Source organism: Ovis aries, chromosome X (genome assembly GCF_016772045.2).
Source record: "Ovis aries strain OAR_USU_Benz2616 breed Rambouillet chromosome X, ARS-UI_Ramb_v3.0, whole genome shotgun sequence".
NCBI classification, from domain to species: domain Eukaryota; kingdom Metazoa; phylum Chordata; class Mammalia; order Artiodactyla; family Bovidae; genus Ovis; species Ovis aries.
This window is the reverse complement of record NC_056080.1, coordinates 56,687,302-57,734,465: the sequence shown is the minus strand read 5'-3', so window position 1 is coordinate 57,734,465 and position 1,047,164 is coordinate 56,687,302. Positions and strand designations below refer to the sequence as shown.

Genomic DNA, 1,047,164 nt, shown 5'->3' with positions numbered 1-1,047,164 from the left:
ACTTTACCTGGAAATCACAATTTCATTGGGCTGTTAAGATGGAACCATAGGGTCGACAGAAATCACTAGGGAAATGGATCCTATCTAAAGTCACAAAGCTCAGAGGGCTTAGATCAAGCCTCACTTTTAAATATACATTCTTTACAATATTCATTCTATTTGGAGTCATGTGAATATATTAATGTAATAAAGGTTATGTCGTGTCATGGGGATTTCGAGGGCATTATAAACATTTTCATTATGTTTGCAAAATGTATTTGGTAAAGGTCACTGGGTAAATCATTAGTGAAGATAGTTAAAAGATAACTATCTTTTATAGTTTCTCTCCCCCTTCTCATTTCCCCTCCTTCTTCCCCCTCCCCGTGCATTTTCCCCAACACCACATTCACAGATAACTCTTCTGATTCAGTAAATTTCTAGGTAAAATGTTGTGGTACCAAAACTACGAATAACACTCTTTTAGCTAACAAAAGCTTTGGGTTTATGCTGATGTCTGTATTTCTAATAAGAGATGAACCTTTGTTTTTACGTTGAAGAAATTCAAATTCACAGAATAAACTAGAGGATATACAGTCCTGGGGCTTTTCCCCTCCAGGACTTTACAGGCCTCAGTATGCTTGCTGACCCTTAAGAATGGAAGGAAAATACATGATAGGATTAAAACCTAATTCACCACTGAATAATTTTCATGTAATATTTTCAAAAATGTATCTTATTTATAACAAATATTCATTAGATTTTCATAACCTTAATTCACATTTTTCAAGTTTTATGAAAAGCATCAATTACATATTAATTTTTTAAATAACTTAATAAAGGCCTACCCTGAGACTGTCTCTCCTACACATGGAGCTCTGTAATAGTTCACCACTGTTGAGGGAGGCTTCTGTGAATTCAGTTCATTTTACTTCGTGGAGTGGAACGAATTGCATGACCTACCATGAGGACAGTTATCCTTGAAGTGAACCAATATGAAGGGGGTGGTCACACCCCAGACCAGTACCTTCTGCCTTGTCCAGTCACTGATGAGTTCTTTGCCTTGACACTCCCTGAATACATTATCTTAATAAACAGAACATCCATCATTTTTCATCTTGTTCAAGTGAGTTTGGGTGTGAGCATTCCAACCTCAAGTCCTGGACACTCCCAAGCATTAATTTCTCTTCCCCTGACTATTCTTCCCACCCTACCTTCTCAGTTTCATTTTATTTTAACTGATTGTCAGTTGAAACCTTGTCCTTCTAGACAAAAATAAAACCTTTAGGATCTTGGTTAGGTAAAAATGTCTTAGATATGACACCAGAAGTGCTTTCCTTAAAAGAACATACTTATATTACACTTCATCAAAATTAAAACTACTTTTTGAAAGACACTGTTATAAGGATGAAAAGTGAAGTCAGATTGGGGGAAAAAAGGTTTGCAAATCACTTATTTGATAAAAGAGTGGTATCCAGAATGTGTCAAGGATACTTACAACTTAATAACAGGAAAATAACCTAACTGTGGACTTCCCTGGTGGCACAGTGGGTAAGAATCCTCCTGCCAATGCAGGGGACACAGGTTTGATCCCTGGTCTGAGAAGATTCCACATGCCACAGAACAACTACGCTCCTCCACTGCAACTACTGAGACCACATGCTGCAACTGCTGAAGCCCAAGCTCCTAGAGCTTGTGCTCCACAACAAGAGAAGCCACCACAATGAGAAGCCTGCGCGCCGCAATGAAGAGCAGGCCCCACTCGCCACAATAGAGAATGCCCTCAGAAAGCAACGGAGACCTGGAACAGCCAAAAAAGGAAAAGAAAATAATCTAATTAAAAAATGAGCAAGGGGACTTCCCTGGCAGTCCAGTGGTTAAGATTTTGCCTTTCCAATGCAGGGTGTATGTGTTTGATCGCTGGTCAGAGAGCTAAACCCCACATGCCTTGTGGCCAAAAAACCAGAACATAGAAAACAACAGAAACAATACTGTAACAAATTCAATAAAGACTTACAAAAAATTTTAAAAACAAACAGGAATTTGCTATATGATGTAGGGAAACCCAGTGCTCAGTGACAACCTAGAGGGGTGGAATAGGGTGGGATGTTGGAGGGAGGTTCAAGAGGGAGGTGATATATATATACCTATGGCTGATTCATGCTGATGTATGGCAGAAACCAACACAATAGTGTAAAGCAATTATCCCTCAATTAAAAATAAATTTAAAAAAATGAGCAAGCCATCTAAACAGGCACTTTAGTGAAGACAATAAATGGCAAATGCTCACATAATAAGATGCTCAACCCCATTAGTCATTAGGGAAATGAAAATTAAAACCACAATGAGATACCATTACACTTCTAATAGAATGGCTAAAATTGAAAAGACTCACCATACCCCGTGAACTAAAACTCTCATATAATGGTAGAAGGGAATGTAAAATGGCACAGCCACTTTGGAAAACAGTTTGGAAGCTTCTTACAAAGTTAAACATACATCTACCGTAAGATTCAGCCATTCTGCTCATAAATATTTACTCAAGAGAAATGAAAGCAAATGTTCATATAAAAATTAGAACACAAATGTTCATAGTAGCTTTGTTTATGATTGCCCCAACTAGAAACAACACAAATGTCCACCAACACTTAAATGGATAAACAATTGTAGTATTTACATACAGTGAAATATCTCTTAGTAACAAAATGAAATGAACTACACACACAGCAGGGTGGATAGTTTGATTCTCAAAATAACTATACTGAGTAAAAGAAGCCAGACAAAACAGAAAACATACTGTATAATTCCATATGTATATAAACCTAGAAAATGAAAACCGATCTAGAATAACAGTGAATCGGTGGTCGCCTGGGAGTTAGGAGCACAGGGAGGTAGGACAGAGAGATAATAAAGGGGCAAGAAGAAACTCTGGAGAGTGATGGATATATTCCTCATCTTGATGGTGGTAATGGCTTCAGGCATATGTTGAGATTAACCAAATTATACTCTTTGTGTATGTCAGTTTATTGTATGTCGCTTATACATCAATAAAGCTATTAAAACCTTAGAAAGACTTTTAAAAAAAGACTTCTTAAATTATGTCTCTGTGCCCCTAAGAACTTTGTTTCATTGGCCTGGAATCAGGAGGTTTTATTTAGCTTCTGATGGGTAATGGTTGGGCTTCAGCCAGGCGCTAAAGAACAAGATTGCACAAGCACCGACCTGACGGCTCATGAAGTTCTCATGGGGGTCTTCTGAATCTAAAACTGCAACTCTTCCATGCTACACACCCGCTCCTTCATATTTTCCTACTAGCATACTCTCTACCTGGCATAATTTCTCTAGGGTCAATTTGAAATTACCATGGCCACATTGGGGAATTTTTAACATGAAGACTGTTCGCTTTAGAGGGCCCCAGGTTCAATCCCTGGTCAGGGAACTAAGATCCCACAAGCTTTGTGGCATGGCCAAAAAAAAAAAAAAAGTACATTAGAACAAAAAGGGAAGAAACTCTCATGAGGAAATTGTTTAAAAAGAGAATATTTTTAACATAAGAGACTATATTAGCTTTGTTTCTATACTTCAAGGATTAATGAATGGTAGCTTTAGATTTATTTAGATTGGTAAAATTGTCAGTGGCCTGAGTTATTGTCCAACCAGCTGTAATCTCAATATCTATATATCTGTTTATCTCTTTCTCTTTCTTTTGTTTGTCAAAATGTGGTTTCTGTATCAATACATTCTTTCTTCTCCTTCAAAAAGCAACATAAATAGCCTTTAAAAAATAAAATTTCACATTTGTCTGAAGCTGTGCATGCTGTCACTCAGTCATGTCCAACACCTTGCAACCCCAGGGGCTGTTGCCCACCAGGCTCCTCTGTCCATGGAATTTTCAGGGTAAGAATACTGGAGTGGGTTGCCATTTCCTACTGTAGAGGATCTTCCTGACCCAGGGATTGAACCTGAATCTCTTGCTTCTCCTGCATCGACAGGCATATTATTTACCACTGTACCACCTGGGAAATCTTGTCTGAAGCTGCTGCTGCTGCTGCTGCTAAGTCGCTTCAGTCGTGTCCGACTCTGTGCAACCCCATAGACGGCAGCCCGCCAGGCTCCCCCATCCCTGGGATTCTCCAGGCAAGAATACTAGAGTGGGTTGCCATTTCCTTCTCCAATGCATGGAAGTGAAAAGTGAAAATGAAGTCACTCAGTCGTGTCCGACTCTTAGCGACCCCATGGACTGCAGCCTACCAGGCTCCTCCATCCATGCGATTTTCCAGGCAAGAGTACTGGAGTGGGGTGCCATTGCCTTCTCCGTGTCTGAAGCTGGGTCCTCCTAAATTTTTTTTGTCCCTCTCTCTGTTTTACCTCTTTAGGAAATTTTTAAAGATTAACTGATCAAAAAACATTCAGTTGTTATATGTATGTACACTTTTCTAGTCCAAATTAAGCCATCAAAATGTCTAAAAACAAGAAAAGAAACTTATTAATGATGCTTCTTTTTGTCGACACTGAAAAGTGTACTTACATAATAGCCTTTGTTATTCTGATTATGAGAAAAGAACTTAATTCCAAGATGAAGGAGAGATTTTGATACAATTGAGAGTCTTTATAAATTAGTTTACCATTTAAAAATAATGTCACCACAATATTTTGGTTTGTACAAAACCAAGGTTAAATTATTTAAACTTTCTAAATTTCTTACACTGGTTTTATGAGTTAAGTAAGTTACCATTGTCTCCATAATTTTATGAGAAAATATATATACAAACAAATGACAATAACAAATGCATTTTTAAAGAGTTTAATTTTATGAAATTCTTAAGTTGCTACAAATCACAAAAATTTAACATATTAGCTAAAATTGAAATTTCCACATCCTGACTACCTTTAAGGCCTTAGATAAAAGGTTAAGTTAATTAATAAATAATCTTTGGCTGTCTGTACAGTTACTATGTAAGAAACAGATACAAAACACTGGTCATTGAACATAATTTTTTATTCTTATCCCCTGGAACAGCACTGTCCTTATCTTCCATAAATTCAGGAAAAGTGAAGAGAACTAACGAGATTTCAAAACCAAAAAATTTAAAGCTCTCAGAAACTCCTTGAATGTCCATGGCCTAAAGTCTTGCCATTATCCTTAATAGCAGTAAGATCTGTCTCCTCTAGGATCCACAAGTTACCTCCTTCTGAGTAAATAACAGGTTGCCCCACGGATTTGGAAAGTAATCTCCATCTTAGACTCTACCCTATGACATGCTGATATCACTAATTACAGCAGGGGACACATACCTTCAGTTTTATCACCAACAAGTACAGCTGTTTTTTTTGAAACACCCACCTAAGCAGCCTCTGCATGATCCCAAACCTGAAGGCTTGGCTTCCTGAAGAGGCATCAGAGAAAAACTGCCCTTGAGCCTCAATGGAAAAGAGATTTTCAGGTACTGTTAGCAATTGGCCCAACAAAACTCCAAAGTATTGAAGTTATGTTTTCCAACTTAAAAGACATATATCGCTTCTTCCTGAATACTGGATGGCCATTCCATTGGCACAATTTAACACTATTCTTAGGATCCCTCCAGGAACTGCTGACTGCAGAAGTGGACAGCTTCTGCCCAAGGTTAATCTCATTCTTCAGAGGCCTTTTTCTTTCCCTTTACCACTCATCATGCCTATTATTGTACTTTACACTCCCCAGTAAGTCTTTTCAATATGTTCTCCCTTACCTTCATCCTGCGACTTTTGACCCTATACGACCTTCTGCCACTTAAAAGGTAAAATGTCCTGACAGGTCTTTCTCAAACCACAACTACTGCTCTGAACTTAACTGTTTGCTGACAAAATTTTAATCATTTTTCTTTTAAACACTTGAGAAGATACATTTCCTATTAAGGCCCATTCTGGTTCTTCTGGGCTTCCCTGGTGGCTCAGACGGTAAAGAATTTGCCTGCAATGCAGGAGACCTGGGTTTGATGCCTGGGTTGGGAAGATCCCCTGGAGAAGGAAATGGCTACCCACACCAGTATTCTTGCCTGGAGAATCCCATGGACAGAGGAGCTTGGTGGGTTACAGTCCATGGGGTCGCAAAGAGTCGGACACGACTAAGCCACTAACACACTTGTCTGGTTCTTAAGTTTCCCTTACATCATTAATCCCAAACTTTGGTCATATAGTAACTGGCCTCCAGTTCTGCAGCTCTGGTTCCGGCCCTTCTACTCCTCCGTATCCCACCACCTCCTGACACTGTGCATGGCATCACTACACCAGCAGCCACCATTACAGATAGCAGAGCTCTGGAGCTAGAGCAAGTGGGGGAGGGCAGCGGCTGGTGGCCAAGCACAGAGGGTCAAGCTAGAGGGCCAGCGCTAGCACCAAGCAACCACCAGTACCTGCACAAGTACCCTGGGAACTGGCGACGGCATGTGCTTGTGGCCCGTGTGCGGGTGGCCGTGTGGAAGGAGCATGGTTTGGGCGGGTGGCATCATGGACGAGAAGGTGTTCACCAAGGAGCTGACCAGTGGACCAAGCAGCTGAACAAGTGCAATCAGCTGTCCGAGTCCTAGGTCAGGAGCCTCCACCAGAAGGCTAAAGAAATCGTGACAGAAGAATCCAACGTGCAAGTCGTTCGATGTCTAGTCACTGTCTGTAAAGATGTGCATGGGAAATTTCATGATCTCATGGAATTGTTTAGAATTGGTGGCACGTCACCAGATACGAATTACTTGTTTATGGGCAATTATTTTGACAGAGGATATCATTCAGTGAAAACAGTTACTCTGCTTGTAGCTCTTAAGGTTCATTACCATGAAAGTATCACCTTTCTTCGGGGAAATCATGAGTGCAGACAGATCACACAAGTATATGGTTTCTATGATGCGTGTTTAAGAAACTACAGAAATGCAAATGTTTAGAAATATTTTATAGATCTTTTTGACTATCTTCCTCTCACTGAATAGGATATCACTTCCTATTATTGGATGGGCAGATCTGTCTACATGGTGGCCACTCAGCAGCCATAGATAACACTGGATCACATCAGAGCACTTGGTCATCTACAAGAAGTTCTCCATTAGGGTCCAGTGTGTGACTTGCTGTGGTCAGATCCAGATGAACGGTGGAGGTTGGGTTATATCTCCTCGAGGAGCTGGTTACACCTTGGGACAAGATATTTCTGAGACATTTAATCATGTCAATGGCCTCACTTTGGTGTCTAGAGCTCATCAGCTGGTGATGGAGGAATATAACTGGTGCCATGACCTAAATGGAGTAACGATTTTCAGTGCTCCAGACTGTTGTTATCCTTGTGGTAACCAAGCTGCAATCATGGAACTTGATATTCTAAAATACTCTTTCTTGCAGTTTGAAAATACTCCTTGCAGAACTGAGCCACATGTTATTCATGGTACCCTAGGCTGCTTCCTGTAATGAAATTTTAAACTTGTACAGTTTTGCTCTTTCCATGCCATATAATGGATATGGGAAGAGCAACTCCACAAGTGTCAGAGAACAGTTAACACTCAAAAAAACTTTTTTTCACATGGACCAAAAAGATGTTCCATATAAAAATACAAAGCCTCTTGGAAGGACTGATGAAGGACTCAGCTGAAGGACTGAAGCTGAAGCTGAAGCTGAAGCTCCAATACTTTGGCCACCTGATGCGAAGAGCCAACTCATTGGAAAAGACCATGATTCTGGGAGAGATTGAAGACAGGAGAAGAAGGGGGCAACAGAGGATGAGATGGTTGGATGGTATCACTGATTCAATGGACATGAGTTTGAGCAAGCTCTGGGAGATGAAGGACAGGGAAGCCTGGTGTGCTGCAGCCCATGGGGTCACAAAGAGTTGGACACGACTGAGAGGCTGAACTGAACTTGTCATCAACAGCCATGACCACTTTAGAATGAACCAATTCATTGCATGCTGAAGCGACATTGTTGGTCAAGAAACCAGTTTCTGTCCTAGCGCTGTTTGTAGTTACTTTGCTTTCTCTGAGAAACTGCAGATAATAAGATGTAAACATTAACACCTTGTGAATACAATTTAACTTCCATTTAGCTATAGCTTTACTCAGTATGCCTGTAGATGAGAATAGCAAAAAAAAAAAAAAAAAGAATAGCAGCAATCATTGGAGCTTAATGAACATTTTTAAAAATAAGCACCAAAGCATCCCTTCGATTTGTGAGTTTTGAAATCATTTTGTTTATTTTTAGGGATACCATTTTATTTAATCATATGATTTGTCTGCCCTCAATTTATCTCCGCTTCTAAAATCTTGGCCTCATATTGTTCTTTGTTACTGTCAGAACCTGGTGATTTGTTTTGAATGGAGTTTTTTTTTTTTCTCCCTCCTATAAAATGATGTTACTGCACAAGAGCACTGCAGTGTTTTTTCATAATAAACTTGTGAACTAAGAACTGAGAAAGTCAAATTTTAATTGATCAATGGGCAAGACTGGTGTTGTTTATTTAAAGGATGCATTAATTGATAAATTTTAGAATCTGTAGAATTCCAGATAAAGAAAAATAAGAATCAAGGCCACTAAAAAAAACTGACCTCACATCAACAAAATACTTCTACTGAGGCTTGCTGTTCAGTTGCTCAGTTATGTCTGACTCTTTGTGACCCCATGGACTGCAGCACACCAGGCTTCCCTTTTTTTTTTTTAACCTCGCCACAAGGCTTGCAGGATCTTAATTCCCCAACCAGGGATCAAACCCAGGCCCCCTGCAGTGGAAGCATGGAGTTCTAACCATTGGACAACCAAGGGTACAAATACTTTTCTCTTCAGAGACGTTCTTTTGGGGAACTGTTTACTTCCACTCACATTATCCACCCATTTTAAGGGACATATAATTAGCTCATGCAAAATGATACTTATACTTCCAATAAGGTCTGTGCTCCATTAGGATACCATTTCTTTTGTGATCATCAGACTTATGCCCACCCGCCACACACTAACTTATCCAATATATTTGAGGTAATTGTTAGAGATTTTCAGATATTTAAAACTACCTGTCTTCCAATGGATCAAATTCTCATGAAAAGTAGAGGGAAACAGCAGAATCTGGACAGCTCCAGAAAGGTAACTGACTCTTCATGCATTCTCTGTGAGCTGCAGTTCCCACACTGGTGAAAACGTGGCCCCAAACCTGTCTCTTATCTTAACAGATGCCATAAACCACACAACTTCTACTCAAGAAGACCCCCTCACCCCCAAAAAAAAGTCTAAATTAATTAGCCAGATTGTCACTAGCAGTCTTATAGCCCTTGATTTCCTTGGCTAGCAGAGGAAAGGGTTCTCCTTTAGCAAACACCTCTTGATGCATTTACATAAATACTACAGGTCAATAGAACAATTTCTGACGAGGCTAAAAGAAAAAGGCACCGGGCTGTCTACAAGAGACCAGCTGAACCATAGGGCATGTTTCCATGGCCTGGGTTAGGTCACCTAGGCTTCTATGTCCAGGGTCTATTACAAGGATGAATGATCATCATTTTGTTTCTGGTAACTGCCTGTGGTGCTTTGGGGCAGAGCCTGTCCAGAGTCTTAAATGCCATTGAGCAGCCCCTGTCATATCACAAGATTCAGCACTTAATCCTGCAATAAAAGAAGCATGAGAGACTTGCCCAAGTCCTTTTACAGACAGCTCTCTCAGTGCTACCTCTAGATCAGCAAAATCTCAGTAATGGTGATGATTAGAATACATAGATTCATGTCCTGTGGCCTGACCTCATCTGGCCTTGGATGAAAGGGAGGAGCAAGAGAGACATGCAGCCCCTGACATGCAGGAGCTGGCCTGGCACTCACCGCAAGGCCTTGGTGCTCTCCTGTTGAACAGATTCCCAACATCAGACAAGGCCACTCTGTGACTAATGGATCAAGACCAAAACTAGACTAATAAACATTGTCCAAATTCCCAAAATGACTAAATATTACCCTCTCCTAGCTCATATAAATAAATGGGTGCTGCTTCTTTGTCAATCACTCCCTTCGCCTCACCTTTCTAGATAAGAATTAATATACCCAATCATAAAATCACTCTCACTTTCTAAGAACCTCCAATCCTTGGAATCTCCCCCACAAATCGCCTTATATGAGGCCACATCCCATAAAAGAATCTAACACCTTCTTATTGAGACATCCCGTGGTATGTATGTTCTCCCTCATGACAAGGAATCAAAGAACTCAGATTTGCATGACTAGATGAACAAATTAATGAATGAAAGGACTTACATCATAATAAAAGATCCAGGACTTGCCCCCTAAGAGCTCATGATGTAGCAAGAGAGACAAAGAAACAGTTCTCAGTCAGTGTGATGAATATCATAATAAAACATAAAGACAGGATGCTGTACAAGTGACATATTAGAGCCAGGGGTGTCAGTGAAGGCATTCTGGGACAGGGGAAACTAGGGTGAACCTTAGGTAGAAGTTAGCCCAGTACAGAGGCAGGTGTTGGATTCAGTGGGAGGAAAATAATGTTTTAGTCAGAGAGAGTAATAAGCTCAAAGGCAAGAAGCAGAGAGAGTATATAACTAGACCATGGCTAAGATCAAGCAGGGACTACCAACAAGTCTTCTGGGCCTTATATGCTTTTAGGTCCACTGAAGGGTGGTAGGATTAAATTGTATTTTATGAAGATTCAATAACCACATACTGTGATCAAAGTTAAAAAATCATTTACCTCCAGATGTTAAGATGGATACAGCATCACTTTTGTTGTATTGCAATAAAGGCATAAATTGAATTAACCTTGAGGAAAAATCAAATGATTGCAAATTAAGGAACATTCTACATTTTGAACTTCAAAAATATCAATGTCATGAAACAAACAAACAAAAAAACGCTGAGAAGCTGTTCCAGGTTCAAGGAAACTAAACATGACTAAACACCATGCTTTACCCTGGACTGGATTTGGGAATGAAATACTTTTCTTCTTTTGTTAGAGAGGATGTCAATGGGACAACCGATGTAATTCAGCTAGATAATACTATGTCCATGTTAATTGCCTCATCTTGGGAATTCCCTGGTGTTCCAGTGGTTAGGACTCTGCATTCTCACTGCTGCTGAGGGCTCAGTTTCAATCCCTGGTCAAGATTCCCAGGAGCCATGTGGCACAGCACCCTCCCCCCCAAAAAAAATTGCCTGATTTTGATAATTGTACTGCAGTTATATAAGAAAATGTCCTTGTCTTCTGGAAATGTGCACCACATTTAGGAAAAGGAAAATCATGTCCATAACTAACTCTCAAACTGTTTAGAAAACTGCTCAGAAAAAAATATATATATGTAAATGAAAGAAGCATAAAGCAAATGTGGTAAACTGTTAATATTTGGGGAATCTAGGCGAAGGATAGTCATGAATTCCTTATATTATTTCTGTAACTATTCTGTAAGACTGCAACTTTGTCAAAATACAATTACCCCTTCAGCAAAAGATGGAGAAGCTCTATACTGTCAACAAAAACAAGACCGGGAGCTGACTGGGGCTCAGATCATGAACTCCTTATTACCAAATTCAGACTGAAATTGAAGAAAGCAGGGAAAACCGCTAGACCATTCAGGTATGACCTAAGTCAAATCCCCTATGATTATACAGTGGAAGTGAGAAATAGATTTAAGGGCCTAGATCTGATAGATAGAGTTCCTGATGAACTATGGAATGAGGTTCATGACATTGTACAGGAGACAGGGATCAAGACCATCCCCATGGAAAAGAAATGCAAAAAAGCAAAATGGCTGTCTGGGGAGGCCTTACAAATAGCTGTGAAAAGAAGAGAAGTGAAAAGCCAAGGAGAAAAGGAAAGATATAAGCATCTGAATGCAGAGTTCCAAAGAATAGCAAGAAGAGATAAGAAAGCCTTCTTCGCCATCAATGCAAAGAAATAGAGGAAAAGAACAGAATGGGAAAGACTAGAGATCTCTTCAAGAAAATTAGAGATACCAAGGGAATATTTCATGCAAAGATGGGCTTGATAAAGGACAGAAATGGTATGGACCTAACAGAAGCAGATGTTAAGAAGAGATGGCAAGAATACACAGAAGAACTGTACAAAAAAGATCTTCACGACCCAGATAATCACGATGGTGTGATCACTCATCTAGAGCCAGACATCCTGGAATGTGAAGTCAAGTGGGCCTTAGAAAGCATCACTACGAACAAAGCTAGTGGAGGTGATGGAATTCCAGTTGAGCTATTTCAAATCCTAAAAGATGGTGCTGTGAAAGTGCTGCACTCAATATGCCAACAAATTTGGAAAACTCAGCAGTGGCCACACGACTGGAAAAGGTCAGTTTTCATTCCAATCCCAAAGAAAGGCAATGCCAAAGAATGCCCAAACTACTGCACAATTGCACTCATCTCACATGCTACTAAAGTAATGCTCAAAATTCTCCAAGCCAGGCTTCAGCAATACGTGAACCGTGAACTTCCTGATGTTCAAGCTGGTTTTAGAAAAGGCAGAGGAACCAGAGATCAAATTGCCAACATCCTCTGGATCATGGAAAAAGCAAGAGAGTTCCAGAAAAACATCTATTTCTTCTTTATTGACTATGCCAAAGCCTATGACTGTGTGGATCACAATAAACTGCGGAAAATTCTGAGAGAGATGGGGATACCAGACCACCTGACCTGCCTCTTGAGAAATCTGTATGCAGGTCAGGAAGCAACAGTTAGAACTGGACACAGAACAACAGACTGGCTCCAAATAGGAAAAGGAGTACGTCAAGGCTGTATATTGTCACCCTGCTTATTTAACTTGTATGCAGAGTACATCATGAGAAACGCTGGACTGGAAGAAACACAAGCTGGAATCAAGATTGCCGGGAGAAATATCAATAACCTCAGATATACAGATGATACCACCGTTATGGCAGAAAGTGAAGTGGAACTAAAAAGCCTCTTGATGAAAGTGAAAGAGGAGAGTGAAAAAGTTGGCTTAAACTCAACATTCAGAAAATGAAGATCATGGCATCCGGTCCCATCACTTCATGGGAAATAGATGGGGAAACAGTGGAAACAGTGTCAGACTTTATTTTGGGGGGCTCCAAAATCACTGCAGATGGTGACTGCAGCCATGAAATTCAAAGACGCTTACTCCTTGGAAGGAAAGTTATGACCAACCTAGATAGTATATTCAAAAGCAGAGATATTACTTTGCCGACTAAGGTCCGTCTAGTCAAGGCTATGGTTTTTCCAGTAGTCATGTATGGATGTGAGAGTTGGACTGTGAAGAAGGCTGAGCACCGAAGAACTGATGCTTTTGAACTGTGGTGTTGGAGAAGACTCTTGAGAGTCCCTTGGACTGCAAGGAGATCCAACCAGTCCATTCTGAAGGAGATCAACCCTGGGATTTCTTTGGAAGGAATGATGCTAAAGCTGAAACTCCAGTACTTTGGCCACCTCATGCAAAGAGTTGATTCATTGGAAAAGACTGTGATGCTAGGAGGGATTGGGGGCAGGAGGAGAAGGGGACGACAGAGGATGAGATGGCTGGATAGCATCACTGACTCAATGGACACGAGTCTGAGTGAACTCCAACTCCGGGAGTTGGTGATGGATAGGGAGGCCTGGCGTGCTGCGATTCATGGAGTCGCAAAGAGTTGGACACGACTGAGCAACTGAACTGAACTACCAAAAAATAAATAAATAAGAGCATGTAGTTGAAAGGTTCTATGTGTTAGCACTGTGGTGGGACCTGGGGAGGTGAGAGTGAATAAGATGCTCCCATACCCTACTGGACTCACAGTCTAGGAGGCCATCTTGGCAGCAGATCCAAAGGTGTGAGACAGGATCTCCAAGAAGATGACAACAATTTGGGCAAGAAGTGGGGAAGGCCTGAGTGAACTAGGGCAGTGCCAACATAATTAGAAGGACACTGAAGGGACAATATTTATGACCTGGTGACTAACTGGACTTGAGGCAAGGAACAAGCGAGGTCTAGTGTCCGAGTTTCTTAGACACACCATTGGTTGGACCATGGTCCCAGTCACCAAGAGAGTGCCCAGGTGGTTTGTGCAGAGGAAGGGCTTGATTTTGGACAGCTCAATGATGCTGTTAAGTAGAGGGTTTGAGATACAGGACTGTAGTTTAGGGTAGGCATCTGAGATGAGATATATTTGGGGGAGTCATCAGCAGTGAGGAGTTAGAGGAAGCTGCTGGGTAGGAAGAAGACACAAGAGAACCTCAACATCTGGAGAGGTGTACAGCACAATGATTCACAATTTTTAAAGGTTATATTCCACTTATAGATATTATAAAATATTGGCTATATTCTGTGCTGTACAATATTTTTTGTATCTTATTTTACACTTAGTATATTATACATATATACATAGTATAATAGTTTGTGCCTCTTTATCCCCTACCCCTGTCTCTTACCCCATTCCCCTTCCCTCTCCTCACTGATAACCACTAGCTTGTTCTCTATATGTGAGTCTGCTTCTTTTTGTTACTAGTTTGTTGTATTTTTTAGATTCCATCTATAAGTGAGATCCCACAGTATCTGTCTTTCTCTGTCTGGCTTATTTCACTTCACATCAACTAAAGCCTCTCCTCTTCCCCCCCCCCCCCCCCCCCAAAAATAAACCCATTTTGCAAGAGTTGGCCTCCACTAGGAAAACTGAAGGTTTGTTTAACCGCTTTGTACTTTCCTTTTGAACCTATTTGTTTAATCAGACCCTCGACCCAATCTCTCACTGAGGCATTTCAATATCTTTTTTCTGTTAAGTCAGAGATAACCTTTAGCTATCCGTCCAAACTCCAAAGCTTGGGTTCACTGGGCCCCAAGCCTTTGCCCCACCTCCCTGCCCCCGGTAGCTCTGCCAGATTCTTGCAGCCAAAGAGTAGAGGACGGCGTGGAGGGAGCCGATCCCCACCCCCACCCGCAGCCCCGGCCAGGCGACTGTCCATCTGACCTCCAGCCTCCTCCTAGTCATCAGCCTGGTGAGTTCCCCGGGTCGGGCCGGCCTCCCGGCCCCCTCCCTGGAGAGGCACCATCTGGCAACAGCCACCCCCACCCACAAACCCGCGCGGCCGGAAGAAGACCGATCGCCTCTGCCACCCCGGGGACCCGCGCCCCGCGCGCACCCCACGGGGCCGACGGGGGCTGGGGACGAGGCAGGCGCAACGTTCAGCGTTCCCGCGGTCACGCGAGGTCGCAGCCGCGCCGCCAGCCTGTGCGCGGGGGCGAGGCCCCCTCGCCGGCACAGATGGCCCCGCGCAGCGCGGCCATATGACGTCGTGTCCCCGCCGGGCGGGCCACCCATTCACAGTCATGGCCTCTCACGCCCTGCTCTCTGAAGCCCGAGCGGAAAGGGGTTATTAGCATCACCCAGCTTGCGCCACGGAGCGTGGGGCTGAAAGTTGCGATTGCAAAAGTCCCGCGTCTGATCTTGGGCCTTATCTCAAATTGATAGCAGGAAGGCCTTTGGAACCTCTGCCAATTTTGAACAACCAGTGAGATGCTACAGCGCTGACAGGCCGTATGTGAGGACGATTTGAGCTGTATGTTTCTTAAAAAAAAAAAAAAAAAAAACTGTTTATAGAAGGAACTATTAAACCAAAGATTACTTTTCTTTTTTTTCCCCCTGTCAATTTGCCCATCTGTGTGTGGAACCACTGACTTCAAATCAGATAGCTGTCAGGAAAAAGGATAAAGATGCAGGCAATTTTGATTATCATTAGGACAGAGTTTGGGAAAGAGAGAAGGCTCTGAAAAATTGTCTTTCCTCTCCCACATGAGTTACTTAAGTAAGGATTTTTTCTTTTCCGATAATTTTTCTTTTTCTTCTACCAGTTCACCAGTCACAGCCTCTGGCCTGAAAGTCCCAGCATAGAATGTTCCTGCCTAAATTCCACATATATGCATTAGTATACTGTATTGGTGTTTTTCTTTCTGGCTTACATACAATATTGTAAAGTAATTAACCTCCAATTAAAATAAATAAATTTATATTTTAAAAAAAGTTCCTGCCTGTGGAATTCAAGAATCCTTGCCAAACTGGCAGGGTGTCTTCCTAGATAGCAAGGAATAGCTAAGGGCCTGTCATTTCCTATAAGGGTACCCCAGAGAGGTCTTTTTCTCCCCCTTTTCTGGTGTCTGAATTTGAAAATGAATGTTATAGAGAAAAGACTGGTGGTTACCAAGGGGGAAGGTTTGGAGGAGGGATGAAGTGGGACATTGGAGTTAACAGATGTAAGTTTTTATATATAGAATGGATAGACAAGGCCCTACTGTACAGCACAGAGAACTGTATTCAATATCCTAAGATTAACCATAATGTTAAATAATATATTTAAAAAAGAATGTACATATATATGTATAACTGAATCACTTTTCTGTACAGCAGTAATTAACAACATTGTAAGTCAACTGTATTTCAATTTTGAAAAAGAAAATGGATGTTAGTTCTAATTTAGTGTATTTAGTGCATTTCTAAAAATACAGAGAAGGAAGATTGGCCTTTGAGCAGTGAGAGAAGGCAGTCGACACCATGGGCGGATCTGAAGGGCAGAGAAGAAGGTGACCTGCAGACGCCCAATGAGGGAACTTTCCGCCCCCTGACCAGCCTTGGGGGCTTGGGTGCTGGCATAAAAGCAGCCTTGCCTTGTCCAACCAGCCAGCTCTCTCTGGGAGTCAGCTAGAGCCAAGGTGTGGATGTTGGAGTGTTGTTTTTGTTCTCTTTTTTACAGAAACCTTGAAAAAAAAAACACTGGTAAATTGATTGAAGATGTCTTGTGTTATGGCTTCTTTTTTCTTTTTTATGCATCTCCTCCTGCCACATTGCATATTTTGTTCTTACCTGGAGAAACTGTGTCCAGCCTTTCCAGTTCCGATTTTAAAAACAGCCTCTATTGGGATCTTACCAGGGTCTTAAGTCAGGTGTTTTACTGAATTTGCCCTATGCGATGACATATCTCTGTTGCCTTCAGTAGGTCTCCCCCATGACAATGTCTTCCATGAAGATTGAGTGTGTTTTGCGGGAGAACTGCCGCTGTGGTGAGTCTCCAGTGTGGGAGGAGGCGTCCAACTCTCTGCTCTTCGTAGATATTCCTGCCAAAAAGGTTTGCCGGTGGGATTCTCTCAGCAAGCAAGTGCAGCGAGTGACCATGGGTAAGGATGAAGGATGGGCCTGGATCTGCCCACACAGCCATTTCTTCCCTGGGGAGGGGCAGTCACCTAGTGTGTTTTTCCTCTGAGACTTGATTGTTATAGCTTATGCTTGAAAACTATTGCATTGTCACCCTTTCTGGATCCCCCACTTTGACCCAAGAGTAAAATCTGGATAGTCAATACTTTCTTCTTCCCCTGTGGGTGCTGTGCCACATTCCCTATCTTGTTTGGGATGGTGAGTCACAGTCCAAGAAAGTAGGCTCTTTCCTTAATACCTTCAAACACCAGCATTGAAAGTTGGAGACCCAGTTTGTGGCACAGCAAAGGTTATCTACCTTGGGTCAGTCCAAAGCCTTAGTTTGCAAACAAATAAACAGCAGATATATCCTCTCTTTGAATGTGCAAAGAAGAGCTTTTGGACTTAGAAAGCACAAACCTGGACCTTCTGTTTGTTGTTTTAAATGGGATTCACAAGAGAGTTTCAAGCGCCTGTTAATGGCCCTGTGATTTCCCAAGGAGGGGTTTAACACCTTCTATGGCCCAAGGGTATGGGCTTCAGAAGTAATAAAGAAGTTTCTTTTCTTTATTGTGCTGGTGGGAAAGAGATACCAGGGTCCTGTGACCTTAGGACACTCTCTCAATTCAGAACTGGGGACTTTTTTTCTTTTTAATGAGAGGGAACAGCTTTTAATACACTCAGGGACAGGACTGTGGCTAAAGGCAATAATGACCACTAGCGCCACCAGGTGGTAAAGAATCCGTTAGCACCATCAGATGGTAAAGAATCCGCTAGCGCCACCAGGTGGTAAAGAATCCATCTGCCAATGCAGAAGATGTAAGAGACACAGGTTCGATCCCTGAGTTGGGAAGATCCCCTGGAGGAGGAAATGGCAAACCAGTCCAGTATTCTTTCCTAGAGAATCCTGTGGACAGAGGAGCCTGGCGGGCTACAGTCCATGGGGTCACAAAGAGTCGGACATCACTGAGCACGTGCACACACATTCCCTGGGACAATTCACGGCTGGAATCCACTACTTTGCAGGGCTTTTAGCTAAGAGCCCTTCCCAAACACCCAGATGCTCCCAAGCACAGATTTGTACAGAATAGCTGCTTGCAAAATGTTTTCACCATAAATTCTGTCAATTTGTTTCCCTTGAGCAGTCACCACAGTAATCAATTTATCCACTTAAAAAAAAAAGTTTCCATGGAAAAATATTAAACCCAGGAAGCCTAAAATTTAAATATACAAAATAGAGTACTATAAAGACAATGTGAGTTTTAAATCACTGTATCTACATTTATTTTTTATTTTTTTACTGTGCTTACTACCAAAAAGGATTTGAAAAGAAAATTTCAATTAAAAGTATACAAAATATGTCCCTTAAAAAAAGATAAGTCCTAATTAAAAAGAAAAACAAGACAAGCCCTTTTTTGGAGAGAGAGATGATGCAAAACCCTCTTGCTAGAACAAAACACAATTTTTGTCTCTGAATTTCCTGAAGATCAGGCAAATTGAGTATCACTTCTTCTGTGTCAACTGTCCTGGTACACACACACACACACACACACACACACACACACACACACACACACACACGCTTAGGAACCTCTCCTCTGAACCTGCTTTGGTGCCTGCCCCAGTGTATGGTGACTGCTGTGGTTTGACTTCTCTGCTTTGCCCACTAGGCTGGGAGCTGGACTTCATCCATCTTTCCATCCCTGATGCCCAGAGCAGCACACAGAGTTCATGCTCAATGAATATACTCGGTTATGTAGCCTTCACTGTTCAACAGAAAGGAGGGAGCACTCCTATTGTCAAAGAGCTGCACACACCTGGATATGCGGGATAGTGTGATGGCTGCAGTGTGACTGCTGGCTACCTTCTAACTGCTGCTTTTGCCTCTGCAGATGCCCCTGTCAGCTCTGTGGCCCTTCGCCAGTCGGGAGGCTATGTTGCCACAGTTGGAACAAAGTTCTGTGCTTTGAACTGGGAAGATCAGTCAGCAGTTGTCTTGGCCACAGTAGATAAAGAGAAGAAAAACAATCGATTCAATGATGGGAAGGTGGATCCCGCTGGGAGATACTTTGCCGGTATGGTTTATTGTTAAAACCTACTTACTGAGATTTGGAGCTTCCCAGGTGGCTCAGTGGTAAAGAACCCCCCTGCCAAAGCAGGAGATGCAAGAGATGAGGGTTCGATCCCTGGGTTGAGAAGATCCCCTGGAGAAGGGCGTGGCAACCCACTCCACTATTCTTGCCTGGGAAATGCCATGGACAAAAGAGACTGGAGGGTTACACTCCATGGGGTAGCAAAGAGTCAGACATGACTGAATGACTTAAAAAAAAAAAAAAACAGAAGAATATGACTTATAAAAGTCTCACAGCTGCAGTGGTAAAAGAAGTATCCATAATGGGTCTTGGGTTCTTCTTTTCTTATTACTTAAGTCACTTGTATCCAAAAAAAAAAAAAAATCCCATGAGAAAAACTTCATAGATATTCCTTTCAATTGCCGTCTGAGGCAGCCTAAATTTGTATGGTATTCTGTAGTTTAAATAAGTTTTAAGACAGGGTTATACAGTGATTGCTGTTTAAATTGGAAATAATTTCAAATTTACAGGAAAAAAAAGTAAGAACAGCACAAACAACACCTGTATAGCCTTTACCCGCTGCTGCTGCTAAGTCGCTTCAGTCGTGTCCAACTCTGTGGGACCCCATAGACGGCAGCCCACCAGGCTGCCCCGTCCCTGGGATTCTTCAGGCAAGAACACTGGAGTGGGTTGCCATTTCCTTCTCCAATGCATGAAAGTGAAAAGTGAAAGTGAAGTCGCTCAGTCATGTCCCACTCTTAGTGATCCCATGGACTGCAGCCCACCAGGCTCCTCTGTCCATGGGATTTTCCAGGCAAGAATACTGGAGTGGGGTGCCATTGCGATAGCCCTTACCTAGACTCACACTCACAGAGTCGGACACGACTGAAGCAACTCAGCAGCAGCAGCAGAAGACTCACCTATTAACAGCATTGTGTTCTGTCTGTTCTTAGTACATATAAACATTTTTCTCCAGGATCATTGAAAGTAAGTTGGATATATCATGTATCTTTACTTCTAAAATACTTCCCTGTGAGTTTCCCAAGAAAAAAATGATATATTCTTACATAACCACAGTACAGTAATCAATTCAAACAAGTTTAACATTATATAACAATTTTAGCTGATGCACTGCCTACATTCCAATTCTGTCAATTCACCAAATTCACCAACCTTTTTACATATATATTATTTATATATAATATAGTTTATTATTAAATATACAACATATTATATAAAGTGTATGCTATATATATTAAAATATATAATTATATAATATTTATATAGTTTATATAAACATTTTATATAAAAATGTTTTTAAGAGTAGTATTTTTCCTTCTAGTACAGAATACAGTCTAAGATTATGTACTGCATTTAGTTGTCATTTCTCTTTCATTTTTTTTCTTCTAGAACAGAACATACCCTTTCTTTTTTTTTATGACATTGCCATAAAGTACTGAAGACTACAGTCCTCCCCAACTCTCCTCTGTTTTGATAGAACAGTCCTCATGTTGTTGCATTTGTCTACTGTTTCCTTGTGATTAGATTGATGCTATATATACATTCATGTGGAGAAGGAGATGGCACCCCACTCCAGTACTCTTGCCTGGAAAATCCCATGGATGGAGGAGCCTGGTAGGCTGCAGTCCATGAGATCGTGAAGAGTCGGACACGACTGAGCGACTTCACTTTGACTTTTCACTTTCATGCATTGGAGAAGGAAATGGCAACCCACTCCAGTGTTCTTGCCTGGAGAATCCCAGGGGAAGGGGGAGCCTGGTGGGCTGCCATCTATGGGGTCGCATAGAGTCAGACACGACTGAAGCGATTTAGCAGCAGCATACATTCATGGCTGGAATCACTGCACAGTTCTGTCCTTCTCAGGGTTCCCATCTGGGTACCATCTGTCCCCCATGAATGATACTAGTTTTGATCACCCAGTTGAGGTCTTCGATTTCTCTACTGCATAGTTACTATTTTTCATTGAGATTTATAAGCAGCTTGTGGGGTTTGTTAGTGATATATTACTGTGTAACAAATTACCCTGAAATTTGGTAATTAAAATAACAAACATCTATTATCTTCTGAAGGTCAAAAACCTGAATCTGGCTTAGCTGGATGGTTCAAGGCTATGTCATTAAATTGCAGTCAAGTTGTTTGGGGCTATAGCCTTGGAGGAGGCTAGAGTCTCTAAAGGGGTCTGGAGGATCTGCTTCAGAGCTCACTCACAAGGCAGTTGGCAAAAGGTTTCAGTTTCTTACTATGTGGGCCTCTCCATAAGATTGCTCAGGACCTGGCTTCCCTAGATCCGGTGATGAGAGGGAGAGAGGGAGGGAGGGAAGGGGGGAGAGAGAGAAAGAGAGAAAACACTCAAGGTGGAAGCTACAGTCCTATTATAAGCAATCTCAGAAATAACATAGCATCACTTCTGCCAGTGCTATTGGCCACATAATTATGGAGGGGACTAGACAAGGGTGTGAATACTGGGAGGCAGGGATCATTCAGGGCCATCCTAGAGACTGGCTACAACATGAGGAGACACTTTAAGTCCAAGCAAATACCCTGGTTCTATTCAAAATTTCTCCCTTAGGTTTTATGTTACTTGATGATTTTTGCTTGAAGCCATCTTTAAGAAGATGGCCACAGAATGACTTATACACAGCTTAAAATGAATTTTAAGTCTATGTTGAAATTAATAATGCATTTCATATTTATCCCAACATAACAACCCTATAGTTAGCCAAGTGTTAGGTGCTCAGTTGTGTCAGACTCCTTGCAAACCCCTGAACTATATAGCCCACCAGGCTCCTCCATCCATGGGATTCTCCAGGAAAGAATACTAGAGTGGGTAGCTATTTCCTCTTCCAGGAGATCTTCCCGACCCAGGGATTGAACCCAGGTCTCCTGCATTGCAGGCAGATTCTTTATGTCTAAGTTACTAGGGAAGCCCAATAATTAGCCATAGTTGATTCTAAATGCCTGCTGTTTCCACTCCCCACTCAGCCCCTCACATCATCAGCCATGCTGTCTGGCTTCATTCACTTTCAACATTGAAGGTAGGTAAGATCTGAGCAGGTGGTGTGAATAGTTTCCCATCTACCTGGACTTTATACAACCACAGATTTAGTCCAAGACAGGTTGAAAGATTAAAGCTGAGAATCCATTGGAAGCCCTTCAGCCAGTAATTTCTGTGGGATGAAGAAATATGATCAGATACCCTGCCTCCTGTTGAAATTGATTTTCTCTCTCCCTCTTAGCTATAAGTGTACAGCTCTGTGGCATTTGGTGAGACAAAATTATAATGTCCTCAGAGGCCTGATTTCTTAGCCTGGAGTCCCCAGTCCCTAGCTCTTAACCTTTGCCCTCTGGAGACCCCATAAAGTTGTAGGCATCAGTGTGAGTATACACACTGGTCGTGTGCATCTCTCAGTAGCATCGAAGAACCTTTTTCTACAGAGAGTTCATAGCTTTCGGCAGGTGTTGAGAGCTGTCCCTGGCCTAGAAAAGGGTGAGGTCATCTGATAATCTGGATGGGGTCTCTTAGTGGTGGGTAGTACCCTGAAGGTATCCCAACACCCATATTCTCACCTGTTGGGTCTCACTACTAGACAGTGATGCATAAACCAGGGCTCCAGGTTGTTCTTTCCCACTAAAGAAGAGCCCTTTCCAAGCAGTGGGGGATTCCCTTTCATGTTACAGACATCTCTTTCTGTGAGGCAGGTAGTGGGGGAAAGAGATGAGTTGGGGAGGGGGTGCGGTGGAATAGTAACTAAACAAGCCCAATTGTCTTACAGCAAGAAAATAGGGAGGAAGGATTTACCCTGTCCAGCTTCCTATTCAGGCTTCCCAGTTTCAGTCCATTTTGCTCTCACTTACTCTTCTTTCAGATGTAGTATATCACAGTAAATGAGCTTTCCAATTTCTACATTATGTGAAATTCTACTCTGTCCCTGGAGATCACACTCAAATCTAAGTGAATTGTCCATGGGCACTTGAGTTAGTGGAGTGTTTTCTATAAATGTCACTTAGGTCCAGTTGGATGATGGTGTTCAGTTCTTCTATTTTTTTGCTGATTTTCTATCTACATAGATCTATTATTGAGAAAGGGATGCTGACATCTCCAGCCAGATTTATGGATTTGTCTGTTTCTCTCTTCAGTTCTGGCTTTTCCTTTGTGTATTTTAAAGCTCTGTTGTTAAGAGCAGGAACATTTAGGATTATTATGTCGGCTTAGTAAAGTGACCATTTTCACAGTATATAATACTCCTATTTATCCCTGGTAACTTCCTTTGCTCTAAGTATATCTTATCTGATATTAACATAGCCTCTGCAGTTTTTTAAGTTAATATTTGCATAGTATGTATCTTGGGCTTCCCAAGTGGCGCTAGTGGTAAAGAACACGCCTGCCGATGCTGGAGATGCAAGAGACGCAGGTTCCATCCCTGGGTGGGGAAATCACCTGGAGTTGGAAATGGCAACCCACTCCAGTATTCGTGCTTGGAGAATCCCATGGACAGAGGAGCCTGGCAGTCCATGGGGTCACAAAAGAGTCAGACACAGCTGAGCAACTAAGTACACAAGCACACGCTTTGACTTAGAGCTACCATTTTGTTATTTTCTCTTCTTTCCCGCTGTATTTTTTTGTTATTCTGTTTCCCTTTTCTTACCTTCTTTTGGGTTATTTGAGTATTTTATAGAATTCAATTTATTTATTGTGATTTTCATCATATCTTTCTGTGTGTAATTTTTTAAGGGCTCCTGAAGGGGTTGCAAATATATAGTTAATTTTTCAGTCTATCTAGAACCAATATTTTACCACTTCAGTTGATAATCACCCATTTATGTTATAGTTGTCTTTATATACATAGGTTAAAAATCCCATCAGAAAATGTAATTTTTGCTTTCTATTATATTTACTCATACATTTACTATTTCTATAGCTCTTTCTTCATTCCTGATATTCCTTTTGGTATTTTTTTCTTTCAATATTTCCTTTCTATCTGAAGAACTTCCTATAGTGATTCTTTTAGAGCAAGTCTGCTGGCTATGAATTCTCTTAGTTTTACTTCACATGAGAATGTCTATTTCTCCTCTCTTCTTCAAGGGTATTTTCACTTAATATAGAATCCTACCTAGGTTGACAAATTAAATATTCATCACTTCCTTCTGACCTCCAGTTTCTCATGAAAAATCAATAGTCATTGAAATCATTGTTCTCCTATAGGTAGTATGTAATTTTTCTTTTATTAATCTTAAGGATTTCTATTTAACCTAAGTTTTTGGAAATTTAATTATGATGTGTCTAGGTATAGGTTCCTTGGGCTGATCCTGTTGAGGTTTATTCAGCTTCTCAAAGGGCTTCCTAGGTTGGCGCAAGTGGTAAAGAACCCTCCTGCCAATGCAGGAGACGTAAGAGATGCGAGTTTGATCCCTGGGTCCGGAAGATTCCTTGGAGGTAGTTCATAGTTCAGTCGCTCAGTTGTGTCCAACTCTTTGAAACCCCATGGACTGCAGCACGCCAGGCCTCCCTGTCCTTTATCATCTCCCAGAGTTTGCTCAAAGTCATGGCCATTGAGTCAGTCATGCCATCCAACCATCTCATCCTCTATCATCCCCTTCTCCTTCCTGCCTTCAATCTTTTCCAGCATCAGGGTCTTTTCCAATGAGTCAGCTCTTCTCATCAGGTGGCCAAAGATTTGGAGTTTCCACTTCAGCATCAGTATTTCCAATGAATATTCAGGACTGATTTCCTTTAGGATGGACTGATTTGATCTCCCTGCAGTCCCAGGGACTCTCAAGAGTCTTCTCCAACACCACAGTTCAAAAGCATCAATTCCTTGGAGGAGGAAATCAGTCAAACCCCTTGGAGGAAGGCATGGCAACCCACTCTGGTATTCTTGCCTAGAGAATCCCATGGACAGAGGAGCCTGGTGGGCTACAGTCCACAGGGTTGCAATGAGTCAGACACAACTGAAGAGACTGAGCACACACGCACCCACCAGTTCCAACCTGCTTTCTATTAGGCGGCATTAAGTGTGCCCCTCAGTGGTCAGTCTGAGAATCAGACAGAGTTCTATCCATTAGCTCCATTCTCCAAGTCTTTTAGTATGCTAATTAGAATTAGATGCGTGCATGGACAAGCAGATCACAAACAACTTTATGAGATTGCATTCCTGAGCATCATCCCTCTTCACTAGCTTCTAGTACTTTCCAGCTTCCTGGAGCTCTCCTTTTCTTTCCTCCAGCCAGAAACCACCCACTTCTATGATTATTCTGCCTCCAGGGCCAAGTGGCAGGCAGAGAGAGAGAGAGAGAACATGAAAGCAACAGCATTGGAGCTGCCCTTTTGTCCCTGAAGCTTCACTAAATGGAGAGGAATGGCACCTTTGATTCCTGTAATTTCCTGTTGCTGACGGCTCTCTGCCTTTGCTGCCCTAGCTGCAAAATTGCCTGGGGGCTGATGCATGAGAAAATGGAAAAAAGGGAGTGGAATATAAGCAGGGGATTTCTTCCACTCTCTCTTTCTCTGAGCCGCAGGAGTGTTTTCTGCTCCTTGTGCCAGATTCGGAGGTTTCTCTTGGACCTCGTTCTGCCTGCACCACAGCGCTCACTTCCACGTTTCAGGCTGGGTTGAGTTCAGGCCGGGACATGTGCTGCGCTGTGTTTAGTCCCTCACTGGAGGATAAAATGGAGAACTTGAAACCTCGCCACTGGTTAGGTGATACTTCAAATTCTGTGTTCTTCTCTGAGCCGACTTACATCACAGAGTTCTCAAAAAACTACGCTGTGTGTTTTGTCCAAGTCTTAGAGTTTGCTTTGGTGGTTCAGACGGTAAAGAGTCTGTCCGCAATGCAGGAGACCCAGGTTCGACCCCGGGTTGGGAAGATCCCCTAGAGGAGGAAATGGCAAGCCACTCCAGTATTCTTGCCTGGAAAATCCCATGGATGGAGGAGTCTGGTGGGCTACAGTCCATGGGTTCACAACATGACTAACTGAGCAACATGACTGAGCAACTAACATTGGAGTTTGCTCAGTGGGAGAAAATGAGGTTGGTGCAGATGTCTTGAACTAAAACCTCTCCAGGTAGTTTTAATTAGCATGGCAAGCAAGGTAGTTGCCATTAAAAAAACAAAGCATAGGACCCAGATTGGGCCTGTATCTTCATTTCCTTGATTTCATCATGGGGAAGGAGCCCTGGTGAGAGAAGATGACACCGTGCACAGGCAGGATGCTGTGTGGCTGAGCTCCATGCTCTTTGGGTTTTGTAGGTACCATGGCTGAGGAAACAGCTCCGGCAGTTTTGGAGCGCCGCCAAGGGTCCCTGTACTCCCTCTTTCCTGACCACCATGTGGAAAAGTACTTTGACCAGGTGGACATCTCCAACGGTTTGGATTGGTCTATGGACCACAAAATCTTCTATTACATAGATAGCCTGTCCTACTCCGTGGATGCCTTTGACTATGACCTGCAGACGGGAAAGATCTGTATGTGCCTTTTCATTCTTTTTCGTGGTATCTTTTTCACATGCATATGACTAGTCAGCTGCTGCTCCCTTAATCCATTTGAAAAGGTCCTTACTTTTCAGAGAATTGCCCAATGTTATAATTCCAATACTGTAATGATTACCAGACTTGACTATGCTGCCCGTCAAGCCATGGCTGTCAGCAGGAGACCTGGGTTCAGTCCCTGGCTCTCAGCCACGGCTTTCATGGCTTTAGCTCTCAACTCAGTATGGCCGCTATTGTCATAAGATGGCTGGGTCCTCAATCTTTTTTCTTGCAACCATCACTAGAAAGAGGCTCTCTGTAAAACGGATCCTGTTCTGCCGGCCAGTGTTAATTTTTTTTTTTTACTTTGTTTATTTATTTATTTATTTTTAGTTTTTAATTTTTTTAATTTTAAAATCTTTAATTCTTACATGCGTTCCCAAACATGAACCCCCCTCCCACCTCCCTCCCCATAACATCTCTCTGGGTCATCCCCATGCACCAGCCCCAAGCATGCTGTATCCTGCGTCAGACATAGACTAGGGCGGCCAGTGTTTAAAGTCAAATAATATACAGCCGAATGGGACAAAAGAACAGAAAATCAGAGTTTGGGGTTGATATTTCTTATTTGTACTTTAGTTAACTAAAGGCAAATACTCAAAGACAAATTAACAACCGTTCAAAATGGAAAAATTAAAAAGGTAGTTACAGATTGTTCAGCTCTACCACTGGGCTCTAAATGAGCCATAGTTGGAAGCTGGGATGGAAGGAATTATTGGGAGGAATTTAAAAGGGCATGCTTGAAACTTTCATGAAAGGTGCCAGACCACAAGAGCAAAACCAATCATAAAAATGACTTGAAAAATATCCTAAGAGTCTATACAGATTTAATCAGAAAATTTCCAGCGTAGATGTTTTGCTTTGAAATATGTAGTGCCCTATTTCATGACTGTTTTTACCCATTTTACTTACACATGGTTTCAACATTCCTTCCATTATACCTCAATCTGATTACTGTAATGACTTGGATTGTATAGTGTAAAGTTCCTCTGAATTTTGATGTTTGTTTTATTTTGTATATTATGATTTTCTTTAAGGCCGGCCAGCTGGTTTCAAAATACCCCCTTTTTTCAGAAACAAGCCCTTCTAATATTTAGTTTCAATAAGGTGATTTTGGAGCATTTAATTGGGCAGAAACAGAGCCTTTACGTCTTGCCAGTTTTTGTGCATGAACTATTTGCAAATCGGACCCAGGCCCTCGGCAGTGAGAGCATGGAGTCCTAACCACTGGACGGCCAGGGAATTCCACAAAGCAGGCAATTTTGGAAGTAAAACGGCAAAGGTTTAACTATAGACTGAAGTGTATCTGAGGTGGGCAGGCAGGGCTTCAGTTCAGGTAAGTCTCAAAAAGGTCTTTTGGTATTTTATTAAGAATTCTGCTTTCCTTTTTCTCTCCTCCTCTGAAAGCTTAAGAGAGCCGTGTCTGTATGCAGACTGAAGGGAACAAATCCACCCCAAATCCTATAGTGAAAAATCCTTTGTTGAAGGATGCCCACTCATGTTTCTAAACTTTTTTAGAGTTAGGAATCCTCCTGAATCATCCTGCCTGTGGCACCCACTTGTCAGACCCTGGATAAGCAGAAGTAATCAGTATTTATAATCAACTTGATTGCTCATTGTTTGATGCTCACTAGTGAGTGACCTGTGGTTTTGGGGTGGGCGTGTATGTGTGAGTGTGGTTTGGTGTTGTTTTGGTTTGTTTTCTTTTTTACCATAGCTAACCGCAGAAGTGTTTACAAGCTGGAGAAGGAAGAACAAATCCCAGATGGAATGTGTATTGATGTTGAGGGGAAGCTCTGGGTGGCCTGTTACAATGGAGGAAGAGTGATCCGTTTGGATCCTGAGACAGGTAGGCCCACAGCAAAATGATAAATTCCCACCATGTCTAGAAAACACCAGACACTAGGGGCCAGAGAAACTTCCTTACTAATGAAGTTATAGAGAAATATATTCAAAGGTCTCAGTTGGATGATTTTGTAAATAAAGGCCAAAGATAAAGCAAATGTTATGGTCAGAACTCCTTTATCTGTAGAGGTAAATCTTTTTTCTCGAAAGAAATTGTCAAGAAAGATAGGTGAAACTCCTGGGAGAATTGACCTTCAAATCTTCTTTGAACTTTCCTATTGCTCGACAAGGGGTCCCAAAAGGTTGTGTAGTTGGAGATTTGCTAGAGCTAGACTTTGAATGAAATATTTGGTGATCTAGGGAAAAGACTCCAAACTGTGAAGTTGCCTGTTGATAAAACAACCTCATGCTGCTTCGGAGGGAAGGATTACTCTGAAATGTACGTGACCTGTGCCCGGGATGGGTTGGACTCCAAGGGTCTTCTGCAGCAACCTGAGGCTGGTGGAATTTTCAAGGTGATCTGGCTATCTCTTATATTTTGAGGGTGAGGTGGGAGATTTTCAGTTAAGTAACTCAGTAATTAGTGCTTTTTCGTACTTTCCAAACATAATTCTACTTGGCATTTTAAGCTCATCGTGCTAGACTTAAAAACATTTTATTTAGATTTTCTAGACTTTAAGTTAGGCTTTCCTGGTGGCTCAGTGGTAAAGAATCTGCCTGAAATGCAAGAGACGTGGGTTCAAGATCCCTGTTAGATCCCTGAGTTGGAAAGATCCCCTGGAGAAGGAAATGGTAACCTATTCCAGTATTCTTGCCTAGGAAATCCCATAGACAGAGGAGTCTGGCGGGCTACAGTCCATGGGGTCAACAGAATCGGACACAACTTAGAGACTAAACTACCACCACCACAGACCTTAAGTTATCTGAAGTCCAGGACAATGTGTTTAGCTTACTTTGGACAGTACTTTAAAATATTTTTTGCTTCAGTAGTGTTTGTCTAAATTCTATAAATCAGTAGAATAGGCTTAGAAAATCAATGTTTAAAATGCGCTGATAAGATTAGTCGATTGCTTTGATGTTACAAGAATATTTTCATGTTCTTAACTTTTTGGCAGTGAAATAAACACTGGTAAAAATTATAGACCTTTTGAGTTGAAAAGAAATGTAGAAATCCCTTGCTAAACAGATAGGAAGAAGATAGTAATAAATTCAGCTTTCAATCCCAATTGTAAATGGTTGCTAGTTGAATTATTATCATGTGAATAATTGGTTGGACCATAAATACCTAATCAAATAATTCTTTTTTATTATAGGAAATAAAACAAGGATAATCGTTGGCTAAATATACTATTGTGAATCATAAAAAGGCTTTTGGAGAATACTTGTGAATTACCTTGTATCAGAGTTTCTCTCTTTTCTTTTTTTAACAGATAACTGGCCTAGGAGTCAAAGGAATTCCTCCCTATCCTTACACAGGATGAGTGACATCCTCTTCCTAGTGGAGGAGACGTAGAGGACAATTAGAAAATTCTGGAGCTGAAATTTCCATCTAGTTACCAAAAACGAAGCAATGACATTAACAGGATTAAATTTTTATTTACAATTTTTAAAAGGTAGAGCATTTCTAACGGGGTGACAGGTGGTCTTGATAACCTACTATAAGGCCTTCTGCAAAGGTACTATAGAAATATAGGGGTGTTTAACTATCAATGAAGCTTCTTGATTCTTTGCAAATTGCGGGTGGAGTTGAGGGAGGGAGAAGAGACTGTATCTGTTCTTTACTCTGCATTCCATACTTACTATACCTAAAGCTTCAAAACACTAATAAACAGTAGTCTGGCAATGACTTATTGTGATTATGTTCCTTTTTATTTTCATCACAATCATATAAAAAATGCTGCAGAAAAATGTTTTAAATGCTGCAAAGCCAGCCTATCTTCATATTACTCTTCCTATATGTTATTTTACAAACTAAAACATTGCTAGAGGATGAGAATAAAACATTTTGGCAAAATGCATGGTTCCAACTGCCACTTAGATGTAGATGTAAAAGTAATGTATCACTTTGGAAAGAACACTTAAAAAATAGCTTTATTGAGTTATAATTGACCTACACATATTACATATTTAAAGTGTACAGTTTGATAAGTTTGACGTGTATGTGTGTGTGTGTGTGTGTGTGTGTGTATTCATGGAACCAACACCTCAAATAAGATAATGAATCTATCCACTACCCCAAGACCTTCCCTGTGTCCCTTTGTGTCTTTCCTTTGGTCCTTCTGTATGCCTGCCCCCATCCCCAGGAAACCACTGATCTGATTTCTGTCACCATAAATTAGCCTTAAAATTGAATACTGTGATTTTTCAACTTCTTTTTTTTTTTTTCAATATTGCTTTAGCTCTTTTAGTTCCTTTGGCCTTCCATATAAATTTTAGAATCAGCTTGACTATATCTATGAAAAATCCTGGAGCAATTTTAATTGAAATTGCTTTAAATCTGTAGAACAATTTGAAGAGAAATGGCATTTTTACTATTTTGATTCTTCAAATCCATGAACATGGCATGTCTTTCCAATTATTTAATCCTGTCTGACTTCTTTTATCAGCATTTTGTAGTTTACAGCATACGAATCTTATACATGTTTTGTTAGATTTATATCCAAGTATTTAATTTTCTGGAGCTGTCATAAGTATCATTATTATTTAAATTTTTTGTTTCCAGTTGTTCATTGCTCACTTATGGGATTATGATTGGTGTTTGTAGGTTGACCCTGCAAGTGATGACTTTACTAAACTCACTTATTAGTTCTTTATTACTTCCTTGACTATCTCTAGAGGTTTTCTGAGATTCTTTGAATATATAATCATGTCCTCTGTGAGTAGGCAGTCTTATTTTGTCCTTTATAATATGTACATTTTAACTTCTTTTTCTTGCCTTATTGCACTGACTACAACTGCTGGTATTATTTTGAATAAGAATAGTAAGAGTGGATATCATTGCCTTATTCCCAGTCTTAGGAAAAAAGCATGCAGTCTTTGTTCATTAAATATGATGTTCAGTTCAGTTCAGTTGCTCAGTCATATCCGACTCTTTGCAACCCCATGAATCGCAGCACGCCAGGCCTCCCTGTCCATCACCAACTCCCGGAGTTCACTCAGACTCACGTCCATCGAGTCAGTGATGCTATGCAGCCATCTCATCCTCTGTCGTCCTCTTCTCCTCCTGCCTCCAATCCCTCCCAGCATCAGAGTCTTTTCCAATGAGTCAACTCTTCGCATGAGGTGGCCAAAGTACTGGAGTTTCAGCTTTAGCATCATTCCCTCCAAAGAACACCCAGGGCTGATCTCCTTCAGAATGGACTGGTTGGATCTCCTTGCAGTCCGAGGGACTCTCAAGAGTTTTCTCCAACACCACAGTTCAAATGCATCAATTCTTCGGTGCTCAGCTTTCTTCACTGTCCAACTCTCACATCCATACATGACCACTGGAAAACCATAGCCTTGACTAGACGGACCTTTGTTGGCAAAGTAATGTCTCTGCTTTTCAATATGCTATCTAGGTTGGTCATAAGTTTTCTTCCAAGGAGTAAGCGTCTTTTAATTTCATGGCTGCAGTCACCATCTGCAGTGATTTTGGAGCCCCCCAAAATAAAGTCTGACACTGTTTCCACTGTTTCCCATCTATTTCCCATGAAGTGATGGGACCAGATGCCATGATCTTCGTTTTCTGAATGTTGAGCTTTAAGCCAACTTTTTCACTCTCCCCTTTCACTTTCATCAAGAGGCTTTTAGTTCCTCTTCACTTTCTGCCATAAGGGTGGTGTCATCTGCATATCTGAGGTTATTGATATTTCTCCTGGCAATCTTGATTCCAACTTGTGCTTCTTCCAGCCCAGCATTTCTCATGATGTACTCTGCATAGAAGTTAAATAAGCAGGGTGACAATAAGCAGCCTTGATGTACTCCTTTTCCTATTTGGAACCAGTCTGTTGTTCCATGTCCAGTTCTAACTGTTGCTTCCTGACCTGCATATAGGTTTCTCAAGAGGCAGGTCAGGTGGTCTGGTATCCCCATCTCTCTCAGAATTTTCCACAGTTTATTGTGATCCACACAGTCAAAGGCTTTGGCATAGTCAATAAAGCAGAAATAGATGTTTTTTTCTGGAACTCTCTTGCTTTTTCCATGATCCAGAAGATGTTGGCAATTTGGTCTCTGGTTCCTCTGCCTTTTCTAAAACCAGCTTGAACATCTGGAAGTTCATGGTTCACGTATTGCTGAAGCCTGGCTTGGAGAATTGTGAGCATTACTTTACTAGCATGTGAGATGAGTGCAATTGTGCAGTAGTTTGAGCATTCTTTGGCATTGCCTTTCTTTGGGATTGGAATGAAAACTGACCTTTTCCAGTCCTGTGGCCACTGCTGAGTTTTCCAAATGTGCTGGCATATTGAGTGCAGCACTTTCACAGCATCATCTTTCAGGATTTGAAACAGCTCAACTGGAATTCCATCACCTCCACTAGCTTTGTTCGTAGTGATGCTTTCTAAGGCCCCCTCGACTTCACATTCCAGGATGTCTGGCTCTAGGTGAGTGATCACACCATCGTGATTATCTAGCTGTAGTAATTTGTAGATGGCCTTTCTCAGGTTGAGGAATTTGTGTCCTAGTTTACTTTGCTGAGAGTTATTATTATTATTATGGATAGATTTTATCCACTTTTTCTGCATTTGTTGATATGATCATATGGCTTTTCTATTTTAGACATTGCTATGATAGATTTTTATTCCTGGGATAAACCCTGCCCTGGATTATTCTTTTATATATTACTGGATTCAACCTTCTAAAATTTTGTTTAGGATTTTTGCATCTGTGCTCATCAGGAATATTTGTCTCTAGTTTATTTCTACTGTCTTTGTCTGGTGTTGATATCAAGATAATACTAGCCTCAGAAAATGAGTTAGAAAGTAGTTTTTCCTCTTCTATTCTCTGGAGAAGATGGTGTTTATCTATGGTCATTTATTCTATAAATACTTAGCAGATGCACCAGTGAAGCCATTTGGACCTGGAAATTTCTTGTTCAGAAGGTTTTTCAAACTTTCCTAAGTAATTATAAGGCTACTCAGGTTATTTATTTAATCTTGGTGAGGTTTGCTAGTTTCTGGCTTTCAAGGAACTGTTCATTTTCATATAAATTGTCAAATTTTTATGTGTTGTTCATAGTGTTTCCATATTTTTTAATAATGTCTATGAGGTTTGTAATAACATCCCCCTTTTCCTTTGGTACTGATTATTTGTGTCTTCTCTTTATTCTTTGTCTTTCCAGAAGTTTATCTGGTTATTAATCTTTTAAAAGAACCATTTTTTTATTTCATTGGTTTATCCTGTCTTCATTATTTTATTCCTTCTGCTTTATTTCTATTTATGTTTATTTGTATATATGTCTATTTCTTTTTCTAGCTTCTTAAATTAGAATCTTAGATTATGAACTTGAGACATTTCTTCTTTTCTAAAACAAGCATTTAATGCTATAATTTTTCCCTCAGCACTGCTTTTTCTGCAGCCCACAAAGATTGATATGTTGTATTTACATTTTGTTAAGTTCAAAATATTTTAATTTCCTTGGAGACTTTCTTTAAGAGTGCTGCTTAATTTCCAAATGATTGTAGAGCTTTATTGTTATCTTTTTGGCAGTGATGTCAGGTTTAATTTCATTATGGTCAGAGAGCATACGTTCTATAATTTCAGGTCTTGAAATTCATTGATGTTTGATTTGGGACCTAGGTAAGTATTGCTATCTTGCTAAGTATTATATGTGCATTGAGGAAAATGTATATCCTGCTGTTGTGAGTGGAGTGTTCTACAGATGTCAGTTAGATTCAGTTGATGGTGTTGTTCAGTTTTACATCCTTCCTGAGCTTCTATCTTCTAATTCTGTTAATAAGAAAGGAGTGTTGAAATCTCCAAATATAATTTTGAATTTGTTTCCCTGTTCAGTTCTGACAGTTTTGGGCTTGTGTATTTTGGAACTCTGTTGTTAGGTGCATATACCTTTAGAATTGTATGTCTTCTTGGTGAATTGGCTCTTCTTCAATATGTAAGGTCTCTCTTTATCCCTGGTAATTTTCTTGGTTCCAAAGTCTCCTTTGTCAGTTTCTTTTGGTTCATATTTGCATGGTATATCTTTTTCCAAACTTTTATTTTTCAAGTACCTATATCATATTTGAAATGAGTTTCTTCTAGATAGCATATAATTGAGTATTTAAAAAATGAATAACTGATTTACAATATTGCGTTAGTTTCAGGCGTAAGTTAAGACATTTTAAAAAATCTTCATACACACCGAGGAAACCAGAATTGAAAGAGACACATGTACCCCAATGTTCATCGCAGCACTGTTTATAATAGCCAGAACATGGAAACAACCTAGATGTCCATCAGCAGATGAATGGATAAGAAAGCTGTGGTACATATACACAATGGAGTATTACTCAGCCATTAAAAAGAATTCATTTGAATCAGTTCTGATGAGATGGATGAAACTGGAGCCGATTATACAGAGTGAAGTAAGCCAGAAAAACACCAATACAGTATACTAACACATATATATGGAATTTAGGAAGATGGCAATGACGACCCTGTATGCAAGACAGGGAAAGAGACACAGATGTGTATAACGGACTTTTGGACTCAGAGGGAGAGGGAGAGGGTGGGATGATTTGGGAGAATGACATTCTAATATGTATACTATCATGTGAATTGAATCGCCAGTCTATGTCTGACGCAGGATGCAGCATGCTTGGGGCTGGTGCATGGGGATGACCCAGAAAGATGTTATGGGAGGGAGGTGGGAGGGGGTTCATGTTTGGGAATGCATGTAAGAATTAAAGATTTTAAAATGTAAAAATAAAAAACTAAAAACAAAAACAAACAAACAAAAAAAAATCTTCTAATAATCTCATATTTTAACTGATGTGTTTAAACTATTTACACTTGGTATAGTTTCTGATATGTTGGAATTTAGTCTGTCATTTTATTATGTGCTTTCTCTCTCTCTCTTTTTTCCTGTTTAACACTCCTCTGTTTGCTCCTCCCTGCCTTCTTTCGGGTTAGTTGAACTTATTCTTGTGTCTATCATGATTTTGATTTTATCTATTTACGTTAATTTTATGACTATTTTGGGGATTATAAAATACATAGTGAATTCTTCATAGTCTATTTAGAATCAATGTTTTGTCACTTTAATTGGAATGTATAAACTTTACCACCATAGATGTCCCTTTACCCTTCTTCCTTCATGTTATGTGTATTATATACTATATCTGTATACATACTATATCTACATACCATATTTATATCATCAGTGTTAAATTTTTTGCTTTCAACTATCAAGCATATTCAATTCTTTTTTTTTTTTTGGCCATGCCACGTGGCTTGTGAGATCACAGTTCCCCAATCAAGAACTGAACTCAGGCCACGGTGATGAAAGCCCAGAATCCTAACCACTGGGCCAGCAGGGAACTCTCAAGCATGTTTGAAAGACCTCAAGAGAAGAATGCTATATTTACCAAGATACTTACCATTTTTGTTGTTCTTCATTTCTGATATTCCAATTTCCTTCCTATATTATTTTTATTGTCTGAAGAACTTCCTTTAGCAGTTCTTTTAGAGTAGATATGCTGGCTATGAACTCTCTTAATTTTTCTTTGTAGGAGAATGTCTTTATTTCACCCTCACTCTTGAAGGCTATTTGCACTGGATATGGACTTCATGGTTGATAGTTCTTTTCTTTCAGCCTTCTAGCAGTTTAAAAATGTGCCATCTCCTTCTGGTTTTCATGGTTTCTGATGAGAAATCTGCAGTTGTTGAAATCATTGTTCCACTACAGGCAAAGAGTCATTTTTCTCTAACTGATTTCAAGATTATTCAATCTGTCTTTAGTTTTGAGCAATTTGATTATAATGTGTGTGAAGATGAATTCTTTGGGTTGATCTTGTTTAAGGTTTGGTCAGCATCTTAAATCTATAGGTTTATGTCTTTTACCTAACTTGAGAAGTTCGGGGGATCCATTGTTTCTTAAAATATTTTTTTTTTGCCTCATATTCCTCTTTGTGGGATTTCAATTACCTGAATATTAGACTTTTTATTGTTTTACCACAAGTTCCTGAAGTTCAGTTAATTTTTTCAATATTCTTTCTTTCTTGTTCAGGTTGGATAATTTTTACTGATCTAGCTTCAAATTCACTAGCTTTTGTTTCTCTGTTATCTCTATTCTGCTGCTGAGTCCATCCAGTGATTTTTTTTGTTCTTGCTGTTGTTTTACTTTTCAGTTCTAAAATATCCATTTGGTTAATTTTAAAAATTAACTTATTTATTTTAATTGGAGGCTAATTACTTTACAATATTGTTGTGGTTTTTGCCATACATTGACATGAATCAGCCATGGGTGTACATGTGTCCCCCATCCTGAACCCCACTCCCACCTCCCTCCCCATCCCATCCCTCAGCGTTGTCCCACTGCACCAGCTTTTAGTGCCCTGTTTCATGCATCGAACTTGGACTGGTCATCTATTTGACATATGGTAATATACATGTTTCAGTGCTATTCTCTCAAATCATCCCACCCTCGCTTTCTCCCATAGAGTCCAAAAGTCTGTTCTTTATATCTGTGTCTCTTTGCTGTCTCACATATAGGGTCATCGTTACCATCTTTCTAAATTCCATATATATATGTGAATATACTATATTAGTGTTTTTCTTTCTGACTTACTTCACTCTGTATAATTGGCTCCAGTTTCATCTACCTCATTAGAACTGATTCAAATGTGTTCTAGTAGTTGAGTAATATTCCACTGGGTATGTGTACCACAGCTTTCTTATCCATTCATCTGCTGATGGACATCTAGGTTGCTTCCATGTCCTAGCTATTGTAAACAGTGCTGCGATGAACACTGGGGTACACGTGTCTCTTTCAATTCTGGTTTCCTCTGTGTACATGCCAAGCAGTGGGATTGCTGGGTCGTACGGCAGTTCAATTTCCAGTTTTTAAAGGAATCTCCACACTGTTCCCCACAGTGACTGTACTAGTTTGCATTCCCACCAACACTGTAAGAGGGTTCCCTTTCCTCCACACCCTCTCCAGCATTTATTGTTTGTCGACTTTTTGATAGCTATTCTGACAGGTACCTTTCTCTGATAATGAGTGATGTTGAGCATCTTTTCATTGTTTGTTAGCCATCTGTATGTCTTCTTTAGAGAAATGCCTGTTTAGTTCTTTGGCCCATCTTTTGATTGGGTCGTTTATTTTTCTGGAATTGAGGTGCAGGAGCTGCTTGTTTATTTTTAAGATTAATTCTTTGTCAGTTGCTTCATTTGCTATTATTTTCTCCCATTCTGAAGGCTGTCTTTTCACCTTGCTTATAGTTTCCTTCGTTGTGCAAAAGCTTTTAAGCTTAATTAGGTCCCATTTGTTTATTTTTGTTTTTATTTCCATTACTCTGGGAGACTGGTCATAGAAGATCCTGCTGTGATTTATGTCCAAGAGTGTTTTGCCTATGTTTTCCTCTAGGAGTTTTATAGTTTCTGGTCTTACATTTAGATCTTTAATCCATGTTGAGTTTATTTTTGTGTATGGTGTTAGAAAGTGTTCTAGTTTCATTCTTTTACATGTGGTTGACCAGTTTTCCCAGCACCACTTGTTAAAGAGATTGTCTTTTCTCCATTGTATATTCTTTCCTCCTTTATCAAGGATAAGGTGTCCACAGATGCGTGGATTTATCTCTGGGCTTTCTATCTTGTTCCAGTGGTGTATATGTCTGTTTTTGTGCCCGTACCATACTGTCTTGATGACTGTAGCTTTGTAGTATAGTCTGAAGTCAGGCAGGTTGATTCCTCCAGTTCCATTCTTCTTTCTCAAGATTGCTTTGGCTATTTGAGGTTTTCTGTATTTTCATACAAACTGTGAAATTATTTGTTCTAGTTCTCTGAAAAATACCATTGGTAGCCTGATAGGGATTGCATTGAATCTATAGATTGCTTTGGGTAGTATACTCATTTTCACTATATTGATTCTTCTGAATCATGAATATGGTCTATTTCTCCATCTATTTGTGTCATTTTGATTTCTCTCATCAGTGTTTTATAGTTTTCTATATATAGTTTTTTTGTTTCTTTAGGTAGATTTATTCCTAAGTATTTTATTCTTTTCATCACAATGGTGAAAGGACTTGTTTCCTTGATTTCTCTTTCTGTTTTCTCATTGTTAGTGTATAAGAATGCAAGGGATTTCTGTGTATTAATTTTATATCCTGCAACCTTACTATATTCATTGATTAGCTCTAGAAATTTTCTGGTGGTGTCTTTAGGGTTTTCCATGTAAAGGATCATGTCATCTGCAAACAGTGAGAGTTTTACTTCTTTTCCAATATGGATTCCTTTTATTTCTTTTTCTTCTGATTGCTATGGCTAAAACTTCCAAAACTATGTTGAACAGTAGCGGCAAGAGTGGGCACCCTCATCTTATTCCTGCCTTTAGGGGAAATGTTTTCAATTTTTCACCATTGAATATAATGTTTATTGTGGGTTTATCATATATGGCTTTTATTATATTGAGGGTTCCTTCTATGCCTGCTTTCTGGAGGGTTTTTTTTTTTTAATCATAAATGGATGTTGAATTTTCTCAAAGGCTTTCTCTGCATCTATTGACATAATCATATGGTTTTTATCTTTCAATTTGTTAATGTGGTGTATCACCTTGATTGATTTGCAAATATTGAAGAATCGTTGCATCCCTGGAATAAAGCGCACTTGGTCATGATGTATGATCTTTTTATTATGTTGTTGGATTCTGTTTGCTAGAATTTTGTTGGAGATTTTTGCATCTATGTTCATCAGTGATACTGGCCTGTAGTTTTCTTTTTTTTGTGGCATCTTTGTCTGGTTTTGGTATTAGGGTGATGGTGGCCTCATAGAATGAGTTTGGAAGTTTACCTTCCTCTGCAATTTTCTGTAAGAGTTTGAGTGGGATAGGTGTTAGCTCTTCCCTAAATTTTTGATAGAATTCAGCTGTGAAACTGTCTGGTCCTGGACTTTTGTTTGTTGGAAGATTTCTGATTACAGTTTCGATTTCCGTGCTTGTGATGGGTCTGTTAAGATTTTCTATTTCAAAAAAAAAAAAAAAAAGATTTTCTATTTCTTCCTAGTTCAGTTTTGGAAAGTTATACTTTTCTAAGAATTTGTCCATTTCTTCCAAGTTGTCCATTTTATTGGCATATAGTTGCTGATAGTAGTCTCTTATGATCCTTTGTGTTTTTGTGTTGTCTGTTGTGATTTCTCCATTTTCATTTCTAATTTTGTTGATTTGACTCTTCTCCCTTTGTTTCTTGATGAGTCTGGCTAATGGTTTGTCTATTTTATTTATCTTCTCAGAGAACCAGCTTTTAGTTTTGTTGATTTTTGCTATAGTTTCCTTTGTTTCTTTTTCATTTATTTCTGCCCTAATTTTTATGATTTCTTTCCTTCTATTAACCCTGGGGTTCTTCATTTCTTCTTTTTCTAGTTGCTTTAGGTGTAAAGTTGATTATTTATTTGATTTTTCTCTTGTTTCTTAAGGTAAGCTTGCATTGCCATGAACCTTCCCCTTAGCACTGCTTTTACTGAATCCCATAGGTACAAATATATGGAGGCTAAACAACATGCTTCTGCTGCTGCTAAGTTGCTTCAGTCATGTCCGACTCTGTGCGACCCCATAGATGGCAACCCACCAGGCTTCCCTGTCCCTGGGATTCTCCAGGCAAGAATACTGGAGTGGGTTGCCATTTCCTTCTCCAATGCATGAAAGTGAAGGTGAAAGTGAAGTCGCTCAGCCGTGTCTGATTCTTAGTGACCCCATGGACTGTAGCCTACCAGGCTCCTCTGTCCATGGGACTTTCCAGGCAAGTGTACTGGAGTGGAGAATGCCATTGCCTTCTCCAAAACAACATGCTTCTGAATAAACAATAAATAACAGAGGAAATTTTAAAAATGCATAAAACAAATGAAAATGGTTAATTTTTATGTCTTTTTTATATTCTAATGCTTTCCATTTTCATATTTGTTTTGAGAATTTTCATGATTGCTCATTCAATCATTTTTACAAAGTGCTTAGCAGATAATTCCAACATCTGCATTATCTCATTCTTGGCACCTGTTGATTGTCATTCCCCACTTGAATCAAATATTTCATTGTTCTTTATATGCTGAGTAATTTTGGATTGTATCCTGGACATTTTGAATATTACATTATGAGACTCTAGGTCTTGTTTAAATCCTATAAAGACTGTTGATTGCTGTTTCTGTTTTAGTCACTAAGTTGCATCCAACTCTTTGTGACACCATGGACTGTAGCCCACCAGGCTCCTCTATCATGGGATTTCCCAGGCAAGAAGACTGGAGTGGGTTGCCATTTCCTTCTCCAGAATATCTTCCCAACCCAGGAATTGAACCCACATCTCGTGCATTGACAGGCAGATTTTTTACCATTGAGCCACCAGGGAAGCCAGAAGAATGTTGATACATTTGTTTTAACAGACAATCTTCATAGTTAAGCTCAGTCCACAGGTTCCATCCTATCTTCTGCGAGTGTGGTTCCAGTGTCAGTTCAGTTTTCACAAGCTTTTCAGTGTTATTCAAGTCTGCCTCATGTGTGTACTCCCCAGTGGTGAGTCTGGGACCAGGGGAGAGGTACAGCATTAGCTCAGTTCTTAGTCTTTGGATCTTTAATCAAGATCCAATCCATGCATGTGCAGGTCAGTTGCTGGGGAAAGAAACTCCATAAAGTTGTTTATGAATACCTGGGCTCAAGCTCAATCTGCAAAGGCCTTTTCATTGGAGATCTCATGCAAGCATGGCGGATCTGAAGCCTCAGCCAGCCTTCTGCCCCAGTCTTCACTGCAGTCCTCTAGTTGTCTGATCTCTGCTTGGTCCTGTCCTACCTCCATTTCTCAAGGGAGTTCAGAGAGCAACTAGGCTGGGGTGAGGAGACTCCCAGCACTCCTGAAGGGTACGGAAAGCTTTATTGTAGACCATCAGGAGACCAGGGATGATCTGACACACAAAATAGGGCACCTTCTCCTTCCCTTAATTCAGCTGGCTCACCTCTAAACCCATTCACTTCCAAAGAGTGGCAGCTGTGGAATGGTTGAGGAGGCACATCATTCAAGGTAGATCAGAGAGTGGTGAAATATCAGAGGATCTCCAGGGACCAAGGTGGCTTGTCTAAGGACTTTGAGGAGCAAATCTAGAATTTCAGGTGATCCCAAGCTTCCAGAGTGACTCTCCTCTCTCCAAGACCCCTAGACCCAGAAACTCAGCCTAGTGGGACCCAGGCTCTAGCCCCCTTCCCTGGCACTGGAAGTCTTTCCCATGACAAACAACCCCCTTGCACTATCTGAGTCTTTTCTGGCTAGCTGCCCAGATGGCCATCTAGTCAACCAAACTTCTAAAATAACATCTACTTGGCAGTGAATCAAGATATCTGTTTAACTCACAAATGCACAGTTCAGATCAACCCCTGAATCAAAACATCTTGTCAAACCCCAAAGCAGATCATCTGGTCACCTTGACTTATCAAAGGGAAATTTTTTACTATCCCTGAGGGTACCTGCACATTTCTTGCTGGGCATGCCAAGAATGCAAGACCCTAGTCACTCTTTACTCAGTTTATTTTTCAGAGTTGTGTTTGCAGCAAGCTCCCTTGAGAAATGAGGTAATATTTCCTTCCAGACAAAAAGCAGGCTTGTTGCTGTTTTTTGGAGCAATTAATACCCCAAATTTAGTGTTCCTTTCCACTATGTGCACAGGCATGTATCTAGGCTCACCTGTATTACCCGCTTGGAGAACCAGTTCAAACACTATGCTAGCTCTTTGGCTACTGCTTTTGCTGTGAATAGTAAAGTCCTTTATCTCTGACCCAGGAGTCTCATGTCTTCTGCTTGAAACAGGATAGCATGTTAGCTTGCAAGTAGGGTAAAATCTCAGTGTGAAAGAGTTAGTTGCTCTTAGTCATGTTCAACTCTTTTGTGACCCCATGGACTATAGCCCACCAGGCTCCTCTGTCCATAGAATTCTCCAGGCAAGAATACTGGAGTGGGTTGCCAGTCCCTTCTCCAGGGGATCTTCCCGACCCAGGGATAGAACATGGATCTCCTGCATTGAAGGCAGATTCTTTACCATCTGAGCCACCCTTTACAGTTCTGGACATTGATCTGCATTCACCAGACACAGTCCAGGGTCCTCAGGCCAGGCAGTAACACCAGCTCCTCATACCACGTACTAGATCCTGTCTCCCCCCTGCCAGATACCAACTCCCAACCTCTGCTGCCAGCTACTACTGCCCCAATTCCCCCTCCAGAAGCTAATTCCACACATACAGTTCCAGAATCTACCTCCTGCTTTATGCTTCAGAGACTAGATTCCAGTCTTTCCCTACAGAGACCACGTTCTGACCTCTCCTGCCAGAAATCAAGTCAGGCTCTCTACCTCCCATCCTGTGCCATGATCAATAAGTTCCCCAATTTCTCCTCCAGAGGCCAAATCTCTACTCCCCATCCAAGTGCTAAGTCCCAATTTCAGCTCCAGGATCTAAGTCCTTGTTCTTAGTCATGAGATGAAGTCTCCAATTTTCAGTGAAGAGGCTAAGTCCCAACTTCCACAAGTGATCACCAAAGCTATCTAACCACCTGCCCTTAACCAAACATTTCATGGTACCATTTCTCAGGCAGAGGAGAAAGGAAAGGGGAAAGACTAGCAAAGGTAGACCCTGGAGTCTTCCAGAGAAGGTACAGAGTCCCTTCAGGACTGATCCTAGGAAAACCAGGAACAATAAGAGACTCTGAGCAGGCCCTTCCTACCTTCTGTGGCTGGTTGGTCTGTTGATAATGACTCAGGCACCTAGAAGCCCTCTTTCTTGGGTAGAGGAAGTTGGAGAGCAGTGGCACAACATCAGAGGCCTTTCAGGATGGACCCACTGGGAAAAAGGGGTAAACCCAAGTATAAGCACATGTTCTCCCAACAGCATTGGCTAGACACACAATCTGCACCTGGACACTTTGTGGCCTCATTCCCGGAGAAGGAAATGGCAACCCACTCCAGTATTCTTGCCTGGAGAATCCCATGGACGGAGGAACTTGGTGGGCTACAGTCCACGGGTCACAAAGAGTCAGACACGACTGAGCGACTTCACTTTCACTTTCTTATGTAGGGGATAAAAGATTCATGAAAATAGCACAAGTCAACTCTGGGGTTCTCCCTGGTGGGTGCAGTGAGTGGCCTTTCAGGAGGGGCAATGTCAGAACTGGATGGATCTGAGGCCCCAAGCAGCCCCCCTCTCTGCATCCAGCTAGTCTTCTAATAACTACCAGTGATCTGTGGTCCAGTTTATCATGTGAAGGAGCAAAGGAATCCCATGCAATGACCCCACGAGCCAATGTGAAGTATAAAGAAATCTTTCAGAGGAACCTCCTATGGAACAGGGACCATTTGAAACCTCATCTAAGCTCCACCCTCTCCAGCCTAACACTGTCACTCTCTCATGCTGTAGTCTGGAAAGTTGACTGACTTGGTCAGCTCGCCTGGACCTCCACACAGGGTGTAGAGGCCTTTTAGGAGGTCCCCTCCACATATCTAGCTCTAGGAAAAGCCTCAGATCAAGCTCCTCACACCTCAGGAGGCTAACACTTTCACATCAACCCTGTTGCTTCCCAGCCCCAGTTCTCAGAGGTGAGGTCAGAGAGTAGCAGGACAGGCTTCCTGGTCCTTTGATGGCTTCCACACAGGATAAGCTTGTGGGGCCCTGGGTTCCTACTTTGCAATCAGTAGGACCAGTGCCAGGAGCCCTGGGGGCCTCTTCAGGAGAAGAAGAGGCCTTTTTGAAGAAAGCTCTGACATTCAGGGCTAGTCCCTACCTCCAGATCAAACTCCTCCTCAAACTGCAGCAAGTTAACCAGGTTACTACAACCCAGTTACATCTTGGTTTTGGTTATCAGCTAGAAGAAGTCATTTGCATTTGAAAAGACTTCAGCCCTTGAGAGTCCCTGCAGTGAAGGAAGAAGCATATCAGGTGGAATTTCAGCAGACCACAGGGCCATCTGAAACCCAACACTATGCTCCCTGACCTGTAAATAGCTAGCTGCCTAGCATAGTTCTGATTGTCTTCTGACCCCTCCAATCCTAACCTGAGGAGGTCTAAGAGGAGCAGGACTAGTACCAAGAGGCCTCAAGAGCCTGTGCAAGGGGTGCAGAGACTGTGGGGGATATCTGTGGGAAATCCATGGAATTCAACACAGAGGACTCAGAGATCTTTTAGAAAAGGCCTACTGTGGAACTGGGGTGATCCCAATCCCCAAGACGTGCTCCCCCAATCCCAGTTGTAGCCAGCTATCTAACCAATGTCAAGTAAGGAGTTTCTTGGCCCTCTTTCTCAGCCATACCTAACCCTGACCCCGAAATTGAACAATTAAATATGGACCTCAACTTAAACTTAATCCCAAACACTGATTCAGACCATGAACTCAACCTTCACATTAATCATAACCCTAAAGTTAAAGCTATGGTTTTTCCAATAGTCATGTATGGATGTGAGATTTGGACCATAAAGAAGGTTAAGCACCAAAGAATTGATGCTTTTGAACTGTGGTATTGGAGAAGACTCTTGAGCATCCCTTGGACTGCAAGGAGATCAAACCAGTCAATCCTAAAGAAATCAATCCTGAATATTCATTGGAAGGACTGATGCCAAAGCTGAAGCTCCAATGCTTTGGTTACCTGATGTGAAGAGCTGACTCATTTGAAAAGGCCCTGATGCTGGGAAAGATTGAGGGTGGGAGGAGAAGAGGACGACAGAGGATGAGATGGTTGGATGGCATCACTGTCTCAATGGACATGGGTTTGAGCAAGCTTCAGGAGATGGTGAAGGACAGGGAGGCCTGGTGGACTACAGTCCATGGGATCTCAAAGAGTCAGACACAATTGAGCAACTGAACAACAACAAAACCTAGCTTTAAACTTGACTATAAACCCTAACCCTAACCCTAAAACTAACCATAAACTAGATCCTAAACATTACTTGATCATGAACCTGACTCTAACTAGCCCTTAACCTAATCCTAAACTTGATTTTTACCCTAACCCTATCCCTAATCATGAACCTGACCCTGACTGAAACCTAACCAGAACACTAACCCTTACTGAGAACCTGGCATAACTTCACATCTAACTCTAATCTTGACCCTGAAGTTAATACTAAACCCTAATTCTGACCCTGACAATGAGCTTGATTCACTCCAATAGCGATTCTGAAACTGACACTCACTCTAACTCTGACCATGAACCTGACACTAATCATGAAATTAACTGTTTCCCTGATCCTGTACCTTACCCTGATCCTAAATCTAGCTATAACGTTGATACTAACATTATCTCTAAACCTGATCCTATGCTTATTTTGCAAGAAAATGTGTTATTCTGATCTTGTTTTTACATATACTGTTAATAATAAAAAGATTTTCTCTTATTAGTCATAAGAAGTTACTTTTAAGAAAAATGTGTTATTTTAATGTTTTCACTGACCTTGTCCTCACAAATACTGCTAAGTTTCATCAAAGTTTACTCTAAATCACAGTAAGTAGCTACTTTGGAGAAGAATGTGTGATTGTGGGCACATTTTTACATATACTACTTAGATTAATCTAAATTTGCTCTAACTTTCAAGAATTTGTTTTCTTGGCAAAGAAACTGAGATTCTGAGCTTGTTTTAAAACATACTGCTTCTTTTTGTCTAAGTTTGCCCTAATTTTCACTGAGCATTTACTTCTAAGAAGAATGTGTGATTCTAAGCTTGTTTTCATTTATATTGCTTAATTCCATTTAAGTTGCACTAAATCACCACATGCATAATTTTTTAGAATTATGTGTGATCCTGTGCTTATTTAAACATATACAGCTTAGTTTCTTCTTCATTTACTCTATCCATAAAAGTAGCACTTTTAAGAAAAATTTCTGATTCTGAATATGTTTTAAAATAAAGCTCTTGGGAGTTCCCTGGAGGTCCAGTGGTTAGGACTCTGCACTTTCACTGCTGAGGGCCCAGGTTCAATCCCTGGTCGGGGAACTAGATCTGACAAGCCAGGTGGCATGGCCATAAGTAAATAATAAAATAAAGCTCTTAGTTTCACTTAGATTTGCTTTAACTCACTGTAAAGAGTTTATTTACAGGAAATATGTGATTTTAAACTATTTACATAGAAACTGCTAGTTTCATTAGATTTTATTCTAACTGGTATTGAGAAGTTAGTTTGAAGAAGAATGCAGATTCTGAGCTTGCTTTCTTTCTTTTCTTTTCTTTTTTTAGAGGCTGATCTTCTTAAAAAATATTTATTTATTTACTCATTTGGCTGTGTCGGGTCTTGGTCGGGGCATGTAGAGTCTTTGCTGGGGGCTCTTGGTTGCGGCTCCCAGGCTTCTCTCCAGTTGCGACAAGTGGGCTCTAGAGTGCAGCCTCAGTGGCTGTGGCACAAGGGCTTAGTGGCCCCACAGCATGTGGCTCTCAGTTCTCTAACCAGGGACTGAACTCGAGTCCCCTGAATTGGAGGGCAGATTCTTAACCACTGGACCACCAGGGAAGTCCCTGAGCTTGTTTTCATGTAAGTACTTCCTTTCATTTAGACTTATTGAAACCCAATTAAGACTTTTTTGAAGAGCCCAAGTTATTTGAAAGTAAATTATTTGGTTTTGTCTAGATTTCTTCTAAGTCATATTGAGTGGTTATATTGGAGAAGAATGTATGATTCTGGTTCTGCTTCCATCAAATATAGACAGGGACCAGATTTGTACTCCCACATGAAACAATCAAAGGACCCTGACAGAATGAATGAAACAATAGGGGGCTTCTTTGACATGTACACACTGCTATATTCATTGCTTATTTATTTATTTTTGGCTATGCTGGGCTACAGGACTGGAAAAGGTTAGTTTTTATTTCAATCCCAAAAAAGAGCAATGCCAAAGAATGTTCAAACTACTGCACAATTTCACTCATCTCACACACTAGCCAAGTAACGCTCAAAATTCTCCAGGCCAGGCTTCAAAAGTACGTGAACCGTGAATTTCCAGATGTTCAAGCTGGATTTAGAAAAGGCAGAGGAGTTCAGTTCAGTTCAGTCTGGCTCTTTGCGACCCCATGAATCATGGCACACCAGGCCTCCCTGTCCATCACCAACTCCGAGTTCACTCAGACTCACATCCATCGAGTCAGTGATGCCATCCAGCCATCTCATCCTCTGTCATCCCCTTCTCCTCCTGCACCCAATCCCTCCCAGCATCAGAGTCTTTTCCAATGAGTCAACTCTTCGCATGAGGTGGCCAAAATACTGGAGTTTCAGATTCAGCATCATTCCTTCCAAAGAAATGCCAGGGTTGATCTCCTTCAGAATGGACTGGTTGGATCTCCTTGCAGTCCAAGGGACTCTCAAGAGTCTTCTCCAACACCACAATTCAAAAGCATCAATTCTTCAGCACTCAGCTTTCTTCACAGTCCAACTCTCACATCCATACATGACCACTGGAAAAACCATAGCCTTGACTAGACGGACCCTAGTCGTCAAAGTAATGTCTCTGCTTTTGAATATGCTATCTAGGTTGGTCATAACTTTTCTTCCAAGGAGTAAGCGTCTTTTAATTTCATGGCTGCAATCACCCTCTGCAGTGATTTTGGAGCCCAAAAAAATAAAATCTGACACTGTTTGCACTGTTTCCCCATCTATTTCCCATGAAGTGATGGGACCGGATGCCATGATCTTCGTCTTCTGAATGTTGAGCTTTAAGCCAACTTTTTCACTCTCCTCTTTCACTTTCATCAAGAGGCTTTTTAGTTCCTCTTCACTTTCTGCCATAAGGGTGGTGTCATCTGCATATCTGAGGTTATTGATCTCAGAGGAACCAGAGATCAAATTGCCAACATCCGTTGGCTTATAGAAAAAGCAAAAGAATGCTAGAAAAACATCTACTTCTGTTTCATTGATTACATCAAAGCCTTTGACTGTGTGGATCACAACAAACTATGGAAAATTCTTTAAGACATGAGAATACCAGACCACCTTACCTGCCTCCTGAGAAATCTGTATGCAGGTCAAAAAGCAACAGTTAGAATTGGACATGGAACAATGGTCTGGTTCCAATTGGGAAAGGAGTACATCAAGGGTATATGTTGTCACTCTGCTTATTTAACTTATATGCAGAGTTCATCATGCGAAATGCCAGGCTGGATGAAGCACAAGCTGAAATCAAGATTGCCAGGAGAAATATCAATAACCTCAGATATGCAGATGACACCACCCTTATGACAGAAAGCAAGAAAGAATTAAAGAGCCTCTTGATGAAAGTGAAAGAAGAGAGTGAAAAAATAGGCTTAAATCTCAACATTCAGAAAATGAAGATCATGACTTCTAGTTCCATCACTTCATAGCAAATAGATGAGGAAACAATGGAAACAGTGAGAGGCTTTATTTGGGGGGGGGTTGCAAAATCAGTGCAGATGGTGACTGTAGCCATGAAATTAAAAGACACTTGCACCTTGGAAGAAAAGCTATGACCAACCTAGACAGCATGTTAAAAAGCAGAGACATTAGTTTGCCAACAAAGGTCCATCTAGTCAAAGATATTGTTTTTCCAGTAGTCATGTATGGATGTGAGAGTTGGGCTGTAAAGAAAGCTGAGGAACGAAGAATTGATGCTTTTGAACTGTGGTGTTGGAGAAGACTCTTGAGAGTCTGTGGACTGCAAGGAGATCCAACCAGTCCATCCTAAAGGAAATCAGTCCTGAATATTCATTGGAAGGACTGATGCTGAAGCTGAAACTCCAATATTTTGGCCACCTGATGCCAAGGACTGACTCATTGGAAAAGATCCTGATGCTGGGAAAGATTGAAGGCAGGAGGAGAAGGGGACAACAGAGGATGAGATGGTTGGATGACATCACCAACTCGATGGACATGAGTTTGAGCAAACTCTGGGAGTTGGTGATGGACAGGGAAGCCTGGCATGCTGCAGTCCATGGAGTTGCAAAGAGTCAGACATGACTGAGCAACTGAACTGAGCTGAACTGGGTCTTCGTTGCTGCATGCAGGTTTTCTCTAGCTGCAGAGAGAGGGGGATATGCTCTAGTTGTGGTGCATGGGCTTCTCCACTGTGGTGGCTTCTTTCATTGCTAAGCATAGGCTCTAGGCACACAGGCCTCAGGAGCTGCACACAGGGTCAGTAGTTGTGACCTGCTGGCTCTAGAGTGTGTGGACTTCAGTAATTGTGGCACAGAGGCTCATAAGTTGTGGCTCTCAGGTCTTAGAGCACAGGCTCAGCAGTTGTGGTGCACGGGCTTAGTTGCTCCACAGCATGTGGAATATTTCCGGACCAGGGATCAATCCATGTCCCCTGAATTGGCAGATGGATTCTTATCCACTGTGCCCCCAGAGAATTCCTGAAGCAGCAGGTTTTAAGCACTGAACAGCAGGCAACCAAGGACTGAGAGGTGGGAAACAAATGAGGTGAGTACTTAGGATTCCCTGAGACTGCCTTGAAAAAGTGTTCAGACCATGGCACAGGGTGGAGGAAGTGAGGCAGAGCCCAATTGACTCCCTGAGTTGAGGATTTGGAACTGAGTCTCCTGGAAGATTGAATCAACTAGAGATGATAGAACAAAGTACCAAAGAGTGAAAAAAATGTGCAGAGAATGTGAAAGTTAATTTTTTGTGTGTCCACTTGAGTAGGTCACAGTATCCAGAGGTGTGGTCAAACATTATTCTAGATTGTTTCCTATTGTTTTAGACTGTTCCTGCTGGTTCTGTTTCTCTGGGTGAACACTGACTAATGCAGAGAACCCTGGAGAACTGAAGAGAGTACCCCTGAGTATTCAGAAGAGTACTAATCAGTGCATGCATGTGAAAAGAACACCTGAGGCCACAGAAAGAACCATCTGAAATGATGAGAGGGAACAGTGCCTGGGACTCACACAGGAACAAGAATAGGTCCTGCTCCCACCAGTCAGACTGGGAAAAACACCTAATTCATCAAACATTGGGTAAAGTCCTCAGGAAGGTCTTGCCTCAGAATAACTGTCTCAGGAGAATAATCAATCCTAGACTGAGCATTCGTCAGGACCCCATCTAACAAATCCTAAGGGCAAGACTTGAAAGGATAGAAATATTTCTAAGAAACTTAACTACATTCCAAAACAAAGTTTAAGAACATTTATAGTAATACAAAAGTATCCAGCACCAAACAAAATGAAACTCACAGTATCTGACATCCAATCAAAGCTTACCAGAAAAGGCAGGAAAATCAATGAAAACCAACCCAGATTTGACACAGATATTAAAATTAGCAGAGAAAGACATTAAAAGTTACTATAATGGTATTCTACAAGTTCAAAACTCAATGAGAGACATGGAAAATATAAAAATGATCCACTGGACCTACATCTTTAAAGTAATGAATTAAAAAAAAAAGATAGCCTAGAATTCTATACCTGGCCAAAAAAAAAAAAAAATAGCTGCAAAATTGAAGGTTAAATCGTCTAGTTTTGAGAGCAAGCAGGACTCAGTATTTCTAAGTCTCCCATGACCACAGAGGACAAAGAATTCTTTTTAAATGGGTGTGCAAATACTACTGATGGCTACTCCCCCTGGTTCAGCACAGAAAAACAGGCAAAAACACCCAGATTGTAGTTCCTCCCTGAAAGGGGATAGACTGCAAATTTAATGACCTGACTTTCCCACCTGCTGCCCAAAGATCAGTTCAGTTCAGTTTAGTCGCTCAGTCGTGCCGAACTCTGCGATCTCATGGACTGCAGCACACTAGGCTTCCCTGTCCATCACCAACTCCCAAAGTTTGCTCAAACTCATGTCCATCGAGTTGGTGATGTCATCCAACCATCTCATCCTCTGTCGTCCCCTTCTCCTCCTGCCTTCAATCTTTCCCAGCATCAGGATCTTTTCCAATGAGTCAGTCCTTGGCATCAGGTGGCCAAAATATTGGAGTTTCAGCTTCAGCATCAGTCCTTCCAATGAATATTCAGGACTGATTTCCTTTAGGATGGACTGGTTGGATCTCCTTGCAGTCCACAGACTCTCAAGAGTCTTCTCCAACACCACAGTTCAAAAGCATCAATTCTTCGTTCCTCAGCTTTCTTTACAGCCCAACTCTCACATCCATACATGACTACTGGAAAAACAATATCTTTGACTAGATGGACCTTTGTTGGCAAACTAATGTCTCTGCTTTTTAACATGCTGTCTAGGTTGGTCATAGCTTTTCTTCCAAGGTGCAAGTGTCTTTTAATTTCATGGCTACAGTCACCATCTGCACTGATTTTGCAACCCCCCCCAAATAAAGCCTCTCACTGTTTCCATTGTTTCCTCATCTATTTGCTATGAAGTGATGGAACTAGAAGTCATGATCTTCATTTTCTGAATGTTGAGATTTAAGCCTATTTTTTCACTCTCTTCTTTCACTTTCATCAAGAGGCTCTTTAATTCTTTCTTGCTTTCTGTCATAAGGGTGGTGTCATCTGCATATCTGAGGTTATTGATATTTCTCCTGGCAATCTTGATTTCAGCTTGTGCTTCATCCAGCCTGGCATTTCGCATGATGAACTCTGCATATAAGTTAAATAAGCAGAGTGACAACATATACCCTTGATGTACTCCTTTCCCAATTGGAACCAGACCATTGTTCCATGTCCAATTCTAACTGTTGCTTTTTGACCTGCATACAGATTTCTCAGGAGGCAGGTAAGGTGGTCTGGTATTCTCATGTCTTAAAGAATTTTCCATAGTTTGTTGTGATCCACACAGTCAAAGGCTTTGATGTAATCAATGAAACAGAAGTAGATGTTTTTCTAGCATTCTTTTGCTTTTTCTATAAGCCAACGGATGTTGGCAATTTGATCTCTGGTTCCTCTGCCTTTTCTAAATCCAGCTTGAACATCTGAAAGTCTACGTTTCACATACTGCTGAAGCCTGGCCTGGAGAATTTTGAGCATTACTTGGACAGTGTGTGAGATGAGCACAATTGTGTGGTAGTTTGAACATTCTTTTACATTGCCCTTTTTGGGGATTGGAATGAAAACTGACCTTTTCTAGTCCTGTGGCCACTGCTGAGTTTTCCAAATTTGCTGGTATATTGAGTGCAGCACTTTCACAGCATCATCCTTTAAGATTTGAAATAGCTCAACTGGAATTTCATCATCTCCACTAGCTTTGTTCATAGAGATGCTTCCTAAGGCCCACTTGACTTCGCATTACAGGATGTCTGGCTCGAGGTAAGTGATCACACCTTCATGGTTATCTGCGTCATTAAGATGTGTTTTATATAGTTCTTCTGTGTATTCTTTCCACCTCTTCTTAATCTCTTCTGCTTCTATTAGGTCCATACCACTTCCGTCCTTTATTGTGCCCATCTTTGCATGAAATGTTCCCTTGGTATCTCTAATTTTCTCTTCAGCCGTCCCCTTCTCATCCTGCCCCAAATTCTAATTTTCTTGAAGAGATCTCTAGTTTTTCCCATTCTATTGTTTTCCTCTATTTCTTTGCATTGATCATGGAGGAAGGCTTTCTTATCTCTCCATGCTATTTTTTGGAACTCTGCATCCAAATGGGTATATCTTTCCTTTTCTCCTTTGCCTTTCACTTCTCTGTTTTTCTCAGCTATTTGTAAGGCCTCCTCAGACAACCATTTTGCCTTTCTTTCTCTTGGGGATGGTTTGATCACTGCCTCCTCTACAATGTCATGAACCTCCATCCATAGTTCTTCAGGCACTCTATCTATCAGATATAATCCCTTGAATCTATTTGTCACTTCCACTGTATAATCGTAATGGATTTCATTTAGGTCATAGCTGAATGGTCTAGTGGTTTTCCCTACTTTCTTCAATTTAAGTCTGAATTTGGTAATAAGGAGTTCATCATCTGAGCCATAGTCAGCTCCTAGTTTTGTTTTTGCTGACTGTATAGAGCTTCTCCATCTGTGGCTGCAGAATATAATCAATCTGATTTCAGTATTGACCATCTGTTGATGTCCATGTGTAGAGTCTTCTCTTGTGTTGTTGCAAGAGGGTGTTTGCTATGACCAGTATATTCTCTTGACAAAACTCTGTTAGCCTTTGCCCTGCTTCGTTTTGTATTCCAAGGCCAAATTTGCCTGTTACTCCAGGTATCTCTTGACTTCCTACTTTTGCATTCCAGTCCCCTATAATGAAAAAGACATCTGTTTTGGGTGTTAGTTCTAGAAGGTTTTGTAGGTCTTCATAGAACCATTCAAATTCAGCTTCTTCAGCTTTACTGGTTGGCGCATAGACTTATATTGAATGGTTTGCCTTGGAAACAAACAGAGATCATTCTGTCATTTTTGAGATTGCATCCAAGTACTGCATTTCAGACTCTTTTGCTGACTGTGAGGCTTACTCCATTTCTTCTAAGGGATTCTTGCCCACAGTAGTAGATATAATGTCAAGCTTCAAATTAACCTGCTTAGACTTCCCTGGTGGTCCAGTGGTTAAGAATCCAGCTGCGACTGCAGGGCACACAGGTTTATTCCTGATTGGGGAAGATTCCACATGCCATGGGGGAGCTAAGCCCATGTGCCACAATTACTAAGCCTGCACACTAGAGCCCACACACAGCAAATAAGACTCAGTGCAGCAAACAGACAAGAAACAAAACAAACAAATTAGCTTGCCACTGGGAGCTGAAAGGGCAGACAAGTAGTAGTCTTTCGGGAGACTGAACAGGCATGTGAGGTTCTGCCTTGCTTCTACAGCACTGAAAGGACTAGGTACACCCTAGTCTCCTGGGGCCCCACTAAGAACAAAGATGGTGGTTTGGACAAGCACAAAAGCTTGAGAGGCACTCCAAATCTTTGGCTGGGTAAGTTGGGTGAGGTTCCTCTCTACACAAGGTAAGTCTGTTAGGACTGGGAGAAGCAGCTGCTTATCTAATGCACAGAAGCCAACAGAGGGAGTCAAGGAAAATGAAGAAACAGATGTTTTAGTTCCAAACAAAAGAGGAAGATACATCTCCAGGAACTGCCCCCTAATGAAATGAAGATAAGTGACTCCCCTGGCAGGGAATTCAAAATAACTGTCATAAAGATTCTCACTGAGGTCAGGAGAGGAATGCATGAACAAAGTAGGAATTTCAATAAAGAGAAAATATTTTTTTACATACCAGACAGAAATCATAGGGCTGAAGAATACAATAACTGAATTGAAAAATTCAGTAGAGGGACTCAACATCAGACTAAGAGGGACGTTTATGGTGTAAATGCCTACATTAAAAACAAGATCTCAACTAAATGACCTAACTTTAAATCTCAAGAAACTAGGGAAAACAAACTAAGCTCAAAGTTAGCAGAGGAAGACAATAATAAAGATCAGAGTAGAAATAAATCAAATAGACAATAGAAACACAGTCAGTTCAGTTCAGCCGCTCAGTCGTGTCCGACTCTTTGTGACCCCATGAACTACAGCATGCCAGGCCTCCCTGTCCATCACAAACTCCCAGAGTTCACTCAAACTCATGTCCAACGAGACGGTGATGCCACCCAGCCATCTCATCCTCTGTCATACCCTTCTCCTCCTGCCCCCAATCCTTCCCAGCATCAGAGTCTTTTCCAATGAGTCAACTCTTCACATGAGGTGGCCAAAGTACTGGAGTTTCAGCTTTAGCATCAGTACTTCCAAAGAACACCCAGGACTGATCTTTAGAACAGACTGGTTGGATCTCCTTGCAGTCCAAGGGACTCTCAAAAGTCTTCTCCAACACCACAGTACAAAAGCATCAATTCTTCAGCACTCAGCTTTCTTCACAGTCCAACTCTCATATTCATACATGACCACTGGAAAAACCATAGCCTTGATTAGATGGATCTTTGTTGGCAAAGGAATGTCTCTGCTTTTGAATATGCTATCTAGGTTGGTCATAACTTTCCTTCCAAGGAGTAAGCATCTTTTAATTTCATGGCTGTAATCACCATCTGCAGTGATTTTGGAGCCCCCCAAAATAAAGTCTGACACTGTTTCCACTGTTTCCCCATCTATTTCCCATGAAGTGATGGGACCAGATGCCATGATCTTCGTTTTCTGAATGTTGAGCTTTAAGCCAACTTTTTCACTCTCCTCTTTCGCTTTCATCGAGAGGCTCTTTAGTTCTTCACTTTCTGCCATCAGGGTGGTGTCATCTGCATACCTGAGGTTATTGATATTTCTCCCGGCAATCTTGATTCCAGCCTGTGTTTCTTCCATCCCAGCGTTTCTCATGATGTACTCTGCATAGAAGTTAAAGAAGCAGGGTGACAATAGACAGCCTTGATGCACTCCTTTTCCTATTTGGAACCAGTCTGTTGTTCCATGTCCAGTTCTAACTGTTGCTTCCTGACCTGCATATAGGTTTTTCAAGAGGCAGGTCAGGTGGTCTGTATTCCTATCTCTTTCAGAATTTTCCACAGTTTATTGTGATCCACACAAAGCTTTGGCATAGTCAATAAAGCAGAAATAGATGTTTTTTTCTGGAACTTTCTTGCTTTTTCCATGATCCAGAGGATGTTGGCAATTTGATCTCTGGTTCCTCTGCCTTTTCTAAAACCAGCTTGAACATCAGGAAGTTCACGGTTCATGTATTGCTGAAACCTGGCTTGGAGAATTTTGAGCATTACTTTACTAGCGTGTGAGATGAGTGCAATTGTGCAGTAGTTTGAGCATTCTTTGGCATTGCCTTTCTTTGGATTGGAATGACAACTGACCTTTTCCAGTCCTGTGACCACTGCTGAGTTTTCCAAATGTGCTGGCATATTGAGTGCAGCACTTTCACAGCATCATCTTTGAGGATTTGAAATAGCTCATCTGGAATTCCATCATCTCCACTAGCTTTGTTTGTAGTGATGCTTTCTAAGGCCCACGTGACTTCACATTCCAGGATGTCTGGCTCTAGGTGAGTGATCACACCATCATGATTATCTTGGTCATGAAGATCTTTTTTGTACAGTTCTTCTGTGTATTCTTGCCACCTCTTCTTAATATCTTCTGCTTCTGTTAGGTCTATACCATTTCTGTCCTTTATCGAGCCCATCTTTGCATGAAATGTTCCCTTGGTATCCCTAATTTTCTGGAAACACAGTAGAAAAATCCAAAAACTAAGTGCGTTTGTGGAAGTGGGATATCAACAAACCCTTAACTAGACTGACTACGGCAAAGAGAAGACTCAAATAAAGTCAGAAATGAAAGAGGAAGACTTCCCTTGTGGTCCAGTGACTAAGACTCCGAGCTCCCAATGCAGGGGGCCTAGGTTCAATCCCTGGTCAGGGAACTAGTATCCCACATGCCTCTCGGCATGGAAAAACAAACAAACAAAAAACACCAGTAGTGTTTCTTTATACCAACAATGATCTATTTGAAAAGGATACCAAGGAAACAATCTCATCTATAATAGCAACAAAAAGAATTGAATACTTAGAAATAAGTTTACCAAGGAGGTAAAAGAGTTGTACACTGAAAAGTATAAAACATTGATGAAATAAACTAAAGAAGCCACAAATAAATGGAAAGCTATCCTGTATTCATCAACTGGAAGAATCAATGCTGTGCTATACAGATTCAGATTCAATACAATCCCTATCAAAATTCCAATGACATTTTTCACAGAAATAGAAAAAGCAATTCTAAAATTTGAGTAGTCAAAAACAATCTTGAGAAAAGAAAAATACAGTGGTTAACAATGGTCATGAGGTTGGGGAAATAAGAAGATGCTGGTCAAAGTGGAGAAAGTTGCAGTTCTGTAGGATAGTTTCTAGAGATCTAATGTGCTACATGATTATAGTTAATAATATGGCTTTGTATACTAGAAATTTGCTGTTAATAAAAGGGTAGATTTCAAGGACTCTTACACACACATATATACATATAAATATATATATATACAGTGGATACTACTCAGCCATATAAAAGAATGAAATGATGCCTTTTGCAGCAACATGGATGGACTTAGAGATTATCATACTAAGTGAAGTAAATCAGACAAAGACAAATGCCATATGATACCGCTTATATGTGAAATCTAAAATATGACACAAATGAACTTATATACAAAGCAGAAACAAACTCAAGAGACATAGAGAATAGACTTGTGGCTGCCATGGGGAAGTAAGAGCAAGGATTGAGAGTTTACAGTTAGCAGATGCAAATTTATATATATAGAATGAATAAACAAGGTTCTACTGTAGAGCACAGGGAACTATATGCGTGATAAACAACAATGGAAAAGAATATGAAGAAATGTATATATATGTAACTGAGTCAGTTTGTGGTACAGCAGAAATGAGCAGAACATTGTAAATCAACTATGCTATAATAAAATATATTTAAAATAAATCCAAGGATCAACATCAGAAATTTTTTATTATACAATCAAGTTAAACAAGAAAATAACAGGTAATAATTAATAGATGTCTAAAAAGTAACTGCTAAAATTTAAAACAAAATCCTAATAAATATATCTTACAGTGTAAAGTAAGTCACTCCCTATCCACAATGTCCCCCCATCCTGCAAGTCCTGAATCCATAGGAGTTATCCCGGTGTATTACTGTACCCATTTCCCCAAATTGTGTATAGTCTTATACTATGGACATGCTGAGCATTTTCCACAATAATCTATTATACATTTTACATACTATTTGTACTATATATTATCTCCATTTTACAGATCAGGAAACTGAGGCTCAGAAGGAATAAGGAATTTGACCAAGGTAAAACTGTGTTGGTGTGAGATAATATAAAATAAATACATTGGTCTCTGCCCCCGGTTCCTGGCACAGAGCTCTTAAAACTCTTGTAATTTCTTATGTGATAAGAGCACCAGCAGCATCTTTTATTCCATTGAACTGACTCTAGGTGGGTCTGGATGGCTCCTGGATGCGGGCTGGTCACCAGAAAGACCACACCATAGTTAGAAGCTTGAAATTTTCAGACCCATCTCCCCATCCTCCAGAGAGGGGAGAGGGCTGGAAATAAAGTTAATAATTGATCATGTCTACGTGAGGAAGCCTCCATAAAATCCCAATAGTGTGGAGTCCTAAGAGCTTCAGGATGGGCGGACCATCCACATAAAAGGAGGGTGATGTACCCCAACACCACAGGGTCAGAGAAGCTCCTGTACTTGGTACCCTCCCAGATCTCACGCTATGTATGTCTTCATCTGACTGTTCATCTGTATCCTTTATCATGTCCTTTAAAAAACTGGTAAACGTAAGTATTTCCTTGAGTTCTGTGAGTTGCTCTAGCAAATTAATCTAACTTGAAGAGGGGGTCATGGGAACCTCCAATTTGCAACCAAATCAGACAGAATTTGTGGGTAACCTGGGGACCTACTACTTGTAATTAGCATCTGTAGTGGGGTGTGGGAAAATTTTGTGGGATTGAGCCCTTAACTTCTTGGATCTGATGTATTCTCCAGGTAGTGTTAGAATTGAGTTAAATTGTAGGATACCAGCTGGTGTTGCAGAGAATTTTGCTTGATGTGGGAAAAACCTGCACATATTTGGTGACCAGAGTGCCAGAAGTAAAGTGTTAGCAAGGGACAGAGAAGGAAGGGAGAGAGTAGGATTTTATTTTTCCTATACAGAAGCGAAAGGGCTGGATGATTTTTCTACACAGTTGGTAAGTGGTTAAGAGCTAAGTGGGCTTCCCTTGTGTCTCAGCTGGTAAAGAATCTGCCTGCAATGCAGGAGACCTGGGTTCGATCCCTGGGTTGGGAAGATCCCCTGGAGAAGGGAAAGACTACACACTCCAGTATCCTGGCCTAGAGAATTCCATGGACTATAGTCCATGGGGTTGCAAAAAGTGGCCTGGAGAATTCCATGGACTGTATAGTCCATGGGGTTGCAAAGAGTTGGACACAACTGAGCGGCTTTCACTTTCACTTTCTTTCACTTTTAAGAGCTAAGTATCAAATGCAGGTGGGTCTTAATCTAAAAGGTAACTATTATCTAAGAAAAATTCTATCCAATATCTCCCTGAAGATTCCATATCTTTCTGAAGACAGCTCTGTTTCCCACAGGGTCCTCCGAAATCCCCAAACACCCATGACACAGCCCCAAACACTGACCCTCAAAGAATCCAACGAAGGAGACAACAAAACTCCATCAGAGTGTTACTCGTCACTGCCCCCGCCTCATAAATTCTATCAGCACAGCCTCCTTCCCAGTGATTGACAGTCACATGCCAGCAGCCCTGCAGGTCTCCAATCACTAATTACCTCAGGACTCAAAATTTTGGAATCATGTTCCTGACACCACCAGCAGCAGATCACTGACCTTCCAAAACTGCCAATAGCCAAATCACAGGGACTATCAGAATATACAGAACCATCCCTCAGTCCTGGAGGGACTGACCCAGTCAGGGTCAAGATTCTTCTGTAAAGGGTCTGAGACTTTACTCTCTTATAGGATAGCAAATTTTAGAGATGATGACAGAAGACAAGAGATTCCTGAGGCAGAGACAAAGGACGTTTACTACTCACTGTGGGCACAGCACTCACATCATATCAGCACCCCATGTCCTCTAAGTCCCGCAGAGGTGACACAGAGGGACCCTGGTGGATGTAGCACACACAGTGGGTTTACATCACAGTCATGAAAAGCTGAACTTGGGAATCCAGCCAGCTTTGTCCCAGAGGGAGACATTACCTCATCCCTCAAGATTCCTCACTGTCAACATAGCCCTGAGAAATGGCTAAGGTAGTAAGTGGTCAGAGCCCACTCCTTGACAACCACAAAGTAGTTTAAGGCCAGGCTATTACACTGCAACCCACACAAAGGAGTTTAGACTGACTTTTGCATATTTGGTGTCACCGGCAATAATGACAGAGTCCAAAATCAAACCCCAATCCCAGTGGAGAGATGATCTGCACCCCTGTCTTTCCTCCATATACATACACATAACCCAAAGGGACATGGTTCAACTCAGTTCAGAATTTGTTGTTAGATCTGATTGGGAACACCACAACATGGATTTGGTTAAGTCTCATGCTTAGTAACATCAATCGCTAAATGTGGCATAATCTGAGACCTCTCAGGTATCAGGAGAAGATGAATTTGTATCAGTCAGATCTAAATAAAGGCATGTTGGCCCCTGTGTTTGTACAGTGATGAGGGAGTCTGTGTTCAGGAGGTGACATTGACGGCCTCTGGCACAGCAGAATAGTTTAAGACCAGCCATGTTCAAGTGAGATTTTCTGTTTTCACACCTGGTAGCAGGTCAGATTGCTAGCTGTCTGCCTGACTCTGGGAAACCATTCGATTGCTTGGCCAGGTTTTAGTGCTCAATGTAGGAGACAAAGAATACTAACTGGCTCCTATCTCACACCTCTCAGGGTCTAAGATTTTCCTTCCCCAAGTACATTCCTTCCATAGCCATGAAATTGGTGTGTCCCATTCTAGCGCCTATAACTTCACTTTTATTCAATCATCTCCTGTTTGCACACAGACCTTTCATCCAGACGCTGGGTCAGATGCAAGAGGATAAAAGGCATTTTTATAAAATTTACAGAGATTATTTAAATGTCATCTATCTTGGCCCCTGTGGGCCACTGGAGGGGAATTCAGTGAACAGTGTCTCCAGTTAAGTGGTCATCATGCTTTTATGATCTACAACCATGTCCATTCAACAAGAAAATCCAGGTGACTGAACCAGAATGAAGTTCAAATCCCCTAGACCCATTTTGGGCTGAGTTGTCACCTCTTTTGTTCTAACCATTATCCAGAAGGTACCCAATAGGCAATGATCCCTTTCAGGTGACTGTCACATTCAGTGAGCAAATTGACTTATTTAAGTGTGTGGACCAGGAAGAGGTGAGAGAGGTAGTATCTGAAATCCTTCAGTTCATTTCTTAGGAGGCTGTTCAATGTTCAGGGCTTCCCTGGTGGCTCAGATGGTAAAGAATCTGCCTGCAATGCAGGAGACCTGGGTTCAATCCCTGGGTTGGGAAGATCCCCTGGAGGAGGGCGTGGCTACCCACTCCAATATTCTTGCCTGGAGAATCACCAAGGACAGAAGAGCCTGGTGGGTTACAGTCCATGGGGTCACAAAGAGTCAGACATGATTGAGTAAACACAACACACAATGTTCAACAATATCAGATATCTGCTGATAGTAGGAAGCATCGCTGGGTGCACCACTGTCAGACTGCAAACAGTCTGCATTAGCAACACAGAGATTTTTACTTTGTACCCAGTCTCCAGTGGTGGATATGATGCCATGTACAAGGCGCAGCAGCAGTGATCTGGACAGTGCAGGCTCCATCCATTGCTTGATTCCAGTTGGTCTCATCAAAGAACAAACCTGAACTATCAGCGTCAACACGGGTCACCCAGACTGACTTCAACCACTCACCATCCATTACAGACTTCCCACCACTGTCCTCAGAAACCCCCATCACTCTCACCAGAGACCCTGTATTAGACCGCCTCCTCCATCACAGTCTCTCAAGCCCTAAAATTCAAATCAAGTCCTAACTCTATGCCAACTGCTGTTCAGCTGCTTCTGAGAACCACTTCCAGTTCCAGTCTCCACCCCTAAGATCCCCTTTCCTAGGGGCTGCTCTTTTTCACAGGTTCAGTGAGGCTGCCGTTTCTGTCCAGCATGAGAAAGCTAAATTGCTCTAAAGCTGTAATTTTCCAATTTTGTAAAGTATCATAGCCTTTTTAAAAACAGAAAAGGGCGGGGGCTTCTTGTGAAATCTCAGTTTCCTCTTTAAACAAAACAAGGGTCAGTCAAGGACAAGACCCTGCCTTTTCTGCCACGAGCCGTCCCGCCCCCCCCCAACTCAAGCAGACATGCTTACTGGATGATAAATGTGTCAGTCAAAGTAAGACCCTATCCTCGACTGCCAATAGACACATGCCCTGTGACTCAGACGTCCTCACTGGTTGGAAGGCTATCAATCAAGCCCCTCTCCCGCCCCCTGCTCGCAGAAGAGGAGTGGGTCCAGACCCTGTACTCACAGACAGGGTGGCTGCTGAATCAGTCTTCTACCCTCTGGTCCAGCACACCCAGAGACCCCAGGAGCCAGAGCTTTTGATTGGCCGCCTGCTGCCCTTTCAAATGGAGAACCCACCCCGCCAAAGGAGGCAAAGCTGCTGTGATAAACTGCTGATTATCCCAAGGGCTGTCACCAGCGCACAGATCTGTCACGATTGGCTCTGCCTCTTTCCAGACATCTATTGACACGAAGACACGGGCCCACAAATAGGCTCTGCATCCATCCCAGCTTTCTTCTGCTGGTCCTTTTAAGATGTCCAGTTTGGAGGCCTGTCTCGACCAGGGAAGGGGTACTTTGGGGCAGTGTTGGCTTCCCAGGCTGAAAGAGAGCAGAGGGACCGAGTCTTCGCGCAGCCGCATTCTAGAAAAACAAAATCCTGGGGGTGGGTCCAGAACACTTTTAAAGATTTAACTCAGCGAGCTGCTGAGCTGCTTTGGTGTTCTCACCTGGTGCTTAAGTATTGGCTTTCCTTCAGACTGCGTGGGAAATTTTACCTGCGTGTGTGCATGTCTGATTTTTTCAAAATATATTTAAACTTTCTGTAATTGCGTTTTCTTAAGATTCTGTAATATGGTAATGGCGGTGCGTAATTCACTTACAACTCGAGCTGGAAAACAAACGTAGTAAAAAATAACCATAACTACAATACTCTTATTGATTACATAATATAAAAATATATATTAACTGTAACATCAAAAACCTAAATTGCGAGGAAAAGTGTAAAATTTTATTGAAGTTATCACCTTATAATAGGGTGTTATAATTTTAAGATACTTTACTTGAGCCTCATGGTAACCATAAGGGGAAGACCTGCAGTAATTGCACAAAAGAAGATGATAAAAAGTCCAAACATACTGATACGGAAGGACATCTCACACACACACACACAAATACACACACAGAAAAACACACAAACACAAAGACAGCACGATAAGTAATAAGGAACACGGACTTCCAAGACAGCCAGAGAATAATGGGCAAAATGGCAATAGTAAATCCTTGTTGTTCAGTTGCTAAGTCATGTCCAACTCGGGGACCCCATGGACTGCAGCATGCTGGGTTTCCCTGTCCATCACTATCTCCCAGAGTTTGCTCAAACTCACAGTAAATCCTTACCTATCAATAATTACCTTAAATGTAAATAGAGTAAATGTTCTAATCAAAGGATGTAGGTAAAACAGATTAAAAAAATACAAGTCCCAACCATACGCTGCCTGCAAGAGACTCATTTTAGTCTTAAAGATACATATAGACTGGAAGCAAAGGGATGGAAAAATGTATTTCAAGCAAATGATTGCTAAAAAAAAAAAGACAAGTGTAGCTACATTATCAGACAAAGTAGACTTTAAACTTAAACTGGTAAATTTCATTAATCAAAAGTTTTTTCAAGGTCAGATCCCAAGCAACCCCTCTGAGCTTTTTTTTCAAAGTGAGCTCTTCCCCCAAAAGAGGCCAGGTTTGTAGGGTGAGTGGAATTTTCTGAAAAATTCTCTGGAGAAAGTGGATTCCTGGTGAGAAATGACAGTGGCCCAGAGGTCGTTATGTCTTAGAATCTTGGCAGAAGCACAGTTTGGAAACTGTGCAGAGGATGTTTTTCATTTAGATGGAATTTGTTGAAACACACACACACATGCCAAACATCAGTGTGACATTCGGAGTCCAGTATGATCTGGCCCCAAAGCACCATTCCTACCTCACCTTGATGGGTTTAGGGTTTCTGAAAATTCATTCCCCCTTCCTCTCTCTTTTTTCTCCTCCTCCTTTCTCTCTCCTTTTCTCTCTCTCCCCCTCATTAAAATAACAATCTAATTTATTTTTGTTTAATTACTGGTAACATGACCTCAATTATAAGGACAACACACATAAAGCAGTTTGTGTGTGCTATGAAGGGAAAAAAAGAACTTAAAAAAAAACCACCCAGAATGAATAGTAAGGGGGATTATTCTTTTAAATAAGAGGAGTCCTCTTTGAGAAGCTGATATTTAGCAAAGAATTGAAGGAGGTGAGAAGTTGGAAAAAGAATAAAAAGATAAGGCCAGAGCATTGCAGGGCCCCCAGAGGTGTACCTCTGACACCTTGTGGCATTCACTGATGGCTGCTCTCTTCCTATTCTACAGCTGAGACCCCAGATCCTCATTCTGACCCTGGCAGAGTTTGCCAGACCCTCTATACCTTTGAGACAACTGATTCCAAGAATCATGCAGCTTTTCCAATAGCTACTACTTAGAGTAACTAAACAGGCTGGCTTGAGTAATTTTTCAAACCTTGTCTCCTGGAACCACAGCTTTCTATACCAGACCCTAAACCTCTCAGTATTGACTGCTAGGGTTCCAAACCACCGTCCATACGAACTCCACAACCTGATCATCCTCAAAACCATGACTACCACAAGTTCATTTTATAGGGCATGTCCATGGCCACTACATTAATGTTAATGAGGATTCATTCACTCAACCAACATTTACAAATACCCAATCTGTGGCAGGCAGTGTTGTAAATTTTCTCAGATTAATTCTCTCAAGATCCTTGTGTGCTCAGTTGCTCAGTTGTGTCTGACTTTGCAACTCCATGGACTGTAGCCTGCCAGGCTCCTCTGTCCATGGAATTTTTCAAACAAGAATACTGGAGTGGGTTGCCATTTCCTCCTCCAGTGGGTCTTCCTGATCCAGGGATGGAAGTTGCATCCCCTGCATTGGTAGGCAGATTCTTTACCACTTTACACACACATAGGTAATTAATGTTGTTAGCCCCAGCTGATAGATGAGGAAGATGGAACTATAAGGTCACACACTGGATATGGAGAGGGCTGGTGATTTGAACTCCGTCTGACTCTAGACTCCATACCCTTAACCCCTATGACTGTCTTGCAATCATGGCTCGTTTCAAAGTTCTTTCTTCAAATACACACTTTCCTTACGTCTTTCTTAAATGTCTTCTCAGTGAGGCCTTTTCCATGGCCATTCTAGCTAAAATTTATACACACACACACATACACACACTCTCCCTCACTATGTCCTTTCTTGAGTAATTTTTCTCAACATTTATCATTATATATTTCATTTATCTTGCAATGATTATCACAAATTATTATTTGTTCTTTACATTTAATGTGTCTCCTGCACTAGGAGTCAGCTGCAAGAGGGCAAGAATTTTCACCTGTTTTATTTGTTGCTGTGTCCCCTGTCACACAGTAGGTACTTGGCAAATATTTGTGTAATGAATGAATGAACCCTTCCTTTGTGGAATGAATGAATAAGTGAGTGAATGAACCTTTCCAATGATGGCTGATTCCACGCTGCCTTGCCTGGACCCTGGCTGGCCCTGGATTCACCCTTCGAACTCCCATGCTATTTACCGCAGATATATTGGCTCTGTTTACAAATATTAATGTTTAAAATCAGAATTATACCAATTTGGATGAATTTCTATTGAGAAAGTTTGCCCTGGAGTGAATTTTGAGCCAATGTAATTCCTCATTCAATGCCATACAGTGATGAAGTTAACCCAAAGCCAATTTTGGCCATTTTCACTTTCTGAAATTATTGTCACTGGGATGACTCATTTTCGGGTTAATCTTTACAGTGATGATTAGATCCACACATTCTTATCTGTGTCATATTTCAGCAATAATAGCTTTGCCCCAGATATCTCCTTAACCTCAGGCTGCTCCTTGAACATCTCGGGCACGTTCTTGCTTCAGGAACTGTACGGTTGTTCCATCTGCCAGAAATGTTCTTGCATCTGTAGTCTTTCTTCATGGTTTTTTTCCTCAAAAAAAAAAAAAAATCACCTTTCAACAAGGCCTAAGCAGACTACCCTATTCAAATACAATCTTCTCCCATCCTGTACTCCGAATCCCCCTTACTGCCTTTATTTTAAAATTATTTATCTTTTTAATTGTGATATAGTTGACTTGCAATGTTTCAAGTATAAAGTGATTCAATTATATATACACTGCTGTTCAGTCACTAAGTTGTGTCTGACTCTTTGCCACCCCGTGGACTGCAGCATGCCAGGCTTCCCTGTCCTTCACTATCTCCTGGAGTTACCTCAAACTCATATCCATTGGGTCAGTGATGCCATCTAACCACCTTATCCTCTGCTGCCCACTTCTTTTGTCTTCAATCTTTCCCAGCCATATACATATACATATACATATGTCTTATCCTCTGTCGTCCCATTTTCCTCCTGCCTTCAATCTTTCCTAGCATCAGGGTTTTTTCCGATGTGTCAGTTCTTCGCATCAGGTGGCCAAAATATTGGAGGGATGACAGAGGATAGATAGATGGTTGGATGGCATCACCGACTCGATGGACATGAGTTTGAGCAACCTCCAGGAGTTGGTGATGGACAGAGAAGCCTGGCATGCTGCAGTCCATGGGGTTGCAAAGAGTAGGACACCACTGAGTGACTGAACTGATACATATATATATATATATGTATATATATATATATACACACACACATATGTATATATATATATATATATATATATATTCTTGCTCAGATTCTTTTCCACTATAGGTTATTACAAGATATTGAATATAGTTCCCTGTGCTATACAGTAGATCTTTGTTGTTTATCTATTTTATATATAATATTATATATCTGCTAATCCCAAAGTCTTAATTTATCCCTCTTCTGCCTTTATTCTTCACTTAATTCATACTTATCACACCCCAATATACAAATATAATGTAATTTATTGCCTTCTTTATTGTCTATCTCCCTCTACTAGAATAAAAGCTCCACGAGGGCAGGAAGTTTTGAATCTTTTGTTCCTGGCTATATCTCCTCCTGCCTATAATAGTGCCTGGCAACCAGTAGGTACTCAATAAATATTTGTTGAATGAAGAGCTCTAGTTCTTCTGAGCCTTATTTGTGACAAGTTTTCACCCAGTCTAATATTTCAGGATTGAAATTTGCAAGTTCATGTTTGGTTGAGAGCATTGGATCTATCCGTTTTAGCTGTGGTCAATTTATTCTGCAGTGATTATGTCTATCAGTAATAGCCACTGTTAAACTGGTAAGATAGTTTGTTTTTATTTTCTGGGTAATCCAGGAGAAAAATTGTAAGCAGTCCCCTTAGACACTCAGGAATTGTCTGGAATGGGCTTTGCTAAGCTGGCTTTTCAGTAAGGTTCTGGTCAACTTTGTATAGTGTATAAAATCTAAACTCCTTCTAAGAAGGACCTACTGTAGAGCACAGAAAACCATATTCAATACCTTGTCATAACCTATAACAGAAAAGCATCTGATATATAACTGCAATATATATCTGAAACATATATATATGGACATATATATATATATATATGAAAGTGAAAGTCTCTCAGTCGTGTCTGACTCTTTGCGACCCCATGGGCTATACAATCCATGGAATTCTCCAGCCCAGAATATTGGAGTGTATAGCCTTTCCCTTCTCTAGGAGATCTTCCCAACCCAGGGATGGAACCCAGGTCTCCAACATTGCAGACGGACTGTTTACCATCTCAGCCACAAGAGAAGCCCAAGAATACTGGAGTAGGTAGCCTATCCCTTCCCCAGCAGATCTTCCTGACCCAGGAATCGAACTGGGGTCTTCTGCAGGCGGATTCTTTACCGCTGTCAAGGAAGCCCCTATATGTGTGTGTGTATGAATCACTTTGCTGTACAGCTGAAACTAACACAACATTGTAAATCAACTATACTTCAATTTTAAAAAAATCTAAACTCCATTTAACCATGGCCCATGAGGACCTACAGACATGGCTCATGACCACCTCTATAATCTCATCTGTAACTATTCTTTTGCAGGAGGATTCCAGTGACTCTAGTAAGCACAATATTCCAGCCACACTGGCCTTCTGGTGGAATTTATCTCCTCTGTTGGTTTCCATGCTTGTTTACTTCAGTCTTACCCACCACCTTGAGGTAAAGTCCATGAGGACAGAGACTGTCTTCATTTGTGTCCCTCTGGAAGCTGACCCTGAGACAAAGATTGAAGTCAAACAGCTTATCTAGAATGTGATTCCAGGAAGCACCTGTCGGGCAGTGGGAAGTAAAGAAGTGAGACAAAGGGAGGGCAGTTGATGAAGAGTGTTACTAAGCGACTTAGCACTGGGGCTTGTTCCCACTGTGGAGTTCTAAGGACTGATGGAGAACATAGACCTCAGGCATGTCCCATCTGAGGGGCAAGGGGGAAGGGGTATTTATCTACCAGCTCTTGTCAGTCATTGGCTGAGTGTTGCTGCCAGGAGGTGTTCATTTCCTAGCCCCTTCCAGCCTGCCAGGCCTGGAGGCAGAACAGCCTTCTGCAGCTTGAGAGGAAGCCCTCTAGCCAAGAGATACAAACCCAGGCAGTTGCCAGTTGGCCAGCACACGGTAAAGCAGTGAGGTCACAGGGTTATGGGCAGGGAACTGACAGTGTCTGCCACAAGGACTGTGACCATCCTGTTCAATGGGCCTTGCCCATAATAAATGTTCCCCTAGATTGAAGGATGAAGGTGCTTGTTACCTGTTATGTTGCTGGAGCAAAGCTTGACCCCAAATACCAAGGTTCAAATATCCTTGGAGCCAAACAGCAGGATGAAAACATTGACTTTAAGTCTCTGACCACTCACACTGGCCTCTACCCCAACCCTGTGAAATTCCCGAGGACAGGGATCCTGGTATCTGTCATTCCTGGCACCCTGTCAGGGCTTGGCACCAGTAGGCATTCACCTCTCAGCCCTTCATCCCAATGTGGTCCGTAAAAGGTCAGTCAGTAATCAGAATGGCTACGATGAAACAGATGGGGAGTGCCATGTGGCACTAAGAACGTGGCATTCACCACTGGGGAAGCATAGATGGGAGAACTGGCATGCTTTACACAGCTGATCATGCCTACTTCCATGATTGAACAATTGCATTCTTGGGTATATGCCCAAGAGAAATGACTGCATATATCCATCAAAAGATATATGCAAGAATGTTCACAGAATTATTCTTAATAGCCCCAAATAGAAAATTACCCAAATGCCCATCAACAATGGAATAGATGAAGTGTGATCTACTCACAGCAATGGAAGAGAATACGGCAGTGAACATGGGCAAACCACAAGTTCCATAACAACGTGGATCCATCGTGCCAACATCATAAGATCAAAAGTCGTTAGAAGTCCAGAAAGTGATTGCCCTTGGGGTGGAAGATTGGACCTGAAGGGAGCTTTTAGCATTTGTTTCACATCCTCCTTTTTTTTTAATCATTTTTAACTGGAGGATCTTTGCTTTACAATGGTGTGTTGGTTTCTGCCGTACACCAGTGAGGATCAGTCATAATTTTATATATATATATATATATATATATGCCCTCATCTCACCCCTTTAGGTCATCACAGGGCACCAGACTGGGCTCCCTGTGTTATGTAGCAGCTTCCCACTAGTTATCTATTTTATACATGATCATGTATATATGTCAATGTCACTTTCTCAATTTGTCCTACCCTCTCCTTCCCCTGCTGTGCCCACAAGACCATCCTCTACTTCTGCAGCTCCATTCCTTCCCTGCAAATAGGTTCATCAGTACCATTTTTCTAGATTCCATATATATGTGTTAATATATGGTATTTGTTTTTCTTTCTGACTTACTTCATTCTGTATAACAGGCTCTAGGTTCATCCACCTCACTACAACTGACTTAAATTTGTTCCTTTTTATGGCTGAATAATATTTCTGTGTGTGTGTGAGATATTATCTTTATCAATTCATCTGTCAGTGGACATCTAGGTTGCTACCATGTCCTGGCTATTGTAAAGTGCTGCTATGAACACTGGGATACGTATGTCTTTTTGAACTGTAGTTTTCATGCCCAGTAGTAGGAGTGCTCCCTTGACACACTAGTACTGTCTGCTCTGGAGCTGCCCTCAAGTTGGGAGACTGGCCCCACAGGAGAGCACTCAGGGAATGACACTGCTCACTTCCAGGAAGGTTTACATGGACATTGCTCTCACCTTAGCCACATACAAGTCAACTAGGACTCCTCCCGAGTCAGAAGTTAGGGATATGCATCACCTGTAGTGGAGGGTTCATTAGGCCAGATGCTCTTCTGGTAGCCAGTGACTGGAGGCTCTTGCACTTTCCGATATCCCAGGCAGGGACACTCACAGAGATGGGAGCAATGAGTGCACGATGTGGGAATCTGAAAGCTGGAGCTGTGGAAGGGGGCCACAGAGAAGAGGGCAGAGATGGCAGGGGCATGAAGGGGAGCCTAGATGGCGAGTTAACAGGGATCTTAGGAGATATTCCCCAGAAAGAAACAAAGAGCCAGAGCAAGTATCCAACTCCATCTTCCAGATCCAGAGACAAAGAGAGTCTGAGAATGAGTCCCTGATGCAAGCAGATGGCCTACTCCAAGAAAAAAGAATGTTTGGGGGAAAGGCAGTGGGGAGAGACTTCCTGATCAAAAGAGAGACAGAAAAACACAGAGACAGATAAGGGGGCAGGGAGAGAAATAGACACATGCACAGACAAGAGAGATGTGCATCCTGAGTCAGACACCACTCAGATTGGGACAGAGGGGAAGAGAGAGGCATCCAGATTCACCAAGACACAAGGCAGAGGTGAAAGCCCCAGCACTGAGAAAAACAGAGAAGGCAGGGAGGGAGACAAACACTCATCCTCAGCAATAGAAAAGCCCAGCTCTGAGCCACCACCCTCAATCCCTGGTCACCCTGGCCCTTCTTCCAACATAAGCAGTCCCAGTATGGTAGCTTTTTTTCTAAAGATGGCTGCTGTCCATTTCTTCCCATGTGCCACACCTCTATGCAGAGGAGGCCTGAGCCACCGTACAAAAGACCCAGGCTATTCTGCTGGAGAGAGAAGCCACACAGAAGACTCAAGTACCAAACATGGAAATAAAGAGGCCATCTTGGATGTTCAACCCAGTTGAGCCTTCCAGTGATTCCAGCCCCAGCCACTATCTGACTGCAACCACCCAAATCTTCAAGAAGGACTACCTCGTTGAGCCCAGTCAACCATAGGACCATGAAACATAATACTAAATTGTGTTAAGCCACCAAGTTTTAGGGTGTTTGTCACATGGCAACAGATAACCAGAATACCCAGAAAAGGCACCCCTACTCTGACACCCCCACTCCCACATCCTTCTCACAACAGAAGCAACACCAGCCAGTCACACTTTCAGTCCCTTTAATTAGGGGCTCTGAGGAGAGGGCAGAATGGCAGGCAGGGTAGAGAAGGTGGTGCTTCTTATGCCCCTTTTGGCAACCAGTTAGTCCTCATCCTCTGGCAGCTGGATCTTGCTGGGGTCGAAGCAGTTGGATTCCATGAGGGGGAGGCCATGGGCCTCTCGGTATTTCACAAGCCTCTCAGCTTCCCGGCGGGCCCACTCCTGCATCCTGGAGGCAGCAGCATGAGGGAAGATGTGAGGGAGCCTCAGTGGACATCAATCCCCATCTTAGTTCCCCAGGGAATGGACTCCTGGCAGTCTCCTACAGTATCCACCCCTGCCTCTGTCCCCACCCATCCCACTCTCTTGGACACCCCACACACCTGTAGTCAGGCAGATAAGCCACAAAGGTGCTGCCAAGGACCAAGACGATGGAGAATCCGAAGAAGAAGACAACTCGCATGTTCCAGACGTCCACAGCAGGGTCCTTGTCATAACCGTGGGAATCTGGGTTCTATGGCAGAGAGAAGTCAACGAGGGCTTCCTGCTGCTCCACAGAGCCTGATGCTGGTCCTGTATAACTTGGTCTCCAACTTCACCCTGAACCAATCTCTCCTCCCTCCCTAAATTCCTGTCTGTTCTTAGGACTTGTCAAGCTCCTTGCCACTACAGAGCCTTTGCACTTGCTGTTCCTTCTGTCTGGAAAGCCTTTCCCCCAGATTTAGTCGGGGCTGGATCTGTCTCCTTATTCAAGCTGTCGGCTTCATCTTCATTCCCCTTAGGAGGCACTCCCTAGTCACCTTATCTGTTAAGTTGACCTATAGGAAATTGACATTTTTACAGGTCAAAAATGATTGATATTGGCTATTTCCTATTTCTTCAACCTCATAACTTCCTATCCCTATAACTCTCCATCCACTTATCTTATTTAACTTTCTTTCAAGCATTTATTTGTTTACCAAAGTATCATATCCTTCAAATACTCTGATCACATTATATTATTGGTTGCATACCCTATCTTACTGTTTTCTAATATTTTACATGTTTATTTTCTATATTCTCCAGTACCACATAAGCTCTATGAAAGCAAGGGCTTTATCTGATTTCTATATTGCTGAATTTATAGCACATTGAACTTAGCCTGGCATACAGCAGGCCCTCAATGCATAGCTACAGAATGCATGAATGAGTATCCTATATATCCAAGCCCCTCAACAAGGGGTCAGTATGGATGAAGCATCTATTATATGCCAGGCCTTTTCACAAGCACAAATTGCACAATAACCCACTGAGGTGGAAAGTGGCAAAACAAACAAACAAACAAACTTCTAATGGTGAGTATTTGTACTAAGTGCCAGCTGCCGTTTTGAGCATTTTGACTCATTTAAATACCGGAGGCACATATAGTATTTTATTCTTTTAGAAAATGTCCTAATACTTTCCCTATCTTACAAAGAAACTGAAGCATCAAGGGCTTAAGCTACTTGCCCAAGGTCAATGCCTGTATTCCAACTATGGCATTCTGATTTCAGTCCACTATCAGATAGCACAGCAAACCTAGTTCTGCCACACATTCAGTTATGTGAGCTTAGGCAAGTCACTTAACATCTTTATGCTTCAGTTTCCTCATCTGTAGAATGGGTACACCAAAACCACCTACCTCGAAATATGGTTATTATGAGAACTAAATGAGTTAATGTATGTAAAGTGCTTCAAACACCTGAGCAAGCACCACACCAGTGTTTAGTAACATTGTTATTCTATATTGCTTCAAACGTGCTTTGAACATTGCCCACTTCAGGTTTGATGTCTGTCTGCAAAATAAGGCCAATCTCTGACCCTGAACCCGTACAAAGGAGGAAACAAGCTAGGCAGAATTTCCAAATCTTCGAAGATTTCGCCAGCTGCGCAATTCCCAGCCGACTAAGACCGTCCTCTACGGCGCCCTATCCGCCGGTCCCCGATTGACCCTTCCGGCGTCCCGTTTCCCCTCCCTCTCACCTTCTCATAGAGGTTTTCGTCCTCGGGTTCTGGGTCCTCCTGCCAGCGTAAAGTCGGTTCTGACGGCCGCTTTCCCGCCAGAGTGGACGGGGCGATCACAGCCCTGGAGGAGCTAGATTCCCAGCGAACACTGGCAGCCGGGAGCCCTCGCGTCGCCGCTACTGCCAAAAGGCGGCGGCCGCACAAACCCAACATCCCCGCCGCCATAACAGATCGTTCTGCAAGCTCTCGGGGTCGGGGACGGAAGTGTGACTCCGCGCAGCTGCAGTTGTTCTAAGCGCGAGAGTTGTCGCTCCGCCCCCGCCGCACGAAATAGGTCCCGAATCAGGACTTTGCTTTCGAACGGGTGAGAGGTTCTTTTTGCCTCACTCTGTCATGACTTCAGGGAATCAACCACCCTCTTATCCTCTCAGTCAGACTATGGAACTTCTGACCGCTAGGCTCTGGAATTTACTTAACGAAAAGAAAGCAATGACACATGCGTGGATGTTCCCAACCAATCGCGCGGAGAGCTGCCTCGCCCTCCGGCGAAAGGGGCGGAGCTTCCGTTGGTCTTTCATCTTCGAAGGAAGCCAAGCTTCTAAAACGCCAGCCTCGCCGGATTGGCCAATAGCTGCCGCTTTTCTCGACTTGCGGGCGTTCGCAAGGGGTGGCAATATGCTTGCCAATCAGAATAGGCCAGGGATGACCGAGGGCTGACAGCGACCAATAGACGGGGTTGGCCAGAGCGCGCTCCCTTAGTAGGTGGATGGTGGTCGAAGCGCCGGCTCCTTTCTCATCGTCGCCATTTTGTGTTGGTGATCGCGGCCGGCTGGGAGTAGGCGACAGTGGGTTTCCCGGGGAGGGCAGCGCTCCTGGCGCTTTTCCCCTCCCCTCCTCCGCCCTTTTGCCTCCAGCCTCGGACTTGCTAGTTGCGCGGACCGGCTCGGGCAGAGCTGGAAGAGTTGGAGGAGGTGGCGGCGGGCCGAGGTGATGTCCGGGAGCCCTCCCTTGACAGCCCGGGCGCAGAAGGTGAGAGTCGACGCTGGTCGTGGGGGTGGAGGTAAGGGGCCGGGGGTGGAGGGGGTTGCATAGAGGACCCACGAGGGCGGACTGTGGTCGATGGGTCTGGGCTTCGCGCAGAACCGACCGATGCTTTGCACATTGTGAGCCTGGGAGAGGGTGTCTTTTTTTTATTGTTTTTTGTTTTTCTCCTTTTGAGAGCAGAGGCGCGTGCGCGATTGGGGCACTGGATGGGTGCACGCGGCTTGGGGGAAGGGAGGGACGGATGGGAGTGGGCTCCTATGGCTCACTGTGTCTGCGACGCCGAACTTTTTCCGTGGGAGGCCGCTGTCTGCGACTTTTCTTTTTAGCCGAAAAAGTGTGCTCTCTGCTTTCGTGTGTGACTTTGGTACTAACCAACCCATGGGGAAGTGTTCTGTGGCTCTGGTCCTTATTCTTGGGTGGAGGAGAAGGGAGATCGTCGATCTGACTCGGGTCTCTATCCTCGGAACCTCTGTCTGTAACTCTGGTTATCCATGGGGAAGGGGTCCTTACCCATAGAAAGTCTTATTAGGACTGGCCATAATCCACTTACTGGGTGGGGGAGGAAAGTGCAAGGAAGGTGTGTAAGACTTGACTGCTCCTTTTTTTGGGGGGAGGGGAGGTTCGTATTGGTTACTCTAATGCTTATTCTGTGAAAGGGGGGGCCTGTGTGATTATGACCCGTATTTATTGTGGGTCCCTGTCCGTGGTTTTGGCCTGTAGTTCTTCGGGGCTCTAGCCTGTGACTTGGGTCCCTATCTGTTATGGATGCCTTTGCCAGATATACTGAGGGTTTTGTCTCTGGCTCTCATCCACTGGGTTCCCTGGTTGTGATTCTAAGTCTTACCCATCTGGGAGCAGGTAACTCTCATTCCCTGAGACTTTAGGAGGAAGAGAAAATTGGCAGGAATGTATACATGAAGGAAAGGTGTGGTGGCAACCTAGTGTTGGGCAGGTGCTGTTAACGCCTGGCTTTTGCTTGATTGTTGTTTAGAGGGTGGGGCCTGAAGATTCAGGGATACTTTGTGGTGACCCCTGGCCCGGTCACATGGCTCTCGGCCCTCCTTGGTTCTCACCGCAGCACTGAGGATTGCCATGAAGTGACTGCTCTCCCATTCCAGCAGAATAATACAATGCTTCAAAACAGGCTCCAAAAGGGCTGCTTTTAACCTCTGAAATACTTGGGCCCAGAGCCCTGGGTAGGGAGCCGTCTTGGGGAACCTGGCTGTGCATAAGAGACAGGCTCAGGGCCGAGCCAGTTGCCGAGTGAGGGCCAAAACTGTGTTGGCCCAGAGCCTAGGGAGGCGGCAGCTGTCTCATTGCCAAGTTCGCCCCTTTACCCCCGGAACCTTTCATGGTCTCCTGCTGTCTCATAGTGGGCAGCCAGCATCTTCTTGGGAGGATGAAATGGCACCTGGCAGCTCATGGAAGGAGCCTGGTGGGTGCCTGGGACTCCTGTCATGAAAACTTGCCTCCATGCCTAGTGTGCCCAATCTCAGACAAGTCGTCCAGCACCGAGAGCCCACCCCCACCCCCGGGCAAGTAGCTCCAGGCTTGGTCTACCAGTCTCAGATGGCAAAGCCGTGATCCCAGGATGGGTGGCACCACCAGGTCTCTCTGCAAGATGCTCCGTGCCTGCCGAGGGCTGTGCTATTTCCAGGGTGGCCGGCTCTAGCCTTGCGTTTGTAGGGAAGGGAAGCAGCAGGCCAAATAAGGGCTGCCTTCCTGCTCCAATCCTCAGGAGCCCTAGGAGTTGGGATACAGCGTTGCTGGGCTTGGGGACAGCAGAGAGCTTCGGCACCAAGCGTTTCTCAAGGAGACCCTCTCTGTCACAACTGCCCTGACCTCTTTCTTCCTTCTCCTCTTCCCAGAGTCCCTGCAGGAGGCATCACCCAGGCTGGCAGATCATGGTGGCAGCACTGGGGGTGGCTGGGAAGTGAAACGGAGCCAGCGGCTGAGGAGGGGCCCCAGCAGCCCTCGCAGGCCCTGTCAGGACATGGAGTATGAAAGACGGTGAGTTCCCCTCTAACCCCTACCCTCTCCCAAGCAGCTTAGGTTTGTTCCTGTGTGAGAATCGATCCAGGAAAGTGCTTGGAGGGGGCATCTGGGCAAGAAAAAACCAAACAGTGCCGCAGATGATTGGTTTCTTTTCAGCAAACATGTACTTGGCACTCAAGAGCCAGGACATGTACTGGGCTCTGGGAGTGCATTGATAAACGAGACAAATAAGATTGCAGCCTTCTCCTCACTTAGGGTCTCACAAGGGAGGCCACACAGTTTCTGGTTGATAGGCACCACGTGCAGTTGAAGGGTGGGAAGGGATCAAGAGAAAGGGAGGCATGGAGACTGATGCCCAGGTTTCCACTTTGGATGGATGACCCAGGTAGGTATGGAAGGTATGGACAGCCACCACAGGACAGACAGAGGTGGGTGACAGGTGGGCAGTTGTTGGGTTGTAAGTGCCTGTGGATTCTCAGGGGAGAGGTGTGGGCTATAGCTTTGGGTTTGAGGGATGGATGGAGGAGGGGTTGCCTTCAGAGTCAGAAATTTGCTCAGAAAATGTATGGGGCAAACCAGGTCAGATAGTATTACTCAGCCACGGTCTTTTTAAGATCTGGGATTCGGGGACAGGATGGGGTGAAGTTGGTGTGGACACTCATCCAGTTATTTTTAAACTCTGGGACTAACCAGAAACAGATGGGACACTTGGTAAAATACAGAGATCCTAGATCATACCTTTACCATACTGGTGGATCACCTTACTTGATTCTAATGTAGATGATTCATTCCTGATATTTAAAGATTGTATAGAAAAGTAGACCTAACTGTCCCAGAGAGCCTCTATCAAAAGTCAGTAGATTTATGAAAAAGTCATGGAGGAAATAATTTTTTTATTGCCTTACAAAGTGTTTCTGTTACCACCCCCTTTTGAAACATGTAGAATTATAACATTTTGGTTTCTGAAAAGTGATGAGCCCGAATTTGAGATGTGGTTATCATCAGGTGTTATTCAGCCTTGACCTTTCAAAATGTCTTGTGAAAGGCATTCGATTTTGGATGGTATTCAATAGTAGTGCTGTGTGGCAATTTCTAACTTTGAGTAGGTAGCTTACTTGCCTCAGACTTCACTACAAGGTAAAGCCACTGGCTTTCTTTGGGCTTTTAAAGAACCTCAAGTGCAAGGGTTTGAGTTAATCATACTTTTCCAGTTCAAGGTATGTTTCTGTCACAGGTTGGTACAAGACCGCCTCTTGCCATATTTATTTTTTCCTGTTTTATTTGCAATTCCCATAGCTGTAGGCAGCTGCTCTGTTGTCTTTGAAATGTATCCTTCTAAAATATGTGGTTTTGTTTGGAGTGTTTTCAATTTACACAAATGGCAGAATGTTACAGTTTTCATTCTGTTTCCTGAGCTTTATATTATTCAGCACTGCATTTTAAAGATCTGTCTGTATTGCTACCTATATGTCAGTGCTTTGCTTCTAATTGGTCCCAAGGACACCATGGGGTGTGTCTGCTGCCTCTTATTTAATAATTCTCTCAAGGGTGGATATCTGTTCTTACATTTGGTGTGCTAAAACTCATCACTTTTTTTCTTAAAATCTGTCCTTTGAAAAATCTTCTCTATTCCTGTCTCTGGATCCCTAACTTTATTTACCTTTTGCATTCAGGTCTTTAAATCCATCTAGAGTCCACTTTTAAATATGTTATAATGTAGGTTCTGGTTTTATTTTCCTCCATATAGTAGGCAGTATTCCTAGTATCACCCCCAAAATAGGTCATTCTTTCTTTATTGATTTGTGGTACCTCATCTCATCTCAAGTTCCCTCATGTACATGGATCTGTCTTGAGTGGTCTGATTTGTTGCATTGGTCTTTTTGCTATTCTTTTGCAGAACCTTAGCGTTCTGTGGCCTTATAGAATGTCTTAATAGTGCCTACTCTGCTCTTATTTTTCGAAGTTGACTTAGTCATTTTGTAGCTTTATGTAAAAAGTTATCAAGTCTTTCAAAAAGTTCAAGAACTTTGAGATTGCATTAAATTTATATACTTCAGGAAAATTGTCATCTTTGTAAGTAGTCATCTCATCCTCTTAAACAGGTCATAAAGACCTACAAGATTCATTTAAAGGACATAAAAATCTGAATAAACCAAAATACAGGTCTTGGATACTCCTTTTTTTCCCCATTGATGTATGGTTGATGTACATTATTTCATGTGAACAGCATAGTGATATATTTTGAGAGGTTACATTTGATTTATAATTATTACAAAATACTGGCTGTATTCCCCCTGCTGTCCAATATATCTTTGTAGCTTATATATTTTATACATAGTTGTTTGTACCTCTTAATGCTCTCACCTATCTTGTCCCTGTCCCTTTCCTTTTTTCCACTAGTAACCACTAGTTCTCTATATCTGTGAATTTATTTCTGTTTTGTTATGTTCACTGGTTTTAATTTTTAGATTCACATATAAGTGATATCATACAGACTTTATCTTTCTCTGACTTATTTCACTTAGCATTAATACCCTCTCTAAGTCCATGCCTGTTGTTGCAAATGGAAAAATCCCATTCTTTTTTTTTTATGGCTGATTAATTCGTGTGTATGTGTATAACACGTATTCTTTATCCACTCAATTTATTGCTGGACACTTAGGTTGCTTCCATATCTTGGCAATTGTAAATAATGCTGCTGTGAACATTGGGGTGCATGTATCTTTTTGAATTAGTGTTTGATCTTTTTTTTTTTTCAGATATATACCCAGGAGTGGACTGTTTTTAGTTTTTTGAGAAGCCTTCATACTGTTTTGTACAGTGGCTGCACCAGTTTACATTCCCACCAACAGTGTATGAAGGTCCTCTTTTTCTCCACATTCTCAACCAGCATTTGTTGTCTGTGTTTTTTTTTTTTTTTTTGATGATAGTCATTCTGACAGGTGTGAGATGATATCTCACTGTGGTTTTAATTTGCATTTCTCTGATAATTAACGATGTTGAGCATCTTTTCATGTGCCTCTTGGCCATCTGTATGTCATCTTTGGAAAAAATGTCTATTCAGGTCTTCTCTGTTTTTAAATCAAGTTTGTTTTTGTTTGTTTTGATATTGAGTTTATGAGCTGTTTATATATTTTGGATATTGATCCCTCATTGGTCGTACCGGTTGCAAATATTTTCTCCCATTCAGTCAGTTGTCTCTGTTTTGTTGATGGTTTTCTTTGCTGTGCAAAAGGTTTTAAATTTAATCTGGTTGTATATTGTTTGTTAAAGTAATTCAGAGGTGCTTCAGTAGTTTTTATTGGCATCTTTTTTTTTCTCAAGCTGGTATTTGCTGGGGTAAATGAACGCTGCTGATTTTTGTAAATTACCTTATCTCTGCTGTGTTCTCTTGTTATTTCTACTCAATCATTGTTGATTTTTATTGTCTTTCTAAATCAGTCCGGGCCTGATAGGCGACCTCCTTTGCTTTGGCATCAAGTGTGATGTGTACTGTAGGCTCTTAAAATGTAGTCTTTAATAAGTCAAGAAAATTCTCTAATTTTGGTTTGCTAAAACCGATCATAAATGAGTATTGAACTTCATAATTATATGCTTTTTTCTCCTTTTGTCTATCAACTTCATAATTGCATTAAATTGCATCCTTGATATTCTTAAGGTATACCCTCCTTGATCATGGTATATATATATGTATGTTTATAACTTCTTACTTTGAAAAAACTTCAGATTTACCAAAAAAAAAAAATTGCAAGTACAGTGAACTCCCTTAATCCTCTACCCAGAAGCGCTAACTGTAAATATTTTGCCACATTTGCTTTGCCTACCTACAAGCCTACTCTTTCCCTCCTCCTTCCCCCTCCATTTTTTTCTCCTCCCCTCTCCCTTCCCCTCTGCCTCTCCTTTTCTATACGTAACACCTTTTTTTTTCAGAATCTTTTGAGTTAGTGGATGAGCAGTAAATACTATAGAAAATATTACAGTTCTTCTTTCTCTTTCATAATCACAAGATACTTATCAATATCAAGACATTTAACATTGATTCAGTACTTTTGTCTTTTAAGTCTGTTTTCAGATGTCATCAGTTGTCCAAAAACGTCCTTTTAGGACGTTTATAATACATTTTAATAGTTGATGGGGTTCCTCTCCCCATCATTAGTCTTTTTTTTAAACAGAATTTTTCTGACTCTTCTAAGTTGTTTCTTGTCCTTTGCTGTTATAAACAGTGTCACATTGAATACTATTTCTGTATACATACTGCTTCAGCACATTAAATTCCCAGAAGAAAAATTGAGGGCCAGAAAGCATATAGATTTTTAGTTTTGCCAGCTATTGCCAAGTTCCCCTCCATGGGGATCATTCCATTTTCACTCGTACCACCAATATGAGAGTGCCTATTTCCCATACAGCCCTGCCAACAGTTTGTTGTTAAACATTTGGACTTTTGAAGATTTGTTGAGTTAAAAACATTTGATCACAAGATCTTCCTTAGGGAAGAATTTCAAATAATATATGTAGATACTCCCTACTCTAGGAGGTAGAGATTAATTTTTCCTCCTCTTGAGTGTGGGCTGATTTAGTGACTTGCTTCTACAGAATAGAGTATAAGGGAAAAAGAAACTTTACAGCAGACCCCACCATAACCAGATGATCGAGTTCAGCGTCACCAGTAGTAAGTCATGTTGATAGCATGCACCTGAGATGTAGTGTGATCAAATGGGTAGCTCAGCTCTGTTGCTGCTGCTGCTGCTAAGTCGCTTCTGTCGTGTCCGACTCTGTGCAACCCCAGAGACGGCAGCCCACCAGGCTCGCCTGTCCCTGGGATTCTCCAGGCAAGAACATTGGAGTGGGTTGCCATTTCCTTCTCCAGTGCATGAAAGTGAAAAGTGAAAGTGAAGTCGCTCAGTCATGTCCGACCCTTTGCAACCCCATGGACTGCAGCCTACCAGCCTCCTCCGTCCATGGGATTTTCCAGGCAAGAGTACTGTAGTGGGGTGCCATCGCATTCTCCGTCAGCTCTGTTAACCTCATCTAATAACACGAACATATCAGATATACCCAAGTTGAGGTACATTCCACAAATTACCTGACGAGCATGCTTCAAAACTGTCAAGGTCATTAAAAAAAAAAAAACGAGGCAAGACTGAGAAACTTTCACAGGCCAGAGGAAACTAGGGGCATGATAACTGAATGCAGTATGGTATCTTGGATTCAATCCTGGAACAGAAAGAGGATAGTAGTGGAAAAATAGTGAAATGCTAATGAAATCTATAGATCAGTTAACTTTTTAGTTCTGACATATGTACCATGGTTCTCTTAACATGAGGAGAAACTGTGTGAAGTGTATATGAGAATTCTATTATCTTTGAACTTTTCTGTAAATCTAAAATTATCATTTTTTTAAATAAACTTTATCATGATTAGAAACTTTGGGACTTCTCTGGTAGTCCAGTGGTTAAGACTCCACACTTCCAGTGCAGGGAATATGAGCTTGATCCCTGGTCAGGAAACTTAAGATCCCACATGCCTCAAGGCAACTAACTCGCACACCTCAACTAGAGACCCCACATGCCACAACTAGGGATAAGCCTGCGTACTGCAACAACTGAGAGCAAGCACAGCCAAAAAATTAAATAAAAATTTTTTAAAGATTAGAAACTTTTGTACATCATAGAACACTATTCAAAAGGATGAAAAGACATTCTAAAGAGTGGGAGGATGTGTTTGCAAATCATATATCTTATAAGGGATTAACACCCAGAATATATCAAGAACTACAACAGTAACAGAAAAACCTAATTCAAAAATGGGCAAAAGATTCAAATAGACATTTCTTCAAAGAAGAGGTATAAATGACCAATAAGCACATGAAAAAAAGGCAAAGTAACAAGTGTTGATGACAATGTGGATAAATTGGCAACTGCATCACTGGTAGGAATGTAAAATTGTACAGATGCTATGGAACACTGGCAATTCGTCAAAAAATTAGAGTTACCATGTCCTACTCTTTGCAGCCTCATGGACTGTAGCCCACCAGGCTCCTCTGTCCATGGAGTAGGCAAGAATACAGGAATGGGTTGCCATTTCCTACTTCAGGGGGTCTTTCCACCCCTGGGATCGAACTGGTATCACTTGTGTCTCCTGCGTTGGGCAGGCGGATTCTGTATCACTGAGCCACCTGGGAAACCCATAACATTCAGCAGTTCCACTCCTGGGTATGTACCCTAAAGAACTGAAAATAGACTCAAACAGATACTTGTATACCATTGTTCATAGCAGCATTATACATAGTATCCAGAATAACCAGTAGGTGAAAATAACCCAGTTGTCTGTCAACAGATGTGGTAGCCATAAAAAGAAATGAAATTCTGATACATTCTGCAACATGAACCTTGACAGCATTCTGCTGAGATAACGTGCCAGACACAAAGGCATAAATATTATATGATTCCACTTATATGAGGTGCATAGAAAAGGCGAACTTACAGGGGAGAACAGAGGTTGCTAGGTAGGGTGGGGAATGATTATTTAATTAAAGTATGGAGTTTCTGTTTGGGGTGATGAAAAGCTTTTGGAACAGGTAGTAGTGATGATTACACAACATTGTGAGTGTACATTGTGCCACTCACTGAATTGTACCCTTTAAAATGGTAACATTTTTGTTAATTATGTATATGATTTATCACAAAAAAAGATTTGGGAAAATACACAAAAATAAATTTTAAGTGTTACAAAAATGAACTGTCTGGTATAGTTTTAATTTTCATCTTTTGTTGAGTGAGATAGAGCATCTTTTCAAATATAAACCGTCTGTACAGTTGGCCCTTGAACAACACAGGTTTGAACTGCACGGGTCTGTTGATATACAGATTCTTTTTTATATATATATATAAATTTATTTATTTTAATTGGAGGCTAACTACTTTACAATATTGTATTGGTTTTGCCATACATCAACATGCATCCGCCACAGGTATACACGTGTTCCCCATCCTGAACCCCCTCCCTCCTCCCTCCCCGTACCATCCCTCTGGGTCGTCTCAGTGCACCAGCCCCAAGCTTCCAGTATCATGCACTGAACCTGGAATAAATACTACAGTGTGCTACAATCCATGGTTGAATCTGAGCATGTAGAGGAACCACAAATGCAGAGGGTCGGCTATGAATTATACTTGGATTTTCAACAGAGCAGAGGGTCAGTGCTTGTTCAAGGGTCAACTGTATTATTTTCTGTAAATCCAGTTCTCTTTCTTTTTTTCCCCATACCTTTTCCTTGTTTATTGTCTGTCTTGACTTGGCTTGTGATGGTTTTTGTTTTTCTGATTTTGTTTTTTTTTTTCCCAAACAGATACGTTTTATTTTTATATGATCAGATCTGATAGCCTTTTCTTGTATGGCTTCTTGATTTGGGTCACAGTTTTCTCCATTTTGAGATTATTAAAAAAAAAACTATCTCGTGTTTTCTTCTTTTCTTCTATGGTTTCATTTCTTCCGTTTAAATCTTTGACCAATTTCAGATGAATTCTGGCTCATATGTGTGACGTATAGTCATAAGATCTTGCATATGTCTAGGTATTTAATCTTTGATGCAATTACACTTGGAATCTTCTGATTTCTGAACAGTGGCTCTCTGAATACCAGCAAGGTATTTATTCCTGAATATTAATTTCTGAACACAGCATCTTGACTGATTTATTTGTAATGATTTTTCCATTGATTCGCTGAGGCAGAGGCAGATACATCCTCATATCATCTACAAGTAATAGTAATTTTACCATCTCCTTTCCAGCTTTTAATCTCTTTTTTCCTTTGTTTAATTGTTTACTAGCTAGTTTCTTAGAATAATAATCATGGTGTTGATAATGGGCATTCTAGTGTCATTTCTAACCAGGATTACGATCCTGCTAGTAGTAGTCTAGCTAGTAGTCTATGTTGGTGTCCAGTTTTTCTTGTTTTAAGTAGATACGTATTGGTTGCATTTAGAATACTGGGAGTTCCCTGCTGGTCCAGTGGTTAGGACTTAGTGCTCTTTAGAGTCATTATTTTATCAAAAGAGAATTATTGGGCACCTGCTGGGTATTAGGCACTAAGCTAAGCTTTGGGGAATACAGCAGTGAACCAAATAGGCGTGGTCCCTTCCCCAGACTCAATCACCAAATAAATGCACATTAAATCAGTGTTGAGCTAATTATTTTAGTTATTTCAGTAGGAGAAATTTAACAAAACAGCTGCCAGCGCTAGCAAGGTGACCATGAAACAGAGGGGCAGAGTGGTGCAGTGCCCAGGGAGCTGAAGGGAAAGAGGTCGGCAGGGACCTCAGCCCACAGGACCCTGCAGGCCTTGTAGGATCTTGGTGAGCATTTTGGTGTCTTGAGAATAAGAGGAAGCCATCGGAGGAGCATTGTGGTTGGGCTTGGTTGGCTTTGCCTTATGAAACACTCACTTGCTTTGAGGGTGGAGAGAATGAACTGGAGGAGGCCTGGGTGGAAGCTGAGGAGACCAGGCAGGGGGCTACACCTGAAGGCCCAGTGAGGGAATGGAGAGGTGGGGAAGGGAAGGAGAGAAGTGGGCTGGCTTTGAGGGAGAGGTGGTGGCAGCCTGGGAATTAGGGGTTGGCCTTAGGGATCCCTGTGGGGGTGGAGCTGAGGACCTCTTTCGGAAAGGACTGTCCTTTCATCCCTTCCTGTCCTTCTTTCCCCAGAGGGGGACGTGGAGACAGGACTGGCCGTTACGGAGCCACCGATCGTTCACAGGATGACAGCGGGGAAAACCGTAGCCGGGATCATGACTACAGAGACATGGACTACCGCTCATATCCCCGCGAGTACGGCAGCCAGGAGGGCAAGCATGACTATGATGACTCGTCCGAGGAGCAGAGTGCAGAGGTGAGGGCTGGGGGGCCGGCTCCTGCAGGGCCTTGATCTGGCTGCAGCCCCGCGTGCAGTAGCTCTCCATTCCCATGCCTTCAGACTGTGCTCAAGGGCTTTGCCTCACCTGAAGGGTCTGTCCCCACTCCCCTCTCTGAGGGCTCCTCTCCCAGGTTGGGTCTCCCTGACCTCCACATGCTTGGCTCTGTACTTCTGAGGTCCCCTGGCCACCACCTCTCTCCCTTCTTCCCTGTTCTTCAGGGTTCACTGCAAGCCCTCTACTGCCTGCTCCCAGCCAGTTTGGGGACCCAGCATCTAGGGTCAGGAGGGTACCTGGATGTCACGTGGGTATCAACAAGCGGAGTGGCTCTGGGAGGCTAAGTGTGGGCATTCCCAGTGGTGGCAGAGCCCCTAGACAGAAAGGAAAGCCCCCTCAGGACTCTCCTCTGAGCTCCAGCTAGCCACTTCCATATTGGATAGTTAGCCCTGGCCTGAGGGGAAGGCATAATGCCCACCATCAGGGAGCCCCCATCTGAGATGAAGCAGCCTTGCCTTATGCGAACCCCAGGTTGAGGGGGTACTCAGGGCCCTGGTCCACACAGGTACAGAGGAGTGGGAAGGGTACCCTTGCAACCCCAGCCCTGGGAATTAGAATATGGGCAGCCAGCCACCCTCTGGGGGTCCAGCACAAAGACCCCTATGGTGGGCAGTCAGGCTTCCTTGGTGGCAACTGTGAGCTGTGCCTGGATGTGTCCAGAGCACCGGGTGGGCCCTGGGTGGACCAGCAAGAGTGGAGAGTTGAGTTTTCGGCCCCCGTGAGGGTAGGATGGGCATGGACCCAGGCCTGCCTTGCTTAGTGCTGAGCAAAGGGTTTGGGCAATGCCCAGGAATCCCATGACCACACCCTGTTAGGAAGGAGCATGGTGGTGACGGAGGACTGGCCAGGCAGTGGATCAGGGACCGAGGGGCAGTGCTGTAGTCCTCGCAATCTTTGCCAGCCCTTGCTGGCTGACTCTGGCCGAGGTCTTAAGCGATTCCTAAACCCACAACTTGGTGACAGGGCCCAGGCTGGGAGTCTTAAGTGACATGTGGCCTTCTGTGGCACAGGGAACAATTGTGCTTGTACTAGCTGAGCTGGCGAGGGGGGAGGGGGCAGAAAGAGTGTAGGGTTTAGTGTGCCAACCTCCAACAGTCTCGTCTCAGGGACGTCTGCTCACCTGTCTGTGGGAGTTCCTCCCCGACACCAACACTGCCCCCTGCTTCTCCCCAACTCCCCATCAAAGCAGCCCCCGCAAAGCATCTGAGGGAGAATTTCAGCTCCCAGGAGGATTGCAGTTTAGGGCCTGCCCACCTTGCCTGCCCCGAGCCTTTAGCCGGAGCCCGCCCACCCCTGGCTTTCAGAGCCTGCCTGCCTCGGAGAGCCAGCGGCCAGCCCCTAGGCCCACCCTCAGACTGACTGCCCGCCTGGTGTCTCTCGTCTCATTCTGTTGGCCAGGATTCCTACGAGGCCTCCCCGGGCTCCGAGACTCAGCGTAGGCGGCGGCGGCGGCACAGGCACAGCCCTACCGGCCCGCCAGGCTTCCCCCGAGACGGCGACTATCGGGACCAGGACTATCGGACCGAGCAAGGGGAGGAGGAGGAGGAGGAGGAGGAGGAGGAGGAGGAGGAGAAGGCCAGTAACATCGTCATGCTGAGGATGCTGCCACAGGCAGCCACTGAGGATGACGTACGTGCTCCCCATGTCCCCGGGCAGGCGGCAGAGCAGGAGGCCAGGCTGGGTCCCCTCCAGGGCCCTCAGCCCCTCCCTTACCCCCCACTTCCTCGGCACCTTTCAGCCCTTCTCCCCCCAGCCCTGTCCCCCAGCACTGCTCTGCCCCCGGGGCAGGCCCCGTCATCTCCTAGTCTGGAAGGGAGGAGTGTGGCACAGGCTGGTTTGGCCAGGGAGCTGCAGCGGTGGCTGTGGGAGGGAATAGAGCATTCCTTCCACGCATTCTGCTGGTGATCATCCCTTCTGCATATGCCGATCAAAGGCCAAATGCTCACCAGGCCCGCTGCCAGATATTGCTGTGATGTGGAGACCCTGCAGGCTGGGGAGGCTCTCCATGGGATTTTCTGAGGTTTTATTCTCATTCCCTACCACCTGCTCTCTTTTGCCAGCAGCCCCGGATCTCCTCACTGGCACAACCACAGAGCCTTGAGTCCTCCTTCCTTCACTGCTGTTGCAGCCCTCCCACCCCGTCTGCCTGTGTGACATTCCCTCCCTGTCCGTACCAACTTCCCTTCATGAGCAGGAAAACCCCATGTGGGCCACTAGAATAGCCTCCTCACTACCCTACCCAGTTCTCCTCCTCCTCCTCACGGCCTGTGAAGGCTCCACTCAGCTCTCCCCTGAAACCTGCTGGCTGCCTGTGCTGTCGCAGAGAAAACCCCACCTGTGTGTCTGAGAGCTCTCAGGTCTGGCCCACCTGCCCTGTTCAGGGTCAGGCAGTAGCTGCATGTTTCCATTTGTGGAGGATCTGTCACATGGTGGGCCACATGCACAGCCGCCTTACAGGGAAGGTCCTCTGTGTTTTTCATCCTACGGATGAGGAGGCCAGGCCCCTGGCAGCTGGCCCCAGTTCCCATAGCCAGCAAGTGACAGAGCAGAGTTGGGGTCTGAACCTGGGCAGCTGAGCCCCAGAGCCCATGTTCCAGCCGTTTCCTGAGCCCTCCCTGAGTATTGTGATCCTGATCTCCTGTGTCTCTCTCTTCTCCATTCTCATGTGTGCCTGTTGAACCTCCAATCTGTTGCTGACCCTGGTGAGGGCACTGAGGCCCAGAGGCATTATAGCCACTGGTCCAGAGTGCCCAGCACAGGCATCCAGTTGTTGGCGAGAGGTGCCACTGGCCTCAGGACCCTGCCTCACCTGATCCAAATCCCAAGTTGCATCTGCAACTTCGCCTGGCGTAGGTCATCCAGGAAGCTTTCCATACCCCACAGCTGTGCCTTTTGGTCTCAACCTCAAGTTCCCACTCTGTTCGTGATCTAGTGCCCATGGCTGGGCTTTGCTCAGACCCCAGTCCTTCCCAGTTTGGGGCTTGTGTCATGGGTCTCTCTCGATGCAAGCTGGAGGGCAGTCCATTCATGAAGGGCCAGGTTTGCGCCCCAGCTTTCCTTGCTTTGTGGCTGCAACAAGCCCGTTGTCAGACCACCCATGCCCACCATTCTTGAGCTGCTGGCTCACTTGCTCTTGACATTCTCTGCCTCTGAAGGTCCTTACACTGCCATGCTTCACCTTGCAGCCCACCCCTTCCTTCCTTTGGTTCCCTCTGCAAATCTGGGGCTGAAAGCTGAGACTGGGTACTGGTAGGGGGCCGGAGCTGTGATCACTGGGGGAGAATCCCTGAGAGAGGGAGTGGATACAGTGTGTGCACAACCCCTGTGACCCCCTTGGGGTCCCAGAGACCTCCATCCAGCCCCTGGTACCCACAGACAGACCCCTTGTGCTGAGCCTGCCTCAATCCATATCACCCCATACAGATCCGTGGCCAGCTGCAATCCCATGGCATCCAAGCGCGGGAGGTCCGGCTGATGCGGAACAAATCCTCAGGTGAGCTTTCGTTCCAGTACCCTCCCCTTCTGCTGGCCAGCCTCAGCCTCCGAGTCTCCCTCCTGCCTCTGCCTTCTCCCCCACCCTCCCCACCCTGCCTTCCTGCCACAGCTGGGAATGGGCCACTTGGGGGTATCCTCTCTTCTCTCACCCCTCCTCCCACCCTCCTCACAGCTCTGGCCAGGAGCCTCTGATGCGGGCCTGTCGGGGAGGGGGTGCAGCTGTGAGCTGCGCTGAGTGCTCCCCGGGGGCAGGGCCAGGGCCAGGCTCCAGGATTGTCCTCTGTGGGACTCTGAGAATCTGAGACGGTACCCCGTCCCCCTCGTAGACTCCCTTCCTTCCCTCTTCTTCTCCTTTCCCTGCTCCTTGCTCTCCCTGACACTGTTCTGGTAACAGCCTCTGACCAGAAAGTAGGTCCCACCCATGTGTCCCAGGAGGGGAGGCAGGGGATGGCTCTTGTCCAAGAGTGCATCCCAAGGAACAGCCCAGGTCGCTGGCCTCGCTCGTTCCCTCCCTCCCTCTTGCAGGCTGCTTGGAGCTGGCCTGAGGTTAGTGGGCGGGGTGGGGTGTCTCTGCAGGATCTCCGGCCCAGGCTACCCAAGTCAGGCCCAGTGAGGCCTCGCTCTGCCTGGGCTTCTCTCTCCATCTTCAGTCTCCTCCCCACTCCTCCATCTGTGTGTGTGTGTGTGTGTATATGTGTGTGTGTGTGTGTGTGTGTGTGTGTGTGTATCTCTCTGTCCCTACCTCTCACTCTCTCTGTAATTATACCATTTCATCCTCCTGTGCATCCTAACAGTTATTCTTTTGGAGATCAAGCATGCCCCGCCGTGTCTAAGCTCTCCCAGTGTGTGCACCTCCAAAGGAGGAGCTGCTTTCTGGCGGCCTCAAGCCCTGGATCCTTCTCCCAGCCAGGCCTGGAGTCTCTCTTGGTAGCATGTTGGTCTTGCTCTGCTGCACCCTAGCCAGGCTGGCAGGATTCTGGTCTCCCCGGGGTGGTGTCCCAGGCCCCCTCTGTGGCCCCGGGTGCTCCTACCACGGCCCTACAGATTCTTGAAGGTCTCCTTGGACTACCTGGCCCCCATTCTCCTGCCATCTTGGAGGACCTGGACTGGGGTGGCTATAGTCTTCCCAGCTTGGCCCTGAGGTGGCTCCCTGGGGAGTCCCACCTTCCCTGCATGGTGGTGAGGCTGAGGGGAACATTGTGTCCCTGACTTCCCCTGGTTCCTGATGGTCCTGGAGCCTCTCCAGCCTCACCAAGCAGCCTAGCCCCGCTTCTCTTTTGCTCCTTCCATTACACACCTGTTGTGGGACCCCCTCCTGGACTACCCTGGCCTCGTGCTGGGCATCACCATTCCAGTTGGTGATTCTGGCCCAGGTGAAACCATCAGCCTGCCCCTCTGCCCTCCTTCCTTTTCTGGAGACAGACCTCTCCTTGTACTTTTTCCCTCCCAGCTCCTTCTCTCCGTCTCTGTCTCCCCAGGCTGTCTGGGCAGGTGTGCCTGAGCCCCCATCTCTGTCTTTCTTCCCAGCTACCGTGTGTGTATCCCCCGCCCCCAACTCCTCTCCGGCTGTGTTTTCCTGCCTCCCTTCTTCCCTCCTTCCTGCCCCTACCGACCATCTCCCTGGCCTCCCACATCCTGGTCTTTCTCTCTTTGCTTTTCTCTCTCCCTTTCTTCCTTTTTCCTCTCTCCACTTCCCTCTCTGCCCCCCACCCCCAGTCCTCTCCCCTCGGGTCCCGCCCCCGGGAACGCCGTGTGTCCAAAGCTGTTGACTAACCCACTGCGTCTGTATCTGAATGCTGTCTCCAGGTCAGAGCCGGGGCTTCGCCTTCGTCGAGTTTAGTCACTTGCAGGACGCTACACGATGGATGGAAGCCAATCAGGTTGCTTTGCCGCACTTGAACCCCCCCCCAAACAAATACTACTTTGTAATCGAGCGCTCCCCATCGCCTGATTCTTACGGACACAGTTCCCTGCCCTGTGGTCCTGTGTCTCATCCCCCCCAACCCCTCTCTCTACCCCTTCCTGACCCTCACTATCTCCTCTTCCTGTCTCTCGCTACCCACTGGGCTTCCCATTAAGAGCCCACACTTGCCACTGGCCCTTCCCTCTGGTCAGGCGCTAGCTCTGCCTCTCCTCCTCTCCCAGCTGAGTTTTAAGAGGAAGGGCTGCCTTGGGGGTGGTAGGGGGGTTCTTCCACCCAGGTGCCCACTCCCCGGGGGACCACCCTGCCCTGGGGTGAGGCAGAGCCAGGACTTTGTTTCACTCAGGCACCACTGCAAGTCCAGCCGCTGGGGAAACTTAGTTGTTGGCATTACTAATTAGCAAGTCCTGTTTTGCCAGCTCTCTCCCTGTGAGCTTGGCCCTGTGATTTCCATAGGACAGGCCAGCAGGATTCTATTGACCTAAAGTACCAGTCAGGGGTCATAGTTTCATTCACCAGGACTCACTTTGGTGCCCCACCCCTCCCACTGCACCTGGCCTGCCCAGGAGTCTCCACTGGGGACAGGCCTGCCCTCCCAGCAAGGAGTCTTGCTGTCCGGAAGGGAGGGGAGCTCACTCCCCCAGCCTGGCATGGGCTCCTAACCCAACAGCTTTGGGACCTTCAGAGACCCAAAGCTTCTGCTCACCCACCCAGAGCCCAGCTGACTGCTATGGGGCACTGTGCCTCGGGCCGGGGGAAGGGGAATGGGGCAATATGGCGGCCCTGGGGCCATCTCTGCTGGTCCACAGGCTAGTGGGCCCAAGGACCCAGCTGGCCACGGGAAGACAGCTTCACTGCAGGACCGTCCATCTTTTAAATATGGCTCTTTCTTTCTCCCCTTCTCCAGCACTAGCGCGCGTGCGCTCTCTCTCTCTTTCTCTCCCCTCCTCTCCCTCCCCTCCCTGTCCCCTTCATCCCAAGTGTAGCCTGTGTAGTGCTGGCCCTGGGTGTGGCCTGGCAGTGTTAGGGCTGAGTGGGGGTTTGCCGCACTGTCCGGCAAGCTTCGGGCAGCCGAGCACTGTATGCCTGGTGGAGTGTGTTCACGTGTGCGTGCCCGGAAAGGCAGCAAACAGCTGCGCCCGAGGGCTGTGGCTCTTTCCCTCCCTCCTTCCCTTCCTTCTTCCCTTGTCAGTTCTCCGACCTCCCTCCGTTCCCTGTCCCTCATCCATCCAGCTGAAGGGCTCGCTCACTCTCTTCTCCTGTGCTGAAACGGTGCGTGGGGCACTGCTGCCCAGGCCTCACTGTGCTCTGCTTTTCCCCGCAGCACTCCCTCAACATCCTGGGCCAGAAGGTATCCATGCACTACAGCGACCCCAAGCCCAAGATCAATGAGGACTGGCTGTGTAATAAGGTACAGGGGCAGTGGGCAGCAAGTGCCATGGATTGAGACAGCCGCGGCAGGGGTGGCAACATGTCTGTCTCCCTGGGGCCTCTGAGTGGTGCGGGCATGGAGGAACTGGCCCAGCTCCGGCAGCACCGCTCATTGCCTCCCCCACGACTCCCCTCCTCGTCCACCCAGCCAGCTGCCAATTCATACTGAGCTTTCACTCAGTGCCAGGCTCTGCCCTCATGCAGCACGATATTGCCTGAGGCCCCAATAGATGTCACATAGACGTTTATGTGAGTGACTAGTGACGGTGAAGCATAACATGGTGTATGAAAAGTGGGCATCAGGGCCAGACTGGCTGAAATTAGACTCCCTCAAAATCCCCCTTGAGGTCAGAGTATTAACCTCTCTTTGCCTCACTCTCCCCATCTCGAAAACACAAATACTAAATACCCAGAGGTGGTCAGAAGGATTGAAATGCAGTGATGAGAGGGTAGCACTTGGAACAGCACCTGTCAGCTGCTGTCCTAAATAATGTGTAGGGTGTTCTGAGAGCTTGTGTCAGATGACCCAACCCCTGACAGAGCCAGGTCCACAGAGACTGACTGTACAAGCTGTAGGTCTTTGCGCTCATGTTCCCTGGGAGGAGGCTGAGGCTCAGAGAGATGGAACCTCGAGCTGCGTCTTATTCCTAATCATAGGCTATGGGTGCCACCGTGGGTTCGGGTCCCCCCTTAGGCCAACCTCACCTTCTGCAGCCGGCTGACAGCCCTGAGACCTAAGTCCTGAGAGCTTGCAGGGGCCCCCAAGCCTCTCCCCAAGAAGAACTCTGCCCAGTAAAGTGGGGGAGGGGGGCCTCTTTGTTTGAAAATGAAAAGAGTAATACCAGAAGGCAGATGTCCAGCCTCTCTGGAGAGAGTGACAGGAGGACTCACTCCATCTCTCCTGTATTTTCAGATGCTCCTTAAAACTAGGGCAGTCTGTTCTTTCCTCTCCTTTATCTACCACATCCTATTGCTCTCTGGTCTTGTCACGTCCATCACACAAACACCTTCCATTGCCATTCTCACTGTGCAGGCTGGTCCTCACCCCTCCTCCAGACAGTCACCATGGGCCCCTCTCTGGTTTTCTGGCCTCTTGCCTGTCTCCCACTCCCTCACCTTTGGCATTCCTCACACCCACTTCTGACCATGTCCCTCCAACTCTGCCAAAAACCTGCACATATCTGAACGTGAGTGTGACGCTCCTCTGGGATTTAATGTCACCTTCTCTAGCCTTGGCTTTTGCCTTTCTCTCCACCCTCCTACACCAGCTACACAAAATGTCTTGTGTCCTCTGCTAGCAAGTGCTTCCCAGCAAAACCAAACCTCTGGGCCTCCCAGGTGAAACAGCCATGCGGACTATACCCAGCTGAGTAAGCTGGGCCTCAAGGCCCACTCCTCTCCTGGAGTCCCTGGTGGTGACCATTTCCAGACTGACCTGCTGCACCTCTGTGCTACATCCGCTCCCTACTGTTAGGCCGCATGCTGCGGAGAGCCTGGCATGGGAACAGTGCTCAGGACTTGACCGCGGATCAGAGACCGAAATGTGGTGAAAACTGGGGGTCTCCAGAGGCTGCAATGCCCAAGGCAGATTTATTTCTCAAGAGTGGCAAGATCCAACCTCGAGATGAAGGGGTGAGGCCTGGCAGGAGAGGGGCTACTGACTTTTTAAGGATAGAAAAGTGATGAAGGTTTCTGAGAAGGAAAGTACGTTCTGGGAAGAGGAACCTACTAAAAGGACTTTGGAGGCGGAAACGTCTCTGAGCTGGTCCCTTGGAGGAGACAGCAGTTGGTAACAGAGGTAGGGGGTGGGTTACGGACTCCTGAGTTGAGGGGTGGGCGCTGAGGAGAAATTTGAAACCATGTAAAGAGTCGTGTGTCTGAGAATGACAGCCATTCCCCAAAGCCCTTTGCTCCCCCCTCCCCTGACCCTGGGACCTTCCTGGGGCATGGTGGGATCCCTGGAAGATTTCTGGATCCACATTTGGAGGGTGCAATGGAAAGCCCCCACCCCCCACCCCCTGCTGCCTCTGACAGCCTGGCCTGTGCCTCACAGTGTGGCGTCCAGAACTTCAAACGCCGTGAGAAGTGCTTCAAATGTGGGGTGCCCAAGTCAGGTACGGCCTTCCTACCTCCCTCTTCCTTGGGACATTGTGGGGAGAGGGGCGAAGGGTGAAGGTCACAGCTCTGGAAGGAGGGTGACCTGCCTGGGAGCGCCTTCCAGTTTGTCACCAGTCTCTCTCCTGATGCCCCTAGCAGAGGCGGAGCAGAAGCTGCCCCTGGGCGCGAGGTTGGATCAGCAGACGCTGCCGCTGGGGGGTCGGGAGCTAAGCCAGGGCCTGCTGCCCCTGCCACAGCCCTACCAGGCCCAGGGAGTGCTGGCCTCCCAGGCCCTGTCACAGGGCTCGGAGCCAAGCTCGGAGAATGCCAATGACAGTGAGTCCATTGCTCCTTCCTCTCTGCCTTAGGGTGTCTAGGCTGGGTTCCCTGAGGCCAGAGAGACGGTGGTGACCAGGACTTAGTCTTCCCAGGGGTCCACCGGGTTTGGAGTCAGACACATAATGTAGGGAGAGCAGAAGAAGAGCATTACCAAACTCTACTTGAAGGGTGTGTTGAGACGATTCTCTCCAGGCAAGTGGCTGAGCTGGGACTTGGGCCGACAAGCAGAGAGGAAGAGGTGGGAGGAAGCAACAGGTACAAAAACATGGAGGCCAGGGAGAGGAAGCAGTGGGGAGCCAGCAGAGGGCAGGGCTGGAGGGGGTTATTGGTGCTCCCTAATGTTGAGTCCCTTCCCACAGCCATCATTTTGCGCAACCTGAACCCGCATAGCACCATGGACTCCATCCTGGGGGCCCTGGCACCCTACGCAGTGCTGTCCTCCTCCAATGTACGCGTCATCAAGGACAAGCAGACCCAACTGAACCGTGGCTTCGCCTTTATCCAGCTCTCCACCATCGTGGTGAGGGCGGCACAGGGGGGGGCCGGGCAGCCAGAGTCCCGGCCCCCAGGGCAGGGAGGAGGGACACTGACCCTAGCTCCCCAACCGCGGCCCCAAACCTGGAAATGGGGCAATGGAGCCGGGGGCCTCCCCGGGCCTGACCCTTCTGCCCTGCCCACCCCCAGGAGGCAGCCCAGCTGCTACAGATCCTGCAGGCCTTACACCCACCACTTACCATCGACGGCAAGACCATCAACGTCGAGTTTGCCAAGGGTTCTAAGAGGTCAGGGCCCCACCTGTGTCCCTTCTCAGCCTGCCCCCCAGCCTGGGGCCTCCTGTCTCACTTCCAGTCTCTGACATCCTCCCCAGGGATATGGCCTCCAACGAAGGCAGTCGCATCAATGCTGCCTCTGTGGCCAGCACTGCCATTGCCGCGGCCCAGTGGGCCATCTCACAGGTACTCAGAGACTCCCCTCCACCCCAGCTCCCCCATACCTGGGCCACCTCCACCCTCCCGCTCCCTCTCTGCAAACAGGAGGGCTGCCTTGCTGTAGCGGCTTCCCGTGGACCAGAAACCCTCTCCCGATGGTTGCCGGTGTGGGCTGCAGGGGCCTCATGGCAGCTCCATTCCCCAGCCCCTCCTCCCAGGCTTCCCTTTCCAGGGCCACGCAGCCGCTTTTCTCTTCTGTTTGGTGCTCATGTGTCATTGTGAATTGTTTCAACTTTTTTTGATAAAAGGGAACTTAGAAGTGGCTGTAAGAAAATTGGGAGAGGAAAATATAGGCGGGGAGGATGGCATCTTCCCTGGTCTGACCCCCCAACCCATATAACACACAGCGCATCTAGCAATGTCAGCTCTGGGAGTGTTTTGGCACGTGTCTTTGTTCCAGTCTTGTTTTTGTCACCACCCCGCTCCGCTGTGGCCCGGTGTTCTTGTCTGAAGGCTGCATGGTTTCTGTCAGCAGACAGACACTAGCTTCCCTTGTGGGCACATGCCTCTTAGCCGGTTCCCCTCCCCTCTACCCCACCTCCTCTGCTAATGAGCCCCTCCCACCTGCCCCTCAGGCCTCCCAGGGTGGGGAGGGTGCCTGGGCCACCCCCGAGGAGCCAACGGTCGACTACAGCTACTACCAACAGGATGAGGGCTATGGCGGCAGCCAGGGCACAGAGTCCTCTCTCTATGCCCATGGCTACCTCAAGGGCGCAAAGGGCCCTGGCATCACCGGAACCAAAGGGGACCCGGCTGGAGCAGGTAAGCCTCAGCGTCTCCCCCAAACCCACGGTGGGGACTGGCAGGCCTAGGGTCCTGGGTCCTGCCATTCACATTTTCTCTTCTCTGTTGCCCTTCCCAGGTCCCGAGACCTCCCTGGAGCCTGGGGTGGACTCTGTGTCCCTACAGGCTTTCTCCCGTGCCCAGCCTGGTGCCACTCCTGGTGTCTACCAGCAGTCAGCAGCTGAAGCAAGCGGGAGCCAGGGCGCTGCCAACAGCCAGGTGAGGGAAATCAAGGGGGAAGGGTCCTTGGGGGGCTCCTGGGTGACATGGGGTCACTGGCAGACACTGAGCCTTGTTCCCTGTTCTTGCCCCCATGACCAGTCATACACCATCATATCACCTGCTGTGCTCAAGTCAGAGCTCCAGAGTCCCACCCATCCCAGCTCTACCCTGCCACCAGCCACGAGTCCCTCTGCCCAGGAGTCCTACAGCCAGTACCGTGAGTAGCCACAGCCTGCACCGAGGGGCAGGGGGCTCCTTCACAAAGCAGTGAGGTGTGTGACATCCCTCCCACACACTTGTCACTCCCCAGCTGTTCCTGACGTCTCCACCTACCAGTACGATGAGACATCTGGTTACTACTACGACCCCCAGACGGGCCTCTACTATGATCCCAACTCTCAGGTGATGGGGCGGCCTGGGAGGGGAGGGGGTGGCGTCTGCTCCACGGCATCTCAGTCCTCCCTCACGTCCCTTCTCCCATCACCCCAGTACTACTACAATGCCCAGAGCCAGCAGTACCTGTACTGGGATGGGGAGAGGCGGACCTACGTCCCTGCCCTGGAGCAGTCAGCTGACGGGCATAAGGAGACAGGAGCGCCCTCCAAGGAGGGCAAAGAGAAGAAGGAAAAGCACAAGACTAAGACGGCCCAACAGGTGAACACTGGGAGCCCAGCAGTCACTGTCCATTAGGTGTCTTCTGGGTAGTATCTGTGCTTGAGAGAGACCCGGCTCCTGGTCCGGCTCTGCTCTGCGCTGTGTGATCTTGAGCCAGGGCCATCTCCTCGGTACCCAGTCAGGCTGCCCACCTTCCTGAGGTGGCCACTGCCATCCAAGTGCAGCCTATCAACTATCCTGTCCCCTGGTGGGAACCTTTGTGCTGTTGGTGACAGTGTGGGCTGGTCTGGGCACACCTGTAGCCAGGCTAACCCTGCCTAGGGAAACAGATGCACAAGTCTGCTCCTGTGGGCCCAGAACCCCACCTGATGGTGTGTATTCATCTGTCTGTGTATACACATGCCAGAGAACTTCTTCCAGGCCCATCAGGGGGTGGGCAGGAAAACAGCCATTGCAGTGTTCTGTGGTAGTGGGCAGTTGGAGGGAACCTCCATGTCTTCTCTGAGGAGGAAGAGTGTGACAGTCTGGGTGCAACACTTAGAAGCAAGAACTTCGTGTTCCCTTGATAGCCTGGTAAATTCTAAAACTGATGGTGTGCCTGGGTAGGGATTGGGCATCAATACAAAATGTGGCATAGAATCACACCTGTTAATTAAAATTGTATGCCGAGCAAGCCATTCTGTGCATTTCAGAATGATGAAAACTCACAGCGACCCTAATAGCATGGACACCTGTGAGGAGAATAGGGACACAGCAAGGGAGGGGCTTGCTGAGGAGCACTAATGACAGGATGACAGAGAAATGGGGACTTTAACCTCTGCCTCTCTGTCCTTCCACTTGAGGCTGCAGGGCAGGAAGGGGTGGGCTGCTACAAGGGCAGTGGTTGGAGTTGGTGACCCCAGCAGTTGGTAGATTCCTAGGAGCCTCACCCCACCACCACCCTCATCCCTAGATTGCAAAGGACATGGAACGCTGGGCCCGCAGCCTCAACAAACAAAAAGAAAACTTCAAAAACAGCTTCCAGCCCATCAGCAACTTGCGAGATGATGAAAGGCGAGAGTCAGCCACCGCCGATGCAGGCTACGCCATCCTCGAGAAGAAGGTGTGTTGTGGCCATCCATTTGTGCTCTGTCCCCAGGCTTGTCATCCCTTTGGTCCTTCTGTGGAGTCCCTGAATTTCCCTGTCCCTCCACCCCTGGTGCTTCAGATGGTAAAGAATCTGCCTCCAATGCAGGAGACATGGGTTCCATCGCTGAGTCGGGAAGATCTCCTAAAGGAGGGCATGGCAATCCACTCCAGTATTCTTCCCTGGAGAATCCCATGGACAGAGGAGCCTGGCGGGCTATAGTCCATGGCGTTGCAAAGAATCGGACATGACAGAGCAACTAACACTTCCATTTTTCCACCCCAGGGAGCACTAGCTGAGAGACAGCACACCAGCATGGACCTCCCCAAACTGGCCAGCGATGACCGCCCAGTGAGTGCCTGGGGCAGAAAGAAGGGTGGGGGGCTGTGAACTAGCCAAGCCTGACCTCTTGCCTTCCCCTTTTCCAGAGCCCACCTAGGGGGCTGGTGGCAGCCTACAGTGGGGAGAGTGACAGTGAGGAGGAGCAGGAACGCGGGGGCCCAGAGCGGGAGGAGAAGCTCACCGACTGGCAGAAGCTGGCCTGTCTGCTTTGCCGGCGCCAGTTCCCCAGCAAGGAGGCGCTCATCCGGCACCAGCAGCTCTCCGGGCTCCACAAGGTGACTGAGGGAGGCCTGGCAGGGAACCCCAGCCTGGCCTGGCCCAACCGCTTCACTCTCCTCCTGTCCTCCTTTACAGCAAAACCTTGAGATTCACCGGCGAGCCCACCTGTCAGAAAACGAGCTGGAGGCACTTGAGAAGAATGACATGGAGGTGAGGTGTGACCCACTCCCCGGCTCCATCCGTCGGTCCCTTGCCAAGCACCCCATCTGTCATGCAGGCAACTGGTGCGGGCAAGTTCCTCAGCTAGACACAGCCTGGCTGCCATCAGCCACCTCACATCTGTCGCCATGCACGAGCTTCTTCCCAACTACCCCGTGTTGGCGGGCGGCTGGTAGCTGCAGGACCTCAGACCTGTTGGCCAGATCTGATTCCCTGTGGGCCCCCTGACCCCAGCTGTGCCCATGTTTCCTGCAAAGAGCTGTCAGCCCCTTCATTCTCACACATATACACTGTTTCAGCAAATGAAGTACCGGGACCGCGCAGCTGAACGCAGAGAGAAGTACGGCATCCCTGAGCCACCGGAGCCCAAGAGGAGAAAGTACAGCAGCATGTCTGCGGCCTCCGTGTGAGTGTCCAGGGCCAGGTGGGGGGCGTGGGGCCAGCAGGTCTGCCACTCACACTGTGCCCCTGTCCCCTGCAGGGACTTTGAGCAGCCCACGCGGGATGGGCTGGGCAGTGACAATATTGGCAGTCGCATGCTCCAAGCCATGGGCTGGAAAGAGGGCAGTGGCCTGGGCCGCAAGAAGCAGGGCATTGTGACTCCCATTGAGGTGAGCCTGCTGGGATCCCTTGCCCATCCTCCAGTGCTCTCCACTGTAGCCTTGACTGACTAACAGAGTCTGCCTCCTTCACACAGGCCCAGACACGGGTGCGGGGCTCTGGCTTGGGTGCCCGAGGCAGCTCCTATGGGGTCACGTCAACTGAGTCCTACAAGGAGACGCTGCACAAGACAATGGTGACCCGCTTCAACGAGGCCCAGTGAACAGCTGCAAGACCTACTTATACTTGCATCAGGTGTCCAGCGTGGGGCGGGGGAAAATGAAATATTGGGTGGTTAAAGCGAAGCCTTGCACCTGTCTACCAGCCCTACTCCCCAGCCAGAGAAGCTGTGACCAAGTCAAACTTTGAGTTGCAGACTTTTATTGGAAAACTGGGCTGGAATCACCCTTGTTTTTGTAATAAAAGCTGAAAAGTCCGCAGCTTGTGTCTCTTTCTCATGTCCCAGAGTGCTCTGTGGCCCATGCAGACATGGGGACATAAACACAGATAGACAAGGCTTTGTCAGGCTGAGGTGGTTGGCAGTGGTGGCATTCACAGTGATTTTCATGGTGGCTCCCAGCTTGGTGAGGGTTGGTAGCAAGACATGGTGTTCTGGCTTGTGCCCCAACATGCAAGATCCTGGTCACAGCGCCTCACCATTTCGGGTCCAGCAGGTTAGACTGTACCAGGAAGTCAAGCACCACCAGGGTACTGTTGGGCTTGTCCCTCCAGATCAGAAATAGGACGAGGAACCCCCACCCCCTGGCCTCGCCACCCCACAGCTACACTTGCTGTACAGTCACGAGGCTAAACTGTACTTGGCCCTCCCTAGGTCTGGGGACCGTGCTTGAGGGCATTTCTAAGTGAATGATGATGGGCACTCTGGCCCCAGTGGGCCCGGTGCTCTCAACGAGCTGATGACCCCAGAGGCGTGGAGATAGAGAAGTCAACCCGCCAAACCCAGGTCCCAGGGATGCCCCACCATTTGGGCCCTCCCACATCCCAGTCTTCTCCATGGCTTTTACCACAGTGCCCTACTGTTCCGGTCATGCTAACCGTTCTGCACCCTGTGGTTCACAAATACATGTGTGTGCTCTCAGCACAGGTCTGAATACAGCAGAACACAAAGCTGGGCCTGCCCTCTCTGGGCTTTAGGGGGCTGGGCTGTGCAACAGGGCCAGGAACCGCCCCTCCCCCAAACATACAAGCTTATGAGACAGGAAGGGAGGTGGTGTAGGAAGAGCAATTGGCTCAAAGCCCCTCCCCCACTTAATAGTCTGCATTGAGACATCAACCTACACCAGTGGCAGGGACAGGTGAGAAAGATGGGGACCCCTAGAAGTGGGATGGTGCTGATCTGGGGTGGGGGTGTTGGCCTAGTGGGAAAGGGAGAGGAAATAGGAACAGAAAGAGGCCACGTGAAAGGGTGGCTTTCAGTCTGGAGACACCCCCATGTTCCCTTCCCTGTTGCGGTTCCCTAGAGTTTAGCCCCCAGGAATCCCATGTCAAGGAAGCCTCATACATGGCTGGCAATAGTCAGTGGTACAGCCACTCTGGAATATGGCTGTTTCATAAAAAGGTACACATAAGGTTACCCTGTAAACAAGAAATTCTATTCTTAGATGTTTATCCCAAATAAATGCAAACATGTCAACAAAAGGACTTGTTACATGTATTCACAGCAGCTGTGTTCAGAGTAACCACAAAATGGGAACAACCCAAACATCCAGCAAGAGGGAAATGGATAAATTGTGGTATATTCATATAACAGAATATAAACTGGCAATAAAAAGTGACAAAATCACTGATACAAAAATCAACACAAATGAACTACAAACGAGTAAAAAAAGATACAAAAGAAGTACATTGTTTACTGTTTTGTTTGTATCGAGTTCTCAGCACATTTGTGGTGATAGATTTTCTGGACTTACTGGAAAGAGTTGCAAAGCAGCTTTCTAGAAAAATGAAATGTTCTGTATTTGACTGGGGTGCTGGTCATATGTGTGTATAACTATGTATACATTCAATAAGCTATATAATTAAAATCTGGGCATTTTGTCATATAAATTATACAAGAAGTTGGAAAAAGACCACCAGAGCAAACCTCAGGAACAGGAAAGGAAATAATAGAAGAGCAGAAATAGATGAAGTAGGGAGGGAAACAACAAGTTAATAAAATCAAGAGTGGAATCTTTGAAACAAAAATTAAGAGGAAAAGCAGACCTCTGGCAAGACTGATGAATTTAAAAAGAAGCAAACAAACCAAATACAAAATACAAACCAGAGGGGGGAGTTCACTACAGATGCAACAGAGAAAGTGTATCTGAAAATATAGATGAAATGAATATATTAGTAGAGGGATATAAAATGCCAAAACTTCTGTGAAGAAACAGATTACTCGAATAGAGCAAAGTAGTAAATAAGTTGAAATCTTCCCTCTCCTCACCAAAATAAGAACCCAGATGGTTTCTGTAGGTGCACTCTACCAAACTCCCAAGGAACAGTTAGTCACTATCTCATACAAAGTTGTTCTAGATATAAGAAAAAAGAATGAAAGCTGTCTATTTTATGAGACTGGTGTCATCTTGATCCCCAGAACAGATGAGATAATACAAGAAAACATTTCAAGCCACTTGAACCTGTAGATGTAAAAATCCTTAATAAAATCCTAGCTAAAAGAGTCCAATAGTATATTTAGCAAATATGTTTTAATCAAATACTTTATCTCAGGAATGCAAAATTGGGTCAACAGTAGAGAATACATATATATATATGTATATATATATAGCACTACATAAACAGACTAAAACAAACAGCAACCACAGAAATAGTGTTTGATACAGTTCAAGAATCCATAAATCCATACTTACAGAAATTAAATAAATGGAGAAGAGAAATATTTCCTTTACAGTAGAATGTCAACTAACAATCAGTACAGTAATGATGTTCAGCTGTGATTAAATCTCTGGGTGCTAAAGCCAGTGGTTATACTTTGACGTAAACAGGATATTTACATAGTTCCAAAGTTTCAAGGCAGAAAATGGTATCTCTACAGTAGAGAAACTTGACAGATACCATCTTAATGAAGGGGGAAAAGTGAAATTCAGTTCAGTCGCTCAGTCGTGTCCAACTCTGCAACTCCATGGACTGCAGCATACCAGGCTTCCCCGTCCATCACCAACTCCTGGAGCTTGCTCAAATTCATGTCCATCCAGTCGGTGATGCCATCCAACCATCTCATCCTCTGTCATTCCCTTCTCCTCCTGCCTTCAATCTTTCCCAGCATCAGGGTCTTTTCCAATGAGTCATTTCTTCACATCAGGTGGCCAAAGTATTGGAGTTTCAGCTTCAGCATCAGTCCTTCCAATGAATATTCAGGACTGATTTCCTTTAGGATTGACTGGCTTAATCTCCTTGCAGTCCAAGGGATGCTCAAGAGTCTTCTCCAACACCACAGTTCAAAAGCATCTGTTCCTCAGCACTCAGCTTACTTTATGGTCCAACTCTCACATCCATACATGATTCCTGGAAAAACCATAGCTTTGACTATATGGACCTTTGTCGGTAAAGTAATGTCTCTGCTTTTTAATATGCTGTCTAGGTTTCTCACAGCTTTTCTTCCAAGGAGCAAGTGTCTTAATTTCATGACTGCAGTCACCGTCTACAATGATTTTGGCGCCCAAGAAAATAAAATTTGTCACTGTTTCCACTGTTTCTCCATCTGTTTGCCATGAAGTGATGGGACCGGATGCCATGACCTTTGTTTTTTGAATGTTGAGTTTTAAGCCAGCTTTTTCAGTCTCCTCTTTCACTTTCATCAAGAGGCTCTTTAGTTCTTTTTTGTTTTCTGCCATAAGGGTGGTGTCATCTGCATATCTGAGATTATTGATATTTCTGGCAATCCTGATTCCAGCTTGTGCTTCATCCAGGCTGGCACTTCACATGATGTACCCTGCATATAAGTTAAATAAACAGGGTGACAATATACAGCCCTGTTGTACTCCTTTCCCATTTTAAACCAGTCCATTGTCCCATGTCCAGTATGTTGCTTCTTGACCTGCATACAGATTTCTCAGGAGGCAGGTAAAGTGGTCTGGCATTCCCATTCTTTAAGAATTTTCCACAGTTTGTTATGATCCATGCAGTCAGACTTTGGCGTAGTCAATAAAGCAGTATTAAAATCCTGAGCCAATAGGATGAAAGGAGGAGACAGCTTCGCTTCTGTGATACTCCTAGACAATATGCAGAACCTGAATCTAACCACAGGAAATGTCAGAGGAAGTCCAACTAAGGGACAGTCTACAAAACTCCTGGCTTATAATCTTCAAAAGTGTCAGTGTCATGAAGGTCAAGGAAAGACTGAAGAACTGTTCCAGACTGAAGGAGATATCCCATTTGAATTTTCAAATGTCGCCTCCTGGCTACCCCATTTAAGGTTCCAAACTCTGCCCTGTCAATATTTCCTATGCCCTATTCTTTGTACTCTTTTTCTCCATAACATTTCTCAATTTCTAATATACTATATGTTTTTTCCTACATTATTTGTTTCCTTCACTAGAATGAAAGCTTTCATGAGGAAAGGGACTTTGGTCTGTCTTGCTCACCACTGTGCCTGTAATGCCTTGAACAGGGCTTGGCACATACTGGACCTTGGAAGCACGAATAAATATACACACCACAATTGTTCAAATCTCTCTCATCCTCAAGACTCCATTTTTCAAGAGGCTAATATATAGAGAGTCCCCAAAAATCCATAAGAAGTACAACAACCCCATAGAAAATGGATAAAGGATTCAAACAGAAAACTCTCAGAAAAATGACAAATACCTTTAAATCTATGAAAAGATGCCCAAGTTCATGCCTAGTAAGAGAAACGCATATTATAATTACACCAGATTGGCAAACATCCAAAGGTTTGACGATCTTGTCAGTGAAGCAATAAACCAGCTGCACTATCATACGTGGCTGTGGGCAATGTGAATGATACACCCCCACGTCTCTCTCTCCCTGTTTTCTTACTTCCACAGGCTTTTGTTGAAGCTGTTCCCTCTGACTATAGTGTCCTTCCCTCTCACTTGGGAAAGGCCAAATCCTGTCTCAATTACTCCTACTGATCCACTTGAAGGCAGTCAATTCCTCAGAGAAGTTGGCCACACCCATGGCTTCAGTTGCCACCTCTGATGGCCCCCAAATCCAACCCCTGCATCTCAGATCTAGTCTCCAAAGTTTTCACTCAACTGACATATACCAGACCTTGGATATCTAACAGGCACTGAAAATGTAACACATTTGAAAACCAACTCCTGATTTTGCCCCATGACTGCTCCTAATGGAGTATTTCCCCTGACAGTTAAGGACAACACCATCCTTCCAACAGCTAAGGCTAAAAACCCAGGGATCAGCCAGGGCTCCTCTCTAGTTTTCATGCCCTGTATCTGATTTCTCAGCAAACCCTGGTGTCTTTACCTTCAAAATAAATTGAAAAATCTAATCCCCACCCCCACATCCCCCTTGACCTGACACTCTCCATCTCTTCCTGGACTCTAGTAGCTTTCTCGCTGGCTTTTCTGCTTCCTCTCTCTGCCCACCCCCCTCCCCCAAGAGTTTTTTCTCCTTCCACACAGAGCAGCCAGATTGTTTATTCTAAAATATAATTCATAAAATGCAACTTCCCTATGTGGAATCCTTTTATGGCTCCCCACGGGTCTTAGAATAAAAACCTAACCAAACACACAGCCTGGTGTACAAGGCTTTGCTTGAGATGGCCTTGGATCTCATCTCCCAGTGCTCTCCCTTCCTCACTCTTCTCTAGCTACACACATTCCAAGAATTTCCAACCTCAAGGCTTTGCACCTGACATTCCCTCTATCTGATGCTTCCCCCCATGTTAAATATACGTGGTTTGCGTCCTCACTTTTCACAGGCCACCTCCTCAGAGGGTTATTCCCTGACTACTCTACATGGGGCATCAGAGAAGATCTCTCAGAGAGAGGCAAATGATAGAAGGAAAAGATGTGATGGAAAAGTGCTCTTGACCATTGCAAGGGGGGTAGGAGATCAAACCAGTCAATCCTAAAGGAAATCAGTCCTGAATATTCATTGGAAGGACTGATGCTGAAGCTGAAGCTCCAATACTTTGGCAACCTGATGTGAAAAACTCACTCATTGAAAAAGACCCTGATGCTGAGAAAGATTGAAGGCAGAAGGAGAAGGGGATGACAGAGGACAAGATGGTTGGATGGCACCACCAACTCAATGAATATGTATTTGAGCAAGCCCCGGGAGATGGAGAAGGACAGGGAAGGTTGGCATGCTGTAGTCCATGGGGTCACAGAGAATCAGACATGACTGAGTGACTGAACTGAACTGAGTCTCCTTGCTGTGTTCTTTGCTATGTTCCCGGAGCCCTGCACTTAGTAGGCACTCAAGGAATCTTTTTCAGATGAGCAAATTTGGAGGATTTGAGGACAGGATATGTGATACAGAATTTGGGATAAGGTGATAAAGGCATTTTGTGTTAATTACCTTGGCTGGAGCAACACCTTCTCTGGAGGGCCTTCTGTAACCAGACTACCTAAAAATGCAACCTTCCCCCACAGATTTCCCCTTGTGCATGCTGAGTCACTTAAGCCATGTCAGACTCTTTGAGACCCCATGGACTGTAGCCCGCCAGGCTCCTCTGCCCATGGAATTCTCCAGGCAAGAATACTGGAGTGGGTTGCCATTTCCTACTCCAAGGGATCTTCTAGACCCAGGGATCAAACCTGTGTCTCTTATGTCTACCTTCACTGGTAGGTGGGTTCTTAACCCCTAGCGACACCTGGGAAGCCTAATTTCCCCTTACCTTGTTCTATTTTTCTCCGTAGTAGTTATCACATATACACAACACATATTTACATGTCTATTTAATTGTATATTCACATATGAATATAGACTATACACAGTGTGTATATATTTATTATATATGTAGGGTTTTTTTTTTTTTTGGCAACACTGCTCTCTTGTAGGATCTTAGCTGACCCATCAGTCATTGCCCTGAGCCTTGGGCAGTGAAAGCACGGAGTCCTAACTGTCAGGGAATTCCCTACAGATGTAAATTATTTACATATTGATACTAGTTATCATGTAACATTTACAAATATTGATACATTTTATTAGATAAAATTTTTACATTTATGGGCTGTCTCTCTAGTCTGTCAGCTCCCTGAGAGCAAGGAAGATGCCTAGCACCTGGCCCACAGTTTGAGCTCTATAAGTGTCAAATGAATGAACTCCTTTGGTCACCTGAGCCTCAGCTTTTCCATCTGTAGGATGAATGTGCCTTTCCATTTGGAGTTATTTCCGTGTTCTGATTCCTTTTCCTACCCACCCCACCCCCCTGAGTACAGCTCCCGGAATTCCACAGCCCAGGTTCACATTTTCCAGTACCCTGGGCGCTCCTGCCCACCACGTGCACCAGGCACCGGCCCAACTGGACTACGACCCCCAGCATGCCTCGCGCGTTTGGGAAGTACCACAACTCATAGGGGTGTCTGGGTCTGACACAGGCTCCAAGAGAGCAGGATCAGGGGAGGGCTCCCCTCTAGCTTGGCATCTGTGGTACGTCCCAAACCGGCCCCCCGCCCCCTCAAGGCCCCGCGCTTCTGAGCTCAGCGCAAACTCTGGTTCTTCTACGCCTGAGGTGATTTGCTCTTCCGTTGCCCCGTGGCTTCGGCTCATCTCCAGCAGGAAGGCGAGGCTTCCGCCCGGCACAGGGGGTGAGCTGGATGAAGGTTCCCCCCAGTCCCCCGAACAGCATTCGAAGGAGGGGGCTCAATTTCTGGGATCCTCGAAGGGGCATATTTGGGAGCTCTGAGCCCCGTGTGGCATTTAGAGGTGGCTGTTTTTGAGGGGACGCAAGTGGCGTTAGGGACTCCGGGGTGGGACTTTGAAGTCTGTTTTCTGAGCGTCCCTCGGAGGCAGGGTTTATACCCCTTAGAGACTGGGTTTAGGGGGATGTTTGGGGAGACCCTTAGGATCCGTGTATGAATACTCTTGTCAGTGAGGTAGGATTTGGTGTGCTTCCCAAGGGGAGAGGCAAAGTTTGAGGTTCCTGAACTCAAGGCGGAATTTGGGAAGGGCTTGATTCAGGAAGGGTCCTGGTGACGGTGGGAACAGGCGGGACCGACGTGGCATGTGGAGATATCTAATGGCCTTTGTGACCTCTGCTTCTATTATGATGTCTCACCGCGCTTGGGTATTAAAGGCTGAGAGACCGGACACATTGAGGCCCACATGTTGTTTTAGGAAGAGGAGCCCCCAGCCCAGGCTGTAGAAGGGACGCTGGAGCCTAGCGTGCTAGGCTCTTCCGAGGGGACAGAGTGTCACCGGCTTTCCTTTGCCATGGCTTTATTCGCTATGCGTGAGGAGATGAGCTGTTGAGGAAGACCATTTTGGCCCTTTTCGCACCTGGTTCGTTGGAAGTATCAGCTTGTGAATTATTCACAAGGGAGCGGTTCATTGTGCTTAAGGGGCGTGCTGAAAGGGGCGCCTTGCAGTCTGCCGGGTAAATTTAGATCACACTGATAAAGCCTAAGAAGGTGAGTAGCGGCCCGAGTTTTCTGTGGCTTGTCTAGGGGCATTGTGCATAATTCATGAGGGGCGTAGCTTTTAGGGCTTCAACGGCACGATCCGCTGTTGGCTTTTCCTTAAGAGGTTTCAGGATTTAAAAGTTTTGCGTCTCACGAAGGGATGAGGCCTGGCGCATTGTTCATTCTTTGCGGCCCGATAATCCCAGATTATCAACAAAGACTCTAGATTCAAGTCACATCTATCCTTGCCAGCTGTGTGATCTTTGGCAGATCTGTGAACTTGAAAAAATGAGTCTGAGCATAATGGTGATCAGGTTAGTTTGCACTCATTTAGCAGCCTTATTAGACCATTTAATCCCCACAACAACCCTGGGAGGTAGGTTATTATCGTCCCACTTTATAGGAGGAAACTGGGACACCAGGAGGCTAAGTAATTTGCCTAAGGTTACTCACAGTTAGTGAGTGGCTGAGCCAGGATTGAAATCCAGTTAGTCTAGTTCCAGAGTCTGTAGTCTTAAATACCATAATGTCTCTCTCCCACCCACCCAATTCACTGGTACTTCTACTACTACTACTACTACTACTACTACTTTTAGTCATATAGCACCAGGTGGCCAGGCACTGTTCTGAGCCCTTTCTACATGTTTATTCATTTAAACTTCATCACAAGGTAGGTTACTATTGTTCTCATTTTATGGGTGGGGATACAGTGGCCCAGAGAACTGTCTGGTCCCAGGTCACAAAGCTAGTCATCGATGGGTGGAACTGATTTTTTGTGAGGATTTGAGAACTCAGGAGGTCTCCTTTGACCTGAGACCTGAAGGAAGTGATTCCCTGCTCTGCATTCCTGAGACTAGTGGCACAACGCATGGAAAGGACTCACCAAAGGAACCACCACATGGCAGGCGATTGGTTATTATTAAAAAGAAATGTAGTGGGTGTTTATCGTGTGCCTGGGGCTTTGGTATACAGTTGTGTCTCTGGTGACCTGGTAGTCTGTGCTACCTATTTAATGAACATTGGTGGCCTTAGTGCTCTGTTTTACAGTGTAAATCTGGAAGGGTGTTTCAAGGCATTATTTTTTATATAATGCCCCAAGTTGGGGGTTTCTCTGGTGTCTGGGTATACCTTCACCTGTAACTAATTTTATATCAATACAAAATATTATATTTACATGTTACCTTTACATTAATATATAATGCTTTAAAAATGTAACAGCGCTCTGTGCCAGCACTACTCTGAGTTAATTTCATAGTTTATACTCTCTGGTTTTCATAGTGACACATTTTGCCTTTATGATGTAGGTGGATTCTACTACTACCCCCATTTTACGGTTGTAGAAACAGGCAACTGCCAAACGCAGGTAGTAAACCTGGATTTGGGTGGACCAAAGCAGCTCTGGTTCACGTGCTTTTAGTTAACGGTGGGGAGGAGGCAGCTCCACTTCCCCGTGGGTTTCCCCTGCGGCTCTGCAGCATCTTTCATTATTCATGAACAGGAAGCGGTGACCACGTTGCCTTGGCTGGAATACAATAATCCTTACTTGCTGGGCAGGGCTGGCTGGAGTATTTCTGTCCATCCAGCCTCATGCATAATTCATCAGTAACTGGGTGGGACCTTTCTTGACCTCTCTTGAGTTTCCAGGTTGGGCTGCAGCAGTATCACTATTCATTATTCATGAGCCAGTGAGAGTGTTTTCTTGTGTTAGCCCTATTTCTCTGTTTACAGGGTATCAGATGCAGCAGTGGGCGGACCTGTCTCTTTTGTCCTTGCCCACCTTATGCATTATTCATGAGATGTCGCCTCAGTCTCCTTGGCTTCCAGGCTGCAGCAAGATTATTCATTATTCATGAGCATCGGGGTGTGGCTTCCATGTTTTAACATTGGCTTTCTGGTTGCGGGGTGTTAGTCAACCAGTCACCTGGCCTCATGCATAATTCACGATCAGGAAATGTGTCTTTGGTGGCCTTTCTTGGTTTCCATGGTAGCCTGGCTGTAACAGTGTATTCATTATTCACGTTTGGCGGGTGTGCCTTCTGTCGTTTTACCTGTTTGCCTAGTTACTGCCAGAGTAGCCACCAGATGGTGGTGTTCCCCTTCGAATGAGTTACAAACGGGGACCATCATACATGATTCATGAATGGGCGCGGCCTGCGTACATCCGGGTTTCTGGGGGGTGGGGCCCAAGGTTTTGTTCCGGCCTCAGGCTCCGTGGCCGCCATCTTGTGTCGGCGGCGGCGGAGGTGAAGGAGGTGGCAGGAACGAGCAGAACCACTACGACGCGGGAGAAGTCGGCGGCGGTGATTCTAGGCGGCCCAGGCGGCGGGGAGGAGGAGGAGGAGGAGAAGGAGGAGGAGGGTGGCGGCCGGGCTTGGCTTCGGCTCCTAGAGGAGTTGGCGGCGGCGCGACCCGGGGAACCGGCATTGGTAACAAACGGCCTTTCTCAGCGCCTTGGCCGGGGCAGGGGTTTCGGGATTGGATGGTGTTGGGCCGGTGCTGGACCAAGCTGATGTCGGGGCAGGTGGTGATGACTTGGACGGAGGGATCGTTGAAGAGAAGTAGGGGGTCCATTTTGGGCGGGGCCGATATTCCCCATCTGGGACCAGCCCTGTCCCTCCGGCTCCAGAATCTGACCTTAGGCTCAGACCTCCAGAATCTGCTATTAGAGACTCAGTCAGCATTCCTAATCAGGGACCTGGCCCTGTCCTGCCTCTTGAATGGCAGATCGGAACTTCCCCCAGTCAGCAATGGAGACTTAAACGGGATCGACATTCCTGGTCAAAGCCTCCTATCGGTGTATGTCATTAAAGACGTACCCCCAGAATCTTTCTTCATTCACCCTTCGTTCCTCAGAATTTGTCCTCGCAGCTTCCAAGAGGGGCCAAACCTCAGGAAGGGTCCATTTGGTTTCATTTAACCTTCTCTAGCATCTTCCTTCAGAACCACCCTCCACACGCATAGGCACACACACACAGTCTGCCCTTAGAGCTTTCAAGGAGTCTAGACCCTGTAAAAGGCAATTTGTGCTTGGCCTCCATGTCAGAGACGACTCCTCCACATACCAGAGGTCTCCCAACCCACCTTGGCTCCAGCATCTTACCTCTGAAATCCTTCTGGGCCAGCATTTCTATTCAGAGGTCCACTTCAGCATTCACCTTTAGAGACTGCTTTCATTCCTAGAATCTGTCCTTAAAGACTTCCTTTATTTTGAGTGCCTCCTATTTTCTTGTGGTCCCAGTATTCTCTTTAGAGACTATCCTTTGAGGGCCTCAACATCTCCCCCATCAGACACTCTTAACCCCCAGTATCTTCCCTCAGAGTTTCCCAGGGGACCAGACAGGAGGGAGGCATTTCTTGGACATACAGTCTTCCATCAGAGATCTCTCTGCCAGCTTCTGCCCTTGCAGACCCTATTGGCTCCTAGCCCCTTGCATCAGAGACTTGCCTCTCAAATCCCACCCTTCACTCAACCTCTGCCTTCAAAAGCCAACCAGGGTTCTAGCTTCTCTCACAGATCGCTTAACGTTGCATCAGGCCTCAGAATCTGCCCTCAAAGCCTTCCAGGATCCCAGCATCTTCATTCAGGGTTTCAGCTTTGTTGGACCCCAACATCATGGTCAGTTGTCCCTTCCCACAACAGGTCCATTTGTTCTCCATCAGAGTAGAAAACCCCTCCTCAGCACCGACTCTCAGAGCCTCCATGGGCTTCCACATAATTGGTCAGAGAAACCCTGCTTACTGAAATCTTTAGGGCCAGAACTGTCTGGGCTCAACCTCTTTCCACTCCTCAGAGCAGTTACAGTACCTAGCATGTACCAATCAGAGATCAACAGGAGGCCTTGTTGCTCCATTAGAAATGCCTCCACAGCCCCACCCTCAGCATCCACCCTTGTAGCCTCCTGGATCTCTGATATCAAGGTCAGAGACACCTTTTCCCCTGCAAGTCCCTGTTAATTTTGGTCAAAGATTTTCCTCTGCCACCAGTGTAGATCCCCAGGGCCCCAGCATCCTCCTGATGGAGAGCATCCCTACCCCGAGACCCCATCATCTTCCTGAAACCTCCTTGGGCCCCAGAATCCCCCATCCATTCCCTGTGTAGCCACTGGGGCCTCAAATGCAATTTCCCCACCCTTTCCTGAAAGCTCCTTTTCTAAAGACCCGGATTTGAGTCTTAACAACCTTGCCTAGTCACACCCTGGCTGTCCACAACACACCACCCCTGCCCCCCCCCCCACCCTGGACTTCTAACATCCCCTTTCCTGTCTCCCTCTGACCCTCCAGAGGCTCAGGCAACCGCTTCCTGATGCTTCTCTTTTATATTCCTAGGGATTTCTCAGTTAATCCCTCTTAGGAGGCTTGACAGGCCCCAGCATCCTGTGTCCTACCTTCTCCCCATGCTGATGTCTTGACCTGTGGCTGCCTGCTCTCAAGCCTGCTCCAGGGCTCCTACCTCAAACCGTCTCTGATTTGGGTGGTAGAGAATGCTCAGGCTTCAAAATCAGCAGTTTGGAGATCTCAGGCAAGCTCTGAAGCTCTCTGAGTCCTCGTTCAGGTTTGCTGAACATTTGGTAGTACGTGTGTCCTCATTGGAGCCTGAGCATGTGTTGAGAGAGAAAAGGTATTGATTTTATACTTGGGGTGGAGGATCTTTAGATCTGCTCTGGGGTTTCTGCCCCAGATCCCTTTCTGCTTGCCCTGAGACTGGCCTGTTCCCAATCTCTGCAATTGAAGTCCTCTCTCAGACCATCTGCTGAAACCTGCTTAGACCCTCACTGCCAGCCCTAGGGATCCAGATGTCAGTCTAGAGAGCAGAGATCTCTCTGGCCCTGGACCATTTCTAATTTCAGGTGCAGGGAGATGGTGTGTGCTCAACAACCAAATCAGTGGCATGGCAAGGAGATGACTAAATAATGCAGGCCTCTCTGGAGGTGTCTGGGGAGGAGCTTAAATCGCTGAGTTCTGACCACAGACTTTGACTTTTTTAACCTCCCTAGGAGGAGCCTGGTGGGCTGCCATCTATGGGGTCGCACAGAGTCGGTCACGACTGAAGCGACTTAGCAGCAGCAGCAGCCCCTTGAGGGTATTTCCATTTGTCCCTGCTTTGCCGGCGGGGGGGGGGGGGGGTGGAGAAAATGGGGCTCAAAGGAAATGAGCTCCCTACTCTGTCTCAGGAAGTCGGTCATGGAAAATGGAATTTGCCTTGGTCTCCCAACTAACTCACCAAGCTTCTTCTACCTAGGTTGGTTCTTGGCATTCCCAGCAGTTCAGCTGGGTGCCTTGGACCGTAGCCAGCCTCCTGGGTACCCCTCCCTCACCTCTCATCTGTCAGCCATGTGGATTGTGCCCCAAGCTCTGGGTCCTGACTCTGTTCCCCCAGGAGGTGTTTGGTAAACAGTCTAGCAGCAGCTAGACTTGGAGTGACTGGAGTTTTCTGAGCCCTTGTTTTCTAATTTGTGGCATAGGTATAAGGTTATTTGGTTTGTGAGCATTGTTAGAACTAGACAAAGCCCCTTACCCAGAGATTGATTGGCAGTAAGCTCCTAGTAGATGTTAGGGTGCTCTTGTTATCTTGCTTAGTGCTAGCATGTGACAAGTGCCAAAGTGGCCTCTTAGGTACAGTGGGAGTACTTGGTGTGATTGGTGTCAGAAAAGGCTCAGTGTAGGAGAACAGAGGCTTAGAGGTGCATTGGGGGTGAGGGGAAATGATTCAGAGTCCTGTCATCTCCAGCCTCTGGGTCCAGTCACCCCCTGGCTCCAAGATCTCACTTTCACAGCAGGCTGCATTATTTTGTCTCTGGGACCTAGTCCTCATGAGCTCAGGTTTTTCCATTTGTCTGGCAAGGACACTCAGCCCTGCCTCGCAGGGTCAGGACCATTGAGTGGATGAAACACCATAAGGTTAGGAGGCAGCCTGGGCTTCCAGGGTCAGCAGGTCCTAGTATGATTCCAGCTTGGCCACTCTCTTTGTGGGGACCTCGGTCAAGTCTCCAAAGTCCCTGAGTGGATTTTTTTTCTTCCAGTGTGAGTTGAGGGGCGGTCCTACTGATAGTAGTCCAAACCCCACAGAGGTGCCCTGAGGACAAAGTGAGGCATAGCTCATAAAGTGCTTAGTTTGATATCTGGCACAGGGAGGACTCCTAATAAATATTCATGTATCATTGTTGATCTGTTTAAAGGACTCCACACAGGGACAAGGCTTGGGAAGTGTGTATTTCCTCTCTCTTTCTCTCTGCAACTTCTTTTATTGGCTCTGGTTGTTTTCCCCTCCTGGAGCTGGAGGTGGTGGGGAGGGGGTTGGACTTTGTGTAACTCTTTTCTCTGAACCCCTCTGGGAGCTGAGTTCTCAGCATAATATCTCCTGCCATCATGCCACCCTGGTGGATGTCCAAGCCACATGTCCCTCTCTAACCCCTGTCGTTGGGATTAAGGGGGAGGAGAATGGCTCCTTGCTATTGCCTCCCTCGCTGCTCCATGTCAGGCTCTCTGGTCTGTGTTATATCTCATTACTTCAACAACTCCATGGGGTAGGTAAGTGGTATTCTCACCTGTGTTTTCCAGGCAAGGGAACCAAGCCCATAAGGGTTAAATGATATCTGTTGAGGAGTGGCAAGGTCTGACCTGAAGCTACATCCTTCCTCTGACTCCCCAACAAGTACATTCTTGTCACTCCTTTCCTCCCACAGGATTGGAGTCTCTCCCTCATTATGCTGGGTGGGGGAGAAAAGCGAATGGCCTGGTGGTCAGCAGCATGGATTGCAAGCCAGATCACCTGGGTTCAGATCTTAGCTCTGACAGTTATGTGACCCTGGGAAAGTCACCTCACCTCTCTGTACCTGTCTCCTCTTCTGTAAAATGGGGATATTAGCCCTTACATCTTCCTTTTCCCCCCCCAGTCATCACTAACCAGCAGGAACACCCGCATGCCCCAGGCTCACTTCTGATTACTTTTATGCTCTCCAGATGTCCAGCTCGCCGCTGTCCAAGAAACGTCGCGTGTCCGGGCCTGATCCAAAGCCGGGTTCTAACTGTTCCCCTGCCCACTCCGTATTGTCCGAAGTGCCCTCGGTGCCAACTAACGTGAGTGTGTTCTTCCTAGAGACTGGCAGGCGGGGTGGTGGGTGGGAACGTTTTCTGTATGCCTGTCCTGTCTGTCCCGTCCCTCCTCCTGCACATCTCCCTGAACCTAGTCTTCCCCTCCATTTCTAGGGAATGGCGAAAAATGGCAGTGACGCAGACATAGATGAAGGCCTTTACTCCCGGCAGCTGTGAGTGGGGCCGAAGTTGGACTGTGAGGTGGGAGGGGGCTCTGAGTGGATAGGGTCAGGAGGGTGTGACCCTGACCTGTGACACCCTCTAACCTGGCAGGTATGTGTTGGGCCATGAGGCAATGAAGCGGCTCCAGACCTCCAGCGTACTGGTATCAGGCCTTCGGGGCCTGGGCGTGGAGATTGCCAAGAACATCATCCTTGGTGGGGTCAAGGCTGTCACACTGCATGACCAGGGCACTGCCCAGTGGGCCGACCTCTCCTCCCAGGTTCCTCTTACCATCCCCCTTCTTTGCCAAGGCCCCAGCCCTCTGGGCTATACAGCCAGTTCACTTCTTCCTACACTCTCCTTTGCAGTTCTACCTGCGGGAAGAAGACATAGGGAAAAACCGAGCTGAGGTCTCCCAGCCCCGCCTTGCTGAGCTCAACAGCTACGTGCCTGTCAGCGCCTACACCGGGCCCCTTGTGGAGGACTTTCTCAGTGACTTCCAGGTACCATGGGCCATCATCTGGCCTCCTGCTCAGTTCTCTCAGAGCCCAGCTCTGGTTTATTCGTTTGATAAACATTTAATGGGCTAGTCTGTGTGTCAGGTTTCACGCTAAGGCTGCAGCGAGGGAATACGAGCAGGCTTTAGACCCTGGGCCTGCCTCTTTAGGAGGAATATGTGAGCCAGCAGACGGGAAGGCATAGTGGTTATTTGCACAGACTGGAGCCAAACTGCCTTGGCACGAGTCTCTCATTGTACTTGGATACGTCAGGCCGGTCATGGAGTCTCCTGTTCTGCCTTTGTCTGTCTGCAGACATGGGAATGGTAGTAATGCTGACTTGATAAAGGTTTTGTGAGGGCTATGGACTAGCAGCTGGTTGTTGGTTAAATAAACTCTGGGCCAGAAAGTGGAGTTGTGGGAGCTGAAATTCTGCCCCAGAGTGTCCCTGCGAGCCAGGACACTGCTGCTGAACCCTGCTGTAGCCATGGGAGCTTACCCTGATGGGAATGGTTAGGCTTTCAGCAGAGACCCATGGCTGAGCAGGTGTTTTAAGAATTGGGAGCAAGTGGGTGTGGTAGGAGTGAGCTCAGACTTTGGCTGAGGACAAAGTTTTACTTCTGTCTCTCCCAGGGCATGGCAGGGCTGTAAACAGGCAGCAGTGGGTGTTGGCAAATGAAGGAGTCAGCTGTTACCCAGACTGTCCTCCCAGTTGTCTCTTTACCTTGCCTGCCATAGTCTAGGGATTCACATTTCCTTTCATTGAGTTTTGCTTGGGCTGAATCTGATACGTGGTAGATACTTTCTATTTGTGATAGAGAGCTGAACCAGCAAAGCCTTAAAGACCCCGTGAGCCCTCCTACCAGCCTTCCTCCATGATCGCTCCCTTTACCCTTCACCCTGGTGCTGGGCCCTCGCCTGAGCTTCCATCTCTCCACAGGTGGTGGTCCTCACTAACAGCCCCCTGGAGGACCAGCTGCGGGTGGGTGAGTTCTGTCACAGCCGTGGCATCAAGCTGGTGGTGGCAGACACCCGGGGCCTGTTTGGGTGAGTGTCCCTGCTCTTTTCCACCCCAAGCTCTGACTGCCCTCAGCCCCCCTTAGGCCTTTGGGTTTTGGATGCTGTGTGTTTACCTTGCCCCACGTAGCGTGAGCACAGTCTGATTCCCAGCAGTGATGGGTTGAATTTGCTCAGCAAATACTCGCTGCATCTTGAGGGACACGTGCAGTCTCAGTGCGCGTGGGACTCGGGCATCAGCCCTGTTGCCTCCCTCTACAGGCAGCTCTTCTGTGATTTTGGAGAGGAAATGATCCTCACTGATTCCAATGGGGAGCAGCCGCTCAGTGCTATGGTTTCTATGGTCACCAAGGTGAGGAGGCCAGCCTTGGGTCCTGGCAGGCGGATGGGCGGTCACAGGCCTTCCTGTCTGCTCCCAGTACCCTGAACCTGCCTCTGAGGTACTCCTCCTTCAACCAGGACAACCCCGGTGTGGTTACCTGTCTGGATGAGGCCCGACATGGCTTTGAGACTGGCGACTTCGTCTCCTTTTCGGAAGTACAGGGCATGATTGAACTCAATGGAAGTCAGCCCATGGAAATCAAAGTCCTGGGTGAGCTAGGGCCAGGGGGGAACCAGGGGAGATAGGAGGCGTTTCCCTGGGCTCTGTGTGAGGGGAGACATATCCTGGGTATCTGGGATGAACCAGAGGTAGAGTCTCCTAAGGTCTGCCCAGCAGGGTGTGGGGGAGAAATGCTGTCTTGTGTTTGAGCTGTTCGTAGAATAGGCCCCTGATAGCTGCACTGAGGGGAGGCAAGGTCTCTGGTGTTTGAACAAAGATCAGAGGATCCACTTGTGTCTGAGCTAATTCAGACAGGGAGCAGAGAACGTCTTCCGTTGTAGACTTGGGGTCAGAGACGTGGGGTCCCGTGGGCGCTGGGTCTGGGGTAGAGGGGAGATGGTTTCTGAAATTCGAGTAGAACTCAGGATGGAGAGGAGATTACTCCTGATGTCTGAGCTGGGTCAGGAATGGATTTTCCCTCATCTTGTAGGTGGTTGTAGGTTTTAGGGAGAGTGGGTGTCCTGACTGTTTTGTCTACCCTAGGTCCTTACACCTTTAGCATCTGTGACACCTCCAGCTTCTCTGACTATATCCGCGGAGGCATCGTCAGCCAGGTCAAAGTACCCAAGAAGATCAGCTTTGTGAGTGTGAGGGGCAGTGGGCTGTAGGAGCTGGGGCTGGGCATCTCACGGTTCTCAATTCTCTTCTGATTCTTTTTTTTTTTTTCTGATGCCCTGCTTCCCACAGAAATCCTTGCCAGCCTCCCTAGCAGAGCCTGACTTTGTGATGACAGACTTTGCCAAGTATTCCCGCCCTGCCCAGCTACACATTGGCTTCCAGGCCCTGCACCATTTCTGTGCTCAGCATGGTCGGTCCCCTCGGCCCCACAATGAGGTGGGTGTGGGTGAGCCAAGCCAGGGTAGATGACCTTGGCACTGCAGGCCCATTCTGCCCCTCTCCCTACACCTCTCGCCCCTAACGCAGTGACCTAACAGGCATGCTCTTGGTTCCTTTGGCCCCACTAGGAGGATGCAGCAGAGTTGGTGACCATAGCCCAGGCTGTGAACACTCGATCCCTGCCTGCAGTGCAGCAGGGCAGCCTGGATGAGGACCTCATCCGGAAGCTAGCATATGTGGCTGCTGGGGACCTGGCTCCCATAAATGCCTTCATTGGGGGCCTTGCTGCCCAGGAGGTCATGAAGGTCAGCATAGGTGGAAAAGGCCAGGGTTGGCATAGGCCAGGCGCCTCCCTGCCTCTATCACTTGTCCCATCTGCATGAGGCCCCAGGTAAGCACTGACTACTTCCCCTCTCCTGCTTATTCTCCAGGCTTGCTCTGGGAAGTTTATGCCCATCATGCAGTGGCTGTACTTTGATGCCCTCGAGTGTCTCCCTGAGGACAAAGAGGCCCTCACGGAGGACAAGTGCCTCCCGGTATGTGAGTAGAGCCCTGGGGTAGGTGACATAGGGGGCATTTCTGGTGAGGCTGCTCTCTGACCTTTCTCCCTTTGCATTCCTCAGCGCCAGAACCGTTATGATGGGCAGGTGGCTGTATTTGGCTCCGACCTGCAGGAGAGGTTGGGCAAGCAGAAGTACTTCCTGGTGAGTGATCCGCTGGAACACGTGCTTCCTTCGTATCCCCTGCCCTCTGGCTACCTGTTACGGTGTCTCTTGCCACCTGAGGGAGTGTCTTTTGGTTCTTGTATCTGTATCACATGACTTTTGCCTTTTTTTCTTAATCTTGGGAAAGCTTAGTATGTCCTGTTTCCCCCATCTGTGCCTCCACCCTCAGATGACTAGGTTATTTTCATAGCCGTGGCACTTAAGGATGTGGCACTAGACACCCCTCTCTTGCTGTCTTCTGGGGAGTGAGAGTACAGAGTGATGAATGACTTCACGCTGACTGCATCACCCTGACCCAGACACTCTGTCTCTTCTTGGTTGTTTTCTAGGTGGGCGCAGGGGCCATTGGCTGTGAACTGCTCAAGAACTTTGCCATGATTGGGCTGGGCTGTGCAGAAGATGGAGAAATTGTTGTCACAGACATGGACACCATTGAGAAGTCAAATTTGAACAGACAGTTTCTGTTCCGGCCCTGGGATGTCACTGTGAGTGTGATGAGGGGTGGAGGCGGTACTTTGTCATCTTGTTTTCATCTTGTCTTTTGTTCCCATTCTTCCTAAAAAGGGGGCTTTACTGCTTTTTTCTTTCCTTCAGCTCTCCCTCAATTTCTGTCACTCGTTCAATGAATGCTGAGTACCCTTCCATTGAATCCACCGTTTTTCATGTCCTGTTTTCTTTTTCCTTGACCTCTTATGAATGCTGGTTGGGACAGTGTGTTGGGGGTCCCAAGTGTAGTGATTCACTAGGGGGACTCACAGGACTCAGCATATAGTCATACTCAGGGCTATGATTTATTCCAGTGAAAGAATGCATAACAAAATCAGCAAAGAGAAGTTGGGGTGAAGTCTGCGGGAGACCATGCACAAGTTTCCAAGACTCTCTCCCAGTGGAGTTGCACAGGACACCTGTAATTCCCCTAGTAGCAAGTTGCAACAACACATGTGAAATGTTGCCAGTCAGGGAAGCTTGTAAGAAACCTAGTACCCAAGGATTTTACTGTAGGCTGGTCATGTAGGCTCCCTCTTCTGGGAACATCCCCAAATTGCAGACTCCAAAAGGAGAGCAGGAGTTTGGCCTAAACCGTAGGGTTTTCATAAGCAGCCTAGGCACAGTGAGCAGCCTTTACCAGGTGGGGAATGGTAAGAACTCTTGAAATCCAGGTTTCCAGACTGCAGCCAAGGCCCAACCTGGCCAGGAGGCCTCTTTCCTAGGAGAGCACTTGTGCTAGGTTCACTGTTCTCTGCACAGATAGAAGCTAGGTTATACAGGGATCTAGCTAGTAGGCCTTCTGTGGGGAACAGCATCATTGCCTGTCCAGGATCGACTTCCCTTTTGTTCATTCATTTATTCACCAAGTAGTTATTCACGTAGGTGCTCTTGTAGGTACTTGGAGTACACCAAGGAAACAAAGATTTGGTGGAGTGGAGACAGAGTAAAGAATAAACACAGTACAGTAATAAAATTTATACTCAGCGTTCTTGGTAAGTGCTGTGCAGAGGAAAGAGCAACAGCACGATGAGGGAAGTGGGCAGGCCAGGGAGATCAGTTTGCAATTTTGATATGTGGAAGGGCTCATCTCTGCCAACTTGGAGGGCGTGAGGAAGTAGAGTTCCTCAACCACTCAGGCAAAGATCCTGAGGTGGGAGGGGAGTAGGAGATAAGCTGGAGGAAATGGGGACCAAGTCATCTTACCTTCGGTGGAGGTGGGAGCAAGGGAGGGTTTTCAGCAGAGGAAGGATATGGCCTGATTCGAACTTCTTGTCTGTATGCTAAGATTGTTTTGTTTGAGGGGAATGTTCCCTAGCCTAGGTGCCATTACCTGAAAGAACAGTGGATGTTGGGTAGGCAGAAGGACAGAAGGCTGGCCTGTCTACTGCTTCCCTTTCCACTGAACCCCTGGCATATCAGTCCCTGCCCTAGCCCTGTGGTATTGTCATGAACTGTCTCCTGCCAAACCAGAGAGCTTCCTGAACTCAGGGCCTAGTTCTTCGCAGCATTAAATATGTCAGCCTTCAGGAGGACAGCTCTGTAGAGGTTCTCTGGTTGCACACATGAATAACTTGAGTTTTGTTCCCCCATTCCCACTCTCACTCCCCCTAGAAATTAAAGTCTGACACAGCTGCTGCAGCTGTGCGCCAGATGAATCCTCATATCCGAGTGACAAGCCACCAGAACCGTGTAGGTCCTGACACTGAGCGCATCTATGATGATGATTTCTTCCAAAACCTGGATGGTGTAACCAATGCCCTGGATAATGTGGATGCCCGTGAGTTTGGAGGCGGGTGAGGAGGTCAGGGGCCAAGTTACATGTATGCGTGCACACGTGTGTATGTGTGTGTGTGTGTGTGTGTATGTTTTGGAGGTGTCTGTCTTCCTGCCTCCTAATGTTCCATCTTGCCACTCACATTATGTTGTGACCCCACCCCCAGGCATGTACATGGACCGCCGCTGCGTGTACTACCGTAAGCCACTGCTGGAGTCGGGCACACTGGGCACCAAGGGCAACGTGCAGGTGGTGATCCCCTTCCTAACAGAATCTTACAGCTCCAGCCAGGACCCGCCTGAAAAGTCCATCCCCATCTGCACACTGAAGAACTTCCCCAATGCCATCGAGCACACCCTGCAGGTGATCAGCATTGGTGGGAGAGAGCAGGGAGCAGGCACTCTGGCCTCATGGCTGCCAGCCCCTCTGCTTTTTCTCTAAACCTATCTCTCTTCCCATCTTGTAGCCTAGATTGCTAGAATGATCCACTTCTTTCTTTTTTGGGATAATTTTCAACATTTAGGGCTTCCCTGATAGATCAGTTGGTAAAGAATTCACCTGCAATGCAGGAGATCCTGGTTCGATTCCTGGGTCAAGAAGATCCGCTGGAAAAGGGATAGGCTACCCACTCCAGTATTCTTGGGCTTCCCTTGTGGCTCAGCTGGTAAAGAATCTGCCTGCAATGCGGGAGACCTGGGTTCTATCCCTGGGTTGGGAAGATCCCCTGGAGAAGGGAAAGGCTACCCACTCCAGTTTTCTGGCCTGGAAAATTGCATGGAATGTGTAAATTGCAGCCTATATTGCTAGAATGATCCATTTATTTCTCTTTTGGGAAAATTTTCAACATTTAGACAAAATACAAAGAATAGTACAAGAAACACTCAAATACTCTTAGATTTAACATTTGTTAATGTTTTCCCATATTTTCTTAGATTCATGTGTACTGCAGACATCACAATGCTTCACTCCCTATACTTCTTCAAAGGGAGGCTATGTTCCCACACAACAGGGTCTCAACCTCAGCACTGGTGACAGTTGGGGCCCGATATTTCTTTATCATGGGGGCATCCTAAGCACCATAGGATGTTTAGCACAATTCCTGGCTTCTATCCACGAGATGCCAATGGCACCCTCTTCTGTTTGTGACAACTAAAAATGTCTTCAGACATTGCCAGGTGTCCCCTGGGGGCAGAATCACTCCCAGGTGAGAACTGCTGCATCTAGCCAAAACACCACCTTCATGTTGAACAACATTAGTGGTAATTCTTACTGTCTCTCCTGGTTACTTATTTGTCTCTAACAGTTCCTATTCATGTGTCCCCTGCTATTGCTCCAAATGGGTTTAACAGCTGGTTTTCCAGGATGATTTTGTTGGTATGATGCATATACATATATAATACACAGCAGTGCACATATTATCTGCCTGGAGGTTTTTACAAAATGAATATATCTAGGTTATCCAGCACCTATGCCTCTAGTCAGAACCTGAGGATTTTGTGCTATCAGATGATTCTTACTGCAGTCTTTGAAAGCAGACCATTCAGAATGTTTAGTTGAAGTATGGGATATGCGAACAAAATAGGGAGAGGAAAAAAAAGTTTCCTCCATCATTTTCCCTTCCCCCTCTCTAGTTCCAGGCTGAGTGTGTTTATATTTGTGTACCTGCCACAGTGTCACTAGGTCACTAGTAAGTAACCTTGGACTTAGCTTCTCTGTCTCATGAAATGGAGTTGACAGTGGTGTATACCTCACAGGGTTGCTGTAAAGCACTTAGCATTCACTATGTATCTGGTGCTATTTTAAATAAACTGTAAATGTATACATACTTGCAACCCCTGAGGTACTTAGGACTGTTATAGTATCTATTTGGGAAAGAAGGCAATGGCAACCCGCTCCAGTATTCTTGCCTGGAAAATCCCATGTATGGAGGAGCCTGGTAGGCTGCAGTCCATGGGATCACTAAGAGTGGGACACAACTGAGTGACTTTACTTTCACTTTTCACTTTTCATGCATTGGAGAAGGAAATGGCAACCCACTCCAGTGTTCTTGCCTGGAGAATCCCAGGGACGGAGAAGCCTGGTGGGCTGCAGTCTATGGGGTTGCACAGAGTCGGACACGACTGAAGTGACTTAGCAGCACCACCACAGGGTTAAGTGTATTCCTGAAGTCACAAAGTTAGATACTATGTAACAGCTGGATTTGAACCTAGATCTCACATCTGTGTTCTCCAAACCCACTCAGGGCAGAGCCTCTGTCCAGATTGCTGCTGAATCTTCAGGGCCTGTATAGAAATTATTTTTCGGTTTGGTCTGAATTTTCTTTTTTCTTTTATTTGTAAATTTTAATATATACATAACTGAACCTTTTTTTTTTATTGAGGCATGACATATTTCAAGTAAGGTATACAGATCTTAATTTTTTTTTTTCACACATTCACTAGTGTAACCACTGTCCCAAGTCAAGTTCATTGGTTTTTCAGTTGAGGTGTTAGGGGGTCGAGGAGTGGGGAAGTTTGGGGGGGCTTACCTTCTCCCAGAGCAGCTATGTTCTTCCCATTGGATTTGTTCACTGATGGTGTTTCTAACGCTTCCAGAAGTCTGTTTTGTCCACCATTGCCCCCTGTAATCTGTTTGTCTGTAGTGGGCTAGAGATGAGTTTGAAGGCCTCTTCAAGCAGCCGGCAGAAAACGTCAACCAATACCTCACGTAAGTAACCGAATGTCCACTCAGCCCACCCCCTGCCCGCCAGTCAAGGCATCCTGGCTGCTTTCCTCATTGCTGTGACACTCAGCACAGGCACACTTCTCAAATGAATCTGAATGAGGCTTGGGCCTCATTCCATTGGCGGCCAGGATTAGCTTTCTCTGGAGAAAGTGAGGTTGCCCTGGAGCCCACTCCTGAGGCCGCTGTGTAATCCTACCCCTTTGACCCCCCCCCCAATTCCTGATAGAGACTCCAAGTTTGTGGAGCGGACCTTGCGACTGGCGGGCACCCAACCCCTGGAGGTGCTGGAGGCTGTGCAGCGCAGTCTCGTGCTGCAGCGGCCACAGACCTGGGCTGACTGTGTGACCTGGGCCTGCCACCACTGGCACACGCAGTACTCTAACAACATCCGGCAGCTGCTACACAACTTCCCTCCTGATCAGGTAACGCCCACTTGCCAGGTCCATTTGGCAGAATGTGTTTTTTCCATAAGGGGAGCCTGCTGTGAGTTCTCTGGCTCCTCCTGGAGATTAGTCCAGCTGTGGCATATGCCCCAAGGTGTGGGGAGTCTCAGAAAAATGATTAAACTTGACCTATTTTTGCCATCCCCTTTCTTTGCAGCAAGAGACTTTCATTTTTGTTTCCCTTACCTGTGGGGTGGGCTGACTCATCCACCTCCTAGGACTGTAGCGATCATAGAGGAGAAATCTTGGAGTTAAGAGCTCAGGAAATCAGCGGGGGTTCAACTCCAAGCACCATTTGCACTTGGGCAAGTCACATAGCTTCTCTGTATACTTCAGTTTCATTGTCAGTAAAGTAGAGGTGGTAATAATTACCTCATGAGGGTTCTTGTGAGGATTTCTTAGTGTTTGTTAATATTAACTCAGTATAGTACCTGACAGTTCAAAGAGTTTGTTAAGCTGTGTCTTGCACAGAGTGAGTGCCAGGAGTTCTTTCAGCAACACCCCTAGTTCACCCTGGCATCAGAACTTCCATTCACAGGACCCTTACTGTCTGGGTTGTTCATGATTGACTCCATCCCCTGCCATGCGTGCCCAGCCAGGGCTAGTGAATAGGGCACACCCAAGGGCCAGGTGAGAAGTTAGGATTGCTGGAGAGGCTCCAGTTTTAGATCCTACTCCTCAAAAATCTCTCCACTTCTTTAGCTCACAAGCTCAGGAGCTCCATTCTGGTCTGGGCCCAAACGCTGTCCACACCCACTCACCTTTGATGTCAGCAATGTAAGTCTCCTCCTTGGGGTCTCCTAGGGTCAGGTGGAGAGTGGGTGGGAGGGAAGGAGGCCAAGACTCCCCAGGTGAGGGCAGATGTGCTCACCCTTCTGGGCCCTGCCTTCTCCCAGCCCCTTCATCTGGACTACGTGATAGCTGCTGCCAACCTGTTCGCCCAGACATACGGGCTGACAGGCTCTCAGGACCGAGCTGCTGTGGCCATGCTCCTACAGTCCGTGCAGGTCCCCGAGTTCACCCCCAAGTCTGGAGTCAAGATCCATGTCTCTGACCAGGAGCTGCAGAGCGCCAATGCCTCTGTGGGTGAGGATGTTTGGCCCCTCTGCCAGGAGTTACTGCCCCACTGGTCCTCTGCCCAGTGCAGCCTCCTCACCAGTTCTCTGCCCCGGCACTACTGTGCAACCCTGTCCTGAGACTTCCTTCTTGATCTGTTTATCTGGAAGGTGTGATTTCCACCAGTGGTCTTGCTCCTTTGGTATCTGCTCCCATCCTCTCACCCCATGTTCTTCCGTGTGTGTCTTCTCTGTGATGTTACCCTCCACATAGTTTTCCTCATCCCCTTCTTCATATTTCCACCCCAGTTGCCCATCTCTCTCCCCCAGCTCATGCTCTTTATCGGGTGAAGGGCCAAGCAGTTGACTCTTTTAGCCCATGTAGTGTCTGCAGCTAATGATCTCTGCAGTTGAAGCCCAAAAGCAGCCATACACGATGAATGAATGTGGCTGTTTTTATTTTCTCCCATGTCTCCCATCTTCTTCCCAGATATCTACCCCCTCATGATCCTCTCTGTATATTTTTTCTGCTTCTGCATTTCACCCATATTTCCTTCATCTTTTCCCTCATATACATGTACATGTATTTGTATAAAACATACATTACAGGTACATGTAAAATGTGTATAAACATTTTGTGTGTGTGTGTGTAATATACATGCAGACAGAGTGTATATAGAGTATATATAGGGTGTATACAGTCTTCTCACCTATCTCACCCTCTATATATGCCCCATTCTCTACTTTTTTGTATCTTCTGTCCTCCCATCTTAACCACATCTGCACACTTCTCCCAACTACCTCTCTGTATATCTTCCCCTGCCCTTTTCCCCTGTATCCTCCATGTCTCCCCACCTCTTTGCATCATTCTCCCTGAGATCTACTGCTCTCCCATCCTTATCTGTCCATCCCCACTTTCTCCTAATGTCTTTGTTTCGTTTCTTTAGTCTCTCTTGCCTCTCTTGATATTCCACACTGCACCCTTCCCGCCCCAATCTTCTTCAGGTTTGTACTCTGTTGTCCTGCACTGTTTCTTGCCATTGTCCCTCGTCTCTCCCAGGATGTCTTTCCTTTTCAAATCCTTTGTCTCCCTAAACACCTTTTGCCCCCCTTGTTTCTACCTCAGACCCTGGCCTTGGGTCTAAAGCGTTGATGGTGTCCCTTTCTCCCTGCAGATGACAGCCGTCTGGAAGAACTCAAGGCCACACTGCCCAGTCCTGAAAAGCTCCCTGGGTTCAAGATGTACCCTATCGACTTTGAGAAGGTGCTGGGTGGGGGCCCCAGCAGGCAGTGGGGATGGGATAAGCATAGGTGGGCTGGACAGAACAGGCTTCTAAGGATCGGGAGGCAGCCCCAGGCCTTTGTGGGATTGGATCATGGGCCTGCTACGCGGTCCTGAATGAATAGATGTTCCCAGCCATGCCTTTGTGATCTGAGAGCCCAGCAGGTAATTGCAGTGGATACTTGTGCCCCTAGAGGCCAGGAATCCTCTTCCTCTGATTTTCTCCTATTGTCTCCCCACCCTCCTCCCTTAACCTCTCACTCCTAAAAGGATGATGACACCAACTTCCATATGGATTTCATCGTGGCCGCATCCAACCTCCGAGCAGAGAACTATGACATTCCCCCTGCAGACCGGCACAAGGTGGGGCAAACCCAGACCCAATGTTCCACCCTCTCCCGGGCTGGATTTGCCCACATTTCATCTCTTCTTTAGACTCAGCCTCTTCTACTCTTAACTTCCACCTTCCTTGATCCTTTGCTGCCTCACAGAGCAAGCTGATTGCAGGAAAGATCATCCCAGCCATTGCCACAACCACAGCAGCCGTGGTTGGCCTTGTGTGTTTAGAGCTGTACAAGGTGGTGCAGGGGCACCGACAGCTCAACTCCTACAAGAATGGTTTCCTTAACTTGGCCCTGCCCTTTTTTGGCTTCTCCGAGCCCCTTGCAGCACCTCGTCACCAGGTGAGGGTCTACATTAGGAAGTGGGTTTGTGGGTGGGATGTTTGTCTGTAGAGCTGGCTGTAGTTTGCTTCATAGCCTGTCACCAGGAGAGGGTTTCTGTCAATGTGTACCTCTTTCCTTCGTGTATACCCTTGTTCATTTATTCACTCACTAAGTACCTTCTATGTGTTAAGTAGGTGTCTGATTCTGACTGTGGGAGCCCTCAGAAAAGATATTTGAATATTAGATTATGATTAATAACTGCACAAAAGTAGCACCCAACATTTATTGAGTGCTTACTATGCTCAGTGCTTTTACTTGCTTCATTCATTTATGCACTCAAATATTTATTGAGCACCTACTGTGTGCTAGGTACTCTTACAGGTGCTAAGGTTATATTCCTGAAATAGAGTGATACAGTAAATGATTCTAGAACCTCCAAAAAAGAACAAGATAAGGAGAACTTGGGAATACCAGGGGGCAAGGGAATGGATTTAGAATTTTAAATGTGGGATAGTCAGGAATGGCCTTAAGGAGAAGGTGACATGTGAGTCCAGACTTGGAGGAGGTGAGAAGACAGGCCAGGCTTTGCCAGAAAGGCATTCCAGAGAGAGGGACCAGTGTCTGCAAGGGTACTGAGGTAAGTGTACCTGGCCTGTTTGAAGAAGTCATTAGAGCAGAATGTGGGAGAGATGAGGGGATAGGAAATGAGCAGAAGAGAATATGATTCCATGATGTAAAGCCTTGTCTCAATTATCATAAGGGTTTCACTGCTTACTCAAGGCCAGACAAAAGCCACAAGAACATTTTGGACAAAAGAGGCTTGTGGTCTGACTTAGCATGTCTGCATGAATGAGGGGGAGACTGATGGGGTTTGGTGCCCTGATGGCCCCCATCCCATAGACTGCTACTTTCCCCACAGTACTATAACCAAGAGTGGACGTTGTGGGATCGCTTTGAGGTACAGGGTTTGCAGCCTAACGGTGAGGAGATGACCCTCAAACAGTTCCTCGACTACTTCAAGGTGAGAGCCCTTTCTGACTCTTACCCGACCTGGGGGTGGCGTGTGCAGGTGACTGACTGGCCTGTCCACCCCTGTGACACTGATGTCCTCCCCCTCTTCCAGACAGAACATAAGTTGGAGATCACTATGCTGTCCCAGGGCGTGTCTATGCTCTACTCTTTCTTCATGCCAGCCGCCAAGCTCAAGGAACGATTGGATCAGCCGTGAGTTGGGTGGTGGGGAGCCTCAACTTGCAGCTGTCCGACTGCTGCTCACTGCCCCCAGCTGCCCCTTCTCACTTACCTTTTGCCTTCCTGACCCTCTGCTCCCTCGTCCCCAGGATGACCGAGATTGTAAGCCGTGTGTCGAAACGAAAGCTTGGGCGCCATGTGCGAGCACTGGTGCTTGAGCTGTGCTGTAACGATGAGAGCGGCGAGGACGTTGAGGTCCCCTATGTACGATACACCATCCGCTGATCTGTGTCCTCTCCTGTAGACTGACCCCAGCACCCCCTCTCCAGATCCCTTCCATCCCAGGGCTCCCGTTTGACCTCTGGCAGTGGCCCAGCTAGCCAGGCTTGGTGTTCCCCTCCTCATCCCCCTACCTGAACTCCTCTTGCCACTGCTTTCTACCTTGTTCAGAACCTGACTCCTAATAAAGAATTGTTAACCCAGATGTGGCATACCCTGCTGGTTCCAGGGAAAGAAGGGACTTCCTGGAGCTGTGTAGTTCATGTGGTAACCCAAAGAGCTCAGCCTCATCCCAGCTGCCAGCATCCCAGGCAGAGAAAATGTGGGAATTGCCAAGTCTTCCCCCCTGTCCTTCCTGCTTAGGAAGAAGTGGCAGCATGGGTGAGGCCATAGAGAGCAGGTATCTTGGTCTCTGTGACTTCATTGGAGCTGGGTTCAAATGAGCCTTCTCTGTCTTTAGCTCCTAACTCCCTGCCTTATTGATTTTGAGAGGTAGTAAAGAGTAGTGTTTGAACAAGTCCTTTAACTGCTCTAACCTTGTTCCTCCTCTGTGAAGGAAAACATGGCAACCAGTCAGCCAGGGCTTGATCACTGTGGCTTATGTCCTTGGGGAAGATCCCTTCCCACCTGGATCGAAGTGCTCAGACCCTGGACAAGCCTTCAGCATCACGGTTCCCAGTGCCAGGAATGCCTGTAGTGCCCTTTGTTCAACTTCCCTGCTGAAGGGAGGGCTCAACAGCTCTGCTGGACTGAGGAATGCCAGTGTTTGTGCATACTTTGAAGTTGTGATGAAAATATTCGGCTGAGAACATCTGTGGAGGAAAAGCTTCTTCCTGTCCCTCATGTCTGGGCTTCTTGTCATGAGGCTTCCCACCTGTGAGAGCCGGCTGTGGGTTGTTGATTGGTTAGAGCAGGCGGTAGGAGGCCCACCACAAACCCTACCAGGACTGCAGAACTTCCCACACTCTGTCTTAGGTCTTGGCTGAGCACACCAGACAGTTGAAAGCACCAGTCTGACTGGCCACGTGGTGCCAGAGGTTGCCATTCATAACCACTGTCTTTCACCTAGCCAGACTTCCAACTTTTTCCTTTTTCATTTAGAAATTCCTTCACTCAAACCTGAGTATTGGGAATTGCACAGCCTGGCCTGAACTTGACCTGACACCCATCACAGCCTGTCTGCACAACTTTTGCCTCCTGGGCCAGCTCCAGACCCCAAGCACAATGTATGCCCTTGCCTACCTCTCTCTGGTTACTTTTCTTGGCCTTTGCTGCTTGGGTGACCTCATCCTTCCATACTTCCCTTCATTCTCCACCAGGACATTAGGGATTGAAGTGCTTTACCTCTGGGATCCATTTACTGGTCATGCTGGCTGGCTAGGTCAAGTGGAGAGGTTTTCCCACTACAACTACTTTGTCCATTATTGCTGCTCTAGAGTACCCCAAACACTCTGTACCTCTGTCCACTGTTTTTACTGTTGCAGCATCTGAGGCTTGCACACGAACTTGATTTTCTGCTTCTACTATCCTGGTACTTTTGTGGGTACTTTAGGCCTTGTTCACTGTATCCCCCTCAACACAGCTCCTGGATCCCCTTGCTACCGAATTCACACAAGGTATGAGAACAGCTTTTTCATCAAGAACCCATGATTTCTGGTTGCATCTTTGTTGCCCACACATGCCATTTTACTTCTCTGTCATTTTTGTCTACCATTATAACACCAGCAAGATGGGAGACCAGGGCTCAGTGGGCAGAGTTTCTAGTCACTGCACTGAGCCCTCTGCATCCAGCAGGCACAAAGGACAGGGTAGGGATAAGGTGGTCTCTTGTCACTGCCTAATACTATTTATTATCAGTCATAGCAAACATTTGTCAGCTGCTTACTGTGAGCCAGGCAGTATTGTAGGCATTGGAGACAGCAACAGATTTTTAAAAATCCCTGTCCTGGGGTGGGAGGTGTGTGTGCATGCACATACTGGTGAGACCTAGAATAGACAGTAAACACAGTAAGTAAATTGCATGTTAGAAGTTGATCAGTGCAATTCAAAAGGTCTGTAGAGCCAGGTGAGGTCTGGAATGATGGGGTGCAGGTAGGCAGTTTTAAATAGGGGAGTCAGAGAAGGCATTATGAAGAAGGGGACATTAAAACAAGGACTTGAAGAGGATGAGGCATGTGAATATCTGAGGGAAGAGCATTCCAGGCAAAGGGAACAGCAAGTCCAAAGTCCCTGAGACTGGATTGTGCCTGCTTTATTCAGGAACAGCTAGGATAATAGTATGGCTGGAGTGGAGTGAGAAGGGTAACAGATGAGGCCTGGGAAGTAATGGACCTGAAGATCTATCCTGAGGTGGACTTTTGTCAAGTTGTTCCACTCTCAACATGCTCTGGTAAATCCTTGTTTGCATGAACTGGTATGGTCAAGGGTATCATAAAGGGAAGCCCAGAAGAGGTGGGGGATATGGCTTTAGACTGTGTAAAGATGTGCAATGGAGTCTACCTCCATTTGAACTGGGCTTGGTGATAGTGTAGGAGTTTTCCAGGCAGAGAGGAGTAAGGGATTAGGTTGGCTTGGCAATGCTTCACACACAACAGGCACCCAATAAATAAAATGGAAAACTTGGAGAACGCAGGAGGGAGTCATGGGCGGGGCTCTGGAGGCTCAGAAGAGGTAGTTGAGAGGTGGCAGTTCAGTCACTCAGTCATGTCTATTTGCGACCCCATGGACTGCAGCACGTCAGGCTTCCCTGTCCATCACCAACTCCTGGAGCTTGCTCAAACTCCTGTCCATCGAGTCGGTGAAAGGTGGCAGTAAAACCCAATTTAGGGTGCAAGTCCTCAGGGGAAGGGAAAAAGACGTCCCCTTCCAAGTCAAAGCCCCAGCCATGCCAAGTAATGCACTCGCCCCTTTAAAGGTCCGTCTTTCCCATGAGCCTAGGCTCCACCCTGTGAGCTTCGTTGAAGGAGATGGGAGTGGCTAGAGGCGGGATAAAATTCGATTGAGCGATCTTTTGACCAATCACCTTGCGAGACATTCGACCTATGGTAAGGGGAGCTCGGAACAAAAAGGAGACCCGCCCCCTCCACGGCGAAGCCAATGAAAACCTTGCGGAGGCGTGGTCAGGGCGGTGAAATCACGCCTCTCAAGGCAGGCCACGCCCTTCATTCTTGCTCAGCCTCACCCCAGGGAGCAAATCCGATTGCCGGGGCGACACCTCAAAGGGCGGGGCTGCAAACGTTCACAGTTGGAAAGAGCTCGCGGTCCGGGAGGAAGGCGGGGGAGCTGCTGGGCGGGGCTAGGCACTGTCCTACCTAAGGTGGAAAAGGCCAATGATTCTCCAGGCCGCCTCTCCGAGAAAAGTCATCTCGCGAACCTTTAAAATCCCTGCCTCCCGAGGCACCTCGGGGGACTAGGACTGACTGCCTCATCAGTCTTTTTCCTCCTTGCAAAAGTCCCGTTTTCTATTATGGGGATGTACCAAGTGAGACCGAGTAGGGTGAGCGAGTGGTGACCAGCACGCTGGTCACTGGCTGCTGCCCTCTTCGGCGTTAGCAAACTTCTAGCAAGATCGGAAGTCAGTACTAAATAACCTCTACATTTCCCCGCTGGCGCCGTTCCAGGGCCAGCGCCACATTCCCCAGTGGGGGCGCAATGGCCGCGCCCCCTCCCGCTGCGGACGGGTCTTTTGGTACCTGCAGTCCGAGGTGAGTCCCCTCCTTCCCACTTCACCCTTTCCAGCGCGTGCGTGCGCATGCGCGGAGCGCGGCGCGCGCAGCGGTTTGGCCGTTGGCTGTTCGGCCCTGGGATTCGCCGCGTCTCCGTGAGCAGTAGGCTCTGAACCGCGAGCCGCCGTGAGCTCTCGGATTCCAGCCGGCGCCAGCGAGCCCGGGGGCATCGCCCGCAGCGGCCAAGCTCATGGCCGGCTGAGCGGGACGCCGCCTCCGCCTCAGCCGCCGCCGCCGCCGCCGCCGCCTCCTCCTCCTCAGCCGGCGGCGGCCCGGGCCCAGCAGCCATGGCCGAAGACTACTGGGACGGGCGCCTGCGGCGAACTGGAGGAGAAGGAGGTCGCGCGGCCTCAGCCCGGGCCGCCGCCCCAGGCGCCACCGCGCCGGCCCCGCGGCACTGAGGTTGCTCGCGCGCCCCCGCCGGTGAGCGCGTTCACGAGGCATGGGGTGGGGGCTGCTCTTCCTGCAGAACCAACCCAGACCCCGGGCGGTGCCCAGGGGTCTGGGCTGCACCGCTGGCCTGTGCCCCCTCCCCCAGCGAGTTTCCCAGAATGCACCGGGGTGGGGGGTCATTCAGGGCCTCACTGACCTTGGCCCCGCCCTGGGCCTGGTCTGGGAGCTAGGGATGGGAAGTACTATGGGTGCTAGTGGGGAGTAGGGTGATCGAAGGACCAGGGGGTGTGTAAATGGGTGGCAGAGTGGTGAAAGACTAGAGGTTTGCTAACGGGGGCCTCAGCTGTGAGGGGGTCAGAGCATGTGGTAATAAGTCTTAACCGCTGTGTAAGGTTTTGAAGCTCAGTGTGTGCTAGCAGAGGGGCGGTGCTGGACCCGAGGATGAATAACAAGGAAGAGGACGTCAGAGGAGTGCTGAGATATGCAAATGGGGTTATAGCTGTAGAAAGGCCCTGTGGGTGTTGCTGGTGGATAGGTGGTAGAGGTGCTGGAAGGTTCGCTGGTGGGATCGGAGCTCTGAGGTCCTATGTGTGGTAAGGGAGTCACGATGGTGTTAACATGTGTATTTGTCCATGAGGGACTGCAGGGTTTGAGGATACAGTGTGCTCATAGAGGGCAGGGTCCAGTGTTGAGAGGGTGCCAGTGGGGTGGTAGCTCTCAAGGGTATGTGCATATGGTAATAAAGATCTGGGCAGTATAAGGCCCAGTATATTAATGAAGGCAAACCGGTGGAAGACCTGAGCCCTGTGCTAATAGGTATCAGAATTGTGGATATATGTGTGTGGGGAGTGGGGATTGGTGGTCAGGGAAGAATCTTAGCATTGTAAGAGGTTCATTGTATTAAGGATCAAAATGGTGTGAGATGAGTTTGTATCTATGAGGTCAGGGGATGTGAAATTGTGTGTGTGTGTGTTAGACACTCAGTCGTGGCCGACTCTTTGCGACCCCTTGGATTGTAGCCCGCCAGGCTCCTCTGTCTGTGGGGATTCTCAAGGCAAGAATACTGGGGTGGGCTGCCATGCCTTTTTTCAGGGGATCTTCCCACCCCAGGAATCGAACCTGGGTCTCCCACATAGAAGGCAGATTCTTTACTGTCTGAGCCACCAGGACGCCCTATAAAGAAGAGGCAGGGTAATGTATGAAGTTCTAGTGACTGCTCATGTGTGTTTAGTGACAGAAGTATGTAAATGTGTGTCAGTGTGGGGAGAATCAGAGCAGTATGAGCTCTGGAATATGCTAGTGAGTGTCAGAATATTGTAAAGATAGTGTGTTCCTGAGTGCCTGATCTTTGTTTGGAATATGCTAGTGAGTGTCAGAATATTGTAAAGATAGTGTGTTCCTGAGTGCCTGATCTTTGTTGAGGTTCCAGGCAGTGGCACCCCACTCCAGTACTCTTGCCTGGAAAATCACATGGATGGAGGAGCCTGGTGGGCTGCAGTCCATGGGGTCTCGAAGAGTCGGACACGACTGAGTGACTTCACTTTCGCTTTTCACTTTCATGCATTGGAGAAGGAAATGGCAACCCACTTTAGTGTTCTTGCCTGGAGAATCCCAGGGATGGGGGAGCCTGGTCTATGGGGTCACACAGAGTCGGACACGACTGAAGTGACTTAGCAGCAGCAGCAGGGAATGCTAATGGAGGATAGAGCTATGGAGAAGATCTTGTGTGCAATAAAGAAGATGAGGGCTGTGAAGGGACCCAGTTGTCAACCAACAGGGGTTATAGCTGAGGAAGAGTTGAAGCAAAGAGAAATAAAAGAAAAGAATATGTGATGGTCTAGGTGTGCTAAAGTGGATTAGAGCCATGGAGGGCTGAAGTGCGCTATTGGGACTCTGGGCTGGATGAAGATCTGTGTGTGCTAATGAGGGTCAGGCCATTATAGAACAGCGTGTTTGTGTGTCCCTGGAGAATGGGGCTGAGTACAGGTTCAGGGTGTGCTAATGGGGAGGCACTGTGAGGCCCGGTGCATGGTAATAGGGGTCAGGGTGAAGTGAAGGTCCAGCCTGTGCTGATGGGAAGTGGGGAGACAGGGTAGTGGGAGGACCAGAAGACATGTTAATAATGATCAGGCTGTGGAGGGGTCTGAGTATGGGCAAAAACAGGTTCAGGGATCTGCAAGATTCACTTTGTGTTAATGGGATTCAGGGCAGTGCGAAGGTCCAGTGAGTGCTAATGTAGGTTACTCTCTACAGCTGTAGAGGGTCCCAAGTGCATGTAAATAGGGATCAGAATCTTGCTGGGGAACAGTGAGTGCTGTGGAGAAGCTAACAGGCAGCATGTGGTGCTAAGAGTTAACTTAGAGGAGCCGGCTGGGTGCTAACAGAGTTCAGTGTTCTGTTGAGGCTTTGTATGCTAATAGGGTCAAAGATAAATAGGGACATTGCGGTGCTGTTGGCAGTTAAAATGCAGAGAAGCCTTCCTGAGGGTCCAGTGTGTACTGAAGGAAGCAGGACACTGAGAGTCCAGTGTGTGCTTATGGGATGATGTGCCTGAACAGAATGAGGATGGTATGTTCCTATGGGAGTTACTAGAATGTGATCGTTGTGTCCTCAGTGGCTGGTGTGATGTGAGGTGGTGAGTATCCTTGGGTATGAAAATATTTTGAGGATGGAAACATCCCCTTGGAGAGTCAAAAAGAACATGTGCCCTTTTTTGAGTGTGGTTGTGTATCCAGTTTCTTGCTTCCTCATTCACTATTCTAAAATCTAAAAATCTGAGAAAACTGAGATGATATTTAAAAGTTTTATTGAATGTTAATGTTCAAGTGTCTCTGCTCACAGGACCTGGTGCAGGGTCCCCCTGCTGGGAGCATTGCATGAAACACAGGTTTTGTACCCCCATCTTCCTAAAATCTCCCCAAAAGTAAGCCCTGGAACATGTCCAGCCCTTGGAATTTCCACTTAGAGGTCATGGACCCATGGCTCCTTCTGGCTCCTTCCTCCATCCAGCCCTACTTACAATACACTCCCCCCACCCCCCTCAGATCCCCTATTCCCTTCCACAACAGGCAAAACAACTGGGTATCCATGCCATATGGACAGACACAAGAGTCTTTGGGGACTAGCCATGCTTCATCTTCCTCAGCCTCAGGTCCAGTGTTCACTCTCCTGGGTCTTTTTGCTCTTGTTATCCCAGGTTGGACTTCATCCTCTTTATTGAGGTCTTTTCTGCTAGGCTGGCCCCTCTACCCTTTTGGGGGTGATGAATTCAGGCAGGCAGAAGTGGGGTGTGGGGACCACTGGGGTAAGCACCTGATTTCACGGTAACAGATGATTCACTTCTCTACTCAAATCCAGCCCCAGCCCAGCCTCCTATCTAGCTTCCCTTGGGCCCAGGGCCATCTTAGGCCATGCTGTGAGTCCAGATGGTCCCTGGGCCAGGTCTTTCCCCCTCCTTGCTGGCCCAGAGCCAGGAGGAAGCAGAAGAAGGCCAGCCTAAGCCTTTTGGTGGCCCCGTTCCTGCCAGCAGCCCCATCTAGGTCATCATCTTGCCAATGCCAGTGTCCCTGGGCCACCTTGTCTGGGGTTGTTAATGAGTAGCAGGGACTCACCCTGACAAATGTTGGTCCTAGGTCCTTAGCTCTTGATTCATTAATTTCTGCCATGAGCACTTTTTGAGCACCTGCTCTGTATCAGTCACTGTTCCAGGTCCTTAGGATATAGCTGTGACCTAAACAGACATCCATCTATCCTGGCAGAGCTGATCTTCTAGTTATGGTGGTGAGGAGACAGTAAAGAATAAAGAAACCAATAAGTAGATGGTGTGATTTCTGAGGAGATGATAAGTGCTGAGGGGACAATTGACAAGGTGAGGGAGCTCAGGATGGTTCAGATTTTAAATAGGGTTATTATTCATGGTTATCTATGAAAAAAAGTGATATTTGAGCAGTGGCCTAAAGGGGGTGAGGGGGTGAGCTACTTTGAAATCTAGTGGAAGAGTATTCTAAGTACTGGAAACAGCCACTGCAAAGGCCCTGAGGAGGGACTTCTAGTTGCAGAACAGCAATGAGCAGTGAGGTGAGGCCAGAAGGGTAGTAGTGTGAGTGGGGTAAGACCTTGTGGGCCACATGAAGGACTGAGATGTTTATTTGGGGTGATAAGGGACACATAGTACATTCTTAGCTAGACAAGAAATGTGACCTGGCTTGTAAAAATCTCGGTGGGACCCTGTGGTCCAAACCGGATGGAACCTTTCCAGCAACTCTCAGGACAGCTGGTGTACTTTGAGATCCCCCCACAACCCCACCCAGTAGTTGGGTCTGGGCAGGAAACCTCTCCCTCTCCCTGCACCCCTCATCTGGGTAGCCCAGTGGGGTAGTCCACTAATCACCTTGACGATGGTTGCTGGGGGAGGATGGTTGCTGGGGGAGGCGGGAGGGACCTTGTGGCCACAGGGAGCGTTTTGCCCTGGCAGTTGGGGGCGATGTGGGGCTGGTGCCAGCGGAACATGCCATTGTATGGACATCCCTGGGGCCGTGTCAGTGGTCTCAGGGTCCTGAGAGAGTCCCCCACCTCACCAATGGCTGGGTCCATCAGTGCCGCTGCACCTGAGAATGCCTGCTGTAGAGCCCTCTGCTCCCACAGTGAGGCTGCCCCCAAAGGGGCCAACACTTCACCAGTTGTGCCCTTTCCCTCAGCCAGCCACCCAAGCCTTAGTACCCAGGTGGGCTCTTAGGAGCAGGGTCTGCTGGGTCTGGTTGGTGTAGGTGGCAGGCACTGACTGAGCTCTCCATCCGTGCCAGGTTTCCAGGAATCCTGCGTGATTCCAGGGTTCCACAGTGGTTGGGTGGGCACTGCCGCAGGTTCCTGTCAGTGCGCCTCACTGGGTTTTAGGGGGCCCATGAGGGTCAGGCGACTGCTAGGGTGGGACCCATTCCCATCCCTACGCCCTGCTCAGGTCGCCATGGATCGGATGAAGAAGATCAAACGGCAGCTGTCAATGACACTCCGAGGGGGCCGAGGTATAGATAAGACCAATGGTGCCCCTGAACAGATAGGCCTGGATGAGAGTGGTGGGGGCGGCGGCAGTGACCTTGGAGAGGCCCCCACACGTGCTGCCCCTGGGGAACCTCGCTCTGTACGGGGCCCACTCAGCTCTGCACCAGGTGGGTCCACTGACCATTCCCGCTCCTAGCCTGGTCCCCAGGGGTGCTGCCTGCCAACCGATTTCTTCTTAGACTTGTATTATTTTCACTTTCCTTTCTCCATTTTCTCCCCCACCTCTGCCATCCTTGCTCAACACCCTCTCTCTCTTGTCCATCTGTGCCCCTTTCCTTGGCTTTGTGCCCAGGTCTCGGGGGGTGGAAGGGTACCCCGCCTGACACAGCTGCCCCAAGCCTCCCTCTGCCCTTCTGCGCTCTGTGACAGCCCCTTCAGGCCTCCTGGCACCTGCCTGCCCCAGGCCTGCCTTCCCAGGGCATTCGGCTACTTCTGCCGCTGCCTGCCCACTGGCCCTGGGCAAGCCACAGTCTCAGCTCGCCGCTGACACGGGGTGCTCCACTAGGTGACTATTGCCCCCCCTGCCCAATTCAACCTGTCTTGACCTGTGTGAACCTCCCGGGGTCTCCCCACCCTCTTCCCTGAGGAACTCCAGGCTGCTCTGGAGTCCATGTGCGTAAATGTGCGATGAGGGAATGTGTTATGGGGGTGGGGGGATTTGTCCTGGGGCTCCTGAGCCCACCTGGTGTGCCCTCCCCCTGTCCCCACTACCAGAGATTGTGCATGAGGACTTGAAGATGGGGTCTGACGGGGAAAGTGACCAGGCTTCAGCCACGTCCTCCGATGAGGTGCAGTCACCAGTGAGGGTGCGCATGCGCAACCATCCCCCACGCAAGATCTCCACTGAGGTGCTTAACTCCCTGTCCGGGCAGTGGTGGGGCTGGAAAAAAAGGGTTAGATATGGAGATTTGTAGTTGATGGTCCTGTTTCTCCCCCATCTTGCCTACTAGGACATCAACAAGCGCCTATCACTACCAGCTGACATCCGGCTGCCTGAGGGCTACCTTGAGAAGCTGACCCTCAACAGCCCCATCTTTGACAAGCCCCTCAGCCGCCGTCTCCGCCGTGTTAGCTTGGTGAGCATCTTCTATTCCTGTCCTCTTTTCCTCCTCCCAGTCCCTTCCGCTGAGCCTACTTCAGTCTCCCTCCTTTACCCGACAGTCTGAGATCGGCTTTGGGAAACTGGAGACCTACATCAAGTTGGACAAGCTGGGAGAGGTGAGAGACAGCCAGGAGACCCATGGTAAGGCTGGGGATCAGTGGGAACTCCGTGTAGCCTCATAGCTTCTCTCCTGTCACTGTTCCTCACATCCCAGGGTACCTATGCCACTGTCTACAAAGGCAAAAGCAAGCTCACAGACAACCTTGTGGCACTCAAGGAGATCAGACTGGAACACGAAGAGGGGGCACCCTGCACCGCCATCCGGGAAGGTACAGGTCCCACCCCATCTGTTCCAGGCTTCCCAGGCTCTCCCCATGGTGTGTATGTGCACATACACACCCATAGTGAGGACAGGACTGGGGGTTCTGGGACTTCTCTCGTGGTGCTCTGGGCTTCATGAAAAAGTGCTCATCATCCACATATCCAGATAATAAATCAGGGTAACCAGGAGTCTTCCTGTGTTGAGAAGAGTCAGGTAAATTGTTTGCTTTGGTTCTGGGAATATCCCTGAAGTGCTCACCAGTTTACTTGACATGGAATGAGTCTGAATTGTATAGAAATTGAGTGTACAAACTCATTTTTACATGAAGCTGCAGGTCTGTATACTGAGGGTTGGAACAAGGGCCCTTTCCAAAGCCAAAAACTGGTTGTAAAGATCTAGTGTCACGTAAGCTTAAGGCTGCGATCCCAGGTTCTGGCTCTGCATGTCTGGAACTTGGGAACACACCTTCTTCCTGATAGCAGGTGGGTTGGAGCTGGGTTGGAGTGGACTGTGAGCCACCATCCCAAACCACACAGGGAAAGGAGGAAACCCTGGGCTTGACCCTGTCTAGTCCTCCTCCTCGCCTCTGTCCTGAGTATGGGCCTTGATTCGTCCCCCGTCCCAACTCCCTGCTTCCTGCAGTGTCCCTGCTCAAGGACCTCAAACATGCCAACATCGTCACGCTACATGACATTATTCACACGGAGAAGTCCCTCACCCTTGTCTTTGAGTACCTGGTAAGGTTGGGTGGCCATGGGTCCTGGGGGAGGTGGGGAGATGGCCAGGAGCCATAGGACGTGACCCTCTTTCCTCTACCTGCTCTTCTCTCCTCAGGACAAGGACCTGAAGCAGTACCTGGATGACTGTGGGAACATCATCAACATGCACAACGTGAAAGTGGGTGTGGGGCAGGAAGCAGGGGCACAAGGGGGCCCCCACTCACCCACTCCACCCCACAAATCTCCCAGAAACAGACGTTTCCCGTTTGGCTTTTTTGCTGGGAGCCCTTGAAGGGCGTTGGGACCCTATCCTCTATTTGTGAGACAAGGCTCTGGGCTCAGTGCTTGTGTTTGGGAGGGGGAGCAGTGCCTGCTTGGGGTCAGGCTGCTGGCTACTCTTTGACCTCTGCCTGCCGTTCCTGGGTCCCCAGCTGTTCCTGTTCCAGCTGCTCCGTGGCCTGGCCTACTGCCACCGGCAGAAGGTGCTACACCGAGACCTCAAGCCACAGAACCTACTCATCAATGAGCGAGGAGAGCTCAAGCTGGCTGACTTCGGTACCCGTGGCCTCCCCCTTCATCCCAGTGATCCCCCAACCTTACTCTCCCAGCCCCTCCTTCCCCCTGACCACCTGTCTCAGTCCCTCCCCTTCAGCCTCTCTAAGCTTCACTTGGGAAACCCTCAGTCCCAACTACATTCTCCCCCAGACGGCCCATGACCTCCTCAATTCCAGCTGCTCATTATCTCCACCTATCAGGCCTGGCCCGGGCCAAGTCAATTCCAACGAAGACCTACTCCAACGAGGTGGTAACACTGTGGTACCGGCCCCCTGACATCCTGCTCGGGTCCACGGACTACTCCACTCAGATTGACATGTGGTAAGGACAGGCTGAAGTGTGGCAGGGGCCACGCAGTAAAGGGGAGTGGCTTGGTCACAACAGCCAACCAGCCAACTACCTGCCTATTCACTGTGCTCTCCCTGCCCAGGGGTGTGGGCTGCATCTTCTATGAGATGGCCACAGGCCGGCCCCTCTTCCCAGGCTCCACAGTGGAGGAGCAGCTGCACTTCATCTTCCGCATCTTGGGTAAGGAGGCATGAACCCTAGGAACTGTGGGGACATGCAGGGAGGCCCTGTGAGATGCTTAGGATAACTCCGTTTCCCCACCAGGAACCCCAAATGAAGATACATGGCCAGGCATCCTGTCCAATGAAGAGTTCAGGACATACAACTACCCCAAGTACCGAGCCGAGGCCCTTTTGAGCCATGCACCCCGGTGAGGCTGGTGGGTGGGTGGCTGTTAGGGGCCAGAGTACCCAAACTCAGTTTAAAACAGGTCCCCTTGTCCTTGAGGTAGAGTTGACAGCGACGGGGCTGACCTCCTCACCAAGCTGCTGCAGGTGAGACCACCTTCCTGGGCCACCCTAGGGGGCTAGCGGATTCCAGGTGTGGGGAAACAGAGCTACAGGGGCAGGGTCTGGGGCAGGGAAGAAGAGAAGCCTACTTGTTGAAAGTGTCAATACTCCCCCACCCCAACACACACTCAGTTTGAAGGTCGCAATCGGATCTCCGCAGAGGATGCCATGAAACATCCATTCTTCCTCAGTCTGGGGGATCGGATCCACAAACTTCCTGACAGTGAGTGGGGCTGGGGAGTGGACTAGCTGGTGGGGGGCTTTAGGGAACAGGATTTCTGCAGATAGCTGGGCAGTTGTGTTGAGTTCTAGCTGTGCCACCTCTGATGGGGTGAGGCATATGCCCTTGTTCACATATGTGATATGTTGTTTTTTACAAAAAAGTTTTTTAGCTTTCAGTTTCTTTTACATTTCATGGAAATTTTCAAACATAAAACCTGACAGAACATCCATCACTTTACCTTAAAATGCCATATATTTATATATTAAACCAAGTAATATGGTCTATTATATATTGAACCAAATAATAAGTCCCCAGTACTCTAACAAGTGATCAACTCATGGCCGCAGTGGTTTTATCTATATTCACTCTGATTATTTTAAATCAAGTCTCAGATCCATTATTCATCTATACAATTTTAGCATGTACCTCTAAAATATTTTCTTAAACACAACAATAATACAATGGTCACACTAAAAAAAACACACATCGGATTAATCTCAGTAACAACCCAGACATCATCCATCATCTAGACTTAACAGGTGGTAATTGCAATACCACTGTCACACTTGACAAAATTACTAATTTCTCAGTGTCATGTAATAGTCTACATTCCATTTTCCCTAGTAGCTGGTTTGTGTGTGGGATTATTTGGCCGATGAAAGTCAAGACTCAAAGAAAATTAGAAAATTTTCTAATTGCCCGGATGGGGTCACACGGGAGGTGGTCCTGGATTGCCTCATGGGTCATGCCCCACTTCTGTCTCTCCTCCACCCACAGCTACTTCCATATTTGCACTAAAGGAGATCCAGCTACAAAAGGAGGCCAGCATTCGATCTTCGTCAATGCCTGACTCAGGTAAGTGTAGGTGTGACCCTTGCCCTCTTCCCTGCCCCCTGGCTCCCGTCCACTTACCTGCTTGCTCACCAACAGCCATCCGCTCTGCTTTCCCCTGCAGGCAGGCCAGCTTATCGAGTGGTGGACACCGAATTCTAAGCCACAGACCGAGGCCCCAGCAGGCAGCAGCTGGAGGGATGCCACACCCCTCTCACAGGGCAGCCCCCAACTGCATCCTCCCTGCTTGCTGCCTGCCTACCTGCCTGACTCATGCTCCCATGCCCACACGTCCCCTGCTGCCTGTCTGAACATCCGACCATTGGCCTGTTGGCCCACCCATTGGCCTGTCTGCTGGGTGCTAACAAAGCTCTCATCGCTCCTTCACCTGGTCTGTCTGTCTGTCTGTCTGTGTCTCTTTCTCTCTCTGTCTTGGTAGTTGCTGGTGGACAGCGTGGCCGTGCCAGCCTCCCACACTGAAGCCAGGCCTAGACCTCTCCCCATCATACCCTCCCCCAGGACCACTACCCCATGGCCATCCAGGGGTCTGGAGCTAGCCCAGGCTGGGGATCTCGACTCAGACAAGACATGGTGATGCCTTGGGTCTGAGGCTCCCCTTCCTGCTTTCCTGCCTCATGTTGTGTGGGCCTTGTTTGTTTGTTTCATTCATTGTTGTTTTTTTAATTATTTTAAATGAGGTTTTCATTTTTTAAATGCAATATCTCTGTATACAGACTGCTGGGCCCCACTCACTGTGTGTGGCCCTCCCACAGTATTTTGTGCAATGAAGCCCTGCTCCCAGCCTTTTCATGGCAGGGACATAGCCCCTATTCAGAACCCTGATCATCACCAGACCCTGGGGTCAGCTAAGGGAAAGCATGCCTTGACAACTCGCCTTCCAACCCCCACCTGCCATCCCCAGCCACAGGGGGACTTGGGGACTACTGGAGACTCTCTGGGAGATGGATGAGGTGGGGGGCCCCCACTCTTTCCCTCCTGCAGTCCCATAGCTGGGGCTTCCTTCTCAGGGTCTCCCTAGCCCAGCCCTCCTGCCCCCATCCCGCACGGTGCTGTTGAGTAGGGGCCCTGCCAGGAACTGACCAACTCAGCAATGGAGCCATAGTGTATATATGCGCACAAGCAGGGACAGAGGGGCGCATGGGAGGTTGTGCCCAGGCATTACCCCATAACCTCTGGGAAAAGTGAGACAGGGCAGGGACAGTCTCTGGGGTCAATTCCCAGATGGGTGGTTACCTTCCCTTCCTCCACTCTAAACCCTGGGGCCCTCAGATGGGGTGGGAGGGCAGGGGCAGGGGCCCTCCTAGGGGAGTTGGGAGGGGTGGGTTCCTGAATGCACCGTAATCGCTGTATGAAATATTAAAAAGTCTAAAGTGAAAAACCTGATTGCAAATCCCTGTGGGGGTGGGCTCAACCCAGGGTGAGTACTGGGACCTTGGAGAATTCACACTGGGTGCCTATTGTCTAGAAGAGCACTGCGAATGGGCCAGGGATGTGTCAGGACTATGAAAAAGCATCTGAGGGGTTGCACATACCATGGTGGAACATAATAGCAGGTAGAGCAGGCTGTATAGAGGATGGGCTAAGGATTGAGCAGAGAGGAATTAGATTTACCCCAGAATATGAAACCAGATAGAGGATAGACTGTTAGGTATGGAGAGGCTGTTTCTTTGAAAGACACTTGAAAGGCCCAATAAAACCAGGATTTGGGGGAGATAAGACAGAGAAACCCAGTATGACAGACATGTCTAGCTGGGACCATGAGGCAGGCCAGTTGGGAATATGATAGGGTAGATTTTAAACCATGGAAAAGATAGGGGAATCTTTTTAATACATGGGTCAAATTTAGGACTAGGGCCATTGATGGAAGTTTAGGTTATTGGTATCTAGGAAGTAATGGAAACCATGGACATGTACGAGATGACTGTGGAAAGAATGCAAAGGTTTGTGAGGCCAGAAGTCTATAGATAGCCTGGGACTCAAGTTGAGGCTTTGATTTCCTCTGTCCTGGGAGTTCTAGCTCCTGTCCACCATCTTGAGCAAAGTCTAGGATAGATTTCCAGGCAGAAGATGTGGGGTGGACAGGGCCTGCCAGATGCTATAGAAAATGCAAGCCTAAGTGGCTGGTTGCTGAAGTCCAGCGGTGCCAGTGGACCTCTACTGTGTCCCTGTAAGCACTCTGGTGATAGTCTACAGCCTTATGGTTCCACAATGACTGTTAAGTCCCCAAAGATGGGAAATCAAGCAAGGAAAACCACCCTCCCTGTTTCCTTACAACGGCTAAAACTGTTAAGCTCCTCAGCAGACTTTTTGTGCCATCCTTTGGCTAGAATCAGTTGACATGGCCACTTCTGATAGCAAGGGAGGTGGGGAAAATGAAGACCTTGCAAAAGGGGACAAGATTGCCAGGCGGGACTTAGGACTAGAATTCACCCAACTGCTCTCAGAACTGGTAGGGTCATCAGTGTGGGCAGAGATTGGTGTCTGGAAAGTGGAGAAATCAAACCTAGGGAGGGAGGCCTCTTGTTGGATTGTAGGACGGACAGGCTTCAAATTAAATTGGGAGAAGGTATCTGCAGATGGGCAACGAGAGTCAGTTCAGAGAACCTGACAAGCTTCAGGTAGGCCTGAAGGGCATGTATCTACCATGTGCCAGATCCAACTCGAATGCCACTTTACAGATCCTGAGGTGAAATGGCTGTTCCCTTTCCTCAAAGATTACACAACTGAGTTGTGACCCCCTCATCTGTGCCAGGTCTGAGCTGGAGGCTGGCATCAGTAATTCACAACCCCTGCCCTACCAAAGTTAACTGAAAATAGAGGTAAATTGTGAGATCATGTGTATTGGTGGCAGTGGGGTTTGAAATTGTGCAAAGAAAGGGTATTTTGGACACCTGTGTGTGCATGGGCCTAAAGGTGTGAAAAGGCAAGGTGTGTGTTTGCGTGTGGGAATGGGTAGTGATTGTGAGGGAAATACACTGAAACAGACCCAGAATCATGATCCTGTCTTAGGGAGTTTGTGTGATGGTTAGGTGGGGACAGCCAATAGGCAGGCCAATAGGGAGCCAAAGAGGGAAATTTTAGTTATCACCAACATAGAGGGCGGGGAGCCCCAGCAGAGAAAATGTAGACATAGCCTAGAGCAGCGGTTCTCGGCAGGAGATAATCTCCCCAACCCGCAGAGGAAGTTTTGCAATTGGGGGATGCTACTGGAATCTAGCAGGTAGTGGCACCAATGCAGCTAAACATCCTACAACAGAAATGTCAATAGTGCCTAAGCTGAAAAAAACCCTGGTGCAGTAGACTGGTTCTCAAACTTTTGGTCTCAGAATTCCTTCATATTCTTAAGGATATCCAAAGAGCTTTTGCTTATGTCATGCAGTCTCTGGAAAATTCCATGGCACATGCAATAGAAAATGACCATGAAAAAGTCTTGTTGTGAATAGTTTTGACTTCGTGAACCTGAAAGGGTCTCCTGAACGGGTAGAAAGCCAAAAAGGACCCTAGTTTGAAAATCTCTGGCCTGGAATTTAAAGGTGGCACGTCTGGAACTGGAATTCCTGAGTTCCAACCACAACTCCACGACTTACTAGTGGGGCAAAGTGAATTAACGTTTCTGGTCCTCAACATCCCCATTGTTTCCCATAGGCAACCTGCTGCCTAAGACTACTATTTATGTGCAATAAAACACCTAAACAGGGCCAACTATTATTATCAGTGCTGTAACTCCAATAAAAATATACCTGGCCTGGGGCTGACTTGCCTTCAACACATTTGTCAAGAGGACAAATCTAGTTCACGCAAGGAAGAGGCCCGCAGGCCTGGGTAGCGCCCTGGAAGTGATGCCCTCTTTTGCATTAGTTTCTGATGGAGAAGGGTAGTGCAATGAAGGAAGGGCATCCTGGTCAGGCTTGCAAAAAGGCCGCTCCCAGGATACAGGCGCGCGGTCCTCAGCAGAGAATGGGACCGAAAGGTCCTGGAAGCTTCCCCTGAGCACGCGCCAATATGTCCTCCTTGGGGACCACTACCTCTACTTTCCACACAGTCGTTTGTCCTGACTCAACATGGCGTTAGAATCCCACAAGACACCCTGGTCCTTAGTTCCCAACTGGAGGATTTACCCCGCCCACCGGTGGCGGAAATCACCGCCCACGGGCCTATGCCCACCCAGCCCTTCGACGAGTCCGAGCGCGGGGGTCCCTTTTCAAGACCGCAGTAGCCCCCTGGCTGTATGGGGGGCTCTGCTTCCGTTTCCGGGACCAAAATCCGGAAGTGGCACTTGAGGGGCCCTTCCTAGTCCCAGCTGCGGTGGCCGCTAGAGGAGGGCAAACAGCTATGGCGGCGGTCGCAGCGAATCCCGCGGATACGGCTGCGACTGCGGTCGACGACCGAGAGCCACAGCGGGAAGCGGTGCCAGGCCTGGAGAGCCAGTGGCGCCAGATTGAGAATGGGCGAGGGCGTCCGCTGCAGGTCGGCGAAAGCTGGTAAGGCAGAGCTGAAAGCGGAGCCTCGGCTTGAGGAGACTGTGGGGAACGAGGCGGCGGAGGTCCTTGTGAGAGCCGCCCTGGGGAGGAGGAATGGCCTATGGGACTGGGAACGAGAGGGGCGGGGAAAGCCTAGTCTGAGAAAGAGGTGGGGCCTGTGCGGTGCAGCCTGATAGCGCGGCGCGATTTGGCGTGGAGAGGCAGGGGGCGGGTCATGAGAAGGGAAGGCTGCGGCGGCAGGGCCGGGCCAGCGAGGTGGACCTTGGAACTTGGGAAGGAGGGGATCTCAACAACAGAGCTGGGGAGCGTAGTCTGCGGGGCGTTACGAAGCATCTGGGGGCGGACTGTGACTACTGCACAGCGTCTGAGAACGAAGTCAATGCCGGTGACATCTGGCTGAGGAGCGGATTGGGAGCCGGGGGCGGAGCGGGTGGAGGAAGAGGGAGGGAGTCAGACCCTGCGTGGTGGAGAGAGCTGGAGCCTGGGAACGAGGCTTGTGACGAGGCCGAGGGGCGTGTCCTGAGGCGGTGGAGAGACTGCAGAGGGGAGGTGGTGCCCGTGAAGCAGAAAATGGCGCCTGCGAGTGAGCAAAGCTTGTGAAACGGCGAGGTTTTTGCCTCTGACCAAGCTCATTTTCCCAGGACGGGAGAAAGTGCAGGTGATTGGTACGGGAGGGGCCTTCGATGTTGCGTTTGTTTTCTGTTTTAGTAGTGCTTTGTTTTGTAATCAAGAAAAAACAGCTATTTTAAAAATATCAATGCGTATCTTGATAAATCGACTTGTTTAGTTGCTTTCTTTGCTAACCTCTGCTCGAAATGTACTGTTTCTGGGGTCATTTTATTTCTCGCCGAGCTGCATCTCGGTTTTTAAGTTGTGAAATACGTAAGACCTGCAAAGATTATATGAAACGTTTACGTAGGCCAGGTTGATGGACATTTTATAAAAATAGACGATCTGTACTTTTCAAAAATTTCAAGGTCGGGAAGAACTGTCCCAAATTGAAGAAATTAACGGGATTTAACGAATGCATAACTAAATGCAATGTGTGATCCTAGGTTGGATCCCGGAGCAGAAAAAATAAATTATTTAAAAATCTTTTTTTTCACCTCATAAAGTGAACTTTCTCTCTTTTACTGTAAAAGATATGAATGGGGAAATTGATAAAATGTTTACCAAAGTCTGTAGACTAGATGTTAGTACTGCTAATTTCTTGGTTTTGATCATTGTATTGTGATTGTGAAAGATAATATCTTTGTTTTTAGGACATTCATTTAGGGTTAAAGAACCGAAGTATTTAAGGTTAAAGAACCATTGTGTAAGCAAGCTTATTCTGAAGTGGTTGAAAGAATAGCATATATAAAGACGTATTTAAAAAAATAATGACGGAGTAAGTGAGTAAAAATTTAAATTTGGAGAATCTTGAATGAAGGGCACGCAGAAATTCTTTGTATTATTTTTACGACTTTTCTGAGTCTATTTCTAAGTTAATAATTTAAAGAATAATACAAAATTTGTGAATTAACCACCTAGGTTAAGATTCAAACCGTTACCTTAAGAAATTCTGTGCCGCTCCCTAATGAAAATTCCCCTCCCTGCCACAGGAAATTATTACCCTGAATTTTTGATTTCGTTATCAGTTTCCCACCATTGTATGCATCCCTGAATAGTATTTGTGGTCTAAGCTTTCATTTTATGGGAGGCTATGTGTGAAATCAGACTGGCTGCGTATCGAGTACCCTTTGCATCATATCATGTGGGTACTCAGTATCTACATGACGTCACTTGATCACTTGGTGAAGGTATTTGCTGGGTTTCTCCACTGTGCTAGTACTATTTTCCTGTTTCTATACACAGTGATTCTTTATGTTCATCCTTTCCTCAGAACGTTTCAACAGTCTTACTGCTTCATGCAGTGTAAATGCTAAAATTCTTACAGTGACTTGCAGGGCTTTACCGTTTCCAGGCTGGTGTCTGGCTGTGATCGTTTCTCCCATCTCTCTTCAGATTACCCTCCCCCCTCATTTTCTCCATCCGGCTATATTGGACTCTTGGCGTTCCTCCATCGGCGCAAGCAAGCTCTCACCTGAAAGTCTTTAGGATAGGAGTGAGGTTTGCTCCTTTTAGAGTTCTTTAATCACAGTACTAGCGAAATACATATTCCTGTTCCTGGAAAGACAAGTTGAGATTCCCCAAATCGGAAATATGAAACCAAGCAGTTTTACTTTATAGCTCTCCAGCAAGGTAAAGCCTGAGTCCATCTTGAGAGTAAACAACAACAACAGAAATATTGCTATATATATAGCCCATTTGGAGGTGTTCAGAAGGGCTTGCAGGCTTTGGTTCCTGCCCCATCTTACTTACCTTTACAGCCTTGTGACAATAGCTTTTAAAAGTATCCCACCATACCAGGTTTCCTCTTGGTGTGTTGAAAATGTTTTGGAAGTAGATAGAGTTTGTGGTTGCACAACACTGAATGTACTAAATGCCACTAAATCGTTGACTTTTAAATGGTTAATTTTATGTTATATGAATAATAAAATTATGATGTGTCAATAAAAAGTTATCCCATCAATGTTGGTTAAGCACTGAAGCCAGTTTAATTTGCTGTCTGTTTTATAAGGGGTCACTGGAGTGATGAGGACTTTTGTGTTCATAAAGCATTTCAAAGTCTCGGACCTACCCCAAGTCATATACCTTAATGTATATGTTAATATTTGCACTTTCTAGCTTTTGTCAACTGGCAGATCTGGGTGAGGACATTTAATTTATTTGGCTATCTAAACTGATTAATTTCTGGGAGAAGCTTAAATTTTAAGAGAAAATTCAAATCAATGATAGTATAGCCTCCTTGGCAAATTTTCGAAAGTGAACCATCTGAAGTTAAATCTGGGGTAGCTGAAGGAGCCTCTGGCTGTTTGCAGGGTGTAGATAGTTTCCTAACAAGAGGTAAATAAGCATGAGCCTGTCTTTGTTCAGATCAAGAAAGGTGGGTGCCTGGGTGCAGTGTTGCAGAATCGATTGTGATGTGTGAAGGGAAAACAATTTCTCACCAGAACTTAAGAGACTAGCCAGTGGCCAAGGCATATTTATCCTGTGTAACAGCTATAGCAGCAATTGCCAACCAAAAGTGTGAAAATTTCAGTCGATTTAGTTCTAGGGTCTTCATTAAAGGTTAGTGCTGTGCAGACTTCTCCTAAAGCTGTTACACAGGATAATTATGCCTTGGCCACTGGATCTAGTGAAAGAGTGACATAAATATTAGGCCTCCAACAATTCCCCTGTAATTGAGTCAGCACCCCTAGTATCTGCTCAGATTTTTTATGAACCAAAAAGGGAAAGGGGGTTGTGAGTCTAGAATTCTAGAGGGGGGATCTTTTGGTAGAAAGTTATTGTAGTACTAGTCTTTGTTGCTTGACCACGAGTATGCTGTTTAGCTTCAAAAGTATGCAGTTATTGAAAGGTTTTTATATTAGTATATCTAATATAAATGTAATTAATCATAACTAACCTAGGAAGATAAACTTTCTTTTTGGTTTGTCATTTTTAAAAATTTAAAAAAGTTTGAAAAATGAAAGAGCTTTTCTAAAATATTTAAGTTAATTAAAATTGGGGGAATTTTAGGTAAACCTAATGCGTTCCTTTTGTAGTGTGAAGGAGTAGATCTTTGTGGTATCTCCCAGAGATAGTTTAGGCAGAAAATAACATTTGAACAATGTTACTATTCTTACTTTGGCCTGAATTTTGGAAAGACAAAGCAAGAATAGTTCGTTGTTTTTTATTTATTTCTGTATTTTTGGCTGCGTCAGGTCTTAGTTGCAGCGTGTTAGTAGCCCTTCGGCATGTGGGATCTTACAGGGTTCGAACCCCCATCCCCTGCATGGTAAGGCAGGTCTCAACCAGCAAGGGAATCCCAAGAATAGTTGTTGTTGCTTTTTTTAAAACAAGATATAAATCAAATATTTTATAGTCAACCTTGTAAAACATACAGTGATAAATAGCAATGATTATTCGGAGCTTAACTTTTCTTAAAAGCAAGAATTCTTTTTAAAAAGTGAGTTAAGAGAGGTCAAAAGGCACCAAGAGTTAAACTAATTTGGTGACAAAAAAGGAGCTTCCAGTCTGGGCATAAGTTAACGTAGTCATTTTCTAGGGGAAAAAAAAAAAAAAAACAATTCTAATTTTCCGACTTTGGTACATTATTCATGTAACAATTTACAGAAAGGACTTATTTATATCCATTTTTATTTATGTATTTAGGCTTATACAGATATATAAGTAATTTAGAACAGTGTAATTTATATCCAGATAAGCTAACAACTTTTTAATAAAATGAGTAGGAAATCATATCTTAGTTTATATCCATATTTCTGTTTCTCCATAATTATTATACCTAGTAATGTAATGATTAACCAAAATAACAGATATTTTCTCCAGACACAAGAAATCTAGAGGACAGACAATATTGTCTAGTAATTTCTTTCCATAAGTACAAGTTTCATATCACTTGAACAAATTGGAGGAAACAGAAACATAAGTGACTTTAACAAGATCCATCTTATTTCTGGATATTAGCAATAAGAAATTAGAAAGTTAAAATTTTAGAGATACATTTACAGTAGCAACCAAAAAAAAAACAAAAACATGAGAATGTAGGTGTAAATGTAATGATGTGTGTACTTTTCCATTAGACAGTGACAACTCTATATGTCATGCCTGTCACCTGAGCTGACAGATTATGACCAATCCCAATTCAGAAATGTTAAAAAAAATTCAGTGTCTTTGAATTGAAAAAAACATGGTAGTAATATTTTGTGAAAATTTATGTAAAGCTTCAGTCTTCTATGAAGGCTTCAGAAATTCATGTTGTAGCCAGGTGTGGAGGTTTTGTTTACCACTCTAAATAAAAAGTTATGTTAATGTTAATTTTCCTTTAAAATTTGCTTTAAAAAAACCTGTTAAGCTGTGCCTCCTTTTGTGTCAAAGTTCCCATTAATAAGAAACTAGCTTTACTGAGTAAATTTACCTCATAGACCATCCATGGAACCAGTTAAAACCTTGAAGGTACAAGTGATAGAGGGTAAAGTCCGTGATAGAATCTTCTAGATGAGTGTCTGTGGCATGAACGACCAGGCTGGGGAGGGGGTGTGTGTGTCCCTGGCCTGAGTGAAGTGCGGGATCTGTGGGGGTCACTGCAAACCGCCCCCCCCAAATAAATAAAACAGCCCACAGAAAAGTTTGCCTATTTTGGGCAACATTCCAGGTTAACAAAGAAAAGTGCCATTTTAAAGAATCCAATGTGTAGAGTTAAATAGCTAGAAAACGGTTACATATTTTTCATCCATTTTGTAGCTTTTTTAAAAGTTTTTATTTGAGGCTGTTAAATACTTTGGATAGCCTTCTATGTATCAAAAATTACATAGCAGGAACTTCCCTGGCAATCTAGTGGTTAAGACTGTCAGCTTCCACTGCAGGGGGGCATGATTTAATCCCTGGATGGGGTACTAAGATCATGCTGTGGGGCATGCCCCCCCCTCAAAAAAAAGTCCGGTGCAGAGCAGGTTTCTGCTGCAGAGCGATGAGGTGGGAGTGGGGGTGGGGCCAGCATGAGGATAATGTGTACGTGACCTTTTTTGTCTAAGCCCTAGGATTGGAATGATAACAGCTAATGTTTATTTACCACTTTCTATATATCAGATATTCTGCAGATTTCAGAATTTCTCATGGCATTCTACAAAGGCAGATTTCAGCAGTCCTAAATGTTTATCCTAGTAGTGCCTATAAAAGTGTCTCCTTTAAAAGAGAGCAGGTCAAACTGTACTTAAAGATGGTTCAGATGGTAAAGTTTATGTTACATGTTTTTCACAGTTTTTTTTTTTACAGAGTGAGCTAGTCACCATACGATTAGAAATTATAACATCAAAATAAATCCTAAAGACAAAAAAATTATTTTAAAGGTCACAGTGTGCAGTTTTTGAAGGAGAACTTTGTGATTCTTTTAGCAGTTGAAATTTTTTAAAATTTCTGATTGGATTTTCCGTTTTTAACAATCCATTTCTTAGCTGAAGAGTTATGTATCCTGTACAAACATTACACATTCAAAAAATGGCTGAAGTCTTATAACATTAGCTGCAAATAACAATTATTTTGAATCTAATTTGATTGTGTTACCCCACAGACTAATACAAGTAAATTATCATTTATTCTATTATAAAATCTCATGTTTTCTGGCATCATGGTATGAGTTTGGTTTTGGTTGTTGTTTTATTTTTTAGCTCTGTATTAGTTTCAGATATTCATGAAACTTATCCTCATGGTAACGTGTGGATACGTTTAGTTCAGTAACCATGGGATGTGGTGTGTGTGTATCTGGCAGTACTACACACCACCAGTAACTGTGCGACACCCCTGTCACCTGTCTGGTCCAGGTTCCTCGTGGGGCAACACTGGTACAAGCAGTGGGAGGTGTACGTGCAGGGAGGAGATCGGGACTCCAGCACCTTCCCTGGCTGCATCAACAATGCTGAACTCTTCGAAGGTACCAGGCTTCTGCCTCCCCATGTCAGCTGAGCCCTGGACTTCTTGTCATCTCTGTCCCAACAAACGATCATGAGCCCCTTCTCTGTGCTAGGTCATTGGTGAGATGGCCAGACTGACTCATCACTTTCCTTCCCTGATTGTTCCTCTGCCACCTCCCCCCGCCCTCCTGCAGACCAGGTAAACTGGCGCCTCAAGAAGGGATTGGTGGAAGGTGAGGACTATGTGCTGCTCCCAGCGGCTGCTTGGCATTACCTGGTCAACTGGTATGGTCTAGAGCATGGCCAGCCTCCCATTGAACGCAAGGTATAGTGGGTGGCACGGGTGCTGCAGGGTGGGGGGAAGCGTAGGAAGAAGGCCTTAGAGGTCCAGGACGGGTCCAGACCTGTGTGTTCATGTCCGCTGTATCCATACACCTGGCTCTGCTCTTCTTAGGTCATTAGACGGTATCTTGCTGTGTCCCCTGTGTTTGCTTGCCTGTGTGTGCTCACCTCACACAGCCTTGTACTTGTGTCTGTGCCATGTGTGTTTGTCTCTGTGGATGCTCCTCTGATTGCAGAGGTCGTCACCCTGTGTCAGTGTGCACATGGTGGGTACGCCAGTGTGTGTACCCTTCCCTCCTTGCAGGTTGTGGAACTGGCTAGCATCCACAAGGTTGAAGTGTACTCAGTAGAACTGTTGCTTGTCCAGCACAGTGATATGGACACACCTCACACGGCTCAATTCAGCCAGACAGATTCTGTTGGTGAGCCCATGGGTCATGGAATGGATTGGCATTCCCGGCAACAGTCATGGTTCAGGGACCTAAGGAGTCTGAAGTCAAAAAGGAGGGGATCCTTCAGGGTGCCAGGAAGACCTTGAACATGCACCATCCCCCTCCACAGACCTAGTTCTGCATACCGCTCGAGAGCAGTTTCTGGTGAGCCCCCAGGAAGAGACCCGGCTGTGGATCAAGAACGCGGAGGGCTCTTTTGAGAGGTTGTGCAACACCCGTGTCACAGTGCTTGACGCCGCTCTCAAGACTGGGCAGGTGAGGGAGGGGAGGACTTGTCTGCCCACAGGCCGTGCTTAGATTCAGAGAAATGAGAGCTCGGTACCCATGGGCCCTCCGTGAATGTCTTCCCTGTTTTTTACTCTTCCTCCAACCCAGGTGGTTGTCATGGAGACCCGAAACAAGGATGGCACTTGGCCCAGTGCGCAGCCGAATGACACGTGAGCCTTCGGGGTTTCCAGTCCAGAGTGGGATCTCACAGTCGGCACACTGAGCCCATGAGCACATTCTCTCTGCGCATGGTAGTTCCTCAGCTGATAAAAATTTCTCATCTGTTTCAGGAGCAGCACATTGGAGGAGGAAGAGGACTTCCAGGGCCAGCCAGGCATCTGTGGTCTTACCAATCTGGGCAACACGTGCTTCATGAACTCGGCCCTGCAGGTTGGACCATGAGATCTAGGTCTGGTGCAGCATGGGGGTGGATTCACGAATTGGAAATGGAGGACAGAGTTGGGGGCACTGCAGGGCAAGGTGTCAGGTTGGAAGCTAGGTCCCCACAGTCTGGCTTGATGTGCCCATGTTTCTTTCTGAAATATCCGTGCCTTTCCTCTCCACTTGCTCCCTGCTTTGCCTAGTCTCCTCTGCTTCGTCACCACATTCTTCTTTCTCCTGAAGTGCTGATCTCTCCTCTCCCCTACTCCTCTGCCCGTTCCTTTCTTTCCCCTTCGTCTTCCTCCCCCTTCCTTTCATCCATCCCCACCTTGGTTACCTTTTTCTCCCCTTCACTCACCTGGCCCCTGCCTCCTGCAGTGCCTCAGTAACGTGCCGCAGCTCACCGAGTACTTCCTGAAAAACCGATACCTGGAGGAGCTCAACTTCTGCAACCCACTGGGCATGAAGGGGGAGATTGCACAGGCCTATGCGGACCTGGTGAAACAGGCGTGGTCTGGCCACCACCGCTCCATTGTGCCCCAGGTGTTCAAGGTGTGGCTCAGCCCTGGCTAGCCCCTATCTGCCCCCCCAACCTCCACCCATCGCCTCCCTCATGCCTTGACGCCCCGCCCATCTCCTCAGACCAAGGTCGGCCACTTTGCGTCCCAGTTTCTGGGCTACCAGCAGCATGACTCACAGGAGCTGCTGTCGTTCCTCCTGGATGGGCTACACGAGGACCTCAATCGCGTCAAGAAGAAGGAATATGTGGAGCTGTGTGATGCTGCTGGGAGGCCGGATCAGGTGGGTGTTTCCAGAAGACCCTCATCATAAGAGCCTTGTTAAAGCCACTAGGACCTCTGCCACAGGGATTTTCTGGCCCCCTGGGGTACCCTCACCACTCCCCATTTTTGGTTAAGCTCATCTTCCCTGACCTCAGTCCCATCCTCGTCTTCACCATATCTCCACATCTGCTCCTACACCCAGTGAGAGTTAACTCCCACCCATTCTCCTTCCCCAAGTAACCCCTAGCCCTGACAGTGAACAACACAGTCTCCAGGTGGCCCTCACTATAACTCTGTCTCTGGACTTTACCAGTGGCCTTAACCTTTACTCCCATGCGCACCCCACCTGCAAACCATGGTTTTCCCCGGCCCCCGGCATCCCTCACCACTCAGCACAACACTGTCAACAGGAGGTTGCTCAGGAAGCCTGGCAGAACCACAAACGGCGGAATGATTCTGTAATCGTGGACACTTTCCATGGCCTCTTCAAGTCCACACTGGTGTGCCCTGATTGTGGCAATGTGTCTGTGACCTTCGACCCCTTCTGCTACCTCAGTGTCCCACTGCCTGTGAGCCACAAGAGGGTCATGGAGGTCTTCTTTGTCTCCATGGACCCCCGCCGCAAGCCGGAGCAGGTATGAGGGGAACGAGGACTGGGGTGCAATGAGGGACCTGCACTCATAGAGTTGGTTTGATTACTCAGCCATACCTCAGGGTTTCCTGCACCAACTCACCACACATCCTTCTGCTCTTCTGTGGTTACTGTTTCTCCCTCAGCACCGGCTCGTGGTCCCCAAGAAAGGCAAGATCTCGGATCTGTGTGTGGCTCTGGCCAAACACACTGGCATCTCGCCAGAAAGGGTGAGGCTCTGCAGATGGAAGGAAGGTGGGATACAAGGGCAAGGAGTCCAAGGAAGGCAGAAAGGCCTGTGGGAGATCTTGCAGACTGATTGGTCCCCTCTCCGTAACCCATTCGCAGATGATGGTGGCTGATGTCTTCAGTCACCGCTTCTACAAGATCTACCAGCTGGAGGAGTCCCTGAGCAGCATCTTAGACCGAGATGATATCTTCATGTGAGTAAGAAGACCAGGGGAGACGGGGGTTTCTCAGGAACCTTCTTTGTTAACCACCTTCCCTCTCCCTTCCTCAGCTTGCTCAGGGCTTCGGCCATGTACCTTAGCAGGGCAGGCTTCTAGGGGCTGTCAGTGAGTGGGGTGAAATCCTTATGCAGGGTGTCCTTGGGTATTTTCTTCCTTATTATGTGAGGGAGGCTCCTTTTTATTTATTCAGCACTTAACTAGTACCTCGTATATACCAGATGCTGATCTGCACTCCTTATTTACTTTGCAGGCCACAAAACCCAAATGATTTTTAAGATAGGGAATGCTAAGCTGCTTTCTGAACATACAAGCATTCAGAACAAGTTTGGGACTTCCCTGGCAGTTAGGACTCTGTGCTTCTACTGCAGGGAGCATGGGTTCTATCCCTGATCAGGGAACTAAGGTCCCACATGCCATGTGGTGTGGCCAAAAAGAAAAAAGATGTTTGAAATGTTTGGGTAACTGAAATAGAAGGTGCTTTATGAGTAGAAAAGTTCTTTGTAACCAAGCAGTTTTCAAAAACAAAAAATTGTTTTAGATCCTTGTGTCGTGAAAAATTTTTGTCAGCTCCCTCAGTGCTCTAATAACACCAGAAGACTTTATCTAATATCACATAAACAAGGTGTGTGTAAATGATCCAAAACCCCGGGTGACTCTTTGGACCCTTTTAAAAACCAATACAGTATTGTAAAGTATAATAAAGTAAAAATAAAAATTAAAAAAAGTACAAATATTAAAAATAAAAATACTTTCAGGCTGTGAGTGGTGAGTGGCTGGAGCAACTGGGCAGAATCCTTGAATCTCTCTTGGGTATATTTATCAGATGGGACCTGATGTTCATCTCCCACAGATACGAGGTGTCTGGCAGGGCTGCTATTGGTGAGAACTCCAGAGAGGATGTTGTGCTTCCTATCTACCTGCGGGAGCGCACCCCAGCCCGGGACTATAACAGTTCCTATTATGGCTTGATGCTCTTTGGGCACCCGCTTCTGGTGTCAGTGCCCCGGGACCGGCTCTCGTGGGACGCCCTGTATCACATCCTGCTGTACCGCCTCTCGTGAGTCTGCGCTTCTGGGTCAGGTGGGGAGGTGGGGTCAGAACTCAGAGCCAAGTGTCTAACCGCTTGGTTGCCACCTCCCGTCCAGCTCCCGAAGACAGTTCAAACTTAACATGGCCAGGGAATAACTTGTAGGTTTTTTTCTTCCTCTAAATTTCTGACTTCACCACCACCTCACCTAGGTGCCAGGAATATAGGAGTGAACATGACAGATGTCATCTTGTACTTAATTGTCTTCCTAGGAGAGTCTTGGGTATTTGTGTTTCAGTCGATTTTTATTGTGCTTAAAACCCAAAGTCCCCACCAGGCAAACAGCAGTACACTATCTGGCTTCACCTCTCCCTCACGTGGCACTTATGCATGCTCCTCGGAAGCCTTCCCTGATGGAAATGTGCAGCTGATCATGTATCTGTATAACAGTGGCTTATCATACTTAAGATCCACACTCCTTAACGGTGGCCCACAAGATCCTCCATTGTCAGGCCATCTCTTCTCACGTTCTTGTAGCACCTCCTGAGACCTTCTGGCTCCTCCTCCACAACTGTGTGTGTGGGGGTTGACCCATGGCTTCCCCGTCATAAGCAAAGTAGACTTCCGGGCTCTGTCCTCCCTGCCCTCAGGCCCCCTCCTTGAGAGTCTCCTCTGTTCTGTTGGCAGACGCTATGTGACCAGACCCAGCTCGGATGATGAGGATGATGGGGATGAGAAAGGTGAGGAAGAAGAAGGAGAGAGAATCCACAAGGATGAGGGTCTGTACATGGATCCACAAGGATGAGGGTCTCCCATGGCCTGAGGGAGGGTCAGTGGGTCAGCAGTGGGTCTGGGGTGGGTCTTACACACACACAGGGTCCATCTGGATGTGCATTGCTGCTCAGCCCGCTGGGGTTCACACATTCCCACCTCTGACATCCTCCCCCAATCCTAGCAGACCTGGAGGATAAGGATAGCCTCCCTAAGCCTGGACATGTGACTGAGGGCAGCTCCCAAGACCCTGGGCTGGAGCAGGCTGGGCCCAGCTCCAGAGTCGTGAGCGGAAGTCGGGCTCCTGTGGACAACTCTCCTGGGCCATCTCACTGGCCCCAGAGGGCACGGCGCAAGCACCTCTTCACCCTGCACACAGTGAATTCCAATGGGACCAGTGACCGCTCGACCTTCAACGAGGATACCCATGGTGTCTCCTTCAGCTGTGAGCCAGGATTGGGAGGCGGGAGGGGGTATTCCTTGGCAGCAGGGCCCATGACCACCTCCCCTCGCCCCTAGCCCAGCCGTACATTGCCATCGACTGGGAACCAGAGATGAAGAAGCGTTACTATGACGAGGTGGAGGCTGAGGTAAAGGAGATCTCGGGGATGGCAGGGAGGGGGCTGCACTTTCAGTTGGCGCCACACACACCCTCTCCTACCTCAGCTGAGCCGTAATCACAGAGCTCCTGGGGTCTCAGATTCTTAACTTCAAAGTCTATGCCCTTAACCACTTGGTGTGCATCTTCCACCCCACTCCTTTTTATCCCCCAAGGGAATAGCTACTCACTCTAGTATTCTTGCCTGGAGAATTCCATGAACAGAGGAGCCTGGCAGGCTATAGTCCATGGGGTCACAAAGAATCCAACACAACTGAGTGACTTTCACTTTTCATCCTCATACCTGGCCATCCACTCCCCCAACCTAGGGCTACGTGAAGCATGACTGCGTTGGGTATGTGCTGAAGAAGGCACCAGTGCAGCTGCAGGAATGCATTGAGCTCTTCACCACCGTTGAGACCCTGGAGAAGGAAAACCCCTGGTAAGGGACCAGAACGGGGCCTCTAGGGGTGCTATTAGGTAGGACCACCTCCGCCCAGCCTCTGTTACCACTAAATACACCTTGCCCCACCTGCTCATTCGATCGCCTCCTGCCACTCTGGCCACCAACACCCCAAGCCTGTTTCCACCTCAGAGCCTTTGCCCTAGCTGTTCCTTCTCCCAAAATCATCCTTTCTCCAGTTACCTATAGGACTTGACCTCCTTCATTTTGCTCAAGTCTCTCTTCAAATATCACCTTATCAGAGAGGCCTTCTCTTATTCTTCTGTTAAAAACTGCTCCTCCCCCAGCCATCAGCTCCCTCTATTCCTTCCAGGTGCAAGCATTTCTTTCTTGCTCCATAACACCCCTTGATGTCACATCTTAGATTCTTCTCTTAAGTCGTTTTTTGTCTTTGCTGTTAGAGTGAGCCCCTTGAGAGTGAAAACATTTTTAAGTTCACTGTGTGTCTCTTCTCATTGGTTATAATGGTGTGGGCTGTGCAGTAGATGCTCATTAAGTTGTTGGAGAATAAGCAAAACAAAAAGAACTGAAAAGATAAAGCCAATCGTGAAAATAAGAGGAGCATCTCCACGAAGCAGAAAGGGAACAAATAATGAAGTAGTGCCAAAGATATCAACGGTAGGCCATCAGCAAATACCTGGCGAGTGAGTGAGTAAAACAGAAGAGAGAAAACCAGAGGGACAGAGGCAGGCTCAAAAAGATGACTAGGGTCTGCCAGACCAGAATCCAAACAAAAGCGCATGTCAGTACAAAAGTGCATATGCTGGGCAATTGATAAGTAAGTGGCAAGGTTTTAACAAGCATGCTAAAGTAACATAGGAGTAGGAGTAGCATCTCTGGACCAGATGTGGCCCATCAAAGCTGTATGGCAACAAGAGCTCAGAAAGTGTCTGTTTCCTGACCTGGGCTCCATCACTAGGTACTGCCCCACTTGCAAGCAGCACCAGCTGGCCACCAAGAAGCTGGACCTGTGGATGCTGCCAGAGACACTCATCATCCACCTGAAGCGCTTTTCCTACACCAAGTTCTCCAGAGAAAAGCTGGACACCCTTGTGGAGTTTCCTATCCGGTCTGGGGCCTGGGGAGGCTGGCTGGGGGCAGGAGTGGGGTGGGGAGGAAGGCAGGGACTGGGGGAAGGGGGTGCCACTGATATTAACCCTTGCCACACCCACAGGGACCTGGACTTCTCTGAGTTTGTCATCAAGCCGCAGAACGACTCAGCCCGGGAGCTGTACAAATACGATCTGATCGCAGTTTCCAACCATTATGGGGGCCTGCGGGATGGACACTGTATGTACCCGGGGGCATGCTCAGGGCGGGGGGGATGGGTTGGGATGCCCCAGTGGGTAAGTAGATGTGTGAACCGATGGCAAGGTCATTGGTGTCAGAGGACAGAGCCAATGTGGACCCCTCTTAGGGGCAGGAGGGTGGGTGAGGACAGCCTGCCCTCTCTTATAGACACGACATTTGCCTGCAACAAGGACAGCGGTCAGTGGCACTACTTTGATGACAGCAGCGTCTCACCTGTGACGGAGAATCAGATTGAGGTGATTCCTATCTTCCTTCCTCCCCTTCTCCTGACACCTTCTTCCCCAACCCACACTGACTCCTGTCTTCTCCTCACAGTCCAAGGCAGCCTATGTCCTCTTCTACCAACGCCAGGACGTGGCACGCCGTATGCAAACCCAGGCCAGCTCGTCAAAGCCCCCCGCATCGTCTGCCTGTGGTGCCCCACCCAAATCGGAGTCCATGGATGTAAACTGAGGGGCCCTGTCCCTGCCCGGGAAGGAAACTGTCCCGCCTCTCTTCCTTCCTGAAGTCACCCCCATTCTCTTAACCTGAGTTAGGTGTCCCACGCCAGACGTCACAGGCTTAGTTGTGGCTACTGTTCTCCTTGCTGCTATGTTGCGCTCTCCGAGGGAAGAAGAGGTCGTGTCTCCTTCCAGCAGTGTGTTCCCTGCCCGTGTTTGCCCTTTAGAGCATTAACCTTCCCTTCTATTCTCTATTTATGGTTCTCCCCTTCCTTCTTGTCCTCCATCTGGGGTGTTCTCAGGGGGTGGGGGTGGGGTGCACCTGAACAGAGTGTATTTTCTTATTGAGACCCTGTATCTTGCGCTTGTGTATATATAAAAGTGCCAGTGTGTTCCTTGGCATTGTGGGTTTTTTTTTCCACATCCTTAACCAAGCACCAATATTGTGCCTGTGTGCATAGTGAATGCCAGGTGTGTGATGGCTGCTGCTCTTGAGTGCTCATTGAGCACCATCTGTGTGCCAGGTCCTATTCTAAGTGCTTATGAAGCGCCATCTGTGTGCCAGACACAATTCTCAGCACCTACTGCATGCCCAGTGTTTTCCAAAGCATTTTGCAAATATTGACTCAATCCTCACAACAGTCTCACGCAGGAGTTGTCATCGCCAATTTCAGATAGGGAAACAGATGCAGAGGTCAAGTAATTGCTCTGGTTATGTCCAGAGGTCCAGGCACCTCATCACTTACACTGGAGGTAGTAGTCCCCAAAGGGGATATTTGACCTCTGTGGACCCAGGATGGAAGTGGTAGTGGACATGACTTGTGCTCAGCTACTGTGGGAAAGGTGTGCCTGGAACAGACAGGCATGTGTGGGGGCAAGTGACTGGGTTCTGGATATAAAGATACTAACCAGACCATCTCACAGGCCACCAGTAGTGTCATCTGAGAAGGGGGTACATCTGGCCCAAGCCACCCACAGTGACAGGACAGATGGGCTGTGTCTGTGTTGCCTCTATGCTTAGCCTCCCACCATGACTGCAGCTTCCCCACCAGGCGGTCCCTCTAGACTCATCCCACAGAAGAGCGAGATGGAACACCTCCTATAGAATGGGTGCAGCATTGTGTGAGCAGAAGATGCCACCTAAGCACTGCACAGCGCCCCCCCACCGGCCTGAGCCCTCCTGTGGGTGCCAGCTCTCACCTCAGAGAAACAGAGCTCCAGTGGGGACAACTGTGGGGCAGAATGGAGTGGACCAGTGTGCAGTATCTGGGCATAGACAAGCATCCCAGCCCTTCACACTGAAGAAGGGAATCGTGATCGGCGGCTGAGAGATCATTCCCCTGCCGAGCCTGCTGCCTTTGCACTGGGCCTGCGAAGCCCCCTCTGAGGGGCACTCAGCCCAGCCTTATCACCCACAAACCTCCAGTCAGTCGTGCTGTAGATACAGGCGAAATCAAGATAGTTGCTGTGAGGAACTCAGCTCAAACTAACTTAAGCAAAAAATAATACTGGATCCAGGGGCTCAAAAGCTGTCATTTAGTCCTCACAACTGAAACTCCTATACTTCACCTGATGTGAAGAACCGACTCACTTGAAATGACCCTGATGCTGGGAAAGATTGAAGGCGGGAGGAGAAGGGGATGAGATGATTGGATGGCATCACTGATTCAATGGACATGAGTTTGAGTAAACTCCAGGAGTTGGTGATGGATGGGGAGGCCTGGTGTGCTGCAGTCCATGAGGTCACAAAGAGTCAGACACGACTGAGTGAACTGACTGAACTGAAGTCCTCAAGACTATATGGTTTAAGCACTATTACCCCATTTTGCAGATAAAGCAGGCGTGAAGAGCTGGTTCAAAATAAGTCCTCATTAGCTATGAATAATCATTCCTGGACAAATATCCACCTAAAAGGAATTAACTCAAAATAACTTCCCTGGTTTAACCAAAGGCACCTTGAGAAGACAACATGCCTAAGAATCAGGAGAAATAAAATACAACACAGTAACACAGAGACACAATAGAATCCTCAGACATCAGTGTAAAACATGCTTATTCTGGTCATGAAAACAGATACATGTGAAAAAGAAATTCAAAACCTTTAAAAGTGAAAATGAAAACAAGTAAAAAGTTGAGAAAGAACCAAACAAGTGATAGATCTGAGCTAGATAATAGCAAAACTTAAGAATTATCTTTTATTTTTTGTCTGGCTACTTACTGTGAAACTGATAAACATCTTTTACTATCGTGATTATGTAACTAACATTTGCTTAATACCATTGTATTATGGTTGGTCAACAGAAAATAATAGAATTCTATATCACTAAAACTAGCATTTAGTAGGAAAAAGTCAATGGATGAGTTTAGCAACAAATCAGACCTAGCCAAGGAAGGATTTTGTGAATTGAATACAGTTTAGGGCATACTAAGAAATGCATCTTCTAGAAGATTTTAAGTTAGACTAATACTGTATTTTAATAAGGGTATAAAAACTAAAAAAATGGTCATAGCAAACACCCTCTTCCAACAACACAAGAGAAGACTATACACATGGACATCACCAGATGGTCAACACCAAAGTCAGATTGATTATATTCTTTGCAGCCAAAGATGGAGAAGCTCTATACAGTCAACAAAAACAAGACCAGGAGCTGACAGTGGCTCAGATGATGAATTCCTTATTACCAAATTCAGACTTAAATTGAAGAAAGTAGGGAAGACTGCTAGACCATTCAGGTATGACCTAAATCAAATCCCTTATGACTATACAGTAGAAGTGAGAAATAGATAGATTTAAGGGCCTACATCTGATAGATAGAGTGCCTGATGAACTATGGAATGAGGTTCGTGACATTGTACAGGAGATAGGGGTCAAGACCATCCCCGTGGAAAAGAAATGCAAAACAGCAAAATGGCTGTCTGGGGAGGCCTTACAAATAGCTGTGAAAAGAGAGGCGAAAAACAAAGGAGAAAAGGAAAGATATAAGCATCTGAATGCAGAGTTCCAAAGAATAGCAAGAAGAGATAAGAAAGCCTTCTTCAGCGATCAATGCAAAGAAATAGAGGAAAAGAACAGAATGGGAAAGACTAGAGATCTCTTCAAGAAAATTAGAAATACAAAGGGAACATTTCATGCAAAGATGGGCTTGATAAAGGACAGAAATGATATGACCTAACAAGCAGAAGATATTAAGAAGAGGTGGCAAGAATACACGGAAGAACTGTACAAAAAAGATCTTCATGACCCAGATAAGCATGATGGTGTGATCACTCATCTCGAGCCAGACGTCCTGGAATGTGAAGTCAGGTGGGCCTTAGAAAGCATCATTACAAACAAAGCTAGTGGAGGTAATGGAATTCCAGTTGAGCTGTTTCAAATCCTGAAGGGTGATGCTGTGAAAGTGCTGCACTCAATATGCCAGCACATTTGGAAAACTCAGCAGTGGCCACAGGACTGGAAAAGGTCAGTTTTCATTCCAATCCCAAAGAAAGGCAATGCCAAAGAATGCTCAAACTACCGCACAGTTGCACTCATCTCACATGCTAGTAAAGTAATGCTGAAAATTCTCCAAGCCAGGCTTCAGCAATACGTGAACCGTGAACTTCCTGATGTTCAAGCTGGTTTTCGAAAAGGCAGAGGAACCAGAGATCAAATTGCCAACATCTGCTGGATCATGGAAAAGCAAGAGAGTTCCAGAAAACATCTATTTCTGCTTGATTGACTATGCCAAAGCCTTTGACTGCGTAGATCACAATAAACTGTGGAAAATTCTGAGAGAGATGGGGATACCAGACCATCTGACCTGCCTCTTGAGAAATCTGTATGCAGGTCAGGAAGCAACAGTTAGAACTGAACATGGAACAACAGACTGGTTCCAAATAGGAAAAGGAGTACGTCAAGGCTGTATATTGTCACCCTGCTTCTTTAACTTCTATGCAGAGTACATCATGAGAAACGCTGGACTGGAAGAAACACAAGCTGGAATCAAGATTGCCAGGAGAAATATCAATAACCTCAGATATGCAGATGACACCACCCTTATGGCAGAAAGTGAAGAGGAACTAAAAAGCCTCTTGATGAAAGTGAAAGAGGAGAGTGAAAAAGTTGGCTTAAAACTCAACATTCAGAAAACGAAGATCATGGCATCTGGTTCCATCACTTCATGGGAAATAGATGGGGAAGCAGTGGAAACAGTGTCAGACTTTATTTTTGGGGGCTCCAAAATCACTGCAGAGGGTGATTGCAGCCATGAAATTAAAAGACGCTTACTCCTTGGAAGAAAAGTTATGACCAACCTAGGTAGCATATTGAAAAGCAGAGACATTACTTTGCCGACTGAAGTCCGTCTAGTCAAGGCTATGGTTTTTCCAGTGGTCATGTATGGATGTGAGAGTTGGACTGTGAAGAAAGTTGACTGCTGAAGAATTGATGCTTTTGAACTGTGGTGTTGGAGAAGACTCTTGAGAGTCCCTTGGACTGCAAGGAGATCCAACCAGTCCATTCTGAAGGAGCTCAACCCTGGGATTTCTTTGGAAGGAATGATGCTAAAGCTGAAACTCCAGTACTTTGGCCACCTCATGCGAAGAGTTGACTCATTAGAAAAGACTTTGATGCTGGGAGGGATTGGAGGCAGGAGGAGAAGGGGACGACCGAGGATGAGATGGCTGGATGGCATCACTGACTCGATGAACGTGAATCTGAGTGAACTCTGGGAGTTGGTGATGGACAGGGAGGCCTGGTGTGCTGCGATTAATGGGGTCACAAAGAGTCGGACACGACTGAGCAACTGAACTGAACTGAACTGACACATTTCAAACAAGAGGGAGGGAAATAGATGAATAATCCAAAAGAAGGCAAGAAGAAAGGAACATGGAACATGGTGGATGGGTAGAAAGCACATAGGCAACCACTTGCAAATAATCTGCTGTGTTTCCTCCAGTTCAAGGGAGGGGACTGGGAATCAGGCAGCTGCTTTCAGACCACAACTACCACCGTCCTAGGTAGAAGCTGGGATGAGGTTCAGTAAGAATGCTGCAAAATTTTCCCATGATTTTGAAAATGACTTTTTCTTGATCGGACACTTGTTCTGTTGCTGTAAACCTGTGACTTTTCCAGAAGTGCTGACAGTTGGTTCTGACAATTTGGCTTGCTTGCTTTTTTCTTTTCAAATTTAGTTTTAGGTTTTTGTTGAGGAACATAAGGTTGGAGCTTCCTAGTCTGCCACGTTGCTAATGTCACTCCCCTTGTGTATTATAAGTGTGTTTGTTAACACACTTAGGAAGCAATGCAATTGGGATCTTTTTACATAATCTTACATTGTCTGAGTTTTAATTGAGATGCTTAGATCACTTAGTTAATGTTATTATCGATATGTTTAAGTTTTAGTATTTCATCTAGCTATCTGATTATTTTTTTGAGGGAGATGCTTTCATTTTTTATTTTGCATCATGTATTATTTTACAATGAAATGTATTACTTTTGTAATTGAAAAAATACATAGGAAAACAGTAACAACAGCAAATATTTGGCCTGGATTCTTAGGGCTAGAAATTCATGTTGGGTTCAAGTTTTTGTTGATCACAACTTATTTTTTGGTTCATATGCAAAAACCGTTTCTTGAATGCCTCCTGGTTAGCTGGCACTGCCCTTGGCACTTCCATAGGCTTTTCATCCTCATCCTCACAACAGCCCTGTGAGGAAGGAATTGATCCCGCTTTATAGATAGGAGATTATTGCTTGAAATGCTTCTATTTGCCACATGTTTTCATGAGCTAGAGGTTCTTACCAGCTGGTAAGTCATTGGTCAAGAACTCTCACTGGTTCCTAGAGGTTGCTCTAAGATTCAAATAATCAAACTACTAGAATTTTCCCCTGACAGGAGTGATGGGTTAGGTATCAGGATAAGAGTGGAGGAGAGTCTGTGGTCTCTTTGTAGCACCATTTGAGTTTGCTCTGGTCACTCATGCATGGTGGGGGGAGGGGATGGGTGAGAGGAAGGAAAGTGGTTATAAGTCTTCTTGCTTCTTCAGGATGAGCTTCATCACCAGTGCTGTAACCTGGAGCCTGATCTCCTCCACCGTCATGCTTGGGTCCCAAGCTCCTATCACCTTTCCATCTGGGGCCACTAGGTACTTCCAGAAGTTCCAGCTGGGCTCCTTGCCAGAAGTCTCCATCAAGTACTTGAAGGCAGGGTGGACACCAGTGCTGGCGACTGCAATCTTGCTAAACATGGGGAAAGTGACACTGTAGGTGAGGCTGGGCAAAAGCTCTAAATCTTGCTGCTGTCGGGCTCCTGCTGGCCACACTGGTTGCAGGGGAAGGCAAGCACATTGAAGTGCTGGGGCCTCAGGTCCTGCTGTGCTGGTCTATGAAGCCACATTTGCTAGCTGCATTCACCACCTGGGACACCTAGCCGTCGTACTTCTTCAGCAACACCAACTTGCCCCGAATGTTGACGGCCTTGAGGTTACTGGTGTCCTGCTGCTGCTGCATGCCAGCCATGGATGCCAGGAGCAACCAGTGCCACCACCATGACTCGCTCTAGAGCAGGTGGCATGGTGAGGCAGCTATCTGATTCTGTTTGTCCCCTTCCCTCTTGTCATTTTTCCTTTTTTATTGCTTTATTTTGAATTAGGTTTTTAAAAATGATTTCACTTCATCTCTTTTTTTGGCTTACTAACTCTAACTCTTGGTTTTATTCACTGATTGCTTTATGGTTTATAGTGCACATTATTTTTTGGCTGTGCCAGATCTTCGTTGCTGCATGTGGGCTCTCCCTCCTTGCGGGTGATCGGGGGCTACTCTAGTTGCATTGCGTGGAGGGTGAGTCTTGTCCATGTGGCTGGAAGCAGAACTGCTGTCCTTCAATTGTATAAAATTTACTGTTTCAGTGTTCTTTTTCTCACTTCTTGAGATGAAGACTTAGTTCATTAATTATTATAACTTTTTGCCTTGATATGTTTATAGAAAAGAAAGAAAGTGAAGTCGCTCAGTCATGTCCAACTCTTTGTGACCCCATGGACTGTAGCCTGCCAGACTCCTCCATCCATGGGATTTTCCAGGCAAGAATACTGGAGTGGGTTGCCATTTCCTTCTCTAAGGGATCTTCCCGACCCAGGGTCGAACCTGGGTCTCCTGCATTGTGGACAGACTGTCTGAGCCACCAGGGAAGCCCTGTTATGTTTATAATCCTAGATAATAAAAGACAGAGAAACATGGATTGTGAAAACCCCATGTAAATAGATTACTTTTGACACTGTTGAATTCTTTAAATAAAAAGTAACACATTTGTGAAACACTTACAGTTTTTTTGGTGCTATCATAGACTCAATCTTGAAAAAAGTTTCCTTAACAACTGGACAAAATGTGTATAAATATGGATATCTCTGTATTTTGAAAACTTATCGTACCTTTAAAAACTTGTACGCTCTTTCTGTGTGGAAAGGAGATAGAAGAGAGAGCAATTTGTAAGTTACAAAAGAAATATGGACGGCAGAAGAAAGCAATGAGAAGAGGGAACAGAAAATTAGAAAAAAGTAGCACATGGATGAGGTTTATAGAAATGGCATATAACCCTTATGGTTTCTATATCTTCAGTTATAGTTTCCATAGAATGCGACGCCTGACTGGTCATGGTCCATGTGCATTCACCAGCCACCCCAATGAGCTGACCACTGCCTGTGTTAGCTACTCTATAAAATGGTAAAATAAAATAAAATTTTAAAACACCAGTATGTAAATACACTATAGAAGAAAACTTAATTGAGAATATAGCTTTCTGTATTTTTAAGAATGAACAATGTCTAAAATCAGGATTCCAAGGGATCTTCCTTTCTTTTCTTCTATTTCTGTGTAAGATTCCTGTCCTATTCTCTGAGCCCCTCTAAAATCTTTTTCTTTCCATATTAGAACCTAACAAATTCTTAGGTTTGGTGTGTGCTAGCAGTTGCAGTCACTAAAGTGCTTTTCTCTTTCTCCTTCCCTCAGTTAATAGGTTTCCCGTGCCCAGTTGGAGATGGGGCAGGTTGGGGAGGACCTTTCCTCTTTCCAAAAGGACGCTGTACTGAAAGCAGCAGACTTTGTGTCTATTTCGTAACACTGCTGCCTTTTCCTCAGCTCTTGTCCCTGTCTCTAGCTTTCAGCTGACCCTTTCTTTTTGTCATGTACGAATAGGGGTATGAGTTTCAGTGAAGGTAAAATATATGTTTTCACATAAAATTTGTTTTTTAATCTATCCTGCAGACAAAAATACTTTAATAATTATTATAAACTGTGTACTATTCTAATGTCATAAAAACAATGTATATGAGACTTCAGGAATTACCAAAAAGTTTCAAGATACATTCTCACTTGCTCTCTGCATGAGACTGTGGAATATGGTGTTATAGTTGTGATGGAGCTGCTGCTGAGGCAGGTATGCATTTTGCCCTTGCCCAAGGTCATATAGTAAATAAGTGGTATCTTTTAGCTAGGTCTTGTTTTTACAGCCCCACTCTTTCTACTACTATATTCCTTCTAACGTGCTGAAAAGCAATTTTGTTTGTTTGAAGAAAAAGATAGTACTTTCAGTCCTCCTAATGAATTTAATCATGTGTAAGCTTTTTAAAAAATGGAAATGTATTGGGAATTCCCCAGTGGCCCAGTGGTTAGGACTGTGAGCTTCCACTGCAGGGGGTCATGGGTTCAGTCTCTGTTTGGGGAGCTAAGATCCCACATGCTGCATGGCAGGGCCAAAAAAAAAAAAAAAAAACCCCGAGGAAATGTATTCCTATAATTGGAAAGAATGAGCCATGTTAGTAGGGCCAACTCTTTAGAGAGCTGTTAATTATTTTAGACCATCCTATTCCCTAGTTTTATCTCTTTGCACCCTGCCATGGTGAGATTAATGCCTCCTGGTTACTGAAGGAGTTTCCATCATCACAGGGTGGGCAAGGACGAAATGTCTCAAGTTCAGGGGATTTCTTACTTTCTTAGTGGTTCTGGCATGAGGTTTGATAGATAGCACTTTAACGAAGCTGACTTTCTCTAGGAATCCCCCACCACCAAATTTCAGCTATTTGTGGTAGCTCTTTGTTTTAACCTAGAATCAAAAAATGAAGAGATTGGTTATTTTGTTGCCCAAGCAGAGACTGAAAATTGCCTGCTTTGACTGCTACAGTGTAATTCATCCATATCTCCATCTCTATCTTTGGCATGTTTTGAGGACTCCCATCATGGAACCGCACAGGGCTGCTTCTCCATTGTCACAGGATACAGAAATACTGGAAACTTCAGATTGTGCTGTTGTAGTCAGTGGAGTAATTTTATTTATAAGAAAACAAGTTAATTTTGTGCTTTTGGAGAATGAAGAGAGTTTATAATAACTATAGTCCAAAGCTTGGGCTTCCCCGGTGGCTCAGTGGTAAAGAAGCCACCTGCCAATGCAGGAGATGTGGGTTCAATCCCTGAGTTGGGACGATCCCCTGGAGAAACAAATGGCAACCCACTCTAGTATTCTTTTTTTTTTTTCCACCCCAGTATTCTTGCCTGGGAAATCCCATGGGCAGAGGTACCTTGTGGGCTACAGTCCATGGGATTGCAAAATAGTTGGACATGACTTAGGAACTAAACAACAACAATAGTCCAAAGCTTTCATCTTTTCTGATGTTAAAACTCAGAGGAAAACTCCAAATGAAATTGTTTTGTAGGAGATAGAACTGGGAACCGCCCAAGAGAGTTAGACATATGCAGCAGGCTACTTTTACTAAATATATTGAAATAAATGACAAGAAAATGTATTAAGTGTATATGTATTACCTGACTACATCTAAGCCCTAAATCTCTTAGCAAAGAGATCTGAGCATTCAGGGAAAGTGAGTGCTGAATACAAGTTGGCATGTATGTGGTGGTATGTGTTCTGAGGTCTTTTTTAAAAAGGTTTTTTTTTTTTTTTTGCTTTTCCCGGTTTTATTAGGATATAATTGACAAAGAACATTGTATTAGTTTTAGATGTACAACGTGATGATTGGACATATGTATATATTGTGATATATATTGGGCTTCCCAGGTGGCACTTGTGGTAAAGAACCTGCTTGCCAATGCAGGAGATGTAAGAGATGCAGGTTCGATCACTGGGTTGGGAAGATGCTCTGGAGAAGGAAATGGCAACCCACTCCAGTGTCCTTGCCTAGAGAATCCCATGGACAGAGAAGCCTAGTGGCCTAAAGTCCATGGGGTCGCAAAGAGTTGGACATGATGGAAGTGACTTAGCATGTGTATATGCACATGCCCTGAACAGTAGAACAGAACAGTAGAATATACTGTGACATGATCATCATGGTAAGTCTAGTCACCATCCATGACCAGACAAATATGCTACAATATTGTTGACTATATTCCTGATGTGTACATTATATATATGGGAGTTATTTATCTTATAGCTGGAAGTTTGTGCTTCTTAATCCTCTTCACTTATTTCATCAGCACCCCCAACCCTTTCTCTCTGGCAGCCTCCAGTTTTTTCTGAGATCTTTTTGAAAGAAGGATGTTTGTGCTCAGACGTGTCCAACTCTTTGCAACCCCATGGACTATAGCCTGCCAGGCTCCTCTGTCCGTGGGATTTCCCAGGCAAGAGTACTGGAGTGGGTTGCCATTTCCTTCTCCAGGGCATCTTCCCCATCCAAGGATCAAACCTGCATCTCCTGCATTGGCAGGCAGATTTCTTTACCACTGAGCCACCTAGGAAGCTCCTGAAGGAAGGACTGTACTTCCAAAACAGACACATAACTCCTGATTTGGGGGGAATGCAATCACTTAAGGGGCTGGCTTATCAAATTCCAACTTAAAAACAAAATAGGTTTTCCACAAATTCTACTTTAAGAAAGTGTTATGGGAAAAGTAGGGGAGGGGATGAGGATTCCTCTTTAACTTTTTTTGGAATGCTGTGATATTTCTTAATTTCCCTATGGTATCCTTCTAACATCCCCTCCCCCACTTTTCCTCCAACACTTTCCTAAAGTAGAATTTGGGAGACCTGGGTTTGATCCCTGGGTCGGGAAACCCACTCCAGATTCTTGCCTGGAGAATTCCATGAACAGAGGAGCCTTGTGGGCCATCGTCCATGGGGTCATAAAGAGTTGGACACGACTGAGCAGCTAACACCTTTCACACCTGTCCTGTTTTTAAGTTGGAATTTTATAATCCAGCCCCTTAGGTGACAACATTCCTCCCAAATCACAAGTTATATGTCTATTTTGGAAGTACAGTGTTTAAAACTGCAGTGATCACTTCTTAATTTCCCTGAAGGCATAGCATCAAAAAATGATATTTGTACTTTCAAAGCATTATTAGATGATAAAATTAAAGATAAAAGAATAATTCACACTCCAGAGCTCAGTAATGTCCTCACAATAGTGCTTTATGTATGATAGATGTTGTCACTCTCCAATGTCAAAGGGGGCCTCTTTGATGGGAAGTCAGCATTTTCTGGGAGTCTCTTTCATGCCATCTTAATCTTGGGACAAGGAGCACACTCAGAATCTAGTCAGAAGCCTGCTCCTAACTCCCATCTCAGGCTTTGACCTAATTTTCTACAGCTGCAACCGTAGTATGTTGGATAAGACTCTGGACACAAAGCCTCTTGTTGCTCTGAATTTCCATGGTTCCAAGAGCGCAGATGAAATAACAACATAAGCTAAATTTTGTGGGAATATGTTGCTTGACTGTGTTTAGCCTGCATGTGTGTGTGTGTGCACATGAACACGTGTATCTGAGTATCCTAGGAAGAATATAATTATAGTAGATGCATTCTGAGCAATGAAGAGCAGTAACTGGGAACAGTACGGCTGGCTGTCTCTATGCTAACCTTCATTAACTGAGTGTATGCATATATTTCCTCATTTTGGTAATTTGTATTTTAAAGTAGAAATAATTTTATGTACATGATCATGCATTTGTGACCATCAGTTACTTGTGACCACAGTGATTATTGGCTATTATTTCCTCTCTGGAATCATAAGAGTGGTGGAGGAGGCGGGTAGAGGAGACACAGGGAGAGAGATAACTCATTTTAAGCTTTTTCTGGAAAAAACAGGTGATTACATCGATGATTTTTGTATTTACTTCCCCTCCCCCTCACCCCAAACACCTTTATCAGTGATGCCTTTCTGCATTGACCTTGTTTTTTTTTTTTAATAGTTTTATTTGTTGGTTTATTTATTGGCTGTGCTGGGTCTTTATTGCTGCCCAAGGGCCTTTCTCTAGTTGTGGCAAGCAGGGGCTACTCTCTAGTTGTGGTGCTTGGGCTTCTCACTGTGGTGGCTTCTCTTGCTGCAGAGCGTGGGCTCTAGGGCACAACCTCAGTAGTTGTGGCACTGGGCCTAAGTTGCTCCTCTGCATGTGGAATCTTCCCAGACCAGGGATCGAACCCATGTTTCCTGCATTGACAGGTGGATTCTTTATCATTGAGCCACCAGGGAAGCACCCCCAAAATGATACATATAAATTTATTTACAAAACAGAAACAGACTCACAGACATAGAAAATAAACTTATGGTTACCAAAGGGGAAGGGAGGGAGAGGAGGGATAGGTTAAGATGGAGGAGCCTGGTAGGCTATAGTCCATGGGGTCGCAAAGAGTCGGACATGACTGAGTGACTTCACTAATAGGGAACTACAGGGCTTCCCAGGTGGCTCTAGTGGTAAAGAACCTGCCTGTGAATGCAGGAGACATAAGAGACACAGGTTCAATCCCTGGGTTGGGAAGATCCCCTGGAAGAGGAAATGGCAACCTACTCCAGTATTCTTGCTGGAGAATCCCATGGACGGAGGAGCGTGGTGGGTTACAGTCCATAAGGTTGCAAAGACGCGGAAACAACTGAAGTGATTTAGCACGCACACGCACAGGGAACTACAGTCAATATCTTGTAATAACCTGTAATGGAAAATAACCTGAAAAAATACATAACTGAATCACTTTGCTGTACACGTGAGACTAACTCAATTTTGCAAATCATTAATACTTCGACTTTTTAAAATGCTGCTTTGGGTTTGAATGCCCCATCATAGATTTGTTTTCCTCAAGAAACCTTAGGCTTTTTCAGTTTAAACTTCCCGTATTTCCCAATGCAAGACGTCTTACAGGCTAGCAGAGCTTTCCTCACAGAGAGTTATGGGCACTGAATGTTCAAAAGCAATGATAACATATTTGAAACTCTCTTCCCTATGGTTTCAGCAAGTGTCTCTGCCATCTGTCTACTTGCTTTTTCTGTCATTCTTGAAATTCTGACACCATGCTCATAGTCAAAGCCACTCTTCTGGCTATTCGAATTTGCTTCCTGCTTTTCTCATTCCCTTTCTGTTCCTTATGCTGGTATCAAACTCACCTAGTTATTCACAGTAATTCTCTCAGTGAGAATAAATAAGAAGTTTTGATTCTCGAGGTATATGACCCAATTTTTCTGCTTGTTCTGACATATTTCTCCTTGTCCTTGGTACTCTGTACTTAGACCCAGAGAAGTAACACTTTCTTCTACATTTGTAAAAGGCTCTACTTTTTCCCTCAGATATTTCATCACAGTTGGCTATTTTAACTGATAACATGTAGCATGCACGACAATGCATTTGTTTTCTTTAGTCCTTGAAAATAATTTTCAGCTTTTTTTATTGTTATAGTTATTCCCAGATATTTTTTCAGAAATACAGGGCAGAAACTTGCTACTCTTTTAAGTCCATAGTAATTTAAAAAATTCAAAACTTTCTTTTTACCACCTAGAAAATTCTAACACATCCAACAAAGTTTGTGAAATGGCCAGGGAATAGTCTGTGATTCCCTGAATCACAAGGATGATTCAGAAAGAGTATCTGTTTTTTTTTTTTTTTTTAAGAAAGAAATTTATTTTTCTTTATTTGGCTGCTCCTGGTATTAGTTGCAGCACATGGGATTTTTAGTTGCTGCATGTGGAATCTAGTTCCCTGACCAGGGATCGAACCCAGGCCCCCCACATTGGGAGCTCTGAATCTCAACCACTGGACCACCAGGGAAGCACCAGGTATCTGTTTCTTAGCAATGTAATAAAACATAAAAACTTGCAACTGAACAGACTTGTGAGATACTTTCTTAATTGTGAGATGACATTTAAATTATATTGATTGTTACTTTTTGCATTTAAATTCTCTGAAAAATTAATAATTCAAGTGTGATATGAAAAGTGATTGTTGTTGTTTAGTTGCTAAGTCTTGTCTGACTCTTTGCGACCCCATAGACTGTATGTAGCCCACCAGTCTCCTCTGTCCATGGGATTTCCCAGGCAAGAAAATTGGAGTGGGTTGACATTTCCTGGTACAAAGGGTACCATTTTATTAATTAGATTAGTGGGCTGCCAGAGTCCAGTATCCCTTACTACACCAAACACAAGACTTTTCTGTAGAATTCTACCAGACCAGGACAGGCCTTTCCTGAGCAATAGTGATAAAGTTGTCTAAATATGTGTAATGAGTGTTAGTACAGTTGCAACATTTTTTTCTACATTTTAAGGTTGGCCTTTAGAACATTTAGATTTCATAGAATATATTAAAATAGTTTAATGTAATACTCTATGGAGTAAATATCTACTCCTCTCCCGCTCCATTTTTGACACTATAGGGAGATTTTTTTGCAAATGATGCAAATTTTATTTAGATAAGCATCAAATGGTGGTACTCATGAAGACTATTTTTTTAGTTCCTTATATTACATATATCCTGTGATAAATTCTAAGTAACTTACCTGACTTTCTTATTGATTTAGCTACAGACAATCATACAAAGCACTATTTGAAAGGACTCTCTTCCACCTAGCAACTTGGATTTTCCTGCCTCCACCTTTCCTGCATTTTTTAAAATTGGAGGTACAGTTGCTTTACAGTATTGTGTTAGTTTCTGCTGTACAGCAAATGGAGATATTTTGAATTCAAAAGTCTCAGAGTGGTCTTTCTTTTTACTCAGAACATTGTATGTTTTTATGTTATGTTTTATGTTATGTGTTTTATTTATGTTTTATGTTATGTTTTTATGTTGTGTGAAAACTATGGAAAAAATCAATTTCTCTTGTCATCACCATAGGTTTTTCTTATCACACGTGGTTTCCCCAGTTACTAACTCACATAGCAGAATGTAAACCACTCAAGCACTGGAGTCAAGAGAACTGCTTTAAGTTTCAGCTTACTAACAAGGTGGTGCTCAAAACACAGCCATGGGCAAAGGGCCGATGAAGTCCATTCTTTGAAGTTGGTGTATGATGTATTCATTTGAGCTTAATTCTCCTGTTGACTTCTCCCCAATTCACTGCATCACAAAAAATTCTAGCTACAGCTAAAAATGAAAAAAGAAATCCAGAGGCTGTGATACTTTCCTTATAATTTCCAGAGTTTTAATATGTAGAGTGTATTATATATTTGTGTGTGTATGTGTGTGTGTGTATACACATATATGGATTTTCTATTATATCTATTCCATATGATACATCTACATATGTGACATACATACATAGAAAACATGTTCATATAACAAAACAGTGCTGTGAAGAATTTAGTAATTTTAGTACAGTCACTACTTTGGCCATATCCATATACTAAATGAATACTGTTATCTAATATTATTTTTCTTTTTTTAAAAAAAATTATTTATTTTAATTGGAGGCTAATTACTTTACAATATTGTAGTGTTTTTGCCATACATGGACATGAATCAGCCATGAGTGTACATGTGTTCCCCATCCTGAACCCCCTCCCACCTCCCTCTCCATCCCATCCCTCAGGGTCATCCCAGTGCACCAGCCCCAAGCATCCTGTATCATGCATCGAACCTGGACTGGTGATCTGTTTCACATATGATAATATACATGATTCAATGTTATTCTCTCAAATCATCCCACCCTCGCCTTCTTCCACAGAGTCCAAAAGTCTGTTCTTGACATCTGTCTCTTTTGCTGTCTCACATATAGGGTTATCGTTACCATCTTTCTAGATTCCATATATATGCGTTAGTATACTGTATTGGTGTTTTTCCTTCTGACTTACTTCATGCTGTATAATAGGTTCCAGTTTCATCTACCTCATTAGAACTGACTCAAATGCATTCTTTTTAATAGCTGAGTAATATTCCATTGTGTATATGTACCACAGCTTTCTTATCCATTCATCTGCTGATGGACATCTAGGTTGCTTCCATGTCCTGGCTATTATAAACAGGGCTGCGATGAACATTGGGGTACATGTGTCTCTTTCAATTCTGGTTTCCTCAGTGTGTATGCCCAGCAGTGGGAATGCTGGGTCATATGGCAGTTCTATTTCCAGTTTTTTAAGGAATCTCCACACTGTTCTCCATAGTGGCTGTACTAATTTGCATTCCCACCAACACTGTAAGAGGGTTCCCTTTGCTCCATACCCTCTCCATCGTTTACTGTTTGTCAACTTTTGGATAGCAGCCATTTTGACCGGCTTGAGATGGTACTTCATTGTGGTTTTGATTTGCATTTCTCTGATAATGAGTGATGTTGAGCATCTTTTCATGTGTTTGTTAGCCATCTGTATGTCTTTTTTGGAGAAATGTCTGTTTAGTTCTTTGGCCCATTTTTTGATTGGGTTATTTATTTTTCTGGAATTGAGCTGCAGGAGCTGGATGTATATTTTTGAGATTAATTCTTTGCCAGTTGCTTCATTTGCTATTATTTTCTCCCATTCTGAAGGCTGTCTTTTCACTGTGCTTATAGTTTCCTTTGTTGTGCAAAAGCTTTCAAGCTTAATTAGGTCCCATTTGTTTATTTTGTGTTTATTTCCATTACTCTGGGAGGTGGGTCATAGAGGATCCTGCTGTGATTTATGTTATAGAGTGTTTTGGCTATGTTTTCCTCTAGGAGTTTTATAGTTTCTGGTCTTACATTTAGATCTTTAATCCATGTTGAGTTTATTTTTGTGTATGGTGTTAGAAAGTGTTCTAGTTTCATTCTTTTACACGTGGTTCACCAGTTTTCCCAGCACCATTTGTTAAAGAGATTGTCTTTTTGCCATTGTATATTCTTTCCTCCTTTGTCAAAGATAAGGTGTCCATAGGTGCGTGGATTTATCTCTGGGCTTTCTGTTTTGTTCCATTGATCTATATTTCTGTCTTTGTGCCAGTACCATACTGTCTTGATGACTGTAGCTTTGTAGTAGAGCCTGAAGTCAAGCAGGTTGATTCCTCCAGTTCCATTCTTCTTTCTCAAGATTGCTTTGGCTATTTGAGGTTTTCTGTATTTCCATACAAACTGTGAAATGATCTGTTCTAGTTCTCTGAAAAATACCATTGGTAGCTTGATAGGGATTGCATTGAATCTATAAATTCTTTTGGGTAGTATACTCATTCTCACTATATTGATTCTTCCGATCCATGAACATGGTATATTTCTCCATCTATTTGTGTCATCTTTGATTTCTTTCATTAGTCTTTTATAGTTTTCTACATATAGGTCTTTTGTTTCTTTAGGTAGATTTATTCCTAAGTATTTTATTATTTTCGTTGCAATGGTGAAAGGAATTGTTTCCTTAATTTTTCTTTCTGTTCTCTCATTGTTAGTGTATATGAATGCAAGGGATTTCTGTGTGTTAATTTTATATCCTGCAACTTTACTATATTCATTGACTAGCTCTAGCAATTTTCTGGTGGAGTCTTTAGGGTTTTCTATGTAGAGGATCATGTCATCTGCAAACGCTGAGAGTTTTGCTTCTTTTCCAATATGGATTCCTTTTATTTCTTTTTCTTCTCTGATTGCTGTGGCTAAAACTTCCAAAACTATGTTGAATAGTAGTGGTAAGAGTGGGCACCCTTGTCTTGCTCCTGGCTTTAGGGGAAATGCTTTCAGTTTTTCACCATTGAGGATAATGTTTGCTGTGGGTTTATCATATATGGCTTTTATTATATTGAGGGTTCCTTCTATGCCTGCTTTCTGGAGGATTATTTTTTTTTATCATAAATGGATGTTGAATTTTGTCAAAGGCTTTCTCTGCATCTATTGAGATAATCATATGGTTTTTATCTTTCAATTTGTTAATATGGTGTATCACATTGATTGACTTGTGAACGTTGAAGAATCGTTGCATCCCTGGGATAAAGTGCACTTGGTCATGATGTATGATCTTTTTATTATGTTGTTGCATTCTGTTTGCTAGAATTCTGTTAAGGATTTTTGCATTTATGTTCATCAGTGATATTGGCCTGTAGTTTTCTTTTTTCGTGGCATCTTTGTCAGGTTTTGGTATTAGGGTGATGGTGGCCTCATAAATGAGTTTGGAAGTTTACCTTCCTCTGAAATTTTCTGAAGGGTTTGAGTAGGATAGGTGTTAGCTCTTCTCTAAATTTTTGGTAGAATTCAGCTGTGAAGCCATCTGGTTCTGAGCTTTTGTTTGCTGGAAGATTTCTGATTACAGTTTCGATTTCCGTGCTTGTGATGGGTCTGTTAAGGTTTTCTATTTCTTTCTGGTTCAGTTTTGGAAAGTTATACTTTTCTAAGAATTTGTCTATTTCTTCCAAGTTGTCCATTTTATTGGCATATAATTGCTGATAGTTGTCTCTTATGATCCTTTGTATTTCTGTGTTGTCTGTTGTGATTTCTCCATTTTCATTTCTAATTTTGTTGATTTGATTCTTCTCCCTTTTTTTCTTGATGAGTCTGGCTAATGGTTTGTCTATTTTATTTGTCTTCTCAAAGAACCATCTTTTACCTTTGTTGATTTTTGCTATGGTCTCCTTTGTTTCTTTTTTTTAAATTTAAATTTATTTATTTTAATTGGAGGCTAATTACTTTACAATATTGTATTGGTTCTGCCACACATCAACATGAATCCACCACAGGCGTACACGTGTTCCCCATCTTGAACCCCCCTCCCAACCTCCCTCCCAGGATGTTTGGGGCTGGTGCACTGGGATGATCCTTTGTTTCTTTTTAGTTTATTTCTGCCCTGATTTTTATGATTTCTTTCCTTCTATTAACCCTGGGGTTCTTCATTTCTTCTTTTTGGAATTGCTTTAGGTATAGAGTTAGGCTATTTATATGATTTCTCTCCCATTTCTTGAGGTAAGCTTGTATTGCTATGAACCTTCCCCTTAGCACTGATTTTACTGAATCCCATAGCTTTGGGGTTGTTATGTTTTCATTTTCATTCATTTTTGTGCATATTTTGATTTCTTTTTTTATTTCTTCTGTGATTTGTTGGTTATTCAGCAGTGTGTTGTTTAGCCTCCATATGTTTGTATTTTTAATAGTTTTTTTCCTGTAGTTGACATCTAATCTTACTGCATTGTGATCAGAAAAGACGCTTGGAATGATTTCAATTTTTTGAATTTACCAAGGCTAGATTTATGGCCCAGGATGTGGTCTATCCTGGAGAAGGTTCTGTGTGCACTTGAGAAAAAGGTAAAATTCATTGTTTAGGGGTGAAATGTCCTATAGCTATCAATTAGGTCTAACTGGTCTATTATTTCATTTAAAGTTTGTGTTTCCTGGCTAATTTTCTGTTTAGTTGACCTATGCATAGATGTGAGTGGGGTATTAATGTCTCCCACTCTTATTGTGTTACTGTTAATTTCCCCTGTCATACTTGTTAGCATTTGCCTTACATATTGTGGTGCTCCTATGTTGGGTGAATGCTGCTGCTGCTGCTGCTAAGTCACTTCAGTCATGTCCAACTCTGTGTGACCCCATAGATGGCAGCCCACCAGGCTCCCCCATCCCTGGGATTCTCCAGGCAAGAACACTGGAGTGGGTTGCCATTTCCTTCTCCAATGCAAGAAAGTGAAAAGTGAAAGGGAAGTCGCTCAGTCATGTCCAACTCTTCACGACCCCATGGACTGTGGCCTAGCAGGCTCCTCTGTCCATGGGATTTTCCAGGCAAGAGTACTGGAATGGGGTGCCATCGCCTTCTCCGATGTTGGGTGAATATATATTTATAATTGTTTTATCTTCTTCCTGGATTGATCCTTTGATCATTATGTAGTGTCCTTCTTTGTCTCTTTTCACAGCCTTTATTTCAAAGTCTATTTTATTTGATATGAGTATTGCTACTCCTGCTTTCTTTTGGTCTCCATTTGTGTGAAATATCTTTTCTAAGCCCTTCACTTTCAGTCTGTATGTGTCCCTTGTTTTGAGGTGGGTCTCTTGTAGACAGCATATATATGGGTCTTGTTTTTGTATCCATTCAGCCAGTCTTTGTCTTTTGGTTGGGGCATTCAATCCATTTACATTTAAGGTAATTATTGATAAGTATGATCCTGTTGCTATTTACTTTGTTGTTTTGGGTTCGAGTTTATAAACCTTTTCTGTGTTTCCTGTCTAGAGAAGATCCTTCAGCATTTGTTGAAGAGCTGGTTTGGTGGTGCTGAATTCTCTCAGCTTTTGCTTGTCTGTAAAGCTTTTGATTTCTCCTTCATATTTGAATGAGATCCTTGCTGGGTACAGTCATCTGGGATGTAGGTTTTTCTCTTTCATCACTTTAAATATCTCCTGCCATTCCCTCCTGGCCTGAAGAGTTGCTATTGAAAGATCAGCTGTTATCCTTATGGGAATCCCCTTATGTGTTATTTGTTGTTTTTCCCTTGCTACTTTTAATATTTGTTCTTTGTGTTTGATCTTTGTTAATTTGATTAATATGTGTCTTGGGGTGTTTCGCCTTGGGTTTATCCTGTTTGGGACTCTCTGAGTTTCTTGGACTTGGGTGGCTATTTCCTTTCCCATTTTAGGGAAGTTTTCAACTATTATCTCCTCAAGTATTTTCTCATGGCCTTTCTTTTTGTCTTCTTCTTCTGGGACTCCTATAATTCGAATGTTGGAGCATTTGACATTGTCCCAGAGGTCTCTGAGGTTGTCCTCATTTCTTTTAAATCTTTTTTTTTCTTCTCTGCTTCATTTATTTCTACCATTCTATCTTCTGCCTCACTTATCCTATCTTCTGCCTCAGTTATTCTACTGTTGGTTCCCTCCAGAGTGTTTTTTTTTTATCTCATTTACTGCATGATTCATTATCTATTGACTCTTTTTTATTTCTTCTAGGTACTTGTCAAACATTTCTTGCATCTTCTCAATCCTTGTCTCCAGACTATTTATCTGTAACTCCATTTTCATTTCAAGATTTTGGATCATTTTTATTATCATTATTCTGAATTTTTTTTCAGGTAGACTCCCTATCTCTTCCTCTTTTGTTTGGTTTGGTGGGCATTTATCATGTTCCTTTATTTCTCTGCCTTTTCATCTTGTTTAGATTACTGTGTTTGGGGCGGCCTTTCTGTATGCTGGTAGTTTGTCTTGCTTCACTGCTTAGACTGGTTCATGTGTGGCAGACAAGTATAGGCTTGATGTCCATGTTAGAAGTGGAACCCTACTGGGGCATAAACTGTTGCAGAAGTGTATCATTTCTTATGACAGGAATAAACCAGTTTTCTGTGCCTTATGGTAAACAAACTCAGCTGAATTAAATAGCTCCTGTGAAAAGTGAAAGTGAAGTTGCTCAGTCATGTCCAACTCTTTGCAATCCTGTGGACTGTAACCTGCAAGGCTCCTCCATCCATGGGATTTTCCAGGCAAGAATACTGGAGTGGGTTGCCATTTCCTTCTCCAGGGGATCTTCCTGACTCAAGGATTGAACATATTTCTCCCACATTGCAGGCAGACTCTTTACCATCTGAGCCATCAGGGAATCTTAAATCTTTCTGTAAAAGGAAGCAGAAGTGTTTCTGAAGAGAATGATTAGGCCACCCCAGTCAACTCAGCCCCCTGCCATAGCCTGATCTGGTGTAACTGCTGCTTAGTTGCTTCAGTCATTTCTGACTCTGTGCAACCCTATGGACTGCCGCTTGCCAGGCTCCTCTGTCCATGGGATTCTCTAGGCAAGAGTACTAGAGTGGGTTGCCATGGCCTCCTTCAGGGGATCTTCCTGACCCAAGGATCAAACCTGAGTCACCTGCATTGCAGGCAGATTCTTTACCCCTGAGCCACCTGGGAAGCTCCATCTGGGGTAACCAGATTCTGCTAATAGGTTTATTGCAACCTCAGCAACAATGTTTTGTTGCCTTGGGACAAGGTTACCACAGCTTTCTGAGATGACAGGACAGGTCAGGGGTCCTGCAGGCAAGAGCCAGGAGAGCCTAATGTTCCCCCATCTGTGCCAATCCCTGGTCTAAGGTGTTTTTTTCCCTATCAGCCCAGGTTTTCAGTCTCATTTTGTAGTCATGTGATGGATGTGCCCAGTCTCCAAAAGCACTCCCATCTTCTAAGCTCCCCATGTGTTTCTCATACCTTTTGTCTACACTCATCCTAAGATGGCTCAGTGGTTTCTTCTTTGTATACCTTGTGCCCTTCTAGACTGTCTCCCACCCCCAGATGTGTGCACCCCTCCAGGACCAACTTAGAAGTCGTCACTTCATACCTATGATTATCATTAACCTGGAGGAAAGAGAAACACCAAGTTAGTGATGCCAGCCCCCCATCTCTTCTCACCTAGTTGCCAAGTCCTGGCTTTGTGCAGGTCAGAGTGGAAGGGAAGAGGCAGAGTGAAAAAGACTACTTGGGTGATTTGGGTCTCTTACAGTCAGTTTGGGCCTCTTCTCTTACCCCTCAACTTCATAATTAAAACATTTTCTCCAAATGGGAGATTCTTTCATGAAGAAGCCTTCGTGTACTGCAATCTCCAGGTCTTGTTCTGGGGCCCAGTCCTGAACTGTAGCAGTAGGAGCCCACAGTCCTTACCTGGGTAGCATGGTGCTTACCATCTTGTTGATTTATTGATGCAAATCCCGAAAGGGTCCTATTCCTTAGGCGTCCACTGCATGGGTCACAAACAGAACTGTGAGTCTAAAACGATCTGCTGCCATACTGTTGTTCCCATGGAGGCTGATGATCCAGTCACCTTGATGCCAGGCTACATATGTCCAGGGCAAGCTCCACCGTCTGCAGCTCTGCCTATTGAGTGTGAGTCCCTTCTCCATGCAGTTTTTCTTCTTTAATTCTGAAATAATAAATTGACATGAACTTGCAAAAAAAAAAAAAAGATACAAAGGGTTTCCTGCAAAGAAAAATGTACAAAGGGGCTTTCTCATAACTATAGTACAATATCAAATGAGGAAATTGGGACTTCCTTGGTGTTTCAGTGGTTGAGAATCCACCTTCCAATGCAGAGGGCACAGGTTTGATCTCTGGTCAGGGAACTAAGATCCCACATACTGCACGGCAACTAAGCTTTATCACAACTTGATATCTTGGCTAATTCCAGTTTCAGGTATTATGAATAAAACTGCTAAGACTGTTTTGTTATACAGATTTTGGGGTGAACATAAGTTTTCATTTCTTTGGGATAAATACTGAGGAATGCAACAGTGGGTCATATACTAGTTGCTTGTTTAAGAAACTGCCAAACTCAAATTATTTTCCAAAGTAGCTTTGCCATTTAAAACTCTCTCTAGCAATGTGTAGGTGATCTCTGCATCCTCTCCAGTATTTAGTGTTGTTACAGTTTTTCATTTTAGCCATTTTGATAGTTGCATAAGGATATCTGACTATAGTTTTCATTTATTTCCCTGATGGTTAATGATGCCTAATATCATTATTTGCCATGTGTATATCCTCTCTGGTAAAATGTCTCTTCATGACTTCTGCCCATTTTCTAATTAGATTTTTTGGTTTTCACTGTTGAATTTTGAGAGTTCTTTACATATTTTAGATATAAGTCTTTTGTCGGGTATACATTTTGCAATTATTTTCTCCCAGTCTGTAGCTTGTCTTTTCATTATCTTAACAGAGTTCCTCCCAGAGCAAAAACTTTTAATTTTGCTGACACCCGGTTAGTCGTATTTCCCTTTTATGGATTGTGTTTTTGGCATCATGTATAAGAATTCTTTGTCTAGCCTGATATCTGAAGATTTTCTCTTATATTTTCTTTTCAAAGTTTTTAAAGTTGTACGTTTTATATTTAAGTCTGTGATCCATTTTGAGTTAATTTTGTGTGAGATGTGAGGTTCCAGATTCCAGGTTTTTTTTCCCTTCGATGTCCATTTGCTCTAGCACCATTTGTTGAATAGCCTGTCCTTCTCCCATTGGCTTGCTTTCACTCCCTTGACAAAAATTAGTTGGGTGTCTTTGTGTGGGTCTATGTCAGACTCTCCATTCTTTTCCTTTGATCCGTATGCCTCTGCAGACACCACACTGTCTTAATTCCTATAGCTCTATAGTAAACCTTAATACCATGTGGAATAGTTCCTCCTTTTTTTTTTCCAAGATTGTTTAAGCCTTTGCTTTTCCATATAAATCTTAGAAAATCTTTGTATATATCTATGACATCTTCATAGTAATTGCATTAACTTATAGATCTGTTTGGTAAGAACTGACATTTCTTACCCCATTGAGTCTTCCAATCCATAACACAAGAAATCTCTTCAGTTATTTAGAGCTCCTCTGGTTTCCATCATCAGTATTTTGTAATTTTTAGCATACATGTTTGTTAACTATATACCTAAGTATTTCATTTTCTTTGGAGCAATTATAAATGGCATTGTGTTTTTATCTATATTAATATAAATAGAATACAGAAATGCCATTTGTGTGTGCATGTGTGTGTATTTCAATAAAACTTATTTACCAAAAGAGACAGTGGCCTGTATTTGATCATGGGCCATAGGCTTCCTTGGTGGCTCAGTGGTTAAGAATCCACCTACAATGCAGGAGACCTGGGTTCGATCCCTGGGTCGGGAAGATCCCCTGGAGAAGGAAATGGTAACCCACTCCAGTATTCTTGCTTGGAAAATTCCATGGACAGAGGAGCCTGGTGGGCTATAATCCACTGGGTCACAAAGAGTCAGACTAACACTCTTTTTTTTTTTTCTTCTTCTTTCTTTCTTTCTTTTTTTTTTTTAATTTTAGTTTTTTATTTTTTAAATTTTAAAATCTTTAATTCTTACATGCATTCCCAAACATGATCCCCCTTCCCACCTCCCTCCCCATAACATCTTTCTGGGTCATCCCCATGCACCAGCCCCAAACTCTTAAGATATATTCAAGTTCCTTCTCAAAGGAAGGAAGATTTCCATTATTACTAAACAAACAAACCAAAAAAATACAATCAGTTGTCATTTACACTTAAAAAGTTTTCTAATGTTTAATTCTCACTAGTAATATTATGGTTATTTTTAGGCCACAGGCACGTATCTCCATGGCTAAGCCACATACATTTTGAATTTCTTCTTTTGAATCCCTTTTATATATTAATATCTCCTAATCAAGTGAGAAAATCTCTTTGATTTACTTTCCTTGGATGAAATATTTAGACAGATCATGCATGCCCAGAAATGTAAGTAGCTTCTCTGTCTTTGTTACTGTGATATAGTGATTTATAATAAAAAATATGTATTTGATCTTTACCCCTCTTTCTGGCACAGAGCTCCCAAAACTCCTGTAATTTCTTAAATGATAATAGCACAGGAGAATCTTTTCTTCTAATATTTGGTCTTTCACCCTGTTTCCTGATACTGAGCTCCTAAATCCTTTGGAATTTCTAATGAGGTGACTCTACATAGGCTCCTGGATGGGGGCTGGTCACCAATAAGACTAAGCAGTGATTGAAACTTGGAATTTTCAGCCCTACTTCCTCACCCTCCAGAAAGGGCCGAGGGCTGGAAGTGGAGTTAATAATTGATTGTGCCTACATGAGGAAGCCTCCATAAAGTTCATGGAGTTCCAGGAACTTCTGCGTGGGTGAACTGTCCACATGCCAGGAGGTGATGTACCCCAACTCCATGGGGATGAAACGCCTGTGCTCAGGACTCTCTCAGATCTCACCCTGTGTGTCTCTTCAGCTGACTGTTCATCTGTATCTTTTATCATATCCTTTAATAAACTGATAAATGTGAATGTTTCCCTGAGTTCTGTGAGCTTTTTTTCAGTGAATCCAAGGGAGAAGAGGTCATGGGACTCTCCAGTGTGTAGCTGAGTCAGACAGAAGTTGTGGGTAACCTGGGGACCTACTACTTTCGATTGGCATCCAAAGTTGTGGGAGGAGTCTCATGGGACTGAGCCCTTAACCTGACAGATCCCATGTAATCTCCAGGGAGATAAGTGTGTCAGAGCTGAGTAGTAGGACATGCAACTGGTGTCACGGGGAATTGCTTGGTAGGGGACAAATCTCCACACATTTAATGACCAGAATTATCAGAAGTGGGAATTCCCTGACAGTCTACTGGTTAGGACTCTGTGCTTTCACTGCTGAGGGTCCAGTTTCAATCCTTGGTCTGAGAATTAAGATCCTGCAAGCCGTGTGGGGTCTCGAAGAGTCGGACACGACTGAGAGACTTCACTTTCACGCACTGGAGAAGGAAATGGCAACCCACTCCAGTGTTCTTGCCTGGAGAATCCCAGGGACGGGGGAGCCTGGTGGGCTGCCGTCTGTGGGGTCACACAGAGTCGGACACGACTGAAGTGACTTAACAGTAACAGTAACAGTAACAGTAACTGGTGTTTTTGGCACAGCCAAAAAAAAAAAAAAATCAGAAGTGGTGTTGTATGTGAAAGTAAAGGAGAAAGGTAGGAGGAGAACTGAGATTTTTCTTAATGCAGTTGCACATAGCAAGTTTGTTTCCAAGCCTTTTCCATGGATAATCTTCATGTCGCAACATTCACCTTTTTTCTCGTGCAGGCTGCCTGTTGCCTGTTTCTTTGGCTAGGGAGAAAAGGGTTTCTTGGATCTTTTCTTGTCTGCACTACTTCGTGTTTGAAGTTGCTGGTTTTTCCAGTACCTTGGATCTATCATGCAGAAATAAAACCCAAGGAACTAACTGCCATGTCATTCCCTCCTTGAGTCTCTAGCCAGTCTGCTGTCTTTTTTCCACCTTTCAGAGTCTTCTAGAGTCTTGTTTATATACAATATCTAGGTTTTTAAGTGTACTTAGAGGTAGAAATAGGGAAAAGTATGTCTACTCCATCATCTCCAGAAACCAGAAATCTGGCTGTTAGAGTTTGTCAAATGGGGTTTTGGTGGGTTTTTTTTTTTTTTTCATCAATTTGATCATCTGATTTTTCTTGGTATAGTGGCTGACATTGGCTGATTTTTGTATGTTGAACCAGCCTTTCATACCTGGGATACATTTCACTTGGTTGTGGTGTATAACTCTTTATAAACCTTGGTAATGTTTTGATTTGTTTTTGTTTTAATGTTTTTGATTTGCTAATGTTTTGTTGAATTTCTGTGGATAAGTTCAAGAGAGATAACAATGTGTAATTTTCTCCTTTTTTTCCTGGTTTTGATAGCAAAGTAAAATTGACCTTATAAAATGAGTTGGGAAGTGTTTTCTTACCTGGAAGACAGTCTATAAAATTGGTGCTAATTTCTCTTTAAATGTCTGGTAGAATTCTTCAGTGAAAACATCTGGGCCTAGAGAGTTCCTTTTCAGGGGCTAAATATCAATAAAAAATTCGATCTCTCTGATGGCTATAGGACTATTTAGATGAGTTTGGTAGTTTGTGGTTTTGCAGTATTCAGTCTATTTCCTCTGGGTTGTTGAATTTATGAGCCTAAAGTCATTCATAGTTTTATTATATCCTATAATCCTTTTAACTGTTGCAGTATCTGTAGAGCTATCCTATTTTTTATTCCTGATACTGGTGATGTGTATCTTCTCTCTTTTTTTTTTTTATCTTTCTCAATCTTTCTAGAGGTTTTTCAATTTTATTGATCTTTTCAAAGATCTAAGTTTCTGTTTCATTGACTTTTACGGTTTTTCTGTTTTCAATTTTCTTGATTTTAACAAATATCTATTTATTTATTTTCTTGGCTGCATTGGGTCTTAATTGTGGCACACAGGTTCTCTAGTTGTGTCACACAGGCATGGGTTCAGTTACCCTGCAGCATGTAGGATCTTGGTTCCCTGACCAGGGTTCAAACCTGCATCCCCTGCATTATAAGGTGGATTCTTAACTGCCAGACCACCAGGGAAGTCCCAGATTTTTGCTCTTATTTTTATTATTTCCTTCCTGCTGCTTGCTTTGGATCTATTTTGCTCTTCTTTTTCTAGTTTCTTGGGGTAGGAAGTTTGATTATTGATTTGAGAACTTTCCTCCTTTTTAATGTAAGCATCTAGTGCTGTGGATATCCCTCTCAGCACTGCTTTAGTGCATTGCACAAATATTGATATGTTTTATTTTCTCTTTTCTTTCAGTTCTGTGTATTTGTAAAAGTTTCCTTTTGACTTCCATTTTGACCGATAGATGATTAAGAATCTTTTTTTTTTATGTTTATTTATTTGGCTGCACTTGGTCTTAGTTGTGGCACACAGCAGTTTCGATCTCTGTGGCACATTAGTTCTTTAGTTGTGGCATGCAGGAACTTTTTTGTTGTTGTTGTCGTGGCATGTGGGATCTAGTTCCCTGACTAGGGATTGAACCTGGGCTCCTTGTGTTGGGAGCATGGAGTCTTAGCCACTGGACCACCAAGGAAGTCCTAAGAAGCATGCTTTTAAATAAGTGTTTTAGATGTTTCCCTGTTGTCTTTGTTATTGACTTCTAGTTTGATTCCACCTTTTTTTCCTTTTTGGCTGTGGAGCTTGTGGGATCTTAATTTCCTGACCAAGTACTGAACCGCAGGCCCTTTTTAAAATTTGTTGAGATTTGGTTTATGGCTCAGGTAATGGTCCATCTTGGTGAATCTGTTCCATGGGTACTTGAAAAGAATGTGTTTTCTGTTACTGTTGGGTAGAATGTTTTATAAATATAAGTTAGATCCTGTTAATCAGTGGTAGTGTTCAGTTCTTCTTTATCACTGCTGGAATTTCTCTCCACTAGTTCTATTAATTGCTAATGTCCTCGATTATAATTGTGGATGTATCTATTTCTCCTTTCAGCCCCATCAGTTTTTGCTGTTCATATATCCTGAAGCTATTTTGTTTAGTGCACACACATTTAGGATTGCTATGTCTTTTTGGTGAATTGATTCTTTTATCTTTATACAATGTTTCTCTTTGTCCCTATAAATTTATTTGCTCCCAAGTCTTTTTTTTAAAAAGAGATTGATTGGCTTATTAATTTTTAACTCTGCTGAGTCTTTGTTGTTGCACGCAGGCTTTCTCTAGTTGTGGTGCCCGGATTTCTCACTGTGGTGGCTTCTGCTGCTGCAGAGCACAGGCTCTAGGCGCATGGGCTTCAGTAGTTGTGGTGCATGGGCCCAGTTGGTCTGCAGCATGTGAGATCCTCTTGGACCAGGAATCAAACCTGTGTCCCCTGCACTGGCAGGTAGACTTAAACCACTAGACCACCAGGGTAGCCCTCAAGTCTACTTTTTAAAAATATATGTTTGCATTGCTTATCTTTTTCCTTTTTTATTTTGGCTACTCCACAAAGCATGTGGAATGTTAGTTCCCCAACACGCCTCCTGCAGTGTAAGCACAGAGTCTTAACCACTGAACCACCAGGGAAGTCCCTGAAGTTGAGTTTCTTGTAGGCAGTATATATTTGGTTTGTATTTTCTATCTACTCTGCCAATCTCTGTTTTTAGTTGGTATAGTTGGACCATTTAAACTTAAAGTAATTAGTGAGATATATCTGGGCTTATTTCTGCCATTTTATTATTTGTTTCCTCTGATTCTTATTCTTCTGCTTCTCTCCTCTTGCTTTGCTTTGGGTACATGAGCATACTATAGAATTTTTTTTCTTACATCTGTTGAATTTTTTAAAAAAGCACATCCATCTCTATTAGGTTTTTGTTTTAATACCATGATCAGCTCCCCTTTCCCCATCTTGTATTGTTTCAGTGATACCATATGGGGGTGGAAGCCAGGTGGGCTCCTGATTGTGTCTTCTACTGCTACTCTTTTAGTTGTTTCATTTCTCCACTGGAAACATTCCATACAATCAAGAGAACTATTATGCATAGTTAAAACATCTATTATTCCAGTACTTTTAGCAGCATCCATTAGAACCATTTGGGTGTATGTCCATCAAGTAAAATATAACACAATTTGAATAAACATCAACTGTGATGAGGCACCACTGATAACCAGAGAGAGTGTCACAGGTATGATGTTAATCTATTAGGAGCAGGTGGGCCAATGCCCAGTGTAATGGGGGCTCTTTAATCACAGAACTTTACCAGAAGTTACAAGTCTGACAACCATTCCCTGTTTTGTAAAAGATAGTAGGTTTCTAAACTTGGCTTCCAGAGGGAACGAGTGTTGTAAATCCACTTCATGCTCCCAATGCAGGGGCCCAGGTCCGATCCCTGTCAGGGAACTAGATCCCACATGCCACAACTAAGACCCAGTGCAGCCAAGAAAATAAATATTTAAAAAAGAAAAGAAAATGAATGTTTTCTTATTATTCATGTGCCATTCATTATTATGACTTTGGAATTCCCCTAATAAAAACATAGAGGCAAATAGGTAAAATAAGAATTAAAAGCTAGGACTTCCCTGGTGGTGCAACGGATAAGAATCGGCCTGCCAATGCAGGGAACACAGGTGTTTTCCCTGGTCTGGGAAGATTCCACATGCCATGGAGCATCTAAGTTTTTGAGCTACAACTACTGAGCCCACACTCTAGATCCATTGAGCTGCCAAAGCTGAGCCTGTGCGCCACAACCACTGAAGCCCATGTACCTAGAGCCTGTTCTCTGCAACAAGAGAAGCCGCCACAGTGAGAAGCCTGCACGTTACAACAAAGAGTAACCCCTGCTCATCGCAACTAGAGAAAGCCCTTGTGCAGCAAGGAAGATGCTGGGCAACCGAAAACAGAAGAATTAAAGCTAAGGACTTTAATATTATGATAAAAGGATAAGTGTAAGGTAAAGTCTTTATGCTTTGGGGTAGAATTATTTTATACATTTAAATGTAAGCAAGGTGAAAAGACAGCCTTCAGAATGGGAGAAAATAATAGCAAATGAAGCAACTGGCAAAGAATTAATCTCAAAAATATACAACCAGCTCCTGCAGCTCAATTCCAGAAAAATAAACAATCCAATCAAAAAATGGACCAAAGAACTAGACAGACATTTCTCCAAAGAAGACATACAGATGGCTAACAAACATATGAAAAGATGCTCAACATCACTCATTATCAGAGAAATCCAAATCAAAACCACAATGAGGTACCATCTCACGCCAGTCAGAATGGCTGCTATCAAAAAGTCTACAAGCAATAAATGCTGGACAGGGTGTGGAGAAAAGGGAACCCTCTTACACTGTTGGTGGGAATGCAAACTAGTTCAGCCACTATGGAGAGCAGTGTGGAGATTCCTTAAAAAACTGGAAATAGAACTGCCATATGACCCAGCAATCCCACTGCTGGGCATATACACTGAGAAAACCGGAATTGAGACACATGTACCCCAATGTTCATTGCAGCACTGTTTATAATAGCCAGGACATGGAAGCAACCTAGATGTCCATCTGCAGACAAATGGATAAGAAATCTGTGGTACATATACACAATGGAATATCTCTCAGCCATTAAAAAGAATACATTTGAGTCAGTTCTAATGAGGTGGATGAAACTGGAGCCGATTATACAGAGTGAAGTATGCCAGAAAGAAAAACACCAATACAGTATACTAACGCATATATATGGAATTTAGAAAGATAGTAACAATGACCCTATATGCGCAACAGCAAAAGAGACACAGATGTATAGAACAGTCTTTTGGACTCTGTGGGAGAAGGCGAGGGTGGGATGATTTGAGAGAATAACGTTGAAACATGTATATTATCATATGTGAAACAGATCTCCAGTCCAGGTTTGATGCATGAGACAGGATGCTCGGGGCTGATGCACTGGGATGACTCTGAGGGATGGGATGGGGAGGGAGGAGGGAGAGGGGTTCAGGATGGGGAACACATACACACCCATGGCTGATTCATGTCAATGTATGGCAAAAACCACTACAATATTGTAATTAACCTCCAATTAAGAAAAAGTAAAACAAACAAAGGAAAGAAAAAGGTGAGACTACCAAGGCTTCTCAAGGTAAACTGAGTAGCCCGATATCACAGAGATTTGTACATGAGAAACTAGACCTTCAAAGCACAGCCCAGATTCCATAGTGCACGGTGTTCCTATCTCTCCCTGAATTACAGGAACCAGGTCATAGAGGAATGCTATGATCTTGTAACTCCTGTTTGGTTTGCATGTTTGGATTATCAAGTTGATGGTTCTGCTTTTGGTTGATTATTTTTTTTTCTTTCTGGGTTTCATAATCTGGAGGCTTTCTAACATAAAACTTGAAGAGATGACTATAAAGTAAAGATCATTGTTTTGCAAAAATAAATAAATAAATAAATAAATGTAAAGGTCCTTTGACATTTGTCTTTTGTACAGTTGCTGCACATTCATAGTCACTTTTTGTAAACCCTTAAGTAGTGTAAATAAAACAGCTTTCTGTTCCAGAGATATATTTAAATCAATATTACTATCAAACATCTACATTTCTTCTAACACATGGTTACCTGTTTATTTCTCACATTCTATGTTGGGTAAATTCTGTGTCCCCTCAGGCTTTAGATTAAACTGAATTAAAAAAAAAAAAACCTCCAGAAAAATAAACGACCCAATCATAAAATGGGCCAAAGAACTAAATAGACATTTCTCCAAAGAAGACATACGGATGGCTAACAAACACATGAAAAGATGCTCAACATCACTCATTATTAGAGAAATGCAAATCAAAACCACAATGAGGTACCACTTCACACCAGTCAGAATGGCTGCGATCCAAAAATCTGCAAGCAATAAATGCTGGAGAGGGTGTGGAGAAAAGGGAACCCTCCTACACTGCTGGTGGGAATGCAAACTAGTACAGCCACTATGGAGAACAGTGTGGAGATTCCTTAAAAAATTGCAAATAGAACTACCTTATGACCCAGCAATCCCACTTCTGGGCATACACACCGAGGAAACCAGAATTGAAAGAGACACATGTACCCCAATGTTCATCGCAGCACTGTTTATAATAGCCAGGACATGGAAACAACCTAGATGTCCATCAGCAGATGAATGGATAAGAAAGCTGTGGTACATATACACAATGGAGTATTACTCAGCCGTTAAAAAGAATTCATTTGAATCAGTTCTGATGAGATGGATGAAACTGGAGCCGATTATACAGAGTGAAGTAAGCCAGAAAGAAAAACACCAATACAGTATACTAACACATATATATGGAATTTAGGAAGATGGCAATGACGACCCTGTATGCAAGACAGGGAAAGAGACACAGATGTGTATAACGGACTTTTGGACTCAGAGGGAGAGGGAGAGGGTGGGATGATTTGGGAGAATGACATTCTAACATGTATACTATCATGTGAATTGAATCGCCAGTCTATGTCTGACGCAGGATGCAGCATGCTTGGGGCTGGTGCATGGGGATGACCCAGAAAGATGTTATGGGGAGGGAGGTGGGAGGGGGGTTCATGTTTGGGAATGCATGTAAGAATTAAAGATTTTAAAATTTAAAAAATAAAAAACTAAAAAAAAAAAAAAAAAAAACCTTTGTGCTGCTGGTAATATTTTCATAAAGTAAAATTTTCTTATAAGGATACATTGAAAAGTAGAGGAAAGATAAAAGATAAGGGAGTAACTGGAAGTATAAAAGAAGAAAAAAGGTAAAAGGAAAAGAAGGAAGAGGAAAGATGTTCCATTTTTTTATATAGTAGGGGGAATATGCCAATTTTTTAGGCTTTACTATTTCTGAAAATTGTTAGAATAATCTCTAAGAATCTTAACCTTTGCAACGGCCAGTAATTGAAATCACCTTTAAAAAATTACAAGATTCATGAAGGAAAATTATACTTCTTTATTGAAATTTTCATTCCCAGCTAATAGAGTTTCTTATTAGAAAACCTTATAAAACACTGGAGACCTTTCAAGAGATAATATGCTTGATGTGCATTCACTATAGACAATTTTCTTTTGGCTCTTAGATGCTATTAATATAGCATTCCAAAACATTTTTTAAATGTTTTAAATGCACCTTGTGCATGCAATGGAGTTATAAAAATTATATAAAGAAATAATACTGTAGATGCAAACTATTATATACAGAATGAATAAACAGCAAGGTCCTATTGTATAGCCCAGGGGACTATATTCAATATCCTGTGATTAAACCATAATGGAAAGGAATGTATACATATATTTAACTGAATCACTTTGCAGTATAAGCAGAAATTAACACAACCTTGTAAATCAACTATACTTCAATTAGAGCAAAAAAAAAAAAAAGAAGCAATAACAGTAACTTAAGTTTAAACTTGGTGTATAATACTATAGGGGACACAATGTCAACCATGTTTCAAAAACTAAAGGAAATAGTGAGAGGCAGATGAGAGTGGGCACTTATTTGGGTTGTGGCCCAACTCAGAGGCAAAAGGCAATGCTACATTCCACCAACTGTAGGCCCTGGCATCACACAGCCTCAGCTCTCACTACTGTTCCAGAGAAGCTGGAACACTCTTAGCACAGAACCCATGTGCTTCTGTTGCAGAGAAGCCAATTCTGACTCTATGTTGGAACTATTTCTTTGACTTGCTTTTTGTTGCTGTGATTATAATCATACATAATGACCTGCCTCAGAGAATCCTGCCCCTTGGCCTGACTGTTAAACTACAGTGCCTTTGTTCAGAACCCTGTCCACGTGTGGATGGCAGGAAGGAAGACATTAACACATCCCCTGCCCGAGACTTGCCATTCTAGATGTTTGCAAGATTAATGGCATTTTTACTCTGCTTCCTCACCTGCCCCCATCTCTGATCTATAAAAGAACCTGGCATCCAGACCCCGGTAACGTGGTTATTTTGAGGCTTTAGCCTGCCATTTTCTCAGTCAGCTGGCTCCCTGATTAAAGTCTCCTCCTTGCCTCAACCCCTTGTCTCTTGGGTTCATTGGCTTCTCTCATTGGCTTCTCATGTGGCAAGCAAGCTTGGACTCGGTAATACTTTCTTCTCTTGCTCCAGGAAGATGGTTGTTGAAAGCCCTTCCCTGATGCTGTCAGCCAGGATACTATTTGTGTTTGAATGACCATCAGATATTCATAGTGATGTTTGGGACCAAAGCAGTCAAAATCTTAAGAGTAAGATAATTTCAGCCAAATAGTGTTTTAGCTGGCTTGCTAAGTTGCTTCAGTTTTGTCTGACTCTTTGCAACCCCATGGACTGTAACCCACCAGGCTCCTCTGTCCACAGGATTCTCCAAGCAAGAATACTGGAGTGGGTTGCCATTCCCTTCTCCAGGGGATCTTCCCAACCCAGGAATCGAACCCAAGTCTCTTACGTCACCTACACTGACAGCCAGGTTCTTTACCATGAGCGCCACCTAGGAAACCCAGTGTTTTACAGAACCAGGTAAATGAAAGTTTCAGCTAAGGAGGGGATAGGAGAGTCATATCCTTTAAATGCATGTGAATGCATATAATGTATACAAATTAATGCATCAAAATGTCTCATACTATGATATAAAATCCAAAATATAAGGAGGGGTCCCTACTCCTAGAACCAGCCTTAGGTACAGGAATCTATGATAATTATAAATATAATGAACCCTATTACTGAGAAAATCCTGTAAGGAAAACCGAGCCCATCTAAACCTGCAGAATTAGAGTGATTTGGGTAAGGTCACTATGTTTACCTTTTGCTTTTACAATAACCCAGTGTCATTAAAGTGTCATGCCTGTTGCCGGCCAAAATCTTGGTGTTCTCTGCCCACCGAGGTTGAATGAAAAATACAGAGACAGAGTTTAGAGGAAATAGAAAGGTGGCTTTTATTCTCAGCCAGCGGAGAGGGGAACACAGTAGTCTCATGCCTCAAGAACTTAGCCCTCCCTCCTTGAGGAGTCTAGGAGCTTATATAAGGCAAGGGGTCCAGGTCAGGAGTCGGTGATGAGGAAAAAAGATGACAGGATTTTGATTTCTTCCTCTTGCATTGTTTTAAAGGTAGTCATAAACTGGTGTCAGTAACCCTGTAGTTTGGCAGTTCGGTGGCTCTGAGGGCCTTCTCTCTGTTATGTACCTACAAGAGGAAGAGTGTTGTAAGAATAAACACCAGAGAGGAGATTTACTTAGCGTTGAGTCAAAGGAGAAAATGTGAATTGTAGCTCCTGCAGAGTTAGGGGGGGCAGAAAAGTTAACTTACAGACATGCAGAGTTAAGAGAAGTTAAAGTGAAAAAAAATACAGGAGTGTTCAGGCCTGCTCACTAATCTCTTCTTTGTTCTTAGGAAAAGGAAAGAGAAACACTCATTCTTCTTTTTTCCTTTTCAATGTAGCAAATTCCACCTGTCAGTTTATTCTCTCCATATCAATAGAGGAAGGGAAATAGATGTCATTCTTGTCTGGCTGAGGATAAACATCAGTTTTGTTCTGTTTGACAATCACCAGCTGTTCGGCCCAGAGGCCCATTTATCTCCTACTTTAAATTTATCTTGAGAGATGTGAACTCCAAAAAATCTTTATTGGAGTGATGAGGGACAGGTGGTCAGTCTTCTGTAACTTCTTTAATGCTGACCTGGGATTCATAGACCCTACGTAGATGGAGGTCACAGAGTTTGCTCCCTGTTTTATTAAGGGGCCCCAGGGTGACTTTTGTGGTTATTTCCACAGGATCTGTTCAGAAAGTGGTTGTAATCTCTTTGGGGGTGTGGGTTTTCTCTCCATATCATCATTATCTTGACCTACATCTGTTGTCATCTGGAGGAGACAAAATAGTTTTTTTTTTTTAATAGAGACCTTGGATCAGTAAAAGTTAATGTAATTAAGGATCAAAGAAGAAGTAAGAATCAAGTCATGTTTGATGACAATTTTGACTGTGGTCCAGGTAGAGTCAGTGGATGGGTCATGCTGTCCAAAGGAATGGAGCCATTTGGACTCAGAAGTAGCTGGAGGAGTGACAACTTCAACATTAATAGACAAAATAGAAAAATTTAAGCATGAATCCTAATTTAGATTTAACATTTTAAGGAGACTTATAGCCATGTAGCCAGTTGTCTAGGTTTATTTCAGTTCAGTTCAGTCAGTCATGTCCAACTCTTTGTGACCCCCATGGACTGCAGCACACCAGGCTTCCCTGTCCATTACCAACTCCCAGAGCTTGCTCAAACTCATGTCCATCAACACGAGAGAAGACTGTACAAATGAACGTTATTAGATGGTCAATACCGAAATCAGATTGATTGTATTCTTTGCAGCCAAAAATGGAGAAGCTCTATAGAGTCAGCAAAAACAAGACCTTGAGCTGACTGTGGCTCAGATCATGAACTCCTTATTACCAAATTCAGACTTAAATTGAAGAAAGTAGGGAAAACTACTAGACCATTCAGGTACGACCTAAATCAAATCCTTAACAATTATACAGTGGAAGTGAGAAATAGATTGAAGGGACTAGATCTGAAAGACAGAGTGCCTGATGAATTATGGATGGAGGTTCATGACATTGTACAGGAGGCAGTGACCAAGACCATCCTCAAGAAAAAGAAATGCAAAAAAGGAAAATGGCTGTCTGAGGAGGCCTTACAAATAGCTGTGAAAGCAAAGAAGCAAAAAACTAAGGAGAAAAGGAAAGATATATCCATTTGAATGCAGAGTTCCAAAGACTGGCAAGGAGAGCTAAGAAAGCCGTCCTCAGTGATCAGTGCAAAGAAATAGAGGAAAACAACAGAATGGGAAAGACTAGAAATCTCTTCAAGAAAATTAGAGATACCAAGAGAACATTTCATGCAAAGATGGGCTCGATAAAGGACAGAAATGGTATGGACCTAACAGAAGCAGAAGAGATTAAGAAGAGGTGGCAAGAATACACAGAACTATACAGAAAAGATCTTTATGACCCAGATAATCATGATGGTGTGATCACTCACCCAGAGTCAGACATCCTGGAATGTGAAGTCAAGTGGGCCTTAGAAAGCATCACTATGAACAAAGCTAGTGGAGGTGATGGAATTCCAGTGGAGCTATTTCAAATCCTGAAAGATGATGCTGTGAAAGTGCTGCACTCAATATGCCAGCACATTTGGAAAACTCAGCAGTGGCCACAGGACTGGAAAAGGTCAGTTTTCATTCCAATCCCAAAGAAAGGCAATGCCAAAGAATGCTCAAACTACCACACAATTGCACACATCTCACACGCTAGCAAAGTAATGCTCAAAATTCTCCAAGCCAGGCTTCAAAAATACGTGAACTGTGAACTTACAGATGTTCAAGCTGGTTTTAAGAAAACACATATATATGGAATTTAGAAAGATGGCAATGACGACCCTGTATGCAAGACAGCAAAAAAGACACAGATGTGTATAACGGACTTTTGGACTCAGAGGGAGAGGGAGAGGGTGGGATGATTTGGGAGAATGGCATTCTAACATGTATACTATCATGTAAGAATCCAATCGCCAGTCTATGTCTGACACAGGATACAGCATGCTTGGGGCTGGTGCATGGGGATGACCCAGAGAGATGTTATGGGGAGGGAGGTGGGAGGGGGGTTCATGTTTGGGAATGCATGTAAGAATTAAAGATTTTAAAATTAAAAAAATAAAAAAAGGCAGAGGAACCAGAGGTCAAATTGCCAACATCCTCTGGATCATCAAAAAAGCAAGAGAGTTCCAGGAAAAACATCTATTTCTGCTTTATTGACTATGCCAAAGCCTTTGACTCTGTGGATCACAATAAACTGGAAAATTCTGAAAGAGATGGGAATACCAGACCACCTGACTTGCCTCTTGAGAAATCTGTATACAGATCAGGAAGCAGCAGTTAGAACTGGACGTGGAACAACAGACTGGTTCCAAATAGGAAAAGGAGTATGTCAAGGCTGTATATTGTCACCCTGCTTATTTAACATATGCAGAGTACATCATGAGAAACGCTGGGCTGGATGAAACACAAGCTGTTATCAAGATTGCCGGGAGAAATATCAATCACCTCAGATATGCAGATGACACCACTCTTATGGCAGAAAGTGAAGAAGAACTGAAGAGCCTCTTGATGAAAGTGAAAGAGGAGAGTGAAAAAGTTGGCTTAAAGCTCAACATTCAGAAAACGAAGATCATGGCATCTGGTCCCATCACTTCATGGGAAATAGATGGGGAAACAGTGGAAACAGTGACAGACTTTTATTTTGGGGGGTTCCAAGATCACTGCAGATGGTGATTGCAGCCATGAAATTAAAAGACACTTACTCCTTGGAAGAAAAGTTATGACCACTCTAGAAAGCATATTAAAAAGCAGAGACATTACTTTGCCAACAAAGGTCTATCTAGTCAAGGCTATGGTTTTTCCAGTAGTCATGTATGGATGTGAGAGTTGGACTATAAAGAAAGATGAGCGCTGAAAAATTGATGTTTTTGAACTATTGTGTTGGAGAAGACTCTTGAGAGTCCCTTGGACTGCAAGGAGGTCCAACCAGTCCATCCTAAAGGAAATCAGTCCTGAATGTTCATTGGAAGGACTGATGCTGAAGCTAAAACTCCAATACTTTGGCCACCTGATGCCAAGAGCTGACTCATTTGAAAAGACCCTGATGCTGAGAAAGATTGAAGGCAGGAGAAGGGGACGACTGAGGATGAGATGGTTGGATGGCATCACCAACTCAATGGACATGAGTTTGAGTAAACTCCGGGAATTGGTGTTGGACAGGGAGGCCTGGCTTGCTGCAGTCCGTGGGATCACAAAGAGTCGGACATGACTGAGTGACTGAACTGAACTGAATTGAACTGATGATTATACAGTGGAAGTGACAAATATATTCAAGGGATTAGATCTGATAGATAGAGTGCCTGAAGAACTGTGGACTGAGGTTCGTGACATTGTACTGGAGGCAATGATTAAGACCATCCCCAAGAAAAAGAAATGCAAAAAGGCAAAATGGTTGTCTGAGGAGGCCTTACAAATTGCTGAGAAAAGAAGCTAAAGGCAAAAGGAGAAAGATATACCCATTTGAATGCAGAGTTCCAAAGAATAGCAAGGAGAGATAAGAAAGCCTTCCTCAGTGATCAATGCAAAGAAATAGAGGAAAAGAACAGAATGGGAAAGACTAGAGATCTTTTCAAGAAAATTAGAGATATCAAGAGAACATTTCATGCAAAGATGGGCTCAATAAAGGACAGAAATGGTATGGACCTTACAGAAGCGGAAAAGATTAAGAAGAGGTGGCAAGGATACACAGAAGAACTATACAAAAAAGATCTTCATGACCCAGATAATCACGATGGTGTGATCACTCACCTAGAGCCAAATATCCTGGAAAGTGAAGTCAAGTGGGGCTTCGGAAGCATCACTGTGAACAAAGCTAGTGGAGGTGATGGAATTCCAGTTGAGCTATTTCAAATCCTGAAAGATGATGCTGTGAAAGTGCTGCACTCAATATGCCAGCAAATTTGCAAAACTCAGCAGTGGCCACAGGACTGGGAAAGGTCAGTTTTCATTTCAATCCCAAAGAAGAACAATGTCAAAGAATGTTCAAACTACTGTCCAGTTACACTCTTCTCACACACTAGAAAGTAATGAACAAAATTCTTCAAGCCACGCTTAAACAGTACATGAACCGTAAATTTTCAGATGTTCAAACTGAATTTAGAAAATGCAGAGGAACAAGAAATCAAATTGCCAACATCAATTGGATCATAGAAATAGCAAGAAAATTTCAGAAAAACATGTACTTCTGTTTTATTGATTACACCAAAGCCTTTGACTGTGTGGATCACCACAAACTGGAAAATTCTTCAAGAGGTGGGAATACCAGACCACCTTACCTGCCTCCTGAGAAATTTGTATGCAAGTCAAGAAGCAAGTTAGAACCAGACATGAAACAACAGACTGGTTCCAAATTGGGAAAGGAGTATGTCAAGTATGTATATTGTCACCCTGCTTATTTAACGTATACGCAGAGCTCATCATGCAAAATGCCAGGCTGGATGAAGCACAAACTGGGACTGCTGGGAGAAATATCAATAACTTCAGATATGCAGATAACTACAACCCTCATGGCAGAAAGTGAAGAGGAACTGAAGAGCCTCTTGAGGAAAGTGAAAGAGGAGAGTGAAAAAGCTGTCTTAAAACTCAACATTCAAAAAACAAAGATCATGGCATCTGGTCCCATCACTTCATAGCAAGTAGATAGGGAAACAATGGAAACAGTGACAGATTATTTTCTTGGGTTCCAAAATCACTGCAGATGGTGAGTGCAGCCATGAAATAAAAAGACGCTTGCTCTTTGGAAGAAAAGCTAAGCTCACAACCCAGATAGCATATTAAAAAGCAGAGACATTACTTTGCCAACAAAGGTCTGCCTAGTCAAAGCTTTGGTTTTTCCAGTAGTCATGTATGGATGTGAGAGTTGGACTGTAAAGAAAGCTGAGTGCTGAAGAATTGATGCTCTTGAACTGTGGTGTTGGAGGAGACTCTTGAGAGTCCCTTGGACAGCAAGGAGATCCAACCAGTCCATGCTAAAGGAAATCAGTCCTGAATATTCATGGGAAGGACTGATGCTGAAGCTGAAACTCCAATATTTTGGCCACTGGGTGGAAAGAACTGACTCTTTGGAAAAGCCCCAGACGCTGGGAAAGACTAAAGGCAGGAGGAGAAGTGTACGATAGAAGAGGAGATGGTAGGTCTTAACCTTTAACATGGCTATTGGTTATTACACATGCGTTTTTCTTGTTTTTCAACATACGGTCCAGAGCAATTCCATTGTCTAAACATATAACAGTTCAAGAAGAGATCTTAAAAAATAAAATAAGGTTGTAGTCACCTGCTGCTGGCAGATCTGTTTTTAGAATGGCTGATGGCATCCTGATTCTGACATAGCTCAGAAAACTCAAATTCTTAACAAAACAAAGAGTTTTCTGAAATCACACCATAGTGTCACCTAGTTATTTCCTTAGTTACTCTATTTTGACATTAATTATAATTTTTACTTAATAGCCAAGGTGACTGTCATTGTCAATGACGTTAGTGTTCCTCTAGGTATGATAAGATGCAAGAATCAGGGTTCATAAAAATCTCCTCCTGAAAGTGTCTTAATTACCTGAAGGCCACTTCTACCAGTTTTTCCAGAGCACAGAGTGCCTCATTCCTAATTTCCACCCTGAATTCCTTTCAGGGGTGTTGAAGGTCAGCAGCTTTAGTGGCCAATCTTTGTAGAGACAGATGACAAGTGCCAATTTCCAACTGCCAGAGCTCCTTCAGTGTAATGAATTTGACCATGGTTTGAGGGCATTACATGACCTTTTCATTCCACAGTGCTAGGAACTGCACTTTCTTTCCCAGGTCTTGTGAAAATTTTGTTGACAGGCCACTCAGTGTGCTAATACTGGACTAGACCATAAAACGGTATTCAAAATTCTCTGAACTACCTGTACTTACTAGTCTCTTGTGGGCCAAGAAAATATTTTTCTTTTGTTGTTTTTTCCCATATCTAGAGCCCCACTATTATAATCATTGATCTTATGTGGAACTGTATACCATCATTTTATTAGTGGCTCAGTCACACACTTCATAATGCAAGGGACAATACTTTATGAAACAGGCAGTATACAAAACAATATAGTTAGCAGTAATAGTAAAGTCATAAGTAAGAACTTAAGAACCTCTCTTAGGTGTACATATCCTAGTATATGGAGCTTCCCTGTAGTATATTGGGCTTCCCTTATGGCTCAGCTGGTAAAGAATCTGCCTGCAATGCAGGAGACCTGGGTTCGATTCCTGGGTTGGGAAGATCGCCTGGAGAAGGGCAAGGCTACCCACTCCAGTATTCTGGCCTGGAGAATTCCATGGACTATATATAGAGTCCGTGGGGTTGTAAAGAGTTGGACACGACTGAGCAATTTTTACTTTTCACTTTCGCCCCAGATTATACCTATGTCATCTGATTTAGTTTGTTCTGTACCAATCTTTATTTCTTAGGGAAACTATATTTTGGCATTGTCCATAAGGCACCCAGCCTGTTTTCTAGTGTTACTAGACTAATTATCTTAATATGAGTTAATTGTTCCCAAGATAGAGGAGCCTTTGAATTTAAATTACCATAGCCTGATGTTAACTGTATAAATCCATCCTGTAACTGTGGGAGGTTTTATTTCTTGGTTGAAATTTTGTTTGTTGCTCTGATTAAACTTGAGTAATAGAGTAAATTTTCTATTTATGGCCAAGGTCAGAGCTGTGTGTGCTTAGTTGCTCAGTCTTTGCAACCCTGTGGACTGTAGCCTGCCAGGCTCCTCCGTCCATTGGATTTTCCAGGCAAGAACACTGGAGTAGGTTGCCATGCCCTCCTCCAGGTAATCTTCCCTACCCAGGGATCAAAACCAGATCTCCTGCATTGCAGGAGGAAATAGGATGTGTGTTTTTCCTTAAAAAACTTATCAATTATTAATTGATAAGGTGAGGAGATTTTATAATGTCAATAGTGACTTGAACATGACTATAATTTGTTTAAAGGTAAATTTTCTAACAGTCAGCCAATTAGAGCCTTGGAGTAGAGAAATCCACTAAGGTAACCCAGAAGTGCTAGACATAGGTAATTGGCACAAACCCCAAATTGGATTGATCCTTAAAACTAGCATAGGATCATGTCTATCATAGAAAAACATTGGACTTATATGTAAAGGTCCAAGAAGTCAAGAAAACATTATAAAAGATCATATGAATCAGGTCGAGGATTTTAGGCAATTTGTCTACTTCTGATGTCATCTTTTTATTTTCATGTGAGTGTAGTTTTTCCTCTGAGCATTGTTTTCAAGGTGATTTGGAGATCAGCTATCCTCTCTCTAGGTCAGTCCAATGCAGGGACCCTTTGTGAGTGGAAATTGATCTAAGAGTTAATTTCCTTCAGTTTCATGGTACATGAGCTAGTTAAGAAAACTTGACAAGAGTCCTTCTGTCCAGGTTGGTGATGGTCCTTTGAATTTTTTCCTTTCCAGAATGTGCAATCCTCTGGTTCCAAGTCACAGGACATTGGACCTTCATCCAAAGATAGATTAGTGAGATAAGGTTTAGAAACAAACTTTTAATTAAAAAAAAAAGTTAAATTTTTTTCTTAAGTTTTTGTATCTGTCTCTTTTTCCATTTAGAAGCAGTCACCTGTAAGTCAAACTTATTTTTTCTTAAAAATATGTAATTTTATTTCTCATATCTTTTTTAAGCAAAAACACACATCCTATTTTCTTTAAGCAACCAAGAACTGACCTTTATATTAGCATTTTATAGATGGGGGAGCACAAGCTACTATTAATAATTAAACCAAAGCTGAAGTTTCAGGCAAAGTGGGCTGTGTAGCTTAAGGACATGATTAGAGTTAACGTCAAGGTTTTTTTAAAGGCATTTTTTTAAAATAAGTTAGCTGTTTTTTAATTGCATAATCTGTAATTTTAAAAGAAATTTTGCCTAGCTTATTTTCTCCAGAGCCTAAGGCCAGAGACAGTAGCCACACTGTCTTTTCTCTTTCTGTGGTCTTAGTTTTGATGTTACTTTCTAGAGGTAGAGCTATCTCATATACAATATGTACACAGACATAAACAGGCAAACTAGAGATCTCATGGACTCATTTAAAAGTTTAGTTATGAATTGGGTATTACAACAGAAACTTACTAGTTTATAAGTAGTTGATGTATATTAAGGTTGTTTGTTCAGATGACCAAGGCCTACTATCTGTAAGTTTGGCTAAGGGACTTTTTGAGCCTTTAGATTTAAAGTGTCACCTTTTTTTTTTTCTTGGTTGCAGGTCCTTGAGGCCTGTATTTACATTTTGGTTCAGACATTTGTAAGACAAAGATAGCTGCTGAGTTTTTCAAGGAACAGTTCTGTCACCTAAAGTTACTAAAATCAGTGACAAGATTTTTAGTCAAACTGAAATTTATTTTACAAAGTTTTATGTTGTATAAATTCTAAGTTATAAAGTTTAGAGTCTTTAAAGTTTTGTATAAGCCATTCAGCAAAGACCTTTTTAAATTTATAAAATGAGTCAAAGTAAAATTGCAGTTTTTATATAAAAGGCTCCAGGATCCCCGGAGTTGGGTAGAGCTGAGGAGGTCAGACCCTTTCTGTCTGACTATCTCAATTGTTGGACAGATATCTCAGTGTAAAATTTTTTAGCCCCTTAAATATATAACTTAAAACTAGGGTAAATAGAACAGACTTGTTTGATTTTTAATGTTGGAGACCAGAGTTCTAGAGTTTTCCTTAAGAAAATTAGAGACACCAAGGGAATATTTCATGTAAAGATGAGTACAATAAAGGACAGAAAGGGTATGGGCCCAGCAGAAGCAGAAGATAGTAAGAAGAGATGGCAAGGATATATAGAAGAACTGTACAATAAGAAGTCTTAATGACCCAAATAACACCAATGGTGTGATCACTCACCTAGAGCCAGACACTCTGGAGTGTTAAGTCAAGTGGGCCTTACGTAACATTACTAGGAACAAAGCTAGTGGAGGTGATGGAATTTTAGCTGAGCTGTTTTAGTCTTAAAAGATGATGTTGTTAAAATGCTGCACTCAATATGCCAGTAAATTTGGAAAATTCAGCAGTGGCCACAGGACTGGGAAAGGTCAGTTTTCATTCTAATCTCAAAGAAGGGTGACGTCAAAAAATGTTTAAACTACTGTACACTTGCACTCATTTCACATGTTAGCAAGGTAATGTTTAAAATCCTTTTAGCTAGGCTTCAACAGTATGTGAATAGAGAACTTTCAGATGTAAAAGCTGGATTTAGAAAAGGCAAAGGAATCAGAGATCAAATTGTCAACATCTGTTGGGTTATAGAAAAAAGCAAGAGGTTTTCAGAAAAACATCTACTTCTGCTTCATTGACTAAACTAAAGACTCTGACTATGTGGATCACAACAAATAGCGGAAAAATTTTAAAGAGATGGGGATAACAAACTATCTTACCTGTATCCTGAGATACCTGTATGCAGGTCAAGAAACAACAGCTAGATCTGGAACGGGACAACAGACTGGTTCAAAATTGGGAAGGGAGTACATCAAGGCTCTATGTTGTCGCCCTGTTTAACTTTGATGTAGAGTACATCACATGAAATGCCAAGCTGGCTGAAGCTCAAGCTGGAATCAAGGTTGCCAGGGGACATATCAATAACCTCAGATATGTAGATGACACCACCCTAATAGCAGAAAGCAAAGAGGAGCTAAAGAGCTTCTTTATAAAGGTGAAAGAGGAGAGTGAAAAAGCTGGCTTAAAACTCAATATTTAAAAAAAAAACTCAACATTTAAAAAACTAAGATTATGGCATCCGGTTCCATCACTTCATGGCAAATAGATGGGGGAAACAATGGAAACAGTAACAGACTTTATTTTCTTGGGTTCCAAAATCACTGCAGAAGGTGACTGCAGCCATGACATTAAAAGATGCTTACTCCTTGGAAGAAAAGCTATGACAAACCTAGATAGCGTATTAAAAAGCGGAGACATTACTTTGCCAAAAAAAGTTCCGTATAGTCAAAGCTATGGTTTTTCCAGTAGTCATGTATGGATGTGAGAGTTGGACTATAAAGAAGGCTGAGAGGCAAATAACTGGTGCTTTTGTACTGTGGTGTTGGAGAAGACCTTGAGAGTCTTTTGGACTGCAAGGAGATCAAACCAGTCTGTCGTAAAGGAAATCAGTCCTGAATATTCATTGGGAGGACTGATGCTGAAACTGAAGCTCCAATACTTTGGCCACTGATGCGAAGAGCTGACTCATTGGAAAAGCCCCTGATGCTGGGAAAGACTGAAGGCAGGAGAAGGGGATGACAGAGGACGAGGGTTTGGATGGCATCACGGGCTCAATGGACCTGAATTTGAGCAACCTTCAGGAGATGTTGAAGGACAGGGAAGCCTGGTGTGCTGCAGTCCATGGGGTCGCAAAGAGTCGGACATGACTGAGCAACTGAACAACAAAGAGACATTGAAGGGAAGATCACAATGACATTTCCCCAAACCAGTTTTTCTCGTTCTCAGGTTAATTTGACTCTTGTATTATAGGTACGCACAAAGTTATTTATAATGAAAGCACTCTAGATTTAATAATTTGTTAGTTTTTCTGATTTTAGAAGGATCCATCACTTGGCCACCAATAAATTATAAAAAGACCTCTTATAGGCCTAACAGGAACAAACAAACACACAATAGAACTTAAGAAGATCAGATAGAACATTTACATCTCAAAAACACAGAGAAATGTAAGTTTACCCCTAGGAGGGCTTTGTTTAAAGTTATCAAGCCACCTTTTTTTTCTCATCACCTTAATTATGTACGCAACAACAAAAAAACCTCCCCGGAAAAAAAAAATTAATTATTTTTTATGTGATCTTTAACTTCCAATTAAGTAAATACTTGTCATAATCATAGTTGATCATTCACCTAGGAATTTACCTATCGACTCTGAGATGGAACTTTAGAGATAGTGCTTCCCATTTTATCTTGAGCAGTTAGTACCAGACGTTTGTACCAAGACAGACAAACAAAACCATGCCAGCGAGAAGTCACCAGAAAAAACAAATGGCACAGGAGTGCCCCAAATCCAAAAACCAACAGGCAAAACTGCCCAGATGTGACTTTCGAGTCCCACTAAGCCTGTGACGCTTCTCCAAAGCAGCGCCTTACCAACAGGATCCTCCTTTATAGAGAGGAATCCCCAAACTGGAGAAGGAAATGGCAACACACTCCAGTGTTCTTGCCTGGAGAATCCCAGGGACGAGGGAGCCTGGTGGGCTGCCGTCGATGGGGTTGCACAGAGTCGGACACGACTGAAGCGACTTAACAGCAGCAAGCAGTTCCCCAAACAGAAGGTGTACCTCAAGAAACTTACAAAATGCTGGTGGGTGTTGTGACATTACTAGACACCCTCTTTCTGATCCTGCAATATTTAGTATTCCCCGGGCCCAAGTCTGGGCTGGTGCGGACAAGAGAAGAAAAAAAGAGCCCTTAAGACAAAAGGAGCCTTGGCAGCTGCAAAGGGTAACTTCTTTCCAGTTCTCCACCACAGTTTCAGAGTTCCCCAGCTGAGTGGTCAGGAGGGTCAGGTATTATCCCAGGCAGGGCCCTACGGCAGGAGACCCTGGCTGTCCACTAGCCAAGGGGCCCTGTGGGGCTTCCTGCCTGCCACCAGATCCCGGACAAGCCCCCAAAATTGTTGCCAATCAAAATCTTGCCCTTATTTGCCCACCAAAGCCAAATGAAAAGTAGGGAGACAGAGTTTGGGGAAAATAGAAAGGTGGCTTTTATTCTCAGCCGTTGGAGAGGGGATCATAGTAGGCTCAGGCCTCAAGAACTGTGCCCTCCCTCCAAGAGGAGTCTAGGGGATTCTATAAGGCAAAGGCTTGTGTAAGGCGAGTGCAGGGAAAAAGAGAGCGAGCCGAGCAGTCAGGCAAGAAAAGGGAAATTTATCAGAGCGAAAAGAGAGGATGACTGGCCCTTGAGGAGAGCCAGTGTCCTCCCTTTCTGATGGGGTCTTTCTAATACTCCACCAATAAAAAGTTCTCTGAAGGGATGGTTAATTTTTAGCCTGTAGTTGAGTACTGTGGTCGTGTACACAGAGGTCTGGAAACTGCTGGCCTTGTAGCTTTGAGAAGGTAGATGCCAGTGAGAAAACAGAATGTCATTTGGGCAGTTTGCTCAGTCTCAAGGATCACTGTGATTTTATTCTTTGTTTGCGAGGTCAACAAAATGAGCTGTGTTAACAAAGAGACACCATGTGAGCCCTGTCATTCCAGCCTTTTTGATTTAGGATAAGGGCCAAAGGTCAGTCTTCTGTAACTGCTTCCTGAGGGACAGGGGCTTCATGGGGGTGAGAAAAGAAAAGGCTGGAATGTGGGTCAAGGGGATTTGTGTGGGGTCGAAGTTTTTGATAATCTGAGTGAGTTAGAAGTAGCTCATGGATAGTTCAGTTGGTGAAGGCTTGTAAGTGGTCCTGAAGAATTTTTGAAAAAAGATGCATTAAACATGGTCAAAAAGTTAGGATGAGAGTAAGGAGAAGGAGAGGGCCTAGAAAAGGTGGGACCCAGGGCATCCAATTCCAATCACTTAACCAGTTTTCCCATGAATTACTGAGGTATTGATGTATTCTCGAGGCCCTGTTTGTCAGATTTCTTGCTGCTTCCTTTACAACCCCTCATTTATTGGCGTAGAAGCCGCAGGCTTCCTCCAAAAATAGGCAAAGGCCTCCTTTCTCTGCTGTGAGGAGGTCTAATCCTCTTCTGTTTTGGAGGACCACGGTTGCCAGGGAATCTAGCTGGTTTTGGATAGTGATAAAGCTGGTAGCTATTTCTTCTAGGCTGTCAGTGAGGTCTTTAGAAAGGTTTTGATAGTAATTTAAAGAGAGTCCTGTGGTCCCTGTCCTAATCCCAGCCGCTATAGCTAAACTGATTAATAGAAGAATGAATTGAATTGCCCGTCTGGGTCGGTTATGAGTTAGTGGGATAGGAAGGGTCTGATTGTTAGGAGCAATAGAAATATCTGGGGCCAGATATACCAGGGTGCAGTTTTCCTGTCCAGTTAGTGGGAAGACATAAACAGGTGGTGGTTCCACATAAGAAGAATATTCCAGGAGTAAGAAGGCAACAGCTGAAATCGATAGCAAATAGGAGTCTTTCTGGGAACTTGTTAGTAGTCTCTGAAACTGACAATGAACTCGCCAGTGTAGAGCCTACAAGAGGAGTATTTACACCATATGCAGAAGGGAATCTCCCTGAGAAAGTAAAAGAGTGTTCTGCAGTTCCTGAGACGTGGTAAAGGAAGGAGAGATATGAAGTGTGATTACAGAGGTGTGGTGGTATAGTTCCTAGTTGGGGGTAAGAATTGTTTATAGAGTTTTGTCTGGAAAAACTTAGAAAGGAGCCTGTTGTTGTAGATGAACATCAGAGGTGGTGGGTCCTCCTGTCAGTTCAGTTCATTTCAGTCACTCAGTCATGTCCGGCTCTTTGTGAGCCCATGGACTGCAGCACGCCAGGCCTCCCTGTCCATCACCAACTCCTGGAGTTTACTCAAACTCATGTCCATTGAGTCCGTGATGCCATCCAACCATCACATCCTCTGTCATCCCCTTCTCCTCCCACCTTCACCCTTTCCCAGCATCAGGGTCTTTTCAAATGAGTCAGTTCTTCACATCAGGTCCTGCTATAGCTGGTCCTTTATGAGTAGAAGATCTGTAAGGAAGGAGGTCAGTATCTTGTCGGGATTGCGAATTTGATCAATTGAATATAAATAACATATGTATGATAGAAAGAGAGATTCTCGTTTGTATGTGTGATAAAGAGAAGTGTTTATGTGAGTCCATTTATCTGTGGAAATGGGGAGTGCTGATCCTCTGGGCAAGGAGATAGATAAGCAAATCCAACAATCACTGGCCAGGGTTGGGTTTGAGGTATTGAGTAAATGATGGGTCAGATTTAGAGTTCTGAATAGGTAGGCAAGGTTTGGGGCAGGGTGAGTTATAAGCAGGGTATTAATGTGAAGTTTGGACTGTAAAAGAAGAGAAAGTAAGAGTAAAGTCATGATATGATGGCTCATGTCTAAGGGGAGAAAATGATAAAAATAAGAATCCAAGTGTAGAAATCAATTTGGGTTGGTGTGAACTCTATGAAATCTCCCTGGAGCCAAAGATCAGTTATAAAGTCAAGGAGTAAAAGGAGATCAGTAACAGCGGTGTTTCCAGGAACTATGGAAAAGTAGGTAAAACAGAGGGAAAGCTTTTGAATGATAGTCCACTCAGGGGGAGACACAGAGTAAAGTCCTATCGTGCATTGGGTAAGTAGGGGAAATCCCAGTCCAATTAGTAACCAATACTTCTGTTTTTGTTTTACTTATCAATATTTGTTTTTGGCTGTTCTGTTTCTTCTGGACTTTGATCCAATCGAAGCCTGGTGGGTCCCAGGACAGTGCTGGTGTAGTGAGGAGCGTCTGAGTGTGGAATGTTTCTTGGCAGAGATGGAAAGTCTCCTGGGCCTGCTTTAAAATAGAGATATGAAACCAAGAGGAATGACCTACTAGTTTAGCAGCTGTTGGTGTGGTTAGAATAACCTTAAATGGACCAGTCCATTAGAGGCTTGAGGTCCTTATGGTGTAAGGTTTTAAGCAGGACTCAATTCCCGGTATGAGTGTTAAGTCAGCTGAATTCGTTTGATGAGGCTTTGGGAGAGAGTGATCTGCATGTTCTCTCATGAGGTGTCTAATAAGGTTAAGGGTGGGAAGATAATCTCCCAGCAAGGGGCTGGCAGTAGGGATCTGACCTAAGAGAAAAGGGAGTCCATACATGAGCTCGAAAGGACTGAGGAAAGACAGGCCTGTGGAGTAGCCCTAATGTGAGCCAAAGCCATGAGCTCGGTCCATGGCCTTTGTAGTTCTAGAGAGAGTTTGGTTAGGTGTGTTTTGAGGATAGAATTTGCCTTTTCTACTTTTCCCAAGGATTGGGGTCTGTAAGGAATATGTAGTTTGCAGGTTATGCCAAGAGATTGGGCTACTTTTTTTTTTTTTGAACTTTTTATTTTTACTTTATTTTACTTTATAATACTGTATTGGTTTTGCCATACATTGACATGAATCCACCACAGGTGTACATGCGATCCCAAAGATAAACCCCCCTCCCACCTCCCTCCCCACAACATCCCTCTGGGTCATCCCCGGGCTACTTTTTAAATAAAATTTTATTTATTTATTTGGCTGCTCTGGGTCTTAGTTGTAGCATGTGGGATCTAGCTCCCTGACCAGGGATCAAACCTGGGCCCCCTGCACTGGGAGCTCAGAGTCTTAGCCACTGGACCACCAGGGAAGTCCCAGAGATTGGGCTACTTGTTGAATGATTTGGGAGATAAAAGCTGGCCTGTTATTGGAATGGAGAGAGAGTGGGAGGCCAAAGTGAGAGATGATTTCTCATATGAGAAACTGTGTTACCTCGGAGGCAGTTTCTGATCTCATAGGGAAAGCCTCAATCCACCCCCTGAAAAAGTGTCTACTAGAGTGAGCATGAGTTTTATTTTTCGTGTTGGAAGCATATGAGTGAAGTCAATTTGCCAGTCCTCTCCTGGTATATGTCCTCCAGCCTGGTGTGTTGGGAATGAGGGAATAGGCTTTAAGGCTCCCTGCAGTGAGACTGAGGAGCAGCTAATACAGGAGTGAGTGATTGGCTGTAGGAGTGAAAGAAGGTTAGGATAGATGATAAGAGATCTTAAGAGATGATAAAGAGGTTTAGTGCCTACATGTAGGGCCTGATGACTGTCTTTAAGAATCTGTGTGGTCTGAGATTGGGGAAGGACATGGCGACCCTGTTTCTGTAACCAGTCTCCTTGTGGTTGTGCATCCTCTTGTAATAATCATGTTTTTCTTTGGGGAGGTAAAGGGGCTTTATGTTGGAGATTACTATAAGTTTTTGAGCTGGTGATTGGAGTGAGGCTTGCTTTGCTTCTCTGTCTGCAGCATCGCTGCCCCATGAAATGGGGTCTGAGGTCACCTGAGTTGGAGTATAGGGACTTCCCTGGTGGTCCAGTGGCCAAGACTCCATGCTCCAAATGCAGGGGGGCATGGCTTCAATTCCTGGTCAGGGAACTAGATCCCACGTGCTGCAAGTAAGAGTTTGCATGCCACAACTAAGACCTGGCACAACCAATAAATGTAAAATTTTAAAAAAAAGTTGGAGTATAATCAGGGCGTTAGTTATTGGAGAGTCTTTAGTAGATAGGAGCCCTCGTTCCTTCCAGATGGCAGCATGTGAGTGTATGATGTGGAAAGTATATTTAGAATCAGTGTATATGTTTGATCTCTTGTTAGCTGTGAGGGTAAGGGCTCTAGTTAATGCAGTAAGTTCTGCCTTTTAGGAAGAGGTTCCCAAGGGGAGAGGATGGAATTCAATAATTTCAGTGTCAGAGACAATTGCATATCCAGCTACTTTTTTCCTTTCTGATGTTGTAGAGGAGCTGCCATCAATATATCAAGTAACTGCTGCTGCTAAGTCACTTCAGTCGTGTTCGACTCTGTGCGACCCCATAGACGGCAGCCCACCAGGCTCCCCCCGTCCCTGGGATTCTCCAGGCAAGAATACTGGAGTGGGTTGCCATTTCCTTCTCCAATGCATGAAAGTGAAAAGTGAAAGTGAAGTCGCTCAGTTGTGCCCGACTCTTAGCGACCCCATGGACTCTAGCCTACCAGGCTCCTCCATCCTTGGGATTTTCCAGGCAAGAGTACTGGAGTGGGGTGCCATTGCCTTCTCCAATACCAAGTAAAGTCAGGGTTATTTAAAGGGGTTGAGGAAATGTGGGAGAAATGCAAGTTTGCAAGTATGGATGGGGGCCTCAGAAGAATTAGGGATAAGGGTGGCAGGGTTGAGAGTAGGCACCGTTCAAAGGAGAACTCGAGAGATTCACGAAGGGTGATATGAATTAGTTGGATGCATGAAGGAGATAGAAGGGTCTTGGGTTTGTGAGTAAGGAAGTCCTTAAAGTCATGTGGTGAACGAATGACAGTGGGTGCTCCAAAAGTAAGATTTTTACTTTCCTGAGTGAGGAGTGCAGCTGCTGCCAGAGCATGTAGGGAGGCTGGCCATCCTTGAATTGCGGTATTTCATTGCTTTGATAGGTAAGTGACAAGGGTGAAGGAGGGGCCCTGATTTTGTCCCAAAATTCCTAGGGCAACTTTGTGTCTCTCAGTAGTGTAGAGTATAAAGGGGGGAGAAAGGTCAGGAAGTGTTAGAGCTGGGGCTGAGAGAATGGCTTGCTTAAGGGTGTTAAAGGCTGAACAGATGTTTGATTTTAGCTGTAAGGGTTCTGAAAGATCTCCTCAGGTGGCTTGATATAGGGGTTGTGCCAAGATAGAGAAATTAGGAACCCAGGGGCGTAAATATCCAGCTAACCCCAAGAAGGACAGGATCTGTTTTTGATGTACGGAGTGATAGGGTGGATATAAGGGACTTTCTATCAGTAGTAATATATCTTTTATTGGTGTTAAAAGGACTCCAAGATAGGTGATTCTAGGAAGAGAGAGCTGAACCTTGGTGGGAGATACTCGATAGCCTCAATCAGCTAGAAAATTGAGAAGTTGTATTAGTGTGTTGTTGAGAGTGTCTAAGCAAAGGACTACAAAGGAGGAGATCATCCTCATATTGGAGGACAGTACTTGGAATAAGGTCAAGAGAGGTTAGGTCTGATGCTAGAGCTTGGCCAAAGAAATGAGGGCTATCACAGAAGCCTTATGGGAGGACTGTTCATGTCAGCTGTGGGGAGTGATGATTGTCTCCATCAGTCCAGGTAAAGACAAAGAGATCCTGAGAATTTGGGTGTAAAGGAATGGTAAAGAAGGCATCTTTGAGGTCTATAACAGTGAAGTGGGTAGTGGAAGAGGGAATGAGAAAGAGGAGTGTAGGGATTTGGAACTACTGGTTATATGGGGATAACAGCCGCATTGATAAGTCTCAGGTCCTGGACCAGGCGATAGGAGGGAGCCATTTGGGTTTTTGACAAGTAGGATAGAGGTGTTATAGGGAGAGTGAGTTGGGCGCAAGAGGCTGTAATGTAGGAATTTAGTGACGATAGGCTTTAACCCTTGTTGATGTTTTTGGGAGATGGGGTACTGTGGTTGATTGGGGGATTTAGAGGGGTCTTTGAGACAGATATGAATTGGAACATGGTGAGAGGCAACAGATGGGTTATCTGTATCCCAAACTATGGGGTTTACAGATGAGGAGGGCAATGTGGCTGGGGAAGAAGAGGTGGGGTTGAGGAGCAGTAGCCAGGCTAGATCAGACAGTGGGCTTGGATTAGTAATAGAGGCTTTGAATTTTGAAAGAAGGTCTCTCCAAAGTATAGGAGTGGGACATTTTGGGAGTATGAGAAAAGAATGGGAAAATGGGGTATTTTGAATTGTGCAAGGTAGAGGCTTGGTTATTTGTGGCATTGATATTAAACCGTTAACCCCCACAACAGAGACCTGAGAGACCTTGGTTTTTCCAGAGTAGGCAGGCATAGCCGAGTAAGTGGCCCCCATGTCAATGAGAAAGGAGATAGGCTTACCTGCCATTGTAAGAGCTACCCTGGGCTCCATAGAGGTGATGAGAGTCAGGGCCTGGAGCCCTGAGCACCTTCGTCTTCAGTGGTGAGTCTGAGGAGGCTGGGCAGAGCTGGGTCAGAGGACTCTTGCTTGGGACCAGAGGGGATGTCCAGATCCCTGGAGGGGGAAATTGAGCAGTCAACCTTCCAATGTCCCTTTATGCCACAGCTGGGACACGAACCTGGAGGAGGCCTTGGCTTTAGGCATGAGCAGGCCCAGTGGCCTTCTTTGCCGCATTTGAAGCAGGGTCCAAGTGGCTTCCTTTTTTTATTGGTTGATGGAGGCTTGGAGCCATGTAGGGCAGTGGCTAAAATGTGGTATTTGGCCTGATCTCGTTGGGCCTTTTCTAGCTTTGCCTGTTCTTCCTGGTTATTGAAAATCTTAAAGGCTAAATTTAAAAGGTCTCATTGAGGGGTTTGAGGGCCTTCTTCTGCCTGTTTTAGTTTCTTTTGGATATCTGGGGATGATTGGGAGATAAAATGGGTGTTAAGGATAATGGTGCTCTCTGCTGAAGTGGGGTCTAATTTTGTATATTTTTATAGGGCTTCCATTAACCTGGCTAGAAATTGTGCCAGGTTTTCGTCTAGTCTTTGAGTTATTTCTTGGAGCTTATCAAAGTTGACGGCTTTATGCCCTGCATTTTGAAGGCCCACAATGAGGCAAGCAATGATCACAATTACGGGCTGCTTGTCCAGGTCTCCATGCCTGATGATCCCAGTTGGGATCATCTCAGCAGACAGCCATTGCCCCCACAGGCTTAGTGTCATCAGTCCTCAGCATGCGCCTGAGAGGCTTACCATACTTGTTCCTTCTCTCCTGGGAGAAGAGTGGAGGAAAGTATGATGTAAATATCATGCCAGGTTAAGTCGTAAGACTGGATAAGAGACTTGAACTCTTTTAGATAATTATCAGAGTCTGAGAAGAAGGCACGAAGACGCTTTTCAATCTGAGATAGATTGGTGCGGGAGAATGGGACATGAACCCGAACAATGCCTCTGCTCAGTTACTTCCCATAAAGGGAGAGTGGATCAGGGAAAGGAGTGGGGTCCTGTGGTGAAGTTTCCTGTTTTAAAGTTGTTCTGGACTGGGTACGGGGAAGGGAATCCAGGGAGGTCTGGGTAAAGCCTTGGGACCCTCGGAGTAGAGGGTGGGGCTGAGGTCTCAGAGTTTGCCTCCAGCACAGGCAGGGGAGGGGAGTTGGGAGTTGGCAGCTTGCGCTTGAGAAGGAGGGAGGGAGAAGGGGATGTAAGGTGAAGGTTGTGGAACTGGATCTGGAGCAGCTGCAAGGGGATTGGGGAGCAATAGGGGGTAGCTGTGGTCAGAAGTTGGAAGGAAAGTTATGACCAACCTAGATAGCATATTAAAAAGCAGAGACATTACTTCGCCAACAAAGGTCTGTCTAGTCAAGGCTGTGGTTTTTCCAGTAGTCATGTATGGATGTGAGAGTTGGACTATAAATAAAGCTGAGTGCAGAAGAATTGATGCTTTTGAACTGTGGTGTTGGAGAAGACTCTTGAGAGTCCCTTGGACTGCAAGGAGATCCAACCAGTCCATCCTAAAGGAGATCAGTCCTGGGTGTTCATTGGAAGGACTGATGCTGAAGCTGAAACTCCAATACTTTGGCCACCTGATGCGAAGAGCCAACTCATTGGAAAAGCCTCTGATGCTGGGAAAGATTGAGGGCAGGAGAAGAAGGGGACGACAGAGGATGAGATGGTTGGATGGCATCACTGACTCAATGGACATGAGTTTGGGTGAATTCTGGGAGTTGGTGATGGACAGGGAGGCCTGGTGTGCTGCAGTCCATGGGGTCACAAAGAGTCGGACACGACTGAGTGACTGAACTGAACTGAACTGAACTGTGGTCGAAACAGTTGAAGGAAGAAAAGTCTGAACAAGGATCGGGAGACATTGTATTAGGAGAATGTGGCCTAGAGTGGAATAAGAGTATTTGAGAAGTAGAACAGGATTCTCAGAGGGAGGGTCGAGAGCAAACAGCGAACAAAGCCTGAACATAAGGATTTCTAACCACTTGTCCTTGCAGTGGCAGAAGTTATTGAGTATTATAATCGAGAGTTCCATTTTTCTGGCTATTGGGCCCTATTATCAAGTCTGTATTGAGGCCTGGCAATGTTAGAATAGTAAATAAGTCTTTTTGGTCTTATCTCCCCTTGGAAGCCCAAAGCTTTTAGGTTTTGGAGAAGGCATCCTAAAGGAGTAGATTTTGAGGTCTGGGATTGAGAATTTCCTATTGTGGCTGAATAGGGAGGTTAGACAAGGGCGAGAGAAAACGAGGAGAAAGGACCAAGAGAAAAGGCATCCCTGTTCATGACTTTCTCAGAGAGTAATAATAGTCAAAGTCAGACGGGGCACAAGGCCAACGGCCTGAAGCCCATGGGGATCCTCCCGCCTAGCGCTAAGACTTGGAAATAAGGCCCTTGTAACCTATGGATGAAATGTGGGCCGGTGTGTGAATGTCAGCCCAGCAAGGCAAGTGAAAAGTCCTATCCTGGAGCGCATTTCAGTTTCTCAGCAAGATCCAAGGGAGGGGACCACCGGAGGTGGGCTCGTGAGAGGAGCCCACCCAGTTTCGGTGGATCTTCCCTCCCGGGGTTCGGCACCAGAATGTAAGGCGACTGCAGAGAAAAAAAGAGCCAGCTGGGCAGTCAGGCCAGAAAAGGGAAATTTATTAGAGGGAAAAGAGAGGATGACTGGCCCTTGAGGAGAGCCAGTGTCCTCCCTTTCTGATGGGGTCTTTCTTGTACCCCCACAATGAAAAATTCTCTGAAGGGATGGTTAATTTTTAGCCTGTAGTTGAGTCCTGTGTTCACATAGCTGGAAGTCTGGAATCTGGTGGTCTCATAGCTTTAAAGAAGGTAGGTGCCAGTGAGAAAACAGAATGTCATTTGAGCAATTTGGTCAGTCTCAAGGATCACTGTGATTTTATTCTTTGTTCACGAGGTCAACATAATGAGCCATCTTAACAATGAGACCCCCATGTGAACACTATCAGCTTGTTACTGAGTCCAAGCTCGCTCTGCTTGCCACAGGCAAGGCCAGTGAATCCGAGAGATGAGGTGTTGAAACAAGGAAGAGATTTTAATTGGGGAGCCAGCAGACCGAGAAGATGGCAGGCTAGCACCTCAAAATCACCATCTTATTGGGGTCTGGATGCCAGGTTCTTTTATAGATCTGAGAGAGAGAGAAGCAATGAGGAACTAAAGTCAGGAGGCAGAATAGAGAGAGAGGCAGTAGGGAAGTAAAGTGAAAGGATCTTCAGTCTTGCAAAACATCTCCAAGGGAATGGCCAGCCTTTGGAAGGGAAGTGTTAATCTCTTCTATGCACAGGTGGGCAGGGACAAACTATCTCTCCAGGAGCTGAACACAGGCACTTCAGTTTGCAGTCAGGCCCACTCATTAGAAAAGACCCTGATGCTGGGAAAGATTGAAGGCAGGAGGAGAAAGGGACAACAGAGGATGAGATGCTTGGATAGCATCACCAACTCAAAGGACATGAGTTTGAGCAACCTCCAGAAGATGGTGAAGGACAGGGAAGCCTGGTGTGCTGCAGTCCATGGGGTCGCAAATAGTCAGACACAACTGAGTGACTGAACAACAACAAAAATCTAGGATCAGTATCCTGTTTTTCTCCATTCTGAATTCCCTTCAGAGAGCAGTGGGGGAGCAGGGAGCAGCTGCAGTGGCTGCTGGCCACAACACCCTTTGTTTACTGAAATGGCAGGTGACATTCTTTGTCCATGCCAATCCTTCAAGGTGTCCTTTCGAAGCTCTCTTTTGTCTTCATACTTTCTTCTCAGCCAACATTTCTTCTCATTCCATGTACTCTGTATTAATGTTGCTGTTCCCATGCCTTCAGTTGCCATGTTAACGCAGAGTGCTCTCATGTTGCTATTCCATACTTTTGTCTCTCAAGCTCAAAGCAAGCATTTAAAAAATGGTTCCTTGCAACATGAATCCCATAAGACCCTGTATGGAAAGAAAACCAGGTCCATGGTCAAATGATTTTGGCAAATACCTTTGCTCTTGGAAGTTCACAATGTATATTAACATATTAAAGGTTCAGTACCTGTTTAACTTCGTGTAACCAAACATTCCCCTTAAGTTCTTTTACACAGAGCCCTCTCCTTTATTTTTCCTTTAACATTTGCTAATGCCCTAGAGAACTATCATTTTGGGGGAAAACTGCTTCAGGAAATGCTGCCCTTAACCCCTTTATCCAACTATCTGATGGATATCTCTATTTGGATGTCACATAGATGCAACAAACTCATCTTGCTCAATACAAATGTCATCCTATCCTTATAATCTTCAGGTCTGGAATGCATGCGTACTCAGTCTTGTCCAACTCTTTGAGGCTCAGTGGACTGTAGCCCAACAGGCTCCTCTGTCCATGGAATTTTCCAGGCAAGAATACCGAAGCAGGTTGCCATTTCCTACTCCAGGGGATATTCCCGACACAGGGATTGAATCCATGTACCCGAGTCTCCTGTACTGGCAGGTAGATTCTTGATCACAGCCACCAGGGACGCCTCTCTCCCTGCTTTTTATTTTTTTTATTTTTTTATTTTTTTTTCTCCCTGCTTTTTAAATTGTACTTTTTAATATATATTTGTTGCAGTGAAGAGCCAATTCTGACTCCATGTTGGCTCTGTTTCTTTGTCTTGCTTTGTGTTGCTTTTGTTATTATAATCATATATAATGACCTTCTTCAGAGAACACTGCCCCTCTGCCTGACTGTTGAACTAATGTGCCTTTGTTCAGCTCAGGAGAGATAATAAGACTGCCCACCTGTGACTGGCTGCAAGAAAAAAGAGATTAACACATCTCTTCCCCCATGTTGGCCACTCCAGGTGATGTTTTACTTCCTCATTACCTCTCCCTCTCCATTCTGCCTTTTTATTTTAGTTCCTCACTGCTTTTCTCTCTGATTCTATGAAAGAAATCCGCATCCAGACGTAGATAAGATCGTTATTTTGAAATATTAGCCTGTCATCATTTTGGTCATCTGGCTTTCCAAATAAAGTCCTATTCGTTATCTCAACACCTCATCTCTCAGATTTATTGGCCTGTCATGTGGCAACCAGAGAGAGCTTGAACTCAGTAACATTTATTTTCCTCTTTTCATCCTTACTTTACTCCAACTCCAGGCACACTCCTTAAAGCATCGTGTCATTTATGTCTAGCAACATATAGAACTATTGGGTTGCCCCAAAAGTTCATTGCTTCCTTCATAGCTCAGTTGGTAAAGAATCTGCCTGCAATGCAGAAGACCCAGGTTCGATCCCGGGGTTGGGAAGATCCCCTGGAGAAAGAAATGGCAACTCACTCCAGTATTCTTTTCTGGAGAATCCCATGGACAGAGGAGCCTGGCAGGCTATAGTCCACAGGGGTGCAAGAGTCGGACATGACTTAGTGACTAAACCACCACCAAAAGTTCATTTGATTTTTTCCATAAGATGGCTCTAATAGCACTTCGTTGTCCTTAACTTCATTCAAAACAATTTTATTAGATTGTATTGTGACAGCTGTCATGTCAGCATGTATTAAAAAACTTACTAACATTGGTGAATTTTTGTCTAGTCATTTTAATATTGAAGAAAAAAGCAACATTTTTGGAATTTTATGCTTTATTATTTAAAGAAAGGAACAACAGACTGGTTCCAAATAGGAAAAGGGGTACGTCAAGGCTGTGTATTGTCACCCTGCTTATTTAACTTGTATGCAGAGTACATCATGAGAAACGCTGGGCTGGAAGAAGCACAAGCTGGAATCAAGATTGCCAGGAGAAATATCAATAACCTCAGATATGCAGATGACACCACCCTTATGGCAGAAAGTGAAGAGGAACTAAAAAGCCTCTTGATGAAAGTGAAAGAGGAGAGTGAAAAAGTTGGCTTAAAGCTCAACATTCAGAAAACGAAGATCATGGCATCTGGTCCCACCACTTCATGGGAAATAGATGGGGAAACAGTGGAAACAGTGTCAGACTTTATTCTTTTGGGCTCCAAAATCACTGCAGATGGTGATTGCAGCCATGAAATTAAAAGACACTTACTCCTTGGAAGGAAAGGTATGACCTACCTAGATAGCATATTGAAAAGCAGAGACGTTACTTTGCCAACAAAGGTCTGTCTAGTCAAGGCTATGGTTTTTCCAGTGGTCATGTATGGATGTGAGAGTTGGACTGTGAAGAAAGCTGAGTGCTGAAGAATTGATGCTTTTGAACTGTGGTGTTGGAGAAGACTCTTGAGAGTCCCTTGGACTGCAAGGAGATCCAACAGTCCATTCTGAAGGAGATCAACCCTGGGATTTCTTTGGAAGGAATGATGCTAAAGCTGAAACTCCAGTACTTTGGCCACCTCATGCGAAGAGTTGACTCATTGGAAAAGACTCTGATGCTGGGAGGGATTGGGGGCAGGAGGAAAAGGGGACAACCGAGGATGAGATGGCTGGATGGCATCACTGACTGGATGGACGTGAGTCTGAGTGAACTCTGGGAGTTGATGATGGACAGGGAGGCCTGGCATGCTGCGATTCATGGGGTCACAAAGAGTTGGACACGACTGAGAGACTGAACTGAACTGAACTGAATGTAAGTGAAGTGCAAAAAAGATTTGTGCAGTGTATGGATAATGTGCTGTGACTGAACATATCAAAATGGTTGTCAAAATTTCATGCTGGAGAGTTCTTGCTGGACGATCCTCCATGATCAGATAGATCAGTTGAAGTTGTTAGTGATCAAATCGAGACATTAACTGAAAACAATCAATGTATACCACATGGGAGATAGCCAACATATTCAAAATACCCAAATCAAGCACTGAAAATCATTTGCACTAGCTTGGTTATGTTCATCACTTCGATGTTTGGGTTCTTGACCGTATTTCTGCATGAGACCCTCTACTTAAATGTAATGCAAACATTCCATTTTTAAAAACAAATTGTGAAGGCAATGAAAGGTGGATACTGTAAAATAATGTGGAGTGGAAGAAATCATGGGGCAAGTGAAATGAGCCACCACCAACTATACCAAAGGCTGGTCTTCATCCAAAGAAGGTGATGTATATATCATGGGACTGTACTGCTACTGCTGATAAGTCACTTCAGTCGTGTCTGACTCTGTGCGACCCCATAGACGGCAGCCCACCAGGCTCCCCCCGTCCCTGGGATTCTCCAGGCAAGAACACTGGAGTGGGTTGCCATTTCCTTCTCCAATGCATGAAAGTGAAAAGTGAAAGTGAAGTCGCTCAGTTGTGCCAGACTCTTAGCGACCCCATGGACTGTAGCCTACCAGGCTCCTCCACCCATGGGATTTTCCAGGCAAGAGCCACCCCAATGGAGTGGGGTGCCATTGCCTTCTCCGATCATGGGATTGTAAGGGGTCCTCTATTAAGAGCTCTTTCTAGGAAACCAAAGGATTAAGTCCAACAAGTACTGCTCCAAATTTGACCAACTGAAAGCAGCACTTGGTGAAAAGTGTCTGGAATTACTCAACAGAAAATGCAAAATCTTCCACCAGGATAATACAAGACTGCATGTTTCTTCGATGACCAGACAAAAACTTTTTAGGTTGGCTGGAAAGTTCTGATTCATCTGCCATATTCACCAGACATTGCACCATTGCACCCTTGGATTTTCATTTATTTTGGTCTTTACAAAATTCTTTTAATGGAAAAAATTCCAATTCCCTGGAAGACTGTAGAAGGCACTTGGAACAGTTCTCTGTTCAAAAAAATAAAAAGATTTGGGAAGATGGAATTATGAAGTTGCCTGGCAAATGGCAGAAGGTAGTGGAACAAAACAGTGAATATGTTGTTCAAGTGGGTAGCCTTTCTCTTCTCCAGGGGCTCTTCCCCAGGCTAGAATACTGGAGTGGGTAGCCTTTCCCTTCTCCAGGGGCTTTTCCCAACACAGGGATTGAATCCAGGTCTCCCACATTGCAGGTGGATTCTTTACCAAATGAGCCACACACACACACACATATGTCACCAACAGTTAATATTTGTAAGTACATAGGGTGAATTGGAACTGTGTAACTCAGATGGAATTCAAAACCAGGCAAAACTCAGATTGAGACTTGAGCCTGTGGCCTGGGACTTGAACCCCACTGTCTTTTTGTGTGTGTATACCAAAACTTGGGATTGAACCCACTGTCATTTAATTGAAATCACTCACCTGGCCTCAGGACTTGATGCTCAGGTTTTTATGTCTTGTCACAGAAAGAATTCAGAGAGAGACAAAATGGATTTACTTAGAGGGATACACATTCCACAGACAAAATTCAATTTGTCTCAAAAGGTGAGAAAGTCTCCCAAATATGGGCTGGTTAGTTTATGAGCTGGGTAAATTCATAGTCTAGTGAATGGGAGGACTATTTTGGAGAAAGGGCAGGGATTTCTAAGATTTAGTCACTGCCCACTTTTTGGCCTTTTATGATCAGCCTTGGAGCTGTCTCTGCTCTGGTTGGTGTCTCATTTGACATATGCTAACATATTTCAATGAGTGTAGAATGAGGCTCAAGGTCTACTGAAAGTGGAATCTTCTGCCATCTTGGACCTAGTTGGTTCTAACTGGTATCCTCAATAGCTATATCATTCTTTTAAAGGTTGTGCCCTAGCCCTTCCCTCCTGTTTCAGAATTGGCCACTATATTTCACCATTATGCAACTAAATCCACTTATGACCACTAAATGTCTTCAGCTTAAGATTGAGAAAGATGCCCATATATCTAAATATAAAACATTTATTCTATTTCCATATGTGCATATTCATATGTTTCATTTATAACAAATGCATCATGTTATACGTGTGTGTGTATATATAGATAGATAGATAGGTAATTGAAACTGAGCAGAATGCTGTGCCGCCCTCGTAGGCACAAAAGACATTTTGTGTCCCTCATTTTCTCATTTGTAAGAAACAGGCTTCCTTCCACCACTTCTTTTTTTTTTTTTTAATTGCATCCTTTTTAAGAACATCTTTATTTCATATCACAAGTAATACGTAATCATAAACTTCTGATTTTACATTATGTATATTTCTTTTAAAAATTTATTTATTTTGATTGGAGGCTAATTATTTTACAATATTGTATTGGTTTTGCCATACATTGACATGAATCTGCCACGGGTGTACATGTGTTCCCCATCCTGAAACCCCTCCCACCTCCCTCCCCATCCCATCCCTCTGGGTCATCCCAGTGCAACAGCCCCAAGCATCCTGTATCCTGCATCGAAACTGGACTGGTGATTCGTTTCATATATGATATTATACATGTTTCAATGCCATCCTTCCAAATCATCCCACCCTCGCCCTCTCCCACAGAGTCCAAAAGACTGTTCTATACATCTGTGTCTCTTTTGCTGTCTCGCATAGAGGGTTATTGTTACCATCTTTCTAAATTCCATATATGTGCCTTAGTATACTGTATTGGTGTTTTTCTTTCTGGCGTGCTTCACTCCGTATAATAGGCTCCAGTTTCACCCACCTCATTAGAACTGATTCAAATGTATTCTTTTTAATGGCTGAGAGATATTCCATTGCGTATATGTACCACAGCTTTCTTATCCATTCGTCTGCTGATGGACATCTAGGTTGCTTCTATGTCCTGGCTATTATAAACAGTGCTGCAATGAACATTGGGGTACACGTGTCTCTTTCAATTCTGGTTTCCTCTGTGTGTATGCCCAGCAGTGGGATTGCTGGGTTGTAAGGCAGTTCTAGTTCCAATTTTTTAAGGAATCTCCACACTGTTCTCCATAGTGGCTGTACTAGTTTGCATTCCCACCAACAGTGTAAGAGGGTTCCCTTTCTCCACACCCTCTCCAGCACTTATTGCTTGTAGACTTTTTGATAGCAGCCATTCTGACTGGCGTGAGATGGTACCTCATTGTCGTTTTGATTTGCATTTCTCTGATAACGAGTGATACCTTCCACCGCTTCTATGACCTTCCCTAAGTGTCAGATTGCTACAAAGGCTTTTGCTCCAAATCTTACCCCGGTCCCTCCCTCAAATGGAAACCATTTGTTCTTAACCTAAGTTTCAAGAGGAAGCTGCAAAGAGAAAAATAACTGGCTAGGACCAACTAGGCCCAAGATGGAAGATTTGCCTTCTAGTAGACATTGAGCTCATTGTAATACATTAGCATGTGCTAAATGGCACACCCACCAGCGCCATGACAGGTGGCAACTGCCATGACAGCAATCAGAAAAGCCCACACAAAGACTGAAAAAGCCTGTCCAAACCACACCCCTGTCCTCAGATTGTTGTTCAGTTGCTCAGTTGTGTCCAGCGCTTTGCAACCCCATGGACTGCAGCACACCAGGCTTCCCTGTCCTTCACTATCTTCTGCGGGTTGCTCAAGCTCATGTCCATTGAGTCAGTGATGTCATCCGACCATCTCGTCCTCTGTTGTCCTCTTCTCCTCCTGCTTTCAGTCTTCCCCAGCATCAGGGTTTTTTCCAATGGGTCATTTGTTCAGGTGGCCAAAGTATTGGAGATTCAGCTTCAGGATCTGTCCTTCTAATGAATATTCAGGACTGATTTCCTTTAGGACTGACTGGTTTGATCTCCTTGCTGTCCAAGGGACTCTCAAGAGTCTTCTTCAACACCAAAGTTCGAAAGCGTCAATTCTTTGGTTCTCAGCTTTCTTTATAGTCCAACTCTCACATCCATACATGACTACTGGAAAAACCATAGCTTTGACTATACAGAACTTTGTCGGTAAAGTAACATCTGCTTTTTAATATGCTGTCTGGGTTGATCATAGCTTTTCTTCCAAGGAGCAAGTGTCTTTTAATTTCATGGCTGCAGTCACCATCTGCAGTGATTTTGGCGCCCAAGAAAATAAAGTTTGTCATTGTTTCCATTAGTTCCCCATCTATTTGCCATGAAGTGATGGGATCAGGTGATCTTCATTTTTTGAATGTTGAGTTTTAAGACAGCTTTTTCACTCTCCTCTTTCATTTTCATCAAGAGGCTCTTTAGTTCTTCTTCCCTTTCTGCCATAAGGGTGGTGTCATTTGGCTATCTGAGGTTATTGATATTTCTCCCTGCAATCTATACATGGTGTCTTCACCCAAATTGAGTTGAGAAGTTGATTTGCAAACTAGGTTCCCATTTCTTCATTCTTTGGTCACTGAATAAAGCTTGTGCTGTTCCAGTCTTAGCGTCAGTTTCATGATTGACTGCAAATCTGAGGAAAAATAAACTCCCTGACCTAGCCAAGTGGCCTCAGCCCAGGCTAGGACCCCAGGGTACGTCAAGTTGAGCAATTTGGTAACAAGATCCCACAGGTTCAGGCTCAGTCTTACAAGACTGCCCTCCCCCCAGCTCCCTTCAGATGCTAGTCACAAGCCCAGATTGTCACCTGTACTTCTGACTGACTAAGTACAAACTAGGAGTTTCCACAAAGCAGAAATCTGATTAATTCACGGAACTCAGAAAATATTTTACTTACTAGATTACAGCTTTATTATAAAAGAATATAACCCTCTGTTATGGCAAAACCAATACAATATTGTAAAGTCAAAAAATTTTTCTTAAAATAATAAATAAATTGAAATTTAAAAAAAAGAATATAACCCAGGAACAGCTGGATGGAAGAGATGCATAGAGCAGGATGTCTGGGAAGGGAAGGAGGGGCGGAGCTTCTATGCCCTCTCTAGGTGCACCCCTTTTCCCACATCTTCACATGTTCATCACCCTGGAAGCTCTTTATTTCCCCTTCTTACCTGAGGGATAGTTTCACCAGATAAAGAATTTGCACTTGACAACTCTTTTCTCTGTACTTTAAAAAAATATTTTGCCACTGGTGAGAAATCTACTTTCATTTTTTGTCTCTTTTGAATTTTAAAAAATTGAGATATAATTGATATATAGCATTGTATAAGTTTACAGTAGACAATGTATTGATTTGATACATTTGCGTACTGCAAAATGATTATCATCATAGCATTAGCTAACACCTCTATCCCATCACAAGTTACCATTTCTTTTTTGTGATGAGAACAATTAAGATTTGTTCTTCAGGCAACTTTCAAATATATGATACATTTTCACTAGCTATATTCACTATGCTGTGTATTAGATTTCCAGAACCTATTTATCTACTACTTGCAAGTTTGTACTCTTAAACAGCATCTCTCCAATTTCCCTACTCATTTTGCTGTCACTTAAACTGGTATTCCCCTAGAGGTAATACTGTTTTGTTTTTGTTTTTGTTTTTGTTTTTTACTGGCTGCTAAATGGGAGCAGATTTTGCCACCTCAAAATATGTCTTTTTGGCATATTACTTTAAGCTGATTATTTTTTAAAAGACAACAGCCCTGAGAGTTCTGAAAACTGAGTAGAAGTTACCCTTTTGTAAGAAACATTTACATTTATAAGGGAAATCTCCATTTGTTAGGGTATCTCCCTCCTGTATCAGGAAGAGAAAGATGACTTTAAATCTCTAGAAAGCTCTTATTAATGGAGAAGGCAACAACTTCAGGATGCATAACAACTTTACCCCTGTTTACCATGCTTTCCCCAGTCATCTTCCATAACTGACTCCCCTCCCACACCCTCCAAGATTTTCTTTCATCTTTAGTTGTGGGAAATGAAATAGTTCCTGCCACATCCATGGGCAAGAAATGTCACAGCCATCTCTGATTTCGGGCCTCCATATGTGAATGAGGGCTCCCAAAAGGGAACAAAATGCCTGTGATCCATCATATGCTGCCACCCCTCACTGTAATTGCTGAGGAGTTAGGGGGAATGCAAGAAGCAGCCATCCACCATATGGGGGCTTCCCAGATGGTGCTAGTGGTAAAGAATCTGCCTGCCAATCCTGGAGAGGTAAGAGACGCAAGTTCAAACCCTGATCAGGAAGAACCCCTGGAAAAGGGGATGGCAACCCACTCTAGTATTCTTGCCTGGAGAATCCCATGGACAGAGGAGCCTGGTGGGCTGCAGTCCAACAGGGTCACACACAGCGTCGGACACAATTGAAGCTACTTAGCATGCACCCATGGTAAACAAGGAATTAAGGATGCAATCAAGAAACAGAATTTGCATTGATGCTTTTGAACTGTGGTGCTGGAGAAGACTCTTGAGAGTCCCTTGGACAGTAAGGAGATCAAACCAGTCCATCCTAAAGGAAATCAACCCTGAATATTCATTAGAAAGACTGATGCTAAAGCTGAAGCTCCAATATTTTGGCCACCTGATGCGAAGAGCCCACTCACTGGAAAAGACCCTGATGCTGGGTAAGATTGAGGGCAGGAAGAGAAGTGGGCAACAGAGGATAAGATGGTTGGATGGCATCATTGACTCAATGGACATGAGTTTGAGCAAACTCTGGGAGATGGTGAAGGACAGGAAAGTCTGGTGTGCTGCAGTCCATGGGGTCCCAAAGAATCGAACACGACTGAGCATCTGAACAACATCAAAGCTGAGGTGTATATGAACGGAATGAATTCAGTGAGCCCAGAGGCTTGCAACTTCCTATACATAGAGCACTAAATTCCTTAGCTGTATATCTAGTTTTCCTTACTAACAATAATCTTTGATGTTCAAACTGCCTGCCCTCTTCATTGCAAACTTGTATATAGCCTGATTCCCTCTCCCATTTCCTTGGAGCAGCCTCTCAGGGCTACTGAGATGCTGCTTCCTGGGCTCAGAGTCCTTAACATTCCCACCAAATAAAATAACTCTCTACTTTCAGATTGTGATTAATTTTTTAGTCAACGGTTGGAAGATGATATTTAAGATGATGGCTTTGGCCATTTCAGAGAGTTAGTTTTCCTGGGTATCTCCCATGTGTACAGGAGGTATACATGTTACTAAACTTTTGTTTTTCTCCTGTCAATCTGCCTTGCTGCTGCCGCCAAGTTTTTTCAGTCGTGTCCGACTCTGTGCGACCCCAGAGACAGCAGCCTACCAGGCTCCCCCGTCCCTGGGATTCTCCAGGCAAGAACACTGGAGTGGGTTGCCATTTCCTTCTCCAATGCATGAAAGTGAAAAGTGAAAGTGAAGTTGCTCAGTCGTGTCCGACTCTTAGCGACCCCATGGACTGCAGCCTACCAGGGTCCTCTGTCCATGGGATTTTCCAGGCAAGAGTACTGGAGTGGGGTGCCATCACCTTCTCCGGTCAATCTGCCTTACGTCAGTTTAATTATTAAAGCAGTCAAAGAACCTAGAAGGATCAATTTCTCTCTCCCTTCACTGTTTTTAAGTTATTTTTATTGTCTTTAGTTTTCAAAAGTTTAATTATGATATATCTTGACATAAATTTCTTTGGGTTCATCCTGTTGAGGTTCCCACAGCTTCTTGATCTGTAGGTTTGTGTGTGTGTGTGTGTGTGTGTGTGTTCAGTTGTGTCCAGTTCTTTGCAACCCCATGGACTGTAGCCCACTAGGCTCCTCTGCCATGGGATTTTCCAGGCAAGAATCCTGGAGTGGGTTGCCATTTCCTACTTAAGGAAATCTTCCCAAGTCAGGGATTGAACTCATGTCTCTTTTGTCTCCTGCATTGGCAGATGGATTCTTACCAACTGCATGACTTGGGTTTGTATCTTTTGCCAAATGTGTGACATTTCATTAATTATTCAAGTACTCATTTGGTCTCAGTGTCTTTCTCTTATCCTCCTGGTATTTCCATGATATGAATGCTGGGTCTTTTATTATTGTCTTACAGGTCTATGAGGCTCAGTTTAATATTTTCAGATTAGGTAAATTCTTTTGATCTGTCTTCGAGTTTACTGATTCCATCTTCTGTCATCTCTACTCTACTAGTGAGCCCATCCAGTGAGATTTTTATTTCTGTCATTGCATTTTTTGTTCCTGTGATATCCATTTTTCAAAAATGGGAAAGGAGTACATCAAGGCTGTGTATTGTCATGCTGCTTATTTAACTTCTATGCAGAGTACATCATGCGAAATGCCGGGCTGGATGAAGCACAAGCTGAAATCAAGATTGCCAGGAGAAATATCAATAACCTCAGATATGCAGATAACACTACCCTTATGGCAGAAAGCAAAGAGGAACTAAAGAACCTTTTGATGAAGGTGAAAGAAGAAGATAAAAAGGCTGACTTAAAACTCAACATTAAAAAGACGAAGATCATGGCATCTAGTCCCATCACTTCATGGCAAATAGATGGGGAAATAATGGAAATAGAGACAGACTTAATTTTCTTGGGCTCCAAAATCACTGCAGACGGTGACTGCAGCCATGGAATTAAAAGATGCTTGCTCCTTGGAAGAAAAGCTATGACCAATGTAGACAGCATATTAAAAAGCAGAGACATTACTTTGCCAAAAAAGATCTGTATAGTCAAAGCTATGGTTTTTCCAGTAGTCATGTATGGATGTAAGAGTTGAACCAAAAAGAAGGCTGAATGCTGAAGAATTGATGCTTTTGAGCTGTGGTATTGGAGAAGACTCTTGAGAGTCCCTTGGACTGTAAGGAGATAAAACCAGTCAATCCTAAAGGAAATCAGTCCTGAATGTTCATTAGAAGGACGGATGCTGAAACTGAAGCTCTTATACTTTGGCCACCTGATGCTGACTCATTAGAAAAGACACTGATGCTGGGAAAGACTGAAGGCAGGAGGAGAAAGGGAAAACAGGATGAGATGGTTGGACATGAGTTTGAGCAAGCTCCAGGAGGTGGTGAAGGACAGGGAAGCCTGGCCTGCTGCAGTCCATGGGGTCACAAAAAGTCAGACACGACTGAGTGACTGTATAACAACAGATATCTATTTGGGTTTTTTTAAAAAAAACTTTGCTGAGATTCTTCTCATTTTTCATTTGTTCCAATAGAATTTGTAGAGTTTATAATGATTGTGAGCAGGGCTCTGTGGGACTCCTGGGCACAAAGGCTTTCTGTGTCCCCTGTTAAATGGAATATCTCTTGCCATACCACTAAACAAGGATGTAACAGCCATCAGTGATTTTGGCCTCCAAATGTGAATGAAAGCTCACAAAAGGGAAAACAATACCTGTGATCCAGATGATGCCACCCCTCCCCATCGGGATTGCTGAGGAGCTCAGGAGATTGTGAGAAATCAAAAAAACTGGATGCTGGCTCCAGATAGCTGAAATGCATATGGAAAGAATGACTTCAATAATCCTAGACTCTTGCATCTTCCCATGCATAGAGAAATTCTAAATTCCTTAACTTGGTATGATATCTGGTTTTCCTTACTTAACAATAATCTTTGATGTTCAGACTGTCTGCTCCCTTTGTTGCAAACTTGTATATAGTCCGACTCCTCCCACCGCTTCAGAGCAATCTCTCAGGACTACCTGAGATGCTATCTCCCAGGCTTGAAGTCCTAAGATTTTCCCTTCTGAATAAAACACAGTTTGCTTTAAGGTTGTAAACTAATTTTTTAGGCTACACCCCCATTTCTTTGATTACAGGAAACAGCCTTCATTCAGCCTCCATGATCTTCCCTGAGTTCCAATGGGCAGATTCAAGCAGTTGTTAATTAAGGAAGGGAAGGTATTGCAGGAAGTGAGACCCCTTCTAGGCCCTGAGAGTGGGCTCTTATCTAACACTCAGAAATGAATTGTCTGTGGACACATGTGCTGACAAAGCAGGAGACTTTTGGGAAGAGGCACCTGGGGAGAGAGCAGCAGGCTGGGGGAACCCAGGTGGACTATGCCACATGGCTCGCAGTCTCGTTTCATGGTAATGGGGCTCATCTCTGGGTTGTCTCTGGCCAAACATTATGATTCACAGTCCTTCCTGCTGGTGCATTCATTGCTCAACCAAGATGGATTCCAGAGAGGATTCTGGAAGGACATGTAGACTGGTGTCTCCTCTCTCCTTTTGACCTTTTCTGAATTCTTCTGGTTGGTGGTGGCTTGTTAGTTCCCTGTTCCTTACCAGGATCTCCTGTCCTAAAATAACTCATGCAAATGGTTACTGTGGTGTCTGGCCAGAGCAGGCGGGTTCAGTCAGTGTTTCCTCAAGAGCAGTGCTGGGGCAAGGTCTTATTTCCTCATCAAGGGATACATACAATATCTTTGAGTTATTTTGCAGATACTGAAACCCCCTCCAGGTGGGAGAAGTTAACAATTAATAACGGTATGCTGCTCACAAGCACGTGACCCCAGACCAGTTGGACCTGAAGGTTGATAATGCTGACTCCTACTTACCTCACCACCAACCCATCAGAAGAAAGTCCATGAGCTGATCACACCCACTTTGAATCATTACTATAAAACTTCTCATTATCTTCCTCAAGTTGGGACATGCGGGTTTGAGAGGGCATTAGCCCACTGTGTCCCCCTTTGCCTGGCAAAGCAATAAAGGTATCCTTTTCTACTTCACCAAAACTCTATCTCTGAGATTTGGTTCAGCACTGGTGTACAGAGAAGCTGAGCTTTCGGCATCAGTAATTGTTGTTGAAACATTTTTATACTGGTTGCTTTACAATCTTGTCGAATAATTTGAACATCCAAGTCATCTCAGTGTTGGCATCTGTTGATTGTCTTTTCTCACTCAATTTGGTATTGGTTCTTGATGTGACAGATGATTTTCTATTGTATTCCACACCTTCATCTATGATGTTAGGAGATGCTGGGTCCTATTGAAATGTTTTATTTTAGTAGTCAGTCACTCTGTTTTGGTTTGCTATGAAAATTTTGGCCTAATTTTGATGCTGTGGTTCCAATATCAGTTTAATTTTCTGAGCTTTTGTGGTGTTACTTCCATCTGCTTGGTCTATCTGGTTCCTCTGGGGCTTCCACTTGTCTTTATTGGTGCTGTGTAAGGGTATGTATGATTTCTACAGGTCAGACCTCTGGGGGTTGCTCAGTGATAGAGGGATGTGCTAACCCCCACTGACCAGTGCCTTCTGACTGCCCAGGTGTCTTGGTGCCAGGAAAGGGAATCTCAGATCTACAAGGTCAAAGTGGCATCCTGGTTCAGGATGCTTGCTGTGGTTAGGTCCATCTTGCTGTTTCTATGTGCCTGCCCTGGTGCCCTGGGCAGAGGAGAGGTTTTTCAAGTCTGGCTGCCTGATGGGATTCTTTTTGCCTCATGTCTCCTGTTGGGAGAAGCGAATCTCAGATCTCTTGGGCCTTCAAGGTAAAAGAAGTTTCTAGGCCTGGTCTCTTGCTGTGGCTGTATCTCTCCTGCAGGTTCCCCCTGCCTTCTCAGGGCCCACTGGGGAAAGGGAGCACTTCTCATGTCCCTTATTATAAGTGGGTTCCAAATCCATCCCCTTGATGGTGTTGGGCTTGTCGCATGTTGTCAGAGAGCCGTTGGGTATTGTGCCAAGTCACTTCAGTCACCTCCAACTCTTTGTGACTCTGTGGACTATAGCCCTCCAGGCTCCTCTGTCCATGGGATTCTCCAGGCAAGAATACTGGAGTGGGTTGCCATTTCCTTCTCCAGGGGATCTTCCTAACCTAGGGATCGAACCCGTGTCTCCTGTGGTTCCTGCATTGCAGGCAGATTCTTTACTGCTGAGCCACTGGAGAAGCCCCCTTTGTCAGAGAGAATTCCATTTAATTCAAGGTAGGAATGAGCCTAGTTGAGCTGTCTTCTGTTGCTGGGTTGGACATCAGGAAATGTTGGGCCTGAGTCGCTGTCTTCTGTTGGGTGGGAGGACATGATGCCTGGCAGGTGTGTTGTTCCTTCAGTCCTGGGGATCCTAAGTGAGTCCACCTTCCTTATAGCAGTTTCATATTTTTCGTATGGATTTCCCTTGTTTTATTTCAAAGCTTGATAGTTGTGTGTAGCAGGAAGGAACAGGGAGTAAAACAGGTTTATGCTATCTTGCCTGAACTGGATCTCTCTCTCTCTCTCTCTCTCTTTTTTTTTTTTTTTTCAACATCTTGGTCTGACTTCAAACTCAAGCCTCTGCTAGCTCTTCTACCATCAGTGCTACTTTGGTCTGCCCTTGAATTGAGCTTTTGTCAGCAATTCATCATCAGTGCTCATCTTAGTATATCTTCAATCCTAGTCTCTATGAACTCTTCTACCGTCCCTGCTCCTCTGGTCTACAACTCAAAACCATGGCTCTTTCAACTTGACCACCATCAATGGCACATAGCTCAGAATTGTGCCTTTCAATATGGCAGACACTAGCCAGATGTAGCTTATTGAGCACTTGAAATGAGGCTGAAAATTGAATTTAAAATTTTATTAATTTTAATTAATTAAAATTTTGAAATAGACACACAAACAGAAGATTGGTGCTTCAATAAAATGCATTACAACTTTGGATTAAGAGATCTGAAATGATGTCCTGTCTCTACTGGCCACCAATTGAGCTTTGAGATTATAGTCATTCCTTTCTGCGGCAAACCTTTCAAATATCTAGCTGCCATTTGAAAGAAAAGCTATTCTAAATGTAACATTGTACATTTTGGTAATATTAGACATTTCTTCTGTTAAAAAATAGATACTCAATTCAGTTATTAGAAAACTTTTAAAGTATGTTTGGAACAACCTGTGAATATTAACCTAAATTATCATCTATAAATTTTATTTTATTTTTATTTATTTTAGGCCACGCAGTGCAGCATGTGGGATCTTAGTTCCCCAACCAGGGACTGAACCTGAGCCTCCTGCAGTGGAAGCAGAGGGTCATAATAACTGGACTGCGGGGTAAGTCCTCCACAGTAAATTTTATGAAGTCTATTATATTTAGACTTCATAAGTATTTCTGACGAAAATTTAGCATTCAAATCGAGATGTGTTGTAAATGTAAAGTACACATCTGATTTCACAGGCTTACTACAACAAAAAGAATGCCAAATATCTCATTAATAATTTCAAAGATTGATTATAAGTTGAATGATAATATTTTGGATATGTAATTTAGATAAACTATATTATTAAAGTTATTTCATTTGTTTCTTTTCCTTTGTCACCTGTCTGCAACCCCTCATGCCACGTTTCCTCCTCTTCCTGTGGTGGAAATTGAGGCTGCTGCTCTTTGTCAAAGTGATTTAGCTTCTCCAGGGGCTTCCCTGGTAGCTCAGATGGTAAAGAATCTGTCTGCAACATGGGAGACCTGGGTTGGATCCCTGGGAAAATCTCCTGGAGGAGGGCATGGCAACCCACTTTGGTATTCTTGCCTGGAGAATCCCCTTGGTCAGAGGAGCCTGTCAAGCTACAATCCATGGGGTTGCAAAGAGTTGGACATGACTGAGTGACTACCACAGCACAGCGCAGGCAAGACTGAGAGGCTCCATTCTTTCTGATACAATTTGGAGCAAAGCTATTTCTGCATAGTAACAGGGTTGTTAGCGTTGGCTTGGGCAGGGAGACTGAAGACTGCCTCCCACACATAGCCATTGGCTAGCTGCACCACCTGCCCAAAGCACCTCAGGCCTTGTTTCCACTCCCACCCACTTCCACTTCCCACACACAGCTGTGTTACCTATCTGCACACCCTCAGGCTATGCATTGCCCTCTCCCAGCGTTGGACGATGAGGACCTCCCTGATTTACAGACCAGGAAGCCTCATATGCTTGCGGAGGCCAGAGAGCCCCATTCTTACTCATCCATTGGCTAACTGTCTTTTTGTCTACAGCCTCTCAGGTGCCACTTTGGCTGCCTCCTTTCATATGGCAATAGGGGTTACTACTTGGCAATAGTTTGCCGTAGGCTATCGAAGCTAAAGCCCAGTGTCTGCAGTCATTGGCTAACTATTTGTCTGTAGCAACTCAGGCTAGAGCCTGCCTCTCTCACTCTGCACATAGCAACAGGGGCTTCTCCCTGGTAACAGGCTGCTGTTTCATCCTATTGGTCACTAGAAACCAGATCCCAGCTATTATACACAGCCATTGGCGAGCTGTACTATCTATTTGCAACCCCTTGGTCTAGACAAGAGAGCTCAAATTACTGGCTTGCATTAACTCTTCCACCACCACTGTTCATAAGGTGGTGGTGGTGGTTTAGTTGCTAAATTGTGTCTGACTCTTGCGATCCCATGGACTGTAGCCTGCTAAGCTCCTCTGTCCATGGGATTTCCCAGGCAAGAATACTAGAGTGGGTTACCATTTCCTTCTTCAGGGGATCTTGCCAACCCAGGAATTGAACCCAGGTCTACTGCATTGCAGGCAGATTCTTTATCAACTGAGCTATGAGGGAAGTCACTCATATGGTAGGACCTTGAATTTGGTCATTTGTTTACTAACCAACCATCAATGACTCTCTTGTCAAAAGCTAAAATCCAGGCCACTGTTAACATTTCTACTACCGTTCAGCCAATTTTCAACCCTTTCAGTATTGCTCTAGTCTGACTGATAATCTAGAACTCTGATAATTCTTCTACCATCAATTCCTTCCTAGTATCATTTAACATTCAGCCTTCCATGAACTATTCTTCCATCAAAGTCTCTCTGATCTGGAGCTGGAACCCAGGCCTGGCAATTTTTCCACCATCAATGCATACTAAGAGTGATCTCAAACTCAACTTCTGTGAACCCTTCCAACATTAATGACCTTGATAAAGTCCATCTGATAAAGACCGCAAGTGTCACGTCCATAGTTGGACAGAATTTTTTTTTTGACAGTGACCCCATGGCTTATGGGATTTCAGTTCCCCAACCGTGAGTTGAACCTGGGCCATGGCAGTGAAAGCTCAGAACTCCCTAGAAATAAGTTTTAACTTGCTGTAACAAGGAGGCCACACATCACAGGAACTGTGCAGGATCTCAGTTAGGGTGGCCAACTTGTTTCAGTTTTCCCAGGACTTTCCTAATTTTAGCACTGAAGTTCCCTTGTTTAAATAAACCTGTCTGTCCTACACACACAGGGATGGTTGATTATCCTAGTCCCACCAAACAAAGGAAGAAATAGGATTACTACAAGATGTTGGGGAAAAGTGGAGTTTAGTTAAAATTTAAATGAAGCATGGGACTTCCCTGGTGGTCCAGTGGTAAAGAATCCCCTTTCCAATGCAGGAGATGTGGGTTTGATCCCTGGTCAGGCAACTAAGATCCCAAATGCTGCAGAGCAGCTGAGCTTGTGTGCCAGTACTGAGCCCACACACTGCAAGCACTGAAGCCCAGGTGCCCTAGAGATGGTGCTCTGCAACAAGAGAAGCCACCACAGTGAGAAGCCGAAGCATGGCAACTGGAGAGTAGCCCCTACTTTCTGCAACTGGAGAAAGCCCATGTGCAGCAAGGAAGACCCAGCACAGCCAAAATAAATAAATAAAAGAAAAAAAAATATTACACTTCAGATGCCCCTTATTTGAATCTCTGAACCTGGGTTGGAAATCAATTCTGCTTTTCTGTGCCAAAGTAGCTTGGATCCTCCAGGTAAGAGTGGGATGTTTTATTCTTACTGACATAATTTCAATTAATAAAGCTCTGATGTTAGAGAACAAGTTTTTTTTTTTTTAGTAGGGCTGGGACTAGGCTCAGGCAAAAGAGACACTCACTTCAAAGTGTTGCAAGAAGGGGGACCCCATCCAGGGCCCGAAACTGGGCTCTTGTCTAACACTCGGAAATGAATTGTCCGAGGAGACACATGTGCTGACAAAGCAAGAGATTTTATTGGGAAAGGGCACCCGGGTGGAGAACAGTAGGGTAAGGGAACCCAGGAGAACAGCTTTGCCACATGGCTTGCAGTCTCGGTTTTATGGTGATGGGATTAGTTTCCAGGTTGTCCTTAGCCAATCATTCTGACTCAGAGTCCTTCCTGGTGGTGCACGCCCTTGTGCACCAGCGAGAAGGATTCTGGGAGGTGGTTGGACAGGTGGTGTCTCCTTTTGACCTTTCCCAAACTCTTCTGGTTGGTGGAGGCTTATTAGTTCCCTGTTCCTTACCAGGACCTCCCGCCGTAAAACAACTCATGCGAATAGTTACTATGGTGCCTGGCCAGGGTGGGCGGTTTCAATCAGTGTACTTCCCGTAGCAAAAGTACAAAAGTTAAAGGGGAACCCAAAACTCAGTAGTCAAAACAACATTTTAGTGCAATATTTTCAAAAGTCAAAATACAAGAACATTGATTGAATCATTACTTGTTAGGGAAATTTAAATGGAGGTAGTCTTGTTCAGGTGTCAGAATCAGGGAAGCAGGCCTCTGATCGAATCCTGACCCTGCCTGGACTTCATGCCTGCCTGCAAGCACACTAATTGTTACCAGCAAGTCAAGTGACACTTTAGATAAGAAAGGGAGTAGGTCTTGGAATTTCTTAAGCTGCTGGGGACCTTGCTAGTCTCCTGAGGTCTAACTAATCTTATGACTCACAAGGTGAAACAAACAGCATTATAAAAAATTTTAAAAAAAAACAGCTGCATTTTTGCCAGCAAATGGATGATGATATCAGTCTGTGGCCTGGGATTATATGGGGGAGCCTCCAAAGCTTCAGTGCGAAGTCTTATTCATGGAGTGGACTCTCTGCCCAGGACCCTTTCTCAACTGGGACTCCAGATTGCTGTCATTTGGGACTTTCTAAGTGCTAGTCAAGTCTGGATGTAAGTGTCAGCCCAATTTGGCCATGTAGATACTATTGCTTTTCTCTATTGTTTCTATTTCTTTTGATGCTTCTAATGACTATATATTGAAATTAAGTTAAATATTCTTATATCAAAAATTGAGATTGTTTATGTGTATATAACAAGTGGTTTCTTTTGTTAATGAATCCTTCATACCTAAAAGGAAAATAAAACTTTCAGTAAAGGATTAATAGAGAACATGAATCCAGATCACATAGGTGTTGGTAGAGTTAAGAAAGGCTCAGCTTTGACATCAGTTCAGAGAGGCACTGATGGAAGTAAATAGGGTCTAGGATTTGAGATGTTGACCAGAAATCACAACAATAATAAGTTTTGGAAATTTATGTAGAGGTGTGTGTGTTACAGCAATGTTCTCACATTTGCCATTCTGTCTCCATCCAGTTCATAACTACTCCAGATTGTTCAGCTGAGGCCCAGAGAGAAGAAATGAATGTCCTTAGGGTACTCAGCAATCCATACCCACACTTAGCCAGGGTCTACCTGCTGGGTTTGAAACACCTTCAGCAGAGAAAAGAGCTCTTTACCTCTTGTCAGAGTAGGTTCCCTGCAGGAGGGTATACTAGGACTGGGTTTTAAAGAATGTGCATAGGAATTCAGAGGTGAAGAACACCCAGAATTCTCTTCTGTCCCAAGAGACAGCAGCAGCTCCTGAATTTCCATATAAGAGAGGCTAACCTGGTTGATAGCAGATGTTGGGGGTGCATCTTAGAAATTCATTTTCACTGAAAGTGTGCTTATAACTTTTCTAAATGTCTTTCTATTGATAATTTTCTGAAAAACATTATCTATAGCAAACACTAGTAATATTATTCCTAGCTACAATCATTTTTGTGGGGTAATGAAAATTGAGGGGCTCAAACACTTCTTGATATCAATTCCACAGTACGTTAAAAGGAGACTGTACCACTTTGACTCCTCTCTCTTCTACAGTGGTATCGCCCAGGAGGGGACCTGACTTTCCCCCCTCTTACCAGTGGTATCCTCAAGGAGGGGATTGTACCACCCTGACTCCTTCTCTCATCCAGTGATATCTCCCAAGGGGAAACTGATCCTGCCTTTCTTCCCCGTTCTTAGTGGTACCTCCCTTGAAGATCTGGGCACATCTCCCCTTCCCCTGGGATGCGGTTTGGAACTTCTGCTTCTGTAAACTTTGCACAGACCCATAGAACCCAGTTCCAAAGGCCAGTTTCTCCTGAAACCTGGCCTTCAGAAAGTTTCTACGCATGAGCGACGCCCCCCGCCGTCGCCTTCTGTGGAACAGCCCGCTGTACGGAAAGGACGCTAAGATGACGGCCCTTATAGTGGAACACCTCGGCGCAGCCATGTTCCTCGCCCGTCGCCGCTGCTCATGGTTCAAGTCTCTGCAGATCTCTAACTGCACATTGTTCAGAGTGGGTGGACCACAGTCTCAGAGCTCTTGTGTGATTGTGTGCGAAATCAACAGCCCCAGAAGGGGCAGTGTCAGACGTGAGGGCAGGAAACGGAAGTGACCTTCACACTGTTTTAAGTCTTGTTGGCGCGCGGCGCTAAAGTGAGTACACGAGGGTTTGTGGCGTGACAGTGATTTTGAGGTGATGGCTTTGTTGGCTCTGGGGAGTTGCAGACTGTCAGTTTGTGCGGTCAGTTGGTGGGGAATTAAAGAGTCTGTTGAATGAGAATCTAGCGGGTCAGGGATGGAGGCTTCTTAAGTAGTCAGTTTTTAGATTCCTTGCTGCATCTTGCTGTCAAGTCCTAATAGTGTATGTGTGTTTAGATGGTTTCCTTAGTCTCCCCAGAGATTTGCTAGTTTTATTAGCGTTTCCCAAGAACCACCTTTTGGTAGTGTTGATCCTCCCTGATGTACCTGTTTTCAGTTTCCGTAATTCCTTCTAGTTGTACTATTTTCTCTTTTATCTAACTTCTTAAATTGGTTGTTAATTTATTAATGTTCAACCTTTCTTTGTTACAAAACATTTAAGAGCATGAATTTCCCTTTTAAGAATCTCTTTAGCTGCATTCTGCAAAGTGTTCTAGACACCATCTTATTATTATTGGGCTTTGTGTTTAATTTTTCTTTTTCATTTTTATTCTTTGCTGTAATGCTTTTGGGAGGGTTAACGTGATTAAATTTTTTCTTCCATTTTAATTAAATCTTTTTGTTTGTGTGACTATATCAATTTTTTAATTAAAAATTTTTAGATATAGCTCTTGTTTATTTTACATACTTTTATATTTTTCTTGTTATTATTACTAATGGTTTTTTCTGTTTTCTTGTGATTGTTATTAAACAGAAAAAAACTATCTGCTCTTATAACTTCATCTTGTATCCAGTCCTGTATCAAATTACCCTATGAATTCTGGTAGAGTCTGGTAGGTTTTCTATGTATAAATCATATCACTGACAAAGAAAGCTATATTTTCATTTCTTTGCAATATTTATTCTGATTATTTCATCTTTTGTGTGTGCTAGAGTCAGGAAAATTTTGAATTGTATTGGCCATCCCTATCTTTTTACTAATTTTAATGGCAGTTGCTTCATCATTTTACTTTTCAGCATAGTATTTCAGAGCTATTTTTTTTGTAAATGATTTTTGTGATATTTAAGTGATTTACTTCTTCCCTAATTTTGAGTTTTAATTAGTAATGACTGTTGACTTGTGTCAAATGCCTTTTTCTTAGTGTAAGTTAAAAGCAGTGTGTTTCTCTCCCTCTAATGGGTTGATTTAATAAATATTATTAATGTTGAACCATCTTCTAGAAAGAACAGACTGAGAACTTCCTTGTAGAATATTTTTTAAATTTATTTTTATTTATTTGGCTGCTTCAGGTCTTAGTTGTGGCACCTAGGATCTTTGCTGTGTCACATGGGCATGGGTGCCAGCTCAGTACTTGCAGCGTGTGGGCTTAGTTGTTCCAGGGTATGTTGGATCTTAGTTCCCTGACCAGGGATCAAACCTGTGTCTTCTGCATTGGCAGGCAGATTCTTAAACACTGGACCACCAGGGAAGTCCCCTTGTAAAAGAATTTAAGAGAGATTTTTCACCCAGAATGGCGAAGTAATTAAAGTGGGCAAAAGAGATCTCTTTCATTTAGATTACCAAGTTTCCAGGTTTTCTGCTTCCACAGTCACCCACCAGGACCCCATGTACAAGTCCTTCCCCTGCCTATCCCATGGGACTTCAGCACCGTTCACTTGCCTCAGGTCTACCTTCTCCCCAAACCCAGATCTGCCTTGAACCTGGAATTGAGGGACAGGCTTGTCGGGTAAAATGTGAAGCACCCCTTTGAGCTCATTAGTTTGACTCCAAGTATCATGATTATTTCCATAATCTGTCCTGAATAATGCTCAGAGAGAGAATTGCTGAACTTTGTGGGGTGAATGTGGAATGACACTGATGACATGGATACTGTCCTTTTAGGATTTGTTGGTATCTCTGTGGAGCTGTTGAGCTTTCCCCTTAATGGAGGCTGCAGGATCTTCCATTTATTTTGACTGCAGCCCATATATACACACCTCTCCAGCTTTGGAAGGTGGACTGGTATCCGGAGTCAACATGCCAGCTAATGGGAAATCACCCCAGAGGTTTCCTGCCCTGGTTCCAGGAAAACCTGGTGGATCATTTGAGGTAAGTAAGAGGCACCTACTTTTCCCATTTTTCCCTTTTTTAATTTTTTTAGACAAATTTTTTTTTACTTTAGACAGATTTTAATTTTGAGATAATTGTAGAAAAGGCAGAGGAACCAGAGATCAAATTGCCAACATCTGCTGGATCACTGAAAAAGCAAGAGAGTTCCAGAAAAACATCTGCTTCTGCTTTATTGACTACGCCAAAGCCTTTGACTGTGTGGATCACAGCAAACTGTGGAAAATTCTTAAAGAGATGGGACTACCAGATCACCTGACTCGCCTCCTGAAAAATCTGTATGCAGGTCAAGAAGCAACAGTTAGAACTGGACATGGAACAATGGACTGGTTCCAAATCAGGAAAGGAGTACGTCAAGGCTATATATTGTCACCTTGCTTATTTAACATGTATGCAGAGTATATCATGAGAAATGCTGGACTGGATGAAGCACAAATTGGAATCAAGATTGCCTGGAGAAATATCAATAACCTCAGATATGCAGATGACACCACACTTATGGCAGAAAGCGAAGAAGAACTAAAGAGCCTCTTGATGAAAGTGAGGAGAGTGAAAAAGTTGGCTTAAAATTCAACATTCAGAAAACTAAGTTCATGGCATCTGGTCCCATCACTTTGTGGCAAATAGATGGGGAAACAATGGAAACAGTGACAGACTTCACTTTTTTGGGTCCAAAATCACTGCAGATGGTGACTGCAGCCATGAAATTAAAAGATGCTTGCTCCTTGGAAGAGAAATTGTGACCAACCTAGACAGCATATTAAAAAGCAGAGACATTGCTTTATGAACAAAGGTCCGTGTAATCAAAGCTATGGTTTTTCCAGTAGTCATGTATGGATGTGAGCGTTGGACCATAAAGTAAGCTGAGCACCAAAGAACTGATGCTTTTGAACTGTGGTGTTGGAGAAGACTCTTGAGCATCCCTTGGACTGCAAGGAGATTAAGCCAGTCAATTCTAAAGGAAATCAGTCCTGAATAGTCATTGGATTGACTGATGCTGAAGCTGAAACTCCAGTACTTTGGCCACCTGATGCGGAGAGCTGACTCATGTGAAAAGACCCTGATACTGGGAAAGATTGAAGGTGGGAAGGAGAAGGGAACAACAGAGGATGAGATGGTTGGATGGCATCACTGACTCAATGGACATGAGTTTGAGTAAGCTCCAGGAGTTGGTGATGGTCAGAGAAGCTTGGTGTGCTGCAGTCCGTGGGGTCGCAAAGAGCCGGACAGGACTGAGCGACTGAACTGAACTGAACTGAACTGTAGATTCAATTTACCCAGTTCCCCCCATCATAACATCTTGTAAAATCTTGGTACAATATCACAACTAGGATATTGACATAGAACATTTCCATCATGTTGCCCTTTAATAGCCATGCGCACTTCCCTTCTCCTGCTTTCCCTCCTTAACCCCTGGCAACCCATAATCTGTGCTCCAGTTCTATAGTTTTGTTATTTCAAGTGTTATATAAATAGAATCATACAGTATGTAACCTTTTAGGACTGGCTGTTTTTTATTCAGCATAGTTCTCTGGAGATCCATCCAGATTGTTGCATATATGAATAGCTTGTTCCTTTTTATTGCTGAATAACATTCAATGGTATGGATTTATCGCAGTTTGCTTAACCAGTCAATAGTTGAAGGATATCTTGGTTGTTTCCAGTTTTTGGCTGTTACAAATAAGGATGCTATGATTGTGTAAGGTTTTTGTATCGAATGAATGAACATGAGTGCCATTGCCTGATTATATGCTAAGAGCGTTAAAACAATTAAGTGACCTAATTTTTAGTACAGTTTTAGATTTACAGAATAATTGAGATGATAGCATTAGTGTGGTACATTTGTTAAATAAACCAATATTGATATGTTATTATTCAACAGTTTACAGTATGGGTCACTCTTTGTGTTGCATATTCTATGGGTTTTGACAAATACACAATGACATGTTTCCATCATTACAGTTCATACAGGACAGTTTCATCTGTGTTTAGCTGTTCATCTTTCCTCTCCCTCTGCCTGAAACTCTGGTAATTACTGACTTTTTTTTTTACTGTCTCTATAGTTTTGCCATTTCTAAAATGTCATGTATTTGGAGGAGAAGGCAATGGCAACCCACTCCAGTACTCTTGCCTGGAGAATCCCATGGGCGGAGGAGCCTGGTAGGCTGCAGTCCACGGGGTCGCTAAGAGTTGGACACGACTGAGTGACTTCACTTTCACTTTTCACTTTCATGCGTTGGAGAAGGAAATGGCAACCCACTCCAGTGTTCTTGCCTGGAAAATCCCAGGGACTGGGGAGCCTGGTGGGCTACTGTCTATGGGGTTGCACAGAGTCGGATGCGACTGAAGTGACTTAGCAGCAGCATGTATTTGGAATCGTATTGTCTGTGGCCTTTTCAGATTGACTTCTTTCACTTAGCAATTTGCATTTAAGGTTCCTCTTTTTCTTATCACTGAATAATATTCCATTGGAGGGATGTACCACAATTTGCTTACCCATTCACCTATTGAAGGACATCTTGGTTGTTCCCAGTTTTGGATGATTATGAATAAAGCTGCTACAAACATGTATGTACAGAAGTTTTCAGTTCATTTGGAGAAATAACTCGGAGTGCAATTGTAGGTCATATGATAACACTTTGTAAGAAGCTGCTAAACTGTCTTCAGAGTTTTTCACTGTTTTCATTTTCACCAGTAACAAATGAACATTCTTGTTTCACATCTTTGCCAGCTTTTGGTATTATCAGTTTTTTGGATTTTAACCATTCTAATAAATGTGTAGTGGTAACTCATTGTTTTAATTTGAAATTCCCTAATGAAAAATGATGTTGAACATGGTTTTACATGCTTATTTCCCATCTGTATATCTTCTTTGGTCAAGTGTCTATTCACATCTTTTGCATATTTTTAATGGGATTGTATGTTTTCTTATTGTTGATTTTAAGAGTGTTTTGTATTGATATATTTTAAATACAAGTCCTTTATCAGATATGTGTTTTGCAAATATTTGCTCCTGTTCTGGGCATGTCTCTTTATTCTCTTAACAGTGCCTTTCAAAGAGCAGAATTTTTTTAATTTTAGTTAAGTCCAATTTGTCAGTTTTTCTTTCATGTAATGTACATTTGGTGTTATATTTTAAAACATTGCCAAACCCAAAGTCACTTAGACTTTCTCCTGTTATTTGCAGTTGCTTACATTCTTTTTGGCTGCACCATACAGTTTACAAGATCTCATTTCCCTGACCAGGGGTTGAACCTGGGCCACAGCAATAAAAGCCTGGAATCCTAACTACTAGGCCACCAGGGAACTCCTTATTTTGCAGAAGTTTTATTTTTTCGCATTTTGCATATAGGTCTAAGATCCATTTAGAGTTAATTTTTGTGAAAGTTGTAAGGACTTGGTCTGGATTTGTGTGTGTGTGTGTGTGTGTGTGTGTGTGTGTGTGGATATTGAAATGTTTCAATGACATTTATTGAAAAGGCTATCCTTTCTCCACTGAATTGCCTTTGTTTCTTTGTCAGAGATCAGTAGTCTGTTTTTGTGTGGGTCTATTTCCTTGCTCTCTATTTGTTCCATTGACAAATTTGTCCATTTTTTTTTTACCAATATCACACTTTTACTTATTTATTTTTAAACTGAGGTATAAGTGACTTACAATATTATATTAGTTTCAGGTATACAACATAATGATTTGATATTTGTATGTACTGTTAAATGATCACCATAAGTCTAGTTGACATCCATCACCATACAGCTTTCAAATATGCAATACAACAATATTATTGTCTGTAGTCACCATGCTGTACATTACATCCCCATGACTTATTTATTTTTAGCTGAAAATTTGTGCCTTTTGACTCCCTTCATGCATATTACCCCCTCCTCTCATCTCTGGCAACCACCAACCTGTTCTCTAAATCTATGAGCTTGGTTGTTTGGGGTTTTTTGTTTTAGATTCCACATATAAGTGAGATCATACACTATTTATCATTCTCTATCCTACTTATTTCAGTTAGCATAATGCCCTCAGGTCCTGTCCAAGTTGTTGCAAACAGCAGGATGCCCTTGCTCATGGCTGAATAATATTTCATTGTGTATGTGTATATATCTATATCTATCTCATGTTTTCTTTATCCATTCATCTTTTGGGTGGACACTTAGGTTGCTTCCATATCTTGCCTACTGTAAATAATGCTGCAGTGAACATGGGAGTACAGATATCTTTTCAAGTGAGTATTTTCATTTTTTTCAGATAAATACCCAGTAATGGAATTTCTGGATCATATGATTGTTCCATTTTTAATTTTTTGAAGTATCTCCATACTGTTTCACATGTGACTGCACCAATTTGCATTCTCACCAATGGTGCACAAGGGTTCTCTTTTCTCTGTGTCCTCACTAACGCTTGTCATTTGTTGTCCTTTTGATAATTTTTAGCATCCTAAGAGGTGTGAGGTGATAGCTCACTGTGGTTTTGATTTGCATTTCGTTGATGATCAGTGATGTTGAGCATTTTTTCATGTACCTATTGGCTGTCTGTATGACTTCTTTGGAAAAATGTCTATTCAGATCCTTTGTCCCTTTTTAAATTGGATTGTTTGTTTTTTGCTATTGAGTTCTATGAGTTCTGTATATATTTTGGATATTAACCCCTTATCAGATATGTGATTTGCAAATGTTTTTTTCCCATTCAGTAGGTTGCCTTTTCATTTTGTTGATAGTTTCCTTTGCTGTGCAGAAGAATTTTAGTTTGATGTAGTCCCACTTGTTTATTTTTGCTTTTATTACCTTTGCTTTTGGAGTCAGATCCAAAAAATCATTTCTAAGACTGATGTCAGGGAACTTACTGCCCATATATTCTAGGAGTTTTTATGGTTTCAGGTCTTACATTCAACTCTTTAATCCATTTCAAGTTAATTTTTTGTATGGTGTAAGATAGTGCTCTAAAGTTTCATTTTTTTGCATGTGGTTGTCCAGTTTTCCTAATACTATTTTTTGGAGATATTGTTCTTTTCCCATTACATATTCTTGGCTTCTTTGTCATAAATTACTTCACCATGTATGTATGGGTTTATTTCTGGGCTCTCTATTCCATTCTGTTGTTGTGTCTGTTTTTATACTAGTACCATATTTTTTTTATTCTCTAAATTTATTTAATTTTAATTTTTTAATTGAAGTGCAGTTGATTTACAATATTGTGTTAGTTTCAGGTGTACAGCACAGTGATTCAGTTATATATGTGTGCATGTGTATATGTGTGTGTATAAATATATATCATTTTTTTCAGATTCTTTTCCCTTATAGGTTATTTCAAAATACTGAGTATAGTTCCCTGTGCTATACAGTAGGTCCTTATTGGTTATCTGTTTTAATCCTAAACTCCTAATTTGTCCCTTCCCCTCTTTCCTCTTTGGTAATCATAAGTTTTTTTTCTATGTCTGTGAGTCTGTTTCTGTTTTGTAAATAAGGTCATTTGTATCTTTTTTTTTTTGGCCATGCCACAAGACTTGGAAGATCTCAGGTCCTCAACCAGGGATTGAACCCAGGCCATGGCAGTGAAAGTGCTGAGTCCTAACCACTAGACAACCAGGGAACTCCCTGTATTTTTTTTTTTTTTAGATTCCACATATAAGTGATATCATAGGATATTTGTCTTTGGCTTACTTCACTTAGTATGATAACTTCTAGGTCCATCCATATTGTTTCAAATGACATTATCTCATTCTTTTTCATGGCTGTGTAATATTCTGTTGTATATATACCACTTCTTATTTATCCATTCATCTGTCAGTGGATATTTAGTTTGCTTTCATGTCTTGGCTATTATAAGTAGTGCTTCAGTGAACATTGGGGTGCATGTATCTTTTTGAATTATAGTTTTCTCCCATACTGTTTTGATTATTGTAGCTTTGTAATATATAGTTGACCCTTGAACAACACAGGTTTGAACTGTGTGGGTCCACTTGTAAGTGGATTATTTTCAACAGTAAATACTACAGTACTACACAATCTACAATTAGTTGAATCTCTGGAAACAGAGAAACTGGGGTTAAGGGGGAACCAAGTTTACAGTGGGCTAAATGTAAATTCTACAGGGATTTTCAATTGCACAGTGCACTGATACTCCAATCCCTCATTGTTCAAGAGTTTGAAATTGGATAGTGTGATGCCTCCAGTGTTGTTCTTCTTTTTTAAGATTGCCAGTGTGTTTCAGTACTTATGTCTTGCTATTTTGGTTTGTTAGATTTATAATTAAGCATTTCATACTTCTGAGTAATTATCAATGGTTTCATAGTTTTTTGCCTTGGAGTCCACATTTGCATTGCTAACATATAAAAATACACTTGGTTTTTGTGTGGTTTTCTATGCTTCCTATGACGTTGTCATCTGAAAATAGGAAAAGTTTAATTTCTTCCTTTTTATTATGTATGCCTTTTAATTTCTTGCCTTGTTGCACTGGTTAGAACTTCCAGCACTATATTAAATAAGAGTCGTGAGAATGGACATTCTTGTCTTGTTCTTGGTCTTCAGTCTCTTACCATGAAGTATTGGGTTGGTCAAAAAGTTTATTATGGAAAAACCCAAACGAACTTTTTGGCCAACCCAATATAATGTTACCTGTAGTTTTGTTTTAGATGCTCTTTTTTCGAATTGAGGCGGTTTCTCTGTATTTCTATTTCTATTCCAGTTTTTGGAGGAATGAATGTTGTATTTCTTCAAGTGTTTTTTCTATATTGATTGATATAATCATGTGATTTTTAAAATCCTGTTAAGGGGTGGGGTGGGGAGGGAGATGGGAGGGAGGTTCAAGAGGGAGAGGACATATGTATACCTATGGCTGATTCATGTTGATATTTGGTAGAAACCAACACAGTTCTGTAAAGCAATTATCTTTCAATTAAAAAATAAGAACCTCAAACTTAATAATAATATATATTTATCTTTAATTTAAAAAATCCTGTTAAGATGGTGGATTGCATGGATTGGTTTTTGAATATTGAACCTGTCTTGCATCCCTGGAATAAACCCTAGTTGGTCACAATGTATAATTCCTTTAATATATTAATGAATTATGTTTGCTAATATTTTGTCAAGAATTTTTGCCTCTATATTCACAAGTGCTATTGTTATGTAGTTTTTTTTTGTATTATATTTATCTGATTTTGTAATCAGGGAATGTGTTGGTTTCATGTGGCTGCTGCAACAAATTACCACAAACTTAGTGGCTTAAAACAGTAGAAATTTATCCTCTCATAGTTTTTGAAGGCCAGAAATCCAAAATAAGCATCACTGGGCCCAAATCAAGGTGTTGCCAGGGCTTACTCCCTGCAGAGGCTCTGGGGGATCTGTTCCCTACCTCTTCCAGCTTTTGGGGGCTGCAACTATCCCTTGGCTTGTGGCTTCATCCCTTCATTTTCATGGTCAGCATCCTCAAATCTCTCTCTACTGTCTTCACATCACTGCTTTCTGTGTGCATCAGATCTTCTTTGGCCTCCCTCTCCTAAAGGATATTTGTTGCATTTAGAAGCCGTATGGATAATCCAAGATACTCTCCTTATCTGAAGATTCTTAATCACATCTGCAAAGACCTTTATATTTTTGCCATATAAGGTGATATTGATGTTTTCCAAGGATTAGGAGGTGGATATCTTTTGGGGGCCTCTTTTTACCTATCCAAGGAAAATACTAGCTTCATAGAATGAGTATGAAAGAGTTATTTCCTCTTTTGTTTCCTGCAAGAGATTATATAGTTTTGTTAATTTTTTGTTAGAAGTTTGGTAAAATTCTCCAGGGAAACCGTTTGGCCAGAGATACCTTTTTTGGGGGTTGAGTTTCATTTTTTATTTTTTAACATTTTTATTGGAGTATAATTGCTTTAAAATGTTGTGTTAGTTTCTGCTGTACAGCAAAGTGAATCAGTTATAAAATACATATCATAGACCTACTATTTTTAGATTCTTTGGTGAATTTTAAATTATGGATAAATTTTCCTTAATAGTTATAGGGCTACTCAAATTATCTGTTTCATATTGGATGACTTGTGTTTATTTGTGTTTTTTTTTATGAATTGCTTCATTTCATCTAAGTTATAAGTGCAGAATTATTCATTGTTGTTGTTTAGTCACTAAGTCGTGTCTGACTGTTGCAACCCCATGGACCATAGCCTGCCAGGCTCCGCTGTCCATGAGGTTTCCCAGGCAAAAATACTGGAGTGGGTTGCCATTGCCTTCTCCAGGGGACCTTGCCAGATCAGAGGTCAAACCATGTCTCCTGCATTGCAGGAGAAAGACTGAGCACAAATTATCCTCTGACTGGATAATTAACTCATCTGACCCAGAGTCAAATTACTCAGTGGTATACCAGTTACTTTGTATGGGCTTAAGCATTATTGACCAAAATACTTCTAAACAAAATATGATATCTGAGAGCACAGGGATACTTGGTACATAAAATGCTACATGGGAAAGCTGATGGAAGGTAGTTGTGTCAGACCTTTAGATTCTTTTTTTTTTTAATTGAAGTATAGGACTTCCTTGGTGGTGCAGAGGATAAGAATTTGCCTGTAAGTGCAGAAGACATAGGTTTGATCCCTGGTCTGGGAAGATTCCACATGTTGTGGAGCAACTAAGTCCATGTTTCAAAACTACTGAGCTCGTTCCCTAGAGCCCACAAGGTGCAACTACAGAGCCTGTGTGCTGCGACTACTGAAGTCATCGTGCCTAGGGCCTGTGCTCTGCAGCAAGAGAAGCCACCGCAGTGAGAAGCCCGCACACCACAACTAAGAGTAGTCCCTGCTCACCGCAATGAGAGAAGGCCCACACAAAGCACAGTCAAAACTAAATAAAATTGTAAAATCTATTGTTATAAATAGATAAGTTAAAATTGAAGTTGATTTACAATATTGTGTTAGTTCCTGATGTGTAGCAAAGTGATTCAGTTTCACGTATATATATATATACACTTTTTCATTACAAGATTGCATTATTATAAGATATTGAATATAGTTTCCTTTGCTATACAGTAAGACCTTGTTTATCTATTTTACATATAAGACCTTTAGATTCTTTAGGCTTCTAACAGTTGGTTGCTATATGCAAGGGCTTCACAGCCTGTTCCTTATTTTATCTCTTGACTTTTCTGATTTAGCCTGTTTTAACCCACATACACTAAACAGTATTAAAGACACTTTAAAATAAAGATTAGTTGGAAAACATAAAGTAATCCTACATCCAGTAGAATTTCAGATGAATTAAATTGTAAGAGAAATGCAGTACTTATTGCACATATTGTACCAGTCTCGCACCGTCATGAGGAGTCCATGCACATGGAATTTGCATTCCAAGTATTTTCATCTTGACCGTCATTGAGTCCTTAATCTATCTCCCTTCCTTTTTGAAGTCTTCTGCCTGCTTTTCTGACACTCCTTTCTGGCTGGTTCTGTTTTTCTCTGAGTTGCTAGATGGTACACAGTTTGAGGGTTCTGATGATGTTATCAAAGAAGTCTGAGCAGGAAGAGCATTACTGAATAAGAAATTGCTAATCAGTGTCGAGATGACAAAGTATGGATAAAGTACTGTCTCTAGCAGTGTGCAAATGTCTCCAGTGAGAGAGTGCATCGTAAATGTAGTTGACCTTTTTGACTGTGCAGCAAACAGCCATGCTTTTTCTCCAGGAGCATCCAGAGGGAACTGACTTATAAAGAAAGAAAGGAAGAACCATCAAGAAGACAGAATTGAGTTACTGCAGCAGTGTTTCTTTTTCTAGCATAAGTTTTCCCTTTTGAATTCCACTTTTGCCTGTTGTCAGCAAACATTCTGTTCAGGATGCCCAAAGACATCAAGAGAGCTACTGCTTTTTTGTGATTTAGACATAACTTACTTTTTTTTCAGGCCCTTATACAAATATGGCCTTCTTTGGGGTCATTTGATAGAGAGGAACTAGCAATGTTTGCAGATGTGGAACATGCATCCTGCGTAATCCAAGTGACCTGCTCAGGTGCTGCATTTCTTAGTAGCAGGGGTTGGCAATAGCAGTTCATTTTTTGTTGCCTGTGGAATGTCATGTGTGTCATGTTGTTTAGTCACTAAGTCGTGTCTGACTGTTGCAACCCCATGGACCATAGCCTGCCAGGCTCCTCTGTCCATGAGGTTTCCTGGGCAAAAATACCGGAGTGGGTTGCCATTGCCTTCTCCAGGGGACCTTGCCAGATCAGAGGACTACTACCCAGAATAGTCCTAAGAATTTCACCATTCAAGTGGGCCCTTAGATTTTTGTTGGATTTATCAACTAACCTCTGCTGATTCTGTGTGTCCCTATTGCATTTAAGTCAATCTTAGCAGTTTCTGATCTTCAGGTTCTAATATCATCATGTTATCATTGGTGTAGTATATTATTAAATATACTTGGGACCTGCATCAAGTCCAGACCCCTTCTAATTAAATTATTTTTTATATAAATTTGTTTAATTGGAGGCTAATTACTTTACAATATTGTATTGGTTTTTGCCATACATCAAAATGAATCTGCCACGGGTGTACACGTGTTCCCCATCCTGAACCCCCCTCCCACCTCCCTCCCCATCCCATCCCTCTGGGTCATCCCAGTTCACCAGCCCCAAGCATCCTGTATCATGCATCGAACCTGGACTGGTGATTTGTTTCACATATGATATTATACATGTTTCAATACCATTCTCCCAAATCATCCCACCCTCTCCCTCTCCCACAGAGTCCAAAAGTCTGTTCTATACATCTGTGTCTCTTTTGCTGTCTCGCATAGAGGGTTATCATTACCATCTTTCTAAATTCCATATATATGCGTTAGTATACTGTATTGGTGTTTTTCTTTCTGGCTTACTTCACTCTGTATAATAGGCTCCAGTTTCATCCACCTCATTAGAACTGATTCAAATGCATTCTTTTTAATGGCTGAATAATACTCCACTGTGTATATGTACCACTGCTTTCTTATCCATTCAACTGCTGATGAACATCTAGGTTGCTTCCATGTCCTGGCTATTGTAAACAATGCTGTGATGAACATTGGGGTACACGTGTCTCTTTCAATTCTGGTTTCCTCGCTGTGTATGCCCAGCAGTGGGACTGCTGGGTCATAAGGCAGTTCTATTTCCAGTTTTTTAAGGAATCTCCACACTGTTCTCCATAGTGGCTGTACTAGTTTTCATTCCCACCAACAGTGTAAGAGGGTTCCCTTTTCTCCACACCCTGTCCAGCATTTATTGCTAGTAGACTTTTTGATAGCAGCCATTCTGACTGGCGTGAGATGGTACCTCATGGTGGTTTTGATTTGCATTTCTTTGATAATGAGTGATGTTGAGCATCTTTTCATGTGTTTGTTAGCCATTTGTATGTCTTCTTTGGAGAAATGTCTGTTTAGTTCTTTGGCCCATTTTTTGATTGGGTCATATATTTTTCTAGAATTGAGCTGCAGGAGTTGTTTGTATATTTTTGAGATTAGTTCTTTGTCAGTTGCTTCATTTGCTATTATTTTCTCCCATTCTGAAGGCTGTCTTTTCATGTTGCTTATAGTTTCCTTTGTTATGCAGAAGCTTTTAATTTTAATTAGGTCCCATTTGTTAATTTTTGCTTTTATTTCCAATATTCTTGTAGGTGGGTCATAGAGGAGCCTGCTGTGATTTATGTTGGAGAGTGTTTTGCCTATGTTCTCCTCTAGGAGTTTTATAGTTTCTGGTCTTACATTTAGATCTTTTTTTTTTTTTTTTTACATTTAGATCTTTAATCCATTTTGAGTTTGTTTTTGTGTATGGTGTTAGAAAGTGTTCTAGTTTCATTCTTTTACAAGTGGTTGACCAGTTTTCCCAGCACCACTTGTTAAAGAGATTGTCTTTTCTCCATTGTATATTCCCTTCTAACTAAATTATGACAGTTGAATTATGAAGCTGGTGAATTCAAATAACATTTTGGCAGTACAGTAAATGTAAATTAGGACCTTTTCACATGAAAGCAAACTGCAATTGACTCTTTTTCCTATGTTGAGATAAAGGAAAAAAAAAACATTTGCAGGATCAGTCACTGAGAACTGCTTTCCTTTAGCTTTGGTATTTTTCTACTCTGAAACCAAATTAGGAACTACTGATGATACTGGTGATACTAATTAATTATTGATGGTCTGATGTTAGTCTCCGTGAGCCATCCACCTTTTTCATGTGCCACCCAGGAACACACACTAGCAACTACATTTGCTATTTTATTTATTCCAATTACTAAGGGATGACTGAGTCTTAAACTAAAATAAATGCAAATATAGAGATAAACACAGGTGAAAAGGGAGGGTTCTGAGCACACATGGTAAAATAAATAAAACAGAGCTTGTACGTACTTACTTCACTTTTAGTTTTTGATGGTATATATATATTTTAAAAACCTATTTAAGAATTTACCTGAATTCAAACCATGTAGTCAAAACTATGGTGTTTTCAGTAGTCATGTATGGATGTGAGAGTTGGACTATAAAGAAAGCTGAGCGCCAAAGAATAGATGCTTTCAAACTGTGGTGCTGGAGAAGACTCTTAAGAGTCCCTTGGACTGCAAGGAGATCCAACCAGTCCATCCTAAAGAAAATCAACCCTGAATATTCATTGGAAGGACTGATGCTGAAGCTGAAGCTCCAATACTTTGTCCACCCGATGCAAAGAGTCGACTCATTCAAAAAGACTGTGATGCTAGGAAAGATTGAGGGCAGGAGGAAAAGGGGATGACAGAAGATGAGATGATTGAATGGCATCATCAACTCAATGGACCTGAGTTTGAGCAAACTCCAGAAGATAGTGAAGAACAGTCCATGGTGTTGCAAAGAGTTGGACATGACTGAGTGACTGAACAACAACAAGATAGAAGTATTCCCCTGTCAGATATAATATCCATCTGAGGAATTCGTTTAGATGAAGGAGATGTACTTCACTTGAAATCTATTCAAATATTCCTATTTTCCTGCAAACTTTCACTTTAATTCCATCAACTGTTGCATCCCTGTAGCCTTCTAACCTAGCTGTGGCCCTTGTTAGAACTTGACCAACAGATTTTGAAATCACAGTGCATTATTCTTCCATGTCAAAGAGTCCCAGAAAAGTTTCTTCTCTGCCTTTTGACCATTTACCTACATATGTCCATACAGCCTTTGGGTGCCCATCTGGGTGTGGAGCCTGGCTAGAGACTAAGATAAACCATGAGTTCATACTGATAATAAATGATTGAATGAGGGAGACAGGAAAGCTCTTCTTTAAGGTCCAATGCCAAATAGTATGGAGAAAGAAATGGAAACCTACTCCAGTATTCTTGCCTGGAGAATCCCATGGACAGAGGACCCTGGTTCATGGGGTCGCAAAGAGTTAGACACGCCTGAGCAACTAAGCATGCATGCACTCCAAATAGTAATATGGAACAAATGATGGAGTTAGAAAAATAACTTTTTGCAACCACTGTAGTTAATAATAACTGAGCCAAGAAAGAATCACTGATGGATGCCAAAGCTATTGGATGAAAGTTTAATGAGGAACAAAGTGTCTACATAGTTTCAAGGTATATTCCTACAGGTTACTCACTTATTACGTAGGGAAATTGGTAACTATACAGTGGAGAAACCTGGTAAACACTATCTTAATAGAAACATAAAAATTTTAATTTGAAAAGTCCTCATAATCTCATCTTTTGGAGATAATCAGTCTTAACAATTCAGTACATATCCTTGCCCTTCATGGATCACAGCCTTGTGGTGAAAGGACTAGCATAACTCAATGAAGCTATGAGCCATGCCATGCAGGGCCACCCAAAATGTATGGGTTATTGTGAAGAGTTCTGACAAAACATAGTCCACTGGAGGAGGAAATAGCAAACCACTCCAGTATTCTTCCTGTGAGAACCCCATAAACAGTATGAAAAGGCAAAAAGATATGACACTGGAAGATGAGCTCCCCCTAGGTTGGAAGGTGTCCAGTATGCTACTGAGGAAGAACAGAGGGCAATTATAGGAATTCTGAAGTTTTCTCTGGATGTGACTATCTTCTTATTCCAGAGACATTTGTTCAGAAGCTTATCCATTCCTCACTGAATATTCTTGACACTTTTGTCGGACATCAATTGATCATATATGTGTGAATCTATTCCTAAATTCTATTTTGTCTCATGTATATCTTTACAAAAATACTACACTGTTTTGAAAACTATAGCATTATAAGTCTTGAAATGAGATAATGTAAGTCCTCTTTTTTCTTCTTTTTCAAAATAGTTTCATTTGGTTTTATTTCTTTATTAATTTTAGAATAAGCTTGTCAATTTTTAATTATTAAATTTCTTTATTGATTATAATTAGTGTTATGTCATATTTCTATTTTAAACTTAGCAAGATTGTTTTCTTTGTGTGCTAGTGTATGATCATGCTCCATGTACACCTGAGAAAAAGTATATTCTGTATGATCTGGATGTAGTGTTTTCTTTCTTTCTCTCTCCCTTTCTTTCCTTCCTTCCTTCTTTCCTTCCTCCCCACTCCCTCAAGTCCCACCTTATTGATTAGCTCTTTTGTAGCATTACCTATTTCTTTTTTGTTCATTTAATGTGGCCAATTCTATGAATAGTATGTTAAAAGTCTTCCACTAGAGAAAACTTCTATTTCTTCTTGTGTTCCTGTAGTTTTTAGCTTCTGTAGGCTTTTGCTGTGTTACTTTGTACATGCTGCTGCTGCTGCTAAGTCGCTTCAGTCGTGTCCAACTCTGTGCGACCCCGTAGACAGCAGCCCACCAGGCTCCACCATCCCTGGGATTCTCCAGGCAAGAACACTGGAGTGGGTTGCCATTTCCTTCTCTGTGTCATTCTCTGCTCCCCTCTAACTCAGGACAGAAGTCCAAGTCTTTTCAACAGTCTTCTCATCTCCCTCACTCCAGCATTACCTCTGTGACCTCATCCCTTCACTCACTCCACTTCAGGTACACTGGACTCATGGTTGTTTCTGGTATTTATTATCTTCTCTTACCTTGAGGTTTCAGTTCTCTCAAATGTGACCTGCACAGTGAGTCTTCTCTTGACCACTCTATTTTAAATTGGAACCTCCTGTCTTTCCTTTATTTCCCTCCATTGTACCTATCACCATCTAACATATGATAACTTTATTTATTTTGCTTCATTATCTGCCCACCTGCAGAAAAAAGTAAGTCCCATAAGTGGGGGGATGGGGAGAGGGATTTTTTTTTTTTAATTTTGCTTATTCACTGCTGGACCCTCAGCACCTAGAATAGGTACTTAACATTTGTTGAACCAAAGAATACCATCTCTGCCTTCAGATCTGGAAGGACTGTTATAGGGCAAAGAGAGTAGATAGCAAATAGGATCTGTGTGACTCCCAGGGACTAAGCTAGGCCTATTCCAACTCAACGTAAATAGCAAACTCACTTTCACTTTTCACTTTCATGCATTGGAGAAGGAAATGGCAACCCACTCCAGTGTTGTTGCCTGGAGAATCCCAGGGACGGTAGAGCCTGGTGGGCTGCCATCTATGGGGTTGCACAGAGTCGGACACGATTGAAGCGACTTAGCAGCAGCAGCAGCAGCAGGCATTAAAACTGCCCCAGGAATCTATGCCAGTGGAGGTGAGTAGGAACAAGACAGATGATATAGGAAGAATTTAAGCATCAAAAAAGGAAAGGGTAAGGAAAGGACCACAGTCTGAGATTCTGTGTTCTACAACTCATTTAAGGATGAAGAACCTGAGGCTCTGAGATAAGAAGTTTCCATCCATTGCAGGTAGAACAGGGACTAAAATCTTGGTGTCCTAAATTGTAGGACAGTGAAATAATTTTTTCCTTCAATAAAGCAGTATTTTGTGGCAGGGTAACTTCTGGAAATATTCAAGTTTATGTATTTGCTCTTCCTCTATATCCCCACACCCCATACCCCCGGCTACATGGAGGTAACCAGGCCCTTAAAAGACCTTTTGCAAGATGGATTTCACAGTGTAGAAAGCCAAAGCAGACTGACATCACTGAATTTATCATTCTTTTATAAAAGTATGAAAACACCATTGATATATAATCATAAAGGACAAGGAAAAGTCCTGAAAGAAAAAAAAAATGAAGAGGGATCCCTCCTACTCCCAGCCCCACGTGGGAATGGAGAGCTCCTAAGTCTGGGGCAGTAGAGAAGCACAAAAACTGCTTAGGGCAGTGCCTCAAAGATGGGGAGGAGATGGTTTTAAGGTACCCAGAGGGAGGCAGGACCTAGGACCTCGGGGCTCTCAGCTTCACTTCCATCACTGCAGGCATGGAAAATGAGGATATCAGTGATGACTGAATAGATTAGAGATTATTTGCCCTTGCTTAATTTCTGGGTAATACAAGTACCCCTTGGATTCCAGTGCCAACCTTAAGTGGGTCCCCAGTCATGAAAAACATGGAATTTTCTGCTTTTCTGCTAGAATGGGAGCTTTGGAGTCAGAATTCAGTTACTTTAAATAAACAAGGACTATTTTCTTGCCCGCCCACATCTGAGTTTGTGGATGGACACGGATGTCCATTCCATTTTCTGCCTCTTGAAGGACATAAATATTAATTTTAATTACAGCATTTGTGGACAGACAGAGCATGCACTTCCTGTTGGCACTGGGTTCTACATAGGAGCCCATTGGAAATCTCATGAGGTTCTCCATGGGCTGAGAGAAAATATGTTCAGGCATCCAGAGGGAGGAAATGGAAAAGCAGGAGAGAAACTGAAGGAACAGAGGAGAGTAGCCTTCAAGAGCCCATCAGACTGCAATTATTCTTCCAGAAAATGAGACTGTTTCTCACTGTGACTGTTAAGTGATTTGCAATAACTTCATGAGGAAATGCTCCAATTGATGGTGAAGGTCTGAGTGGCCAGATGCCAGTTCTCCAAGCTCACATCTATTGATTCACTCTGCTAGTCAACTTTTTCCCCCCAGGCTGCTTATTAGCAGGTTTAAATGGGAGAAAGGATAGGCTCACCTGGCTGGGAACAATTCCCAGAGATCCAAGGCTAGAGGTGGGAATGGGGGAAAGTAGTTGCTCCCTGGGCTCACAAGGGCCTCTGACCTGGGCTTGGAGCTGGGATGCTTGGCTGGGCTCAGTGGGATAAAGAGGCAGCCAGAGGTCCAATTTAGTTTTAGGATGCTCTGACTTTGGGCCTGCTACCGAGATTCAACCCCTAGTACCCCAACGTACATCGAAGCAGCAGCTTCACTACAAGTGCAACAGAAAAAGCAGGAGATTTGAAGTCTAATGACCTGGTTGTGTGAATTTTGGCAAGGGTCTTAACCTTTCTGAGGCTCTGTTTTCTTATCTGAAAATGCAGATACAATAATGTCAACCTAATGTAGTTAAGATAAACATTACACAAGATAATGCAGTTAAAGTGTCTAGTGCCTGGCACATATCAATTATATTGTTTATTTTGTGCTTGGAAAATTATTAGTAATATTCTCTTACACCACATCTTTCACCCCAGCCTGCCCATCCTCTTACCCATCCTGACTTGCAGTCAATATTCTAGATCACCATGAGCAAGTCATTTCGCTTCTCACTGCCTCCATGTCCTTATCTGTAAAGTTGGGATAAAGTCATCCATTCTGCCCAACTGCTTCAAAAAATAATGGAGATAGAAGGAATTTGCAGACTAGAAAGTGCTACTTCAGGCCACTTGTTCCTATTGGCTAGGTCTGGCCCACAAAAATCATACAGGCCAAAGTCTAGGAATTATCCAGAGAGAAGAGAAACACAGTCACTGGGGCCCAGAATCCAGTCAGGGTAGAGGCAGTACAGAGCTAGCAGCTTGTCGACAGCATCCTCCAAAAGACTTGCACAAATGTCTCTTGTCTATCAGATTTCCATCTGCTCTAAACAGAAATGAGAAACAAAGAAGGGCCATTCACTACGCACAACCCGAGTGCCCAAGCAGGCCAGAGAATAGCACTAGAGCTGACCAAGGAAGTTTTCTTGATGATCTAAGAAAGGTCTTTAGAGGTTCCCTCCACCAATGGCTCGCTCCAGTATTGCTAAGGACTCCCCAGGGGGTCACAGCGAAGGTAGCCATTAGTCACAGTAGAACAGGAAGAGGTCTAATACATCAGTCATGCTAGGAACCACAACAGAACTTCCCCCAAGTCCAACTGAATTAGAATAGGGTGGGGCGTGCTGGACTTAGGTAGTTGACAAAAATCCATAGGTCACTTGGGGGTAACCCAGTCTTCTGTCTTACATATGGAAACTAGTCTAGTCAAATCTATGCCCATGTGCTGTGTGTGTGTGCTTAGTCACTCAGTCATGTCCAACTCTTTGCTATACTTTGGACTGTAGCCTACCAGATTCCTCTGTCCATGGGGATTCTCCAGGCAAGAACACTGGAGCAGGTTACCATTTCCTCCCCCAGGAGATCTTTCCGACCCAGGGATCAAACTCTCATCTCCTGCATTGCAGGAAGATTCTTTACCTGCTGAGCCATCAGGGAAGCCTGACGTATGCCCATGCCACCCATATATTATTACTGGGGAAACTGAGACTCATAAGGAGAATGGATTTCCTCACTGATTAATGAGGGGCAAAAATTGCAGCAGAAATCTAAGCCTCCCTGACCCCCATGAATTTCCCATGGATGTAATAAGTCCTTTCTAGAAGGTATTGCCCCAAAAGTCCCCTGAGCAACTATGCTTCCTTTCATGAGAGCCCAGGACACCCCTGAGCAACTATGCTTCCTTTCATGAGAGCCCAGGACAGAGAATTCCATTTCTATACATCATTATCAACTTCCCTCCCAGAATGTTCCTTTTTCCCTCTTGCTAATTTGTGTCTATTTTGGCTTTGCTTGATTCATGAGGTCCTGGGGCCAGTAAGCATCTTAGTCTGAAAAGGGGCCCCAAGGAGCCTAGGAGCACTATCCACAGCACATTCAAGCAGCTATTCTAGTCCTCCTGGCTTGGACATGGCAACTGGGCAGAACTCAAGGAAGCCGACCAACGGATGCCAGACATCCTTGCTTACCAAGGATGTAAGAGTTTCGATTGGAGAAATCTGAGCCATTAACACAGTCACCTTCTCCTAGTTGATGGCACAGGTAATAGAAAGGGGGAGAGTGATTACTGCTTAGGCTAGAAAAGGCCTGGAAATCAGGATATGACCTAGGTGACTGAGTTATTGCTGTGGTACACCTCTGGTGCCAACAGATGAGATGACTTGCAATAGGGCAGAAGCCACATGCTCCCCACTCAGACCCACAATTAAATAGGTGGGGCAGTCTGGCCAGCATCTCTGCCCATAGGCCTGAGCATCTAGAAATTTACAAATACCTTAATTTTTATATCTTTGTTGTGAACAGGGCTTTTAACATTACAAAGTATCCTCCTTTATCTCATATAATTGCTTTTGGAATTCTACTTGGTCTGGTATCAGGATTTCAATTCCTGCTTTTATATTATTTTCATTTGGTAAATCTTTGTCCATCTCTTTAATTTTAGCCTTTTTGAAAGACTGTTTTAAGCATGCCTCTTGTATACAGCATTGTGTTGGGTTTTGGTTTAACAAGGCAATGTGAAAATCTATTTCTTTTAATAGATGAAGTAAGCCTATTCACATTTATTTGTATTACTGTTTGTAATATAATTAATACAAAATGTCCTCAACTTTCTTGTTTTATCTTATGATGTAATTGCAGTGTGTAAATGTTATATTTACTGTGTTTCTTTCTCTATTGAGTGTTTCCTTTAAATGTTTTTGGTAGTTAGGAAGGTTTGTATTTTTATGCTGGTAGTTGTGATTAGTTGCTCATTTGTGTCTGATTCTTTACGATCCCGTGGACCATAGCCCACCATGGGAGAATACTGGCGTGGGTAGCCATTCCCTTCTCCAGGGGATCTTCCTGGCCCAGGAATCAAATCCAAGCCTCCTTTCTTGTCTAAGCCACCAGGGAAGCCCATTCTGGTGGTTACCTTTGTATTTATCTCTTCTGTGGTATTCTTACTCAACCCTTTTATCTTTTTATTTACATATTTATTTATAAAATTGTATATATTTAAGATGTACAACATGATTTGCTATGCATATACATGGTGAAATGATTACTGCCGTTAAACTAATTAACTTATCATCTCATTACAGTAACCATTTTTTGTGTGTGATGAGTACACCTGAAATTTGCTCTCTTAGCATATTTCCATTGTTCAGTATAATGTTATTAAATATAGTCATCATGCTTGTATATTAGATCTGTAGACTTTATTTATTCTCCATAAATGTAACTTTGTCTCTTTGACCAATATCTCTCCCCTTTCCCCCATACCCTTGGTGACCACCATTCTCTCTTTGCTTCTGAGTTTGACTTTTTTTTTTAGATTCCACATATTAGTGAGATCATACAGTATTTGTCTTTCTGTCTAACTTATTTCACTTAGTGTAATGTCCTCCAGGTTCATCCCTGTTGTTGCAAATGGCAGGATTTACTTCTTTTTCATGACTGAATAATATTCCACTGTTTATATACTGGGAGAAGGCTATGGCACCCCACTCCAGTGCTCTTGCCTGGAAAATCCCATGGATGGAGGAGCCTGGTAGGCTGCAGTCCATGGGGTCGCAAAGAATCAGATAGGACTGAGCGACTTCACTTTCAATTTTCACTTTCATGAACTGGAGAAGGAAATGGCAACCCACTCCAGTGTTCTTGCCTGGAGAATCCCAGGGACGGGGCAGCCTGGTGGGCTGCCATCTATGGGGTCGCACAGAGTCGGACACGACTGAAGCGACTTAGCAGCAGCAGCAGCAGCAGTTTATATACCAGATCTTTATCCATTCATCTATTGATGGACCCTTAGGTTGTTTCCATATCTTGGCTATTGCAAATAATGCTGCAGTGAATATTTGGGATAGTGATTTCCTTTCCTTCAGATATATTCCCAGAAGTGGGACTGATGGATCATATGGTAGTTCTAGTTTAATTATTTGAGGAACCTTTGCATTGTTCTCCATAATGGCTATACCAGTTTACCTTTTTTCTTTTTAAAAAAATTTATTTTTAATTGGAGGATAATTGCTTTACAGTGTTGTGTTGTTTTCTGCTATACAACAACGTTAATCAGCTATTAATATACATATATACCCTCCCTTTTACTTTTTTTCCTTATTAATCTTTTACTATCTAATTTGTCTCTCATCTGTTTCCCATACAATAGTAAATGATCTTGTTCAGTTTTAGTTGCATTTTAAAATTATTTTTTAGTCTTAGCTTTGCAGTTAAATATATGAAATACTTACTGTCAGTCCTTTTGCCAAAATTTTCCCATCCATTGTTTTTGGTTGAAGCTCACTATTTAGTATATATATATTTAAAAAGTCACTCAGTCATGTCCAACTCCTTGCGATCCCGTAGAATTCTCCAGGCCAGAATATTGGAGTGGATAGCCTTTCCCTTCTCCAGGGGATCATCCCAACCCAGGGATCGATGCAGGGGTTTCCTGCATTGCAGGTGGATTCTTTACGAACTGAGCTATCGGGGAAGCCCTATTGTTTAGTATCAGTTCAGTTCAGTCTCTCAGTTGTGTCCGACTCTTTGCGACCCCATGAATCGCAGCATGCCAGGCCTCCCTGTCCATCACCATCTCCCGGAGTTCACTCAGACTCACATCCATCGAGTCGGTGATGCCATCCAGCCATCTCATGCTCTGTCATCCCCTTTTCCTCCTGCCCCCAATCCCTCCCAGTGTCAGAGTCTTTTCCAATGAGTCAACTCTTCGCATGAGGTGGCCAAAGTACTGGAGTTTCAGCTTTCGCATCATTTCTTCCAAAGAACACCCAGGACTGATCTCCTTTAGAATGGACTGGTTGGATCTCCTTGCAGTCCAAGGAACTCTCAAGAGTCTTCTCCAACACCACAGTTCAAAAGCATCAATTCTTCGGCACTCAGCTTTCTTCACAGTCCAACTCTCCCATCCATACGTGACTACTGGAAAAACCATAGCCTTGACTAGATGGACTTTTGTTGGCAAAGTAATGTCTCTGCTTTTTAATATGCCATCTAGGTTGGTCATAACTTTCCTTCCAAGGAATAAGCACCTTTTAATTTCATGGCTGCAAGTCACCATCTGCAGTGGTTTTGGAACCCCCAAAATTAAAGTCTGACACTGTTTCCACTGTTTCCCCATCTATTTCCCATGAAGTGATGGGACCAGATGCCATGATCTTCATTTTCTGAATGTTGAGCTTTAAGCCAACATTTTCACTCTCCTCTTTCACTTTCATCAAGAGGCTTTTAGTTCCTCTTCACTTTCTGCCATAAGGGTGGTGTCATTTGCATATCTGAGGTTATTGATATTTCTCCCGGCAATCTTGATTCCAGCTTGCGGTATACAATAAAACTTCCTGTAGTGATGGGAATATTCTGTATCTGTGCTGTCTAATACTGTAACCAACCACATGTGGCTACTGAGCACTGGAAATGTGCCTAGTGTGACTGAAGAGCTGAGTTTTAAATTTTCTTCCAATTTAATTAATCAAAATTTAAATAGCTACATATGGTATGTGGCTACCATATTAGTGCAGCTCTAGCAAATTCCTTATGAAGACCACATATATTCTGGTATATTTACAACTTTTCCTAAAACCCTTGATATTTGACGGGTATCTTTGGCTGGGTATAATTTCCTTAACTTGTATTTTTTAAGTTTCTTGAAACTACTATATTGCCTTGCTTTGTATGTTGTTTCTGAGAAATTGATGCCAATCTAATTTTTTTTTTTTTGCCTGAAGGCCCTGAGAAATTTTTTTCTTTGTCTTTAGATTCTTATAGTTTTAATTAGGATATATCTCAGAGTTGATTGTTCCAAGTCAATTTCCCTTGGTACCCAGTGCTCCCTTTGATTGTTTTTGGATTTGTTTTATGATCCTAGATATGGTCTAGCTTGGTGAACATTCCATGTGTTTTTGAAGAAACAATTAATCTCTCAATTTTGAGTGGAATGTTTTACGAAATCAATTGGTTGATTGGTAATGTTCAGTTTTCTATATCATTGTTGATTTTTTTTGTCTACCAGTTAGTTCCTTTAACCACTAAGAGAGGTGATAAAGGTTGACAGCCATGTTTATGGATTGTCCTATTTTTTTTCCAGATTTTTTTAGTTTTGCTTCATGTATTTTGAAGCTATATAATAATATAGGGCAATCTAATAAGGGCAATCTTCCCCACACCTCTGTTCCCAGGGCTTCCCCTTCCTCTAGTTGGACAGTTGGGGCTTTCATCTCTACCCTGGCATTCACTTTCTACAACTAGGTTTGCCCTTGGGTCCAAGTTGTGATAGGTTATAAAAAAGGCAATGGGGATCTTTCTAACACTCTTTAGAACATTATTCCTCTGGCCAAAGAAGAGGATTCTTCTCCCTTAGAGTCTGAGGGGCCTGCTACTGCAAGGTTGCAGCTTTGGTACTGGGATTTACTTTGGAACAGGACTGCATGACAAAGAAAAGAGAGGCTTTCTCTGTCCCACAGGAGCCCCCCAACTCCTTTTCAATCTTCATGTCATGTTAGTATACCCACTGACCATGCACTTGGTGCCTATTTCAAGCTCTGTGTTCTCTTAGCCATCCAGTTTATTATGGTGGCTTCAGCTGGTACTGAAATACTATTGCCTCTCAATCATTGGTCTGTCTTAGCCTTCTCTCAGAGCTCCAGCATCATATATTAATCTTCCAGCTGGACATCTCTATCAGTATGTAACATAAACACTCCAGCTCAAGTCCAAGATTGATTTTAATCTCCCCCTCTGCCAGCCCCTCGTGTTCCTTTTTTGCTATTCTCAGTACATGGTACCGGGGCTTCCCTGGTGGCTCAGCAGTAAAGAGTCTGCCTGCAGTGCAGGAGCATGCATGCGTGCTAAGTCTCTTCAGTCGTGTTCGACTCTTTGTGACCTTATGGTCCATAGACTCCCAGGCTCCTCTGTCCATGGGATTCTCCAGGCATGAATACTGGAGTGGGTTGTCATGTCTTCCTCCAGGGGATCTTCCCATCCCAGGGATCGAACCAGCATCTCTTATATCTCCTGCATTAGCAGGTGGGTTCTTTACCACCAGTGCCACCAGGGAAGCCCCTGCACCAAAGTGGGTTCAATCCCTGGCTTGGGAAGATCCCCTGGAGAAGGAAATGGCAAACCACTTCAGTATTACTGCCTGGGAAATCCCAAGGACAGAGGAGCCTGGAAGGCTAGGGCTATAGTCCATGGGGTTGCAAGAGTCAGACACCACTTAGCGACTAAACCACCACCACCATATATGGCACCAGCCTCAACTCAGCTGCTCATGCTGTTATCCTAGGAGTAATATTCTCTCCCTTTCTCTTACTTGACAGTACTTCTGTGTAATTTATAAATGTAAATATATTGTGGGAAGGTCAGAAAATATTCTGATCGTATAGTCAAGTATTTTGGAGATTGATGATTGAAAAAAAAAAAAAAAGTTGGAAATCCCTCCACTGCCTGCCCCTGAATGTCTCTGTAACCCTTTATCTCATCACTGTCCAAAGCACTATTTTCCTGTCATACTGTGCTATATGTAGTTCTCTTAATTCATCTTGCATGTTTCATGTCTTCCTGCCCTTTTTTTTATGTTACTGCCCCATATTCGTGAGGAAGATTATATTCTTGTTTCAGGATTCAAAGCTCTGCCTCCCCAAGTGAAGTTCAGTCTGCTAACACAAGGTGTAATCTTATTCCATCCCTTGTAAAAGCCCATTGCACCTTGTACCCATGTCCAGCATAGCTCCTGTAACATCTCAAAGCAGGGGTGTGTTCATATACACGCATACCTTTGAGATACTACAGGTTTGTTTCCAGACCACTGCAGTAAAACAAATATCACAATAAAGTGAGTCACGTGAAAGTTTTGGTTTCCCAGTGCATATAAAAGTCACACCGACATTATACTGTAGTCTATTAAGTGTGCGATAACATGTCTAAAAAAACAATGTACATACCTTAATTTAAAAATACTCTTGCTAGAAAAGGCTAACCACCATCTGGACAGTGCAGGGTTCCCACAAACCTTCAATTTGTGAAAAAACATGGTATCTCTGAAGCACAATAAAGCAAAGTGCTGTAAGACAATGCATACCTATGCAGGTGTCTTTACTGGGGTATGAGCTCCTTGGGAGCAGGCACTCTGTTTCCTCAGCAGTTAGGATGCGTCCAGACACAGAGTGTTAACTCAGCAGTCAGTGGTCTTTTCTCCATGAATCGAAAAGTTAATATACTAGCAGGACTGTTCTAGGTTTTTCTTTCCCGAAGGATAGTATCAAGCAAGAGAGTCAGGTTTCCAGTGCCAGCTAAAGATTGTCACTTGTTCTTTGCCTCTATAAGGATTAGGTCACTAGCCATTGTAGTCACTGACCTTCAGCATACCCTGAAAGGAGTTGAGGGCAGAGATCAGGAATGAGATAGTCTTGAGCAGACCTTCAGATAGATATTTTCAGGAGAAAATATTCTGAACCCAATTTCTTGTATCTTCTCATATCTAGAAAAGCACTAAGATCGTTAACAGAGACATCTGCCTCTTGTGACTAGCAGCAATCTTCTACTGCGATGTGTGCTTGATTGTATGTACCCCCTTCACCAAAATCACATATATATTGACCTCCACTTTCCTTGTCAGAGCAGTTCCTAAGAGCTATCTGAAATGCTGTCTCCTAAGCTATAGTTCTCATTTTGCCCTAAATAAAACTTAACTCACAACTCTCACATTGTACATTTTTTTTTCAGTTGACACCAGTGAAGCTTTTTCTAGTCAACTTTCAGAAGTGCTCTACTGGAAAAATTAGTTCCCACGTATCTTTTCCAGGTGTTCTATCCTGATCATTGCAGATTGTTGTTACAGGGATCCGTGTCATTCGAAGATGTGGCTGTGGATTTTACCCGACAGGAGTGGCACAGATTGGATCTTGCCCAGAGGACCATGCACAGGGATGTGATGCTGGAGAACTACAGCAACCTGGCATCTGTGGGTGAGGATATTGTCCACCTAACTCCTGGTAGCATGTTTTTCCTTTCTTGGTTGCTATAACCTGGGCAGCCTTTGTAGAGTTCAGTGATACTTCAGTTCTAGATTCAAGGGGTCATAGATAATTTGGAGCACCAGGAAGAGTGTGTGTGTTCTCACTTCCCCCAGTGAAAGGTTTCAGTGCGTACCCTTCCTTGTGCAGTTCATGAAGATGCACCTTTCTCCTCCATCAGAGGCCCTAAAGCTCAGGCAACCTGGCCCACGTCCTGTGCCATTTCCCATTAACAGGCCTCTGCGTGGCCAAACCAGAGATGATCTTCAAGTTGGAGCGAGGGGAAGAACTGTGGATATTAGAGGAGGAATCCTCAGACCATGGTTACACAGGTGAGTGAGCAACAACTCAACATACGAAAAGTAGGAGAAATAAGACTTAAGGAATTCAAATCAAAGGTTATCTTTGGGTAGTATTTTTCAGGAACCTCTTTTCAGAGGCCCTTGCTCTTTGAAAATGACTGGAGGACAGAAGGTCTATATGCTTTAGATACCTAAATCCTACATCCCCATATCATGCTCACACTTAAGTGCTCTCTCCTATTTTATCTTGATTTTTGTATTTACCATTCTTGTCTTTCCCTGCCTGCCTCAGCTTAGATATTTATTCTTAGCTAGTCTGTTTCTCTTTAGTATTCTCAATTGTCTTCCTTCCCTCCGTTGTCTTGGATGCCTTCTGTTGTCAATCACTCATTCATACATTCATTTAGTCATCTGCCAAATCTTAAATGAGGGTCAACTATATGCTGGTCACCTTCTAGGTGGGGGGTCCAATAGTGAATAAAGTAATATCTCTGTTCTCTTGGAGTTTGCATTCTAATGAGGAAAAGAGACCAGAAACAAATGAATACATGATGTTTGGTGGAGAAAAGAAAATAAATTCAAGATAAGAAGAGTAGACAGAAATGGTTTGTGCTTTTGGAGAATGTGGTCAGGGAAGACTCTTTGGGGAGCCTTTGACTGTGTGGATCACAATAAACTGTGGAAAATTCTGAAAGAGATGGGAATACCAGACCACCTGACCTGCTTCTTGAGAAATCTGTATGCAGGTCAGGAAGCAACAGTTAGAACTGGACATGGAACAACAGACTGGTTCCAAATAGGAAAAGGAGTACGTCAAGGCTGTATATTGTCACCCTGCTTATTTAACTTATATGCAGAGTACATTATGAGAAATGCTGGGCTGGAAGAAGCACAAGCTGGAATCAAGATTGCCGGGAGAAATATCAATAACCTCAGATATGCAGATGACGCCACCCTTATGACAGAAAGTGAAGAAGAACTAAAGAGCCTCTTGATGAAAGTGAAAGAGGAGAATGAAAATGTTGGCTTAAAATTCAACATTTAGAAAACGAAGATCATGGCATCTGGTCCCATCACTTCATGGGAAATAGATGGGGAAACAGTGGCTGACTTCATTTTCTGGGCTCCAAAATCACTGCAGATGGTGACTGCAGCCATGAAATTAAAAGACGCTTATTCCTTGGAAGGAAAGTTATGACCAACCTAGATAGCATATTCAAAAGCAGAGACATTACTTTGCCAACAAAGGTCCATCTAGTCAAGGCTATGGTTTTTTCAGTGGTCATGTATGGATGTGAGAGTTGGTCTGTGAAGAAAGCTGAGTGCCGAAGAATTGATGCTTTTGAACTGTGGTGTTGAAGAAGACTCTTGAGAGTCCCTTGGACTGCAAGGAGATCGAACCAGGCTGTCCTAAAGGAGATCAGTCCTGGGTGTTCATTGGTAGGACTGATTCTGAAGCTGAAACTCCAATAGTTTGGCCACCTGATGCGAAGAGCTGACTCATTGGAAAAGACTCTGATGCTGGAAGGGATTGGGGCCAAGAGTCGGACATGACTGAGTGACTGAACTGAACTGAACATTAGTACACCAGCACCAGTGAAGTGAGACCGAGCCATGTAGATTTTAGTAGTATTCTGAGCAGAGAGAACAGATAGTGCTAAGCCTAGTCTGAGGGATATATACCTCAGGGGTATATAGCAAAGATGCTGGTGTGTATCAAGGTTGGGTAGTGAGAGTGTTAGGAAGTGATATCTGAGAGTTCAGTTCAGTTCAGTCACTCAGTCGTGTCCAACTCTTTGTGACCCCATGAACTGCAGCACTCCAGGCCTTCCTGTCCATCACCAACTCCCGGAGTTCACCCAAACCCATGTCCATCGAGTCGATGATGCCATCCAACCATCTCATCCTCGGTCGTCAATCTCATCCCCTGCCCTCAATCTTTCCCAGCATCAGGGTCTTTTCCAATGAGTCAGCTCTTCGCATCAGGTGGCCAAAGTATTGGAGTTTCAGCCTCAAAATCAGTCCTACCAATGAACACCCAGGACTGATCTCCTTTAGGACGGCCTGGTTCGATCTCCTTGCAGTCCAAGGGACTCTCAAGAGTCTTCTTCAACACCACAGTTCAAAAGCATCAATTCTTCGGCACTCAGCTTTCTTCACAGACCAACTCTCACATCCATACATGACCACTGAAAAAACCATAGCCTTGACTAGATGGACTTTTGTTGGCAAAGTAATGTCTCTGCTTTTGAATATGCTATCTAGGTTGGTCATAACTTTCCTTCCAAGGAATAAGCGTCTTTTAATTTCATGGCTGCAGTCACCATCTGCAGTGATTTTGGAGCCCAGAAAAATGAAGTCAGCCACTGTTTCCCCATCTATTTCCCATGAAGTGATGGGACCAGATGCCATGATCTTCATTTTCTGAATGTTGAGCTTTAAGCCAACTTTTTCACTCTCCTCTTTCACTTTCATCAAGCCAACTTTTTCACTCTCCTCTTTCGCTTTCATCAAGAGGCTCTGTAGTTCTTCACTTTCTGCCATAAGGGTGGTGTCATCTGCATATCTGAGGTTATTGATATTTCTCCCGGCAATCTTGATTCCAGCTTGTGCTTCTTCCAGCCCAGCGTTTCTCATGATGTGCTCTGCATATAAGTTAAATAAGCAGGGTGACAATATACAGCCTTGACGCACTCCTTTTCCTATTTGGTACCAGTCTGTTGTTCCATGTCCAGTTCTAACTGTTGCTTCCTGACCTGCATACAGACTTCTCAAGAGGCAGGTCAGGTGGTCTGGTATTCCCATCTCTTTCAGAATATCCCACAGATCTGAGAGTTAGCTGGAGACTAAATTATGTAGAGTTTTTATAGGCTTTGTTAAGCTTTATACTGTGACAAGGGAAAGCCTATGTTGGGTTTTGAGTGAGAGTGATATGGTCTGATTTATTTTTAAAGGCTCTTTTTCACTGCCAGGTGCCAACAGTTCTGTTTGGGGTAATTCCCTCAGGCATGATAGTGACCTTCAGCATTGGAAGATTCAAACTTTGGATCAAACTGCTGAATATCAGAAAGCCTTCTACAAGAGAACGAACTTTGTTGGACACAAAAGAACACACACAGGAGAGAGAAACTTTGAATGTAATGAATGTGGGAAAACTTACTGCAGGAAATCAAACCTTATTGAACATCTGAGAATACACACAGGGGAGAGACCCTATAAATGTGGTGAATGTGCAAAAACCTTTAGTGCAAGATCATACCTCATTGCTCATCAGAAAACTCACACAGGAGAGAAGCCCTTTGAATGTGATGAATGTGGAAAATCTTTTGGCAGGAAGTCACAACTCATTCTACATCAGAGAACACACACAGGAGAGAGACCCTATGAATGTACTGAGTGTGGGAAAACCTTTTCTGAGAAGGCAACCCTCATGATTCATCAGAGAACTCACACAGGGGAGAAACCCTATGAATGTGGCGAATGTGGGAAAACATTTCGTGTTAAGATATCTCTTACTCAACATGAGCGAACTCACACAGGGGAGAAACCCTATGAATGTGGTGCTTGTGGGAGAAACTTTGGTGCAAAAAAATCCCTAAACCAACATCAAAGAATTCATACAGGTGAGAAACCCTATAAATGTGGTGAATGTGGGAAGTTTTTCAGATTGAAGATGACTCTCAATAATCACCAGAGAACTCATACGGGTGAAAAACCCTACCAGTGTAATGAATGTGGGAAATCTTTCAGTGTGCACTCATCTCTTGGAATACATCAGCGAATTCACACAGGAGAGAAACCTTATGAATGTAACAAATGTGGTAATGCCTTCTATGTCAAAGCTCGCCTCATTGAACATCAGAGAATGCATTCAGGAGAAAAACCCTATGAATGTAGTGAATGTGGAAAAATCTTCAGTATGAAGAAATCCCTTTGTCAACACCAGAGAACTCACACAGGAGAGAAACTTTGTGAATGAAGAAATGCCTTCTCTGTGAAAGTATGCCTCATTAACACAGGAGAGACCCTTTGAATGTCAAGAATGTGGGAAAGCTTTCTGCCAGAAGGCACACCTCACAGAACATGAGAGAACTCACTTAGGCCAGCCCTTGCCTTGTACTGTGGAGAAAGCTTCTCTGAGAAGACTCCCCTCACCATTTGACCAAGCCCTTTGGGCCATCTGATTACTGGGGCACACAGAGTATACCTGTAACAATATGGCTCCTACCTTGGTGTGAAAATTGTCCTGATCCCCTTAGGGAGTGGCTTATTGTTGTTTTCATTTCATTTGGATTTCCCTAATTAGTGGTTGAGAATCAGCTTACCTGTTGACTGGTCATTGTTATATTTCTTCTGTGCAATGACTGTTCATGTCCTTTGCTCATTGTTTTCTAATAGGCTGTCTTTTACTTCTTGGTTTAAATGTTGTTTTCCTTGTTCTTTAAAAAAATATATGAGAACATAATCCCTTTTCAGTCATTTGTGTTTCAGATATCTCCTCTCAGTCTGTGACTGGTTCTTTAATTTTGTTAACTCTTTTCTTCTGCCTAGGTTTTATGTTTTTATGTTATCAGTTTCAAGGTGATAATATTCTCCTATACTTTTCTCTAAAGTGAAGGTTTCATTTTCAACATTGAAAATTTTAATCTACCCTAAGTTTTTGCTGTATAATATGAAGTCTCCAATATATAATGCTATATTTTAAAAACTTTACATCAGTAGTATCACACTATTTTTGTTTATGCAGCTTGCTTTTTTTCATGAAATGTTACCTTTCCAAGATCTATCCATGTTGGTAAATATAGCTCTGGTTTATTTATTTATCTCTCCATTCCCCTAGTGAAGGGCATTTGTATCATTTCTGTGTTTAGTATTTAAATCTAGAAATGGCAGTGATGGGTCATAGGGTGTAGGCAGTATGCCAGTTATTAATCTATTGTGCCCCAGTTCCAAACCTGCCCTTCTATACTGGGACTTTGTGATGCTGGGGCCATGACTCTATAGAACACATTCCTGTCTTGCCAGCTATTACTCTCTGTTGGGTCTTGCCAATAAGAGATATGAAATATAAATGTTGAGCCTTTGGAAGGAAGAAGGGACTTGTTCTTTTTTTTTTTTTTTCAATTCCAGTTGACACCCTGTTTATCTGAGTATCAGCCCAGCATTGCTTCTCCACTTGGGCAGCAGTAGATCCTCATGGTAGCAGCAGTTTAATCCAGTTTGCACTTTCCTGGTACTAACAGCTCTATGGTACTGCACCCCCTCAGAGACACTTGGAACATCTGGCTAGTGCCACCTCCTTAGAACTATGAATCTCAGTCACATGAGAGCCCACTTAAAACCTTCTATTTTTAGTAATTCCAACTTCTTCCCTTTTTACCCTAGCCCCACTGCTTTCTGCAGTTGCTGAATCCATGAGAATTTTAATGTTCTTTTTGCTTTTAAGGTATGTAGTTAGTAACTTCATAATAACTTCATAACTAGTAAAATTTTTTAATAATAAATTCTCTCTATTAAAGTAACTGGTATGGCTTCTGTCTCCTAGCTGGGTTCTGATTGATATAGAAGTTTTTCAATTTGACTAAATATTAAAATTTTAAAAAATTGTATTATTTTACACTCTCATGAGCAGTTTGAGAAAAAGTTTACATTTTCCCACATATTCACTAGGACTTATCTGTTACTTTTTTTTTTAATAAATTGTTGCTTATCTGAAAGGTGTAAAATGGCTTTAAGCCCTTCCATCCTTGAATGTATTTGTCTTTTTATTTAACTCATTTAAAATCTGTTAAATTTTAAGTAGTATTTTATGGTTTTCTCTAAGAAATTGTCTTTGAAAGTTAATCTTTTAATAGAAAATTTGCTCATATATATGTATATACATATATTTTAAAATATGATGTATTATGGGTATATATATATGTACTATATGTATCTATCTATATGTTAAGTATGTGTGTGTATACACGTGTGCATGTCTCCCCAGAAAACACTTTTGTTTTATATATTTATTTTACCTACATATTTACCACTTTGGTTGCTCTTTATTTTTTCCCACATTTCCTTCCTGATCATTTTCTTGTTTACCTGAAAAATATCCTTTAGAGTTTTCTTTAATGGAGGTCTATCAATGACAAATCTCTCAACCTTGTGCATGTTTCCCCTTGTACTTTTTTGATAAGCAGAAACAAATCCTTCACTTTTAGTACTGGGTAGCACTGTGCCATAATAAATATTGATACTAAATTACATGATTTTTTTGCTTTTCCCCCTGAGTGTTCCATAAGGATTACGACAACCCAGGGTATTTGAATTAACTATTAGATGTCCTCCAATACAGCATACACTTGAATATACATATTACACTTTTCTCACTTTGTATATAGTATGCCCTCACCCTTGTTTGCTAAGCATTACGTTTATCAAATGCCATCTCCTCATTTCTTCCAATCTTCAGCTCATCCATTAAAAAAATTAAATCTGATGTTTTAAAATGACTATTATTATGGAAAATGTCAAACATGAAAAAAGTAATCTATGGTGACAGAAAGCAGATCAGTGGTTGCCTCTGGAGTGGGAATTAACTCCTAAGAGGTAGGAGGGAACTTCCCCAGGCATGATGGAACTATTCTGTATCTTGACTGAGTGTGTGTTAATGAGAATACACAGGAGTCATCAAATGATTAAATTTAAGATTTGTGCATTTTATTGTATGTAAATTATCTCTCAATTAAAAATTTAAAGCACAACAATAAAAAGTTTCCCATTTCCATATCAGGAGTCAGATGTAGGCTGCCTGGGAGAAAAACAAAGAATCTTGACCACTAGATCAGATGAAAGACACTGGCAATGGGAGACTTCATTCTTTCAAGGCTTTAGAAATGGTTTTACTCCATGAAAATGACCTTTACTAAGGCCCCATGGTGGGTTGTGCTGGTCCTCCATTAGCTACCGTCACTTATGTGATAACCCTACTGGCCAACACTTCTGTATGTATGTGGCTCCTGATAGCCTAAGCACAGTCTCTCCTCATACTCCATTAGCTACCATGCTGTAGTTTTTACCCCCATGACATGTCTGCACAGTATCTACTAACACCTCATTAGTTTATAGCAGTTCTTATCATTGACACTAGTCAAGAGCACAATGTCTGCTAACCTACCATTAGCTCACAATAGCTTGTCTTCTTCCACTTTTTGTTCCAGCAGAATCTACTCACTTCCTTTAGCTCCTATCATCATGTCTCACCACTTCTTTCAGCTGCCATTACAAGTTTTGCTGACCCCCATTTGCTCACAGCATACCATCTTTTCACTCCTTTTGCTTACAGCTTAGTGACTGATGATCTACTATCACATCTTTTTGCCCTCCCTTAGACTCAGCATGGTGGCTACTAACCTCCCTTCCATTGGCTCCCAGCAGTGTAACTTATAACCTCCTTTAGACCTATTGCAGTGGCTGTTGTCTCCATGTTGGTTTTCACCGTTTTGTCTGTTCATTCCCCATCAGCCACCGTACAGTATATTTAACCCAATGAGTTCTAATTGACATGTGTGCTGATCCTACATTAGATCTCCTCATTATATCTGATTTTTTTAAATTAGCCATCAGTACACTGTCTTTGGGGCTTCCCTGGTGGCTCAGATGGTAAAGAATCTGCCTGCAATGCAGGAGACCCAGGTTCGAGCCCTGGGACGGGAAGATCCTCTGGAGAAGGGAATGGCTACCCACTCCAGTATTCTTGCCTGGAGAATTCCATGGACAGAAGAGCCTGGTGGGCTACAATCAATGGGGTCGAAAAGGGTTTGGCACGACTGAGCAACTAACACTTTCACTTCACTTTCACAGTGTCTTTGACCTCATGAACCCACAATGAAGCATAGTTACACCGATATTTATCTGCTGTTTCCTAATTAGTCACCAATAGACTTTGATCCTCTTGAGCCCCAGCACAATGTCTGTAGAACGTGACCTTGTCACTCTATCTTCTGATCCCCCATTTACCAAGTTCCAAGTTCTTTACCTAAAGACCCCTAAATAGCCCCGATCATCAGTGTATCTGCTGATCACACATTAGTCTTCTGATTTGTAGATACCCATCATGACCAAGATAATCATGATGGTGTGATCACTCACCTAGAGCCAGACATCCTGGAATGTGAAGTCAAGTGGGCCTTAGAAAGCATCACTATGAACAAAGCTAGTGGAGGTGATGGAATTCCAGTTGAGCTATTTCAAATCCTAAAAGATGATGCTGTGAAAGTGCTGCACTCAATATGCCAGCACATTTGGAAAACTCAGCAGTGGCCACAGGACTGGAAAAAGTGGGTTTTCATTCTAATCCCAAGGAAAGGCAATGCCAAAGAATGCTCAAACTACCACACAATTGCACTCATCTCACACACTAGTAAAGTAATGCTCAAAACCCTCCAAGCCAGACTTCAGCAATACGTGAATTGTGAACTTCCAGATGTTCAAGCTGGCTTTAGAAAAGGCAGAGGAACCAGAGATCAAATTGCCAACATCCGCTGGATCATGGAAAAAGCAAGAGAGTTCCAGAAAAACATCTATTTCTGCTTGATTGACTATGCCAAAGCCTTTGACTCTGTGGATCACAAGAAACTGTGGAAAATTCTTCAAGAGATGGGAATACAGACCACCTGACCTGCCTCTTGAGAAACCTATATGCAGGTCAGGAAGCAACAGTTAGAACTGGACATGGAACAACAGACTGGTTCCAAATAGGAAAAGGAGTACGTCAAGGCTGTACATTGTAACTTATATGCAGAGTACATCATGAGAAACGCTGGGCTGGAGGAAGCACAAGCTGGAATCAAGATTGCCGGGAGAAATATCAATAACCTCATATGCAGATGACACCACCCTTATGGCAGAAAGTGAAGAGGAACTAAAAAGCCTCTTGATGAAAGTGAAAGTGGAGAGTGAAAAAGTTGGCTTAAAGCTCAGCATTCAGAAAACGAAGATCATGGCATCTGGTCCCATCACTTCATGGGAAATAGATGGGAAACAGTGGAAACAGTGGAAACAGTGGCAGACTTTTTTTGGGGCTCCAAAATCACTGCAGATGGTGATTGCAGCCATGAAATTAAAAGACGGTTACTCCTTGGAAGGAAAGTTATGACCAACCTAGATGGCATATTCAAAAGCAGAGATATTACTTTGCCAACAAAGGTCTGTCTAGTCAAGGCTATGGTTTTTTCAGTGGTCATGTATGGATGTGAGAGTTGGACTGTGAAGAAAGCTGAGTGCCGAAGTATTGATGCTTCTGAACTGTGGTGTTGGAGAAGACTCTTGAGAGTCCCTTGGACTGCAAGGAGATCCAACCAGTCCATTCTAAAGGAGATCAGTCCTGGGTGTTCATTGGTAGGACTGATTCTGAAGCTGAAACTCCAGTACTTTGGCCACCTCATGTGAAGAGTTGACTCATTGGAAAAGACTCTGATTCTGGGAGGCATTGGAGGCAGGAAGAGAAGGGGACGACAGAGGATGAGATGGCTGGATGGCATCACCAACTCCGTGGACGTGAGTTTGAGTGAAATCCGGGAGATGGTGATGGACAGGGAGGCCTGGCGTACTGAAGTTGATGGGGTCGTAAAGAGTCAGACACGACTGAGCCACTGAACTGAGCTGAATACAGAGTATGACCTCCTTGAGGACCCATTACCATGTTTTTTGTTCTTATAGTAGCCAAATCCCTGTGTCTGTGCTGAGTCCTCCTCCCCCACCTTTAACTGTAAGTATTGTGTCTTTGGGACTTCCCAGGTGGCTCAGTGATAAAGAATCCACCTGCTAGTGCAGGAGACATGAGTTTGATCCCTGGGTGAGGAAGATTCCCTGGAGAAGGAAATGGCAATCAACTCCAGTATTCTTGCCTGGGAAATCCCATGGACAGAGGAGTCTGGAGAGCTTCAGTACATGGGGTTGCAAAGAGTTGGACACGACTTAGCGACTGAGCAGCCGCAGCAGCATTGTGTCTTTGATCCATTGAGGCCATAGAGTTTGCTGACCCCACATTAGCTCTCATCACAGTGTCTGTTGAACTTCAATTAGGCAGCAGTATATTTTCTTCAATATGCATGAAGTTCCGGCAATATACTTGCTGATCCCCAGTGAGCCATAAGATCAGAGACTAACCTCCAGGAGCTTCCAGCACAGTATCTGCTGATTCCACACTAGTCTCACCTTTCTGACCACCCATTAGCAATGAGTACAATGTCTCTGACCTTCGTAAGTCACAGTCACAATGTTGCTGATCCTGCGTTAACCATCATCACTGTGCCAGTTGATTCCCCATTAGCCATTAATACAGTATCTGAATGCAATGATGCCCCGGTTCAGTGCACGCTGACCACATGTTACAGCCCATCTCTATATTTGCTAACCTTATACTGGCCTCAACACTGGGACAGATGATTACCAGGCACTAGTTTAGAGCCTGGCTCATGTTTTTTCACAGTATCTGCTGTCGTCATTGTGTCTGCTAATCTTGGTCACGAGTAGAGAGTGTCTTTGAGTCCTCATAAAAAATCTGATTAGTGTCTGCTGATCTCATATTAGTACTTTATCATCCTGCTCATTAGCCATTAGCCACCACTAAAGTGATTTTTGTCTCCGTCTAAGCATCAGCCCATTTGCTACCCTCAATCCTGTGGATGCCAGTTCTTCATCCTCTAATACAGTGTATTATCCTCATGAGCCCCAGCATAATACCTGGGCCTCATTAGAGCCTTCCCTACCATTAGACCCTTCATGGTTTCTGATGATCTATTAGTCACCAGTACAGTGTCTGACTCCCATGAGCCCCCATAATGATGTCTGCTGGTGCTGTATTAGCTCCCATGACTGTGTCTGTTGAATCCTCACTAGTCATTAAAATACTGTATTTGATTTCTGTAATTACTCCCCACAGTTTCTGATGACCCTATGTTACAACCAGTAATCATTTCCTGATTTCTGTAAATTGGTTTGTTGACTGTTTCAATCCCTGTAACTGTTCCTTGGACTCTGATGGTTCCCTAGTCCTACAGACTGCTTTAAAATTTTTTTTTATTACCTGCACTTCAGAGACTCTTCCTTGATGTTATTGACCTGATCCTCAGGGTTTAGTCCCTGTTGCTCTGGCTCTTTTGTTGCCCCTCTGACAGTATTCCAAATACAACGACTGTTTTGTGGTCTCTTTAGATATTTGATGATGCCCCCCACCTATTTCTCAGGTCCAGACACTATCCATTTGTCTGGCTAGCTGTTTCCTTGTTTCTCTGGCTGTGCTCTCAGCTTGAGATTGTTCTCTTATCTGTCTTGCTGTCTCCTAGGTATTTCTAGCTGTTGTATGACATTTAGGGGTATTTTCTCTTTCCATTTGACTGTTCTGGAGTGTCTCTGGCTGTCCTCTAATTACAAGGACTGTTTGCTCGTTCTTTGGCCATTTGATAGTTTCTCTGACTGGTCACATTGCTGCTGTGACTGTTTACTGGTCTGTATGGCTGTTTTCTAGTGTCTGGGGATTTTTCCTCCACCCTGACCTATTGTCTGGACCCAGAGACTGCCTCTTCTAGCAGTTCCCTAGTACATGAAACAGATTACTTTACCTTCCCTGAGCTTACCTCAATTCTAGGCTTGTTCACACTTCTGATTGCCTATTTTCTGGTTTTGCCAATTATTTCTCAGCACCAAGGACTGTTGTATATACTGGATGTGAAAGTGTTAGTTGCACAGTTTTGTCTGACTCTTTGTGACCCCATGGACTGTAGCCCACTAGACTCCTGTCCATGGAATTCTCCAGGCAAGAATACTGGAATGGGTTGCCATTCCCTTCTCCAGGGGATCTTCCCAATCCAGGGGTTGAACGTGGGTCTCCCGCGTTGCAGGCAGATTCTTTACTATCTGGGCCTTAAACAGCAAGTGGTAGTTGCAGGCTGCAGAGGGAGCACCTTCCTTTCAGTAGATCCTTTTAGCTGTAGCTGCCCTGGAAAAGCAGACCCTACAGAGAGGCTTAGTTCAGAGTCCTGATGTGAGTCACTATGTTTCTTCTCATTACCTTTCTAGAAAATCCACTAAGGTAAGTAAAGTGAGTTATCCCTCACCCCCACATTCATGTGTCTGTGTGTGAATCTCTGATTGGAAGAGACTCTGATGGCTGAGAGGCACGAAGAGGGTGGCAGTCCTATGTGGTGTGCAGCATGGGGTCCAGCTCCATGTGTAGCCTTGGGGCTGGCCCGTCCCTCACTCAAGTTTCAGTTTAGTTCAATTCAGTCACTCAGTCGTGTCTGACTCTTTGCAACCCCATGAATCACAGCACGCCAGGCCTCCCTGTCCATCACCAACTTCCGGAGTTCACTCAGACTCGCGTCCATTGAGTCAGTGATGCCATCCAGCCATCTCATCCTCTGTCGTCCCCTTCTCCTGCCTCCAATCCTCCCAGCATCAGGGTCTTTTCCAATGAGTCAATTCTTCACATGAGGTGGCCAAAGTATTGGAGTTTCAGCTTCAACATCAGTCCTTCCAGTGAACACCCAGGACTGATCTCCTTTAGAATGGACTGGTTGGATCTCCTTGCAGTCCAAGGGACTCTCAAGAGTCTTCTCCAACACCACAGTTCAGAAGCATCAATTCTTTGGTGCTCAGCTTTCTTCACAGTCCAACTCTCACATCCATACATGACCACAGGAAAAACCATAGCCTTGACTAGACTGACCTTTGTTGGCAAAGTAATATCTCTGCTTTTGAATATGCCATCTAGGTTGGTCATAACTTTCCTTCCAAGGAGTAAGCGTCTCTTAATTTCATGGCTGCAATCACCATCTGCAGTGATTTTGGAGCCCAGAAAAATAAAGTCAGCCACTGTTTCCCCATCTATTTGCCACGAAGTGATGGGACCAGATGCCATGATCTTCGTTTTCTGAATGTTGAGGTTTGAGCCAACTTTTTCACTCTCCACTTTCACTTTCATCAAGAGGCTTTTAGTTCCTCTTCACTTTCTGCCATAAGGGTGGTGTCATTTGCATATCTGAGGTTATTGATATTTCTCCCGGCAATCTTGATTCCAGCTTGTGCTTAATCCAGCCCAGCATTTCTCATGATGTACTCTGCATATAAGTTAAATAAGCAGGGTGACAATATACAGCCTTGACGTACTCCTTTTCCTATTTGGAACCAGTCTGTTATTCCATGTCCAGTTCTAACTGTTGCTTCCTGACCTGCATACAGATTTCTCAAGAGGCAGGTCAGGTGGTCTGGTATTCCCATCTCTTGAAGAATTTTCCACAGTTTCTTGTGATCCACAGAGTCAAAGGCTTTGGCATAGTCAATAAAGCAGAAATAGATGTTTTTCTGGAACTCTCTTGCTTTTTCCATGATCTAGCCGATGTTGGCAATTTGATCTCTGGTTCCTTTGCCTTTTCTAAAACCAGCTTGAACATCTGGAAGTTCACAATTCATGTATTGCTGAAGTCTGGCTTGGAGGGTTTTGAGCATTACTTTACTAGCATGTGAGATGAGTGCAATTGTGCGGTGGTTTGAGCATTCTTTGGCATTGCCTTTCCTTGGGATTAGAATGAAAACCCACTTTTCCCAGTCCTGTGGCCACTGCTGAGTTTTCCAAATGTGCTGGCATATTGAGTGCAGCACTTTCACAGCATTATCTTTTAGGATTTGAAATAGCTCCACTGGAATTCCATCACCTCCACTAGCTTTGTTCATAGTGATGCTTTCTAAGGCCCACTTGACTTCACATTCCAGGATGTCTGGCTCTAGGTGAGTGATCACACCATTGTGAATATCTGGGTCCTGAATTTTTTTTGTACAGTTCTATGTATTCTTGCCACCTCTTAGTTCTCCCTAAAAGATGGGCCTCATAGTCCCTACCCTGAATCCTTCTGGGGTCTGTGATAGCATTGGAGGATGATTCATTGGTGCATTCACCCACTGGGTATTTTTTTCAGGTCAAAACATAAAACTCTGTTAATAAGTTCCTGTGTAATAATACTAAGAGTGATTTAATTGCTGGATAGGCAGTGTAGTGTTATGATGAAGTATATGAGCACTGGAGCCAAATCTATATTAAAATTTTTAGTCTTAGTGGTTTCTTAGATGTGACACCAAAAGCACATATTATACAGTGAGTGCTTAGTCCTGTCTGACTCTTTGTGACCCTGTGGACTGTTGCCGGCCAGGCTCCTCTGTCCATGGGATTCTCCAGATAAGAATATACTGGAGTGGGTTGCCATTTCCTTTTCCAGGGGACCTTCCCAACCCAGGGATCAAATCCAGGTCTCCTGCGTTGCAGGCAGATTCCCTTGTGGCTCAGCTGGTAAGGAATCCACCTGATGTGGGAGACCTGGGTTTGATCCCTGAGTTGGGAAGATCCCCTGGAGAGGGGAAAGTACCTACTCCAGTATTCTGGCCTGGAGAATTCCATGGACTGTATAGAGCTGGACACGACTGAGCAACTTTAACTTTCATTTTCACTTTCTTTACCATCTGAGCTATCAGGGAAACCCCACATTGTATAAAGCAAAGGAAATAAATTGGACTTCATCAAAATTAAAAACTTTTGTTCTGCAAATAATACTGTCAAGAAAGTAAAAGGTCAACCCACAGAAATAGGAAAAAAATATTTGTAAATCATATATCTGATAAGGGAGTTATATCTAGGCTGTATAAAGGACTCATAACCCAATAATAAAAACGTAAATAAATAATCCAACTTAAAAATGGGCAAAGGGTTTGAAGGGACATTTCTCCAAATGAGATAAACAAATGGCCTAAGCACATGAAAAGCCATACAGCATCATTTAGCATTAGGGAAATGAAAATCAAAACCACAATGAGGTAACACTGCACAACCACTGGTATGGCTAGAATAAAAAAGAAAAACAACAAGTATTGACAAAGATGTAGAAAAATTGGACTTGTTTTACATTGCTGGTAAAATGTAAAGTGTACAGCTGTTTTGGAAGAAAGTTTGGAAGTTTCTCAAAATGGTAAACAGAGTTACCACCTGATCTAGGAATGCCATTCCTTGCTATCCACCCAAGAGAAAATAAAACATATAGCCATACAAAAACTTACACACAAATGTTCATAGAAGCATTATTTATAATAGCCCCAAAGTGGAAACAACCCAAATATCCATCAGTTAATGAATGGGTGATCAAAATGTGGTATATCCATAACATAACATATTCAGTAATAAAAATGGATGATGTACTGATATATACTACAAAATGGAGGAACTTTGAAAACCTGTTATTTGAAAGAAACCAGTCACAAAAGACCACATATTGTATTTATATGAAATGTGCAGAATAGGTAAAACTATGGAGACAGAGTAGATTAGTGCTTGTCTGTGGCCAGGGTTGGGGAAGGAGGTGGGAGAAGTGGACAGTGAATGTTAATGGGCTTCTTTTGGGGATGATGAAAATATTCTAAAATTCTATTGTGATAATTGCACAACTTTGTGAATATACTAAAATTAATTGTCATATTAAATGAATAAATTTTATTGTATGTAAATTGTATCTCAATGAAGTTTAAGAAATATAAAAATAAAAATATTAACTAGGTCAGTATTTCTCAATTTGATTCCTTGTAATATTTTTTAAAGAAAAACAATTCCTGCTTATGATTTTGAGAAAGAAATCCTGCCTTTTCCTAACTGTGTCCTTGGGGATATCTTATTACTTCTCTATGCCTCAGTTTCTATATGTGTACAATGGGTGTAAAAATAATGCCTAACTCATAGGACAGTGTGAACATTAAATGACATTATATATATTGTGTTATATATATTATATATGTGCTAGGTACATAGCTCTCTATACTAGTTACTATCAGTAATAGTAATGATAAATGTAATTTATAACAGTAGTGATAAATGTTAGTAATGACTATTTACATTATTGCAAATAATGGTTTATTAGGAATGATAATTTACAATATTGGAAATAATATATATATAATACTAGTAATAATACTTTCATGCCCTCTGGCCCCTTTAACTAATGATTTTGATAAGTCTCTCTTTAATATGCTCATTTGTAATGTTTTTCTTATGATGATGCTCATATACTAATTTCTAATGTACAAATGCTCACACTGAGAAATACCAACATTGTCAAAGACTTCTGAGGACAGCCACCCCTCCCCAAATGATATTGTTCCTGCTTTTATTTCCAAGTAAGGTCACATTCTGAGATGATGAGGGTTATGTATGTTTTTGGAAGACACAATACAACCCATAATAGTTTCCCATTATGCAGTCCTCACTATGGGCAAATCCCCATGTTTATAAATCTCTACTACTGACAAGAACCTATGACAAATCCCCAAGCCCTGAATAAACAATTCCCTTGAAAAGTACCCTATCCTTAACGCAGCATATCTCCCTTCACAAATATCCAAATGACAAATACTGTATTAATTTTCTATCATTGTGTAACAGATTACCACAAACTTAGTGGCCTAAAACAACACTTATTTATGGTCCTACAGTTCTGTAGGTCAGAAGTCCAAGTGAGCTTGTCTAGCTTCTCTACTTAATGGTCTTAGAAAACCAATGTCAAAGTGTTGGCTACACTGGTCTCTTCTAGGAGGCTGTTAGGAAGACTCAGTTTCAATCTTATTCATGTTATTGGCACAATTTAGTTCCTTGCAGTTGTAGTAATGACGTTCCCATTTCTTTGTTGGCTGTCAGCCTGTGGTGGTTGCTTTGTGCTTCTAGAGGCCAACTGCATGTCTCACCATGTGGGCCTCTTTGTCTTCAAAGTCAATTAGGATGTGCCAACTGCTTCCCATGCTTACAGTTTCTCCAGCGTCTGTGTCACCAGCAGGAGAAAACTCTGCATTTCTGAAGGACTAATGTACTTAATTAGATTAGGCTCACCTGGATAATCTCCTTGTTTTAAAGCAGACTGATTAGTACCCTTAATTATATTTGCAATTAATTTGCTATATAATTATAATCAAGGAATTGTAACTCATCACCCCTACCAGTTGACCCACAATCAAGGGAAGATGTTTATATAAGCTGAGAGGGATATTGGAGGCCATTCTTAGAATCCTGCCTCCTGCAATCACATTGTGCTATTTTCTTTTTTTAAAACATAAATTTTAATTTTATCTATTAAAATGTATTTATTTATTTGGCTGCATTGGGTCTCCATTGCAGCACATGGGATCTTCCTTGTGTCATGAGGGATCTTTTATTGTGGCACATGGACTCAGTAGTTGCACAGCACACCCTCTCTAGCTGTGGTGCATAGGTTATGGAGTGTGCAAGACCCTGGGCTCAGCAGTGCAGCGAGGGGGCTTAGTCGCTCTGCAACATGTGAAGTCTTAGTTCCCTCATTAGGCAACCTGTGTCCTCTGTATTACAAGACAGATTCTTAACCACTGGACTATGAGGAAAGACCTCCATTACCTTCTTATTCCCAAATATTCCACTGGCATTGCTCCACTGATGATCCCCATTGGCAAATCTCTCATCTCATAAATATCTGTGTGTGCTCAGTTGCTCAGTTGTGTCCGCCTCTTTGCGACCTCATGGATTGTAGCCCTTCAGGCTCTTCTGTCTATAGGATTGTCCTGGCAAGAATACTAGAGTGGGTGTCATTTCTTTCTCCACATAAATATCTACTTATTGGAAAATCTTTCATTCGTAAACCTATTAGGGAAGAAAATCACTCCATTAAAAAAAAAAACCTTAAAATATCTCTTTTCATGACCCCTCTTGAAGAAATGGAGTAGCCATCATGGTCAACAAAAGAGTCCAAAATGCAGTACTTGCATGCAGTCTCAAAAACGACAGAATGATCTCTGTTCTTCTCCAAGGCAAACCATTCAATATCACAGTTGTCCAAGTCTATGCCCCAACCAGTAATGCTGAAGAAGCTGAAGTTGAACGGTTTTATGAAGACCTACAAGACCTTTTAGAACTAACACCCAAAAAGATGTCCTTTTCATTCTAGGGGACTGGAATGCAAAAGTAGGAAGTCAAGAAACACCTGGAGTCACAGGCAAATTTGGCCTTGGAATGTGGAATGAAGCAGGGCAAAGACTAATAGAGTTTTGCCAAGAAAATGCACTGGTCATAGCAAACACCCTGTTCCAACAACACAAGAGAAGACTCTACACATGGACATCACCAGATGGTCAACACCGAAATCAGACTGATTATATTCTTTGCAGCCAAAGATGGAGAAGCTCTATACAGTCAACAAAAACAAGACCAGGAGGTGACTGTGGCTCAGATCATAAGCTCCTTATTGCCAAATTCAGACTTAAATTTAAAAAAGTAGGGAAGACCGCTAGACCATTCAGGTATGACTTAAATCAAATCCCTTATGATTATACAGTGGAAGTGAGAAATAGATTTAAGGGTCTAGATCTGATAGATAGAGTGCCTGATGAACTATGGAATGAGGTTCGTGACATTGTACAGGAGGCAGGGAGCAAGACTATCCCCATGGAAAAGAAATGCAAAACAGCAAAATGGCTGTCTGGGGAGGCCTTACAAATAGCTGTTAAAAGAAGAGAGGCAAAAAACAAAGGAGAAAAGGAAAGATATAAGCATCTGAATGCAGAGTTCCAAAGAATAGCAAGAAGAGATAAGAAAGCTTTCTTCAGTGATCAATGCAAAGGAATAGAGGAAAACAACAGAATGGGAAAGACTAGAGATCTGTTCAAGAAAATTAGAGATATCAAGGGAACATTTCATGCAGAGATGGGCTTGATAAAGGACAGAAATGGTCTGGACCTAACAGAAGCAGAAGATATTAAGAAGAGGTGGCAAGAATACACGGAAGAACTGTACAAAAAAGATCTTCATGACCCAGATAATCATGATGATGTGATCACTTATCTAGAGCCAGACATCTTGGAATGTGAAGTCAAGCGGGCCTTAGAAAGCATCACTACGAACAAAGCTAGTGGAGGTAATGGAATTCCAGTTGAGCTGTTTCAAATCCTGAAAGATGATGCTGTGAAAGTGCTGCACTCAATATGCCAGCACATTTGGAAAACTCAGCAGTGGCCACAGGACTGGAAAAGGTCAGTTTTCATTCCAATTCCAAAGAAAGGCAATGCCAAAGAATGCTCATAACTACTGCACAATTGCACTCATCTCACATGCTAGTAAAGTAATGCTCAAAATTCTCCAAGCCAGGCTTCAGCAATATGTGAACCATGAACTCCCTGATGTTCAAGCTGGATTTAGAAAAAGCAGAGGAACCAGAGATCAAATTGCCAACATCCTCTGGATCATGGAAAAAGCAAGAGAGTTCCAGAAAAACATCTATTTCTGCTTTATTGACTATGCCAAAGCCTTTGACTCTGTGGATCACAAGAAACTGTGGAAAATTCTTCAAGAGATGGGAATACCAGACCACCTGACCTGCCTCTTGAGAAATCTGTATGCAGGTCAGGAAGCAACAGTTAGAACTGGACATGGAACAACAGACTGGTTCCAAATAGGAAAAGGAGTACATCAAGGCTGTATATTGTCACCCTGCTTATTTAACTTGTATGCAGAGTACATCATGAGAAATGCTGGGCTGGAAGAAACACAAGCTGGAATCAAGATTGCCAGGAGCAATATCAATAACCTCAGATATGCAAATGACACCACCCTTATGGCAGAAAGTGAAGAGGAACTAAAAAGCCTCTTGATGAAAGTGAAAGAGGAGAGTGAAAAAGTTGGCTTAAAGCTCAACATTCAGAAAGCGAAGATCATGGCATCTGGTCCCATCACTTCGTGGCAAATAGATGGGGAAACAATAGAAACAGTGTCAGACTTTATTTTTCTGGGCTCCAAAATCACTGCAGATGGTGATTGCAGCCATGAAATTAAGAGATGCTTACTCCTTGGAAGAAAAGTTATGACCAACCTAGACAGCATATTCAAAAGCAAAGACATTACTTTGCCGACTAAGGTCCGTCTAGTCAAGGCTATGGTTTTTCCTGTGGTCATGTATGGATGTGAGAGTTGGACTGTGAAGAAGGCTGAGCGCCGAAGAATTGATGCATTTGAACTGTGGTATTGGAGAGGACTCTTGAGGGTCCCTTGGACTGCAAGGAGATCCAACCAGTCCATTCTGAAGGAGATCAACCCTGGGATTTCTTTGGAAGGAATGATGCTAAAGCTGAAGCTCCAGTACTTTGGCCACCTCATGCGAAGAGTTGACTCATTGGAAAAGACTCTGATGCTAGGAGGGATTGGGTGCAGGAGGAGAAGGGGACGACCCAGGATGGGATGGCTGAATGGCATCTCGGACCCAATGGATGTGAGTCTGAGTGAACTCTGTGAGATGGTGATGGACAGGGAGGCCTGGCGTGCTGCGATTCATGGGGTCGCGAAGAGTCGGACACGACTGAGCAACTGAACTGAACTTGATAAATCTCTTCACTGAGAAAAACTATTGACGTATCGGTAGATGTCTGCCAGTGAAAAATCTTATGCATAAACATCCATTGGATTCTTTATTTATAATCCTTATTGAAAAATCTTTTTATAAATAACCTCCATAATACATACTTCATTGTTGTTTGTCCATTGAAAAATCTCTATATTCTTAAACACCCACCTGATGGTGTAATCTATTTATGACCTTTGATGACAGATTTCCCTGTTTTTTAAACACTTTCCTATTGGCATATATCCTATTGCCCAGCTCATTTTACAAATATACCCATCATAAATATCTCTGTTGACATATACCCCAGTGACAATATCTATTGTATATCTCCCTATTTGTATTCACCTATCAAAGTATCCCTAATTGGCAGCTCCATATTTACCAGGATTATATTCATAAAAACCTCTCCTCACAACCAGGTATAACTTCATTAGTGATTACTGGTGACAAATCGCTTCATTCTTAAATACTCACCAAAGGCATGTCATTTGTTGACAACCCAATTTACAAATCTGATTTGGAAATACCTGCCCACTGGAATTTTTATACATTGAAAATACCAGTTGAATGATGCCAGGAGCCTGTGTGAGGAATCCCGCCTATGCCAAAGGTCATGAGGAAGGAAGCCCGACAAAACGCAAAGGCGTGATCCGGCTTCAGGGGTTCCCCCTGAGTTTCCCTGAACATCTACCCCCCAAAACCAGAATCTACCTGCCTTATTGTACTGTGCTTTTCCACTCTTCTGACACTCTCTGGAAAAAGTTAACTTAGGGCTTCAGTCTTCTGCATTTGAAAGGAATGTTTCAGCTCAAACCCCCTCTGATGGCTCTCTAACTTGTCTAACAGGTTCCCCCAGACTTTTTTTTTTTACAACTTATGAATTGTTTACAGCCCCCCAACCACAAAGGCTTGAAGCTTAAATCATCTTAAAGATACAGAGCCTTTTTTAAAGAGCTAAAAATCACATTGGTGACGGGTTTTCACTGTTGAGTCAATGACTGCTGCCAGGCCTCCATATTCTTTATCTTTTAGGCACCTGAAGGATATTAATCAATGTAATTGGGATATAGAAATAGGAATATAGTAGTTTTGATGTTAGCAACACTAGACTTTTGAGTTAATTACTTTTCTTTGTTATAAATCACTGTACTCCTTTTCATTGTTATAAATTGTTGTATCTTTGCTATGTAAGAATGTAACTTTATTTAGTGCTTTCTGAGAGTGGCACCAGACTTTGGGAAGAACAACATAAATAAGTCTTCTGGTTGACAAACCCTTATCAGAAAAAAAGGCAGTAAAATGCTAATTGGCTCTCTGGCCAGAAGATGATGTAAATCACCTAAGACTTGTGTATACAACTAGGTATGCAGAGAGAAAGCCTGGTCTCAATAAGAGTCAGGGCTGCTGATGCTACATAACTTTGTATTACCCATTGATCTCTATGTACAATCAAAAGTATAAAAAGCCTTCTGAACAATAAAGGATGGACCAGTTTCTCGGACTAGTCTCTCGAACTAGTTTCTTGAAAATCTGGTTTCCCCCATGTCTCTCTCTCTCTCTTTCTCTCTCTCCCTTCCTCTCGTTTTCTGGCTGAATTCCCATCTGGAGCGGGGAGGCTCGCCACGTCTACTAACTTGCCCTGGCTTTTAAGTCCCGTGAGAGAGGGAGCCCAAGGCAGGGAACCCTCCGCTATTCAAATGAGCGCCGGTGGCCTAATGTAGATGGTGCAAACTTCTTGTCCTGGAGTTTTATTGGCTTTCCCCATAAACCAAGTTATTCAGCATCTTTTCTTCACTAAACTTTCCTACTATACTATTTCTTCATAATTTCTCTTATATTTCTAAATAAATAAGTTTTTCCTCGCCTACTCCATCTCCCCTTCGAATTCCCTGGATCCACCGGGGCAGGACCCTGGCAGAACGTAAATTTTCACCTATTAGAGAATGTCTTACATTAACAGCCTACATTGACATATCTCCCCTTTCTTATTAATAATATTTTCTTAATAAATACTTCTCAATCTATCCCTCACTGATGAGCACTTAATAGATGCAGTTCAGTTCAGTTCAGTTCAGTTCAGTTCAGTCGCTCAGTCGTGTCTGACTCTTTGCGACCCCATGAATCGCAACACACCAGGCCTCCCTGTCCATCACCAACTCCCAGAGTTCACTCAGACTCAAGTTCATCGAGTCAGTGATGCCATCCAGCCATCTCATCCTCTGTCATCCCCTTCTCCTCCTGCCCCCAATCCCTCCCAGCATCAGAGTCTTTTCCAATGAGTCAACTCTTCACATGAGGTGGCCAAAGTACTGGAGTTTCAGCTTTAGCATTAGTCCTTCCAAAGAAATCCCAGGGCTGATCTCCTTCAGAATGGACTGGTTGGATCTCCTTGCAGTCCAAGGGACTCTCAAGAGTCTTCTCCAACACCACAGTTCAGAAGCATCAATTTTTCGGCACTCAGCCTTCTTCACAGTCCAACTCTCACATCCATACATGACCACAGGAAAACCATAGCCTTGACTAGACGGACTTTAGTTGGCAAAGTAATGTCTCTGCTTTTGAATATGCTGTCTAGGTTGGTCATAACTTTTCTTGCAAGGAGTAAGCATATTTTAATTTCATGGCTGCAGTCACCATCTGCAGTGATTTTGGAGCCCCCCAAAATAAAATCTGCCACTGCTTCCACTGTTTCCCCATCTATTTGCCACGAAGTGATGGGACCAGATGCCATGATCTTCGTTTTCTGAATGTTGAGCTTTAAGCCAACTTCTTCACTCTCCACTTTCACTTTCATCAAGAGGCTTTTAGTTCCTCTTCACTTTCTGCCATAAGGGTGGTGTCATCTGCATATCTGAGGTTATTGATATTGCTCCTGGCAATCTTGATTCCAGCTTGTGCTTCCTCCAGCCCAGTGCTTCTCATGATGTACTCTGCATATAAGTTAAATATGCAGGGTGACAATAGACAGCCTTGACGTACTCCTTTTCCTATTTGGAACCAGTCTGTGCTCTATACAGTCAACAAAAACAAGACCAGGAGCTGACTGTGGCTCAGATCATGAACTCCTTATTGCCAAATTCAGACTTAATAGATACAAGTTCCCCATTTATAGATACAGCCTCATTGGCATTCTTGTCTCAAACTCAGGTTACAATATTCCTCACTCATAAAAATCACACCAACTCAAATATATGTCTTACTGATGATGTCCATGGGCAAATCTCCACATTTATAAATTCCTGGCTGTCACTTCTTCCAGCCAACATGGAGTCCCAGGGCCTGGATTTACCCTCATGCCAGGAACAAACAACAAAAAACAGACAAAGTACATTGAGGAAAAAAAAAAAAACTGTTTTCAAGACACTAGATGTCAGGCAATAAAGAACAGTAATCCCTGAGAAAAGGGAAATAAATTAAGTGAGTCCTATGATTTGTCCAATATACTTCCTCGAGAGAGTTGCCAGGGCACTGCACAGAGAGGGGAAACTGAGGAAGAGACTGGTGAATTCCCTGAGTTGAGAAGGAACTGAGAATCTAGGGAGAAAAAAGGCAGCTAGAATTTGGACATACCACCACAGTGGAGAAAACTGCACTGAAAGAAGATCCAGGTGATCTGCCTAGGGTCCTCCTTGAGTATTCTCTATCGAGTACCAATCAGCACATGTGTGTGAGGAAACTGAGGCCAAGAAGAGAACCATCTGAAAGAATAAGAAGAAATGGTGTCTAATGCTCACACACGGCTGGAAATAGTGCCTGTTCTCAATAGCTGGACAGGAAAAATAGGGTATTGTGTAGAGAATTCAGGAAGCTATTGCCTCAGTAATGGGGAATAATTACCCCTAGGCTGAGCACTACTCCAGGCTTCCCTGATAGCTCAGTTGGTAAAGAGTCTGCCTGCAATGCAGGAGACCCTGGTTTGATTCCTGGGTTTGGACGATCTCCTGGAGGAGGGAAAGGCTACTCACTTCAGCATTTTGGCCTGGAGAATTCCATGGACTAGTCCATGGGGTCGCAAAGAGTTGGAGGTGACTAAGCAACCTCCACTTTCACTTGAACACTGCTCCAGTTACACCTAAAAAATTATATTAGCAAGATCTTCCAAGGATCAAACTCCTTCCAAAAAACTTAGCTGTGTCCCAGAACAAAACTCCAGGTGACTTCTAGACATGCATTAATATCTAGTACCCCAAAAAATAATATTCACACCTGGCATTCAATTATTACCAGGGATGAAAACAGTTAAGAAAATAGGAAATGTAATGAGAATAATCAAGCAATTGACCAACCCAGAACTGACACAGAGGTTAGTATTAATAGACAAGGTTATTTTAAAAGTTGTAAATGTATTCCACATGCTCAGAAAGGAAGTAGAGACTTGGGAGAACATTTTAAAATATCCAATTACAGGACTTCCGTTTCTGGGGAAAAGGAGCAGATGTGTTTTTTTCCTATTCCTCCTGCTAAGTACAATGAAAAACTTTGAAAATGGTGTTTATAAAACAAATACAAGCTGACTCAGAAAGGTGGAGTGAAGGAGGTAGACTAGGAACCTCAGGACCCCAAAGAAAAGAGCATATTGGGAGTTTCCTGGTTGCCTGATGGTTAGGACTCGACACTTTTACTGCTGAGGCCTCAGTTCAATCCCTGGTTGAGGAACTGAGATACTGCAAGCTGCATGGTGCGGCAAAAAACAGACACCCCCCCCCACCACCACCACCACAACAAACAAAAAACATTGGTTCCATAGGTTTTCTTTTTGCCTTATATATCTGACAGTGGTGAAGAACCTGGCAACCTAGAAATACCAGTGGGCCCAGACAAGAAAAAAGACCCTACGAAACCTGTTCTCTCTAGTAAAGGAACCAGGAAATGGGTAGCTTAACAATATGGTAAACTTTCAGAAAATAGTTGCTTTACTGCACCTCAACAGTATAGAAGAAATGTGGCCAAATTCCCACCCATGTCAACAAATGCCAAGTGAGGAGCTTATATTTTCCCCTCAACAGACTGTAAGAGTCACTCCACCCACTCTTGAGGTGGTATCAGAAAAAATTGACTGTGAAGCCGGGATTCTTGTCCCCACTGGGTGGAACAATCCTCCCCTATATGGTATCAGTGGAGACCATATGGAGAGCCTAGACTTCTTTCACATGTCAGCATGAAGTCACCCCTCCCTTTTTCCCCAGGATGGTGTCATTGGAGGCCATGTGGAAAGATATAGGTAGGCACTGCTACCTCTTCCAGCCAGGGAAGTATCATTGAAGCTCTACTTGTTTGTGGAACTCCCAGTCTTGCCCAGCAGTAGCAAGGAGCCTCTACCTTCTGTTATCAACTGAAGCTGAGTGGGGAAACAAGACTTCTCCTCATAGTTGGCATTAGCAAACTGGCAGCCTCCACTCCTTTCCCATTTGGAGTGGTGTCAGAAAAAGCCACCTTAGTAGGAAAGCTTAGGGAATTTCCTTGTGGTCCAGTGCTTAGGACTTGGTGCTTTCACTGCTGTGGTCTAGGTTCAATCCTTGGTCAGGGAACAAAGATCCTGCAAGTCACATGGCTATATTTAAAATGAGTAACAAACTCAGTCCTACTGTATAGCACAGGGTGTGTTAAGTCACTTCAGTCATGTCCGACCCTTTGCAACCCTATGGACTGATACTGTCAAGCTTCTCTGTCCAGGGGATTCTCTAGGCAAGAATACTTGAGTGCGTTGCCATGCCCTCCTCCAGAGGGTCCCCCCAACCCAAGGATTAAACCCACGTCTCCTGCAACTGCTGCATTGCAGGTGGATTCTTTACTACTGAGCCACCAGGGAAGCCCTTATAGCACAGGGAACTCTGCTCAGTGTTGTGTGGCAGCCTGGATGGGAGGGGAGTTTGGGGGAGAATGGATACATTGTATCTGTATGGTTGAGTCCCTTTGCTTTCCACCTGAAACTGTCACAACAGTTTTAGCTGGGTATTCTCCAATATAAAATAAAAGTTTAAAAAAGCAAAATAAGAAGCTTTAAAAATGAGAAAAGAAAGAAGGCTTAAGAAAACCAGGATCTTATAATATCGAAAATGTTCATCTTTCTTTCTTTCTTTCTTTCTTTCTTTTTTTTTTTTTTGACTGTGTAGCTTGTAGAATTTTAGTTCCCCAGCCAGGGACTGAACCTGGGCCACAGCAGTGAGGACACAAAGTCCTAACCAATGGACCGCCAGGGAATTCCCTGAAAATGTTCATCTTTCAGTTGAAAATCACTTGTTATACCACAAACCAGGAAGGTATCAAGTTGAATGAAAAAGACAATCAATACATGTGAACACCAAGGTGACAGAGTTGTTAGAGTTATCTGACAAAGACTTTAAAGTAGCCATAATAAAAATGCTTCCACTTGAAACAAATGACAAAATAGTATCACAGAAAAGAAACAGAAAGACCCAGCAAAGATATAGAAGATATAAAATAAAAACCAAATGGAAATTTAGAGCTGAAAAATAGAATGACCATAATAAAAAAACTCAAAAGATGACCTCAGTGGAGAAACAGATGAAAGAAGCAGTGAATTGGAAGACATAACAGAAGTTACTCAATTCAAATAACAGAGAGAAAACAGAATTTGAAAATGAATGGATCTTCAGGGACTTGTGGGATTACAATAAAATATTCAACAGTCCTGGAGGAGAGGAGAAATAGGGCATGCCTGAAGAACTACTTAAAGAAATAAGATTCTTACTTGGTAGGGCTTTTCTTTTGGTACTTTGTATATGTCATCCCATTGCCTTCTAGCCTTTGTTGTTTTTGAAGAGAAGTCAGTTGTGAATGTTATTGGGGTTTTCTTCTATATGATGAGTCATTTTTCTCTTGCTACTTTCAAGATTTTCTCTTTGTATTTGCCCTTCTGCATTTTTTATTATGAAGTATCTGGGCATGGATCCTTTTTTAAAAAGATTTATTTATATATGGCTGTGCTGGGTCTTTATTACTGTGTGTGGCTTTGTCTAGTTGCTTTGAGCGGGAGCTACTCTTTCTCTGTGGCTTCTCATTGCAGCAGCTTCTCTTGTTGCAGAGCATGGGCTCTAGGCATGTGGGCTTCAGTAGTTACAGCACATGGGCTCAGTAGTTGCGGCTTGTGGACTCTAGAGCACTGGCTTAGTAGTTGTGGCACTTGGGCTTTTAGTTGCTCTATGGCATGTGGAATCTTCCTGCACCAGGGATTGAACCCTTGTCCCCATCACTGGCAGGCAGATTCTTAAACACTGGACCACCAGGAAAGCCCTGGATCTTTTAAAATTTATCCTACTTGGAGTTTGTTGAGCCCTTGGTTATGTAGACTAATGCTTTTCAACAATTTGAGAGGCTACAAATGGGTCCTGACAGGAATACACTCTGAACTGAGCTGTGCATATCTGGTGGTAAATGCAAATGTTCATAGTACTATAAAAGGACCAGAACAGAACACATTGTATTGATTTGTACCACTGAGTTACATTCTTCAGACCAAGGGACACACTTTAAAACTGTGTTAGTCTGCTTGGACTGCCATAACAAAATACCACAGATTGGGTGACAAACAACAGATTTATTTCCTTACAGTTCTGGAGACTGGGAGTCCAAGATCAAACTGCCAGTAAGGTTGGTTTCTGAGGCCTCTGTTTCCAGCTTATAGATGACCACCTTCTCACTGTGTCCTCACATGACATTGTCTCTGTGCATGCACACCATTGGTGTCATTTCCCCTTTTTATAAGGACATCAGTCCTATTAGATTAGGGCTCTACCCTTATGAGCGGCGAGTGGCAGCTGTGCAGTGCTGGAGTGGCAAATGGCTGAGAGGAGATACCTGATGTCCATGGTCAGGAGCAAAGGCCATGAGGAGATACCCCACGTCCAAGGTAAGGAGCAGCGGCTGTGCTTTGCTGGAGCAGCCGTGAAGAAATACCCCATGTCCAAGGTAAGAGAAACCCCAGTAAGACAGTAGGCAGTGAGAGAGGGCATCAGAGGGCAGACAGACTGAAACCACAGTCACAGAAAGCTAGCCAATCTGATCACATGGACCACAGCCTTGTCTAACTCAATGAAACTAAGTCATGCCGTGTAGGGACACCCAAGACAGATGGGTCATGGTGGAGAGTTCTGACAAAATGTGGTCCACTGGAGAAGGGAATGGCAAACCACTTCATTATTCTTGCCTTGAGAACCCCATGAACAGTATGAAAAGGCAAAAGATAAGACACTGAAAGATGAACTCCCCAGGTCGGTAGGTGCCCAATATGCTACTGGAGATCAGTGGAGAAATAACTCCAGAAAGAATGAAGAGTCAGAGCCAAAGCAAAAACAACACCCAGGTGTGGATGTGACTGGTGATAGACGCAAGGCCTGATGCTGTAAAGAGCAATATTGCATAGGAACCTGGAATCTTAGGTCCATGAATCAAGGCAAGTTGGAAGTGGTCAAACAAGAGATGGCAAGAGTGAACGTCGAAATTCTAGGAATCAGTGAACTAAAATGGACTGGAATGGGTGAATTTAACTCCGATGACCATTATATCTACACTGTGGGCAGGAATCCCTTAGAAGAGATGAATAGCCATCATAGTCAACAAGAGAGTTCAAAATGCAGTACTTGGATGCAGTCTCAAAAACGACAGAATGATCTCTGTTCATTTCCAAGGCAAACCATTCCATATCACAGTAATCCAAGTTTATGCCCTGACCAGTAACACTGAAGAAGCTGAAGTTGAATGGTTCTATGAAGACCTATAAGACCTTTTAGAAATAACACCCAAAAAAGATGTCCTTTTCATTATAGGGGACTGGAATGCAAAAGTAGGAAGTCAAGAAACACCCAGAGTTAACAGGCAAATTTGGCCTTGGAGTACAGAATGAAGGAGGGCAAAGGCTAACAGAGTTTTGCCAAGAGAACACACTGGTCATAGCAAACACCCTCTTCCAATAACACAAGAGGCGACTCTACACTTGGACATCACCAGATGGTCAATACTAAAATCAGATTGATGATATTCTTTGCAGCTGAAGATGGAGAAACTCTATACAGTCAGCAAAAACAAGACTGGGAGCTGACTGTGGTTCAGATCATGAACTCATTATTGCCAAATTCAGACTTAAATTGAAGAAAGTGGGGAAAACCACTAGAGCATTCAGGTATGAACTAAATCAAATCCCTTATGATTATACAGTGGAACTGAGAAATAGATTTAAGGGACTAGATCTGATAGACAGAGTGCTGATGAACTATGGACAGAGGTTTGTGACATTGTACAGGAGACAGGGAGCAAGACCATTCCCAGGAAAAAGAAATGCAAAAAAGCAAAATGGCTGCCGGGGGCCAGCGTGAGGAATTCCGCCCATGGCAAAGGTCATGAGGAAGGAGGCTTGGCATACGCAAAGGTGTGATCAAGCCTCAGGAAACCCCCTGTTCCCGAGCATCTAACCCCAAAACCAGAGTCTGTTTTATGCTCTTACCTACACCTCTGACTTTACGGGGGCTCTCCCCCATAACCGTTTCTCTCGGAGAAGGAGTAAACGTGCAGCTCCAAGGCAATAAAAATTCTTGGGCGTGACAAGAGTGTTTCAGCTTACGGACTCCTCTGAAGGTTATCTAGCCCACCTGTATAGGTTCGTCCGGCCACATGTGATTGTTTACAGCCTCCCAACCTGAGAGGCATGAGATGCTTTAGACTTACTAAAGGCAAAATCTTTTGGGGAGTTGGAAATTATTAGTATGATGGGTTGGTTAGGAATTATATTGGTGAAGGGTTTTTCATTTGTTGTGTCAATAATTGTTGCTAATTCCCTGCTCTGGGTGGGACAAGGATGTTTCAGGTCAAACCTCTCTGCTGACAGACTAGCTTGTGTGACAGGATTATCCATACTGCTGCCACTAGGCACATGATTGTTTACTACCTCTCAACCGTAAACAGCACAGAGAGTTTTGGAGTATTTTGAGAGTCTTAATTAGCATAGGGCTTTTTCTTCTTGTTGAGTCAATGATTGCCGCCAGGCCTCTATATCCTTAGGCACCTGGGAATATATTAATCAATGTATTTGGAATATAGCAAAGGAAATATAGTAGTTTTTGATGTTAGCAATACTAGACTTTTTTTTTTTAAATTTTAAAATCTTTAATTCTTACATGCGTTCCCAAACATGACCCCCAACCCCACCTCCCTCCCCACAACATCTCTCTGGGTCATCCCCATGCACCAGCCCCAAGCATGCTGCACCCTACGTCAGACATGGACTTTGAGTTAATGGATTTTCTCTTTTGTAACAGATCACTATACTTTGTTATAAATCACTGTGTCCTTGCTATGTAAAAATGTAACTTTATCATATCTTAAGACTAAATAGATCTTAAGGGGAGCATTGATGAAAGGATTTTCATTTGTTAGGCTGATGTTTGCTGCTAAATCTCCATGTTCCCTACCCTTATAATGAATATAACTAACATATAGGAGAAATAAGTATTAACCTTTAAGCATATAGGAGAAATAAGTATTAACCTTTAAGACTAATCATGTTAACCTTGGGTTAAATAAATTCCTTTCTTGATTGTAACTCACTACACCCTCACCCTATAGGAATGTAACTTTATTTGGAGGGTGGTGCCTGGTTTAAGAAAAAACACCCTTGGAAGAAATAAGTTTTTGGTTATCAGAAAGAAAGGATCATAAAATGTCAGCAGGTCTCACTCATGGCCAGAAGATGATGTAATATTCCTAAGACCTTTTTTTATTCATTTATGAGAAGCACCTGATTTTGATAAAGGTCAGGACTGCTGACCCCTGCGTGACTCTGTATTCATCTCTATGTGTAACAAAAGGTATATAAACAAACCCAAAAATAAAGAAATCGGATCAGTTTCCGGAAAGACTGATTCCCCCATGTCGCTTCTTTCTTACTCCCGTTTTTCTGGCTGAATTCCCATCTGGAGCATGGATGCTATTCCACGTAATCCAAGTTATTCAGCCTCTTTTTCTCCAGTAATCTTCCTACTATACTATCCATTTCTAATCTCTCTATATCTGTGATTAACTATGTATTTTTCCAAAGACGCTGACTCCGTCCCCACCTTCGAATCACCCTGGATCCACCGGGGCTGGACCCCGGCAATGGCTGTCCATGGAGGCCTTACAAATAGCTGTGAAAAGAAGAGAAGTGAAAAGCAAAGGAGAAAATGAAAGATATACCCATTTGAATGCAGAGATCCAAAGAATAGCAAGAAGAGATAAGAAAGCCTTCCTTGGTGATCAGTGCAAAGAAATAGATGAAAACAATAGAATGCGAAAGACTAGAGATCTCTTCAAGAAAATTAGAGATACAAAGGGAACATTTCATGCAAAGATGGGCTCAATAAAGGACAGAAATGATAGGGACTTAACAGAAACAGAAGATATTAAGAAGAGGTGGCAAGAATACACAGAAGAACTGTACAAAAAAGATCTTCATGACCCAGATAACCATGATGATGTGATCACTCATCTAGAGCCAGACATCCTGGAATGTGAAGTCGAGTGGGCCTTAGGAAGCATCACTATGAGCAAAGCTAGTGGAGGTGATGGAATTCCAGTGGAGTTATTTCAAATTCTGAAAGATAATGCTGTGAAAGTGCTGCACTCAGTATGCCAGCAAATTTGGTAAACTCAGCAGTGGCCACAGGACTGGAAAAGGTCAGTTTTCATTCCAATCCTAAAGAAAGGCAATGCCAAAGAATGCTCAAACTACCACACAATGGCACTCATCTCACACGCTAGCAAAGTAATGATCAAAATTCTCCAAGCCAGGCTTCAGCAATACATGAACCATGAATTTCCAGATGTTCAAGCTGGATTTAGAAGAGGCAGAGGAACCAGAGATCAAATTGCCAACATCCGTTGGATCATCGAAAAAGCAACTTCGGTTCACTTGCTCAGTTGTGTCCGACTCTTTGCGACCCCGTGAACTGCAGCACGCCAGGCCTTCCTGACCATCACCAACTCCCAGAGTCCACCCAAACCCATGTCCATCGAGTTGGTGATGCCATCTAACCATCTCATCCTCTGTCATCCCCTTCTTCTCCTGCCCTCAATCTTTCCCAGCATCAGGGTCTTTTCAAGTGAGTCAGCTCTTCGCATCAGGTGGCCAAACTATTGGAGTTTCAGCTTCAGCATCAGTCCTTCCAATGAACACCCAGGACTGATCTCCTTTAGGATGCACTGGTTGGATCTCCTTGCAGTCCAAGGGACTCTCAAGAGTCTTCTCCAATACCACAGTTCAAAGGATCAATTCTTCTGCACTCAACTTTATAGTCCAACTCTCACAAGCATACATGACAAGCATACATACATGGACATGACCACTGGAACAACCATAGCCTTGACTAGACAGACCTTTGTTGGCAAAGTAATGTCTCTGCTTTCGAATATGCTGTCTAGGTTGGTCATAACTTTCCTTCCAAGGAGAAAGTGTCTTTTAATTTCATGGCTGCAATCACCATCTGCAGTGATTTTGGAGCCCAAAAAAGTAAAGTCAGCCACAGTTTCCCCATCTCTTTGCCTCGAAGTGATGGGACCAGATGCCATGATCTTCATTTTCTGAATGTTGAGCTTTAAGCCAACTTTTTCACCCTCCTCTTTCACTTTCATCACAAGACTCTTTAGTTCTTCTTCACTTTCTGCCATCAGTTCAGTTCAGTTCAGTTCAGTTCAGTTCAGTCACTCAGTTGTGTCCGACTCTTTGTGACCCCATGAATCGCAGCATGCCGGGCCTCCCTGTCCATCACCATTTCCCGGAGTTCACTCAGACTCATGTCCATCGAGTCCGTGATGCCATCCAGCCATCTCATCCTGGGTCGTCCCCTTCTCCTCCTGCCTCCAATCTCTCCCAGCATCAAAGTCTTTTCCAATGAATCAACTCTTCGCATGAGGTGTCCAAAGTACGGGAGCTTCAGCGTTAGCATCATTCCTTCCAAAGAAATCCCAGGGTTGATCTCCTTCAGAATGGACTGGTTGGATCTCCTTGCAGTCCAAGGGACCCTCAAGAGTCTTCTCCAATTCCGCAGTTCAAACGCATCAATTTTTCGGTGCTCAGCCTTCTTCACAGTCCAACTCTCACATCCATACATGACCACAGGAAAACCATAGCCTTGACTAGACAGACCTTAGTCGGCAAAGTAATGTCTCTGGTTTTGAATATACTATCTAGGTTGGTCATAACTTTTCTTCCAAGGAGTAAGCGTCTTTTAATTTCATGGCTGCAGTCACCATCTGCAGTGGTTTTTGAGCCCCCCAAAATAAAGTCTGACACTGTTTCTACTGTAAGGGTTGTGTCATCTGCATATCTGAGGTTATTGATATTTCTCCCAGCAATCTTGATTCCCGCTTGTGCTTCTTCCAGCCCAGCGTTTCTCATGATGTACTCTGCATAGAAGTTAAATAAGCAGGGTGACAATATACAGCCTTGACGTACTCCTTTTCCTTTTTGGAACTAGTCTCTTGTTCCATGTCAGTTCTAACTGTCGTTTCCTGACCTGCATACAGGTTTCTCGAGAGGCAGGTCAGGTGGTCTGGTATTCCCATCTCTTTCAGAATTTCCCACCGTTTTTTGTGATCCACACAGTCAAATGCTGACTGTGATCCACATAGAGAGTTCCAGGAAAACATCTATTGCTGCTGTATTGACTATGCCAAAGCCTTTGACTCTGTGGATCACAATAAACTGTGGAAAATTCTGAAAGAGATGGGAATACCAGACTACCTGACCTGCCTCTTGAGAAATCTGTATGCACATCAGGAAGGAACAGTTAGAACTGGACATCCAAAGACAGACTGGTTCCAAATAGGAAAAGGAGTACGTCAAGGCTGTATATTGTCTCCCTGCTTATTTAGCTTTTATGCAGAGTACATCATGAGAAATGCTGGGCTGTATGAATCACAAGCTGGAATCATGATTGCTGGGAGAAATATCAATAACCTCAGATATGCAGATGACACCATCCTTATAGCAGAAAGTGAAGAAGAACTAAAGAGCCTCTTGATGAAAGTGAAAGAGGAGAGTGAAAAAGTTGGCTTAAAGCACAACATTCAGAAAACAAAGATCATGGCATCTGGTCCCATCACTTCATGGCAAATAGATGGGGAAACAGTGGCAGACTTTCTTTTGGGGGGCTCCAAAATCACTGCATATGGTGACTGCAGCCATGAAATTAAAGATGTTTACTCCTTGGAAGGAAAGTTATGACCAACCTAGACAGCATATTAAAAATAAGAGACATTACTTTGCCAACAAAGGTCCATCTAGTCAAGGCTGTGGTTTTTCCAGTAGTCATGTATGGATGTGAGAGTTGGACTATAAAGAAAGCTGAGCACTGAAAAATTGATGCTTCTGAACTGTGGTGTTGGAGAAGACTCTTGAGAGCCCCTTGGACTGCAAGGAGATCCAACCAGTCCATCTTAAAGGAACTCAGTCCTGGGTGTTCACTGGAAGGACTGATGTTGAAGTTGAAACTCCAAATCTTTGGCCACCTCATGCGAAGAGCTGACTCATTGGAAAAGACACTGATGCTGGGAAAGACTGAAGGTGGGAGGAGAAGGGGGCGACAGAGGATGAGATGGTTTGTCCATCGAGTTTGAGTGAACTCTGGGGGTTGGTGATGGACGGGGAGGCCTGGTGTGCTGCAGTGCATGGGGTCGCAAAGAGTCGGACATGACTGAGCGACTGAAATGAACTGAACTGAACCAAACGCTTATGATCTCATTTAAACTGTAATTACCTTCTTGAAGTATCTATCTCCAAATATAACCACACTAAGGGTCAGGGCTTCAAAATACAAATTTTGTGGGGACATAATTCAGTCTACAATAATAATTCATAATATGCAACAGTGAACAAAGAGATATTCTAAGAGCAGTGCTTTGATAGAGAACAGGCAATTGAAACATTTGTTGTCTAAAACTGGGGGAGAGGGACTTCCCTGGTGGTCCAGTGTTTAAGACTCCATGCTCCCAATGCAGGGGTCCCAGGTTCAATCCCTGGTCAGCGAACTAGATCCCACATGCCACAGCGAAGAGTTTGCAGGCCACAACTAAGACCTGGTGCAGTCAAGTAAAAAAATTAAAATGATAGATATTAAAAAATAAAACTGGGAGAGATAAAAGCATGAAGGGCTGACTTTCACGTCTTCACAAGTGTGTGCTCACACTCAACATGAGGATGGCCAAGGGAAGTTCTCCAATAGATAGATTCCTTCACTTTTTGGAAGAATCTGGGGAAAAGGAGGAGGGGGAGGATTCCACTGTGACCATACAGTTCTCCCTCCCTCCCCAACAGCAGCTCAATGTCGTTTTATTCCTACCTGATACAGTGGTCCCAGGATCAGGGCCACAATTGCAGGGGCCAGAAGCAGGGATGATTCCTAAGCAAGAAACTTTCATTGTACTTTCAAACTTTAATGTCAGAATTTGTAATGGCCTAATGTGATAGACTGTGCCTTCACCCAACTTGGAAAATTGGGGTCGATGGTGAATACAGCTGTATTACCAAGTGGTTGAGACAAATCATAAGTTCCACACTTGTGCAATGATATCCTGTACAAATGGGAGTGGGTTGAAGGGGAAGCATTTGCTAGATTGATATTGCTGATGACCATCTGGACCAGCACAGTGGCTGAACCTATTGTCTCTTTCAAAGATGGAAAAATTTGGGTCAAATTCAATGATAAATGGAGAGAACGAGGAATATAGCTGAAAGTAAAAGAATGAATAAGTAAGTTATGCAACAAGGGAAATCCATTACATTGGTGCCCTGAGAGGCTCAGAATAAGTGATAATACTGTCTCAACTTAATTAAACCAGATGCCAGAGAGAATGAAGCCACTTGTTGCCAAGACTCTTACTTTTGAAACCTGAGAAGGTCAAATGGAAGTCTGCAAACCTGAGCGATATTGTTCTGGGAGATGAAACGGATTAATTGTTGATGACCTAGTGGGACTCTAGTAATGTGCCAGTATCTTTTGATATATTTTACTTTGAAAAAACACTGTACAGTTTAAATGTACAGTATATACAGGGAGGGAGGAGGGAGGGGGGTTCAGGATGGGGAACACGTGTATATTTGTGGCAGATTCGTGTTGGTGTATGGCAAAACCAATACGATATTGTAAAGTAATTAACCTCCAATTAAAATAAATAAATTTATATTTTAAAATGTAGAGTATATAATGTTGACTATAGGCACAATGTTGTATGCAGGCTACACATATTATCAATGTTGTATGCAGGTTACACTACTATCATGGTGTAACGCTGGCATTGTTGCTAAGATTATATTTGTATTGATGGTCAAATATATGGGGGAATTGAGTTAAAGGATTTTTCAGGATATAATATTGATGGCAAATGACTAGCTTGAGGAAGAACTGGATTTAGCTAATCATAAGCTAAATAGTTCCACACAAGTTTATCATAAGGTACAAATAGAGGCAGATCAGAGAGGAGGAATAATCAAAGTGGTATAAAATATGAACGTGTATTTAATGGCTTGACAGGATGGATTGTAATGATTAAAATTGAGGGTGTTCTTAGAGACCCTTGAACTTGCAGTTGGTGTTGGAAGTGAGGGCAGTCTTATGTAGGGACTGTTTCCTTTAACTTCTGCCCAAGATAAGCATACAAACATCAGTTGCTTTTCTGTGTGAGTGCTAAGTCGCTTCAGTTTTGTTTGACTCTTTGCGACCCTATGGACTGTAGCCCACCAGACTCCTCTGTCCATGGGATTCTCCAGGCAAGAATACTGGAATGGGTTTCCATGCCCTGCTTCAGGCAATTGCTTTTCTATATACTAGTAATTAACAATAAGTAATTGAAAAAAATGAATACTATACAGTAAAGTGGAAATAAAACATCAAGTAAAATAGCATCAAAATATGAAACACTTAGGCAACAATTTGTCAGAAGATGTGAAAGACCTGTACACTGAAAACTATAAAATACTGTTGAGAGAAATTAAATGGAGAGATATGCCTTATTTATCGGTCAGAAAACTCAATATTGTTAACATTTCAATTCTCCCCAAATTGATCTATAGATTCAAACCAATCTCAATAAAAATCACAGCAGTTTCTTATGGTGTTGAAATGAACAAACTTATTCTACCATTTATATGCAAATGTTAAGGACCTAGAGAGCCAAAACAACTCTGAAAAAGAAACAACTTTATTGAGGTATAATTTAGGTTCCATATTTAAATTGTACAGTTCAATGACCTTTTAAAAAAAGTATATTTTTAAATGTACAACAGGCTCCAAGACAACACTTCATTCTAGATATGGGTGGCAATAGATGTTATGGCAGGGAACCCAGATGCTTAAACAGGAATGGAATTGAGGATCACTTCAATGACCTTCATTAAACTTACCTAGCTGGGCAACCATCACCACAGTCAAGTTCTGTAACATTTTTATCTTCCCAGTAAGATTCCTCTTACTAATTAACAGTTAGTGATGATTCCCATTTTTACCCCTATGGTCAGTAGCTCAGTTGTATCCTATTTGTGACCACATGGATTCCTCTGTCTATGGAATTTTCTAGGCAAGAATACTGGAGTAGGTTGCTATTTCCTTCTCTAGGGGATCTTCCAGACAACCACTGATCTAGAGAGCTTTATAGATTTTACTTTTGTGGACATTTCACATAAATGCAATATTCAAATATAATACTAGATGTTTTGCATCTCACTTCTTTCACTTAGCATATTTTTGAAGTTCATCCATATTGTAGCATTTGTTCTTTTTTTATTGCTGAATATACCATATTTTGTCTATTTGTAAGTTGATGGATATTTAGATTGTTTCTACTTTTCTGTCTTGTATGAATAATTTTATTATTAATATTCAAGTGCAAGTGTTTGTATGAACACGTTATATATCTTTTGGGTAGATTATAGAAGTGGCAGTACTGGGTCCTTTCATGTTATATATCTTTTGGGTAGATTATAGAAGTGGCAGTACTGGGTCCTCTGGTAATTTATGATCAACGTTTTAAGAAACTGCCAAACTTTTCCAAAATGGCTATGTCATTTTAATACAGTCACACCAGAAATGTAGGAAAGTTCCTGATTTTCCCTATCTGTGCCACCATTTGTTATAATTGTCTTTTCTTTATAGACATTTTAGTACATATAAAGTGGTATTTCATTGTGGTTTTAGTTGCTGTTGTTTAGTCACTAAATCATGTCTGACTCTTTTGTGACCCCGTGGACTAGCCCACCAGGCTCCTCTGTCCATGGGATTTTCCAGGCAAGAATACTGGAATGGGTTGCCATTTCCTTCTTCAGGGGATCTTCCTGATCCAGGGATTGAACTCATATCTCTTATATTGGCAGGCAGATTCTTTACCACTGAAGCCACTAGGGAAGCTTGTAGTTTTAGTTAGAATTTCTCTAATGCCTAATGATGTTGGGCATCTCTTCACATGTTTATTCATGTGTGTGTGTGTGTGTGTGTGTGTGTGTGTGTATACATATATATATATATATATATATATATATATATATATATATATGCTGTGCTGTGCTTAGTTGCTCAGTCTTGTCTGACTCTTTGTGACCCTATGGACTGTAGCTCGCCAGGCTCCTCTGTCCATGGGGATTCTCCAGGCAACAATACTGGAGTGGGTTGCTATGCCCTCCTCCAGGGGATCTTCCCAACCCAGGGACTGAACCCAGATCTCCTGCATTGCAGGCTGATTCTTTACCATCTGAGCCACCAGGAAAGCCCAAGAATACTGGAGTGGCTGGCTAGTCTATCCCTTCTCCAGGGGATCTTCCTGACCCAAGAATTGAACCAGGGTCTCCAGCATTGCAGATGGATTCTTTACTAAATGAGCTACCAGGGAAGCCTATATATATATAATGTATTTGGTAAACTATCTCTTCAAATCTTCTGCCTAATTGTAAACTGGGTTGTGTGTCTTCTTTTTATTGGGTTGTAAGAGTTTTTTATATATTCCATGTACAAGTTCTTTATCAGATAAATGTTTGCTCCTGTCTGTGCTTTGTCTTTTCATTTTCTTAATGATATCTTTTGAAGTTTGAACCTTTTGAGTTTTGATGAAGTCTAATTTATCATTTTTCTTTATGAATCATGCTCTTGGTGTTGTATTTAAGAATTCCTTGCCTAATACAAGATCACAGAGATTTTTCTCCTATGTTTTCTGCTAAACCTTTTATAGTTTTAGCTTTTATATTTACATCTCTGATCCATTTTTAGTTAATTTTTAGTATGGTGTGAAGTAAGATTTAAATTCATCTTTTTGCATATGGATATGTAATCATTCCTGCACCAAATGTTGAAAAGATTTTTCTTTTCCCAATGAATTGCCTTCACATTTTTGTAAAAAACTATGTTTACCATAGGTATCAGGGTTTATTCCTGGATTCTTTTCTATTCCATTGATCTCTATCTCTCTCCCCACACTGGTACCATAGTGTCTTGATTACTGTAATCAAGAAATTGGGAAGCTACTGTCCTTCTATTTTGCTTTTTGGCAAATTCTTATTTGCTATTTTTGGTCTTTTCTATTTCTATATAAATTTTAGGATTAGCTAATCAATTTCTGGGGAAGAAAGCCTGCTGGAGATTTGATAAAGTTGTATTCAATATGTAGACTATGTGCTTTATGTGATTTTCCTTTCTTCTTTACTCTGTATATATAATACAGTAGATTGCATTGACTGATTTTTGAATGTTGAAGCAAGCAGTCTTGCATCACTGGAATAAATCCCACTTGGTCATGATGTATAATCCTTTTATATGTTGCTGGATTCAATTTCTAATATTTTGTTGCAGATTTTTACATCTATATTCACGAGGAATGTTGCTTGTAGTTTTCTTGTGATATGTTTGTGTGGCTTAAGTAGCAGGGTAATCTTGGCCTCATAGAGTTGGGGAGTTGTTCCTTCCTCCTCTATTTTCTGGAAGATTTCTACTCAAATGTTTAATGCACTCAACCAATCAAACCATCAAGCTTTGGGCATTTTTGTATGGGAATATTTAAAGTTACTAATTGCTTACTATTGTTGGTGAGATGTAAAATGGTACAGTCACGTGAGAACCATGCTAAGTTTCAGATCTGAGATATCAGGCAACTGTCTTGGGAAGATACTATGGTGGGGCTGGAGGATAAGAAAATAAAAATTAAATCACACTGAGATATCACTATACATCCAGCATAATGGCTATAGTTTTTTTTTAAAAAAAAAAGATGGAAAATACCAAGTATTGACAAGGAGCAACTAGAACTCATATACTGTGCTGGTGGGAGTATACACTGGTGCAATCACTTTGGAAAACTAGTTTCATAAACTAGCTGAGCATATGGATACAATATAATCTGGCAGTTCAACTCCTAAATATATGCCTAACAGAGTTCATAAATATGTTCACCAATAGATAGGTACTAAAATATTTATACTAGCACTATTTCCAATAGCTCTAAGCTGCAAACAACACAAATGTCCATTAACAATAGAATGGATAAATATACTGTTGAATTTTCACAGAGTGTAATTTAACATGACAATAAGAATGAATTACCTACAACTACATTTAACAATATGGACAAATCTCACATTTATAATGTGAATGAAAGAAGACAGATACTTAACAGTATATTACCAAAATATGAAATATAACTACTGAGTTAAGTTATATAAAATACCAAGTAGACAAAACTATTTAAGTCAAGATAGTGTTTACCTAGTGGGGGAGGTGGACAATAAGACCTGGAAGGGAGCACAGGGAATTTTTCTGGGGTGCTAGTCATGTTCTGGTTCTTGATCTGAGTGTGTTCAGTTTGTTAGAATTCACTGAACTGTATGCTTATGATATATGCATTTTTAGTATGCATTATAATTAAAAAGTTTAAAAACAAAATAAAACTACATGCTAGAAAGAAAGCCCCTTTTCTTATGAGTATTGTAAAAAAAATTTAATTAAAAACAAGAAAGTGTTTACATATCAGTGCTTAAAAAAAAGCAGTGCTCTTTTTAGAGAAGTCTTCTGGTTATTCAACTATAATTTATAATCATATCTTAGGCTAAATAACTAATGCAACATGACTTTATCCCATAGCAATCCACACAAAATTACTCTTAATGTGCACATAAACATGAATATGTAAAATTAACTAACTTGGAAGAAAACCCACCATTTTATGTATTGAAACCCAATTTCTCAACTGTTGTTTTTCAAACAGGAATCCCCAAGAAAGCAGAAGCTTCAGTGGAAGTCCAGAGTGCTGTGGCTCAGCTTCATTGTCTCAGGTTCAGTTACTAAGGGGATAAGAAGTTTATGGTCTGCAGCTTACCTAAATGATAGCTTTGGGAGTACAGATTAGAAGGTGTGTTCACTACTTTCAAGTGTGAATCACCTGCTGCCACAGCATGGAATTGAATTGATAAGGGAACAACTGCCACCTTTAGGCATATGTAACATTTAATATGTTACATTCCTGTAACATAGGCTAGAGCTATGCTTAATTTGCCAATGCATAAAGTCAGAAATTAAATTTAAAAATTGTATTTCATATTTTAAAAATATACCACGGTGATGTCTCAAAGGGAAGAAAAAGAGTGCTTCCTCAGGGCAATCTTTTCTGTGTCTTAAATGTCAATTATCATAAAAACTTCCGGCTTCTACTCATAGATCTATTAATATATTCCTAAATTGGTTTTTGCCTTGACTTCAATGCCCTAGAAGTGTTTGGACAATGAATGCTCTTCTCCCCACCTTAGAAATTTGAAAACAATTGGTCAGTATTGAGTAGTTTTACGTTTCAGGGTGTGAAGAACAAATCAGTGCTGCATTTATAAAGCCCTTTATTCAAAAAGTGAAGCACAAGAGATTACAAGTCATCTCCTGGGGTCTCTATCTCTACCATCTGCAGGAGAATGAGAGTGTCTGTGTGAATCGTGAAACCAATCAGGGCTATTGCTCAAATGCTTTACCAAAGTGGCTCCCTACACATATAATCGCATATCAACTTGTATTCCACCTGACTGAAGAATACTTGGCTTTGTTGACCTTCTGTTCACTTAAGCTATTTATAGTCTGTCATATCTACTCGCCCTGTGCAATGATTGCAGCATCAGGCACTCCTTGTCACCTCTGTGAGACAGCTGATGCACATCCCATTATGATTTCCAGCTGAAGGTATTTTCCGTCACTGGATTTATAGTTTTTCTGCACTATGAGTTTTCTGATGTTTAATAAGATTTGATCTGTCTGTGAAGGCCTTCTGACATTGTGTGCAAGCATAAGCTTTCTTTCTTGTGTGAATTATCTGATGCATACTTAGTGTTGCTTTCTGGATGAAAGCTTTCCCACATTTACTGCATTCATAGTGTCTCTCTCCAGTATGAGATTTCTGATGGATAGAGAGGCGTGACTTCCAGGTGAAGGATTTTCCACAATCACTACATTTATAGGGTTTCTCTCTAGTATGGATTTTCTGGTGTGTTATGAGATTCGACCTGTCAGTGAAAGCCTTTCCACATTCAGCACATATGTTGGGTTTCTCTCCTGTGTGAATTTTTTGATGCACTCGGAGTTGTGACTTCTTTGTGAAGCATTTCCCACAGTCACTGCATGCGTAAGGCTTCTCTCCAGTATGAATTCTATGGTGTGCAATAAAGTGTGATTTTTGGATAAAGGCCTTCCCACATTCAGGACAAGCATAGGGTTTTTCTCCTGTATGGATTCTCTGATGTACACTGAGTGTTGATTTCTGGATAAAAGCTTTTCCACATTCATTGCATTCATAGTGTCTCTCTCCAATATGAGATTTCTGATGTATTTTGAGGCGTGACTTCCATATGAAGGCCTTTCCACAGCCATTGCATTTATAGGGTTTCTCTCCAGTATGAGTTTTCTGGTGTTTAATGAGATTTGACTGATCACTGAAAGCCTTCCCACATTCAGCACACATATATGGCTTCTCTCCAGTATGAGTTTTCTGATGTGTAGTGAGATTTGTCCTATGAGTAAAGACCTTTCCACATTCTGTGCATATATAAGGTTTTTCTCCTGTATGAATTCTTTGATGCACATGCAGCTGTGATTTCTTAATGAATGATTTTCCACAGTCACTGCATTCATAAGGTTTTTCTCCAGTATGAATTCTCTGATGTGTATTGAAATGGGATTTCTGGATGAAGGCCTTTCCACATTCAGTGCATATATAGGGTTTTTCTCCTGTGTGAATTCTCTGATGCATCCTGAGTGCTGATTTTCTTGTGAAGGCTTTCCCGCATTCACTGCATGCATAGTGTTTCTCTCCAGTATGAGTTTTCTGATGTATACTGAGGTCAGAGTTCTGAGAAAATCCTCTTCCACATTCATTGCATTCATAAGGTTTTTCTCCTGTATGAATTCTCATATGTCTAAAGAGATATGATCTATGGAAAAAGGCTTTTCCACATTCACTGCATTTATAGGGTTTCTGCCCAGTATGAATTTTCTGATGTGTAATGAGGTTTGACCTGAGGGTAAAAGCCTTCCCACATTGAATACATATAAAAGGTTTCTCTCTTGTGTAAACACTTTGAGGTACCTCAATTTGTGGCTTCTGAATGAAGATATTCTCATCCTTATTGCATTCATGAGATTCTTCTCCAGCATGAATTCTCTGATGCTCAAAAAGATGTGACTCCTGGGTAAAGGTATTCACATATTCAGTACATACATAAAGTTTCTCTCCAGTATGAATTTTCTGATGGTGGGTGAGAACTTGTTTGTGGTCAAGATGTTTTTCACATTGATTAAGTTCATAGGAGTTTGCTCCTCTATTAGCATTCTCATTCTTAGTAAAGGAAGAGCTATGTGCAAAATTGTTACCATTTCCAAAAATCTTATCAAAGTTCTTTGTTGCATTGCTTTTATTGTGGTTATGTAAATTTAAAGTATGCATCAAACTTTTTCCAAATGTATCAAAGTTATGGAGTCTTTTAATTGAAGGAACAAGCCTGGTACTCACATGAATTATTTTTTCAATATTTTTATATTCATAGCCACTCTCCTTAGTCAATATTTTCACATGACTTAAAGGGTTATTTTGGTTTTCTTGATTTCTTTCTAGCTGGTCATTACCTTGCCACAGTTCTTCTATAATGGAACACAATGAATCTTTTCCTATGGATTGACCAATTTTCTCACAGTGGAATGAAACTTCTCCAGAAATTCTCTGTTGTTGAGTTTGCCCAAAACCCTCATCTAAAAAGAAAGAAAAAAATGAAAATGACTTCAGAACAGTTATCATGAAGCTTGGACAGGATGAACAAAAAAATAGAAGAGTCCATATAATAGAAGAGTCCATAAAAATTCTTCTAGAATACTTAATATATGCAAAACAATTATATACCATTTATGATGTACCAGATACTATTTCCAAGTGTTTTACACAAAATAGCTCATTTAATTTTCACTAAACCCTAATGGGTAGCTATCATTATCAATCATGTTTTACAGATGAGAGAACAGAAGCACAGAGAAGTTATGTAACTTGCTGAAGATTAAATAGCTAAATAAGTAAGAGATGGGGTTTGAACCTTGGGAATCCATATCCACTATGTAGGAAGTCAGGACAGTGAGTAGGGTAATCAGAAGACGAAACTGAAGTCTGTTATGGGTGAAGAATGAAGAAATATTTCAGAATGCATGTCCTTATTATATACTAGCTCTAAAAAATAATCTCTCTGCTTCCTTTTGTTTTTCCCTCTGAACTATTATGAGCATCTCCATTAAATTTATAGTCCTCAAATACCAATTCCTCTATGTCTATAGGAAAAATATACGCTTTCAACAAGTGTCAAATAAGGTAAGCCATCCATCTATGGTAGAAACTGTAAGCCATCCACCAGTATCTATTCACCTCTTCTTTTATAGAAATAGAACATAGCTGGACTTTACCTTTATCAGTCTCACTTCGTTCTTACCAGTAGAGTGTGAGCAGAAGTGACATTTGCTGCACCTAGGCCAGGCCTTAAGACAGTGGGCAAATCTCCATTTCTCCCTTCCCCAGCCCAGAGGACTCAACAATGATCCAACATCAACCAACCCAGCTGACAACAATGGCCTAGGAGATGGCAGAGCAATAACTTGGAACATGGTTCCTGAATAACCCAACAGGATCGGAGTTGATTTGTTGAATGGACCCATTCACATGAGAATGCTTATGTAAGAGAGGATATAGCTATATTAAGCTTGTTGCTTTGCTCCTCTGTGCATATTCAAAATTTATTGCCCTTGATTATCAGCTGTAATTTCAGTACACTTCTGGGGAGGTATATAAATGAATGTCTGTTATGAATGTATAAAGCAGATATGGTACCACTCATACTGATACTCAGTTTGGCACAATTCTGTTACAACATAAAGAATTAACACACAAAGTCTGACATTATTAACATTTCATGCAGTTATCTTCCCTTTCTAAATATAATCTATGGTCTTTTGAATTCCTCTGAGCATACACTTGAAGAATCCTTCTGGAAGAGAACAAAGTACCTTCCTCTGACTATCTCCCCAAATTCAATACATTTAAGTTTAATAAATATTCTCCATGCTTTGTTTCAGAAAAATTGAAGAATAAGTGCTCCAGTTATCAATTTATTGCCTTTTAACCCCGAATCACACTTCCTTGCCCACTCTACAAAAATGGATCTGAGTCTCTTTTCCTTTGGTAGTTGGCATGATGTTGAACCTTATCAACAAGGGGTGATGGAGAAACACTGGAAGAAGGGGTTTTGCTTCCTGGTTCTAGTGAGCTCACTCAGCATGCTCCTCCAGCAAGGGCAACTTGTTTAGCACCAGGCTCCAGAAGTGTGGCAGCTTCAGCAGCATCGGGCTCCGGATACACATGCAGTTTCCCAGGCACCCAGATCTTGACTTCTTTAGCACCCAACTCCTGCTGCTCCTATGGCTTCCCAAGAACCCAGCTTCTGCAATTCTTTGCAGCCAGAAGCACCCAGCACTTCTGGCACTCCTCTCAGATGATTTGCAGTGGAATATTTCCAATGAAACACTGCCCCATGATCAGCTTTTTCTGGAACCAGAGGACAGATTTCCAGCAAGTTTCACCAGTGCAGCACAACAGCAACTCTTCTGCCATGCCATGAGCTGTGGATATGCCTTCCCTATAAGGTCTGTATTCATCTGTAGGAAGCAGAGGAGGCTCTTCTTTGGGTGTTCCTTCACAGCCCTTGAGGTACTCTCACACACTAATCTGCTATTTCTTTATTCATTAGAGTTCTCTTTACTCTTACTGGCTAATCCCTTATTACTTCAATCCCACAACAGTCAATAATTAATGTTAAACTTCTCCTGTTCAAATTAGTATGTAGTTTCTTTCCCTGATTAAGCCCCAAGTTGTGCAATAAGAAACTGGCTTTCTTTCTTCAGTGTAAGAATGGATTTAAAAAAAATTCTTTTTTCACTATGGTTTATCATAGGATATTGAATACAGTTCCGTGTGCTATACAGTAAGACCTTGCTGTTTTTCCATCCTATATATAATAGTTTGATCTGCTAATCCCAAACTCCCAGTCTACCCCTCCTCCACCTGGCAACCACAAGTATGTTCTCTATGTCTGTGAATCTGAGAAGTAGGCTCTTAATTCTGGGAGCTTTCTAAAAACATACAAGTAAAAGCCTTAGGGGCCTACCTGATGGCTCAGATGTAAATAATCCACCTGCAATGCAGGAGACACAGATTTGATCCTTGAGTTGGGAAGATCCCCTGGAGAAAGGAATGGCTATCCACTCCAGTATTCTTACCTAGAGAACTCCATAGACAGAGGAGATTGGCAGGCTACAGTTCATGGGTTTGCAAAGAGTCAGACATGATTGAGCAACTAACACTTCACACAAAAGCCTCAGTTATTACACGGCCTAAAATCCTATGTTTTCCCTGAGTTCCTGTGGGATGGAGGATGAGAAAAAAGAAAGAGACATACATTCTGGAGTACTTAAGAGCCATTTCATGAAATAGTGAAATCTGATCACAAGGTGAAAATGTATCATCTGGATAGAGAGAGCACAGAGTAGGATCAGATTAGGGAAACACTATCAAATATGGCAGACATCAAGAAAACATTAAAAATGTACAGCAAAAGAATTAACAAAATGAAGAGACAACCTCTGGAATGGTAGAAGATATTTACAAATCATATATCTGATAAAGAGTTAATAGGCAAAATATATAAAGAACACACACAGCTCAACAGTAAAAAAGCAAAAACAAAAAACCAAACAAAACAATTAAAATGGGCAGAGAAACTGAATAGACATTTTTCCAAAGAATCTGTGCAAATGACCAATAGCTACATGAAAAGGTGCTCAATATCAGTAGTCCTCAGGGAAATGAAAAGTCAAAACCGCAATGGATATCACTTCACATCTATTAGAATGGCCATTATCAAAAAGATAAGCAATAGCAAGTGTTGGCAAAGAGGTGGAGAAAAGGGAACCCTTGTGCACTGTTGGCGGGAGTATAAATTGGTGCAGCCACTGTGAAAAACAGTATGGAGGCGCCTCAAAAAATTCAGAGAAAACCCACAATTCCACTTCTGGGCATATATTCAGAGGAATTGAAATCAGGATCTTTTAGAGATATCTGCTCTCCCATGTTCATTGCAGCATTATTCACAACAGCAAGATATGAAAACAACCCAAGTGTCTGTCAACACTGAATGGATAAAGATGTGGTGTACATATACAATGGAATATTACTAATATCATACATGAAAATGAAGGACATTGTGCCATTTGCTACAACTTGGCTGAATGTTGAGGGCATCATGCTAAGTGAAATAAGTCAGACAAAGACAAATATTGCATGGTATTATCACTTGTATATAGAATCTATAAAAGCCAGACTCAGAGAAAGAGTAGAGTAGTGGTTCCTGAGGACTGGAGGGTGGAGAGAATGGGGAGATACTGGTCAAAGAGCACCAACTTCCAGTTACGAGATAAACAAGTTCTGGGAACCTATTGTGCAACATAGGGAGTATAGATAATGATATTGCATCATAAACTTGCATGTTGCCTAGAGAGTAGATCTTAAATGTTTTTACCACAAAAAAGAAATAGTAACTGCAATAAGATGGAAGTGGCAGCTAACCTTATGGCGGTAATCAATTTGCAATATATAAATATATCAAATCATTTATATATCTGAATTGAAAAAGTTGATAATATCAAGATGCTAATTACCTCTAAACTGATTAAATTTAATCACAATCAAAACTTACTTTCATAGCAACAAAAAAATGACTATAAAATTCAAATGGATATACAAAGTACTTACAGTAGCCAAACGAATTTGAAAGAGAAGAACAAACTTGGAGGACTAATACTACATGATTTAAAATTTATTATATAGCTACAGTAATCAAGACTGTGTGGGAATGGTGTAAATATAGATGAATAGTTCAGTGGAACAGAATGAAGAGTCTAGCAAGAGACCCACACACATATGACAACTGATTATCAATAAAAGTGCAAAGGCATTTCAGTTGAAAGGATGGTTTTTAAGTAAATGATTCTGAAATGATTGAATAGCTATGTGCAAAAACAAAAAACAAACACAAAACTTTGATCCATACTTTAAATCACATACAAAAACTAATGCAAAATGAATCATAGAACTAAATGTAAAACCTAATTTTTCTGTGACCTTGGATTAGGTGAAGATTTCTTAGATGCAATACCAAAAGCACAATCCATAAAACAAGAAAAAAGATAAATTAGACTTTGTTAAAATTTTAAATGCCTCATGAAAGATATTGATAAGCAAATAAAAAGAAAAAATTTGCAAAACACATATCTGATAAATAACTTTTATCCTGAATATATAATGAACTTTAAAACTCAACAATAAGAAAACAATGTTTCCTATAGAAACTAGGCAAAAGATTTATAAAAACACTTCACCAAAGAAGATATATAGATGTCAAATATTAGATATTATGGAAATGCTAATTAAAACCTCAGTAAGATACAACTATCTTACTGTTAGAATGGCTAAAATTTTTTAAATGGACAATTCCAAGTGCTGGTGAGAATGTAGATCAACTGAAACTTTCATACATAGCTAGTTAGAATTTAAAATTGTATAGTCACTTTGGAAAACAATTTGGCAGTTTTAATAAAGTTAACATATACTTACTATACAACCCAGCAGTCTGACTCACAGATATTTACTCAAGTGAATGAAATCTCATCATCACATAAAATATGTAAACATATTTATAGCACTTTTATTCATTATCACCCAAACTGGAAACTATCCAAGTATCCTTCAGATCATTGAAGATGGCAGAGTAGAAGAGTGTACGCTCATCTCCTCCTGTGAGAGCACTGAAATCACAACTAGCTGTTAAACAATCATCGACAGGAGGACACTGGAACCCACCAAAAAAGATACTCCATGTCCAAAAACAAAGAAGCCACAACAAGATGGTAGAGGGATTGCAGTCATGATAAAAATCAAATCTTATACCCACCAGGTGAGCAACCCACAAGCTGGAGAACAATAATACCAAAGAAGCTCTCTCACTGTTGTGAAGGTTCTGAGCCCCATGTCAGGCTTTGCAGCCTGGGATCTGGCAAAGGGACTAGGAATCCCCAGAGAATCTCACATTGAAGGGCAGTGGGATTTGATTACAGGACTTCCACAGGACTGGGGGAAACAGATTCCACTCTTGGAAGGCACACACAAAATCCTGTATACAGCAGGACTCAGGGGAAAGGAGCAGTGACCCTACAGGAGACTGAACCAGACATACCTGCTAGTGTTGGGGGATCTCCTCTGGAGGTGTGGGTCGGCAGTGGCTTTCTACAGGGATGGGGGCACTGGAAGTAGCAGTCCTGGGAGTTGCCCCTTGGTGTGAACCCTCTTGGGAGTTTGGCATTCGCCCTACCATAGAGCCTGTAGACTCTAGGGCTGGGTCACCACAAACCAAACAACTACCAGGAGGGGAGCACAGCCCCCACCCATCAGCAGGCAACCGGATTAAAGTTTTACTGAGCATAGCCTGCCCACCAGAGCAAGATCCAGTTTTTCCCACCACCAGTCCTTCCCATCGGGAAGCTTGCACAAGCCTCTTAGCCTCATCCACTGGAAGGCAGACAGAAGAAACAGAACTACAGTACTGAAGCCTCCAGAATGAAAACCACAATCACAGAAAGTTAATCAGAAATGAAAAGGCAGAGGATTATCTCCCAGATGAAGGAACAAGATAAAACCCCAGAAAAACAACTAAACAAAGTGGAGATAGGCAACCTTCCAGAAAACGAATTCAGAATAATGATAGTAAAGATGATCCAGGATCATCCAGGATTTTGAAAAAGAATGGAGAAGATACAAGAAATGTTTACCAAAGACCTAAAAGAACTAAATAACAAACAGAGATGAACAACACACTAGAAGGAATCAATATAGAATAACTGGGACAGAAGAATGGATAAGTGACCTGGAAGACAGAATGGTAGAAATCACTGCCACAAATATAGAAATATAGAAAAAAGAATACAGAAAAAGAATGAAAAGAAATGAAGACAGCCTAAGAGACCTCTGGGACAACATTAAACACACCAACATTCACAACACAGAGTCCCAGAAAGAGGAGAGAGAGAAAGAACCCACGAAAATATTTGAAGAGATATAACTGAAAACTTCCCTAACATGGGAAAGGAAATAGTCAACCAAGTCCAGGAAGCACAGAGAATCCCAAGCAGGATAAACCCAAGGAGGAACACACCAAGACACATACTAATCAAACTGACAAATACCCGTCAGTTGGTAAATGGATGAACTGTGGTACATCCATGCTATGGAATACTACTCAGCAATAAAAAGGAATCAAGCTATGGAAAACATAACAGTAGGAGTAAGTTTTGAATGCATCATGCTAAGTAAAAGAAGCCAGGCTCAAAAAGCTTCATACTGTATGATTCCATTTATATGACATTCTTAAAAAGGCAAAACTACAGAAACAGAAAAGAGATCAGTATTTTCCAGGTCTGTAAGCAGTGGGAAGGAGTGACACAATAAAGGACCTGAGATTATTTTTGTTCTATATCTTGATTATCGTGGTGGTTACATGATTGTATGCATTTGTCAAAACTCATATAACTATTATTATTATTATTTTATTTTGTCCACACTCTGAGGCTTGTGGGATTTTTATTCCCTGACCAGGAATCGAACTCAGGCCTTCAGCAGTGAAAGCATTGGGTCCTAGCCACTGAACTGTCAGGGAATTCCCCAAAACTCATAGAATTATTAATAAAAATAGACCTCACAGAATCATAAGATATGTTAAAAGTGGAGTTGCACAAAGGTTATACAAAACATTCAGACACACGTTTGAATTGGAAATACATGGCCATGTTTTTTGTCTTTTTGAATGAACAGTTATATGTGAATAATATTAGGTTTTTTTTCATAAAGCTAATGTCAAAATAAAAACATTTAAGGCAATGAAATCTGTCATTAGTATTTGAAGTGAACTAATAAAAAGAATGGAATCAGCAACTATAATCAGTAATAGAAAAATTATAATCCAGGCATAAGAAAATATGGAGCTGGTTTTGGATGAAACTCAAAGGGTAACAGGCAGGAAGGCTAGGGGTCTCCAAACGGAGGAAATAGGCTGCAAGTGTCAGACACTTTTTAATCTCTGTCTTAAGCTGCAAGAGGAAACAAACTACAAATGTCAGGGTTTTTTCCCCTTTCTATACAAATTTAAATCTGCCTGCAGTGCAGGAGACCCGGGTTCGATCCCTGGGTTGGGAAGATCCCCTGGAGAAGGAAATGGCAACCCACTCTAGTATCCTTGCCTGGAAAATCTCATGGACAGAGGAGCCTGGTGGGCTGCAGTTCATGGGGCTGCAAAGAGTTGGGCATGACTGAGTGACTGACACACAAACAAATTTAAAAGCGGGTGTCTTTTAAAATTCTGTGCTGCCATGACAACACCTGGTTCCACCTGAACTTAACTTTTCTCAAACGTTGAGCTTATGGAAATATTTTTCTTTAGCTATGTTAATGAATGCATTTACCCTAGACTCTGTCTTTCTTCAAGTCAGTTCCGCCTAAGACTCAGAACCGACTTGACAAACCAATATGTTTTACTCATGCAAATGTTCTGTTAAGCTATGTTAATGAGACTACGTCTTTGCTTGGAAACCTGCCTTTCTTCAAGATTCATGTCAGTTGTTTTATGGCCCAGGACAACTCACCTTGTGCCAATATTATCTCAAAATGCATGTTGTGAGTGAGGGGCCTGGTGCCAGTCTCTGAGTTTTGAGACATTTCCTTTCTCTAATTAGCAGCCTGCTCAGTTTAGCTCAGTCTCTCAGTCATGTCTGACTTTTTGCTAGTAGCTACATAACTTCTGGCTAAAGACTAGAAGCTTTCTCTATCTCTTTTATATTTTATTAAAACTTTATCACACAAAAGCTCTGAGTGATCAAGCCTCATCACAGGCCCTGGATTGAATTTCTCTCCTCTGGAGGCCAAAAATCCTGGCATCTTTAACGGCTCAGCAACAACCTTTCAGAACAAAGAAGATGGATTGAGAACTAAAAATATTTGCAAAAATGAAAAAGCAATAGGAACTGTAGAGTGATTAATTTAAAATGACTGAAAGATTTAAGAAACATTGACAGAATGTGACAAAAGTTGAAAAGTGAGAAGGGCTTCTGATATATGAGGTAATGATTTCAATTTCTAATATATTGAGTAGTAACAGAAACATCTCAAGGGAACTTTCTGAGTAGCTAAATATAGTGCTAAAAAGTACTAGGGAAAAAAAGACTTGAGATGTCAAAAACAGAATTATCAGAATTTCAGGATGGATGAATCCTTGCATATATATAAGACTGGTGAACAGTAGACAGTCTTCATGGGGAAATCTCATTTATGAGGATAATGAGGAGATGCCTGGAAAAGTGGGAAAATAAAAAAAAAAAAACTGGATGCAAATCAGTGTGAACCAGAGTAAATTTAATCAAAACAAGGGGAAGATGAGCAAGGTCACTCAAAGGAGCGAAACTCAAGAGACCACAACAGGTCAGTGATGAAATGCTCAAACTAAGTACTGGAGAAATGAGAAATAAAAAATGAGATTCCACTTTATACCCATTGTTGGCCAAAAAATGAGAAACATTCAGGATGAGAATATACAATGATCTCAGGCAAACCCTCTTTTCTATACATCCCTGAGAAAATCTCACACTCTATAAAGGAAAATTTGTGTAGAAATGTATTGTAGAATTGTTTGTCTTAGATGGGCATTAATGAAAACCTAGGTTCCACCACTGGACGAATGGTTCAGTAAGATGTGGTACTGGCACACTGTGGAATACTATGCAGCATAGTGCTCTACTGTAAAAGACCCAGATGCTAGAAAAGATTGAAGACAAAAGGAAAAAGGGGTTGGCAGAGGATGAGATGGTTAGATAGCATCACCAACTCAATGGACATGAATCTGAGCAAACTCCAGGAGATAGTAAAGGACAGGAGAGTCTGGCATGATGCGGTCTATGGGGTCACAAACTTAGCGGCTGAGCAACAACCACAAGTAAACTCATACTTTAGGCTTTAAGAGAATACCACACAAATTCAAAGATCAAATACATTAGATCTGTTACCAGTGGGAGGAGGCATAAGGAATGGATATGAGGAATTAGAATAAAAGGGAAGAAAAATTAAAATACCTGAATGTACAAGGAAAGAACCTAAGATAAGAGGGTGGGAGTGGAGTAGGAAGAATAAAAGATCCCAGGTAAAATAGTTTCCCAGGTGACACTAGTGATAAAGAATCCACCTGCAATGCAGGAGACATAAGAGACACAGGTTCAATCCCTGGGTCGGGAAGATCCCCCAGAGAAGGAAATGGCTACCCACTCCAGTAAGATGGGGTGCTATATATGTGCTGGTACAGAGGGTACAGAGGTTAGAGACAGCTCTTTTATCAAAAAGCAAAGAAGACAGTGGATATTGGTGAGGGTCATACTTGGGAGTTGGCCCTCGGGTATTAAAGGGGCTTCTGTCAACTCTCTCCAAGTGACTGCAAAAGTTTAGAGCCTTCAAGACAGGTTATCTTCAGAGCCTTTCAAAGGTTGATCAGCCTCTCCTAGAAAAACAGATCCACTCCACATCCCCCATTTTCTCAGGTTAGACTCACTCACCTGAGCAGCTGTGATGTGGAGTTTCTTTCTCCAATGTCCATGACCCCTCTCCTTGCTCCAGTCTGAAGATGACCTCTGGTTTGGGAACTTGGTAACCTGTGAACAGGACATGATACAGGATTGGTTCCCATTAATTGGGTTTCTAGGCCTTTCAACCACGTTTCTATTTGTTCTTCAGGAAAGTAATCCCATTCCCTGGGAATAGAGTAATAATCACAGAAGTGTAAAAGGACTGAAGAATCTCAGGCAAATCAAAGATGACACCGTTACACACTTCAGATGCCCCAGAGCTTTCAGCAGCAGAGAATGGAGGCAGCCTCTCTGAGGCCCCCAGAAAGTGCATAGGGCAGCTGTGCTTACCCACTGCACACAGGTGGCTGTAGGTCTCCAGTGTCACATCCCAGTACAGGCGCCGCTGAACAGGGTCCAAGTGCTGCCACTCCTCCTGGCTGAAGTCCACAGTGACATCCTCGAATGACACCTGTAAAAATACAGTCCCATTCAAGATGACATGGTGAGCACTGGGCGATGGAGGAAGAGGACTAGGAAGTTAGTTGTTTTTAAGGATATTTACCATAATGTATCATGTAGGCTTTTCACTCAGCACCCAGTTTTGCATTTTATTTTGTGAGAGAAAAACACACTAAAGTATCTAGACATTTGCTATGTATTACATTCATTCATTTATTTATTCAGTCCCTGTTTTTTCAAAAATAAGGATTAAAATAGGCTCCCTTTAAGTCCTCAAGTTAATGTAGGAACTATATACATAATACATTTACTGGTTGATTGTGTGCCAGCCAATGGCAATATAGAATTGACTAAAATAAAAAACAACTTGAAAAAAAAATTTGGACAACCAACATAAGAAGATATAAAGGGGTCTAAAAGGCATTTCAAAGAAATGTATTGAGGGGAAAAGCAAAACAATAAAACCTTTAATAGGTAACAGGAAAAAAAAACATAGATGAATATCTTTATGATCTTGGATTGTAGAAAATAATTCTCAAACAGGATGCAAAAAACACTAACCATAAAGAAAAGATTGATATCTGTCTATAATAAAGTTTAAAATTTCTATTTTTAAAAAAGACCATATTATAAGAGAAAAAAAGGAAAATCCACCAAATAGAAGATATCTCCAGTAAATATTACTGACAAAGGGCTCCTATCTAGAGAAATGTAAAGAACTCTTAGAAACCAATTTTTGAAAAAGAGGCCACCTAGTAGAAAAGTGGGCAAAAGATTTGAACAAGCATTTTATGAAAAAAGAAATGCAAGGCATTAATAAACACAAAAAGAGTTCAACCTCCTTAGTAACCAGAGAATGTACATTCAAGTAATGAGTTACCATTACACAACTTCTACAATGTCTTCAATGAAGAAGACTGGCAATATCAAGGATGTGGAGAAAAAGTAATTGGTATAGCCACTGTGGAAAACAGTTCCTGAAAAAACTAAAAACAGAACTACCAAATGATTCAGCAGTTCCACTCCTGGGTATATATCCAAAGAAAATGAAAACACTAATTTGAAAACATATGTGTGCTCCAATGTTCACAGCAGCACTATTTACAATATCCAGGGCATAGAGGCAACCCAAATGTCCATCTGCAGAGGAATGGATAAAGAAGATGTAGTGTATATACACACACACACACACACACACACACACACACACACACACACACACAATGGAATACTACTCAACCATAAAAAAGAATGGAATTCTGCCATTTGCAACAACATGAATGGACTTGGAGGGTATTAGGCTAAGTGAAGTAAGTCAGACAGAGAAAGCCAAATACTGTATGATATCACGTATATGTGGAATCTAAAAAAACAAACTAGTGAATATAACAAACACAGAAACAGACTCACAGACATAAAGAACAAACAAGTGGTTACTGGTGGGGAGAGAGGTGAGGAGGGGCAAAGTGATGGAGGCGTATATTGGTATGACCACATTGGAAAGCATTTTGGCTTCACCTGGTAATGTTGAAGCATGCATACAAAAGGACACAGTGATTCCATCCATGGAAATATGCTCAACTGGAATATTTGTTCATGTGCAACAAGAGGCATGTCCAAGAGTATTTACAGCAGCATTATTCAAAATGTATGTAATATTTCATGATAAAAAGTTTTAAGTTAACAGTAACATAATAGTATCTGCTTTCTTTGTGGGAAAATATCAAGGATATTTTCTTAGTTGCTTTTACCTGCATAATCTCTAACCATATACCACACGCCCACCAACTAATCAAGACTGGTTTTTTGGTTAGGGAGATCTGTAGGATTGGGAGAGAGAACCATGTGAATGTATTACTTATTTAAAAAATAAGCTAAAAATTACCCATGGGTCCAAAATGGAATAGACAGAATTCTGCCTATTTCTGGTACTAAGTACAGCTATGATCTCTGGACATTACATGTTAAACGAAGACTATCAGTTGGAGAGACTTGGTTAGGGACCTTGGAACCTGAGGAGTGACACAGTGGTGATTTCCCTGAGTTTTCTTTTTGTTCCATGTGTCTTGGACTTGGTGATGGAGAATTTGGCAATCCAGAATGCCAAATGGTGCAGATAAAAAACAGCCTCAAGAAAGTCTGCTCTCTCTAGCCGAAGTACCAGGAAAGGGGCAATGTAGCAAGGGAGAAAAATTTAGATAATTACTGCCCCATCCCCATTCCCATCAGTACAGGCTAAACAGGGAGTCCTGGTTTTCATCCCTGCCTGGGAATAATGAGGCCCCTCTCTGACAGTGTAAATTTAGGCCACTGTAAATTTGGGGGGGGTCCTGAACTTCTATCCCCAACCCAGTAATGAGGTGCCTTTTTTGTCTCCCCACCAGGATGGTGAAAGAGATAGTCTGGTGCGGAGCATGAAATTCCACATCCACCCAGCAGCAGCAAGATGCTTGTCCCCTCTGGGGTGTCAAAGGAGGCCAAGTAGGGACCTGAACTTCCACCTCCACCTGGCAGTAAAAAAGGAGATTCTCCCTTTTTTTTTTTTTTTTTTGTAGAACAGTATTGGAGGGAGCTTGGTAAAAAATAGGATTTAAATAGTATCCAGAATCTCAGAGTTCCCAAAATATCCAGGACATAACTGAAAATCAGGCATCATGTGAAGAAGCAGGAAAATCTCAACTGGAATGAGAAAAGGCTGAGATGGCACAGATGTTAGAGTTATCAACAATTGTAAAGTAGCCACCATAAAAATGCTTCAATGTATTTAAATGCAAAAATAGTCTCATAATAAAAAAGGATATAAAGAAGAACAGAATGAAAATTTTAGAACTGAAAAATATAACTAAAATTTTAATACTCAATGGATGAGCTCAACAGCAGAATAGAGAGGACAGAGGAAAGAATTAGAGAACTTGATAAAACAATAGAAATGATCCAATCTGAAGAACAAAAAGAAAATTGATGGGAAAAAATGAGCAGAGCCTCAGGGAAATCTGAGACTATAAAAAAAGATCTGGCATTCATGTCATCAGAGTCCCGGGAAGAGGAGAAAGTATGGGGCTGAAAAATGTTTGAAAAAATTATAGCTGAAAATTTCTCAAATTTTGTAAAAGATATAAACAGAGTTTCAAGATGTTGAGCAAACCCCAAAAGGATAAGCCAAAGAAATTATACCAAGACACATTATAGTCAAACTTCCGAAAACTTAAAGACATAGAAAGAATCTTGAAGTCAGCAAGAGAGAAATGATACCTTACCTATAGGGGAAAAATACATTGACGGCATCTGAAACCATGGTAGAGAGAGGTGGCACAACATTTTTCAAGTGCTGAAAGAAAAGAACTGTCCACTCTGAGTTTCATACCTGGCAAAATTATCCTTAAGAAGTGAAATATCATGGCAAATAAATACATGAAAAGATGCTTAGCATCATTAATTATCAAGGAAACGCAAATCAAAACTACAGTGAGATACTACCTCATACTCACTAGGATGGCTAGATCCAAAAACTCAGATAATAACAAGTGCTGGTGAGGATGTGGAGAAATTGAAAACTTCACACACTGCTGGTGGGAATGTAAACTAATGTGGCTGCTTTAGAAAACAGTCTGGCAGTTCTTCAAATGATTAAACAGAAATTCTACTCCTAGGTGTATGTATACTTGAGATAAACGAAAATATATGCCCACATAAAAATGTTTACAGGCAGTATTACTTATAACAGCCAAAGGGTAGAAACAATCCAAATATACATTGGCTGATAAAGGAATAAACAAAATGTGGTACACTTGAACAATGGAACACTATTCAGCCATGAAAAGGAATGAATACTGATACATGTTACAACATGTCCATGCTACACTTCTTCCCTATCTGCCTACTTACATATATACCTAAGGAGCTATCATATGGACTGGTGACTTTCTACTTTATTCAGTGGGTTATAACCTATTATTATCATGATTTATGTATGCTGAGTGAAAGATGTCAGACACAAAAATCACGTTATATGATTCAATTAATGTGAAATGTCCAGCATGGTGAAGTCTATAGAGACAGAAAGCATATTAGTGATTGCTTAGTGTTGGAGGAGGCAGGGAGGTGAGGTGGAAGAGAGTGATGGCTAAAGGGTATGAGGTTTCTATCTGAGGTGATGAAAATGTTCTAAAATTGATTTTAGTGATGGTTGCACATACCCATAAACATATAAAAAACACTGAATTGGACACTTTAAATGAGTAAATTGTATGGTAGGTGAATTATATCTCAATAAAGCTGTCATTAAGAAAGAAGACACAAAGGGGGAAATCAAGATATTCTCAGATGAAGGAAAACTAAGAAAATCTGTTGGCAGCAGATGTACCCTTAAAGGAAGCTTTTTAAATAGGAAGGAGATGATAAAAGAAGTCCTGCAACATCAGGAAAGAAGAAAAATGGAAAAAGAAAAAATATTAATAAATACAATAGACTTTCCTTTTCCTGTTGGGTTTTCTAAATTACATTTGAAGGTCAAAGCAAAAAGTATAACATTTTTATGATGTGGATCTCCATGTATATAGAGGAAATATTTAAGATATTAGTAACAGGTGAGGGTAAAGGGACTTAAAAGGGAACTAAGTTTTCCACACTTCACTCTAACTGATAAAATGTAAACACCAGTAGAGGCCTATACAGTGATGGAATAATTCTGTAATTATTATACAGGAATCTACACATGTGTAAAATGGCAGAGAATAACAAGCACACTGCAGAAATGTCAATTTCTTGCTTGTGATAATTGTACTCTAGTAACACAGGATGTAAGCATTGCGGGAAACTGGGTAAAGGGTTACATGAGACCTCTCTGTACCATCTTCACAACTTCCTGTAAATGTATAATTATTTCCAAATAGAAAGTTTTAACAAACTACTAAATTATCCTCAGAAAGACTGGAATAGGGGCACAGCAAAAAAAATCAAGATGTTATTAAAAAGGAGCCTTCACAGGGGTTCCCTGGTGGTCTAATGGTTAGGATTCCAAGCTTTCACTGCTGTGGCCCGGGTTCAGTCCCTGGTCAGAGAACTGAGATCCTGCAGGTTGTGCAGCACAGCCAAAAACGAAAAAAAAAAAAAAGAAACAAAAGGAGCATTCACTTCTTTCCTGTTTATCTGCCTACCTGTGTACCTACCTACCTATTATAGGGACTGGTCACCTTCTTTCTTTTTTAATATAAATTTATTTATTTTAATTGGAGGTTAATTACTTTACAATATTGTATTGGTTTTGCCATACATCAACATGAATCTGCCACGGGTATACACATGTTCCCCATCCTGAAACCCCCTCCCTCCTCCCTCCCCGTACCATCCCTCTGGGTCATCTCAGTGCACCAGCCCCAAGCATCCTGTATCATGCATCAAACCTGGACTGGCGATTCGTTTCACATATGATATTATACATGTTTCAATGCCATTCTCCCAAATCATCCCACCCTCGCCCTCTCCCACAGAGTCCAAAAGGCTGTTCTATACATCTGTGTCTCTTTTGCTGTCTCGCATACAGGGTTATCGTTACCATCTTTCTAAATTCCATATATATGCCTTAGTATACTGTATTGGTGTTTTTTTTTTTTTTTCTGGCTTACTTCACTCTGTATAACAGGCTCCAGTTTCATCCACCTCATTAGAACTGATTCAAATGTATTCTTTTTAACAACTGAGTAATATTCCATGGTGTATATGTACCACAGCTTTCTTATCCATTCATCTGCTGATGGACATCTAGGTTTCTTCTATGTCCTGGCTATTATAAACAGGACTGCAGTGAACATTGGGGTACACGTGTCTCTTTCAATTCTGGTTTCCTCGGTGTGTATGCCCAGCAGTGGGATTGTTGGGTCGTAAGGCAGTTCTATTTCCAGTTTTTTAAGGAATTTCCACACTGTTCTCCATAGGGACTGGTCACTTTCTACTTTATTCAGTAGGTAATAATCTATTACTATTATGATTTCTTTTGCTACTCAAATTGTCCCAGATTTGACCAGAGGGAGCTCCTTAAAAGTGGCTCCTGTGTCATTCTGACATGTTCCCATCATTTGAGTGCTTCATTACTTCCAAGCATAATGAGTTCTTCTATATCATTTTGTACTTTTCTCTGTTCTAACCCCGGAGTAAGTCATTTCTCCAAGAAGTTCTAGTTCCTATTAGTGACAAATGGTAAATCAAAGTGTGCTCATTGTGCCTGGCATATAATCGTCCTTTCAGCACTCAGAGCAAGGAATGTTTTTCCTTATATGAGACTGCCAACTAATCAATATAGAAGAAATGATGGAATCAGAAAAACACCATTAGGAAAATAGCACAGTTATTAATTGCTACAGGCAAGAATTGTTGCTTGATGCTATAATCAATGGACAAAAGCATGAGAAACAGGATATTCACATAATCCCAGAGTATTTTCCCACAAAATTTTGGGTTGGCCAAAAAGTTCATTCAGGGTTTTCCACAAAAGGTTACAGAAAAACTTGAATGAACTTTTGGGCCAACCCAATAGTTATTAATTACAAAGAGAAAGATAGTAACTTATTTAGTACCTGACAGGCAACATCTTAGTCAGGTGATCAAAGTTAACATCATCAATAAAGGACAAATTAATATTGAATGCTTGCTGATATGACACACTGAGAACACAGCATCATTTCTGTGATATTCCTGACAAAAATGAATAACCTGAATCTAATTATGAGGAAGCAAGAAACAAACCCAAAATGAGGGACATTCTTCCAAATGATCAGTGTCGTGAAAGTCAAGGAAGGGCTAGAACTCTTTCAGAAAGGCTAAAGGGACATGAGAACTAAACACAATACATGTGCCTGGATTGGATCCTAAATCGGGCAGAAATGCCAAAAAGGATGTATTGTGACAATTGGGGAAATTATTTACAAATGGTATGTTAGTAGAGAATTGATGCTTTCAAACTGTGGTGCTGGAGAAGATTCTTGAGATCCCTTGGCCTACAAGGAGATAAATCAATCCTAAAGGAAATCAACCCTGAATATTCATTGGAAGGACTGATGTCTAAGCTGAAGCTCCAATATTTTGGACACCTGATGTGTGAAGAGCTGACTCACTGGAAAAGACTCTGATGCTGGGAAAGATTGAAGGCAAAAGTAGAAGGGGGTTACAGAGGATGAGACGGTTAGATAGCATCACTGACTCAATGGACATGAATCTGAGCAAACTACAGGAGATAGTGGACAGAGGAGCCTTCGCGTTCATGGGGTCACAAAGAGTCAGACACAACTTAGTGACTGAACAACATCATACACATAAATACATAAATTGAGAAGAGAAAGCAAATGTGACAAAATGTTAACAGTGATTTGGGGTGAAAGGCAAAAGAATCAAGTTTCAAAATGATCAATGCTTTAAAACTCAGGAGAAAACATAGATGAACATTCGTTTAAGGCAAGGATTTCCTAAACAGGACAGAAAATGCACTAAGTATCAAGACAAGATCTAGTGATTCAGCTATGAGGAAATGAGGAGCCTTTATTCATTGAAAGATCCTTTGTTCTTTGGGGGCCCTTATTAGTAAGTGCGCAGGGACACAGAGCAGGCACAGAACGCACAGTACCTGCTCCACCACCAGCAGCTCCAGAGGGAGATCCACAAGCACTGGGCCATGCCCAGCACTTCTCCACCCACCAGTTCTCCCGGGCACAGCCTCGAAGGTTGCCAAGAGGAGGAAATCCACCGGAGCCTCTAGCCACACACCTGACCTGCTCTCCCTCACTGCCCAAGGGCACTTACCCAGGGCAAGTCCCAGGGTCAGGCTTGAGGGAAGCTCTCATTCTGCCTGCCCACCCTCCTGATCCTTGTTCTCTTGCCTGTGACCTGAGCCAGGACAGACTGGGAGGTGTGTAGGTGACACAGAGGAGGAGCCTCAGATGTGGGGGAGGGGTGGCTACTTGCCAACTAGGGTGGAAAAATTAAAATATTCTACCATTTGGCATTGTTAAACATTAAAAAAAAACTTTTTTATTGAATGATAGTTAATTTACAATGTTGTGTTAGTTTCAGGTATACAGCAAACATATATATATATATTCATATATATGTATGTATTATATATACATATATGTATTCCTTTTCAAACATTGTGAAACATTTTAACAACTCTGACAGCCTAAGCTGGCAGACAAAAAGACCATCTTCACCTGTCTCTCCCTCCCTTGGATTCACACAGGGAAAGTGTACAAAGATCTTGCCAGGCACAGATGCCCCACTTCCATCCCTTTCCCCACCAAAATAAGACACTTTTTCGGACTCTACCCTGCCTGGGAGGGGTTATGTGAGGTGATGGACAGGGGGTTTTGGAGCTAGCAATTAGGATACAAAGTTGCTAATACAGACCCATCCAGATTCTAGCCTCACCAGCCACATATTAAAAGGTATGGTTTTCTGGCCCATTTCCACCATGGAGGATGGCCTGTGTTTCTGCCACCACCAGAACCCCTACAAGGACTTCCTCATCCTATGTGAGGATCCCTGCTAAGCCCCTGATGGCTCACCAGTGAACCACACAGCAGTGTCTCCCTTCAGGGTCATCTGTGTCCTAGAACGCTCTGCACTCTCAGCCCTGGGGCACACTATGCTGCCAGGATCCGTCAATCACTGCCCATTTTGTCCCTGGCCATCTGCTCTGTCCCACTCTGCAGTCAGCCTGCTGGGGCTCAGTCCTCCAGCTTCAGGGCTGCTCTCACTCCTGCCCCAGCACACTTGTCCATCACCTACTGTGAGATGATCCTGCCCTTCTAAACCCTATCCCAGCCTAGCAGACGCGTTCTCAGGGCACTTACTAGGCTGCCTGAAAAAGTGCAATGTAGTTCACTCTGCCTTACTCAGGGCTAGATACCCAACTTCTCTGCATGTTCCTACTTAGCTGGGGGTGCCCTGGTCTTTCCTGCTCCCTCTGGCTGTTCCCCTTCTCATCAGATTTGTTCTCTGTGTACTCCTCCCTCTGTCTTTGCCTGCTTACCCTGCCCACTCCTGTCCCCTGACTTCTCCGGCTCCTTCTACTGCCTCTTGTTTCCTCTGCATGGTCCCCATTCTGACTCTTCCTTGGTCCCTGTTTACTGTTCCCTCTAAATGTTTCTTGTTATTTCTGAGTGTCCTCTGGTCTCTTTCCTGATGCCTCTGTTTATTGCTTCCTCTGATGGTCCCTTGTTTCATTGTTCCATGCCTCCTATTTCTTCTTCCCTCCGACTGATCCCTGGTGCCCCTGACTGTCCTGTGTTCCCTTTGGCAGCTGTCCCTCTAGCTGATCCTTAGTCTGTGGTACCATTATGGTTGTGCCCATTCCATCTGACTGCTCCCTGGTCCTGATGAGGCTTTCTCATTCCTTCTACTTGACACAGACTGACTGCCCTTTGAGTTTTCTGACTTCTCTCTAGACTCAATTCTTTCCTGTCCCTTAGGCTGTCCTGGAATGCATTTCTAATATGCTCTCATCTGATGCTCCTGTGTCTGGTCCATGGACCACACTCTGTGGAGCACTGGTCTACCCAGCTCCTAGTCTAGGCTCTTGATCATCAGTGTATACTACTTCTGTGTGCTCTGTGACACTGTACTTTCATCTTCTCCATCATTTGCATTGTCTGACCTTCAGTTCCTTTGACTGTTTCTTGGGCAAGGTGAACAACTGTCCCAGTATGCCCAGGATTTTCCCTGTTTTAGCACTGAAGCCTCACATCCCAGGAAGCCCCTGTTGCCCTATCCCTCTGGAACTCTGGATGTTCCCTGGCTCCTGCAACTCTCTATTAACCCCAGTACCCACTACATGGGGCCTCTGGCTTTGGGAATGGATACTATGCCTTTCAGCTCTTCTCTAGTCTCTCTAGTTGTTCGCTAGTAAGTCGGCCTACTATCCAATACCAGGTACACTTTTGATGCCCACTGTGCTGTTCCCTAGTCCTCTGGTTAGGCCCCAGAACTTCTAGAGCACACCCAGCACAGCTTTGCTGTTCCCCAGCCTCAGCGACTGTTCCTTATTGCCCCTGGTGCCCTTGGCTACTGCTCAGCTTTGGAGGCCCCTTTCTGTCTCTCCAACTGTCCCATGGGTTTGTCACTTCCCTGCTCCTCCAACCTGTTCCGCAGCTTCAGCAGCTGGTAGCAGCTTCCTCTGGCTGCTGCCTACTCCCAGGCTCGTCTTTCCCATTTCTCCCCATTTCCTGTCCCCTGGTACCAGTGCCTTTCCCCACCCCCTCAGATTTTCCGTCTGACCCCTGGTATCTTTGAAGTGGCTTATCTGGCAGGCTGTTACCCAACACACCAAACATTTTTGTTTTTTCCATCTAGCTGAGTTTTCTGTTTCCTCATCCCTCCGGCTGGTCTCTGTTCCCTCTGGCTGCTATCTGATTCCTCTATCTCCTGGTCTCTCCTCCTATTTTGAAATCTTTCTGATTGTTCTCATACCTTCTGGCTCTTGCGTGCTCCCCACTATTAAAACTTCTCCAGCTTAGACTACTGTTTCTTGGTCTCTTTGCTGCTCTCTGGCCTCTGGCTCTTGTTTTTCCATTGCCTCTGTTTGTTCCACTGCACTCCCACCTGTCTCCTGTGCCCCTTGGCTATCTTCCATCTGAAGTATGTGCACCATGGTCCCTCTAGATGTTCCCTGGGCTATTCCCTATCTCTCTTTCTTTTACTGACTCCTCTTCATGTTTTTCAGCTTCAGTCACTATTTCTTAGCCCAACTAGCTGTTCCTTACCCCTGGGGACATTTTTATTGGTTTCGTGGTATCTCTGCCCATTTTCTTGCTTCTTGACATCTAATGAAAAAAACTAAGAACTTAACAAATAAATACGTGAATAAATAACATTCACCAGGGTCTTTGTCATTTCCATTTCTTCTTGAACAGGGGGCATAAATCTATGGTTGGCAACAAAAACCTACTATATATCACAGGGAACTCTGCTCAATGTTATGTGGCAGCCTGGATGGGAGGGTGGTTTGGGAGAGAATGGATACATGTATATGTATGGCTGAGTCCCTTCACTGCTCACTTGAAATTATCACAACATTGTTAATTGGCTATACCCCAATGCAAACATGTTTTTGGTGTTAAAAATATAAATTAAATTAAAAAATAAGTCTATGGTTGGGAAGGAAGACACGAGTCTTGTGCCTTGCAGAGACCAGAATCATTCATCCAGAAATTCCCACACATTGGCTGGGCAAGGGGCCATGTGCAGAAGGACTGGGGAGGACCACATTGCTGTGACCCCCAACTCGTGGGTCTGTGACTGATCTGATAGAGCAGAAACCAGACAAGGACAGTTTTCCAGAGTGGAAGTGCCCTACTGTAAGGCAGCAGTTTGTTTATCATTCAATGTCCCTATACATTTTACTCAAAATATAACTTCAGTGACTTGGGCAAAAAGATTTAAATGTAAGAATTTCACCATAGCAGTTTTCATCACAATAGAAAACCTCGAATGCCCTAAGTTCACATACAGCGGACTGGTTAAATGATAGTTTATCCAAAGGCTAAAAAGCTCTTATGTTATGTATCATGTGAAGAAAAATATTTACTGTCTAGAAAATTATACTGAAGTGCCAACTTAAAAAAGGAAACAACCAAATACTACAATTTCATTTTTAAACTTGAACTGTATTGTGTATATGTGTGTGGTATGTATGTACACTCTCAGCCCCACATGTATATATCCACATAGCCACATACATGCACATATAAAGGGAAAAAACTATGGAAAGAAGCTAAATGCTAACAATGGTTAACTTTGACTAATGCTGAAATTACAAGCAATGTTTTATTTTCTTCTATTTACTTACCTGCATATTCTAAATAATGAAATTATTAAAAAATAAATATCAAAATAAGTTTGAAAAGCTTAATGTTATTCTAATGACCACATGATCCTGAGCTCCTCTGACAACCAGCCTGTCCCCAGAGTTGACAGTAGACTCAGGATAGTTGGAAGCTGTGGGGCAGGGTCTGGCTCCCTTGTATTCCTCTGTTTACACAATTTCCAGGGAACTTTTAGTGGGAAAGCTGGTCTTGGCTGGAGTGTGGTGAGGGTGGAGGACACAGTCAGGAGACCTGGTACCAGTCCACTGCTGTCACTCAAAACCCCAGGGGCCTGGGCAAGTCATGTACCTTCCCAGGCCACTTTATTAATCTTTGAGAGGAGTAGGAAGAACTAGAAGGGCCCTAGAGACTGTGCTCACCCTACTACCCTGCCATCCTCTAAGCTCCATAAAAGGGGACTTTTCTCCCTAGATCAGGATAGAGGCAGAATCAGCAAATCCCCGAGGATCAGCTGAGTGTGTGCACAGAGCCAATGGGTAGTGGAGGGTCTATGCTGGGCATCAGGGATAGTGTCTCCATGGCTGGGGCCAGTGGTCACTTCTAGCTGGATCTTACCCACAGACACTCTGCACGGACCTGCTTCCCCTTCCCCCAGGCTGTGCGGCTGACCTTCCATCCCACCTTTCCTCCATCAGCTGCATCATATTTTCCACTGAAACAGGAAGGGATCTGGACGCAGGACACCAGCCATGTGGCGCTCACCCTCAGCAGGGGGATGGTGATTCATTTCAGGGGCAGCAAGTCTGCAGTTTTCCCCTCCTGTCCCCGCCCTAAGTCCCTAGCAACAGGTCAGAACCATCTCCTCACTGAATGAACTCCTGCCCCTGAAGCCCTCTCCCTCCTCACCTCACACATGCTGCCTTGTCCCTCTGCAGCCAGGTCTGGGGGCCACTGGCGATAGCGCTGGTTGGCTGGCATCTTCTTCAACCCTTGGACTCTCTTGCTCACAACGCTGCTCTTCTTGAGACCCTGAGGCGAGGCTGGTTGGTGGACTCAGTGTGAGCTTGTGGAGCTGGAAGGAAGATCCTGCAGCCTTCACTATGGGGTCTGGCCCAAGGGCTCTGCAGAGATTTCAAAAAACCTGGAAAGGCAGTGTCCATGTGGTCAATCATTCAGCATTCAGCATTCAACCCACAAGTGTTTCCTGGGGGCACCAAAGAATAGTTAACACTGGATAGTGTGTTCAGTGACCAACACCTGTGTAGGATGTGGACAAAACTCATGTAAAATGAATGAGAATTTTAATTCCAGCTCTTCTGTATTCTAGCTAGAATCTAGGGAAGTCACTTTAGTCTGAGTTTTTTCACTTTAAAACTGAGAATGAAAACACCCATGTCACAGGGCTATTAGAGTTAAATGACATGATACTTCAAAAGTACTCACTCTTATTTGGCACTGGGAAAACACATCCCATTGATATTAAATATTGCTGTTACTATAAGGTGCAAGGAATGTTTTGTTAGTACTTCATTTAATTTTCAAACTCATCATATGAACTAGGTATTACTTTTTCCTATTATTCTCTTTACCATCAGATAGAGCTGTTTGTAGCTAGTAAGAAATTTGCCCCTGGTCAGGGAACTAAGATCCCACAAGCCACGTGGTGCAGCTATATATATATATAAATTACCCCAAGGTTACTTAGATTAGGGGAAGGACAGGGATTCAAACCCAGGTCTGGCTAACTCTAAAGTACATTTTCTTTAACTACTGGGCCATATGGTATTCTATATGTGGAAGAATCACAACAAACATTATTTCTGTTTCTTGATGCCTTTAAAGTGCTCTGGCTGAAGGGTGACCATATCACAAATGCATAAACCAGTATTTTGTATAATTCAGTGTACATTCTGGGAAATTTATAGAGCCCACTCTCTTTTGCCAAAGATGGAAACATAAACTCTTTGTACCCTCTCTTCCAATTCCCATCTGGCCCTGAAAGTCAACATGTCTGCACAGGCTCCTAAATTGGTAACCTACACTGCTTGACAAAAACTGTGTCCCAAATGGTGCCATCAACTGGTTTCCTTAGGCTCTTCAAATAATCAACAACACAGGCAACACAACCTCAATAGAAAATCAACTATTAATCTGTTCAATGGGTCCAACCTGACTTCCTATAGGACTCTATAACTCACAGCCCATATATAGAGTCAGGGACACTCATAAGCCCCAAAATAGACCATCACATACTAAATCAAATGTCCTGCAATTACCAATGTTCATAGGTCCCAATCAATGACTCCTATAGGGTTGCTAAAACTGACCCCCAAAGACCTGAAATCCAAGGCTTGCAATGAATCTTTTACCACCTCAGTGTCCCAATCAATAACTCTCATGGACTGATCAATGACTTCAAATCTCCAACTCTTATAAAACCTCAAGAATTTCTACAGAGGTCCCAATTACCCACATATGTCTAATTATGTTTCTTCAAGGATTTCCCAAGATTATCACTCACTGATTCAACATAAATGCAGTCTATAGGCCCCAAATTATATAATCTTCAGTTCAGTTCAGTCGCTAAGTCGTGTCCGACTCTTCGCAACCCCATGCACTGCAGCATGCCAGGCCTCCCTGTCCATCACCAACTCCCGGAGTCCACCCAAACCCATGTCCATTGAGTTGGTGATGCCATCCAACCATCTCATCCTCTGTCGTTCCCTTCTCCTCTGCCCTCAATCTTTCCCAGCATCATGGTCTTTTCAAATGAGTCAGCTCTTCGCATCAGGTGGCCAAAGTTATTGGAGTTTCAGCTTCAGCATCAATCCTTCCAATCAACACCCAGGACTGATCCCTTTAGGATGGACTGGTTGGATCTCCTTGCAGTCCAAGGGACTCTCAAGAGTCTTCTCCAACACCACAGTTCAAAAGCATCAATTCTTTGGTGCTTAGCTTACTTTATAGTCCAACTCTCACATCCATACATGACTACTTGAAAAACCATAGCCTTGACTAGATGGACCTTCGTTGGCAAAGTAATGTCTCTGCTTTTTAACATGCTGTCTAGGTTGGTCATAGCTTTTTTTTCGAGTGAGAGAGTCAATTCCTAGGCAGATTGATAAGATCTCCTAGGGGTCCCCAAGGAGGAGAAAGGGGCCTGGGGCTCTCAAAGCGGAGATAGGGCTCTGAAATTCTCAAGGAGGAGGAAAGGACAAACATCTTTTTTTCTCTGCATTCCTTAGTCTCAGTCACATAATGCATTTTTTCTTTAAGTATGAAGCTGATGATTACACCACAAACAGCTCAGTTTAAACTCGGAGAAACTGTCCTCAGTCAGGATACAACAGCAGTGTATCCTGACTGAGGACAGTTTCTCCTTCCTGAAAACCTTCTGACTAATCCTGATATCTTACAGTGTAAATTATGGGACTGGGTCTGGTAAAATTTTCAAAGACTTGAGACATTCTTTTGATTTATTGTAATAATTAATTTAAATTAATTAAATAATTAATTTAAAAGTATAAAATTCCCTTGTTAACACTTGCAAGGGGTGGCATTCTCCATCCCCCTTCTGATGTTTATGTCAGAAGCTTTCTCTGTCCCTTTTCTTACTTTAATACTCTGCTACACAAAAGTTCTTAAGTGATCAAGCCTGGTCCCTCGTCCCAAAGCTAAATCTTCTTCTTTGGAGATCACGAATTGGACATTGTTTACCATAAGCTATCACAAGGAGCAAGTGTCTTTTAATTTCATGGCTGCAATCACCATCTGCAGTGATTTTGGAGCCCCCCAAAATAAAGCCTGTCACCGTTTCCATTGTTTCCCTATCTATTTGCCATGCAGTGATGGGACCAGATGCCATGATCTTCGTTTTCTGAATGTTGAGCTTTAAGCCAACTTTTTCACTCTCCTCTTTCACTCTTTCATCAAGAGGCTCTTTAGTTCTTCTTCACTTTCTGCCATAAGGGTGGCATCATCTGCATATCTGAGGTTATTGATATTTCTCCTGGCAATCTTGATTCCAGCTTGTGCTTCATTCCCCCACCCCCCAGGCATTTTGCATGATATACTCTGCATTTAAGTTAAATAAGCAGGGTGACAATATACAGCCTTGACGTACTCCTTTCCTGATTTGGAACCAGTCTGCTGTTCCATGTCCAGTTCTAACTGTTGCTTCTTGACCTGCATACAGATTTCTCAGGAGGCAGATCAGGTGGTCTGGTATTCCCATCTCTTTCAGAATTTTCCACAGTTTGTTGTGATCCACACAGTCAAAGGCTTTGGCGTAGTCAATGAAGCAGATGTTTTTCTGGAACTCTCTTGCTTTTTGATGATCGAACGGATGTTGGCAATTTGATCTCTGGTTCCTCTGCCTTTTCTAAATCCAGCTCGAACAACTGGAAGTTCTCGGTTCACATACTGTTGAAACCTGGCTTGGAGGATTTTGAGTATTACTTTGCTAACGTGTGAGATGAATGTAATTGTGCGGTAGTTTGAGGATTCTTTGGCATTGCCTTTCTTTGGGATTGGAATGAAAACTGACCTTTTCCAGATAATCTTATTGGACTTTAACTCCATGACCCTCCCCCACAAAAATCCTTGCAATCCTTCACTCCCAGAGGAACCAAATCAACCCCAAATCTGGTTTGGCACTGAATTTAAAGGGTAAAAAGAAACTTTAAAATGCTGCCGGGGTGACTTTCCTGGTGGTCTATTGACTAAGACTCCATGCTCCCAATGCATGGAGCCTGGGTTCAATCCCTGGTCAGAGAACTAGATCCCACATGCTGGAACTAAGAGTTTACATGCTGCAACTAAAGATCCTGAATGCTACAACTAATACTGAAGACATCAGGTGCCACAACGAAGCCCCAGTGCAACCAAATAAATTTTAAAAATAAATAAATACATAAAAATAATATCACATGAAAAGCTTCCATTAAAAGAATAGTTGTAAAAAAAATGCTCCCAAGCAGAAACAACATGCTATTTACAATGGAAAGGGATCACAATGGCACTAGACTTATTTGCAACAATTAAAAAACATATTAGACAAAAAACATCTAAAAATTACTGAGAGAAAGGGACTGAGATTTAAGAATTTAAAACCCACTCATACTCAATACCATTCTTCTGTCAGAGCAAAACACAATTTTAGACATACAAACATTTACAGTATTATATGGCAATATTAGCATCTTAGGAGAATACTCAAGGGAATAGTATAAACAATTACAAAGTAAATAGTAATAAAAAACTCAAAATTGGAGGAATGCACTTTTGAGAAATGATTATTGCAATTGATATATACTTATAACTGAGTAAAGAAAAATAATGTAATTGGGCATTTGGAACAAATAACACTGTTACTTTGTGGCTCAGCTGGTAAAGAATCTGCCTGCAATGCAGGAGACCTGGGTTCGATCCCTGGGTTGGAAAGATCCCCTGGAGAAGGGAAAGGCTACCCACTCCAGTACTTTGGCCTGGAGAATTCCATGGACTGTATAGTCCATGGAGTCACAAAAAGTCAGAAACAACTGAATGACTTTCACTTCATTATTATTAAGTGGAAAAAAATTTAAATAACCTATCCAAGGTCACACAGATTCTAAGTCTTACTCCAGAGCCTGTTCTCTTAATAATTATGTTATGATGACATCCATCTGTATGGATGTGAGAAAGGAAAAGTGAAGTCGCTCAGTTGTGTCCGACTCTTTGCAACCCCATGGACTGTAGCCTACCAGGCTCTTCCATCCATGAGATTTTCCAGGCAAGAGTACTGGAGTGGGTTGCTATTTCCTTCTCCAACAGATGTGAGAGTTGGACCATAAAGAAGGCTGAGTGCTGAAGCATTGATGCTTTCAAACTGTGGTGATGGAAAAGACTCTTGAGAGTCCCTTGGACAGCAAGGAGATCAAACCAGTAAATCCTAAAGGAAATCAATCCTGAAATATTCATTGGAAGGATTGATGCTGAAGCAGAAGCTCCAATACTTTGGTCACCTGATGCAAACAGCCGACTCATTGGAAAAGACCCTGATGTTTGGAAAGACTAAAAGCAAAAGGAGAATGGGTTGGCAGAGGATAAGATGGTTAGATAGCATCACCGATTCAATGGACATGAACTTGAGCAAACTCTGGGAGATAATGCAGAACAGAGGAGCCTGGTGCTACAGTCCATGGGATCACAAACAGTCGGACACAACTTAGTGACTGAACAAAAACAACAACAAATGCTGAAAACTATAAAACGCCGATGAGGCAAATCAACAAAGATCTAAATAAATGTATAGATACTGTGTCTGTGGCATGGTAAAAATACCAATTCTCCAGATTTAATACAATTTTTACCAAAATCTCAGCAAGAATTTTTTGTACATATAGGCGAAATTATTCTAAAATCTGTGTGAAAAGACAAAGGATATACAATAGAGAATAGTTAAAGCAATTCTGACAAAGAATCAAGTGGGAAAAATCAACATACCTGATTTCATACTTTTTATTTACCCCGGGTGGCACTAGTGGTAAAGTGTCCGACTGCCAATACAGAAGACTTAATAGACGTGGGTTTGATCTCTGGGATGGGAAGATTCCCTGGAGGAGGACACAGCAACCCACTACAGTATTCTTGCATAGAAAATCCTATGGACAGAGGAGCCTGGCCGGCTACATTCCATAGGGTGGCAAAGAGACGGATACGACTGAAGCAACATAGAACCCACACATAGGAATCAAGACAATGAGGTATAGATGAATGGATAGGCACACAGACCAATGGAACAGAATCAGTTCAATTCAATTCAGTTCAGTTCAGTTGCTCCATTGTGTCTGACGCTTTGCAACCTCATGGACTGCAGCACACCAGGCCTCCCTGTCCATCACCAACTCCCAGAGTTTACTCAAACTCATGTCCATTGAGTCAGTGATGCCATCCAACCATCTCATTCTCTGTTGTCCCCTTCTCCTCCCACCTTCAATCTTTCCCAGGATCAGGGTCTTTTCCACTGAGTCAGTTCTTCCCATCAGGTGGCCAAAGTGTTGGAGTTTCAGCTTTAGCATCAGTCCTTCCAATGAATATTCAGGACTGATTTCCTTTAGGATGGACTGGTGGGAGTCCAAGGGGCCTCAAGAGTCTTCTCTAACACCACAGTTCAAAAGTATCAAATCTTCAGCACTAAGCTTCCTTTATAGTCCAACTCTCACATCCATACATGACAACTGGAAAAACAATAGCTTTGACTAGACGGACCTTTGTTGGCAAAGTAATGTCTCTGCTTTTTGATATGTTGTCTATGTTGGTCATAACTTTTCTTCCAAGGAGTAAGCGTCTTTTAATTTCAGGGTTTCAGTCACCATATGCAGTGATTTTGGAGCCCCCCAAAATAAAGCCTGTCACTGTCTCCCCATCTATTTCCCATGAAGTGATGGGACCTGATGCCATGATCTTAGTTTTCTGAATGTTGAGCTTTAAGCCAACTTTTTCACTCTCCTCTTTCACTTTCATCAAGAGGCTCTTTAGTTCCTCTTCACTTTCTGCCATAAGGGTGGTGTCATTTGCATATCTGAGGTTATTGATATTACTCCTGGCAATCTTGATTCCAGCTTGTGTTTCTTCCAGTCCAGCATTTCTCATGATGTACTCTGCATATAAGTTAAATAAGCAGGGTGACAGTATATAGCCCTGATGTACTCCTTTCCCTATTTGGTACCAGTCTGTTCCATGTCCAGTTCTACCTGTTGCTTCCTGCCCTGCATACAGATTTCTCAAGAGGCAGGTCAGGTAGTCTGGTATTCCCATCTCTTTAATAATTTTCTACAGTTTGTGATTATCCACACAGTCAAAGGCTTTGGCGTAGTCAAGAATTTTCTATAGTTGTAGCGATCCACACAGTCAAAGGCTTTGGCGTAGTCAATGAAGCAGATGTTTTTCTGGAACTCTCTTGCTTTTTTGATGATCCAGCGGATGTTGGCAATTTGATCTCTGGTTCCTCTGCCTTTTCTAAATCCAGCTTGAACATCTGGAAGTTCTCAGTTCACATACTGTTGAAGCTTGGCTTGGAGAATTTTGAGCATTATTTTACAAGTGAGTGAGATGAGTGCAATTGTGCAGTAGTTTGAGGATTCTTTGGCATTGCCTTTCTTTGGGACTGGAATGAAAACTGACCTTTTCCAGTCCTGTGGCCACAGATGAGTTTACCAAATTTGCTGGCATATTGAGTGCAGCACTTTCACAGCATCATCTTTTAGGGTCTGAAATAGCTCAACTGGAATTCTATCACCTCCACTAGCTTTGTTCATAGTGATGCTTCCTAAGGCCCAGTTGACTCTGCATTCCAGGATGTCTGGCTCTAGGTGAGTGATCACACCACGGTGGTTATCTGGGTCATGAAGATCTTTTTTGTATAGTTCTTCTGTGTATTCTTGCCACCTCTTCTTAATTTCTTCTGCTTCTGTTAGGTCCATACCATTTCTGTCTTTTATTGAGCCCATTTCTGCATGAAATATTCCCTTGGTATCTCTAATTTTCTTGAAGAGATCTCTGGTCTTTCCCATTCTATTGTTTTCCTCTATTTCTTTGCACTCATCACCGAGGAAGGCTTTCTTATCCCTCCTTGCTATTCTTTGGAACTCTCCATTCAAATGGGTATATTTTTCCTTTTCTCCTTTGCTTTTTGCTTCTCTTCTTTTCACAGTTATTTGTAAGGCCTTCTCAGACAGCCATTTTCCCCACTGCTCCAGGGCCTACCATCTTGCTGAGGTTTCTCTGATCTTGGGCGTGGGATATCTCCTCATAGCCGCTTGAGCGAAGCACATGGAACAGAATAGAGGACACATAAATCGCCTCCTACAAATACAGTCATGTAAATTTTTTTACAAAGATACAAAAACAATTCAATATCTTTTCAACAAATGGTGCTAGAGTAATTGGATATTCACAAGCAAAAAACAAACAACAACAAGACATAAACAAAACAAACAAAATAAACCCAAATTAATCTCATTCTAATTGTTACACTGGGGTTTCCATAGTGGCTCAGCAGTGAAGACTCTGCCTGCAATGCAGGAGATGCTGGTTCGATCCCTGGGTAGGGAAGATCCCTTGAAGGATGGCATGGCAATCCACTCCAGTATTCTTGCCTGGAGTATCCCATGGACAGAGGAGCCTGGTGGGCTACAGTCCATAGGGTTGCAAAGAGTTGGTCAGATATGACTGAAGCAATTGAGCATGAGAATGCATAAAAAATTAACTCAAAATGGATCATAGATTTCTGTGTAAAATGTAAAACTGTTGGAAAGAAACAGAAGAGAAAATTGTCAGGACTCAGGGCTTAGTGAAGAGTTCTTAGTATGACACCAAAAACATGATTTTTTAAAAAGAAAAAAATAGATAAGTTTATCAAAATTAAAAATTGTAGCTCTGCAAAAGACACTCTTAAGAGGATGAAATGACAAGCTGCATACTGAGAGAAAATACTCACAAACCCCTTATTTGACAAAAGACTAATATTTATAACATATAAAGAACTAAATGGACAAAAGACATGAAGAGACATTTCACCAAAGAGAATATGTGGTGGGCAAATAAGCACATGAGAATATGTTCAACATCCACAGACAAGCATATCCTAACATTTATATGGAAAGACAAGACTCCTAGAATAGCTAAACCAGTCTCTTTTTTTTTTTGGCCATGCCATGTGGCAAGCAGGATCTTAGTTCCCCAACCAGGAATTGAACCCACACCTTCTGCAGTAGACTTCAGAGTCCAGTGGACCCAGAGCTAAACCAGTCTTAACTAAGAAGAATAAAGTGGGAGAATCATCCTAATAAATATTAAAAGTTTACTACATGGATATATTAATCAAAACTGATTTGGGCAGAGGGACAGACACATATCAATGGAACGGAATAGAGGATTCAGAAATAGCCCCACATAAGTATGACCAACTGATTTTTTTTTACAAACATGTAAAACAACTCAATGGTGCTAGAACAACTGTACATCCAGAGCAACCTTCCAGGTTGAATATAGATGTTCTGTGAGCAAGGCATGTCCAGAGAGGGCATGGAAGCTCTGTACCTCTCCTCCGATAAGTTGCCCTGTGGATCCCTTCCATCTGGCTGTTTCTGAATTGTATCTTTATAATAAACTGGTAAACAGTGTTTTCTTGATATCTGAGCTATTCTAGCAATTACTAAACCTGAGGAAGAGGTCCTGGGAACTCCCAATTTATAGCCAGTAAATCAGAAGTATGGGTGGCCCGGGACTTGCAGTGACTGGCATCTGAAGTGGGGGCAGTAGGATTGAGCCCTTTAATTTACGGGATCTGATGCTAACTCCAGATGGTTGTTGTTTAGTTGCTAAGTCATGTTTGACTCTGAGACCCCATGGACAGTAGCCCACCAGGCTTCTCTGCCCATGGGATTTCCCTGGCAAGAATACTGGTAGGCAGTGTCAAAATAGAAGATGGTAACGATAACCCTATATGCGAGACAGCAAAAGAGACATAGATGAGAACAGCCTTTTGGACTCTGTGGGAGAAGGCGAGGGTGGGATGATTTGAGAGAATAGCATTGAAACACGTATATTATCATATGTGAAACAGATCGCCAGTCCAGGTTCAATGCATGAGACAGGGTGCTCAGGGCTGGTGCACTGGGATGAGCCAGAGGGATAGGATGGGGAGGGGCGTGGAGGTGGGGGCTCAGGATGGGGAACACACGTATATCCATGGCTGACTCATGTTAATGTATGGCAAAACCACTACAATATTGTAAAGTAATAAGCTTCCAATTAAAATAAATAAGTTTAAAAAATTGAGTTGTTGGACATTCAGTTGGTGTCAGAGAATCAGAGAATGGCAAAGTTTTTAGATTGGACACCAAAAGCATAATCCATAAAAGGAAACACTGATAAACTGGGTCTTGTCAAAAATTTAAAAACCTTTGCTCTGAAAAAGACCAGAGGATGGGAAAGATGAAGAGAATGAAAAGACAAGCTACTGACTGTGAACAATATGTTAAGATAACATATCTGACAAAAGACTGGTATGTAGAATATATAAAACACTTTCAAAACTCAACAGTAAAATCATCCAAACAATTCAATTAGAAAATACTAACAGACATTTCACCAAAGAGGATACAGAGATGGCAAATAAACATATGAAATAGTTCCCCTATTATCTACCAGGGAAATACAAATGAAAACTACAATGAGATATCACTACACATACATCAGAATAGCTAAAATAAATGCTGACAATGCAAAATGCTGGTGAGGATGCAGAATAACTGGATCTCTCCTACCTAGCTGAAAAAATGTCTAAAGTTTATATACTATGTGATTTGATCAATATAACAATTTTGAAGTGACAAAATTTTAGACATGGAGAACAGATCAGTGGTTTCCAAGGGTTAGGAGAGACAAGAGGTGAACAGCGTGGTTATAAAAGTGCAAGGCTAGGGATCACTGTGATATTGGAACCATTCAGTATTTTGACTATGGTGATGGATACACAAAGCTTCACAGGTGATAAAATTGTATGAAACTTAGTACACACATATATGTATGAGTAAGACTGAGGAAATCTGATGAAGATGGTTGAATTGTATTAGGATCACAATTCTGGTTGGTATATTATACTTTAATTTTGTAAAATGTCACAACTGAGCAAAGTGCACAAGGGATCACTTTGCATTATTTTTTTTACAACTGCATGTGAATCCACAGTTATCTCAAAATATATTTCAATTAAAAAATGTTTAAATGATGTTCAATGTCACTGTTCAAAAAATTGTTCAAAGCTTTTGTAATCAAAGGAAACCACTGACAAAATGAAAAGACAACTTACTGAATGGGAGAAAACATTTGCAAATGATATGACTGATAAGAAATATCCAACATATTATATATAAACAGCTCATACAACTCAATAGCAAAAAGCAAACAACCCAATTTAAAAATGGGCAGAAATGATACTGTGTATAGTACCAAACCCTATATATGCTGTATCTCTTATACACATGCATACCTATGAAAAAATTAATTTACGATTTGGGTACAATAAGAGATTAACAACAACTAATAATAAAATAGAACAACTATAACAATATACTGGGACAAAAGTTAGGTAAATGTGGCCTCTCTCTCTTAATATATCTTACTGAATGGAAACGCAGATATAAAGAACAGATCTGTGGACACAGTGCGGGGAGGAGAGGATAGGACGAATCGAGAGAGTAGCACTGACGTATATACACTACCACGTGTATATAGCTAGCTAGTGGAAGCTGCTTTATAACACAGGGAGCCCAGCTGGGTGCTCTGTGAAGATCTAGAGGGGTGGGATCCGGCGGGGGAGGCTCAAGAGGGAGGGGGTAATATATATGCATGATTATGGCTAATTCACATTGTTGTACAGCAGAAACCAACACAACACTGTTAAGTAATTACCTTCCAATTAAAAACACACAGAAAAAATGGGCAGAACTAAATAGACATTTTTCCAAAGAAGAAATGAAGATGGTCAACAGGCACACGAAAAGATGCTCAGCATCATTAGTCATCAGGGAAATTCAAATCAAAACCACAATGAGATATCACCACACACCTGTCAGAACGGCTATTATCAAAAAGCCTACAAATAACAAATGTTGGCAAGGATGTGGAGAAAAGGGAACCCTTGTGCACTGTGATGGGAATGCAAATTGGTACAGCCACTGTGGAAAACAGTATAGAGGTTTCTCAAAAAGCTAAAAATAGAACTACCATATGACCCAGCAATCCCACTCACCATCACTTTACTTAGAGAATATTGGCTTAAACAACAAATATTTATTTCTTACAATTCTGGAGGCTGGGAAATCCAAGCTCAAATGTCAGCAGATTTGGTGTCTGGTGAGAACCTGCTTCCTGATTCATAGACAGCCATCTTCTTGTGTCTTCACATGGCAAAAGGTGGAAAGGAGCTCTCTGAGGTTTCTTTTATAAGGACACTAATCCCATTCATGAGGGCTCTACCCTCATGACCTAATCACCTCCCAAAGGCCTTACCTCTTAATACTATCACACTGGGATTTAGGGGTTCAAGGTGTGAATTTGGGTGGGAGGGGGCACATAAACATGCAGTCCATTGCACACATCAAAAGATTCTCAATGTTCATTAGGGAAATAGAAATAAAAACCACAATGAGACACCACTTCACAATCATTAAGATGGCTAGAATTAAAAAAAAAAAACAACAGACAATAACAAAGTGTTAAAAATGACACATTAAAACCTTCATATATCGCTGGTAGCATGTAAAATGGTGCGACTATTTTGAAAAACAGTTTGGCAGTTCTTTAAAGGTACCATATGACCTAGCAATTCCACTTCCATGAGAAATGAAAATATACAAACTTGTGTACAAGTTTTTGTATACAAATGTTCATGGCAGCATTATTCATAGTAGTCAAAAAGCAAAAACAACACAAGTGTCTATCAATTGATGAATGGATAAACAAAATGAGGTATATCGACACAAAGGAATATTATTCAGTAATAAAGAATGAAGTACTGATACATGGTATAGCATGGATGAATCTTGAAAACATTCTAAGTGAAAAAAGATAGCCACTGAAGAGCATATAGTGTTTGATTCCATATATATGAAAGGTCTAGAATAGGCAAATTTATAGAGACAGAAAATAAATCAGTGGCTGCTTGCAGCTGGAGGTATGGGGTGGGAATGTGGAATCAGTACAATGTTTCCTTTTGGGGGTGATGAAATGTTCTAAAATTGGATTATGAGGGTGATTTGCACAACTTGAACGTACTAACAACCACTGAATTGTAAACTTTAAATGTTGAAGTTTGTGGAAGGTGAATTATATCAATAAAGCTGTTAGAAAAAGAAAAGATCATGTAGTTAGTAAGTGGCCATGCAGGATTTCAAATCCAGTATCTGGAAAGGGGAAGGTATTTAACAAACATTTGTTGAATGAATGAATGAATGAATATCCTTCACTTCCAAATTAGCAACAAGATAGAGGTTCTCTCTCTATCAAGTATCATTCAACATTGTTCTGAAAGCTCTAGCTAATGCAATAGAAAATGAAGTAATCAGAAAAAAATATTTGAAAGGAAGAGAGAGAGAATCATTGTTAATTGAACGTGACATGATATTATATCTAGAAAAACTAAGAGACCATAAAAGGCAACTATAATTCACATGAGAATGTGATAACTGGATTGGATAAGAAATACCATACAAAAAAGAAAAAAATTTAAATCAATATTTTTCCCCCATGGAAATAGAGAAATGTGCTATTTATTGTGATGGTGAAATCAAGTGTAAAATATCTAAGAATGAACTTTAAAAAAAGGTCCTAAATCTATAAGAAGAAAACTATAAAATATAGTTTTAATGGTTGCTTTTGAAGTAAAATAAAGTGGTTTTTAACATTCATATGAAAGAATAAATGCTAAAAAATATTAAAGAAAACAACCAAAGAAAGGAAGAGTGAGGGGATTAGCACTATGAAATATTAAAAGTATTCCTAAAGTCACAACAGTTTTTTGAAAGGGAGTAGATACACATACAGAAGAAAAAATTGAGTTCAGAAATATAACATTTGGGAATTTATGTGACAAAAGTGGCATTTAACTGAGTTTGAAAAGGGTATTCATTTAATGATTGGTGCTTCCCAATTTTCTAACCAAATGGAAAATACAAACTTTAATCTCATCTCATACCACACACCAGAATTTTCCAGTTGGATTAAAATGTAACCCTTAAACAATGAAAATTTAAATTTAAGTCATATATTTACTTAAGCACCAAATCAGGGAGAACTCACTAGGCAAGACACGATATTTAGAACTTGTAAAGAAAAATTAATCAGATGACTATTTTTCTAATTATATATGAAGACATGTTTCAAAAATCAAGATATAAAGAGAGATAAAGGGGAAAATTACAATAAATGACAGAAGGTTAATATCCATAAATTAGTGAGAAAGACAAACTACATAAAGGAAAAAAAGAGCAGAGGATATAAAAAATGTTTAAATACATTTCAGTGGTCAATAAATAGGAGATGTTCGGCCACCAGTTGTCAGGAAGATGCACATCAAAGTAAACTACATACTGTTTTGTTTGGCCCTCAGAGCAGAAATTAAAAAAGCAGCAACAATCAGTGCGGGAGATGATTTTGGAGTGAGCCCTTTTATATGCTGCTAGTGGGAGATGTACTTTTACAAAAGTTTTGGAAAATAATTTAACTGAAATTTCAATACATACCATCCACTTTAAGGAACATCCATTCCTGCACCTAATGATCACTCAGATGACAGTCTCTGGCTATAATTTAGAAATCAATAACAAAAATTTCAACTTCGGGGGAAATCAAAATCTCATACCTAAATAACTAAGGGATCAGAGAGAAAACCACAACAGAAATTAGAAAACATTATTAATAAACTATGGTGGAAGTGTTACATATAAAAACTTGTGACATGAAACTAAAGTGTTCTTAGAGAAAAATTCATGGACTTAATGCCTATACTAAAAATTATGGAATATTAATTGAGATAAGGATTCAATTTAGGAATTAAAAAATAGGAATAAAAGAAAAAATCTAAAGAAAAGAGATAATGAAATCAAGGGCAGAAACTAATGACACAGGAAACAAAGATACAGGAGGACCAAGAAGGTCAAAAGTAGGTTTTGGAAACAATCACATCTCAATTCTAAAACCACTGATCACAGCATGGGGTTAATAGGCCCCTCTATCACTATCCACAGTCCCAAATAAATGTATCATTCATCCCACAGAGTCCCATCACTCACACCACAGAAACCTTGACCATCCACCCAATAAACCCAACCATATACCTTATAGACGCTGCAACACTCATCCCACGGCCCTCATCACTCACCTCAAAAACTCTCTCACTCGCTCATTCTGCAATCCTCACCTCACAGGCTCTCTACCATTCACTCTACAGACCACCCATTACTCTCCAAAAGATCCTCATCACTCACATCACTGAACCTCATCATTTACCTCACAGACAGCTCCATCACATAACCTCAGTAATCCCCATGACGCCTGACAGAAGGCCCATGATTCGCGACACAGGACCTCCAAGCACTAACCTCACAGAGCTCGAATCACATCTCTGACATCGGATCACTCACACTACAGTCCCCATTCCTTACTCTACTTACCCCTGATCACTCACTCCATAGACTTCCACTGCTTATCCCACAGACCCAGTCACTTACCCCATCAGTGGCCTCCAAGGAGGCTCATCGCTCACCTCATCAATGCCCCCTGCTCACCCTATAGATTCTGTATCACTGACCGCACAGATTCCCCAAAATTCAGCACACAGACTGCTTATTACTTTCCCTACTGCCTCCATCATTCACCCACAAACCCCTGTGTCGCTCTATGCACCACCTCACAGACTCCAGAGAAGCCCCATTACTCACCCCACAGAGTACCATCACTGAGCAAGAAAGCCATGTCCTAACGCCCCCCATAATTATGTCAATGCTTTACTGCTGCTAAATCGCCATCTCAATTAAACTCAGCCCCAGAGCCCAAAGTGTTGAAACTGCCTCTGTGGGACGCTGACGTTTCTGGATTTCACACTGCACATGCTCAGTGTCGACGCCGAAGCCGCCGTCCACCCCAATTACACCCGGTGCACTCACGAGGTGTCAGTGCGTGCGCGTGTCTGTGTGTGTCAGAGGAGAGGCGGGCTTTCCAATTTTCTTTAGTGACTTTGTCAGACCACTAACATGGCTGTCCTCTTGGGAGTGTCTCTCCGGGAGTCGCCATCTTGGGAGGGTGGGCATCTCTGCGGCTGCGGCACCAGCGGTCCCTCGTCAGACCTGCCTCGGCGGGGTTTCCTGGGAGCCGATCCGGCCCAGAAGGTCGGGCTGCGGCTCCCAGACTCTTCCCTCCTGCGCCGCATCCTCCGCCGTTACCCCAAGCATAGGCCTGGTGTCTTCCCTTCTCTGGGTCCCGGGGCCCCGCCCTCCGGCCGTATCCCCAGGGGCCGAGGCATCTTCACACGTAGTAACTCCCCCTGCCCCCTCCCCTATCCTAGCTAGAAAGACACCTCCAAGCCACTGGCCTGACACTGGCGCCCCCTCCCCGGCCCCCACCCCCGCTCCACTTCCCCAGGTGCGGAAAGGCCCCTGATCCGTGCAGGCGGCTCGCGGCGGCAGAGCCCCGGGCGCCGCTGGGTGCCCACCTGACGGCGCCTCTGTCCACCCGTCGGCTGGGGGCATCGCCCAGCTCTGGCTGTCACCGACCCTGGGTATTTGCCACGGGGGGAATAATACGTGTCAAATTTAGGCCAGGAAGCGGAAGTCGCCCGCAGCGAGAGTTTAACCACTGTGGGCGCGGGGAGCTGAGGTGGTTGAATGCCAGAAACCAAGTATCTGTGCACGCAGCAGTGGTGTGTGTGGGGGGGGGCGGGGGGGGGGCTTGTGACATCAGTAATGGGACATTTCATCCATTAAAACAAGAAAAAACTCGAGTACTCAGGCTTCCCTATTTCCTTATATAAGCATGAAGGCTAAAGCTCTCTTCTGAATAGCCAAGGTTTCAAGGTTTTTTTCTTTGTTTTTTAAGATTTATTTAATATTGGACTGCGCTGGTTTTCTTCCTTGCTGCTGCGGGTTTTCTCTAGTTGTGGCGAGTCGGCTTATTGAGGTGGCTTCTCTGGGAGCCCGGGCTCTAGGCACCAGGCTTCAGTAGTCACGGAGCTTTGGCTCAATAGTGGCACAGGGGCTTGGTTGCTCCTCAGAATGTAGGATCTTGGAGCCGGTTTCCGCTGCATTGGCAGGTAGATTATTAACCACTAGACCATCAGGAAAGCCCCAAGTTCCAAGTTTTGATTTGATACATTTTCATTAGTATTCAGTTTCAAGTGCTAATTTGTAACTGTTTCCCCCTTTTGACCCAAGGATTATTTAGAAATCCAGTGTCAAACTTGCAAAACTTCTCCAAGACTCAAACTTGCCTTGAGCCTCAAGTATGGGACCCAGTTTTCGGCAATGTTTCATTACTTGATGGAAAAGACTGTATTTTCCAGCTGTTGGGTTTAGCATATGTGTTTATTGGTTTGAGCTTGTTAGTGTGTGTGTTAGTTGTGAAATGAAAAATCTCCTGCCATATTAATAAAAGAAATGTTGAAGGAGGAAAGAGAACAGGCTCCATCTTGGGCCGGACTGTGGACTCTGAGTTATATGCCCAGTATCTATGGAAATGACATACAAATAGAAAACCAGACCCCGGGGGTGGAAGAGCCCCAGGGCTCCTACCTAGACTCTCTGTCAGCTAAAAGAATACCCTAATTATTTGTGTAACCAAATAGAATCATAAATTCTATTATGCTTGTTGGGGTATGACCACAGGCCTATTGATAATCATCCACTGTTAACTACCTATGCTTAAGGCATACGAATCATTGGTTAACTTTGTATCTTTCTTTTCATTTGTTCAGACTAGTTTCAGAGAATTTGAGGAGGTGGGTTTGAACATGTACACTTAGGGTGTATAAGGTTTTCACAAAAACTAGTCGGGGTCTTTGGCTAAGAGGAGACTCAGCCTTGGGTCCGCTTTTGTAATAAATTGCACTCCACTATCTGCATTGTCCTTCTGAGTGAGTTTGCTTCCAGGAATGCGAGGCTACGACAATGTCACTGCTGCTGCTGCTGCTAAGTTGCTTCAGTCGTGTCCTACTCTGTGCGACCCCATAGATGGCATCCCACCAGGCTCTGACATCCTCGGGATTCTCCAGGCAAGAACACTGGAGTGGGTTGCCATTTCCTTTTCCAATGCATGAAAGTGAAAAGTGAAAGTGAAGTCACTCAGCCGTGTCCGACTCTTAGGGACCCCATCGACTGCAGCCTACCAGGCTCCTCCATCCATGGGATTTTCCAGGCAAGAGTACTGGAGTGGGTTGCCACTGCCTTCTACAATGTCAGAGCCATCAGCTACTTCTGGCCTCCAAATGTGAATGATCGCTCCCAAAACTGCCATCCAGTGGGCGTTGCCACCCCCCATAGTGATTGCTGAGGAGCTGGAGAAATACAAGAGGCAAGGTGAACAAGGAAACAGATTGGCCCCAAATAGCTGAGGTGCACGTGAAAGGAATGAACTCGGTGAGCCCAGAAGCTTGCATCTTCCCATACATAGAAGGCTAAATTCCTTAACTTGATACCTGATATGTGGTGTTCAGACTATCTGCTCCCTTTGTTGCAAACTTGCATATAGCCTGACTTCCTTTCTTGCCTCCTTGGAGCAGTTTTCTCGGAGCTACTGAGATGCTGTCTCCCTGTCTCAGAGTCCTAAACATTCCCACCAAACAAAATAACCCTCTACTTTCAGATTGTGACTGTACTTTTTTAGTCGACATGGTGTTAGTTGCTCAGTTGTGTCCAACTCTATACGACCTCATGGACTGTGCAGCCTGCCAGGCTCCTCTGTCAATGGAATTCTCCAGGCAAGGATACTGGAATTGCCAAATGGATACTGGAGTAGCCATTTCCTTCTCCAGGGGATCTTCTTGACACAGGGATTGAACCAGCGTCTCCTGTGTCTCCTGCATCGGCAGACAGATTCTTTACCACTAGCACCACCAGGGAAGCCCTTGAGCTATTTAAAATGTGTATGTTCTTCCTGATGATTTTCTTCTGCTTGCTCTCTGAGTTAGTGAGAGAGATCTCCCACTGTACTGGTAAGTCAGATTTTCATTGCACCAGTCAATTTTTGCTTCCTGTATTTTGAAGTTTTACTATTAAATCCAAGGGTATTGTGTTGTTGAATAGATACAGCCAAATCACTTCCCCAAAATATTTTAGCATTTCCTACTCCCACCAGCACAGTATGAGTCCACCAACGCAAATCTTTAGCACTGAATGTTGATGCTCTAATTTTTGCCAATCTGAGGGGTAATTTAACTGCTTTAACTTGCACTACCCTGACCACTTGTGAAACTGAGGCTCTTTTTCTGTTTGTTGACAATTTAGCTTTTTCTCTTTGCAAATCTTCCTAGCCTTTGTTAAGTTTTCTTTGCAGTGATTTGTCTTTTTCTTATCAATTTGTAAGAGCTCTTTGTAAACTAGAGATATTTGTTACATTGCAATATTTTCCCCCAACTCATTTTGTCCTTTGCATTTTGTAGGTGTCCTTTTATCTATAATTAGACAAATGTATTCTTTCATCAAAAATAAGCTTTCTTGGACTTCCCTGGTGGTCCAGTGGTTAAGAATCTGCCTGCAGGAGACATGGGTTTGATCCCTGGTTCAGGAAGATTCCACATGCTATGGAGCAACTAAGCTCATGCACCACAACTACTGAGCCCATGCACCCAGAGCCCATGCTTCACAAGAAGAGAAGCCACTGCAATGAGAAGCCCACACACTGCAATAGGAGTGGTCTCCACTCAACACAACTACAGAAAGCACAGCAACAAAGACCCAGGGCAGCCAAAAATAAACATTTTTTTAAAAAAAAGCTTTCTTTTCTGGCTTCTGTGTTTCCTGCCTTGCACAGACCCCTTCTCCATTCCAAGTACTCCTAAAAAGATAGTCTTAACATTTATTTCACTTGTGTTTTGAAATGTTCTATTTATACCTGTAATCTAGTTGAAATTGACTCTGATGTGTGGTATGAGATTAAGATCAAGCTTCATTGTTGCTGCATCAAATAGAAACAAATCCAGCCTTGGATAGGGAGAGACTAGAAAGAAAAGGCTATTGCAAATAGGGGAAGAATCCCCATCTCAGAAATCTGCAAGCATCTCAAAACCAAACAGAAGAAGGCTTTTCTTTTATAGATAGGATAAGGAGGAGGCAAGCCGAGATAAGCAGACTCTGTGGAAGAGAACCTGCACAATCAGGGAAATGACCAATGGGATCTGACAGGAGAGTGTCCACTGTGGTCAGCCAGTTCTCAGGAGATGCTGAGAAAAGGGCATGTTCCACATTTTTTCTGAGCTTCCTCAGTCTTGAGGGCAAGCAGAGTTCAGGAACCTGTAGGAAAGAGAGAAGCTTGGCTAAAGTTCGACTAATAAGCATTTTGTTGTGTTTAATCAATGTTTATGGGGAAAAAGAATGAGAATTTGGAGGGTCTGTGTCTGGCCATGTTATCAACAAACAAGTGGTGTCTGTGAGTCCAAAGTCATACAGGGAAGGGGGGATCTTTGCTGTAAGCAAAGAGTAACACAGAAGAACACAAAAGAGTAAGGGAATTTCTTAACCTTCACTATTTACCAGGATCACGGGGCTCAGGTAAAATTCAACATTATCAGCTGGCACCATTTATGGAACACATTACTCACAAGCCCCTGAATTAAATGTCATTTCTGTCATATAAGTTCACAAATACATTTAGCTTAACCTGAACTCTATCATGTCTCTGTAATCTATATGATTTCAAAAGATTTTTGTTCTCACAGATTTACTTTTTCTAGAAACTTTGAAGTTTAAAATCATTTTATAAAGTTTAAAATTGAATACTACCACTCCTCAAAAAAAAAGACCCTCCACAAAACAAAACTATTGTAGTTCTGATTGGAACTATATTATATCAATATTATACTTCGGAAAGAGTTAATGCTTTTTATTATGAATTTGAGGAGATACCCCACATCCAAAGGCAAAGGAGACGCCCCAGCAAAACAGTAGGAGGGGCGAATGTGCATTTAGAATCAAACCCCATTCCAGCCAGAAACGCTCAGAGGGCTCAAACAAACCTTGTCTGCACCAGGACCCAGAGACCCCACAGAGACTGAGACAGAACTGTGTTTGAGCATCTCCTGTGGAGGTACAGCTCAGCAGTTGACTGCTTCAGGGGCAGGGGCTCTGGGTGCAGCAGACTTGGATATGATATATGCCCTCTCGGAGGAGGTCGCCATTAACCCCAATATAGAGCTGCCAGAACTTACACAGGACTGGGAAATAGACTCTTGGAGGGCTCAAACAGAACCTTGTGCACACCAGGATCTAGGAGAAAGGTGCAGTGACCTCACAAGAGACTGACCCAGACTTGCCCAGGAGTGTCCAGGAGTCTCCAGCTAAGGCGTGGGTCAGTGGTGGCCTGCTGCAGGGTTGGGGGCACTGAGTGTAGCAGTGAGTGCATGGGGCCTTTTGAAGGAGGTCACCATTATCTTCATTACCTCCACCACAGTTTGCAATGAAAGTGAAAAAGTGAAAGTGAAGTTGCTCAGTTGTGTGCGACCTCCATGGACTGTAGCTCACCAGGCTACTCTATCCGCAGGATTTTCCAGACAAGAGTACTGGAATGGGTTGCCATTTCCTTCTCCAGAGGCTCTTCCCAACCTAGGGATGAAACCTGGGTCTCCCAGATTATAGGCAGACACTTTACCATCAGAGCCACCAGGGAAGTCTTAGGGGCCACCACAGTTTGGCCTCAGGTAAATAACAAGGAGGGAACACAGCTCCATCCATCAACAGAAAACTGGATTAAAGATTTACTGAGCATGGCTCCACCAATCAGACAAGACCCAGTTTCCCCCTCAGTCAGTCTCTCCCATCAGGAAGCATCCATAAGCCTCTTATCCTTCTCCATCAGAGGGCAGACAGACTGAAACCACAATCACAGAAAACTAGCCAATCTGATCACATGGACACAGCCTTGTCTAGCTCAATGAAACTATGAGCCATGCCATGTAGGGCCACCCAAGACAGACTGGTCATGGTGGAGAGTTCTGACAAAATGTGGTCCACTGGAGAAGGGAATGGCAAACCACTTCAGTATTCTTACCTTGAGAACCTCATGAACAATATGAAAAGGCAAAGAGATAGGACAATGAAAGATGAACTCCCCAGGTCGGTAGGTGCCACATATGTTACTGGAGATCAGTGGAGAAATAACTCCAGAAAGAATGAAGAGATGGAGCCAAAGAAAAAACAAAAATGAGTTGTGGATGTGACTGGTGATAGACGCAAAGTCAGACGCTGTAAAGAGCAATACTGCATAGGAACCTGGACTGTTAGGTCCATGAATCAAGGCAAATTGGAAGTGGTTAACAGGAGATATAGCAAGAGTGAATGTCGACATTTTAGGAATCAGCAAACTAAAATGGGCTAGAATGGGTGAATTTAACTCAGATGACCATTATATCTACTACTGTGGGCAGGAATCCCTTAGAAGAAATGGAGTAGCCATCATAGTCAACAAAAGAGTCTGAAATGCAGTACTTGGATGCAATCTCAAAAACGACAGAATGATCTCTGTTTGTTTTGAAGGCAAACCATTCACTATCACAGTAATCCAAGTCTATGCCCTGACCAGTAATGCTGAAGAAGCTGAAGTTGAATGGCTCTATGAAGACCTACAAGACCTAGAACTAACACCCAAAAAAGATGTCCTTTCATTATAAGGGACTGGAATGCAAAAGTAGGAAGTCAAGAAACACCCAGAGTTAACAGGCAAATTTGGCCTTGGAGTACAAAATGAAGCAGGGCAAAGGCTAACAGAGTTTTGCCAAGAGAATGCACTGGTCATAGCAAACACCTTCTTCCAACAACACAAGAGAAGACTGTACACATGGACATCACCAGATGGTCAACACTGAAATCAGATTGATTATATTCTTTGCAACCAAAGATGAAGAAACTCTATACAGTCAACAATTAAAAAAAGACTGGGAGCTGACTGTGGCTCAGATCATGAACTCCTTATTGCCAAATTCAGACTTAAATTGAAGAAAGTAGGGAAAACCACTAGACCATTCAGGTACGACCTAAATCAAATCCCCAACGATTATACAATGGAAGTGACAAATAAATTCAAGGGATTAGATCTGATAGACATAGTGCCTGAAGAACTATGGACAGAAGTTCATGACATTGTACAGGAGGCAGGGATCAAGACCAACCCCAAGAAAAAGAAATGCAAAAAAGCAAAATGGCTGTCCATGGAGGCCTTACAAATAGCTGTGAAAAGAAGAGAAGCAAAAAATAAAGGAGAAAAGGAAAGATATACCCATTTGAATGCAGAGTTCCAAAGAATAGCAAGGAGAGATAAGAAAGCCTTCCTCAGTGATCAGTGAGTGCAAAGAAATAGATGAAAACAATAGAATGGGAAAGATTAGAGATCTTCAAGAAAATTAGAGATACCAAGGGAACATTTCATGCAAAGATGGGCTCAATAAAGGACAAAAATTGTATGGACCTAACAGAAGCAGAAGATATTAAGAAGAGGTGGCAAGAATACACAGAAGAACTGTACAAAAAAGATCTTCATGACCCAGATAATTACGATAGTATGATCACTCACTTAGAGCCAGACATCCTGGAATGCAAAGTCAAATGGGCCTTAGGAAGCATCACTATGAACAAAGCTAGTGGAAGTGATGGAATTCCAGTGGAGCTATTTCAAATCCTAAAAGATGATGGTGTGAAAGTGCTGCATTCAACATGCCAGCTAATTTGGAAAACAGCAGTGGTCACAGGACTGGAAAAGGTCAGTTTTCATTCCAATCCCAAAGGAAGGCAATACCAAAGAATGCTCAAACTACCGCACAATTGCACTCATCTCACATGCTAGTAAATAAATGCTCAAAATTCTCCAAGACAGGCTTCAACAGTACGTGAACCATGAACTTCCAGATGTTCAAGCTGGATTTAGAAAAGGCAGAGGAACCAGAGATCAAATTGCCAACATCCGTTGGATCATCAAAAAAGCAAAAGAGTTCCAGAAAAACATCTACTTCTGCCTTGACTATGCCAAAGCCTTTGACTGTGTGAATCACCACAAACTGTGGAAAATTCTTCAAGAGATGGGAAAACCAGACCACCTGACCTGCCTCTTGAGAAATCTGTATGCAGGTCAGGAAGCAACAGTAAGAACTGGACATGGAACAATAGACTGGTTCCAAATTGAGAAAGGAGTGTGTCAGGGCTGTATATTGTCACCCTGCTTATTTAACTTATAGGTGGAGTACATCATGAGAAATGCTGGGCTGGAAGAAGCACAAGCTGGAATCAAGACTTCCGGGAGAAATATCAATAACCTCAGATATGCAGATGACACCATCCTTATGGCAAAAGTGAAGAAAAACTAAAGAGCCTCTTGATGAAAGTGAAAGAGGAGAGTGAAAAAGTTGGTTTAAAGCTCAACATTCAGAAAACTAAGATCATGGCTTCGGGTCCCATCACTTCATGGCAAATAGATGGGGAAACAGTAACAGGCTTTATTTTGGGGGGCTCCAAAATCACTGCAGATGGTGACTGCAGCCACGAAATTAAAAGACGCTTACTCCTTGGAAGAAAAGTTATGACCAACCTAGGTAGCATATTCAAAAGCAGAGACATTACTTTGCCAACAAAGGTCCATCTAGTCAAAGCTATTGTTTTTTCCAGTCATCATGTACGGATGTGAGAGTTGGACTATAAAGAAAGCTGAGTGCCAAAGAATTGATGCTTTTGAACTGTGGTGTTGGAGAAGACTCTTGAGAGTCCCTTGGACAGCCAGGAGATCCAACCAGTCCATCCTAAAGGAAATCAGTCCTGAATATTCATTGGAAGGGCTGATGCTAAAGCTGAAACTCCAATAGTTTAACTCATTTGAAAAGATGCTAATGCTGGGGAAGATTGGGGGCAGGAGGAGAAGGAGACGACAGAGGATGAGATGGTTGGATGGCATCACTGACTCAATGGACATGAGTCTGAGTCAACTCCGGGAGTTGGTGATGGACAGAGAGGCCTGGCGTGCTATAGTCCATGGGGTCGCAAAGAGGCGCACATGACTGAGTGATTGAACTGAACTGAGTATAATAAGGCTTTATGTCTAAGGATTTGATGTATCTTTATTTGATTATGTCTTGTATTATGTGCTGCAATGATGTTTTATGGTTTTTTTCTTATAAGTCCATTACCTTTTTAGGTAAATTGATCTTGTGCGTGCGTGTGCGTATGTCAGTCACTTCAGTTGTGTCCAACTCTTTGCAACCCCATGCACTCTAGCCTGCCTGGCTCCTCTGTTCATAGGATTCTCCGGGCAAGAATACTAGAGTGGGTTTCAATACCCTCCTCCAGTGGATCATCCCAACCCAGGGATTGAACCCACATCTCCTGTGTTGCAGGTGGATTCTTTACCCACTGAGCCACCTGGGAAGCCCAAATTGATTCTTAGATATTTATAATATTTGTATTGTCATTGTTAAGACTAGTTTTTGCTAATCCTATCTGCTAACTGCTAGTATAGTAAGAAAAGACCTATTTTTATGATTTTATCTTATATTCAGCTCCTCACCAAAACTCCCTACCAATTCTGATAGCTTTTGGTAGTATAGTCTTTTAGGTTTCTAAATGTGTAATCATATCAAATTTAGATAATAGTCTCTCTTGTATCTGCTAATTGATATGATTAGTTCTTTTTTTTCCACTGAATTAACTGTCCAATATAGTAGCCTCTAAGTTTATGTGACTATTTAAATTTATTGAAGCTATATAAAATTTATTAATAAAACTCAGTTTCTTAGTCACCTAGCCACATTTTAAGTGCTCAATGGCAGCACACGGCTTGTGGCTACTGTATTAGGCAGCTCTATATATAGAACACTTCATCATAGTGGAAAGTTGTTTCAGACAATGCTGAGATAGAACCTTCAAAATAATGTTGAGTAATAGATATGATAGAGAGCATTCTTATCCTGTTGTCACTTTTAATGGAAATTATTTTAACCATTTTACCATTTAGTATAAAGTTTTCTGGCAATTTTTGGAAAATTGGATTTGTCGATTTTAAGTAGTTTCCTTCTATTACTGTTTTTTAAGTTTTATTATTAACATAATAGCTCATGAATTGCATTGTATACCTTTTTATATTAGTAGTGTTACATGGCTTCTCTAAAGTGTTGGTGTAATGAAGTATGTCAATTGATTTACAAATATTAAACCATACTAGCCTTCCTGGAATCATCTTAATGGTTATGGTGTGTTATTTTCTCAAGACATATCTGGATTTATTTGATATGTTGATATTTTATTTAGAAAAATTAACCATATTCATGAAATATTGTCTCTAGTTATCTTCTTTTTCAAGCAATATATTTCAGCTTTGGTATTAAAATTATTCTCCTTTTATAAAATAAACTGGGAAACTTCCATCTTTCTCTATGAACTGGACTCTATAGACCCATTTAGTCCCAATTTATTTTAGATAGTGTTTCTTAATTTTCAACTGATTAAAGATGTTTTGGTAACATTTGAATTTATTTCTGTTTTTGTTGGCTTTTATCAGAGAATGTGATCTGCCAAAGTCCCACTTGAAAAAAAATGTATCAATCATTTCTCTGAGGCAAAATTAGACAATTGAATGTTTTTTAATGTTGTAAGGACATAAGAGTAGAGATTATATAGTCTGCTTGTAAGATTCAAAATTCTTTTATGTCTTTTAAATGTGGCTTATTGATTACAATTTTCGTATCTTTTCTACTTTTAATTATTTTTGTTAGCTTGATCTATCATATTATGAAAGAGGTATAACCTCCACTATAAATTATGAATTTAGAATTTTGTGCCTTTTCTATGAATTTTTGCTGGTGTTATTGGTGTTAGTGTAAATATTTATATACATTATTAAATATATCTTCATCTAATGTATGCTTTATTATTACACAATGTCTCTTTCTATAAATCTGTTGAATGCTTTTGGCTTTTGAGTTTAACCTGATAATTGTATCATCAGGTCTCCTTTATTATGCTTGCATTTACCTGATGTATCTTTACTAGTGTTTAGTTTTGCCTCTGTGTGAAACGTGCTTTTAGGAAACAGTGGGAAACTTTTGTTTTTTAAACCCATTTCACAGTTTTGTATAGGAGAACATATGAAAATATGCCGATTTTGTCTTCCATCAGACTGCTTCTCTTTTTCTGCTTTCTTAGTGACACTCTTTTTCTATTTCATTTGCTGTCTCTGTGTCAAGCGTCTATTCATTCTCCTTCTCCCTCTCTTAGTAATTTGGAAATTTGATTTTGCTTATCAGTGTTCTGCTGGTGAGTATCCTTCCATTACTTATAAACATGATTCAAATTTTCTCTATTGGTCCATGAAACACACACACACTTTCATTTATTCCTCATTTCTCAGGAGAAGGTTATCATTTAGAAATTTTTACTTCTTCATTTGACCTTCACCCAAATTTCTATTCTTTCCTGAGATAATTTTAAAAAATGAGAATGGAAGCTGGGAACATGGTGGCAGCAGAGCAGTTTTTAAATCTCTCTTCATGCCAACATGCAAACAGACAGAGCAACCACGTAGCAACACCAAAACCCATAGACAATATTTTCAATGAAACTAGGGGGACACAATATCTCCAGCGTGGTAGATTTCCTGCAGCTATGACTGCCAACAATATTTTTATCTCTGTTAGGGCTTGCCACTCCTTCCATTCACATGTGGAGCATATTTTTTCACTCTTTGTGTCTGGGCTGGGATTATTTTCTGTTTCATCAATAAAATGAAGTAGAAGTAACATTCTGGGGCTTCTGAACCTAAGTGTTAAGAGGACTTGAACTTCTGCTTTAATGTGAAGGGAACCTAGACACCCCGTAAAAAAAGTCTTTCTATCTTTCTGAAGACCAAAGCTCTGAGATACCATTTTAAAAATGAGTCCATGTGCATGACAACGGAGGTCCAACTGACAACTAGCACCAAGGTCCCAATTGTAATGAAAGCACCTTGGATCCTCCAGCCCCATTCCAGTTGCCTCAGACACCATATGGGGAAGAAATGGAGCCATCCCCACTGAGCCCTGCCCAAATTTTTGATCCATAGAATTGTGAACAATAAAATGGTTATTATTTTAAGCCACTAAGTTTTGGTGCAGTTTATTTCCACAGCAGTAAATAGTCAAAATACCCATGAATCTCAAAATATGTGAAGATGAAGACAGCTCATCAATAGCCACAAGAATTGTATAGTATAGTTATCCTTGTAGGAAAAAGCAGGGAGAAATAGAAGCATTTGACAGACCTGAGAATAGGAGAATGCCAAAACAGTCAACAGGGGTGGCATGCCAACTTGAATTCAGCAGCTGAAACTGAGAGATGTTTTACTTCATCTAGTAACAAGTGAATGTAAGGGGTCTGCAGTAAGATCTGAGGGGGCTGTGAACTCTGACTATGCTTGGGAGTCCCCAAGACTACCCTCCAATTCAATGATTCGCCAGAAGAACTCAGAGAATTTAGCAAAGCAGTTATACTCATTGTTAAGGTTTATTACAACAAAAAGATAGAGATTTAAATCAGCAATAGAAAAGATCACATGGGGCAGAGAGACCAGGAGCAAGCTTCCAGTTCTCTTCTCCCAGCAGAGTCATCTAGCCCAGTGCTTAATTCTCCCAACAAGATATGGGGTAACACAGAGAAGCTCATACTGCCAACCAAGAAAGCTCATTTGAACTTTGGTCAGAATTTTTATTTGGAGTTGGTTATGTGGGCAGAGCTGACCTTAGTACTAAGTCCCTCCAAAGTTCAAGCTGATTCTGGATGGCCCAAGACCTCCACCATAAATTACAGCTTTAAAATAAACTATATGGCATGGCTTATGGATTCAGGCAAACAAAAATACTCTTAACAGACAGGCTATTCCAATGGCTTTAAGGTTGTCTACCAGGAGCTAGGCAAGGGCCAAATCTTTCTTTGGAATATGCAAGGTTTGGACAACACAGACCTGTTGCGTTAATCCTTCATTGTACACCGGTCCACTAGGGCTCTCTTCCAGAACAAAGTTCTACACTGAGGAGAAAGTTCTGGGGGTAAAATAAAAATTGAGCAGGTTAGGACAATGGAAAGTAGGTGTATTCACTTCCTAAGGCTGCTGAAGCAAATTACCTCAAACTTGGTGGTTAAAGCAACAGTAATTTATTCTCTCACAGTTCTAGAGGCAAGCAGTCTGAAATCAGTATCACTGGGCGAAAATCAAGGTCTCAGCAGCGTCCAGCTCCATCCAGGTTGCCAGCATTCCTCACTTCTGAGCCCTCACCAGCAGTGCTTTCAGCATCTCTGTTTCTATCAGAAGTGTATTTTAGGCAATCTAGGCTTTTCTGTCATGTTCTTTAAGATTCTTCCAGCCTCTGCATATTACCCGACTACCCTATTCCAAAGCCACTTCCACATTTTTTAGATATTTGTTATAGCAACACCCCACTTCAAGTACCAAACTCTGCATTAGTTTCCTATTGCTGCTGGAACAAATTGCCACAAACAGTGGCTTAAAACAACATAAATTTATTCTCTCACAGTTTTGGAAGCCAAAAGTTCCAAATCAGTATCTCTTGGCCAAGACCAAGGTGTTGGCAGAGTCATGCTCCCTCTGGAAGCTTTAAGGGAGAATTTGTTCCTTGCTTTTTCCAGCTCCTGGTGGCTACTGGCATTCTTTGGCTTGTGGCCACATCACTCCAAACTCTGCCTCTGTAGTCATATATCCTTTTCCTCTTCAATTTGTGTGATCTTCCTTTGCCTCTCTCTTATGAAGATACTTGTCAAAGGGCCCACCTGGAGAACTCTGGATAATCTCATCTCAAAATCCTTAATCACCTCGCAAAGTCCTTTTTTTTGCCATATGGTAACATTCCTAGGTTTCAGGGATTCAGACATTGCTTTCTTTAGGGCGCCATTATTTGGTCTACATCAGTAAGAAAGGAGAATGTCCAGGTAAAAGTAGGGGAATAGAGTTAAGAAATCTCAGAAATAACTTGCCATAATCTAGCACTATGCAAAAACAGAAGAGGGAGCTCTGACATTTGAGAAGCTACTCTGAACCTCTGCCTCCTTCCAAAAGTTAAGGAAAGCTAATTTCATATAAAGAAGAGGAAAAAAAAAAAAAAAAGGAAAGAAGGCCAAAAAAAAACCGTACAGAAAGCAAGTCTCATACAATGTGCTGTAAAATAAAAGAATAAGAAGGCAGAGTATCAAGCTTAGAGACAAAGAAAGCATGATTGAAACTCATGCTTATAGAACACATCAAAGTTATAGCCAGATTTTGCTTTGTTTTGGTTTTTTTTGGCTGCACCATTTCTGAGCTCCAATCAGAGATTGAACCCCAAGGCCCTCGGCAGTGAGAGCATGGAGTCCTAACACTGGACCACCAAAAAATTACCGAGGCAGCTATTTAGAACAAGCTAAAAGACATTAAGAAAATGGTACAAGGCAATAAAAGAATAACACAAACAAGTAATAGAAAAATTCAGCAATAACTTGTATGTTGGGAAATATTGGGGAAAAAAGAAAAAGTAATTTCAGAATAGAAGATTAAACTATAAGGAGCACAAAGCAAATAAACACAATACATGATGGCTTAAGGGAAATAGAAGGCAAAAAGGAGGAATGTTTAAAAAATATTTATTTCTTTGACTGCATTGGGTCTTAGTTGAGGCACGAGGGCTTAGTTACTCCGCAGCCTGTGGGACCCAGTCAGTTGAACCTATGTTCCCTGCACTGCAAGGTGGATTCTTTTTTCTTTTCTTTTTTTATTATTTATTTATTATTATTATTTTTACTTTACAATATTGTATTGGTTTTGCCATACTTCAACATGAATCCGCCATGGGTGTACACGTGTTCCCAATCCTGAACCCCCTTCCCACCTCCCTCCCCATACCACCCCTCTGGGTCATCCCAGTTAACCACTGAGCTACCAGGGAAGCCCTGGAACATGTTTCTTTAAGAAAAAAGAAAGAAAGAAAAATATTTGAGGACAAATGATCAATATTAAAGGTAGAAAAAGAATATCCAATTCATACTTCATAGAAGTCCCTGAGAAAGAAAACCAGATGGAGGGAACAAAACAAATATTAAAAATTATAGCTCCAGAAAACTTCCTAGAATAATTTTAAATGATTAAAATAGCATATTAAGAGAGAACACCTTACTTCCTTCTGCTTCTGGCCAAGATGGAGTAACAGGGACCAGATTTTCCCTCCAATCTGAAACAACTAAAATGATGATAAAAAGTATATGAAACAATAGATGGAAAAGTAGAAGCAGTGACAGATTTTATTTCTTGGGCTCCAAAATCACTGTGGACGATGACTACAGCCATGAAATTAAAAGACATTTGCTCTTTGGAAGGAAAGCCAGGACAAACCTAGACAGCATATTAAAAAGCAAAGACATTGCCAACAAAGGTCTGTGTAGTCAAAGTTATGGTTTTTTCAGTAGTCATGTATGGATGTGAGAATTGGATCATAAAGAAGGCTGAGCACTGAAGAACTGATGCTTCAAATTGTGGTGTTAGAGAACACTCCTGAGAGTCCCTTGGACTGTAAGTAGATCAAAACAGTCAATCCTAAAGGAAATCAACCCTGAATATTCATTGGAAGGACTGATGCTGAAGCTGAAGCTCCAATACTTTGGCCACCTGATGCGAAAAACTGACTCATTGGAAAAGACCCTGATGCTGGGAAAAATTGAAGGCAAAAGGAGAAGGTGGGTGGCAGAGGATGAGATGGTTAGATAGCATCACCGACTCAATGGACATGAATCTGAGCAAACTCCAGGAGATAATGAAGGACAGGGAACCCTAGCGTGCTACAGTGCATGGGGTCACAAACAGACAGATACAACTTAGTGACTGAACAACAACAATATGAAACAATGGTCTTCAAGTTGGACATCTGGCAATGAAGAATAGTGACCCGTGAGAAGGGGAAACAAATGAAATGAGTCCTACAGATGCCTCAGCCTGGATAGAGTTTCCCGTCATAGCACTGACAATGGAAAATTCAGGTGAAGCCCAGTACTCTCCTTGAGTTAAGGAGATGGACTTGGGAGTCCAAGGAGACCAAGGAAGCTAGAGTTCACAGGTTAGGGCGCTGAAGAGAAAAGAGATACATAGAAATGGAAAGAACTCCAGAGATCTGCAGAGGGTCCTGCTTGAGTCTTTGGCTGAGTACTCCTTGGCTCATGCAAGTGATGAAACAACACAAGGCTGGGTAAAGAACCACCAGAAAGGATTAAAGAGAATTAACTTTAGAGTTCAAAGTGAAAGTGAAAGTGAAGTCACTCAGTCGTGTCCGACTCTTTGCAACCCCATGGACTGTAGCCTACCAGGCTCCTCTGTCCATGGGATTTTCCAGGCAAGAGTACTGGAGCGGGTTTCCATTTCCTTCTCCAGGGGATCTTCCTGACCCAGGGATTGAACCCAGGTCTTCCGCCTTGCAGGCAGACACTTTACTGTCTGAGTTCACAGAAGAACTATTAGCAAATAGTTCCTAATCTCATCAGATAGAGTCGAAAACCTCATAATCCACAGGGAATCAAGTAGAGTACTTAGAAGGCCAATAGTGGGGGCAAAATATGCCCTAGGCTATATGTCATTCTGGGCTTCCTTGGTGGTTTAGACAGTAAAGAATCTGCCTGCTATGTGGAAGGCCCGGTTTGGATCCTTGGGTTGGGAATATCCCCTGGAGAAGGGAATGACAACACACTCCAATATTCTTGCCTGGCGAATTCCATGGACAGAGGAGCCTGGCAGGCTACAGTCCATGGGGGTCACAGAGTTGGACACAACTGAGCAACTAACACCTGACCTTGATATGCTGCTCTGGCCCTGCCTGCATGCATGCGTGCTAAGTCACTCAGTCGGGTCTGACTTTTCTGACCCTATGGACTGTAGCCCGACAGGTTCCTCTGTCCATGGAATTCTCCAGGCAAGAATATTGGAGTGGGTAGCCATTTCCTTCTCCGGGGGATCTTCATGACCCAGGGATGGAACCCAGGTCTCTTGCAGGTTTTTTTTGTTGTTGTTGTTTTATAACTAGCAATATCTGGGAAGCCCTCTGGGCCTGTCTAATAAAGCCTAAAAGCAAGATCTAAAAAAAATCCAACTTTCCCCAATAAATTAACTGTGTCCCAGGATAAATCTTTTATTTACAAGAATACAAAAATATCCATCCCCAAGCAAGATAAAATTCACAGTGTCTTTCATCTCCTAAAAAAATAACCATGCATGGGGAATTCCCTGGTGGTCCAGTGGTTAGGGCTCCATACTCCCACTGCAGGGTGCATGGGTTTGATTCCTGGTCAGGGAACAAAGATCCCAAATACTGTGTGGCCAAAAATAAATAAATAAATATGAAGTATTAAAAAAAAATAATGAGACATGCAATGAAGCAGGCAAACGTAGGACACAAAATTTGGAGAAAAATCAACTGACCAGATTGATCCAGAAATGACATAGATTATGAATCAAAAGTGAAGAACATTAAAGCAGTCATTATAACTCTATTACAAATGTTCAAAAGCCTAGATTATGCATATTAAGTAGAGACATGGAATTTTTAAAAAAACCATGGTCTGGTGGGATTTATTCTAAGAATGCAAGATCGGTTACATATTCAAAGTCCAATGAACATAATTCATCATATTAACAGAATAAAGAATGAAAACCACGATCATATCAATAGATATATTTTAAAACAATTTTACAAAATCACACATTTATGAGATAAAAACACTTGGTAAACTAAAAATGATGAAAGCTAGCTCAACTTGCTAACGGGCATCCACAGAAAAATCTATTCTTAATGTGATACTTAGTGGTGAATGCTTTCCTCCTAAGGTTGGCAAAGGTGTAGGAATGCTCATTCTCACTGCTTTTATGGAAGCTTTTCTTTAAAGGCCCAAATAAAACTTCTGGAGATGAAAAACTACAATATGTGAAATGAAAAATGAATGGATAGAATTAACAGCAGATTAGATATAGCAGAAAAAAATGATTAGTGAATTTGAAGGCATAGTGATAGAAACTATCCAAACTGAAATGTAGGAGGAAAAAAGACTGAAAAATGAACAGATAAAATCAAGCTGCCTAATATATATATAAAGCTGAAACTCCAGTACTTTGGCCACCTCACGCGAAGAGTTGACTCATTGGAAAAGACTCTGATGCTGGGAGGGGACTGGGGGCAGGAGGAGAAGGGGACGACAGAGGATGAGATGGCTGGATGGCATCACCAACTCGATGGACATGAGTTTGAGTGAACTCCGGGAGTTGGTGATGGACAGGGAGGCCTGGCATGCTGCAATTCATGGAGTCGCAAAGAGTTAGACTCGATTGAGTGACTGAACTGAACTGAACTGAATATATATACAAGACGAGGAGCTGACTGTGGCTCAAATCATGAACTCCTTATTGCCAAATTCAGACTTAAATTGAAGAAAGTAGGGAAAACCACTAGACCATTCAGGTATGACCTAAATCAAATCCCTTATGATTATACAGTGGAAGTAACAAATAGATTCGAGGGATTAGATCTGATAGAGTGCCTGAGATTATACGGTGATCAAGGAGGCAGTGATCAAGACCATTCCCAAGAAAAAGAAATGCAAAAAAAAAAAAAAAAAGGTTGTCTGAGGAGGCCTTACAAATAGCTGAGAAGAGAAGAGAAGCTAAAGGCAAAAGAGAAAAGAAAAGATATACTCATCTGAATGTGGAGTTCCAAATAATAGCAAGGAGAGACCCTCAGTGACCAATGCAAAGAAATAGAGGGAAACAATAGAATGGGAAAGACTAGAGATCTCTTCAAGAAAATTAGAGATACCAAGGGAACGTTTCATGCAAAGATGGGCTCGATAAAGGACAGAAATGGTATGGACCTAACAGAAGCAGAAAATATTAAGAAGAGGTGGCAAGAACTATACAAAAAAGATCTTCACAACTCAGATAACCACAATGGTGTCATCATTTACCTAGAGCCAGACATCCTGGAGCCCAAAGTCAAGTGGGCCTTAGGAAGCATCACTAAAAACAGAGCTAGTGGAGGTGATGGGATTCCAGTTGAGTTATCTCAAATCCTAAAAGATGATGCTGTGAAAGTGCTGCACTCAACATGCCAACAAATTTGGAAAACAGCAGTGGCCACAGGACTGGAAAAGGTCAGTTTTCATTCCAATCCCAGAGAAAGGCAATGCCAAAGAATGCTCTAACTACCACACAATTGCACTCATCTCACACGCCAGCAAAGTAATGCTCAAAATTCTCCAAGCCAGGCTTCAACAGTACGTGAACCGAAAACTTCCAGATGTTCAAGCTGGATTTAGAAAAGGCAGAGAAACCAGAGGTCAAGTTGCCAACATGCTGGCTCATAGAAAAAGTGAAAGAGTTCCAGAAAAACATCTGCTTCTGCTTTATTGACTATGCCAAAGCCTTTGACTGTGTGGATCACCACAAACTCTGGAAAATTCTTAGAAATATGGTAATACTAGACCACCTTACCTGCCTCCTGAGAAATCTGTATGCAGGTCTAGAAGCAACAGTTAGAACTGGACATGCAGGTCAAGAAACAACAATTAGAACTGGACATGGAACAAAAACTGGTCTGGTTCCAAATTGGGAAAGGAGTATGTCAAGGCTGTATATTGTCACCCTGCTTATTTAACTTATATGCAGAGTACATCATGCAAAATGCTGGGCTGGATGAAGCACAAGCTGGAATCAAGACTTCCAGGAGAAATATCAATATCCTTAGATATGCCAATGACACCACCCTTATGGCAAAAAGCGAAGAAGAACTAAAGAGCCTCTTGATGAAAGTGAAAGAGGAGAGGGAGAAAGCTGGCTTAAAACTCAACATTCAAAAAATGAAGATCATGGTATCTGATCCCATCACTTCATGGCAAATAGATGGAGAAACAATGGAAACAGTGACAGACTTTATTTTCTTAGGCACCAAAATCACTGCAGATGGTGACTGCAGCCATGGAATTAAAAGATGCTTGCTCCTTGGAAGAAAAGCTGTGACCAATCTAGACAGCATATTAAAAAGCAGAGACATTACTTTGCCAACAAATGTCCGTCTAGTCAAGGCTATGGTTTTTCCAGTAGTCATGTATGGATATGAGAGTTGGACTATAAAGAAAACTGAGTGCCGAAGAATTGATGCTTTTGAACTGTGGTGTTGTAGAAGACTCTTGAGAGTCCCTTGGACTGCAAGGAGATCCAACCAGTCCATCCTAAAGGAAATCAATCCTGAATATTCATTGGGAGGACTGATGCTGAAGCTGAAGCTCCAATACTTTGGTCACCTGATGCAAACAGCCAGCTCATTGGAAAAGACCCTGATGCTGGGAAAGACTGAAGGCAGGAGGAAAAGGGGCCGACAGAGGATGAGAGGGTTGGATGGTATCACCGACTCAATGGACATGAATTTGAGCAAGCTCCAGGAGTTGGTGATGGACAGGGAAGCCTGGTGTGCTGTAGTCCATGGGGTTGCAAAGAGTTGAACACAACTGAGTGACTGAACTGAACTGAATAGATATGTAGTTGGTATCTCTGGGAGGTAGGAGCTACAGAAAAAATATTTGAAACAATAACATGTACCTGAGAATATCCACCCAGAATGACCACCACTAAGTCATAGTCTCATAAATTATTTAAAGATAAAAATATTTGTAGCATCTAGACAAAAATGGCAAGTGACTTCAGAGGGTAAGGAAATTCAACAGTCATCAGACTCTACTAGCAACCCTTTACGCCAGAATAAAGTAGAGTAACATTTAAGCTAGAACCAGAAAAGAAAATATGATCCAAGAATTTATACCAAGAAAAACTGCCTTTCAACCATAACGGACATGGACAAAATGTTATTGACATGCAAGAGCTCAAGGAATATTGTCCATATATGTCCTTCATAAGGAATCTATTAAAGAACAACCTTTGGAAAACCAAAATGATTAGCATCTTTAACACAAAAACAGGTGGTAAGCACTGAACTAAAAATTAAGACCAAATAACATTTCAAACGGAGAATTTAGAATGTAATGGCTTGGGCAATACAATATTTTTCTCATGAAAAATATGAGAGAGAATGGGGAGACCATATTTAAAAAATTTTAATTATTCTTGGTAATTATATCAGTGGTGGTATTATTGTTTTCCTGAGGCTGAATAACGTGTGCCCAGAGAGGGATTAACATGGCAAGCCTGAGACTGCTTCCCTTGAAAGATCTGCTCACAATATTTGCGCTTGGCTGGAGTCTAGGAACTTGGATTTCAAGAAAGTTCCCACTATTCCCTAACTGAAAAGTGTGGCCCATTATGCCTATACTGTTTGTGCAAACAGTGTGGTTTATGCCAAACTTCTGGGAATGCTTTCCTTCTGGGAATCTGGAATTTCACATACTCAGCTGAGGGTGCCTGGTGACTAAGTCCCAGGAAAGATCTTATGTGGTGAGTCTATAATTGGCTTCGCTGGGCAGAACCATCACGCACGCATGTACTGCTGTGTTTTTGTTGCTGAGGGAACAGCAAGCTCTGTGTGACCCTTTATGGGAGAGAGACAGCGTAAGGAAATCTGTGCAGTGCATCCTCCTGTGTGTTTCTCCTTTACTGATTCTACCACATATCTATTTGCTGTTGTAAACCTTAACTGCAAACACAATTATATCCTTGGTGGTATGAGTTCTTGCAGTGAATCACCGGATGTGGTGGCAGTAGCGGCAGTAGAGACTCAATAGAAAGACACTGACTCACTGAAATATGGCTACAGCACAACTTGGGAAGAAGAAAGAAAAAGGGAGGCGGGTGGTGGGTGGTGACAAAACCCCAGTGACTGGATGGTGATGGGGTTACCTACAGCAACTGAGTTGCCATTTCTTGTGAGAGGCAAATGGAATTTGAAAAATGGTAAATCCAGCCATAGGAGTTGCCTTGCCCCTGGCTCTTCTCGGCTGTGCTAGCTAAAAGGAGGAAAAAGAGCAACTCAGCTGATGGCTCTGGTTTTTGTTTTCTCCTCCAAGTGGGAGAAGAAAGGACCCAAATAGTCTTCCCAAATGAGCTTCATATGAACTAAAGACAATAAGAATGAGTTTGTAGCTGCTCTCTCCTCTAGGTAGAAGGGGAAGGGTCCCCAAATTCCTGAAGGCTTTGAGTGGACCAAAAATGTTAAAAGGTTATGTTGCTCTCTACTCCAAGTGAAAGGGAAATAGTTAAATCAGGTCCCAGGACTGGAGTAAGGCTTTAGATAAGCCAGAAGGGAAAAAAAAATGAGTGAAATAAACAACAAAAAGCTACTCTAGTTTTTCTTCAGCTTAGCAGCTGCCTCAGCTCCACTGCAGCCCCACTTTAAGTTGCAGCTTGGATCTCTAGGCAGCTGTAATGTTAACCCCATAAATGCTGATTTTATAGCTAGGGGTTTGAGGAAAAAAGGGAGATTTGTGTGTTTATATGGTCTGATCATTTCCTTTGCCTACCTTTAAAAATATTGAGGTATAGTTGATTTACAATATTATATTATTTCAGGTATACAACATAGTGATTCAAAAATTTATAGATTATACTTCATTTAGTTATTATAAGATATTGGCTGTATTTCCTGTGCTGTACAATATGTCTTTGTAGCTTATTTTATACATGGTAATTTGTGCCTCTTAATCCCCTGTTCCTATCGTGCCCTCCTTCCTTCTCCCAACTGGTGACCACCAGTTGTTTGTTCTCTGTGAATCTTTCTTTTTTGTTATATTTACTAGTTTGTTTTATTCTTTAGATTCCACATATAAGCAATAACATATAATATTTGTCTTTTTTTAGTCTGACTTATTTTATTAAGCATAATACATTCCAGGTCCAAGTGAGGAATTTTTAAAAGACTTTGTATTTATGTATATAACGTCCAGCCATATGATAAAAGGTTATATCAAATGCTATATGCCTTATTCACCAGTGCTAGACAGATCATCCTGATAGGGAAAGCTGCAAAGGAAAAAAAAAGGTGTTTGTGGATCATAGTTCCCTTATTTTTTTGTGATTACACTTTAAACTATTTCAGCATTATAAACAGAAAAGGACCCCATAATGAATGCTTTTTCCCTATTTAGAACCTCTGGAAAAAGAGAGACAACTTGAAAATAGAGGCAACCTCCAAATGGAAATGTACTTTTGGAGATTTGAAATCCAGCTTTTAGTTTGCTAGTGTACTCTTGTTGAAATGAACTGCCTGGCCTGCAGAGACTGCTGGTTTTCTAGCCCAATATACATATTTTTGAGTGAGTCTATTTGGTCTCTAAAACTGTCAAGATAAAAAGAGCTTTTAGAAATAATAGAAATGAATCTAATTCAAAACAGGTACAGACTCACAGACATAGAAAACACACCAAGGAAACCAGAATTGAAAGAGACACATGTACCCCAATGTTCATCACAGCATTGTTTATAATAGCCAGGATATGGAAGCAACCTAGATGTCCATCAGCAGACAAATGGATAAGAAAGCTGTGGTACATATACACAATGGAGTATTACTCAGCCATTAAAAAGAATACATTTGAATCAGTTCTAATGAGGTGGATGAAACTGGAGCCGATTATACAGAGTGAAGTAAGCCAGAAAGAAAAACACCAATACAGTATACTAACGCGTATATATGGAATTTAGAAAGATGGTAATGATAACCCTGTATGCGAGACAGCAAAAGAGACACAGATGTAAAGAACAGACTTTTGGACTCTGTGCGAGAGGGAGAGGGTGGGATGATTTGGGAGAATGGCATTGAGACATGTATACTATCATGTAAGAAACAAATCGCTAGTCTAGGTTCGATACAGAATACAGGATGCTTGGTGCTGGTGCACGGGGATGATCCAGAGAGATGATATGGGGTGGGAGGTGGGAGGGGGTTTCAGGGTTGGGAACTCATGTACACCTGTGGTGGATTCATGTCAATGTATGGTAAAACCAATACAGTATTGTAAAGTGAAAAAAAAAAAAGAAAGAAAGAAAAAAAGATTGTATTGCTATTAAAAAAAAAAAAAACAGGTACAGACTCACAGACATAGAAAACAACTTATGGTTACCAAATGGTGAAGGTGAAGTCGCTCAGTCGTGTCTGACTATTTGCGACCCGGTGGACTATAACCTACTAGGCTTCTCCGTCCATGGGATTCTCCAGGCAAGAATACTGGAGTGGATTGCCATTTCTTTCTCCAGGGGATCTTCCCAACCCAGGGATTGAACCCGGGTCTCCCTCATTGGAGGCAGACGCTTTAACCTCTGAGCCACGGTGGGAGGGATAAATTAGGAATATGAGATTAGCAGATACAAATTACTATACATAAAATAGATAAGCAACAAAGACGTACTATACAGCATGGGGAACTATAATATCTTAAAATAACCTAAAATGGAAAATAATCTGAAAAATCTATTTTTATATATGGGCTTCCCTGGGAGCTCAGACAGTAAAGGATCTGCCTGCAGTGCAGGAGATCTGGGTTTGATCTCTGGATCAAGAAGATCCCCTGGAGAAGGGAATGGCAACCCACTCCAGTATTCTTGCCTGGAGAATTTCATGGACAGAGGGGCCTGGTGGGCTACAGTCAATGGGGTCGCAAAGAGTGGGACACGACTGAACGACTAACACACACACACACACACACACACACACACACACACACACCCGAATCACTTTGCTGTAAACCTGAAACTAACACAATAGTGTAAATCAATTGTACTTCAATAAAAAAAAGAAGGGCTTTTAGGAAACCATTGCTTGTCACTTGGACTGAGAATGCAGTTGTCTGGCCCTTCCTGCTCGTGGCTTTGCTGCTACCGAAGAAAAGCCGCTGGCTTTTAAAAAATCCTGGATTCACAGATCCTAATGGCCTGGGCCCGACTAAGCTGAAACCTGAAACCGTCTTCTGCAGCTGTTTCAGCCTCACTGCGAGCTGTGCTGAACTGAAAGTGCATCTCAAAGAACAGAACTCAGATTCTGAAGCGGTTGCTTATTTCAGACAGCCTCTGTGGGGCCATAAACTATGAAAATATGGACGCTGACTGAGTATATTTGATCATCATATGCATGCTGAGGGCAAAGGGCTTGTTCTCTGAAACTGAGTTGCTAATAGGCTCTATAACTCTGATAGAGAGACTAAGTGAGTGAGTGAAAGTCGCTCAGTTGTGTCCGACTCTTTGTATCCCCCATGGACTGTAGTCCATGGAATTCTCCAGGTCAGAATACTGGAGTGGGTAGCCTTACCATTCTCCAGGGGATCTTCCCAACCCAGGGATACAACCCAGGTCTCCCGCATTGCAGGTGGATTCTTTACCAGCTGAGCCACCAGGGAAGCCCAGAATACTGGAGTGGGTAGCCTATCTCTTCTTCAGCAGATCTTCCCGACCTAGGAATTAAACCTGGTCTCCCACATTGCAGGCGGATTCTTCACCAACTGAGCTATCAGGGAAGCCCAACAGAGACTAACTGTGGGGCTAATTTGTGGTTACTGTTGAAGGCTGCAAGGACATCACAGGGAGTGTGACCTCTCCCCCTTCAACTCCATGCAGATGGGACTTGTGATTCCTGCCAGTGGTGTCTCACTGCTGTTGAGTTGCTGTGTTCCACTTTCTAAAAAGATTTGTAGTTTTTACCAGTGAATTTATAGCCTGACTCTACTTGTCTCATCTCTCTCCTGCTACACACACTTGTAACAAGGCTTTTGATAATTAAATACAGCTGTTCCCAGCAAGGGACTACTTTTTTTTCCCCCTAGGTTACTCACTGGAGGGAAGATCAAGGTTAAAGGAGTGGGAGGTTATGTGACCCCATTTTGAAAAATGATTGAAAGTTGAGGATTATTCCTGACCAATTCCTGAACGTGATGTGTCTTTCTGGTTAAACTGTATAAAAATATTTCCCTGGGAAAATGGGTTTCCTTCTTGCATAGAGCCCTTCCAGACAAAAGGTCTGGAGGAGGGTGATTGGGAAATGTCAGGCTATGATTACTGAATGAGACACTCTGATGTTGTAACCCTGGAGAAAAACAAGCTGGGGAGTAGAGAGGGCCTTAATGTGCTTCTTTTTTTCTGAATTGTTCCTGGAAACTTTCCCTTCTTCTCGAACACAGATGCCCTGTGGTGTTTCCTTTCCAAGCTGCTGTGAGCACTTGGAATGCAAACTGTCTGCTAAGGCACCTGTCACACCTGGCAGAGCTCAGACTACAGGACCACAGGGGTGGCCCCAGCTCCCTGGACTTTATCTGCAGAGCACTTCCAGCTGTAGTCCACAGGAAGAATGAACAGGACAAGCCAAATGATGGAGACTGGTTGCCTTCAGGCAGTCCCTCTAAAACCAAGGACTAGACTGGATAATTTGGATTGGACTGGGTGGGAGGCTCCAAGGTGGGAGGCCGCACTGGGAAACCTGTTAGCTCATTCTTACTAATGTCTGTCCTGAGACCAAGATCACGAATGAATTATTCAAATTGGATGGGGAGTCCTAGAGGGGCAGGTCCCTGGGTGGGAGGCCACATGGGAGCCCTGGGGAGCTGTCCTGCCTGCCCAATGTATGTCCTGCTTGGTGCGCCCTAACAATTGTGAGCTTTGTTTCCAGGGGTGTCACGTGACCCTTTGGGACTGCAGTTCCTGTGCGTGTGCCCTGAATATCCCCTGCCCTCAGCCTGGAAGACTTTCAGCTCAGCTTCTGCTTACTGAGCACTTGGTGTGCCTGAATGGATGCCATGAGTCAGGCAAAAAAGAGTTCATATGGAAATTTAAGGAGGAAGCCACCTGGCTTTCTAAGATAGAACTTGGTGGTCAGTGGGATTTATTTTAACTGGTGAAATCTAAAGCCTCTAGAGGGTATAAGTGAGGTTATACTGGAGGTTGGTCTCAACCTGCAGCGTGGGGTCCTACTGATAATTTTGTTGTAAAGATGTCTTGGCCAAGGGCCAAGGGGTGTACTAGCCAGAAAGGGATTAACAGAACAGGCCTGAGACTGGTATCTTTCGAAAGGCTTGCTTGTAAGGTTAGCCCTTGGCTGGGAACTTGCATTTGGGGAGCATTTCTACTATTGCTGAATTGATAAGGATAGCTCACTTGCCCAGGTTGTTATACAAACAGCATGGTTTATATTATCTGTTTTCCTGCTAAGACTCTGGCATTTTGGTACGTGCTAGGCAGACAGTGCCTAGCGACAGCCCCCAATAAAAACCTTGGGCACTGAGTCTCTAACGGCTTCATGTTGCTGTGTTTTCATTGCTAGGGAACAGCGAGCTCTACAGGACCCATTGTGGGAGGAAAACAGCATAAGGAAGCCTGCTCCATGGCATCCTTGCGCCTCTACCTGTGTCTTTCCCCCTTGCCCATTCATTCTCTCACATATCCTTGTGCTGTAATAAAGCTTAACTGTGAATACAATTATATGCTCAATCCTGTCAGTCTTTCTAGCAAGTTATCAAATGTGAGGTGATCCTGGGAACCCTTAACACAGTGGGGTAGAGTGCATGAATAATTATGACATATTCTAATTCTATCATCCTCTATGTCTTTCAGAATCTATATTTTTGGTGTAGAAGAAAGGAAAAACAAATACATTAGAAGAGATTTAGTAAAAACAAACAAACAAAAAAAAACACCAAGAAACCAACCTATATTCCTGAATTTGAATTACAGCTATTGGTATGATCTCAGAAGATGGTTTATTTATTTATTTATTTTTTAAAAAGAATGCTGTGTGTTTGTGTGTATGTACTTTCTAGCATCTGTTGGCTGATGAGGCCTAGAAACAGTGACCAATTCAGTAGTAATAAGCAACCCTGGCATCCAGATTGTGGCCTTGAAATGCCATTTCCCATGAAAAGAAACCAGAATTTCTCAGAGAAATGATTGGGACTGGAAATGTACAAGATGAATCTGGAATCCTGTCATAAATGGTGAGGAAATGTTCAAGGTCTACTAGGGTCATGGTCTCAGATGAGACAATCTGAGAAGATACTAGCTGTGATTTGACTGAAACCCATCTAATATGTTTAAATGAGTGAGTTCAGAATGATCTTTAATAAAGCAGTAACCTTTGAAGGATGATAGGGAACCAAATCATACTCTTGAAAACTGATAAATAAAAGGAAAAGAATAAAGTATTTTTCCTGCCTTTCCTTTATGAACTGTAGCATTGGTAACCAACTGACAGATGAATAAAAGCAACTCTATAAAAAGTATTGCAACTAATAAATGAAAAAGAAGTTTTAGAATTTGAATGTCACCATTTTTCAACCACTATTGAATGAATCTAGGCTTTCAGTATCTTGATTGCTAACATCACAAAAAGAATGACAACTGGACATTAGTGCCCCTGATGAGAGTACATGCAGCTACCTGAAATCTTGCTAAAGAGGTCAAACCTGAACTAGATCTGGCCTCTGCATTCACCTGACAATTTGCACAAACAGAATATGGAGAAGTATACTGAACTACATGTGAAATAACAGAATATATATATATATACATATATATATATACACACATATGTATATATACATACATACATATATATATATATATATATATATATATATATATATATGGTCTTTGACCCTGGTTCCTGACACAGAGATCCTAAATCTTTTGACAGTAGTACCTTTTGTTCTAAGTAGGCTCCTGAATGGGGGCTGATCACCAGAAAGACCAAGTTGCTTGGAATTTTCAGCTCTACTCTGCATTCTCTAGATAGGGGAAAGGGCTTGAAAATGGAGTTAATCATGCCTATATTATGAAGGCTCCATTAAAAAAAAATCCCCAAAGTACAGGATTCAGAGAGCTTCCAGGTTGGTGTACACATGTAGGTGCAGGGAGAGGACAGGGAAGCACCCCTTCACACATACCTTGCCTTATACATCTCTTCCATCTGGCTGTTCATTTGTTTCTTTTATCATATCCTTTTAAAGTAAACTGGTATGCAGTGAGTAAACTGGCAAATTAACTCTAGCAAATTAATCAAATCCGAGAAGGGGATCATGGGAACCTCTGACCTATAGCTGATTGGTAGGAAGCACAGAGACTTGCACACGTGACTAGCATCTGAAGAATCCTGGTACTGAGCCCTTAACCTGTGGGATCTGACACTCTATCCAGGTCGATACTGTCAGAATTGAGTTAAACTGTAGGACATCTGGCTGGTGTTACAGAAAACTGCTTGGTGTGGGAGAAAAAAACCCCACGGATCTGATGTCAGAAGTGTGAGTGTGCTAGTAGTGTGAGAGTACAGGAGGCATGTGTAGGAGGAGTGTGGTAGGTTTTCCACACACTGTACTACCACATGTGTGAAAGTGAAATGTGTGCTATCACTCAAATCTTGGCTGTGGAAAATCTAGGCTTGACTGACAAACTTGACAGTAAAAGATTTTAAAAGCCTGACAGTTTTTCTTTACGGGCAAGACTAAATTACAATGTTTAGGATGTATACTTGTGGGATATAATGATAAAGAAATGTCAGAAAGTAATTGTTATAAAGTCAGGGTAATGGTTGGTAGGTTGAAATTGGATGGGGCTTCTGGAGTGAGTAACAAAGCTCTTCTTGAATTCAGCAGTTTCAAAGGTGTTTGCCTAATAATAACCCATTAAACTATATTTTTGTGTCATATGGCCATATATATATATATATATATATATATATATATATATATATATATAAAATGTTACTTTAATAAAAATCTTCAAGTCCAGAGCTGTTACTGGTTTTCCCTTATAGTGTTGTTGTTCAGTCGCTAAGTTGGGCTGGATGAAGCACAAGCTGGAATCAAGATTGCCGGGAGAAATATGAATAGCCTCATATATGCAGATGACACCACCCTTATGGCAGAAAATGAAGAACTAAAGAGCTTCTTGATGAAAGTGAAAGAGGAGAGTGAAAAAGTTGGCTTAAAGCTCAACATTTAGAAAACTAAGATCATGGCATCTGGTCCCATCACTTCATGGGAAATAGATGGAGAAACAGTGGAAACAGTGGCAGACTTTATTTTGGGGGGCTCCAAAATCACTGCAGATGGTGATTGCAGCCATGAAATTAAAATATGCTTATACCTTGGAAGGAAAGTTATGACCAACCTAGACATCATATTAAAAAGCAGAGATATTACTTTGCCAACAAAGGTCCGCCTAGTCAAAGCTATGGTTTTTCCACTAGTCATGTATGGATGTAAGAGTTGGACTATAAAGAAAGCTGAGTGCTTAAGAATTGATGCTTTTGAACTGTGGTGTTGGAGAAGACTCTTGAGAGTCCCTTGGACTGCAAGGAGATCCAACCAGTCCATTCTAAAGGAGATCAGTCCTGGGTGTTCATTGGAAGGACTGATGCTGAAGCTGAAACTCCAATATTTTGGCCACCTGATGCAAAGAACTGACTCATTTAAAAAGACCCTGATGTTGGGAAAGATTGAAGGCAGGAGGAGAAGGGGACGACAGAGGATGAGATGGTTGGATGGCATCACCGACTCAATGGACATGAGTTTGGGTCAACTCTGGGAGTTGGTGATGGATAGGGAGGCCTGGCTTGCTGCGGTTCATGGGGTCGCAAAAAGTCGGACACGACTAAGTGACTGAACTGACTGACTGAAGTTTTGTCTGACTCTTTGCAACCCCGTGCACTGCAGCACACCAGGCTTCCTTGTCCTTCACCATCTCCCGGACTTGCTTAAACTCATGTCCATTGAGTCAGCGATGCCATCCAACCATCTCATCCCCTGTCATCCCCTTCTCCTCCTGCCTTCAATCTTTCTCAGCATCAGGGTCTTTTCAAATGAGTTGACCCCACATCAGGTGGCGAAAGTTTTGGAGCTTCAGCTTCAGCATCAGTCCTTCCAATGAATATTCAGGACTGATTTCCTTTAGGATTGACTGGTTTTATCTCCTTGCAGTCCAAGGGACTCTCAAGAGTCTTCTCCAGCACCAAAATTCAAAAGCACCCCTTAGAAATTGAGAATATTTATCCTAAATGCCCAGTCATCTTCCATTTTATGCATATGTTGCATATGCATTGCTTGATACTGTTTTCCTCCTATGCTGAGATTTCTATTGTAAGGTTAAAGAATTTTGTTAAATATTTTCCTCAAGCCCAGAACACTGATGGTAAATTCTCTTCTCTTTGTATAAAAATGTCTTTGACTTAGCGAGAAAAATTTTCATACTTATCTTTAAGATATGTAAAAAGGAAGTAACTTCTTACTAGTCTTACACGTCAAAAGAAGAACTGGAATTGAAACTTGTTAATTTTACTCAGAATTTCGTGGTATTTCCAGTATTTCATAATGACTAAAATCTAGAATCGCTATTCACTGAAATTTGCTTATTGTATCTAGCACTGTCACCAGATCAGATGCCCCCACAATATAGTTGCCCAGTAAATGGAAAATTTTTTTAATTTAATTGTGGTAAAATACACACAACATTTACCATCTTAACAATTTTTAAGTGTACATAGTCAGTAATATTAAGTATTTTCACATCTTTGTGCAACCAATCTCCAGAACTTTTTCATCTTTCAAAATTAGAACTCTGTACGTGTTAAACACTAGAGCCCCATCTCCCCCCATTACCACCAGCCCCCGGCAACCACCCTTCTACTCTCTGTCTCTATAAATTTTTCTCCTCTAGGTATCTCATGTAAGTGGAATCATGCACTATTTTTGTTTTTGACTGGGTTGTTTCACTTACCATAATGTCCTCAAGTTTCATCCCAGTAAAATTTTTAAAAATCCTTGTAATTTGGAAAATTTCAAACATACACAAAATAAGAGAGAATGGTATAAAGAGTGCCTATGAGCTGTTACCCAGCTCTAACAGATGTCATCCATTTGCCGTTTCTGTTTCATATATTCTGTGAAATCTTTTTTGTTAGAATTTTCCCTCCAACTTTTTATTATGAAAAATTTCAAATATCTACAAAAGTTCAAAGAACTGTACAGTGAATACCCATGTGGCTATTGTCTAGATTCTCTAATGAACATTTTAATATATTTACTTTATCAATAGTCTACTTTATCTGAATAACATTTTGCTATATTTTTTTCATTTTGCTATATTTTTAAAGAACTTTCTGCTCCATTTTGCCTGGGCTTTACTGCTTTTTAATATATAATTTACTTATTTTATACTATTGGTTGCACTGGGTCTTCATTTCTTCAGGTGGGCTTTTCTCTAGTTTTGGTGAGCAGGGGCTGCTGTTTGTTGCAGTGTGCAGGCTTCTTATTTCGATGGCTTCCCTTGTCGGGGAGCACCGACTCTATGGCACACGTGTGGGGCTTCAGTAGTTGTGACTCACAGGCTTAGTTGCTCCATGGCATGTGGAATCTTCCTGAACCAGGGATCGAACTCCGTGTGCCCTTCATTGGCAGGTGGATTCTTATCCATTGTTCCAACAGGGAAGGCCAACATTTTCCTATATTTGCTTACATGTCTGCATCCCTCTACCCACCGATTTTTTTTTTTTCCTTGAGAGTGGTTAGGAATTTAATACTTGTAAATATTGCAGATTGTAGATGTAAGTTGTAAATGACCCAATGTCATTGGGCGTGGGAGAAGAGACCCAAGTCAGATGTCTCAGCAGATGGTGGCAGTAGAAAACACCCAATGAAGGCACACCTGGGAATGCCAGGTGCTATGGGAGTTGGTTCATTTCAGTCTTGGGGTGGCCCCAATAGGTAGGTGTGTTATATCATCTTGGTGGTGGTTTAGTTGCTAAGTCATGTCCAACTCTCGCAACCGCATGGACTGTAGCCCGCCAGGCTCCTCTGTCCATGGGATTTTCCAGGCAAGAATCCTGGAGTGGGTTGCCATTTCCTTCTCCAGGGGAATCTTCCTGACCCAGGAATCGAACCCAGGTCTCCTGCATTGCAGGCAGATTCTTCACCAACTTGTGTCATCTTACACATGGGGAGATAGATGCAGAGACATCAGCACAGCAAGGAGCTCACAAATGGCCAAGTAGCAGAGCCAGGATTCGAACGCAAGCCCTGCTGTGTGCACTGATCCCCTGGACCCAGCTCTCTTCTGCTCACAGGGTCTTATGAGGCTGAGGCCCTGGGTTGAGCACCAGAACCACCTGGAGAGCCTGGTAACAGATTCCACCCTCTGCCCAGGATGGAGGCAGCTAAGTGGAGTGAGTCATCCCACCCCAAGCACAGAGAGCACAACAGGAAGGCAGCAGGAAGAGCCAGTGGAAAGAGCTGAGAAGCCAGGTCATGAGGCCTCCAATCCACAAGTCCTGAACTTCACATTCCCACGCCCAGGTGTGGCCATCAGACCTGCACCTGCCAGCACCAGACATTACCAGAAGCTGGGTTTTGATGGTGACATGGGTGAGTGCCTGTCCACCCCAGGCTCTGTCTCATTGAGCCACTCTTCCTCAGCCTGCCTCTGCCACTGGCAGAGTGGGCTGCTCCTCATAGGGACTTCAGTGGGGTGAGTGGAGGGGGAGGCCTGCCCTGCAGACCCCAGCTCCCTGCTCCCTCTCGCTCAGGAGCCTCACATATCCCAGGGATGGGTGAAACCCACAGCTGTGCTCCCATCATAACACTGTCCTGTCACCTTGGTTGTCTCTCTCTCTCTAGTCCACGGGTTTCACCAGGGCTCAGGAAACATCTTACTCCCCTTCGCATTCCTAGTGTTAGGGCTCAGCATGGCTCCCCTAACTAGGGCACAACCTGAAATCCCTGTGCGCTAGCCCAGAAAGAATCAGGAGGACAGATAAGTGGCAAAGTGAGGGGTCCAACTGGTGCCGTGATTATCCTCGCTGGCACCACATCTACCTGCCCCAGGTAGACCTGGATTCTGCCATAGGTCCTGCCCAGTCAGGAAAACAGTGGGGTGTGTAAGCAAGATGGGTCATTCAACGCCTGGGACAAGGAAGGCACAGGCTCATTTTCATCTGCTCTGAAGCTGATCTATCTGGAAAGGGTGTGAAGAAATAGCACCCCTGCAGAATGCCAGCTGGCCTCCCTTTCAGGCCACATTTGCCAGCGGGTGGAGAGGCACTTTCTTTAAAGAGGATTCATCACTCCTCCTTTGTTGGGCTCCATCTAGGATCTGCTGGAAGCCTGGGAAAGCTGCCCAAGTTTGGGGGTTGGGGATGCTGTAGAACTCACGCTTTCCACCACTGCAGCTTCAGCTGAGGAGACCAAGGAGAAAGGGCAGGCCCAAAGTCTGAGGCAGTAAAAGGCAGAGCTTGGCACTGCTTGTCCACCTGTCCCAGCTGCCCCCTTTTCAGTGCAGCAGGTGGACTCTGGATCTTGACAGTGGTTATGCTGTCCTTCAGCCCTGGTTAGGGGGCCCAGATCTAACACAACCTTTTGGTACCCACAAGAAGAGTGTTGGGGAAGGAGATGGACCCACTCCCCTGACCATCTTCACCACCCCAGAACCCGGCCCTTGGCACATGGCATCAGGGCCAGGAACCAACAAACCACAGGTACACTTAATTTCTAAAATCTGATGAAGGCTGAATGGGGTATACATTTGGGGAGATTCCCCAAACCTGGCTTTGAAGGCTCCAGCTCTCATCTGCCTGCTCCTTCTGGGGTCTGACCCCAGGCCCATCCATCCTATCTACTAATGCACTGCAACATGAATTGCAGACACCAGTACACCTTGCCCTTGCTAGAGTGCTTTTAAGGAAAATCCCAGACGTTATTATTTCAGGCATAAGTGTTGGGTTGTCCAAAAAGTTCATTCAAGGTCTTCCTATTATTTGCTTTAACATAACCACAAAATGATTGTGAAACCTAACAAAGTTAGTAATTCCTTGACACTATCTGCTATCTAGTTCATGGTTAAATTCTGTGGGGTGAATGCTGAATGGCTGACCATATGCACACTATCTCTCCAGGCTCCTCTGAGTGTCTGTGGAGCCCCTGGGCCAGATACCACAGTGAAGGCTGCAGGATCTCCCTTCTGGCTCCAGAAACTCTGGTTGAATTCACAGGTGCCTACCTGATCTCTTTTGCATTACCTCCCCATCTCTAAATTATACACATACATTGCTAGTTCTTTCTCTTGCAGGCATTATCTTGTTTTTCCACCATGGAAGATAAAAAGCTAGCCTTCTTTTGTGCATCACACCCTCACTTCCCAAGCTCCACACTTCTAACATGTTTGTGTCATTTGGTTAGCCCTATGGTCAGTATTTATTATTTTGACTATGTAAGCTATTCAGAACTGAGCCATGTTGTAATTTTTCTTTCCTGCTCATCTTCTGGTTTTTCCTACAGCTAGTAATTGTCTGACTAAGTGTTTGCTTAGTTTTCCATATGCTTCCCTAGTGGCTCAGATGGTAAAGAATCCACCTGCAATGCAGGAGACCTGGGTTCGATCCCTGGGTTGGGAAGATCCCCTGGAGAAGGGCATGACAATCCACTCCAGTATTCGTGCCTATAGAATCTCATGGACTGTACTGTTCATCATCACAGAGTTGGACATGACTGAGCGACTAAACTCACAGCACACCAGTAATGGAATTGAGAGCCCTTTTCCAGATGTGTAAATTTTATCAGCATATTCCACATATTCTGTTCAGTTGCTCAGTCATGTCCAGCTCTTTATGACTCCATGGACTGCAGCATGCCAGGCCTCCCTGTCCATCACCAACTCCTGGAGTTTACTCAAACTCATGTCCATTGAGTTGGTGATGCCATCCAACCATCTCATCCTCTGTCATCCCCTTCTCCCCTTCTTATCCCGCCTTCAATCTTTCCCAGCATCAGGGTCTTTTCTAATGAGTCAGCTCTTCGCATGAGGTGGCCAAAGTATTGGAGTTTCAGTTTCAGCATCAGTCCTTCCAATGAATATTCAAGACTGATTTCCTTTAGGATGGACTGGTTGGATCTCCTTACAGTCCAAGGGACTCTCAAGAGTCTTCTCCAACACCACAGTTCAAAAGCATCAATTCTTTGGTGCTTAGCTTATTTTACAGTCCAACTCTCACATCCATACATGACTAGTGGAAAAACCATAGCTTTGACTAGACCGACCTTTATTGGCAAAGTAATCTCTCTGCTTTTTAATATGCTGTCTAGGTTGGTCATAACTTTCCTTTCAAGGAGTAAGGGTCTTTTAATTTCATGGCTGCAGTTACCATCTGCTGTGATTTTGGAGCCCCAAACAATAAAGTCTGCCACTGTTTCCACAGTTTACCCATCTATTTGCCATGAAGTGATGGGACCAGATGCCATGATCTTAGTTTTCTGAATGTTGAGCTTTAAGCCAACTTTTTCACTCTCCTCTTTCACTTTCGTCAAGAGGCTCTTTAGTTCTTCACTTTCTGACGTAAGGGTGGTGTCATCTGTATATCTGAGATTATTTATATTTCTCCTGGCAGTCTTGATTCCAGCTTGGGTTTTATCCAGCCTGGCATTTTGCAGGATGTACTCTGCATATAAGTTAAATAAGCAGAGTGACAATATACAGCCTTGGCATACTCCTTTCTCAATTTGGAACCAGTCTGTTGTTCCATGTCCAGTTCTAACTGTTGTTTCCTGACCTGCATGCGGATTTCTCAAGAGGCAGGTCAAATGGTCTGGTATTCCCATCTCTTGAAGAATTTTCCAGAGTTTGTTGTGACCCACACAGTCAAAGGCTTTGGCATAGTTAATAAAGCAGAAGCAGATGTTTTTCTGGAACTCTTTTTCTTTTTCAATGATCCAATGGTTTTTGGCAATTTGATCTCTGGTTCCTCTGCCTTTTCTTTCTTTTTTTTTTAAATTTTATTTATTTTTTTATTTTTTCATTTTTTAAATTTTAATATCTTTAATTCTTACACGCGTTTTCTAAATCCAGCTTGAATATCTGGAAGTTCAAGGTTCACATACTGTTGAAGCCTGGCTTGGAGAATTGTGAGCATTACTTTACTAGCATGTGAGATGAGTGCAATTGTGCCAGTAGTTTGAGGATTCTTTGGCATTGCCTTTCTTTGGGATTGGAATGAAAACTGACATTTTCTAGTCCTGTGGCCACTGCTGAGTTTTCCAAATTTGCTAGCATATTGAGTGTAGCACTTTCACAGCATCATCTTTTAGGATCTGAAATAGCTCAACTGGAATTCCATCACCTCCACTAGCTTTGTTTGTAGTGATGCTTCCTAAGGCCCACTTGACTTTGCATTCCAGGATGTCTGGCTCTAGGTGAGTGATCACACCATCGTGATTATCTGGGTCATGAATATCTTTTTTCTATAGTTCCTCTGTGTATTCTTGCCACCTCTTCTTAATATCTTCTGCTTCTGTTAGGTCCATACCATTTCTGTCCTTTATTGTGCCCATCTTTGCATGAAACGTTCTCTTGGGATCTCTAACAGTAAAAATAACAGCATCTGGTCCCATTGCTTCGCAAATAGATGGGGAAACAATGGAAACAGTGAGAGACTATTTTGGGGGGCTCCAAAATCACTGCAGATGGTGACTGCAGCCATGAAATTAAAAGATGCTTGGCTCCTTGGAAGGAAAGCTATGACAAACCTAGACAGCATATTAAAAAGCAGAGACATTACTTTGCTGACAAAGGTCCCTATAGTCAAAGCTATGGTTTTTCCAGTAGTCATGTATGGATGTGAGATTTGGACTATAAAGAAAGCTGAGGACCGAAGAATTGATGCTTTTGAACTGTGGTGGTGGAGAAGACTCTTGAGAGTCCCTTGGACTTCTAGGAGCTTGAACCAGTCAAGCCTAAAGGAATCAGCAATGAATATTCACTGGAAGGACTGATGCTGAAGCTCCAGTACTTTGGCCAGCTGATGTGAAGAGCTGACTCACTGGAAAAGACCCTGATACTGGGAAAGATTGAAGGCAAAAAGAGAAGGGTCATTAGAGGATGAGATGGTTACATAGCATCACCTACTCAATGGACATGATTCTGAGCAAACTACGGGAGATAGTGGAGGACAGAGGAGCCTGCTGTGCTGCAGTCCATGGAGTTACAGAGTTGGACACAACTTAGCGACTGAATAGCAACAATGCAAGGCGTTAATAACAGAGGTGATGAAATTAAATTGATATTTTAAGGCAGGACAAGAAAAATTAAATATCAAATTCTCTGTTTGTTCAGTGCTCCTCCTTCCCTCCTTAATGTTCAGTGTACATCTACGTTATGCATTAATCAGAGCACCTAAAAGACAGAAGTGCCTGTTTAACTATAAAGATCAATTTTTTCCTTTATTCTGATGCTAGCAATGTAACTTCTTAAAAGAATAGCATTCTTTCCCAACTCTGTAAGGGGTCATGGTGACTTGCTGTTTGCTTAGTACATGTTTACCTGGACTATGTAACCTCGGTGAATGAACTTTATGTAAAATATTAAAATGTCATTTTGATGTACAATCCTTTGTCTCAAAACTTTAACTCCTAACAGGTAGAACTCAGAGCTTTCTGAGAATCTGAGAAGCAGATTCTTCTTGGGTTATAATCTTATTTGGCTTGAATAAAATTTCCTTTTTTTCTTCTTAACTTGATTATTATTTGAATTTTTGTCAACAGGGGAAACTGTGAGCTATGGAGAGACAAGGTATATAGGAACTCTGTATAATCTGATCAGTCTTCCACAAACCTAAAACTGAAAAAGAAGTTTATTAATTAAAAGATTAATGCAAATGGTGTTGGTCATACAGTTACTTGGATTCTTTCTGTTTTGTGAAGCTTGTATTTTCAAGATACATCCATATACTACTTAATCTTTCACAGTGCTTGTCCACCAGTGTCAGACACCCAGGCTGCCTCCAAACAAATAGATGTCCTCATCTATGTTCACTGTGAGGACACGATTTGCTCAGGGATATTTGCTTAGGATTCAGATTTCTAAATTGTAGTATTAACTTACATTTAAATAAATAGTGCCAGATGGCACTCTCAAAAGGCTGCTGTCACCCACTGGGAATGGATCTCCTCTGTCTCTCGTTTTTGCCAAAACTTGGCATGACCGAGGTCTTCAATGTATGATAATCTTTTGGGTATAAATATCAGAGTTGTTTTACCTTGCATTTATCTAAATATCAATAAGTTTAAATATCTCTTCATATGTTTCTTAGCATCTCTCTTGTTAACTGCTTGTTAACTATCTTTCGTTGTGGTTATTGATTTGCAGGAGTCCTTGTATATACTCCTGGTGGCTACCCACTCCAGTAGAACTGCCTGGAGAAGTCCATGGACAGAGGAACCTGGCAGGCTACAATCCATGGAGTCGTGAAGAGTCGGACATGACTAAGCAACTTTCACTTTCATTTGTGTATACTAGGTAAATACCCTGCTTGGTGTTAGACAATTAAAATATCTTCTCCCAATTTTTGTTTTTACGTCTATTGACTTTATCTATGGCTTCTTTCATTGAGCAAGAATACTCCTGAAATGTAATGACATTCATCAAAGTTTTGCTGTGATTTTCTTTAAACCTTTCCTCACCCCTCCTAGGCAGGATTTTCCCCTTAGCTTTATTGGGATATGTTGACACATAACATTGTATAAATTCAAGGTGTACAGTATGTTGATTTGATACATTCGTATATTGGGAATGGGAACTGATTACCACCATAGGTTAGCTACCACTTCCATCCTGTCACATAGTTCCCATTTCCTTTTTGGGGTGAGAACATTTAAAATTGACTCTCTAGGCAGCATTTAAGTATATGATACAGTAACAGTAGCTATAATCACCGTGCTGTACTGTAAATCCCCAGAGCTTGTTCATCTTATAACTGGAAGTTTGTTGCCTTTGAACAATATCTCCCCATTTTTCCCACCTTCAGTCCCTGGTAAACACTACTCTACTTTTTGTTTCTCTAAGTTTGACTTTTTTAGATTTCACGTATAAGTGATACCATGCAGTATTTATCCTTTTCTGTCTAACTATTTCACTAAGCATAATACCATTCCATTCATGTTGTTGCAAATGGTAAGTTTCCATCCTTTCTTAATGGCTAAGTAATGTGTCTATACACAGACACACAGACACACAGACACACACACACAGACACACACACACACACACACACACACAAGGATATACCACATCTACTTTATGGATTCATCTGGTGATGGTGGACACTTCGGTTGCTTCCATATCTAGCCTATTGTAAGTAATATGCACATGGGAGTGTAGATATCTGTATGAGATCCTGATACCATTTCTTTGGATATATACTCAGAAGTGGGATTGCTGGATCATATGGTAATTAATTAATTTAATTTTTGAGGAAACTCCACTCTGTTTTCCATAGTGGCTGTACCAATTTACATCCCCATCAACAGTGCACTGTGGTTCTCTTCTCTCCACATCCTCACCGACACTTGTTATATCTTCTTGTCTTTGGATAATAGCCATTCTAACAGGTGTGAGGTGCTATCTCATTGTGGTTTTAATTTGTATTGATTATATTTGATTTGTATTTGATGTTGAGCATCTTTTCATACACCTGTTGGCCATTTGTATGTCTTTGGAAAACTGTCTATTTATTTTCTCTTTCCCATATTAAAATCTGATTATTTGTTTTTTATTGTTGTTATTTTGCTATTGAGTTTTATGCATTATTTATATATTTTAGATATTAACCCCTTATCATATATGTGATTTGCAAATATTTTCTCCCATTCCATAGGTGGCTTTCTCATTTAGTTGATGATTTTCTTTGCAATGCAGAAGCTTTTTAGTTTGATGTAGACTCATTTATTTATTTTTGCTTCTGTTATTTGTGCTTTTGCTGTCATACCCAGAAAGTCACTGCCAAGGAGCTTCTCCCCTATGTTTTCTTTGAGGAGCTTTATGGTTTCATGTCTGGTGTTTAAGCCTTTAATCTTAACATTTTGAGTTTATTTTTGTGAGTAGTGTAAGGTCAAAGTGAGTGCTGAAGAAATGACGCTTTCAAATTGTGGTGCTGGCAATAGAGTCCCGTGGACAGTAAGGAGATGAAATCAGTCAATCCTAAAAGAAATCAACCCTAAATATTCACGGGGTGGACGGATGCAATGCTGAAGCTGAAGCTCCAGTACTTTGGCCACCTGATGCGAAGTGTTGACTCATTGAAATAGACCATGATGTTGGGAAAGATTGAGGGCAGGAGGAGAAGAGGGAGACAGAGGGTGAGATGGTTGGATGATACTGCTGACTCAATAGACATGAGTTTGAGCAAACTCTGGGAAATAGTGAAGGACAGGGAAGCCTGGCATACTTCAGTTCATGGGGTCACAAAAAGTCGGACACGATTTAGTGACTGAACAACGAGTGTAAGGTAGGGGTCCAATTTCATAATTTGTTGAAGAGACTATCCTTTCTCCATTGAATGTTCTTTGCTCCGTTGTCAAGTACTAGTTGGGTGTGTATATGAGGGGTTATTTCCAGTCCTTCTCTTCTGTTCCAGTAGTCTACATTTTTCCAGTAGTCTATTTTTATGCTAGTAACATACTGCCTTAATTATTATAGCTTTGTAATCAGGAAGTGTGATGCTTCTAGCTTTATCCTCCTTTCTCAGAATTACTTTGGCTATTTGGGGTCTTTTGTATCTCCATACACATTTTAGGATTGTTTTTTCTATTTCTGTGAAAAATACCATTGGAATTTTTATAGGGATTTTGTTGAATCTACACATGGCTTTGGGTAATATGCACATGTTAACAATATTAATTCTTTCAATCTGTGAACATAAGATATCCTTCCATTTGTTTGTGTCTTCTTCAATCTCTGTCATAAAGTCTTGTAGTTTTCAGTGTACAGATTTTCACCTCCTTGGTCAAATTTATTCATAAGTATTTTATTGTTTTTGATGTTATTATGACTGGGATTATTTTCTTTATTCCTTTTTCAGATGTTTTGTTGTTAGTGTATATAAATGCAATCATTTTCTGTATGTTGATTTTATACCCTGGAACTCTACTGAATTTGTTGATCTAGTGGGTTTTTTTTTTTTTTTGCTGGAGTTTAGGGTTTTCTATATATTAGATCATATTATCTGCAAACAGACATCCTTACCTCATCCTTACTGATTTGGATGACTTTTGTTTCTTTGCTTGCTTGATTGCTCTGTCCAGGACTTCCAGTGCTATGTTGAATGGAAGTGGTGAGAGTGGGCACTGCTATGTTGCTCTTGATCTGACAGGAAAACCTTTCAACCTTTTACCATTGAGTATGCTGTTTGGCTGTGGGTTTGTTATATATAGATATAGATATGAAATTCATCAAGACCCATACTTTTACATGGCTGCATACTATTCTGTTGTGACACGTTAAGTCTGTACCATACTTTATTGAATCTCTTCCCCCCACTTACCTTACAAAAGGCTGAACTAAATATTTTTGGGAATATATCTCAATTTACTTCTTTCTATATTTCTAATGATAAAAAGTAATATCCAATCATTGAAAACAATTAAAATACAGAAAAAAAAACATTTATAATGCAGCCTCCCAGACTGTATCACTGTTGATGTTATTTGCACATATCTTCTGATCTTACAGTTATTCCAAAACACCCCAACAATTCTTCCAAAACTTCTAGCATTATGCATTATCACAAAGCCTATGTTTAAATATGTTTATTAATAAATAAATGTAATTTTTATTATAGAGATTTTCAATCCTATATAAAAGAAAAATACTAGTAAAATGACCATATTTCTATCACCCAACTTCAACAATTATCAAAATATAACTAAATTTGCTTTTTCTGTACTTCAGCTCCCCAATGGAATATTTGAAAATCCCAGACACCATATCATTTTTAAGGTAAATAGTATATTATGTGTTCTTTAAGCATAAAAACTCTTTCTTCTAGTAACATAATCATAATACCATTGTGAATGTGAATGTGAAAGTCACTCAGTTGTGTCCGACTCTTTACGACCCCATAGACTATACAGTCCATGGAATTCTCCAGGCCAGAATACTGGAGTGGGTAGCCTTTCCCTTCTCCAGGGGATCTTCCCAACCCAGGGATCTAACCTAGATAGTATGACTATTCACAACAGAAGAGTATGGGTTAGATCTCCCACATTGCAGGCAGATTTCTTTACCAGCTGAGCCACAAGGGAAGTCCATAATACCATTATCATACTTAAAAATTTACCAAAAATTCCTTAATATTATCAATGTTCAAATTTCTCTGATTGCCTCTGAAGTCTCTTATTTACAACTAGATTATTCAAATGAGAGTCTAATGTTGTCCACACTGTGTTTGCTTGATAAGACTCAAGTATCTTTTCATTATTAATATTTCCTATCCCTTTTTTTTAGTTATTATATTTTACTTTTCAAAGCATCCTTGTCACCTGTCCTAGCATTTCACGTTGTGGATTTAGCCTCCTGTGTTTTCACTGTGTCCTACAATATAAAGCTCTATCACCTGGATTTCCTGTAAACAGGTATTAGAGGCTTGAGCAGATTCCAGTGTGATATTTTGATAAGAATATTTTATAGGAGATGCTTTGCACTTTTAATTGCATCTATTGATACACACACGATATTGCATTGTGTCTCTTTTTGTGATGCAAATATTGGCCAGTGGCTTTGAGTATTGAAACTTTTTTGTTTTGTTTTCCTTATCAATATAATGTAGATACCTTTCACTGTCAGAATCTACCAGCCTATCCAGTCAGTCTGTAAGGAAGACATGCTGGAGTTCTCTTTTGGGTCCTTATACAGTACAAACTGCTGGTACAATTGTGGTTTATAACAAGAGGTTGCAAATTTTGGAATTGTTTCCTGCCACTCATAAGTTTCACAGTTATATTAGTGAATTATCTCAAATATCTGAGATGCAAGTTATCTATATGTTCAAGAATAAACTGTCTGAAATTTACTTTGGAAAGATCTTATTATGTCTTTTAGACATCTAAGAATAAATATTCAACTGCAATGTTTTGTCTTTATTCTACTGTTTGTTTCCAAAGTAGTTGGACATTTACTCTGACATCCCAAATGCTTGACAAGCCAGACTTCTAGAAAAAAAAGTCAAAGAAAAAGAAGCAAAGGAGACTGTATGCTGATTATACTCATGAGGATATTTTTAAAACCTATTTTAAAAAACACTTGTGTTTTAGTCTAGCATTTCTATGATGTTTTTAAAGTCCCTATTGGAGAACAATTTGACAATCTTTATCATTCACCATACCAATGTTCATAGCATTTAGCATGTCAACCCCATGTCTCAGAATTTTTCTTTTAAGAGTTACTCAATATCACTAAAAACTATAGGTATAAAATTTAATGAAAATATTATTTGCAATAGACCCTCTACACATGGAAAACCCTGTATATATACTTTAAGTAAATTATGTCATAGCAATATACTGTAATACTGTTTAACTGAAAGGAACAGTATGTTTATTTTTTATTCAAAATTCATCAAATTTGTATTGAGCAACTACTGTAAGTGTTGACTGTACAGGAGTGAAACAACAAGCAAACAAAACAAAGATCCTGCCCCTGGGGTTAACATCCTAGTTGCTACAGGAGGTTAATGCTGCTGTAAAAACAGCAGAAACATTTAAATAACAATATCAAGGAGACTGAAGCTGAGAAAAAAAGAATGAGTGGAAAATATAAATCTTGTGATGGCTGGTATAGAGATGCCAATTAAAACATGGAAGCCGATGATGTCATCTCATTTTCACACTGAAATTCTCAACTGTTTGCCCAAAGCTAGTCTGAACACAAGTGGCCATAATCTTTTTTTTCTGACTGCCCTTTGTGGCATGTGAGATCTTAGTTCCCAACCAGGGATCGAACCCACACATCCTGCAGTGGGAGGACGGAGTTTTCGCTGGACCTCCAGGGAAGTTCCAAAAGGCTATAATCTTGTGGTTCTCCTATGAAATGTCCCACTATAGTCTCAAGATGATAGAGTGGAAGGACATGAGCTCACTCCTTCTTATGAAAACACCCAAATCACAACTAACTGTTGAATATGTGTGTGCCATCATATCCAACTCTTTGCGACCCTTTGGACTGCAGCCTGCCAGGCTTCTCCATCCATGGGATTTTTTCAGGCAAGAATACTGCAAGGGGTTGCCCTTTTCCTTCTCCAGGGGATCTTCCCAACCCAGGGATCAAATCTGCATCACCTGCGGTGCCTGCATTTCAGGCAGATTCTTTAGCCCTGAGCCATCAGGGAAGGCGTCAACAACAACAACAAAAAGCTGTAACCTACCAAAGAAGATACCCTTCATCCAAAGACAGGGGTGCAATCATGATAAAATCAAGTCCCATACCCGCCGGGTAGGCAATCCACAAACTGGAAAATAATCATACAGTACAGGAGTGAAAGTCTGGGGATCCAGCAACAGGAGGAGGAGGTCCCAGAGAGTCTAGCTTTGAAGGCCAGCTAGGTTTGATTGCAGGACTTCCATAGTATTGGGGGAAACAGAAACTCCTAAGATGTCCCAGCAAAAAGGCCCTCTACTCCTGTCAGCTGCTCTCACATGTCAGGACTCCGGTACATTCTCCAAGGCAAAAGCCGTGAGGATGGTCCAGATATTTAAATATCTATACACACACACACACACACACACACACACACACACACACACACACACACACACATACAGAGTCTTTTCAGCTCCATACCCATATGAACAGTCTCTGTTGGTCTGCTTCTCTGTTGTCAATCTACAAAGTCTGGTGATTTTATCAGGGTAATGAGAATACAGATGCCTTTTAAAAAGACTTTATGCTGTTCTGTTTACTCCAACTATTTTATAATCAATTGACATCAATCTACGAACAGAAAAAGTTATACATTCATTCACATTTAAAAAAAAATGTATCCAAAAGTCCTGCCAATAAAAGTAACATAAAATTGTTCTATTTTTGGAGTCATTTGCTCCCCAAAGGTTCTGCAATTATGTATTTATTTTCAGCTTTTATATTAAAACCTTGTAAGAAGCCTCTGTATTGGATGGATCCCAAATCATATGTAACCAATTCCTCAGTTTATGCAGCTCATGAGGAGAACTGAGGTGAGAGCATATGTATCATGGAAGTTAAAACCCTGGATTCTGGATCAGGATGCTAACATATGTGCTAACACAATTCCGTCGTATCAGACTCTTTGCAACCCTATGGACTGTAGCTCATCAGGCTCCTCTGTCCATGGGATTCTCCAGGCAAGAATACTGGAGTGGGTTGCCATGCCCTCCTCCAGGGGATCTTCCTGTCCCAGGGATTGAACCCGAGTCCCCTGTGGCTCCTGCATTGCAAGTGGATTCTTTACCGCTGAGCCACTGGGCAAGTCCCTGGATCAGGATAACAGGTTTAAAAACTAGTTTCATTGTCTAACAGCCCCTATAACTTGGAAAAGCTACCTAATCCTAGTTTCCTCACCTCTCAAATAGAAGTAATAATACCTACCCGGTGTGGTTGTCATACAGACTGAGTAGGATAGTAATAGTAGCAGATGAACATGCATTGAGGGGCTGCCTGAGGGAGGCAATGTGGAGAAGGCTTGATAAGAATTATCTCGTTTAATCCTCACAATGACCATGTGGTGGGCATTATTATTTTCTCCATATTACAAGCGAGAAAACAGGATTAGAGTAGTCAATGCCCTTATTGAAAATTACAGAAGTAAATGACTGAATCAAAATTAATCCACAGTGATGACAGATGAATGGATACAGAAGATGTGGTGTGTATATATATAAATATATATACATATATATAGTGGAATATTACTCAGCCATAAAAATGAAATAATTCCATTTCCAAAAATGTGGGTAGACCTCGAGATTAAGTGACTAAGTGAAGTAAGTCAGACAAAGACAAATATCATATGATATCACTTATATTGGAACCTGAAAAAAGAGGTACAAATGAATTTATTTACAAAACAGAAGCAGACCCGCCAACATAGAAAACAAACTTATGGTTTGTTGTTGCTGTTTAGTCGCTCAGTTGTGTCTGACTCTTTGCGACCCCGTGGATTGTAACCCACTTACCAAAGGGGAAAGGAGGGCGAGGGACAAATTAGGAGTTTGGGATTAACATATACACACTACCATATATAAAATAGAAAATCAATAAGGACCTAATGTATAGCATAGGGAACTAAATTCAGTATTTTGTAATAACCTATGGGAAAAGAATCTGAAAGAGAATAAATATATATTCAGTTTTATAAATATATATATATATATAACTGAATCACTTTGCTGTACACCTTAAACTAATGCACTGTAAATCAACTATGCTTCAATAAAAAATTAATCCACAGGCAGTGTGCCTCCAGAGCCACGTGTTAACAATGTGCTTCCAGAAATCCCATAAAACACACATAAGCTGGGATGAAGTGAATGCTTAATAAGTGATTGTTGTTATTAAGATGAGTAATACAAAGATTAGGTATAGTTGACATAGTTCATAAACAGCGGCTATTCTGTTTCAACACACTGTATGAAAGAAAAACTGGAACTACCTTGGCTCTATGATATGCTTATTCTCTAAGAGGTCATAGTTGAAAATAGTGTGCCAATACTTCATCTTCAAGTTACATTAATGCAAGATTCCTCACTCTGTTTATGAAAAAATGGAGAATTCACAGACTTGCACTGTCCTATACAGTAGCCACTAGTTACAGGAATTGAGAAATGCAAACTACACACAGGATTTCAATGATTCTAGTATAAAAAAAGAATGCATATATCTCCTTAATAACTTCAGATTCTTCATATGCTAAAATGATATAATTTAGGACATACTGGGTTAAATGAAATGTATTCTTAAAATTAATTTCACTTGTTTCTTTTTACTTTTTATAAAGTGGCTACAAGAAATTTCATTTTTAAATGGCTTGCAAAATCTTTCTACAGAAGAGTGCTGCTCCTGGCAGGTTCTGGCAATGAAGCCTGAAGCAGGTTAGACATAATCATGGTTTATAAAATTCTAAACCCAATTAAAAACCAAATGCCAAAACATGATTGAAAGATTATTATACAAAATTGTTACATAGTATATTGATAACTGTATGAACCATAAGCCCTAGATTATGTTTAAAATGATAACAAACAGGGTTGGGAAAGGACATAACAATGATCAGATGTATGTTAGATTCCTTCTTTTAAACAGATTCGTGCATGCTAAGTCACTTCAGTTGTGTCCGACTCCTTGGGGGCCCATGAACTGTAGCCTTCCAGGCTCCTCTATCCATGGAATTTTCCAGGCAAGAATACTGGAGTGGGTTGCTGTGCCCTCCTCCAGGGATCCAACCCATGTCTCGTATTTCCTGCATTGGCAAGAGTGCCACCTGAGAAGCCCCTTTAAACAGATGGGCCTCAAAAGAACCATTTCAATCTTAACTTCGACAATTCGAGAAAAGCCATGTGTTGTAGATTCTGAGATACATGTTCCACATCCTAATAATATTCTGGATCAGAATTTGGCATGCAGTGGATAGGGTGGGGACAGAGGTCCTGGTGGGGCTGGGACATTGGGACTGAGTGTCAGGTCAGCCTGGGACATAGGGCAGAAATATCAGCCAAAGAAAGCTGAGGGGAGGAGAAAAAATGACCAATGTTGATTCTCGACCACTGGGTCCCCTCCTCCCAGCCACCTATCTAGCTGTTGAAGGCAGGGGTCGAATTGGTAAGAGGAAGTGTTAGTGCCAGAGACCTAGCCCCTCCCTTCCAGCTCCTTGGGCACTGCCAGGTCCTGACTCATCCCTCCGTTTATTCCAGTCACAGTGACAAGCTGGAAGAGAAGGACATGTCAGGTGCAGAGAACATGAGGGAGAGGATCTGATTAGGGAAAAGGGGAATGAGGGCAACAGAATAGGAATGGCTTCTGTTTCTCACTGCCACTCCCCCAATTTATTTTGGGGTTACTTTCACCCCATCCACCAGGAAGCTCAGATGTGCTGGGGGGAAAGGAGGCTCTTCCAGAAGTTCAGTAGTTCAGTCAGGAGCTCTGTCTCTGCCCTACTGCAGCCAGAGCTTAAATAAGGTCCCAGGCATAGCCTTTGCCTGCCCCAGTGGTCTAGAAGGGTTAAGACAGAGCACTCCTTCATATCTGGACACAAGATGCTGTTTGTCTTTCTGTACCCTTGTGCGGAGCACTGAGCCAGGACTGAATCCAAATTCCTTATCTGCCATCCTAGGCCTGATATACTCAAATGGAATTTACTTTTAGGAGCTATAGCCTTGGCAGTGCCAGAAAATGATGATAAAGTGGATTGTACACTTTGATATTCAATGTGTATTTTAAAACCTTGCTGGTTACTTTGCTGATATTTTAACATACTCATGGCCATTTAATGTATATTGTATTCCATAAAGATGTACAGTTGACTCTCCACATCTGCAGATTCCACACCCCAAAACTGACAATATTTGAGGGAATTCCCTGATGGTCCAGTGGTTAGGAATCCGTGCTTCCACTGCAGAGGGCACAGGTTCAATTCCTAGTCTGGGAACTAAGATCCCACCACATGTTGCAGGGTGCAGCCAATATGTGTGTGTGTGTGTGTTTGGTAAAATATTCCAGAAAGTTACAAAATAGCAAAACTTGAATTTGCCACTCAGGCAACTAGTTATATACCATTTACTTGTCTTTTAACTTCAATCCCGTCTATTACACTGAAGGCCTCTGTTAACACACGCAGGTACTTTGTACTGCCCATCAGGGCTCAGGGCTCAAGGCCCAGGGGCATGGATCGCTGAGCACCATCAGTGAGGCGAGGAGGAATTAAGGGATGGAAAGCTGACCCCCTCTTTGTCTAATACACATGCGGATGGAAAAGCAAGGCCAAAATGTGAGCATTTTCAAAGCCAAGCATGGATAAATTTCTTCAACTCAGTAGATCAATTGAGAGATTCTTAAATATTTTGAACCGAGAAATGTTAACAGGAGATTATTTCAAGAAGCCTACAGAGTAAGATTTTCAGTTTGGGTGGGTGTGGTTGGGGTGTGTAGGAGGTGGAGATCTTAAGGTAGGGATTCCTGGGCACAGTGGAAAGGGAGCAGAAAACTACGGTTGCAGAGATGGGTACGGGTAGATCCAAGGAACTGTTGGGGTGGGGGAGCTGACAAGGAGTCACTGAGAAGCCCTCATACCCAACTCAAGCCTTGCCCAGGCTCCCCCTCCTGCCCAGACACAGAGCCGGATGTAGCTTGCTTCCTTTATTTGTAAAAAAAGGTTTCATTTTCTTTTTGTGTGAATTTATACATACTGTAGGAATGTGAAAGATCTGTAAAAGCATTACTGTACCTGTAGAAAACCATTATTCATACTTTGGAGGAGTTTTGGTTGTCATTCCCTTTCTGTGTACAGCTAACATTTTACCATGGTGATTCATTTCTTTCACCTTACTATTATATGGAAGTCATTTTTCCATGATGTTACATGGTCCTGACAGACGACTGTTTTAGCGTTTCAGTAATATTTTTAGAGAGACCGTCTACCTTTGGTTTCCTTAATTGATTATTCGGCAACTGTGATTCCAAATGTTTCCCTTTTTACGAATAATGCTTGGATAAATATCTCCACACATACATATCTTTATCTATGCATGCATTATCTATAAAACAAAAAAAGATAAATACAGAGAAGATGGATGAGAAGATGGAAGAGGCGGGGGTGAGGAGGAGGGGCAGAGCAAGGGAGGAGGGTTATTCCTCCTTCTTAAGAACCGTGGTCCCGGGGAGCGGAGACCGCAGTGCGCACGACAGTCACCAGGGCAGCGGCTGCGGATAGGGGCGGAGCCACCAAGAGCCTGAAAGCCCAGGACAGGCCCCGGTACTGCGCAGAACCGGGCGGGGGCCTTGTGGCAGTAGCGCTTAGCTTTGGCTTTGGGCGGTCTCTGGTGCCCCCTGCCGTCCGCGTTGTGAGTCTGCAAAGGGCTGCTGTTCTTAGTGCTCGTTCCCTTAGCCCGTGCCTCCTCCATTTTGCTTCTACATCCCTTGTCTTTCCCTCCCTTCCGTGTCCCTCTCCAGTCTTCCGCTTATTAATTTAAGGCTCCCAACTGGAGGAGCCCCTTGCGGAACTAGCTACCGTCGTTAGACCCAAAGGAGCAGGCAGAGATGGTGCCCGGGTGGGAGGGAACCGCTGGCAACGGGGCCCAAGCCCTTCCCAGCTCGGGAGAGCACAGATCTTGAGCGGAGGCTGCTTGCCACAGGGCTCGTGGCGCCTCCTAGCGGTTCCTGGTTTCTTGCTCTCTGTAGTCCCCGGAGGAGATGCCGTAAAGGATCAAACCCAGGGTATAATGGGGACTGCACCGCCCTGGCCCCAACAGGCCCTCCCGCGGACACAGGAAGTGGGACACAAGGGCCAGAGGCATGGGGTCTCTGAGGTGGGACCTGCCATTGTCAAACATAAAGCAGAGCTGGACAGCAGTCGGACTTCCCTGGTGGTTCAGCGGTAAAGAATCTGCCTGCAATGGAGGAGATCCAAGTTTGATCCCTGGGTAGGGAAGATCCCCTGGAGAAGGGCATAGCAACCCACTTCAGTATTCTTGCCTGGAGGATACCATGGACAGAGGAGCCGGGCGGGCTACAGTCCCTGGCTACAGTCCCTGGGGTTGCAAAGAGTTGGACACAGCTGAGTGACTAAGCACAGTGGACAGTAGTTAAAGTAGGAAAGTGTTAGTTGCTCTTTGCGACTCCTTGGCCGTAGCCCACCAGGCTCCTCTGCCCATGGAATTCTCCAAGCAAGAATAACTGGAATGGGTAGCCATTCCCTTCTCCGGGGGATCTTCCCCACTCAGGGACTGAACCCAGGTCTCCTGAATTACAGGCAGATTCTTTAACTTCCGAGCCAACAGGGGCTTCAGTTAAAGCATTAAAAACAGATTTAATTCAAGACTACTGCAAGAGGGAAAAAGAGACCTCTATATAGTACCAGATTTAATTTTGAATATAGAATGCTGCTGCTGCTAAATCACTTCAGCCGTGTCTGACTCTGTGCGACCCCATAGACAGCTGCCCACCAGGCTCCTCCGTTTCTGGGATTCTCCAGGCAAGAATACTGGAGTGGGTTGCCATTTCCTTCTCTGGAATATAGAATGAGCAAGTGAAAATTATCACCAAGGAGCAGTGGGGGTATGGGTATATCTGTGGGTGGAAAATAACTAAAATGAAATATCTAGGGGTAAGGTGGGATTCTAGTTAAATCCATCTAACGGGATTCTTGGTGAGGGCAGCAAGGGTGATCAGACATCACCTGGGAGATGGTGGAGGATGGGGAACCACATCAGCTATCTGGGGTGATCAGATACAAAGAATGGGGGATTCTGGCTAAATTGACTTAGCAGAACTCTTGCAAAAATTGGACAATGCAGAGATGATCACAGAAGCCCAAAAGTTGATGGTTAGTCATGGGTTAAGATTTCTGTCAAAGTATTTGACCTGAGCCTGGTGTGAAGCAAGTTGCTGTTCTTTCTTGAACGACTTCTTCCCCCAGAAGAAGACGGTAACCACCCAAAGTTCCACCTGTTACTGTGGGAGTCTCATGGGGTCAGTGACTCGCAGACTCTCCAGCTTCTCAGTATGGCAGAGTGGAGAGTGCCCTCCTGGTTTTTCCTCTGTTCCAAGTCCCAGCCAGGACCTGGGTGACTGTGGAACTGTGGATGGAGCAGGCCAAGGGCAGGGAGCAGTTTGGCTTCTCCAATGTCTGCTTTTCTTCAGAAGCTAAAGGACTTCTTGGCAATGAGGCGGAGCTCAGCTTTCTTGAAAGTGATTTTGTTCCCTGCCTGTGTTTAACCGCTGTCAAAAGTGACAGCCAGGTGTAAGGGGGAGGAAGGGGCACGGACTGGCAGCCTCTCTCAAGCTTGCTCTTGGCCTTTGATCCTGACATTAACAAATGTACCTGTCACTTGTTGGTGTTCTTTGTCACCATAGATGTGTTTGAAAAAAGTTTGAAATATTGTAACTTTCTCTATAAAGACAAAGCAAACCAAAAGTCTGGAAGCAAAGAGAATGGTTTAGGAAATGAAAACTGTAATACAGATGAGAAGGGATGATGATATGAATTAAGGCAAGAGCTGTGGGGAGGCAGGTACACCTATCCCACATAAGCGTCCTGTGAATTTGAAGTTAGGCTAGAGAAAAGCAGCCAGCGTGGTGTCCGGCATACTACTTGGTGTCAAATAAGTGCTTTGTTGCTACTTTTCCCTCTCCCTGAGATAAATTCTGTCAGAAAGCAGGCCCATGGGTGCTATCTGTAGGTATAGGCTAGGAGTCTTGTTCTGGCTCCTAATACTGTGGCAAGTTTCCCAAGGGATGTCATGCCCCTTTCAGCTCTGGAAAGGGCTTCTAGAAATGAGGGAGCATAGGAGGTGACCAAATGAGTCAGGCCAGCACACTCTCCTGTCATTCAAGGGCTCTCCTCAAGGGTGAGGATTGCTGTGGGGGCCTCTGCTTGTTCTCTGAGAGGTTCTCAGGCCCTCACCCTCCTGCCCCAGTGGTCCCTCACCTTACTTTGGCAGCCTCCCAAGCCCCTGTGTCTAGCTCAAATTCAGCCAACTACCTCCCCTTCCCAGAAAAAAAAAAAAGTTTCACTCTCGCATGAGGTTTTCCAACATAAGGAGCGAAGTGGATGTTGGGAAACAGGAGGCAGAGACTGCAGAATCCCCTGGCTCAAGCTTTATCCTCCCAACCTGACTGTGCTCTTTCACACAACAATGCAACCCTGAGCTACCCAGGGGGCCTAAGGAGCGCTGATCTCTTCACTTAGGTCAGAAGGAGGGAAGGAAGGAAGACGGGTGCGTGGATGGGAGGAAGGAAGAAAGGGATAGAGAAGGAGAAAGACGGGGGTCTAGAAACAAAGTTTGAAAGGGCTGGAGGAGGGAAAGAGAGAGAGAGACAGAGAGAAGAGAGAGAGAAGGAAAAGAGAAAGAGGGAGAGGAGGAACCAGAACAGGAGGAGGAAAATGGAGAGAGGGGAGGTCTTTCCGATGGTAGCCAGAGAAGACGGAGGTCGAGCGGGGTTCTTAGGTCTCTGGTCCAGCTCTTCCTCTGGATTTACCCACAATGCCTCAGTAACCTCAACATCTCTCTTTAAAAATTTTTTTTTGTCTTTGTGTTTTGTATCTTTTTAAAATTTTTATTGAGGTATAGTTATTGTACAAAATTATGTAAGTTACAGGTTTTTAAAGGTTATACTCCATTTTATTTAGTATAAGATAGTGGCCATATTCTCCCTGTTGTACAACATATCCTTAAAACTTATTTTATACCTAATAGTGTGCACTGCTTGATCTTAATCCCCTACCTGTGTATTGCCCCTCCCCACTTTTCTCTCCTCACTGGTAACCACTAGTTTATTCTCTATGTCTTTGAGTGTGGTTCTTTTTGGTTATATTCACTAGTCTGCTCTATTTTTTAGATTCTGCATATAAGTGACATCATACAGTATGTGTCTTTCTCTGTCTGACTTATTTCACTTAGCATAATGCCCTCCAAGTCCATCCATGGTGCTGCAAATGGCAAAATTTCATTCTTTTTTATGGCTAAACAGCATTCCATTGTATATGTGTATGTGTCTTCTTTATCCATTAATCTGTTGATGAATATTAAGGTTGCTTCCATGTCTTGATTACTGTCCATAGTGCTGCTGTTAAAACTGGGGGGCATGTATCTTTTTCGATTAGTGTCTTTGTTTTCGTTTTGGATCTATAGCCCCAGGAGTGGAATTAACCTCAGCATATCTTCAGTGAAGTGTAAGTGAGAGAAGTACCAGAGATTGAGACCTGCCATAATCCCCACACACACGCTGTCCAGTCTGGGGCACCTTCCACTCCAAAATCATGTCTTACAGATCAAGAGGGAGTGTTTGAGGGTGAGGATCTATATATCCAGAGACATTTCTTTAGCATCATATGCTTAGTGTCTGCTGCATACCGACCCCCTGTGACTTGTTCCAGAAGTACATGCCAGGCAAAAGAGCAGGGGCTGGAGGTCCAGTGGGCCCTGCTGACAGTCTGATGGAGTCAGTGCCTTGTGCCTCAGGCAACCATGGCCTCATCTGAGGAGAACGTGGGTGAGAAGTGCATGGGAAGAGGCAGGTCTTGTCTGGGGGGAGCTGGGGGGATTAAGGCCCCCAAGTCAGCACCTGCCCACTCTGAGAGCCCACTCCTGGAAGCCACGTGTCTCTGTCAGGAGAAGAAATGTGCCCATAGGTTGGTTGCTTCCTTCTCCAATGGTCCAGCAGATTGTTCCAGGCTGATAGGGGAGGGAATCCTGCCTAACTGGAAGCTTCTGGGGCTGCTATGCCCAGAGTTCAGAGCTCTGCCTGACTTGGAAGAGAGCTGGTCTGACTTTCTAACCCTGCCTGGAGGGCCTCCATTGTAACTGGCTCTGGGCCTTCCTGACCCCCTTGTGAGCAACCTCCACGGCCCAGGGCCAGGTTAGTACATGGAGCCCCTCCCTAGCTCTCACTAGGGGAGTTCCTTCAGGGTAGCAACATAAGCTACCACACTCCTTGGTTCTTCCCTGCTCACCCTCCCAGAAACATAACGAAAGGTCCCCCCTTCCTACAGTATAGCCCAGGGAACTATAATCAATATACTGTAATAAACCATAATGGAAAAGAATATGAAAAAGCATGTAGAAATAACTGAGTCACTTTGCTCTACAGCAGAAATTAACACAGCATTGTAACAATCAGCTATACTTCAGGGACTTCCCTGGTGGCACAGTGGATGAGAATCCATCTGCCAGTGCAGCAGACATGGATTTGATCCCTGGTCCGCATGCTGTGGAGCAGCTAAGCCCGTGTGCCACAACTACTGAGCCTGCATGCCACAACTATTGAAGCCTGTGTGCTCTAGAGCCAGTGCTCCACAACAAGAGAAGCCCCCACAGTGAGAAATCTGGGCATCCCAGTGAAGAATAGCCCTCCTTGCTGCATAGAGAAAGCCTGTGCACAGCGATGAACACCCAGCAGAGTGAAAAATAAATACTTCTTTGAAAAACAATACTTCAATAAAATTTTTCAAAAAAGAGAACAGAAGAAAGGTCCCTGCCCCCACTCCACATAACTTCCCTGACTCACTGTCTAACAGAGAAGACTGAGTATCACACTGGGGTAATTCTCATTATAGGTATTCTCTTCATGGCCTACAGACAAGACAGTCCTGTCTCCACACCATCAGCTATGCAGCAGTCACCTATGCAGGAAGAGTGGTCAAGCTCTTCTTGACCCAGGGCTCAGTTCCATGATTGCCATCTTGGGCTCTGCCCTCCAGCTCTCAGAAGCACAGAGAAGAAATAGTTGTTTCTCTGTGACTGTGGCCCCATGTCAGGGTGGCCCAGGGCTAGACTAGGACATGAGCACTGATGAGGCAGTAAAGAGTAGAAGCTAATCACTTTCATCTGGAAAGATTTTCCTGTTTTTCCATTTTCTCCTTTAGTTCTATAACCACAGAAGGATTACTAGGCCCAAGGGCATAACTCTCCTTAAGGTTTCTTATTCATCTGCTAAGTGAATGTTCATTTCTTTCCAAGTGAGTTATTTTCTACTCCCACTTGCACTTTGCTCCATCTTCAGTGCTAAGTATCATCATTTCTCATTAATGCTACTTCAGTACTGGAAAATGATTTCTGATTGTGTTCATTTTAGTTTCTTTTTTTCCCCAAGTAAAGTGAACATTTTCCCATAGCTTTAAATCACCTTAATACTTGTTTGTTCAGGCCCTTTGCCACTTTATCCTTGGAGTATCTACTGTGGTTTTTTTTTTAAGTTAGTTCTGTTCAATTAAGTTTTGATGAATTCCTACTTGGTATCATGCAGGAATTGTGCAGGGCCAAAACAATATGGAGATGAAGCGAACACATGCCTTACCCTTCAGATGAAACTCTTCATGGGAAAGCAGAGCTCCTAATGAGATCATCAGGCATAGGGAAGGGGAGCATTTTCCCCTGAAAGAAAATACCAAGTACAAGGAATAAGACTGAACCATCAGAAGAAAACTGAAGAATTCACAGGCAGAAAGAACCACAGGAATAAAGGGCCGGGGCAGGAACCAGCACTAGGTGGTGAAGAACTTGAGAAGCAGATGCATAAGGCTGAAGTGGGAGAGCTGGAGGGCTTGAAAGCAGTTGAGGCTAGGGGAGAGGCCAGAGTATGAATAACCTTGAACTCCACTGGAAGAACTTTGGGCTGCTTTTTGGAGATGAGTAAAGTTAGTGAATGACTTTTAGCAGGAGAATGACATGGGAAAACTTGTCTTCAGATTTGATTCCACCTCCCACCCCACACTCTGCCCTGGCTGCAGTGTTGGCTGGTATCCAAAACAGAAGGGTGTATTAGTTTGCTAGGACTGCTGTAACCAAGTGCCACAAACTGAGTGGCTTTCCAGAAGAAGTTTACTGTCTCAGAGGCTAGAAGTCTAAGATCAAGGTGTTATCAGGGTTGGTTCCTTCTGAGGGCTGTGAGGGAGAATCTGTTCCCTGCCTCTTGCCCAACTTCCTGTAGTTTGCTGGCAATCTTTGGTATTCCTTAGTTTGTAGAAGCATCGCCTTGATCTCTGGCTTTACCTTCACATGGCATTCTCCCTATGTACATGTCTCTATGTTCAAATCTCCCATTTTTATAAGGACATCATAGTAGATTAGAGCCCACCATAATGATCTCATTTAAAGTTGATTACCTCTGTAAAAACCCCATCTCCAAATAAGATCACATCCCGAAGTACTGGGGGGCTAGGGCTTCAACATATGAATTTTACAAGGAAACTACTCAGCTCATAATAAAGGGGGAGAATAGATTAGGAGCCCAGGACTTAAACTAGGGCTGTGGAGGGACAGACAAGATGGAGGGACTAGGACAGAGTTCATTCGGTGGTGTAAAACAAACAAGTCTTGCTCTTTCATGAAATGTAAGGGAAGGAGAGTTCAATTTCCAGGTTTGGGGTACTCCACTATTTCTTGTTTAGTCACTAAGTCATGTCCGACTCTTTGTGACCCTATGGACTGGAGCCCGCCAGGCTCCTCTGTCCATGGGATTCTCTAGGCAAGAATATTGGAGTGGGTTGCCATTTCCTTCTCCAGGGGATCTTCCTGACCCAGGGACCGAACCCACATCTCCCGCTTGGCAGGCAGATTCTTTACCATTGAGTCATGGGAAGCCCTTGGAGTATTTCCATTCCAGGGCTATTTGTGTATTAGTACTAAAGGAGGAGGATGGGGAAGGGGAATAAAGAAGATTGGACTGTAAGATGACAAGATTACCCTAGATATTGTATATTAAGCTTGAAAGATCTGTAAAACATTCCCATCGGTCAGGCAGGAGAAAGATCAGAGCTGGAAACATACCTTTGGTAGTGAGAAGCATGTAGGTAGAAGTTTAAAGTGATGAGCAAGGAGGTGACTGTCCTAGGAAAGCAAAGGAAAGATAGAGGGTCAAGAACAAGAGGGTAGGGAACACCAGATATACAGACAGTGCTTAGTGTGAGAAGTTGATTGAAAAAATTCCAAGGAGGGAGTGGGGAGAGATAAATTAGGAGGTTTAGATTAACATATACACAGTACTATGTATTAAATAGGGCATCACAGGTGGTGCTACTGGTAAAGAATCCGCCTGCCAATGCAGGAGACCCAAGAGAAGATTTGATCCTTGGATTGGGAAGATTCCCTGGAGAAGGAAATGACAACCCACTCCAGTATTCTTGCCTGGGAAATTCCATGGACAGAGGAGTCTGGTGGCCTGTAGTCCATGGGATCACAAAAGGCTGAGTGTGCACATGCACACACACACACACACACACACACTTTAAATAGGTAGAGTAAGGACTTACTGTATAACACAGGCAACTATACTTGATATTTTGTAATAATCTATAATGGAAGAATCTGAAAAAGTATATATATATACATATAACTATATATATATAGGTGCTGTGTGTGCTGTGCTTAGTCATGTCCTCCAACTCTTTGTGACCCTATGGATTATAGCCCACCAGGCTCCTCTGTCCATGGGATTCTCCAGGCAAGAATACTGGAGTGGGTTGTTTTGCCCTCCTCCAGGGGATCTTTCCCACCCAGGGATCCAATCATGTGACTCCTGCATTGCAGGTGGATTCTTTACCACTGAGGCACCAAGGAAGCTATATATATATAGTAACTGAATCACTTTGTTGTACCTTGAAACTAAGGCAACACTGTATTAATAAATTAACTATACTTCAATTTAAACATTTTAAGAAGAGTAACAGAACATTTCCAGCAATAAAAGAAAATTCCAAGAAGGAGCTATCTTCCATGGGAATGTTGGATCCATGAGAAAAAAGACTTGGTCTAATTTCCTCACTGCTATCTATTCAACTGCTTATAACAATGCCTGGTACAGAGTAGCTATACAATAAATATCAGATGAATAAAATGTTGAATGAGCTACTCAGAGAGGCATATGAAAAATCAAAAGTTCAGTGTCCCAGGAACCACAGGAGTGATTCTAACACCCCTACTATACTTCACTGAAAAAATATCATTCTTGTATGTTATTGACTCCAGTGACTTTCAAAAATAAGCTATTTGTAAAAGGGTTTCTAAACTTGATTTATAATATAAAAAGCATCAACAAAAAATTTATGCATGTTGTTGAAAAGAGATGTTATAAATAAACTAGATACTGTTCTTCCAATGGTAAATCTTATATGTCAACCCACAAGAATGATCAGAGTAATAGAACTTTTATATACCATTTGGCACTCAGATATTCATAGCAACTTTATTTGTAACAACCCAAACTAGGAATGACCCAAATGTCCAGGTGAATGAATAAATTAACTGTGCCAGACAATGGAATACTACTCAGTAATTATGGAATTCATATTGATGCACACAATGACACCTATGAATCTCAAAATAATATTGCTGCCTGAAAGAAGTTATGCAAAAAAGAAGTGCATACTGTATGAGTCCACTCATATAAAATTCTAGAAAATGCAAGTTAATCTATGGTAACAGAAAGTAGATTAGGAGTTCCCTGGGAGGTTGGGGGGAAAGGAAGGAGCAGAAGGGAATGATTAAAAGGGGGCAAGAGAAAAATTTGGGGGCAAAGGATGTGTTCATGCTCTTGACTGTGGTGATGGGTTCTCTGAGGTAGGCATCAAACTTGGCAAATAGTACACTCTGATATGTGCAATTTGTTGTATGTCAGGTATATCTAAATTTTCTTTAAAAATCAAATACCCCAATTTAAAAATGGGTGAAGGACTTGAATAGATATTTCTCCAAACAAGACACACAAACTGCCACCAGACATATACAAATGGTACGTGAAAATGTGCCCAACATTACTAATCATCAGGGAAATGCAAATCAAAACCACAGTGCAATGTCACTTTACATCTATCAGGATGACTATTATCCAGACAAAAGATAACAAATATTTTGCTAGTATGGATGTGGAGAACTTTTACACTGTTGATGAGAATGTAGAATGGTGCATCCATTAGGGGAAATAGTATGGAGGTTTCTCAAAATATTAAAAATAGAACTACCATATGATGCATCAATCCTACTCCTGAGTATATACACAAAAGAATTAAATCAGGATCTCCAAGAGATATCTGCACTCCCATGTTCACTGCTGCACTATCCACAATACTCAAGACATGCAAACCACCCAAACACCCATGACAGAGGAGTGGATAAAGGGAATGTGGCTGTCACAGAGCACCGGGTTGAGCTCCCTGTGTTACACAGCAACTTCCCACTAGCTATCTATTTTACATATGTGGGATTCAGGATGGGAGGGAGGTTCAAGTGGGAAGGGTACTTATACTTATGGCTGATTTATGTTGTTGAATGGCAGAAACCAACACAACATTATTAAGCAATTATCCTCCAATTGAAAAGAAATTTTAAAAAGTACACCCATTTTTAAAAAAGAATGTTGTATATGCACATAGTGGAATATTATACAGCCTTAAAAAAGAAGGAAATCCTGCCATTTGCAACAACATGGGTGAATCTAGAGGACTTCATGTTAAATGAAGAAAGCCAGTTGCCGAAGGACAAATAGTGTGTGGCTCCACTTAAATGAGACATAAAGCATGCATGCATTGGAGAAGGCAATGGCAACCCACTCCAGTATTCTTGCCTGGAGAATCCCAGGGACAGAGGAGCCTGGTGAGCTGCTGTTTATGGGGTCGCACAAAGTTGGACACGACTGAAGCGACTTAGTAGCAGCAGCAGCAGCATAAAGCACTCAGACTCCTAGAAGTAGAGAGAATAGAGTGGTGATTGCTAGGGGCTGACAGGAAGGGAAAATGGGAATTGTTGCTCATGGATATCAAGTTTCAGTAATGGAAGATGAATAAATTCTAGAGACCAGTACAACACAGTACCAATATATAATTAACCAAATACACTGCATGTCATTAACAATAAGGAACTGAACACTTCAAAATATATTGAGTCTAGATCTCATGTAAAGTGTTATCATCAGAAGGAAAAGGAAACATAAAAGAACACAAGGAAACTTTTATTTTATTTTATTTTTAATATTTATTTATTTGTTTATTCATTTGATGGCCTCAAGTCTTAGCTGTGGTATGTGGGACCTAGTTCCCTGACCAGGGATTGAACCCTGGCCCCCTGCACTGGGAGCACGGAATCTTAGCCACTGGACCACCAGGGAAGTCCCCACAAGGAAACTTTTAGAGGTGATGGATATGTTTAGTACCCTGCTTCTAGTGATGACAACACTGGTGTATGCATATATGCAAAGTCATCAAGGTGTGTACATTAAATACATACATTTTTGTATATCAATTATCCCTTAATAAAGCTTAAAAAAGAAAAGAAAATGCAGATAATTATATGAGATTTCAAGCAGTCTTAAAGTACTGGACTTGTAAACCATTGCTACATGGTGGCTGGCACTTAGTAAGCCCTCAATACTCTCCTGTTATTAACTAGAGCAGCGGCCTCCATCCTTTTTGGCACCGAGGACCGGTTTCACGGAAGACAATGTTTCCAGAGACCGATAGCATTGGGCGGGGGGGGGTGGGGGGGGGGGGGGGGGGGGGGGGAGTGGGGGGGGGGGGGGGGGGGGGGGGGGGGGGGGGGGTGGCCGAGGATGGTTTAGGGATGATTCCAGCACGTTACATTCATCCTGAGTTTATTTCTATTACTATTACATCATCTCCACCTCAGATTATCAGGCATTAGATCCCAGAGGTTGGGGACCCCTGAACAAAAGGCTAAGAACTAACTCACCATTCTGCAACTCCCTATGGATCTTACAAACCTTGCCCCTGTTGCCAAGGGAACAAGTGCCAAGGAGACGCCACTTGGGCTGCATAGTCAGGAGCGTCCCAGCCTGTCTCTGCGGCGAAGATGGCACCAATGAGAGGCGCCCATAGCCTCCAAAGGACAAGGAATAGGGGAGGTAGGAGGCGACCTGGAAAGGAGGAACTGGAGACTAAACAGCCAGCAGAGAAGCTGGAGACCGAGGGGCTGGGAGAGAAGGATGGCAGAGGGTAGCCATTCCCCGAAAGAGGGGAAGATGCGGGAGAGGGCGACAGGGCGCCCACGGCAGGAGCAGGTTCCAGGCCAAGGTACACCCTGTAGTGACTTGACAGATTGCAAGCATCTGACTGGATGAAACAGGAACTCACCCACCCAACTAGCAAGTCTCCTTGCTCACGTAACCTATCCCCGCCCTCTCTACCCTCTACCGGCTACCCCCGCTTCCGCCGCGCAGCAAACTAAGGCGTTCATTGGTTCAGCCTTCGGATCTTTCTCGAACCCTGCAGCTTTGTCTGCAGTCAGCAAAGTGCAAGCTCACCTCCAGAAAGCCAAGCCCGTACCTTCTTAGCGACCGATGCCGGGTGACTGGAGCGCCTGCTGGGGACCTCAGGAGCTGCAAGAGGAGCATTTACTGTGGTCAGAGGCACAACTTAACTTGTCCTTTACACATCTTCATTCAGGAAAAGCTGAGCGTTGGAGCCCTGGAGAGATGAGGAGAGTGTTTGCTACCCCCACCCCCGCCCCCACCCCATGCCCCCCCAGCCCCACTCCCACCCATACTCCACCCCACCCCCACCCCCATCTTTAATGGTTTCTAAATACCACTCTCAGCTAAAGGATACAGGGCTCTTTGGAGGAATGGCTTATTCTGTGGCTACAGTAGGGAAAGTACAAGATGTACTTCGAACATCTTGCACCAGAAAGTAATGAATTGCTCAGAGAATAAGGGGGACATATCAGAATGATACAGGAGGTGGCTTGAAGGGTCTCTCCCTGGGCCAAATTTGGATAGTTTGGGCCCCCAAATAAATAATAACGACTTCCTGTGCCTGTCAAGGTGGAGTAGCCCATTCCTCCCAAGCCCTCTCTCTTACCACTGAAACCCCCCGTACTGTACATAACTCAAAAATTAAACATAGGAAGACTCTGGAAGGTGAAAAGAAAGCAGATAGATGGTCTAAGGACCTCAGGACGTGAGGAATAACACAGCAGTGAATTTCCTCAGCTTCCTTATTGTGGCTGATAAACCCTGCACCAGGGGCTCCAGAAGTCTCTGATCTGGAACTGCCAACAGGCACCTATCAAAAAACAAACAAAAGCTCTGAGAAAAGTCTGCTTCCTTTAGCCATAGGTCAGGGCAAAAGGTGACCTAACAACAGAAAAATCCTTTAGATAATACCAGCCCTACAGCTTCCCTGGTAACTCAAATGGTAAAGAATCTGCCTGCAATGCAGGAGACACGGGTTCAATCCCTGGGTTGGGAAGATGCCCTGGAGAAGGGAATGGCAACCCACTCCAGTATTCTTGCCTGGAGAATTCCATGGACAGACCATGGGGTTGCAAAGAGTCGGACACAACTGAGCATCTAACACTTTCATTTTTTTTTAATTTTTATTTTTACTTAATTGTGCTTTACAATACTGTATTGGTTTTGCCATACATTGACATGAATCAGCCACGGGTGTACATGAGTTCCCAATCCTGAACCCCCCCTCCCACCTCCCACCCCATATCATCTCTCTGGATCATCCCGGTGCACCAGCCCCAAGCATCCTGTATCCTGTATCAAACATAGACTGGCAGTTCGTTTCTTACCTGATACGTTTCTTGCCTGATAGTATACATGTTTCAATGCCATTCTCCCAAATCATCCCACCCTCTCCCTCTCCCACAGAGTCTAAAAGTCCGTTCTATACATCTGTGTCTCTTTTGCTGTCTCGCATAGAGGGTTATCATTACCATCTTTCTAAATTACATATATATATGTGTTAGTATACTGTATTGGTGTTTTTCTTTCTGGCTTACTTCACTCTGTATAATCGGCTCCAGTTTCATCCACCTCATTAGAACTGATTCAAATGTATTCTTTTTAATGGCTGAGTAATACTCCATTGTAACACTTTCATTTTTTACAGCAAGGGGAAAACCAGCATCCCACGCACACTCCCATGTTTCATCAGGAGACCAAGGATCTGGTATTCCACCCCAGCCCTCAGCAGGAGGAAGTGGACTGAGCCTCCACCCCACCCAGCATCCACAGCCTAAACAAGGCAGTACCTGATTAGATCTAATCAGGATTCCCCACTCCCCTCACCTCTGGTGTCAGCAGGGCCCAGCAGACAAGTGAGCTTACACCCACACACGGAGGTAAGCAGATGATGTCAGTTTGTGTCCTCATTTTTCTGGGAAGGTGTGTTTCCATCCCATTCACCTACATGGAGGCGTTGTGAACAGTCACTCCTTCACCTTGGCTGGGCTGGCATCCCAAAGGCCCTCTCCCAAAGAGAAGATTAAATATTATAATATCCAAAATGCTCTGGATATAATTTGTTTTGGTTTTTTTTTTTAAATCACTTGTCATACCAAGAACCAGGAACATCCACAACTTGAATGAGAAAAGACATTCAACATGAACATAAATCATATATTGAAGTATTCTTTCAAGGATTTTTAAAGCAGCCACCATAAAGTCGCTTCAACAGGTAATTACAAGCTCAGTATTTCATGATTAAGCATGATGTCAGCTATAGGTTCCTTGTAGATGCTCTTTATCAGCTTGAGGTAATCCCTCTCTCATTTTGTCAAATACTCTTTCATGATCACATGATTTTTCTTCTGATGGAGCAAATTGTCTAATTTTCAAATGTTGAACCAGCCTTGTATACTTGGAATAAATCCCACGTGGTCATGGTGCCTATTTCTTTTCCTACATTGCTGGATTGGGTTTGCTAATATGTTGTTGAAGGTTTTGAATCTATGTTCTTAAGGGATATTAGTCTATAAATTTCTTGGTTTTGTACATGATTGTTTTATTTTGGTATCAGGGTATTGCTGACATCATAACATGGGTTTTGGAATTGCTTCCTTTCCTTCTATTTTGGGAACAGATTGTGTAAAATTGGTATGGACTCTTTCTTTAAATGTTTGATAGAATTCTCCAGTGAGAGAAATTTCTTTGGGGAGAGTCTTAATTTCAAATTCAACTTCTTTAATAGTTATGAGACTATTCAGATGATCTATTTCAGCTTGGTTGTGCTTTCATAGTTGGTGGTTTTCAAGGAATTGGTCAATTTCTTCTAAATTGTAGAATTTATTTTCTTATCCTTTTAATGGCTTTTCTTTTTTACTTTTTTCACATCTTTTTTTTCTTTTACTTTTGTCAATGTACTAGAGGTTTATCAATGTTATTGATATTTTCAGTGAACCAGCTTTTTGTTTCATTAATTTTTTCTATTGATTTCTTGCTTTCAATTTAATTGATTTCTGTTCTTACCATTATTTCCTTCCCATTGTTTGGGTATATTTTGCTCTTTTTTAGTCTCAAAGTAGAAACTTAGATTATTTATTTGAGAACTTTCCTCTTTCCTAAATGTAAGCATTTAGTGTTATAAATTTCCCTCTCACCACAGATTTAGCTGCTTTCCATGTTTTAATTTGTTATATTTTCATTTTCATTCAGTTCTTTTAAAAAAATTTCCTTTGAGTCTTCTTTTTTGACTCATGAATTGTTTAAGAATATATTCTTTAATTTCCAAGTGTGAAAATTTTACTAATTTCTAGTTTGTTTCCATTATAGCCAGAAAACATACTCTGTTTAATTTCAGTTATTTTAAATTTGTTGTGGTTTTTTTAATGGCCTATGACATAGGCTATCTCCACCAATGTTTTATGAACACTTGACAAGAATGTGTATTCTACAGTGGAGGGTGTATTTATATATACACCCTTTTGGGGGGGTTCATTATTTTGTTGACTTATTCCATTGCTGATTTTTTTGATCAATTGGTAAGAGTTGAAGGTCTCAGCTATAATAGTGCATTTGTCTGTTTCTCCTTTCATCCCTATCATTTTTTGGTTTCATGTATTTTGAGGCTCTTTTGTTTGAAATGTGTGTATTTAGGATTATTATGTCTTCCTGGTAGATTGATCCTTTTATCATTTGCAGTGTCCCTCTTTGTTTCTAGTAAGATTTTTTCCCCCTACTCTGAAGTCTACTTTATCTGACTTTTCATTCCTGCCTTTTTAAAAATTAATATTTAATCTACTTAAGTCACTGTATTTGAGGAGAGTTTCTTATAGATAACATTTGATGTGGTATTCAATGTGTATAGTGGGGATATTCAAGAAAATTATATTTTTTAAGTGGGGAGGATAGCTTGCAATGCAGGAGACCAAGGTTTGATCCCTGGGTCAGGAAGATCCCCTGGAGAAGGAAATGGCAACCCACTGCAGTATTCCTGCCTGGGAAGTCCCATGGACAGAGGAGCATGGTGGGCTGCAGTCTATGGGATCACTAAGAGTTGGACATGACTGAGTGAGCATATACAAAGTTCTTATATAAAGCTAGAAAAGTGATCAAATGACCTTAAAAAGGGAAAATTTTCAATTGTGCCCTGGCTTCACCAAAACAAAAGAAAATTAAGATTTCTGCACTTCATTCAAAGTGGTAAATATTGATACCAATAGATAAACTATGTATCTACTGGTTACCTAGAGAAACCACTAAGAAATCTATACAAAGCAATACACTCAAAAAATATAAATAAATACAATAATAAAAACTATAAATAAGATAGAATCCAAAACATGCTGAAGCAACCCATAGGAAGTTAAGTTTATTAAAGAGGAAACAAGCAGAAAATAAATATTAAAATGGTAAACTTAAACATATGAATAGTTACAGTATAAATGGTCTAAATTCATTAATTAAAAGAGATTGGCAGAGTGGATTTAAAAACATGAACCAATAATATGCTGGAATATATAAAGAACTCTTAAAATTCAACATTAAAGAAAAAAATCTTTTTAGGAAATGGTCAAAGGGCCTATGGCCATACTACCCTGAATGTGCCTGATCTCAGAAGCTAAGCAGGGTAGGGCCTGGTTTGTATTTGGATGGGAGAAAATGGGCACAAAGGGTATGAAGAGATATTTTGCTGAACAGGATACACAATGGCAAATAACCATATGAGAAGATATTCAGCATTATTAACCATTAGGAAAATGAAAACCATAATGAGTATCACTACACACTCAAAATAACTAAAATACAAAATCATATTGCCAAATGCTGGCAAGTATGCAGAGAAACTGCATTACTCATACTTTGCAAGTGGGAATGTAAAATGGCACAAGCACTCTGAAAATGTTTGGCAGTTTTTTAATAAACTAAACATATAATTGCCGTGAAAGTGTTAGTCACTCAGTCGTGTCTGCCTCTTTGTGAACCCATGAACTGTAGCCCGCCAGGCTCCTCTGCCCATGGAATTCTCCAGGCAAGAATACTGGAGTGGGTTGCCATCCCCTCCTCCACAGGATCTTCCCGACCCAGGGACTGAACGTGGGTCTTCTGCATTGCAGGCAGATTCTTTACCGTCTGAGCCACAGGGAAGCCCATATTACCCAACAATTGTATTCTTGGGTTTTTGTCCCAGAAAAACAAAAACTTATGTTCATACAAAACCCTATACACAAATGTTCATAGCAGCCTTATTAATATAGTGAAAACCTCAAAACAACCCAGATGACCTTCAACAGGTAAATAGGAAAAGAAACTGTGGTATATCCATACTCTGGAATATTACTCAGCAATGAAAAGGAACAAAACGTTGATACGCACAACAGCTTGAATGAATCTCCAGGGAATTGTGCTGAATGAAAAAAGCCAAACCCAAAAGTCATATATTAATACTATATGATTCCATTTATATAATAGTCTTGAAATGGCAAAATGATAGAGAACAAATTAATGTCAGGTGTTAGGGTCATGGAGGGTTAAAAGGTAGTGGATGTGGTTGTAAAAGGGTAGCAGGAGCAATTCTGTGCCTCCTGTCAATGTTTATTCCCTGGTTATGATACTGTACTGTCATTTTGGAAGAAGTTACTAACAGATGAAACTGGATAAAGGGTATATAGGTTCTTTCTGTATTATTTCTTACAATTGCATGTGACTCTACAGTGCTTTCAAAATTTTAAAAATCTTTCATTTTTTAAAATGCATAGCTCACACATGATGGCTGTGTATCTCTGCTTTAGAGCATGGCTACAAAGTAGTAACCAGAAGGGCAGTGAGAATAAGGCAATGAAAGAGGAAATTTTCTGGAGGCAGAAGAGAAGACCAAGCAAGCATATGGAGGCAAGAGCCCCACTATGTGGGCTAGAATCTTGACTCTGCCACATACTAGTTCTATAGCCCTGGCTAAGTTACTCCCTTCCTCTGTGCCTCAGTTTCCTCACTGTAAAATGTGGATGAATTAATATGTACAAATCATTTAGAACAGCAACTGATACATAGCACTCAAGGGTTTGTTATTTCTATTCGAGGAAGGATATGCTCAACTTCTGGCATTGCTACAGAAATACTAAGTTGGCATCTTAAAATAATTCCATAAAAATCATATCACATGAATATTTAACTCATGAGCATTTCACTATTTATGCTCTGGGGATAAATAGCATCTATGTAATAATTTGAATGACTGTTCAGATTTTGTTTTAAATTACTTCATTCTTCTCCATCTTTATCCTTATTTGTATAATAAAAATAATATACATTTAAAAATAAAATAATAGAAACAGATTATAACTAGAATAAATAGGGAATTATGAGTCCATATTTATATAAATAAATGAATACATTGAAAATATGATGAGGAACAGGATATTTACATGATCTCCATAAATTACATATTAATTACAAAGGGAGAAAGAATAACTTTACAGTGGAGAAGTCTGGCAGACTCACCTTACTTGAGTCATCATAGTGAATTATCATTGGTTACAATGCAAATTTACATTTTGTGCCATCTGATTGGATGCACTCAGGACACAGCCTCACTTCTGTGCTATCCCTGACAAAGATTAATTACCTGAGTTTAATCATAAGGAAGCATTAGACAAATCCAAGTTGAAGGACATTCTATGAAATAACTGCTCTAGAAAGGAATGGCAACCCACTCCAGTATTCTTGCCTGGAGAATTCCATGGACAGAGGAGCCTGGTGGACTATAGTCCATGGAGTTGCAGAGTCGGACATGACTGAGCAACTAACACACATGATCTTCAAAAGTTTATGAAAGATGAAGCAAGACTGAAGAACTATTCCCAATTGAAGAATATGAAAGAGATATGTAAACTAAATGCTAAACGTAATCCTAAACTGGATTCTTTTGCTATAATGAATGCTGTTGGGACAATGTGCTCAGTTGCTCAGTCATGTCCATGGGGTTTGATCTCTGGTCTGGGAACTAAGATGCTATATGCCTTGTGGCCAAAAAACCAAAACATAAAAAACAGAAGCAGTATCGTAACAAATTTAATAAAAACTGTAAAGAAATGGTCCAGATTTTTAAAAATCTAAAAGAGAAAAATTTAAGCAGGTAATTGAAAAAAGAAGCAAACAATCATATAGAAGATGCTCAGGCTCATGAATAAAATCTCATAAAGAACCAGAGGCAGCAGTCATCTCCAATACTGGAGGTCTTCCAATACTGTGAAACCTACTTAATAAGAAAATGATTGCTTTCCTCATCATACATATAAAAATGATTTGTGCCTAGTATATTCAATATCATATGAGTAAATGTAGCTAAAGTGTTTGATCTTCATAGTGATTCAAACCTGTTCTACAATATTTATTTATTTATTTAACAGCTTTATTGAGATAATAATTGTGCAGAGAAAAAAAAATGTTGCTTGCTATTTCAGTAAACAAAGAATCTTGCCTGTCATTCAAGTAAATGACAAATGTTGCCTGCCATCAAGTCATCAACCACTGAAGCCACCACTGATGATGCACCTTGAGGGGAATTCAGGATGGAGAAAAACAAGACACTGGCCCTAGGTAGTTAAGATGCATATCTAAGGAATAATTTCAGTAGATCTAGATTCTTGCATCTTTCCATACATAGAAAAGCACTAAAGTAATTAACTTGAGATGTCTGTTTTTCTGGTTAGTAGTAATCTTTTCATGTTTGACTATATGTTGGGTTATTTCCCCCACAAAAATCTCCTATATATCCTGGCTCCTTCCTTATTACTTTGGAACAGTTCCTCCAAGCTATCTGAGAGGCTGTCTCCCAAGCTATAGTCCTCAGTAAGGTCCTTGAATAACACCCAACTCACAACTTTTAGGTTTTGCTTTTATTTCTTCAGTCAATAATTGACACATAGTATAGTGTTAGGTACCACCTCCATCCTGTCACATAGTTACCATTTTATTTTTGTGTGTGTGGTGAGAATGTTATAAGGAAGATCCAACTTTGACTCCATGTTGTATCTGTTTCTTTTACTTTAATGTTTGCTTCCTAATGCTTTTGTTCACTAAAAAGATACTGTTTATACATAATGGCCTGCCTCAAGGAAGCCTGCCCCCCTTCCTGAATGTTAATCCGATATGCCTTTGTTTAGGACTCTTTCCACCTGTTGAAGGCTTCAGGAAGGAAGGAATTGACACATCCCCACCCTGAAGCTGGCCATTCCAGGAGATATTTGTAAGATTAATGGCCCTTTTTACCTTACTTCCTCACCTTCCCCCTCTGTTCTATAAAAGAAATTGGCATCTAGACCCCACAAGAGGGTTATTTTGGGACGTTAGTCTGCCATCTTCTCGGTCTGCTGGCTTTCCAAATGAACGTCATATTCCTTGCTTCAACATCTTGTCTCTTGAATTAATGGCCTGTCATGCAGTGAACAGAGCAAGCTTGGACTTGGTAACAAGAACATTTAAGATCTACTTTGTAGGCAACATTCAAGTATATGAAACAGTATCATTAGTTATAGTCATCATACTGTACAAAAGAGCCCTAGTTCTTGTTCATCTTAAAGTTTGAATTTTGTGCCTGTGACCAGTATCTCCCCATTTTCCTACCCTCAACCCAAGATAACTACCACTCTACTCCATTTCTGAGTTTGGCTTTTTTACGTTCTACGTATAAGTAATATCATTCAGTGTTTGTATTTCTCTGTCTGGTGCTTTATTTCATTTAACATAATGCCCTCAAGGTTCATCCAGGTCATCACAAAAGTCCATCTTACTCACAGCTGAATAATCTTCCATTATCAATGGCACCCCACTCCAGTACTCTTGCCTGGAAAATCCCATGGACGGAGGAGCCTGGTAGGCTGCAGTCCATGGGGTCGCTAAGAGTCAGACACGACTGAGCAACTTCACTTTCGCTTTTCACTTTCACTTTCATGCATTGGAGAAGGAAATGGCAACCCACTCCAGTATTCTTGCCTAGGGAATCCCAGGGACAGGGGAGCCTGGTGGGCTGCCGTCTATGGGGTTGTACAGAGTAGGGCACGACTGAAGCGACTTAGCAGCATATATATATATATATATATAAAACATCTTCTTTAACCACTCATCTGTTGACAGACACTTGGGTTGTTTTCATTTCCTAGTTATTATTATAAATATTGCTGCATTGAACATGAGAGTGCAGATATCTCAACAAGATCCCAATTTCTATTCCTTTGAGTATATACTCAGAAGCGGGATTGCTGGATCATATGGTAGTTTTATTTTTAATTTTTGAGGAAGCTCCATACTGTTTCCCTAGTGGCTATACCAATTTGCACTACCACCAGTGGTGCACTAAGTTTCCCTTTCTCCATACCCTTGCCAACACTTGTTATCTCTTGTCTCTTTGATGATAGCCATTCTAACAAGTGTGAGGTGCTATCTCACTGTGGTTTTGATTTTAATTTCCCTGATGATTCGTGATGTTGATTACCTTTTCTTGTATCTTTGGCCATTTGTATGTCTTTGTTGGAAAACTGTCTATTCATTTCCTCTGCCCATTTAGAGTTGAGTTGTTTGAGTTTTTAATATATTTGGATATTAACCCCTTATCATATAAACAATTTGCAAATATCCTCCCCCATTTCATAGGTTTCTTTTTTCCATTCTGTTGGTTTTCTCTTTGTGATGTAGTCCCACTTATTTTTGCCTTTGTTGCTTGTGCTTTTGCTGATGTAGTTAGGAAGTTGCTGCCAAGACCAATGTCAAGGAGCTTTTCCCTGCATTTTCTTCTGAGAGTTTTCTTCTAAGAGTTAAATTAAGTCTTTAATTCATTTTGAGTTCATTTTTTGTGAGTGGTACACATTCAGCAACATTGTATTACCCAACAAAAGGGTAAAGGAAACATATATTTCAGTTAGCTGCCTTACATTCTGTTGGCTGAAAGCTAGAGAACAAAATTTCCTTGTACTATTAATCCCTTTAAACAACTACTCTCTTATAAACTTAAGGTAGGTGAAGGCAATAAGAACTCTTTTCTTCCCTACCAACTTGGAGATTTTGATTTCAAAATAGCATGCATCATGATTTTCAGGTGTTGTGACTTTTCCCTATTCAAGTAATACCATGACATTGTTCGATTTTTGGTAGTGATTATTTTAGTTACCTGTTTAATGGCATTTTCTTTCTCTATCTCACTACTTATAAAATTGCAGATTTTTAAATAAAAAATAAATGAAATATTTCCAGTTTTCTGGGGTATCTAGTAGTTATTTGAGGAAAAAATGAAAACATGATATCTGTCTTCTCCTTCTACCAAAAAAGAAAATTCTATCTGGTTGGAAACTCTAAATGTTAAAAAAAAAAAAAAAGGAAAAAGAAAAGAAAACTCAAAGGAAAAAAAAAAACCTTGAAAGTGTTAAATTAAAATAAGGACAAATATTTTTATAATTGACAGATCGGATGTCATGAAACAAAAAACATTGATAAATTAAGCCTCCTAAAAATATAATTGTTTGTGTATGCTTCTGAACATTTTGCTATTCTTATACCAACAAAATTTTTTAACAAAAAATAAGATCAGTAAATGCTTATTGCTCTGCAACTTATTTTTATTCACTTTGAAATAAAATAAAGGCATCTTTCCAAATCAGTGCTTTTGTTTTAATAAAAATATATCTCATTATATGGAAATCTATAATGTATTCTTTTATATTCTTCCCTTTTGTTAATATCTTAACTAACCAGGTTATAGGAGGAACACCAACACTTATAATGCCTAAAGGTTCTTATCAAAGGGTTTCAAAACACCTAATGCAATGCTTTCCTGATATTCTTTGCTCCAACAAGTGGCAGGAAATAAGTGATTCTGAAAAGAAAACTGCTGAGTCATGAAGCATATTTTTTACACCACCCACAGGTGGATATCAAGTTTAGTATTTAAAAAAAGTAAGATTCTGAAGAAAATAAAGTTATGGATGTTGAAAATTACATAATTTTGCTTTTCCGAGTGGTAATAAAATGCACCATGTTAGTAAATTTAAAAAATAAACTTAATGCATCAATACATCTCAGGTAATGCTAACAAAAAGGAGAGGAAAAATGAGCTTTCTAATTTGATGATTTAAACATTATATCTTCTAAGAAGTTTCCAAATTGTATACAAAATAAAATGTATACTTAGTTGTCTTCTTTGGTTCTCAGAAAAAATTTTCCCTACATTACATTCTCCTTGGCTTGTTTCCTTCCAGAAAGCTCCCTGGATGGAATTTTGCATTAGGCCCAGAAGAGGGCTCTGTGTTCTGAGGCACAGTCAGGCATACATAGAAGACACTGCAGACACCCAGTTAGGGAATCAGGAATGAGGGCTCCTACCTCCCACACTCCAACCACAAGGCTATCAAGTTCTAGTTACAGCTGTTCAGCTAACAACAGATGGTGTTTGCCCTTCCTTTTAATCAAGGAGTCAGAAGAAATGGTTTCTAAGAATAACTAGCAGCTTGGAAAAGTATCCCCATTTATCCCCATTATGTGAACTACCATGCAAGTATTTTATATTGCAGCTTTTATTCCCCTAAGTTCCTATTTTCATTTTAAAATGTATTTGAAAGATATACAGGTGTATAACATAAATGCTCAGGAAAAATACATTAAAAAGAAACACATCACAGTGGTGGTGAACAATGGTTATTAATGAAGAGATTATGGTTGATTTTGCTACATTCTTTTTTCCTCTAAACTTTACAGTTTGTGCAGTTCTTTTGTTTTGAATATTCCACTTTCAAAAAGAGAAAATACAGAAGAATGGAAAAGCAACAGACAGGAAGTGTAATGCTTATCAAAAAGATTCAAAACATTTGGAACAACTTTAAACAATCTTTATTTGAAAGAGTTTTTAGAATGGTATAAAATAATGTATGTGAAAATGATTCAGTTAGTCTATATAGAATTGGACCGTAAAGAAGGCTGAGCACTGAAGAATTGATGCTTTTGAACTGTGGTGTTGGAGAAGACTTTGAAAATCCCTTGGACTGCAAGATGAAACCAGTCAATCCTGAATATTCATTGGAAGGACTGATGCTGAAGCTGAAGCTCCAATACTTTGGCCACCTGATGCAAAGAGAGCTGACTCATTAAAAAAGATGCTGATGCTTGGAAAGATTGAAGGCAGGAGGAGAAGGGGATGACAGAGGACAAGATGGTTGGATGGCATCATGGACTCAATGGACTGAGTTTGAGCAAAGTCTAGGAGATGGTAAAGGACAGGGAAGCCTGGTGAGCTGCAGTCCATTGAGTCACAAAGAGTCGGACACAACTGAGCGACTGAATAATAACAATATATAATTCATCATTTTTAATCTTTTCAGGGAAAAAAATATTGGAAGAATCCACTTATGTGAAGAAGGCATGGATCTTTTTTTCCAGAAACAAAGTTTAAAAGATGCACCATGAAGTACTGTTGTTTTTATCTCCGTTTCAAGGAAGGGTGAAAACCCTGTCTGATGACTCTGTCATTAACATATATTTTGAATTAAAAGATCATTTACTCCTTTATTCCACAAATATTTAGATTCTTTTTATGTGCCAGGCACTTTCACACCCTGAATGCTCCCCTATCAAAACCACAAAAAAGGTTTGCCTACCTAATCTAGATCACACGCCCTTATCAGGAAACTAAACATGTTACCATCTTATCGCCTTTAAGCAGGTCCTCTAGCTCCCCAAATCCAGCTGTGACTTACCCAAGCCTCCTTCATTCTTTGGTTCTCCAACTATTCTTTTCTTCTAATTGAAATATAGTTGATTTGCAATATTTTATTAGTATGCAGGTCAAGAAGCAACAGTTAGATTCAGATATGGAACAACAGACTGGTTCAAAATTGGGAAAGGAGTACATCAAGGCTGTATAGTGTCACTCTGCTTATTTAACTTATATGCAGAGTACATCATGCAAAGTGCCAGACTGGATGAATCACAAGCTGGAATCAAGATTGCTGGGAGAAATATCAACAACCTCAGATATGCAGATGACACCATCCTTATGGCAGAGAGCAAAGAGGAACTAAAGAGCCTCTTGATGAGGGTGAAAGAAGAGAGTTAAAAAGCTGGCTTAAAACTCAACGTTCAAAAAACTAAAATCATGGCATCCAGTCTCATCACTTCATGTCAAACAGATGGGGAAACAATGGAAACAGTGACAGATTTTATTTTCTTGGGCTTCAAAATCACTGTGGATGGTGACTGCAGCCATGAAATTCTGATACTTGCTCCTCAGAAGAAAAGCTATGACAAACGGAGACAGTGTATTGAAAAGCAGAGATATCACTTTACTGACAAAAGTCCATATAGTCAAAGCTATGGTTTTTCCAGTCGTCATGTATGGATGTGATAGTTGCATGATAAAGAAGGCTGAGCGCTGAAGAACTGATGCTTTCAAACTGTGATGCTGGAAAAGACTCTTGAGAGTCCCTTAGATTGCAAGGAGGTGAAACCAGTCAGTCCTAAAGGAAGTCAGTCCTGAATATTCATTGGAAGGACTGATGCTGCAGCTGAAGCTCCAATACCTTGGCCACCTGATGCGAAGAGAGCCGACTCATTAGAAAAGACCCTGATGCTGGGAAAGATTGAAGGAAGGAGAAGAACGGGGTGACAGAGGATGAGATGGTTGGATAGCATCATGGACTCAATGGACATGAGTTTCAGCAAACTCCAGGAGACAGTTAAGGATAGGGAAGCCTGGTGTGTTGCAGTCCATGGGAGCACAAAAAGCTAGACACTTACTCCATTTAAAGTTATTATAATGGCTATATTTTCCTGTGCTGAAGTATATATCTTTGTTGCTTATTTATTTTATACATGGTAGTTTGTACCTCTTAATCCCTTACCCCTATTTTTCCCCTTCCTCCTTGCCAGGGGTAACCACTAGTTTGTTCTCTATATCTGTGAGTTTGTTTATATTTTGCTGTATTTATTTGTTTTATTTTTTAGATTTCACTCTCCAACTATTCTTCACGGAGATCTACTCATCTTCCCCCACTGCAACTAGCTTTTGCTGTCTATCACCAGGTCATTTGCTGAACCAGGAAGGAAGGGCTCAGAAAATTCTTGAGCCAAACCTGCATTTTATGTATGTGTAAGTGAACTGTACTTATAGAAAAAGTGGTTTTGTAAGCATTCTCTAGTTCCAAGATGGGTCTTCCTTCTCCTTCCCACCATATTTTATTTTACTTTTTAAAAACTGGAGCATAGTTGATTTACAAAATGTAAATCAGGTGCACAGCAAAATGATTCGGATATATATATATATATATATATATATATTTCAGATTGTTTTCCATTATAGGTTATTACTAGATATTGAATATAATTCCCTGGGCTATACAGTAAATCCTTCCTATAGTAGTTTGTATCTGTTAATCCCATATTCCTAATTTATCCCTCCTCCTCTCCCTTTCCCTTTTGGTAACCATAAGTTTGCTTTCTATTTTACATTTTTAAGTGTTTATTTTGAGATTATTTTAAACTTAGAAAACTTGTAAGAACAGTAGAAAGAACTCCTTCATCCAGAGTCCTCATTTGTTAACATTTTGTCTCATTTGCTTTATCCTTCTCTCTTTGCACCTCCCTTCATTTATATTGATGACTTAAAAAATAGTCATAACCTAGAGGTCTAGAGTTGTTTTTTATTTGGTGGAAATATTTAGGACTTCAAGCTCAGGAGACAGCATCTCAAGAGACCCTAAGAGAACGTCTGAGGAGGTGGGGGTGAGGAGGGGAGTCAGGTTATATAGAAGCTTGCAACAAGAGGCAGGTAGTCTGAATATCAAAAGATTATTGTTAAGGAAAACCAGATATCTCAAAGTTAAGGAACTTAGCCCTTTTCTATATATGGGAAGAAGCAAGAGTCTGGGTTCACTGAAATCATTCCTTTCATATGCATCTCAGCTATCTGAGGCCAGTATCCTGGCTTTTTTATATCCTTGGTTTATATCCTTGGTTTTCTCAGTTCACTGCAGGCAGTGGCTGCAGCCTCATGGTGGCAGCTTGATGGCTGCCAGAAGAACACAGTTCTTCCTAGGTGCCCTCTGGGCCCAGAAATTCACATTTGGAGGGCCAGGAGAGTTGATGGCTGTGACATCCTTGTTTACTGATATGAAAGGAAATATACCACTTCACAGTATATATAATATTTTGGCATGATTTCCATTTACCCTTAAACATTGTGAGACTTTAAAGAAAATATTTTCTTGTTTCTGCATGTTCAGGGTTTTCTGAGCAAAGAAATTTAGGCTAAAAGACAAGCCTTAGAAGCTAAAGGGTGATTAGATAGTATGAGACCACTGGGAGAAATTCAGCATCCCAAAGATATGAGTTTACATATCAAAGTGAGAAGAAATCCAGATCCAGTTGTTTACCTTCCAGAGGATTCTGAAGGACTGGAACTAAGGTACAATGCGTTCTCCCTCTCTTTCATAGAAAGGAAATGGGTGGGCAGCTGTCCTATTCCTATATAAGTTCCAAGATTCCTAATTTTGGTCCTCCTCTCTTATAACCTAAACCCGGTGTTGCATGTCTGTCAATTTAACTCATAATGAATTCCCCTAGAAGAGGGAAAGATAGGGGCAAAGGGAAACTGATGTAGTTATTCTTGTAAGTAAATAACCTGCCTTGAAATCTTATGTTTACTTTCAATATAATATGAATAAATACAGATATTAAAATTTTATCAAATACTTCAGATTGTATTTCCTATTAACAAGGGCCTTCTCTTACAAAATCACAATTCAATTCTAAAATTCAAGAAACTTAACATTAATATGAATATTGTCTACTCTACAGCCCTTATTCAGACTTGACACTTTTCCTAATAATGCCGTTTAAAGCAATTTTTCCTGGCCCAGGATACAATCCAAAATCACACATTGCATTTAATTGTCAAATTCATTTTAGTTACTTTTAATCTGAAACAATAGATTTGTTTCAATATTAACTTTGATCACCTGGGTAAGGTGATGATTGCCAGGTTTCTCTACTGTAAAGTTACTATTTCTTTCTTCCTAATTAATAAGTATCTTGTAAGGAGACACTTTGATGAATAGGATATTTTATAGACTCAAACTCCTCCCCTCCCATTCATTGATTGTTGTTTTTGTTGTTTAGTTGCTAAATTGTGTCCAATGCTTTTAGACCCCATGGACTGTAGCCCACCTTTGTCCATGGGATTTTCCAGGCAAGAATACTGGAGTGGGTAGCCATTCCCTTCTCCAGGGGATCTTCCCGATCCAGGGAACCCATGTCTCCTGCACTGGCAGGCATATTCTTTACCACTGAGCCACCAGGGAAGCCCATTCATTGATTATTCTTGCCTGCATCAAGAATGGTTGAAAATAATGATTTTTCTAACTCTAAATTTTTTTCTACTTTTAATAATAGCTTTCTGGGCTTCCCTAGTAGCTCAGTGGTAAAGACTCCATCTGCCAATGCAGGAGACTTGGGTTCAATCCCTGATCCGGGAGGATTCCATAAGCCTTGGAGCAACTTGAACACTTGCACCACTTTGAGCCTGTGCTCCAGAGCCAAGACGCTGCAACTACTGAGCCCACCTGCCACAACTACTGAAGCCCACATGCCCTAGAGCCCATGCTCTGCAACAGGCCACTGCAATGAGAAGCCCATGCACCACAACTAGAGTAGCTCTCACTTGCTGCAACTAGAGAAAAGCCAGCCCAACAAGAAAGATGCATCACAGCCAAAAATAAAGAAATAAAATTTAAAAGTGCTCTCTAGTGTAAAGCACTTGGTATAGACTGAATATTTGCATACTGCTAAATTCATATGTTGAAAACCTAATACCCAATGTGGTTGAATTAGGAAGCGGAGCCTTTGGAACATGATTAGGTCACAAGGGTGGAGCCCTCATAAATGGAATAAAAGAGGGCCCAGAGAGCTCCCTCTTCTCTTCCACCAAGTGAGGGTGCAGAGAGAAGTTGGTAGTGTGTAACTCAGAAGAAGGCCTTCGCCGGAATCCAGCAATGCTGGCACCCTAAAATCTTGGACTCCCAGTCCCTAGAATGGTGAGATAAATTTCTGCTATTTGTAAGCCACCCAGTCTGTGGTATTTTGTTTTAGCAGTTCGAACAAACTAATATAACATAGACACGTGTGTGCTAAGTCACTTCAGTCATGTCTGACTCTTTGCAACTTTATGGGCTGTAGCCCGCCAGGCTCCTCTGTCCATGGGATTCTCCAGGTAAGAATACTAGAGTAGGTTGCCATGCCCTCCTCTAGGGGATCCTCCCGACCCAGGGATTGAACCCACAACTCTTATGTCTCCTGCACTGGCAGGCGGGTCATTTACCATCAGGGCTGCCTGGGAAGCCCATATATATTATGTGATATAATATATATATATATGGTATGGATTCATGGATTCTTAGTTTATTAAAATGGTTACAGTCTATTACGATGACAATCTATTTTGATGCTCATATGATTCCATATTTGCTCAAATAATACCACATTTGGCCAGTGCAAGCTGGCTTTTGTGTCCTTTTGACGTGTCTCCATCATTGTTTGAGCACATCCTCACTTAACTGCACAAGATGTTCCAATTTCATTTGTTTCCTCTTCCCTAGGTTCCTTTTAATGGGGAATGAAATTTAGAAATCAAGATTTGTATGCATATTAAATCTTGAAGAAGGAAATGGCAACCCACTCCAGTATTCTTGCCTGGGAAATCCAGTATTCTTGCCTGGGCTACAGTCCATGGGGTCACAAAGGAGTTGGACACAACTTAGCGACTAAACATCAAGCTGCATGTTAAAGCTTTTTATTTATATAGTTTATCAATTACAATCTACATTTTCCTTATAGCAGTTAATATTGAGTATTTTTGAAGCAAATAATTTTAAATGTAAAAAAGTTTTTACATTTTCATTTCTTTTTCTATTTCATTTAATTTATATTGTCATGGAACACATAAAATTTTGTATACTTATTTCAATTGCATTTTACTTTTAATCCTTTAGTTCATTACTATCAATGCAACCAAAATTTCACAAGATCCTGATTTTAGTATTTTTGCTAAAATGAAAATAAATTACATGAAATGTACATGTAATAACCTAAACATTTTATGTGAATTCTTCTTTTAATATTCATCAAAATATCAGCTATTCATCAACAGAATACATCTGGGCAGTGATAATTACAATGTGATTACATTAGAAAGCAATTTTTTATTTTATTTATTTATTTTTGGCTGTGATGCATGTGGTGTTAAGTGGTCCAACTCTTTGCAACCCCATGGACTATAGACCACGAGGCTCCTCTGTGCATGGGATTTCCCAGGCAGGAATACTGGAGTGGGTTGCCATTTCTTCCTCCAGGGGATCTTCCCAACCCAGAGATCAAACCCAGTCCCCTGCATTGTAGGCAGACTGTTTACCATCTGAGCCACCAGGGAAGCCATAATTACATTTGCTGCTGCTAAGTCACTTCAGTCATGTCCGACTCTGTGCAACACCATAGACGGCAGCCCACCAGGCTCCCCCGTCCCTGGGATTCTCCAGGCAAGAGCACTGGAGTGGGCTGCCATTTCCTTCTCCAAGGCATGAAAGTGAAAAGTCAAAGTGAAGTCATTCAGTCGTGTCAGACTCTTAGCGACCCCATGGACTGCAGCCTACCAGGCTCCTCCGTCCATGGATTTTCCAGGCAAGAGTACTGGAGTGGGGTGCCATTGCCTTCTCCGTAATTACATTTAGCCACCTATGATATTTTGCCAACTTTCAGTCATAAAACTACAGTTGCTCCAACCTGTAAGAGCTGGAAGATGTCTCTCTCATACTTACAATAAGAAAAAAGTTGGTAAAACTGAAAATCAATGACTCTTCTTAGATCCACCAGAGAACTGAAGTCACAGGACAAACCTCCACCCCCAAACTGGAGAGACCCATGAATACAGAGAATTCACGTTAGTTTACCAGAAGCAGAAGCTACTGGAGCCAATAAATAGGTTACATTTGGCCAGGGAATGGGGAAAAGTATCCACTCAGAAATAATCCCAGAATGTTCTCCCATAATGTTAATCCCATAGCAAAGAACTACCTCACAATGGAAAAGTCTTTGCCAGGGCCTTATCCAACTTGGAGGAAGGGAAATTACCCAACTTTAGTCCTCTCCAGGCTTTCTGTCTGAACTAAGGGTCAGGGAGGAGCTGAGAAACACTTGTGTATGTCACGGGCCAGGGGCAAAGAGTCACTAAAAGAGAGAAACCTAATCATATGATTATAGAAAGTTTCTCTTCCTCCCACACCTACCATCAACATGGTTCCTGTATAACAGCAGTGGATTAAGCTGAAAGAACTTCGAGCCTTGGTCTCTGTTTAAGAAGAAGTTTCTAGGGAAACCCCAAAACAACAGGAGCTGTAAAACAATGACACTAGAGGAAATTGAAACCCCTGAAACTTGAAGATATGACAAACTGTAAACACAGCTTACCTCTAGTCATATCAATATAAAACCTCACACTAAAGGTCTATCTACCTCAGTTCCTATTACCCAATTAAGGTACATGTATGGCTTTTAACCAAAAAAATTACAAGACATGCAAGACATGGTCTGAAGAGACAAAACATGCAACAGAACTAGACTCAGATATAGCATAGATTTGGAATGATCAGACCAAGAATTTAAACAGCTCTGATAACGTGCTAAAGACTGTAATGGAATAAGACTATAATGACTATAATGGACAACATGCAAGGATAGATAATGTAAGCAGAGAAATAAAAACTCCAGAAAGAATAAAAAGGAAATGTTAGAAATCAAAAACATTGTAATAGAAATAAATTCTTTTGATGCACTGATCAGAGGACTGGACAGGATCGAGAAAAGAATCAGTGAGTCTGAAGATCTGTCACTAGAAACTTCCCAAACTAGAATGCAAAGAGAAAAAACCAATGAGAAAAACAGAACAGAATATCCATAAGATGATTATGAAAGATGTAAGAAAAATGTAATAGGAATATCAGGAGAACAAATGAATTGAAGAAATAGTTGAGATAATGATGGCTGAAAATTTCCCAAATTTATTGATATAAACAAAACCACAAATTCAGGAAGTTCAAAGTATACCAAACAGGATAAATAACCCAAAACATTTATATCTAGGCATACTGTCAACCATGCAGCCTTGAAGAGAGTGGAGTGAAATATTCAAAATCTGAAAAGAAACCCCATTAACTTAGAATTCTGTATCCAGTGAAATTGTCCTTCAAAAGTGAAGGTAAAAGAGACTTTATCAGGCGAACAAAAACAGAGAATTTGTTGCTAGTAGACTTGACTTGCAAGAAATGTCAAAAGAAATTCTTCAGAAAGATGGAAAATTATATAGTTCATAAATTTGGATATACATAAAGAAATGAAGAGCATCAGAGAAAGAATAAATGAGGTCAAGAGAAAATAGTTTTCTTATTCTTATCTAATAGAGAATTGTTTCTTCAAAGTGATAATAGCAAAAATGTATTAGGTGATTATAGCATGGATAAATGAAAGGAATGGCAGCAATGCTATGAAAGATGGGAGGGAAGAATTGCAAACACTCTGTTATAAGGTACATGTACTACCCATGAAGCACTATAGCTTTATTTGAAAGTGGGCTTGGCCTAGTTTTAATGTATATTGCAAACTCTAAGGTAACCACTAAAATAAAATTTTTAAAAGATGCATAATTTATATGTGAAGAAAGAGAATAGAAGCAGAGGGAATTACTTCTTAATTCATTCAGCAAGGTCATCATGATTCTTAATACCCAAACAAAATAAAAACGTTCTAATAAAAGAAAACTATAAACCAATGTCTCTCATAAACACACATGTTAATATCCTCAACAAAACAGTAACAAATTGAATCCAAGAAACAATTATACAGCACGACCAAGTAGGATTTATGTCAAGTATGTAAGGCTGGTTCAATATTTGAAAGTCAACTAATGTAGTTCATGACATCAACAGCCTATGAGGAAAAATGGTATGACCATATTGCTAGGTGCAGAAAAAACGTTTGATGAGTCCTGGTACTCTTGCCTGGAAAATCCCATGGATGGAGGAGCCTGGTAGGCGGCAGTCCATGGGGTCGCTGAGTCGGACATGACTGAGCAACTTCACTTTCACTTTTCACTTTCATGCACTGGAGAAGGAAATGGCAACCCACTCCAGTGTTCTTGCCTGGAGAATCCCAGGGATGGGGGAGCCTGGTGGGCTGCCGTCTATGGGGTCGCACAGAGTCGGACATGACTGAAGTGACTCAGCAGCAACAGCAGCAGCAGCAGCAGCAGCACTTATTCATGACAAAAGCTCTGTGTGAAATAGGAGCAGAGAGGAACTTCTTCAAGTTGATAAAGAACCTCTACAAAAACCTACAGATAACATACTTAAGAGTGAGAAACTAGAACTTTCCCATTAAGATCAAGAAAAGGTAAGAGTGTCCCCTCTCACTACTCCTTTTCAACTTTGTACTGGAAGTCCTAGTTAATGCAGGAAGACAAGAAAAATAAATAAAATTATACTGATTGGGGAAAATGAAGTAAACTCTGTTCACAGATAACGTGATTCTCTATGTAGAAAATCCCAAAGAATCGACAGCAACAACAAAAACCTCTGGACATCATAAGCAATTAAACAAGGTCACAGAATATAAAATTAATATATAAAAGTCAATTGCTTTCCTGTGAGCCAGCAATGAATAATTGGTATTTGAAACTGCAAACACAATACCATTTACATTAACATCAAAAATTACTTAGGCATAAATCTAACAAAATATGGACATAATGTATATGAGGAAAACTATGAAACTCTGATGGAAGAAATCAAAGAAGATATAACTAGATGAACAGATGGAATTCTCTGAAACTTCATTTATACATATATTCAATACAGTCCTAATCAAAAATCCCTGCAAGTTATTTTGTGGATACTGATAAACTGATTCTAAAGTTTATATGGAGAGGCAAAAGACCCAGAATAGCCAACATAATACTGAACTAGAACAAAGTCAAAAGCTAACTCCTAAACTTAAGACTACATTAATTTAGATAGTGTGGTATCAGTGAAAATATACATAAATTGATCAATGGAACAGAATAGAGATCTTAGAAATAAAACCATACAAATGCAGTCAATTGATCTGTGAAAAAGGAATAAAAGCAATTCAATGGAGAAAGGATGGTCTTTGCAACAAATGGAGCTGGAATAATTGAGCATCAATATGAAAGAAATCTAGGCACAGTCCTTACACCTTTCACAAAAATTAACTCAAAATGAATCTTAGACCTAAGTGTAAAATGCAAAACTATAAAAATATGGTTCTGGAAAAGACTCGAGTGTTCCCTGGACAGCAAGGAGATCAAACCAGTCAATCCTAAAGGAAACCACCCCTGAATATTCATTGGAAGGACTGATGCTGAAGCTGAAGCTCCAGTACTTTGGCCACCTGATGCAAAAGGCTGACTCATTGGAAAAGACATTGATGCTGGGAAAGATTGGGATGGGAGTAGAAGGGGGCGGCAGAGGATGAGGTGGCTGGATGGCATCACTGACTCAATATACATGAGTTTAAGCAAATTCCAGGAGATAGTGAAGGACAGGGAAGCCCAGTGTGCTTCAGTCCATGGGATTGCAAAGAGTCAGACATGACTTAGTGACTGAACAACAATAACAAATAAAACTTCTAGATGATAACACAGGAGAAAATCTAAGTGACCTTAGGCCTGGTGGTGAGTTTTAAAATATAATACCAAAAGCACAATCCATGAAAGAAAAAATGGTTGTTAAAATTTAAAACTTCTGCTCTGCAAAAGATACTGTTAACAGAATGAAGAGACAAGCCACAGACTCAGAGAAAATATCTGCAAAACACATACCTGATTAAAAAAAATACTTGTATCTAATATATACAAACAACACTTAAACCTCAACAAGAAAACAAGCACCCCAATCAAAAATGGACAAAACAGTGCTTCTCTGGTGGCTCAGTGGTAGAGAATCCCCCTGCTAATGCAGGAGAAACAAGTTCAGTCCCTGATCCAGGAAGATCCCACATGCTGCTGAGCATATAAGCCTGTGCACCACAACTACTGAGCCTGTGCTCTATAGCCAGGAAACCCCAACTACTGAGCCCATGTGCCACAACTACTGAAGCCTGTGCACCCTAGAACCTGTACTCCACAACAAGAGAAGCCACCACCATGAGAAACTCTCACACCGCAACTAGAGAGGAGCCACTGCTCCCTGCAGCTAGAGAAAACCTGTGCACAGGGATGAAGAACCTGTACAGCCCTGAAATAAATTTAAAAAATAAATTTTTAAATGGACAAAATAATCAAAAAATTACTAGAGCTAATCAAATAATTTGGCAAAGTCACATGATATAAAATTATACAGAGAGATCCCTTGCATTCCTATACACTAACAATGAAAAATCAGAAAGAGAAATTAACAATCCCACTCACCATTGCAACAGAATAAAATATGTAGGAATAAACCTACCTAAAAAGATAAAAGTGTATGTAGAAACTATAAGACACTGATGAAAGAAATCAAAGGTGACCCAAACAGATGGAGAGATATATCATGTTCTTGGATTGGAAGAATCAATATTGTCAAGAAGCCTATACTACCTAGAGTGATCTACAGATCAATGCAATATCTATCAAATTACCAATGACATTTTTCACAGAAATAGAACAAAAATTTTCACAATTTATATGGCAACACAAAAGACCCCAAATAGCCAAAGCAATCTTGAGAAAGAAAAATGGAGCTGGAGGAATCAATAGTCTTGGCTTTAGATTATACTTCAAAGCTACAGTCATCTAGACAGTATGGTACTGGCACAAAAACAGAAATATAGACCAATGGAACAAGATAGAAAGTCCAGAGATAAACTCACACACATATGTGTGTGTGTTAGTCGCTCAGTTGTGCCCGACTCTTTTTAAGACCCCATGGACTGCAATCCACCAGGTTCCTCTGTCCATGAGATTTTCCAGGCAAGGATACTGGAATGGGTTGCCATTCCTTCTCCAGGGGATCTTCCCAACCCAGGGATCGAACACGGGTCTCCTGCACTGCAGGCAAATTCTTTACCGACTGAGCTACAAGGGAAGCATGGGTACCTTATATTTGACAAAGGAGACGAGACTATACAATTGAAAAAAGACAGCCTCTTCAATAAGTAGTGCTGGAAAAACTGGACAGCTTCCTGCAAAAGTATGAAATTAGAAACTTCCTAACACCGTACACAAAAAATAAACTCAAAATTAATTAAAGATCTAAATGTAAAGCCAGAAAAACTATTAAGCTCTTAGACGAAAACACAGGCAGTATTCTCTTAGACATAAATTGCAGCAAGATTCTCTCTGATCCACCTCCTAGTGTAATGGAAATAGAAACAAAAATAAACAAATGATACCTTTAAATTGAAAAGTTTTTGCACAACAAAGGAAACTATAAAGAAGATTAAAAGACAGCCATCAGATTGGGAGAAAATAATTGCAAATGAAGCAACTGACAATCTCCAAAATATATAAGCAGATCATATAGCTCAGTATCGGAAAAATAATCCAATCAAAAAATGGACAGAGGACCTAAACAGATAGTTCTACAAAGAAGACATACAGATGGCCAATAAACACATGAAAAGATGCTCAACATTGCTCATTATTCGAGATGCAAATCAGAACTACAATGAGGTATCACCTCACACCAGTCAGAGTGGCCATCATCAAAAAAATCTACAAACAATAAATACTGGAGAGAATGTGGAGAAAAGGGTACCCTCCTCACTGTTGGTGGGAATGTAAACTGATACCGCCATTATGGAGAATGAAATGGAGATTTCTTTAAAAACTGAGACTAAATCTGCTATGCGTGTGTGCATGCTCAGCCACTGAGTCGTGTCCGACTCTTTGCAACCCTGTGGACTGCAGCCCACCAGGCTCCTCTGTCCATGGGACTTTCCAGGCGTGAATACTGGAGTGGGTTGCCCTTTCCTCCTCCAGGGAATCTTTCCCACCCTGGGATTGAACCTGAGTCTCCTACATCTCCTGCACTGCAGGAAGATTCTTTACTGCTGAGCCATTGGGGAACCTACCATATGACCCATCCATCCCACTAATGGGCACATACCCTGGGAAAACCATAATTCTAAAAGACACATGTACCCCAGTGTTCACTGAAGCACTATTTACCGTTACTATGTGTGGGAGTAACCTAGATGTCCATCAACAGATGAATGGATAAAGAAGATGTGGTGCATATGTACAATGGGATATTACTCAGCCATAAAAAGAACGGATTTGAGTCAGTTCTATGAGGTGGATGAACCAAGAGCCTGTTATACACAGTGAAGTCAGAAAGATAGAAACAAATATAGTATATTAACGCATATATATGGAATCTAGAAAATGGTACTGATGAACCTATTTGCGGGCAAGGAATAGAGATACAGATGTAGAGAATGGACTTGTGGACACAGTAGGGGAGGGAGAGAGTAGGATGAATTGAAAAGGTAGCATTGATATATATATATATACACACACACACTATCTGTGTAAAGTGGATAGCTAGTGAGAAGTTGCTGTATAACACAGGGAGGCCAGCCTGGTGCTCTGTGATGACCTAAAGTGGTGGGATGGAGTGGGAGAGAGGTTCAAGAAGAAGGAGATATATATACGGTTATGACTGATTCGTGTTATTGTACAGCAGAAACCAACACAACATTGTAAAGCAGTTTTCCTCCAATTAAAAAATATGTTAAATAAAAATAAATCAAAAAATAAAGATGGGCAAAATATCTGAGCATAAGAAAGAATGAAGAAAATACACAAATGATAAGCATATGAAAAGATACTTAACATAGTAAGTCATTTGAGAATTGCAAATTAAATCAATAGTGAGATACCACTATGTCCTTGTTAAAATGGCTAAAATCCAGAAACTGACAATATCAAATACTGGTGAGGATGCAGAAAAACAGGAATCCTCATTTACTGCTAGTGGGAATGCAAAATGTGTCACTTTGGAAGACAGTTTGGCAGTTTCTTACAAAGGTAAACATAGTTTTACCATACTATCCAAGTCAGTTGAAAACTTATGTCCACACAAAAAACCTGCACGTGGATTTTTAAAAATCATTTTTAGTATAGGTGAGAGAGATTAAGAGGTACAGAGTTCTAGGTGCAAAATAAGTGAGTCATGGCATGAAATGTACAGTGTGGAGAATATAATAATTATGTAATATTTTTGAATGGTGACAGACAGTAATTAGACTTATTGTGATGATAATTTTGAAATGTATAGCAATATACAATCACTATGTTGTGTATAATAACAGGAACTAACATAGTGTTGTAGGTCAATTATACTTCAAAAGCAAACTCATGGAGAAAGAGATCAGAAATGTTACCAGAGACAGGGTGGGAGGAGGGGGAATTGGATGAAGGCTGTCAAAAGGTACAAACTTCCAGTTATAAATAAGTACTAGGGATGAAATGTACCATATGAGAAACATACTTAACACTTGTATGTTATATATGAAAGTTGTTAAGATAGTAAATCCTAGGAGTTCTCATCATAAGTAAAGAATTCTATTTCTTTAAACTATATGAGATAATGGATGTTTGCTAAGCTTACTGTGGTAATCATTTCATGATGTACGTGAGTCAAATAATTATGCCATACACCTTAAATTTATACAGTGCTGTATGTCAATTTTATCTCAATAAAACTGGAACAAAATTTTTTTAAAAAAAATTGGTATTCATAATTGCCCAAAACTAAATGGAATCAGGCTCAGATGGTAAAGAATCTGCCTGCAATGCAGAAGACCCAGGTTCAATGCCTGGGTTGGAAAGATCCTCTGGAGAAGGGAATGGCTACCCACTCCAATATTCTTGCCTGGAAAATTCCATGGACAGAGGAACCTGGTGGGCCACAGTCCATGGGGTCACAAAGAGTCAGACATGACTGAGCGACTAACACCGAAGGAATCAAACTGTCCTTCTATAGGTGAACAGTCAAACAAACCATAGTACATCCATATAATAGAATATAATTCAGTGATAAGAAGAACTGAACTATTAAGCCATGAAAGATACAGATGAATTTTAAACACATTTTGCCAAGTGAAAGAATCCAATCTGAAAGGCTACATACTGTATGGTTCCCAGTATGTGATATTTTGAAAAAAGCAAAACTACAATAAAGACAATATAAGATCAGTGGTTGCCTAGGGTTCAGTATAAGAGAGGAAAGGGATAAATAGGTGACACATGGGGATTTTTTAGAGTGGTGAAATTTTCCAGTATGATATAGTAATGCTAGATACATATCATTTTGCATTTGCAAAAATGCATAAAACTGTATAATACAAAGAGTGAACCTTAATGTAAACTATGAGTTTTAATTATAATTTTGTATCAATAAAGATTTATTCCTTGTAACAGATATACCATATTAATTCAAGATGTTAATAAGAGAGGAAACTTGTATCGGTGGCAGGAGAGATGTGGGAGACAGGGCTCTATGAAACTCCATGCTCAATTTTTTTGTAAATTTATTTTTTAAAAATATGTTATTTATGGCTGCATTGGATCTTAGTTGTAGCATGTGGGCTCTGTAGTTGTGGCACTTGGGCTTAGTTGCCCCATGGCATGTGGGATCTTAGTTCCCTGACCAGGGATCCAACCCACGTCCCCTGCATTGGAATGTGGATTCTTAGACTGAACCACTAGTAGCAGTGCTCACTTCCTTAGTCATGTCCGACTCCTTGGGACCCCATGGACTTTAGCCTGCCAGGCTCCTCTGTCCATGGAATTCTCCAGGCAAGAATAGTGGAATGGGTTGCCATTTCATTCTCCAGGAGACCTTCCCATCCCAGGGATCAAACCTGCATCTCTTGAATCTCCTGCATTGGCAGGCAGATTCTTTACCACTAGTGGGTAAAGGGAGCAGCCCAAGGAAGTCCCCTATTCTGTAAATTTAAAACTAATTTTTTAAAGTATGAAAAAACCTGTCATTGGTCAGTATGAAGTTTGTCAAGACTGGAAAGAGACAACACGTTTTGTTAAATTTTTAGTTAGATTTATATCTTTTAAATATGTATATATATATATACACACACACACATATCGGAGAAGGCAATGGCACCCCACTCCAGCACTCTTGCCTGGAAAATCCCATGGATGGAGGAGCCTGGTGGGCTGCAGTCCATGGGGTCGCTAAGAGTTGGACACGACTGAGCGACTTCACTTTCACTTTTCACTTTCATGCATTGGAGAAGGAAATGGCTACCCACTCCAGTGTTCTTGCCTGGAGAATCCCAGGGGTGGGGGAGCCTGGTGGGCTGCCGTCTATGGGGCAGAGTCGGATATTACTGAAGCGACTTACCAGCATATATATATACATATACATTGTTGATATGTGTGTGTATATATATGTGTGTGTGTTATACATATATAGAGAGTATGTGGCCTGTATCTTCATTTTTGCTTTAAGATCTGATAGAGCTGGCCTTAAATTGTGTAGATGATCTTTCTGAAGAAAAGCAAGTTTGGAAAACTTGTTCCACCAGATTTCAGAATATTGACAAATTAGGGCAATGTTAATAGTTATAAGGATAGGCAAGCAAATACTAACCCAGGTGGCGCTAGTGGTAAAGAACCTGTCTGCCAATGCAGGATAGTAAGGGATGTGGGTTCAATCCCTGGGTTGGGAAGATCCCCTGGCGAAGGAAATGGAAACTCACTCTGGTATTCTTGCCTGGAAAATCCCATGGTCATAGGAGCCTGGTGGGCTACAGTCCATGGGGTCACAAAGAGTTGGACACAGTTGAAGTGACATAGCAGGCAAGCAAATAAATGAAGTTGAATGGAAAGTATAAAAGTGTGTCCAGTAGAGACCCTTAACCTATGATCAAGGTGTTATTACAGAGCAATGGGGAAGGTAGGCCTTTTCAATAAGTGGCTCTGGGCCAACTGTGTATCTATATGGAAAAAGGCTGAAATTGGTTCCCTCTTTCACACTGTCCACTAAGCATCAACTATCAGGGCATTATAGATCTGAATAAGAAAGGCAGAACTATAAATCCTTTAATAGATAAGATAGGGGAATATCTTCATGAGCTGGTGGCAAGGAATTTCTTTTTAAATGAAAACTCCAAATCACAAATCTTAAATGTGTGATTTATTTTACTCTATTAAATTAAGAGATTTGTTCATCAAATTATACTGTAATTAAAGAGATAACCCACAGTATGGGAGAAAATATTTGCAACATAGCTATGAAAAGGTGAAAAGAGTTTTTGCAAATCAATATAAAAATGGGTGACCCAACAATAAGGGGGCATACAGGCAACTCATAACTAGGAACTTCAGATGACATGGCATATAAACTGTGAAAAAGTGCTCTATTTTACTGACTGAGAGACTTCACTTTCACTTTTCACTTTCATGCATTGGAGAAGGAAATGGCAACCCACTCCAGTGTTCTTGCCTGGAGAATCCCAGGGATGGGGGAGCCTGGTGGGCTGCCGTCTATGGGGTCACACAGAGTCGGACACGACTGAAGTGACTTAGCAGCAGCAGCAGCAGCAGGGACGTTGTCAATTAAAACCATAATACAATGCCACTACCCACTCAAGATATTGTCAAACATTTTAAAGTTTGATGGAACTGTAAAAACTGTACCTTTATCTAATGACTTTATGGATATATACTCCCCATGACACAGAGATATAAACACATCTCTGTCAGTCATTCATAAGCATAAAGTGCCATAGGCTGGCTGCAGCAGTTTAATCCATGCAAGTGTAAGGATTTCCCTAAATAGTTCAACTGGTGTACATTTCCTGAACCCCAGTAATTTGACCATTGAAACCCTATTTCTAACATCCACAAGCTAATAACAAGCACTTGTTTTGCAAATGAAAAGACATTTTAAATATTCATTATGCAAATTAGTAAAGCCTCAAATGTTAATCAGAGAGACTATAAATAACCAGTAGTAGCCTTCCAGAGTGAGGCCTTCCTGAACAAATGCTAGCTCACTCTCCTTGCTCTGGGAATGCTCAATTAGAATAACTTGCTGTTCTAGGTGTCAGTTAAAATCAACCCACCTAAGAAATTCCTTGTGGTCCAGTGGCTAAGACTCAGTGCTCCCAATGCAGGGGCTGAGGTTCAATCCCTGGTCAGGGAACTAGATCCCACTTGCCACAACTAAGAGTTTGCATGCTACCAGGTGAGATGTATGGAGAGAGTAACATGGAAACTTACATTACCATATGTAAAATAGATAGCCAACTGGGAATTTGCTGCATGGCTCAAGAAACTCAAACAGGGGCTCTGTATCAACCTAGAAGGGTGGGATGGGGAGGGAGATGGGAAGGAGGGTCAAAAGGGAGGGGATATATACATACCTATGGCTAATTCATGTTGAGGTTTGACAGAAAGCAACAAAATTCTGTAAAGCAATTATTCTTCAATTAAAAAATAAGCAGATTAAAAAAAAAAAGATCTTGAACCGAAACAAAGATCAAAGGTCCCACATGATCAAAGGTCCTGGATGATCATGAAAGCTATCTTAGGAACAGCTAGACTTGTCCCTCTGTCCAGTCTGGCCTCTCTGCTTCCCCTACACATGTACCAATAACAAGAACATTCTAGTATAAAACATCTGAACATTAAACTCCATCGTGGGTTGGGACTGCTTGTTAGAGAGCCACACCTGCAACATCAACTTCTTATCTTGCATGCTGTCAGGTTTTAAAAGAAATGACAAACATTGCAACTACCAGATCAGATGGATGAGTCTATGGCTTCAAGGGATATGGTTTCAACAAACTTGTGTATATAACATAGCTATATTCTAGAATACACCTCAAGTTGCAAAGCTTCAGCCTATTGTGAAATGTGTGTATTTTGAAGACATAAATGGAAAAAATCATTTAACTCAGCTTAGTTTTCAACTAGTTTTACTAATGCTAAGGTATTCATATTTTTGGATGAAACCTGAAAATCTTCCCATTAATTGTAAAAAAAGAAAGAAAGAAAAAGAAAAAAAAACCTGATGCTCTAGAAATACAAGAATTTTATCTGAATTAAAACTTCATATTGAAAGTGAAATGGTTTTTACCATCTTAGCCCTTTTTGTTTCTTATATTTTAGTGTGACATAAATTTCAAGATTAATCTGAACAGAAACATTTAAACTCAGAGTAAAAATTTGCAACTTTTTACAATTTTATGCTAATTTCAGGTATACAGCAAAGTGATTCAGTTATATATATATATATATGTTCAGTTTTATATTAATATATATTCAGCTATATATTATTTTTTATTTTAAAAAAAATTATTTATTTTTACTTGAAGGATAATTTATTTACAATATTGTGTTGGTTTCTGCCATACATCAACATGAATCAGCCATACGTATACATATGCCTGCTCCCTCTTGAACCTCCCTCCCTCCTCCTCCCTCCCCATCTTACCCCTCTAGGTTGTTACAGAGCCTTGGTTTGAGTTCCCTGAGTCACACGAAAAATTCCCATTGGTTATTTTACGCATGGTAGTGTATACGCTCCTGGAGGAGGGCATGGCAGCCCACACCAGTATTCTTGCCTGGAGAATCCCCATGGACAGAGGAGCCTGGCAGGCTACAGTCCATGGGGTTGCAAAGAGTCAAACACGACTGAGCAACTAAGCACAGCTCACAGCACAGTGTATATGCTTCCATGTTGCTCTCTCCATTCGTCCCACCCTCTTCTTCCACTCCCCTAGACTTGTCCTTACGTCTGTTCTTTATGTCCGTGTCTCCATTGCTGCCCTGCAAGTAGGTTCATCAGTACCATCTTTCTAGATTCCATATATATGTGTTAATACACGATATTTGTTTTTCTCTTTCTGACTTACTTCACTCTGTATAATGGGCTCTAGGTTCACTCACCTCAGTAGAACTGACTTAATTGCATTCCTTTTTACGGCTGAGTATTATTCCATTGTATGTATGTATATACCACAACTTCTTTATCTGTTCCTCTGTCAATGGACATCTCGGTTGCTTCCATGTCCTAGCTATTGTAAATAGTGCTGCAATGAGCATTGGGCTACATTTGTCTTTTAGAATTTTAGTTTCCTCTGGGTATATGCCTAGTAGTGGGATTGCTGAGTTATATGGTAGTTTCATTCCTAGTTTTTAGAGGAATCTCCATACTGTCTTCCATAGTGGCTGTTAGCAATTTACATTACCACCAACAGTGCAAGAGGGTTCCCTTTTCTCCACATCCTCTCCAGAATTTAGTTTGGAGATTTTTTTGATGATGCCCATTCTGACTGGTGTGAGGTGGTATCTCATTGTAGTTTTGATGTGCATTTCCCTAATAATGAACGATGTTGAGCATCTTTTCATGTGTTTATTAGCCATCTGTATGTCTTTCTTGGAGAAATGTCCTTTTAGGTCTTTGTCCATTTTTTGATTGGGTTGTTTTTCTGTTATTGAGTTATATGAGCTGTTTGTAAATTTTGGAAATTAATTCTTTGTCAGTTTTTTCATTTGCTATTATTTTCTCCCATTCTGAGGGTTATCTCTTCACCTTGTTTATAGTTTATTTTGTTGTGCAAAAGCTTTTAAGTTTAATCAGATCCCACTTGTTTATTTTTGCTATAAATTATTCAGTTATATATTAATATATATTCAGTTATATATATCATATATATTCTTTTTCAGATTCTTTTCTATTATAGATTATTACAAGATATATTAATAGAATATATTTCCCTGTGCTATACAGTTGGTCTCTTGTTTATCTGTTTTACATATAGTAGTGTGTATCTGTTAATCCCAAACCTCTAATTTATATGTCCCTTCTGCATCTTTTTGAAATAGACGTTTTTTTGTGCAATATAAATGCTTAAGTCTTTGTTGAAATTCAATCCCTGGGTCAGGAAGATCTCCTGGAGAATAAAATGGCAACCCACTCCAGTATTCTTGCCTGGAAAATCCCATGGACGGAGAAGCCTGGTGGGCTATAGTCCATGGGGTCGCAAAGAGTCGGACACGACTGAGCGACTTGACTTAATGACTTACTTACTAGAGGGCCTGCACCTTAGGAACACTTGGTATAGTAGAGATTGCTAGGTTTAGCAATTGATGGTTTTAAGAGCCTTAAAAACTTTAAGACAGAAAATAACCTGCATGAAGTAAATAAGAAAGAGAGAGATACAGAGGGAGTTAGATAGTGACAACAAAGGATCAGGTGTTGATGGGTTACAAAGTGTGTTAATTGCTCAGTCGTGTCCAACTCTTTGAGACCATGGACTGCTGCCCGCTAGGCTCCTCTGTCCATGGGATTCTCCAGGCAAGAATACTGAAGTGGGTTGCCATTTCTTCCTCCAGGGGATCTTCCCGACCCACGGATTGAACTTGGGTCTCTTGCATTGCAGGCAAATTCTTTACCCTGAGCCATCAGGGAAGCTGATGGGTTACAGGAAGGATCTTAAATGTCCTAGGGCCTAACAGTGCCAATATTGCTCTTCAGAATTAAGAAGTACCATTTCTCATGGGAGCCTGAAATTTTAAAGAAAAAAGGTTAAAAGAAACTCACCCTTGGGGACCTCTCTGCTGGTTCATTGGTTAAGACTCCACACTTTCAATGCAGGAGGCTTGGGTTTCATCAGAGAACTAGACTGATATGCCACAACTAAGAGTTTGCATGCCACAACTAAAGATCCTGAGTGCAGCAACCAAGATATGGTGCAGCCAAATAAATTAAGTATTTTAAAAAATAAAATGTAAAAGAAACTCACCCTTCTTTGGCATCTTAGAAGCTTTGACACTGTCTCTAGCATCTGTTAGAATTCTCCTAATATTATGATGCAAATTGCATTAAGAGCAAGATTGGGAATAAAGAAGTGGACACAGGTTTAGAGAGCTAGGCTAGGCCCTGCTGGGAAAGGCAGATCTAGGCCCCCTCATTTAGTCCCTGGGAAGTTTGGCCTCCTCATACTTAGGACCAGAGAGGGAAGAAATGGGATCTGATTCTTCTCATTTGTTCCAACTTCATGTTTGCCAGCCTCTGCCTAGACTGACTCCAACTTAGGATACCTCACTCTACATTAGTGCCTTAAGACATCACTTTTCTCTTTTGCATTGAAAAAGGCTTCCCATGAGGTAGAATAACATTTAGACTAGAAAATTTGGCATCATCTATAAATGTGTGTGCATTTGTGAATGCCAAGAATTGTTATTTTTGAGTGATTTCTCAAGGGAACACTGATAAGAAGATGTTTTGAATATTTTCCTTTCATGCCCTTCGCTAACATCATCTTTGCTCACGCATTTGCTGAGAACATGAAACAGAGACAAAAATGTTGTGCAATTTAGAGGAAAGAAATGTTCCCAGATCCTTATCCTTGAATGAGAAATATGGTGTATTTAGCTTCTGGAGTTGCCATAACAAAATACCACAGACTAGATGACTTAAACAACAGAAATTTATTTCTCACAGTCCTGGAGGCTAGAAGTCCAAGATCAACCTGCCTGTGAAGTGAGTTCCATTCTGAGACCTCTTCTCTTTGTTTTTAAGCAGGTGCCATCTCACTGTGTGCTCACATGGCCTCTTCTTTGTGAAGAGGAGGGGAGTAAGAAGAAGAGAGATAGGAAGAGAAGGAAGGAGGGAGACAGAAGAGATAGAGGGAGAGAGAAAGCTCATGAGCACTTTCTGATGTCTCTTCCTATAAGGACACTAAACCAGCAGATCAGGGTTCCATCCTTATGACCTCATGCATGCTTGCTAAGTTGCTTCAGTCGTGTCTGACTCTTCCTGACCCTTGGACTGTAGCCCACCATGCTCCTCTGTTCATGGGATTCTCCAGGCAAGAATACTGGAATGGGTTGCCATACCCTCCTCCAGGGATTTTCCTGACCCACCCAGGGATTGAACCCACGTCTCTTAGTTCTCCTGCATTGGCAGGCTGGTTCTTTACCACCAGTGCCACTTGGGAAGTCCCCTTATGATCTCACTTAACTGTAATTACTGCCTTAGAGGCTGCATCTTTAAATATAGCACATTGGGTATTAGCGTCAACATGTGAATTTTGAGGCAACACAACATTCACTTCCTAACATATGATGAAGATGCCTTCATTCTCTTCCATGAATAAGGAGCTGAATGTACTTGATATACTTGTTCCTAATAAGTATATTGGTAAAATCTCTTTAAATATTAAAGCTAAGAATGGAATTTTACAGCATAGTAAAATTTTTTTCAGAAGGCTCAGAGAATATTCTTTCTATGCCTAAAGGTATTTATGTTTCCTATAAAAGAGCTGATTAACAGAACTATTGTGCTGAAGCATGTTATATACCTAGACTATTTCTATATTAAGCATTTAACTGCTAACCTAGAATTAAACCCAAGAATAACAGACAGGGCTTTTCAAGAGGAAAGATGCTGTGTGTAGCAAAACTTCTCCTGTCAACATGAAAAAAATAATTCAGGGAAACAGAGCTTTTAAAGAGACTTTAACTGGACTTATATCATTATTTTGGGGAAAGCTCCAAGATTTTAATTTAGGGGTTTACGTGAAGCCACTAGGAAAAGGAGCAGGCACTTCTTATTCCAGCCAAGATGAAGTAACTGGTAATAGATATAACCTTCCATCTAACAGAACCAGAATAAATGAAACAATATACATGAAAATGGATAAAATAAATGAAACAATGGGTTTTTAAGACACTGGCTATCAGGCAATGAAGGAAAATGATCCATGAGATATGGAACATAAGGTGAGACCTGTGATTGCCCTACCTTACTGCCTTGAGAGAGCTTCCATGCCCAGCAAACCATCAGAGAAAGAGATGAAGCCCAACAGACTCCTTGAGTTGAAAAGATCTCCTGGTTGTGATAGTGTACTACAGTTTTGCAAGATATTACTATTGGGGGAAATTTGGAAAAAGGGCACACAGACTTCTCTTTATTATTTCCTACAACTGCATGTGAATCTACAATTATCTCAAGATAATTTGTCTTAAATTTTAAGTTTTAAAAATCTTAACTTTAAAAATAAGAGAAATAAAGGTGCTTCAGATATAGAAAAAATTAATCGTAAGTAGACCTGTAGTATGAGAAATGTTAAAAGCATGTCGTTAAGGCAAAAGGCAAATGATGTCAGATGGAAATCAGGACCTACACAAAGGAATGATGAACACTGAACATGTAACTACATATATAAATATATAAGATTTTGCATATTCAAATCTCTTTAAAAGACAATTGCCTGGGCTTCCCTGGTGGGGGTGGCTCAGTGGTAAAGAATCTGCCTGCCAATGCAGGAGACATGGGTTCAATCCCTGGTCTGGGAAGATGCCAGATGCTGCAGAACAACTAAGCCCCTGCATCACAGCTATTAAGCCTGTGCTCTGGAGCCCGGGAACCACAACTACTGAAGCCTGCGCCCTAGAGCCCATACTCTGCAACAAGGGAAGCCACCACAGTGAGAAGCCCACACACTTTAATGAAGAGTAGTCCCTGCTCACCACAACTAGAGAAAAGCCCTTGAAGCAGCAAAGCCCCAGCACAGCCAAAAATAAATACATAAATAATTTTTTTTAAAGACAACTGCCTGTTTAAGCCGGAGAAAGCAATGGCACCCCACTCCAGTACTCTTGCCTGGAAAATCCCACAGGCAGAGGAGCCTGGTAGGCTGCAGTCCATGGGGTCGAGAACAGTCGGACACGACTGAGCGACTTCAGTTTCACTTTCATGCATTGGAGAAGGAAATGGCAACCCACTCCAGTGTTCTTGCCTGGAGAATCCCAGGGATGGGGGAGCCTGGTGGGCTGCCGTCTATGGGGTCGCACAGAGTCAGTCACGACTGAAGTGACTTAGCAGCAGCAGCCTGTTTAAGCAAAAATTTAATACATGCTGAGGTTTATAACAGTTGTAAAAATATAATGCATGACAACAATAGTATAAATTTCAGGAGGGCAGAAATGGAAGTGTACTGTTGTAAGGTTATGGAAGTATACTGTTGTAACGTTCTTATACTCTATATGAAGTGGTATATTGTAACTTGAATGTAGACTATGATAAGTTAAATATGTTTACTCTGAAACCTAAAGCAACCACTAAAATAATAAATAATTATAGCTGGTAAGTCCACAAAGGAGATAACATGGAATCATCATAAAACTATCAATCCAATAGATGGTAGAAAAAGAGATAAAAGGGCACAAAGAAAAAGAGACAAATAGAAAATGATTAGCAAGAGGATAGACTCCAACCTAACCGTGTCAATAATCACACTGAACATAAATGGTCTAAACAGCCAAATTAGAAGGCACAGATTGTCAGACTGGATAAAAAGGCAAGACACTGCTATATGCTTCCTACAAGAAACACACTTTATTTTTTAAAAAATTTTTGTTTTTTAACACCAAAACATTTGTATTGGGGTACAGCCAATTAACAATGCTGTGGCAATTTCAGGTGAATAGTGAAGGGACTCAGACAGACATATACATGTATTCATTCTCTCCCAAACCCCACTCGCATCCAGACTGGCACATAACACTGGGCAGAGTTCTATGTATTATACAGTATGTCTTTGTTGGTTATACATTTTAAATACAGCAGTGTGTACATGACCTTCCCAAAGTCCCTAACTATCCCTTCCCCCTTGGCCACCATAAGTTCATTTTCTAAGTCTGTGAATCTCTTCTGTTTTGTAAGTAAGTTCATTTGTATCAAGAAACACACTTTAAATATAAAAACAGAAATAGGTTAAAAGTAAGAGTGGGGACAGATGCACTGTTCTAACACTAGTGAACACGAGTGGAGTGACTATATAAATATCACACAATGTAGATTCCAGAGCAAATACTATATCACAGAAAAGGTCATTTCATAATGATAAAGTAGTCAATCAAGAGAACATAACAATCCTAAACATTTATGTACCTAATAACCGTGGATCAAGACACATGAAGCAAAAACTGATTGAAATGCAAGAAGAAATAGAAATTTCAATATGTTTCTTTCAAAAGGTGATAGAACAAGTAGGCAGAAAATTAACAGGAATACAGTAGATGTGAACAACAACTGTATTGTTCTGTTCAGGCTGCCATAACAAAAAAAGACTAAGTGACTTAAACAACATAAATTTATTTTCTCACAGTTCTAGGAGTTGAAAATCCACGATCAAGGTGTTTGGCAGGTTTGATTTCTCCTGAGGCCTCTTTCTTTGGCTGCAGATGGCCATCTTCTTACTGTGTCCTCTAAATCCACTATCACAGTTTGGAGATTTAAAACACCTTTCTTTCAGAAATGGACAGATCCAATAGGCAGAAACCAGTAACTAAAAGATCCTTGGAAAATCCCCCAATATTTGGGAACCAAATAATACACTTCTAAATAACCCATGGATCAAAGAGAAATCAAGAGGAACATTTTTTTAATCTTAGAATTTGTGGGATACTGCAAAAGCAGTATTTAGGAGGAAATAACCTATATTAGGAAAGAAGAAAGATCTCAAATCGATGAGCTTAGCTTCCACCTTAAGCAACTAGAAAAAGAGGAGCAAGTTAAACCCAAAGTAAGCAGAAGGAAGAAATTTGTAAAGATCAAAGGAGAACTCAATGAAACAGAAAACTGAAAAATTGGAAAAAAACACAATGAAATCAAAAGTTGTCTTTTTGAGATCAATAAACTTGAAAAACCTCTAGATAGACTGAGAAAAAAAAAGGCACCACTTACAAAAATCAGGAATGAAAGAGGTGACATAACTACAGGTTCTACAGATATTAATAAAGATAATTAGGCAATATTATGAACCATTTTATGGCAATAACTTTGACAACATGGATGAAATGGGTTAATTCCTTGAAAGCCATAAACTACCAAGGCTTATTCCAGAAGATAACCTGAGTAGCCTTAAAGAAATCGAAACTGTCGTTAAAAATGTTTCTATAGAAAAATGAAAATCTCCAGGCCATGACTTTACTGGTGAATCGACTAAATATTAAAGAGGAAATAACTCTTCCAAAAAATTGAAGAGGTGACAATACCTCCCAACTCATCCTATAAGGTCAGCATTATCCTCATATTAAAATCAGACAATGACATTACCAGAAAAGAAAACTACACACTAATATCCCTCAGTAATACAGACACAAAATTTGTAAACAAAATTTTGGCAAATAGAATTCCATAATATGTTAAAATCGTATTACCTTGTGGCCAAGTGGGATTTATCCCAAGAATGGAGAATTGGTTTAACACTTGAAAAGCAATTAATGTGATTCACAATTACCACAATGACAAAGTAGAAAAGAAAACCATAATAATCTAAATAAATGCAGAAAAATATTTAACAAAATCTGATATTTATTTTGATAAAAACTCCAAGAAAATTAGGATAACAGGAAACTTTATAGGGTATCTGGGAAAAGGAAAGGAAAGGGAAAGAAAGGAGCAGAGCTTCTGAAGGCCATAGCACTGGCTAAGCAGGGTAACTGCAGGCCACCAGGATTGCTAAAACATCTGTCAGTGCTGGGAATGAGCCTTCTGAAATGAAACTAGCCTTCGTACTGGATTCTTGGAGATATTTAATCTATTGTAATCCTGTGAGAATCCTTGAACTTGGATCATACATCAAGTTCTGCCAAGGGACAAAGATCTTTGCTTTGATATTTTATTAATATCAGCAGTGATGATAGTGATAATAGGAATAGCTAACAATTACTGCACAGCCAGTATGCACCAGGCACTTGATATAGTTTGATATAGATTAGTTCACAGAATTTTACAACAACTCTATCACGGAAGTACTTTTTAAAAATATATTAAAGATAAGGAAACCGAGACATAGAGAAAGGAAATAATTCATCCAAGGTCACACTATTACTTACCAGGACATGGAGATACACACTCCGATTAGACAAAAGGTCAACTCCTAAGGCATTCTGGGTAACTTCAGAATTGATTTTCTCATATCACATGATATGACATAACATTTATATGGGTAGCACAAAAACTATAAGGAATTTTTATATACACGTGTGCGCTAAATGGTTTCAGTCATGTTTGACGTTTTGCGATCCTATGGGTTGTAGCCCGCCAGGCTTCTTGGTCCACAGGATTTCCCAGGAAAGAGTACTGGAATGGGTAGCCTTTCCCTTCTCCAGGGGGATCTTCCCCACCCAGGGATCGAACTCAACTCTTCTGCATTGCAGGTGAATTCTTTAGTCTGAGACACCAGGGAAGACATCCCCTTTTATATACACAAATGACTAAATATAATACATATGTCAAGAATGATATAGCAAAGACCACATGTCGGTCATTTATGCAGAAATAATGAAAATTTATTTGGAGCATATTTATCTGAAATCTAATTTACAAAGGTTTTACAAATTGAATAAAAATTTATTGAGTAACTGTGAGGTAAACCTACAGATATTAAACTCTTTTTTTTCACCCTTGATGGGCCTGTGGATCAGCGTACATATGTTTGGAATAAATATGCTAACCTTGAGAATTTTTTTACCAAATGCATTTCTGATCAAAACCAAAAGCAGACATTTCAGGACCACTTCTTTTTGGGAAATTGCTTTTTGTTTGTTTAATTAATTGATTAAAATAAAAAAATAATTGCTGACAATATTGAATTGCAGTCCCTACGGAGGGAGCTACCATGGAGGGTCAGAGGTGTGTGTCACTGTTTATGGCATCTCAAAGATGGCTCCACTAATCAGTTTGTAGATTTATATTGATCCCTTTGCTCAACTATTAAGTGTTTTCATATTTGAGTTTTGCTTTATTTCTGAGAAATAAACATACCCACCAAAGGATTTCCTTATCAGAGTAAACTTAAATTACAAGGCTGTTATTTGGTTTATTTTTTTACCCAGCTTTATTGAGAAATAATTTATCTTTTTAAAAACTCATCTGATCCTTGCGTTTGGAAATTGGAAATATATAAAACTGCACGTTTGATTTTACAAAAACACAGAAGTATATATATATAATATAAAGAACTTAAAAAAATTAAGAACCCTGTCTGTTGGTTTAATAGTGTGGTTTCCATCAATTTGGTTCACAGATAGCAAATTAAAATTACCACCCATTGCATTTTGTAGGACATTGTAATAAGGAATATTAATGTTACAAGTAGCATTTCGGTTCACTTGTAAATTTTCCACACCTCTGACCCCCAAGGTTGTACATTTAAAAAATCTCTTCAAGGAATGTTCAGAAGTGGAAATTTCCATACTCTGCTGTAGATGGAACAACTACAATTGCATTGACACTCATTTAAAAGCAACATTAAATTGCTGGTTAGTAGCAAGTCTCAGTCCAGCACCACCTCCCATTGGCTGGGACCGTCCCAAACCCACCTCTTATGCCTAACTACTGGTCTGTCAGTGGCTCCTAGGTCTGGCTGGCCTCTCTCTCTTTTCACTCCTAAACGCTGGCGGTGAGGTAGGGCCTATCAATGGCCCGTGGCATCCCAAAGCCCGCCCTCCACTCCACTGCAATTAGTTGATCTCGCTGCCTGTCGGAGGCCTGGGGCTCAAAGTGACTCCCTTCAGAAGAGCCAACAGTTGAGGGCGCTAAGTCAGGGCTTTGGGACACCTAGCAAATTTTGAATTGTCGCTCAGCAAAATGTATACGCAGTCACATGTGAGGTACATGACTGAAGTCGTTTTAGTTTGGGATGGGTTTTCAGTGAGCCTACGACTCTTTGGAGAGAAAGGATTACCCTTGAGTGAGCCTCCCCCCCTCCTCCTCCCTACACAGCACCTGTGCAGTGAGCTTACCCTGGAATTTTGCTCATCTTTTTGTAAACGTTGAGCAATGGAGTCAGAAATCTGTGTTCAAATACTGCCTAGAAATTAAAGTTTTTAAACAAAGTAAATAATATTTAGATGAAATTAAATTTAAAATACATTCTCCCCATCCATGAAATTATTCTTTCTCTTGGTAAGCATTTTGGAGCCCTTCACTGAGCTCCAACTGAAGTTGTTCCTGACCCTATGTGGTGCTGAGGTTGCCACCAGGGCTCCTGCACTGGGAAATGGGGTGCCTGGTCCAGGGATTCAATTTCATAATAGAGAATTTTTTTTAAAAAATCCTCTAACCAATTAGAATTTATAAGAAATCAAACGTTTAGAATTACGTTTGAAGCCTTTTTTTTTTTTTTGCTGTGAATTTTCTAAAATCAAGGTATATTTTGCATACAATAAATATGCCCATTTTCAGGGAATTCCCTGGTGGTCCAGTGGTTAAGAATCCCTCTTCCAATGCAGGAGATGTGGGTTCTGTCCCTGGTCAGGGAACTAAGACACCACATGTGAGGGTCAACGAAGCCCACAGGGCCACAACTACTGAGCCTGCAAGCCACAACTAGGGACTCTGTGTGTCTCAACTACTGAGCCTGCATGCCCCAACAAAGTTCCCATGTGCAGCAACTAAGACCTGATGAAGCCAAAAATAAAACTAAAATATAATAAATAAACATGCCCATTTCCAGTACAGATTTCAATGAGTTTTGACAAATGCATACTGAACAGCCCAATCACCTCCAAAAGCTCCTTCATGCTCATTCCAATCATTCTTCCCCAAGACAAGGAGTTCGATTTCCTTCACTACAGATTACTTTTCCTGGCTTAGAATTTCATACACACAGAATAATAACAGCATTTCTCTTTTGTCTGTGGCTTCTTTCACTCAACCTTATGTTTATGAGCTTCATAGACATATGAAGTAGTTTGTCTCTTTCATTTGGTAAATAGTATTCTATGATCCCATTGTTGTGTTTGTCAGTTCTTAAGTTGTTGGACTTCTGAGATGTTTCCAGTTTTTTGCTATCATGAAGAAAGCTAATGTGGAATTTTCCTGATGGTCCAGTGGCAAAGACTACGCTCCCAATGCAGGGGGCCCGGGTTCCATCCCTGGTTGGGGAATTAGATCCCACATGCCGCAACTGAGAGTTCAAATGCTACAACTAAAGATCTCGCCTGCCACAACGAAGATAGAAGAACTCACGTGCTGCAACTAAGGCCTGGCACAATCAAATTAATGTACAATTTTTTTTTTAAAAAAAGAAAGCCAATATGAACATTTGAGCACAAGTTTGTGTGTGTGTGTGAACATATTGCAGTAGTATGCTGTGGCTGGCTCACCACAGTCAATTTTGCCAATCTCTTCTCAACTCTGGTTCTGTGATGTTATATTAGTACACAGCTTGAAATAAGCCAATATGGGAGTATTTATACCATAGTTGGCAATCGCTACAAATTAGAGCTTTATTCCCCTGGAGAGCTGGTTGGTAAACATTTACCAGCACACCATCAGACATATTTGTTTTCACTGTTTTTTCCTTTTTTTAGAGTAAATACCTAGGAGTGAAATTGCTGGACTGCATGATGTATCTATGTTTGAATTTATATGAAGCTGCCAAACTGCTTTCAAAGTGGTGTAACATTTTACACTCCCAGAAGCAACGTATGAAAGTTCCAGTTGCTCCACATTCTCATCAGTGCATGGTATTGTCAGTCTTAATCTTAGCCATTGAATGAAGATCTGAATAGAAGAGGGGTGATGGGAAATGGGGGTTATATGGCAGCCCAGTAAGCCATACATTTGTTTTCTCTTCTTACAGATGGAGAAAGCCCTCAAATAAATACAAGTAGAAGCATGTTGAGATCCCCTCACATAATACCCTTTTTCTGATGTTCCCATTTCACTACAGAGGAATGTTGATGCTAGCAAGGGGAGAAGGTGGTCACTTCAAACATAACAGGCCATGTTCATGATGTCGGGGAATAATTAAAAATAAAATCTCGTGCCAACTCAATGAATTCTCTCCACAAAGGTAGAAAAGAATGAACTGGTTTTATTATCGAGTAAGCATTAAAACAGACAGTGAAGTGTATCACAAACAATTCACTAAACTGATTTAGGAGAAAGTAACCTCATCCTTTTATATAGCCAGGCAGATACAACCCATTTCATACATGTTCTTAAGACATGATAACTTGCCTTCAAGAGAACTGGACAGCACTACTTGCTACACAGTTCATCTCAAATTTACCTGGTTATTGGTGTAGCCATCTGCCTTTAGGCAAAGGAAAAACAAAACACATATCTCTCTGACAAACAGCGACTTGGAGCCAGCCGGCTAGGTCAAATTCCTAGGGACCAGAAGATAGGGCCCTATCTCCGCTGACATTTACATTTCAAAGAGATGGCTCCCAGGGCCTCAAGAACGACATTCCTGAGTTGTAAAACTGGCAGGAGGCCTATTTAGCTTTTATTAAAAGGAGTTACATACATCTTGAAGGGAGGGAGAAAAAATTTACAATTGAAAGTTTTCTAAAAGAACTACACCAAGAAAAGGGAAGATGGAAAGTCTCATTTGTGACACCAGAGACAATTTGACTTTTAAAAACTTTGTGTTTACCCTACAATACCTCCACATGCTTCCCAGCGTTATGCACCATTCCAGGTCCACAATTCCCCTACACGTCTAGGATTAGTCTTTCAAAACCCTTATCAACTCCATTCCTAAAGGAAGGAAGCCTCCTCAAACAGCAGACCACCGCTCTTAGGGTAAGACCTCCAGCCCCGGCCACACTAGAGACTCGCTGTTATCAAATGCTTATGACTACAGTCTCTCAATTGGAAAACGTTGCAGATGTTTGGTGTGATTCCAACCCATTTCAAAGACGGTAAAACTGAGACCCAGGAATGGTACTTAGGGCGCTGGGTCACTGGAGCAAAAAGAGCGCTTAAGGATCCCCCACCCATTTTCGGGAACCCCTAAAGTCAGCCCCAAGTGACCAAAAAAATAAGAGCCCTGCCTTATTCCATTACGGCAAGATTGGGGTTAAAACCCTTGGCACGCAGGTCTTTTCCCGACTGCGCCTGCGCGAATCCGGACGAGCGAATTTGCCCTAGACCCTGACGTTTCAGGCAGCCTCTCCTAATCCGGAACACGACCCACATTCCGCCAGCCCTGCCTTGACAGGCGTGTACCTAATCCAATAAGGATGGAGGGCTGAATCCTCCGGAGCCAATGGCTAAAGTCCGAGGGGCGGTGGAGGTGGACTCTGTAAGGAAACAAGAAGACAGGCCCAAGATGGAGGCGGCGGCGGCTGTAGCGGCGTGACAGGTGAGGGCGGGCCCGGTAGGGTTAGGTTTCTGGAGCTACTGTCGGGCACGGGTAGGGAGCCGGGAACGAAAGCTCAGCTCCAGGATGACCGCGCCTGGGCCCTGACGCCCCCCACCCGGAACCGGAGGAGTGGTTTGACCCGGGGCGAAACCATTGTCGACAGCGGGGGGGGGGGGTGATTGGAATGGGTGCAAGGCTGCGGGGGATGGTTTCGCCCGTCGCGTGTGGCAGCGCGCCTGCGCAAAGCTGGAAGGCCGTCGGTGGGCGGAGCCGGGCCGAATGTAGCTTGGGTTGTGGTATCTGTCTTGTGGAGTTCTTCTTAATCTCTTTAAGGTATCTGATGCCCATTCTTTACCAACAACGGGGAATGCGTGAAGACGCGGCTCATTCCTCGCTTTCCTTATTCTGGATCAATGTCTAACCCAATAGGAGAATGTTTGAGGATTCTCACATTCCTCCTCTTTAACCCTCTCCAGCCTCCATCCATTATCACTAGTAATATGTCTGCGATCCTTTCATTAGCTGTCAAGGGGAATTTTGGAGTGCCCTCTGCCTCATCTATGCTTTTACTCCTGCTTATCTCACTTCAGCCACATCTGGTGATGCTCCATAACCCTCATTTCCCCCATTACAATGTCTGGTGATACCTGTTATCCACTCTTCTTCCCATTACAGTCTCTCAGTTCAGTTCAGTCTTTCAGTCGTGTCCGACTCTTTGCGACCCTATGGACTGCAGCATGCCAGGCCTCCCTGTCCATCACCAACTCCTGGAGTTTACCCAAACTCATATCCATTGAGTCGGTGATGCCATCCAACCATCTCATCCTCTGTCGTCCCCTTCTCCACCTGCCTTAAATCTTTCCCAGCATCAGGATCTTTTCAAATGAGTTAGCTCTTCGCATCAGGTGGCCAAAGCATTGGCGTTTCAGCTTCAACATCAGTCCTTCCAATGAACACTGAGGACTGATCTCCTTTGGGGTGGACTGGTTGGATCTCCTTGCAGTCCAGGGGACTCCTTACAGACTCCTTACAGTCTCTAGTGATGACTATTACATCTCCCCTCAGCATAGTGTCTTTGAGCCTTTATGAACTCCCCGTCACAGTCTGGTGACTCCCGTTAGGCACCTAGTACAGTACCCATTAACCTACTGTCATTACAGTCCAGGGCTTTGGGATGCCCACAGTGTCTTTACAAACACTGTCTGGTGCAATTCCCATTTTCCCCAAGCTAAGGGCAGTGTCTGATGATCCTCGGTTAGTTCCCCGTCACCCTGTCTGACTCCTCCCACACCACAGTATCTGGTAACCCCCTTCTCCATTCAAAAGCCAGGACAGCCTGTTCATGTCCATTATGTACTTGACACGCCCCAGTGTAGTGCGTGCTGACTTCCCTATTAGTCCCCAGCACAGAGACTTATGTACTCCTATGCCCTGCGGGACAGTGTGTGCTGCCTCTCACTATGTCCTACCCCCACCCCACCCCACCCCGCCCTGTGCAGTGAATCTGAGACCTTGGCACTTAAGCGTGAGACAAACAACTGGAGGGGCTGAGCAGAGGAGGAACTGGATCCCTTGAGCGGTGTGGAAATTAGGCTACAGAGGGTGACGTGAAGTCTGGAGATTGAATTTTTTGTCCTCTGCCACTTTGCTTCCATACTGTCTTTATAGGACCTCTGAATTCTTCCTCTGTCTTTTAGGAGCCCCATGGCACCTGCCCAGCCCCACCTTAGCCCGTCTTGACAAAGTCCTAGGCTCCATGGAGCCACCACGGGGCCCCCCTGCTAACGGGGCCGAGCCCTCCCGGTCAGTGGGCACCGTCAAAGTGTACCTGCCCAACAAGCAGCGCACGGTGGTGAGTCTGATGGGAGCAAAACTGGCTGGGGGTGGGCATGGACCTAGTTGTAAATCTGGGATAAGAAAGGTGACAAGGGCTGGGAGAGTCCACTGGGGCCCCCTCTGGGTGCTGACTCCTTACATGTGTACACACACACAGGTGACTGTCCGGGACGGCATGAGTGTCTATGACTCTCTAGACAAGGCCCTCAAGGTGCGGGGTCTCAATCAAGATTGCTGTGTGGTTTACCGGCTCATCAAGGGGTAAGTGTGGCTCTCCCACCCTCAACTGGGTGCCCAGCCTTCTATCCCCTTCTCAGAATCATCCAACTCCTCCACTCTGCTGTGCAGTCTCTGTTAGTCTTCCCTTCACTTAGTGAATCCATGAGTCCATCCAGCTTTTGTCTTATTGCTTCATTAGTTCATTGGCCTGTAAGGTCAGTGATTCATTTTCTTCTTAGATCCCGAGTCCTCACCATGCTCCATCGTCTCCTCTTGGAATTCATCTGTTTCATTCTTTCACTGTTTTGTCAACTTGTCAACTCCCTCCTTCCTCTGTCTCCTCATTCTCTGTCTGCTGTGTGGGCCTTGCTGACCTTCCATTTGTTCCTCTGTTTTAGAGTTCCTGAACGTTTGTATTCAGTTCACACATTGCTTTTTTTTCCCCCATGCATTGCTTTTTATTGTTGTTTCAGTGCCTCGCCAGCTGCTTTGTCAGGGGCTTGCTTAGCACCTCGGAGATTTAGTTGTTTCTTCACTGTCTCATTTCCTCCTCCTCTTGTAGCTAAGAACATGGACTCTTCACACTGTCCTTCCACTCACAGTCCCTTGTGGCTCTGGGCAAATCATGTCATCCCTCTTTGCCTCAGTTTCCCCATACATAAATAGGGGTAAGGATAGTACTAGTTCCTAGAGTTGCCATACTAAAAATGCAAAATGTCATCTGTTATTCCATGGAAGGACTTTTGGTGGATTTCCTTTCTCCTTGTGGCCCCTGGCCACCCTCCCACTCACTCCCTTCCATGCCTTCTGCAGGCGAAAGACAGTCACTGCCTGGGACACAGCCATTGCCCCGCTGGATGGCGAGGAGCTCATTGTGGAGGTCCTCGAAGACGTCCCCCTGACCATGCACAATTTTGTGAGTGGAGAGTGGGGGCAGACCGTGGGCATGGCGGGAGGGTCCATGACCAGGCTTCAACCTTCTCTACTCTGTGGCAGCAGGTACGGAAGACATTCTTCAGCCTGGCCTTTTGTGACTTCTGCCTTAAGTTTCTGTTCCATGGCTTCCGCTGCCAAACCTGTGGATACAAGTTCCACCAGCATTGTTCCTCCAAGGTCCCCACAGTCTGTGTCGACATGAGTACCAACCGCCGACAGTGAGCCTGGCCTGGGGTGGGTGGGCAGATGGGGAGAACAGAGGCCCAGCCACAAGGCTTTTACAAACAGCTGACCCATGTTCCCTTGCTTTATACCCCAAATGCCCTCAAGGTTCTACCACAGTGTCCAGGATTTGTCCGGAAGCTCCAGACAGCACGAGGTTCCCTCAAACCGCCCCCTGAATGAGCCGCTCACCCCTCAGAGTCCCAGGTAGGGGATGCCTTAGCTGAAGGGCTACTGTCAGAAGAAAAAGATCTGGAGGCCTCGGTAGAGATCAAGCCATACTTAATTGTTTTGTCTACTCAATGAACATTTAGTGAGCACCTGCAAGTGTAAGTAAGGGCATGGAGCTGTGGGGCCTCAGGCAAGTTCCCTAGTCTCTCTGGACCTTAGTTTTCTTATTTGTAAGGAAAAGATAATGATACTTTTACCACATAGGGTTCTGGTGTGGATTAAATAAGTTAAGGTGGGTCCAATGCTTAGAACATGATCTAGCACAGGATAAGTTCTTATTAATTATATATCTATGTATATATTATCTAACTACTTTGTTAATTCTCAAAGCCTTTCCACTTTGGAATACATATTATTTTTCTCATAAATTCACTTTTACCTCTCCTTTAAGTATAATAATACTATTATCACTCTAATATATCGTGTTTATATGATATGCATTTTATATGTATATGTATTTTATAATGTCAATATTTATATGATATGCTATTGTATTATGTGTTATGTTGATAATATTTTCATACAATGTAGAATATTAAACATTTTTATGTAATATATAAAATAGTAAAGTTAGGGCATTATGTTATTATTAATTATGGGCACATGTGAATTAATTACCTATGAATTGCGTTTCAGGATAGTGAAGAAAACATTAAAAATATTTTTATGACATCATAATATATTTAATATATATCATATATAACACATGTATATATGTAAAATTAACATTATTATATGTACATGTAAAGCATTGCCATTTTAATATAGATAACATTGTATATTACATAATCCATAATATATTTGAGTACTGCATATAGTTATACAATATTACATATTGCTCTTCCTCCACTATTTGTGTGGCTTGCTGTCCTTCCTTTAAGTCTTTGCTCAAATGTCGCTTGCTCAGAGAAGTCTTTCCTGACATGATCAGGGACACTTCTTGTCTTCTTATGTTGCTTTATTGCTTCTATGAAATATTATTTGTTTTTTATTTGTCTCTCTCCCTACTGCAGTTAGTCCCATGAGGGTGAGAACTTTTGTTTTTCATTTCTTTTTTTTTTAATTTAAAAATTTTTAGTACAGTTCAAATCAGCATGCATGTAGAACCTTTATTTGTTTTGTCCAGTTTTATTTCCACTCTCTAGAACAGTATCTGGCACACAGCCGGCATTTAGTCAGTGTTTCTTAAACAAATGCATAATGTAATGACAATGGACATTTACTCTATGTGAGCTAAACACATACCTAGGAAGGGGCAGTGGGTTGGGGGAGGCATTCTACTGGTTCTCTCATTCACTCAACAGTGATTTCACAGCCTTTCCCCTGCCAGCTCCTGCACCCAGCACCGCGACCCCGAGCACTTCTCCTTCCCTGCCCAGGCCAACACCCCCCTCCAGCGCATCCGCTCCACATCCACCCCCAATGTCCACATGGTCAGCACCACAGCCCCCATGGACTCCGGCCTCATTCAGGTTGGTGTTGAGGCAGGCCGTCACCAGGGAGCACGAGGCAGAGGGGAGGGCCATTCCTGTTGTCCTCCATGTCCTCTCTCTGACTCCCAGCCCTCTTCTTCCAGCTCACTGGCCAGAACTTCAACACTGATGGTGAGCCCCCTGCTGCCCGTGCCCTGAGGCCCCAACCCCACCCCACCCAGCTCCACTCACATCCCCTCTGTAACTGCAGCTGCTGGGAATAGAGGTGGTGGCGATGGAGCCCCCCGGGGGAGCCCCAGCCCAGCCAGCGTGTCCTCGGGAAGGAAGTCCCCACATTCCAAGTCCCCATCAGAGCAGCGGGAACGGAAGTCCTTGGCTGATGACAAGAAGAAAGTGGTGAGCTCCAGGGGACACCTTTGGTGGGGGCACCACAGGCTAAGTGATGAGGGGTGTGGGCAGGCCCCTGAGATGCCGCCCATGTGGCCCACAGAAGAATTTGGGGTACCGGGACTCGGGCTATTACTGGGAGGTGCCACCCAGTGAGGTGCAGTTGCTGAAGAGGATCGGGACGGGCTCGTTTGGCACGGTGTTTCGCGGGCGGTGGCATGGCGATGTGGCCGTGAAGGTGCTCAAGGTGGCCCAACCCACAGCTGAGCAGGCCCAGGCCTTCAAGAACGAGATGCAGGTGCTCAGGTGAGATTGCTCGTGTGTGTGGATGGGGCGGGGGCGGCAGGCATGGCCTCCGTGCCTCTCTGGGGAAAGGCCCTGCTGGGGGTGCTTCCTCACATCCCCCATGTTTATGTTGTGTTATAACCATAATAGTAAGTTGTTTCTTTATCAGAGAAGTGCCTTTCCCCTCTGGGAAACGGGTATGTTTAAAGGACCTCTGATGAGGCTGTTGTTTGTGTAAATACTGGTATTAATTAATGGCCCTGCCTCCAAAATGTGACTCTTTTTGCTTGCCTGTTGTGAAATGAGTATCACTGCAGTGTTATTGTATGCACTGACATCAATAGCATAATGTTAGTTAACTGCATCGCCCGGCAGGCTGGCAGCCTTCCTTCTCCTCTGCTTGTTCTGCACCATTACTATGTGTTTACTGTGTTATATTCTTGTTATTGATTATAATAATACTATTCTTTAAAGAACAGTATTAAAACTATAATCAGAAGCATAATTTAATCATTGTTTGGTTAATGATTGTGATTGCTCTACTTAATATATTATTCCTACTATATTAATTCATTCACACCAAGAAGCCCTGGTGCTCCCTTTTGTCACCCTAGTTACTACCACTCTTGGGGTTGCTGGTGTGGGCTTTCCCCTCTTGACAAGTGGACACAATTACATTGCAGAGTTGATGTTTTCAGTCTCTGTTCCTTTCTGTCAAATGGCAGTGATTTGAACAGGCTGTGAATTTGCATTGTGTTTGTACTGAAACCGTAACCTAACTACTATGAAGAGCTCATGTGCTATTATCCACTCTGATGTGTGCAAAACTGTGGACCATCATTGATGTTCTTTGCATGTATGTTACCATTGTAACTATAGTTAATCCTTCTATAAGGAATGAAAATTTTCTTCTAAATGAGGGTGGCTGTTCGTACATGGCACAGTTTCTATAAGGTAGATCCAGGTACCCAGTAGCAATAACAGCAGGGACAGTGGTGTTTTTAGGGTGCTTGCTTGTGTTTGGCCATTCAGAGCACCTTACAGGTTATTATGTAGTCCTCCCAAAACCCGTGCCAGGTATCTCATAGAATAATCAGTTTTTCAGTTAAGGAAAATGAGGCACAGAGAGCTTAAGTGTCCGCCCTGAGATTGCACAGAGAGTATCTGAGGAAGCCCGGATTAGAACATAAGTTTAGTCCAAACCCCAAACTCTTTACCTCTAAGCCTCTCATGGTTAACGGGACATAGTCACACGTCACTGATGTTTTTACCCAGCAGTTATCAATGTTATGTTGATATATCACTGATGAAGGTTGGCATTCCACTTTCTCATCTTATCTCAAATGGTCACAGGCTCAGGTCATGGTCATGGTCAGAGGTATGGCAAGTTTGATGATTAAGATGCTCCTGGTCAGTAGGGAGTGAAGGGTTATCCCTCCCTCCTGCTTTTGTTGGGAGATTTGGATGAGGAAGTTCAGGACATAAATGCTCAGCCCAGTAAACATCTCACAAATTCACTGAATTTGGCCATCTGAGCCTCCTGAAAGACAGGGTGGAAATGATGGCAGAAGGCAGCAGTGAACAGCACCCTTCCAAAGGCTCAGAAAGTTGCTGTTTGCTCTCCCTGCCCTGATACCGCCTGCCCCACCTGCAGGAAGACACGTCACGTCAACATCTTGCTGTTCATGGGCTTCATGACCCGGCCAGGATTTGCCATCATCACACAGTGGTGTGAGGGCTCCAGTCTCTACCACCACCTGCATGTGGCTGACACACGCTTCGACATGGTCCAGCTCATTGATGTGGCCCGCCAGACTGCTCAGGGCATGGAGTGAGTGTTCTGGCTCAGGGACTAGGGAAGGGGCTAGGGGGCTGGGGGTAGGGAGATGAGGTAGCCCCCAGACAGTCTGACACCTGCTTGTACCCCTACAGCTACCTCCATGCCAAGAACATCATCCACCGAGATCTCAAGTCTAACAGTATCTACCTGTCCCTCTGGGGCTGGGCTGGGGCAGACGGCATCAAACAGGATGAGGACTTAGAGGGATGGGTCTTGTGGGGGGCCTTTCTGGGGGCAAACAGGGAGGGGCACCTGTTGCATTTTCCTTTGCCAGGTGCCAGAGTTGTGGCTGGTTCAGGTGGTGTTCTTTGGGACTCTGGTCAGGGTCTGAGGAGTGACAGTGGTGGAAGGCATTATGGGAGTTCCTGATCGGTGTCACAGGCATGGTGAGTGTAGGTGCCATGAGAGGAGCTTCCTAGTCAGGAGTCCCAGGGGAGCCAAGTATAGGGAGTGTTAATTAGAGCTCCCCTCCAAGTCAAGATTGTAGCTAGTTTGTGTGACACTGGGGGGCTTCTGGTCAGGGTTAGAGGCAGTGACTGGTGTGGAGGCGTCAATGAGAGCCTCCCAGTCAGGGCAAGAAGCATGGCTATTGGGAGACCCTGTAGTGGCCCTTAACCCCAGTGGACATCTTCCTGCACGAGGGGCTCACGGTGAAGATCGGGGATTTTGGCCTGGCCACAGTAAAGACGCGGTGGAGTGGGGCCCAGCCCTTGGAGCAACCCTCAGGCTCTGTGCTATGGATGGTGAGTTGGACCAGGCTGGACTGGGGGTGTATAGGGACATGGGCTGCTGGGCTAAGATGCGGAAGGCGGAGTGGGGCCAGGGTTTCCTGCACCAGGTGTGGGTGTCTGGATCACTCATGCTTCACCTCGTGGAGGCGGCTCTGAGTTATACTCAGTGTGGCTGGTGGGATCTGGGCCTGCAGGTCAGTCACTTGCTGACCTGTACATTCCTCCTGCCCGGTCTGGTCTGCTGAAGGCAGCTGAGGTGATCCGTATGCAGGACCCGAACCCCTACAGCTTCCAGTCAGATGTCTACGCCTATGGGGTTGTGCTCTATGAGCTCATGACCGGCTCACTGCCTTACAGCCACATTGGCAGCCGAGACCAGGTGAGCCCCATACCTCACCCACTTTATCCCAGGCCAAGGGATCCCCTTAGTCTCCAAGCCGCAGATCTCCTTTGCACAGACCACGAACACCACTCTGCCCCTAGAAACCCCAAATTTTCAGAGCTGAGGACTCCCAGACTCCTCTGGGTCTTCTGTACCCAGAATTATTTCCTTCACTCATATCCACTTCTCTGGGTCCTCAAAGTCCAGAATCTCCTGAGTCCCCTATACCCAGAATTCCCCAGGTCCCCAAAAGTCCCCCTAGACACATACAGTCCTCTAACCTGGGTACTCAAACTCCTCAAAGCCCAGAATCCCATTTCTCCCAGAAACAATCCCTTTGTGCTTCTGGAATCCCCACAGATACCCACAATCACTGAGGCCTTGGGTATCTGTCAAGCTCCAGGGCCCTTGAATCCACAGTACTCTAGGCCCCAGACTCTCATATTTCTCCAGGTTCAAAGACTAGAATCTCCCAGGCCCTCAGAAACCCAAGATCCTCTAGGCTCCAGGTACCAATAGTCTTTGGTTCTTGAACACTCACTGTCCTACAGGCCACTTGGACCCACAGTCCTCTCAGCCCTGGACTGCTACAGAAATACAGGTTCCTGAGGACTACCAGCCTTTAACTCCCTCCAGACCCAGAACTTCATGTTTCCCCCAGGCTCAGTTCTTTCCAGGCCCCTAAGCCCCCTAGAAACCTGTGGACCCATAATCCCTTGGGCCCCAGACACTTAACCATCTTTGATTCCCCCAAGCTTAAGTCCTTCTGTTAAGCAGAGAATCCTTCCAAGTCCTCAGGGACCCAGAATCTCTAGATCCACCAGATACCCACAGTCCTCTGGGCCCCAATACTCAGAATACCCCAGTTGGAGTCCCCGAGGTCCCTCAAGACCCAGAATTCCCTGGGCTTCCCAGCCCAGATCACCCCATTCCTGTCCCCTTTCCCAGATTATCTTTATGGTGGGCCGTGGCTATCTGTCCCCGGACCTCAGCAAAATCTCCAGCAATTGCCCCAAGGCCATGAGGCGCCTGCTGTCTGACTGCCTGAAGTTCCAGCGAGAGGAGCGGCCCCTTTTTCCCCAGGTGGGCTGAGGAGGAGGGCTGGACACCCTGGGGAGGGAGCCTCTGAGGAGCAAACGTGAACTGTGTGTGTTCAAGGCTCCGAAGTGTACAATGTGTGTGTGTGTGTTTCCCCTTTAGACTGGGGTTTGGGGGTGTTTGGATGCCCACGTGGCTCTGGACACCCCCTCCTCACCTGCCCCTGCCCCCAGATCCTGGCCACGATTGAGCTGCTGCAGCGGTCACTCCCCAAGATTGAGCGGAGTGCCTCCGAACCCTCCTTGCACCGTACCCAGGCTGATGAGTTGCCTGCCTGCCTACTCAGCGCAGCCCGCCTTGTGCCTTAGGCCCCACCCCCAGCCACCAGGGAGCCCATCTCAGCTTCCCGCCAAGGAGCCCTTCCCACCAACCAATCAATGTTCTGCCTCTGCCCTGATACTGCCTCAGGATCCCCCATCCCCATCCTGGGAGATGAGGGAGTGCCCATGTACTTTTCCAGTTCCTCTGGAACTGGGGGACCCTTGAAGACCAAACCCATAATTTGGTTTCCTCTTGGCTTTGGGGATACTTTTAAATTCAGGAGCTCCTTCATCTCCAATGGCTGGGATTTGTGGCAAGAATTCCACTGAGCACCTCTCTGTAATTTGTGCCTGATGTGCCTTCCACTGGATTTTGGGGTCCCAGCACCCCATGTGGATTTGGGGGTCCTGTCTGTCTCCTTTCCACCATTCAAGGACTCCCCTCTTTCTTCACCAAGAAGCACAGAATTCTGCTGGGCCTTTGCTTGTTTATTTTGCTTCCCGACTCTTCTCATGGGGTTCAGAGCCGCTGAGGGGTGAGGGTGAGTCCAGGCAAGGGTGGAGTTTGGGGGGAGGTGCGGATCACACAAACAGTGCCACTGCACGCATCACCACAGGCGGCACGATGAACGAGGACCACATATGCCAAGCACGGGCACGAGAGGAGGCCACGTCAGTCACAGACACAGACGTCACGGCAAAGGTGGGGAAGTGGGAGACCACTGGCCTTCTGTGTGCACAGGATGCTGGGAGGATGGGTGGAGTTTGCATATTTAAAGACAGCTTTCAGAGGCAGGAAGGTGAGGCAGGGGTCCCTGGGGAACTGAGGGGTCCTAGCAGTGGGAGGAGCTCTCAGTGTGTTGAATAGGGTTGGTGGGGGGAGGACTGAAGGGAAAACTTTGAGGGGCTTGGTGAGGACAGTTGTACAGGTGGATCCCCAGAGATGGGAAATCCAAAGGGTATCAAAGGGAGGAGTTTCTTAAGGATTGGGGAAATTTTGCTGGGGAACAAGGTGCACTGGAGAGATGTGGGGGCAGAAGTGGGGTTTTCCAGGAATTTCAGGGCTCCAGGAGTGGTTGCCTGGTGTTTGGAAGCTTTCAGGAAGGAAAATGCACTCAGAGGGCACCAGGGGTTGAGGTCTTCAGGGATCTGGATGTTCTAAAACTGAGTAGTTCTTGAGATGACTGAGAGTGGGTTTGTCAAAGGACGTGGGAATTCCAAATGTGAGGACTGGATTTAGGACGAGCAGTGAGGTTTCCCCAGGGACTTGAGCATTCTGAGGAGTGAGAAGAGGGATCTTGACGATCCAGGAGAGGACTTCTCAAGGGATGAGATTTCCAAAAGTGAGAAATAGATTCAAGGCCCAGACAGGGGTTGCCCAGGGATTTGGGGGTTCTCAGGGTAAGGTGTCAGTCGGAGAAGAGGCTCGCGAAAGACTTCCTCAGGCTGCGGATGGTCTCAGCTTTCACCTCGTCCTGGCTAAGGCTGGGCCTGGGCGGGGCTGGCTCTGGAAGGTTGAAGGCATTGGTCAGAGACTGGGATTTGCTAGAGAGAAACAAGGTGGAGGCGTGGGAGGAAGGGGGAAGAGGAAGGGAGGAGGGGGAGAGAAACACAACGTTACCCCAGGCCCGGCCCCAGCCCTGCCCCTCTGGTCCTGGGGCTGTGCCTGTTACCCTCCCACCCAGCAGCACAGGCCTGGACCCTGAGGGATTCTCAGGAGGAGTGGGGGAGTCCTGGGCTGGGTGGGAGGATCTGGATCCAAGGTGAGGAAGCCTGAGATGTATGGGAAGAGTTCTGGGCTGAATCTTCTCAGAATTCTAGACCAGATTGGGAGGTATTTGATATAATGTGATGATGGGCAGGAAGGTTTCTAGTCCAAGGGTAAGGAGTCCAGAAAGAGGGGTGGTGTAGGGCTTGGACCAAGGACAGGCTGGAAGGGGAAGATCTGTTTGGGGAGCAGTTGGATGGGGCAGGGAGGGCTTTTGAGGTAATGGAGGAGGTCTGGAATGGACCAGAAGAGGCAGAGAGGATAGTGTGATTTGGGAGGAGACTCAGATGGACCAGAAGGGAGCCTAGACTCTAGAGAAAGTAGGAGGACGACTGGAAAGTGAAATAACTTAGGAGGATTGTGGATTGGGCTGGGAGGAGTTTGGGGGTTCGGTTGCAGGGAGGTTGGGTAGGAGAAGAATGAGTTGGGCAGGGAAGTACTGAAGAAGGGTTAGCAAGGCTTCTGGGGTAGGCCAAGAGGAGCTGGGCTGGGGGGCTTTCCCAGGGCCTACAGGGAGGATTCTGAACTGAAAAGGGGATTCTCTGGGATGGAGGGTAGGAGCCTCTGAAGGGGGAAGGGTCTGGCTCAGACTGGAACCAGAGAGAGAGCTGTTAGGATCCTGTGCAGGACCAGGGTCTGAGGAGCCGGGGATCCCAGGGTTGCCCTCCACGTGCAGGAGACCATTTTGTGAGCAGCAAGGTGAGGGCTGCTGTGGGGTCCTCTTACTTGAGCTGGGGGTGTGGGGGTCCCCCGGCAGCAGCAGTGGCAGGTGGTGGCACATCCTGGCTGGGTTTCTGGGCCAGTTGTGGCTTGGTGGGACGTCCAGCGGGGCCCGGGCCACTGGGTCGCGGCTGCTGCGTAGTGGGTGGCCCAGTGCGGGGCATGGGACCAGCCTGGCTAGCCTGGCGTGTGGGGCCAGCAGGGCCTGGGGGTTTCTGGGGTGGGCCCTGGCGCTGCTGACCACCCGCTGGAACTCCTGAGGTCTTTGGTGGAGCCTGACCAGAGACCGATGTCTGACGAGTAGCCTGTGGGGGGCCCGCCTGGCGCTGGGGAGATGGGGAGGCGGGTGGGCGGGTAGCTGGAGGTGCCCCAGGTCCTCCAGCCACTGGCCGGGATTGGCGGCCTTGACCCTGGGTCAGCGGTGTGGCCTGGGATGCAGGCTGCTGGGGCACTGATGTGGGACTTGGTAGACGCTGGGGCAGGGGGCTGCCAGCTGGGGGTCCAAGGCCCGAAAGGTGCTGCTGGCCCTGTGGGGTCGGGCGCTGCTGCAACGGGGGTCCCTGGCGTTGGGGGCCTGGGCCCGGCTGTGGAGGGCCGCCTGAGGGACAGAGAGAAAGTGCACATGTGAGAGAGCCAGTGAGAGGTAGGAGGCTGCCAGGCAGAGTCGGGGCCCAGGAAGCTGGCCCCTCACTTACCCTGTGGCGGGGGTCGTTGCTGAGCTGGGGGCCCCGAGGGCTGCTGGGAGATCTGGCGGCCCAAGGGCAGGGCCCCTGGGGACGGAGTCTGCGGCAGAGGAGTGGAGCAGGAGAGGTTAAAAATAGTTACCAGCCAGTGGGGCATCAGCCAATCAGAATGACACGGGTTCCCTGTATGCTGGGTGTTGCCGCATTTGTGGCTGAGCTGAGGGATGGCAGGTTGTGGGGTTGGGGGGGGTGGTTTCTTCCCAGGGGAGGGGTCAGAAGGTACTCAGGGAAGTCAGGGTAGCAACTATTTATCAATTTTTAAATTATTGGGCAATTTTTAAAAGTTGTTCATTGCCACAACACATGTGTGTCCCTGTGTTACTCTTAGCCTGCTGGTTATCAGCTCTATGACACAGCATGACCAAGGGCTGGCCTGCCCACATCTAGCCCCTGAGGGCCAGAGCCAGGGGCCTGACCTGGCTGTGGGAGCCCCTGCCAGGGGAGGCATCCCGCTGCCGCTGCCGGGGCAGTGCCTGGGCCATCTTGTTGACCACGAGCTCTACGATGAGCTGCTTGTCTTCATCCTGGTGGTCACCGATGAGCGGCATGGAGGAGCCCACCACCTGGGGGAGGAGAGGGGATCCGGTGAGGAGAGAAGCAGGAAGTGCATGGGAGGGCAAGGATGACAAAGTTCTTGAAAAGCTGGAAAGAGGCATGACTGGCAGCTGCCCAGGAAACAAACTTCGGTTTGAGAGGCACTGATTATGCAGTGTGGGAAGGCTTGTCTTTTACAAGATACTTTACAGCTTAGGATATACAAATGGGTGAGCAAATGAGGGCTTACCTACTGGCCAAATCTGGCCCAGCACCTGTTTCTGTACAGTCCCCTCTGCCCCTCTGCCTCCTGGGCTAAGGGTGGGTTTTATATTTTTTAATGGCTGAGAAAAAAAACCCAAAAGATTTCATGTCCTGAGAAAACTATATGAAATTTAAATTTCAGTGTCCATAAACCAAGTTTCATGGTAACACAACCCCCTTTACTTTCTTGCCATATTGTCTGTGGCTGCTCTTGTAGAATTGAGGAGCTGCAACAGACATTATATGGCCCACAAAGCCAAAAATACACACTGTTTGGCCTCGATAGAAAAAGTTTGCCAATGCCTGCTTTATAGTTTGCTAGGTGCTTTGTCCTTTACAAAGAACTTTGTGGTTTATGTGCTGCTTTACAGTATACAAAGCTCCTTGTCTTTGACAAAGGACTGTTGCATATATGGTGTGCTTAGGCTTTAGAAAGTACTTTGCAAAGGGCACCACTGTTTAGAAGATGCTTACCATTTATAAAGCGCTACCATTTACCGTGCACTCTGAACTTTCAAGGTATTTTACAGTTTACGAATTGCTTTACTGTTTACTGGGGACACTGCTGCTTACAAAGAGCTTTAGAATTTTAAAAGCACTTTGCTATTCATGAAGCAGTACCTTCTTAAGGTACTTTACAGTTCACAGAATGCTTTAGTATCAGCCACCACTCTCTGTGAAGTTCTTTATAGCTTACTAAGTTCTTTGCTGTCAGCCAAGTAAAAGTTCACAGAATACTTTAAAGATTACTAAGTGCTTGGTCATTCACTATGGTGTCTCAGTTCACAGAGAACATTATAGTTGAACAAATATTTTGCTATTCACTAAAGATGTCCAAGTTTCACAGAGCAGTTTAGAATTTACTAAGAATTTTGCCACTTGCCAAGGAAATCCCAGTTCACAAGGCACTTCACAGTTTTACATATTGCCATTCATTCAGGGCTTTCTGGGCCCTGGCATGCTTCACAGAGTGTTGCTGCCCTGCACCTGCTAGTGTGTCTGTACCCCCACCAAATTCTGGGGTGCTCCCACCTCAATGATGTGATCTCGTCCATCCTTGCCATGCAGCGCTTCCACTGCACAAATGTCCAGTCCCCCAAAAATCTCTGAGCACGTGTCCACCCACAGCTTGTACCTGCCAAAATGCAAGGCAAGGAAGCCTGTCAGTACCTGTCGGGGCAGCCACACTTACATTCTTCCTCCCATCAGCCCCCACCAAGGTCAGGCCGCCCACCTGTCAGACATAGCAATCTGCTCAAGCATCGCAGAGCCAGTGTTGGTCTTCCAGTTTCCTGACACTGATGTCCTCCTGGAGAACAAAAGGAGACAGGAGAGAGGCTCAGGGGGCCTGGACTGCACAAGGCAGGGCAGGGGGACCCCCTCCCCAGGCCTTGGTCTTTCCACTCACATGTAGGCCTTGTAGTTCTGCCCAATCTTCTGGATGCGTACATCGTATTTGGCATCAATGAAGGGCTCAGTGGTGGCATACGTCTTGGTCAGTGCCACGACACTCGCGATGTCCTGGAAGTCATGCTGGTTGTCCACCTTGACCTGTGGGAGTGGGGTGGGAGTCAGGGCCCGGTTAGGATGGGGTGGTAGTGGGCAGTGGGGGTGCCTTGGGGCAAATGACACAGGTGAGATGAGTGCACAGAAATTCAGTGGATACCCCCAAGGCAGTCAAGCATGTATTAATTCTGGGTCTCCTGGTTTTTACATGTGCATGCAGATACCTCATGGGGTATGAGTACATACAACCCAATTTTTAGACTCTTACTTTAAATGGGTCAGTTTATGGTATGTGCATTATATCTCAATAAAGCTGTGAGAAAATTGTGTGTATATACAGTATATGAATATGGGCACCCAGACACAAAATCCATTGTATATACAATATGTAAACAGAGAAGCATGGACACAAACATAAAAATTACAAGTCTGCTTTCTATGGACGTACAGACAAAATCAGATGGGTGGCCAGCACACAGGACCCCGAGACCCTTGAATGTAAAAGATGACATAGTATGTGTTCAACAGAGGCCTGCCCACATACAAACAGTGCTGGAAACACTAACAAATAACAGGACACACAAAACTGGCTGAACGCAGGATAGAAAAATGGGCCAACAAATGTAAGCATATGTGGAAAAATACAAATAGATAAAGGGCACACATACAAAATTATTTTATTCACTGAATACACAATATGCTTCTATAGGCATACTTTCTTGGAGATACTGTGGATTTAGTTCTAGACCACCGTGATAAAGTGAAGGTCATAATAAAGCAAGTCACAAATTTTTTGGTTTTCCAGTGCATATAAAAGTTGTATTTATACTGTATTCTGTTAGGTGTAATACATATCTAAAAAAACAATGTACATACCTTAGTTTTAAAATACTTTATTGCTAAAAGATGCTAGCCATCATCTGACAATGCAGGGTTGCCATGCACCTTCAATTTGTAAAAAAAAAAAAAAAAAGTACCTGTGAAGAGCAATAAAGGGAAGTGCAGCAGAACGAGGTATGCCTGTACTTACACCTGCACAGCGCCAGGAACATGCATCAGTTACAAGCACACAGGTCCAAACCCCACCTGGGGACTTACCTTGCCCATCCCAGAGTGTGCGTGCCCCATCTTCACAACCACAGGGTACGTTGTGCTGCTGAGCTGGTAGGGTGGAAAGGCGGAGTGTGGTCAGTGGTCAGGGCAGGGGTGAGGGGAGCCCATCCAGTGGGAGCCACACAGAGCCATTTTCCCACAAGAGGTGGGTCAGAGATAGCCAGCTAGCAGCTGGGGTCACACAGCACTTGGGAGCTCAGACTCCAACTCAGAGCCCTGGCTGCCTGTCCCTCCCTCCACCACCCCCAAGTCCCAGACTTCCCGCCTCTGCTTTCCCGGGCAGAGGCATGGGTAAGGGGTGGGGGACTTTTCCGGAAAAGGGAAAGTTTATTTTTACAGTGAATGGATGGATGATAGAGAAGTGAGTATGTGTATGTGTGTGTGTAGGGGTGTGGTGGTGAGCATGTAGCAACTGGACCCCTCAGCCAGGAGGCCTTGTGTGTGCATCTCCTCCACACACATACACAACCCAGAGACACACAAACCCTCACAAACCCTCAGAACTCAGATCTCCACTGCCACACCCAGAGGTTCCCACACACACTGAGACCCAGGCAATGGAAAGACCCACCGCCAACACAAGCTCTGGAGCACGCCTTGCTCTCTGGCCACACAGCCAGCCAGCCAGCCAGCCCAGCAGTATACACTCAACACTTATAGACATGCAGTCCATACTTTTGGGCACAGACGTACACACAGCCCTCCTCACCCAAAGCCATGTAACAGAGGGACACATAACACGAAGATTACCTGTGCAACACTGAGACACAACCCTCAGAGGCACACGCAAGTGTGACAGGCACATACAACAGAACTGGGTACATGTTCAACACTCACATACATACACATGCAATATTCCTAGGCATATGCACACCAAATGGAAAGACCCACCCTACCTCCAGAGGTACACACACTTCTAGGTATTCACAGAAGCACTGAGACCCACAACAGAGACACACCACCCTCCTGGACACAAAATGTATCTAGGGATACACATACATACAAAACGTGCCTTGCCATACATACAAACAGGCATGTACACAACCAGGGACACCCACAACCTCTTAAGTACATGAACAACACTCTGGGGTGTGTATGTGCATGCACACACACATTTAGGTGTGGGGATACCTCAAGTCTCCCCCAACCCTGGGCAGGGTAGAGGGAACTGAGTTAGCTGACCCCAGCCTCACCGCACATGGATGCACGCGCAGGGTTGTGCCCTCCCTCTGCCGTGTAGACGGGCGACAGGGTAGAGAGCAGCATTCCCGGAGGGGCTGCTGGGGTGGTGGCGGTTCTCAGTTCCCGACACAGGCACAGGAAGCCCGCAAGGTCAGGGTGACCGACTGACCTTCAGGCCTCACCCTCCCTCCACTGCCCCCCACCTTCCTCATTTCCCAAATGAGTGGCGTCACGATGGGGTGCTGAGAAGCACCGAGTCGTTATCTTGTTGCCAGGATGCTTTAGATAGCGTTCCAGGCAAACCAGGCAGAAATGGCAGGTGATGTAACACAGGCGCACACCCAGCTTTCAGAGGTGACTGCAAACCCTTAATTCCATGTGCAACCCAGACCTGCTTTACAGAGGCAGATACAACTCGAGAAGCAACACAAACATAGTGGGCTATCCAAAGCATTCAGGTACACAGCGCACACATACCGCACACCACACGGAGGAGCCACGCCACCTAAAACCACACACACAACCCTCAGAAGCAGACACAACAGGATGCTTTGTGTAAGCGCACATGCACACTCCCCCCTGAAGTCTTTAGGCCCCTTTTATAAACCTTGTTTTCTCTGGACCTGAGCCTGAACACAACACTGTGTGTATGTGTGTGCCCACACATGCTGTGCCTGTAGGGATCTCTGAACACTGGGATCCCCGAGCCAGCCCTAGGTTTGAATCTTGGCCTCTCCTCTTCCTAAGGCCATGTTTAACCCCAAGCAGGTCACTAAACCCCCTCCAGGCCTCAGTTTCCTGATCTGTACGTAGGGCACAATCAGGCCCAAGCACTTGGTGTGTGGGAGGACTGTCAGGCGTCTGCACAACCAGCTGAACCCCACACCCCCCACACCCACCTCACCAGGTGGCTACACCAGCTGGACTACCCGTCCAGGAAACCCCACTGGTTTTGAGATCTGCACAATAACCCGCATCCACACAACCCTTCACATGTAGACAGTGGGCAAAACTCTGTGCTGACTCAGGTTACAGACTTAACAGCTGGCGTCAGAAGCAGGGTTAGCGAGGGGCTGCAGCAGGACTTCCCCTGCCCTCACTTCTCCCTTTGCCCCAAGACCAACTTACTCAGCCCGTCTCATCACTCTCACTCCCCACTTTCACAATCAGCTTCTCCAAATTCCTGGTTTATGTCTCTTCCCCCTTATCTAGTCCCCCTACCACCACCTCCCCCCTAACCCAAAGAGTCATTTCTTCACTCTCATTCCTGGGCAGATCACTCTACCCCTTTGTCTGTTTCCTCATCGGGATAATGAGAACATGAACAGTCTCTAACTCACAGATTTTGTGAGGAAACACAACAGCTATTTCAGACAAAACATTTAGCACTGGCATGCTAAAGCCTGTGCTGGCTTTAGTATTTGGCACACAGGAAGCCTCCATCCTCAAAAAGTGTCAAGCACTATTATTATTATTGGTTTTAACATCCCTAGGTTAGCCATTATTAATTGACAAGGAGGTGATCGGAACTGATGACAGATAGAGTAGCTACAAAGATTTCAGAGCAGTGTTTGATGTGTAGTAATAGTAAGAACTCCCTAGTGCTGGCAGTAGTTTCTGTTGTGGTGGTATTGGTGATGGTGATGGTTGTGCTAACCTTGCTGACTTAATCAAGCTTAATTAGCAAGGAGGTAACAGAGATCTGATGACAGAATTACACGAAGGCTTCAGGGCACAGTATATAGTAAGTGCTCCGGAAGAGGCTGCTATCATCATTATCATTGGCCTGTCCTCCCTGGACTAACCAAGGATGTTAATTGGCCCTCAGAGCCCTTTCCCAGGACCCCAGGGAAGATCCAGGCAGCATCTGGAAGCTGTTGGACAGATTGTCTCACCCCACCCCCCACCAGGGGCATGGGAAGGTTGGTGGGGAAGGGGGAGGGCAGGATGGGAGGGGATCTGTTTTCTACTGACTCACTGGCCTCTTTCACCACCTTTCAGCTCCCCCCACCCCAATGCTCATTCATTCACTGGCAGCTTCCCTGCTTGCCAGGACTGTGCTCTGCCTGGGTTAAGATCCTGGCACTAGTTAGCCTAGGTTCAAATCCCAGCCATGCCCTGTGGTCCTGGGAAAGTTCTTCAGTTCCTCTGTGCCTCCTCTGGGAAATGGGAATAATATCAATAACCACCCCAGAGGCTTATCATGAGCTTGAAGTGAGTTGTGTTAGTTGTTCAGTCGTGTCTGATTCTTTGTGACCCCATGGACTGTAGCCTGCCAGGCTCCTCTGTCCATGGGATTCTCCAGGCAAGAATACTGGAGTGGGTTGCCATTTCCTTTTCCATGAAGTGAGCTGGTGCTATATAAATGCTGTTTGCCTGTTTTTGTTTTTGTTTTGTTTTGTTTTGTTTTCTGAGAGGGGTTAAGATCCAGGCTTTGGCTCTACGACCTGAGTTCAAATCCCAGTTTTGCCACTTATTAACTGTGAGCTTGGATAAATCATTTAACCGCCTGTGCCTCAGTTTCCCCACTGTATCCTTCCTCCATTCATCTGCCCTATCTCCCTCCACTGTTTCTACTTGTTTGCTCTCTGCCTCCCCCCATAGTAGTTGCATACCAAAGTGTTTATTGAAGGAAGGAACCATTTGGGCTTCACCCATGAGGGGTTTTGGAGGATGTGGGTGATCAGATTCTGGAGACTTTAGGGAACTGCATTGGGCGGAATCCTGCCTGTAACCCTCGGCTGAGACCGCCTGGAGGGATGGTGCCTGACGTGGAGACGGGGGAGGGGGTGGTCAGGGCGAGGCTCTGGGGGAGGGAGAGGAGAAAGATGCATCTCCTTTTCGGCAGCCCAGGGCCCGCCCCTTGGCCTCCACGGATGGTGGGCGGATGAGTAATGCATCCAGGAAGCCTGGAGGCCTGTGGTTTCCTACCGCTGCTGCTACCCCGCCCTCGCGTGGATATTTATCCTCCGCAGCTCAGGCCCTGCCGCCATCGCCGCAGACCCAGCGCCCAGAGAGGCTACACCAGAGGTAGGCAGGGGCTTGGGCGGCCCGCGGGGCCTGGAACTGGGCTGGAGCTTTCCTGCCTGATACTCGGCTGCTCATCCTGGCCGGCGGGTACCAGGACCCTGGGCTGGAGCAGGAGAAAAGGGTGGGGACGGGGGAGGGGGGCTGGAATCGCTCTTTCAATCCCAACACTCCCAACTCCTTTGAACCCTTGACATCCATCCCCAGCTCCCCGAAAGCCACGAGCCCCTAAAGTCACAGCTGCCTCCCAAGCTGCCAACTCCCCTAAATTCCCTCTTTGTCCCCCAGCAACCAAACCCCCGAAGCTCCCTCAACCCCCACAATCCCCAGCCTCCCAAAGTCCCAACTCCCTAAACTCAAAGCTTTCTCTGCACCCTAATTCCTCAGGCATCCCACCCCCTTAAGCCCTCAAACTCTGTCAACCCCTTAATACCCCAAGCTCCTCCAAATTCCTCAACTTCCTTCAACTGCCCCACCTCCCCTACCGCTCAATATGCACAACCCCCAAACTCCCAACCTCCCTGCAAACTCCTCCAGCTCCCCAACCCCAAATTCTTCAGCCCCAACTCCTCAACCCTCCCATTTCTTTAACACCCCAAAATTCTCCAACTCCCCCAGCCCCCCAAACACTGCAGCCCCATAACTCACCCACTTACCTAGTGCTCAAAGTTTAAATTGCTCGAATTCCACGACTCCTAAACTCTCCTAACTCCCTATCCCCCTAAACTCTCCTGGGTTCTCAAATCCCCAAGCCCCTTAAAATCCCCACTGTGTGTGTGTGGAGGGGTGTGGTGTAGAGTGGGGTGGGAAGCCTGCCCAGGTATGTGGATCAGCTGGGCTGGGGGCCCTCTGACCCCTCCTCCCCACCCCCCATAGAACCCACCATGGCCCTCTTTGCACCCACGGTCTCTGGCATCCTGTTGCTGCTGTGGCTCACGGCCCCCAGCCGAGCCTGTACCTGCGTCCCACCCCACCCACAGACGGCCTTCTGCAACTCCGAAGTCGGTGAGTGTGCCCACCTTGCCCACACACTCCCGGCTTTGGTTTCCCTCTCAGTCCAGTGGGGTGCACGAGGGTGCCCACCTCTAGAACAGTTCCGCTCAGCACCCTGACTGCTTTAGCTGCTCTGCATCCTCACGCTTTCTTGATTACTCAAGGCCCAGACCAACCTCAGAGCCCTTGTACTGGCTGCTGCTTCTGCCTGGTATACCCATCCTCCCAGGTATCCACATAAGTGGCTGCCTTAAATGTCACCTTCTCAGGATGACCTTCCCTGACCACCCTACTCAAAACTTGAACCCCTGTCCCCTAGTACTCCTGATCCCCCTCACCCAGCTCTGAAGTTCCCTATCACGCTTACTACCTTCTAACTTCCCATATACTTATTTCACGTGTGTTTAGTCTCTCTTCTAGCTAGACTGTGAGCTCCACAAAGGGAGAGATTTCTGTGTTTTGTTCCCTGCTGTGTCCCTGACACCCAGAACAGTGCCTGGCACAGAGCAGGTGCTCTAAAATATTTGTTGTGTGAATGAACACAGGATGAATATAGGAAAAAGGGTTGAAGCAGTGCTTGGCCAAGAATAGGCATTCAGCATACACATGAAGCAATTAACAAATGTATAAATCTCTAGGGTGCTGTCTGGCATCCAGCAATCCCTATTTAAGTATGTGCTTTGCTAGTATTATTGTGATTATTTGTATTGGCCCCTTGCAGTCCCTTTGACTTTTTTTAATTTCCCCTCTTCTTTTGCAGTCATCAGGGCCAAGTTCGTGGGGACCGCAGAAGTCAATGAGACTGCCTTATACCAGCGTTATGAGATCAAGATGACTAAGGTAACCCTTCAGTTCTTGCCCCAGCAGTTCCTAACATCTTCCTCCCCATCAGAATAAAAGCCTCTGGCCACCAGTTTGGCGGGGAAGTTAGCTGTGATCTCAGGATGCTATCTGACTTCAGGGAAGAATGTGGAGTGGGAGGACTGTGTCAGTAAAAGACTCTTCCCCTCATCCACTGACAGATGTTCAAAGGGTTCAGTGCCTTGAGAGATGCCCCAGACATCCGATTCATCTACACCCCTGCCATGGAGAGCGTCTGCGGATACTTCCACAGGTCCCAGAATCGCAGTGAGGAGTTTCTCATAGCTGGTGAGGTCCCACCCTATCGCCCTGTGCCACGCCAACCCTCCGCTGCTGCCTGGCAACTGCGCAAGTGCAAGGGAAGGGAGGCTCTAAAAGAATGGTCCTTGTTGAAATGAGGAATGCCCCAATTTCAGCCTATCAGAAGGCTGGGGCTTTGCTCAGCGGGTGTCGGTGGTCCTGGGACACCAATCTGGTGCTACTCTGTCCCTGGCTCAGCCAATCAGAAGCTGCCTGTTGACCTCCCCCCAGGACAATTGTCGAATGGGCACCTGCACATCACCACCTGCAGTTTTGTGGCTCCCTGGAACAGCATGAGTTCTGCTCAGCGCCGGGGATTCACCAAGACCTATGCTGCTGGTTGTGAGGAATGCACAGTGAGTGCCTGGAACCTGCCCACCTCCTGGAGAGCAGTCCTTGGGCTTGTCCCCAAACCATGGCTTGTTTCTTGCTCCCTCTAGCTATTCCTTGTCCCCATGGCTGCTCCCCAAACCCTAGGGATATTCCTGATCTCTCTTGCTGTTCCCTCAAATCCGAGACTGTTCCTCTGGACATTCTGCTTGTTCCTTTGCCCTGTGTCTGATACCTGGGGATTCACAGTTCCCTAGACTATCTGCCTGCTTTCTGTCCCTCTCACTCCCCCTTGTGACTGCTCTGCCACTCTGAGGGTTCCAGGATTGCTCCCTGATGGCCCTGGAAGTCCTCTGACCCCAGTGACTATCTCTGAGCCCCATGTTTCCTTCTTAGGCTTAAGTTTCCTGCCTGCCAGCTATTCCCCGTCCAATTGGATGGGTCCCCCCAGGTGACCTGCCTGACTGCTCCCCTACCACCATTCCAGGAAACTGTATGGATTGCTATCATCTCACCAAGCCTTGACTGTTCCCCACAATGGGAGGGACTGTTTTTGAGTCTGTACCCATGTCGGGTGACACCAGGTCTCCCTAGCAGTTCTGTGTTAACAGCTGAGGAGTGGAAAGTTCTCTGGAGGGGCAGAAGGAGAAGCCCTCAGAGCTGTTCCTCCTCCCCCTCCTCCAGGTGTTTCCCTGCTCATCTATCCCCTGCAAACTGCAGAGCGACACTCATTGCTTGTGGACGGACCAGCTGCTCACAGGCTCTGACAAGGGGTTCCAGAGCCGCCACCTGGCCTGCCTGCCCCGGGAGCCAGGGATGTGCACCTGGCAGTCCCTGCGGCCCCGGGGGGCCTGAACCCTGCACAGCAGAAGCCGAGCTTGCACAGTGTTCACCTGTTTCCACTCCCACCTTTCTTCAAGAGGATGAAATAAAGAACTACCACCCAGCAGGCAGTCTCCCTGTGTAGTGTCTGGGAACAAACCCACGTCACTTGACCTGGTGGGGGTACCCTGGGACCAATGCTGAGGAGTGATGGGTGTCCACTGCTTTTTATATTTTATATACAGTTTGAGGTATTGATAATTATTCTCTACATTGGCATTAGCACTGCTGTCATGTAGCCTGCCTTACCAACCATGACTTACTGGATTATCTCTCTACTCAATACTTTAAAGCATTTTACCAGACTAATTTGTAGTTCCTACTGCATTGAGCTTTCTAGTTCAGAAATTATCCTACTGCTGCCACATGGCAGGGGCTTCCCAGGTGACGCTAGTGGTAGAGAACCTGCCTGCTAATGCAGATGTAAGAGATGCAGGTTCAATCCCTGGGTCGGGAAGATCGCCTGGAAGAGGAAATGGCAACCCACTCCAGTATTCTTGCTGGAGAATCCCATGGACAGAGGAGCCCGGCGGGCTACAGTCTACAGGGTCGTGGAGTCGGGCACGACTGAAGTGACTTAGCACGCATGCGTGCATACCAAATGGCAACCTCACTGGCAAATTCCCCTATTCACACATCCCTCCAGTGGACCAGCTCCTTGACAAATGCCCTATCAATCATTTGTATACAGCTCTCCTCGCTTCAGGTGCTGTCCTGATGTCATCCAGGGAGGATGTTTTACCCCATCCAAACCTGTGGGTGTCACTGTTGCAACCTTAGGTTTTGTACTGAGTCTGACTTGAGTGAACAGGGAGACTTCCAGTAGGCCCAGAGGTCCCCCCCAACCCCCGTCAACATAGCTCAGCCAGGGCCTCTGGAAGAAAGGGCAGCCCTGCCTCCCACCCACGGCCTATGGGAGATTCCTTGGAAGTGTTCATTTGGGGACAAGGAGGGAGGGGTAGAAGGCGTGATCTGAAAATCCCCAAGTTCTGCCCTTCTTCCCTCCCCTCTATTTCTGCTCCCCTCACTCTTTTGATCAACTGAAGCAGTGAAGTGCAGCTAGGGTCCAAAATCAGGACCAACCAGGTGCATTAGCTCACCCGCACCTCCACCTTCCCCTACACAGCTGTCCATTCACCAAAACTCAGGCCTCTAGACTCAAGCCTCACCTTTCTGGTTCATCTTCCTCCCAAAAACCTGAGTGAGAGGCCTTCCAAACACTCCCTTCCTCATGACTTCTTGCTTACACAGCTTGACCCAGGCCCTTCTCAGTCCCTAGAACCTACCCCTTACACTCCAAAGATCCAACTGAAGTGAGGCCCCTGGGAACTGGGCTTTCAGATTGGTGCAAACATTCAGTAGAACACTCAAGTGTCCTGTTGACCGGAATCTGCTTTACATAGATCTTTGTCAAAGGAAGGGCTTCCCAGGTGGCCCAGTGGTAAAGAATCTGCCTGCAATGCAGGAGACCCAGGTTCAATTCCTGAGTCATGAAGATCCCGTGGAGGAGGAAATGGCAACTCACTCCAGTATTCTTGCCTGGAGAATCCCATGGACAGAGGACCCTGGCAGGCTATAGTCTATGGGGTCGCAAAGTTGGACACAACTAAGTGACTAACGCTTTTACTTTGTCAAAGGAAAAGACTTCCAAATTCCCTCCCATCAGACTACCTACTGGTGCTACCAGTAAGAACCCAGGTCTCCTCCAGGACATTCTGGGTCATCTAGTATGGCCTCCTGGATCCTCTTGGTCCATGTCCTTTTGTACTCCTGGAAGGTTCTGCCAGGTCTCAAGGTATGTCCCAGGGATGGATGTGCAGATATTTCCAGCAACAATTTTTGTCTTAATATTTACACGTTGGTTATGCCCTGGGAGGATTGAACCCTGTCCACCAAAAGGGGCAAATGGCAGCCTCTGCTGATGGTTACAAAGAAAGGACCTGACAGTTCACTAAACCCTAGTACCAGCTCCCTGCACTCTTACGCTGTTTCCTGACCCCAGGGCCTGCTCTCTGCATGTATGCATGAGTGTTCAGTCATGTCCAGCTCTCTGCGACCCCATGGACTATCACCTGCCAGGCTCCTCTGTCCATGGGATTCTCCAGGCAAGAATACTGCAGTGGGTAGCCATGTCCTTCTTCCAGGATCTTCCTGACCCAGGGATCAAACCCACCTCTCCTGCATTGGCAGGCAGATTCTTTACCGAGACACCTGGGAAGTGCCCTGAGCTCTCCATTAGTTTACCCCTGGGAAGAAGGTGAAGTGGAAAGTGGCAGTAGAAGGATGAAGCCTATTGTGGAAATGGTTCTCCTGCCAACCTGCCCACCTACAGGTAGTGCCCTGGATCAGGACTCAATACTTTATGGGATAACCACCAGGCCCTACTGCAGCCCTTTTCACAGAGTCTCAGCATACAAGATCACCTCCCCCAGACCCCAGCAGGAGCTCCAGGCAAGATACATGTAGTCCTGGGGTCATTACACCCCCCATCACTCTTCTGGAAAATCAACTAAAGGACTTCTCTGGTGGTCCAGTGGTTAAGACTCCACACTCCCCATGCAGGGGCCACAGGTTCGATCTCTGGTTAGGGAACTCAGAACCTGCCCCCCCCCCAAAAAAAAAAGAAAATCCACTAAAGTGAGTAAACTGAGTTGCCCGTCACCCCTAGCATTCCACATGTCTGTGTGTGAACCTCTGATTGGAAGAGACTCTGATGGCTGAGAAGAAGCAAGTCAGGGTGGGTGGCAGTCTGGAGAGGTGTGCAGCATGGGGTCCAGCTCCACGGGTAGCCTGGGGGCTGGCCCTTCTCACCCAAGCCTCAGTTGTTGTTGTTCAATCGCCCAGTTGTGTCCGACTCTGCAACCCCATGGACTGCAGCATCTGTCCCTCACCATCTCCGGAAGTTTGCCCAAGATCATGTCCATTGCGTCAATGATATCATCCAGCCATCTCATCCTCTGACACCCTCTTCTCCTGCCCTCAACCTTTCCCAGGATCTCCCTGAAAGATGGGCCTTGCAGTCCCTACGCAGAATCCTTCTGAAGTCTGTGCTAGCGTTAGAGGATGATTAATGAGTGCATTCACCCACTGGGTATTTTGGGGGTGTCAAAACACATGAAACTCTCATAACAATAACTTCCCGTATGATGTTACAGTAATTTAAATTTCTAGACCGGTAGACTTCACTTTCGCCTTTCACTTTCTTGCATTGGAGAAGGAAATGGCAACCCACTCCAGTGTTCTTGCCTGGAGAATCCCAGAGACAGTGGGCCCCCGTCTATGGGGTTGCACAGAGTCGGACACGACTGAAGTGACCTAGCAGCAGCAGCAGCAGCAGTGTAGTGTAGTGATTAAGAACCTAAACACTCAAGCCAGGTCATTTGCATTCAAATCCTGCCCGTTACATGTACTAGCTCTGTGACCTTGGGGAAATTACATTACCTCTTTATAGCTCAGTTTCCACCTCTGTAAGATTGGTATAAAACGAATGCCTAACTCATAGGCATGTAACTTTACGTGTAAAGTGCCTGGAACAGTGCTAGGTACATAGCACTTGTAAGTATTAATTAGGAGTAGTATGATAAATGTAATTTACTGTTTAATAGTGATTATCTGTATCACTAATGATTATTTACAATATTGAAAATCATGTTTAATGTTGGGAATGATAATTTACAATATTAGAAATAATGTATATTATCAGTAGTAATAATTGAATGCACCCTGGAAACCTTAGTTTAACTCATCATCCTGATAATCTTCCCCAGAGATGTAACAAATATTTAATATGCTCATGTGTTACTTTTTCTTATTATATGAGACTTTTACACTGCTTCCCAGTGTCCAAATCACCCCACTTACAAATACTGACATTTTCAAAGACTTCTGGGGACAAGCCCTCCCCTCAGTGATAACGTTGCCCACTATGAAGTCCTCATTGTGGACAAATCATCACATTTATAAATCTCTATTGCTGCCAAAACTATAGGTGACAAGTCTCTAAGCCCTTGGCATATTTCTCCTTTGAAATGTCCCCTCTGTTCACTGCACAAATTCCCTTTTCCACAAATATCCCAGTAACAAATACCTCTGTTGAGCTACCTTCTTTATTCATAAACATCTGATTGATGTATCTCCATTGATGACCTCCAACTGACAAATCTCCCCATTCACAAATACCCAGGAGCAATCTATCATCCACTGATGGACTCTAGTGACAAATATCTCTCTTGATGATTACCCAATCCATTGGCATATCTCCTATGACCACTTAGTTGACAAATCTCTCTATTCATGAATACCTTTCTATGACATATTTCTCATTGACAACTTCTATCAACAAATCTTCCCAAGAATACATTCTACTGGCATATCTCCCCATTCAGGCATGCCTATCAAAATGCTCTCATTGTCAAATCTTACCATTCAGAACCATTCGGAAATACTCACCATTGATATCTACCTCATTGCTAAACTCACCTGAAAAGTCTTTCTATTCATAAAGCCTCATCCATCCATATAGCCCCTACTGAGTGACCACCCTTCCCCACTGACACATTTCCCCATCCTTACATATCTCTAGTTGGAAAATCTCCTTGCTGGAACAACTCTCAATATATTACCCTATATGTTGAAACATCTCTCCATACTCCCAATGACAGATGAAGAGGTAGAACAATTCTTCCCTTTTCATCAATACTGACTGGCACTTAGGTCTCACTCTCCAGCCTGAGACACCTCCTAAGCCAGTAGTGATGAAATCTGAGGACCAACCCTAGTTATAACATAGAGCGCCCACCAAAGGAAATGATTAGGGTACACATACTCTCTGGATGTAGAGGTGAAGGTGGAGCTTGAAAAAAGAGATTAGTTGAAAGTCTGCATAGGAAGTTGTTAGAATCCCAGACACTCCCCAAATACCAGTCCCCACTGCAATAGAAGGCTGAAGATATGAGCGCTTTAAAAAGCAAAATAGAGAGTTCATGTGGGCAGGAACGCCCAGGCCACACCTCTTTGTTGTTAACTATTTATCCACCACTGAGCCTGGGCCTCCTGCTGAATCTTTGTGAAGAGTTACAGCTCTGATGGGTGGAGGTGGGGCCACTGGTACCAGAGGGCAAGTCTCAGTGTCCTTTCCCCCCATCACATCATGAGGGCCTCCTCTGACTCCAGGCCCCTGGAAAGCAGTAGTATTAATTAAATGTTCCTTGAATCCTCTCCTGATTGAGGGTGAGCTGGGCCAGGAAAAGCTCATGCTTCAACTCCACTCACCCTCACTGTGTCTCCAGGTCCCTGCCATGAGTCCCAACTTCCTGCTGGTCCCTGCTTTGTTCCTGGCTCTGTCCCTGACTCAGGCTGGCCCTCAGGTGCTACCAACCACACCCCCACACTATTTATTGTAACTCAGATGTGGGTAAGTCTGGGCAGACCTCAGGAAGGCCTCTAATGCAGGGACTCACAGTGAGGTTCCAGAAGAGTGGATAAAGCCCTGTGAGGTGGTTGAACCTAAACAACAGTTGTTCCGCAAACTTTTTTTTTCCCCAAGTCTTGGGACAGGGAAAATCTTGAATGTTTAAAACTCAAGGGATCCCCTGACACATTTCTCCCACCGTTTATCCCTGTGGCTTAATTCCTGGGTCTTCTTACTGAGAACATGAAGCATTATGAGTTCAAAACATCAAGGCACCCTGCTCACCTCTTTCCCCATATCCGTCTCCTCACCAAAATACAGGCCCCTGACCTTGTTCTGGCTGAGGGAATAGGGTGGGTCTTTGAGGCCCCAAAACTAGGGACATGATACTAAGACCCAACCCCTCATCCATTAAGTATTCTTCAGTCCCAGGGTCCCGCTCCCTTTATCCCCCTCACAGACAATCAATGTTCTAAAAAACCCAGAATCAACGTTTCTGGGTCATGAAAGTACTCAAATATAAAGAGCAATATGGTTATATCTATCTATCTACACATCACAGCAGTGGTAACATCCCTGGGGAGAAGTTTTCTTCTAGGAATTCCTTATCTCAGGCCAGCCTGCATGTCCCTACCCTGCATGGATACCTCATCTTCAGGCCTCTCTCTGTCCCAGCCCTAGAACAAAGTGTCCCCTCCCTGGAGCATTTTCCACCAAGTACTCCTAATCCCAGCATGCTGTGCTCCTGATTTCGGCCATCCACAGAAAATTCTGTCCCCAACCCGTGGTGCCCTGGATCTTTGGGACTGAGCACTTGGGGATCACAATCTGTCCCAGCCAAGGGACATCTGGTCACACTTTACTGACCATCAGGGAATGACATTCACCCCATTTAGGCTCTCTGATGGATGAGAAAGTGCACTGAGTTGTGTAGTCTTGGAAGGGGCTCAGGGAGGAGTATATCAGGGAGGGGTCCTGATCATCTACAGATATGCCTACAGGAATTCCAGCAGAGCTATTTAAAATCCTAAAAGGTGATGCTATTAAAGTGCTGCACTCAATATGTCAGCAAATTTGGAAAACCCAGCAGTGGCCACAGGACTGGAAAATGTCAATACTCATCACAGTTCCCAAGAAGGGCAGTACTAAAGAATGTTTAAAACACCAGACAACTGTACTCATCTCCCATGCTAGTAAGGTTGTGCTCAAAATCCTTCAAGCTAGGCTTCAGCATTATATGAACTGAGAACTAACTTCCAGATGTTCAAGCTGCATTTAGGAAAGGCAGAGGAACCAGAGATCAAATTGCCAACATTTGGTGGAGCACAGAGAAAGCAAGGGGATTCCAGAAAAACATCTCCCTGTTTCATTGACTACACTAAAGCCTTTGGCTGTGTGGATCATAACAATCTGTGGAAAACTCTTAAAGAGATGAGAATACAGGACCATCTTACCTGTCTCCTGAGAAACCTGTATGCAGGTCAAGAAGCAACAGTTAGAACCTTGTATGGAATAACTGATTGGTTGTAGGATTGGGAAAGGAGTACAACAAGACTGCTTATTGTTGCCCTGTTTATTTAACTTATATGCAGAGTACCTCATGAGAAATGTTGGGCTGGATGAGTTACAAGCTGGAATCAACATTCTGGGACAAATACCAACAACCTCAGATATGCAGATGATACCACTCTAATGGCAGAAAGTGAAGAGGGACTAAAGAACCTCTTGACAAAGGTGAAGTAGGAGAGTGAAAAAGCCAGCTTAAAACTCAATATTAAAAAACTAAGATCATGACATTTGGTCCCATCACTTTATGGCAAATGGAAGGGGAAAAGGTGGAAGCAGTGACAGATTTCCTCTTCTTGGGCTCTAAAATCACTGTGGATGGTGACTGCAGTCACGAAATTGGAAGAAGATTGCTTCTTGGCAGGAAAGTTATGACAAATTTAGACAATATGTTAAAAAGCAAAGACATTACTTTGCCGACAAAGGTCTGTATAGTCTAGGTTATGGTTTTTCCAGATGTGAGAGTACTGTACATAAAGAAGGCAGAGCACCAAAGAATTGATATTTTTGAACGGTAGTGCTGGAGAAGACTCTTGAGAGTCCCTGGGACAACGAGGACATCAAACCAGTCAATCTTAAAGGAAATCAACCCTGAATATTCACTGGAAGGACTGATACTGAAGCTGAAGCTCCAATACTTTGGCCACCTGATGGGAAGAGCTGACTCATTGGAAAAGACTCTGATGCGGGGGAAGATTGAAGGCAGGAGAAGAGGGTGATAGAGGATGAGATGGTTGGATGGCATCACCAACTAAATGGACATGAACTTGGGCAAACTCTGGGAAATGGTGAGGGACAGGGAAGCCTGGTGTGCTGCAGTCCATGGGGTCACGAAGAGTCAGACACGACTTGGCGACTGAGCAACAAAATGCCTGCAGACACAGATCCAGCTCTTCCCTGTTCTTTCTGTTCCTTGCTCTTGTTTGCTGGTTCCTTCTTCCTCTCCTGGTCCCCTGCTCCTGCTCCTTCTCCACGTTCTATCCTTTTCTTCACTCCTGCACCTTCTCCTCACGCTCTTCCTTCTTTCCTGATTCACACTCTTCCTTGTTTCACTGCTGTTTGCTATTTCCTTTCACAGGTCCCTGGTGTCTGGGCCTATCCTTCATCCTTGTGGCCCTTCTCTTCCAAAAGCAGAAGCTATGTAGAGAAACACATGGAGCAGTGTTCTGCACAGTCACCCCCAGTTGCCTCCCTGCCACCCCTGCAAAGTCACATACCTGAGTATCAACTTTCCACAATCCCTGTGGAGGGACCCTGAGTGCAATGATATGAAGGCATAAACTTTGCTGTCTTCCTTGGTGACCTGATATCTGCTATTGAATCTTCATGTACAATAGCCTCTGGCCTTGGACCCAGACTTCTACTCAGCCACAGTGGGCTGGGGATGCTTCACCTTCTTCAACATCATAAACCAGTCTAAGCCCTTCAACCTCCAATCACCACCTCCTCAAGCCTCCGAAAGACTCCCAGCTCCTAACTGTGCTGGGGCTCTATCTGGTTCATGTTCTGTTTCTTGATCTGGATGCAGAAGAGAGGACTATGTTCAGTGTGTGAAAATTCAGTGAGCTATATACTTATGATATGTTCCCTTTTCTGAACTTGTTACACTTCAGTGAAATTGGCCCCTCAAAAGAAAACCCTGAAAACTACAAAAATATACTGTGCAGCACAGAGAATATAGCCATATTTTATTATTACTATAAATGGAATATAACCAAGAAAAATTGTGAATCACTATGTTGTACACCTAAAACTAATATAATACTGTAAATAACTTATACTTCAATTAAAAAATAAGTTAAAAAAGAAAGGGAATAAATGAAGTCCCCCACCCTCTTAACATATTTCCCTTGCTTTTTCCTTCAATTGCTCCCTCACTCCTGCACTCTCTCTTTCACACAATCCCAAAGTCACTTACCTTGTTGATTCTGACCGTGAAGCACCCTCTCTTTCCTTATATCACAGGGACCATGAATCCTGGGCCCAGAAAAGGGACTGGATCCAGAGAGGCCTTGGGTTCAGACTCTGCCTGTCACATCATGAACCCTCTACAAACATTTGCTGAGCCATAAATCACCTGGAGTGCAGGTAGCAAGGAAAGAGAAGTCCCTATTCCCATAGCAACCCACCCTCTAGGTCTGCATAACCAAGCTGATGTAAGTAGATCACCAGGCTAGGGAAGTTTGGGTGAAGATAAGTCAAACTGTACCCCACACTTGACTGGTAAATATTTAGACACACTGAGCTGAGCATCCTAGAGGATTCCTGGTGGTCTGCAAACTGGATGGGAGTAGATAAGGTAGCGGGGCCAGAGTTCTGATGTGTCTGCCATCTCAGCTTCCAAGTGTGGGGTTGTGCAAGCCTGTTCCCACAAATCCAGGGCCACCTTTTACCCCTCCATGTTGTGCAGTGTTGTTGAGAAAAGAGGAAATAGGGGAGGCAAGCTGGCTGACAAAATGTCTAATGCTTCTGCCATCACCTGCCACCATTACCCACCATTAATTGTCTTCCTCTGAAGGCCCGTTCTTTCTGTCCCTGACAAAAATAGCCTTTGTATAGCTACAAAACAGCCAGGAGGTACTATCAGGAATTAATGAGAAAATACAGCTATTAAGATAGCACTGAATTGGAACAGGTATAAAGAAAGTGACCAGTGGACTAGAACAGACTCCTGAACTTGCCCACACATACATAGGCATTTAGGATATGATGGAGGTGGCATACCAGATCAGTGGGGAAAAAGGGTTATCTATAAAGGAAAAGATGAAACTGGATCCCTACCTATCTCATACTGTATACAAAAATCAGTTTTAAAGAACATATGTAATAAAGATGTTTGGAAGACTGCTAGGATTGCTATATTGAGAACAGCATTATGTAAGTGAATGGATGCAACAGCCATTCCGTTATGCATGTAGAGAAGTGTTAAAGAAATGTAATAAAGATGTTTGTAAGAATGCTAAAAAGAGAAAGGAAACCAATTTCAGATGGATGAAGAATTTATTTATTTTTTTTGTTTATAGCAGCTTTATTCATAATTGCTAAAACTTGGAAGCAACCAAGGTGGCCTTCAAGATATGAATGGATATATTATGGTACATCCAGACAATGGAGTATGGATGAAGAATTTAAATGTCAAAAACAAAGCTTTCTCCTTGTATCATCTACTAAATTTCCATTGTACATAGATCTAAATCTGGACTTTGCATTTTTCTTCCTTTAGCCTGTTAGTTAGTATCCATGTGTGTCATATCGTTTGAATTAGAAAAGCTTCATAAAATGTTTGCTTGCAAAAGCATTAAACTCCTTGTAGACTGGAAAGGCTAGTCCCCCCTCAAAGCTCTTCTTTTTTTAGGATTTTCCTGGCTATTCTTGCATGTTTGCTTTTTCATATGAACTTTGCAATCAACTTATCCAGCTCCAGATAACAGCTTATTAGGTATATTTGGGGAGATCATATTACATTTATAATTTAAAAATAGAGACCTAAGAAGGGAAACTGATATCTTTATGATCTTAATTTATCCTATCCACAAATAAGGAATGCCTTCCCATTTGTGTAAATCTACCCTTGAGTCTTTCAGGAGTGTTTTAAATTTTTCTTCATAAAGTTTGCACATATCTGTTAAACTTATTCTGAAGCATTTTATCTTTTTTGTTGTTACCTTAAATGGGGTTTTTTCTTCTGTCTGGTTAGTTGTATATATGGAAACTACTGATTTCTGTATGTTGATTTTATATTCTGCTGTTACTATTATTGTTTGAATTTGTTATTGAATCTCCAGGGAATTTCTAGGTATACTATCATGTAATCTATAAATAGAGATATTTTTACATCTCCTTTACCCATTTTTACATCTATAATTGTTTTGCCTAGTCTAATTGCATTGGTCTAATACCTCTAAATGCAAAAAGGCAAAATGGTTGTCTGAGGAGGCCTTACAAAGAGCTGAGAAAAGAAGAGAAGCTAAAGGCAAAGGAGAAAAGGAAAGATATAAGCATCTGAATGTAGAGTTCCAAAGAACAGGAAGGAGAGATAAGAAAGCCTTCCTAAGTGATCAATGCAAAGAAATAGAGGAAAACAATAAAATGGGAAAGACAAGAGATCTTTTCAAGAAAATTAGAGATACCAAAAGAACATTTCCTGGCAAGATGGGTACAATAAAGGATAGAAATGGTAACTGAAGCAGAAGGTATTAAGAAGAGGTGAAAAGAATACACAGAAAAACTACAAAAAAGATCTTCATAACCCAGATAACCATGATGGTGTGATCACTCACCTAGAGCCAGATATCCTGGAATATGAAATCAAGTGGGCCGTAGAAAGCATTACTACAAACAAAGTGAGGGGAGGTGATGGGATTCCAGCTGAGCTATTTCAAATCCTTAAAGATGATGCTGTTAAAGTGCTGCACTCAATATGCCAGCAAATTTGGAAAACTCAGCAGTGGCCACAGGACTGGAAAAGGTCAGTTTTCATTCCAGTCCCAAAGAAAGGCAATGCAAAAGAATGTTCACACTACTGCACAATGGCTTATTTCACATGCTAGCAAAGTAATGCTCAAAATTCTCCAAGCTAGGCTTCAACAGTACGTAAGCCAAGAAATTCCAGATGTTCAAGCTGGATTTAGAAAAGGCAGAAGAACCAGAGATCAAATTGTCAACATCTGTTGGATCATAAAAAAAGCAAAAGAGTTCCAGGGAAACATCTACTTCTGCTTCATTGACTACACTAAGGCCTTTGACTGTGTGGATCACAACAAACTGTGGAAAATTCTGAAAGAGATGGGGATATCAGATCACCTTACCTGCCTCCTGAGAAACCTTTATGCAAGTCAAGAAGCAACAGTTAGAACTAGACATGGACCAATGGACTGGTTCCAAATTGGGAAAAGAGTACGTCAAGGCTGTATATTGTCACCCTGCTTATTTAACTTATATGCAGAGTACATCATGTGAAATGCCAGGCTGGATGGAGCACAAGCTGGAATCAAGATTGCCGGGGGAAATATCAATAATCTTAGATATGCAGATGACACCACCTTTATGTCAGAAAGCGAAGAGGAACTAAAGAGCTTCTTGATGAAGGTGAAAGAGGAGAGTGAAAAAGCTGGCTTAAAACTCAGTATTTAAAAAACAAAGATCATGGCATCTGGTCCCATCACTTCATGGCAAATAGATGGGGAAACAATGGAAATAGTGACAGACTTTATTTTCTTGGGGTCCCAAATCATCGCAGATGGTGACTGTAGCCATGAAATTAGAAGACGCTTGCTCCTTGGAAAAAAAGCTATGACCAACTTAGACAGCATATTAAGAAGCAGAGCCATTAGTTTACTGACAAAGGTCCATATAGTCAAAGCTATGGTTTTTTCAGTAGTCATGTATGGATGTGAGAGTTGGACCATAAAGAAGGCTGAGTGCCAAAGAATTGATGCTTTTGAACTGTGGTGTTGGAGAAGACTCTTAAGAGTCCCTTGGACTACAAAGAGAACAAACCAGTCAATTCTAAAGGAAATCAGTCCTGAATATTCATTGGAAGGACTGATGCTGAAACTGGAGCTCCAATACTTTGGCCACTTGATGCAAAGAGCCCACTCATTAGAAAAGACACCATGCTGGGAAAGACTGAAGGCAGGAGGAGATGGGGACGACAGAGGACAAGACAGTTGGATGGTATCACTGACTCAATAGATATGAGTTTCAGCAAGTTCCAGGAGATGGTGAAGGACAGGGAAGCCTGGCTTTCTGGAGTCCAGTCCATGAGGTCACAAAGAGTTGGAGAAGACTGAGCGACTGAACAACAACAACACCTCTAAACACAGTACTGAAAAGGAGTAGAAAGAGTGGGCACCTTGCTTTGCTCCTCACCTTAATGGAAACGCTTTCAATGTTGTCCTATTAAGTTGACAGTAACTTTTAGATTGAGGTATACAAATTTGATCATGTTAAGAATTGAATGATTTTATTAGAATGGGTGCTAAACTCTGTTAAAGGCTTCAAAAATATCTATGGAAATGATCATATGACTTTCTCCTCAGATCAATTAATATGTTGCATTATATTGGGTTGGCCAAAAAGTTCATTCTGGGTTTTCCATAAGATGGTACAGAAAACCCAAATGATCATTTTGGCCAACCCAGTGTATTATCTATAACAAATCATTCTTGCATTCCAAGGGGGAAACTTACTACACAGTTATATTATTTTCTTAATATAGTTTTGGATTTGTTTGCTAACATTTTCTTTAGGATTTTACATTGATATTCATGACTGAAAATTGCCTATGATTTCTTTTTTCTGTTGTCAAAGTTATAACTGCTTTAGAAAAGTAATGTGGAAGTTTCTCTTCATTTTATGTTCTTTGGAATAATTTATGTGCCATTGGGATTAACTGATCTCTAACAGTTTGGTAGAATTCCCCTTTGAAATCATTTGGGCCTGATGCTTTTTTAAGGAGGTAGTTTCTTAATAACTTTCTTCATTCAGTTCAGTTCAGTTGCTCAGTTGTGTCCGACTCTTTGCAACCCCATGAACCGCAGCATGCCAGGCCTCCCTGTCCATCACCAACTCCCACAGTCCACCTAAACCCATGTCCATCGAGTCGGTGATGCCATCCAACCATCTCATTCTCTGTTGTCCCGTTCTCCTCGTGCCTTCAATCTTTCCCAGCATCAGGGTCTTATCCAATGAGTCAGCTCTTAGCATCAGGTGGCCAAAAATTGGAGTTTCAGCTTCAATATGAGTCCTTCCAATGAACACCCAGGACTGATCTCCTTTAGGATGGACTGGTTGGATCTCCTTGCAGGCCAAGGGACTCTCAAGAGTCTTCTCCAACACCACAGTTCAAAAGCATCAATTCTTTGGCAGTCAGCTTTCTTCACAGTCCAACTCTCACATCCACACATGACCACTGGAAAAACCATAGCCTTGACTAGACGGACCTTTGTTGGCAAAGTAACATCTCTGCTTTTTAATATGCTGTCTAGGTTGGTCATAACTTTCCCTCCAAGGAGTAAGCATCTTTTAATTTCATGGCTGCAGTCACCAGCTGCAGTGATTTTGGAGCCCCTCAAAAATAAAGTCTTACACTGTTTCCACTGTTTCCCCATCTATCTGCCATGAAGTGATAGGACCAGATGCCATGATCATCATTTTCTGAATGTTGAGCTTTAAGCCAAATTTTTCACTCTCCTCTTCCACCTTCATCAAGAGGCTCTTTAATTCTTCCTCACTTTCTGCCATAAGGGTGGTGTCATCTGCATATCTGAGGTTATTGACATTTCTCCCGGCAATCTTGATTCCAGCTTGTGCTTCCTCCAGCCCAGCGTTTCTCATGATGTACTCTGCATAGAAGTTAAATAAGCAGGGTGACAATATACAGCCTTGATGTACTCTTTTTCCTATTTGGAACCCGTCTGTTGTTCCATGTCCAGTTCTAACTGTTGCTTCCTGACCTGCATATAGGTTTCTATAAGAGGCAGGTTAGGTGGTCTGGTATTCCCATCTCTTTCAGAATTTTTCACAATTTATTGTGATCCACACAATCAAAGGCTTTGGCATAGTCAATAAAGCAGAAATAGATGTTTTTCTGGAACTCTCTTCCTTTTTCCATGATCCAGTGGATGTTGGCAATTTGACCTCTGGTTCCTCTGCCTTTTTCAAAACCAGCTTGAACATCTGGAAGTTCATGGTTCATGTATTGCTGAAGCCTGGCTTGGAGAATTTGGAGCATTAATTTACTAGCCTATAGCATATTGAAAAGCAGAGACATTACTTTGCCAACAAAGGTCCCTCTAGTCAAGGCTATGGTTTTTCCAGTGGTCATGTATGGATGTGAGAGTTGGACTGTGAAGAAAGCTGAGTGCCCAAGAATTGATGCTTTCGAACGGTGGTATTGGAGAAGACTCTTGAGAGTCCCTTGGACTGCAAGGAGATTCAACCAGTCCATTCTGAAGGAGATCAGTCCCAGGTGTTCTTTGGAAGGAATGATGCTAAAGCTGAAACTGCAGTACTTTGGCCACCTCATGCGAAGAGTTGACTCATTGGAAAAGACTCTGATGCTGGGAGGGATTGGGAGCAGGAGGAGAAGGGGACAACAGAGGATGAGATGGCTGAATGGCATCACTGACTTGATGGACGTGAGTCTGAGTGAACTCTGGGAGTTGGTGATGAACAGGGAGGCCTGGTGTGCTGCAATTCATGGGGTCGCAGAGTCGGACATGACTGAGTGACTGAACTGAACTGAACTGAACTGAGATGAGTGCAACTGTGCGGTAGTTTGAGCATTCTTTGGCATTGCCTTTCTTTGGGATTGGAATTAAAACTGACCTCTTCCATTCCTGTGGCCACTGCTGAGTTTTCCATATTTGCTGGCATATCGAGTGCAGCACTTTCACAGCATTGTCTTTCAGGATTTGAAATAGCTCAACTGGAATTCCATCACCTCCACTAGTTTTGTTCATAGTGAAACTTCCTAAGGCCCACCTGACTTCACATTCCAGGATGTCTGGCTCTAGGTGAGTGATCACACCATCGTGATTATCTGGGTCATGAAGATCTTTTTTGTACAGTTCTTCTGTGTATTCTTGCCACCTCTTCTTAATATTTTCTGCTTCTGTTAGGTCTCTACCATTTCTGTCCTTTATCGAGCCCATCTTTGCATGAATGTTCCCTTGGTATCTCTAATTTTCTTGAAGACATCTCTAGTCTTTCCCATTCTGTTGTTTTCCTCTATTTCTTTGCATTGATCGCTGAGGAAGGCTTTCTTATCTCTCCTTGCTATTAATTCTATGGAAACTGTGGTAAGCTCAAATGGGGTAAATTTTGGTAAACTGTGTTCCTCTAGAAAATTATCCATTTCCTGTAGGCTTAAATTTTTATCTGGGAATGCCTTTTTAAACTTTGACTTTTGGAATCATGCTAACATATTACATTTAAATACATAAAATTAAGTCAGCATAGATAGTAAAAAACCTAAAATTTAATATAAAGGGAAACAAACTATATTTGAAATAAAATAAGTAACACAACTGTTTTGAATGACAAAATGAAGTAAACCATGTAGCATTTGAATATAGTACTTTGTATATTCTCATCTAAAGATATAAAAAGGGCAAACAAATCTCAAGTTATACCTTACTGTGGTTTTTTTTTACAGTGGTAAGGGTGTTTAAATTCTAAAAATATTTTTTGTGTATTGTAAGATTGAGTAAATGAGTAAATATGTTGATGATGTTGGAAGCTAGGGCTCTCAGTGTTAGAGAAGAGAAATATAAATATGGAATGGGGAAAGGCTAGAAGGAACCTTATATTGTGTTGGATTAGAATTGAAAGTATCCATGGAATTCCCTGGTGGTCCAGTGGTTAGGACTTGGCACTTTCACTGCTGGGGGTCTGTGTTCGATCCCTGGTTGGGGAACTAAGATCCCAGAAGCTGCGTGGCATGGCAGCAAATAAAAGTATCAGTATGAGCACACTGCATATAATTTCATATATGTGTATATATAAAATTTCATATGTATATATGTCATAAACCACTCCAATAATCTTGCCTGGAAAATCCCATGGACATAGGAACCTGGTGGACCATGGGGTCACAAAGAGTCGGACATGATTGAGCAACTAAACAGCAAAAAAATATATTTCCTAGCTCGGCACAATGAGACAATTTAGAAGCAAGGGCGTTCCAGTAGCAATGATCTAGCTTAGCTCCCAAATCCTGACTTTGAAATACCATTATCCTAGGGCAGCAAAAGAACAAAATATACCTGGAGGAGAAGTCAGCAGAAATGCCAGAGTAAGTGCCTATAACAGTCCTCTCCTCTGTAAAAGCAATGAGAATACTGGCAAAAGTGGTCACAATGAACTTTGTCAGAACTCTGAAAATTGAGCATAGGTTTACAGTAATTCAAGAAGTATTTATTCAAGAAAAAGGCTGAATCTCACTAAGAACAGTTAAGTTTTGTGACATTTGAACTTTTTCTGTTCTTATTCTCTTCTTTCCACCTCCCGAACAGATTTGAAAATCAACAGTCTTGCAATGCTGAAGAAAACCGGCAGGCTATCAGCCAATGGAAGAAGCAGAACAGGGTTGGAGTCCTCCAAAGCCCCATTCCCAAAGAACTATTTTGTTTGACCTGTCTTAGACTTCCCTAGAAAACTTCACACACAGGACTTGTCTATTTGACCTGACTCAGAGTTCACCTGATGTGAGGAGTTTTTTGTGGGGATGCTTTTCAAAAATAATCAGCAGCAATTATTTAACACAGCAGCTGCTTGAGGCAACAATTACAGTTAAGACAAACAACAAGGTGACCAAAAGACTTAACAGAAAAATTTGGGGACTAAGACATCCATAGGAGTCTTTGAAAAGTTCTGACATATTCCTAGGAATCTAAAAAAACATAAATATGCTTAAGGCTGTGTGCTTGAATAGGATCTCTGGCTGACCCCAAGGCTCTGCACAGGCAGGAAGTGAAGGCTAAGCAAAGTTGTAAAAACGTGAAGAAATGAGCACCTGTAATGGTATGAATGCATACCGTTATGGTTTTTTTGTTGTTGTTTCTGACACTCTCCCCCACCTATCTGATTTAAAACACAACTGCATCAAGCAATAATTCATAAGTCTATATTCATGGGCATATGATGTGTAAAGATGTAATCTGTATGGCAACAATAGCACAAAGGCAGAGTGAGTGAATAAAGCTATAAAGAGGCAACTTCTTTTTTAATACTATTGAAATTAAACTGGCTTTAATTAAAATGAGAGTGGTATAAATTAAAATGTTAATTGTAATCCCCAGGGAAACTACAAAGAAAATTTTTTTTTAAAATATGGAAAAGAAATATCAAGAGAATTATAATGGCACACTAGAAAATATCTATTTAACATGAAGGTATGCATTAACAGAGAAATACAGGAACAAAAAAAGGCACAAGAAATATAGAAAACAAATAGCAAAATTATAAACATAAATTTTACCTTATCAGTAATTACATTAAATGTAAATTAATTAAACACTCCAGTTAAAGGGCAGAGATAGGCAAAACAGATGAAAAACATGACCCAATATATGCTATCTGCAGGAGATACACTTTAGAAATAAGTTGAACTACACTTTCAAATAAGTTGAAAGTAAATGAATGGAAAGATTTACCAGGCAAACAGTAACTAAAAGAGGACTGGCATGGCTATACTAACATCAGATAAAATAGACTTTAAAACAAAGATTGTTACTAGAGATAAAAAGGACATTTTATATTGATAAAGAGTCAATCTATCAAGAAGATTTAACAATTATAAACATAAATGCACCTAACAACAGAGTCATATTGAAACAAAAAAAAAAAAACAGGCATAACTGAAAGGGAGAAATGGACAATTCAGCAATAATTGCTGGAGATTTTAATACCTCACATTAAATAATGCATAAAACAACTGGACAGAGGATAAACAAGGAAAGAGAAGACCAGAACAGCACTATAAACCAATCAGACTTAACAGATGTCTATAGAACACTCCATCCTACAACAGCAGCATAAATATTCTTCTCAAGTATACATAGAACATTCTCTAGGACAAACTATATGTTAAGCCACAAAACAAATTTCAATAATGTAAAAGGACTGAACCATACAAAATATGTTCTCTGACTACAACTGAATGAAATTAGAAATAAATAACAGAAATAAATTTGGGAAATTCATAAATATGTGGAAAGTAAACAACATACTCTTAAATAAACAGTGGGTCAAGGAAGAAGTCATCATGAAAGTTAGAAGATACTTTGAGACAAAAGAAAATGAAGACAACATACAAAAATTGCTTATAGGGAAATTCATAGTTGTAAACTTTTATTCTTAAAAAGAAGAAAAATATCAAATCAATAGCCAATAATCTTCTGAAGAAATTAGACAAAAAGCAAAAACAAAAACAAACACCAGAGCAAGCAGAAGAAAAGAAGAAATAAAGATTAGGGTGGAAATAAATGAAGTTGAAAATAGAAAAAAAATAGAGAAAATTGGTAAAACCAAAATTGATTCTCTGAAAAGAGCAACAAAATAGACAAACTTTTAGACTAAGATTTCAGAAAAGAGAAAACTAGCTACTAAAATTGGGAATGAAAGAGACATAATTACTAACCTTATGGAAATAAAAAGGATTATAAGAGAGTACTATGAACAATTCTATGCTAATAAACTAGAAAACCTAGCTGAAATAGACAAATTCCTAGAAAGACACAAACTTCCGATACTAACTCAAGAGGAAATGAAAAATCTGAATAGACCTACAATAAAGGAAGAGATTGAATCAGTAAATAAAAAAAACTTCTTCACTGGTAAAGTATACCAAAAATTTAAAATAAAATTAACACCAATCTTTCATTAACTCTTCCTAAAAATAGAAGATGAGGGAACACTGTCTATTTCATTGTATGAGGTTACTATTACCCCAGTACCAAAACCAGACAAAGACATCATAAGAAAACTACAGATCAATGTCCCTTATGATTACTGACAGCATAATTTTCAACAAAATACTAACAAACTGAATCCCACAGCATATAAAAAGGATCAAGTGGGATCTGACCCAGGAATGCAAGTGTGGCTTAATTCAGATAAAAATCAATTAATGTAATAGACTATATTCATAGAATAAAGACCAAGAGCCATATCATATTAATAAACACAGAAAAAAAATTGGACAGAGTCTGACATCCTTCCATGATAAAAACACTTCAAATTCAGAAGGGACAACAAGCAAGTGTTCATCAGCACTAGGCAGCAGTTAGTATATATGCCAGATGCACTGTTCTAACCACTTTATGTTTGTCAAATAATTTAATTCGCACATTAACTCTATGAGGCAGGAACTGTTATTACTCACATTTTACAGATGGGAAAACTGAGGCGCAGAGCATTTAACTAATGTTTCTTATGTTCAGAAGTTAGTAAGTTGTGGAGCTAGGATTACAACACAGAAATTCTGACTTCAGGGTCTGTGTTCTTAACCATAGTTTCTCAATGAATATAAGATAATAATAATGATGAACAAATTTGGTTTCAAAGTAATGATTTGATTTTCATCTATAAGTAAGCTTAATTCATGACACTGCTGATTTGTATCAGTGACCATAATTTGTAATACTTGTAAGAATTTTTACTACTTTAATCGTTTATTCAAGTTGATAAAGCTGGGTCAATATTGATATTTAATTGTAATTTAATTCATAAAACTGGTGATGATAACTTATATAAGTAAATATAACTTGTAAAATCATAAAAAATTTGTAAAATTAGTTATAAAATTTGATGGTACTAGGCACAGTGACTCAATTTCTATTTGGAACTAAAATTTGATTAATAACTGCTGTACTCATAACATATTAGTAATCATAACTTTAATATTAGTAACTATCTATGATATCAATAGGATTATTAACCACATTAATAGTGATATTCATAAGTTATATTAGTAATATTAATTTATAACATTGGCAATAATTTATAACAGTATGTTACAATGTTTGTACTAATAGGTTAATTTCTTTTAGTAATTATACCTTAATTCACAAAATAGGTTCTAATCACATATTGATAACCTTAGTTTATAATACTGGTAATAAATTGTAATCTTAGTTATAATATTTGATGATATTAGTAATGATAATTTAATTTTTATTATTAAGTATGATATAATTCAAAACAGGGACTTATAATTTGTATTAGAGCATAATTTATATATTGATAATAATTTAAATAATAGTTATAATCTTCAGTGATACTAGAAACGATTACTTACTTCTATTTGGAACTATAATTTATAACACTGGCACTCATAATTTACATCAGTAAGAACAGTTTGAAATAATGAGTATAATTTATGATGTTAGTGATTATATTTGTGATAATAGTAGGCAACAGCCAAATTTGCTATTTGAATACAATTTAATTTATAACATTGCTACTGATACTCTTTATTGGCAACCCTAATTTGAAACACTGTTAACATTTCTATCAGGAGGAATATTTGATAATGTTAGTAACAATGCCTTGATTTGTATATGTAACATAATCTGAATCATTACATTAATTCTGTTTACATTGGAAATCAGTTTCTTAATACTGGTGAGAATAGACACTATAGCAGGATCAATGATTTAAATCATACTTGTAACTACATACATAAGTGCATGGTATTAACAAGCCCTATCACAAAGCAACATCGCCCTCCATGTGCATGTGTCAGCTGTACTCTCCGATGGCATTCCACCAGCAACACATCCATTGTCAATATTATTGCAATAGGCATGATGCTTTTCCCTCCTGCCCACTCCCTTCCCCTAGACTCACCATCTCTTTGTGATTGGGGTAGAAGGTCTGATCGATTAGAGGGAATTCCTCTGTTCCCAGTTTCTTGTGCAGTCGAACCATCTGGGCAAACTATGAGAGCCAGGAGAGATGAGTCAGCAAGTCCCTTCACCTGGAGGGAGTCTGTAAGCTGGGACTTCAAGGCTCCAAGCTTCCTCCGATCCCCCAAATCACAGTGGGTTCAAGCTCCCACGTGCATGTATGAGCTATTCCCTCTGCCAGTAGCACCCTTCCTGTCACTTACCACCCAGGGTTTGTCACAGAAGTTGTAGACAGAATGCAAAGAGTTAATGCTGGGGATCCCAGCATACTGCAGCCCAATAACCAAACTGCGGTAGTCTCCATTCCGTGCCATGCTGAAGGCATGCTGGCGGATCAGCACGAAGTCTGGCTTCAGAGACCTGGGGTGGCAAGGGTAAGAGTGTTGAGGGTCCCCCCAGAAGCTCCCCACCACCTTTAGAATAAAGGTCAAGTTTTGAAATCTCCACGGCTCCTAGAAATGGCATAGTTTCTTACCTCAGCCATATACACAAGCTATTCCCTCCACCACATGCACCCTTCCTAACCTCTCCTCATCTGGTGACCCCCTTTTAAGCCTTTCCTGTCTGCTCTTTTACCTCACCAAGATAAGCTTGCAGCTTGCCTACTCAGCTCTCACACTTTCCCTATCACAATATCTCAGACTACCACTGTACACAAAGGATGCTGCCCAGAATAAATTGCAGCCTTAGGGCTCTACATGGGCTATTCCCTCAGCCTGAAATGTAGCCTCCCTAGATTTCTGCATCCACCACTCTTCTACCTCCTTCAGGTCTTTCCTCAAATCTCTCTCACTCTTTTGGTCTACACCAACCAAACTGCAGACTCTTCACCATCCAACAATCACTACAGCCCTTTGCTGACATACATATATATATATATTTTAGCACTTTGACATTTTCTTCTTTGTTTATTATGTGTATCCCACAGTAGAATGTAAGCTTCATGAGAGCAGAGGATTTTTTTTTGGTCTTTTTGGGGTCTGTTTTGTTCACTTCCAGGACCTCAGCATGAAGAATAGCTCCTGGCACACAACAGATACTCAGTAAATATTTGTTGAATGTGAAATCCTGAGAGTAGCACCCAGTATGCAGTAGATGCTCAAGAAATGCTTGTTGAATTAGTTGCTGAAAAATTTGGCTTGTTGTCTTCTGAGATCCTTGGCTCTTCTTCAGAAGAGAGGCTATCTCCTTTCTTCAGAAGAGAAGCTATCTCCTTTCATTCTGTTCCTAAGTTCTTAAAAAAATTGGAATACAATTGACATGTTATATGTCAATCATAATATAAGTATAAGATGTATTATTTAGTTGCTAGGTTGTGTCCAGCTGTTTTGCATCCCCATGGACCGTAGCCGGCCAGGCTCCTCTGTCCATGGGATTTCCCAGGCAAGAATACTGGAGTGGGTAGAAAATCCCTTCTCCAGAGATCTTCTCGACCTAGAGATGGAACTTGGTCTCCTGCATTGCAGGCAGGTTCTTTACCACTGAGCCACCAGGGAAGGTGTATAACATATTATTTGATACATTTATATTAATATATTATAACATGATTGCCATTGTACCATTAGTTAGTAACCTTACCATTTCTTTTTTTCATGGTAGGAATAATTAAGATCTAGTCTTTTATAATAGGAGATTTGCTGATTATGACACAGTATTATTGTCTTTATCATGCATACTGTGAATTAGATCTCTAGGACTTATTTATCTACCAGTTGCAAACTTGGACTCTTAAACATCTCTCCTATTCTTACACACCCTCCCCCAGCCTCTAGCAATCACCTTTCTAGAAAGGTGATTTCTATTAGTTTGGGTCTTTTAGACTCTACATATAAGTGATATCATACAGTATTTCTCTTTCTCTGTCTGATTTATCTCACTTAGCATAATGGCCTCAAGATCCATCCATGTTGTCATAAATGGCAGGATTTCCTTCTTTCTCATGGCTGAATAATATCCCTTTGTGTGTGTGTGTGTGTGTGTGTGTGTGTGTGTGTACCACTTCTTTATCCATTCATCCATTGATGGATACTTAGGTTGTCTCCATTATCTTGGCTACTGTAATGTGCCTAAGTCTTGTTCACAGAAAGATAGGAGAGGAGGTGGGGAATCTCCCTCAGCTCTAAGGGAGCCCTTATGTCTCTCCGATAATACCAAGGTAACCTTTTTACACTCACCGCACAACTTTTACCCCATTCCGAAGAACTTCCATGTCCACAGAGAATCCACCATTGGCATGAGCCACAAGGTTGAGATCAGAGAATTCAGCCTAGGAAGGAAAAAAATCAGGGATTCACTCACAGTACACACAAAAGACCACTCAGTTTACAGTATGGACAGTTGACCCCCCAGGTCCACCTGCCCCAACTAACCTGTTCTACTTTAATGTCAATTTCTCCATGGATCTTTTTCCCTTTGAAGTATTTCGCCCTGGAGAGGAAAAGCAGAGCACATCTGTCAATGCTCAAATCTCAGAAAGACAAAACCCAGACTGGTCCTTTGACCCCTTTGCTCCTTCAGTGCCATTAAAGAAACTATAAAGTGATTTATGATGGTTGAAATATTTTGAAAAAACCTAACAGTTGTTTGTGAACAATGAAGTCTGTTATAATCCTTGTGGAGGTATGTAAATATCAAGGTACTAAATTGCTCAGTCGTGTCTGACTCTTTGCGACTCCATGGACTATATAGTCCATGGAATACTGGAATCGGTAGCCTTTTTCTTCTCCAGATCTTCCCAACCCAGGGATCAAATCCAGGTCTCCCACATTGCAGGCGAATTCTTTACCAGCTAAGCCACAAGGGAAGCCCTGTAAATGTCAAAGTGAAAGTGAAGTTGCTCAGTCGTGTCCAACTCTTTGCGACCCCATGGACTGTAGCCTACCAGGCTCCTCCATCCATGGGATTTTCCAGGCAAGAGTACTGGAGTGGGTTACCATTGCCTTCTCCAGAGGATCTTACCGACCCAGGGACTGAACCCGGGTCCCTGCATTGTAGGCAGACGCTTTACCGTCTGAGCCATGAGGGTGACTTAAATGTCAAAGGACACTGCAAATTATAAGTTCTTAAAACAGAGTGCAGGCATTTGCCAAAGTATGGTTTGCTTGTCACAGTGCTATTTGAAAAACTTCTCAAAACAAGGAGTCCTTTGTACATTGTAACATACTTTGAAATAGCATGGAGGTTTGTAAAATGGCATAGATTCTTAGAGGACATATCTATCTCTGTGTGTGTGTGTGTGTGTGTATGTGTGTGTGTGTGTGTGTGTGCATACTCAGTTCTATCCAACTCTTTTGCGACCCAATGGACTACAGCCTGCCAGGCTCCTCTGTCCATGGGATTCTCCAGGCAAGAATACTAGAGTGGGTTGTCATTTCCTTCTCCAGAGGATCTTCCCAACCCAGGGATTGAACCTGCGTCTCTTGCATTTCTGCATTGGCAGGCAGGTTCTTGACCAGCTGATCCACCATATATATATATATGGTGCCTGTCTGTGTGAGCTGCAGCATCTCTTTGCTTGGGTCCTTTCCCAAGGAGGAACACATTTACCATGTGTTGTTGTGCACCGAGAGGGACACAGCAGCCATGAGTGGGCAGCTGCATCAGAAAAGGAAGAGCAGACTAAGGGCTGCAAGCTGGTGAGGGATCAATAGAAGCCAGAGTCAACCATGATAAGGGTGGAGGGAAATGCCGCTGAGGATAAGGGGAAACTACAGGAGGGAAGAGGGGTAGGAATGGCAGTAGGCATATCACGAATTGCTAAGTCACTGTCCCTGGGCCCATCCCCAGCTAGACTCCTCCACCAGGCCCAGGATTCCTATCTGACAGGCTTGTCCACAAACAGAAGCTCATCACCAATCAGGTTTTTCATAGACAGGGATTGAGGGGAGGAGCCACTCCTGGGATTGCCTACATGCATACCATCAGGGTCTCTGATATACATGCTGTACAACTGGACTCTGGTGATTTCACTGACATACCCCAAAGACCACAAGCTATTTTCTTCTCTCTTTCACTCTTCCCTCCTACCTCCCACCTCATCTCTGACACTGTCCCCTCATAGATGTTGGAAGAGAGTCTCTTAGACCTGTGCATTTTTCATTTAGAAAATGATGATGAGTGTAGACTATATCACCACTTTCTTTTTCAAACTTTTTTGACCATATATGTAGTGGATACTGTGGTACTCTTCTTGGGTCTCCTCTTCAGGGCCAATGCACCCTGACTATCAGCTGTTGACAGATTGCAGCTGTGTCCTTTGGGGAATTATCTTCTACCACAGGGAACTTTCCTGCCCAAGGTTATACCTATTTTGGACAGCCCATGGATTATGTCTGGTCTGTGAGTGAGTATGAAAGCCAGCCTCTTAGCCTCAATTATAGGCTGACTCTGAAGGACTACCCTAGGATCTCCCTAGAAGCTCTCCCTAGGACCAGCAGACGCCTCAGAGGCAACTGCACTGTGGATCCACTTCTCCAACTGCTCAACTTTGCCTTCCTTGCAGATGTTGATCCCAATGCATGTATGCTAAGTTGCTTTAGTTGTATCTGACTCTTTGCGAGCCCATGCACTATAGCCTACCAGGCTCCTCTGTCCATGGGATTTCCCGGGTAAGAATACTGGAGGGGGTTGCCATGCCCTCCTCCAGGGGATCTTCCTGATCCAGGGATCGAACCAGTGTATTACATTTCCTGCATTGGCAGGTGGGTTCTTGACCACTAGCACCACTTGTTGATCCCAAAGGCACTCCCAAATAAGCCTGTGCATGCAATTCTCTGCCTGGAAAATCTGTTTCAGAGATCCCAACCTAAAACAGTGGGTCAGAGAAGTCAAACTACAAAGAAAACACTACTGCCTTTCTGGAGCTGGGCCACCCAGCAGCCCGCAGGCAAAAAGGAGCCATCATTTGTGCTGGTGGAGCATAGATGAGGGCTTTCCTGGTGGCTCAGTGGTAAAGAATCCACCTGCAATGCAGGAGCCTCAGGAGACATGGGTTCGATCCCTGGGTTGGAAAGATCCCCTGGAGGAGGGCATGGCAACCCACTCCAGTGTTCTTGCCTGGAGAATCCCATGGACAGAGGAGTCTGGTGGGCTACAGTCCATGGGGTTGCAAAGAGTTGGACATGACTGAAGTGACTTAGCATGCATGCATGCAGCATAGATGGCCTCTGACATGCTGTAGTAACACAAAGTGCCCTGTGGCATGTCTGGGCTGTGGTACAAGCAGGATGCCACTTGCACCATAAGATGTAGCAAACCCTATGATGCTGGAGATGTCTTCAGGGAGAAGATGTGGCATGGAGTGGATTCTCCTGAGTGGGAGAATTACAGTGCAGGCGCATAGGGTTTTGAAGCAGCAGTAACTTAACTGATGGTGGACTGTAATGAGATACTAGTGGAAGGGAATGCACCAGCTGGTGAAATATTGCTGGTACTTGACAGATATGAGGGAAATGATAACCAGACTCAGGGGACTAAACACCATTTGATTAGCTGAAGAAATATATGACATGCTTAGGGTGAATAATCAACAATTCAAAGCAAAATGTAGGGACGTGCCTGTGGTCCAGTGGCTAAGAGTCTGTGCTTCCAAGACAGAGGGCCCAGGTTCAAACCATGCTCAGGGAACTAGATCCTACATGCTGCAACTAAAGATCCCATGTGCTGCAACTAAAACCTGACACAGTCAAATAACAAATTTTTTTAAAAACAGCAAAATGTAAAAGACAAAAGACCTCCTTGGGTGTATTTAGTTCAGTCCAGTCGCTCAGTCGTGTCCGACTCTTTGCGACTCCATGCACTGCAGCACACCAGGCTTCCCTGTCCATTACCAACTCCCAGAGTTTACTCAAACTCATGCTCATTGAGTCGATGATGCCATCCAAACATCTCATCCTCTGTCGTCCCCTTCTCCTCCTGCCTTCAATCTTTCCCAGCATCAGGGTCTTTTCAGATGAGTCAGCTCTTCACATCAGGTGGCCAAAGGATCAGAGTATCAGCTTCAACATCAGTCCTTCCAATGAATATTCAGGACTGATTTCCCTTAGGATGGACTGGTTGGATCTCCTTGCAGGCCAAGGGACTCTCAAGAGTCTTCTCCAACACCACAGTTCAAAAGCATCAGTTCTTCAGTGCTCAGCTTTCTCTATAGTCCAACGCTCACATCCATACATGACTATTGGAAAAACCATAGCCTTGACTAGACGGGCCTTTGTTGGCAAAGTAGTGTTCCTGTTTTTTAATATGATGTCTAGGTTGGTCATAATTTTTCTTCCAAGGAGTTAGTGTCTTTTAATTTCATGGCTGCAGTCACCATCTGCAGTGATTTTGGAGCCCAAAAAATAAAGCCTGCCACTGTTTCCCCATTTATTTCCCATGAAGTGATGGGACTGGATGCCATGATCTTAGTTTTCTGAATGTTGAGCTTTAAGCCAACTTTTTCGCTCTCCTCTTTCACTTTCATCAAGAGGCTCTTTAGTTCTTCTTCACTTTCTGCCATAAGGATGGTATCATCTGCATATCTGAGGTTATTGGCATTTCTCCTGGCAATCTTGATTCCAGCTTGCACTTCTTCCAGCCCAGCATTTCTCATGATGCACTCTGCATAGAAGTTAAATAAGCAGGGTGACAATATACAGCCTTGACGTACTCCTTTTCCTATTTGGAACCAGTCTGTTGTTCCATGTCCAGTTCTAACTCTTGCTTCCTAACCTGCATACAGATTTCTCAAGAGGCAGGTCAGGTGGTCTGGTATTCCCATCTCTTTGAGAATTTTCCATAGTTTATTGTGATCCACACAGTCAAAGGCTTTGGCATAGTCAATAAAGCAGAAATATATGTTTTTCTGGAACATATATTTTTCTATCTTGCTTTTTCAATGATCCAGTGGATTTTGGCAATTTGATCTCTGGTTCCTCTGCCTTTTCTAAATCCAGCTTGAACATCTGGAAGTTCATGGTTCACGTATTGCTGAAGCCTGGCTTGGAGAATTTTGAGCATTACGTTTTACTAGCGTGGGTGATGAGTGCAATTGTGCGGTAGTTTGAGCATTCTTTGGCATTGCCTTTCTTTGGGATTGGAATGAAAACTGACCTCTTCCAGGTCATGGTGGAGAGTTCTGATAAAATGTGGTCCATTGGAGAAGGGAATGGCAAACCACTTCAGTATTCTTGCCTTGAGACCCCCATGAACAGTATGAAAAGGCAAAGAGATAGGACACTGCAAGATGAATTCCCCAGGTTGGTAGGTGCCCAATACGCTACTAGAGATCACTGGAGAAATAACTCTAGAAGAATGAAGAGACGGAGCAAAAGTAAAAACAACACCCAGTTGTGGATGGGACTGGTGGTGGAAGCAAGGTCCAATGCTCTAAAGAGTAATATTGCATAGGAACCATGAATCGAGGCAAATTGGAAGTGGTCAAACAAGAGACGGCAACAGTGAACGTCGACATTCTATGAATCAGCAAACTAAAATGGACTGAAATGGGTGAATTTAACTCAGATGATCATCATATCTACACTGTGGGCAAGAATCCCTTAGAAGAAATGGAGTAGCCCTCATAGTAAACAAAAGAGTCTGAAATGCAGTACTTGGATGCAATCTCAAAAATGACAGTATGATCTCTGTTCATTTCCAAGGCAAACTATTCAATATCACAGTAATCCAAGTCTATGCCCTGACCAGTAATGCTGAAGAAGCTGAAGTTGAATGGTTCTATGAAGACCTACAAGACCTTCTAGAACTAAAACCAAAAAAAGATGTCCTTTTCATTATATGGGACTGGAATGCAAAGATGTCCTTTTCATTATAGGGGACTGGATGGGACTAGGAAGTCAAAAAATACCTGGAGTGACAGGCAAATTTGACCTTGGAGTACAGAATGAAACAAGGCAAAGGCTAACAGAGTTTTACCAAGAGAACGCACTGGTCATAACAAATATCCTCTTACAACAACACAAGAGAAGACTCTACACATGGACATCACCAGATGGTCGACACCAAAATCAGACTGATTATATTCTTTGCAGCCAAAGATGGAGAAGCTCTATACAGTCAGCAAAAACTATACTGGGAGCTGACTGTGGCTCAGATCATGAACTCCTTATTGCTACATTCAGACTTAAATTGAAGAAAGTAGGGAAAACCACTAGACCATTCAGGTATGAACTAAATCAAATCCTTAACGATTATACAGTGAAAGTGAGAAATAGATTTAAGGGACTAGATCTCATAGACAGAATGCCTGATGAATTATGGATGGAAGTTCATGACATTGTACAGGAGACAGGGATCAGACCATCCCTAAGAAAAAGAAATGCATAAAAGCAAAATGGCTGTCTAAGGAGGTCTTACAAATAGCTGTGAAAAGAAGAGAAGCGAAAAGCAAAGGAGAAAAGGAAAGATATAAGCATCTGAATGCACAGTTCCGAAGAAGAGCAAGGAGAGATAAGAAAACCTTGCTTAGTGATCAGTGCAAAGAAATAGAGGAAAACAATAGAATGGGAAAGACTAGAGATGTCTTCAAGAAAATTAGAGATAACAAAGGAATATTTCATGCAAAGATGGGCTCAATAAAGGGCAGAAATGGTATGGACCTAACAGAAGCAGAAGATATTAAGAAGAGGTGGCAAGAATACACAGAAGAACTGTATAAAAAAGAGCTTCACGACCCAGATAATCACGATGGTGTGATCACTCACCTAGAGCCAAACATCCTGGAATGTGAAGTCAAGCGGACCTTCGGAAGCCTCACTACAAACAAAGCTAGTGGAGGTGATGAAATTCCAGTTGAGCTATTTCAAATCCTGAAAGATGGTGCTGTGAAAGTGCTGCACTCAATATGGCAGCAAATTTGGGTGTATTTAAGGAAACCTCAATCTTCTGTGACCAGAGGGCAGATGGAGGAGATCAGACTTAAGACTTAACTGTAAGGGTAGCAGAACTTCAGAGAAGGTTGAATTCTCAGGCCCAGTACATCCCCTGTTCCATGCTCAGGGCCCTAATAGGATATGAGTGGAGCCCTGAGATTGGGATGGGGCTATCTGGGAAGATGCATTTAACACCCTGACCTTACAGATTCACCTGAACCCACTGGGTCTGCAGAATTAGCCCACTTCTCTTTGTTAGAATATAGACCTTCCCTTTGCTCGAAGATGATGCACAGGCCTTGAGTGAAGCATGTGCCTTATAAAACAATTCTTCCTCACAGAATCAACTTCCCTTCCCCTCGTGGCAACCAGATCAATAACCAGGGTCAAATCCTAGCACAACCTGACTAGAGAGGTTCTCAGCTTGCAAAGAAAGCAAAGGAATGATATGTGGAAGCTGAAGAATCTGGCTAACATGTATCGGCAGGAACTGGGAAAGCAAGCCTGAGACTGGATGCTGAGGACAATGGATCAAGGGAATGAAGCATGAACTTGGAGCACTGTCCCAAGACACAGAACTTAAAACCATGGTAAGGACTCTAGGAAATGTTGCTGATACAATTTTTGGATGACTTGTGGAAGCCTGGCAAGAACAGTGGCCCACACCAAGTGAAGTAGAAATACCAGACTTCAATGGCAGATTGTGGAGGAAAGGATCAAAGGGCTCAGAGAAGCTGATGTGTTAGAGAAGATACACTACTCCAGTCTGGAAAACCAACTAGCTGACTATATTCTATGGGAGGGCCCAGAGCGTATACCCAAATTACAAATGAGGAATACGTTGGTGAGAGTAGCAGCAGATATGTTGAGAAGCACAGTGGAGGTAAGGTCATAAGTGAAGTCCCAGCCCAGGTCCTGCTCACAGTGGGTCCACTGGGTCCACAGGTCCACCTAGTGATCACTTCACCAGCCCACAAATACCTAATTGGAATGGACATATCTGTAGTTTTCAGAACCCCTACATGAGTTCCTTGGCCTGTGGGGGAAGAGCTATGGTAGCTGGGAAGTTCAAATGGATGCCTTGGAAACTATTCCTGCCTTCCCTGAGCAAAGCTATAAATCAAAGACAATACTGTATCTATCCTAAGGGTGATGGTAGAAATTAGTGTCCCTCTGAAAGATCCAAAGGATGCAGGGGTGTTATTCCCACCATGTATATGTGCTTAGTTGCTCAGTCGAGTCTGATTCTTTGTGACCCCATGGACTGTAGCCCGCCATGCTCCTCTGTCCATGGGGGTTCTCCAGGCAAGAATACTGGAGTGGGTTGCCGTGCCCTCCTCTAGGGGATCTTCCCAACCCAGGGATCAAACCCAGGTCTCCTGCATTGCAGGTGGATTCTTTACTATCAGAGCCACCAGGGAAGCCCGAGAATACCGGAGTGGGTAGCCTATCCCTTCTCCAAGGGAACTTCCAGACCCAGAAATCGAACAGGGGTATCCTGCATTGCAGGCAGATTCTCTACCAGCTGAGTCACCCGGGAAGCTCAGTCCCATCATATCTCTGCTGAGTTAACCAATTTGGGCCCTGAGGAGGCTGGATAGATCCTTGAGAATGTAGACTACTGCAAGCTCAACCAAATGGTAGCATTGATTGAAGCTGCAGTACTAGTCATGCTGACATTGCTGGAGCAAATGAAAAGATCTCAGGTATGGCAGGTGGCCACTGATATAGTGAATACCTTTTCTATTTTGATCAGAAGATCAGAGACATTTCGCATTCATCTGGGACTGACCACAATATACATTGATGGTCTTGCCATAGGGCTAAGTTATCTTTCTCATCCTATGTTATCATATAGTCGAAGGAGGAATGGACTATCTGGACATCTCAGGGACTATCACATTGGACTACTATAACAATTACACCGTATTGATAGGCAAGATGAGCAAGAGTTGGTTAGCACACTGCATTGATAAGACACATGCACTCCAGAGGGTGGGAGGTAAACCCTAAAAACACTCAAGGTCCTGCCATATTAGTACAGTTTTTAGGGATTTGGGGGTACAAGGTATGCCAGAACAGCCCCTCCAAATCATAGGGCAAAGCATCTCATCACACACCTCCCACTATGATGAATAAAAACAGAACAGATGGGAAGATTCCTCAGGTTCTGGAGGCAGCATATTCCATACCTGGAAATACTGCTCTGATCCATATTTCAGGTGACATCTAAGGCTGCTAGCCCTGAACAGGTCCAGGCTGTGGTGCAAGCAGTCCTGCCACTCAGGGTATATGATCCAGCAGATCCTACGATACTGCATTGTGGGGGAAAATGCAGTGTGGAGCTTATGGGATGCTTGACTGGGAGGCCCCTGGGGTTTTGGACCAAGGCCATGCCATCTGCAGCAGAGAATTACACAGCTTTTGAGAAACAAATCCTGGTACAGTACTGGCCCTGGGTGAGACAGAATGCTTGACCACAGGGTACCAAGGAACCACGTATCCTGGTGCCTGTTATGAGCTGGGTCGCACCAGGCCCACCAAGTAATGAAGTCAGGCCCAGCAGCCAGGATCGATCCCAGATAGGACCAAGCAAGCTGTCTGAGCAAGTAACCCGGATGCCTGTGTCATCCACACTGTTGTGTTAGTGCCTCCCTCAGCTCACTAAGAGAACTCCTTAGAACCAGCAGATGAAGGGAGAAAAATCTTAAGCTTGGTTCACAAATGGGTTGGCTTGCTATGTGGGTGGAATAGACAAAAATGAACAGGAGTGATCCTATGGCCCCTTTCAGAGTGGCCTTGAAAAACAGTGGCAAAACTCTCAAGGGGCAGAGCTTTTGTCTGTGCACCTGGTCATCTATTCTGTTGGGAAAGAGAAGCAACCCAAGATTCAAATACATATTCACTGATGGGCAGTGGTAAATGGCTTGGCTGATTAGGCAGAGGCCCTGAAGGAACAATATTGGAAGATCAGGAAAAGGAGGTCTGGGACACCGAAATATGGGTGGACAAATGGGATTGGAGATGAAATGGAGTGAAGATCTTTGTATTGTGTGTTAACACCCACCAGATAGCATCCACCCTGAAAGTGGCACTAAGCAACCAGGTAGGTAGAATGACTCAGCCAAATGATGTCAGCCAGTTTCTAGAATCAGCTGCCCCAGCACTGGCAGATGGGCACACATATGAAGTGGCAAGGGTAACAGAGATGGAGGCTGAGTGTGGGGCCTATGGCATCATTGCTGAATGTCCAACCTGCCAGCATCAGAGACCAATATTGGGTCCCCAACACAGCACCATCCCTTAGGAAGGCAACCAGCCACTCTGTGGTGAGCTGACTACACTGGGCCTTCTACTCTGGAAAGAGTAATGATTCATTTTGACTGGAATATTCTATATATGAGTTTGCTTTTCCTGACTACCAGACCTTAGCCAGCATCACTGTCCAAGGGCTTACATAATATTTGATCCACCAGTATGGCATTCCACACAACAGTGAAACAAGCTGAAGGACACACTTTACAGCAAAGGAGGTATAATCAACTGACATTTTATACTGATGACATTCTATACCACACCATGCAGAAGCTGCTAGTCAGACAGAGTGATGGAACAAATTGGTATATCCACAGCTAAGATTTCAGCTTGGAGGTGACACTGTGCAAGATGTGGGGTACCATCCTCCAAAACACAGTATACACCCTAAATCAATGAACATTGTTTGGGCTGTGTTCCTTACAGGTAGAATACACTGGTTTGGGAACTCAGAGGTGAAAGCAGGAGTGGCCTAGCTTACCATCAATCCCTGGATCCACTTTTGGAATGTGTGTTTCCTTTTTCCTTAGGGCTCTGCAAGGTTAAAGGTCCTGATTCTCCAAGGGGGAACACTGCTACCAGGGGACACAGCATTACATTCTAAGCTTTGACTGTTACCTGGACACTTCAGGTTTCACAAGCCAATGGATAAGAAGATGAGTCTGTCTCAGCAGGTCCATAGACCCTGGTCATCAGAAGGAGATAGTTGCTGTTGTTTAGTTGCTAAGCCGTGCCTGACTCTTTGCAACCCCATAGACTGTAGCCCACCAGGTTCCTCTGTCCATGGGATTTCCCAGGCAAGAGTATTGGTGTGGGTTGCCATTTCCTTCTCGAGGGGATCTTCCCGACCCAGGGATCAAACCCAAGTCTCCTACATTAGCAGGTGGATTCTTTACCACTGAGCCACCAGGGAAGTCCAGGAGTTGATAGGGCTGCCATTAAACAATGGGGGCAGGGAGGAATATATCTGACCCTCAGGCTGTCTGCTTTGACATTTTGTTGGTATTCTTGTTCAACACTGAAGGCAAATGGACAAGTACAGCAGTCATAGCCTGAGCAGATGGGGACCAGGAGCTCAGGGATCCCTCAAGGATGAGGGAATGGATCACTCACCAGGTAAGCCACTGTGACCAAGAGAGGTGCTAGCTGAGGGTAAGGGGAATCTAGATTGTGTAATACAGGAAGGAAACAATGTATCATTTATTTATGCCACATTTATCAAACTACAGTGGAGGCTGTAGTTTGTCCCACTAACTGTGGTCTTTCAAGTGCACCCCAGAAAACAAGACCAATTAGAATCCTAGAAATGCTGTTCCCAGATGGAATGAACTTACTTCTGAAAAGCAAGTGAATCTGAGAAGTCCTGGGGGTTGCCTATGTGCTCTACTCAGATCTTCAAGCCCCTCCTTCTTGTCGTAACTGTCCTCCAGCTTCCGGGAATATCTGCTGCTGAAGGCTCACAGTGCTGTCCATCATTGGGAACTGCCCCCTACAGCAGGGACTCACCTTCTGCAAGATTATGCCTCCTCCCAGAGGGCAACCTGTAGTCACTGACTAATGCAGGACTACAAAAGCCTGGCCATCCCATCTCAATTGGGACAACTCTGAAGGGTCATCCCATCTCCAGAGCTCCCCAGATGATCGGCTGGAGCAATTGTTGCACAGCATCACAGCTGCTCAACCTTTCCATCTGCCAAGTCCTGCTTCCCCCACTCCTCCTCTGCAACACGTGTTGTTCCCAAGAGCTCTCCCCGATCAATCTGCACACAAATCTCAGAGTCTCAGGGTCTGCATCCAGGGAAGTCTAAGAAAAGAAGCCACAGTAAGAATGTTCTATATATATATAATATATATTATATAAGACACATATACAGAAAATTTAATATAGGATGTCTTATATAACATATTGCATGTTATATATTATGTGTTGCAGTATCTAGAATGTATATAAATATGCATATAGTAGAATGAAAGTTTCAGTAAATAATTACCTTTAATATGTACAATGGGGTCATATTTCCTATTCTATTTCATGAAAAGAAACATTCATTTCATGAAAAGAAACATACACATATATATGTATGTGGTATTATAAACCCATTGTATAACAAATATATTACAGATACATATAATACGTATTAATACATATTACATTAATACATATGTAATACATATTACATATAATATGTAATAATACATATAATATGTATGGTACACATTAATGATTATATTTCTTATTGGAGTAAGTTTCACTAAATAATAATTCCACTTACTATGTACAATGTACTCTCATTTTTTATTTTCATGTATCAATATTATAATTTATCATAGTTTTATTTTCATTTCATGAAAAAAATGAAACACTGGTCACAAGCCAAGAGGTGACCTACAGCTGGAAAAACACTGGATTAAATGATCTGTAAAAAGAGGTGATGAGTCTCAATTCTGAGTTTTCAGCTTTAAAGCACACAGGACTCAAGACCCAGGAAGGAAGGAGAGGGGTGAGGTTTGGTGGGGAAGGCACCAAACTGTACTTAGGTGTACAACCCCATTACAGAATTTGTATGATTCCTTTTATTCCAGGCTGAAATCCCTAAGCTTGTGTGGTTCTGAATGTCTGCAAGCTGGTGATGCAGAGTCTCTGTTCCTCGCACTAAACCTGGTGTACACAGGCTCTCTCCCTTTACCCATCCCACTCCATCTATACCAGGCACTAAATAAATAGTTGCTAGGTCGACTGGAAGAAAAGACTGAAGCAACTGCTGGGATAAAGGAAGGTTTTTGGGATACAGAAGTGGAAGGGAAGAATAGTTCACAGAATTCAGCAGGTGCTCAGTAAGTGCTTGCTAGACAAATTAGAAGAAAAAGTAGAAAATACAGGAGTTGTGATTATGGAAAGGCGAAGGGTCTTGTCAGTGGTCTGTAGATAATATATGTGTAATGGAATGAAGGAAAAGGCAGCAGCAACCTGCCTGGAGGGTTGGAGTGAAGAAGGTAAGTCGAAAGGAGGGTGGTTACTAAAATATTCCAGTGGATCTTTCCAAACCAGGGATCAGAATCGCATCTATTGCATCTCCTGCATTGGCAAGCAGATTCTTTACCACTAGCGCCACCTGGGAAGCCCCCAATGTACAGCAAGGGCTTCAATAAGGTTTGTTGACTTCAATAGAGCAAATTTAGCCAGGAAGATGGCATCTGTGCGAGTGGGTGTTGGTGAAGGAATTGAAACACGTGTTCAATAAATGCTTTATGGACTGAAGGAGAAAAGAGTGGAGGAGTCTGCTGCAGGGATAGGAATGTTGTTGTTTGAGCAGAACACAGTAAGAGAGTGATAAATCCTTTTTGGATTACTTGGGGGGAAAGGGCAGTGGGGAAGATGGCTACTACATGGGAGAGGGTTCCTAGCCAGAATGCAGTAGGTACACATCGTGAGTTTTTGAGATTGTGTCATGTGAAAGGCAGGATGTAGATTGTTGAAGGAGGAATTAGGGCTACAGGAGGGGGAGAAGAGGCACTGACTATGGGTTCTCAGAGTATAGAATAAGTGCTCATTAAAAGATTGTTGGGGCTGAGTAGAGGAGAAGGTATGAAGAATCCAACTAGTGGTTGGGATTAGAAGGAAAAGAAACTGAGGGAGGCTTCTTCCTAATGTAGTGCATAATAAATGCCTCCCATAGTTTAACACATGGAAAGTATGCAACAACTGTCTGTAGAATGAACAAATGGCTCTGAATAGAGAGAAAGCCTGCTGGGTAAGGGCTCCTGGCAGAGGAGAGGTAATTAACCAGTAAAGAGCTGGTACTCAATATATTTAGGCTGAAGGGGACCCCTGGAGAGAGAGCTCTTGAGACAAGGACAGGAACTTCCAAGCTTGGAAAGGGGAAGTTGAGAATGTCTCTTATGTAGTAAGTCCTCAGTTAAGTGTTTATTGGCTTAAATAGAAAAAAAAGCCCTTCGGGGTCTTAAGATTGGGAGAGGAAATCCTAGGGAGACTGAAGAGAGTGAGAAAAGGGTAACTCTTCTAAATTTGGTTCTAGATTTATCGAAGGAAAGGACTCTGTGGAAATGTTGTATGACTGGCACAGGTTATCCTAAGAGTAAAGAAGGGGAATCTACTTCCTACACACAACAGGTACTGCAAATGTGCTCATGCACCCACTGGAAGAAAAGCACTTTGGGGAGGAGGTGTGAATATAGAGCACCCAGGAAGCACTACACAAATGCTCACAGGAGCTGCTGGAGGAAAATGCCTTTGGGGGAAGGTGATCTAGAATCAAGCACCTGGCAGACAGTGACCAAATGCTCACTGCATCCATTAAAAGAAAATGTCTTTGGGGAAGATTGGTGGCGGTGGGCGGTGGGCGGGGGGGGGAGGCTATGGAAGAGCATATCATCACCGGATCCATTGGAGGAAAAGTCTTTGGGGGAAGAGAAATGGGGATACAGTAACTTGATTTATGTGAGCTTGATTCTCCATCCTTGGGAAGAAAGGCTTTTATGAAGAAGGCACAGAATCGGCACACAGTGGGTACTCCACAAATGCTCCAGGAGTGATTTTTTAAAGAGGTATTTGGAAAGACAGATTGAAATGTTCTACACAGTAAGTGCAGATATATGATCACTGTATTAATTGGAGGCAAAGGTCTTTATGGAGAAGGTCTGAGGTTGAGTCATGCAGATGGTGCTCAATATATACAGACTGAAGCCACTGGAGGAAAAGGCATTGGGGAAAGGGTCTGGGGTGACGTAAACAGTGGGCACTCAATAAATGCTTGCTGAATACACTGAAGGAAAGAGTCTTTAGAGAAGGCTCACACCTTTAGATCAGGCAGTTAGTAAAGTCTTGGTGGGTCCACCAAAGGAAAGATTGTTGAAGAAGTAGTTGAGAATAGGCGGTAGGGGAGGCACTCAAATGAATGCCTTCTAGATCCTTCTGCTGTAGGAAAAGGATTTAGAGCAGACAGTGTGAAGATAAGCCTCACACAGTAGGTTTAAAAATGCTCATAGAACTCATTTAAGGAAAATATGTTTGAGGAAAGGGCTTGGGGATGGGGCATACACCAGGCCCTTAATAAATGCTTCTTAGATCCTTTGGAGAATTAAGCCCTTAGGGGGACTGAATTGGGGCACACAGAAGGAATTCAATAAAAACTCATAGGATCCATTAAAGGCAACGCTTTTGGCAAGAAGCTGGGGTGGGATACACAGCAGGCACTCAATGTTCAGTGAATAGTTTAAAAGGTTTTTGAGGTGAGGGCTGGGGTGGGGCACATAGTGCACTCTGGATACATGCTCACGAGATCAGAGAAGGCCTTAGGGCAAGGACTGAGGAGGACAGAACACCTATCAAGCTCCCAACAAATGTTCACAGAATTCATGTAAGCCAAACGCCTTGAGGAAGGGCTCCCCACTGAGGCACACTGCCGGTACTTGATAAATGCTCACAAGATCCATTAGAGGACAAGACCTTTGGGGCACGGGTTGCGGGGTGCAGGGCACATCAGACTCTTGAATGCTCACAGGATATACTGAAGTCAGGTTTGTGGAATGGAGGCACACAGCAGGCGCCCGATAACTGCTCCCTGTATGGATCAAGAAGGCCTGGGTGAGGGCAGCGGGAAAGCAAGGGTGGGGCACACAGGAAGCGCTTCGTATAATAATTTAAAGGAAGAGGGTTTGGGCAAGGGGGGCAGACAGAGGGCAAACAAGCGGCGCTCAATAATTGCTCATCATGGGATGATCTGGGGACCCAGAACCGCGGGGGCACGTCCCCAGCAGTGGCTTACCAGTCGGTGTGGGGCTCGTCGATTACCAGCAGCACCCTGGCGGCGGCGCCCCCACGGCCTGCGCCCCCAGAGCCGCCGCCCACCTGCTCGCTGAAGGTGGCGGCCGCGGCCGCTGTGGTCTGCTTGACCGCATTGGACAGCGACGAGAAGAAGCCACCGCCCCCCGAGGACCCGGGGCTAGGGGCAGCTGGAGAGGCCACGGGGGCGGCCGAAGAGGCCCTCTCGCCAGTGGCGGTCGCAGGACCGGTAGTGGCCCCGGGACTAGGGGCAGCGGGCGGCGGTGGGGGCGGCTGCGGGCGCTGCAGGTCTGTCATGTACCCATTTGGCAGATTGGCCATGAAGTTGCTGTCCGACAGGCGGCGCCGTAGGTAGTTCATGGCTGCAGAGCGGGGCAGGGGGTCTTAGGAGCAGTCTGGTCAGGAGCCGCGGGGGCGGACCGCGATCGGCCCAGGAGCACCGCTGCGCTCTCAGGCACGACACGTCTCTTCCGCTGCCCGCTGCAGACTGAGGCAGCGCTGAGTCGCCGCCGCCGCCGCAGCGCGGTTGGTCGCGCCCGTGACCCCCTATTTCGCGCCCCGTGTGGTGCAGTCCGGCTGGGCCGGCGGCGGCGCGGACGCGACCAAGGCTACTGCGAAGGGGAGTTTGCGGAGGAGCGGCGAGTGACGTCAGCGCGCCTTCAGTGCCGGGGCGGCGGCGGCGCGCGCCGGCAGGCGGGGGCGAAGGAGCTGTCCGCGGTGCTGAAGGCATAAGTGCGCAAGCGCCACGCCGCATCCTGTCTCCCCTCCCCCGCCTCAGACTGGGGGTGCGCAATTTGGGGATGGGGGCGGGGTGGGAGCCTGTCCGGAGGGTCGGGTGGGTGCATCAGGCAAGCCTCCCACCCTGTCTCATCCTGGTCTTCACATGCACTCGCACCCACACCTAGGACCCTCTGCGGATACTAGGTTTCCAGTGTTGATATTCACCACAGGAGGCATTTGGGGGGTGGGAATGGAGTTATACTCGGAAACTCGAAAGTAGAGAAATAACCCCTTCACAGCGAGAGCCGAGGGTCACACGCAGTACTCTGCAAGATCAGTTTCCCACGTCCACATAGGCAGAGAGATGGATGCGCGGGTGGTGTAGACAGCATCAGACAGGCGGAGGTGGACACTTGGGCGGAGTGTACTCTTGCCCAGGGTTGGGGGGCGTCCTGGAGGCACACTGGGAATGACATGTACGTGGAGATACATATAGAAATACACAAAAGTAGGGAAACATACGGAGGCATGTACAGAGATAGAACACACCGATCTAAGTATCTATACTGACACAAACAAGCCCAGGGTAATACTCATGGGCATACACGCACATGAATACGCCTACACACACACACACAGAGGCACCACACAGACACACAGAGACCTAGAGAAACTCACATGAGCATGCACCCCCGGACAAAACGCACCCACAATCATGGACAAACCCAGATCTCCATACAGACACATTCTCTGAAGTCTAGTCCTGATGTGTGTTCATCTCTCCCCACACACACTTGGCCAACAAGCCTCCATCCTTTTGCCCTGGACACAGTCAGAAACCATGATATCCACCTGGCATTGTCAGTGCCCAAGGCTATCATCCTCTGTACCAGAAAGCTTCCCACAGGCAGAGGCAGACCCATTCTAGGGTATGCAAGCTGTAGGTGCCAAATAATGTTCACCACATGCACAAATGATCTTTGTAGTCCAGGCAGGGGTGGGCTATGAAAGCTTCTATAGGATCCTGATTACAGTGAAGACACAAATTCATTTAAAAATAATAATTCACTGATTGTACCCAATTCTCATAAAACTATGGAGTGGGTAGTATGATTTCCATTTTACAGATGGAATCCAAGAACTCCAATTCATTCCCAAAGGGTCATGTTCACTTTGTGATCCATACTTTTTAAAAAAGAATGTGCCGGAAAGGGATGTCAGTGTGGCTGGAGCAGAATGAATGAGGGAGACTGTGGCAGGAGAAGGGGTCAGAGAGGTTAGCAGGGTCCAGATGGAGCAGGGCCTTGTGGGCCATAGTGTCCAGATGGAGCAGGGCCTTGTGGGCCATAGTGAGTGATGATGGTGGACCAAGTGAGATGGAAGAAGATATGGCAAGAAGTAGGCAGATTTGGAGTCTTTTCTTCCTGAAGAAAATACAGAGATAGAACACACCAATCTAAGTATCTATACTGACAAGCCCAGGGTAATACTCATGGGCATACATGCATATGAATACGCCTACACACACACAGAGGCACCACACGGACACACAGAGACCCAGGCAGATTTGGAGTCTTTTCTGCCTGGAGGACTTTCAAATGAATCATCCACTTATTCATTTGTACATTCTCCATTTATTAAATATTTGGCATGTTCAAACAAGGTCATGGTGTGAGGTCTGGAGTCAGAGTGCCTGGGTTCAAACTGGCCCTCTACTATACTCTTGGGAAAATGACTTAACATCTCCAAAACTCAGCTTCCTCACCTGTAAAAACAATCACCTGACCAACTCTAAAAGATAGGGGTGGGGGAGTGCTGTGCCTTTCTCTCTCAAGGATCACTTTTGGCCAAGGTCTCCAGGAAGTCCCCTCTCCCCTTAGGCTCCTGCTGTCCATCGCCTCTGCTCCCTCCTCCATCTCAGCCAGCTTCAGTCCATCTGCAGGCCTTTGCTTTGGCCATTCATTCTCTCTCTCATGGATGCCCTTTGGCATCCCCATTCCAGTGTTCCCCAGATGGGGAACTGCCCAGAAATTGGGTATTTCCCAACATTGTGAAGTATATGCTCCCCAGTTTTTGCTCAGTAATGGAAGCAAACAAGTTCTGCTGGGTCTGTGGTGACCTCTCTGAGGCACAGGAGCAGCTGCAGGTCTACAGACCTTTTTGGATCCTCTAGGAGTAAGAAGTCGGGCTCCTTAGCAGTCTGTCTCTAGACTGCCTCTTCCCAGTGGCCCTGTTGCCAGGTTTATAGTACCATGCCCCTCAATGTCATCCCCTTTCTCCAGGTAGCTCATTTTCCAGAAATTAATTTTTGGTAGAAGAATGAAGAGTTTCCCACCCCCACCCCCAAGGAGTGTCTCAACTCCCTGTGGCAGAGGTCTCAACTCCTCTGCACTAGCTTCATCTTCTCCAGCAGGAAGGAACATACAGAAGGGGCTCCAAGAATGTTTTTCTTTGCTGTGCATTGGTGAGCAATGACTCTGAAATGCACACCCTTGACATATGTTTGTAATCAGTATTGTACCCACGTTTATGTGCTTCCCAGGTGGCTCAGTGGTAAAGAATCCGCCTGCCAATGCAGGAGCTGCAGCAGACATGGGTTTGATCCCTGGGTCAGGAAGATCCCCTGGAGGAGGAAATGGCAACCCACTCCAGTATTCTTGCCTGGAGAATCCCATGGACAGAAGAGCCTGGCGGACAATAGTCCAAGGGGTCCCGAAGAGTCAGACACAACTGAGCACACATGCACCCATGCTTATAACTCACAATACATATCCACGCCACCTGTGTATGTGTGTATGAGCATGTGCACACATATACCCCCACACCCTTGTAACTCACACATTGTTATGGTGCACATAGTTGTTAACTTCACATGCACTCCACACATACTCGATATATCCTTAATTCTTGCAGAGACCCTACAGGTCTTCCTATCACACATACACAAAGATATGTGCCTCATAATATACACATACAGCCAAATTTCCACTTTCTTATAGACGTATAACTTTCTCATACCCTGCAGTAGCAATCAGACTCCCTCACTTAGGCTCATTCCTCTTACGATAACTAGTATTCATTGATTTCATCTTTACCCCTACCCATCAATTGATCCATTTTACACAAGGGAAAATTGACCCAGAGAAGTGAGCAGCCTGACAGACTCTGGGTGTCACAGACCTCCCATCTGAAGCCTCCCACACAGAGGCGCCCCTCCACTCACAGGACAAACTCCTAAACTCTGCTCCTGGCATGGTGTTTCCCAAATGTCTAGCCCATTACATTTCTATGCCTGTTCCCTCCTAGGTAAAATGCAGATAATAATATTGACCTCATATGTTCGTTGTGGGTTAAATGAATTCATGCTATGGAAAGTCTTAAGACACTACCAGGCACACATCCTTGCTTCCTTCACTGGGGAAATACATATCGCTCTGACTCTTCTTCCCCCTTTCCCATGATGTCCAACGCTATTGTTAGTACACAGTAAGCACTGATAAATGTTAAATAAATGTTCGAATCCCATTTTGGTCTGTCCTCTCTATCAGCCTTCCTTCACCGGAAGCCCAGACTTAGCTCTAGTATACAGTAGATGCTAATAAGTGTTGAATGAATGAACAAATCCTAAAGAAATGTGTCTGAGTGTCTTGGGGGCTCCTCCTGGCAGATGCTGACTATACCTTCTCTTTGCTACTGTCCCAGTTCAGAGCCCCTCATAGGCACTTCCTCGGTCCCCCACCCCCCCACCTCCGCCTCGCGGAGCTATTTGTCACCGCTAATTGTGGTGTTGGAGCTGGGCTGTTGGGAGTGGGTGGGTGCAGATGTTCGCTTTGTGGGGCTCCAACCCCAGCCACGCCTCTTTGCCGGATTGACGCGGAATTTGCCAGCTGAGGGAGCCTTTAGTAGGGAGAAGGAAAACAAGCACGCCAGCCAATCAGAAAGTGCCTGGCAAGGCATATAGCCAATCAGAAAGCTCGTAAATCAGAGCTCTGCAGAGGGACGTGCTGGGTGCCCCGGGGCACTGACAGACAAGGGGACAGACATCAAGGCTACAGCAGGGATGGGTATTCGGATACGCACCTTCACTTCTGTCACACCATGGCCACAGTGGAAAATACTGTTTTCCACCACAGGCCACTGAGACTTTGCCTGTGCTGCGCTCTTTGGCCTAGAAGATGCTATGGCCCCACTCCTGGGAAAGAGGCTGATTTATTGAAGTCTGAGAGGTCAGGGGGTCAGAGTGGAACAGAGAGATGTAAGAATTCTCATCCTCAGGGTTCTTTGCAGGGAGGCACGTGTAGACATGGCCGTTTCTCCTCCACCATCACCTTCTGCCCCTGCAGCACATCGCACAGTACCGACGGTTTCCCCCAGAAGGTCACATTCTTCTCACCCTGACCTTCGACTGTGGTAACGGTGGGCCTGGTGCGTTAGTGGGGGTGGGGATGAAGAGGAAAAGCTCAGGGAAGGCAAGAATGGGTTCAACAAACTCTTACTGAGTGGATACATTTATACGTATATTTTTAACTGGGAGATACTGGGCAATTTATCTCCTCTGTGCCTCAGTTTTCCTCATCTGAAAAATGGGGATAATAATACTCTCCTCACTGGGCTGAGGATAAATGAGTTGATTCAAGTAAAGTGCTCAGAGTCATGTCTGGTACACAGTAAGTGCTCAATAAATATTGGTAATTATTGATATGAACTACCATCTCTTACCTTTAAAACCTTTTATTTCTTTCCCCATTGCCTACTGGAAAGAATCCAAATGCCTTGCTTTGGCATTCAAAGCCTTGTTGTTGGGCCCAAATCTCTGCCCCCAGGTCAATCTCTAGTTCTTTCTTCCACTTTATTTAGACTAAGCCCCACGTCCAAAATGGTCTTTGCCTGGGTTATTTCTTCCAGTAGGCAAACCCTCCTCCATTCACTCCCATCCCGATTCTCTCAATCAGTCCTTTCTCCATTCATTCCCTCCCTCTATCAAGTCCTTTGTGCCTCCATTCAACACCCGTAACTCTTCTTCCAGACCCACTCTAAACCCCACACCTGGTGACCAGGTGGCAGGCCTTCCACGAGTTGGGAAGAGGCCACTTAACCTAGTAGTTTGATGTTCGTGGAAATAAGGAAAGGATAAGTGTTTTAACCCTCTCCAACACCTGGGCCACCCTGGCCATCTGGAAACATTTCAGGCAGCTGATTACCTGTGTCCAGGACTCTGCTCACACAGTTTTGATGGTGGGAAAGTGTTTCCCAACCCCTTCCTGCCAGGGGAGGCCCAATCAGCTTCCTGGACCCAGACCCAACATGCCAACCATTCCTCAGATGTCTTCTGTCAGGGTGGAGTGGGCCTGGATCCCTTAGGGGAACCCATGGGATCTGGGTTCTGTGTGTTTGCAACTGTTGCCAAAAAGGCCTTAGAGCATCTTGGGGCACAGGTGACAGAGGGAATGAGAGGGTGAATGGAGGCATGAGTGACTGAATGGGCAAATCAAAGCTTGGGTAACTGAGGAAGCAAAGCATACGGACACAAGAAGGACAGAGTGAATGGGAGAATGGCTGAGTGACTGAAGTAGTGACTGAAGGGCACAGATGTTACTGATTCTCCCCTCAACATCCTCTTTCTCAGCTTCTTTAGTTTCTCCCCTCTTCCTACAACTGGAAGATGGCACTCAGCCAGGCAGGCACCTTGGACCCAGTGACAGAAGCCCTGTTTGGTGGTGACCAACCCTCCTGCCCTATCTCCTGACATATCACTATCATAACCCCCTCCAAGGCACATTGCCCCCTCACTCACGAGAACTTGGGGAGCGTGGCCTGGCAGAGGCGCTGGCGGGTGCGGATGGGGTTGGGTCCACATGGGGGTATGCACAATCCCCAGGTACTCCACTCTGACCAGGAGCCTTTCCCTGCAAAGAGGGGAGAGGTTCCTGAGTCAGATTTAGAGGTCTTGGTGCGGGGGTTGTGAGAGAGAGGCTTCAGGGACATGGGGTCTGCAGCAGAGAGTCAGAAAGCCCCTGTCCCTGCACGGGCTGCCCCACCCTCGCAGCATGGTCCCTGGGGGCACTCACAGGGGCAGCGCTGGATGTTGTAGCAGTGCCGGATATCCTGCTGTTTCCCAACACATCGTTGTCCGTCAAATTTGCGGCCCTTGCAGATCCTGGAGCGTGTCTGCTGGCCTGGGATCTCCTGGCAGCTGATGTGTTTAATGTTTGGGCGGATGCAGTTGCTCCACTCTCCCCAGAGCCCCCACTGTCCATTCACTGCAGAGACAGGGGCAGCTGGTCTTGCACCAAAGAAGGGAGTCAGTGAGGAGGTTCAGAGGAAGGAATGGGGGCTGAGGAAGACAGTGGGAAGGATTGGATGTGGGAAAGGGGGATCAGACATGGAATCAAGGCACTGGGACCAGGAATGGAGGGATTAGAGGCAGGAACAAGTCATTAACAGCAGGAATTGGGCAGCAGAGATGGCCGGGCGCCTTAGGCATGGAAATCGGGCATCTTGGGGTGCTGACCAGGGCAGTGCACAGCCGTGTTGCAGACGTGCGTCCGGGTGGCATCACCGACACAGAAGGGGCCCCCATGCTGGGGTACAGGGTGATCACATGTCCGTTGTTCCTGGATCTGACCCAGGCCGCAGGTCACAGGGCAGGGGCTCACAGCACCCCATGGCCCCCAGCCACCAGCCACTGTTGGGAGGATAGAAGTGAGGAGAAAGGCCACCTCAATCTCCCTGACTCAGCCCCTAGACCCATGAGGCAGACTGCTCCCAAACGAAAAGCTCCATGGTCACATGGTCTCAGATCTCTGTCTCTTGAAATGTCAGAGCAATCTCCACGTAAGTTAAGAGCAGAGGTCTCATACCCCAGTACCTGGGCAAGGTGGCAGGCTGGTGCAGACCCGCTGCTCATAGGCTGACCCTGGGCAGGGATTCCCAGGAGGCTGTGTGGAGGGCTCAGGTGCAGAGCATGTGCGGCTTCGTCTCTCCACAGCTGCATTGGGTCCACCTTGGCAGGTGCCTGAGCAGGGGCCCCAGGGGCCCCAAGCAGCCCAGGCCCCGTGTGCTGTGATGGGGTGGGGGTGGGGAGATACCAAGTGTGGTCATGCATATTGAAGTTTTCACAACATGGAAGTTCCCTGCTGTAACCCCCAGACCCACCCTGGGTGCCCGCATCATTGCCCAGTGGTTGCCCTCACTCACTGGGGCAGACTTGTTTGGTTTCACAGGCCTTTGACTCTTGTGCCTCTCCTGTGCAATGGCCCCCACACTTGGGTGTGGGGCGATTACATGCTCGACGACGAATCTGGGTCCCTCCAGAGCAGGTGACAGAGCAAGCTGTCCAGGGTCCCCAATCGGACCAGCCACCCATCTCTGTGGAAGAGAAAAGAAGGAACAAGATGGAGGTGGTAGTATTATTCAGGGGTCCAGGCTTCCTCATGTACCCCACATCAGCTTATCCTATCCCCACAGTTTCTGCCATACTTGGCCTACCATCATTGCTCATCTGGACTATTGCAGTAGCCTTCACATTGGTCTCTTTGCTTTGCTACTCAGTGCATACAGTTTGTCTTCCTAACAGCAAAAGGGATCTGTCACAAGCCAAATCAGATCACATTTTTCTGCCATCACTACATCACTCAGAATAGAAGCTGACATCCTCACCATGACCTACAGGGGTCAGTCCCCCTCTGACCTCACCTCTCATCACTCTACTCCAACCACACTGGCCTCCTCCTTGACACCTCACAAACATCAAGCACAGTCCCACCTCAGGGCTTTTGCCTTGATTGTTCCCAGTGCCAGATAACTGACAGTGCTCGCCCGCCTTGCTGATCCTCCTCACCAGGACAGCATGGCTGGTCCTCACAGGCCTGTAGCTGCCACTGGAGGGTGCCAGGCTCCACCTTCTCGGGGAGGCATTGGTCATCCCAGCCTATGCAGTGCCGGTGCCGCAGCTGGGAGCCCTCAGTGCAGGTCACTGAGCAGGGGGTCCATGCGGACCACGGTGACCACTGTGGGAGCCTGTAGGGAGAAGCACACGTCCCATTCTGGCAAGGATAGTATATGGGACCAGACTGTGTGTAGGCATAGGCGGGAATGCAGGATAAATGTATGCAGAATGGAATGATGGGAGTACTTACCTCTTAGTGATGTTGGGGGATTGAACAGGAAGAGGAGAACACACAGTGAACACTTATCATTTACCTTCATGATCAGGAATCTGGAGTTACCCTTTGAAGTCTCCCAAGGACAGTGCCAGGCATGCAGTAAACAGGATAAGGACTAGGGGCCCAGAACTGCTGTCAAAAGCCCACCAGGCCACAACTATGCATGGTAGCAGGCAAACAGGAAGTGCTTAATAAATAGCAGCCATCATCCCAATGAGCTCAGGAACCCCACCCCCACCATGGCATAACGCTAAACAGATGAGACCTGTTGACAACTAGGGGCCTAGAGCCGCCTTCAAAAATCCCCAAGCTACACATCCCTGTAGCTGTGTGTATCTGGTATATACACAGTGTATCTGGTGGTGTATCTGGGATATATAGTAAGCAGTTAGAAAATATGTCTGACATATAGAAAGGGCTCAATATATGTCAGCAGGCATTATGATTAAGAAACTAGAGCTACTCTCAAAAATCCTCTACTACTCCCAACATCTGCAGTGAATTGGGATGCTGGAAGTAGTCGATGAATGTGAAGTGTCATTTTAATTTTGAGCCTGGAGTTGCCCTCAGAATTGCCGAAACACTTCCCTTCCTGCAATGTGTCTATACAGTATGAACATGCCTTATGAGCTGTCATCACCATTTATGAGGGCTTGAGCTACCCTCAGAAATAGCCGAGCAGCAACCCACCCACAATGCTTCTGGTATACAAGAAGTGCTCAATATGTGTAAGCCATCTTGGTTCTCAACCAGGGAGGGGTCTTTCACCTGTCTGGAGACACTTGAGTTGCTGCAGATTGCTACTGATAACTAGTGGGAGGCCAGTGATGCGATAACACATTCTGCCCTACACAGGTCAGCCCCCCACAACAAATAATTTTCTGGCCCCTAAGTGTCAACAGAGCCGAGGCTGAGAGACCTGGAGCTACAGCTGTGATCAGGGCCTTGGAGCCATGCTGGAGAATCTGAGAGAAGGCAAGAGCCCAAGTTCTGTGTTACCCCGCATACAGTCCTTTTTGCCTCCCACAAACCCCAGGCTCCCCCTGACCTGCACGCCATACAGAGCTTGCTGCCAGGCTTCTGGAAGGCATAGTTAGCATTGAGACAGCAGTTTTTCATGCTGACCCCTCCCCCAAGGAGGTCCTTGCACTTGCCCGTAGATTCCTCATACTGGGCGAAGCAGAGTACAGAGTCTGAGCCTGTAACAGGGTGGGGGAGCATGGTCAGGGTTGTGAAGGGCCCAGGCACCCCTGGGGGCCAGCTGGACCCCCACCCACTTACCTGTGGCTGGGGTGAGCAGCAGCAGTGGCAGCAGCAGCAGCAGCAGTAGGGCCTGCACTTGGGCGGGCATGTTGAGCACTGTACCCCTGCAGCCCCGCCAGGGAGGAGGCCTGGCTTTATGTGGGCTGACCTGCTCCCAGAGTTAGTGGAAAAGAGGAACCAGGGGCAGGAGGAACTAGGAGGGAGAAGGGCAGTGTGGGAGGGGAGGAGTGGGGGGAGGGCAGGGTATTGTGCTGGTCTCTTCAGCTCCAAACTCTCCTGGCCACCTCTGTCCCTGAGCTTCCTCCTCTCTCTTCTCCCCTCCCTACTTCCTGCCTCACTCTTGTGAGGTCCTGTTGTGTTTGTTACCATATCCCCAGCACCCCAGGCCCCGCCCAGCAGCCCATGGGCACTCAATCAATGCACCTTGGACAAGTTCTGAGGGGGAAATGCAGCCTGGCAGTTGGAAGCAAGATAGAACTTCCTTACTGTGTGACCTTGAGCAAGTCACTTGAACCTCTCTGAGCCTGTTTCCCCACCTATAAAAAGCATGCCCTCTACCACAATGACAGGGCCAACCCCATGGGGGTGCTGAACATTAGTGAAGAGAGCACGGTGTGCTCAGCGTGTCCTGCCTCATTGGGCGGAGCGGGCATCGAGGTAATTGCTTCATCCTCCATCCTGCCTTCACCACCACCCTCCTCTTTCCTGAAAGTGAAGTTCTTCGTGGTCAGCAATGTGGAAGGGAGGTCAGCACAAAGGAAGTGAGAAGGGGAAGTGGCAAGAGTGCACGGAGAATTCAGGACTGAACTGGCGCTATCCACTGCCTCATGGGCAGCTGGGGGTACCTTCAGGTCCCAAGGAGGGGGTGGTTGGCTTGGCCATATTCCATTAACTATCTTGGATAGGTAATAACTGCCCCCCTCCCCAACCCATACACAGCCTACATCATAGGGCATTTTGAGCAGGTCTGGAGTTAAGGTATTTAAAAGTCCTTAGCCTAGTGCCTGGCATACAGCAGGTGCTGTTTGTTAAATACATTGATTAAACATTTATTGAGCAACTACTGGGTGCCAAGTGCTGTTCTGGGCATTGGATGGAGCAGACAATAAGCCGCCCCAAATGCTAGCCCTCAAAGGACTTTTGTTCTAAGAGAGGGAGACAAGGTCACCTCCCTCACAGAAGAGTATCTGTCACTCTCTAGCCCAGAGGCTCTCAAATCTAAGTACGCATGAGAATCATCTGGAAGGTTCATTAAATCCAGACTGCCAGGGCCCACCCGTTTCTGATCCTATAGGTTTGAGGTGGGGCTCAAGAAGGTGAATTTCTAATAAGCCCCAGCTGACACGGATGCTGCTGTTCGGGGACCACACTTTAAGAACCATCATTCTAGTTCCTGACCCTTTTCTCTGTGGGTCTCATGTAGGAAAACTGTTTGTTGTAGTCCTTATTTTACTGTTAATAATTAATTCCAATTCAGCCTAAGCTCCACAGAGCCTTTTTTTTTTTAAATAAGCCTAATGAGTGAAACTCCAGAGCCTGCTTTAAAAACAGAAATCTTTTTAATTAACAAAAAGGAGTCTAAGAAAGCTAGGAAGGCAATGTCTCATTTCCTCTGCATCCATGCAGGAGCACTATTCTGCAAATTAAAACAAGGTTGAATGATTTGATTCGGTCAGGTGTGTTAAAACAGAGCTTTCTCAAGAATATTCGTCTTACTTTACGGGTGATAAGGCGTGTTGACAATTCATATCCGTTACAGATGTGCTGTTTTCTGATAATATAAGCCTGTCTTTGAACAAAGCGGTCTTGTTAAGTTTCCAGGACTTCAGTGCTGTTATCCTATGAAAACAAACTCAAGAAACCTGTAATTCTGGTTGCTTGCTTTATCTAATCATCTGTTGCCCTGGTAATGACGTTATAATCGATACTTCATTTATTCCTAAACTCTGTACCTACTTATTGGTTCCCCTGGGAAGAGGATTGTCGCTACTTTCATCTTCTCCCACACATTTAGGCAATAAAATGACTGCAGATTTCTTATTTAAACAAAGACTGAGAGTCTTATCTCATGTAATCATTGCAACATCACCACGATGCATTTGTTTCTTGTCTGTTGTCCCCACTACAATGCCAGCTCCACAAAGGCGAGATTTGTGTCTGCTTTATTAACCGCTGTATGTGCAGGGCCTGGATGGGCACCAGCAAACAGTAGGTGCTCAATCAACATCTTCCGAATGAGTAAGTAAATGCAATAAACAGTGCTTTCAAGATTCTGAAAAGTGCTTAGAGGAATAATCTGGATTGGAGGTAAAAATGTGATCATCATGGCGGGGAGAAGCAGTGTTTCAAGTGCTGGAACTGGATCAGACAATCTGGAGAGGGCTTGGCTTGTGAAAAGAGGGAAGGGAAGCCCAGGCTAAGCCCTGGGAAAGTCCAGCATTTCACCTTTTGGAGAACTGGGAGAAGCCAACCCAGGGGCCCGAGGAGGAAGAAGACAGCCAGAAGAGAGCTTTCCCCTAAGACTGGCACAATCCATCCACCAGCTCTCACCCACTAATTCAGTTTCAGTCATTCCCTCTTGAGATCTCTTTTCTTTTTTACATATTTATACACACACTTCAGAATTTACAGCCTCTACCATAGCCACATACAAACAAGATCACATACATACTCGAACACACAGCTTCTCTCAGCCACTCTTTCAGGGAGTTGGTTGCTGTCACTGACATCAGCCTGACTGTGGTCTTCTTTCAAGAACAGTTTCCCACACAGTCACGTCATCTAGCCTGTCTCCTTCAGCCAAGGCCACAATGACTCTCACCGGTCAGCTTTGTACATACCCACAGTCATGTGTTTTGATGTTTCAACTGCTCATTCGGGCCATCATTTTCTCATATACACAAGTGTTTGGTGATTTATAGCCACCGCTAGTCCCTCTGGAAGTTCCTTGAACACACATGATCACTCTCTCTCTCACCTCTCCATACTCGTGCCCATTTCACACACCTAGAGTCCCTGACTAGGCTGAATTTCACTCATGCACAATCAGTGTCTCAGACACTGTCTTAGTCACCTAGTCTCACATTTCTTTGCAACCAGCTTTCAACATGCCCAGTCTTTGTTCTACAGTCTTTAAAGTCTCTTTTAGAGTTTTTCACAGACCCTCAGCCTGTCAGACATTCTGTCACAGGTTCAGTGTCACAGTCACTTGCCCTCATTCACCCTTTGACATCCTGTAGTCACTAATTCACAACTGTTACTAGGCTCTCTGCAAGTCTCACACACACAGTTTCTCACAGCTCATCTTAGTTGTTTACACCATCCAGCCAGAGTATCCTGTACATTCAAACACAAATAGAGCCTCCCCGATTTCTTGCACAAACTGACCGCACAGTCTCTCAGTGTCTCATTTGCTCAGCTTCATTTTCTGTTTTTCACCAGCATGTAATCTCTGGTTTACTATATGAAATGTTCCACTCTCACACACTGCTCAGTCATCAGTTTTCTCTCATGTGGCGCTGACTTCCTTCTTTTACTCCTCGCTTCTCACTCACAGTGAAGTGGTCTCTAGCACACTTCCACTCACTCTGTCTCACCATCATCTTCTCTTATACCTCCATGGTCCCTGAACCTGTTGGCTAGATTGGAGTAGTAACTGCATCCATATGCCACTAGGCTCAGGAACACACACACACACACACACACATGCACACGTACACACACATTACAGCCTCTCACACTCTCTCAGCTGCAGCCACTTTTTCTGTTTCTCATGCAGTCTTTGCTAGTGTTTAATCTCACAGAAAGTTTTCATACATACAATCACGCATTCTGGTATCTTAAATCTCAGGCACCCATCTGGCCTCATAGCTATTTTCTCTCATACAATCAACCTCTCACACACACGCTCTCATTACTTTAGTTGATCCAACAGCCTTGCATGAACGGTTTCACACACAACCCATCTCCTAAACACTGAGTCACCTGCCTACTTACAATGAAGTTTCTCACCTATGCACTGTCCCTGACAATCTCCACTGCACTTTCAGGCCTATACAGGCTCTCACATGTTGTTTTGGTTACTCTCTCTTGCTCACCATCAGCTTGTCCAACAGTGACTGATGAGCAGTCCCCACTTCCTTCTCGTAAACATTGTTTCACACAAAGCACCAGTTTCTGGCATAGTATCTTAACCACTCATTCAGTCTTTGTGTTTTTTTACCACCCAGCCACAATTTCTCACATAGACACAATGTCAAGTTTGTGGTTACAACTTCTACTCTCTCAATACATGACTTCACAAATGTACATGTGCAATCACAGCTTGCCAGAGTTTTCTCTTTTTCACACACCTGGTTACCAATCTGTAGTCTTTACTCTTTCTGACACACACCATCATGCTCTCTCTCCCATGATCAATCTCACACCCTTATGGCCTTTCACACAAAGTTGTGCCTTTGCACACAGTTATTCCCAACGGCTTCAGGGAAAAAAATGCTACCAGCCTTCAGCATCACCTTTAAAAATATATATTTACAGGAACAATTCCCCATTCTCTGGGACTCTTAGAAAAAAAATCCATTTGGGAGGAAGTAAAACAAACAGTGGAGACAGGTGTAGCACCGTCCCCCAAATCACCAAGACCCAGGTCCCTAGGCCCGGGCTGGGACGGTGCTGATGGGAGGTGAACCCAGGAGTCCTCTGAACCCACCCTCCTCCAGCCTGGAATTCAGATTGAGCAGGCTTTATGTCCCTTGTTCCTCCCTCCCAACTCCAGGGACACATAAAGGGTCCTTTGTACCCGCCCGCAGGAAAATTGGGGGACTGGGAGGGAGTTGAAAATACACATTTGGTATCAAAAATAAACACTTGGGGGTGGCAGGGAGATCCCCCAAATCCCTTCCTTCCCACCCACCCCATCTCAGATATAGGAAGAGATACCTCCCTCTCCCTTATTGAAAAGCCCTGTTTAAAAATAGATTATACTATCAAAATGGCAGGGGGTGGGGGACAGGGAGACCTGGAGTACTGGCTGAAGGGGCCCCCCAGACGGGGACCACTCCCCCAAAATCCCTCCATTGGGAGGTAACAGGCAGGACCCCAGGAGTTTGGCAGACACAGGAATGGCTTCTCAGGGGGGAGAAGAACAAAAGGGGCATTCCTCCCTGGCCGAAAAGGTGGTTGAGAAAGGACAACCTATCTGAGAGAAAGGCTGGGGAGGTGGAAATTCCCATCTCCAAGGGTGTGAGTCTTCCTTGGCCAAGACTCCCAAACCATTAAATGGCACAAATTCTTCCTGGACCCTTGGGGAAGGCCAGGAATAATAAACTACAACAAGCTAGCTCTTCTACCCATACCCCAAAGTGAAGACAGGGCTCCCTCAGCTCCCCAAGGGCAGGCTGAGAAATAAATAAAGAAAGGCCTGTCTCAAGCCAGACCCCGATTGTCTCATCTTGGGGAAAAAATGTGGAACACGGGGGAGATGCCCTTGCCACCCCCTCCAAAAGAGTTGGGCCAGGCTCCTCCCAGTGGCCTTCAAAAAATAAATAAATAAACCGTCCCCACCACTGCAGTAGGAGACGTATAAGAGCGGCCACTGGGGGACTGATCAAGAAGAGAGAAGTTGTATGTTTTTTTTTGTGGAAGGGTTATTGAGAGATTCTTCTTCCTAAGAATCCCTACCCAACCACAACTGGAGCACGAGTCTGTCAGCTGAACTATGTTTCTCCTTGAGACAGCTGGCTGGAGAGAAGTTCAGGGCATGGAAGGAGTAACCCCAGAAAGGGGTGGTGGTGGTTGTGGTGGTGGTGGTGATAGTCATGGCTTCTGGGGCCCTGGGGAGAGCACCACGGGGGTTGAGAGGCCATCCACGCTGATGGAAGGGATGTGCACCTGCGCGCTGCCACTGGACGGAAACTGAGGACAGAAATAGGGAGAGGTCATGGATGGGGACCGTGCTAGGGTCACTCACACTTTCTGAGATCGGGGAGCTGATCCTACCTGGAAGGAGAGCTTGGCCGGGCTACGGGGTGCAATGGGACTCAGGGTGCTCCAGAAGTGAATGCTGGGGGGCAGCGAGCTGGGCGTCAGCAGCACCGGGGTCTGTGGGGAAGGGATGGTCAGAGCACAAGTGAGCAAGAGGGCAGCTGTGGGAAAACCAAAGGAACTTGGTTCTGGCCCCACCTGATTTCCCACTCATACTTCCAAGATCACTCCTCAAAAGTGCACAGGCCTAGACCATAACTACTGAGGCCATGTCTGTGACAGCTCTGACTTCACACAGACAACTCTAACTCCAGAGGGCCCACCCCAGGCAAGACCACCTCCAAGAGCCCACCCGCTGTTTTCAAACCTCACAATCCCAGTAGCTCAGGATCAACTTCCAACTCTTATCCCTGACCTGCATGCTGCTACTGCTAAGTCACTTCAGTCGTGTCCGACTCTGTGCGACCCCATAGACGGCAGCCTACCAGGCTCCCCCGTCCCTGGGATTCTCCAGGCAAGAATACTGGAGTGGGTTGCCATTTCCTTCTCCAATGCATGAAAGTGAAAAGTGAAAGTGAAGTCATTCAGTCGTGTCCGACCCTCAGCAACCCCATGGACTGCAGCCTTCCAGGCTCCTCCGTCCATGGGATTTTTCAGGCAAGAGTGCTGGAGTGGGGTGCCAGTGCCTTCTCCGCAGACCTGCATAACCTCACAGGAAACCCGCTGAGAAAATCTCAGACCCCAAAAACCCCACTCAGGTTCCTCAAGCCATGCCTCAACCCAGAAACAGTTCCTGCAGAAAGCCTCTTGGTCCCTGCCCACAAAACTCCCCAGAACCGCCCTTCTTTGGACACCTGATCCTTGGCATTGCAGACTCCTCCATCCAGTAGCAATCACGCCTGTCCCTCCACGCAGCCAATCCCACTCGAAGGCTCCACCCTCTCACTCTTTCCGAGGTAATCGCATTGGCCTTCGCGGTAAGTCTCCCTCCCCCACCCCGCGCCACCCCGCCCCAATCCCATTTGTTCCAGGTGCCAGCCCCGCCCCTTCAAAAGTGCTCACCAATGTGTGCGTAGGTAGCAGGGAAGGCGTCAGCGCTGGACCTGGCGCCTGTAGACCTGAACCAGTTCCCGATCCCGGAGTCCGTTCGGGTCCTGGTCCACCCAGCAGGCTCGGGCTGAGTGGAAGCTCCAGGTCCCGGGGCTTCCGGCCCTTCTGAGGCTGGGCAATCTCCGCGCTGGGTGTTGTAGAAGCCGTGAGGCCGCCCACCTGCGCCGCAGTTTCCATTACGACAGCGGACAGCCGGGCTGGCACGCCCTCTGCTGGAGGGACTTCTGGGTCGACTTTGGGCTCAAAGGGCTCGGCCTTGACGGCTTCCAGCACAAACCCCGCCTCCCCACTGGCTGCAGCTTCTAACTCTTCCTTGGGCTCTTCCACTTTGACTTCTGGGGGCAGTGGCCGGCCCAACCCAGGCTCCATGTTTGGCTCTTCGGATTTAAGGTTTGGGGCCTCGGGTGGGGTCAGGATGACCTGGGAGAGGAACGAGTGCAGAAGGGATGCCTAAGGATTCCTGGGGTAGTGAAGCCAGTTATTTCCCATGGAAAGTGGGACCTGAGAATAGGGGCAGGTCCTTTAACAAGATGTGGTACTTTGCCAAGAAAATGGGGCTTCTGGTCCTCTTATCTGGGTTGCCTTCAGGGGTGGGACTCCAGGAAATACTGCCCCCATGTATAAAAGCAGTGGTTCTCAAAAATTTGCTTTATGGACCAGCAGCATACACCTCATCTGGAAATTTGTTAAAAATGTAGACTCTTGGGCCCATCCTCAGACTCACATAAAGAAAAACTCTCGGGGTGTCCCTCAGCACGTCTGTCTTTAAAAGCCCTCTAAGTGCTTTCTGATGAGTGCTAAAAGTGTGAGAGCCAGTGCATTAAGCAAATACATTCAAGGGCACCTACTACATATTGGGTGTACTGCTAATTGTAGTGCACTCAATTTCCTTCTTCCTTCCCAGGGTTTTGAATAGTTTTCCTCCCCATCTCTTTCTCCAAGGGGACTTCTGTGTCTCTCCTTCCATTATATCATCTTTAACAGGACATTATGTCCCTCCTCTTCCCAGTCCCTCTCTTCATTTGGGAACTGTACATCCCTCCTCTTGCTGAAATTCCATATTCCAGTCCTTACCTGCAGAGGCAGGCCAGCCTCCTCAGCTTCCAGGCAGGCCTCCAAGGGGTTTGGACTGGTGCTCCTGCTCCCCGAGGGAGGCACTGCTACTCCTGCAGGGCCGGTGTTGGGGAGCACTGTGGAAGGTCGAGGGTGAGAGGGCGGTTGTGGCTGCAGGGACTGGATGGTGAAGGTGGAATAGAGGCCTGAGCGCATGTAATCATTTCGGCTGCTGCGCGCCAAGCCACCTGGGCCTGCCATTCCTGCACCCTTGAGTGTGCCTGGCTTCCCAGAGGCAGTGTCCCCGGGGATGGCGTGTACAGCTGTGGCGCCTGCATTTGCCAGAGTGGAGGTGACAGACACCTCAGGCTGAGGCGGGCAGTCCTCAGTGGAGCACCCTGCGACCTCAGGGTAGGACACAAACTTGTAGACAAACTTCTGGCCGCTCACTTTGCGGATGATATTCTGGTAAGGGGGAAGAGACAGGATAGAGTGTCTTAGAAGAAAGGGCTAGAGAGAGTGGACGGTGAGGAGTGTCTCCTGGTGTTTTTTTCCCTTCATGCCTCTCCTGTCCTTTTACATATACACTGTCCTTGCTCAGTGTCTGTGTCCCCATAGGGTCCTCTTCCCAGCTTCTTTCACATCTCACTCACCTCTTCATCTGAGGCCTCCTCCCTTCTCCCCTACTTTCTACTACTCTTCCCCAACCCGATTTCCCTGTCTTCTCCTCCAGCTTCTTCCCCTTCTCTGTCTCCCCACTGCATAATCTTTCCTTTAGTCTACTGCCCTTCTCCCTGCCACACCTCAGTCCCATCCATCCCCGTCCAAGTCTCCCTCTGTCATACTCTCATCTTCTGTTAGGTTCCCCCACCCTACCTTAGATACACATGGCCACACCCACTGGCTCCTCTCCACACTGGGACCCAACTAGGGAAGCAGATCTAGGAACAGGCTTTCCTCTTGGCTCCTGGAACCAGGGGTGTCTGTGGGCTAACAGGGCCGGGCCCTGGGGGTGGCTGCCAGGACACAGTTTTGGAGTCTAGCTAATGCAGTAAGACAGGGAAATGAAGTCACTGATATAAATGTTGGAAGAGACTAAATGAATATGGAAGAATATGGTGATGAATTGTTAATAAATATGAATTATTAGAGGATGATTTAAAGCTCTTGACACAGCTGTGAAACAGGGCAAAGTCATCAGGGTGGAGAGGATGAGGAGCCTTATTCTTAATACCACTGGAGAGGTTTAAGCTGAAACAATTGGAAAATGAAGTGACTGATAGCAACTAACAAGAATTTAAAATACTGGTAAAAATACTGTGGGAATCTTAAGGCTGGCTTGGGTGGGTCACAGAGCACGTTTGGGGTATTTCAGGATAGCCCTGGAGGATCTCAGGGATGTTCTAGTGGTTTCAGTGCATAGAGTGAGGCAGACTCATTATGAATAGTGTTCTGGAGGTTTGAGCTAAAGGATTAAAATATAAAAATATAAAAAATATAAATATATTTTAAAAAATGAAATAAATGCTGTAAGCGAGTTAACGGTGGGCAACAGCACCGGTCTAGGGCTGTTCTGAGGGACAAGAGGCATCTGGGGGGCATTAGGGCACCCTGAAGACATCTTCATGTTGGCCACGAATGTCACAGGGTGGGTTTGTGTTTCTCAGAAAAGGAATGAAAAGGGAGACTCATTAATATTGTCTGAGAAGTTTCAGTGTGGGGTGAGAGGAAAGGGAATTGGATGAAGGCAGTCAAAAGGCACAAACTTCCAGTTATAAGAAAAGTAAGTACTAGGGATATAATGTACAACATGATAAATGATTCACACTGCTGTATGTTATATATGAAAGTTAAGAGTGTAAAGAATTTTTTTCCTTTTTATTTTGTATCTGTATGAGCTGGTGGATGTTTATTTAACTTATTGTGATAATTATTTCTTGATGTATACAAGTCAACTCTTTATGCTGTACACCTTAAACTTATACAGTAATGTGTGTCAATCATACTGCAGTAAAACTGGAAGAAGAAAAACATTGTTTTGGAAGTTTCAGGTAAAGAAATAAGAAAATGAAATAACTGGTATAAATGTGAGGGGGGATATCTAGCACTGGTTTGGCAGTCTGAGAGGAAAAGATAAGCAAAATTTATAATTTTAGCTACAGGAATAAGATGATAAAATAAAACAACTGATATAAATATTGGAGAGGACTGGTGTTGCTCTGGGAATACAAGAGGATGGGGTGTGGAGCGGGCATTATACACGTTGTTTTGGAGGTCTTAGCTAACGAAATCAAATATGAAAAGAATTGATAAAAATGTTGAGGGCCTTGGAGGATGAGATAAGCAAAGGTTAGGATAATGCTATCATGGAGACTTTGATTCTAAGAATAAGGCTATTCTAGAATTCTTATTCTGGGATAAGAGCAGACCATGAAATACCTGGGGGAACCCAGGACTGTTCCAGGATGAGGAAGACTCATTATTAATAGTGTTTTCAAAAGTTTTGGTCAGAGGAATAAGGAATAAGGCAAGAAAATGAAATGTTGTGTGGGGTGTGGTTGGGACAGAAGGACTCTGGGGATCTCAGAAAGAATGGAGTGAGTAGGGGGTCAGTATTAATGTTGCTTTGAAGGTTTTAGCCAAAGTTAAAATACAAGAAAATAAAATAACTGGAATAAATGCTTGGGGGCCCCAACATTGGTCTGAAAGTACCAGAGGATGGGGTAAAAAATGGTAAATTTTAATACTGTTTTCAAAACTAGAGCTAGATCAAATTAAGACAAGAAAATGAAATAACTGGTATAAATGTTTGCTGGTGTGGGGGGCGGGGGAGTGGGGTCCCAGCCCTGGTCTCAGACACCTTACCTTGTCATAATAGTACCGCAAAGCCCGGCTGAGCTTGTCATAGTTCATGTTGGTCTTATTCTTGCGCAGCCCCCACAGCCGGGCCACCTCCTCAGCGTCCACCAGCTTGAACTCACCGCCATCCCGTGAGGTCCAGGAGATGATGTGGCCATTGCCTTGCTCTCTTAGCAGCTGCAGCAGAAACTGCCACAGCGTCACAGAAGGGTCCATCGCTGGGGAAGTACTCACGCCATCCCAGGGATACCTGGAGGGCAGACAGCTCAGAACTAAGAGGCTGTGAGTATATAAAGGGGAAGAGGTCAGTAGGAGAAAGATTCCTTTCTTTCCACCTTGCCTCCACCTCTGTCCTCAGCTACCACCATCATTCCCTGAGTACCCTCAGCCTGGCTTTGGATTATGGAAGGGTGGGATGAGAATTTTGGAAATGATACGACAGTGTGAATGTGTTCTGCCTGTGGGACAAATGTGAACCTCTGGGGGCCAAAGGGCAGACTGTGCTAGGCAGAATAATGTCCCCTACCCAAATATGTCCACGTTCTAATTTCTGGAAACTGTGAATATGTTACATGGCAAAAGGAACTTTGCAGATGGATTTAAGGTTATGGACCTTAAGCTAGAGAGATGTTTGGGTGAGCTCAATCTCATCACATGAAGCTTCCAGAAAGGAAAGTAGCCCTGCTAACACCTGGATTTTAGCCTGGTGAGACCTGTGCTGACCTTCTGACCTCCAGAACTCTTAAGAGAATAATTTGTATTGTTTTAAGCAGTTAAACACAAGCTGGAATCAAGACTGCTGAGAGAAATATCAATAACCTCAGATATGCAGATGACACCACCCTTATGGCAGAAAGTGAAGAAGAACTAAAGAGCCTTTTGATGAAAGTGAAAGAGGAGAGTGAAAAAGCTGTCTTAAAACTCAACACTCAGAAAATGAAGATCATGGCATCTGGTCCCATCACTTCATGGCAAACAGATGGGGAAACAGTGGAAACAGTGACAGACTTTATTTTGAAGTCACTGAAGATGGTAACTGCAGCCATGAAATTAAAAAATGCTTCCTCCTTGGAAGAAAAGTTATGACCAACCTAGACAGCATATTAAAAAGCAGAGACATTACTTTGCCAACAAAGGCCCATCTAGTCAAAGCTATGGTTTTTCCAGTAGTCATGTGTGGATAAGAGTTGGACTATAAAGAAAGCTGAGCGCCAAAGAATTGATGCTTTTGAACTGTGGTATTGGAGAAGACTCTTGAGAGTCCCCTGGACAGCAAGGAGATCAGTCCATCCTAAAGGAATAAGTCCTGAATATTCATTGGAAGGACTGATGCTGAAGCTGAAACTCCAATTCTTTGGCCACCTGATGGGAAGACTGACTTATTTGAAAAGACCCTGATGCTGGGAAAGATTGAAGGTGGGAGAAGGGGATGACAGAGGATGAGATGGTTGGATGGCATCACCGACTCAATCAATGGACATGAGTTTGAGTAAACTCCGGGAGTTGGTGATGGATAGGGAGGCCTGGTGTGCTGCAGTCTATGCAGTTGCAAAGAGTCGGACACAACTGAGTGACTGAACTGAACTGAAAGGAGTTAAAAGTTTGTGATAATTTGTTACAGCATGAATAGAAAACCAGAGCAATGCCCCTCACCTGAATATTTTCATTTGCACCTTCTACCACATCAAATACCAAGTTTCCCAGGAGGTTCCCTCTGTCAGCACCTCATAAAGGCTGTTTACTCCATGCTGGGTTCCCTTCCTCTGCTTTCAAGTCTTCTCCTTTGTTCAAGTCTCAGCCCCAAGGAGCCTTGACTTTATGAAAATTCCTGACACTGAAATGTCTGCTCTCTTCTGTCTGTCTACCCCATGCTCCTCTGACCTGTTCCTTTCCTTCTGATTCTCCTTCTTGACAACAGCAGTAATGAACATCTACTGAGTGCTAAATATGTGCCAGGCATTGTACCAATTAGAGGCAATATGGCCTATTGGACGATGACCCGGGCTCCAGAGCCAGACTGCCAGGGCTGGAATCCTCATTCTGCTACTTATTAGCAGTGTGACCCTGGGTGTGTTCTTTAACCTCTTTGGGCCTCATTTTTTCCATCTCTAAAATAGATGATAATACCACCTAGCTCACAGGGTTATTGTACAGTAAATATACTATGCCTGGGGTATGATAAGCTCTTACCATTTCTAATTTGTTCCTAATTCTTTATCTGCTATACAGAATATCCATTTCTAATTTGTTCCTTACTCCTTTTCTGCTACTCTAAAACCTGATTTGAAACAAAGTAAGGCCTTTTGTGGTCTTTATGGATCTTCACTTGGTGTGATTGTTCATACATCTTGCTGCAGAAATCTGAATGTAGCTGATTACAGAGCCCACTAAGAGTATTACGTAACATCTCGTATGTGTACCTTGTTACTTTTCTAAAATCTGAAAAATTCAAAATTGTGAAACACATCTGGCCCCAAGGGTTTTAGATAAGGGCATGTAGACCTCGATTGCTATTTTTACAGCTATTGACTCATTTCTCTCTCATCACAACGTTGGAAAATAGGTACTCTTATTATCTCTAATTTATAAAGGAGGAAGCTGAGGCACAAAATGTCTAAATGACATTTACATACCACGCAGCTCTAAGTGGCAGAGTCAAGATTTGGACCCAGCCAGCCAAGTTCCAGTTGTCTGAGCTTTTTAACCATTAGACTAAACTGCCTCTCATACTGACTATTCCCTCAGCATGTCATGCACAGAATAGGACCTTCCCTGGCCTTCTTCCCCCCCAACCTATTAACTGCTCGTTTTGCTGAGTGTGAGTTGGAAATAAACATGAACTTCCTATTCCTTAAGGAAAGAGTTTTTATCAATCACCCAGCTGGGACTGCTGGGTTAAGAAAGAACATCTTTCTATAATTTATAGCTTGAGTCTTTAATCTGTAATGAAATACAGTCTGATCCTCTTATGTCTGAGCTGTTTCGAAGTTCATTTGGCAGACACAGTTTCAGGCAATTATGTAAGTCATAAGGCCACAAAGTATCCAGATTACAGTCCCGTCATCAGAAACCTTGCTTGGTTTATTTGGAAGGCCTGTTTGTTTCAGAGGCAGAGAGTCCACTGTGACTCCTGGTGGTGACAACAGGCAATTTTACCAGTTCCCCTTTCAGCAGCCACAGAATCTATCACTTAAGGTGAAACCTGACAGTTGGCTTCAAGCCTCAGCAGCACACGAGGTTTTGTATTTTGTTTATTATCACATCTCCCACATAATCCCTAACAAGAGTTCTAGTCATATGCCTCTCTCAGATGCATTTACTTCTCTTTATTTCATTCATTTAGCAAGCATTTATAGAGGGCTTGCTGTGGGCCAGGTGCTGGGGAGACAGCAGTGGATACAACAAAAATCCCTGCTCTGGCATAACTCCCATTTTAGTGGGGAAGACAGACAAGAAGCAAGATAAACAAGAATTCTTCAGACGGTGATAAGAGGTCTGGAAAAAAACAAAGAAGCAGGGAGAAGTTACTTTCTGAAAAGGTATTCACTGTGGAGGTGATATTTGAGCAAAGACCTAAGAGAGGTGAAGGTGTCAGTTTTGTGACAACCTGGAAAGCAGTCATCCAGGCAGAGAAAATAGCTCTGGTGAAGGACCCTGAGGCTGGAGAGCCTGGCAGGTCAGAGGAAGGCAAAGAAATCTGGCACGGTCAGAGAGAAAACAGTGAAGGGAAAGTATCAGCACTAGGACCTGAGAGCAGAGGGGCAATGGAGGCCAGACTGTGTGAGGCTCTTTTAGGCCAGGAAGGGCTTTGACTTGACTGAATAAGATAGGAGCCATGAGATGGCTGTGAGCAGAGAAGTGACAGGCTGGGACTTGGATTTTAACAGACCCTCAGGCTGTTGTGAGGAGAACCAGCTGTAGGGGCTGAAGAGGCTACTGCAATAGTCCACGTAAGAGATGGTGGTGTTAGCAGTGGAACTGGTGAGAAGCGGCTGAGTTCTGGATAAAACCTGAAGACAGAACGAATGGAATTTGTTGACAGATAGCACTAGGGGTGGTGTGGGGTGAGAGGTGACTCTAGGTTTGTGGCCTGATCACCTGCGATAGGGGCCCTGCGGGAGAGCATGTTTTGAAGGGAGAACATGGGGTCAGATTTAGAAATGGTCAGTCTCAGAGGCCTGTGAGACACCTACATGTATGCCAGGAATAATATTACCAATTTAAAAAACAGGAACCAGCCACATAGCCCTTACCATTTTAGTCATTTGACTCATTCAATCCTCAAACCAACATCATGGGTGGTCACTCTTATTACCCTCCCATGTTCCAGGTGAGGAAATGGAGGCACAGAGAAGTAATACAACTTGCCTAAGATCACAAAGAGACAGGGATCAAACTCTGGCAGTTTGGCTCTAGGCAGTGATCCTAGCCACTTTGTTCCACCTGCTCTCTATAGAGCAAAACTGAAGGGTAAGATCCTTGAGGGGGACAGGAATGCTATTTTACACAGGGTGTTCAGGGAGGGCTTCCCTGAGGAAGTGACATCTGAGTAGAAATCTGAAGGAGGGGAGGTAGCAAGCCATGCTGACATCTGTGGGAAGGGTCTTTCAAGCACAGGGAACAGAATGTACAAAGGCTCTGAGGTGGACTGAAGCTTGGCATGTTACATCGTGGGCACCCTGAGTTCATCCAGTTCCCATCTCTAAGGATATGCATGTGCTGTTCTCCCTGCCAGGAGTGTCCTTCCCTCTTTTCAACATACGATGAACCCTTTATTACACACATCATTAAGTTCTGAGATCTCCCAGGCAGAATTAATTCTTCCTCTGTGTGATGAATAACCTGTCTACCCCAGCAGATCTTTCTTCTCTCTGGCTTGCCAGCCTCATACTCCTCTATCCTGTTCTAGCTCTGTGACCATGAGCAAGTTACTCAACCTCTCTGGGTCTGTTCCTGTACCTATAAAATGGGGGATATGCCACTCTCAAAGTTAAGTATCTTCAAGATACACCTACTCTGAAAGGTTTCTGGGAGGATTAAATGTCAGTATATGCCAACATCCGCTGGATTATCGAAAAAGCAAGAGAGTTCCAGAAAAACATCTATTTCTGCTTTATTGACTATGCCAAAGCCTTCGACTGTGTGGCTCACAATAAACTAGGGAAAATTCTGAAAGAGATGGTAATACCAGACCTCTGACCTGCCTCTTGAGAAACCTGTATGCAGGTCAGGAAGCAACAGTTAGAACTGGACATGGAACAGGCTGGTTCCAAATAAGGAAAGGAGTACGCCAAGGCTGTATACTGTCACCCTGCTTATTTAACTTATATGCAGAGTACATCAATAACCTTAGATATGCAGATGACACCACCCTTATGACAGAAAGTGAAGAAGAACTAAAGAGTTCTTGATGAAAGTGAAAGAGGAGAGTGAAAAAGCTGGCTTAAAGCTCAACATTCAGAAAACTAAGCTCATGGCATCCGGTCCCATCACTTCATGGGAAATAGATGGGGAAACAGTGGAAACAGTGGCTGACTTTATTTTGGGGGGCTCTAAAATCACTGCAGATGGTGATTGCAGCCATGAAATTAAAGGTAAGGTCAGAGAAGTTATTTGTTTTATTAATTCACAAGGCAACCCACTCCAGTATTCTTGCCTGGAAAGAAAGTTATGACCAACCTAGACAGCATTATTAAAAAGCAGAGACATTATTTTATCACCAAAGGTCCATCTAGTCAAGGCTATGGTTTTTCCAGTAGTCATGTATGGATGTGAGAGTTGGACTATAAATAAAGCTGAGTGCCGAAGAATTGATGCTTTTGAACTGTGGTGTTGGAGAAGACTCTTCAGAGTCCCTTGACTGCAAGGAGATCCAACCAGTCCATCCTAAAGGAGATCAGTCCTGAGTGTTCACTGGAAGGACTGATGTTGAAGCTGAAACTCCAATACTCTGGCCACCTGATGGGAAGAGCTGACTCATTTGAAAAAACCCTGATGCTGGGAAAGATTGAGGGCAGGGGGGGAAGGGGATGACAGAGGATGAGATGGTTGGATAGCATCACTGACTCAGTGGACATGAGTTTGGGTAAACTCTTTGAAGTTGGTGATGGACAGGGAGGCCTGGCGTGCTGCAGTTCATGGGGTCACTAAGAGTCGGACACGACTGAGCAACTGAACTGAACTGATATGTAAAGGACTTATGCTCCAGCCACGCTGGCCTCCTTCATGGCCCTTGAACACGCCAGGCACAATCCCTCCTCAGAGCCTTTGCATTGGCTGTTCCTTCTGCCTGGTACACTCTTCCCTTACACATCATGGGTCCCTTCCTGAACTCCTTTAAGCCTTAATTCAAGTGTCACCTTCTAAATGAGGCCTGCCCTGTGCCTAAGATTCTAACCACCCTGATACTCTATTCCAACCTTCCCTTCTTCACTTTCGCTCCTTAGCACTTGTCTAACATACTAATTAGACTGACTTATTTATATAGTCTGCACTCTTAGCAAATGTCTGTTCCACAAAGGCAGGGATTTCCGCCTGTTTTGTTCCCTTTCATATCCCCAGCACCTAGAAGAATGCCTGGTGCTCAGTAAGTGTTTGTTGAATAAACAGTCCTGACTGACTAGCCTCTTAACTAACTCTCTTACGCCCTCTTCATCTCCATCTGTCCCCAACTCTGATTTGTCTGAAATTGTTATTTTCTTCATTCATTTGTGCAATAAATTCTTATCAAGTACTAGGTAAGTAATTTTAGGTGTTGGAGACTAGCAGTGAATAAGCAGACAGAAAGAGTTCCTCATGGGACTCCCATTTTAACGGGGAAAGACAATAAATATGATAAACTGGTGAACAGAGTGCCTGACAGTGATAAAGGGCAAAAACACAAATAAAGCAGAAAAAGGGCCTGAGTCCTGCTAGGTGTGCAGGTTCAGATGGTCAGGGACAGGTGACATTTGAACAGAGTCCTGAAAGGAACCATGCAGAGATGGGGGTAGACTGTTCCAGGCAGAAAAAATAGCCAAGGCAAAGACCCCAAGGCTGGATTTCTCCTGGTGTTTCTGAGGATGAGTGAGGTCATTGTGGCTGGAAGAGAGTTAGGGGTGGGTAGGAGGTAAGGTCTGGAGAAGGCAGTGGCACCCCACTCCAGTACTCTTGCCTGGAAAATCCCATGGATGGAGGAGCCTGGTAGGCTGTAGTTCATGGAGTTGCTAGGAGTCGGACACGACTGAGCAACTTCACTTTTACTTTTCACTTTCATGCATTGGAAAAGGAAATGGCAACCCACTCCAGTGTTCCTGCCTGGAGAATCCCAGGGACGGGGGAGCCTGGTGGGCTGCTATCTCTGGGGCCGCACAGTCAGACACAACTGAGGCGACTTAGCAGCAGCAGCAGCAGGAGGTAAGGTCAGAGAAGTTATTTGTTTTATTAATTCACAAGGCAACCCACTCCAGTATTCTTGCCTGGAAAATTCCATGGACAGCGGAGCCTGGCAGGCTACAGTCCATGGGGTCGCAAGAGAATAGGACATGACAGAGCAACTCCACACGCACATTCCTTATTTACCCTGGAGGGGATTCTAGTTCTGATGCCCCCACTTTACCAATGAGGAAACAGGAGAAGAGAGAGAGTGGTTAAATCACAAAGGTCACATAGCTGCTGGAATCGGGTGTGGATATGTCCTGAGACAAGGTGTGGAATGGAGACAGCTGAGGGAACAGCAAAAACCAAAGCGTGGAGATAGGAACTAATTTGGTTTTTTAAAGAATGAGGCCTCAAGTGGGGTGAGATGAAGCGAGAGAGGAAAGCATCAAAAATTATCCTATGTTCTGAGGAGCAATCTAATCTGATACCTACTGGATCACCTTTGAGTAAGGTATCCCTATGCTGAACTTCCCTCAATACCTATCTTAAAGGTTGCATTAAATGAGCTCATTAACATAAAGCATTTTGCCTGGTACAAGTAGGTGCTCAATAAATGTTAGCTTCTATTGGCAATATCACTATCACTAATGTATTCATTTACTGGAGTGAGGTAGGATGTCTCAGTGGTTAAAAGTGTGTATGAGAAAGTGTGTTCTAGGGTAAAAAAGACTTAAGTTCAACAAGCACACAGGCTGATCCACGATTAAGGAGGGAGGGTGGCAGGGAAGGCCATGGACTGATCCACCACCATGAAAGAAGGGGGAAAATAAAAGCACACATGTTGACCCTCCTGGAGGGATTACAAGGCACTGGACTCATAGGATGTTATACCAGAAGGGAAGGGTGTGAACGCAAGCACATGGGTGGCAGGAAGGCCAATGGACAGATCCACAGTAAAGGTGTGTATGTGTGTAAAGGCTCACCTTGTTTACTAGGAGCAAGGAGATCAGAAAGCACATTGACTCCTGCACAATAGTGGAGAGCCATCCCACAGACTGATTAAAAGGAGAGGAGGACAAGGCCATGGACTGGGCTACTGAAAATGGGGAGATAAAAACGCATTAAACTGATCCACTCTTAAGGAAGGGAGAAGCCCAAGGAATGGAGTGACAGTCTACAAAAAAGGGAGAATAGGGCAACGGACTAATAAGCAGGGGCACGTGAAAAACACGCATGTAGACGGATCCACTGTAAAGTGGTGTGTGTGTGATAAATCCATGAACTGATGCACTGGAGGCACGAATACAAGTTCACAGATTAACTCATTGTTTGGTGGGGGGGGGTGTACAACGCTACGGATTGACTAACTACAGGAACAGTAAGGGTGGAAAAACAAGGCCACAGAAAGGGCCCCTGAAAGTTGAGGACAGGAGAAATACAAACACTCAGATGCACCTACGGTCAAGGAGTCGGACACTGCCGGAAACTGGTTCCCTATAAGCGTGGGGTGGGGGGCAAGACCACAGACCAGTCTACTGTAAGGTGGGGTGGGGAGAAACACAAGCACGAAGACTGATCCATTATAAAACAGAAAGGGGGGTTAGGCCACGGTCAGATCCACTACAAGGGGCGATGGGAGGGGACTATGCCACAGGCAAGTCCACCAGCCGTAGTGGCGGCGGTGGGGAGCCGAACACCAGCAGGGCTTGGGCCAAGCCACATCTCCCGCCCCCCCCCCCCACCCCGCGGGGGCGGGAAGGATACTTGGGGTCATGGACCGGGCCCTCCAACCTCCAGGCCCCGGACTCACCTGTGCGTAGAGGAGCGGCGGTGTTGGCAGCTCCGGGGGGCGGGGGCTCCATGCGCTGCCCCACCGCCCCCCAGGCCCGGGCTTCCGAGGCGGAGGCGGCGGCGGCGGAGGTGGCAGCGGCGGCGGCGGCGGCGGCAGCACCTAGAAGCCGCCCCTGCGTTTCTTCACCGCTCACGTGGGCCCGTGAAGGAGGAGCCGAGCGTTCTGCCGCTCGCTAATTGGCCAAAGTACCATGGATCGACCGCGCGGCTTCCAGGGCTGGGGAGGCGGACACTGCTCCACAGACCTATGCTGTGATTGGCCCGAGGGGAACTGATGGAACGCTGATGGCCGCCTGGGTTCCGAAGAGGAGAGCTCGGCCCTGAGGTGCTTCACGCTGATTGGCTCAAGACAGACTGATAGGCCGGGGGCGATTGACAAGGTTTTGGGGGCGCCTGCCTCGCATGGATTGGCCTATATGGGATTGATGGAAGACAGCCAGCCTCTGAGGATACGAGTGATTAGGTCCTGCTTTCTGCTGATTGGCTACCGAGCGACTCCTAGACGGCTGCCAAAACCCCAACGGGGCGGTGCCGAACTCCACGCAGCTCAGCGGAAGCAAGACTTGTATAGAAGTACACAGGCATACCAGCCCGCAGGGAGGGGGTCTGGGTACTGCGTAGGCGGGCAGGGTAACTGTGTAGTGATTGGCTGGAAAAGACGAATTTAGAACGGAGCAGCTGCCAGACATACAAAAGTGTGTGCTGAGTGGCGGAAACTAAATACCTACGGGGGAGGGGTCGAGCTGCAACCAGTTACAAACAGGCGGAACCTGGCTTTGCATGGATTGGCAGAAGCTGCACTCAACCTAGAATAGAGACCAGACCAGGGAGGGCGGGATCAGCCCTAGACCCATTGCTGGAAGCTGGAACTACTTAGCGGCTGGGGCAAGGCCAAGGTTGAGCCTAGATGGGCGTGAGTGTAATTTAAGGTACCTGAGGAACGACTGGGGTGTGGGAGAAAGGTAAACCTTCCCGCCAGGAGTGAAAGGCTGAATTGCTTTGGGGAGCAAACCTCCACCATGAATCGGCCCATTCTCTGGTAATTCATAGTAGTGTACACGAAAAGAAATGTGTCAAGTGGGGGCCCAGGTTGCCAAGGCAACAGTAGAGCGGGCACAGAAGTCAAATAGCAGGACTTCAGTGGTGCATTAATGGTCCCACACAGACCGGATTTCTGGGCCTCCTAGTACTTTGTGCTTTAGAAACAGGGCACTTTAGCAAACAGTAGGGGTTAAGGGGGGAAAGAAGGGCCGTGTGACTCAAAGACATTCAGGCTCTTTAATGTCAGGGGAGGTAGGAAGAAGTCAGTGCTGAGTCTCTGGGAAATTCTGCAGACCTTGTAGCTCTCTAAGCCCCTGAAAAAGAGAATATAAGAGACTGAACAGAGACTGGGTCCAGGCCCCATCCCAGGCTTGCTCAGAACTCTCTTCCCTCCGAGCCAGCCTGGCTCTAGTTTGACTCCAGTTTAGAGGAAAATATGGTCCTTCCCATCTCTGGCTCTCTCTCGTTCTCAGGTCACCACCCTAAACATTTGGAGATAGAGTCTGGGAATGGAGTGAGCTACTCTCACCTCTAGCAACATGTGGATATGGGCCTTGATATTCATGGAGTCCTTGGTGAGGCTGTCGCTGAGCCTGGAGAAAAGAAACAAGAAAGGTGAAGTGGGCAGGAGGATTATGCTTCTTCATCACTTCAAGAACTACCTACATTATGTATGACTTCCACACGGTAGGTGGTAGGACATCCTACTACCTGAGCTGCTCCTATGCAGAGATGCCTGGCTGCCATCTGGACTGCACTGATTCAGAGACATTTATTGAGTGCCTACTCTACACCAGGTCGTTTTAGGTACTGGGAGATAGCAGCAAACAGAGCAAACAAAAATCTTGGCCTTGTGGAACTCAAATTCTCATTATGGGGAACAAATGATGGGAATAAAATATGCAGTATGTCAGATGGTTATAAGTACAAGGAAAAAATTAAATGTTAAGAGAGAATAACGAGTGCAGGAGTGGGGGTTGTAATTCTAATTAGAGTGCTTAGGGATGGCTTCACCGAGAAGCGCGTTTGAGTAAAGACTTAAAATGAAGAAGCGTATTGGAGGATGGAGGATGAGTGTTCCAGACACAAGGGGCAGCAAACGCAGAGGCTCTGAGGTGGGAGTGCACCTGGCATGTCTGAGGTACAGCAGAGAGGCCAGCAGGACTGGAGAAGGATCAGTGAAGGGGGTTTGTAGAAGGTGAGGTCACAGAGGTAAGCAGGGGAGAAAGATCATGTAAGACCTACCAGGCCATGGTAAGGACTCTGGCTTTTATTCTAAGTGAGATGGGAGCCAGAGGAGGATTGTGATCAGAGAAGGGATGTGAAATGACTAGGGTTTACGAGGATCCATCTGGCTGCTATGTGGAGAACTGACTGGGGATAAGGACAGCTAGTGTGGAAGAGGAAGTCCAGTGAGGAGGCAGTCCAGGTGAGAGAAGCAGACTCAGACCACAGTGGCAGCAGTTGAGGTGATGAGAAATGACTAGATTTGGGATACATTTTGAAGGTAAAGTCAACAGGATTTACCAAAGGAGGGTGTTGGGTGTGAGAAAGAGAACTCAAGGTAAAGACACCAAGGCCTAAGTGACTGGGAAGCAAGAGTTGCCTGAAACTATGCTGGCTCTGGGCTGTTGAGTTACATGAAAGAAAAAAAGTGGAAGTGTTAGTTGCTCAGTCATGTCGGACTCTTTGCAACCCCGTGGACTGGGGCTCACCAGGCTCTTCCATCCATGGAATTCTCCAGGCAAGAATCCTGGAGCAGGTTGCCATTTCCATGAACCAGTCACTTTTTTCTCTCTATGCCAACTGGCACCAGTCTCACCCAAAGAATCCTAATTCACCCAAAGGATCAAGGAAGGCCTTTGAAGAATGAGTAAAACAGTAGGATATAGTCTTTTCCACAAAAAGTCCAAAAGGCAGGAAAGAGTTTTTTAAGGAGTAGTCAGGAGGCCAGAGTGTTAGAAACTAAGTGAATGGTGGAAGAAAAGTGGCACAAGTTAGGATCCAAGAAGTAGGTAGGGGACAGATCATGTAATCTTGATATTATGAGAGGAATATGGATTTTACTGTGTTGAGCTATCTGTCAATGTAAGAGTTAGTTTCAGGGAAATGAAATACTGTTAAGAAAAGTAGAAGGCAACAACAAAGGATATTAAATTGGGAAAAAAATACTATGAACCAATTTATATATCACTATCTCTCAAAGTTGTATTTTCTTTTTTTTTTTTTTCAAAGTTGTATTTTTAGTCTAGCCCTCTCTCCCGAATTCCAGCCTTGGGAGTTTTTTACTACATCTTCAGAAAACTTACTTCAATGTTTAATGATCACCTCACACTTAACAGGTCCCAGACTGAACTGATTTTCCCCTCCAAATCTGCTCTCCCCTTATCTTCTCCATCTCATAAAAGGGCAATTCCATCCTTTGCTCAGCCAAAGACCTGGACTCCTTTTTCTCACACCCCACTTCCAATCAAGCATTCTATTTATAATTGCAACTGCTCCATCCCAGGCAGTGTTTCTAGTCTCCAGTCCTTACTGTTCTCTGCACCACTGTCCACCTGTGACATACTATATCCTTTACTTGTTTATTGTTTGTCTGAATAGAATGTAAGCTGTGTGGGCAGAGATTTGGTCAGCTTTGCCCCCCCGCCCCCGTATTCTCGGGAACCAAAAAGTATGTGGCACATAGTATACACTCAGTGTATAAGCTTAGTCTATGAAAGGTTTCAGCACTTTAAAAAAAGGAGAAAAGTATAAAGTTCACCAAATGCTAGTTGTAACAAAAGGGATATGTTTAATTTATTGCTACTGATCTAATATGTAAGGCTGTGTTAGTCAAATGGTTATTCTGTTTTTTCTGTAACCATGTCTACTTATGGGTGTGGATGTGTACTCCTTTCTTTGTTATCAGAAAGAATATATACAGAGACCTGATCCCCAAACAGAGACATAGACTAAAAACAGGAAGTATTGATAGGCCATTTTGGTTACATAAAATAAGCTGAAGGAAAGTTATTTAAAGTGTTTCTCAAATAACCACACATTTTAAAGAAGAGAATGAACTACACAGACTCAAATCTTCATCTCCTAGAAAGATTCAATTACTAGGGAGTCCTACTAATTATAATGAAGTAATAACAGATTCATGGGCTTCCCAGGTAGCGCTAGTGGTAAAGAACCTGCCTGCCAATGTAGGAGATGTAAGAGATGTGGGTTCGATCCCTGGGTCAGGAAGATCACCTGGAGGAGGGCACGGCAACCCACTCTGGTATTCTTGCCTGGAGAATCCCATGGACAGAGGAGCCTGGCCGGCTACAGTCTATGGGGTTGCAGAGTTGGACACAACTGAAGCGACTTAGCACAGTAAGGAATTCACATTTCTCATCACACTAATAGACCAGATCAATAAATCAGAAAGACCAAATGGGGCAGACAATGACAAATACCTCATTCTGGGGAAAGACATCAAGTCTCAAAAAATTAAAATCTATTTGAAAGGCTTAGGAATCCGGTGACATAATAAGGAAGGCTTTGTCATTAAAAACAAAAAACAAAAAACAGACTCGGTGTAAATGGCTGCTGGTTCAGAATTATACTGGCCTATTAAAGCAGGCCCCTCAATCAAACTATTCACCAACTGATCTGATCACTAAGATTTAGAAATCTCCACAGGTCTGAGGCTCATTTGAGTTTATGAACACTGAAACCTCGAAAAGGTCTGAAAAGAGAAGAATTACTGAAACCTAAGGTAGGCAACTGTGGAAGAAATGAATGAGACATAAAGTGAAATATAACCTAGAAGGTAGAATTTTACATCAGTAGTATTCACACTTGTGAGATGTTGTTAATCTAAGTGTATTTGCTCAGCATCCCCTCACTCACTCCATCTGAGTGACTGAATGCTCACCATTCTCAGCAGTTCCTCTATCATGGCAGGCACACTGGTCCCCTTGCCAGGAATGCTCTTCCCTAGAGAGCCCTATGGCTTGTTCACTCAACCAAGTAACTCAAATGCTGCTTCCTCTGGAAGGCCTCATTTCAGAAGTCTCTCCACAATCACAATTCCCCTTCCCTGCATAGAACCTTATACTCAGTCAGAGTTCATCCTTTATCCCCACATTACCTCCATCACCACCAACAGAGATCTACTAATCCCTCAATCCCCACTTAAATCTATTTCCAGCATATGCTTTGAAATTCATTCAACAAACACAGGATGACTCCTATATGCTTTGTGCTATTCTAGTGACTTGAGACGTAGACAAAATCTCTCCCTTTGCAAAGCTTATATCCTAATGGGAGCAGGCAATGAACATTATAAAAAAGTAAATCACACAGTAAACATTAGGAGGTCATAAGTGCTACAGAAAAAAAGAAAAAGTAGAACAAGGGAGGGGAATCAGGAGCGCAAGGGTTGCAATTTTCAAGTTAGGTTATAGGAAGTGACATTTAAGCAAGACTTCAAGTGAATAAGGAAAAAGGAAGCCATGCATATATCGGGGGGAAAGTGCTGTAGGCAGACAGAGAACAGTTACTGCAGTTGTGCTGAGGTGGGATCACTTTGTGGGCATTTAAAGAAGCCTGTGAAGGTTAATGTGATGAGAGCACAGTGAATGAGCAGGAAAATTAGCAGAAGGTGAAGTCAGAGGTAACTTGTTTTACTGTTACTGATTTACAGGCTGAGACCTCCAGGATCTGGTCAAAACTGTGCTGATGTGTAATAGTTATAGCCCTTGTAGAATGTAAGCTTTCAAGGAATTCTTCTGTCTTGTTCATACTGCCTCCCCAACACCAAGCACAGAGCCTGGCATACAGCAAATGCCCAATAAGTTTTTGTGTGAGTGAACAATACAGAGACCATTTATTGAGTACTTATTATGTGCTACACCTGGGGCTAAGCTTTGCATCCCCACTGTTCTCTCCCCTAGAGAGAGGGGAAAGTGGTTCCTAGGTACCATCCCAGGTAGCCAGGGTGAAAGGGGGAAGAAGGATGTTACAAATGGTGTTGTTTTAGACAGTATCCTCATGCAATGGACTTACTCTGTGAGGAGATTGCTCTTACGATCAATGAACTTGAGAGCTTCTGCCAGTGTCAACTCCAGGAAAAAACCATATCCAAGGGCCACATAGATCCGTGAAGTGTCTGGGCTAAGGAAACAGTGGTGATCAGAAGTGGAGAAGTCCTTGTCACTGTTTAGCATACTACACAGTTTAATATTTATTTTACTCCCCATCCTCCACCTTCCCCAAACTGAAGGTCAGGGTGGGCAGATAATTTGTCCTATTTTATTTACTGTCACATCTTCAGCACCGAGCAGTGTCTGGTTCATAGCAAATACTAACAAAAGTATTTGCTGAATGAAGGAAAAGGGAAGCTGAACCCTGTGGGCTCAGAGGGGCAGGTAGATACTCACACCACTGTGTCAACGAAGAAGTTACAGCCCAAATCCACTTGCATATATAACTCCGAGTGATTAGCTTCCTGTGGGGCCAGGGAAAAAGAGGTAGGGATCAGTGGTCAACTTTTAGGTCAGGTGACAGGTTTTGGTCTTGGGTATCTCCTCTCTTCCCCCTCCTTTGCCCACAAAAAGACTACCTAACCCTGGCATCTTTACCTGGAGTCGCTCAATGACATTTCTCAGTTGAAGGTATTTGGCCAGCTGCTCATATACCTTGTCGCGATGGTCCAGGACCTTTCTGATGGGACATGACAGGACAAGAGTAAAATGGTGACCAAGAGGAAACCCTGTCCCTCTTGGAATATCTCACACCATGAACCCCTGAGACTCTCCTGTCACCAGAGTCTAAACAGGAATTTTAGTGCAGAAGTCAAGGTTTGGCCTCTGGGTCAGATTGCTTCGGTTTGAATCCAGGCTTTCCATTTTACTAGCTGTGTGACTTTGGCAAGTGAGTAATCTCTTTGGAACTCAATTTCCCCATTTTAAAAATAGGAATGAGGAGTATTACTTCATAGAGTCATTAGGAGGATTAAATGAGTATTTACTATAAGGCATTTAGAATAGTGCCCTCCAAACAAATTTCTCTATATGAGTTAGCTCTTATTTACAAGTATTATTACACTCTACTCCCAATGCCTCCCTCCAATCAGAATATGACATTCTCACCCTAGAAAAAAATCCTCCATCTCTTTTAGGAGCTCATAATCCTAGACCTGAACACTCTCCTTCCTGCTCTGATTAATAATGATAGTAATAATAATTTTTTATACTCATTGAGCCTCTAGTATCCAAGTTAAACCCTTTACAAGGACTGAATACACTGAAAACACAAACCCACTGCCGTGGGGAAGGCTGCATTAACTTCCCCATTTCACAGATGAGGAAACTGAGGCACAGCAAGTGGAGGCGAAGTATGTATTCACACGGAAAGCAAAATGGTCAAGCCAGGATTCGAACCTGAAAACTCCAGCTTCAGAACTCTAATTCTTAACCCTTTAAGGTCATCGGAAGCCGCGCATGCGCGTACACAGGCACCATTAAATCACCAAGTCTCCCTCCTCACCCGACGCTGCACCCCGGATATCGCCCCTCCTTCCTCCTCGAATGGCGCACGGGGCCGGGCTCTGAACGCCTCACCCACCAATCAGAAGGCCAGGCCCTGACTTCGAACGCCCCGCTCACCACGTGGACCGCTCCAATAGCTCCGCCCCCCGTTCTGTCACTTACTGCAAGTCCCGCTGCAGCACGTCAGAGATGAAAGCCTCGTAGCGCAGCACTTTCTCCGCCGTGGCCTCCACCGCCCGCCGTTTAGGGGGCGTCGCCATGATGGGCTCCTGAGGAATGGGGAGGGAGAAAGACCACGTTGAAGACCACTGGTCTCAGTTTGGTCTCAAGCACAGTGCAACTGCACCTTTTCAGTGTTGGGAGTTGAGTCGTCCGGCTTATGCCGAGGGTTCAGCCTTCCGCCCCTCCCAGCTCTGGGACCCCATCACACAGGGACACCCAAGCGCTGCCGTTACCTGAAAGCCGCCGGCAAAAAGAAGTGTTAGTAAGAACCGTGGCTTCCGGGTGGCGCGGGTAAATGACGTACGGCGGGGGCGCTGGCCAACCAAATAACCAGGGTGGGTGAGGCAGTCCTGAACGGAAAAAAACGCCGGAGAGAAGGAAAGGGCGGGGCTTTAAGAAATCCGCTGATTAAGAAAGGCTGAAGAGCGTGGGAACCTGGACTGCGCAACAAGCCTATGGGGATAGTGCACTGTTGCTGGGGGTGGGGTTTAATGGGATTTGGCGGGTGCCGGAGGTGGCGGTACACACAGAGCGAGTACAGCTTTTGGTGTTTAAAAGTCAGAGCTTCAGAAGCAGCCGGGCAAGAAAAGATTATGAATGTGGTCTGTAAAAAGGAAAGTATATCCTTGCATCGCCCTGGATTTTGAGTTTTCACAAGGGAAGCTTGGGTTTGACTTTCAATAATGGAAATAAATGTCAGCATTAAACATAAGTTTTGAAAAGGAGACAAATTTTCTGATATGCACCTTTGACGACTCCAGCTCTGTAGCCCGCAGTCCATGACTGGAGTTCAAGCAGAGGTTGATAACGCACTATGTCTAATCAGTTCAGTTCAGTTCAGTCACTCAGTTGTGTCCGACTCTGTGACCCCATGAACTGCAGTACGCCAGGTCTCCCTGTCCATCACCAACTCCCGGAGTTCACTCAAACTCATGTCCATCGAGTCGGTGATGCCATCCAGACATCTCATCCTCTGTCGTCCCCTTCTTCTCCTGCCTTCAATCCCTCCCAGCATCAGAGTCTTTTCCAATGAGTCAACTCTTCTCATGAGGTGGCCAAAGTATTGGAGTTTCAGCTTTAGCATCAGTCCTTTCAAAGAACACCCAGGGCTGATCTCCTTTAATGGACTAGTTGAATCTCCTTGCAGTCCAAGGGACTCTCAAGAGTCTTCTCCAACACCACAGTTCAAAAGCATCAATTCTTCTGCACTCAGCTTTCCTCACAGTCCAACTCTCACATCCATACATGACCGCTGGAAAAACCATAGCCTTGACTAGACGGACCTTTGTTGGCAGAGTAATGTCTCTGCTTTTGAATGTGCTATCTAGGTTGGTCATAACTTTCCCTCCAAGGAGTAAGCAAAGCATCTTTTAATTTCATGGCTGATCACGTCATTTAATTGGGGCGTCAAATAGAGGGTTGCTGAAGTCCTCTGCCCAAGATAGGTTATCTTGTCATTAGAAAGAGTTCCTATGTTTTTATTTAAATGTGTAAACTTTGTATTTATTTTTATGTGCTCAAATTACCGAATGGATTTATTTCCTATGTTAGATTTTCAAATAATAGCCTCTAACTCAGTAAGTCCAGGCCTGAAGAAGAACTCCAGTGCTGGATCCCCCAAATGATACTTCTGGCTGCAGGCCCTAGAGCACCCAGCGTATCAGGGAAGTTTTCCCAGATAATTTGTGGGTTTGCAGTCTAAAACCAAGCTTTGTTTCAAATGCTCAAAACCTGAGCAAGTCAAACTTTTCTTTACCCTTAGAACAAGACGATTGCAAGGAAAACTTTGTGAGTTTAAAAAATTATTTTTGGTAAATCATCTCATGTTAAATATAGTTGCAATTATATCTAGTTTGATCAAAAGAGACAGTAGGTAGGTAGACAAATATTATCAAGTTAATCTATACAATTTTCCTGTGAAGAAAAGGGTGTTACATTTATTATCTTTAACATGGAGAGCACAGAGTTCTGATGAGCTGGAGATGGTTTATTAGCTTACATTTCACAAAAAATTTTTTTATTATGGAGTCCATGTAAGATTTCTTTTTTAAAACTTTTTTTCTGTTTCAAAACGTTTTCAACTTCATTTTAAAATGTCAAACCTACACGAAAGTTGGCACTGAATGTCCATATAGCCTTTACTTAGATTCACCAAATGTTAATATTTGACAGCATTTGCTTTCTCTCATTTCAGACCATCCAATAATTGTTGATATGGCTGCATAGCATTCCATCTTTTGGATGACCTCAGATTTTTGAACCAGTCTTCTGTTCCTCGATGTTTGGATGTGTCCAGTTTTTTCATTGTTATAATCCAGAATGAGATAACAGTTTTTGTTTTCAAAATTTTGTGTGCAACCATGTTTGTTTTCTTGTGACAAATTTCTAGAACTTAATTTGTTGATCTAAGGGAGATCATTGCATTGTAAAGCAAGTGTTAAGTGACAATTGTATATCTACTTCCAATAACAAACTTCCTCATCCAAGTTTTACATCAAAGTCAGCACACTGTGGCCCACTGTTTGCTGACCCTTGTTTTACTACTGTCTGCAAGATAAGAGTACTATTTCCATCTTTTGGAGGCTTGAAAAAAAGTAGAAAGAGTATTTTGTGACATATGTGAAGGAGTTACACGGCTCAAAATAGCCTGGAGTTAAAACTCCCCTCTGGGTCCTCCCCACCATTCTATGCAAAACAAAGAACTCTCACCTGAAAAAAAAAAAAAAAAGGACATTAATGTTGATTATGTCCAGCTCCCAGCAGGTCCCAGCCTCTGGCAGATCTCCAGAATTCCTTGCCCAAGCTGTTTAAGAGACAACCAAAGCTGGTGGAGTTACTTCCAGCCGGGGTTTCCTGCCTCCGCCCCCATTCTAGCTAATTAAACCTCCCCACTTCCCTAGCTTTGGGAACCTGGGCCCTGAAGGGGCCCAATAAGGCAAGAGCCTTGAGAAATGCACTGTGCAAATATATTGACTTTATTGTCTCCTTTCGGGAGCCTCACAGACATATCTAGGTAAAAAGATCGTTAAATAAATGCTGTCAGTCATTGCAAAAAAAAAAAAAAAAAAAAGACAGAGAGAGAGAGAACTAATCCGAACAACTTTGGAGAAGAACAGGCCCCCTATTCAGTTCAGTTCAGTTCAGTTCAGTCGCTCAGTCATGTCCGACTCTTTGCGACCCCATGAATCGTAGCACGCCAGGCCTCCCTGTCCATCACCATCTCCTGGAGTTCACTCAGACTCACGTCCATCGAGTCAGTGGTGCCATCCAGCCATCTCATCCTCGGTCGTCCCCTTCTCCTCCTGCCCCCAATCCCTCCCAGCATCAGAGTCTTTTCCAATGAGTCAACTCTTCGCATGAGGTGGCCAAAGTACTGGAGTTTCAGCTTTACCATCATTCCCTCCAAGGAAATCCCAGGGCTGATCTCCTTCAGAATGGACTGGTTGGATCTCCTTGTAGTCCAAGGGACTCTCAAGAGTCTTCTCCAACACCACAGTTCAAAAGCATCCATTCTTTGGCGCTCAGCCTTCTTCACAGTCCAACTCTCACATCCATACATGACCACTGGAAAAACCATAGCCTTGACTAGACGGACTGTAGTTGGCAAAGTAATGTCTCTGCTTTTGAATATGCTATCTAGGTTGGTCATAACTTTTCTTCCAAGGAGTAAGCAGCTTTTAATTTCATGGCTGCAATCATCATCTGCAGTGATTTTGGAGCCCAGAAAAATAAAGTCTGACACTGTTTCCACTGTTTCCCCATCTATTTCCCATGAAGTGATGGGACCAGATGCCATGATCTTCGTTTTCTGAATGTTGAGCTTTAAGCCAACTTTTTCACTCTCCTCTCTCGCTTTCATCAAGAGGCTTTTAGTTCCTCTTCACTTTCTGCCACAAGGGTGGTGTCATCTGCATATCTGAGGTGATTGATATTTCTCCCGGCAATCTTGATTCCAGCTTGTGTTTCTTCCAGTCCAGCGTTTCTCATGATGTACTCTGCATATAAGATACCCTAAATAAGCAGGGTGACAATATACAGCCTTGACGTACTCCTTTTCTTATTTGGAACCAGCCTGTTGTTCCATGTCCAGTTCTGACTGTTGCTTCCTGACCTGCATACAGATTTCTCAAGAGGCAGGTCAGGTGGTCTGTATTCCCATCTCTTTCAGAATTTTCCACAGTTTATTGTGATCCACACAGTCGAAGACTTTGGCCTAGTCAATAAAGCAGAAATAGATGTTTTTCTGGAACTCTCTTGCTTTTTCCATGATCCAGTGGATGCTGGCAATTTGATCTCTGGTTCCTCTGCCTTTTCTAAAACCAGCTTGAACGACAGTAGATTTCCACATACATGCCTATATATACTTACTCTTTTCTTGGGTTAGTTAGTGCAGCAGCTCACTAATCTGACTGCTGCCCCTTCTTGCCTCATTGAAGGTGATCTGTTCCTGTAAAGTGCTGGTCTCGTTCTTTCTCCAAACTTCACTTTCTCTAATTCCCTTACCCTACATTTTTTGGTGCTGAAACCCGGGAGGTTGAGGTTACTTCTCGTTCTCCACGGCCAGCTCTTCAGAGCATGGAAGCCTGCCAAGCTCACTGTTCTGCTCGGGCTTTGAAGACCTCCTCGAGAGGATGTCCTGTGCCTTCGTGAGCGGTACAAGTCATGTGTAAGGGCTTTATTGGTTTTCCATGTACCCGAGGAATACTGGTCTCTCTCTCTCTCTCTCTCTCTCTCTCTCTCTCTCTCTCTCTCTCTTCCTCTTTTCTCTACACTTTCTTTTTCTTGAGACCAACCAACTCCAGGATAGAGGCCTTCTGCCATTCGACTTCCCTCCATCCACCACGAATTCTCGCCTAACCCAGTAGCCCAGGTAGCCTCTAGGGTGCCATAGACTATTGTCCTTTCCCGGTTACAGGGGAGCCCTCCGGCCAAAAGGCCCTCTGAGGAGGTACTTGGGGGATGCCCCTCCTTCCTTCAGAGTCTCTCTCTCTTTGCCTAGTCAAAAGATTAGGTGACATCTTTTCTCTCAACCGGACAGTCGCTAGCCATTTGCTATGGGGTCAAGCCAATCCATCCCATGGGACTCTCCCTTGGCCTGCATAAAACGAAACCTCAAACCTCTACTCTTGACCGATCTCAAGGTTCATAAACTCGAGTCACTTTGTACTCAAGTTTGGCCCTAATACAAACTAGATAACCAAAACCGTTGGCCTGAGTTCAGGACTTTTGATTTGAGTATTTTATCAGATCTCACTAACTTCCTCAAACAGAGTGGCAAATGATCTGAGGTCCCCTATATTCAAGCCTTCTGGGATCTTAGAAGCCATCCTTCTCTCTGCAAGGACTGTTCTACCTATCAAATCCTCCTCTGCTCTCTTTCCCCCTCCATTACAAAAGAATCCAAATCTAAAGCCCCTAAAAGGCCCCCTAAACCCTCAGGCCCCGATTTTGACCCGGCAGATGAGCCTCCTCCCTTCCGCCCCAGAGAAGAAACTTCCAGAGATGAGATCCCATCCTCTAGCCCTTCCTCCTCCAAAATATTAAGCGATGACTCTGAAACCCCAAAAGAGAATTCCACCTTGCCCCGCCCCCCACATTGGCCACGACCGGAAGCAAACATATGTTTCCTTTCAGAGAGGTAGCGGGACTGGAGAGCCCTACACGGGTTCATGTGCCTTTTTCAATTTCTGATATGAACCAAACTGAAGAAAAATGGGGATCCTTTTCAGAAAATTCTACTACATATAGAAAAGAATTCCTCCGCCTTACACAAGCATATCATTTAACCTAGAATGATCTTTACTACATCCTAAATGCCACTTTAACCCCTGATGAAAAGGAACGGAATGGCAGGCAGCTCAGACTCATGATGATCAGCTCCACAACCAAGATAGGACTAATCTGGTGGCTGATGGTGCAGTCCCTTTAACTGAGCCATGGTGGACATATCAAGCAGGTAATGCCAGCATCCGGTACCTGCATCATATGATTACTCACATTCATGTTAAAGCTCTCACATTCATGTTAACTACGATAAGATTAGGGAAATGACTCAAGAAAAAGATGAAAATCCTGCTCTTTTTCTTTCACGGCTTACTGAGGCAATCCAGAAATATACTAATTTAGATATTTCCACCCCTGCCAGACTTCTGTACCTACACGTCTAGTTCATAAGCCTGTCAGCCCCCGATATCCACCAAAAATTACGCCAGTTAGAGAAGGGCCTCAAAACCCCTCAGCGAGATCTCCTAGAAATAGCCTTTAAAGTTTTCAACAATAGGGAGGAAGAAGCGAAGAAAGAAAAATAAAGAAAAAGAAATGGAAAGAATGGCCAAATATGCTTTATTCACTGCAGCTATTCAAGAAAAAAAATTCAACCCCTTTAGCCCATCAACCTAGGCCCACCCATATGGGACCTTACCCTTCAGGCCCCTGCTTCAGATGTAACCAAATGCGACACTGGGCTAAATCCTGCACAAACCCCTGGCCACCCACCAAACCTTGCCCCACCTGCAAACAATGGGGCCACTGGAAAGTGGATTGCCCTCAGACACTACCCACCAAGTCTCGGGGTCCACCCCAGGCCCAACAACAATGGGCCAGAAACCAGACTCGGGGGGCCTTGACACCCCAGACCATGGTTCCTTGGATGAGGTGGGAGATGATCCAGTTGTGCTTGAATTATTCCAGTGACGGAGCCCAAGCTCCAGACTCCAAGTCTGCCCCATACAGATGGACTTGGAGCTTCGGGTAATTGGCATGGTGGCTATACCCAAAGTCTCGTTCCTCATAGACACTAGAGCGGCCTTTTCACTTGTAACCTCCTTTAAGGTCCCTCTCCAACATTCAGAAGTGGCCATCGAAGGGGTCTCAGGCACCCCCTTTTATCCCAAAATAACCCCTCCTCTCCTTTGTTTCTTTGGTAAGGCAACACTAACACATTCTTTTATAGTAGTTCCTCAATGCCCAATGGCATTGATGGGACGTAATCTTCTGGCTAAGTCACAGACTTCTATAAACCTCCCATTCTTAGATCCCCTATCAATTCTTTGCATCCAAATGGCACCCAAACCCTTGGCCAACCCTCACTCCCAAAACCTGCCCACTAATCTTCCCCCGATAGATCCTCAGGTCTGGGACACTGAAGCCCCATCAGTAGCCTGACACCAGTCCCCCATACAGGTTTTTCTTAAGAACCCCTTTCAAGTAATAACCCAAACTCAATATACCCTGACCACAGAATCCCGACAAGGACTTAAACCAATAATCTCCCACCTGCTCAAAGCCGGTTTTTGTGGCCTATCTGTTCTCCTCATAATACTCCTATACTGGCAGTCAAAAAGGGACCCCACTCCTGGCATCTAGTCCAAGATCTTTGCAAGGTCAATGAGGCCGTAATACCTGTACAGCCCGTGGTCACTAATCCCTATACCCTTTTCTCGCATGCTCCCCCTGACACACTCTACTTCACGGTATTGGACCTCAAAGATGCTTTCTTTACTATACCTCTACACCACTCTTCACAGCCCCTATTTGCCTTCACCTGGACGAACCCAGACACATATCAATCTCAACAATCAACTTGGACCGTTTTACTGCAAGGGTTTAGCTGCTGCTGCTGCTAAGTCGCTTCAGTTGTGTCCAACTCTGTGCAACCCCATAGACGGCAGCCCACTAGGCTCCTCTGTCCCTGGGATTTTCCAGGCAAGAACACTGGAGTGGGTTGCCATTTCCTTCTCCAATGCATGAAAGTGAAAAGTGAAAGTGAAGTTGCTCAGTTGTGCCCGACTCTAGCGACCCCATGGACTGCAGCCTACCAGGCTCCTCCATCCATGGGATTTTCCAGGCAGGAGTACTGGAGTGGGGTGCCATTGCCTTTTCTGAAGGGTTTAGAGATAGCCCTCATTTTTCGGTCAAGCCCTTCAAAGGGACCTACAAACTTTAGACCTAGGCTCTACTACCTTACTCCAATATGTAGACGTTTTATTGTTATGTAGTTCCTTTTGCCATAACTGCCTAGTCCACACTGCAACTATTAAATGCCTTAGGCAACTGGGGCTACAGAGTTGGGCTCTACAAAGCACAAATTGCTTTCACCACTGTCAGTTACATGGGATTGCTTCTCACTCCCACATCCAAAATAATTCCAGCACAGAGACTTCGAGCCTTGACACAGACCCCCAGGCCCCAAACCAAGAGGGAACTTCTTTCTCTATTAGGTCTATTAAACTTCTTCCAAATATGTGTCCCAAAATTTGCCCTCCATGCAAAACCTCTCTACCAAGTTACTCGAGGAAACTTAGATGAACCCTTATTGGCCCCCACCTCTCTCCACACCCCAATACAGACTCTTATCAAACACTTACTACAGGCCCCTTCTCTTTACTTACCTGATTATGCCAAACATTTTTTTTTTCCTTTTTCTACATTCTTGACAAGGACATGACTTATGGGGGATGTATGGGGGCCTCTAGCTTACTTATCTAAACAACTAGATCTTGTCATACTCGGATGGCCACCTTGTTTCCAGGCCTCAGCTGCAACTACCCTCTTAATACCTGAAACCCAAAAATTAACCTGAAACGCTCCTCTAAATATATGCTCACCTCATTCCTTCAAAAATTTACTCTCTCATCGGGCTTTCCTTTCTCTGCCCTCTGCTCAATTACAGATCCTCCATGCACACCTCCTAGACCCATCCCTTTCTTTTATGCCTTGTAAACCTCTTAATCCTACTAGCTTACTCCCTACACCAGATCCAGAAGCAGAACACCTATCTCATGACAGTGTTCAGACCTTAGATATGACACTTAATCCCTTTGAACGTATAACCGATCAGCACCTTACTGACCCCAAAGTCCCATCCTGGTTCATAGATGGCAGTGCCCAGAAACAAGCCCCATTTGGGGCTGGATATACTATAGTCCAGGGAAAGCCTGACAAAGTTATCCCCCCTTGCCTCATCATATCAGTCACACTCCCAGCTCATATATCCTCACAACAGGCTGAAATGATAGCTCTTACACAAGCTCTGACCCTAGCCAAAGACCAAAAGACAAACGTTTACACTGACTCCAAGTATGTCTATAACATATTACATTCTAACATTATAATCTGGAGGGATAGGGGATTCCTGACTCAGAAGGGCACACCTATTCTCAATGCTTCTTTTATTTCTGAACTCCTCCATGAGGCTCAGCTCCCAAAACAAACTGCTGTAATACATTGCTGGGGACATCAGCGACATGGTCCTATTTCCTTTTATAACAATATAGCAGATCACGAAGCAAAGTGGCAGGCTGCCTCTGTTAGTCCTGTCTTTACTATAGCCCAAATTGATGAGCCTAACATCTACACATTACTTTCATATTTACATTCCCTTTTCCACCCCTCTGCAAAGGTACTTAAGGCTTTCCTTCAGAACTTTATTGAACTGACTAAGGATGATGTAATTTATTTAAATAATCTGACCCAAACTTGTGCCATTTGTCAGCAGACAAATCCTAACTCTAACCTTTGCCCCCTCCTTTCCCCACCCACCAAATTCATGGACATCTTCCTGCACAAGACTGGCAGGCAGATTTCACCCACATGCCACTGTAAAAAGGGTTAAATTTCTCCTAGTCTTCATAGATATATTTTCTGAATGGATTGAAGCTTTTCTGACTACCAACAAACAAAAAGAGCCCCTACTGTGGCTTGCCTTATTCTTACTGAAATCCTCCCCAGGTTTGGAGTGCCTTCCCCGCCCCCCCCCCCCGGCCCCCACCGCCCCACGTCTGACAACGGGCCTGAGTTCACATCCCAAATCACCCAAAATACTGCATGAGTGCTTCAAGTTCCTTGGAGGTTTCACATTCCTTATCATCTCCAGTCTTCCAGTAAGGTTGAGAGAGCCAACCGAGTCCTAAAAGAAACTCTCACCAAATTAACGAGCAAACTTCATCAGGACTGGACAAAACTCCCTTTAACCCTCTTAAAGGTCCGGGCCTTACCAAAAAAAAAAAAAAAAAAAAAAAAAAAACAACAAAAAACCTTAAAAGCAGTCCATTTGAGGCCATGTACGGGAGGCCCATAGTACCTTTAGGTCTTCCCCTCTCCCAGGACGGTCCTAAACTGCCATACCACCTTCCTTTTCCTTGTCCAGATATGACATGCCCTTTGGCAACATATGGATGACTTACTCCCTCAACCGCATTCCAAACTTCCATACCCATCCTTTCAAATAGACAAAGTCTATATGACAACTCAGTTCCACTCAGATCTAACCCGAAAATGGCAAGGTCCCTACACGGTAATTCTGCTGACCCATACCACTGCAAAATTAAAAGAAATCACCCCTTGGGTACACATCACTTGGCTAAAAAAGGTTATGCAGTCCAATGATGAAAATGCTTGCCAGACTAATACTTATCAAGTTTCTCACACAGGCCCTTCAACTCTAAAGTTCTCATGGCTTCCACTGGCCCCAACTGGCTATGGATGAGCCTGTTGGTTTCACAGCTGCAATCATTCCTGGAACAACTTCTGGCAGATATCTGGGTCTCAAGTGCTCAAGGATCCACATTTGAACACGTTGAAGATTTACATCTTCACCCTGTGGCTACAGGGAACCTTTAATAACTTTTACCCCTTCTCAGACCATTCATTTTAATCACCCTCTTACTCACCCTTGGGCCTTGTTTGTTTAATCTTTTTCAGGGATTCCTCCAAGATCAAATCTGAGCCATTTCCTGAGACCAAGTCAAGACTGTTCTTTTGCTCGAGATCCTGATAGCTAGAATAGAAAATCAACACTATGGGCCTTAGACTTCCTTCGTCCCAGACCACAAACCCCTGACCCTCATTTATCAGCACGAAGAAGCCCTGAACTTTAATGACTCCCACCTATCTTCCTCTTTTTATATGTATTCCTTAGGGTCTGGAATGAAGGAAAGTTACATGGCTCAAGATAGCCTGGAGTTAAAACTCCCCTCTGGGTCTTCCCCACCATTCTATGCAAAACAAAGAACTCTCTCACCCAAAGAAAAAAATGGACATTAAGGTTGATTATGCCCATCTCCCAGCTAGTCCCAGCCTCTGGTCGATCTCCAGAATTCCTTGCCCTAGCCGTTTAAGAGATAACTAATCCGAACAACCTTGGAGAAGAACAGGCCCCTTAAGACAGTAGATTTCCACATACATGCCTACATATACTTACTCTTTTCTTGGGTTACTTAGTGCAGCAGCTCACTAATCTGACTGCTGCCCCTTCTTGCCTCACTAAAGGTGATCTGTTCCTGTAAAGTGCCCATCTTGTTCTTTCTCTGAACCTCACTTTCTCTAATTCCCTTACTCTACAATATGAAAATAATATGAAATTCAAATTTCAGTGTTCAGTAATAAAATTTTAAACATAGTTGCACTCATTCATTTGCTCTGATAAAACAAATTTTCACATATTGAGGTATGGGGAAGTCATTCTGGCTAACACATGAGTTAACTTGAATTTTATGCTAACTAAAAGAGCCTGTTTGTGGCCTATCAAATTTACATTGTACATCTGCTTTAATTATTAAAGAAAAGGGCACATTGACCAGAAATAAAGAAAATGAAAATAAGATAAATGTTAAATACCTCCTTTTCTGGATGCCAAGCAGGTCAGGAAGCAACAGTTAGAACTGGACATGGACCAACAGACTGGTTCCAAATAAGAAAAGGAGTACGTCAAGGTTGCACATTGTCACCCTGCTTATTTAACTTATATGCAGAAACATCATGAGAAACCCTGGGCTGGAAGAAGCACAAGCTGGAATCAAGATTGCCAGGAGAAATATCAATAACCTCAGATATGCAGATGACACCACCCTTGTGGCAGAAAGTGAAGAGGAACTAAAAGCCTCTTGATGAAAGTGAAAGAGGAGAGTGAAAAAGTTGGCTTAAAGCTCAACATTCAGAAAACGAAGATCATGGCATCTGGTCCCATCACTTCATGGGAGATAGATGGGGAAACAGAGGAAACAGTGTCAGACTTTATTTTTCTGGGCTCCAAAATCACTGCAGATTGTGATTGCAGCCATGAAATTAAAAGACGCCTACTCCTTGGAAGAAAAGTTATGACTAACCTAGATAGCATATTGAAAAACAGAGACATTACTTTGCCAACAAAGGTCCGTCTAGTCAAGGCTTTGGTTTTTCCAGTGGTCATGTGTGGATGTGAGAGTTGGACTGTGAAGAAAGCTGAGCGCTGAAGAATTGATGCTTTTGAACTGTGGTGTTGGAGAAGACTCTTGAGAGTCCCTTGGACTGCAAGGAGATCCAGCCAGTCCGTTCTGAAGGAGATCAGCTCTGGGATTTCCTTGGAGGGAATGATGCTGAAGCTGAAACTCCAGTACTTTGGCCACCTCATGCGAAGAGTTGACTCATTGGAAAAGACTCTGATTGGGAGGGATTGAAGGCAGGAGGAGAAGGGACAACCGAGGATGAGATGGCTGGATGGCATCACTGTCTCAATGGACATGAGTTTGAGTGAACTCCGGGAGTTGGTGATGGACAGGGAGGCCTGGCATGCTGCGATTCATGGGGTCGCAAAGAGTTGGACACGACCGAGCGACTGAACTTAACTGAATGCTGGTACTCCTTCAATGATAAGATTCCCTTCCCAGGTGCCAAGGCCATTACTGACTTTCTCTGTACATGCTGATCTGTGTTTTTTTTAAACTTTAAAGGAATGTATCCCTGACATGTTTGATGTTCTTTATTCTGACAAGATATAAAACTGCCCTGAAAATCAAGCTTCTCCAGAGCAGTTCCTCGCAGTTATCTAAGAGGCTGTCTTCTGGGCTGCAGTGCTCAGTTTGGCTCAGTTTTACTCTTTTCTATTCCTATTCATGGGCTTCCCAGGTGGCTCTACTGGTAAGAACCTGCCTACTAATGAAGGAGACATAAGAGACTCAGGTTCTACGTCTAGGTTGGGAAGGTCCCCTGGAGGAGGAAATGGCAACCCAATCCAGTATACTTGCCTGGAGAATCCCATGGACAGAGGAGCCTGGCAGGCTACAGCCCATAGGGTAGCAAAGAGTCAGACACAACTGAAGTGACTTAGCGTGCAAACTGTGATTATTTCATTATAATTTCAATTTGTCGTCATTACAATGGCAGAGTTGAGTAGTTGCCAAAGAAACCACATGGCCTGAAAATTCTAAAGTATTTACTATCTGACTCATTCCAGAAAAAAATTTCCATCCCTAGCTTTACACAATCATATCAATTATATCAATCATATCAATACATAGGTTGGAGCTATAAGCAACGTGGGTCTCCTTGGCTTTAACTTGCATTGCAACCTGTTACCTAGCCTACGGGTGGATGTTTTCAGGCTTCTGGGAGATATGAGGCTCTCATATCTCTATTTTCTCTTCCTCCCATCCAACCTTCTATGCTGTAACCTCCCACAGGTCTGACTTAGAGATCTCTGCCTTTGCCTTTACCCAAGAAGAGCAAGAAGTGACTGAAACCCAGATGAGTTATAGTGCAGTTGTTCATTCACCATCTACTTTATTTTCCACTGGATATTTGGAACCTGACAAAAATGCATCCCATTAAATTGAAAAGTAAAGGTAGGGTCACAGAAAACACAAAGCAAGCAAAATATTAACATCAGAGAAGACTGGGACGTAGGCATGAAATTCACATCTATGTGTAGCTTTGAATTTGTCTCTGATTTTCTTACAGCTGTAGCAAAAAAGGTCAGTTATGTTGATGAAAATAATCAATAAACAATCTATAACAGGAATAGAAAAGAGTTTTATTTGAGCCAAATTGAGGATGATAGCCTGGAAGACAATCTCTCTCAGATAGCTCTGAGGAACTGCTCTGGAGCAGCATGGTTTTCAGCCCAGTTTTATATCTTGTCAGAACAAAGAACATCAAACAAGTCAGGGATACTTTCTTCAAAGTTTGTAAAAAATAAACAGATCAGCATGTATCCAGCAAGTCTGTATGTTCTTGGCACCTGGGAAGGGAGTCTTATCATTGAAGGAGTACCAGCACTGGCATCCCAGGAAGGGAGGCATTTAGTCTTTATCTTATCTGGATATTCTTTATTCTGGTCAATGTGCCCTTTTCTTTAATAATTGAAGCAGATGTACAATGTAAGTTTGATAGTCCACAAACAAGCTGTATTAGTTAGCATAAAATTCAAGTTAACTTATGTATAAACTAGAATGACTTCTCTATACCTCACTATGTGAAAGATTCTTTCACTGGTTGTGTGATTTGTATTGTTTATAAAGGGAAATCATACCAATTTATCAGAAGCAAATATTTCATGGCACTCAGCAGGAAACTATAAAAAGAAAACTCTCCTTCACTTCCTACACTAAAATGAATTCCAGATGGGTTACAGATTTAAATGTAAAAATAAAACTATGAGCATGCTAAAAGAAAAAAATGAAAGAATCTTTCTTTTATTATTTTCTTAGAGTGAAGTCCTTTCTAATCATAACAAAATTATCCAGTCATGAGAGAATATATTGGTACATTGTGTACATAAAATTAACATATGCAGTTCAGTTCAATCGCTCACTCGTGTCCGACTCTTTGTGACCCCATGAACCGCAGCACGCCAGATCTCCCTGTCCTTCACCAACTCCTGGAGTCCACCCAAACTCATGCCCATTGGGTCAGTGATGCCATCCAGCCATCTCATCCTCTGTCGCCCCCTTCTTCTCCTGCCCTCTATGTTTCCCAGTATCAGGGTCTTTTCCAATGAGTCAGTTCTTCACATCAGGTGGCCAGAGTACTGGAGTTTCAGCCTCAACATCAGTCCTTCCAATGAAAACCCAGGACTGATCTCCTTTAGGATGGACTGGTTGTATCTCCTTGCAGTCCAAGGGACTCTTCAAGAGTCTTCTCCAACACCACAGTTCAAAAGCATCAATTCTTCAGCACTCAGCTTTCTTTATAGTCCAACTCTCACATCCATACATGACCACTGGAAAAACCATCGCCTTGACTAGACAGACCTTTGTTGGCAAAGTAATGTCTCTGCTTTTTAATACGATGTCTAGGTTGGTCATAACTTTTCTTCCAAGGAGTAAGCGTCTTTTAATTTCATGGCTGCAATCACCATCTGCAGTGATTGTGGAGCCCAAAAGAATAAAGCCTGACACTGTTTCCCCATCTATTTGCCATGAAGTGATGAGACCGGATGCCATCCATGATCTTCGTTTTCTGAATGTTGAGCTTTAAACCAACTTTTTCACTCTCCTCTTTCACTTTCATCAAGAACTCTTTAGTTCTTCTTCAGTAGTTGTTGTGAACAGGCTTAGTTGCTCTGCGGCATGTGGGATCTTTCCCAGCCGGGGATAGTACCCTTGTTTTCTGCATTGGCAGGCGGATTCTTTTACCACTGAGCCACCAGGGAAGTCCAGGATATATATATTTAATGTTAACATTTTATTTTGTTTATTGAGGTAAAATATACATAAAATTTACCATTTTAACTATTTTAAAATGTACTTCAGTGGCATTAAGTACATTCACATTGTTCTACAACCATCACCACTATCCATCTCCAGAACTTTTTCATTTAGAACATCTTTAACAACTTTAAAGCACATGTAACTCTTTGACCCAGCAATTCCAATTCTAGGAATTTATCTCACAGATATATTAGCACTATTATGTATTTAAATATAGTCAAAACATGCATAGCAGCATTGTGTGTATTAGAGAAATATTAGAAACAACCTAAATGCCCATCAATGGAGAATGGGTCTAATTAAGGTACATCTATATAACAGAACATGAACAATTAACCAGAAAATTATAATCCAAGGCCTATATGTACTCAACAACATGGCCTCAAAATAATAAAGTATAAAAATAAAATTCTAAAACTTCTTTTATGATTTCTTGTAAGCCAGATCACCCAGCAAAGAATTCTCTTAGTCTCTCTTTCTCTAGAAATGTATTTTGTCTTTGTTAAATTTTTTAAATTTTAAAACAATTGTAGATTTACTAGAATTTGCAAAAATAGCACAGAGAGGTCTTGTGCACATTCACCCAGTTTCCTGCAGTAGTTAAACCTTATGTAACTATAGTATGATATCAAACAGAGGAAATTGACATCAGTATGATGTGTGTATATAGTTCTATGCTATTTTATTACATGTGCAGATTCAATAACCTCTGCTACAATCAGGATACAGAAATATCCTCTTGTTGAAATTATCTGCCTCATGTCACACTTTCCCAGTTGCACCCACCTCTCTCCCTAGTATCTGTTAACTCCTGGCAACCACTAAACTGTTTTCCATCTCTATAATTTTTTTCATTTTGAGAATGTCTTATAAATGGAATTATATACTCAATGTAATGTCCTTGAGATCCATCCAAGTTGTTGCTGGTATCAATACTTCCTTTCTTTTGTTGTTGAGTAATAGTCTCTGGTCTGGATGTATTACAGTGTGTTAACCCTTCACTTTTTCAGAAAAAAAGTTTTCAGAAAACTAAGATCATGGCATCTGGTCCCATCATTTCATGGAAAATAGAAGGGGGAAAAGTGGAAGCAGTGACAGATTTTATTTTCTTGGGCTCCAAAATCACTGCAGATGGTGACTGCAGCCATGAAATTAAGACACTTGCTCCTTGGAAGAAAAGCTATGACAAACCTAGACAGCATATTAAAAACCAGAGACACCACTTTGTTGACAAAGGTCCATCTAGTCAAGGCTATGGTTTTCCCAGTAGTCATGTATGGATGTGTGAGTTGGACCCTAAAGAAGGCTGAGCACTGAAGAATTGATGCTTTCGAACTGTGGTGATGGAGAAGACTCATAGAGTCCCTTGGACAACAAGGAGATCAAACCAGTCAATCCTAAAGGAAATTAACCTTGAATATTCATTGGGAGGACTGTTGCTGAAATTGAAGATCTAGTACTTTGGCCACCTGATGGGAAGGGTCAACTCATTGGAAAAAACTCTGATGCTAGGAAAGACTGAAGGCAAAAGCAGAAGTGGGTGGCAGAGGATGAGATGGTTAGATAGCATCACTGACTCAATGGACATGAATCTGAGCAAACTCAGGGAGATCGTGAGGACAGAGGAGCCTGGTGTGCTGCAGTCCATGGGGTAGCAAAGAGTCAGACATGACCTAGTAACTGGACAACAAAAACAACATTTATTCACCTATTGAGGGACATTTAGGTTGTTTCCTATTTTTGTCTATAACCAATAAGGCTGCTGTGAGCAATTGCATACAGGTTTTTGTGTAGATTTAAGTTTTTATGACTCTAGGATAAATGTCCAGGGATACAATTGTTGGATTGCATGGTAGTATATATTCAGCTTATTTAAGAAACTGCCAAACTGTGTTTCCAGAGTGGCTGTATCATTTCATAGTCCCACCAGCAATATATGAATGACCCAGTTTATCTGCACCCTCTGTAGCATTTGGTGCTGGAAGTGAAAGTGTTAGTTGCTCAGTTGTGTCCGACTCTTTGCGACCCCATGGATTGTAGCCCGCCAAGCCCGTCAGGCCCCTCTGTCCATGGAATTTTCCAAGCACGAATACTGGAGTGGGTTGCCATTTCCTTCTCCAGGGGATCTTCCAGACCCAGGCATCGAACCTGGGCCTCCTGCATTGCAAGCAGACTCTTTACCATCTGAGCTAGCAAGGAAGCCAGCATTTGGTGTTGTCACTATTTAAAAAAATTTTTAGCCATTCTAATAGTTGTGTGTTAATATCTCATTGTGGCTTTGGTTTGCATTTCCCTGATAGCTGAAGATGTGGGACATTTTGTCCAGTGCTTGTTTCTCATTCGTATATCCTCTCTGGTGAAATGTCTTTTCACATCCTTTGCTCATTTTCTAATTAGATTTTTTTTTAAACTTTTCAGTTTTCAGAGTTCTTTAGACATTCTTGATACAAATCCTTTGTAATTTGTATGGTTTGCAAATATTTTCTCCATCTCTCTTTTTGTGCTCTTAATGGAGTCTTCCACAGAGCAAAAGTTTTTAATTTTTGAAGTTCAAGTTATTGATTATTTTTCTTTTTGGATTATGCTTTTGATGTTACGTCTTCACAAGCCTAGCTCCCAAAGGATTGTTCTTGTGTTTTATTCTAAAAGTTGTGTAGTGTTATGTTTTATACTGAAGTTCGCAATGTTTTTAGAAACAGCCTTTCTGAGATATAATTCATATGCCATAAAATCCATACATTTGAAGTGTACAATTCAATGGTTTTTAGTATATTCATAGAGTTGTGCAACATCACTACAATCTAATTTTAAAACATTTTCAACACCCCAAATTGAACTGTTGCGCCCAGTCTTCAGTCCACTCCAGCCCTAAGCAAGCACAAATTTATTTCCTGCTTCTATAGAGATGCATATTCTAGACAGTTCATGTAAATGGAAACATGTGATATGTGACCTTTTGTATCTAGTTTCTTTCACTTATCATGTTTCCAAGGTTCATTCATCCGTGTTTTAATATTTATTTGTATTTTATTCCTTTTTATGGCTAAAAATATTCCATTGTGTGTATGTACCATGCTTTTTCCCTACTTTGCCAGTAGAGTAAAATGTAAAGTCCTTATCTCCGTTTGTTTCTTTATACTACTCCTTTTACAATATTAAGTGTTTCCTCTACACATATAGAAAACCACATCAAACGATGTTATAATTTTTGCTTCAAACATGATTTAGAAAACTCAAGAGATGTCAAATCTATTTTATTTATCCTGATTTTACTCCTTCAGTTGTTCTGACTTCCATTCCTGTGCTCCAAGATTTTTTTTTAATCATTACTTTTGTGTTATAAGGATTACCTTTAGCCATATTTTCAAAACAGGTCTGCTGGTGACAAATTTTCTTAGATTTTTTTCATTTGAGAATGTCTCAATTTCCCTTTTATTCCTAAAGGATATTTTTGCTGGTTAAAGACTTGTTGGTTGACATTTCTTTTACTTCATCACTTTAAATATGCTATGCCAATTCATTCTGGTCTCCATGTTTTCTGATGAAATTCACTGTCATTCAAATTGTTTCCCCATGTATATAAAGTATTGTTTTTCTCTCTGTGCTTTCAATAATTTTTGTGTTTAGTTTTTCAGACCTTCCCTCTTTCACCTCTCCTTCCAGGAATTTGATGACACAAATGTTGGAGTTCTATTAGTTCCTGAGGCTCTACTCATTGTTTTTAATCTATTTTTACCCTATTTTCAGACTGGGTATTTTCTTTTCTTTTTTTTTTTTTTTGGGTATTTTCTATTATTCTATTTTTGGGTTCACTGATTCTTCTGTCTTCTCTATTCTGTTTTTTGTTTTTTTTTTACCCCATCCATTGTTTTTGCTTTTTTAAGCTGGAGAATTTACTGTTATTCTTGCAGGTTTTTTTTTTTTTATTCTTGCAGTTTTATACTAGGAAGTCAACATTTAATTTAATAATCCATTTTCACAGTTGATTTATGAAAAATTTTAATCCTTAAAATTGTACATCAATATCCTATGACTCCAAATTTTGTCACTCTCCTTCAAGTCTGAAGAAAACAATCATGTAATTTAATAACTTCTACAGACAGCAAGGTCCCACTGATGTAACATTTAGTCTGAAGTCCTATACTCAGATGAGAATTAAAAACAGCCAGTATCTAACTGGCCTGAAACCTGATTGATTTCCTGGCTCAGGATTCTTGTAATAAATCTGTTCCCAACCCAGGAATCAAACTGGTGTCTCCTGCATTGCAGGCAGATTCTTTACCAACTGAACTATCAGGTAAGCCCTGTATGTCCACACGAAGACACAAAAATAAACTAGGGTTTGTATATCCCATAAAAAACTCCACAGTAAAAATAACATTAAAATGTTATCAAATTTCAACAATATTACAGTTTTTCTCCAGTTAGCTTTCAAAATGCCTGATTAACTGAATTAAATGTAATTTTTAAAAATGTTTGCCCAGCATTTCAAAATTTGAACAAATTATGCTTCATATTTTCTGGCTTAACAAAAAGCTATGATCTCTATTACCCAAATTAAGAAAAATTTTACTAATCAGAAGCTATTAATTTTCAAAAGTCTATGTATGTCTCTCTGTAGGTCCCCTTAGAACCTTTCCAAACTTTCATAAACAATAGATTTTAATCAATTATGTACTAGAATCAAATTAGGTAAGAAAAACCTTTTGCCAAAATAAAATAACTTCCCAACATGCTTGACAGAAACAAGCTATTCATTTGTGTTCCATTGAAACCACTGAAATCTGTCCAGTGGTTTATTTCCAACTGGTCTGCTATGAAATTCTTCAGAATGTTTTAAGATTGGCTGTAGCTAGAGTTCTGACTTCCATTTGGACCCTGTTCTCCTTCACTGTTTGGGGGAGTTTTTGGTTTCAGTATCTTACTAAGAATAGTCGCCATCTCTTTTCTTTCATCAAAATTTTTCCACTGCTCAGTTTTAAAATAACCCTGATTATTTCCAAAATCTTATCTATATCCACAGAAAGCTTAGCAAACCACTGTCTGGCATCTTTCTGGTCTTCTTGCCCATGTCCTGCACATACGGGAGCAAAGGTCTATAAAGATGATACACTATCAAACAACAATCCATTAATTCTAAAAGACAGAATTCACATTCTAATATATGGTTCATCTTATAAGGAAATTCCTTTGGAAAAGCATATGAAAATCTAGTTTTCAAAACAGAAGTAGCAGCAGAAATCAATCTTGTATTTGAGTCTACTCAAAATTCCTCTACTTTGGATGCCAAAAGCACATAGGTAGGAGCCATTAATATAGGATCCATACTTTTCAGAGAATACCTTACATAGAATCTCTTGAAATAGACCATAGCAGTGGCAATAACTTGTCTTAATTTAAGATGTTCACCTAATGCTTGGATAACATTTGTAAAAAATATCTGTAATTTTTAACTCTTCTACTGAGAGAAACTTTAAATCCTTTTGATGTTCCTTCAGCAGATCTTGTTCATCCAAAATCCATTGCAAATAGTGTGAGCTCTGCCTAAATTTCCCTGCCATGGTACACAGCTTGCCCTGATAAGAAAGCACTAGCCGGCTGAGCAGCCCACAGAGCGACCATAGACCCAGCCCGCCTGGTTACCGTGCTCCTTGATCTGATGGGCTCAGCTCTGCTCTGCAGCAGCGATGGTGGGAGCCCCTTGAGTGTTTTTTTTTTCTTTTCTTTTTTAAGTCAGTTATTGTATTTTTCTTTTTTGGTCATAGTTTTATTGAGATACAATTTACACATTTAATGTGGATAAATACCCAGAAGAGGTTCAATTTCTCCACAATCTGTATTTTTCAGTTATAAAATTTGTTTGGTTTTTATCTATATCTTTTGTTTCTTTGCCTATGCTTAGATTCTCTATTTTTTTCACTTGTTTCAAGTGTGTTCATAATTGAAGCATTTTTATGGTGGATGCTTTAAAATTTTTGTCAGATAGTTGTAACATCTATATCATCTTGATGCTGGCATCTGTTGATTATTTTTCTTCATTCAACTTAAGATTTTCCTCTTTGCTAGTATTCCTAGTGATTTTCCATTGCACCCTTCACTTTCTGGTATTATGGTATGAGACACTATGCAGATAGCAAAAAGGGAGTACTACTTCATTACGACCAGGTTGTGGTCAAAGTCCCAGTTACCCCATAGCCTCTGTTGATACTCTGGATGGGGGTACCTCATTACTGCTGGGTAGAGATGGGAGTTAATACTAACCACTAAGCCTCTGCAGACACTGTCCTGGCTAGGAAGGGGTCAGGGTCTCATTGCTGCTTCCCATGTGGCCTCCACTGACACCCGTGGGTAAGATCTTTGTTACTGCTGGGTGTGGAAGTCCAGGTTCCTTGGCAGAGTGTCTAGGTGTCTGCTGGCATTATAAGGAGATGCAGTCTCATTACTTCAGGGCAGGCATGAAAATCCTGGCTTCCCATACAACTTTCCCTGAAACTACAGTTTTGCCTTTGTTTTGAAGCACAAAACTTGATATAGTTATTGATTGACAGTGTTTTTCTTTCATCACTTTTAATATTACTCCATTGCCTTCTGCCCTGTATTGTTTCTGATGACGTTAGCTTTAATTTCATTGTGGTTCATTTTTTCTGTGCTGTTGTTTTTTTTTTTTTCTTTACAGTTTCCTGGTTTTTCTCTTTCAGCAATTTAACTATGGTGTATTTAAAAGGTGTGGGTCTGCTTGGGTGTTCCCTTCTCAGAGTTTGTTGAGCTTCTTGGATGAGTAGGTTAATGTTTTTCATCCAATTTAGAAAGTTAGTGGACATAATTTTCCAAATATTTTTTCTTCCTTATTCATTCTCTTCTCTTTCTGAGACTCCTGTTGTATGTATATTGGTACATTTGATGTTGTCCTATAGGTCTCTGGTGCTGTCTTCATTTTTCTTCATTCTTCTTTGGTCTATCTTCAAATTCACTGACTCATTTTTGTACCAGGTCAAGTCTGCTGTTGAGATCCTACAGTGAAATTTTCATTTCAGTTGTTGTACATTTTAGCTCCAAAATTTTCATTTAATACTTTAAAAAATAACTATCTTTCCTCATGGATATTCTTTATTTAATAAATTGTTGCCATCAAACTTACCTTTAATTCTCTAAACATAGTTTCTTTCATTTATAATAGCTGTTTTGAAGTCTTTGTCTACTAAGTGCAAATATCAGTTCAGTTCAGTTCAGTTGCTCAGTCATGTCTGACTCTTTGTGACCCCATGAATCGCAGCATGTCAGGCCTCCCTGTCCATCACCAACTCCCAGAGTTCACTCAAACTCACCTCCATCAAGTCGGTGATGCCATCCAGCCATCTCATCTTCTGTCGTCCACTTCTCCTCTTGCCCCCAATCCCTCCCAGCATCAGAGTCTTTTCCAATGAGTCAGCTCTTTGCATGAGATGGCCAAAGTATTGAAGTTTCAGCTTCAGCATCAGTCCTTCCAAAGAACACCCAGGACTGGTCTCCTTTAGGATGGATTGGTTGGATCTCTTTGCAATCCAAGGGACTCTCAAGAGTCTTCTCCAACACCACAGTTCAAAAGCATCCATTCTTCGGCACTCAGCTTTCTTCACAGTCCAACTCTCACATCCATACATGACCACCGGAAAAACCATAGCCTTGACTAGATGGACATTTGCTAGCAAAGTAATGCCTCTGCTTTTGAATATGCTATCTAGGTTGGTCATAACTTTTCTTCCAAAGAGTAAGCGTCTTTTAATTTCATGGCTGCAATCACCATCTGCAGTGATTTTGGAGCCCAGAAAAATAAAGTATGACACTGTTTCCACTGTTTCCCCATCTATTTCCCATGAATTGATGGGACCAGATGCCATGATGTTCGTTTTCTGAATGTTGAGCTTTAAGCCAACTTTTTCACTCTCCTCTTTCACTTTCATCAAGAGTCTTTTTAGTTCCTCTTCACTTTCTGCCATAATGGTGGTGTCATCTGCAAATCTGAGGTTATTGATATTTCTCCTGGCAATCTTGATTCCAGCTTGTGCTTCCTCCAGCCCAGTGTTTCTCATGATGTACTCTGCATGTAAGTTAAATATGCAGGGTGACAATATGCAGCCTTGACGTACTCCTTTTCTTATTTGGAACCAGTCTGTTGTTCCATGTCCAGTTCTAACTGTTGCTTCCTGACCTGCATACAGATTTCTCAAAAGGCAGGTCAGGTGGTCTGTATTCCCATCTCTTTCAGAATTTCCCACAGTTTGTTGTGATCCACACAGTCAAAGGCTTTGGCATAGTCAATAAAGCAGAAATAGATGTTTTTCTGGAACTCTCTTGCTTTTTCAATGATCCAGCAGATGTTGGCAATTTGATCTCTGGTTCCTCTGCCTTTTCTAAAACCAGCTTGAACATCTGAAAGTTCATGGTTCACGTATTGCTGAAGCCTGGCTTGGAGAATTTTGAGCATTACTTTACTAGCATGTGAGATGAGTGCAATTGTGTGGTAGTTCGAGCATTCTTTGGCATTGCCTTTCTTTGGGATTGGAGTGAAAACTGACCTTTTCCAGTCCTGTGGCCACTGCTGAGTTTTCCAAATGTGCTGGCATATTGAGTGCAGCACTTTCACAGCATCATCTTTTAAAGTTTGAAATAGCTCATCTGGAATTCCATCACCTCCACTAGCTTTGTTCATAATGATGCTTTGGACCTCTTTATAAACAGCTTCTATTGAATAATTTTTTTCCTGTATACAAGTCATACTTCTCTGTTTTCTCGCATGTCTCATAATTTTTCTTGTTTTTTGGAGGAGATGTGAAAACAGGATATTTTAGATAATATATTGTAGCAACTCTGTATTCTGATCCTCTTATCCTCTACAGAATGATTTTGTTTGTTTTGTGACTTGCTCAGAGTAATTCTGAAAAGTGTTTTCCTCAGTGTCTAGATGCTTTTATTTCTGCTCAGTGTTTATAAACATTGTTTCCATGTACTTAAGTCTAACCTTGTTAGGGTAGTCCCTGGGTCAGCACAGATTATTTGTCAGTCAATGATTGGTCAAAGATTATACTTAGACACCTTGAGGCACTAAGGCAGCAGCTACCTTTTGCTGATGGATCTGTTATGTAACTTGGGAGAACACATTAAAAGTGCATCTATTTTCTAAGTATCTCCTGGCTTTTACTCTCTACAGTTACAGTGTTTTATGTTCAACTTGCTAGAGCTAGCTCCAGTTTCTCTTGAAGATGCACGCCTATTTGCTCGTGTGTACAGTACTTCTAGATCTCTTGATAATTAAAGTTTTTATCAGGGGGTGATGTGTCTGTGTCATTCCCTGGATCTTTCTGTTAAATTTATGACAGACATGCTGGTTTATTGCTTGCCCCAATCAGTATTGAGCTAGCTATGATGTTGACCCTTCCTAATTGTAAATCACTAAGATCACTGATGTGTTTTGATATTGCCTTTGGGCCTGGAATTTTCCTCATTCTCCTCCTGCAGTTTAGCTGCTTGTCCTTGGGGACTCTTTGTTCCTAATGATACTTCTGTGTCTCGGACCTAGAAGGGGCAGGAACAGTTCCAGGTTAAAACACTACAGACTCTCATCATTCTTATTGAGATTCAAGTAGATTTTCTTGAATAAGCACTTTTCAATTTGTTGTATAATTTTGGTCAATGTCCAGAGTCTTTAACTTGTCGTCTTTTGACTATTTTTTTCCACTTTTGTAATTGCTTTTTGGGGAGAGGATTTGCCAAGCTTGTCATTTAGCCATTCTAGAAGTTTCTCCCTTCTTGAAACTTGATTTTTTTTAATTGCTTCTTTTAAAAAGTATTAGTATGCTTAATGAAAATGTGTGCCAGTATAAATTAACAGTTTTGATAGAAATAACTTATGCATGCTGTGACATAGATTGTTGATCAGTTCCAAAAAAAACGCTTAATACCATGCAGTGTCTGTATTTTTATATGTGATGATTATGACACATAAGAATGAAGAGATACTGCATTATTCCTGACAATGGGTGATAATAGTTTGAGGTATCAATAAATGAGTAACATTATTTTTCTCCTTATATCATGCCTTTATTTCAGGAACTAGTCTTTTTCATGTGTTACTTCTGTTTGACACTCTTTTCTCACTTCGAGGGGTAAAATGTGTTTCTCCTTTAATATCCCTCATAGCAGATGAAATATTGCCTCCTTTCCATGGATATCTGCAGTTCAAACACTGAAATGCTCAATCAGATGGTGTTAAAATATATTCATACTTACATAAGGAAAGTAGATACTACTTTAAGCTTCCTATACTGATTTCTCTTTTTGAATTTTATTGGAGTATAGTTGATTTACGAAGTTGTGTTAGTTTCAGGTGTACAACAAAGTGAATCAGTTATACATATACATATATCCACTCTTTTTAAGATTCTTTTCTCGTATAGGTAATTACAGAGTACTGAGTAGAGTTCCCTGTGCTATAAGTAGGTCCTTCAGTTCAGCTGCTCAGTCATGTCCGACTCTTTGTGCCCCCATGAATCGCAGCACAACAGGCCTCCCTGTCCATCACCAACTCCCGGAGTTCACTCAGATTCACGTCCATCGAGTCAGTGATGCCATCCAGCCATCTCATCCTCTGCTGTCCCCTTCTCCTCCTGCCCCCAATCCTTCCCAGCATCAGAGTCTTTTCCAATGAGTCAACTCTTCACATGAGGTGGCCAAAGTACTGGAGTTTCAGCTTTAGCGTCATTCCTTCCAAAGAATCTATTTTATATTATATATTGTACTACTTATTTCTTAAGCAGTTACCTTAGATTAGGTAATAGGAAGAGTTTTGTGGTTTTATTTTTCTATAACCAACTGGAAGAAGAATTAGTGTCATATTCTAATATGTTCTGAAAATTTAAAGGCTTTAATTTAAAATTGTGGTTTCCAAGATGATTTCATCTAAAATGATTCTCCTAGTATCATAAAGTAAAAGCAAGTTCTAAAGAAGGTGAATGTTATTATTTTTTAAATTTCCCTGCACCATACAGCTTGTGAGATCTTAGTTGTCTGACCAGGGATTGAACCTGCTCTTGGTAGTGAGAGCATGGAGTCCTAACCACTGGACCACCAGGGAATTCCCAGTGAATGAATGTTATTCTTGTTATTATAGGTATCTGGTTGAGATTTTTCTTATCCATCTTAAGAATATTTTTAATTCAGAGAAGACTAATTTTAGAATCTTGTCTTTTTCCCTTTAAATATTCTGTAATATTTATTCAACAAGTTTAAGTTCTGAAAATGCCTTGGTAGACATAAATTGTAGATGATAATATCAACATCTCAATTTATGGCCTTACAAATGAATTGTAATTTGTTTCTCTTTTTGTTACTTTGTCATCTGCAATGCTTATACACAAATACTTCTTGTGTTATTTTTATTTCTGTTTTTGTTAGTTGTGTTTGAAACTAAGCACTATGAGAAAATTAGCAATCCATCAAAAATTGCTTTAAAAATCCCACCAGTAAACTCATTTGAAAATCTGACTTTGTCAAATGATTTTTTAAAAATTAGTTTTTGTACAAACATAAAATAGCAATCATTTGACTTCATAAAGTGAAATATTTCAGATTATTGCTGAACAATGTTTGTTTGTGGATAATATAAAAAGAGTTATTTAGAATCCTGGACATGTAGTTTGTCAACAAAACTTCAATTAACTATCCAGTTAAGAAGAAAAAAAAGGAAATTTTATTTGAGCTAAACTGAGGATTATAGCCAGGGGAACAGATTCTCTGAAAGCTGTTAGAAGTCAAAGGCACAGTCATACACATTTTTGAGACAAAAGATTGTACATCAAAATGACATACTGATATTTTATATAAAGTTCACCAAGGATATATAGTCCAGGTGAGCACACATAAAGTGAGCAGCAAGTCAACATGACCCCCTACAGAGCTGGGAAAGAATGGTATTCTTCTAAGAAGTTACACTGTTGGTGTCAGAAGAAAGAAACAAAAATTGATCTTTATGGTTGAGCAGGCACTCCCGTCTTTGAGGAGCTCTGGTTAATGTGCAGACTGCACATTAGGGAGGGAGAGGAGAGGTCCAAACAAAGAATTCATGTTTAATTTTTTTTCTGGTTCTGCCTTAAAATATAAATTTTACTTCATTTCAATGACCATAGGTTTAATACATAGTGGAAATATATGTTCCTGATCTTTTATTATTATCTAGTCTGCTGAATTCCTGCTAATCAAAATTATAAATGTGTTCTAATGGAAAATTGGCATAATTTAGTCATATACTAGACCATTCGGATATGAGTTAAATCAAATCCCGCATGATTATACAATGGAGGTGACAAATAGATTCAATGGATTAGATCTGGTAGACAAAGTGCCTGAAGAACTATGGATGGAGGTTCATAACATTTTACAGGAGGTGGGGACCAAAACCATCCCCCCAAAAAAGAAATGCAAGGCAAACTGGTTGTCTGAGAGACTTTACAAATAGCTGAGGAAAGAAGAGAAGTGAAAAGCAAGGGAGAAAGGGAAAGACATACCCAACTGAATGCAGAGTTCCAGAGAAGAGAAAGAGAAGAAGAAGGTCTTCTTCCATGAACAATTCAAAGAAGTAGAGGAAAAGAACAGAACAGGAAAGACTAGAGATCTCTTCAAGAAAACTAGAGATATCAAGGGAACATTTCATGTAAAGGACAGAAACAGTAAGGACCTAACAGAAGCAGAAGAGATTAAGATGAGGTGGCAAGAACACACAGAAGAACTATACAAAAAGGTCTTAATGACCTGGATAACCACAATGGTGTGATTACTAACCTAGAGCCAGACATCTGGAGTGTGAAGTCAAGCAGATCTTAGAAAGCATTACTACAAACAAAGCTAGTGGAGATGATGGAATTCTAGCTGAGCTATTTAAAATCCTAAAAGATGATGCTGTTTAAAGTACTACTCTCAATATTTCAGCAAATTTAGAAAACTCAGCAGTGGCCACAGGACTGGAAAAGGTCAATTTTCATTCCAATCCCAAAGAAAGTCAGTGCCAAGGAATGTTCAGACTACAGGACAATTGTGCTCATTTCGCATGCTGGTAAGGCTATGCTCAAAATCCTTCCAGCTAGGCTTCAACAGTACATGAACCAAGAACTTCCAGATGTGCAAGCTGGATTTAGAAAAGGCAGAGGAACCGGAGATCAAATTGCCAACATTCATTGGATCACAGAGAAAGCAAGGAAATTCCAATAAAACATCTACTTCTGCTTCATTGACTATGCTAAAGCCTTTGACTGTGTGGATCACAACAAACTGTGGAAAATTCTTAAAGAGATGGGAACACCAGACTACCTTACGTGTCTCATAAGAAACCTGTATGTGGGTCCAGAAGCAACAGTCAGGACCTTACATGGAACAACTGACTGGTTCAAAATTGGGCAAGGAGTACGACAAGGCTGTATATTGTCACCCTGCTTATTTAACTTGTATGCAGAGTATATCATGTGAAATGCAGGCTGGATGACTCACAAGCTGGAATCAAGATTTCCAGGAGAAATATCAACAACTTGTGGCTTAGATGGTAAAGAATCTGCCAGCAATGCAGGGGACCCAGGTTCAATCCCTGAGTCAGGAAGATCCCCTGGAGAAGAGAAAGGCAACCCACTCTAGTATTCTTGCCTGGAGAAGTCAATGGACAGAGGAGCCTGGTGAACTACAGTCCATGGGGTTGCAAACACTCGGACATGGCTGGGTGACTAGCACTTTTACTTTCACTTTTAGATACGCAGACAATACCAGTTTAGTTGCAAAAAGTGAAGAGGAACTAAAGAGCCTCCTGATGAGGGTGAAAGAGGAGAGTGAAAAAGCTGGCTTAAAACTCAACATTCTAAAAACTAAGATCATGGCATCTAGTCTCATCACTTCAAGGCAAATAGAAGGGGAAAAAGTGGAAACAGTGACAGACTTTATTTTCTTGGTCTCTGAAATCACTGTGGATGGTAACTGCAGCCATGAAATTAAAAGATGCCTGCTCCTTGGAAGAAAAGCTATGACAAACCTAGACAGCGTATTAAAAAGCAAAGACATCACTTTGCCGGCAAAGGTCCATATAGTCAAAGCTATGGTTTTTCCAGTAGTCATGTACAGATGTGAGAGCTGGACTATAAAGAAGGCTGAGCACTGAAGAACTGATGCTTTCGAACTGTGTTGCTGGAGAAGACTCTTGAGAGTCCCTTGGACAGCAAGGAGATCAAACCAGTCAATCCTAAAGGAAATCAACCCTGAATATTCGTTGGAAGGACTGTTGCTGAAGCTGAAGCTCCAATACTTTGGCCATCTGATGGGAAGAGCCAACTCACTGGAAAAGTCCCTGATGCTAGGAAAGATTGAAGGCAAAAGCAGAAGGGGGTGGCAGAAGATGAGATGGTTAAATAGCATCACTGACTCAATGGACATGAATCTTGGCACATATCACTGGTTGTGCTTCAAAGAAACTCTTAAAAAAGGGAGCCTGTCATCAGGCTTATTCTCTTCACATTTTTCTCTTTGTCTTTTCCCATTTTTCTTGTCAGAAGAGTAGGTACAATGCCTAGGGCTGGAGGAGCCATTTATAGCCATAAGGATTATCTCCATTTGCTCAGGCAGTGTAACAAAATACCATTAACTGAGTGGCTTACAAAAACCAGATATTTATTTCTCACAGTTTTGGAAGCTACAAGTCTGAGATCAGGATGCCAGTACATTGGATTTTAGTGAGGGCCTTCTTCTGGGTTGCATACTGTTAACCTCTAGCTGTATCCCCACATGGCTAAGAGTAAAGCAGAAGAAGCAAACTCTCTTGTGATATTTATAAGGCCACTAATCCTATTCATGAGTGCTCCACCCTATGACTTCATCTAATCCCAATTACTTCCCAAAGGCCCCACTTCCAAATACCATCACATTGGGAGGTAGAGTTTCAATATATGACTTTTGGGAGGACATAAACATTAGGTCCATAACAAGGGTTAAAACTATAGGCCAAAGATGGAGTTACAAAAAACACATTATCTTGGCTCCACAATGCTATCTTTGAGTGGCTACATCAATCCCAGACTGCCTATTTCTGGACTTTTTCTGACATGATATAAATAAACTTGCTTTTGGTTTAGATCACCATTTCCTGTGTAGGATTGTGTTTATCACAGCTGAATGAAAGCCCAGAGCAGGATTTTTTAAATAAAAAATATGCATACTTGATAGAAAATGTATATTATATAATTTTAGTACAAATTTTCATAAATATGTCTGTTTGTGCTTGTTAAATGTGTTTTCAAGTATAATGTGTACCACTGAATTTTTATTTCAACCTGTCACTTACTGCTAGACATATGTTGAAATCTTCTCTTTTGATTATGGATTGTTAAATTCCCCTTGTAATCTTGGCATGTTTTTCTTGTTCCCTGAGGCAGTTTTACTGAGTACAAAAAAAATTTAGACATTTAATTTCTTTCTGGTTAATTGTTCCTTTTATGCTTATGTAGCAAATCTTTTTGAACTAACAATGAATTTTCATTCATTCATCTCCCCCTCATGGTGCTTACATTATAGTTGGCAGGGTTAGGGTGGGGTGGGAGAAGGTGGATGATAAATCAGTAAGTGCAGGGAAAGAGCATGCAGAAGGAGATAAAGAGTGGGGAGGTTGAGGTTTATCTTCTGTAGAGGATGGGCAAGAAAAACCTCCCAGGTAAGGGGTTTAAAGAGATCAAAGTGAATTGAGAGAGAAAAGTTTCTGAAGCTGCATGTGGAGTGTTACAGCAATTGCAAAGAGGACAGTGAGCCTGAAGTTGAGCAAATAAAGGCAAGGGTGGAAAGAGGTAAAATCAGAGATGTAGCACATCCTGATTATATAAGTCCTCATAAGCCACTATAAGAACTTTGCCTTTTACTTTCAATGAGGTGGGGATCCATTAGAGGGTTCTGAGCAGAGATATCGATAATATCACTTATGTTTTAAAAGGACCATTATGGCTATTATGGTTAGAATTGACTGTAGAGAGATGAGGGCAGAAGCAGGAAGGCCCGTTGGGAGGCTGTTATGAAATCCAGGTGAGAAATAATAGTAATTTGCACTAGGGTGGCAGCAGTTGTTAGATTCTGGATATATTTTCAAGATAGAACTCTTGACAATATTTTCTGACGGGTTGGATGTAGTATGTGAGAGAAAAAGTAAGTAAAAAGTGACACAATTAGAGGCTAAGTACTTCTGACATGAGCAAATCAGAATATCAAAGTTTCTAGTTCCTTAGTGGGAAAGGCTGTGGAAATATCAGGCATGGATGGCAGCAGTAACGAGAAAGGAGTTTGGTTGTTAACATGTTAAATCAAACATGCCTATATGGCATCTAAAGTGGAGAATGTCTGTGTACAGTTTTCCATGAGTCTGGATGTAGAGATAAAGCTATAGGTATAAATTTGAGGGTCTTGAGCCTATAAATGGTACTTAAAGCCATGAGACTAGCTGTTAATCACCTAGAGAATGAGTATAGATAGGAAAGAAAAGAGGTCTGGGGACTAAGCCCTGGGGTACTGCAACTTTTACAGCTTGAGGAGTAGCATGCAAAGGAGATTGAGAGTGGAGAAATAAGAAAATCATATCTAGGAAAGCAGTGATACTATGTTTCAATAAGAAGAATCAACTTTAACAAATGATGCTAGGTCAGGTAAGATGAGGAATTAGCATTGGATTGAACATTGTGAAGGTCATTGGTGACTTTGTCAAAGGCAGATTCAGTAGTGATAGGGACAAAATCTTGATTGGAGTGGGTTAGAAAGTGGAAGTACAGAAATTGGAGACAGTCAGGAAAGAGAGCATTTCTTTTTGCCCTTAATGTCTATTTTGTCTAGTATCCATATAGCCATATCAACTTTTTTGTTATTATTTATGTGGCATATCTCCCTTCTTTTCTATTGTGGTAAAATATACATAATATAAAACCTGCCATTTTAACCATACTTACTTTTCCCATTCTTTTAACTTTCTTTTTTTAATATAAATTTATTTATTTTAATTGGAGGTTAGTTACTTTCCAATATTGTATTGGTTTTGCCATACATCAACATGAATCCGCCACAGGTATACACGTGTTCCCCATCCTGAACCCCGCTTCCTCCTCCGGGAATTTATGTTTTTATTGTGCCCTTTGTAAACAGGTGAAAAATCATGCTTGGATTTAAAATGTTCTAGTCTTTTGTACTATTTTGATATAGATAAAATATTCACAGATATTTACGTGGTTATGGATGTTTAAAAGCTCAAACAACCACAACAACAAAAAGCTCAAACAGTCCTTAGAAGAAGAGACATAAATAACTTACAAGTCAGAATACGGAAAATAGAATGATAGAAAATTGGGAACAAAAAACTTTGTTCTTAAAAAAAGGGCTAGAAAGCAAGAAAAAGAAACAAAAATAGAAAAAGTAGGACAAATAGAAAGCATGCAATAAGATAGTAGAAATAAATCCCATAATGTTAATAATCATAATAAATGTAATAAATAAATTCACCAGCTAAAATATTAAACATTGTCACTGGAATAAAAAAGTGCAAGTTACCATCTGTTTATAAAGACATCTAAAACATAAGGACAGAAAAGGTGGAAAGTCAAAGGGGTGAGGTTATATTAATATCAGACAATACAGAGTTTAAGGCCAAAAATACTAAAAATAAAGAGAATAACTGCATAGTGATAAAGAGTTCAGTTCACTAAGAAGTTTTAATTCTAAAATCATACGAATTAATATGTAATATCTCATGTTTGCCAAAGGGAAGGAGGGTGGGATAGGATAGTATTGAGAGTTTGGGATTAGCAGATACAAACAATTATACATGGGATGGATAAACAACAAGGTCCTACTGTATAGCACAGGGAATTATATTCAATATCCTGTGATAAACCATAATGGAAGAGAATATGAAAAAGAATATTTATGATTATGAATATATACATAGAACTGAATCACTTTGTTGGACAGCAGAAATTAATACAGTGTAAATCAACTATACTTCAATAAAAATTTTTAAAAATGAAAAAAATAGTCTTAAAACATACAAGGCAAAAGCTGACAGTACTACTAGGGAAAAAGAAAAGAAATCTACTGTATATCACACATTGCTGCTCTCAGCTATCACTTGTACTTGGCTAGGATGTTGGGGGACAGCTTAGACTAGCTGTCTCTACTGAGCACCTTCACGTAGCATCCCAGCATGTAGAGACATTTGGTTCTACCGTAGAATTTATGTGAATTCAGGCATGTTAACCTAAGCTCTCTAAGCTATAGTTTTCTCATCAGTAAAACAATAATTAAAATATCTATCCCTTGGGGATATAGTGGGGAATAAACTATATGGTGCATATGTTGGAAAGTGTTTTCTGCCCATCACTTTCCTAGCTGGTTTTGCCTGGACGAAATGCCAAGATTCAGCAGAATCTCCCTTCCAAAGTCCCTTCTCGGTGCTCAGCAGGTATCCAGTGGATTTCCTTCTATAAGAGACTTATGAGTGTCCTGGGCCATGGAAAACAGGGTTGTCACAAGAAGTTTTCATAATATGTGCAACAAGGATGACATATTTATCATAGCAGAATGTGGACACTATGTTCACTTGCGGCCAGTTAGAGTGAATTGCTCTAAATGTTTTCTTTCTTCCTAGTTGCAATTCCAACAGCTATGTCCCATAAGCCCTGGGAAAGATTGAACATGATTATGCCCTAACTGAGATCTGGAATGCTCATGGCTAGGTAGTCTGCCCCTTTGCCATTTCCTAACTTTTTCTAGTTTCATCAGCTGAACAAGAAACTGGACCTAGGATCTCTCTCTGTCCAACCTATCCAAAATATATCAGAGAAAAGCCCTGCTTTGTGGGGTCCAGAAATATCGTCACTTTGGCACCTTGCTGGGGGGACTTGCTCTGGAAAGCTCTCACTGTGTTATCCTGAAGTTGGTAAAAAAATTTTTTTTAAACCTGCCAAAACTTGCTTATTTTTTGTTTATCTTTCTAGCTCCCCTCTATTAGCTACAAGGACCACGACCAGCTTCACAATCACACTCCTTTCCAAGTTGCACTTTTCTTTCCCTTTCACTGACTTTGGGCTTCCTGTTTTCCCTCCTTGACCATCTATAACACAAGAAAGAAGTTAATGGTGGAGTTATAATACATCCAGTAAATCTTAGATTCATTTGCAATAGGGACAAATAGGAAACAGTCCAAATATCCATCAACTGGTGTATGGATAAACAAACTGTGATACATCCATACAATGGCATATTACTCAGCAGCAAAAAGAAACAAAAGTGTTATGTTGAGTGATAGAAGCCAGGCACAAAAGATGGTGCTGTGTGACCCCATATATCTGGACTCCATATGACTCTATGACTCCATATGCTTGTAGATCTTGTCCCATGATCTCCCTCTCCATTGGATTCCCAGCAGATCTATCCCAAGAGTCAGTATTCAGTGGATTTTACATAGACATGCATACAAATAACTGTCTTGCTGGTACAAACAGATCTAAAATAAATATTCCCATAGTATTTCTGATTGTTTCCTTTACTGGGATATAATTTACGTGCAATAAAATGCTGCTATCTTAGGGTATATGGGGTGTTGAGTTTTCACAATATATAGACTCATGTAACCTCAACTCCTACCAAGGTACTTCTATCACTCCAGAAAGCTTCATCATGATCTCTTCCCAGTCAATCCTCTGCACCCAGTAGTAACCATTATTCTGCCTTCTATCACAACAGATTAGTTTTCTTTTTCTAAAACTTCAAGTAAATGGAATCATACAGAATGTACTCTTTTCTTTATGGCTTCTTTTGTGCAGCATATTGCTTTTGAGGTTCCTCCATGCTGTTGCTTTCCAGGTAACAATAGTGGTAAAGAACCCGTCTGCCCATGCAGGAGATGCAAGAGACATGGATTTGATCCCTGGGTCGAGAAGAGCCCGTGGAGGAGGGCACGACAAACCACTCCAGTATTCTTGCCTGGAGAATCCCATGGGCAGAGGAGCCTGGTGGCCTACAGTCCATAGAATTGCGAAGAGTTGGACATGAAGTGACTTAGCACACACACACCACGCTGTTGCAAATATCAGTTTTTTGTTCATTATTGCTGAATAGTATTTCATTGTATGGATGTATCAGAGGTTGCTAACCTATTGTTGAATAGTTTGGAGCTATTACACGTAATGTTGCTACGCACATCCTCGAAGGGCATTGAGTTGGTTTCTGAAATGAAAGCCATAATATCCTTCAGGAATGGTCAGTGTTTGGCTATGCCATAAGTCAGTGTTAGAAACTATGTGAGTCATTAATTGGCAGTCTGGGAAGATGGATAATTGGAAACCTGCACTGCACGTGGCACTGGTGTGCTTGCGTTAGATATTAATCAAGATTGCCATGGTCACCACTATGAATTAATAATAGGAGCCTGGCCATGCTAGTGATTAGGGGGCTTTGAAGTGTCCTCTGGCAGTCCCTGTAGTCCAGCCATGGGTGGCTTCTGGTGGTCAGTTAATGACTGGCAGCCAGAGGAATCAGAAGCAGAGTCCTGGGGACCTGAGGTGACCAGAGACCAACTATTTTGAGTTGGTCAGTCATTGGGGGACTTGGTGCACACCTGGTTTCCAGTGTTTAAGAAAGGAGTGGGGAGGGTGAGTCTGAGTTTTTACCTCTGTCAGAAGAGGGAGGGCTAGGCAGGTTGCTGTGGATGTGTACTGAAATATGCAGAAGCTCAGTTTATGCCCACAGATGTTGTCTTCCTTCAGCCTGAGAAATTTGAAGATGATGGAAATAGGGATATTGTTTATTGGGAGCTGATCCACTATAGGGTTCAGAATCACAGACTGACATTGGAGTCAGCTGACTTGGCTTAAGTATTTCTTGGTCCTTCTCTTGCTAGCAGTGTGACCTTGGAGTAACTGACTTAGCCTCACTGTGCTTCAATAGCTTCTGCTGTCAAATGGTCCTAACAATAATCATTGTCATGTAGCTGGCTAGGTTACAGTGAAAATTAAATGAGGTACCTGATATTGATCACCAGGGCCTCAGGGCAGGGCAAATGTGTCATAGGAGGGGCACATTCCAGACTCACTGCCCCTGAGACAGTTCACCACGCCCCTGCTGAGGGTGAGTACCACATGGCTGGTTTCCCCACATCCAGAGCCCTGAATATTTCAGTGGAAAATGTGATGCAGCCAGTGGAGGAAAGGTGGGATGGAAGGGTCAGCCCCATATCCTGGGGGAGAGGGATGCAGCTCCCTGTAGGGTGTCTGCAGGAGAGGTCTGGGTTGGGGTGACTATTGGCCCCAGCCATGGAGACACTATGCTTGATGCCCAGCATAGACCCTCCACTCCCTACTGGCCCTGTGCTTGTGCTCAGCTGATCCCCACTACAGCCTGCTTTCCCTCCAGCACAATATTGTTAATTAATCTATAGACCTAATTCAGATTTCACCATTTTTCCCACTAATGTTCTTTTTTAAGATCTTCTACAACCTTTAACAGTTTGTCTGTCTTTGTCTTTAATGACCTTGATGCTTTTGAAGAGTAAAGTTCAGGTATTTTGTAGAATGTCTCTCAATTTACATTTGTCTGATATTTTTTCATGATTACACTGAGGTTTTACATTTTAGGAAGAATGCCACAGGAATGTCGTTCTCATTAGGAGGTATGTGATGTCGATGTTAACCTTGATCATTTGGTTAAGGTAACATCTGTTGGTTTCTCCATTGTAAAGATTCTATTTTTCATATTGTGCTTAATAAACACCTTGAAGGAGATACTTAGAGACTATGTAAATATTCTGTTTATAGTCAATCTTTTGCCCACTAATTTTAGCATCCATAAGTGGATCTTGCCTATAATTATTACTATGGTGCTAGAGCTAAGTTGCTAAGTTGTCTGACTCCATGTGACCCTATGGGCTGCAGCTTGCCAGGCTCCTTTGTCCATGGGATTCTCCAGGCAAGAATACTGGAGTGGGTTGCTATTTCCTCCTCCAGGGTATCTTCCCATTTCAGGGATCAAACCCATGTCTCTTATGTCTTCTGCACTGGCAGGTGGGTTCTTTACCACTAGTGCCACCTGGGAAGCCCATTACTATGGTGTTTGCCCAACAGTGGTTTCATATTTCACTCATTCCTTCTACATTTATTAATTGAGATTATTGTATTAATATAAGAATATTATATTAATAATATAATGTAATTATTATATTGTATTATTTACTTGTTTATTTATTTACTTTTTAATTTATATCAGTATGGACACATGGATATTTATTTTATTCTCTTGGTTATCCTCCAGTATAGTAGTCCTTCCTTATCTGCAGTTCAGTTGTCCACATTTCAGTTACTCATGGTAAAATGTGGTCCCAAAATATTGAATGGAACATTCCAGAAATAAACTCTTTATAAGTGTTAAATTGTGTGCCATTCTGAGTAGTATGATTAAATCTCCCACCATCCCGCTTGGTCCTGCCTGGAGCTGTGAATCATCCCTTCGTTCCATGTATCCACTCATTTGTTGCAATATCACAGTGATTGTGTTCAAGTAACCATTATTTTACTTAGTAATGGCTGCAAAATGCAACAGTAGTAATGCTAACAGTTTGGCTATTCTCTTACTGTGCCTAATTTATAAATTAAACTATATCATATGTATGTATGTATAGGGAAAAATAGTATGTATAACGTCCCATACTATCTGTGGTTTCAGGCATCTGCTGGGGATCTTGGGACATAATCCCTATTGACAAGGCAGGGACTACTGAAGTAGCATCACTTATTGTATTGCTCAAATTGCTTTAGCTGTGCCCATTGGGAGCTCCTTCAGGTTGGCTCCTGTGTCCTTTTTTATTGTTTAAATAAACTTTAAAAATGTATGATTGCTTTAGATTTTTTTTTAAAGTTTTAAAGGTAGTACAGAGAGTTCCCATATACTCTTCATCCAGCTTTCCCTATTGTTAACATCCTGCATTGCTGTGGTATGTTTGTCACAACTAAGCAACCAACACTGGTACATTACTAATAATATTAACTAAACTACACACTGTATTTGCACTTCCCAGCTTTAATGTCCTTTTTCTGCTCCAGTATCTCACCCAGGACACCACAGTACATTTATTCATCATGTCCTTTTGACTTCTTCTAGACTGACAGTTCCTCAAACTTTCCTTGTTTGTGATAACCTTGACAGTTTTGAGGAGTAATGGTCAGGTGGACTGAGCATTCTTCAGTTGGTTTTATTTGACATTTTCTTCATGACCAGACTAGGGTTTGCAGTTTTAGGAGAAATACCACAGAAGTGAAGTACCATTCTCATCACTTCCTATCAGTGGTACATGCTATCAATGTGACTTATCACCAATAATGTTAATCTTGATCAGTTCCCTAGTATATATTTGTCAGATTTCTCCACTGTAAAGTTTCTCCCCAGCCCCTTTCTATACTCTATTCTTAGGAGAAAGCAAGTTGCTAAGCACATGCAACCTCCAAACCCCAGGGATGAAGAGAAGATTTTTAACCACCACCTTTTGGAAGGGAGAGTATCTACACATATTATCTGAAATTCTCCAAATAATTTGTCTCATATTTCCCATTTACTAACTTATTTAATCATGAATTCATATCAGTATGGACTTATGGATATTTATATTTATTTTATGGGTTATAATCCAACACTATAATTGTTTATTTTGTTGCTCAAATTTCCAGTTTTTGTCATTAGGAGCTTCTCTGAGTTGGCTCCTGTATCTTTTTGACATGCCCTGAAGTATTTTTTAAATTTTATTTTTAATTGGAAGATAATTGCTTTACAATGTTGTATTAGTTTCTGCCATACAACATCATGAATCAACCATAAGTATACACATGTTCCTTCCCTCTTGAACCTCCCTCCCACCTCCTACTCCATCCCACCACTCTAGGCTGTCACAGAGCACTGGGTTGAGCTCCCTGTGTTATACAGTAAATTTCCACTAGCTATCTATTTTTCATATGGTGATGTATGTACTCTCTCAATTCATCCCACCCTCTCCTTTCCCCTGCTGTGCCCGCAAGTCGCCCTGTGTCTTTTGAGTATTTTTAATAACTATTTAATTTTTTTTGCTGCACTGGTCTTCTTTGGTGCATGCTGGCTTTCTCTAGCTGTGGCAAGTGGTGGCTACGCTGTAGTTGTGGTGCGTGGGCTTCTCCTTTCAGTAGCTTATCTTGCTGCAGAACATAGGGTCTAGGGCACGCAGGCTCAGTAGTTGCAGCTGGTGGGCTCTGGAGTGCAGGCTCAGTAGTTGTGGTGCATGGGCTTAGTTGCTCCATGGCATATGGGATCTTCCTAGATCAGGGATCAAACCCTTGTCCTCTGCACTGAGTATGTTCTTACTTTTTGTCACCACAAAATGTTTCAGGTTCATCTTGCAGTTCCCCTCCTCCAATCCTGGACTCAACCACTTCTCCAAAAAGCCCTAATTCCTGTTATTGGAGAATGGTATTGAGAAACCAGTTCTGGGCACTAAGTCTGTTTACTGAGAATCTTGTTTTCCTGTTTCCAATGTTACCTAATGTATTCTTAGAGTCCAGTTAAGAGAAACCACGCAGTAGATTGTAGAGAGCATATTTAATATAAGCTGGACTGTGAAGAAGGCTGAGCGCTGAAGAATTGATGCTTTTGAACTGTGGTGTTGGGGAAGACTCTTGAGAGTCCCTTGGACTGCAAGGAGATCCAACCAGTCCATTCTGAAAGAGATCAACCCTGGGATTTCTTTGGAAGGAATGATGTTAAAGCTGAAGCTCCAGTACTTTGGCCATCTCATGCGAAGAGCTGACTCATTGGAAAAGACTCTGATCCTGGGAGGGATTGGGAGCAGGAGGAGAAGGGGACGACCGAGGATGAGATGGCTGGATGGCATCATGGACTCAATGGGCGTGAGTCTGAGTGAGCTCCGGGAGATGGTGATGGACAGGGAGGCCTGGCATGCTGTGATTCATGGGGTCGCAAAGAGTCGGACACAACTGAGCGACTGAACTGAACTGAACTAACTATAACAGAGCAACCCCACATCCAAGGAGTGATGGCTGCGAGGGCCAAGAAGGGCCGAGAGGAGCTACTCCACATTCAAGGTCAGGAGGGGCAGCAGTGAGGAGATACCCCTCATCCAAGGTAAGGAGCAGCGGCTGCACTTTGCTGGAGCAGCTGTGAAGAGATATCCCCCATCCAAGGTAAGAGAAACTCAGTAAGACAGTAGGTGTTGCAAGAGGGCATCAGACGGCAGACACACTGAAGCCATAATCACGGAAAACTAGTCAATCTAATCACACTAGGACCACACCCTTGTCTAACTCAGTGAAACTAAGCCATGCCCTGTGGGGCCACCCAAGATGGGCAGGTCATGGTGGAGAGGTCTGACAGAATGTGGTCCACTGGAGAAAGGAATGGCAAACCACTTCAGTATTCTTGCCTTGAGAACCCCATGAACAGTATGAAAAGGCAAAATAATAGGATACTGAAAGAGGAACTCCCCAGGTCGGTAGGTGCCCAATATGCTACTGGAGATCAGTGGAGAAATAACTCCAGAAAGAATGAAGGGATGGAGCCAAAGCAAAAACAATACCCAGCTGTGGATGTGACTGGTGATAGAAGCAAGATCTGATGCGGTAAGGAGCAATATTGCATAGGAACCTGGAATGTCAGGTCCATGAATCAAGGCAAATTGGAAATGGTCAAACAGGAGATGGCAAGGGTGATTCTAGGAATCAGCGAACTAAAATGGACTAGGATGGGTGAATTTAACTCAGATGACCATTATATCTACTACTGCGGGCAGGAATCCCTCAGAAGAAATGGAGTAGCCATCATGGTCAACAAAAGAGTCCGAAATGCAGTATTTGGATGCAGTCTCAAAAGTGACAGAATGATCTCTGTTCATTTCCAAGGCAAACCATTCAATATCAGAGTTATCCAAGTCTATGCCCCAACCAGTAATGCTGAAGAAGCTGAAGTTGAATGGTTCTATGAAGACCTACAAGACTTTTTACAACTAACACCTGAAAAAGATGTCCTTTTCATTCTAGGGGACAGGAATGCAAAAGTAGGAAGTCAAGAAACACCTAGGGTAACAGGGAAATTTGGCCTTGGAATATGGAATGAAGCAGGGCAAAGGCTAATAGAGTTTTGCCAAGAAAATGCACTGGTCATAGCAAACACCCTCTTCCAACAACACAAGAGAAGACTCTACACACAGACATCACCAGATGGTCAACACCAAAATCAGATTGATTATATTCTTTGCAGCCAAAGATGGAGAAGCTCTATACAGTCAGCAAAAACAAGACCAGGAGCTGACTGTGGCTCAGATCATGAGCTCCTTATTGCCAAATTCAGACTTAAGTCGAAGAAAGTAGGGAAAACCACTAGACCATTCAGGTATGACCTAAATCAAATCCCTTATGATTATACAGTGGAAGTGAGAAATAGATTTAAGGGCCTAGATCTGATAGATAGAGTGCCTGATGAACTATGGAATGAGGTTCGTGACATTGTACAGGAGACAGGGATCAAGACCATTCCCATGGAAAAAAAATGCAAAAAGGCAAAATGGCTGTCTGAGGAGGCCTTACAAATACCTGTGAAAAGAAGAGAAGCAAAAAGCAAAGGAGAAAAAGAAAGATATAAGCATCTGAATGCAGAGTTCCAAAGAATAGCAAGAAGAGATAAGAAAGCCTTCTTCAGCAATCAATGCAAGGAAATAGAGGAAAACAACAGAATGGGAAAGACTAGAGATCTCTTCAAGAAAATTAGAGATACCAAGGGAACATTTCATGCAAAGATGGGCTCGATAAAGGACAGGAATGGTATGGACCTAACAGAAGCAGAAGATATTAAGAAGAGGTGGCAAGAATACACGGAAGAACTGTACAATAAAGATCTTCATGACCCAGAAAATCATGATGGTGTGATCACTCACCTAGAGCCAGACATCCTGGAATGTGAAGTCAAGTGGGCCTTAGAAAGCATCACTACAAACAAAGCTAGTGGAGGTGATGGAATTCCAGTGGGGCTGTTTCAAACTTTAAAAGATGATGCTGTGAAAGTGCTGCACTCAATATGCCAGCAAATATGGAAAACTCAGCAGTGGCCACAGGAATGGAAGAGGTCAGTTTTCATTCCAATCCCAAAGAAAGGAAATGCCAAAGAATGCTCAAACTACCACACAATTGCACTCATCTCACATGCTAGTAAAGTAATGCTCAAAATTCTCCAAGCCAGGCTTCAGCAATACGTGAACTGAGAACTTCCACATGTTCAAGCTGGTTTTAGAAAAGGCAGAGAAACCAGAGATCAAATCGCCAACATCCACTGGATCATTGAAAAAGCAAGAGAGTTCCAGAAAAACATCTATTTCTGCTTTATTGACTATGCCAAAGTCTTTGACCGTGTGGGTCACAATAAACTATGGAAAATTCTGAAAGAGATGGGAATACAGATCACCTGACCTGCCTCTTGAGAAATCTGTATGCAGGTCAGGAAGCAACAGTTAGAACTGGACATGGAACAACAGACTGGTTCCAAATAGGAAAAGGAGTACGTCAAGGCTGTATATTGTCACCCTGCTTATTTAACTTCTATGCAGAGTACATCATGAGAAATGCTGGGCTGGAAGAAGCACAAGCTGGAATCAAGATTGCTGGGAGAAATATCAGTAACCTCAGATATACAGATGACACCACCCTTATGGCAGAAAGTGAAGAGGAACTAAAAGCCTCTTGATGAAAGCGAGAGAGGAGAGTGAAAAAGTTGGCTTAAAGCTCAACATTCAGAAAACGAAGATCATGGCATCTGGTCCCATCACTTCATGGGAAATAGATGGGGAAACAGTGGAAGTCAGACTTTATTTTGCGGGGCTCTAAAATCACTGCAGATGGTGATTGCAGCCATGAAATTAAAAGACACTTACTCCTTGGAAGAAAAGTTATGACTAACCTAGATGGCACATTCAAAAACAGAGGCATTACTTTGCCAACAAAGGTCCATATAGTCAAGGCTATGGTTTTTCCAGTAGTCATGTATGGATGTGAGAGTTGGACTGTGAAGAAAGCTGAGTGCCGAGGAATTGATGCTTTTGACTGTGGTGTTGGAGAAGACTCTTGAGAGTCCTTTGGACTGCAAGGAGATCCAACCAGTCTATCCTAAAGGAGATCAGTCCTGGGTGTTCTTTGAATGGACTGATGCTAAAGCTCAAAGTTCTCCTGTACTTTGGCCACCTCATGCGAAGAGTTGACTCATTGGAAAAGACTCTGATGCTGGGAGGGATTGGGGGCAGGAGGAGAAGGGGACGACAGAGGATGAGATGGCTGGATGGCATCACCAACTTGATGGACGTGAGTTTGAGTGAACTCCGGGAGTTGGTGATGGACAGGGAGGCCTGACGTGCTGCAATTCATGGGGTCACAAAGAGTTGGACACGACTGAGCGACTGAACTGAACTGAACTATAACGGGGAATTGGAGTAATGGGAGATTGGCTAAAAAGAGGTAAAGAGAACTTCAAAGAATAGCAAGTACGGGTAATAGCTTTTGTCCTTAGTGCTGAAATTAAGCACTTGCAAAAGAGGTCTTTTCACATCTCTCCACCCCGGCTTAGAAATCTGATCTCGTTAGAAAGGGCATGACCATGGCCTACTGAATGGCAGAGAAGTTTGCTGAACTGGTTGGCAGGGCTTGATGGAAATCTGCCCTCTGAGATGATGGAGGAAGATGTTTCTGGAATGTGCCACATGCTCATGGCTGCTGGGTGTTGCTGTCCACCTAGGGATGCGTTGCAGAAGCCATGGGTGCTGCAAGAGCCTGGTGAGAGCAGCACACCAGAACTAGGAAGAGAAGTCTGTTCCTCCTTCAGTGTCTTTCTAGTGCCCTCTACTGATGCCTGGAATACTTAGACTCTTTTCTTTTCTTTCCCATCCTCTTCAGTGTTGTACTATTTTTTTGGGTGTGTGTGTGTGTATTTTTAGATTACTTTTTATATAAAGATATTTTATTGTTATACTATTCATTTCAAATATAGGTAGGCTGATTCGGTAGTTTGCATGCCATTTAAGATTCACCCCCACATTGTAGTTAATTTTAATTTTTATTTGTTTGGGATATGTGAAACAGTATGGTTCCATGAGTCAGAGCTACACAAAAAGGTATATTCAGAGAAAGATCATTCACCTCCTTGTTCCTACTATCCATTTCCCATCCTCTATTGGTAAGTGAGTCTTTAGTTTTTAGTTTATCCTCTAGTATTTCTTTTGCAGGAACATGTATGTCTTCTTATAGTCTCTTCTTTTTATGAAGGGTAGCACACTCTAGATACTCTTTAAAGCTTTGCTTTTTTCATTTAACAGTATGAAATCACTCCATATCCATTCATAATCTTCCTTTTGTTGGAGATCTTCAGGGTAAATTTCTAGATGTGGGATTACTGATTCAAGAGGTAAGAATAAAGGTAATTTAGTTAGATAATGCCCAATTCCTCACCAGAAGGATTGAACCAGTTTGTATTCCCACCAGAAATATACTAGAGTGCTTGTTTCCTCACAGCCTCACCAACTTCTGTCGTATTTTTAATTGTTACCATTCTTACAAATGTGAAATGGCATCTCAGTGTTATTTTAATGTGCATTTTTCTAATTATAAGCTTGAACTTTGAAAATATGTTTGGTCGCCATCTTATACCTCCTTTTCTTTCTGTGAATTGTCGGTTCAGGTTTTTCTTTCTTTTTTCAGATTTTGGCTGCTCTAGGTCTTCACTGCGGCATGTGGGCTTTCTCTAGCTGTGATATGTGGGTGCTTCTTTAGTTATGGTGTGTAGGCTTCTCTTGTTGTGGAGCATGGGCTCTAAAGTTGTGGGCTCTTAGTAGTTGTGGCATGCAGGCTTAGTTACTTCAAAGTATGTGAGATCTTAGTTCCCCAACCAGGGATCAAACCCGTGTCCCTTGCACTGGAAGACGGATTCTTAACCACTGGATCACCAAGGGAAGTCCCCCATCCCCACCCCCCGCCACCAGTTTTTATAAATCAAGTTTTATTGAAACACAGCCAGACATTTATTTACATTTTGTCTCTGCAGCTTTCACTCTGCAACTGCAGAGTTGATTGTTAAAGAGACCGAAGTAAGAAATATTTACTGCTGGGCTTTTTATAGAAAAAACTTACTGGCTCCTGCTTTATATCTTAAAGTCCTTGTCTGTGATATATGTTGCAAATATTTTCTACCAGTTTGTCTTTTGATTTTATAGTGTATTTTGCCTTACACAAGAACAAATTTTAAATCTAGTCAAATGTATCAATCTTTTCTCTTACTGTCTCTGGATTTTGGGCCATAGTTAGAAATTATTTCCCACGATGACTTGAAATGCATTGGTTCTCCTAGTATTTGTACATTTTTTTTTTTTTACATTTAGGTTCTTAATTCATTTGGAGTTTATTCTTATATTATATGAGATATGAATCTAATTTTACCTTTTCCCAAATGGCTACCCAGTTTCCCCAAAGCCAATTATAAAAAACTCTGGCCCTTTTTTCTCCACTTTATTGTGAAAGTGATTTTTTAATTAGTTTGGGAAGGCATGTACACCCGTGGTGGATTCATGTCAATGTATGGCAAAACCAATACAGTATTGTAAAGTAAAATAAAGTAAAAATAAAAATTTTTTTTAAATGAATTAAAAATAAATAAATAAATAAAATATGTGTTAGTCTCAGGTATACAGTTTCAGTTCAGTTCAGTTCAGTCGCTCAGTCATGTCCGACTCCTTGGGACCCCATGAATCGCAGCACGCCAGGCCTCCCTGTCCATCACCAACTCCTGGAGTTCACTCAGACTCACGTGCATCGAGTCAGTGGTATACAGTTTAGTGATTCAGTATTTTTTCAGATTATATTACATTATAGGTTATATAGTAGTTTGTATCTCATACATCTAATTTGTCCATCCTTACTTCCCTTTCCCCTTTGGTAACCCAAATTTGTTATCTATAAGTATGTTCCTGTTTTGTACATGCATTCATTTGTATTAATTTTATAGATTCCACATATAACTGATATCATTTAGTACTTGCCTTTCTCTGACTTATTCCACTAAGCACAGTATTCTCTAGGCCTATCAACATTGCTTCAAATGGCAGCATTTCATTTTTATGGTTATATGTACCACATCTTCTTCATTCAGTCATCTCTTAATTGGCATTTGAGTTGCTTCCATGTCTTGGATATTGTAAATAGTGCTGCTATGAACATTGGGGTATATGTATGATTGTACAGGAAGTGGTGACCAAAACTGTCCCAAGAAAACCAAATGCAACAGGGCAAAATGGTAGTATGGGGAGGCATTACAAATAGTTGAGAAAAGAAGAGAAGTGAAAGGCAAAGGAGAAAAGGAAAGATATACCCATCTGAATGAAGAGCTCCAGAGAATAGCAAGGAGAGATAAGAAAGCCTTCTTAACTGAACAATGCAAAGAAATAGAGGAAAACTATAGAATGGGAAAGACAAGAGATCTCTTCAAGAAAACTGAAAATATCAAGGGAATATTTCATGAAAGGATGAGCACAATAAAGGACAGAAACAGTATGCACCTAACAGAAGCAGAAGGGATTAAGATGAGGTGGCAAGAATACATAGAAGAATTGTACAAAAAAGATCTTAATGGTCCAGATAACATCCTGAAGTATGAAGTCAAGTGGGCCTTGGGAAGCATTGCCATGAACAAAGCTAGTGGAGCTGATGGAATTCCAGCTGAGCTATCTCAAACTTTAAAAGATGATGCCGTGAAAGTGCTGCACTCAATATGCCAGCACATTTGGAAAACTCAGCAGTGGCCACAGGACTGGAAAAGGTCAGTTGTCATTCCAATCCCAAAGAAAGGAAATGCCAAAGAATGCTCAAACTACTGCACAATTGCACTCATTTCACATGCTAGCAAGGTCATGCTCAAAATCCTTCAAGCTAGGCTTCAAATAGTACGTGAACCAAAAACTTTCAGATATACAAGCTGGATTTAGAAAAGGCAGAGGAACCAGAGAACAAATTGCCAACATCCATTGGATCATAGAAAAAGCAAGGAATTCCAGAAAACATCTATTTCTGCTTCATTGACTATGCTAAAGCCTTTGACTTTGTGGATCACAACAAACTGGAAAATTCTTCAAGAGATGTGAATACCAGACCACCTTACTTGCCTCCTGAGAAACTTGTATGCAGGTCAAGAAGCAACAGTTAAAACTAGAGATAGAACAACAGACTGGTTCCAAATTGGGAAAGGAGTATGTCAAGGCTGTATACTGTCACTCTGCTTATTTAGTTTCTATGCAGAGTACATCATACGAAATGCTGGACTGGATGAAGCTCAAGCTGGAATCAAGATTGCTGGGAGAAATAACAGTAACCTCAGATATGCAGAAGACACCACCCTAATGGCAGAAAGGAAAGAGGAACTAAAAAGCCTCTTGATGAAGGTGAAAGAGGAGAGTGAAAAACCTGGCTTAAAACTCAACATTCATATTGTCCCACCCTCGCCTTCTCCCACACTGAAGCATGTATATTACCGTATGTAAAATAGATGACCAGTGCAAGTTCGATGCATGAAGCAAGGCACTCAAAGCTGGTGCTCTGGGACAACCCAGAGGAATGGGGTGGGGAGAGAGGTAGGAGGGGGTTCAGAATGGTGGGACACATGTACACCCATGGCTGATTTATGTCGGAGTATGGCAAAAACCACCACAATATTGTAAAGTACTTAGCCTCCAATGAAAATAAGTAAATTAATTAAAAAAACCCTAAAGCAAAATAAAGTAAAAATAAAAATTAAAAAAAAATTAAAAAATTAAAAAAAACCCCTCATCATTCAAAAAACTAAGATGATGGCATCTGATCCCATCACTTCACAGCAAATTTTATTGTTGTTCAGTTGCTCAGTCGTGTCTGACTCTTTGTGACTCTATGGACTTCAGCACACCAGTCTTCCCTGTCCTTCACCATCTCCCAGAGCTTGCTCAAACTCATGTCCATTGAGTCAGTCATGCCATCCAACCATCTTGTCCTCTGTTGTCCCCTTCTCATCCTGCTTTCAATCTTTCCCAGCATCACAATCTTTTCCAGTGAGTCGGCTTTTCACATCAGGTGGCCAAAGCATTGGAGTTTCAGCTTCAGCGTCAGTCCTTCCAATGAATATTCAGGGTTGATTTCCTTTAGGATTGACTGGTTTCATCTTCTTGCTGTTCAAGAGACTCTCAAGCATCTTCTCCAGCACACAGTTTGAAAGCATCAGTTCTTCACTCAGCCTTCTTTATTGTCCATCTCACATTTGTACACGACTACTGAAAAAACCATAGCTTTGACTAATATGGACCTTCGTCGGCAAAGCAACGTCTCTACTTTTTAATACACTGTCTAGGTTTGTCATAGCTTTTCTTCAAAGGAGTAAGCATCTTCTAATTTCATGGCTGCAGTCACTGTCTGCAGTGATGTTAGAGCCCAAGAAAATAAAGTCTGTCCCTGTTTCCATTTTCCCCCCATCTATTTGCCATGAAGTGATGGGATCGGATGCCATGATCTTTTTGTAGTTCTTTGTTCATGTCTTTTTCTTCTTGTGGTTTGATGATTTCTTTTGTAGTTTGCTTGAATTACCTTCTTTTTTTTTGTGTGTGTGTGTGTGTATCTACTGTAGGTTTTTGATTTGTGGTTAACATGAGAGTCATATATGTTGACCCATAATTATATTAACTTGCTATAAACTGATAATCATTTAAGTTCAAACACTTTCTAAAAGATCTACATTTTTCACTCCTCTCCCCATTTTGTGATTTTGATGTTCTGTTTTACATCTTCATGCTTATGCTTTTTCTGTTAATTGTAGTTATACTGGTTTTTACAAAAAATTTTGATTGTGTTTTAATCCGTGTATTGGCTTATTTAAATGATCATTAATCCTTTTATATATTTGCCTTTCCTATTGTGATTTTCCCCTTTCTGGTAGGAGGTGGGAGTGGAGAAGGAGGGGCTAGAGCAAGGGCCAGTTGTGGGCTAGGGCTTTGCCTCTGCTCGGTGGCCAACACTGCACAATTGGGAGTGGGGCTGGGTCCTAAGTTGCAGGAGCATGTCTGGAGGGTTTGAGCTGGCTCCATTTCCTTCAAGTGTGTGCTCTTCCCCCTCTTAGCACTGGCAGCCTTGCCCCAATGGGGAGCAATGCTGGAGCAAGAGGGGCTGGAGCAGGCACTTGATGTAGGCCAGGGCACAGGCTGTGGCAGTCCCAGCACAGTCACAGTTCCAGAGCATTCCTGATCTGCTACCTCTGCAAGTGACAGCAGTGGCTGCCCTCATCAAATTTAGATGCCATTCCAGATATGAGCTGGCTCCATCCCTCACAACTATGTAGTCCTCTCTGCACTGGCAGCCCTCATCTTAGTGCAGAGCTACACCATGGAGCTGACATGCCAACAAAGGTCTGTCTAGTCAAAGCTATGGTTTTTCCAGTAGTCATGTATGGATATGAGAGTTGGACTATAAAGAAAGCTGAGCACCAAAGAATTGATGCTTTTGAACTGTGGTGTTGGAGAATACTCTTGAGAGTCCCTTGGACTTCAAGGAGATCCAACCAGTCCATCCTAAAGGGAATCAGTCCTGAATATTCATTGGAAGGACTGATGTAGAGGCTGAAACTCCAATACTTTGGCCACCTGATGGGAAGAACTGACTCACTGGAAAAGACCCTGATGCCGAAAAAGATTGAAGGTAGGAGGAGAGGGGGATGACAGAGGATGAGATGGTTGGATGGCATCACCAACTCGATGGACATGAGCTTGAGCAAGCTATGGGAGTTGGTGATGGACAGGGAAGCCTGGTGTGCTGCAGTCCATGGGGTCGCAAAGAGTCAGACATGACTGAGTGACTGAACTGAACTGAACACCATGGAGCAAGTGGGGCCAGAGCAGATGCTCAGTTCAGGCTGGGTCATGTGTGGGGTTGGTCACAGGAGACAGGCTAGAGTCTTGGGTAGTTTCAATATGCTTCCTCCCTCTTGTTCCTGAGAGTAAGCAAGCATGTGCACACTCTTCACAAGTGGAGTGTAGGTTTCTTACAGTCTTTCTGTTTCACCCCACTGGTTTTCAAACCAGCTCCAGGGTTCTGTCTTCCCTGTGGTGGACCCCAAGGTTGAGGTGCCTAATATGTGATGTGGGTTGAACTTCTCACTCCCCTGGGAGGATCTCTGAGTCTGTGCATCCCACTTCCTCTTCTGTGTCCTCTCCCAGAGGTACAGGTCCTAACCTGATTACTCCTCTTCCCTTCTTAGTTGATTCTGTGTGGCTCATTCTTACAGCTTTGGTTGTGAAAGAGTCTTCTTGACAATCTCCAGTTTGTTTTTAGTGAGAATTGCTCCATATGTAGAGATATTTTTGATGTGCTTATGGGGGTATGTGAGCTCTGCATCCTCTTACTCTGCCATCTTGATCTCCTCTTTTCTCCTCACTTCCTCTTTCTGCAATCTCCTCTTCTCCTGAACTTTGAAAAACTTTTAGGATTAAAAAACAGCTCTCAAAAAACCTCTTAAAGCTTCAGGCTTTTTACTCCTCAGTCTTAAAATCCTCCTCTAGTCAACTGACTTTTAAATAAAATGCAAAGTCATTTCAGCAGAGAAAGGATTATCTTTTAAATGAATGATTGTGGAGCAACTGAATATACATATTTTAAAAACTCCAAAAAACCCCCAAAACCAAGATGAACCTCAACCTACACTTCACATCTTATACAAAAATTAATTTAAACAGATGACAGACAGGAAAATAAAAAATTATAAAACTTTTAGAAGAAAATATGAGAGAATCTTTGTGACCTTAGGTTAAGCAAAGAGTTTTAGATATGATTCATAAAAGAAAACATTCCTATATGGGATTTATAAAACAAAAGTTTTAAGTACAGAAATACTTTCCAGAGAAAAGTTGAAGTATCTGCTCCTTGGCTCATTCATGTTCCTCCTCCATCCCACCTGGAAGGCCATTCTAGTGTTTGTCTCTAAGGATGCTCAGAAAGCAGTTAGCATCTAGTGTATCTGGGAGGTCAGAAGTGAACAAAGAAGTAAATCAAGAATCATCAACAACTGTTGTAGGAGCACTGGGCTGGGAGTTATTCATACTTTAGTGCTGGCTGAACTGTCTAGTAGAGGAGAGAAACCTGCAGCCCACACAGTGAGGCAAAGTGAATGACAGAGGTATTGTGGGAAAACTGAAAAAGAAGGAACAAGGGGTTTGAGGAATGCTTCCTCATGGACCAGGCATCTATGATTAGCCTTGAAAGATAAGCAGAATGTTGACAGGTACAAACAGGCAAATGCAAAACAGACAAGAACAGGCAGCTCTCCTGTATCCTTTATAATTCCAAGGTTAAAATAAAAGGAATACCACTCACTATTATAAGTATTCCAGGTTCGATGCATGATACTGGATGCTTGGGGATGGTGCACTGAGACCACCCAAAGGGATGGTATGGGGAGGGAGGAGGGAGGGGAGTTCAGGATGGGGAACGTGTATACCTGTGGCGGATTCATGTTGATGTATGGCAAAACCAATACAATATTGTAAAGTAATTAGCCTCCGATTAAAATAAATAAATTTATATTTAAAAAAAAGAAAAAAAAAGAGAAGCAGGTCAGTCAGTTGGAAAGGAAGCAGAGGGAATGTCCCAGATGGTGATGCCAAAGCTAAGTCTCGAAGGGTGAGCAGGAATTAGTAAAAGAGAAGGACAAGCCTGAGGAAAGGATTGGATTGTGGAAGCCCATGCTGGATTGTCAGTCCAGGATGTTCTGAGTGTTTGACTCCTGGAGAGCCTTGGAAGAGGATTCATCTGTTGCAGCAACCGGCCCCAACGCGACCGGCCGGTATTCCTGGCCCCGCTGCCGGGCCGTCTGGGTGGGTGCCTGCAACGGGGGACGACCCCTCGTTCCTCAAAGCCACCGCGGTGGTGCGCTGTGCCCCTTGTGGACCGAGCGTGCGCAGTTGGCCATCCTCAACGCGGGCGGGATGGGTCAGTCAGGCCCCGGGTGATCGCCTCCCTTCTTCCTCGCTTCGTGAGGTTGCAAGTGCCGCGCACGTTGCCCCATGCCCCACGCTCTGCAGGCCTGGTTCCTTGAGCTCACTTGGGCTTCCCTGGTAGCTCAGTTGGTAAACAAAACTACCTGCAGTGCGGGAAACCCCCGTTTGATTCCTTGGTCAGGAAGATCCCCTGGAAAAGGGTATGGCAACCCCCTCTAGTATTCTTGCTTGTTGAATCCACATGGACAGAGGAGCCTGGCTGGCTACAGTCCATAGGGTTGCAAAGAGTGGGACACGACTGAGTGACTAAGCACACAGCAACTCTAGTGTAAATTACAGCATCTATTTGTTTTTATCTTGAAGGGATAATACGGAGTCAAATTTGTTGTTCAGTCTCCCAGTCGTGTCCGACTCTTTGCAACCCCATGGACTCAGCATGCCAGGCCTCTCGTCCCTCACCATCTCCTGAAGTTTGCCCAAGTTCATGTCCATTGCATCAGTGATGCAGAAAGAACGGGAAGCCAGATAAATTGCAGTAATTTGTCAATGGCAACAACACCAGGCAGGACATCTGGTCATCAATGGCTACTCAATGACATCAATGACACTCTTGTGTGTCAGATGTAGACTGGGCACTGGGCTACAAGTATAGTGCACAAAACCAACATTGTCCTTGCCTTCATTTCTAGTTGAGGAAGACAGGCATGACAAAACAGGTGTGAGGGGTTTAAGCAATGCCTCTATTTACTTCTTAATTTCAAGGTTAAAATAAAAGAAATAAACTTGCTATATAATTATGTCCATAAATTCATTCAGAAGAAAGGCTGGTCATCCAAATGGAAAGGAAGCAGAGAGAGCTTCCCAGACATTAATGCCAAAACTGAGTCCTGAAAGGTGAGCAGTGTGATTGCAGTCTTACACAATGAGATTTTTTTTTCTATTTCACTTTTGTTCTAATATTTTTTAATTTATTTTTTAATTTATTATTTATTTATTTAAATTTTTATTTTTACTTTATTTTACTTTACAATACTGTATCAGTTTTGCCATACATTGACATGAATCCACCACGGGTGTACATATTTTTTTTAATATTCATTTTGTTAGCAGAGAGTCTGAAGACCCTTCCTCCTGTGTGCCTCAGTTCTTGGTTAGGATGCAAAGAAGTATCTTGTAACTTACCCACTGCGAGAAAGTTTAAGAACAGGGGAAGAAAGCGTAGGTAGCAAAGAGTGGGACATGACTGAGTGACAGCACACATAAAGAAAGAACAGAGAACACCTCAACAGGGAGGTGAGCCATGCCAAGGGAGGCGAATGGCCCTCTAGGGCTGGGGTACAGAGTTTTTAAGGCCGGATCATTTGAATAATCCAGGGGGGTCTTTGATTGACAGCCTTGATTGACACCTGCAGGTTGTATATTAATAACAAGATGCTCCATTGTGCATGTCCTTCCCATAATTCAGTCTGTTATAATTAGATGTATATATTCATGGAATATTTATGAGCAGTTAATAAGTCCAATGGCTGCCAATGGTTACTGTAGTACAGGATAGTGTGAGGTGTGGGCAAGTGCTAGAGTAGGGAAAGTCCCACCAGTGGGCAGGTCGAGGGTTTTATGGCCCCTGACTATTTTGGGAGTACCAGCCGGGGTGTATCAAAGGCCCCGGGTGGTAAATTGCTTGGTGGAATTAGGTAGTTATTGGACCTTTAGCTGAGGCGGCTGCCTCTAGTTGCTCTCAGCTAAATTTCTGCCTATTAATTTTATGTCTTTTTAATCATGTATAAGATTGGAAGTTTTACATAATCATGGTAAATCAAATCATTATGGAATGACCCTTTCAACCCCAATTAATACTTTTTGTCTTAGTATTTTTAGTCTGATATTAATACAATTGACCTTGTTTTATTTTGATTAACATGTGCCTGGCAAATTTTCTTCCATCCCTTTATTTCAAATGTTTCTGTATCCTTATGATTTGCTAGGTTTGCCATAAACAGTGTATGGCCGAACTTGTTAGTCTTCATCCAAATGACAATCATTAACTGAAGAGTTTACCCTAGTAACAATTTTTATACTGTTTATGTAATGAAATATAAAATTTAAATATAATTTACTTCCTTCTTACATTTTGCTTTCTATTTTTCTTGCCCTTTCTATCAATCTTTTTCTATTTTCTCGACTTCTAAAAGTTGACTTATGTGTTTTTTGTTTTTCTCATTGTCTACCTCATGATTAAAATAAGAGCAGATAGTATATAGTAATAATATGAAATTATCCCAAATAATTGGAAATGATAAGGGGTCCGTTTTCCCACCACATACAATAATGCAATTATCGATCACTGAAATATGTGAAACAGTGAAGTGCTGGCATCAGAAGATACAAGTATATCTATTGAGTCTGTGGCAGTGCTCTGCAGAATGGCGTACCTGTAGCTATATAGCTTCTCTGTAACCATGTGCTTTTAACTTTTGGCCGTTCAGCATCTATGCAGGGCATCTGGAGCAAGTGCAAACTCAATACGTTCAAGAAGGGGCGGGGTTAAGGTCGGTATCAGAGCCGGAAGTAGCTCTACTAGCCTTTCCCCACCACCTGCAACGTGGCGCTCCTCGGTATAACGCCTGATCAGGTCTAATACATGCGAGGGCTTTGTGATTGGAAGGGGTGATGTGGGATCACTGAAGGGGGTTTGGGGATTAATAATGGCAATCTTTGAAGTATGAAGATGTGTTCAAATTGGAGTTGAGAGCTCAGTTCATTAATTTCTGTCTTTTTTATATTGTCAACTTTGAATTTCATCTAAGACCACAGTTGGGTATGTATTGTTTTTATTTTTGTTAAGTTCTAAGTATTTTCTAATTTCCGTTATTTTTCTTTTTATTTATTTATAATTTTAAAATTCTAAAAATTTTTGTGGACCCACCGCTCTGACTGCGCCCTGCCCCCCCCCCCCATTCCCAGCCATCCCATCCCGGAGCTGGAGCCGATTGCGGCGCCATGGGGTCCCCCGCTGACCCCACCCCCCAGTTATTTTTCTTTTAATCAAGAGTTTTAAAATGCCTTTTCAATTTTCAAAAGTTAAGGCTTTTGCTTCTAACACAACTTATCTGTGCCCCGTGCGATGCTTATTCATTGGAAAGTGTTTAGACTTCCTTTAAAACTAAGTTCAGGGTCATTTTTTATTATTGCATCTCTAGATTGAAACTAATATGTGTTCTCTGGTTGATACTTGTCTTGAAACGTGTGTATTCGTTCTCTGTGCTTGCTGTTTTAATCTTTGAGAGTAGTGATTTGCGTGTGTGTGCATATGCACACGAACATTTAAAAATATTTGTATATTTATATATTTTATTAGGTGTTACTGGATTCAGGTAGGAGTAGTTTTCAGAATAAAGATTGTCAAATTATTTTAGGTGGGTGAATCAGGGCAGACAGGGCATAGCGTGGCATGTGCAAGTGTTGGGGGCAGGGCTTGGCATGGCTCAGCACATAGGAGGTAAGGCAGAACAGAGTATGGTGCAGAAAGCAGGACGAGCCCATGAGGCTGAGTCTGGGAAGGGGGCAAGGCCTAGCTCAGGGCAGGGTTGGGTATGCCCTGGTGTAGTGTATGGGACTCATAGGGCTGGGAGCCTTAATGTGAGACAGAGTATATCCAAGAGGGTGGAATCTGCATGCGGAGCCTGGAGAGACTAGGCAGACTGGGTGGGGCAGAAAGGTAGGCAGAGCTTGTCTGAGGGGCTAGGCCATGAGTGTTTGGGGGGGCTGGGCAGAAGTGGCTGTCTGGGTCCATGGTGTAGGGCAAGCAGGGTAGCAGCTGTGTCCTGGAGGGTGGGCAAGGCAGGCTGAGCCCTGCAAGTGCAAGCAGGTGGTATCTAGCTTTTCTGAGCAGATATGCAGGACCTTAAGCATTCAAGTGGACAAGGTGGAGCCAGATGGACCAGACAAATGTGTCTGGATTAGGTGGGCAAGCAGGGCCAGGTGGTGCCAGTCATTCCCAGGCAGCCAAGACCTAGTGGGTCCTAGCCATAGAGGCGAGAGGGTGAGTTAGGAGTGTTGGGACAAGGTGAACCCATCCCCACCCACTTAATGCTGATCCATAACCCTCCTCCTATTATCACAGGAACTCTATTTGTAATTCCTGGTCTCTGATGAATCCAGGATGCAGGATGGATGGGGGAGTAGAGTTGTGTGAGGGTCTGCCCCTCAGCTCTTACCTGTGATACTCTTGGAGAATTTGCCGTGGTTCCCCTGGCAACTGCCAACTCAGTCATATCTGCCTCAGTTGCAGAAGTCTGAGCTGTCTCAGAAGTACTAGGTGATGGTGATGCCATTGGCAGTAAAGGAGGTACTTCAGACAACAGCCATACACCAACTGTTGTCTGAAAATGACCTGCCTCGGTACTAAAACTTATACCAGGACTTTTACATAGGCGACTTGACAAGCAAAGCCTGAGTGTATGACAGGACCCCTTAGTGGAAGGAGGGAAACAATGAAAGCAGGGAGGATCAGCAAGGAGGAAAAAGGAGGAAGGGAGTGTCCAGAGACCATTTAAGGAACAAGCTGGGGAGACGTTTCAGCATTTTCCTGGCGATGAGTGACACTCAGGAGTTTCTGTTCCTAGATTCTGCACTGCTGAAGCAGGCAGTGGATATGAAGAAAATGAAGAATTTGAAGAAAAAAGTGGAGTGGAAGGTGATAGAAATTATGGAAAGGGGGGCATGGAGACGGAGGTTGGGGGCGGAATGCAGGACAGACAGGATTAGGGAGCTGACATTGCTTCCCCTTCCCCTACCTTGACCACTCTGGTCCCACAGGAGGAGAACCAGAAGCAGAAGATCATGGAAAAGTCAAAAGATCCAGAGCAGCCAGATGTCAAGGACTGAGCCTTGCTGCAGCAGTGCCTGGGACCTGGCTGTGTGCATCCCACTCAGCCAGGCTCCAAATACTGCTCGGACGAACGTGGCATGAAGCTGGCAGCTGATTGAGTACACCTGGAGGTTAAGCAACAGGGCGTGGAATAGGGCATGATCTATGCCATCTGTAAGTCCATCCACCCTCCTACCTATGTATCCTAGCACAATTTGTCCACTTACTTGCCTATCCATCCACCCTTACATACACCCACCCATCCACATTCCACCCACCAACCCACACAATTACCCTTACAGTCACCCATCCAACTAGCTACCCATCCACCCAACCATCCACCACCCAATCATCCATTCAACAACATTCACTCCTCTGCCATTCATTATCTTAAACATTCACTATTAAGCCACTCATCTGTTTCTTCTTTTGATGTTCCAAAATACCCATTCCATTTCTTGCTGACTCTCCTTCCAGCCACATCCATGAGATCCTGCCCCAGCGCTTTCAGCAGTGGCAGAAGAGCCCCTGCATCGCTGAGGAGAATGGCAAGAAAATGCTTGAGTGCATCCACCATGAACAGCAGGACACTCATGCCCCTTGAAGGACATGGAATGCTGTTTCCATGAACTTGAGGCCATCATTCTGCATGGCAAGTAGCAGGCTGTGTACCAAGATAAAGAGGTGAGTGGGAATGGATGTTACTGTTCAGTCTCTAAGTCGGGTCCAACTCTTTGCAACTCATGAACTATAGCATGCCAGGCTTCCTTGTCCTTCACTGTCTCCCTGAGTTTGCTCAAATTCATGTCCATTGAGTTGGTTATACCATCCAACCATCTCATCCTCTGTTGAGCCCTCAATCTTTCCCAGCATTGGGGACTTTTCCAAAGAGTTGGCCCTTTGCATCAGATGGAGAAAGTATTGGAACTTCAGCTTCAGCATCAGCCCTTCCAATGAATATTCAGGGTTGATTTCCTTTAGGATTGATTGATTTCATCTCCTTGCTGTCCAAGGGACTCTCAAGAGTTTTCAGTACCACAGTTCTAAAGCATCAATTCTTCAGTGATCAGTCCTCTTTATGGTCCAACTTTCACATCCATACATGATTACTGGAAAAACCATAGCTTTGACTAGATGGACCTTTGTCAGGAAAGTGATTTCTCTGCTTTTTAGTATGTTGTCTAGATTTGTCATAGCTTTTCTTCCAAGGAGCAAGCGTCTTTTAATTTCATGGCTGCAATCACCATCTACAGTGATCTTGGAGCCCAAGAAAGAAAAGTCTCTCACTGTTTTAATTGTTTCCCCATCTATTTGCCATGAAGTGATGGGACTGGATGCCATAATCTTCATTTTTCGAATCTTGAGTTTTAAGCTAGCTTTTCCAGTCTCCCACTCTCCTCTTTCACCTTCATCAAGAGGCTCTATAGTTTCTCTTCACTTTCTGCCATTAGGCTGGTATTATCTGCATATCTGAGGTTATTGATATTTCTCCTGGAAATCTTGATTCCAGCTTGTGCTTCATCCAGCCTGTCATTTTGTATGATGTACTCTTCATATAAGAATAAGCAGCATGACAGGATGCAGCTTTGACGTACTCCTTTCCCAATTTGGAACCAGTCTGTTGTTCTATCTCTAGTTCTAACTGTTGCTTCTTGACCTGCATACAGGTTTCTCTGGAGGCAAGTAAGGTGGTCTGGTATTCACATCTCTTGAAGAATTTTCCACAGTTTGTTGTGATCCACAAAGTCAAAGGCTTTAGCATAGTCAATGAAGCAGAAATAGATGTTTTCTGGAATTCCTTGCTTTTTCTATGATCCAATGGATGTTGGCAATTTGTTCTCTGGTTCCTCTGCCTTTTCTAAATCCAGCTTGTATATCTGAAAGTTTTTGGTTCACGTACTATTTGAAGCCTAGCTTGAAGGATTTTGAGCATGACCTTGCTAGCATGTGAAATGAGTGCAATTGTGCAGTAGTTTGAGCATTCTTTGGCATTTCCTTTCTTTGGGATTGGAATGACAACTGACCTTTTCCAGTCCTGTGGCCACTGCTGAGTTTTCCAAATGTGCTGGCATATTGAGTGCAGCACTTTCACAGCATCATCTTTTAAAGTTTGAAATAACTCAGCTGGAATTCCATCAGCTCCACTAGCTTTGTTCGTGGCAATGCTTCCCAAGGCCCACTTGACTTCATACTCTGGATTTCTGGCTGTAGGTGAGCTATCACACCATCGTGGTTATCCAGGTCATTAAGACCTTTTTTGTACAGTTTTGTGTATTCTTGCCACCTCTTTTTGATATCTTCTACTTCTGTTAGGTCCATACCATTTCTGTCCTTTATTGAGCCCATCTTTCCATGAAATATTCCCTTGGTATCCCTAATTTTCTTTAAGAGATCTCTAGTCTTTCCCATTCGATTGTTTTCCTCTATTTCTTTGCATTGTTCACTTAAGAAGGTTTTTTTAAAAAATTTTTTCCTTGCTATTCTTTGGAACTCTGCATTCAGATGGGTATATCTTTCCCTTTCTCCTTTGCCTTTCCCTCCTCTTGTTTTCTCAGCTATTTGTAAAGCCTCCTCAGACAAGTAGTTTGCCTTTTTGCATTTATTTTTCTTGGGAATGGTTTTTGTTACCGCCTCCTGTACAGTGTTACAAACCTCTGTTCATAGTTCTCTAGGCACTCTGTCTATCAGATCTAACCCCTTGAATCTATTTGTCACCTCCACTGTGTAATTATAAGGGATTTGACCTGAATTGCCTAGTGGTTTTCCCTACTTTCTTCAATTTCAGTCTGAATTTGGCAATAAGGAGTTCATGATCTGAGCCACAGTCAGGTCCTGGTCTTGTTTTTGCTGACTGTATAGAGCTTCTCCATCTTTGGCTGCAAAAAATATAAGCAACCTGATTTTGGTATTGACCATCTGGTGATGTCCGTGTGTTGAGTCTTCTTTTGTGTTGTTGGAAGAGGGTGTTTACTATGAACTGTGTGTTCTCTTGGCAAAACTCAGTTAGCATTTGCCCTGCTTCATTTTGTACTCCAAGGCCAAACTTGCCCATTACTCCAGGTATCTCTTGACTTCCTACTTTTGCATTCCAATCCCCTAGGATGAAAAGGACATCTCTTTGTGGTGTTAGTTCTAGAAGGGCTTGTAAGTGTTCATAGAACTGTTTGACTTCAGCTTCTTTGGTGTTAGTGATTGGAGCATCGAATTGGATTACTGTAAAGTTGAATGTTTTGCCTTGGAAATGAACAGAGATCATTCTGTTGCTTTTGAGACTGCACCCAAGTATTGCATTTCAGAGTCTTTTGTTGACTATGGGAGCTACTGCATTTCTTCTAAGGGATTCTTGCCCACAGTAGTAGATATAATGGTTTGCCCATTCCTGTCCATTTTAGTTCACTGATTCCTAAAATGTCAATGTTCACTCTTGTTATCTCCTGTTTGACCACATTCAATTTACTTTGATTCATGGACCTAATATTCCAGATTCCTATGCAATATTGTTCTTTACAGCATCAGAATTTACTTTTACCACCAGACACAGCCACAACTTGGTGTCATTTTCCCTTTGGCTCAGCCTCTTCTTTCTGGAGCCATTTCTCCTCTCTTCCTCAGTAGCATATTGGACACCTACCAACCTGGAGGGCTCATCTTCCAGTGTTATATCTTTTTGCCTTCTCATGCTGTTCATGGGGTTCTCAAGGCAAGAATACTGAAGTGGTTTGCCATTCCTTTCTCTAGTTGACCATGCTTTGTCAGAACTCTCCACCATGACCTGTCTGTCTTAGGTGACCCTACATGGCATGGCTCATAGTTTCACTGAGTTACACAAAGTTGTGATCCATGTGATCAGTTTGATTAGTTTTCTGTGATTGTGGTTTTCATTGCAGAGGCCATGGGATTGTAGTTCTTGCTTCTTCTGTCTGCTCACTGCTGTATGAGGATAAAGAGGCTTGTGGAAGCTTCCTGATGGGAGGGACTCTATGGAGAGAACTGGGTCTTGCTGTGGTGGGCAGGGCCTGCTCGGTAAATCTTTAATCCAGTTTTCTGCAGATGCTGGGGCTGTGCTCCCTCCCTGATTATTTACTTGGCCTGATGTGGCCCAGTCCTGGAGTCTGCAGTCTCTATGGTAGGGCTACAGGATCTATGGTAAGGGTAAAGGCGACCTCTTCCAAGAGAACTTATGCCAACACACTGTGCCTCCCAAGACTGCTGCTGTCAGTGCCCCTAACCCCACAGCAGGCCACTGTCAACCCACTCCTTTGCAGTAGATCCCCAAACACTTATAGGCAAATCTGGCTCAATCTCTTGTGGGGTCACTGCTCCTTTCCCCTGGGTCCTGGTACACACAAGATTTTGTTTATGCTCTCTAAGAGTCTCTGTTTCCCCCAGTCCTGTGGAAGTTCTATAATCAAATCCTGATGACCTTCAAAATCAGAGTCCCTGGGGATTCCCAGTCCCTTTGCTGGATTGCCAGGTTGGGAAGTCTGATGTAGGGCCTAGAACCTTTGGAACAGCTCAAGAACTTCTTTGGTATAATTGTTCTCCAGTTTTGGGGTTGCCCACGCAGCAGCTCTATGGTAGGGCTACAGGCTCTATGGTAGGGCTAATAGTGGATTCCAACATCCTCCTGTCAATGATTGTTCAGCAACTAGTTGTGATTTTGGTGTTCTCTCAGGAGACGATGAGCCCATGTCCTTTTACTCTGCTGTCATGAGTCCAAGCTGTGGGAATGGGTGGGGTGTAAAAGAAAGGTGCCTGGTACTGTGGCCTGTGATCCCCACTCTGCACTGTTTCACCGGACCCTCTACTGTCCTATGCAGAACAACAAACATGGTGGAAACAGCGTCGACCTGCAGATCTTCTGTGTCTCCTGTGGGAAACCCATCAATGTGCATACTGCCCTGTGCCACATGGAGTGCTGCTTCGCCAAGGTTAGAGCTTTGACTGGGGGCAGATGGGGCAAGAGTGTGTTTGGTTGGGTGGGGTCCATGGGGGGGGCAGGTTTGGTGCTGGGGTATTAGTTGTAGAAGAGAATACAACACTTATTCATGGCTCTACCCATTTATTCTTATTTTACATTGCCAGTATAAGGGCCAAGATTTGGGCATCACTCACTGGTGGCGTGAGGGACATTGACAATGCTTATAGGCACATAGGGGTCAGCAAGGGACAAAAGTGTTGTTTGGGGCTTTGTCATGTGAGTGTATGCAGTTTATGTGCATAGTTCCTTCCATTTGTACCCATTTTTTCCCCCAGTATGAACATAAACCATCCATCGGGTCCATGTACCTGACTTGCACTGAGGGGTGAGTGTGGGTGCTACTCAGGGTCAAAGGCATCATGTGGACAGGATCAGGAGCATGGTGGGCAAGATGAAGATCAGGATGTGGGTGGGCTCAGAGGCAGAGTTGGGTGAATTAGGGGCAGGATTTCGGTGGGGAGCCACTAGGGAAGCCTACTTGGATGAGCTGGACATCGACAAAGTGTGGGCATCAACCACCCTGATCCTTAGCACCTCACTTTCAATCTCTCCCCAGAGCCACAAGGCTCTTCTGTGATGTTTACAACCCACAGAGAGATACTGCAAGCAACTCCAGGTGTTAGGCCCCGAGCACTCCAGGTGTTTTATCAACCTCCATTCATCTACTTCTCCCTGTCAGACCTCCCCTCCATCCCTCCTCTCCTTCCTGTTTGATCTCTTTCTACTTGTCCATCCTTCCTACCTGATCACACCCTTTCCTACATCCCAGCTTAACTTCTTCCTCCATCCTCCATGCTTGATCATACCCCCTTTGATCCCTTCTTCTTTACCTAGTAATCACTGAACTCCTCTCTTCCTTTCTGCTAGTTCACTTCCCATCCCTCTCCTTCTGCCTGACTGCCCTCCAACCCCCCTCTTTCTCTCATTTTACCTGCCTGATCCCCCTCCATAGCCACCCCCTCCATACCTCATCATCATTCTTTCTGCCCACAGGTTCCAGATGATGAGGTGTGCGGTTGTCCACTAGTGCACAATGTCTTTGAGGTCACTGATGATTTCTGTCATCTCCCCAAAGGCCTTTGCAAACTCCACTATTGCTGGGAGAAGCTGAGGTATGCTGAGGTGAACCTAGAGTGTGTTCATGCAGTAGGTTACAAGACTGAGTGTGGCTGAAGGGCAGCATGGGATCCTAGAAGCCCCTTCTCACAATTAGCCCCCACAGTTGCATGAGCTGGAATAGCTGGTTGAGCAGGAACACAAGGTGCACACAGCCATGATGAATCAAACAGGGCTGCTGGCCCTGATGCTTCACCAGACAATCCAGCATGATCCATTCACCACTGACCTACGCTCCAGAGTAGGCAGCTGAGTTCTGCTCAACTGAGGTCCTGTGCCTGACACCTGGTACAAGGGGCCATTCTACGAATTTCTCACACAACTGTTCCTCTAACCACGTCTTTCTCAGGGCATCTCAAAGTTTCTCTGTGCTTCTCTGTTCCCCATTTAGTATCCTATCTCTACGCCTCCTTAAGGTGGACTGGTCTTTAAAATTTCCCCATTTCTGTCCTTTCTCTTATCCCCCTGTCTCTCTCTTTCCTAAACCTGGGCAGGGCCAGACCATCTGCCCTGCCCTCATTTCCCACTATCCAGAGTTTTGTTTAGAAACTTTAGAATAACAAGAGATTTTAATATCTCCTGGTAGTTCATAAGCCAGTCTCTGTGTCCACAAACCCAATTCCAAACCTCCGATGGTGGTGGGTGACAATGCAGCTTTACTTGGGGGTCGGGCTACAGTACCCATTTGGAGTTGGCTGTGAAATAATGCACAGTGTGCTCGGTGGGTCCTCCTCTCTCAAGGGAGATATGACCTTATGAAAGGGGTGCCAGCGACCCTGAGTCCCTCATCCAAGGCCATCAGATATATCGTTGTCACTTGCTTAGTACACTTTGACCAACTTCTGTATAATTATTGGTATTCTCCGGGCCAGAGGTGCTGCAAAATGTTGCAATGGGGGAAATAGGTGATGTTTCCACTTTGGGACACTGAGGAGAGTTCAAGATGTCATGGCAATTATGCCCTTGCCCCTGCCCATCTTATTCCACCCCTTACCATACCATGAGGTCCCAACCCTTTCTGTCAGCCTTGGCTCCTGTCAGTGCAGTCCTGGTCTACGTCTCCCCGCACCCCTCACCCCCCCCCCAGACCTCCCATCCTGTCTTGTTTCCCTCCTTCCACTACCCTGCTCTGGGGATACCCTTACCTGGCTCTGCCCACTGAACACCTGTAGGGTTGCCAGAAGAGGATTGAGACCTCTGCCACACCTGCCTTTGCCAGCCCTGGCCAGCCTAGTGGAGGTATGTCCAGTAAGGCTGTCTGTGGGCAATGGTATGCCTCAAATGAGAGAATTGAACTACTCTTCCTGTTCTTTTTATATTCACTAGTCCCTTAGAGTTTTGTTTTGTTTTAGTATTTTCCACTATTTTTTACCCAGGGACTCACACATTTCACCTAAATGTTTCAGGATGTGCTCTAGACTTACACCTCGTATTTCACCATAACTAGTATATTAGTTACCTAATGCATTACTTATCTGGTGCCATATCTAGTATTGTTTTTTTTTTCTTTTTTTAACTTGATCATATTTTCCAGGAGCTAATCCCTATAAATAATTATGATTAGCTTTTAGTTTTATTTATACTCCCTAAGTTTATATTTATGTGAACTTTCATTTTATTAATTGCCACCTTGATTTCTTTGTTTTCTATTTCATTTTCTTTGTGTTTGCTTCATTTTGTTCTTTTTCTGACTTCTTGAATTGAATTCCTAACTTAAAGATTATGTTTTGGTTTTCCAGTCTTTTATAATAGTAAAGGAATTGAAACTATACACTTTTTTCTAATGCAGCTGTATCTCATAAATTCTAGTCTCAAAAGTGCAAGTTCAGAATTGATTTCTCACTCTGATTCTAGCTATTGGGGAATGTTTCTTAGTTTCTAACTGGTTACAGTAGTTTTAGCTATCTTTTCTTTCTACTTTTATAATTATGGTTTTACTGTGATCAGAGAATGTAGCTTGTTGAATCTGAACTCAAAATATTACTCAAGATTTTCTTTGCGGCCCAGATTACTCAAGTGAGTTTTGTAAAACTTTAATGGATGTAAGAAAATATATTTTCTGTTAGGTACAGATTACTCATTAGGACTTTTCAATCTAGTTTGATGATTACCACTTCTTTGCTCTGACTTTTTGTCTTTTTGTCTGCTCCAGTTGTTATGTTATCAAAAGATAGAATAAATGTTATAACACTTTAAAACAAATTTGTCCTTGTAGTTCTCTTTTTGCCTGGTAGAGGTGGGAAATCCTAAAGTACGTATCTTAAACTATTTTGCACAATGCCACTATGTGTTTGTTTGTTTTGCTTGTTGAGTCCTTTTGACTTTGAATTTACTTTCCCAAGTACATCATCACCGCTTCTTTTATTTTGCAGCCACTAACCTTATGTGTGGGTTTCCCAGGTGACTCAGTGGTAAAGAATCCACCTGCAATGCAAGAGAGATGGGTTCGATCCCTGGGTAGAGAAGATCCCCTGGAGTAGGAAATGGCACTCCACTCCAGTATTCTTGCCTGAAAAATTCCACGGACAGAGGAGCCAGGTGGGCTACCATCCATGGACCCTCAAAGAGTCAGACACGACTGAGCAACTGAGGCTGCACAACCTTGTGTATCCTTGCCTAAACCTTATTTTGTATTTTTCTCTTTGTTTAAGATATACTTCTTTCAACTATATATAAGTATATGTTTTTTTGCTCTCATCTCACACTGTCTTGAGAGTCAGTCCATTTAAATTTGTATAAATATGATAATCTTCTCTTTTGTATTCTATTCTCCTTATTATCGATTTTACTGTTTCCTAAATGCAACATTTTTTCTTTTCTTCTTCCTAATAACTTAATGATGTTTCTGTTCATTTTTGTCCCTCCCCCTTACCTCACTAATACTTTTTATGTTTACTAATTGTGCAATTATGTATATTGTTATTTCTAATAGGTGTTATTTATGTTTTCTCTATTATTTGATCAGAATATAATTAACCTTACTTTGTAGAGAAGGATACTCTGTCTTCCATATTTGCATCAGGAAGATGAACAGTATTAATTTTGGGGGTTTTCTAGAAACATTTAAACTCCTATTTGGAAGACTGTATTTTTCTTCAGTTCAGTTCAGTTCAGTCGCTCAGTCGTGTAGGACTCTTTGCAACCCCATGAATCGCAGCACTCCAGGCCTCCCTGTCCATCACCAACTCCCGGGGTTCACTCAAACTCAAGTCCATCAATTCTGTGATGCCATCCAGCCATCTCATCCTCTGTCGTCCCCTTTTCCTCCTTCCCCCAATCCCTCCCAGCATCAGAGTCTTTTCCCATGAGTCAACTCTTTGCATGAGGTGGCCAAAGTACTGGAGTTTCAGCTTTAGTATGGTTAAGTCAATTCTGCTTTAAGAAAACTTACTTAGTATTTGTACTCAAAGTTTCCAGTCATTTTATTTATCATAATTTGACTCTAGCTATATGAATGTGAACTTGAGGGTGTGTGTTTTACCACAACAGTTATTGCTAACCATTGTTTCACTCTCTTATCTTGAGATTTATCTTCTGATTCAGTATTCATTTATTTAGAAGACTTCCTTTAGTGTTTTCATCAAATAGAATAAATTGGTGGAATAGTCTTCAAATTATTTAATGTCTGAACCTGTTGTTCTTTTGCTCTAAGGAATGTTGTCTTGGGAGGAGGTATAGGATCTCTGCATTAGAGTCCTTCTTTCTAATTACACTTTTTATTTTGTATTGGAATGTAGCAGATTAACAATCGGAGAAGGCAACAGCAACCCACTCCAGTACTCTTGCCTGGAAAATCCGATGGACGGAGGAGCCTGGTAGGCTGCAGTCCATGGGGTTGCTAACAGTCGGACACCACTGAGTGACTTCACTTTCACTTTTCACTTTCACACATTGGAGAAGGAAATGGAAACCCACTCCAGTGTTCTTGCCTGGAGAATCCCAGGGATGGGGGAGCCTGGTGGGCTGCCATCTATGGGGTCGCACAGAGTCAGACACGACTTAAGTGACTTAGAAGCAGCAGTAGCAGCAGCAGCAGCAGATTAACAATGTTGTGATAGTTTCATGGAAAACAAATGGACTCAGCCATACAAATACATGTATCCAAGAGTCCTTCTTTGTTGATGGCCTAAGAGAAGTGGCTTCTAAGATGGCTCCCAATGACCCCAGACTCCTGGTATCCAAGGCTTTGTGTAATTCCTTCCATTTGTGTAACTCACTTCTAAGCAGTAACGTACCTTTAACATTGAGGAGATGCCACCTTCGTGATTAGCTGACAAGAGATTGTAGGTTCTGTCTTGCTAACAGGCTCTCTTCCTTGTGGACTTAGTGAACCAACTTGCCGTGTTGGGGAGGCCTATATAGCAGGGAACTCAGGATTGCCTTTGACAAATAGTATGAAACTGAGGCTGTCAGTCCAACAGCCCAAATGAACTGGATCCTGCAAACAACCACATAAATGAGCTTGGAAGAACATCCTTCCCCAGGTGAGCCTTCGGATGAGGCCCCAAGCCTAGCTGAGACCTTGATTGCAGCCACATGAGAGACCCTGAAACAGAGGGTCAAGCTACGCTGTGCCTAGGATTTTGACCCACATAAACACTGAGATAATCAGTGCATGTTGTTTTAGACAACTAAGTTTATGGGAATGTGGAGACAGGCAGATAGGGACTGTGGGGTCAGTAATTTTGTGAAAGATACTAGGTTGGTTTCTGAAATGAAAACCGTAGGATCCATCAGGCAAGTTCAGTGTTTGGCTGCTTCAGGAGTCAGTTTTTGAAACCCTGTGGGTCATCAATCGGCAGTCTGGGAAGATGGATAATTGGAAACCTGCCTGGGATGTGGCACTGCTGTACTTGTGTTGGTTATTATTCAATGTTGTCATAGTCATCACTGTGGATTAATAATATTATGAGCCTGGCCATGCTAATGACTAGGGGACTTTGAAATGTCCTCTGGTAGTCCCTGTAGTCTAGCCATGGGTGGCTTCTGCTGGTCAGTGAATAGTTTGCAACCTTGGGCATAGTCCCAGGGACCTGTGGGAAGCAGAGACCAACTTTTGTTGAGTTGGTCAGTCACTGGGGGACTTGTTGCACACCTAGTTTCCAGTGTCTAAGAAAGGAGTGGGGAGGATGAGTTTGAATTTTCACCTCTGTCAGAAGAGGGAAGGCAAGGCAGGTTGTTTTGGATGTGCACTGAAATATGGAGAAGCTCAGTTTATGCCCACAAAATTTTGTCTTCCTTCAGCCTGAGCATTTTGAAGATAATGGAAAATAGGAATCTTGTTTACTGGGAGCTGACCCAGTATGGGGTTCAGAATCACAGACTGACTTTGGAGTCAACTGACTTGGCTTAAGTATTTCCTTGTTCTTCTACTGGCTAGCAGTGTAACCTTGGAGTACCTGACTTAGCCTCACTGTGCTTCGATAGCTTCTGCTGTCAAATGGTCCAAATGATAATCATTGTAGCTGGGATGGAAGGGTGAGCACCACAGACTGTGTGACGGGGGGAGATCCAGGGTATTTGCAGGCAGCAATGTCCAGGTAGGGGTGACCACCAGCCCCAGCTGGGGAGACATTGCCCCCTGATGTCCAGCACTCCCTACTGGCTCTGTGCATGCATTCAGCTGATTGCCACCAGAGTTTCATTTTTCCTGATCCTTGGGGATTTGTTGATTTCCCCTCTATCTTGATCTAGGCAGAAAAGTCCCTTTTTTTTTGAACTTAGAGGATGGCAGGTTAGTGCAGTCTCTAGAGTGAGTACAGTCTCTAGGGCCCTTCTAGTTATTCTTCTTCTAAAAGATGAATAAAGTGGCCTGAGAAGGTACATGACTTGCCCAGGCTCCTGGGGTTGTGAGTGACAGCAGTAGACTGGAGCCAGCCAAGACCAGCGTTCCCACTAAAAGTTCCCTGCAAATTCTGTAAACAGAGGAAGATGAGGGAGCCAGATGTTGCCCCACATTTCCCTCTTTCTGACTGTCCTGAATCTGCTGTCAACTCTGGAGACCATCTGGTTGTCACAGCAGCTCAGTATGACAGTATGCATTAGAAAAGTGCATTGTTTTATTTTTGTTTATTATACAGATAGGGAGTAGTTATCTGTATTTTATATTTATATATAAATACATATTTTTATAATTAAATATGTATAAAATATATATTTATATATAAACATATTAAATAGTTTTATATTTGTAACAGGAAGTTATTGACTGTAAGTAGAAAGAATAAAATTGAAATGTCCTCTAACTCTATTATTTCCTATAATCAGTTCTATTGATTGATTATAACTCTATTATCTCCTAACTATCAATTATATAACATGTTGATGTTTTTTCTTTCAGACATTTTTTTCTGGGTATGTGCTTTAGTGTTTATGTTCATGAGTTTTCAATATATTAATACATGCACACTTAGTTTAAATGAAAACTAGAATTGTTTGGTTACCTTCTCTTTTTGCCTTGTACTCTAACTTAAATATTTTTTCATGCCAGAAAATATTTTGTACACAATTTTAACAGTTTTGTAATATTGAGTCTTAGGATATATCATAATTTTTGTAAATAATATGATCATTGAAAAAGCAAGAGAGTTCCAGAAAAACATCTACTTCTGCTTTATTGATTATGCCAAAGCCTTTGACTATGTGGATCACAACAAACTGTGGAAAATTCTGAAAGAGATGGGAATAGCAGACCACCTGATCTGCTTTCTGAGAAATCTGTATGCAGGTCGAGAAGCAACAGTTAGAACTGGACATGGAACAACAGACTGGTTCCAAATCAGGAAAGGAGTACATCAAGGCTATAGATGTCACCCTGCTTATTTAACATATATGCAGAGTACATCATGTGAAATGCCAGGCTGGATGAAGCACAAGCTGGAATCGAGATTTCCAGGAGAAATATCAATAACCTCAGATATACAGATGACACCACCCTTATGGCAGAAAGCCAAGAACTAAAGAGCCTCTTGATGAAAGTGAAAGAGGAGAGTGAAAAAGTTGGCTTAAAACTCAATATTCAGAAAACTAAGACCATGGCTATCCCATCACTTCATGGCAAATAAATGGGGAAATAATGGAAACAGTGAGAGACTTTATTTTGGGGGGCTCCAAAATCACTATGGATGGTGACTGCAGCCACGAAATTCAAATTCACTTGCTCCTTGGAAGAAAAGATACGACCAACTTAGACAGAATATTAAAAAAGCAGAGGCACTACTTTGCCAACAAAGGTCCGTCTAGTCAAAGCTATGGTTTTTCCAGTAGTCATGTATGGATGTGAGAGTTGGACCATAAAGAATGCTGAATGCTGAAGAAATGATGCTTTTGAACTGTGGTGTTGGAGGGGATTTTTGGGAGTCCCTTGGACTACAAGAAGATCCAACCAGTCAATCCTAAAGGAAATCAGTCCTGAATATTCATTGGAAGGACTGATGCTGAAGCTGAAACTCCAATACTTTGGCCACCTGATGCGAAGAACTGATGCACTGGAAAAGACCCTGATGCTGGGAAAGATTGAAGGCAGGAGGAGAATGGGATCACAGAGGATGAGGTGGTTGGATGGCACTGCTGACTCAATGAACATGAGTTTGAGTAAGCTCCGGGAGTTGGTGATGGACAGGGAAGCCTGGCATGCTGCAATCCATGGGGTCGCAAAGAGTTGGACATGACTGAGCGACTGAACTGAATAATGTTAGCAAACATGTATGAGAGAGTTTTGGTTTTGACAACACCACTGTGGTGAAATATCTGCATTTAAATCTTTGTGCATATACATGACTGTTTTCTAGAAATTGAAATCTTGCATCAGGATGTAAGGACAGATATTAAACAACTTAAGGAGGGAATAGTTGTACACTTCACTTGGTCCCAGTGAGAAACCTGCCTTTTCTAAGTGACACGAAGTCATATCAGTTACAGATGCATAGCTGTGGCCACAGAAGTGCGATGCTCCTTGGGTGTCCCCCAGGGTGGGACCCGCAGCTGAAGTGTGGGTCTTTCCAGGCTGGTGGATCTGATCTCTACAACGTTCTTGACTTCACAGACCTAAGCCCCTTCCCAATAAAAGCAGGAAGTAACCAAATTTTTAATGAGTTATCATTAATTCATGTATTTGGTTTTTTTGCACTCATTGCTTTCCCAGTGTCTTCTGGGAGCATTTAAGAATCCCTGTAGCAAAATGTCAAGATATGCTCTATAAATTTAAGTCAGAGAAGATATAGAGAGAATGAACAAAGTCAGCACCAGGATCTATTTTGACTGTAGGCATTTGTGCCTGATAGTCCTGCAGAGTAATTAAAATTGAGCTAAAAGTTTCTTTCTTACCTTCCTATCAGATGTAGCTGGAAAAGATATGCAGTCATTTGCAAGATTTACATTGGTCACAGGTCAAAAATATGTCGATTCTTCCAGGATAAATGTTTCCTGATAATCGAATTTCAAAAACAAGTTTGATCTCCTTATGGAGTGTAGATGAGTTAACCTTATACTTTATCATCTAATCAGGACACTTTAGAATGGGAAAGAGGCATCATTAATAATTATGCTGGGGGACTTCCTTCCTGGTGGTCCAGTGGATCTGGGTTCAGTCCCTGGGCAGGGAACTAAGACCTTGCAAGCTGTGTAATGCAGCCATTAATAATAGTAATATGGTTATACTGAACAACAGGTGTAAACTGGACAAGGGGTCAGCCTGATGAAAAAGACAGAGTGCTGTCTTTAGTAATCTTGTCATAAGTGTATTATGATATGGTTTGCTACAGTCATCCTCTAGGACAGTGGTTCTCACAGTATGTTCCTTGGACTAGCAGCAGCAGCAGCATTTCAGAGATTGGCAGAAATGCAAATTCTCAGGTCTTACACCTGACTTTTGAGTATGAAGTTCAGCAATATGTTTGCTGATAAGCCCTCTAGGTGTTCTGATACATGTTCAAGTTTGAGAACTGCTGGTTTAGACCCATCTAAAAGAAGCTGAGGGCATAGGGCCAAAGCAGAACTCAGAGGATATGGTTCTTCATGTGCACACCTCACCGACAATTTCATTTCATATAGGTGCAAACCATCGTACATTTGAATTTTTCCCTGGGACTTTTGACAGACACTACTTGGGACTTAGGTAGGCCAAAGTGAAAAGACTATATCAAAACACCACACTGTATACCTTCAGTTCAGTTCAGTTCTGTCACTCAGTTGTGTCCGACTCTTTGCAACCCCATGAATTGCACCACGTCAGGCCTCCCTGTCCATCACCAGCTCCCGGAGTTCACTCAAACTCAAATCCATCAAGTCGGTGATGCCATCCAGCCATCTCATCCTCTGTCGTCCCCTTCTCCTCCTGCCCCCAATCTCTCCCAGCATCAGAGTCTTTTCCAATGAGTCAACTCTTCGCATGAGGTGGCCAAAGTACTGGAGTTTCAGTTTTAGCATCATTCCTTCCAAAAAACACACAGGACTGATCTCCTTTAGAATGGACTAGTTGGATCTCCTTGCAGCCCAAGGGACTCTCAAGAGTCTTCTCCAACACCACAGTTCAAAAGCATCAATTCTTCGGCGCTCAGCTTTCTTCACAGTCCAACTCTCACATCCATACGTGACTACTGGAAAAACCACAGCCTTGACTAGACGGACCTTTGTGGACAAAGTAATGTCTCTGCTTTTCAGTATGCCATCTATATTGGTCATAACTTTTCTTCCAAGGAGTAAGCGTCTTAATTTCATGGCTGCAATCACCATCTTCAGTGATTTTGGAGCCCCCCAAAATAAAGTCTGACACTGTTTCCACTGTTTCCCCATCTATTTCCCATGAAGTGATGGGATGGGATGCCATGATCTTAGTTTTCTGAATGCTGAGCTTTAAGCCACCTTTTTCACTCTCCTCTTTCACTTTCATCAAGAGGCTTTTTAGTTCCTCTTCACTTTCTGCCATAAGGGTGGTGTCATCTGCCTATCTGAGGTTATTGATATTTCTCCTGGCAATCTTGATTCCAGCCTGTGCTTCTTCCAGCCCAGCATTTCTCATGATGTACTCTGCATATAAGTTAAATAAGCAGGGTGACAATATACAGCCTTGATGTATTCCTTTTCCTATTTGGAACTAGCCTGTTGTTCCATGTCCAGTTCTAACTGTTGTTTCCTGACCTGCATATAGGTTTCTCAAGAGGCAGGTCAGGTGGTCTGGTATTCCCATCTCTCTCAGAATTTTCCACAGTTTATTGTGATCCACACAGTCAAAGGCTTTGGAATAGTCAATAAAGCAGAAGTAGATGTTTTTCTGGAACTCTCTTGCTTTTTCGATGATCCAGCAGATGTTTGCAATTTGATCTCTGGTTCCTCTGCCTTTTCTAAAACCAGCTTGAACATCAGGAAGTTCACAGTTCACGTATTGCTGAAGCCTGGCTTGGAGAATTTTGAGCATTACTTTACTAGCATGTGAGATGAGTGCAGTTGTGCGGTAGTTTGAGCATTCTTTGGCATTGCCTTTCTTTGGGATTGGAGTGAAAACTGACCTTTTCCAGTCCTGTGGCCATTGCTGAGTTTTCCAAATGTGCTGGCATATTGAGTGCAGCACTTTCACAGCATCATCTTTCAGGATTTGAAACAGCTTAACTGGAATTCCATCACCCATACCTTAAGTATATATAATTTTTAATTTGTCAGCCATTCCTCCATAAAACTGGAAAAAAAAATTTAATGTTAAAAATTGGTCATAGAATATGCCATTTTCAGTCTGGACTTAAAATTCTGTGCAAGGACTCTGTGGTCAGTTCTTCTTTTAATTTTTTTTAAAATCTCCATTTAAAATATGTTATCCTAAAATATAAAATACAATTGCAATAGTGAGTAGAATTCTTCCAGGATATAAAACTTAGTTTATATATTTTCCCTCCATATATAATCCCTCCATGGTGAGCCATTAGATCAAGGGAAAAAAATGCTTACTTTTTCTATGATGGAGTCCAGCATTTGACCTCAGATTTTTAATTCATTTTGCTTCCCTAAATGTCACAAATACCCTTCTTCGAAATAGAGGTATGTGACATCAGGTTTTGTTTTTGTTTTTTTACCTTCTACGCCTTTGCACTTTTCATCACATTACTTGTTATCCAGCTTAAGCTTCTCCAACACTGGCAGGTAAACTTACCCTGCCATGAGAATTTACCTTTCCTACCTACCTGTTTTTGTTTTTCACATTTTAGTGTTGCTACTGGGCGAGAGGTGTGTATAATATATTTCTCCCTACTCAGTTCCTAGCATAACATCTGGTACTCAACTGCCTAAGAAAGGTGTTTCTGGCAGTTCTCAAATTAGCTGGAGGACTTGAGGGCTTAGTTTAGTTCTAATTTTTATCAATATTTTTTATTGAAGTATAGTTGATTTATTAATACAATATTGTGTTAATTTCTGCTGTATGGTAACGTGATTCAGTTAAACAGATACATACATTTTAAAGAATTCTTTTCCATTATGGTTTATCACAGGATATTGAATATTGTTCCCCGTACTATGCAGCACGACTTTGTTGGTTGTCCATTTGATATAAAAATAAGTTTGCATCTGCTAATCCTAAATTCCAATCCATCCCTCCCCCTTCTCCTCTCTCTTGCCTAAGAGAAGTCTGTCGTCTTATGTCTCTATGTGGGCCTGTTTCTATTTTGTTGGTAAGTTGATTTGTGTCATGTTCTAGATCCCACATATAAGTGACATCATTTGGTATTTGTCCTTCTGTGTCTATTTCATTTAGCATAATAATCTACAGTTTCCTCCATGTTGCTACAAATGGCATTATTTCATTCTTTTTTGATGGCTGAGTACTATTCCATTTGGTATATATTTATATATCTCACATCTTCTCTCTTCATTCATCTGTCTACATAGTCCTCATTTTTAGTAAATAATACAGTGAACATGGTGAATTGCAGAAACTTCAATTATATTTTCTCCTACAAAATGTTATATTATGTATTTGGCAATATGCATACTGTTTTATACTAGGATTTATTAAGGACTTCACTGGTGGCACAGTGGATAAGAATCCACTTGCCAGTGCAGGGAACACAGGTTTGATCCCTGATCCAGAAAGATTCCTGGTGTAGGAGTAGGGGAATGTTGGATCTGAGCTATAGAGATCTGTGGTATGTATAGTGCCACAGTGGTGCCCTCAGTTTGTGGCTTGGGAGCAAGACAGCGAAATTATCTCCTAAGTGACACAACTGTGGGAAAGGGTAAAAATTCAGGGTGGAAGAGTCCTCTTCTGAGATATACCACTGGAGGAATGGATAAGTCAGGGAGATTCATAAGCTACCAATGGTAAAAGAGCATTAGAGAAGAATGGGTGGTGTCAGACTGGTCATGAGGGAGTTCAGGATGTTTCAACACTCAGTACATACAGAGGGCTTCTCTCCAGTATGAACATTCAGGTGTACAATGAAGTGAGACTTCTGAGTAAAGATTTTCCCACAGTCACTGCATTCATATGGTTTTTCACCAGTATGAATTCTCTGATGTGTCATCAAGACTGACTTGTAAGTGAAGTCCTTTCCACATTCAGTATAAACATAATCTCTTTGTCCAGTCCAAGTCTTCTGGTGTACAAGGAGATCTGATCTTTAGGGAAGACCTTCCCTTGTGGCTCGTTGGTAAAGAATCTGCCTGCATCGTGGGAGACCTGGGTTTGATCCCTGGGTTGGGAAGATCCCCTGGAGAAGAAAGGCTACCCTTTCTTCTGGCCTAGAGAATCCCACGGACCGTATAGTCCATGGGGTCACAGAGTCGGACACGACTGTGTGACTTTCACTTTCCCACATCTTGTGTAGGTATGGGTTTTTTCCCTGTGTGAGTTTTGCTATGCTCATGCATTTGTGATTTGGAAGGGAAAGATGTCCCATAGTCACTGCATTCATATGGTTTCTCTCCACTATGAATTCTTTGATGTGCAATCAAGTGGGTCTTCTGGATAAAAGCCTGCCTACATTCAGTGCATATGCAGTGTTTCTCTCCTGTATGAATTCTGATGCAACCTCACTATTGACTGATGAGTGAAAGTTTCATCACATTCATTGCATTCATAGGGTTTTCCCACAGAATGACTAATCTGATGGACAAAGAGGTGTGGCTTCTGAGTGAAGACCTTTCCACATTCACTGCATACATAGGCTATCTTCCCAGTAAGAAATTTTCAATGAGGAATGTGTTCTTGTTTCTGGCTGAGGGCTTTCCCACACTGACTAGGTTCACAGAATTTCTCATTTAGATGAGAATTAACATAGTATAAGTAAAATTTGACTATAACCAATAATCTTCTCAAGGTTTTACTCATGGTACTTCTATTAGGACTTGTAAGTTTAACCTATACTTCAAACCATTACCAAATGAATCACATTTAAGGCATTGTTCTTATGAACTAACTGTGGGCTCATGTAAGTTATTTTTCCAGTGTACTTATGTTCACAATCTCTATTATTCAATATGTTCTTATTTATCAAAGCAACATGACACAGAGATCTATTTTGGTTTTCTTTATGTTTACTTGGTCATCATATGACCAGTTTTTTTTAATTAAAAATGATTAATCATTTTAATTAAAATGAAACAAGGAATAATTCCTCTCGAATATCATTGTGAAATGAAGCTTTTACAATAACTATAAACTGTAAGATTTCAATCCCATGCTTCTCTCCTAAAAGGAGAAAAAGAAGGCAAAATTCAAAAGTAAAACAGTTGTCAAATATAGAGGAGCTACATGCAACTTATCCAGGTTGTACACAGGGAATCCAGATGATGATAATGACAGAAAACACTCCTATGGTTCTTATTATATGCTATGTACTTATAGCTTTTAAGATATGCCAGGCACTGTTCTAAGTGACACTTAACTATGTACATACATATAAACTCATTTAATTCTCACAGAAAACATATAAGATAGATACTATTATGCATATTTTTAAAAGAGGAAACTAAAGCCCAGAACAGGTAAATAATTTTTCCAAGGTGACACAGGTCATATGCAGGAGAGATTAAAGCAAGGCAGCATGTCTCCACTTACATAGACTATCTGGTACCCATTTAGTTCTTCCAGCAGCTCAGCTTTACCCTAAATAATGTACCAATTCACCTGGAAGGGGAAGTCTGGTGATTTGTAGAAGATGAAATACAATAGGTTTTTAACATTAAATAGAATGAATAAGTTATGCTATTAACCATATACCAAATTTTAAAATACTGACACTGATTGGATCATGAAATCCAGTCTGTGTTCCTCTTTTGGTTAGGCCAAAATAGTGAAATCTAGAACTTGGTCTTATCCCTGCTAAACTTCACTATTCTTTCACTCCTATGCTGTACTCTTTATATCCACAAGCCTCACTTCATTTACTCTATAGATAGTAAGCATCCCAATTCATAGGCATGGACTGAGAACTTTTTCCAACTTTGTACTTCATTTAGTATATATGTAGAAAACTCACCAGAGCCAAAAATATTTAGTTATAGCTACCACTATTCAATGTAAAAAGTTAATACCTGTGCTGAAAATAATTATCTTTAACATTCTGAGCCCATAGAATTACTTATGAGCACATAAATAGAGTCATAAGTCTGGAAACATAGCTATGACAGTGAGGTTGCATTCTGCTAGTCATGAACATGTCTTCAAAATATCCAGTTTATTTCCCAATCCAATAATTATTCACATACACTTCTTCCATTAATTTGGCCCTTTGTGCTCTTTGTGCCAGTTCAAAATATATATGTGATTCATAGATCAGTTAAGAGCACAGTGCTCTGAAAATAGTCCACAGTCTCACCACAACTTTAGGGAGACATAATTTTCTCTGAATTTTAAAAGTGGACACTATGTGGCCCACCTTGATGCATTTTGAGTACGAGTTGTCTGCTTCACTAGAGTGACTAATGAACAAGGCTGAATTCTTTTTTGTTTTCAAGCCATTTCCCTCCTTCCTACTAACAATCTGTTTCTTTGAACTCTTTTTGACACACTTAAAAAAATAAACCCACTGAAACATCTCCACAAAACTATTAATGGCAGTACTTGAACTGGTTTCTCCATTTTTCCACTAGAAAATTTAAGAATAAAATATATTACTGTTCTATTCTTAAAGATTTTTCATAGATACGGGATGGAAAATAATCATATACCACCAATCTAAAAACATTTGTAGAGAAATATTTCTGGAAGGAAGTTAATAAATGATTAACATTGGTAGTCTCTGGGGAAGAGAACTGGGGGCCAGAGGTGAGAGTGAGATATTTTACTGTGTACTCTTTCACAGTTTTTGATTTTCAAAGTTTGTGAATGTATTACCTCTCAAAAAATTTTTAAATTAAAAATTAAAGGGGGAAAGTTTTTATTTGTTCTGAGTTTCTTGGGATGGTGGGGGTGAGAAAAGGAAAAGAATATTAGATATTGGAATGAATAAAGGCCCAATTTCATGGTACAGGTGAAGCCTGTGTCTAAATAGAGCTCTAAATAATCAAGAGCCTAGACACAGAGAGAAATTTCCTATGTAGGAAACAATAAGAAAGCTGGAGTTAAACATGAGTTGTGGAAGATATACAGATATGAATTTGAGTTGGAAATAAGGGGCCTGCTGTCATTAAGAGGAAAGTTTAATTATCATGTATTACATAATAGGGACTAACTGCAATTTTATTTCATAAGGCTAGTACAAGATAAATGTCATGGTTTAGGTGATGAAATCTGTCAGTAGCACCTAAAATGAACTTGTTAAAAAATGGAATCAGTTAATCCCATTAAGAACAGAATAATCCAAACATGATAAAATACGAATTTGCTTTTAGGTGACATATATGGAACTTGAAAAAAAAAAGGGCATTTAAATAATATTTTAAAGAGGAAAAAATAGGATTGCAGAGTGAAAAATATTGAAGAGGAGAATAATATCTGATTTGGGCAGTGATGATTCCAGTTAATAATATATTGAGAATGAAGGAACAGCACAGCTTTGAGAAATGTCACTCTACATAGGTAAAACATGGTACTAGGGTACAGTTATAATGTAAGGACTAAAGGTATCACTATATGCATCAGTAAAATAGGGGGAAAGAAGTGTTCAGAATGGATGGAACATCCCCTTAAGGAAGGGAAGAGCAGAGGACAGTAGACAGGGCCTTTCAGTTAGAGGGAATGAAAGGAAAAAGGTTTGTAAAAAGAAAACAAGGTACTCATCAACAAGGAAAACACAAAATAGCTACAGTTACAAATGGATAGAACAATAAGAACAAGCACTTCAAAGAATGGAATCCCATATGGATAACAAATACAATTAACATGCAAAGTAGCTGATTATAAGAGAAATTGAAACACAAACACCACAAAGTTAGCAGCTGAGGATGAGACAGGGTGATGAGCAACAGTATAGGATCTGATGTCAGTGTTGTCATTTGTGAAACGAAATGAATCTGGTTCTAGATGACAGTTGAGAAGCTGGAGAGGAAATGGAAAGGGATTGGCAGGAGCAAGAGCAGGACTTGGTGGTTTTGAAAGGAGGCAGATCCATGAAATCTGAGTACATAAGGACAAAAAGTATGCTGGGACTGTGGCAGGACAGAAGAAGCACAAAATAGCAGGGAAGGAAAAAGTAACTAAGAAATCAAGGTGTTTGAGAAGGAAGCGTGGCAAATAATCTAAAGTACAGGAATAGGGGGAGAAGGGCAGATAGCTCTCCTGCCAAAAAGCCAAGCAAAGAAGACAGTGGATATTGGCAAGGGTCATACTAGGAGATCGTGTTTAAATATTAAAGGGGTTTCTGTCGACTTTGTCTAAGCAACTGTAAAAGTTTAGAGAATTTTTTTTACAGAAGCAATTTGCAGTTTTTAATGAGTCTGTAAATCAAAAAGCTCCCATTTCAAAATAAAAACAAATTCCAGATCATGTAGATGTTTACAGTGACTACGTTTATCTAAATATATACATGTTCAGTTGTAAGATGTTAACTAAACTTCTGTGACAAATATGCTTTTTATTAATACCAAGAACATTATATAATTAATACAGAGTCCTAAGGATAATCTAGTCATCACTAAGTTTTATTTAAGTCTTCACTTAAGATGCTGTTATTTCTAGCACAAGTAAGCAGGCACAATCTTTCATATGCTCAAACACTGGAATTTTTGATTGTCACCATATCAGCTGGCTTGCAAACAAGAAGCCAACCATTTTAAGAATGTTTTAAGTGAACAACTTGCAAACCCCAGGGATGGATAAACCCTCAGGATGCATTTACAACCATCACAACTGTGGCTGAAGACTGTGCATGCCCTTCTTCTGATATGAGATCTCAAAGCAGTATGGTTCAAAATAAAAGATTTTAATGAAAAATTCTCATATGCACAATTTCTCCACCAATTTGTATGTGTCAACCATTTAGTGAACTTTTCCACATGAAAAAAAGGAATAGAAAACTGGACACCATGTTTCACTATCTCAGTTAATATTCACAATTAGAGTGGCTACAGTTCAGGACATAACATCATCAATGCTGACCAGAGCCAGTTTATAGTGAAATTAAGTCCTTTACACCAGGTAAATGGTTGTCAACAAGCACAGGCTAGTGTACATATGAACTCAAATTTCTAGATTTGGGGAGAAACAAATGCTGATCCAGTTACCTGCTCTGCTTCTTCTGTTCCTTGAATCATGCTTGGAAACCTGTCACTTTACTTTTGGTTTTGTCAGTTTGCTTGCCTTTGGGGGTTTGGGCCTGCTGACCCTGCCCACTTGAAGAGGCTGCCTGCTGTGCTGCTTTCTGCTTTAACACTGTCCACTCAAATGCATAGTCATGTTGGTGATTCAGGGTCCTGAAAAGAAGGCGGAATAGCAGCCTCAAGTACATGTAGTCCAGGGCTTCTTCAAAGCACAGCCCACAACAATACTTTAAGTACATGGCAAATTCTACAGGAAATCCCTTACATAAAACATCAACAGGTGTGGCCATCTTCTTTTCGCAAATCTTTTCATATTTTTGTTTCATTGTTGCAGCCTTTACTTCTTGCCATGGCAGGCTGGCTCTATTAAAATACATCAAAACATATCCTAATGATTCCATGTCATCTCGCGGACTCTGTTCAATACCAAGATGTGTATTGATGCTAGCATAAGAACAGTGCCAGTGAGATTTTTACCTATTCTGTATGGTATGTGCTGTCTTGTACTGTTATCTAAGTACTTTTTGGCCAAACCAAAATCAATAAGGAATAACTTCTTCCACGGCTGCCCAGTACCCATCAGGAAGTTACCTGGTTTAATGTCTCTGTGTATCAGATTCTTTGTATGCACATATTTGACTCTACTGACCATCTGGTCAGCTAACATAAGTACAGTTTTCATTCTGAGGCTTCTTGAACAGAAATTGAAAAGATCTTCGAGGCTGGCTCCAAGAAGATCCATGATTAGCACATTATAGTCGGTTCCCTGATCATACCACCGTATCTGGGGGATGCCAACCCCACCTTGAAGAATGTTATAGAGTTCGCTCTTGTACAGTAACTGGGATTGCGTCACCCTCTGAGATTCTAACTTCACTGCCACTTCCTCGCGGTTGGTAATGTTGATTGCCAAATAAATGTCCCCGACAGAGCCAGACCCAATCTTCCGTACCAGTTTATATCTCCCTCCGATGATGAAATCGGCCTTGGAGCCGCTGCAGCTTGCCATCCTGAGAGACAAAGATGGCGCTGGGGCTAAGTCCCGACACCTCTAAGGGGAGGATGGAGGCCTCTAGGTCTCGTCCACGGAGCAAGGCTGCGAAGGGCAGAAGGAAACAGAAAATGCTGGCTGTTTCTCAGCGTTACAGGGCTCAGAATCAGCCAAGGGGAACATAGCCACGGCTACAGTCAGGTTTCTTTTCACTAGGCCGCAAATTGTTGAGGGGGTTCTCACCGTTAGCAGGCTGAGTGACTTGTTTCTGGCGGTCGCCTTGGCCTCGCTTTCACGGCGACTTCGGGGGCTGGTAAAGGGGAGCCGTGAAGTTAGGCTGGCGATACCACTGTCACAACTGCCACCGGCACCCGTCAGGAGGGACCCTGGTCACTCTGCCAACACCGCCGTCTTATTACTCCAGCTCCAGCCAACACAAAATGCTCCCAGTTCCCAGAAGCTGCTTCATGGCACAGAACACTCTGGGAAAGAAATCATGGGCGCTCGTAGAACCTTTAAGACAGGTTATCTTCACAGCCTTTAAAGGCATCAGCCTCTCCTAGAAAAACAGATCTGCTCAGGTCATACTCACTCACCTAACCAGCTGTGATGTGGGGTTTCCTCCTCCAATGTCCATGGGCCCTCTTCTTGCTCCAGCTTGAAGATGACCGCTGGTTTGGGAACTTGGTTCCCTGTGAACAGGACATGTTATAGAATTGGGTCCAGTTAACTGGGTTTCAGGGCCTTTCAATGACACTTCTATTTGCTCTTCAGGAAAGTAATCCCATTTCCCTGGGAATAGAGTCATAATCACAGAAGGGTAAAAGGACTGAAGTATCTCAGGCAAATCAAAGATGACACCGTTACACACTTCAGATGCCCCAGAGCATTCAGCAGCTGAGAATGGAAGCAGCCTCTCTGAGGCCCCTGGCAGGTGCACAGGGCAGCTGTGCTCACTTCCCCACTGCACACAGGTGGCTGTAGGTCTCCAGTGTCACATCCTGGTACAGGCACCTCTGTACAGGGTCCACGTGCTGCTACTCCTCTCTGCTTAAGTCCATGGTGATGTCCTTGAATGACCCCTATAACATCACAGTCCTATTCAAGGTGACAAGGTCAGCACTGGGGGATTGAGCAAAGAGGACTAGGAAGTTAGTTGTTTTTAATAATTTTCAACATGATATGGTAGGCTTATCAAATACCTAGTTATACCTAATATTTTTCAGGATACAAATATCTGATAAATATTAATTTCTCTTATTCATCATGTGTTAAATTCAATCAGCAAATCATTATTCAGAAATTAAGATTAAATTCTCTTTTCTAAATCTTCTAGTTCTTTTAGGAAATACCTAGAATTTATTTCTTAAACAGGTAGGTACCAGACATGCTGGATTCTTTGGTCAGCACTGTGTCCTGCTTTGCTTCAGTTGTGTCTGTTTGTGACCCCATGGACCGTAGCCTACCAGGCTCCTCTGTCCGTTAGAGTCTTCAGGTAAGAATACTGGAGTGGGTTGCCATTTCCTTCTCCAGGGGATCTTCCTGACCAGGGATCAGACCTGCATCTCCTGTATTGGCAGGCAGATTCTTATCACTAGCACCACCTAGGAAGCCCATCTGAGACCTCAGCAAAAACAGTTAACATTCCTATTTCTTCCACTAGTTTCTCTGAGGCAATCTAGACTTTTTCTATCAAGCACCTACAAATCTTTGCAGCCTCTACCTGCTGCCCAATTCCAAAGCCCCTTCCATGTTTTTAGGTGTTTCTTATAGCACTCCGCTTCTCAGTACAGAAAGCTGCAGTTTCCTAGGGCTGTTGTAACAAAGTACCACCAATAGGGTGGCTCCTAATAAGAGGAATTTCTTGTCTTGCAGTTCTAGAACCCAGGAGTCCAAAATCAAGATGTCAGCCAGGCCATGCTCTTTTTGAAGGTGGTAGGGAGGGGAGTGTTCCATGTCTGCTCACCTGTGGTGGCCTCAGGTATGTCTTGTCCTATAGAAGCATCACTCCAGTTACATGGTCATCTTTTCCTTGTGTGCCACCGCATGGTCTCTCTTGTGTGTTTTTGTGTCTCTGTGTCTAAACTTCCCTTTTTTATAAGAATGCCAGTCATATTGGTTTAGGGCCCACCTAATGACCTTGTTTTAGCTTGATTACTTCTGGAAAGACCCTATTTCTAATTAAGGTCACATTCAGCTGATGGGGTTTATGTATGGATAAGTGTGAAAAGAAGGCTAAAGTGGCCCTGTTAAGCCAATTCAATGTACACTTGATCCTTGAACAACATGGTTTTGAGTTGTGTTGGTCCACTTATATATGTCTTAAAAAAAATCTATTGAAAAATTCTGAGGATTTACAATTTATTTGAAAAATTTGCAGATGAACCTAGAAATATTTAAAAACTTAAGAAAGTGTAAGGTATGTCCTGAATTCATAAAATATGTGTAGATAATGGTCTCTTTTGCCATTTACTACCATAAAATATACACAAATCTGTTATAAAAAGTTAAAATTTATCAAAACTTAAGCACATGCTTACTATACACGGCACTGTTCACAGTCAAGAGAAACGTAAGCACAAGGAAAAAGTCAGTAATATATTATAACTGCATAAATTTAACTGTAGTCCATACCATACTGCTGTTGTCATTTCATAGCTACCTCCTTTTGTAATTGCGATGAGCTCAAGAGATTCAGGTATCCACTTGAAACACCATGTGATATTAATCATCTCTGTGTGAGCAGTTTGTCTTTCCTAAATTGTGTATTGGAGTAATAAGCCAGTTCCTGTGGCTCTCATGTATTTTTCATCATGCTTAGTGCAATATTGTAAACTTGAATAACACCATGAACCAAACCAAACCACTAGTGATGCTGGAAGTGCTCCCAAGAAGCAAAGAAAAGCTGTGGTGTTACAATAAAACATTGAATTCCTTGATATTTGCTATAGGTTGAGGTCTGCAGCTGTGGTTTCCCACCATTTCAAGACAAATGAATCCATCATAAGGACTATTGCTTTAAAAAAAAAAAAGAAGATTGGTGAAGCTGTCACTGCAGCTACACCAACAGGTGTGGAAACCTGGCACTTTTTGTGAAATACCATATCTCATTCTGAAAATGCAGCTTTAAGGTAGATGCAGGATTGTTCTGAGAAAGGCATACTAAAAAACTCTCATATGATTAAAGCAAAAGCAAAGTCTTTATACAACAACCTAAAGCAAATGGAAAGTGAAGTATCTAAAGCTGGAGAATGTAAGGTCAGCAAAGAATGGTCTGATAATTTTAAGAAAGAGGTTTGGCTTTTAAAATGTCTATTATACAAAGTGAAGTAGTCAGAAAGAAAAACACCAATACAATATATTAGCACATATACATGAAATTTAGAAAGATGGTAATGATGACCCTATATGCAAGACAGCAAAAGAGACACAGATATAAAGAATAGACTTTTGGACTCTGTGGGAGAAGGCGAGGGTGGGAGGATTTGAAAGAATACCATTGAAACATGTGTATTACCATATGTGAAATATATCACCAGTCCAAGTTCAGTGCATGAAACAGGGCATTCAAAACCCGGGCACTGGGACAACCCAGAGATTTGAGATGGGGAGGAAGGTGGGAGGTGGGTTTGGGATGGGGGACACATGTACACCCATGGCTGATTCATGTCAATGTATGGCAAAACCCACCACAATATTGTAAAGTAATTAGCCTCCAATTAAAATAAATAAATAATTTTTTTTTAAAGTGATAGAGCAAGGCTTAAAAACTAACTAAACAAAAAATTGTCAAGATAAGAGGAGAAGCAGCTTGTACCCACCAGGGGGCAGCAGATGAGTTCCAGATACCATGTAGACAATATCACTGAGGAGAGGGGTATCTGCCTGAACAGGTTTCACTGAGGAGAGGGGTATCTGCCTAAACAGGTTTTGAATACAGACAAAAGTACCCTATTCTGCTGGAAAAATGCCAGAAAGGACATTTATCAGTAAGGAAGAAAAGCAAGCACCAGGATTTAAGGCAGGGACGGATAGGCTAACTCTACAGTTTTCTTCAAACACAGTTGAGTTTATATCTATATAGCATCTATAAAGATGCTAACTCCTGAGCCCTGAGTGTGTTAGTTGCTCAGTTGTGTTTGACTCTTTGTGACACTATGGATTGTAGCCCTCCAGGTTCCTCTGTCCTTGGGATTCACCATGCAAGAATACTGGGGTGGGTTGCCACCTCCTTCTCCAGGGGATATTCGGGACCCAGGGATCAAACATGGGTCTCCTGCATTGCAGACAGATTCTTTGCCATCTGAGCCACAAGGCAAGCCTTGAAGGGAAAAGATAAACCAGCTGCTGGTCTTTTGACTGTACAACAAGAAGGCCTGAAGAACCAGAATTCTTTTCCTGGATTGGTTCCACTGATGCTTTGTCCCTGAGGTCAGAAAGTACTTTGCCGGTAAAGGACTGCCTTTTAAAGTTGTTTTGACCTTGGACAATATCCCCTGGCCACTTGGAACCCAAGTGTTCAACCGGGAAGGAGTTAAAGTGATTCAAGTGCCCCCAAACAATATATCTCTAGGTCAGCCTCTAGATCGGGTGGTCATAAGGTCCTTTAAGGTTCATTACACACAGTCCTCTATGGAAAGGATTGTCAACACTATGGAAGAGAACTCCAACAGAGAGGACATCGTTAAAGTTTGAAAGTATTACACTATTGAAGATGACGTTATTATAGAAAAAGCCATGAAAATCATCAAGCCTGAAACAATAAACTTCTGCGGGAGCAAACTCTCCAGATGTTGTGTATGACTTCACAGGATTTATGACAGAGCCCATCAAGGAAAGAGATTGTGGATGCCACACATACCAAAAAAAAAAAAAAAAAAAGGCAGGTGATAAAGGTTTCAAGATACAGATCTGGGAGAAATTCAAGTGCTACTAGACACCACACCAGAGGAATTCACAGAAGACTACTTGATGGAGATGAGAGGGTCCCAACCAGTGCCTGACAAAGAGGAGGAAGAAGAAGCAGAGTTAGAAAACAGACTGACATTAGACAATCTGGCAGAAGTGTTCTGACTCCTCTAGACTACTTTTGACTGCTTTCGTAACAGGGCTTCTTCTATGATGCAGGCACTGAAACTAAAGCAAATGGTGGAAGAAGGGTTGGTACAGTATAGAAATATTTTTGGAAAAATGAAAAAGCAAAAAAGTCAGAGATCATGATGTGTTTCCATAAAGTTACACCATGTGTGCCTGCCTCTCCTGCCTTCCCTTCCACTTCCTTCACCTCTGCTGCCCTGGAGACAGAGACCAACTCCTCCTTTTCCTCCTCCTCCCCGATGTACTCAACACAAAGACGAGCATGGAAATCTTCATGATGATCCACATCCACTTTAGCAGAGAATCATCACTGAGCAACTTCACTTTCACTTTTCACTTTCATGCATTGGAGAAGGAAATGGCAACCCACTCCAGTGTTCTTGCCTGGAGAATCCCAGGGACGGGGAGCCTGGTGGGCTGCCGTCTATGGGGTCGCACAGAGTCAGACATGACTCAAGTGACTTAGCAGCAGCAGCAGCAGCAGCATCGTGACTTATGGTTATGAAACATCTGATGTGTATGTGTTTTGAGTGTCTTCATGTGAAAATCTAATAACTGTATGACAAGACACATTTGGAGATGTTTCTGTGTGATTCTCATCTCCTAAGTATGCATCATGTAGAATATTGTGGGCAAGATGTAGTGCAGTGGACAGCCTATCCTTACATATGCATAAGATGAGTGATATTTAATGTAACATAATTAGTGTGTTAGCTTTCTTACTGTTTCACAACTTTGCTCTCAGAGAATTACATTATTGTATAGTATGCCTCCCTCACTCTCTTGTAAATGGAGAAACTGCATATGAGCTTGTCACCAGAGGTGTTTTTTAAAGTAAAAATGCTCCCAATACTGTATTAAGAATATGACTGTAATACTGTATGCCACAAAATTTTTATAACAATTCATTCATTAGTGTATAGGCTAAGCTACCATGAAGCAATCATATGGATTACACGGGGCTACCATAAAGCAATCTTATTGCTGCTTCTTCATTATCAAGGCATGAATCATAACTGTAAAAAATATGAACTTTTTTACATTATCTTTTCATTTTTGATATCTAGTGTTAATAAAATATAAAACATCGATAGTGTTTTGGATCATATAAAACAATATAGATGTAGGTACTGACAGATAATTCCTCCTGTAAACAGATGACATAAATTACAGTATCAATAAATACAGGACAGTACTGTGAATGTATTTTCTCTTCCTTATGGATTTTTTTTGGATACTGCCTTGTTTCTTTATTCCAGGTTTCTGGAGGGACAGTGATGGCATTCCCTGCCTTGACAGAAGGCAACACCTGATCTTACAAATAAAGACTGTGCTAACTAACACTGCAAATCTAGAGGGACAGAACATCCAGGCACCCACTGTGGCTTCTGGAGGCTTCTCTGTAGCTACCCCAAGACAAGGCTGGAGGAGAGGCACAAGGTGGGAAGAGCCTCTTTCCTGAGCTGTGCGGGTGGCGGCTCCAGTCCCCTTCTGCTCTTTACTGCTTTCCCAAGATGCCGAAACCACTCTCCTGCTGGCGGCCAGGGCACATGGAGGATACCCCCCCGCACCAGACAGTCTCACAGGGGTGGGTTCTCTAGTAGGAGCACTTGATCGCCTTCCCCACCCCCAGTGATGGGAGACCAAGATTTTGTACTACGTTATTCAACAACCTGTTCTACACATCCACCATTTTATCTGGCTGACTCAGTGGATTAATAGTGTATCAATACTTGGAATTGTCTCAGTGTGATGTGGATCCCGGTTTCCAAGCATCTAAAAAACACTACAGACACTTGGGTTGTTCGCTGCACATCTGTGTCCTTGTGCGTAATTTGTGAGGCAGAGATGACCTGCAATTTGAACTCAGAAATTGTGAAAATCAAGCTCCAAAGCAACCAAGCTATTAATAGCTCTTGTTGAGTGGGAAGCGGCTGGCAAGCCCAGACCTTTGTATTTGGCCTGCTACTTGTTTGGAAAATGACTTCTCTTTCTAGTGAGAATGGAAAGTCAGGTGGCCCAAGGAGAAGGCGAATGAGTCACGTGTTCAGAAAGGTATGGTCACCCTTCTTTATTTGGGGGACTGTTACCTCCTGAACTCATCACAAAATATAACTGACTGTTGCTGGCTGTGGCCATCTCAGGGAAGATAAAACTCTTGCTGCATGAAATGAACTTAGGGAGTCTGACACCAAAATCTCTTTTAAAACGTGTAGGGCAGCAAAACCTCCTGCACCACAGCTGTAAGCTGCCTGTGCCTGAGCTTGCACAGTCGCATCTAACTCTTTGTGATTCCATGGACTGTAGCCCACCAGGCTCCTCTGTCCATGGGATTCTCCAGGCGAGAATACTGGAGTGAATTGCCATTCCCTTCTCCAGGGGATCTTTCCAACACAGGGATTGAACCCACATCTCCTATGTCTCTTGCATTGCAGGTGGATTCTTTACCTGAGCCTCCTGGTAAGCACCAACTCCTCTCCCCCAGGTAAATAAACAGCACCAAACCACAAAAGCTACCCAAGGGGCTGGTGGCTTGGGGTCAGAGAGTCAGACTCACAGTAGGGCAGAAGGAGCAGGTGTGAATGTGCTGGAAGGGTTGATTCTCCCACTTTGCCCCCTCAGGGCCTCCAGTTATAACACTGCCCTGGGGTGGGTGTATCTATCCTCCCTGATACATAAGAGGTAGCGGCCGAACCCAACTCTCAGCTTCTTCTTGTGTTTCTCGTAGGGGAGGAAGGTGATGGCTTCAATCCCTCTGCCCCAGGTAAGAGGCAAAATTCTCTGAAACTCAGGCAGATGGGACATGTGGGAGGCGGAGCATCATCCTTTGTGGAGGATGAGTGCGTGAACTCTTACAGAAAGTCAGTTCTCTGAGCACATGGTCCTGAAGCTTCTATCACCAACAGCTCACTGATTCTTGTCCCCTCTCCCTGATGAGGGGAGGGGGCCATGGAGGCCCATGAGCCCTTTCTGGCTTCCAGCCACCGAAGTGTTCCCCGGAGAGGACGGGGACAGGTGTGGGCCCCACCCTTCTCAGGTTCTCTTCTCCAACCCCTGTCAGTGCAGCTGGATGAAAGCCTTCAGCTTTTAGGGAATGAAGCCCTTGTAGGGGATCTTGTTCTTATCCAGGTTGCAGGCCACAAGGCACTGTGGGCTCACATAGTTGAAGGGCTGAATGGTGCTCTTGGTCAGCAGCTTCTCATGTAGCAACTCATAAGCTGTCTTCTTTAAGGCACTCGTGGTGTCCACATGGGCCCCTGCCTCTATCAGGGTGTTCATGATCCCCAGGCAGTTGTTCTGCTTTGTGATGCACACTGGGGTGTTTGTTGTCAAATTCCTGACTGTCTGGGTCAACCCCACAGTCGAGAGCACCTTGACCACCTGGAGGGAGGGGAATCTGCCCACCTAGAAGTGGCCCAAGTTCGTGGTCAGTGGCCACTGTCATGTGCAGGAGTGAAGCCATTCTTGCTGCGAGGGGTGCAGTTGAGCAGATCGTCAGGTGCTTCATGTCCTCCTGGTTGGGCCTGCACTCCACTTTCTCCAGCAGGTAGAGCAGGTGGAGAGTAATGGCCAGGGCTTTGGTGAACTGGGCTAAGTCCCTGGGCTCCTTGGGCCCACTCCACTTCCTAGACCCCTTTGCACAGCACCCACATTAGATCTGCAAAGCTGACTGGCAAGCCCAGACTGCCCTTGGCCAAGCGATTCTGTAGCACTAAGGAAAAGAGTTTATCAAAGAATAGGAAGCTTCTGGAGGTCAGAAGCTTCAAGTTGTTCTGCTGCATGTCCAGGGCATTCTTCCACTAGTGGATATAGCGCTAGAAGCTGTCCAGGTTGGCCCAGTAACACATATAGTAGGAAGTGTCCAGATGGGAGGGACCCAGGACCACTCTCAGATCAACAGTGCCTGCATGCCTATCTCATACTGTTGAGTGATGAGCGCCTCTAATTCCTCAGCAGTGTTCACCTTCCTGGAAGAGTCAGAGGCGAGGACCAGCTGGGGACTCGGGTTTAGGCAGATACGTGCCCCCTGGTGATGTAGCTGCATGGCCCATACCGAGAGTTTCAGGACTTTGAGCAGATCCTGCTTCTTAGCCATGTAGGTGGCTCCCAGCAACTCCAAGGCTGTCAGACGGCTTCCCGACTGGTGCTCAGGGGTTCCTCTGTGGAGGAGCTGCAGCAGCAGGCACCCTGGGGCTGCACACATGCCTGGCTGGTGGAGGGGCCTTTTTGGATCAATCCTGGCTGTGAGTCTTCACCAGCAGGCTGCTCCTGGCTGAGGTCCTCCACAATGCTGGTGTGGTCTGTTACGTGGGCCACCAGCAGCAGGGTCATGCCATAGCTGTCCCATTCCCTGTGGGCCTAGCACCTGAACAGCAGCTTCTGGACACCTGGGCTGCTGGCCTTAGTGCAGTCACACAGGGCCATGTTATGCTCGATGCTGCACAGGTGCACCTGGGTGCCCTGCAGTAATAGGTAGCGGGCGATCTGGCGGTGGCCTGTGTAACAGGAGATCATGAGGCACGTGTGCCCACACTTATTGGCCACCTCCAGGTCCACCTGGTGTTCACTCGCTGAGTAGCACACCACCTCCAGGTGTCTACAGAAGCAGAGCACAGGGGCTTCGAGTAGCTGCACATAGTGCAGCTCACCATGGCCCCACAGTGCAGCAGGCTCTGCACCAGGTCCAGGTGGTCAGTGGCCGAGGTGGCTCAGGGCTGCTATGCTCCCTCGATGGTCTCATCATTGTGAAGTGTACCAAGTTGCCCGCTTCCATGCTGATGCCGCGCTTGTCCACTGGGTACTTGGCCACATCTAGGTGGCTGTAATGGGAGGTAATGACAAGTGGCATCCCCACCTTAACCCCCCACCCCCGTCCTCTGCTCGCCAACTAGCCCATGAGCTCGTCTAGCTCCTCCCGGCTCCAGCCACTAAGCAGCATCTGAAGCACCTGAGACTTGTCACTGTGGACTGTGCTGTATATGGCAGTGTGGTGGTCCACCATCTGGGACTCCACCAAGACATGAGCTGGCTGCCGGAAGGGTTGGGGGGACAGGGGACCGAGGACTAGAGCCCGGAGGGGCAGGCTGCAAATTTCACCATCTCTTCTGCTGCCATCCTAGGTGTGTCTCCTTATGAATTTTCTTAATAACATTTTTTTCTCTGGCTTACTTTAAGAATACAGTATTTAGGGCCTTCCTGGGTGGCTCTCTTCTTTTCACAGCTATTTGTAAGGCCTCCCCAGACAGCCATTGTGCTTTTTTGCATTTCTTTTCCATAGGGATGGTCTTGATCCCTGTCTCCTATACGATGTCACGAACCTCTGTCCATAGTTTATCAGGCACTCTGTCTATCAGATCTAGTCCCTTAAATCTATTTCTCACTTCTACTGTATAATCATAAGGGATTTGACTTAGGTCATACCTAAATGGTCTAGTGGTTTTCCCCACTTTCTTCGATTTAAGTCTGAATTTGGCAATAAGGAGTTCATGATCTGAGCCACAGTCAGCTCTCGGTCTTGTTTTTGCTGACTGTATAGAGCTTCTCCATCTTTGGCTGCAAAGAATATAATCAATCTGATTTCGATGTTGACCATCAGGTGATGTCCATGTGTAGAGTCTTCTCTTGTGTTGTTGGAAGAGAGTGTTTGTTATGACCAGTGGGTTCTCTTGGCAAAACTCTATTAGTCTTTGCCCTGCTTCATTCCGCATTCCAAGGCCAAATTTGCCTTTTACTCCAGGTGTTTCTTTACTTCCTACTTTTGCATTCCAGTCCCCAATAATGAAAAGGACATTTTTTGGGGGCGTTAGTTCTACAAGGTCTTGTAGGTCTTCATAGAACCGTTCATCTTCAGCTTCTTCAGTGTTACTGGTTGGGGCATAGACTTGGATTACAGTGATATTGAATGGTTTGCCTTAGAAACAAACAGATATCATCCTGTCCTTTTAGAGATTGCATCCAAGTACTGCATTTCAGACTCTTTTGTTGACCATGATGGCTACTCCATTTCTTCTGAGGGATTCCTGCCCACAGTAGTAGATATAATGGCCATCTGAGTTAAATTCACCCATTCCAGTCCATTTTAGTTCACTGATTCCAAGAATGTTGATGTTCACTCTTGCCATCTCTTGTTTGACCACTTCCAATTTGCCTTGATTCATGGACCTGACATTCCAGATTCCCATGCAATATTGCTCCTTTTGCATTGGACCTTGTTTCTATCACCAGTCAGATCCACAGCTGGGTATTGTCTCTGCTTTGGCTCCATCCCTTCATTCTTTCTGGAGTTATTTTTCCACTGATCTCCAGTAGCAATATTGGGCACCTACGACCTGGGGAATTCCTCTTTCAGTATCCTATTATTTTGCCTTTTCATACTGTTCATGGGGTTCTCAAGGCAAGAATACTGAAGTGGTTTGCCATTCCTTCTCCAGTGGACCACATTCTGTCAGACCTCTCCACCATGACCCGCCCAACTTGGGTTGTCCCACGGGCATGGCTTAGTTTCATTGAGTTAGACAAGACTGTGGTCCTAGTGTGATTAGATTGACTAGTTTTCTGTGAATATGGTTTCAGTGTGTCTGCCCTCTGATGCCCTATTGCAACACCTACCGTCTTACTTGGGTTCTCTTACCTTGGGCGTGGGGTATCTCCTCACGGCTGCTCCAGCAAATCACAGCCGCTGCTCCTTACCTTGGACGAAGGGTATCTCCTCACTGCTGCCCTTCCTGACCTTCAATGTGGGATAGCTCCTCTAGGCCCTCCTGCGCCAGCGCAGCCAAAACTTCTTGGACGTTTGTTGCTCTTCCCGGCCGCCGCCCCTGGCCTCGGGTGTGGGGTTGCTCCTCCCAGCTGCCGCCCCTGGCCTCGGGCACGGGGTGGCTCCTCCAGACCATCGCCCCTGACCTTGGACGTGGGTTGGCTCCTCTGGGCCGCGCTTAGTCAGCCACTTGCGCTTAGTGTGTGGCTGTCGCAGCCATTTGCGCTTAGTGTGCTGGCCGTCGCAGCCTAGATAGCATATTCAAAAGCAGAGATATTACTTTGCAAAGAAATGTCCATCTAGTCAAGGCTATGGTTTTTCCGGTGGTCATGTATGGATGTGAGAGTTGGACTGTGAAGAAAGCTGAGCACAGAAGAATTGATGCTTTTGAACTGTGGTGTTGGAGAAGACTCTTGAGAGTCCCTGGGACTGCAAGGAGATCCAACCAGTGCATTCTGAAGGAGATCAGCCCTGGGTGTTCTTTGGAAGGACTGATGCCGAAGCTGAAACTTCAATACTTTGGCCACCTCATGCGAAGAGTTGACTCATTGGAAAAGACCCTGATGCTGGGAGGGATTGGGGGCAGGAGGAGAAGGGGACGAAAGAGGATGAGATGGCTGGATGGCATCACCAACTCGATGGACATGAGTTTGAGTGAACTCTGGGAGTTGGTGATGGACAGGGAGGCCTGGCGTGCTGTGATTCATGGTGTTGCAAAGAGTAGGACACGACTGAGTGACTGAACTGAACTGAACTGACTGGTGACTCAATGGTAAAGAATCTGCCTGGCAATTCAGGGGTGACTGGTTCCATCCCTGATCTGAGAATATCCCACGTGTTTTGGAGCAAATAAACCCACGTGTGCCACAACTATTGAGGCAGTGTTCTAGAGCCTCAGAGCTTCAGTGACTGAGCCCACATACCCTAGAAGCTGTGATCCACAACGGAAGCCACCACAATGAGAAGGGTGTGGCTTGCCACTAGAGAGTAGACCCTGCACATGGCAACTAGAGAATACCCCCATGCAGCAACAAAGACTTAGCACAGCACCCCCAACACAAAACAAATACAATTTTTTTTTTAAAGAATATAGTATATAAGGCATGAGTGGGTGTGCATTGTCAGTTGTGTCTGACTCTTTGTGGTCCCATGGAGTGTAGCCCACCAGGCTCCTCTGTCCATGGGATTTCCCAGGCAAGAATACTGGAGTGGGTTGCCATTTCCTCCTCCAGGGGATCTTCCCCACCCAAGGATCAAACCCACGTATCTTGTTCGTCTCCTACCCTGGCAGTCGGATTCTTTACCACTATTGCCCAGGTAACAGATATAACATACAAAATATGTGTTAATCAACTGTTTATGTTAACCGTAAGGCTGCCAGTCAACAATAGACTATCAGTAGTTAAGTTTTGGAAGAGTCTAAAGTTATACTTGGATTCTGGACTCAGAGGGGTGTTGGTGCCCCTAACCCCTACATTGTTCAAGGGTCAACAGAACTGTCATTGTTGCTTCCACGACCTAATACTTCCCTGGGACAGTGTTTTGTGTGCTTGTTCTAGGAATGCTGGATAAAGACCAAAGGGAATTCTCTGACTGAGGGACTGCTGCGTGCAGAGAGACAACAGCAGAGTGTGGAATTCACTCCCTAACCCATCTCCCTATCCTCTCCCAGGTGTCTGAAGGGAAACAGCAGAGACTCCCTCTGGACAAAGAGAAGTCACGGCCTTGACTAAGACTAAAATGTGGCAGGTAGATTACGACAGTAAAGCATCAGTATAATGGCCCAGTATGGCCAGTGGAAAAAACTAGCAAGGGGTGTAGGTTCACTGTGGATTTCCGGCAATGGAATGTGTGTCGCTCCGGTGGCCCTGGCCATTCGAGACTGTGGCTGTAAATGAACGCACAGCACAGACTGATGGCACTGGGAGTGCTGTGTCACTGCCTAGGCCTTCTTTTCTGTCCCACTGGACTTGAAGACACTCCTCTATGGGTCTCTTGTGCCCCTACACATCTTGCTGAGTATGACAGGAAAGCAAGGCCCCAAGTGCTCTTTCCCTGGCATTTCTCAGGTTTGTGCCTACAGCAAATGACTCCAAGGCTGGTTTCCAGGCTGCTCTTAGGCAGCAGGTTGCCCATGCTCAGGGTCCTTTCCTGTAAGGCAACTCAGTGCACATGCAGGCATTTGTCAAGGATGATCTGCGACACCTCTGTGGGAACTCAGGCTTAGGAAACTCACAGCCTTTTAAAACTCACAGCCATTTTTTTAAAACATGGAATCTTCTCTGTTGCTATAAGAGAAAGAGACCTTTTCCTCCTTCCCTTTTCTTAGAATATTTCCTGGAGAAAACTGGTATTTGTAAACCCTTCCTCTGCCCCTTGGATACATATGTAAATCTTATAAGGGTAAATAAGCCTTCTGTCAGCAAAACAACCCAGAGTAATTTTCTTTGGGACTAGGAGCCATCTCCTTGAAATATAAACACCAAAGAAGATGGTGACCTATCACCCTGGGAGCTTAGCCTCAGGGCCTGGCTCTAAGCTGGAACTCAGTTCAGTCCCTCAGTCCTGTCTGACTGCTCATAACCCCATGGGTTGCAGCATGCCAGGCTTCCCTGTCCATCTCCCACTCCCGGGGCTTGCTCAAGCTCATGTCCATTGAGTCAGTGATGCCATCCAACCATCTCATCCTCTGTTGTCCCCTTCTCCTACAGCCTTCAATCTTTCCAAGCATCAGGGTCTTTTCTAATGAGTCAGTTATTCGCATCAGGTGGCCAAAGTATTGGAGCTTCAGCTGCAGCTTCAGTCCTTCCAATGAATGTTCAGGATTCATTTCCTTTAGGATTGACTAGTTGGATCTCCTGGCAGTTCAAGGGACTCTCAAGAGTCTTCTCCAACACCAAAGTTCAAAAGCATTCATTCTCTGCCCTTCGGCTCTCTTTATGGTCCAACTCTCACATCCATACGTGACTCCTGGAAAAACCATAGCTTTGACTAGATGGACCCTTGTGGGCAAAGTAATGTCTCTGATATTTAATATGTTCTCTTGGATTGTCATAGCTTTTCTTCCAAGGAGCAAGCATCTTTGAATTTTGTGGCTGCAGTCACCATCTTCAGTGATTTTGGATCCTAAGAAAATAAAATCATTCACTGTTCTCATTGTTTCTCCATCTATTTGCCATGAACTGATAGGACCAGATGCCATAATCTTCATTTTTCGAATGTTGAATTTTAAGCAGCTTTTTCACTCTCCTTTCCCACTTTCATCAAGAGTCTCTTTAGTTTTTCTTTGATTTCTGCCAAAAGGGTAGTGTAATTTCCACATCTGAAGTTACTGATACTTCTCCCGACAATCTTGATTCCAGCTTATGCTTCTTCCAGCCCAGCGTTTCTCACGATGTACTCTGCATATAAGCTAAATGTGCAGGGTGACAATATACAGCCTTGACATACGCCTTTTCCTATTTGGAACCAGTCTGTTGTTCCATGTCCAGTTCTAACTGTTGCTTCTTGACCTGCATGTAGGTTTCTCAAGAGGCAGATCAGGTGGCCTGGTATTCCCATATCTTTCAGAATTTTCCACAGTTTATTGTGATCCACAGAGTCAAAGGCTTTGGCGTATTCAATAAAGCAGAAATAGATGATTTTCTGGAACTCTCTTGCTTTTTCAATGATCCAGCAGATGTTGGCAATTTGATCTCTGGTTCCTCTGCCTTTTCTTAAACCATCTTGAACATCCAGAAGTTCATGGTTCACATATAGCTGAAGCCTGGTTTGGAGAATTTTTAGCATTACTTTACTAGTATGTGAGATGAGTGCAATTGTGCGTTGTTCGAGCATTCTTTGGCATTGCCTTTCTTTGGGATTGGAATGAAAGCTGACCTCTTCCATTCCTGTGGCCACTACTGAGTTTTCCAAATGTGCTGGCATATCGAGTGCAGCACTTTCACAGCATCATATTTCAGGATTTGAATTAGCTCAGCTGGAATCCATCACCTCCACTAGCTTTGTTCGTAGTGATGCTGTCTAAGGCCCACTTGACTTCACATTCCAGGATGTCTGGCTCTAGGTGAGTGATCACACCATCGTGATTATCTTGGTCATGAAGCTCTTTTTTTAAATAGTTCTTCTGTGTATTCTTGCCACCTCTTCTTAATATCTTCTGCTTCTGTTAGGTCCATACGATTTCTGTTCTTTATCAACTCCATCTTTGCATGAAATGTTCCCTTGGTATCTCTAATTTTCTTGACGAGATCTCTAGTCTTTCCCATTCTGCTGTTTTCCTCTATGTTTGCATTAATCACTAAAGAAGGCTTTCTTATCTCTCCTTGCTATTGTTTGGAACTCTGCATTCAGATGCTTACATCTTTCCTTTTCTCCTTTGCTTTTCACTTCTCTTCTTTTCACAGCTATTTGTAAGGCCTCCCCAGACAGCCATTTTGCTCTTTGCATTTCTTTTCCATGGGGATGGTCTTGATCCCTGTCTCCTGTACAACGTCACGAACCTCTGTCCATAGTTCATCAGGCACTCTATCAGATCTAGTCCCTTAAATCTATTTCTCACTTCCTCTATATTACCATAAGGGATTTGATTTAGGTCATACCTGAATAGTCTAGTGGTTTTCCCCACTTTCTTCAATTTAAGTCTGAATATGGCAGTAAGGAGTTCATGATCTGAGCCACAGTCAGCTCCCGGTCTTGTTTTTGCTGACTGTATAGAGCTTCTCCATCTTTGGCTGCAAAGAATATAATCAATCTGATTTCGGTGTTGACCAGCTGGTGATGTCCGTGTGTAGAGTCTTCTCTTGTGTTGTTGGAAGAGAGTGTTTGTTATGACCAGTGGGTTCTCTTGGCAAAACTCTATTAGCCTTTGCCTTGCTTCATTCCATACTCCAAGGCTACATTTGCCTGTTACTCCAGGTGTTTCTGGACTTCCTACTTTTGCATTCCAGGACCTATAATGAAAAGGACATCTTTCTGGGGTGTTAGTTCTAAAAGGTCTTGTAGGTCTTCATAGAACTGTTCAACTTCAGCTTCTTCAGTGCTACTGGTTGGGGCATAGGTTTGGATTATCGTGATATTGAATGGTTTGCCTTGGAAATGAACAGAGATCATTCTGTCGTTTTTGAGACTGCATCCAAGTACTGCATTTTGGACTCTTTGTTGACCATGATGGCTACTCCATTTCTTCTGAGGGATTCCTGCCCGCAGTAGTAGATATAATGGTCATCTGATTTAAATTCACCCATTCAAGTCCATTTTAGTTTGCTGATTCTTAGAATGTTGACGTTCACTCTTGCCATCTCTTGTTTGACCACTTCCAACTTGCCTTGATTCTTGGACCTGACATTCCAGGTTCCTATGCAATATTGCTCTTTACAGCATCGGGCCTTGCTTTGATCACCAGTCACATCCACAACTGGGTATTGTTTTTGCGTTGGCTCCATCCTTCATTGTTTCTGGAGTTATTTCTCCACTGATCTCCAGTATCATATTGGGCACCTACCGACCCAGGGAGTTCCCCTTTCAGTATCCTATCATTTTGCCTCTTCATACTGTTCATGGGGTTCTCAAGGTAAGAATACTGAAGTGGTTCGCCATTCCCTTCTCCAGTGGACCACAATCTGTCAGGCCTCTCCACCATGACCCTCCTGTCTTGGGGGCCACACACGGCATGGCTTAGTTTCATTGAGTTAGACAAGGCTGTGGTCCGTGTGATCAGATTGGTTACAACTACTTTTTAAGGGAAGAACCCCTCCTCTGGACAACATGTGAAGGGAGCCAAGTTAAGTGGGAAAACTGTATGTCATTATTACATTATGCCAAGACACTGAAAGCTGGACTGGAGAAAGAGACTCCTGAGAATGCAGACCCTGCAGGAACAAGGGCATCAGGAAAGCCCAGGATGAAACCCTCAGCTAGGGAATAATAGGCAAAAGTCTCAAAGTCAACTGATTGGGGGAATCCTGGAGGTGGAAACTGGTGAACCACAAGTTTCAATAACTTGCCCGGAGGCTAATCTATGCTTGCCTTTTCTGGTAAATATTCATACTGCAGAAGACTCTTGAGAGCCCCTTGGTCTACAAGGAGATCAGACCAGTGAATCCTGAAGGAACTCATCCCTGAATATTCATTGGAAGGACTGGTGATGAAGCTGAAGCTTCAGAGGCATGATGTGGACAGGATCAGGGGCAGGGTGGGCAAGATCAAGGGCAGGATGTGGGTGGGCTCAGAGGCAAAACTGGGTGAATTTGGGGCAGGGTTTGTATGAGGCACCACCAGAGAAGCCCACTTGGGTGGGATTTGGAGAAAGTGTGGCCTGAGTTCAGGGTGAAACCAGCCTCCTCTTCATCTTTAGCACCTCACTTTCAATCTCTCCCCAGAGCCACAAGGCTCTTCTGTGATGTTTACAACCCATAGAGTAAGAGGTACTGTAAGCAACTCCCGCCCCGAGCACTCAATGGACCCCAAGGTGAGACTTTTTCTTCTCTATCTCATGAGCTTTCAGTCCCACCCCCCCTTCTCCCTACCTGACCACCTCCTTTGTCTGGTTCTCCGTGCTTGAATTGCCTCCTATTCCTTCTTCCCTCTGCCTGACTGCTTTCATACCTACTGACCAATCTCAGTGGGTCCCCTCCTCTCTTTCTGACCTTCCCTACACTCCCCCACCTTATTACTCAGTCATCTTCTAGTCTCACTTTTCTGTGTGGCTGCTGTTTATTGATAAGCTCCTTGCCTGACCACACCCCCCAACACTTCTCTTTCTGCCTGTCTCTCTCCTTCTGCCTGTCTAGCCTCCATTCCTCTGCTCCTCAGTATAACCATCCCCTGTTCCTCCTGTCTTCTTGCTTGCCCATCTGCTTTCTTCTCCCAGCCCCTGCCTGACATTCCACCCCAACCATCCCTGCAAGGAAACCCTCAGTTCCTCTCTTTTGAATTTCTGACTTCCCTTCATTTCTTTTTTATTCTTCCTGCCTCACTTCCCCAGTCACCTTCTCCCTGCTTCTCATCTCCAAAATCCCTCCTTCTTTGTTTGATCAGCCCTCATCCCTCCACACTCCTGACCCCATTCCTCACCTCCTTTATGTTTTACCAACCTCCATTCATCTACTGTGGTCCAGCTAGTAAAGAATCCACCCGCAATGCAAGAGACCTGGGTTCAATCCCTGGTTTGGGAAGATCCCTTGGAGAAGGGAAAGGCTACTTATTCCACTATTCTGGCCTAGAAAATTCCGTGGGATCGCAAAGTGTTGGACATGACTGGGCGACTGTCACTCACATTCATCTACTTCTCCCTGTCAGACCTCCCCTCCATCCCTCCTCTCCTTCCTGTTTGATCTCTTTCTATTCTTCCATCCATCCTACCCGATCACACTCTTTCCTACATCCCAGCTTAACTTCTTCCTCCATCCTCCATGCTTGATCATACCCTCTTTGCCGCCTTCTTCTTTACCTAGTAATCACTGAATTCCTCTCTTCTTTCCTGCTAGTTCACTTCCCATCCCTCTCCTTCTGCCTGACTGCCCTCCAATCCCCCTCTTTCTCTCATTTTACCTGCCTGATCCCCCTCCATAGCCACCCCCTCCATACCTCATCATCATTCTTTCTGCCCACAGGTTCCAGATGATGAGGTGTGCGGTTGTCCACTAGTGCACAATGTCATTGAGGTCACTGATGATTTCTGTCATCTCCCCAAAGGCCTTTGCAAACTCCACTATTGCTGGGAGAAGCTGAGGCATGCCGAGGCGGACCTAGAGCATGTTCGTGTGGTAGGTTACAAGGCTGAGTGTGGCTGAGGGGCAGCATGGGATCCTAGAAGCCCCTTCTCACACTTACCCTCCACAGTTGCACGAGCTGGTTGAGCAGGAGCACAAGGTGTGCAAAGCCACGATGAATCGGACAGGGCTGCTGACCCTGATGCTCCACCAAGCAGTCCAGCATGATCCACTCAGCACTGACCGACGCTTCAGGGTAGACAGCTGAGCTCTGCTCAACTGAGGTCCTATGCCCAATACTTGGTGCAAGGGAGACACTACGAATTTCTCACACACCTATTCCTCTAACCATGTCTTTCTCAGGGCATCTCAAAGTTTCTCTGTGCTTCTCTGTTCCCCATTGAGTATCCTATCTCTACGCCTCCTTAAGGTGGACTGGTCTTTAAAATTTCCCCACTTCTGTCCTTTCTCTTATCCCCTCTCTCTTTCCTGAATCTGAGCAGGGCCAAAGGATCTGCCCTGTGCTCATCTCCCACTGGCCTGAGTTTTGTTTAGAAACTTGAGATTAGCAAGACATTTTAATATCTCCTGGTGGCCCCTAACCCAGTCTCTGTGCCCACAAACCCAATTCCAAACCTCCAGTGGTGGTGGGGGACAGTGCAGCTTTACTTGGCTGGCAGGCCCATTTGCAGTTGGCTGAGAAGTGCTGCACACTCAGCTCAGTTTGTCCTTTTCTGTCAAGGGAGAGGTGAGGTTACAAAGTGGGTACCAGTGACCCTGAGTCCCCCGTCCCAGGCCATCAGGTCTGTCATTGTCACCTGATTAGTGCACTTTGACCAACTTCTGTATAATTGTTGGCATTCCCCAGGCCAGAGATGCTGGAAAAATGTTGCAATGGAGGGAAAAGGTGATGAGTCCATGTTGGGACACTGAGGAGAGTTCAAGGTTCAATGCAATCGGGCCCTTGCCCCTGCCCATCTTGTCCCACCCCTCACCATACCATGAGGTCCCAGCCCTTCTGTCAGCCTTGGCCCCTGTCAGTGCAGTCCTGGTCTATGCACATCCCCCCCCCCCCCACCTCTGATCTTGTCTTGTTCTCCTGTTCCCGCTACCCTTCTCTGGGTCTACTCTTCCCAGCTGGCTCTGTCTACCTAATGCCTGTAGGGTTGCCAGAGGAGGATTGGGACCTCTGCTATATCTGCCTTTGCAAGGCCCTGCCAGGCCAGTGGAGGTGTGTCCAGTAAGGCTGCCTGTGGGAACTCGTATGACTCAAATGAGAGACTTCAACCACTCTTCCTGTTCTTTTTATATTCACTAGACCCTCAGAGATTTTGTTGTTGTTGTAATTTTCACTACTGTTTTTTTCTGAATGGACTCAGATATTTCACCTTAATATTTCAGGATGTTGCTCTAGACTTACACCTCGTATTCCACCATAACTAGTGTATCAGTTATCTAATGCACTACCTTGGAGAAGGAAATGGCAACCCACTCCAGTCTTCTTGCCTGGAGAATTCCATGGACAGAGGAGCTTGGCAGGTTGCAGTCCATGGAATCACAAGAGTCGGGCATGACTTAGCGACTAAACCACCACCACCACCAATGCCCTACCTATCTGGTGCCATATCTCTTTATTCCCAGTATTGTATTTTTCTTTCTTTAACTTGATCATATTTTCCAGGAGCTAGTCCATATAAATAATTATAAGATTAAATTTTAGTTTTAATTATACTCCCTATGTTTATATTTATTTATGTAAACTTTCATTTTATTAATTGCCGCTTTTTTTGTTTTGTGTTTCATTTTTTATGTTTGCTCCTTTTTGTTCTTTCTTGAATTCCTAACTTTATTAATTTTGTTTTCCAGTCTATTATAGTAGTAAAGGATTTGAAACTATACAATCTTTTCTAATGCAGCTGTATCTGATAAACTGTGGTCTGAAAAGTGCAAGTTCAGAATTGATTTCTCACTCTGATTCTACCTATTGAGGAATGTTTCTTAGTTTCTAACTGGTTAAGCAGTTTTGCTATCTTTCCTTTCTATATTTGTAATTATGCTTTTACTGTGATCAGAGAATATAGCTTGTTGAATCTGAACTCAAAATATTACTCAGGGTTTTCTTTGTGGGCCAGATTACTCAAGTGAGTTTCATAAACGTAAGAAAATATATCTTCTGTTAGGTTCAGATTACTCATTAGGACTTTTCTTTCCAGTTTGAAAGTTTCTGCTTCTTTACTCCAGAGAAGGCAATGGCAACCCACTCCGGTACTCTTGCCTGAAAACTCCCATGAATGGAGGAGCCTAGTAGGCTGCAGTCCATGGGGTCACTACGAGTCAGACTGAGCGACTTCACTTTCACTTTTCACTCTCATGCATTGGAGAAGGAAATGGCAGCCCACTCCAGCGTTCTTGCCTGGAGAAACCCAGGGACAGTGGAGCCTGGTAGGCTGCCGTCTATGGGGTCGCACAGTTGGACACGAGTGAAGCGACTTAGCAGCAGCTTCTTTACTCTGACTTTTGTCTTTTTGTCTGCTCCAGCTGTTATGCTATCAAAAGACAGAATAAATGTTGTAATATTTTAAAACAAGTTTCTCTCTGTAGTTGTGTTTTTGGCAGGTAGAGGTGGAAAAATCCTAAAGTACGTATCTTAGGCTGTTTTGCACAATGCCACTATGTGTTTTGTTTTGCTTGTTTAGTCCTTTTGACCTTGAATTTATTTTCCCGAGTACATCATCACTGCTTCTTTTACTTTGTAGCCACTAACCTGGTGTGTGGGTTTCCCAGGTGACTCAGTGGTAAAGAATCCACCCACAGTGCAGGAGAGATGGGTTTGATCTCTGGGTTGGGAAGATCCCCTGGAGTAGGAAATGGCACTCCAAGCCAGTATTCTTGCCTGAAAAATTCCATGGACAGAGAAGCCTTGGGGCTACAGTCCAGGACGTGCAAAGAGTCAGACACGATTGAGCAACTGAGCGTGCACAACCTTGTGTATCTTTGCCTAAACCTTATTTTTCTCACTGTTTAAGAGATACTTCTTTTCAACTATATATATATATATTGCTCTCATTGCACACTTGTGTCTTCAGATTTAGTCCATTTGAATATGTATAAATATGATAATCTTGTCTTTTGTATTAAAATTTCCTTATTATCAATTTTACTGTTTCCTAAATGCAACTTTTTCTTTTCTTCTTCCTAATACTTTGATGCTTCTCTGCATTTCTGTGCCTCCTCCTTACATCATTAATGCTTTTGATTTTTACTAATGGTACAATTATATATTGTGCCACTTCTAACAGGCATGATTTATGTTTTCTCTATTATTTGATCAGAATACAATTAACTGTTCTTTGTAGAGAAAGATATTTATCACCCATATTTGCCTCAGGAAGCGGAACAGTATTATTTTTGTGTTTTTCTGGAAATATTAAAGCTGCTCTTTGGAAGACTGTATTTTTCTTAGGTTAAGTCCATTCTGCTTCAAGAAAACTTACTTAGTATTTGTATTCAAAGTTCCCAGTTACTTTATTTATCATCATTTAACTCTAGCTATGCTGCTGCTGCTGCTGCTGCTGCTAAGTCGCTTCAGTCGTGTCCGACTCTGTGCGACCCCATAGATGGCAGCCCACCAGGCTCCCCCGTCCCTGGGATTCTCCAGGCAAGAACACTGGAGTGGGTTGCCATTTCCTTCTCCAATGCGTGAAAGGGAAAAGGGCAAGTGAAGTCGCTCAGTCGTGTCCGACTCTTAGCGAACCCTGCAATTGCAAGTGTATGTTTTACCACAAGAGTTATTGCTAACCATTGTTTTGCTCCCTTATTTTGAGGTCTATCTTCTCATTCACTGTTCATTTATCTACAATACTTCCTTTAGTGTTTCATCAAACAGAGTGAACTGGTGGGATAGTCTTCAAATTATTTAATGTCTGAACCTGTTGTTCTTTTGCTCTAAGGAGTGTTTTCTTGGGAGTGGGTATAGGATCTCTGCATTAGAGTCCTCCTTTTTAACTACACTTTTTATTTTTGTATTGGAGTATAGCAGATTAACAATTGGAGAAGGCAATGGCAACCCACTCCAGTACTCTTGCCTGGAAAATCCCATGGGCGGAGGAGCCTGGTAGGCTGCAGTCCATGGGGTCGCTAACAGTCGGACACCACTGAGTGACTTCACTTTCACTTTTCACTTTCATGCATTGGAGAAGGAAATGGCAACCCACTCCAGTGTTCTTGCCTGGAGAATCCCAGGGACGGGGGAGCCTGGTGGGCTGCCGTCTATGGGGTCACACAGAGTTGGACATGACTTAAGTGACTTAGCAGCAGCAGCAGCAGATTAACAATGTTGTGATAGTTTCATGGAAAACAAATGGACTCAGCCATACAAATACATGTATCCAAGAGTCCTTCTTTGTTGATGGCCTACGAGAAGTGGCTTCTAAGATGGCTCCCAATGACCCCAGACTCCTGGTATCCAAGGCTTTGTGTAATTCCTTCCATTTGTGTAACTCACTTCTAAGCAGTAACGTACCTTTAACATTGAGGAGATGCCACCTTCGTGATTAGCTGACAAGAGATTGTGGGTTCTGTCTTGCTAACAGGCTCTCTTCCATGTGGTCTTAGTGAACCAACTTGCCGTGTTGGGGAGGCCTATATAGCAGGGAACTCAGGATTGCCTTTGACAAATAGTATGAAACTGAGGCTGTCAGTCCAACAGCCCAAATGAACTGGATCCTGCAAACAACCATATAAATGAGCTTGGAAGAACATCCTTCCCCAGGTGAGCCTTCGGATGAGGCCCCAAGCCTAGCTGAGACCTTGATTGCAGCCACATGAGAGACCCTGAAACAGAGGGTCAAGCTACGCTGTGCCTAGGATTTTGACCCACATAAACACTGAGATAATCAGTGCATGTTGTTTTAGACAACTAAGTTTATGGGAATGTGGAGACAGACAGATAGGGACTGGGGGCGGGGGATGGTCAGCGATTTTGTGAAAGATACTAGGTGGTTTCTGAAATGAAAACCATACCATCCAGCAGGCAAGTTCAGTGTTTGGCTGCTCCAGGAATCAGTTTTAGAAACCCTGTGGGTCATCAATCGGCAGTCTGGGAAGATGGGTAATTGGAAACCTGCCTGGGATGTGGCACTGCTGTACTTGTGTTGGTTATTACTCAATGTTGTCATAGTCATCACTGTGGATTAATAATATGAGGAGCCTGGCCATTCAAGTGATTAGGGGACTTTGAAGTGTCCTCTGCAAGTCCCTGTAGTCCATCCACGGGTGGATTCTGCTCGTCAGTGATTGATTGGCAGCGAGAGCAATCAGGGGTATAGTGCCAGGGATGTGAGGTGTGCAGAGACCAATTTTTTTGAGTTGGTCAGTCACTGGGGGACTTGGTGCACACCTGGATTCCAGTGTCTAAGAAAGGAGGGAGGATGAGTTTGAGTTTTCACCTCTATCAGAAGAGGGAAATTTAGGCAGATCGCTGTGGATGTGCACTGAAATATGCAGAAGCTCAGTTTATGCCCACAAGATGGCCTCCTCCAGCCCGAGCATTTTGAGGACAATGGATAACAGGAATATTGTTTACTGGGAGCGGACCCGGTATGGGGTTCAGAATCACAGACCGACTTTGAAGTCAGCTGATCTTGGCTTCAGTATTTCCTGGTCTTTTACTTGCTAGCAGTGTGACCTTAGGATAACTGACTTAGCCTCACTGTGCTTCAACAGCTTCTGCTGTCAAATGGTGCTAATGATAATCATTGTCGTGTAGCTGGCAAGGTTACAGTGAAAATTAAATGAGGTACCTGATATTGATCAGCAGGGCCTCAGGGCAGGGCAGGTGTGTCACAGGAGGGGCAGATTCCAGCCTTGTTGCCCCTGAGATGAATCACCATTCCACTGTTGAGCATGAGTACCACCTGGCTGGTGTCCCACGTCCAGAGCCCTGCCTATTTTAGTGAAAAATGTGATGTAGTTGATGGAGGAACAGGGGGATGAAGGGTGAGCCCCATAGCCTGGGAGAGGGGGAGGTCCAGGGAGTCTGCAGGCAGCAGTGTCCAGGTAGGGGTGACCACCAGCCCCAGCCTGGGAGACATTCCCCCCTGATGTCCAGCACTCCCCACTGGCTCTGTGCAAATGCTCAGCTGATCACCACCAGATCTTCCGTTTTCCTGATCCTTGGGGATTTGCTAATTTCCCCTCTACACTGATCTAGGGCAGAAAATTCCCCTCCCTTTTTTGGTTTTTTTTTTTTTTTTTTTTGGAACTTAGAGGATGGCCAGGTAGTAGGGTGAGCACAGTCTCTAGGGCCCTTGTAGTTCTTCCTCCTCTTCTCAAAGATGAATAAAGTGGCCTGAGAAGGTACATGAGTTGGCCAGGTTCCTGGGGTTGTGACAGTAATGGACTGGAGCCAGGTCTCCTGACTGTGTCCTCCACCCTCCCCACACTCCAGCCAAGACCAGCTTTCCCACTAAAAGTTCCCCTTGAAATTTGCAAACAGAGGAGGATGAGGGAGCCAGACCCTGCCCCACAGCTCCCTTCTGACAGTCCTGAGTCTGCTGTCAACACGGGGACAGGCTGGTTGTCACAGGGGCTCAGTGAGACAGTATATATGATAAAACTGCATTACTTTATTTTGTTTATTATATGGATATGAAATAGTTAAATATATTTTACATTGTTATATAAATTCATATATGTATATAAAAATGTAAAAATGTATATTTTATATATGGTTATATAAAAATAGTTTTATTTTTGTAACAGGAAGTCATATACTCTAAGTAGAAAGAAGAAAATTAAAGTGACCTCTAAGTCTATTATCACCTAACTATCAATTCTATTAACATTTTGATGTTTATGGTTTCAGACATTTTCTCTGGTATGTGCATGTGTGGCTATTCATGAATGTTTCAGTTCAGTTCAGTCGCTCAGTTGTGTCCGACTCTTTGCGACCCCATGAATCGCAGGCCTCCCTGTCCATCACCAACTCCCAGAGTTCCCTCAGATTCTTGTCCATCGAGTCAGTGATGCCATCCAGCCATCTCATCCTCTGTCATCCCTTTCTCTTGCCCCCAATCCCTCCCAGCATCAAAGTCTTTTCCAATGAGTCAACTCCTCACATGAGGTGGCCAAAGTACTGGAGTTTCAGCTTTAGCATCATTCCTTCCAAAGAAATCCCAGGGCTGATCTCCTTCAGAATGGACTGTTGGATCTCCTTGCAGGCCAAGGGACTCTCAAGAGTCTTCTCCAACACCACAGTTCAAAAGCATCAATTCTTCGGCGCTCAGCCTTCTTCACAGTCCAACTCTCACATCCATACATGACTACTGCAAAAACCATAGCCTTGACCACACGGACCTTAGTCGGCAAAGTAATGTCTCTGCTTTTCAATATGCTATCTAGGTTGGTCATAGCTTTTCGTCCAAGGAGTAAGCGTCTTTTAATTTCATGGCTGCAGTTGCCATCTGCAGTGATTTTGGAGCCCAAAAAAATAAAGTTTGACACTGTTTCCCCATCTATTTCCCATGAAGTGATGGGGCCAGATGCCATGATCTTCGTTTTCTGAATACTGAGCTTTAAGCCAACTTTTTCATTCTCCACTTTCACTTTCATCTAAAGGCTTTTTAGTTCCTTTTCACTTTCTGCCATAAGGGTGGTGTCATCTGCATATCTGAGGTGATTGATATTTCTCCCGGCAATCTTGATTCCAGCTTGTGTTTCTTCCAGTCCAGCGTTTCTCATGATGTACTCTGCATATAAGTTAGATAAGCAGGGTAACAACATACAGCCGTGACATACTCTTTTTCCTATTGGGAACCAGTCTGTTGTTCCATGTCCAGTTCTAACTGTTGCTTCCTGACCTGCATACAGATTTCTCAAGAGGCAGGTCAGGTGGTCTGATATTCCCATCTCTTGAAGAATTTTCCAGTTTCTTGTGATCCACACAGGCAAAGGCTTTGCCATAGTCAATAATGCAGAAACAGATGATTTTGTGGAACTCTCTTGCTTTTTCCATGATCCAGAGGATGTTTCCAATTTGATCTCTGGTTCCTCTGCCTTTTCTAAAACCAGCTTGAACATCAGGAAGTTCACGGTTCATGTATTGCTGAAGCCTGGCTTGGAGCATTTTGAGCATTGCTTTACTAGCATGTGAGATGAGTGCAATTGTGCGGTAGTTTGAGCATTCTTTGGCATTGCCTTTCTTTGGGATTGGAATGAAAACTGACCTTTTCCAGTCCTGTGGCCACTGCTGTGTTTTCCAAATGTGCTGGCATGTTGAGTGCAGCACTTTCACAGCATCATCTTTATATTATTAATATATGCACACTTGGTTTATATGAAAACTAGAACTGTTTGTTTACCTTCATTTCTTGCTCTTTACACTAACTTAAACATATCTCCATGTCGGCAAATATTTTTGTATACAATTTTAACAGTTGGATAATACTGAGTTTTCACACGTATCATCATTTTTATAACCAACATACTGTTAATATAGGAATCATTTTAGGAATCAGTGAACCAGAATAGACTGGAATGGGTGAATTTATCTCAGATGACCATTATATCTAACACTGTGGGCAGGAATCCTTTAGAAGAAACGGAGTAGCCCTCATAGTCAATGAAAGAGTCTAATGTGCAGTACGTGGATGCAATCTCAAAAGTGACAGAATCATCTCCGTTCGTTTCAAGGCAAACCAGTCAGTATCACAGTAATTCAAGTCTATGCCCCAACCAGTAATGCTGAAGAAGCTGAAGTCGAACAGCTCTATGAAGACCTACAAGACCTTCTAGAACTAATACCTAAGAAAGATGTCCTTCTCATTATAGGAAACTAGAATGCAAAAGCAGGAAGTCAAGAGATACCTGGAGTAACAGGCAAATTTGGCCGTGAAGGACAAAACAAAGCAGGGCAAAGCCTAGTAGAGTTTTGCCAAGAAAACTCACTGCTCATAGCAAACACACTCTTCCAACAACACGAGAGGACTTTACACATAGATACCACCAAATGGTCAATACCAAAATCAGACTGATTATATTGTTTGCAGCCAAAGATGAAGAAGCTCTATACAGTCAGCAAAAACAAGACCGGGAGCTGACTGTGGCTCAGATCACGAACTCCTTATGGCCAAATTCAGACTTACATGGAAGAAAGTAGGGAAAACCACTAGACCATTCGGGTATGACCTAAATCAAATCCCTTACGATTATAGAGTGGTAGTGACAAATAGACTCAAGGGATTAGATTCGATAGACACAGTGCCTGAAGAACTATGGACAGAGGTTCGTGACATTGTACAGGAGGCACTGATCAAGACCATCCCCACGTAAAAGAAATGCAAAAAGGCAAAATGGTAGTCTGAGGAGGCCTGACAAATAGCGGAGAAAAGAAAAGACGCTAAAGGCAAAGGAGAAAAGGAAAGATATACCCATTTGAATGCAGAATTCCAAAGAATAGCAAGGAGAGATAAGAAAGCCTTCCTCAGTGATCAACGCAAAGAAATAGAGGAAAAGAAGAGAATGGGAAAGACTTGGGATCTCGTCAAGAAAATTAGAGATACCAAGAGCACATTTCATGCAAAGATGGGCACAATAAAGGACAGAAATGGTATGGACCTAACAGAAGCAGAAGATATCAAGAAGAGGTGGCAAGAATACACAGAAGAACTATACAAAAAAAAAAAGATCTTCATGAACCAGATAACCACGGTGGTATGGTCACTCACCTAGAGGCAGACATCCTGGAGTGTGAAGTCAAGTGGGCCTTGGGAAGCATCACTATGAACAAAGCTAGTGGAGGTGATGGAGTTCCAGTTGAGCTATTTCAAATCCTAAAAGATGATGCTGTGAAAGTGCTGCACTCAATATGCCAGCACATTTGGAAAACTCAGTAGTGGCCACAGGACTGGAAAAGGTCAGTTTTCATTCCAATTCCAAAGAAAAGCAATAACAAAGAATGTTTAAGCCACTGCACAACTGCACTCATCTCCCACGCTAGCAAAGTTATGCTCGAAATTCTCCAAGCCAGGCTTCGACTGTACGTGAACTGTGAACTTCCAGATGTTCCAGCTGGATTTAGAAAAGGCAGACGAAGCAGAGATCAAATTGCAACATCCGTTGGATCACAGAAAAAGCAAAAGAGTCCCAGGAAAACATCTACTTCTGCTTTATTGACCATGCTAAAGCCTTTGACTCTGTGGATCACAGCTAACTGGAAAATTCTTCAAGAGATGGGAATAGCAGACCACCTGACCTGCTCTCTGAGAAACCTATATGCAGGTCGAGAAGCAACAGTTAGAACTGGACATGGAAGAACAGACTGGTTCCAAATCGGGAAAGGAGTACGTCAAGGCTGTATATTGTCACCCTGCTTATTTAACTTCTGTGCAGAGCACATCATGGGAAATGCCTGGCTGGCTGAAGCACAAACTGGAATCAAGATTGCCGGGAGAAATGTCAATAACTTCAGATGCGCAAATTACACCACCCTTACGACAGAGGATGAGATGGCTGGATGGCATCACTGACTCAATGGACGTGAGTCTGAGTGAACTCCGGGAGTGGGTGATGGACAGGGAGGCCTGGCGTGCTGCAACTCATGGGGTCGCAAAGAGTCGGACACGACTGAGCGACTGAACTGAACTGAACTGAGGCAGAAACCAAAGAGAAACTAAAGAGCCTCTTGATGAAAGTGGAAAAGGAGAGTGAAAAAGCTGGCTCTAAACTCAACATCTGAAAAATGAAGTTCATGGCATCCTGTCCCATCACTTCATGGCAAATAGATGGGCAAACAGCGGAAACAGCGAGAGACTCTCTTTTCTTGGGCTCCCAAATCACAGCCGATGGTGACTGAAGCCATAAAATTCAACGACGTTTGCTCCCTGGAAGAAAAGCTATGTCAATCCAAGCGAGCATATTAAAAATCAGAGACATTGCTTTGCCTACAAAGGTCCGTCTAGTCAAAGCTATGGTTTTTCCAGTAGTCAGTCATGTATGGATGTGAGAGTTGGACCATAAAGAGAGCTGAGGGCAGGGAATTGATGCTTTTGAACTGTGGTGTTGGAGAAGACTCTTGAGAGTCCCTTGGACTGCCAGGAGAGCCAACCAGTCAATCCTAAAGGAAATGAGTCCTGAATATTCATTGGAAGGACTGATGCTGCAGCTGAAGCTCCAATACTTTGGCCACCTGATGTGAATAACTGACTCATTAGAAAAGACCCCGTTGCTGGGAAAGGTTGAAGGCTGTAGGAGAAGGGGACAACAGAGGATGAGATGGTTGGATGGCATCACCAACTTGATGGACATGAGTTGGAGCAAGCCCCGGGAGTGGGCGATGGGCAGGGAAGCCTGGTGTGTTGTGGTCCATGGGCTCTCAAAAGTCGGACACGACTAGCAAATGAACTATACTGATACTGTTAGTAAGCATGTATGAAGGATAGTCTTGGTTTTGACAACTAATACCACTGTAGTTACATTTCTGCATTTAAATCTTTGTGCATATACATGACTGATTTCTAGAAACTGAAGTCTTGGGTCAGGGTGTAAGGAAAGATATCTAATGACTTAGGAGGGGACAGTTGGTACACTTGGTCCCAGTGAGAAACCTGCCTTTTCTAGGTGTCACACAATCATATCAGTTACAGATACACAGCTTGTGGCCATAGAAAGGTGGTGCTCCTTGGGTCTCCCACAGGGTGCGACCCCCAGCTGAAGTGTGGGTGGTTTCAGGCTGGTGGATCTGATCTCTACAATGCTTCTGACTTCACAGACCAAGCTCCTTCCCAATAAAAGCAGGAAATAATCAAGTTTTTAATGAGTTATCATTAATTCTTGTTTTGTTTTGTTTTTGGCACCCATTGCTTTCCCAGTGTCTTTAGGGGGCCTTTAAGAATCCCTGAAGCAAAATGTCCAGGTATGACTCTATAAAGTTGGGTCAGAGCAGATATAGAGAGAATGAACAAAGTCAGCGCCAGGATCTTTTTTGACTGTAAACATTTGTGCCTGATAGTCCTGCAGAATAAATAAAATTGAGCTATAAGTTTCTTTCTTACCTTCCTTTTAGATGCAGCTGGAAAAGAAATACAGTCATTTGCAGGATTTACATTGGTCACAGGTAGAAAATATGCCAATTCTTCCAGGGTAAATGTTTCCTGATAACTGAATTTCAAAAACATGTTTGATCTTCTTATGGAGTGTAGCTGAGTTATCCTTATACTTTATCATCTAAATCAGGACACTTTAAAAGGCGAAAGGGGCATCATTAATAATTGTGGTGGGGGACTTCCTTCCTGGTGGTCCAGTAGTTAGGACTCTGTCTCACTGCTGAGGATCTGGGTTCAATCCCTGGTCAGGGAACTAAGACCTCACAAGCTGCGCAATGCAGCCATTAATAACAGTAATAATGGTTATACCAAACAACAGGTGTAAACCGGACAAGGGGTCGCCCTAATGAAAAAGACAGAGTGTTATCGATAGTAATCTTGTCGTAAGTGTGTTATAGTAAGATCTGCCACCGCCGTCTTCTAGAAAATGGTTCTCACATATATATGTATCTCACATATTCTCTATCCATTCATTTGCCTATGTAGTCCTCATTTTTAGTAAAGAACAACTGTTACTGCATGAACACTGAATTTCAGAAATTTCAATTATATTTTCTCCTACAAAATGTTATTTTAAACCCGATGTCAGAGTTGACATATGTAAAACAAAATGAGGTTGGTTTTAGATGACATTGAGAAGCTGGAGAGGAAATGGAAAGGGACTGGCAGGAGCAAGGGCGGAATTGGTACTTTTGAAAGGAAGCAGATCCATGAAATCCGAATACATAAGGACAAAAACTATGGTGGGGGAGGGCAGGACAAAAGAAGCACAAAATAGTAGGGAAGGAAATAAATAACTAAGAAAGCAAGTTGCCTGACGCGGTAGTGTGGCGTATGATCTAGAGTACAGGGATAGGGGGAGAAGGGCAGATAGCTCTCCTGCCAAACAGCCAAGCAAAGAAGACAATGGATACTGGCAAGGGCCATACTAGGAGACGGCATTTAAGTATTAAAGGGGCTTCTGTCAACTCTGCCTAAGCAACTCTAAAAGTGTAGAGACTTTTGTTGTTGTGGTTAACAAGCTCTCATTTCCAAATAAAAACAAATTCCAGATCATGTAGATGTTTATAGTGACTAGTTTATCTAAACATATATACAGGTTCAGTTGTAAGATGTTAACTAAAATTCTGTGACAAATATGCTTTTTCTTAAATACCAAGAACATTAGAGAATTAATGCAGAGTCCTAAGGATAATCTGTAGTCACTAAGGTTTTCTTAAGTCTTCACTTAAGATGCTGTTATTTCTAGCACAGGTAAGCAGGCACAGCCTTTCATATGATCAAACACTGGAATCTTTGATTGCTACCGTAACAGCTGGCTTGCAAACAAGTAGCCAACCGTTTGAAGAATGTTTCAAGTGAACAACTTGCAAACCCCACGGATGGATAAACCCTCAGAATGCATTAACAACCATAGCAACTGCACAGGCTATTCTTCTGAAATGAGATCTCTCAAAGCAGTATAGTTCAAAATAAAAGATTTTAATTAAAATGGGCATAGGCACAATTTTCCCACCAATTTGTGTGTGTCAAGCATTTAATGACCTTTTCCACTTGAAACAGTGAAACAGAAAACCGGATACCATGTTTCACTAATCACAGAGCCTTTAACTCAGGAGACAAGATCTCTGCTGACCAGAGCCAGTTGACAGGGAACTGAACTTGCTGCTCCAGTCTCCTGCTCTGTCTTTTGCTCCTTGATTCAAGTTTAAGAATGTTTCATTTCACTTTTGGTTTTGTCACTTTTGCCTGTGGGGGTTTGGGCCTGCTGACCCTGCCCAGTTGAAGAGGCAGCCTGCTGTGCTGCTTTCTGCTTTAACACTATCCAATCAAATGCATAGTCATGTTGGTAATTCAGGGTCCTGAAAAGAATGCGGAAGAGCTGCCTCAGGTACGTGTAATCCGGGGCTTCCTCAAAGGACAGCCCGAGACAATACTTTAAGTACATGGCAAATTCTACAGGAAATCCCTGACATAAAACATCAACAGGTGTGGTCATCTTCATTTCGCTAATCTTTTCACATTTTTGCTTCATTGTTGCACCCTTTAGTCCTTGCCATGGCAGGCTGGCTCTGTTAAAATACATCAAAACATATCCTAATGATTCCATGTCATCTCGGCGACTCTGTTCCGTACCAAGATGGGCACTGAGGCTAGCGTAGGAAGGCGTGCCAGTGAAACCTTTACCGGATCTGTAGGGTATGTGTTGCCCTGTCTTCTTGTCTCTGTACCTCTTGGCCAAACCAAAATCAATAAGGAATAACTTCTTCCACTGCTGCCCAGTACCTATCAGGAAGTTATCTGGTTTAATGTCTCTGTGTATAAGATTCTGCCTATGCACGTATTCGATTCTACTGATCATCTGATCAGCTAACATAAGTACAGTTTTCATTGTGAACCTTCTTGAACAGAAATTGAAGAGGTCTTCAAGGCTGGGTCCCAGAAGATCCATGACTAGCACATTATAGTCCATTTCCTGACCATACCACCGTATCTGGGGGATGCCAACCCCACCTTGAAGGATATTATAGCGTTCCCTCTCGTGTAACAACTGGGGATGTTTCACATTCTGTGGTTCTAGTTTTACGGCTACCTCCTCATGGTTGGTGAGGTCTATCGCCAAATAAACGTGCCCAAAAGAGCCACACCCGATCTCCCGTACCAGTTTATATCTCCCTCCGACAAGGAAATCGGCCTCGGGTCCACTGCTGCTCGCCATCCTGAGAGACAAAGATGGGGGTGGGTTAAGCTCCGACACCTCTAAGGGGATGATGGACGCGTCTAAGGGGACGATGGACGCCCCTAAGACTCGTCCACGGAGCAAGGCTGTGAAGGCAGGCAGGAAACAGAAAACGCTGGCTGTTTCTCAGCGTTACAGGGCCCAGAATCGGCCAAGGGAATCTGACCACCGCTACTGTCAGGTTTCTTTTCACCAGGCCACAGACTGTTGAGGGGTTCTTACCGTTAGCAGGCTAAGCCTCTGGCTTCTGGCGGCCGCGGCCTCGCCTTCGCAGCGACTTCGGGGGCTGCTTCAGGGGAGCCGTGAAGTTACGGCGGCGACACCGCTGCCGCCACTGCCGCGGGCTCCCGCCAGAGGGGCCCCGGTCACTCCACCGACGCTGCCATCTTGTTACAACGGCTGCAGCCAACGCAGAATGCCCCGCGTTCCAGGAAGGCGCTTCATGGCGCAGAGAACTCTGGGAAAGAAATCACGCGCGCTCTTAGAACCTTCAAGGCAGATTATCTTCAGAGCCTTTCAAAGGCATCAGCCTGTCCTAGAAAAACAGATCTACTCCACGTCCCGAATCTACTCAGGTCACACATCTGAGCAGCTGTGATGTGGGGTTTCCTCCTCCAATGTCCATGGGCCCTCTCCTTGCTCCAGCTTGAAGATGACCGCTGGTTTGGGAACTTGGTTCCCTGTGAACAGGACACGATACAGGATTGGGTCCAGTTAATTGGGATTCAGGGCCTTTCAACCACACTTCTATTTGCTCTTCAGGAAAGTAATCCCGTTTCCCTGGGAATAGAGTCATAATCACAGAAGGGTAAAAGGACTGAAGTATCTCGGGCAAATCAAAGATGACACCATTACACACTTCAGATGCCCCAGAGCATTCAGCAGCTGAGAATGGAAGCAGCCTCTCTGAGGCCCCTGGCAGGCGCACAGGGCAGCTGTGCTCACTTACCCACTGTGCACAGGTGGCTGTAGGTCTCCAGTGTCACATCCTGGTACAGGCACCTCTGTACAGGGTCCACGTGCTGCTACGCCTCCCTGCTGAGGTCCACAGGGACGTCCTCGAATGACCCCTGTTACAATACAGTCCCATTCAAGGTGACATGGTCAGCACCGGGGGTTGGATGGAAGAGAACTAGGAAGTTAGTTGTCTTTCATGATTTTCGCCGTGATATGCTATGCTTATCAAATACCTAGTTATACCTAACATTGTGCAGGGTGAGAATATCTAAAGCTGTGAATTTCTCTTATTTGTCATGTGTTAAATTCAATCAGTAGCTCATTATTCAGAAATTAAGGTTAAATTCTCTTTTCTAAAACTTCTAGTTCTTTTAGGAAATACCTAGAATTTATTTCTTAAACAGGTAGGTACCAGACATGCTAGGTTCTTTGGCCAGTGCTGTGTGCTAATTTGCTTCAGTCCTGTCTGACTCTTTGTAACCCCATGAACTGGAGCCCGCCAGGCTCCTCTGCCCGTGAGATTCTCCAGGCAAGAAAACTGGAGAGGGTTGCCCTTTCCTTCTCTGGGGGATCTTCTTGACCCGGGGATGGAACCCGAGTCTCCAGCATCGGCAGGAGGAATCTTTACCACTAGCGTCACCTGGAAAGCCTATCTGAGACCTCAGCAAAAACACAGTTATTCCTATTTCTCCCACCAGTTTCTTTGAGGCAATCTAGACTTCTTCTAGCAAGCACCTACAAATTTCTCCAGCCTCTACCCGCTGCCCAATTCCAAAGCCACTTCATCTCTTTTTAGGTGTTTCTTATAATAGGACTCCACCCCCAAATGCAGAAAGCGGTAGTCTCCTAGGACTGTTGTAACAAAGTATCACAAACCGTGTGACTCAGAACAATGAGAATTTCTTGCCTTGCAGTTCTGAGGGCCAGAAGTCTAAAATCAAGGCGTCAGCCAGGTCATGCTCTTGTTGAAGGTGCTAGGGAGGGGTGTGTTCCATGTCCCTCTCCTGGTTTCTGGTGGCCTCAGGCACCTCTTGTCCTACAGAAGCATCACTCCAATCACACGGTCATCTACTCCTTGTGTGCCTCCGCACGGTCTCTCTTGTGTGTTTGTGTGTCTCTGTGTCTACACTTCCCCTTTTTGTAAGAATGCCAGGCATATTGGAGTAGGGCCCACCTAACCACCTCACTGTAGATTGATTACTTCTGGAAAGACCTGACAGGTTACTGCTGTGAGCCGTGTGCTACGCTGGGATTCGTGGTCTCTGGAGGAGAGACAGGAATTCGATCCAGGGCAAGAGACGAGGCCTGCCCACTAGAACCTTTTGGGTAACAGAATTTTATTAAAGTATGAGAGAGAGAGAGAGAGAGAGAGAGAGAGAGAGAAAGCTGCTGACACGACATCAGAAAGGGGCAGAAAGAATGCCCCCTTGCTACTTTCTGGCAAGGTGTTTTATGTCTGTTAGCAAGCTTATTAATCAGATAAGAGTGTCACCTCAAGGCTGAGGGGGTTTCACCAAGGCCCTCTCCCACAATATGCATTTTTGAGATAGGATGGCCCAAGGTGTGTCATCCCCCGGCCATAAAACTATTGGCATGAATACTGGTTTCTTGAGCCATTATCAGCCCAAGGGTTGAGAAAAGAAAAAAAAAAAATAAAGTTATTCTTAGGCAGAACCATTTGAAGAAAGGCAGGTTGCAAAGCAAATACATGGTTTCATTAACATAGCTTAAGAACAACTTTCCATAAGAAAAACATATTGGTTAGCTCATGGTAGAGCTAGGTGTCGTCAGCACATATAGAGAAGGAGAGAAAAAGCGTCTGCCACTTACAGTTTATTGTCTCCTGCCGCTCTGGGACTTCTGGCCTTCCTCCCTGTTACCGTCTCAGGCCCTATTTTTAATTAAGGTCACATTCAGAAGCAGTGGGGGTTAGGACGTCAACATATTTTCTTGGATGGACACGATTTTACTCATAACAGAGTCCTCAAGAAGGAGGAAACAGACAGAACAGCCTCCATCTTGAAAGCAGGACTCCATCTTGGGCTGGACTGTGGACTTTGAGCTCTATGCCCAGTGTCTATGGAAATGACATACCAACTGGAAAACCAGGCCCCCGGGATGGAAGAGCCCCAGGGCTCGTACCTAGACCCTCTGTTGCCTGAAAGAATACCCTAATTATCTGTATAACCGAATAGAATCATAAATTCTATTATGCTAATTGGGGTATGACCACAGGCCTATTGACAATTGTCCACTGTTAACTACCTAGGCTTAAGGGATATGAATCACGGGTTAACTCTAAGTGTATCTTTCCTTTCCTTTCTTCAGACTAGTTTCAGGGAATTTGGGAGGTGGGTTTGGGCACGTACACTTAGGGTATATAAGGTTTTCAGAAAAACTGGTCAGGGTCCTTGGCTAAGAGGAGACTCTGCCTTGGGCCTGCCGGTGTAATAAACTGCACTCCACTATCTGCATTGTCCTTCTGAATGAGTGTGTTTCCCAGAACACGTGGCTACAACACTCATAGATTCACAGGGTAGCTGTGCATACCCAGTGAGATGAGGTGGCTGTGGTTTTCGGCATCATGTCCTGGTACAGGAACCTCTGAGCAGAGTCCAGGTCCTGCCACTCCTCTCTGCTGAAGTCCACGGTCATGTCCTCAAAGGACACTGACACCTGTAACAAACACCAAGGACACTGACACCTGTAAACACAGCCCCATTTGGGGTGACCAGGTCAGCACAGGGGGATAAGGGAAACTTAGGAAATTGTTTTTAGTGATTTTTACCATAATACGCCACAGGCTATGCCTTTTAAAGGCCTACTTACATGTAATGTATAGAATAAAAATATCTTGTCATAAATTTCTGCCACCCATTGTGCATAACAGTCTTTCATTTTTGAAAATAATACTTTTTCTTTGCTATCTATTTTATGCATAGTAGTGTGTATACCTGACTCAGTTTGCTGTAGCAGAAACTAACACAGCAGTGCAAACCATCTACACTCCAATAATAAATAAATAAATGTGTGATTGAAAGGGGGGGAAATAATAATTTTGTCCAGGATTTGAAGTTTGTTCTACTTTGTTGCTCATGTTCATGGGAAATTTGTGCTTTATTCCTTTTTGAAGGAGGCACGTATACTTTATTAAAATTTATTTATGTATATATCTTTGTCTGTGCTGGGGCTTTGTTCCTGTGCGTGGGCTTTCTCTAGTTGTGGCAAGCAGGGGCTACCATCTAGGTGTGGTGTGAGGGCGTCTCATTGCAGTGGCTTCTCTCGTTGCAGAACACAGGCTCTGGAGCACATGGGCTTCAGTGGTTGGGGAGCACAGGCTCAGCAGTTTGGCTCCCGAGCTCGAGAGTGCAGCCTCAGTAGTTTTAACGCACAGGGTCACTTGAACGAGCGGCCCCTGCCTTGACAAGCAGACTCTTAACCATTGGACCAGCAAGAAAACCCAGCATCTACACTTTTTTTTTTTCTCAGTTGACATAGCTCCCTCTACTGCTGCTTTCATTTAGTCTTCAAAAATACAGCATTTTCTCTTGACGCCTTCTTTCTGGGTCAATTTAACTTAATTCCATAGTTGTCGGAAAACGTACTCTGTCTGATTTCAACATATGGTCTATCTGGAAGAATGTTTCATGTGTCCCCAGAAAAGAATGTATGTTCAGCCAAGGATGGGTGCAGTGTTCTCTAACATATAAGTCAGCTTGATTGAGTGTTGTTGAAATTTTATATCACTTTACTCATTTGTCTTCTACTTGTTCAACCAGTTCTTTGTCGACTTTGTGGTGAAAACTGAAACAGAGATGTTAGAAATTTATATTGCTATGCAAAGGAACTAGAATACACAAGCAGGGATTAGCACGGAGGATTTCTATTATGGAATGTTAGGACTTACTGTAACGCTACAATAATTCAGACAGTGTGGTATGGATGTAAGTACAGACACATATATTAATGAAACAGAATAGAGGGTCTAAAAACAGATTTGCACACATATGGACAACTGTTTTATGAAAAAAGTGACAAAGTACTTCAATGGGGAAAAGGAAAGACTGTTTTAAAAATTGTGCTGGAACAAATGAATGAAGTCACTCAGTCGTGTCCGACTCTTTGTGACCCCATGGACTGTAGCCTACCAGGCTCCTCTGTCCATGGGATTTTCCAGGCAATGGTACTGGAGTGGATTGCCATTTCCTTCTCCAGCGGATCTTCCCAACCCAGGGATCGAACCTGGGTCTCCCGCATTGTAGACAGACGCTTTACCGTCTGAGCCACCAGGGAACAAATAGATAAACATTTTGGAGGAAAAAGCAAACCGTGATCCACACCGCACACCATATACAAAAGTTACCTTAAGTGTTCTCACCGCACACACAAACACACACACGCACACACACAGTAACTCTGTGAGGTGAAGAATGTGCTGACAAACCTGATTGTGGTATGAAAACAGACTTACAGATCAATGGGACAGATGAGAAAACCCAGAAATAAGCCCACACATTGATGGTCAATTGATTTTTACCGAAGGAGCCAAGAATATGAAAAGGGAAAGGACAGTCTTTTCAATTAATGGTTTGGCAAAACTGGACAGCCACATGCAATAGGATGAAACTGGAACACTCTCTTACACCGCACATCAAAGTTAACGGAAAATGGATTAAAGACTTGACCATAAGACCCCAAACCACACAACTTCTGAGGAAATCAAAGATGGTAAGCTCCTAGACGTAACTGGTGGAGATAAATTCTTGGATTTGACACCAATATCAAAGGCAACAAAAGCAAAAATAAACGAGTGGGAATATACCAAACTAAAAAGTTTGTGCACAGCAATTGAGACCTTGCACAAAATGACAAGGCAGCTTACTGAATGGGAAAAATATTTGCAAATTGTATGTCTGAGATGCGGTTAAAATCCAAAGTATGTGGGGCTTCCCTGATGGTTCAGATGATAAGGAATCTGCCCGCAATGCAGGACACCCTGCTTAGATCCCTGGGTGGGAAGATCCCCTGGAGAAGGAAATGGATTTAAGGAAATAGAATTTAAATCCATAGATTTAAAATGTGTGCATTGGGTTGACAACACTTCAACACAACGAGAGAGATAACCAGGCATTATGTGCCATCTGGAGGGATGAATTGAAAAGCATTCAATACCACTTCTGAAGTATGTTTGCCCAAAAATCGAATCTGGTTTGATCAAGCCTCTAAAATTATCAGTTCATATGAACATAGGGACTTGGGAACTATGAAATAACACCACAAGAATACAATTAGGAAATTCCAAAAGGTGGAACATAGTTCAGGGCAAATGGCCCAGCTGCTTCAACAAAAACATAGCCAGGGGTAGAGCCCATTACATCAGTTCCAGATTAAAAGGGACTTGAGAGATTATTGGGAGACTATTCTCCACAAATCTCATATTTCTGTGTATCTTTCAAGCAGACCGAAGATTGCCTTTTTCCCAAACACTCTTTTTGAATATTTATATAGTGAACAGCCTCAAAAGATAGAGTCTCCGTCTCCAGAGCAAAGGGCAAGTTATACTGGAAATTATGCTCAAGACATTTCTTCCTCAAGGCCAGGATCGGGAAAGACTCGACGCCCGTAAGCTAGGAGTGCTTCTCCTGTAATGGAGCCTACCGCACACGCAGGATTTATCTGGCCTTCTGCAACACCCTGTGGGGACTGAGGCTTAGGGAGCTCGTGGAAATGTTGATACTCTCACTGCCACTAACGCTGTGGGTATTCAAGTCTTTGTCTCTGACCCAGGAGTCTCATGTTTTCCAACAGCAGCCATAAGACCACGGCCAGCCACCTTGTTAGCTTTCACGGAGGAGAAAATATTAGACCCTATGCCTCAACTACGGAAGCCCACACACCTAGCCTGTTTTGGCAACAGAAGAAGCCTCCACAGTAAGTCCGCACACAACAACGAAGAGATGGCCCTGCTCGCTAAAACCAGAGAAAAGCCTACACACCAACGAACACCCAGCACAGACAAAATTAATAAAATAAAAAATAAATAAACAAACGAACCCATACCTGCCAACATCTTGACTTTAGCCCAGTGGGAGCCATTTGGGTCTTCAGAACTACAAGACTAACATTTTCTGTGGTTTTAAGCCAACGAGTTTATGGCAGTTTGCTACAGGAATGATGGAAAACGGACAGAGGCAAATTCAGGAGATCTGAGAGAAGTCTCTGGAATCAGTAGTGGAAATGTTGATCAAATTGTATGGTCAATAAACGGTCCTCCACTTTACTGCCAGTCAGTGAGGAGGAACTGAAGAAGTTATTGCATGCAAAGTACCCTGAAGTAGGTGTAAAGACAGCTGCCTCGACAGTGTTACAGTTGGTCTTAACTCTTCCAGGTGGGGGACTTCCTCACCAAACTGTGGTCAGTCTCAAGTGTAACTTATTGTACACACTCTCAAGCCTCTTATTGCAACAACTAGTACAGGCATACCTCAGGGATATTGTGGGCATTGCAGACCACCGCAACAAAGTGAATATTGCAATACGGTGAGACACAGATTTTTGGCTTCCCAATGCATGTAAAAGTAACCTTTATATCGTATTGTAGTCTACTAAGTGTTCAACAGCACTGTATCTTAAAAACAATGTAAATTAATTAATTAAAAAACTTTATTCTTTAAGGGCTTCACAGGTGGCTGAATGGTAAAGAATCCACCTGCCAGCAGAGGAGACCCAAGAGACGGCGTGTCCATCCCTGGGTCAGGAAGATCCTCCGGAGGAGGAAATGGTAACCCTCTCCAGTGTTCTTGCCTGGAACATCGCATGTACGGAGGAGCCTGGCAGGTTACAGTTCATAGTGTTGCAAAGAGTCAAACACTTCTGAGCACAGCACAGCACAGCACTTATGCCTAAATGAGGCTAACCATCATCTGAGTCTTAGGTAAGTCATAATCATTTTGCTGATGGAGGGTCTTGCCTTGATGACAATGGCTACTGGTTGATCAGGATGGTTTTTGCTGAAGGTTGAGGTGGCTGTGGCAATTTCTTAAAATGAGACACAAATGAAGTTTGCCTCACCGACTCTTCTTTTCACGAACGACTTCTCTACATCATCTGATACTCTTCTGTAAAATTTATTTTTGTATTGAAAGATAACTGCTTTACAGAATTTTGCTGTTTTCTGTGCTGACCTGCACTACCAAAAGAGTTCCTTAAGACAGAAGGCAAATGATACCAGATGGAAATCTACATCTACACAAAGGAATGAAGAGCATCAGAAATGGTAACTACATGGGTAAATGTAAATATTGTTCTCATTGTTTGGATCTCTTTAAAAGATCATCAGCGGTTTAAAATTAGAATATCAATGAATCATGCCACTTATAATATACTCAAATTTAAATATATGACAACAATAGCACAAAACGTGGGAGGGGCATGGAAGTATGTTGTTGTAAGGTTCTTGAATTATACATAAGATGGCATAATGTCAAGACGTTAAATTGTAATAAGCGAATGATATCAACACTATAAACGCTAAAACAACCACTAAAATAAAACAAGGAAGTATTAAAGCTCTTAAACATAACAAAGAATACAAAATGGAAGCATAAAAAATAATTAATTCAAAATAAGACAGAAATAAAGGGGGAAAGGACCAAGGAATTGATAGAACAAATAGAAAACCAATAGCCATATGGTAGATTTAAACACAACCGCATCTGTAATCTTATTATATGTAAGTGGAAAATAGATTTTCAAGTGGGTAAAAAAAAGCAAGAAATCCACTTTAAATATAAAGAGAAGATTAGGTTAAAAGTAGAAGGATGGCAAAACATGTACCAGGCTTTGCCAGGGGAAAGGGATATTTAGGGAGTTTGGTATGGAGAGGTACACACTGTTCTATTTCAAATAAATACTCAGTAAGGGCCTACTGTAGAGCACATGGAACTCTGCTCATTACGCGGCAGCTTGGATGGGAGGGGAGTTTGGGGGAGAATGGATACATGTATATGTATGGCTGAGTCCCTCTGCCGTTCACTTGAAACTATCACAGGATGGTTAATCAGGTATACCTCAATACAAAATAAAAAGGATTTTTTTAAAAACACTTTGAATTTCCATACAAATTTTAGAATCATCTTAGTCAATTTCTACAAAAAAAAAGCATAGTGTACCATGCTAACACTAATCTGAAGAATCCAAACTAATCCTTAGTGCTTATGCATGTGATAATAGAGCTTCAAAATACATGAAGCAGAATTCAGGAAGCAATAAATGTTTTTCTTATTATTTGGATCTCTTATGTCAATGTAGGGCAAAACCAATACAGTATTGTAAAGTAAAATAAAGTAAAAATAAAAATTAACAAAAATAAAAGATAATCAACTGTTTAAAACGGCAAGAATTAGAGAAGTCAACATTTATAATTGGAGATTTCAACAATACTCTAAGTAATTGATAAAAAAGTGGACAGAAAATCAATAAAGATACATAAGATCTGATCAACACTATTAAGCAAGTTGGCCGAATTGGCTTTTATAGAACACTCCACTAAATAACAGTAGAATACACATTCCTTTCCTTTTAAGTGCACACAGAACTTTTACAAAGCAGACTATAATCTTGCCCATAAAATACATCTCAATCAGTCTAGGTTACAAGGATACAAGGTGCTTGGGGCTGGTGCACTGGGATGACCCAGAGAGATGGTATGGGGAGGGAGGTTCAGGATTGGGAACTCATGTACACCCGTGGCGCATTCATGTTGATGTATCTCAAAACCAATATAGTATTGTAAAGTAAAATAAAGTAAAAACACATATACATCTCAATAAGTATTAAGACATTCAAGTTATACAAACTACGTTCTCTAGCCACAGTAGAACTGAGTTAGAAACCAATAGAAAGGTAATTGCAAAATCCCTAAGTAACTGAAAACTGAATAACACACACCTAGATAACCCATGCATTAAAGAATAAATCAAAAGGGAAATTTAAAAGTATTTTGAACTAGATGAAAATGAAAACACAATGTATTAAGTGTTGTCAGGGACTTCCCTGGTGGTACAGTAGATAGGAATCTGCCTGTCAATGTAGGGGAAATGGGTTCAGTTTCTAGTCTGGGAGGATTCCACATGCCCCAGAGCAGCTAAGACCATGTGCCACAACGCCTGAGCCCATGCTCTAGAGCCGGTGTGCCTCAACCACTAAGGCCTGCTCACCTGGAGCCTGTGCTCAGCAACAAGAAGCCATCGCTATGCGAAGCCCATGCACCGCAGCTAAGAGTAGTCCTCAGTATACTAGGAATAGAAGGGGACGTCCCCAACTTGGTAAAGGGCATCTATGAAAAACCTATAGCTAACATCATATTTAAGAGTGAAGAATGGAATGTTTTCCCCTTCGGATCAAGAACAAGTCAAGGATGTCCTCTTGGCACGTGTATTCAACATTGTATTAGAGATTCTAGCCAGTGCAGCAAGAACAAAAAAGAAAGAAAATGCATGCAGATTAGAAAGGGTGAAGTAAAACATGATTGTCTCCATTGAAAATCCTTATTTATTTAAAAGCTACTCAAATTAATAAATAAGCTTAGTAAGGTTTCAAGACTCACAGTCAATTTATCAAAAATTGATTGCATTTCTATATACTTATTATAATACCATTTATAATTGCATTAAAAATATCAAATACTTATGGAAAAACCTGACAAGAGACATGTAAGATTTATATACTGAAAACAGAAAACTTGCTGAGAGAACTTAGGGAATCCAAAGACTCTTAAAGATGTAAATAAATGGAGAGATGTATACTGTGTTCACGGATCCGCAAACACAGTATTGTTAAGATGTCAGTTCATCCCCAACTGATCTAGGCACTTAGCGCATTGCCAATCATAGAGCCATCAAGCCTTTCTTGTCGAAATTGACTAAGATGACTCTAAAATTTGAACGGAAATTCAAAGGACCCAAATAGCCTAAACAGCTTTGAATAAAAAGACAAGAGTTTTGCCTGACTTACACTCCCTGACTTTAAGACTTATTATTCAGTTCAGTTCAGTTCAGTCTCTCAGTCGTGTCTGACTCTTTGTGATCCCATGGACTGCAGCACGCCAGGCCTCCCTGTCCATCACCAACTCCTGGAGTTTACTCAAACTCATGTCCATTGAGTCGGTGATGCCATCTAATCATCTCATCTTCTGTCGTCCCCTTCTCCTCCTGCCTTCAATCTTTCCCAGCATCAGGGTCTTTTCAAATGAGTCAGCTCTTTGCATCAGGTGGTCAAAGTATTGGAGTTTCAGCTTCATCAGTCCTACGAATGAATATTCAAGATTGATTTCCTTTAGGATGAACAAGTTGGTTCTCTGTGCAGTCCAAGGGACTCTCAAGAGTCTTCTCCAACAACACAGTTCAAAAGTATTAATACTTTGGCGCTCAGCTTTCTTTATAGTCCAACTTTCACATCCATCCATGACTACTGGAAAAACAATAGCCTTGACTAGATGGGCTTTTGTTGGCAAAGTAATGTCTCTGCTTTTAATATGCTGTCTAGGTTGGTCATATCTTTTCTTCCAAGGAGTAAGTGTCTCTTAATTTCATGGCTGTAGTCACCATCTGCAGTGATTTTGAAGCCCCCCAAAATAGTCTCTCACTGTTTCCATTGCTTCCCCATCTATTTGCCATGAAGTGATGGGACTGGATACCATGATCTTCATTTTCTGAATGTTGAGCTTTGAGCCAACTTTTTCCACTCTTCTCTTTCACTTGCCTCAAGAGGCTCTTTAGTTCTTCTTCACTTTTTGCCTTAAGGGTGGTGTCATCTGCATATCTGAGGTTATTGATATTTCTCCCAGCAATCTTGATTACAGCTGGTGCTTCCTCCAGCCCAAAGTTTCTCATGATGTATAACTCTCATGGAGACTTACTATAAAGGTGCAGTAATAAAGACAGGGGTTTCCCTTGTAGCTTAGTTGGTAAGAATCTTCCTGCCATGCTGGAGACCTGGGTTCAATTCCTGGGTCAGGAAGATCCCCTGGAGAAGGAAATACTGGCAACTCACTCCAGTATTCTTGCCTGGAGAGTCCCATGGACAGAGGAGCCTGGCAGGCTACAGTCCGTGGGGTCGCAAGACCGTGCGATATTGGGATCAAGACACATAAGTAGAGGGTGGATAAATAGCCCCATATATATATGTTAACTTTTGACAAAGATGCAAAAGTACTGTGTTGTATTTTCTGTCCATTTTGTACTCTTCTGTCCAAAAGGTACATTCTTTTCAAAAATTGGAAATGCATGTACAAAAAAATTACATGAACTTGGATCTATATCTCATATGATATATGAATATTAGCTCAAAATGGATCATTGGCCTAAGGGTAAAATTATAAAACTTCTACAAGAAAACATAAGGGAAATTATTTGTGACCTTGAGTTAGGCAAAGAGTTGTTAGGCATGACACCAAAAAACATCATCCATTAAAGGAACAAATTGATAGATTATGGTTCATAAAATTAAGAACTTCTGTTTTTCAGAAGACAAGTTACAGTCTAGATGAAACTGTTTGCAAAGTATATTAATGATAAAGGGCTTGTATCCAGAATATATGACAGTCTCTCAAAAATGCTACAAATAAGAAAACTACCTACCCAATTAATGGCCAAAGTGTATGCACAGATGCTTTATCAAAGATTATCTACTGATAGCAAAGAAGCACATGAAAAGGTGTGCACAAGTCCTCTCCCCACTTCTCTTCCCTGAGGACAACCAATGTTAATCATCTTTTGCTTTCTTTCCAGAAATATTTCTTTACAAATAATGCTTTTAGATTGCCTGGTATATGATTACTTTCCATCCTATATCTATGAAAAATCTCTAAGAATAGAGAAATAATATTTTATTCTTAAATTTTCTCATGGAAAATTGGAGAAACCAAGTCAAGTACTGACATTGATAGTTTTGTGGAGACGTTTCAGTGGGTTTTGTTTAAAGTGTGTGAAAAAGAGTTCAAAGAAACAGATGGTTAGTAGGAAGGGGGGAAATGGCTTGAAAACAAAACAGAAATTCAGCCTTGTTCAGTAATTACTCTAGTGAAGCAGACAACTCTCACTCAAAAAGCATCAAGGTGGGCAGCATAGAGTGTCTTCTTTCCAAATTCAGAGAAAATTACATCTCCCTAAAGTTGTGATGAGACTGTAGACTAATTTTCTTTTTTTTCATTTTTTTATTTTTTAAATTTTTAATTGATTTTTCTTTTCTTCTTCTTCTTCTTTTTTTTTTAAACAATACTGTATTGGTTTTGCCACACATCAACATGAATCTGCCACGGATGTACATGTGTTCCCAATCCTGAACCCCCCTCCCACCTCCCTCCCCATACCATCTCTCTGGGTCATCCCAGTGCACCAGCCCCAAGCATCCTGTATCCTGCATCAAACCTAGACTGGCGATTCATTTCTTATATGATATTATACATGCTTCAATGGCATTCTCCCAAATCATCCCACCCTCTCGCTCTCCCACAGAGTCCAAAAGACTGTTCTATACATCTGTATCTCTTTTGCTGTCTCGCATACAGGGTTATCATTACCATCTTTCTAAATTCCATATATGTGTGTTAGTATACTGTATTGGTGTTTTTCTTTCTGGCTTACTTCACTCTGTATAATCAGCTCCAGTTTCATCACCTCATTAGAACTGATTCAAATGTATACTTTTTAATGGCTGAGTAATACTCCATTGTGTATATGTACCACAGCTTTCTTATCCATTCATCTGCTGATGGACATCTAGCTTGCTTCCATGTCCTGGCTATTGTAAACAATGCTGTGATGAACATTGGGCTGCACGTGTCTCTATGATTGCTTCCTTGGTGTGTATGCCCAGCAGTGGGATTGCTGGGTCATAAGGCAGTTCTATTTGCAATTTTTAAGGAATCTCCACACTGTTCTCCATAGTGGCTGTGCTAGTTTTCATTCCCACCAACAGTTTAAGAGAGTTCCCTTTTCTCCACACCCTCTCCAGAGTTTATTGCTTATAGACTTTTGGATCACAGCCATTCTGACTGGCGTGAAATGGTACCTCACTGTGGTTTGATTTGCATTTCTCTGAGAATGAGAGCATCTTTTCATGTGTTTGTTAGCCATCTGTATGTCTTCTTTGGAGAAGTGCCTATTTATTTCTTTGGCCCATTTTCTGATTGGGTCATTTGTTTTTCTGGAACTGAGCTGCAGGAGTTGCTTGTATATTTTTGAGATTAGTTGTTTGTCAGTTGCTTCATTTGTTATTTTCTCCCATTCCGAAGGCTGTCTTTTCACCTTGCTTATAGTTTCCTTTGTTGTGCAGGAAGCTTTTAATTTTAATTAGATCCCGTTTGTTTATTTTTGCTTTTATTTCCAATATTCTGGGAGGTGGGTCATAGAAGATTATGCTGTGATTTATGTCGGAGAGTGTTTTGCCTATGTTCTCCTCTAGGAGTTTTATAGTTTCTGGTCTTACGTTTAATTTTCAGAGCATAGTGGTCTTAACTGATCTGTGAATCACATATATATATATATATATATATATTGAACTGGCATAACAGAGCAGAAAGAGCCAAATTAATGGAAGAAGTGTATGTGAATAATTATTGGAGTGGGGAATATGCTGGACTGTTTGAGGACATGTTCATGGCTAGCAGAATGCAAACTCACATCCAGAGCTATGGTTCCAGCTATGCTTATGTGATGACTCTATTTATGTGCTGATAGGGAAGTCTATGGGCTCAGGCTGTTAAAGATAATTATTTTCAGTACAGGCATTAACTTTTTGCATTAAATAGTGGTAGCTGTAACTAAATATTATTGGCTCTAGTGAATTTTGTACATATATACTAAATGAAGTAGAAAGTTGGGAAAAGTCTCAATCCATGCCTATGAATCGGAATGCTTAAGGTCTATAGAATAAATGAAATGAGGCTTGTGGATATAAAGAGTACAACATAGGAGTGAAAGAATAGTGAAGTTTGGCAGAGATAAGACACAGTTCTGGATTTCACTATTTTAGCCTAACCAAAAGAGGAAAGCAAATTTGATGTCATGATCAGATCAGGCTCAGTATTTTAAAATTTGGTATAATGGGATAATAGCATAACTTATTCATTCTACTTAATATTAGAGTAGGACACGACTGAGAGACTGAACTGAACTGAACTGAATATTAAAAACCTATTTTATTTCATGTTCTGTACAAATCATTAGTGATTTCCCCTTCCAGAAGAGCTAAATGGGTGCCAGATAGTCTATGTAAGTGGAGACATGCTGCCTTGTTTTAATCTCTCCTACACAAGACCTATGTCATCTTGAGAAAATTATTTACCTCTTCTAGTCTCCTCTTCTAAAAATATGTATAATAGTATCTAGCTCATATGGTTTCTGTGAGAATTCAATGCGTTTATATGAATGTACATAGTTATATGTCACTTAGAACAGGGCCTGGCATATCCTAAATGCTCTAAGTACATAGCATGTAGTAAGAAACATAGGAATGTTTTCTGTCATCATCGTCATCTAGTTTCCCTTTGTCCAACCTGGATCAGCTGCATGTAGTTCCTCTATATGTGGCTAACTGTTCTAAGTTGAATTTTGCCTTCTTTTTCTCCTTTTAGGAGAGAAATATGGGATTGAAATCATACAGTAGATAATGACTGTAAAAGCTTCATTTCAGAATGAGAAAGTAGGTGAATTTAAGAGAAAATATTCATTGTTTTTTAATTAAAATGATTACTCATTTAATTTTTAAATTAATTTATTTTGTATTGAAGGATAATTCCTTTACAGAATTTTGCTGTTTCTGTCAAACTTCAACATGAATCAGCCATAGGTATACATATTTCCCCTCCTTTTTGAACCTCCCTCCCATCTCCCTCCTCATCCCACCCTTCTACGTTGATACAGAGCCCCTGTTTGAGGGGAAATCACTAATGATTTGTACAGAAGATGAAATACAATAGGTTTTTAATATTCACTTCAGTTCAGTTCAGTCGCTCAGTCATGTCCTACTCTAATATTAATATTTGAGCCATGCAGCAAATTCCCATTGGCTATCTATTTTACATATGGTAATGTAAGTTTCCATGTTACTCTTTCCATACATCTCACCCTCTCCTCCCCTCTCCCCGTGTCCATAAGTCTATTCTCTATGTCTGTTTCTCCATTGTTGCCCTGTAAGTAAATTCTTCAGTACCATTTTTCTAGATTCTGTATATATATTTTAGAATATGGTATTTATCTTTCTCTTTCTCACTCACTTCATTCTGTATAATAGGTTCTAGGTTCAACCACCTGGTTAGAACTGACTCAAATGCATTCCTTTTATGACTGAGTAATATTCCATTGTGTATATATACCACAACTTCTTTCTCAATTTATCCTTCAGTGGAAATCTAGGTTACTTCCATGTTCTAGCTATTGAAATAGTGCTGCAATGAACAATGGGATACATGTGTCTCTTTCAATTTTGGTTTCCTCAGGGTATATGCCTAGGAGTGGGATTACTGGGTCATATGGCAGTTTTATTCCTAGCTTTTTAAAGAATCTCCATACCATCTTCCACAGTGGTTATATCAATTTACATTCCCACCAACAATGCAAGAGCACTCCCTTTTCTCCACACCCTCTCCAGCATTTATTATTTGTTGACTTTTTGATGATGGCCATTCTGACTGGTGTGAGTTCAGAATGTGGTTTGCATTTCTCTGTGAAATAGATGGGGAAACAGTGGAAACAGTGGCAGACTTTATTTTTCTGGGCTCCAAAATCACTGCAGATGGTGATCGCTGCCATGAAATTAAAAGATGCTTACTCCTTGGAAGGAAAGTTATGAACAACCTAGATAGCATATTCAAAAGCAGAGACATTACTTTGCCAACAAAGGTCTGTCTAGTCAAGGCTATGGTTTTTCCAGTAGTCATGTATGGATGTGAGAGTTGGACTGTGAAGAAAGCTGAGCACCGAAAAATTGATGCTTTTGAACTGTGGTGTTGGAGAAGACTCTTGAGAGTCCCTTGGACTGCAAGGAGATCCAACCAGTCCATTCTAAAGGAGATCAGTCCTGGGTGTTCTTTGGAAGGAATGATGCTAAAGCTGAAACTCCAGTACTTTGGCCACCTCATGAGAAGTGACCCATTGGAAAAGACCCTGATGCTGGTAGGGATTGGGGGCAGGAGGAGAAGGGAACGACAGAGGATGAGATGGCTGGATGGCATCCCTGACTCGATGGACGTGAGTTTGAATGAACTCCGGGAGTTGGTGATGGACAGGCAGGCCTGGCGTACTGCAATTCATGGGGTCGCAAAGAGTCAGACACGACTGAGTGACTGAACTGAACTGAATAATGAGTGATGTGGAGCATCTTTTCATGTGTTTGTGAGCCATCTGTATGTCTTCTTTGGAGAAATGTCTGTTTAGGTCTCTTCCCCACTTTTTGATTGGGTTGTTTGTTTTCCTAGTGTTGAGTTGTATGAGCTGCTTGTATATTTGGAAATTAATCTTTTGTCAGTTGTTTCATTTGCTATTATTTTCTCCATTCTGAGAGTTGTTTTTCACCTTGCTTGTAGTTTGCTTTGCTGTGCAAAAGCTTTTAAGTTTCATCAGGTCCCACTGGTTTACTTTTGTTTTTATGTCCTTTACTTTAGGAGGTGGGTCATAGAGGATCTTGCTTTGATTTATGTCATCGAGTGTTCTGACTATGTTTTCCTCTAGGAGTTTTATAGTTTCTGGTATCACATTTAGGTCTTTAATCCATTTTGAGTTTATCTTTGTGTATGGTGTTAAGAAGCATTCTAATTTCATTCTTTTACATGTAGCTGTCCAGTTTTCCCAGCACCATTTATTGAAGAGGCTGTCTTTGTCCCATTGTATATTCTTGCCTCCTTTGTTAAAAGTAAGGTACCCATAGGTGCATGGCTTTATTTCTGGGCTTTCTATCTTGTTCTATTGGTCTATAATTCTGTTTTTGTGCTAGTACCATATTGTCTTGATGACTGTAGCTTTGTAGTATGATCTGAAGTCAGGAAGCTTGATTCCTGCAGCGCCTTTCTTCTTTCTCCAGAATGCTTTGGCTATTTGGGATCTTTTGTGTTTCCATATGAATTTTGACATTTTTTGTTCTAGTTCTGTGAAAATGTCATTAGTAATTTGATAGGGATCTCGTTGAATCTGTAGATGCATCTGGTAGTAGAGTCAATTTCACAATATTGATTCTTCCTACCCAGGAACTTGGAATATCTCCCCATCTGTTTATGCCATCTTTGATTCTGTTCATCAGTGTCTTCTAATTCTCTGTGTACAGTTCTTTTGTCTCCTTAAGTAAGTTTATTCCTAGACATTTAATTCTTTTTGTTGCAATGGTCAATTGGATTGATTCTTTAATTTCTCTTTCTGATTTTTCATTGTTAGTGTATAGAAAGGCAAGTGATTTCTATGTATTGATTTTGTATCCTGCAACTTTGCTAAATTCACTGATTAGCTCTAGTAATTTTCTGATACTATCTTTAGGGTTTTCCATGTGCAGTATGATGTCATCTGCAGACAGAGCTTTACTTCTTTTCCAGTCTCGATTCCTTTTTCTTTTTCTTCTCTGATTGCTGTAGCTAGGACTTCCAGAACTATGATGAATAATAGTGGTGAAAGTGGTCACTCTTGTCTTGTTGCTGATCTTAGGGAGAATTTAAAAAGTTGAAATCATTTCAAGTATCTTTTCTGATCTCAATGCGGTAAGATTAGATGTCAACTACAGGAAAGAAAAACTATAAAAACACAGTCATATGCAGGCTAAAAACACTCTTCGGAATAACAGATCATGGAAGAAATAAAAAAAGAAATCAAAATATGCATAGAAACAAATGAAAATGAAAACATGACACCCCCAAACCTATGGGGTTCAGTGAAAGCAGTGCTAAGAGAGAGGTTCATAGCAATACAAGCCTACCTCAAGAAACAAGAGAAACATTAAATAAACAGCCTACCTTTACACATAAGGCAAATAGAAAAAGAAGAACTCCAAAGTTAGTGGAAGGAAAGAAATCCCCAAACTCAGAGCAGAAATGAGTGAAAAAGAGATGAAGGAAACTGTAGCAATGATCCCGTGGCTGATTCATGTCAATGTATGGGCAAAACCAATACAGTATGGTAAAGCAAAATAAAGTAAAAATTAAAATTAAAAAAGAGAAATATTTAAAAAAACTAAACTAAAAGCTGGTTCTTTGAGAAGATAAATAAAATAGACAAACCATAAGCCAGACTTAACATGAAAAAAAAAGAGAGAAGAATCAAATCAATAAAATTAAAAATCAATATGGAGAAATCACAACAGACACAGAAATACGAAAGATCATAAGAGACTACTATGAACAATTATATGCCAATGAAATGGACAACTTGGAAGAAAGGGACAAATTCTTTAAAAAGTATAACCTTTCAAAACTGAACCAGGAAGAAATAGAACATCTTAACAGACCCATTACAAGCATGGAAATAGTAGCTGTAATCAAAAATCTTCCAACAAACAAAAGCCCAGAATCAGATGGCTTCACAGATGAATTTGACCAAAAATTTATAGAAGAGCTAACACTTATCCTACTCAAATTCTTCTGGAAACCTGCAGAGGAAAGTAAACTCCCAAACTCATTCTGTGAGGTCACCATCACGCTAATACCAAAACCAGAAAAGATGCCACACAAAAAAGAGAGAGTTACAGGCAAATATCAATGATGAACATAGATGCAAAAATCCTGAAATAATTAAATGGAAAAAAAAATCCAACAACATATTAAAAAGATCATACATCATGACTAAGTGGGCTTCATCCCAGGGATGCAAGGACTCCTCAATATTTTCAAATCAATCAATGTGATACACCATATTAACAAAATGAAATATAAAAATTATTTGATTATCTCAATAGTTGCAGAGAAAGCCTTTGACAAAATGCAACACCCATTTATGATAAAAACTCTCCAGAAAGCAGGCATAGAAGGAACATATCTCAACATAATAAAAGCCATATATGACAAACACACAGCAAGCATTATTCTCAATGGTGAAAAATTGAAAGAATTTTTTCTGAAATCAGGAGCTAGACAAGGGTGCCCACTTTAACCACTACTATTCAACACAGTTTTGGGAGTCCCAGCCACAGCAATCAGAGAAGAAAAAGAAATAAAAGGAATCCAGATTGGAAAAGAAGCAGCAAAACTTTCACTTTTTGCAGACTACTCTACACTCTACATAGAAAACCCTAAAAATACCACCAGAAAATTACTAGAGCTAATCATGAATATAATAAAGCTGCAGGATATACAATAAATACACAAAAATCCCTTGCATTCCTATACAGTAACAATGAGAAAGCAGAAAGAGCAATTAAGGAAACAATCCCATTCACCATTGCAATGAAAAGAATAAAATGCTTAGGGATAAACTTACCTAAGGAAACAAAGACCTATATATAGAAAACTATAAAACACGGACAAAAGAAATTAAAGATGAAACAGATAGATGGAGAAATATACCATGTTTCTGGATTGGAAGAATCAATACAGTGAAAATGAGTATACTACCCGAAGGAATCTATAGATTCAATGCAATCCCTATCAAAGAACCAATGGTATTTTTCACAGAACTAGAGCAAATAATTTCACAATTTGTATGGAAACACAAAGAATCTCAAATAGCCAAAGCAATCCTGAGAAAGAAGAATGGAACTGGAGGAATCAATCTTCCTGACTTCAGACTATACGACAAAGCTACAGTCATCAAGCCAGTATGGTACTGGCACAAAGACAGAAATATAGATCAATGGAACAAAGTAGAAAGCCCAGAGATAAATCCACACACCGAAAGACACCTTATCTTTGACAAAGGAGGCAAAAATATACAATGGATAAAAGAGAATCTCTTTAACAAGTGGTGCTGGGAAACTGGTCAACCACCTGTAAAAGAATGAAAGTAGAGCACTTTCTAACACCACACACAAAAATAAACTCAAAATTGATTAAAGATCTAAATGTAAGACCAGAAACTATAAAACTCTTAGAGGAAAACGTAGGCAGAACACTCTCTGACATAAATCACAGCAAGATCCTCTATGACCCACACCCAGTGTAATGGAAATAAAAACAAAAATAAATGGGACCTAATTAAGCTTAATAGGTTTGCACAACGAAGGAAACTATAAGCAAGGTGAAAAGGCAGCCTTCAGAATGGGAGAAAATAATAGCAAATGAAACAAATGCCAAAGAATTAATCTCCAAAATATACAAGCAGCTTATGCAGCTCAATACCAGAAAAATAAGTGACTCAAACAAAAAATGGGCCAGAGAACTGAACAGACATTTCTCCAAAGAAGACATACAGATGGCTAACAAACACATGAAAAGATGCTCAATATTACTCATTATCAAAGAAATGCACATCAAAACCACAATGAGGTACCGTCTCATGCAGGTCAGAATGCTGCTGCTGCTAAGTCACGTCAGTCGTGTCCAACTCTGTGCAACCCTGTAGACCACAGCCCACCAGGCTCCCGTCCCTGGGATTCTCCAGGCAACAACACTGGAGTGGGTTGCCATTTCCTTCTTCAGCACATGAAAGTGAAAAGTGAAAGAGAAGTCACTCAGTTGAGTACGACTCTTTGCGATCCCATGAACTGTAGCCCACTAGGCTCCTCTGTCCATGGGATTTCCCAAGTAAGAGTAATGGAGTGCGTTGCCATTGCCATCTCCAGCCAGTCAGAATGGCTGCCATCAAAATGTCTACAAAAAATAAATGCTGGAGAGGGTGTGCTGAAAAGGATCCCTCTTACACTGTTGGTGGGAATGCAAACTAGTACAGCCACTTTGGAGACCAATGTGGAGAGTGCTTTAAAAATTGAATGTACAAATGCCATATGACCCACCAATCCCACCGCTGGGCATACACACCAAAGAAACCAGAATTGAAAGAGGTACATGTACCCCACTGTACACTGCAGCACTGTATACAATAGCTAGGGCATGGAAGCAACCTAGATGTTCATCTGCAGATGAATGGATAAGGAAGTTGTGGTATATATACACAGTTATATGCCATATTACTCAGTTGTTAAAAGGAATGCATTTGAATCAGTACTAATGAGGTGGATTAAACTGGAGCCTATTATACAGAGTGAAGTAAGTCAGAAAAAGAAACACCAATACAGTATATTAACATATATATGGAATTTAGAAAGAAGGTAATGACGACCCTATATGCAAGACAGCAAAAGAGACACAGATGTAAAGGATGGACTTCTGGACTATATGGGAGAGGGCGAGAGTGGGACGGTTTGAGAGAATAGCATCGAAACATGTATATTCCCATATGTGAAATAGATGACCAATGAAAGTTCGATGCATGAAGCAGGGCACTCAAAGCTAGTTCTCTCGGACAACCCAGAGGGATGGGATGGGGAAGGAGGTGGCAAGTAGGCTCAGGATGGGAGCCACATGTACACCAGTGGCTGATTCATGTTGATGTATGGCAAAAACCACCACAATGTTGTAAAGTAATCAGCCTCCAATTAAAATATATTAATTTTTTATATTAAAAAAATAGTGTATGGCAGCAAAACCTCCTGCACCACAAACGTAAGCTGCCTGTGCCTGAGTGTGCGCAGTCGCATCTAACTCTTTGGACCCCATGGACTGTAGCCCACCAGGACCCTCTGACCATGGGATTCACCAGGCAAGAATGCTGGAGTGAGTTGCCATACCCTTCTCCATGGGATCTTCCCGACACAGGAACAAACCCCCATCTCCTGTGTCTCTTGCATTACAGGTGGATTCTTTATCACTGAGCCACCTGGTAAGTACCAACTCCACTTTGCCAGGTAAATAAACATAACACCAAACCACAAAGGCTATGAAAGGGGCTGGTGGCCCAGGGGCAGAGAGTCTGACCCACAGCAGGGCGGAAAGAGCAGGTGTGAATGTGCTGGAAGGGTGAATTCTCCCACTTTGACCCCTCAGAGCCCCCAGTCCTAACACTGCCCTGGGTGGGTGTATATATCCTGTCTGATACATAAGATGTAGAGGCTGTATCCAACTCTCAGCTCCTTCTTGTGTTTCTAGTAGGAGAGGGAGGTGATGCCTTCCCTCTGCCAGGGGTCAGAAGGCAAGATTCTCTGAAACTGGAGCAAACGGGATGTGTGGGAGGTTGAGCATCTTCTCCTTGTGGAGTATGGGCGTGCGGACTCCTAGAGAAAGCCAGTTCTCTGAGCACGTGGTCTGGAAGTTTCTACTACTGACAACTCATTGATTCTTGTCCCTCTCCATGATGAGGGGAGGGGACCTTGGAGGCCCCGTGAGCTCTTCCCCAGTTTCCAGCCACCAAAAGAGGTCCTCAGAGAGGGCAGGGACAGGTGCGGGCCGCGCCCGTCCTGGGTTCTCCTCTCTGACCACTTTCAGTACAGCCGGAGGAAAGCCTCCAGCTCTTAGGGAATGAAGCCCTTGTAGGGGATCTTGTTGTTGTCCAGGGTGAAGGCCACAAGGCACTGTGGGGTCACGTAGTTGAAGGTCTGAATGGTGATCTTGGCCAGCATTTCTCATGAAGCACCTTGCAGGCCGTATTCTTGAAGGCACTGGTGGTGTCCACGTGGGTCCCTGCCTCTGTCAGGGCATTCACGATCTCCAGGCAGTTGTTCTGCTTCGCGATGTGCACTGGGGTGTTGTTGTCAAAGTCCCAGCTGTCTGGATTGACCCGGAAGTCGAGACCGCCTTGACCACTTGGGGTAAGGGAATCTGCCCCCGAGAAGTGGCCCACGTTCATGGTCCAAATCCACTGCCACGTGCAGGAGTGGAGCCATTCTTGCTGAGAGGGGTGCAAACCCTCACCCTCTGGGGTTTCATGTCCTCCTGATCAGGATGGCACTCCACTTTCTCCAGCAGATAGAGCAGGTGGTGGATGATGTCCAGGGCCTTGGTGAACTGGGCTGAGTCCCTGGGCTCCTTGGGCTTGCTCCACTTCCCAGTCCCCTTTGCACAGCACCCACATGAGATCTGCAAAGCCAGTTGGCACGCCCAGGCTGCCCCTTGGCCAAGGGTTTCTGGAGCACTTAGGAGAAGAATTCATCAGAGGATAGGAAGCTGCTGGTAATCAGAGGCTCCAGGTTGTTCTGCTGCATGTCTAGGATGTATTTCCATGAGGGGATGCAGAGCTAAAAGCTGTTCCAGTCAGCCTACACAGCATCCTGGTAACGCACAGAGTAGGAAATATCCGGGTGGGAGGGACCCAGGACCACTCTCAGGTCAGCAGTGCCTACTTGCACATCTCATCACACTGCATTTTGAGCACCTCCAATTCCTTGGTGGTGTTCACCTCCCTGGAATAGTCAGACCGAGGACCAGCTGGGACTCAAGTTTTGGCAGATACGTGTCCCCTGGTGACGCAGCTCCATGGCCCCTAGCAAGAGTTTCAGGACCCTAAGCAGATTCCGTTTCTTAGCCATGTAGGTGGCTCCCAGCAACTCCAAGGCTGTCAGACCGCTTCTCAGCTGGTGCTCAGGGGTTCCCCTGAGGAGGAGCTTCAGCAGCATGAGCCCTGGGGCTGCGCACATGCCTGGCTGGTGGAGGGACCATCTCAGGCCTGCCTTGGCTGCGTCTCTTCTCCAGCAGGCTGCTCTTGGGTGAGGTCTCCCGTCATGCTCCTGAGGTCCGTCATGTGGGCCGCCAGCAGTGGGGTCATGACATAGCCATCCCGTTCCCTGTGGGTCTGGCACCTGAACAGCACCTGCTGGACACCCAGGCTGCCAGCCTCCGTGAGGTCATGCAGGGCCTTGGTGGGAACCCTGATCTAACCAGTAGATGGCAATCTTGCCATGGCCTGTGTAAGGGTAGATCAGGAGGCATGTGTGTGCCTGCGCTGGTTGGCCTTCCCCAGGTAGCCTGGTGCTCACCCTCCGAGTATCGCTCCACATCCAGTTGCCCATCAAAGCAGGCAGTACGCAAGGGCTTCGAGAGGGTGCATGTGGTGCTGCTCTCCAAGTCCTCGCAGCACAGCAGGCTCTGCACCAGGTCCAGGTGGTCAGAGGCTGAGGCGGCCCACAGCGGCTGTGCACCCTTGATGGTCTCCTCACTGAAGTATACTGAGCCACCCGCCTCCAAGCTGGCGCCGCCACCGGGTACTTGACCACATCTAGGTGGCTGTAATGGGAAGTAATGACAAGCTGCTTCCCCACCCTCAGCCCCCCACCCCCATCCCCTTTTACCACTTTGCTCTTTTCAAATACTACCTCGATGGCTCTCACTCTCCAAATTCTAGATTTTCTTTTTGAGTAAGCATGCATAATACAGGACCTAAAAGTCCATCAGAGTCATCATCAGCTTTAATGGTGGGAAAGATGGGAAGCCAGATCTTACTTGCAAATCTTTTCTCTTAAATGACCAATACAGCTCAATATGACATTTGGAAGGGAATCCATCTGAAAGGAAAATGCAGTCTTACATTGGCCTGAGGATGCTTCCATTAATTTGGATGAATTAACATATATGGTGGTTCTTAGAAGAACCTCTTCTTGGTAGCTCAGACAGTAAAGAATCTGCTTACAATGTAGGAGACCCGGGTTTGATCCCTGGGTCAGGAGATCCCCTGGAGAAGGGAATGGCAACCCACTCCAGTATTCTTGCCTGGAGAATCCCATGGACAGAGAAGACTGGCTGGCAACTGTCCATATTGTTGCAAAGAGTTGGACATGACTGAGTGACTACAATTGCACCTTCATTCCCAGCAAAGGAATTACTAATGTTTACAGGATGCATATCATCCTAAGAAGAAGGTAAAAAATCATTTGGGAAGATGGAGCAAAATGGAAGAGGAAATGGGAGAATTAAAGTCTCTTTCTCTTTCTCCAAACCCTCCTCCTCCTTTCTCTGCTGTCTCCCCTCCTTTTGCTCCCTTTCCATGGCAGCTCTTCATCTTCACGCCTCAATCTGACTCCTAGTAAGGGTGAAGCTATGATCTTCAAGATGGGCAGTTAATCAGTAGATTTCCCTGCAAAGAAGGACAAGGAGACAGTAATGAATTATCTCCCTGTGTGAGGTGTGTGTTTGTCATGCCCTAGCTCTGATTCCATTTCATGCTTAGCCTAGATTGCGACCTCCAAGAATATTTTCTTATCCACAAACTATACAGCTGGGAAAGCAGAGATGATAAAGCAATATTATTAAGGAATAACTGGGAAAGGAAACCCAGGAGTCATCTAATTCTACATTTTTCCTGAAGACAGCTAGCCTTCCCTAACCACTTAGCCAATAAAGCAGATGCCATCTTGTAGCTACTCAGGCTTGAAACAGTACAACTCTACATGCTGTTCAACTCCCCTACATTATTCACTGAGGGCTTCTTTTCCTGAGCCCAGGGAAGACCACAGAAGCTTGCGCAAGTACCTGGCAGTGTGTTTTCGGTTTACAGCCCTTCATATGGGGATGTGCAATGGTAGTTGCAGAGAATTCTGCAAGCAGCAGCTTTGGTTCTTTGATGGAGCAGGCATGTCAGGACCGGAATGTGACCTACCACATCAGGGGCAATGTGGCGAAAATAATGTGTCTATGGATGCAAAATCCACTACAATATTGTAAAGTAATTATCTTCCAATTAAAATAAATGAATTACTTTAAAAAAAAGAAAGAAAAAAGACTCTGACTCTATGCCACCTCCCACATAATGGAAGAACTAAATGCTCGAGGGACCCACTGAGAGGGCCTGCAAATGGCCATAGCTGAAGTGCTTCTAAGAAAAGTGAGCTGGGAGAAATCACAGCAGTGTATCCAGAAGACTAGTGATCTCCCAGTTGATTTCCATTGGCAGTTTGTTGAGGCTTCCCCAAATTTACCATCATGGATCCAGGGGTAGTTCAAAATCACCCACTGGTCTTATTTACTTTGTGTCAACCTTGGAGAAGGAAATGGCAACCCATTCCAGTGTTCTTGCCTGGAGAATCCCAGGGACGGGGGAGCCTCATGGGCTGCCATCTGTGGGGTCACACAGAGTTGGACATGACTGAAGCGACTTAGCAGCAGCAGCAGCAGCAGCAGGACCGAATACTACATAAAACCTAGCAGGAGCTGCTCAATTCGGGGACAATGTAGAGAAAGAGGAAGGAGAAAAGAAGCAGTTAAATATCACTGTGTTAGCCACTTGGTTACAACTATTTTCTGAGGGAAGAAGCCCTACTCTGGACAACATGTGAAGGGAGCCAAGGTAGATGGGAAAACCGTATGTCATTATTACATTACGCCAAGACACTGGAAGAGGGACTGGAGAAAGAGGTTCCTGAGAATGCAGACCCTGCAGGAACAAGGGAATCAGGAAAGCCTAGGACGAAACCCTCGGCTAGGGAATAATAGGAAAAAGGCTCAAAGTCAACTGATTGAGGGAATCTTGGACGTAGAACCTGGTGAACCACAAGCTTCAATAAGTTGCCCTCAGGCTAATTATGCTTGCCTTTTCTGGTAAATATTGGTGCTGGAGAGGGCTCTTGAGAGTCCCTTGGACTGCTAGGAGATGAAACCAGTGAATTCTAAAGGAAATCATCCCTGAATATTCATTGGAAGGACTGATGATAAAGCTGAAGCTTCAAAGGCATGATGTGGACAGGAGCAGGAGCAGGGTGGGCAAGATCAAGGGCAGCATGTGGGTGGAGGCAGAGGTGGGTGAATTAGGGGCAGGGTTTTGTGGGGGAGACACCAGGAAGCTCACTTGGTTGGGGTTGGTGACAAGGTGTGGGCAGGGTTCAGGGTGGGACCACCCTCCTAATAATAAGAGGTAGTGCAAGCAACTCCAGGTGTTATGCCCTGAGCACTCAAGGGACCCCAAGGCAAGACTTGTCCTTTTCTCCCTCATGAACTTCCATTCCTCACCTTCTCCCTATCACACCTTCTTCCTCTGGTTCTCCGTGCTTGAAATATCTCCTATTCCTTCTTCCTTCTGCCTGAATGCCTTCATACCTTCTGGCTAACCTCTGCGGGTCCCTTCCTTTCTTCCTGACCTCCCCTACATTCCCCTCTTCTTACTGCTCAATCATCTTCTAGTCTCACTTTTCTGTCTGCCTGGCTGCTGTTTCTTTATTGATAACCTCCTTGCCTGACCACACCCCCCAATATGTCTCTCTTTCTGCCTGTCTAGCCTACATTCCTCTGCTCCTCACTGTATAACCATTCCCTGTTCCTCCTGTCTCCTTGCTTGCCCATCTACTTTCTTTTCCCAGCCCCTGCCTGACATTGCACCCCCAATCATCCCCAAAAGGCCATCCTCAATTCCTCTGTTTTGACTTTCTGACTTCCCTTCATTCTTATTCTCCCTACCTCACACCCCCAGTCACCTTCTCCCCGCTTCTCACCTCCAAAATCCCTTCTTCTTCCTTGTTTGATCAGCCCCCATCCATCTCAATGTCCTGGCCTCATTCCTCACCTCCTCCATATTTTATCAACCTCCATTCATCTAATTCTCCCTGTCAGACCTCCCTTCTATCCTTCCCCTCCTTCCTGTTTGATCTCTTTCTAGTCTTCCATCCTTCCCGCTGGTCACCTCCTTTTCTATACCCCTGCCTAACTTCTTCCTCCATTCTCCATGCTTGATCATACTCCTTTCCTTCCTTCTTCTTAACTTGTTGTTGTTCACCCTCTCAGTCATGTCTGACTCTTTGAGACCCCATGGACTGCAGTACACCAGGCTTCCCTGTCCTTCATCATCTCCTGGAGCTTGTTCAAACTCATGTTCAACGAGGTGGTGACACCATCCAAACATCTCATCCTCTGTTGTCCCCTTCTCCTCCTGACTTCAATCTTTCCCAGCATCAGGGTCTTTTCTAATGAGTCAGTGCTTCGAATCAGGGAGCCAAAGTTTTGGAGCTTCAGCTTTAGCATCAGTCCTTCCAATAAATATTGAGGGTTGATTTCCTTTAGGATTGACTGGTTTGATTTCCTTGAAGTGCAAGGCATTCTCAAGAGTCTTCAACACCATAGTTCAAAAGCATCAATTCTCTGGCGTTCAGCCCTCTGTATGGTCAAACTCCCATATCCATACATGACTACTAGAAAAACCATTAGCTTTGACTGTGTGGACCTTCATTGGCAAAGTAATGTCTCTGTTTTTTTAATATGCTGTCTAGGTTGGTCATAGCTTTCCTGCCAAGGAGAAAGTATTTTAATTTCATGGCTGTGGTCAGCATTTGTAGTGATTTCAGAGTCCAAGATAATAAATTTTGTCAGTTTCCATTGTTCCCATATCTACTTGCCATGAAGTGATGGGACTGGAGGCCATGATCTTTGTTTTTTGAATCTTGAGTTTTAAGCCAGGTTTTTCACTCTCCCCTTTCACTTTCATCAAGAGTCTGTCTAGTTCCTCTTCACTTTCTGCCATAACTGTGGTGTCATATGCATATCTAAGGTTGTTGATATTTCTCCCTGCAGTCTTGATTCCAGTTTGTGCTTCACCTAGCTAGGCATTTCGCATGATGTACTCTGCATAGAAGTTAAATAAGCAGACTGACAATATACAGCCTTAACGTACATCTTTCCCAATTTGGAACCAGCCCATTGTTCCATGTTTGGTTATAACTGTTGCTTCTTGACCTGCATACAGATTTCTCAGGAGACAGGTGATATTCCCATCTTGTATTCCCATCTGTTTAAGAATTTTCCACAGTTTGTTGTGATCCACATAGTCAAAGGTTTTAGCACAGTCAATGAAGCAGTAGTAGATGTTTTTTCTGGAATCCTCTTGCTTTTTCTATGATCTAGCAGATGTTGGCAATTTGATCTCGGGTTCCTCTGCCTTTTCTAAATCCAGTTTGAACCACTAGAAGTTCTCGGTTGGCATACTGTTGAAGCCTATCTTTAAGAATTTTGAGCATTACTTTGCTAGTGTGAGAACATTCTTTGGCATTGCCTTTCTTTGGGATTGGAATGAAAACTGACCTTTTCCAGTCCTGTGGCCACTGTGGAGTTTTCCAAATTTGTTGGCATATTGAGTGCAGCAGTTGAACAGCATCATCTTTTAAGACTTGAAATAGCTGAGCTGCAGTTCCATCACCTCCACTAGCTTTGTTCATAGTTATGCTTCCTAAGGCCCACTTGACTTTGAACTCCACAATGTCTGAATCTAGGTGAGTGATCACACCATTGTATCATTAAGATATTTTTGTGTAGTTCTGTGTATTCTTGCCAACTCTTCTTAATATCTTCTGCTTCTGTTAGGTCTGTACTGTTTCTGTCCTTTATTTCATCCATCTTTGCATGAAATGTTTCTTTGGTATCTCTAATTTTCTTGAAGTGATCTCTAGTCTTTCCCATTCTGTTGTTTTCCTATATTTCTTTGCACTGATCTCTTAGGAATGCTTTCTTTTTTTTTTTTTAGTTTTTTTATTTTTTAAATTTTAAAATCTTTAATTCTTACATGCATTCCCAAACATGAACACCCCTCCCACCTCCCTCCCCATAACATCTTTCTAGGAATGCTTTCTTATCTTTCCTTGCTATCATTTTGAGCTCTGCATTCAGATGGGTATATCTTTCCTTTTCTACTTTGCCTTTAGCTTTTTCTTTTTTCAGCTATTTGTAAGGCCCCCTCAGACAACTATTTTGCCTTTTTGCATTTCTTTTCTTGGGGATCATTTTTATCACTGCATCCTGTACAATGTTAAGAACCTCCATCCATAGTTCTTTAGGCATTCTGTCTATCAGATCTAATCCCTTGAATCTATTTTGTCACTCCCACTGTATAATCATAGGGATTTAATTTAGGTCATATCTGAATGGCCTAGTGGTTTTCCCTACTTTCTTTAGTTTAAGTCTGAATTTTGCAATAAGGAGTTCATGGTCTGAGCCACAGTCAGCTCCCACTCGTGTTTTTACTGACTGTATAGAGCTTTTCCATCTTCAGTTGCAAAGAATATAATCAATCTGATATCAGTATTGACCATCTGGTGATGTCCATTCCATGTATAGAGTTGTCTCTTGCATTGTTGGAAGAGGGTGTTTGCTATGACCAGTGCATTCTCTTGGCAAAAACTTGCCTGTTACTCCAGGTATCTCTTGACTTTCTACTTTTGCCTTCTAGTCCCCTAAGATGAAAAGGACATCTTTCATTGGTGTTAGTTCTAGAAGGTCTTTAGGTCATCGTAGAGCCATTCAAATTCCGCTTCTTCAGCATTAGTGGCTAGGGCACAGACTTGGATTACTGTGATATTAAATGGTTTGCCTTGGCAACGAACAGAGATTATTCTGTCATTTTTGAGATTGCACCCAAATACTGCATATCTGAAAATTTTGTTGGCTATGAGGGCTACTCCATTTCTTCTAATGGATTTTTATGCACAGTAGTAGATATAATGGTCATCTGAATTAAATTTGCCCATTCTGGTCCATTGTAGTTCACTGATTCCTGAAATGTCAATGTTCACTCTTGCCATCTCTTGTTTGACCACTTTCAATTCACTTTGATTCCTGGACCTAACATTCCAAGTTCCTATGAAATATTGTTCTTTACAGCATCAGACTTTACTTCCATCACCAGTTACATGAAAATTGGGTGTTTTTGCTTTGGCTCCAACTCTTCATTCATTCTGGAATTGTTTCTCCACTCTTCTCCAGTAGCATACTGGGCACCTACTGACCTGGCGAGTTTATCTTTCAGTGTCATAACTTTTTGACACTTTTTGAAAATCCTCTTACACTATTGGTGGGAATGCAAACTAGTACAGCCACTATGGAGAACAATGTGGAGATTCCTTAAAAAACTGGAAATAGAACTGCCATATGACCCAGCAATCCCACTGCTGGGCATACACACTGAGGAAACCAGAATTGAAAGAGACACGTGTACCCCAATGTTCATTGCAGCACTGTTTATAATAGCCAGGACATGAAAGCAACCTAGATGTGCATGAGCAAAGAATGGACAAGAAAGCAGTGGTACATATACACAATGGAATATTACTCAGCCATTAAAAAGAATATATTTGAATCACTTCTAATGAGGTGGATGAAACTGGAGCCTATTATACAGAGTGAAGTAAGCCAGAAAGAAAAAACACCAATACAGTATACTAACGCATATATATGGAATTTAGAAAGATGGTAATGATAACCCTATATGAGACACAGAAAAAGAGAAAGAGATGTATAGAATAGTCTTTTGGACTCTGGGTGAAGGCGAAGGTGGGATGATCTGAGAGGATAGCATTGAAACATGTATATTATCATATGTGAAACAGATCGCCAGTCCAGGTTCGATGCATGATACAGGTGCTCAGGACTGGTGCACTGGGATGACCCAGAGGGACGGGTTGGGGACGGAGGTGTGAAGGGGGTTCAGGATGGGGAACACATGGAAAACCCATGACTGATTCATATCAATGATCTGTTTCTTTGAACTCTTTTTCACACAATTTAAACAAAACCCAGTGAAACGTCTCCACAAAACTATTAATGTCAGTACTTGACTTGGTTTCTCCATTTTTGCATGAGAAAATTTAAGAATAAAATATTATTTCTCTGTTCTTAAAGATTTTTCATAGATACAGGATGGAAAGTAATCATATACCAGGCAACCTAAAAGCATTATTTGTAAAGAAATATTTCTGGAAAGAAAGCAAAAAACGATTAATATTGGTTGTCCTCAGGGAAGAGAAGTGGGGAGAGGACTTGTGCACATCTTTTCATGTGCTTCTTTGCTATCAGTAGATAATCTTTGATAAAGCATCTGTGCATACACTTTGGCCATTAATTGGGTAGGTAGTTTTCTTAGTTGTAGCATTTTTGAGAGACTGTCATATATTCTGGATACAAGCCCATTATCATTAATGTACTTTGCAAACAGTTTCTCCTAGTCTGTAACTTGTCTTCTGAAAAACAAGTTTATTTTATGAACCAGAAACTATCAATTTGTTCCTTTAATGGACCATAATTTTTGGTGTCATACCTAACAACTCTTTGCCTAACTCAAGGTCACAAATAATTTCCCTTATGTTTTCTTGTAGAAGTTTTATAATTTTACCCTTAGGCCAATGATCCATTTTGAGCTAATATTCATATATCATATGAGATATAGATCCAAGTTCATGTAATTTTTTTGGACATGCATTTCCAATTTTTGAAAAGAATGTACCTTTTGGACAGAAGAGTACAAAATGGACGGAAAATACAACACAGTACTTTTGCATCTTTGTCAAAAGTTAACATATATATATGGGGCTATTTATCCACCCTCTACTTATGTGTCTTGATCCCAATATCGCATGGTCTTGCGACCCCAGGGACTGTAGCCTGCCAGGCTCCTCTATCCATGGGACTCTCCAGGCAAGAATACTGGAGTGAGTTGCCAGTATTTCCTTCTCCAGGGGATTCCTGACCCAGGAATTGAACCCAGGTCTCCAGCATGGCAGGAAGATTCTTACCGACTGAGCTACGAGAGAAACCCCTGTCTTTATTACTGCACCTTTATAGTAAGTCTCCATGAGAGTTATACATCATGAGAAACTTTGGGCTGGAGGAAGCACCAGCTGTAATCAAGATTGCTGGGAGAAATATCAATAACCTCAGATATGCAGATGACACCACCCTTAAGGCAAAAAGTGAAGAAGAACTAAAGAGCCTCTTGAGGCAAGTGAAAGAGGAGAGTGGAAAAAGTTGGCTCAAAGCTCAACATTCAGAAAACTAAGATCATGGTATCCAGTCCCATCACTTCATGGCAAATAGATGGGGAAGCAATGGAAACAGTGAGAGACTATTTTGGGGGGCTTCAAAATCACTGCAGATGGTGACTACAGCCATGAAATTAAGAGACACTTACTCCTTGGAAGAAAAGATATGACCAACCTAGACAGCATATTAAAAGCAGAGACATTACTTTGCCAACAAAAGCCCATCTAGTCAAGGCTATTGTTTTTCCAGTAGTCATGGATGGATGTGAAAGTTGGACTATAAAGAAAGCTGAGCGCCAAAGTATTAATACTTTTGAACTGTGTTGTTGGAGAAGACTCTTGAGAGTCCCTTGGACTGCACAGAGAACCAACTTGTTCATCCTAAAGGAAATCAATCTTGAATATTCATTCGTAGGACTGATGAAGCTGAAACTCCAATACTTTGACCACCTGATGCAAAGAGCTGACTCATTTGAAAAGACCCTGATGCTGGGAAAGATTGAAGGCAGGAGGAGAAGGGGGCGACAGAAGATGAGATGGTTGGATGGCATCACCGACTCAATGGACATGAGTTTGAGTAAACTCCAGGAGTTGGTGATGGACAGGGAGGCCTGGCGTGCTGCAGTCCATGGGATCACAAAGAGTCAGACACGACTGAGAGACTGAACTGAACTGAATAATTAGTCTTAAAGTCAGGGAGTGTAAGTCAGGCAAAACTCTTGTCTTTTTATTCAAAGCTGTTTAGGCTATTTGGGTCCTTTGAATTTCCGTTTAAATTTTAGAGTCATCTTAGTCAATTTCGACAAGAAAGGCTTGGTGGCGCTATGATTGGCAATGCGCTAAGTGCCTAGATCAGTTGGGGATGAACTGACATCTTAACAATACTGTGTTTGCGGATCCGTGAACACAGTATACATCTCTCCATTTATTTACATCTTTAAGAGTCTTTGGATTCCCTAAGTTCTCTCAGCAAGTTTTCTGTTTTCAGTATATAAATCTTACATGTCTCTTGTCAGGTTTTTCCATAAGTATTTGATATTTTTAATGCAATTATAAATGGTATTATAATAAGTATATAGAAATGCAATCAATTTTTGATAAATTGACTGTGAGTCTTGAAACCTTACTAAGCTTATTTATTAATTTGAGTAGCTTTTAAATAAATAAGGATTTTCAATGGAGACAATCATGTTTTACTTCACCCTTTCTAATCTGCATGCATTTTCTTTCTTTTTTGTTCTTGCTGCACTGGCTAGAATCTCTAATACAATGTTGAATACACGTGCCAAGAGGACATCCTTGACTTGTTCTTGATCCGAAGGGGAAAACATTCCATTCTTCACTCTTAAATATGATGTTAGCTATAGGTTTTTCATAGATGCCCTTTACCAAGTTGGGGACGTCCCCTTCTATTCCTAGTATACTGAGGACTACTCTTAGCTGCGGTGCATGGGCTTCGCATAGCGATGGCTTCTTGTTGCTGAGCACAGGCTCCAGGTGAGCAGGCCTTAGTGGTTGAGGCACACCGGCTCTAGAGCATGGGCTCAGGCGTTGTGGCACATGGTCTTAGCTGCTCTGGGGCATGTGGAATCCTCCCAGACTAGAAACTGAACCCATTTCCCCTACATTGACAGGCAGATTCCTATCTACTGTACCACCAGGGAAGTCCCTGACAACACTTAATACATTGTGTTTTCATTTTCATCTAGTTCAAAATACTTTTTAAATTTCCCTTTTGATTTATTCTTTAATGCATGGGTTATCTAGGTGTGTGTTATTCAGTTTTCAGTTACTTAGGGATTTTGCAATTACCTTTCTATTGGTTTCTAACTCAGTTCTACTGTGGCTAGAGAACGTAGTTTGTATAACTTGAATGTCTTAATACTTATTGAGATGTATATGTGTTTTTTACTTTATTTTACTTTACAATACTATATTGGTTTTGAGATACATCAACATGAATGCGCCACGGGTGTACATGAGTTCCCAATCCTGAACCTCCCTCCCCATACCATCTCTCTGGGTCATCCCAGTGCACCAGCCCCAAGCACCTTGTATCCTTGTAACCTAGACTGATTGAGATGTATTTTATGGGCAAGATTATAGTCTGCTTTGTAAAAGTTCTGTGTGCACTTAAAAGGAAAGGAATGTGTATTCTACTGTTATTTAGTGGAGTGTTCTATAAAAGCCAATTCGGCCAACTTGCTTAATAGTGTTGATCAGATCTTATGTATCTTTATTGATTTTCTGTCCACTTTTTTATCAATTACTTAGAGTATTGTTGAAATCTCCAATTATAAATGTTGACTTCTCTAATTCTTGCCGTTTTAAACAGTTGATTATCTTTTATTTTTGTTAATTTTTATTTTTACTTTATTTTACTTTACAATACTGTATTGGTTTTGCCCTACATTGACATAAGAGATCCAAATAATAAGAAAAACATTTATTGCTTCCTGAATTCTGCTTCATGTATTTTGAAGCTCTATTATCACATGCATAAGCACTAAGGATTAGTTTGGATTCTTCAGATTAGTGTTAGCATGGTACACTATTTTTTTTTTTTGTAGAAATTGACTAAGATGATTCTAAAATTTGTATGGAAATTCAAAGTGTTTTTAAAAAATCCTTTTATTTTGTATTGAGGTATACCTGATTAACCATCCTGTGATAGTTTCAAGTGAACGGCAGAGGGACTCAGCCATACATATACATGTATCCATTCTCCCCCAAACTCCCCTCCCATCCAAGCTGCCGCGTAATGAGCAGAGTTCCATGTGCTCTACAGTAGGCCCTTACTGAGTATTTATTTGAAATAGAACAGTGTGTACCTCTCCATACCAAACTCCCTAAATATCCTTTCCCCTGGCAAAGCCTGGTACATGTTTTGCCATCCTTCTACTTTTAACCTAATCTTCTCTTTATATTTAAAGTGGATTTCTTGCTTTTTTTTACCCACTTGAAAATCTATTTTCCACTTACATATAATAAGATTACAGATGCGGTTGTGTTTAAATCTACCATATGGCTATTGGTTTTCTATTTGTTCTATCAATTCCTTGGTCCTTTCCCCCTTTATTTCTGTCTTATTTTGAATTAATTATTTTTTATGCTTCCATTTTGTATTCTTTGTTATGTTTAAGAGCTTTAATACTTCCTTGTTTTATTTTAGTGGTTGTTTTAGCGTTTATAGTGTTGATATCATTCGCTTATTACAATTTAACGTCTTGACATTATGCCATCTTATGTATAATTCAAGAACCTTACAACAACATACTTCCATGCCCCTCCCACGTTTTGTGCTATTGTTGTCATATATTTAAATTTGAGTATATTATAAGTGGCATGATTCATTGATATTCTAATTTTAAACCGCTGATGATCTTTTAAAGAGATCCAAACAATGAGAACAATATTTACATTTACCCATGTAGTTACCATTTCTGATGCTCTTCATTCCTTTGTGTAGATGTAGATTTCCATCTGGTATCATTTGCCTTCTGTCTTAAGGAACTCTTTTGGTAGTGCAGGTCAGCACAGAAAACAGCAAAATTCTGTAAAGCAGTTATCTTTCAATACAAAAATAAATTTTACAGAAGAGTATCAGATGATGTAGAGAAGTCGTTCGTGAAAAGAGTCGGTGAGGCAAACTTCATTTGTGTCTCATTTTAAGAAATTGCCACAGCCACCTCAACCTTCAGCAAAAACCATCCTGATCAACCAGTAGCCATTGTCATCAAGGCAAGACCCTCCATCAGCAAAATGATTATGACTTACCTAAGACTCAGATGATGGTTAGCCTCATTTAGGCATAAGTGCTGTGCTGTGCTGTGCTCAGAAGTGTTTGACTCTTTGCAACACTATGAACTGTAACCTGCCAGGCTCCTCCGTACATGCGATGTTCCAGGCAAGAACACTGGAGAGGGTTACCATTTCCTCCTCCGGAGGATCTTCCTGACCCAGGGATGGACACGCCGTCTCTTGGGTCTCCTCTGCTGGCAGGTGGATTCTTTACCATTCAGCCACCTGTGAAGCCCTTAAAGAATAAAGTTTTTTAATTAATTAATTTACATTGTTTTTAAGATACAGTGCTGTTGAACACTTAGTAGACTACAATACGATATAAAGGTTACTTTTACATGCATTGGGAAGCCAAAATCTGTGTCTCACCGTATTGCAATATTCACTTTGTTGCGGTGGTCTGCAATGCCCACAATATCCCTGAGGTATGCCTGTACTAGTTGTTGCAATAAGAGGCTTGAGAGTGTGTACAATAAGTTACACTTGAGACTGACCACAGTTTGGTGAGGAAGTCCCCCACCTGGAAGAGTTAAGACCAACTGTAACACTGTCGAGGCAGCTGTCTTTACACCTACTTCAGGGTACTTTGCATGCAATAACTTCTTCAGTTCCTCCTCACTGACTGGCAGTAAAGTGGAGGACCGTTTATTGACCATACAATTTGATCAACATTTCCACTACTGATTCCAGAGACTTCTCTCAGATCTCCTGAATTTGCCTCTGTCCGTTTTCCATCATTCCTGTAGCAAACTGCCATAAACTCGTTGGCTTAAAACCACAGAAAATGTTAGTCTTGTAGTTCTGAAGACCCAAATGGCTCCCACTGGGCTAAAGTCAAGATGTTGGCAGGTATGGGTTCGTTTGTTTATTTATTTTTTATTTTATTAATTTTGTCTGTGCTGGGTGTTCGTTGGTGTGTAGGCTTTTCTCTGGTTTTAGCGAGCAGGGCCATCTCTTCGTTGTTGTGTGCGGACTTACTGTGGAGGCTTCTTCTGTTGCCAAAACAGGCTAGGTGTGTGGGCTTCCGTAGTTGAGGCATAGGGTCTAATATTTTCTCCTCCGTGAAAGCTAACAAGGTGGCTGGCCGTGGTCTTATGGCTGCTGTTGGAAAACATGAGACTCCTGGGTCAGAGACAAAGACTTGAATACCCACAGCGTTAGTGGCAGTGAGAGTATCAACATTTCCACGAGCTCCCTAAGCCTCAGTCCCCACAGGGTGTTGCAGAAGGCCAGATAAATCCTGCGTGTGCGGTAGGCTCCATTACAGGAGAAGCACTCCTAGCTTACGGGCGTCGAGTCTTTCCCGATCCTGGCCTTGAGGAAGAAATGTCTTGAGCATAATTTCCAGTATAACTTGCCCTTTGCTCTGGAGACGGAGACTCTATCTTTTGAGGCTGTTCACTATATAAATATTCAAAAAGAGTGTTTGGGAAAAAGGCAATCTTCGGTCTGCTTGAAAGATACACAGAAATATGAGATTTGTGGAGAATAGTCTCCCAATAATCTCTCAAGTCCCTTTTAATCTGGAACTGATGTAATGGGCTCTACCCCTGGCTATGTTTTTGTTGAAGCAGCTGGGCCATTTGCCCTGAACTATGTTCCACCTTTTGGAATTTCCTAATTGTATTCTTGTGGTGTTATTTCATAGTTCCCAAGTCCCTATGTTCATATGAACTGATAATTTTAGAGGCTTGATCAAACCAGATTCGATTTTTGGGCAAACATACTTCAGAAGTGGTATTGAATGCTTTTCAATTCATCCCTCCAGATGGCACATAATGCCTGGTTATCTCTCTCGTTGTGTTGAAGTGTTGTCAACCCAATGCACACATTTTAAATCTATGGATTTAAATTCTATTTCCTTAAATCCATTTCCTTCTCCAGGGGATCTTCCCCACCCAGGGATCTAAGCAGGGTGTCCTGCATTGCGGGCAGATTCCTTATCATCTGAACCATCAGGGAAGCCCCACATACTTTGGATTTTAACCGCATCTCAGACATACAATTTGCAAATATTTTTCCCATTCAGTAAGCTGCCTTGTCATTTTGTGCAAGGTCTCAATTGCTGTGCACAAACTTTTTAGTTTGGTATATTCCCACTCGTTTATTTTTGCTTTTGTTGCCTTTGATATTGGTGTCAAATCCAAGAATTTATCTCCACCAGTTACGTCTAGGAGCTTACCATCTTTGATTTCCTCAGAAGTTGTGTGGTTTGGGGTCTTATGGTCAAGTCTTTAATCCATTTTCCGTTAACTTTGATGTGCGGTGTAAGAGAGTGTTCCAGTTTCATCCTATTGCATGTGGCTGTCCAGTTTTGCCAAACCATTAATTGAAAAGACTGTCCTTTCCCTTTTCATATTCTTGGCTCCTTCGGTAAAAATCAATTGACCATCAATGTGTGGGCTTATTTCTGGGTTTTCTCATCTGTCCCATTGATCTGTAAGTCTGTTTTCATACCACAATCAGGTTTGTCAGCACATTCTTCACCTCACAGAGTTACTGTGTGTGTGCGTGTGTGTGTTTGTGTGTGCGGTGAGAACACTTAAGGTAACTTTTGTATATGGTGTGCGGTGTGGATCACGGTTTGCTTTTTCCTCCAAAATGTTTATCTATTTGTTCCCTGGTGGCTCAGACGGTAAAGCGTCTGTCTACAATGCGGGAGACCCAGGTTCGATCCCTGGGTTGGGAAGATCCGCTGGAGAAGGAAATGGCAATCCACTCCAGTACCATTGCCTGGAAAATCCCATGGACAGAGGAGCCTGGTAGGCTACAGTCCATGGGGTCACAAAGAGTCGGACACGACTGAGTGACTTCATTCATTTGTTCCAGCACAATTTTTAAAACAGTCTTTCCTTTTCCCCATTGAAGTACTTTGTCACTTTTTTCATAAAACAGTTGTCCATATGTGTGCAAATCTGTTTTTTAGACCCTCTATTCTGTTTCATTAATATATGTGTCTGTACTTACATCCATACCACACTGTCTGAATTATTGTAGCGTTACAGTAAGTCCTAACATTCCATAATAGAAATCCTCCGTGCTAATCCCTGCTTGTGTATTCTAGTTCCTTTGCATAGCAATATAAATTTCTAACATCTCTGTTTCAGTTTTCACCACAAAGTCGACAAAGAACTGGTTGAACAAGTAGAAGACAAATGAGTAAAGTGATATAAAATTTCAACAACACTCAATCAAGCTGACTTATATGTTAGAGAACACTGCACCCATCCTTGGCTGAACATACATTCTTTTCTGGGGACACATGAAACATTCTTCCAGATAGACCATATGTTGAAATCAGACAGAGTACGTTTTCCGACAACTATGGAATTAAGTTAAATTGACCCAGAAAGAAGGCGTCAAGAGAAAATGCTGTATTTTTGAAGACTAAATGAAAGCAGCAGTAGAGGGAGCTATGTCAATTGAGAAAAAAAAAAAGTGTAGATGCTGGGTTTTCTTGCTGGTCCAATGGTTAAGAGTCTGCTTGTCAAGGCAGGGGCCGCTCGTTCAAGTGACCCTGTGCGTTAAAACTACTGAGGCTGCACTCTCGAGCTCGGGAGCCAAACTGCTGAGCCTGTGCTCCCCAACCACTGAAGCCCGTGTGCTCCAGAGCCTGTGTTCTGCAACGAGAGAAGCCACTGCAATGAGACGCCCTCACACCACACCTAGATGGTAGCCCCTGCTTGCCACAACTAGAGAAAGCCCACGCACAGGAACAAAGCCCCAGCACAGACAAAGATATATACATAAATAAATTTTAATAAAGTATACGTGCCTCCTTCAAAAAGGAATAAAGCACAAATTTCCCATGAACATGAGCAACAAAGTAGAACAAACTTCAAATCCTGGACAAAATTATTATTTCCCCCCCTTTCAATCACACATTTATTTATTTATTATTGGAGTGTAGATGGTTTGCACTGCTGTGTTAGTTTCTGCTACAGCAAACTGAGTCAGGTATACACACTACTATGCATAAAATAGATAGCAAAGAAAAAGTATTATTTTCAAAAATGAAAGACTGTTATGCACAATGGGTGGCAGAAATTTATGACAAGATATTTTTATTCTATACATTACATGTAAGTAGGCCTTTAAAAGGCATAGCCTGTGGCGTATTATGGTAAAAATCACTAAAAACAATTTCCTAAGTTTCCCTTATCCCCCTGTGCTGACCTGGTCACCCCAAATGGGGCTGTGTTTACAGGTGTCAGTGTCCTTGGTGTTTGTTACAGGTGTCAGTGTCCTTTGAGGACATGACCGTGGACTTCAGCAGAGAGGAGTGGCAGGACCTGGACTCTGCTCAGAGGTTCCTGTACCAGGACATGATGCCGAAAACCACAGCCACCTCATCTCACTGGGTATGCACAGCTACCCTGTGAATCTATGAGTGTTGTAGCCACGTGTTCTGGGAAACACACTCATTCAGAAGGACAATGCAGATAGTGGAGTGCAGTTTATTACACCGGCGGGCCCAAGGCAGAGTCTCCTCTTAGCCAAGGACCCTGACCAGTTTTTCTGAAAACCTTATATACCCTAAGTGTACGTGCCCAAACCCACCTCCCCAAATTCCCTGAAACTAGTCTGAAGAAAGGAAAGGAAAGATACACTTAGAGTTAACCCGTGATTCATATCCCTTAAGCCTAGGTAGTTAACAGTGGACAATTGTCAATAGGCCTGTGGTCATACCCCAATTAGCATAATAGAATTTATGATTCTATTCGGTTATACAGATAATTAGGGTATTCTTTCAGGCAACAGAGGGTCTAGGTACGAGCCCTGGGGCTCTTCCATCCCGGGGGCCTGGTTTTCCAGTTGGTATGTCATTTCCATAGACACTGGGCATAGAGCTCAAAGTCCACAGTCCAGCCCAAGATGGAGTCCTGCTTTCAAGATGGAGGCTGTTCTGTCTGTTTCCTCCTTCTTGAGGACTCTGTTATGAGTAAAATCGTGTCCATCCAAGAAAATATGTTGACGTCCTAACCCCCACTGCTTCTGAATGTGACCTTAATTAAAAATAGGGCCTGAGACGGTAACAGGGAGGAAGGCCAGAAGTCCCAGAGCGGCAGGAGACAATAAACTGTAAGTGGCAGACGCTTTTTCTCTCCTTCTCTATATGTGCTGACGACACCTAGCTCTACCATGAGCTAACCAATATGTTTTTCTTATGGAAAAGTTGTTCTTAAGCTATGTTAATGAAACCATGTATTTGCTTTGCAACCTGCCTTTCTTCAAATGGTTCTGCCTAAGAATAACTTTATTTTTTTTTTTTCTTTTCTCAACCCTTGGGCTGATAATGGCTCAAGAAACCAGTATTCATGCCAATAGTTTTATGGCCGGGGGATGACACACCTTGGGCCATCCTATCTCAAAAATGCATATTGTGGGAGAGGGCCTTGGTGAAACCCCCTCAGCCTTGAGGTGACACTCTTATCTGATTAATAAGCTTGCTAACAGACATAAAACACCTTGCCAGAAAGTAGCAAGGGGGCATTCTTTCTGCCCCTTTCTGATGTCGTGTCAGCAGCTTTCTCTCTCTCTCTCTCTCTCTCTCTCTCTCTCTCATACTTTAATAAAATTCTGTTACCCAAAAGGTTCTAGTGGGCAGGCCTCGTCTCTTGCCCTGGATCGAATTCCTGTCTCTCCTCCAGAGACCACGAATCCCAGCGTAGCACACGGCTCACAGCAGTAACCTGTCAGGTCTTTCCAGAAGTAATCAATCTACAGTGAGGTGGTTAGGTGGGCCCTACTCCAATATGCCTGGCATTCTTACAAAAAGGGGAAGTGTAGACACACAAACACACAAGAGAGACCGTGCGGAGGCACACAAGGAGTAGATGACCGTGTGATTGGAGTGATGCTTCTGTAGGACAAGAGGTGCCTGAGGCCACCAGAAACCAGGAGAGGGACATGGAACACACCCCTCCCTAGCACCTTCAACAAGAGCATGACCTGGCTGACGCCTTGATTTTAGACTTCTGGCCCTCAGAACTGCAAGGCAAGAAATTCTCATTGTTCTGAGTCACACGGTTTGTGATACTTTGTTACAACAGTCCTAGGAGACTACCGCTTTCTGCATTTGGGGGTGGAGTCCTATTATAAGAAACACCTAAAAAGAGATGAAGTGGCTTTGGAATTGGGCAGCGGGTAGAGGCTGGAGAAATTTGTAGGTGCTTGCTAGAAGAAGTCTAGATTGCCTCAAAGAAACTGGTGGGAGAAATAGGAATAACTGTGTTTTTGCTGAGGTCTCAGATAGGCTTTCCAGGTGACGCTAGTGGTAAAGATTCCTCCTGCCGATGCTGGAGACTCGGGTTCCATCCCCGGGTCAAGAAGATCCCCCAGAGAAGGAAAGGGCAACCCTCTCCAGTTTTCTTGCCTGGAGAATCTCACGGGCAGAGGAGCCTGGCGGGCTCCAGTTCATGGGGTTACAAAGAGTCAGACAGGACTGAAGCAAATTAGCACACAGCACTGGCCAAAGAACCTAGCATGTCTGGTACCTACCTGTTTAAGAAATAAATTCTAGGTATTTCCTAAAAGAACTAGAAGTTTTAGAAAAGAGAATTTAACCTTAATTTCTGAATAATGAGCTACTGATTGAATTTAACACATGACAAATAAGAGAAATTCACAGCTTTAGATATTCTCACCCTGCACAATGTTAGGTATAACTAGGTATTTGATAAGCATAGCATATCACGGCGAAAATCATGAAAGACAACTAACTTCCTAGTTCTCTTCCATCCAACCCCCGGTGCTGACCATGTCACCTTGAATGGGACTGTATTGTAACAGGGGTCATTCGAGGACGTCCCTGTGGACCTCAGCAGGGAGGCGTAGCAGCACGTGGACCCTGTACAGAGGTGCCTGTACCAGGATGTGACACTGGAGACCTACAGCCACCTGTGCACAGTGGGTAAGTGAGCACAGCTGCCCTGTGCGCCTGCCAGGGGCCTCAGAGAGGCTGCTTCCATTCTCAGCTGCTGAATGCTCTGGGGCATCTGAAGTGTGTAATGGTGTCATCTTTGATTTGCCCGAGATACTTCAGTCCTTTTACCCTTCTGTGATTATGACTCTATTCCCAGGGAAACGGGATTACTTTCCTGAAGAGCAAATAGAAGTGTGGTTGAAAGGCCCTGAATCCCAATTAACTGGACCCAATCCTGTATCGTGTCCTGTTCACAGGGAACCAAGTTCCCAAACCAGCGGTCATCTTCAAGCTGGAGCAAGGAGAGGGCCCATGGACATTGGAGGAGGAAACCCCACATCACAGCTGCTCAGATGTGTGACCTGAGTAGATTCGGGACGTGGAGTAGATCTGTTTTTCTAGGACAGGCTGATGCCTTTGAAAGGCTCTGAAGATAATCTGCCTTGAAGGTTCTAAGAGCGCGCGTGATTTCTTTCCCAGAGTTCTCTGCGCCATGAAGCGCCTTCCTGGAACGCGGGGCATTCTGCGTTGGCTGCAGCCGTTGTAACAAGATGGCAGCGTCGGTGGAGTGACCGGGGCCCCTCCTGGCGGGAGCCCGCGGCAGTGGCGGCAGCGGTGTCGCCGCCGTAACTTCACGGCTCCCCTGAAGCAGCCCCCGAAGTCGCTGCGAAGGCGAGGCCGCGGCCGCCAGAAGCCAGAGGCTTAGCCTGCTAACGGTAAGAACCCCCTCAACAGTCTGTGGCCTGGTGAAAAGAAACCTGACAGTAGCGGTGGTCAGATTCCCCTTGGCCGATTCTGGGCCCTGTAACGCTGAGAAACAGCCAGCGTTTTCTGTTTCCTGCCTGCCTTCACAGCCTTGCTCCGTGGACGAGTCTTAGGGGCGTCCATCGTCCCCTTAGACGCGTCCATCATCCCCTTAGAGGTGTCGGAGCTTAACCCACCCCCATCTTTGTCTCTCAGGATGGCGAGCAGCAGTGGACCCGAGGCCGATTTCCTTGTCGGAGGGAGATATAAACTGGTACGGGAGATCGGGTGTGGCTCTTTTGGGCACGTTTATTTGGCGATAGACCTCACCAACCATGAGGAGGTAGCCGTAAAACTAGAACCACAGAATGTGAAACATCCCCAGTTGTTACACGAGAGGGAACGCTATAATATCCTTCAAGGTGGGGTTGGCATCCCCCAGATACGGTGGTATGGTCAGGAAATGGACTATAATGTGCTAGTCATGGATCTTCTGGGACCCAGCCTTGAAGACCTCTTCAATTTCTGTTCAAGAAGGTTCACAATGAAAACTGTACTTATGTTAGCTGATCAGATGATCAGTAGAATCGAATACGTGCATAGGCAGAATCTTATACACAGAGACATTAAACCAGATAACTTCCTGATAGGTACTGGGCAGCAGTGGAAGAAGTTATTCCTTATTGATTTTGGTTTGGCCAAGAGGTACAGAGACAAGAAGACAGGGCAACACATACCCTACAGATCCGGTAAAGGTTTCACTGGCACGCCTTCCTACGCTAGCCTCAGTGCCCATCTTGGTACGGAACAGAGTCGCCGAGATGACATGGAATCATTAGGATATGTTTTGATGTATTTTAACAGAGCCAGCCTGCCATGGCAAGGACTAAAGGGTGCAACAATGAAGCAAAAATGTGAAAAGATTAGCGAAATGAAGATGACCACACCTGTTGATGTTTTATGTCAGGGATTTCCTGTAGAATTTGCCATGTACTTAAAGTATTGTCTCGGGCTGTCCTTTGAGGAAGCCCCGGATTACACGTACCTGAGGCAGCTCTTCCGCATTCTTTTCAGGACCCTGAATTACCAACATGACTATGCATTTGATTGGATAGTGTTAAAGCAGAAAGCAGCACAGCAGGCTGCCTCTTCAACTGGGCAGGGTCAGCAGGCCCAAACCCCCACAGGCAAAAGTGACAAAACCAAAATGAAATGAAACATTCTTAAACTTGAATCAAGGAGCAAAAGACAGAGCAGGAGACTGGAGCAGCAAGTTCAGTTCCCTGTCAACTGGCTCTGGTCAGCAGAGATCTTGTCTCCTGAGTTAAAGGCTCTGTGATTAGTGAAACATGGTATCCGGTTTTCTGTTTCACTGTTTCAAGTGGAAAAGGTCACTAAATGCTTGACACACACAAATTGGTGGGAAAATTGTGCCTATGCCCATTTTAATTAAAATCTTTTATTTTGAACTATACTGCTTTGAGAGATCTCATTTCAGAAGAATAGCCTGTGCAGTTGCTATGGTTGTTAATGCATTCTGAGGGTTTATCCATCCGTGGGGTTTGCAAGTTGTTCACTTGAAACATTCTTCAAACGGTTGGCTACTTGTTTGCAAGCCAGCTGTTACGGTAGCAATCAAAGATTCCAGTGTTTGATCATATGAAAGGCTGTGCCTGCTTACCTGTGCTAGAAATAACAGCATCTTAAGTGAAGACTTAAGAAAACCTTAGTGACTACAGATTATCCTTAGGACTCTGCATTAATTCTCTAATGTTCTTGGTATTTAAGAAAAAGCATATTTGTCACAGAATTTTAGTTAACATCTTACAACTGAACCTGTATATATGTTTAGATAAACTAGTCACTATAAACATCTACATGATCTGGAATTTGTTTTTATTTGGAAATGAGAGCTTGTTAACCACAACAACAAAAGTCTCTACACTTTTAGAGTTGCTTAGGCAGAGTTGACAGAAGCCCCTTTAATACTTAAATGCCGTCTCCTAGTATGGCCCTTGCCAGTATCCATTGTCTTCTTTGCTTGGCTGTTTGGCAGGAGAGCTATCTGCCCTTCTCCCCCTATCCCTGTACTCTAGATCATACGCCACACTACCGCGTCAGGCAACTTGCTTTCTTAGTTATTTATTTCCTTCCCTACTATTTTGTGCTTCTTTTGTCCTGCCCCTCCCCCACCATAGTTTTTGTCCTTATGTATTCGGATTTCATGGATCTGCTTCCTTTCAAAAGTACCAATTCCGCCCTTGCTCCTGCCAGTCCCTTTCCATTTCCTCTCCAGCTTCTCAATGTCATCTAAAACCAACCTCATTTTGTTTTACATATGTCAACTCTGACATCGGGTTTAAAATAACATTTTGTAGGAGAAAATATAATTGAAATTTCTGAAATTCAGTGTTCATGCAGTAACAGTTGTTCTTTACTAAAAATGAGGACTACATAGGCAAATGAATGGATAGAGAATATGTGAGATACATATATATGTGAGAACCATTTTCTAGAAGACGGCGGTGGCAGATCTTACTATAACACACTTACGACAAGATTACTATCGATAACACTCTGTCTTTTTCATTAGGGCGACCCCTTGTCCGGTTTACACCTGTTGTTTGGTATAACCATTATTACTGTTATTAATGGCTGCATTGCGCAGCTTGTGAGGTCTTAGTTCCCTGACCAGGGATTGAACCCAGATCCTCAGCAGTGAGACAGAGTCCTAACTACTGGACCACCAGGAAGGAAGTCCCCCACCACAATTATTAATGATGCCCCTTTCGCCTTTTAAAGTGTCCTGATTTAGATGATAAAGTATAAGGATAACTCAGCTACACTCCATAAGAAGATCAAACATGTTTTTGAAATTCAGTTATCAGGAAACATTTACCCTGGAAGAATTGGCATATTTTCTACCTGTGACCAATGTAAATCCTGCAAATGACTGTATTTCTTTTCCAGCTGCATCTAAAAGGAAGGTAAGAAAGAAACTTATAGCTCAATTTTATTTATTCTGCAGGACTATCAGGCACAAATGTTTACAGTCAAAAAAGATCCTGGCGCTGACTTTGTTCATTCTCTCTATATCTGCTCTGACCCAACTTTATAGAGTCATACCTGGACATTTTGCTTCAGGGATTCTTAAAGGCCCCCTAAAGACACTGGGAAAGCAATGGGTGCCAAAAACAAAACAAAACAAGAATTAATGATAACTCATTAAAAACTTGATTATTTCCTGCTTTTATTGGGAAGGAGCTTGGTCTGTGAAGTCAGAAGCATTGTAGAGATCAGATCCACCAGCCTGAAACCACCCACACTTCAGCTGGGGGTCGCACCCTGTGGGAGACCCAAGGAGCACCACCTTTCTATGGCCACAAGCTGTGTATCTGTAACTGATATGATTGTGTGACACCTAGAAAAGGCAGGTTTCTCACTGGGACCAAGTGTACCAACTGTCCCCTCCTAAGTCATTAGATATCTTTCCTTACACCCTGACCCAAGACTTCAGTTTCTAGAAATCAGTCATGTATATGCACAAAGATTTAAATGCAGAAATGTAACTACAGTGGTATTAGTTGTCAAAACCAAGACTATCCTTCATACATGCTTACTAACAGTATCAGTATAGTTCATTTGCTAGTCGTGTCCGACTTTTGAGAGCCCATGGACCACAACACACCAGGCTTCCCTGCCCATCGCCCACTCCCGGGGCTTGCTCCAACTCATGTCCATCAAGTTGGTGATGCCATCCAACCATCTCATCCTCTGTTGTCCCCTTCTCCTACAGCCTTCAACCTTTCCCAGCAACGGGGTCTTTTCTAATGAGTCAGTTATTCACATCAGGTGGCCAAAGTATTGGAGCTTCAGCTGCAGCATCAGTCCTTCCAATGAATATTCAGGACTCATTTCCTTTAGGATTGACTGGTTGGCTCTCCTGGCAGTCCAAGGGACTCTCAAGAGTCTTCTCCAACACCACAGTTCAAAAGCATCAATTCCCTGCCCCTCAGCTCTCTTTATGGTCCAACTCTCACATCCATACATGACTGACTACTGGAAAAACCATAGCTTTGACTAGACGGACCTTTGTAGGCAAAGCAATGTCTCTGATTTTTAATATGCTCGCTTGGATTGACATAGCTTTTCTTCCAGGGAGCAAACGTCGTTGAATTTTATGGCTTCAGTCACCATCGGCTGTGATTTGGGAGCCCAAGAAAAGAGAGTCTCTCGCTGTTTCCGCTGTTTGCCCATCTATTTGCCATGAAGTGATGGGACAGGATGCCATGAACTTCATTTTTCAGATGTTGAGTTTAGAGCCAGCTTTTTCACTCTCCTTTTCCACTTTCATCAAGAGGCTCTTTAGTTTCTCTTTGGTTTCTGCCTCAGTTCAGTTCAGTTCAGTCGCTCAGTCGTGTCCGACTCTTTGCGACCCCATGAGTTGCAGCACGCCAGGCCTCCCTGTCCATCACCCACTCCCGGAGTTCACTCAGACTCACGTCCATTGAGTCAGTGATGCCATCCAGCCATCTCATCCTCTGTCGTAAGGGTGGTGTAATTTGCGCATCTGAAGTTATTGACATTTCTCCCGGCAATCTTGATTCCAGTTTGTGCTTCAGCCAGCCAGGCATTTCCCATGATGTGCTCTGCACAGAAGTTAAATAAGCAGGGTGACAATATACAGCCTTGACGTACTCCTTTCCCGATTTGGAACCAGTCTGTTCTTCCATGTCCAGTTCTAACTGTTGCTTCTCGACCTGCATATAGGTTTCTCAGAGAGCAGGTCAGGTGGTCTGCTATTCCCATCTCTTGAAGAATTTTCCAGTTAGCTGTGATCCACAGAGTCAAAGGCTTTAGCATGGTCAATAAAGCAGAAGTAGATGTTTTCCTGGGACTCTTTTGCTTTTCTGTGATCCAACGGATGTTGCAATTTGATCTCTGCTTCGTCTGCCTTTTCTAAATCCAGCTGGAACATCTGGAAGTTCACAGTTCACGTACAGTCGAAGCCTGGCTTGGAGAATTTCGAGCATAACTTTGCTAGCGTGGGAGATGAGTGCAGTTGTGCAGTGGCTTAAACATTCTTTGTTATTGCTTTTCTTTGGAATTGGAATGAAAACTGACCTTTTCCAGTCCTGTGGCCACTACTGAGTTTTCCAAATGTGCTGGCATATTGAGTGCAGCACTTTCACAGCATCATCTTTTAGGATTTGAAATAGCTCAACTGGAACTCCATCACCTCCACTAGCTTTGTTCATAGTGATGCTTCCCAAGGCCCACTTGACTTCACACTCCAGGATGTCTGCCTCTAGGTGAGTGACCATACCACCGTGGTTATCTGGTTCATGAAGATCTTTTTTTTTTTATAGTTCTTCTGTGTATTCTTGCCACCTCTTCTTGATATCTTCTGCTTCTGTTAGGTCCATACCATTTCTGTCCTTTATTGTGCCCATCTTTGCATGAAATGTGCTCTTGGTATCTCTAATTTTCTTGACGAGATCCCAAGTCTTCCCATTCTCTTCTTTTCCTCTATTTCTTTGCGTTGATCACTGAGGAAGGCTTTCTTATCTCTCCTTGCTATTCTTTGGAATTCTGCATTCAAATGGGTATATCTTTCCTTTTCTCCTTTGCCTTTAGCGTCTTTTCTTTTCTCCGCTATTTGTCAGGCCTCCTCAGACTACCATTTTGCCTTTTTGCATTTCTTTTACGTGGGGATGGTCTTGATCAGGGCCTCCTGTACAATGTCACGAACCTCTGTCCATAGTTCTTCAGGCACTCTGTCTATCGAATCTAATCCCTTGAGTCTATTTGTCACTACCACTCTATAATCGTAAGGGATTTGATTTAGGTCATACCCGAATGGTCTAGTGGTTTTCCCTACTTTCTTCCATGTAAGTCTGAATTTGGCCATAAGGAGTTCGTGATCTGAGCCACAGTCAGCTCCCAGTCTTGTTTTTGCTGACTGTATAGAGCTTCTTCATCTTTGGCTGCAAACAATATAATCAATCTGATTTTGGTATTGACCATTTGGTGGTATCTATGTGTAAAGTCCTCTCGTGTTGTTGGAAGAGTGTGTTTGCTATGAGCAGTGAGTTTTCTTGGCAAAACTCTACTAGGCTTTGCCCTGCTTTGTTTTGTCCTTCACGGCCAAATTTGCCTGTTACTCCAGGTATCTCTTGACTTCCTGCTTTTGCATTCTAGTTTCCTATAATGAGAAGGACATCTTTCTTAGGTATTAGTTCTAGAAGGTCTTGTAGGTCTTCATAGAGCTGTTCGACTTCAGCTTCTTCAGCATTACTGGTTGGGGCATAGACTTGAGTTACTGTGATACTGACTGGTTTGCCTTGAAACGAACGGAGATGATTCTGTCACTTTTGAGATTGCATCCACGTACTGCACATTAGACTCTTTCATTGACTATGAGGGCTACTCCGTTTCTTCTAAAGGATTCCTGCCCACAGTGTTAGATATAATGGTCATCTGAGATAAATTCACCCATTCCAGTCTGTTCTGGTTCACTGATTCCTAAAATGATTCCTATATTAACAGTATGTTGGTTATAAAAATGATGATACGTGTGAAAACTCAGTATTATCCAACTGTTAAAATTGTATACAAAAATATTTGCCGACATGGAGATATGTTTAAGTTAGTGTAAAGAGCAAGAAATGAAGGTAAACAAACAGTTCTAGTTTTCATATAAACCAGGTGTGCATATATTAATAATATAAAGATGATGCTGTGAAAGTGCTGCACTCAACATGCCAGCACATTTGGAAAACTCAGCAGTGGCCACAGGACTGGAAAGGTCAGTTTTCATTCCAATCCCAAAGAAAGGCAATGCCAAAGAATGCACAAACTACCGCACAATTGCACTCATCTCACATGCTAGTAAAGCAATGCTCAAAATGCTCCAAGCCAGGCTTCAGCAATACATGAACCATGAACTTCCTGATGTTCAAGCTGGTTTTAGAAAAGGCAGAGGAACCAGAGATCAAATTGGAAACATCCTCTGGATCATGGAAAAAGCAAGAGAGTTCCACAAAATCATCTGTTTCTGCATTATTGACTATGGCAAAGCCTTTGCCTGTGTGGATCACAAGAAACTGGAAAATTCAATATCAGACCACCTGACCTGCCTCTTGAGAAATCTGTATGCAGGTCAGGAAGCAACAGTTAGAACTGGACATGGAACAACAGGCTGGTTCCCAATAGGAAAAAAAGTATGTCACGGCTGTATGTTGTTACCCTGCTTATCTAACTTATATGCAGAGTACATCATGAGAAACGCTGGACTGGAAGAAACACAAGCTGGAATCAAGATTGCCGGGAGAAATATCAATCACCTCAGATATGCAGATGACACCACCCTTATGGCAGAAAGTGAAAAGGAACTAAAAAGCCTTTAGATGAAAGTGAAAGTGGAGAATGAAAAAGTTGGCTTAAAGCTCAGTATTCAGAAAACGAAGATCATGGCATCTGGCCCCATCACTTCATGGGAAATAGATGGGGAAACAGTGGAAACAGTGTCAAACTTTATTTTTTTGGGCTCCAAAATCACTGCAGATGGCAACTGCAGCCATGAAATTAAAAGACTTACTCCTTGGACGAAAAGCTATGACCAACCTAGATAGCATATTGAAAAGTAGAGACATTACTTTGCCGACTAAGGTCCGTGTGGTCAAGGCTATGGTTTTTGCAGTAGTCATGTATGGATGTGAGAGTTGGACTGTGAAGAAGGCTGAGCGCCGAAGAATTGATGCTTTTGAACTGTGGTGTTGGAGAAGACTCTTGAGAGTCCCTTGGCCTGCAAGGAGATCCAACAGTCCATTCTGAAGGAGATCAGCCCTGGGATTTCTTTGGAAGGAAGATGCTAAAGCTGAAACTCCAGTACTTTGGCCACCTCATGCGAGGAGTTGACTCATTGGAAAAGACTTTGATGCTGGGAGGGATTGGGGGCAAGAGAAAGGGATGACAGAGGATGAGATGGCTGGATGGCATCACTGACTCGATGGACAAGAATCTGAGGGAACTCTGGGAGTTGGTGATGGACAGGGAGGCCTGCGATTCATGGGGTCGCAAAGAGTCGGACACAACTGAGCGACTGAACTGAACTGAAACATTCATGAATAGCCACACATGCACATACCAGAGAAAATGTCTGAAACCATAAACATCAAAATGTTAATAGAATTGATAGTTAGGTGATAATAGACTTAGAGGTCACTTTAATTTTCTTCTTTCTACTTAGAGTATATGACTTCCTGTTACAAAAATAAAACTATTTTTATATAACCATATATAAAATATACATTTTTACATTTTTATATACATATATGAATTTATATAACAATGTAAAATATATTTAACTATTTCATATCCATATAATAAACAAAATAAAGTAATGCAGTTTTATCATATATACTGTCTCACTGAGCCCCTGTGACAACCAGCCTGCCCCCGTGTTGACAGCAGACTCAGGACTGTCAGAAGGGAGCTGTGGGGCAGGGTCTGGCTCCCTCATCCTCCTCTGTTTGCAAATTTCAAGGGGAACTTTTAGTGGGAAAGCTGGTCTTGGCTGGAGTGTGGGGAGGGTGGAGGACACAGTCAGGAGACCTGGCTCCAGTCCATTACTGTCACAACCCCAGGAACCTGGCCAACTCATGTACCTTCTCAGGCCACTTTATTCATCTTTGAGAAGAGGAGGAAGAACTACAAGGGCCCTAGAGACTGTGCTCACCCTACTACCTGGCCATCCTCTAAGTTCCAAAAAAAAAAAAAAAAAAAACCAAAAAGGGAGGGGAATTTTCTGCCCTAGATCAGTGTAGAGGGAAATTAGCAAATCCCCAAGGATCAGGAAAACGGAAGATCTGGTGGTGATCAGCTGAGCATTTGCACAGAGCCAGTGGGGAGTGCTGGACATCAGGGGGGAATGTCTCCCAGGCTGGGGCTGGTGGTCACCCCTACCTGGACACTGCTGCCTGCAGACTCCCTGGACCTCCCCCTCTCCCAGGCTATGGGGCTCACCCTTCATCCCCCTGTTCCTCCATCAACTACATCACATTTTTCACTAAAATAGGCAGGGCTCTGGACGTGGGACACCAGCCAGGTGGTACTCATGCTCAACAGTGGAATGGTGATTCATCTCAGGGGCAACAAGGCTGGAATCTGCCCCTCCTGTGACACACCTGCCCTGCCCTGAGGCCCTGCTGATCAATATCAGGTACCTCATTTAATTTTCACTGTAACCTTGCCAGCTACACGACAATGATTATCATTAGCACCATTTGACAGCAGAAGCTGTTGAAGCACAGTGAGGCTAAGTCAGTTATCCTAAGGTCACACTGCTAGCAAGTAAAAGACCAGGAAATACTGAAGCCAAGATCAGCTGACTTCAAAGTCGGTCTGTGATTCTGAACCCCATACTGGGTCCGCTCCCAGTAAACAATATTCCTGTTATCCATTGTCCTCAAAATGCTCGGGCTGGAGGAGGCCATCTTGTGGGCATAAACTGAGCTTCTGCATATTTCAGTGCACATCCACAGCGATCTGCCTAAATTTCCCTCTTCTGATAGAGGTGAAAACTCAAACTCATCCTCCCTCCTTTCTTAGACACTGGAATCCAGGTGTGCACCAAGTCCCCCAGTGACTGACCAACTCAAAAAAATTGGTCTCTGCACACCTCACATCCCTGGCACTGTACCCCTGATTGCTCTCGCTGCCAATCAATCACTGACGAGCAGAATCCACCTGTGGATGGACTACAGGGACTGGCAGAGGACACTTCAAAGTCCCCTAATCACTTGAATGGCCAGGCTCCTCATATTATTAATCCACAGTGATGACTATGACAACATTGAGTAATAACCAACACAAGTACAGCAGTGCCACATCCCAGGCAGGTTTCCAATTACCCATCTTCCCAGACTGCCGATTGATGACCCACAGGGTTTCTAAAACTGATTCCTGGAGCAGCCAAACACTGAACTTGCCTGCTGGATGGTATGGTTTTCATTTCAGAAACCACCTAGTATCTTTCACAAAATCGCTGACCATCCCCCGCCCCCAGTCCCTATCTGTCTGTCTCCACATTCCCATAAACTTAGTTGTCTAAAACAACATGCACTGATTATCTCAGTGTTTATGTGGGTCAAAATCCTAGGCACAGCGTAGCTTGACCCTCTGTTTCAGGGTCTCTCATGTGGCTGCAATCAAGGTCTCAGCTAGGCTTGGGGCCTCATCCGAGGGCTCACCTGGGGAAGGATGTTCTTCCAAGCTCATTTATATGGTTGTTTGCAGGATCCAGTTCATTTGGGCTGTTGGACTGACAGCCTCAGTTTCATACTATTTGTCAAAGGCAATCCTGAGTTCCCTGCTATATAGGCCTCCCCAACACGGCAAGTTGGTTCACTAAGACCACATGGAAGAGAGCCTGTTAGCAAGACAGAACCCACAATCTCTTGTCAGCTAATCACGAAGGTGGCATCTCCTCAATGTTAAAGGTACGTTACTGCTTAGAAGTGAGTTACACAAATGGAAGGAATTACACAAAGCCTTGGATACCAGGAGTCTGGGGTCATTGGGAGCCATCTTAGAAGCCACTTCTCGTAGGCCATCAACAAAGAAGGACTCTTGGATACATGTATTTGTATGGCTGAGTCCATTTGTTTTCCATGAAACTATCACAACATTGTTAATCTGCTGCTGCTGCTGCTAAGTCACTTAAGTCATGTCCAACTCTGTGTGACCCCATAGACGGCAGCCCACCAGGCTCCCCCGTCCCTGGGATTCTCCAGGCAAGAACACTGGAGTGGGTTGCCATTTCCTTCTCCAATGCATGAAAGTGAAAAGTGAAAGTGAAGTCGCTCAGTGGTGTCCGACTGTTAGCGACCCCATGGACTGCAGCCTACCAGGCTCCTCCGCCCATGGGATTTTCCAGGCAAGAGTACTGGAGTGGGTTGCCATTGCCTTCTCCAATTGTTAATCTGCTATACTCCAATACAAAAATAAAAGTGTAGTTAAAAAGGAGGACTCTAATGCAGAGATCCTATACCCACTCCCAAGAAAACACTCCTTAGAGCAAAAGAACAACAGGTTCAGACATTAAATAATTTGAAGACTATCCCACCAGTTCACTCTGTTTGATGAAACACTAAAGGAAGTATTGTAGATAAATGAACAGTGAATGAGAAGATAGACCTCAAAATAAGGGAGCAAAACAATGGTTAGCAATAACTCTTGTGGTAAAACATACACTTGCAATTGCAGGGTTCGCTAAGAGTCGGACACGACTGAGCGACTTCACTTGCCCTTTTCCCTTTCACGCATTGGAGAAGGAAATGGCAACCCACTCCAGTGTTCTTGCCTGGAGAATCCCAGGGACGGGGGAGCCTGGTGGGCTGCCGTCTATGGGGTCGCACAGAGTCGGACACGACTGAAGCGACTTAGCAGCAGCAGCAGCAGCAGCAGCAGCATAGCTAGAGTTAAATGATGATAAATAAAGTAACTGGGAACTTTGAATACAAATACTAAGTAAGTTTTCTTGAAGCAGAATGGACTTAACCTAAGAAAAATACAGTCTTCCAAAGAGCAGCTTTAATATTTCCAGAAAAACACAAAAATAATACTGTTCCTCTTCCTGAGGCAAATATGGGTGATAAATATCTTTCTCTACAAAGAACAGTTAATTGTATTCTGATCAAATAATAGAGAAAACATAAATCATGCCTGTTAGAAGTGGCACAATATATAATTGTACCATTAGTAAACATCAAAAGCATTAATGATGTAAGGAGGAGGCACAGAAATGCAGAGAAGCATCAAAGTATTAGGAAGAAGAAAAGAAAAAGTTGCATTTGGGAAACAGTAAAATTGATAATAAGGAAATTTTAATACAAAAGACAAGATTATCATATTTATACATATTCAAATGGACTAAATCTGAAGACACAAGTGTGCAATGAGAGCAAAATATATATATATAGTTGAAAAGAAGTATCTCTTAAACAGTGAGAAAAATAAGGTTTAGGCAAAGATACACAAGGTTGTGCACGCTCAGTTGCTCAATCGTGTCTGACTCTTTGCACGTCCTGGACTGTAGCCCCAAGGCTTCTCTGTCCATGGAATTTTTCAGGCAAGAATACTGGCTTGGAGTGCCATTTCCTACTCCAGGGGATCTTCCCAACCCAGAGATCAAACCCATCTCTCCTGCACTGTGGGTGGATTCTTTACCACTGAGTCACCTGGGAAACCCACACACCAGGTTAGTGGCTACAAAATAAAAGAAGCAGTGATGATGTACTCGGGAAAATAAATTCAAGGTCAAAAGGACTAAACAAGCAAAACAAAACACATAGTGGCATTGTGCAAAACAGCCTAAGATACGTACTTTAGGATTTTTCCACCTCTACCTGCCAAAAACACAACTACAGAGAGAAACTTGTTTTAAAATATTACAACATTTATTCTGTCTTTTGATAGCATAACAGCTGGAGCAGACAAAAAGACAAAAGTCAGAGTAAAGAAGCTGCTGCTAAGTCGCTTCACTCGTGTCCAACTGTGCGACCCCATAGACGGCAGCCTACCAGGCTCCACTGTCCCTGGGTTTCTCCAGGCAAGAACGCTGGAGTGGGCTGCCATTTCCTTCTCCAATGCATGAGAGTGAAAAGTGAAAGTGAAGTCGCTCAGTCTGACTCGTAGTGACCCCATGGACTGCAGCCTACTAGGCTCCTCCATTCATGGGAGTTTTCAGGCAAGAGTACCGGAGTGGGTTGCCATTGCCTTCTCTGGAGTAAAGAAGCAGAAACTTTCAAACTGGAAAGAAAAGTCCTAATGAGTAATCTGAACCTAACAGAAGATATATTTTCTTACGTTTATGAAACTCACTTGAGTAATCTGGCCCACAAAGAAAACCCTGAGTAATATTTTGAGTTCAGATTCAACAAGCTATATTCTCTGATCACAGTAAAAGCATAATTACAAATATAGAAAGGAAAGATAGCAAAACTGCTTAACCAGTTAGAAACTAAGAAACATTCCTCAATAGGTAGAATCAGAGTGAGAAATCAATTCTGAACTTGCACTTTTCAGACCACAGTTTATCAGATACAGCTGCATTAGAAAAGATTGTATAGTTTCAAATCCTTTACTACTATAATAGACTGGAAAACAAAATTAATAAAGTTAGGAATTCAAGAAAGAACAAAAGGAGCAAACATAAAAATGAAACACAAAACAAAAAAAGCGGCAATTAATAAAATGAAAGTTTACATAAATAAATATAAACATAGGGAGTATAATTAAAACTAAAATTTAATCTTATAATTATTTATATGGACTAGCTCCTGGAAAATATGATCAAGTTAAAGAAAGAAAAATACAATACTGGGAATAAAGAGATATGGCACCAGATAGGTAGGGCATTGGTGGTGGTGGTGGTTTAGTCGCTAAGTCATGCCCGACTCTTGTGATTCCATGGACTGCAACCTGCCAAGCTCCTCTGTCTATGGAATTCTCCAGGCAAGAAGACTGGAGTGGGTTGCCATTTCCTTCTCCAAGGTAGTGCATTAGATAACTGATACACTAGTTATGGTGGAATACGAGGTGTAAGTCTAGAGCAACATCCTGAAATATTAAGGTGAAATATCTGAGTCCATTCAGAAAAAAACAGTAGTGAAAATTACAACAACAACAAAATCTCTGAGGGTCTAGTGAATATAAAAAGAACAGGAAGAGTGGTTGAAGTCTCTCATTTGAGTCATACGAGTTCCCACAGGCAGCCTTACTGGACACACCTCCACTGGCCTGGCAGGGCCTTGCAAAGGCAGATATAGCAGAGGTCCCAATCCTCCTCTGGCAACCCTACAGGCATTAGGTAGACAGAGCCAGCTGGGAAGAGTAGACCCAGAGAAGGGTAGCGGGAACAGGAGAACAAGACAAGATCAGAGGTGGGGGGTGGGAGGGGGATGTGCATAGACCAGGACTGCACTGACAGGGGCCAAGGCTGACAGAAGGGCTGGGACCTCATGGTATGGTGAGGGGTGGGACAAGATGGGCAGGGGCAAGGGCCCGATTGCATTGAACCTTGAACTCTCCTCAGTGTCCCAACATGGACTCATCACCTTTTCCCTCCATTGCAACATTTTTCCAGCATCTCTGGCCTGGGGAATGCCAACAATTATACAGAAGTTGGTCAAAGTGCACTAATCAGGTGACAATGACAGACCTGATGGCCTGGGACGGGGGACTCAGGGTCACTGGTACCCACTTTGTAACCTCACCTCTCCCTTGACAGAAAAGGACAAACTGAGCTGAGTGTGCAGCACTTCTCAGCCAACTGCAAATGGGCCTGCCAGCCAAGTAAAGCTGCACTGTCCCCCACCACCACTGGAGGTTTGGAATTGGGTTTGTGGGCACAGAGACTGGGTTAGGGGCCACCAGGAGATATTAAAATGTCTTGCTAATCTCAAGTTTCTAAACAAAACTCAGGCCAGTGGGAGATGAGCACAGGGCAGATCCTTTGGCCCTGCTCAGATTCAGGAAAGAGAGAGGGGATAAGAGAAAGGACAGAAGTGGGGAAATTTTAAAGACCAGTCCACCTTAAGGAGGCGTAGAGATAGGATACTCAATGGGGAACAGAGAAGCACAGAGAAACTTTGAGATGCCCTGAGAAAGACATGGTTAGAGGAATAGGTGTGTGAGAAATTCGTAGTGTCTCCCTTGCACCAAGTATTGGGCATAGGACCTCAGTTGAGCAGAGCTCAGCTGTCTACCCTGAAGCGTCGGTCAGTGCTGAGTGGATCATGCTGGACTGCTTGGTGGAGCATCAGGGTCAGCAGCCCTGTCCGATTCATCGTGGCTTTGCACACCTTGTGCTCCTGCTCAACCAGCTCGTGCAACTGTGGAGGGTAAGTGTGAGAAGGGGCTTCTAGGATCCCATGCTGCCCCTCAGCCACACTCAGCCTTGTAACCTACCACACGAACATGCTCTAGGTCCGCCTCGGCATGCCTCAGCTTCTCCCAGCAATAGTGGAGTTTGCAAAGGCCTTTGGGGAGATGACAGAAATCATCAGTGACCTCAATGACATTGTGCACTAGTGGACAACCGCACACCTCATCATCTGGAACCTGTGGGCAGAAAGAATGATGATGAGGTATGGAGGGGGAGTGGCTATGGAGGGGATCAGGCAGGTAAAATGAGAGAAAGAGGGGATTGGAGGGCAGTCAGGCAGAAGGAGAGGGATGGGAAGTGAACTAGCAGGAAAGAAGAGAGGAATTCAGTGATTACTAGGTAAAGAAGAAGGCGGCAAAGAGGGTATGATCAAGCATGGAGGATGGAGGAAGAAGTTAAGCTGGGATGTAGGAAAGAGTGTGATCGGGTAGGATGGATGGAAGAATAGAAAGAGATCAAACAGGAAGGAGAGGAGGGATGGAGGGGAGGTCTGACAGGGAGAAGTAGATGAATGTGAGTGACAGTCGCCCAGTCATGTCCAACACTTTGCGATCCCACGGAATTTTCTAGGCCAGAATAGTGGAATAAGTAGCCTTTCCCTTCTCCAAGGGATCTTCCCAAACCAGGGATTGAACCCAGGTCTCTTGCATTGCGGGTGGATTCTTTACTAGCTGGACCACAGTAGATGAATGGAGGTTGGTAAAACATAAAGGAGGTGAGGAATGGGGTCAGGAGTGTGGAGGGATGAGGGCTGATCAAACAAAGAAGGAGGGATTTTGGAGATGAGAAGCAGGGAGAAGGTGACTGGGGAAGTGAGGCAGGAAGAATAAAAAAGAAATGAAGGGAAGTCAGAAATTCAAAAGAGAGGAACTGAGGGTTTCCTTTCAGGGATGGTTGGGGTGGAATGTCAGGCAGGGGCTGGGAGAAGAAAGCAGATGGGCAAGCAAGAAGACAGCAGGAACAGGGGATGGTTATACTGAGGAGCAGAGGAATGGAGGCTAGACAGGCAGAAGGAGAGAGACAGGCAGAAAGAGAAGTGTTGGGGGGTGTGGTCAGGCAAGGAGCTTATCAATAAACAGCAGCCACACAGAAAAGTGAGACTAGAAGATGACTGAGTAATAAGGTGGGGGAGTGTAGGGAAGGTCAGAAAGAGAGGAGGGGACCCACTGAGATTGGTCAGTAGGTATGAAAGCAGTCAGGCAGAGGGAAGAAGGAATAGGAGGCAATTCAAGCACGGAGAACCAGACAAAGGAGGTGGTCAGGTAGGGAGAAGGGGGGGTGGGACTGAAAGCTCATGAGATAGAGAAGAAAAAGTCTCACCTTGGGGTCCATTGAGTGCTCGGGGCGGGAGTTGCTTACAGTACCTCTTACTCTATGGGTTGTAAACATCACAGAAGAGCCTTGTGGCTCTGGGGAGAGATTGAAAGTGAGGTGCTAAAGATGAAGAGGAGGCTGGTTTCACCCTGAACTCAGGCCACACTTTCTCCAAATCCCACCCAAGTGGGCTTCTCTGGTGGTGCCTCATACAAACCCTGCCCCAAATTCACCCAGTTTTGCCTCTGAGCCCACCCACATCCTGCCCTTGATCTTGCCCACCCTGCCCCTGATCCTGTCCACATCATGCCTCTGAAGCTTCAGCTTCATCACCAGTCCTTCCAATGAATATTCAGGGATGAGTTCCTTTAGGATTCACTGGTCTGATCTCCTTGTAGACCAAGGGGCTCTCAAGAGTCTTCTGCAGTATGAATATTTACCAGAAAAGGCAAGCATAGATTAGCCTCCGGGCAAGTGATTGAAACTTGTGGTTCACCAGTTTCCACCTCCAGGATTCCCTCAATCAGTGGACTTTGAGACTTTTGCCTATTATTCCCTAGCTGAGGGTTTCATCCTGGGCTTTCCTGATGCCCTTGTTCCTGCAGGGTCTGCATTCTCAGGAGTCTCTTTCTCCAGTCTGGCTTTCAGTGTCTTGGCATAATGTAATAATGACATACAGTTTTCCCACTTAACTTGGCTCCCTTCACATGTTGTCCAGAGGAGGGGTTCTTCCCTTAAAAAGTAGTTGTAACCAATCTGATCACATGGACCACAGCCTTGTCTAACTCAATGAAACTAAGCCATGTCGTGTGTGGCCCCCAAGACAGGAGGGTCATGGTGCAGAGGCCTGACAGAATGTGGTCCACTGGAGAAGGGAATGGTGAACCACTTCAGTATTCTTACCTTGAGAACCCCATGAACAGTATGAAAAGGCAAAATAATAGGATACTGAAAGGGGAACTCCCTGGGTCGGTAGGTGCCCAATATGATACTGGAGATCAGTGGAGAAATAACTCCAGAAACAATGAAGGATGGAGCCAACGCAAAAACAATACCCAGTTGTGGATGTGACTGGTGATCGAAGCAAGGCCCGATGCTGTAAAGAGCAATATTGCATAGGAACCTGGAATGTCAGGTCCAAGAATCAAGGCAAGTTGGAAGTGGTCAAACAAGAGATGGCAAGAGTGAACGTCAACATTCTATGAATCAGCAAACTAAAATGGACTTGAATGGGTGAATTTAAATCAGATGACCATTATATCTACTACTGCGGGCAGGAATCCCTTAGAAGACATGGAGTAGCCATCATGGTCAACAAAAGAGTCCAAAATGCAGTACTTGGATGCAATCTCAAAAACGACAGAATGATCTCTGTTCGTTTCCAAGGCAAACCATTCAATATCACGATAATCCAAACCTATGCCCCAACCAGTAACACTGAAGAAGCTGAAGTTGAACAGTTCTATGAAGACCTACAAGACCTTTTAGAACTAACACCCCAGAAAGATGTCCTTTTCATTATAGGTCCTGGAATGCAAAAGTAGGAAGTCCAGAAACACCTGGAGTAAAAGGCAAATGTAGCCTTGGAGTATGGAATGAAGCAAGGCAAAGGCTAACAGAGTTTTGCCAAGAGAACCCACTGGTCATAACAAACACTCTCTTCCAACAACACAAGAGAAGACTCTACACATGGACATCACCAGCTGGTCAACACCGAAATCAGATTGATTATATTCTTTGCAGCCAAAGATGGAGAAGCTCTATACAGTCAGCAAAAACAAGACTGGGAGCTGACTGTGGCTCAGATCATAAACTCCTTATTGCCATATTCAGACTTAAATTGAAGAAAGTGGGGAAAACCACTAGACTATTCAGGTATGACCTAAATCAAATCCCTTATGGTAATATAGAGGAAGTGAGAAATAGATTTAAGGGACTAGATCCGATAGAGTGCCTGATGAACTATGGACAGAGGTTCGTGACGTTGTACAGGAGACAGGGATCAAGACCATCCCCATGGAAAAGAAATGCAAAAGAGCAAAATGGCTGTCTGGGGAGGCCTTACAAATAGCTGTGAAAAGAAGAGAAGTGAAAAGCAAAGGAGAAAAGGAAAGATGTAAGCATCTGAATGCAGAGTTCCAAACAATAGCAAGGAGAGATAAGAAAGCCTTCTTTAGTGATTAATGCAAACATAGAGGAAAACAACAGAATGGGAAAGACTAGAGATCTCGTCAAGAAAATTAGAGATACCAAGGGAACATTTCATGCAAAGATGGAGTTGATAAAGAACAGAAATCGTATGGACCTAACAGAAGCAGAAGATATTAAGAAGAGGTGGCAAGAATACACAGAAGAACTATTTAAAAAAGAGCTTCATGACCAAGATAATCACGATGGTGTGATCACTCACCTAGAGCCAGACATCCTGGAATGTGAAGTCAAGTGGGCCTTAGACAGCATCACTACGAACAAAGCTAGTGGAGGTGATGGATTCCAGCTGAGCTAATTCAAATCCTGAAAGATGATGCTGTGAAAGTGCTGCACTCGATATGCCAGCACATTTGGAAAACTCAGTAGTGGCCACAGGAATGGAAGAGGTCAGCTTTCATTCCAATCCCAAAGAAAGGCAATGCCAAAGAATGCTCGAACAACGCACAATTGCACTCATCTCACATACTAGTAAAGTAATGCTAAAAATTCTCCAAACCAGGCTTCAGCAATATGTGAACCATGAACTTCTGGATGTTCAAGATGGTTTAAGAAAAGGCAGAGGAACCAGAGATCAAATTGCCAACATCTGCTGGATCACTGAAAAAGCAAGAGAGTTCCAGAAAATCATCTATTTCTGCTTTATTGAATATGCCAAAGCCTTTGACTCTGTGGATCACAATAAACTGTGGAAAATTCTGAAAGATATGGGAATACCAGGCCACCTGATCTGCCTCTTGAGAAACCTACATGCAGGTCAAGAAGCAACAGTTAGAACTGGACATGGAACAACAGACTGGTTCCAAATAGGAAAAGGCGTATGTCAAGGCTGTATATTGTCACCCTGCACATTTAGCTTATATGCAGAGTACATCGTGAGAAACGCTGGGCTGGAAGAAGCATAAGCTGGAATCAAGATTGTCGGGAGAAGTATCAGTAACTTCAGATGTGGAAATTACACTACCCTTTTGGCAGAAATCAAAGAAAAACTAAAGAGACTCTTGATGAAAGTGGGAAAGGAGAGTGAAAAAGCTGCTTAAAATTCAACATTCGAAAAATGAAGATTATGGCATCTGGTCCTATCAGTTCATGGCAAATAGATGGAGAAACAATGAGAACAGTGAATGATTTTATTTTCTTAGGATCCAAAATCACTGAAGATGGTGACTGCAGCCACAAAATTCAAAGATGCTTGCTCCTTGGAAGAAAAGCTATGACAATCCAAGAGAACATATTAAATATCAGAGACATTACTTTGCCCACAAGGGTCCATCTAGTCAAAGCTATGGTTTTTCCAGGAGTCACGTATGGATGTGAGAGTTGGACCATAAAGAGAGCCGAAGGGCAGAGAATGAATGCTTTTGAACTTTGGTGTTGGAGAAGACTCTTGAGAGTCCCTTGAACTGCCAGGAGATCCAACTAGTCAATCCTAAAGGAAATGAATCCTGAACATTCATTGGAAGGACTGAAGCTGCAGCTGAAGCTCCAATACTTTGGCCACCTGATGTGAATAACTGACTCATTAGAAAAGACTCTGTTGCTGGGAAAGATTGAAGGCTGTAGGAGAAGGGGACAACAGAGGATGAGATGGTTGGATGGCATCACTGACTCAATGGACATGAGCTTGAGCAAGCCCCGGGAGTTGGTGATGGACAGGGAAGCCTGGCATGCTGCAACCCATGGGGTTATGAGCAGTCAGACAGGACTGAGGGACTGAACTGAGTTCCAGCTTAGAGCCAGGCCCTGAGGCTAAGCTCCCAGGGTGATAGGTCACCATCTTCTTTGGTGTTTATATTTCAAGGAGATGGCTCCTAGTCCCAAAGAAAATTACTCTGGGTTGTTTTGCTGACAGAAGGCTTATTTACCCTTATAAGATTTACATATGTATCCAAGGGGCAGAGGAAGGGTTTACAAATACCAGTTTTCTCCAGGAAATATTCTAAGAAAAGGGAAGGAGGAAAAGGTCTCTTTCTCTTATAGCAACAGAGAAGATTCCATGTTTTAAAAAAATGGCTGTGAGTTTTAAAAGGCTGTGAGTTTCCTAAGCCTGAGTTCCCACAGAGGTGTCGCAGATCATCCTTGACAAATGCCTGCATGTGCACTGAGTTGCCTTACAGGAAAGGACCCTGAGCATGGGCAACCTGCTGCCTAAGAGCAGCCTGGAAACCAGCCTTGGAGTCATTTGCTGTAAGCACAAACCTGAGAAATGCCAGGGGAAGAGCACTTGGGGCCTTGCTTTCCTGTCACACTCAGCAAGATGTGTAGGGGCACAAGAGACCCATAGAGGAGTGTCTTCAAGTCCAGTGGGACAGAAAAGAAGGCCTAGGCAGTGACACAGCACTCCCAGTGCCATCAGTCTGTGCTGTGTGTTCATTTATAGCCACAGAGTCTCGAATGGCCAGGGCCACTGGAGCGACACACATTCCATTGGCGGAAATCCACAGTGAGCCTACACCCCTGCTAGTTTTTCCACTGGCCATACTGGGCCATTATACTGATGCTTTACTGTCGTAATCTACCTGCCACATTTTAGTCTTAGTCAAGGCCGTGACTTCTCTTTGTCCAGAGGGAGTCTCTGCTGTTTCCCTTCAGACACCTGGGAGAGGATAGGGAGATGGGTTAGGGAGTGAATTGCACACTCTGCTGTTGTCTCTCTGCACGCAGCAGTCCCTCAGTCGGAGAATTCCCTTTGGTCTTTATCCAGCATTCCTAGAACAAGCACGCAAAACACTGTCCCAGGGAAGTATTAGGTCGTGGAAGCAACAATGACAGTTCTGTTGACCCTTGAACAATGTAGGGGTTAGGGGCACCAACACCCCTCTGAGTCCAGAATCCAAGTATAACTTTAGACTCTTCCAAAACTTAACTACTGATAGTCTATTGTTGACTGGCAGCCTTACGGTTAACATAAACAGTTGATTAACACATATTTTGTATGTTATATCCATTACCTGGGCAATAGTGGTAAAGAATCCGACTGCCAGGGTAGGAGACGAACAAGATACGTGGGTTTGATCCTTGGGTGGGGAAGATCCCCTGGAGGAGGAAATGGCAACCCACTCTAGTATTCTTGCCTGGGAAATCCCATGGACAGAGGAGCCTGGCAGGCTAAACTCCATGGGACCACAAAGAGTCAGACACAACTGACAACGCACACCCACTCATGCCTTATATACTGTATTCTTTAAAAAAAATAATTGTATTTGTTTTGTGTTGGGGGTGCTGTGCTAAGTCTTTGTTGCTGCATGGGGGTATTCTCTAGTTGCCATGTGCGGGGTCTACTCTCTAATGGCGAGCCACACCCTTCTCATTGTGGTGGCTTCTGTTGTTGTGGATCACAGCTTCTAGGGTGTGTGGGCTCAGTGTTGAAGCTCTGAGGCTCTAGAACACTGCCTCAATAGTTGTGGCACATGTGGGTTTATTTGTTCCGCAACACATGGGATATTCTCAGATCAGGGATGGATACAGTCATTCCAGAATTGCCAGGCAGATTCTTTACCACTGAGCCACCAGGGAAGCCCCTAAATACTGTATTCTTAAGGTAAGCCAGAGAAAAAAATGTTATTAAGAAAATTATTAAGGAGACACACCTAGGATGGCAGCAGGAGAGATGGTGAAATTTGCAGCCTGCCCCTCCGGGCTCTAGTCCTCGGTCCCCTGTCCCCTCAACCCTTCGGCGGCCAGTCCATGTCCTGGCAGAGGTCCAAATGGTAGACCTCTAAACCACCGTATACAACACAGTCCATGTTGACAAGCTTCAGATGCTTCAGAGGCTGCCTAGCAGCCAGAGCAGGAAGGAGCTGGACGAGCTGACGTGCTAGTTGGCCAGCGGGGGACAGGGGTGGGGGGTTAAGGTGGGGACACTGCATGTCATCACCTCCTATTGCAGCCACCTAGATGTGGTTGAATACCCAGTGGACCGGAGCGGCGCCAGCATGGATGCCGGCGGCTGCATACACTTCAATGACGAGAGCATCGAGGGCACACAGCTGCTGTGGGCTGCCTTGGCAGCTGATCACCTGGACGTGGTGCAGAGCCTGCTGTGCCAGGGGGTCTTGGTGAGCCACAAGAATCACAGCCAGAATGGCTTCACTCTTACACATGGTAGTGGACATAGGCCACAAACGAGGGCCACTTCTAGGTGGGCAGATTCCCTTCCCTCCAGGTGGTCAAGGTACACTCGACTGTGGGGCTGACCCAGACAGCCGGGACTTTGCTAACAACACGCCAGTGCACATTGCAAAGCAGAACAACTGCCTGGGGATCATGAATGCCCTGATAGAGGCGGGGGCCCACATGGATGCCATCAGATCTTTCAAGAAGACAGTCTACGAGCTGCTGCATGAGAAGCTGCTGGCCAAGAGCACCATTCAGCCCTTCAACTATGTGACCCAGTAGTGCACTGACTTGCACCCTGGACAAGAACAAGATCCCATACAAGGGTTTCACTCCCTAAGAGCTGGAAGCTTTCATCCAGCTGCACGGAAAAGTGTGGGAGAGGAAAACCCAGGATGGGCGGGGCCCACACCTGTCCCCGCCCTCTCTAGGGAACACTTGCGGTGGCTGGAAACCAGGGAAGAGCTCATGGGCCTCCGTGGCCCGCTCCCCTCATCAGGCAGAGGGGCCAAGAATCAATGAGCTCTTGGTGGTAGAAGCTTCCAGACCACGTGCTCAGAGAACTGACATTCTATAGGAGTCCACGCACTCATCCTCCACAAGAAGATGCTCAGCTTCCCACACATCCTGTCTGCCTGAGTTTCAGAGAATCTTGCCTCTGACCTGGGGCAGAGAGATTAAAACCATCGCCTTCCTCCCCTACTAGAAACACATGTAGAAGCTGAGAGTTGGGTTCAGCCTCTACCTCTGACGTATCAGAAAGGATAGACCCAGCCACCCAGGGCAGTGTTAGAACTGTGGCCCCTGAGAGGGCAAAGTAGGAGAATCCACCTTTCCAGCGCATTCTCACCTGCTCCTTCTGCCCTGCTGTGGGTCCAACTCTCTGCCCACAAGCCACCAGCCCCTTGGGTAGCTTTTGTGATTTGGTGTTCTGTTTATTTACCTGGGGGAGGGGAGTTAGTGCTCACCAGGTGGCTCTGTGGTAAAGAATCCACCTTCAATGCAAGAGACACAGGAGATGCCGGTTCGATCCCTGTGTCGGGAAGATCCCCTGGAGAAGGGGATGGCCACTCACTCCAGTATTCTTGCCTGGAGAATACCATGGAGAGAGGAGCTTGGTGGGCTATAGTCCATGGTGTCGCAAAGAGTTAGATGTGACTGTGCACGTTCAGGCATGGGCAGCTTACAGCTGTGGTGCAAGAGGTTTTGCTGCCATACACTTAAAAAAAAAAGATTTTGGTGTCAGGCTCCCTAAGTTCATTTCACACAAGGGTTTTATCTTGCCTGAGACAGCCATGGCCAGCTAGAGTGAGCTATATTTTGTGACAAGTTCATGAAGGTCCCCCAAACGAGGGTGACCATACATTTCTGAACACTTCACTCACTTGCCTTTTACTTGGGCTGCCCTACTTCCCATTCTCACTAGAAAGAGAAGTCGTTTTCCAAAGGAGGACCAGGCCAAATACCAAAGCAGCTGGGCTTGCCAGCCACTTCTGACTCAACAAGAGCTATTAATAGTTTGGTTGCTTTGGAGTTTGATTTTCACAATTTCTGAGTTCAAACTGCAGGTCACCTCTGCCTCACAAATCACACAAGTGGGCACAGGTGTGTGGCGAACAACCCAAGTGTCTGTAGCCGGTTTTTAGATGCTTGGAAACCAGGATCCAGGTGACCCTGAGATAATTCCAAGTATTGACACACCATTAACCCACTGAGCCAGATAGATAAGATGGTGGATGTCTGGAACAGGTTGTCGAATACAGTGGTACAAAATCTTGGTCTCCCATCACTGGGGGTGGGGAGGGCGATCAAGTGCTCCTTCTAGAGAACCTGCCCCTGAGAGACTGTCAGGGGTGGGGGGTATCCTCCATGTGCCCTGGCCGCCAGCAGGAGAGTGGTTTTGGCCTGTTGGGAAAGCAGTGAGGAACAGAAAGGGACTGGAGCCGCCACCCCTACAGCTCAGGAAAGAGGCCATTCCCACCCTGCACCCCTCCTGCAGGCTTATCTCAGGGCAGATACCCAGAAGACTCCAGAAGCCACAGTGGATGCCTAGATGTTCTGTCCCTCCAAGGGAACTAAGTCTCGTTTAGATTTGCAGTGTTAGCACAGTCTTTATTTACAAGACCAGGTGTTGCCTTCTGTCAAGGCAGGGAACACCATCACTGTCCCTCCAGAAGCCTGAAATAAAGAAACAAGGCAGTGTCCCCCCAAAAAAATCCATGAGGAAGAGAAAATACATTCACAGTACTGACCTATATTTATTGATAGTGTAAGCTTATGTCATCTGTTTACAAGAGGAATTATCTCTGTCAGTACCTTTATCCACATTGTTTTATATGATACAAAACACTATAGATGTTTCACATTTTATCAACACTAGATATCAAAAATGAAAAGAGGAGAACAAGATAGCAGAGGAGTGGGTGGGCATGGAGTACATCTCTCTCCATGGATACATCAGGAATACACCTTCAGACACAGTAGTGCATGCAGAACACCAGCTGAGAGCGGACAGGAGGACCTGACCAGCAGAAAAGAATATATAGACCCACGCAAAACTCAGTAGGATGAAGGAACTAGGGGGAGAAACAGAAGTGTTAGTAGGACTGGACCTGCCCTCAGCGGGTGGGGGAACTTAAGCAGGGGTCCAATCCCCACATTGGGGCAACTGTTTGAGTCAGAGGAGACTTTTAAGGCTGAGAGTGAACCAGCTGATCTGTGGCAGCCTAAATGGAAGGAGAATTATACAGTCCTTGCCAGAGCCATACATATCCTGGACAGGGACGCAGGTCCCCTGGAAGGTGCTCGGCCGGGAGCTGGAGTTTAGGGATTGTGGAGCAATCCAAGGGTGAGGGCTGCTGTTGACCACAGAGAGAGTGATCGAGGGAGGAGATTGTGGTGGGAAATGCCTGTGGAGGAAAGCCGGGCAGCCTTGGAAGCAAGGCAGTACTGCTGAGTCACGCATAGGGAGTAGAGCCACCACCATAGCCTCTCTCTCCCCACTTGCCAGCACCAGCAGCTGAACAATAGAGAGGCTGGCCCACCAAACACCTGACGCACTGAACTACAGAGTAGGACCCCACCCAGAGTGCCCCTTTAAGTGCCTGATGCACCGATCTACAGAGTCGGACCCCCAGCCAGGGGGACCCCTCTATGTGCCTGACGTGCCAAACAACAGAGAAGGGCCCCAGGCAAGGAATCCCTCTAAGTGCCTGAACCAGCGGAGCTACAGAGAAAGACTAGCCAAAGAAGCCTTCTGGTCACCAGCTACAAGAGGCTCGAAAAAAGACTGATAGGGCCATAACTCCTGGGGGCAGAGGCAGTCCGTGTCCCTCCACACTTTGCACCGCCAGGGTCCCCGCAAGCCAAGCAGCTGTGCCACCTTCACGCTCAACGCTCACGAAGGCAGAACTGCTACAGGCAGAAAAGAAATCTTGCATCTATGCATGCAAGGTTGCTTCAGTTATGTCCAACTCTTTGCAGCGCTGTAGACTGTGGCCTGCCAGGATTCTCTGTCAGCGGGTTCTCCAGGCAAGAATGCTGGAGTGTATTGGACAATACTGGTTTCCATACCCTTCTAGAGCACTGTATTTCCTGCTGCCCTAGCTGCCAACTCCCCTGAGTACCTGGTGCTGATAGAAACACCTGTGACTCAAGCAGCTGCACCACCTCCACACCTGGCCCTCACAGGGGCAAACCCAAATCCTCTAGGGCAGCCTCAGGAGCAATTCGCAGTGGACAACCCACATGCAGAGGTGGAAATAAAACCACAGTTGAAACCCAGGGGCAGTGTGGCTAAGGAAGAAGACTCAAAGCCTTCCCGCCAACTGTACAAGCTGCAGATTAAATCCACATGATCAACCAGGCAGACTCTGTGTCTATCAAATATATAAAATGACGTTGAGAGCTCCCACAAAAGAAAACACACTAGTTCTAATAGCTGTGGACACTGGAGACAAGAACACACAGGAGTAGAGCCAGACTAGAATCTGAGCTGCCCCCACAGCAGGTCCAGAGATCAGCACAGAGTGGGAGGGCATCCTAGGGAGGTGAGGTGAACTGTGACTCCCAGCAAGGGAAAGGACTCTGACAGCAGTGACTCAAGAAAAGCATCTATTATTCTTATGTTTTGTCTTGGTCTATATATCCTTTTGGATTTTTTTTCTTTTTTTGTTTTCCTCCCCCCACCCCACCCATTGCAGTTGTCAATTTTATTGGCACTATGAAACCTAATTAAGCCTTTGAGCTTCTTTCCCCCCACTCAATCACAATTTAATTGTTGTTATAAACCTCTGCCTCTATGTCAGGCTTTTGCCGTTCTATGGAGTTTTCCATTTTTTCCCTTTCTTTTCTCTCTTTTTAATTTTAATTTTTAAACCTATTATTATTTTCTCTACATTTATTCCCTTGTTTGCTTTTCCTACTCATTTTTCTCCTTGCAGTTAATCTTTAATGCATATAAATTTCTTTATCTACTTCTATTTAACCTTGCATATCTATTCTTCCTTTCTTTTCTTTCATTCCTTTCCTCACAACATATTTCTTAGTTTTCTTTTCATTGATTTATTCCCCACTTGGCATCTTGCTTTTGTTTTCTGGTTTGTGCTTTAGATAGCTCTAGTCTTAACTGGTAAATATGATATTTGATTTCCTTTGTTCACTGGGTCAGTCTACTGTACTTTATTTTAGTTGGACTGTTTTGACTTTGCTTATGGGTGTATATGTACATGTGTATATTCCATTATTTTAATTATTATTTGCCTGATTTGTCTGGGGTTCATCTTTGGTTTCTCATTTTTGGGTATTTGTTTAATCTTAGTTCCTGACCAGAGATCAAGCCTTTGCAGTGGGAGCACTGACTCCAAGACCCTCGACTACCAGAGAACTAACCCTAGGGAGTATCAAATAGTGAGAACTCACACAAAGGAGACCACTTGAATACAAGACCCGGCATCACCCAACACCAGTAGCACCCTGTGCAGGACGCCTCATCTAAGCAACAAACAAAATAAAAATACAAACCCAATTATCAGCAGACAGGATTATCACCTCACTCAGCCTTGCCCATCAGAGGAAAGAAACAAACAAACAAAAAAACTCAGCACAAATCTCACCATATACAAAACTTATACAAACCACTGGACCAACCTTAGGAGGGCAGAAACCAAAAGGGAGAAAGAATTCAAACTTGAAGCCTGGGAAAAGGGGACCTCAAACACAATAGTTTACATATATATATACATATATAATGAAAAGGCAGAGAAATACTACACAAATGAAGGAACAAATTAGAAGTGCAGGAATCCAAAGAAGAAACACAAGCTGGAATCAAGATTGCTGGGAGAAATATCAATAACCTCAGATATGCAGATGACACCACCTTTATGGCAGAAAGTGAACAGGAACTAAAGAGCCTCTTGATGAAAGTGAAAGAGGAGAGTGAAAAAGTTGGCTTAAAGCTCAACATTCAGAAAACAAAGATCATGGCATCTGGTCCCATCACTTCATGGGAAATAGATGGGGAAACAGTGGAAACAGTGTCAGACTTTATTTTTTGGGCTCCAAAATCACTGCAGATGGTGATTGCAGCCATGAAATTAAAAGACGCTTACTCCTTGGAAGAAAAGTTATGACCAACTTAGATAGTATATTCAAAAGCAAAGACATTACTTTGCTGACTAAGGTCCGTCTAGTCAAGGCTATGGATTTTCCTGTGGTCATGTATGGATGTGAGAGTTGGACTGTGAAGAAAGCTGAGCACCGAAGAATTGATGCTTTTGAACTGTGGTGTTGGAGAAGACTCTTGAGAGCCCCTTGGACTGCAAGGAGATCCAACCAGTCCATTCTGAAAGAGATCAGCCCTGGGTTTTCTTTGGAAGGAATGATGCTAAAGCTGAAACTCCAGTACTTTGGCCACCTCATGGGAAGAGTTGACTCATTGGAAAAGACTCTAATGCTGGGAGGTTCTCGGGGCAGGAGGAGAAGGGGATGACAGAGAATGAGATGGCTGGATGGCATCACTGACTTGATGGACATGAGTCTGAGTGAACTCCGGGAGTTGGTGATTTACAGGGAGGCCTGGCATGCTGCGATTCATGGGGTCGCAAAGAGTTGGACACGACTGAGCAACTGAACTGAACTGAACTGAAGAGGAAATAGGCAAACTAACTGAAAAATAATTCAGAATCAAGATAGTAAGATAATCACAAACCTTGAAAACAAAATAGAGAAAATTCAAGGATCAATTCACAAAAACCTAGAAGAATTAGAGAATAAACATACAAACAACACAATTACTGAAATTAAAAATACTCTGGAAAGAATCAATAGCAGAATATCTGAAGCAGAAGAACAAATCAGTGAGCTGGGAGAGAAAATGGTGGAAATAACTTCTGAAGAGCAGAATAAAGCAAACAGAAAGAAAAGAACTGAGGACAGTCTCAGAGACCTCTGGGACCATATCAAATGTGCCAACATTCAAATTATAAGGGTCCCAGAAGAAGAAGAAGAGAGAAAGAAAGGGTATGAGAAAATTTTTGAAGAGATTATAGTTCAAAATTTCCCCAATATGGAAAAGGAATAATCAAGTCCAAGAGGCACAGAGTCCCATATAGGATAAACTCAAGGAGAAACAGGCCAAGACATGTACTAATCAAACTAACAAAGACTAAACACAAAGAAAGAATATTAAAAGCAGCAAGGGAGAAGCAACAAATAACATACAAGGGAAACCCCATACTTTTAACAGCTGATCTTTCAGCAGAAACTCTGCAGGCCAGAAGGGAATGGCAGGATATATTTAAAGTATTGAAAGGGAAATCTACAACCAAGATTACTGTACCCAGCAAGGATCTCATTCAAAATTGATGAATAAATCAAAAGTTTTTCAGACAAGCAAAAGTTAAGAGAATTCAGTGCAATCAAACCAGCTTTACAAACAATGTTAAAGGGACTTATATAGTCAAGAAATACAGAGAAGTAAAAAAAAATCTACAAAAATCAACCCCAATCAAGAAAATGGCAATAGGAAATATATATCAATAATTACTTTAAATGTAAATGGATTAAATGCTGTAACCAAAAGACACAGACTGGTTGAATAGATACAAAAACAAGACCCATATATATGCTGTCTACAAGAAACCCACTTCAGACCTCAAGACACATATACACTGAAAGTGAGAGGATGGAAAAATATATTCTCTGCAAATGGGAAGCAAAAGAAAGCTGGAGTATCAATACTCATATCAGACAAAATTGACCTTAAAATAAAGAAGGTTATAAGAGATAAGGAAGGATTCTACATAATGATCAAGGGATCAACCTAAGAAGACATAACAATTGTAAATATCTATGCACCCAACACAGGAGCACCTCAATACATAAGACAAATAGTAACAGACATAAAGGGAGAAATTGACAGTAACACAATAATAGTAGGAGACTTTACCCACTCACACCAATGGACAGATCATCAAAACAGAAAATTAATAAGGAAACACAAGTCTTAAATGATACACTGGATGAGATGGATCTCATTGATATCTTCAGGACATTCCATCCAAATGCAGAGGAATATACCTTCTTCTCAAGGGCACATGGAAGATTCTCCAGGATAGACCACATCTTGGGTCACAAATCAAACCTCAGTAAATTTAAGAAAATTGAAATCATATCAAGCATCTTCTCTGACCACAATGCTATGAGACTAGATATCAATTACAATAATAAAAAAACTGTAAGAAACGCAAACACATTAAACAACACGTTTTTGAATAACCAACAGGTTACTGAAGAAATCGAAAGGGAAATTTAAAAATTCCTAGAAACAAATGACAATGAAAACACGACAACTCAAAACCTATGGGATGCAGCAAAAGCAGTTCTAAGAGGGAAGTTTATAGCAATACAATCCTGCCTCGAGAAACAAGAAAAACACCAAATAGACAGCCTAACTACACCTAAAGCAACTGGGAAAAGGAAAAAAAAAACACACCAAAATTAGTAGAAAGAAAGAAACCGTAAAGATCAGAGCAGAAATAAATGAAAAAGAAATGAAAGAAACAATAGTAAAGATTAATAAAATGAAAAGCTGGTTCTTTGAGAAGATAAACAAAGTTGACAAACCTTTGGCCAGACTCATCAAGGAAAAGGGAGAGAAGAATCAAATCAACAAAATTAGAAATGAAAAACGAGAGATTGCAACAGACAATGCAGAAATACAAAGGATAATAAGAGACTGTTGTGAAGAACTAATGGCAATAAAATGGGTAACCTGGAAGAAATGGACAGATTGAATTTTCCAAGTTCCAAGTTCCAACTTCCAAAAGTTTAATCTTCCAAGACTGAACCAAGAAATATAAATTATAAGCAACCAAATTACAAGCAGTGAAACTGAAGCTGTGATCAAAATCTCCCAAAAAACAGAAGCCCAGGACCAGATGGCTTCACAGGAGAATTCTATCAAGCATTCAGAAAAGAAGTAATGCCTATCTTAAAACGCTTTCAAGTTCAATGCATGATACAGGATGCTCGGGGCTGGTGCACTGGGATGACCCAGAGGGATGGTATGGGGAGGGAGGTGGGAGGGGGGTTCAGGATGGGGAACATGTGTATACTCGTGGCGGATTCATGTTGATGTATGGCAAAACCAATACAATATTGTAAAGTAATTAGCCTCCAATTAAAATAAATAAATTTGTTGAATAAATAAATAAGAAAAAAGAAAGCTATAGGCCAATATCACTGATGAACATAGATGCAAAAGTCCTCAACAAAATTTTAGGAAATATGATTCAGCAACACAAAAAGCTCATGACCAAGTTGGGTTTATTCCAGGGATGCAAGGATTCTTCAATATATGCAAAATCAATCAATGTGATACACCATATTAACAAATTGAAAGATAAAAACCATATGCTGATCTCAATAGATGCAGAAAAATCCTTTGAGAAAATTCAGCACCCATTTATGATTCAGTTCAGTTCAATTCAGTCACTCAGTCGTGTCTGACTCTTTGTAACCCCTTGAATCCCAGCACGCCAGGCCTCCCTGTCCATCACCAACTCCCGGAGTTTACCCAAACTCATGTCCATTGAGTCAGTAATGCCATCCAGTCATCGCATCCTCTGTCTTCCCCTTCTCCTGCCCCCAATCCCTTCTAGCATCAGGGTCTTTTCCAGTGAGTCAACTCTTTGCATGAGGTGGCCAAAGTATTGGAGTTTCAGCTTCAGCATTAGTCCTTCCAATGAACACCCAGGACTGATCTCCTTTAGGATGGACTGGTTGGATCTCCTTGCAGTCCAAGGGACTCTCAAGAGTCTTCAACACCACAGTTCAAAAGCATCAATTATTCAGCACTCAGCTTTCTTTATGGTCCAACTCTCACATCCATACATGACCACTCAAAAACCATAGCCTTGACTAGACGAACTTTTGTTGGCAAAGTAATGTCTCTGCTTTTTAATATGTTGTCTAGGTTGGTCATAACTTTCCTTTCAAGGAGTAAGCGTCTTTTAATTTCATGGCTGCAATCACCATCTGCAGTGATTTTGGAGCCCCCCAAAATAAAGTCTGACACTGTTTCCCCATCTATCTGCTATGAAGAGATGGGACAGGATGCCATGATCTTAGTTTTCTGAATGTTGAGCTTTAAGCCAACTTTTTCACTCTCCTCTTTCACTTTCATCAAGAGGCTTATTAGTTCCTCTTCACTTTCTGCCATAAGGGTGGTGTCATCTGCATATCTGAAGTTATTGATATTTCTCCTGGCAATCTTGATTCCAGCTTGTGCTTCTTCCAGCCCAGCATTTCTCATGATGTACTCTGCATAGAAGTTAAATAAGCAGGATGACAATATACAGCCTTGATGGACTTCTTTTCCTATTTGGAACCAGTCTGTTGTTCCATGTCCAGTTCTAACTGTTGCTTCCTGACCTGCATACAGGTTTCTCAAGAGGCAGGTCAGGTGGTCTGGTATTCCCATCTCTTGAAGAATTTTCCACAGTTTATTGTGATCCACACGGTCAAAGGCTTTGGCATAGTCAATAAGGCAGAAATAGATGATTTTCTGGAACTTTCTTGCTTTTTCCATGATCCAGCGGATGTTTGCAATTTGATCTCTGGTTCCTCTGCCTTTTCTAAAACCAGCTTGAACATCTGCAAGTTCACGGTTCATGTATTGCTGAAGCCTGGCTTGGAGAATTTTAAGCATTACTTTACTAGTGTGTGAGATGAGTGCAATTGTGCGATAGTTCAAGCATTCTTTGGCATTGCCTTTCTTTGGGATTGGAATGAAAACTGACCTTTTCCAGTCCTGTGGCCACTGCTGAGTTTTCCAAATGTGCTGGCATATTGAGTGCAGCACTTTCACAGCATCATCTTTCAGGATTTGAAATAGCTCAACTGGAATTCCAACACCTCCACTAGCTTTGTTCGTAGTGATGCTTCCTAAGGCCCACTTGACTTCACATTCCAGGATGTCTGGCTCTAGGTAAGTGATCACACCATCGTGATTATCCAGGTCGTGAAGATCTTTTTTGTATAGTTCTTCCATGTATTCTTGCCACCTCTTCTTAATATCTTCTGCTTCTGTTAGGTCCATACCATTTCTGTCCTTTAATGAGCCTATCTTTGCATGAAATATTCCCTTGGTATCTCTAATTTTTTGAAGAGATCTCTAGTCTTTCCCATTGTGTTGTTTTCCTCTATTTCTTTGCATTGATTGCTGAGGAAGGCTTTCTTATCTCTCCTTGCTATTCTTTGGAACTCTGCATTCAAATGGGTATATCTTTCCTTTTCTCCTTTGCTTTTTGCTTCCCATCTTTTAACAGCTATTTTTAAGGCCTCCTCAGACAGCCATTTTGCTTTTTTGCATTTCTTTTTCTTGGGGATTGCTGGCGACGGAATGAAACACCAACACTGCAGAGTGGTTTGAACCTTTATATTTTAACACTTACTTCTTACAGCTGCTTTATTTTATATCCCTTGCACAACAACCTACAGGGCAAGTTGCCAAGCACTATGATTCAGAGACTATACAGTGCGCAGGCACAGGGCAAGATAACCTTTACCTTAACTTATTTACTGCAGCTAAGACTTTCTTTTGGGGAACTTCCTTATCAACTTAGAATCCGTTTTGTCCCTGGATCTGTTCCTTTTGAGGAATCAGAGAAACATCCTGTGTGCAAGAAATGTTCTTTTCCCACGGGAAAAAACAGAGGATTCTTAGCTGAACATCTCGTTTGCAAGAATGTTCAGCCCTGGTTGAGAGTCTCGTTTGCAAGCACTTCTCAACCTTCCTTATACCTTGTTCCCTACATCTCCCCCTTTCTTTTCTTGCAGATGCTGAATAAGCACTTGAGTACGCAAAGCTTCTTCTCTCGTTTTCCTTTTCGCCAGCGCCGGTAGACTATGAAAGCAATAAAACATAAAGCAACAATTAACAAAGTATCCACAAAGGATGTTGTTAACAATGTAGATACATGCCCTAAAGGATTAAGGTTATCTAATCCTTCTTGAAGACTCTTCAGTATATCAGAACCAAGAATATCAGGCAGCGTCTTACTAAAAGTTGACAATATAGTTTGTTTCAATTTCATAATTTCAGCAGTTAAATTCTCGTGTCCCACTAAAGACCTTTTCACCTTTTCCTAACCCTCACTCATATTAAAGGGAACAGGGGTTACACATAGGTGAGATGAGTTCCAATCACATTTTAACACACTCTTTGTAGCTGACACAGTCACTTGATCTCCTAACCAGGAAACAGTGTGTTGTAAATTCAATACATCAGTAGCCAATTGAGCGTCCAAATCATGCTGGTGTTGCCACAGTAAATGAGCATCCTTATGCCACTCCCTGACAAAATCAGCAGTCTGTATGCCCTGATGCAAAGCAAGACCTGCTACAGTTGCTGTTGCTGTTACTGAAGCCACGGCGATAATTGATGGGATGACAATGCCAAACATTCTTCGAGATCGATGGAGAAGAGTTTGTACAGCATTCACAAGATGAGTGACAGCAAAAGAGTCCGACCAAGGCCGAGTAAGATTAAGAGGCAACCGAAGTTCAGTCCGTGCTTTCACAATGACCAAAGAGTAATTACTGGAATGGATCATCTTGTGTTCAACATTTTCCCACCAGGAACGATTTATACATTGAGTCAAGTTACAATCAGAACATGATATAACTCCCAAAATTTCATTCCAAATCCATTGCCCATACAGTAAAGAATAAGGAAATTCTATACATGCTAGAGCAGAGTAAGATTTATTAATATGCAAATGAACTTGAAATGGCCCTTTAGGATCATTAATATTCAAAGTAAAATTTTTCCGTCCATATAGCAAGGTTACGTGACACTGCCCATGATTATACACTGGAATAGTAAAAGCAAATTTATTTCTATTTTTTATTTGCAAAGGAATATTAAAAAAACAATCCTTCAAATCTAAAACCATCAAAGACCAATTCTGTGGAATCAAAGCAGGAGAAGGGAGACCTAATTGCAAAGCTCCCATAGGTTCTATACATTTGTTAACTTCCCTTAAGTCAGTCAACATTCTCCATTTACCAGATTTTTTCTTAATGACAAAAACAGGAGAATTCCAAGGAGACGTGGAAGGTTCGATATGGCCAGATTGAAGCTGTTCTTCTACTAATTGCTTTAATGCCTCGAGCTTCACTTTTGGAAGCGGCCACTGCTCAACCCATTTAGGGACATCAGTTAACCATTTCAATGGGAGAGCTCGAGGAATCTGAGCAGTGGCTACAAGTTTTCCGATGAGATGGTGAGCATTGTTCCTAAAGAAAATAAAAGATCCCTTCCCCAGATATTAATAGGTATATTAACAATGTAAAAAGAAATAAATACTTTCTTTCCATTAGACAATTGGCATGACAAAGGTTGAGCGCTTCTCCACACATCTGCTATTGATCCTAAGCCTGTTAAAACAAGAGGAATTTTTTCTTTTTTCCAGTCATTAGGCCACTGCTGGAGAGAAATAACCGAAACATCTGCTCCTGTATCCACTAATCCTTCAAACTGTTTACCTTCAATAATCAGTGACATTAAAGGACGAGAGTCATTAATAAGCATTTCCCAAAATATACTTTTTCCCGTACTTCCAAAACCATTGACTCTCTCTCCCTACCTCAGCCTTGTCGGCAGCTACTGGAAATAGGGATGCGTAAGGTGGTGCAGAAGGGTTAACAGCCTTGGAAGTTCGTTTTTTATTTAATAAAACCTTTCAAAAGGCAGTAGTCATTGCCTCTACAGAATCTGAATCCTCCCCAGAGCTCACATCTCTATCTGTCTCGGTGGATGAATCTTTACTATCATCCAGAGGCTTGGGCGGAGGTGAAGCCCCCTTCTCAAGATAACAAGAGGCGGCCTCACTGTAGCAGCCATTAATTTTAAAGCCTGCGTTACAGCGCTACATAGAGTCCACAGCCTTAGAGGAATCACATTGCCTTTTTGATGCTGCCTTCTTAACTCCTTCTACACCACTTTCCATTCCTTTAAATTCAGCTGTACTTCTGTTTGATATTGAATCCAATAGCAATGCTGCTCTATAAGACAGAACAACTCACTCAAACGGCGAGTAGACGTTTTAATTCCTATAGAATGCAGGAGCCCCTTAACCAGCTCCATATATTGTGACTTTAAAGAGGGGAATTCCCCATAATTTTTTCTTTTTCTCGAAAGTCCCCCTTTCAGCGTTTCGCCCCGGGGTGCTTACCCTTTCGGTTCCATCGTGCCCCGCGCTGGGTGCCAGATGCTGGCGACGGAATGAAACAACACTGCAGAGTGGTTTGAATCTTTATATTTTAACACTTGCTTCTTACAGCTGCTTTATTTTCTATCCCTTGCACAACAACCTACAGGGCAAGTTGCCAAGCACTATGATTCAGAGACTATACAGTGTGCAGGCGCAGGGCAAGATAACCTTTACCTTGACTTATTTACTGCAGCTAAGACTTTGTTTTGGGGAACTTCCTTATCAACTTAGAATCCGTTTTGTCCCTGGATCTGTTCCTTTTGAGGAATCAGACAAACATCCTTGCGTGCAAGAAATGTTCTTTCCCCACAGGAACAAACAGAGGATCCTCGTTTGCAAGAATGTTCAGCCCTGGTTGAAAGTCTCGTTTGCAAGCACTTCTCAACCTTCCTTATACCTTGTTCCCTACAGGGATGGTATTGATTCCGGTCTCCTGTACAATGTCACGAACCTCCATCCATAGTTCATCAGGCACCCTATCTATCAGATCTAGTCCCTTCAATCTATTTCTCACTTCCACTGTATAGTCATAAGGGATTTAATTTAGGTCATACCTGAATGGTTAAGTGGTTTTCTCCACTGTCTTCAATTTCAGTCTGAATTTGGCAATAAGGAGTTCATGATCCAAGCCACAGTCAGCTCCCGGTCTTGTTTTTGCTGACTGTATAGAGCTTCTCCATCTTTGGCTGCAAAGAATATAATCAATCTAATTTCAGTGTTGACCATCTGGTGATGTCCATGTGTGGAATATTACTCAGCCATAAAACGGAATGCCTTTGAGTCAGTTCTAACGAGGTGGACGAACCTAGAACCTGTTATACAGAGTGAAATGAGTCAGAAAGAGAAAGATAAATATCATATTCTAATGCATATATATGGAATCTAGAGAAACGGTACTGAAGAGTTTACTTACAGGGCAGCGATGGAGAAACAGACATAGAGAATAGACTTGTGGACTTGGGTAGAGGGGAGGAGAGGGTGAGATGTATGGAAAGAGTAACATGGAAAGTTAAATTACCATATGTAAAATAGATAGCCAATGGGAATTTGCTGTATGGCTAAGAAACTCAAATCGAGGCTCTGTATGAACCTAGAGGGGTGGGATGGAGAGGAGAAGGGAGGGAAGTTCAAAAGAGAGGGGATATATGTATACCTATGGCTGATTCAGGTTGAGGTTTGACAGAAAACAACAAAACTCTGTAATGCAATTATCCTTCAATTAAAAAAATGAAAAAAATAATGTGAAAAAGAAATTCGTATTTATTTACAGTTATGATGACTAATGCACTGATAATGAAGAAGCAGCAATATCATTGCATTATGGTAGCCTCAAGTAATTGGTATGATTGTTTCATGGTAGTTTAGCCTATTCACTAATGAATGAACTTTTAGAAACTTTTTGCGGCATACAGTATTACAGTCATATTCTTAATACAGTTTTGGAAGCATTTTTACTTTAAAAAAACACTTCTGATAACAGGCTCTTATGCAGTTTCTCAATTTACAAGAGAGTGAGAGACTCATACTGTGCAATAATGTAATTCTTTAAGAGACAAGTTGTGAAACAGTAAGAAAACTAACACACTAATAATTTTATATTGACTATTGCTCATCTTATGGCTATTTAAGGACAGGCTATCCAGGGCACTACATCTTGCCCACAATATTCTATATCATGCATACTTAGGAGATGAGATTGACACAAAAACATCTCCATATGTTTCTTGTCATACAGTTGTTAGATTTTCACATGAAGATACTCAGAACGCATACACATCAGATGTGTTTTATAAGCATAAGGCATGATGATTCTTTGCTAAAGTGGATGTGGATCATCATGAAGATTTCCATGCTCGTCTTTGTGTTGAGTACATCGGGGAGGAGGAGGAAAAGGAGGAGTTGGTCTCTGTCTCCAGGGCAGCAGAGGTGAAGGAAGTGGAAGGGAAGGCAGGAGAGGCAGGCACACATGGTGTAACTTTATGGAAACACATCATGATCTCTGACTTTTTTGCTTTTTCATTTTTCCAAAAATGTTTCTATACTGTACCAACCCTTCTTCCACCATTTGCTTTAGTTTCAGTGCCTGCATCATAGAAGAAACCCTGTTATGAAAGAAGTCAAAAGTAGTCTAGAGGAGTCAGAACACTTCTGCCAGATTGTCTAATGTCAGTCTGTTTTCTGACTCTGCTTCTTCTACGTCTTCTTCCTCCTCTTTGTCAGGCACTGGTTGGGAAGCTCTCATCTCCATCAAGTAGTCTTCTGTGAATTCCTCTGGTGTGGTGTCTAGTAGCACTTGAATTTCTCCAAGATCTGTATCTTGAAACTTTTACCACCTGCCTTTTTTTTTTTTTTTTTTGGTATGTGTGGCATCCACAATCTCTTTCCTTGATGGGCTCTGTCATAAATCCTGTGAAGTCATACACAACATCTGGAGAGTTTGCTCCCGCAGAAGTTTATTGTTTCAGGCTTGATGATTTTCATGGCTTTTTCTATAACAAAAATGACATCTTCAATAGTGTAATACTTTCAGACTTTAACGATGTCCTCTCTGTTGGAGTTCTCTTCCATGGTGTTGACAATCCTTTCCATAGAGGACTGTGTGTAATGAGCCTTAAAGGTCCTTATGACAACCCGATCTAGAGGCTGACCTAGAGATATATTGTTTGGGGGCACTTGAATCACTTTAATGCCTTCAGTGTTGAACAGCTGGAGTTCTGGGTGGCCAGGGATATTGTCCAAGGTCAAAACAATTTTAAAAGGCAGTCCTTTACCAGCCAGATATTTTCTGACCTCAGAGACAAAGCATTGATGACCCAATCCAGGAAAAGAATTCTGGTTCTTCAGGCCTTCTTGTTGTACAATTAAAAGACTAGCAGCTGGTGTTTATCTGTTCCCTTCAAGGCTTGTCTTGTGGCTCACATGGCTAAGAATCTGTCTGCAATGCCAGAGACCCATGTTTGATCTCTGGGTTGGGAAGATCCCCTGGAGAAAGAAATGGCAACCCACTCCAGTATTCTTGCCTGGTAAATCCCAAGGACAGAGGAACCTGGAAGGCTACAATGCATAGGGTCGCAAAGAGTCAGACGCAATTGAGCGACTAACACACTCAGGGGTCAGGAGTTAGCATCTTTATAGATAAGGGCAGTCCAGATCATAAACTCGACTGCATTTGAAGAAAATAGAGTTAGCTTATCCATCCCTGCCTTCAATTCTGGTGCTTGCTTCTCTTCCTTACTAATAAATGTCTTTTTTTTTCCCCCACTTATTTCTGTCAGAATAGGGCACGTTTAACTGTATTAAAAACCTGTTCAGGCAGATATCCCTCTCCTCAGTGCTTTTCTACATGGTATCTGGAACTCATCTGCTGCCCCCTGGTGGGTACAAGCTGCTTCTCCTCTTATCTTGACATTTTAATGCTTCCCTGATAGTCCAGTTGGTAAAGAATCCACCCGCAGTGTAGGAGACCTTGGTTCGATTCCTGGGTCGAGAAGATCCGCTGGAGAAGGAATAAGCTACCCACTCCAGTGTTCTTGGGCTTCCCTTGTGACTCAGCTGGTAAAGAATCCACCTGCAATGTGGGAGACCTGGGTTCAATCCCTGGGTTGGGAAGATCCCCTGGAGAAGAGAAAGTCTACCCACTCCAATATTCTGGCCTGGAGAAATCCAGAGAGTCGGACACGACTAGATCCTCCGTCAGTCAATCCTGACGTCCCTGCCTTCAATCCTGGTGCTTGCTTGTCTTCCTTACTAATAAATGTCTTTTTTCACATATTTCCGGCAGAATGCTAAGTCACTTCAGTCGTGTCCGACTCGGTGCAACCCCATAGACAGCAGTCCACCAGGCTCCCCCGTCCCTGGGATTCTCCAGGCAAGAACACTGGAGTGGGTTGCCATTTCCTTCTTCAATGCATGAAAGTGAAAAGTGAAAGTGAACTCGTTCAGTCATGTCTGACTCCTAGCGACCCATGGACTGCAGCCTACCAGGTTTCTCTGTCCATGGGATTTGCCAGGCAAGACTATTGGAGTAGGGTGCCATTGCCTTCTCCAGCAGAATAGGGCACTTTTGTCTGGATTCAAAACCTCTGCAGGCAGATACCCCTCTCCTCAGTGATTTTTCTACATGGTATCTGGAACTCATCTGCTGCCCCCTGGTGGGTACAAGCTGCTTTTCCTCTTATCTTGACATTTTAAAAGCCAAACCTCTTTCTCAAAATTATCAGACTTTTCTTTGCTGACCTTACATTCTCCAGCTTTAGATTCTTCACCTTCCTCTTGCTTTAGGTTGTTGTAGAAAGACTTTGCTTTTCCTTGAATCATATAGAGAGGCTTTTGGTATGCCTTTCTCAGAGCAATACTGCATCTACATTAAAGCTGCATTTTTCAAAATTAGATACAGTGTTTAACAAAAAGTGCAATGTTTTCAGACCTGTTGGTATACCTGCAAGGACAGCTGTACCAATTTCCTTTCTTTCTTAAAAGCAATAGTCCTTATGATGGATTCATTTATCATGAAATGTGGGAAACCACAGCTGCAGACCTCAGATCAGTTCAGTCGCTAGTTGTGTCCAACTCTTTGTGACCCCATGAACCGCAGCACACCAGGCCTCCCTGTCCATCAATCTATAGCAAATATCAGCAGTTCAATTTTTTGTTGTAATGCCGTGGCTTTTCTCTGCTTCTTGGGAGCACTTCCAGCATCACTAGTGGTTTGGTTTGGTTCATGGTGTCATTCAAGGTTTACAATATTGCACTAAGCACAATGAAAACCACATGAAAACCATGGGAGATGGCTTATTATTTCAACACACAATTTTTTGGAAAAACAAATCACTCACACAAAGATGATTAATATCACATGGTGTTTTAAGTGGATACCTGCATGTCTTGAGCTCACGGCAATTGCAAAAGGAGCTGGCTATGAAATGATTACAGTAGTAGGTATGGACTACAGTTAAATTTATGCAGTTATAATGTATTGCTGACTTTTTCCATTGTTTAAGTTTCTCTTGACTGTTAACAGCGCTGTGTAGTGTAAATGTGTGCTTGAAGTTTTGATAAATTTTAACTTTTTATAATAGATTTGTGTATATTTTATGGTAGTAAATCCCAAAAGAGACTGTTATCTACATGCGTTTTATGAATTCAGGATGTACCTAACATTTTCTTAATTTTTTTTGATATTTCTAGGTTAAATGATTCATCTGCGAATTTTTCAAATAAATTGTTACAAATCCCCCAAATTTTTTCAGTAGATTTTTTGAAAAAAATATATGCATTATTGGACCCATACAACTCAAAACCATGTTGTTCAGGGGTCAAGGGTACGTTGAATTGACTTAACAGGGCGACTTTAGATTCCTTTTCACTTATCCATACCTAAACCCCATCAGCTGAATCTGGGTGCTCTCTCATCCCTTGAGATCAGATAGAATGGTCTAGGTGCATGTATCCAACAGATCTTTAAAAGTCCAAGCCTCTCCCTTCTCCAAAGTTCTCCAGAATACTCAGAGAGGGGTATATGGCCTTTGGTCACTCTTGGGAACAGGGAGCCCCCGTTCCACCCCAATAATTGCTTCAAAATGGCCAATTTCAGAATACAAGGGAAGGGAGAGACAACATGTAGAGTAAAAGTGCGGTTCCATGCCAGAAGGCAAGTCTTGGGTCTTGCTTGGGTCTCAGCTGCTTGGGCCTCAACCAAAGGATCTCATGTTTTCAGTATGCCCAGAGCTCTGTATTGGGCAGCAAGGTCCTTGTGGCAGATGCGTCTTTCAGATTTGAGGATGCCTTGATTCTGCAGCCATGGCCATATTGCTTTCTGATTGTGCCCATTGGCTAGCTCAGGTATCACTAGTGCAGCTGTTACTGTTGTTCAGTCACTAAGTCGTATCCAACTCTTTGTGACCCCATGGACTGCAGCATGCCAGGCTCCTCTGTCCTTCACTATCTCCCAAAGTTTGCTCAGATTCATGTTCATTGAGTCAGTGGTGCTATCTATTCATCTCATGCTCTGCTGCCCCCTTCTCCTTTTTTCTTCAGTCTTTCCCAGCATCAGGGTCTTTTCCAATGAGTCAGCTCTTCGCATCAGGTTGCCAAAGTATTGGAGCTTCAGCTTCAGCATCAGTCCTTCCAATGAGTTTTTAGGTTTGATTTGTTTAAACATTGACTAGTTTGATTTCCTTGCAATCCAAGGGACTCTCAATATGGTGTGTGATCCCTGAAAGGAAGACTAGAGCAGTAGCAACTTTAAAAGATGTTCACCTCAATTCAGGGCATGTGCTACCCATTTTCTTTATAGTAGGGGAAGAAAAAGGTTTTCTTGACTTCTTAGGGTCCCTGGCTGAATCGGAAATTTAAACTGACAGAGACAGATTAAGAGAAGAAAAGCATACACATTTGTTTGTAAGTTTTACAAGTTGTGGGAGCCTTGATAAGGGAATGAAGACACGGAGGAACAGTTAGACCTGAGGAGTTCTAGAGTTCTATGCTGGGTGAGATGAAGACTGGATGGTTGTGGAGGAATATGATAAGTCAGAGAGTATGATGTAAATTTAGTAACTGGGAGAGACAGCACAAACTGTTTCTTAGGGTCCCTTTGTTTTCTGAGATAAGGATGTTCTTTTAGTCTGGGTGTAGCCAGGGAACCACTCATCTGAGGGCTCAATGACCTGCTTCAGGGAAGAAGGGCAAGGGGGAAGGTCGGAGTGACCCCACTGCTTCAGCTGTTTTCTCAAAGTCTTTCAGCTTAGAGTATTCTATTCACCAAGGTGCCATGTTTGGGGGTAACACATCCTGAAGCCCATCTATACCTCTAGATCTTAAGTTTTTTCTCACTTTTAAGATAAAGGCTAGGGAAATTTTTCAGGGCAGTGGGGCTGACCTCAAGAATTTATCTAGAATTTTTTTGGGTCAGTTTCTCTCTTGGCAGCAGGTTGTCTTCATCAGCATGATAGATCCAGTATGGGGCAGTAGAGCCCTGATGCCAGTCATTGCCTCATCAGTGGTTTCCTATAGAAGTTTGTCTTGGTGAGATCTCCCCAAGAAGCTGAACTATAGAGGCAGGATCTACTGCAGAAACATCTGAGTCCTTTGGCTGTGGTTTCTCAATGGATCTGTGGTAGGCATGGTAGACTGTAGATGAACTGAGCCATAAGACATTTCAGCTTCTGTTGCAACAATCTTCACATCCCCTCCTGCTCCTTGCTCAACCAACCAGCCAAAGCTGTCACCATGTGCCTGGCTTCTGCCCATACTGCTCATGAGTTTCTGTCCTTTTTCCCTGAGTATAGATGCTCACCTCTGAAGCTATTGTCTGAAGAAGTGTTGTGAGCCACATCTGCCCTCCCCCAAATCTTAGTACAGACTTTCCGCACTTTACTTGTGCTTTGCTTTATTGTGCTTTACAGATATCATGAGTTTTTTCTTTTTTTCAATTCTTTTCCATTATAGTTTATTACAAGATATTGAATATAGTTCCCTGTGCTATATAGTAGGTGCTTGTTGTTTATTTATTTTATATATGGTAAACTTTTATTTTTTTCAATTTTAAAATATTTGTTTATTTTTAGTTGTTTGATGATTGCTTTACAATATTAGTTTGATTTCTCTCATACATCAACATATATTAACCATAGGTATACATATGCTCCCTCCCTTTTAAATCTCCCTCCCACCTCCCACCTATTCCCACCCCTTTAGGTTATTACAGAGCCCCAGTCTGAGTTCCCTGAGTCATACAGCAAATTCCCATTGGCTATCTATCTGCATGTGTTACTGTATGTGTTTGTATGTGTACTGTATTTGCATGTGTTACCCTCATGTCCATGCTACTCTCTCCGTTTATCTCACCCTTTCCCTCTTCTCTCCCACCCAATTTTTATTTTTAATTTTTAAAATTTATTTATTTTAGTTGGAGGCTAATTACTTTGCAATATTGTAGTGGTTTTTGCCATACATTGATATGAATCAGCCATGGGTGTACATGTATTCCCCATCCTGAACCCCCCTCCCACCTCCCTCTCCATCCCATCCTTCTGGTCATCCCAGTGCACCAGCCCTGAGCATCTGTCTCATGCATTGAACCTGGACTGGCGATCTGTTTCACATATGATAATATACATGTTTCAGTGCTATCCTCTCAGATCATCCCACCCTCTCCCTCTCCCACAGAGTCCAAAAGACTGTTCTATACATCTGTGTCTCTTTTTCTGTCTCGCATATAGGGTTATCGTTACCATCTTTCTAAATTCCATAATATGCGTTAGTGTACTGTATTGGTGTTTTTCTTTCTGGCTTACTTCACTCTGTATAATAGGCTCAAGTTTCATCCACCTCATTAGAACTGATTCAAATGTATCCTTTTTAATGGCTGAGTAATATTCCACTGTGTATATGTACCACAGCTTTCTTATCCATTCATCTGTTGATGGACATCTGGGTTGCTTCCATGTCCTGGCTATTATAAACAGTGCTGTGATGAACACTGGGGTACACATGTCTTTTATATATGGTAATGTACATCTGTTAATCCCATACCCCCAATTAACACCTCCTACTTTGGTAACCATTAAGTTTGCTTTCTGTGTCTATGAGTCTGCTTCTGTACTGTGGGTTTGTTTTTAAAAAAAACCAAATTGACAGTTTGTGGGCAACTGGGCATTCAGCATGTCTGTTGGCACCATTTTTCCAATAACATTTGCTCACTGCCTGTCTCTGTGACTCATTACAGTAATTTTTGCAATATTTCAAACTTTTCATTATTATTATACTTGTTATGATGATCTATGATCAGTGATCTTTGATGTTACTACTAATCCATGACTCTAGATTGGCAAACTTAGACGATAAATGTATATGTTCAAACTGCCTTGCTTCCTGTCCCTCTCCCTCTCCTCAGGCCTCTCTTTCCCTGAGACATAATAATATTGAAAATTAGGCCAGTTGATAAACTTACAATTTGCCTCTAAGTGTTAAAGTGAAAAGAAGAGTCTCTCACTTCGAATCAAAATCTAGAGATGATTACACTTAGTGAAGAAGGTGCATCAGAATTTGAGGCAGGCTGAAAGCTAGGCCTCTTATACCAGTTACTGAAGTTGTGAATGCAAAGGGAAAGTTCTTGTAGGAAATTAAAAGTGATGCTCCAGTGCACACATAAATGATAAGAAAGAGAAACAGCCTTATTGCTGATACAGAGAAGATTTTCATGCTTTGGAGAGAAGATCAAACCAGCCACAACATGCCCTTAAGCCGAAGCTTAATTCAGAGCAAGGCTGTAACTCAGAGCAAGTTGAATGAAGAGAGTTGAATGAAGCTTCAAAGGAAAAGTCTGAATCTAACAGAGGTTGGATCATGAGGGTTAATGAAAGCTGTCTCCAAAACATAAAAGTGCAAGTTGAATTAGCAAGTGCTAAGGTAGAAGCTGCAGAAACTTATCCAGAAGATCTAGTTAAAATAACTAATAAAAGTGGCTACACCAAACAACAAATTTCCACTGTAGTGAAACAGCTTTATATCAGAAGAAGATGTCGTCTAGGACTTTCATAGTTAGAGAAAATTCAATACCTGACTTGAAAGTTTCTAGGGACAAGCTGGCCCTCTTTTAGGGGCTAATGCAGCTGATAACTTTAAGAAAGAAGCCCATGCTCATTGAGCAGTCTGAAAATCCTAGGGCTCTTAAGAATTAGGTTAAATCTATTCTACCCGTCCTTTGTAAATGGGCTTCCCTGGTGGCTCAGACAGTAAAGAATCTGACTATGATGACAGTGAAGAAGACCTGGTTTCGATGCCTGGGTAGGGAAGACCTCCTGGAGAAGGGAATGGCAACCTACTCCAGTCTTCTTGCCTGGGAGAATCCCGTGGACAGAGGAGCCCGGTGGGCTACAGTCCATGGGGTCACAGAGTTGGACATGACTGACAGACTAACATTTTCACTTTCACTCTACCTATCCTCTGTCAGTGGAACAACAAAGCCTGGATGACAGCACATCTGTTTACTGCATGGTTTACTGAATATTTTAAGCCTGTTCTTGAGACATATTGCTCAGAAAGATAAAAAGATTGCTTTCAAAATATTACTGCTCACTGGCAATGGACCAGTCACCCAAAAGCTCTAACGGAGATGTACAATGAAATAAATGTTGTTCTCATGCTTGCTAACACCTTATTCATTCTACAACTCATGGATCAAGGAGTAATTTCAGCTTAAGTCTTATTATTTAGGAAATACATCTCATAATGCTTTAGCTGCCATAGGTAGTGATTCCTCGGATAGATCTGGACAAAGGCAATTGAAAACATTCTGAAAAGGTTTCACCATTCTAGATGCCATTAAGAACATTCATGACTCATGGGAGGATGTCAAAATATTGACATTAACAGGAGTTTGGAAGAAGTGGGTTCAACTCTCATGGATGATATTGAGGGTTTTAGAACTTCACTGAAGGAAGTAACTGCAGATATCAGAAATAGCAAGAGAATTAGAATTTGAAGTAGAGCCTGAAGATGTGACTTAAGTGCTGCAATCTCATTGTAAGCTTGAATAGATGAGCAGCTGCTTCTTATGTGTGAGCAAAAAAATAGTTTTTTGAAATAGACTCTACTACAGGTGAAGATGCTATGAAGATTTCTGTATATGACATAAACTTAGCTGATAAAACAGGGTTTGAGAGGACTGACTCACATTTTGATAAAAGTTCTACTGTGGGTAAACTGCTATATCAAACAATGTCAGATGCTGCAGAGAAGTTGTTCATGAAAGGAAGAGATAGTCAGGCAAATTTCATTTCTGTCTTATTTTAAGAAATGACACAGTCACCCCAACCCTCAGCAACCACCATCTTAGTACCCATCAAAACCAGTACCCATCAAAATCAAGGCAAGACTCTCCATTAGCAAGATGATTATGACTCACCTAAGACTCAGAAGATGGTTAGCATCTTTTAGGCCTAAGTGCTGTTCTGTGCTCAGTCGTGTTTGACTCTTTGCAACACCATGAACTGTAGCCCTTGGAATTTTCCAGGCAAGAATACTGGAATGGGTTGCTATTTCCTACTCCAAGGGATCTTCCTGACCCAGGGATTGACTCACCATCTCTTGATCGACCCACCATCTCTTGCATCTCCTCTTCTGGCAGGCAGATTCTTTACCACTGTGCCACCTGAGAAGCCCTTTAGGAATAATTTCTTAATTAATTAACTTACATTGCTTTTTAAGATACAGTGCTGCTGAACACTTAAAGACTACAATATGATATAAAGGTAACTTTTATACGCACAGGGAAACCAAAAATTTGTGTCTCACTTTTTTGTGATACTCACTTTATTGTGGTGGTCTGGAACACCCACCTCTGAGGTATGCCTGTACATAAGAGGCATAATGAGGCAAATTTCACAAGGCCTGCACAATAAGAGGCTTGAGAGTGTGTACAATAAGTTACACTTGAGACTGACCACAGTTTGGTGAGGAAGTCCCCCATCTAGAAGAATTAAGACCAACCTTACATAACACTATTGAGGCAGCTGTCTTTAAACCTGCTTAATGGTACTTTGTATGCAATAACTTCTTCAGTTCCTCCCCACTGACTGGCAGTAAAGCGGAGGACCATTTATTGACCATACAATTTGATCAACATTTCCACTACTGATTCCGGAGACTTCTCTCAAATCTCCTGAATTTGCCTCTGTCCATTTTCTATCATTCCTGTAACAAACTGCCATAACCTCAGTGGCTTAAAACAACAGAAAATTTTAATATTGTCGTTCTGAAGTCTTAAATGACTCCCACTGGGCTAAAGTCAAGATGTTGGCAGATATGGGTTCATTTTTTAAAAATTTCATTACTTTTGTCTGTGCTGGGTCTTCGTTGGTGGTTGGTGCGTGGGCTTTTCTCTAGTAGCAGCAAGCGAGGGCGACTCTTTGTTGCTGTGTGTGGACTTATTGTGGAGGCTTCTCTTGTTGCAGAGCACAGGCTCTAGGTGTCTGGGCTTCTGTAGTTGCAGCACATGGGCTCAGTATTTGCGGTTCCCAGGCTCTAGAGCGTGGGCTCAGTAGCTGTGGTACATGGACTTAGTTGATCCGTGGCATGTGGGATATTCCCAGATCAGGGGTCAAACCTTGTCTCCTGCATTGGCAAGCAGATTCTTCACCATTGAGCCACCAGGGAAATCCAGATGTGTTCTTTTCTGAAGGCTCAAGGGAAGAATCAATTGCTTTGCTCTTTCTAGCTTTTAGAGGTCACACATATTCCTTGATATGGTTCACTTCATCCTTAATACCAGCAACAGCGGGTTGGATATTCTCATGCTACATTACTCTAGCCTTCTTGTCTACCTCACTCCTACACTTTTAAGGACTCTTTACCTTGGCCCCACCCAGAAAGGCCAAAATAGTATCCTTGTTTTAAGGTCAGTTGATTAGCAACCTTAATTCCATCTGCAGCCTTAATTTCCCCTTGCCATGTAGTACAACATATCCACATGTTGCAGAGACTAGGATGTGGACATCTCTGGGGCAGGGATGTCCACAAGTACCTTATATTTCCTTTTCCAGAAAGCCACATATCTGTGCACAGCACATCCTAATCACCAAAACTTCCAAGAACTGTGAAAGGTCCAAGATTCTATCCTACATGCAACCTAACAAGTGAGCTGGCCACGGTGTTATGGCTGCTGATAGAAGACATGAGACTCCTGGGACAGAGTCCAATGACTTGAATACTCATAGCATTAGTGGTAACCAGAGTATGAACATTTTCACCAGTTCCCCAAGCTTCAGTTCCCACAGGGTAATGCAGAAGGCCAGATGATACCTGCATGTGCATTAGGTTCCATCATAGGGGAAGCACCCGTAGTGAATGGGCATCGATTGAGTCTTTCATAAAGGGTAGTAAGCCTCCCTGAATCTTGCCTTGAGGAAGAAATGTCTTGGGCACAATTTCTAGTATAACCTGCCCTTTGTTCTAGAGAGGGTGACTCTATCTTCTAAGGCTGTTCACTATATAAATATCTCTGAAAATATAGTTTGGAAAAAAGGCAATCTTGGGTCTACTTGAAAGATATACAGAAATTGAGATTTGTGAAGAATTCTCTTGCAATAATCTCTGAAGTTCCTTTTAATTTGGAACTGATGTAATGCGCTCTACCTTGGTTACATTTTTGTTGAAGCAACTGGGCCATTTGCCCTGAACTATGTTCCACCTTTTGGAATTTTCTAATTGTATTCTTGTGGTGTTACTTCATAGTTCCCATGTCCCTATGTTAACATGAACTGATAATTTTAGAGGTTTGATCAATACAGATTCAATTTTTAGGCAAACATACTTCAGAAGTGGTATTGAATGCTTGTTAATTCATCCCTCCAGATGGCACGTAATGCCTGGCTATCTCTCTCGGTGTATTGAGTTGTTGTCAACCCAATCCACAGATTTTAAATCTATGGATTTGAATTCTATTTCCTTAAATCCATTTCCTTCTCCAGGGGATCTTCCCACCCAGGGATCTAAGCAGGGTGTCCTGCATTGCGGGCAGATTCTTTATCATCTGAACCATCAGGGAAGCCCCACATATTTTGGATATTAACCACTTATCAGACATACAATTTGCAAATAATTTTTCCCATTCAGTATACTGCCTTGTCATTCTGTGGAAGGTTTCATTTGCTATGCATAAACTTTTTAGTTTGGTATATTCCCACTTGATTATTTTTGTTTTTGTTGCCTTTGATTTTGGTGTCAAATCCAAGAATTTATCTCCACACGTTATGTCAAGGAGCTTACCACCTATGATTTTATCAGAACTTGTATGGTTTCAGGTCTTATGATCAAGTCTTTAATCCATTTTGAGTTAACTTTGATGTGTGGTGTAAGAGAGTGTTCCAGCTTCATTCTATCGCATGTGGCTGTCCAGTTTTCCCGAACCATTAATTGAAGAGATTGCCCTTCCATTTTCATTTTCCTGGCTCCTTTGGTAAAAATCAATTGACCATCAATGTGTGGGTTTATCTGTTCCATTGATCTGTATATCTGTTTTCATACCACAATCAAGTTTGTCAGCACACTCATCACCTCACAGAGTTACTTTGTGTGTGTATGTGTGTGGTGTGTGAATACTTAAGTTAATTTTTGTATATGGTGTGCATTGTGGATCACAGTTTGTTTTCTCTTCCAAAATGTTTATCTACTTGTTCTAGCACAGTTTTTTTAAAAAGGTTTTCCTTTTCCCCATTGAAGTACTTTAACTTTTTTCATAAATTAGTTGTCCATATGTGTGCAAATCTGTTTCTGGACCTCTATTCTGTTTCATTAATATATGTGTCTGTACTTACATCAGTAACACACTGTCTTAATTATTGTAGATTTAAGGTAAGTCTTAACATTACATAATAGAAATCCTCCATGATAATCCCTGCTTTGTGTATTCTAGTTCCTTTGTATAGAAATATAAATTTCTAACATCTCCATTTCAGTTTTCACCAAAAAGATGACAAATAATTAGTTGAACAAGTAGAAGACAAATGAGTAAAGTGATATAAAATTTCAACAACACTCAATCAAGTTGACATATATTAGAGAACACTGTACCCATTCCTGGCTGAATATGCATTCTTCTCTTGGGACACATGAAACATTCTTCTAGATAGACCATGTGTTGAAATCGGACAGAGTACATTTTCCAACTCTTCATGGGCTTCATAGTCAACAAAAGTGTCCGAAATGCAGTATTTCGGTGCAATTTGAAAGCAACAGAATGATCTCTGTTTGTTTCAAAGGCCAAGCATTCAATCACAGTAATCCAAGTCTAGTCAACAACCAGTAATGCTTAAGAAGCTGAAGTTGAACAGTTCTATGAAGACCCACAAGACCTTCTAGAACTAACACCCAAGAAAGATGTCCTTTTCATTATAGGGAACTGGAATGCAAAAGCAGGAAGTCAGGAGATACCTGGAGTAACAGGCAAATTTGGCCTTGGAGTACGGAATGAAGCAGGACAGAGGCTAATAGAGTTTTGCCAAGAGAACACACTCATCATAGCAAACGCCCTCTTCCAACAACACAAGAGATGACTTCATATGGATATCACCAGATGGTCAATACAGAAATTAGATTGATTATATTCTTTGCAGTCAAAGATGGAGAAGCTCTATATGGTCAGCAAAATCAAGACTGGGAGCTGACTGTGGCTCATATAAAAACTCCTGATTGCCAAATTCAGACTTAAATTGAAGAAAGTAGGGAAAACCACTAGACCATTCGGTTATGACCTAAATAAAATTCCTTATGAGTATACAGTGGAAGTGACAAATAGATTCAAAGGATTAGATCTGATAGAATGCCTGAAACACTATGGATGGAGGTTCATGACATTGTACAGGAGGCAGTGATCAAGACCATTGCCAAGAAAAAGAAATGTAAAAAGGGCAAAACAGTTGTCTGAGGAGGCCTTACAAATAACTGAGAAAAGAAGAGACCCTAAAGGCAAAGGAGAATAGGAAAGATACACTCATTTGAATCCACAGTTCCAAAGAATAGCAAGGAGAGATAAGAAAGCCTTGCTCAGTGATCAATGCAAAGAAATAGAGGAAAGCAATAGAATGGGAAAGATTTGAGATCTTTTCAAGAAAATTAGAGATACCAAGGGAACATTTCATACAAAGCTGAGCACAATGAAGGACAGAAATGTTAGGGACCTAACAAAAGCAAAAGCTATTAAGAAGAAGTGGCAAGAATACATAGAAGAACTATATGAAAAAGATCTTAGTGACCCAGATAACCACAATGGTGTGATCACTCACCTAGAGTCAGACATCCTGGAAAGTGAAGTCAAGCGGGCCTTAGGAAGCATCATTACGAACAAAGCTAGTGGAGGTGATGTAATTCCAGTTGAGCTATTTCAAATCCTAAAAGATGATGCTGTAAAAGTGCTTTACTCAATATGCCAGCACATTTGAAACCCTCAGCAGTTGCCACAGGACTTTAAAAGGTCAGTTGTCATTCTGTTCTCAAATAAAGGCAATGCCAAAGAATGTTCAAACTGCCACAAAATTGTACTCACGGTACACACTAGCAAAGTAATGCTCAAAATTCGCCAAGCCAGGCTTCAACTGTACGTGAACAGTGAACTTCCAGATGTTCAAGCTGGCTTTAGAAAAGGCAGAGGAACCAGAGATCAACTTGTCAACATCCGCTGGATCATTGAGAAAGCAAGAGCATTCCAGAAAAACATCTACTTCTGCTTTATTGACAACAGCAAAGCCTTTGACTGTGTGGATCACAACAAACTGTGGGAAATTCTTCAAGAGATGGGGATACCAGACCACCTAACCTGCCTCCTGAGATATCTGTATGCAGGTCAAGCAGCAACAGTTAGAACTGGACATGGAACAACAGACTGGTTCCAAATTGTGAAAGGAGTACAACAAGGCTGTATATTATCACCCTGGTTATTTAACTTATATGCAGAGTACATCATGAGAAATGCTGGACTGGAGGAAGCATAAGCTGGAAACAGCATTGCCGGGAGAAATATCAATAACCTCAGATAGGCAGGTGACACCAGCCTTATGGCAGAAAGTGAAGAAGTAAAGAGCCTCTTGATAAAGGTGAAAGAGGAGAGTGAAAAATCTGGCTTAAAACTCAACATTCAGAAAGCCAAGACCATGGCATCCAGTCCCATTACTTCCAGTCCCATGGCAAATAGATGGGGAAACAGTGGAAACAGTGAAAGGCTTTATTTTATTCTCCAAAATCACTGCAGATGTTGCCTGCAGCCGTGAAATTAAAAGATGCTTGCTTCTTGGAAGAAAAGCCAACCTAGACAGCATATTGAAAAGCAGAGACATGACTTTGCCTACAAAGGTCCGTCTAGTCAAAGCTATGGTTTTTCCAGTAGTCATGTATGAATTTGAAAGCTGGACTAAAAAGAAAGCTGTACTAAAAAGAAAGCTGAGTGCTTAAGAATTGATGATTTTGAACTGTGGTGTTGGAGAAGACTCTTGAGAGTCCCTTGGACTGCAAGGAGATCCAACCAGTCCATCCTAAAAGAAATGATTCCTGAATATTCATTGGAAGGACTGATGCTGAAGCTGAAACTCCAATACTTTCACTACCTGATGCAAAGAACTGACAGTGGAAAAGACCCTGTTGCTAGAAAGACTGAAGGCAGGAAGAGAAGGGGCTGACTGAGGATGAGATGGTTAGGTGGCATCACCGACTCGATGGACATGATTTTGAGCAAATTTCAGGAGTTGGTAATGGACAGGGAAGCCTGGTGTGCTGCAGTCCATGGAGTCACAAAAGAGTCGGACATGACTGAGTGACTGAACTGAATTGAACATTTTCCAACAACTATGGAATTAAGTTAAAATTGACCCAGAAAAAAAGGCATCAAGAGAAAATGCCTGTATTTTTGAAGACTAAATGAAAGCAGCAGCAGTGGGAGCTATGTAAATTGAGAAAAAAGTGTTGATGTTGGGCTTTCCTGGTGGTCCAACGGTTAAGAGCCCACTTTCGAGACAAAGGCCTCCTGTTCAAGTGACCCTGTGCACTAAAACTACTGAGGTTGCACTTTAGAACCCAGGAACCAACCTCAGAGCCCATGCACACCAGCCACTGAAGCCTGTGTGCTCAGAGCCTGTGCTCTGCAACAAGAGAGGCCACTGCAATGAGACGCGTTCGCATTGCACCTGGATGGAAGCCCCCGCTTGCCACAACTAGAGAAAGCCCATGCATGGGAACAAAGTCCCCACCACAGCCAATGATAAATAAACAAATAAAATTTTATATAGTGTACATGCCTCCTTCAAAACAGAATAAAGCACAAATTCCCCATTAACATGAGCAACAAAATAAAATAAACTTCAAATCCTGGACAAAAATATTTTTTCCCCCTTTCAATCACATTATTTATTTATTTACTATTGGAGTGTAGTTGCTTTGCACTGCTGTGTTAGTTTCTGCTCTACAGCAAACTGAATCAGGTATACACACTACTATGTATAAAGTAGATAACTAATGAAATTTATTATTTTTTAAATGAAAGACTACTATGTACAATGGATGGCAGAAATTTATGACTAGATTTTTCATTCTATACATTATGTGTTCAGTTTAATTCAGTTCAGTCACTCAGTCATGTCCGACTCTTTGCAACCCCATGAACTACAGCACGCCAGGCCTTCCTGACCATCACCAACTCCCGGAGTTCACCCAAACCCATGTCCACTGAGTTGGTGATGCCATCCAACCATCTCATCCTCTGTTGCCCCATTCTCCTCCTGCCCTCAATCTTTCCCAGCATCAGGGTCTTTTCAAATGAGTCAGCTCTTTGCATCAGGCGGCCAAAGTATTGGAGTTTCAGCTTCAACATCAGTCCTACCAATGAACAGCCAGGACTGATCTCCTTCAGGATGGACTAGTTGGATCTCCTTGCAGTCGAAGGGACTCTCAAGAGTCTTCTCCAACAACACAGTTCAAAAGCATCAATTTTTCAGTGCTCAGCTTTCTTTATAGTCCAACTCTCACATCCTTACATGACTACTGGAAAAACCTTAGCCTTGACTAGATGGACCTTTGTGGACAAAGTAATGTCTCTGCTTTTTAATATGCTGTCTAAGTTGGTCATAACTTTCCTTCTAAGGAGTAAGCATCTTTTAATTTCATGGCTACAATCACTATCTGTAGTGATTTTGGAGCCCAGAAAAATAAAGTCAGCCACTATTTCCGCTGTTTCCCCATCTATTTGCCATGAAGTGATGGGACCAGATGCCATGATCTTTGTTTTCTGAATGTTGAGCTTTAAGCCAACTTTTTCACTCTCCTCTTTCACTTTCATCAAGAGGCCCTTTAGCTCTTCTTCACTTTCTGCCATAAGGGTGGTATCATCTGCATATCTGAGGTTATTGATATTTCTCCCAGCAATCTCGATTCCAGCTTGTGCTTCCTCCAGCCCAGCATTTCTCATGATGTATTCTGCAAAAAAGTTAAATAAGTAGGGTGACAATATAAAAATCATAGCCCATGAGGTATTATGGTAAAACTTACTAAAAACAATTTCTTATCTTTCTCTTGTCCCCCTGTGCTGACTTGGTCACCCCAAATGGGGCTGTGTTTACAGGTGTCAGTGTCCTTTGAGGACATGACCGTGAACTTCAGCAGAGAGGATTTGCATCAACTGAACTCTGCACAGAGGTTCCTGTACCAGGACATGATGTTGAAAACTACAGCCACCTCCTCTCACTGGGTATGTGCAGCTACCCTGTGAATTTTGAGGACCCTGTTATGAGTAAAATTGTATCCATCCAGAAAATATGTTGATGCCCTAACCCCCACTATTTCTGAATGTGACCTAATTAGAAATAGGGTCTCAGAGGGTAACAGGTAGGAAGCATAGAAGTCCCAGAGCGGCAGGAGAAATAAACTGAAGAAATAAACTGCAAGTGGCAGACATTCACTTTCCTTCTCCAATTTTAATTCTGTGTTGACACCTGGTTCAGAATTGAGCTAACCAATATCTTTCCTATGGAAAAGTTTTTCTTAAGCTATGTTAATGAAACCATGAATTTGCTTTGGAACCTACCTTTTTTCAAAATGGTTCTGCCTAAGAATAACTTTTTTTTTCTTTACTCAACCCTTGGACTGATAATGGCTCAAGAAATCAGTATTCATGTCAATTGTTTTATGGCCGGGGGATGACACAACTTGGGCCATCCTATCTCAAAAATGCATATTGTGGGAGAGGGCCCTGGTGAAACTCCCTCAGCCTTGAGGTGTCTCTCTTTTCTGATTAATAAGCTTGCTAACAGACATAAAACACTTTGCTAAAAAACTAGCAAGAGGGCATTCTTTATGTCCCTTTCTGATGTCCATGTCAGAAGCTTTCTCTGTCTCTCTTATACTTTAGCAAAATTCTGTTACACAAAAAATTTCAGTGGGCAAGCCTTATCTCTGGCCCTGGATCGAATTCCTCTCCTTCAGAGGCCACAAATCCTGGCATAGCACAGGGACTGCAGCAGTAACCTATCAGGTCTTTCAAGAAGTAATCAAGCTAGAATGAGGTCGTTACATGAGCCCTAATCCAATATGTCTGGCATTTTTACAAAAAAGGAAAGTGTAGACACAGAGACACACACACAGGAGAGATCGCGTGGAGGAACACAAGTGAGCTTCCCTGGTGGCTCCCCACCCAAACCCTGCCCCTAATTCACCCACCTCTGCCTCTGAGCCCACCCACATGCTGCCCTTGATCTTGCCCACCCTGCTCCTGCTCCTGTCCACATCATGCCTTTGAAACTTCAGCTTCATCATCAGTCTTCCAATGAATATTCAGGGATGATTTCCTTTAGAATTCACTGGTTTGATCTCCTTGCAGTCCAAGGGACTCTCAAGAGCCCTCTCCAGCACCAATACTTACCAGAAAAGGCAAGCATAATTAGCCTGAGGGCAACTTATTGAAGCTTGTGGTTCACCAGGTTCTACGTCCAAGATTCCCTCAATCAGTTGACTTTGAGCCTTTTTCCTATTATTCCCTAGCCGAGGGTTTCGTCCTAGGCTTTCCTGATTCCCTTGTTCCTGCAGGGTCTGCATTCTCAGGAACCTCTTTCTCCAGTCCCTCTTCCAGTGTCTTGGCGTAATGTAATAATGACATACGGTTTTCCCATCTACCTTGGCTCCCTTCACATGTTGTCCAGAGTAGGGCTTCTTCCCTCAGAAAATAGTTGTAACCAAGTGGCTAACACAGTGATATTTAACTGCTTCTTTTCTCCTTCCTCTTTCTCTACATTGTCCCCGAATTGAGCAGCTCCTGCTAGGTTTTATGTAGTATTCGGTCCTGCTGCTGCTGCTGCTGCTGCTAAGTCGCTTCAGTCATGTCCAACTCTGTGTGACCCCACAGATGGCAGCCCATGAGGCTCCCCCGTCCCTGGGATTCTCCAGGCAAGAACACTGGAATGGGTTGCCATTTCCTTCTCCAAGGTTGACACAAAGTAAATAAGACCAGTGGGTGATTTTGAACTACCCCTGGATCCATGATGGTAAATTTGGGGAAGCCTCAACAAACTGCCAATGGAAATCAACTGGGAGATCACTAGTCTTCTGGATACACTGCTGTGATTTCTCCCAGCTCACTTTTCTTAGAAGCACTTCAGCTATGGCCATTTGCAGGCCCTCTCAGTGGGTCCCTCGAGCATTTAGTTCTTCCATTATGTGGGAGGTGGCATAGAGTCAGAGTCTTTTTTCTTTCTTTTTTTTAAAGTAATTCATTTATTTTAATTGGAAGATAATTACTTTACAATATTGTAGTGGATTTTGCATCCATAGACACATTATTTTCGCCACATTGCCCCTGATGTGGTAGGTCACATTCCGGTCCTGACATGCCTGCTCCATCAAAGAACCAAAGCTGCTGCTTGCAGAATTCTCTGCAACTACCATTGCACATCCCCATATGAAGGGCTGTAAACCGAAAACACACTGCCAGGTACTTGCGCAAGCTTCTGTGGTCTTCCCTGGGCTCAGGAAAAGGAGCCCTCAGTGAATAATGTAGGGGAGTTGAACAGCATGTAGAGTTGTACTGTTTCAACCCTGGGTAGCTACTTGATGGCATCTGCTTTATTGGCTAAGTGGTTAGGGAAGGCTAGCTGTCTTCAGGAAAAAATGTAGAATTAGATGACTCCTGGGTTTCCTTTCCCAGTTATTCCTTAATAATATTGCTTTATTTATCTCTGCTTTCCCAGCTGTATAGTTTGTGGATAAGAAAATATTCTTGGAGGTCACAATCTAGGCTAAGCATGAAATGGAATCAGAGCTAGGGCATGACAAACACACACCTCACACAGGGAGATAATTCATTACTGTCTCCTTGTCCTTCTTTGCAGGGAAATCTACTGATTAACCGCCCATCTTGAAGATCACAGCTTCACCCTTACTAGGAGTCAGATTGAGGCGTGAAGATGAAGAGCTGCCATGGAAAGGGAGCAAAAGGAGGGGAGACAGCAGAGAAAGGAGGAGGAGGGTTTGGAGAAAGAGAAAGAGACTTTAATTCTCCCATTTCCTCTTCCATTTTGCTCCATCTTCCCAAATGATTTTTTACCTTCTTCTTAGGATGATATGCATCCTGTAAACATTAGTAATTCCTTTGCTGGGAATGAAGGTGCAATTGTAGTCACTCAGTCATGTCCAACTCTTTGCAACAATATGGACAGTTGCCAGCCAGTCTCCTCTGTCCGTGGGATTCTCCAGGCAAGAATACTGGAGTGGGTTGCCATTCCCTTCTCCAGGGGATCTCCTGACCCAGGGATCAAACCCGGGTCTCCTGCGTTGTAAGCAGATTCTTTACTGTCTGAGCTACCAAGAAGAGGTTCTTCTAAGAACCACCATATATGTTAATTCATCCAAATTAATGGAAGCATCCTCAGGCCAATGTAAGACTGCATTTTCCTTTCAGATGGATTCCTTTCCAAATGTCATATTGAGCTGTATTGGTCATTTAAGAGAAAAGATTTGCAAGTAAGATCTGGCTTCCCATCTTTCCCACCATTAAAGCTGATGATGACTCTGATGGACTTTTAGGTCCTGTATTATGCATGCTTACTCAAAAAGAAAATCTAGAATTTGGAGAGTGAGAGCCATCGAGGTAGTATTTGAAAAGAGCAAAGTGGTAAAAGGGGATGGGGGTGGGGGGCTGAGGGTGGGGAAGCAGCTTGTCATCACTTCCCATTACAGCCACCTAGATGTGGTCAAGTACCCGGTGGCGGCGCCAGCTTGGAGGCTGGTGGCTCAGTATACTTCAGTGAGGAGACCATCAAGGGTGCACAGCCGCTGTGGGCTGCCTCAGCCGCTGACCACCTGGACCTGGTGCAGAGCCTGCTGTGCTGCGAGGACTTGGAGAGCAGCACCACATGCACCCTCTCGAAGCCCTTGTGTACTGGGGGAGGCCAACCAGCGCAGGCACACACATGCCTCCTGATCTACCCTTACACAGGCCATCGCCAGATCGCCATCTACTGGTTAGATCAGGGTTCCCACCTGAACCTGAGCAATGTCAAGGGCAACAAGGCCCTGCGTGACCTCACCGAGGCTGGCAGCCTGGGTGTCCAGCAGGTGCTGTTCAGGTGCCAGACCCACAGGGAATGGGATGGCTATGTCATGACCCCACTGCTGGCGGCCCACATGACGGACCTCAGGAGCATGACGGGAGACCTCACCCAAGAGCAGCCTGCTGGAGAAGAGACGCAGCCAAGGCAGGCCTGAGATGGTCCTTCCACCAGCCAGGCATGTGCGCAGCCCCAGGGCTCATGCTGCTGAAGCTCCTCCTCAGGGGAACCCCTGAGCACCAGCTGAGAAGCAGTCTGACAGCCTTGGAGTTGCTGGGAGCCACCTACATGGCTAAGAAACGGAATCTGCTCAGGGTCCTGAAACTCTTGCTAGGGGCCATGGAGCTGCGTTACCAGGGGACACGTATCTGCCAAAACCTGAGTCCCAGCTGGTCCTCGGTCTGACTATTCCAGGGAGGTGAACACCACCAAGGAATTGGAGGCGCTCAAAATGCAGTGTGATGAGATGTGCAAGTAAGCACTGCTGACCTGAGAGTGGTCCTGGGTCCCTCCCACCCGGATATTTCCTACTCTGTGCGTTACCAGGATGCTGTGTAGGCTGACTGGAACAGCTTTTAGCTCTGCATCCCCTCATGGAAATACATCCTAGACATGCAGCAGAACAACCTGGAGCCTCTGATTGCCAGCAGCTTCCTATCCTCTGATGAACTCTTCTCCTAAGTGCTCCAGAAACCCTTGGCCAAGGGGCAGCCTGGGCGTGCCAACTGGCTTTGCAGATCTCATGTGGGTGCTGTGCAAAGGGGACTGGGAAGTGGAGCAAGCCCAAGGAGCCCAGGGACTCAGCCCAGTTCACCAAGGCCCTGGACATCATCCACCACCTGCTCTATCTGCTGGAGAAAGTGGAGTGCCATCCTGATCAGGAGGACATGAAACCCCAGAGGGTGAGGGTTTGCACCCCTCTCCAGCAAGAATGGCTCCACTCCTGCACGTGGCAGTGGATTTGGACCATGAACGTGGGCCACTTCTCGGGGGCAGATTCCCTTACCCCAAGTGGTCAAGGTGGTCTCGACTTCCGGGTCAATCCAGACAGCTGGGACTTTGACAACAACACCCCAGTACACATCGCGAAGCAGAACAACTGCCTGGAGATAGTGAATGCCCTGACAGAGGCAGGGACCCACGTGGACACCACCAGTGCCTTCAAGAATACGGCCTGCAAGGTGCTTCATGAGAAATGCTGGCCAAGATCACCATTCAGCCCTTCAACTACGTGACCCCACAGTGCCTTGTGGCCTTCACCTTGGACAACAACAAGATCCCCTACAAGGGCTTCATTCCCTAAGAGCTGGAGGCTTTCCTCCGGCTGTACTGAAAATGGTCAGAGAGGAGAACCCAGGATGGGCGCGGCCCGCACCTGTCCCTGCCCTCTCTGAGGACCTCTTTTGGTGGCTGGAAACTGGGGAAGAGCTCACGGGGCCTCCAAGGTCCCCTCCCCTCATCATGGAGAGGGACAAGAATCAATGAGTTGTCAGTAGTAGAAACTTCCAGACCACGTGCTCAGAGAACTGGCTTTCTCTAGGAGTCCGCACGCCCATACTCCACAAGGAGAAGATGCTCAACCTCCCACACATCCCGTTTGCTCCAGTTTCAGAGAATCTTGCCTTCTGACCCCTGGCAGAGGGAAGGCATCACCTCCCTCTCCTACTAGAAACACAAGAAGGAGCTGAGAGTTGGATACAGCCTCTACGTCTTATGTATCAGACAGGATATATACACCCACCCAGGGCAGTGTTAGGACTGGGGGCTCTGAGGGGTCAAAGTGGGAGAATTCACCCTTCCAGCACATTCACACCTGCTCTTTCCGCCCTGCTGTGGGTCAGACTCTCTGCCCCTGGGCCACCAGCCCCTTTCATAGCCTTTGTGGTTTGGTGTTATGTTTATTTACCTGGCAAAATGGAGTTGGTGCTTACCAGGTGGCTCAGTGGTAAAGAATCTACCTGCAATGCAAGAGACACAGGAGATGGGGGTTTGTTCCCTGTGTCGGGAAGATTCCATGGAGAAGGGTATGGCAACTCACTCCAGCATTCTTGCCTGGTGAATCCCATGGTCAGAGGGTCCTGGTGGGCTACAGTCCATGGGGTCCAAAGAGTTAGATGCGACTGTGCACACTCAGGCACAGGCAGCTTACGTTTGTGGTGCAGGAGGTTTTGCTGCCATACACTATTTTTTTAATATAAAAAATTAATATATTTTAATTGGAGGCTGATTACTTTACAACATTGTGGTGGTTTTTGCCATACATCAACATGAATCAGCCACTGGTGTACATGTGGCTCCCATCCTGAGCCTACTTGCCACCTCCTTCCCCATCCCATCCCTCTGGGTTGTCCGAGAGAACTAGCTTTGAGTGCCCTGCTTCATGCATCGAACTTTCATTGGTCATCTATTTCACAAATGGGAATATACATGTTTCAATGCTATTCTCTCAAATCATCCCACTCTCGCCTTCTCCCATATAGTCCAGAAGTCCATCCTTTACATCTGTGTCTCTTTTGCTGACTTGCATATAGGGTCGTCATTACCTTCTTTCTAAATTCCATATATATGTTAATCTACTGTATTGGTGTTTCGCTTTCTGACTTACTTCACTCTGTATAATAGGCTCCAGTTTCATCCACCTCATTAGAACTGATTCAAATGCATTCCTTTTAATAACTGAGTAATATGGCATATAACTGTGTATATATACCACAACTTCCTTATCCATTCATCTGCCAATGGACATCTAGGTTGCTTCCATGCCCTAGCTATTGTATACAGTGCTGCAGTGTACAGTGGGGTACATGTGCCTCTTTCAGTTCTGGTTTCTTTGGTTGTGTATGCCCAGCCGTGGGATTGCTGGGTCATATGGCATTTGTACATTCAATTTTTAAAGGACTCTCCACATTGGTCTCCAAAGTGGCTGTACTAGTTTGCATTCCCACCAACAGTGTAAGAGGGATCCCTTTTCAGCACACCCTCTCCAGCATTTATTGCTTGTAGACATTTTGATGGCAGCCATTCTGACTGGCTGGAGATGGCAATGGCAACGCACTCCATTACTCTTACTTGGGAAATCCCGTGGACGGAGGAGCCTGGTAGGCTACAGTCCATGGGGTTGTGAAGAGTTGTACTTGACTGAGCGACTTCACTTTCACTTTTCACTTTCATGTGCTGAAGAAGGAAATGTCAACCCACTCCAGTACTGTTGCCTGGAGAATCCCAGGGATGGGAGCCTGGTGGGCTGTGGTCTATGGGGTCGCACAGAGTTAGACATGACTGACGTGACTTAGCAGCAGCAGCATTCTGACTGGCATGAGACGGTACCTCATTGTGGTTTTGATGTGCATTTCTTTGATAATGAGTGATGTTGAGCATCTTTTCATGTGTTTGTTAGCCATCTGTATGTCTTCTTTGGAGAAATGTCTGTTCAGTTCTCTGGCCCATTTTTTGTTTGAGTCACTTATTTTTCTGGTATTGAGCTGCATAAGCTGCTTGTATATTTTGGAGATTAATTCTTTGGCATTTGCTTCATCTGCTATTATTTTCTCCCATTCTGAAGGCTGCCTTTTCACCTTGCTTATAGTTTCCTTCGTTGTGCAAACCTATTAAGCTTAATTAGGTCCCATTTATTTTTGTTTTTATTTCCATTACACTGGGTGTGGGTCATAGAGGATCTTGCTGTGATTTATGTCAGAGAGTGTTCTGCCTACGTTTTCCTCTAAGAGTTTTATAGTTTCTGGTCTTACATTTAGATCTTTAATCAATTTTGAGTTTATTTTTGCGTGTGGTGTTAGAAAGTGCTCTACTTTCATTCTTTTACAGGTGGTTGACCAGTTTCCCAGCACCACTTGTTAAAGAGATTCTCTTTTATCCATTGTAAATTTTTGCCTCCTTTGGCAAAGATAAGGTGTCTTTTGGTGTGTGGTTTTATCTCTGGGCTTTCTATTTTGTTCCATTGATCTATATTTCTGTTTTTGTGCCAGTACCATACTGGCTTGATGACTGTAGCTTTGTCGTATAGTCTGAAGTCAGGAAGATTGATTCCTCCAGTTCTATTCTTCTTTCTCAGGATTGCTTTGGCTATTTGAGGTTCTTTGTGTTTCCATAAAAATTGTGAAATTATTTGCTCTAGTTCTGTGGAAAATACCATTGGTTCTTTGATAGGGATTGCATTGAATTTACAGATTCCTTCGGGTAGTATACTCATTTTCACTGTATTGATTCTTCCAATCCAGAAACATGGTATATTTCTCCATCTATCTGTTTTATCTTTAATTTCTTTTGTCTGTGTTTTATAGTTTTCTATATATAGGTCTTTGTTTCTTTAGGTAAGTTTATCCCTAAGCATTTTATTCTTTTCATTGCAATGGTGAATGGGATTGTTTCCTTAATTGCTCTTTCTGCTTTCTCATTGTTACTGTATAGGAATGCAAGGGATTTTTGTGTATTTATTGTATATCCTGCAGCTTTATTATATTCATGATTAGCTCTAGTAATTTTCTGGTGGTATTTTTAGGGTTTTCTATGTAGAGTATAGAGTAGTCTGCAAAAAGTGAAAGTTTTGCTGCTTCTTTTCCAATCTGGATTCCTTTTATTTCTTTTTCTTCTCTGATTGCTGTGGCTGGGACTCCCAAAACTATGTTAAATAGTAGTGGTTAAAGTGGGCACCCTTGTCTAGCTCCTGATTTCAGAAAAAAATTCTTTCCATTTTTCACCATTGAGGATAATGCTTTCTGTGTGTTTGTCATATATGGCTTTTATTATGTTGAGATATGTTCCTTCCATGCCTGCTTTCTGGAGAGTTTTTTTTTTTTTTTTTTGTCATAAATGGGTGTTGCATTTTGTCAAAGGCTTTTTCTGCAACTATTGAGATAATCAAATAATTTTTATATTTCATTTTGTTAATATGGTGTATCACATTGATTGATTTGAAAATATTGAGGAACCTTGCATCCCTGGGATGAAGCCCACTTAGTCATCTTTTTAATATGTTGTTGGATTTTTTTTCCGTTTAATTATTTCAGGATTTTTGCATCTATGTTCATCATTGATATTTGCCTGTAACTCTCTCTCTTTTTTTGTGGCATCTTTTCTGGTTTTGGTATTAGCGTGATGGTGACCTCACAGAATGAGTTTGGGAGTTTACTTTCCTCTGCAGTTTTCCAGAAGATTTTGAGTAGGATAAGTGTTAGCTCTTCTATAAATTTTTGGTCAAATTCACCTGTGAAGCCATCTGATCCTGGGCTGTTGTTTGTTGGAAGATATTTTGATTACAGCTTCGATTTCCATGCTTGTAATGGGTCTGTTAAGATTTTCTGTTTCTTCCTGGTTCAGTTTTGAAAGGTTATACTTTTTAAAGAATTTGTCCCTTTCTTCCAAGTTGTCCATTTTATTGGCATATAATTGTTCATAGTAGTCTCTTATGATCTTTCGTATTTCTGTGTCTGTTGTGATTTCTCCATATTGATTTTTAATTTTATTGATTTGATTCTTCTCTCTTTTTTTTCATATTGAGTCTGGCTTATGGTTTGTATATTTTATTTATCTTCTCAAAGAACCAGCTTTTAGTTTAGTTTTTTTTAATATTCTCTTTTTTAATTTTTATTTTTACTCTATTTTGCTTTACCATACTGTATTGGTTTTGCCCATACATTGACATGAATCAGCCACGGGATCATTGCTACAGTTTCCTTCATCTCTTTTTCACTCATTTCTGCTCTGAGTTTGGGGATTTCTTTCCTTCCACTAACTTTGGAGTTCTTTTTCTATTTGCCTTATGTGTAAAGGTAGGCTGTTTATTTAATGTTTCTCTTGTTTCTTGAGGTAGGCTTGTATTGCTATGAACCTCTCTCTTAGCACTGCTTTCACTGAACCCCATAGGTTTGGGGGTGTCATGTTTTCATTTTCATTTGTTTCTATGCTTATTTTGATTTCTTTTTTTATTTCTTCCATGATCTGTTATTCCGAAGAGTGTTGTTTAGCCTGCATATGACTGTGTTTTTATAGTTTTTCTTTCCTGTAGTTGACATCTAATCTTACCGCATTGAGATCAGAAAAGATACTTGAAATGATTTCAACTTTTTAAATTCTCCCTAAGATCAGCAACAAGACAAGAGTGACCACTTTCACCACTATTATTCATCATAGTTCTGGAAGTCCTAGCTACAGCAATCAGAGAAGACAAAGAAAGAAAAGGAATCAAGACTGGAAAAGAAGAAGTAAAGCTCTGTCTGCAGATGACATCATAGTGCACATGGAAAACCCTAAAGATAGCATCAGAAAATTACTAGAGCTGATCAGTGAATTTAGCAAAGTTGCAGAATACAAAATCAATACATAGAAATCACTTGCCTTTCTATACACTAACAATGAAAAATCAGAAAGAGAAATTAAAGAATCAATCCAATTGACCATTGCAACAAAAAGAATTAAATGTCTAGGAATAAACTTACTTAAGGAGACAAAAGAACTGTACACAAAGAATTAGAAGACACTGATGAACAGAATCAAAGATGGCATAAACAGATGGGGAGATATTCCAAGTTCCTGGGTAGGAAGAATCAATATTGTGAAATTGACTCTACTACCAGATGCATCTACAGATTCAACGAGATCCCTATCAAATTACTAATGACATTTTCACAGAACTAGAACAAAAAAATGTCAAAATTCATATGGAAACACAAAAGATCCCAAATAGCCAAAGCATTCTGGAGAAAGAAGAAAGGCGCTGCAGGAATCAAGCTTCCTGACTTCAGATCATACTACAAAGCTACAGTCACCAAGACAATATGGTACTAGCACAAAAACAGAATTATAGACCAATAGAACAAGATAGAAAGCCCAGAAATAAAGCCATGCACCTATGGGTACCTTACTTTTAACAAAGGAGGCAAGAATATACAATGGGACAAAGACAGCCTCTTCAATAAATGGTGCTGGGAAAACTGGACAGCTACATGTAAAAGAATGAAATTAGAATGCTTCTTAACACCATACACAAAGATAAACTCAAAATGGATTAAAGACCTAAATGTGATACCAGAAACTATAAAACTCTTAGAGGAAAACATAGTCAGAACACTCGATGACATAAATCAAAGCAAGATCCTCTATGAACCACCTCCTAAAGTAAAGGACATAAAAACAAAAGTAAACCAGTGGGACCTGATGAAACTTAAAAGCTTTTGCACAGCAAAGCAAACTATAAGCAAGGTGAAAAGCAACCCTCAGAATGGAGAAAATAATAGCAAATGAAACAACTGACAAAAGATTAATTTCCGAATATACAAGCAGCTCATACAACCCAACACTAGGAAAACAAACAACCCAATCAAAAAGTGGGGAAGAGACCTAAACAGACATTTCTCCAAAGAAGACATACAGATGGCTCACAAACACATGAAAAGATGCTCCACATCACTCATTATTCAGTTCAGTTCAGTCACTCAGTCGTGTCTGACTCTTTGCGACCCCATGAATTGCAGTATGCCAGGCCTCCCTGTCCATCACCAACTCCCGGAGTTCATTCAAACTCACATCCATCGAGTCGGGGATGCCATCCAGCCATCTTATCCTCTGTCGTCCCTTTCTCCCTCTGCCCCCAATCCCTACCAGCATCAGGGTCTTTTCCAATGGGTTACTTCTCATGAGGTGGCCAAAGTTTCAGTTTTAGCATCATTCCTTCCAAAAGAACACCCAGGGCTGATATCCTTCAGAATGGACTGGTTGGATCTCCTTGCAGTCCAAGGGACTCTCAAGAGTCTTCTCCAACACCACAGTTCAAAAGCATCAATTTTTCGGTGCTCAGCTTTCTTCACACTCCAACTCTCACATCCATACATGGCTACTGGAAAAACCATAGCCTTGACTAGACAGACCTTAGTTGGTAAAGTAATGTCTCTGCTTTTGAATATGCTATCTAGGTTGGTCATAACTTTCCTTCCAAGGAGTAAGCATCTTTTAATTTCATGGCAACAATCATCATCTGCAGTGATTTTGGAGCCTGGAAAAATGAAGTCTGCCGCTGTTTCCACTGTTTCCCCATCTATTTCCCAGAGAAATGCAAACCACATTCGAACTCACACCAGTCAGAATGGCCATCATCAAAAAGTCAACAAACAATAAATGCTGGAGAGGATGTGGAGAAAAGGGAGTGCTCTTGCATTGTTGGTGGGAATGTAAATTGATATAACCACTGTGGAAGATGGTATGGAGATTCTTTAAAATGCTAGGAATAAAACTGCCATATGACCCAGTAATCCCACTCCTAGGCATATACCCTGAGGAAACCAAAATTGAAAGAGACACATGTATCCCATTGTTCATTGCAGCACTATTTACAATAGCTAGAACATGGAAGTAACCTAGATTTCCACTGAAGGATAAGTTGAGAAAGAAGTTGTGGTATATATACACAATGGAATATTACTCAGTCATAAAAGGAACGCATTTGAGTCAGTTCTAACCAGGTGGTTGAACCTAGAACCTATTATACAGAATGAAGTGAGTGAGAAAGAGAAAGATAAATACCATATTCTAAAATATATATACAGAATCTAGAAAAATGGTACTGAAGAATTTACTTACAGGGCAACAATGGAGAAACAGACATAGAGAATAGACTTATGGACACGGGGAGAGGGGAGGAGAGGGTGAGATGTATGGAAAGAGTAACATGGAAACTTACATTACCATATGTAAAATAGATAGCCAATGGGAATTTGCTGCATGGCTCAAATATTAATATTAGAGTAGGACATGACTGAGCGACTGAACTGAAGTGAATATTAAAAACCTATTGTATTTCATCTTCTGTACAAATCATTAGTGATTTCCCCTCAAACAGGGGCTCTGTATCAACCTAGAAGGGTGGGATGAGGAGACAGATGGGAGGGAGGTTCAAAAGGGAGGGGAAATATGTATACCTATGGCTGATTCATGTTGAAGTTTGACAGAAACAGCAAAATTCTGTAAAGGAATTATCCTTCAATACAAAATAAATTAATTTAAAAAATTAAATGAGTAATCATTTTAATTAAAAAAACAATGAATATTTTCTCTTAAATTCACCTACTTTCTCATTCTGAAATGAAGCTTTTACAGTTATTATCTACTGTATGATTTCAATCCCATATTTCTCTCCTAAAAGGAGAAAAAGAAGGCAAAATTCAACTTAGAACAGTTAGCCACATATAGAGGAACTACATGCAGCTGATCCAGGTTGGACAAAGGGAAACTAGATGACGATGATGACAGAAAACACTCCTATGTTTCTTACTACATGCTATGTACTTAGAGCATTTAGGATATGCCAGGCCCTGTTCTAAGTGACATATAACTATGTACATTCATATAAACGCATTGAATTCTCACAGAAACCATATGAGCTAGATACTATTATACATATTTTTAGAAGAGGAGACTAGAAGAGGTTAATAATTTTCTCAAGATGACATAGGTCTTGTGTAGGAGAGATTAAAACAAGGCAGCATGTCTCCACTTACATAGACTATCTGGCACCCATTTAGCTCTTCTGGAAGGGGAAATAACTAATGATTTGTACAGAAGATGAAATACAATAGGTTTTTAATATTAAGTAGAATGAATAAGTTATGCTATTATCCCATTATACCAAATTTTAAAATACTGAGCCTGATCTGATCATGACATCAAATTTGCTTTCCTCTTTTGGTTAGGCTAAAATAGTGAAATCCAGAACTGTGTCTTATCTCTGCCAAACTTCACTATTCTTTCACTCCTATGTTGTACTCTTTATATCCACAAGCCTCATTTCATTTATTCTATAGACCTTAAGCATTCCGATTCATAGGCATGGATTGAGACTTTTCCTAACTTTCTACTTCATTTAGTATATATGTACAAAATTCACTAGAGCCAATAATATTTAGTTACAGTTACCACTATTTAATGCAAAAAGTTAATACCTGTGCTAAAAATAATTAATTTTACATTCTGAGCCCATAGACTTCCCTATCAGCACATAAATAGAGTCATCACATATGGTTCATAGCTGGAACCATAGCTCTGGATGTGAGTTTGCATTCTGCTAGCCATGAACATATCCTCAAACAGTCCAGCATATTGCCCACTCCCAATAATTATTCACATACACTTCTTCCATTAATTTGGCCCTTTCTGCTCCATAATGCCAGTTCAAAAAATATATATTTGATTCATATATCAGTTAAGAGCACTATGCTCTGAAAATTAGTCTACAGTCTCATCACAACTTTAGGGAGATGTAATTTTCTCTGAATTTTGAAAGAAGACACTCTATGCTGCCCACCTTGATGCTTTTTGAGTGAGAGTTGTCTGCTTCACTAGAGTAATTACTGAACAAGGCTGAATTTCTGTTTTGTTTTCAAGCCATTTCCCCCCTTCCTACTAACCATCTGTTTCTTTGAACTCTTTTTCACACACTTTAAACAAAACCCACTGAAACGTCTCCACAAAACTATCAATATCAGTACTTAACCTGGTTTCTCCAATTTTCCATGAGAAAATTTAAGAATAAAATATTATTTCTCTATTCTTAAAGATTTTTCATAGATATAGGATGGAAAGTAATCATATACCAGGCAATCTAAAAGCATTATTTGTAAAGAAATATTTCTGGAAAGAAAGCAAAAGATGATTAACATTGGTTGTCCTCAGGGAAGAGAAGTGGGGAGAGGACTTGTGCACATCTTTTCATGTGCTTCTTTGCTATCAGTAGATAATCTTTGATAAAGCATCTGTGCATACACTTTGGCCATTAATTGGGTAGGTAGTTTTCTTATTTGTAGCATTTTTGAGAGACTGTCATATATTCTGGATACAAGCCCTTTATCATTAATATAATTTGCAAACAGTTTCATCTAGACTGTAACTTGTCTTCTGAAAAACAGAAGTTCTTAATTTTATGAGCCAGAATCTATCAATTTGTTCTTTAATGGACGATGTTTTTTGGTGTCATACCTAACAACTCTTTGCCTAACTCAAGGTTACAAATAATTTCCCTTATGTTTTCTTGTAGAAGTTTTATAATTTTACACTTAGGCCAATGATTCATTTTGAGCTAATATTCATATATCGTATGAGATATAGATCCAAGTTTATGTAATTTTTTTGGACATGCATTTCCAATTTTTGAAAAGAATGTACCTTTTGGACAGAAGAGTACAAAATAGACAGAAAATACAACACAGTACTTTTGCATCTTTGTCAAAAGTTAACATATATATATGGGGCTATTTATCCACCCTCTACTTATGTGTCTTGATCCCAATATCGCACGGTCTTGCGACCCCACGGACTGTAGCCTGCCAGGCCCCTCTGTCCATGGGACTCTCCAGGCAAGAATACTGGAGTGAGTTGCCAGTATTCCCTTCTTCAGGGGATCTTCCTGACCCAGGAATTGAACCCAGGTCTCCAGCATGGCAGGAAGATTCTTACCAACTAAGCTACAAGGGAAATCTCTGTCTTTATTACTGCACCTTTATAATAAGTCTTCATGAGAGTTATACATCATGAGAAACATTGGGCTGGAGGAAGCACAAGCTGTAATCAAGATTGCTGGGAGAAATATCAATAACCTCAGATATGCAGATGACACCACCCTTAAGGCAAAAAGTGAAGAAGAACTAAACAGCCTCTTGAGGCAAGTGAAAGAAGAGAGTGAAAAAGTTGGCTTAAAGCTCAACATTCAGAAAATGAAGATCATGGTATCCAGTCCCATCACTTCATGGCAAATAGATGGGGAAGCAGTGGAAACAGTGAGAGACTATTTTGGGGGGCTCCAAAATCACTGCAGATGATGACTACAGCCATGAAATTAAAAGACACTTACTCCTTGGAAGAAAAGATATGACCAACCTAGACAGCATATTAAAAAGCAGAGACATTACTTTGCCAACAAAAGCCCATCTAGTCAAGGCTATTGTTTTTCCAGTAGTCGTGTATGGATGTGAAAGTTGGACTATAAAGAAAGCTGAGCGCCAAAGTATTGATACTTTTGAACTGTGTTGTTGGAGAAGACTCTTGAGAGTCCCTTGGACTGCATGGAGATCCAACTAGTCCATCATAAAGGAAATCAATCTTGAATATTCATTCGTAGGACTGATGAAGCTGAAACTCCAATATTTTGACCACCTGATGCAAAGAGCTGACCCATTTGAAAAGACCCTGATGCTGGGAAAGATTGAAGGCAGGAGGAGAAGGGGACGACAGAGGATGAGATGGTTGGATGGCATCACCGACTCAATGGACATGAGTTTGAGTAAACTCCAGGTGTTGGAGATGGACAGGGAGGCCTGGCGTGCTGCAGTCCATGGGATCACAAAGAGTCAGACACGACTGAGAGACTGAACTGAACTGAATAATAAGTCTTAAAGTCAGGGAGTGTAAGTCAGGCAAAACTCTGTCTTTTTATTCAAAGCTATTTAGGCTATTTGGGTCCTTTGAATTTCCATTTAAATTTTAGAGTCATCTTAGTCAATTTCGACAAAGGCTTGGTGGCGCTTTGATTGGCAATGTGCTAAATGCCTAGATCAGTTGGGGATGAACTGACATCTTAACAATACTGTGTTTGCTGATCCATGAACACAGTATACATCTCTCCATTTATTTACATCTTTAAGAGTCTTTGGATTCCCTAAGTTCTCTCAGCAAGTTTTCTGTTTTCAGTATATAAATCTTACATGTCTCTTGTCAGGTTTTTCCATAAGTATTTGATATTTTTAATGCAGTTATAAATGGTATTATAATAAGCATATAGAAATGCAATCAATTTTTGATAAATTGACTGTGAGTCTTGAAACCTTACTAAGCTTATTTATTAATTTGAGTAGCTTTTAAATAAATAAGGATTTTCAATGGAGACAATCATGTTTTACTTCACCCTTTCTAATCTGCATGCATTTTCTTTCTTTTTTGTTCTTGCTGCACTGGCTAGAATCTCTAATACAATGTTGAATACACGTGCCAAGAGGACATCCTTGACTTGTTCTTGATCCGAAGGGGAAAACATTCCATTTTTCACCCTTAAATATGATGTTAGCTATAGGTTTTTCATAGATGCCCTTTAGCAAATTGGGGACATCCCCTTCTATTCCTAGTATACTGAGTTTTGTTTTGTTTTATATTTTTTTAATTAGTGTACTGACTTTCTCTAGTTGCAGCGAGTGGGGACTACTCTTAGCTGCAGTGCATGGGCTTCACATAGCGATGGCTTCTTGTTGCTGAGCACAGGCTCCAGGTGAGCAGGCCTTAGTGGTTGAGGCACACCGGCTCTAGAGCATGGGCTCAGGCGTTGTGGCACATGGTCTTAGCTGCTCTGGGGCATGTGGAATCCTCCCAGACTAGAAACTGAACCCATTTCCCCTACATTGACAGGCAGATTCCTATCTACTGTACCACCAGGGAAGTCCCTGACAACACTTAATACATTGTGTTTTCATTTTCATCTAGTTCAAAATACTTTTTAAATTTCCCTTTTGATTTATTCTTTAATGCATGGGTTATCTAGGTGTGTGTTATTCAGTTTTCAGTTACTTAGGGATTTTGCAATTACCTTTCTATTGGTTTCTAACTCAGTTCTACTGTGGCTAGAGAACATAGTTTGTATAACTTGAATGTCTTAATACTTATTGAGATGTATATGTATTTTTTACTTTATTTTACTTTACAATACTATATTGGTTTTGAGATACATCAACATGAATGCGCCACGGGTGTACATGAGTTCCCAATCCTGAACCTCCCTCCCCATACCATCTCTCTGGGTCATCCCAGTGCACCAGCCCCAAGCATCTTGTATCCTGCATCGAACCTAGACTGACTGAGATGCATTTTTATGGGCAAGATTATAGTCTGCTTTGTAAAAGTTCTGTGTGCACTTAAAAGGAAAGGAATGTGTATTCTACTGTTATTTAGTGGAGTGTTCTATAAAAGCCAATTCGGCCAACTTGCTTAATAGTGTTGATCAGATCTTATGTATCTTTATTGATTTTCTGTCCACTTTTTTTATCAATTACTTAGAGTATTGTTGAAATCTCCAATTATAAATGTTGACTTCTCTAATTCTTGCAGTTTTAAACAGTTAATTATATATTTTTTTTAATTTTTATTTTTACTTTATTTTACTTTACAATACTGTATTGGTTTTGCCCTACATTGACATAAGAGATCCAAATAATAAGAAAAACATTTATTGCTTCCTGAATTCTGCTTCATGTGTTTTGAAGCTCTATTATCACATGCATAAGCACTAAGGATTAGTTTGGATTCTTCAGATTAGTGTTAGCATGGTACACAATGCTTTTTTTTTTTTTGTAGAAATTGACTAAGATGATTCTAAAATTTGTATGGAAATTCAAAGTGTTTTTTTTTAATCCTTTTTATTTTGTATTGAGGTATACCTGATTAACCATCCTCTGATAGCTTCAAGTGAACGGTGGAGGGACTCAGCCATATATATACATGTATCCATTCTCCCCCAAACTCCCCTCCCATCCAAGCTGCCACATAATGAGCAGAGTTCCATGTGCTCTACAGTAGGCCCTTACTGAGTATTTATTTGAAATAGAACAGTGTGTACCTCTCCATACCAAACTCCCTAAATATCCCTTTCCCCTGGCAAAGCCTGGTACATGTTTTGCCATCCTTCTACTTTTAACCTAATCTTCTCTTTATATTTAAAGTGGATTTCTTGCTTTTTTTACCCACTTGAAAATCTATTTTCCACTTACATATAATAAGATTACAGATGCGGTTGTGTTTAAATCTACCATATGGCTATTGGTTTTCTATTTGTTCTATCAATTCCTTGGCCTTTCCCCCTTTATTTCTGTCTTATTTTGAATTAATTATTTTTTATGCTTCCATTTTGTATTCTTTGTTATGTTTAAGAGCTTTAATACTTCCTTGTTTTATTTTAGTGGTTGTTTTAGCGTTTATAGTGTTGATATCATTCGCTTATTACAATTTAACGTCTTGACATTATGCCATCTTATGTATAATTCAAGAACCTTACAACAACATACTTCCATGCCCCTCCCACGTTTTGTGCTATTGTTGTCATATATTTAAATTTGAGTATATTATAAGAGCATGATTCATTGATATTCTAATTTTAAACCGCTGATGATCTTTTAAAGAGATCCAAACAATGAGAACAATATTTACATTTACCCATGTAGTTACCATTTCTGATGCTCTTCATTCCTTTGTGTAGATGTAGATTTCCATCTGGTATCATTTGCCTTCTGTCTTAAGGAACTCTTTTGGTAGTGCAGGTCAGCACAGAAAACAGCAAAATTCTGTAAAGCAGTTATCTTTCAATACAAAAATAAATTTTACAGAAGAGTATCGGATGATGTAGAGAAGTCGTTCGTGAAAAGAAGAGTCAGTGAGGCAAACTTCATTTGTGTCTCATTTTAGGAAACTGCCACAGCCACCTCAACCTTCAGCAAAAACCATCCTGATCAACCAGTAGCCATCGTCATCAAGGCAAGACCCTCCATCAGCAAAATGATTACGACTCACCTAAGACTCAGATGATGGTTAGCCTCATTTAGGCATAAGTGCTGTGCTGTGCTCAGTCGTGTTTGACTCTTTGCAACACTATGAACTGTAACCTGCCAGGCTCCTCCGTACATGCGATGTTCCAGGCAAGAACACTGGAGAGGGTTACCATTTCCTCCTCCAGAGGATCTTCCTGACGCAGGAATGGACACGCTGTCTCTTGGGTCTCCTCTGCTGGCAGGTGGATTCTTTACCATTCAGCCACCTGTGGAGCCCTTAAAGAATAAAGTTTTTTGTATTAATTAATTTACATTGTTTTTAAGATACAGTGCTGTTGAACACTTAGTAGACTACAATACGATATAAAGGTTACTTTTACATGCATTGGGAAGCCAAAAATCTGTGTCTCACCGTATTGCAATATTCACTTTGTTGCGGTGGTCTGCAATGCCCACAATATCCCTGAGGTATGCCTGTACTAGTTGTTGCAATAAGAGGCTTGAGAGTGTGTACAATAAGTTACACTTGAGACTGACCACAGTTTGGTGAGGAAGTCCCCCACCTGGAAGAGTTAAGACCAACTGTAACACTGTCGAGGCAGCTGTCTTTACACCTACTTCAGGGTACTTTGCATGCAATAACTTCTTCAGTTCCTCCTCACTGACTGGCAGTAAAGTGGAGGACCGTTTATTGACCATACAATTTGATCAACATTTCCACTACTGATTCCAGAGACTTCTCTCAGATCTCCTGAATTTGCCTCTGTCCGTTTTCCATCATTCCTGTAGCAAACTGCCATAAACTCGTTGGCTTAAAACCACAGAAAATGTTAGTCTTGTAGTTCTGAAGCCCTAAATGGCTCCCATTGGGCTAAAGTCAAGATGTTGGCAGGTATGGGTTCGTTTGTTTATTTATTTTTTATTTTATTAATTTTGTCTGTGCTGGGTGTTCATTGGTGTGTAGGCTTTTCTCTGGTTTTAGCGAGCAGGGCCATCTCTTCGTTGTTGTGTGCGGACTTACTGTGGAGGCTTCTTCTGTTGCCAAAACAGGCTAGGTGTGTGGGCTTCCGTAGTTGAGGCATAGGGTCTAATATTTTCTCCTCCGTGAAAGCTAGCAAGGTGGCTGGCCGTGGTGTTATGGCTGCTGTTGGAAAACATGAGACTCTTGGGTCAGAGACAAAGACTTGAATACCCACAGCGTTAGTGGCAGTGAGAGTATCAACATTTCCACGAGTTCCCTAAGCCTCAGTCCCCACAGGGTGTTGCAGAAGGCCAGATAAATCCTGCGTGTGTGGTAGGCTGCATTATAGGAGAAGCACTCCTAGGTTACAGGCGTCGAGTCTTTCCCGATCCTGGCCTTGAGGAAGAAATGTCTTGAGCATAATTTCCAGTATAACTTGCCCTTTGCTCTGGAGAGGGAGACTCTATCTTTTGAGGCTGTTCACTATATAAATATTCAAAAAGAGTGTTTGGAAAAAAGGCAATCTTTGGTCTGCTTGAAAGATACACAGAAATATGAGATTTGTGGAGAATAGCCTCCCAATAATCTCTCAAGTCCTTTTTAATCCAGAACTGATATAATGGGCTCTTGAATGTGAAGTCAAGTGGGCCTTAGAAAGCATCACTATGAACAAAGCTACTGGAGGTGATGGAATTGCAGTGGAGCTATTTCAAATCCTGAAAGATGATGCTGTGAAAGTGTTTCACTCAATATGCCAGCAAATTTGGAAAACTCAGCAGTGGCCACAGGACTGGAAACGGTCAATTTCATTCCAATCCCAAAGAAACACAATGCCAAAGCATGCTCAAACTACGGAACAATTGCACTCATCTCACACGCTAGTAAAGTAATGCTCAAAATTCTCCAAGCCAGGTCTCAGCAATATGTGAACCGTGAACTTCCTGATGTTCAAGCTGGTTTTCGAAAAGGCAGAGGAACCAGAGATCAAATTGCCAACATCCACTGGATCATGGAAAAAGCAAGAGAGTTCCAGAAAAATCTTTATTTCTGCTTTATTGACTATGCCAAAGCCTTTGACTGTGTGGATCACAATAAACTGTGGAAAATTCTTCAAGAGATGGGAATACCAGACTACCTGACCTGCCTCTTGAGAAATCAGTATGCAGGTCAGGAAGCAACAGTTAGAACTGGACATGGAACAATGGTCTGGTTCCAAATAGGAAAAGGAGTATGTCAAGGCTGTATATTGTCATCCTGCTTATTTAACTTCTATGCAGAGTACATCATGAGGAACGCTGGACTGGAAGAAGCACAAGCTGGAATCAAGATTGCCGGGAGAAATATCAATAACCTCAGATATGAAGACGACACCACCCTTATGGCAGAAAGTGAAGAGGAACTAAAAAGCTTCTTGATGAAAGTGAAAGTGGAGAATGAAAAAATTGGCTTAAAGGTCAACATTCAGAAAACAAAGATCATGGCATCCGGTCCCATCACTTCATGGGAAATAGATGGGGAAACAGTAGAAACAGTGTCAGACTTTATTTTCGGGGGCTCCAAAATCACTGCAGATGGTGATTGCAGCCATGAAATTAAAAGACGCTTACTCCTTGGAAGAAAAGTTATGACCAACCTAGATAGTATATTCAAAAGCAGAGACATTACTTTGCCGACTAAGGTCCGTCTAGTCAAGGCTATGGTTTTTCCTGTGGTCATGTATGGATGTGAGAGTTGGACTGTGAAGAAAGTTGAGAACTGAAGAATTGATGTTTTTGAACTGTGGTGTTGGAGAAGACTCTTGAGAGTCCCTTGGACTGCAAGGAGATCCAACCAGTCCATTCTGAAGGAGACCTGCCCTGGAATTTCTTTGGAAGGAGTGATGCTGAAGCTGAAACTCCAATACTTTGGCCAACTCACGCAAAGTGTTGACTCATTTGAAAAGACTCTGATGCTGGGAGGGATTGGGGGCAGGAGGAGAAGGGGACGACAGAGGATGAGATGGCTGGATGGCATCACTGACTTGGTGGACGTGAGTCTGAGTGAACTCCGGGAGCTGGTGATAGACAGGGAGGCCTGGCGTGCTGTGATTCATGGGGTCGCAAAGAGTCGGACACGACTGAGCGACTGAACTGAACTGATTCTGTTTCATTAATATCTGTGTCCATACTTACATCCATACCACACTGTCTTAATTATTGTAGCGTTACTGTAAGTCCTAACATTACATAATAGAAATCCTCCATGCTAATCCCTGCTTGTGTATTCTAGTTCCTTTGCATAGCAATATAAATTTCTAACATCTCTGTTTCAGTTTTCACCAAAAAGTCGACAAAGAACTGGTTGTACAAGTAGAAGACAAATGAGTAAAGTGATATAAAAGTTCAACAACACTCAATCAAGCTGACTTATATGTTAGAGAACACTGCACCCATCCTTCTGAACGTACATTCTCTCTGGGGACACATGAAACATTCTTCCAGATAGACCATGTGTTGAAATCAGACAGAGTACGTTTTCTGACAACTATGGAATTAAGTTAAAATTGACCCAGAAAGAAGGCGTCAAGAGAAAATGCCTGTATTTTTGAAGACTAAATGAAAGCAGCAGTAGAGGGAGCGATGTAATTTGAGAAAAAAAAGTGTAGATGCTGGGTTTTCTTGCTGGTCCAATGGTTAAGAGTCTGCTTGTCAAGGCAGGGGCCGCTCGTTCAAGTGACCCTGTGCGTTAAAACTACTGAGGCTGCACTCTCGAGCTCGGGAGCCAAACTGCTGAGCCTGTGCTCCCCAACCACTGAAGCCCGTGTGCTCCAGAGCCTGTGTTCTGCAACGAGAGAAGCCACTGCAATGAGACGCCCTCACACCACACCTAGATGGTAGCCCCTGCTTGCCACAACTAGAGAAAGCCCACGCACAGGAACAAAGCCCCAGCACAGAGAAAGATACATACATAAATAAATTTTAATGAAGTATACGTGCCTCCTTCAAAAAGGAATAAAACACAAATTTCCCATGAACATCAGCAACAAAGTAGAACAAACTTCAAATCCTGGACAAAATTATTTTTCCCCCTTTCAAATCACACATTTATTTATTTATTATTGGAGTGTAGATGGTTTGCACTGCTGTGTTAGTTTCTGCTACAGCAAACTGAGTCAGGTATACACACTACTATGTATAAAATAGATAGCAAAGAAAAAGTATTATTTTCAAAAATGAAAGACTGTTATGCACAATGGGTGGCAGAAATTTATGACAAGATATTTTTATTTTATACATTACATGTAAGTAGGCCTTTAAAAGGCATAGCCTATGGGGCATTATGAGCGTCCCTTGTGGCTCAGAGGTTAAAGCGTCTGCCTCCAATGCAGGAGACCCAGGTTTGATCCCTGGGTCGGGAAGATCTCCTGGAGAAGGAAATGGCAACCCACTCCAGTATTCTTGCCTGGAGAATCCCATGGATTGAGGAGCCTGGTGGGCTGCAGTCCACGGGGTCACAAAGAGTTGGACACGACTGAGTGACTTTAAAAAAAAAAGCGGGGGGGGGCATTATGGTAAAAATCACTAAAAACAATTTCCTAAGTTTCCCTTATCCCCCTGTGCTGACCTGGTCACCCCAAATGGGGCTGTGTTTACAGGTGTCAGTGTCCTTGGTGTTTGTTACAGGTGTCAGTGTCCTTTGAGGACATGACCGTGGACTTCAGCAGAGAGGAGTGGCAGGACCTGGACATGATGCCGAAAACCACAGCCACCTCATCTCACTGGGTATGCACAGCTACCCTGTGAATCTATGAGTGTTGTAGCCACGCGTTCTGGGAAGCATACTCACTCAGAAGGACAATGCAGATAGTGGAGTGCAGTTTATTACACCGGCGGCCCCAAGTCAGAGTCTCCTCTTTGCCAAGGGCCCTGACCAGTTTTTTTGAAAACCTTATATACCCTAAGTGTATGTGCCCAAACCCACCTCCCAAATTCCCTGAAACTAGTCTGAAGAAAGGGAAGGAAAGATACACTCAGAGTTAACCCGTGATTCATATTCCTTAAGCCTAGGTAGTTAACAGTGGACAATTATCAATAGGCTTGTGGTCATACCCCAATAAGCATAATAGAATTTATGATTCTACTTGGTTACACAGATAATTAGGGTATTCTTTCAGGGCAAAGGGAGTCTAGGTATGAGCCCTGGGGCTCTTCCATCCCGGGGGCCTGGTTTTCCAGTTGGTATGTCATTTCCATAGACACTGGGCATAGAGCTCAAAGTCCACAGTCCAGCCCAAGATGGAGTCCTGCTTTCAAGATGGAGGCTGTTCTGTCTGTTTCCTCCTTCTTGAGGACTCTGTTATGAGTAAAATCGTGTCCATCCAAGAAAATATGTTGACGTCCTAACCCCCACTACTTCTGAATGTGACCTTAATTAAAAATAGGGCCTGAGACGGTAACAGGGAGGAAGGCCAGAAGTCCCAGAGCGGCAGGAGACAATAAACTGTAAGTGGCAGACGCTTTTTCTCTCCTTCTCTATATGTGCTGACGACACCTAGCTCTACCATGAGCTAACCAATATGTTTTTCTTATGGAAAAATTGTTCTTAAGCTATGTTAATGAAACCATGTATTTGCTTTGCAACCTGCCTTTCTTCAAAATGATTCTGCCTAAGAATAACTTTTTTTTTTTCTTTTCTCAACCCTTGGGCTGATAATGGCTCAAGAAACCAGTATTCATGTCAATTGTTTTATGGCCGGGGGATGACACACCTTGGGCCATCCTATCTCAAAAATGCATATTGTGGGAGAGGGCCTTGGTGAAACCCCCTCAGCCTTGAGGTGACACTCTTATCTGATTAATAAGCTTGCTAACAGACATAAAACACCTTGCCAGAAACTAGCAAGGGGGCATTCTCTCTGCCCCTTTCTGATGTCGTGTCAGCAGCTTTCTCTCTCTCTCTCTCTCTCTCTCTCTCTCTCTCATACTTTAATAAAATTCTGTTACCCAAAAGGTTCTAGTGGGCAGGCCTCGTCTCTTGCCCTGGATCGAATTCCTCTCTCTCCTCCAGAGACCACGAATCCCAGCGTAGCACGTGGCTCACAGCAGTAACCTGTCAGGTCTTTCCAGAAGTAATCAGTCAAGAACGAGGTTGTTAGGTGGGCCCTACTCCAATATGCCTGGCATTCTTACAAAAAGGGGAAGTGTAGACACAGAGACACACAAACACACAAGAGAGACCGTGCGGAGGCACACAAGGAGTAGATGACCGTGTGGTTGGAGTGATGCTTCTGTAGGACAAGAGGTGCCTGAGGCCACCAGAAACCAGGAGCGGGACATGGAACACACCCCTCCCTAGCACCTTCAACAAGAGCATGACCTGGCTGACGCCTTGATTTTAGACTTCTGGCCCTCAGAACTGCAAGGCAAGAAATTCTTATTGTTCTGAGTCACACGGTTTGTGATACTTTGTTACAACAGTCCTAGGAAACTACCGCTTTCTGTATTTGGGGGTGGAGTGCTGTTATAAGAAACACCTAAAAAGAGATGAAGTGGCTTTGGAATTGGGCAGCGGGTAGAGGCTGGAGAAATTTGTAGGTGCTTGATAGAAGAAGTCTAGATTGCCTCAAAGAAACTGGTGGGAGAAATAGGAATAACTGTGTTTTTGCTGAGGTCTCAGATAGGCTTTCCAGGTGACGCTAGTGGTAAAGATTCCTCCTGCCGATGCTGGAGACTCGGGTTCCATCCCCGGGTCAAGAAGATCCCCCAGAGAAGGAAAGGGCAACCCACTCCAGTTTTCTTGCCTGGAGAATCTCACGGGCAGAGGAGCCTGGTGGGCTCCAGTTCATGGGGTTACAAAGAGTCAGACAGGACCGAAGCGAATTAGCACACAGCACTGGCCAAAGAACCTAGCTTGTCTGGTACCTACCTGTTTAAGAAATAAATTCTAGGTATTTCCTAAAAGAACTAGAAGTTTTAGAAAAGAGAATTTAACCTTAATTTCTGAATAATGAGTTACTGATTGAATTTAACACATGATGAATAAGAGAAATTCACAGCTTTAGATATTCTCACCCTGCACAATGTTAGGTATAACTAGGTATTTGATAAGCATAGCATATCACGGCGAAAATCATGAAAGACAACTATCTTCCTAGTTCTCTTCCATCCAACCCCTGGTGCTGACCATGTCACCTTGAATGGGACTGTATTGTAACAGGGGTCATTCGAGGACGTCCCTGTGGACCTCAGCAGGGAGGAGTAGCAGCATGTGGACCCTGTACAGAGGTGCCTGTACCAGGATGTGACACTGGAGACCTACAGCCACCTGTGCGCAGTGGGTAAGTGAGCACAGCTGCCCTGTGCGCCTGCCAGGGGCCTCAGAGAGGCTGCCTCCATTCTCAGCTGCTGAATGCTCTGGGGCATCTGAAGTGTGTAATGGTGTCACCTTTGATTTGCCCGAGATACTTCAGTCCTTTTACCCTTCTGTGATTATGACTCTATTCCCAGGGAAACGGGATCACTTTCCTGAAGAGCAAATAGAAGTGTGGTTGAAAGGCCCTGAATCCCAATTAACTGGACCCAATCCTGTATCGTGTCCTGTTCACAGGGAACCAAGTTCCCAAACCAGCGGTCATCTTCAAGCTGGAGCAAGGAGAGGGCCCATGGACATTGGAGGAGGAAACCCCACATCACAGCTGCTCAGATGTGTGACCTGAGTAGATGCGGGACGTGGAGTAGATCTGTTTTTCTAGGACAGGCTGATGCCTTTGAAAGGCTCTGATGGCCACCTCATGCGAAGAGTTGACTCATTGGAAAAGACTTTGATGCTGGGAGGGATTGGGGGCAGGAGGAGAAGGGGACGACCGAGGATGAGATGGCTGGATGGCATCACTGACTCGATGGACGTGAATCTGAGGAACTCCGGGAGTTGGTGATGGACAGGGAGGCCTGGCGTGCTGTGATTCATGGGGTCGCAAAGAGTCGGGCACGACTGAGCGAGTGAACTGAACTGAAGATAATCTGTCTGGAAGATGCCAACGGTGCCTTTCCCAGAGTTCTCTGCGCCATGAAGTGCCTTCCTGCAACTCGGGGCATTCTGCGTTGGCTGCAGCCGTTGTAACAAGATGGCAGCGTCGACGGAGTGACCAGGGGCTCCTCCTGGCGGAAGCTGGTGGCAGTGGCGGCAGCGGTGTCGCCGCCATAACTTCACGGCTCCCCTGAAGCAGCCCCCGAAGTCGCCGCGAAGGCGAGGCCGCTGCCACCAGAAGCCAGAGGCTCGGCTTGCTAAAGGTAAGAACCCCCTCAACAGTCTGTGGCCTGGTGAAAAGAAACCTGACAGTAGCGGTGGTCAGATTCCCCTTGGCCGATTCTGGGCCCTGTAACGCTGAGAAACAGCCAGCGTTTTCTGTTTCCTGCCTGCCTTCACAGCCTTGCTCCGTGGACGAGTCTTAGGGGCGTCCATCGTCCCCTTAGACGCGTCCATCATCCCCTTAGAGGTGTCGGAGCTTAACCCACCCCCATCTTTGTCTCTCAGGATGGCGAGCAGCAGTGGACCCGAGGCCGATTTCCTTGTCGGAGGGAGATATAAACTGGTACGGGAGATCGGGTGTGGCTCTTTTGGGCACGTTTATTTGGCGATAGACCTCACCAACCACGAGGAAGTGGCAGTAAAATTAGAATCACAGAATGCGAGGCAGCCCCGGTTGTTATACGAGAAGGAACTCTATAATATCCTTCAAGGTGGGGTTGGCATCCCCCAGATACGGTGGTATGGTCAGGAAACGGACTATAATGTGCTAGTCATGGATCTTCTGGGACCCAGCCTTGAAGATCTCTTCAATTTCTGTTCAAGAAAGTTTACAATGAAAACTGTACTTATGTTAGCTGATCAGATGATCAGTAGAATCGAGTATGTGCATACCCAGAATCTTATACACAGAGACATTAAACCAGATAACTTCCTGATGGGTACTGGGCAGCAGTGGAAGAAGTTATTCCTTATTGATTTTGGTTTGGCCAAGAGGTACAGAGACAAGAAGACAGGGCAACACATACCCTACAGATCCGGTAAAAGTCTCACTGGCACGCCTTCCTATGCTAGCCTCAGTGCCCATCATGGTATTGAACTGAGTCGCCGAGATGACATGGAATCATTAGGATATGTTTTGATGTATTTTAACAGAGCCAGCCTGCCATGGCAAGGACTAAAGGGTGCAACAATGAAGCAAAAATGTGAAAAGATTAGTGAAATGAAGATGACCACACCTGTTGATGTTTTATGTAAGGGATTTCCTGTAGAATTTGCCATGTACTTAAAGCATTGTCGCGGGCTGTCCTTTGAGGAAGCCCCGGATTACACGTACCTGAGGCAGCTCTTCCGCATTCTTTTCAGGACCCTGAATTACCAACATGACTATGCATTTGATTGGATAGTGTTAAAGCAGAAAGCAGAACAGCAGGCTGCCTCTTCAAGTGGGCAGGGTCAGCAGGCCCAAACCCCCACAGGCAAAAGTGACAAAACCAAAAGTGAAATGAAAGGTTCCTAAGGTTGAATCAAGGAACAGAAGACACAGAGCAGGAGACTGGAGCAGCAAATTCATTTCCCTGTCAACTGGCTCTGGTCAGCAGAGATACTGTCTCCTGAGTTGAAGGCTCTGTAATTAATGAAACATGGTATCCCATTTTCTATTTCACTTTTTCAAGTGGAAAAGGTCACTAAATGCTTGAACCACGCAAATTGGTGGGAAAATTTTACCTATGCCCATTTTAATTAAAATCTTTTATTTTGAACTATACTGCTTTGAGAGATCTCATTTCAGAAGAATAGCCTGTGCAGTTGCTATGGTTGTTAATGCATTCTGAGGGTTTATCCATCCGTGGGGTTTGCAAGTTGTTCACTTAAAACATTCTTAATATGGTTGACTTCTTGTTTGCAAGCCAGCTGATATGGTAGTAATCAAGATTCCAAGTTTGAGCATATGAACGACTCTGCTTGCTTACTTGAGCTAGAAATAACAGCCTCTGGAGTGAAGACTTAAGGAAAACTTAGTGACTACTAGATTATCCTTAGGACTTGGCATTAACTCTATGATGTCCTTGGTATTTTAAAAAAGCTTGTTTATCACAGAATTTTAGTTAACATGTTAAACTGAACATGTATATATGTTGCTTAGATAAATGTAGTTACGGTAAACATCTACATGACCTGGGATTTGTTTTTATTTTGAAATGGGAGCTTTTTGTTTTACAGATTCATTAAAAACTGTAAACTGTTTCTTTAAAAACAAAAGCAAGCTCTAAACTTTTCGAGTTGCTTAGACAGGTTTAACAGAAGCCCCTTTGATGCTTAAATGCCATCTCCTAGTATGACCCTTGCCAATATCCACTGTCTTCTTTGCTTGGCTTTTTTTGGCAGGAGAGCTATCTGCCCTTCCCCCATCCCTGTAGTCTAGATCAAGGTGCTACCATCTCAAGCACCTTGCTTTCTTAGTTATTTTTTTCCTTCCCTAATATTTTGTGCTTCTTCTGTCCTGCCTGTCCCTCCCCCTCCATAGATTTTGTCCTTATGCAATGGAAATCCATATATCTGCTTCCTTTCATAACCACCAATTCCTGCTCTTGCTCCTGCCAATCCCTTTCCATTTCCTTTCCAGCTTCTCAATGTCATCTAGAACCAGTCTCATTTAATTTCACATATGTCAACAGTGACATCAGATTCTGTACTCTTGCTCATCACCCTGTGTCTCATCCTCAGTTGCTAACTTCCTGGTGTTTGTGCTTCAGTTTCTCTCTCTCTTTTTTTTAAAATTTATTTATTTATTTTTTTAATTTTAAAATCTTTAATTCTTACATGCGTTCCCAAACATGAACCCCCCTCCCACCTCCCTCCTTCAGTTTCTCTTATAGTCAGCTACTTTGAATGTTAATTGTATTTGTTATCTATGTGAGATTCCATTCTGTGAAGTGCTTGTTCTTATTGTTCTATCAATTTATAAGTGCAGCTATTTTGTGTTTTCCTTGTTGATGAGTACCTTGTTTTCTTTTTACAAACTTTTTTCCTTCCATTCCCTCTAAATGAAGAGCCCTGTCTACTGTCCTCTGCTCTTCCCTTCCTTAAGGGAATCTTCCATCCATTCTGAACACGTTTTATTTTCTTATTCTACTGACTCATATAGTGATACCTTCAGTCCTTGTATTAAGACTGTACCCTAGTACCAGAATTTACCTATGAAGAGTGACATTTCTCACAGTTGTGCAGTTCCTTCATTCTCAGTATATTATTAACTGAAATCATCGTTGCCCAAATCAGATATTTTTCTCCCATATTCTTCACTCTGCAATTTCTTTTTTCTCTTTTTGAAATTATTTAAATACCCCCCGCTTTTTAAGTTTCATCTATGTCACCACAAAGCAAGTCCATGTTTATCCTGGATTATTCTGTTCCTAATGGGATTAACTGATTCCATTTTTTAACAAGTTCATTTTAGGTACTACTGACAGATTTCATTACCTAAACCATCTGTACTAGCCTTATGAAATAAAATTGCAGTTACTCTCTATTATGTAGTACATGATAATGAAACTTTCCTCTTAATGACAACAAGCCCCTTATTTCCAACTGAAACTTATCTTCCAGGGCTCATGTTTAACTCCAGTTTTCTTAATGCTTCCTGCATAGGAAATTTCTGTGTCTAGGCTATTGATTATTTAGGGCTCTATTTAGATACAGGCTTCACCTGTTCCATAAAATTGGGCCCTTAATCACTCCAGTATCTAATATTCTTTTCCTTTTCTCACCCCCACCATCCCATAGAAACTCAGAACAAATAAAAACTTTTTCCCCCTTTATTTTAATTTTTAATTGAAAACTTCTGGAGAGACGATACATTCACAAAGACTGAAATTCAGAAAGTGTGAACGAGTACACAGTAAGAAAATCTCACTCTCACATCTACTCCCCAATTCTCTTCCCTGGGGTCTACCCATGTTAATCATTTTTTACTTTCTTTCCAGAAGTATTTCTTTATGAGTAATGCTTTTAGATCATCTGTTATGTGATTATTTTCCATCCTATATCTATGAAAAATCTTTCAGAATAGAAAAATAATACTTTATTCTTAAATTTTCTAGTGGAAAAATGAAGAAACTAGGTCAAGTACTGACATTAATAATTTTGTGTAGATGTTTCAGTGGGTTTTTTTTAAAAGTGTGTCAAAAAGAGTTCAAAGAATCAGATTGTTAGTAGGAAGGGGTGAAATGGCTTGAGAACAAAACAGAAATTCAGCCTTGTTCATTAATCACTCTAGTGAAGCAGACAACTCTCACTCAGAAAGCATCAAGGTGGGCAACATAGTGTCTTCTTTCAAAATTCAGAGAAAATTACGTCTCCCTAAAGTTGTGGTGAGACTGTGGACTAATCAGAGTGTAATGCTCTTAACTGATCTATAAATCACATATATATTTTGAACTGGCACAACAGAGCAGAAAGAGCCAAATTAATGGAAGAAGTATGTGAATAATTATTGGAGTGGGGAATATGCTGGATTTTTTGAGGACATGTTCATGACTAGCAGAATGCAAACTCACATCCATAGCTATGGTTCCAGACTGATGACTCTATTTATGTGCTGATAAGGAAGTCTATGGGCTCAGAATGTTAAAGATAATTATTTTCAGCACAGGCATTAACTTTTTACATTGAATAGTGGTAGCTGTAACTAAATATTATTGGCTCTAGTGAATTTTGTACACATGTACTAAATGAAGTAGAAAGTTGGAAAAAGTTCTCAATTGCTTAAGGTCTATAGAATAAATGAAATGAAGCTTGTGGATATAAAGAGTACAGCATAGGAGTGAAAGAATAGTGAAGTTTGGCAGGGATAAGACAAAGTTCTAGATTTCACTATTTCAGCCTAACCAAAAGAAGAAAACAAACTGGATTTCATGATCTGATCAGGCTCAGTATTTTAAAATTTTATATAATGGGATAATAGCATAACTTATTCGTTCTGTTTAATATTATAAAACTATTATATTTCATCTTCTGTACAAAGCATCAGTGATTTCCCCTTCCAGCTAAATTGGTACATTACTTAGAGTAAAGATGAGTTGCTGAAAGAACTAAATGGGTACCAGATCATCTATGTAAGTGGAGACATGCTGTCTTGTTTTAATCTCTCCTGCATATGACCCATGTCATCTTGGGAAAATTATATACCTGTTCTGGGCTTTAGTTTCCTCTTTTAATCTAGCTCATATGGTTTCTGGGAGAATTAAACGAGTTTGTATGTGTGTACATACTTCTATGTCACTTAGAATAGTGCCTGGCATGACCTAAAAGCTATTTAAGTACATAGCATGTAGTAAGAACCATACTAGTATTTTCTGTCATCGTCATCGTCATCATCATCATCTGGCTTGCCTGTGTCCAACCTCGATCAGTTGCATGTAACTCCTCTATATTTGGCTGCTGCTTCTGCTGCTGCTAAGTCACTTCAGTCGTGTCCGACTCTGTGTGACCCCACAGACGGCAGCCCACCAGGCTTCAGGCAAGAGCACTGGAGTGGGTTGCCATTTCATCTCCAATGCATGAAAGTGAAAAGTGAAGTCGCTCAGCCGTGTCCGATGCTTAGCGACCCCATGGACTGCAGCCTACCAGGCTCCTCCATCCAGGGAGTTTCCAGGCAAGAGTACTGGAGTGGGTGGCCATTGCCTTCTCCCTATATTTGGCTAACTGTATTAAATTTGAATTTTGCCTCCTCTTTCTCCTTTTAAGAGAGAAACATGGGATTGAAATCATACACTCGATAACTACTGTAAAAGCTTCATTTCACAATGAGAAACTGGATGAATTCAAGAGGAATTATTCATTGTTTCTTTTAATTAAAATGATTACTCATTTTAAATAAAAGCTGTGACAATATGATGACCAGATAAATATAAGGAAAACCAAAATAGACCTTTGTGTCATGTTGCTTTCATCAATAAGAACACATTGAATAAGTATACAGATTGTGAATGTAAGTACGCTGGAAAAATAACTTACATGATCCCATAGTTCATAAGAACAACCCCTTAAAAGTGACTCATTTGGGAATGGTTTGAAGTAGACCTTAAACTTACAAGTTCTAATATAAGTAACATAGGAAAACCTTGAGAAGATTATTGGTTGTAGTCAAATTTTACTTTTTCCTTTTTCTATACCATGTCTATTCTCATCTAAATGAGAAATTCTGTGAACCTAATCAGTGTGGGAAAGCCCTCAGCCAGAAACAAGAACACATTGCTCATTGAAAATTTCTTACTGGGAAGATAGCCTATGTATGCAGTGAATGTGGAAAGGTCCTCACTCAGAAGCCACACCTCTTTCTTTGTCCATCCGATTAGTCATTCTGTGGAAAAACCCTATGAATGCAATGAATGTGATGAAACTTTCATTCATCAGTCGGTAGTGACGTTGCATCAGAGAATTCATTCAGGAGAAAAACCCTGCATATGCACTGAATGTAGGCAGGCTTTTATCCCAAAGACCCACTTGGTTGCACATCAAAAAATTCATAGTGGAGAGAAGCCATATGAATACTGGGATATTCCATATCCCATGACTATGGGACATCTTTCCCTTCCAAATCACAACTGCATGAGCATAGCAAAACTCACACAGGGAAAAAACCCACACCTGCACAAGATGTGGGAAGGTCTTCACCAAAAGATCAAACCTCCTTATATACCAGAAGTCTCGGACTGGACAAAGAGCTTATGTTTATACTGAATGTGGAAGGGCCTTCACTTACAAGTCAGTCTTGATGACACATCAGAGAATTCATACTGGTGAAAAACCTTATGAATGCAGTGACTGTGGGAAAATCTTTACACAGAAGTCACACCTCACTGTACACCTGAATGTTCATACTGGCAGGAAACCTTCTGTATGTACTGAATGAGAAACATCCTGAACTTCCTCATGAGCACTCTAGTAACACCTCCCCATTCTTCCCTAGTGCTATCTTACCTTTGGTACCTTATGAACCTTCCTGACTTCCCCAGTCCTACAGTGGTATATCTCAGAAGGGGACTGTTCCATCCTGAATTATCACCCTCTCCCATAATTGTATCTCTTAGGAGATAATTTCTCCCTTGCTCCCATGCCATATACTGAGGGCACCACTGTGGCACTAAAAATATCCCAGAACTCTATATATCTCAGATCCAAACACTACCCTATCCTACTCTGGGAAGCTTTCTGGACCAGGGATCAAACCTGTGTCCCCTGTGTTGGCAAGTGGATTCTTATCCACTGTGCAACCAGTGAAGTCCTTAATGAGTTTTAATCCTAGTAGTATAAAACATAGTATGCCTATTACTAAACACCTAATATAAAATAACATTTAGTAGAACATATAATTGAAATTTCTGCAATTCACTGTGTTCATGCAGTAATAGTTATTCTTTACTAAAAATGAGGACTACATAGACAGAAGAATGGATAGAAAAGATGTGATATATATGCTTCCCGGGTGGCGCTAGTGGTAAAGAACCTGCTTGCCAATGCAGAAGACGTAAGAGACGTGGGTTTGATCCCTGAATTGGGAAGATCCCCTGGAGTAGGCAGTGGCAACCCAGTCTGGTATTCTTGCCTGGAGAATCCCCATGGACAGAGAAATCTGGCCTGCTACAGTCCATGGGGTCGCAAAGAGTCAGACACGACTGAAGCGACTGAGTATACTCAGCCATCAAAAAAGAATGAAATAATTCCATTTGCAGCAACGTGGATGGACCTAGAGATTATTATACTAAATGAAATAGAGGAGGACAAATACTACATGATGTCACTTATATGTGGGGTCTAGAACATGAGAGTCCCTTGCACCACAAGGATATCCAAACAGTCAATCCTAAAGAAAATCAGTCCTGAATATTCATTGGAAGGACTGATGCTGAAGCTGAACCTCCAGTACTTTGGCCACCTGATGCGAAGAGCTGACTCATTTGAAAAGACCCTGATGCTGCGAAAGATTGAAGGCGGGAGGAGAAGGGTACGACAGAGGATGAGATGGTTGGATGGCATCATGGACTCAATGGACATGAGTTTGAATACACTCTGGGAGTTGGTGATGGACAGGGAGGCCTGGCGTGCTTCAGTCCATGGGGTTGCAAAGAGTTGGACACGACTGAGTGACTGAACTGAACTGAGAACATGACACAAATGAACTTCCTACAAAATAGAAACAGACTCACAGAGAGACATAGAGGACAGACTTGTCTTAGGCAAGGGAGAGGGGAAGGGAGAGGGATGGATTGGGAATTTGGGATTAGCAAATACAAACTAGTATATATCCAATGGACTACCAACAAGGTCCTACTTATAGCAGAGGGAATGCTATTCAATATCCTGTGAAAAACTGTAATGGAAAAGAATACGTTAAAATGTATGTATATGTATAACTTTGGCATACAGCAGAAGTGAACACAATAGTGTATTAATAAATCTACTATACTTCAATAAAAAATATTGATAAAAATGAGGACTAAATTAAGCCCTCTTAAGTCCTCCAGCTAGTTTGAGAACCACTAGAAACACCTTTCCTAGGCAGTAGAGTACCAGATGTTATGCTGGGAACTGAGTAGGGAGAACTGTATCATACACACACTTAGCCCTGTAGCAACCCTGAAATGTGAAAAGCAAATACAGGTAGGTAGGAAAGGTAAATTTTCCACATGAGGGGGGCAGTTTACTAGTGTTGGAGAAGCTTAAATTGGATGACAAGGAATGTAATGACAAGTGTGAAAGTGTAGAATTTTAAAAAACAAATGATGTCACATAGCTCTATGTCAAAGAAAGGTATATGTGACATTCAGGGAAGCAAAATGAATTAAAAATCTGAGGACAAATGCCGGATCATAGAAAAAGTAAGCATTGTTTCCTTGATCTAATGGATCACCATGGAGGGATTATATATGCAGGGAAGATACATGAACTAAGTTTTGTACCTTTGAAGAATTATTCTCACTGTTGCAATTGTATTTTATATTTCATCATATTTTAAATGGAGATGTTTAAAAACAACATTAAAAGAGGAACTGACCACAAACCGAGTCCTTGCACAGAATTTTAAGTCCAGACTGAAAATGGCATATTCTAAGACCAAATTTTAAACATTTAAAAAAAAATTCCAGTTTTAGGCAGGAGTGGCTGAGAAGTTAAAAATTATATATACTTAAAGTGTACAATGGTGGTGTTTTGATATAAATATAGTCTTTTCACTTTGACCTGCCTAATGCCCAAGTAGTGTCAAAAGTTCCAGAGGAAAATTCAAATGTAGGATGATTTGCACCTATATGAAATGAAATAATCAGTGAGGTGTGCACATGAAGAACCGTATCCACTGAGTTCTGCTTTGGCCCTATGACCTCAGCACTTTTAGCTGGTCCTAAGCCAGTGGTTCTCAAACTTGAACATGTATCAGAATCACCTAGAGGGTTCATCAGCACACATATTGTGAAACCTCATACCCAAAAGTCTGGTGGAGGACCTGAGAATTTGCATTTCTGCCAATCTCCCAAATGATGCTGCCTCTGCTAGTCCAAGGAACCATTATCAAAAAGACGGCTGTGTCAAACCCTACTATAATACATTTATGACACGGTTACTATCGACAACACTCTTTTTCATTAGGCCGACCCCTTGTCCAGTTTACACCTGTTATTCGGTCTAACCATTATTACTATTATTAATGGCTGCAATGCATAACTTGTGAGATCTTAGTTCCCTGACCAGAAATTGAACCCTGATCCTCAGCAGTGAGACCACAGAGTCCTAACTACTGGACCTCCAGGAAGGAAGTCCCCAAGCATAATTGTTAATGATGCCTCTTTCCCATTCTAAAGTGTCCTGATTTAGATGATAAAGTATAAGGTTAACACATCTACATTCCATAAGGAGATCAAACTTGTTTTTGAAATTTAGAACTGGCATATTTTATATCTGTGACCAATGCAAATCTTACAAATGACTATTTATCTTTTCCAGCTACATCTGACAGGAAGGTAAGAAAGAAGCTTATATCTTGATTTTAATTACTCTGCAGGACTATCAGGCGCAAATGTCTACAGTCAAAATAGATCCTGGTGCTGACTTTGTTCATTCTCTCTATATCTCCTCCGACCTAAATTTACAGAGTCATACCTGGACATTTTGCTTCAGGGATTCTTAAAGGCCCCCTAAAGAGACTGGGAAAGCAGTGGGTGCAAAAAAACAAATACATGAATTAATGATAACTCATTTAAAACTTGGTTATTTCCTGCTTTTATTGGGAAGCGGCTTGGGTCTGTGAAGTCAGGAGCATTGTAGAGATCAGATCCACCAGCCTGGAAATACCCATACTTCAGCTGGGGGTCTTATCCTGTGGGAGAGCTAAGGAGCACCACATTTCTATGGCCACAAGCTGTGTATCTGTAACTGATGTGATTGTGTGACACCTAGAAAAGGCAGGTTTCTCGCTGGGACCAAGTGTACAACTATCCGCTCCTAAGTTGTTAAGTATCTGTCCTTACACCCTGATCCAAGACTTCAATTTCTATAAAACAGTCATGTATATGCACAAATTTTAAAAGCAGAAATGTCGCTCAGTTCAGTTCAGTTCAGTCGCTCAGTCGTGTCCGACTCTTTGCGACCCCATTAATCGCAGCACGCCAGGCCTCCCTGTCCATCACCATCTCCCGGAGTTCACTCACACTCACGTCCATTGAGTCCGTGATGCCATCCAGCCATCTCATCCTCGGTCATCCCCTTCTCCTCCTGCCCCCAATCCCTCCTAGCATCAGAGTCTTTTCCAAATGAGTCAACTCTTCGAATGAGGTGGCCAAAGTACTGGAGCTTCAGCTTTAGCATCATTCCTTCCAAAGAAATCCCAGGGTTGATCTCCTTCAGAATGGACTGGTTGGATCTCCTTGCAGTCCAAGGGACCCTCAAGAGTCTTCTCCAACACCACAGTTCAAAAGCATCAATTCTTCGGTGCTCAGCCTTCTTCACAGTCCAACTCTCACATCCATACATGACCACAAGAAAAACCATAGCCTTGACTAGACGGACCTTAGTCGGCAAAGTAATGTCTCTGCTTTTGAATATACTATCTAGGTTGGTCATAACTTTTCTTCCAAGGAGTAAGCGTCTTTTAATTTCATGGCTGCAGTCACCATCTGCAGTGATTTTGGAGCCCCCCAAAATAAAGTCTGACACTGTTTCTACTGTTTCCCATCTATTTCCCATGAAGTGATGAGACCAGATGCCATGATCTTCGTTTTCTGAATGTTGAGCTTTTTAGCTCCTCTTCACTTTCTGCCATAAGGGTGGTGTCATCTGCATATCTGAGGTGATTGATATTTCTCCCGGCAATCTTGATTCCAGCTTGTGTTTCTTCCAGCCCAGTGTTTCTCATGATGTACTCTGCATAGAAGTTAAATAAGCAGGGTGACAATATACAGCCTTGACGTACTCCTTTTCCTATTTGGAACCAGTCTGTTGTTCCTACAGTGGTGTTAATTGTCAAAACCAAAACTATCCTTCATACATGTTTACTAACAGTATCTTGGTATTAAAAATTACACTACATGCAAAACCTCAATATTAAGAAACGGTTAAAATTGTACACAAAAATATTTGCTGACAGAGAAATATTTAAGTTACAGTAAAGAGAAAAAAGAGGTTAACAATTATAGTTTTCATTTAAAGTGTGTGCATGTATTAGTATATTAAAAACTCATGAGCAGAAACATTGAAGCCCATACCCGGAAGAAAATGCCTGAAAGCATAAACATCAAAATTTTAGTAGGATTGATAGTTAGGAGCTAATAGTTCAATTCAGTTCAGTCGCTCCGTCATGTCCGACTCCTTGCAACCCCATGGACTGCAACATGCAGGACCCCTTGTCCATCACCAACTCCTGGAGTTTACTCAAACTCATGTCAATTGAGTCCGTGATGCCGTCCAACCATCTCATTCTCTGTCATCCCCTTCTCCTCCCACCTTCAATCTTTCCCAGCATCAGGGTCTTTTCAAATGAGTCAGTTCTTCCCATCAGGTGGTCAAAGTGTTGGAGTTTCAGCTTCAACATCAGTCCTTCTAATGAATATTCAGGACTGATTTCCTTTAGGATTGACTGGTTTGATCCCCTTGCAGTCCAAGGGACTCTGAAGAGTCTTCTCCAACACCACAGTTCAAAAGCATCAGTTCTTTGGCACTCAGCTTTTTTATAGTCTCAAACTCACATCCATACATGACTACTGGAAAAACCATAGCTTTGACTAGATGGACCTTTGTGGACAAAGTAATGTCTCTGCTTTTTAATATGCTGTCTAGGTTGGTCATAACTTTCCTTCCACAGAGTAAGTGTCTTTTAATTTCATGGCTGCAATCACAATCTGCAGTGATTTTGGAGCCCCCCAAAATAAAGTCTGACACTGTTTCTACTGTTTCCCCATCTATTTCCCATGAAGTCATGGGACCGGATGCCATGATCTTTGTTTTCTGAATGTTGACCTTTAAGCCAACTTTTTCACTCTCCTCTTTCACTTTCATCAAGAGGCTTATTAGTTCCTCTTCACTTTCTGCCATAAGGGTGGTGTCATCTGCATATCTGAGGTTATTGATATTTCTCCTGGCAATCTTGATTCCAGCTTGTGCTTCTTCCAGCCCAGGGTTTCTCATGATGTACTCTGCATATAAGTTAAATAGGCAGGGTGACAATATACAGCCTTGACGTACTCCTTTTCCTATTTGGAACCAGTCTATTGTTCCATGTCCAGTTCTAACTGTTGCTTCCTGACCTGCATACAGGATTCTCAAGAGGCAGGTCAGGTGGTCTGGTATTCCCATCTCTTGAAGAATTTTCCACAGTTTATTGTGATCCACACAGTCAAAGGCTTTGGCATAGTCAATAAAGCAGAAATAGATGTTTTTCTGGAACTTTCTTGCTTTTTTTGATGATCCAGCAGATGTTTGCAATTTGATCTCTGGTTCCTCTGCCTTTTCTAAAACCAGCTCGAACATCTGGAAGTTCACGGTTCACGTATTGCTAAAGCCTGGCTTGGAGAATTTTGAGCATTACTTTACTAGCGTGTGAGATGAGTGCAACTGTGTGGTAGTTCGAGCATTCTTTGGCATTGTCTTTCTTTGGGATTGGAATGAAAACTGACCTTTTCCAGTCCTGTGGCCACTGCTGAGTTTTCCAAATGTGCTGGCATATGAGTGCAGCACTTTCACAGCATCATCTTTCAGGATTTGAAATAGCTCAACTGGAATTCCAACACCTCCACTAGCTTTGTTTGTAGTGATACTTTCTAAGGCCCACTTGACTTCACATTCCAGAATGCCTGGCTCTAGGTGAGTGATCACACCATCTGGGTCGTGAAGCTCTTTTTTGTACAGTTCTTCTGTGTATTCTTGCCACCTCTTCTTAATATCTTCTGCTTCTGTTAGGTTCATACCATTTCTGTCATTTATGTTTACTAATATAAATAGTAAACATAAAGCATAGAATTAGCATAGAATTGGTATAAGGGTAAGACTCTACGGGTTGCAAGGAACATTCATGACACAAACCACATTATCTAACCACTGAGAAATTAGGTTAGAAATCAATTTTTTTAAAGGATTAACTTTTTATTGCAAAATAGAAAAGTGCTTCAAAGTGCTTACACAGGTGAAATTAAAAAAATCATAACTGAAATTTTAAAATACTTATTAATGAACAAAAATGATAATATAATACAACATATCTTGTGGGTCTTAGATGGAAATGTTTAGCCTTAAGGCTTAAATTAGAAAAAGAGGGGTTGACTAATAATTCGCTGGGCATCTGATGTAAAAAATCCCATCATTGAATCCACAGGAGCCCCATCACCAAGGTAGATTCCCCCCCATCACTCAACTCAGAATAGCCAACCAAACCATTTCAAAATCACTCCTGACCGGCGCTAACCTGTAACCCCTGACAGCTCCTTTGCTTCCAAGTTCCAACCTCTAACACCCTGGTGTTTAGTGGAGAAGCAGGGTAAGTCAAAAGCTCATGCTCAAGAGCACTTGGGAAGCCATGTTCCCCAGTCGACAGGCCGCTTTCATGCAGAGTCCATTAAAGTTCCTTTACCCTTTGCAGATTTGCTGAGCTTCTAATATGGCTACATTCAAGTGTCATTGCTTCTTAGGGACCGCCATCACGGAAGGGTGTCCTTGCACTACAGTGGAAGAAGCTGTTGCCTCCTGTCTCGCCCAGCAGGCCAGTGGTGCTGCCCTGGGAGAAGGTAGCCTGCCCTTATTTGAGTAGACTTCCTGGTGCAGGAAGGTCTTTGGGGTTAGGCTCTGATGGGCTGCTAAAGGCAATTCACGGGTGAGAGGGGCACCATTACTAATGAAAAGAGTAAGAATAACCCAGAATAAGTCCAGGAGATACTGTTATAGCAGAAATTGATTAAAGCTGCTTCCAATATGCTAGGTCTTATCCTTTTAAGCCCACTCAGCCATTTTCTCGAAAAAGTTTCTCTTTTTCACTTAATTACATTTTGAAAATGATTATTTCTAACCAGAGCTGTACATTGCACATGGTGTTTGCTTCTCTGGGAAAGCACTCCCTAACACTCCCTTCTTTTGTAAGCATTCTTTATTCCAGAAAGAAAGTCACAGTGTGATATCTTCAAGGTCTACCAAAACCCACCCAAGACTGCCTGACACCAACTTTGACCATGTAGAAGTTTTCCAAGAGGAAAGAAGAATGCAAGCTTGCATCTGCCCTACTCCTTACCTGCAACACTCCCTTCCCCTCCTGAACTATAAGACCCCCTTTCTATTTTTCCCAAGGGAGGGCACAGTCTTGAGGGCACTAGGCTACTGTGGCCTCCTTTGCCTGGCAAAGCAATAAAAGCTACTCTTTTCTACTTCACTCAAAAGTCTGTCTTTGCATTTCTATTTGGCATTGGAGAGCATGATAGCTTATGGTGAATGGTGTCAGATTCTTGATCTCCAAAGAAGATTTAGCTTCGGGACCAGGGACCATGCTTGATCACTCAAGAGCTTCTGTGTAGCAGAGTTTTATTAAAGTATGAAAAGGGACAGAGAAAGCTTCTGACATAGACATCAGAAGGGGGACAGAGTGCCCCCCCTCTAGTGTTAGCAAGGGAGTTATATAATTTTAAAATTAGTTATTACAATAAATCAAAAGAATCTCTCCAGGTTCTAAAGATCTCACTAGACCCACTCCCATAATTTACATTTTAAGATAACAGGATTGGCCAGAAGGTATTCAGGAAGGAGAAACTGTCCTCAAGCAGGATACATTGTTATAAAATCCTTAGTACAGAGTGTGAACTGAATTGTTTGTTGTGTAATCATCAGTTCTGGGCTTAAAGAAAAACACGTTTTATATAACTAAGGAATATAGAGAAAGAAAAAAAAATGGTGTTTGTCCTTTCCTCCTCCTTGAGAATTCCAGACCCCTATCACCACTTTGAGAGCCCCACGCCCCTTTCTCCTCCTTGGGGACCCCGGACTTCTTATCAACCTACCTAGGAATTGACCCTCTCTTTCCCCTTTTTCTTTTAGGAGAATTATGTTGCCAAGGGAAAGGGGCATCATTTTCATTCCATAACTACTTCTTGCTGTTGAGGGGCGCGTTCCCTAAATTGTTGAGGCAACATATTCTCCTAACCCTCATATTGAGGGTCTCTGATCCAGGGGCTCCAAGTAATAGTTGGAGGAGGTTGTGGCACTGGTAGGAGCCTGGACAATCATTTGCAACTTAAAAGCTTTCAAACGGTTAGAAACAAATCCAGTTACACAGTTACAGATGCAGGGAACAAACAGTAAAAACAGAACACTTAGAATTATTACGATTAAGATTGTGTTCCACCTTGGGGAGCTAGTTAACATTTCCCAAAGTGAGGTGACTGAGGCCTCAGGAGAATCCATAGCCTGAATCATCTTGCTCATGTGTTTAGTAAAGTGAGTAACATTAGTACTCATCTCTGGTATATATGTACAACATTGGGTATGAATAATGGCACAAGTTCCTCCTTGTGCAGCCATTAGAATATCTAAGGCCAATCTGTTTTGTAAAACCACCTTTCTAACTTGTATTTGTTCAGTATTAAGGGCTGAAAGTTAGTCAAAGCATCAACTCGTAGCATAACATCTGATGTGTAGTTCCCAGAGAGGAAACGAATGTTGTAGCCAGATAATCATACCAGTGAAATACAGATCTTGCCCAATGAGTTTTAAGGTGTGGCAGATTAGTAGGCTTATCTGAAAACTCTGACGCCATGAGTAAAAGTTAGACCTAGAGTGCATCTTCCTATCCAGCCAGGGGAAAGCCACACCCATAGGTAAGAGCCACATATCCAATAGGTCCCATTTGGAGTAAACCTGTGTGACTGAGGGATCCAATCCCAGTCAGTTCCTGGCCAGGCAAAAGGAGGACCTAAGCTGGGCTTCCCTGGTGGCTCAGAGGTTAAAGCGTCTGCCTGCAATGCGGGAGCCCTGGGTCCGATCCCTGGGTCAGGAAGATCCCCTGGAGAAGGAAATGGCAACCCACTCCAGTATTCTTGCCTGGAGAATCCCATGGACGGAGGAGCCTGGGGGGCTACAGTCCACGGGGTCCCAAAGAGTTGGACACGACTGAGCAACTTTACTTTCACTTTCAAGCTGGGATTGGAAAACACAGGAATGATTGTACTGTATATTTCTTGAGGCAAAAACCCCAGTTGTTTCCAATCATTATAAGTAAGTTGTCAGCTAACTTCTGGGGATGGCTCTATTTTTTCCCCAGCATATGGGAGCATTAGATAGTAGGTGTCCCTTTTTAGGAGTTAGCCATATGACTTCATCCCATATTTGATAAACATCAGGTAGAAAACCACCAGATCTAGACCCATTTACCTTCTTATGTGCAGTAAAATAGTCTAAACCAAGTTAAAACATAATCAAAATTAAAAGTTACATTATATCCATCATTACATCAGTCCATCTTAGGATTGTTAGATGTCATCTGATCAAGAAGAGGTGTCACATATGATTGTTGTTGGTCAAAGTATTCTCAGAGTTGAAGAAAGTCCTTTCCTTGAAGTGGAGAAACCCACCATGGGAAGTCTTCAATTGATGAGGAGGGGAGTGCTCGGCAGACCCACCAGTTAGATCAATTGTGGAATGCAACGTAATGATGAGTCCAGGACAGGAAGGCACTGTCTTGAAAGTCAAACAGCAGACTCAGGACTTTGGGAGTCAGCAGAAGCAAGCCACCTAGATTCTCAGGCCCATCTTGGTTCCTGGCTCAAACGGTGGCTTGTTTGACTCAAAGGCTGGGTCAGGAGTCAACCTCCTGGTAATGTGTGTTGAAAAGCTAAAAGCTGAGTCACATAGTTTATTTTAAGGCTTCAGGATCTATCATGATATCTGTGCACAAAAACAGTCGGTCATAGAGACAGTCCCTTTTTCTTAGGGGCAGTTTGAGCCCTCATTAAAGCTACGGGTAAAACTTTAAACCAATTGTCTTGTGTTTCCTGAGTTAGCTTATGCAGATGTCTCTTAATAATGCCATCAGCTTTTTTCTATCTTTCCCGAAGATTAGGGTCTCCAGGAACAGTGTAAGTGATATTCTATTCCTAGAGCTTTCAACACCCCTTGAGTTACAGCAGCTTTAAAGGTGGAGCATTGTTGCTCTGAACTTTAGAGTTTAAGATCCCAGTTACATCATGAGGAGTCAGTACAGTAAGATTTTGTCCATTCATTAACCTCCGGCTTTAGTGGATACTGCTTTTGATGTAAAAATAGGTGAGGGTCATTGAGCTTGATAAAGACAGGAACAGCATTTTGTGCGCGACCCACCGTTTTTCCGTCAGTTCACACTCTAGTATTTACAGTTTGATCCATTAAAAAGAGCTGGTTCTATCTCCATGAAAATACAGGCCTGGACCTGTTCAGTATATCCCTCTCCAGAAGGGGTGAGGGAGACTCTGGCACGATTAGAAAACAGCACAGAGTCCCAGTTGCCACTTAAAGGATGACTGACATAATATTTGGCTCATCCAGACAGTCCCATTATGGTAGTGGATTGGGTGGAAAGCAGGCCAGGGGCTTCAGTGAGCACAGAGAAAGTTGCCCCAGTGTCTAAAAGAAATCAACTGATTGACCCCCCACAGTTATTAATACCCAGGGTTCCTCAGGTGTAATTAGGATGGTAGCTTGTATGGGGACCCCCGGGCACCTTCAGTTCAGATTGTCTTGAGAGTCCGACCCCTGGGGCCTACACCTCGGAGGGCAGTCTATTCTCTAGTATGGTCCTTTGTAGACCAGACCTGGAGCCAGGGGCGGCTTAGATGCCTGAGGGCAATCCCGCTTGAGATGCCTCTCCTTTCCCTTTTCACCTGGGTTCCTCTGGGCATTTTTCTTCAGGTTGTTTCAGAGCAGATCTAACAGCCATTGTTGGGGCTTCAGTCTTTTGCCTGGTTCTTTTTTGCCTCTTATTTCCCCCCTTATATTCTCTACCATAATATACTGTCTGAGCCAGTCGTAACAGTTTTTCTAAAGACTGATTTGGTCCAAACACCTGTTTTTGTAACTTACAGCAGATATCTAGAGCTGACTGAGTGAGAAATCTATCTTTTAAGATCATTCCTCCTTCTGCACTTTCAAGATTGACATCAGTAAACTTGTGGAGAGCCTCCCATAGTCTAAACTAAGAGTTTATCAGGAGTTTCCTTCTCTCCCTGGTCTATGTCAGCTAACTTAGCATAAAGTCTTAGCGTGTACTCACTTGAGTTCTTCAAGAATACATCTGGCAAAGTGACTGTCATGAGAACTGCTTGGCTCCTAGTAGGAAGGAGGGCTATTTTATGTTCCCTCTTTCCCCTTGTCTCACTTTCAAGCCATTCATCTCCAAAAGTAGTGGACTGTGTTAGTTGCTCAGTCGGGTCCAACTCTTTGCAACCCCACTAACTGTAGCCCACCAGGCTTTTCTATACAAGGAATTCTCCAGGCAGGTATACTGGAGTGGATTGCCATTCCCTTCTCCAGAGGAACTTCCCAACCCAGGTATCGAACCCTGGTCTCCTGCCTCGCAGGCAGATTCATTACCATTTGAACTACAGGGAAGTCTCAGCTTCCCCCAAAACTCGAGTTCTCAAGTCAGGAGTCAGCGTCTGTCCCAAGACATACATTACATCTCTCCAAGTAAGCTCATAAAGTAAAGTTAGTCCCGTAAAGGCTTCTATGTACTTTTTGGATCTGCTCGATAGTCTTGACTGCAATTGGTACTGTTTGAATTTCTACCAAGACAGAAGCAACCCCTCCTGGAAGGGTGCCCTGACTCTCAGCCTGTCCAGCTGGGAGCCCCAGATACAGGGGCAAAGTAAGAGAACAGGAGGCAGCTGAAGGTTTCACACCCAAATCTGCACCCTTAGGACACAAGTCTGGCATGTCTCATAGAGAGATAAAGAATAGCACATATGGCACTTCTACCCATTTCTCTTGTTTCCTACAGAACTGGTCTAGTTGTAGAACAGTAATAATTGAGATTCTTCAACAGGTCAGCGTTCCTGTTCAGTGGTGGTGGTTTACTTGTTAAGTTGTATCTGACTCTTTGCTACCCCATGAAATGTAGCCTGCCAGGCTCCTCTGTCCATGGGGTTCCCCAGCAAGAATACTGGAGTAGGTTGCCATTTCCTGCTCCAGGGGACCTTTCCAACCCAAGGATCAAACCCAGGTCTCCCACATTGCAGGTGGTCTCCTGCAATGTAGGCAGATTTTTGACCAGCTGAGCCATCAGGAAACCCTGCTCAGTAAATACTGTAAAATATTTTTTACCTACTAAAGGAAGGCATGCAAGACTGATCAGAAGACTGGATATTACTCCTTACGTGTGTGTGTGTGTGTGTGTGTGTGTGTGTGTGTGTGTGTGTACCCAGTCACTCAGTTGTGTCTGACTCTTTGTGACCCCATGGACTGTAGACCACCACGTTCCTCTGTCCGTGGGATTCTCCAGGCAAGAATACTAGGGTGGGTTGCCATTTCCTCCTCCAGGGGATCTTCCTGACCCAGGGATTGAACCTGAGTCTCCTTCGTCTCCTGCACTGCAGGTGGATTCTTTACCACTGAGTCATTTGATAAGCCCACTCCTTGTATCTACTGTAGGACAAAAAGGTACTCATTGTTACATCCTTAGCTGCAGATGTGAAAATATTCTGACCTTGCATTCTTCCTCGTTTTCAACTAGATGCCCACATACTTGTGACGATTTGAGACTGGCCTACTCCAGAATGCAGGGCAGCCAGTGGTAGAGTTTAAGAGGAGACTGCTTTTCCTATTTAAAGTGGCAGTTCTCCAGCACTTTCAATTCACATCACTCTGTCCTATCCAACGCTCTTTAGAAGTTATCACCTTTTAACAACGTTCATTGCCTTTCTTCTTCACCAGAATGTCAGGTCCAGGAAGTTAGGGGTTTGGGGGTTGCTTTGTTCAGCCAAACATTAAGTATCAAGAGCAGTGACTGGTGATCAATAGATTATTGTTGAATGAATAAATAGGGTCTTATATACTCAGAAGTTCTCCATCTCTAGTATTTTCTGCATTACTCTACAAAATCAATATTATAACTAGTCCTGTCATCCAAGATGCTTGCAGAGTCTTTTAGAGGGAATGATTAATCTTTTAACAAAATGAATACAGCACATATATGTTTTGCTGCTCTCTACATGTGTGGTAAAGATACTAAAAATAAAGCAGCTGAATACATATGTGAGAAGCAGAAATCACTGCAGTATCAGCATGAACAGAAATGAGCAAACAGGAAATGAATAAGATAAATTCCGATATAAAGGAAGGCTATGAAAAAAACAAATGCATAGTGAGGAGTTAGAGAGTTGTGGGATAGGTCAGGGAAGAAAAACATCTGAGGAAAACACATCTGAGTGATAATATCTTATATGTGGATTTTAAAAACATAGTACAAATGAACTTATTTACAGAACAGAAATAAACTCATAGATGTAGAAAACAAATTTATGGTTACCAAAGGCAGGTGGGGGAAGAGGGTTAAATCGGAAGTTTGAGATTAAATTATACACAATGCTATAAGTAAAATAAAGAACAAAGTTCTACTATATTAATCAGGAAAATTAAACTGTTAGATGGTGAGATGGACAGGGAAGCCTGGCGTGCTGCAGTCTATGGGGTAGTAAAGACTTGGACACGAATTGGCAACTGAACAACGACAAACCGTTAGATAAATAAGTGAGTGAGTGAAGTTGCTCAGTCGTGTCTGACTCTTTGCAACCCCATGGACTGTAGCCTACCAGGCTCCTCTGTCCATGGAATTTTCCAGGCAATAGTACTGGAGTGGATTGCCATTTCCTTCTCCAGGGGATCTTCCCAACCCAGGGATTGAACCCAGGTCTCCCGCATTGTAGACAGACGCTTTACCATCTGAGCCAAATATCTAAATATAAAAAGAGAAAGTCTGCATGGAGAAAAGTACAGTCTTGTGCCATAGTCTTGTCCTTGAATGGGTTAAGAAAATCTTTGGCCCCAGCCCAGAGACGCCACCCAGTGGTGGGATGATCAAGAAGGCAGGCGCTCCATGGCCTTGACACCTTCTGTGGCCTCTGTTAAAGGTGCTCTGCCTCCAAGGCTCACCCCGGCACACCACTCATGCACCTGCTCAAATGTCTTTTTTTTCTTTTTTAAAAAATTATTGAAATACAGTTGATTAGCAATGTTGTGTTAGTTTCAAGTGCACAGTAAAGTGATTCAGTTATACCGTCATTATTGTTACATTCTCTTCCATTGTAAGTTATTACAAGATGCAGGGATGGTGGTTCCACTACATCCTCATTCAACGTGCCTATTTGTCACATTGTGCAGAAGACAAATGGATCTTGAAGAAGGACAGTGGATTATCGTAAACTTAACCAGGTAGTGTTTCCAACAGCAGCTGCTATACCAGATACAGTTTTGTTGCTTGAGCAAATGAACACATCCTTTGATACTCAGCATGTAGATACTTACCTGGTAAATGCCTTTTTAAAAATCAGTGCTGTTAGTAAAGACCCGCAAAAGCAGTTTTCTTTCCATTGGCAAGGCCAGCTATATACCTTCACTGTCCTACCTCAGAGGTAGATCAACTCTCCAGTCCTATGTCATAATTTAGTTTGTAGGGATTTTAGTCAACTTTCCCTTGCACAAGACATCACATCACATGTCTTCATGCTCAGTCACTTTAATCATGTTTGGCTCTTTGTGACACTGTGGACTGTAGCCTGCCAGGCTCCTCTGTCCATGGGATTCTCTAGGTAAGAATATTGGAGTGGGTTGCTGTGACCTCCTCCAGGGGATCTTCCCAACCCAGGGATCGAACCCATGTCCTTGACATCTCTTGCATTGGCAGGCAGGTTCTTTACCACCGGTGCCACCTGGGAACCCCACATTAGTCCATTACATGGATATTATGCTGATTAGACCTAATGGACAAGAGTGACCAACTATTCTAGACTTGTGGATAAGATATTTGTGTGTCAGAAGACAGGAAATGAATCTGAAAAAAAATTTAGAGGCCTTCTATCTCAGTGAGATTACTAGGGGTGCAGTGGTAGGGGGCTTGTTGAGATACTCCTTCTAACCTCTTGAAGAATAAGTTTTGCATCTGGCTCTTCCGTAAGCGAAAAGGAGGGACAATGCCTAGAGCCTCTTCGGACATCAGAGGCAACACAGTCCTCACCTGGATGAGCTGCTGCTGCTGCTAAGTCACTTCAGTCATGTCCGACTCTGTGCGACCCCATAGACAGCAGCCCACCAGGCTCCCCCATCCCTGGGATTCTCCAGGCAAGAACACTGGAGTGGGTTGCCATTTCCTTCAATGCATGAAAGTGAAAAGTGAAAGTGAAGTCGCTCAGTCGTGTCCGACCCTTCACGACCCCATGGACTGCAACCTACCAGGCTCCTCCGCCCATGGGATTTTCCAGGCAAGAGTACTGGAGTGGGGGTTGCCGTTGCCTTCTCCACTGAATGAGCTACTCTGGCCTATTTACCAGATGATTCAGAATTAATGGCTACCAAAGTGAGAGGGCTTCCCTTGTGGCTCAGCTGGTAAAGAATCTGCCTGCAATGCAGGAGACATGGGTTCGATCCCTGGGTTGGGGAGATCCCCTGGAGAAGGGAAAGGCTACCCACTCCAGTATTCTGGCCTACAGAATTCCATGGACTGTATATTCTGTGGGATCGCAAAGAGTAGGACACGACTAAGTGACTTTCACTTTCAGAGTGGGAGGGGTTAATTGGGAGTATGGGATTAACAGATGCACATCACCATACATAAAGTAGATAAACAACAGGCACCTACTATATAGCACAGGGAACTATATTCAGTATCTTATAATAACCTATAATAGAAGAGAATGTAAAAATAATGATGGTATAACTGAATCACTTTACTGTGCACTTGAAACTAACACAACATTGCTAATCAACTGTATTTCAATAATTTCTTAAAAGAGAAAAAAAAGACATTCGAGCAGGTGCATGAGTGGTGTGCTGGGGTGAGCCTTGGAGGCAGAGCACCTTTGGCAGGGGCCACAGTAAGTATCAAGGCCATGGAGCGCCTGCCTTCTTGATCATCCCACCACAGGGTGGCGTCTCTGCGCTGGGGCCAAAGATTTTCTTAGCCTATTCAAGGACAGGACTGTACTTTTCTCCATGCAGACTTTCTCTTTTTACATTTAGATATTTATCTAAGTTTGTTGTTTAATCACCAAGTCGTGTCTGAGTCTTCACGACCCCATGGACTGCAGCATGCCCGACTTCCCTGTCCATCTCACAATATAATAGTTTAATTTTCCAGATTAACTTAAACATTAAGTTAGTTTTAATAATATGATTAGCACGTATGCACCTACCACCCAAAAGAAAAGGTATGGCCTTAACAATAATTCCATCTAACCACGTGTCTCCCCAATTCCTGGCCCTGTCTGTCCTCAACTGAGGTAAACATCATCCTAAATACCAAGTTCATCAATTTTTTATTTCCTTTTAATATAATTTTATCAGAACTATACAAAATCCTAAATAATTCTTTTTAGTTTTATAAAAGTGTGTTACGCTTTTTATACTAGTTTGGGAATCACAGTTGTGTTTTTTTTTTTCCCCTTAAATTCATCCCTATTGTTGGGTACTGTTCTGGTTCATTCATTTTGACTCCATTCACTTTTATTTCCAGGTTTTGCTATCAAAACAAGATACCATGCATATTCTAGGTTTCATGTGCAAGTGGTTCTCTTAGATTTATTCCTAAGCATGGACAGGATAGATTGTGAGGTCTGTAAATATTCACTGTAGGAGGAAATGCCAACTATTTTCTGAAGTGGTCACACTGATTTATATTCCTTCAACAGGGCAAGAAGATCCTGTATTTATATATCCTCTCCAACAGTCTGTTTTGTCAGACATAATTTTTGCAAGTTGAATAGGTGTAAAATGTTATCTCATTATTTGTATTTCCCTGATCACTAATGACTTTGAACATCTCTTCATATGATTATTGGCTCCTTCTTTCTTCTCTGAAATAGTCTAATAGACTTAGCTTTTTAAAAATATAACCATAGTACTATTATGACACTGACATTAACAATACCAAACATGCTTCCACTAATTCCATTTCTTGTTTCATGTATTCATTCAACAAACACCCAGACCAGGACTACAGGGGCAGAAAGAGAATCTGGGATAACCAGAGGCTCTAACCATCTAAGAAAGTAAAAATTAGCTAAGAATGTAAAAGTATGCCCTGCCATTCATAAGGCTGGGGGAACAGACACAGAAAAAGTCAGATGAAAATGAATAGGAACATTATTTCTCTCAAAGATGTCCTGTATCTGTAATGCCATAAAGAACTCCTGCTTTGAGTGACTGCTGCTTTTTTACTCACTGAGAAACTTTGTTCTCTACAATCATAAAGTATCAAACTGTTTGATGTCAGTATAGATAAAACATCCCACTCTTGCTGAAGATTTTAAGTCACTTACACACAAAAGAGCAGCTAAGGTTTCCAACCCCAGTGCAGAGAGAGGGGTTATCTAGATAGAAAATTCCATATCTATCTTAACGTTATGGTTTCCAAGGAAACAGGATTCTGAGCTCACTTTATAGCCACATACAGTCCGGTTTTGCTTTGAGTTTACCAAAACACTGCTTCATTCACATTCCATCTGAACTTCACCATTCCTCAGAATTTCATAACTCAATTCTTTCTTTTGTTTAGTGAACCACACTATGGTTCCTCTGGTGTGTGGTTTCCCTCACTGACTGATAAATTTGTCAGACTACAGATTAATCCCAGATGTTCTTAGGCTAATTGGAATAGGACACCCTTATATTCCAGATTGTTAAACTGAGGCCCAGATGGAATGTCACTGGACTGAGAGCATCCAGCAAGTTCACACCTGAGCTCCTCCAAACACCTTCCTTACTTGAGGATTCAGAAGGGCCTGCAGTGGGATACAGAGCCCTCTACCTCTGTCAGGAGGATTCCATGAAGGAGATATTGGAAGTTGGGTTTTGAAAGATATGTAGGCATTCCCAGGAGAAGGGCAGCTTGACTTCTTCTTCATGTCCCCCAGTGACATCTCCCAGAGGGCAAGGGCATCTCCAGGATTTCCTTACTGGAGGTTTCAGGGGGCAACAAACTGGTAAAAGGGCAGAAGCGATCTTGTCTTAAAGCTACATTTGCAAAGTAAGGGCACTATTAGTATATATATTTTATTTTATGAAAAAAGAAAATTTTCCTAAAATATTTTTATTGACATATTGTATTAGATTAAGGGAAAATTTTTTAAAAATTGGTATAAACTTATTTTAGCTGGGGTGGCTGGAGTGGGTACGTCGATAATGTCGATTTGGGGAGCATCAAAATCCCACAGCCAACCCCACAAGCCCAGCAGAGGGGAAGCTTACACTGACTCCTTCCCCTTTTCCTCCAGTGCTATATCCTAGGAGGGCCTGTAGGTCCCTGGTTTCTCCCCTTTTGCCCCTCGTGATATGTTCCAGGAGAAGCCTGCAAGCAGTCTGACTTCTCATCCCCCGTTATCTGCCAGGAGATAATAGCCACTGGCATCTCTGTGTCTTTCCAGAGGCCTCTCAGCTTCTGTGAACATCATTACACAGATCCATAGAGTTCAGAGCCAAAGACCCTTTCTCTAAGAAGCCCGCCCAGAGAAACGCCCCCATTCTTGCTCCCCACCACCTGTGAGACAGGGCCACCGCTCCGCAATGGGAGTAGAGGCTTCCTCATCCTCTGTACGGAATGGACACTGCTCCAACATGGCGTACTCCACGGGGAAGCGCAACTTGGGCGCGGCCACGTTCCCCGCCTGACAACGCTGCCGAGGGGCATTGAATGCCCCAAAACATTGACTCCGTAACATCGCCATGTTGACTGTTGGTTGACTGTGGCTTCGAACGCGTTTTTGCGCCTGTGCAGAGCCACGCCCCTTCGTGTGAACCTCCCACCCAAACCCCGAGAAGGGGCGGTGCTAGGGGTGGTGACCGGAAGCGGCTGCAGTTTTCTGCCGTGGTTTAATAGTTGTTGTGGAGAGGATCCCGTTGCTCTGTGCCGGAGCAGTGTGAAGGTAAAGAGGACCCGGGGAGGGTGAGTGTTGGGGAATTCTGTCCGGTCAGTGATGGAATCGGTTGTCCGGATATAGTTCGATGATTCGCCTTTTATTTTTCAGGCTTTCATCTTTTCTCATATCAATGTTAAGGTCTTAAAGTTCACTCTGAGACCCACAGGGTTTGGTGCATTATATTCTAAGTGTTTTCCAAGAGTTGATTTTTTTTTTCGTCCATGAATTATTTAAAAGTGCGCTTTCATTTTACAAAAGTTTATCTTCTTACTAGACTTCTAAGATTTCTTTGGTTAGAAAAATGTCTGCATGAAGCTCATTTCTTGAAATCTGAGGGGACTCATGGCCTAGTCTTTGGTGCATTTTTAATAAATGTTCCATGTATAATTCGAAAATAATATTTGTTTAGCTGTCAGTTGTGTTGTACAAAATTTGTACTTTTTTGTTTGCTTATTCTCTTACAGAGAAAGGAGAGATTAAGTCTTCACTGTGATAATGATTTTATTCATTTCTTCTTCCGCTGTCCATGATCCAATTTGAGTTGTTTTGTGTGAAGCTGTGAGTCTTAGATCGAGGTGCATATATTTGAATGTTCAGTTACTTAAGCACATTTTGTTAAAAAGATTGCAGTTCCTCCACTGACTCCTTTTGTACCTTTGTCAAAAATAAATTTGCCATACTTTTGTGCAGCTATTTCTAAATTCTTTGTTATGTTCCATTTGTCTATGTGTCTGTCTGGTTTTATCGTGAAAGTACATTGAATTTTTCAATACTGTATGAATTTATATGATTTTTCTTCTTTAGCCTGTTGATATGGGGAAATCCCCTTATTGATTTTTGAATATTGAACCAGCCTTACATTCCTGGAATAAACTTCACTTGCTAGTGGTGTATAATTCTTTTTTTTATATTGCAGGAATTATTAATTAATGCTTTTTTGAGGATTTTTGTGTCCAAGTTTGTGACAGACATTGGTATTGTAGTTTTCTTTTTTGTCCTGTCTTTGGTTTTAGTATTAGGATAATACTGATCTCAATAAATGAGTTAGGAAATGTTCTCTCCTCTTCTATTTTCTGGAAGAGATTATGTAGATATTTTTTCTTTTAATGTTCAGTAGAATTCTCCAGTGAAACCATCTGGGCCTGGAAATTTCCTTTTGGAAGCTTTTGATTATGGCTTCAATTTCTGCAGTAGTCAAATAACTATTCAGGTTATCTATTTAGTGTCTGTTCAGAGTACCTACATATTTAATAGTGGGTAAATTGTAAGAGTCTATGTTTTGTGAAAAAATTGGAGTGTTTCATCCAAGTTGTTGAATTTATGTGCATAAAGTGGTGTGTGATATTCCCTACTTTCAATGACTACAGAATCTATAGTTATATCTACTGTTTCATTTCTCATATTGGTAATTTGTGTCTTCTCTCTGTTTATCTTTGTCAGTCTTGCTAGAGGATTGCCAATTTCATTGTCTTTTCAACAAACCAGCTTTTAGTTTCGTTGATTTTTCTCTTTTTTCAATTTTATTGATTTCCACTCTTACGTTTATTACCTGCTTCCTTCTGATTGCTTTGGGTTTTCTGTGCTCTTCTTTTTCTAGTATCTTATGTTGGGAGCTTACCTTATTGATTAATACCTTAATTATTTTCTAATATAAACATTTAGGATTATAACTTTGCCTTTCAACACTGCTTTATCTATATCCCAAATTGTGATATATTGTATTTTCATTTTCATTCATTACTTTTTAATTTCCCTTGAGACTTCCTCTTTGATTCATGGATTATTTAATTGTACTGTTTAATTTCCAAAGTTTGGCGACTTTCCTGTTACCTGTTACTGATTTCTAATTTGATGCTATTATAATTAGAGAACATAAGCTGTATGATTTCAATTTGTTAAGGTTTGTTTGACCCTGGAGAGTGTCACACAGGTGCTTGAAGAGAATGTGTATTCTATTAGTGTTTGGCTGTTCAGTTAGGTTTCTTTTCTTGGTCCTTTGATTAAGGGGTGCAGGCTTTTCTTAGAGCTTTGTTGTCTGTGCCTACTGATGGTTCTGAGTTATAAGCTTCTTTAGTGGCCTGTTTGTGATACATGCAAGGGAAAAGGAAACCCAGGGAACTCACTACAGTTGTTCCTTAGGCCCTGAGGTCTGTAGACCGTGCCTTTTCTTTTTGAGTCTATTTGTATTTGTTGTTATGTCATTTTTTCCCCTGGTCTCTTCCACATTCATTATTCTCTTCTATCTGTATTTTCCTGTATTAACTTTGTTAATTTAAATTTTTCTAGGTAAGCACCTGTTTCACATCAATATAAAATATGTTGCTATACAGTTATGCATAATATCCTACAATAACTACTTTGAGACACTGCCTTATCTGGGAATGATTCTCATTCTGTCTTCTCTCTCTGTATATGTGTGCATGTGTGTGCATGTGTGTGAATATATATGTTTTTTAACTCTTCTTTATCTCATTTGCTAGGGAGTTATCTGTGACATTGGTCGTTTTAAAGGACCAGCTCTTTGTTTTCTTTAAAATCCTATTATATTCATTTGATTTATTTAAGGTTTTTCTTAATTACTGTTTTCCTTTTGGGGGGGTTGCTTAATTTTGTTTTTTTCTACTTCTGATGTTTTAGAGTGAATACTTAGCTCTCTTTTGTTCTTGTTCATTTTTTTATTTATTATTTTATTGAAGGGTTTAAGGAATTTTGCTTTACAGAATTTTGTTGTTTTCTGTCAAACCTCAACATGAATCAGCCATAGGTATACATATAGCCCCTCCATTTTGAACCTCCCTCCCATCTCCCTCCCCATCCCACCCCTCTAGGTTGATACAGAGCCTCTGTTTGAGTTTCCTGAGCCATACAGCAAATTCCCATTGGCTATCTATTTTACATATGGTAATATAAGTTTCCATGTTATTCTTTCCATACATCTCACCCTCTCCTCCCCTCTCCACATGTCCATAAGTCTACTCTCTATGTCTGTTTCTCCATTGTTGCCCTGTAAATAAATTCTTCAGAACCATTTTTCTAGGTTCTGTGCATTAGAATACGGTATTTATCTTTCTGACTCACTTCACTCTCTATAATAAGTTCTAGGTTCATCCACCTCATATACCCTGAGGAAACCAGGGTTGAAAAAGACACATGTATCTCTTTTTTGTTTTATCTATTTATTTGTATAGAATATTTACTTTGTTGGTCTTTGGGGGCAATTTGATATATCACCAGTGTATTACAGCTGAGCCATTAATCTTGTATAGCTTCACCACTGTTAACTGGTTCATTTTTATGACACTGCTGAAAAATCAGCTGTTTCTATAGAGATTAAAGATAAAAACCTTTTGAGAAATGTGCAAGTTCCTTTTGTATACCTACAGATTTTTCCACTCTATTAGATTTTTCATCTTTCACAATATTTATTTTCTTTAAATTAGTGGTAACTGGTTTTGCTGTATTTTTTACCTTAACGTTTTTTGGCTGGCTTTATGAAATACATGGTCTTTGATACCCTCATGCAGCTGCTCAAGCTCCAGGTGATGTCATCTGCACCTGTTATATTTATTTTTAATTAAAAATAAAGCCATTAAAATATATACATTTCACTTTGTATAAAACTTTAGCATGTTCCATGACTTCTGGTAAAAATTTTGTAGCTTTTGTATTGATTTCTGACTTTGATCCTGGGTTATTTAGGAAAGTGTTCTTTTTCTTTTTTCCTTTTCCCTTATGGCTCAGCGGGTAAAGAATCTGCCTGCAATGTGGGAGACCTGGGTTCAATCCCTGGGTTGGGGAGATCCCCTGGAGAAGGGAAAGGCTACCCACTCCAGTATTCTGGCCTGGAGAATTCCATGGACTGTATAGTCCATGTGGTCACAAAGAGCTGGACACGACTGGGCGACTTTCACTTTCTTTTCCTTTTAAGGCAGATTTATTTATTTAGTTATATAAAAGAGACATGCATATATATTCAGTACCTTAAAATTCACCAATTTGAAGTGTATGGTTCAGTGATTTTTAGTACATTCACAGAATTGTTTAGTCAACACCACAGTATAATTTTAGAACGTTGTCAATACCCCAGAAAGAAACTTTTCATGCATTAGCAGACATTCATCGTTCATGCCACTCTACATCCTGAGCCCTAGGAAGCTTCTAATCAGTTTTCTGTCTCATGTGTTTGCCTATTCTGGACATTTCATATATATGGAATCATAAAATATGTGGTCTTTTGTGACTGACTTCTTTCCCTTAAGATAATGATTTCAAGGTTCATTTATGTTATAGCATATATTGGTACTTCTTTTTTATTGCCAAATAATACTCCATTGTATGCACACACCAAATTTTGTTTATCTGTTCATCAGTTGGTCAACATTTAAATGGTTTCCACTTTTTGGCTACTATGAATAATACTGCTGTTAATATTTGTGCACAAGTTTTGGAGTGAACATGGGCTTTCATTTCTCTTGGTAGATACTAGGAGTAGAACTGCTGGGTCATACAATGACTCTATATGGGTAGCATTTTGAGGAACTGCCAACCTATTTTTCAGAGTGGCTGTACCATTTTTAAATTTTACCAGTGATGTCTGAGAGCTCAAATTTATTCACATCTCACCAACATTAGTTACTTTTTTTTTAGCCACCCTAGTGTATATGAAATGGTTTGCTAATTAGTAGAACGTTTTTGGTTTTGATTGCATTTCCTAAGGCATTGTGACATTGAACATCTTATACTATAATCAGAGGATGCAGCCTGTCCATTCCAAACATTCAGACATCTACCAGGTTTTTTTGTGGCCAAGTTATTTGATAGAATTTTGTAAAAAGTTCTATAGGCAAAAGAAAAGAAAGCATATTCTCTCTCTGACACAACGTCATCTTTACGTGTTTAAAATTTAACCTATTCATACTTTTAATTTTATTTTACTTTTTATTTTGTTTACTTTCTTGTTTCTTTTTCATGTCATTTTTTAACTTCTCTTGTCTTAAGTTCCTCCTCATTTTATGTGATATTTACCCTTCCCCAACAAGAATGACTAAATCTGTAGTGCCTGGATTAGTTGATTATAATGAAATTGTACCTCAGCTTGGACAGGGAAACAACTTCCCCTCCCTAGTTCCCTCAACAGGAGAAACAGTTTTTACCTCTGGATGTTTTTGTGGTAATTAAAAATTTTAGTCCCAGACTGTTAGTAATTTCTTTATGGCATATATCTTCTGTCTTAAGAAACTACTTAACATTTACTTTTTTCAAGTTATAATCATGTTTTCAACATCTATTTAATAGTAGAACCATGTTTATTTTGAGCCTCCCATATATAAGGTACCATGTGGTATACCATTGAGAATGTGAACTTTGCAGCCAGGTAGACTGACTTCAATTTAGCATCACTAAACCTGTTTCTATATGCATGCTGCTGCTGCTGCTAGGCCGCTTCAGTCGTGTCCAACTCTGTGTGACCCCATAGACAGCAGCCCACCAGGCTCCTGTGTCCCTGGGATTTTCCAGGCAAGAATACTGCAGTGGGTTGCCATTTCCTTCTCCAGTGCAAGCATGCATGCATGCTAAGGTGCTTCAGTCGTGTCTGACTCTGTGCGACCCCATGGACTGTAGTCCACCAGGCTCCTCTGTCCACGGGATTCTCTAGGCAAGAATACTGGAGTGGGTTGCCATTTCCTTCTCCTCTATATACATACTGTGAGATAATAATAATTACAGCAGTACACAGATAATGTGATTGATGTGTACATTAAATGAGATACCTCCTTCTGCATATTACATGATCCCTTGTAATAACCATATTTGCTAATATGAATTAAGTATTTATCTGGGCCAGTCTGTTGCTGAGTTCCTTAAAAACATCAACTCATTTGATTCTCACAGTCCCTTGAAATAAATATTTTTGATTTGTTTTGGGGAAAAGAAAACCTGAAGAAACATTTTCATATTCATATAGCTAAAGGACGACAGAGCTAGAAATGAAGCTTTTGTTAATTTTAGTCTGAGTCTCATGGTCACACTCATATTCCCTTTTGGTGAATGACTTGAATAGGTTGATGTGAATAGGTTCAATAGGTTGAATAGGTTGATGTGACTGTCTCCTCCACAGTATTCAGTGCCATGTTCTCAGGAAGCACTTGTGGGGTGAATGCAGAATAACTGACCACATGAACACTGTTTTTCCAGGTTTCTTGGAATCTCTGCTTAGCCCTTGCGACAGACCCTGTGGTGAAGGCTGCAGGATCTTCCATTTCCAGCATCAGCAGCTGTGGTTAAGTCCACAGGTGCCCACCTGACCTCGGGTTCCTGGGAAGAACAGAGTTGTCAGCAAGAGAACCTGGAGGTAAAGCCCATCAGAAAGATGCCAGGCAATCGGAGTGCTGCTGGGCCATCCCTGACCCTGACTACAGGGGGACGTGACAATTCCTGTGAGGTAAGGAGTAGGAAGAGGCACCCAGGGACAGAAATTCTCCAGAATGAAAGATAATATCTTGCTATTTTAATTTGTATGACTTTTTTTTTAATCAGGCAACATAATCGGGATTTTTATTGCTTATTTATTTATGTGAATTTCCTTCTGTCCATTGTTGATTTATTTATATTAGCTTAAGGATTTTTACAGTTTTTTTTAAAGAGTAAGGTTAATAACCTTTTATCATTCTTATATATTGGGTTGGCCAAAAAGTTTGTTTGGGGTTTTCTGTATGATGTTATGGAAAAAACCCAAATGAACTTTTTGGTTAACCCAGTATTTCTGTGAATATTTTTTGCCACTTTGTAATTTGAAATTAGTTTCTAGTTTATTTATAAATGACAAAAGGTGCCAAATAGTTCTCGAAGTCTTCTTAAAACAATGACTCTTCCCTGCTTTGTTTCTCCCAGATTCCAGCTCTCTAGAAGCAAGCTCTCTTAAACTTTTTAATGGATTTCTTTTTAGTTTTGAACATTATCTATTGACTTTCCACTATGGAAGGGAGAGATTTAGCTTTTCCACATACCTCCACTCATATACACATTTGCCTCTACCTGTCACTGTTCTGATTAGATCTATCGTGTTTATTATTATGACTGTTTATAGTTGAGTTGTGTAGTATCCCTGCTTACTATTTCTTCACAACTTTTACTTTTCCCTGGAATTAACTATTTTTTTAATGGCTTGATCATTTCTTTGCTTTAACTTCTTTCTAGCTAGTTAAATCTATCTGTATATTCAGACATAGACGTTAAAGAATCTACCTGCAATGTGAGCTGCTGCTGCTGCTGCTAACTTGCTTCAGTCGTGTCCGACTCTGTGCGACCCCACAGATGGCAGCCAACCAGGCTCCCCCATCCCTGGGATTCTCCAGGCAAGAACACTGGAGTGGGTTGCCATTTCCTTCTCCAATGTATGAAAGTGAAAAGTGAAAGTGAAGTCGCTCAGTCGTGTCTGACTCCTAGTGACCCCATGGACTGCAGCCTACCAGGCTCCTCCATCCATGGGATTTGCCAGGCAAGAGTACTGGAGTGCATTGCCATTGCCTTCTCCGACTCAGGTTCAATTCCTCGGTCAGGAAGATCCCCTGGAGAAGGGACTGGCAAACCATTCCAGTATACTTGCCTTGAGAAACCCATGGACAGAGGATTACCCCATGGTTACAATCCATGGGGTCACAAAGAGTCAGACACACACATAGTGACATTACTTATAAATACTCATACCATGTTTACTATGAGCCCAGCACTGTTACACACACACTACATCTACTAACTCATCTTTGTTACAATCTGGAGAAGTAGGTACCATTGTTATTCTCATTTTATATAAGGGGAAACTGTTGTTTAATTGCTGAGTAGTATCCAACTGTTTGCAGCCCCATGGACTATAGCCCCCCAGGCTCCCCTGTCCATGAAATTTTCCAGGCAAGAATGCTGGAGTGGATTGCCATTTCTTTCTCCAAGGGGAAACTGGGGCATAGAGAAAAACTATCTGACTCAAGTTAACATAGCAAGTAATAGCAGGGAGTGCTATCTCAACTCTGGGTATCAGTGTCTTCTCTTTGAAAAAATCTCTCCTGGACCTTGTTGACTTGCTGAAGGCTGGTCTGGTTGCTCCCTCACCTTCACACACAGCTATGACTTTGGTGTCTTCTGTTTGCCATCTATCAGGAAATCCTTTTTACCTCTGTCTTGTATCAGATTCCCTTCCCTGAGAATCCTGTTTTTTTCCTTCCTGTTTCCTAGATCCTGTGTCTTCCTCTTTCTTGGTTTACCCTCTAATTTGGGGGGTGGGGAACATCCTTCAGTATATCCTTGAAAATGGATGCATGACAAGAGAATTTTATGAAGCTTTGCATATCTGAGAATGTCATATAAAATGTATTTATGTAATATATATATAATTGTATAAATATATTTACAGAAATAAAAAAGAAATACCATGGAAATATGTTTATTTGACCCTGATAATAAATTTATCTTTTTGGCTGAGTGTAGAATTCTAGCTTGGAAATCATTTTTGTGTAGAATTTTACAAACCTGTTTCCAGTCTAGTCCTTTTCCCACTCATACACACATTTTTTTCTGCTTTTCAAAAAATCTCTTATTTCAGTTGTTGATCCTCCATATTTTAAATTCTTTGCTCTACCGATTTCCATTTTTTCTCTTTCACTCTCCTTCCTAGAAATTTTTTTTAAAACTTTATCTCCCCAATCATCTTCTGTGTCTCTCATTAATGCTGTTCTATATTTTTGGAAGATGGAGGGATACTCAAGATACTGGAATGGTGTCTTGAGACTGAAAAATGAGGCAGGCAACTCCATATAATCAATGGATCAGTTTATTGTTATAGGTAACTTACTCACAGGGTGGGATCAGGGGGCCAATGAACCAGAAGCATTCACAGCTGCCTCCTACACAGCTGAGGGAGGCTTAGGACAATTTCACAGTTAACCTAGGGTCTGGGGGTGGGGGTACGTGCTTGGAAACAGCAAGTGCATTCCTAAGTCAAGATTTATGAATAGGAACTAGTCTTGTTGGAGGAGGCAATGGCACCCCACTCCAGTACTCTTGCCTGGCAAATCCCATGGACAGAGGAGGCTGGTGGGCTGCAGTCCATGGGGTTGCTAAGAGTCGGACACAGCGGAGCGACTTCACTTTCACTTTTCACTTTCATGCATTGGAGAAGGAAATGGCAACCCACTCCAGTCTCTTGCCTGGAGAATCCCAGGGAGGGGGGATCCTGGTTGGCTTCCATCTATGGGATCGCACAGAGTCAGACATGACTGAAGCGACTTAGCAGCAGTAGCAGCAGCAACTAGTCTTATGGGCACTGGGAATACCTCAGTGAAGGTCTTCATTCTTATTTAAAGACTAATAGAGCCGAGAGGCCACAAGATCTAATGATCACTAAGCAATATCTATTAACTATCAATACAAAGCCCTTGGTGACAGAGAAGAGACTTACTATATGGTACAGCCCTAGGCAGGGTCTGTGAGGAGGCCCAAGATGGCAACTATTATGATAACTGTACATACATTTTTTATGTATAATTTTACTTATTTATTTGTTTAGGCTGTGTTGGGTCTTCATTGCTTCATGAGGGCTTTCTCTAGTTGCAGTGAGTAGGGGCTACTCTCTACTTGCAGTGCTCGGGCTTATCATTGCAGTGGCTTCTCTTGCTGTGGAGGAGGGGCTCTAGGGTGCATGGGCTTCAGTAGCTGCAGTTCCTGGGCTCTAGAGCACGGGCTCAATAGTTGTGGCATATGGGCTTAGTTGCTTTGTGGCATGTAGAATCTTTCTGGACCAAGGTTTGAACCCATGTCTCCTGCAATGGCAGGAGAATTTACCACTGAGCCACCAGGGAAGCCCATGTTTTTGTTTTAAATAACTCTTTTTCTTTTCAGAATTTTTGCTTAGTGTCTTATCACTCTTATATTAGTAAAAGTTTTTAAATTCAATTTTTAAATGATAATATAGTCAGATGGCTCAAAAATAAAAATTTTTAATATATATATAATATTTTAAAATATGAAAAGCTATATATAGTCTAAATTCTCTTATCTTTTTCCTGTCTATTCACTTCTCTTTATTTTTAATTTTTATTTAGTTTTTGGCTGCACCATGGTGGGGCGTGTGGGATCTTAGTCCCCTGACCAGGGATTGAACCCACACCCACTGCAGTGGAAGCATAGAGTCTTAACCACTGGACCACCAGGGAACTTGAAGATCACCTCTCTTTAATACATATAACCAAGTTAGTTTTCTCTGCATGAATTTCTTTATGTAAGTAAAAGCAGTTGAGAGCACACTGTTATTTTTTCTTTTTTAGTTCAGGAAAGGTAGTCCACAAAACAAATCCTTATCAGTTTTTGGTAATTTTAAATCTTTTGGTAAAATAGAATATGAGTTATAAACCATGCTGCCATGAACATTTTTGTTCATGTCATGTATGTGTGTCCACCCTCCCTTGACTGTATACATAGGGATGGAGTTAGTCGTTCCTAGATTCAGCCGATCTTTTAAAAAGTATTTTTGTTGTGAGATATATGTCCAGAAAAGTGTACAAAATAGACATGTACAGCTCAGTAATTTTTCACTATGTAGGTCTAGAAAATGTCCATAGTTAGCGTTCCAGAATTCCCCTACTTCCAAAGTCAGGTGCTCTGCTGACTTTTATGATAACTTATTTCCATTGGAAAGAAAATCACAAGCCGCAGAGTGGAAGAAGAGACAGACAACAGAGGACTCTTACCCAGGATGTATAAAGAACAGTAGAACAATAAGAAAAAGCAGATGACCCTGTAGTCAGAGAGGTTATTTGGATAGGTGTGTAACAAAGGAAGAAATCCAAGTGGCTAGTAACACCTGAGATGGTACTCAGGGAAATCAGGGAAATGCAAAAGTGAAACCACAATGTAATCCTACCATACCTCCACCAGAATGGCTAAACTTAAGAAGCCTGACAATGACAACTGTTAGCAAGGATAAGGATCTGTATCAGTAGCTCATATACTCATCTCAGTACATATAGTTACTGATGTATTAGCTCATATTGGCAGTCCATAGACTGCTGGTGGGAGTGTAAACTGGTACAATCTCTTTGGAAAACATTTTAGCTTTCTTCATCAAAGCATGTGTAGACCATATGAGGAAACTCTTTTAGAAAATACCCAAGAGAAATCCTTGGCTTATGTACCAGGTTGTTGTTATTCAGTCGCCCAGTCGTGTCCAACTCTTTGACCTCAGGAGTGAGGAGGCTCCTGGGCAAACAGCTGGCAATGTTCTGTTTCCAGACTAGAGTGGGAATTAGGTAGGTATTTGCCTTGAATAATAAGTTAGGCCAAATATTTATATTGCATGAATTTTTGTGTGAATATTATGTTTTGTAAAAATCTTTTGAAAGAATACATGCCCTCCAATTTTGACCTTAATCTCCCATATACCCTTTCTAAGGGCAGCTACAAGGGCACACACACACACACACACACACACACACACACACACACACACACTGCTGTATCCATTTTTAAACTTCTAACACTTTTCTCATTTCTTAATAAATTTTAGTGATAATTAAATGTCAATAGATGTAAGAAGTTGCCTCATTCTTTTCAAGGCTGAATCTTATTCAATTATATGGATATATCACAATATATCCAGCCCCCTGTTAATAGACATTTAAGACATTTCCAGGCTTCCCTGGTGGCTCAGATGGTAATGAATCTGCCTGCAATGCGGGAGACCTGGATTCCATCCCTGGGTTGGGAAGATCCCCTGGAAGAGGGCATGGCAACCCACTCTAGTATTCTTGCCTGGAGAATCCCCATGGATAGAGGAGCCTGGTGGGCTACAGTCCTTGGGGTCACAAAGGGTCAACCATGACTGAGCAAGTAAGCACAGCAAGATATTTCCAGCCTTTGCTATTACAAACAATACTGCAATGAAAATCCTTATATACACATATATTTCAATTAACACAAAAGGGAATATGTCTAAAGAGAAATTTCTGAAAATGGAATTCTTGGGACAAATAATATATATACACATTTTTATTTTTGATTGATATAGCAAAATGACCTTCTTTGTGGGTTTTTTCAATTGTATAAGAATGCCTATTTTCAGCATACTCAGGACAGAACAGCGTCTTGTCATATTTTTCTTTTTGGCCCATGTTATAGGTTAAAACATGGTATCTTATTACAGATCTAATTTGTATGTCTTGTATCATGACTGATGGTGAATACATGTAATTGTGTTTAAAGACCCATTTATAGTATTTTTTAAGCTGATTTTAAATTTCCTTTGCCCATTTTTCTATTAGGTTGTTGCTATTTATATATTAAAGACAGTGGCTCTTTGTCTTTTATGTGCGTCCCAAATATTTTCCCTCAACTTCTCAACTGTCTTTTAAAAGAAAAATTCTGGCATTTTCTCCATGCATTTCACAAAATTGTGCTTATCAGTCTTTTGTGTCCTCCAAGTTTTGTGCCATAAGTAGATGGCCTTCCCTATTGCTCATCTATATATATATTTTTTAATTCCTGCATTTTCTTTTTTTTCCTTCTGTCCTTTTTTTTTTTTTGGTCATACCATATGGCATGTAGGATCTTAGTTCCCTGACCAGGGATCAAACCTGTGCCCCTTGAATCGAGAGCAGGGCATCTTAACCACCAGACTACCAGGAAAGTCCTGTGCATTTTCTTTTTAGTGCTTTCATGTCTCTGGTTTTGCTTTTACTTCTGTGACTATCTGGATTTTTGATGGTTGTAAAGTCTTAGCTGAGGATCAGTCTTCATTTTCTTCAAGATGCTTACACATTTGTCCCATCACTGTTTGTTGAATAACCTACAGTTTCCCCACTAACATGCAGGACTTCATCATATATACACACAGTATAATATATAATTGTGTGTGTATTTATGAACCTTATTCTCTTCTATTGATCTAATGGTCATAGTCTAAATGATTCTAATTTCTTTGTATTTATAGTTTATTCTAATAAATAGGAGGGCTAAATCTCTGATTACTCTTTTTCAGAAATTTACTGTTTCCTTGACTGTTTTGTTTTCCATACACAATTTATAGTCTGCTTACCAAATTTAAAAATAATCCTCTTGTCAGTGAATTTGTATTTTAAGAGGGCCATTTGTCTCTTTATAATAATTCAGATTTATTACTAAAGTACAATGTATGTCTGTATTTTCTTCAAGTAATCTTTGCATTTTCAGTTAGCGTGATAAAGTTTTCTTCAAGTATATTTTTGACATCAGTGCTTGTTTCTGTTATCTAAATGAAAAATTACAATGCAAATGTATATGAATGTATATCATTACAAATTGGAGCTAAAATGAAGAGGTACACATAAAAGGTAGTTGGAGAGTGAGTAAAAGGAAAAATGAAGAGTCCTATGGTTCTCTTATTCTTGTTCAGGAGAACAATATAGATAGACCTTGTTAGAGAAACATGCCTACAGTTATGGTTCCCTTTCCTCCACGTCCTCTCCAGCATTTATTATTTGTAGATTTTTTGATGATGGCTGTTCTGACTGGTGTGATAATATATTTGACTCTCACTGGTGTGAGAATTATATTTGACTATAATAATCAAAACTCATTATAGTTTTGATTTGCATTTCTCTAATAATTAGTAATGTTGAGCATCTTTTCATGTGCCTGTTGGCCATCTGTATGTCTTCTTTGGAGAAATGTCTATTTAGGTCTTTTGCCTATTTTTGTTTGGGCTGTTTGTTTTTTGGTTACTGAGTTGTATGAGCCATCTGGATATTTTGGATGGCCCTTGTTGGTTGCATCATTTGTAAATATGTAATGGAGACAAATGCCTAATCTCAGTTAATCATTCATGGGACAGATAATGGGGAGTTAAAGGGTCTGTGTCTAGCCTTGTCCACAGATTCAGGCACAAGAAGAAAGCTCTGCATTTGGCCTTGTCACAGGTAAACAAGGGAGTCATTTGTAAGTTGTATGGGGTCATGGGAAAGAGTGGATAGCCAGACTTACCTAAGTCATGTGGGAAGAATGGTTCTTTGTGGTAAGTCATTTCTCAAAAAGGAACACAGATGAGGGGTGAGGATTTCTTGACTGTCACTGTTTTCGGGGCTTAGGTGAAGTTCAGCATTGTCATAGGTTGTCAGTTCTGTTTGAAAACTTGAGTCTAGTCCTAAATGTCCATGCCACCAGACACATGGCATTCTTCTGCCCCATAGAATTGCTGAGCGATGGCCAATGGAAATGGTTCAGGAAGACATTTGGAGGTGTTCACAGGTGTTCTGAGTGTTCGATGCAGGAGCTGGGGCCCTGCCTGCTGTTTGTGACAGACTTCTTAGCAAGATAAAGGGGAATGGTGATAATATCCAGTCATAGGTATTGGAAGACCTGACACTCAAGTTAAATTTAAGGCTCTTGCAATTTGGAGGAGATGTGCCAGGGCATTCTTCTTTGTGAGGAAGGCTCCAGGGGGTCGTTCTGAAAGACAAAGATCATTAATGCCTTTCGCTTTCCTGTGCTTCTGAGGTCTAAGGTGTTTCCTCTTCAGGTTCTGTGTTGTTGCTCGTCTTCTACTGACAGAAAATCATTAAGGCCCATTCTAGTAGCTATAAATTCACCTTACCCCCCAATTATCTCCTACTACTTACCAGACCTTTTACCTGAATGGGTCAGGTACAAGAGAGACAAGGACATTTTTGATGAATTCACAGAGATCTGTTAGGTTGTGTACTTTGGCCTATGTGGGTCGCTGTAGGGGGACATAGTAAGCAGTGTACTGAACCAAGTAGTAATTAGCCTTTTGATCTAGGACAGTGTTCATCCAACGAGAGAATCCAGGTAGCTGTACCAGAATTAAATTTCAATATCTCAGGCTCCCCCACTGCTGGCTGGGCTGCCATCCAGAGGGTTAGCAGCCAGGCTGGTCTAGGTCACTCAGTGAAAGAAAGATTATACCCAGGATGTTCAACAGAGGATCCCACGTTGTCAAAATATGTCCCTATAACCCCTGATCTTAATTAATTACCCAAGGAGTAGCTGAAAAGAGCTGATTCCTTTCCAGCCATATTCATTGACCCAACTGCCATAATAGGGTGTATGAAGCAGAAGCAGGTAAGGGTGGTAGACTCTGAAAACCTTTGGAGTCCATTAAAAATTTTTTTAAAACATATAAATTTTATTTTTCCAGTGATCATTATTATTGCAAAAAGTGCTTAATAATACAGGAAAGTAAAAGCCTCTTTGGAATCTCATCCTGGAGAGTCTGCTGGAGAATTATCTGAAAATTTCCAGGAAATGTTTGGTTGACTCTTCTTTTTTTTTTTTTTAACTTTACAATACTGTATTGGTTTTGCCATACATTGACATGAATCCACCACAGGTGTACATGAGTTCCCAACCCTGAACCCCTCTCCCACCACCCTCCAGATATCATCTCTCTGGGTCATCCCCGTGCACCAGCCCCAAGCATCCTGTATCCTGTATTGAACCTAGACTAGCGATTTGTTTCTTACATGATAGTATACATGTTTCAATGACATTCTCCCAATTCATCCCACCCTCTCCCTCTCCCACAAAGTCCAAAAGTCTGTTCTTTACATCTGTGTCTCTTTTGCTGTCTCGCATACAGGGTTATCATTACCATCTTTCTAAATTCCATATATATGTGTTAGTATACTGTATTGGTGTTTTTCTTTCTGGCTTACTTCACTCTGTATAATCGGCTCCAGTTTCATCCACCTCATTAGAACTGATTCAAGTGTATTCTTTTTAATGGCTGAGTAATACTCCATTGTGTATATGTACCACAGCTTTCTTATCCATTCATCTGCTGATGGACATCTAGGTTGCTTCCATGTCCTGGCTATTATAAACAGTGCTGCAGTGAACATTGGGGTACATGTGTCTCTTTCAATTCTGGTTTCCTTCGTGTGTATGCCCAGCAGTGGGATTGCTGGGTCATAAGGCAATTCTATTTCCAGTTTTTTAAGGAATCTCCACACTGTTCTCCATAGTGGCTGTACTAGTTTGCATTCCCACCAACAGTGTAAGAGGGTTCCCTTTTCTCCACACCCTCTCCAGCATTTATTGCTTGTAGACTTTTGGATCACAGCCATTCTGACTGGTGTGAGATGGTACCTCATTGTGGTCTTGATTTGCATTTCTCTAATAATGAGTGATGTTGAGCATCTTTTCATGTGTTTGTTAGCCATCCGTATGTCTTCTTTGGAGAAATGTCTGTTTAGTTCTTTGGCCCATTTTTTGATTGGGTCATTTATTTTTCTGGACTTGAGCTGCATAAGTTGCTTGTATATTTTTGAGATTAGTTGTTTGTCAGTTGCTTCATTTTGCTATTATTTTCTCCATTCTGAAGGCTGTCTTTTCACCTTGCTTATAGTTTCCTTTGTTGTGCAGAAGCTTTTAATTTTAATTAGATCCCATTTGTTTATTTTTGCTTTTATTTCCAGTATTCTAGGAGGTGGATCATAGAGGATCCTGCTGTGATTTATGTCAGAGAGTGTTTTGCCTATGTTCTCCTCTAAGAGTTTTATAGTTTCTGGTCTTACATTTAGATCTTTAATCCATTTTGAGTTTATTTTTGTGTATGGTGTTAGAAAGTGTTCTAGTTTCATTCTTTTACAAGTGTTTGACCAGTTTTCCCAGCACCACTTGTTAAAGAGATTGTCTTTTCTCCATTGTATATTCTTGCCTCCTTTGTCAAAGATAAATGTCCATAGGTGTGTAGATTTATCTCTGGGCTTTCTATTTTGTTCCATTGATCTATTTTTCTGCCTTTGTGCCAGTACCATAATGTCTTGATGACTGTGGCTTTGTAGTAGAGCCTGAAGTCAGGCACGTTGATTCCTCCAGTTCCATTCTTCTTTCTCAAGATTGCTCTGGCTATTCGAGGTTTTTTGTATTTCCATACAAATTGTGAAATTATTTGTCCTAGCTCTGTGAAAAATACCGCTGGTAGCTTGACAGGGATTGCATTGAATCTGTAGATTGCTTTGGGTAGTATACTCATTTTCACTATATTGATTCTTCCAATCCATGAACATGGTATATTTCTCCATCTATTAGTGTCCTCTTTGATTTCTTTCACCAGTGTTTTATAGTTTTCTATATATAGGCCTTTAGTTTCTTTAGATATATCCCTAAGTATTTTATTCTTTTCGTTGCAATGGTGAATGGAATTGTTCCCTTAATTTCTTTTTCTACTTTCTCATTATTAGTGTATAGGAATGCAAGGGATTTCTGTGTGTTGATTTTATATCCCACAACCTTACTGTATTCATTGATTAGCTCTAGTAATTTTCTGGTGGAGTCTTTAGGGTTTTCTATGTAGAGGATCATGTCATCTGCAAACAGTGAGAGTTTTACTTCTCTTCCAATTTGGATTCCTTTTATTTCTTTTTCTGCTCTGATTGCTGTGGCCAAAACTTCCAGAACTATGTTGAATAGTAGTGGTGAAAGTGGGCACCCTTGTCTTGTTCCTGACTTTAGGGGAAATGCTTTCAGTGTTTTCACCATTGAGGATAATGTTTGCTGTGGGTTTGTGATATATAGCTTTTATTTTGTTGAGGTATGTTCCTTCTATGCCTGCTTTCTGGAGGGTTTTTATCATATTGAATTTTTTCAAAGGCCTTCTCTGCATCTATTGAAATAATCATATGGCTTTTTTTTCAGTTTATTAATGTGGTGAATTACATTGATTGATTTGTGGATATTGAAGAATCCTTGCATCCCTGGGATAAAGCCCACTTGGTCATGGTGTATGATCTTTTTAATGTGTTGTTGGATTCTGTTTGCTAGAATTTTGTTAAGGATATTTGCATCTATGATCATCAGTGATATTGGCCTGTAGTTTTCTTTTTTTGTGGCATCTTTGTCAGGTTTTGGTATTAGGGTGATGGTGGCCTTATAGAATGAATTTGGAAGTTTACCTTCCTCTGCAATTTTCTGGAAGAGTTTGAGTAGGATAGGTGTTAGCTCTTCTCTAAATTTTTGGTAGAATTCAGCTGTGAAGCCGTCTGGACCTGGGTTTTTGTTTGCTGGCAGATTTCTGATTACAGTTTCAATTTCCATGCTTCTGATGTGTCTGTTAAGATTTTCTATTTCTTCCTGATTCAGTTTTGGAAAGTTGTACTTTTCTAAGAATTTGTCCATTTCTTCCACATTGTCCATTTTATTGGCATATAATTGCTGATAGTAGTCTCTTATGAGCGTTTGAATTTCTGTGTTGTCTGTTGTGATCTCTCCATTTTCATTTCTAATTTTATTGATTTGATTTTTCTCTCTTTGTTTCTTGATGAGTCTGGCTAATGGTTTGTCAGTTTTATTTATCCTCTCAAAGAACCAGCTTTTGGCTTTGTTGATGTTTGCTGTGGTCTCTTTTGTTTCTTTTGCATTTATTTCTGCCCTAATTTTTGAGATTTCTTTTCCTTCTACTAACCCTGGGGTTCTCCATTTCTTCCTTTTCTAGTTGCTTTAGTTGTAGAGTTAGGTTATTTATTTGACTTTTTTCTTGTTTCTTGAGGTATGCCTGTATTGCTATGAACTTTCCCCTTAGCACTGCTTTTATAGTGTCCCACAGGTTTTGGGTTGTTGTGTTTTTGTTTTCATTCGTTTCTATGCATATTTTGATTTCTTTTTTGATTTATTCTGTGATTTGTTGGTTATTCAGCAGCGTGTTGTTCAGCCTCTATATGTTGGAATTTTTAATCGTTTTTCTCCTGTAATTGAGATCTAATCTTAATGCAGTATGGTCAGAAAAGATGCTTGGAGTGATTTCAGTTTTTTTTAATTTACCAAGGCTAGATTTATGGCCTAGGATGTGATCTATCCTGGAGAAGGTTCCGTGAGTACTTGAGAAAAATGTGAAATTCATTGTTTTAGGGTGAAATGTCCTATAGGTATTAATTAGGTGTAACTGGTCTATTGTATCATTTAAAGTTTGTGTTTCCTTGTTAATTTTCTGTTTAGTTGATCTGTCCATAGTTGTGAGTGGGGTATTAAAGTCTCCCACTATTATTGTGTCATTGTTAATTTCCCCTTTCATACTTGTTAGCATTTGTCTTACATATTGTGGTGCTCCTATGTTGGATGCATATATATAATTGTTATATCTTCTTTTTGGATTGATCCCTTGATCATTATGTAGTGTCCTTCTTTGTCTCTTTTCGCAGCCTTTGTTTTAAAGTCTATTTTATCGGATATGAGTATTGCCACTCCTGCTTTCTTTTGGTCTCTATTTGCGTGGAATATCTTTCCAGCCCTTCACTTTCAGTCTGTTTGTGTCCCTTGTTTTGAGGTGGGTCTTTTGTAGGCAGCATATATAGGGGTCTTGTTTTTGTATCCATTCAGCCAGTCTTTGTCTTTTGGTTGGGGCATTCAACCCATTTACGTTTAAGGTAATTATTGATGAGTATGATCCCGTTGCCATTTACTTTATTGTTTTGGGTTCGGGTTTATACACCCTTTTGTGTTTCCTGTCTAGAGTATCCTTTAGCATTTGTTGGAGAGCTGGTTTCGTGGTGCTGAATTCTCTCAGCTTTTGCTTGTCTGTAAAGCTTTTGATTTCTCCTTCATATTTGAATGAGATCCTTGCTGGGTACAGTCATCTTGGCTGTACGTTATTTTCTTTCATCACTTTAAGTATGTCTTACCATTCCCTCCTGGCCTGAAGCGTTTCTATTGAAAGATCTACAGTTATCCTTATGGGAATCCCCTTGTGTGTTATTTGTTGTTTTGCCTTGCTGCTTTTAATATTTGTTCTTTCTGTTTGATCTTTGTTTATTTGATTAATATGTGTCTTGGGGTGTTTCACCTTGGGTTTATCCTGTTTGGAACTCTCTGGGTTTCTTGGACTTGGGTGATTATTTCCTTCCCCATTTTAGGGAAGTTTTCAACTGTTATCTCCTCAAGTATTTTCTCATCGTCTTTCTTTTTGTCTTCTTCTTCTGGGACTCCTATAATTCGAATGTTGGAGCATTTCATATTGTCCTGGAGGTCTCTGAGATTGTCCTCATTTCTTTTAATTCATTTTTCTTTTTTCCCCTCTGATTCATTTATTTCTACCATTCTATCTTCTATTTCACTAATCCTATCTTCTGCCTCTGATATTCAACTATTTGTTGCCTCCAGTGTGTTTCTGATCTCATTTATTGCATTATTCATTATATATTGACTATTTTTTATTTCTTCTAGGTCCTTGTTAAACCTTTCTTGCATCTTCTCCAGGCTGTTTATCTGTGATTCCATTTTGATTTCAAGATTTTGGATCATTTTCACTATCATTATTTGGAATTCTTTCTCAGGTAGATTCCCTATCTCTTCCTCTTTTGTTTGGTTTGGTGGGCATTTATCCTGTTCCTTTACCTGCTGGCTATTCCTCTGTCTCTTCATCTTGGTTATATTACTGCATTTGGGGTGGCCTTTCTGTATTCTGGCAGTTTGCGGAGTTCTCTTTATTATGGAATTTCCTCGCTGTGGGTGGGGTTGTATCAGTGGCTTGTCATGGTTTCTTGGTTAGGGAAGCTTGTGTCGGAGTTCTGGTGGGTGGAGCTGCATTTCTTCTCTCTGGAGTGCAATGAAGTGTCCAGTAATAATTTATGAGATGTCTGTGGTTTTGGAGTAACTTTGAGTTGCCTGTATATTGAAGTTCAGGGGTATGTTCCTGTGTTGCTGGAGAATTTGTGTGGTATGTCTTGCTCTGGAACTTGTTGGCCCTTGGGTGGTGCTTGGTTTCAGTGTAGGTATGGAGGCATTTGATGAGCTCCTATTGATTAGTGTTCCCTGGATTCAGGAGTTCTCTGATGTTCTCATGATTTGGACTTAAGCCTCCTGCTTCTGGTTTTCAGTTTTATTTTTACAGTAGCCTCAAGACTTCTCCATCTATACAGCACTGATGATGAAACATCTAGGTTAGAGATGAAAAGTTTCTCCACATTGAGGGACACCCAGAGAGGTTCACTGAGTTACATGGAGAAGAGAAGAGGGAGGGGGTAGTTAGAGGTGACTGGAATGAGATGCGGTGAGATCAAAAGAGGAGAGAGCAAGCTAGCCAGTAATCACTTCCTTATGTGTACTCCTCAGTCTGGACCACTCAGAGATGTTCACGGAGTTATACAGGGAAGAGGAGAGGGGGGAAGTAGACAGAGGTGGCCAGGAGGATAAAAGAGGGAAATGAAAAGGAGCGAGACAGATCCAGCCAGTAACCAGTTCCCTAAGTAGTTCCCTAACCAGTTCTCCACCATCTGGAACACAGACATTCACAGAGTTGGGTAGAGAAGAGAAGGCGGGGGGAGGAGGCAGAGACAACCTGGTGTAGAAAAAGGGAAGTGCAAAGGAGGAGAGAGTGGGCAAGCCAGTAATCTCGCTCTCAGGTAAAATTGGGTACTGAAGATTGGGTTTTAAATATACAAAATTGACAACAAATACCAAAAAGCAAAGATTAAAAATGTAGAGGTTGGATTTTCAAAAATACAATATTAAAGAAAAGAAGAAGAAGAAAAAAAAGCAAAGTCACGAGAATTATTAAAAAACAGCAACAACCACAAAAATATATATATGCGGCATTTGCTTTAAAAATAGGGTCTTTTTTTTTTGAAAAGTAATAGTAGGTTATAAAAATTAAAATTAAAGGAGAAATAGAGGACTTAAAAATTTTTTAAAGTTTAAAAAAAAGAAAAAGAAAAGGAGAAAAAAACAATCAACAACAAAAAAAGAGAATGATTGTAAAAATAGTAAAGATATATCTGGGACTTTCTCTGGTGTTGTGGGCAGTGTGGGGTCACTTCCAAAGCAGTTGCCTCTGTTTAGCTTCTTCTGTTTGCTGGTCTCTTCAGTGTCTGATTTCCACCCTGACACAAGGGGGACGGTGGTGGACACTTTTTTTTTTAGGCTCACTTGTTCAGTCGTGCTGTGGGGAGGGAGGGATGCTGCAAACAAATAACACTGGCATGTGCTCGCAGTGTCTCAGCCCCGCTGGGCCTGCCCCTGCTCACAGTGCACAAACCGCTCAGGCTCTATGTTGCTCCGCCGGGAACCGTCTGAGGCTGGCCCTAGGCTGCATTCACCTCCCTGGTCTAAGCCGCTCAGGCTTGGCTCTCAGGTAGCCCTCAGAGGCGCAGATTCAGTTGGGCCTGTGTTTTGTGCCCTTCCCAGGACCGAGTAGCTCAGGTGTTTAGTGAGCGCAGTTGCTGTGACTTATCGCCTCTCCTGTCCCTGCTGCTCAGTTTTCTGGGTGTACTGCTGGCGCCCCTTGTGAGGTGGATGGTGACTGTCCAGGACCCCAAGAAGTCTTAGCAAAGAAGCGTGGTTGCAGTTTGGTAGGTAAAGTCTCCGGGGCTTCGATTGCCCCCTTCCAGCCCTTACGGCTCTGGCTGCCTGCCACCAGAGGGGGATGGTCTGCAGCCGGCTATTTCTGTTCCATCCTTTGTTCTGTGCGCGGTCCTGGCGGTGTTTTATGTTAGAGCTTTTCGCGTGGTAGCTATCCCACAGTCTGGTATGCTAGCCCACGTTAGTTCGCTCTGGTTACACTTGGGGCATTCCGGCCCAATTCTTAAAAAGCACTGCAGCCCGCGCCTCCCTGCCCAGCCCTCACTTGCTAGTGGCGGATGCAGGCATCTGCGCTGCTTCTCCACTGAGGCAGTTACCGTTGGGCTCCTAATCTGTTGGTTTTAATTATTTATTTTTTTTTCTTCCCTGTTATGTTGCCCTCTGTGCTTCCAAGGCTCGCCACAGACTCGGCAGGAGAGTTTCCTGGTGTTTGGAAACTTCTCTCTTTTTAAGACTCCCTTCCCGGGCCAGGACTCCCTTCCTGGGACAGAGCTCCCTCCCTACCTCCTTTGTCTCTTTTTTCGTCTTTTATATTTTTCCTACCTGTTTTTGAGGACAATGATCTGCTTTTCTGGGTGCCTGATGTCCTCTGCCAGCATTCAGTTGTTTTGTAGAATTTACTCAGCGTTGAAATGCTCTTTTGATGAATTTGTGAGGGAGAAAGTGGTCTCCCCGTCCTATTCCTCCGCCATCTTAGGACCACCCCACTCCTCTTTTACTTTCATCAAGAGGCTTTTTAGTTCTTCTCTTTCTGCCATAAGGGTGGTGTCATCTGCATATCTGAGGTTATTGATATTTCTCCCAGCAGTCTTGATTCCAGCTTTTGCTTCTTCCAGCCCAGCGTTTCTCATGATGTACTTTGCACACAAGTTAAATAAGCAGAGTAAACCTGGCTGTTAGTGCAGATTAAATTCCAGGCAAAACATAATTCTCCAAGATTTCTTGAGCAGTCACCCCGGCATATGGAGCCTCAAGATGGACTCTTTTCATCTTGGATGCATGGCACATCAGTAAACATTATTATCAAGTGTGCAGTTTCTTTTGTCTGCACCACACAGCTTGCAGGATCTTAGTTACCCAACCATGGATTGAACCTGGCCCCACCTCGTGGTTTAAGCACAGAGTCCCAGCCACTGGACCCTCAGGGAATTCTTTCAAGTATACAGTTTGATCAGGAGTATCAGAAAAATTCATTTGCTGCCTAGTGTCTTCTGCTACTACTATTGTATGCTTGTTTGATCTTTTTAAATTTTGTTTGTCTTGTGGATTTTTGTTTGTTTGCCACGCTACTCAGTATGTGGGATCTTAGTTCCCTGACCAGGGATCAAACCCGTGCCCCTTGCAGTGGAAGCTTGGAGTCCTAACCACTGGACTACCAGAGAATTTCCACCATTGTACACTTGTGGTCATCTCTTTGGTTAGGAGCTGGTAATAGAGTAGCAGGGTTTAGGAGATTGCATCTTTTGAACATAGCTGTGGTTGTCAGTGGGGTGGGGGTGGAGAGGGAAGAAGGGTTGGAAGTTTGGGGTTAGCAGATGTAAATTATTATATATAGGATAGATAAACAGCAAGATCCTCTTGTTTAAGACAGCAAAGTATATTTAATATTTTGTGATATACCATAATAGAAGAATATGAAAAAGGATATGTATGTGTATAACTGAATCACTTTGCTGTACAGCAGATATTAACACAACACTAAATCAATTATACTTCAATAAATTTTTTAAAGGAATATAAAAAAAGATGGTATCTTCCAAGTACAAGATTCAGATTGGATAGTAATGCTTATTCACAGTTAGTCAAATGGCATAGTGACAAGTGCTGAATCTTAGGCACTTATAGGATAGCTGTCACAGCCTGTGAGAGGTACAAGTAAGTGACCCAGGGAAAGGGTGTGTGTCTTTTCACTAAGTGTGGTGGCTGTTGCTACCAGTTGGAGGCATCCATGCATTCACAGTGTCACAGTCTCCAGAAGAACTGAGAAAGGTGCCTTTGGTCTATAGTCTAATCCTACCTTTTTGAGTTAAAATTCCACTAGCAGTGCCTTTATTTTCATGACAAAACAAGTGGGAAGGTTTTTCAAAATTTGAAATCCTCAAAGCTGGGGTAGAGACTGTAGTCAGTTTCAGCTGTTCAGAAACCTCTTCAAATTCTAGGAGCCAAATCAGAGCCTTAGGTTAGTACTCCACCAGAAGTTTTGCCCTCTCTGCAGAAGCTGGGATCCACTGTCTGCAATGCCCTACCTGTGCCCCAAATTGTCTTAAGTCATTTTATTGTAGTAGGCTCCTTGATCTGCTAAATTACAGCCTTACCCGACAACAGATACAAGTATTTTCCTTCAGTTTGGCAGTATTTGAATTTGTCTAGGGAGGCATTGTGCCCCACTGCAGTAAGTAAGGAATTGTAACAAAGCCAAAATGCCAGCTTTGTGTTACTGTTCAGTTTTGAAGGCTACCATAAAATCATCTACATAATGAACAATTATAGATATCCCTCCATGGGCCAGATTCCCCTTAGCTTTCCTCTGAGTGGCTAGAGAAAACAATAGAGAGTCTTGAAACCCACGAGTAATTCTTTGCCATAAATACTGGAATCAGGGCTTCCCAGGTGGTATTAATGGTCAAGAACTTGCCTGGCAATGCAGGAGACATAAGAGACAGGTTCAATCCCTGGGTTGGGAAGATCCCTGGAGGAGGGAATGGTAACCCACTCCAGTATTCTTGCCTGGAGAATCCCATGGACAGAGGAGCCTGCAGGGCTACAGCCCACAGGACTATCCGCAAAGAGTTGGACATGACTAAAGCGACTTAGCACATACTACTAAGTAAAAGCAAATAAGAATTTAGATTCATTAGCTACAGAAACATAAAAAAGAGCAAAACACTGAGAAAAACTTTACAAACTATGGTCCCAAAGTCAGAATAGCTGGTAGGGCTAGAAACTGAAGCAGTTAATGGAACAACAGGTTTATTTACTTCTCTAAACTCTGTATGAATCTATATGGTGGTTGTCCATCTTCATCAAATTTACCTTCCTTCTTTACTGGAAGTATGGGTGAATAAGAGGGTGAATTTCCTTTTTAAAATTATTCCTGGCTTTTCTAATTCTTTTATAACTGATTTTATTCCCTTGAATTGGGCTTTCAACAAAGGATATTGTTTTACACATGGCCATAGCTTATCCTTATGGTAAGCTTCTGTATCTTGAATTAAACCAGTATCATCGTTCTCTAGGGCCCAAAGTCATATATTGATTTGTTTCCATTTGGGATAATTTTCTAGCACAACTCTCTTTCCCATGCCCCTTTCCTCTCTGAAGGCACATAAATAACCAAACCAGGTGGGATAGCCATAAGCATTCCATCTAGTTTACAGACTATGGTAGCTTTTATCCTGCACAGAAAATTTGCAAGCAGATCTCTTGCTAGTAGTTTTACAGGAGGTGAGAAAGCATACTTGTCATCAGAGGACCTGTCTTTGTGGTAAACTGGAAGAAAAGGAGCAAGTAGAAAGCTGATCTGAAATGCCAAACTTCAGTGGTGAGTATTGACTCACCACTAGATGGAAAGCAACAAATTTCTCAGGAAACTGCAGAATAAACAGCACCAATAGTTTTTGTATAGTCACTAAGTTGTATCCAACTCTTTGTGACTCCATGGACTGCAGCACACCAGGCTCCCCTGTCCTTCAGTATCTCCCAGAGTTTCCTCAAATTCATGTCCCTTGAGTCAGTGATGCTGTCTAACCATCTCATGTTCTGCTGCCCCCTTTTCCGTTTGTCTTCAGTCTTTCTCAGCATCAGGATCTTTCCTAATGAGTCAGTTCTTTGCATCAGGTGGCCAAAATATTGGAGCTTTAGCTTCAGCATCAGTCCTTCCAATGACATTTCAGAGTTGATTTCCTTTAGGATTGACTGGTTTGATCTCCTTGCTGTCCAAGGCCCTCTCAAGAGTCTTTTCCAGCACTGATATTTTTTCAGAAAAGGCAAGCATAGATTAGCCTGAAGGCAAGGTATTGAAACTTGTGGTTCACCAGTTTCTACCTCCAAGATTCCTTCAATAAGTTAATTTTGAGCCTTTTGGCTGTTATTCCCTAGCTGAGGGTTTTGTCCTGGCCTTTCCTGATTCCTTATTTCTGCAAGTCTGCATTCTCAGGAGTCTCTTGCTACAGTCCCTCTTAAGTGTCTTGGCCTCATATAATAATGGCATACAGTTTTTCCACCTACCTTGGCTGCCTTCACATGTTGTCCAGAGTAGGGGTTCTTTCCTTGATAAATAGTTGTAACCAAGTGCCAAACGTGCCTACCCTGGTAACTCAGATGAAAAACAATCTAGCTGGAGTGCAGGAGACCTGGGTCTCATCCCTGGGTCAGGAAGATCCCCTGGAGTAGGGAAGATCCCGTGGAATAGGAAATGGCAATCCACTCCAGTATTCTTGCCTGGAGAATTACATGGACAGAGGAGCCTGCTGGGCTATATAGTCCATGGGATCACAAAGAGATTTTTAACTGCTTCTTTTCTTCTTCCACTTTCTCTAGATTATCCCAAAATTGAGCAGCTGCTGCTAAGTTTTATATAATAGACTGTCCTATGTTGACACAAAAGTAGATCAGAACACTGCCCTGGATCCATGCTGATAAATCTTGAGAAAGTATCAACAAACCGCCGATGAAAATCAACAGGGAACTCACTAGTCTTCCGAGTATACTGCTGTGATTTCTCCCAGCTCACTTTTAGCAGAAAGGCTTCAAGTATGGCCATTTGCAGGCCCTCTCAGTGGGCCCCTCAAGCCATTAGTTCTTCCATGGTTGTTAGTCAGTGTCTTTTGGCCACAATTCCCTCTGATGTGGTATGTCACCTTCCAGTCCTGACGTGCCTGCTGCTTAATCAAATAACCAAATCCTGTTGCAGAGTTCTGTGTAGCAACCAGGGCACATCCCCATGTGTGGGGCTGTAAACTGAAAACACACTGCCAAGTACTTGTGCAAATTTCTGTGGGTCTTCCCTGGGCACAGGAAAAGAAGGCCTCAATGAAAAATGTTGGAGAGTTGAATGGCATGTAGATTCATACTGCTTGCAAGTCTGGGTAGCTACTTAGTGGCATCAGCTTTATTGGCAAAGTGGTTAGGGAGAGCCAGCTGTCTTGTCATTGAGTCAGGAAAATGTAGAATTAGATGACTGTTGGATTTCCTTTCCCATACTGTATATTTCAGCCTAGCACCTTTGTTGTTTGTCAGGTAAGTGACTGCTGCAAGTGCTCTCCATCCTGTAGCCACCATGGGAGGAGGGGTGTGGGACACATTCTTTTATCCAAGTTCCCAGTTATTCCTTAATAATATTGCTTTGTCATCTCTGCTTTCCTAGCTATACAGTTCGTGGATAAGAAAATAATCTTGAAGGTCAAAATCTAGGCTAAGCATGAAATCCAATCAGAGCTAGGGCATGAGACACACATACACACCTCACATGGGGCAGATAATTCATTACTGTCTCCTTGTCCCGCTTTGCAGGGAAAACTACTGATTAACTGCCCATCTCGAAGATCATATCTTCACCCTTACTAGGGGTCAGATTGAGGCGTGAAGATGAAGAGCTGCCATGGAAAGGGAGCAAAAGGAGGGGAGACAGCAGAGAAAGGAGGAGGAGGGTTTGGTGAAAGAGAAAGTGACTTTAATTCTCCCATTTCCTCCATCTTCCCAAATAATTTTTAACCTTCTTAGGATGATATTCATCCTGTAAACATGAGTAATTCCTTTGCTGGAGATGAAGTGCAATTGTTAGTTGCTCAGTCATGTCCAACTCTTTGCAATGCCAAGGACAGTAGCCTGCCAATCTCCTCCATCCATGGGATTCTCCAGGCAAGAATACTGGATTGGGTTGCCATTCCCTTCTCCAAGGGATCTTCCTGACCCAGGGATCGAACCCAGGTCTCCTGCATTGTAAGCAGATTCTTTACCATCTGAGCCACCAGGGAAGCCTGAGGATGAGGTCCTAATAAAAACCACTGTATATGTTAATTCATCCAAGTTAAAGAAAGCTTTCTCAGGCCAATATAAGCCTGCATTTTCCTTTCAAATGGATTTCCTTCCACATGTCCTATTGAGCTGTATTGGCCATTCAAGAGAAAAGATCTGCAGGCAACATTTGGGCTTCCCATCTTTCCCACCATTAAAGCTGATGGTGATCCTGATGGATTTTTAGGTCCTGTATTATGCATGTTTACTCAAAAAGAAAATCTAGAATTTGGAGAGTGAGATCCATCCAGGTAGTATTTGAAAAGAGCAAAGCACTAAGAGGGGGGCATTTGATAATTCACCTTCACTGGTCTGCTCAGTTTAGGAACTTTCAGGCCATCCCATCAGCAGCAGCATACTGTTGCGGAAGATTAAAAATACAATCTCCTGACAACCCAGGAAATCTTCTCCACAAATGTAGAAGTAGAATGATTTGATTACTGAGTATTAAACCAGACAGTGATTGGCATCATGGGCAACCTGCTAATCAGGCTGCAAAGGTAGCAAGAAATCAACCATTTGTTTAACTGAGCAGATACAGTCCAGTACCTGCATGTTCTTAAGATGAACGACAACTAGTGGTCCTACAAGAGGACCTGAGAGCACCGTTTTCTCTACATTCTTTCATAGTTCATCCTAAGCTCAGCTGGTAATGGGAGTGGCATCTGTGCCAGTTAATTGCCTTTGTTTTCCTGCTAAGTCACTTCAGTCTTGTCTGACTCTTGGAGAGTCTGTAGACCTTACCCTGTCAGTCTCCTCTGTCCATGGGATTCTCCAGACAAGAATACTGGAGTGGGTTGCCATGCCCTCTTCCAGAGGATCTTCCTGACCCAGGGATCGAACCTGTGTCTCTTATAGCTCCTGTATTGGGAGATGGGTTCTTTTTACCACTAGCACCACCTGGGAAGCCAGATTAATTGCCTTTATCCAAAGGCAAATCAGAATTCTCCTTTCTCTTATTACAAGCAGGTAGTTCCAGTTTAGAGCCAGGCCCCAAGGCTAAGCTCCCAGGATGACAGTGAGACAGAGCACTGTCTTCTTGGTGTTTATATTTCAAGGAGATGGCTCCCAGGCCCATAAGAAAAATATTCCTGGGTTGTAATGCTGACAGAAGGCTTATTTTCCCTTTTAAAATTTACACACATATCCAAGGGACAGAGGAATGATTACAAATGCCAGTTTTCTCAAGGAAATGTTCTAAGAAAAGTGAAGGAGGGAAAGCTCTCTTATCTTATATCAACAGGGAAGGTTCCTTTTTTTAAAACCCTATAGGCTATGAGTTCCCTAAGCCCAAGTTCCCACAGGGGTGACTCAGATCATTCTTGACAAATGCCTGCATGTGCATTGAGTTGCCTTACAGGAAAGACCCCTCAGCCTGGGCACCTGGCTGCCTAAGAGCAGCCTGGAAACCAGCCTCAGAATCATTTGCTGTAAGCACAAACCTGAGAAATGCCAGGGAAAGAGCACTTGGGGCCTTGCTTTCCTGTCACACTCAGCAAGATGTGTAGGGGCATAAGAGACCCATAGAGGAGTGTCTTCAAGTCCAGTGGGACAGAAAAGAAGGCCTAGGCAGTGACACAGCACTCCCAGTGCCATCAGTCTGTGCTGTGCGTTCATTTACAGCCACAAAGTCTCGAATGACCAGGGCCACTGGAGTGACATACATTCCATTGGCGGAAATCCACAGTGAGCCTGCACCCCCTGCTAGTTTTTTCCACTGGCCATACTGGGCCATTATACTGATGCTTTACTGTCATAATCTACCTGCCACATTTTAGTCTTAGTCAAGGCCGTGACTTCTCTTTGTCCTCCAGGGAGTCTCTGCTGTTCCTCTTCCAACACCTGTGAGAGGATAGGGAGATGAGTTGGGGAGTGAATTGCACACTCTGCTGTCATCTCTCTGCACATGGCAGTCCCTGAACCAAAGAATTCCCTTTGGCTTTTATCCAGCTTTCCTAGAACAAGCATGCAAAGCACTGTCCCAGTGACATATTCAGTCGTGGATGCCACAATGACAGTTCCACTGACCCATGAACAATGTGAGGGTTAGGGGCATCAACCCCCTTCTGAGTGGAAAATCCAAGTATAACTTTAGACTCTTCCAAAACTTAACTACTATTGACCGGAAGCCTTACGGTTAACACAAACAGTTGATTAACAACTATTTTGTATGTTATATGCATTAACTGGGTGGTAGCAGTAAAGAAGCCGCCTGCCAGTGTAGTAGATGGGCCATGTAGGTGGGTTCGATACTTGGATGGGGAAGATCCCCTGGAGAAGGAAATAGCAACCCACTCCAGTATTCTTGCCTGGAAAATTCCATGGACAGAGGAGCCTAGAAGGGTACACTCCCTGGAACCACAAAGTCAGACACGACTGAGCACGCATTCACACCCATGCATTATATCCTGTATTCTTAAAGTAAGCTGGAGAAAAAAAATGTTATTAAGAAAATTGATAAGGAAATGCACCTAAGATGGAAGCGGGAGAGATGGTGAAGGCTGCAGCCTGCCCCTCTGGGCTCAGTCCTCAGTCCCCTGTCCCTACAACCTTCCCTGTGGCAGCCCATGTCCTGGCGGAGGCCCAGATGGTGGACCTCCACACCGCCATATACAACACAGTCCATGGTAGATGCTTCAGAGGCTGCTTAGTGGCTGGACAGGGAGGAGCTGGACAAGCTGACGGGCGAGTTGGCCAATGGGGGAAAGGGGTCGGGTGTTAAGGTGGGGACGCCGCTTGTTATCACCTCCCATTACAACCACCTAGATGTGGTTGCAGAGAAGGCAATGGCAACCCACTCCAGTACTCTTGCCTGGAAAATCCCATGGACAGAGAAGCCTGGTAGGCTGCAGTCCATGAGGCTGCACACAGTCGGACATGACTGAAGCGACTTAGCAGCAGCATATGTGGTTGAGTAAGGTGGACCGTGCAGTGCCAGCTTGGAGGCGGGCAGCTTGGTACACTTCAGTGACAAGACCATCAAGGGTGTGCAGCCGCCCTGGGCCACCTAGGCCACTGATCTCTTGGACCTGGTGCAGAGCCTGCTGTGCTGTGGGGCCTTGGTGAGCTACACCATGCGCACATGCACGAAGCACCTGCATGCTGACTGCTTCAGGGGGCATGTGGAGGTAGTGTGCTACTTGGCGGACGAACACCAGGTGGACCTGGAGGTGACCAACCAGCACGGGCACACGTGCCTCATGATCTCCTGTTACACAGGCCACCACCAGATCACCCACTACCTATTACTGCAGGGAGCCCAGGTGCACCTGTGCAGCATCAAGAACAATGTGGCCCCGTGTGACTGCACCGAGGCCGGCAGCCCAGGTGTCCTGCAGCTGCTGTTCGGGTGCCAGGCTTACAGGGAATGGGATGGCTGTGGCATGACACCACCTCTGGCTGCCCACGTGATGGACCACACCAGCATCGTGGAGGACCTCAGCCAGGAGCAGCCTGCTGGGGAGGAGATGTGGCCAGGGATGGCCTGAGAAGGCCCCTCCACCAGCCAGGCATGTGTGTAGCCCCAGGGTGCCTGCTGCTGCAGCTCTTCCCAGGAGGAACACCTGAGCACCAGCTGGGAAGCTGCTTGACAGCCGTGGAGTTGCTGGGAGCCACCTACATGGCTAGGAAACGGGATCTGCTCAGGGTCCTGAAACTCTTGGTAGGGGCCATGGAGCTGCATCACCAGGGGACATGTATCTGCCTAAACCCAAGTCCTCACCTCTGACTATTCCAGGGAGGTGAACACCACCGAGGAATTGAAGGCACTCATCACGCAGGGGGATTTGAAGCATATGCAGGCACTGTTGACCTGAGAGCGGTCCTGGTCCCTCCCACCTGGACACTGCCCACTGTATGCGCTACCAGGATGTGGTGTAGGCAAACTCGGACAGCGTCTAGTGCTGCATCCACTAGTGGAAGTACACCTTGGACATGCAGGAGAACAACGTGGAGCCTCAGACTGCCAGAAGTTTCCTATCCTTTGATGAACTCTTCTCCTAATTGCTCAAGAACCGCTTGGCCAAGGGGCAGCCTAAGTACGCCAGTTGGTTTTGCAGATCTAATGTGGGTGCTGTGCAAAGGTCTGGGAAGTTGAGCGGGCCCAAGGAGCCCAGGGACTCAGCCCAGTTCACCACAGCCCTGGCCATCATCCTCCACCTGCTCTACCTGCTGGAGAAAGTGGAGTGCAGGCTGGATCAGGAGGACATGAAGTACCAGAGCTACTGCTCAAGTGTACCTGTCACAGCAAGAATGTCTTCACTCCTGCACATGGCGGTGGACACCAACCACAAATGTGGTTCACTTCTAAGTGGGCAGATTCCCCTCTATCCAGGTGGTCAAGGTGCCCTTGACTGCAGGGCCGACCTAGACAGCCGCGATTTTGACAACACCCCCAGTGCACATTGCAAAGCAGAACAACTGCCTGGGGATCATGAATGCCCTGATAGAGGTGGGGACCCACATGGACACCACCAACACCTTTAAGAAGACAGCCTACGAGCTGCTACATGAGAAGCTGCTGGCCAAGAGCACCATTCAGCCCTTCAACTTTGTGACTCTATAGTGCATTTCAGCGTGCACTCTGGATAAGAACAAGATCCCTTGCAAGGGCTTCATTCCCTAAGAGCTAGAGGCTTTCATCTAGCTGTACTGAAAGGGGTTGGAGAGGAGAACCCAGGAGGGGCAGGACCCACACCTGTCCCCACTCCATCTCTGGAGACCACTTCTGGTGGCTGGAAACCAGGGAAGAGCTCACGGGTCTCCATGGCCTCCTCCCCTTATCAGGGAGAGGGGACAAGAATCAATGAGCTTTTGGTGGTAGAAGCTTCCAGACCACATGCTCAGAGAACTGACTCTTTCTAGGGGTTAGCACACTCATGCTCCATAAGGAAAAGACGCTCAACCTCCCACACGTCCCATCTGCCTGAATTTCAGAGAATCTTGCCTCTGCCCTGGGGCAGAGGGATTGAAGCCATTGCCTTCCTCCCCTACTAGAAATATAAGAAGCTGAGAGTTGGGTTTGACCTCTACCTTTTATGTATCAAACCAGATAGACCCAGCCACCCAGGGCAGTGTTAGAACTGGAGGCCCTGAGGGGGCAAAGTGGGAGAATCAACACTTCTGGCACATTTGCACCTGCTCCTTCTGCCCTGCTGCAGGTTGGACTCTGCCCCTGAGCCACCAGCCCCTTGGGTAGCTTTTGTGGCTTGGTGTTTGTTTATTTACCTGGGGGAGGGGAGTTGGTGCTTACCAGGTGGCTCAGTGGTAAAGAACCCACCTGCAATGCAAGAGACAGGAGATGTGGGTTTGATCCCTGTGTCGGGAAGATCCCCTGGAGAAGGGAATGGCCACTCACTCCAATATTCTTGCCTGGAGAAGCAATCCCATGGACAGGGAAACCTGGTGGGCTACAGTCCAAGGGGTCGCAAAGAGTCCAAGAGAACTGAGCACCAGCATCGGCAGCTTACATGTGTGGTGCAGGAGGTTTTACTGCTCTACACTTTTTAAAATTAATTTATTTATTTTAATTGCGGACTAATTACTTTACAATATTGTGATGGTTTTGCCACACATTGACTTGAATTAGCCACAGGTATTCATGTGTTCCCCCATTCCAAACCCTCCTCCCCACCTCCCTCTCCCACTTTTTAAAATAGATTTTGGTGTCAGGCTCCCTAAGTTCATTTCATGCAGCAAGGTTTTATCTTGCCTGAGATGACCTCGGCCAGCAAGGGTGAGCTATATTTTGTGAGGAGTTCAGGAGGTAACAGTCCCCTCAAACAAGGGTGGCCATACATTTCTGAAACACTTGACTCATTTGCCTTTTACTTGGGCCACCCTACTTCCCATTCTCACTAGAAAGAGAAGTCATTTTCCAAACGAGGAGCAAGCCAAATACGGAAAGGGTGGGCTTGCCATCCGCTTCCCACCCAACAAGAGTTATTAATAGGTTGGTTGGTTTGGGGGTTGATTTGCACTGTTTCTGAGTTCAAACTGCAGGTCACCTCTGCCTCACAAATCATGCAGAAGGACACAGGTGTGTGGAGAACAACCCAAGTGTCTGTAGCCATTTTTTAGATGCTTGGAAACCATGATCCACGTGACCCTGGGACAATTCCAGGTATTGACACACTAACCCACTGAGCTAGATAAGATGGTGGATGTGCGAAATAGGTTGTCAAATAAAATAGTACAAAATCTTGATCTCCCATCACTGGGGGTGGGGAGGGCGATCAAGTGCTCTTGCTGGAGAAGCCACCCCTGCAAGATTGTCTTGTGTGGAGGTGGGGTGGGGAAGGTATCCTCCATGTGCCATGGCTGCCAGCAGGAGAGTGTTTTGGGCATCTTAGGAAAGCAGTCAAGAGTAGAAGGGGACTGGAGCTGCCACCCCCACAGCTCAGGAAAGAGGCCATTCCCACCCTGTGCCTCTCCTCCAGCCCTGTCTTGGGGGAAGTTACACAGAAGCCTGCAGAAGCCATGGTAGGTCCTTGGATATTCTGTCCCTCTAAGGGAACTAGGTCTTGTTTGGATTTGCAGTGTTAGTTAGGATGGTCTTTATTTTCCAGACTAGGTTCTTACCTTCTGGCAAGGCAGGAAATGCCATCACTGTCCCCTCTCATAGCCTGGAATAAAGAAACGAGGCAGTATCCAAAAAAAATCCATAATGAAGAGAAAAAACATTCATAGTACTGTCCTGTATTTATTGATACTGTAAGTTTATGTCACCTGTTTACAAGAGGAGTTACTTGTCAGTAGCTACATCAGTATTGTTTTATGTGATACACTATAGATGTTTTACATTTTATTAACACTAGATATGACAAAAAGATAACATGAAAAAGAAATTCATATTTATTTACAGTTATGATTCATGCCCTGATAATGAAGAAACAGCAATATGATTGCTTTATGGTAGCTCAGCCTATATGCTAATGAGTGAATTGTTATAAAATTTTTGTGGCATACAGTATTATAGTCATATTCATAATCAGTATCAGAAGCATTTTTACTTTAAAAAACAGGTCTGATGACTGGCTTATATGTAGTTTTCCCATTTACAAGACAGAGTGAAGTATCCCGTATAATGATGTAATTCTTTCAGAGCAAAGTTGTAAAACAGTGAGAAAACTAATACACTAATAATTTTATATTGAATATCACTCATCTTCTGCCTATGTAAGGATAGGCTGTCCACTGCAATACATCTTGCACACAATATTCTGTACAATGCATACCTAGAAGATGAGAATGGCTAAAAAACATCCCATACAGTTCTTGTCATACAGTTGTTAGATTTTCACATGAAGACATGCAAAACACATACACAACAGATATGTTTGATAACAATAAGGCATGATGATTCTTTAATGAAGTGGATGTGGATCATCATGAAGCTTTTCATGCTTGTCTTTGTGTTGAGTAGATTGGGGAGGAAGAAGAAAAGGAGGAGTTCGTCTTGCTGTCTCTGGGGCAGCAAAGGTGAAGGAAGTTGAAGGGAAGGCAGGAGAGGCAGGCACACATGGTGAAACTTTATGGACACATCGTGATCTCTGTCTGAGTTTTTTGCTTTTTCTTTCTTCCAAAAATGTTTGTATACTGTACCAACCCTTCTTCCACCATTTACTTTAGTTTCAATGCCTGTACCATAGAAGATTCCATATTATAAAAGAAGTCAAAAGCAGTCTTGAGGAGTCTACCAGATTGTCTAATGTCAGTTTGTTTTCTTTCTTTTTTTTTAAATTTTTTTATTCATTTCTTTTTTTCTTTTATTAAATTTTTTTTATTTTTATTTTTATTTTTTTTGGTTTTTTATTTTTTTAATTTTAAAATCTTTAATTCTTACATGTGCTCCCAAACATGAACCCCCCTCCCACCTCCCTCCCCATAACATCTCTCTGGGTCATCCCCATGCACCAGCCCCAAGCATGCTGCATCCTGTGTCAGACATAGACTGGCGATTCAATTCTTACATGATAGTATACATGTTAGAATGTCATTCTCCCAAATCATCCCACCCTCTCCCTCTGAGTCCAAAAGTCCGTTATACACATCTGTGTCTCTTTCCCTGTCTTGCATACAGGGTCGTCATTGCCATCTTCCTAAATTCCATATATATGTGTTAGTATACTGTATTGGTGTTTTTCTTTCTGGCTTACTTCACTCTGTATAATAGGCTCCAGTTTCATCCATCTCATCAGAACTGATTCAAATGAATTCTTTTTAACGGCTGAGTAATACTCCATTGTGTATATGTACCACAGCTTTCTTATCCATTCATCTGCTGATGGACATCTAGGTTGTTTCCATGTCCTGGCTATTATAAACAGTGCTGCGATGAACATTGGGGTACATGTGTCTCTTTCAATTCTGGTTTCCTCGGTGTGTATGCCCAGAAGTGGGATTGCTGGGTCATAAGGTAGTTCTATTTGCAATTTTTTAAGGAATCTCCACACTGTTCTCCATAGTGGCTGTACTAGTTTGCATTCCCACCAACAGTGTAGCAGGGATCCCTTTTCTCCACACCCTCTCCAGCATTTATTGCTTGCAGATTTTTGGATCGCAGCCATTCTGACTGGTGTGAAGTGGTACCTCATTGTGGTTTTGATTTGCATTTCTCTGATAATGAGTGATGTTGAGCATCTTTTCATGTGTTTGTTAGCCATCCGTATGTCTTCTTTGGAGAACTGTCTATTTAGTTCTTTGGCCCAGTTTCTGATTGGGTCGTTTATTTTTCTGGAATTGAGCTGCAGAAGTTGCTTGTATATTTTTGAGATTAGTTGTTTGTCAGTTGCTTCATTTGCTATTATTTTCTCCCATTCAGAAGGCTGTCTTTTCACCTTGCTTATAGTTTCCTTTGTTGTGCAGAAGCTTTTAATTTTAATTAGATCCCATTTGTTTATTTTTGCTTTTATTTCCAGAATTCTGGGAGGTGGATCATAGAGGATCCTGCTGTGATTTATGTCTGAGAGTGTTTTGCCTATGTTCTCCTCTAGGAGTTTTATAGTTTCTGATCTTACATTTAGATCTTTAATCCATTTTGAGTTTATTTTTGTGTGCGGTGTTAGGAAGTGATCTAGTTTCATTCTTTTACAAGTGGTTGACCAGTTTTCCCAGCACCACTTGTTAAAGAGATTGTCTTTACTCCATTGTATATTCTTGCCTCCTTTGTCAAAGATAAGGTGTCCATATGTGTGTGGATTTATCTCTGGGCTTTCTATTTTGTTCCATTGATCTATATGTCTGTCTTTGTGCCAGTACCATACTGTCTTGATGACTGTGGCTTTGTAGTAGAGCCTGAAGTCCGGCAAGTTGATTCCTCCAGTTCCATTCTTCTTTCTCAAGATTGCTTTGGCTATTCGAAGTTTTTTTGTATTTCCATACAAATCTTGAAATTATTTGTTCTAGTTCTGTGAAAAATGTGGCTGATAGCTTGATAGGGATTGCATTGAATTTGTAAATGGCTTTGGGTAGTATACTCATTTTCACTATATTGATTCTTCCGATCCATGAACATGGAATATTTCTTCATCTATTAGTGTCCTCTTTGATTTCTTTCATCAGTGTTTTATAGTTTTCTATATATAGGTCTTTAGTTTCTTTAGGTAGATATATTCCTAAGTATTTTATTCTTTTCGTTGCAATGGTGAATGGAATTGTTTCCTTCATTTCTTTTTCTACTTTCTCATTATTAGTGTATAGGAATGCAAGGGATTTCTGTGTGTTGATTTTATATCCTGCAACTTTACTGTATTCATTGATTAGCTCTAGTAATTTTCTGGTGGAGTCTTTAGGGTTTTCCATGTAGAGGATCATGTCATCTGCAAACAGTGAGAGTTTTACTTCTTCTTTTCCAATTTGGATTCCTTTTATTTCTTTTTCTGCTCTGATTGCTGTGGCCAAAACTTCCAGAACTATGTTGAATAGTAGCGGTGAAAGTGGACACCCTTGTCTTGTTCCTGACTTTAGGGGAAATGCTTTCAATTTTTCACCATTGAGGATAATGTTTGCTGTGGGTTTGTCATAGATAGCTTTTATTATGTTGAGGTATGTTCCTTCTATTCCTGCTTTCTGGAGAGTTTTTATCATAAATGGATGTTGAATTTTGTCAAAGGCCTTCTCTGCATCTATTGAGATAATCATATGGTTTTTATTTTTCAATTTGTTAATGTGGTGAATTACATTGATTGATTTGCAGATATTGAAGAATCCTTGCATCCCTGGGATAAAGCCCACTTGGTCATGGTGTATGATCTTTTAATGTGTTGTTGGATTCTGATTGCTAGAATTTTGTTGAGGATTTTTGCATCTATGTTCATCAGTGATATTGGCCTGTAGTTTTCTTTTTTTGTGACATCTTTGTCAGGTTTTGGTATGAGGGTGATGGTGGCCTCATAGAATGAGTTTGGAAGTTTACCTTCCTCTGCAATTTTCTGGAAGAGTTTGAGGAGGATAGGTGTTAGCTCTTCTCTAAATTTTTGGTAGAATTCAGCTGTGAAGCCGTCTGGACCTGGGCTTTTGTTTGCTGGAAGATTTCTGATTACAGTTTCAATTTCCGTGCTTGTGATGGGTCTGTTAAGATTTTCTATTTCTTCCTGGTTCAGTTTTGGAAAATTGTACTTTTCTAAGAATTTGTCCATTTCTTCCACGTTGTCCATTTTATTGGCATACAACTGCTGATAGTAGTCTCTTGTGATCCTTTGTATTTCTGTGTTGTCTGTTGTGATCTCTCCATTTTCATTTCTAATTTTATTGATTTGATTTTTCTCTCTTTGCTTCTTGATGAGTCTGGCTAATTGTTTGTCAATTTTATTTATCCTTTCAAAGAACCAGCTTTTGGCTTTGTTGATTTTTGCTATGGTCTCTTTTGTTTCTTTTGCATTTATTTCTGCCCTAATTTTTAAGATTTCTTTCCTTCTACTAACTCTGGGGTTCTCCAACTCTTCCTTTTCTAGTTGCTTTAGTTGTAGAGTTAGGTTATTTATTTGACTTTTTTCTTGTTTCTTGAGATATGCCTGTATTGCTATGAACTTTCCTCTTAGCACTGCTTTTATAGTGTTCCACAGGTTTTGGGTTGTTGTGTTTTCATTTTCATTAGTTTCTATGCATATTTTGATTTCTTTTTTGATTTCTTCTGTGATTTGTTGGTTATTCAGAAGTGTGTTGTTCATCCTCCATATGTTGGAATTTTTAATAGTTTTTCTCCTGTAATTGAGATCTAATCTTAATGCATTATGGTCAGAAAAGATGCTTGGAATGATTTCGATTTTTTGAATTTATCAAGTTTAGATTTATGGCCCAGGATGTGATCTATCCTGGAGAAGGTTCCATGAGCACTTGAAAAAAGGTGAAATTCATTGCTTTGGGGTGAAATGTCCTATAGATATCAATTAGGTCTAACTGATCTAATGTATCATTTAAAGTTTGCGTTTCTTTGTTAATTTTCTGTTTAGTTGATCTGTCCATAGGTGTGAGTGGGGTATTAAAGTCTCCCACTATTATTGTGTTATTGTTGATTTCCCCTTTCATACTTGTTAGCATCTGTCTTACATATTGTGGTGCTCCTATATTGGGTGCATATATATTTATAATTGTTATATCTTCTTCTTGGATTGTTCCTTTGATCATTATGTAGTGGCCTTCTTTGTCTCTTTTCACAGCCTTTGTTTTAAAGTCTATTTTATCGGATATGAGTATTGCCACTCCTGCTTTCTTTTGGTCTCTATTTGCGTGGTATATCTTTTCCAGCCCTTCACTTTCAGTCTGTATGTGTCCCTTGTTTTGAGGTGGGTCTCTTGTAAGCAGCATATAGAGGGGTCTTGTTTTTGTATCCATTCGGCCAGTCTTTGTCTTTTGGTTGGGGCGTTCAACCCATTTACGTTTAAGGTAATTATTGATAAGTATGATCCCATTACCATTTACTTTATTGTTTTGAGTTCGGGTTTATATACCCTTTTCGTGTTTCCTGTCTAGAGGATATCCTTTAGAATTTGTTGGAGAGCTGGTTTTGTGGTGCTGAATTCTCTCAGCTTTTGCTTGTCTGTAAAGCTTTTGATTTCTCCTTCGTATTTGAATGAGATCCTTGCTGGGTACAGTAATCTGGGCTGTAGGTTATTGTCTTTCATCACTTTAAGTATGTCTTGCCATTCCCTCCTGGCCTGAAGAGTTTCTATTGAAAGATCAGCTGTTATCCTTATGGGAATCCCCTTGTGTGTTATTTGTTGTTTTTCCCTTGCTGCTTTTAATATTTGTTCTTTGTGTTTGATCTTTGTTAATTTGATTAATATGTGTCTTGGGGTGTTTTGCCTTGGGTTTATCCTGTTTGGAACTCTCTGTTTCTTGGACTTGGGTGATTATTTCCTTCCCCATTTTAGGGACGTTTTCAACTATTATCTCCTCAAGGATTTTCTCATGATCTTTCTTTCTGTCTTCTTCTTCTGGGACTCCTATAATTCGAATGTTGGAGCGTTTCATATTGTCCTGGAGGTCTCTGAGATTGTCCTCGTTTCTTTTAATTCGTTTTTCTTGTTTCCTCTCTGATTCATTTATTTCTACCATTCTATCTTCTATTTCACTAATCCTATCCTCTGCCTCCGTTATTCTACTATTTGTTCCCTCCAGAGTGTTTCTGATCTCATTTATTGCATTATTCATTATATTTTGACTCTTTTTTATTTCTTCTAGGTCCTTGTTAAACCTTTCTTGCATCTTCTCAATCCTTATCTCTAGGCTATTTATCTGTGTTTCCATTTTGATTTCAAGATTTTGGATCATTTTCGCTATCAATATTCGGAATTCCTTCTCCGGTAGATTCCCTACTTCTTCCTCTTTTGTTTGGTTTGGTGGGCAACTCTCCTGTTCCTTTACCTGCTGAGTATTCCTCTGTCTCTTCATTTTGGTTATATTGCTGCGTTTGGGGTGGCCTTTTTATATTCTGGTAATTTGTGGAGTTCTCTTTATTATGGAGCTTCCTCACTTTGGGTGGGGTTCTATCAGTGGCTTGTCAAGGTTTCCTGGTTAGGGAGGCTTGTGTTGGAGTTTTGGTGGGTGGAGCTGGGTTTCTTCTCTCTGGAGTGCAGTGGAGTGACCCGTAATGGGTTATGAGACATCGAAGGTTTTGGGATAATTTTGAGCTGCCTGTATATTGAGGCTCAGGGGAGTGTTCCTGTGTTGCTGGAGAATTTGCGTGGTATGTCTTGTTTTGGAACTTGTTGGCCCTTGGGTGGAGCTTGGTTTCGGTGTAGTTATGAAGGCATTTGATGAGCTCCTATTGCTTAATGTTCCCTGAATTCAAGAGTTCTCTAATGTTTTCAGTCTTTGGATTTAAGCTTCCTGCTTCTGGTTTTCAGTTTTATTTTTACAGTAGCCTCTAGACTTCTCCATCTATACCGCACCGATGATAAAACATCTAGGTTAAAGATGAAAAGTTTCTCCACATTGAGGGACACTCAGAGAAGTTCACTGAGTTACATGGAGAAGAGAAGAGGGAGGGGGTAGTTAGAGGTAACTGGAATGAGATGCGGTGAGATCAAGAGAGGAGAGAGCAAGCTAGCCAGTAGTCACTTCCTTATGTGTGCTCCATAGTCTGGACCGCTCAGAGGTATTTACAGTTATACGGGGAAGAGGAGAGGGAGGAAGTAGACAGAGGTGACCGGGAGGATAAGAGAGAGGAATGAGTAGGAGAGAGACAAATCCTGCCAGTAACCAGTTCCTTAGGTGTTCTCTACCGTCTGGAACACACAGAGATTCACAGAGTTGGATAGAGAAGAGATGGGGAGAAAAGAGACAGAGGCCACCTGGTGGAGAAAAAGGAGAGTCCAGAGGAGGAGAGAGTGGTCAAGCCAGTAATCTCGCTCTCAGGTAAACTTGGGTAGTGAAGTTTGGGTTTTTAAATGTACAAAATTGACAACAAAAACCTAAGAGCAAAGATTAAAAATCTGGAGTAGAGGTTGGATTTTCAAAGATACAATATTAAAGAAAAGCAGAAGGAAAAAGGAAGAAAGAAAAAAAGAATTATTAAAAAACAAACAACAAAACAAAACAAAACAAAACACCAACAACCATCCAAAGAGTATATATGGTGTTTGCCTTTAAAAAAAAAAGTCTTTTTTTAAAAAATAGTAATACTAGGTTATAGAAATAAAAATTAGAGGAGAAATAGAAGACTTAACAATTTTTAAAAAAGCTAGGAAAAAAAAGAAAAAAAAAGAAAAAAGCAAAAAAAAAAAGGAATGATTTTAAAAATATTAAAAATATATCTGGCTCTTCTCTGATGTTATGGGCCGTGTGGGCTCACTTCCAAGGTGGTTCCCTCTGTTTAACTTCTTCTGTTTGCTGGTTTTTTAGGCTCACTAGTTCAGTCGCGCTGTGGGGAGGGGGGATGCTGCAAACAAATAGCACTGTCGTGTGCACACAGTATCTCAGCCCCGCTTGGCCTGTCCTTTCTCGCAGCGCACAAACCGCTCCGGCTCTACGATGCTCAGCCGGGAGCCGTCTGGGGCCTGCCCTAGGCTGCGTGCACTTCCCCGGTCCAAGCCGCTCAGGTTCGGCGCTCAGGCAGCCCTCAGAGGCACAAATGCGGCTGGGACTGCGCTTTGTGCCCTTCCCAGGTCCGAGTAGCTCAGGAGTTTGGCAAGCGCAATCGCCGCGGCTTGTCACCTTTTCCGCCGCTGCCGCTCAGCTCTCTGGGTGGACCGCTGGCGCACCCCGTGAGGCAGACTGTGACTGTCCAGCACCCCCAGAAGTCTTAGCAAAGGAGCCTGCTTGCAGTTAGGTACGTAAAGTCTCTCCGGGTCTGTAATTGCCCCTTTCCAGTCCTTACGGCTCTGGCTGCCTGTCCCCGGCGGGGAATGGTCTGCAGCCAGCTTTTTCCGTTCCGTCCTTTGTTCTGTGCTCGGTCCTGGCGGTGTCTTATGTTCGAGCTTTTCGCGTGGTAGCTATCCCACAGTCTGGTTTGCTAGCCCAAGTTAGATCGTTCTGGTTGCTCGTGGGGCATTCCTGCCCGATTCTTGCAAAGCACTGCAGCCCGGGCCTCCCGCGCGTCCCTGCCCTGCCCCCACTTCCCAATGGCGGATGCAGGCGTCTGTGCTGCTTTTCCGCTGGGGGAGTTACTGGTGGGCTTGTAATCTCTTGGTTTTAATTATTTATCTATTTTCCTTCCTGTTATGTTGCCCTCTGTGTTTCCAAGGCTCGCCACAGACTCGGCAGGGAGAGTGTTTCCTGGTGTTTGGAAACCTCTCTTCTTAAAATTCCCTTCCCTTCCCGGGACGGAGCTCCCTCCCCACCTCCTTTGTCTCCTTTTTCGTCTTTTATATTTTTTCCTACCTGTTTTTGAAGACAATGGTCTGCTTTTCTGGTTGCCTGACGTCCTCTGCCAGCCTACAGAAGTTGTTTTGTGGAGTTTGCTCGGCGTTGAAATGTTCTTTTGAGGAATTTGTGAGGGAGAAAGTGATCTTCCCGTCCTATTCCTCCGCCATCTTTTTCAGGATCTCCTTAAATTTTTATTTTTACTTTATTTTACTTTACAATGCTGTATTGGTTTTGCCATACATTGACATGAATCCACCACGGATGTACATGCATTCTCAAACATGAACCCCCCTCCCACCTCCCTCCCCATAACATTGGAGGCTAATTACTTTACAAGATTGTATTGGTTTTGCCACACATTGACATGAATCCACCATGGATGTACATGTGTTCCCCATCCTGAACCTCCCTCCCCATCCCATCCCTCTGGGTCATCCCAGTGCACCAGCCCCAAGCATCCTGTATCATGCATCAAACCTGGACTGGCGATTCATTTCACATATGATAATATACTTGTTTCAATGCCATTCTCCCAAATCATCCCACCCTTGCCCTCTCGCACAGAGTCCAAAAGACTGTTCTGTACATCTGTGTCTCTTTTGCTGTCTCGCATATAGGGTTATCGTTACCATCTTTCTAAATTCCATATATATGCATTATTATACTGTATTGGTGTTTTTCTTTCTGGCTTACTTCGCTCTGTATAATCGGCTCCAGTTTCATCCACCTCATTAGAACTGATTCAGATGTATCCTTTTTAATGGCTGAGTAATATTCCATTGTATATATGTACCACAGCTTTCTTATCCATTCTTCTGCTCATGCACATCTAGGTTGCTTCCATGTCCTGGCTATTATAAACAGTGCTGCAATGAACATTGGGGTACACGTGTCTTTTTCAATTCTGGTTTCCTCAGTGTGTATGCCCAGAAGTGGGATTGCTGGGTCATATGGCAGTTCTATTTCCAGTTTTTAAACAAATCTCCACACTGTTCTCCATAGTGGCTGTACTAGTTTGCATTCCCACCAACAGTGTAAGAGGGTTCCCTTTTCTCCACACCCTCTCCAGCATTTATTGCTTGTAGACTTTTGGATAGCAGCCTTTCTGACTGGTGTGAAATGGTACCTCATTGTGGTTTTGATTTGCATTTCTCTGATAATGAGTGATGTTGAACATCTTTTCATGTGTTTGTTAGCCATCTGTATGTGTTCTTTGGAGAAATGTCTGTTTAGTTCTTTGGCCCAGTTTCTGATTGGGTCGTTTATTTTTCTGGAATTGAGCTGCAGGAGTTGCTTGTATATTTTTGAGATTAGTTGTTTGTCAGTTGCTTCATTTGCTGTTATTTTCTCCCATTCAGAAGGCTGTCTTTTCACCTTGCTTATAGTTTCCTTTGTTGTGCAGAAGTTTTTAAGTTTAATTAGGTCCCATTTGTTTATTTTTGCTTTTATTTCCAGAATTCTGGGAGGTGGATCATAGAGGATCCTGCGTGATTTATGTCAGAGAGTGTTTTGCCTATGTTCTCCTCAAGGAGTTTTATAGTTTCTGGCCTTATGTTTAGATCTTTAATCCATTCTGAGTTTATTTTTGTGTATGGTATTAGAAAGTGTTTGAGCTCCATTCTTTTACAAGTGGTTGACCAGTTTTCCCAGCACCACTTGTTAAAGAGATTGTCTTTTCTCCATTGTATATTCTTGCCTCCTTTGTCAAGGATAAGGTGTCCGTAGGTGCGTGGATTTATGTCTGGGCTTTCTATTTTGTTCCATTGATCTATTTTTCTGTCTTTGTGCCAGTACCATACTGTCTTGATGACTGTGGCTTTGTAGTAGAGCCTGAAGTCAGGTAAGTTGATTCCTCCAGTTCCATTCTTCTTTCTCAAGATTGCTTTGGCTATTCGAGGTTTTTTGTGTTTCCATACAAATTGTGAAATTATTTGTTCTAGCTCTGTGAAATTTACTGCTGGTAGCTTGATAGGGATTGCATTGAATCTGTAGATTGCTTTGGGTAGTATACTCATTTTCATTATATTGATTCTTCCGATCCATGAACATGGCATATTTCTCCATCTATTAGTGTCCTCTTTGATTTCTTTCACCAGTGTTTTATAGTTTTCTATATATAGGTCTTTAGTTTCTTTAGGTAGATATATTCCCAAGTATTTTATTCTTTTCGTTGCAATGGTGAATGGAATTGTTTCCTTCATTTCTTTTCCTACTTTCTCATTATTAGTGTATAGGAATGCAAGGGATTTTTGTGTGTTGATTTTATATCCTGCAACTTTACTATATTCATTGATTAGCTCTAGTAATTTTCTGGTGGAGTCTTTAGGGTTTTCTATGTAGAGGATCATGTCATCTGCAAACAGTGAGAGTTTTACTTCTTCTTTTCAATCTGGATTCCTTTTATTTCCTTTTTGTGCTCTGATTGCTGTGGCCAAAACTTCCAAAACTATGTAGTGATAGTGGGCACCCTTGTCTTGTTCCTGACTTTAGGGGAAATGCTTTCAGTGTTTTCACCATTGAGGATAATGTTTGCTGTGGGTTTGTGATATATAGCTTTTATTCTGTTGAGGTATGTTCCTTCTATGCCTGCTTTCTGGAGGGTTTTTATCATAAATGGATGTTGAATTTTGTCAAAGACTTTCTTTGCATCTATTGAGACAATCATATCATTTTTATTTTCCAATTTGTTAATGTGGTGTATTATATTGATTGATTTGTGGATATTGAAGAATCCTCGCATCCCTGGGATAAAGCCCACTTGGTCATGGTGTATGATCTTTTTAATGTGTTGTTGGATTGTTTGTTAGAACTTTGTGAAGGATTTTTGCACCTATGTTCATCAGTGATATTGGCCTGTAGTTTTCTTTTTTAGTGACATCTTTGTCAGGTTTTGGTATGAGGGTGATGGCACCTCATAGAATGAGTTTGGAAGTTTACTTTCCTCTGCAATTTTCTGGAAGAGTTTGAGTAGGATAGGTATTAGCTCATCTCTAAATTTTTGGTAGAATTCAGCTGTGAAGCTGTCTGGACCTGGGTTTTTGTTTGCTGGCAGATTTCTGATTACAGTTTCAATTTCCATGCTTGTGATGGGTCTGTTAAGATTTTCTATTTCTTCATAGTTCAGTTTTGGAAAGTTGTACTTTTCTAAGAATTTGTCCATTTCTTCCACATTGTCCATTTTATTGGCATATAGTTGCTGATAGTAGTCTCTTATGATCCTTTGTATTTCTGTGTTGTCTGTTGTGATCTCTCCATTTTCATTCCTAATTTTATTGATTTGATTTTTCTCCCTTTGTTTCTTGATGAGTCTGGCTAATGGTTTGTCAATTTTATTTATCCTGTCAAAGAACCAGCTTTTGGCTTTGTTGATGTTTGCTGTGGTCTCTTTTGTTTCTTTTGCATTTATTTCTGCCCTAATTTTAAAGATTTCTTTCCTTCTACTAACCCTGAGGTTCTTCATTTCTTCCTTTTCTAGTTGCTTTAGGTGTAGAGTTAGGTTATTTATTTGACTTTTTTCTTGTTTTTGAGGTATGCCTGTATTGCTATGAACCTTCCCCTTAGCATTGCTTTTACAGTGTCCCACAGGTTTGGGGTGTTGTGTTTTCATTTTCATTCATTTCTATGCGTATTTTGATTTCTTCTTTGATTTCTTCTGTGATTTGTTGGTTATTCAGCAGCGTGTTGTTCAGCCTCCACATGTTGGAATTTTTAATCATTTTTCTCCTGTAATTGAGATCTAATCTTAATGCATTGTGGTCAGAAAAGATGCTTGAAATGGTTTCGGATTTTTTTAATTTACCAAGGCTAGATTTATGGCCCAGGATGTGATCTATCCTGGAGAAGGTTCCATGTGCACTTGAGAAAAAGGTGAAATTCATTGTTTTGGGGTGAAATGTCCTATAGATATCAATTAGGTCCAACTGGTCTATTGTATCATTTAAAGTTTGTGTTTCCTTGTTAATTTTCTGTTTAGTTGATCTGTCCATAGTTGTGAGTGGGGTATTAAAGTTTCCCACTATTATTGTGTTACTGTTAATTTCTACTTTCATACTTGTTAGCATTTGTCTTACATATTGTGGTGCTCCTCTGTTGGGAACATATATGTTTATAATTGTTATATCTACTTGCATTGATCCTTTGATCATTATGTAGTGGCCTTCTTTGTCTCTTTTCACAGCCTTTGTTTTAAAGTCTATTTTATCTGATATGAGTATTGCTACTCCTGCTTTCTTTTGGTCTCTATTTGCATGGAATATCTTTTCCAGCCCTTCACTTTCAGTCTGTATGTATCCCTTGTTTTGAGGTGGGTCTCTTGTAGACAACATATATAGGGGTCTTGTTTTATGTATCCATTCAGCCAGTCTTTGTCTTTTGGTTGGGGCATTCAACCCATTTACATTTAAGGTAATTATTGATAAGTATGATCCCATTGCCATTTACTTTATTGTTTGGGTTTGAGTTTCTGTGTTTCTGGTCTAGAGAAAGTCCTTTAGCCTTTGTTGGAGAGCTGGTTTCGTGGTGCTGAATTCTCTCAGCTTTTGCTTGTCTGTAAAGCTTTTGATTTTCCTTCAGATTTGAATGAGATCCTTGCTGGGTACAGTCATCTTGGCTGTAGGTTATTTTCTTTCATCACTTTAGGTATGTCCTGCCATTCCCTCCTGGCCTGAAGAGTTTCTATTGAAAGATCAGCTGTTATCCTTATGGGAATCCCCTTGTGTGTTTGTTGTTTTCCCCTTGCTGCTTTTAATATTTGTTCTTTGTGTTTGATCTTTGTTAATTTGATTAATATGTGTCTTGGGGTGTTTCGCCTTGGGTTTATCCTGTTTGGGACTCTCTGGGTTTCTTGGACTTGGGTGATTATTTCCTTCCCCATTTTAGGGAAGTTTTCAACTATTGTCTCCTCAAGTATTTTCTCATGGTTTTTCTTTTTGTCTTCTTCTTTTGGGACTCCTATGTTTGAATGTTGGAGCATTTAAAATTGTCCCAGAGGTCTCTTAGATTGTCTTCATTTCATTTAATTGGTTTTTTTTTCCTCTCTGTTTCATTAATTTCTGCCATTCTATCTCCTACCTCACTTATCCTATCTTCTGCCTCCATTATTCTACTGTTGGTTCCCTCCAGAGTGTTTTTTATTTCATTTATTGCATTATTTATTATATATTAAGTCCTTGTTAAACCTTTCTTGCATCTTCTCAATCCTTGTCTCCAGGCTATTTATCTGTAACTGCATTTTGTTTTAAAGATTTTGGATCATTTTCACTGTTATTATTCGGAATTCTTTATCAGGCAGATTCCCTATCTCTTCCTCTTTTGTTTGGTTTGGTGGGTATTTATGCTGTTCCTTTACCTGCTGGGTATTCCTCTGCCTTTTCATCTTGTTTATATTGCTGTGTTTGGGGTGGCCTCTCCGTATTCTGGCAGTTTGTGAAGTTCTCTTTATTGTGGAGTTTCCTCACTGTGGGTGGGGTTGGACAGGTGGCTTGTCAAGGTTTCTCGGTTAGGGAAGCTTGTGTAGGTGTTCTGGTGGGTGGAGTTGGATTTGTTCTCTCTGGAGTGCAATGAAGTTTCCAGTAATGAGTTATGAGATGTCAGTGGGTTTGGTGTGACTTTGGGCAGCCTGTATATTGAAGCTCAGGGCTATGTTCCTGTGTTACTGGACAATTTGCATGGTATGTCTTGCTCTGGAACTTATTGGCCCTTGGGTGGTGCTTGGTTTCCGTGTGGGTATGGAGGCATTTGATGAGCTCCTGTCGATTAGTGTTCCCTGGAGTCAGGAGTTCTCTTGTGTTCTCAGGATTTGGACTTAAGCCTCCTGCCTCTGGTTTTCAGTCCTATTCTTACAGTACCCTCAAGACTTCTCCATTTATACAGCACTGATGATAAGACATGTAGGTTAAAGATGAAAAGTCTCTCCACATTGAGGGACACCCAGAGAGGTTCACAGAGTTACATGGAGAAGAGAATAGAGAGGAAGGAGATAGAGGTGACCAGGAGGAGAGGAAAGGGAATCAAAAGAGGAGAGAGCAAGCTAGCCAGTAATCACTTCCTTCTGTGCTCTCCACAGTCTGGACTGCTCAGAGATGTTCACAGAGTTATACAGAGAAGAGAAAAGGGAGGAAGGAGACAGAGGTGGCCAGGAACATAAAGGGGGAAATCAAAAGGAGAGAGACAGATCTAGCTAGTAATCAGTTCCCTAAGTGTTCTCTATAGTCCGGAACACACAAAGAGATTCACAGAGTTGGGTAGAGAAGAGAAGGGGGAGGGAGGGGATAGAGGCGACCTGGTGGAGAAAAAGGAGAGTCCAAAGAGGGAGAGCACAGTCAAGCCAGTAATCTCACTCCCAAGTAAAAATGGGTAGTGAAGATTGGGTTCTTAAAGGTACAAAATTGATAACAAATACCAAAAAGCAAAGATTAAAAATCTAGAGTAGAGATTGAATTCTCAAAAATACAATATTAAAGAAAAAAACAAAGTCAAAAAATGATAAAATATATATCTATGAAGTTTGCTTTAAAAAATAGGGTCTTTTTTTTTTTTTTTTTTGCAAAGTAATAGTAAGCCTGGTAGGCTGCAGTCCATGGGGTCGCTAAGAGTCAGACATGACTGAGTGACTTCACTTTCACTTTTCACTCTCATGCATTGGAGAAGGAAATGGCAACCCACTCCAGTGTTCTTACCTGGAGAATCCAGGGATGGGGGAGCCTGGTGGGCTGCTGTGTAAAAGGAGTCGCACAGAGTCGGACATGACTGAAGCAACTTAGCAGCAGCAGCAGCAGTAAGTTATAAAAATGAAAATTAAAAGAGTAATAGAGGAATTAAAAATAAGAAAATTTTTAATTAAAAATTGATAATAGCAAAAATATATCTAGGACTTTCTCTGGTGGTGTTGTGGACAGTGTGGGGTCAGTTCATTTTCAGATAGTTCCTTCATCTGGCTTATACTTCTCAAAATCTGTAGGCCCCTTCCTATCTAGTTGGTGCTAACTACAGGGTTATATCTATTGCACCTGTCACTTTCAAAGTGGTTCTCTCGTTTATTTTAGCTTCTTCTGTTTGCTGGTCTCTTCAGTGTTTAATTTCCGCCCTGACACAAGGGGGGCGGTGGTGGACACTTTTTTAGGCTCCCTTGTTCAGTGGTGCTGTGGGGAGGGAGGAACACTACAAACAAATAACACTGGCGTTTGCTCGCAGTGTCTCAGCCACGCTGGGTTTGCCCCTGCTCACTGCGTGTGTGCTTTCCCTGTCTACCCTGCTTAGGCTCTAGGTTGCTCTGCCGGGAACTATCTGAGGCTGGCCCTGGTTTGTATGCACTTCCCAGGTCTAAGCAGCTCAGGTTCAGGTACTCGGGTACTCCACAAAGGCGCAGACTTGGTTGGGCCTGTGTTTTGTGCCCTTCCCAGGTCTGAGCAGCTCAGGTGACCAGGTGCTTGGTGAGCACGGTTGCTGCAACTTATTGCCTCCCCCATCCCTGCCACTCAGTTTTCTGGGTGTACAACCAGCGCACCTTCTCGGGTGTGCTGTGTGTCTCTTCTGGGGAGCTGATCTCTGGCTGCAACCCTCCCAGCAGATATCAACCGTCCAGAATCCTAAGAAGTCTTGGTTAGCAACGAAGCTTGCTTGCAGTTTGGTAGATGATGCCTCTCTGGGGCCGTGATTGCCCCCTTCCAGCTCTGGCTGCCCTCGCCTGCCTGTCTCCAGTTGGGGGTGGGTTGGTCCGCTGCCGGCTAGCTCTGCTCAGTCCTTTATGCTATGAGAGGGCCTGGCAGTGTCTTAGGTTAGGGGTTTTCACGGGATAGCTATTCCACAGTCTGGGTTGCTATCTCAAGTTAGTTCCCTCAGATTGCCCTCGGGGCATTAGGCCCTGTCCTTACTCTAAGCAATGCAGCCCTGCCCAGTCCCCGCTTGCTAGTGGGGGATACAGGTGTCTGCGCTGCTTCTCCGCTGGGGGAGTTACTGTTGGGCATGTAATCTGTGGGTTTTAATTATTTATTTATTTTTCCTCCCGGTTATGTCTGAGGTTCCAAGCCTCACCACAGACTCGCCAGGGAGTGTGTTTCCTGGTGTTTGGAAACCTCTCTTTTTTTAAGACTTGCTTCCTGGGACAGATCTCCATCCCTACCTCTTCTGTCTCTCTTTTTATCTTTTATATTTTTTCCTACCTCTTTTCGAGGACAATGGGCTGCTTTTCTGGGTGCCTGCTGTCCTTTGCCACCAATCAGAAGTTGTTTTGTGGAATTCACTCAGCGTTCAAATGTTCTTTTGATGAATTTGTGGGAGAGAAAGTGGTCTCCCTGTCCTATTCCTTTGCCATCTTAGGACTGCTCCCTCCAGTTTGTTTTCTAACTCTACTTCTTCTACTTCTTATCATCTTCTTCCTTCTCATTGTCAGGCATTGGTTGGGAAGTAGGCACTCATCTCCATCAGGTAGTCTTCTGTGAATTCCTCTGGTGTGCTGCCTATTAGCACTTGAATTTCTCCAAGATCCATACCTTGAAACCCTTATCCCCTGCCCTTTTGGTTTTTTTTTTGTTTGTTTTGTTTTTTTTTGCCACATCCACAACTTCCTGATTTCCTTGATGGGCTCTGTCATAAATCCTGTGAGGTCATACACAACATCTGCACAGTTTTCTCCAACAGGATTTTATTGTTTTGGGCTTGATGGCTTTTGTGGCTTTTTCTATAACAATGGCATCTTCAATAATGTAATCCTTTCAGACTTTAAAGATGTCCTCTCTATTTGGAGTCTTCTTCCATAGTGTTGACAATCATTTCCATAGAAGACTGTGTATAATGAGCCTTCAAAGTCCTTAGTTCAGTTCAGTTCAGTTCAGTCGCTCAGTCGTGTCCGACTCTCTGCGAGCCCATGAATCACAGCACGACAGGCCTCCCTGTCCATCACCAACTACGGGAGTTCACTCAGATTCACGTTCATTGAGTCAGTGATGCCATCCAGCCATCTCATCCTCTGTCGTCCCCTTCTCCTCCTGCCCCCAATCCCTCCTAGCATCAAAGTCTTTTCCAATGAGTCAACTCTTCGCATGAGGTGGCCAAAGTACTGGAGTTTCAGCTTTAGCATCATTCCTTCCAAAGAAATCCCAGGGCTGATCTCCTTCAGAATGGACTGGTTGGATCTCCTTGCAGTCCAAGGGACTCTCAGGAGTCTTCTCCAACACCACAGTTCAAAAGCATCAATTCTGGGAGGGAGGGAAAGATGGCGGAGGAATAGGACGGGAAGATCACGTTCTCCCTCACAAATTCCTCAAAAGAACATTTCAACGCCGAGCAAACTCCGCAAAACAACTTCTAGGCTGGCAGAGGACATCAGGCAACCAGAAAAGCAGACCATTGTCTTCAAAATCAGGTAGGAAAAAATATAAAAGACGAAAAAGGAGACAAAGGAGGTGGGGAGGGAGCTCCGTCCCGGGAAGGGAAGCCCGTCCCGGGAAGGGAAGCCCGTCCCGGGAAGGGAATTTTAGGAAGAGAGGTTTCCAAACACCAGGAAACACTCTCCCTGCCGAGTCTGTGGCGAGCCTTGGAAACACAGAGGGCAGCATAACAGGAAGGAAAAATAGATAAATAATTAAAACCAAGAGACTACAAGCCCACCAGTAACTCCCCCAGCGGAAAAGCAGCACAGACGCCTGCATCCGCCATTGGGAAGTGGGGGCAGGGCAGGGACGCGCGGGAGGCGCGGGCTGCAGTGCTTTGCAAGAATCGGGCACGAACGCCCCACGCTCCACCAGAACGATCTAACTTGGGCTAGCAAACCAGACTGTGGGATAGCTACCACGCGAAAAGCTCGAACATAAGACACTGCCAGGATCCAGCACAGAACAAAGGACGGAACGGAAAAAGCCGGCTGCAGACCATTCCCCGCCGGGGACAGGCAGCCAGAGCCGTAAGGACTGGAAAGGGGCAATTGCAGACCCGGAGAGACTTTACTTACCTAACTGCAAGCAGGCTCCTTTGCTAAGACTTCTGGGGGTGCTGGACAGTCACAGTCTGCCTCACGGGGTGCGCCAGCGGTCCACCCAGAGAGCTGAGCGGCAGCGGTGGAAACGGTGACAAGCCGCGGCGATTGCGCTCGCCAAACTCCTGAGCTACTCGGACCTGGGAAGGGCACAAAGCGCAGTCCCAGCCGCATTTGTGCCTCTGAGGGCTGCCTGAGGGCCAAACCTGAGCGGCTTGGACCAGGGAAGTGCACGCAGCCTAGGGCCGGCCCCAGACGGTTCCCGGCTGAGCATCGTAGAGCCGGAGCGGTTTGTGCGCCGCGAGGAAGGACAGGTCAAGCGGGGCAGAGATACTGTGTACACACGACAGTGCTATTTGTTTGCAGCATCCCCCCTCCCCACAGCGCGACTGAACTAGTGAGCCTAAAAACCAGCAAACAGAAGAAGTTAAACAGAGGGAACCACCTTGGAAGTGAGCCCACACGGCCCATAACATCAGAGAAGAGCCAGATATATTTTTAATTTTTTAATATTTTTAAAATCATTCTTTTTTTTTTTTTGCCTTTTGCATTTTTTTTCTTTTTTTTCCGAGCTTCTTTTTTTTAATTGTTAAATCTTCTATTTCTCCTCTAATTTTTATTTCTATAACCTAGTATTACTATTAAAAAAAAAAAAAGACTTTTTTTTTTTTTTTTTAAGGCAAACACCATATATACTCTTTGGATGGTTGTTAGTGTTTTGTTTTGTTTTGTTTTTGTTTGTTTGTTTGTTTTTTAATAATTCTTTTTTTTTTCTTTCTTCCTTTTTCCTTCTGCTTTTCTTTAATATTGTATCTTTGAAAATCCAACCTCTACTCCAGATTTTTAATCTTTGTTGTCAATTTTGTACATTTAAAAACCCAAACTTCACTACCCAAGTTTACCTGTGAGCAAGATTACTGGCTTGTCCACTCTCTCCTCCTCTGGCCTCTCCTTTTTCTCCACCAGGTGGCCTCTGTCTCTTTTCTCCCCCATCTCTTCTCTATCCAACTCTGTGAATCTCTGTGTGTTCCAGACGGTAGAGAACACCTAAGGAACTGGTTACTGGCAGGATTTGTCTCTCTCCTACTCATTCCTCTCTCTTATCCTCCTGGTCACCTCTGTCTACTTCCTCCCTCTCCTCTTCCCCGTATAACTCTGTAAATACCTCTGAGCGGTCCAGACTATGGAGCGCACATAAGGAAGTGACTACTGGCTAGCTTGCTCTCTCCTCTCTTGATCTCACCACATCTCATTCCAGTTACCTCTAATTACCCCCTCCATCTTCTCTTCTCCTTGTAACTCAGTGAACCTCTCTGAGTGTCCCTCAAGGTGGAGAAACTTTTCATCTTTAACCTAGATGTTTTATCATCGGTGCTGTATAGATGGAGAAGTCTAGAGGCTACTGTGAAAATAAAACTGAAAACCAGAAGCAGGAAGCTTAAACCCAAAGCCTGAAAACATTAGAGAACTCTTGAATTCAGGGAACATTAAGCAATAGGAGCTCATCAAAAGCCTTCATACCTACACTGAAACCAAGCTCCACCCAAGGGCCAACAAGTTCCAAAACAAGACATACCACGCAAATTCTCCAGCAACACAGGAACACTCCCCTGAGCCTCAATATACAGGCAGCTCAAAATTATCCCAATACCTTTGATGTCTCATAACCCATTACGGGTCACTCCACTGCACTCCAGAGAGAAGAAACCCAGCTCCACCCACCAAAACTCCAACACAAGCCTCCCTAACCAGGAAACCTTGACAAGCCACTGATAGAACCCCACCCAAAGTGAGGAAGCTCCATAATAAAGAGAACTCCACAAATTATCAGAATATAAAAAGGCCACCCCAAACGCAGCAATATAACCAAGATGAAGAGACAGAGGAATACTCAGCAGGTAAAGGAACAGGAGAGTTGCCCACCAAATCAAACAAAAGAGGAAGAAGTAGGGAATCTACCGGAGAAGGAATTCCGAATATTGATAGTGAAAATGATCCAAAATCTTGAAATCAAAATGGAAACACAGATAAATAGCCTAGAGACAAGGATTGAGAAGATGCAAGAAAGGTTTAACAAGGACCTAGAAGAAATAAAAAGAGTCAAAATATAATGAATAGCACAATAAATGAGATCAGAAACACTCTGGAGGCAACAAATAGCAGAATAACAGAGGCAGAAGATAGGATTAGTGAAATAGAAGATAGAATGGTAGAAATAAATGAATCAGAGAGGAAACAAGAAAAACGAATTAAAAGAAATGAGGACAATCTCAGAGACCTCCAGGACAATATGAAACGCTCCAACATTCGAATTATAGGAGTCCCAGAAGAAGAAGACAGAAAGAAAGATCATGAGAAAATCCTTGAGGAGATAATAGTTGAAAACTTCCCTAAAATGGGGAAGGAAATAATCACCCAAGTCCAAGAAACACAGAGAGTCCCAAATAGGATAAACCCAAGGCGAAACACCCCAAGACACATATTAATCAAATTAACAAAGATCAAACACAAAGAACAAATATTAAAAGCAGCAAGGGAAAAACAACAAATAACACACAAGGGGATTCCCATAAGGATAACAGCTGATCTGTCAATAGAAACTCTCCAGGCCAGGAGGGAATGGCAAGACATACTTAAAGTGATGAAAGACAATAACCTACAGCCCAGATTACTGTACCCAGCAAGGATCTCATTCAAATACGAAAGAGAAATCAAAAGCTTTACAGACAAGCAAAAGCTGAGAGAATTCAGCACCACAAAACCAGCTCTCCAACAAATTCTAAAGGATATCCTCTAGACAGGAAACACGAAAGGGTGTATAAACCCGAACCCAAAACAATAAAGTAAATGGCAACGGGATCATACTTATCAATAATTACCTTAAACGTAAATGGGTTGAACGCCCCAACCAAAAGACAAAGACTGGCCGAATGGATACAAAAACAAGACCCCTCTATATGCTGCTTACAAGAGACCCACCTCAAAACAAGGGACACATACAGACTGAAAGTGAAGGGCTGGAAAAAGATATACCACGCGAATAGAGACCAAAAGAAAGCAGGAGTGGCAATACTCATATCCGATAAAATAGACTTTAAAACAAAGGCTGTGAAAAGAGACAAAGAAGGCCACTACATAATGATCAAAGGAACAATCCAAGAAGAAGATATAACAATTATAAATATATATGCACCCAATATAGGAGCACCACAATATGTAAGACAAATGCTAACAAGTATGAAAGGGGAAATCAACAATAACACAATAATAGTGGGAGACTTTAATACCCCACTCACACCTATGGACAGATCAACTAAACAGAAAATTAACAAAGAAACGCAAACTTTAAATGATACATTAGATCAGTTAGACCTAATTGATATCTATAGGACATTTCACCCCAAAACAACGAATTTCACCTTTTTTCAAGTGCTCATGGAACCTTCTCCAGGATAGATCACATCCTGGGCCATAAATCTAAACTTGATAAATTCAAAAAATCGAAATCATTCCAAGCATCTTTTCTGACCATAATGCATTAAGATTAGATCTCAATTACAGGAGAAAAACTATTAAAAATTCCAACATATGGAGGTTGAACAACTCACTTCTGAATAACCAACAAATCACAGAAGAAATCAAAAAGAAATCAAAATATGCATAGAAACTAATGAAAATGAAAACACAACAACCCAAAACCTGTGGAACACTATAAAAGCAGTGCTAAGAGGAAAGTTCATAGCAATACAGGCATACCTCAAGAAACAAGAAAAAGTCAAATAAATAACCTAACTCTACAACTAAAGCAACTAGAAAAGGAAGAGTTGGAGAACCCCAGAGTGAGTAGAAGGAAAGAAATCTTAAAAATTAGGGCAGAAATAAATGCAAAAGAAACAAAAGAGACCATAGCAAAAATCAACAAAGCCAAAAGCTGGTTCTTTGAAAGGATAAATAAAATTGACAAACCATTAGCCAGACTCATCAAGAAGCAAAGAGAGAAAAATCAAATCAATAAAATTAGAAATGAAAATGGAGAGATCACAACAGACAACACAGAAATACAAAGGATCATAAGAGACTACTATCAGCAGTTGTATGCCAATAAAATGGACAACGTGGAAGAAATGGACAAATTCTTAGAAAAGTACAATTTTCCAAAACTGAACCAGGAAGAAATCGAAAATCTTAACAGACCCATCACAAGCACGGAAATTGATACTGTAATCAGAAATCTTCCAGCAAACAAAAGCCCAGGTCCAGACGGCTTCACAGCTGAATTCTACCAAAAATTTAGAGAAGAGCTAACACCTATCCTACTCAAACTCTTCCAGAAAATTGCAGAGGAAGGTAAACTTCCAAACTCATTCTATGAGGCCACCATCACCCTAATACCAAAACCTGACAAAGATGTCACAAAAAAAGAAAACTACAGGCCAATATCTCTGATGAACATAGATGCAAAATCCTCAACAAAATTCTAGCAATCAGAATCCAACAACACATTAAAAAGATCATACACCATGACCAAGTGGGCTTTATCCCAGGGATGCAAGGATTCTTCAATATCCGCAAATCAATCAATGTAATTCACCACATTAACAAATTGAAAAATAAAAACCATATGATTATCTCAATAGATGCAGAGAAGGCCTTTGACAAAATTCAACATCCATTTATGATAAAAACTCTCCAGAAAGCAGGAATAGAAGGAACATACCTCAACATAATAAAAGCTATCTATGAGAAACCCACAGCAAACATTATCCTCAATGGTGAAAAATTGAAAGCATTTCCCCTAAAGTCAGGAACAAGACAAGGGTGTCCACTTTCACCGCTACTATTCAACATAGTTCTGGAAGTTTTGGCCACAGCAATCAGAGCAGAAAAAGAAATAAAAGGAATCCAAATTGGAAAAGAAGAAGTAAAACTCTCACTGTTTGCAGATGACATGATCCTCTACATGGAAAACCCTAAAGACTCCACCAGAAAATTACTAGAGCTCATCAATGAATATAGTAAAGTTGCAGGATATAAAATCAACACACAGAAATCCCTTGCATTCCTATACACGAATAATGAGAAAGTAGAAAAGAAATGAAGGAAACAATTCCATTCACCATTGCAACGAAAAGAATAAAATACTTAGGAATATATCTACCTAAAGAAACTAAAGACCTATATATAGAAAACTATAAAACACTGATGAAAGAAATCAAAGAGGACACTAATAGATGGAGAAATATACCATGTTCATGGATTGGAAGAATCAATATAGTGAAAATGAGTATACTACCCAAAGCAATTTACAAATTCAATGCAATCCCTATCAAGCTACCAGCCACATTTTTCACAGAACTAGAACAAATAATTTCAAGATTTGTATGGAAATACAAAAAACCTCGAATAGCCAAAGCAATCTTGAGAAAGAAGAATGGAACTGGAGGAATCAACTTGCCTGACTTCAGGCTCTACTACAAAGCCACAGTCATCAAGACAGTATGGTACTGGCACAAAGACAGACATATAGATCAATGGAACAAAATAGAAAGCCCAGAGATAAATCCACACACATATGGACACCTTATCTTTGACAAAGGAGGCAAGAATATACAATGGAGTAAAGACAATCTCTTTAACAAGTGGTGCTGGGAAAACTGGTCAACCACTTGTAAAAGAATGAAACTAGATCACTTTCTAACACCGCACACAAAAATAAACTCAAAATGGATTAAAGATCTAAATGTAAGATCAGAAACTATAAAACTCCTAGAGGAGAACATAGGCAAAACACTCTCCGACATAAATCACAGCAGGATCCTCTATGATCCACCTCCCAGAATTCTGGAAATAAAAGCAAAAATAAACAAATGGGATCTAATTAAAATTAAAAGCTTCTGCACAACAAAGGAAAATATAAGCAAGGTGAAAAGACAGCCTTCTGAATGGGAGAAAATAATAGCAAATGAAGCAACTGACAAACAACTAATCTCAAAAATATACAAGCAACTTATGCAGCTCAACTCCAGAAAAATAAACGACCCAATCAAAAAATGGGCCAAAGAACTAAATAGACATTTCTCCAAAGAAGACATACGGATGGCTAACAAACACATGAAAAGATGCTCAACATCACTCATTATTAGAGAAATGCAAATCAAAACCACAATGAGGTACCACTTCACACCAGTCAGAATGTCTGCTATCCAAAAATCTGCAAGCAATAAATGCTGGAGAGGGTGTGGAGAAAAGGGAACCCTCCTACACTGTTGGTGGGAATGCAAACTAGTACAGCCACTCTGGAGAACAGTGTGGAGATTCCTTAAAAATTGCAAATAGAACTACCTTATGACCCAGCAATCCCACTGCTGGGCATACACACCGAGGAAACCAGAATTGAAAGAGACACATGTACCCCAATGTTCATCGCAGCACTGTTTATAATAGCCAGGACATGGAAACAACCTAGATGTCCATCAGCAGATGAATGGATAAGAAAGCTGTGGTACATATACACAATGGAGTATTACTCAGCCGTTAAAAAGAATTCATTTGAATCAGTTCTGATGAGATGGATGAAACTGGAGCCGATTATACAGAGTGAAGTAAGCCAGAAAGAAAAACACCAATACAGTATACTAACACATATATATGGAATTTAGGAAGATGGCAATGACGACCCTGTATGCAAGACAGGGAAAGAGACACAGATGTGTATAACGGACTTTTGGACTCAGAGGGAGAGGGAGAGGGTGGGATGATTTGGGAGAATGACATTCTAACATGTATACTATCATGTGAATTGAATCGCCAGTCTATGTCTGACGCAGGATGCAGCATGCTTGGGGCTGGTGCATGGGGATGACCCAGAAAGATGTTATGGGGAGGGAGGTGGGAGGGGGGTTCATGTTTGGGAATGCATGTAAGAATTAAAGATTTTAAAATTTAAAAAATAAAAAACTAAAAAAAAAAAAAAAAAAGCATCAATTCTTCGGCACTCAGCTTTCTTCACAGTCCAACTCTCACATCCATACATGACTACTGGAAAAACCATAGCCTTGACTAGACGGACCTTAGTCGGCAAAGTAATGTCTCTGCTTTTGAATATACTATCTAGGTTGGTTATAACTTTTCTTCCAAGGAGTAAGTGTCTTTTAATTTCCTGGCTGCAGCACCATCTGCAGTGATTTTGGAGCCCCAAAAAATAAAGTCTGACACTGTTTGCACTGTTTCCCCATCTATTTCCCATGAAGTGATGGGACCAGATGCCATGACCTTCGTTTTCTGAATGTTGAGCTTTAGGCCAACTTTTTCACTCTCCTCTTTCACTTTCATCGAGAGGCTTTTTAGTTCCTCTTCACTTTCTGCCATAAGGGTGGTGTCATCTGCATATCTGAGGTTATTGATATTTCTCCCGGCAATCTTGATTCCAGCTTGTGTTTCTTCCAGCCCAGCGTTTCTCATGATGTACTCTGCATATAAGTTAAATAAGCAGGGTGACAATATCCAGCCTTGACGTACTCCTTTTCCTTTTTGGAACCGGTCTGTTGTTCCATGTCCAGTTCTAACTGTTGCTTCCTGACCTGCATACAGATTTCTCAAGAGGCAGGTCAGGTGGTCTGGTATTCCCATCTCTCTCAGAATTTTCCACAGTTTATTGTGATCCACACAGTCAAAGGCTTTGGCATAGTCAATAAAGCAGAAATAGATGTTTTCCTGGAACTCTCTTGCTTTTTCCATGATCCAGCGGATGTTGGCAATTTGATCTCTGGTTCCTCTGCCTTTTTCAAAACCAGCTTGAACATCAGGAAGTTCACGGTTCACATATTGCTGAAGCCTGGCTTGGAGAATTTTCAGCATTACTTTACTAGCATGTGAGATGAGTGCAATTTACGGTAGTTTGAGCATTCTTTGGCATTGCCTTTCTTTGGGATTGGAATGAAAACTGACCTTTTCCAGTCCCGTGGCCACTGCGGAGTTTTCCAAATGTGCTGGCATATTGAGTGCAGCACTTTCACAGCATTGTCTTTCAGGATTTGAAATAGCTCAACTGGAATGCCATCACCTCCACTAGCTTTGTTCGTAGTGATGTTTTCTAAGGCCCACTTGACTTCACATTCCAGGATGTCTGGCTCTAGGTGAGTGATCACACCATCGTGATTATCCGGGTCGTGAAGATCTTTTTTGTACAGTTCTTCTGTGTATTCTTGCCACCTCTTCTTAATATCTTCTGCTTCTGTTAGGTCCATACCATTTCTGTCCTTTATTGAGCCCATCTTTGCATGAAATGTTCCCTTGGTATCTCTAATTTTCTTGAAGTGATCTCTAGTCTTTCACATTCTGTTGTTTTCCTCTATTTCTTTGTATTGATCACTGAAGAAGGCTTTCTTATCTCTTCTTGCTATTCTTTGGAACTCTGCATTCAGATGCTTATATCTTTCCTTTTCTCCTTTGCTTTTCGCTTCTCTTCTTTTCACAGCTATTTGTAAGGCCTCCTCAGACAGCCATTTTGCTTTTTTGCATTTCTTTTCCATGGGAATGGTCTTGATCCCTGTCTTCTGTACAATGTCACGATCCTCCATCCATAGTTCATCAGGCACTCTATCTATCAGATCTAGTCCCTTAAATCTGTTTCTCACTTCCACTGTATAATCATAAGGGATTTGATTTAGGTCATACCTGAATGGTCTAGTGGTTTTCCCTACTTTCTTCAATTTAAGTCTGAATTTGCTAATAAGGATTTCATGATCTGAGCCACAGTCAGCTCCTGGTCTTGTTTTTGTTGACTGTATAGAGCTTCTCCATCTTTGGCTGCAAAGAGTATAATCAACCACCTGATTTAGAGGCTGAACTAGAGATATATGGTTTGCGGGCACTTGAATTACTTTAATGCCTTTAAGTTTAACACCTCAGGTTCTGGGTGGCCAGGGTATATTGTCCAAGGTCAAAAGGACTTTAAAAGACAGTCTCTTACTGGAAAGGTACTTCCTGACCTCAGAGACAAAGCATCGATGGAACCAATCCAGGAAAAGAGTTGTGGTTCTTCAGGCCTTCTTGCTGTGCAATCAAAAGACTGGCAGCTGGTGTTTATCTTTTCCCATCAAGGCTTCCCTGGTGGCTAAAATGGTAAAAAATCTGCCTGCAATGCAGGAGACACGGGTTAGATCCCTGGGTCAGGAAGATCCCCTGTGGAAGGAAATGGCAACCCACTCCAATACACTTACCTGGAGAATCCCATGGACAGAGGAGCCTGGAGGGCTCCATGGGATCTCAAAGAGTTAAGACTAAAACTCAGGTCTCAGGATTAGTATCTTTATAGATAAGGGCAGTCCTGTTCATAAACTCAGCTCCTTTTGAACAAAACAGTAGCATTAGCATATCCATTCCTGCCTTAAATCCTGGTGCTTACTTCTCTTTCTTACTAATAAATGTCTTTTCTGAATTTTTTTCCCCAGAATAGGGAACGTTTGTCCGTATTCAAAATCTGTTCAGTCAGGTATCCCTCTCCTCAGTGATTTTTCTACATGGTATCTGGAACTCATCTGCTGCCACCTGGTGGGTACAAGCTGCTGCTTCTCTTATCTTGACATTTTAAGGCTTCCCTGATAGCTCAGTTGGTAAAGAATCCACCTGCAATGCAGGAGACCTGGGTTCGATCCCTGGGTTGGGAAGATCCCCTGGAGAAGGAAAAGGCTACCCACTCCAGTGTTCTGGCCTGGAGAATTCCTTGGACTACACAGTCCATGGGGTCGCAAAGAGTCAGACACGACTGAACATCTGTCAGTCAATCCTGATATCCCTACCTTCAATCCTGGTGCTTGCTTGTCTTCCTTACTAATAAATGTCTTTTTTCACATATTTCTGGCAGAATGCTAAGTCGCTTCAGTCGTGTCCAATGAACATCCAGGACTGATCTCCTTTAGGATGGACTGGTTGGATCTTCTTGCAGTCCAAGGGACTCTCAAGAGTCTTCTCCAACACCACAGTTCAAAAGCATCAATTGTTCGGCGCTCAGCTTTCTTTATCGTCTAACAGCTCACATCCATACGTGACCACTGGAAAAACCATAGCCTTGACTAGATGGACCTTTGTTGACAAAGTAATGTCTCTGCTTTTCAATATGCTGTCTAGATTGGTCATAACTTTCCTTCCAAGGAGCAAGCATCTTTTAATTTCATGGCTGCAGTCACCATCTGCAGTGATTTTGGAGCCCAGAAAAATAAAGTCTGACACTGCACTATTTCCCCATCTATTTCCCACGAAGTGATGGGACCAGATGCCATGATCCTAGTTTTCTGAATGTTGAGCTTTAAGCCACCTTTTTCACTCTCCTCTTTCACTTTCATCAAGAGGCTCTTTAGTTCTTCTTCACTTTCTGCCATAAGGGTAGTGTCATCCTCATATCTGAGGTTATTGATATTTCTCCCGGCAATCTTGATTCCAGCTTGTGCTTCATCCAGCTCAGCATTTCTCATGATGTACTCTGCATAGAAGTTAAGTAAGCAGGGTGACAATATATAGCCTTGACGTACTCCTTTTCCTATTTGGAACCAGTCTGTTGTTCCATGTCCAGTTCTGACTGTTGCTTCCTGACTTGCATACAGATTTCTCAAGAAGCAGGTCAGGTGGTCTGGTATTCCCATCTCTTGAAGAATTTTCCACAGTTTATTGTGATCCACACAGTCAAAGGCTTTGGTGTAGTCAATAAAGCAGAAATAGATGTTTTTCTGGAACTTTCTTGCTTTTTCGATGATCCATCACATTTTGGCAATTTGATCTCTTGATTCTGTAACCACGGCCATATTGCTTTCTAGTCATACACATTAGCTAGCTTAGGCATTACTTGTGCAGTTGTTGGTGTTTTTCAGTCACTAGTCCTGTCCCACTCTTTGTGACTCCATAGATTGCAGCACGCCAGGCTCCTCTGTCCTCCACTATCTCCCAGAATTTGCTCAAATTCATGTTCGTTGAGTTGGTGATGCAATCTAACCGTCTCATCCTTTGTCATCCCCCTCTCCTCCTGCCTTCAGTCTTTTCATCATCAGGGTCTTTTTTTAGTGAGTCAACATTTCACATCAGGTATCCAAAGTATTGGAGCTTCAGCTTCAGCATCAGTCCTTCCAATGAGTATTCAGGGTTGATTTGTTTTACGATTGACCAGTTTGATTTCCTTGCAGTCCAAGGGACTCTCAAAGCTGTGATCCATGAAGGGGAACTAGTGCAATAGCAACCTTTAAAGATGTTCACTTTAATTTGAGGCATTTGCCACCCATTTTCATGGTAGTGGGTGAGGAAAAAGTTTTTTTCCACTTTCTTAGGTTCCCTGGCAGGATCTAAAAATTAAACTGACAGAAACAGATTAACAGGAGAAAACCATACACATTTGTTTGTAAGTTTTATGTGACACGGGAGTCTTCATAAGGAAAGGAAGCCACAAAGAAACAGTTAGACTTCAGGAGTTCTGGGCTGGGTTTGGTGAAGACTGGATGGTTGTGGAGGAATATGATAAGTCAGAGAGTGTGAGGGAAGTTTAGTTAACTGGGAGAGACTTAGCACAAACTGTTTCTTAGGGTCCCTTTGGTTTTCTGAGATAAGGATGCTCCTTTCCTCTCAGTGTAAGATGGGAACCTTTCACATGAAGGTTAAATGACCTGTTTCAGGGAAGAAGGACAGGGGGAAAGGTCAGAGTGACCTCACTGCTTTTGCTGTCTTCTCAAAGTCCTTCATTTTAAAGTATTCAATATAACAAGGTGCATATTTGGGAGTAACACATCCTGAAACACATCTGTAATACTGTATCTTAAATTTTTGCTCACTTTTAAGATAAAGTGTCTACAGAAATTTTTCAGGGCAGTAGGGCTGATCTCAAAAGGGAAGATGGGTGGAAAGTTCAAGAGAGAGAGGAGATATGTTCATCTATGGCTGATTCATGTTGATATTTAGCAGAAAACAACAAAATTTTGTAAAGCAATTATCCTTCAATTAAAAACAAATTAAAATTTAAAAAAGTTATCTAGAATTTTTTGGGTCAGTTTGTCACTTGGCAGTAGGTCGTCTTCATCAGCGTTATAGATCCAGTATGGGACAGTAAGAGCCCAGATGCCAGTCACTGCCTCATCTGTGGTTTCCTCCAGAAGTTTGCCTTGGTGAAATCTCCCCAAGAAACTGAAATTATAGCATGCAGGCTCTACTGCAGAAAACCTCTTGAGTTCTTTCGTGTGGTTTCTCAATGGAACTGAGGTAGGCATGATAGACTGTAGAGGGACTGAGCCATATGACATTTCAGTTCTTTCCATTCTTCTGCAACAAGCTTCACATCCCCTCCTGCTCCTTGCCCAACCATCCGGCCAAAGCTGTAACCATGTGCCTGGCTTCTGCTCATACTGGTCATGAGTTTCTGTCCCCCCTGCCCTGTGTATGGATGCTCACCTCTGAAACTATTCTCTGAGTAAGTGTTGTGAACCATTTCTGACCTTCCCCAACTCTTAGTACAGGCATCCCTCATTTTAATTGTGCTTTGTTTTATTGTGCTTTACAGATATCATGAGCTTTTTCTTTTTTTCAGTACTTTTCTATCATAGCTTATTGCAAGATATTGGATATATTTCCCTATGCTATATAGTACGTGCTTGTTGTTTATCTATTTTAGGTATGGTATGTACATCTCTTAATCCCATACTCCCAATTAACCCCGCCCACTTTGGTAGCCATTAAGTTTGCATTCTGTGTCTGCTTCTGTATTGTGTGTGTGTGTGTGTTTTAACAAATGGAAGGTTTGTGGGCAACCTGGCATTCAGCGACTCTGCTGGCACCATTTTCCAATAGCATTTCCTCACTGCCTGTCTCTGTGTCACATTACAGTAATTTTTGCAGTATTTCAAACTTTTTCATTATTATTATAATTGTTTTGATGATCTGTAACCAGTGATCTCTGATGTTACTATCAATCCATGAGTCTAGGATGGCAAACTTAGATGATAAATATGTGTTCAAACTGCCCTCCTTCCTGTCTCTCATCCTCTCCTCAGGCCTCTTTTTCCCTGAGACATAGTAATATTGAAATTAGGCAAGTTGATAAGCTTACAGTTGCTTCTTAAGTGTTCAATTGAAAGGGAGAGTCTCTCACTTTAAATCAAAAGCTAGAAATGATTAAACTTAGTGAGGAAGGTGCATCAGAAGTTGAGGTAGGCTGAAAGCTAGGCCTCTTGTACCAGTTAGTGAAGTTGTGAATGCAAATAAAAAGTTCTTGAAGGAAATTCAAAGTGCTGTTCCAGTGAACACATAAGTGATAAGAAAGAGAAACAGCCTTATAGCTGATACAGAGAAGCTTTTAGTGGTCTGGATAGAAGATCAAACCAACCACAACATTCCCTTAAGCCAAAGCTTAATCCAGAGCAAGGCTGTAACTCTTTTCAGGTCTGTGAAGCCTGAGAGAAGTGAAGGAAGCTGCAGAAGAAGTTTGAAACTAGCAGAGGTTGGATCATGAGGGTTAAGGAAAGCTGTCTCTGGAACATAAAAGTGCAAGATGAAGAAGCAAGTGCTAATGTAGAAGCTGCAGCAACTTATCCAGAAGATCCAGTTAGAATAACTAATAAAGATGGCTACACCAAACAGCAGTTTTCCACTGTACATGAAACAGCTTTATATCAGAGGAAGACACTATCTAGGACTTTGATAGCTGGAGAGAAGTACCTGGCTTCAAAGATTCTCAGGACAGGCTGGCTCTTTTGTAGGGGCTAGTGCAGCTAGTAACTTTAAGAAGAAGCCAGTGCTCACTGACCATTCTGAAAATCCTAGTGCTCTTAAGAATTATGGTAAATCTACTCTGCCTGTCCTCTGTAGGTGGAACAACAAAACCTGGATGACAGCACATCTGTTTACAACATGGTTTACTGAATATTGTAAGTCCACTGTTGAGAACTATTGCTCAGAAAAGATTGTTTTCATAATATTACTGCTCACTGGCAATGTAGCAATACACAAAAGCTATAATGGAGATGTTGTTGCTCTTGCTCAGTTGCTCAGTTGTGTCCGACTCTTTGTGACCCCATAGACTGCAGCACGCCAGGCTTCCCTGTCCTTCAGCATCTCCCAGAGCTTGCTCAAATTCATGTCCACTGAATCAGTGATGGACATCTAACCGTCTCATCCTTTATCATCCCTTCCCCTCCTACCTTCAATTTTTTCCCAGCATCAGGGTCTTTTCTAATGAATGGGCACTTCACGTCAGGTGGTGAAAGTATTGCAGCTTCAGCTTCAGCATCAGCCCCTCTAATGAATACTCAGGATGGATTTCCTTTAGGATTGACTGGTTTGATGTCCTTGCAGCCCCAGGGACTCTCAAGAGTCTTTGGCTCAAAAGCATCAATTCTTTGGCACTCAGCTTTCTTTATGGTTCAACTCTCACATCCATACATGACTACAGGAAAAACCATAGCTTTGACTAGACAGACCTTTGTAGGCAAAGTAATGTCTCTGCTTCTTAATATGCTGTCTAGGTTTGTCATAGCTTTCCTTTCAAAGAGCAAGCATCTTTTAATTTTGCAGCTGCAGTCATCATCTGCAGTGATTTTGGAGCCCAAGAAAATAATGTCTGTCACTGTTTTCATTGTTTTCCCATGTAGCCCATGGGACTGGATACAATGATCTTTGTTTTTTGAATGTTAAGATTTAAGCCATCTTTTTCACTCTCCTCTTTCACCTTCATCAAGAGACTCTTTAGTTCCTCTTCAGTTTCTGCCATAAGGGTGGTGTCTTCTGCATATCTGAGGTTATTGATATTTCTCCTAGCAATCTTTCCAGCTTGTGCTTCATCCAGCCAAGTATTTCACATGATATACTCTGGATATAACTTAAATAATCAGGTGACAACATACAGCCTTGATGTACTCCTTTCCCAATTTACAACCAGTCCGTTGTTCCATGTCCAGTTCTACCTATTGCTTCTTGGCCTGCATACAGGTTTCTCAGGAGGCAGGTAAGGTGGTCTGGTATTCCTGTCTCTTTAGGAATTTTCCAATTTATTGTGATCCACACAGTCAGAGGCTTTAGCGTAGTCAATGAAGCAGTAGATGTTTTTCTGGAATTCTCTTGCTTTTTCAATGATACAACAGATGTTGGCAATTTAATCTCTGATTAGTCTGCCTTTTCTAAATCTATCTTGAACTTCTGGAAGTTCTCAGTTCTTGTACTGTTGAAGCCTGGCTTGGAGAATTTTGAGCAATTAGTTTGATAGCATGTGAATTGAATGCAATTGTACTGTAGGCTGGACATTATTTGACATTGCCCTTCTTTGGGATTGAAATGAAGACTGACCTTTTCCAGTCCTGTGGCCACTGCTGTTTTCCATATTTGCAAGCATATGAAGTGCAGCACTTTAACAGCATCATCTTTTAGGATTTGAAATAGAGGTGTACAATGAGATTAATTTTATGCCTGCTAGCACAATAGCAGTTCTACAATCCATGGATAAAGGAGTAATTTCAGCTTAAGTCTTATTATTTAAGGAATACATGGCATTGAAACATGTATAATATCTTATGTGAAATGAATTGCCAGTCCAGGTTTGATGCATGATACAGGATGCTCGGGGAGGGTGCACTGGGATGACCCAGAAGGATGGTATGGGGAGGGAGGTGGGAGGGGGGTTCAGGATGGGGAACACGTGTACACCCGTGGCAGATTCATGTTGATGTATGGCAAAATCAATACAGTATTGTAAAGTAAGTAGCCTCCAATCAAAATAAATAAATTTATATTAAAATAAGTAAATAAATAAAAAAGAAATGCATCTCATAATGCTTCAGCTGCTATAGGTAGTGATTTCTTGGATAGATCTGGGCAAAGGCAATTGAAAATCTTCTGAAAAGGATTCACCATTCTAGATGTCATTAAAAGCATTCATGACTCATGGGAGGAGGAGTCAAAACATCAACATTAACTGGAGTTGGGAAGATGTGGATTCCAAACATCATGGTTGACTTTGAGGGTTTCAGGACTTCATTGAAGGAAGTAACTGCAGATATTAGAAAGAGCAAGAGAATTAGAATTTGAAATAGAGCCTGAAGATGTGACTGAACTGTTGCAATCTCATTGTGAAACTTGAATAGATGAGGAGCTGCTTCTTACGTGTGAGGAAAGAAAGTGGTTTCTTGAAATAGAATCTACTCCTGGTGAAGATGCTGTGAAGATTGTTGAAATGATAACAAAAAGTTTAGTGTATGACATAAAGTTAGTTGATAAACAGTGGCAGCATTTTGGAGGATTAACTCACATTTTGAAAGTTCTATTATGGGTAAAATGTGTCAGACAACATCAGATGCTACAGAGAAGTTGTTCATGAAAGGAAGGGTCAGTGAGGCAAACTTCATTTGTGTCTTATTTTAAAAAATTGCCACAGCCACCCCAACCTTCAGGAGCCACCATCCTAATCAGTCAGCACCCATCAACATCAAGGCAAGACCCTCCATCGGCAAAATGATTATGACTCACCAAAGGCCCAGATAAGGGTTAGCATCTTTTAGGAATAAGTGCTGTGCTATGCCCAATGTTCAACTCTTTGCTATCCCTTGGATTGTAACCCACAAGACTCCTCTGTCCATGGGTTTTTCCAGGCAGAATACTGGCGTGGGTTGCCATTTACTGCACCAAGGGATCTTCCTGACCCATTGTCTCTTACATCTCCTGCACTGGCAGGCAGATTCTTTACCTGGGAAGCCCTTTACGAGTAAAGTATTTTCTTTTTTAAAATTAATTTATTTTAATTGGAAGATAATTACTTTACAATATCATGGTGATTTTTGCCACACATCGACATGAATCAGCCACAGGTACACATGTGTCCCCCCATCCTGAACCCCCCCTCCCACCTCACTCCCCACCCCATCCCTCTGGGTTGTCCCAGAGCACTGGCTTTCAGTGCCGTGTTTCATGCAATGAATTTGCACTGGTCATCTGCATTACATATGGTAATGTATATGTTTCGATGCTATTCTCTCATATCATCCCACCCATGCCTTCTCCGACATAGTTCAAAAGTCTGTTCTTTACACCTGTGTCTCTTTTGCTGCCTTGCATATAGGGTCATCATTACCATCTTTCTAAATTCCATATACATGTGTTAATATACTGTATTGGTGTTTTTCTTTATGACTTACTTCACTCTGTATAATAGGCTCCAGTTTCATCCACCTCATTAGAACTGACTCAAATGCATTATAACTGAGTAGTATTCCATTGTATATATGTACCACAGCTTCCTTATCCATTCATCTACTGGTGGACATCTAGATTGCTTCTGTGTCCTAGCTATGGAAGATAGAATGGTGAAAATAAATGAAGCAGAGAGGAAAAAAAGAAAAAAGAATTAAAAGAAATGAGGACAATCTGAGAGACCTCTGGGACAATGTTAAGTGCCCCAACATTCGAATCATAGGAGTCCCAGAAGAAGACAAAAAGAAAGAGCATGGGAAAATACTTGAGATAATAGTCAAAAACTTCCCTAACATGGGGAAGGAAATAGCCACCCAAGTCCAAGAAACGCAATCAGTCCCAAACAGGATAAACCCAAGGCAAAACACCCCAAGACCCTTATTAATTGAACTAACAAAAGTTAAACACAAAGAGCAAACAGTAAAAGCAGCAGGAGAAAAGCAACAATAACACAAAAGGGGAATCCCCATAAGGATAAAGATGATCTTTCAATAGAAACTGCTCAGGCCAGAAGGGAATGGCAGGACATACTTAAAGTGATGAAAGAGAAAAGCCTACAAGCAAGATGACTCCACTCAGCAAGGATCTCATTCAGATATGACGGAGAAATCAAAAGCTTTACAGACAAGCAAAAGCTGAGGGAATTCAGCACCACCAAACCAGCTCTTCAGCAAATGCTAAAGTATCTTCTCTAGACAGGAAACACAGAAAAGATTTATTTAAATTAACTCAAAATAACAAAGTAAATGATAACGGGATAATACTTATCAATTATTACCTTAAATGTAAATAGGTTAAATACTTCAGCCAAAAGACAAAGACTGGCTGAATGGATACAAAAACAAGACCCTTATATATACTGTTTACAAGAGACCCACTTCAAAACAAGGGACACATACAGACTGAAAGTGAGGGGCTGGAAAAAGATATTTCATGCAAATGGAGAACAAAAGAAAGCCAGAGTAGCAATACTCATATCAGGTAAAATAGACTTTGAAATAAAAACCATGATAAGAGACAAAGAAGGACACTACATAATGATCAAAGGATCAATCCAAGAAGAAGAAATAACAATTATAAATATATATGCACCCAACATAGGAGCACCTCAGTACATAAGCCAAATGCTAACAAGTTTGAAAGGGGAAATTAACAGTAATACAGTAACAGTGGGAGACTTTAATACCCCACTCACACCTATGCATAGATCAACCAAGCAGAAAATGAGCAAGGAAATACAAGCTTTAAATGATACAATGGAGTTAGACCTAATTGATATCTACAGGGCATTTCACCCTAAATCAGTGGAATTCACCTTTTTCTCAAGTGCACATGGAACATTTTCCAGAATAGATCAGATCCTGGGCCATAAATCTAGCTTTGGTAAATTTTAAAAAATTGAAATAATTTCAAGCATCTTTTCTGATCACAATGTGGTAAGATTAGATGTCAACTACAGGGAAAAAAAAACATAAAAAAACACAAACATATGGAGACTAAACCACACACCTCTGAATAACCAGCATATCATGGAAAAAATAAAAAAGTAAATCAAAATATGCATAGAAACAAATGAAAATGAAAACACGATAATCCAAAACCTGTGGGATTCAATAAAAGCAGTGCTAAGAGGGAGGTTCATAGCAATACAAGCCTGCCTCAAGAAACAAGAGAAACCAACTAAACAACCTTTAGGAATAAAGTATTTTTAAGTAATTAATTTACATTGTTTTTCAAGATACAATGCTGTTGAACACTTAACAGACTACAACATGAATACAGTTACAATAAATGTAACTTTTATATGCCCTGGGAAACCAAAAAATGTGTCTCACTTTATTGCGATATTCATTTTATTTTGGTGATCTTGAGTACCCACAGTGTCTCTGAGGAATGCCCGTGCTAGTTGTCAAATAACGTGGACTTGAGACTGAACACAAGATTGGTGAGGAAATCCCCCACTTGGATAAGAATTAGGACTAACCATAACACTGTGTTCAGGCAGCTGTCTTTAAATCTGCTTCATGGTACTTGGTATGTAATTATTTTTCCAGTTCCTCCTCATTCAGTTCAGTTCAGTCAGTCAGGTCCAACTGTTTGCAACCCCATATACTGCCACACTTCCCTGTCCATCACCAGCTCCCCAAGCTTGCTCAAACTCATGTCCATCAAATCAGTGTTCTCCTCATTGACTGGCAATAAAGTGAAGGACCATTTATTGAACATACAATTTGGTCAACATTTCCACTACTGATTCCAAAGACTTTTCTCAGATCTCCTTAATTTGTCTCTGTTAGTTGTCTATTACTGCTGTAACAAACTGCCATAAAGTCAGTGGCTTAAAACAACAGAAATTTTAAATCTTGTAGTTCTGAAGTCCTAAATGGATCTCACTAGGCTAAAGTCAAGATGTTGGCAGGAATGGGTTCCTTTTTTAAAAAAATTTATTTATTTTGTCTGTGCTGGGTCTTCGTTGGTGTGTTGCCTTTTCTCTAGTTGGGGCAAGTGGGGGCTACTCTTCGTTGCAGTGTGGACTTCTCATTGTGGAGGCTTCTTTTGTTGCAGAGGACAGGCTCCAGGTGTGTGGGCTTCCTTAGATGAGGCACATGGGCTCAGTATTTGCAGTTCCCAGGCTCTAGAGTGTGGGCTCAGTAGTTGTGGCACATGGGCCTAGTTGCTCTGCAGCATGTGGGATCTTCCCAGATCAGGGATCAAACCTTGTCTCCTGCATTGGCAAGCAGATTCTTTACTACTGAGCCACCAGAGAAACGTGGATGGGTTCTTTTCTGAAGGCTCAAGGGAAAAATCAATTTCCCTGCTCTTTCTAGCTTTTAAAGGTCACAAATATTCCTTGATATCATTCTCTTCATCTTTAATACCAGCAACAGTCAGTTGGTTTTTATCATGCTACATCACTCTAAACTTCTCTCCTACCTCACTCCTACACTTTTAAGGACTCTTTACATTACCCCTACCCAGACATTCCAAACAATCTCCTTGTTTTAAGGTCAGTTGATTAGCAAACTTAGACATCCTGGAATGTGAAGTCAAGTGGGCCTTAGGAAGTATCACTACAAACAAAGCTAGTGGAGGTGATGGAATTCCAGTTGAGCTATTTCAAATCCTAAAAGATGATGCTGTGAAAGTGCTGCACTCAATATGCCAGCACATTTGGAAAACTCAGCAGTGGCCACAGGACTGGAAAAGGTCAGTTTTCATTCCAATCCCAAAGAAAGGCAATGCCAAAGAATGCTCAAACTACCGCACAGTTGCACTCATCTCACACACTAGCAAAGTAATGCTCAAAATTCTCCAAGCCAAGCTTCAACAGTACGTGAACCGTGAACTTCCAGATGTTCAAGATGGTTTTAGAAAAGGCAGAGGAACCAGAGATCAAATTGACATCATCTGCTGGATCATGGAAAAAGCAAGAGAGTTCCAGAAAAAAACATTTATTTCTGCTTTACTGACTATGCCAAAGTCTTTGACTGTGTGGATCACGATAAATTTTGGAAAATTCTGAAAGAGATAGGAATACCAAACCACCTGTCTTGCCTCCTGAGAAATGTGTATGCAGGTCAGGAAGCAACAGTTAGAACTGGACATGGAACAACAGACTGGTTCCAAATAGGAAAAGGAGTACGTCAAGTTTGTATATTGTCGCCCTGCTTATTTAACTTATATGCAGAGTACATCATGAGAAACGCTGGGCTGGAGGAAGCACAAGCTGGAATCAAGATTGCCGGGAGAAATATCAATAACCTCAGATATGCAGATGATACTACCCTTATGGCAGAAAGTGAAGAACTAAAGAGCCTCTTGATGAAAGTGAAAGAGGAGAGTGAAAAAGTTGGCTTAAAGCTCAACATTCGGAAAACTAGGATCATGGCATCTGGTCCCATCACTTCATGGCAAATAGATGGGGAAACAGTGTCAGACTTTATTTTTGGGGGCCTCCAGAATCACTGTAGACAGTGACTGCAGCCATGAAATTAAAAGACACTTGCTCCTTGCGAGGAAAGCTATGACAAACCTAGACAGCATATTAAGAAGCAGAGACATTGCTTTCCCAACAGAGGTCCATATAGTCAAAGCTATGGTTTTTCCAGTAGTCATGTACACATGTGAGAGTTGGACCATAAAGAAGGCTGAGTGCTGAAGAATTGATTCTTTTGAGATAAGTCAGAGAAAGAAAATTCCATATGATCTCACTTTATGTAGAACTAAGAAAAATGAAAGACAAACAGAGCTCAGAGATACAGAGAAAAGTTGGTGGTTGCCAGAGGCAAGAGTGGGTGGTGGACAAAAGGTGAAGAAGTTTGATGATATACAGCCTTGTTGTACTCCTTTCCCAGTTTTGAATCAGTCCGTTGTTCCATGTCCAGTTCTAACTGTTGCTGCCTGGCCTGCATACAGGTTTCTCAGGAGACAAGTGAGGTGATCTGGTATTCCCATCTCTTTAAGAATTTTCCACAGTTTATTGTCATTCACACAGTCAAGGGCTTTAGTGTAGTCAGTGAAGCAGAAGTATATATTTTTCTGGAATTCTCTTGCTTTCTCTATGAGCCAGTGAATGTTGGCAATTTGATATCTGGTTCCTCTGCCTTTTCTAAGACTAGCTTGTACAACTGGAAGTTCTAGTTTCACATACTGCTGAAGCCTAGCCTGAAGAATTTTGAGCATTATCTTGTTAGCATGTGAAATGAGTGCAACTGTGTGGTAGTTTGAACATTCTTTGGCACTGTGCTTCTTTGGGATTGCCCTACTTTTCCAATCCTGTGGCCACTGCTGAGTTTTCCAAATTTGGTGGCATATTGAGTGCAGCACTTTCACAGCATCATTTAGGATTTGAAATAGCTCAGTTGGAATTCCATCACCTCCACTCTTTGTTCATGGCAATGCTTTCTAAGGCCCACTTGACTTCACACTCCAGGATGTCTGACTCTAGGTGAGTGACCACACGATCATGGTTATCAAGGTCTTTAAGACCTTTTTTGTATAGTTATTCTATGTATTCTTGCCACCTCTTCTGAATGTCTTCTGCTTCTGTTAGGTCCTTACTGTTTTTGTCCTTTATCATGCTCATGCTTGCATGAAATGGTCCCTTGATATCTCCAGTCTTCTTGAAGAGATATCTAGTCTTTCCCATTCTATTGTTTTCCTTTATATCTTTGCATTGTTCACTTAAGAACCCCCTCTTATCTGTCCTTGTTATTCTCTGGAACTCTGCATTCAGTTGGGTATATCTTTCCTTTTCTCTCTTGCCTTTTGCTTCTCTTATCTCCTCAACTATTTGTAAAGTCTCCTTAGACAAACACTTTGCCTTCTTGCATTTTTTTTCCTTTGGGATAGTTTTGGTCACCACCTCCTGTACAGTGTTACAAACCTCTGTCCATTGTTCTTCAGACACTCTGTCTGCCAAATCTAATCCCTTGAATCTATTCATCACCTCCACTGTATAAGGGACTTGACTTAGGTCATACCTGAATGGTCCATACCATTTCTGTCCTATATCAAGCCCATCTTTGCATGAAATGTTCCCTTGGTATCTCTAATTTTCTTGAAGAGATCTCTAGTCTTTCACATTCTGTTGTTTTCCTCTATTTCTTTGCATTGATCGCTGAAGAAGGCTTTCTTATCTCTTCTTGCTATTCTTTGGAACTCTGCATTCAGATGCTTATATCTTTCCTTTTCTCCTTTGCTTTTTGCTTCTCTTCTTTTCACAGCTATTTGTAAGGCCTCCCCAGACAGCCATTTTGCTTTTTTTCATTTCTTTTCCATGGGAATGGTCCTGATCCCTGTCTCCTGTACAATGTCACAAACCTCCATCCATAGTTCATCAGGCACTCTATCTATCAGATCTAGTCCCTTAAATCTATTTCTCACTTCCCACTGTATAATCATAAGGGATTTGATTTAGGTCATACCCGAATGGTCTAGCGGTTTTCCCTACTTTCTTCAATTTAAGTCTGAATTTGGTAATAAGGAGTTCATGATCAAAATCACTGCAGATGGTGACTGCAGCCATGAAATTAAAAGACGCTTACTCCTTGGAAGAAAAGTTATGACCAACATAGATAGTATATTCAAAAGCAGAGACATTACTTTGCCAACTAAGTTCCGTCTAGTCAAGGCTATGGTTTTTCCAGTAGTCATGTATGGATGTGAGAGTTGGACTGTGAAGAAGGCTGAGTGCTGAAGAATGGATGCTTTTGAACTGTGGTGTTGGAGAAGACTCTTGAGAGTCCCTTGGACTGCAAGGAGATCCAACCAGTCCATTCTGAAGGAGATCAGCCCTGGGATTTCTTTGGAAGGAATGATGCCTAAGCTGAAACTCCAGTACTTTGGCCACCTCATGCGAAGAGTTGACTCATTGGAAAAGACTTTGATGCTAGGAGGGATTGGGGGCACGAGGAGAAGGGGACAACAGAGGATGAGGTGGCTGGATTGCATTACTGACTCGATGGACATGAATCTGAGTGAACTCCGGGAGATGGTGATGGACAGGGAGGCCTGGTGTGCTGCGATTCATGGGGTCGCAAAGAGTCGGGCACGACTGAGCGACTGAACTGAACTGAACTGATACCTGAATGGCCTAATCATTTTCCCTACTTTCTTCAGTTTAAGCCTAAATTTTGCAATAAGGAGCTGATGATGTAAGCCACAGTCAGCTCCTGGTCTTGTTTTTGTGGACTATATAGAGCTTCTCCATTTTTTGCTGCAAAGAATATAATCTGATTTCAGTATTGACCATCTGGTGATGTCCATGTGTAGAGTTGTCTCTTGTGTTGCTGGAAGAGAGTGTTTGCCATGACCAGTGTGTTCTCTTGAGAAAACTCTGATAGCCCTTGTCCTGCTTCATTTTGTACTCTGTTGGAGTCCAGCTCCAGCAGCCAGGGAATCAGCCTGAAGGGATGAGCGGTGTCAGTGAAGAATGATGTAGCCTCTGACTTGAGGTACGGGACTACATGTTTATTTCAAGCATCAGGTCTTCTTTTATACTTTGACAAAAGCATTAGGTCAGAGGTTTGACATTTTCAGTTCCCCCTTACCCAGATTATTGTCTCATTGTTGCCCTTCAAACAGAGTTCCTGCTTCCTGTTTACTTGTGATTACATTGTAACTCATGCCACATTCCTCAGTTTATTTCTTATCTTTCTAAATCCTGTTTGCCCCTAGTATCTACTAAAAAGGCTTCTAGCTATTCTTAATGATTCCTAAACCCTAAGCTCAGCAAACTTCCTTTGCCATAAACATTCCCCTCACAAACAGGTCTCAGATAACAATCCTTCCCATGGCCTCAAGCTGCGGCCTATGTGCTCATCCTGGAACATTCTTTGTGAAAATCCTTGAACAAATGTCATTGGTTACTTTATAGATTGTTTTCTGGGCACAACTGCAGAAGGCTTTGTGTTTTCTCATGCTTCTCTCAAGAACAATAAGCACCTTAACATTCTTTCCAGCCAACTCAACCGAAGAAAGGAAAGAGCAAGTCAGAATCACAAAACCTAACTCCTTCATCCCGGGACTGTGCCTGCGGGATGAGGAGAGGGAGTTGGGGCTGTGCCTCCATTTTGTCAGTAATGCCTAACGTGGCTACTGACAGTACTCTAAGGCCAAATTTGCCTGTTATTCCAGGTATCTCTTGACTTCCAATCCCCTGTGATGAAAAAAGACATCTTTTTTTGGTTTTAGTTCTAGAAGGTCTTGTAGGGCTTCATAGAACCATTCAACTTCAGCTTCTTTGGCATTAGTGTTTGGGGCATAGGCTTGGATTACTGTGGTATTGAATCATTTGCCCTGGAAATGAACTGAGATCTTTCTGTTGTTTTTGAGATTGTACCGAAGTACTGCATTTCAAACTCTTGTTAACTTTGAGGGCTACTCCATTTCTTCTAAGGGATTCTTGCCTACAGTAGTAGATGTAATGATTATCTGGATTAAATTCTCCCATTCTGATCCATCTTAGTTCCCTGATTCCTAAAATATTGATGTTCACTCTTGCTATCTCCTGTTTAACCACTTCCAGTTTACCTTGATTCATGGACCTAACGTTCCAGGTTCCTATGCAATATTGTTATAGCATCATTCTTTACTTTCACTACCAGATACATCCACAACTTGCCTCTTCATTCTTTCTGGAGCTGTTTCTCTAGTCTTCCCCAGTAGCAAAGAGGGCTACGGATTTGAGGGGTCTCATCTTCCAGTGTCACATCTTTTTGTCTCTTTGTACTGTTCATTGGGTTCTCGTAGGAAGAATACTGGACTAGTTTTCCATTGTCTCCTCCAGTGGACCACATATATCAGGTACATATAGACAAGGCTATGATTTTCCCAGTAGTCATGTATGGAAATGAGAATTGAACCATAAAGAAAGCTGAGTGCTGAAGAATTGATGCTTCCAAATTGTGGTGCTGGAGACTCTTTGAGAGTCCCTTGAACTGCAAGGATATCAAACCTGTCAATCCTAAAGGAAAGTGAAAGTGAAGTCACTCAGTCATGTACAACTCTTTGCGACCTCATGGACTGTAGCCTATCAGGCTCCTCTGTCCATGGGATTTTCCAGGCGAGAGTGCTGGAGTGATTGCCATTTCCTTCTCCAGGGGATCTTCCTGACTCAGGGATCAAACCTGGGTCTCCCACATTGCAGGCAGACGCTTTACTGTCTGAGCCACCAGGGAAGCCCCATCCTAAAAGAAATCAACCCTAAATATTCACTGAAGGACTGATGCTGAAGTTCCAATACTGAAGTTGAAGCTCCAATACTTTGGACATCTGATGCGAAGATCTGACTCATTGGAAAAGACCACGATGCTGAGAAAGATTAAAGACAAAAGAAGAAGGGGGTGACAGAGGATGAGATGACTGGATGGCATCACTGACTCAGTGACCATGAGTTTGAACAGACTCTGGGAGATACTGAAGGACAGGAAGGCCTGGCATGCTGCAGTTCATGGGGTGGAAAAGAGTCGGACATGATGTAGCGGCTGAACAGACTTATTTCACTTATCATAATGCTCTTAGGGTACATCCATGTTGTTGCAAATGACAAGATTTCTTTCTTTTATGGCTAAATAATATTCCATTGTGTATGTGTATGTATACCACATTTTCTTTATCCATTTCTCCATTTATGGATGCTTAGGTTGATTTTATATCTTAGCTATTGTAAATAATACTGTAGGGACTTCCCTAGTGGTACAGTGTTAAGTAATCTTTCTTGCAATTCAGGGGATGCAGGTTTGATCCCTGGTTGGGAAACTAATATCCCACATGCCGCAGAGCAACTAAGCCCATTTGCCATAACTAGAGAGCCCATGCACCACAACTACTGAGCCCAAATGCCTTGAGGAAGATCCTGAATGATGCACCAAAGATCCACACACTGCATCTAAGACCCAATATAACTAAAATAAATAAAACCCAATCTTTTAAAAAAATAATACTGCAATGAACAGGAGAGTGCATATATCTTTTAAAGTGAATGTATTCATTTCTTAGGTAGATACCCAGAAGTAGAAGTGCTGGATCATATGGTGGTTCTGTTTTTAATCTTTGAGGAAGTTCTGTATTGTTTTGCATAATGAAAGTGAAAGTTGCTCAGTAGTGTCTAACTCTTTGCAACCCCGTGAACTGTACTGTAGTCTGCCACGCTCCTTTGTCCATGAGGATTCTCCAGGCAAGAATACTGGAGTGTGTTGCCATTTCCTCCTCCAAGGGATCTTCCCGACCCAGGGATCAAACTCAGATCTCCCACATTGCAGGCAGATTGTTTACCACTGAACCACCCAGTAAGCCCAGTTTTACATTTCTGCTGACAGTGCATGAGTTCTGTTTTTTTCTATGTTCTCATTAACACTTGTTATTTATTGTCTTCATGATAGCCATTCTAACAGGTGTGAGGTGATAGCTCACTGTGGTTTTGATTTGCATTTCCTGATAATTAGTGATGTTGAGCATCTTTACATGTATCTGTTGGCCATTTGTGTGTCTTCTTTACAGAAATGTCTATTTGGATCCTCTACTGCTTTTTAATCAGGGTTTTTTTTTTTTTTTTTTTTTTTTTTTGCTGTTGAGTTGTATGATTTCTTTACATATTTTGGATGTTGTTGTTGTTGTGTTAGTCACTCAGTCATGTCCCACTCTTTGCAACCCCATTGACTGTAGTCTACCAGTCTTCTCTGTCCATGGAGTTCTCCAGGCAAGAATACTGGAATGGGTAGCCATTTCCTTCTTTAGGAGATTTTCCCAACCTAGCTATCAAACCTGGGTCTCCTGCATTGCAGGCAGATTCTTTACTATCTGAGTCACCAAGGAAGCCCCACATAGTCTGGATATTAACCCCTTATCAGACATAGGCTTTGCAAATATTTTTCCCAGTCAGTGAGCTGTCTTGTCATTTTGTGGAAGGTTTCATTTGCTCTGCATAAACTTTTTAGTTTGGCATATTCCCACGGTTTGTTTCTGTTTTTGTGTTTTTTGCACTTGCTTTTGGTGTCAAATTCAAAAATTCATCTCCAAGACTTACATCAAGGAGCTTACCACCTGTGTTTTCATCTAGAAGTTGTATGGTCTCTGGTCTTATGGTTAAATCTTTAATCCATTTTGAATTAACTTTTGTGGGGGTGTAAGAGAGTGTTCCAGTTTCATTTTGTTGCATGTGGCTGTCCAATTTTCCCAAACCATTTATTGAAGACACTGTCCTTTCCCCCATTTTATATTCTTGGCATCTTTCTTATAAATTAATTGACCGTAAATGTGTGGGTTTATTTCTGGACTTTCTCTTCTGTCCCATTGATCTGTATGTCTGCTTTTATACCACAATCAAGTTAGTTAACACATCCATCACCACACAGAGTTACTCTGTGTGTGTGTGCTTGTGAATGTGGTGATAACACTCAAGTTAATTTTTGTATATGGTGTGAGGTGTGAATCATAAGTTTGTATTTTCCTCCAAAACTTATTATATTTATTTATTCCAGCACTGTTTTTAAAAAAGACTTTCCTTTCCCGCATTGAAGCACTTTGGCACCTTAGTCAAAAAATAGTTGTCCATATGTGTGCAAATCTGTTTCTGGACCTTCTGTTCTGTTTCATTGATACATGTGTCTGTACTTACATCAATACCATTCTGTCTGAATTATTGTAGCTTTATAGTAAGTCTTAATATTACATAGTATAAATCTTCCATGCTAATCCTTGCTTTGTGTATTCTAGTTCCTTTGCATAGCTATATAAACTTTTAACATCTCTGTTTCAGTTTTTAACAAAAAGTTAACAAATAATTGGTTGAAGAAGTAGAAGACAAATGTGTAAAGTGATATAAAATTTCAACAACACTCAATCAAGTTGATTTAAATATTAGAGAACACTGAACCTATCAGTAGCTGAATATACATTGTTTTCTAGGGACACCTGAAACATTCTTCTAGATAGACCATATGTTGAAATCATACAGAGAGTGTTTTCTGACAACTGTGGAATTAAAAGTAATCAAACAAAACGGCATCAAGAGAAAATGCCTGTATTTTTAAAGACTAAATGAAAGCAGTAGTACAGGGAGCTATGTAAAGTGAGAAAAAAGTGTACATGCTGGACTTCCCTGGTGGTCCAGTGGTTAATATTTTGCTAGTCAAGGCAGGGGAGCATGTTCAACTGACCCTGTGCACCACAATTACTGAACCCTTGCTCTAGAACCTGTGAGACACAACTTCTGAGCCTGTGAACCCCAACCACTGAAGCCTGTGCACTCTATAGCCTGTGCTCTGCAGCAAGAGAAACCACTGCAATGAAAAGCTCTTGCACCACAACTAGAGAGTAGCCCCTACTTTGCCACAACTAGAGAAAGCTCACACACAGGAACAAAGACCCAACACAAACATACATGCCTCCTTCAAAAAGCAATAAACACTAACTTCCCATTAACATGAGCAACTAAATAAGATAAACTTCAAATCCTGGAAAAAATTATCAATTTTTTCCCCTTTCGATCACTTTATTTACTTTATTTATTTATTTTTATTGGAGTATATTTTTTTTGTAGTTAGTTTCTGCTGTACAGCAAAGTTAATCAGCTATACACACTACTACATATAAGTAGTTATATACTACTATAGAAAACTAATGAAAATTAATTTTTTAAAATGAAAGGCTCATATACAATGGATGGCAGAAATTTATAAGTAGATATTTTTATTCTATACATTATGTATAAGTAAGTATTTAAAAGGCATAGCCTATGGGGTTTTATGGTAAAAATCCTAAAAGCATTTTTCTGTCTTTTCCCTATCCTCCCATGGTGACCTGGTCACCCTGAATGGGATTGTGTTTAGAGGTGTCAGTGTCCTTCATGTTTATTTACAGGTGTCAGTGTCCTTTGAGGATGTGACTGTGGACTTCAGCAGAGAGGAGTGGCAGCATCTGGACTCTGCTCAGAGGCGCCTGTACCAGGATGTGATGTTGGAAAACTACAGCCACCTCCTCTCACTGGGTAAGCCCAGCCAGAATGTGAATCTGCAAGGAACCTGTATGGGTAAAGTTTTGTCTGTCCAAGAATATATGTTAATGTCTTAAACTGCACTATCTCTGATTGTGACCTTATTTAGAAATATGATCTTCCCAGAAGTAATCAAGCTAAAACAAGGTCATTAGTTGGGCCCCAGGAGCCTGGTGGGCTGCCGTCCATGGGGTCACACAGAGTCAGACACGACTGAAGTGACTTAGCAGTAGCAGCAGTAAACCAGTATGACTGGCATTCTTATGAAAAAGAGAAGTGTAGACACAGACAAACACAAACACTCAAGAGAGGCCATGTGGAGGCACACAAGGAAAAGATGACCATGTGATTGGAGGGATGCTTCTATAGGACAAGAGGTGCCTGAGGCCACCAGAAACCAGGAGAGGGGCATGGAACACATCCCTCCCTAGCACCTTCAAAGAGCATGACTTGGCTGACGCCTTGATTTTGGACTTCCAGCCCCCAGAACCACAAGACAAGAAATTCCTGTTGTTCTGAGCCACCCAGTTTGTGGTTCTGTGTTATAACAGCCCTAGGAAACTGCAACTTTCTGTACTGGGAAGTGGAGTGATATTATGAGAAACACCTAAAAAAAAAAACATGGAAGTGGCTTTGAATTGGGCAGCAAGTAGAGGCTGAAAAGATTTGTAGGTGCTTGATAGAAAAAGTCTAGATTGCCTCAAAGAAACTTGTGGTAGAAGTAGGAATGTTAAAGGTGGTTTTGGTGAGATCTCAGATGGTGCAGTCCATGGGGTCACAAAGATTTGAATACGAGTGAACACACACACACTGCCAGATGGAAGATAGGCATATGTTGTTGGAAATTGGTAAAAGGTAAATCTTATAAAGTGGCAAAGGATTTGGCTGAATTTTGTTCTTTTGGGTGGAAAGAGCTTGTAAGTGATGAACTGGGATATTTAACTGAGGAAACTTCTAAGCCAAGTGTTAAAAGCGAGACTTGATTTGCTGTTAATGCTTATAGTAAAATGCTAGAGGAAAGAGAGAATTTGAAGGAGGAATTGTTAGTAAAAAAGAACTAGAACATGAAGATTTTGAAAATTTTCAGCCTATCCATATTGCAAAATATGAGATGTACTCTGGAAAGGGCACCAAGTGTATGGCTGGAGAACCAGTTGCTAAAAGGATTAGGCATGTGACTTGTAGATCCAATCAGCCATCTCAGCAGAAACACTGCCAGCTTGGGATGAACAGGGCAGAGGCAGAAAAAAAGGAAGGAAGGAAGACTGGATTTCTGGGATTCTCCAGCCAGGAAACAGGCTAGTAAAGCTATTTGGCAGTGAATATCTTCTAAGAAAAGCAATGAATGACCCTCCAAATGGTTCAGAAGCCAGCAGAGCTCTCACTGCCACCACAGGCCCAGAGAGCACAGACTAGGAAGATTCAGGGTGACAAGCTGTCACCTCTTTGCTTCCAGAAGGTGAGCCACCTAATTGATTCCAGGGCTAAGAGGGCAAGGCCACCACCTAGGGCTGAGGGTGTAAGGTCACCACATAGGGTCTGAGGTCACATCTCTTAACAGTGACATCTCTCTTGAACTCTCTCTTCAGCTCTCCCTTATGGTACTTGTTGACTATCAGTTTTGTTCCAGTATTTAGCTTTGGGTCTTCCCTGGTGACTCAGATGGTAAAGAACCTGCCTGCAATGCAGGAAACTGGCATTCGATCCCTGGGTTGGGAAGATTCCCCTGGAGGAGGGAATGGCTACCAGCTCCAGGATTCTTGCCTGGAGAATTCCGTGGACAGAGGAACCTGTCAGGTCCATGGGGTGTCAAAGAGCCAGACCCAACTAAGCGACTAACACTTTCACTTCCTTTTATTTAGCCTTACACCAAGCCCTGGTGGCTCAGTTATAAAGAATCTGCCTGTCAAGCAGGAGATACAGATTTGATCCCTGGGTGGGAAAGATCCCCTAGAGTAAGAAATGGCAAACCCACTCCAGTGTTCTTGCCTGGGAAATCCCATGGATAAAGGAGCCTGGTGGGCTACAGTCCATGGGCGCAAAGAGTCAGACATGATTTAGCAACTAAACAACAACAATATTTAGATTGCATGGAGTTCACTGCCCACTTTGGGCACATTCTCAAGCAATTCAACTCTGGGAAGACCCAGTCTCAGTGCTGCAAGGGTGGCTGCTGGCCTCACCCCATCCACAGGCTGAGCCTTCGTCAGAAGAACTTGGGCCCCTTACAAGCAGCACTGCAAGGCAGGTCTACCGTTTTCCACATTTTGTGTCAGTGCTGGCTGGCTTCTTCTGTGTTCACTCACCATTACTGAGGATATCCTTGGTAAGTTTTATTTTCCTCTACTATCTAAAATGCTTTAATTCTGTGAGTAAATTGAGACTTTGTAGCAAACCAAAAGTTGTTTCTCAGAAGGAGAGCAGAGGATGGCAGAGATTAGCTCCAAAATCCTAAGACCTGTGCTGTGATTCATCTCAGGGGAACTGCCAAAGGCTCCATCCCTGTGTCGCTGACACTTCAAGCACCAATGGATCTGATGGGTCATATGACCCAAGTGGCAGGGTGGCTTATATGGCAGTCTGGACGTGTCACACAGGGCCTTCTCCTATTCTGATCTCCACTCAAAATGGCAACTTTTTGAATCACCTGGTAAATACACAAGAGTAGCTCATCCAGATAAGGACTGTGTTGCCTTTGATGTCCAAACAGGCCCTAGGTATTGGCCCTCTTTTTGCTTATGGAAGAGCCAGATGCAAAACTTATTCTTCAAGAGGTTAGAAGGAGTATCTCAACAAGCCCCCCACCACTGCACCCCTAGAAATCTCACTGAGATAGAAGGCCCCTAAATTTATTTTCAGATTCATTTCCTGTCTCCTGACACACAGATGCCTTATCCATAAGCCTAGAGTAGTTTCTCACTCTTATCCACTAGGTCTAATAAGCATAATATCCATGTAATGGACCAGTGTGGGGTTCCTAGGTGGCACTGGTGGTGAAGAACCTGCCTGCTAGTGCAGGAGATATAAGGGACATGGTTTCAATCCCTGGGTTGGGAAGACCCCCTGGAGGAGGTCACGGCAACCCACTCCAGTATTCTTACCTGGAGAATCCCATGGACAGAGGAACTTGGCAGGCTATAGTCCATGGGGTCTCAAAGAGTTGGACATGACTGAAGTGACTGAGCACACAAACATGTGATGTGATGTCTTGTGGAAGGGAAAATTGCCCAAGATACCTACAGGTTAAATTATGACATAGAACTGGAGAGTTGAGCTTACCTCTGAGGCAGGACAGTGCAGGTATATAGCTGGCCTTGCCAATGGAAAGAAAACTGGTTTTGCTTGTCTTTACTAACAGTACTGTTTTTAAGAAAGGCATTTGCCAGATAAATATATACATGCCGAGTATCAAAGGATGTGTTCATTTGCTCAAGCAACAAAACTGTATCTGGTATAGCAGCTGCTGTTGGAGACACTACCTGGTTAAGTTCATGATAATCCACTGTCCTTTCCCAAGATCCATCTGTCTTCTGCACAGGCCAAATAGGCATGTTGAATGTAGTGGAATCACCATCCTTGCATCTTTTCAAGTCCTTGCTGCTGCTGCTGCTGCTAAGTCGCTTCAGTTGTGTCCACCTCTGTGCGACCCCATAGACAGCAGCCCACCAGGCTCCCCCATCCCTGGGATTCTCCAGGCAAGAGTACTGGAGTGGGGTGCCATTGCCTTCTCCATCAAGTCCTTGATGGTAACACTAACATCAGCAATCCCTCAGGAAAGCAATACTGCTTTTGGTTTACTGTTTTCCTAGATGGAGACAGTTCTAATGGCTTCTACTTGGCATTTTCCACCATAAGAGGCCTCACTCCATAGGTCAGGAGACCAATATGAGGAGACTGCCAGTTGCTCAGTATTCTAATTATGCATTCCTATACCAGAGAAATAACCACGAGATGGGTTTAGGGATCCACTGAGCTCACTGTGTGTGATGGACCTGAGCTAAAACTCCATTGGTCACTTCACTTTTATAAGCCCCAACTCTGTCTGGTGAGCCACAGTAATGTTTTGGATCTTTTGGGATTAGTGTCAGATCAGAGCCAGTGTCCTGTCTGGTATTATCTGGAAAGCCTCATTGCTTTTTCCCCAATGCAGAGGTACCCTGGTAAAGGGCTGTAGGTCCTTTTAGAAAAAGTTGGGAGAAATATTAGTGGTGTAAATTTTTGGCAGTGTCATGGGTTCATTCCTCCAGGGACCCAACCTCCCCTTCATTCAGAAGTGTTCATTCTCAGTGTATAAACTGACTCAAGTCTGAGAGTTGATTGAGGAGCTGGGATTCTGTGTTTGGATGTTTCAAGTTAGACTTCTTTTTGCTTGACCTAGAACTCTTTTCCTTGTACAGATCAAGTAAGACTTTAGTAAATTGCCCACCTATTTGTTTCTTATGGAAGTCATGATCAACTAGCCAAACTCACAGGTCTCTGTGAATCAGACTGATTCTTTCTGACAGCACAGAAGGTTTGGTTCATCCCTATGTAATATATATTAAAGACATCTATGCTTTTTTTTTTTTCCTATTTGGCAGTAGGATAGCATAAGAGAAAGAAGTTTAAATCTCTACCTGGCCACTTGTATGAATAACTAAGCCACTTACTAGCTGTGTGACTTTGGAATTTTACCTCTCCAAGGCTGTTTCCTTGTCAGCTAAGGGGAATAAGAGGAGAGCTGGTTTGAAGATTAAATGGATTAATTCATCTAAAGTGCCCAGGGCAATGTCTGGTACATAGTAAATACTCAATATATTTTTTTTTTAATTTTACTTTACAATACTGTATTGGTTTTGCCATACATTGACATGAATCCACCATGGGTGTACATGCGTTCCCAACCATGAACCCCCCCTCCCACCTCCCTCCCCATAACATCTCTCTGGATCATCCCCGTGCACCAGCCCCAAGCATCCTGTATCCTGCATCGGACATAGACTGGCGATTCGTTTCTTACATGATAGTATACATGTTTCAATGCCATTCTCCCAAATCATCCCACCCTCTCCCTCTCCCACAAAGTCCAAAAGTCCACTATACACATCTGTGTCTTTTTTGCTGTCTTGCATACAGGGTCATCATTGCCATCTTTCTAAATTCCATATATATGTGTTAGTATACTGTATTGGTGTTTTTCTTTCTGGCTTACTTCACTCTGTATAATCGGCTCCAGTTTCATCCACCTCATTAGAACTGATTCAAATGAATTCTTTTTAATGGCTGAGTAATACTCCATTGTGTATATGTACCACAGCTTTCTTATCCATTCATCTGCTGATGGACATCTAGGTTGTTTCCATGTCCTGGCTATTATAAACAGTGCTGCGATGAATATTGGGGTACATGTGTCTCTTTCAATTCTGGTTTCCTTGGTGTGTATGCCCAGTAGTGGGATTGCTGGGTCATATGGCAGTTCTATTTGCGATTTTTAAGGAATCTCCACACTGTTCTCCATAGTGGCTGTACTAGTTTGCTTTCCCACCAACAGTGTAGGAGGGTTCCCTTTTCTCCACACCCTCTCCAACATTTATTTGGATTGCAGACATTCTGACTGGTGTGAAGTTGTACCTCATTGTGGTTTTGATTTGCATTTCTCTAATAATGAGTGATGTTGAGCATCTTTTCATGTGTTTGTTAGCCATTCGTATGTCTTCTTTGGAGAAAAGAATGAAACTAGATCACTTTCTAACACCACACACAAAAATAAACTCAAAATGGATTAAAGATCTAAATGTAAGACCAGAAACTATAAAACTCCTAGAGGAGAACATAGGCAAAACACTCTCCGACATAAATCACAGCAGGATCCTCTATGATCCACCCCCCAGAATTCTGGAAATAAAAGCAAAAATAAACAAATGGGATCTAATTAAAATTAAAAGCTTCTGCACAACAAAGGAAAATATAAGCAAGATGAAAAGACAGCCTTCAGAATGGGAGAAAATAATAGCAAATGAAGCAACTGACAAACAACTAATCTCAAAAATATACAAGCAACTTATGCAGCTCAATTCCAGAAAAATAAACGACCCAATCAAAAAATGGGTCAATATTCTTTTATTTTTTTGCTCTTAATTTGTTTACATGCATGTCTGTGAGCAGGTGAACCACTCTGAAACAGGTGTTACATTTAATGCTATCCCCCCATTCTCATATAGTGTTAGAAGGATAGAGAGGTATAGACATATAACACATAAATATATGGGTGTATAGCATAGTTTCTTAAATATCTGAAAACTGTCTTTTGCTAAATTTTCATACACTGTTTCTGTCCTGTTTTTCTTAGACTGTCCTAAATCTGCTGGCTTCAAAGAAGGTTATCTCTTAAATAATGAAACACCAAGATAAAGATATGGGCTTCCCAGGTGGTGCTAGTGGTAAAGAACCCGCCTTCTAGTGCAGGAGATGTAAGAGACCCAGGAATTTGATCCCTGTGTCGGGAAGATCCCCTGGAGGAGGGCATGGCAACCCACTCCAGTATTCTTGCCTAGAGAATCCCATGGACAAGAGCCTGGTGGGCTACAGTCCATGAGGTCGCAAAGGGTTGGACATGACTGAAGTGACCTAGTATACACACACACAAGGTAAAGGTTTGTTTTGAAAGATGTTTGAAATCTAATGAGTTGTAGAATGAATTAAAGCAGTATTATAGAAATTTCTACGCTTATTTGTGAATTGGACTGTTCTGATTACTACTCTGACCCTGTGCTAACCACATCCACCTTGTATTTGGCAATACAGTGCCTCCCTCCATTTGGCCACTGCCACACCAGGTTTGAACTTCCTTCCTTTCAGCTGGTAAACAGTCTACTTATAATGGGAGAGACCTGTATTCAATCTCTGGGTTGGGAAGATCCCCTGGAGAAGGGAACGGCTACCCACTATAGTATTCTGGCCTGGAGAATTCCATGGATTGTATAGTCCATGGGGTCACAAAGAGTCGGACATGACTGAGCAACTTTCACTTCACTTCATTTCACTTCACCTCACCCCAGGTTCCAATTACTCCCACTACATTTAGGTTTTCCAGTTCAGTGGCAGCAGTTCCCACTGAAATTTCTGACCTACAGTGAAGAACAATCATAGATTATCGGGGGCCCCCTCGCAAATTTATTTGTCACAGTTGTCATGACTGGTGTGTGTCTCTGGACCATCCTGGTGTGAGTGAGCAGATATTTCATGATAAATCTACTCTTAACATTCCAATCTCCCTAAGCCTTCAGATGCCTTTCTCTGTAGTACACCAAAGCAGTCCTGGAATTCCAGCTGCATTTATGTGGGCTGTGATCTGGTTCCTGTTCCAGCCAACCAGCCAAATATACTGTCTATACCCTTCCTAACCCCTCAAGTGGCAAGACGAAATTCAGAATCTGCTTAGTGTACACATATTAAAAATTTCAGTCTGATCCAACTTTGTTCCTTCCATTATCCCACACATATCGCCCAGATTTCTGTCCTTATAAACTGGACAAATCATGCAGTCATTTTGGAGTATCTCACATCTCCTCATGGGTCGTACTTTGTACCTTACCCTTTGGGCCTTTGTTGTTGTTTAGTTACTAAGTCATGTCCAACTCTTTGCAACCCCATGGACTGCAGCATGCCAGGGATCCCTGTCCTTCACTGTCTCCTGGAGTCTGCTCAAATACTCATGTCCATTGAGTTGGTGATGCCATCCAACCATCTCGTCCTCCATTGCCTCCTTCTCCTCCTCCCTCAATATTTCCCAGCATCAGAGTCTTTTCCAGTGAGTCAGCTCTTTGCATCAGGTGGCCTAAGTATAGGAGCTTGAGCTTCAGCATCAGTCCTTCCAGTGAATATTCAGGATTGTTTTTTTTTTTTTTTTTTAGGATTGACTGGTTTGATCTCCTTGAGTTGGGGCTTGGTGAACTTAAGTCTAGTTATAGGTCTAGAAGTAAAGACAGGTGGTGGCGTAGGTCCTGACGGGAATCAGCAGTGTTTTACAAGGCAAGTCCCTCAGGGGAGGCCATTGCAGGCTTCTCAGGCAGATGGGGGTTTAACTTCTCAGTTGAAGGTGGAAGGGCTGCTTCTACTGGCAAAGACTCATCCAAATTTAGAGGTGCAGTGTCCTCATATGTTCCCATTCCACTTTTCAGGATCCTGTTCCTTCTTTATCAATGCCTTCCTTTAACAGCAGACAGCCTGTAAGGTTGGGAATTCAATTTGTGTTGTAATTTAGCCACTCACAGTTTGAGACTCTGGGTTTGGTTTTCAGTAAGCTCGGCTCTGCAGTTCCAGAAGCTAACAGATATTTTCAGGACAGACTGAGAAATTTTCAAGTCATTCATGTTATGCTTGATCTAGAAAATCAAACCCCTGAGCTCATCCTCTTCTCTCCCCACTTTGTCCAGTGCGATTAAGAGCAACCAGACAATCTTACTAGTAAGTTTGACAAAATTTCCAAGTATCAAATACAAGGTCATCCAGAACCTCACCTCTTACAAGCATTCAATTAGGAGTATCCAGTGTTGATATTTTGCATATCTCTTTTGTCATGTAACACCGCTCTCCTTACTACTGGAAATAGAGTCATTAGTGCTTTTGAATTTAATCAGAATAAAGAATCAATTCTAGAAATCCCATAACCAATTCAGAAAACTCATACTTGAGATTCCATTCCACTAGAGCAGAGTCCCCAACCCCTGGGCCATGGACCAGTACTGGTTCATGGCCTGCTGTTAGGAACTGGGCCACAGAGAAAGAGGTGAGAGGCAGCGAACAAGTGAAGCTTTATCTGTATTTACAGCCGCTCCTCATTGCTGGCATTACCACCTGAGCACCACCTCCTGTCAGATTAGATTCTCACAAGAGCACAAATCCTAATGTGCTTGAATCATCATGAAGCTATCCCCCCACCCCCATCCATGGAAAAATTGTCTTCCACAAAACCAGTCCCTGGTGCCAAAAGGGTTGGGGACCACTACTCTAGAGTCACTCTTAATATCGAACTCTGTATTGTGGTTCTCCAGAGAAACAGAACCAATAGGATATAGCTATATACATATAGAGAGTATACACACTCTTGTGCATGCACGTGTGTACATAAAGACAAAGTAGGGGAGAGAGATTTATTTTAAGGAGTCAGTTCACCCAGTTGTGGGGACTGGCAAGTCTGAAGGGCAGGCCAGCAGGCTCAAAATTTAGGTGAGTTGATGTTGAACTTTTGAATCTGAAATTCACAGGGCAAGCTAGGCAGATTTCTATGTCACAGTCCTGAGGCAGAATTTCTTTTTCCATTACCCATTCCTTGTTCCCTTTGCCCTCAGCAGGCAACTCAGCTAGTTGTGATTTTTTTCCTAGTGAAAGTGGAAAGTGTTAGTCACTCAGTCGTGTCTGACTCTATGTGACTGTGACCCCATGGGCTGTAGCCCACTGGGCTCCTCTGTACATGGAATTCTCTAGGCAAGAATATTGGAGTGGGTAGCCCTTCCTTTCTCCAGGGATCTTCCCAACCAAGGGATTGAACCCAAGTCTCCCACATTGCAGGCAGATTCTTTACCAGCTGAGCCACAAGGGAAGCCCAAGAATCCTGGAGTGGGTAACCTGTCCCTTCTCCAGGGGATCTTCCCCACCCAGGAATCAAACCACGATCTCCTGCATTGAAGGCGGATTCTTTACCAACTGAGCTATCAGGGAAGCCCATAAATACAAAGAAACATGAAAGTAAACGTTGCTCAATCGTGTCTGTCTCTTGGCCACCCCATGGACTATACAGTCCATGGAATTCTCCAGGCCAGAATACTGAAGTGGGTAGCCTTTCCTTTCTCCAGGGGATCTTCCCAACCCAGGGATCAAACCCAGGTCTCCTGCATTGTAGGCAGATTCTTTACCAGCTGAGCCACCGAGGAAGCCCAGTTGTGTGACCCAAAACTTTATTCTTGAAGGGTCCCGGCCTGAATTATATCATTGTAGTTTTACATTGACTTCAGTCACATGGCATGCTCAGTCACTTCAGTTGTGTCTGACTCTTTGCAACCCCATGGATTGTAGTCCCCCATACTACTATGTCCATAGAATTTTCAGACAAGAATACTGGAGTGGGTAGCCATTTCCTCCTCTGGGGGATCTTCCTGACCCAGGGATTGAACCCGTGTCTCCTGTGTCTCCTGCATTGCAGACAGATTCTTTACCCCGAGCCACCGGGGAAGCGATTACAGGGCATGATAGTGTGCCTTATGGGATCGCCTGTATTCTAGACATACTCTTCTTTTTTAAAAAATTTTTATTGGAGTATAATTGATTTACAATGTTAGTTCCAGGTATACAGCAAGGTGAATCAGTTATACATATACATATATCCACTCTTTTTTTTTAAGATTGTTTTCCCATATAGGCCATTACAGAGTAGTGAGTAGAGTTCTGTGTGCTATACAGTAAGTCCTTATTAGTTATCTATTTTATATGTAGTAGTGTATATATGTCAATCCCAATCTCTCAATTTATCTCTCCTCCCCTCTTACCATCTGGTAACCATAAGTTTGTTTTCTACATCCATGACTCTACTTCTGTTTTGTAAATAAGTTCATTTGTATCCTTTTTTTTTAAGATTCCATAAAATATGGAACACTTCATGAATTTGTGTGTCATCCTTGCTCAGGGGCCATGCTAATTTTCTCTGTATCATTCCAATTTTAGTATATGTACTGCTGGGCTTCCTTGGTGGTTTAGATGATAAAGAATCTGCCTGTAATGTGGGAGACCCAGATTCAATCCCTGGGTCAGAAAGATCCCCCTGGAGAAGTGAATGGCTACCCACTCCAGTATTCTTGCCTGAAGAATTTCATGGACGAAAGAGCCTGGCGGGCTCCAGCCTATGGGGTCTCAAAGAGTCAGACATGATTGAGCAACTTTCACTTCACTTGACTGAAACAAGCACTCAGACATACTCTTCTTTATTTCCATTGTGATATAGCAGGCCACAGTTCCCCCTTGGTAGTCAGGATCAACCACCCCAGCCAGCACAGTAACTCCCTTCTTTGCCTGTTGATTCAGAGACGTGAAAAGACCAAGATGTCCAGGTGGCAGACTGATTTTCCAGTTCAATAGAGTCAGTGTTGTGTCTCTTGGTAGAAGTATTCCTCCCTTTGGAACTAAGGCATGTGGAACAGCAGAGCATAAGATTGCCAGTACAGGAAACAAAATTTTGCTAATGGGCCACTAGGAGTGATAGTAAGTGGTGCCACTCCTGGCTCAGGGCTGAGGGGATGAGCTACCATCCTGATGGGCTTGGAGGACAGAGCATTGAACCAATGAGGATTATTGTCAAGCTGTGGCTCAGCTGGTAAAGAATCCACTTGCAATGCAGGAGACCTGGGTTCGATCCTTGGGTTGGGAAGATCCCTTGGAGAAGGGAAAGGCTACCCACTCCAGTATTCTGGCCTGGAGAATTCCATGGACTGTATAGTCCATGGGGTTGCAGAGTCAGACACGATGAGTGACTTTCACTTTCACTTAAAATCTAATGGAATTTGCCCTGCTCGGTTTCAGACTTGCTTGAGACCTGCCATACCTTTCTAAATTCTAATTTCTCCCTTTTGGAATGGGAGTATCTATCCTATGCCTGTGACACCATGGTGTTTGGAATATTTTAGAAACAGGTAATGTGTCTGCTTTCATAGATATGCATGGAGAGGAATTGTGTCCCAGAATGACTCATACTCAAGTCTTACCCATAAGATTTAGATGATTTAGATGCTGAGATCTGAGACTCTTGGTTGATGTTTAGATGAGATTTTAGACCTAAGAGTTGATGCTGGGATGACTAAGACTTTTGGGGATATTGGGATGGGGTTAATGTATTTTATACATGGGAAAGATGTGAATTTGTGGGGGTCAGGGGACATGCTCTTATTGGTTGAATAGTGACCCCTCAAAAAGGTATGTGTCAAAATCTTAACCCCCAGTACCTGAGAATGTGCCTTTATTTGAAAATAGTATCTTTACAGAGGGGATCAAATTAAAATGAGGTCATTGGGGTGGGCCCTAACCTGAGTGGTATCCTTATTTTTTTTTTTTTTAAAGAAAGGAGATGTGGGCACAGAAATAGGCACACATAGAGGAAAGACAGTAAGAAGACACACAGGTAGAAGATAGCCATGGGACTGGATTAAAATACGTTTATAAGCCAAGGAACACCAGAGATTTTTTGGCAGACAGAAGAAGCTAGAAGGTGCAAGGAAGGATCCTCCCCTATATCTGCTGGAGTGAGCATGACACTGCTAACACCTTGATTTCAGAATTCTAGCCTCTAGAAATGTCAGATAATACATTTCTGTTGTTTTAAGTCACCTAGTTTTTGGTACTTTCTCTCTCTCTCTCTCTCTTTTTTTTTTTTTTTTTCTCTCTCTTTTTTTTTTTTTTCTCTCTTTTTTTTTTTTTCTCTCTTTTTTTTTTTTAGTTCTACCCAGGTTATTGCTACCAACCCATCTACCTCCACCCTCATGCCTGCATGCTCAGTCATGTAACCCCATGGACTGCAGCCTGCCAGGCTCCTCTGCCCATGTACTTTTCCAGGCAATACTGGAGTGGGTTGCCATTTCCTTCTCCAGGGAGTTTTTGGTACTTTCTTAAAGAAGCCCTAGGGAACTAACACAGAAACTCAGTGAGGTGGTTTCCATTCTCAGCTGCTAAGTGTCTGGGGCATCTGAAGTGTGTGATAGTATCATCCTTGATTTGCCTGAGATTCTTCAGTCCCTTTGCACGTTCATGCTTATTACTCTTTTTCCAATGAAATGCAGTTACTTTTCCAAAGAACACATGGAAAGTAATTAGCTGGACCCCATTTTCTATCATTTCCTGTTAACAGGTTATGAAGTTCCCAAACCAGAGGTCATATTCAAGTTGGAGCAAGGAGAGGAGCCTTGGGCATTGAAGGAAAAAGCCCTACATCACAGCTGCTCAGGTGAGTGTGATCCTGGCAGAAGGGAGACATGGAAATACTTGAGACCAATACCTTTAAAGTGCTGTGATTGCTGCCCTTCTTGAAGGTTCAAAACTTTAGAAACTCCTTGGCCTCTGAGGTACCAAACTGCTCTTCCCTGTATTTCCCTTACTGCTATCAACTGTCTTCTTGGCTTAGCTTCCCTCCAGGAGAATTGCTATAGTACCTATACTCTAGATCAAATGCCAGACTTCCTCACTATGGATCTGGCTTTCTTGGATGTTTTCTACTTCCATTACATTTTTATGCTTTAGTACTGAAACCCCACTCCCAAGGTCTTAGATCCTTATCGTATACATTCAGGTTTTAATGGATTTGCCTTCTTTGAAGATCAGTTGGTTGCCTCACTCCTGTTCTACCTGGTTCCCTTTCAGCTTCTTCTCCCTCTTGTTTTCATCTTCTCACTCTAAGATGTCAACAAACTGTCATCTACAACCAGCCCCACCTCCTTTTCTCTTTGTAGATATTGCTTTCAGATTCCTCACTTCTCTTCACCTCCCTTAATCTGCATGCCTGTCTTCCATCTTCTCACTTTACGATCCCTGTCACTTAGCATTTTCTCTTTTAAAATCAAATTTATTAAGATACAATTTACATACCATAATAGGTATCCATTTTAAGTGTACAGTTTGGTGAGTTTTGACAAAGGTACACACTGGTATAAGCACCACCCCAGTCGTGATACATCCCATCACACAAAAATGCACCTGCATGCCCCTTGTAGTTAATACTCAACACCACTTCAGCCCCAAGCAACCACTGAGTTACTTTTTGTCATTATAGACTAGACTTGCCTTTATTAGTGTTGCATATAAATGGAATCATTCCATATGTACCTTTTTGGGTCTGGCTTTATTTGTTCAGCATAATGATTTTGCAATTCATTCATGTTATTGAGTATATCACTAGTTTGTTTCTTTTAAATAGTGGATACTATTCCATGGTATGACTATTAAATAGTTCCTTTTAAATAGTGAATACTGTTCCATTATAATTTTTTAAATTTTTTTATTTGTTTATTATGACTAAAGTTGCAGTAAACATTCTGATTTGTCTTTGTGTGAACATATGTTTACATTTTTCTTGGGTAAATGCCTAGGATTAGCATTGCTCTTATATTATAATCAGTGTTTGCTTACCTTTCTTATAACTTCATATAATTGCCAAACTGTCTTCCAAAATGGCTTTACATTCCCAACAGCAATACATGAGAAATTCTGTTGCCCCAAATCCTTGCCTATACTTGTTGTCATCAGTCTCTTTAAACTTTGCTATTAGAATGGATATGTAATTGTATCTTATGAATGTAAGCAGCGTTTCTCTGATGAGTAATAATGTTAAGTATCTTCATGTGCTTATTATCATTTGTACATTTTTTTGTGAAGTGTCTATTGAAATATCTTTCCCATTTGGGGAGGGTTGTTGTTTGTCTTCTTATTATTGAGGTATAAGAGTTTTTTATATTTGCTTGATAGAATTTCTAAGCCAGATATATATACTGCCAATATTTTGTTGCAATCTGTACCTTACAGTTTTAGTCTTACTGGTGCCTATCAAAGGAAAAATATTTTAATTTTTATGGAGTCTAATTTATCATCTTTAAAAAAGATTTAGTATTTTTTGTGATCTATTTAATAAATCTTTGCCTACTGCAAGGTCCTTGCTCCTTGGAAGAAAAGCTATGACGAACCTAGACAGCATATTAAAAAGAAATATTATTTTTGCCAACAAAGGTCCATATACTCAAAGCTATGGGTTTTTTATGTATGGATTTAAGAGTTGGACCATAAAGAAGGCTGAGTGCCATGATGCTTTTTTTTAAAACAGTAAAATGTCTATTTTCTTAGGAAAAAAAAAAAAAAGTGGGCAAGAGGGATTCAAAATGATTGTGATCACACTTCCATCTGCATCTGAGCAAAACTGATGTTGCAAGCTTGATCTTTGATTAAGAGACCCAGAAAATGAAACCACCTACTGCTCGCTCCTATGTCACTTCCAGGAGTCATGTCATGACATGTTTTCTATTGATAGTAGCTTCTCTACTTCTTCTTAGCAGAGAAACTAGGCTTGCCATAGCAACCATCCCATCTCCAAAGCCCAACACTGCCCGTGAGAAACAAAAAAACTGCTGGGGGAGGCAGGAAGGAGGGAGGGGGGAAAGAGGCACTTGTCTTAGAAGCGGAACCAGTCTAGAACAGAAGTTGGATATCTGAGTTCACCACTACCATCTTTTGGAAAATAGGTTGGAGAGCATCTATAAAACCAACAGTATCTTTAAGGTAAAACTGCAGAATTTTGCTGCAGACCTGGACACTGAGAGAAGTGAAAAGTTGCAACAAGTTTTAAATAGCAGCAACAAAGAAAGTTCGATAACAGTTTTTGTTTGTTTTTAGCAATATTCCTTTGCAAGTTCATTAAGAAACACTGTAATTTAATGGGGCATACGATATGGAATGATCTTTTGCTATAGTGCTGTTCGCTGAAGAGAACCGACCTTTGCAAAGATTTCAACGGGAGTGTTAATACACAGTAGTAGCTCCTGGTTTGAGTGGTGGGATTGGTGCTATGTGATACCTTCTTCCAAACAGTAAACTCGACCCTTTTCCATTTTTTCATCCAGCATTCTGAAGAATTCTTGTTGGCTTTCAGAGATGTGCATATTTGCTCTGGGTTGATGAACTAATCCTGAAATCTCTTTATTAAAGTCTTACATTTGAACTGGCACTTTTTCCCAAGTTTACTTGGTTCCTGGCTGCTATTTTCTGCTCCTCTTCTGCCCCATTTTTCGTGTATTTGACTTCTTCCACCGGTTTGATCCTATGCTCATCACCAAACGCATCTCCATTCTGGTAGTTCTTCCCTTTCTGGGCTTCCTCTCCATGTTGAACAGTGGCAACATGCTTGGCGGAGGCACAGCCCATAGTCTCATTCAGTCAGCTTCAGCCGGACTGAACTGCAAATCATCTCAACAGACACAGGGACATTTTTTTTTTTCCTTTAGACACAGGGAAAATCCACCTTCTTGCTGAGTTGGTCAAGATGGGTGCACCTTGGGCGCTCGCGGGGGTGCTGAAGGTGGCAAGCCTCCCGCCCCCAGCCCCATTCCTCCTCTCGGGTTTTCTTCCTCCCTCCTCCTTGTCTTCCTCCTCCTCCCCACGGTGAGTCCCGGTCTCCCCCTCCTCCCCAAGGCCGGGGGTAAGAGCCCTGAAGCCCCCGAAGCCCGAAGCCCGGCCCAGATGCGTGCGTGCTGGAGGCAGCAGCGTAGTCAGCAGCTCTCTCCAGTAACTGAGCACAGTGCGCTGCTCCCAACTAAAGTGTAAAAGAAAAACGTCCGGCCCGCCCCCCCAACTCCGGGAGTGGGCAGGGAGCAAGCCGGGGCTGGCTGTGAGTGAGGGAGGGGGACGGAGGGAGGGGACCTCCTCGTCCCGCCCCCATGATGCTTTTGAACGGTGATGTTGAAGAAGACTCTTGAGAGTCCCTTGGACTGCAAGATCAAACCAGTCAATCCTACAGGAAATCAATCCTATATATTCATTGGAAGGACTGATGCTCAAGCTGAAGCTCCAATACTTTGGCCACCTGATGCGAAGAGCTGACTCATTAGAAAAGACCCTGATACTGGGAAAGATTGAAGGCAGGACAAGGGGATGACAGAGGGCAAGATGGTTGGATGGCATCACCCACTCAATGGACATGAATTTGAGCAAGCTCCAGGAGATGGTAAAGGACAGGGAAGCCTGGCGTGCTGCAGTCCCTGGGGTTGCAGAGTCTAACACAACTGAGCGACTGAACAACAACATTGCAAGGTCACAAAGATATTCTCATATTTTCTTCTATACAATTTATCATTTTAGCTTTTTAAGTTTAGGTCTATGATCCATTTTTATGTTTAATGTAAGGGTTGATGTTCATTTTTTTCAATACAGTATTCAATTGTCCCAGAACCATTTATTGAAGAGAGTTTTTTTTTTTCCCACTGAATTTCCTAAGCACAGTTATTAAAATCAATTGGTTTCACATATGTGAACCTATTTCTGGACTTTCTGTTCTGTTTAATTGATCTATTCAACTGAACTCAACTCATGCTTGTGCTTAGCCATGTCTGACTCTTTGTGACCCCATGGACTGTAGCCTGCCAGGCTCCTCTGCCCATGGAGTTTTCCAAGCAAGAATACTGGAATGGGTTGCCATTTCCTCCTCTAGGAAATCTTTTTGACCCAGGGACTGAACTCACATCTCTTGTGTCTCCTGCATTGGGAGGCAGATTCTTTACTGCTGAGCCATTTCTATTTTAAAATGAAGGTTTTATTATTATTCAGGTATGGTGAGGCCAACATATCTGGAGACAACTGCCATTAAAAATAGTTTGTAACAGCTTCTAAAAGGAAAAGGCATATCACACTGTGCAGAGTTACACCAGGGAGCACTAAGGTCAATCAGGAGGTAGAAGTTGTAGGGGAAAATCATGGGCAACAGCCTTTATTATGATTTTCATAGGAAAGAATGGGTGAGGTAGAATAAGCAGGCTGGAAAGGTTTAGAGTTAGTTAGTTTGAGTAATTTCAGTGGACTCTGGGGTGTAGTGTAGAGACTGGCCTTAGTTGCTTGGTACCCAGCCTGAGGTGATTAGGGCAGGGGTCTAGTGGCAACCTGTGAGATCTTGAAAAAGGAGATAGTTGGTGGATATGGGCTCTGGATTTGTTGGTTTGCAAATGGTAGGTATACTTACAGGGAAGTCACTTGCTGTCTCTAGGAAATAACTAGGTCTGGGAGAGGCAGTCTCTCCAGGATCAGCTAGGCATCAGATGCTAGAGCATCAAGAATACAGAAAATAAGAAAATATAGTTAATACACTGTCCTTTCAGCTGACCCCTATTTTATTTGTTGTTGTTCAGTCACTCAGTCATATCCAACTCTTTGCTATGCCATGGACTGCAGCATGTCAGGCTTCCTTGTCCACCACCATACTTCGTTACTATAGCTTTTACACTGAGTCTTGAATCAGGTAGAGTAAGTTCTCCAGGTTGACTTTTTTAAAAAATTACTTTGACTCTTCTAGATCATTTGCATTTCCATATAAATTTTATAATCAGTTTTTAGTTTTTTGGAAAAAAATTGCTGGGATTTGGTTTGGCATTAATTCTAAGATCAATTTTAAGAGAATTGAAGTCTTAATAATATTGAGCCTTCTAATCTGTGAATATAGCAACTTTCTACATATATTTAGATCTTTGATTTCTTTCAGCAATGTTTTATAATTTTCATATAAAAGTTTTATGTATCCTTCATTAAATTTATCCCTAGGCATTTGATGTTTTGGTACTATTATAAATAGCATTTTAAATTTTTTTCAGATTATTTATTGCTAGTATAAATTGCTAGTGATTTATTTTTGTACATTGACTTAATAAAAGCATGAGATTGGAAAAGAAGAAGTAAAAGTGCCCTTAAAGTCACGATTACTTACATGAAAAACCCCAAGGAATCTACAAGAAAATTAATAGGTGGATTTAGAAATAACTGCCAGTGCAGGAGACACAGGTTCAATCACCCTAGGGCACACGACTTGCAACTACTGAGCCCACACACTGAAACTGCTGAAGCCCTTATTTATTTACTTTGGGCTGTGTGGGGTCCTCGTTGCTACTCGTAGGCTTCTTGTAGCTGTAGCTTCTTTTGTTGTGGTGCACAGGCTCTAGAGCGTTCAGGCCTCAGTAGTTTCAAATCCTAAAAGATGATGCTGTGAAAGTACTGCACTCAATATGGCAACAAATTTGGAAAACTCAGCAGTGGCCACAGGACTGGAAAAGGTCAGCTTCATTCCAATCCCAAAGAAAGGCAATGCCAAAGAATGTTCAAAGTACTGCACAATTGCACTCATCTCACACACTAGCAAAGTAATGCTCAAAATCCTTCAAGCTAGGCTTCAGCAGTACATGAACCATGAACTTCCAGATGTTCAAGCTGGATTTAGAAAAGGCAGAGGAACTAGAGACCAAATTGCCAACATTCACTGGATCATCAAAAAAGCGAGAGAGTTCCAGAAAAAACATCTACTGCTGCTTTATTGACTATCCCAAAGCCTTTGACTGCGTGTATCACAACAACTGTGGAAAATTCTTAAAGAGATAGGAATACCAGACCACCTTACCTGCCTCCTGAGAAATCTGTATGCAGGTCAGGAAGCAACAGTTAGAACTAGACATGGAACAAAAGACTGGTTCCAAATCAGGAAAGGAGTACATCAAGGTTGTATATTGTCACCCTGCTTATTTAACTTGTATGCAGAGTACATCATGTGAAATGCCAGGCTGGATGAAGCACAAGCTGGAATCAAGCTTGCTGGGAGAAAGATCAATAACCTCAGATATGCAGATGACACCACCCTTATGGCAGAAAGTGAAGAACTAAAGAGCCTCTTGATGAAAGTGAAAGAGGAGAGTGAAAAAGTTGGATTAAAACTCAATGTTCAAAAAACTAAGATCATGGCATCCGGTCCCATCACTTCATGGCAAATAGATGGGGAAACAATGGAAACAGTGAGAGACTTTATTTTGGGGGGCTCCAAAATCACTGCAGATAGTGAATGCAGCCATAAAATTAAAAGACATCTGCTCCTTGGAAGAAAAGCTGTGCCCAACCTAGACAGCATATTCAAAAGCAGAGACATTACTTTGCCAACAAAGCTCCATCTAGTCAACGCTATGGTTTTTCCAGTAGTCGTGTAAGGATGTGAGTGTTGGGCTATAAAGAAAACTGGGCACCAAAGACTTGATTTTTTTGAACTGTGGTGTTGGAGAAGACTCTTGAAAGTTGCTTGTATTGTAAGGAGATCAAACCAGTAAATCCTAAAGTTAATCAGTCCTGAATATTTATTGGAAGGACTGATACTAAAGCTGAAACTCCAATACTTTGGCCACTTGATGTGAAGAACTGACTCATTGGAAAAGACCCTGATGCTAGGAAAGATTGAACATGGGAAGAGAAGGGAGCAACAGAGGATGAGATGGTTTGATGGCATCACTGACTCGATGGACATGAGTTTGAGTAAGTTCCGGGAGTTGGTGATGGACAGGGAGGCCCGGTGCACTGCAGTCCAGGAGATTGCAAAGAGTCGGACACGACTGAGCGACTGAACTGAACGAGCACATACATCCATTAAAATAAATGTACAGGAATGTTCATATCAACCTTATCATAATTATCAAAAACATGATGCTCTTAAAGTGCTGCACTCAATATGTCAGCAAACTTGGGAAATTCAGCATTGGCCACAGGACTGGAAAAGGTGTTTTCATTCCAATCCCAAAAAAGGGCAATGCCAAAGAATGTTCAAACTACTGTACAGTTGCACTCATTTCACATGGTAGCAAGGTTATGCTCAAAATCCTTCAAGCTAGCCTTCAACAGTACATGAATCAAGGACTTCTGGATGTACAAGCTGGGTTTCAAAGAGGCAGAGGAACCAGAGATCAAATTGCCAACATCTGTTGGATCATAGAGAAAGCAAGGGAATTCCAGGAAAACATCTGCTTCATTGACTACACTAAAGCCATTGACTATGTGGATCACAACAAACTGGAAAATTCTTAAAGAGATGGGAATACCAGACCACCTTAGTTGTCTCCTGAGAAACCTGTGTGTAGGTCAAGAAGCAATGGTTAGAACCAGACATGGGACAGTGGACTGGTTCAAAATTAGGAAAGGAGTGTAACAAGGCTGTATATTGTCACCCTGTTTATTTAACTTATATGCAGAGTACATTATGCAAAATGCCAGGCTGGATGAATCACAAGTTGGAATCAAGATTGCTGGGAGAAATATCAACAATCTTAGATATGCAGATGATACCACTCTAATGGAAGATGGTAAAGAGGAACTAAAGAGCCTCTTGATGAACATGAAAGAGGAGAGTGAAAAAGCTGACTTGAAACTCAGCATTTAAAAAAAACTAAGACCATGACATCTGGTCCCACCACTTCATAGCAAATCGAAGAGGAAAGATTAGAAACAGTGACAGATTTTGTATTCTTGATCTCAAAAATCACTGTGGATGGTGACTGCAGCCACAAAACTAAAGGACACTTGCTCCTTAGAAGAAAACCTATGACAAACCCAGGCAGAGTATTAAAACAGAGAGACATTATTTTGCTGACAAAGGTCCATATAGTTAAAGCTATGGTTTTTCCAGTAGTTATGTATGGATGTGAGAGTTGGACCATAAAGAAGGTTGAGCATTGAAGAATTAATGCTTTCGAATTATGCTGGAGAAGACTCTTGAGAGTCCCCTGTACTGCAAGGAGATCAACCAGTCAATCCTAAAGGAAATGAGTCCTGAATATTCATTGGAAGGAATGTTGCTGAAGCTGAAGCTCCAATACTTTGGCCACCTGATGCAAAGAGCCAACTCATTAGAAAAGACCCTGATGCTGGAAAAGATTGAAGGCAAAAGGAGAATTGGGCAGCAGAGGATGAGATGGTTAGACAGCATCACTGCCTCAACAGACATGAATTTGAGCAAACTCTGGAAAGGTAGTGGAACGCAGAGAAGCCTGATGTGCTATGGTCCATGGAGTTAGAAAGAGTCAGGCACAACCTAACGATGGAACAACAACAGCAAAACCATTTAATTAAGCACACAAACATTTTTAAACAGCACAAAAGAAGATACAAGTAGGAGTGGAGAAAGAGGATATTAACCTGTCCTTTTATTTGAGAATAAACTGGACTTTTGTGAGCCATTTTTTAAGTGGCAATGAGAATGCTAGCTTGCATACACAGCTCTTTCTAAACAGATGACTCTCCATTTCTGTACGGTTCACTGAATCTGTGGGCTCAGTAAAGGACTCAGGAAGCTTTTTACTGCAGAAGCAAATTTTTATGATGAATATTGGTACTGGTGATCTAACTGTTGTCCAATATAGCAATGGTTTAGAAGTTATGTTTTATTCACAACTTAGACATTTTATATACATTTAAGTGTTTAATAAAGTGAAAAGTAAAACCACCTCTAAAATTTAGCCTAGAAATCCAGGGGTTAGTAACTTCCAAATAAATTAAAGCCAAATATATGAGAATGCAATGCAACTTAAGAATAAGAGGATGAAATTTTTGGACTGGACGTATTTAGAATACAGTATCTAACTGACTAACGGGAAAACTGGATTTGATGACTCAGAGCATTCTCAATATCTAAAAACTCTTGCTGATGAGATAGTGTACAGTTCTTCCATTTTACAGTTATTATTGAGAATATAATATGTCTCATGAACTGTATTGGTAATGGAAAATCTGTGATTCACTCTTGGCAAGAATAGTATATTAATTGTGTTAAAGCTAATTCACAGTAATAAAGAGAGCATTAGATATAATGACTTACATATAGAATTTTATTTCTTACATATAAAGTCTCTAATATCACAGGCCATTGGAAAACCTAGCTGCTTCTGCTTATTCATGAATCCATTACTCAGCTCCACCGTCTCTTGAATTTTTGTAGCATCTGCATGTTTGAATCCATGTTGCTGTCAAATCCAGGTTTTAGTAAGCATGAAGGTAGGAGGTATAGAGAAAATATGCCTACTGTTTCAATGCTTTGGTTTGAAGGTGGCACCCAGTGTTTTCTCTGATATTCTGTTGAGAACATTGTCACATGGTCACAACAATTTTCAAAGGAGGCTGAGAAATGTTATATGACTGGGCATCCATATTCCTGGCTACTAATCCATTAATGCAAAAGAATGGTGAAACAGAGTCTAGTGGTCAGCTTTCATTCTACCACAGATGGCTTTTCATCACTCTCATTTTGTACTTCTTATTAAATATATTTAATTTTATTTCCAAGGAAACAGTTACACTTGGGTGGAGAGTTCAGGTATAGACATCCGTTTATTGTTTGTATAGGTCAAAATGGCTGTGACCACAGTATTTTTCCTATAGACATGAATAAATTATTTTTTTAGTTTTATTGAGATATAATTGACATACAGCATTGTATAAGTTTAAGGTGTACAGCATAACAACTTGACATACATATATTGTGAAATGATTGCCACAGTAAGTTTAGTTAACATCATATTATATAGATACGAAACTGAAAAGATTTTCTTTGTGATGAGAACTTGTAGGATCTACTCTCTTATCGAACTTAACTATTTTATCACATTAATTTGATATTGATGCTGATAAGCAAGAAGCAGTGAGATTAGTGAGGATTTAGAATGGAAAACTGATGAAGACTTAGACTCTGAGTTACCCATTCAAGCCTAGGCTCTCCATAGATGTTTCCCCTTAAAACCCTTCTCTGTTTAATCTTCAGTCCACCTTACTTGATATCCCCTACCAAAATAGAACTAGATTGCTTATGTTAAACTCCAATCTCCAATACTGAATATATGTGTAATTATCCTGAACTTCACTTTCCTTATCTACAGTGGTGGACAAGATACCTCATAGGGGTTTTGAAAGGATTAAATGAGTTCATATGTATATATTTTGTAGAACAATGCCTGTACCACCAAATCATGTAAGAGCTTGGCACATAATAAGTGCTATTTATGTATTTTCTGTTATTGTCATCATTATCATCATCATCATCATCATCAGATTTACTGGTTTCTGACCAATTTGGATTAACTTAAGTGTACCTCTTAATCTTCTGTTATGTATTCTTTGTGTCATTTTACTTTTTTTCTCTTTTTAGATGGAAAGTTTGGGATTAAAACCTTACAAAAAAGAATTTCTGGAAAAGTTTCATTTCATGGTGAAATGGAAGGTGAAGATGCAAAAGATGATTCATTGTATTCCATTTTAGAAGTACTGTGGCAAGATGCTGAACAGATAAAAAGCTACCAGGAAAAGCAGAACAAACCTCTGAGTCATGCTGCTTTCATCAATAAGAAAATATTGAATACAGAGTGGGATTATGAATATAAAAACAGTGGAAAATTTATTCATCCAGGCCCAAATTGTATTCCTTCACAGAAAAGACCCCATAAACGTAACTCATTTGGAAAGAATTTAAAGCATAATTTAGGTGTACATATTCATTGTGAAAGCAGTACAACAAATAACTTTGATAAAATTATTGGACACAGTCAAGTTTTCACCCAGAGCTCTTCTTATACTAACCATGAAAATACACATACTGGAGTAAAATTCTGTGACAGCAATCAGTGTGGAAAAGTCTTCAGCTTCAAACAAGCAGTCAGTCAGAATCTGAAATTTCCTGTTGGGGAGAAAGCAAATATGTGTACTGAACTTGGGAAGATCTTCACCCAGAGGTCACAACTCTCTGCACCTCAGAGAATTCATACTATGGATAAACCTCATGAACTTAGGAAATGTGTAAATGTTTTTGCACAGAAGCCACTACTCAGTATTTATTTGAGAGTTCATAGAGATGAAAAGCTATATATATGTTCTGAGTGTGGAAAGGCATTCATCCAGAATTCAGAATTAATTATGCATGAGAAAATTCATACCAGAGAAAAACCCTATAAATGTCATGAATGTGGAAAATCATTTTTCCAGGTGTCATCTCTCCTAAGGCATCAGACAACCCATACTGGAGAAAAACTTTATGAATGCAGTGAATGTGGGAAAGGCTTCTCCCTGAACTCAGCCCTCAATGTACATCAGAAAATTCATACTGGAGAGAGACACCATAAGTGCAGTGAGTGTGGGAAGGCCTTTACCCAAAAATCAACACTCAGAATGCATCAGAGAATTCATTCAGGAGAGAGATCCTATATATGTACTGAATGTGGGCAGGCCTTCATCCAAAAGGCACACTTGATTGCACATCAAAGAATTCACACTGGAGAGAAGCCTTATGAATGCAGTGACTGTCAGAAATCTTTCCCCTCTAAGTCACAACTCCAGATGCATAAGCGAATTCACACAGGGGAGAAACCCTACATATGTACTGACTGTGGTAAGGCCTTTACCAACAGATCAAATCTGAATACTCACCAGAAATCTCACACTGGAGAGAAGTCTTATATATGTGCTGAATGTGGGAAAGCCTTCACAGATAGGTCAAATTTCAATAAACACCAGACTATTCATACTGGAGAGAAGCCCTATGTTTGTGCTGATTGTGGGAGGGCCTTCATCCAGAAGTCAGAGTTACTTACACATCAGAGAATCCATACTACAGAGAAGCCTTATAAATGTTCTGACTGTGAGAAATCCTTTTCAAAGAAACCACACCTCAAAGTACATCAGCGAATTCACACAGGAGAGAAACCATATATATGTGCAGAATGTGGGAAAGCTTTCACAGACAGGTCAAATTTCAATAAACACCAGACAATTCATACTGGAGATAAACCCTATAAATGTAGTGACTGTGGAAAAGGCTTCACTCAGAAATCAGTTCTGAGTATGCATCGCAATATTCATACATGAAAGTAACCCTGTTTTTTAAAAATGAGAAAGCCTTATCACAGAAATCAGGTCTAAGTGTGTGTTATAAAATTCAACCAAGACAGATCATATATTGAATGCATTGCATAATAAAAAGAATGTGTCAGGCTCTTTCACCTGAGATGAGAAAAATTATTCAGAAGAGACCCTCTAAAAATGCATTGAATGATGAGGAATTTCCATATTTGCAAAGCTTCACAAAATATAATTGAATTCATACTGGGGAAATGTTATCAGTTTGAGATATTAGGAAAACCCTTCCTGTAGAAAGTATTATAAGGCAAATTATTACCAAATTCTTTATAGAAAAGTATGAAAAAGATATAATTGACAGTAACGTTTATTGTGTTGTATTAAGCAATTTAAAGTGACAACAAAATGAAAGGCAGGACAAAAAAATAATATATTTGATGTATAGACCTGCTGTCAGATCTGTTTGTAACAAAACACATTGCACAATGGGAGGAATAATTGAGTTGAAATTCTTTTTTTTATTTAATGTATTTGTGTCTATCAAATGTTTGCTGCTGAATATTTTGCTCATGTGAATCCACAGTTTTAAAGTCATTATGGTTTTATATATACACTCACCTGCTGATATATTTTTACACAAACACATAAATATAATCCTGTCATACATGTTGATTTCTGTGACATCATATTTTTATCTTCCTTCATTGTGGTACAGTGCAGAAATAACCACAGCTCTCTCCCATCCTTTTATGCACCCCTCTTTGTAATATTACTGTTGTTTCTCTTATTAAGAGGCAGAGCTCTCTCTCTACTCCTGGACTCTTGAGTTTGGCCATGTGAATTTGCTTGGGCCAATATACATTAACAAAGAGATTCAAGAAGATGCTGGAGAGGTGTGAAAAGCCTGCCTTGAGACTTACCCTTTCTTGCAGCTTTTTTGAATTCTGAGACCTTCGTGTGAAGAAGCTCAAATTACTAAGGGATGTGAAACCACGTGGAACAGAGATGAACCAACCCAGATGAAGCCCCTTAGACCAAATGCCAGACGTGGGAATGAGGCCTTCTTCAACCTCCATCCCCAGCCGTGCCAGCCCACAGCAGAAGAGCCACATCGGTCATCCCAACCAACCTGGAGAATTATGAGATAGAAAAAAATGATTATTGTTTTAAGCTACTAAGTTTGGTGTAGTCTGTTACATAGCAAATGCTGAATAATACATAAAAGTGTATACCTGCTGGGGGTGTTGTATCAAAACATAAAACATGTGGCATCAGCTTTGGGCCTGGGCAGCAAGTGGAGACTGGAAAAGCAATGAGGAAGACTGTTAAGAAAGTATGCCGAAGATGGCAGTCTATGTTGTCTAGTGAGGGAAAAAATAGCAAAACAGCAACCGTGCTCTGTGGAAAGATAGAGAATATACCAAATGAACTTGTGGATCCAGCTAAAGAGATTTCCAACAGAATGTTGAAGTATCTGTTTGCTTCTTTTAGCTGCATATGATAAAATGTGGGGGAAAAAATGAACTAAGTAAATAACTGTTCCATTTGCAATCAGAGTTCAGAAGAAACACCCAAAACAACAGGACTTGGCTGAGTTGGAAAATAACTGCTTCACATCTCCAGTTTCTCCAGCCATCAGCATATTCTCAAGGTGAAAAAGTAACCTCCAGAGTAGAGATCAAATCATAGATGTGGCTCTAAGACCCTTTGTTAAAATGTGTAAAATATTTAAGTTGGTGTTTGGGAGACCCTGTCAGCTAAGCTAAACAGCTCCTAAAAACTTCTCAACAGTGTCCCAATAGCCTGACTCACTGTTCAAAGTAGAGAGGGGCCCATCCTAAAAAGAATTGTTGATGTTGCATTTGGGACATAGAGTAAATACAAACCAGATTCATAGAAAACTTGCAACATTTTTAACAGAGTTTTACTAACAAAACTACCTCAGTGTTGGACTTAAAAGGACTGAAAAAGTCCAAAGTGAAAAATGAACTCCCCTGTCTTACCTTCTGTGAACAGGAAGCAAGCTGTGAAAGTTACTCAGCTGCAAACATGGGCCATTTCTTAAGGGAAAAGAAGGCCATCTCAGAGAGAAGATCCAAGAACAATGTACTAAAATGGACTGGGAAGCCATTCCCAGGCAGAACTATGACCTAAACAAGAAACATTTTTTGCCCCTGGAGCAGAGAGACCTGACAGTATTTGCTCTGTGGGATTTCAGAATTGTTATTGAACAGTGATTGATATATGCCTCTTTTTCCTTCCCTTTTTGAATGGAAGTATCTGTTACAGTTATCCTGTCCCTATCTCACTATTGTATTTATATTTATGTGTATGCACATGTGTGAGTATGTGTGTGTTGGGTTAGGAGGGTAGTCATATAACTTGTCATTTAGTTCATGGGTCTCTGGATTAAAAAAAAAAAAATCTATACCCAAGTAGCCTCAGCCATATCTGAATCTGATATAGAAGTCTTAAGGTCTTGGATTTGAGCCTAATGTTTTAATTTGGGATGAATGTTTGGAGGTCTTGGAATGGGGGTGAATATATTTTGCCTGGTGTGATAATGTAAATAATTTATTATCGGAAGAGACACTGTGATAGAAAATACTACAATTTTCCATCCCTATGTGTATGCCTGTTTTCAGTCATTATTTTGCTTTGTGTTTCAGTTGGGATAATTTCTATTAACCTATCTTTAAGGTCACTGATTTTAACCTCTATCCTGGCTCTGTCTGATCTACTGATGAACCCATTGAAGGCAATCTTTATCTCAGTTATGTTTTTTTATTTCTAGATTGTCTGTTTGAATTTGAAAGAGTTTTCATCTCTGCTGAAATTCCCCACATGTTCATACCTGTTGTTTACATTTTCCACTACCCTCTTTAACATACTAATCATTGTTATTTAAACTCCTTGTTTGACAGTTTCAACAACTAAATCAACTGAATCTGGATCTGTTGATTGCTTTGTCTCTTGACAGTGGATTTTTTATTCTTGCTGTTTTGCATGTAATATTTGGCTGAATCTCAGATGTTATACGTAGGATAGTAGAAACTGAGGTAAATATTTAATTCCTGGGAGTAGACATGTTACTTTCCTTATAGGTCATTGGCATAGGGGAATTGAGGCCAGCTAGTCAGGATTTGTTCTGGTGTTTGGGTGGTGGTGTTGCTCTCTTTACCTGCAATGTATCGATGACTTCAAATTTCTCTAGTGTTACCTTGTGCTTCCAGTAGGCACTGGTTTTCCAGATAATTTTTCTCAGCATTCCTGCACCACCCTTGCCTTTAGGTCTTTCTTAATGTGCTTGCACTGTGGAGAGGCGCTCTCTCTATGCTCTTGCCTCTCCCTTAGTAGCAGCCTTTTATTATTACCTGGGTCTTGGTGACCTGATGAGTGGGGGGGGGGCAGGAGTTGTCTGGGGCCAGCCTCAGTCTTAGACAGGCCCCATATCCCTAGATCTTGGAAGGTGATGCTTTTTCAGTGATCCTGCCCTTCCCGTTAGTATTAATATAAGGCTTTAAATGGTCTGAACCTAGGAAGGTTTCCTGTCCTTCCCTTTTCCTTTCCTCTAGCTACAGTAGATCTTTACCTATGTCTTGGGGGCAACAAGGTTTGCTGCACTTCACCCAGTGGCTTAAGGTTTTTATTCTGTGAGGAAGTAGGGTCCCATCAGGGCTTTGGCCATTTCCGTATCAACAGTTGTGCCCCTAAAGGCCTATACCACTGAGAGAGGCTTTCTGCAGTCTCCCACCCTATCCCTGATGTTTCTTATGAGCAACTAGTGGAGGTCTGTGGAGAAGAACCTGAAAGTGGGGGCCTATGTCTCCAGCTCTCAGAGCTCTGATATTCTCACACTATCCAACACTCAACTTTTAGAACTTTATTTAAGATTCTTTCTGAATTCTTACTTCTGGTGTGGTGGACCCATCTTCTTTCCTGCTCTGCCACAGATAACCCAGTGATAACTTCCTGCCTTCTTTGAGGCATTTGTCTCACATATCAAGCTAGTTTGTTCTCCTATGATATTAGCTCTCTGATGAATTCAAGGAAAGTTATGATTTTGTAGATTACCTGAATTTTTTCTAATTGTAAGAATGGGAGCTAAGCTCTTTCCAAGTGTCTGCATTCTAGCCAGAATCCAGAAGTCTGGATGGTCTCCTTTGGCCACTGCTATTAGAATATATGCCCCCTTTCCACGTGACTACCACTTTACCCAAGGGGTAGAGTCCATTTCTCCAGCCCTTGAAACTGGATTTGGCCATTTCTTTGGTCAATGGGATATTAACAAATATGATACTAGAAGAGGCTTGAGAAGTACTTGCATATTGAGGTTTACCCACTATTGCTGCTCTTTGACGGAGAAGGCAATGGCACCCCACTCCAGTATTCTTGCCTAGAAAATCCTGTGGACAGAGGAGCCTAGTGGGCTGCAGTCCATGGGGTCGCTAAGAGTTGGATGCAACTGAGCGACTTCACTTTCACTTTTCACTTTCATGCATTGGAGAAGAAAATGACAGCCCACTCCAGTGTTCTTGCCTGGAGAATCTCAGGGACGGGGGAACCTGGTGGGCTGCCTTCTATGGGGTCGCACAGAGTCGGACACGACTGAAGCGACTTAAGGCAGCAGCAGCTGCTCTTTGAAATCCTGAGCCCAAGTATGGAAAAGCCTGAGTTACGCTATGAGAGACCTTATGGAGCAGCAGTGGAACAGAGATGAGCCATCCCAATTGAGGTACCCTAAGCCGACTAGATTTCATCTGCAAGATATGTGAATGAAGCCGTTCTATCCATGTAACCACGGTCAGGCCGGCTGTGGTCAGCAGCCTCTGAGACAACCTTGCATCATGATCCCTACCTCTTGGTATCTACACCTTTGTATAATCCTGTTCCAATGAGTTTGCACCAGGTTAATGACTTGGTTCTAGTGAATAGAATGAGGCAGAGGTAATGGGATGTCACTTCCAAGATTAGGTTACAGAAAGACTGGGGCTTCCATTTTGGATGCTCTCACTCTCAGTTGGTTCACCTTAGGGGAAGCATGAGGCAGCTCTGTGGAAAGACCTATGTGGATGAGTTTGGGAGCATATTCTCCCAATCTAGTCTTCAAATATGACCATAGCCTTAGCTGACAGTTTGGCTGCAACTTCGTGAAAGACATTCAGTCAAAGGCACACTTCTGAGCCTCACCTGAATTCCTGACCCACAGAAACCACAAGAGAGTAAATGTTTTAAGCTGCTGAATTTTAGGGCAGTCTGTTTCTAGACTAGAAAAGGTCTGCCATCGACCCCACTGATCCCAGACAACTCACAGAATCATTGATTAAAATGTTTATTGTTTTAAGTCACTAAGTTTGGGGAAGCTTGTTACCCAGAAAAAGCTACCTAATACATTTATTATTTACTGACTTTCCTCCACTATTTATCCAGAATAGATAACCAATACTAATTAACTACTATGAACACTTTCTCATTTTAATCTGTGCTCATATAAATTATATATAGATATATATATATATGTTACATGCTTATAATCAGATAGAAGCTATATAAGAATTGTTTTCTTCCTTGACTTTCAAATATGGGATCGTGTCACACAATTATCTCTGCTTGCTTTATTACTGAATAATAACTTTTTTGAATAATTGCATCATAGTTTGCAAGGTGGATATGCAATAACTTATTCAATTATTTGCATATTAAAATTTACTTATATACCCCTTTTTCAACTTAACAATGCTGTTCAAAATATTAAGAGGCCGTTTTCATGATGGCTGTGTAGATAGGCTCAGGAACCAATGGCTAGGGTTTCAATCCTGACTCTACCAGTTACTAGCTCTGTGACCTTGAGCAAGTTAGTAATCTCTCTGTACTGATTTATTCAGCCGTAAAGGATGTTCACAGTAGTACATATCTCATAGATTCAACATGAGATGAGTATAAACTTCCTAGGGCTATATAGTTCCACAAACTGAGTGGCTTCAACAGAAATGTATTGTGAGGCCAGCCGTCTGAAGTCAAGGTGCCGGCAGGGCCGCACGTCTGAAGGCCCTGGAGGAGGCTGTTCCTGCTCCTCCCCTAGCTCCTGGCAGGCGCAAGCACTCTTTGGCTTGTGGACGCAGCACTCCAGTCACACAGCCGTTTTCTCCCTCAGTGTCTCCAGGTCGTGTTCCCTCTGCGTGTCTGTCTCTGTGTCTAATTTTCCCTTTTTTATAAGAATACAGTTATACTGGATTAGGCCCACCCTACTGACCTCATTTTAACTTGATTGCTTCTGTAAAGATTCTGTTGCCAAGTAAATTCACATGCTGAGGTCCTGGCAGTTAGGACTTCAATGTATCTTTGCTGCTGCTACTGCTAAGTCACTTCAGTTGTGTCCAGTTCTTTGCACACCCTATGGACTGTAGCCCACCAGGCTCCTCTGTCTACAGGATTCTCCAGGCAAGAATACTGGAGTGGGTTGCCATTTCCTCCCAGGGGATCATCCCGACCCAGGGATGGAACCTGCATCTTCTGCATTGCAGGTGGGATCTTTACTGCTGAGCCACAGGGGAAACCCCTTAACATATCTTTGGGGGTACACAATTACTCATAATAAATTAATGCATTTGTCTATATAAAGCACCTAGAACTATGCATGGGGAGTTCTTGATGAATACTAGATACACACCACTTCCTGAGTCTGCCAAGGTCCCCCTACCATTCTCTATGACTGGACAGGATTTGAGGGCTTATCTGTGGTGTCTTAGTCTCCAATACCGAAAGAAAATGTTTAGAGTAACAGGAAAAGCAGGCCAAGGACCAAGGCTTGTTACCACCTTTTGAGGGCCAGGCTAAGAAAGATTCATGTATAGAGGATAATGGGAAGGAGCAGCCGTAGAGAAGAAAACATACCAGATGAGAAAGTGACTCAGACAACAGAGTGTTTCCAAGGAATGTTTCAGTGGAGGAACTTTCTAGACCAAAGGTCAATTCACATGAGGATGGAAAACTGGTTCTTGGATTTTGTGACAAGGAGGTCATTATTACCTTTGGTGTTATTTAGAAGTGAATTTAAGGAAAACAGCTGAGCAAATTTGAAGGGATTTCTGAACTCAGGTGGTGGTAACCTCACCACAAAATTTTTCCAGTAGAGAAAAATATTAGGCTATTGGGCTGCATTACTCTATTGTTGTCTAGGTTATATTGAGAAATGTGTTTTCAAGAGTCCTTTGTGATTCCAAGTTAGTCAGCCAAAAGTAGAAATTGTATGAGATTTGGGAGGTCAAAATGAAGGAGCAACAATTACTCCAAAAGTTTGAAATTAGATTCAGACAAGGACAAATACAGAGATACCTAGGTCTTAACATTTCTTCACTCTCTTCCACTCTGTATTCAGACCTTTCTATCTTCCAGCCAGGGCTTCTCTGGTAGCTCAGCTGGTAAAGAATCCACCTGTAATGCAAGAGACCCCAGTTCAATTCCTGGGTTGGGAAGATCTTCTGGAGAAGGGATAGGCTACCCACTCCAGTACTCTTGGGCTTCCCTGCTGGCTCAGATGGTAAAGAATCTGCCTACAATCCGGAGACCCAGGTTCAATCCCTGGGTTGGGAAGATTCCCTGGAGAAGGGAATGGCCACCCACTCCAGTATTCTGGCCTGGAGAATTTCACGGACCTGTATGGTCCGTGGTCTGGCAAAGAGTCAGACAAGACTGAGCAACTTTCACTTGTCTCCCAGCCCTGCTGACCTACAGTGGCCTTCGGCCTGCCACTTGATGCCTGGCTGCAGCCCACAAAGGCAACAGCTCTTCATAGACTTCTTCATCAGCTCTCCTTTCACAGTCTTACTTATGCAGCTGAATGTGCCTGGCTTCTCAGATTTTCTTGCAAGCACTGACTTATCCACCCATGCCAGTGTTTCAAAAAGGCTGGTTTAGTGACTTCTCTAATCTTCCAACTTCCCCTTCCGTACCTTTACTTCCCCAGCTACTCCCACAATTGTGCATGATCTAATTCATATTTTAAAATTCCTTATTTCATTATACTCATAATGAATCCACTTCCCCAAATGAACTCGGATTGTTAATGTTACACTTTCTTTTCCTGAGAACTTGGTAAACATCACTCTTCTAAAATTGAGTGGTGCCATTGAGAAGTCTTAGATTAACCTGCTATTTTTCTTGTATGTTTCTACCGTGTGATTCTTTTTTTATGCTTAAAGTTAAGGATCTTTAGAAGTGTACGCCTTAGACTTGATTTTTGTAAACTGATTTTGACTGGGTTATAGTGAGCTGTTCCAATCATGATTCAAGCCTTTTATTTCAGGGAAGTGTTATTTTGCTTAACTTTTTAATCTGGTCTGTCTTTTCTTCATGGACATCAGTTATGCATATGTAATGTGTCTTTGTCATCTCCATCCATTTTGTACTGCTCTACATTCATTTCACATCATTATTCTTTTTGGTTGTTTATAGTTGGCTCTTCTCCATGAATCTCTCACGTTTCTTAATGTCTAGGCATTAATAGCCAGTGTGCTCAGATTTATTTACATTTCAGGACAATAAAGATGGACAATGTCTCCCTCCCTGGAGACATTCACAGAGAAGAGTTACTTACATTCTAGGATAATAAAGATCATGTCTCTCTTCCTAAGAGGATGGGCAACAAATCAATGTAACAATATTGTGTTTTCCCTTCATTTTAATTACGTCAATTTTCAATCATGTACAAACATCAAAAGAACAGTACAGTAAACACACATAACTTTCATCTAGATTCAACAGTGTATACGTAAATTTTTTCCTGAGTAACTGATGGCAAATTACAGACATTAGAACATTACACTCAAATACTTGAGCATCCATCTCCTAAAAATAAGGACATTCACCCCCATACCTAGATTATCATTATCAATCTAGTTCTCATATGATATTGAATATATCGCATATCCAGTCCATTTTCAAATTTCTCTCACTGTCTCCAAAATATATTTTACAACTTTATTGAGGTATAATAATATATAGTAAATGGAGATTATTTAAAGTGTACAATTTGGTGAGTTTGGCATATGTATGTACCTTTAAAACCATCACTACAATAAAAACAATGAATGTATCCATTACCCCTAACAATTTCCTTATGACCCTTTGACACCCATCTCTCCCTCCCTACACCCTGCCCCCCATCCACAGGCAATCACTGATCTGTTTTTCATTACAAATTAGTTTGAATTTTCTACAGTTTTATATACATGGAATCATATTGTAGGTATCCTTGTTTTGTTTGGCTTCTTTCATTCAGCATAATTATTTTGTGATTCATTTTTGTTGTTACATGTGTCTATATTAATTACTTTTTACTGCTAAGTGATATTTCATTGTATAGATATACCAAATTTGTTTATCCATTCATGTGGTGATAGAAATCTATGGTGTTTCTAGTTTTTGACTGTTAGAAATAAAAGTGATACAAACATTTCAATGCAAGTCTTTGTGTGGACATAGCTTTCATTTCTCTTGTGTAAATACCTGGGAATGAATAGTTTTGTTACATGTTGAGTGTGTATTTAGCTATTTAAGAAATTACTAAACTGTTTTCCAAAGTGCCAAACCATTTTGCATTTCCACCAGCAGTGTGTAAGTGTTCCATTTGCTTCATATCTTTGCCCTCACTAGGTATAATTATTCCTTTTAAATTTTAGCCATTTTTGTGGGAATGATATGGTATCTCACTGTGGTTTCAATTTACATTTTCCTATAATGCTGTGGAGCATCTTGTGCTTATTTACAATCTATATCATCTTGGTTGGTGTATCTTTTATTTTGCCCAATTGTAAGAGCTCTTTATATATCCTAGATATAAGTCCTTTGTTGGATATATATTTTGCAAATATTTGCTCCCAAGTTTGCCTTTTCATTTGAATAACAGAAGTGCAAAAGTTTTTCATTTTAGTTAAGTCCAGTGTATTTATACTTTCTTTCATAGTCCATGCTGTTTGAGTCATTGTTAAGAAATTTTTGCAAATTTCAAAGTCACTAAGATTTTATCCTATGCTTTCTTCTAGACATTTTATAATATTGGTTCTTACATGTAGTTCTATCCATTTTGATTTAATTTTGTATATGGTCTTAAGAAAGGATTTAAGTTCATTTTGTTTTGCATATGGCTGTCCAGTTGTTCCAGAACCATTTGTTTAAAAAAAAAAAGTTATCCTCCCACCATTGAATTACCTTGTCATTTCTGTTAAAAGAAAATCAGTTGGTTGGTTGTATTTCTGGAAATACTTCAGTTCTTATTTATTTATTTGGCTGCACCAGGTCTTAGTTGTGGCATGCAGAATCTTTAGTTACGGCATCCAAACTCTTAGTTGTGGCAAGTGTGAGCTAGTTCTCTGACCGTGGATCAAACCCAGTACCCCTGCATTGGGAGTGTGGAGTCTGAGCCACTGGACCACCAGGGAAGTCCCTCTGGAAGTACTTCAGTTCTATTTTTCTGTTTGTCTGTCTTACTGGCATTGTAACTTCTGTATTACCATAACATCACTGATTACTGTAGCTTTATAATAAATCTTAAAGTCAAATAGTATAAGTCCTCCAACTTTACTCTTTTCCACAATTTTTAGGCATATATGAGTCTTTTAAATTTCCAAATGAATTTTGGAATCAGCTTGTTGGTTACTATAAAAAGCCTGATTGGATTTTGATTGGGATTGAATGGAATCTATGGATCTATTTGGAAATAGCTGACATTTTAATACTGAGTTTTCAGATCCATGAACAGGATATATCTTTCCATTTATTTAGGTCTTCTTTCATTTCTCTCAAAAGTGTTTTCTAGTTTTTAGTGTGCAAATTTTACACATTTTGTCAAATTTATCCCTAAATACTTCATATGTCTATATTATTTTAAATGATGTTAGTTATTTTAAAGTTTCCAATAGTTATTTGCTAGGATAGAGAAATACAATTGACTTTTGCATGTTGATCTTGTATCCTATAACCTTGCAAAGCTCATTTACAAGTTCTAGTAGCTAGTTTTGATCCTGTAAGCTTTTATACATAGACAATCATGTCATCTGTAAGAAATGGTAGTTTTGCTTCTTTCCATTTTATTTATTTCTTGTCTTATTGTACTCGCTAGAACCTGCAGTACAATGTTGAATAGAAGTGACTAGAGTGGAAATATTTGCCTTTGTCTTGATCTTAATAAGAAAACAGGTTCAATCCCTGGGTCGGGAAGATCCCTTGGAGTAGGAAATGGCAACCCACTCCAGTATTCTCGCCTGTAATATTCCGTGGACAGAGGAGCCTGGCAGGTAAGAGGAGCCTGGTGGGCTACAGTCCATGGGGCTGCAGTCAGACAAGACTTGATCACACACCCTGTTGGCCTATGTGGGATCTCTCACCTCACCTCAATACATAATATAGTATTGGATTATAATACACTTTGCTATTCCCATATATTGTTATGATTTATCATCCAATTCCATTGTGATCAGAGAATATACTTTGCCGTTATATATACATAGTCCTGCATCCATGTCTCCATCCCTTCACATACTCTAGGCATCACTCCTGCCTTGTATTCTACCTGTGCCTCCCTTGTCTCCACAGTCATTTGAAATCCACTGAGCCCCGCCCCTGCCCACGGTATGCTCCCTATGGGCTCCATACACAGCCCTCACAGTGTCCACTGGTCCGTTTCTTTTCCTCCTCTCCCTGCTTGCATGCTAGAGTTCTCTGCAATCCCATCTAATTCTGTAAAACACAGCCCTTCCCATCTGTCCATCTGGTTCCATTCAGTCTTGCCCTGGAGGGGCAATAAGGGCGGTGCTCGGGCACACTGAGGTTATGGGAGTCTCAGCAGCTAATCCATTCTCAGGACTAGAAATGCTAAATTTGAGCCCTCTGCTCAGGTCGAACTAACCAAATGAGATATATTCCCTCTTCGTTCACGCAAGAGTTAAGTGTGAGTTACCTCCGAAATCTCTATGGTGTGCGGGCCTTGTGGGGTGGTCTATGTGGTAGATGGGGTACGAGAGATGTAATCAGTGATGCTACAGTAATACAGAAGTCCCAGCAATGCCAATAGTGGTACTGGCAGTAAGACAAACAGAAAAATAGAATTGAAGTACTTCCAGAGGGACTTCTATGTGGAGGTGTGCGGGGTGTTTGTAGAGGTTCCCCACACGCTCCGCCCACTGTGGCTTCTTTTGGCCCATAATAGGTGAAAAGGGTGGGTCCAGAACACAGCCTAAACTTGGGCTTCCTTTTGTGTGTGTTTTTTGAAGCGATGGCTGTTTGCAGTTGTTGGCTTGCTGGTGTCAGGTCACTTCCCTTTTAGAAGTTCAAGCTTTGGACAGACCAAACGTTTGTTGTTTGTGTAAACTTGAGCACTTTGTCCTTATCCTTGCCATTTCTCAGCTTCTTCATGACATAGGGATGAAGATGGTAGCTATGTCACGACTGGTGCAGAGCATTTGGAGCTAGGCTCTGAGCATACTAAAGGGGTGTGATGGGTTTTTTAGGGCATCCTGATTAGTTAGGGATAGAAATATGCTGAGCCACCAGGAAAGGGGGCTTCCCTGGTGGTGCTAGTGGTAAAGAACCAGCCTGCCAATGCAGGAGATGTAAGAGACTTGGATTTGATCCCTGGGTGGGGAAGATCCCCTGGAGGAGGAAATGACAATCCACTTCAGTATTTTTGCCTGGAGAATTCCATGGACAGAGAAGCCTGGCAGACTGCAGCCCATGGGGTCCCAAAAGAGTTGGACACGGGCTGAAGCGACTTAGCACGCAGACATGGGCTAACAGGAATAACAACTATTAGCATTCTGCCCTTATGAGCTGGCACTGTGCTGAGTGCTTTACTTTCTTCAGCTCATTTTCTCAGCCTAACACTGTACCAGGTGAGTACTATCATCATCTCCATTTTATCATTCCAAGCTGGGTGGTGCATGAAATACTTCCAGGTGCTGGGCCTCTCTGCTGACCTCTGCCCCTTCCTGTGTCCACAGCTACTTGCTTGTGAGTCATCTGCTTTCCAAGTCCCCCTGGGATGTGGAGAGTTCCTGCTGCAGCTGTGAAGGGGGTGGCCTGGCTGTGGGGACTGCACATGAAGATCCCCATGAATTACAAGGTCAGTCAGACCTAGTGGTACTACCATGATACCTAAGGCCACAGTAGATAGATCCCTCTCAGGCTGGACTCAGACCCACCACAGAGCAGTGTGTGGGTTTATATACACTGCATTTATATGGGTTGTTTATATGGGTTATTTCACTTTCTGACCTCTCCTGGGCCCAGAAAAGGGGCATGGAACACTCCCCCTAAAATTATATCAATTATTCCACTTTCTCATTTCCCATACTTAAACCTTCACAACTATATCAATAGTGATTTCTTCTGATTCAGTTATCTGGGATACACAGAGAAGCACCAAACTCCCTTCAAATTTATATACTTACTTCTTTTTCTTGACTTACTCTTTTAGTTAAAACCTTCAAAACACTATTTATAATATCTTCTAGGCATCTAAACTAGTCATTTGACCCCAGGTTTCTATTATCACTGGGCTTCCCTGGTGGCTCAGACAGTAAAAGTCTGGTGGGCTACAGTCCATGGGGTCCCAGAGTTGGACACGACTGAGCGACTTCACTTTCTATTGTCACTACCAGACCATCCTGAGGTACCCCAGATCCACACTGAATTCCCATAACCCAGAGCTCGGAGCCCTCAATATTTATACCAATTCTCACCTTAATGTACCCCTCAGGGACTCTGCTGGGCCAAGGGGCTGGATCTTCTCTGGTCTGCTCGGCTGGGTCTGTGCCCACTCTTTTGGTTGCTTTCCAGAAACCTGTTGTGCTCTTACAACATCTCCTTTGTTCACATGGTGAGTTTATATATCAAAACAAACATTAGTTTACAGTTTTTATTTTTGTGTCTTAGAAAAAATCTGACTTAAATGCTTGTGGCCAGTCTACCACATTTAATTGGAAGATTCACATTGTGTTTTTGTCCTTTAAAAATCTCCTCTGGATGCGTTCATTATGTTCCCTTTCTCACTCCTGATTCTGTATCAGTTTTAACTTTATTTTAATCAAGTTTGAGTCGTCTATACTCTTTCCTACTTCAGTGGTATTTTGGTTTCATGTGTCAAGTATAATATATCTTTTTAGAAAATGTCTCTTCATTCACATTTCTCCTATTATTTGAAATCACTTTGTTGTTCTGTTTATAACTTCTTGAGGAGGACGCTTAGCTAGCAAATTTTTATTGTTCCCAACATATTCATTTAAGATGATAAATTTTCCTTTATATGTTCCTTTAAGCCCATAAGTTTTTTTCTATAAACTTTTAAATCAAAGTATAACATTTATCCAGGAAAGCATACACATTTAAAAGTACAGCTCAGTGAATTTAGAGCACAGCCCTGTAACCACCTCTGAGATCAAGAAGTTAAACATTCTCAGTGACCCAGGAGTGCCTTTCTTGGCTCCCCATGGTGTGGACTTGTACTGCTTTGGAAATCTGAAGAGTCATTTTCAGTTGTCACAAGACAAGGCAGGACTGAAGTCATTTGTCCGATAGAGGTGGGGAGACAAAACATCCTGCAGGGTGTGGGATAGATCTGCCCAACACAGAACTGTCCCCCCTAAAATGCTGACAGCTCTACCGCTGACAGACATGGGGGCAGACTCATCCTTGCTCCCTTTGCTGCCTTGGCCCCAGCCTGTGACCTGTTAGCTTACTCACACCCTCCAATTCCAGTTGCCTTTCATTCCCAGATGTCTGTAGTTACCTGCCACATTTATCTGGCACCTGTGCCCTGTTCTGCCTGATGTGTCCACCTGGAAATGCCTTTTCTGGATCAGCCTGAAGGACACAATGCACCTTTCAAAACTTATACCCCTTCCACGGCTTTGCAGCATTTCGGTGTCCACACTACTGACTATAAGCCCTTCAAGGATAAGAAATGTGTATTCTGCAGTTTCTGTGTCCCCAGACACCCAGGAAAACCCCAGCTACGTAAAAGGAGTTCAAAAAAGGTTGGTTATATGAATACTCAATAGTATGGTGTTCATTATATGATTTTTTTTTTAATTGGGAAGCTTTATTTAATACAGTGGGTATCTTGCCATGAGCATCTGCTGTACTGTTGTTCCTGCAAAATTATTTGATCCTTTATCCATTCTGTGGCTGATAAATCTGAAATAAAAACCGTTTTTGGCTGTTATCAATAAAGCTCCTCTGGACATTCTAGTACATGCTATTTAGTGCACAAACGTACACATTTCTGTTTGGTATATACATAGAAATCAAATGGCTGGACCATATGATAGATGTATTGTTAGCTCTTGAAGCAACTATTGCTGTTTTCCAAAGTGGCTGTACCATTTGACATCCCCTTGGCAGAGGAGGCGCATTCCCGCTGCCCCACACCCTCACCAACACTCGGCAGCGAGCGCCTCCCTTTCTGTGACTGCACTTTTTTGATTTTGTTCACCATGGGCCTTGAGTCTCTTTCTTTTCATTGTTTTCCATTCTTTTAGCTCTCTGTAATTCACTAATGATATTTTCTATTGTCCATGCCTCACCTGTTTCCAGTTTGCTACTAAAACCCTGTTGATTTTTTTATTGAAGGATAATTGCTTTACAGAATTTTGTTGGTTTCTGTCAAACCTCAACATGAATCAGCCATAGGTATACATATATCCCCTCCCTTTTGAGCCTCCCTCCCATCTCCTGCCCCATCCTACCCCTCTAGGTTGATACAGAGCCCCTGTTTGAGTTTCCTGAATTATACAGCAAATTCCTGTTGGCTGTCTGTTTTACATATGGTAATTAAGTTTACATGTTACTCTTTCCATATATCTCACCCTCTCCTCTCTTCTCCCCATGTCCATAAGTATATTCTCTATGTCTGATTCTCCATTGCTTCCCTGTAAATAAATTTTTCAGTATCATTTTTCTAGATTCCATATATATGCATCAGAATATGATGTTTATCTTTCTCTTCTGACTCACTTCACTCTGTATAATAGGTTCTAGGTTCATCCACTTCATCAGAACTGACTCAAATGTGTTCCTTTTTATGGCTAATTTTCCCTTGTGTATATGAACCACAACTTCTTTATCCATTCATCTGTCAATGGACATCTAGGTTGCTTCCATGTTCTAGCTATTGTAAATAGTGCTGCAGTGAACAATGGGATACATGTGTCTTTTTCAATATTGGTTTCCTCAAGGTATATGCCTAGAAGTGGGATTGCTGGGTCTTATGGTGGTTTTATTCCTAGTAAAACCTTCTGTTGATTTCTTACTTTCACTTACTGTGATTTTTAGCTACAGACTTTCTGTATTGTTTTTTTTTTTCCATAAATTCCCATTGTTTGGTGACTTTCTTCATTTTACCATATCTTAACTTGAATATGTTAATTTCTTGGTCTTTTTTTTTTTGCCAGAGCTTGTGCAATTTTCACTATGCTATCTCCAGCTGAAAGAAGTTGGTGATACCACCATAAAGGGTACTATATTAAAATCCAACTATATGTTTATAGAGGATAAATAAAACAAACTATATCAGGGAAAAGATATTTTCCAAAATATAGTTACAAGAGCTTAAAAAAAATTCTAGAACTACATCCCATTAATCCTAAATTGTTAATCTTATTACTCCATCATTTACATTATTGGAAATGTACTGTTTTTATCAAAGTATAGTTGATCTACAGTGTTGTGCTGGTTTGAGGTGTATAGCAAAGTGACTCAGTTTATATATATATATATATATTCTTTTTCAGATTCTTTTCCCTTACAGATTATTATAAAATTATTGAGTATAGCTCTAGGTGCTATACTGTATGTCCTTTGTTGCTGTTGTTTAGTCGCTACATTGTTTCTGAGTTTAGTGCAACAAGGTACCAAGAAGATAAAAGTGTGCTCCTGAGGGGCCCTGTTGCCTGAGGCTGCTAGCCTTGGAACGGAGGAGGGGTTAGGGTGGAGGTGGAACTCCTGCAATGAAGAGACCCCAGAGTGCTTTGTTCCAAACAAAATAGAGGTTCCTTTTCCCTCTCATAAGATTCCAGGGTGAGTGATGGGCCCTCTGTGGGTGGAGGGTACTAGGGCAGCGTTGCCACCCTCCTAGGGCACTGCTCTCATCTGTAGCATGGAGAGACTGGGCCGTGGGCCCAGCTGGGTCCCAGGGGAAAGGACAGAGGTCCCATTAGCAGGGAAGTGGCTAGAACTGGGCTCCTGGTACACGAGGGGACTGTGTCACACAAGGCACACTTCCAGTACAGTCTGTCAGCTCCCCAGGGGCAGAGGGTGACCCCTCATACCCAGCACAAGATCCAGCACTTGGCTCACTGATGAATGGGTCCAAGAGCCAATGCACAGAGGCTTATCAAAAGTACTTTTCACACTTGGGTGCCACTCAGGGTGGGGACCTGAGGAAGCAGGAGGTGGCGGGGGGTGCTTGCTGAAGCTGAGAAGAGGGTGCAGGAAGGGCCCAGGCAGGAGGAAATTCAGCCAGAATTTGGAGAAGTAAATTCCACTGAGAGTAATGTTGGTGGGGAACACAGAAAGGGCTGAAGTGGGACTGGCTGGAGGACACTTTTCCTACATGGTTTCCTGGGGAGAGTAGCAGGGCTGGCTGACCCCTCAGAGAATGGGCCCTAAGAGGCCCTCAGAGCTCAGGGAGTGGAAGAAAGCACTCCTGCATCCTCAGCAGCAGAGAGGTTTCACAGTAACATGTAGGCCAAGGCTGAGCCTGCTGCTGGAGGCTGCCCAGGGTTCTCCCAGAGAAGCCCTTAAGCCCATCCCATCTTCCCAGCCAGCTATGCCAGGTGGCTGGGGCACTGGAGATTCTGGACTCTGCTTCCCCACCAAAAGGAGACCAAGTGTGATGGTGGCAATGAGGGTGGTTGTGGTGGTGCATGGTTTGGGATCAGAACACTTGTCTTTCTGTTTATACAGGATGGAGGGAGGAGGTGAGAAGAGGAAGTGTCCAGAATCATTGTCGTGTTCAAGGTGAGCATGGCTAGAAGCATGTGCTCTGTCTCACACAAAGAAAAGAGAGATGTTTCAATGCTTCATACCTATGGGAAACAGGGAAATGCTTTCTAGTGCCCTGGATACATTTCGGTTCAGTGACCCTCCAAGCAGGCCAGGGTCATTGGTGAAGGTCACCCAGGCAAGCCACTTGCAAGTGCAACCGCCTCATCTTTAGAATGTTGACAAGTTGCTTATCCTGTAGATGCAGGACTACAGAGAGAGTGAAGTAAGATAGGAGACTTTGAAGCGTGGCAGCAAGGAGCCAATACTGTGCCCAGGTAAGGAAATAGTCTCTGATAAAGTGAGCCTAATTAGATTGGAAAGATTCCATAAATATTATTGGTCTAAAATACTGCTCAAATTCCTAATGAACCCATACCCCCAAAGGACCAGTTTATTTTTTAAACCTTCTATTTAGAAATAATTTCAAACTGAGAGAGAATTTCTGTGAATAATACAGAGAATTCCTATAAGCCCTTCAATCAGATTCAACAATTGTTAGTATTTTACCACATTTTCTTTGTGATTCTCCCTCCTTCCTTCCCTCCATCCTCTCTCTATATACACATTTTTATATATAGGCATTATTTCCTTTTTATGAACGACTTTATAGTAGATTGCAGACATGATGGCTCCTTTTTCCTGGATACTTCCCTGTGCATTTCCCAAGGACAAGTACATTCTCCTACATAACCATTGTCTTAGCTTAGGCTACCATAACAATACCATAGACTGGGTGCCTTAAGCAACAGAAATGTGTTCTCGTACAGTTCTGGAAATTAAAAGGAAATCTAAGATCAAGGTTCTGGCTGATTCCATTTCTAACAAGGGCTTCCTTCTTGGCTTGTAGATGGTAGTGTACTCTTTTTCCCTGAAACTTTAAACTTTTTATTTTGCATTGGGATATAGCCAATTAACAATGTGTGGTAGTTTCGGGTGAACAGCAAAGGGACTCAGCCATACATATACATGTATCCATTCTCCCCCAAAGCCCCTTCCCATCGAGGCTGGCACATAACATTGAGCAGAGTTCCATGTAGGTCTTTGTTAGTTATCCATTTTAAATATAGCAGTGTGTATATTTTAAATGGATAACCAACAGAAACCTTTTGTATAGCACATGGAACTCTGTTCAATATTATATGCCAGCCTGGAGGGGAACAGGGTTTAGCGGTGAATGGATACATGTATATGGATGGCTGAGTTCCTTTGCTGTTTGCCTGGAACTATCACAACATTGTTTATTGGCTATATCCCAATGCAAAATAAAACGTTTAAAGTTTGGGGGAAAAACAGTAGACAGCCAGGAAGGAAGCCCTTGTTAGAAATGAAATCAGCTAGAACCTTGATCTTAGACTTCTGGTGTTAAAAAAAAATAAAAAGTAAATTAAAAAAATAAATAAAGCAGTGTATACTTGACCTTCCCAAAGGCACTAACTATCCCTTCCCCCTGGCAACCATAAGGGTTTTTTTTTTTTTCCTAAGTTTGTGAGTCTTATTTTTGTTTTGTAAGTTCGTTTGTATCATTTCTTCTTAGATTCCACATATAAGTGATGTCACATGATATTTCTCCTTCTCTAACTTCATTCAGTATGACACTCTGTAGGTCCATGTTGCTGCAAATGGCATTTCATTCTCTTTAATGGCTGAGTAATATTCCATTTTTTATATGTACTGTATCTTCTTTATTTATTCCTCTGTCAATGGGCATTGAGGTTGCTTCCATGTCTTGGCTATTGTAAATACTGCTACAGTGAACACTGGGGTGCATGTATCCTTTCAGATCATGTTTTTCTCCAGATATATGCCCAGGAGTGGGATTACAGGGTCATACGGTAGCACTATTAGTTTTTTAGAGAACCTCCATACTGTTCTCCATAGTGGCTGTACCAATTTACATCCCCACAAATAGTGTAAGAGGGTGCCCTTCTCTCCACATCTTCTACAGCATTTATTATTTGTGGATTTTTTTATGATGGCCATTTTGACTGCTGTGAGGTGATATCTCATTGTAGTTTTAATTTGCATTTCTCTAATAACTAGTAGCAATGTTGAATGTCTTTTCATGTGCCTCTTGGCCATCTGTATGTCCTCTTTTGAGAAATGTCTATTCAGGTCTTCTTCCCATTTTATGAGTGGGTTGTTTTTTTTGTTTTTTGTTTTTTTTTTTTTGATGCTATTAAGCTTCCCTGGTGGCTCAGAGGTTAAAGCATCTGCCTGCAATGTGGGAGACCTGGGTTCAATCCCTGGATCGGGAAGATCCCCTGGAGAAGGAAATGGCAACCCACTTCAATATTCTTGCCTGGAGAATCCCATGGATGGAGGAGCTTGGTAGGCTACAGTCCATGGGGTTGCAAAGAGTCGGGCGCGACTAAGCAACTTCACTTCACTTCACTTTAAGCATCATAAGCTGTTTGTAAATTTTGGAGACTAATCCCTTATAGGCCACATCATTTGCAAATATTTTATCCCAATCTGTAGTTTTTCATTGTTTATTGTTTCCTTTGCTGTGTAAAAGCTTTTAAGTAGGTCCCATTTATTTTTCCTTTTATTTCCATTATTCTGGGAGATGGATTGAAAAAGATGTTGCTGTGATTTATGTCAGAAAGTGTTCTGCTCTATTTTCCTCTAGGAATTTTATAGTGTCCTGTCTCACATTTAGGTCTTTAATCCATTTTGAGTTTATTTTTGTGTATAGAGTTAAGGAATGATCTAAAATAATTTTTTTACATGTGGCTGTCCTGTTTGCCCAGCACCATTTGTTGAAGAGACTGTCTTTCCAACATTGTGTAGTCTTGCCTCCTTTGTCATAGACTAATTGACCATAGGTGCATAGACTTATTTCTGGGTTTTCTATCCTGTTGCATTATAGATGGCTGTCTTCTCATTGTTTCCTCAAATGGCCTTTCCTGGCTAGATGCACATAGACAGTGAGCATGAGCCTTCTCTGATATCTCTTCTTATAAGGACACTAATCCTATTAGATCAAGGCACCACCCTTAGTTCAGTTCAGTCACTGTTGTGTCAGACCCCATGGACTGCAGCACACCAGGCCTCCCTGTCCATCACCAACTCCTGAAGTTTATTCAAACTCATGCCCATCGAGTTGGTGATGCCACCCAACCATCTCATCCTCTCTTGTCCCCTTCTGCTCCTGCCTTCAATCTTCCCCAGTGCCAGGGACCAGCGTGAGGAACTCTGCCCATGGCAAAGGTCATGAGGAAGGAGGCTTGGCATACGCAAAGGCGTGATCAAGCCTCAGGAAACCCCCTGTTCCTGAGCATCTACCCCAAAACCAGAGTCTGTTTTATGCTCTCACCTACACCTCTGACTTTATGGGGGCTCTCCCCCATAACCATTTCTCTCAGAGAAGGAGTTAACTTGCAGCTCCAAGTCAATAAAAATTCTTGGGTGTGACAAGAGTGTTTCAGCTTAAGGACTCCTCTGAAGGTTATCTAGCCCGCCTGTATAGGTTCCTCCGGCCACATGTGATTGTTTACAGCCTCCCAACCTGAGGGGCATGAGATGTTTTAGACTTACTAAAGGCAAATTCTTTTGGGGAGTTAGAAATAATTAGTATAATGGGTTGGTTAGGAATTATATTGGTGAAGGGTTTTTTCATTTGTTATGTCAATAATTGCTGCTAATTCCCTGCCCTGGGTGGGACAAGGATGTCTCAGGTCAACCTCTCTACTGACAGACTAGCTTGTGTGACAGGATTATCCATACTCCTGCCACTAGGCACATGATTGTTTACTATCTCTCAACCATAAACACAGAGAGTTTTGGAGTATTTTGAGAGTCTTAATTAGCATAGGGCTTTTCTCATTGTTGAGTCAATGATTGCCACCAGGCCTCCATATCCTTAGGCACCTGGGAATATATTAATCAATGTATTTGGAATATAGAAAAGGAAATATAGTAGTTTTTAAGGTTAGCAATACTAGACTTTTTGAGTTAATGAATTTTCTCTTTTGTAATAGATCACTGTACTTTGTTATAAATCACTGTGTCCTTGCTATGTAAAAATGTAACTTTGTCACTATCTTAAGACTAAATAGATCTTAAGGGGAACATTGGTGAAAGGATTTTCATTTGTTGGGCTGATGTTTGCTGCTAAATCTCCATGTTCCCTGCCCTTATGATGAATATAACTAGCATTTAGGAGAAATAAGTATTAACCTTTAAGCATATAGGAGAAATAAGCATTAACCTTTATGATTAATCATATTAACCTTGGGTTAAATAAATTCCTTTCTTGATTGTAACTCACTACACCCTCATCCTATAGGAATGTAACTTTATTTGGAGGGTGGTGCCTGGTTTAAGAAAAAACGCCCTGGGAAAAAATAAGTTTTTTGATTATCAGAAAGAAAGGATCATAAAATGTCAGCAGATCTCATGGCCAGAAGATGATGTAAAATCTCTAAGACCTTTTTATGTGAAGCACCTGATTTTGATAAAGGTCAGGACTGCAGACCTCCGCGTGACTCTGTATTCATCCCTATATGTAACAGAAGGTATATAAGCAAACCCAAAAATAAAGAAATTGCATCAGTTTCTGGAAAGACTGATTCCCTCATGTCGTTCTTTTCTGCTCCCCGTTTTTCTGGCTGAATTCCCATCTGGAGCGTGGGTGCCCTCCAAGTCTACTTATTTGCCCCGGTTTTCAAGCCCACGTGAGAAAGAGCCCGAGGAGGGGCACCTTCCGTTATTCAAGTGGCACCGGTGGCCCAACGTAGATGGTGCAAATTCCTTGTCTTGGAATTTTATTGGTATCCCACGTAAACCAAGTTATTCAGCCCCTTTTTCTCTCCTACTATTTTCTGGCTGAATTCCCATCTGGTGCATGGGAACCCACCAAGCCTATTAATTTTGCCTGGGCTTCTAAGATCAGACCGGGAGGGCCTCAGTGTCTCCTCTCCTTCGGGAGAACAGGAAGATACCTGCGGCCTACGTAGGTGGTGATTGGTACTCCATGTGAACCAAGTTATTCAGCCTCTTTTTCTCTGCTGATTTTCTATCTGTAATTAAATAAGTTATTTCCAAGGACGCCAACGCCATCCCCACCTTCGAATTCCCTGGATCCACCGGGGCTGGACCCTGGCATCCCAACATCAGGGTCTTTTCAAATGAGTCAGCTCTTTGCATCAGGTGAATATTCAGGACTGATCTCCTTTAGGATGGACTGGTTGGATCTCATTGCAGTTCAAGGGACTCTCAAGAGTCTTCTCCAACACCACAGTTCAAAAGCATCAATTCTTTGGCACTCAGCTTTCTTTATAGTCCAACTCTCACATCCATACATGACTACTGGAAAACAATAGCCTTGACTAGACAGACCTTTGTCGGCAAAGTAATGTCTCTGCTTTTTAATACTCTGTCTGCTGCTGCTGCTAAGTCGCTTCAGTCATGTCCGACTCTGTGCGATCCCACAGACGGCAGCCCACTAGGCTCCTCTGTCCCTGGGATTCTCCAGGCAAGAACAGTGGGTTGCCATTTCCTTCTCCAGTGCATGAAAGTGAAAAGTGAAAGTGAAGTCGCACAGTTGTGCCTGACTCTTAGCAACCCCATGGACTGCAGCCTACCAGGCTCCTCCATCCATGGGATTTTCCAGGCAAGAGTACTGGAGTGGGGTGCCATTGCCTTCTTCAAATACTCTGTCTAGGTTGGTCATAACTTTTCTTCCAAGGAGTAAGTGTCTTAATTTCATGGCTGCAATCACTATCTGCAGTGATTTTGGAGCCCCCAAAAATAGTCTGCCACTATTTACCCATCTATTTGCCATGAAGTGGACAGTCAGCAAAAACAAGACTGGGAGCTGACTGTGGCTCATTCAGACTTAAATTGAAGAAAGTAGGGAAAACCACTAGACCATTCAGGTATGACCTAAATCAAATCCCTTATGATTATACAGTGGAAGTGAGAAATAGATTTAGGGGACTAGATCTGATAAATAGAGTGCCTGATGAACTATGGAATGAGGTTCGTGACATTGTACAGGAGACAGGGATCAAGACCATCCCCATGGAAAAGAAATGCAAAAAAGCAAAATGGCTGTCTGGGGAGGCCTTACAAATAGCTGTGAAAAGAAGAGAGGCGAAAAGCAAAGGAGAAAAGGAAAGATATAAGCATCTGAATGCAGAGTTCCAAAAAATAGCAAGAAGAGATAAGAAAGCTGTCTTCAGCGATCAATGCAAAGAAATAGAGGAAAACAACAGAATGCGAAAGACTAGAGATCTCTTCAAGAAAAGTAGAGATACCAAGGGAACATTTCATGCAAAGATGGGCTCGATAAAGGACGGAAATGGTATGGACCTAACAGAAGCAGAAGATATTAAGAAGAGGTGGCAAGAATACACGAAAGAACTGTACAAAAAAGATCTTCACGACCCAGATAATCATGATGATGTGATCACTAATCTAGAGCCAAATATCTTGGAATGTGAAGTCAAGTGGGCCTTAGAAAGCATCACTATGAACAAAGCTAGTGGAGGTGATGGAATTCCAGTTGAGCTGTTTCAAATCTTGGAAGATGATGCTGTGAAAGTGCTGCACCCAATATAGCAGCACATTTGGAAAACTCAGCAGTGGCCACAGGACTGGAAAAGGTCAGTTTTCATTCCAATTCCAAAGAAAGGCAGTGCCAAAGAATGCTCAAACTACTGCACGATTGCAGTCATCTCACATGCTAGTAAAGTAATGCTCAAAATTCTCCAAGCCAGGCTTCAGCAATACGTGAACCGTGAACTCCCTGATGTTCAAGCTGGTTTTAGAAAAGGCAGAGGAACCAGAGATCAAATTGCCAACATCCGCTGCATCATGGAAAAAGCAAGAGAGTTCCAGGAAAACATCTATTTCTGCTTTATTGACTATGCCAAAGCCTTTGACTGTGTGGATCACAATAAACTGTGGAAAATTCTTCAAGAGATGGGAATACCAGACCACCTAACCTGCCTCCTGAGAAATGTGTATGCAGGTCAGGAAGCAACAGTTAGAACTGGACATGGAACAACAGACTGGTTCCAAATAGGGAAAGGAGTACGTCAAGGCTGGATATTGTCACCCTGCTTATTTAACTTATATGCAGAGTACATCATGAGAAACGCTGGACTGGAAGAAACACAAGCTGGAATCAAGATTGCCGGGAGAAATATCAATAATCTCAGATATGCAGATGACACCACCCTTATGGCAGAAAGTGAAGAGGAACTAAAAGCCTCTTGATGAAAGTGAAAGAGGAGAGTGAAAAAGTTGGCTTAAAGCTCAACATTCAGAAAATGAAGATCATGGCATCCGGTCCCAACACTTCATGGGAAATAGATGGGGAAACAGTGGAAGCTGTGTCACACTTTATTTTTGGGGGCCTCAAAATTATTGCAGATGGTGATTGCAGCCATGAAATTAAAAGACGCTTACTCCTTGGAAGAAAAGTTATGACCAACCTAGATGGTATATTGAAAAGCAGAGACATTACTTTGCCAACTAAGGTCTGTCTAGTTAAGGTTTTCCCTGTGGTCATGTATGGATGTGAGAGTTGGACTGTGAAGAAGGCTGAGCGCCGAAGAATGGATGCGTTTGAACTGTGGTGTTGGAGAAGACTCTTGAGGGTCCCTTGGACTGCAAGGAGATCCAACCAGTCCATTCTGAAGGAGATCAACCCTGGGTTTTCTTTGGAAGGAATGATGCTAATGCTGAAACTCCAGTACTTCAGACACCTCATGCGAAGAGTTGACTCACTGGAAAAGACTCTGATGCTGGAAGAGATTGGGGGCAGGAGGAGAAGGGGACGACCCAGGATGAGATGGCTGGATGGCATCACGGACTCGATGGACGTGAGTCTGAGTGACCTCCGGGAGATGGTGATGGACAGGGAGGCCTGGCATGCTGCGATTCATGGGGTCGCAAAGAGTCGGACACAACTGAGCGACTGAACTGAACTGTACTGAGGGTTAGGAGTTCACTGGCAATCTAGGGTCTTGGAAGTAGCACTCCCACTCCACAGACTCAGGGCCCAGTCTCTGGCTGGGGAACTGAGATTCCACAAGTGGTTTGTTATGGCATTCAGTTCAGTTCAGTCACTCAGTTGTGTCCGACTCCTTGCGACCCCATGAATCGCAGCACGCCAGGCCGCCCTGTCCATCACCAACTCCCGGAGTTCACTCAGACTCACGGCCATCGAGTCCGTGATGCCATCCAGCCATCTCATCCTCTGTCGTCCCCTTCTCCTCCTGCCCCCAATCCCTCCCAGCATCAGAGCCTTTTCCACTGAGTCAACTCTTCGCATGAGATGGCCAAAGTACTGGAGTTTCAGCTTTAGCACCAGTCCTTCCAGTGAACACCCAGGACTGATCTCCTTCAGAATGGACTGGTTGGATCTCCTTGCAGTCCAAGGGGCTCTCAAGAGTCTTCTCCAACACCACAGTTCAAAAGCATCAATTCTTCGGCGCTCAGCTTTCTTCACAGTCCAACTCTCACATCCATACATGACCACTGGAAAACCATAGCCTTGACTAGATGGACCTTTGTTGGCAAAGTAATGTCTCTGCTTTTGAATATGCTATCTAGGTTGGTCATAAGTTTCCTTCCAAGGAGTAAGTGTCTTTTAATTTCCTGGCTGCAGTCACCATCTGCAGTGATTTTAGGGCCCAGAAAAATAAAAGTCTGACACTGTTTCCACTGTTTCCACATCTATTTCCCATGAAGTGATGGGACCAGGTGCCATGATCTTCGTTTTCTGAATGTTGAGCTTTAAGCCAACTTTTTCACTCTCCTCTTTCACTTTCATTAAGAGGCTCTTTAGTTCGTCTTCACTTTCTGTTATGTGATTGAAAGTGAAAGTGAAGTCGCTCAGTCATGTCAGACTCTTTGTGATCTCATTGACTGTAGCCTACCAGGCTCCTCTCTCCATGGGATTCTCCAGGCAAGAGTACTGGAATGGGTTGCCATTTTCCTTTTCCAAAGACTAACATGAGCACAATGCATTGGCCGGTTATGGCATTAAAGAGGATTAAAACAAACACAAGAAAACAAAACAAGAAACAAAAGACTAATCCCAGACAAATGATAAGTACAAACAAAATCAGGCAAATATTAACAAAAATAATGGAATACACACACACATATTAAAAAAAGCAAAACAGTCCAAAAAAGAAAGTACAAGAGATTGACCTGGCAAGCAAAGGAAACCAAAAATATCATCCAGTTAAAAACAAAACTAAAGCACAAACCAGAAAACAAAACCAAAGGAAGGTGCCAACTGGGGAATACAGCTATGAAAGCACAAGAAACAAACATGGTGACAAAAAGAAAGAATATAAAAGCAAACTTAAATAGAGTGTAGATTTAAAAGATTTGTATATATGAATAACTACACCAGATAAAGAACAGTAAGAAAGCAAACAAAATAATAAATATAAAAAATAATAAATTTAAAACAACCTTTTAAAGAAAAAAACCCCACAGAACCACAGAAGGTCAATGCAGAGGCAGTATATAAAGGAAATAAAAAATGTGATTTAAAAAACTCTCAAAAGCTTAAATGAATTTAGTAGTACTAAAAAAACCAACAACTACAGCAAGAGGGAAAAAAGGAAAAAAATCCAGATACAACTTCAGAACAAATCAAAATATAAAAATAATAATAAATGTTTTCTTGGATCTCAGCTGTCAGCATCCTTTCCTTTGCTGTTAGTCAATGTCCACCTCACCTCCTTAGGATGCCCTCCAATACTGGGCTGGTCTCGGGACCTGCTGTGGGGGCAGCTCAGACTCTGATTGGTCCTGTTCTTGAGTGCTCTTGCATCCAATGTCCACAGCTGCCAGAGCTACTGTGTTTTCTTTTGTGGGAATGCTCACTGTCCTTTTATATATTCCATAGACACAGAGTCTGCCGAGTTAACAGTGTGGATTTCATCTGCAGCTTGTACAGCTGGTGGGACAGTTTTGGGTCCTCTTCCTTAGCCACACTGCTTCTGGACTTAAATTGTGGTTTTATGTGCATCTATGCATGTGAGTCATCTACAGGGGTTTGCTCCTGAGGCTGCCCTGGAAGACTTGAGTCAGCCCCAGTGAGGACTGGGTGTGGAGGTGGTGCAGCGGCTTGGATTGCAGGAACCCTGGCAGCACCAGGTACTCAGGGGAGCCAGCAGCTAGGGCAGCAGGAAATATGGTGCTCTTAGGGTTTTTCTAGCCTCTGGCAGCTCTGTCCCAATGAGGATCGAGCATGGAGGTCGTATGGTTCCTTGGGTCACAGGGACCCTGGCTATACTGCGTATGGCAGGGGCATCAATGGCTATTGGTGCAGGAGGTGTGCTGCTATTAGGTTTTTCTCTAGTCTCTGGCAGCTGTTTTACAGTGAGGACTGAGCATGGAAGTGGCACAGATGCTTGGATCACAGGGACCCTGGTGGCACCAAGTGTGCAGGCACATGGACTGCCTAAGCCAAAGGAACGATGGCCCTATTACTCTTTTCTTAGCTTCTAGCAGCTGGCAATCAGAGAGCCTCTTTGTCTGGTCCATCTCTGTTGCTTTGGCCCATTCAGGCAGTGGGGTCCTTCTCTATGATTTGGCATATCAGGCACTTAAATGGCCACCCTGGCTGGGGTCCTTCTCTGTTGCTTGACATATCAGGTATTTAAAGGGACCCCCCCCTGGCTGGGGGGTCCTTCTCTGTTGCTCAGCTTGTCAGGTGCTTAAATGGTCACTTGGGTCGTTCACTATTGCTCAGTGTGTCAGGTGCTTCAGGGCCGCCCCCACCCCATTGGGACTCTTCTCTGTTGCGCAGTGTGTCAGGTGTTTAAAGGGTCCCCATGGTTGGAGTCCTTCTCTGTTGCTTGGAGGGACAGGCACTTAAATCGCCACCCTGGCTGGGGTCCTTCTCTATTAGTTGGCATGTCAGGTACTTAAAAGGCCCCCTGACGGGTTCTTCTCTGTTGCTCAGTGCATCAGGCGCTTAAATGGCCACCCTAGCTAGGGTCCTTCTCTATTGCTTCCAGTGTCAGGCACTTAAATGCCTACCCTGGTTGAGGTCCTTCTCTATTACTTGGCGTGTCAGGCACTTAAAGGGCCTCTGACTGGGGTCCTTCTCTGTTCCTCAGTTCATTAGGTGCTTAAATGACCCCCCCCCCGCCCCCCTGGCATAAGTTCTTCACTGTTGCTTGGTGTGTCTGGAGCTTAAATGGACATATTCCCTGGGTTCCTTTTCTGTTGCTTGGTGCATCAGGCACTAAATACCGCCCCCGTGCCCCCCACCCACCCAGTTTGAGTCCTTCCCTACTGCTCTCCATGTCAGGGGCATAAGTGGCCCCCCTGCTTGGGGTCCTACTCTGTTGCTTGGCACATCAAGCACTTAAATGGCCAGACTGGCAAGCATCCGTCTCTTATTTTTCGTGTCAGTCACTTAAAGGCCCCCCTGGCTGGGGGTCTTTGTCTGTTAACTTGGCACATCAGGGACTTATAAGTGCCCTTGGCTGGGCTCCTCCTCTTTGGCTCAGTGCATCAGGCGCTGAAATGGCCACCCATGTTGGGGTCCTTTTTTGTTGCTTGGTGCATCAGGCACTTAAAGAGCCCACCTGGTTGGGTCCCTCCCTATTGCTCGATGTGTCAGGTGCTTAAATGGCCCCCACCTGCAGTTGGGGGGGGGGCGCCTTCTCTGTTGCTTGGCGTGTCAGGCACTTAAAGGGCCCCCGACTGTGGTCTTTCACTGTTACTTGGCATGTCAGGCACTTAAAGGGGACAATGCCTGGAGTCCTTTTCTGTTTCTCTGCACATCAGGCACTTAAGGGGCCCCCTGCCTGGGGTCCTTTTGTGTTGCGTGGCATGACAGGCCCTTAAATGGCCACCCTGCCTGGGGTCCTTCTCTGTTGTTTGGCATATCAGGCATTTAAAGGGACCCCCTGGCTGAGGTCGTTCCCTATTGCTCAATGTGTCAGGTGCTTAAGGGCCCCCCCCCACCCCGTTGGAGTCTGGGTTCCTTTTCTGTTGCTTGGTGCATCAGGCACTAAAGCCCACCCCCGTCCCCCCACCCCCACCCGTTTTGGGTCCTTCCCTACTGCTCTCTGTGTCCTCTGTGTCAGGGTCATAAGGGGCCCCCTGCTTGGGGTCCTACTCTGTTGCTTAGCACATCAAGCACTTAAATGGCCAAACTGGGTGGCGTCCGTGTCTTATTTTTCGTGTCAGTCATTTAAAGGGCCCCCTGGCTGGGGGTCCTTCTCTGTTACTTGACACATCAGGCACTTATAAGTGCCCCTGGCTGGGCTCCTCCTCTTTGGCTCAGTGCATCAGGCGCTGAAATGGCCACCCATGTTGGGGTCCTTTTTTGTTGCTTGGTGCATCAAGCACTTAAAGGACCCACTGGTTGGGTCCCAACCCTATTGCTCGATGTGTCAGGTGCTTAAATGGCCCCCCACCTGCAGTTGGGGGGGTCCTTCTCTGTTGCTTGGCATGTCAGGCACTTAAAGGGCTCCCTGCCTGGGGTCCTTTTGTGTTGCTTGGCATGACAGGCCCTTAAATGGCCTTCCTGCCTAGGGTCCTTCTCTATTACTTCGTGCGTCAGAAGGTTAAATGGTCACCCTGACTGGGGTCCTTCTCTGCTGCTTGGCGCAGCAGGCACTTAAATGTCCTCCTTGTTGGTTTTTGTTGTTCAGTCGCTAAGTCGTGCCTAACTCTCTGCAACCCCATGGACTGTATCCTACCAGGCTCCTCTGTCCATGGGATAGCCCAGGCAAGAATAGTGGAGTGAGTTTCCATTCCCTTCTCCATCTTCTGGTTGGGGTCCTTTTCTATTGGCACACCAGGCACTTAAGGGTTCCTCTGACTGGGGTCCTTCTCTGTTGCTCAGTGTGTCAGGTGCTTAAATGTCCACCCTGGCCGGGATCCTTCTCTGTTGCCTGGCGTGTCATGTGCTTAAGGGACACCTCCCCCCTTAGTTGGGGGTCCTTCTCTGTTGCTCGGCACCTTAAGCACTTAATGGGCCATCCTGGCTGGGGTCCTTGTCTATTGCTTGTCATTTCAGGTGCTTAAATGTTCCCCCAGGCTGTGATCCTTTTCTGTTGCTTGGCGTGTCAGGTGCTTAAATGGCCACCCTTGCTAGGATCCTTCCCTGTTACTCTGTGCATCAGGCACTTAACGGGCCACCCTCTCTGGGGTCTTTCTCTGTTGTTCAGCTGCTGGTGCTGGCATTTGGGGAGAGAGAAGCTACAGTGAATATTCCACCCCCTGCACGTGACTCAGCAGTAATGCCTTGCTTCCAAGGCTGCCTGGTTTTCCTCCAGAAGCATTTCCCTCCACGATCTCCTCCCTCACATCCCCTCGGGCCATCTCCCTACAGTCAACAGCAGACCTCACCCTGAGATTGCTCTCCAATACCTATGCTCCAACTCCCAGCCACTGTGCTTTCTAAGGGACTTGTATCCCTGTCCAACATTATGTGCGGCTGTGACAAGGATTGTTTGTGTGATTCTCATTCCATTCAGACTGTCACAGATCAGCTGCTTCACTCTCAGCCTCAAATGCTTCTCTGTTCCAAACAATGCCCCAGTGTGGGGATCTAATCCCTGCTTCAGTCCCTCTCACACACAGCCACCCCCTGCCAGGTGCAGGTCCAGTCCTGCTCACTCTCATCTTTTCCCCACTTCCTTCCTTCGTCCTACCAAATTTTGCATGGGTCTATGTATTCTTTTCTGGCAACCAGGTACTCATGCCCACTCTCAGATGGTGTTCTGCAATATTTTCTTTGTCTGAAAGTGTATTCATGATGTATCCATGGAGAGAGATGTATTCCAGGTCCACCTACTCCTCCTCCATCTTGTTCTCCCTTTTTCCCCACCTCCAAACACAACCACACCATGGGGTTACAGCTTCAACATATGAATTTGTTGAGGGACATAAACAGTCAGTCCATAACAACCACGAATACAATGTAGTAATTTTAAATCAGGAAATTTAACATCAGTATCATATATTATCTCATTTGTTTTTACCAATTCTGGTCCTGGATCCAATCTAGGATCACACATTAATAGTCATGTCTCTTTTTGACACTGTAACACTCCTAGAGGAAAACATAGGCAGAACACTCTCTGACATAAATCACAGCAATATCTTTTCAATCTATCTCCCAGAATAAATGATATAAAAGCAAAAATAAACAATTAGGACCTACTTAAACTCAACAGCTTTTGCAGAGGGGAAAGAAATAATAAACAAAGACTATCTACAGATGAGGAGTAAATATTTGCAAATATCTAACTGACAAAATGGAGAAGGAAATGACAACCCACTCCAGTGTTCTTGCCTAGAGAATCCCAGGGACAGGGGAGCCTGGTGGGCTGCTGTCTGTGGGGTTGCACAGAGTCAGACATGACTGAAGTGACTTAGCAGTAGTAGTAGTAGTAACTGACAAAATTTACAAACAGTCCATGATACATAACAGCATCAAAACAACCCAATCAAAAAATGGGCATAAGACCTAAATAGACATTTCTCCAAAGAAGACATATAGATGGCCAAGAGGCACATGAAAAAATGTTCAACATTGCTAATTATTAGAGAAATGCAACCCAAAACTACAATAAGATATCACCTCACACCAGTCAAAATGGCTATCATCCAAAAATCTACAAACAATAAATGATGGAGAGAAGGGAACAATCATACACTGTTGGTAGGAATGTAAGTTGGTACAGCCACTATGGAAAACAGTGTGGAGGTTCCTTAAAAACTAAAAATAGAGTTGCCATACGACCCTGCAGTCCCACTGCTGTGCGTGTTTCTGGAGAAAAACATGATCTGAAAGGATACATGCACCCCAGTGTTAATAGCAGCACTGTTAACAGTAGCCAAGACATGGACGCAATCTAAATGTCCATTGACAGAGGAATGGATAAAGATGTGGTACATATATACAACAGAATGTTACTCAGCCATTAAAAAGAATGAAGTAATGTCATTTGCAGCAACATGGACGGACCCAGAGACTGTCATACTGAGTGAAGTTAGAGAAGGAGAAAATGACATCCTTTATATATGGAATCTAAAAAGTGATACAACTGAACTTATTTACAAAACAGAAACAGATTCACAGAATTAGAAAAAACCTTATGGTTGCCAGGCGAGGGGGAGGGTCAAGCAGAAGCGATAGTTAGGGAGTTTGGGATGGACATGTACATACTGCTATATTTAAAATGGATAACCAACAAGGACCTACATTGAACTATGTTCAGTGTTATATGGCAGCCTGGATGAGAGGGGAGTTTGGGGGAGAATGGATACGTGTTTATGTATGGCTGAGTCCCTTTGCTGTTCGCCTAAAACTATTCCAACATTGTTTGTTAATTAGCTATGCCTCAGAACAAAATATAAAGTTTTTTTTTTTTAAGAGTTTTCAGGTCTGGTCAAGGGAAAAAAGTCTGGCGACAAAGTGGTAGAAGCACACAACAGCTTTAAAATAATGCTTTGAAAGGATACAGGCAAGAGGATGTCCTCATAGCTGAAGACCTTCCAGGTGTTGAGGTCCTTTAATGGACCAGAACCTGGTGGTCCAGAGTCAACGATAAGAAAGTAAAAGAGAGAGAGGCTGATATACCCTGGTTTATGCAGAAAACCAATAAAGCTCTTGACACAAGGCTTGCATCGCTCACGAAGGCACCGGGTGCCCTCTCAAGAGGATGAAGGCACAGTGCGCCTTCTCGAGGGTCTTAGAAGCCCAGGCAGGAGAGTGAGCACAAAGGGTTTCTACGCTCCAGAGAATTAGCCAGAGAGAGACACAGAAAGAAAGACACGGGGACCCAAGCTCTGATGGAACAAGGGTGTTTTATTCACCATAATGTGGGTATATATACTGTCTTACAAGGTAGCTTTGTTCAGCAAAGATAAAGATCAAAAGTCCAGACTTACAAATTATCAAGGAAACATAAGGCAATCCATACCATATTTTACCGTATGGTTCATAAAAAGGAAGAGGGTTGTAAATAGTTACTTATCACCGTATGGAAAAACTAATGAAGGAAATGCATGTATTCCTTAGCCCCAGGAGCAGTTTGCCACTCCACTTAATTCAGGAATTAATAAGAAACAGAGGATTCATGACAGATCCAAAACAGCACACAGGAAGCCTGTTAGATGTTTCCTGACATCTAGGAACCATGCCACTCAGAAGGGGAGGACAAGGAAACTCCAGTGTGAGGGGTATCTAAGAGGGGACTTATATCAAGGTAGAAAGTCTCTGTGTAAGCACCCTAAGGAGCACAAGTGGTTTGGGATCTTTTATAGACCTAGGATTTATCTTTTCAAATGGCTAGCAAATGTTGCCTGTAATTTTGAGGAGTATACAAAGCAGACAGGCTCTAAATGGCTAAAAGTCTGCTTATTGGAGCTATATTTAAAACAAATGCATGTGTAAAAATTTGAGTTTGGCACCAGCAACTTTTCAGCTAAGGGTATTGGCCTGCTGTGAAAAAGTGAACAATATAGGGCTAGTATACTTGGGCCATCTTTGTCTCATTTATGTAACAGTTCATCCCCCGGTCCCATGTTGTTTTGCAACCTGAGTTGTATGTTAGTTTTTTGTTTTTGTTTTTTTTTAAGATTTATTTATTTATGGTTGTGCTGGGTCTTTGTTGCAGTACACAGGCTTCTCACTGCAGTGGCTTCTCTTGTTGTAGAACACAGGCTGTAAGCATGTGGACTTCAGTAGTTGCAGCACAGGGGCTCAGTAATTGTGGTTCATGGGCCCTAGAACTGGCTTAGTAGTTGTGGTGCATGGGGCTTTGGTTGCTCTGCGGCATGTGGGAACTTCCCAGACCAGGGATTGAACCAGCGTCCTCGGCATTGGCAGGTGGATTCGCAACCACCAGGAAAGGCCCTGTATGTTATTTCTTAAGACATGAGTTTGGAGTCAGTGCAAAGCATCCTCAAGACCCAGAATTCTATAAAGACACAAACAAATTTCAAAGCCCCTTCACAGCCAAGTCTGCCAATTTAGTAGGGAAACCCAGGAGAATCAATCAGGAAAGATTTTATTTGTTCAATATGTTTAGTCAGTAGAGTGATATTATGACCTCTATGGTATATATCCCTGACTTTCAGTAAAACTTGGTGTTATTTACTCACATGCAGAGAGATGCATTGGCAAGTATGCAGGACCCCACCCTCATCCCCAGACAAGCAACCAATAAGTAATTTAGGGCTATATGGTTATCTAACACCATGGCTCCTAAACTATGGTAAGATTCAGTCAAGAGTTCCAGTTCATGGACAGCTAGTTTATGTGGACATAGCTCTCTCTGGTCTTTTCATTGTTATGTGATGTCCCAAATGTATACTGTTTCTACTGCCCCCCAAACCAGTGATCCTAGAGTGGTTAGTATAAGAGGGACTCTGTGGAAAGCTCATTTGCAGTGATGGAGAGTGGTGGCTAGCATGATCTGTGGAAGCAAGTCCACGTGGAACTGGGGATCAGAGCAGCAAACTGCCTTTAAGAGCCAAAAATATTATTGAGGCAGATTAAAGCTCGAGGCATCGCTTTTCAAAAAGATACATGAACTATACTGTTTAAATTTTTAAATTGAAGGATAATTGCTTTACAGAATTTTGTTTTCTGTCAAACATCAACAAGAATCAACCATAGGTACACCCATGTCCCCTCCCTCCCCATCCCACCCTTCTAGATTGTCACAGAGCCCCTGTTTGAGTTCCCCGAGTCATACAGCAAATTCCCATTGGTTATCTATTTTATGATTGGTGCCATTAAGTGGATATTAACACACATGATATTGGTTTAATTTGCTGATGACATGAGGGCAATACAGTTGAGTATAGTAAAAATAGATTCCTTGGCCTTGCCCCAGACTAAATCATATGCTCCTTGGGAAGTGTTAAGTGGGCTGAGCTCAGAGCAGTTCAGCTGGTGATCACTCATGATGCCTGACTATTAGTCCTTTGCATTGACAATTGGGCTGTTCTAAAGGGGTTAACTCTATGACTTGCACAATGGAAAGCCAAGGGGTAGATAATCATGAACAAGCCCTTGTGGAGTCAGGATATGCGAAGACATTTGGGCTCACCTGCAAGAGCCTGAGTCTGTCCTTACTGTCTTCCAGATCCCAGCTTGCAAAGCACTGACACTCCTTGGCAATCAGGAAGCTGGTGCCCTAGCTCAGGTATGTGACACAGTAACTGACCCTTCAGTAGACACAACTGATTGAGTGCACGGGAAAAGCCATTACCATAGCATCCAGGTAGAATGCCATATTGCCAAAGACGCTGGATTGCCCTTGAAATGCAGTGGCTTGGTTAATGCAGTAACAGCATGTCCTGTGTGTTCTACGCAATGTCCAAGGCAGCTGTCAAAGGGGTCTGGGGCCATCCACTGGAGTTCCCAAGTGGTGAGGGATTGGCAAGTTGATAATATTGACTCCCTCCCTCTGAGCAAGGGTTCTAAAAATGCCTTGGTTTGTGTGGACACTGCGTCTGGCCTAACCCAAGCTTTCCTGTCACTGCACAAACCAGGCTGCCACCATTAAGGGATTAGAGAAACAGTACCAAATAGATACCATCATCAACTAGACAGTGATCAGGTGTCTCATTTCAAAGGTCACAATGTGAAAGACTGGGCAAAAGATCATGACACTGAATGGAGATTTCATCTCCTCTATAACAGGGCTGGTAGACTGCATGCAATGTTAAAGCAGCAGATTAAATTGCTAACCAAAGGTAAAACCACTTTGGCTGCATAGAACGAAGTACTGCCCCCGGCTTCAGTAAATTTGAATGACCAACCAGTAGGGCCTGTAGCCCTATATGCCAGACTGGGGACCCCTGCCAAGATGCCCAGCACTTCCCCTGGCCACCCTCTGTGTACAGGGGCTGGTTTGTGAAGCAACATCATCCTTGGGTGATGAGGAAAAGATATGTGGGATCTTATTTACCTCTGAAGTGCTAAACATATTCAGGACTGAAATGTTCTCATCCCTTTTAGACCCTGGAGTGGGTATTTGTTTTCTCACCTTTCAAGGGAAATGGGCAGCCTTTGCCAAGATAAAATTGAGCAGCTTTGTTGTGTAGCCACTGAAACTGCCCCTTCCTCAGTCTTAAGAGGGCCCCAAGCCCAAGCAGGTGCCTTAAATCCTGAATGTCCTCTTAACAGGGTATCAAGTTACCAAACCAGACTTAATCTTCATGTTTGGGAAAGAAGAGCACAGAGAAAACTCTAAAATTGCATACATGAATGAGAACTAGAAAGATTGGGGATAATGGATGGTGGATGGAAGATTCCAGCTAGTGAGGAAGAGGTTCCTTTGACGTGCCAGACATGCCAACAGTATTCCTCAAAGGAAAAGAGGTAGGACGTGGATAGGAGTTCCTTAGATTAAATGACCTCTCCATGTATCTTCCCCTACTCTTTGCTTAGCTTTGAGAAAGAACCCTGGGACTTCCCTGGTGGTCCAGTGGTTAAGAGTCCATCTTCCAATGCAGGGGACTCAGGTTCAATCCCTGGTTGGGGAATTAAGATCTCTCACGCTGTGGGGCAACTAAGCCTTCACGCCACAACTATGTAGCCTGTGCGCTCTGGAGCACGTGCTGCAACAAAGACCCAGTGCAACCAAAATTTTAAAAATAATATAAAATCAACATATGAAAAGAAAAAATAATGTTGCCTGCCTGCCATGTCCTCAGGATGTTATCCCTACCTCCTCAGGCTGAAACGAACTTTTCTCAACCATTCTCCCCTTCCCTGGCCTTTTTACTTTCCCTCTCTCCAGTTGTCATCAATTCCTTTCCTTACACAGACACTTAAAAAGCTGTCCTTACCTTTGTGACTTTTCATTTCTTCTACTTGTCTCACCCTTGTGAGAAACCTCAAGGTGTTTTTCTCCCTGTGTTTGAAGTCAGAATCCACTCCATCCAAATTTAAACTTTCAAGGACTTCCATTATATGGCCCCATTGCTTGTTTCTCTGTTCCCCAAAATTGAAACTGTGGTGTCAGTTTTCTAGTTGTTTGCTGCCAGTACAAAGATAAACACTTCCTGTAATTTCAGCTTATATTTGGCAAGTTTGCTAAATTCACTTATTCAGAATGTATCTGTAGGTCCTTTGGGATTTTCTGTGTGTACATGTCATCTGCAGACACTGAAAGTTTTATTTATTCCTTTCCAGTCATTACTCCTTTTTCTTGCTTTATTTCTCTGCCCAATGCCTCCAGTACATTGTTGAATAGGAGTGGGCATAGCAGGTATCTTGTCTCAAGACAAGTTTTTACCATATCACCATTAAGTCTTTGCAGTTTCTTTTAATGCACCCTTTATCAGACTTAAGGAAGTTCTCTTCTAGTCCTAGTTTATTAATTTATATTTGGAAAGGTGTTGAGTTTTATGAGATCCTTTCTCTGCATCTATAGAGGTCATTATATTTTTCTCCTTTATTAATTAATTAAATTATCAACTTTACTGTCAGAGTTTTTTCATAATTCCCTGATGTTTAATTAAATCTGTAGTGATATCCACTATATCATTTCTGATTTGAAAATTTGTGTTTTCCTTTTTCCTCCCTCGATCAGCCCAGGGTTTCTCACTTTATTACTCTTTTCAAAGAATTTGATTTTCTCTATTGCTTTATCACTTCTGAAGGACAAGAAAACAAATGTGATGGAGGAAGCTCCTAAGAAGTGTTAAACATAGGTAGTAAGTACGCTAGGAGCTTGAAATATGAGCAGATGTGTGAAGTACAGGTGATGAGTAAGCAAGCAGCTTTTGAGACACAGGCAGAATTCCTAAGATGTGTTAAATATAGTCAGCAAGTAAGTTAATAGCTTGTAGGATGCATTAAAGAGAATAAATGAAATTACTATGGAAGAAACAAGAGTTACTGAAATATAGGAATGTAAATGTCAAGTCGATCTGGGGAAGGTGTCGGGATACACTTGTCAGAGGGCCTTGCCCTCTCTGCATGTTGTTGACATGGAGGAACTGTTCATTGAGCTGTGTGTCCTGATCATAGGCTGCTCCCATCCCATGTACCTGTGGTCACCAATGGGAGCCTGGGGAAACTTCTGAGACCACCTCCCACTTCTTCCCTTCAGTTCTCATCAACACAAGCTTCTCCATCACTGAGACTCTGAGACCCTACAGCCCAACTCCACAGATCCCCCTCACTCACCATACATAGCACCTGGCACTCACCTGGTCTGGTGGTCTGCCACACGTTGCCCACCCACACTCTTCCTCTATGCACTTACTAAACACTCTGCCCCATCTTGCCATGAGCCTGACTGCTTTTCACTTTGCCCCATTCACCACTGTCACTCCCACTGTGCCTCATATTATTCCCAATTTACTCCACTTGGTCCACATTTCCAATATCCACCCTCTGTCTGCTCAAACTACTCACTCCCATTCTCCCTGGCATTGCTTACATTCAACTGTTTCTTCTCCAGTAACTCACTCTATTGGATACTTCCATTTCTCTCTGCCCTGCCCTGTTCACCCCCCCCTCTGCCCCTCATCGACCCATTCCCATATTCAGCCCTTCATGGTCTTTCCCCCAATTCCATTCCATTTATCCACATTCTGCTGTTCATCCCCACTCCTTTGCCTCTGGGTCCCTGCCTCACTCACCTCTGATTACCTACATGGCCCATCACGTCAGATTGCCACCTGGGCTCCAGGAAGCAGGAGTCCAGAATCAACCTGAAGTGGCAAGACCTGACCACCCCTCCCCATCCTACTTAAGGGTGACCTTTGATGGGCCAGAAACCCAGGAATATTTTTCTATCAGCAGGAAGATGAATTTCCTTTTATTTTTAAGTATAATTAATTTACAATATTGTGTTAATTTCTGCATAGCTAAGTGATACATATTCTTTCTCATATTCTTGTCAGTCATGGTTTATTACAGGATACTGAATATAGATCCCTGTGCTATAAAGTTGGACCTTGTTGTTTATCCATGCTAAATGTAATAGTTTGCATCTACTAACCCCAAACTCCCAGTCTGTCCCTCCTCTCCCCCTCTTCTCCTTGGCAACCCCAAGTCTGTTCTCTGTGTCTGTTTTGTATGTACTCAGTTGTGTCCAACTCTTTGCAACCCCAGGGACTGCAGCCCACCAGGTTCCTCTGTCCATGGGATTTTCCAGGCAAGAATACTGGGGTGGGGTGCCATTTCCTATTCCAGGGGATCTTCCCAACCCAGGAATCAAACCTGTGTCTCCTGCACTGGCAGGTAGATTCTTTATCATTGAGCCACCTGGGAAGCCCTAAGCTCCACCTTAAGCATATCTGTATTTAAATGTTATGAAATCCTCTATCTGGAATCTGACTTCCTTTAAACAGTAACAGAATAAAACATGTTGTTTAAAAGTTATTTTTTGAGAAGCTAGTACATCCACATAGTATAATTTTCAAAAGTTATCTCACTCCCAATTCTTTCCCTCATGCCACCCACTTCCCCATCCCTTTCCCAGAGGTAATCAGGGTTCCCAGCTTCTTGTGTATCTTTCCAGAGATAGTTTATGCATATACACTCAGTTATGTATTTACCATTTAGTCTCCTTTTTATATACAAATGGCAGCATAGTATTCTCACTATCCAGCACCTTGCTTTTCTCAGCCAATAATGTATGTTGGATATCATCCCACATCACTACACAAATGGTGTCCAAGTTTTCATTATCTTTTTTTTTTTCGTTTGGTCTACCTGAAAGGTTGCTGTATGAACATTCCAGGATTTCATGAGCCATGTGGAAAGCTTCCAACTTTTTGTTTTCACAAGCAGTACATCACTGAATACCTCTATATGTCTGTCTTTTGGTACATGCATGAGTATATACAGTCCTAGAAGTGGAACTGCTGGCTCAAAAGCCATGTGTGTTTTTGGTTTTGACTCTTTGGAATCATTCCTCCTTGAATAAGTTTTCCTGGACTTGCTGTTTGCTGGAAGTTCATGTAGGGGAAGAAATGGGGCCATGTTCTAGGCAGATCAGAGCTTTTACAACTGGAATTTTTTTTCCCATTTGGTAGTTCTTTCAGACTTCTCCAGAGTCAGTAAAGAGGGGCCAGCTGTTGGGTTCTTCACAAGAACACTCCCTTCTCTTTCCCTAACCCCTACCAACTGCTCCTCTCACAAGCATAGACTACTTTCTGCAAATATGGCTTGTCTGAGTACTTCCTTGTTGAGGCCCCTGCCTGTCTCTCCTGAGACTTCCATATGGGTTGAGGAAACATCCCACCTGCCCATGCTCTGTTACCACTGTTATGTATCTATATGATCTTGCACTTAGAGTACAGACTAAAACTTGGCTAAGAGTCCTTACCAGTGCTATCCCTTGACCACTCCTCTCTAGCCTTTGAAATCTCCTTGCACTGGTGCTTGATTTCCTCTGCCTCTGGCAGCCCTCTCATCTGTTTTCAGCTATTTCCTAATTTGTCAGATACAAAGTCCTTCCTTTTCTCCTTGTAGCTTCTGGGTGAAGACTGAGATGAAAAGAAAAAAAAAAAAGGCTGACTTTACTCCTTATATTTAAACCAGCAGTCAGAATATACTTTTTAAATGTTTAATTAAACTGACAAAAATGTCCTTCAATGAACACAAGTGCACCATCAACTCTCTAATGTGCAATGAGCTTGGACTTCCAAGAATGGCCTTTCCCATGGGCTTTCTTTCCTGTATGCGTTCTCTGATGTACAATAAGATTTGATTTTTGCGTAAAGGCTTTCCCACATTCTGTACACTTATAGGGTTTCTCTCCAGTATGAGTTCTCTGATGAACAGTGAATGTTGATTTTTCTCTGAAGGCTTTGCCACACTCAGTGCATGCATAGGGTTTCTCTCCTGTGTGTGTTCGCTGATGTATTATGAGCTGTGACTTCTGGCTGAAAGCTTTCCAACATACAGGACATTCATAGGGTTTCTCTCCTGTATGAATTCGCTGATGTATAATGAGCTTCGACTTTTCTCTGAAGGCTTTGCCACATTCATTGCATTTATAAGGTTTTTCTTCTGTATGTGTTCTTTGATGTATAATGAGATAAGATTTCTGGGAAAATGCTTTTTCACATTCATTGCATTCATAGGGCTTCTCTCCTGTATGACCTCTCTGGTGTAGCATGAGATAGGATTTCTGAGAGAATGCTTTCTCACATTCATTACATTCAAAGGGTTTCTCTCCTGAATGAGTTCTTTGATGAACACCAAGGTTTGACTTTTGGGTGAAGGTTTTCCCACACACATCACATTCATAGGGTTTCTCCCCTGTATGAGTTCGCTGATGTACAATGAGGGTTGACTTCTCATTGAAAGACTTCCCACATTCCATACATTTATGAGGTTTCTCTCCCGTATGAGTTCGCTGATGTATAATGAGAGTTGACTTATCACTGAAAGTTTTCTTACACTCATTACATTCATGGGGTTTCTTTCCTGTATGAGTACTATGATGTATAATTAGATCAAGTTTCTGTATGAAAGATTCCCCACATTTGGTGCATTCATAAGTTTTTTCTCCTGTGTGGGTTTTCTGATGGACAATGAGGTTTGACTTCTGAGTGAAGGCTTTTCCACATTCATTACATTCATAAGGTTTCTCTCCTGTATGAGTCCTGTAATGTATAATGACAGTAGATTTTTCTCTGAAAGCTTTTCCACATTCTGGACACTCAAAGGGTCGCTCTCCTGTATGAGTTCTCAGGTGTATAATGAGCTGAGATTTTTGGCTAAAAGCTTTTCCACATTCTGTACATCCAAAGGGTTTCTCTCCTGTATGAGTTCTCCAATGTACAATGAGGTGTGACTTCTTGCTGAAAGTTTTCCTACAGGCAGTACATTCAAAGGGTTTCTCTCCATTTTTAATTCTCTGATGTAGACTAAGACCCTTCTTTTGCCTGAGGGTCTTCCCACACTCTTTATATCCATAAGGTTTCACTCTGGGAGTTGTTTTCTCATACTCAGTATGGAAGAATAATTTTGCACATCCATTATCATATTTCTTTCCCACAGAACTTCTACTATATAAGTCTAAATTATCAACCATATTATATCCAAATGATTCATATTTATGGGGCCTTTGTATTGAAGCAAAAAGGTTTGTACTCAGATAAAGTATGTTTCCAAGTTCATTATAGTCAAGGCCACTCTTACTGGTAATTGTTTTCTTGTCAGGGAATCCAACTTGCATCAGATATTTATCTTGGTCATCCTGATGCTGTCTCTCAATCTGTTCATCAACCTGGCAGGCTTCTTCTAGAAAGAAGTACAATAAACCACCTTTATACTTTGACATTATGGAATGGACTGTCTTTAGAAATGTTTTGCCATATGAAAGCTGATACTGATATGTCATTTTATCAGAGTTCCTGGAGAGAGAATCTTGACCATCAAATCCTGTTCTTTTACTTAACTCCCACTTGCTAGCCTTTTTGTTACCAAGAACAATCTTATCCTAACACTTCAGTCTTTTTTACTTCTATTTTTATATCACTCTGGGGACCTTATCACCCTTTATCTTCATTTATCATATGAACTCTTAACTATTCTTGATATACTGTTGCTGTTAAGTCGCTTCAGTTGTGTCCGACTCTGTGCGACCCCATAGACAGCAGCCCACCAGGCTGCCCCGTCCCTGGGATTCTCCAGGCAAGAACACGAGTGGGTTGCCATTTCTTTCTCCAATGCATGAAGGGAAAAGTGAAAGTGAAGTCACTCAGTCATATCCGACTCTTAGCAACCCCATGGACTGCAGCCTACCAGGCTCCTCTGTCCATGGGAGTTTCCAGGCAAGAGTACTGGAGTGGGTTGCCATTGCCTTCTCCTCCTGATATACTACTTGCACCTAGATAGAAATGCAACACTGTGACTCATGGACTCAAATCTTCCAACAATCCTGAAATCCACATTTTCAGTAAAATGTGAGAGAAAGATTCAGAATAATTAACCTTACAAAAACAAAGAAACCTAATGATCTTTGCTGAATTTGGATTTTTGCATTCATCCTAATGATCTTTGCATTCATCCAAGTTTGCATTCACAGTTCTTCAATACCAACTTCTACTTTTGCCTATACTATTTCCACTAAAAACTACATCTATTATTAATCCAAATCCTTCCTCATGTTTCATCACCCACATAGCCCAGTCCTTCATGTTTTGCTATATTCATAATCTAGATTAAACTTTCAAGAAGCAGTTTAGTCTTTTCAAAAAAAGCTTACTCTGATTTTATATAACTTTAACTTTCATTAACTTCTAAAGTAGTCAGTTATCTGTACCACTCATTTAGATAGTTGAAAACGCAAAGCCTTGCTTTTAATATATCAATTACAAGATGCATATTACTCCACATTTTAATACCCCTGAATCCAGATTCACCTTACAATCAATGACATGTCATTAACTTTCTTTCTCAGTGGTGTGTTTTTAAATCAATGGTATATTGGTCAGTAAATACTTTTTGCACATATATTGAATTTTTATTTTTTGTAGTTTAATTTTCTTTTCACCTTTCCCTAAAATTTTATATGAAAAATTTCAAACATACAGAAGAGCTGAAAGAAGAGTACAGTAACTACTCATATTACCACTTAGATTTAACAGCAACATTTAAGAGTAATACTGGATTTTAAAATGGATCATGCAGTTGTGGCTTCTCTTCCTATGACTTCCTTTCCTTCTTTAGTAAAGCACTAGTTCTTAACTGGGTGGGAACATCATAAAGAAAAGTTTTTACAAAATACATTTGATGGGATCCAAGTTCCACCAAGGATCTGCTGAATCTGGACCTCCTTAGGTGTTAAGAAGCAACACAGCACATGTGGCTAGGGCTGTAAGTTCTCTAGCCCAGGATCAAACCCTGGATCAGACTTTTACATGTTCTGTGACCTTAGGCATATTAGCTAATCTACTTTTATCTTACTTTCACATCTGGAAAACAGGAATTGTAACAGTATCCACCAAAATGTATGTCTATAGGATTAAATTAATTACAATAGGGCATGTATAGCACTTCAAATGTTTACTAGAACAACTACTACTATAATAATAGCTACTACTATTATGTTAAGAATTATTATACTATAAAAAGAAATAAGGACTGTCTCAGGATATTTAATATGTTCTTGAATTAAATGAAAAAAGATGAATAAAAATATGCACAGTAGACTACCATTTTCTATGGAGGAACTAAGTATTAAGTATATATTTAAAACAATATAGGCTCATTCTGTAAAAAACAGTAGGATAAACTTTCAAATTTTAATAAATGGTTACCTATGGGGTAAGGAAAGAGTAGGATGAAGAGGGAAAGAGGTTGGACTTCTTTGAATATCATTGTTTTCTAGATTTGATTTTGGAATCAAGTAAATATTTTACAAATATTTTATATAATCATAAAGCAAAACTGAAAATAAAAGGATTACCTAATAGTAATAAGTATCAACTCATTCTGTATTTCCTAACAACCATGCTAAAAATTCTTGATTCTCAATGGCACCAACATGATGAGCTCAAGTGAATCAACCCACTGTACACATTCAGCAGTCTCAGAATAATACTAACAATACTACCATCAGATGTAAAATTAATAAATTAAAAAAATTTAAGCCCAGAATTTGATGTGGAAATATACATTTGAATATATGATGTATTTTCTCTTAAAAAATCGTTTACATAGTTCCTAGCTATGTCAATTTAATAAAAAGCCTAGAAAACAATTCCCTACTATCCAAACTGTGGTCACGAAACATTACCACTAAAAAGAACAAACCAAAGCTCCTTGGAGAAATGGCTGATTTCAGGGCAGGTACAGGAAATACATAATATGAGCCTGGAATATCTTATAACAACAGAAAGCAAGAAAGCTACCAAAGACTCAGGACCCAACTTAAAGGGGAATCCACTGGCCAGAGATGGAGCAGTTTGATTTATAATAAGGATAAGGCAATGGATCAAAACATAAAAGTGTTTAAATCCATAAGTCCATAAATGATACTCAAAAAAGACGTATTAGGCACCTTTGAATGATGCAACAAAACCAACTCATTTTGAAAACTGGTAAATAAATGGAAAAATATATATAACTCATATATAATCAAATACAGTTGACCCTTGAACAACACAGGGGTTGGGGGCACTAACCCTCTGCACAGTTGAAAATCCAATTGTAACTTATTGGCCCTCCATACAGGCAGTTCCTCCTCCAAGTCTGTGGTCCCATATCTGCAGATTCAGTCAACCACAGATTGTCTAGCACGGTACTATTAGCACTGAAAAAGGCATAAAGGTGGACCTGCGTGCTCCAAACCTATGTTGTTAAAGGGTCAACTGTAACAGATGGAGGGCAATCCCTCTTTATGGAAGTATTCCAGCTAATCAACAAAGAAGGGAAGTCCTTAAAAGTGCCAACTTACAAGTGTAGAACGAATGATAGAAAATGCATAGTTTTTCCAACCATCTTAGTAACACAGTAAGCACACTACATATGAACCTTCAAGTTTCGAACTTTCAAAAGATGCAAATGTGCGTTCACATGTCCATTCACGTAAGTCAGAGTAGTACCATATAGCTGATTGTGTTAGTTGGGTACCAAGGCTAACTTTGTTGGACTTATGGACAAATTGGACTTACAAATGCACTCTCAGAAACGAACCTGTTCATATGTAGGGGACTTACTGTAATTGATTCAGGCAAGAATCATCAGTGAACATTAAAACCACTGGGTAAAAAATTTTTGAGAAACAGGATGTTCAGAGTTTGGCAGTTCCACAAAATGTTAAACAGTTATCACATAGTCTAACAATTCCACTATGTATGTACTCACAAAAAATAAAAATGCACATTTCAAAACTTCTGCATGAATATTCATAACAGCATTATATTTAATACAGAAAAAGTGAAAATAACCTAAATGCCCATCAACAGATGAATGGATAAACAAAATGTGGAATATCCATATAATGAAATATCATTCCACCATAAAAAGGGATGACACATACTACAATATGAATGAACCTTGAAACATACAAATGAAAGAAACTGGACATAAAATTCCACATTTTGTATGGTTCTATTTATATGAAATGTCCAGAATAGGCAAAATTAGAGATAGAAACTAGATTAGTGCTTGCCAGGGGATGGGGGATGGGGGATGGAGACTGAGTGATAAGGGACAGGAGTTTGAGTGGTGATAATAATGTTCTAGAAATAGATAGTGGAGTTAGATAGAATATTCTGTGCACATACTAAAAATCATTGAGTTTTTGAGTTTCACTTCAAAAGCATGAATTTTATTGTATGTGTATTATATCTTAATAAAGATATTTTTTAAGAGAATCAAGATGCTTTAGGAGACCAAATCCGATAGGAATAGCTAAACTGGATAGAATCAGGTAATCCAATCCAGAATTAGACCACTAGTGCCTAGCCTGTGACTAATGTGGGCCTGGCTTCTGATGAGCAGTGGGAAATGAGAACAACAGAAGAGGCAGGGCTTGGGGCCAGGGGGCTGGCACTTATAAGACACCTGTATTACAGGGAAATGGGACTGTGCAGAAACTTATGGGTGAGCACCAACTTAAGGAGAGTGGCCTGGTGGGTGCAGAACAGGGGAGAAGGTGTTAGTCTTAGGTGTTGATATCCCTGTCCTCCATAAACCATCCCTGAGATATTCCTGGAAGTCATTTCACAGACCTTCACCCCTGACTTCTGGAGAAGGCAATGGCACCCCACTCCAGTACTCTTGCCTGGAAAATCCCATGGACAGTGGAGCCTGGTAGGCTGCAGTCCATGGGGTCACTAAGAGTCGGACATGACTGAAGCAACTTAGCAGCAGCAGCAGCACCCATGACTGACAAGCTGGGATCTCCTGCCCCCATAGCCTGGGTCAATGCCACTTACCTGGAAAGCTCCAAATTGGAATTTTTCCTTCTGGCAGGCATTGCTCTTCCACCTCCAATTTGAGGATAAGATCTGGTTTGGTAACATGATACCCTGCTAATGAGAAATGAAAGCAATACCTCCTTGGTCTTCAGAGATTCTGAGAAAAAGGAAGGTGGAGTGTGGGGCAGTACAAGGGATGTATCACTTGACACAATGGTAGTCAAACCAATTCACCTGGGTTTTGAGTTCCCAAACACCTTGTCAGGAAAGCAAAGGAGGAAAAGGAACTCTGATCCTTGGAATTTAATGTCAAACTCTTCTATAGTTCAGAGGCCTAACAAGTTTCCAACTTGAGAAAGGAAAAGGCATTCTGTTGGACAGAGTAATCATAAATAGCAAAATTACCTGAGGAAGCCATTCTTACCTACAGAGACCAGGTTGCTGTAGGTCTCCAGCATCACGTCTCTGTACAGGGTTCTCTGTGGAGGGTTCAGGTACTGCCACTCCTCCTGGGTAAAATCCACAGCCACATCCTCAAATGTCATGAGTCCCTGTAACTGTATATTCTTTTATTTGAAAACGCTGACCACTGAATGATAAGAATGGGATAAATGTAAGGGAACTTCTGTTTGGGTTCCCAGTTCACGATGATGACAATACAGGATGTCTGTCAAGTTATTGACCTACTTGGTGGGGGGAAAAAAATCACAAGTCATGGTTGAGAAACTATCATACTAAATAATAGAATATTTAAGACAATGTTGTATTAGGATGGACAAGTAGTCCAGTAGAACTAAAAAGATAATCCAAATGTGTAGGGACACCTGACTAATGATAAAGTTGAAACTGCAAAATAGTGAGGAGGATGATATTTTCAAATAAATATAGATGGGTTACTGGATATCTACGTGGACCAAAAAAATTATATTTAACCCCTAACTCACCATACACAAAAATCAGCTACAGGTAAATTGCAAATCTAACATGAGAGGAAACACAATGAAGTATCTGGAGAATACTATAGGAAAATGTTTTTGTAAGGTTAGGGTAGGGAAAATCAAAAACAAAGACATGAAAAGCACTATTCATAAAGGAAAAGATAGATGTTACAAGATTAAAAATACAGCAGTAAGAGAAGAGGAACTAAAAATAAAGAGCCTCTTGATGAGGGTGAAAGAGGAGAGTGAAAAACCTGGCTTAAAACTCAATGTTCAATAAACAAAGATTATGGCATCCAGTCCTATCACTTCATCGCAAATAGATGGGGAAAAAGTTGGAAACAGTAACAGATTTTATTTTCTTGGGCTCCAAAATCACTGCAGACCGTGACTGCAGCCACGAAACTAAAAGAAGCTTGCTCTTTGGAACAAAAGCTATGACAAACCTAGACAGTGTATTAAAAAGCAGAGGCATCACTTTGCCAACAAAGATCCATATAGTTCAATCCCTTGTCCAGGAAGATTCCACATGCCACAGGGCAAGTAAGCCTGTGCATCACAACTACAGAGCCTACCTGCTACAACTCCTGAAGCCTGCATACCTAGAGTCCATGCTCTGCAACAAGAGAAGCCACCACAATGAGAATCCCATGCACGGCAACTAGAGAAAGCCCGTGGGTAGCAACAAAGACCTAGCACAGCCACAAAGAAATAAAAACTTTAAAATGCATACCAAAAATCTTAAAAAAAGAATATACAGTACTGTTAGAAAAAATACAGCAGTAAAAAGGTAAGTATAGATGGGGAGATTATCTTCTGCTTTCATAAGTGATAAAGGGTTCTTATCTGGAACATATAAAATAACCCCTACAAATCAAAAGAAACACAAGCAGCACAGAAAAATAGACAAGAGATGTGAATACTAAAATGAAAATCATATGGACATATGTTCTGTGAACAGAAAAAAAATGTACTTAACCCCATTAGCACTTAGGTAAATGAAAATTTAAGCCCCATTGCAACACCACTTGGCACTCACCAGAAACATTATAATTACATGATTAAAATGCCATAAAACTGTGCGGACATGGGAACTCTCACACACTGTTAACAGGAATATAAAAACTGGTATAACTGCTTGGGAAAACAGTTGCATTGTTTACTAAAGTCAATGACTGCAAATACTATGATCCGGCAACACCTTAGAGAAAATCAGGCACATGTACTCTAGAAAACAAGCACAAGGATGTTCACAGGAGGACTATTTCTAATGCTAAGTTGTGGGGAAAACCCAAATGTCCCTCAGCAATACAATGGGCAAATTGTGGGACAATCTTTCAAAGGAATACTATGTGGTAACAAAAAGGAATGAACTACAACTGCATATCCAACACAGATGAATGTCACAGATGTACTAATGAGCAAAAGAATCCAAACACAGAAGAGCACATACTGCATGACTCTGTTTATATACAGGAAGAGAACGGGCAGGCCTAATCCATGCTGTTAGAAGTTAGGAAGTGGTTACCTTTGGGGCTGGTATTGATTGGAACAGCATGAAGGGGGATTTGGAGGTCTTGATTATGTCCTAATCTTGACCTTGTTTCCAGGAGTGGCTCCACAGGGTGTTCACTTTGTCATAATTCATCAAGCTGTACACTTATAAACCATACCTCATGTATGTTATAATTGCATACCTAAAATTATTTTTGACAAATGCAAAGACACTTCAATGGAAAATGGGAGTTCCATTTCAACAAATGGTATTGGAACAACTGACTATCCATATGCAAAAAAAAAAAAAAGAACTTCAATCATACCTCCAACATATATAAAAATTAACTCAAAATGGATCACAAACCTAAATGTAAAATCTAAACCTACAAAATTTTTAGAATAAAATATAGGAGAAAATCTTTTTAACCTTAAATTTGCCAAGTATTTCTCTGATGTGACACCAAAACTCAAGACACTGTTAAAAGAATAAAAACCCATGGAATGGGAGAAAATATTTACAAATTGTACATCTGACAAAGAAGTTGTATTTAGAATACATAAGAACTAGAACTCTCAAAACTTAAAAAAAAGCCAAGAGACATACTTTATCAAAGTTAAGTGGCAAATAAGCACATACCAAGATGCTCAACATCATTAGCCTTGAGGAAACCAAATCAAAACCACAATGAGCTACCACTACATACGTATTAGAATGGGAAAAAACATGACAATGGCAAGTGCTGGTGATGATGTGGAATAAACAAAGTCTCATTTATCATAGATAGAAATGCAAAGTGGCACAGACACTTTGGAAAACAGTTTTCCAGTTTCTTATGAAGTTAAGCATATACTTCCATAGTATCTGCAATCCAACTCACAGGTATATTTACCCAAGTGAAATGAAAACTTATGTAAATCCCAAATCCTGTACATGAACATTTATAAAGCAGCTATATTTGTAATCACCAAAATATGTAAATAACTCAAATGTTATTCAACCTGTGAAGGAATAAACTGTAATACACATAATGTAATCCAACTCAACAATAAAAATGAAAGAACTAATGATACATGCAAAAACATGGGTGAACCTCAAATGTATTATGCTAAGTGAAAGTAGCCAGACTCAAAAAGCTACATACTATATAGTAGTAGTAAGTAGTGTTAGTCACTCAGTCATATCTGACTCTTTGTGACCTCATGGACTGTAGCCTATGAGGTTCCTCTGTCCACGGGATTCTTCAGGCAAGAATACTGGAGTGGGTTGCCATTCCCTTCTCCATGGGATCTTCCTGACCTGGGGATTGAACCCAGGTCTCCTGCATTGCAGGCAGATTCTGAGCATACTATATGATTTCATTTCTATAACATGGAAAAGGCAAAACTATAGAGACCAAAAATATATCAATGATTACTAGGGGCCAGGGTGTGGCAAGGAGCGAACTACAAAGGGGAAATACAGTTGACCCTTGAACAACACAGGTTTGAACTACATAGGTCCACTTATATGCAGATTTTTTTTCAATTAAATATATTGGAAAATTTTTGGAGATTTGCAACAATTTGAAAAACTCACAGATAAACTGTGTGTCCGAGAAATACAGAAAATATTAAGAAAAAGTCTTGAAAAAATAGTATATATGTAGATACTGTTCTATCCTTGCATAGACATAAGGTGATTTTTTTTTTTTTTTGGCCACACTATGTGGCTTGCAGGATCTTAGTTCCAGGCCATGGAGTTGAACTCTGGGCCCTCAGCAGTGAAAACTCAGAGCCTTAACCAGAAAGACTGATGTGAGGTGCTCTTCTCTGTTTCGCCTAACTCAGAACTCAGGCCAAAAAAGCAGTAGGCATTGCTCTAAAAGACTGCAAGGCAAACTAACATCCCACAGATGCCTGGGGCCAAAGATTACAGTCCAGACAGACAACAGACTGCCTAAGGCCTGAGATTCTGTGGGAAGTTGGGATATTCAAAAATACCCACATACAGGGAAAGGTAGAAAGCCACATACATGCCCAGGATAGGACTTTGGCTCAAAAAAAAAAAAAAAAAAAAAGACGTGAGAAGACTAACTGCTCTAATTTCTTCATGAGCATAGAAAAATGAAAAGCTTCCAAATTCTTACAGGAATTGAATGTAAAATTGTCACATAAACTTATTTAAGATTGTACAAAATAGGAAAATGCAGACTAATCTCACTTATGAACAACAGTGCAAAAATCCTAAATAAAATACAGTTGATCCTTGAACAACTGAGGGTTAATCCCCGTATAACTTATATTGGCCCTCCATATCAGAGGTTCTTCCACATCTACGGATTCAACCAAGTCCACAGGACTGTGTAGTACTGTAGTACTCACTATTGAAAAAATCCACATGCAAATGGACCCAAACAGTTCAAACTCACCTTGTTCAAAAGTCAGCTGCATAAGCAAACAATAGACCCACATTAAGACAATAATACATCATGACCAATTAAGATTTATTCCAGCCATACGATGATAGTTCAATATTAGAATATTCATTAACATAAATCACCATTAAACAGACCTAAAGAAAAAACTTATATGAATATAACTAATATAAGAAATGCTAATATAAAAATATTGAAACAGAATTCAATACCCAATCCTGATCAACAAAAACTACAGATTAGAATAAATGATAATTTCCTTAAAATAACCAAAGATAGATAAATACTGGTAAATAAGATAGCAAGGAGGGAAGGAATGAAGGAAAGATTAGAATTGAAGGTAGGAATGGAAGGAAAAAGGAAAGGCAAACTGGAATGGAAGAAAAGAAAGGATGGACAGAGGGATGAACTGGACTGGAAGGAAGGACAGAATGTATGTTTTGCATAGGGGCCTTGGATCACCATGGATAATGTAATGATGTGATTTAGGGTTGGGGCTGGCTACACCAGAAAGATCAACCACATGATTTAGGGTAGGGGCTTTGGGTCACCCCCAGAGGGGCTGGACAGAGAGAGCAACCACATAGACAATCAAGCCTATAAAAGTGGAAGTGAAAGTGAAGTCGCTCAGTCGTGTCCGACTCTTTGTGACCCCATGGACAGTAGCCTGCACCAGGCTCTTCTGTCCATGGGAATTTCTAGGCAAGAGTACTGGAGTGGGTTGCCATTTCCTTCTCCAGGGAATCTTCCTGACCCAGGGATCGAACCCAGGTCTCCTGCATTGTAGACAGACGCTTTACCATCTGAGCCACCAGGGAAGTCTATAAAATGAAGCCCTAATTAAAAACTCTGAATACTGAAGCTCACCAGAGTATCTCTGGTTGACAGAATTCCATGTGTACTACCACACATCAATACCAATTACACAAAGTCATGCATCTTGACCTCATGGGGAGAGAAAAATGGAAGCTCCATGTTTGGTACTTTCTGGGGATCTGCCCTATATACTTCTCTCTTTGGTAGGTTCCAATCTGTGTCCTCTCCCTGTAACAAGCCATAGCCATGAGTATTACTGCTTTCAGTGAGTTCTCTGACTTCCTCCAATGAACTGTCAAACCTAAAAGTGACCTTGGGGACCCCCAAACTTGCAAGTGGTGTTCAGAAGTGAGGGTGGTCTCTTCTCAGGACAGTTTTCTCTAACTTCAGAGTTGTCAAACTCTTCATAGATAGAATGACACAAAGTCACAAAGATGCAGTTATCCCTAAGTTAATTTATAAATGTAATGTGATCCCAATTTAAAACACAAGCTTCTTAATGGTACTAAACAAGGTAGTACTAAAGATCATATCAAAAAATAAATATGCAAGAATAGCTAGAAAATTTCTGGAAAAGAAAAACTGTCTAGGGAGGAAGCAGCCCTACCAGATACCAAAACATATTTTGATACAGGCATTCTATCAAAGCACAGAGTTCAAAAGACCCACTTTTTAATAAATGGTGCTGAGTTAACTCAAAAGCCATTTTGGAAAGACTAGATTGGATCCACATCTCATTGCATAAGGTATAAACACCAAATGGATCAGAGGCCTAAATGTAAAAAAAAAAAAAAGAAGCTAAACAAAGTACTAGAAGAAAGCATGGGTGAGTGTCCATATAACCCGGATGTTGTTGTTGTTGTTTACTCACTCAGTGGTGTCTGACTCTGCAACCCCATGGACTGTAGCCCGCCAGGCTCCTCTGTGCATGGGGATTTCCAGGCAAGGATACTGAAGTGGGTTGCCATTTCCTTCTCCAGGGGATCGAACCCACATCTCCTGCAAGTCTCCTGCACTGCAGGAGGATTCTTTACTGCTGAGCCACCAGGGGCAGGGAAAGACTTTCTAAATATGAATAAAAATCCAGATATAATAAAAGATTAATAAACATAACCACAAAATACAATATAAAGACACTTTGGTAAGTCCAAGGACAAAGCAGGGGTGAAATATGTTGCAACATATATCACAAATAAAGACTGGTATAACATATATCACAGATAAAGATTAATATCCTTAACATATAAAGAACTCTTGAAAATCAAGGGGGAAAAAAGGACAAATACCTGACAGAAAATCAGGCAAAAAATGTAAGACAATTAACAAGAGAAATAAAAATATCTCTTAAATATATGAAATTATATTCAACTTTACTCATAATAACAGAAATGGCAATTAAAACTAAATAGAGATACCATTTCTTATCTAGCAGATTATAAAAAGTTTAAAAGCCAGACAACATACTCTATTGGTATAGTCACAGAGAAACAAGGCACTATCATACATTGTTGGTAGGAATAAAAAACAGTATAACTCATATAGAAGGGAATTTAGCAATATGTAATCAACTGTATTTACCCTTTGATCAGCAATGCCACCTGTAGAAGTTTATATAGAAGATATACCTGAACGAAAAGGAAATAATTTATGCACAATACATTTCATTTCAGCATTATTCTTTTTAAAATTTTATTTATTTATTTGGCTGTGCCAGGTCTTAGTTGTGGCATGTGGGATCTAGTTCCCTGACCATGGATCAATCCAGGGCCCCCTGCACTGAGAGTGCAGAATCTTAGCCACTGGATCACTGGGGAAGTCCCCAGCATTATTCTTAATTGCAAAATACTGGAAAACAACCAAAAGTCACACATACATAGGAGAATGACTGAACAAACTGGTGCATCCACCAATGGAATACTATGCAGCCGAAGAAATGAATGAAACAGAAATATAACAATCCTAAAGTTCATATAAAAGTCACAAAAGACCTGAATAGATAAAGCAATCTTGAGAAAGAACAACAAAGCTGCAGGAACCACACTCCGTAATTACAAATAAACTGTATTCAAAGCTATAGCAATCAAAATAGCTTGAGTTGATTGAATCAAAATAGTAATCAGAATACTTGCATAAAAACAGACACACAGATCAATGGAACAGAAGGCCCAGAAATAAACCCATGCATATATGGTCAATTAACTTATGACAAAGGAGCCAAGAATATACAATGTGGAAAAGATAGCCTCTTCAATAAATTCTAAAATAAATTCTGTTGGGAAAATTGGACAGCTACATGCAAAAGAATGAAACTGGAACACTATCTTATACTACATGCAAAAATTAACTCAAAATGGCTTAAAGACTTGAATATGGGACCCAAAACCATAAAATTCCTAGAATAAAACATAGGTGGTAAGCTCTTTGACATCAGTTTCAGCAATGATTTTTTTGGTTAATAAAAAAATCATTGGTTTAATGATTAACACCAAAAAGCAAAGGCAGTAAAAGCAAAATTCAACAAACAGGACTACATAAAAATAAAGCGCTTCCATACAGCAAAGGAATCCATCAAGAACATGAAAAAAACCACCTACCAAACAGGAAAAAAACATCTGCAAATCATATAAATTATAAGGGGTTAATATCAAAAATATATAAAGAACTCACAACTCAGTATCAAAAATAAACCCAGTATAAAAAAAAAAAACAATTAAAAGATAAGCAGGGACTTTTCCCTGGTGGTCCAGTGGTTAAGTCTGCCTGCCAATGCAGGGAACATGTGTTTAATTCTGGTCTGGGAAGATTCCACATGCTGTGGAGCAACTAAGCCCATGCACCACAATTACTGAGCCCCTGCTCTAAAGCCCCTGCTCTACAACAAGAAAAGGCACTGAAATGAGAAGCCCATGCATCACAACTAGAGAGTGGCCCTCATTTGCCAAAACTGGAGAAAGCCCAGGTGCAGCAATGAAGACCCAGTCATAAATATTTTTTTAAATCAGAACAAAAATAAGCAGAGGATCTGAAGAGACATTTTTCCAAAGAATACATTCAGATGGCCAATAGGCACATGAAAAAATGCTCAACATCACTAATCATCAGAGAAATGCAAATCAAAACCACAATAAGCTATCACTTCACACCTGTCAGAATAGCTATTATCTAAAAGATAAGCAATAGCAAGTGTTGGCAAGGATGTGGAGAAAAGGGAATCCTTATGCAGTGTTAGTGAGAATGTAAATTGGTGCAGACATTATGTAAAATAGTATGGGGATCCCTCAAAAAATTAAAAATAGAATTATCATATGATCCATCCATTCCTTTCCTGGCTATTTATTCAAAGGGAACAAAAACGCTGACTGGAGAAGATGTATGTACCTCCGTGTTCACAGTAGCATTATTTACAATAACCAAGACATGGACTTTACCTGAGTGTCCACTGAAGGATGAACGGATACAGAAAAATGTGATAGACACACATACACAAATGGAATATTATTCAGCCATAAAAAAGGAGCTCTTGCCATTTGTGACAACATGGATGGATCTTTAGGGCATTATACTAACTGAAATAAGTCAGAGAAAGTTAATACCATATGATCTCACTTGTATGTGGAATCCAACCAACAAAAGAACCCTTATAGACACAAAAAACAGATTGGTAGTTGCAAGACGCAGGTGGTGATGGGTGGGGATAGACAAAATTGGTAAAGGTGGTCAAAAGGTACAAACTTCCAGTTATAAAATATCTGTAAGTAAGTCCTGGGGATGTAATGCACAACATGATGACTACAGTTAATAATACTGTATTGTATATTTAAAAGTTGCTAACAGAAGAAATCTTGAAAGTTTTCATCATAAGAAAAAAAATGAGTAACCATGGTGATGACTGTTAACTAGACTTACTGTGGTGATCATTTTGGAATATACACAAGTACTGAATCATTATGTTGTACATCTGAAACTAATGTATATGTCAATCATATCTCAATTAAAATGAATGAGGACAATATTTGTAAACATACATGCAGCAACTTTCAGGATATATTGTTAAGGGAAAAAAGCAAAGTGCAAAAGAGTCTATAAATAAAGAATACTACCTTTTTGAGTAATATGAAAGGGGAAATCATCACATGAGTACATCATGCAAAATGCCAGGTTGGATGAAGCACAAGCTGGAATCAAGATTGCTGAGAGAAGTATCAATAACCTCAGATATGCAGATGACACCACCCTTACAGCAGAAAGTGAAGAAGAACTGAAGAACCTCTTGATGAAAGTGAAAGAGGAGAGTGAAAAAGTTGGCTTACAACTCAACATTCAGAAAACTAAGATCATGGCATCTGGTCCAATCCCTTCATGGCAAATAGATGGGGAAACAATGGAAACAGTGATATACTTTATTTGCGGGTGGGGGGCTCCAAAATCACAGTAGATGGTGACTGCAGCCATGAAATTAAAAGATACTTGCTCCTTGGAAGAAAAGCTATGATCAACCTAGACAGCATATTAAAAAGCAGAGACATTACTTTGCCAACAAAGCTCCATCTAGTCAAGGCTATGGTTTTTCCAGTAGTCATTGTATGGATGTGAGAGTTGGACTATAAAAAAGCTGAGTGCCTAAGAATTGAGGCTTTTTTGAACTGTGGTGTTGGAGAAGACTCTTGAGAGTCCCTTGGACTGCAAGGAGATCCAACCAGTCCATCCTAAAGGAGATCAGTCCTGGGTTTTCTTTGGCCACCTGATGCAAAGAACTGACTCACTAAGAAACCCTGATGCTGGGAAAGAATGAAGGCGGGAGGAGAAGGGGACGACAGAGAATGAGATGGTTGGATGGCATCACTGAATCGATGGACATAAGTTTGAGTAAGCTCCAGGAGTTGGTGATAGACAGGGAAGCCTGACATGCTACAGTCCATGGGGTCGCAAACAGTCAGACCCAACTGAGGGACTGAACTGAACTGAAAGGGGAAATTTTTTAAAATATACCTTTATCTGCTTCTTTTAAAAAGAAATGTTATAAGCATAAATCAGAAACTAACAAGACTGGTTATCTCCAAGGTAGAATGAGAATTAGGTATTAGGTACAGGAAGAGGTGACAATTCTGTGTATATATTTCTGTCTTCAAATCATATTAACATTTTATATATAGTATAAAGGATAAAGTTAAATCAACAAAGATGGAAAGAAATAAAATCAAAATGGAATACAAACAGAAAAAATGAACCTAACTGTATACCAAATAAATAACATAACCACACTATATAGGAAAAAATCAAAAGGAAAAATTAATTCATGTAACTTCTAAACAGAGTACTTTGATTACATATCCTCAGTATAAAAGGCATGCAAACAATTCGTGTACTGTACTCAATAGGTTGATTTTTCACAGGTGTGTAGGAATTCTGAGCCTATCTTCTGTATATTGTAAGACTAAGAAAATGAATCAATATATTGATGTTAGGAGCCAGTGCTCTCACTGTTGGTGAAGGGAGATGCAAATATGGAGTAAGAGAGGTTAGGAAGATTCCTGGGATATTGCATAAATTCAAGCTGTACACATACATACAGAGACACAGTTCACTGAAAAGACCTAGAAGTAATGATGCCCCAACAGCAATGAGCACAACTACCATCCAGATTTTGATTTCTATATATAATTATTTACTAACAGGAACCAGTGCTGCTTGGAGAAATGGCTGATTCTAGGCCTGGGGTAGGAAAAGTAAAAGATGGAAGCTGGAACATCTTATTATGTCGGCACTAAGGTAGTGCTCAGGAAAGTATCAGAATGTGACAAAAGGACACAAAAGCCAGCTAGGGGACCCCCCTGGATAACTCAGGGGCAAGTGAGCAGCAAAATAAATAATGACAATTATAACAGATTATAATCTACTGAAAAGTTAAAATCCATAAAAATTAAAATTCTGTATTAATGATATAAATAAAGGAGAGGGAGCCCCACCTCCTAACACCATCACTGACCTTGGGCATTAGGATTCCAACATGTGAAGTTTGGGGGCACACAAACATCCAGACCACAGCAAAGGTCAACAAACAAAAATCAATCATATTTCTATATACTAGCAATGAATACTTGAAACTGAACTTTTAAAAACCAAACCATTTACAGAGGCTTAAAAAATGAAGCATGCCATACTGTTGTGGAATGAACTGTGCCCCCCCTAAAATTCTTAAGCTGAATGCCCAAACCCCCAGTGTGACTGTATTTGGAGACAGGGTCTTTAAGAAGGTAATTAAGGTTAAATGAGGTCATAAGAGTGGGACCTGATCCAACAGGATTGGTGTCCTAAAAATAGGAAGAAACACCAGAGCTTCCTCTCACTCTGCAGATGCACAAAGGAAAGACTATGTGAGGACAGTGAGAAGGCAGCTGGCTATAAGCCAGGAAGAATGTCCTCACCAAAACCAACTCTGATCTGGGACTTCTAGCCTCCAGAACTGTGAAAAAATAAATTTCTGTTGTTTAAGCCACCAAGTCTGTGGCATTCTATGACAGCCTGAGCAGACTGATACACATATACAGAATCTGTATGTTGAAAATTATAAAATGTTGATGGAGTCAGTAAATGAAGATCTAAATAAATAAATGGAGAGGTAAATAAATACTGTGTTCATGGACTGGAAGACGCAACATAATAAAGACATCAAGTCTCCCCAAACTGATCTACAGGTTTAACTCAATTCCTATCAGAATCCCAGCAAGATCATTTTTAGACATGTAAACAAGATTATTCTAAAATGTACATATAAAGACAAAGGCACAAGAATAGCCAAAAAAATGTTGAAAAGGTAGAATAAAGTTGGAGAAACCATACTACTTGATTTCAAGACCTATCATAAAGCTGCAGTAATGAAGACAGTGTGGTATTGGCGGAGGATTAGATACACAGATCAATAGAACAGGCAGTCCAGAGATGGATCCCACAAATATGGCCAACTGATTTTTGACAAAACCATAAAATCAATTCAATGGAGAAAAGATGGTCCTTTCAACAAACAGGGGTTAGAACAAATAGAAATCCATTTGCAAAATTATGAACCATGACCTAATCCTTACACCTTACATAAAAATTAACACAAAATGGATCTTGAGTCTAAATCTTGAGTAAACCTAAAATTATAAACATTATAGGAGAAAATCTTCATGACCTAATGTGATATTGTGACTCATAATAAGAAATTAACTTTTGGTCTTAGCTCCCAAATTCTGGCAGAAAGAGCTCCTGAAACCCTTGGAGTATCTCAAGCAAGGAAAGCAATAAAAGTGTCTTTTGACATATTAATGAGATGACTTTAGAACCCCACCTAAGGAGAGGGAGCTGGTGGCCAGCCACGTGATTAAAGGACTGGAAGTTTTACTCCCACCCCCCAACCTCGGGGATGGGGAGAGGGACTGGAATTTAAATCAAAAGTTAATTGCTAAATAAATAACAACAACAAAGCCAATGGCCAATGAGTTAACCAATCATGCCTATGTAAAGAGTTCAGTTCAGTTGCTCAGTTGTGTCCAACTCTTTGTGACTCCATGGACTGCAGCACGCCAGGCTTCCCTGTCTGCATAAAAATCCAAAAGGACTGGATTCAGAGAGCTTCTGAATTGTAAACACATGGAGATGCTAGGAGAGTGGCACACCTGGACCTGGAGGTGTGGAAGCTCTTCCCCATATACATTGCCTTTACATATCTCTTCCATCTGCATGTTCATCTGTATACTTTAATATATCTTTTAATAAACTGGGAAACATGTTTCCCTGAGTTCTGTGAGCCATTGCAGCATATGAATCTAACTCGAAGAGGGGGTCACTGGAAGCTCTGATCAATAGCTGGTTGCACAGAAGCACAGGTGATAAGCACTGGGCTTTTGACCAGCATCTTAAGTTGGGAGGTGGGGCAGTCTTGTGGAACTAAGCCCTTAACCTATAGGATCTGACACTATCTCCAGGTGGACAGTGTCAGTATTAAGTTGTAGAACACCCAGCTGGTGTCACAGAGATTTGCTTGTTGTGGGGGGAAACCGCCACACATTTGGTGACCAGAAGTATCAGAAGTGTTATTTGTGAGAGTAAAGGAAAACTTATGGGAGTGACACAGTAGGAAAGAACTGGGCTTTTCTCTACACACGAGATACAAGACTAGTTTTTCCATCTTAATTGAGGCAAAGAGTTCTTAGACCTGACACTGTTAGGGGAAGCACACTGACTGAAACCGCCCACCTTGGCCAGGCACCATAGTAACCATCTGCATGAGCTGTTTTACAACAGGAGGTCCTGCTAAGGAACACGGAACTAATAAGCCACCACCAACCGGACGAGTTCGGGAAAGGTCAAAAGGAGACACCACATGTCCGACCACCTCCCAGAATCCTTCTCTCTGGCACACATCTTGGCTGAACAAGGCATGCATCACCAGAAAGGACTCTGAGTCAGAATGATTGGCTAAAGACAACCCGGAAACCATAAAATCCCATCACCATAAAACCCGAGACTGCAAGCCATGTGGCAGAGCTATTCTCCTGGGTTCCCTTACCCTACCGCTCTCCACCCGGGTGCCCTTTCCCAGTAAAATCTCTTGCTGTGTCAGCACATGTATCTCCTTGGACAATTCATTTCCGAGTTTTAGACAAGAGCCCAGTTTCGGGCCCTGGAAGGGGTCCCCCTTCCTGCAACAACACCAAAAGCACAACCCATAAAGGAAATAGTTTATAAAATGGACATTTTCAAAATTAAAAATTCTTGCTCTGTGAACAACATGATTAAAAGACAAGCCACACACTTGGAGAAAATATTTACAAATCTGACAAAGGACCTGTACACAGAATATAAAAAGAACTCTCAAAACTCAATCGTGAGAAAAACAATCCAATTTAAAAATGGGCAGAAGACTTGATCAGACACTTCACCAAAGAGGATATGCAAAAAGTAAATAAGCCTATATAAAGATATTCAATATCACTGGCCATTAGAGAAATGCAGATTATTCTGTGATTGACGACAACTCCACCACCCAAAGGAAGATTCAGCAAATAAATGACTTGAAAGGCAATTGCAGGAAACTTTTACTTCCCTTAGGACTTGATGTGTTCTCTTGGAAGAGTAAATGGAGCCAGATTTCCTCTGGCTGCCAGAGGCTCAAAGAGAAATTTGCAACTCAACTAATATTGTAATGTGTAACTGTCTGTTACACCCTAAGTCATGTGTCTACATTTTAATTTGGCCTTTGCTGTCTCTCATTTTCCCTGATATTAACACTTATTTATAAATAATCTATTTTATGTTTGAGATTCCAACATTGCTGAACACATCCATAGTAAAATAAAAGGAAGAGACAACATCCTTACCTGGGGTTCGGCCATTCCCTCCTCTTCTTGGGAAAAAATAAGAGATGTGTGAAGACTGAGCTAGAAGAGTGGAGAAGTGTAGAGCATATGAGAGACCCCATCAGGCTTCCAGTGCCCAGAAATATCTGCCTAGAAATCCCCTCACACCAGCTGGGCACATGGCTGCTCTGTAGAAGTTTGGGAAACCATGTTGTTTTAACAACCACTTGTGTATTCTTGAGTCTTTTTTTCATGCAAAAACAAAAGTTTTCTTCTGTATATATACCTGTGTACTGACTCAGAAATTGTATTTCTAGGTATTTTCCTTAATGAAATAAATAATGGATCACAATTTCTCCTTAAGTAGCTTCATCTCAGCATTGACTTTTAACAATGCCAAACTTATGATCCATAATAAGGGATTAAATTCTATGTAGCTATTAAAATAATCTTGTATGGAACTGTACACTTATGTTTATTTTTCTGTACGTTTCTAAATTACAAGTATTTTAAATGTTACACGATAAATTTTTAAGCTGAATCATAGTAACTTCTAAATGAAAAAAAGCTGTTATGAAACTGCAGGAACCCATGCGTTAAATGTTTAAAAATGCATACACCTTATACACACTAAAAAATGTCTAAGAATTACAATATAAATATAGGGGCATAAAATTAGTTCCTTTTTATTCTCCTCTCATTGCTAATCAAGCTACAATGCAAATGTTACCTACTTTTAAATCCCAAAAAGAAATTGAACTTTAAAATTATTATTCCCATGCGTTTTAAGCCAGATCCCCCCCAGAATCCACACCACCAGTCCCTGCCCAACCTTCCCAAGCCCCAAACTCTGGGCGAGGCCCTTTATTGGGTGTGTACTCTCTGGTGCCTCTTCTTCCTTCTCCTCACCTCACTGGGGCCGTCTAGCTCAGGAGTCAGAAGGAAGCCCTCGGGTGCAAATTCACTTCAACTGGAGCATTCAAAACAGGCCCCTACCTAGGGGGCTCGGAAAAGGGAATATGGGCAGGAGAGATGGGGGCGCCTAGGCAGAAGCTTGAGGATGCGTATAAACCCTTAGCGCAGGTCACTGTGCTAGAAAATGTGTAAAAGTCAACATTTAGTAAGCCCCGTTCAACCCTGACTAGCCCCATAACTTTGTCTACAACTGAGCCCACAAACCCTCATTCGCTGACCTCTTGGTCCACCATCACTCACCCCACAACCTCCCACGTCAATGACCCCCCCAAACCCGCTTCATTCGTTCTCCAGAACTCCCCATCACTCAGCCCATCATCCCTACCACTCGCTCCCTCAACCTCTTTCTCGACAACAGATTTTCTGCTCGGTGCAAAGGAGACAGTTACGAGAACTAGCGCCGGAGAAGCACTTCCGCTTTGGGACCAACTCAGGCTCCGCAGCCCAAAGGGCTGCAGCAGCCGGGTGTGCGCACGCTCAGTGGGGCCTTTGAGCCCACGTCCGCCAATAGTCAACATGGTGCCCCCTCCCGCCGGCCAGACGCGAACGCAATGGGGCCGCAGCGCAGGCGCAGAAGAAAATGGCCGCTCCGGTGACGTCACTGCTCTGACTGGGGGATGGCCGCGCCTACCGCTTCTCCCTTCTAGGGATGCAGTTGTAGAACAGGTGTTTATGATCTACAGAGGCCGTCATTCCTAAGACTCCAAAGACTGGTTTCCTTATTGCGGGAGGGGAAATGCCCAATAAAGAAAACGCTAGCAGGCGGGAATTTGATGTCTTGAACCTGGAGGGCAGCATCAGGTTTGCAGGTGTAATTGAATAGGAAGTCGGCATGCGTGGCAGAATTGTTCAGCGTGCACAAAGGCTGAGAGTAGGAAAAAGTCACTGGCTCCATCCAGTGGCCAAGGCTGGGAGTTTACAGTCTAGCGTTTGAAGGACGGTGTGCAGCCAAACAAGCTGCTGAAGAATAAATAAACGGCGACCTAATACATAAACACACACCGGGATGAAGGGGATCTGTTAAGTAGTGGCTAGGAGGCTGTTTTCTCAGGATGGGCAGGAACGATCTCCTTTTGTCAGAGGTTACAGTTACACTATCAAAGGAGCTAGCCACACAAATATCTGAATCAAAGAGCTTTGTGGTGGAAGGTGAGGTTGTTGCAAAGGCCCTGCCTAAAGTAGGACTGGTTTGGCATATCGGAGGAACAGAAACAATGTCAGTGTGTTGGGAATGTAGGAATTGTGGGCAAGGGAGAAGTGAATGGGTGGCAGATGCCCTCCGGCCTCCCCTGCCAGGGACAGAGCTCCTATTTCCTTCTGGACATAATGGGATGCCATTAACAGGAGGGGGGTCAGATTTTTTAAAGTCCAGTCTGAAGCAATCTAGCATTATATATTAACTTTTAAAATACATGTATATTTGACTCTTTTTTTCTATTGCCTGTATTGCACCACTAGAATATGAGCTGCGCAGTAGCTCCTCCTGTATGCCTGGTAGTGTTCTAGACATTGGGAATATAGCAGGGAAGAAAACAGAACCGACCAACCAGATAAAATGATAGAAACAGCTATGTAATCTAGGGCAAGACTTAACTCCTCTGGGCTTAATTTCCTCATCTATAAAATGAGGATAATGACAGCACTTACCTATAAGACTGTGGTGACAAATGAACTGTTAGTTGTAAATAGTTTAGAACAATCCCTGGCACATAGCAAGTGCTAATATATAACTGATGATGACATACTGATGATTAAGATAAAATTAGACATGTGTCTGTATAAAACTTTTACTAAGAAGAAGGAAAAAATAAAAAAGATGACCTGCAGGCTGCTTTGTGGATAACAGATTTCAGAGGGCAAGGATGAAAACAGGAAGAATAGTGATGAGGCTTCTGCCAATGGGCCCAGTAAGTGATAATGGAGGCTCAGACCTAGCTCATTATCTCCTGTGTGCCAGACACTGTGTGAAGCACATATGACCTGGCTCAGATACTCCCCCATTTTCTGTGAACAATCCTGTGGTCCTCCCTCTTGTCGGTTGAGGAAACTGAGTCCCAGAGATACTAAGTAACTTGCCCAAGGTCACACAGGTTCCCAAGATCAGATCTTTAACTTCTATCCAATAATACTTTGTTTATTTGGTATACCACAGAACTTCTGGAAAGTATCTGAGGGTCCTTATTCCAAAACAATTAAAAACAAGGCAACAAGATTTTTTTGGCTAGGAATATATATGGAGCTTCCTAACAGACAAAGCAAAGAGAGAAAGCAGAGAAGTAACTCAGGTCTCTTGCACTCTTAAGGATTTGCACCTCCTAGATACAAAACTTGTCAACTCTGAATGCATCAGAAGGTGGAAAATAGGAGGATCTGGACCTTTAGGGCCCATGTTATTCTGGCCTCTTCCAGCCTGTATACATAATGTCTCTACCACCTTGTACTTATACATACATACACACACCCCTACATAGAGAGGAAAATCCTACAGAGTTGGTGGGTCTTGGAATATAGTGACTGCCAGATCCAAAAATGTCCTGAACTAGTGATACAGACCTACAGAAACTGTCCCAGGATTCAGAGTGCATATCCACAAACTATGTGAGACCAATTTTTCTGCTATGGAGCTAGGATGCCCACTCTCTGTCCTAGGCATCCTCTACCATCAGTCCTTATGGGTACAAATTCATTCAGTAGCCTAAGCACCGGATAGCTAGGTGAAAGGGTGTGGAAATGTGACAGCTAGCTGGTCCCACCACAGAATCTGCACCATGTGACACTCTCACTCAAAGCCCCCGCCCTGCCTCACTGGTGAGTCATTACAATTGCTCTTAAGATACATTTTTCTCAAAACCATTGCTATTGTGAGTGGTCATTTTGGACCATGAGGTAGCAGGTGAGTTTGGCAGAGGTACAGCACAGGAGCAGCCAGCTCTTTGGTGATCTTGGAGCTGCCGCTCTAGCCCTCAACAGCCTGCCTCCAAGAGAATGATCACTTTCCATCCTGTTCCATCCATTTAGAGTGGTGTTTGTATGTGCAGCCAAACTGAATCCTGAACAATATATCAGACTTTTCTGTCTTGACAGATGTGTCACTAAACAGAGACACATGGGACCTGTGGGGGCAGGAGGGGTGAATAATGATGAAGGACAAATTGGGAATGAAAGGGTGAGGAGAGACAAAGGATGATGGCAGGGAGATGAATGAGCAGTAGAGTGGAGTAAATGTGGGTAGTGTGGGGCATGAGGGAATGACTATGCATTCAATTTTGAATCAATTTGAATCAATTTATGGATGACACTGAGTAAATGATGGAAAAATGAGGTACCATCTAAGGGACAAAAAGTGAAATTGGAAGGGGACTGTGAGTGAATGGGGCAATGAAAGGTGGTGAATGTGAATGGGGTTGATAAAGCAAGAGTGTGCAAGTTGATATGAGTACCAAGGATTGAAGTGTACATGAATGACAGTCTATGGGGCACAGTATGAGTAAAAAGAGGCTAATTCAGGGGAAAAGTAGCAGAGAATGAAAGTCATGTGAGGCACAGAAGGAAGAATGGGGTGCACAAGGGAGAGAATAAAATGAAATGGAAATGAATATGTGGTAGAATGTAAATAAGTGAATTGGGTCGAGTTTGTTTGAATGAGGATACCATGAGGAAGGAAACTGGCCAGAGGTGAATGAGAGGCAGACTGGGATTCAGTTGAGTTCAGTCGCTCAGTCGTGTTCAACTCTTTGCAACCCCATGGAGCGTAGCACGCCAGGCCTCCTTGTCCATCACCAACTCCCGGAGTTTACCCAAACTCATGTCCATTGAATCGGTGATGCCATCCAACCATCTCATCCTCTGTCGTCCCCTTCTCCTGCCCTCAATCTTTCCCATCATCAGGGTCTTTTCAAATGAGTCAGCTTTTTGCATCAGGTGGGCAAAGTACTGAAGTTTCAGCTTCAACATCAGTCCTTCCAATGAACACGCAGGACTGATCCCCTTTAGGATGGACTGGTTGGATCTCCTTGCAGTCCAAGGGACACTCAAGAGTCTTCTCCAACACCACAGTTCAAAAGCACCAATTCTTCGGCACTCAGCTTCCTTTATAGTCCAACTCTCACATCCATACATGACTACTGGTAAAACCATAGCCTTGACTAGATGGACCTTTGTTGGCAAAGTAATGTCTCTGCTTTTGAATATGCTATCCAGGTTGGTCATAACTTTTCTTCCAAGGAGTAAGCGTCTTTTAATTTCATGCCTGCAGTCACTATCTGCAGTGATTTTGGAGCCCCCCAAAATAAAGTCAGCCACTGTTTCCCCATCTATTTGCCATGAAGTGACGGGACCAGATGCCATGATCTTTGTTTTCTGAATGTTGAGCTTTAAGCCAACTTTTTCACTCTCCTCCTTCACTTTCATCAAGAGGCTCTTTGGTTCTTCTTCACTTTCTGCCATAAGGGTGGTGTCATCTGCATATCTGAGGTTATTGATATTTCTCCCGGCAATCTTGATTCCAGCTTGTGCTTCTCCCAGCCCAGCGTTTCTCATGATGTACTCTGCATATAAATTCAATAAACAGGGTGACAATATACAGTCTTGATGTACTCCTTTTCCTATTTGGAACCAGTCTGTTCTTCCATGTCCAGTTCTAACTGTTGCTTCCTAACCTGCATACAGATTTCTCAAGTGGCAGGTCAGGTGATCTGGTATTCCCATCTCTTTCAGAATTTTCCACAGTTTATTGTGATCCACACAGTCAAAGGCTTTGGCATAGTCAGTAAAGCAGAAATAGATGTTTTTCTGGAACTCTCTTGCTTTTTCGATGATCCAGCAAATGTTGGCAATTTGATCTCTGGTTCCTCTGCCTTTTCTAAAACCAGCTTGAACATCTGGAAGTTCAAGATTCATGTATTGTTGAAGTCTGGCTTGGAGAATTTTGAGCATTACTTTACTAGCATGTGAGATGAGTGCAATTGTGTGGTAGTTTGAGCATTCTTTGACATTGCCTTTCTTTGGGATTGGACTGAAAACTGACCTTTTCCAGTCCTGTGGCCACTGCTGAGTTTTCCAAATTTGCTGGCATATTAGATTAGATTGGACTGACTGGGATAATGCAGGGTAGCATTCCAGTAATGGGTAGGGATCCCAGTGAGAATCAGCCCAGGTGAATGAGCTGAAGCATGTATGTGAATGGAGGTGAAGATGGTCAGAGTGATAGAGGATGGAATTAAAGAGCAGAAGAAGGTGAAGAACTGGCTATTATACAGCAAAAGGAGAGAGGGTGCAGGTCACTTGGCCCAAGGTGAGTAAAGTGGGGGAAATGAGGCCCAATATGAGTAAAAAGTGGTATATCTGAGACAGAGTATGACTCAATGAGGGTACTATGGGATGAAGTGGGAGCAACTCAACATGAATCAGGAGCAGAACAAGAGTGATGAGTGGAAACAGGAGTTACATTGGGAGGGACTTTAAATGAATGAGATAATGAGAGGCAGTATGCAAGTAAATGGAGGCAGTGAGGATAGAGGCAGCGAAAAATGAGAAAGAACAGAAGGGATCAAGCGTAGAGTGAGTATGTGTGGATACCTTGGGCTAGTGTTTGAGAGTAATACAGTTCCAGGAAATTCAAGTAATATGGGGGCAGCCCTTGGGAAAATAGAAGTGAAGAAGGGGCAGAGAGTGAATGAGGTGGGAATGAGAGCCAGAGTCAATGAATAAAGCTGAAGGATGGGCCACATGAGAGTGGGTGGGAGTCATCTGATGCAGCATCAGGCAGTGAAGGTTAAAGTAGGAAATGAGAGTCTGAGTGGGAGTGAAAGGAGGTGGAGAAGGAAAGCGTGTGAGAGAGCTTGGGTTATAGCAAGTAGAGGGTTACGGAATTACAGTAACACAAGGCCCAGCGTGAATGAATATAAGTGGATACAAGACAGTGTAAGGGGACAAGGGAATAAAAGGTAGAATGAGAATGGGGGTGAAAAGGCAGTAGAGTGAACATGCACATGTAATATATAATGTGGGGCAGAGTCTGATTAAACGGGTGTAATGTAGGGCAGATTCCAGTAAATGAGGGTGGAACAGAGCACATTAAATGAAGAGAGGTGAAGGAGGTGCTGAGAATGAGTAAAGGGAGGTAATGTGGAGCAGAGGGTGAGGGCACAGTAGTCATATTTTATAGGGCATGAGGAATCTGAGGTAGTAGTAGGCATGGTGCAGTAACTAGAGCCGGCTACTCAGCAGAGCGGGGGAAATGGAGGTGACCAAGTGGTGGAGCATGATTAATGGGAGTAGAGTGGGACAGTGTTAAGGAACATCGGGGAATATGTGCTGAGTCTGAGGTCTAGCACTTGGGTCCTGTCAGTCCCTTGGGTGTTCCAAGCCCCTCTCTCCCTGCATCCCTTTCTGACATCTCTGGGTTTCTCCCTGTCCCTGTCTCCTTCCACCTCTGTGCATATATCAGTATCTTTCTTTTTTCTTTGTGTGTGTCTTTAAGAGAGCTGGCACAGGGGAAGATGGTGAGATGCCCAAACCTCTCTCTGGCCTCTGTGTTCTAGAATCTATCACCTAGCTCTTTGCTCATAAAGCCCAGAGTTCCAGTAACCCCTAGTTCTGCATACTGCAGGGTGAGTCTGGAGCAGGGGAGTAAGTTAGGAAGACTTGTGGCTGTCATAATGCAGGTCTCAGGCACTATTGTGGTGATCCTCATGGCTGCCAATGTGGAGGCCAAGATCTACGAACGCTGTGACCTGGCAAAGAAGCTGGAAGCGGCAGGCCTCAATGGCTTCAACGGCTATACCATTGGAGACTGTGAGACCCCAGTTGCCCCAAATCCTACCCATGCAGTGAGCTGCCCACCACACTCAGACCCAGACCCCACCCCCTTGCTATCTGTTGTCTCCCCAGGCTAGGGAATGATCATCTTGGTCACCCTCTGACTGTTATGAGTAGTTTAACTCTAGTTTCATCATCATTGCCTTCCCAACCATTTACCCTCATCTCTACTAACACCACCATCATTACCATCAATGTCACCACTGCTTAAATCACCATGAATGCCATCACCACTGCCATTACTGACACCTTTCCAGAATCACCAACATCACCACCACCACCAAACCAAGATCATCACCCCCACAACTGAGAGGAAAACCATGCCTGCCCCATTCCCTCCTCCTACCCTCTTCCTTCTTCCCAGGACTCATGCCTCTCTGCTACCTTTTCCCTCCCTGCTCCAGGGCTGTGCATGGCACACTATGAGAGTGGCTTTGACACTTCCTTCATGAACCACAATCCCGATGGCAGCAGTGAATATGGCATTTTTCAGCTGAATTCCGCCTGGTGGTGTTACAATGGTGTGACACCCAGTGAGAACCTCTGCCACATGGATTGTCATGGTGAGGCCTGGCACCACTCCCCAACATGCAGAGGGCAAGACTGTCTAAGCCATAATCTTGAGTAACAAGCAGAAGAACTATAGGGAAAGGAGCAGAGTTGCCTGGAGTGTTGCAGATGCCAACCAGCCTGTAACCTTACCCAGACTGCCTTGAGGTGCTGTCTAGGTCAGGAGGACTCAGAGCTCCCAACCCTCACCTAGAATGGAGGCTGCCATTTTCTAGGACTAGGAATCAGGAGGGGGAAACTGTTCTGACTTGGGATTGGGGTTGTCCAGGCCTGGAGGGAAGAAGCTGCTATCTGTCTGTAGTAACAGAAACAAGGTACCTCTGTGCAGAAAGGAGAGAATTTTCCAGACAAGAGTGTTGTATTGTTAAGGACAAAACTGAAGTTCAGGGTTGGCCAAAATGGAGACTGAGGTTATCTGGGACCAGCCCAAATGGAGGTTGAAGCTGTCCAAGTCCTGCCACAGTGACAGAAGAGGTTATCCAGGACTTGTCCACTTGAAGGTTGAGGTCATCCAGGACTAGTCAACATGGTTGTTGAGATCATTAACTAGTCAGAATTACAGTTAAAGTCGTCCTCGTCCAGCCACCATAGCAGTTGAGATCATTTAGGACCAGGCACCATGGTAGCTGCAGCTGAACAAGACTACTCAACATGGAGACTGAGGTCACTCGTAGCCAGTAAGAATGGGTGTTGAGGTTATCCAGGACCTGACAACATAGTGTTTGAAGTCCCCAGGACTGGCCAACCTTGCAGTTGAGTGGTTTCCTAACAAGCCAACATCCACTGCAGTTGAGATCATTCATAACCACACAAAATGACAGACAGTTGAAGTCATACAGAATTGGCCAACATGGAGTCTGAGGTTGTCCAGGACCAGTCAATATGGTGGGTGAGGTCATATACAACCAGCCAACATGACAGTCAAAATCACCTAGGATCAGTCAATGGGTTAAGGTTCTATAGAACCAGTCAACATGGTAGTTGATGTAATTCATAACAGGCTGATAAGTAAATTAAGGTCATCTAGAATCAGGCAATATAGTGGTTGAAGATATTCAGGTACCAAGAAACCTAGAACCCCTGGTCCCTTCATATACTGTCACCCTGTTCCTAGTACTCCAGATCACTCTGTCACCTCTTCCCTTTAGAACTGCTCAACCGCCATATTCTGGATGACATCATGTGTGCCAAGAAGGTAGTGTCCTCAGAGAATGGCATGAGTGCTTGGTACGTTCATGGGGATGGCTTGGACCCTGGGTAGCTGGGATAGTGCCACTGTCACCCCATCAGCCTGTCCACTTCATCCTCCCTCTCTCCCTTCATTTCCCAGGGATTCTTGGAACCAACACTGTTATGGCCATGATTTATCTGAATGGCTCAGGGGATGTCATATGAACGCAAAACCTAACAAAAAAGTTATTTCATGAGTCAGCTTCCCAGGAATGGAGATTTTATTTTCCTTTTCTGTTCTTTCTTCTGTGGATATAATAAAGGATGATATCTATAAACAATGCAAACAACCTCTGATGTCTGGCTTTCTTCATTTTTCCAGCGCTTGAAGGTGCCCCTATTCAATCACTCCCTCCATATATTCAAAGCTCTTATCAGGGGACATGAGATCACTTGGGGTGGGGCTGGAAGATAATGTAGTGATTAAGAATATAGGTTCTCCTGGGTTCAGATACCATCTCTACCACTTACTAGCTGGGTTGCCTTGTGTAAGGCACTTAATTTCTTTATGCCTCTGTTTCCTCATCTGCAAAATGAGGATGATAGTGGTAGTAACTATCTCCTGAGGTTGTTGAGAGAATTAAATGAATTAATGTTTGTAAGTTACATAAAGTGGTACAGTTCTAAGTCTGGAGGTAGAAGAGTGGAGTAGGGAGGTATGAAAATTGGCTTTCCTTAAAAAGTATCACTCCTGGTTGAAGTAGCTACAGAGTGTTTAATTAAGGCAAATACAGAATCTTCAGGGGAAAATGGAATTGGTTTCAGCTTGCACAGGAAGCTCAGTAGGAATTGGGATTTTGAAGCATTTACATTCTCTCACATATTACCATTCTAACTCTCAGCCCCCAACTCCTTCTTTCATGATCTATAACCAAAGTTTCAAATGACAAACTGGAAATTTAGGCCAGGAATTCAACAGCCGCACAAGGTAATAATTATTTTTACAGTCCATTTTGAGCAGAGAATTTAGGTATTTGAACTTGCCATTATTTCCCTTTATGATGGCCAGCCCCATTGGAAGCAGCCACCCCCATGAGGAAACAGTCTCTCACATTCTTTGTACTCTTTGGTTGCAGTGGATATTCAGCTACCCGAAGCCTTGTTTTCAGTGCTGACTTCATTCAAGATAAGCACAGATGATCATTAAGGCAGCTATCTGTACTGCATGCTGAGAAATGCCAGAGCCCCTTCCTTAATGCCACCTGGATTTCCCCTGCCTTCAGCCTCAACCAGCCTAGATAACCAAATTTCACATTTCCTCGAGGGTCCAATAAAAGGTACCATCACCCTGGATACCAATTTCTGAATGAGATACTTATTTATCAAATGAAGCATAGATAAACTCTGGTGAATTTAAGTAAAAAGCAGATCTAAAACCCTAGCAGGTAGCTCATAGTATTTCTGGGAAGATTGCATGATCAAATTCAGAAAGGGGGAAGGTCCACACACAGAAAAAGCCAAAATCTTGACCACAGAATAGGTCAGGGCAGATATACTAGCACTGGGACTTCCCTGGTGGTCCAGTGGCTATGATTCTGCACTCCCAATGCGGGGGGCCTGGGTTCAATCCCTGATGAGGAAATTCGATGCCACATGCGGTAAATGAAAAGATCCCGAGTGCCCCAAGGGAAGATCAAAGACTGCGAGTGCTGCAACTAATACTGAGCGCAACTAAATAAGAAATACGGGCATTATCAATTGTCGTTACTTTTGAAAACTGGATTTGATGCCCTACTGTTTCCTTCACATTGTTCTGATCATGTATCCCTTATATTTATTTACATTTATAGTATATCATTGTTATTCCTTTAGTGGTTATCTCTCGATCTCTAATTTTATATCATGGGGTTTACTGATTCTTCCTGACCATCAAGGTGTGTTCCCTGAATTGAGCCAGAACATAAGAGAGCCCCTTGTGCTGGCAGGCCTTTGGTTTCCTGAAGAGTTGCATCTCTTCAGTTTTGCCCCAGCAGGACACCTTTGACTGACATGAAGACATTTTAAGTCACACATAGAGCAATGTTATCCCTGCATTTATCACAAGATTGCAGATGAGGCTGAACTATCAGAAAAATGTCTTCAAACCTCAATGCCAGGAAATCTTTGCTTCTGAGAAGTGGCTCACTTTCTCTATATGGTTGAGATAAATAAAGCAAATGTTTTTCCATCCCTTTATGTCATGGCTTCCAAGAAGCTCAGAAAATAATTAGCTCAACATAATTATGAAAGATCCTATGATCTACATATATACAATTTCAATTTTGCTTTGGTTTTTGCCCCACTTTTCTAGTCCTAACTAATAATAATATACTAAAAACATAAGGCTTATTATATGTGTGCCAGGTATTGTTTAAACACTCAATTGATTTTCACAGCAACCATAATGGTGTAGGTATTATTGTTACCACTCTCTTCATCATCATCCCCATTTCACAGATGGGGAAACTAAGGCACAGAGAAGTTGGAGACTTGCCTAAACTTAGAAAGCTATAAAGGACACTTTGGCTCCAGAGTCTGTGTTCTTAATCACTATTGGGTCCTTACCTCTAAGTGACCTAACAGGTCGCAGGGAGGGGAGCAAATAACAACTTGCCTGGAACTTAGTCATGTCTGACTTGTGGAGTGAGGGCAGTGGTCTAAAAAGGCAGAACAGTTGAGTGAAGAAAACAGAAGAGTTGGAGATGGCATGGAAAAGTTAGATTGAAAGTTCACCAAATCATCAGGCTAGAAGTCCATAAATGGCAGCTAAAATGGCCATATCTGTAGCCAAAAAATGGGAAAGAACATGTTTTCCCCACAGACCTCCATCCATCATTCAACATCACCACCCTATCAGGGACCTCACGGGACCTCCCAACACTCATTCTCACCCATTACTGACTCCAGAGACCCGCCCCCCATTTCACACCCTACAGACCCTCCCATCACTCCAAATAGCCTCATCATTCACTCTACAGATTCCCCCATCACTGACTTTAGAGGCTTCCCATCACAAACCCCACAAATGTCTCATCACACCCCCCCAAAAAAAACACCCATCAATTACCCTACACACCCTATCACTCACCCCACATCCCCTGTCACACATTCGACAGATGCTGTCACTCAGCTTACAGACCTCTCACCACGTACCCCCAGAGACTTTTATTGGTCATATCCAAGCACCCCTCCAAGTAATCACCCAGTAAATTCACGTCTTTACAAAGCCCATACTCACACGTATAACTTTGCCCACAGCCCACTAGCCCTGTCTCACTTTCATTCTGAGTGAACCCTCTACCCTCTTTCATCCCCTGCTCTGATGTTAAGAACAGAACTCTTATTCTGGTGAGATCTGCCTGGAATTTCCAAAATCAGTCACGACTTCTTCCGGACAACTACTTTCTTGGTCCTTGACCCCCACCATCGGTGCATTCCTGATCACCAGGCAATTGCTCTTCCTAAGCCTATCATTGTTAGTAGCCCGTAGCATCACTGATAGTAGTGTTCTCTAACAGCATTGACTGTGTGTGGCTGGCAAGAAATATGGCTGTGCCAATAAACCAGATCACCAAGGGAGCAGACATCTTTACAAAGGTTACCACTCTATAGCAGAGAAAGTTTAGAAAACATGGAATTTCGGGAAGAATTTGAAAATTTGCAATAAGAACAGAGCCTTTTGTATAAAGGCTAGCGATGGGCAAGTTATACTCACATTTTGGGGAGATTCCTGGGAACTCATAGGTACAAACATAGAGCTGAGGACCACAGACCCCTGTGGGGAGATACCACTGGGGAGATGCGGGAGGGAGGCCAGGAATAGTGCAGCTCTCCCTGGAAACTATTACCCGGAAGAAGAGAGACAAAGCCGGGAATGATACACTCCTCTAGAGATCAGTCGGAGAAGGCAATGGCACCTCACTCCAGTACTCTTGCCTGGAAAATCCCATGGATGGAGGAGCCTGGTAGGCTGCTGTCCATGGGGTCGCTGAGGGTCGGACATGACTGAGCGACTTCACTTTCACTTTTCATTTTCATGCATTGGAGAAGGAAATGGCAACCCACTCCAGTGTACTTGCCTGGAGAATCCCAGGGACGGGGGAGCCTGGTGGGCCGCCGTCTATGGGGTCGCACAGAGTCGGACACAACTGACGCGACTTAGCAGCAGCAGCAGAGATCAGTATGTATCACTGGAGAGTTAGGGAGAAAGTAGTGGGTAGTAGTCCTCTCAAGAAGATGAAATTATGGAGATGGAGTAACGCAGTCCTTACGATAGACGCTATTGGGCTAGCAGTGGTGAAAGCCCGAGTCGGTAGGCTCCTCTGTGGGAGATACCACTGGTATAGATGGGCGGGGGGGAAGCTGAGGGTGGTACAATTCTGTACTCAAAGAAAGAGATGTGTGAAGAAAGTGGTAAACATAAGTACAGAGAGTTGGAGACAGAAGCCCCAGGGGAACTGGGGCAAAATGGGATCCTAAAAGGAGACTAGGTGAGAATCCAGATCTGATAGTGACCCTCCAGGCCCATTTTGCATCCTCCTCCTGGGAACCTACCGCAGAAATATGAGGTGTAACCAAGATACCAGGGTCAAAGTCCTATGGTTTGAGGTTCTGGGTCTCCCTGAGGCCTAGAAGAGGAACAAACAGGGGGCAAACCAGTGCGTGGCTCAGAGGGTTAAGCGTCTGCCTGCAATGCAGAAGACCTGGGTTTGATCCCTGGGTCAGGAAGATCCCCTGGAGAAGGCAATGGCAACCTACTCCAGTACTCTTGCCTGGAAAATCCCATGGACAGAGAAGCCTGGTAGACTATAGTCCATGGAATCGCAAAGAGTCGGACACGACTGAGTGACCTCACTTTCACTTTCTATATTAATCATACTCTACTACTTAGTCATGTGAAAGGCAAAATGCATGGGACACTAAAGGACATTGTTTTTTCCAGGCTTTTGCAATAGGGAAGACTTTCTTTAAAGAGAAACTTCTCAATGGCAAGGAAAGGAATCTAGGGTTTTATGTTGTTATTGTTCAGTCATTCAGTCACTCATTCATGTCCAACTCTTTGCGACTCCATGAACTGCAGCACACCAGGCTTCCATCCTCACTATCTCCCAGAATTTGCTCAAACTCGAGTCCATCGAGTCAGTGATGCTATCTAAAGAAGCAGGTAAAAAAAAAACAGTCATATGTGAGTCATGAGGAAGGACTAGGACAGGGTTTATCTTGGAATATGCAGAAGTATGGGGGACTGCTATGGACTGAATTGTGTCCCTCCTAAAATTCATATGTTAAATCCTTAACCCTCAAGGTGCTATTATTTGGAAATAGGGTCTTAGGGAGTAATTAGCATTCAGTTATATCATGAAGATGGGACTCAGGTCAGATGGGATTAGTGCCCTTATAAGAAAACTGCAGAAAGGAAGAGGCTGTGTCGGGGCACAGTGAGAAGCCAGAAAAAGAGCCCTCCCCAGGAACCAAATCAGCCATCCCTTTATCTTGGAATTCCCAGCCTCCAGAGCTGTGAGAAATAAATTTCTGTTGTTTAAGACCCCCAGTCTATGGTATTTTGTTATGGCAACCTGAGCTGATTAAAACAGGGAACTTTGTAGTTCCCTTTTCAGGAACACAAAAGGGTTGGGGGATTTCTTCACTACTTTCCAGAAGCACAGGCCTCCCTCAGGTATAAAGTCCAACACTTCCAGTCACCTCCATTCCTGCTCACTCTGCCCCTCACGGCTCCCATTCCTCCTGACTCTAGCAATCATTTAAATCTACTCCTTCTCACTGTGCCCCAGATTTACCCCATTCAATACCACTGTTTATTCACTTTCATTTACTCTGCTTCATGGCTACTATTCACACACTCTGTACCTCATTTTTTTAAGTGAACTATTTTTTAATAAATTAATTTTCTTTATTTATTTTTGGCTGTACTGGGTCTTCATTGCTGCGTGCAGGCTTTCTCTAGTTGTGGTGAGTGTCAGGGTACTCTCCAGTTGCAGTGCACGGACCTCTCATTGTGGTGGCTTCTCTTGTTTCAGAGCACTGGCTGAAGGGCAGGTGGGCTCAGTAGTTGCGACTCGTGGACTCTAGAGCACAAACTCAGTAGTTGTGGTGCACGAGCTTAGCTGCCCCATGGTGTGTGGAATCTTCCCCAACCAGGGATCAAACCCGTGCCCCCTGCATTGGCAGGCAAAATCCTAACCAGTGGACTACCAGAGAAGTACCTCATACTAATACCTTTTTATTTCAAACAATGTTCTCACATATTTATTACTGAACTAATCTGCTAGTGAAGAAACAAAGAGAACATAGAAACAAAGGGAAAAAATCACTTTTCTAATAAAACCTGTGCAAATGTCCAGATAGTAGTAATGTTTTCAGCTTGGTATGGTAAGATGCTAGTGACTCTGGTACAGCATAAATATGTGTGCCATCTCACGTGCAATTCCTTGCAGACCCAGCTTTGTTAGTCTCCAGTGTCTCCTCTTGGAGTTGTACCTGATTTTATTACCAGTTTATTCCCAATCCATTAGGGAATGGGACTATTCTGCTTTTGTTTCTTGGCCAGGAATCACTTGATCCTGAAAGTCTTATGAGAAGAAAGTCATAGCGAGGAACAGAATCAATCGAACACACACCACAACTGTGGAGAAAGGGAGAGGCAGTCAACATCTCTTTTACTGTGGTAAAATACACATAACATGAAATTTACTATTTTAATCATTTTAAAGTGTACAATTCAGTGTCATTTAGTACATTCACAATAACCATTGCCACTATCTAGTTCCAGACCATCTTCATCACCCCCCAAAAAAGTGCTTACCCATTTCCTATTGCCTCCTACTCCCAGCCCATGGTTACTACTAATCTACTTTATGTCTCTATGGATTTGCCTATTCTGGATATTTCATGCAAATAGAATCATACACTATGTGGCTTTTTGTATCCGGTTTATTTCACTTAGCATGTCTTCAAGATTCATCCATGTGGTGGTATGGTATCTGTAATTATTCCTTTTCATGGAAAAATTGTACAGCTATACCACGTTTGGTTTATCCACTCATCAGCTGATAGACATTCGAGTTGCTTCCACCTTTTAGCTGTTGTGAATAGTGCTGCTATGAACATTTGTGTACAAATTGTGTTTGAATTTCTGTTTTTAATTTTATTGGGTACATTCCTAAGTGTAGAATTGCTGGATCATATGGTATTTCTATGTTTAACTTTTTGAGGAACTATTTTCCGCTGTTGCTGCACTATTTTACATTCCACACCAGCACTGTAGGTGTACGATTTCTCCACATTCTCCCAAACACTTGTCATTTTCTGTTTGTTTTTATTATAGGCATCCTAGTAGCTGTGAAGCGGTACCTCATTGTGGTTTTGATGTACATTTTCCTAATGACTAGTGAGGTCTTTCCAGGTGGTGCTAGTGGTAAGAACCTGCCTGCCAATGCAGGAGACATAAGAGATGCAGGTTCAATCCCTGGGTTAGAAAGATCCCTTGAAAGAAGGCATGTCAACCCACTCCAGTATTCTTGCCTGGCAAATCCCATGGACAGAAGAGCCTGGAGGGCTACAGTCCATAGAGTCAGACATGACTGAAGCGACTTAGCACGCATGCAATGCCTGAAGACAGTGAGAATATTTCATGTGCTTATTGGCCATGTGTATGTCTTCTTTGGAGAAATGTCTTTGGAAAAAAATGTCTTTTGTAAATGGATTTTTGTTGTCAACTGTAAGAGTTCTTTATACATTATGGACACCAAACACTTATCTAATGTATGATTAGCAAATACTTCCTCTGATTCTCTAGGTTGCCTTTTGACTCTCCTGATAATGTCCTTTGGTGCACCAAAGTTTTTATTTTTATTTTCTGGTCACACTGTGCAGCTTGCAGGATCTTGGTTCCCTCACCAGGGATTGAACCCAAGCCCTTGGCAGTGAAAGCCCAGAGTCCTAACCACTGGACCACCAGTGAGTTCCCAAAAGTTTTAAATTTTGATGCGGTCTAATTTCTCTAATATGTCTTTCATTGTTTATGGTTTTAGTGTCATATCTCAGAGACCATTGCCAAATTCAAGGTCACAATGATTTACCCCTATGTTTTCTTCATATAAGAATGTTTTACTTCTTATATTTATGTCTTTGGTAAGTTTTGAATTAATTTTTACATGCGATATGAAGTTAGGTTCCAATTTCCTTCTTTTGTATGTGGAAATCCAGATGTCCTCGCACACTGCTGAAGAGACTTCTCTTTCCCCCATTGAATTGTCTTGGCACCCTTATTGAAATCAATTGACCATAAAAGTGTGGGTTTATTTCTGGATTTTCAATTATATTCCATTGACAGGTACATCTATCTTTGTGCCAGTATCACACTGTAGCTTTGTAGTAGGATTTGAAACCAGGAAGTGTGAGTTCTCCAATTTGTTCTTTTTCAGATTGTTTTAGCTATTCAGGGTCCTTTGTCATTTCATATAAATTTTGGTACCTGTGTATCCATTCCTGCAAAAAAAGAGGCCTTTGGAATTTTGTTAGGAATTGCATTGAATCTATAGATTGCTTTGGGGAGTATTGCCATCTTAACAATGTTAAGTCTTCCAGTCTGTAAACACTGGAAGTCTTTCCATTATTTAGGTCTTTCATTTCTTTCAATGATGCTTTGTATTTTTAAGTGTACAAGTCTTGTACCTGTTTGGTTAAATTTATTAATAAGTATTTTATCCTTTTTGATCCTACAAAATGGATCATAAACAGAATTACTATAAATAGAATAAAATAGATTATAAATAGAATTGTTTTTCTTAATTTCCTTTTCAGATTGTTCATTGCCAGTGTATAGAAATACAAGTGATTCTTATATGTTGATTTTGTACATTGCCACTTTGCTGAATTTAGTTATAAGCACTAATAGGTTTTTGTGGATTCTTTAGGAATGTGTGTGTGTGTGATCATATCATCTTGGAATAGAAATAGGTTTGCTTCAATTTTGGTGCCTTTTATTTCTTTTTCTTGACTGAAAATCGCTCTGGCTAGACCTTCAAGTACAATATTTAGCAGAAGTGACAAAACTGGGCTTTCTTGTCTTGTTCTCCATCTTAGGAGGATATTTTCAGTCTCACTATTGAGAATGAGATTAGCTATGGGTTTTCTATAAATGCCTTTTAACAGGTTGAGGAAGTTGCCTTCTATTCCTGGTTTGTTGAGTGTTTTTTTAATCATGAAAGGATGTTAGATTTTGTCAAATGGTTTTTAATGCATCAATGAGATGGTATCATGTGGTTGAGATATTTTCTAGTTTCAGTTGTAATTTGCTCTTGATCTATGGCTTATTTATAAGTGTGTGACTTATTTTCAAACATTTCAGGATTTTCTAGTTATCTATTATAGACATGTAGTTTAATTCCACATGGTCAGAGAATTTACACTGTATAACTTCATCCTTTGAAATTTGTTGAGACTTTATGGACCAACATGGGATCTATTTGGATAAATACTCCTCATGCACCTGAAAGGACTGTGAATTCTTTAGTTATTGGGTGTAGTAATTATATGAATTTGTGCTAATTATATGAAGTTGGTTAACTGTGATGTTCAGCTCTTCTATATCACTTCTGATTTTCTTCTGTTTGTTCTATTCCTGACAGAGGTGTGTTCAAGTCTGTAGCTATGTTATGGGTTTGTCTATTTCACTTTTTAATTCTATCAACTTTCACTTTATATGTTTTGAACCTATGCTATTACGTGATGTAGTAAGCAAAAAAATGAACCCCCAAAGATGCCCCATCCTAATCCTCAGAAACTGAATATGATGAGTTACCATACACATGAATATTTTTGACATGACAGAAAGGACATTACAGATGTAATTAAGATTATTAATCAGTTGATCTTAATTTAGAGAGATCATCCTAGATTATCCATATAGGCCCAGTGTAATTGTATGAGCCCTTAAAAGCAGATACTGGCGGAAGAGGAAGGCAGAAGGGAAAGTCAATGATTCAAAGCATAGAAAGAAGTTGCCATGCTATTGTCATCTTAAAGATGGAGGGGACTATGTGAAAAAATAAATGAATTGTGACAACAAACTATATGACTTTGGAAGTATATTCTTCCCTAGAGCCTCCAGAAAGGAACACAGCCCTGCCAACACCATAATTTCAACCTTATATGAAACCTTCAGAAGAGAACCCAGCTGAGCCACATTTTGCCTGGGCATCTGTCCCATGGAAACTGTGAAGTAATAAATGGGTGTTGCTTTAAGCTGTTAAGTTTGTGATAATTTATTATAGCAGCAACAAAAACTAATAATGCAGGTAGATTAAAATTCGAGAACTGCTGAATCTTCTGAAGCTTTTATCACTTTTATCATTATGAAATTTCCCTCTTTATCTCTACCAATACTTCTACCTTACAGCCTACTTGCTTTGCTATTATTATAGCTACAACAGCTTTTTATTAGTGATTTCATTGTATATATTTTTTCATCCTTTTATGTTCAACTTTTCTGTGCCTCTTCATTCCTTTCTATATTTCTTGCTTTCATTTGGGATCAGATTAAAATAACTCCACTTAGTATTTCTAGTAGTATAAGTCTACTGGTGATGAATTCTCTTAGCTTTGTATTAAATTTTGTAATAAATATTTGTATTTATTTCACCTGCTGCTTTGGACTACCAGTATAGAATTGGGTGTAGAATTCTCAGTTGGCAGATTTTTTTTTCCTTTCAGCACTTCAAAGATATCATTCCGTTTTTTTCTGATTACCAGAATTTCTCTTGAAAACCCAGCCATCCGTTTTATTGTTTTTCCTTTGTCCTTTTTTCTCTGACAACTTCTAAGGTTTTCTTTATAACTTCGGGTTTCATCAATTTGAGTATGGTGTGTTTAGATGTGGTATTATTTGTGTTTATAGTACTTACAGTTTGGTGTGGTTCTTGAAACTATTCCCTGATGACTTCTATTAATGTTGTAAAATACTCAAACAGTACTTCTACAAATTAGGTTGGTGCAAAAGTAACTGCGGTTTTTGCATTGTTGAAATTTGCCATTGATATTAGAATACATTCTTAAATAAATGTGGCTATATTATACATCATTTTCATGTGCATTTCTCACTTTATGTTTTTTTGCTAATGACTTATTACTTGTTATTTATTTTATATTTATTTTAGACTATGGAAATCATGTTAGACAAAGAGCAAATTGCAGCAAGTTTCTTGAGTTCAAAATGGGTTGTAAAGCAGCAGACTCAACTCAAAACATCAACAACGCATTTGGCCCAGAAACTGCTAATGAATGTATAGTGAGTGTAGTGGTGGTTCAAGAAGTTTTGCAAAGGAGATGAGAGCCTTGAAGATGAGAAGTGTAGTGGCCAGCCATCAGAAGTTGGCAATGACCAGTTGAGAGCCATCATCGAAACTGATCCTCTTCCAACTATAAGAGAAGTTGCTGAAGAACTCAATATCAACCATTGTATGGTCAGTCGGCATTTGAAGCAAATTGGGAAAGTGAAAAAGATCGATAAGTGGGTGCCTCATGAGCTGACTGAAAATCAAAAAAATTGTCATTTTGAAGTGTCATTCTCTCTTATTCTATGCAACAACAACAAACCATTTATCAATCAGATTGTGATGTGTGACAAAAAGTGGATTATATACTACAACCAGCGAAAACCAGCTCAGTGATCAGACCAGGAAGAAGCTCCAAAGCACTTTCCAAAGCCAAACTTGCACCAAAAAAGGGTCATGGTCATTGTTTGGTGGTCTGCTGCCCGTCTGATCCACTATAGCTTTCTGAATCCTGGCAAAACAATTACATCTGAGAAGTATGCTCAGCAAATTGATAAGATGCACTGAAAACTGAAATGCCTACAGCCAGTACTGGTCAGTAGAAAAGGCCCAATTCTTTCCCACAACAATGCCCGATTGCACATCACACAACCAATGCTTCAAAAGTTGAACAAATTTGGCTACAAAGTTTTGCTTCATTTGCAATATTCACCTGACCTCTCACCAATCAACTACCATTTATTCAAGTATCTCAACAACTTTTTGCAGAGAAAACACTTCCACAACCAACAGGATGCAGAAAATGCTTTCCAAGAGTTAGTTGAATCCCAAAGCACATATTTCTCATTGGCAAAAATGTGTTGCTTGTACTGGTTCCTTTTTTTTTTTTTTTAACTAATAAAGCTGTGTTTGAGCCTACTTATAATGATTTAAAATTCACAGTCTGAAACTGCAATTACTTGCACTAACCTAATACTTCTTCCTCTATTCGCTCTATCCTCTTGTCAAGCACAAAGCAAGGCCAGGCCAAAGCTTGACAGATTCAGCTGGTAAAGAAACAATGAACCCTTTTTAAGATTCAGACTGTTTATTACTGACTTAAGTAGCAAACAAAAGGATCAACCAAAGATTACAGCTCCCTAAAACCCTATGCAGGGCAGCAACAAAACAAAGGGGCCTGATGAATGCAACAAAAATGATAGGACCCTCTGATACTGAAACACGCTGCAGCTAAGAAGTTTTATAGCCTGCAGTTCTACTTTAACAGAATAAGGCAGAAAATCTCATAGCTCATTAGAAGCTCGGAGGAGAGAGAAGTGGTCTCCCAGAGGTGACAGGGAAGCAAGTAGGAAATGAGTCTATAGAAGCTCCTCACAAGCCTCTCATGCTCTCATTTTCCAGGAACAACACAGCATTCTGCCAAGACATCAACTCAGCTCTAATTCCAACCTGCTCTATGTGGCTCATGTGGATACATACAAGGCCACCAGTACATGGTAGAGGAACTCTTCCACTATAGCTTTCTTCCATTCAGGTCTTATATTATTTATATCATGATTATTGTTATGCTTTACTTTTTTCTCTTTGTGTTACTTTTTTTTCTATTGTCCTATCTTCTAATTCATTAATCCTGTCTTTTGCTGTGTTCAATACAAAGTTAAGCCCTTCCAATGAGTTCTTAACATCTGATATTAGAATTCTGAGCTCTAGCAGTTCCATTTGATCCTTTTTTTCTTTTAGTGATTGCAGTTCTCTGTTGAATTTTTATATCTTTACATTTATTTGTCCATCCTTCCCTCCATATTCTTGAACTTGTTAATCATAGTTTCTTCTGGCTGCATATAGAGTCTGGTGAAATCACACTGATCCCATTGAGACTTGATTTTAGCTTTGCTGAAGCTAGTCTATTCCACTTACACCCTCACTCACAGGGTGTAACCCTTAGTACTAAATTGTAGCTCTTACTCCAAGGACATGGCTCTTTTGAGTCTCAACTGAAAGCCTAGAGTGCTTGCCAGGGCCTCTCTACCTTGATGGGGTTTGAACTCCATTGTTTCTCTAGCACCAAATAGCTACCAAAAGCTCCACTCATCTCTTTACTATCCAAGATATAGTTTTCTGTTGGGTTTCTTGGAATCTTACCCTGCACACATAGAACTTAGACAAAAGGGTATTTGTACACAGATACTTTGGCTCTCTCTCTGTCTGCAGCCCCTTCTTCTCTGAGGTTTTTTAACTCCTACTTCCAACTGCTTTGGCAAGGTAGTCACTTTCTAATGGTCCCTCTTCCCTCTTATTGTCTTGCACTGCCATTTGAAAAATATCAAGGTAAAAGTAGAACTCCCTGTGCTTCCCTTCTTTCAAGAATTACAGCTCCTCAAGTCCTGTATGTATTAGTAGGCTTCCAGTGCCTTCAAACAAGTTTTATATGTATTTATTCAGCCTATATAGTTGTTTCAGCAAGAGAGTAAGTCAGATACAAGCTACTCCATTATGGCCAAAATTAAAAGATCCCCCACACTTTAACCTCTACTTTGAGATCTTTAGTTTTCATATCTCTAAATGATATTGAATGAGAAAAATTTTACACTGATCAGCCTGACAAACAAAGCCTTACACAGTCAAGCTTCACCCATGCATCTAAATTTGCATTATACAAGTTCCCAACAAATGTCATGTTTCATTCTATTAAGGACATCCATTGTTATTCAAAATGAAACATCTGTGAAATCAGGTTGTTTTACTATTAATGGGAAGAAATGACTCCATTGGCAAAGGTTTTTTTATCCTCAGTGGTACATGAAATAATGTTACATCTTACAACTGACAGTACCGTAAATTAGGTGAAATAAAGTTGCTGCTGTTCCATTGTATTATAATTAGTTCTTCCTTACAAATAATGCCCTGTTCATATCTAATCCGGAGAAGGCAATGGCACCCCGCTCCAGTACTCTTGCCTGGAAAATCCCATGGATGGAGGAGCCTGATAGGCTGCAGTCCATAGGGTCACTAAGAGTTGAATACCACTGAGCGACTTCACTTTCACTTTTCACTTTCATGCATTGGAGGAGGAAATGGCAACCTACTCCAGTGTTCTTGCCTAGAGAATCCCGGGGACGGGGGAGTCTGGTGGGCTGCTGTCTATGGGGTCACACAGAGTCGGACATGACTGAAGTGACTTAGCAGCAGCTTAGCAGCATATCTAATCACAACCCTTTGCTTATATGCATATGTTCCCTTAGTTTATTCATCTTTTGCCCTGTTTAAAACTTCTTGACATTATTTGGATGCATGTGTATGTGCTAAGTCACTTCAGTTATATCCAACTTTTTGCAACCTCAGGGACTATAGCCCACTAGGCTTCTCTATCCATGGGATTCGCCATGCAAGAATCCTGGAGTGGGTTGCCATTTCCTTCTCCAGGGGATCTTCCCGACATAGGGATTGAACCCGCATCTCCTGTGGCTCCTAAATTGAAGGCAGATTCTTTACTGCTGAGCCACCAGGGAAGCCTATTATTTGGATAGTAGCTACTAATCAAAACTTTCAAAGAAGGCCTTCTCCAAACTCTCTATGCCACTTTAACTTTCATTTTTCAGGACTTTCTAAAGTAAATACTATATTTACCATTTATTTTGAAGTTTAAAAGTTGCAGAGCATTATACTACAGTATAAAAGTAAAATACTCAAAGTGTTTATTTTTAAAAATTATTTCACATTGTACATTAGAAATCTAAACTATCATCTAAAATAAAAATCTCTCTGGAATGACCTTGAAATTAGATTTTTATTAACTCTTCTACCATTAAGGTCCTTCTGATTTCACCTTGAGTCAGGGCTACTGTTATGTTTTCCACATTAATATCTCACTGGTAGAGATCTTGAGTCCTGGGGCTTTCCTAAATGTTCTACTATCTGCTCTTCTGGTCTGAACTTGAACCTTTTAAATTATTCCACTGTTGGTGATCACTTGGTTGAAATTCAACCTGGTTGTATGTTAATTCATCCATAATCATTACCGCTGTGATCTTGAAATCAAACCTTTGCTGTTCAGTCTAGGCTCTATCACTGTTACAGATGCCTTTCTGGACCATTAATGGACCCTGGTTTGTCCTTGTCCTCTGATAACTATTCCACCATTAAAACTCCATGGAAAAAGGAAGAGAGTTCCAGAAAAACATCTACTTCTGCTTTATTGACTATGCCAAAGCCTTTGACTATGTGGATCACAATAAACTGTGGAAAATTCTGAAAGAGATGGGAATACCAGAACACCTGACCTGACTCTTGAGAAATCTGTATGCAGGTCAGGAAGCAACAGTTAGAACTGGAATGGAACAACAGACTGGTTCCAAATAGGAAAAGGAGTACATCAAGGCTGTATATTGTCACCCTACTCATTTAACTTAGATGCAGAGTACATTATGAGAAACGCTAGGCTGGAAGAAGCACAAGCTGGAATCAAGATTGCCGGGAGAAATATCAATAACCTCAGACATGCAGATGACATCACCCTTATGGCAGAAAGTGAAGAGGAACTAAAAAGCCTCTTGATGAAAGTGAAAGAGGAGAGCGAAAAAGTTGGCTTCAAGCTCAACATTCAGAAAACTAAGATCATGGCATCTGGTCCCATCACTTCATGGGAAATAGATGGGGAAACAGTGGAAACAGTGTCAGACTTTATTTTGGGGGGCTCCAAAATCACTGCAGATGGTGACTGCAGCCAGGAAATTAAAAGACGCTTACTCCTTGGAAGGAAACTTATGACCAACCTAGATAGCATATTCAAAAGCAGAGACATTATTCTGCCAACAAAGGTCCATCTAGTCAAGGCTACAGTTTTTCCAGTGGTCATGTATGGATGTGAGAGTTGGACTATAAAGAAAGCTGAGTGCCGAAGAATTGATGCTTCTGAACTGTGGTGTTGGAGAAGACTCTTGAGAGTCCCTTGGACTGCAAGGAGATCCAACCAGTCCATCCTAAAAGAGATCAGTCCTGCATGTTCATCGGAAGGACTGATGTTGAAGCTGAAACTCCAGTACTTTGGCCACATCATGTGAAGAGTTGACTCATTGGAAAAGACTCTGATGCTGGGAGGGATTGGGGGTAGGAGGAGAAGGGGACGACAGAGGATGAGATGGCTGGATGGCATCACCAATTCGATGGATGTGAGTTTGAGTGAACTCCGGGAGATGGTGATGGACAGGGAGGCCTGGCGTGCTGCAATTCATGGGGTTGCAAAGAGTCGGACATGACTGGGCGACTGAACTGAACTGAACTTATATGAGATTTCAGTTATATATTGCTGTGTAACAAATGACCACAAAACTTAGTGACCTACAACAACAACCATGTATTATTTTAAGGAGTCTGAGGATTGCCCGGGTGATTCCTCTGCTGTTCTCACCTGGGCTCACATATACAGCTGCAGTCAGCTGGAACGTCCAAGAAGGCCTCTCTCACATCAGGGGCCTTACCTGGGGTGACTGTAATGGCTAAAATGGCTGGGCCTCTCTGCTCCACTTAGATTTCCATCCTAGACTTCTTTGCATAATGGAGGAAGAGTTCTACAAGAGTGAAGGCAGAAACTGCAAATCTCAAACTCTTGAGATTTGGGCTATAACAAGCATAACATCACTTTTGTGACATTGTACTGCTGCTGCTGCTGCTAAGTCACATCAGTCATGTCCGACTCTGTGCGACCCCATAGACGGCAGCCCACCAGGCACCCCCGTCCCTGAGATTCTCTAGGCAAGAGCCCTGGAGTGGGTTGACATTTCCTTCTCCAATGCACGAAAGTGAAAAGTGAAAATGAAGTCGCTCATTTGCATCCAACTCTTCGCGACCCCATGGACTGCAGCCTACCAGGCTCCTCCATCCATGGGAGTTTCCAGGCAAGAGTGCTGGAGTGGGTTGCCAGTGCCTTCTCCGACATTGTACTAGTCAAAGTAAATAACCAGGCCAGCCCAATGTAAGAATGGGAGAAAATGAAAAGGACTGTGGCCATTTTAAACTTACTACATGTGACAAAGAAATAATGTTCCAGCTAATTTTTCCAATACCAATGCCCATCTGATCTAGATCTGAGATCAAATTAGCTATTAATTCTTCCACTACCAATGCTTCTCTGTTTCTTAGACTCATGAATCTGTTACTACTTCTACGATCAACATCCCTGAGGTCTAAACTGCATCTTTGGTATTGATATAACTACTCCCTATAACTACTCCTCCTGACTATTCAGAGTGTCCAGGTTTCTCTTAACCCTTCTATCAGCAGTGTTCCTCTTGCCTGAGTATCAAAGGTAGATCTCATACAACCATTTCACAATCAATGACTCTGCTATGGATCATAAAACTGTGACTATGTTAATTCTTTTGTAATTAATGTATGGGTTTCAAATTATGAGTCCCTTTTCCACCATTAGTATTGATCAAATGTGCTCTTGAATCTGTATCTTGAATCTATTCTGACTTTTGTTAACTCTGTCAGAGACTTTGGGATTCCAGGGGCAGAAAGATTGTAAAGTGAAAGTGAAAGTTGCTCAGTCGTGTCCGACTCTTTGCAACCCCATGAACTATACAGCCCATGGAATTCTCCAGGCCAGAATACTGGAGTGGGTAGCCTTTGCCTTCTCTGGGGGATTTTCCCAACCCAGAGATGGAACCCAGGTCTCCCGTACTGCAGGCAGATTCTTTACCAGCTGAGCCACAAGGAAAGCCCAGAACTATTGTAAGTGATAGGCAAAGATTGGCCTTGGCAGATCTCAGAGGAGCCAATGGGAGGCCGAGAGGATATTAGTACTGTGATTGACAGGCAGAGGTGAACTGTACCCATTTGAGGGGCCAGTGGCTGAAAGTGACAGGCAAGCATGGACACTGGGAAGACAATGGAAGGCCTGGAAGACAATTATGCTTGGGCTATAAGTGGCAACCAGGAGTTGACTCTGCCCTACTGAAGGGGCAATGGGAGGCTCAGAAGACAGTGACAATGTGACACTAGCACTGTGAGTGACAGCCTGGAATGGGCTCTGTCACATTGAAAAGCCAGCGAAGGCTTCCCTGGTGGCTCAGTGGTAAAGAATCCGCCTGCCAGTGCAGGAGACACAGGTTTCATCCCTGGTCCAGGAAGATCCTACATGCCATGGAGCAAATTAGCCTGAGGGCCACTACTATTGAGCCTGTGCTATAGAGTCCGGGAGATGCAAATACTGAGCCCACACACCCTAGAGCTCCACAAGAGAAGCCATTGCAATGAGGAGTCCATGTACCCACCACTCGCCACAACTAGAGAAAAGGCTGTGCAGCAATAAAGACCCAGAATAGCCTTTAAAAAAAAAAGCCAATGATAGGCCTGGAAAGTGGTAATGCTGGTGCTGCAAATGACAGGCTAGGGTGGATCCTGCCCAAATAAAAGGGTCAGTGGGAGTCCTGGAGGGTGCTGACCCTGGGGCTGCAAGTGACAAGCAAGGGTTGGCTCTATCAGCAGTAAGAATCTGTGGTAGATCTGAAGGATTGCAGTGCTGGGGTTTGATGGTCAGATGAGGTGGGCCCTGCCAGCACTGAAGGAACAGTAGAAATTCTGGAGGGCTGTGAGTGATAGGCAGAAGCTGGTTTTATCCTACTGAAGCCCAATGGGAGGTTGCAGGGAAGGTGATACTGGGTCTAAGGACCAATAAGAGACATGGAAGGTGGTAATGCTGGGTCTGTGACAGGCCAGGTCAAGTTCTACTGGATTGAAGACTCAATGGAAATTGTAATACTAAGGCTATGAGCGACAGCCTGGGAGCACACCCTGAAACCATTAAAGGATCAATGAAAAGCCTAGACAGCAGTGACTCTTGGGTTGTGAGTGATGGGCAAGGGCTGACTTTGCCAACATATAGCCCTGATATGAGGCAGTGACCCCAAGCCTGGGAGAAGTGGTACCAGCATTGAAGCCAATAGGAGGACTACAGGTGGTGATGTTTGGACGAAGAGTGACAGGTGGGGATAGGCTCTGCCACATTGAAGAGCCATCAACAAAATCCCTTTGATTTAACCATGAATCTGGATTTCTACAAACTATTCCACCATCACCTGTTTCATATTCCTGACCATAAACCTGAGACTTTCTTATCTATTTCACCATAATCTGACATCCCAACTGTACCTTAGTAAACACTTTCACCAACACTTTTCTGGTCTAACATTAAACCCAGTCAGTCAGTTTAGTTTGCTCAGTCATGTCCCACTCTTTGAACCCAGGTCTCTGTTAAATATTGTGCCATTAATAGCCTTATGATCTCACATCAATTCCAGCCCTTTATGAACTATTCCATCATAAATGCTATTTTGGTGTAAATCTTGAATCCAGACTGTTATTAACAATACCACTAACGATACCCCTCTGCTCTAAACTTGTATCTGGCCCTGTGTTAACTATTCCAACATCAATTTCATTTTGATCTGGATACCAAATCCCAAGCATCAGACAACTCTTCTATCATTACTGTCCCCCTAAACTGACCTCCAATTTGGGTCTCTGTTAACTTGACTACCATCAGTTTCCTTCTTTTTTAAAACTTGTCTTTGGTTCTATTATCTTGTCTTTGATCAATGCCTCTATTAAGTTTTTCAGCATCTCTGATATTCTAGACTGATTTCAAAGTCAGCCTCTCTAAACTATTCCACTTATACCTTGAAACTATAGTAATTAACTCTTTAATAATTAGTGTAATACAAACAATAATCACCCTTGGGTCTAGGTCTCAAATCCTTGGCTTCTGTCAATTCCTTCATCAATGCCTCTCTGCTTTGAAAAAGATCTCTGTCAGCTTCTTCACTGTGAATATCCATCTGCTGTGACCTTGAAGTCAGGTCACTTTACCACCATTAATACCCCTTGAGTCTGACCTTGAAAGTGAATTTCTGTTAACTATGTCTCCATTAGTGTCCCTCAGCTGTAACTTCAAACCCAGAGCCTCTATTACCTCTTCCAACATGAATGCCCCTTTGGACAGACCTCAAACTCAAGTATGTTTTAAACTATTCTACTATCAAGGTCTCTGTAGATTGACCTTAATCCCAGACCCCTGTTAACCACTCCACCACAAATTACCTTCTGGTCTAGATCTCAAATCCCAGGCATCTGATTTATCTACCTCTATCAATTTTATTCTGGTCTGACTTCAAATTTTGGTCTGTGAATTCTTTCAAAATCAGTGCCCATTTGGCTTAGATCTAAAATCATGAACCTCTGTTACCAGTTCTATTATTAATGTTCTTCTCAACTCAGGACCTAGAATGAATGCTTTTACTTTCAAATTCTCTCTGGGCTGATACTGAACCTGGACACCTGTTACCTGTTCCGCTATCAGTGCTCCTCCTGTGACCCATGTGTCTGTTAACTATTCTTCCATTAATACCCTTCTAGTCTAACCTTGAATCTGGGTTATTGTTAAATATTTTAATATCCAGCTTTTCAGGTATGAACTTGAACCCAAGCTTCTCAGTTTTGCCCTATTTATTGAGGTATAACTGACAAACAAAAAGCATATATATATATATACACACACATACACATATATACATACATACATACTGGCTTCCCTAGTGGCTCAGTGGTAAAGAATCTGCCTGTAATGCACAAGACCCAGGTTCAATCCCTGGGTCAGGAAGATCCCCTGGAGAAGGAAATGGCTATCCACCCCAGTATTCTTACCTGGAGAACTCCATAGACAGAGGAGTCTGACGGTCTACAGTTCATGAGGTTGCAAAGAGTCAGACACAACTTTGAATGAGCACCACAATTAAGTTAATTAACACATTCATCACCACACATATTTACTCTTGGGAGTGGTGGTAAGAACAGTTAAGATCCACATTCTTAGCAAATTTCCAGTATACAATGTAGTATTATTAACTATAGTAACTATGCTGTAAATTAGATCCCCAGAACCTATTCCTCTTTTTACTGAAACCTTGTATCATTTTACCAACCTCTCTCCATTTCCCCCATCTCTTAACCCCTGGCAACCAACATTCTACTCTCTGTTTCTATGAGTTAGCTTATTTTAGATTTCACATATAAGTTATACCATACATATTTGTATCCCTCTGTCTAGTTTATTTCACTAAGCATAATGCCCTTCAGGTTCATCCATGTTGTTGCAAGTGGCAGGAGTTTCTTCTTTTATTGCTGTATAATATTCTATAGTTTGTGTGTGTTCATGTATTTTCTTTATCCATTCATCTGTCAACAGGCAGTTAGATTGTCTCCATACCATGGCTATTGTGAATAATGCTGCAATGAACATGAGAGTATAGATATCTCTCAGAGACTCTGACTCCATTGCCTCTGGGTATATACCCAGAAGTGAGAATACTGGATCAGTTTTTAATTTTTCAAAGAATCTCCTCACTTTTCCTTATAGTGGCTATTGTTGTTTGGTTGCTTAGTCATGTCTGACCCTTTGCAACTCCATAGGCTGCAGCACACCAGGCTTCCCTGTCCTACACCATCTCCCAGAACTTGCTCAAACTCATGTCCCTTGAGTCCGTGATGCCATCCAACCATCTCATCCTCTGCATCCCCTTCTCCTCCTGCCTTCTATCTTTCCCAGCAACAGGGTTTTTTCCAGTGAGTTGGCTGTTCGCATCAGGTAGCCAAAGTATTGGAGCTTCAGCTTCAGCATCAGTCCTTGCAATGAATACTCAGGACTGATTTCCTTTAGGATTGACTGGTTTGATCTCCTTGCAGTCCAAGGAACTCTCAAGAGTCTTCTCCAGCACCACATTTCAAAAGTGGCTGTACCAATTCACATTCCCACAAACAACATATAAATGTTCCCTTTTCTGCACACTCTCACCAACACTAGACATCTCTTGTCTATCAAGCCTCTTTTTAGTATTATACCATCTATGCTGCTCTGGCATGACCTTAGCTTGGGCTTCTTCAAATTATTCCATCAGTAACTCTCTGTTCTAGACCTTGAAACTGTGCCTCCACTTTCACTTATACAATCAGTGCCCCTTGACTCTGAACTAGAACCTATGTCTTTGTTAACTATGCTATGTTAACATCAAACCAACAGCCTTTCTGGCCTGATGGCTTGGGATTTTGTTCATTCTTCCTCTATCAATGACTCTGTGATGATTAATTTTTTATATCAATTTTACTGGACCATGACTTTGGCTGAATATTATTCTGTGTGTCTGAGAGTGTTTCTTGATGAGATTAACGTTTGAATTTTAGACAAGTAAGGCAGATTGCCCTCCCTAAAGTGAGTGGCCCTATCCAATCTATTGAAGGCATAAATAGAAGAAAAGACTTAGTAAGGGAAAATGCACTCTCTAAGCCTAACTATCTTTGAGATGGACACCATTCTTGTGCACCCTGACTGTAATGTACACCATTGGCTCTCCTGGGTTTCCAGCTTTCTGATTGTAGATCTTGGGGCTTATTAGCCTCCATAACTGTGTGAGCCAATAACTTTACAATAAATCTTTTTATGTATGCATGCCCATGTGCACAAATGTGCACACACCACTAGACACACACACACTCATACACGCATACACACAATCAGTTCTGTTTCTCTGAAAAAACCCAGACTAATACAACCCTTTTGTTCTGATTTGGAACCTGGGCCCCTGTTAACTATTTAATCATTAATACTTTTCTGATTTGACCTAAAACTCAGGCTTCTGCTAAGCATCCCATCTTCACTAGCTTTCTGCTATAATCTCAGCCCGGGCCTCTGTTAAACTTTCCACCATCAATGACTTCAATCTCAGTGTTCTTGAACTATTCCACTATCATTGCTACTCTGATCCAGGCCTCTGTTATTCATCCATTGACAATTTTCTTTTGTGAACTCAAACATTTGTCTCTGTTAACTCTTCTATCATCTGTTGTTAACTTGAACTTGGGTTTGTTTTTATTCTTCCATCACCATCATCCGTCTGCTATGACCTCCTATTCCAGTCACCATTTTGCTCCCCATGCCCTCTAGTCTATGTTTTGAATCCTTCTGCTAACCATTCCATCAGCAATGATTCTTTAATCTAGATATCAAATCCTAGCCCTCTGATAATACTTTCCCCACTGTGCCCCTCTGCCTTGACTGTAAATTTAAGTTACTCTTAACTCTTCCACTATCAATGGTTCTTTGCTTAAAGTCTCAAAGCCTCTGAGCTCTGTTCTGCCATCAGTATCTCTAGCTTTTATTGTCAGTTCAAGTACTTGTTAATGGTTCCAACATTAATGCCCCTCTGGACAGTCCAAAAAGTTGAATATTTATTAAACTTTCCACCATTTATGTTGCTATGGTCCAATCTCAATTCAGGCCTTCTTCAGGTGACTACACAAGAGCATGGATACCAGGAGTGACTCATTGGAAAGCATGACTCATTTGGATACAATAATATAGCAGTCTACCACAATTGTTAATAATTCCCACATCACTGCTGATCCAGGTCTCTGTTAACGTTTCCAGTATTAATGGCCTATGATTCTTTTTTTTTTCCAGTTTTTTATTTTTTTAATTTTAAAATCTTTAATTCTTACATGTGTTCCCAAACATGAACCCCCCTCCAACCTCCCTCCCCATAACATCTCTGTGGGTCATCCCCATGCACCAGCCCCAAGCATGCTGTATCCTGCATCAGACATAGGCTGGCGATTCAATTCTTACATGATAGTATACATGTTAGAATGCCATTCTCCCAAATCATCCCACCCTCTCCCTCTCCCTCTGAGTCCAAAAGTCCGTTATACACAGCTGTGTCTTTTTTCCTGTCTTGCATACAGGGTCGTCATTGCCATCTTCCTAAATTCCATATATATGTGTTAGTATACTGTATTGGTGTTTTTCTTTCTGGCTTACTTCACTCTGTATAATCGGCTCCAGTTTCATCCATCTCATCAGAACTGATTCAAATGAATTCTTTTTAACGGCTGAGTAATACTCCATTGTGTATATGTACCACAGCTTTCTTATCCATTCATCTGCTGATGGACATCTAGGTTGTTTCCATGTCCTGGCTATTATAAACAGTGCTGCGATGAACATTGGGGTACATGTGTCTCTTTCAATTCTGGTTTCCTTGGTGTGTATGCCCAGCGGTGGGATTGCTGGGTCATAAGGTAGTTCTATTTGCAATTTTTTAAGGAACCTCCACACTGTTCTCCATAGTGGCTGGCCTATGATTCTTAAGTAAAATCTGTGACTTTGTGAATTCTTCTACCATCAATACTCCTCTGGTCTGGATTTTGTTCCTGGACATATGGAACAAATTTCACCATAAAGGTCTTTTTGGTTTGTCCTCAAATAAAGCCTTGTATTATATTTTCAATCATCAGAACATTACCAAACCAAACTTGAGTATGCTTGCCTACTACATAGCACTCCTGACACCAGGTTATGGTGAAGGGAATTATGGCTTTAATTGCAGAAGCCAAGCAAGGAGAAGGGGCAGCTCATGCTCAAAAAACTCCCTGACAGCTTTCAGGGAAAGATATTTAAAGCAACATAAGGGGTGGGGGCTGCAGGGTGTGTAATCAGCTCATGGACTTTCTTCTGATTGGTTGTTGGTGGTAACATAACAGGGTGATGTTTGAGGAATTTTAATCATCAACCTGGTTCCAACCAGTCTAAGGTCTAGTGCTTATGCTCAGCATGGAGTCACCACCCCTCATCTGAGTAGGGGGCTTTAGTTTCCCCCAAACAATGCAAAGTTATGTGTCAGATTGTTATATATATATATATATATATAAAACCTTGAGCAGGAAATAAGACTGTCTTTTCACTGAACTCTTGTTTCTTTTCTGCTTTTCCTTTGTTTCTGCATTCCATAACTTCCCCAATTAGTAACTGTTTGAGTCTGCTCTCTGGAACTCAGGGAAGTCTAGGAGACTAAGGTCTTTTTCTACAAACAAGAAACAGGGGACACAGAGGGACTTTAGAGCCAGTAGGGTCTCACAGGGTCCTGCTCAATTTCAATCCTTCTTTTTTGATATTCATCTATCCTGAGGGGAACAGGAAGGGGCAAGAAGAGATTTTAGATAGAGAGGTTAATCATAACTCAGTAGGGTAATTCCGTTTTATGGGGACATGGTTCAAATGCTCCTCTAGTCTCATCTTGGGCTTCCCAGGTGGTGCTAGTGGTAAAGAACCCATCTACCAATGCACAAGACATAAGAGATGTGGGATTGGATGATCCCTGGGTTGGGAAGATCCCCTGGAGGAGGGCATGGCAACCCACTCCAGTACTCTTGCCTGGAGAATCCCATGGGCAGAGGAGCCTGGTGGGCTACAGTCCACAGTGTTGCAAAGAGTTGAAGACGACTGAAGCAACTTAACACACATGCACACAGTCTCATCTTGAGACTGGGTTCGAGTTGAGAGGAATGTTGGGTTCCTCTCAACATTTCCATCAGCAAAGACCCTCTGTTGTGGGTCTTCTTGGGTGGTCCAGTGATTGATTAAAACTCTGCCTTCCAATGCAGGGGGCTTGGGTTCAATCCCTGGTCAGGGAACTAAGATCCCACAGGCCCTGCAGTGTAGCCACACTCACACACACAAAAGACCCTCTGTTTTAAACTTAAATCCAAAACTCTATTAATTATTCTAACAAAAGAGCTCTTCTCTATAGACAAACCCAACTCTCTGTTAACTCTTCCACCATTGATGCCCCTGTGAACTGATGTTGACTGTAGGCCTCTGTTTACTCTTTCATTATTAATGCTTCTACAAGTAGAACCCATGATCTGAACTAGGCCTCTGTTAATTCATGTGAAATAAAATTCATAGTTTATGGCAAAACAAGAAAAAATTAAACATAAACATTCTTTTCTACCCTTTGACCTCCTCTCTCCCCTCAACCAGGCTTCCCTGGTGACTCGGCAGGTAAAGAATCCACGTGCGATGCAGGAAATGCAGGACATGTGGATTCAATCCTTGGGTGGGGAAGATCCCTTGGGGGAGGAAATGGCAACCCACTCCAGTATTCTTGCCTGAAAAATCCCATGGACAGAGGAGCCTGACGGGCTTCAGTCCATAGGATTGCAAAGAGTTGGACATGACTGAGCAACTAAGCATGCATTTATGTTCCTCCCCACTACTGTGCATTATGTATCTGCAATTATACATTGACCAAACCTCCCCCATCAGGGGGAATACCTACTCAACCATAAAGAGTAACATTCTTCTAGCATCAACAAAACAACTCCTAAAAAGATAGCATTCCTTCCTGATCTTGTAAGGGGTCACATGATCCACCTGGCTGACAGATCTTGATTATGTAAACTGTCAATAATGTGTAAGTTAATGCAAAGCCCTCTGTCTCAAAAAACTTATTTAACTGTGCCTTGACTTCTAACAAGTACAACAGTTCTCAGAGCTTTCTGAGATGCTCTTCCTGAGTTATATTCCTCAAATTTAGCTCAAATAAAAATTTCCAATTTTTTCTTAGATCAACTGATTAATTTTTCATCAACACTCTTCAATATTTTATGAATTTCATCTAGATATCAAATCCTGTACTACTGTTAACTTTTCTACCATCAGTGTTCTTCTGTATTGGATCTTAAGATTGGACTACTGTTAACCTGCCCACCATCAATGGATCTCTAGTCTAGGATTCAATATTTCCTGTCTATTAATTCCTCCACCATCAGTGTTTCTTGGCTATGATCTTAAATTGGCCTCTGTCAACTATTTCACCATCATGCTCCTCTCTCATTGCTATAGAACCTAGACTTCTATTAAGTCATTCACCACCAGTATCCCTCTGGTTTTATCTTGAATATGGATCTTTGTTAAATATTACAACATCCATGTTTTTCAGGTCTGAAGTAGAACCCAAGCCCTTGTTTACTATTGCACCTACACAGTCCTTTTGATCTTACCTTGAACTCGGCCCTGGTAAAATTATTTCACTACCAATACCTCTTCTAATCTAGATCTCAATGCTGAACCCACATGTTTCATTTGGTTGCTATGTCTCAGGAGTACCATAATCATTTTTAGTATTGCTTTTTTTTAGCCATACCACACAGCTTGCAGGATCTTAGTTCCATGACCAGGGATTGAATTCAGGGCCACAGCAGTGAAGGCCTGGAATCCTAACCACTAGGCAATCAGGAAACTTCCTCTTTAGTATTGTTTTTAGTAATCCTCTAGCATTCCGTACTTTGGAGGTATCATTTCTTTCTCCAGTACTCAAGGTTGTAATTTAGGTTATTCCCTATTTCTTGGTGTTAATTAAAAAACCTTTGATGAAGATTCCTAAAGTTAAATCTCTGTGAATATCCGTAATTATTGTCTTTGATGAATTTCTAGAAATATAAATAGAATTACTAGATCATAAGAGGGCAACAAGTACTTCATATGAAGAGACAACATTTTCACACATTCCAATATAAAGATGCTTGCCACTCTGGTTTCTAAACACTCTGTTCTTCCCCTTGGGGCCTTTCTAAACAGGAGTGAAAATTTATATAGTCCCTAGTGAGATGTTTGTTTATCCCATGCAGTAAAGATTTAATGCAGCAGGCCTGGGCTTCCCAAACCCTGCACATTCCAAACGTCTTCAGGAGTGGCCCTTAACCAGTTCTTGGGTGATAACCTCTGAATCCTTGGGATATCTTGCCTGATAAGAGCATCTTTGTGTATCTGAGATCTTGGACTGCACCAGATACTTTATGCTAAAACCCAATTTATGTTGAATGTACATTCTGTGTCTCTGGGACTTTGGGTCACACTATATTGGTTTGACCTCTGGAAGGCTAGAGACTAAGTAGTTAAGGTGAGTCATGCAGGTGCTACATGCCTATGTGACTGACCACCAATACAAACTTGAATACCAAGGCTCCAATAAACTTCCCTGGTTGGCAGTACTTTTTACATGTTGTTACACATCACTGCTAGAAAAAACAAGTGCTGACCATGCAATACCACTGGCAGAGGATAACTGAAAGCTAGGCCTGGTTTCTTCTGCAATCTGCCCTCTGCATTTTTTTTCCTTTGCTGGTTTAAATATGTGCTTTTTCACTATAGTAAGCCATAGTCATGAGCTTTTGATTATGGTATACTATATTTTGATGAAATCACAACCACTTTTCTGAGTTCTGTGAGTCCTTCTACTTAATCATCAAACTGAGGGTGCTCCTGGAGGCCCCATATTTGACATCAAAAGTGACGTTCACTAGAATGACCCTGACTCACTGAAACATGGTAAAAGTATTGTTTGGGAAAAGGAAGGATGAGTGGATAAGAATTGTTGAGCCATTGATGCCTGGATAGCCTCCAAGTCACTCACAGTATAAAGTAACAGCTGTGCTTTGATCAGTTACTAGAGGTAAAAGTTACCAGTGGAATTTAGAAATGATAGACCTCACTCCTGAGGAATTGCCTCACTGGATATATTAAGGTTCTCCAGAGAAACAGAACCAAATGAACAAAATATATACAAACACACACACACACACATATGATTTATTATAAGGAATTGGCTCATGCAATTACAGAGGCTGAGAAGTCTCGCAATATGCTGTCTGCAAGCTAGAACTCCAGGAAAGCAGGTGGTATAAATTTCAGTCCCAATCTGAAGCATTGAGAACCAGGAGCATCAACAGTATACACACCCCTCCCCCTACCCCATCCCACCCCACCCCACCCCACCCCCGGTTCAAAGGCAAGAGTAGACCAATGTCTCAGCTTAGTCAAGCAAAGAGAGTAAACTTTCCCACCCTCTGCCTCTTTACTCTATGCAGGTCCTCAACAGATTGGATGGGCCCATCCACACTGGGGAGGGCTCTCTGCTTTACTCAGCCCAAATACTGATCTAAATTTTAATCTCATCTGAAAATACCCTCACAGAAATACCCAGAAATAATGTTTAGCCAAATATCTGGGCACCCAGTGATTCAGTCAGGTTATCACATAAAATTAACCACCACACTTGAAATATAAGGATATGCAAAATAATAAGAAACAAGCTAAATACACAATCTCTTGGTTATTTTATCTGTAATAGCTAAAATGAAAGTAGGGTGTCAAAGTAGATTATGACACTGTGCCAACTTTAGATTTCAGCTGGTTTGAACTATAACTGCTAGCCTCAGAGTCACTACCAAAGGAGAAAAAATATGCCTGGATAGACTCAGCAGTAAAGAATCCTCCTGCAATGCAGGAGACTCAGGCTCAATCCCTGGGTTAGGAAGATCCCCTAGAAAAGGGCATGGCATCCCACTCCAGTATTCTTGCCTGGAGAATCCCATGGACAGAGGAGCCTGGCAGGCTACAGTCTAGGGGTCACAAAGAGTCAGACATAACTGAAGCAACTTAGCATGCACCAGATAGTATCTCTACAACCCCTGGTAACCAGGAAGGTAGTGCAGGTGGCAGGGAAGCAAAAGAAAGAAACTATTGACACCAGAGGGTACGGACTAAAGGAGTGTTGAGAGTTTAACTAAGCTGCTCCATAGTTTTGCTGCCTCAGCATCCATTTTGTTTGACTAAGCAGCCTGTGGGGGCCTTAAACTGTCACTAGCTCACTCATGCAAGCATGTACACTGATAACAGCCCACAGAATAGCAAGTAAATGTAAGTTCCTGATATGACTTCCTCAACAGCCCTTGTGATAAACAGTCTCCCCACCTAGGACCTTCCCCTTGTGTACCCCTTAGATAAGACCCCTGTGGAACTTACCAAAACCCCATTTTTTTTTTTTGGTTTGAATTGATCAATTCAGCCTTAGCCCAGAAACCCTAAAGCACTCTACTCAACGGACCTTAATAAAGGCATGTGCCCCAGGTCCTGCCTCTCTCTCCACCTGCACCCTGTCTTGATTCACCGCCCCCCCACCCACCCAGTGTGGCCTACAAATGTGTGCCCCTTCCAGGATGTATAAAAAATAAACCTCTTTAATATCAATTTCTTTATTAAATCTAGGCTCTCCATTCAGCTCCCCAGGCCTCTATTTAACAAATTTTAATTTAACTAAGTCTTAACAAGGACTTATCTCATTTTGTAGATCACTATCAACACCTTCCCTTTATGCGTCTTATAGATGTAAGAAAATTAGGGTGATTTACAAAAGAATGAAGAACTACAATAGGGAAAAGTCAAGGGACTTGTCCAAGTAGAATGAACAAGTATCTTTACATATTAATATATCTTTATATATAAACCTTTAAGCAGTTATTAAGAGGGGACTCAGCCACCTGTTCATGGACACTTCCCTGTAGCAACCAAGGTGTCAGGACTGGGGCAGGGTGATCTCAGACCTACCTCTATGGCATAACCCTGCCACGTGCTCACCCTCATCCTTTAGACTTTATCCAGTGC

At 42.6% G+C, this 1,047,164-nt stretch overlaps 21 protein-coding genes, 1 long non-coding RNA gene, 2 other non-coding genes and 11 pseudogenes across 105 annotated transcripts; 18 read left to right on the top strand and 17 right to left on the bottom strand.

Annotated features, from left to right (window-relative positions):
* The first annotated feature begins 6,462 nt into the window (after nucleotides 1-6,462).
* LOC114111599 (serine/threonine-protein phosphatase 2A catalytic subunit alpha isoform-like) lies at nucleotides 6,463-7,404 on the top strand (annotated as a pseudogene).
* Nucleotides 7,405-14,806: 7,402 nt separating this feature from the next.
* On the top strand, nucleotides 14,807-30,421 carry RGN (regucalcin). Of its 12 annotated transcripts, none has more exons than XM_012106102.4 (7): nucleotides 14,807-14,925; nucleotides 16,918-17,095; nucleotides 19,004-19,186; nucleotides 26,452-26,667; nucleotides 28,448-28,579; nucleotides 28,936-29,090; nucleotides 30,006-30,421. In XM_012106102.4, exons 2-7 carry the CDS (start codon nucleotides 16,927-16,929, stop codon nucleotides 30,054-30,056), a joined length of 906 nt encoding a protein of 301 aa, XP_011961492.1. In that variant the 5' UTR covers nucleotides 14,807-14,925; nucleotides 16,918-16,926; the 3' UTR covers nucleotides 30,057-30,421.
* A 16,220-nt stretch (nucleotides 30,422-46,641) lies between these two features.
* On the top strand, nucleotides 46,642-46,714 carry TRNAE-UUC (transfer RNA glutamic acid (anticodon UUC)). The gene has a single exon. It is a non-coding gene; the product is annotated as a tRNA-Glu (tRNA).
* A 25,119-nt stretch (nucleotides 46,715-71,833) lies between these two features.
* On the bottom strand, nucleotides 71,834-74,051 carry NDUFB11 (NADH:ubiquinone oxidoreductase subunit B11). Its single transcript, XM_004022140.4, has 3 exons — nucleotides 73,832-74,051; nucleotides 72,214-72,344; nucleotides 71,834-72,059 (listed from the first exon to the last, which is right to left on the bottom strand). The coding sequence occupies exons 1-3, from the start codon at nucleotides 74,036-74,038 to the stop codon at nucleotides 71,933-71,935; spliced, it is 465 nt and encodes a 154-aa protein (XP_004022189.1). The 5' UTR covers nucleotides 74,039-74,051; the 3' UTR covers nucleotides 71,834-71,932.
* A 519-nt stretch (nucleotides 74,052-74,570) lies between these two features.
* RBM10 (RNA binding motif protein 10) lies at nucleotides 74,571-100,647 on the top strand. 10 transcript variants are annotated; one of them, XM_012106811.3, is made up of 24 exons: nucleotides 74,571-74,873; nucleotides 76,726-76,867; nucleotides 85,551-85,734; nucleotides 87,212-87,442; nucleotides 89,237-89,306; nucleotides 91,115-91,188; nucleotides 92,554-92,640; nucleotides 94,714-94,774; nucleotides 94,917-95,093; nucleotides 95,456-95,613; nucleotides 95,781-95,878; nucleotides 95,965-96,052; nucleotides 96,661-96,847; nucleotides 96,948-97,087; nucleotides 97,190-97,307; nucleotides 97,401-97,492; nucleotides 97,580-97,744; nucleotides 98,658-98,807; nucleotides 99,117-99,182; nucleotides 99,260-99,448; nucleotides 99,528-99,602; nucleotides 99,911-100,017; nucleotides 100,093-100,222; nucleotides 100,309-100,647. In XM_012106811.3, exons 1-24 carry the CDS (start codon nucleotides 74,804-74,806, stop codon nucleotides 100,432-100,434), a joined length of 2,985 nt encoding a protein of 994 aa, XP_011962201.3. In that variant the 5' UTR covers nucleotides 74,571-74,803; the 3' UTR covers nucleotides 100,435-100,647. The 10 variants fall into 10 exon arrangements, with proteins under 10 accessions (XP_011962201.3, XP_060263280.1, XP_027819196.1 ...); XM_060407297.1 differs by having other exon boundaries at nucleotides 95,456-95,616; nucleotides 96,733-96,847; XM_027963395.2 differs by having other exon boundaries at nucleotides 95,456-95,616.
* Nucleotides 100,648-107,861: 7,214 nt separating this feature from the next.
* On the top strand, nucleotides 107,862-129,817 carry UBA1 (ubiquitin like modifier activating enzyme 1). Of its 4 annotated transcripts, none has more exons than XM_004022138.6 (26): nucleotides 107,862-107,968; nucleotides 115,742-115,858; nucleotides 115,988-116,046; nucleotides 116,147-116,315; nucleotides 116,404-116,538; nucleotides 117,473-117,579; nucleotides 117,811-117,901; nucleotides 118,009-118,141; nucleotides 118,634-118,731; nucleotides 118,838-118,984; nucleotides 119,116-119,292; nucleotides 119,419-119,523; nucleotides 119,611-119,691; nucleotides 120,042-120,197; nucleotides 121,813-121,978; nucleotides 122,142-122,338; nucleotides 124,617-124,681; nucleotides 124,926-125,121; nucleotides 125,845-125,919; nucleotides 126,039-126,228; nucleotides 127,373-127,461; nucleotides 127,750-127,842; nucleotides 127,971-128,162; nucleotides 129,064-129,165; nucleotides 129,268-129,368; nucleotides 129,485-129,817. In XM_004022138.6, the coding sequence occupies exons 2-26, from the start codon at nucleotides 115,742-115,744 to the stop codon at nucleotides 129,618-129,620; spliced, it is 3,177 nt and encodes a 1,058-aa protein (XP_004022187.1). In that variant the 5' UTR covers nucleotides 107,862-107,968; the 3' UTR covers nucleotides 129,621-129,817. The 4 variants fall into 4 exon arrangements, with proteins under 4 accessions (XP_004022187.1, XP_011962196.1, XP_004022186.1 ...); XM_012106806.3 differs by lacking the exon at nucleotides 107,862-107,968 and adding an exon at nucleotides 111,002-111,081; XM_004022137.4 differs by lacking the exon at nucleotides 107,862-107,968 and adding an exon at nucleotides 111,002-111,207.
* A 3,200-nt stretch (nucleotides 129,818-133,017) lies between these two features.
* CDK16 (cyclin dependent kinase 16) lies at nucleotides 133,018-144,798 on the top strand. Of its 9 annotated transcripts, none has more exons than XM_060407293.1 (17): nucleotides 133,018-133,318; nucleotides 138,690-138,897; nucleotides 139,160-139,295; nucleotides 139,505-139,638; nucleotides 139,741-139,866; nucleotides 139,952-140,008; nucleotides 140,107-140,221; nucleotides 140,857-140,951; nucleotides 141,049-141,111; nucleotides 141,365-141,488; nucleotides 141,689-141,809; nucleotides 141,919-142,016; nucleotides 142,101-142,206; nucleotides 142,288-142,330; nucleotides 142,478-142,568; nucleotides 143,346-143,423; nucleotides 143,839-144,798. In XM_060407293.1, exons 2-17 carry the CDS (start codon nucleotides 138,796-138,798, stop codon nucleotides 143,877-143,879), a joined length of 1,530 nt encoding a protein of 509 aa, XP_060263276.1. In that variant the 5' UTR covers nucleotides 133,018-133,318; nucleotides 138,690-138,795; the 3' UTR covers nucleotides 143,880-144,798. The 9 variants fall into 9 exon arrangements, with proteins under 9 accessions (XP_060263276.1, XP_060263277.1, XP_042097937.1 ...); XM_060407294.1 differs by having other exon boundaries at nucleotides 143,524-144,798; XM_042242003.1 differs by lacking the exon at nucleotides 139,160-139,295.
* Nucleotides 144,799-147,734: 2,936 nt separating this feature from the next.
* On the top strand, nucleotides 147,735-162,753 carry USP11 (ubiquitin specific peptidase 11). Of its 11 annotated transcripts, none has more exons than XM_027963380.3 (21): nucleotides 147,735-147,901; nucleotides 154,327-154,436; nucleotides 154,611-154,741; nucleotides 155,063-155,180; nucleotides 155,320-155,465; nucleotides 155,586-155,647; nucleotides 155,768-155,867; nucleotides 156,237-156,410; nucleotides 156,501-156,659; nucleotides 157,051-157,275; nucleotides 157,418-157,501; nucleotides 157,620-157,714; nucleotides 158,592-158,798; nucleotides 159,456-159,508; nucleotides 159,727-159,969; nucleotides 160,059-160,129; nucleotides 160,467-160,579; nucleotides 161,520-161,669; nucleotides 161,775-161,890; nucleotides 162,059-162,147; nucleotides 162,227-162,753. In XM_027963380.3, the coding sequence occupies exons 1-21, from the start codon at nucleotides 147,753-147,755 to the stop codon at nucleotides 162,362-162,364; spliced, it is 2,733 nt and encodes a 910-aa protein (XP_027819181.2). In that variant the 5' UTR covers nucleotides 147,735-147,752; the 3' UTR covers nucleotides 162,365-162,753. The 11 variants fall into 11 exon arrangements, with proteins under 11 accessions (XP_027819181.2, XP_027819180.2, XP_027819186.2 ...); XM_027963379.3 differs by having other exon boundaries at nucleotides 159,727-159,984; XM_027963385.3 differs by having other exon boundaries at nucleotides 159,724-159,969.
* A 5,604-nt stretch (nucleotides 162,754-168,357) lies between these two features.
* Nucleotides 168,358-170,773, bottom strand: LOC101117652 (glutathione peroxidase 7-like; annotated as a pseudogene).
* A 71,345-nt stretch (nucleotides 170,774-242,118) lies between these two features.
* On the top strand, nucleotides 242,119-277,605 carry ZNF157 (zinc finger protein 157). 11 transcript variants are annotated; one of them, XM_060408043.1, is made up of 6 exons: nucleotides 242,362-242,437; nucleotides 243,137-243,215; nucleotides 244,265-244,471; nucleotides 270,371-270,497; nucleotides 270,782-270,877; nucleotides 273,820-277,605. In XM_060408043.1, the coding sequence occupies exons 3-6, from the start codon at nucleotides 244,307-244,309 to the stop codon at nucleotides 274,824-274,826; spliced, it is 1,395 nt and encodes a 464-aa protein (XP_060264026.1). In that variant the 5' UTR covers nucleotides 242,362-242,437; nucleotides 243,137-243,215; nucleotides 244,265-244,306; the 3' UTR covers nucleotides 274,827-277,605. The 11 variants fall into 11 exon arrangements, with proteins under 11 accessions (XP_060264027.1, XP_060264022.1, XP_060264020.1 ...); XM_060408044.1 differs by lacking the exons at nucleotides 242,362-242,437; nucleotides 243,137-243,215 and adding an exon at nucleotides 242,119-242,333 and having other exon boundaries at nucleotides 244,345-244,471; XM_060408039.1 differs by lacking the exons at nucleotides 242,362-242,437; nucleotides 243,137-243,215 and adding an exon at nucleotides 242,119-242,333.
* Nucleotides 270,371-1,016,848, top strand: ZNF81 (zinc finger protein 81). Of its 5 annotated transcripts, none has more exons than XM_060408023.1 (7): nucleotides 835,285-835,335; nucleotides 841,525-841,771; nucleotides 918,524-918,650; nucleotides 931,525-931,620; nucleotides 962,019-962,072; nucleotides 980,198-980,257; nucleotides 981,244-1,016,848. In XM_060408023.1, exons 2-7 carry the CDS (start codon nucleotides 841,700-841,702, stop codon nucleotides 981,333-981,335), a joined length of 501 nt encoding a protein of 166 aa, XP_060264006.1. In that variant the 5' UTR covers nucleotides 835,285-835,335; nucleotides 841,525-841,699; the 3' UTR covers nucleotides 981,336-1,016,848. The 5 variants fall into 5 exon arrangements, with proteins under 5 accessions (XP_060264005.1, XP_060264006.1, XP_060264007.1 ...); XM_060408024.1 differs by having other exon boundaries at nucleotides 835,285-835,355; XM_027963284.3 differs by lacking the exons at nucleotides 962,019-962,072; nucleotides 980,198-980,257; nucleotides 981,244-1,016,848 and adding an exon at nucleotides 942,361-953,525.
* On the bottom strand, nucleotides 312,214-355,136 carry ZNF41 (zinc finger protein 41). Its single transcript, XM_004023243.6, is given in 6 exon segments — nucleotides 312,214-313,488; nucleotides 313,490-315,521; nucleotides 325,506-325,601; nucleotides 325,866-325,986; nucleotides 338,693-338,927; nucleotides 355,044-355,136. Coding segments are annotated over 5 exon segments (2,397 nt in total). The 5' UTR covers nucleotides 338,765-338,927; nucleotides 355,044-355,136; the 3' UTR covers nucleotides 312,214-313,412.
* On the top strand, nucleotides 462,385-472,780 carry ARAF (A-Raf proto-oncogene, serine/threonine kinase). 6 transcript variants are annotated; one of them, XM_012106112.4, is made up of 16 exons: nucleotides 462,385-462,442; nucleotides 464,140-464,294; nucleotides 464,436-464,539; nucleotides 465,311-465,413; nucleotides 465,497-465,651; nucleotides 465,764-465,862; nucleotides 467,217-467,358; nucleotides 467,463-467,490; nucleotides 467,570-467,715; nucleotides 467,810-468,012; nucleotides 469,646-469,822; nucleotides 469,924-469,970; nucleotides 470,456-470,574; nucleotides 470,810-470,941; nucleotides 471,893-472,027; nucleotides 472,216-472,780. In XM_012106112.4, exons 2-16 carry the CDS (start codon nucleotides 464,199-464,201, stop codon nucleotides 472,348-472,350), a joined length of 1,821 nt encoding a protein of 606 aa, XP_011961502.2. In that variant the 5' UTR covers nucleotides 462,385-462,442; nucleotides 464,140-464,198; the 3' UTR covers nucleotides 472,351-472,780.
* Nucleotides 471,825-486,589, top strand: TIMP1 (TIMP metallopeptidase inhibitor 1; the record flags this gene model as incomplete). Its single annotated transcript, NM_001009319.2, is given in 7 exon segments — nucleotides 471,825-471,853; nucleotides 483,121-483,162; nucleotides 484,036-484,164; nucleotides 484,913-484,992; nucleotides 485,175-485,301; nucleotides 485,545-485,669; nucleotides 486,328-486,589. Coding segments are annotated over 5 exon segments (624 nt in total). The 3' UTR covers nucleotides 486,499-486,589.
* SYN1 (synapsin I) lies at nucleotides 472,210-526,389 on the bottom strand. 2 transcript variants are annotated; one of them, XM_015104911.3, is made up of 13 exons: nucleotides 525,884-526,389; nucleotides 510,285-510,342; nucleotides 510,090-510,181; nucleotides 508,119-508,275; nucleotides 507,857-507,946; nucleotides 478,936-478,998; nucleotides 477,740-477,882; nucleotides 477,566-477,640; nucleotides 477,364-477,466; nucleotides 475,950-476,096; nucleotides 475,486-475,573; nucleotides 474,797-475,388; nucleotides 472,210-473,847 (listed from the first exon to the last, which is right to left on the bottom strand). In XM_015104911.3, the coding sequence occupies exons 1-13, from the start codon at nucleotides 526,258-526,260 to the stop codon at nucleotides 473,712-473,714; spliced, it is 2,121 nt and encodes a 706-aa protein (XP_014960397.2). In that variant the 5' UTR covers nucleotides 526,261-526,389; the 3' UTR covers nucleotides 472,210-473,711. The 2 variants fall into 2 exon arrangements, with proteins under 2 accessions (XP_014960397.2, XP_014960398.2); XM_015104912.4 differs by having other exon boundaries at nucleotides 472,210-473,809.
* On the bottom strand, nucleotides 530,811-536,188 carry CFP (complement factor properdin). Its single transcript, XM_004022127.5, has 9 exons — nucleotides 536,067-536,188; nucleotides 535,834-535,984; nucleotides 534,461-534,639; nucleotides 533,818-533,988; nucleotides 533,489-533,680; nucleotides 533,132-533,305; nucleotides 532,689-532,880; nucleotides 532,415-532,526; nucleotides 530,811-531,042 (listed from the first exon to the last, which is right to left on the bottom strand). The coding sequence occupies exons 1-9, from the start codon at nucleotides 536,134-536,136 to the stop codon at nucleotides 530,892-530,894; spliced, it is 1,392 nt and encodes a 463-aa protein (XP_004022176.2). The 5' UTR covers nucleotides 536,137-536,188; the 3' UTR covers nucleotides 530,811-530,891.
* ELK1 (ETS transcription factor ELK1) lies at nucleotides 540,562-556,401 on the bottom strand. Its single transcript, XM_027963288.3, has 6 exons — nucleotides 556,225-556,401; nucleotides 547,062-547,305; nucleotides 544,218-544,661; nucleotides 543,096-543,563; nucleotides 542,049-542,150; nucleotides 540,562-541,964 (listed from the first exon to the last, which is right to left on the bottom strand). Exons 2-6 carry the CDS (start codon nucleotides 547,269-547,271, stop codon nucleotides 541,866-541,868), a joined length of 1,323 nt encoding a protein of 440 aa, XP_027819089.1. The 5' UTR covers nucleotides 547,272-547,305; nucleotides 556,225-556,401; the 3' UTR covers nucleotides 540,562-541,865.
* On the top strand, nucleotides 557,118-561,686 carry LOC121818376 (uncharacterized). The gene is made up of 2 exons (XR_006058432.2): nucleotides 557,118-557,194; nucleotides 557,780-561,686. It is a non-coding gene; the product is annotated as an uncharacterized LOC121818376 (long non-coding RNA).
* Nucleotides 557,525-564,352, bottom strand: UXT (ubiquitously expressed prefoldin like chaperone). Of its 2 annotated transcripts, XM_004022128.5 has the most exons (7): nucleotides 564,286-564,352; nucleotides 563,993-564,099; nucleotides 562,922-563,003; nucleotides 562,721-562,788; nucleotides 562,347-562,454; nucleotides 557,836-557,899; nucleotides 557,525-557,620 (listed from the first exon to the last, which is right to left on the bottom strand). In XM_004022128.5, exons 2-7 carry the CDS (start codon nucleotides 564,088-564,090, stop codon nucleotides 557,570-557,572), a joined length of 471 nt encoding a protein of 156 aa, XP_004022177.1. In that variant the 5' UTR covers nucleotides 564,091-564,099; nucleotides 564,286-564,352; the 3' UTR covers nucleotides 557,525-557,569. The 2 variants fall into 2 exon arrangements, with proteins under 2 accessions (XP_004022177.1, XP_060263412.1); XM_060407429.1 differs by having other exon boundaries at nucleotides 557,525-557,899.
* On the bottom strand, nucleotides 584,299-585,107 carry LOC101116635 (cyclin-C-like; annotated as a pseudogene).
* LOC101116382 (CXXC-type zinc finger protein 1-like) lies at nucleotides 621,201-627,898 on the top strand (annotated as a pseudogene).
* Nucleotides 641,077-646,267, bottom strand: LOC105605483 (casein kinase I-like; annotated as a pseudogene).
* On the bottom strand, nucleotides 654,404-656,348 carry LOC101115860 (protein fem-1 homolog A-like; annotated as a pseudogene).
* On the bottom strand, nucleotides 673,374-684,268 carry LOC114111511 (zinc finger protein 81-like). The gene is made up of 4 exons (XM_027963291.2): nucleotides 684,216-684,268; nucleotides 681,606-681,658; nucleotides 681,239-681,336; nucleotides 673,374-673,561 (listed from the first exon to the last, which is right to left on the bottom strand). The coding sequence occupies exons 1-4, from the start codon at nucleotides 684,266-684,268 to the stop codon at nucleotides 673,427-673,429; spliced, it is 339 nt and encodes a 112-aa protein (XP_027819092.1). The 3' UTR covers nucleotides 673,374-673,426.
* LOC101116124 (casein kinase I-like) lies at nucleotides 679,625-680,635 on the bottom strand. Its single transcript, XM_027963290.3, has one exon. The coding sequence runs from the start codon at nucleotides 680,633-680,635 to the stop codon at nucleotides 679,625-679,627; it is 1,011 nt and encodes a 336-aa protein (XP_027819091.1).
* LOC101122337 (protein fem-1 homolog A-like) lies at nucleotides 704,063-705,943 on the bottom strand (annotated as a pseudogene).
* LOC114111272 (casein kinase I-like) lies at nucleotides 725,986-726,984 on the top strand. The gene has a single exon (XM_027962999.2). It carries the CDS (start codon nucleotides 725,986-725,988, stop codon nucleotides 726,982-726,984), a length of 999 nt encoding a protein of 332 aa, XP_027818800.2.
* LOC114111601 (protein fem-1 homolog A-like) lies at nucleotides 746,373-786,548 on the top strand (annotated as a pseudogene).
* Nucleotides 809,217-810,227, top strand: LOC101115603 (casein kinase I). The gene has a single exon (XM_027963289.1). It carries the CDS (start codon nucleotides 809,217-809,219, stop codon nucleotides 810,225-810,227), a length of 1,011 nt encoding a protein of 336 aa, XP_027819090.1.
* Nucleotides 824,381-835,137, bottom strand: LOC132658801 (endogenous retrovirus group PABLB member 1 Env polyprotein-like; annotated as a pseudogene).
* On the top strand, nucleotides 866,153-868,330 carry LOC105614548 (protein fem-1 homolog A-like; annotated as a pseudogene).
* Nucleotides 929,272-929,375, bottom strand: LOC114111873 (U6 spliceosomal RNA). Its single transcript, XR_003587605.1, has one exon. It is a non-coding gene; the product is annotated as a U6 spliceosomal RNA (small nuclear RNA).
* Nucleotides 934,223-934,730, bottom strand: LOC105605481 (uncharacterized protein C1orf21-like; annotated as a pseudogene).
* Nucleotides 983,864-1,016,848, top strand: LOC101115856 (sperm acrosome-associated protein 5). The gene is made up of 4 exons (XM_004022132.6): nucleotides 983,864-1,014,734; nucleotides 1,015,163-1,015,321; nucleotides 1,016,477-1,016,555; nucleotides 1,016,659-1,016,848. Exons 1-4 carry the CDS (start codon nucleotides 1,014,599-1,014,601, stop codon nucleotides 1,016,753-1,016,755), a joined length of 471 nt encoding a protein of 156 aa, XP_004022181.1. The 5' UTR covers nucleotides 983,864-1,014,598; the 3' UTR covers nucleotides 1,016,756-1,016,848.
* ZNF182 (zinc finger protein 182) lies at nucleotides 985,632-1,008,360 on the bottom strand. Of its 20 annotated transcripts, none has more exons than XM_042242523.2 (7): nucleotides 1,008,265-1,008,360; nucleotides 1,006,986-1,008,056; nucleotides 999,202-999,248; nucleotides 998,495-998,688; nucleotides 992,383-992,515; nucleotides 991,977-992,072; nucleotides 985,632-987,330 (listed from the first exon to the last, which is right to left on the bottom strand). In XM_042242523.2, exons 5-7 carry the CDS (start codon nucleotides 992,501-992,503, stop codon nucleotides 985,700-985,702), a joined length of 1,848 nt encoding a protein of 615 aa, XP_042098457.1. In that variant the 5' UTR covers nucleotides 992,504-992,515; nucleotides 998,495-998,688; nucleotides 999,202-999,248; nucleotides 1,006,986-1,008,056; nucleotides 1,008,265-1,008,360; the 3' UTR covers nucleotides 985,632-985,699. The 20 variants fall into 20 exon arrangements, with proteins under 20 accessions (XP_042098457.1, XP_060264012.1, XP_060264014.1 ...); XM_060408029.1 differs by having other exon boundaries at nucleotides 992,383-998,688; nucleotides 1,006,986-1,007,045; nucleotides 1,007,874-1,008,056; XM_060408031.1 differs by having other exon boundaries at nucleotides 992,383-998,688; nucleotides 1,006,986-1,007,008; nucleotides 1,007,874-1,008,056.
* Nucleotides 1,016,849-1,047,164: the final 30,316 nt, after the last annotated feature.

Excerpts from the sequence above, each read along its gene's own strand:
- RGN (XM_012106102.4), top strand. The coding sequence starts at position 16,927 with ATGACAATGTCTTCCATGAAGATTGAGTGTGTTTTGCGGGAGAACTGC. Across the intron at positions 17,096-19,003 it reads AGTGCAGCGAGTGACCATGG|ATGCCCCTGTCAGCTCTGTG; the intron begins GTAAGGATGAAG and ends TTGCCTCTGCAG. Across the intron at positions 29,091-30,005 it reads AGGCTGGTGGAATTTTCAAG|ATAACTGGCCTAGGAGTCAA; the intron begins GTGATCTGGCTA and ends TTTTTTTAACAG.
- NDUFB11 (XM_004022140.4), bottom strand. The coding sequence starts at position 74,038 with ATGGCGGCGGGGATGTTGGGTTTGTGCGGCCGCCGCCTTTTGGCAGTA. Across the intron at positions 72,345-73,831 it reads ACGAAAACCTCTATGAGAAG|AACCCAGATTCCCACGGTTA; the intron begins GTGAGAGGGAGG and ends TCTCTGCCATAG. Across the intron at positions 72,060-72,213 it reads GCTTATCTGCCTGACTACAG|GATGCAGGAGTGGGCCCGCC; the intron begins GTGTGTGGGGTG and ends TGCTGCCTCCAG.
- RBM10 (XM_042242005.1), top strand. The coding sequence starts at position 74,804 with ATGTCCGGGAGCCCTCCCTTGACAGCCCGGGCGCAGAAGGTGAGAGTC. Across the intron at positions 97,745-98,657 it reads AGACTAAGACGGCCCAACAG|ATTGCAAAGGACATGGAACG; the intron begins GTGAACACTGGG and ends CCTCATCCCTAG. Across the intron at positions 99,603-99,910 it reads TTGAGAAGAATGACATGGAG|CAAATGAAGTACCGGGACCG; the intron begins GTGAGGTGTGAC and ends ACACTGTTTCAG.
- UBA1 (XM_004022138.6), top strand. The coding sequence starts at position 115,742 with ATGTCCAGCTCGCCGCTGTCCAAGAAACGTCGCGTGTCCGGGCCTGAT. Across the intron at positions 116,316-116,403 it reads GGGCCGACCTCTCCTCCCAG|TTCTACCTGCGGGAAGAAGA; the intron begins GTTCCTCTTACC and ends TCTCCTTTGCAG. Across the intron at positions 116,539-117,472 it reads ACTTTCTCAGTGACTTCCAG|GTGGTGGTCCTCACTAACAG; the intron begins GTACCATGGGCC and ends ATCTCTCCACAG.
- CDK16 (XM_027963386.3), top strand. The coding sequence starts at position 138,633 with ATGAGGGTCAGGCGACTGCTAGGGTGGGACCCATTCCCATCCCTACGC. Across the intron at positions 138,898-139,504 it reads CCCACTCAGCTCTGCACCAG|AGATTGTGCATGAGGACTTG; the intron begins GTGGGTCCACTG and ends CCCCACTACCAG. Across the intron at positions 140,952-141,048 it reads CCCTTGTCTTTGAGTACCTG|GACAAGGACCTGAAGCAGTA; the intron begins GTAAGGTTGGGT and ends TTCTCTCCTCAG.
- USP11 (XM_060407286.1), top strand. The coding sequence starts at position 147,753 with ATGGCGGCGGTCGCAGCGAATCCCGCGGATACGGCTGCGACTGCGGTC. Across the intron at positions 154,437-154,610 it reads CAATGCTGAACTCTTCGAAG|ACCAGGTAAACTGGCGCCTC; the intron begins GTACCAGGCTTC and ends GCCCTCCTGCAG. Across the intron at positions 155,466-155,585 it reads CCGCTCTCAAGACTGGGCAG|GTGGTTGTCATGGAGACCCG; the intron begins GTGAGGGAGGGG and ends CCTCCAACCCAG.
- ZNF157 (XM_060408039.1), top strand. The coding sequence starts at position 244,307 with ATGGAGGCTGCAGGATCTTCCATTTATTTTGACTGCAGCCCATATATA. Across the intron at positions 270,498-270,781 it reads CAGCAACCTGGCATCTGTGG|GCCTCTGCGTGGCCAAACCA; the intron begins GTGAGGATATTG and ends TCCCATTAACAG. Across the intron at positions 270,878-273,819 it reads CTCAGACCATGGTTACACAG|GTGCCAACAGTTCTGTTTGG; the intron begins GTGAGTGAGCAA and ends TTTCACTGCCAG.
- ARAF (XM_060407215.1), top strand. The coding sequence starts at position 464,199 with ATGGAGCCACCACGGGGCCCCCCTGCTAACGGGGCCGAGCCCTCCCGG. Across the intron at positions 470,942-471,892 it reads ACATTGGCAGCCGAGACCAG|ATTATCTTTATGGTGGGCCG; the intron begins GTGAGCCCCATA and ends CCCCTTTCCCAG. Across the intron at positions 472,028-472,215 it reads AGCGGCCCCTTTTTCCCCAG|ATCCTGGCCACGATTGAGCT; the intron begins GTGGGCTGAGGA and ends CCCTGCCCCCAG.
- SYN1 (XM_015104911.3), bottom strand. The coding sequence starts at position 526,260 with ATGAACTACCTACGGCGCCGCCTGTCGGACAGCAACTTCATGGCCAAT. Across the intron at positions 508,276-510,089 it reads AATGGGGTAAAAGTTGTGCG|GTCTCTGAAGCCAGACTTCG; the intron begins GTGAGTGTAAAA and ends TTGCCACCCCAG. Across the intron at positions 473,848-474,796 it reads CCCCCACACCCCCAGCTCAA|CAAATCCCAGTCTCTGACCA; the intron begins GTAAGAGGACCC and ends GTTTCTCTCTAG.
- CFP (XM_004022127.5), bottom strand. The coding sequence starts at position 536,136 with ATGCCCGCCCAAGTGCAGGCCCTACTGCTGCTGCTGCTGCTGCCACTG. Across the intron at positions 533,681-533,817 it reads AACCAAACAAGTCTGCCCCA|CACACGGGGCCTGGGCTGCT; the intron begins GTGAGTGAGGGC and ends ACCCCATCACAG. Across the intron at positions 533,306-533,488 it reads CAGCCTGCCACCTTGCCCAG|TGGCTGGTGGCTGGGGGCCA; the intron begins GTACTGGGGTAT and ends TCCTCCCAACAG.
- ELK1 (XM_027963288.3), bottom strand. The coding sequence starts at position 547,271 with ATGGACCCTTCTGTGACGCTGTGGCAGTTTCTGCTGCAGCTGCTAAGA. Across the intron at positions 543,564-544,217 it reads AGGCTGGCCTGCCTCTGCAG|GTCATCCTGACCCCACCCGA; the intron begins GTAAGGACTGGA and ends TTCCTCTCCCAG. Across the intron at positions 542,151-543,095 it reads TGCTACCTACGCACACATTG|ACCCCGGTGCTGCTGACGCC; the intron begins GTGAGCACTTTT and ends CCTTCCCCACAG.
- UXT (XM_060407429.1), bottom strand. The coding sequence starts at position 564,090 with ATGGCGACGCCCCCTAAACGGCGGGCGGTGGAGGCCACGGCGGAGAAA. Across the intron at positions 563,004-563,992 it reads GTGCTGCAGCGGGACTTGCA|AAAGGTCCTGGACCATCGCG; the intron begins GTAAGTGACAGA and ends ATGTCCCATCAG. Across the intron at positions 562,455-562,720 it reads TTCTTCGTTGACACAGTGGT|CCCAGACACTTCACGGATCT; the intron begins GTGAGTATCTAC and ends CTGTTTCCTTAG.
- LOC101116124 (XM_027963290.3), bottom strand. The coding sequence starts at position 680,635 with ATGGCGAGCAGCAGTGGACCCGAGGCCGATTTCCTTGTCGGAGGGAGA.
- LOC114111511 (XM_027963291.2), bottom strand. The coding sequence starts at position 684,268 with ATGACCGTGGACTTCAGCAGAGAGGAGTGGCAGGACCTGGACTCTGCT. Across the intron at positions 681,659-684,215 it reads GACCTGGACTCTGCTCAGAG|GTGCCTGTACCAGGATGTGA; the intron begins GTTCCTGTACCA and ends CCCTGTACAGAG. Across the intron at positions 681,337-681,605 it reads CAGCCACCTGTGCACAGTGG|GGAACCAAGTTCCCAAACCA; the intron begins GTAAGTGAGCAC and ends TCCTGTTCACAG.
- LOC114111272 (XM_027962999.2), top strand. The coding sequence starts at position 725,986 with ATGGCGAGCAGCAGTGGACCCGAGGCCGATTTCCTTGTCGGAGGGAGA.
- LOC101115603 (XM_027963289.1), top strand. The coding sequence starts at position 809,217 with ATGGCGAGCAGCAGTGGACCCGAGGCCGATTTCCTTGTCGGAGGGAGA.
- ZNF81 (XM_027963284.3), top strand. The coding sequence starts at position 841,700 with ATGCCAGGCAATCGGAGTGCTGCTGGGCCATCCCTGACCCTGACTACA. Across the intron at positions 918,651-931,524 it reads CAGCCACCTCCTCTCACTGG|GTTATGAAGTTCCCAAACCA; the intron begins GTAAGCCCAGCC and ends TCCTGTTAACAG. Across the intron at positions 931,621-942,360 it reads CCTACATCACAGCTGCTCAG|ATGGAAAGTTTGGGATTAAA; the intron begins GTGAGTGTGATC and ends TTCTCTTTTTAG.
- ZNF182 (XM_060408025.1), bottom strand. Across the intron at positions 992,073-992,382 it reads CAGCAACCTGGTCTCTGTAG|CAGGGTATCATGTTACCAAA; the intron begins GTAAGAATGGCT and ends ATTTCTCATTAG. Across the intron at positions 987,331-991,976 it reads TCCAATTTGGAGCTTTCCAG|AAGAAGCCTGCCAGGTTGAT; the intron begins GTAAGTGGCATT and ends ACTTCTTTCTAG.
- LOC101115856 (XM_004022132.6), top strand. The coding sequence starts at position 1,014,599 with ATGCAGGTCTCAGGCACTATTGTGGTGATCCTCATGGCTGCCAATGTG. Across the intron at positions 1,015,322-1,016,476 it reads CTGCCACATGGATTGTCATG|AACTGCTCAACCGCCATATT; the intron begins GTGAGGCCTGGC and ends TCTTCCCTTTAG. Across the intron at positions 1,016,556-1,016,658 it reads GAGAATGGCATGAGTGCTTG|GGATTCTTGGAACCAACACT; the intron begins GTACGTTCATGG and ends TTCATTTCCCAG.